The sequence below is a fragment of the Microtus pennsylvanicus genome, chromosome 5 (genome assembly GCF_037038515.1).
Source record: "Microtus pennsylvanicus isolate mMicPen1 chromosome 5, mMicPen1.hap1, whole genome shotgun sequence".
NCBI lineage: Eukaryota > Metazoa > Chordata > Mammalia > Rodentia > Cricetidae > Microtus > Microtus pennsylvanicus.
Genome location: NC_134583.1, coordinates 9406139 through 10559571, shown reverse-complemented (window position 1 = coordinate 10559571; position 1153433 = coordinate 9406139). Strand labels below are relative to the sequence as shown.

Genomic DNA, 1153433 nt, shown 5'->3' with positions numbered 1-1153433 from the left:
ACCAAAAAATAGGCAAGAAACCAAAAGCATATAGCAGGAGTGCCTATTTCGGCAACTACACGGTTCCACGTTCTTGCCACCAAAGAACACTGCCTCGAATATGCAAACAAGCACTGCTCTAAATAAACAACCAGAAGACAAAATCTGCCGCAGCGATTTCACTACAGTACTGAGTCTTGAATCCATTTCTAAAAGACTGACAATCCAGCGCAACAATAGAAAATGAGTTCAACTGGCAGGTTCACAGATGAAGAAACTCAAATAGCCAATCAACGTGTCTCAAGATGGTCACTGTGAGCTGGGCGGTAGTGGAGCATGCCTTTACTCTCAGCACTCTAGAGGCAGAAACAAGCAGATCTCTATGAGTTCAAAGCCAGCCTGGTCTACAAAAGCTGGTTCCAGGACAGGCACCAAAGTTACACAGAGAAACCCTGTCACAAAAACAAAGAAAAAGGTGGTCACTGTGACTCAGAGTTTGAGACACTCAATAAAACAACAGGTTTTCTTTCACTAATCCAACTGGCATGGGGGTCAGAAAATGGTCCGAGAATAGGGATAAAGACACACTTAGAATGAATGAAAGTAAGTTAATTCTTTGGGGTGGGATTCCACCTGCCTACAGGTCTAGGATAGGGAATTGAGCAATAATCCCTTATATTTGAATAAATGCACTTATCTAACCCAGCAATCCCACTGCTAAGAGTGAACACCAAGAGTTTCTGTGACAGTACATACATCCTGGGACAGCACTGCTCACATCAGCAAGGACTGTCCGTGCCTGAGTGATTATTAAATAAATCACACTCACACAAGGCAGCCTCCTGCAGCAGTTGCAGAAAAGACCACTGACTTGCATCTGTGATATCAAGTAGCTAAGTCAGAGTGTGCAGTAGACTGTAATACCCTTCTACTCAAAAAAAAGAGCACCTGTAAGGTCACTTATGTGTATAAGTGTGTTCTACATGTATGTGTGTGTATGTGTGTATGTATGTGGGAGTGGGAATATGTAAATATATATGCATGCGTGTATATTGTGTATGTGTGCTTGCATCTATGTGTTTATATATGTATATATGTGTGTGCACATTTGTAAGTGTGTGCATGTGTGTAATATGTGTGTACATTTATGTATATGTATGTCCATCCATAGTGTGCCAATTACACATTTTATGTATGTAGATAAGTTAATAAAAACAAAATGACTGGAAGGACACAGCACTCACCAAACTAACGTGAAGGATGGAACTTCTATATCCAACCTCCTCGATACTAGCAATACTCAAGGACAGATCAAGAGTATATGTGAACATTACAAAACTCAGTGGGATTACTTTAAGCAGTTATTTCATTTTAGGCATTATGCTGAGCACTGCATAACTTTATTAAAAATAACCCATATATTAAAGCAAAGGATGTAAAGATGGCTTATCAGTTAAGAGCACTTGTCCTTGCAGAGGATCAGGGTTTAGTTCCCAGCATGCACATGGCAGCTTACAACCATCTGTAATCCTAGTTTTAGGGATCTGACCCCTTCTTCCGACCTCTATGGGCATCAGGCATGCATGTGGTACACATTCATACACACCGGCAAAATGACTGTATACATAAAATAGGGTAAATCAACCTAAATATTTAAAGATAAAACATACTCCAGCTAGATTTTTAAATGCCCATCTTTACACTGACAGTATCTTATCGATTCACAGGCCCCCCGATGCCATGCAACTCAGGCATCAAAGACACCCATGGATCAGCCTAGGTCCTCACAGAACAGTGTGCCTGAAGCATCCACATGCCTGCCTGGTGCCACAAAGTGCCCGACAGTCAGGCGCCATTATGATGAGCAAGTATACGGTGGCGAAGCAGGGAAGAAAGAGAGGTGGAATGGTTCACGTGCCGTGGTAAGAGGCGTTCTGAGGAAGCAAAGACTGTGAGGAACGGGTTGATGTTGTCAGCCTGCTTGCCACTCAGAACCAGGGTGACATCGGGGTCTGAGCTGCTGCCTATGGCCATGTCTGGGTCTATGACAGCCAGGGTCTATGTTGACACCCATAGCCCGTGTTGCCACCAAGGCCTCCAGGATGCCGAGGGTCTGGGTTACTACTAACTGTGGCCATTTGGTGTCCAAGGGGCCATGTTGATCGGAGTGGCTGGTGCTGCCATGCGGGGTGGTGGGAGATGACAGTATCTGGGCCCAGGCTGCTGTTGGGGGCCTTCTCTGGGTCCATGGCCCTGCAGCAGTTAAAGTCTGTGTTGATGTTCATAGCTTTAGTAACCAATGAAGGCTATGCAGAAGACCAGGGTCTGGTCAAACACCAGAGTCCATGTTGGTATCTGTGGGTCACGGTGCCACTGGGGCCATACTAACCCGGATGACCTGTGCTGTTACCCAGGGCCATGGTGACATCCAAGCCCAGGTTACAGCATGGTCCCACAGCCCTACTGCAGCCAGGGTCTGTGTTGATATATGTGGCTCCTAAACCCACCAAAGGCCATGAAATTACCTGGGGTCTGGGCCGTAACATGAGGCCAGATGGGGATCTGAGGGTCATGCCATAGCCAGGGCCATGTAGACCTAAGTGGCCTGCACTGCCACCTGGAGCCATGGTGGCATCCAGGCCTGGACTGCTGCTGGAGACCTGTCTGGGTCTGTGGCCCTACCACAGTTGGGGTCTGTGATGTCTGTGGCCAGAGGTAACACCAAAGGCCACATGAATGCCTGGAGTCTAGACCATATCCTGTGGCCATGTTGGTGTCAAAAAAAGACGCTGCCACTGAGGTTATGGTGTTGTCTGGGCCAGGGCTGTCACCAAGGGCCATGTCTGAGTCCCTGGCCCTATCACAGCCAGGGTTTGTGTTGATATTGTGGCTCTTGAGAACATCAAAGGCAAGGCCTATGCTAGGGGTCTGGGCCACCACAGGGCCCATGCAGGTGTCCAAGGGCTATGGTGCCATGGGGCCCATGCCAATCTGAGTGACCTGTGCAGCCGCACAAGCCTGAAGCCAGAATGTTGCCCTGGGTTTGTGACCCAAAAGCAGCAATGGTCTGGTTGGATGTCCATGGCTTGTGGTGCCACAGGGGGTCATAGGAACCATGCGTGTTGGGGTCCAAGGACCATACCAAGCTAACCCTGCCCCTAACTGGCCCAGGATAGCTGACCCTGCCCCTCACTGACACTACAGCTGACCCTTGCACTAGGGAAAGATGACTCCACCCTTCTCCACAGGTGTGGGAGGGTTGGCCCCAAAAGCATGGACCTAGAAGAGCCGGCTCTGGACCTCACCTGAGAGGGCAGTCCCAGTGGCCCAGACTGACCAGTTCAGCTACCACCCAGACCCACATCCTAGATCTTAGGCTAGCCCACGTTAACATCTGCCCCACCTATGACCTGCTGGAGTGCGCGAAAGGACCGGTCCTGCGGAACGATGACCGCAGGATCTCCATGACTCTGGGCAATAACAGGGTATCCAGGAGGAGTTTGGATGAGGGCCCAGTGATGATGGTGTGCCAGGGCCTTGAACCAGACTAATGAGTCATCGCAACAAACAATTCATGGATGGGGATGATTGGACAAAAAGGTACACTGTGTGACATACTGCAGCCCCAGATGCCACTAGGATGAATGATGGAGGGGTTGGAAAGATGGAGGAATGAGGTGAGGTTTTGTTTGTTTTTAATTAATTAGGGGGGACATACTGCAAGAGTGAGGGGAAGATATGGAGGGACTGGACATGAGTGAGATTGGGGTCCATGATGTGAAATTTCCAAAGTATAAAGAATTATGTTTACAAAGAAAGCATGTTGCAAACATGACAACATTGTATTCCATTGCCTCCACCAAGCAGTAGGGGCTAGTAAATAAGATGGCATATTCAGCCACCTGAGGTAAGAATACCAGGTACCATCTCAAAAAACCTGCCAGGGACTGCCAGGGAGATGATAGCCACTGAAGGAAATAAATCTGGATGATGCAGAAGGTGGCTATGATCAATGGCTGTGTTTCTGCATCTGTGAAAAAGCCAATGAAGTCAGTTGCTTTGTGCAATTAATATACGCTAATCAAAAGTGTACCTTAAAATTAGACCCAGGGGGAAATTTTGAGTTACTTCCCACACTGTGCACAGCCCATGCTCTCTCGTTTGTTCTCAGAGTGAACAGAGCGAGAACACAGGACTGGCTGCAGGCTGCCTGAGCTCTACGGCTGTCCCCGTGTCAGGCATGGAGCAGGCCACTCAGTGGCTCTTCCTGTGGGAGAACCAGCCCCCAAAACCTGTTGAATCACAGCAAGGCTAGCTGAGAACTATCTGTGTCATGTTTTTAATGTCTTTTGTTTTTCTTAGATGGTCTACATATTATTGCAATGTCACCTTCTCCGCGACTCGTTGGAACACAAACGCAGAATTCATCCTCCCTTCGGGCCCATCAAAGCTTCCTTGGTGCCTTAACCAAAAGGGCCATTCCCATGAGAAGGGGAGAAATTAGCTCAGGGAAGTGATTCTCTTAGCAATGAATACTGTAAGGTCAGCAGAAATGCAAATTTGAAGAGAAGCCAGTAACTAAAGTCAACTGTGATCCCAGAAATAACTTGATATTTTCCCTACATTGCTAACTCTACTCAGTCCTCCCATAGAACATTTCTCACCAGCGTTTCTTCCTTTCCCACAGGTGGCATTCTATGCTTTGCTGACACTCAAGAAGTTTTTGGTCACTGTGCTGTTTGGTCACATCTGGATCCTGATGCGCTATCACTGGAACTCTGAACTAATGAGTGTCTTTTGTGTGCTATCGAGGTGACAGGTGGTTTGCAGGACCTTCTAGCTCCAGTGTCAATGCTGCTCATCTGAATGACCAAAGCCCTGCTAGAGGGCAGGGACTTCCAAATCCACATTGACCTCTGTGGAGGGGAGGGGACCAAGATTAAATTGATCAGCAAGAGTCTGTGATAAAAACCCTAAAGTCTTGAAGCCTCTGGGAGCATGAACAAGACACATCTGTGTTCTGGGAGAGCGGGACGCTCCTCCAACTCCACAATGATGGAAATCCCTGTCTTGAGAGACCTTCCGGACATGTCTTGTGAGTCTCCTCCTCTGGCTGCTGGTTTGTGCTCTGTGTAAGCTTCCGTGATTTCTGTACTCTGTGAGTCACACTAGAAAATGAACTGAACCTGGAGAAGAGGTCACAGGCACCCACCCCACACTTGTGACTGGTATCTGGAGTGCCAGGTGGTCTATGGAACTGAGTTCTTAAGCAGGTGGGTGTGACCAAATGCATTAAAATTGGAGAACACCATCCCTTATCCAGAACTGATAGCTTCCTTGGTGTGGAGAAAATAGACATCCAACACACAACCACAGACCTGTTAGGTTCTACCAGAGTGTGGTTAAAAACAAAACTTGAAACAGTTTTAAAATGCTTTTTAAAAACTCAGTACCTAACAGATTGTCACCAAGTCCACATTAAATCGAGAGAGAGAGAGAGAGAAAGAAAGAAAGAAAGAAAGAAAGAAAGAAAGAAAGAAAGAAGAAAGAAGGGAGGGAGGGAGGGAAGCAGAAGGAAGAGAGAAAGGAAGGGAGGGAGGGAAAGAGGATAAAAGCAAGGAGAGAAGGAAAGAAGCAGAAAGCAAAATGTATTTACACTATTCTATTTATTGAGATTGTGTTTTAATTACAACATTTCTCTCTTGCCTTTCTTCCCTTCAAACTGTCCCATATATTCCTCCCTGTTCTCCTTCAAATTCATGGCCACTTTACCATTAATTGTAATTGCGTGTGTGTGTGTGTGTGTGTGTGTGTGTGTGTGTGTGTGTATTCCTAATTATAACCTGCTCCGTCCATATAATGCTTCTCATATGTGTGTCTTTAGGACTGCCCACTTGGCACCGGACAACTAATTGGTGTGCTCCTCCATGGGGAGCACCACCTCTCCTGCTCCCAGTTTTCCTCAGTTACCTGAAGTTCTTTGTGTAGGGCTGAGTCTCACAGGCTTTCCCCTGTCCTGTTTGGCATTCATTTTAAATTTCTTTAAAATATCTTCATGTGGATATTTTTATGTTTTCTTGTATGAGAACCTTTGAAGAGCTCTCAAGAGTACTTAAATACAAATCTAAAGAAAAAAACCAAAGCCTGTGAAAATAATAAATTAAAATAGATTATTAAGACTAAAAGGAAAGTTAGAGTTGCGTTTGTGTTCTATGTGTCGCTAAAATTGATGGAAAACTTGGTATCCAAGCATCTGGAAAACTTGTAATGATATATCTGCCACAAAAGCAGAGAGATGCCCTTTATAGTCATGGAAATAGAAGAATTCAAAGGCCTTTAAAATGTTTCTCATAGGCCTTAAATCAGAGGACAGGCCAGAATCTAAAAGACAATAGTTTTAGAAGTTCCCTTGGTATACACACACTAAGTTTTTTTTAAGACATTTTGTAAGTTTTGTAGACTCTCAAAAATGTAACTTGAAGTCAAACTATCAGCCGTAACCAATGGAAATCCTTTTGAAGGAATCATGCAGGGATGATGACTGGGCTTGCCAGCAGACTGGGTCTGGCGGTTCTCTCTGACTTGACTCTACCCTAATCTCTCATAGTAGATCTGTGGCCATTTTGCCACAATTTTATTGAGATATAATTGACAAACAAAAACTGTATATATTTAAATTTATAAAATGGTGAGTTGACATGTGTATAGATAGAGTATGAAATAACGATCATGGTCAGTCTAATTGGTATTTTTCTCAGCTGACATAGTTCCCAAGGGGAAGTAAGCAGTAATTCTTGCCCTTGTGTGATAGCAGTAACTGATAGATACTGAAAGAGGGAAAGTCCATTCTCTTTTAAAGGTGTAGCTGTTGAGAGGGCAACCGTGCTCCAGAGGTCGGCCTCACACCCAAGAGTGTATGGGCGTGGCCAGCACAAACTAGACTTAATTGGCATGTGGGTGTAGAGCTGGGAGGAGCTGGGAGGGGTGCTGAATGTGATCAAAATACATTGTATAAAATTTTCAAAGAATCAATTTTTTTGAAAGAATATTGCCAAGCTGTTTCTCCTTATAATTTCACCAGCAGGCACAGGTATCTTTAAGCCTTTCTATACAAGGCATTCTCAAGAAAAATTGTATTTCTTCGGTGAACTCCAACTTTGTCTTATTCTTGGGAATTCCAGAATGTGACATCTCTGTTTGAGAATCTTGTCTTGCTGAATGGTTCATAAACTTCTACATTGACTGTTTATGTTTTAATTTTGCATACTAAACCTTATCTTTTTTCTCCTTCAATACAACCCCTTCTTTCTTACAAATATCACCCAATATTTTCCAGCATTTTACATTGTTTTTCTAAATATTTTAGCACTCTACAAAATAAAAGCCAATTTCTTCCACATTATTCTCTACTGATATTATCTTATTGAGATTTATAAACAATAAATACATATAGTCTGCTCTATGCGATTAATTTGATTTTTACCTATTTAAATATAAGATTTTCGTAATTTGGATGCTTTCTTAGTATTGCTACACCTCTTATGTTACAAGGATAAAATGAAATTTCCTCCAACTCAGTACAGAAATTAAACATTGTACAATGCTTGTATCTGGATAAATAAAGAGATTTCATCCTTGACAACCGTGTTCCTAGAGTAATATCCACACAGCATGTTCTCCATGCTGAGCTGTTATCCAGGCAGGGGCTACTCTCAGAGGCTGTAAAAAACATCACCTGCCCCAACTACTCATTCTTCTAAGTTTTATATATTGACTACAGTATTCATTTTTAAGAACATGTTATACCTTTGATGACATCTTAAATGTTTTTTTAAATTGTTGTGATTATAATATAATTACATTTCTCCCTTCCCTGCCTTCCCTCCAAACCTTTTTATACACCTGTCTACTCACCTTCAAATTCATCAGCTCCTTTTTCAATAATTGTCATTTCATGAGTAAAAGTATTTGTATATACATACATATTTCTAAAATAAAATCTGTTTATTTCATATACTATTTCTTGCATGTGTACTTCTATGGTTGACCATTTGGCACTGGAGAATCAGTCGGTGTGCTCTTCCTCAGGGAAGGCTACCTCTTGTTCTTCCAGCTTTCCGCAGTTGCCTGCAGTTCTTTCTGTAAGGTTCATGCCTCATGGTCTTTTCCCCATCCAATGGTGTTATAATTGCTCAGGTCATGTTAGGACAGTCATTTTAGTAGGATTTTATGGATGTGGTTCTGACCTTACCAGGATACACAATATCACACAAATTACATGATCCTCTGGCTCTTCTACTCTTTCTGCCACCTCCTCTGCAGTGTCCTCTGAGCCTCAGGTGCAGGAGTATTTTGTAGATGTGTTCTTTGGGACTGGACTCCACAACCTTGCATATTGATTGATTGTGATTTTCTGAAGCAGTCTCTATAAGTTGCAAAGAGAAGTTTCTTGGATGAGGAGTGAATACTATATTTGCTTGTGGTTATAAGAGCCAATGTTTACAGCTGTCGTTTCTGAAGTGTATGATGTCTTCAGCAATAGAAACTTACTTTCCACCTCCAAGGAACAACTAAGGGCAACAGCGATAGTTTTTATGTTTGGGGGGAGTCTCTTGGACAGCTCTGGCCAACAACTCAAAAGTTGGCTTCTCGTGTATAATATTCCGGGTTTTGTTAGATTGTCTTTGGCTCTTGGAGGGAGCATTCAGTGACGCTTACACCTAAGAGCATCTTAGATTCCTGGAAGTAAAATTGTATTTCTTTAGAAACAAAAGTTGATAGAATATGGTACATAGTAAATAAAGCCTCTCCTGGTGCAGGGGAAGCTAAACCATAGCATCAGTGACAAGAGAGAAACACAGAAGGGAACGGAACAAAGGAAAAGGAAGAAAGGAGTAAAGAGGAAAAGGTCAGTAGGAACTTTATGACTGAAGGCTATATTTCCATACCATCCAACATTTAATAATTCATAATAATGTTTTTAAAATAAAAAGGGAAGCCAAGGGAAAGCCTTGGTTTGCAGGTGTGGTTGATATTCTAGCCTGTAGAATATCTACATAGATTATTACTTCTTTAGATTTACTGAGATGAAATTGAGAAATCAGATTGTTTAAGTTTAAGGTATACTTTAGATTCTTGACACTATTTTAAGACACAGGGTTGTGTTGACATTGGTAACTGCAGATTCTTCTCAAGTTCATAAAACTTAATTTTGTCTGGAGTAGAGACACAAAGATTTGTTCAAAGTCCTGTGATTAGTAAGAACTAACTCACCAGATAGTAAAGAATGAAGCAATGGCTAATCAAGAGGTATTATAAAATCTGTTTGCCCTACACGTAAAATGCAGACATTGGAAACTATGAATTACTTAAAGCAAAAACATCATTAAGTTTTGAATAGACTGACCAATAAAATATGTAGTTCAAGAAATGTGGGATACCTCCTTTAAAAAAATTAAAAACAGCAAATCTTTAAATCTTAACGACCCAAATGGAATCCTACAAGTAAAATCTGACAAGGAATACATCTTTGCAAAAATATTGAAAATTTCTGTCCCCAAAAATGCTCACTAGCAATTTTATATGTAGAGCTTTTAAATGTATATTTGTATGCATAGTAGGTACATTGGTAATATTTGAAAATTATACACAATTACATAGCTAGAACAGCCTGTAAAAATATGTCATCTTAACATTATGGTAATGCTTATTTGGCTAAATCCCTGAATGGAAAATGAGGCAACTAAAACTGATACATAACTTGGAAGTCTATTTTTATCTCATAATATATGTCTTAGAGGAAAAATGCCATCTTCAACTAAATATAATCAAAATAAATATTTATTGAACATTCACAAACATTAGACACACACACACACACACACAGTCCTTGGCGATATATATGTGTGTGTATATATATATATGTGTGTGTGTGTGTGTGTGTGTGTGTGTTATATATATATGTGTGTGTGTGTGTATATATATATATATAACTTATAAAATCACACAGCCCTTCCAAGTAGACACTGTATCATAGATAATGAAATAAAATTTCATTTGTTAAGCAATAAAGTAGCAAGACTGTTTCCAAGCCAAGGGGTCCAACTCCAGGGCCTCTGCATCTGCCACTATTAAAGGTAGAGCTGTCTGGCCAGCTCTTTAAGCACACCCCCAGATTGCTTTTTATAAGTTTCCAAGTAAATAGAAAACTATTTCACCCCAAAAATTGAGCCTCAGATTTGCTCATTTATGTTCTTTTGTGTTCTAAAATGGAAGGCTTATATGATACTAATCCCAAAAGTATAGCTTTTTCTTTTCTGCTGGATTTAATTCCAAAGATATAATAACTAACTTGATTAAGCATCTCGGTGGCCTAACATGCCGCAGCTTGGAATGCCACACTGCTATGGTTCTTAATTCTGCTGCAAGCACCTTTCCCTTTCAGGTTTAACTGCACAACCGATTAAACACTTCACACAAAGGCAGGTGACTCTAGAGGGAAACACCCAATTATGTAGTTTCCAACTAGTAATTATCTAAAATTAATTGCTGCTCTATGAGTTTTGATCATACCAAACAATATTTACAACTACGGTTTCATTCCAAGGACACTCTTTCTCTCCTTGGGCATCTAGACATCAGTTCAGGCATGCCTTCTGCCTACAAAATGTGTGACTTACCGTTCAGTTAAACAAAGTTTCATTAACTCCAAAGGGAGTTATCTGAACAAAAAATATATGCAACCGCGTGAAAGAAATAACATGGGGAAGCCCAAGGGTGCTTATGAAAAACGCATCAGCCTTTCCTGTGTCCACTTAGGTCAACATCTATGGCTCCCATTACAAAGTCTACTGCTCCTATTGGTATAACTGCATCAAAAAAAAAATGAAGTGCTCCTTTTCCATGCTTTCTTCAATCCCCCATCTCCTGTCTGCCTTCAAAAGATAAGAGATCTAAGATCCTGTCCATTTAAACAATGAGTCAAGTCAGCCATTTCTCCAGTCTCTCAGGATTGTGGTTTTTCTGTGTTCTCTTTTCCCACTAAAATAGACTTTTGAAAGTGAAGACTGGAGCTGATTATCAAAGAGTCTTTGTAGTTATTAAGCACAGGAAACTTGTGTCTCCGATGCCTATCACATTGTTTAATAAGAAAATATAATTACTGCAAAATGGTTCTCTGTTTGAAACCAGTGACCATTTCTATCACGTCTTTCTGAAATAATGATTTATGATGAAACACCCTCAGAAGTGTTTACCAAATACTCACTGGCGACAGAGCACACTGATAAGGGTACAATCAAATGATATTTGTCTAGGGTCCCTGACATTCTTGGCTTTAAGATGGGTATCATTAATATCAACAGACATGAAAAGAATTGTCTAAACTAACATTAATTTCCCTAGACTCCTAGACACTGTTTATCTGATTTTCATAATTAAGACAAAAATGTGTTCATTTAACCTAATGAGATCCAATCTGACAAACAATCTTTTTCGTACTGACATTTCACTGTTGGGTCAGCCCCACCCCCTCAGTTCCTCAGAGTTCTGGGTTCACTGTGAAGCAAACAGAAGAGTTTTAACCATCTCATTATCATTTTAGTGGGAAGGTTTTGGCTAGTGCCTCCTTTCTAACCTGATCTGTTCCAGATTTGCCTCTTACAAGTCAGCTTCCTCATCCCCACACAAACCCCTCACTACCACCCCCTTCTGTATCCTTTGACCTTTTCTCCTCAGGGTTCAGGCTGAAGTATACCATACTCTCACTCACAGTCCGAGCACAGAGCTAACAGCCCTGTCACAGCTTAGCAATGGGATCATCTGCCATCTTGGAATAAAATGAATGAAAATCCAGTTAATTTTCAGGAATTGCTGCTTTTGATCATTAATAAAAATCAATGATGTGACAGAAACAGATATCGTGCATACTCACACACACACACACACATACACACACACGTGTGTGTGTGTGTATGTGTGTGTGTTTAAGCTTCCTTGAATCATTTCTTCTGAGGCATCCCTTTAGAAAAGTTAAAGGGGCTGGAAATAAATGGCTAGGTTATGCAAAATATCCCTATGAGCAAACATCTCCATGACCAACTTTTGGAGAGAGTGAATGGGCAGGATGAGATGGGGGGAAGGGAATTTCACTAGAGTAAAATGCAGAAAATATGGACAATCGTCTACAAAATAAGAAAAGAATTGCTGGGATGCCAAAGATCTTTCACATAGAGATGCTCATGCCCCACAGGCTGCAGAGGAACTGGGGAGACACAGAAGGGTTTTTACTCCCAAAGTGCAAGCTGGCAATACACACTGCACACATTGAAAATGAAATAAAAACTGTGCAAGGCAGCACTCTTTAGAGGAACAAACAGACAGCTTAGAAAAAGGAATTTTCAAGGTGGCGTTATGCAATAGGCTTGGAGCAGTGTAATAATGACTGTAATAATATGCCAGCAGACAGAGATCCTAGCAGCTTCTCAGCAGAAGAGAGATGCCTTGGCAGTCCCAAGCTGGTGCTAAAGTCTTAACGCTACATGGGGAATTGCTCATATTGAAATTCCAAAGAAGCTGGAGAGCTGGAGTCTCATGTCTGCAGACAATGCAAAAAGACATACAAACAAAAAAGGAATAGATGGGCTTGCTCAAGAGGAGGAGGAAGAGAACTATACACATTGCTATTTTCCTTGAGCATCTTTCTGTAAGGGCCACCCCCAGGGGTGTTGTAGGAGCTCCAAGCAGTTTCTTTATTCATTAACCAATAAAAGTTACACAAATATAGAAGGACCACCCATATAATAGAAGGTGTGGTCCACTTTGAGGGTGGGTCTTTTTCCCTCAGTTAATCAACTCTGGAAATGCCCACACACACACACACACACGCGCACGCACACACACACACACGTGCGCACGCACACACACGCGTGCGCGCGCGCACACACACACACACACATGCACACACGCACGCACACCTAAAGGTGTATGTCCAAGGTGATTTAAATACCAGTCTAACTGACATCAGGACCAACCATCACCATTTCCATACGCTCTGCTGGTGACCTGAGCTTATACAGTCAATTCTACTGCCATTGGTGAGTGGTCCTTGAGTCACAGTATGCTCCAGTCTCCAAGTTCTTAGACAGAAAGAAGCCTTGGTGAGCCCAGGATCACCATGGCAATCTATCATTATTTCTAATTATTACTTACGTTTGCACAGAAACCATTATGTTTCTTCCCAGACTGAGTTTGCAAAAATATCTTGATCATATAGATCAGAGATTTCTCTGAAAATAATTTTTAAAAGACTGTCTAGGGAGTACAATAAATTTTCAATGGGAAAAAAATGAAAATTAGAGAGAAAGATCCACCGAGCAGATAGCTAATGTGATTTTTATAGCTTGTAGCCTAGAGATCTCAGCTTTATTCATTGGATCATTTTGGAAATCACTTTCAAACTAAATTCAAAGAAATTGTATTCGATAAAGTTTATGTTTTCTCTAAGGTTGATTACCAACACTGTATCCCAGGCATCTCCAACCACTCCCAAGTACTGGAGCTTTACCACTGTGTCTGAGTCTCCTTCCCCAATTCAAAGATAAGATTTGCATAAAAACAAGTACAAAATGGTAAGTACATTACACATTTCTCTGAGGCCCGTTGCTTGATTTATTCATGCTGTTAAATACAGAATCCAGGGTTTGCCTTTTAAATTGTTCCTCATAAGCAATCTAATTAATATCTTATCTCTGGACAGTACAATCTCATAAACCAACCCCCAAAGAGGGGCTCCTGCTCTTTACCTTAGAATCTGGAGAATATAGTCAACATCCATTTATAAAAGTGGGAACGTTAATAAATGAAACTGCAAAACTGCACACACACACACACACACACACACACACACACACACGCCGCTGGGGCAAGGCCTTGCCAAGAAAAGTTATTCTATAAATGAAAACCTAAAGGGCAATCGGTCCCCAGTGCTGGAGGGGAGTTCTAAAGAGAGCCTCCGGGAAGAACTCCTACACAGATGCTCATCAGAATTATCTCAAGTGCTGCGAAAATGCACTAATTCCAAGTGCTTCTCTAAACCACAGACTCGGATTCTCAGGCGGTTACCCCAGAAATACTTTCCCTTCCCCCATGCCTGCCCAGCCCCATTCTCTCTCTCTCTCTCTCTCTCTCTCTCTCTCTCTCTCTCTCTCTCTCTCTCTCTCTCTCTCTCTCTCTCCAGGGTCTCATGTAACCCAGACTGACCTTGAACCACATCCAGTTCTTCACTGTGGAGCTAAGGGTTGGACCCAAGACCTCATGTTACTAGGTAAGCATTCTGCCAACCAAGCTACATCTCCAGCCCCAGGAACATGGATTTTCTTAAAGCTTCCCAGTGATTTTAATGGCTTGCCAGATAGGGAGCCCATTGATAGGAGATGCATGTCTCAAATGCAGATGCCAATCAATAGCTCCAGCATCAGAAATAAGAAAGATTCAAGCATAATATGTGCACATCAGGGAAATAACTGTTCATCTGAGCCATTTATACAACTGAATAATTTGCAAATTAAAACTAGTTTTTTTTAAAAAAAAAAAAAAAACAAAAAGAAAACACTGAAGTAAAATTGCAAATGAAACAGAAAAAGAAAAAAATGTGCATCATTGGGACTCCATTCAGGTCTCATGAATCAGAAACTGTGACCAGCAAGCTGCCTTACACAGCCTCCAGGGTGATTCTGAGCCAGGCAGACATTTAGATGACACTTGGGCCAAAAGCTAGCAGGGGACTGCTTCCTCTAGCCCTTTGCAAGGGAACACAAAAGCAAAGAATTTCACCCTTTGGAGATGGTGACAGTGACTTGCAGAAAGAGAGGCATGCTGGGAGGAGGGACACATGCCCAAGATGCTCAGAATATCTCTGTCCAAGAAGAAACAAAGCCGGCGCTTGAGAGGGGGCATTTCAAACCCACTTTGCTGGCCAACTTTTGTTTCTTGACATTTGCAAAAGACCTTTTAGAGCTTTTAGCCATCTCCGCTGAATGAAAGCAATGAACTTAACCAACGTGCTGTTTTATTTGTGTGAATTTCCCCCTTGTCCGAATAGGAAAGGACGGAGTTCTTTTTTTTCACCCCTTAATGCTTCTCCCCACTCCCTCCTGCTCCTGCAAAACAGGGAAACAGATCTACCATTCTGACCCAAGGAACTTTGAATATTTCCATCACCAGGCCTCTGAGGACGCTCGTATAGCATCTCCCCCTTCACGTCCCCTCCCTCACTTTACATTATAGACAGTGTCATTGTCTATGTACTGTGTTCGTCTTCCCAGTATGTATTGATAGACTATGAATTTTATCTCCCCAAATTAATTTGCAGCCCCCAGAGACAGCACCCCATGGAGAACGCACCCCTAAACACACCTTGCTCAGTAAGTACAGTCTGTACTGATAGTATACATATAGATGTGCCATTGGTTTTCCTAGGTCAGATTACATCTAGATTAATAATTAAATAAAACATGAGGAAGAAACCCAAAGTCTGTTCACTTTGGGCACACGCATGCCTGTGGTGGCACAGTACTGGAAGCTACCGAGGGACTCGGGTTTTCAGGGTATCTTAGTGGCCACTGAGAAGACGCTCAGAGTCCTGCTACTTCCAGAGATCTGCAGAGAAGCAGAACACAGATCTCTCTATGCACCCCATGTCTCCCCTCCAAGCACTCTCTCAAAGCACACAGCACAGCTCTTTCAATGAAGAGAAACAGCTCCCTATTAGCCCAGCTTCTCCTTTGCTCGACCCGATTTATTTGTTAAGTCATTTCAGCTCTGCACATGCAAGGCCCAGCCAGATGTAGCTCAGGCACAGCTGTCTTCTGGCTGCAGAATGGGAGGTACCACCCATCCTCTACCTTCTGGGATGAGCCTGGAAGCCAGTTTATTTCTCGATCGTTTGTCCTGGCCTTGCCTGGAGTCTGGGTTTTCCTAGAAAAGGGAAAGTTTGAGGATTTTGTGTAAGCCTCTTCCCCTGAAGTCAGCCTGCTGGAAGGGCTTGTGTTTCACGCTGACCACACTCTTTGTAAGGAGCACAGTTTCCACTTCCTTAGGAGGAGGGTTCGAATCTCCACACACACCCGTTTAGTGCTATGTGACCTCTGTGGTCTGTGTGCTATTCTGAAACCTGAGAAGAGTGATTTCGGTTGTGAGTCTGGTCTTCTCAACACAACCATCTGAAGTCAACGTGGAAGGGTGTGGATAAGGAAAGAAGAAAGAACCAGAAGTTGTGTTAGTCTCCTGGTGAGTGTGGCTGCAAAGTTTTGCTGGTAGAACAATATAGTTCTACCAGCAATGAAGCTCTGTATTCTTCCCATCTGCATCTGGTTCCAGTTCTAAATGTGAAAAGTGAATGAAGATGGAGTAAAAGAAGTCAACACATTCAACAGCCATCGACAACAACAGTAAGCTCCAATCAAACATTATTGCCAGCCTAACTTCCATGACAGCCATGTACTCAGAATCATGGACTTGGGTGAAGTTCCGAAGTAAATTCCAGTGCTTTAGTTGGTGGCCTTGGACTGCGATTCTGGGTCATTATTTAGAACATGACATAATAAAAAGACCATTGCTGAGGCTCAAAGAGAATGCACAGAGAGCCTACCGCTGTGCTGTTACAGGGTAGGATGAATGAATGGCAGCCTTGCCTTTGATAGCAATGATGCAATCACTCACTCATTCAGAGCTAGCCAGAAGGCGAGCAGTACCACATGTACCACACAGATAACTTTGCTGTGACAATCTATCCCATCTGCAAACAGATGCTTTTCTGACAGCCCAAACTCATGCTATCAGTGTTTTAGGAAGTGGGGAGTGTCTGAGAAAATAAAGCAGAATCATCCCTACGTAAAGGGGCTGAAAAGAGAATCGCAGTTAGGAGGCTCCTGTCATCTTTTTGCAAACACCATCCATTGCAATCAAACTGCAACTGAGTGGCCGGGTAACTTTGACCTCATCCCTGGGATGATCAGAAGACAGAACTGACTTATAACTGCAAGCAGTAAACAGATGAGAACCAAGGCTCATCTGCAGATATTTCTGGGGATCTCCCAACTTTTGATGTGCTGTGTGTCTCTTACAACTCCTTAAGTCAGCAGGGACCAATTAGCAACCCTGCTGCACGGAGTGAAGCACAGACTTGTGTTGATGATGCACTTAATGAGCTTGTTTGAGGAGTTTCAGGTCACCCAGCTTCCCGTCAACCTCCACTTAGCACTTCTACCCATCAGGGCCCAACAATCAGAGCCCACACTGGCAAGGCTAATGCAGCCTTGAATTTTGCCATTCGCCTACCTATCAAAGGCCAGAGCAAATCACAGAAGCAAGCAAACCATGGTTCTTTATCTCTGCTTCTGCTACTATGAGGTTAGCGAGAAATAAAGAACCAGAGGCGCTATCAGTTGGTGGCTGTCTTTGATGTATTGGTGCAGACGAATAGATGGGTATGCATATCACCTGGACCAGTAGACGCTGTCCTTTCTGAGCGGCGCTTTCAGATTCCAAGAGGGAGTTTATAAACAAAGTGGACTCACCATCTTAAGAGTCTGCCAAGTTATTCTGGAGAAGCCAGGGAAGAATGTTCAGGATGCTGAGCGGGTGTGGAACACGCTTTGTAAGTGTGTCTTGGAGCTAGGAGGAAGAGATAGGGGAGGTAAGATTGACATGCCATGCTCCAGCACCAAGAATATGGGGTTCGTTTGCTTTACTTTTCTGTCCTCTTCCTTTGCTCTCAGGCTCCCTTCTTCTCCACTAAGCCTATCACATGTCTTCTGCTCTCCTCACACCCTTTGAATGGCTGACAAAATATCTTTGCAGATTCACTAATCAAGTGACCAAGCAAGTGTCATTATTTGCCAAGGTCTTGCTGTGCACACAGCCAGCTTTCTTACCTGCTTCCCCAACCACTGTCCTCCCTCACTCCCCCACTAACACTCATTTGGCGGATGGCTCTTCTCCTTCCCCCTCAACTAGCTCTCATCAAAAATGTCTGAAAAAATGCTTTCAGAATGTAACTCTTCAGGACTTACTATCATCCAGGGTAGCCACCAAATAAGAATGAATCCAACCAGTTTATGGCAGAAGGCTAATACGTTTTAAACACACAAACAAAAAGCACATGTACAATGGCCCTGTTTTACAGTGTATAACCACCTAGGACTTTAATGTGAAAACAAGTGTTCCAAGCCACCACACTGAAATGACCCAGGACAGGAATAACTCTTCTGTGATACAGGAGCCACAGAGAGTACCTGGAGAGCTGGGAGTTTGTCTTAGGGTTTCTACTTCTGTAAAGAGACACCATGACCGTGGCAACTTTTATAAAGGAAAATATTTGACTGAGGCTGGCTTACAGTTCAGAGGGTTAGCCCATTATCATCATGGCACCGAGCATAGCAGTATACAGGTAGACACAGTGATGGAGACACAGCTGTGAGTTCTTCATCCCTAGTGGCAGGTACATCCAGATAGACAGAAAGAGGGAAGTGAATGAGACACTGGGCCTGGCTTGTGCATCTGAAACCTCAAAGCCCACCCCTCGTGACACACTTCCTCTAGTGGGGCCACACCCACTCCCACAACACCACACCCACTCCCACAACACCACACCCCTAATAGTGCCACTCCCTAAAAGCCTATTGGAGCTGTTTCATTCAAACCACCCCAAGGTTTTTACTGTTAGTCATCAGCTGTGTCTATAGCTGCCAGCTTCCCTCCCCGTCATCTTTCATATGACGTCACTTCTCTACCCAAACCCAGCTTCAAGATTTTCTGGATTAAAACCGTACATTCACTCAATATATTTCTGTGCCAAACACTGCCCCATTTCGTCGAAGTCGTTATCAGTTCATTTACAACAACACTCGAGACTCCTAAGATTTATGGAATGTGTTTCGTTATTCAACATTACCTTAAATTTCTACTGCATTTCCATAAAACAGAATCAGTAGGAATTAAGCTAAATTTAAATAGAGTATGTGGTATATCTGTGTTACAGCTCTTTCTTAAAGTTTTGAAGAGTTATTTAACCCACCTTAATATGTCTCTCCTCATCATCCCTGAGTTACTTGTATGGAAGCAATTATATCTTCCTCACCTGCCTATGGAAGTCTTAGTTTCCTGTTTATTATTTGTACTTCACAAACCAAATTGCTAATTCCTCACAGAGAAACCCTGTCTTTATGTCTATATTATTTCCAACACTTTGTACCCTAATGTTGAATACATTAATAAGTGTTTATTCACCTAGCTTTTTAACTTAACTAATGTTTCGCCTATAATATGGGCTCTGGGTCAAAAATAAATTTTATGATTTTGAAAACATACATAAATTAGCATAGGTTTGTGATAGCATTAAGGGGATTGATCATAGAAATAGTAGTTCAGAGGTAACACTATGAAGACGGGAAATATGGCGATGGGGAAAGGAATAGAAAACCAAATCCTGCACAAAAGGGGAGCCAGACACCAGACAAACACACGAGGAAGTGTTTGCCCCGCAACTGTGTAATCCTCCTAGTGGGAACATTTTACCCAGAATTCTCCTGGGCAGCTACCCAGAGTGTACACTGGTTACTGGGTAGTCAGTGTCAGTACTATGCTAAATCTTCATATTGTTTTATACATTTGCCCCAAGACTTACTGTCAGCATCTCCACTTAGCAGATGAGAAAGCTAAGCCACAAAGAGAACACGGAGCTGAAGGTCCTAAGACTGGTGACTGGTAAGCCTGGGACCTGAGTTTTGACATCCAGCCCTGGAGTCACCCGAGGTAGCAATAGGCACACACACAGGCTTTTCTTCATTATTTGGTATCTTTCATATTTTCCCTTAAAGGGAAAAACTGATGCAAGAGACTCTCTACTTGGCAAGGCCTCACCGTGCTGTGCAGAGTCACCCTTCCACCCGCTGCCCTCAGCTGCCACCGCCACCCTTGCTCTCACCCACTCACCCCTGTCCACCACCTTTGTGGGCAACTGTTCTCCTTCCCCCTCCACAGAATATAAACATTCAGGTCTGTGTTTCAGACCTCAAAGTTCAATGCTGCTGTTTCCACATTTACATTTGTTTTGTTTTTAATTGACTTGAAACTCACTGATGGCAAACAAGTATGACAATAAATTTAGAAAGTGGTTGAGCCTCATTCTAACCTGGAAGAAGTAAATTTGCGTCAACATGCATCCAAATACTTGCCAGTAACCATGGGGTTTCCATTATCTCTACCGTAACATAATTCTGAAATTGTTTCCTTAATAATGTACTTTGCAGCTGTATCAAAAGCCCTATCCCCTCTCACCCTAGGAAAGGAGGTGTGGAAGCTGATCTAAATGTTACTCGGGTGTCTGGATTGAGCTTTCTGCCCAGCTATTGAGAGCTCATCAAAATGGAAAGCGTTTCAATTTACAAAATATTTTATTATGGTTTTAATAAGTATAAAATTACTCCCATTAGATTTACAACTTGAAACAGAATAAGCTAATGTCACACTGTGGCTATTTAAAAAAAAAAATCAGTGGCTTTAACTGGAACAAGCTTATCTAGGTAAAACAAGCTTAAGTAGGTTTTTACTTCCTAACTGTATCTCATTGTCCCCGCTGAGCAGGAGGGCAGAGGGGACTTGGCTCACTCCTACCATCTCAGGATGCTGCTTGTGAGAATGCCACTCTTTTAAGTCTTCATCCTTTTAATTGGGGTTCCAGATTTACAGTGGCTGGGAAAAGAGGGTTCAGGTTCATCCATCAGCTACTGTGTGATGCGTCAGGGGCAGAGCTTCACAGGCCCCGCCCAAACTGAGCATTTTCCTAGGCCTGAGAAAATGAAAAGGGGTGATGATCACAAAAGATACTCTTCACACATTTCTGTCACTAACTTCATCAAAGTTTTAAATAAGCATTAGCAACTCACAAGCTTCAAAAAGATAATAAGCTCAGATTTCAGTCTTTACAATGGACTACCAGAACAGAAGAAAACTGACTACGTACTTTTATAACCTTTTTGGTAGAAATGAACTTCTTTAGGAGAAAATTCACCGTGTTAGCTTTCTATGACTCTGACAAAATACCAGAAACATAAAGATAAAAGGTTTACTTTGCACTCCTGGTTTGAAGAGTCGGCTCACAATCACTGCGGCCAGGCTGGTTATCAGGCAAGCACATCCTGCCTGGAGTATTCGATGAGGCAAAGCCATTCAGCAGTGGGCCAAGAAGCAAATAAAATGGAGGAAGAAGATCGGAGTCCCACAGTCCCAACGGCATGCCTCCAGTGACTGAAAACCTCCTAAAAGGCCCCTCTCTGCTTCCCACCACCTACCCAGGGCACCTAGCTGCGAAGAGACACTTTGGGATACCCTAGCTACACTGTGGCACGTTGTGGCAAACGTTATCAAGGTTTTGTTTATGTGGGACTTTTAACTGTTAAAAGCAATTAAAAACAAAGTATCCAGTTCCATGGAGGTTAAAACAGAGATCACATCAAACATGCTCAGAAATGATTCAGACAGGATGTTTAAATAGATAAATATTCCCAGGTAGTCAAGATAATCCCCATGTGTTCTCAGGAAGCAAGAACTCTGAGTAACGATTGTAAAGCTAGATACAATCCTACTTATTTTAAGTCACAATGTTTTTACCTTTAAGATAAGAAAAACAAGGTCTGGGAAGGCTCAAAGTGATTTGTTTAAAAAAAAAAAACACTCTGGAAATGGTACAACCAAAGAGTCCCATGTTAAGCAAAATAAGTCAGATACGGAAAGACAAATAGCATGCTTTCTCTAGTCCCCAGGCTCTAGAATTAGATACACAGACAGGCAGACAATAGATGATAGATAGATAGATAGATAGATAGATAGATAGATAGATAGATAGATAGATAGATAGATAGATAGATAGATAATAGGCACTTTGTTCAGTGATTGCTCAAAGAGTAGAACTTACTTGTGATAAACACTGTAGAAAAAAACATAAGCAAAAAAATAAATGCATCCAGAAACTCAGGAATTTCTAAGAACGTTTGGGGATAAATAATTATTATAATAATAATTAATAAATAACCAAAGTTTATTTACAAAAATACTGCTTGTCATAGTGACTACACAAACACATTATCTTTCAACACAGTGTGAATAAATGTTGTTTTAAATGAATATATACACACTTTAAAAGTTTCTAACAAAATTGTTTTCATTTAATATATTCTCCAGAAGGCAATATCCAAAATCCTTGAAAACTGGAATAGTCATTTAAATGATACTCCAGAACCTTAGAAAGCCAGAAGGGGAGAGAAAAATCCAAGATTAACATTACAGCTATATTATTAATTGGTGCTCAAAATGTCACATTTACATATATTTAAGTATGTCTAAATACAAAACTGACCACTAAGCATTTTTTAGACAAGTTTGGGAAAAAATACTTATACTCCTCATCCTAAACAACTTAATATTCCAAGAATTTGCCTTTTTGTCAAAGAGAGTAAATTTGATTAAGTGTATAAAAATGTTACTGTTTGAAGCAGTATAGTAACTGGAGACACATGGGAGCAGAGTATCCAGCTCACTCTATCCTTTCCAAATCCAGACCTCTGCCAAGCACACATGTTTGAGTTGAAACTCAAGTCTTTTTAAAACCACTATTCATAAAAAGGTCAGTAGGTTGGCTCTTACAAATAAATCTGTAATCACTACAAACTGTCATTGTATCTGACCGAAAATTATGATGAAGCCCAGTGACCCAGATCTGTGTGTAGAAGCCTAAAGAATGAGGAGGAAATGGGGGATGGAAGAATTCGGAGGCTGGGCCAAGACCTGTTCTGGCTCCACAACTGAAACAACCAGTTTGACTTTTGGCAGGCAAGATCTGAGACATCCAAGAATTCCTTATTCCACAGTGACTCTTAGCCTTGAATTCACTGCTTCCAAAATAGTACAAAACCACTGAATTAGTCGGGGTTCTCTGGAGGAACAGGACTGATAGAGCTAATCTATGTGTATGTGGAATTTATTAGAGTGGCTTACAGACCGTCATCCACCTAGTCTAACAATGGCTGTCTCCCAAGGGAAAGTCGGAGAATCCAGTGGTCTTTCCGTCCACAAGGCTGCAAGTCTCATCTGGTCTCAGTACATGCTAGAAACACATCCCAAAAATGTAGGCTCTAATGTCAGAATTGAGAGCAAGAACAAGCAGGCAAGAAGCCAAGAACTGTTTCTTCCTTGTCCTTTATAAAGGCTGCCACAAGACAGTGTGGCCCAGACTTAGTGTGAGTCTTTCTACCTCAAGCGACCTGGACTCAACGTAGGGCTGTCTATCTCAAATGATCCAGTTAACGGAAACTCCCTCACAGGTGTGCCCAGTGACTTGGGATTTTAGTTAATTCCAGTGTAGTCAGTTGACAACCAAGAACAGCCATCACAACCACCCTGAAGGCTTGGGGCTTAGGCTACCACGTCCTCTTGCTGGGAAAGTTCCCAGGACATAGCTACTGATTCTCTGCCACAGGGCCTCTCAGCCATCTTGCTTTCCCGGCCTAGTGACTCATTGCTAGAAAGAACAGAATCTTGTCATGAGTGGTTTTCAACCAAGGAAGGTGGGAGGGGACACTTAAGGACCATATCGAAGTCTCAAGCTGTCCCGCCTCCAGGTTTGTATCTATTCCCACAACTCATTATCAACTCAGGGTGGTGGGGGGACACACTGCCGGGAAACTCTGTGGTGTAATGTCCTGAAAACAATGTCATGTTGTGAGCCCAGAAGGCTCCAGGAAATGGAAGATGTCTTCTGAAAGAACTTCTGATGACTGTGAGGCTCAGGCAGTGCTCGTTGTGCGTGAGTGTGAGCTGCGTGCACACCTGATTGGAAACGCACTCACTCTTCAGCCCTTCAGTATTCTTGCTGCTCCCACAGTAGACCACGTCATCTTCACAATAACCTCATGAAGAAATGGGGGTGCTTAGCAGTCCGGGGTCTACCCAAGGTCTCATGATTAGAAAGTGGCAAGCAAAAGGAGGTATATTCAAATCGGCTCTATCAGATCTCATCCCAACCACTGTTTCTGCGCTGATTGTGGGTACCACTGACCTCAGTACCTCCACCAGGTTGTAACTATTTTCGGTTGCAGTAAGAACGACAGACAGAATTCACAGAGCATGGGAGATTCTGCCATCCCATCGGAACACATCTTTGCACTCATCTGCAGCCTTCTATGACCACAGCTTCCAAGGCTGCCACACTTACCTGCTCATTCTCCCCCTAGCCCACTCGACACTGACCAGCCCATGCCAATCTAGCCTCTTCTTTGTCAGCATTTCAAAATCTCACGTGACCCATGCGTTTGTTGACTATTTTAGAATTTCCCCCAATTTGTAAGAAAAGGTTTGCCTCTAGGTAGGTGACAGAAATGCAAAAGGTTAGAAGTGGAAGAGAATCCAAGGTCCCATTTTCCAGAAAAGGCAAGTGAACTCACAGTAGCTAAGCAGATCATATGTTAATGAGTATTCAAATGTAACTACTTCTTCATTTGAGCCTAGAAATACAAGACAGAAGCAATAGAGACGGGCTCTGAGTGAACCAAAGCTCACGAATACAAGCGTCTAGACATAGCAAGGGCATATTTGATGTGGATTCTAATCACTGTCTCCCAGGATCCGAAGAAAGAAGCCACCAAGAGTTCCTTACTCCCACCCAACCTTTCCTCCAGAACTAAGGTTACTGGGGAAGAGCCCCAGAAAGGAACTACGCAGTCTCACGCTTCCTTGTGCTGCATTAGGAGGAAGCTTTTCAAGGCTGCCTTTCTCCTGAACCAATGACCTTCCCCCATTTGTTGGTTCTTTTTGTCTCAGCAATTCATTTTGCATGGTTTTTTTGTTTGTTTGTTTTTCAAAATGTTTTTATTTGTTCTTTGAGAATTCTAGACAATCTGTTTTCATCAGCTTCCCTCCCCACCCCCACCCCAAGTTCCTCCAGATCCTCTCCTCTTGCCTGCTCACCCAACACACAAGCCACAGAGTCTAATTAGTGTTGGCTGACTACTCCTGAACATGGAGTCTGCCCTGGAGTGTGGTTGATAGAGCCAGGGTCGCTCCACTGAATAAAACTGCTTTTCCATGGTGCAGCAGCTATCAGTTTTGAATAGCTTCATGGCCAGGGGAGGGATGTGGCCACTTCCCCACTCCATGCTGAGATTTCATCTGCCTTGTGCTTACGTGGGTCTTCTGCATGCTTGCCCCCGTCTCTGCGAGTCTGTGTGCATCAGCCCTGTTCTGTCCAGCAGAGCTGTCTCTGGGAAGCCGTCCCCACCTCTGGTGCTTACCATCCTTCTGCTCTCTCTTCCACACAGATCCCTGAGACCTGAGGACACAAGTGTGACACAGATGTCCCATTTGTGGATGAGCACCCCAAAGTCTTTCTTCACTTTGTTTTTTGATGCAAGCCCCTACTGCTCCTTTCTCTCTTTCTCCTCTAGTTACATTTTCTTGTGTTTTTCTTAACTAAAGAATGAAGAAAGCATAGAAGTCCCTGTTACTTCACAACAGCACTTACAGAATTCACACTATTTGCAAACTGCTTACTCTGAAATGATTTCTTACTTGACCTGAGTTTCCACAAACATTACCAGAGTGATGGACAGACCTGTCTTAATGATCCCGGAGTTATTCATTTATGTCTAGTTCTGCCTAGATTCTCTTCAAAATTCAACCTTCCTGCCTTCCATCTTGCCCAAGTTCAAATACTCTTCAGCAAGAGCTCCTTGTCTGGGCTTGCATTTCTCCCACCATTCCTGAATAGAAATGATCCAGCGACCAACTTCAAACAGGGACCATATATTATTTATGTTCACTATATATTTAATCTATTAAAGCCCTGAAAATTTCAAGTTCTACAATGAGACATTTATCCTGTGTCTACCTTGTCCAGCATACCTAATCATGGAATATACCAGAAAAATACACAGAGCACTGATTTAGTATTTAAAACCTGCCAAATACTTGTCTGCTATAAAACCAGTCTGTATTTACTGAGCAAACAGCAGACTAGACTAGTTACTGGTCCCCGGATGCTACATAGAGTGAGCGTGGCATTGTCCGATCAGATCAATCTGGTAGAGAACATGATTTCAGATGATCATACAAAGAATCAAGGACTATAGATATGACTGGTGCTGTGACATCAGCACTTGGAGCACAGAATGTGAAGATGTACTGCTTTATTTTTTTGTTGTTGTTGAATTGGTTTATTTGCTTGCTTTTGGTTTTGGTTTTGTTGTTTTATAATCCAGGTCATCTGGGAAGAGGGAACTGGGCTGTAGAAAAGTCTATGATTAATGATTGATGTGGGAGGGCCTAGTCTCCTGTGGGCAATGTCACCACTGGAAAGGTAGTCCTAAGTTATATATATAAAGGAGGACCTGTAAGAGTTGTGGTTGGGTGGCCGGAAAGCATATGGGGAGGGAAGAGAAAAAGAGAACATCTTAACTAATTTTCAAAAAAGAACAACAAAAGAAAGAAGGAAGGAAACAAGCAAGCAAGCTAGCAATCAGGCTGAGAAAGTCAGAGTGAGCAAGCAAACAAACAGCATTCCTCCATGGTTCCTTCCTGAGTCCCTGTCTCCACATTCCTTCCTTGAGTTCCTTCCCTGACTTCCCTCAAGGATGGAGTATGGCATTTGAGCAGTAAGGTGAAGTAAAACCTTTCTTCCCCAAGTTGCTTTTTGTCTTGGTGTTTATGGCAGACTCAGAAAGCAAACAAGGACAGTAAGGAAGGTCAAGATAACTTTCTGCACATAGCACCCAGTGTTGCTAAAAGTCACCTTGATGGAAAGTTGTGGGATAAAAACTCAGACCTCAGAAAGTCTTCCCTTCCTCCACTACCATTCTCTGCCTTATTTTTTTTCTCTAGAATTTATCACTTTCCAAGTCATGCACTCATTTGTCCACATTTTTATTTTTCTATCATCAACTAAAATCTAAGCCCAGAAAAGCCAGATTTTTCTGTCATGATTACCACTAGCTCCCTAACCATACACATAATTTTTCTTAATGAATATTTATTGTTATTAAGCATTTAAAAGTCCATTTGTAAATAGAATTGTTACACAAAGAATGAGAAAACATACCTACCCAAGAACATTTGGAAGTATCAATGCATGACAAAAGAAATTCTTTACACAAATACTGATTTTCTATCGCTGTTATTTCCTTAGGCAATCTGACCTGAAACTAGAGGTAAGCAGAAGTGTATATCTCTAAACAGTATCTGGCTGCTGGCTGCTTTTATGTCAACTTGACATTAGCCAGAGTCATTTGGAAAGAGGAAACTTTAATTGAAAAAAATGTCCTCACTATATTGGCTTGCAGGAAAGCCTGGGTGTATAAGGTCTAGTTCATTGCGGGGGCAGTGCCATTCTTGGGCTGGTGGTCCTATGTACTTTAGGAAGACAGATTGAATGAGATGGGAGAGCAAGCCAGTAAGCAACACCCCTCCATGGCCTCTGCATCAGCTCCTGCCTCCAGGTTCCTGCCTTATTTGAGTTCTTGCCCCAACTTCCTTAGATGGAGCATGGTATAAGGGAAATGAACCCTTTCTCTCCATGTTACTTTTATTATGGTGATCTATCACATCAAGAGAAGCCCTAATTAAAACAATCCCCAAAATGGAAGGGCTGCTCAGCATTCTTACTGCTGTAAGATCTTCAAAGATGAGTTGGGACACACCATGAAAGCTGCCCACAGACTCCACCTCACAGGCTTGATCACCAGAGACAAGCTGGCTTGAAGATCCTACCATGCATATGTACAGCCTTTGTTCCAGACAAAGTGGCCGCTCTCTTGTTCTCTTCCAACAAGGCACTGTCCCATAAGAAAAGAGGTATCTGAGTTACATGTTTCTCTCTTTCGTAACTCTGCCCCTTCTTGGAACACTCTGGAGATTCAGTAATCTGGAGCTCTCTGGCAGCCTGAAACCTACCTTGGTGCCTGCCTCACTTCTCCATAGGGCAGATGAAGCTACGAGGCAGCCCCTCAGATATCACTGCTCAAGAGGTGACTGGAACAGTATTAAATAAGTAGACCACAGCGCCAGAGGATGCTTCTTATAGTGAGAAATAGAGCAACAGATAAAAGGGAAAAGACTGCATAGGGCCTATGTCCTCATCCCTGATACAATCCTCAAACTTCTGATGGTACGAAGAACCCTCATCTTCTTGTCTCATGGCACATCTGGCTTACATCTTGAAATCTCTTTCAGCTATTGCTAAACTCCCAAATCCAGCACTTCTTCTATAGCCCCACTTGGCCACCCTCGCTCTTGTCTCTAGTTTACTGCTAAATGTCTCTGTACTATTCTCCCCATCACTACATACTCTCCGTCATCTTATGCTATTTAAGAAACTGTACACATTTCTTTGAAAGTCTTTGGAGGTTCTCTGGCACTTTCTGACGGATTTAACTCCCTAGTGTGGACATGAGTGTCTGCAGCCTACTGCTGCAATGCCAGCTTGTCAATCATAGGGATTGTCAATCATAGACCCAGCTTTCCACACCTCTGCCCCCTTGCACGGGCACTCTGTTTTGTCTGCAACATCCCTCCCTGACACTTGACTCTCCCTCATTGTTGTTCATCTACCTCAAAATCACTATTCTGGGAAGTCTTTAGAACCCCATTTGATCTCAGTAACCATTCTCTGCGTTCCAGGAGGACTCCCCCCAAAGTTGTCAGCTTAATGTAAAAACTGAAATCTTTTTAAAGGAAAGAACAAACTCTACCTTGTACCACCAAGACTGAGCACACAGTTAATATTGTTAATTTATCAAGTCACTATAAATAACGGTACATAAGACACTCAGAGCTTAAGAGTCTTCTGTAATCATTTTAAAAGCAAGAAATCACTTTCTACTCCTCGTTTGTTAGACCTATATTTACTACTTTAGCATAATATAAAATAAAGGTCCTGAAGGTTAGAAAGTACACAACTTAAATAAAAATGCTACTAGTAAACAAACACTTAGAAAATGTTCACCCATATGGGCAATCAGGAAATGCAGATTAAACCAATGCTGAGAAACACAAAGCCCATTAGCATAGCCAAAATATTTAGTGACAAAACCTAAGCAGATTAGACTAAGATAAGGTTGCTATGTCTTTGACTAGTTCTGTCATGCACTAGGACAGGCCGGACAACAATTGGGCAAATTATTTAGAGGCTGTGAAGCTATTCATATCTTTTGATCAAGTAATTGGACTCTTGACATTTAACTTACTCAATACAAGCATTTTTCTAACTCTAAAAAATTAACAGTGGTGTAACATGCTATCAAAACTCTGAAAACAATGGAATTGCTGAAGTATGTCTTGTTATGCAAACATAAACTAAGATAAGATATTTGCAAACCACATTGCAATCAATAAGAAATTCAAATTCAAAAACAGTTTATGAAGAATTCCTATAAGCTAATAACAAAAAGACAAACCAAACAAAAATATGTAAACTGTTATGCATTTTTTTTCATTTTAAAGATAAAATAAATGCTATGATATAGCTCATTGGTAGAATATTTGCCTGTCATGTGTAAGGACCTGGGCTCTATTCCCACCACTAAAAACAAAATCCTTTGAAGAAAAATCAATGTAAAACAATATACATTTTCAATAGGTAATAAAAGTATCTCATCTTCATAAATGTTTAGCAGAATGTAAACTAAAACCAAAAGAAACTATCATTTACACTCGTCAACTGATAGAAGTGAACAAAACCAACCACCAACTCTTGATGGCCTCTAACTCATGACTCCACACTGCTTGTTTCTGTAAAGTATGTTCAACCAAGAGAACTTGGAATCACACTAGACAACATGTATGAGAGGGCTCATAGCAGCCCAAAGACTATAAACAGCCCAAGTATCCATCAAAAGAAAAATATATGGTATTAAATTATGATACCCTGTCCATCAGTAAAAATGAATGAACTGTACTGTAGACAGCACGGAGAGTCTAGACTTAAATGCTGAGTGGGTATGCCACATCATTAGAAAGTATAAAAAATATGATTCTATATAATTTTTTATTTAAAGTGCAGCACACTGAATTTATTGGTTAATGACTAATTTATTGGTTATGGATATACACTTCTGGAAAGCTACAACTAAAAACAAGGTAAATAAGCAACAGATTCCGAATAAGTCATTCTTTGGAATGTAACAAAAATAACTGAAACAGACGAAGAGAATTGGTGAAAGGTGAGCGATTGCCTCAGTAGCACATTGGCTAAAATTGAAATGATACAGAGATTACCTTAGCCCCTAAACAAAATGACAGGTGCTTTCATGAAGCAGCCCACTAAATAAATAAATAAAAACAAGGATTTATGTGAGATTTTATTGTATTATTCTTTAAACCTAATTTTAAAAATATCATTGCATACCTATTTAGTATTTAATAAAGTTATGTTTTTTAAAAGAGAATCAGATCATGGACTAGCAAATATAGTACATCACATCTGTATCTAGGTTGCATGGGGCATAGAGAGTGAACCAACAGAATGGTGCCAGTGGCCTGAGAAATGGCTACAGAGTGACTTCTGCTGATTGGAAAAATTGAATCTTTAGTATGATTTTGTATGGCCTATTCATAACAGAGGAAAATGATAACCTCATTCCAGAGTAAAGGCAGATCCATGGGATGGGATTAAGTGTCAATGTGTTTTACTCCCAGAGTTTTGACCCCGTATTTCTTCTCGTCCCTTCCCCCTGGATATTCTCATCACTTCACTGTCATTCAGTGCCTAAGAGACTGATAACGGAGTATGGGACACGAAAGGGTGGGGAAAGATAAGAAAACTTCTGGCTTTGAATTTCGAAATTGAGCGTTGATGTTCCTAACAGAAAGAAAAGTTTGAAATCCGTGGTGGTTGACGGGCTGGATTGTCCCTTTTGGGAACCACTGAAGCAAGCTGAGCTTAAACTTTATGCAGCTAGTAATAGACGACGACCATAGGAGATAAAAGCCGGGCTATACTTGAAAGAACCCAAATTTCCTATTTCTCCAACAGGAGTACAAAGTAGGGCAGGGGTAGCCTTTCAATAATGAAGAGAAAAACACTGATCTTCACCGGGTACAGAGACTCAGTGCATCATTGGCTGAAGTAAGCACAGACCTACAATTAAAGACACTTAATTCTTTATTAATGCTTAACACAAATCTGTTTGAAATATTCTATGATAAAATTATTGGAAAACAATGAATCTAAGAAAAAACTATGAAAATATAGCTGTGGAAATAGTGGAAGACTTTAGACAGTTGGGACCAGTAATCAAGGTTCCTTCATTACACTATAGCTGCAACAACCGCTACCCAATGACAGTCACTGGAAATCTGCCTGCACAAAAGAGAGTTGCTGATTAAACATCAAACAATCACTTATAACTATGCCAAAGGAAGTTATAAGAAAAAGCTTTCTAGAGATGTGTAAGAAGAGTTTTAACTTGTTTTAGGTAGCATCCAAAACGTTAGGCTTTGTTAAGTCATTGTTAAATATGTGTGGCATTGTGCTTGTCCTGGATCTTCCCTGTGGCCCTCCCTTCCTCCACCCCCTCTGCTCTCATTCTCTCACTGTCCCCTTTCTGATCTTATTATATATTTATATGCACAATATATATGTTCATAGGTATATATGTACCTATACATATGTGCATATATACATAGGTGTGTGAAAGATAGATGATGAAGAGATGAATATTCTACATATCTTAATACTGTCTTCCAAATACATGCTCAAAATCTGTTATTCATGAAAGAGCATCAAACCATGGTTAATGACTCATCATATGGATAATCAATCATATGCCAAAGAAAGGGTTAAAAACAAACATAAAAGGGGCTAAAGAGATGGCTCATCAGTTAGGAACACCAGGTTCAATTCCCAGCACCACATGACAACTAACAACCGTCTGTAACTACAGTTCTGGGAGACCTAACATGCTCATATGGCCTCTACAGGCACTGTATGCTTACAATGTACAGGCATTTAAGCAGGCAAAATAAATACACATAAACATAAAATAAAATGGATAAAATATAGATATTGCATTTTAATATGAGGATCGACTATTTAAAATATTACCAATGGATAACTTTGAAAAACACACTAGCAAAAAAGATTCAATTACTGGGGTTAAAATAACATTAGTTACTACAGAAGAAAAGGTTATAAAACTGGAAAAGGTCAGAAAGAAACAGAAAGACTGATACAAAGAGAATGAAAGAAGAAGGGAAAATGTATGTGATACAGAATGAAATTTCATATAAAGTATGGAAATACCATCACAGAAAGAGGGAAAGAAGGAACAGAAACAATATTTAAAGAGATTATGCTCAAATATTTTCAAAAATTAACAGATATTAAGCACATCATTGAGATAATCATACCCAGACATGTCATAATAAAGCTAGTGAAAGCCAGAGATGAATATAAAGTGTTCTAAAGTTTTCAGAAGATAAAGCTAGCTATCAGGAAATTACTGAAGGGAAACAGTCATCTCACCAGATTTTATATTTAAAAGTTAGAAAGATCTCGACTACACAACTAATGGGGTACCTGGGGATCTATCGGAAAAAGAAGCAGTCCCACACAGATCCTCCTGGTACTCAGCCTCCTGGTGCAGGCTCAGGGCACCCCTACTTCTGCCCCATCACCCTTTTCAGCCATTTCTTTTAGCCCATTTCCTTTCCTTGGAGTCATCCTGCTGACCCAGAGAACAGCTCTTTCAGGGACCCCACAGCCACCAGACTTTAGCCTCCGTCCCCTCTGTCCTCGTTAGGGTTTCCTTTGCAGAGGTGAAACACCATGATCAAAAAGCCACTTGGGAGGAAAGGATTTATTAAGTTTAGATTTCTGCATTGCTGCTCATCACCAAGGGAAATCAGGGCAGGAACAAACAGGGCAGGATCCTAGAGGCAGGAGTTGATGCAGAGGCCATGGAGGAGTGCCGCTTACTGACTTGCTTCCTATGGCTTTCTCAACCCACCTTATTACAGACCAAGGACCAACAGCCCAGGGATGACACCACCCACCATGGACTGGGTCCTCCCCCATTGATCACTAATGAGAAAATGTCTTACAGTTGACAGGTACTTTCAGCTACTCTTAGGCTAGCTGATGTCTACTCACTTCAGCCCCTCATCCCAGCACAACGCCAACCACCTGCAACTCCTGGAGAAGATTTAGGGTCCCTCTAATTCTTTCTTATCACCCACTTAACTAACCTTTGTAGCCCATTTCCACTCCTTTGTGACTATCTTCCAACCCCCACTTTTATACTAGGGATCCACAGCGCCACTGCTGGCTGGGGCCCAGAAATGCTCTATATACCAGAGCATTTGACTGGGGCCCAGCCATTTTTTTTTCTAGCCCATCTCCATGTCTTAGTGACTCCCTACAGATGCATAGAACCACCCTCTACAAATGAGCCCACAGCTGCCACACTTCTTGGGAAAACAATAACCAAAGAACAGAGCACCCACCCAATAAAGGCAAGAGAAGACAGCTATACCAAGAAACATCTCAAGCACCCTAACGCTAGATGTCTATATTCCAACATAAGAGTGCCAAGATGACAATACGCCTTCTCTAGAAGCCAGCAGCCCTATTGTAAAGGTTCTCAAGAAAAATAATTTAGCTGAAACACAAGAAAAGGTCTTCAAAATAGCAATCATGAATATGTCCAAGGACCATAAAGAGAATATGAAAAAAAGACTTAATAAAGATTGTGAACACACAGTTAACGAAGTAATGAAAACAATTCAAAATGTAGAAGTAAAAAAAATCACTAAAGAAATATCAAAATGAAATAAAACTATAAAATAAAAGGTCACGAAGTCAAGTAGCAATCTTAGAAGTAAACCTTACTAGCAGATTAAAAGACATGGAAGAGAGAATTTCAGGTCTTGCAAAACAAAGTAAAAGAAACAGATAGCTCGGTCAAAGAAAGAGTAAGATATAAAAGAAAATGTTCAGACATCAGATCCCCTCTTTTCCCTCCTCTCCCACAGACCCAACTCCTCAGTCTCATCCCTAGTTCCATAGCAGAACACCTGTGGCGACCTGCCCTGCCCTGCCCTGCCCCCTACTCCTATCTCCTATGGATCCCACAGACCTTTGCCCTCTAAACATCCTTCCTCTGCTCATTGCTTTGTCCTAGCCCCCAACCCCAGCAAACATTTCCTGCTAACCCAAGGACTACTCTAGTCAGGGCAACAAGTAGGTTAACAATGGATCCACACTTGTGACCTCCCTGCACTGTCTCCCCCCACCAGTCCAAGAAGATGAAATAAGCACATTCTGTTGAACTCTCTGATCTCCCCCCTCCTGTGGTTCCCTCCCCCCAAGCCACTAATCTATCTCTATTTCTACTGTCAGTTCCCAATACCTAGACACAGATTCTCTGGAACCCCCAATAGCCACAGCTATCAAATCCAAAGAAAAATATCCAAACAGGCAACACACAACCATCCTCTGAAAATCCAAATAGGAAACAGAAACCAAGCAAGAAGCACCCTACCAACGAAGACAAATCCAGAAACCAGCACCTAGCCCTACAATCAACCCAATCACAGATGCCTAGACACGAGTATAAAAATGCAATAAATAAGAGCCCAAGCAAAGTCTGCATAGAACCCAGCTATCCTACTACAGCAGGCCCTGCATATACTGACACAGCTGAAGCACAAGAAAAAGACCTGGATGAAGATGATAGAGGTCCTTAAAGGGGAAGGAAATGAATCCATTAAAGAAATCAAGAGCCAGACAAACAGTGTGAAGAAATGAATAAAACTATTCAAGACCTGAAAATGGAAATAGACTCAATAAAGAAAGCACAAACCAAGGGAATTTTGGACTTGAAAATTTTAAAAATTCAAATAGGAACTACAAAGGCAAGCTTCCTAAATAGAATAGAAGAGATAGAAGAGATTCTTCTCAGATGTTGAAGATATGATAGAGGAAATGTTAAAGTAAAAGAAAATCCAAAACTTCCTGACACAAAACATCCAGGACATATGGGACACTATGAAAAAAACAAACCTAATAATAGGAAGAGAGGAAGGTGAAGAAAAACCACCTCAAAGTCCCAGAAAATGTTTTCAACAAAATCATAGAATAAAATTTTCCTAACCTAAAGAAGGAGATGCTTTTAAAGTTGCCAGGAGCATAGAACAAAAACACACTCAATACATAATAATCAAAACATTAAACATACAGAACAAAAGAAAGAATACTAAAAGCCGCAAGGGAAAAAGGCCAAGTAATATATAAAGACAGACCCATTAGAATTACACCAGACTTCACAATGGAAACTCTAAAAGCCAGAAGGTCCTGGACAGATGTGCTACAAATTTTAAGAGATCACAGATGGCAGACCAGATTACTATACCCAGTACAACTTTCAATCAACCTAGAAGGAGAAAATATAACATTCCATGATAAAACCAAACTTAAACTGTATCTATCTACAAATACAGTCCTAGAAAAAGTGCTAGAAGGAAAACTCCAACTTCAGAAGGTTAACTACACTGATAAAAACTGAGATATAAATAATCTCACACCAGCAGAAGAAAAAAAAAGGAAGCACACACACCACCACCAACAACAACAATGAAATAAAGGGAATCAACAACCATTGGCCATTGATATATCTTTCAATATCAATGGATCTCAATTTTCCAATAAAAAGACAGACAAACAATGATTTGAAAACAGGATCCATCCTTCTGCTGCATCCAAGAAACACACCTCAACATGATGTAGAGACATTAACTTAGGGTAAAGTTTTGTGGGGAATTACAAGCAAATAGACCTAAGAAGCAAGCTGGCATAACCATTTTAATACCTAACAAAATAGACTTCAAACCAAAACTAGTGTAAAGAAATGGGGAAGGACATTACATATTCATCAAGGGGAAAATGTAATAAGATGACATTTTAATTCTTAACATCTATGCCCCAAACACAGGGGCACGCAAGTTTGTAAAAGAAACACCTACTACAGTTTAAGTAACATATTAACCTTCACGTACTAATAGTGGGAGACTTCAATAACCCACTTTCACTAATGGACAACCTAGATGTCTCTCAACTAAAGAACGGGAAAAGAAAATATGGTACATTTACACAATGGTGTATAACTCAACTGCTAAAAACAGCATCATGAAATTTGCAAACAAATGGATGGAACTAGAAAAAAATCATGCTGAGTGAGGCAACACAGAATCAAAAAAACTAAATATTGTATGTATTTACTTACATGTAGATATTAACCATTAAATAAATGGTAACCAATCTATATTACATAGACCCAGAAAAATTAAATATAGAAGAAGGGACAAGGGAAGTACATATGGATCCCCCTGGAAGGGGAAAATTTAGTAGACTTTGTGGGTGAACTGAAAGTGGGCAGGACATGAATGGAAGGGGAAACAGAAGGAGAGATGGGGTTAAGGGAGAGAATTTGCGAACTGGGGGACATTGGAGGGACAGTATGAAAACCTGGTGCAGAGGAAACTCCCTAAAATATATAACAGCAATCATAACGAGGTCTTCTAATATCAGGGGTGATAGAGTCCCAACTGGCCATCTTTTGTCACCAAAGAAGTCTTCCAGTACTAGAGCTGGGTTGAATTCAACTGAGTTTTTGGCCAAGGAATTCCCATGGAGATTTTTATACAACCCAGACAGTTATAAAACAAGGGGTTCTTCTTTCCAAACTGACTTGAGGTACCCATTGTCATCCACACAATTCAATGAAGTTGGGGAAGTCGAGCTAGAGCCTACGCGGATCCTTCACTGCTTTGCTCTAGTGTCTTTAGTGCTAGAAGGTACTCTACAGTCTACCAAAAGAGAAACATAAACACCAACTGGTCACAAAACTTCTAACCTACAAGATGTCCTGCCTGCAAGTTACGCTATGGAGATGGTGGCACAGAGCTTGTGAAAGTAATAAACCAATGTATGATTTGACTTAAGGCTCACTCTAGGAGATGGAACCCATACCTCATACTGTCTGAGTGACCAAGAACCAAAAACTAAGCAGCCCGTGGTAAAACTAAACATTACTGGTCTAAAAAAAAAAAAGTAACAATAAAATGACTCCTAATGATATTCTGCTAAACCTATAGATGGGTGCTTTATTCAACCATCATGAGAGAAGCTTCTTCCTGCAGCAAAGGGAAACAAATACAAAGATCCATAGCCAGACATTAGCATGGAGAGAGACTTTGGAACACACCCACAGCTCTAAATGGGATGTCTCCATCAACTCCTTCCCCTCAGAGCTCAGGGAATGCCATAGAAGAGTAAGCAGAAAGACTGTAAGAGACAGAGGGAATGAAGGACACCAGGATTACAAGGCCCTCTGAATCAATTGATCAAAGATCATACAAACTCACAGAGCAGAAAGAACAGCGCCGTCATGGGTCTGCACCAGGCCCTCTGCATACATATTATAACTTTCAGCTTAGTGGTTTTATGGGAATCCTGGGTATGTAGACAATTGGGTCTGTGATTCATGTACCTGTTCTTAGGCCTCTTTTCCTTCTGTTGGAATACCTTGTCCAGCCTTCATGTGAAGGTTTTTGTTTTATCTTATTATATTTTATTTTGTCAAAAAATTCAGGCACAAAACATATATAAAATCTGAGATGCTTTGAAAAGATCAAACCAATGAGTAATAGGTATAGAGGAAGGGGAATAACACAGGTCAAAAGCACAGAAAATATTCTTTAACAAAATCATAGCAGAACCCCTAAAGAAGGAGAAACCTATCAAGGTAAAAAGACAGAACAATGAGAAAGATCAGAAGTGGGGAGGACGTCTACATGACACATAATAATCACAATACCAAACACACAAACCAAAGGAAAGACAGGAAAAACTGCAAGGGAAAAAGACCAAAATCACATATAAAGACAACTCCATAGTAATAAAACATTTTAGTGAAGATTCTGAAAGCCTTGGCAGATGTTCTAGAATTCTGAAAGAACACAGATGCTAGCACAGATGACCATACCTAGCAAAACCATCAATCACAATCAGTGGAGGAAGAAAAAGATTTCACAATGAAAACAAATTACTCCGTGAATTCAGGAGTACAGAAGGTACTGGAAGGAAACTTCAGTCTGAAAAGAATGTTAACTACAACCATGAGAATTTAAGGTGTAAATAATCCTAGGGTAGTTAATCAAAAAGAGGGGATGCCATATAAACAAATTAACAGGAATTTATAAACACTCTCGATAATGAATCTTAATATTAATTTCCCCAATAAAAATATATAGACTGACAAATTAAAATTCGAAAACATGATTTATTTTTGTACATTCAAAAAGCATACCATTCTGAACAGATGCAGTTTTACAGTAAAATTCTATAAAAAAAAATATTCCAAACAAATGGACACAAGAACCAAGCCCATATAGTGTTTTAGTTAAGGTTCACTGCTACTATGAAAAGACACCATAACCACGGCAACTCAACATTTAATTGAGGTGGCTAACTTACAGCTTCGGAGGTTCAGTCCATCATGATCATGAAGGGAGCAAGGCAGTGTGCAGCCAGACATAGTACTGAAGCTAAGAGAGTGCTATATCTTACAGACAACAGGAAGTCAACTGACTCACTGGGTGGTATCTGGAGCATATAAAACCTCAAAGCTCGCCTTCAGCGTGACATAATTCCTCCAATCAGGACACACCTCCAAATAATGCCACTCACTTTGGGGGCCATTTTCTTTCAAACCACCACACACAATTTTTTTAAACATCTGACAGGAAGACTTCAAACCAAAACTAAAAGAAGAGGTAGGGAAACAACTACAGATATATTGAAGGAAAAATCCAATGAGTGGTAATTACAATTCTAATCACTTATTCGCTAAGTACAAGGGCACCCAAGTTCATAAAAGAAACACTACTACACTTAAAATCATGATTATAATGGGAGGCATCAATGCTAGACTCTTGCCAATAGACTGGCCATCCAGACAGAAATTAAACAGAGAAATACTGAAATCAAATAACAGCAGAAATCAAACGGGAAGAATAGGCATCTAGAACATTTCACCACTAAAGAAATAGACTCTCTTCTCAGGAGTACAAGAAACTTCCTCCAAAATTTACCACATAGTAAGACACACACCAAGTCTCAACAGATAAAAGAAAACTGAAATAACATCTTTTATCCAACTTAACCACCATGGATCAAAGTTGATTCTCAACAACCGTAGAAATGGCAGCAAGTATACAACTCATGGAGACTGAACAAGTCACCACCAAATGAAAGTTAGGTGAAGCAGAAATCAAGAAAGACATTTAAAACTTTTAGAAACTGAGTGAAAACACAAAAGCCCAAATCTATAGGACACAATGAAGACAGCTCTAGAAGACTAGTTCATAGCACCAAGTGCATGCATTAAAAAACCAGAGTGATTTCATGCTAGTGATTTAATGACATTCTTGAAATTTACAGAAAAAATAATAATAAATAATACCCAAAAAGAGTAAGTGGGAAAATATAATTAATCTCTAGGTTGAAATTAATGAAATATACAAAATTAGAATCAGTGAAATGAAAAATATTGATTTTTTTGTTTATCAGTCCATGGGAATAACAAACCCTTAGCCAAATTAACTAAAAGACAGAAAAGAACCAATTTAATTTTGCTGCAATGAAACACCATAAATAAAAAGCACATTGGGGAAGAATGTTTATTTGGCTTACCATTCACCATTCACCATTGAAGGACATCAGCACAGGAACTCAAACAGGGCAGGAACATGGAGGCAGGAGCTGATATGGAAGACATAATAGGGGTTGCTTACTAGCCTGCTCCATACAGCTTTTTCAGGTTTCTTTCTTATAAAACCCAGGTCCACCAGTTCAGGGATGGTATCACCCAATGGTATCACCCTTCCTCATCAATTACTAATCAAGGAAATACCCTACAGGCTTGTTCACAGTCTGATGCTATGGAGGCATTTTCTTAATTGAGGTTCCCTCCTCTCCACTGACTTGTATCAATATCCAGCAAAACCAGTGAGTTTATTAGCTTACTTAAGGGCAATGGATGATGCGTGGTGGTGACCTTAAAGCAGCCACACTGAAAGATTTATACCTGCCGTAGGTGATGATTCCCCCATGGCTTTGTAGATGGAGTCCTCTCCCCAGTCCTACCCCTCCCTCTCTGAAGCCATATGCAATTAGATCAGAATTGCACACAACTGGTGTGAGGCATGGCTGGATGCTCAAGTGAGGGTTCCATGAGTCTCCCACCCCTTCCTTCCATGCGGAACATCAACACTCAACAATCCAAGCTGGGACAATTTCTTACAATACGGCATGGCTGAATGCATGAAGATGGTGGCAGTTTGTCTCGAAGGCTAGTCTTGTATTACACAAATTTGTCTCCAAAAGACAGTATTTCTTCTCTGTACCATGTTCTGAAGCAGCAGTTCCCACCCTGTGGGACATGACCCCTTTGGAAACGCAAATCAGATATCCCGCATATCAGTTATTCACATTATGATTCATAACAGTGATAAAAATTACAGTTATAAAGCAGAATCGAAATAATTTTATGGTTGGGGTCACCACAACATGAAGACCTGTATCAAAGGGTCACAGCATTAGGAAAGTTGAGAAGCGCTGTTCTAAAGTAACCAACCAGAAAATAGAACAGAAAGAAATTAGATATTGTTGTAATTATTTGTGTGTGATCATTTGCTTATTGTCTAGCTCAATGGGCCTCAACTAGGACACAGTTTTGCTATTTAGAAAGCATCTGGCAACATCTGGAGACCTTCTGATCATCCCAACAGGGGTTTGCTACTGGCATCTAGTGGGTAGAAGGAAGAAATTCTGCTCCATGTTTTATAGTCCCCAAAACAGCCCCTCCACGTTGTTGCATCTAAAATACCAGCAGTATGACAGAATATTCTGGCTCTCCCACAAAAGTGACCCTGATTAGTTTATGCCTTTACACCTAAAACCACCAGAGCTCTTAGCCCAGCAGAGGCTTCTGAAAAAGTTGTTGCAAAAAAATCAATGAAACTGACTCTCACCACAAATTGAGACAGAGTCGCGCAAGCATAGATGCGGACATCTTCCACATGCAGACCACTTTAACATGTGGAACAGGATCTTCTGCTACCATTCACCATAGAGTTTGGTTGCCATCCTTTTCTTTTGGACCTAGATATACTCTGTGTTTTGGAAGAAGTTTCCTTAGGAAAACCAACAGATTCCAGAAAGTTCTCAAGAAAACATGATATAAAGTGTGGTCCCAGGATGAAGCAAGATAGAAAATAAAGACTTGTAGATAATTTACCTCAGAACAGTCTCCATAACCGAAGTCAAGTTGAAATTGAATGCTAAATCTAATGGGACATTTGATAATACTGTATAAAGATAGAGGAGAACTCTATCCTTTATATACTACAAAAAACTATTATCTATGTGTATACACACATGTAGCACGAATAATAAAAGCTCAGAGTCAGGTATTGGGGTTCAATATGACAACCAGAAAAGTAAAGCAGCTAAACCACTGGAGAAGTCTCACCTCTATCAAGGCTGGGTGACTGCAGACTAAGCAGTCTAAGCAGACTAAGACTCTCGCTCCTCCCATTTTATATTCCTTCTAGCACTGGGATTAAAGGTATGACTCCCTAGTATCGGGATTAAGGGTGTGAGCCACCACCACCTCCATTTGTTTCTGCATTCATCTTGTGTAGTCCAGGGTGGCCTTCAACTCACAAAGATCCATTTGCCTCTGTCTTCCAAATTCTGGGATTAAAGTTGTGTGTCACCATGATATTGACCTCTGGCGGCTTTAGTTTTGCCTCTGGCCTTCAGGCAAGATTTATTTATTAAAATACAGATAATATACCACTATACACACACATGGCACATGGATATATATGGATAGTTCTTTATTTGTCTTACTATATATTATAGTGTGTAGGAATCTATAACAGTGACTTACAACTCCATGTGGGTGTTAACATGAAGGGTTATCGACAGCTCTTTCTGTCTCTATCTCACACGTGTAGAAATATTGTCTAAAAAAAAATGTGCCTTTTCTCCTTCTGCCATCTAAACTTTGCCTGAGAGCTCAGTGGCCTCTACAACCCCTTCATCTACCTTTAAATCCAGGCAGAGAGCATTTGGTGACAAAAGCAATCTGCAAAGATGATCCATAAATGCCACTCAAATTATCTGTATAATCTGGGCAAATTATTTAAGTCCACAGACTTTATTTCTCTCATCTATCAATGACGGGAATTAATGAATGACTTTGTAGCCCTTTCCCCTATAATTTGATGACTCAATGATTGAAAAAGGCATGAATTGTAAGCTCTATTGAGGTGACCTTTTGAGCTTTGCCGAATTGCCAAGTTTTTTTCTAGATGGTTCTCTGTTATTGCAGCACAAGGCAAACAGCTCCACTTGATACTACCAACAGGTGTGTAATTAAGCCTGATCTTTCTCCAACATAGTTCATTTTCCACTGATGGGTCTACAATTAAAACAACTCCCTCCCCAGAGAAGGATATATCAGTGTTACACTTTTCATCTTTAATTACACTGGTTGAAGATGAGTAAATGCACCAGAGATCCCAATTGGGAGGGAGTTGATTCACTAGGTGGTTGGGAATATGCCATCCAGTCTGCATCGCAGGTTGCCGCCTCTGCCCGACAACGATGGTCTTCCACAGATAACTGCTCAGATACCCTGATGACTTCGTCCATCCTCCACTACCGATGTATGGGAAATGTAATTGAGGAATATTAAAGATCTAGACCTCTCAGGAAGATAAGTAGAGTGTCAAAGCCAAAGCTAATTTAGCACTTCAGTGCTTTTTGGGAGACAGGCCAAAATAGCCTGTTAATACTTTATGGAAGAAAGGAGAGTTTCCAAATTTTCATTTCATCACTTCTCATTAGATCTCTGTTGTAATGCTCGCTCGCTCTCTCATATATATGTATATATATATGTATATATATGTAATTATATATGTGTGTATATATACGCTTTTCACTAATACATAATCTCACTCTATCTGTTCCTTCGCTGGGTTTCTGACCCATTGACTGGCTCCCTCTGTTGAATTTCAGTTCCATATGTGAGGGAATGTCTCTTTTAAACAAACATGTGACCACACGCAGCACAGGGTCTAAATGACTCTTGGCACCTTCTGAATAAGCATTGGCTGAGTGAGTGGATAACCCAGCTTCCTAATATTTCTTCTGAGCAGATCTGTTGATGGAGACGTGAGGGTCTGCAGCAACTAGTGTTGTTTCACTAGAATTGTTTTTTCTCTGGTATTAGCATTTTTGAAAACTCCTGCTTTGGGTCTTTTGATTCTAGCCAGTTCCAAGAGCACTAACTAAGACAGTATTTTTCATCTAGAATTGCACCTAGGAATGTTGTCTTTCCTCTGCAAGTCAGGTCTCAGCCCCCTCTCTAGGCTCAGTCTGAGCACACCCATTTTGGCTTCTGCCTGAGCACATTGGTCACCCAGACCCTGGTTTCCCTGTGCCCGAAGCTGTCTCGAGCTCTGATAGGGAAACTGGCCTTTTTTTTTCCTGGCAGGGAATCAGAACAGTTTACTTAGAAGACTTAGAAGCACTCTTTCCTGGGGTGGGTCTCACATTGTGCTGAGCTCCCCACTGCTCTGCCAGGACAGACCACCTTAACTCTGGGAATTTCCTTAACTTGAGACAGAGAATTTGGATTTTCCAAGTTTGAAAGTCAAGCTGTAACAGTTTTTGACCCTGGATTGTGGTAGGAAAGGTGCTTGACAAAGGAACATTTCCTTCCGTCTCAGCTCTCTTTGTTTAGTAGGACATTCTGGAAGTTACAGCATGTCATCCACTGAGTTCAGAATCTTTCCATTTTTCTCCCTGGTCTCTTTCTACTTTAATACCCTAGCCTCAGTAAGCACAGGACCTTATCACGACTCTTTTTTTTTCTTTTTTTTTATTGAGAAAAAAAAATTTCTGCCTCCTCCCAGCCTCCCACTCCCCCCCCACTCCTCTCCCTGTCCCCCCACTCCTCTCCCTCTCCTCCCACTCCTCTCCCCCTCCCTCTCAAGTCTGAAGAGTAGTCAGGGTTCCCTGCCCTGTGGAAAGTCCAAAGTCCTCCCCTCTCCATCCTGGTCTAGGAGGGTGAACATCCAAACTGGCTAGGCTCCCACGAAGCCAGAACATGAAGTAGGATCAAAACCCAGTGCCATTGTCCTTGGCTTCTCAGCAGCCCTCATTGTCCGCCATATTCAGAGAGTCTGGTTTTATCCCCTGCTTTTTCAGTCACAGTCCAGCTGGCCTTGGTGAGCTCCCAATAGATCAGCCCCACTGTCTCAGTGGGTGGGTGCACCCCTCTTGGTCCTGACTTTTTTGTTCATCTTCTCCCTCCTTCTGTTCCTCATTGGGACTTTGGGAGCTCAGTCCAGTGCTCCAGTGTGGGTCTCTGTCTCTATCTCCATCCATCGTCAGAGGAAGGTTCTATGGTGATATGCAAAATGTTCATTAGTATGGCTATAGGATAGGATCATTTCAGGTTCCCTATCTTCAGCTGCCCCAGGAACTAACTGGGGGCCTTGCCTTGGGCACCTGGAAGCCCCTCTAGGTCCAAGTCTCTTCCCAACCCTAAGATGGCTCCCTTAATTAAGATATGTGCTTCCCTGCTCCCCTATCCAACCTTCCTTTAACCCTATTATCCCATTGCCCCAAGTTCTCCCCATCCTACCCTTCTCACTTTTCTCTCCCCATCTCCCCTTACCCCCCTCCCACCCCACCCTTAAGATCCCGATTTTTTGCCTGGCAATTTTGTCTACTTCCCCTACCCAGGAGGATAGCTATATGGTTTTCTTTGGGTTCACCTTATTTAGCTTCTTTAGGATATCCAATTATAGACTCACTGACCTTTATTTAAGGCTAGAAACCAATTATGAGTGAGTACATCCCATGTTCATCTTTTTGGGTCTAGGTTACCTCACTTAGGATAGTATTTTCTATTTCCATCCATTTGCATGCAAAATTTGAGAAGTCATTGTTTTTTACCGTTGAGTAGTACTCTAATGTGTATATATTCCACACTTTCTTCATCCATTCTTCCATTGAAGGACATCTAGGTTGTTTCCAGGTTCTGGATATTACAAATAATGCTGCTATGAACATAGTTGAACAAATGCCCTTGTCATATGATCGGGCAACTCTTGGGTATATTCCCAAGAGTGGTATTGCTGGGTCCAGGGGTAGGTTGATCCCGAATTTCCTGAGAAACCGAAACACTGCTTTCCAAAGTGGTTGCACAAGTTTGCATTCCCACCAGCAATGGATGAGGGAACCCCTTCCTCCACAACCTCTCCAGCAGAGGCTATCATTGGTGTTTTTGATTTTAGCCAATCTGACAGGTGTAAGATGATATCTCAAAGTTGTTTTGATTTGCATTTCCCTGATCGCTAAGGAGGTTGAGCATGACCTTAAGTGTCTTTTGGCCATTTGAACTTCTTCTGTTGAGAATTCTCTGTTCAGATTAGTGCCCCATTTTTTAATAACGTAACATATTCATTATCGACTTTACCCCTGTATGAGACACCCTTCCATATATACAGCCTAGGACAAATTTAAAAGAGTGGTTTTCTTTTAATAGATGAAATGGTTTTACTGTCCTCTACTTAACTCTAAAAATAATAATAATAAACCCTGTTGGTTCTACACATTAGGATCATCTACCTGCAACCCCAAATTCTGTAATTCTTTAGGTATCAGTTAAAGACATCTCTGTTGTGACAAGCAAAAAGAAAGGAAGGAAGGAAGGAAGGAAGGAAGGAAGGAAGGAAGGAAGGAAGGAAGGAAGGAAGGAAGGAAGGAAGGAAGGAAGGAATAGGGAGTGAGAGAGGGAGGGAGGGAGGGAGAGAGAGAGAGAGAGAGAGAGAGAGAGAGAGAGAGAGAGAGAGAGAGAGAGAGAGAGAGACTATCACAATGGCTTGCTTGCATAACTAAAATGAAAGGACTTGATTATCTTAAAATCACAGAAAGCTTAAATGCATCAACAGTTCCAGGTTTAACCTCTTTCCAGATTCACATATGGTGAGAAAATCTAGTGAGCTTCAGGCTATTCAATTAAAAGGGTGGAATTTAGGATTAGTTGTCCTGCCCTGACTTGGCTCCTCTGCCCATCCCTCAATTAACTGTACAGGTAGGAAAATAACCAGACTTGTACCACATCCAGCTGGACAGCTCGGGCCACAGTCCACTCTGTTAGAAGCAATTAGGTAGAGAATATTAGAAGAAATAGATTCTGCAAGAAACAATGGTGTATGATTACCAAAATAGCAGAAAAGTACCTAAACCTTAGAAAAATCAGAATCACAGGGACCCCTGAACCAAAGTGCTCTTGAGGGGGTTCTTTTCTCTCTCAGGGGACATGTCCAAAAACACCCGCACCCTGTGTGTTCTTGTCAGAGTCGGAGAGGTGTTGCTGGCATCTAATGATCACATGTGCAATACAGTTCCAAAAAAGGTGACCAACATACTGGCTTCTTAAGTCAGAAAATATAATAGTTTCTAGATATAATCATTACTCTAAAATAATTCTTAAATATAATTAATACCCACTTGTTAAATCAACTATTCTATTTTGGGTTTTTATACCCTTGACGTCTCTTCAACATTGAAATTTTTGGCTATTTAACTGATAGGCTGTGTGTGTGTGTGTGTGTGTGTGTGTGTGTGTGTGTGTGTGTGTACGCTCATGCATGAGTATGCCACAGCATATGGAGGTCAGAGGACAGCTTGTAGGAGCCATTCTTCTCCTTCACCATATGGGTTCCAAAGAGCAAATTCAAATAATTAGACTTGGCAACAATGAGCTTTTTCACTGGCTCTTGATGATTTTTTTAATGTAAAATTCTGTTATTACTTGGTATCTGGTAGCTCATTATTTCATACCAAATTTTCTGACTTCTTTGCTCATTAGCTCATTGATCATTTTAGGCCAAAATATTATAGATGTTTGCACATATATGCATTCTATATGTTCCTGTGGAACATATCGATACAAAATATTACTATGGCAATTCAAATTAATATTAATATATTCATCTTTTCGCATAGTTGTGAGTGTGTATAAAATAAAAGCTGCCAAAATCTACCTACTTAGCAAGAATCCCAAATACAAGCCATATTTGGTAGCCATGCCTATAATGATAGCATTCAGGAGGTAGAGAAAAAAAAAGGTTGCAAAATTAAGAACAATCTGGCCTACAAAGTAACAGACCTACCAGGGATATAGTAAAATGGAAAGGGAAGAGAAAAGAAGTAAATGGGAGGGGAGTGGAGGAAAAGAGGAGGAATGGAAACAAGGGGAATAGGAAGGGAGGGGAGGGAAGGAATGGAAAGTGAGAGGGGGGAAGTAAAGGAAGGAGAAGGGAAGGAGAGGAGGGGAGGGGAGGAAGCACAACATAAATTCATTGCCTATAGTTACCATACTGTTTCTTAGAACTCTTGCCTTGTTTTTCCTGTGTATCTGCTATTTTGTACCTTCTTTCATATACCTTCTAACTTTGTCCCCAAGCCTCCCCCCCAACCTATAACCACAGTTCATTTCTCTATTTCATTCCATTTTATTTTTATGTATATTTCACACAGGTGAGAGACTCAACACCTGTCTCTCAGTATCTGGCTTGTTTCACTTAGCATAAAACAGGCTCATCAGCAGCATGGAAAATAGCAAAAGCTCATTCAGCATTAGAGCCGAGCACTGTTCTGAGTGCGTGTGTGTCAAACTGTATCTGATCACCAGCAAACATTCCAGCTGCTTCTGTGTCTTGGCTATGCCAAATCACTGCCAAAAAGCAAAGACATCACCATCAAGCAGTGCTTTCACCCTTTTTTCTTAGCACAGTGCCCAAGGCTGGTGATCACTTCTTATTAACGAGATTTTACTTGTTTCCTGGTCAAAGTTCCAACCACCCGGGGACTCTGCTGGTCTTCCCACAGTCCCCCCACCCCAACAGGGTTTGAGATTTGTTGCATGTCGTACCTGGAATATCACATACTGTTGTGCTATTTGCTGAGGTTCCTTGTCACTTTGCCATATTTCTTCCAAAGCCAGCTCCTTGCTAGGGATAAATCTGTTCCCCCAGAAATAGTCCTGTACTTGCCAGACTGATCATCTTGTCAGCACACACACCTGAAACCAAATCTTCCCACCTCCATTCTGATTGGTGGTTCTGAGTCTAAGACTTCTTTCTTGGATGAGCCTACCCAGTTGTTGGTAGCTAACCAACACTCAAAGACACTGATTTCTGAGACTGTAAACACCACTTTTGCATCAAATGTAGACTAAAACTACATTGTGCTCTTCAGCCACTCCCAGGAAAGCATGAATACCACTGTCTCCCCAACCTGAACTAATGCCTGCTCTTTCTGTACTGTATATAAAACTTAGTCAACATGTTTGTCAATTAATCATATCTTTACTTGGTATCTCTTTTATTTCTAATACTTATTTGAGTTTGAGTTTATTTAGTTTTCTGCATTTCTTAACTCATTTATCTCAACAATTTGCGAGATACTCTTTCACATAGGTTAGCATAATTTCTGAATTCAGGGGATCATCTCCAGTTCCATCTGTGGAATCTCTGGTTCCAGTGCTCAGATTAAAAGTGGTCAAAATAACATTTCTAGACTTGGAGTGAAGATTAACTAAGCATGCATGTCGCTCACTCCTGGGAACCTAGAACATTGACCTCATTGATGTAGGATTCCCCTCTGTATGCTTTAATAAAGGACTGCTTTAAGCACATAGCAGAGAAGGGCACGAAGAGCTAGGCGGGGAAAACTAAAGTGAATTCTGGGAGAAAGATAGGCAGAGTAAAGGAGAAGCCATGTAGCCCCCACTGGAGATGGAGGCCAGAACTTTAGCCAGTAAGCCACAGCCACATGGCGATACACAGATTGATAGAAATGGGTTGATTTAATATGTAAGAGTTAGCGAATAAGCAGCTAGAGCTAATGGGGCCAAGCAGTGATATAAACAATATAGTTTCTGTGTAATTATTTCAGGACTAAGTGATCAGGAACAAAATAGTGGCCTTCTTACTAAAATTGACACCAACGTGGTGGACTAAAACCACATAAAACCTGAGAGGGCTTGAAAAGGAATTCTAGACACTAAAAAAAAAGTTTACCCACATTTTTTCCCTGAATGGACTTTGTGTGATGGTGGCATGTTGCAGCTCCCTTAAGAGAGGTTTTCCTGATTCAGTAGTAGAAAAAAAAAGTTGCAGCCGTTTTTAAATGACTGTTTTCTGGGCAGTGCTGCCAGCACGACCTCTGGCTCTTTCCAGAGACTGAGCATTTGAATGGGGCTGTGAACAACAAGCTACAGCTTGCTTGGTGGCAACATGAACTGGCTATGTGCCTAGAGATGGGTCATTGTGCATGGCTCTTGGAGGCAGCAAGCAGCTCTGCCATGCTGGACTGGGCAAGGCAAGCAGGAAGTACCATATATATCCTAACAATGCCATAGCTTAAGTTTCTAAGAAGTGCTTAGCATTTTAAGAAGCACTCCTGGACAGTAAAGACATAAAATAGAAAAGATTCAAACATAAAAGACCTCTAAATGAGTCACAATTTTGGATAAATGTACGTAGGCTTGAGAGAAAAAAATGGAAATTAAAAGGAATAAAGAAAAACAAGACACAAAAGATAGAATATACACAGAGAGTCTGGATTCTGTATATTATTGTGTCTTCTTTGAATTTTTTGACTGTGAAGGAGCTAAGTACAGAGAGACATTTCATTGTATGGACTGCTAAGCTAAACCAGCACATATATTATAAAGGAATCTCGACTTCAGAATTTGAGTCTAAGGATATGTTGCTTTGGAAAAGAGGTTCTTCTTTTCTTTCCACAGAGGATGAGAACCTGTGGATTTCTTCCAGACTAATTTGGTTTGATGGGCCAAGACCCTCTGAAAGGTTGCCGTGAACATTCCCAAAAAATTATTTCATCCAACTGGTGACTGAGTTGAACCTAGCACACAGGATACACCATAAAAGACCTGATTAACAGCACCCCCAATCAGCAGGAAGTAGTCTAGAAAAACTATGCCATTACTCCCAAATATTGTTTATAAATGTTTATTTACATTTAAAAAGGAGATGCTATAGAGATTTGCATTGGCATGGATCTTGGTTTGTTGATACAACATTAAGGTCAATTTCGGCTCTTGATTAAGGTATTGTGATTATGTAGTTCATTTAAAAAAATGTAATGTATAATTAAGAAATATAGGTTAATAGATAATCATCTATAATAGTCAAACTTGTAGTCATGTTAGATTTTCTAGATGTACAAAGATATATTTCAGATAAATAAGCATTCTTCACAACTTTCATAGACTACAGAATACGGCATTTAAAATGTTTTAAGAATTTAGAACTTATGACAATGAGACACATCTACTCCTGGCAGCATCAATCTACTTCAAGAGGATGATGGCCATTGAAGAGGCTCCTTATAGAGTTGGTTACCCATTTGGGCAAGAAACTGCTCTTACCTGGACTACTTGGTGAACTGGACATGCAGGATCCAAAGAGAAATGACTGCTGAACTTGCCTAAAGGTGAGATCACTGTTCTTTGAGGTTCCTGCTTCAGGAAAGAACAAAAGGAACCTGCCAGACATTCTGCAGGACACAGAAGAAAATGACTGACAAACTGCCAATATATGCAGAACTATCTTTGTAATTTCCTACTTCATGGGAAAGTCTGCTGGATACTCTGGGCCTGTAGGCTAAAGATGGATGCCCCAACAGTACAGAAGAACTTTGAGTGACTATCTAGGTAGTGATGTCTCTGTCAATTCTAGAGTTTTGAAAGTTGCTTACAATGAACTTACTTTTTTCTTAGGTAATATTACATCTTTCTGGAGTCTTTGATAGAGTTGAAGAATTTATAGTTATAGTTTTCCTTAGTTATAATAAAAAATAAAGTAGATATAAATATTGTAACTGTAATTCTTGCTTGATACCTGTTTGGTTATATGTAATTTTACTATGTTAAAGTTAAAACCTTCCTTTTTATTTAAACAGAAAAAGGGGAGGTGATATAGGATTCTCCTCTGTATGCTTTAATAAAGGACTGCTTTGAACCTATAGCAGAGCAGGGCAGAAAGAGCGAGGCTGGGAAAACTAAAGTGAATGCTGGGAGAAAGATGTGTGGAATAAAAGAGAAGCCATGTAGCCCCCACTGGAGACGGATGCCAGAACTTTAGCCAGTAAGCCACAGCCACATGGCGATACACAGATTACTAGAAATGGGTTAAAATAATATGTAAGAGTTAGCCAATAAGAAGCTAGAGCTAATGGGTCAAGCAGTGATTTAAACAATATAGTTTCTGTGTGATTATTTTGGGGCTAAGCAGCTGGGAACAAACTAGCAGCCTTCTTACTATGCCTCATACTTACATTACAATCAAGAATTCAATGTTGGTTTGTGACCATTATGGAAGACAAATTTTCCTTCATTTAGTATCTATTATGGCTGGTGAGTCCTAAGACCTAAGTCCTAGCTGTGAGATGCCTAAGTCAACACCCACAGTGGAGACAAGCAAGGTGGCCATCATACTACTGACTAATGACAAAAGCCCCAGAGCACCACTGGACCTGTCCAAGTGGGTCCAAATTGTTGTTTACTCTTTACCCAGTCACTGTCAACCTGTCAGTGAAGGGCTTAGCAAACCACATTTCGATGTAGGACAAAGGCTAAGGGCCACAGGATCCTGCCACAGAGTCATAAACTTTCAAACTCTGGCTCCTTTGCATGGATACATTAGAATTGCTTTATGGTATTTCGGCTTTTACTGTTTCTAAGATCAAAACAATTTACATGGGAAGTAGAAAAAGACAAGATCTCCTGAGTACATTGGGAGCGTGGGGACTTTGGGAGAAGGTTGAAGGGGAGGGAAGAGGCAGGGAGGGAAGTAGAGAAAAATGTAGAGATAATAAAAATCAATTTAAAAAAAACAATTCACTCAGGGAAGTAGTAAAATCCCACAGATAAAGAACTTCTATTTTGATATTCTTGCAAACATTACTGTATGTTCTTATACTATCTTTTAACACATATATTTCTGTGGGAAAGCATAAGGTTATAGCAAAAGTGTATATATGCCATATTTAGAATGGTTACAATTTCCACAGAACTGTGCTAACAGTTTTGGTTGCTTGCCACTGAATCAACAGTAGTGATTCATGCATTCATTCTCTGCTTCCCATATTCTGAACATCGAGGGCTGACTCAAAAAAGTAAGCTGAAGATGCATTTTTATTTGAGTTTTGCTTGTGGTGGACTTTGCTATTATAAGACCCCTCAAGCTCTGCCGGGTAGTATTCAGGAGTTGCCAATTAGTGTGGCTACCCAAATTTTCCACATACGCTTTGTATCCAAGAAGCGTGTTTTCTGGAATACCTATTTTTATGTCTAAAAAATATATAAAGTCAAAGTCCTTTCCCTGGGCATCATTATAGTTCAAAATCTTACCTTGGAAATACTAGGCAGCTTGATGATAAAATATCAGCAATAATTTCATCATAAGCCCTTACTCTTAATTTTCAAGGAAGGAACATATTGATGTAAAGAACAGTTTAGTTTTTTTAAGATTTATTTATTCTATTCATTTAATGTATATGGGTGCTCTATTTGCACATACAACTTTATGCCAGAAGAGGGCATCAGATACCACTGTAGATGGTTGTAAGCCACCAAATGGTTGCTGGGAAATGAACTCAGGACCTCTAGAAGATTCAGTGCTCTTAACTGCTGAGTCATATCTCAAGTCCAACAGTTAAGCTCTTATTAGGTTGAGGCTCTAAGTGTCTGCGTATCTGTTTCTTTTTCTCTCCCTCCCTTCCTTCCTCCCCCCTCTCGTGTGTGTGTGTGTGTGTGTGTGTGTATGTGTGTGTGTGTGTGTGTATGTGTTTCAGGCAATAAGAACTCTACATGTTTCCCAAGCAAACATCCATGATTTTATTAAATCACATCATGATTATGGATTTTCCAAATTTTCCATCCTAGGACAAGACAGAGATCACTGATTAGACAGTGATTTATGAGGGCTGAAGTCCACCGACCGAATCATCTGGTCAGGGCTGGAAACATCAGAATGTGGTGATGCTGAAGTCAGTTTGAAGAAGGGTTGAACAGTTCTGCCAGTGGCTCCCCTAGGGAAGAGTGGTGCGCAGGGATGACCTTGGGCTGCTCCAGTTCATAGCCAGTGATTTAATTTCTCCTCTTCAGCAAGCCAGTGACCCTCCTTCAGAAACTGTGTCCAAACACATTGCTGAGGAATGAGAAGAGCATTTTTTTTTCCTGTGCTAAATGCACCCATTTTCAAGTACATCGGCAACAGCCAATAGGTAGTTTTATTTTTCTCTAGTTTTATACTCGTGATATGTAAAACTTGTGATCAGAATTTCAAATACCTGAAAAACATAAAATGGCAATAGTGTATAAAGACAGAAGTAGAAATAACCGCTCACCTTCTTATGCAAGTTGAGAATCCATCCAAGTTTGTTGAAGGGAGGGAAGCAGAACTCTGATATTGTTCATTTTTATCACAACTGTGGTATGCATGGGAGAGAGAGCCATTTTTAATAAGTGAGTTAATAAACTTTTCATAGTTATTTATCAGAATATTGTAATGCAATCTCTGCTATGTATACCAAATCCCATAACTTCTTTATTTCTTAATTTCAGAAGGTCAGCAACATAATGGAGCTGAGAATTTTTCTCTGCTACCAAATCCCCAGAGTGGAGGCCTTAAACTAGATCACTTTCTCTTTAACTCACTACAAGGTACAAATTACTAATCAACAAAAAAGAAAATCCCAGTTGCATAATCTTTTTACATTAATTTCCCTGGCTGTACCCTGTGCTCAACAGTCTGAATAAAATTTATCTTAGTGTTACATTTTTCCTAGAAATTTACAGCAGATGTAAGTCCCCAGGCAACATTTAGGATAATAAATGAGAGAGTAAGGGTGAGGGATACCTAGATATTCCATGATCCTTCAATCAAAATGCAATTAATACTGAATTCTACGCTTGATAAAACACACACAGTTTTCTCGGCAAATAAACACACAAAAGACAGAAGTCTCTCTTACATAGTATGTTCTGTATAACAATATTCTTTACAGACAAGAACACAACACACAGCTTATACTTCTTTCTAAATTCCTATTTTTTTTCAGTACGTTTCATTTTGTATGTTTTGTTCAGTAGCCCAAAATCTCAGGATAATTTAGTGTTGACACAACCTAGATGGACCTAGGAAGAGAATCTTTGCTTTTCATGTCTTTCCTTTTCCATAGGAAAAGAATCTTAATGAGGAATGATCTAGCTCAGGTTGGCCTGTAGGCATGTAGGCCGGGGGATGTCTTGATTGTTAATTGAGCTGGGGAGACCCACCCTCAATGTGGGTTGCCCATTTCACAGTTGGGGCCTGACCTGTGGAAGAGTAAAGAGACAAGCTGGGCAGGGGCAGCAGCAGGCAGCTGAGTTCTTCTGAGTCTCTCTGTGCTTGGCTGCGAATGGGATGTGATTGACTACCTCCCACTTTCCGCTTTCAGGGACTTCGCTGAAATAATGAACTGTAGCCTGGAATTGGGAGCCACATAAACCCTTTTCTCCACTAAATTCTGTTTGCTCAGGGTGTCTGACCACATCGACAGAGAGGAAAGCAGGACACACATATGATTATTGGTCTTTCTACCTTTACTTACTATTTGTAAAAATTTGCCTACCAGCCCGTTTCCACACCTGGTACACCCAGGAGCCAGTTTGAACGCATTACACTAAACTACTTAACCACATACGTATTTGTGACCTCTGGCTATGTTTAACTTCATTTAAAGAACTAAAGCCTTATTGATTTAAGTGGGAGCTGATGCCTTGATTAGAAAACCACCAGTACAAGGAAGTTGCTATGTGCCCTTTCGTTTTGTTTCTCCTCTCGGATTTTCACTTTGAACGGATTTCTGCTTTCGCAATCAGAAGCCAGATCGAGGAAGAATTGCTCTGTGGTCTCATCTCCATGAGGGCACAAATCTTAATTAAATGAAAAATAATAATTTGCCTCAAGAGTAAGGGTGGACAGTGGAGCAAATTAGTGCGGTATGTCTACAATTCTGCTTCGAACGGGCGCTGGCTGAGGCTGGGATCCTACCACATTCTGTTCACGGAGCAGAGGCTGGCACTCCCACATGGGTTTGGAATAGTCACTGCGTGATATTCTTTTCCTCTTAAATTATAGTGAAAACTGCTACTGGTATGGAAAAAAAATGTTTTGCCATGTGTGTATTGAAGAGATGACCATAAAAGCCAGAAGGCCACGATTTAGAGAGTAATCACATATGGTCAGTGTGTTTGTGCTTGTTAATGGAGAACAGTAATGAAGGGAATGTACAAAACAGGAAAAATTTCAAATTAATGCTCACATCCATACAATTGTCTCCTGTCAGTTTAACTCAGTAAGTCATGAGAACAGCTAACAATCTCCTAAAAAGAAACCACTTAACTCATTAGAATTTCTTATTTCAAGTAACACCGAAACTTGAAACGGCTTTAAAAGTAATTTCCCAGGGCTTACCAGCCCAGTGCTTTTTACCACCTCACTTTCTTTTGGAGAAGTATATAAATATTAATATAACTTGAACTATTTACCAGGCAAGGCATACGCCATCCTTTTGTTGTGATCCATGGGACAAAGAGCGTGCAATCTCAGGTAATAAAGCTAAGCAATTGTCTTTTTGCAGAATGACAACCTCCCTAAAGATATAATCCCACAGATTGGCATTCTTGGCACATGCAGTGACAGATCCAGGATCCAAATCCAATTCTGTCTGATTCTAAGTCTTACACTATACCATCTTCCAAGCAACATGGTGTCTTGACGGTTTAAAGGGAGGTTTCCTTCTCTAGAAAGTCCAGGCACTGAAAAGCAAAGCCCTTACAGCTGTAGGCCAAGGAGAGACTTGGTTTTCAACCAAGAGGTAAATAGACCATATGCTAAGTGCCCAGGGTTACAGAACTACAAAGAACTAACCCCATCCAGGGTGGCTTTAGTCTCGAGCCAAGGCAGACAGCACCTCTGACGGCTGAATCTGGAAAGCAGTCACACTTCTGTGCCCTTCTCTCTGGGCACCCAGAACCCAACCTACCCTGAAGAACTGTCCATGGCTATCCAATTTGTTTTCAGATCTGTGTTTAGGTCACTTAAATGTTGTTTCTATAGTTTTGCTCTTCTTTCACCAACAGCACTGTGCTGCCTGGGGTCGTTAGCACCAACAGCCGATGTCTGAAGTCACAACAGTCCCTCAGATACACTTAGCCATAACATGCACACTTCCTCCTCACAACCAGGCCTCCGTCTCTTGTTAGTGGAAGCATCTCATGGTCTATCTCAGCCTCCTCCAGTAACGATGCAGAAAATCTGGTAAGCCTGGAATAAACATGAACCAGTATGAACAGCAGGCAGGAAGGAGGGTAAACATACTTTATTCAGCAAGACTGTCCAAAGCAAACCGACTTTCCAAGCAGGGCTCGTCCAGTGACACAGCTCAGACCTAGCTGTCCTCAGGAAGCCATATCCCTTGCTTCCTTCCCCCTTCTCTCTGCAGCCATGTACTCTTCCACTCTGCCCCCCAAAAACACTCGAGAGTTGCCTCGTCTCTGCTCTCTAGGAATCCTTGGCAAAGGCGGCCACACGCTTTGCACAAGCTCTCTGCAGTCCGATGCCTCTGGATCATATCTCTTCTTGAAAAAGAGGTTTCAGAATATTAGCACTTCTGAAATACTATTATTTCTAGGCTCCTTCTCTCCAACTTCTTTTCAGGTATTTCTTACCCAAAGACAAGATTAGGAATGGAAATTTGATTCAAGACTAGCTTAAACAAGCCCTGGTCCTCGCTGCCACGATTTCAGATTCATTCATATGTACAAGCCTCGCTGTTCCCAGCTTTCCTCCAGTTTAAATTTCCCTCATGATACAGAATGTTACATATTCATCAAGGTTTATGTAAGTTAAATTATCTCATTGGTTATAATTGATCTAATCATCATCGTAATGCAGCCAGCAGATACCAATGCATATGTCTCCTAAATTCACCACCAGGATTCTGAAAAACTAGGGCATCAGGATGGGGGAAAGGAGATTAGAAAGAAGGGCGGGGAGAACAGAGCCTCCATAGCAACTGCTTCATGGTCTACTTGACGCCAGAACAGGCCTCCCATTCACAATGCAGCAGGGAGCTTCCATTTCTTCATGCCTCATATCTAGGTGTTTGTTTTTCAAAAGGAAATTCATCACAAGTCAATTCAAGATTTCATGAAACGCCCCCTGCCATTTGGACTATGTCACTGACCAAGGCCTTCTCGCTCTCTAACAGCTGAAACATAGAAGAAGTGAGAACTCTGGGAGCGTGGGCCAGGATGGAGGAGAGCCTCCCCTGGGCTCAGGGCTGAGCAGCACTGAAGATTTAGGTGGCTATGCACTTGGTAAATCATCCTGCGAACAGAACTAAAAGTTAACTCCAGAAGGAACACCAGGGCTCTGAGCTGGGCCGGAGTGGAAATCTGAGAATATCTAGATGATGATCTGCCTGGCGTGACTCACAGGGAACCCATCTGGGCGTAACATTTTAAGAAGACAAATCAGAAATTGCATCCAATTTGAGATTTCACAGCCACTCAGTACAAGCATTTAGTTAATCTTCAGTCATTTAGAACTCCCATATTATTTACAATAGACTCTTGGTGTCGGTTATACACACTGAGGGAGAGCCTTAGTTTAACAACTAATTTTTCTAAAGCTTTACATTTTTTGCCGTAGACCGCTTCCATTGAGACAGAATTCCTGACTGCTTTCTGTACTTTGTATCACTTTCTTTTCTCGTTCACCTAATTTTATCCAGTCTCCATTACTGTCATTCTCAGTCCATTCATTTGTCTTGGCAAAAGGACTATTTAACCTCCTGGTTCAGGAATAGCTGCTGAGTGGTGCCATATAACACACTCCGCCAAAGTTTCCCCATGACCCTGGACCTGGAAGCTGCCCGGCATTGGGTTTAAGGTGGACTGGCGTGTACAAGACGACTTGACACTTGGGACTTCTTGGCAACTCATACGACTCATTCCTGGCTTTTTCTGCCCTCTGGAACTTCCAGAAGGAATTTTGCTAAGTGTCTTGATTGGAAAGAGGATGGTTTCATCACACAGATGTAGAAGGCTGTTTCTGAAATAATCATGATATCGTATGGTCGATTTGCTTCTAACTGTCCAAAATGCGTTCACATCTAGCCTCTCAATTTGTGTCTAGTTTGATGTAGAGCAATGAAGGGAGGACAACGTAAAAGAATAAAAGGAGAGAAATGCTAGACCTCCAGGAGAGCTTCTGAATATGTGAGTGGACAGTTTAGACACCACAAGGAGATATATGTAGAGCTACATCAGCATGAAACCTGGTGGACAAACAGGGACCACTTAACTTGCGGAGAGAGAACTATGGGAAATGGCTTGCTAGTGTGGGGCATGAGCTGAGAACTCCATCTCTGTCCTTCAGTTCCTGGACTAGTCCAGGTATTTGAAATATGGTCTCTGGTCCTCAGAACACCAGTGTTTGAGTTCTGGCTCTGTCACTTACAAGCTGTTTGCCTCAGAAAAGTTACACGTGTCCAAGACTGTTTGTTCAACTCTAAAATGAGCGTGAAACTGGAATGAGACCAACGGTGTGACATTCTTGTAATAACTGTGCATGCAAAGTGTTTGGCATGGTGCTTAAGGTATCCTGAGAGGACTGTGTGCATGCAAATCACTTACCATGGCTCTTAGAGTATCTTGAGAGGACTGTGTGCATGCCAATGCTTGCCATGGCTCTTAGGGTATCTTGAGAGGACTGTGTGCATGCAAACCGCTTACCATGGTTCTTCTTGAGAGGACTGTGTGCATTCAAGTCCTGAGCACAGTTCTTAGGGTGTAGTAATGACAGCAACCAAAATACAGTAAATGCAATTGTTTGGTATTCTCACCTTTCCCTAAAGAACCAAGGGGAAGAAGGACAAGCTAGACTCAGGTCTTGGTCGAATGGGAAATCATTGCACCTTCCATACTCCCAACACCTCTGACACTTTTCTTGAAGAAGGCAGTGCTCGATAGGGTTGTTTTCCAGCCATCACTTGAAGCCTCCCTGAGCCCTTTCCTTTAAAGGCTTTTGTTACTATTTCAGCGTTAATCATAATCCTGCTTACAAAACCTCAAGGGCTTCCTCATCTAGATAAAGTTGCCATTTCAGGAGGCAGAGCTCACAGACAGACACAATGTCATGTCCTCTGTTCATTAGCTAGAGATACACGGACAAAATCATAGCTTTTATTTGTTCTTAAACAACATATTTATAAAGAAAATAAAGAGACAAAACTTACTCTGAACTTATCTCATTAAAGGAATCCAGTCTCTGAAGGAACTGCCTGTTTCCTCAGTCTCCAGACAGATGTGTTACGTCAGTCTGATGACTACTGTTGTCCATGATTGAATCACTCTCCACTTGGAGACAAAGACACTTAGAAAACATACTTAGCACACACCATTTCTCTCCCCGAAATTAAATGCAATTACATAAAATGAAGTGCCAGATGTAGGGTTAGGATTAAATCTTCACTTGTAATTTAAAATGTGAATGACTCCATTCTGAGTGGAAGGAGGTGGCAATTAAGTATGCCCCAAATCAAAAGTGCTAATCCTTCTGAAACAAAGCCTCCCTTATAAATTAATATTCATAATTTTAGTGGGCACAATGTCAGGAGCTAGACTACATCAGGGCCTTAAATGCTGTACTTTATTAAAACTTATGTACTTACGTATCTCTCAAAGATCATTGAAAACACTCTCATGAGACCAATAGCAGCACACACAAGCGAACTGCTATCAGCTCCCTGTCTATGTGAACTGGAATGCAGACAAGGACAACAGAGAAGTTTGCATGGACCAAGAGCACCAGTATTGGGCTAGGATATAGAATTTGCCTCATAGAGTGAGTTTTGGATTCCATCCTCAACACAGGGAAAAAAATAAAATAATATCAAAGACCAAACCAAGTACTCATGTTCACTAAGGGAAATTCCTCCAGCATACAAATGGAAGCACCCTTGGTAGGATCAACCTGCCTGTTCCATATGTCAGTCTCCAGGCCGTAGCAAAATGCCTTCCCGTGGAGGAATCCTACCCATGGAACTCAAGCCTGACCCCCTCCTCTGTGCCTGCACAGTGACCATGCCACTTTAAGACATGCTGAGGTTAGGTACGTCTGAGATGAACTTGCGTTCCGCATGTATCTCCAATCATCAGCCAGGTGGTCCTGATGTTGCGGGTAGATGGAACAACAAGCTTTAGCAGTCAAGACAGTAATGGCATCCAGACAGGCCTCTTAACTAAGCCCACATCTTAAGGCACATACCTGTGGATTTATGTGGGTCCTTCCTCTTGTAGAATACGAATATGATTGAGTCTTTACAGACTTCACTCCTGTAATTTCAATTTTCAAAAAGCACACTCAAAATAGCTCACGGCACCCACAAGCACCCTTCAGCCTCCTAACTAGCTTCAGGACTATGGAAGCCATCACCGCTGTAGGGGGAAATGCTTCTGAAATGGAATTGAATATGGGGAGCAGTTGGGCATGTCAACGAAGCAGTACGGCTTCCCATCTTCTCCTCTCGCCTTCGTCACTGAAGGTTTTCCCAGAGGTAAAACCAGACTGGAAATAAAATTCCCAGGTGTTATCATTTCAGGCATTTGCTTTTATCATGCACCTTAGCGTTCAGGATGTTCTAAGCCTCAGTTTCTCCAAACATAAAATAGCATTTTCCAGGCAACTCTGTTAAGATTTTCAGTCTCTTGCTTTGGGAAGATGCTCTAAAAGATGTCCCATGTTCCTTTGATTACAGATCGTATTTGCACCAAAAGCAGAAACATTTTCAACAGGAGGACTGTTCTCCATCCTCGGGACTTACTTCCCTCTAATGAGGTATGGAACTCTAGACCATAATGTCTACAGCTTAAAGTGTAGGCTCAGTTACTATGTAATCTCATAAATCTCTCTCAGCCATAAGTAACAGCTAACCCCACTTCCTCTCACATTTTATTTGTCCCTGTAAATCAACTCAGCTCTTTCACTTTACAAAGGAAGTTGGGAGTCCCAACCCTCCCACGAGTATAGAAGGAGACAAGCTGCTTGTGTGTCCCTCTGATCCAGGAATCTCCCTGCAGGTGGGCCACCCCCAGGTGCAGGGTGTGGGGTGCCATTAATCACGGAGGACAGCTACGCCATTGGGGGTCCTTCCTAAGAGGTGGGAAAACACGGGGCTGAACAACGACAGCTGCTTAAACCTTTGAGGCACAACTGTGCAGGACAGACTGGAAGCACAGAGGTGCAAATATCAGCCACAGGCAGTTCAGCATTGAAGTTTATGGGTTTTTTTGGTGTCGCTTGGTTTGCACAGAGATTGGAAGCCTGCTTCCCGCTTCCCAGTGAAGCTCTGACTCTTCACTGGAGAAGTGTTCCAGCTAGCGCGAGCTGCTATTCTGTCTTATGACTTTGTTCTTCTCTGAGGCACAATGCCCAGTACGTAATGGCAGTGTGTTTGCTGACGTTGTCTGGAGGGAGGGTTGCTACCACCCCACTTGCCACCCTCCCCCAACACACATCAAGTCCATGATGTGGCAAGGTAGAACATTAATCAGATTCCAAGAAGAAAGACAGTCTGTTAACCTATTTATCAGAAGCACAGAGAAAACACATTGTTGAGTCTGTTAGTGGGAGGTAAATTTTCCCCTAATTGGTTTAAAAAGGAGTATTGTTTAGGGCGGCAGTATAATGGAATACAGTTCCTTTTAATTTCTTACAGGTCATTTAGTATCCAATTTCACAGACTTCAAAGAAAGGTTTAATCAAAAACTGGAGAGAAGGCTTATAACAAAAGTGGAGCAGGTGGGTCCTTCCTGATGCAACGACAGGGAAAGGAAAAACTACAAAGGCAAAGAAAGGCAGGGAAGGCGAGGGGACATAGATAGTTGTGGGGTAAATATTGACTATGAGGTTAAAGACAAGACAGAATGTCTTAAGCGCTTCGATAACTGAGACTTCATTTTAAATTCCTTCTAGAGTGAACCTGAAATCAGGTAAAGAAACTCAATGTTGAAAACCAAGAGAAATAAGTGGGGGTGGGGAGGATGACCATTATTTTTCTCTAGCTAACTCATTCTCCCTGACACTGTCTAAATTCTAAGCAAACTCTGATAGCCTGAGGTGGCGTGTGTGTGTGCCTGTCTCTCTCTCTCTCTCTCTCTCTGTGTGTGTGTGTGTGTGTGTGTGTGTGTGTGTGTGTGTGTGTGTGTGTGTGTGTGAAATGGTGGTGGTTTAGGAGAGATAAAACTGATAAAACTGTTTTTCCTTCCATTTGAGTCATTGATTCATGCCTTTATTACATTAATAGTTTCCAAACGGATCATTTTTAGCAGAGCAAAATAAACAACACCTGTCTGTATTGGGGTGGGGGTGCCCTGGCTCACTTTCAGCCTGGGAGTCGGCTACCAAGAAAAGGTGCATCTTGCTGGGCCACCCCAGCCTGAGACCTGATGATTCAGGAGCAGCTCACCAGCACTTACTGGCTTCCTACTTTCAGAGTTGGTTTCCTAGAATTCCTCTTTTCAGCTGCCTAGGAATTGAGGAAAAGTCACAGGTTTGAGCCTTCAACTTCAGACTTTAACCATCATCCAAGGCAGCTCTAGGGCACACCTTTCTTCTAAAAGTCAATTATGTTTGTTGTAAGACACTAATTGAAGGGCCACTAACACACTCAAGCCTGTGGCTCTGGCAGATGGTTGCCTTCTCCCTCTGTCTTGCTACGTTCCTAAAGCTAGCCACCAAGGTCTATTTCCTTATTTAAACAATCCCTCCTCCTGAGGCTGTCCAGTTATCAAAGCACTGAAGTGCAGCAATCAAAATTGGCTAAACCATTTAATATTAAACACCTTATTCTAACACAGGGTTTCCCCTGTACCTTTATAAACAGCCATTTGCCTACGTGCCACTCCTCTATCCAGAGCCAGTCCTTTGTCCTCCAAGACAAATATCTCTGCCCCTTTCCCTAGTCCCCTTCCCCTTCTCCCTAGTCCTCTATCTCCTGTCCTGTCTCTTATCCCTGCCCTCTGTCCCTCTGGGCCAAATAAGTCTCCCTTGTGCTGAGAACTTGGCCTTGGAAGTTCTGAGCCCATACTGTTCCTTTCAACCATTCCTGGGGAGACATGAACAAATGTCTATTCACCCCAAAGAGAGAATTGATGTCAGACCAAAGTTCAGTTGACCACCAAAATCTAACTTGATGAACCAATGAGCCTTATTGAGGTTACTTACAGAAATACAGATGAGGGGTTACTTACAGGAGCAGAAATGACTCAGAGACAGCTGCATCACCAAAATCCAGCCAAGTATGAGGGATAGCTCACAGTAGCTGGGAATCTGGGGCTTACTGCATAGCCTGTAGGCAACTCAACAGGTTGAAGAGTATTTTGTCTGGGTACCCCCGTTGGTCTGAGCCTGTTGCTGGTAGTTCGACTGGTTCTTTCTCTCCTAAGCTGTTTGGTTGATTTCTCTGCTTCCTCCAGGTTTCGAGACTCAATTATGCTTTTTCCAGGCAGTTTGGCTTGTCTGGGAGTGACTTTTGACAGTCTTTACTGCTATCCCCTCTTGGGAAAGGAAGGGCCTTGTGAATCTGGTTAATTTCAGGGACTTCCTGAAGCCATCTCGAGTTGCTTACTTCCTGTTTTAATGAGCTTCCCTGCAGAATTGAATGTTTCAGTCTTGGGGGAAACTGCTACACACATATGTCCACTTTATAACACCAGTCTATTTAATGCCTGGGTCAATTTAAAGGTTTTTATACTTCTCTCCACTTTCCTAAGTCTAAATGAAGTACTCTTGGTGTAGTTTTTACATAATCACTTCAGCTTTGAATGTTTTGTTTTTATTGCGGGGAGGGTATAACAACATGACAAGTATGTCTCAGCTGACATCAGTACTCTCCGGTTGTCCTGGTTAAGTTTTATCAACTTGACACAAACCTAGATCAGTCTGTGAAGAGGGAATCTCCAGGGCAGTATCATCTTCATCAGCTTGCCCTGTAGACACATCTGTGAGGCATCTTGATTGCTAATTGACATAGGAGGGCCCACTCCACTGTAAACAGAGTCTTCCCCAGGCAGGTGGACCTGGACTCGGTAAGAAAGGTAGCTGAGTAAGCTAGGGAAGCAAAAATGAAACCAGAAAGCCTCCTAGATCTCTGCTTCAGTCCCTGCCTCCAGGTCCCCTGCCTGAGTTCCTGCTTGGTTTCCCTGGATGATAAACTGTAGCCTATAAGCCAAGCAAACCCCTTCCTCACTCACAGTGATTTTGGACAGAACTTTATTCGAGCAACAGAGAAGCACACTTAGGACTTTAGCCACCTATTCATTCGTCCAACAACTTCTGCTGAATGCTCCTGCAGGCATTTGACCCCGATGCTGAAACAGGTTGGCACACTACACTATAAGTATGCGTGCCCCTCCATAGTTTTTATCTCTTTTGCAACTCCCTGTGAAAGTAGAACTATTTCAGTTCTAAGAGAGAGGTCCTGGAGGACTGCAGCAGAACAGAGTCTTCTGGACACAACAGGGCCAGTGTACTCGTGAAGTCAAGGCAGCCATGTTTCCCGGCACAAGACCTGAACTAGATCAAGCCAACTAACACTGTGGCAGGGAGTGGGGAGGGGCTCCTAGCCCCAGCCTATAGCTGAGGAGCCGTGCGTTGTCAGTCGTTTCTGGGAGAAGAAAAGTCAGTTTTCTTTAAACATGTGACCCTAGTAGATGGCACACACCCCATTAATGACCCCACATTCACAGGCATATGGGCAGCACAGACTGGACTCCGAGTTACTAAAAAAACGAGGAAGAAGACAATAAGTTGAAAGCAGATGGGAAGGTGGAGGGTGGATCTGGAAGGGGCTGCGGGAAAAGTCAGGAAGGAATACAATCAAAGTGAACTTGTTAAATTCTCAAAGAATTAATAAAAGACACAAAAAAATAATTAGTTCAAAATTAAAATTTAAAATATAGTGACCCATTGTCCAGGATTCTGCTAATTTTAGTCCTGAAACGCCTATGCCCTAGAAACCCCTCAGAACCTATTAAACCAGGACCATAGTTCACCCTATGAACCACAAAAATCTCTGTGTGTCTTCTTAGTGATGTCACACCTAAAAAGATCACAGTCAACAGACAAGAAAAAGCCAATATTCTTGTCAGGCAAAGTAAAGCAAGGCACTCACTCTCTCCTGTGGGAGGCACTGTCCCCAGACCACAGCCTTCTCCTAGGACAGATATAACCTTATAAATAACCTCACAGCCTTTATCGGTGTGATACTACTCCAGACCTAGCTGTAAATGAAGAGGTTATTAATAGAATTTCAACCAATTTCAATATCCTTGCTTGGTTCTATCACACCAGGAAAGAATTTTTTAGCCATTGAAAAGAAAGCTTCCGTCCTTGGGCTTCCCACAGGTCAGGGAACCCTGATTGCTCTTTGAGCAGATGAGGGAGGGGGACTTGATCGGGGGAGGGGGGGGAAATGGGAAGCGGTTGCAGGGAGGAGGCAGAAATCCTTAATAAATAAATAAATTTAAAAAAAAAGAAAAGAAAAGAAAGCTTCCACCCATTCCTTCTACCAGATTGCCTCATGGAGCCTTAGCAGAAGAGGAGGTGCCTAGTCTCACTGCAACTTGATATACCCTGGCTGGCTGATATCCAGGGAAGGGCAGCTCTTGTCTGAAGAGAAACAGAGGAGGAGCAGATGGAGCCATAGGGCAGGGGGAGGGGAGAGAGAGGAGGAGGCAAGGAGGATCTGGGGAAAGGTTGGGATATAACAAAATAAAATAAAATGAAATAAGTAAGAATAAAAAAGTGGTAGAGAAACTAAGAACTACTTTGAATGAGATCGCTGGAGCACATGAACCTCCTACCAATTGATTAAATGCATTAAGTAAATGAAATAAAGGCAGCTATAAAAATCTAAACTGCTTGGGGGTATAGTCAAAAGAAAAATAAATGACATTTAGATACAATTTAATGTACATTCTGTGTCTCTCACTGTCAGGGTTTCAGATAGTGCTGAATATAGGTTTGGGGTTGACTCAAACCATAAAACCAAAACATTTCATTTCATAATCTATAATCAGTCTTCTGTGCTTCACAAACTTCAGGAAGTCTCATTAGTCAGATATAGACACTAATTAAGGTATTAGTTCAAGAATATAAAAAAGTCATTGTATGGATTCCATGTGTTTTGATGCTGATACAGGGGTTTTAACACTGTTGTGGTGTCTCTGAGATGTCTTTTCACTTTTATGAACTGAAAGGCATGTCCTTCTGCCTGGATTTCTCTAATATTCGGCACAATAAATTATCATTAAATCTAATAAGAAAATTTCAGCTTCCAGGCCATGCTCCACTCCCCACTGGTAAAATACACATAACTGTTCAGCCTTGTCAAGCTCGGCTTCACGTTCCTTCCACACGATACCCTGTGTTGCACAGAGTATTGAAACACTCGTGTAGCCACTGACTTCAGTCTTTTAAATTGCAAGGTATTTCTATAAGAGATAGATTGGTAAATGATATATAGAGAGATGATAGAGAGACAGACAGGTGATAGATGATAGATAGATAGATAGATAGATAGATAGATAGATAGACAGATAGATAGATACATAGATAGATAATAGATAGACAGATGATAGGTGATAGATACATAGATAGATAATAGATAGACAGACAGATGATAGATAAATGATAGATAGATAGATAGATAGATAGATAGATGATAGATAGAGAGAGAGAGAGAGAGATGATAGATACATAGATAGATAGATAATAGATAGACAGACAGATATAGATAGATAGATAGATAGATAGATAGATAGATAGATAGATAGATAGATAGATCCTCCTCCCACCCATCTTTCAGGCACGTGAGCATTAAACAGCATGCATCCCAACCTTGCTCAGTGCATTTATACTTACTGATGAAGACTCTTACCCACTTTGTCACCCTCCAGTCCTAACACTGAATTTATAAAGGAGCAGAAACAAAACGCTGCAAGTTTTGTAACTCTCTGGTACAAAGGAAATTTTCCATTGAAGCTATTGTCAGCCTGCTAAAAGATAACCATCACTATGCGCAAACAATAATTACTAAATTCATGTATTTGGCAAATATTGCTATTTCTAAGTTACTCAATTCATTGCATTACAAACTAGTGTGATGGGAATACATATTGCAAACACTGCATTATTTGAACCTGGCACTCTTTAATTTTTATAGAATAGCATCATTTCATACGTGTACACATATATTTTTAACTGGGTTTATCTCCCCAATAGGTTGCATGGTCTAATTAAGAATCTTGCAATGTGAACTATAAAGAGATTCTAAAAATAACATTCAACCACAAGCCCCTATTATTAATTTAACTGTGACCTCAAGTACCACATACACAAAGACTACAAAGGCAGTTTACCCATGAGCAGACAAGCTAAGTCAGCCCAGTCATGTAGGCATTCAAGTTCCCCTCTGATGACCTCTGTTAGAAAGATCAAAGTGGGGCCTGGAATTAAGACCGCATCAGTTTCCGTCAATCCAGTTTCACAGTGTCCGGTCATTCTGTGCGATCTCTATTCAGTGCAGCTGTTGTGGCTTCCGAGATGTTCGGCTCTCTAATAAGTTATTTTCCAGTCTTTTGGCAAGAAAGAGGCTATCAGAGAAATGGCTTTTCTTGATGCGTTCCAGCTGGAAGTAAATAAGTTCTCCCATTGAAAAACAGGTCACTGCCTGGGGGTTTCCAAATTTTGCCTGGTGGAGCCATAGGTTAGGGGTCAGTCAAGAACCACTGGCTTTATGTGATTAAGGAAATAGAGTGGCGTGGTGGCAGTCATCAGGAAGAAGCTAAGCACTTTGAATTTCAATTCCAGATTCCCTTCTAATGCATTTAAAACCTTGAAAATGCCACTTAGCCTCTGGCTGCGCCTCCATGGCCACATCCCTAATTAGTTAATGTTTGTTGACTACTCATAAAGAACGGTTCCTGAGGAGAACACGCAGCCAATCAAACAGCTCCGCTGCTCTGTGCTCCTTTTCCTAGGGATGTTTACAACCTCAGCTTTGGAGATACACTTAGCAGCAGATCAGAAAAAAGATCGCTCACCGCCTTGAGAACATTCATTAGCAAAGTTTCGACTGGCCCAAGAGAAGATGGATGGACATGGCTTATGTTTTTCACCCAACACACAATTCCAAGATGTTTTTGGTTCAGAACAAAACAGAGGCTTTTATTCACAGGCTGACGACAGTCTGCACTGGGGTTGTGGCCAAAGCCAGCAGCCCTGGGTGGGGCGTCTCTGCTCTTTGATTTCCTTGGCTTTGACTGAGTTGAGATTTGACGTTCTTTTGGTAATTTTGTCAAGTTCATGAGGAAGCCAAGAGAAAGTGCTTTCTCTCTGCAGCGGCACCGAAGAGGCCCCTTTTGTGCGAATGCACACCCCGTATCCCTCCACCCATGTCGCCAGCACAGTTTGTCTTTACCTGACAGACTGTATTTGTGTGGTTAGCACCAGAGTACCTAGGAACTCCTGGAGGCTGTGACCATGAATAATCACTGGCACTTGCAACACATACTGCGGTGCCACGGTTATACATCCTATTTACAGACCTGTTTGATGGATGCTTTCCTGGCAGTGAGGAGTTGCTCTAATAGCATATCACAGGAAACGGTGTCTTTAAAACATGCGGTCTGGATTTGGGCGTTTTGGTTTCTTTCTGTATTGCTTGCAATCCTTGTTTTCAAACGAGGTTCTAAAGTAAAATTTCTCTTTCAAAGGTGATCCAAGTTGGGAATCACTTAACCAGCGAAGAAAAACTCACCTTTTTCTACTTCTTAGATTCCAAACACAAGCTCCTGCCCGGTCTACAATACACAAGACTCTTACTTCTTGTGCAGGCCTTCAATTTTTATAAGATATATAATTGTGTAAAGATGGAAGCAGACACAGTCAGGGAGCAATGAAGATGGCTAAAGCCATCTAGTTTTGCTTTCAAAATCTTTTCTTTGTCTACCTACAGATTTAGTCCCAACTACCTTAGACTGTGTGAGTACACAGTGCCACACTGACATTTACTTAGGTACTATGTCTTAAATAAATGTGGGGGAGGGGGGTGTATGTGTGTGTAGTAACATTTGGAAAGGTCAATAAATTTATCCAGTGTCGTTGGAAAACAGGAAATTCCACGAGATTACATTTGATTCTTTAGGAACCCAAACATTTGCCAAACATTTAACATTCTCACGATCCCTGTGTTAGCATTATAAGAATAACACGTTCTCATGCTCAGCTTTAATATAGTAGGAACCCCAGGAGCATTCAATATGCATCCTGTTTGCCCTACATTAAACAACCCAAATGTCTCACAACTGTGGATTCCGTATCCTCGGCCTACTGGATTCTCATACCTTCAAACCACCCTCACTTCTGCCGAGGGCGGAGGTGAGAAAACACACAACACCTTAAAATGCAGGATGCCTGCTGACTGCGTCTGCACCAGAAGGAGGCTAGGCAGACAAGGACGCTGTTCTGGGAAACGTCAGAACAAGTTCAATACAAACCCAAATCACGCTTTCTGCTGGAAATGGGTCCCAGCCATTAGCTCCTACCTGATGTTTACATGCACTGTTTTCTGCGTAAAGGCAGGAGCATGACTTGTAGTCACCTGACTTCATTTTTCTGTTTTCTGCTTCCTCAGTCTAGCAGTGTGATTTGACAAAGCCCAACAGCGTGCACTCGCATTGCTGCCTCTTCCTGCGTTTCATGAACACTCAAGAGCCCTGTGAGTGTGGCTTCCTGTTTCTGTCATGCAAGTCCTTGATAAAACTATCAGAGTTTTTTAGAAAGAGAGAGAGAGGAAAAAGGAAGGAAAGAAGGGAGGGAGGGAGGGAGGGAGGGAGGGAGGGAGAGAGAGAGAGAGAAAGAAAGAAAGAAAGAAAGAAAGAAAGAAAGAAAGAAAGAAAGAAAGAGAAAAAAGAAAAGACCTGCTTAGGCTTTGGACTATAGCTCAGTGGGAAAATGCTTGCTTTCCAATATTGGCACCCTAGTTCAGACCCATTACTACCACAACAACAAAAAACAAAACAACAAAAACTGGAAAAATAAAAAAAATAAAACTGCTGGTTTCACTGGGTTCAATCCTAGCTTACTTTGAATACAAGTTAGAACTAATAGCTGGGTTCTAACGTTAACGATCATTTGTAAACCTCACCAGAGAAAGTTTCCCAATGCATTGCAAGACCCTGACCTAGCCGCAAATTCCATTCTTTGCCTTTCATTTAGTCCAAGGAGCCAAGATAGGCAGTCTCTGAAGATCACTGAGCCATTACAGCACACAGCGAGACAGAGCCAAGGAAAGTCCAAACTGCTGTTCATCACCCATGTGAGAGAAATACTTTATGACCTTCAAAGTAGGCCTTTGTCCATTAGCACAGCTCTCCGGCAATGCTCAACACATTTGCTCATGGTAGAGCTGACGCTCGGCTGACGAGACCCAAAGGAAGTAACAAAAAAACACAGACAGGCAATGTTTATCACTTGGTTCTTTGGGAGCTGAGAGAATTTGCTTAGGAATCCAATCCTATAGCCGAGAGTACTCAAACTGTCACTAACCCACGCAGCAACTTCAGACAGGCAAGGACACATGGGCCTCTCAGTTCCCTTTCCAGGACTCAAGTCTGTTGGCCACATAGCTGAGCAGAGATATATGTTAGTGGTAGCGCTATTTAAAATTAGTGTCTGTTTCAGGACTAAATTTACAGGATTATGTGTGACCATTAAATCAATATTCTTTGCACTGGGCGATGCTTACCTCACTTTCGAAGTTAAGGTTTTTTTTGTTTTTTCTCCCGTATTATTTTTCTCTTAAAGAACAGCAGTTCAGACTGTTAGAACCACACTCTGATGATTATATTTTATAATGTAGTTTCACACTGAACAAAGGCAGAAGGGGAAAGTGAGCACAAAGTGCTCCATTCATAATGAAGCACAAAGACACATAATTGATGAGGTCACATGTCCAGATGTCAGCCTGCTTCAGAGGACTTGGATCCCACCCTTCCTTTGCTGCACTACACAGTGGGTGTATCTTCACTTGAGGTCAGGGGGTGCCGGGGATCAAACCTGAAACTGCAAAGTATAATAATTATCCACTTGGTATCCGAAACCACGTTGTGAATTGTGGGCATGAGTTATGCCCGGGGGATCAGAAGCCCTCTCCAGATGCCCCCGGTGCCCCTTCTGTTCAGTGTGTGCTCTGTCTACCCATATCCTCCCCGCTCCGTCCTGCAGCAAGGCAGACCGTGGGGAGGGCCAGCTCAGATCTGTTTCTCTCTCTCTCCCTCTGTCCAGTTGTTCCGTCTCAGGATGAAAAGTCTTTCTTTCAACTCTCTCTAGCACCTCCAGCCCTTTTCCCTTGCCCTTTTCTCTCAAGCAATGTAATCTGAGCTGAAATACAGAGCCCTCGTGTGTGTGTGTGTGTGTGTGTGTGTGTGTGTGTGTGTGTGTGTGTGTCTTTGGTCTTACTGCATTAATTTTTTTTTATAAAAGAGGGAAACAAAGGCTGGTGTGAATTTGGGGGATTATTATGTCTTCTTGTCCCAGCTGCCAGATTTACTTCTTCTTTACAGCTAAATCAGGTCATTACCCTAGAAATCTTTGTTCTGGGTGAAGGGTTTAAAGCCCCCAGCAGAATTTGGAGGCTGGGGGAGGGGATGTGGTGAGGAAGTGCAGGCACAGGCTGTACATAGTAATTGGCTGTGATTTCACCTGGATGCTTGCAGAGGGGCTGGCTATCAAAGTCTGGTAAACTTTTCCTGTCCCCTTTCACTTTCTGGAGTCCCTGGCAATCCCAGCAAGAAGCCACGTAGTCCCAGCACTCTGTCTTTTGCCCTCATTTATAAACTGTCCCTCATCTCAGGCACCATGGTTCCACACAGCTACTTCCAAACCATCAAAGAAATTAAAAGATTTGGGGGGTTGCTATATAATAGAATCGCATTTTTTTTGTTTCTTTCTAAGATGACAGCACTTGTCCTTGACGTGTCCTGAATTATTTCTTCAGAATAAAAAAAAAATCAGGCATAAAGAAAGGCTTAGAGATTCCATTCAGTTCCTTTAAAGTCAAAACCAAAGAAGAGGGACCAGCAGTGGCCCACGTCTGAAAAGGCGTTAAGTCATCAGAGTCGCCACTGAGCGAGGCAGCTTTGGAGCAGATGTCACCCTGTCATCTTTACCTAAGGAACGGGGAGGGACACTGACTACGTTAACACAGATAGCTTGGCCAGCCTGGAGTCGCACTGCTGGCCGGCCCCAAGTTCCCAGGGCAGCCTTGCCTTGCTGGGGCAGCCCTGCCTTTCTACTCTTTCAGGGTAAGCAGATGACTGGGATTAGGGCTTGCGCCCTGCCCCAGGACACTAGCATGGTGTCCTCTTAACACAGGACAGTGAAGCCTTACACACCAGCCTGACTGGTCAAATTGAACACATCTTATTCAGGAACCCAGCCTGGAATCCAAGTGTCTCGGGCCCTCTGTGCGCAGATCTCCGGGTGCCGGAAGACCTAAACTGAGCTGAGGGAGCTGAGGCATGGGATTTGGGGTCTTTAAGAAATGTCCATTTTCTACAGATTTGATAATTCCTTCCCAACTGCCAAAGAGGTTCTCTGAGCTGTTTGGAGAACAGTTGGCCCCTCTGACAAAGGAAACGAGGGCTTGTCAAGGAACGGGGGAAACGTTCTTGGGTCAAAGTACTCATGCCAAAAGTCCTGAGGAAGCTGGTGAGATTCTGCCATGAACAGTAGAAATCCTTACCGAGACAAAGGCTGGAACTAGAAGGCTCACAACCTTAAAATCCCACCTGACAAAACTATCCCTGCCCTGGTCTCGTCAGCTTGTGTGAGCATGATCCCTTGAAGACCCTTCCAGTAAAGCCCGCCCCTTTCAGAGGACTCTGTGTAAAAGCCATTGCTTTGTCCACCCAATCCCAGTAGTTAGTTTACCACATTAACCTCGGTCACCTTGGGAGAATGAAGGCCTAGATGAAAGGAATGTTCTAGAACACATAAGGAGCAGAGATGGCAGGGGTGGTACTTACCCAGTGTCCTGGGGCCCGGCCAGCAGTCAGGATGGCTGACAATGCACCAGGACACCCGCACCAGAAGTTCTGTACGGATATACCTACCCGGGGTGGGGGGATACCAAAAAGAAGTTGAGGAGTGCCTCTAAGCACCTTACCTTCGCCAAAGCTTTATCAAAGGGCTGGAGAAGAAATTCCAGTAAACTAGACAGACAGTGCTACTCCACATCCTTACAGAAAAAAAAAAAATTCTGTTTAACACTCTATGTGCCTCCCAAAGCCTTGACACAACCGAGACTCTAAAACACACTCTTGTCATTTAAGATGGCTCCTCGCTCTGACAGAATGACAGCTGTTCCCACGGCGACTTTAGAATACTATTTGAAAATCAGATTGTTTATTATTTTAAAGGCTCCATCCATTGTCAGGCTTGTTTTTCTTTCGGTTTATCTAAATGGGAGCTTCCTTATCTGCAAGGACACAGATACCTTTGCGGGAGCATCCTGCAGGTACAAATGCGTAACGTGGTGGGGATGATCTTTCTGGGTACATTCAGGTGCTTGGCACCACAGAAGCCTCCCAGTGTCCTAGCAGCATGGGTCAGAACACAGGAAACTACCGTTCCTTCGGGTATCTAAAAGAATGGAATAGCACAAAATGGTATGGCCTTTGTTCCAGCGACTTAAGATATTTAAAGTCCAACTTGTTGGGTTAATTCGTTGAAGTGATGCTTCTTCGTATGGTGCTCAGATGTCTCCCAGAGGGGTAAGTGGTCTACAAAAACACTTTCAATCTCCGTTCATTTCCTCAAGCACCTCCACCTTCAAGGTCCTGTTGGGGAAATAGTCTGCTCGTGTGTGGGCTGAGAGGCACTTTTATTTTCAATGGGAAGAAAGAGGGTGAGTTACACTTTGAAAGATCTCATTAAATTTAGGAAATAACAAGTTACCTGCATAAATCAGGGCTTGCAAATTCCCTGCCAGTGTCTGCTGACTCTACATTGGAGGGCAGCAATGGGGCAGGAGCAGTTTCCTATCCAAGCGTGCTCAGGTGAAGAGCGCATGGTTGAGCTGACAAAGACAAAGATTGTTTATGAATGAGGTGAGAGTTGCTACCTTGGCAAATTAAAAAGGACTCTGTTAGCTGGGTCTGGTGGCACACACCTTTAATCCCAACACTTGGTATACAGAAACAGGCAGATCTCTGTGAGTTCACAGTCAGCTTAGTCTAAAAAGCTAATTCCATGACAGCTAGGGCTGTTACACAGAAAATCCTTTTCTCGAAAAACCAAAATAAGTAAGTAAATAAATAAATATGTCTCTGTGGGATACAACTATGCAGGAACAGTGGAAACAAAGCTTTATGGTAAAACCAACTATTTGAGTTCTCCTTTTAATGGTGCCAAGTTATGCTGGGGTTGAAGAAGTCATTTCATTGCTTTGGGACTCAGTTACATTATCTGCAAAATTAATGCCATATTTGCCTCCTTTATAAAATTGTTTACAAGATGCCAAAAGAAGAACATCTATAGAAGATAGCACCTATATAATGTATGATACCCAGCCCAAAGTCAGTGCTCAGGGAATCTCAGTAACCTGTTGTACAACAATTATATTCATGACAGTAACTTTGACTGCCTTTATGCCTAACCCATAAATAAACATTCTGAAATGTCTTTGGCTCGTGAAGGCTTGGAGTACAGTATTATTGACAAAGAAGCAATGTGGGCATCCCCAGATGTCAGCACATCCTTTTAGAAGTGAGATCTTACAGTCAGACATAAAGTGCTTAGAGCTGGTTTACCCTGGGCTCTGGAACAGCGTAAGGGTATGTACCTTTAAGCACAAGATCTGGGAAGATATTGTCAGGTCTCTTTACCGACAGCTGCTCCAAAGGTCAGGCCTGTGTGTGAATCACAATCAGTTAACAAAGAGAAAGAGGTCACTTAAAAGCTACTGCCTTGTCAGCTGATGCCGTCTTCTCTCGGCTGGTATACTGTAGGTGTCTTAACAAACAGGAAAAGCCTGCCTTCAGCCATTCCTCTTCTCACTAGGATCATTTCCCATCTGCCTAAGAGATGTGATCTCAAAACAGTTTGCTTAGATCCACTGGCCAGTAGCAAACATACCAAACAATTCCGCTAGTATTTCTTGTCTAGCTCTTACAGGCTCTCCAACACGCATAAACCGCAACGATGAAGAAATGAACCCCTTACAATTTTACACCTGAGGGAATGGATTCCAGAGAGGTCTAGCATTCCCTCATCGTCAGAGTCTCACTGATAGCAGAGCTGACATTAACGACGTCGCTCCTGATCTCCCTCCAGTCCCTTCCACAACCCACATGTAATCTGCAATAAAGGCAAGAGGTTAGCATCCCTTTAAATTAAAAGACAGTAACTCAGAGAGATGCTTTCTACTGGGTGCAAGACAGCCCACTTCAGTGAAGCCATCAGTTTACCCAGTATTCACGAAAACACACAGAGCGTGCGGTGCTGCCCCGTTAGCTTTTTCTGGAAGCCTCAGCATGTTGTGGACTGATATGGATAGAGGAGAGTGGAAAGCTTATGCAATGGGAAGAGTCAGGGATTATGTGCAAGTTGAATGAGGAAAGCGGAGTGTAATTCCACACATGCCCTCCACTACGGTATTAACTTGGTAACCACATTACAGCACTGCTGAAGACGGAGAGTGTGTCCTTGGACACATAGATATTCAAAATTAATCTGACGTTTAGCTTTAGAGCTAAGAGGACATTTTCTGCCAAAACAAACAAAAACCACACACATTTTTTAAAAATCTTAGTTGAGGTTTCTCTAGTTAGCCTGTTTTCTCACCAGCTACTTTTGTAAGTGTACACACAACACACACAACACAAACACGCAAACACACATACATTCACATCCATGCATATATGACACAAACACTCCGCACACATACCACACCACATACACACACTCGCACATGCACACACAAACATGTTACAAACATCTCTCTCTCTCTCTCTCTCTCACACACACACACACACACTCACTCTCCTCTCTTACTTCTTCCAGGAATTATACACAATATTAATTCCAATAGCACTTTTGCAAGAATGAGAGTCATATGTATGCATGTATATATGTATACATATATATACATATAGTATTTTGCTGTTGTTTTTACAATTCTAATTTAAGCCAAGAAAGAAGAAGGCAGAAGCCTCTCTTGACAACACGAAGAGCCATTCGGCGAGCTTTCAGGTCTGGAAAGGTGTGTCTGCAGGAGGCTGAGGAGAATTGAAACATCAATCAAGAATTTCCCTTTCTCCTTCAGCCAGAAAACCAATATAGAACTGAAACCCTCGCTCCATACTTTCTTACCCCACTGCCTGCGAACTCGCAGGGCACCCTATAATTCAAACAGAGAATGAGATGGCCTGGGGCTCTGTGGGAGCCAGGCAGGAGCCAGGCTGAGCAGACGGCACCAGCTCTGCTGTTGCTGATGGCAATCGCTTGCACCCACTACATCGGACCTCACTTCCGCTATTTCTGACTTTGCCAGGCTTGCTGTCTAGTAATGTCCCATCCTGAAAAGGCAGCAGCAGAAATTTTCATTTCAGCTCTAATAATAGAAGTGGGTAATATTTACTCCTTTGGCAGATTGCGCTGTGTTGTGAAGGAAGGCTGCCTCTTCAGTCACATTCCGTCGATGAAGTTTCTCCAGCAGCCGTGCAGCGTGTGGGAATTAGAAAACTAAGTAGGCTATGGGGGCAATGGGACTTTAAGAAAGTAATTTAATATAAATTGTGATGTTAAATGGAAATCTCATCCATAAAAAATTGTATGTTGGAAAAGCAACTTAATGTCTAAGTAGGGAGAAAAGGCAATTTTAAAATGTTATTTTAAAGTATATTAGTGGCACCGAATCTCACGCAATTGAAAAGTCAGATCATTTTCCCAAACAAAAGCTTAGTTTATAAGCTTAGTGATAGCACTATGCTGCATTTGTGGAAAATAGAGGAAAATGCCCAAATATCCTTGAGCCACAGATAAAAGCCAAATGACAGCATGGTATTCTGGGTAAACGGCGGCCAGAACAAACCTGCGTGACAATTTGAACACTGTAACTGAAGAGGGGGTGCTTAGGGTGGCTCTGCTATTTGGTCCAAAAGAGGCCATGAGGTTTAGATTTCCAGCAGGCAGTGATGTACTTCTAGATTAGTAAAATTAAGGAAACATTTTTGCTTAATGTTCTTGTTTAAAAAATTTAAGAAGGCTCTGAGGGCCAAAGAAATGGCTCAGTGGCTAAGAGCACCAGGTTCTTTTGCAGAGAACCCAACCTCAGTTCCCATACGGCACCTCACATCTGTAAGTAACTACAGTTCCAGGAGATCCGACCCCCTCTTTAGGCCTTCATGGACACTGCACGCGTATGGTGCACAGATATACATGCAGGCAAAAGACTGATACACATAAAATCAAAACAAACACATCTTAGTTTAAAAAAAAACCTTGAACACATTATAAACAAACAATTCACATTTCTGTGGGTGACAATAATGGACCGGCGGACAATATAGGCTATCACAAAGGCAACAGTTCCTTCTCAAGGTGAAAACAGCCTGAATTTGAAGATGGACAGTCAATCTATAGCAAATAACTCACCGAGATTCTAGAAGAGCTCAGTGGATGTCACAGATCACTGGGAGGAAGGAAAACTGAGTAAATTTTATATCCTAACAATTGTGTAGGGATTGGCTGGGTGAGAACCTTCCCCACCAGCACCCCAAGAAGTAAGTCTGAGGATCCCTCTACATCACCATCTATACTAAGGCTTTATACAGTGGTTCTCAACCTTCACAGTGCTGTGCTCCTTCAATACAGTTCCTCGTGTTGTGGTGACCCACCCCCCAACCATAAAATTATTTTTGTTGCTACTTCAAAACTATAATTCAGCTATGATTATGAATCATAATGTAAATATCTGTGTTTTCTGCTTATTTTAGGAGCCCCCTGTGAAGAGGTTGTTCAGCCCTCAGAGGGGTCACGACTGTAGTGGCATTTCATTTGTATCTTAATAAATAAAGCTTGCTTAAATATCAGAGAGTCAAAAAGCCCCACTGGCCAGCCTTACAGACCAGGCAGTGGTACACACACCCTTAATCCCAGTAGTCACACTAGTTGCCATAGAAACCGGGTGGTGCGTGCCTTTAATCCCAACCCTAGAGAGGATTATAAAATGGGAGGAGACAGCTCTCATTCACAGTCTCATTCTGAAACCTGGAGGCAGGGTCGCCATTTTCAGACTGAGGTCAAGGTAAGAGCCAGCGACTGGCTGCTTTGCTTTTCATGTCCTCAGACTGCACTTTAACTTATCTCTCTGAGTTTTATTAACCTTATTGATGCTTTATGTGGCCACTGGTTGAAAACCACTGCTCTCTAGTAAATGTCAGGGAAGTAGGACAATAGCAGGAGATGGGGCCCTAATCAAAGTGCCCATGTGTCTTGTGTTGGGCCTTCATCACAGGAGGCCTTCCCAATGGATCTTCTCTCAAAAGATGTCACTGCCTTGAGTCTCTGATACTGTACAATGAACAACAAAAATTTGTCTTTTGATTGAATCTTAGAAAAGAGTTTTGCTCTCAAGATACACAGAAATATTATGGAAAAATTTTGTAGATCTTTACATAAAAATTCATGAATGTGTAGATCATCTTTAATTATGCTATCCTAGGTCTTTTAAATGCACTATAGTTGATATTTAAGTGCCAAATTGCTTAGTTATCACTGCCAAATATGTCTAAAAGTAGACATTTACAAACATACACGACATTATATAATGCTATTACAAGCTATAGGACACCATGTAAAAGTTTTCTGAGTACAAAGTGTGGAAGCTAGGATGAAAGGCAATGTCTCACAAGGTTTATAAGCTTTCAAATACTGAAAACAAGCTTCCCTCCAGCTACAGATATGTGAATGCACACACTGTCTCCTAAAGTCCTTTAGTAAACACAGAGGAGGCAAAAGCCATGGTTCATCACACTATGAATATCAGATTCTTCACAGAACTAAATCATTTCAAGACATAAATGCTAATGATCCTATTTTATTGCTATAGCATAAACATAAATTGCAATATTACAATGTACTCTCATGTACTCTCATATATATGTACTACTTTAGAATATTTGAGAATTTTTAAAGAAAAAAGCTTTACTGTGGGGATTTGCTCTAATTTGATCCTTATACACATGTATTGAATTATGCTTCTATTAGTCACTCTTATCAATGCTGTGACTAGATGTCTGAGTAACTTACAGGAAGAAAGGCTGACTTTGGCTTCCAGTTTAATAGGCAATACTATCTATCACAGTGGGACAGGCACGGCAGCAGGACTGTGGCAGCTGGACTGTGGCAGCTGGACTGTGGCAGCTGGACTGTGGCAGCTGGACTGTGGCAGCTGGACTGTGGCAGCTGGACTGTGGCAGCTGGACTGTGGCACCTGGACTGTGGCAGCTGGACTGTGGCAGCTGGACTGTGGCAGCTGGCTGGATTGCATCTTCAGTAAGCAAGCAGAAAGCACAAACACTGATCCTTGGTCTCCTTTCTCTTCTTTATTCAGACCAGACCCAGGTCTGAGGATAGCAGGGACACTCAGGCAGACAGGTCCATGTTCTTGGGAGACATGGGAGCCTTGCACAGCCCAGTAGGGTCAAGCACTCCTCAAGGACCCTGTCAACCCTTCCTTAAACTAGGGTTGGTTAGTAATAGGGAGACCACCATGAAAATGATCTCTCTCTTTCACTCACTGTCAAACTTACCTCACCCTCTGATGACTCTCCCAGCCCTACCAGACTCCCTCTCCGTTTCCTCTCACAGGCGTCTCCTCCATGGAACCCTGCCACATACAGTTCTATTGTACTCTGTGCCCCCAAAAAACTGCAAGGTGGGCCAACAAGTCTGGAAGCATCTGGTCCCTGAAAGCCTTGCTTTGCCTCGTGTACACCATCTCCAGAAGTTTCTCTCCATATCTTTTCCTAGGAAAAGTACAACAAGTTTAGATTTTCATCTTGGCAGATCTCCCTACCTGGTGAACTGCTCAACCAGAGCTATAGACAGTTTTCTGGGTGCTTTCAAAAGCAGACTAATCATAACTGGAGGCCGCCTATGCTGAGGAAGCACCCAGCGTCAGATAAACGCTCATCGAATGCTCAGAGGCAGGCCTTGCTTGGGGGTGCCTTATTTTAATATTTTGAAGTTTATAAATCAAGCAAAGCACTGTCTTTCATCCCATCTGTCACACTTTTGCAGTTAGTAAATTGGGTTTTTCATGGTATCTGTAGGTTATAAATAGAACAGTCCTTGTATGTTTAAGACAGATTTGTCATCCTGTGATACCCATAAATTTGGCATTTAGAATTCAATTCTAAGGCATTTAAAATATTCAGGGTGATATAAAACCATAATCTGGGTCTCTAAACTTTTGTTTTTTTATGGCTGATATTTAAAATCATGTATCAAGAGGTTAATATTCTGTTTGAAATTGTCTCTATGTCTTTCTGCTCACAAGTCATAATTGTCTGTTATGACTGTCAGGGTAAGTTAGGAAATATATAAGTCTGATCCAATTGTCCCTTTAGACACAGCTTTAAGTGTCTCTGCCATAGATGAAAAATGGAAAGGTTGAACTGGAAGTTTCTGAGGTTTCATCAGCTTTAATAGCAGAGGGTTCTAAAATTCTATGGTTCAACGCAGTCTGGTGAGCTTAGAGTTCTCGGTCACCAAATCTGAGTACAGTAGAAGGGGCTTCTCTAAGCATTTTCTGCAGCCGTGGTTGCTGCTGTTCTAACAAGCAGGAACTGTTGGGCTGCTCCTGGCATCAACCTTAGTCAGGAGGTAAACTACCTCTGATCTCTGACCTCCTTTCTATTGCTGCCTTGGAGAAACAGACATTGTGGAGCTCAATACCCTAGAAACAATTCAACTTCTTCCTTGAAGTTTCATTTATTTATTCTTATTTTATATATTTTATGGGTGTCTCGCCGGCATGGATACCATGTGTATGCAGTACCTGAGAAAGCCAGAAGAGGGCATCAGATCTCCTGGAATTGGAGTTACAGAGGGTTGAACTGAGCCATTGGGGTCATTGAACAGCGGTCCTCTGGAAGAGTGGCCAGTGCCTCTTTTATCCACTGAGCCATTTCCATAGCCCCACCGAAAATTTCCTTCTACATTGGAATTTATTTGCAGAAGGTACCTTCACAAATATCTGAACCATTGAACCCTTTAGCCATGCCCCATCCTTCAAGCCCTTTAGAACCACAAACACAAAACTAAACTTTTCAATTTCTACTCTTTACGAGACTACATAGAAACATGGATTCCAGCAAGGAGATATTAACCAGCCACACACTTTCATTTCACTATTTCCACTTCCACCCGAGATAGCAAAGATGAATAGCATACAGCTGGGCATGATCCCAATACTTGGCAGGCTGGGGAAGAAAGATTGCAAACTCAAGACCAGCCAGAGCTACAGAGCAAGATCCTGTGTCATAGAAGCAAAGGCTGGAGATGTAGTTCAACAGCAAAGCGCTTGCCTAGGACGTACAAGACCCTGGATTCAGTCCATAGTGACACATACAGATAAATATCTCTAACTAAACATCTATTATTATTTTTATAATTGACTATGGAAAAAGTCATAGATATTCTTATTATCAAATTGTGGTATCTGTTAAAATTAACATTCAAGTCAACGTGCACATTTATATTAATAAACACACATTTATGTCTATTCACATGAGTTCCCTTGTCAAGAAATATGAATACCATAAAATTTCCTTTTCCAAACATTATCAGTATCCATGATGACTTCATATCTACTATGTAGAAATGACTGGGCCACTCCTAGAACTAACCTTAGTAAGCCAGGAGCCGTGGTATTATGTCCCCAGTTCTGACAGCTTTTAGTCTCTAACTCATTCCCTTCCTGTTTAATTTTTCTTCTATGTGTTTGTTGTGGTTTAGATAAGTGTCCCCCCTCAAAGGCCAGTTAATAGAAGCTTGGTTGTCAGTCTTTGGCACTATTATCTGTGGGAAGGAGTTGGGTTACTATGGATATGCCCTCGTAGAGGGTACAGGGACCCTAGCCTCTTCCTCTTCCTCTATCTTTTGCTTCCTAGCTACCATAAGTAAATAACAACCTCTTCTACTATGATCTTCTAACATTTACTGTGCTGTTAAAGATCAGCCCCTCAGTACTAAGCGGTCATCAACTGAAATCTCTGAAACTTTAAGCCATATGTAAGCCTGTGGTAGTTTGAATGAGACTGGCCCCAAAGGTTCATATATTTGAATACTTGATCCCAAGTTAACAGAACTGCTTAGAAAGGATTTGAGGTTTTGTGGCTTTGTTAGAGAAGGTGGCAGTGTCACTGAGGACAGGCTCTAAGGTTTCAAAATCCCAGCTCATTCCCAGTTAGCCAATGCTCTCAATTTCTCTCCCTCTCCCTCCCCTTCTCCATCATGATTGTGCATCAAGATGTGAACTCTCAAATATTTGTTCAGCTATGTTCACAGCAGCATTATTTGTAATAGCCAGAACCTGGAAACAACCTAGATGCCTTGCAACCGAAGAATGGATAAGGAAAATGTGGCACATTTACACATTAGAGTACTACTCGGTGGTTTAAAAAAAAATGACATCTTGAATTCATCCCTACTGCTTTTAGTAGATTTTTTTGAAACCTATTCTCTTTGGGTGATACCTTGCTCAACCTAGATATAGTAGAGAGAGTCTTGGACCTTCCCCAAAACAATGAGCTTTTCCCTATCTGAGGCGTAGATGGGAAGTGGGGTGGGGGGTAAGTAGAGGAAATGGGAGGAGGGAAGGGAGTGGGAACTTGGATTGGTATGTATAGTGGAAAAAGACAGTTTGCTTTATTTTTTAAAAAAAATTAAAAATTTTTTTAAAAGCAGCTAAACAAAAAGAAAAGAAAGAAAAAAGAAACGCATGCAGTCCCCATTACAACCAATGCCATGAAAATATATATTTCTGGGCTGAGTGTAAGGGCACACACCTATAATCCCAGCACTCCAACAACTCAGGCATCACCAGTTCCAAGACAATTTTGGGTTAGACACAGTGAAACCCTGCCTCAAAACAAAAGCACAAAACAAGCAAAACAAAAGCCACCCCCATGTCTCTCCTCTGAGCCTTACCAGGGAACCCACGTCAGGCTGCTGCCTAGCTGTGGTGTGCTGACTGCTAGAGACATTCCCTTAAGTGGAATCCACCCTGTGAGGCTGGCGGACTCCTTTCACTTGGCCTAATGACTCTGAGATTCATCCAAGGTTCTGCATGATTCAGTAGCTGGTTCTGCACAGTGCCGTTGTTGAGATGTTCCACTGTTTGTGTCTGCAGTCCCCTTGGAGGACATCTATATTTACATTGTTTCCTATCTGGGGTGACTATGAATAGAAGTAGATGTAAACCCTTAAGAACAGCTTCATTTGGGATGTACTTTTGGGAACATTTATTTTTTTCTCTGGTAAATAGGTAGACGAGGGCTGCTGGATGTGGTGGTAGAAACAGGTTTAACTTTAAGGTCTCCGAAGCCTTTTTTTAGTAGTGACTAGATATTTTGCACTCACACCAGCAGAACCCTAGAGTTCTAGTCATTGCACCGCTATGATATTCCGGCATTTTTTCATTTTGCCCCTCTTACAGATATTAATTTACCTTTCCTTAATGACTAATGAAATTGTATATCTTCTCATGAGCTATTTTCCATTCATGCATGCCCTTCTTTAGTTCACTTACAACCCGATTGTTTCTTACTGTTCAGATTTGAAAGGTTCTGACATATTCTGGATAAAAATCTTTCATTGGAAATGTGATTTGTAAATATCATCTTCCAAGATCAAAAAAAGAGAAAAAGATGTGAACTCTCAGGTATTTCTTCATTGCCATCAGGAACTCTAACCCTCCTAATCTGAAGCCAAATTAAACACTTTTTTATAAGTTACCTTATGAATGCATGGTGTTTTATCATAGCAATAGAAAAGCCAAAACAGAACTTGGTATCAGGCAGTGAACTATTGCTGTGACAGGCCTGACCACGCTGGTTCGGGGAGGTATGTGGGAGAGTTTGACAGTTTGGACTTGGAAAGCGGTCTAACGCTGTAAGCAGGGTTTAATGGGCCATCCTAGTAGGAGCTTGGAAAACAATAAAGTTAAGATCAATATGGATTATGGAGGTCCAGATCAAGAGGTTTCTGAGGGGAAACGGTAGTAGCAACTGTGCTAGAAACCATTCTTATGTTTTGACAAAAGATATAGATGCATTCTGCTCTTATCCCAAGAATCTGCCTGAGACTCTATTTAAAATCAATAGACTCAATTCCTTGGTGGAGGAGTTTTCAAGACAAGCTAATATTGATGCTGTTGTATGGCTATTAGTAGTCACTTTTATAAGGTCCACAGTGGAGAAGAATAAGTGGGACAAAGAATGATACGCACAGTTTTAAGAGGAAAAATAGCATCAGGAAATTTAATGTTAGAGCCAAGGCTTGGGCTGAAAGAGAAAAGGAGATCAAGGAGGGGACTGATACCAAAGGAAATAAAGTAAGGGGTGCCCTTAGGGAACGACCCCACCCATATCCAACTTACAAAAATGGGTGGCCTGAAGAAATGTCTGGTCCTAAAAAGCAACAACAAAGGAAAGCTTCTGCAAATGAGATTCTAAGAAAAATGAGTCCTGTCCCAAGCAGGCAGTCAAATCTGATAGTGTTGTATGTGTGGTTCTGGCTTTAGAGTTGTGAAAGATACAGGAGTAAGGGGGTTGTGGCATCTCCCTCCATGGTTGGATAGAATTGCTAAGGCTGGGTATGTAGCAGAGGAAACCCTACATGGAAATCCTGAGAGGTTATTGTGTGAAGTTGTGAGCGGTGGTTTGAATAGCAATGTCCCTCCCAATAGGCTCACATATTTGAATACTTGGTCCCCAGTTAGTGGAGCTATTTGGGAAGGATTAGGAGGTGTGGCCTTGTTGAGGGAAGTATGTGTTACTGGTGGTAGACCCTGAAGTTTAGTAATCACAGACCATTCCCAATTAGTTCTTTCTGCCTCATGTTTATGGATCAAGATGTAAGCCAACAGGTACAGGTCTGGTGCCATGCCTCTTGCCTGCTACCATGATCCTCACCATGAGGGTCAAGGACTCTAACCCTCTAGATCCATGAGCTCCACATTTAATGCTTATTTTTATGAGGTATCTTGGTCAAGGTGTCTTAGCACAGCAATAGAAAAGTAATTAAGAAACATTCTGAAAGTGAAGCCTGGATTGCTTTGAATACCCCAAGATGCTGGGGATGCAAGAGCCATGAAGACATCTGCCAGGGAAAGTTACATCTAGGAATGGAACCAGCCCAAGAGAAAGACGTGTGTTTCAGTGAGCGAAGCCAGGAGGGTGGAGCCATCTAAGCTCTTAGACATCAGATATGGAGCTACGGAGTTTGGGGTTTGCCCTGTTGGCTTTCAGTCTTGCTTTAGTCCAATAGTGACACACTGTGCCCTCATTCATCTCTTTTGTAATGGTAATCTGTTTTCATACCATCATAAGTTGGAAATACATAATTTGCTTTTTTTACTTTATAGGGGTTATAATTAAGAGATCTCCTTGAGTCTCAGGAGGAACTTTGGACTTTAAGCTGCATTGAGAATGTGAAAGATTCTAGAGACATCTGAAGTTGGGCTAAATGCACTTTGTATTCATTGTGGAGATGAGCCTATGAGGACCAGGCTGTGGCAGGTGTGGCTGGAATGAGAATGGCTCTCCTAGACTCATATATTTGAATGATTAGTCATTAGGGAGTGGAACTATGGGGGAAGAATTAAAAGGTGTGACCCTGTTGGAGGAGGTGTGTCATGGGGGGAGGGGGTGAACCTTCAGGTTTCAAAAGTCTCATACCACTCCCCGTGTCTGTCTTGCTTCCCCCTGTGGTTGTGGGTCACGATGTAAGCTCTGAGCTATTCCTTCACTTTGCCATCATGGACTTTACTAAACCTCTGAAAGTATAAACCCTATTAAATGCTTTGTTCATGGAAAAAAAGAGAAATTTTTTCCTCCTTATAAGTTGATTATTGCAAGTATTTTTGTCACATTAACCAAACAGCTAGGGCTAGAAATATAACTCAGTGATGCAGAGCTTGTCTAGCATAAATGAGGCCCATGCTTTATCCTCAACAACAGCACTTAATGCATCCTTAAGTTCCCTAGCCAATCAATTAGTCAATAAACCAATAAAACTTTTAGGAAACTTTCACGCCTAGAAGGTATTAGGTAACTAACCTCTGAAGGTTAGCAAATGCAGGAAAATGGACACTTCAAAGCCTACACTCTCTTCAGTGTTACCTTCTTTTCAACCCCAGATATAGCGCTGCTTTATGAAATCTAATTAAAACAAACTATTGCTTACTTTTGCCTCAACAAAACTGCAACCTGCATTGCTTTGCCAACAAGTTAATTATTATGACTTTATAATAAGCTTTGATAATTGGCTGAGTTTGTTCTTTCTAATGTTTATTTCTTTCCTTTGACTAATCTTTGCATGTGATTCATTTCTGTTAATTTTGGAAACTGTTTGTCAGAATTCTGAGAAACCCTGAGGTTTAGATTGACCTCCCTTTGATTTTATACATTATTTTGAGAATAGCAGGGTTTTTTTTAATACTGAGCCTACCTGCCTACACTAATTAGCTCTAGCTACACTGTGAGCAACTCTCAGCTAAAATCAACTTAAAAAATTGGGAGTTATTTTGGTTCCCAGTTTGAACCCATCATGACGGGTATGGTTGCAAGAATAGGTGTTGCTGTAAAATCAGGTGCATGAACTGGCTGGTCACTCGACATCTGTAGTGGGAAACAGAAGGATAAATGCTGGTCCCATGGGATGATGCTGCCTAAATTCAGAGTAACCCTTCCAACCTCAACAAAAGCTCTCTGGAAAAGCCCTCATAGACACACACAGGGGTCCATCTCATACATGATTCTCTATGCAGCCAGTTAACAATAAATGTTACCATCATAGTGCCTGACTATATGTTATCACTTCCCGTTTACTAAAGCCTGTGAATATATTAAATTTCATTATTTTTCTCAAAGTTCATATACTATGTCAAATCTAATCATATATACTTTGGTAGCTTTATGGCTATGAAGAACAAAATATTTTAGGTACATTTCAAATGTAATGCATCAGATACAAGAACAAATACTTGCCCACTTCCATTAACTATCAGCCTTGATAAACTCTCTGGAAATTTCTATTAGTTGCTAAGTATTCTCTTGAGCTTCAGGTGTAATTAAAGGACCTGTGTGGGTTACAACGTGTTTGCATATTTCCCATTCCCTGTGTTTTTCTGTGTTAAATTGACCTGCCTATGACCAGACAATAATGATTAGACATCCAAACAGACATATTTTAAATGTCCTTAGCTTTAAGAATATGCATCTAAGGCTGGTATGGTGCTGTTTTGGTTAATTTTTTTTCATTCCTGTGACCAAATTCCTGACATAAAGCAACGTAAGCGTCTAGTTGGCTCATGGTTTGAGCTCATAGTTGATTGTGCTGCAGAGGCAAGATGGAGGAAACATGCTCACCTCAGTACCTGCAACCAACTCAATAGATATTCATATTAACAATGTCATAAAACTATGACTGGAAAGAAGAGTCCATTTACAAAACAGGTATTAACTAAAACCATGTAAACATACAATGTTGACTCACTAGATGAATAGCCTAACACTGTTTTTAAAGAAAGATCTTTACTAAGCAGCCAGACTATCTACAGCTGCCCCCACCTCTCAAGTCTGAGGCAGGTGTGGCAGTGTTGTGGTCTGAACGTGCAAATATGCCAAGACTCGTGTGTTTGAACACCTGATCGCCAACTGCTGGTGTTGCTTTGTGAAACTGTGGAACCTTGTGAACACAAGGCCTAGCTGAGGACGGAAGACCGGAGTGCCATATGTTCAGGGCTTAGGGATAACAGCACGTCCCTGTTCTTGTCAGAGTTCTGGAGGATGAAAAAAAGACCCTATACTGAATGGGCTTCTCCACTGAGCAGGGAAAGGCTCCTCTAGCACCCTCTATGGGTGAAGTTTAATATTGCATCAGTTGTACCCCAGAATCATTCCGCTCCTGGATCAGTTGACTTTCTCTTGTGGTTGGACATCTTCTCTTGTGATCTGTCAGTTCTTTACTTTTAATTCATCTCCTCGAAAAGAATTTATTTTTCTTAGAAAATTTCACTGAAATTAAGGGTTTGGAGCTTTTTTTTTTTTAATTTGCTTCTGCTAGATCTTGGGAGGTTCTTGGATCATCTCTAAATTCCTATTGGTTTACGATTCCCACACAATACACGCAGAATAAGTGTGGACCTCCAATCTGAGCATAACACAGGTGTGTGCCTTTCATTTCCACAAAAAATACTTTATTTATATTCCTCACAACACTGCAAACAACACTGTAGCCTCTTTTTGGTTTCTTGTGGCCATTTTCGTTGCATTTTAGCAGTGGAGTAAAAAGGGAGCTAGGGAGAGAGAAAATGTCAGGTTGGTCTACTGTTTTACTATAACTGAATGCTTGCTCCCTCTGCCAACCAGCCAAGCCTTCTGGTGACTCTCAAGCTAACAGCTTTAGCCAAGACTCTGCTAAGACACAGGTCTGCATGGGCATCTGTGTGCATCTACAGTGGCGCAGCTTCTAGGAGCCGAAAGGCCTATTCAGAATAACATCTTTGGCTGCTCCCCTGAGTCCACTGGCTCCGTATTCTGAGTCTCACAAAATAGTTGCTGCCACTCTCTAGCTCCCAAGCAGAAAACATGAAAGTACTCTAGGCTTTCTAAACTTGGGCCTTCCTTCACTCTCCTCCTTTCCTTTCCCCAACACACATTTTAAAAAAAAATGAAAGGAAAAGGAAAAAGAAAAGAAAAACATCTTAAAGGCATTATTTAATAAATACCTTTATTTATTGTAAATATTATAAAGGTATTATAAAGCCCTAGGTCACTTTTCAAACCCAAAGCCTGGACTTCAACAGTGTTTTTCTTGCCTCTGGTCCAAACTGGTTGCCAAGGCTGTCAGAGCCCTGCACGGCCTCTCAGACCTCTCAGTGTCTATCACTCACATTGGCCTTTCTGCCCCTCAAACACAATGACTTTCTCTCCTCCTTACTTCAATAAAAGCCTTTAACAGCTGTATGAAAACACTGTCTCCCCCATACTACAGAAAACTGGAACTTACACGAGGGAATAACTTGCCCACAGCCTCTGTCTGGGAAGTGGTCCAAGTAAGACTGGATTCCAGTTCGCTGATCCCTAAAACCATTCTGTCACCACCAGGCTCTCCTGCCTTTCCGGCACACCCAGTGAGGCCGCTCAGGAAGCTGTTACACTGGGCTTGTCCTAGTTTGGAGAAGAGGCCATAAGAATGTTGGTGGGGACAGCTGGGAGAGAAATTACAGAATAAGACCCAGCACTTCTTGGATGAAGCAAACTTGTCAGTCACTCCAACAAGTCTCAACTCTGAACGTTCAACCCTCTGACCCACAGGGCATTTGCATTCTACAGACTAGAGTTTCAAAAAAATATGGCTGTTGTAAATACAAGATATACATAAAAGTCAAAAGATAAATCCTGAAAGTCGTGGAGAACAAATTCCAATAGTCATTGTATGTGACTTTCATATAAGATTTATAACCAATAAAAATTTATATGAAACAATCACGCAGGCACACACATACATACTCATGTGCACACACCCTCTAACACAATATTCTAAATCTGGGTTTGTTCTTACCCAAACCATAAATATTATGAAGGTTAATTAAAAGCAGAATATGCGCACGACTTTGTATAAATGAGGGAATCTTCTAAGTTCCTCTTCTGCTTAGCTCCAGACGATCAATAAACAATAATAAAAGTGATTGAGAGGATGTCTAATTTGGATTTGTGTATACTCTAGACATCCTCTCAATCATTTTTATTAGTGTATATTGATCCTTTGGCACAAAAAAAGAATGAAAAATTCAAGACATTCCCCCACAGCTATCCGCAACTAATCCCTGAAACTTGTGCACGTGATACATACATGGCAAGGAGGAATGAGCTTGGAATTAAAGTTGCTAATCAGCTAACTACCTTGAAATGGGGAGATTATCCTGGATTAGACATTTGGGCCTGGTGTAATCAAGATGCAATTCAGAACCAAGAAGATTGCCTGAAGAGTTAGACTAAGGCATTCTATGAGAGAAAAGGATTCTACCTACCCCTTCCTGAAATGTGGGCCTGCCTACACCTTGATTTTAGCCCAGAAAAACTTGTCAGTCTCTTACCTACAGAAGATAGACATAATAAATTTGAATTATTGTGAGATGCTCCATTGTGTCATAGCAACCCTAGGATACTCATTACCTTCCCCCTTTAGCTGTGAGGGAGAAATTTGGGGCTTTTTCTTAAAATCTCTCTTTAACGTGCTTTTTGAGAGAACTAGTTGACCTGATTTGCTCATATGCACTCTTTGCCCACTTGGATTCTCAGATCTTTATTGTTTTTCTCTCTTCCCTAGATAAAAATTGCTCACCCCAACAGATCCCGCAACCTCCAAGTCAACACTGTTAGTTTATGAGACTTATTTGTTTGTTTTTGTGTATATGGGAGTTTGGGGCACATCCCTGTCTCTTCTTTCCCTCATGTTGCATTCAAAATACATAGGCCTCCCCATCCCATTCAAGCCATGGTTTTCATTTGCGGTGAGCCCAGAAACTGGACTCTGATGTGGCTCCTTTTTCTGCTCTCAGCAAAGCGCCACACTAACATTTAAAGTTGAGTCTCACCTCCTTTCTCCTCTGCTCACCACATCCCAGCTTCTCCCAACCGTTCAGAACAAAATCCAAAGCCCCTGCTTTCCTCCCTACAATCTCTGCCTCCTTCTGTGAGGGCTTTTCACACAGTGCCCTGGCTATTCCTGAAGCCAAAAGAAGTCAATCCCTGCTTACGCTCTTGCATAGTAAAAGTCACTGCCATGTGGATATAGGAGAGAGTGAGAGTCAGAGCAACACTGTTCGAACTTTCTGGACTGGTAGAGATGCTATCATCTGTGTTACCCAATACCAAGACCACTTACAACATTCAGCTTCTAAATTCTTAGCATGAAAGAAGAATCAAATATTAACTTTATTGCAATTATTTACATTATCATTATGGCTCATTGCTACCATGTTAGACTACACAGATCACAGGAAGAGATAGATATGAGGATCTATGGTTCTATTACTATTGATGATACAATGTAATTGGTTTAATGATAAGGGTAAGCAACAAGAGACTGTGAGAGCTATTCTGAGTTCAGTTCATTTGGGCTTCCATGGGTATTCAGGGATTTCCTCTCTTTGTATCAGTTGTTACTTTATCTTGCTTACTTACTGTCTTACTAGGGTTTCTATTGCTGTGAAGAGACACTGTGACCATGGCAACTCTTATAAAGGAAAACATTTAATTAGGGTGGCTTACAGTTCAGAGGTTTATGGCAGGGAGCATGGCAACTGGGAGTGCGGCTTTGTGCAGGCAGATATAGTGCTGGAGAATTCTACATTTTGGACCAAAGGCAACGGGACATGAGCTGAGACACTGGGCATGACTTGAGCATGTATCAGACCTCAAAGTCCACCTCCACAGTGACACACTTCCTCCATCAAAGCCACACCTACTCTAATAAGACACTTCCTAATAGTGTCACTCCCTTTGGGGGCCATTTTCTTTCTAACCAGTACATTCCATCCCTGGCCCCCAAAGGCTTATAGTCATATCACAACGCAAAATTACATTCATTACAACTTCAAAAGTCCCCCATAGTCTCATAGAACAGCCTCAAACTTATTCAAATATCTAAAATTCAAAGTCTCTTCTGAGATTCGTGGAATCTCTTAACTGTAAACCCCTGTAAAATCAAAACTAAAAGAAGATCACATATTTCCAACATATAATTGACAGGATACCCATTACCATTCCAAAATGTAGAGAAGGGAGCATAGTGAGGAAATATTAGACCACAGCAAGACCATTTTTTTTTTTTTTTTGGTTTTTCGAGACAGGATTTCTCTGTAGTTTTGGTGCCTGTTCCGGAACTAGCTCTTGTAGACCAGGCTGCCCTCGAACTCCCAGATATCCACCTGCCTCTGCCTCCCAGTGCTGGGATTAAAGGCGTGCGCCACCACCACCCGGCAAGACCAAATTTTTGACAGAGGTTTCTGACCCCACCCAGTCCCACAGTTGTTCAGTCCCAAAGAAATACACAGAGGCCTACTACCTTAATTATAAATTAAATTACATCTTAAATTAGCCCATAATTCTTGTCTATTTAGCCACATAGCTCGGTACATTTCTTCAGCAAGGTATCCTCATCTTGCTTCCTCTGTGTCTGGATCATGATTGCAGATTGAGCTTTCCTCTTCCCAGAATTCTCTGTTTTTTTGTTTTGTTTTGCTTCCATGCCCAGTCCCTTTGTTCTCTTCTGCTTATTATTTGCTCCATATTCATCTTCCTTACTATGGTTTCTAATCTTAATTGTTCACTTGATTGGGGAAATGCCTACAAGATTGATGAAGCATACCTCTGAGTGTGAGAGTGAAGGGATCTCCAAAGATGATTAGGCCATTGGGGCTCTGACCCAAGGAATAGATGGAATCCCTGATGGACTCCCAATGTGAAGGCAATAGTGGAAGAGGGAAGTGATAGAGTGAGCCTTGCTGGAAGAATTGAGTCGTTGGGAGTTATGTCTTGGGGCTGTATCACTCCCTGTCCTCTTTCTGCTTTTGCTCTTTGCTTCTTAGTGATATGAGATGAACAGTCTCTACCATGATAGTCTACCTCACTACTGGCCTAGAAACACGAAGCCATGTGACCTTGGACTAAGCTTTCTGAAGTCATGAGCCCAAACATGCCCATGTTTCCTGTGAGTTGTCTGTTTCGGGTGATGAAAGTGACATCAAAGTAGCAGATGCATTACTAACCCATCGGCTAGAGCTGTGCCTGTCCTCCACTGCTTACAGGAAGATTTGTAGGCTACAGGTGATGGATAAATTGATTTGACTGAAAACTGAGATGGCTCCAGGATGTGTCTATGTCGGTGATACTTGAGTTGAGCCTTAATGACTGGGAACTCTCCATGTCAAGACATTGTAGAAAATATTACAGACAGAACAAAAGGACGCATGCAGAGCCAGACTGGCCTGGCAGTCCACCACTCACAGGCAGAGTCTGCTCTCAGTGTGGCTATGATGCACATATAATGGTAAATGGATGAGGAATACAAGTTCATGTGTGTGTGGACACACGTGTGCATGTGTGTATGAGGCCAACAGTGCTGTCCTTGACCACTCTGTGTCTTATTTCTTTAGTGGTATGTGTATGGATATTTTGTTTGTATGTTTGTGTGGTATGTTTGTGCAGTGTCCTCAAAAGATGAGGATGTCAGATCCCCTCATCCTAGAATTACAGACCATCCTGAGCCATTATGAGGTGCTGGGAGTTGAACCTGGGTCCTCTAGCAGAATACTCGGTGCTCTTAACTACTGAGCCATCTCTCCAAGCCCATTCATGTTAGTTTTTGAGCTAACTCTCCCCACTCAACCTGGAGCTCACTGACTCAGTTTGGCAAGACTTGCTGGTCAATCAGCTCCATATAACTGTCTGCCTGGGCCTTGCTCCACCTGGGATTACTTACTTGAACCACCTTGCCTGAGTTGTACATGAGTACTAGGAAAGCAGACTCAGACCCAGCAGGTTCTTTCCTGGCTGAGCCAGGTCCCCAGCCTCAGTGCACACCTCACTGTTGACAGTTTGAGGAGAACATAAAAGCCAATGTGAAATTAAGAATCAAAGACTTGCTTTGCGAATTGTGGCAAAGAAGACAGGCATTTAAAAAGAATTTAAAAAACAGCCATTACAGCCTTGTGATGAGCATAAAGTTTCTATAACTTCCTTGAACTAGAATATTCTAATACTTAAATTCACGGGGACCTTAGAGATTATTTAGCTGAAGCTTTCTTGGTCTGGTGAGAGGATTAAGACCCAGAGCACACCACTAATTAATGCAGAAGTGGGACCAGAGTCCAGATGTTTTAGTCACAGTGTTGGGTCATTAACATGCAATGAATACAAAATCACATTCCTTTTCACCTGGCACAAGGAAGTGTCTAGTCCAACAACATGACTGGGTCTAACCTCTGGCCAATTAACAAAACGTGCAGGAAGAAGGCTCCCTCAGAATCCTGTGCCCACCTATGAAAAGTGCCATCATGTCTGGCTGAGAGAGAAGAGGGAAACAAAGGGAGGGAAAGACAGATTTAAAACATAAAACACTCATTTTTCTTTGAGAAATAGTAACAACCTTTGGAAGAGTTATTTCAGTAGTGCGCTGTGAAAATGAGCTCCAGTTGGGCAACGACTTCATATGCCCAGCTCTGAGCCGGGCATTAAAATGAGATGTGCTTGCTGACCATGTACTGGATGGGCTGCCCCCGTTAACTTACCCGTCTTTCTAAGCTCCACCTGTTCCTTTCTAAAATGTAGACCCTGTATTCTCGTGCTGTCTGTGGTGAGCCGAGAAGACAGAACTTGGCAGAACAAACTCCTGCTTGGACAGAGACTCATCCCCGTTGCGTCTCTGCCATCAGACCAATAGCCCTGCCTCTGCCAGTCTGTGCATTTGCTGGACTGTGTGTGCATAAGTCGCACGGCCCAAGCAGGACCTAGGACTCCAGTCTCTTCCCAACTCTGCACTGGTTTCCTAAATGCCCCCTTGTCCCGGCCTTTCACCACGGGCTAGGGCACGAAGTCCAAAACCCATTCAAGACATTCTCAGCAAGAATCCTCCTTTACAAGACACGGCTTCTCCCAAAAGAGGTGAGATGAAGAATGCTATGTTGACCTTTGGGTGATCTTTCTTCAAAGTTCCGTTCGCAATAAATAAGAATCAGCAGAAATACCTAATGTTGCTGTGAAAGCTGCGTGTCTTCCTGCGTGAGCACCTGTGGCTTCGCCGTTCATGGTTTGCTACTGAAGCCGCCAACAGCTGTTTTTGATTTCAGTCCCGTTTTCCATGCAAAAGCTGGGGTACAATTTTTCATTTGAGTAATTTCTTTTGACATGCATCGTGTTGATCCCTGCTTTTCTGAGCTCTCTGGCAGGTACCTAACTAGTCTTCTTTGAGACAACGAGGCTAATAGCCTACAAGCTCAATTAAAAGCAGATGGTTAGAAACTGCAAAGCAGCTATTTGCATAAAAAGATCATCTTAGTTCGACGCAGTAGCTTTATCCTACTTTTAATTGTTTTCCCTGAAAGACGGCCCCACTTTAGCCAAAAGATAACAAGCAAATGTGGTTTATTTTTCTACTGAAAAAGAAACATTGCAGGGGAAGGCACTCGGAGGGGGGAGCGATGCAACCACATAAAGCAATTTGACCGACTGGGAATAAAAGTGCCGCAGCTGCTCAGATGAGCAAGAGGCCTGCTCTACCTGACAGTTGGACTCAGCCACCTCACCTTCGAAATCAGACACAAGCATAAGTCCCCCAAAGCCTCCAAGCCACGACCATGTATTGCATTTAAAAGTCAGAAAAGCAAAACATCAGGTTACCTCACCACAGAGCTCACCAGCCTTCTGTCAATCAAGGCTGGTGGTATGGTTTTCTACAGTGGTCATCTTAGCATCTCATTAGACCTTTGCTTTGCTCTGTTTTACAGACTAAAGCCCAATAATTGACTAGCACGTTGTGAATAAAGTGATATGAAGATTTAGGGATGAACTAAGCAAAACCGACATAAAAGATAGTGTTGACAGACCTTTAATGGGAAAAATTCAACAATCTGGTCAGTACAGTGTTGATTAAGAAAATGAATATTCGAAAAGTGTAAACACACCCTCTAAAGAGGGAGCCCCAGATAATCCTGTTTTGTATCACACAGAAAATACACCTAGATCACAGTTAATTGGCACGCAGCTGGTCACATGACAGATACAAACCACATGACCCATGAGCATCAAGATGGCAGACACCAAAAGCTCTACTAAACACAAAGACAAAGGCAGTTCTTGCCAAGAAATAGGTACGTTCCCATCAGAGTCCACCCCTAATAGTCTGATTTGGGTAAATGAAGAAAAAGCAGACAGTTCAATGTGAAAAACGAATCTGAAGGATTCTCTGACTAAGATTCATTAGGCCCTGCAGCAAACTGTCGTGCTGGGCACATTGCTATTACAAGGAAGCACAAGTCAGGAGAAAAAAAAAATGCTGTAATGTAGATAAAACAAGTTAAGGAAAAGGGCAGTAAATTATTACATGTGAAGAAAGAGAACGCTATTAAGCAAGCGGAGACACTCACGTTAATACAGGAAGCGACGTGGAAAGGCTACTGTGAGCTACCTCAGAGCCACTGTGTCCTCCCCAGAGCCACTGTGATCCTCCCCAGAGCCACTGTGTCCTCCCCAGAACCACTGTGTCCTCCCCAGAGCCACTGTGATCCTCCCCAGAGCCACTGTGATCATCCCCAGAGCCACTGTGATCCTCCTCAGATCCTCTGTGGTCCTCCCCAGAGCCACTGTGATCCTCCCCAGAGCCACTGTGATCCTCCCCAGAGCCACTATGATCCTTCCCAGAGCCACTGTGTCCTCCCCAGAATCACTGTGATCCTTCCCAGAGCCACTGTGATCCTCCCCAGAGCCACTGTGATCCTCCCCAGAGCCACTGTGATGCTCCCCAGAGCCGCTGTGTCCTTCCCCACAGCCACTGTGTCCTTCCCCAGAGCCACCATGGGCTTTCCCAGAGTCACTGAGGGCCTGTATCCCCTCAGTTCTTAGTTTCCCTAAGAACTTACTTTTTTAATTTACCTTTCAAAATTTCTTCAGTTGTTTGTCTCCCCAAATTCTTCCCTTTTTGAAATTAGAAATATTTAGCATAGCTGGTGGGGTAGGCTCAGTGGTAAAGCACTTTCCTGATCTGTGCAAGGCGCTGATTTTCATCCCTGCAACCAGGATGTAGGAATATACCGCAATAACAAAAAACAAGGACAAGCTATTAAGCCAGGTATAGTGGTATATGCCTATAATCTGAGCATTGAGAAGGCTGGGGCATGGGGCTGGAGAGATGGCTCAGCGGCTATTAACCTGCAGCTCTTCCAGAGGACCCAGGTTTGTCTAAAGCTCCAGTTCCAGGGGCCCCAACTCTCTCACACAGTAATACGTGCCAGCAAAACACTAATGCTCATAAAATAAAAATAAACAATTTTTTTAAGTTTAAAAAGAAAGACTGAGGCAAGAGGATCACAAATTTAGGTCATCATGGAAACTGCATAAGTTTGAGGCAAGCCTGGACTATATAAGGAAAGGGGAGGGGGAATCTCTGTTATCTGTAAGCCCTAAGGGTCTTTGTCTTTCTACATTAGCTCTTTAGAGCTCTTTATATATGGAGTCTATAAATCTGTATCTTCCCATCACTGGAGTTGTGTCATAAGTAGCATGCAGCGTTCACTGAGCAGTAACTTAATTCCATGCACTGTCAAAGCTACTTCAGAGAAGTTATCGCACCGAGTTCTCAAAGGCCTGAGATGAGAATGGTTTGGCATGGATACATAAACTAATTTGCCAAAGTTCATTCAGCCACACCAATAAAGGAACGGGAATAGCTCCAGCGAGTCTGACTCTGGACAGCGCTCTTGACTGCGAGCACCCTTATTTGTCTTTCTCTATTATTTTATGATTATTGTGAAACACAAAGCACAGCAATGACCATCTTAACTGTTAGTTCCCTTTCCGGCTGCTGGGATAAACTACCCTGACAAATGCAATAGAAGGCTGAAGGGACTAATTGTATCAAAATTCCAGACTCTAATCCCTCAGTATGGGGAAGTGAGAGTGTAACTGGTCACCTCACATCCACAATAAAGAGTAGAGGGATGAGTTCATGCATGTATGCTAATGCCCAGCTGGATTTCTCCATTTTCCTAGAATCTCCTTCCTAGGGAGTTGTGCTGCCCACAGTACCTCAGTCTTTTTACCTCAGTTGATCAAGATAATCTCCCATAGGCTAAGTCGATCCAGACAACCCTTCATTGAGATTCCTCCCTCTCAGGTGATTCTAGATTGCATCAGTTGACAATGAATGCTAACCATTACACCATCTTTAATGTGCAGTTAAACAGACTAGCAGCATTTAGCACACTCACATTGTAGTGCAGGCATCTCTGCCCTAAATCTCATTTCATATTCCTAAATTGGAACTCAGAGTTTATTGAGAATCGCTACCCATTTCCCTTTCCCCTCAGCCCCTAGCAATCACCATTCTATAATGTGTCTCCATAAATTTTAGCACACTCCATTCCTCCTCTGAGGTATGTATTTTACAACTGGTTTATTTCACCTACTATAATACCCTAAGTGTTGTTTTCCATGAAGTAACATATGTCAGAGTTTCTTTCCTTCACTGTCCATAGTACTTATATACCACACCTAGCTTGTCTGTTCATTTGTTGATGGCCATTTGGGTTGGTCAGCCCATTGTTGTGATACATAATGTTACTAAGAATATAGTTTACAGATGCCACTTCAAGCCTTTGTTTTCCGTCCTTCTGCATATATATACTGTTGGATCATACGGAAGGTCTTCTTTTAATGAGCCTCCAGTGTTTTCTATAGTTGTTATAACATTCTACATTCCCACAAAAGTGCACAAGGGTTCCAACTTCCACACTCACATCCTCAACAACACTTTATTTTTTTGCCCTTTGAAAAAATTAGCAGCCATCCTAATGACCAAGATTTCATTTGTCTTTTACTTTATGTGGTTGGAATATGTATAAAATTCAAAGTCTGAAAAGCATTTATGTGTATCATCAATCTTTAGCTTTATGTCTATACTATGTTTATTCAAAAGCCTTTTCCAGCCCAATATCGTATAAATATTCATCCCCTGGCACCTTGCTCCATGTGGGAATCTATTACAGACTAGACAATTTTCCAACATCATTTAGAAATAATTTGTCTTTTCTTGACAAATTTTAAGCCCCTAGAAGTATGCAGTTAGGTAATCGAATACTTAGCTACAGTAAAATAAATATTTGCACTATATACTCAGTTTCTTCATCATAAAAACATTTTGAACACTATAGGTGTTTTGTTAGTGTATATTCACTATATCATACATCATGATGGGATCCATAGGGGCAAAATCCATTCAAGTAGATCATGCACTTTGACCATGATCACTCTGCGATACCCTCTCCTGAACTTTCCATTAAGATTGCCCCTTGTTCGGAGAACAATCTGCATTCTCTCTCTCTCTCTCTCTCTCTCTCTCTCTCTCTCTCTCTCTCTCTCTCTCTCTCACACACACACACACACACACACACACACACACACACATGCTTGCCCACAAACATGAACGCGTACATATGATCCGCATACAATAGGAAAAAATATTCCTCTTACTGAGTCTGGCTTGATTCTCTTAAGATCTCCATTTCCACTCATTTTCCTGAAAATAACATGATTTCACTCCCTTTTACGGCTGAATAAAATTCCATCGTGCGTATATACCACATTTTCTCTAGCATTGTATCTGTTGGCCGGCCTCTAGACTGGTTCTGCATCTATACTATTGTAAATAGTGCCACAATACAAGTGGCTGCTCCTACATCTCTGTGGAAAGCTGACTTTCACTCCTTTGAGTAATGTGCCAGGAGTTGTCTAGTTAATCATCCAGTAGTTTCACTTTTAGCTTTCTGAGGCACTTCCACACTGATTTCCATAGTGGCTAGGCTATATTACATTCTTACCAGCATTGTATAAAAATTCCACTCCCCAGGTCCTTCTCAGCAGCCATGGGTGGTGGTTATTGTTTATGTTGCTCTTTTCATAATAGCCATTCTGCCTGGGGTGAGACAGAATCTCCGTACACTTCTGATTTGCATTTCCCTGATGGCTAAGGCTAGTGAACATTTTTCATACATTTATTTGTGCATCTTCTTTAAGAACTCTTCGCTTACCTTGATTTGGGGGGGGGGGGGGGGTTAGGGGACTTGTGGTATTTTGGTATTTATGAGTTTTTGAGTTGTCTGTTAAGATTATTAAGCTCCTGGCAGATATGTAGCTGGCAAAGAGTTTGCTCTCATTGTGGCTGCCTCTTTACTCTGTTCATTGTTTGTCTTGATGAGCAGATGCTTTTAAATTCAAGCAATACCATTTGCCAGCTCTTGCTACTGTGTTCTGGGGTTTGGATTCTTTTTTCTAAAAGTCCTGGCCTGTGTCCCACAGAGAACAAAAGTGACAACACTTGAGACAGTATAAAACCTAGGTTAGTAGAAGCAGGTACAGTCTCCACAAGTCCGTATGCACATCTGCCCTGTGTGTTTGGGAAACACAGCTGCCTTGGTGTCATCCACCATGTCTGACTCTTAGAATCTTTTGGCTCCCTTTTTCACATAAAATCCTGAGCCTTGATGGGTGGGATGGCATCTAGACCTCCCATGTGATGCTGGATACTCCAGGAGTCATCAGCTAACACAAATTGGACTCCATAGGTTTTATTTTGATAGAGATATCAAGAGCATAAAGTTGGGTGGATACAGAGGTGGGAGGAGGATTGTGGAGAATCCGGAGCAGAAGAAATGAATATAATCAAAATATATTGTGTGACATTCTCAAAGGATAAATTAAAAACATTTTTTATTCATTTTATTTGATCATGTATTTTAGTCCCCCAGTTCCTCCAAATCCTTCTCATGTTACTAACTACACAATTTCATGTTCCTTTTTCTCTCACTTTTCTTAAAAACAAAAAAGAATTACATATACAAAAATAGAAATCAAAATATGCATGCAAAATATCAATAAGACAACAAAAACAAAGCTCCAAGAAAATCAGACAAAAAGTCTACAAATGTACCATTAATTCATTTTTTGTTGGTCAACTACACTTGGGTATGGGGCCTGACCTGAAGCGTGGTTGATACACACAATGAGATTCCACTGAAGAAAATTAAATTTTTCACTGCCAGCAGGTATCAATTGCAGATAGTTTCTTGGATAAGGGTGATAGCCCCTGTTCACATCCCTGTCTCAGTGTTGAGGCACTGTCTGGCTTGAACCTGTGCATGCTGCCATGGTCTTCGTGAGTTCATCTTTGTGCCAACCCTGGAGTGTCTGGAAGACAAGGTTTCCTTTGTGTCATTCATCCCCTCTGGCTCTTACAATCTTTCCACCTCCTCTTCTGCATGGATCCCTGGGACTTGAGAGAAAGATGAAGGTATCACATTTGGGACCGTGTTCCAAAGTCTCACACTCTCTGCACATTGTCTAGTTGTAGGTCTCTGTATTGGGACCTTTCTACTGCAAGAGAAAGTTTCTCTGATGAGGTCTGAGGTAGGCACTGATCTACAGGCAAAACAGAATGTTTTTAGAAGTCATTTTCTTGTTATTTTCCTTCATAAAATAATAGTATTAGGCTCTCCACTAAGACAATGAGCTATCTACTTTCTAGTTCTTAGATATTTAAGCAGTGTCTGGTCTGGGTTCCATCTTATAGAGTGATTCTTAAATACAGCCAGGAAAACAGATTCAACACAATTCCCATCAAAATCCCAGCAAAATTCTTCAAAAACCTCAAAAGAACGGTACTCAACTTCATATGGAAAAGCAAAAAACCCAGGATAGCCAAAACAGTTCTGTACAATAAAAGAACTTCTGGAGGCATCACAATCCATGACTTCTAACTCTACTACAGAGCTACAGTGCTGAAAACAACCTAGTATTGGCATAAGAACAGACAAGAGGACCAATGGAACTGAATAGAAGACCCGGTTATAAATCCACACATCTTTGAACACCTGATTTTTGACAAGGAAACAAAAATATCAATTGGAAAAAAGAAAGCATATTTAAAAAGTGGTGCTGGCATAACTTGATATCAATATGTAGAAGAATGAAAATAGACCCATATCTATCACCATGCACAAAACTCAAGTTCAAATGGATCAAAGACCTCAACATAAAACCAGCCACACTGAACCTTATAGAAGAGAAAGTGGAAAGTACACTTGAGCACATTAGCACAGGGAACAACTTCATAAATATAACCCCAGTAGTACAAACACTGAGAGAAACAATTAATAAATGGGACCTCCTAAAACTGAAAAGCTTCTGTAGAGCAAAGGACATGGTCAACAAGACAAAATGACAGCCCACAGAATGGGAAAAGATCTTCACTAACCGCACATCAGACAGAGGTCTGTTCTCCAACATATATAAAGAACTCAAGAAATTGGACACCAATAGAACATATAATCCAATTTAAAAAATGGAATATAGACCTAAACAGAGAACTCTCAAAAAAGGAATCTAAAATGGCTGAAAGACACTTAAGGAAATGTTCAACATCCTTAGTCATCAGAGAAATGCAAATCAAAAAACTCTGAGATTCCACCATACACCTGAAAGAATGGCCAAGATCAAAAACACTGATGAAAACTAATGCTGGACAGGTTGTGGGGAAAAGGGAACACTTCTGCATTGCTGGTGGAAGTGCAAGCTGGTACAATTCCTTTGGATGTCATTGTGGTGATTTCTCAGAAATTAGGAAACAACCTTCCTCAAGACCCGGTAATACCACTTTTGGTACATATCCAAAGGATGCTCAATTGTGCCACAAGGGCATGTGCTCAACTATGTTCATAGCATCTTTGTTTGTCATATCCAGAACCTGGAAACAACCTAAATGCCCCTTGACTGAAGAATGGATAAGGAAAATGTGGTACATTTACACAATGGAGTACTACATCGCAGAAAAAAATAACAACAGCTTGAATTTTGCAGGAAAAAGGATGGAACTAGAAAACATTATTTTGAGTGAGGTGACTCAGACACAGAAAGACAATTATCACATGTACTCACTCATAGGTGGTTTTTAAACATAAAGCAAAGAAAGCCAGCCTACAAACCACAATCCCAGAAAACTTAGACAACAATGAGGACACTAAGAAAGACTTACATAGATCTAATCTACTTGGGAAGTAGAAAGTTGAAAAAGACAAGATCTCCTGAGTAAATTGGAAGCATGGGGACCTTGGGGGAGGGTTAAAGTAGGGAGGAGAGAGGCAGGAAGGGAAGCAGAGAAAAATGTAGAGCTCAATAAATATCAATAAAAAATACAATCAGGAAGTATCTGGTTCCTCTCATAACATTTGTGCAATATTGCATTGGTATATCTTGCAGACAGAACACTATTACAGGTCACAGGTTTTGTAGCTGGGAGATATTGATACCAATTTTGTGTTTTAGTAACTTGCAGAGCACCTTTCAGTGCCATGAGCATTAGCCAGTAAAGATGATGCATCTAAGCAGGCAACAGCTCAACTTCTCTGTTTGATGCCATATAAAAGTGTCTTCAGCAATAAGGCCTTACTATCAGATTCTGGAATAATTAATAGTTTCAAAAATATTCTGTGATGTTTGGGAGTTATCATGGGGCTCCTTTGGCCAATGACTCAACACGATTCATCCCATTCCTGGAACTTGAGGTTTTTCTTAGTGACATAAGATGTCTATTTTGGGGCACTTCTCCCCCATTATTTGGTGACATCATTGATATTCTTTTCATATATGTATATATTTAGGATGCTTCTACAGTAGTAAGTTTCTATGTGGTCTTTCAGATGACCTTTTGTGTTAGTTGTCCCTCTCTGTATACTAGCCTCTACCCTTTTCCACACCCAGCCTAGATTATTCTCTTAGTCTAGTTTCCCCTTTCCCTTTGCAAAACAATATAGTTAATTTCCATTTCCTTGGGAGATCCTCTGCCCCCTCTTAGTCTCTTACTTTGTACCTAATCTCGGTGGTTATTTGGATTGTCCTATGTATATTGAAATTGAGATTGAAGAATTGAAAGCTTTCATCAACAGAGGAGAGAAAAGAAACAATAGCTGCCCAAAGGTCTGGCTTACCTCACTCAGGATGATTTTCTTTTTCAGTGACAGCCATTTATCTGTGAACTACATAACTGAATGTCTATTCACAGGTGGATAATAATTTATTGTGTACATGTACCACGTTGTCTTTATTAATTCATCAGCTGATGTACATCTAGGTTTATCTTCAAAGTCTGGCTATTATGAATAGGGAAGCAATAAACAGGAATAATCAAGTGTCTCTGTAGTAGGACTTATTTTTTTTTTGCTTATATACCCAAGAGTGATATAGCTGGCTCTTGAAGTAGATCAATTCTTAGCATCTTCAGGAACCTCTGCGCTGATTTCCATAATGGTTGTACAAGACTCCCACCAGCGCTGGAGGAGTGTTCCCCTTACTCCATATCCTCATCACCATGTGCTGTCATTGTTCCATTGATCTTGGCCATTCTGACTAGCATAAGATGAAATCTCTAAGAAGTTTTACTTTGCATTTGCCTGATGGCTAAGGATGCTGAGCATTTCTATAGGTATGTCTGAGACATTTGTGTTTCCACTTTTGAGAACTGTCTGTTCAGTTCTAGACTCCATTTTTAATTGGATTATTTGCTTTCTTGTTGCTTAGACTTTTTAGTTGTTTATATACTTTAGATACTGTGGTGATCTGAATAGCAATGGCCCCCATAGACTTACATGTTTTAATGTTTGGCCCTTAGGGAATGGCACAATTAGGAGGTGTAGCCTTGTTGGAGTAACGATGGCCTTGTTGGAAGACATGCATCACTTTGGAAGCAGGCTTTGAGATCTCAAACGCTCAAGCTACTTCATGTGGCATTTACTTCTGCTGCCTGCAGGTCAAGATATAGAACTCTCAGCTCTTTCTCCAGCACCATGTCTACCTGCTTGTAACTACATTTCCCACCATGAAAATAATGAACAAAACTTCTGAAACTGTAAGCCTGCCCCAATTAAATGTTTTCCTTTACAAGAGTTGCCATGATCATGATGTCTTTTCACAGCAATAGAAAACCGTAACTAAGACAGATACTAACCCTCAATCATATATCAATATTCCCCAATCTGTAGGCTAAATTTTATCCTGAATGACGGTGTCCTCTGAGATTCAGTAGCTTTTCCATTTCATGAGGTCCCATTTATTAATTGTTGGTCTTAAAGATTGCTCAGTAGGTGTCTTTTTCAGTAAGTGCTTTCCTGTGCTAATGAGTTCAAGCATGTTCCCCCACTTTCTTTCCTATAAGATTCAGTGTGTCTGATCTTATTTTGAGATTCTTGATGTATTGGGAGTTGAGTTTTATTCAAAGTGATAGATATGAATCTGTTTGTATTCTTCTACATGCTGACATCCAGTTTTACCAGAACCATTTGTTGAAGTGGTTTTGTTGGAGACTTTCAATTACTGCTTCTATTTCATTAGAGTTATAGGTTTATTTAAGTTCTTTATTTGATGGTGATTAAGCTTTGGTAGGGCACATATATACAGATGTTGACCTATTCTTTATTTTTATTTTCCATGTTTTCCAGTTTGATGAAGTACTAGTTTTTTTTTTAAGTCTGTCCTTATGGTTCTCTGAATTTCCTTAGTATCTGTTGTAATACCCCACTTGTCTCCAATATTTTTTTAAAAATCTGAATCTTCTCTCTTTGTTGTTTAGTTAATTTTGTGAAAGTTTTCAATCTTCTTGACTTTCTCAAAGAACCAATTATCTGTTTTATTGATCTTCGTTTATTTGTTTCTGTTTCATTGATTTCAGCTGTGAGTTTGACTATTTCTTGCCATCTACTTGTTGGGGTGTTCCTCCTCATTTCTCTAGCGCTTTCATGTGTGTCATGAAGTTATGGGGTTCCTCCATTCAAATTGTGAATAGCAGTGGGAAATTAGGGCAAAGTTTGAGATCTAATTAAATATGAAGAGTAAAGTAGATGTTTTTAATGACCACCAAATTTTCCCTGCTTTTACTTCCACACATCAACTCGGCAAATATTCAGTCAATAAGTGCATGGACTTATTAGAACTGTGATCATTGTTGCCCGAACTGAAGCCCACAGTCAAAGGAAAGCAGAGAAGATGAAGAACGGGGAACTATAAAAATAGCACAATAAACCCCATTGCTTTGTATCCTATCTTAAAATATTAACTTTTAAGAAGTCAAGGTGAAGCCTAAACATCAGATAGTCAATTGATAGATATTTTATCTATAGCAAGATCAGACATGCTGAGGTGTAGAGTGGTTACCCAACTTTCACAAGCCCCAGGTTCCATCCCCAGTGCTCTGAGTCAGCAATACAAGAAACTTCCTCCAGAAGCTTAAGTTAATTAGGTCACAAAGGATGCTGTGTAGTAGAGCCTTTCTCATAATTGCTGCTATGAAAAATGCAGTATGTTAATGCACTCTGGCATGACCTCTTCATTACAAACCAGTGCTTTGAGAGTGTATGGAAGTCTAGCTGGGCTGAGGATACTATTAATATCAGAATGAGGTCTAGGTTCATCTTTTGGAGCTTGTAAATGGATGGATCTGGGGAATGAAGCATTTCACTGAAACATAGGCATGCATACAGGCCAGTCCTTGTCTTAAACTCAGAAAACTGGCTACTTTGGTATTTCGGGACCAAAGACTGAGTTAATGTTAGCTGCAGCGACTGCATGGAAGGTTAATCAGGCCCCACCATCTAACAGCTATTTAAAAAAATCTCACTCATTGTGGGGGTGTCTCTGACTCTTTGATCTGCTCTTGAGACCCTTTTCCTCCTACTGAGTTGTCTCATTTAGTCTTGATAAGAAGGTCTGTGCCAGTCTTACTACATCCGTTATGCATTGTGCTGGGTTCGGCTGATATCCCTGGGAGACCTGCTCTTTTCTAAAGGAAAATGGAGGAACTGTGGGTATGGGGGGAGGGAAGGTGAGGAAAGGAACTAGGAGGAGTGGAGGGAGGGGATACTGTGGTCAGGATTATTATATGAAAGAAGAATAAAGACAAATATCACTCAATAAAATGAGTGTCATATGGTTTCTATTTCTGTGAAGAGACATCATGACCATGACAACTCTTATAAAGGAAAACATTTCACTGGGGCTGGCTTACAGTCTCAGAGGTTCAGTCCATTATCACCACAGCAGGAAACACGGTGACATGCAGGCAGACACAATGCTGGGAAAAGTGTTCTACATCTTCATCTACTGCCACAGTGGGCCTGACTTGAGCATATATGAGACCTCAAAGCCCACCTCCACGGTGGCACACTCCTTCCAACAAGGCCACACCTACTCCAACAAGGTTACACCTTCTAATGTTGCCACTCCCTTTGGGCCAAACATTCAAACACATGAGTCGATGGGGTCCATTCCTATTCAAACCATCACAATGAGTGTCAAAAAATACATACAATGGATATACTTGTCTATCTAAAGAATTTTTTGATAGTTTGTGTATATGAAATTAATATGGGGACTCTACCTTTGGTTTGCATTCTTTGTTCATCTACTTGTACAGGAAGACAAAATTTAATTGAACTGCACCTACAACATCATTTGTTGCACATGTTAAAGTCTAAAGGTAAGTGGGTTTCACCTAGTTCAGTGAGAGATTTCAGTCCCACTTCCATGCATCTCCCTTGATTCTTCCCTTGGTCATGAGATGAAGTCTCACAGTGGAAGAATGGTTGCTCCGAACGTTCTGTCTTTGTATGTCTACTCTTCCCATGGCTCCCTCTGAAAAGCAGATGTTTGGAGGTTCAGTAGGTAAAGTGCTTCCCACACAAGTGTGAGGACCTGAGTTTTATGCAGAACACTCATGAACAGGGCACGGTGGTGTGTGTCTCTACTCTCTGTCCTGAAGAGGCAGAGACAGGAGAATTCCTGGAACTTGCTGGCCAGCCAGTCTAGCTGAATTGGTGAGTCCGAGGTTCAGCAAGAGCCCTTGTTTCAAAAAAGTAAGAAACAAGTCATTGAGGAAGACACTAACATGAACCATTGGCTTCCACATGCATGTACACAAACATGTGTACACATATAAACACACACACACACATACATCTCTCTCCTAAATTTACCTCCAGGTCTCATTTATCTAGATTGGAATTGAAAATATTTCTTGATTAATCTCTCTAGTCACAGAAATGACATGACAATACAGGCCTGGTTTCCTAATTCACAGACTGGCCCTGGCTTATGAGTGAGACTTTGCTGAGCAGTTTTAGATTACAGTCCATCCTTCTAGCTCAGGCCAATGCTCTAAACATGTTGGTCCTGTGACATGAGCGACTCAAGCCTCTGTGTAAAATACAAGGTAAGGTCCAAGGTTCATTAAGGAGCAGGCAACCTACAGGGTGAACTAATAAAGATAAACAATAATTTAGAATGTTACCACATGAAACAATGTCTCAAGGGATACTAGATAATAGATACTTCCAAAAGATAAATATTGCCCAAAGAGAACTGGGAGGTCAGACTGTCGGTGTGGCTGAGTGTAGCAGTGACCAAGGAAAATTACATTGTGATTCTAGAAGATGGATTCTAGTAATTTAGGCAGAAATAACTGTAGGGCAGAGAAGGATTAAGTCCATGGTATATTAGCCTGAGGAGACTTCCCTTGGGCAACACCTAATCTCTTTGTTGTAAATTCTATGCTCACCAAGCAACCTTCTGAATTATTATTTGTTCTTCTGAGTGACTGACCCCACAACAAGGGAATGCCTGGTTGAAGAAAGGCTCCTGATTTAAAAAATATGTTCTATTTCCCATGGTAAATTGGTGCTGTGGTTTATAAATCATTCTCTTTTGTATTTTGTTAGAGAGATTCTATCCTTCAAAGCCTGTTTGCCTTGACAAAATAATAAAAGTGCCATCGTGAAAGGGAAAAGCTGGGGCCTAGACAGGACTATAACATCTCCATCAAGGTATGCTCCCCACGGGGCCGTCCCAGATCTGCCAGCTGATCAACGGAACTCTCTCGTGCAGAAGCAGCCGAATGCAAAATCTCTCACAATCCCCGGTTCTTTCATTTGAAGAAAGGGCCTTGAAAGAGATCCTGATGCACGGAAAATATAAGGCCGAACTTTAGAATCAAAGAGATCTAGGAACAAATCCCAGCTCCCGGGCCATCTGGGTGACCCCAGATGAGTCCTGTGACCTCCAGCACTCGGCATCCCAAGCACAAAGTGCTGAATGGCTCAGAACGCTTGTATAATGACTAAATGCGGTGAGTTCACTAAGTGCCGGGCACGTGACTATTACCGGCTGGGTGCAGGATAGTCTTCTCTGGATTTTGCATTTGGCTAAAAGGTGTCTGGTAATCTTGCCAACACGGTGCTCAGGATAAATGAGAGTTCAGTATATGTGCTTGAGGAACTTGAAAATAAAAATGGGAGCTAAATGTCATCTCGGATGCCAGCATGATTTTTAACATCCTATCTTGATCCAGATTAAATCAGCACCGGCAACATCTCACTGTAGCCTGATGTCTAATCACCACACAGCTCTTCTTTATTCATTAATTGTTTAAAGAACAAGGTTAGAAAAGAACACAAAAATTAATTGAACAACAATGAAAAGGGAGGAAGCAGAAGTTTTTTTAAAAAAATCAGAGTATGTTTCATCTAAAAAGAAGAAGGGAAAAGAAGAAAGTGTGAGCTTTCCTCCAGTAGCCTAGGAGTTGGCCTGCAGAAAGAAAGTAGAGGTTTTTGCTTGCTACTTGTCTGCCTCTTCCGTTAGACTAGGAAAGGGCCTGGGGGAAGGGTTGTGTCTCATCCATCATTGTATTCCCAGACATTGGCTCTGTGCTAGAAATGATGTAGATAGTCACCAAACGCTTATTGATTGAATGAGGAAATAGGTGGACTGAGGAATGGTGGCATGGATGAATGGTCGGGCAGAGAGAGGACCAGATGAGTAGAAAGTACTTAAGCCATTTGAAATGCTAAAATGGACATCAGAAAGAAGACGCTGAGAAAAGAAACAGGGACACTGTCTAAGACAGCGCTTCTCAACCTTCCTAATGTTGTGACCCCTTAATACAGTTCCTTATATTGTGGAGAACCCCAACCACAAAATTATTTTTATTGATACTTTGCAATCTTAATTTTTTACTATTATGAATTGTAATGTAAATATCTGATATGTAGGATATCTGATATGTGATTCCTATGAAAACGTTGTTTGATCCCCCACCCCGAGGGTCACAACCCACAGGTTCAGAACCACTGGAAGGTCATTCAATCAGTGTGTGCAGATGCTTACCAAGCCCAAAGGTGCCTAATTCAGTAATCTTTCCCCTACCTCATTGCTGTTCAAATCATACAGAGCTGAGAGTGTCCCTATTTCAATACCATCCAGTGTCAAACTTATGGGCCGAGTATCACCTAAAAACTTAATATGTTGAAGGCTGGAGATATTACTAAATGGGTAAGTGTACTTGTTGCTCTTCCAGAGGACCCAGGTTCAATTCCCAGAACATACACAGTGGCTCACAATCATCCATAACTCCAGTTCCAAGGGATCCAAAGCTCTCATCTGACTTCCCTGGGGAGCCAGGAACACATGATATAGATGCACATATGCAAGCAAAACATTCACACACATAAAGTATAAAGGTCTAAAATTTTTTAAATAGGTTCAAATTCTAATCCACAAGCTCACAGAATGTGACCTTATTTGAAAATAGGATTTCCATCAATATAATTAGTTAAAATGAAATCATATTGGAATAGAATGAGCCTTTTATCTACTATGGCTCATATTAAATGAGGAGAAAATAGACCAAGACAAAAGCAGAAGATGACAAAGCAAAGAAACATACAAAGAGAGGCCAGAACAAACCCTTCCCTGCTGGACTCTCGGGAGCATCCCAACCCTGATGGCACCATCATCCTAACTTCTGGTCTCTGGAAGTAGGAAGCAGAGCCCTTCTGATTAGCCCACCAAGCCTGGGGTGTTTTTTCACAGCAGCTTCATGGGACTAACATAGATGATCTGGCAAAGGACTGAAGAAGCCTCAGCTCAGAATTCATGATTCACCTCTGCTCAAAGGCTTCTCACGGGTCCGAAAAACCTACACTTGTTTGAGACTTGCTCCAGAAAGGAAGGTTGTATTATGTGATGATTCAGAATGGGGGTGGGGAAACTCATTTGTTCTGTTAGTTTGTATTACATAGTATAGAATTTAATCAGTAATTTCACTAGCATAAAATGTTATTTCCCTTGAAAAACAGAACATGGGCACAGCAGAGAAAATAATGTCACATCCATGTCATTATAACAGGCAAAAAAGATACATCAGAGCCAGTGAGGTGGCTCAGCTGATAAAGGCACTTGTCCCCAAGCCCAGTGATTTGAATTGGATCCTCAAAAGTCACATGGTGGAAAGAGGGAACTGACCCTGGCAAGCTGTCCTTTACCACCTCTGTATGGACATGGATGATATACATGTACCAACATACATAAACACACACACATACACACACGCACGCACGCACACACACACCACCACCACCAGCACAAAAAATAAATAAGTATAAAAAAAGACATCAAAGAAAATTAGAGTTTTAAGAAAGGCATTTCAGTGTAATTCCCCCAAATTCTCCTTAGGGTACAAATTCATTCTCTTCTTTACTTGGAAATTGGGTCTTAAGAGATAATTAACTTTAAATGGGGTTTCTAGGTAGGACACTGAAGAAGGCCCTTGCCTGGTAAGCACAATAGGGACGTACAGCTATTTCTGCAGTACATGTCACAAACATTTTGGTGTGCCCTCATTATAATATCACTTTTTTTTAACTTGAGCCTCAAAACAACCATGTGGTTGTTTACAACCATGTGAGACACATTCTCCTACTCAAAAACAAACAGAAGGCTCCTAATTCAAAGGCCAGTGAGCTGACCCCTTCACTCTTTGAGAAGCAAACGTTTACTGTGCACATTCTATCTGCCAGCCCTGAGCTACGCCATTGAAGTCTCCACAGCGAACAGGGTGTGCGAGCTACTATGAATCCCCGCCTTGTGAATAAAGAGACTTAGAATTCCTTGAAGTAAGCAATTTACTCACCACCATTCACTAAGTAGTGTTTGGATTTGAACTCAAGCCACCTCCCTCCAAAGCTGGGCATTTAATTTCCTGTTACCTCCATGTGCTTCATATCCATCTTCATGTGCTTCATCGCATGTCCACCTGACATATGCTTATTCACTCTCTCCAGCAGGCCATCCGCCTATCCCAAAATACCCATCCTCCTCCACCTTCCCGGCTAGAAGATCGGACACACAGAGCCTACCTCTGGAGCCAGGAACTTCCTGCCTTCTAAGTGCAGTAGGTGACCCAGGGCATGATATTTGAAGTCAGTGGGTGACCGTCTCCAATTAAGTCACGTCAGAAACAGACTGAGTTTGAGGCCACTGTAGTTTTTTGCCCTGAGCATCCATGGCTTCCCTCCTCGATTCAGGATCAGAGCCAGTGTGGAAGCTGAAATCCTTTCTGACAACATTTGCTAGATTGCCACAGTGAGTCAGTCCAGATCCCCATGGACCGCCTTTCTCTCTGAGCCAGCTTGTCACAGTAGCAGCAGCAAGGAGGGTGACCCAGTACTTTTAGTCTAGACATACAGTCATCAGAGACCCATGAGACTCTGGGCAAATTTACAAGCTTTTGAGACAAGGGTTTGTCTGATAACAAAACTAACACCCTATAATTGACATCCAAAGATACAGAGCTCAGCGGACACATGGGGACGTAAAAGCCTTCTCGCACTGGAGCGTCTCACTCTGTCCACTTTACCTGCTTCCTACCCAGAGCCCTCTCCATAAAAATCAAAACAAAACTAGGTGTTTTCTCTGGCACCTAGCAGGGTCATTTCCCAGCCAGGAAGAAAATGTGCCCAGTCGCTCCTTCCTCCATTTGCTTCTGGAGTCAGAGCTGTCCCTAACCATCCCCATACCTACACAGGGCCGGTGGAAAAACATCCCAATGCCCTCCTACAAGGCCCACGGATAGGCCTGTGAGCAAGCAAGCAGGAGCAGGCCTTTGCCTTGGGATGTGTGTCCAACTTGTCCCCAGGGGCAAAGAAGGATGCTGCAAATTGAGAAATGTCCATGAGGGGGCAAGGTGATGGTCTGAATAGGAACCAAGACCACAGTGGTAAAGAAATATCCCTCCTTATTTCTATTTTACTTATTGACTGCCAGAATAAGTAAAATAAAAATATTTGAAAATAGACGGTCTTTTTGTCTCTCTCGCTTTGTCTCTCTGTATCTCTGCAATTGTCTCTGACTCTCATGCACACACACATGCACACACACATGCATACACACTCGCGCACACGCGCGCGCACACACACACACACCCTTGCGCTCACACATTGCAGAGAGCTTCTGAGACCCACCGTTCTATTTAAAGTCCCTGGAGTGCTTGATGCGTGACACGGTGAGGAGTGACTCCTTCCTGAAACGCAAGCAACATTTGCAGAAGAAGAGTTGCAGACTATTCTACGCAGTCACTCTGGCTGCACGGCAAGCCCGGGCTCGAGAACAAAAAATCTATCTCAGATAATTGACATTTATTTGATTGAAACAGCAGGGTGCTCTCCATCACCATGGGAAGAGACCATATGGAAGAACAGTGCGAGCAGAGATAATGTTTGTCTACGGCGTTGCCAATGTGTTTAGAGATTATTCACAGGGCTCTGGGGACTCTGGTAGGATAATGTTTCAGCCAAATTAGAATCAGATTAATTGCTCTAATCTAATGGAAAGACAATGTTTATCAAATTATTGCTCTTTTCACAACATGATATTGCAGGGCCATTATTCTTGGGGCTGAAGAAAGGAAATGAAAAGACGCTTGTAGCACATCTGCTCAAGAGTTGGACGATAGTGCTTCCCCACTACACACAGGACTGTAATGTGCCTGGCAATTCCGTGAAGTAACCAATAAATTAAAGTAAAAGATCTGTAGTGGATAAAGCTGCTGGAGTCCTATGATACCAGCTCATATTCTGATAAGACAATCGAAAGTCAATTAACTGTTTCCAGATCTGAGAGATTTTCTTCTTCATATGATGTTCAGAGTGTTTTCCTCTATAAACAGGAAAGTGCTTCTTAAAAAAAAAAAAACCCAAGTGGTACTTAAGACAAAATTCTAAAACTCCTTTTCAAAATATCAAAATCAGCCCGGTTTTCCAGGGCTCAAAACGGAAATGAAACTCTCAGAAGCTCATTGCTCGCGGCTCTCTATGGATTTTTCCAAGAGAGTAAAATTGCCTCTGCCTTCCTAAGGCAAAGAGGACTCAGCTTCCCCCTTATGCTGAAGGAGCTGCCCATTTCTCTGCCACTGTCATCAGCATGCTGGCCCTTCATTTGCTTCCTTGGGAATTCTGTGTCCCTGTAAAGGACCACAAAGGCATGACTTCCAAGCTAAACTGAGTTACCTCAGCTTATCTCCTAGTTTAAAAAGGTGCTGGCCACTAGTCAACAATTCCCAACACCCACTAGGCTGGATGCCGGCTCCAACAGGAAACTTGGAAGGGAGATGGGGAAGAGGTTTTCTCCCAACCGTATCTCTACAAGATTCCCTGTTGGTCCCTGCAGAGCAGAACGGAAAGAGCACACAGCACAATTTGTCCTCTCAATCTTGTGTGCACACTGAGTATTTAAAAATACCAGCCACGCAATGCCCCTGATGTCCATAAATTCCACAAGGAGACAGATCACTGACAGGCTTCCTCTGGGCGACAAGTTCAGTCATTGACTCTTCTCTTAGAACCAGTGCCCTTTGCAGACAGGATTTTAGCAAACAGGATCGAACAGAAGGGAAAATACAGAAATAGTCTTCCTTGTGATATTTTACATTTATATAATGCTTCCAACAGGAAGTAGCAATCTAACCCTCAATTCTCTTTTAGAGCTGTTTCTCCATTTCACTGCACATAAGACATTGATGTGGCTAAGATTGGGGGAGTCCTTGGTGTTACCCACCTTCCCCTTTCCTTCCCTTCCCTCCAAAATTTGCTATACTCTTCAACTCAAATTGGCAAGCCTATATAATCGCAGAGGCCACACCAAGATTTAGGTCTGGGATATGTGGTTTGGTGTATCCCCATCGCTATTACTCTTCCTCACTTGTACCCTGAAGCCATCTGGAGATCTTGAAACTGTTTTTCAAGGCTGTGATTATTCACTCTTTACTGGGCTAGTCTAAACAATGCCCCGGATGTCATTATAGCCTACGTTTGTGGGGTGTCAAGACAAGGTTAGAACTCATGAAGAGAGCCAATTGCTCCCTGATCCACCAAAGCTCAGATCTTGCAGTGATTTTCATGTTGCTGCCTCAACAATAGGCTCCCCTGTGCTCCGAAGAATCAGTCACGGGAAATAAGTGAAGAATAGCATAGCTATCCCGATGCCTGTGAAAACAGTGTGTGTTTCCCCCAAGACAAAGCACAGAGCTGTAGATCTTCATTAATTACAAGGCAGAGAAACAAAGGCAATGCAGCCACTGTAATTAACAACGTGATGCCCAGCACCTCCCCCCATCTAAACGCTTCCACTTTACTATAATTTACCAGTAAGAGCCTGAGAAATTATTTTAATCCTTATTTTTGCCATTCATTTTGGAAAGGTTATGTGACTCCGTCTGAGACATATTCATGCAGTCATTTACATTTTTACTTTAAATGCCTTCATTGTGAAACGTCTTTAAGCCCTACCCTATCATTTAGAACCGATTTCTAAAACTCCCACGGTAAGCCAAGTATTTGTAGTAACATCTGTGGAATGCACGCAAATATTATGGTTGTGATGGGCACACAGATCCTACTTCTTAGGTGGAAACAAATCCATTTCTAAGTGAATGACAGAAAGAACCAGCAATGCAGTCAGATAGGTGTCAGCTTGGGGAAATTTATAATGAGCAGGAAGAACAATCTGCCAATCCACTATCATTTACCTAATGCTTACACTGCATAAATGTTAAAAGGACATAAAGTATTATTGACACATTAGAGAGGCCAAACTCTAAGAACCATGCAGGGTTCCGGGGACAATTCCACACTGACATAGATGATTCTGGTGCGGTTCCAATAGACGTGCAAAACAGGAGAAACGGGTATCAGGCAACACTTTTTTCATTGTGTTTATAAAGAAAGGGGGTAGATGTTTGTCCTCAGGAGCGAAATAAAGTATGAGCACACGGAAAGAAGCCTAAGTGGGAAAGTAGAGGCAAAACACAGAGGAGAGGGGGAGCTTTGACAGCGAGGAAGGAAGAACCCACCTGGTGCTGAGGTAACATTCGGTGATGGGGATTAAAGTTCACGGGGGGGCACACAGGGAAGGGCACATGGGCTAACCTCGGTGCACTGGCAGCACAGGAAGCCGTGAGGACGAATGAGGACTGTAGGAAGTTAGTGGCCAATCTAACGAGAAGGAGACAGAGCCCGTGGATGAGGTTAAGGCTGCTACCAGGAAGTAGCACCAGTCTTTGCACACCAAAGTCAATAGCCATCCATTCTGCTGCTCTCAGAGAATCTTAATCACAGCAGGTGGTATCCAAGATTTAGAGCCTTCATTGTTTCAATTCAAAGCTGGTCAGGGATGAACTATGAGATAGATTGTTATTATGTAATCCTACCTCATGTATTGTGGGTGCAAAGGTCTTTGTGGTTATGAGGAAGTCTTGACTAGAGAAAGGAAGATAGACTCCTGGCACTAGCAATTTGCAAAAATAGGAAACAGAGGTCCCTGAAGGGGACCAGAACTGGTAAGTTTGGGTCTTAAAAAACAAATGTTGCATTCTTTAGTTTAAACAAGAGTTCACAAGGAGCAGACACATGTAAAATCAATAGGTAAATGATAGTGGACTGGCGAGTTATTCTTTCCTGCTTATTAGAAATTCCCCCAAGCTGATACATGTAAAAAGCATTTGAAAGAGAAGTACAAAGCTAATGCAGATCGAATGCAGGCATTCAGTTGTAAAACTACACCGGTTCCACTCTGTGCTCTACTCGCTAGGCGCTAGAGAACCTAGGCTGAAGTTTTAAAAACATACAAACACAGACAGAGACAGACGACGGACAGACGGGGCCACGGGAACATCCTTGCAACAAGAATGCCAAGAATGCTCACTTAATTGTGCTCAGGAGCAGCTTATATAGGACTCTGGCCACGCCCCAGCTCTCGGGATCTTTCAGCTGCAGACTCATCAGAACCCACTCCCCTGCCATCAGGGTCTCTTGCTCAAAACAGCTGCAGGCTGCTCAGAGCAGAGGAAAACAGGTTGCTTACAAGAAATTCAGGGTCTGGTGGTTTGCAGTCCCCAACATTAGGTAATATAAAGCGTAACTTCAATGTTACATGAAGATTCACGTTGCTGCAATTATTACTGTAAATAAAGTAAATCTAAAAGCTCTTTTCCTTCAAGCTTTTATGCTATAGACAGGTGGCCATGCATAGTTGGAGCACCGGTAGGACTGTGAGCACAGATCCAACACAGAAGTGATGGCTGATGTCAAGAGAGGCCCACCAGGCAATAGAGAGCAGAAATTATGATCCTGGCTCTGCAAACCAGGAAGAGGAAAGGGGTAACGAACGCTCAAGCAGAAGCAGCAGAGGGAAAATAAGATAGCACTTTACAGCGGGAACCGGGAAGCTTAAGTGAAGAATCAGCATCCGCAAGTACAGAGGGAGCTAACGTGAATGAGGCATGCACGTTCTTGTAGGACGAGAAATAAGAAGTTCTCCCTCCTCCCCCTCCAGCTCTCCATCCTCTCCCCATCCCTCCCCATATAAAGATATTAGAAAAATACAGAACTGTGGCCATTTGCAAGCAAGCCAGGAGTCACCAAATCTCCATCTTGACCTTGGACATCCGTTTTCAGAAGTGTGCTTGCTGTTACCCACCCTGAGGATGCTGATTTGTTTAAGAGCCTGAGTCAGCGAGGTCAGCCTACATCTGCCACTATCTGATCTGTGTAACTCTGAGCCTCCTTCTGCAGGGCCTACGGACAAGCTACAGAGGAAGAAGTGTCCTTGGAGGAAAAAAATCAAAGCAGACTAAGCTCAGTTCGGCATTATGTGAAGAAACTGGGAAGATCCCGGGATACTGAAAGTGTCAGTCTGCTGGAGAGGGTGTGTCTAGTGTTTCTTTTTAGCTGGCCAAAGTGGTGCACACCTTTAATCCCAGCACCTGTAGGCAGAGGCTTTTGGATCAATCTTTGCAAGTTCAAGGACAGGCTCCTCTATATAGTGAGTTCCAGGCCAGCCAGAGCTACATAGTAGGACCCTGTTTGAGATGGGGGGAGACATATATATATATATATATATATATATATATAATTTTTGAAACAATAATATGATTATATCATTTCTCCCTTCCCTTTTACCCTCCACATCCTCCCATGTATCACTCCTTGCCCTCTTTCAAATTCATGGACTCTTTTTCATTAATTGTTGTTCATTAATTGTTGTTTCATGTTTCATGTGTGTGTGTTTGTGTGCGTGTACATACATAGGTATTCTAAATATATAAACATAACCTAAAGATTTACTTGTTTGTTTGTTTGTTTTTGCTTCTGAGACAGTGGTCTTAGTATATATCCCTGGCTAACCTGAAATTAACTATGTAACTCAGGCGGGCCCAGAACTCACTAGGTAGCCCAGGCTAGTCTCAGACTTAAAGCGATCCTCTTGCTTCTGCCTCTGAGATGCTAGGGTGACAGGACTGTGTCACCACATCAGGCGTCTAATGTATCTTAAAAGCCAGTGCAGAGGTGCACACTTGCCATCCCAACCCTCAGCAAGCTTAGGCAGAAGAAGGTGATACAGAATCATTAGTAACAGCATGGCCTGGGGGATGATCAGACTGGGTTCTGACCTTAGTTCACCATGAACTGGCTCTGTGTCTTGACAGATTGTGTCGTGTGTTCTCAGATCACATTGATACTGGAGGGACTGGGGGCACTGACATAAACACCTGATGCATAGAAAGCTCTTAAGAAGCAATAGTTGTGGATGTCATCACCAAATCCGTGTTGAGCATGTCACGGGAAGGAACCACATGGCAAATGAAGTGCTATTGTCAGGCAATGAGAACCTAGTATCCAAGACTTCAGTGGTTTCATTCGCTTAAAGTTGATTGAGGATTACACTAGAGTCCTGAAACAAGAGTGGGTTGGAAAGCTGAAGACATGTAAAAAAATATATATATCCTTCATAGATGTCTCCTTCCCCTGAGCTTTGCTAATTCACCTGCTGTGCCTGTATCATGTGTTGTGTTTCTCCAGTGCCCTCCCATGTTCCTGCCTTCAGCCTTAATAGCTGTAATTCTCAACCTTCCAAATGTTGTGGCCCTTTAATACAGCTCCTCATGTTGTGGTGATTCCAACCATAAAATTATTTCATGTTGCTACATCATAGCTGTAATTTTGCTACTGTTATGAATCATAATGTAAATATTTTCTGTTTGGGCTTCGGCAACCCCAGTGAAAGGATCGTTCAACAGCTCCTCCCCCCAAAGGGGTCGTGAGCCACAGGTTGAGAACCACTGCTTTAGAGCCTGTTCACAGAACCACATACGAAAGCCATACATCTCCCTATAGCTGTTTGATGTCACACAACCTAAAGGATTACTTCCTGTTTAGGAGCATAGACACATACATCCCTGGAAGACTGACAGAGCCTAGAGAATTATTCTCAGTGTGTGAGAAGTTAGCAAACAAGTTGATACTCAAACACTTGCTTTGCTGCTTCTCGTCAAAGCCTTTCTGGAACAGATCTTAATTGTAAAAAGAGAATAAAAATGAGATGTATTACTATTCATCGAAGGGTATCTGACTGCAGACTGAAACTTTCCTCTTCCCAGAATTCTCATTGCCCTGCCCCTACTTCCTGCCTGGCTACTGGCCAATCAGAGTTTATTTAAAATAAATAAATTTTTAAAAACAGGGTACAGACCATTGTTCCACAGCAGTACATCACAGTGGTTTTTAACCTTCTTTTAAAAAAAATGAAAATTTTAGAAAAAAAAATCTAGTGAAGGACTTTTCTTTGTAGATGGTTTTCAAAAGTCAGGTTTTTATCCCTGAGTCCCCAGCATCAGAATCCAGAATGTGTATTCTAGTTCTATTGACAAAAATTTTCTCAAGAAGAGAAAATATGTTTTCTAGGGGGCTAAAATAAATGGGGAAGGGAGAAAAGGAAACAGATTGTGGCCATGTACTATTATACCTGGAACTGTTGCTGGATGACACAGCCAGACTTAATAATATACCTGGAGGGCTCTTAAAACTTAAGACTGCTGCCCTACTGTGGATTCAGCTGGTTTGTTTAACTTGCATTTAAGAGAACAATGTATCAATCAGCCTTATTTACCTTGGATTTTCATGCAGTGAAAGTTGACAACGGAAGTTAATGCATGTGGGTCCTAATAATCATTTGTTGACAACAGAAACAACAGATGCTGAACCAATCTTGTAAATTAAATAACCAAGTATGGGGCATTGTGTAATAACATGTTTACCTGTGAGTTTAAACAATTTTATTCATTTGCAGAAGATACAGGATTGGAAAAGATAGCAGAAGTTTCTGAGGATCTGGAAAGAAATTTGCTGGAGCTAAAAAAGTAAAATCTAATAAAGATAAATGTTGACTACAACATTCAGATATTGTTTAGAAAACAGCGGTGTCTGTAGTACAGTTGTTTGTATGGGTATGCTGGGGTCCATTAGAGTCAGTGACTTAATCCCTCGTAAAACTCTGTTAATGTGTTTTACTGTAAAATAGCCTTCATTCCTTCCACTTGTGATACTTTCTGTGCTGTTCAATAAATATTGAATAAATAAATAAACAAGTAAAACCCTTTGTTAGGAACAGAAATGAGACAAACAGAGGGGGAAAGAGGAGAGGAGAGGAGGGGAAGGGAAGGGAGGGGAGGGGAGATAGGAGAGAGAGGAGAAGAGAAGAAGAGAAGAGAAGAGAAGAGAAGAGAAGAGAAGAGAAGAGAAGAGAAGAGAAGAGAAGAGAAGAGAAGAGACAGACATCTAGGCAGACACACAGGACAGATTTATGAAACAGTCTTCCAGGCAGACACAGATTAAGGCCCACACAGCACAAAGGCAAAAGGACCAAAGGCACAAGGAAAGCATAGCAGAGAATTCAAAACTGAATTTACTCTGGGTTAAATTATAATAAAGGAGAATACTTTGGGTTCTTTCCTTATTGCAACACCAAGGCATTGTTGGTGACTTGGCATTTATTATTAATGAGTGCAAACCAACTACATTTCAGTGCCCTATGTGAGGAACATGTGAAGACTGTGTGAGATTGTCTGCAGAATCTCTAATGCATTGTATCCCTGAAACAGTTAAAATAATAATTGTTGAAGGGAAGTTCATCAGTCAATTTTGTACTACTATTATTTAAAAAAAAAGAACTGCATCCGGCTACCATTATAAAGAAAGGAAGGGTATTCAGCTCACAGTTCAGACAGTTCAAGGCCTAGATGATGCCATGGCTTTCCAGCTGGCAGAGTATTGTGGATTCACAGAGCATCACCCAGAGACAGGAAGCCTGTGTGTTTGTGTCTTCTGGTATGTCCTTCATACAGTCCCAGTATTCAATCAAGGCCATGATTATTTATCTAATTCTATTTCTGAAGACCTCGAAAATTTAATTCTGCAGTCAGATAAAGATCCCATCCTCATAATATCTCCCAGTAGGACAACACGTAGGAGTCCTTGGAAGATACAATCAAAACGTACAAACCAGAACAGACAGAAAGTGTACAAAAAAAAGGGGAAAAAGGAAATTGAACATCACTAGCACCGATGAACAATTTACATGGAAAAATAATCTGTATTGGATAAGACACATTCCTTGCATCTTGTTTTGCCCAAATGTTAAGCCCAAGGCAATGGATATTAAAGTGTTTACATATGAATTTAAAGAATTATCAATTTTCGAGAGAGATAAGATTGGAAAAGATAACAGAAATCTTTGAGAAGCTAGAAAGGGATTTGCTATACCTAAATAAAGAAATAAAATCTAATAAAGATAAATGTAAGATTTGAACTTCTATCCAAAAAAAAAAATCATTGCATTTCTCTAAGTGGCTGTATCAGCAGGATACTATAGGTACCGTGACTATCGAAAGGCTTTGTGAATTCCATGTGTGATACAAATTAAGACTTTGTGCTAATTTAGAAAAGCAGAAACTGGAGTTTCCTTCAGTTGAGCAAGTCTCAGGACAGGTGAGATGGCTCCTCTGCTCAGCTCTCCAACTCCAGTCCCTCAGACCTCAGAGCTGCTTCTACCTTGTTGCTCCCAAAGGGGCTATTGAGAATTTTTTGAGACGCTCGAGAGGCTTCCAAGGGCATATAGCACCCTTGCCGCTCGTGATCCACAGGCAAATCCATGCCTGTGGCCATGCCTAGATGCACGAGGCACAGGAATGCTGATGAGTGTGAATATTTACTGCCTGGGCATCAACAGTCTCTTCCTTTCAAATTCTGGGGAAAAAATAGTAAAAGAGATGTGGGAGTGTCATATATCAATCTGTTGATTTCATTGGCTCTAAGCAATAAAGAAACTGCCTCGGCCCATTTCATTGGTTAGAAGATAGGTGGGAGGAGTAGACAGAACAGAATGCCGGGAGGAAGAGGAAGTGAGGTCAGACTCGACAGCTCTCCTCTCCAGAGCAGACGCCTTCAGAGAGACGCCATGCTACCTGCTCCAGGGAAGACGCACACCATGCCCCAGCTCCGACCCAGGATGGACTTAGGCTAGAATCTTCCCGGTAAGCGCACCTAGGGGCGCTACACAGATGATTAGAAATGGGCCAGAGCAGTGTTTAAAAGAATACAGTGTCCGTGTAATTATTTCGGGGCATAAGCTAGCCGGGCAGGGCAGGTGGCTAGGGTTTGGGGACACAGCCCCGCCGCCCCCTATTACTACAAATGACGCCCAGACGTGTGGCTAACTGAGTCCACAAAAAACTTGAGAAGGCTTAAAAATAATGGAGAGAGAGTTTAACACAGATTTTTGCTGTTTGTTGGTGGCGTGCTGTAGAGAGATTTCCTGATTCGGCAACAGCAGCAGAAAAAACGCTGTGTCATTTCAAAGTGTGGCTTCCCGGGGCTGTGCCGCCAGTGCAAAATCTGGCTTTATGTTTGTGTTCCCGCTTGGGATCGGAAGGAGAGTGCTCTGAGACCGTGCGATGACTCAAAGCTCCCCGCCTGCTCCTGGGAAGAAGGCAGAATCAGGCTTAGGCAGGCGGAAGAGCATGGCGGATTCCTGCTGCCATACAGAGACGTGTTTTCAGACTGCATAGTGCTCTGCGTGTCAGATTTGGACGTAACTTGGATGAAAAGAATTTCTGTGCTGCGTGCTCAGTCTCAGAATTAAAGTGCTGAGTGCCGCTCCTACCTGGTAGCCACAGAGCTAGCACAAAATGGTACGTCCTACATTTTGAAATTTTCCTGACTCAGCAGCAGGAACAAACCTGTGTTGTTTTAAAAATGCCGGCTTTCTGGGCCATCCTGCCAGGGCAAACTCTGACTGTTTGAGGTAGGAGGGCCGGCTACTGAGAGAGGACTTGAGTGTTGTCTGTTGTAGCTTGCTGGCTGGCAGGGACCTTGCAGCCAGTACCTCAGCCATGAGGCTGAAAAGCTAAGGAATGGGCTGGATCCAGCCGTCAAAGCCACGCCTTTAGTCCTACTGATATTGCTTGGCAAATTAAAGACTCATGTGGTCAGAAAAAGAGAGATATACAGTAAAGAGAGATTCAAAGACAAAGAAAATTTCTAAATGGTTTACTGTGTGTTAAAAATATATGCAAGCTGAAAGTTAAAGTTCTTAAAGCAAAAAACAAAAAAAGGAAGAGAGTTGTTGTGTGTCTTAGTACACACCTTTAATCCCAACACTTGGGAGGCAGAGGGAGATAGACCTCTGTGACTTCAAGGTGTGGTAGCACACGCCTTTAATCCCAGTGCCTAGAAGGCAGAGACAAACAGATCTCTGTGAGTTCAAGGTGTAGTAGCAAACGCCTTTAATCCCAATGCCTGGGAGGCAGAGACAGGCGGATCTCTGAGAGTTCAAAGACAGCCTGGTCTACAGGGTTATTCCAGGTCAAAGATATACGCTCAAAAAGTTAACCTAGGAATGTCACAGCTTAGATTCTTAAGCGCCTAGTGATTTAAAGGTGCAAATCAAAAGTGCTCCTGGATAGTAAAAAATTGCAGATTCACAATAGGACAGATTCAGACCACTAAATGAGTCACACTGTTGGATGAATGTACGTTGGCTTGGGAGAGAGAAGAAAAAGAATATAGAGAATAAAGTTAATGGTTTAAAAAGAAAAAAGTAAAAGTAAAGTCTTTAAAGAGACAGAGTACAGATAGTTATAGATATAAATAAAAATAAGCCGCGTAAAGATGAAAAATTCACAGAGAGTCTGGATTATGTACATTGTGTTTTCTTTAAAATTTTTGACTGTGAAGGAGCTAAGTACAGAGAGACATTTCATTATATGGGCTGCCCAGTGGAACCAGAATGGATATCATGAGGGTATGATTTCAAAATTTGGATCTAAGGATATGATACTTTGGAAAAGAGATTCTGCTTTTGTTTTCACAGAGGATGAGACCCTGTTCATTTCTTCTATTCCGATTTGGTATGATGGACCACGTCCTCCTGAAGGGTTGCTGTGAACATCTTCAGAAAATTGCTTTGCTCAACTGCCAACTGAGATGAAATTAGCACACAGGTTATACCAAGAAAGACCTAATTAACGACGCCCCCATTCAGCAGGAAGCAGTTTGGAGAGAAAAACTGCGCCCATGTTCCCAAATATGGTTTATAAACGTTCTTTTACATTTAAAGGGGGATATGATACAGATATGAATAATTTGCATTAGTATAGATTTTGCTTTATTTATAGAGATTTAAGGTCAATTTTGTTATATGTATAAATGTTTCTGATGTAACTTTTACTTGATAACTGTTTTGTTATATGTAATTTTACTATGTTAAAGTTAAAGCCTTTCTTTTTTGTTTAAACAGAAAAAGGGGAAGTGATGTGGGAGTGTCATATATCAATCTGTTGATTTCATTGGCTCTAAGCAATAAAGAAACTGCCTCGGCCCATTTCATTGGTTAGAAGATAGGTGGGAGGAGTAGACAGAACAGAATGCCGGGAGGAAGAGGAAGTGAGGTCAGACTCGACAGCTCTCCTCTCCAGAGCAGACGCCTTCAGAGAGACGCCATGCTACCTGCTCCAGGGAAGACGCACACCATGCCCCAGCTCCGACCCAGGATGGACTTAGGCTAGAATCTTCCCGGTAAGCGCACCTAGGGGCGCTACACAGATGATTAGAAATGGGCCAGAGCAGTGTTTAAAAGAATACAGTGTCCGTGTAATTATTTCGGGGCATAAGCTAGCCGGGCAGGGCAGGCGGCTAGGGTTTGGGGACACAGCCCCGCCGCCCCCTATTACTACAAACGTGAGAGTTAATTGTCACTTTTCTGTAGAAATATGGTCAGCTGTCACCTGGCATTCATATCCTCAGCTTTAGTTCAGCTTTTTTAAAAACATTGAGAGATTGTAAGAGCCAGGATCGGGGAGTTTGTGTGAGACTGAGTCTCCTAGGAATATTAGAAGCCACACCCGTAGTCTCAACAGTGTGACTGCCTGAACATGAGATGAACAAAGATGACACCCAACAGACATGCCAAAGTGAATGGGGGAAAACACCATAGGGCAACAAGCCCACACAAAGAGCTACTGGCAACTAAGGAAGGCTGAGAGGGAGGGGACTAGTCTTCCCCTAAGAAGAGCACACCAATTGGTTATCCACACCAAATGGTCAGCCATGAAAACATATAGCCATGTAGCATTGTACAGACTGATTGGGTTATATTGGGGGATATATATGCATATATGAACATATATTCATTTGAATATATACTTATATGTACATATATATGCCATGTAACAAGAATCAATGAAAACAGAGACCATGGATTTGTAAGAGAGCCGGGGGTATATGAGAAGGGTTGAAGGGAAGAAAGGGAAGGGGGAAATGATGTAATTATATTATAGTCTCAAAAGCAAAAGAAAAAAAAAGATGTTGAAATACTGAAGGTCTTCTGGAAGGGCAGCAGGGACAGGGAGGGCAATCATAGCATTTTCATATGGAGAATAGCTACAGGAAATGGGGCTGCTTAACCCACTGTTCCATTTAGGGAGAGACAATAGTCTCTTCCAGGATATGAATAGCTGTCATTTTAAGAGAATATTGAAGTGCTTCTGCAAGGTCCCGTGGGGCAGAATCTGGCAAGCTCTCTAAAAGCTCTGGCCAAGGAGGGAATGAGCTGCTTTTCCTGCCACTCTCCCTTTACATCACAGATAAATAGCCCTGCGATCACTGGGTGCTGGTCACCTGATACAGGCAGCAATCATTATTCATGGATCCTGATAGTGGTAAATTTGATTAAAATGTATTTCTATTCAAATGAATATTATGAAACTCTCACAATCATTGTTACAGCTCTTCAAAACTCTGACAATTTTAACTCACTCAGCAAACAGAATCCCAGCTAAGGTTAAAGTTCACGCACTGCCTTCTTCATAAGATCAAAAGTGTCGTTTGGAGTTTTGGTGATTTTCTGTTTTAATTGGCCCCAATTAAAATGCTGAAATGCTTCTGGAATGAGAGCACAGAGAACATATGTGTTAGATAATAATCTATGTGGATTCTAGGGTGAGTATAAAATCAGTAAGTTAATAATACATACTTTATTTATGCTTATTTAATAAGGTGTCTTTAAATGGAAACATACATAAAACAGGGTTATGCATTCATTGACAAAGATGTGGCCAAAGGCTCAAAAGACCTTAACAACTCAATATTATATTCAGACACAATGATTTAGGAGATGCTAATTGACTGTTCATGTGATGTACGAGAACATAAATACTATGGACAATATTGGTGCATGCATTAGAAAAACACCACCAGTCATGGTAGACAATTAGTAAGTACTTCTCAAATACTGAGAACTACAGCAGAAATGCTATGGGGGACTATCTTCTGCGCTGATCTAATGAGTTCCGTGCTTACCTCTTACAGACGAGGACACCAAGGCTTAGATTTACCCGCGGTTCCAGGATTCAAACTGATGCTTATTATCTTGCTTCCTTACACCATGATGATAGCAACAGCGTATAAGGGACTATGGCAAGAAACTGTGCTGGCTAGTTTGGGAAAAGCGAACCTGAATGAGAAAATTTCCTCACTAAATTGTCCTACAGACAAACGAATTGATGGCTGCTGTGTGAGGGCTAATCTCACTGGGGGTGGTGCCATCTTTGGGCTGGTGCTGCAAGAACAAACCAGGGAGCCAGCACTCCTCTGTGGCCTCCTTCAGTTCTTGCCTCCAGGTTCCTGAAATGAGTTCCTGGTCTGGCTTCCCAAAATGATGGACTGCAAGTGGTAGGATGATATTAAAAAACCCTTTCCTAAGCCAGGCGGTGGTGGCGCACGCCTTTAATCCCAGCACTCGGGAGGCAGAGGCAGGCGGATCTCTGTGAGTTCGAGGCCAGCCTGGTCTACAAGAGCTAGTTCTAGGACAGGAACTAAAAAAGCTACGGAGAAACCCCATCTCGAAAAATCAAAAAAAAAAAAAAACAACAACAAAAAAAAAAAAAACCCTTCCCTCTGAAAGTTGGTCCTGGTCATGGTGCTTTATCACAGCAATAGAAACCCTAACTAAGACACCATCTTTGCACAGCACATCCCGGAGAGCTGAGATGACACATCTTGCTTTCACTGAAATCCCCGCTTCATTCAGGTTCACAATACCCACCAGCCCAGCTCATTGATGAGGCAGCTGATGTAACTCAACACCCTTCATGTTATAATAGTTTGCTCAGGAAGTTGTAACAGAATACCATAAATAGGGGAACTATACATACCCCACAAACAGCAGAGAACTGTTTTTCATAGTGGTAGAGCTGTGATTAAGGTGATATTGGTATAACATGAAGGTGCTGGGGACTCGGCCCACACATGATAACTTCTAGTTATGTCCTCATATGGTAAAGGATTGGGGTTGCTCTCTTGGATCTCTCGAGTTCTGTTATCCTTAATCAATTAACTAATTAATGTATTTTACATCCTGGCTGCAGGTTCCCCTGCATCCTCTCCTCCCAGCCCATCACCACCACCCTTTTTTCCCCACCCCCTCTCCATTTCTGTTCAGGAAAAGGCATGCCTCCCATGAATATCAACAAAATATGGCATATCAATTTGAAGACTAAGCACTTCCCCATGTGTCAAGGCAGGGCAAGGTGATTCTGTATAAAGAGTCCAGTCCCAGATGCTATAAAAGTCAGAGACAGCCCCTGCTCCCCCCTGTTAGGAGTCCCACAAGAAGACCAAGCTATACAAATATGTGCAGAGTGCCTAGGTCAGTCCCATGCAGATTCCTTGATTGTCAATTCAGTCTCTATGACTGTTGATTCTGTTGGTTTTCTTGTGGTGTCCTTGACCAGTCAGGTTCCTACAATCCTTTCTTCCCTCTTCTGCAGGATTCCCCAAGCTCCACCTAATGTTTAGCTATGGATCTACATGTTTCCATCAATTGCTGGAGGAAGCCTCTCTGATGACTATGGGGCTAGGCACAAATCTATGAGTATACTGAATCTTTAGGCATCTTTACATTGACATTTTTCCCAATGTTTGGTTCTATCCTAGGTCTCTGGGTCATCTAATCTGTGGGTCCTGGAACTCCTGGCAGTGTCTGGGGTGGGCTTACTCTCCTGGCACAGGTTTTAGGTGACACCAGGCATTGGATGGCCACTCCCTCAATCTCTAAGCCACCTTTACCCCAGCACGTACCACAGACAGGACAGACTGTAGGTCAAAAGTTACGTACCTGTGTTGGAGTCCCAATCTCTCCTCTTAAAGTTTTACCTGGTGACAGGAGATGACTAGTTCAGGCTACATATCCACTATTGCTAGGAGTCTTTGTTGGGGTCATCCTTGTAGATTCCTGAGAGGTTTCCTTGAGTCAAGTTTTCTTCCTGACCCCCAAATGTCCCCCTTTCCAGTCGTCTCTTTCAGTACTCTCCCTACACCCATCCACAACGTGATCACTCGTGTTCCCATTCCCGTTCCCAAAGGCTCGCAGTCCACTCACAAAATCTCTGTTTCCCCTTCCCAGGGAGGTCTGGGCATCCCCACCCCCCGTGATCCCTCCTTGTTACCCAGAATGTCTAGGTCTGTGGACTGTAGCATGGCTATCCTTTGTTTTACAGTTAACATCCATTTACAAGTAAGTATAAGCCATGTTTGTCTTTCTGGGCCTGGGTTACCTCACTCAGGATGATTTTTTTCTAGTTCCATCCATTTGCCTGCAAATTTCTTGATGTTTTTGTTTTTTTTTTTTTTGTTTTTTGTTTTTTTTGTTGTTGTTGTTTTGTGACAGGGTTTCACTGTGTAGCCCAGGCTGTCATGGAACTCGCTCTGTAGACCAGGCTGGCTTCGAACTCACAGAGATCTGCTGCCTCTACCTCCCGAGTGCTGAAATTAAAGGCAGGTGCCACTACCGCCCAGCTGATGTCATTGTTTTTTTAAAAATTGAGTAATACTCTATTCCGTAAATGTACTCATTTTCTTTATCCATTCCTTGATTGAGGGACATCTAAATTGTTTTCAGGTTCTGGCTATTACAAATAAAGCTGCTATGAACACAGTTGTCCTTGTGGTATCATAGAGCATCCTTTGGTTATATTTCCAAGATTTGTATATCTGGGTCTTGAGGTAGATTGATTCCCAGTTTTCTGAGAAACCATCACACTGACATCCAAAATGACTGTACAAGTTTAGACTCCCACAAGCAATGGAAGATTGTTCCTCTTACTCACATCCTCTCCAGCATGGACTGTTACTTATGTTTTTTTTTTTTAATGTTAGCCATTCTGACAGGTGTAAAATGGAATCTCAGAGTCATTTTGATTTGCATTTCCCTGGTGGTTAAGAATGTTGAACGTTTCTTTAAGTGTTTCTCAGCTATTGCAGATTCTTCTATTGAGAATTCGCTGTTTAGATCTATACCTCCTTTTTAAATTGGATTATTTGGTTTTTTGCTGCCTAGTTTCTTGATTTTTTTTTTATGTACTTTGTAAATAAGCCCTCTGTCAGATGTGGGGTTGATGAAAATCTTTTCCCATCCTGTAGGCTCTTGTGTTTGCAAATATCAAATTAAATAGAGAGAAACTCAAAGTAGTTTCACTAAAATCAGGAAAAAAAGCAAGATTGCCCGCTCTCGTCATACAATATAGTACTTAAAGTTCTAGCTAGAGCAATAAAGGAAATAAAGGGGATATAAACTGGAAAGGAGGAAGTCAAAGTTATTTGCCAATGACATAATAGTAAACACAAGCAACCAAAAAATTCTACCACGTAATCTCTACAGCTGATAAGTCCATTTAGTCCAGTTATTAGATACAAGATTAACTCAGAAAAAAAAGAAAATCAGTAGCCTTCCTGTGTACAAATGATCAACAAGCTGGAAAAGAAATCAGGGAATTCACACCCTTCATAAAATCTAATATAAATAGGGCTGGAGAGATGGCTCAGTGGTTAAGAGCATTGCCTGTTCTTCCAAAGGTCCTGAGTTCAATTCCCAGCAACCACATGGTGGCTCACAACCATCTGTAATGAGGTCTGGTGCCCTCTTCTGGCCTGCAGACATACACACGGACAGAATATTGTATACATAATAAATAAATAAATATTTAAAAAAAAATCTAATATAAATAATATAAAATGTCTTGGTGTAGCTCTAACCAAGCAAGTGAAAGACCTATAATGACAACAACTTCTAGTCTTTGAAGAAAGAAATTGGAGAAGATATCAGAAGATGGAACGATCTTCCATGTGCATAGATTAGTAGGATTAACATAATAAAAATGACCATTTTACCAAAAGCAATCTACAGATGCAATGCAATCCTCATTAAAATTCCAACTCAATTCTTAATAGATCTTGAGAGAACAATACTCAATTTCATATGGAAAAAAATAAGATAGCTAAAATAATTCTGTGCAATAAAAGAATTGGAGGTATCACCATCCCTGATTTCAAGCTGTACCACAGAGTTATAGTAACAAAAACTACATGGTGCTGGCATAAAAACAGACAGGTAAATCAATAGAATTAAATTGAAGACCCCGATGTAAACCCACAAACCTATGGACACCTGAGTTTTGACAAAGAAACCAAAATTATATAATAGAAAAAAGAAAATATCTTCAACAAATGGTGTTGGTCTAACTGGATGTTGACATGTAGAAGAATGCAAATAAACCCATATCTATCACCCTGCACAAAACTCAAGTCCAAGTGGATAAAAGGCCTCAACAAAAGTTCATATACACTGAACCTGATAGAAGAGAAAGTGTGAAATAGCCATAAACATATTGGCACAGGAGACAACTTTCTAAGCACAAAAGCAATAGCACAGACACTAAGACCAACAATTAATAAATGGGACCTCTTGAAAGTGAAAAGCTTCTGTAAGGGAAAGGACACCAGCAATAGGAAGTTCTGTACTCTTAATCATGGGGCCAACATCTCCACAACTTAATCCGTCCCTAGAAACTTGCATCTCCTAATATCATCGCTTTGGTTATAGGAGTTCATATGCATTTAAGAGGCTAAAACGAACACAAACATTTAGACCATAATAAACTTTTTAGATATAAAGAATTAGCATCCTTGGTTCATTCCCTCTGTCCCCAGTCTGATTGTCAATACTAAGAGAAAGGGGTGAAAATTGCAAGTCAACCTTTCCCCCTTGGTCCCAGGACCAGGAAGACAGTGCTCTCTTGTATGCTGCTGCTTTTGTTCTTGAGCTAAGTAGTGACCTGGTGACCAGGACATTGAATAAACAGTGCTGTTGAGATACTGTAATCACACTTTTTTTTTAAAACTTCTGCGTCCTACTGCATTTGAAAAATGTGTTCCATGGTGGAAAGATTCACTCTCCAAGTGCAACTTTGGGCTGTCCCATTAAGTCTCAGGCTCCTGTCAAACCACAAAACATCCTAGATACCTTAGGTCACAAGCACAGACTTAAATTATCTTGCCCCTATCTTTTTATCCCATCCATCCTATATTTCTAAGCTTCACTGACATGCTAATTTCTTGTCTTGCTGTGATGAAACTGGGAAAGCAGTAGGAGGAAAAAGAGGTAAAGCTTTTGTTTGATCATAAAGACTGTCTGGTGTTTAAAGTTTTATTTTTGAGGCACATCTGGGAGCGTCTCTTGGAAATTTTTAAGCACTGTGATGTTCTTCTTGCATCTATACACTGGTTGGTTAACTGGATTCTTCTGCAGTAACTTGCAGTTTGCTGTCTGCTCAGGAGTCCATATGCTTATGAACAATGCTCATGAAGAAAGTCTTGCATGGCCACATCAGCTCTCATCCAAGCCTATGTCTATTAATGGAAATATTCAGAAATTGTTTATCTAAACAAACTCAAGAACTATAGACCAACCCCCAGTGAATCCGAAAGACTGTTCTTCCAGTGCCCATTCTCCTTATTCCAAGTCCCCAGGCAGGAGGCATGTATAGGTCACCAGTGACTAGCTAACTGCAGGAAATACATGCCAAGATTCCCCATGGGAACTTATTAAATGTCAATACCAGAGGCAGTTACCTTCTAACTTTCTCTCTTCATAGGATGAGGAGGTAAAACTCAACCCACCTAGAAACTTTTTCCAAAGAAACACACACACACATACATCTGTCCACGGGTACCTGCTCTTTCAACTCTGTCTTCAAAGTGAGTGCAGTGTTACAGTATTTAAGAGTCATAAAACTGTTTGGTGACAACCTGTTTTGAAATTCCAAACAGATGCTCGACCTCACAACTCATTCCAGGGTCGGAGATCAATCACACCTGGGAACCTCAGTTAAGATTCCAGTTTACCATTCTGAGTGGCTAGAATGGCCATATATTCTTTTTCCTGAGACATAAAATGCATTTTCCACCCACTCAGGAATTTACAAGTTCTGGTTTTAAATGGAGTTGCCATCTGATAAGCCATTTGCAGATACAGAATAGTCTTAAAGTTTTCTAAATTTTTGTCTTCTCAAGTCACACAAACTCAAAAATTGGGGAGAATTGTAAAATTAAATAATAAAGTTGATGTAATGATTTTCTAAAAATATTGGGAAGATTCTTTCAAAAGCAATTCTATAAGCCTAAGAAGGAATGAATGAAGTCCCCAGTGAATGGGGCACACGGTTTGCAGCTGAGCTAACACAGCACTTTTATCCAAAATGGCCATTAAATTTCACCAAGGGAGGTTGTTTTGACAGCTTCTATTTCTCAGTGACCAACTCTATATTTTTTTTTGTCTCCTTCTTTCAAGGTCAGTGGTTAGTTCTTTGTCTTCATAAGCTTATATTCAAAACAAAACAACAATTGTTCGTTAAGACTTGCAAAGGGCATAACTCCTCAAGCAACTCTGAACCTAGGGTTAGTCCTCATCTTCTTTATTCTTCTTCCTCCTTTTAAAATATGGAGTCAGAGCTAATAATTCTTTCCCTTAAGTCTTCACTTTTAATAGGGTCACAAAAGCATTTGCCCCGTCTCTCGCAGAACACAACTGCTCTTCTTTGCACGCCGAGGTGCTTAAATTACCCCAACATTTCCCTCATCCCCAAAGCATTTCATCTCTCCAACTCAAAGGGCAAAGGCCCTGAGCTGCCAGAGAACCCCCGAGAGTATGGATACCCATGAGGTCAGGGTTTCCTGGGGTTCAAAGAGGCTGCCTATATTGAGAATGTTTGAATAGTATGCAAAACCGGCACATTTGTTTACTTGAATATGTAAAAACCTCAGGGAATGCTTAAAGTGTCTAGACTCAAAGCACAAAAATATAATCCCAAAAAACAAACTGGAGCTGATTGTATCGCTTGTAATGTGTAGTTGCTCTGCTGCATGCAGACAGTGGTCTGTTAAATAATAAGAACATGCCCAAGGGAGGAGCAGTAAACTACTGGGCTATGAGAAGAGCATTTAATACCTTCTATTCATAATTACCTAAAAAAACAAAAAGAAGAAAACAGTTCTATTATTTAGCATACATGCTAACTTGGAGGACTTAATCATGGAGCCCACAGACATTCATTTGTTTCATTGCTTTATGACAGTGTACACGCTAATGTGGTTGGCAGTGTGTGTGTTACTTTTAACTAGCCAACACCCGCTCTACAAGCATCTTAAAGAGACCGTTCAGAGAAGCAGAGGACTAAAGAAAGCGCTATGATACCAAGGAGTAGCAAGACAAATTGTTCTCTTACCCAAAGAGGAGGTAAATTCAACAGTGAAACAACCTGACCCACAACTGAGATGTGTTTTTTTACCTTCAAAAACTAAACACAACATCTTTCTCTCCCAGGAAAGAGTGCCAGGGAAAGCAAGAATCTCTTTGAAGGTGAACATTTCAGAAACAAACATTTTTTATGGTTAGAGGAACTTGGTTAGTGGAAACAGTGTAGACCACTGGCAAAGATTAATACTGAAACTTACAAATTCCTGCTCTTTCTATCATTTTCCAGGGTAACAATTTGAGGGGGTTGATGAACACATTGTGTAAGAATAAACTACCTTCAAATCCACTTGCCTATCAACAGATATTGACAGCAGGAAGGGCCATAGCACACTGGGAAAACAGAGATAAAAACCTTTGCATAACTGATAGCTTGATAGATCACGATTTCAGAAGTCAGAAAAGTCAGTGATGAATGTCTTGTGTGTGAATCCATGCGCTATCATATTCAGCTAAGACACCATTGGAGCCATCCTTTTACAGAAAACTAGTCTTCAAATATACCTTTGAACAGTCGCCTAAGTGAAGACCAAGATTTCAAATATACTTAAGCACATTTACTAAATAACACTCATTTAATATCAATACCCAGAAGCCAAAAGTTTTTTTGAACCATTAATTACAAAATACAAATACTTTGAAAGTCACTTTTCCTTCAGCTTGACTTTATACATCGTCAATATTTGTATGTTTTGGATGACTACAATATAGCATTGATACCATGACACGTGTGGATAATTTATGGAGCATATATTTATAACAGACGTTCCACCTAATAACCTGAAAGAGAAAATGTGCAGGCGAAGCAGAGCTCAAAGGCTTGGGAGCGCAAGTTCAAGCTCCGGCGAGTTCTCCTCACTCCAGCTCCTCTCTTTTCTTTCTCCCAGTTCATCCTCCCAGCCACCATCGCCACATTTTGCTCATCCTGACTAGCTTTCTCTCTTAAGCCTCTGCATTTCCTCCTGCACTCTGCCATCCTCTCTTGCCCATCACGGAGTCCCACTCCTTCTCTGAGACCACACCCGGACACCACTTCTCCAGTGTAAACGTATTCTGCCCTCTTAGACTTGTATCAGCCAGGAGGTTCAGTTTGTGGGGGAAATGAAAAATGGGTGTGCTGATCTTGAATCTCAGTTGTGTGTGTGTAGTGCATGTGTGTGCACGTGCATGCATGTACTCATGTGTATGAGAACAGATACTTGTATTCCACACCCCACACATGAAATCAGAGGACAGCTTCATGTTATTCCTCGCTTCCCACCTGTTTTGAGGCAGGTTTTCCTTTCGGTTTCCTACTGCATCCTTCCAGCAAGCTGGCCTTTGAACTTCCAGTGCTTCTATTGTCTCTGCCCCAGCTCTTCAGAGAAGCGTTGGTTTATAGACACCTGCATTGTGTGTGCAGCTTTTATATTGGTTACAGGGATTTGAACTCAGGTCCGCACATTCGCACTTGCACCCACTCTTGCAGTTGGTTTTGATATCCACTTGTCACAAATTAGAAGCATCCGAGTAGAAAGCCTCAGCTGAAAACCTGTCTTATTTGCTTAATTGATGTGGGAAGACCTACCACAAGTATGGGAAGCATCTTTAATGGCAGCCAAAATAAAAAAAAGGGGGGGGGCTAGCAGAAGGAAGTTCATCTCATCTCACCTTTTGCTCTCCCTCTCAGTCAAGTTGATTTACCCTGTTCGGGCTGATGATGATTCCTTCACTGACAGCAGAAATATGTCTGGGCTCCCATCCTGGATAGAGAGCCAACAGTTCTCCAGCAACCTTCCAGGTTCAAGGCACTAGACTGGGACTGCTGAGCACCCAGCCTCAAGGACCAAGCAAGTCCCCAGTTCCCAGCTCCCAGATGTGATTCAGCAGTTGTTGCTATTTTAACGTGAGCCAACTTACAACTTTCTTCAATAGACATTCATCCGTGGGTTCTATTCATCTAGAAAATCCTGATGAATACATCACTGATCCATCCCCTCAGCCAGTTCTCCCTTCTGAACTCCAGTGTGGTGTAACTTCTCCCATGAGGCCTAAGTAAGTATCAATCTACCCCACGTAAGGCACTGGGAACAGACCAAAGAAATAATTCCACCCAAGTTATCGTAGAAACCCAGGGAGTCTGAGATTGCTTTCAGGAATATGACAGATGAATGGATGACCCAAAGGCAACTGCATCCCCCAAAGCCAGCCCTGCTTGCAAAACTGGTCCTCAGGCTTCCTGACCCACTTGCAGGCAGCTCAGCCAATCGGTGAGGCTCCTCTCCCCCAGCAACTGCTACAATTGCTCAGGCCTAGGTACCCGAACTTCTCAGTCTTAGGATCTTTCCTCCTCCCTCAAGAAGGGAGGGTTTTAACTCAGAAGAAATAGGCGCACAGCAGCTAGGCAAGAGGAAGTCATTAAAATCGTAGATGTTCTGTGCCTTCACCCATGCAATGGAGATGCTACGTTCCCTGGAGCGTTTGGAGGTTTTAGCAAGGGAGCCTGGCTATTTGTATACTCTTGCCTAAAGAGCAGTTCTCCTTTGGAGGGGAAGATTGTCCTCTTCAACCTATTCCCAGCTTCAAAAAGGACCATGGAGTCACGAGTGAAAGAGCAAAGAGAAGCCCTCCCAATCAACTACACTAGCTTAGTCACTGTTCTACTGCTGCAAAGAGACACCATGACCAAAGCCACTCTTACAAGAAGAAGCATCTAATTGGGGGCTGGCTTACAGTTCCAGAGAGTTAGTCCATTATCATCATGGTGGGAAGCAGACAGGCAATGGCGTTGGCACAGAAGCTGAAAGCTCACAACCTGATTCTCAAGCAGCAGGCAGAGAGAGGGCAGGTTTGGACCTGGTCTGAGTTCTTGAAACCTCAACCCCAGTGACACACCTGCTCCAACAAGGCCACACCTCCCAATTCTTCCCAAATAGTTCCACTAACTGGGGCCTAAGCATTTAAAGACATGAGCCTACGCATTCTGGTTCAAACCAACACATTAGCCAAATCAGTCCCAGCAACCAACATGGTGACAAAAGCAATGGCTAGGTCACCCACACGCCTCTGCATCACTTTATTGTGTTAGAGACCAGCCTTTTTTCCGTTAAGGGCCCAACATTCAATGCCTTGGTGTTTCCAAGAAAAATAGCCTTTTTGTAACTACTTATTTCCAGTATTGTAGCAGGCGTTATCATAAACAATATATTAATCAATCGTGGCTTAGTTGTAAGGAAACTCGATGGACAGCGAACAGTGGAAGGGATCTGGCCTCGGAAGAGTGCTTTGCCAACTCCTGCCTCATAGAGTCACGGTGAAAACTGAACTGGCTCATACAGCATAAGTAAGCATTCAGACAACAGGGAATACTTACTTTATTATATGCTAGGTCTGGGAAGGATCAGAGTGTAGAAAATGAACATAACCCTTGCGGTCTTGTAGAATGAGGACAAGGAGAATAAACTGTGATCCTGGTCCATGTCTGTTACCTTCTCTTATCATAATTTCTGTAGAGAGAATGTAGATGATGTCAGAGTGTGCATGCTAAGGAAATGATACTGCACCGTGAGAAATGGGTTAAGCTTGGAAAGAGAAGCCCACGGGGTCGGATGGAGGAACTACTCCCAGAGAATAGACCAGCCAGAGCAAAGACCATACCTAGGAAACCAGCTTGGCTGGAATGCCAAATAAGGAAGGTAGAGAATGAGCGTGTGAAGGTCGGGGGGAGTGGGGGCCCTACAGACATGTAACAGGTTTGGGATTTGTCTCTGCATTACAAAGGAAATGAATATTCTTCAGTGGTCTCATTTTTTTTTTTTCCTTTATTTTTCTCAATGAAAAATGTAAAACAATAAGCTCCTTTCTTTACATATTTTCTTTTTTTTTATATTTTTTTGTTTTGTTTTTTTTTTAAATTTATTTATTTATTAAAGATTTCTGTCTCTTCCCTGCCACCGCCTCCCATTTCCCTCCCCCTCCCCCAATTAAGTCTCCCCCCCAGCCCGAAAAGCAATAAGGGTTCCCTGTCCTGTGGGAAGTCCAAGGAACCCCCACCTCAGTGGTCTCATTTGTATAGACAACACCTAAAAGCATGATTTATTACAGTGTAATTATTACACACCAGCCAGCAGGCAGCATTGAATGTTCTATCTCCTGAACAGCGTGCCAACAAATGTTCTATGAACTGGAAGAACCAAACTCCCTGTCACCCTCGCATTCCGCTCAATGCCTGGGTCATGTCAGCACTCGGGTGCTCTTCTGATCTTAGTTTATGGTTCAAGGTGGGGCACAGGGCAATATCCTTGGTTCTGAGGGGAACTAGGCAGGGCAGAAAGGAACCTTAGGGGTCATGCAATACTCAGGCACAGTGGGCACTCGCAGCCTCCGGGGAGGTGACTCTGGAAAGCCTGGCACAAGCGCCCCAGAGGGGCTGCTTGTGAGGTCACATGAGATAGCACCTGTGCCCCTCCGATTTATGTTTTTATGGAAATAATTGGCTAGGTCCTTGAAGAGGAGCTGGAGGTCATAGAGAACCAAGTAAAATGCAAGCCAGGAAACCATGATAACAGCACCAAGAATCCTTCAGTTTTATTAATGGAAAAGGGACATTTAAATGTTTGAGAGACGAGACAGAAGTTAAAGAATGAAATCAGATAAGATGGACGGGGTAGGAGGCCTAACAGGGAAACCAAAAGGTGGGAGCATTGTGACAGTGTGAGGGAGAGCCATAGGAGACCAGACAGCGTGGAATCAAGACCTTACAACCGAGGGGAGTCGAGAGCGAAAGGAAAGGAGTGGAGGAAGATGGACAGAGAGCCTGAGGGAAACGAAACCCTCGCAGCAGCTTTCTAAAGCACATTTATCAAGATAAATTGCCTTTGTCACATCCTGCTGTTTTTAAACATGAGTAAGTTGTTGCCTATTTTCACTGACCTTTACAATTCTGATGAGCTGCTCAGCAATTAACCAGGGTTCTCTCCGCAGTCTGAAGCCTGCCGGAGAGGAGATAGCCAGCCGCAACAGGTCCCCGGGATGGAGGTAGCATGGAGGTAGCAGGGAAGGACCCACAGGGAAGGAAATGATCGCACTGGCTGCAGAGTGACGGTACCTCACAGGGCCTCACCTTTGATTCAAAAAAGCGATAATTGCACCATACACCTTTTAAATTTGAGAGTGGTTTTTAACCCTTTGCAACCGAGCAGCCATTCTCGTCACTTACTGTGCTGCAGCCCTAAGGCAGAGCAGGGCAGGAGACACACCAAGCATCACCCGGACTAACAGGGAGCGCCAGGTGAGTGACAGCAGCTGGACCCAGCCCTAGCCTCCGTTTCTCCTGCCTCCTTTCCTCAGAAACACGAGAGAAGTCCACGCTGCTCAGATACCAGCCAGACTAAGCTCATTCTTCTCGGTGACGCACTCTTTGACTCTGTTTTCAGGCAGAGACTAGAGGGTGACCGGTCTGCTACAAAGTTAAGACCTTGACAACCCCTTCACCAACTGCTTTCAACGATATCACCTCCCAGGAACGGTGGGAACTGAGTATAAACAAAGTGAGCATAGACAAAGAACTTCGGAGCAAGGACCCTCATGGAACTTAGTTACTTAGCGCTCTTCCTCTGCTCCATCGTACTTAAACTATCCAGCACAGGGTCGGAAGATCTCTCATCTCAAAATGAGGTTTGGCATTCCACTATGATAATGAGGACAGGTTCCCAAGGTGGCAGTGCAAAAGTATCCCAAGTACAGAATCATTACGTAAGATTTGTTGTAGTTATTTTTGTTTGGTTTGGTCTGGATTTTCAAGGCTGGGTTTCTTTGCGTAGCCCTGGTTGTCGTGGAACTCACTCTGTAGACCAGGCTGGCCTTGTAGACCAGGTTGGCCTTGGACTCACAGAGATCTTTCTGCCTCTGCCTCTGGAATGCTGCAGTTAAAAATGTGTGCCGTTAGTGCCGAGCTCAGACATAAGTTTTTAAGCAGGGATGGAGGGTGGAATAAAAAATAAATAAAAATTAAGGCTACGGTCAATAGTTACTTGTTTCAAGGGATAGTGTTAATGCAATAGCTCTGATTTGGGGGCATGAGGGTAACATAGAATCAAACTGCTACATGAACAGGAGTAGGGATTGGGCCCAACAAGGGACATATGTAGATGTAAGTTGTTAATGGAGACACCTACAAAGCTAGTGGCCTTTTTCATAACCCAGTACAGTCTTTGAATACAGCGGATTGGGGTTCAGTCTGAAAGATTTCAGCCTTCAGAAAAGACAACTTTTTAACGTAGCGTTGGTAATTAACATTTCGAAGCATAGCAATTGTCTTGCTTGTGTCTTCCCGAGTGAAAGTGAGTGTCTGTAAGATCAGGCTGGGCCACAAGGCTGGGTCACTGGCCCTCAGGCCAGGCACCAAGTATGGCTCAGCAAACATTCCTCTGCCCTCTCCCCAGGCAGAAAGAGCCTCAAGATGCATAACAAGGGAGGATGAAGACATGGTGGTGGGCTTACTTCAGATCACAGGGAAATACTGAACTGGATTCCCAGCGTTAAGTGAAATGGTCAAAGGGGTGTCATAGGTCCCCTCCCTTCTGTATCAGGAAACAGCTCTTTCCCTCGAGATCAGCACCATCGATGTCACCTCAGCAGAGAAGGGAAGAGTTGGGCTTGAAGGGCTGAAGAACTCACCCCAGGCCTGTGACTCACAGCAGGTAACAGACCAGAATGCAGATGTACCTGCTTCCAAAGCTGTGTGTCTTCATGTCTGTCTACACTGCCAAACAGCAGCTCCGCTAGTTAACAGGGTACCTTGGGTTCCTGAACCTTGGCAAACATGACACTTGCATCTCCTGGTTATGGTAAAAGGGGAGAGGGTATCTTATAATCAACCAGTGGCCTAAAAACACACTTTGCTGCATTACCTAGGTGAGCTGGTCTTGTCCACTACATAAATTACATTCCCACAGACTTTTCATTTCCATGTTATTACTATTGTGTCACACAGGGTTACTTTTGATTGTGTTTGTTTTATTAGAAAATCCATGGTGCTAGTCTAAATTAATGCATATTAAATTCTTTAAATTCATCCTTAAACAGATACATATGGGGGGGAGAAAGAAAGGAAGGAGAGACAGAGGGAGGAAGGAAGGAAGGAAGGAAGGAAGGAAGGAAGGAAGGAAGGAAGGAAGGAACCAGTCCTTGGACCCAAGGAACCTCCTGCTAATTTGTGATGGCTCCAAACTGCAAGTTTCACTCCTCACTGAGTTCTTTGCAGGAGACTGAGCCTGGCCACAGAAGAGACTCCTAGTTAAAGTAACATTGTCAACTGTCTATAAAGTTCTGAAAATGACCCAGTTGACTCACAGGACAAGGATCTGCCAGATGAATGTCCTCGGCAAGGCACACTCTGTCTGAAGAGAGCAGAAGTGCTAACTTTGTGGGAATGTAATTTATTTAATGGACAAGACCAACTTATTTAGGTAACAGAGTTAATAAAGTGCGCTTTCAGGCAATTGCTCTGTGTTGTATATAATCTATTAGAAAGCAAATTGTTACAGTTATCAGACAAACTCCATTAAGGAAAAGAGAACAGAGTGTGTTCTCCCAGAACCATTGATGTAACCTTAGCCCGAGCGTCTAGGTAGATGGTTGGTTCCTACCCACAGTTACAGACTCACAGAGTTATCCATGGACTCCACATCTAGGTTTCTAGAAGTAAAAAGCCTCTTCTCAAATTGATCTGCCCTTTGTCACCGTCACAGATATATTTTCCCTGTTTTGACAGGTAGTTGTAATTCTATTAGCAGCCCATCGACCTCCCTGTGAAATCGATCTGTGTGGGACTCGCTGGGTCTTCTTTAACTGGCTGATTTATTGCTTCTGCGTGCTCTTAGGAAGGGAGCATGTGCATGCTCCAAAGTGAGCTAAAGATTCAGGCAAGGGAAGGGCTGGGAGCGAAGAAACGAGACACTCCTCTGTTGCCACAGAGTAGACGGTATCTAAACATTACTTGAAAGTGAACTGGTTTTAGGGCCACTCACTCTGAGCAATCTCTGTGGCAGAGAGTTGTGACCTTCTGCTAGCAGCTTAGCAAAGAGGGCTGGCAACGTCCACCGTATAAATGAATGTCAGTTTCCCTTATTAATTCCCCGGGTTGTCTCATGTCTAAACTAAGAGAACTTGCATGCCCCAAATGTCAATCTTTCATGTTTATGTTATTTTGCTCTGGTCCATCACTTCTGAGAGCAACTAGAACATGAGTAAATGCCTGCAGATGCCCACGCTGTCAGTATTCCTACCCCTTGAGAGGAGGGGACTCAAAGTGATTGACAGGAAGCCACTTTGCCAGTGGTCAGAGACAGAAATAAGAATCGCATTTTGTTTGAAGAGGTACCTCAGAAAGGAGGGAACAGAAGGAAAGGCCTAAGAAGGGACACACTAAACACCCAGGTCTTCGAGGTTCCATGCCAACTGTTATCACTGGAGCAAGCAAAGCTAAATTGAGTGTGTGTGAAAAGTGAGAATTCTGAATGCACGTTGGGTTTTTCTGGCACTAAAGACAAAAGACTGCAGTTATTCACCTGTTCAAAATGATCCTTGTGTTTCCTCCCAAAGGCAAATATGACTAGTGTCATCTCTTGTGGACTGGTTTTCAACTTCAGCACTCTTACAAATAAAAGTCTTTTTGTTGTTTTTGCTGCTAGCTTACAATGAATTGAGTTTTATTATGTTTTTTTAAATCAAACTTTAGTTTTGTTTCTCTATCCCCCACTTCTTCCCCATTCTTCCCCCTTCCTTGTGCCCCGCTCCCAGGCTCCTTTCTACATTCATGTCACCTGTGACCTTTCTATCCCCTCCCCTGTCTCAGCCCCTCTACTTCTGCATACTTTCTTCTCGTTCCTATACCCTCCGTATGTCTGTGGGCTTCCACAAGACGGTCCACTCAGCCTTTCCCTCTGCAACAACACCAGAACTTTGGTTGTCTTCAAGATCCCAGCCATGGCAGATGCTAGGCCATCAAGGAAATGGTATGCTTAAATAAGCAACAAGCAAATCAAATTTAATAGATTGACTCTCTTGGTAAGATTTTCCATTTCAGTTGGAAAAATTTTATAGATGCAATATCTTAACTCATATTAGAGACCAGTAGTGTTCCTGGGCATCAATGAAGGTTCATTGGGAGATAGAGAGGACATTTGTCAGAGGGTGAAGCTCTCAACAGGCCCCAAATGGCACTCCTAACAGTGCTGCTACTTCTGACCATAGGAATTAACTCCCTTACTGGAGAGTCCAACAGGGGCTCATAACCTAGTGTTGCCCTGTGCTCCGTGCATTTACTGGAGAACATTAAAGGTCTGGAGTAAAGCTGACTAAAAGACAAACTGCACATGATTTAGAAGGCAGAATTAAAGCAGCAGCCCTTGCTCCTGGAAGGCAGTCACAGTCAGACTCAGGGGTTCCTGGTGGAGCCTCAGTGGTCTTCACCCTCCTCTGCCCTTCATCCAGTTTGTTTGCTCAGCTGCTGCCTCAGCTGGCCAAAAGAACCCAGATATACTATCTGCTGCTAGGCTGGCCACAGAGAGACCTTTCTGCAGCTCCACGTGGGCATCTGGGGCACCTGACTCCTCAAGTGGGGCAGTGCGGAGTCCTCCACGCTCCGACCTGTGCGGCATGGCCATCAGTTCAGCAACAGTAACCGGTCGCTCTTCTCTGGGGGCCTTCCACTCCTATTTCCGCTCTTGTTTCCTGGTTACTCCAACATCCATGACAAGAAAACTTCTGCCCCATGATGCTCAGTAAAATCCTGTTTCCTGCCTGATCCCAGTGACTGCAGGGTACCCTTCTAGGGGCTGTATCTGTGCACACAGAGTGTGTACGCATGCATGACTCCCAGCCACAACTGTTGTGGCTTTTAACCAAGACTACAGCACAACTCAAGCCTACATTGCCTGTCTGAGCCTCTAATTCGTAGAGCATACAAGAGATACAATTTACAGTTCACTCTTAAATTGTTTATCTTTTAAAAACTGAACTTGACTTTCAATGTGCTCTGTACTTCCCAGACAAACTAGTAAGATTACAGACTCAAATTAAAAATGATAGTAACAAGTTGTCGGTGGTGGTGGCGGTTGAGACATGGCTTCATCTGTCACTTACAGCATCCTGAGGAGTTCCCTTGATTTTTCTAGGCACCTGAATTCAGGCAAGAAACACAGCCTGGCCTCAGTCCAGAAAAGTTTTAGGACTTGTCAGTATAAACCAAGGTGGGGTTTATTAAAAGATATTTTAACATAGGTTTTAAGTAATAAGATTAATAGAAAGAGAGGCACTTGGCAGAAAATACAACGAACCAGAGAGCATGGGTGTGGTTTCCCAAGCAGAATCACGTTTAGCCACTACCCACATGGATGATTTTGCCGGATTCCATTCCATCTCAAAAAGTTGCTAAGGTACTTTTTTCCTTTTCCTCATTTATTTATCTTTTTATACTTTTTAAAAATTGATAAGCTGTATTATTTTAAAAACCTTAGCAAGAAATAAAAATTATATTCACCTATATTACCCAGACCCATAGATGGTACAACCTGATAAACTTCTATACACTTAGAACTGGAATCCAGAATGGAAGCTGTGAAGTTTCGCATTCAGTTTTCCATTTTCCCCTCCTTGTTTGATAAATGTCATCAGAGGGTGCTCAGAATTACAATTAGATAGAATAAAACTAGGTGTCCGTAGGAAGCTTAGGACACACCCTTTTTCTACAAGGGGATGTAATGGTTTACCCCACAGCAGCTGTGATAAAAATGCCCTGGCCAGCCGCTGTGGGGTAAACCATTACATCCCCTTGTAGAAAAAGGGTGTGTCCTAAGCTTCCTACGGACACCTAGTTTTATTCTATCTAATTGTAATGAGGAATACTGAGAACTCAGGAACAATCGCAGTGGGTTTTTGATCCTACTGCACGTACTGGCTTTGGGGGAGCCTAGGCAGTTTGGATGCTCACCTTTGGAGACCTGGATAGAGGTGGGCGGTCCTTGGGCTTCCCACAGGTCAGGGAACCCAGATTGCTCTTCGAGCAGATGAGGGAGGGTGACTTGAATGGGGGAGGGGGAGGGAAATGGGAGGCGGATGAGGGGGGGAGGCAGAAATCCTTAATAAATAAAGAAAGAAAGAAAGAAAGAACAAAAAAAATTCCGAAGGTAAAAAAAAAAAAGGAAACTTGAACAATAAAGGGTTTGTTTGGTTCACAACTCAAGGTCTGCATGAGAAATGTCCTCCAGGGGCTCCCGTCCTGGAACACGTAGTCTCCAGTCAGTCGGCAAATAAACCCGTTCTCCCCTAAGTTGCTTTTTGTCAGCCCAGTCTATCACGGCGGCGATAGAACAGTAACTAAAACCGAGTTCCAGTCCATTGAGGCAGGGAGTTGCAGAGGCACGCGCCTGGTCCCATTACATCCACAAGATGTAAGATCACAAGATGTCAAGATGAGAGAGCAATGAGTCCCTGTGTTTTAGTGCCCAGATCACCCTCTCCATCTCATACTGTTCCACTCCATCGACTTCAGGGCGAAATGGGAACATCGCGGAGAAGCCCAGCAACACGCCACAGAGAACGTGAGCTTCTTCTGTGTTGTTAATCTGTTTATATGTACGCTACTTACTAACTGCTGAAGTCCTGTTTTTAAGATCTTTGGAGCTGGAAAAATGGTGACACCGTGCAGAACTTCCCTCATTTGCTGTGATTGTGAACAGCTGACCTTTGAGACAGCCAGCCTGCCGAGAACCGAACGGCACAAATCAACGCGCAGTTCCCAGGCAGCAGCACAGATGACAGATACATCTGCAAAGATCTGTGTTAGATCCAATGTTTTAGCCTGATTTTTAATTTACGCTGAGCCAAATAAACATGAATAATGAGAAGAAAACCTCAGCCTTGGATGACATTGCAGGCAATATAAAGAACGCTTGGCTCATTTGTGACACGGAATTCTTCACGGAATCGCACCTCCAAGGAAAGGGGGTTTGTTCTTGTCAGCTTCTGACTTTTCTCCCCAAAATAGCCAAGCCTGACAACGGACTGTGTCCCATCAGTGATTAAGGGTAGCCAGCAGTCAGAACTCATTCAAGAATATTTCCTGCACCCGACTAAAGTTATCAGTAAAAATCATACACTACCATCTAACGAACAAAGTGTGTGGGTTTAAATGCAGCAGTCTGGATCTAGGGTAGACAGGCATCAAAACTTTGCAATGAGAGAATGAGAAAAGTTAAAACACTGGAAAGGATTATATTGAGCAAAACTAGGATGGACATACACACAGAGAGACACAGACACAGACATACAAAGATACACACTCATCCACACACACGCATGACTTGAAAACAGAAACCAGATGTATTTTTTTTCTTTCTCAGATCTCATAAATCAAGACATCTGATTATAGCATGTATGACGATCTAGATTTGATTGTCAGCACAAAAAAGAAAGATAGAGAGAAGGAAAGAGAGGGAGCTCAGGTGATTTTTCTGGCTGTGTATAAAGTACAAAACAATGATGTAATCGTTGCTTCACTTCTTATCAAATCCTACCACACTATAATGAAACCAGAGCAGCAACAGAAGGGAATTCTCAGCCCTCATTTTCATCTTCCCATGAAATGCGACCCTTCCACATCTTTATGGCTGCCATGTTTCCTTTTACCAAAGACACATGCGAAAGTCGTTGTTAACAAATGATAATGCAAATTAAAGACTAATAGAAAGATCTCTGGACTTTGGGTGGAAAGCACAGGTTCCAGTTCTAATGCACAGGCTGTGTAATCAGGGATGGGGGGGGGGCAGTGAAATCAGTCACCTGCTGGGAAATTCAAATCTTAACTACGTTGCAGGCTTTCTCACAAGGATCAGATATAATAATGTGGGCAGAATATCTTGTAAAGTGGAAAACATTAGCCACACGATGACATTATTAACACCATATGGGAACGATACAGCCGTACCCCAAACTGGGAGAAGCAGCGTGTGCTCTGCTATGCAGCACGTGGAGCGGATGCCGCAAAGAGTAAGCGCACATCGGGAGACAGAACAGAGAATAGAAACCAGCACAAAAAAAAAAAAAAAAAAAAAAAAAAAAAAAAAAAAAAAAAAAAAAAAAAAAAAACGTTCACCCAAGTTTTCTGTCAACAGATGGGAACCACAAGGTCTCTGCCACACTTCACATTCCCTAGGTCTCCTGTGTTTTAGGAGACAGCTGCCCCCCTCATCTTCCAGACCTTGATGTGGCTTCCCCCCACATTTGCCACACTGAGAATTGCTGTGTTAAAACCTGCTGACATCCAGCTCTCGGGAGTCTAGACACTGGTTCCACCTTCGAGAACGCAGCATACGAATTAGGATCCTCCTTAGTAGCCTGTCTGACACCCATGAGAGCTTAAATTTAAATTCTGAGTGTAGGCTGAGCTGATCGAGTCTAAGCTTTTAGAAGGCAGTGAAATAAACTTTCTCGTGTAAGTAAAAGATAACCAAAAATGGAAAAGCCCGACGGAAATTTTTACAGAATCCTAGAGTATTTTTGCAGCATGTTTGTCATCATAATTTAAATTGCTTTCAAAATGCCTCATAAAATATGAAGATTCTAAACAATAATTGCAAAAACAGGGAAGTGTTTGTTGACAGATATTGGAAGAGATGGTGTGTTGCTGATAAGTTTCTTTTCTCCAAAAAAACTAATAGAAATAAATTGTGGAGTCCAAAGAGGCATTCAAATTTCCAAACTCACCTAACTGCTACCCAGGGGTTTAACTAAGCACTTTATGGCTTGGGTTGTGGCTGCTTTCTTCACAGATTCACGGCATCTGTTTTCACGCTTAGACCTGATTTGCAGTTGCCGTGAATCTCTCCTGCAGCTCGAAACTGAAATACCTCGGCAATGGTGGACAACTCAGTTCCTACAGGCAGTTTCTAGTGAATGTATGTGATCCCACAATGGCCAGATTGTGAGCTTCATGTAAAATTTCCAAACAAACATCAGGAGACTTCTGTTTAGCAATCCACACTCTTCGGTTTCCACGTCCGTTCTGGCATGCGAACTATGATCTTACACGTAATCCCTCCAACAGAGCACTGCCTCTGGTTTTCCATTCATTTTTTTTTCCTTCTGGAGATTTCCAATCAATAGGCATTCATGGAATTGTCCGAAGAGCCCATCTGGTTTGTTGTCAGTCCCCTTAACTGGTGACCCTAGATTTAATGCTCTTTCCTCCACACCTCTCTAATTCACAATGCTCACTGCTAGCTGGTGAGCTTACATTCCAAAGCTTAACCTAAATATAATCTCTGTATAATCTTTCCTGACATGCGGTCATCCAAAATAAGTGATCAAGCTTCTTGTTTGTATATAACCTAAGTAGACTTGAATGGCTGTAACCACTTCTAGACCACATGATCTTTGAGACCGTATCCTAACAGACTATTGTGTCTCCCAATAGGTAAAACTTTTAAATAGAAATTGTGTTAGTTTGGCAAAAGTCTATTAATAATGAGATATCTTCAAGTTAGGACTCTGTGGCGGTTTGGAATTAATTATAACTTGACCCAACCTAAAATCACCTGAGGAAGAAAGTCTCAATGAGATATTGTCTACACTGAGTTGGCCTGTGGGAACGTCCATGGGGAATGGCCTCAGCTAAATTAATTGATGTGGGAAGAGTCATCCCATTGTGGGCGGCACCATTCCCAAGACTCTCAGTGGAGACACCGAGGTGAGCTTGAGCGAGCTGGTGAGCGCTCATTCGCTGCTCTTCTCTGTGGATGCTACTGTTCCCAGCACCTGCAACTGTATTGCCGCACACCGCCCCCCCCCCCCGTGTCTGCGCTCTGTGCTCTGGCACCCAGTTACCGAGCTTCAGGCAAGGGGGCTGGAGGTTGAAGACACAGATGCAGAGACAGACCGACACACGCAGCTCCCAAGTGCTGGTTCAGAAAGCCCATCTTTATTAACACCACGTAGACTTAAATACACTGCAGTTAATGGTCAACAGGTGATAATCCCATCCTCTGATCCTCTAACTAGGCACAGCTTCTAGTAACTTATATTAGAAGGTTCTAGGAGGAAAAATCAACTGAAAGCCAGAACTCATTTAATCCCAACACTGTGACTTCCCAGCCCCAGTGAACTTTAACCCGGAATTGTGAGATAAGTCCCTTTCTTCCATCAGGGGTTCTTTGGATGACATTTTATCACAGAACAGGAATGGAGGTAGGGCAGACCCTGAATACAAAACTCATCCATGTTTCATTTACATGAAATAATACAGCCTGAGAGTAATTTTATGCAGTACTTACTGTTTATTGCAGCAGTTGTTGTATGCGGCTAGATTTGATACTTGTGGCATCACACTGGTGTTCAAAATTTTTTGGTTGCTTCATATTTCACATTTTCAAGTTAAACGATGCTTGGCCTGTATTCAACAACCTGAAAAGTTTTATTTATTCATGACATAAATACCAGAAGCAAAAACCAAAGGACAAACGACAAATTGGGATGAAAATCTGTACAGTATATTACAAATATTATTGATATAAAATGAAAATTTTAAATGAATATATATTTTGTAACAAACAGTGGTCATAAACGGTCAATCCATGAAGAAAAAGACTTTAAAACGTTTGTAACCATATGAAAAACTTGAATTTCACTCAAAATGGAGAAGAAAGAACAACAAAAATAAATTTTGTGTGGAGGTGGCAGGGGTGAAGAGAAGCGAGCAGCAAAGAGCAAAGCTGCACACACACCTTTTGTGATATTCTGACTGGGAAAGTTCACAGCCAACAAAGTTTGAAGGGAGCTCACAAAATCTATCACTAAGAACAAACAGAAACAAGCGAGCCAAACTATATTTTAAGTAAACAGTGCGTGTGCTCTGTGAAAGGAAGAGCCAACTCAAGTTACTTTTAAGTACTAGCTAAGGAATTCCAGAATAGCAAATAAATCTTAGGCTTGTCATAGTGGGTTTGCTTTTCTAGTGATAAAGGCGTGTGAAACTATTTTACGCACTCTGAAGCGATGAACAAATGGAACGAATGTGTTGGCATTGCCAGAAGTCAAAGGGCTCACTGCTGAAAAGACACTGGTAGATGTAATGGAGGAAGAATTGTAAGAGCTTTGTAAATACAGATTAGAACTCTAGGTCTCGCCATGAGCTCACAATGTCTAACATACACACATATACATGCACGTACACTCAGGTTTTCCAAAGGCATCTTCTCATAGTACACACACATAGAATGAGATGTTCCCCGCGGGTGCCTGCATTTACACTCGGTCCCAAGTTGGTGGTGCTGTTCGAGGTAGTTAAGGAAATGTTTCCCCGTTAGAGGATGAAAGTCGCCGGGGGCAGGTTTTGAGAGTTGAAAGACATTCTCTGTGTCCAATTCCCCTCCTCTGTTTCAGGCTTGGGTTTGAAGGGAGGAACTCTCAGCTTCCTTCTCCAGCTGCCGTGTTTGCTCTCACCAGCCTGACTCCCTGTCATGATGTGCCCGTCCCTCTGAACCTGGGAGCACAAATAAATCCTTCTTTCTCTCGAAAGGTAACTTTGGTGGTGGTATTTAATCACGGCAAAGGGAAGGATCTAATGCAGTACCCATTTTCATCTCTAAATGCCATTATCTACTGAATGGGACAGGAGCGCTTGTAGCAAGACTGATTGCAACTGTAAGAAAGACTAAAGGTGCCATACACTGCTGAAGAAGAGCCACCAGCAGTGTTCCCCGCCCTCTGAACTGGCTACAGTAGCAACCTGACAGGCAAGATACGCCCACCTACGGCATGGTAGTGGCAGCACTGCTGTGAGAACAACTATTTGATCTGATTGGATTGGAAACCCACTCCATGGCAGGGAATACACGCCAGATACTGGAAACCTGGTACACGCGTAGGGCTATGGAAGTCCAGAGGGGGCTGGTATCTATAAGTGTTTTGCTAAAGGGTCACAGTCCAACAGCCGTCTATGTATTTATGTTCATACCATAGACTAGAGCTGCACTCAGTCCTGGTCAGAGAAGCTTCTTTTCGCAGCAGGAGATGGTTAGTGACAAAGCTCATAATTGGTCGAAACACTGAGAGTAAGTTGTAGTGGCATTTCAATTGTATTTTAATAAATAAAGACTGCCTGAAGATCTGAGAGTAAAACAGTCCCACTGGTCAGCCTTACAGACCACGTTATGGCAACACACACCTTTAATCCCAGTAGCCACACTAGTTGCCATAGAAACCAGGTTTTAATCAAGTGGTGCACGCCTTTAATCCAGCCCTAAAGAGGAATATAAAACGGGAGGAAACAGCTCTCAACACATAGTCTCATCCTGGGATTCCTAGAGACAGGATCTCCATTTCAGACTGAGGTCGAGGTAAGAACCAGCGGCTGGATGTTTTGCTTTTTGGGTCTTCAGGTTGGACCCCAATTTCTGACCCTCAGTTCTTATTAATTGTGCTTCAATAAGTGACTTTTATGAACTCAACCCTAAACAGGACACCAGCATCACCCACACCCCAAAGGCCTAAGAAGGGGCAGGAAGAACGTTAAGAGCCAGAGGATAGAGAAGGGTTTTATGCCATGATGTCTTCTGGGTATGGCATGGCTGTTATGAACACAGTACCCATGGCTATCTGTGCAAGAAAAAAATACACAGAAGTGTGGGAGTCACAGCACAGACGGGAGAGGATAGGAGAGTGGTAGGGATGTGGGTGCTGGGAATTGGATCTGGGTCTTCTGCAAGGGCAACAGATGCTCTTAACTGCATAGCCGCCTCTTCAGCCCCTTTCTCTTACGTGGATTGGAGTTTAAGTATTTTCATAAGCTGTCTCCTTCATACATATGTGTGTGGATAAGCAGATGCGTAGATGTTCACATATCTGTCACGTGTGTTGTATCTAATTCTCCTAATGTGTCTTTTTAACCAATTTTTAAAAATCCTTTTAACAAATGAGTGTATTTTGTTTTTGAAGACCTATGGCGAGTGGATGCACATTGAAAAGAATCAGCATTACTTACTTCAGGAGCCGTCTCTCACACCTGTAATGCCAGTGCTTGAGAGACTAAGGCAAGAGAATCGTCATAACTGCTCCCTCCAAACAGATAATTAAAAAAAGGGGAAAGATGGATGAGAGGTGGGACAAAAATAAAGAATGAGAAAGGGAAGAAGGATACCATTGACTACACATACATTTTTAAAACATTGCTTAACTTATCCTTTAAAACATACAATAAAACGTCCCTCCCCCAAATCCCTAGAAGGCACCACTCATGCCAAAATGAAAGGCGGGGGAGGGGAGCAACACAGAAAAGAGGGAGACATTAGGAGGGCTAATGAGAGAAGAGGTGAATTCCCTCTGCGCTGCCTCGAACCATTCAATCGAGGTAGCGAAAGGACCAGAAGAAAGAACGTGATCGCCTTCCAAAGAGAAATTAATTACTTTCTGAGCTTTGAAACCTTTCTAATGAAACACTTCCTGTTGCCCAGCAGCGCCTTCCTAATTAATGGTCTTTAGTTTCTCAGGTAAGCGCAGGCTGCATAATTCCCTCCTCGGCTCTTTATGGAGAAGAGGCTTTTATGATGTGAGCTACAGACTGGAGAGCCTAAGAGATTTCGGTGCGGGAAGGAGCTGGCGGTTGGAGTCATGCGCACCACTGCTGCGCAGCTAGGAGACCCGGGCTGCAGGGAGGACGATGGGCTGACCCGAGGCTCCAGCACACTCTTGGAAGATCAGCGCACAGTTAACTTCTAAATCAGTGAGACCAGTGGTGGAGATCAAAAGAAAACACCAAGCTCCGGAGCATAAGATGAAGAAGTAGAAATCAGAAAGCCTTGGGCCACAGGAACTCGGGGTCTCACTGCTGCTTAGAAACCATTCTGACCTTTCTTTGTCTTAAGAAGTTCCATTTGTCAGGTGGGGGACCAATTGGAAATAGAGTTTGTTTACAAATTTTCATTTGGATTCGAAAAAAAAAAATCGGAGCCAGAGATTGGAACCGACCCCCTAAGTAAAATAGAAATACTGATTTATTACTTACTGTTAATAAAATTACAATGGAAAAATTAATCGTTCACAAGTAGCTAAAAGCTGTTTTCCACGTGTCCCAAGGAAGAACATCTATTATCCAGGAAATAAATAAGAAAATAAACCCCCACTAAAGTATTTTGTTTAATCAGAAAATGGAGACAGAAACTCGCTGTATCACCAAGAGCACAGCTTCCTCCCTCAGCTTTGACTCCATGGCATTTCTTTCAACACCTAGCGAATGCTTGCCTTTGCTTAACTGCTAAATAACAAGGAAACCAATCTTTTTCTTTTACAGCTTGACCCTGTTTGACCCAGAGTAGAGATGCCAGGGAGGGCTGTGTTACGTGTATCTATATGTGTGGGTTGTTTCTTTCTTTATTTTTCAAGTTAATAGTTTGGATGAACTGGGTTGTTTTTTTTTTTTTTTTTTTTTTTTTTGCCCCTCCTAGCAATGGAAAAACCATGCTTAATCGCCACTCAAATCCACCCACCTCATTCAATTTTTGTAAGTGTGGTTGAGCTGCTGTCGCTGATGTGATGTCTGAGACTTAAGCTCCCTGAGACTGCCTCTGCCAAAAGCTAGTCTTTTAAATGAAAATAAGGAAATAAACCCTCCTTAAGCAGATCAACAGGCCAAGCTTTCTCCTCACTGGAAGGAAAGCAGCCTTCTAAAAACAGCACAGAATATTGTGGGACTTGCTGTCTTTCTTCCAATGAAGGCCACAGCCTCTGTTCTGACCAGGTTGGCCAGGCAGAACCAATGGTCCCTTAGTCTCCACCCCTGCTTAACATTCCAAATGTATCCCCTATGAATTTCTTTCCTTCTCTTCTTATAGAACCAGGTCACATCCTATACCACCCCCTCCACATCGACTCAAATACTCACTTCTCTATGTGCAAAGTTAAATTCTGCTTCATTGTTCTGTTTCAAAAGTCACCAGTTCCTCTCTTCTGGGTGAGATAAACTAAGGATTAACTGTGTTATATCTTGCTAAACATTAATGCATTCAGGAAATACGTAAATAGAAGAGCAGAAGATGTGAATAAATGGGAAATGTAAATACATATTGGAGCTAATTAAGTGCCAGGAAGAATATATGAATATATTGTGTATCCTAGGGTCATAGGAAAAAAGTTCTGAGAAATATTTGGTAGATTAGATACTAATATATTCTTTGTTACTTAATTAAATGTATTTGCTGTAGAAAAATATAGGTAAGGTTGAAGAAAATGAAAGTCTCCCTCTTCCAAGTGCCTGAAAAGACACTGCTAATCTTTGGGGGATATTCTTTCTGATTTTTGCCACCCTTACACAGATGTTGTGTTCTTACAGTCCTGGACTTGCACTGTATGATCTATCTTGCACTGTGCCTGCTCTATCAACAAATATAAATTAAAATATTACTTAGGGCTATATATTTTTTAAACTTTATGGACATCCTAACTTGGCGATCAAAACCTTTAAGCTAATTTAATGCTATACATATACATATTGACTTCATGATTGATTTGTGACAGTTGATGTATTCTGACCAGGCTCCCTTAAAGCCTGATATCATAACAGAAGACCAAGGATCACGCTTTGCCTTGCAGAAGCAAGCACCTTACTGGGAAATCAGGCCACATCCATCTCTCTATTCTAACGGGCTTTCTTCCCTTCTTTGGGCTCATCGGCTATCAATTAGGGTGGTAAGCAAACACTTCAAAGCCAGCTTTTCAAGTCTGTTTTCTACCTTCCACTAAGACGCTCCTGCCGTTGCGTATCATGTAGTAATTTTGAAAAGGCTTCATCTTGGCAACCAAGTGATAACTTTAAAATCAAGAATCTGAACCAATTAATTCCTAACATTAATTGCTTCTTTTTAAACAAAAGACACTTAAGAGTAAGTGATGCGAATATACCTTTTATCCCGCTGAAAGCCCTTATCTCTTCCCCCCAGCTCACAATTCTGTTGACGACTCATGCTCAGACTCAAATCATCATTCGAATCATAATTAAAGCATAATTTCGAGCTCTTTTTGTACACATTAATTCACTACCTCCAGATGTAAAAGCCACACAGAAATTCCTATAGAGTATTATTAGCCTGAAAGGAGCAGAATTAAGATGCAGAAAAGTATCTGCTATAGCAAGTAAATATTTTGGTTTTAATTACATTATTACCTTGTTTTATGCTACTAATTACGACAATTTATTATATAATTGACTCTCGAGGAAAAAGAACAGAGCTCTTTTGCAGCCTCCGACTGAAGATAGTATATACTAATGCTTCTCCTAACCCCTCAGTTCCCTTTAAAATATGTGAGATATTTTTCTAATAGGTTTGATAAATTTCTTTCCTGTTCTCCACTAATATATAAAGTTATTGTATACTACTGTTATTTGCTGATTTATCCCTCTATAAATCACACAGCAATAAAAAAGTGTATTCTCAAGCCAAGAATAATAAATGTGTCTTCATTCCTTAGCGCCCAGTTCAGAATGTGAAACTTGGTGGGGTGCTCGATAAATTTTATTGAATAAATTAGTGAATTAATCACTGGAACATTTCCTGTAGCTTGACATCGTGAAAGTATTATTGTTGAAATGCTAGCTAGTATCCATTTCAGCCTTTACAGATTAACAACCTGCAGCCTTTAGAGCAAAAGATTGAACATTAGAAATAATAATAGTTTGCCATAGATTGAAAACAAATGAACTCATTCCGAGACGCCGCAGTCTTTCATACGCCACTTGAGCTGCCTGCCCCCTCACAGTTTATGACCTCAGCCAAGGCTTCCCAGTGAAATAAAGGCTGTGTTCACTCTGGAACCATCTATTGTTCTCGCTGTAATCTGTACCGAATTTCAAAGGTTCTGAATCCTTGCAGTGAAGCCTGGTCACACATGGGTGCTGTTTGGGGTTTTGGGGTTTTGTTTTTCCTGACGGCAAGCCGGAGGACGCGCGCTCCCTGGCCTCGTAATAACCTAATCACAAGCGCCTTTGAACTCAGGGTGTTTTTCAAATGCCATGATTTATTGTATCCTCCTTGGTCACATAACAGTCAACCTCGTCAAATTCAACCAGGCCAGCCTGACTCTCCTAGGGGCGGCAGCTGCCACTAAAAAGTGAAGAGCTATTTGTTTTATAAGAAACTATAAACACTTGGGATTCTTTTCCAGATTACAGAGATTCTGATAACTTACAGTGCAAACGGCAATGAAATGAATGAAAACAAGCTCCATTAAATGCATACCATTTTTCTACCGTTTCTAAATGTATTTCTATCTTAGTGCTCGGCTTTGTGTTTAATTTCTCTTGAGCTAATGTGCCCTCTAATGGTTAAAATAAAAATGGAGCGAGACCCACAAAACAAGTGTCAATACTAATTTCAAGGATTATTTCCATTTAAAAGTAACTTCTGCGGCTTGAACCTTTACCAAAGAGAGTGAGTAAAACAGATGTATTTTAATAGTAACAAGAGACAAACATTGTGTTTGTTTTGTACGACAGGGAATACAAATGGGGCACAGCAAACAGGTTTTCACCAAACAGATTTAAGCGCCACTTGCCAATTTTAAAACACACCGACTATTTGTATTGATAGCCTTGTCTTGCATATGCTGGTGGTGAAATCGAGAGGGGGCTGCATCTCTTCCAGTATGATACATGAAGCATTTAATTTAGAAAAAATATTATTCCAAAAAATAGACAATTTGTGGTTCTTCCTTCACATTTGCTTCTCTAACCTAAAATGACTATCTTTCTTCATCATGTCCAAGAAATCGAACTACACAAACATGTTAACTACTTGCGCCGATCAGGACACAATTTCTCCTTGGTGCTCAGACCCTGTGTTTTTGACTTCCCTGTAAAGGCAGCAAATAATAGAGATTAAGAAATTACCCAGGTGACAAAAACAATTGGCTCTTGGGATGAGACAGAAATGCAGGGTGGATGCATAGGTAGTGAACGTTTATAGTGCTGCTTACTAACTTATAAAAACTTCATTTTTATAGCGTAATTAATTTCTAACAAGAAATTCGTCATGACTGAAAAACACAGAAAATGTCTTTAAGGCTGTGTCTAGAAGAGTAGAGTTAAAACGGAAGATATAGACAGAAAATGGTTTGCTTCAAACTTCCCCTTTAGACCACCACTGTGAGGACTTAGGTAATCTCTCCTCTCCAAAATGAGAGTATGCCCAGCAAGAGGGTCATCCAAGTCCTGATTGTTGATGGAAACAAACAATCAAAACTGTTCAATCTTGTCCCTACCTCAAAAGATAAAGACATTTTTTTTTCTATTAGGTATTGGAAGGACAGTCATTGAAGTAAACTGACCCACCACAAAACCTCACAAAATCTTTCATTAAACAAGATAAGAATTTAGAATTATTTTGCAGTTTGCTGGGTTTTGTATCATGGGAATATGCTATGTTATTAGAGGAAAAATCTTTGTATATACTTGTATATTGGAAAAACTATGCAATCTTAATGTTTTAAAGGAAAACAAACACATAAAAATAAATTCAGACTGAAGTAAAAAAAAAAAGCTGAATTCTAATTCTGCATGTGAAGCCAAGTGACCTTGAACAAAGACATGGGAGACCACCCAGCTAAAGAAGCAATGAAATTTCTAATTTTAAATACGTATTGGAAAAAATGTATACACATTGTTCATTTAGTCTAAAAGTATAAGATATTAACTCTCTAAATTTTTATGGTTTTGTTTTTTATTTCATTATTTTGATCCAAAACACAGAATAATAGTAAAACAAAATATGATAAGGTAAAATATATACTGAAAAGTACTTTCAAATGACAACAACTGAGAATTAAGGTAAGTAATCTCTTCTGCCACTGGCCGTTATTTGAATTGTCTTTAATTTATTTATCTTTTATTTGGCTTGCTGTATGTTCTAGCTCATACTTTGAAGGCAGAAATTATTCTGCTCACGCGAGGTTCTTACAATACCATTATTTAGTTACAGGGGTCCTCAATAAGGTGTGCCAACCTTGTCATGATTAAGCACATCATATTTAATGAATAGAGTTTAGCTGCAACCCAGAGAGTGAATTATCAGGAAAGAGTGGAGTGTGCTCTCATATGCTTAAAGAAAAACTTAGACGCCATTCTGGGTTTTAAAGTATATTCAGGGTCCACCAAGATGGCTAAACGGGTAGAGGAGCTTGCTGTCAATCCTGACAACATGATTTTGATCCCAGAACCATATGGTGAAAGAAGATAACCAATTCCAGCAAGTGGGCCTGTGACCTCCACATGTGGACACACGCACACACACTAATAAAATAATAAGTGTAATTTTCAATATGTAAAGCATGTGTAGTAAATATATTTGCATCAGTTCTATGTAATGACAGATGATTGGATGAACAGCTTTCTAAAATATCAACACGGCTCACTTTCGACAGAATTTGAGTTTCTTGCTCGGAGTTTTCCAGTCTCCCAGTTCCCCAGTATGAGGACCCTGGCCATCCAGTAGTTCCTCCATGTTTTCTCAGCATAGCACCAGCCTAGTGGACTTCTGCTGCAATCTCCAGCAGGTTAGCCAGGCTTGGAGGCTGTGCCCTGCTAGCCTAGGGCATTGAATATAAATCCTCCCCTTTACCTGTTAGCACCAGCTCATTCCATCCTTTTATTTTCTACGCATATGAAGAATTCTTTCACTTCGAGGAAAAAAAGTAATTAAAGCCAAGATTATGTGTAGGTCATAGGTAGGCCGATCCTGTATTCCCTACTCTGTTTCTCACTTCAGTCAGAGGCTCCTGTGACGTCCATCTACTCATCTGCATCCATCACTGGGTCATCATCCCTTCTCTCCTAATACTGTATGTAAGGCACATGTGTGCAAAGAATACTGAGGGTTGTGCCTAACTGTAGTTTTTTAGCTTCTGGTCTTTGGCACCAGAGACATAAATTTGTCTAGTACCAGACAAATAACTTACTTGTCATCTACTTCACAATCTCATATTCAGGGGTTCTTTCCCCAGACCCCCAAAGACGCAAACCTTCAAGTTCTTCATAGTCCTTCAAATATCACTACCATTCAAGACCTGACTCTAAGGCCATCTGTCTCAGCCAGGGTCTCTCTAGCTTGATAGAGCATCATGACCAAAAGCAACTTAAGGAGGAAAGGGTTTGTTTTGCTTACAGTTAAGTCTATCACTGAGGGAAGTCCAGGCAAGGAACTCATACAGGGCAGCAACCTGGAGACAGAAACTGAATCAGAGACCATGGAGGAACATTGCTTACTGGTTTGCTCCCCATGTCTTGCTCAACCTGCTTTCCTATAGGACCCAGCGCCACCAGGCCAGCAGTGGCACCACCCACAGTGAGCAGGACCCTCCCACATCAATGACCAATTAAGAAATTCCCTACGGGCTTTCCAACGGGCCAGATTTATGGGGCGTTTTCTCAGCTGAACTTCTCACTCCCCAAATGACTCTAACTGGTATCAAATTGACATAAATCTAGCTATCACACAATCAATGCTTAGAGACATAAAAGACAGGCTAAAGTAGCTGGAAAAGCTTGAATCCTAGCACCAAAACACTGAGGTGCAAATCCCAGCTCTTTTATCTACTAATTCTATGACTACGGACAAGCAAGTTTACCTCTTAGGTTTTCATTTCCTTGTCTTTAAAGTAACAACAAGTCTACAGTCTCAAAGAGTCATCCTAAGGGTTAATCATGTTCTAAACATACAGTGTTCTAAAAGTTCAGAATGTCTGACACATAGTAACCAAAAAATGTTAGTTACTGGGGCTGGAGAGGTAGCCCAGTGGTTAAGAACTCTTGCTTGTGGAGGATCTAGGTTTGATTCCCAGCACCCAAATGGTGGCTCCCAATGTCCTCCAGTTTCAGGGCATCTGACTCCATTCCATTCTGACTCCATTCCATGACTTCTGTGTCCCCTGATTTCTGCAGTACCAGGCACACACATGATGTAACATATAAATGCAGGCAATCAGTCAGACACATAAAATTCAATAAATAAATCTTTCCCTTTTTTTTAAAAGTCAGCTAGCTGGGCTGGAGAGATAACTCAACCATTAAAACACTTCCTGCTCTTCCAGAGTTCCCAAGTTCAGTTCCCAACACTGATGTCAGGCAGCTCACAGCCTCCTATAGTGAGAGTTCCAGGGGTGTGACATCCTCTTCTGACTTCTATGTGCATTCACATGAGCCCATGTCCCACAGAGACATATGCATATACGTAATTAAAAATAAAATAAACCTGCTAACATGCTAGATATTGTTAGAATGGCCAACTTAACTTTTTCCTGAATGAAAAGAGTAGAACTCTAGCAAAGCGAACAAATTAATTTTAATACCCCATCCATCCGGTAATCCTAATTTCTACTTTTTCTAGTCACAGTGATCATAACTTCTAGTTTCCTTCCTGGGTCTGTTGGTGTGGGGATTATTAATAGCAAAACAAATTCTTTTATCCTCAGATGTGTCCAGCTTTAGACAACAAATTATATAGCCATTCTAAAGCGGATATAAAGCGCTTGGGGTTAGTTCCTGTAGTAAAATGAAGAGAATGAACTTGGCCTCTGAGATCATAAAAAACGTAGGCTTGTGCAAAATACATGGAGACTAGTATTTGGAGGCTTTGTAAGTAAAGCTTAAAATCGTATGAGATGCCAATTGCTTAGGATGAAATAACACAGTATGATATATTCCTTAAAAAAAAAAAGTGGAACACAAAATAACAAGCGCAAAATAACAGGCACAGGGAGAGCTGCTCTGCTGGCTGTTCTGGCTGGGAGGACAGCAAGGTTCTCTGCAGAACTCACCCCCTGCTCCTTGCTACCTGCTTCCATCTCCTGCCTTTGGTCTTGAGGTCAGGGAAGGAGGGGGAAAAATCGAGAGGGAGGAAGCTTCACAGGTCTTACTAGACCTCTGCTCTAGTAAGTCAAGATTCACAAAGAAGCTGGGCATTTTCCCATCCCAGCCCAGCAAACAATCACTTCTCAACAAATATTAACTCTTCAGGTTAGAGAAGAAGAAACAGAGCCACACGAGTTCTCCGTCACAATGTGGTGCTACAGAGTGACAATATTGAATCTGAGAAGTAATAACACCTTCACCGAGTTCGCTGCTAAATATTTTATAGTATGTAAAGCCAGGAATAGCTCCTGGAAGATGACAGAAATGTTTAAAGATTAAATATATCAGAGAAGAATCTTTTCTCTTTCTCAGCACACAAAACAGGTTTCTCTAACTCAAATGTCATGCTACTGTATTTATGACCATCTTTAAATTAATCATGGTGTTTTTTAATAAGCAATGCTAAAGATCAAACCCAAGGTCTTGGGCAATGTGGACAAGTGCTGTACTGTTGGGCTACACTCTAGTCTCCACATTGTAAGTCATTCATTAACAAAACTTGCAGAATTGGACCAAAGGCACATCACTTGTGAAGCACATGTTACAATCAATACTATTACCTTAAAAGTAGATTGATTACATAAACAGCGTTCACAATTATAAAAAGTGGAGACACTTTTTTATATCTCAGTAGTCATGCAAAATTTCATCTTAAAATTAATCACACTATAGTTGCTTGATTTTTACAATGAGACAAAAAAAAACAAAATAAAACAAAAAAAGGATCCTGCTAAGAACAAGAAATGGAGAGAACAATCATAGAGGAAAATAATTGTTCCCGTTCCTGATTCTTTCAACTATGGATTATAGAGACGACTGTACGCAACTTCTTCTGTTTCAAGGCAGCGTGGTGTTTTCTATAATGAGCCTCTGAATAAAGGAACTATTACCATGGTATTTGCCACACAACTGGCTGCCTTTGAAACTAAGAAAGTCCTTTTGTTTCCCAGCCCTGATACCCACTTATGTTTTAAAGCACTGGCATTCTGTCCGACTATTTAACCTGTGTTTATACTCCTTGAGTCTCCAGAGGGTCTTATAAGTATGTTTTACTAGAACTGACAACATTTTCACAAGGGAGAAATAAGCTTTACAATAAGCCTGAAATCGGTTAAGTAGCCCGCATTTGTCTCTCCAGCAACATGCATAGAGTGTTCCTCTGCAATATTGTAATTACATTTAACATTAAAAGAGCATCACCTCAAACCACAGTTGAATATATTAAGACCTTAAACAAAGATAGCCTCTAACTCTGATCCATTTGCCAGAAACAGTGGGAAAGGTGTATTCCCTGTTTAATAGTTCTCCTGGAAGCTTTGCCTAAAACAGGCTTTGGTTTGGGGAATATTAATGTTCTCTAATGTAACTGTCCACACAGATGCCAGGCAGGGAGGAGGGTAATTTCAAAATAATAGTTTCTCTGCCCTGGTTTGTTGTAGCCAGCTATGAGAGGTCTGCTAATGTAACACCACAAAGAGGGAGGAAAGAATGAGAGGGTGAAGTTTATGACTGAAAGAGATCAGGAATTCTAATGGCCTAAGTGTTTTGGAAGGTAGAATTAACTGGAGGAAAGATAATGGCGGTGATCTGTCCCTTCGATTCTCCTATAGTGAGGTCTCAGCTAGGATATGACAGCATCCTTTTTCATTCCCACCACAGAAAAGAAGTCTTTGTTGAATGTTTATTAAGTGTCATTCGATCGGAAATGCCAACATAGAAAGTATCCAAGGCAGGGACAATATTTAAATAATAACAGAAGAATTTACAGAGCAGGGTGTCCCACTGTGAATACTGCCACAAGGAAATGGATATTTCACCAGCTCACTGATAGTGTGTTGTTCCTGGCTATCTACAGGTGTGTGCAAGGAAGCAAATGGCTTCTAAGCAGTAAGGACCCAGTCACGCTGCCTGAACTCTAGACAAAAGTGTGTGATACATTTCAAAGATGTTAGATGTCTCTGAAAATACCATCCCATGAGATCCAGGACTGGCAAACTTCTATTTTTATGGCTTTTCCAGTACCTCAAAGGATAAAATCTCAAAAACCGTTATTAAAACACAAATATGCTTGTGTAAACCCTTGTCCTTTGCTATTTGTTATTACAACTCCAGCCCGTAATTTAAGTCCTTTGTTTAAAGGGGGCATTGAAAACCGGGATTTGTTATCATAAGACTATGTCAATCAACCATAGATGATCTAATAGTACAGAATCGTGACTTAGAGTTTTTAACTATCCCTGCTCTCAAGGGGTTTACTGTCTAAGTGGGAAAAACAGACATAAATACCTATATAAATAATTTGGGACCTGGCAAGATGGATCAGCAGGTAAGGGCATCTGCTGTTAACCCTGACATTTCTGAGTCCAGTATCCAGGACCTGCATGGTATGCATGGTAGGAAAGCCCTATTTCCCTCCTCCCTGCTCTCTCTCTCTCTCTCTCTCTCTCTCTCTCTCTCTCTCTCTCTCTCTCTCTCTCACACACACACACACACACACACACACACACACACAGACACACACAGACACACACACAATTATATTGTATGCAATAAGTGACTCCTAATAAGAATTTGACAACAAGGAACAGAAATTCATTCAGGGGAGTTAAATTTAAAAATCTTAGCCTAAAGAACTAATCGTATCTAAGAAGCAATTGCAGTCTTATGAGAGACTCAAACAAGGACTGGTAGCTGACAGAAATGGAGAGAACTCTTTCCTGTGCCGGCCACCAGGATATCTCATGTCTGCTGCATTTTCCCACCCTTCCTACAGATCAAATCTCAGCTTGCACTTGTGACCACATTAGCCTTGAAGACCTTATGACCTCTAACACCCAGAGCCAATTAATTCATTCTGGCTGTCTCCGTATCAAACCCTCTTAAAGAGAATCTGACTTCATTCATCCCTAGTCCAAGGACAGATTCTCCTGAAAGATTGTATGGGGGGGGGGTGGCAATCATTTGCTACCAGTACAGTAATTTCTCAGTAAGACTGGAAGGAAAGCATAAAGGAAAAGGCCCTCCAAGTACACAGGGTGTCATAGTCAAGGACATGCTTGGAGCAAAGACACAGTATAAAGACCCCTAAATAAAGATCCATGGCCAGAAAACAAGTGACAAAGCTAGAAGGTAGCCAGGGACAAATGACAACATAAATTTTTCTATATGCTCAGGGTACACTTTTTCCTGATGGAGATGTTTAAGCAGAAGATAGATGAAGGAAGATCTGCATTTTAGACAGAAAACCCCTAAGGCAGTCCCAGCAATTGGGAGGCAAAGGAAGGCGGGATCTGTGAGTTCGGGGCCAGCCTAGTCTACAAAGTGAGTTGTAGGACAGCCAGGGAGACCTGGAGAAACCCTGTTTCAAAACAAAACAAAATACAAAAGCACCCAGGAGTATGAAGAGTAGGAGGCCAGGCTGAGTTCACAGCTGTAGAAGTCGCTACAGCAAGTCGGGGAGGGGGAAGATGCTGCGGACTCTGAATTAGACCGCAGCAAGATGCTGTCTCTTTGAAGGAGGAGAAGTCAAGGATATTATAAAAGGATGGCCACATATTCTGTCTCTGCATCCAGAGCGTTAAAAAAGCAACTCTACGATTAAACGGATGTGTTTAAAAATGCAAAGGCCCTAGACTTTAGAATGGAAGAAAGTTTAGCCAAGCCCAGTGCAGGTGGAAGATGAGAGATATCCAGCTGTGGGGAGAATTCTCTGGGAGGAAAGCCTTCTCCCCGACTTTCTCTATGGTCTCTGAATATTTTAATCCGAGCAAATAATGGTAAATGGGGCATAAGCACAAGGGGCAACACAATAATTGGTAATTAAGCCTTAATCAAAGTCATCCACCGCTTATCCTGTCATTATATTAAAAAGTCTGTCAATTTAGCCTGTTACACAAAAGGACAAGAATCTTTCCTCATAAAGCCTTACCTTGTGGATGCTGGGCTTAATTTTATTATGTATTTAATTAGAAATGTTCACAGCGTTGTTTTCTTTCAACTCTGAGAATAAAAAGTACAAGACAAAGAATGTGAACTCCTCAGGTGATTCTGTGACTTTGAAGCCATGTATCTGAAGATATGATCTCTTGCTTCCCCTTTCAGGAACCCTGGAGAGCAACGTTATCAAACTGATTGTGAATGGGTATGTTTTCACAAGAATATGCAATCTTAACTGGCTCAGCACAGGACATTGATGTGACTAAGTATCAAATTAAAGATTGTTCTTTTTTGTGTGTGGAATTCATCCAGCAAGAAACTGAACAAGGAGATTTGAAAGCCAAAAACAGTAGACCACCTCATGAGACACTATTAATTATCGGTGGGGCCCAGTCTTCTGGTTTCTCATCTATCTCCCCATACACCCAGGGCTCCCATCGCTTGTAAGATTATACCCCTTGTTAATGCATTCCGCAACTCTGGTATCCAGGCAAGCATGGGTAGTACCACCATCCCAGGGCTTTTTACCTGAGTTATACATTTATAATTTGAGTGTGAGGACGAGTCAGTTACGATCTTTTCAATGGACTTGAAAACAGTAGGGAAATTTTAAGAAGAGGGCTAAAACGGTACCATGCAGAATGTATGGGGATTGAAGTTTGGATGCTCGTACCCACATAAGGAGCCAGCTCCACAGCATATGCCAATGAGACAGAGAAAGGAAGCTATCTGGGGCTTGCCAGGTGGGCAGGTTAGCTGAATCTGGTTAAATCCAGGTTCAGTCAAAAACCCCAAATGGAAAGTAATCGAGGTAGACACTTGAAGTTTACCTCTTGCCTCCACACACAGGAATCCATATGTGCACATGTGCCACTGCACACACCCACGTGTACACACACTCACACACAGGAATCCATATGTGCACATGCGCCACTGCACACACCCACGTGTGCACATGCGCCACTGCACACACCCACGTGTGCACATGCGCCACTGCACACACTCACGTGTGCACACACTCACACACCCACGTGTGCACATGCGCCACTGCACACACCCACGTGTGCACATGCACCACTGCACACACCCACGTGTGCACACACTCACACACAGGAATCCATATGTGCACATGCGCCACTGCACACACCCACGTGTGCACACACTCACACACAGGAATCCATATGTGCACATGCGCCACTGCACACACCCACGTGTGCACATGCGCCACTGCACACACCCACGTGTGCACACACTCACACACAGGAATCCATATGTGCACATGCGCCACTGCACACACCCACGTGTGCACATGCGCCACTGCACACACCCACGTGTGCACACACTCACACACAGGAATCCATATGTGCACATGTGCCACTGCACACACCCACGTGTGCACATGCGCCACTGCACACACCCACGTGTGCACATGCGCCACTGCACACACCCACGTGTGCACATGCGCCACTGCACACACTCACGTGTACACACACTCACACACAGGAATCCATATGTGCACATGCGCCACTGCACACACCCACGTGTGCACATGCGCCACTGCACACACCCACGTGTGCACATGCGCCACTGCACACACCCACGTGTGCACACGCGCCACTGCACACACCCACGTGTGCACACACACACACACACCCACGTGTGCACACACACACACACACACACACTCACACTCTTGATTTAAGAGCTACTTTTGTTTGGAGCCCCTGGAGCTTTGACAATCCATTCGCACCTGCACTAACCCACTCATTTCTAAATGTCAGTTGGGTCTTAGTCCCCTGGTGCCATACAACCTAAGTTCTTATTTATAGACTCCTGACATTTGTCAGAGTACACGCGTAGTTCCTTTTTTTTTCTGATTCTATTAAGCCTTATTGTTATGAATACAAAACCCTTAGCCCATTTTCTGGATAAAACTCATCTATTCAATCACTGAAATAAATGGAATAATCTTCAACAGAGAGCAATGAAAGACTGGCGGTGATTGAAAAGCTTGGCTTTATGCTGGTCGTGGTGGTATACACCCTTCATACTAGACCTCTGAAGGTTGAGACTGGAAGACTGAGCTTGAAGCCAGTCTAAGCTCCATAGCCAAACTGTGTCTTTTAAAAGCAGAAATGTTACCTCAAAGATGGCCATGTCCAATAGGGCTTAGGACTTGCTACCACAAAATACGGAGCCTGGGTGTATGTTAAGAAGACAGTGTTTTTGTTGTTTTTGTTTTTGTTTTTCCCAAGCTTTCTTACAAATAGGAATCCTTCTTTGACCTTCCCCAACCTTCGTTCTTCAGAACAGCTAAAAAAGCTTGGGAAGAATTTCCCAACATTCCTTGAAACAGATCAGAGCGCTGGCACACGCTGTGCCCTTCCTGTACTCAGAGGAAAGAATCCGCATCTGCGCAGATGAGACAGACGTGGGTCTTCCTGTGTTCCCCAGTTCGTTGTCTTCACATCACACTCCATTTGTCCTATCAAACATTTCCATAACTGAACACTCAGCCTCGAGCCTCCTGTTTTTAAAAAATTCAACTTAAGCCAGGCGTAGTAGAAGCCCACAGGAGACTGGATCAGAAAGAGAACAAACTAGAAGTCAGTCTGGGCTGTGACGTGAGATTCATCCTCAAAAGTGAAACCGAAACAAAACCAAACGAAAAACCCATCAAAACTGATCTGTTTGCTTCACATCTCTGCTTCCTATGTAACTTAGAATTACATCAAATAAATATGCCAGGCTTTCTCTTGCTGATCTGGCTTTTGAAATACAGTCCTCAAGTTTGGAAGACATTTCCCCGGCAATGCAGAGGTGAGTCTTAGGACATAGAAGGAGCGAATGGAAACTGAAACTACAGTAAAGACAATAATATAGAATAATAAGACAATAATATAGAATAATGTAATAAAAACAAAAATGTCTAAAATCATAAAAAGAGGCACAACTATACCAAGTTTACTTTAAAACACAGATTTTTTTCCGGGAGGGGGGAGCTGAATTGGGCAAAGGTGAGTTTGTACCTGATAAGATGATTTACAGTATCACCCTGCAATATGAAAAATATCAAGTAGTAAAGATACAGAACACACACCACCACCCTCTCTAGCGCCTATACACTAACCATTTCGCTATGAGCCTTTTATATAACAAATGGCCATTTCTCAAATTTTAGCCCACATTCTGTCCTCAAAATCATGCCAAATATCTCTGGAAATAAAAATGGGAGGCGTATTTTAACAACAGGTTAAGTGATTTAAGGTTGAACCAGCCCTCTCTGCTTTTTCCTGGCTGCCCAAACAAAGACTAATATATAACCATGAGATCTGGAATCTATAAATGTCAGAGTCACAAAGCGGGGTAATCCACATCAGTGTGCCGCGGTGGGGGTGGGTACAAGAGGAGAGAGAACGTGGACATTTTACAGTCATAGTTTATGAATGTCGGTTAAAGGGGTGTTTTCATATTGGCATAATGTATTTTTTTTCTAATGTCTGTGCTGCCTAAGTTCTCCCTATCTGAATCCCTGCCAAGACAGATCAAGAAGTTTCCCCTTCTCCTCACCCTCTCCAGAGCCCTAACTGATAGATTTTTTTTTCAAGTTTTCTCAGGCCTGTTTCTCTTCCCTTTTCATTCTCTGGTTGTGTAATCTATTCTCCTCTCAGCCATTTTTTTTTCTAATTTATCTTAAATCTGGATCGTGCACACCCAAGTCCATAGACAATGGTGGTAGCTGATACCGGATGCTAGAAGTCCACAAATAATAGCAATATCATCTTACTTTTACTTTTTTTACTAGTCTGCTGTTTGGGGACGTTATTTTGGTTTATTTTTTTTATTCCCTCATGGGGAAATTCTGTACCCCTTTTCATTATTATAAGCATCTTCCCTCAAAGGACTAAGCAAGAATCAACGTTTCCTACAACAGCTGGAACCCCAAAGCTAGAAGCCCAAAAAACCCCAAGTATACAAAAACTTGAGGTGCCTCTACTTTCTGAAGGGAATGTTCTCGGGTCTGGATGAAGTCACCGACTTGTCTCTTGTCTCTTGAAAGAAACAAATGTCAGCGCGACCTATTAAAGTCAACCCCGAGCTAGGTAGCAACAATGAGCTGGGGATTAGCGTTGACAGCTCCCTTAATGTGATTCTTTTGGACAGGGATTAATTTAATGTGTTGCTGTCAAATGAAACAAAAAGAGAGATGGATTTACTAATGACTCTATTCCATAGCACACGCTTTTCCACTCCTGATCTATGTCAGAATGAAGCTGACAGCAAAAGAAAATAAAATTTTTTAATGAAAAGAAGATATTCCCCTCTTGACAAACTTTGAAGAAGGGAACTTGTACTGAGCTCCCAAGAGGATGAGTAGGGTACTGAGCAACCTTGGAGTCCTTTCTCCAAGGAGCAGGGGACTTGGTGACCCTTCCTGGCTTGGGCACAAACTTGCAAGCGGCCTTAACTTCCCCATATCTCAATCACCTCCCATGTCAAATTACAAGGCTGAATTAAAGAGCTTCTAACTTCTTAACTCTAAATTGCTAATCTCTAGGAGAGGGGATCCAGCCCACCCGGAACACCAGCCTAGTCCCACAGACAACTTTGCAGAGGCTGTGACAGAGAGGAGGCGAGTCAAAGAGCGTTGATCTCTAGGGGGTAAAAAAACCGGTTTGCCAAGTCGAACGCTAAAGCCTCCTTAAAATAGTTGGGGTTTCTTTGTTCTCCCTAACAAAGAAACTTTAATTCGCACTTCTCTGCGAAGAAAGACAATCCAGACAGGCCGTTTTCGGGTGAAAGGTGTCTCGTCAATTAATAACCATTAAATACTCACTGAAGATTGGCAGGAGCTATTCACTGAACGGGGTGCTTATCACTAAGAAAGCATCGATTTACAGTATAGACTGGGCACTGTTCTTCCTGGAGATTGCTTTGCGGTTACCTCCAGCGAGGCACACACTCCCCGAGTCTGAAGCACTTGTGCAGATTCATGGAAGTTAGCGTGTGGTTTGCAAGTTCCCCTGGCTCGGTTCTCAGCTGAGACCCTGGCAGGGATGATTCCCGCAGCGTCCGATCTGGAGACCTTGTTGCGGGATGCCTGCGGTTTGGTACCGGGAGCTAGCTAGGTAACAGCCGGAAGCCCCCAGCCGCAGCCCGCAGGGCTGGAGGTGTGTTCCTGCACACGGGCGCGGCCCAAGGCGCCGATCTCTGGGCCGGGGTCTGTCTCGGCTCCGGGACCCGAGCGCTCGGGCAGCAAGCGAATGCTCCTGTCCCCCATGCCCCTCCGGAGCTGGGGCCCGGCGGCCAAGACCGGCGCGGCCAGTGACCCAGCAGCTTCCAGCCCTGCGAGCCGCACTGGCCCGCGCCTGGCTTCTCCCCCGCATCCTCCCCTCTTCCTCTGCTAGCCGCCGCCTCATCTCTTCCCTGGCTTTGCCTACCGATTACTGTTTCTCTCTTTTTTTCTCCCCATCCTCCCCCTTTCTTCCTCCTTTCCCTCCCGGTTGTGTATTTGTGGCCAACAGATTCATGGAGCTTCTCCCTATTCCCAGACCCAGCGCTCCTCAGTCTCCCACGGTTCTGCTCCGCAGGTCACCCCACAAGCAGCAGCCAGCAGGCTTAAGGCTGCTGTCCCTCACCCTGGAGACCACCTCTGCCCCAGAGCAGCCACCAGACCGGCCTTGTCGCCTTGTCCCCAGAACCCGACGCCACCGTTAAGATTCATGTAGGCCGATGATCTGCGGGAGAAGTGGAACCTAGCTGGCCCTGGACCTTGGTACCGAAAACAACAAATTTATACAGACGTCTACATTCCAATAAGAATATTTCAGAAAATCGTACAGTAAGCCAAAAAATACTTTGTTATATAAACATACATAGATGCACACACACACACACACACGTACATGGCATAAAGGTTTCTCAAAAAAAAAAAACGAAGGTATATTCTTTAATTTTTACCTATAGAAAGAGACATGGATCAATTTAAAAGTTGGCTGGAAAGAGAAAATTCTTTACTAAAGGTGATGAGCTGGTGGTATTCATGCTTATTTCCTGAAACATTTCAAAGATTCCTTATTTGCTTTATTTCTTCATAATAGACTGCTATGTACACCATCGCGGTATATAGAGCACAAAGAATATAAATACAATGCCATAAACCATAACCAAAGTTGGTATAAGAACTTTAGTTTAAAAGCAAAGCTGGGTGTGGGGGACTCTTGTAAAGAAAGCTAAGTAGGGAAACTGAAGTTGCTTGCAGGTTACTTCAAACTTGTAAGTATGAAGCTTCCTTTGAAATTATTTCTCATTTTTATGAGAATCTAATTGAGGATCTCCTGAAAACGGTGGGGGAAGGAAGACAGGAGAGAAATACCAGTTGTGTGTGCGCGCTGATTGTTTGAAAGACTAAAAGAACCACAGTGCCACCTTGTGGGGACAAAAAGAAATTTCTTTTTCTTCCTCGGCGTTATGGGGGGGAGGATTAAGCCACCTAAGAGACAGGCAGAAATTTGATTTCTGGATATGTAAAATAGTGGTATTATTCTGGGTTATTTTGAACATACTAGTGTGTTTGTATCAAAGCTTTTAAAATTATAACAAGCCAGACCTAACAATGTTAGGAATGTTGAGAAATGTTATAAGGGGCTAGATAAACTGAAAATTAGAGTGTTTGCTTAAATAGTAAATATAAAATTGTGCTCATGTCTTAAAAGAATGATTCTCACAGGTTTCATTACTAAATATAAAGTCTTTTAAAGAAAATACAGCTTCTTTGTTCAGCTGCTTGCGTCTGGAAAAGGTATATTCCCAGACAAATAGAAGGCAATCTTTCTTTTAAAAGCTGCTTGTCCCGTTCTAAAAAGGTAGAGCAAAAAAATGTATGGGACTTCCAGACCTGACCTCAACAACAGAGATCTAGCCGTCTAGATGCGAAGCTACAGACCTAAACTTTAAAGCCTAAACTTCAAGAAGTGAGGCTACAGGACTCCAAAGCCAGGGTGTCCAAACTAAAAGCTGCCCTACTTCTATCGGACAGCTGGGAACGTCTTCCGTGGTGAGAGTGCTTCCCACCCAAACGTCTTCCGCAAGGCAAGGGGGAATTCAGGGGTTACCTCTAGGCGTCCTTTATCCTTTGTGTTTGAGAATCACAGGACTGCTATATCCTTCTGACCTTCAGCAAGGACTAAATCAAAGGTATCCCAGGAAGAGACCAGTGTATTTCAAACTGTGTTCAGCAGAGCCCCAGGGGCTGTGCAAAGATGAGGAAGGAAAGGGAAACACAGAGAAAGCCCCTCACTCCCAGCTCGGCAAGCCTTCTGCTTTCATCATCCTCGCGCACAGGAATTCTACCGACGACCGGATGCAAACCACACAGTCTGTGGCTACAAAAGGATTAGAAAATCACCAAGTTAGCCTAACCTAGTTTAGAAGTCCAACAAAGAACTGCCCCTAAATTTTTTTTTCTGGAAGCTTCCCGCCAGTTTATTAACTATGTGCTTGCTGAACAGCCCACCAGGCTTCCACATAATGCGTTCTTTCTTCCTTAAAAAATATCACTATAAAATGTAGGTTAAAATTTTTTTAAAAAATATTAGACCCAAAATATAATGAAGACTTCCCGTGTGACAGCCCAACCTGTTCACTCCCGGAGGGAACACAGTTATGGTTTGATTTCTATTTATCTCCCACTTTTCCTCTGTGCTTTTCTTGCAGGAAAACACAGGTACATATCCAAACAACACAACCTCAGGAAAACAGGATTATATGCATATGCTTCTTCTTCAGTTGCGGGAGACCATCTTTCTGGTGCTTCGTTCCTTGCAAAACTCCATGGTACTCGGGGCACGGGAGTGCACTATTTGTGTGGGTTCACCTACATTATTCAGTATTTGGATTTTTTCCCTCTTATTCTTATACTTGTTCTTTCCTTTATCCAAAACATATTCCCTATACTTTTTGTCTGACCAACGTTTGAACAAATGTTTTAGTTTTTAATGTTACTTCCGCAGAGAAACCACACCATCAACTTTATGGGATGTGTTTGCTCATTTCCTTGTTTTGTTTGGAGGTCTCACTGTATATCACAGGCAAGGTTTATGCTCAGATTCATGGTCCTCTTCCTTCCTCACCCTCCCAAGTGCTGCGATTATAGGCATTGGCACCTTGGCTAACTGCTGTCAACTTAAGAAGCAATCATTTCAAAGCCTTAATACATACATAACTTCTCAATACACACATTTTCTTTCCTCCTGTTTAAAATCCACACAATGGGGTACCTTTGCAGTAGCCCCAAACTGACTTCTTCATAAGAAACAAATAAACCTACATACAGTTTTAGGTATTCTAGCTCCTTCCACAAATATATGCATATTGCTGTTGTCGCTGGTTTAAAGAAATATTTGGCCATATTCATCAATATTTAGCGTCAAAGTAACCTTTTACATTTACTTATTTATTGTGTGTAGGTCAGTGGGGAGTTGGTTCTCTTCTGCTGTGTGGGTCCTGGGGATCAAAGTCATGTCATGGAGCTTGATGGGACAACATCTTCCACTGAGCCATCTCCAAGTGTAGCCTTTTCTTTGGGAAGACTCACACAAGTTATCGCTTCAGTCAGCATGTTTACTGACTGTCCTTCAGTTCCGGTCATGTTAGCAACTCCTCATAGAAGACAGATTAGAAGACACCTAGAAGAACCTACAAGGGTGGGCTACGCCTCTGCAGGACTAATAATCATATAGCACATGTCATTACAAGTCGCGATAAATAGGAGTGAGAAAATTATAAGTTATGTTAATGCATGGTTCCCTCTTCAAAGAGCTATAAAATGTCAGCATATCTCTCATTGGAGTTCAGACTTAGTCTTGAGTGGAATGTTTCTGAAACATCTTACTTAGAGGCACCAGCTTTTTTCTTCCTTTCTCTTTCAGTATACCTCAGCAAACAAGCTATCTAAGTCAGGTGAACCTTAGAAACGGATGAAACTTCCAGGTTATTTTAGACTTTGTCCAGATTTTATTGCTAGGATATTATTAAGACATTTAAGTATTTTTATCTTATTGGTTCTTTTTACTTTTGTATTATGAAGATTTTTTTCAAATAAGGATAAAATATAATCAGTTATGCAAATATATAAACAAATTCTACCCCTCAGATAAAACGATAAACATAAGTGAACCTAAACTTTGACTGGCCGTCAATTACAACTCAGCGTTATTCCAGAATCACAGCTAATAGCATGGTCCTCAAACTCAGCACTGCCCGCGACAGACAAGGGAGCTAACGCCTTCCCTTTTTTTTTTTTTTTTTTTTTTTTTTTTTTTTTGAGGTTGAATGTTTATTCAGAGGGTTATGGAGGAGGAAGGGTGAAGGGGGGACAGATAGAGGGGGGGAGAGAGAGAGAGAAGAGGAGAAAGAGACAGAGAAGGGGGGAAGCAGAGAAGTGGGGAGAGAGGCAAAAGCAAAGCTGCCTCTCCGAGAGGAAAATGGAAAAGAGCGCCTTCCCTTTAACAGCTGTGGCAATCAGGAAACCAGGCCCTGCTCCTAGCCTCAGCGGCTAGACCCTATAGACTGGCGTGCAGGAGCACCACCTGAGAAAGTGAGCGTGGGAAATCTGGACCTGCCCCTCATCTGTGAATTGGTGGTGTGGGCAAGGGAGAGATGTCCTCCGCCCTCACCCCTAACCCCATCCCTTGCTGCCTATGGCAGGAGGGAGAACTGGCCCTGGGGTCGTAAGAGTGGGAGAGCTATCCCTGCTCCTCCCACCACCACTGCAACACTTGGCCTCTGGACCTGAGAGCTTGAAAGCAGAACAGCCCCTATTCGTTGCTGCAGGGGTGAAAGGGGAAAGGGGTGAGCTAGCCAGGGCAGTACTGGAGAACTCACTCTGGTGGTGAAGAGGCGGGGGTGGGGTGGGAGGGCAGGGAAATCAGGCGAGCTGACCAGCCCTCTTACCACCCAGGCCCAGAACCAAGGCTATGAGTGGGCTCACCCATACATCCTTCCCATCTGTGATCTGCACGTGTATGGAGCACGTGAAGGGGCTCATCCTGCGGACCCAAAGCTGCAGGAGCTCCATGACACAGGGCAACGACAGGATAACCAAGGGGAGTTCCAGTGAGGGTCCAGCATCGATAGTGTAGCAGAAAGCAGAGGCCTTGAACCAAACCAATGACTCCTTGCAATGAACACTTGCAAGTAAAGATAGATGGATAAAAAGGTTCACTGTGTGACTCACTGTGTCACAGTATGGCTTTCATGACAATTTTTTTCTTTTCTCTATTTTTTCCTTAAATTTTATTTTGCAGGGAGGTTGCAAGGGCAGAGAGTGGACAGGAAATGAATAGGATTGAGATGCATGATGTAAAAGATACAAAATATAAATAAAAAGAAAGTTTTTTAAAAAAAGATTTCAAATTCAGTACACAGAAGCATTTTGTGTGTTTATGAATACATTAAAGTCTATACTGAAAAGGTATATAGGATACTCACCATTTAAAATGCCTCCAATTATATTGAAGGAGTAAGAGCTAAACAAAACATATAACTCATATCAGTGGGTTAATATCAAAGAATAAGTTGTAGTAATAATAATAATAACCCAAACTGTGAACACACAGAAAATCCAGACATGTCTGAGCATGTCTAGAAGGCAAGTATAATTCAACCACCGAAGTTCTATTTATAAAAGAGACCAATGACATTGCAAGAAAATTACTCATCTTCAGACAGTCTTTCAAGGTACCAGTTAAACCTAGTGAACTGCAATGAGCTAGTGCTAGTGATTTGGGCTGTGTTAATAAGGTCAGCAGTAGATCAGAGCCTTGTTCGGCCATCATCAGAGAAGCTTCCTTCTGCAACAAATACAGAGACCAGAGACCTAGGAACACTCAACCTTAACAGGATGTCTCCATTAAATCCCTCCCATCAGGGCTCAGGGAGCCTAGCAGCAGAGAGGGCAGAAAGAGTGTAAGAGTCAGAAGGGATGGAGAACACCAAGAAAGCAAGGCCCTCTACATCAACACGATCAGCACACATCTGAACTCACAGAGACTGAGGCAGCATGCACAGGGCCTGCATAGATCTGCACCAGATGATGTCCCAGAACTGAAAAGAGAAGCGGGCACATGGCCCTATTCCTAACTCAAAATCAATCTCCAATTAATAACCACTTGCAAGTGAAAAATTAGTTTTCTCCAAGGGAGTCTCCCTAGGGAACCAAATTAAAGATAGGCTGTATGCCCAGCAGTAGATACCAACAGAGAACTCAACATCCTTGCAGGTTCCTTGACTCATACTGGGTTTTTTCTTTTCTTTCTTTTTTTTCAGATTCTACCTTATCTTTTATTTGTATATTGTCTCTCTTTTACCCTTGTGCATATATTATGGCTTCTAGGGTAATGTCTTTATGGGACTCCTGAGTGAGAATGAGTGGTCTCTGCACTTCTCTCTCTGTACCTTTTCTTGGGCTCTTTCCCTGCTCTTCATTTTGTTTTTGTGCTATTTTGTTTGCTTTATTTTGTTTTTGTCCTATTCCAATGTGTTAGTTTTTGTTTTATCTTATTATATTTTATTTTCTCATTATCCCTTACATGCCTATTGTTTTCTAATAAGAGAAATATAAGGGTAACTTTGGATGGGAGGGAAGGCAGGGAGGAAGTATAAAAAGTAGAGGGAGGGAAAACCATAGTCAGGATATATTATGAGAGACAGAGAAAGAGAGAGAGAGAGAGAGAGAGAGAGAGAGAGAGAGAGAGAGAGAGAGAGAAACCTGTTTCAATAAAAGAAAAAATAAACAACCAAAAAGAAGACTAAAGGAATCTTAACAAATAAATAAAGTCATGTGAGAACAGGAAGAGGTCCTCAAAGCTGTGGTAAGAATTTCCTAGACCAGCATGAGGTTGGAGGAGTAGGGGACAGAAGAGGTAATAACCAGGGAAAGTCTGCCTTGTTTCTGTTAGCATCACCTAGTCACAATCCTATTTTATCCTCTACCTGGTGTAACCAGAGAGACAGCAAGATAACACAAACCCTAGCTGAAAACGACTATGAAGCTAATGCTGGACTTCTCGTGCCCATTCTTCCTGAAGTTTTGAGTTTAAATTCTTGAAGGAGGATTTTTTTTAACAAGGATAACGAGAAGAACAGATAACGACTGAAGAAAGATGATTTCAAAGTTCATCAGCTAGGATAAATCAGTATCTTGAAATTAGTCAGAAGCAACAAAACAAAATGAATAGCAGGACCACCCTTGGCTCTAGAGATTACGGCAGAAGGATTAACTAGAAAAAAGCACTGCAGAATCCACTGGGATGTGGATGACATGTATATTATGATAGAATCTGGTATGTATACTAAATATTTGAACATATATTATGTGTAAATTATATGTAAAAATACTGAATTTTTGATAATGATATGAATTCTGCAGAATTAAGGAAAAGGTACCAATTTAGGCAAAAAAAAATTACACAATAAATTCATGAAAAACTAAAATGTAAGGGCAGGCACCAACCAGAGGCTGAGGCAGAACTGCATAAGCCAAGAAACTTGGAGCTAGTTCTGAGAGGCATTTTGAAACCTCAATTTTAAATACAAATTAAGATGCTGTTGTGGGTAAATAAAGGGTAAAGAAATGGGAAGGGATGAGGTAAACAGGCTCAGAGAAATGTTAATGAAAGGGTCTAGATGGACGAGGTCTGGATGTTCAAAGTAAAGAAAACTAAGTCTAATTATATTTGAAAATTTTCAAAATAAAATATTGGGGAGGAACATTAATTTCTTAATTCTAAGTTTTGAAATCTAAAAGGACCAGATATGCTGTATCAAGAGAACAGTTTATACTGCATTTGAAACCAAACCAAGAACGGGAATTATAGGCCAGAAAATAAGCATAACTCACCAGCAGCCCCTCATGCATCATACAGTTTATTATAGTGGTTCTCTCAGGGTCCCAGACACTCTGTGGTTAGTCAGCATGGAAGCGGACACAGCTAGTCACGGAATAACTGTCACCAGCTCACACACATCCCGTTTCAAACAGCACGTGTTCTTAGTCTCTCCGTTCTCTCTTATATTGTTGGCCTGAGTCTCTTCTGTCCACACTCAAGTTTGGGATTCAGTCTAGCAGTGAGGACCAATAGGGAAACAGCGCCTTTCTGTTCTAGCTCTGGGAAACTCTGGTTGTAAGGGCCATGTTTCTGTTTTGGTTCCTGTTATCTCATCAGGTCCCTGCAGTCACTTTCCAACTTTGGTGCTTGAAGTACAACCTACTACATAAATAGATGATGAGTGATGTGCCAGCCTAACCCCAGGATAGGCATCAAAAGAAGACTAGAAAGGGTCTCACTCAGGAGGCCTGAGACTGATAATAAGAGTTGAGAGAGTTGAGACTGAAAACTCGGAAGTCAAGCCAAATATTTATTCAACAAATATATTTGTCACTACAATGTCTTAGACATTAGGCCAGACACCAATAATTTGGTAATAAAAGATTAAATATAATCCCTGACCTCATGGAGTTTATGATAGAAAGGCGGTCAATGCACACTAAAAACCAAGCACAGACATACATAAGTACTATAAACACCGTGGGAAACAGGATTCTTGAACAGAACATTAAGGAGCCCTGCTTTGGATGGGATGGACAGGAAAAACCACCCTAAAGAAGCACCATTTGACCTGTGGCCATGCTAAGGAAAGAAGAGGGTGAGGAGCGGGAGAAAAGCAGTCTGGACAGAAGATGTGAACACTTCAGTGGTACCAAAGGAATGGAAGATGTGAACACTTCAGTGGTACTAAAGGAATGGAATCAGGCTGCTGTGAATAGGACAATCAGGGATGAAAGCCGCCAAGGGAGATTGTAGACAAGTAGGCATGAGTCAGATCTGATGCAGCCCTGGTTGAGTCCTAAGGCTTTTAGATGTTAAGTACAATGACATATCATTGAAGGGTTTTAAGTAGTAAAATTTAGCCTTCTGAGTGCCACTTGACCCAGAATTTGGGTATCAAGCCTCCCACAGAATACATATGCAAGAATACTAGCTCTGAGTTCTGGCTTTTTTTTTTCTGTGTGACTCACACTCTGTTGCACATGGTTGCAGGAACTCAGTATGTAGGCATTGAATGAACAGTCTATCTCCAAAGAAGTCTTCTCTATGACTGTAGAGTTAGCCAACGCTTACATGCTCCTCGCTGAGCTGTCACGTAAGTATCTAAGTGCGGCTTCAAGAGCATTGGGCAATTTGGCTCCACAGTGAGGAAAAGTCTACCTTTCTCACTTGTGAGTCAAGGGCCAGAAGGTTCTTAAACCAGAAGTCCACTTCTGTGGAGAGTCTTGAGGAGAGGAGAGCGCGTTGGGTAGTACAGTGTCTGTAAGACCATTAGGAGGCCTTGGCTTTCATCTGAAAGAGCAAATTGTGAAGGGACTGGATCACTGATTGTACACCACACTGGCAGGATATGGACAGATTGTGAAGGACTGGATCACTGATTGTGCACCACACTGGCAGGATATGGACAGATTGTGAAGGACTGGATCACTGATTGTACACCACACTGGCAGGATATGGACAGATTGTGAAGGGACTGGATCACTGATTGTGCACCACACTGGCAGGATATGGACAGATTGTGAAGGACTGGATCACTGATTGTGCACCACACTGGCAGGATATGGACAGATTGTGAAGGACTGGATCACTGATTGATTGTACACCACACTGGCAGGATATGGACAGATTGTGAAGGGACTGGATCACTGATTGATTGTACACCACACTGGCAGGATATGGACAGATTGTGAAGGACTGGATCACTGATTGTACACCACACTGGCAGGATATGGACAGATTGTGAAGGACTGGATCACTGATTGTGCACCACACTGGCAGGATATGGACAGATTGTGAAGGGACTGGATCACTGATTGTACACCACACTGGCAGGATATGGACAGATTGTGAAGGGACTGGATCACTGATTGATTGTGCACCACACTGGTAGGATATGGACAGATTGTGAAGGACTGGATCACTGATTGATTGTACACAACACTGGCAGGATATGGACAGATTGTGAAGGGACTGGATCACTGATTGATTGTACACCACACTGGCAGGATATGGACAGATTGTGAAGGACTGGATCACTGATTGTACACCACACTGGCAGGATATGGACAGATTGTGAAGGACTGGATCACTGATTGTACACCACACTGGCAGGATATGGACAGATTGTGAAGGGACTGGATCACTGATTGATTGTACACCACACTGGCAGGATATGGACAGATTGTGAAGGACTGGATCACTGATTGTACACCACACTGGCAGGATATGGACAGATTGTGAAGGGACTGGATCACTGATTGTGCACCACACTGGCAGGATATGGACAAATTGTGAAGGACTGGATCACTGATTGTGCACCACACTGGCAGGATATGGACAGATTGTGAAGGGACTGGATCACTGATTGTACACCACACTGGCAGGATATGGACAGATTGTGAAGGACTGGATCACTGATTGATTGTACACCACACTGGCAGGATATGGACAGATTGTGAAGGGACTGGATCACTGATTGTGCACCACACTGGCAGGATATGGACAGATTGTGAAGGGACTGGATCACTGATTGTACACCACACTGGCAGGATATGGACAGATTGTGAAGGACTGGATCACTGATTGATTGTACACCACACTGGCAGGATATGGACAGATTGTGAAGGGACTGGATCACTGATTGATTGTACACCACACTGGCAGGATATGGACAGATTGTGAAGGGACTGGATCACTGATTGATTGTACACCACACTGGCAGGATATGGACAGATGGTGAAGGACTGGATCACTGATTGATTGTACACCACACTGGCAGGATATGGACAGATTGTGAAGGGACTGGATCACTGATTGATTGTACACCACACTGGCAGGATATGGACAGATTGTGAAGGGACTGGATCACTGATTGTGCACCACACTGGCAGGATATGGACAGATTGTGAAGGACTGGATCACTGATTGATTGTACACCACACTGGCAGGATATGGACAGATTGTGAAGGGACTGGATCACTGATTGTACACCACACTGGCAGGATATGGACAGATTGTGAAGGACTGGATCACTGATTGTGCACCACACTGGCAGGATATGGACAAATTGTGAAGGACTGGATCACTGATTGTGCACCACACTGGCAGGATATGGACAGATTGTGAAGGGACTGGATCACTGATTGTGCACCACACTGGCAGGATATGGACAGATTGTGAAGGGACTGGATCACTGATTGATTGTACACCACACTGGCAGGATATGGATAGATTGTGAAGGACTGGATCACTGATTGTACACCACACTGGCAGGATATGGACAGATTGTGAAGGGACTGGATCACTGATTGTGCACCACACTGGCAGGATATGGACAAATTGTGAAGGACTGGATCACTGATTGTGCACCACACTGGCAGGATATGGACAGATTGTGAAGGGACTGGATCACTGATTGTGCACCACACTGGCAGGATATGGACAGATTGTGAAGGGACTGGATCACTGATTGATTGTACACCACACTGGCAGGATATGGATAGATTGTGAAGGACTGGATCACTGATTGTACACCACACTGGCAGGATATGGACAGATTGTGATGGGACTGGATCACTGATTGTGCACCACACTGGCAGGATATGGACAAATTGTGAAGGACTGGATCACTGATTGTGCACCACACTGGCAGGATATGGACAGATTGTGAAGGGACTGGATCACTGATTGTACACCACACTGGCAGGATATGGACAGATTGTGAAGGACTGGATCACTGATTGTACACCACACTGGCAGGATATGGACAGATTGTGATGGGACTGGATCACTGATTGTACACCACACTGGCAGGATATGGACAAATTGTGAAGGACTGGATCACTGATTGTGCACCACACTGGCAGGATATGGACAAATTGTGAAGGACTGGATCACTGATTGTGCACCACACTGGCAGGATATGGACAGATTGTGAAGGACTGGATCACTGATTGTACACCACACTGGCAGGATATGGACAGATTGTGAAGGGACTGGATCACTGATTGTGCACCACACTGGCAGGATATAGACAGATTGTGAAGGGACTGGATCACTGATTGTACACCACACTGGCAGGATATGGACAGATTGTGAAGGACTGGATCACTGATTGTACACCACACTGGCAGGATATGGACAGATTGTGAAGGGACTGGATCACTGATTGTGCACCACACTGGCAGGATATGGACAGATTGTGAAGGGACTGGATCACTGATTGATTGTACACCACACTGGCAGGATATGGATAGATTGTGAAGGACTGGATCACTGATTGTACACCACACTGGCAGGATATGGACAGATTGTGATGGGACTGGATCACTGATTGTACACCACACTGGCAGGATATGGACAGATTGTGAAGGGACTGGATCACTGATTGTACACCACACTGGCAGGATATGGACAGATTGTGAAGGGACTGGATCACTGATTGATTGTGCACCACACTGGTAGGATATGGACAGATTGTGAAGGACTGGATCACTGATTGATTGTACACAACACTGGCAGGATATGGACAGATTGTGAAGGGACTGGATCACTGATTGATTGTACACCACACTGGCAGGATATGGACAGATTGTGAAGGACTGGATCACTGATTGTACACCACACTGGCAGGATATGGACAGATTGTGAAGGACTGGATCACTGATTGTACACCACACTGGCAGGATATGGACAGATTGTGAAGGGACTGGATCACTGATTGATTGTACACCACACTGGCAGGATATGGACAGATTGTGAAGGACTGGATCACTGATTGTACACCACACTGGCAGGATATGGACAGATTGTGAAGGGACTGGATCACTGATTGTGCACCACACTGGCAGGATATGGACAAATTGTGAAGGACTGGATCACTGATTGTGCACCACACTGGCAGGATATGGACAGATTGTGAAGGGACTGGATCACTGATTGTACACCACACTGGCAGGATATGGACAGATTGTGAAGGACTGGATCACTGATTGATTGTACACCACACTGGCAGGATATGGACAGATTGTGAAGGGACTGGATCACTGATTGTGCACCACACTGGCAGGATATGGACAGATTGTGAAGGGACTGGATCACTGATTGTACACCACACTGGCAGGATATGGACAGATTGTGAAGGACTGGATCACTGATTGATTGTACACCACACTGGCAGGATATGGACAGATTGTGAAGGGACTGGATCACTGATTGATTGTACACCACACTGGCAGGATATGGACAGATTGTGAAGGGACTGGATCACTGATTGATTGTACACCACACTGGCAGGATATGGACAGATGGTGAAGGACTGGATCACTGATTGATTGTACACCACACTGGCAGGATATGGACAGATTGTGAAGGGACTGGATCACTGATTGATTGTACACCACACTGGCAGGATATGGACAGATTGTGAAGGGACTGGATCACTGATTGTGCACCACACTGGCAGGATATGGACAGATTGTGAAGGACTGGATCACTGATTGATTGTACACCACACTGGCAGGATATGGACAGATTGTGAAGGGACTGGATCACTGATTGTACACCACACTGGCAGGATATGGACAGATTGTGAAGGACTGGATCACTGATTGTGCACCACACTGGCAGGATATGGACAAATTGTGAAGGACTGGATCACTGATTGTGCACCACACTGGCAGGATATGGACAGATTGTGAAGGGACTGGATCACTGATTGTGCACCACACTGGCAGGATATGGACAGATTGTGAAGGGACTGGATCACTGATTGATTGTACACCACACTGGCAGGATATGGATAGATTGTGAAGGACTGGATCACTGATTGTACACCACACTGGCAGGATATGGACAGATTGTGAAGGGACTGGATCACTGATTGTGCACCACACTGGCAGGATATGGACAAATTGTGAAGGACTGGATCACTGATTGTGCACCACACTGGCAGGATATGGACAGATTGTGAAGGGACTGGATCACTGATTGTGCACCACACTGGCAGGATATGGACAGATTGTGAAGGGACTGGATCACTGATTGATTGTACACCACACTGGCAGGATATGGATAGATTGTGAAGGACTGGATCACTGATTGTACACCACACTGGCAGGATATGGACAGATTGTGATGGGACTGGATCACTGATTGTGCACCACACTGGCAGGATATGGACAAATTGTGAAGGACTGGATCACTGATTGTGCACCACACTGGCAGGATATGGACAGATTGTGAAGGGACTGGATCACTGATTGTACACCACACTGGCAGGATATGGACAGATTGTGAAGGACTGGATCACTGATTGTACACCACACTGGCAGGATATGGACAGATTGTGATGGGACTGGATCACTGATTGTACACCACACTGGCAGGATATGGACAGATTGTGAAGGACTGGATCACTGATTGTACACCACACTGGCAGGATATGGACAAATTGTGAAGGACTGGATCACTGATTGTGCACCACACTGGCAGGATATGGACAGATTGTGAAGGACTGGATCACTGATTGTACACCACACTGGCAGGATATGGACAGATTGTGAAGGGACTGGATCACTGATTGTGCACCACACTGGCAGGATATAGACAGATTGTGAAGGGACTGGATCACTGATTGTACACCACACTGGCAGGATATGGACAGATTGTGAAGGACTGGATCACTGATTGTACACCACACTGGCAGGATATGGACAGATTGTGAAGGGACTGGATCACTGATTGTGCACCACACTGGCAGGATATGGACAGATTGTGAAGGACTGGATCACTGATTGATTGTACACCACACTGGCAGGATATGGACAGATTGTGAAGGGACTGGATCACTGATTGTACACCACACTGGCAGGATATGGACAGATTGTGAAGGGACTGGATCACTGATTGTACACCACACTGGCAGGATATGGACAGATTGTGAAGGACTGGATCACTGATTGTGCACCACACTGGCAGGATATGGACAGATTGTGAAGGGACTGGATCACTGATTGTACACCACACTGGCAGGATATGGACAGATTGTGAAGGGACTGGATCACTGATTGTACACCACACTGGCAGGATATGGACAGATTGTGAAGGACTGGATCACTGATTGATTGTGCACCACACTGGCAGGATATGGACAGATTGTGAAGGACTGGATCACTGATTGTACACCACACTGGCAGGATATGGACAGATTGTGAAGGGACTGGATCACTGATTGATTGTGCACCACACTGGCAGGATATGGACAGATTGTGAAGGACTGGATCACTGATTGATTGTGCACCACACTGGCAGGATATGGACAAAAGCAACTTGGAGGGGAGAGAGGTTTTGGTCCATGGTTTTAGAGGGTCTCAGCCCAAGAAATGTGTTATGTGTGTTATGTGAGTCTACTTATACAGCTATATAAAATAGCAATCCAGGTTAAAATTTTTACTGATAATAAACCATAAAGAAATTTATTTTAAAACAATTCTTTGATATCGAGAAATTTTTGTCATTTATTAAAAATGAGTTTTTATTTTTACACAAAGAATTAAATTTTGTCTGAATATCTGACATATCTGAGTCATCACTCTAACTCTCAAAGAATTTTTTTTCAAAGAATACACCATATAAACCCAACATTTCAACATTTATCACAAATGCTTGGTCAATGTGGAGAATACTACTTTGCAGAAACACATCGTATAAATAGCAGAAGTATCTTTAGGGCCATTTCAACAGCTGTTGAAAATTTTGTTCTAATCTCAAGATAAAACCCATTTAATAATTGTTTATAAAAATCAAGCCAGCAACAGATATACCAATTGGGTGAGACAAGGTTTCTCTGTGTAACAGCCCTGACTGTCCAGGAACCCACTCCGTAGACTAGGCTGGCCTTGAACTCACAGAGGTCTGCCTGCCTCTGCCTCCCGAGTACTGGGATTAAAGGCGTGTGCCACCTCCACTTGACCAGATATACCAATTTTTAAAATAAACATTGTAACACAACAATCCAAAGATACTCTGATTTAGTGCCTACATAAAGAGGTAAAGTGGTAGGAAAACATAAAAAGTCTGGTTTCCTAGAATTATGTTATTGTATTCTACCCAAACACAAAATGTACAGTAAAAGCACTGCAATTCCTTTGGTAGTGTTCATTGGTGTTCCATGTCATGATGGTATGTGCCCATTAGGCCATCTCACCTGCTCCCATTTATTTTTTTTTTGGTTTTTTTGAGACAGGGTTTCTCTGTGGTTTTGGAGCCTGTCCTGGAACTAGCTCTTGTAGACCAGGCTGATCTCAAACTCACAGAGATCCGCCAGCCTCTGCCTCCCGAGTGCTGGGATTAAAGGCGTGCGCCACCACCGCCCGGCTCTCCCATTTATTTTCTTAATAAAAAATATATTCGGGCTGGAGAGATGGCTCAGTTGTTAAGAGCACTGACTGCTCTTCCAGAGGTCCTGAGTTCAATTCCCAGCAACAACATGGTGGCTCACAACCATCTATGATGATACCCGGCGCCCCCTCCTGACCTGCGGGCACACATGGAAGGAATGCTGTACACATAATAAATAAATAAATCTTTAAAAAATATATATATGTATATTCAATTTTGAACAGTTTGGTTTTTTTTTTTTTTTTTTGGTTTTTCGAGACAGGGTTTCTCTGTGGTTTTGGAGCCTGTCCTGGAACTAGTTCTTGTAGACCAGGCTGGTCTCGAACTCACAGAGATCCGCCTGCCTCTGCCTCCCGAGTGCTGGGATTAAAGGCGTGTGCCACCACCGCCCGGCTTTTGAACAGTCTTTTTGTACTTAATCAAAAACTAAGAAACTCCTCTGAGTAAATATGACTGGCTCAAATATGAAACATTAAGAAACGCTGCTCTTGGTGAGATGTTAGTAAGGCAAAAGATATAACTTGAAACATAATTCTACCATGAAAATCCTTCTTTTTATTGTTTTCATGGAGCTATATATTTTTCTTTGCTCCTCTCCCTTCTTCTCCCCTCCCCTTCTAACCTCTGCCATGGTCCCCATGCTCCCGATTTACTTAGGAAATCTTATCTTTTTCTACTTTCCATGTAGGTTAGATCCATGTATGTTCCTCTTAATGTCCTCATTGTTGTCTAGGTTCTCTGGGATTGTCAATTGTAGGCTGGTTTTTCTTTGCTTTATGTCTAAAAGCCACTTGAGTAAATACATATATTTGTCTTTCTGGGTCTGGGTTACTTCACTCAATATCATGTTTCCTAGATCCATCCATTTGCCTGGAAATTTCAAAGTGTCATTATTTTTTTCTACTGTGTAGTAGTCCATTGTGTAAATGTACCACATTTTCCTTATCCATTCTTTGGTCGAGGGGCATTTAGGTTGTTTCCATGTTCTGGCTATGACAAACAATGCTGCTATGAACATAATTTTGAGCACATATACTTGTGGTATGATTGAGCATCCTTTGGGTATATACCCAAATAATGTAATATTGCTAGGTCTTGAGGTGGTTGTTTCCTAATTATCTGAGAAATCACCATACTGATATCCAAAGGGGCTGTACCAATTTTCACTCCCATCAGCATTGGAGGAGTGTTCCCTTTACCCCACAACCTCTCCAGCATAATTTGTCATCAATGTTTTTGATCTTGGCCATTCTTACAGATGTAAAAGGGAATATCAGAGTTGTTTTAATTTTCATTTCTTTGATGGCTAAGGATATTGAACATTTCCTTAAGTCTCTTTCAGCCATTTTAGATTTCTCTGTTGAGAGTTCGTTTAGGTCTTCACCCCAGAAAAAAAAATCCTTCTTGAACAAAGATGAAAAGAAGAAAAAGCAATATACATAGACACAGCAGATATGCAGGCATTGCAGAAAAACAGAATAACAGAGTGTTCTACAACCCTGAGTTTGCAGAGAAAAATCCTACTGACATGAACACCGTGAGCCTCTTCTGTTGTTGAGAGAAGGTTTCTCTGTGTAACAGTCCTGGCTGTCCTAGAACTTATTCTGTAGACAAGGAACTCACAGAGATCTGCCTGCCTCTGCCTCCCAAGTGCTGAGCTTAAAGGCATGTGCCACCACCCAGCCTAGAGCCTCTTCTTAACAACTATGCCACTTAGTGTTCTGTAGTTTGGCTCAAGCTAGGGTCATCTGGGAAAAGGGCACTTCAATTGAGAAAATGCTCCCTCAGATTGGCCTGTAGACACATTTGCTGGGCATTTTACTGATTCATGGTTAGTTAATATGAGAGGGTTAATATGGTGGGTACTGCCACCCAGGCAGGGGATCCTAGTTATAAGAAATCAGGCTAAGTGAGCCATGGGGAGAAAGCCAGTGAACAGAACTCTGCTCCAATTCCTGTCTTTAGGTTCCTGCCTTGACTTGCCAACATGATAGATTTATAAGTTGTAAATGGGAATAAATCTTTTCCTCTTCAAGTTATATTCTGATTATGACGTTTTATCACAGCAGTAAAAACCTAATCAAGACAGCTGGTAAGATTTGGAAATATGTGGCAAGAAAACTTATTTTAGCAAGAATATCATATAAATATATCTGGGTACGGCAAAGTCAGTTCAAATTTAAATGTGCACAAAGGCAGAGAGTTTAAGACTAAGCAACCATTACTCTTTGTCACTGTTGGGTGTCTGAAGGCTACTATAGTGCCTGGTACCTTACGGCCACTTGGTAAGTTTTGCTCAAATAAGAATGGTACACATACATCACTTCATTATCATTGAGTCAGTTTTGCTGTGTAAGTCACACTGCCGGTGGTTCTGCAGCTCTGGTTGGCCTCCAGCTCTCAATCCTGCTTGCCAGGAACAGACATGTGTACCACACACCCAATATTTCAACTATCTAAACTGATAGTTTGGGGGATGTTTGGTGATTTCAAAGTAAAAGCAACCCAACAAATACAAAATCCACATGAATGGAAACTGTGTGCATATGACTTTTATATGCCGAACATCTAATTACAAACAAATCTGAAATCTAATATATTTATTCAAGCAGTAAGGTATGCAAGTTTCCAGGCCTGAAAGAGAAACAACATTTCTACCCACCATCCACATTTGGTAGAACTGTGCTGATACAACCAAATCTCTACCTAGATTATTTGTATAATACGAAATTCCTAGATGTTTTTCCTAGAAACAAAACCTGAGACAAGGATTGCAGAAACATAAAGATAGCCAGTTCAGAGAGAACTGTTAAGCAAACTATTCTAGGTACATGAAGAAGCTATCAAATTATTCTCGTAAAGGGAATGAAGATCTGGGAAATTCTTTAGAACTTCTATCCCATGGGTCCCTGGGTTAAGGGCCCATCACCTGGGGAACACGAATGTCCATGCCCTGACTATGTTATGTGGACAAAGTGGATTTGGGTAACACAAAGGCAGTACCCCAATGAATATGTAGTTGCTGGTTGTCTTAGTTAGGGTCTCTACTGCTGTGATGAAACACTATGCTTTCAGAACTTAGTGAGGAAAGGGTTTGCTTCAGTTTACACTTTCAGGGGACAGTCCATCACTGACGGAAGTCAGAACAGGAACTCAAACAGGGCAGGATCATGGAGGCAGAGATGATACAGAGGACAAGGAGGAGGGCTGCTTACTGGCTTGCTCCGCATGGCTTGCTAAGCCTGCTTTGTTATAGAAGCCAAGACCACCAGCCCAGAGATGGCATCACTCTTGATGGGTAGGACTCCTCCCCATCAATGACTAACAAAGAAAATGCTCTACGGACTGACCCACAGCCCAATCTTATGAAGGCAGTTTTTTCAATTGAAGTTCCCTCTTCTCAGATGACTATAGTTTGTTCATGTTAGTATAAATCTAGCCAGCACACTGGTCTACAAAGTCAAGCCAGCACATAGAAATAAGAAGAGAATCTGTAAAGATAATAGTTAAACACTTGGTTGTCTCCTAGAGCAGACAAGTAATGATAATTATCATGTCATTGTGTCAAGGAAAGATGCTTCACAGTAAAATGAGAAAACCTGAGAACAAAACACAACTGTTAATTTATTTTTGCCCCAGGATAAACAGCTTGTACTTAAGGAGACTACTGTATGGTAGCTACTACTGTGTGCACACAGTGAATGGTGCTTGTCAGAAGAATGAATCCATGACTATGGACTGAGCTATCCAAAAACAGACACACCCCAGCAGCCACGGCAGCCTCCTGGAGCTCTGCACAAGAAGTTTATTTCTTAAAGTTCATTATGGGGAACGAGCTTTGATGCAGAACTTTTCTCTGGAAGAGACAGTCACAAACTGCATTTTTAGCCATAAAGAACCAAGAATAAAAATAATAGCTTAACCTTAAGAGTTTTCTTTAATGCGAAGATATATAGCCAATTAAAATGTAAAGTAGAAGAATCTTAAAGATATAGAGCAGAGCCATCATTCCCTTGTCTGCTGAATCCTTCCCATTCTTAGAACGAATGGCATCTCAAGGCTAAGGTGTCCATGTTGATTCCACATCCTATTATATTCCTGCAGCTAAATTGTGCTGCTTTCAGAAATCTTTCTTAGGCCAGTCAATATGTTTCAGTGGAGGAAAATTCTCAATTCTGATAGTATCTATTTCTCGACAAATTAAGTTGGAGACCTAGGATATAATATATTCTTTGTTTTCCAAAAAGGATCAATCCCTGGCTTATTAAAGTTGATAATGAGTCCTTTAGAAAAAGGCAGAAATCAATTCCATGCAGCAGATTTAGTTAAGCAACCTCATTAAGATCAAAGACAACTCTATTTTTGTTAGTTTAATAATGATCATATGTCAATTAAAATATGCTACTGTTTTCTTTTAATGAAGATGACTTATATCGATTGATAAACTTTTGAATTTGGAATGTACTAGATGTAGAACTTATTGAGATTGATCAAGAATTGCTTAATTTTATCTCAAAATTAAATTTGCCGTTAGGCTGTGAACATCACCTAATTTTGATTAAGATAACATACTAACCTTAAGCAGCTGCCATTTATCAAGAACCTAGAAAGGTGAATTTATATAGTCAAGAAGTGGAAAGATTCAAAATTCTAACATAAAATGAGTGGTGCCATTTGAATATTCCATCCTCCCCAAGTTACCTATGCCTACAGTTAACATTACATTTGATCTGCCCATTACAGAAAGCATCACTTCCTAAACATTCCTGAGATTGAACTCTTTAACGTATTTCAGTATGCTTCAATTTCAACTTTGACTCTTTCTCCCCCAAACCAAAGCTTTCCTCACTTGACTCCACAAGTTTTAAGTACACTTGGTTGAATAGGTAGTAAGTGATCAGATAAGAAAACATACCAGAGTAAGTCAAAGTATAGTTGTCCCCTACAATAAGTCAATATTAAAGTCTCCTGTTTTTCCTAGGGAAGAATCATACTCAATATAACATTCTTCAAACTAAAAATGACGACCCATCAATCAATCATTTATCTTAAGGGAACCCAATATACCCCGCCCCACGCCAAATGCTACCTGATCGCTCAGCTGGATACTAGAACTGTAGGTCTAACTCTCCTGCTTTTTAGAAAAGTGGGTTTGGAGACAGGAGAACCATCTAGAAGAGAAAACAAGATACATTCCTACTCATATCAAGGTAGTTGACGTCTTTCAGTGATCTGATCAACTTGAGTCAACACTTCCCTAGGTCAGTGAGTTCACCTAACCTGTGCCAGCATCTTGGTGTGTACAGCTTACTTCAAATCATCTTTTGTTCATCAGCCCAATTATATAACTCTCCCCAGATTACTGGGAATTCCTTCCTCCAGCTCCTCTCTCAAGACTAGCAAATGACAGCGGCTAGGATGATAGTTCAGTGAGTAGAGGAGCCTAATGATCTGAATTTTATGCTCAGTCCCATATGATGGATGGAAAGAATCAACTTGCAATTTGTCCTTTGGCCACTATTCCTGCACTGAGTGCATGTGTGCACACGCGTGCACACACATATACATACACACACATAAATAATTTTAAATTTCCAGAAAAAAACAGTAAATGGTATTGACTCTTTACTTCATATGGTCAGTAGTAGGATGGGCAAGAAAGAATTAAAAGCAATCATTCTTTGAACAAATAAATAAATAAAACTAAGTTACTAAAATTACAAAACAAAAGATTACAATCAGGATAGAGTATCCATATTACAATCTTATGGTGCCTACTGGAAATAAATCTTAAACTTAATAAAAATGACACATATTACAAATTAAAACAAAGTTGCTAATGCCAGCTTTCTTCTTTCAGAGAAAAGAAAACTGAACCTAAGATCAAAATGTAATCAGCAAAGTTTTGTTCTTCAAAATGATAGTCAAATTACTTAATAAACATATGGCTACAGCTACTGTTAGGTGATCTCAAGGGTTAGCTCTGATTGGACTGTAAAATCTAAACAAAAGCTGCCTAAAATTTACTGGATGAGTGGGTAGTCCTTGGACTTCCCACAGGGCAGGGAACCCTGATTGCTCTTTGGGCTGATGAGGGAGGGGGACTTGATCGGGGGAGGGGGAGGGAAATGGGAGGTGGTGGCGGGGAGGAGGCAGAAATCTTTAATAAATAAATAAATTTTAAAAAAGAATATTTACTCATTGATAAGGTGTGACCAGCGTTTCTGTTGAATCGTGTCTCCTGTTTCTCATTTTCTATACAGCACAGCATGTTAAGAATGCCATATATTATAGAGCCGGGGGTTGGTGGCGCACGCCTTTAATCCCAGCACTCGGGAGGCAGAGGCAGGCAGATCTCTGTGAGTTCGAAGCCAGCCTGGTCTACAAGAGCTAGTTCCTGGTCTACAAGAGCTAGTTCCAGGACAGGAACCAAAAGCTACGGAGAAACCCTGTCTCGAAAAATAAAAAAAAAGCCATATATATATATATTGAAGGAATGTACTCATCTCGCATACCACTTCTTATACATTAAAGGATTTAGAGATAGAAATTTAATACTCACCACGATGTCTATAGCTCCCCCTCAGTCCTATAATTACTACTAAAATAAATTTAATAGTGATGGGATAAGCACAGCTTTTGCAGTGTGATACTTAGTTACCATAGTTACTCTGGCTACATATATTAGACGTTTTTCTGATTTTCATTTATACATTCAGATTAAAACTGCATGGCTTTAATCATCCACACTGAGATTGTCTTCTGCACTTTAGGTTAGCAATCCCATTGAGGAACAGATGCCAGAATTCCATTGTCTGAATTTCCTCTTCCACTCTAGTTCTTTTTTAAGCATCCGGATACTAGTATTTCTTCCCCGAACTCATCAAGTGTGAGAGAAGAAGAGAATATTGAGGATCGAAATAAGATACTGTTTAGGGCTGGGTTCTCCCATTAGATTATTTCCCTTAACTACTTGGATGCCTCTGGGCATAATTAAAAGACTCTGCTACTTTCTCTCTATTGTGTGAAATGTGTTACATAATTGAGTTGATTAACAGGCCACAGTTCTCTCTCAGAGCACTTTGAGCTCCCAGAGATGACTTTCAAATGGGAATCTCTTCCTCAGTGGAGCCTCTCACCACCGAGAGCAGCTCTGTGGGGTGCTGGGGAGGCAGAGGAAGGTGGGAAATGGTCTCTCACTCAGGCCTTCCAATCCGTACCCTGACTGTCTTTGGCTGGGTGAGGAGTGTTGTTTGTTGAAATAATGAATAGTAGGTGGCATCATTAAAATAGAAAGTTTCAATTTGTGAATCCCTGGGGCTGTGTGAGATGAAACACCCTTACTTATCCCTGAAAATGAAGTGAAATTGCTTCCAGAATTTCCTCTGAGAAAGATCATCTAAAACAGCTATTGACATTTTAGCCCGGGAAATAAGACATTTAATTAATGTGTTTTAAACAAAGAGTACTATTTCTGTGAGGATTGTTCTTTTTAAAGCGTGTTTTCACCTATGTGGCAATTCTACCTGTAAAAAAGATAGTGTTGAGCTACAGGATGATGCTTCAGCTTATCTGGAAGCTTAGAAACTAAATAATTAGTTAAAATACCACTAACGTCACAGTAATAGTGCTATTAATCTTTTTTTTTTTTGATTTTTCGAGACAGGGTTTCTCCATAGCTTTTGGTTCCTGTCCTGGAACTAGCTCTTGTAGACCAGGCTGACCTCGAACTCACAGAGATCCACCTGCCTCTGCCTCCCGAGTGCTGGGATTAAAGGCGTGCGCCACCACCGCCCGGCTATTAATCTTAAACTTAAACAGCAACCTATGGAAAAAACCTAAATAATATTAGTGTTTGGAGAGAAGAGTTGGTTTAACTTCGGAAACTCTAGGAAGAGAGAGTCCCCTACACTGAATACTAACAGCAGAGCTACCTCCTAGGAGAGAAAGCATTTTTAAAACTCTCAAACATTTTAAAAGCAAACTTTCATTACAAACTAGTACGCTAGCTACTTATCAATCTCATCTACTCATTAAGTCTTCTCCAATGATGTTACAGAAAATTGGTTAACTCAGCCTTTGTATGTAAAATAAATTAACACAGTATTGATAAGGAACTATGCTCATTCACTTTCAATAAAGTGTCTACTGAACCAGAGGTAGTGCTCTAAATCCTGCTCAATTGGTGTTCTGGTCTTTCCTTTTGTTGTTGTGATAAAACACTTTGATCAAAAGCAATTTAGAGGAGGAAAGAGTTTAAATGGCCTATACTTCCAGGTCACAACGCACTGCTGAGGGATATATTGTGGGAAGGGAAGTCAGGGTGAGAATCCAGAGATAACTCTCTGGCTCATACTTAGCTAGCTCTCTTGTGCAGTTCAGGAACACCTGCCCAGGAAGTGGCACTACCCACAGTGGGCAGGGCTCTCCTACATTAATCAAGACAATCCCTCACAGACCAACTTATAAAGGCAATTGCTCAATGCAGAAGTTTTTTTTTTTTAGGTGATTCTAGGCTGTGTCAATTTGACAGTTAATGCTAACTAAAACAATAAGGTTAAGAAGATTGGAACAGAAAATAAACCAGGAATAAAATTAAAAGCGTCAGATTGCTAACTATGTAGAAATAAACAGTAATAGATAGAAAGTGAAGGGTAGGGAGCTGAAGGAAATATGACATCATTATCTCTGAAGTAGTGCTTGGGCTGATAACCAATTGATAAGACAGACATTCCTGAGTAAGAGTAATTTAGGAAATCGGGAACCCAAGTTATGAATACTTGACCTATAGCCAGTCAGCACATGGTAACGGAAATAACACACATACACATATACAACGAACAACAACAAAAGCAGACTTAACATTTGAGAGGACAAGAGCCTCAACAAGCAGAGGCCAACATACTCAATGTCTGAAAATTATACTTTCCAAATCAAAGATAACATCCTCCTACCTTAATAATATCCTCTTCCCCAGAACATGGTAGTCTAAGCAAAGCTATCCTCTAATCCCTGTGCCTTCCTCGGGGTTCAAGCTATCCCAGATGTGGGAACCCCAAACTGTTCGTCCAAATTCATACACATTCTTCTTCAGTCACTTATCAGCCTAAGCCAGACTCCACTGTCAAGTGTAAGCCAGTCAGCAGTTAAGCTACCCTGTGATAACAAATTCTCCGAATCACCAGGACTTAGTGTCTGTGATGGACAATGGTTCCACCATTATCACACCCTAAGGAAGAAAAATATGAAACTAATCATTATTTCAGGATTAATTAATTTTATGTATCAGCCACTCTTCTAATTTTTCATAATCCATTGAGGTTAATATTATGTACATATTAAGGTTGAAAGTTTAATTTATTCAAGATATGTGGTAGAAGTGGAATAAGAGATACTACAATTCTAAAACCTGTCCTTTAAGCTAAAAGACATACATCCTAAGAGCTATTAATTAGCACTTTTCTTCAAAACATAGGAAAACTAAGTGTTCCAGAGAAAGTAAAATTACTAAGAAACTAAAATAGTTTTTCCCTAACGATTCCTTAACATTAGCCTTAAGCACATGATGTTCATTTCAGTAATATTTATAACTAGAAAAGGCAGCAGATAATTGGATAGCAATCCACGGATACCCTGCCTTTTCAGTTCCCACGTTTCTCAGTTCCAAAGACCCACTGTTGTGGAATATTAGCTTAAGATGTGTTACATTCATTTATGCTGTGGAACATTTAATGATGCAAAGATGTGTTGCATTCTTTTATGTTGCATTTGTTTAACTGTAAAACTGTTATTTTGCCTGTCTAAAACACTTGGTTGGTCTAAACAAGAGCTGAACTGCCAATAGCTATGCAGGAGAGGGAAAGTCTCCATTAGTAAATTAGGACTTAGCATTCTCTGGAGTTCAACCTTGGGCACTAAATCTAACTCCAGTGTTCCTGCTGGTTTTTTAGTCAAATCAACTAAAATTCAACACCTAGTTTAAACTAAAAATTGTGTTGGTCACACAACATGGATAATATTATCTATAGGGTACTCCAATCTAACTTGTGAGAGTCAAACTTGAATTGCAAAGCTACTGATGAGTATTTTATGAAACATAAAGTAGCATTAAGGCAGGAAAAGGTTAAACTATGGGGACATAAGGCAAAGGAGCTCCTCACTCAGAAATTGAAGCTTGCCACAGGGCTAAAGAAAATCAAAAACTCCAGTAGAACTAACACTTGCTATGAAGATTGTCAACATAAAGGCAACATTCCATTATATAAAGATATTTTATATTGAGTTAGCAGCAAACCTTCTTAAGTTCAAGCCTCTATACCCTTCAAGGAAGGCCTTCTTTCTTTCCTAGATATTTTCTGGGAATCCCACAAAACAAGAGTATCAACTTCGTTTCCAGTGAAGTTACCCTAACTTAAGCAACCCTGGAATCTGGAATTTTGCCCCCATCAATGGTAATCTTGTTAGGTCCTCTTCACAAACCCCTTGTGAGCTTAAACTCCTTAGCAGGCATTCAAAGACAATGCCTTCAACGGTCATCAAAACCCTGTACATAAATATTGTAAGGACAGCGAAGTATGAGTCTTCCAGCTTTGCTTCATACTGGTTTCTCTTAGAATTTTTTTTTCCTTGTTGTGTCTAAGGGTCCATCTTTGCACGAGGGGTAAATCTCTCAAAACAAATTCTTCGGGCTGTTGTGGGCGACAGTCTCAGTAACTGAACAAAGTTAAACAATTTTATTTTATTTTATTTTGGTTTTTCGAGACAGGGTTTCTCTGTGGTTTTGGAGCCTGTCCTGCCTTACGACTTGTGTGAAATTTTGTCTGTCTGACACCACAACGTTAACTTCAATCAGTGAGCACTCCTACTTCACGGTGTTACTCAGGATGCTCGCACTAACTGCTTTTTCTTCGAATCCCTCACAGGCTTAGGAGTTAGAGCAAAGCACAGTGCTGCAAAAGCCCACAGCGCGGAAACATTTTGGCCAAGCTTGAAAGCTTCAACAGCTCCCGAGAGAAACTGAAAATCAAGAGGCGCCCAAAGATCACGACACGAACGCCACCCTGCCTGTCTGCAGACCGCTCAGAACAGAGGCGGGGAAGGCACGACGCAGCTCCAAAAAATTAGCAAAACGCTACAGAGTTTATCTTTCCCGCTGCTTCCTGCGGGACCAGCCGGACAGCCTTCAGCCTCGCTCCGCGCCAGTTCCGTGCGCGCACTTTCATTGCGTCACCGCGCCAGGTATCGCGGTACCACCCCGCCGCCGAGGCCCTTGCACAAAAGTCTCGCGAAACTTGTCCCACGGGCCCACGGCTCCACGCTCCCCCTCGCCCACTCCGCCCCGAAGCCGGCGCTGCTCTCTCGGTCCGAGTCACAAAAACTACCCCCGTCCGCTTCCTCCAGCGTCGCCTCCTTCCACCCAGTTCCGAGTCCAAACCGGAACTGGAAGTCTGGTGGGCGGGGCCCGCCGACGGAAAGCGCTGAGGAGCCGGAGCCGGGACTCGGCTGTGGCCCCGGTCAGTCCCGCGCCACGGAGCGCCCGGCGGCGGGGCGGCGCGGCTCGGGGCTGACGGGCGGCGGGCGGGCCGGTGGGCGGGCGTGGCCCCCCGGGCGCCGCGGGGGATCATGTCGACAGCCTCCGCCGCCTCGTCCTCCTCCTCGTCTTCTGCCAGTGAGATGATCGAAGCGCCATCGCAGGTCCTCAACTTCGAAGAGATCGACTACAAGGAGATCGAGGTGGAAGAGGTGAGCGAGGCCGGGCCCTGCAGCCCCCGCGCCGCCGCCCGGGGTCGGGGAGCGGGAGGCGGCGGCTTCCGGACGGGCTTCACGGTTGACTTTGGATCTGTGACTCTAGACCTGCTTACATACGTGGTTCGATTATCCGTAAATAGGTCGCGCGAAGTTTGGCGGCTGCGGAGTTTCGGTTCCCTGGTCGTGGTGTTAAAGGCCAAGATTGCGTGTGTGTGACTTCTGGTGTGGTGTGTGAGACCAAAGGATGCTCGGGACAGGCTGTTAAAGAGACCGTCTTCCGGCGCTTTCCGCGCTCCGGGATTCTTCTTTCTCGGATACCATAGAGTAGTTCTGTCCCCCTGTTGGGCCAATGTAGATGAATTCCATTCTTCAGTGACACGAGGCTGTTATGAAGAGACGTTTGAAATGAGCTATAAAAATGGCACATTCTGAAGAGGCAAGTAGTGATTATGGTGACTGCCAGACTATAACACTACACCAGAAGTCGCTGTTAGAAAAACCGAATAAATGGAATCTTCAGTTGGAATTTCAGAGCAGACGTTTCCGAGTGTCTTCAGTACATCACCTATTTTCAGTTCCACAGTGGTGTCAGTTCTAAGAATCTTCATATTTACAAAAGAAAAACTCTGTGTGTGTGTGTGTGTGTGTGTATTTAAACTGCAGCTTAGAACTCTTTAAAACTTTGGTTAAAAATACCTTCGTGCATTTCCTATGACTTTTTCCTATTTTTAAGCACTTTGTGTTTTCTACACCATACTCTGCGATTTATGAGAATCTAGACTGAGTTGCCTTTAAGGTTTATTTTTAGTCAGTGTAGTAAGGAGTTAAAAGTTTCAAACTAATTAACACTCAACAAAAACATTTTTACCTTAGATGATTGCTAAGTCCTTTCTCTTTATCACTAAGAGTAACTTTAGAGATCCCGTATTCATTGAGACTATGGCTATCTTACAAGTGTGGTGGGAAGGGCAAGGTTTAAGACAAGAAGGTTCAGTGTGTAGGACAGGCTACTGTGTGACTTGGTTTCCCTCTGCTCCCCGAATGTTGGTTTCCTTTGCTGTAAGATGGGAGTAATCGCTACTCCATCAGTGTGACAAATCCTGCTAAGCAGTGGGTGCAGAAAACCCAGCATAGTATCTGACATATTGTTAGGAAATAAGGTTCCCGAGAAGGTGACCTGCTTTAAGGTCACGTCTAAAAGAAGGCCTGTTTGGGAAGAGGAAAACATTCTGTATGTGGGTTTTTCCCCCCTCGTGAAGCTAAGATAAATTCCTTTTTTCAGAAGCAGGTAGTTGATCCAGCTTTCATAGACAACATTCTTTTTTAAGACTAAAAACTTCAGTGAGTCATTATGCAAGAATTGCAGTTTTTAAATAAGCATTTACATGTACCCTGGCGAATTGCTGTGCTTGTAGACTACAAATTGTTATATAATAATAACTCGTACTTCGTGGTCCACCACTTGTTTCCACACACTTACTGGGCGTGCTTCTTTATTGCACAGTACTCCTTAAAGCTCTCACATTCTTGCTTCATTGAGGCCTGCAAGTTGCTGAGGGAGACAGTAATCAGTTTGATGTTCTCAGCCCAAAGCTGGTATCGTTTTGAAATTTGTTTCATTTTAGTGCCTAGTTTATTTTCATATTCTTGATTTAATTCAGGCCTTTCTGATGTCAAAAGCATTACATAGTTTCCATTATAGTCCTATTTGACCATATTAAACAGTATTGTATAGTCAGTGGTGCACCTCGGGCACTCGGTAGCTATTTTTCAACTTACATTCTACCTCTAGTTTAAATCATGAATAGAAAAAGAGAAAGATGACCCAATACAGAAACAATCTTACATTGCTTTCAGTGTTTTATATGGACAAACTATATCACCTTTTAAATTAAGAAAATAGTGGTTTGGGGTGTAACTCAGAATTCTTGCCCACCATGCTTGAGGTTCTGGCGTCAATCCCAGCACACAAACAGCAAGATAGGAGATCCACATAATTAATATCTCAATAACAGTACAATGAAATCAGCATTACACAAATATAATTAGAAGCTGTGGTTTAAAAAAACATTCTAGTTATAGACCAGATGTGGACTCATTTAGTACATACTCTTTTCTAAGACAACAGATGCTTTTCATCATTGCATTCTTAGTATTATGGCTCTTCACTTTCAAAATTTAACTGCTACCAAATTATATCAGTTTTGTGCCTCCGAAATCTACGTGGGTACTTAATTTTTTAAAAAAGTCAGTTTTTAACCTTCTTGTACTTGAGCAAAAAGAATTAACTGTAGACTGCACTGAGGGTGGGATGGCTAAAAAATGTGGTTTGGTGAAAAATATATTAAATTGAGTATATAGAAAATTAGGTGCTATATTGATTATGCCAGACTATATTTAGGCAGGTCATTTATTTTGGAGACCTGTATTTTTTCTCTTAAATACTGACATATTGGGCAAGATCAGTAAATGTCTATTCCAACTGTAGAATAAAATGCATGTTTTCTCTTGTTCTCCACAGTACGTTTAGAAGTTCTTAGGCAGTCATAATCGTCCTAGGAAATGGAGTTGGGTAGACAGACCTCATTTCACAGATACTGACTCGAGGTTATAAAGTTTGGTTTGCCAAAAGCTGCATCTCTTAAATCAGTGGCAGAGCTAGGAATCTGAAGTTTCTCAGTCGTGAGTCCTTTGTTCTTTCCTCTAGAGTTAGAATGTCACTGCGGTACTCCATAGTGGACCCCTATTCTAGGAATTAAGATACAAAATACTGATTTCCTCCATAGGAGTTGGTCCTCTGCAGCCAGCATTTTCTTCTCTGTGCAGTGTGCTGAGGCTCAATGGAAGAATCCTAGAGTTAGTTACATTTTCAGAATCATAATGTCAGAGTTGGAGATGTGATGTAGCTCAAGCATATAAGCTATAACTTGACAGTTGGCGAATCACAGCAGCTCCAGTAAGTGGAGACAGAATTGAAGCTAGGTGCAATATAAATTCAGTTTTGTTGGTTCAAAATATCACTAGTGAATAATTGTCTTTGCACTTATTCCTCTGCCTTTGAGCTCTTCCTCCAAAGCATCACATGACTGCTTCCTTCTCACCATTCTAGTCCCATCTCAAATGTTTCTTCCCTAGACAAGCTTTTGCCAAGCAACTTGGGACTTGGTTATTTCTGTTCTCCTTTGTGACACTTACCTGTAATTGAATGACATTTCTAGCCCTAGCGCATAGTACCTAAAGGTTCTCTAAGTATGTTTTGAACCAGTAAATGAAATTATCATAGCAAATTATGAGAATTAAATGCACATCGGATTTTCTTATATGTAGTAAACCAGGGGTTAATTTCCATAATTTACCTAAGCTAGCACTACACAGGCAATGGGATCTGACTCTTCCCAGTCTCGATGCCCTTCTTCCTCATTATACGTAGCAAATGTTTAGCAGGGGTACAAGACCCTATGAAGAGCCAAGCGCTGTGAGTGAGTCAGTCATTGGTGGATTTCACTTAAGTAGACTGACTGTATTTATAGGGTTACTCTGTCAGGGGGTTGAATAAACTGAGTCTATGGTTGTTAGTGAGTGGTTATGGAAATCCAAAGATAATCAGTACGTGTGAAACTGGTGGCCACTGAGCTCAATAGAAATCCGGAATGACTAAAATAAAGCATGGGGTGCAGACATTATTTACGTGTCATACACATGTAGCCGAACAAATAATCCGAGCATGTCATTCAAAGGAAAGGCTTGTTAAGTGGGTCAGGTGTGGTATTAGCTGCTTTTACATTGCTGTGATAAAATATCACAACCAAAACCAACTTGAAGAGGGGTTGATTCTGGCTTACAGTTCTAGAGAGTTAGATGTTGACGGGAAGATATTCTATGACAGGCGCTAAAAGACTAGAAGAGCAGAACAAGCGAAGCTCCGCTTTTCTGTTATCAAGCCCGTCTTGTCAGCAGCTCTGCTCCGTGACAGTTTATTAATAGATATTGAGGCTCCGAAGAGTTGGAGACGCCACGTCCTAACTAATGAACTTAGGATCTACGCTTGTTCTGTCTTGTTCCTGATTTCTTGCCAGAATGATAGCACCATTCACTCCGTGCATAGGACAGAGCCAGACCAAACTGACTAAATAAAATGAAAACAATGAACATGAATCATCTCATGTTAAGAGCACAAGAGTGTACAACCCTTTCCATTAGTTTAGTTTATGCATCAAGTGGTTGGTTTTTTTATCTTATTTGGATGAAGGAAAGGGGTAATGTCTAATACTTGAGGAATTGGGCTGCCTGTGTACATGTTCACATCTTTGTAGGTGCACCTGTGTACACGTTTGTGGGATCCAGAAGACAGACAACCTGTGTTCTTCCTCCAGTGCCATCAACCCTCCTTTAAGATGGGATCTCCTGCTGTCTTGAAACTTACCAAGTGTCTAGCCTGGCTGGATAGTGAACCCCTGGGACCTGCCCATTTTTGCCTCCCCAGTGCTGGAATTATGAGTTCCAGTATACCAGATGTATTGAACTTAGCTTCTAGGTTTGATCTTGGGCCCTTATACTTGTGGATTAAATGCTTTACCAGCTGAGCTATTTCCCCAGCCGAAGAAATTAATATTTTAATTGTTTTTTGTTTTCTTTTAGTAGTAATTACATGGTGATATTCTATATATCATCTCTCATTGTCTTACTAAGAATTAAATGTGAATTTGTTTTTTGAAGCTAAATTAGTAGTTTGAAAACCAAAAGAGCTAAACCACAGGGGAAAAAATGCATACAATAAGAGAATTTAAAACATTTTAATTTAGAAAGAAATGCTTTTAAAATCAATGTCTTTATATTTTTCTATTCTAGTTTTACAAAGAAGAGATTATGAAATATACCTGAAATTTATTTGCAGGTTCACCATGTTTAATAAACATGTATGGTGGCATAGATATTTGCAGCTTTGATGTGTTCTCTTTTCTACATTGTTAAGAAAATTGTTTTTTGTAGAAAATGTGTTCATGATAGTATAGAAATTAAAATTGATAAAGAAATTGTTATGTTAATTCAGTTATGAATACAGTCTGCATAGGTTCCCCTTATTTGTGAACTTGAACTAGAAGTGAGGTAGCACATAAAGTATGACTTACTGTTGACTAACTGTTTCCCTCAGTTTATCACGGTATCTCAAGGGTTACCTTTGTGCCACTCTGGGAGTTGCTAGCTGCAGTTTGCAGCATTGACTTGCCCTTCTAATAGTGGAAATAATGTTCTTTTATGTTTTGGGTTTGTTTTTCATAGTCTAAGCAGGCTAGTTTCTCTCATAAAGAGCTGACATTTTATATTCTTGATTAGTACAAAAATAAAATTTACTACCAATAAACTTATTTTTTAACTCTCCCAGTTGTAAAAATTTCCTCCATAAGCAAAGTGGGGTTTTTTGTTTTGTTTTTATTTATGTATTTATTATTTTTGCATTATCGGTCTGAGAGAGACAGAGTGAACTTTTATCATTTACATTTTCTTTTATGTGTAGGATTCTTCCCGCATATATGTCTGTGTTCCAGATAGGTGTCTGATGCCCACGGCAGTGAGAAGGGGAAATCAGTTCCCCTAAGACTGGAGTTACAGACGGTTGTGAGCCTCAATGTGGGTTCTGGAAATGAAGCCTAAGTCCTACTGTTAGCCACTGAGCCATCTCTCCATCCCTGGATGTACACTGTCTTAACTAATGAGTCCTGTAATGGAATAGTCTACATGTTGTTTTGATCATTTCCTGGTGGTAAGACAAAACTTGTTTTATTCTAGTATGTTGTAGGGTGTGTGGCCCATTATAGAACATGTGAAGATAGTGTGTTATTCAATGAAAGAATCAGTGACTTTAACTTGTAGTTCTTTACTAACATCTGATTAAGGCGCAAGTTGTAATAAACTCTTTCAGAATAAAACTCTAGAATGTGAGGATTGGATTTAGAGTAGATAACACAGTCTGCAAATCATCTTAAGGTCAACAGAAGTGTGATATGCTGGAAGTAAGGGACAGATAATGGAGTCAGTATTTAAATATTTATTTGTCCACGAGTGCACACATGCACACCACAGAACACATGTAGAGATTAAAAAACAACTTGCAGGAGTCGCTCTTGCCTTTCATTTCGTTTGAGACTGTCTTTTTCTTTTTCTACTGCCGTGCTACATAGTTCTAGACAATTCTGTTCCTTCTGCTTCCCCTCTCCCTCTAGGAGTGCTGGGATTGCATTATTATTTATGCCATTGCATCTAGCTTTTTGTGTGGCTTCCAAGATTGAACTTGAGTTGGCCAAAGAGATGTCTCATTGGGTAAAAGCACTAGCCATGCAAGCCTCAAGTTGGTACTTGACACACTAGACCTTTGTAGAGCCTATAGTACTTAGTTACTTTTGTAAACTTAGAAGAATATATTGGAGACATTGCTTACAGTTTCAAAGTGTGAGTCTATGACCATTATGGTGGGAAACGCAGTAGAAGGCAAACAGACAGGCATGGTTCTGGAGAAGTAGCTGAGGGATTACATCTTTACGTACAAGTTGGAGAGAAACTTTTGAAACCTCAGCCCTACCCCACCCCCGGTGACACACCTTTTTCAACAAGGCCACACCTTCTCTAAAGAATTCCACCAACCAGGGACTAAGTATTCAAATTTATGAGCCTGTGGGGGCCATTCTCATGCAAAACACCACATTCCAACCTAAGGTCCCCGTGGACTTCTTGTAGGCATATTATAATGCAAAATACATTTAATCCAACTTCAAAAGTCCCCATGGTCTTTCACAGTCTCAACACTTACACTGTTTTAAAGCCCAACCCAATGTCACTTCTGTTAGTCAGGCAATCTTTTAACTATAAACCCCTGTTCAAAAGCAAATTACATACTTCCAACATACAGTGGCATGGAATATAACCATTGCAGAAGTGAGGAAAAGGGGCATAGTGAGGAAATTCTGGAACAAAACATGACTGAAACCCATCAGGACAAACGTTCTGTGTTTGATGTCAAAGGGCTTCTTAGGTGGCTCTTACGGTCTCCTACTAGTTTCTTGGGCTGTCTCCGCTCCCTGTTTCCATTTCTCTCCTCAGCAGCCATCACACAGCTCTGGGATCTCCGACATTTTAGGGTCTCCATCACAATAGAGGCTACGCTTTTCACAGCTTCATGCAGGGACTCCCCTGCCACACACCTGTTGTTAGTGGCTTTCCAGAGGATGATTCTACAACCTCTTTACTTGACAGCTGTCAGGTTCTGTTCCAAACTTGGGCTGGAACCTGGCCCCCTCTAGATTTGCATACACTTTTGATTTTTTGATGTTTTTCTTTGTTGATTATCATTTTCTTAGCTTTAGATGTCTTAGGCATTTCATTTTCGCTAGCCACAGAATTAGTAGTAGTAAGGCCTTACCTACTCAGTAGGACACCACTCTCTTTTATTTCATTCCTAATCAGACCTCTCCTTATCTCTTTCAGTATAAACCACACCTCCAACATTGTATTTCCTGGTACTCTTTTTTTTTTCTAGTCAAACTATGCATTTTGTATTTCTTTTTGCCCTGCTTGCTCTTTTTCATTGTGGCTCTGATTAAGAGAGGTCACTAGTAACTACAAAGCTGAGTCAATACTAGACAGTCTTCAATTTAACCTCAAGCAGATTCTTAGGATAAAGGCTAACCAGCCACGTGCTTTGCCAGAATATACCAAGAATGGCAGTTTATAAAAGGAGTTTATTGGGTGATGGCTTAGTTTTAGAGGGTAAGTCCATCGTGGCAGGAAACTTGACAGCAGGCAAGTGTAGCTCTGGAGCAGGAGCTCAACACTTATAGCCTAGTCACAAGTGTAGCTCTGGAGCAGGAGCTCAACACTTATAGCCTAGCCACAAGTGTAGCTCTGGAGCAGGAGCTCAACACTTATAGCCTAGCCACAAGTGTAGCTCTGGAGCAGGAGCTCAACACTTATAGCCTAGCCACAAGTGTAGCTCTGGAGCAGGAGCTCAACACTTAACAGCCTAGCCACAAGTTTGAGGCAGATGAGACTGAGACTGGGCCTGGCTGGGGCTCTGGAAACCTCAAAGCCAACCCCTGTGACGACACACCTCCTCCAACAAGGCCACACCTCCTAATCCTTCTCCCAGACAGTTCCACCAACTAAGGACTGAGGACCAAGCATTCAAATACAGGATCTTCTAGGTCTAGGCTGTTCTCATTTAAACCACCACAAGTGTCCACACTTTGTGAAGGCAATTGACAGTATATCCTGAGCTCGGGCAAACACCTGGGTGGGAAGATGATTTGGGGATATAGTCATGAGATTAGAGCAAATGGAGGGGGACAGTATAGTCAACAAAGACACAGCCTGAGAAGTAGTAGGATCTAAGAGTTGGACAGAGGAAAAAGAGCTGGTGAAGGAGACAAAGATGGAATTATTCTCAATTGGCATTCTAATGATTAACATTTTAGTTTCTAATTTTTGGTTACTATAGACAAACAAATGTCTTTCATACCTGTCAGATTGTTTGAATTCATTTCAGAAGTCAAAATGCTGCGTCAAAATGATCACGTTTGTTTACATGTACCTTGGTCCATATTACTGTCACCTGGACAGATCATCTAAGGTGACTTTCATGCCTGGCAGAGTAGTACCCCTGACTGCTGGGACCTCAGTTGGACTCTTAGCAAATGCCCAACCATTCTCCATGTGACCTTTCTGTATCAAGTGGGCATTTATCTCATGATGTTGGGTTCTAAGAGGAAGGAAATGGAAGCTGCTAAAGCTTCTTGAGCCCTGGTTCTGAAGATTTCAGAGCGTCCATTATACTGCTGATAAAAGCCATTCTTGCTAGACTTAACTCAAGGGAAGAAGCTGTGAACTCCTCAGTAGGGAATTGGTGACATACAAGGACAGTGAAGACTGAAGGCAGCCATCTAGGGAGATTCCTTCCCTTTATATGTGCAAACGTCTGTTATCCCAATGACTGTGTTTATGAAAGGGTGGAGTTCTTTTAAAAATCCCTTCTCTGCAGTTAACCTGTTGAATATGACACTTCAAACAACAGATGATTGCTAGTTGTGGCATGTTTTCTACTTCTGACAGGCTTCTTCCAGTTTGATGCTGTCAGTTTAACTAAACAACGTTCAGTTTTCCCATTTCTGTTGTAAAAAACAAAAGCAAAAAATAGCAGCTGTTTTTTGATATATTAGGTACTCAAGAAACATTCCAGAAGTAAAATGCAGTTTGCAATTTAGTTTTACCACTAAAGAAAGACCTTTCTTCTTGCTTGCTGACTCGGTCTTCCCTTGACTGCCATCCTTCCTCAGAAATTCAGCTGCATTTTGCATTGTTTGTGATCAGCTGTCATTCCATTTCAGGTCTCAGCCCTCCCTCAGTATCCTCTTCCCTGTGGTCAGACTTTAATTCTACTTACCCTGATCCTTTTGCAAGACTTTCTGAGTCACTTCCATGTTCAACTGAGACCAGAGAAGCCTGGGGTAGGGCCTGTATATGCCATCCTTGCCCCTGTTCTTCTTCTGCCTTTGTAGCTGGCCATGTTTATAGAGCACGTTCTGTGAGGCTGTGTGCCCCAGTAATCTAAGGGAAGAGTGTGGATGGGGAAGGTTTGTACTGCTTCTTACCAAATCTCTAAGCCTGTTGTGGAAAACGGGGTTAGTGAGTAAGTCTGTAGAATCTATTGTTAGTGCTTGCCTTTGGCATTCTTAAGTGCTAAAAAAAAAAAAATCTAAGTACTATTATTTTGTAGCCTTGGATTTTTTCCCACCTTTTCATCTCACAAAAAGTCAGTTCTTATATAGTTTCTTCTTTTTAATTTTGATGTCTAATATTTTACTCCTAACATTGCCATATGAGAGAATGAAATATAATGATTTTTTAAGTGCTGGCTCACTTGTAAACCCACTCCTGTGAAATCATGAAGTTACTTCTATCAGCTGTTTCAGTTACTGCACACAACTTTGACATGTTACCTTTATTATTTAGGAACTGTTGCTTAACTGTGCATGAGAGGTAATTTATGACTCAAATGAGAATGGAGATTTCTTGAGGCCATGGGTTCTCAGATATGAATGTGACTGTTTCGGGTGCTTTGTAAAATTGATTTCTCAAAGCTTAAGAGAGTTTCTTATGTACCCATTTGCTCACACTTTGTTCCCTGGTTTTAAGTTGACAGCACAGTCGTCATTTTATCACTAGGTGGCACTTGTGGATCACAAACAGTCATACATACTCAACACAATTATGACAAGTATATAATCCACAAATACAAGTAACATTTTGGATCTGACATCCTTTAGAATACTAAATACTAGTCACTTTGGTTCATCTGTGGGTATATGGTTGGAATGTATTAAATTGCTTTATAATTATTCATTCATGGTTAATAATGTCAATAGGTAGGCTGATCTGTGTATATCATCTTAGTTTATTATGATCATGAAGTTAAAACCTTGTAGGACCTGTTTGCTGCTAATTTTCTATGAGAAAACTGAATACTTCAGCTCCTTACACTAATTCACACCCAACTCTGAGCACTTAATGTTTATGGAAGTGCCTGATTCTGTGGCCTCTATAGATAAACTTAACTTAGGAACTCCGTAGATAATCACTGAGGAAAATAGAAGATTTCCACTTTACTGCCAAGAAAAAAGCTCAGATGTTAATGTATCTTGCAGTCAGGGTACCTAGCCATAAGAGTTAGTGAGTAGGCAGACACATTGACACTAGAGCTAATTCTCCAGTCTTGTTAAAGTAACTGGGTTGTGAGTATAAACCACCAGTCTTGTTTTCTTGTTGTTGAGGCTTGGGGAACAAGACAGTGGGCTCTCAGTGCCCAGGACAAGGGAATGAAAAAAGTCCAAATGAGCCTGGCTTACTTGGGACTTTGCCTAGAGGCTGCCTGGTCACCTTTAAGCTGAGTATAGCTCATACATGCTGTAGGTTTCAGATCCTACCTCTGAATACTTTCTTACTGTGTGCTGTTGGTAAGTTGTAATCCTGTGACTGCTTACCTTAAAATGGAACAGGATTCGATGTGCTAATGATGAAAAATACACCAAGCTGCACCTATCTTATGGTGAACATTGACTATGAGAAATATTCAGATTGCTTTATGTGATTTAGGGAATCGAATTAGAGCCATGACTAGATTGTCCATGCGCCCCAGGTTACAACTACGGCCCTAGTGTAGTTTCCCTTTTTTCCTCTGTGAAGTGATCCAATGCACATTTTTAAAAACAGCCATTTGATCATTCTAGCTCCAGTCAGCTTTCTTGTTGAGGAGTTTTATATAAGTTTGTCTAAAATGAAGGGACCACGTAACTGATTTCTGGTGTTGAAATAGAATAACTGCCATTCTATTGGACTGGGATGCCTGCAATTAACTGTGTTTTACTGTTTGTTTCCAGTGTAGACTTGAGAGAGTAAGTTCGCTCCATGTTTTATGTGTAACACGAGGAAAACATTAGCACCTCCTCTTGAGTCTGTGTGAGGAGGGATGTGGGCAAAGCAGTCTCCCAGTGCCCTGTATATACTAGTAGGAACTATATAAAAATGTATTATGAGTGGAGATGGACTTTTGCCTAAGACAAGAACCTTCCCCACACTTAGATACACAGGAGAGGGGAGATTGGCGATGATGGTGCTGAACTGGTGCCCTTCATAGTGACAGTCCAAACGTTTGGATATGACAGATAGCAAACTAATTTTTAGTTTTGTTTTCATTTGTTTTTAAAAATACTTGAAAAAAATCCAAGTATAGCTTGACAGCAATGTGCTCACATAATAGCCATTAGTTTTAGCAATAATATGGCATATGGTTGATCTTTATTTTCAGAACATTTTTAAAGTAATAAGTTATTTACCTGTCATAAAATTCACCCATGTGAAGTGTGATTTAATGACTTTTGCAAATTTACCCAGTTGTCAGCCCTCACAGTTAACTTTCAAACATGTCATCACCTTGGCAGGATGCCCAATCCCCATTTACATTAATTCCAGTTTTCATCCTTATCCCCAGGCAGCCGCGGCTCCTCACTCTAGATTTTCTCATAGGCATTTTATAAATGAACCTGGAAATATGTAGTATCAAGGGTCAAGGTTTTTTTTTTTACTTAGCATAATATTATTGAAGTTCATCCATGTTGTTGCATATAACCATATTTGTTTTTTCCTTCCTAACAATATTTCATGTACAGACAATAACACATTGAGTGGGCACTTCATAGTGATGCATTTTTATCATATATATCTTTAGTCTTTCTCCCTCTGTTCCATACCCATATTTGGTATTTGAAAGCTGTTTTAATTTCTTAAAATGTCATATGTCCTTTTTTATCCTTCCTTTTTATCTCTCCACTCACTCGTCTTGCCTTTAATTTTCTACCGTGATTACAAAACTCCTTTATGTCTTCTTGTATTTTTTGGTTTTGCTTGAGAATGAAGAGGTTAATTTCTGAGATTAAAACTGCATTTCATCCTCAGTTTCATGAAAAATTCATTCTTAGAAAATTCAGATAGTGATGGTTTCTAAACCTTTGATGAGGCTTAAAAATTGCCTGTCTCATACTGAACTGGGCCTGCTTCTGATTTTTGGGTTTTTGTTTGTTTTTTTAATAAGGTGGTCGGAAGAGGAGCCTTTGGAGTAGTTTGCAAAGCTAAGTGGAGAGCAAAAGATGTTGCTATTAAACAGATAGAAAGTGAATCTGAGAGGAAGGCTTTCATTGTGGAGGTAAGCTGTGATGTCCTTTCTGTCCAGTCATTCTGTATCAGAGATACTCTCGTCTGAAGGTGATAAAAGACATTGTGTCTCAATCTTTATTGTTCTGTGTACATGAACCTCAGCAATCTGATTGAACTGAAGATAGTACCATGTGTGGATGGAATGTTTTCCATCCACGAACTCCAAATCTGTTTCAAGGTATTTTAATTTTGAAATGATATTCTTTCCCATTACCTAAAATGAAGACTCTCTTAGAATGTTGTAGGAATAACACACCTTTCTAGCTAGAAACTACTCCAGCCACTTCGGGAATAATAGAGGAAAAGTTCTTTACTGAAAAAGCGTGGCCAGCTGTGGCCGACACCCGAAGAGGAGCAGGCGTCAAATGGAAGGCTTTGACTAATTTATACACACAGTAGGTTTTTACTTTTCACACGTGCCGTCATCCTTAAATCTCTCCCAGGTTATATTTTTAACTATTTAAACAAAGACAGGAGACTGCAAATCTAGCCACTTATGTAGGTGGGAGATTTATACAGCACCAGAATTCTTTTAAGTACACTAGTGTTTTTTCTTTTCAAATAGTTGTTATCAGGGTCTTCTTGCCCATCTGGCAGAATTATGTTTTCTCAAGAAGAGATCTGATGGCTTTATGGCAGCCCAGGACCAACATTGGTTGTAACCCTGAGCTGCCCCCTGAACTGCCTGTTTGAGGCATGTTCTTTGGGGGTGTGCCTAACGGCTGTGAATCCTAACCAACAAACGTTTACATCCAGCATTGTAAATTTTATCTCCAGCAGGCTGGTTAACATACTATTTATCTTTGGGGTATTTTGGAGGCAGTGATCGCTTAGCTAAATTCTACTTTGTGTGATTCCTGTCTCCTAAGCAAGTCTGTTGGTAAACCCTTTATGCGTTTCTTCTGCATAAAAGACTTTTGTGAAGTAAATATGTTGTTCTCTTGTTTTCATTGCTTCTTTATGATTTAGCTCTAGTCTGCTGGGAGTTGTTACTAGTCTCTAGCTTGACAGCTTCCAAAAGTGTATCCTATGATCTCATTTCAGATTCTCGACATCCTTCTGAGTGTATGCCTTTATTGTTTAACCTACTTTATAACGTTCAGAGAAAACAGGAATAAATGCTTGAATAATGTGCTTTATGAAGTTCAGTGTTGAGTTTTACCGAGATGGAATCTATTTATGTGCATCAATGCATAGTAGTTTCTATTAGGACAAAAATTCACGACTACCAACTGTAAAGAAAGCTGTCTAGTGCCATATGATAGAAAGGTTAAGAGACCACTGGAGCAAAGAGGACAGGGAGGGAGGAAAAGCAAGACGCTGTTTTGTGAAAAAGATACATTGTAGAAATTTGCAGTGTGGGATGGGGAAATGACTATAGCCTCAGTGTAATTACTGGCTCAGGGAAGATTAAAACCAGAAGTTGGAATGTCAGTCTTTCCCATGAAGGGCCCCTCACCTCATTTGTGCTAGAGTTTGACTTGGGTTTTACTCTGGATTGAAACTAGAGCCTAAGGCATGCTAGTCAAATGTTGTACAGCTGAGTGATAACACTCCTTTTCCCCAGCTGTCTGCAGTAACTCTTAAGAGAGAAAAAGGAATTGGGGGCCGCTATTCAGAAAGAGTGTGTATTTCGTGTTAGATAAACTGAAGTTCCAGTCCTGACTATGGAATCTTTAACAGCTGTTTTATTCTCTCTGGAACTTAACTTCGAGGTGTCAGACTTAAAATGGAAGTAATAGCACCTAGCTTTCAGAGTCGAGAAATCTAGGTGCACATACAGAGTAGGTAAATCCATCACCTGTAGCTCTAATGAAAGTAACACAGCTTCTGGTGTGGGTAACTTGGTCAGTACCATATCTGGGATAATGCTCTGACTTTTGGCAGCTAGTTTCCTCTCTGTTTATCCTGACTTGTTCTTCACTCCCATTATAGCAGTTTGTGCATGCTTTAATGATTTCTCTCTTAATATATTTGACTATTAAGTGTTCCCACTTAAACTGTAGGACAGGGATTCCAGGCAGGCACTGGGGATTTCCATAATGCTTGCAACCTGCTAAACAGGAATTACTGAAAACAGATGTTCTGTATGACAATAAGATTTGAACAACATGGTAAAATAAGTACTCAAAAATTAGCACTTTTTAAGAATCTGTAATTTGTTACAGCTCCGGCAGTTGTCACGTGTGAACCATCCTAATATTGTAAAGTTGTATGGAGCCTGCTTGAATCCAGTAAGTGTCTCTCCTGTTATCTGTAAGCCTACAGGGAACAATGTGGCAAGTATGAACAGTTTATATACTATATGAAGTTGTTTCCATCTGCTCTGTCTTAGCTTTATTTCTGAAAATGTCACACTTCCTGCATTTCATTTGCTTCTAGTCTTTTAACACAGCAGTATTTTGGCAGAGTTGTCTCAGGTACCTGCTAGCCTTGGCGACACCATTTTATAAAGCTCCTTCATCTTGAGTAAATAACAACAGTCCTCAAAACTAATTTAGTTCCCAGAACTAAAGTACTTTGTTTCTAAATTCTTTCCTCCCCTACTATGGACCCCGTAATTGCTGGCCAAGAGAAATCCCCTGACATTCCTCATGTTACCACTCGCCTTGTGTCCTTAGCTAACCTGACCGTGGCCAGTGAGGGACCACAAAAGGAAACTTTTCAGGCCCCCCCCTTTCCTCTTTTCTGCCCTGTGACTCCCACAGCCTGTAAGCAAGCCCTGGGTTCTTCCTATACTAGACCCCATGTGAATAAAAGCCTCTTCTGTCGCGGACTAGTGTGTACCTCTCTCTGTTCTCCCCTATGAACTGCACTGTCAGTAACTCACCTTCTTATTAGACACTATGCCCTAGAACATGTCTTTATTGGCACTGGAGAAGGTCTTGTGATTCTATTTTGGTCCCCAAAGTCTTGTGATCCACTTTGACATGTATCTTTACTCTTAACAGGCACCTAGAAGACAAGTTCTTAGATCACATATATTTGTTCCTTCTGTTGGTGTAATTTTCATAGTAGTGGCTAGAGGAATCATTTTCAGGGTAGTCATACAGTTGAACAAAGTTATGTACAGGGAGGGCCCAACGTTGTCACTCCAGTTAATTCTGGCATGTTTCCTTTAGGTGTGTCTTGTGATGGAATATGCTGAAGGAGGCTCTTTGTACAATGGTGAGTATTAGCTATACCTGCTTTTAGCTAGTAGATTGAAGCAATTGGAGAGCTTTTAGTAAAAACTAATTTACCTATATCTCACAATTTGCCATCAGAGTTCATTTTGTTGTTTGGGCTAAGGACTTAGGGCAAGAAAGATACTGTAACATTTATATACATTTTTTGAGTTAACAATATTTTTATTATGTCCAAAGCCTGAAGTAACAGTTGCTTTTTAAAGATTTTAAAATATGTTCAGACATTTTTTTCTATCCTTTTAGTTCTGAGCCTTCATTTTAGAACTCTAGCTATACATCATTTCATCGTGATTTGTTTTGTGTTCTTTTCAAAACATAAAATGATGAAAACTCACTTCACAGAACATTTTAAATTGTTACTTTCTATTATTATAATGTCTTAGTTACTTTCCTATTATTATAACCATGACCAAGACAACTTATTAAAGAAAGTGTTTAACTGGGCTTGGGTTCCAAAGGGTGTGTCATTGTGGCAGCAAGCGTGTTTTCTGGAGCAACTGGGAACTCCCATCTTTATCCGAAAGCAGGAGGCAGAGAGCACACTGGGCATGGCTGAGTCTTGAGATCTCAAAGCCTGCCTCCATCCGCATGCTGCCTCCTCCTAATCCTTCCCAAACAGTTCCGTGATACAGAGGCCAAAGTTCTGCACTGGCTCTTCTCACTCAAACCAACACAGCTGCCATGAAAGAGAACTTTTGTGCTGGTATTACCTTTGTGGAACAAAGCTCTCGTCCTAAAAATCCCAACCTCGTATATTCATGAGCTGTCCCTGTAAGCTTTCTAAAATTGACAGCATTTGCTTTTAAGTTACCATTATTTTACACAAACATTTAGTTATGCTCACTAAGTGTGTTCTTCATTATTAAATTTTGTAGATACTATTGTCTAATTTTATTTGAGAGAGCTATTAGTTTTTAGCTTCAATACATAATACAGTTGTAAGCATCTGATAAAGCCATCTTATTTCACTGTTTCTCTAGTCCTCGCTCATAATGAATAGGATCGTATATCACTTATGTGATTGTGTGAAAGATATTCAAATTTAAAAAGTATAGTAGTGCTTATTAATTTTATTTGAACAACTATATGGGAGTTAACCACCAAAATGTCTTAAATATGCTGTTGTTCTTTTTATCTAGAAAAGGCTTAGAAGCAGGACTAGAATATTGTAAGAGAATATTCACTTGTGTGTTCTGATGATGTTTATGGTGCTTGCGTTTATATTGTTTCATGTTATGTGCAATAAAGTTCCTTTTAGTTTGTTGTGCCTTTCTCTTGCAGTGCTGCATGGTGCCGAACCATTGCCTTATTACACTGCTGCCCATGCCATGAGTTGGTGTTTACAGTGTTCCCAAGGAGTGGCTTATCTGCACAGCATGCAGCCCAAAGCTCTAATTCACCGGGACCTCAAGCCTCCAAAGTAAGTTTTAATGGTGCGACACTGGCTTCTCCCTATAGCGTGAATTCTAATTGCTCTAATTGCCCAGAGATATTAGGGGGCAAAAGCTGAAAGACCAGAGCAGCCAACTACTAGTTCTTACCTCCACAAAATCCTCAAACCTAATGGGATTTCCTATCTCTACAAGTCCTTAGACTGAATGCAGGGAGTTCATGTCTCCTCCCTGCATAGTCATAACTCAGTGATAGAGCATTTATCTGGCATACACAGCCCATGGTTCAACTTCTTATACTGCAAAAGCAAATAAACTAATTGGTTTCCTTCTGTATTGATCTATTTTCCTTTATCTCCAGTTAGATTATTTGTTTTATTGTGTGCTGCTGTTCTTTCAGGAATAAATGTTTATGATTAAACTTCCACTCCAGGACACCTTAGTGCCTCACTATAGAAACTTTTCAACCTGTGTCTAGCTTAGCCAAAGGGACACTTGGTCAGGAAATGTCACGGAACTAAAGGTAGAGAGAGACATCAAAATTTGAATATGATGGTCTCCCTGAATTCTCTACGTTAATTTTTTCTGATAGTCCTCTAAACTCTATACTATTAGAGTTTTATATTTTATAGAAGTTTACTGATAGCATTCGTTTAACTTAGCTTTTCCAGTTCTATGTTTATCTCTTCTTTACTATAAAATCAAATACTGACTTTGTGACTTTTGAATTTTTTTACAATAGCTTGCTGCTGGTTGCAGGAGGGACAGTTCTGAAGATCTGCGATTTTGGTACAGCTTGTGATATCCAGACACACATGACCAATAACAAAGGGAGTGCTGCTTGGATGGCTCCTGAAGTGTTTGAAGGTACAGCCGCAGAGCGAGATGCAGCCGACTATCTGCCTTGATTCATGTAAATCCAGGATGCATTTTAACACGTATATAGTGTACTTCTGAACAGTACATAAGAGGGTCTTAAGAATTTTAGCTGTATATATTAAAAAGGAAGCCACTAAATCAAAACAGTACTTTACTCTGATAGCAAAGAATGTTGTTTGTCACAGAGCAGGAAAAGTATTAAGGCAACAAATCACAGGAGCTGGGGATATAGTTCAGTCATAGAACATATGCTTTGTATCAAAAAGATACATTCTTAAAAGAAACTGAGGGGTTAGAGCAGTGACTCTGAAGGAAAGAGTACCTGCTATTCTTGCAGAGAACCCAGGTTGAATCCCTAGCACCCACAGAAGTCTCACAAAGGTCTGTAACTCCAGATGCAGGGTGCTTGGTGACTTCTGACCTCCATGGGCATTTCTACACATACTACACAGACATACATACAAGCAAAACATCATTCATGCACATAAAATAAAAATAAGCCTTTTTCTGAAAAAGAAGTTAAAAACTTACAGGAAGAAATATAAAGGTGTTTCAAACTATGCCTATGAAGGAGATCAGTCTACACAGAGAAGAAGGCCAATGCATCCTGTTGAAAAAGTAGAAAATTCTGACTTTCTTATGTGGATTTTGAGTATATTGTTTATATTTAATTCATTAGACTATAGTTTGAAAATATTTAAGAAAGTAAATGCTCAACTCTGAGTGTGACAATCTCTTGTCTTTAGAATTTATGCGACTAGTGGTTTCTGTGGTTCCTAAGAAAGAGGTCTCAAGATTCCCCCTACCTTTTCTCATAGGTAGCAATTACAGTGAAAAGTGTGATGTCTTCAGCTGGGGCATTATCCTCTGGGAAGTGATAACACGCCGGAAACCCTTTGATGAGATCGGGGGCCCAGCTTTCCGAATCATGTGGGCTGTTCATAATGGTTTGTTGAAAGAATTTTTCCTTTAATATGTTTTGTATATTTCATATCTGGAAAACTATTCCCATTCTCTTCCCCAGAGACCATGTATATCTGACTTAAAATAGAGTTATTTGTTAGCAGACCACCTTCCGTTAGCACTCTCCATTTCTCTGTCTCTGGTTCTGGTGGGGAGAATGGAAACTTCAGCATTAGGGAAGGACTCTTAGAACTTAGCCAGTACTTTTAGTCTCTCTCGGGGAAAGAAAAGCATTTTGAAAACATAAATAAATGATATTTATCTCGTATTGTTAAGACAGTTGGGAAGCTAGGTCCCTTTTCTCCTGGGAAAGCAAATCTCTCATCAAGGAGAAAGAGCAAATAGCAGATCTGCTGGTAATAATTGTTACTTAAGCTCAGAAGGGCACAACATTCGGTGCTGCACACGTTTTAGTTGTATGTCTCGACCGTACTTACATGTACTGACACCACAAGCAGTAAGTGATGGCGCTAGGAGCCACAGGCAGGTCCTTCTGATTCAAGTGCTCCCACTTTTCCTCAGTGACTTAACGGGCACAGTGTTACGTCTCACTGACCTCCAGTCACAGATGTGGTAGACATCTTCCTCATTAATAGGTCTCTTGTGAAGGAACTAGAGCATCACTGGTCCCTCCTGTGCCCTAGTCACCCCAGTGAGTGCTCGTTTGTATCCTAGCTCACCGGTGAGCAAAGAACAAACATCTGTCTGGCTCTTTAGATCACGTGTAGACTGGCCAAGCAAAACCTTCGAAGAAATCTTAGCTACTTTGTCAGTTTCCTTTCCCACTTTATTATGTCCTGTAGTGTCGTAGAAAATGCAGGAGTCTGTCAGTTTTCAGCAAATGATGGTCAATGAGGGACAGAGTAAAAGAACTAACTTGTTGATTGATTAACCTACAAAGACCATACTGTATCTGACGTCACTCTTGAGTGGAGAAGCTTAGTAATGCCATTGCAGTCTTAGTAAATCCATCCGTAAACAGTACAGCAGAGGAAAGTTGGTAGGCATAGCATTGCATAGGAAGGCAGTCAGGGAGTGCAATAGCATGGTGAAGGATGTCAGGGTGGGGCACCATGGTTGAGGGTAGTCAGGGAGTCTAATACTGCTTGACAGAAGGAAGTTAAGTTACGCCATAGTTGAGGAAGTCAGTGCGTGGTAGATCGTTTTCTATAAATGGAAGATTTTTTTTTCAAATATATTCGAAGTTTTATAGTCTAAAAATTCATCTTGCCTCAAGTCAGCTACTTGTTTTTCTTAATTAATGCACTTGGCCTTTGTTGTTTGTTGAAAGAGTGCTTTACAGTTTGGTTTAGGTTTTGAGACAGTCTTACCCTGCAGCCCTGGCTGAACTAGAATCCATGATTTCTGCCATCCCCTGCCTCACAAGTGCTGATTAAAGGTGTAGTTTTCCTTAGTTATGATAAAAGATAAATTAGTTATGAAACTTTAGACCCACAAAGATAAAATAGATGATAGAATATTTTCTTTAATTTTACCAGATACAAATAGACTAAATATTATAGCTGTAATTTTTGCTTGATACCTGTTTTGTTATATGTAATTTTACTATGTTAAAATTAAAACCTTTTTTATTTAGACAGATAGGGGAGATTCCCTATCTATATGATGTGGGATTCCCCTCTGTATGCCATGAATATGTTTTATTACCATTGGTTAATAAAGAAGCTGCTTTGGCATACAGCAGGGAAGAATATAAGTAGGTGGGAAAACTAAAGTGGCTGCAGGGAGAAAGAAGGTGGAGTCAGGCAGACATCATGTAGCTGCCCAAGAAGCAAGATGTAACAAACCACAAGCCTCGGGGAAAATACAAAATAATAGAAATGGGTTAATTTAAGATGTAAGAGATAGCTAGGATTACATCTAAGCCATTGGCCAAACAGTGTTGTAATTAATATAGTTTCTATGTGATTATTTGGGTTTGAGCAGTTGGGAAACAAAAGCCAGTCTCTGCTTACATCCAGGTGAAGTAGTCTTAGTTCTTACTGTTATTACCACCATGCGTTACAATTTTTAATGAAACTTTTGGTATAGTTTGCCCTTTGTGAAAATAAGTATAGATTCAATAAATAGTAAACTAAAAGACAAAAAATGTTAATTCAGATATTGTTGGAAATAAACTATAAAAATCTTGCACTGCTCTTTGGGTAGGTAATTCTTTTATCCCTCTAATTTTTAATTATAGGTACTCGACCACCATTGATCAAAAATTTACCTAAGCCCATTGAGAGTCTGATGACCCGCTGTTGGTCTAAGGACCCCTCTCAGCGCCCTTCAATGGAGGAGATTGTGAAAATAATGACTCACTTGATGCGGGTATAATCCTTCTTTTGAGGGGCTTTGGGTTTGGGGACTATAACATAACTATAACTAAAACCGAGTTTTAATGGGCTTTAAATGAGGGAATGGGAACTGTTTTTGCATTATACTTCCCTTTGTCTTTAAAGTTAGAATAGGCATTTCTTACTCGTATTATCAGAAGAAAAAACATTACTTTAGGAACATGTCGCTCTCTCTGTAATGACAAGATGGGTAGGTGAGGTTTCTGGGATTGCTGTCCTGTACTAATGTTTATAGATAAATGTTTTGTTCCTGGGTACCAGAGTGTATGAGAGATGCTGGTATAGGGCATCTAAAGCTTTTCAGTGCCTACATGTATATGATCAATTAATAACATGCTGAACTAAACTAACTTCATCAGCTTTTCATCAGAATGCAGTCATTTATATAGTGTGCTGGAGATCTATTTTAAGAGGTATATATTTGAATAATTTTAATATTTCCTATTTTGGCTTTTGACTGCATGTTTTCAGACACCAATAAAAACTAAACTTTTTTTCTGTGCCTGATGGAATCTTTTAATTTAAAAGAATCCTTTTAAAAAGGTAATTAAATTCCCTACTCTCCAAATCTTAACACTTTGGGGTTATTTCAAATGTTTTAGGGTGTTTTTTTCTTTCATTGAAAATAGATTATTTTCAATAAAATAATTAAGAAGTAACTTTGACTAAAGTTTGTAGATTATTTTCAATAAAATAATTAAGAAGTAACTTTGACTAAAGTTTGTAGATTATTTTCAATAAAATAATTAAGAAGTAACTTTGACTAAAGTTTGTACACCTAAACTTTAAGATGTGTAAGTCAAATTATAACTGGTCACCTATGTTTTGTCTAATTTGAAAAAAAAATCCCCTTAAATTTTACTGCATTGTTCAGTAAATAATTTCAGTATTATGTCCACAGTTCATAAGAGGACTTCCGTAAAGTATGTTCTTAATGCTTAAATACTGGCTCTAAAGGTGATTCATTGGTGCGCACTGCCAGCAGTCAGACTAACAGTCCTTGCAACAATTTTCAATATATGTCCCTGTTCCAAGTCACATATACTTCTGAGCAGTTAGCCCTCCATTTTGTGTGCTCCTCCAGAGAGCTTCCCGTCCTGTCTTCTGTGCTTATGTCGGAACAAGACATTGTCCACAGCTCACTTTCCAGAAGGAGCACTGCCACATCTTTGTCTGGTCCGAAACAGAAGTCATTCCATGTCGAGACACGCTGGAGGGAAGGCAGAGCTGTGGCCCTCTGGTGCACCTTAAACTAAGACAGTGATGCACATGTGCTCTTGAGTTCATGTATTGGGGTTTACCTGTACTAAAGGCATTTTAAATTGTGCCTTGCTTTTACTACAGTACTTCCCAGGAGCGGACGAGCCTTTACAGTATCCTTGCCAGTACTCTGATGAAGGGCAGAGCAACTCAGCCACCAGCACAGGTAAACACACAGCGTCAGCAGCTTTAGCATTTCCCCTCCATCCCGTGAAGTTTTGAAGCTACACATGAAAAAAGGAGTGAAATCCTCATTTCTCTGGATTCACTGCAGGTCATTGCCAGGTGCCTCGCTCTTCTTCATGAAGGTCCTGAGGTTAAAGAGCTACTGAAGACCTTCCATGTCTAGAGTTACTTCTTAGTTAGGGCTGAAGGATTGAATATTATGTTGCTGTGAATGAATAAAGTCTCACTTTGAATCCAGGTCACCAGTTATCTCTGTATAACTATGGCAAATGAATGGAATTTTATATTCACAATTGATGCTAATGAATGTTTGGCATTCATCACTTACATTCTCTCCTTACACTCTCTAAAGTTGTTGTGCAGGACCCAATACTAATCTGAATTTCACATTACATTTCTGGTCATTTAGAGTTTTTTGGGGTTTTGTTTTTGTTTTGTTTTTTTTTTGGTGGTTATTGTTTTGCAAAACTAGTAGAATCTAAGACTTTATGAATGCTAAATAAATACTATGTCTCTGAGACCATCCCCAACTTATTCTTGATTTTCTTTGCTTGTGTTTCTCATTTCGTCAGCTTTAAGTGCCAGAGTACCAAGGGCTCAGCCATTGGCTTATTCCCTCAGCCATTCATCTCCATCTCCTTGGTTACCTCTTCCAATACCAGGACTTTGACAACACCCCCCAGCAGATCATGCCTCCATTTTATTTGTAAAAGCAGCACAGGGCACTGACCATCTGTAAATAGTGTGTAGGTGTGTGACACCAGTCCCTCTGTCTTCATAGTAGTTGATAGAAACCTTCTCTGTGGCACCTCTGGGAGCCTGAGCTGGAACTGGAAGTTTTCGGCACAGCCAATAACCCTTAGCCGTGTAGCTTCAAATCTGCTTCCCGAGCTTGGAATGAGCAATGAAAGCTAGAAGGCTGAGTTTGTGGTTGGGGCCTGTGGCACCTTGGGTTAATCACCTTGGGTTAACCACCTTGCGTTAACCACCTTGGGCTTTACAGGATCCTTAATGGCCTCTGCAGGTGCGTTGCTCTTTGCATAGTTTGTCTGCATCTTCTTCAGGCCTTTCTTGTGCTTCTTCGGAAAGAGCATGTTCCTCAGGAACTTGGAGTCAGCCCCTTAAGACATTAGTATCTTTGTGACTGGGTTTCTTGATGCTATCCTGTGCCATTTGGGGGATTTCTTTTTTGTTGTGTGACTCTTGGACTTGGTAACCTGCACGGTAACCTGTTGCTCCAGAAGAGAAAGAGCGTTTGTTTTCATCTTATACCTGAGCTCCACCCTCATACATCCAGAACAAGAGTCCTAGTAGGGACTCCAACAGTGCTCTCCAAACTGACTTCTAGCTATGTCCTTCAAACTCTCTCATCCTCTGGTCTGCTCATCTCAGCTTAAACCCTCAGTTCTACTTCAGGGCTAAACCCTTACGTTAGTCTCATCTGTTTAGAAAACTGACTGATTCTGTATTGTGCCGTCTGTAACCTTCATGCAAAATGGGCTTGTTTAGGGTGTCTAATTGGTGTGGAAATCTTGCTGTTTTTATTTATGTCTTCTCAGTTATTGAATGAGACATTCATATCATTCTCAACCTAAAATTATAAATGTTTCTGTTTTCCTAGGCTCATTCATGGACATCGCTTCTACAAATACCAGTAATAAAAGTGACACGAATCTGGAGCAAGTTCCTGCCACAAATGATACTATTAAACGCTTAGAGTCAAAACTGCTAAAAAATCAGGCAAAGCAACAGGTTTGTTATTAAAGTAAAATTGCATGGTTTCCTTACTAGTAGTTATAACATTACACTAAATAGGTCGCTAGTTTGCCACGTATGTAACAATCTTAAGTTTTCTTCCTGCACCAGACCAATGAGCTTATGGTGAGAGACATGAAATTTTGCTGCCATTTGTTATCAAACAAGTTGTTTTCCTTTCTGCTGGTTGTTGCTGTTGCCAACACCTGCCCCTTCCTCCAAGTGATCCACCCTAACTAAGGGTCCTATGCAGTGTGAAATACATTTTGTTGTTCTATGGGCCAGTTAAGGAATTCTCATATTTCTGTCACTTCATCCTGTTCAGGTTGGTTGTACTGTGGCCATTGCTGGTTAGATTACTCTGAGAGGCATGTATCTGAGCTTGCTCTCCTTTTTTTTAGCTCCCTCCCAGTATAAAATTCCGTCTTTCAGAACAGTACCATAGTCATCTTCCTCTTTGCCTGTCCTGGATCTCTACATAAAAAGAACTGCAGTAATTGAGATTGACCTATAATTTTAACAGAGTGAATCTGGACGGCTGAGCTTGGGAGCCTCTCGTGGGAGCAGTGTGGAGAGCTTGCCCCCGACCTCCGAGGGCAAGAGGATGAGTGCGGACATGTCTGAGATAGAAGCTAGGATCGTGGCGACCCCAGGTAAAGGGGCTGCGAGTCCAAAGAGAAAATGACTGTGGTTTTACATGATGCTCACAATTGTTTCCAGTGGGGCTGCAGGGTGTTTCTGTCTTCTACGTACTTTTGTGAACAGATGGCAGGGTTACAGTATGTTTTCTAAACTTCCAGCATAAATTTGTATGTTTGGCTCAAATTTTAAATAAGAGAAATATGACTTTAAAATTTCTTTGGTTTATAAAATACATCTTTCTAGTTACAGATTTTATCAAATAGAATTATTTCTCCTCAAACGTAAACTAGCTCTAAGAAATTGAAATTCCACCAATACCAGAACAGTGCAGTGACGGAGTAATTTACCACCGTTTGTGGTAAGCCAAAGAAACAAAAAAAACCATTGCATAAAATTGTGCTCCAGGACTATGTTGTCTTCCCACCATCCTGCCAGTGGCAAGAATAGCCGAGCTAGGAGTTGTTTGTTTGATGGTAGAATGAGATAGTAGTAGTTTCATCAGACATTGATTTTGCTAGTGTTTAAATTTCATTTTATAAGCCCTTAAAACATTGCAGTAGACAGAGTGGTCAAAATGAAAAGGAATGGTGTTTGGTCACCTGATCAACTGCACATTTTTTTCTTTTTTCTTTTTTTTTCTTCTTTTTTTGCCAGATTTTATTTTAGTGGTGCCAATTTAGTTGAGTCTTACTTGGTTATTTCTGATTCTTCCAAGGTTAGAGAAGAATGGATTATAAAAATGGACATTGTATTGGAGAATGTGGAAGTGTAAACAAACAACAAAACTTACAAATTCTCAGAGGATATTTTGGTCTATCTGCATATCATTTAATTATAGATACAGACTTTATTTTTTAAACTTAGTTGTTTTCTATGTAAAATATTCTGATTGTGTGTGTTCTTTTGTAGAAAGTGGCATCCAGATGAACTGTACTGTATTTGTCTAAACTAATCACAGTCCCTGAGTTTATCAACCCCACTAAAGCCTTTAGCTAGGAAAGAATCTGGAAATAACAGTGTCTGAACACATAAGCTGTGATCACACATAGACAAGTCTAGATATGCCCGTGGTCACTAGGCAGCTGGTTTTCTGTGTCCCTGTGTGTCACAGTCTCTATTTAACTTCTGTCCTCAAGGTTACCTTGTGGTCTAAAATGGCTGGTACAGTTCACCCATCACTTCCACAGTTCAGGGGGCAGGAAAGAAGTGGTAACCAAAGAAAGCAAGCTTCGAAGACCTTTTCTACAACTTCTACATGCACGCCATTAGCCAGAGTGACACGGTCAGGTGGCCTGTTCTTACCTCTAGGAGAAGAGATCTGCATCCATATCTGACATTGCTGCTCTAGTAAAGTTAGAGTCCATTGCTAAGGAAAAGGAGAGATCAGAGACTAGCAGGGAACTGGTTGTCTCTGCCCCAGGTAAATCCTCAGAAAGTGTCAAGCTGAGCAGAGGTCAGTCACCTTCTACTGGCCTTCACGATGCACAATTGTCTTTGGACAGAACCATACCCCCAACACTTTTGGGGAACCATTTCACTTCACAAGTGTCATTCAGAATAGACACATCATATTGATTTCTGACCTAAAAGGGAAAGTCATGTTATGATAATAGTTATGCTTTTGTTGAGTCTAATTTTTCTAATCAGTTACAGGTTTGTAATTACATATTGTAGGAGTGACGTTTTTTTCCAGTTCAAGGATAATCATATACAAATAAATTACTTTGTCCTCGCTATCTAAATGTAGAACAATACATCCTTTGAATTTTTTAATGAATTGTCTTACTTTAAAGATTCATACTCCAGCTTTTAACAGCCTTCATATTTAACAACTAAATACCCTAGACTTTGAAAGCTATAATTAGTGTTGAGTTTAAAAGAAATACTTATGGAAACATACATTTTTATGCTTTGATTTGATAACTATTGTTTAATCCTGGGATTTTAATTTATAGCACATTCCAAGAAGCACCTAACTTAAAGAGCTATCTGATCCTGTTTGTGTCATCAGCACAAATCTGGCAGCTTACCTTACTAACTGCACTCTTCCTCCTCCCACCCATCCATTCCCTACCCTCACCTCATATCATTGATTTTACTTAGGTAGAATATTTCTAAGAACACATTGGAATTTAGCTTCTCCATGTTCTGCGGTTTTGTCTGTCTTTGTTGTTGAGTGCTTTTTTTTTGGTCCTGCTATTTAAAGCCAGTGTGTAAAACGTCTTAGACTGTTTGGTTTTTGCTCTTTAACAGCACCTTCCTAAGCATGGATGAAAAGTTAGATAGTTGTGCATGCCATTCTGCATGAGATGTAATTAACATGACTATTTCAGAACTCTTCTGTTTTGCAGTCATTTCCTGTGTTACTGTTTGTGGTTGTTTGCATGTATACTGTACATGTGTGTTTTTTCAGCCTATTCCAAGCCTAAACGGGGCCACCGTAAAACCGCTTCATTTGGCAACATTCTGGATGTCCCTGAGATCGTCATATCAGGTATCATAGACCACCTGTGTTGGTGTAACAGCTATGGAACTGGATTAATGATCCTGGTACTTTTAAATGCTTCTTGCTCCAATTTTCATATGATCTGAAAATAGATAGCTCGCATACAGTACCCAGGGAGACAGGTAGAAAACTTTATATTGCACACTGAAACCAACCTGCAATCGCAATTTCACATCTCCAGTGATAGGAATCAAGTGAAAAGAAATTAACACTCTTCACATAATGGAGAACACCATCCCTCCTCATGTTTATGTAGTCTTCTGTCGAAAGTGAGAAAGTAAGCTGTGCCTAGGTCTATTTTGTACCTAGCAGAAAAAGGATGCAACTGCTTGAAACATGTGCTGTCCTTGTCTTCTTCCTTCCCTGCCCAGCCTGTGTCTGGGGAGCCGGTGGGCCTGCAGCTGGAAGAAGAGAGCTGCTGCACTGCATTATTATAACCTGGAGGGCAGAGGGTGGATACCAGGCAAGACCTGCCATTTGTAGGATGCCTTGTAGAAACAGAACTGCCAGGACAGCTGCTTAGTTCCACTGCTAGTGTGTTAATACCAACTATGTTTTACACCTGACTCACACATGATGCTTCAGTGAGTCAGTTGGAAAATGTTTTCATACCTTATGTGGTCCTTTCATAGATGAATAAAAGCCACCATTTTTTAATAAAATCTTAAATGGCATAATAACCTTCAATATATTTCTTACAATGATTATTTGGGCCAATGAGGTGACTTAGCAGGTAAAGGCGCTTCCTGATCAGCCTAATGACCTAATTCCTAGGACCCATGTGGTGGGAAAACGAACAGACTCCCAAAAGTAGTTCTTTGTTCTCCACATACACACAGGGGGACAAGATAAATAAAATATAGATTTTTTTTTAAAAAAATACCATTTATCCCTGTTTTAAAAAAATAACAATTTTCCTTCATCTCTTGACTCTATTATAGAGATGATATTTTTCACATGTGTGATTGGATGGGTTCTTTGGCATTCTTTACTTTTGCCCATGAATGTACTTCACTGTGTTTAAACTGTAGTTGAATACCTAATTTTTTCTAGCTAAACTTAAAACTAAGGGATAAGGACTATGTATTTGTTAATTATTGTTGATTCTGTCAGTAGTAACTGTCTCTATAGTACTTACCACACTGAACATACTGTTTAATAAATAGGTTTATTAAATGAGTACATCATTGAGTATCTCTAATAGCTAGAAACTAAGACACAAAATATAAATTATAGTTTTGTGGGCCATTTTATCTAAATAAAGGCAATTTGTACTAATTTTCTTTAGTATTCAAATGAAGTTTTTAAATTGTCACCACTGTTAACTCATTTCTCACATAGTAATTTTTATTTATTGATGGCTTCTTTTCATACCGGCTATTTGTGATTATCTCATTTCCCTACTGATAGATATAATATGCTACCTAAAAATAGCAACATTTACATTTATATAGATCTATATTAACCTTAAATACATTACAGAATCAGAAAATTTACACAAGTAGCAATTTAAAGGGCAGACAAAATAATGGGGTAGTGTTGAAGGGAGCAGGCCCCTTGTTCTGTCCCGCCCGGCTAGCTTACACCCGAAATACTCACACAAAAATTGTATTAATTAAATCACTGCCTGGCCCATTATTTCTAGCCTCTTATTGGCTAACTCTCTCATATTAGTTTAAGCCATTTCTGATAATCTGTATATCACCACGAGGTTGTGGCTTACCAGGAAAGATTCTAACCAGCGTCTGTCTCAGGCAGGAGAATTATGGCGTCTGCCCGTCTGTCCTTCCCAGCATCCAGTTCTGTCTACTCCACCTACCTAAGTCTGCCCTATTAAAAGGCCAAGACAGTCTCTTTATTCAACCAATGAAAGCAACACATAAACAGAAGAACCTCCTACACCAGGGAAGCAATAAGAAACATAGTAATATCCTAGTGGGGTAAGAGCTAGTACTGTGTAATGGCCAGAGGTCCGGTACTCTTAACCTGTATAACTCTAGACAGCCTGCCTAAAAGAGCTCGTCTGAAAAGTTAGCAGTGCTGAAGCCAGGAAGTCCTGGAAAGATGCTATTTTATTTTTGTATTTTATTAAAATGTATTTATTTATGCATATGAGTGCTCTGTTTGAATGTATGGCCTCATGACAGACAGAAAAGAGCATCAGATCCTATTATAGCTGGGAATTGAACTTAGGTCCTCTGGGAGAGCAACCAGTGCTCTTAACCACTGAGCCATCTCTCCAGCCCTGGCAAGATACTTTTTTAAAGCTAGATAGAGGTCATCTTAATGGACTTTCATTGCACCCTTGTACCTGAATTGAAAGTGTACCTGTATGCTAGATACAGGATTAAAATATGCTTCCGAGCCTTTCTTCCCAGAGCCCACAGACTCCACTCAGCTCTTCTGACTCAGTTCACATTGTGTTTTTTACTCTTCCATTGAAGTCACAGAATGTAGAACATGCCACCCTTCCTTAGTGCTTTTGTAGTGGGGAACACTTCACTTAGGGAGACTAGGACTTTGGGTCCTTTTGAAATAAGCACACCGGGAGACTAGGACTTTGGGTCCTTTTGAAATAAGCATACCTTAATTCTGCTGTTACTTTCTAGGGTAGCAATGCTATTTCAGTGAAAGTATTAGTTAGCAATAAATAGTTTTAAATGTTCTTGTTAGGTCTTCCTTTTCAGATATCTAAACACTAATCAATTTTTCCTTCTTTAATAAAAGAATATAGGCTCTAGAACTGAAACTGATAGTCATAAAAGCCAAACACTAATGTATCTCTAACTTACAATTTAAAATTAAACTTAGTAATAAAGCCCACCCTTTGGTAATATCTCATTTTCTGTTAGCATTTTAATTAGAAGATGGAATTTATTTTCCCAAATTTCCTAACACTAACAGAATTTCTTTTCCACCAAGTGGATTTCTGACAAATGCTTTGGTCTAGATACTTCTTTTTAAATGTCTAAACTCCCGTTTACCAGCACTGGAACTCAGTTCTAAATATTTTTGCATAATTGTTTCACTTATCACAAATAAACAGTCCCAGTAATGCTTCGCTTTGGGTGAGTGCTGTGCACTAAGTCCAGTGTACATGTTGACGTGAGCTCCCTCTCCCAGCAGCAGCGCTCCTTCAAGCTCATGCAGACTTGACATGAACATACTTTTCTTTCTTTGGCATTTCTCTATATGTATATGATGAATTTTGTTCCTGTTCACTCCATCTCGTCATCTTCCTCCTGCTCATCCTCTTCGGACGAATCCCCTTCCTGCTTTGATTACTCACACATGCTTCCATCATGGGGGAAGTAGGAAAGTGCCTGGCACTGGCCCAGGCAAAGAGAGAAATCCTAATTTCCCTCACTAATCTTTGCTTTTCAAAAGCATTTATATTATTTGCATCATTCATGTAAGGAAGAAAGCTACTTGGCTACCATCAGTTTCTAGTCCTTAGGTCATGCAGGAATCGGCTTTTAATATAATACTAAGGGATTCACTCATTGATTATGAGAGTGTACAAGTTTCGTACCTCATCTCATTGCTGGGGCTGGTAGGCTGGCAGACTTTGGCATAGTAATGCTCCCTTCAATTCCCACTGTCCCCTCCCATGCAAGGGATGCTGTAGCTGAGGCTTGTTCTTATACCAAGCAGGACACCATTAAGAGCTGCTCATCAGTTGAGTACAGGTGACATTGTACTGCTTACACATCTGTGCCAGGTGCTGTCAGCTCTTCCTAGGCAGATTCAGTAGAGATGAGAAGGTTCTCACCCATGGTTAGGACATTCATCCAATAACTGCTTAATACATTTGCTTGTTACATTATGCACTGGTAAATGGCTCTGAGAAGAAGCAATGGGCTTTTCTTAAGTGCCTTCCCTTGACATTTGAGTTTTGAAAGCATGATCCTTTCTCCTTTCAGCCAGTGACTTGTTTTTTTTGGTTTGGTTTGGTTTGATACAGTTCCTCTGTGTAACTCTGGCTGCTGTGGAACTTGCTCCATAGACCAGGCTGGCCTCAACTCAGAGATTAGCCTGCCTCTGTCTTTGGATTGCTGGGAAGTATGCATCACCACTGTCCAGCTTCCAGTGACCTGTAATAACTTCTTTTGTTTCAAGAAGCAGAAATGGGTGAGGTATTATTGGATTGCTTTAAGTTTTCTGATTGTTTTTCCTTCTATTTTAGTAAAGAAGTTAAGATAGATCTTGGACTTTGCTTTGCCCTCAAGTTTTTAATTTTTTTCTTCAAGGTCTAATAATTTATTTGTTACTCTTAAAGACTTACTTTTGACTAGACTCACACTTAGAAGCTCTCAGCAGGGACAGCCTATGTCTCTTGGCAATCTGTTTCTGGTGTCTTCTTTACCTTCCTTCATTCTCTGGGCCAAAAGTTTAGCATATTCTGCAACCTCCTCCTTGTGGTTTTTAGCACACTGTTTCTTCAGAGCGATGCACCAGGGAAATAGAATAACAAGATGTTGAATCTAGGGTGCTTTGGTCCTATGCTTCTTGCCTCCTTTGTACAAGGCTGAATGACAACAATTTGACAGACTTCATCTTCTTTAGAGAGATTGAAAAGCTTTCAGATTCTGCTAGTTCTTTTGGTCCCCATCCACACAGGCACATTAGTTGTACATATTAGGACTATCCTTCTCCTTTTTTTAAGTAGCAAAGTTGAGAACACTCAGATTGGCATCCACAAGGCGTCCATGAGCAGACTCTCCAGTCCTCCTCGCTCTGTCATAAAAATGCACCTTGGGCCGGAGAGATGGCTCAGAGGTTAAGAGCATTGCCTGCTCTTCCAAAGGTCCTGAGTTCAATTCTCAGCAACCACATGGTGGTTCACAACCATCTGTAATTAGGTCTGGTTCCCTCTTCTGGCCTTCAGGCATAACACAGAAAGAATATTATATACTAAATAAATAAATATTTAAAAAAAAAAGAACGCACCTTGCTCAACAGCGGGCGTACTCTGATACTTTGCTTCGTCGGGGAGAATTTTGTGATTCCCACCACTAATTCAGACCATACAGCCCTTCCACACCCAGAGCATCAGCACCCACTTCTATGGCCATGCACATCTAGAAAGTACGAAGCTTGAATTCATCATCCACTTCAGTGAGTTTCTGAGGGCCAGTACCTACAAAGGAGATCTCTGCTTCATCTTGACACTTCTGCTGCCCCAAGTTTTGATCTGGTTCTTTCCTCCCTTTTCCTCATCTCATGTTCTGATGGGATTATATTTTGCAAAACTATCCTGGCAGTGGGAGGTCATCTATTTCAGCTGGTGTTAAAATAATCTAACTTTCACGTTTCTTCAAAAGCAACATTTGTTGAAGATGAATAGGTAAAATGCCAGAAAGTCACATGAAAGGAGCAGCAGCCTTCCCCACTTTAAAATGGGGAGTAAGAGTCTGAGGAGTTTAGAAAGCAGATTTTGTTCAGAACTTTTTTAAAATAATTTTTTTATTTCTTGAGATTATGATGCAACGTCATCATTTCTCTCCCTTTTCAAACCTTCAGATCCTCTTATATATCTCCCCTTCTTTCAAATGCTGGTGTCGGTGGTGGTAGTGGTGTGTTAGGTGTTTGTTCCTGAATTTATAAATACAACTTGCTCAGTCTGTAGAATGCTACTTATGGTACTGGGTAGTCAATTGGTCTGCTCTTCCCTAGGGAAGCCTGTTTCTCCAGCCTGGACATTCCTTAGTTGCCTGTATTTTTGTCTAGGGTTGAGACCTTATGAGCTTTCCCTTTGTGATGTCACTCTCTGTTGCTATCCTAGGTCATGTTTAGGCTATCATGTTGGTGAGACTTCATGCATGTAGCTTCTAGCATTTCTAGGAAATAGTCCCACAGCAAATTCCCTGGTCCTCTGGTTCTTGTCTTTCTTCTCTATCTTCTGAAATGCTCCCTGAGCCTTAGATGTGGGTGGAAGTTGTGTTGTAGATGTATCATTTAGGACTGGACTCTACATTTATGCATTTGATCAGTTTTGGTTTTCTGTAGTGGACTTCACCCATTGCATAGAGACATTTCCTTGATAAGAGGTAATAGCTATACCTATCTGTGGGCATAAGGACAAATATTTAGAATGTAGTTAGAGATGCTATGGCTTAGCAAAGTGGTGGCCGTAGGGTTTTCTCCAAGATCCATGACTTCACTACTTCTGGGTAGTAGACAAGGTTTCCAGTACCAAGCACGGTGTTCCTCTTGTGGAGCAGGTCTTACATCCAAGTAGAGATCTTTTGAGCATATTTGTTAAATATTAGATATTAGTCATAAGTATTCATGTTTGGGTCTCCTGTTCTGTTCTATCTGTCTTAGTGTCTGTCTACTTTTGTGCCAGTACCATACTATTTTTATTACTTTGGCTCTGTGATGTATCTTGAGGCCTGGAGTGGTTTTGCTGTCATTGGTCTATTGTTCTTTATTTGTCCTTGGTCTATTGTGGTTCTTTATTTGTAATTCTAAAATCAATAGTCAGGGAAGAGCACTTGTGCCCTAAAATCATTTTGTGAGTGACTGGAGTGCTCAGGGACACCAGGTATGATTATAATGTTTCAAAGTCGACTGGGAAAAATCACAGACACACATAGACACACACACACACACACACACACACCGCTGTGAACAAGCAGTATAAATGAAACAATCTGCTGCATTTTCTCTCATACTAGAATAAAAATGTTATTTATAGTTTATACCAGCTTGATTGCTACTATAAAATGAAACAAATACTCAAAATGTGACTTACAAAGTCACCTTATAAATACTGATATGATAGTCATAATATGTACATATCTTGAGAAAACAAGCTAAACTAGAAAATGTAATAGAATATTAGTCTTAATTATGATGCTTGATTCCACTTTAAGGCACTTAAATAGCCTCTGATCCACTCTAGATATGCATTACCTTAAAATACTGCCATTTGAGGGCATGGACAATGCGGTTTTACTGTATCTTTGTGGCTTCTCAGTCTGTGATAATATGGCCTGGTATGAAGACAGACAGAATGCCTTCACCAAAAATGATACTTCATCTTAGGTATTTCTTTACATAATAATATTTTTGAGCCATTCTTAACTGATGTATATAAAATATTTTGTACAATTTCCTGAAGACCCTGAGTTATCTGATGTTATTGTTTATATAGTATCATTCTTGAAGCTAGAAATAAGCCTTAAGTCTCCATGTTTTAGATCTCTTAGCCGTATTTAGGTCTATTAACTTTCAAAAATAAATAAATACCCATTTTCACTTTCATAAGACAATAGCTTTGCTGTATATTTTTATAGTAAGAGTATGCTGCAGAGAAAGGTGGAATTAACTGAGTTTCTGGCCCTGCTTCATCTTGGGTATTAACAAACCTACTGTCCAATGGGAGGGCTTTGCAGAGCATCACACCCTGGAGGCAGAGGCAGACTTGAGAGATGTTCATTGTTTTGCTTTCCTCACTAGCATAAGAATAGTTTTTCTCATGCTGTGTTTGAGTCAAGAACTAGTAGATACTAGTATTTGTAAATATTGTTCAACTAGAATTATATAAATTATTACACATTTCCCAAATGAAAAGACAATACGGCAGGAGGATTTGAGCTTTTCTACAGTTGAAAAGTCCCTGCCTATTACAGGTAGTCTCATTAACAATTGTGAGCCTTTGATTAGGGACTGTGTTAAGATATTCCTGTTTACTTCCTATAGAATTTGATATTTGTGACTAGTTAAATAGAAAAGTTATTTAACTTTACAGTAAATATTCAGTGACTCTCCACCAAATTTTTTGTTACCAGGATCACATTTTATAATCTAAAAACTAAACTAGCATTTAGGTACATTGGCACCTGTCTTTAGTCCCAGCAGTCAGGAGTCAGACGCCTGTGAATCTCTCAGAGTTCAAAGCCAGCCAGGGGGCTACATAGTGAAACTCTATCTAAAAGAAATAAAATATAATTAAAGAAAAAAGAAAACAGGGGTGGACTTCAAATTCTAATCTAATAAAACTAATTCCAAAGCAATACTCATCTGTCATTAATAATTACTTTGAAAAACCTATCTGGCGTCCTTCTAAGAAAAGAGTCATAATTTGTTGAAATTAGTAAGAGATTGTGGCAATGTAATGAACACACATTTTTAAATTATACCATCAGTTTACTACTAAGCAGTAATTCAAAACTTACATATAAAATGTTATACAATGTTTTCAATCCTATTTTATGCATGAGAACAATTTTTATTTAGAACTTACAAATCTCAGATTTTTCAACAATTTGGGCAAAAGAAGTCTCCAGGATAATAGTTTGCTTTTAAGTGAAGAGTCTGCATGTGCTTTGAAAGTTTCCAGCATCAGGAGTGAACGCTGTGGACTGGTCTATACCATATGAAAACGCACAGGGGTAGGTTGTGTGAGACCTCGGGCAGTAGTCTCTGGACTTGTTCTGGAAGGACTTAACCACTTGCTTAAGAACTCAACTGTAGCTAAAAGAGCTGCTTTTTTGAGGAGTTAGATTGTATCTATGACACACTGAAGAAGTGAGCTGTGAGGGCAGCTTTCTGATGTCCTTGCCTTTCCGTGTGGGACCTGGAGGAGGGTGTGTAGCATGAGCTGGCAGTGAGATCTTAGACAAAGCACTCTTTTTTTTTTGTTTTTCGAGACAAGGTTTCTCTGTGGTTTTGGAGCCTGTCCTGGAACTAGCTCTTGTAGACCAGGCTGGTCTCAAACTCACAGAGATCCGCCTGCCTCTGACTCCCGAGTGCCGGGATTAAAGGCGAACAAACCACTCTTAAAACTTTCATTTTTCTCTTCAAATCATAGACGTTCCGGATTTTTTTTTTCTTTTTTAAGACAGGGTCTACAGAGTCCTGGCTGTCCTGAAACTCCCCAGGTAGACCAGGCTGGCCTTGAACTCATAGAGATCCCCCTGCCTCTGCCTCCAGAGTACTGGGATTAAAGGCGTGTGCCACCACACCTGGCAGAAGGTCAGGACTTTTTACCACGGCAGTACGTGTAGGATGCTCGATTCAAACTCAACGTCATGCTGCCATCGGGCTTTCTGCCTCTGTTTGCTAGAATGTGTGTAATGCAGGTGTGCACATATCAGATACTTTTAAAACATGGAGAATGAGGGCCCGTGAGATGGCTCAGCAGGTGAGGAACTCCTTTCCAGAACTAACAATATGAGTGTGATCCCCAGAACTAACAAGCAGGAAGGAGAGACCTGTTTCTCACAAATTCTCTTCCGACCTCCACACACATGCTGTAGCAAGAGTACACACACACACACACACACACACACACACACACACACACACACACACAAAGTAAGACATATTTTAAGTGTAAAATGAGTACATTTCTAGATGAGTATTCAGTGAAAAAAATTGAGAATTCAAATTTTCTAAGAAGACATCCAGTGATTTTCATTTGAAGCCCTAGGAGCTTGAGTTATTTTACATTCATATTTCTAAATTACGGCTTTTAAACTTAATATTGGAGCAACAAGTATTTGCTGATTGCAATCCTCTTTTGCTTTGAGCTGTTTGCCAGGTGGTTTCTGACATGGTTGTGCTCATTAAAATGAATTGCCTAATACTGCTTGCTTCCCTCATGCTATAGCATGAAACTCTCATTTTATGGCATTTGTTAACTGTCAGCTCTTCTTTACCCTGTTTCATAAAAATTTTTCTCCCCCTTTTTTTCCTTCCCTCGGCTAAACTTGAACTCATATTTGGTGAAATTGTGGTGGCGATGTCATGGTTTGCAGACACATACGCTGGGTAATTCCTCAGATTCGTAAATGTTCCTGACCTGAAAAAAGAGTTCCAGACACTTTTATAAGTCTGTCTCAACTGTGCTAATTTTAGGGTGAGAGTGTTGAATGAAATGGGCCTAAAATCGCTCGCTAGTCAGAGTAGTGCCCTTTTGTTTTGGGGGAAACAGAAATAGTTAAAAGTATTTATGAACGTGTCTGATTCAATAAGTACAGTTTGTTTTACTTTGTAACCAAAATTTAGGACATTTCAGAATAAACTGAAACTTGAAGTAAGTTTGAATTCAGAGTATACAAAGAATTTTAAAACATTCTGAAATAGGAAACATTATGAGCTATACTTTGAAGAGTGACTATACATTTGAGTTTTATATTCACTACTTGTATTATTTCATTAAACATTCTTAATTCTATTCAAAGTCCACTTGGTTTATACATATAGCAATAATGAGATCACATGGGTTAAAATGCTAAATGATACTACTGATTGGTTTTAGATATAATTTTTTTATATCCAAGATCATGGAGAGTGAAAAATACAAATGATTTGTCTGCTCAGCAGAACAAAGCTGTTGGAGTGTGTGTCTTAAATGCTGCCTGCTAGTTGGAGAATTATATGGTAGTGTTTTCGGGGTCAGAGGCATTGTAAATATTGTACCAGCTGTTTCTTGTAGTATTTCAGTGTTTCCTTTTTAACAGCTGATCTCTCATGTTAAAAGATACTGTATAAACAATCCTACTCCCAAGTAAAGGTGCTGAATGAAGCTGTTGTTTAAGTCGATCTGTTCTGCTGAAGACTTGTTTGTAGAATTCTTTTTTTTATTGAGTTACAAAATGTTGTTAATATAGATATTTCTAAAGTAGGGTGTTCATAATAGCCCATCTTCACAAGCTGCATATATTTATTTGAGCATAGAATGAACATTGTTCATCTCCCAGAGGAAACTGAGCTGTTACTAATGATGAATTACTGCATTCTGACAAAGACTAATGGGATTAAATGTGACTCGGGTCAATAATTTAAACCTAAGCATCCTCTTAGGCACTGCTGCCAGCTAAAGCCAGACATGTCTTACAACCTGCTAGCTGTCTTACTGTGAAAACTGTAACGTAAGGCCCTTGAAATAGATGCCGTCATCGGCCCCAGCCCCCAGGCATTCATCTGTTTAAACACATGACAGAAGATGGTGGAAGACAGTCAGCTGCTGTTTGTGCAGTGGTAGGGTATACTCTGCTGTGGGCCAGTAATTTTAGAGTTAATACACTACAGTTCTCTCTCTGTCTCTTTCTTTCTCAGTTTTTGGGTTGCTTTGTTTTTACAATGAAATTACTCATTCTTTTTCCTTTAAACGTGTTCCGTAGAGCCCTGGAGCAGCAGATTGCACTTCCTCTGCAGCAGTTACACCCTGATCCCTTGCGTGGGTAGACTGCAGTTTTACTTTTTTCTTGTTCTTGTTTTGTTTTAAGGCAACGGGCAACCAAGACGTAGATCCATCCAAGACTTGACTGTTACTGGGACAGAACCTGGTCAGGTAAGACTTAACATTCAAATTATCTGTCTGTAGAAAACTGTGATGGATAGAGTTCAAGAATAAACCATAATGTTCTGTAAAAATAGTTGACCTGAAAATGTAATCAGGAAGTTTATTGCTACTGAACTTCAGTCCATAGGAAAGATGAAAAAGCACTAATGTTCCTAATTGAATTTGAACTGTATGAGAAGGCGTGTTGTTTCTCGTATGTGTGCGGAAAGCACTCTGTCCTGGAACTTAATAATGTACCTTTATCATTGTCCTCTTTTTCCTAATAAGAGGAGTGAATACCTGCCTAATATTGTTACTCCTGGGGCTACCTGGAGAATTTTAACATCTTTTAATTTGATGTATCCACTGGTTGGTATATTTTTCTTAAATATCCTTTGAATATAAATAGTAAACAGATGGCTAAACTCAAGGAATCTTCTGTTCTAATGATTACAGATTTTATTGCTTGTTTTTCATGCACTTCTGAACTCCCCCATCTCTTTATTATAACTTTGCTGTAAGTAGCCCAGATAATGCTATAATTTAAGCCATATTGACTCTACTATAGAGTTCTAATTAATTAGGTATATAAAGTTAGCTAAGTAATTCAGGTTTTTTCTGTTATTCAAATAATACACTTAATATGCATTTTATCATGTTTTCTAAAATGAATGAGTACTAAGTATGAGGTATTTTGTTTTGTTTTCATATGAGTATAGTATTCATATGAAGTAATAAAATTACTGCATAATGGTTCATGTATACATGGAAAGTATCAATGTAACTTACTTTGAAGAAATAGACATTAATACTCTTATTATTTCAGTTTTATAAGAATTAATACTTTTGTGTTTCTAATAAAAGTTAGATTGTTTTCTAGCTCTCTGTTTAACTTAAAAATATCTTGGCATTGTGTTAAACACCTTTAATCCCAGTACCTGAGAGGCAGAGGAAGGTGAATGTCTTTGCATTTGAAGCCACCCTGGTCTATATAGTGAGTTCCAGGACAGTCAGTACTACAAAGAGCAACCCTGTCTCAAAAATAAAAGAAAAAAAAAAACTGATAAAGTGATTAATATCTTTGACTTTATTTAAATCTGGTAATATTTTATGACAACTTATACCACACACACACAATATATATGTATACATAAAGTCTTAAAATATAGAAATACATATGCGTTGTTACTTATTTAGAGTCATTATTAATTTAAATTAATTTTTCTCACTCATTCAGTAGTGATTTTTTTTCCCAGTGTATTGGTTCTTATGAATTACAAATTACCAAAGAATTACAACCTTACAGTGCCTTGTGTTCACTTTGCAACGAGAGTGACGGAGAATAATTATACTGTACTATGAATGCATTTCACACCAGGAAAGTGTCTACATGACCATTGGGTGGAATCCATGTAATTACTCATGAAAACAGCACCCATTATGTGGGAGGGAGCGTGCCCACAGCTTGGAGTTCCAGAACTTGACAGTGTGCTTCTTTTCCAATTCGTTGAAGTCATTGGTAGGTGGGGGTGGGGCGCTTCTGCTTTTATTTTTATTTTGAGGTTTGTTTCTGAACACTGAAATTGGTAAGAGCCTGATGTAGTACAGGCCCATATAGTACGACTGTCATGAGAAGGAAGAGTGTGCTGGTGAAGCTCAGCGTTGCATCTCACAGAAAAAAGTGAACTGCTCAGTTGTGTGTACTTGGGCTTGTGACTTGAAAAAAATCATTTCACTGAAATTACTTTTCTTCTATAAATTAAAATGCAAGACTTTGGGGGGGTGCTTCCATTTCTACTTGCAATGTACGTGGTTTACAGTTAACTTGGGAAGCTTAGGAAGCACTCAAAATGTACCTGGCCTCCTAGTGTCTTTGGGAAAGAAAAAAAGCAACCGTTTACTAGCTATATCCAAAAAAGATTGTTCTCAGACCCTGGGAAAATAAGACAAAGCCAATCCACTTCAATGTATGAGGGTCACTGCCACCCCAAACACAAAAAAGCATTGTCCTTCCATACAAATGAGAATGGCTACAGCAGCTTTACCAAGTGCAGCTCTCTCCTGTCTGTCTGCCTCCCTGTAGAACTGCCCCTGTTGGCAGCAGCCATGTGAGAGAGAACCTCTCTGTCCTCCCCCAAATCAACCAAACACAAAGTCTCAGTTCTGTGAGTTTCTTTCTAGAGCATTCTTAAAGAGATATTATTCTCTGGTGCCCCATAGAGAACCTTCATCACCACAATAAACTCAACTTTATTCTACCAATGTGTTCCTGGCAGTCATTGACTGGAGACTGGCGGTACCAATAATGCCCAGTCTTGGTGGAGCCTTTTCTGCCCCCAGACTTGCAGGGAAGGTCTAATATATCCCTGAGTGGCTTCAAATACATGGCAAAGGATGGCTTTGACATGCTGACCCTCCTGCCTCTACCTCCCAGGTGCTTAGCTTATGGGTGTCAACTACTGCCTCCTGTCTACGTGGTTTTTGGAATCAAACCCAGGACTTTCTGTGTGCTAGGCAAACACTACCAACCGAACTGCCTCTCCATACTAAAATGATGTACTGTAAATTAGATCTACACATTCCTTTTGGGGCGCCATCCACTATATACTACCATTCCACAATAATGCAGTTACCATTATCTAGAGAATTAGACACGATATGAACCCAGCATGCTCCTTAGTTGTCCTGAGCTTCAGCATTCTTGTGCTACTAGACACTGTCACACCACTGTCTGGGGTTCCTATGGAATGTAAGAGTGCAGACCACAGTAGATGCTGGTCTGTGTTACAGGCCTTCCTCCATACAGAGCTCTTGGTAATACTGCTTTGTCCTCCTCTTAATATTCTTGCTATCCAGCTATGAAATGAAAATTAGCACTGGGAAATCAGTTGAATCTTGCATTCTATTCTTTCTGTGTCAAGGGAAAAGGGGTCGGGGCAGTAGATGAAAGCTTCTGATGTCCTTGTGAGTTAAGGCTACTGTGTACTATGTAGGATGCTGTCTCACTAAACAAAAGGCTGTAAACGGCTCAAGTTGCAGTCTGAAATTGTATGCATTTGGATTTGAGAGCATTTCAGTGACTGTTCTGAGTCCCTGGGACTGCCCTAGAGGGAGGAAGTGCCTATCTAAGTGCACGCTAACACATCTGTGCTTTAGAGTCATGACACATACAGCGCTGGGTCTCTGTCTGTGACTGTGGGGACTAAGGTTCTAAAAGGTGTGAAGGACTTTCTGATGAGTCTGATAGCATCAAACATGGAAGTGCTTGACTTAATGGAATTATTTTCCTGTCTGCCCGATGAGACCTAAAAGCTTAAGATTTGTTTTTATCTGTAGAATGCCCTTTCATAAATAGAGATAAGATTCCGGTTACAGGAAGGCAGCTATGGCCCATGTCTCATGCTGGCAGTTCACCCCTGGAGTGTACATTCGGCTTACATTCTTTTGCTGCCCCAAGTTGCCATTTGGCGTTTCTGTCCATTGTTGCCCTGCATCTCTGTACTTTAGTTCATGTGAGAAGAGGGTAAACTGGGCTTGTCTCAGGAAGAAGCAACCGAGTGAACTGTAATAGGTGGAATACATTTAGGGCCATCAGAATTGGACCAGCAAGATTTAAAGAGCAGATTGTGTAATGCAGTGTTTTCCATGATTATGAGCTGTAATGTAGGTTAGCCACAGAATAATTTTGTAATGTCAGATGATACGTAATATTCTTATTTATGCCTTGTATGTGTTTCAGATACTCTAAAAAGTTCAATTAATGTTTTTTGAGAACTTTAGATTTTCTATACTATTTTTTTCTTCTGTCCTTGAAGTTAAGTTGTTGAGGAATCTTTGGTAATAATATAAAGCCCAAGTTTATGTAGAAACTGACTATAAATATAACCAAAATTCTAGTTCTAATATTAGCTCCTAATCAGTTAGATGCCTCATAGACATAGTTTTGAACTAGGAAGGGCTTGTTAGTGCTGTGCACTGCTGCATGGTCTCATCCTGTGTTTCCTACTTGCTCACAGGCCCCACTTGATGAGCGTTGTTCTTTTGTCAAGACCCTTAGCGTACTCTCATTTGACTCTTGTACTGGAACTTATTTAAAGCTGTGGTACTCATGGCAGAGCAGAAGCTCAAACTCTGAGTGGACAGAGACACAGATCCAACACTGCCACCTTCAGCTTCTGAAGAATTAATTTCTCTAGGCTTTGGGGACATCAGCTTGGGGGCAAACTGGGATTTGTAGTTTTGATGCTGGAAACATTTTAGGACTAGCTAATGTAATAGTGTTGGAGATTTTAAGATGTCTTTAATTTAGTCTTAAGCATAGGGTTAAGAGAATGAGAAGCTCTCAGAAGAAAGATAGCCTGAGTACATCTCGAATTCCAGAGTAAGATATCGTCTGGTGTGGACATTGGTTTCTCCAGGGAGAGGCACAGTTGTCTTAGCATTAACCCTGTATACCATTTGTTTCCTCAAGTCACATCTCATGGTTGCTAAGAATCCTCTGTTTTTCCTTTTCTCTTTGGATAGGATTATAGGGTAGATATAGAGGCGCCACAGATGAGATTAGAATCTTTTTGTTTGGTTTTGGTTTTTACTTTTTGTTGGTTGGTTGATTTTTTTTTTTTTTTTTTTTTTTTGAGACATGGTTTCTCTGTAGTTCTGGAACCTATCCTGGAACTCACTCTACACACCAGGCTAGGAAAGAAGAATCTTAAAACATGAATCCCAAGCCCCTGGTGTGTAGATTGATTGCTTGTCTTTTTACTGGGCTTTCAGGTGAAATTCCTAGGAAATTGCAGATTTGTGGCAGGGTAGAGAGAAGGACCTTACATTGCTAGTTGTGTTTGAATGTGTGTTTCTCTGCTGGTGAGAGGCTATGGCTGGATTTCAGGATAAGGGATTATTCTCCATTCTTAGGTCCCCAAGAGTTTCTCTGCCTTAGAACACTTTACCCTATTGCTTCTTCTTAATTTGTTTAGGCCAAAAATATATTCTCTAATATTAATGTAGATACTTTGAGTGCTTCTTATCTGGTTTGTGTTTTCTATTTAACTTAGTATTTTTTTTAATTTTTCAAATTTTTTATTTTCATTAGTTTTTAATGGGAAGTATGAATGTACTGAGACTGCGGGTGACTGAAGAGGCAAGAGGTGTGGGATGGGGATGTCCTGGAGCTATAGGCACGAGTGAGCCCTCTGGTGTAGGGTACTCAGAAGAGCAGTAAGTGCTCTTAACCACTGAGTCATCCTTCCAGGAAATTAGATTTGTCTCTTAAGAATCACATTTCATTCATCCTGACAATTTGATTGGGGCTGTTTTTTTTCTCTCGCTTATGCGTGTGTCTGTGTATGTGTGCATACAAATGCATGCTGCATGTATTGGTCCCCAAAAAGGCCACAGTAGGACATCAGATCACCTGGGGTGGAGTTGTAGCCTCTGTCGGGCCTCTGATCCGAACTCTGAAAGTAACCCCATCTTTCCAGCCCTGTGTTTCGGGTGTGTCTTGTTGTCATTCTGAGCTTTACTGTTGTAGTTTGTATTTGTTACTTTTAGTGGTAAGTTTGCTTCATCCTACTTGAGACTCCTGCCTTGTCTTCTTGTCGTCTTTGAACTTGAATGGGTGCATTCCTCGTTTCTTCTCACATCTGTCTTTTTGGGTAAAGACAGATCTTACTAGTTGTACTGAGTACCTTTGAGATCTTAACATGTATACCCAGCCTGCTGAATACATCTGCTCTTTCTGAACAGCACAGGCGTTTTAACAGCAAGGTTCTTGCTTATCGGGTTTTATTATTTTGTAGATTATTTTGCTATATTGTTTGGTACTTTAGTAAATTAATTACTTTTTCCTTCACTTACAGTTTTCAATTATGTAGACTAGTAAGCACCCTTTTCTATCAGAATTTCCTTCCAATTAATTGCATCCTGGCCCTTTTGTCAAGGAAAAACTTTTTGTTAAGTAGAGTTCCTACTTAGAAATTCCTATCATGAGAGTCTGGATGGTAAATTCAGTTTTTATATCTGCAGGTGCTGTTCTGATCACATTCTTCATTTATTCTGAGCTGTTAGTTTTCTGCCAGCACTCTATAGCTAGAAATCCGCTTCTGTGGCTTTCTTTGTGGCTGTAGCTCATATTTTGTAAATGTGTTTTGAATATTTCTTCTGAAATGCATGAAACCAGTTGTGTTTCCAACTGGGAGCTTTCTTTTCAGATTTTGAAGTACTTGGATGTATCTGATGGGGCCTCTTGGTGATGAGGCCCGGGTTTGAATTCGTCATCCCTTTGTCTTCCTTGTACAATATGCATAGATAGCCTGCAGGTCTTGTATATAATGGTTTCAGTGTAGCTATGTTTGGACGGTAGCCTGTCACGTGAGCTGTTGGATAGGTGCAGTGTTTCTACTTGTGGCGTCTTGTGAGCACTCAGTTACAGGTTTTAAAGCATTTCTAATTTCAGGTCTGTGAAGTTAGGGAAGGAAATAGCTGCTAGTGAGGAAATAGCAGCCTTCTGCCTCTGGAGGCCGCTTCTATTTTCTGTTTGTCTGTTCTCTGGAATTTGACTGTATATGACAATGTTGAACTTGGTGTATGGGTTTGTCTCCTTCTCATACCTGCTTGAGTCCGTCCTCCATTGATTCTGGACATGGTTTCTGGATGGATAGTGGGCACTCCTCCTCCCTTCATGTAGAGTCACTGAAGAAGGGATTTTCATGATCCTCTTGCCTCTGCCTTCAAGTGCTGATCACAGGTGTCTACTTAGAATTCTATTTTCAAGAATCTCAGGGCCTCTACTAGTAAAAATGGAAATATTTTGCATTTTACTAGAAATGAAAATGTGTCTTGTCAATTCTTAAAAAAAAAAAAAACAATGACACTTTCGCCGTCTGCATTCCTTCCTGCAGGTGAGCAGTAGGTCATCCAGCCCTAGTGTCAGAATGATCACTACCTCAGGACCAACCTCAGAGAAGCCAGCTCGCAGTCATCCATGGACCCCCGATGATTCCACAGGTGACCAGCTTAGCTTCTCACTATTCTTTACTAAGATAAGCATGATGTAATTATTTCGATTTTCATGTTTATAAAATCTGTTTGGTAGCAACATTTAAAATGCCCTTCGCAATATTGTGCAGAGGCTGACTGCCTTACCCTGTGTATATTTTTCTCCCAAATGCTAAACATATATGTTGAAAATTGACTTTTCCAGTTTGGAAACATGTGTTCTTGTACTTCACTCTTATTTTTTTTTTTTTTTTGGTTTTTCGAGACAGGGTTTCTCTGTGGCTTTGGAGCCTGTCCTGGAACTAGCTCTGTAGACCAGGCTGGTCTCGAACTCACAGAGATCCACCTGCCTCTGCCTCCCGAGTGCTGGGATTAAAGGTGTGCGCCACCACCGCCCGGCCTTCACTTATTATTTTTATATCATGACCTTTCCTACTGGATCTTTTCAGTAATTAAAATCCCAAGAATGGTAAAAATAACCATCATTATCTTCATCTTCGTTTCTACTTTTTAGTATATATTATTTGGTATTTTATATAGGAATACAATGTATTATCCACCCCCTACTCAGCTCCTCCCAAACTCCATCTCAGTTTTTGTGTTTAATTTCCATTGTGTATATTCCTTGTACATGATCTGTGTTGTATGAGGACATTTTCACATAAGTCTACTGAACATACTTCTGTAGCCCATACCCTGTCTTTTTCACCCATCCTCCTTCCTGCTAGTTGTCTTTATTCCCCTGGACAGTTTCTCGTCAGCTTCCATATCATATACAGACACAAAGGAGAAAACAGGAAACACTTTTCTAAGACTAGTTTAATTTGTTTCTAGTTGCCCTCCTTTCCTACAGAGGACATATTGAAAACTCTATTGTGTATACATAGCACATTTTCTTTCTCCTACATGGAGTCTAAGTATTGCCAGAATGTGTTGAACTGAAGTCCTTTGGGTAAATACCCAGGACTGTATGTATATCTGTGTCGCGTGGTAGATCTGCTTTTAGTGCTTTGGGGAACCTCTGTGTTGATTTTATGATGGCTGGACAAGTTTACATTTCATCCAGCAGGGTATATAAGGATACCGTTCTGCCAGATGAGATTGCACTTAAGTTCTAATTTGCTTTTTTCCTCCAGTGGCTAGTGAGATTGAGCCTTTTTCAGTGCCCCCCATGGGAATCTCTTTTATTCTTTGACAGCTCCATTCATGTACACAATGTATCTTGAACTACCCACCCCAGTACCATCCTACTTCCCAATGTGTTCCCCTTCATGTCTTCCTTTTGATGACCCAAAGAATCCAACTAATGCCTCCCGAATACCTATAGGTTTGGGTCATCCACCAAGCATGGGCAACCTACCAACAGCCACACCCCTCCAAGAAAAATGCTTGTGACTCCCCTTCCCCCAGCAGCCAACAGTTGCTTAGTTAAGGGTGGGGCGTCATGAGCCTTCTTCCCATCCTGCTGGTTCATTGGCTGGCTTGATCCTGTGTAGGTAGCCACAGCTGCTTGGGTTCATGGATGTAATACCCATGTCCTGCCCACCAGACAGAATTTCGCAGGACTCCTTCAAGTCCTCTGGTTCTTAGATTCTTTACTCCTCTTCTGAGATGTTCCCTGGGCCTTGGGGCCAGTTGCTACAGCTGTCCCACTGAGGACTGAGCACTCACGGTCACTGACTCTAATACTTGACCCAGTAATGCATCTCTGGCCGAGGTTGAAAGCAACATTAATCTGTAGGTGTAAACATAAATATTTGGAAGGCTGGTTGACAGCATGTTAATTTAGCAAGATAATGTTAGGGTCCCCTCTTGGACCTATGACCTAATCAGCTCTGGGCTTTGACCAGGCCATTTTCTCATGTGTTTATTAGCCATTTGTGTTACATCTTTTGAGAACTCTCTACTTATTAGCTTATTTGATTGGTTAGTTGCTTGGTTTCTTGGTTTTTTTCTTTTGTATATTCTAAATATTTATCTATCATACATGCAACCATCAAAGAAAGATTTTTCTTACACTCTATAGACTATATTCACTTAACTGGTTGGTTGTTAGTTGTTTTGTGGGAGGGGCAAGATCTCACAGTTTGTCATCCTCAAAACTTGCTCCATAGATCTGGCTGGCTTCAGACTCACAGAGATCCACCTCCTCTGCCTCACAAGGGCTGGGATTAAGGCCACTTCACCCCGATTAGCTTTTTCTTTTCTTTTTCTGTAAAGAAGCCTTGTAATTTTTTGAGATCCGTTTTGTCAACACATCTTGTTGGTGTTTTTCCTAAATGTCAGCCTCTAGGGTTTTTTTTTTTTGTGTGGGGGTGGGGGGGAGTTCTTTTATAATTTATTTAACTGTATTTTATGTGTGGTGGTGTGAAAGTGTCAGAATCACTGGAAATGGAGTTTCAGGCAGTTGCGAGCTGCTGTTTGTGCTGAGAACTGAATCTAGATCCTCTGGAAGAGCAGCCAGTGCTTTTCACCGCTAAACCATCTCTCCAGCCCTGTTTTGTGTTTTTAATTTAATTTCTTTATTGATTATTTGGGAGTTTCACATTGTGCGTCCCAATTCTGCTCACCTCCCAACACCTCCATATCCTCCCCTCAACCCTGCAGCACCCCCCACAAAAGAAAATTTAAAAAAAATCAAAGCAAGCAAGCAAACAAAAGGAAAACAAACAAAAACCTCTTCGCTCCTCCAGAACCTCTGCATTTGTCCTGGCGGCATTGGGAGCCTCGGTGTGTCATATTACCCTCTGTCCAGTCAGCCTTAGTACAGATGTTTATTGCATGAGTCAGGGCTGGTTCAAGGCCTCTGGTTTCTGGCACACCATCATGACTGGATCCTCACTGGGATTCCTCTGGAATGTCCTGGTGCCACTCTGAATCATAGACCTAGATTGGGTATATGTTAGGGTGGGTCAACCCAAGGCCTCAGCCAGCTGTGAACCTGGGCCACTGGAGTCACCCACCTCAGGCAAGTGGGTGGAGTCAGCTCCCCTATGCCCAGGCCCTCAGGGTTGGTTCACTCTCACCTGTGGTGAGGAGTGGGGCCATCGCTCCCATGAGAGTCAGGGCCAGCTCTCTTGCTGCAGTTTCCAGCCAGAGTCCAGGCCAGTTTTCCCTGGGCCAGCAAAGGGTTGCATGGTTCCTATGTGCCCTTGAGGTGACACAGGCCACAGACTTCAACAGACTCCAGCTGCTGCTGGCCACGGAGCCATGGTCCTCAGACATGGCGCTCGACAGCAGCTTAGGCCCAGTTGATATCCTATCCTAGCTCTGGGTGGAAGCACTGACCACTCGGTTCCAGATAGTTCTGGTGGCAGCATGGCCCCCAGATACCATCAGGGCCTCAGGTTACAACTCCAACCCTGGTGATGTCCATACCTTTTCACGCTCTTCAGTCACATACCAGAAAGACAAAGAAAGCTTCCGCAAGAAGTATGTCTTAGTTACTTTCCTACTGCTGTGATACAAGAAGCCTGGACCAAGGCATCCTGTAGGGTGCTTAGTTTCCAAGGTTTAGAGCCCATGACCAGCAATCATGGCAGACAGCATGGCAGCAGGTATTCAGCCATGGTGCTGGAGCAGCAGCTGAGAACCCACAAATAGAAGGCCGAGAGAAACACTGGATCTGGCGCACGTCTAACACAAGTCTTTTGGAACCTCATAGTTCACCCTCAGTGACACACTTCCTCCAACAAAGCCACATCTCCTAACTCTTCCCAGACAGTTCCAGCTGGGCAGCGACTTCTCAGATATATGAACCTGTGGGGGTCGTTCACAGTCAAACCCCACTGAGGGAGTGTGCCTGTAGAGAAGGACAACACTAGCATCTGCTGTGTTAAAAACACAGGAATATTTCATAAGAAGAGGTCATGTTTGATTACTAAGTGTAAACAATCTTTCATTGAGTGATAACCATGCTGCCTTGTGACCGTTGTTAGTAGCAGAAACTAGAAGCTGGGATTCAAACTTCAATGTAGGTACAGATGAGAAAGTGAAATGCCATTTTTTGGTTTTAGAGAACAAAGATGAAATCCAATAAAGGACCTTAATTTTTTACTCATGGAAATGCTTGAATTGTTTGAACCAGCTCAGTGCTTCTGAAATACTTGTGGATTCTGCTTGATTTTTGAAGTGCCTGTCAGAGACTGCCTGCTGGTACAGTGTGGTGTAGAGGTTCCACAATGAGGGAGAGAGCCATGGGAACAGAGTGTTTAATTCAGGAGACTTTTCAAGATGGTTCATTCTTCCTAGTCAGGAGGCTATCATTTCATCCCATTTAAATTTTGTGGAAAGCAGTGTCAGAGTGGGTCATCTCATTTCCTCAGCTTTTCCTTGGATCCCATACAGTGTCTCCACTTCCATCATGCATGACCTGTCTTTAATCTATGCCAGTCTTTGAAGTGGGAGGGCAGTTTTACCTCCTTTGAAACAAACAAGACCTATATTTGAGTACTTTGACAAGATTGACTGATGGTTTAAAGTCACCGATAGAACTGTTTGGAACATGGTGTTGAACCAGAGTTCTAAAGCCTTTTTTACATGTCATATGTTCTCACTGCTAGTGTCTCATTAGGGGCAGGCTGGGGTGTTCACAGCAGCATCTGTGTCAGCTGGAAAGAACATCTGGAGAACCCAGAACAGTTGCACTTTCCTTCCTTGTGTACACTGTGCGGACAGTTGATCCAGCCTCCTGGTGAACAGAACCTGAGGAAAACAATGTGGGCTTGAATTACATAGCATCAGTTAGGACTGGCTTTAAACTTTAAAGTATAAAGACTATGTTTTGTGTCTTTTTGTTCTTAATTAAACAAGGGCCTGTCATGTTTACTACATAGTATCCTATTCAGTTTAGATCTAACTTAAATTGTAGAATATGCTTGTATTTTAATAGCTGTGACCACATGCCTCACCTTTTTCCTTTAGTGTTCAGAACCAGACCCTGTTCGTTACCAATAGCAGTAACTTTTATTTAATAATATTTGGAGGGGATAACATCTCATACCCTTTTCTTACTTGTTTATTGTTATAACAAATGAGTAATTACATTTATGAATTAATAAATAAAATGCATGCTTGGCTTCCAGATACCAATGGCTCAGATAACTCCATCCCGATGGCGTATCTTACACTGGATCACCAGCTACAGGTAAAGGAGCACACTTCGCTTTTCCTCCTCGGAGAGTACATGGTATTCACAACATGCTCCTGTCCATTTTTTTTATGCTTTGAAGCCAACTTCAAAATCAAAGTAGAATAAATGGCTTTGCCGGGCATGGTGCTCATTCCTCTAATGCCAGCACGTGAGATGCAGGAGCAAGAGGGTCAGGGGTTCAAGGTCTGCTCCAGCTGCAAAGTAAGTTTGGGGTCAGCCTGAACCACAAGAGAGCCTGTCTCAAAAATCTTTCTTATTTTCTTTTAGTATTTTTTTTTAACGTTCCTTAGGTTTATGATTGACATATTTTATGTTCTCATCTTGACAATCGTCTTAAAATAGCTCCATGTCTCTCTTGTGAAACTGCCAACTATAGCATTTTCACTCCTTGTTTTTTTTAGTGTATTAAGATATAAAACTCATGAGCTCATTTCCATTTCAAACATTTTGTGATGCATCCTTAGGTTCCTAATGAACAAAAGTGTAAGTAAAGTGTGTCAGGGCTTCATTGTGAGTGTGAGAATTATAAGCATTTCAAGAGCCCAGCGTGTGCCTTTAGTTCCAGCTACATGGAGGGCAGATAGAACTGAAAATTGCAGGTCTGCCTGGGCAGCACAGCCCTGTCCCTTTGAAAGAAGGGCCTTGGTATGTTCCAGTTCTGTAGCAGGAAATGCCATCCAGAGCTTCACCTGGTCTCGTCACAGGCCTTCTAAGTTGGCTGACAATGGAGTACCAAGTTTACCAGGACACAGCTTAACACTTAATAAATTTGTTGTTGGGCGGTTCATGAATGCATGAAGTGCATTCTGGTGACCCTGGTTCACTCCGCTCTAGTTACACTCCTGTCTCTTCAGTCTGTCGATCTTTCTCACGTCCATATGTTTCGTTTCATTTTGTTTATTGAGTCTAACCCAGCTCACCTCTGTGGCCAAGGGTTTAGCACTGTCCTTTGGAACCTGGTGGGCTCCTCAGCGCCCCTACTTTTGCTTACATTGCTTTAGTGCTGTAAAAATATGTCACTCTGTCTTCGCCATCATCTTTGGTAGACACTTAGCTTTATGTTTTAACATTTCTGCTTTCTTTCCAGCCTCTAGCACCATGCCCAAATTCCAAAGAATCCATGGCTGTGTTTGAACAGCACTGTAAAATGGCACAGGAATATATGAAAGTTCAAACTGAAATTGCATTGTTGCTACAGAGAAAGTAAGTTTTTTTTTTAAAAAAAAGTTAAAAACATATTATTAGTATTTTGAATTTAAAATATATTGAGGTACCAGCATTATTTTAAAGACTTTGAAGAAATTTTTGTCTCAAGAATCCTGAAATTAGTCATTAAACCTATTTCCAGAACTAGAGAGACGGCTGCAAAAGCATGCACATTGCTCTTGCAGAGGACACGAGCTCACTTCCAACCACAGTGACCAGCTCAGCCAGCCTCTGAGGACACTGCTCTCATCGTGCACATACCCAGACACATATACATATGCATAATAAAAATAAACCTTTAGGCTGGTGTGCTGACCTGGGCCTTTAATTTCAGCACTCAGGAAGTGGATGCAAGCAAATCTATGTGAACTCACCTTTGTGAGTTCAAGGCCATCCTGTGGCACACAGTGAAACCTTTTTCAAAAAAATAAAGTTAACGAATAAATACAATTCTTTAAAAAAAGATATTTCCATCTAGATTTATGTTAAACTATAAGTACCCTTTAGCTAGTTTCATGCAGAAAACTCACCGTTTTGATAGCATCATTTAGCGCTAAGGAAGATAAACTGGTTGCTTACCCAAGTTTATGTTATCAGAGTCAAAGCAGAAGACTATTTAGAGTTATCACTACAAAAGCTTATTGGTTCTTGCCCAAAGGTAAAGTAATGCATTTTCCTAGCATTTGGTCAGATTTGGTCTCTGAGGCATTTTGTCTGCAGTCTTGTCAGGTGTATATAGTGATATTTTATTTGTGTTTTAATTGCCTGAAGATCTGAGTGCAAAACTAGCCACACTAATCAGTCATACAGGCCAGGCAGTGGTAGCACACAGCTTTAATCCCAGCAGCCACACTAGTTAGCCATAGAGGCCGAGTGGTGGCGGTGCACACCTTTAACCCCAGCACTAGAGAGGAGTATAAGGTGGGATGAGACAGAACTCACTCTCTTTTCAGTCTGGAGATTTCATGGAGGTAAGAGCTCTCCTAGTGGCTTGGCTGATTTGCTTCTCTGATGTTCAGGTTGAACCCTAATACCTGTCTCTGGATTTTTATTATTCATGCCATGGGTGTATTTATAATAGTGCAAGGTTACTTGTGACAGTAGACTCTGTTTTCTATTTGTGAGTATTTTAGAGGTAATTTTATAGCCACCTGTGTTTTTCTAGAGCAATAGAAACTGCCTCCCTTCTGTTTTTAAAGACTCCTGTCTTATTTCCACACAGGTGGTTTGGTTTGGTTTGGTTTGGTTTGGTTTGGTTTGGTTTGGTTTGGTTTGGTTTGAGATTGGTAGTCACTTTTCTCAAGCATGAACCTTGTGAAATTTTAGACTTGTGAAGAATGACTAAAATGTTGTAGGAAAAAAAAAGTGACAAATAAATGTGTATATGGAAATAGAATTCTTACCGTAACTTGATTTGAAGTAAGAATTCTTATTTTCTAGAGTAATTTGTGAGATACAATCTGTACTTGCTTCAGAAAGGGAGAATAGGGCCAGTGAGGTGACTCAGTGGGCAGAGGCACTTGCAGCCAAGCCTGACAACTTGAATTCCATCTCCAGAACCCACTTGATGAAAGCAGAGAACAATCTCCCCCAGTTTGTCTTCTAACCTACACACACACACACCATGGCGTGCATGTGCATGCACGTGTGTGTGCATATACCCACACGATAATGTAAATGCAATGGTAAAGGAATAAGGTTTACAAAAGGGAAAATAGTATAATAATTAAATGAAACTAGGATGGTATACTAAAGATAGCATAAATAGGAAATAGAATAATATGATAATATAATAATAATATAATAATTAAATGAAACTAGGATGGTATACTAAAGATAGCATAAATAGGAAATAGAATAATATGGTCTGGAAGCTGTAGATGTAGCTGTGGAGCTTCTGGCATTTTGTGTTTGGATGAGGCCTGCATTTATTTCTGTATAACTTGCCTTGTCATGTGTGAAAGAAGAATTCTCTGTTAACAAAATACAAATGTTGGGGAGCTGGTGGCTCAGTGGTTAAGAGCACTGACTGCTCTTCTAGAGAACCTGGGTTCAGTTCCCAGCACCCACATGAAGAATCACAACTATCTGTAATTCCATTTCCAGGGGACCTGACAGCAATGTACAAAATAAAACACCGATGTACATAAAATAAAAATAAATTAAGTAAATGAAAATAAATGTTGGGTATAGGTGAGTGTGAAAACTATGACCCTTGATCAAACGCTTGCTTTAAATCTTTAGTTAGTTTATTATTGGGGAGTGGGTGTGCACATGTCATGACATGTATGTCGGTACCGGTCACAGGACAGCTGGTGGGAGTTGTTCTCTCCTTCCACCATGTGAGCTCTTGAGACTGAACTCAGTGCCAGGTTTAGTGACGTGCTTTTTTACCCCGTGGCCATCTCATCAGCCTGAATACTTACTTTAAATGATAAATGTCATACCAGGAAGCTACTTTGATTAATAAGAGTTCATTGTTCATTCAGTCTCTTGCTTCATGTCCTCGGAAGAGAGGGACTCGAAGCTCAGCTGCCTGTAAGAACGAGAATCTCCTGAAAATGTTTCACTCTTCTTGCTGTCGTAGACTAGAAAAGAACTTTAAGTGGCATAGTGTCTCTCACTACTGGAGCTGTAGTTAAATAGGACGTGACTGCCGAATAGAGATGCATTGAAGTATATTGGCCTATAAAAGTGGAGCAGGGACTATGACACAGTTCTGTCTTCCTGGAACTGGAGAGAGCCTTTTTTGCTCCTTCCTACCAAACAATATCCACCATATAAATCCACTTCCTACCAAACAGTATCCTCCATATGAATATTTTCTGAAACATTGCAGTGGTTTCTCAGTCTTTCTGACTGCCTTCAGTACATAATGGAAGGACTGTGGTTCCAGTGTGGTTGGTGCGGTGGTAATTTCCATTTTGACCTGGGATCATATTGGAGTAGTACACTTATCCTGCAGAATGATAGGTAGCAAAGGTTCTCATTAGCTAACTTAACTTCATCAGCTAAAAGTGTGGGTCTTCTCATCATGTGTGATGCTGTTGTGTAATTTGTTTTTAGGCAAGAATTAGTTGCAGAATTGGACCAGGATGAAAAGGACCAGCAAAACACATCTCGTCTGGTACAGGAACATAAAAAGCTCTTAGATGAAAACAAAAGCCTTTCTACTTATTACCAGCAATGCAAAAAACAACTAGAGGTCATCAGAAGCCAACAGCAGAAACGACAAGGCACTTCATGACTTCTGGGACCGTTCAATTTTAAAATATGCAAAGACCTTTTTTTTAAAAAAGAAAAGACAAACCATTATGACAATTCATGAGTGTTAGCTTTTTGGCATGTTCTGAATGCCAAATACCTATATTTGCTGCATTTATTATGTCGTTTATCTTCTTATGGTGGATCTACAATCCACTGTCTTGTTGCGGCTTGGAAAGGCCAGCGTTCTCAGCTCAGAGCACGTGCAGTGAACTTGGCTGTGTGTGCATGCTCCTGGTGTGAGCTAGCTGACAGGTGGGGTGTCGCACTCGCTACTGTGTGCCAGCATCGTCCTTCTCTATAGTAAAGGATGGAACCTCAAGGATTTTCTTCTTAGAGCTCATCTCAAAAGTCTGCTACTTTTTTCCAAAAGATGGTATGCACCAACGTAAAGACAGGGTATTATAAATAACTGGGGTACATTACACAAGTACAGGACTTTTAAGCTGAGTTCAGAGACAGGGTTTTATGCCAACACATCCTGGATCAGTACTAAATATAGTTCCATCTGTTGATATTAAAGGTAAGTGGTGGCAGCTGTGTTTAACGAAAGCAGGTTTAGTGATTTTCATTAGACTGAACATCGTTTATGAGATACTGAATGTGTGCTCTTTTTATGCCCTAAGGATTTTCAGTTCTGTGTAGAAACAAGCCTTTCTGACTTTTAATATTAGTATCAGATGAAATTGAAAGAACATGGTCTGTCGTAAATGATCCTTCTTACAACAATTATTAAATTGTGTTATGATATATCTGGAGAAAATTGAAAAATAATGGAAATGTAAGTGATTGGCCCAGCTAAAAAGGCATGTCTGTTTATGAGAGCGAATAAGCAGACCAATCAATCAGGAGACCTGAGGAAGGAAGATGAAGTGAAAAGAAACCCATTTTCTGTAGATATTTGGAGGACTGATTTCTCTGAAGTCCAATCTGGAATAACTGCTGCCTTCCCACACTTTTAAGAGAATTTCAACCCTTAAAAAGAAAATATTTATATTGTTAACAATAAGTTTACTACCAGCCTTCAAAATAACTTAAAGGTAAATAATAAAATGCCATTGAAAAAAGTTCCCTAAGCGCTATTTTTTCAGTCCATGTTACCACATTTTGATAGTTGTCAGAAATGTCTTTTAAATAAGACTGCCATCAGTCTTGCTTCTAAGTGTTGATGTTGGTAAAGAGAACAGTTTGGAAGAAGAGCGCGATTGCCGGGTCCTCAGATGTCCATCATATTCCTGCTCTGTTTCCGATGAGCACACGAAGTTACCAAAATTGTTCTTTAAAACGCTGAAGCAGGTAACCTTTCCTTTCCATTATTTTCTCCTCTCTGAGCTTTATAGTGAATCCCTTCTGTAATCAAATGAAGGTAAGGAACAGTTTATAGTAATATGTGCCTTCTTCAGTGCCTGTTACTAGAAGGCTCCTGTAAGCTGCGTGTCTTCTTTCATTTAAATAAAGGTCATCATTCCCAAATTCTGTCAGGTGAAGTTAATGTTGAGCTCAGCATAAATAGTGAAATAAAACTGACAGAAGACACAGTAGCTGTAGACTGAGACAAAGACTGAACCATCTCCCTGACATTCCTGCCTGTTTGTACATCTGTCACTACACTGCAGGGGCAAGGTCTCTCTCTGATGAACAAACACATGCCAAAAGTATCTCAAAATGTGCTTGCTGAGGTTTGACTTTGCATTAGATTACGTGTTCCGTGGTTGTAATCTCATTTGTAGCCAGAAATTTGTTTTACGACATCATCCTAAAACAAAACAGAAATGTTGTCATCTGCATCATCATACGCAGCCTCTTTATAGAAGTATTCTAGCAGGTAAGTGGAAGAAAGTGCTAAATTACCCGTGCAAATGATGCCCAAGAATCAGACAGTTCCTGTACAGATTCTGCTGACACTCTTTTCTTGTCTCCAGGAAAGGAAGCAAAGTTTATGTAATGTAGAGGGAAATCCTCTTCAGCAGTAGGACTATTCTGGGGTTGAGTAAAAATTAGTTTAGGAATGTTACCCTACATACTGAAAAGATCTGCTTAAAGTTACATACAAATGACCGACTGTTTTTTAAGTATTTTTTAAAGTAGCGATACTCCTTTTCCTTCAAATTTCTGCCATGCTCCTAGTTCCATCTCCCGCTGCAGCCAGAGATTATAGCTGGACTTGTTTCCTCGAGCGCGCGCGCGTGTGTGTGTGTGTGTGTGTGTGTGTGTGTGTGTGTGTGTGTGTGTGCAGTCTTCCACATCCAACTCCTCTCTTTACATACCAGGAAATTCTACTTGTACTCCTGTCTTCAGAGATTTCTTGTAAAATGACATGAGGCAGAAACTCTTGTGCGTATTATGTAACTGAAGACGGACTTTTGAGTTTATTTTTTTTCTAATAAAATTCAGACTGTTAATTCAGGCTAGTATATAGAAATGGCAGATGGCTTCTCTCAACAGCTGAGCTGTGGGGTTTGCTCCAGTGGTGTTTCCCTAACACAAACTAATACCTGAAACACCAGTTTCTTAGGATCCTCAGCGTTGCAGTTCCATAATCATGGAGAGGCCAAGTCACTGGACTGGAGAGAGGGCTAAGCAGTTAAAGCATTTATTGCTCTCAGTTCCCAGCACCCACATAGAGGCCCACATCCCTCTGTAACTCCAGTTCCAGTGGATCCGAGCCCTTGTGTCCTGAGAGTTCTTGCACACAGGTGGTGCACACACACTGTGGCACACACAAATACTAAGTAAGAGAAAGTCCTCTCTACTTTTTCATGGACCTTCATTTGTGAAGTACAGCATATAAGTGTGACTGTTCTCATTACAAACTCCCTTAATGCTTTTTTTCTAAGCTACAGTAAGCATTTTACTCTTTTATCAAGTAACATGCCAGCTTATAGATAAGTGCACATTTTTTTTTTTTTTTTTGGTTTTCTGAGACAGGATTTCTCTGTGGCTTTGGAGCCTGTCCTGGAACTCCCTTGGTAGACCAGGCTGGTCTCGAACTCACAGAGATCCGCCAGTCTCTGCCTCCCAAGTGCTGGGATTACAGGCGTGCGCCACCACCGCCCGGCCCGAGTGCACATATTTTTAATATCCTTTTTTCCCTTGTTTCTTCAGTATTTATTGACAAGGTAAGTTACTGTTATTAATGCTACGCTCCATGTTCGTGTCAGCCCTACAACAGAAACATCCTCTGTAAGATGCCGAGGGGTGGGGCTCCTCAAGGTGAGCATTTGTCCCTGGATCTACTTTTCTGCCGTCTGTTTAGGTGGAGTCACTCATGTGGTGACTGGCCACTCACTGATCAGCAGAGGAAACATTCCCACACCTCCTCAACCCAAATATCTGTTCTGAATGACTGCTATACTATTAAGTTCCCCTGTAACTTTATACATCATAACTTTATGCATCAGTGTTGACATTCACTAACTTAGAATTTCTTCATTCACCTGAGAGACAAAGTGCCCGAAATTGGAGTACAAATAAAAGCTAACTGGGCTGATGGAAAAAAGACCTGCCCAGCACACAGACAGTGAGCCGCCATGGCCTGTGCTTTGTCATTCGGTGGTGGTGGTGGTGGTGGTGGTGGTGGTGGTGGTGGTGGTGGTGGTGGTGGTGGTGGTGGTGGTGGTGGTGGTGGTGGTTTCGGTCCTGCCTAGTAGGAAGTCCTATATTTAAGGCATACATAATATATACAAAATACTGCATTCTTTGTAAGTGTACAGTTTACTAAGTTTTGACAGATGCACACACTTCGGAAAGCACTCCAGCCATCAGCATCCTGAATATGTACCACACATATAAGCTCCCCAGTGCCCTTCACCATCGGTGGCCTCCTTCAAGACTCCACCTCTAGACCACCAGTGGTCTAACTGTAAAGAAGAATTTGCACTATCTGCAGTCTCACTCTGTGGATTTTATTTTTAAGCTTTCACCTTCAGTCTGAATGGTTTCTTAATTCCTTTGGAGGACTTTCTGATTAAGCCATTTCTGGTAATTCTTGAAACTAGGTGTTGGCCTTTGAGGGGAACCTGGATTTGAGGAAATGTAAATGTGTTTGGTGTGTCCTGTTTCACTGTGCAGTGCCATAGCTATAAACACTGTAGATCATCTTATTTTTACTTTTTTATTTAATTTTTTTTCACTTGTGTTTTGCCATGGGTATTGTATCTCCTGGAACTGGAGTTACAGACAGTTCGGAGCTGCCATGTAGGTGCTAGGAATTGAACCTGGGTCCTCTGAAGAACAGTCAGTGCTCTTAACCTCTGAGCTATCTCTCCAGCCCAGTCATCTTATTTTTATGTTTTTTACAGAATTTTGATCCTTTGCTCACAAAATTTCCCTGTATGTTAAAGTATGTATTTGTAACTATACAGTCATGGGAAGTAGCATGTTGATAGATCCGTGTTACATTTTTAGTATATAGTTTTGGTTAGTATAACTTTTAAAAATGTTTTCTTCTCTTTCTTGTTGGATTATAGATGCCTTCTGCTTGCTAAAAAACCTAAGAGAGATGGCTCAGTGGTTACGAGCACTTAGTGCTTTTACTGAGGACCTAGGTTAAATCCCAGCTCAACATGGTGGCTCCGTAACTCTAGTTCCATGGGGATCTGACACCCTCTTCTGATCTCCAAGGGCACCAGGCATGTACATGGTGCACATACATAGATGCAGACAAAAAAGATTTTTTCTTTACCTATGTAAGACTTACTACATCATTGAACAATATACAGAATGGTTCATTGCCTGTGGAAAGAGCCCTAGAGTATTTATATCTCCCATGGTGCCATGAGTCACAATTCGTGACAGTGGTGCACCATACAAAATGATTTCTTCACTGGCCGTGGCATGCCTTCATGCCTAGCCTCTGCTGTTTCTCATCCTGCTGTGTAGCCCTGCCAGAACTGAGTTTCTCTTCAAGGGACCTGCCGTTCATATCGGTTACTGTAGTTTCATGACATCATCTGAATCTTCCAAACTCCATAAGGCCACTTTCCAGTGAAGCTTTTGTGAGGAATGAATAGATGTTTCCCAGTGATTCTAGATTTCTAAGCAAGAACTGAATTCTTTGTCCAAATTCAGTGACCAGTGAGAACCTCACATACACCAGAGAGCAGCCCTATTGTTATCTTAAAGGCACCAGAAATTGCTGTGTAAATGCTAAACATTTACCTTCTGAAAAGCAAAGGTAATTTTTTAAAGTTATTTAATTTTTAGATGTATATGTATGCACCTTATCTTCAGTTACTATATGAATTCCAACAGTTCTTCACAGGAATTAAAAAAATATCTTCAACTTCATATGGAAACAAACAAAAATCCCTCAGCATAGCTAAAGCCTGAGTAATAAATGAACTGGTTTCCAGTTGTATTAGAGTTGTAGTAAATAAAACAGTATAGTATTGCCATAGAGCAGACCAGTTGATCAGTGCATAGAATTGGACACCCAGACAATTCTACAGGAACATGATTTTTGGCAAAAATAATAAATACTATTGAAGAGGCAGCACTTTTAATGTTCCTGGTCAAACTGGTGAGCTGCATGTAGAAGAATGCAAATAGATCCATATCTATCATCCTGCATAAAACTCAATCCCAAATGGATTAAGGACCTTAACATAAGACCAGATACCCTGAATCTGATCAAGGAAAATAGGAAATTGAACTTACTGGCGTAGGAAAGGCATTTCTGAGCAAGACACAAATAGCACAGGCACTACGACCAAAAATGGGACCTCATGAAGCTAATAAGTTTCTGTACAGCAAAGGACACCGTCATGTGAGTGAGTGGGGGAAATTGTACCAATTATATATACATCTGACAGAGGGTTAGTATCTAGAATATATAAAGAGTTAAGAAAATTAACCAATGACCCAATTTAAATACAAGGTATAGAACTGAACGGTTTTTAAAAGATGAAACAAATAACCTGACAAACAGAATTATTGAGCATCCTTTGCCATCAGGAAAATGCAAATTAGAATTTATACTTAAGGTAAATTGTGTTTTTCAGGCTGTATTAGGGTTGCTGGCTTCTGGGGGATGCATATTGCCTTGGTTGTTCATGTTTGTGATTTTTTTTGTTGGGATCTAGGCATCTTACATTTTAAATGTTTGTTGGTGTAGTTGTCTGGTTCCGTCCTTATTGGATATGTGTTCCTTTTTAGGTTGTTGATGCACACTCTTGGTCTTAGCCAAATATTGTCTGTGGTAGAGAGTTTCTGTGGGTGGACATGTGTCAGAAGAATTGAGATGAGCTTTAAGGTAGGGCCGAAAGGAGCAATAGTAGGAAAAGACTAGGGTCCCCCTAGTTTCGTACCAAGAGGCAGAGTCCCTAGGAGATGGTGCACTGGGAAGAGAGACTCCTGTGGGTAGATGCAGCAGGACTAATGGTAATGGAGTGACCAGATGGAGGACAGAAAAGCAGACTTTCTATTTTATGATGTGGGTTTAGTGTGACTCATTGCCTCCACCTCTTGCTACTGTGAATTCCCTGCCATGATGGATTGTCACCTGGAACTGTGAAGCAAAACAAATACTCCCTTCTGGTGTAGGGTCCTTCTGCTTATGTGTTGCTTTCATTGGTTAATGAATAAAGAAACTGCCTTGATCTTTTGATATGGCAGAACTTAGGTAGGCAGGGAAGACAGAACTGAACGGTGGGAGGAAGAAAAGCAGTCAGATGCCATGGTTCCTCTGCCTAAGACGGATGCCGGTTAGAATCTTTGCTGGTAAGCCACTGCCACATGTCAATATACAAATTAATAGAAATAGGTTAAACTAATATGTAAGAGTTAGCTAATAAGAAGTTAGAGCTAATGGGCCAAGCAGTGATTTAATTAATACAATTTCTGTGTGGTTATTTCAGGGCTAAGCTAACCTGGTGGCTGGGACAGACAAGCGGGCCCTCCTCTTACACCCTTCCCCAAATTGCTTTGTCAGAGCTACAGAAAGAGACTGATAGCATTCAGTGCTAAGTGTTTGCACATGCCTACCATCTCAGTACTCAGGAAACTAACACAGGACAGTTACCATGAGTTTGGGATCATCTTTAGCTATATATAGTGAGGCCTTGTCTCAAGCCAGTCAATAAAAATTAGGTGTGTATATACCACTCCTTGGCATATATCCAAAAGTTGCAGTATCCTACTACAGAGATGCCTGCTCAACCAGGTTCATTGCCTCTCTATTCACAGGTAGAAGATGAAACAACCTAAATGGTATGCAATTGATGAATGCATAATGAAAATCTATATACACACAGTGTAATACTGTAACAAAATGAAATAATGAGTTTTGCAGACAAATGAATGGAACTGAGTGAGGCAACCCAGATACACAAATGCCACATGTGGATTTGTGGATCCTAGCTCCAAATCTTAAGGTGTGAGTGTATAACAAAAAATAATCTCAGAAGCCAGGAAAGTAAAAAGGGACCATGAGGAGGAAGGAGCTCCAGGAAGAGGGATAGGAGAACACAGGTGCTGTGAAGGAAGAAATTGGAAAAATGGAGCAGTTAGAAGTAGAGGAAGGAGGAAGAGGTAACACTAAGGATGTTTGGAAAAGCTATAAGGAAGCACATGAGCTTACTTGGAGTGCAAATATGTAGTTCGAGTGAAGGTTTTGTCACATGGAATGATAATGCTTCTTCCAAGAGATGAAAGACTAGTAATAAATATTTTTTAAAAAGCCCTGTTCCAGGCACGATAAACTTTCCTTCAAGTTGGTCAAGGGAACTCAATAAACTCCCAAAACAATATAGGCTATTTCTATTGGCCTTTGTTACCTCCCAGAACTTAAAAAGTAAGAACGTATTGCTGAAGACACTGGATTTGGAAGGATTGAATTGGAAATGACCTGGAAACCTCAGAGGAAAGAAAGTGATATGTAAGCTGCCAAGGGGGAGATTATAAAGCCTACATGACATAATGACCAGCACAGCAAGATTCCCCCAGGGTGCAATAGTGGCACTTAACATCATGGAGTAACCAATGTCTAATTGAACTTAAAGCCTTCTTAATAGGTGAGAATCCATGCCTGGCAATATGAACAGCCAAGTACTCTTGGCTGGAGAGGCCAAGGACCCTAGAGGAGAACCTACTTACTATTTGTCACTTTACTAAACAAATGTAATTTCTAACTGCACTCTAAGTACTTACCCCACAGATAAGTGTGGCTCTCATTCCTCATCAAAGAAGCTTCTTTTTGCAGCAGCTGGGGACTTTTTCAGAGATCCATGCTAGTCAAAATGCATAGAGTAAGTGACCATGTGGTACCTAACACCAATTAGTCTCAGGGAGAATAGTGAAAGAAGGACTGGAAGAGTATAAAAGCCAGAAGAACAAAACCCCTGCTGAGAGATAGGGGAGCTGCACCCATGAAATCTCAACAATGTAGTCGCCTAAGCAAAATTACATGAATTTAGTAGAGGGGGAAATTCTGCCAGGTTCCATCCTGTAATGGAATCTATAAGTAATCAATGGCTGATGAGAGGGAAAATACTTTTTCTCCACGGATGAGCCTCCTAATTGGTTATCTAATACCAAGTAGTCAGTCCTAAACAAATGTCCAAACAAGCAACACTAAGTAAACTCAGTAGATTGTATATATAATTACATATATATTAATATGTATGTGTATCAAGAGGTCATGAATTTGAAAGGTGGGGTGGACATAGGAGGAACTGTGAAGCCAGGGGGCTTGGAAATACAGTACTCATGAAAGTATCAAAAAAAAATGAGTACTTTTTAAAAATGATTACTCTTAATCAGGGACTTGCATGGTAGTTAGTGGCTAAGAGTAATTCCTGTTCTTGCAAAAGGCTCAGTCAGGTTCAGTTCCCAGAGCCCATATGGAGGGTCACAACCATCTCTAACTTCAGTTCCAGGAGAAGATCCAACACTCTCTTCTGGTCTCTGTTGGCACTGCACATATGCCATGCCATCCACATACATACACATACGTACACACACACACACACACACACAATGTAGACCACTCATACATAAAAATAAGTCATTTTTATTATAAGAAAAATCATTTAACAGGAACCAGAAAAGGGTAAAGAAAGTGATAGGGCTGGAGAGGTGGCTCATTGGTTAAGAGCACTGGCTGTTCTTCCAGAGCACCTGAGTTCAATTTGCAGCAACCACATGGTGGCTCACAACTATCTGTAGTGAGATCTGGTGCCCCTCTTCTGGTGTGCAGCCCACATGTAGGCAGAACACTATATACACAATAAATAAACAAACAAATAAATAAACAAACAAACGAGTCATAGTCATATGAATAACATTTTCCTAAATAAGAAAACAGCATCAAAATTTTTATCTACATGCATGTACATGTTAATTCTTTAATTTAAGCTGAGAAATATGGCATTGAGAGTTGATTTTATATAATATTTTAGACTTGGGGAATTATTTACATACAGAATTTTTTAAAGTATACAATTTAAATAGGTATACATATCAAATATGAAATATGATGCAATTTTCTCAGTCCCAGAGTTTCCTGGGGCTTACTTGGAATCCATTGCTTTTCTGCTTTCATGTTTAGAGCTTAATGTTGCAAGATGTCAACAGTGCACTGCTTTACTCAGCATGGGTTTGCTATTTGAGCTGTTGCATGTTGTTGCATGTATTAATAGTTTGTTCCTGTGTTATAAATTAGGGGCAGGATCCCATTTGTTTATATATAAACTTTGTTGATCTCTTGCTGGTAAACATTTGGAGCTGCTTCCAGTTTAGGACTGCTATAAACATACTTATATGTCTTATATGTGCGTGTATGAAACTGCATATATATTTACATGGAAATAAATACACATACATGAGGAGCAGACAGACCCAAGACTTTCTCAGAAGCCCTGAAGAAAGAACAAAGGGAACTTTCGTTCTGTGTCCTTGTCCAGGAAAGCACTTGACAGAGCTGGAAACAGTGCCTCAGAGTCAAGGTTGCAGTATCCAGGGATCCGATCTTCTCTCTGGGCTGTGTTATCAATACATGAGCAGCTTCACTGAGGTATCCTGTATTCTTTGCCAGCATTGTCTAACTTAGCTCTACTGACCTAGCGAATAGTGTATTGTGGAATATTCCTTTACACTATATCATTGTGATTGGTTTAATAAAGAAGCTTATTAGCCAATAGCTAGACAGGATAAGGTTAGATGGGAGAACCATACTAAGGACACTGGGAAAAAGAAGGATGGAGAAGGAGTCACCAGCCAGATACAAAAAAAGAAACAGGAGGTGCAGATGAAAGAGAGGTTAATGCCAAATGGCCAAATGTAGATTAATGTAAATGGGTTATTTTAAGTTGTAAGAGTTAGCTAGTAATTAGGCTGAGCTATTGGCAAAGCATTTATAATTAAAATTAAGCCTCTGTGGTTATTTGAAAGTGGTTGCCAAGACACAGAAACTCTGCCTACATATGGTGTTCCAAATAAGACCTAACAAAGCTATGAGCACCTTTCTTCAGGTAGGCTCAATGCTAGCAGCAAACAAGTACAGCTCCTTTAAGAGGCAGCTTCCTAGTTCAGTGTTAGTGGCAAACACAGGTGCCTCTCTTTTAAAAGGCCCTGCTACCAAACAATTAAATTGGGTTTATGAGCAGTGGTGGTGTACTACTTAGTGGCAGCATGAACCCAACAACTTTCCCAGAGCCTGGGTGGTAAATGTGGCTCCTTCTGGTGCCTCCACCATAAAACTAGGCTATCAGGGAATGAAGAGGGGAGGAGCTAGGTGCCAACTGCCATGCACTGGTGCCATTCACTAAGCTGAGCAATGCCTGTAACTAACATAGCAGCTCAAGATTCGTCTCACATGATCAAAAAAACAACGCAAATGCTCCGTAAAGATCCAGACCAAAAACAAAAACCAACTCTAAACAGGTTACAAATTGTTTAAAAATACACATAGGCTTGGGAAAGAAAAGAGAAAGGTTAGAGAGATTTAAAAATGATTAAGAATAATAAAGTCCTTAAAAAGAATAAAGTAAAAAACATAATAAACCATGCAAAATGGGAAATTCAGAGTCTAGATTCTCTATGTTATTGTGTTGTCTTTAAATTTTTGGATTGCTAATGAAGAAACAACAGCTGCTAAGACACATTGGATTTTTTTAAAATGCTGGATTAAACCATTCTATATGTTTTGTAAATGTCTTAACTTCAAAATGGAAATCAAAAGATGTATTATTTTTGGGAAGAGATTATGCTTTTATTTCCACAGAAAATGAGAGGCTATGGATTTATTCCAGATTGATATGGATCAGATTTGCTTGGGAAAGGCATCCTAAAATCCTGACTACCAACATAAAGAAATAAACCTTTAAGAAAAAAATAAAAAAAACACATAATGTAAATTTTATCTGCTCAAATATAAAACAAAAAAAATCATCTTTAGCTGACTTGTGTACACCATATATTCCATACTTGTTATGTATGTTACCTTTAAGAGTTTATGTATTTTCAGAACAAGGAGACCAGACACCAATAAAAGTGGATTGCCCAGGTGATCCAGCATCTCTATTACAATTTCCTCAGAACTCTGCATCCAAAACAGCTTCAAAGCTGCTGGCTGAGATGACCCAGCCTCACAAACTGCTCCAGCCAAGACTTAACCATTATCCTGATTTTCTCAAGGTTCCCATAAAGATGCCAGTGCCCCTAGACAACAGGAAGCAGTCTAGGGAAAACAACACTCACATTTCCAAAGGTTGGATTATGTATGTTTGTCATTGTTTTGGGAAGGGTTGTTGGTTATAAGTTATTATTGGTCATAGTCAAAAATAATTTAAACAAAAAAGTTAAATTCAAGGATTTCTTTCTAGAGGAAAAAAAGGGGATATGATAAAGGAATGATAGGGGAAAATGGTAGACTATAGAATCTACTTTAATCCAAAAAACAACTATTAATATTTTACATTGATATGTATTTTGGTTTATTTAAAATTTAAAGTTAATTTTATTATACTGTATGTATGGTTCTACTCTTGTTTGGGGTACCATTTTATGCACCTCATTTAAAATGTAATATAATTAAGAAATACAGATTAATAGTCATCTATAATAGTCAAACATCATCATGTTATGTTTTCAAGATACACATATTTAGATAGATAGATAGATAGATAGATAGATAGATAGATAGATAGAGAGAGATATACTTAAAATACTTAAAAGACCTATAGAATATGTTAGTTAATGTGTTTAATAACTTAAAGCTTTTCATGATAATGAGACATGTCTGTTGCTGACAGCACCAATTTACTTCAAAAGAGGATAATGGGCATCTCCGTATGGAGTTTGTTTTCTTTATGCTAAAATCTAGCTATTTGGTCAAAGAAACTGCCCTTGCCTCAACTGCTGACAAACTAGACCAGCAGGACACAAAAGAAAGCAACTGTCAAACTTTGCCAAGACAGGATAGGACAATCCTTCAAAATCCCCTGCTTCTCAGAAAAGTCTGTCAGATATACTAGGCCTGTAGGCCAAAGATGGATGCTGCAGTGTTATAGAACTTGGGTGACTGTCCAGGCAATCAGATTTTCTTGTCATTAGGTAACATTTTACCATTCTGGGATCTTTGATGGAGTTAAAGAGTAAATAAATAGACTTAAAGTTTTACTTAGGTATGATAAAAATGAAAATTATGTAAAACTTTAGGCTCACAAAGATAAATAGTGTTTTCTCTAAAAATTACCCAATACAAATTGACTGAATATTGTAGCTGTAATTCTTACAACAGTACTAGTTCCACACTTGGAGCTGTGACTTTGAGGCATTGGTTAACTAGACTTATAATACCAGGCAATACCCCCTCCCATGGCACAGGCCTAAAATCCAATCAAGGGGCAGTTGCTTTACTCCACAACAGCTACTACAGCTCAGGTGAGAACATATTGTTCCATAATTTGTTTTTTTTTTTTTTGGCTGAGAAAGACCACTAATGCCCTTTCTACCCAGCAGCCATCACATGAATCTTCCAGCACTTTGAAAGCTAGCCAACATGGAGAAATTTAATCACTCAGCACCAGATTGATGTCTCTATATCTTGCAACCAAGGAGTTTGTGGGGTTTTATCCTCCAGTTCTCTTGTCACCTTTCTCTGCCTTCAGCTTTGCTCACTGCTCGCTTAAGGAGATGACAAGAGACTGGCCAAGAGTTCATGCCAAAGACTGAGATGCTCACAGGACAGGTTAGTTCTGAAGCTGACTTTGCTCATTCCCACATTTATGGGACATTGGTGAGTCTATTTTTCTAAACACTTGTCTGTCAGCTTGCAATTCAAGCTGCATGCTGTCTTTGTGACTTCAGACCAACACACCACATTACTCTTTGGAAAGGTCTATAAAGCAAGACACGTGTTTCTTCTTCTTGCCTAAGAAAACCAGCACCTGAGTCAATATGGCTGCCTGAAATATATTGCTGCTGCCATTTTCCCCTAGAGCTACGTTTAGAATCTGAGCAGTGTGCCACTCTCTATAAATAACAACTCATCACAGTGACAAGTGCGGAGGTAGCTGGTCTGAAAACCTAAGTATTCAGGCAGGCTGGGTTTTACAGACTTCCATACATGAGCAAGAGGCAGATTCATCAAAATGAAGCTGCCACAGTTTAGACACAATACTGTGCTTTGTTTGAAGGTGTGAGGGATGTTTGTTTTAATATTTTTAAGGCCTGATGTAATCTAGAAATAGTAAATATTTGTTAGCTAAAAAACTGATCGCTTTTGTCTCAATTTCTCTTTTTTTGCAGGCTATTAGAATCATCATCCGTTGAAGCGTGGCATCTCTTCTCTCAAGAGTGTCCTCAAGCAGGCTTTGTAGGCACATAGATGCTCTTTTTTTTCTTTCTGAATAACTGTTGTCTTGTTACTGATTTGTGAGTGTGTGTCCAGAAATAGTGAGAAAGGAAAAAGTGAGCCATAGGGTCAAGATGCCACAGCCTCAGGGTTCACAATTGGTACTCAGAGAGGGTTGCTGCCCAGCACGCTGCTCCGTCTTATGTCAACAGTCATGAAATTGGTCCAGAGTGCCTGGTAGCACCTTGTCCTAAGATAAATTGACCGCAAAGGGTTAACAGGTGGAAGCCGGCTTGCTCTGGTCCTAGCTGGCTACCTCACCTCAAGATCTGATCTTTTCATAAACCCAGCTCAATTTCCCCCTTAGAAAACTAAGAAAAAGGGATGGCTTAGATCAGATGGTGTTGTCTGTGGTCTGTGAGGGGATGGAACTCAGTTGGTAGCTTGCATGGCTAGATTTGAGTCCTTAGGTTTCCATCCTCATCATGCATAAACCAGGCATTCTGGTGCAATGGCTCTAATTGCATTCAGGGAGAAGGAGCCTGGAGGACCGAAAGTTCAGGGTCACCCTCATCTACATAATGAGTTCAGGGCCAGCCTGAGTGGTATAAGATCAAAAATAAAATGACAACAGTAAAACCTCACCAATTATAAAGTCTCTAGTCGGCTGGGCAGGGGTGGCACACGCCTTTAATCCCAGCACTTGGGAGGCAGAGGCAAGAGGATCTCTGGGAGATCGAGGCCAGCCTGGTCTACAAGAGCTAGTTCTGGGACAGGCACCAAAGCTACAGAGAAACCCTGTCTCGAAAAACCAAAATAAATAAGTAAATAAAGTCTCTAGTCCCTCAATATTGCTTGTATTAGCTTCACCCTTCACTAGGCTCTGTCCCTTGCAAGTCAAGTCTTGATGATAAAACTCATTGAAATAGGGAGTAGAATTAGTGTGGGTTTGGTGATTCTCCCTTTCAAAACAAGTTAAAGCCTCTCACAAACAAGATTAGGTCAGTGTCAATGTTGCACGGTCCTTTGGAAAATCCTGTCTTGACTGAGAACCATTAGTTACCCGTTCATGCAACCAAAAGGCAAGCATGCAGAAGCCCGACCAAGGAAGCTACATCACTGCTTCTGTGGGCCAGGATGACGGGCACGATAGAAACCTACATTCCCGGCAGCTCCCATCAAACCTCTGGGACACTGTTCCGAAGCCTATCGGGAGCTGACTGTGGTGCTCCGTGACCACAAATTGTCAATAACTGTGCGAAACCATATCTGCACACTACTTTACAAAATGCCCTCCCAGTTGTCTCGTGTGAGTCCTTGTCCCCAGCATTCCCATAAACACCAATGATAGTGCACCAAGTTCTTTTGTGAGCCTGCGTTTTGTATGTATATATGGTAATTTCCCTATGGCTGCCAGGGAGGGCTGATCACTACTGTTAGCAGTCTGGCATGTTGCAATAGGGACAGGTTTTCATCACTTCCTCACCCCTCCCCTTTCTCACTTCTCAACTCCTGAGAACTTGGCTGTGTTTAACCAGAGGGCGGAACAAGTCAGCAAATCCTGCCTGCCAGCTTAGGTATTTGGGGTAAGATGGAGACACTACCAAATGGCCACAGGTTCCTCTTCCTTCTTGCAGGGGTGTGATCGTGACCACCTTTCCCAGCTAACTCTTACTCGGCCTTTAGGTCTGACCTTGAATATCACTTCCTCAGAGTCAACTTCCCTACTGTCCAATCTGAACTAGTCCTCTTTGCTATGTTTTTTCTTTAAAAAACTTAAAACAAAGGTCACTAAATTGAAAATTAGCTTTCTTAATATGTGCTGTTGGGTAGCACTTTGTGCATTCATGGGCTTGGGCAACCACCAGCACGATCTAATTCCAAAACATTTTACCCCCTAAGAGAACATTCTCCTCCCACTCAGCTCTCACCTGTCCGCTAGGGCCAGAGCAGCCACTGCTCTTTCTGTGCCTATCGGCTCCTTACTCAGGATATTTCTCATTAAAGAACTCTTGTGTCTAGCTCCTTTCACTTAGCACAATGTTCCTGAATCCACCCATCTGCTTGCACGCACTGCTTCCCTGCTTCTTTAGCACCGCGCTGTTGAAGAAAGACAGAATGCATTTTGTCTTTTCTGCCTTCTGGTATTTGTGAATGAACCTACCATGAATAGGCACATGAAGGGCTAACATGTTTGTTTCCACTGCTTTACATGGGAACTTAGGAGTGGAACGGATCACTCATTAGGGAATTCTGTACTTTTTGAGAAAGCATTCAAAAATTAAAAGGAAACTTCTCTATAGTAAATGTATGCCCGTCTCCCCCAGTCCTGTGCCTCTCCCTGTTTCTTCCTTATCTTGTAAACTATGTGAAATTTTTAAAAAATATTTATTTATTATGTATACAATATTCTTTCTGTGTGTATGCCTGAAGGCCAGAAGAGGACACCAGACCTCATTACAGATGGTTGTGAGCCACCATGTGGCTGCTGAGAATTGAATTCAGGACCTTTGGAAGAGCAGGCAATGCTCTTACCCACAGAACCATCTCTCCAGCCCCACTATGTAAAATTTTTGTCTGATTTATTCTCCACTGTATCCCTCAAAAGGTAGGCACTCAAAAACAGTTATTCACTTGGGCATGGTGGCACACACCTTTAACTCAGTAAGGCGGAGGCAGATGGATCTCTGAGTTCCAGGCCAGCCTGGTCTACATAGAGAGTTTCAGGCTAGCCAGAGCTTCATTTGTATAGGACATTCTGGATGGATTTATGTATTTGAGGGTCAGATGGGACAGAGACCAGAAAGGCTGAGAAAGTAGGCATATAGATTATTGAAATTTGTGTATTTTAGGAACAGACACACACAGGGAACAAGGCTTATATAATCCACACCTGTAAGTCAAAATAGAAACCCACCTAAATTTCACCACTAGTAACCATACTCTCTTGCTCCTGAACCTATAAAAGGGAACTCCAGATGGTACTCATAGCCCTTGCTTACCCTGGCTCACCATGTGTCTTGCTGTCTGTCTTGGCGGTGCATTCCTTACTAATCTGGACCATTACTTAGCTTTGAGTAAAAATTGCTGCCCTTGCAGTTGGGAGGGGGGGCTTTATTTCAATTCCTTGAATAAGTGGCCAAGAACCTGGAAACATCCCTCTCAGACCCTGACCCTGAGTCTGACCACCAGCGCGAGCTACAGATGCGGACACGTATGCATTTTCACACTGAAAATTCTGAGTGTTCCTCCATTGCAGGAAAATACGTATAATATGCAGTTGACCTGCTTGGACATGTTTTTCTAACTTGTTAAAGATTGATTTATAATTATTGTATGCAGGGCTTTTGCTTGCATGCATGCATGTGCACGTGTACTGGGTTCCTGCCGAAGTCAAAAGAGGGCATCAGATCCCTCAGAACTGAAGTTACAGAGGCTTGTGGGCTGCCATGCTGGTGCTGAGAAATCATCCTGTCCCCTCCTGAAGAGCAGCCAGTGCTCTTAAGAGCCCAGACATCTCTTCAGCTCCTGGTGGCATTTTAAAGTACATTGTTCAGGATCATTAAGGATCGCCAGCACCCAGCTGAATATTTCAGTCCCCCACCCCCAAGACTGTTTTGGAATATTGGTATTTCACCTAGGAACTGGGTTGGGAAGTCGAGGTAAGGTAATGATAGGTGATTGTCTATTACAAAAAGGAGAAAAGCCAGGGGAAAAAAAAGTTCTGTTTGCAATATGGTTGGGTGATGTTGCTCTCAGGAGGAACAGGGCAGCTGGATTTCCTGAGCTTCTGAGAAATCCCCTATGATTCAAGCTGAAATTGAAATGTGTTATTTGAGGATCTGGAGAATCTGAAAATTATAATGATGTCATACATTTTTATCTCATTGCTCCACCAAAGCTGCCCAAACCTTCTGCCCAGTTGTCAATAGCAGGGAAGCTTTAAAAGCTGTTACCAGAAAAATGTAAGTCCTCAGTTGAGGTAACTCTGTTACTGGCTTTATTTGTTGGTGTTTGGATACGGTTGCTTCCCCAGCCAGGATGAAATCCTTTGCCAATGGAGTCGCTTCTGAGAGCGGCAGGTTTCTGCCCTCCCCAGCTGACCCCACCGTGCATCTCCAACAACCCAGTTCTGAGCACAGCTCACAGGGGCACACAGAATGCACACGACAGGGCCTCGCCTGTGTAATCAGCTTCACATTGGACAAGAGCAAAACTACAAAATCCAAAAGATGACCAAGGTGGCACAGGTGGATGAAGCCAACAGCTGAAGTCTAACCCCATTTCAGAAGCAGCTGAGTGCCTGACTGGTCCTTTAATAGAATTTCCTGATTTACACTGAAGATGAAGGCCAGTTACCATGGAAACAGTCTCTTTAAAAGGAAACAGGCCGGCCCCTCCCTTAGCCTGAGTTCTTTCCAGAAGGGCAGAGGGTGATGCAGAAAAAGGAAGCCAAGCTCAGGGAACAATGAAGTTTTCTCACCAACATTCAGATTTTACCAGAGAAGTCTGTGCTCGGCTTAGAAGGAGGGCGCTTGGAGCTGTCAAAATGTCAAGTATGGTACTTGAGAAAAAAATGCTATTTTATTGATATTTTTTTCCTTATTTAATTAGTGACATGTGAGACCGTCTAGTATAGTAACATAAATTCAAAGAAGAATCTAGTCATTCACCCTGAATGGGTTTATAGGTAGGTGGCCTCTTCCATAGGTCTACCTTGTTGGTCAAACACACAGAACTTCCTGTGTGAGGTGGCATATCCCTTTAAGTCCAACACCATGAAGTGGAGGCAGGAAGATGAGTTCCAAAATCCTTCTCTGTCCCATAATGGTTTCAAAGCCATCCAGGACTACATGAGACCCTGCCTGGGTGGAGGCGGGGCAAGAGACAAGAAAAGAGAAACCGCAGATCAATGGGAACATGCAATGAAACCCCCGTAAACAAACATCTACTAGGTCTCCTAGCTACAGCTGGAATGCCTTCAAAAAGTTAAAGACGCCATGTATAGTGATGAGTATCCCTGCCTGTAGGGCCCACCCGCATCAGTCAGGAAAATGGTCCACAGTCATGCCTACAGGTTTCTCAGAGGATCCTAGCTTGAGTAAGTTGACCAAAAAGCATCCAGGTAAGAACCCAAGACTAGCTGAAAATCCCACTGCTTTCAGTAACACTCTCTACAAGACACTGAGGAAACCCTGAATGGATGTGTATTGTCTAACATGGGCACAGCCATGTCAAAGATGAAGGCCTCAGATCTACGGGAAATCGGCAAAGCCTTCCTGCGGTCTGAGTGTGAGCGTTGGCAGTGTGGGCTAGTTCTAACGTTTATGATCTACAGATGTGTGCAAAAACTAACAACAGCCTTCCTCCTGCTGTGTACGGCCTGAGACTGGTCCCCGGAAGAAACCTCCTATCCGGAGAAGCAAACCCCTCCTCTTGAATTATTTTTTGAGACAGAGTCTAACATAGCCCAGGCTGGCCTTGAACTCACTATATAGCTGAGGAAGACCTTGAACTTCTGAGCCTCCCCAGTGCTGGGATTACCACAAGCAGTGTTCTGTGGTGCTGAGGCCTGAGCCCAAGGCACCATGCTTGTCAGACAAGTGTCTATCAGCTAAGCTCTATTTCCAGCCAAGAAACTAATTTTTTAATCAAATTTTTGTTAGCCTACCTCCCATGTTTCTTTTAAACTGTCTCCACTTGTATGAGGAAACATCTAGAATTTTCTGATATTGATAATACAGAAAACTACATAGAACCCAAAAGCAACATATATGGTATTACAGGGAAAGAGAGAGGCACACAGAATGAGAGAGACAGAGAGAGAGAGAAGCAGAGACACACACAAAGAATACGTATCTCTGGACTAAACTCAGAGGACCACTTGTTAAAGCAGGCAAGACTTTTGCAGCATCATTTTTAAAGATGTATTTAAAAACAGAGACATCCCTGGAGCAGAGGACTGTCAATCATTCCCCACAGTAACTCAAATGGAGGCAGCCATCCATTTCTTAGAAATTTAGACATCCTTCTAGCAATTTAGCACACACACACACACACACACACACACACACACACACACACACACACAGAGAGAGAGAGAGAGAGAGAGAGAGAGAGGAGAGAGAGAATCTGCCGTTCACATTTTTGTAATTTAAAAGGACAGAACAGATTTTTTATTTTAATGATAATTGCAAACTCATGCAGAAAATGTAAATGCACATTTCATGATTAGCTTGCAGCATAAACTATGGCTTCTATTAATGTATTCCAATTTGTAATTCTTTTCACAGTATGAGATTTGAAAGCTGTGATTAAAATTAATTAGGTTAAGTAAAGTTTATCCCCCCTGAGCACCGCTATTGGGAAGAAGCAATAAGAAAATGCAGACTGCATCTGGCTCCGCAGGAAGCTGTGTCTTCACAAGAAGTCGCTAACCCCTTTCTCCCACAGAGGCTACACGCTGCTTATTTGGCATATCTCAAGCACCACGTCTCTCCTCAAGGAGCTAATTGAACCATTAAACTGTTCTTTGCTGGCTCGCAAAGCCACAGAGGCTGCGACTATACCATCTTCAAACAGGGATATTAGGTGAATCCATCAAGTATTTAAACACCACAGAGCTGAGGCAGGGCACATTCTTTTAACAAAACTCTGTTAAGGGGAATCCTGTTTCTCAGATAAGGATACTGATTTTAAGCGGGACACCCGGCATCAAAGACACTGGTGGTTACACCACAGACCTTGGCTACTGCTCCATCTACAGCCCAACAGCCAACTGAAACAAATGAATTTTTAAAAAAGATTTTATTTGTCTATTTATTATGTATATAGTATTCTGCTTGCATATCTGCCTGCAGGCCAGAAGAGGACACCAGATCTCATTATAGATGATTGTGAGCTTCCATAGGGTTGCTGGGAATTGAACTCAGGGCCTCTGGAAGAGCAAGTCAGCAAGCACTCTTAACCACTGAGCCATCTCTCCAGCCCACAGGATGAAAGTTTTAACCCCTGTTGCACATTAGTCTGAAGGTCACTACCAGCTCTAATATCGAGGGAACTGTGCTGGTTAGGCTTCTGTTGCTGTGAGAAAATATCATGACCAAAAGCAACTTGAAAGGAAGAGGAGGAGGAGGAGGAGGAGGAGGAGGAGGAGGAGGAGGAGGAGGAGGAGGAGGAGGAGGAGGAGGAGGAGGAGGAAGATGGAGGAGGAGGAGGAGGAGGAAGACGGAGGAAGACGGAGGAAGATGGAGGAGGAGGAGGAGGAGGAGGAGGAGGAGGAGGAGGAGGAGGAGGAGGAGGAGGAGGAGGAGGAGGAGGAGGAGGAGGCGAAGTTTATTTTAGCTTGTATGTCACAGTCCTCCGTTGAAGAACTAAGGCAGGCACCAAAGCAGAGTCCGTGGGGGAGCACTGATTACTGGCTTGCTCCCCACAGCTTGTTCAGCCTACTTTGGATCATCTGCCCAGGGATCACCCCACCCACAGTGACCTGGGCACTCCCACATCAATCATCAGTCAAAACGCCCCACCGCCTTGCCGACAGTCCAATCTGGTGGCGGTATTTCTCAATTGTGGTTCACTCTTTCCAGATGACTTTAGCTTGTGTCAAGTTGACAAAAAGAAAAAAGGAAAAAAAACTAACCAATGCAACAACTAAAACAAGTTTGACATCTTCAGAAATAGAGCAGACAGAAACATACCTCCTACCGAAGGGTTTCTAGTAGACGTGCTGGTCCGTTTCTTGATGCCCAGCAGCTTGTGCGACTGCTGCTCCGCTCATTTCCTCCGGTGAGGTAGAGTTTCAACTCCGTCTGGCCCAGACCATGGACACGAGGGTGAAACACACAGCCCTCCTGGGCTCACCTGGTCCATATGCCGGATAATGGTGGGCCCTGCCCTCTGTCACTCGTTCTCCTGGCTCTCCACACTGTGTGACCTGGTTCCGTGGGGCCAAGCTAATAATGTGTGGCGCCATTTACTAGCATGCCACGGGGGTGTTTGAAATAGCGTGTCTTCTAGCGCAGTGCAGACGGCGAAAGTTTCAAGCTCGGAGGGCAGGGCTTGGTTTGTACTTATGTCTCAGTAGCTAGGTGAAGCAGTAAGCTCTTCCTTGCCTTTCAAACTCTGCAGTGCCTACATTCCTGCCTGAGTCCTGCGCCCACCCAAACCCACCAGAAACCACTCTCCTGCCATCAGGAACTCCTGAAGGTCTCATGCTCAGAGCAGCTGTAGGCACTCAGATCAGGGGATTTACAAGAAATTCAGGATCTGGGGTCTCACTGCTCCCAACAATAGTTGTGTTTGTTTGAGGGGGGCTAGTTATGTCAGAGGAGAAGTTTGTGAATCTGTTCTCTCCTTCCAGGACCGAGCTCAGTCTCCAGGCTTGCGGGACAGTACGTTACTCAGGGAGCTGTTTATCTGGCCTCAACCTGGGATTTTTTTGTTTTTGAATCAGTAAATACAATGCTTAGTATTTTAAGCACTTTAAATTGCCCTAAAAGGTTATAGACCATTAACATCGGGAAGGATTTTGAACCTGTCACTCTGGTACAGCTCCCAAATTCTGTCTCTGAAGCGCGGGCCTTCGTGGAGCCTGATTCTGGTGTGGTTGTGGCCACGTGAGGGAGAAGGCAGCCCGTGGTAACGCACTGGTTTATAGTCTTAGGGCCAGTGATTCAAGGGAACAAGCCCACATCCAAAATCCAGACTCTCCACAATTTCGAAATATTTCCCTGAAATTCTGAAAGAAAATGAAGGATTTTAAAATGTGATAGTGATGGCTCAGTGGTTAAGAGCATTGCCTGCTCTTCCAAAGGTCCTGAGTTCAATTCCCAGCAACCACATGGTGGCTGACAACCATCTGGAATGAGGTCTGGTGCCCTCTTCTGGCCTGCAGACATACACACAGACAGAACATTGTATACATAATAAATAAATATTTAAAAAAAATAAAATGTGATAGTGAAAGCTAACAACAGCAAGGAACATTTATTTAGAAGTTAGAGCACACAGGGTTGTCGATAAATGGGGTATAATGAGGGGCTTCACCTTCAGACCTCCAACCCACTCTCCTTCTCACTAGGCCAGCCCTGCGCTGCTGAGCTGCCCACCACTCGCCCACCGTTGTTTCTGAAGATCATTAACTTATGCTTGATCTAAGAGAAAACAGCCTTTTGCCACTTCCCCAAAGACACCCTGCCCGCTAGGGACCAAGCGAGCCGCCAGATGCGTGATTCTACCACTGACTGTCTCTCAGAAACTTGTCAGTGATTTGGGGATGTTGCGAGACAAAAATAGACAGCAATCATTCAAAGCTTCTGATGACGTGTCTATCATAAATTTTTCAAGAGAAAGATGGTTCCCTTTGAAGGGGCTACGACAGCCGGGACGCTACGGGCTCCGACCTTGCCTTCTCTGGCCACTAGATGGCAGTACAAGCATAGACTTCCAAAGGGCTTTTGCTGACAGGGTGGTGACAGCCCGCTTTGCTAACGAGGCTGGCTTTGTTTTTTGTTTCTTTTTTGTCTTCCATAACTTCAGATTATTGGTGTCCGAGTCTACTTTTTTGGCCTCCTGGAGTTTCCTCTGTACTTCCAGCCTCTCCAGAGGCTTCATGGGTTTGCTGGGGGAGACAACACCGTGGGAAATGGAATATAATGACTTGGGAGAAAAGCTTCCCTCCTGGCCCTCTGGAAAGGCAACTCCATCTACAATACAAGCTCCATCCAGGTCACCGGCATCCTAGTCACTTGTAACCTGTTGTTCAAGGAAATCTGAGATTCAGAAGCAGGGAATTTCCTTGGATCAACTTTTTAAATGTATGTGTTTCTATGCCACATGGGCGTGGGTGTCCACGGATATTTTTTCTTTAAAGGGTGTAAGTTCTCCTAGCACTGGAGTTATGGGAGGTTTTGAGCAGTGGAGCATGGGTCCTGGAAACGAAACTAGAATCCTCTGGAGGAAAAGGGTTCCTCCACACTCCTCAGCTATGCGCCATCTCTCTCTAGGAGCAAAAAATGTCCCCCAACAAGACCTTCAGAGTTCTCATTCTAGAGAGGAGCATCTCTGGAGGACCACTGAGCCTGCCGGCTCTGGGGAGGTATACCCTGGTCAAAGTTCTCATAGTATTGGTTAGTATTACTAGATGAACAGTACGGGGCTGTACTGAACTTGTGGAGATTGCCTCATTAACTCAAAAGCGACAAGAGGTCGTCCCAGGTCCTAGAATTTGAAACCAGGTCTGCCTGATTGGAAACTGCTGTGTGTTTCGGTGTACACACATTTAAAACACCCTGTAACAGAGTTCTGCCCATTGTGACTATCCGTAATTTCTAGCTTAGAATACTCTGGTGAAGTTCAAATGCAGGCAAGCCATCAGAATGGGGCCTTCTAGAAGCTCCAGTGCCCTGATCTAGGAGAAGTTTGACCAGGTGGGCTCATCCCAAAGGCCAGGAGATTCAGTGATGAACGGCTCTTATCACAGCCAAAGGTGTGTGTGTGTGTGTGTGTGTGTGTGTGTGTGTGTGTGTGTGTGTGTGTGCATGAGCATGCATGTATGCTCCTAATGGAGACTAGAGAAAGGGCAGGAAAAATATCTAATCTCTGCACTCCGTTCTGCCAACTCTGGTTCTCATCAGGGAGTGGCCCTCCTTTTCTTGGTGCCTCTGGATTGAGCCCTGTGCTTGGTTCAGTCTTAGAATCATCTAGGAGCTCAGATAGCACAGGCCTGTAGATGTTAATCTTTCTCCTGGAAACAAACCTCAGAATTACAAATCTTCCTCTAGGTTTGGTTCCCAAGGGCATGGACACAGCTTGCTTTCTGTATCACATTGTCTGTACCACAATGAGAAGAGAGAAATGTGGTGTTTAGAGGAACACCCTTTCCTTAAAGAGTCTGTCTTTCCCGAGTTAAATACTTCTGTGGGGTACTTGAAAGCTTATTTATGGCTAATGTAATTCCCTGGAAAAGCATGAGCTCTTCCCCTCCTTTCTAATCCCTCCCCAGCACCTGATCCTCTTGCCTCTTCCTCCTTAGTGCTGGGTTTACAGTTACCACCTGGTTTATATGGTCCTGGGTATCAAACCAGGGCTCAGAGCCTGCTATGCAAGTCCACACCAAGCGAGCTACATCCCTTGTTTTTTTTCTTTTCTTTTTCCTTTCCTTTCTGGCTTTTTTTCTTTTCTACTTTTAAAGTTTTGTTTGTTTGTTTGTTTTTTAAATAGGGAATCTTACCCCTGGCTTGTCTCTGAATGGTCTTCAGGTCAGCCTCCTTGTGAGAGGTTTGTCGAGCACCATCTAGTGGTCATCATAGCTCACGGCCACTGACTTTTTGAGACTACAAATTGTGGGACCCTGTGTGTGTGTGTGTGTGTGTGTGTGTGTGTGTGTGTGTGTGTGCGCGTGCGTGCGCGCACACGCGCGCGCATGTGTGTGTGCAGTTTGAGATGTTTGTGTGTGAATGCATGTGTGTGTACATGTGTAAAGGTGAGTGTATGGGTGTGTATGTTCATGTATGTGTGTGCACACTTTAAGGTATATGTGCATATACTCAGTTGTCAACAGCAGAAATATGTCATCATTAAAAGATTCAGGTTTGGAAAACTTTTTAGAAATATTTGGAGTGAACGGACCTGTTCTAAGCCCATGTGGGCTGAAAGGAAAGCAAGTGTGTGGATTTGGCACCTAGCTTTTTCCACTGTTCTCCACCAAAAGGGCAGAGCACAGACTCAGTGCTCAGGATGTTGCTGGTTAGTCAAGCACGAGGATTTGGAAAGACAAAGTCGTCGACTGCACTAGAACCCACATACTCATCAGCCCGGAACAGAAGTCATCCCTGTCCAGGATGTCCTGGCGCCCTTCAAGGGCTGGGGAGTTTGCCAGAGCCTGTTGTCTTTAAAGGGAGTTTCGCACATCTCAGACACACTTTGCCTTTTTGAATAACATGCCTTTTTGCAGACGTGGTGTGTTGCCTAGTATCTTAAACCCCTCCCTGACCTCCCTCTGTGGCTGCTTTAGTTCTGAGCTCCTGAGCGTGGCGGCGGGTTCTAATGCAGTCTGAAGACTTTGTCCTTACAAATGCTTAACTAAACGGCAGCCTGCTGAGCATACTGAGCGTGGTGAGTCTGTGCTCTGGAAAAACTAGGCGCCCAGTCCACACGCTTGTCTTCATTTCAGCCCGCATGGGTTTAGAACAGGCTCATTCACTCCAGAACAGACGCTGGCCTCTCTCCTCCCAGTCTTCCTGTAATTTTCTCTGCCAGGCTAACCCTCGTCTTATGGACAACGTAGACAAAGGGTTTCTAAATGCAAGCAGGGGATGGGAGGGGAGAAAGGAGGATAATGAGAGAAGGGGAAAGGAGAGAGAAGTGGAAGAGGAGAAAATGCCAGGTGCCTTAGGCCAGGCCAAGGCAGACAGGAGGCAGCTGTAGAAGATCCATTAATGTCCAGCCCTTGAAACCACTTGGAGAGGGACCTAAGCCACGTGGTGCTCTCTGACTCATCGGAGTCATCTTGGACCAGAGCACAGAAGCCCAGTTTCTGATGCTCGTGCACAAACAGGGGTCTATAACCTGTCGGCAGCGAGTTCTGGAAGGACAGACGTGTGGGTGCTGTTTGGAATCTGAACTGTATATCCACAGGGCAGCACTGCGGTACCTCACTTCCGCTCCCAAGCTAGAACCGGAAGTCCATTAACCTGCTCCGTCCTTAGCCGCAGTTCTGCCTTCTTTGAACCAGCTGAGAACCTCCTGCATTGGGGAAGGCTAGGATGGGTAGGCTCTAAGGAATTTGGTGGCTTTAAGGATTCTCATAGAAACCCTTAACACATCAGGACAGTACCTGGTAGAGAAAGAGAGAAAAAAAAAGAAATCGATCTAACCATAATTAATCACTTTTGTCAAGGGGATATGTTGGGAAAAAAAAACTCTCAGAAAGGCAACAATCAACAGTCAACAAAAATCTGGGGCAAATAGAGTTTCTCTCTGGGCCCTGGATATCAGGGGCTGACTTCCTCTTTCCAAGGTGTCCTTGATGATTTGGCAGACAGTACACCCCAAGTCAGCCGCACACCTTTGGGGGAGCATAAGTGCTCACTAAACGCTTGAAGAGCTAAGCCGCTGGAGTCAGGTGTGACCGCTTCCCTCTGTTCACGCTTTACGCTTTAATCAAGTTCTACTGAGGTCCACGCGGCAGGCTGAGCCTCTGTTTTTATCACCTGCCACAGACTGAACCACTGGCCAGCTCAAGGTGTCCACAGCCCACTCCCTGGAACCTGTGGACATACCGCCACACAGAAGAGACTTTGCCGATGAAGTTAGGATTCTAAGACAGGGAGATCCCATGGGTGGTCTAAAGGGATCCCAAAGGGAGACAGGAGTATGAACAAAGAGAGGTGAGGCCCAAGCCCGGACATATGGGCAGCCCATGCAAGTTGGAGAAGCAAACCTTCTTCCCCGTGTTTCTAGAAGGAACACACTCCTTTACATCTTGGCGTTGTTCAGGATGGCCGTCTCAGACTTCTAACTTCCCCAGCTCTAAGATAATGGGCTTGTGTGTGTTTAGAGCCAGTTAGAACTCGTTACAGCAGCGATAGGAAATGAACCCAATCCACGTAGAGATGTGGTTTGTTGAATGTTTGGCACATGTCCTATAGGCGTTTTAAAAGTAACCTCCATGAAATTCCGTACAGGACAGGGAAAGACTGTGACCAGCACAGTCACGGAATGACTTCCTGGCTCCCTGCCTGTCTGAGGCCATACCTTCTGGAGGCAGTCTACTCTGTAGCATGTAGGTTTAGGTCCCTATGGGGTCAGAGAGCCTCCGGCCATCTTCAAACATTGAAATGTGGGCAAGACTTTGACAATTGGATGAGTTTTATTTTGGAACTCATTTAACCCTAAAAGTCAAAGCTTCACTTCAAGTGTGTGAGCCCCACAAGAATCAAAATTAAATCAACATTTCATAAGCTTTCTGCAGAACTAAACACAGTCTTCAGATGATAGATACTCACCTCCAAATTTATGATTCTTTTGAACCATTTCAAACAAGAATGAAAGAAAACCAGTTTGTATGGGAGGTGGAACACAGGATGGGTGGGGTGTGTGAGTGTGGGGGCTAGCCTGGTTGCTTCTCCCCTCTCCAACCATCAGGTTGTCTTAAAATACCACCGTGGTCACCTACATTGGGGATGCTCTCCAGTGTGGTGAGAAGCAGCTGTACCAGCAGGATTCAGGTTTGCTCTAGGACTCTGGGCTGCCACGCACCTGATAAGCCTGGGAGTTTGTTAGGGTGCTTGGCCTGACCTGGTGGTGCCTTTGTATGAGCCTCGGTGCTGTAACCCAGGGACAAGCTGAGAAGCGTGTTAACACTGGAAAGCAACATCTTCTTGCCATGACAGGGAACACTGTGGCTTCTGTGTCTCATTATATAGCCCTGGCTAGCCTGGAACCACTATGTAGACCAGGATGGTCCAAAGTGACAGTGATCTTCCTGCCTCTGCCTCTGGAAAGAGAATTCCAGCTGTGTGCCAGCTGTGTGCCATCACACCTAGATTTGCTTTTTCTGTTTATCCCACATCAGCTCTGCACTTGTGAGAAGGGGGAGTTAGTTCTCTTGAAAGCCCCGCAAGCGTGTCTTTGGCATCATCTGATCCCTAAGCCTGGCGTCCCTTTAAAAGATAGATTTCAAGTCCCTCTCTAAGCGCAGAGGGCTCTAGACACGCCCACTTGAATGGCTAAGCAGTGTCGCTGTTGTAGCTACTGTTGATCCAACTGCCCCTAAGTGCTTTATAAAAGCAAGGATTTGCTTCAAACTGAACGCCTCCCCCTTGTCTGACCTGACTCCTGTCATCCCATATCCGAATGCTGGACCACTTCTCTTATGTGGATAACCATCAGGAGCAAGGCTATGAAGGCAGTGGTAGCAACTTCGGTCCTGTAGCAGAATGTCTTTCCAAGGCTGGCCCTTTGGATGGAATACACAATGGGTCCTGTGTTGGTCGGCTTTTTGCACCATAACAAAATGCCCAAGATGTGCTCACGTCGGAAGCGCACAGGCCAGATGCACAAGACCTATAAAGTGGAAGATCTTTGTGTCGTCACACTGGACACTGAAGTCCAAGCTGCACGGTGCAGACTCGGGTAAGTACCTCTTTCTGCCCCCACCACAGAACACATCTCAAACCCAGAAGCTAAAGTGCCGAATGTGGACAGGTTCTCGTTTTTAAATTCAACACTCCCAACTTTGCCTAACTTGTATTATTCTTGTGGTCCTCGCGGTTGACAACAAGGCATAGATATATGCTCAGCATGGGCTCTACCACTGAGCAACATCCTAAGCCTAGATAACAACCCTCTAAAGATTGCTGGTGACCTGCTTTAACCTGGTCTGAGGGTGCACATCAGAGATCTTAGGATTTTCCACTAGGAACCCACTACTAAAAAGTCCTCACGGCTCCCACCATTACACTGGAGACCAAGCTTCCAGCACAAGGGATGAACACAACAAGCAAACTCCAATAGTCTGCAGACTGCCATGCAAAGGGAGAACTCACAGAATGAGTAAGAAGAGTCAGACAGGAAGCATGTAGTTCAAGAAAGAAAATTGTCAAATCAAAACTCTTAGAATTTTAGAAATTACACAGCCGTTTCTACTAAGGAATAATCACGTACAATTTCCAGAAATTGTCAAAAATATTTATTAGACACACACATATTAATGAAAGATAGAAAACCCCACTCTAACTAGACAATAGGATTTTTGTCTATAACCATACGTTTGCTATAATCAATAGCCAGAATTATTAAATACCCCCCTTTTCTGTGCACTATTAGTACATTTCATCCTTAAAGACTAGGAAGCTAAACTCAGGGAGCATAGCGGACCTAGAGAAGTAAAGACCCTCCCACAAACACTACAGTAGGGTAGCAGGAACACCTCCCCCAAGATTTACACCCACCCTTCTCTGGAAGGAAAGTCTCTGTAAACGTGGTCACTTAAAGGTCTTGAGATGCTGCTGTCCTCAATTTAGAACAAACCCTAATCCAATGCTGTGATCTGGGGCTCAGTACGGCTGTGAAGACGGAGGCAAATATTGGAGTCAGCATTCGAAAACCCAGGGATGCAAAGGTTCCTGGTCATCCCTGGAAGGCCGGGGAGGGGGGCGCGATTCTCGGGGAGGGTCATCAGAAACAAGAACTTTAGTATCAGACTCCTGGCTCAAGAACTAGGAAAGAACAAAACTTCGCTGTGCCCATCTACCTTGCTTGCAGGAGGAAAACGCAATCCACCCGGGTCTGTACCCAGGCAGGTCTCCCGCCATACAGTCTGCCTCTCATAGCATGGCTCAGAACCGCATGCAAAGCAGCGCATTTGTGTTTTAAGGAAAGGAATACATGCACAGAGCAGAGCTGAAAGACTATGCAGCAGCACGCGTCTTTCTGGGTGGTGAGATCCCAGATGGAATTTAATTACCTTCTCTCTTTCCTTATCTGTGTTTTCTCTCTTCAGCACTGGAGAGCAATTCTTTGAGAGTGAGATTACACCCTGAAATATGTTAGGGCACATTACTCAGAAACAGCTTAGACAAAAGTACACACTATGTGCGCACACGCACACACACCCCATGCAGAGGAAATGTGGGGGATAACGACCACTGGAGAATCTGAATGAAGAATCTATGACAACTATTGTTATATTCTTTCAGATCATCAGTAACTCTAAAATTATTACAAAATTTAAAATTTCTAAAACATAAAATTAATAGAAAAAGATTCTCAATATGGAAGATGTACAACATCGAAGCAGAAGGAAGGAGGACATTCATAGCTGGCTTGGTGGGGCTGTACTTTCCTAACACACAGAAGGCCCTGGGTTCGACCCCAGCATCATAAGAAAACGAGACAAAGGTGAAGGAGAATCAGCTTTATAAATATAAATGCCAATAATCAGCAGAACCAGTGACATTTACTTGAAGGATAAACAAAAGTGGGTATCTGTGTTACAGGAAAGATGGCTCTCAATAGTTAAGAAAGTAGGAGCAGAAGGAAGACAAGGAAGGGCCCTGCAGCCTTGGGTGAAGAGGGGAGGGCAGGGGAGAGAAGGGCAGGGGAGAGAAGGGCAGGGGAGGGGAGAGAATGTACATGCTAGACCAGACCAGACAGCCACCCTCGGCTCTTAAATGGCAGCTCCTGCATGCACAGTGACTGAATGACCGGCGGTGACAAGAAGTGAGCCAGGAGCTGGGGGCTGCCTACCCGGCAGAGAGGGGTGAGAACAGGTAACCTCCACAGACTTCCGCCCTCTGAGGCACCGTTATGCCACTGGCTGGTAAGTGTCAGAGAGGGGCATACAGAGTCCATGCTCTTGATCGCACAGAGAAGAGGCAAGTCTACATCAGGGCATAATTGTTTGGAAATGTAGCTCTATTAGAAGGGCACTTGATATTTTTGTTAGAGGGACAAAGATCGTGATGATGTCACAATTTTAAAACTCACTTCCAACCAGCAAGTCTAGTTTCTCATCTGAGTAAATAAACGGAATGTCCACAATTTGAATTTATCAAAAAACGGAGAGAGAAAGTGGCCAGGCGGTGGTGGCGCACGCCTTTAATCCCAGCCCTTGGGAGGCAGAGGCAGATGGGTCTCTGTGTTTGACACCAGCCTAGTTCTAGCAGAGCCAGTTGGGGGTGGGGAGAGAAGGTCACTTTACTAAATGGCATTATTTCAGAAGTCCCATTTCTGTCATTACTTTCTACAAAAACCTATGGTCATTGTAAAAACTATCTGGGACGTGACTGGTTTATGATGTGACTTGCCATCCAGCCTGGGATGGGACAGGCTGCCTTCTGACGAATGGCTTGTTCATCTCACAGTTGCTGAGGACCACAGCTGTGCTAGTGAGTCCAACCCTAGCTCTCAAATTGTACACATAGATACACAGTTTGGCTAACACGAACCGAATGTGTTATGGGCACTTAATTACAAAGCATAGCAGGGCCAGTTTCCTTCGTTCTCAAGTTGCTTCATGTCCGGCATCCTTTCGTCACAAGGTCTGCTGATTGTTCCAGTGTGCAGTGCCAAGTAATTTGTGCCTAGTAATTCCGTAAATGTTTGTAGTCCTGGGCTCTGCCAAAGCAATTCTACTTCACAATGCCTTTCAGTAGCCTCGTGTAGGGAAGCAAGCCCACACGCAGCGTGGGCGGAGTCAGTATTCTGTTCCCTTGTCAGGCAAGTGTATCTTTTCCCTGGAGTGATGTGAGATGCACTGAGGGACGGCTGCAGAGACGCCACCCGCAGACCTTTCCCGTAGAAGTGCCAGCCAGAGGAGTCTGTCTAGATGGGGGGGGGACTGGGTGTGTGTGTATGTGTGTGTGCGCACGCGTGTGTATATGTGTGTGCATGTGTATGTGTGTGCATGTGTGTCTGTGGGTGCGTATCTTGCATGTGTGTGCACATGTGCATATGTGTATGTTCGTGTGTGTCTATATGTGCATGTGTATGTGTGTGCGTGTGTCTGTGTGTCTGTGTGTGTGCGCATGCATGTGTGTGCGCACGTGCATGTGTGCTTGTGTGTATGTGTGTGCATGCGTGTGAATGTATGTGTGCATGTGTGTACATGTGTGTGCGTGTGTGTCTGTGCGTACGTGTGTGTGCGTGCATGTGTGCACATGCATGTGTGTGAGTGTGTGTGTACATGCACACGTGTGCACATGTGGTGTCCTAATGTATTTAATCTGAAGTGCACGCAGGAAGATTGCCTGATTTCCCTAGGAAGAAAATCAATTTCTTGGTAAGATTCGCAGTTGTCATCAACTGCCACCGTAAGTTCCTTTGAACATTTTTCTACCAGTTTTCTTCTCATTTTGCAGTGGAGCAGGAACCATGGTCCCTTAAATGTTAAGTCCTTTCAAGGTGAACCGTCCTCCCAAGACCTAGAGTAGCCTTGACAGTTTGAATTTTCTTCTTTGGGGGAGGGGCAAGCAACAGCAACAGCACTTCTAAATGTGTGAAGAGCATTACCCATTAACTTAAACAGCTGCTGATTTATGTGTCTGAGGGTTTCGTTCTCTAAACTTTCAACTTCCAAAATTGTCCTCTGACCTTCACACACACACAACTGGAAGGTAAGAAAGTCAACTCAGGATTCAAAAGTACAATTCAGTAAAGCGAAGGAAAAGCAAACAGAAATGATGCTGGAAATGAAATTTTCCAGGGAATGAATGGGGCCAGAAAATATGATATTGGGTAGCTCAGGGCCCGAGAGACAAACATGGCATGTGCTCTCCAGTGTGTGATCTTAGCCTCAAACTTCAAGATTTGCGTATTTAATTTAGAGTGTCTATAGAGAGCAAGAAGCTCTCTTGAGCAAATGATCCAAGGAGGAGAAAGGGTCTTAAGGAAGAAAGGGACAGTGGACCACATGTGATATGAGCGTAAGGGGAGGAATACAGGAGCTAAAAGCTCCTGTATGGACGAGAGTATGGAAATGGAGGAGAAAATGAGGTGGACGATGGATCAGGTAAATTAAAACCATATGAAAAAGCCTTATGGGAGCCAGGGCATTCGAATGGAAGTGTCCTGCCTCAGGTTGACAATGCTTCCCCCAGAAAACATGGATTATTCGATGAAATTTTCATGATGGATATATGATATCTCTGTGTAAATTACGGGCCAGAGAAGCCTCGCAGGTCCAGAAAACATCACAGGATATTGGTATGCTCTTAGTTGTCCATCAAAACAAGACTACCAAAGACACCACACACTTTGGTTGAGAACATCGAGATATCAAGTTGCAACTGAGCTGGAAAATTCCTCCCTGCTGACTCTTTTTCTTTTTTCTTTTTTTTTTATTGTTTTTATTGAGCTAGACATTTTTCTCCATTCTGCTCCCTTCCTCCCCTTCTACTCTCTCACACGACTTCCATCCTCCCAATTTACTCAAGAGATCGTATCTTTTTCACCTTCCTATGTAGATCCATGTATGTCTCTCTTAGGTCCTCTTTGTTGTTTAGTCTCTCTGGGGTTGTTACCTGTAGGCTGGCTTATCTTTGCTTTATGTCTAAAAGCCACTTATGAGTGAATACATATTATATTTGTCTTTCTGGGTTTGGGTTACCTCATGCAATATGTTTTTTTTCTAGATCCATCCATTTGCCCACAAATTTCAAGATGTCATTATTTTTTACCACTCTGATGTGTAAATGTGCCACATTTTTTATCCATTCTTCAGTTGAGGGGCATCTAGGTTGTTTCCAGGTTCTGGCAATTACAAATAATGCTGCTATGAACATAGTTGAGCACATTTCCTTGTGGTAGAAATGAGCTCCCTTTGGGTATACACCCCAAAATGGTATTGCTGTATCTTGAGGTAGATTGATTCCTAATTTTCTGAGAAATCGTCATAGTGATGTCCAAAGTGGTTATACCAGTTTACACTCCCGCCAGCACTGGAGGAGTGGTTTCTCTTACCTCAAATCCTCTCCAGCATAAGCTGACATCAGTGTTTTTGTATAACCCCAGTATCACAGACACTGAGAGCAACAATCGGACCTCCTGAAACTGAGAAGCTTCAGTAAGCAAAGGACACTGTCAACAAGACAAAATGGCAGCCTACAGAATGGGAAAAGATCTTCACCAACTCCACATCAGACAGAGGACTGCTCTTCAAAATAAACAAAGAACTCAAGAAACTTGACATCAAAAGAACAAATAATCCAATAAAAATGGGGTACAGACCTAAACGGAGAACTCTCAACAGATGAATCTCAAAGAACTGAAAGACACTTAAGGAAATACTCAACATCCTTAGCCATCAGAGAAATGCAAATCAAAACAACTCCGAGATTCCATCTTACACCTGTCAGGACGGCCAAGATCAAAAATCTTGCTGACTTTCATTCAGGCTGCTGGTGAAGGAAGTCAATGAAATCAGTGTCAGACTGAGCGTTCCAACAGAGATCTGTTGGGCACGTGTATCCATGGCGCGATCGTGGCCTAACTGTTACAGAAGTAAACAATTGCTTTCTGATTGGATTTGAGACCTGCTCCACGGGAGGGAATTCATGTCTGGTACTGTAAACCTGGCCAAAAGCCCATGGCTAGGGTGCCCTGGCTCTACGGGGGAACCTATTACTACTGCTTTGCTAAACGGACATGCGGCAAAATTGCCTTCTAAATATTTATGACGAATGCTACGCTCAACCACACTCAGAAAAGTTTCTCTTCTCCGTGTGCAGCAGTTAACACAGGGACTCAGAACCAGCCATAGTGATGAGAATAACTGAGTGTTGAGTGCCCGGCCCTAAACAGGGACATTTATGTCGAGCAAAGCAGAAGGGGCATGGTGGAAGAGAAGGTAGGAAGAATGCAGCTCTAGAGGACGAGGAGGAGCACTGGGAGGTGCTGTCTTCAGATAGGGATGTGGTCACATGACCTCACAGCAGCTGTGACTACCTGCAGAAGATCCGCAGAAGACCCAGTCTGCCGAAGACGCAGTCTGTGGTCCTACATAGGGAGGGGCTCCTGAGACTCCAGCCCTACCTATGAAGCTATAGGCAATTGGTGGCTACTGGGATCCAGACAGTCCTCTTTCTTGGGTGGGTGTAGTCACTGATTGGTTGTCCATGTTCACACAGCATTAATTAGACTCATTGAGCCATTTAAAAATTGAAGAGAACGTGGGAGGGAGGTGCAATGGTTGGGGGAGTTCAAAGAGAGTCTGGGGGGCTGGGGGAGTAGATGTGAGCAAGACACATTGTATGTATGCATGCACTAGTCAAAGAATAAATAAAAACATTTTAAAATCTAGATAAAAGAGTAGCAAAAACAGATCTACAGGGTGGATAAGGAGAAACTGGGGACCTCTAAGTTTTTTATTAAATTTATTTTCTCTGTGTGTGCATGTGAGTGCATACACACACACACACACGCAAACATACATACACACACGAGTGTGTTATAAACATGTACACAGGACTTGTGTGGAGGCCAGAGAACAACTTCCATGCTTAGACTCTCTGCTTCCATCGCATGGGTTCTGGACATGGAACCCAGTTATCAGGCTGGGTGGTAAGTGCCTTGCCTGCTCAGTCCTCTGCTGGCCCTGAGTGGCTTCCTAAGAAGTTAAACATGCCCACCATGTTTCAGAAGTTCTAATTTTGGGTACACACTCCAAAGGAATGAAAAGCTTCCTATCCAAAGATCTGTACACAAGCAGTAATAGAGGCATCTTTTCTAATCCTCCTAAACGAGAAAACATTAACATCAGAAGAAATGTCTCCTCTGGGGAACGTAGAGTGTCATGTACTGGTTCAATGGAATATTATTCCGTCTACAAGGAAGGAGCTGAGACGTGGTACAATATGGCTAGATCTCAAACATGGGACCAGATAAGTAATCCTGACACAAAAGACCGCAGGCTCCATGATGTCTTTGGGGAGAAGTGTCTACGAAAGGTTAATGAGCAAGTTCCACAGCTGACTGGTCGCCTAGGCTGGGAGGAAGGAGGGGCTGAATGGGCAAAAGGGGGCTTCCTGTTGAGGTGGACATGTTCTAAAATTAGATGAGAAGAATAATTAAGGGACTCTGGAAGTTACCCTCAACACACTGAAGTATATTGTTGTAATGAGTTTGAAGGTGTTCAAATTATACCTCCAAATAAAAGGTGATTAAAAACCATTAGGCTCTCTCCCAAATGGCTAGGAAGTAAGTGAGTGATTCAATAAATTAAGAAATGTTTCAAAGTATTTAGGATGGTGTTCAAGGAAGACATGGGATCGTGTAGCACCTTCTGTGTTTGACTCTATGGGACCTATGGGCAGTCATCTCACAGCCGGCTGTCACACTCAATTTCCCTTAGTTTCCCAGCTGCTTCGGAGCCTCTGGATTTAATATATATTAATATATATTACATACGTATATAACATATATATGTATATAATATAGCAATTATATATTAATCAATATATAATTATATAATAAATGTATAATTAATATATTATATATGCATACGATACATACATATATGTGTATATTATATGTGTGTATAATTTTATGTCTATGAATGTTTTGCCTGCATGTATGTAGGTGTTTCACATATATGCCCAGGGCCCACAGAGGTCAGAAAAGGGCATCCAGTCCCCCAGAACTGAAGCTATAGATTGCTGTGAGTCACCGTGTGGGTTCTGGAATGGACTCGGTGCACTGAAAGAGCAGTAAGTGCCCTTAATGGCTGAGCCATCGCTCCAGCCTCTGATGCGTTTTAACCATCACTGGACTGTTGCTCTTTGGGCTGAGGCTGTTTTGCCATTATCTTTCTTAGCCGCCAGAAAGGGCCGTCCACCATTCCCTCTGACTCATCTGCTTTCTTTTCCACGTGGCAGGAGAAGAAAAGAGTTTTCAGTCCCATCACATTCTCTGTGTCAGCAATTCAATTGTTCCCTTAGCAACCACCGCTTTTCCTGCTGGTCTCAAAGAGCTTAGATCACAAAACAGCTTGGTCTGTGGTAGAAGCTGCTTCCTAAAAAGGCCAGTATCCTTTCAGGAGCAAAATTATTTTTAAACAATATTCCAACGGAACATAGCATTTTTAGGCAAAGGTGACGAGGGGGACAGCACAGAGGAGAGATGCCTCTGAGGTATGCCTGGCTTCACTAAGACACGCTGCGTAGCGACATTCATTGCTCTCCTCCCTTCCCGTGGACGTTATGGGTCACAGGGGAAATCGGGGGAAGAGAGGAGGGGGAGCAGCATAATGCAAAGCCGGCAGTTCTTCTGCACACAGAGGGGCTGGGCCATTATCTGTGCACATGAAGCATACAGATTTACCCTTTCTCATCTGATTGTTCACAGAACAGCCACCCCTCCGTACTCCATGGAGAATTGATCCTGGTAGTCCCTTCTCCCAGCTATCAAGATGTGCGAATGCTAAATCTTTTCCTTAAAATAGCAGAGTTTACAGGGAGCCCGTGCAAATCTCCCGTCTCTGAAATCAGCTCTATAGATTGCACACGGTGCCTCAGACAATGTAAGTGTGCCACAAAGAGACCCTCTCCCATATTGTTTAGGGAATACCAAAAAGAAAAAAGCCTGTCCTATGCTCAGCACATTCACGTCTTTTAAAACCTCCAAATATTTCCGCTATGCAGCTGGTTGGATGTGAACATGCAGAACCCACAGATGTGGGGGTCAGCTCTCCTTTTATATCCGTCGAAGCATAGTTTCCTTTATTATTCCACCGCGGTATTCTTCCAAGAGGATTTATAACTCCTTTCTTTAGACAAAAGACATAGATTTTTTATGTTTCCCGCTGTCTGAAAAGCCAGGACATCTCACAGTTTGGGAACCATGTAAAAGCTCCCAGCAAAACATTTCCAAATACGGGGAGAAAGCTTGGGCGTTTGTAATAACCCCACTTCCCTGTCCGTCTCTGGGAATTAAGTCTCTTAGTAACAGCTTGATAACTGCTTTTCATAGGAAAGATGAAGTGGCCTTTTAATTATTATTCGAGGACATGGTGCTTTTCAGTTTGTCAGGGCGCTCACTTCAGATGGTTGAGATCTGAGGTCTGTAGAGTATCTCAGCTTAATATGAACCCTGGGCTAGGGGCCGGAAGTTGCGTACAAGACATTGATGCCGTTTTGCTTCATCAAAAGCATGTATTTAGGAGCTCTTGATTTCAACCAGCTCTTTTAAATCAGCTCTGTTCCTGGTTCCTTGAGATTATCATAAAATATTACATTTTGAAATAATGGTTATGCAAGCCACACACAGTGGCACACACCTTTAATCCCAGCACTCCCGGAAGCAGAGGCAGGTGAATTTCTGTAAATCCATGGCCAGCCTGGTTTATGTAGAAAGTTCAGGACAGTCAGGGCTGCACAGGACGAGAGGTCCTATCTCAAAAAAAAAAAAAAAAGGAAGGAAGAAAGAAAGAAAGAAAAAATAAAAAGGAAAAGAAAAAAGAAAAGAAAGGTTATGCAAGAACTATTCATCAGTGGGTTTGTATTTTATATGCTCCAAGAGAACTAGTAGAAAGTATGTCCTCAGATTAACACTTCAATGTGTTTTAGGGGACCGTGTTTAAGGTCAGTCAACCCCTTGGGCCTTCCCAGCACTGCATTAACAAGAATGAAACTCTCGAAATGAAGCCCTCTTCGTGACTTGCCCAGAGCCCAGGTGTGACCGCAACCTAATTCCCCCCACACAGAGAAACGGAGGAATTACACCTTGGTTCAGAAAGGGTAAAAAGGAGCCCTAACAACCTGACTTTTTCTTTAGGTAGCAACCGTATTTGCTATTATAACAAAGGAACGCGTGTCTGCTGAACTCTTTCATTCCTAGGAGGAATCACTGCTTGTAGATGAGTGCCCGTAAACTCGTGGGTCCGGATGAGCGGCTACGCAGGGGCTTTCTCTCTTTCACATCTCTGGACCCATTTCCTCATCTGCCAAGAGGTGGGATTTTTCATCCACCGAGACCCTCCAAAGGCCGTGATCTGTTTTATCAGCTTCCCACTGCCATCTGTAATTCCGTTGTTTTCAGCTCGCTTGCCCCTGCTGCTCACATTCTCCTGGGTTTATTTTTTCTCGGGGAATCCAACAGCTCTCACATCCAAAAGCCATATCCACTCTACCTCACAGCATTCTTTCTCCTCACCACTATCAAAGTCCTAGTCGGAGGCTGAGAGTGAAATAATAAAAAAAGAAAGATCTATATACTGACCCACACATGGTAAAGAACACATACATGAAAGTATGTGTTCTGGGAAAGACGAAAAGGTCCGAGGGGCAGACCTTCCTGCGCTAAGTCCCACCAAAGGGACGCTATCAGCAGGAAATGCCCGGGCGCACATCCGGGTGTCATGTTTTTAGCTGTGGAAGCCTCGCCCTTGCCCGCCACCAGCCTTACTTTCTAGCTAGCTGAGCGCCCCTTAATTTACTAGCAACTTTAATATAGAACTATAAAGCAAGTCAGCAAACTTACGAGCCCCGCCCCCATTCCAGTACATGACATCCCCAGTCCCACCCCCGCACTTATCGGCTCTACCCCTCAGATCACCCCAGGTAGACTCGAGGTGGGAAAGGGTTTGCAGCCTTGCTCAGGATTCAGAGAGTGGGACTGCTCGGCCCAAGTCCAGGGCAGGTGACATTCCACACAAGCAGAGGGCTGGTGACAAGGGACAGTGGCAGAATGAGGTGGATCAACAGCCCCACTGTGCAACGGTGGTGTGCTCATAGAATACACACCTTTCTTCTGTGGAGGGTGGAGCCTCGTGCATCTGAGATGTCTGACATTACCAAGCCCCAGTGACGCCTGCTCAGAAACCCCCACTCTCCTGAATTTCTGCCATTGCTCCTTACTGGGATTCAGACTTCCGCTTGCCTCCCACATCCCCAAGATGGCTCTGTGGAAGCCGAGGGGACCCTTTTAAATGTAACAGATTTCGAAGTGAAGCTTCTCAACTCTGCCGTGGTTTTCTATATCAGTCCAGGTGAAAGGCAAAGACTAATGGGCACCACCTCCTCACCTGTTCCCCGTGCTGACTGCTTTTCTCCCCTAGTTCCCCAGGCATTCATTAAATTGTATCCACTAGGATATAAGTTCTTAAGTCTGGGCTGCTTTCTGCTAGCTTAGAGGAACAAGGTCCTGGAGGTAGCTTACTCTGAGAACTCACGATCTCCAAGTTCAGAGCAGCAGCCTAGAGTCCGGATGGGACCGAGCCGGAGAGCTCTCGCTGGCTTTTTTGACTCTAGGTCGAACTCCGATTTCTCTCCCTCGGCATCCTGGCTTTCCTGCTTCTCCAGATGAGAAGACATTTTCTGATCACATCACAGTTTGAATTTACTTAGGCAATCATGACTTTTTCCTGTGTAGAAGGCAGCAGGCAATTGTCTAGGCGTTTGTGCTGCACCTGAGGACAAAGAGGAGCAACCCGGCTTCCTGGAGCTGGAACAGAGAGAGCCTGTGAACCTCATGAGTGAAGCACCCATGGCATCTAGATGGCTAGGGTTTTGGAGAAAGTAGGGTAGGAGAAACGGAGATTGGAAACCTGGTGACAGGGGAGTGCCATGGTAAACAAAGGCCAGGGTTGACCCTAGTGATGAGAAATCTAAGATGTCCAGATGCCACAGGCATCAACTCAACTCGGCACCCCGCTTCTAAAGCCACACCTGATGGGTCCAGGCTGTCACAGGTGTCCTCCCTCAGCCAGTCACTAGTGTTACTAGTGCAGGCTAGGGACGTAGATAATTAGCATGACCACTCCAAGCGGAGCCCTGCAAGTGGGCTGGGAAGCCCAAGGCCAGTCCCAGAGAAGAGGCTGGAAATACCTGACCAAGACTGTTTTAGGCACTAGTGCCTGCGAAGGTTGATAATTGGCTTTGTTTTCTTTATGTCATATTCCAAATAGTCGGTCCTCACCCAGGACCCCTAAAACACACACACACACACACACACACACACACACACACACACACACACACACAAATAAGGTCAGGTTCAAGGTGCGCTGCTAATTCCATCTGGATTGCCGAAGAGAGAAAGAAGGCAGCACCGGTCGTATCAGGAAGAAACTTGCTGAACACGAATTGACTCAGAATAACTGAAAACGATGCCCTATATTCCAACTCAGGTTTGTGCCTGCCTCGGGCACAAACATCCCAGCCCATACTTTGCTCTTGTCTCCTGGGGGGCACATGCCAGTTCACAGCTTGCTCCTGTCTCCAGAGGACCACAACCTGACCAACAGACTTGCTTCCACCCCTGGAAGACCGCAACCACTCCCACAGGTTTGCTCTGCCTCTGGAAGATGAACTGCCCTTTGTAGAGCAAGCTCACTTATCATCTCTGCCTGAAGGGTTTTATGGAAAGAACAAAACATCGCAGAGAATGACGGGATCATGAGAGGATGCTACACTAGGCGTGGGAGACGATATAAAAGGCAGAGGCCATGGCGCACAGTTTATTTCTTTCTGAGGGAAACAGAAATAAAAATGTGGGCCAGCAAAATGGTTTGGGTCACCAAGCATGACAGCTTGAGCTAGATCCCCAGAACCCAGCACAGAGAATAGAGAGAACGGAATCCACAGGTCGTCCTTCAACCTAAACACTTCAACTATGTACTGGGGCTTGAACATGCCAACATTGACACACATAGACACACACACGCACAAATTTTAAAAGGTATTTTTATTAACTCTGAGAATTTTGTACAACGTTTTGATCAAGCTCAAGCTTCTGCCAGACCAGCCTCCGGCTTCCTAACCACCTAATTTCACCTCCTTGGTTTTTTTTTTTTAAGCCCTTTAAGCCCAATTTGTGATTAAAAAATAATGGGAAACTTGACAAATATGGAGTCCTCTGCTGTATAGCAAAGGAAGCTTAAATTCTGAGCCCTTCTGACTAGTACAAAGCCCTGAAGACAGCCTATGCCCACACAGCCTTGATAGACAATAGTATTTATAAATGTGTGTAACTTTAGAAATACTGACGTGTCTCCCCCCCAGAGCTGGCCCCTGCACTTGGAAGAGAGGGCCCCCACCTCTCATCACAGAGGAGGATGAACCTACCCTGAGGGTATTTATGTATGGAAGCTGACTCAGGCCAGTGGCTCGATCTGACCTGCCTGAATAACCCAGGCCCACAACTGGGCCTTAGGGGCTGACCCATCCTTCCTGGTATCTACTCAATCTGGGTTCTGCTGGAGCTCATGAAGGGACTGGTCCTACAGAACCCTCAAGATCTCCAAAACTTAGGGTGGTCACAGGATGTCCCAGAGGAGCTCAGGTGAGGTTCCAGTGAGGATGGGGTACCAAAAACCAGAGGCCTTGAACCAGACTGATGACTGGCAATAAACAGTTGCCAGTCAAGCTGATGAAACAAAGGGATATACTATATGACACACCAAAGCCTCCAATGCCACCAGGACGGAGGAAGAGGAGATGGAGAGGCAGGAGAGAAGGAAAAGCAGAGGTTTTTCTGTTCCTGGTGTTGTTTTTGTTCTGGGTTGGTTTATTGGGGGTGTTGTTCTTGCTTTTGTTCGCTTACTTTGTTTTGTTTTCTTTTGGGGGGCACAACAGGGATGAGGAGGGATATGGACCTGGAAGTGAACAGAATTGGGGTGCATGGTGTGAAACCCCCAAAGATTCAATAAAGAAGTTAAAAAGAAATAAACCAATAAAATTCATGAAGAAGGGAACATAAGCCCTTCCTTGCATACCGTTATTCTAACCTTGTGTCTATAACACTGCCTTTCACTCAGTAATAAATCAATAAAAAGTTGTTGAGTGTAATTTAAAAGTCACTGATACCCTGTGATGAGAACAGCAATGAAAGAATGTTCTAGAGTTTCAGGTAATTTCTCTAGAACCAGGCTGGAGAGATAGCTCAAAGGTTAAGAGCACTGACTGCTCTTCCAAAAGTCCTGAGTTCAATTCCCAGCAGCCATGGTGACTCACAACCATCCGTAATGAGATCTGGTGCCCTCTTCCAAGCCTGCAGGCATACATGCAGGCAGAACACTGTATATATAATAAATATTTTTTTTTTAAAAAAGAAGATCACAATGAGCTCTGGGCCAACCTTTGAGTTTAGGAATTTGCCTACTATGCACTGGGTGAGTTCTGCGACTGGAGGGAACAGAGATTCTGCTGAGGGCGTCAGGCAGAGAGGCAAGGGAGACACAGGAATTACAGCTTCAATGGCTGTGGTCAGAAGAATTTGGGGCCCTCAGTTCCTGGGGTCTTTAGACGGAGACTGTCAAAGCCATCCAAGTCTGGTGAATGAACAAATGGATGCTCAGAAGCATCAGCATAAAGGGCCCAAGGCTGTAGGGCCCTTCTGGGTAGACAGGAGAGGTCTTGTCCCCCAGGCCACCTTTGATCATCGGCCTTCTCTTGCAAGCAATTAATGCATAATCACCAGCAAACCAGAGTGTCTGCGAGAGTCAAAACCAGGAAAATATTTTTTGATTTGCCTTTGAGTCTCAGGAGAATTCCAGCGCCGACAGATCTTGCTGTAATTACCTGCGTTCCTCTTTCATGGTTTGCAATAGATCCTTCAGAGACTGCCTCGCCCACGCTCGCCCCTGACTACGAGGACCACACAGCAGGGACCTCAAAAGCATCTTGGAGAATCCTGAGGCCATGAGAGGCTGGTCTGTAAAGACAGACGATCTGGGTTTTGTAAACACAGTAGAAAAATATCCCTGTGGGTTTTCTGGAGTAGAAGTGGGGAAGCCTCACAGATACAGTCCACCTAAGGTGACTCTCACGTGTGGGTCATGACACCTGGCTCTGGGGGGAGGGGGTCGCATATCAATATTTACCTACATATCAGATATTTACGATTCATAACAGTAGTAAAGTTACAGTTATTAAACAACAACAAAATAATGTTACAGGTGGGGGTCACCACAACATGAGGAACTGTATTAAAGGGTTGCAGCATTCAGAAGGTTGAGAACCACTGTTCTAGAGGGTCTTCCTTGACACATATCCCAAGGTCCTGACTTCAACAAGCTTATGGTAGGCCCAGTCCCTGGACCTGCCCACAACAGGCCAAAAGGTTACTGCAGAGTTATATGGTACATTTCTTCATCATGTTTTTTTTTTAAATTTCTGTTGCTTTATTGAGCAAAGCTTTGTCTCTGTCCCAAGTCTGCCTAGATATGAAATGAAGCTCTAATCTTTGGTGTCTCTTAATAATCCCAGTAACATTTTAATTCTTTAATTTTATTTTTTAAAAAGAATTTTATTTTTCAGTTTATTTTATTATATTGTGTGTGCACTCGTGCATGTATAGAAGGCAGAGGACATAGTGGCTTCCCTCCTTCTACCTACCTTGTCGATTCTGAGCATTGGACTCAAGTGCGCAGGCTTGGCAGCGTGTGCTTCTACTAAGCCATCCCACCAAGCCCCGTCATTTGTAAAGAGCGCCTTTGCCGGGTTTGGGCCTCCTCCTGGGATTTGGGCTTAACTTTACCCAAATCTATTAGAAAAAAATTCTATCAAAGAAGTGAACCAACCACAGCCCTTTATTTATTTTTTAAACTTCCTTTTTATTTACTCTTTGTGTCTTTCACATCATGCATCTCCATCCCATTCATTTCCCCATCCCTTCCTATCCACCCTGGCAGCCACCAATCCCCTCACACTCACACACACATAAAATAAAATTTAAGAGGGGGGAAAAAAGAAAAATGAACAGTTTTGTCATGGAAGCTGTAGCGTGACTGACTCAGAGGGTAGTGCAGTAAACCCTTTTGCCCATATATCTTTACTTGCGAGTAAGTGTTCATTGCAGAGTCTGGTCTGGTTCGAGGCCTCTGGTTTCTCACTATCGACACTGGGCCCACACTGGGACTCTTGCTGGATAGCCTGCTGTTGCCCTGTGTTGTGGAGACCCTGAAGCATAGGGTCTGCAGGACCGGCCCCCTCACATGCTCCTATACAGATCGTAGATGTTGGGGTGGCTACCATGCTCAGGTTCTGGGCCTGGGTAGTTGCAGGGTTGGTCAGCCTGCCAGTTTCTCCCCGTCGCCACAAGGGTGAGCTCTCTCTTGCAATTCCTTGCAGTGATGAGCAAGGGGTGGGGCCGGTTTTCCTGCTTTCATGCCCTCAGGGTCGGCTGTCCTGCCCCTGCACCACCAGGACCAGCTCTACTGGGATGCCCAGGCAAGGTGCAAGGGCCACTCTCTCAAGTGCTGCAGCTTGTGAGGGGCGGGGACAGATCTCCCACTCTTACCACTGCAAGCCAGGCAATCCCATCTGCCTCAGGCATAGAGGAGAGAGCATCTCTCCCATCCATGCCACCATAAGGCGGATGAGAAGTGAAAGCAGATCTCTCACCCTCAGGTTCTCTGTTGCTGCGTTCACACCCTGTCCACAGGGTCAGCTCTGCAGTGATGCTCAGAGGAGGTGCGGCTGGGAAGGGGGAAGGTCAGCTCCCTTGCCAGTTGTAGATGGTAGGGGTGAATGGGGAGGGCATCTTTCCCTTGCTCCCACCACCACACCTTAGATGAGAGAGGCAGTATCAACTATGACCCTTCAGGACTGACTCACACACATCCCTGTCTACAGGGTCAACTCTACTATGCTGCCCAGGCAAGGTGCAGGGCCTGTTCTCCCAAGTGCTGCAACCAATGAGGGCTTGGGTCAGGTCGCCCACCTGCTGCAGGGGTGAGAGGAGGCGGGCATCTTTCCCTCACCCATGCCATCACAACCTGTTCTCCCATGTTCACGCCCTCAGGCCCAGCGCCACCCATGTCCCTGAAAACAGGGTCAGCTCTATTGTGCTGCTCAGGTGAGGTATAGGACTCTCTCTCCTGAGTGCTTCAGCCAGTGAGGGGTAGGACCAGTGCTCCCTAAGGTTGCAGCCAATGAGGGGTGGGGCCAACTCTGTACCGACCTAGCCTCTCGGTCTTTGGTGCTTTGGACATCAGCACAAACCGTGGCTGTACTAGGGCTGTAAACCCAGTCAACATGGGCTCCAGGCCCAGACATCACCATGGTCCCGAGTGATGGTGGGTGATCAAGCCACCCACCTCAGCCAGGTCTTCACCTTTTTCACCTCTTCAGATAGTTAGTCAGTCCACTGTCCGCAGGGCATGAACCATTCTCTCATATCACGCCATACAGTTGCTCACCATAATAGTGTCTGTCTGCCAGGCGCCACAGGTGTTGCGTGGGCCGTGTTTTCCCCATGGAGTCTGGAGCAGTTCGCTTTAGGCCTGTATGTAAGTCTCCTTGTCCTGCTCAGTCCGTCATGGCACTGGGCATGACCACGCTTCTTCATCACAAGGAGATCATGAGAGTGCCTAACGCTGGACCTCATCAGGAGTGGAGGTGGGGGCTCCTGGTTCTGGTGCAGATTGTTGGAGTCCTCTCACCGGCCAGGGCTAGAGACCTCGGGATGCCTTTAGTAGAGTCCACCTGTGCCAGCTGCATGGGGTGGGCGGAGCTGTTGCTAGAGTCCCGCTCGTGCAGCCCTTTCTTTTAGACCACGTGTCTTATGTTTCACAGAGACCTTCCTGAGTTCCCAGGAGGACAGCAACAACAAGGATCCCATCAAGTAGTGCATCCATCCTGGAGCAAACATGCAGCTGGTGATACAGGGAGCCAGCGCTGCTGGGCCAGAGGCAAGACCCCTGGGAACCCGGACTCCGTTCCTGACGCCACTGGGGAGACAGCGCCAGCACTGGAAAACATTTTTCTCTTTCTTGAATGACTGTAAAAGGCTGTAAGGAAGCAGCAACTGAATGATATTTAAAGAATGTATAGGAATTATGAAAACAATATCCACTTGCTCTCTCAAGGTTTTGTGACAAGTGTGTGGATATGGATGCGTGTTCAAATATGAGAGGGCACACATGCTGATGTCCAGTGTCTCTCTAGATTGCTCCATGTTTATTGAGGCAGAGTCTTTCTATGAACCTGCTTGCTGATTCTGGCTCGACTATCTCCATAGCTTGCCCCTGATGTAGACTGTCTCTGCCTCCCAACTATTGGAATCATAGGTGACCACCAAGTTTACCCATCTTTTACCTGGGTGCTGGGGGCCCAAACTCTGGTCCCTGCCCTTAGGCAGGAGGCATTGTCCCCACAGAGTCATTTACCTCAGCCCCTCAGGGCTATTGTACGTGTGGGTGCTAGAGCTGGTGCTGGGAAGAAACAAACTCTAGAAGCCATGTAATCTGGAGTTCAAATCTCACCTCTGACACTTAGTGTGTACCCGACATGTGCCCCAGGCCTCAGCTTCTTTATTTGACAAATAGGGACAGTGATTTTTACCCTTACCAGGGGGGTTAGTATAATTGTTTTGGATCCTGGTTTAAAAAAATCAGCTAAAATAAAGCTTGACTTATTGTAAGAGGCCAGTAGTTATGGTATTTGTAGCTCCTGGTGATGTTTAACAAAAACACAGTTGTAAAAGTGGAATGGTTTGGAGGGGCTAGAGAAGCGTGTGCATGGGTTAGACACAGAGATTAACAAAACACAGCCGCCAGTGCTGGTGGGCCGTTCTTCTCACATTCCTTCCTCTTCACTTTCCATTATGGAGACAAAAGTAAGCACTGGCATCGGTGTGTTCTAGAAGGTGGAGAGATGCGGGCAAGGTTCTTTCCTGATAATGATGACTCAGCCACGTTTCTTCCATGGACCCATGTATGGGGCTGACACAGCTGTATCATAGCCACCAAGAAATAAGCTGCAGTGGTTGGGGTGTCAGGGATGCTAACAACATCTTAGGTTCTTACTGCATACTGTAAGTGACAGTGCTAGCCCAGGCTGCCTATATTCAGATTTCTTAGTTTTATAAAGAAATACCTTGGCTTTTTTTTGAGATTTAAGATGTGCTTTCAATTGTTTACTCCTGGGAAAAAAATTAGCCATCTAAGAGTGAGCTTTGTGCTAAGTTTCTAAAATGCTTTGCTTGTTGAGCAGCAAAAAACCTAGTCGCTTTGACCACCTCTCTCAGGAGCACAAGGGTGCAGCCATTAAAGCAATTCTAAATGCTGTAATTAATGAACGTATCCCAGGAGTATGCATGACATGCATGGAATTCACATAGTGCTTCTGAAAGGTGGGGCATCCTTCACGTAAAGCCTTGACCATTAATGTGCACAGCGACACCACAACCCCAAGGGCTCCAGCGTCAGAGACTCTGGCTCCCCAATCCTCCAGTGAGATCAACATATCACATGAGGTCAACATGTCACACACTGGTCTCTGTGAGCCACGTGGAGCCACCTGAAGCCATCCTCACCAGAGATCCACACGTGGCAAAGCCTGTCTTCTAGGTCACTGGCTCCTCCAAAAAAAAAAATGCAGGCTTGAAAGGTACAAAATCTTTACGGGCAGTTTGGCCCCATTCTCCTATTCTAATTCACCATAATCACTGCCTCTAACCACAACAGGTTATTCAGCCCCATAAAGCACTAAATTTATCTGTAACTCATGCTGCTATACGTTGTGCAAGCTTCTGCTTCAGTTTTGCATGGCTCATGGCCTGGATCGACATCATTCAATTTGCTGTAGGGAGCAGAAACATCAGCACTTTTGTGGCGCTGGTTTATTTTGCTCACTCAGTTCGTCATGACAGAAAGATGACAGAATGATATAGAGCCTACTGGCTAAGCCCGGCACGCTCACATGGGGGTGGACCCGAGCTGTCATGACAACAGCACAGCTAGCTAAGCCCTCGGCTTTTGAAATGCTTCTCTCATGATGTGGTAGAAGAAGAACTACTCATGGGGTTGACCTAACATGTTTTCCTTTAACGTTGCATTTTGTGGTTATAACAAGAATTCTTTTATTATCTCACAGTTCAGTGCGTGTGTGTAAAATGTATTTTGACCACACCTTCCCACATTAACGCCTCTTATCCACTCCTCTGACCTTTAGAGACGGGTCTCACTAAACATGAAACAGATCGACTTGGCTAGGCTGACTGGCTGGTGAGCCTACAGCCTACTCAGTGCTGGGATTACAGATACACACCACCTTGCTTAGACTTTACCCAGATGTGAGAATCCAAACTCAGGAGCTCACGTTCGTACAGCAGGCGTTTTACCAGCGAAGTCTTTTTCCCAGGCTCTACATGTTCTCTAATTTTCAAATGTTTAAAAATTAAAATATAATCATATAATTTCTCCCTTCTCTCTCCTTCCACTAACTCCTTCCATATATACCATCTCATATTCTTCGCTTTTAATTATTACTGTTGCATATAAAAATAAATATGTATAAATACATATCTGCCAAGTTGGTTTAGTGTTGTCTGTATGTGTACATTTTTATGGATGACCACTTGATATGTGATAACCAATTAAGGGGTTCATCCCTGGGGAAGACTAACTCTTCCTCTCTCAACATCATTAATGGCTTGTAGCTTTTTGTCTGAGGGTGGGGCCCTGTGAGATTCCCTCATCTGTAGTGGCATGTCAACTGTTGTCATTGTTTAGGTCTTGTGTCGGGAGTTATGTTGTCAAGATTTCACAGGTTTCCCCTGTCACATCCAGAAGACACAACTTCACAGCAGACTTCCTGTTCCTTTAGCTCGTACAATTTGTCCAGTTTCTCTACCATGATGGTCCTTGAACCTTAGGTTGTAGGAGTTGTTTTGTGTGCATGTACATTTGCACGATGCATTCACGCCTGGTGCCTGAGGAGGATGCTGGACCCCCTGGAACTCAAGTTAAGGGCAGTAGTAAGGTGCCATGTAGATTCTGGAACTCAAACCCAGGTCCTCTAAAAGTGGTCAGTGATCCTAACCACTGAGCCATCTCTCCATCCCCTTATTTAACTTCCTAGTGTCTTCACAGTATCTGAAGTTTCTGTTAGTATTTCTTACATACTTAAATTTCCATTACAACTATTAAATAAGATATTTATGCTCATAAACTGAATGTTCATAAATAGCCAAAGGATTTTCATTTTCTTTACTCGCTTTAGGCCTTACCAAATGTTGTATGAGAAAATATATTGGTTTACCAATCAAATTTCCATGCCAGCAATGCTAAACAATAGAAAGCTGATCCATTTGTCATTACTAAGCTATAGTCTTAGGTGCACACTTGCAGGACTGGGTTAATTCCTTTACCAACTCACATTTGTAAAAATAAAGCTGGACGTTGCACTATGAACCCACACTAGTTTATGGTAATGTGACCCCACACTGAAACTAGTTTTTTCTAGGGACTGTAAATGATGTCTTTAAATGTTCCTAAATCTACTGTAGAAGTGCTAATGACACGGCTTTGAAAAGTTTTTCAGAGTATAAATTCAACATTTATCTCTTCCCTTTCCCCTCTCCAGAGCCTCCCATAAACCCCTATAGTAGGAGCCCACTTGTTTGTTCCCGGCTGCTCAGCCCCGAAATAATCACACAGAAACCGTGTTATTTGCAATACTGTTTGGTCAATAGCTTAAGCGTATTTCTGGATAACTCATATCATTTGAAAGTGGACTGTAATGTAGAAAAGTAATTTAAATAAACCCTTTCCTCTCCAACTTGCTTTGATCGTGGTGTCTCATCACAGCAATAGTAATCCTGACTAAGACACCCAGTGACATGGTCTTCAACATCACACACATACCTGCCATTCCCTTTCCTTTGCACCAATATTTTGGGTTCTTCAGTTAACAAGAATGTTAAGCAAACATTACAAACTTAAAATCTAAACTTATGATTTCTCCTCCCCAAATTTCTCCACCAGCCTTCCCTGTCTCAATAAGTATATTATAGGGATGGAAAGGGGGTAATTTCCTCAGGGCATATATAACCAAAGATAGCTTTCTGGGAAAATCATGTTTATTTGATCATTGTTTTATGGGACATGGGAGCTTTAGACTAAAGACCCAAAGATCCAGGACAACCTATCCTGTACTTAGCTTGGGTGAAGCTTGGTTAACTATGTGCTTGTGTATGGAGGGGCCCTCAGAAACCAGAGGTATCAGATCTCCTGGAACTGGAGCAACAAACAGTTGTGAGCCACCAGTGTGGCTGCTGGGGATCAAACATGCGCCCTCTGAAAGGTCAATATATATCCTTAACCATGAAGCATCTCTCCAGCCCCACCATCCTTCTCTCTCTCTCTCTTTTAATACAATATTTTTATTGATTCTTTGGGAAATTCACATCATGCATCTCATCACACTCATTTCTCAGTCCTTCCATGTTTATCCTTCAAAAAAGCAAAAAAATAAAAATTGAAATAAAAAGAAAAGAAGTCCAATTTGCATTATCTATAGACTCACTGGAGCCTGCCCCTTAAATAGAACTGCGTCCTTCCCCTCCCAAACTCCCAGCAGAAGCCATCAGTTGTGAAGAGCTGCACTTCAGTACCCTTATCACACCTTTGAAGAGTGCTCTTTATGGGTTTCTTGTTTAGGCTGTTACTTTTTGGGGGGTGGAGAGTAAGGGGGTAGAGCTTGTCACAGAAGCCTTCTATGTCCCTATTTCTCAATTGTGTATCTGCAGTCATCGATGTCACTGCAAAAGTGGCTTCCTTTCTCTTTACAGCCAGTTTGGGCTTCCATGTGGTTTCTGATGGCAGCACAGACCATGGACACAGACCTTGGCTGTAATAGGATCGCAGATCCAGACAAGGCCCTCAAAGGGAGCCTGACCATGGACATTAACATGACCTTCAAAGGGAGGGCAGGCCACTCATGTCAATTGCCCATCCCCCTATGGCAGCATGGCCTGTGGACATCAGGACATCAACATCAGCCCAGACCACAGACATCACATGGCCCTTGGTGGCAGCACGGGTCCAGACTTCATCACAGCCTCATACCATCCTTTTCTTAACATAATAAATAGAAGAAAAAAGCTCTCCCTTACAGGTGAAATACAAAGAGTAAGAATAGAAGGAATAATGGCTTTAGAAATGCATGAATCATATTTTTAAAAATTCAAAGTAAATATCTGATGAGCAGCAGGATGCTTACCTACACAAAGAAGCTCCCCATAAATTACATGTTCTTTACAGAGCAAAAGACAGATGCCTTACAAAAGAGAGACCTGGAAGACATTACCTCAACAAACTGACTACAGCTCTCATCACCAGCACAAGGACAAGCCAAATCAAATGCTTCTTGTACCACGTGCTGATGTGGATATAGCAGTACTCAGATAGGGCCAAAAAACACAACCCAAGGGACTGGAGAGATGTCCCAGTGGTTTAGAGCACTGGCTGCTCTTCCGGAAGACATAGGCTTGATTTCCAGGATCTACATGGTGGCTAACAATTGCCTGTCACTTCAGTTCTAGGGGATCCGAATCCTCTTCTAGCCTCCAAGGGCACTGGGCATGTACATGGTGCACAGACACATGTGCAGGCAAAACACTTTTAGACATAAAATAATACAATAAAAGTTAAACATTGGATGGGATAATAGATTAGTGAGCGCTTACTCACACTAATAATAATAGTGAGTAATAGAGTGAATACTTGTGAGCTATTATTTATAGGCAATTTACATTGTTATAGATTCTTATATATTGATACAAACTTAAATTATATTGAATATGTTCCTATTTTCATCTACAAAATTTGTATACCTAGGCAAAGTTATTTTGTCATATTGTATGCGTATATGCTTCTACCTCTGCTTAAAACATTTTGTATATTGATACAATTTTAGAATATATTTATCATATTGCAATATACATTTCTATCTCTAATCAAGATACTTATACGTTGTTTATATTTTGAGATTATTGTCCTAATTTGTTGCACAGTTGTTTAAAGACTGTTTAATATTCTAATATGAAGTCTTAGTCTTTAGGTTATATAGGTATTAAGATTCATAGGTCAATAGTTATCCATGTTTGTCATACTTATAGTTAGACTAAACAGGTTCTTTAGATAAAGAAAGATTGTATTTTGTGTAGTTCGTCAGACACAGCTAGGGTCTTCCCTCCTGAAACATCTCAGGCCCTTAGAACACACTTCATAATTGTGGTGGTTTAAAAGACAGTGGCCCCCCAAAGGAGTAGCACTATTAAGACACATGGCCTTGTTGGAGAAAGTGTGTCACCGTTGGGGCAGGCTTTGAGGTCTCTTTTGCTCAAGCTTCCCTCAGTGTGACAGTTAGTTGACTTCCTGTTGTCTGCAAGATGTAGGACTCTCAGCTGCTCCAGCATCATGCCTGCCTGCACACCACCATGCTCCCTGGCATGATGGTAATAGACTAAACCTCTGAACTGTAAACCAGCACGATTGAATGTTTTCTTTGTAACAGTTGCCGTGGTCATGGTGTCTTTTCACAGTGATAGGAAACCTAATTAAGGCAGCAGTATTTGCTGAATGAAATGATGCTTTGTCATGTGTTTTGATAACTCTGTAAGTTCTTTCCATTTTGAGAAAAGTCTCTGGGTGTTAGAGACTTCCCTAGTCATGCTGCTCAGTCCTGGGTGGCTGCAAGGTTCTCAGTACTGGAGATCATTCTGGTTGTGTTAAGAACAATAGATATTTTGTTTTTGTTCCTTTTCTAGGAAGCCAAAACTCATTAAGGCACTCTCTCATTTGAACACTTGGGGAGTAAGGCAATTAGTAAGAAGACAGTGGGCATTGTGTGATTCTGAACTTCCCAGAAAGCAGCAAGCAGCCATAATTTTTACACTCTGTGTCTTGAAAGCATTGATGAAATAGCCTCCTATGACAGTTCCTCAGATCCAGACAGCAGCAATAGCCATCATAAGCTAGGGATCAGAGGGGAGTTTGATGTCGCTGTCCCCTGCCAAGTCCAAGGGTGATCTCAGGCCATTTGTGTTCTCTGTGGCATTTGTGTTCCTTTGAACTTAGGAGTGGTTCTTTCAACTCTGTGAACGAAGCGTGGGGCCTTCAGTGCCCTTTCCCCTGGTATCCTCTCTCCACAGATTTCTGTGTTCATCACGAGTACTGAAGAAGCTCTGGACTGTGGTCTGTGAAGGAGCCTCTTGAGTTGATTCATCACATGGATGCCTGTGGTCATTTTATTTGCTCCAGAAGCCCTGTCAGTAACATTCCTTCAACATCATTCCCAAATGCTCAGGAATCATGTCTCTTCCTGTTATCACATCAGTGGAGAACTGGAGAATGTGTGCTGATGTAAACATGAGTCTGTCCCATAGCCTGTGAGTCCTAAGAGGTTGGTCCTGTTTGCCGAAGCTTGTGGGGTCCTGTTACCCCACAATAAGGGATGCAGCTCAGAGGCGCATCTGGGCAGAAGGACCAATCATATCCACTGACACAAAGCAATGATTCGCTGTGGCCTGAAGGAAGGAAGGATCAAGACAGGAAGAAGATAAATGCACTTGGACACACGCACACTCGGAGGGATGCCGTTGTGAAAGACAGAGCGTCCAGGCGAGAAGACACTTGTGTTCTGTTCATTCATGACCCCAGCCCCACTGTCCTGCATTGACGGCCACAGCGGCTGCCGTGTGGAGCCAGCATGACCAGCAGCCTCCTGCTGCCACATCCATCAGAAACAACCGTGAATTAAACAAACCCACACTGAAGGGAGGGGTAGAAAGGGGCAGCTGAGGACTTGCAGCATAATGGTTCCTTGCTTGCTACAATTACCAACTAGGTGAGCTAGAGAAACTTCATTGCTATCCTCAGCCTCAGCTTATTTATGTCATCAGAAAATCAGATGTAATAATAACAGTTCCCTATGGCTAATGTAATAGTTACATGTTAATACATTTTTCAAGTACTCCTAGCAATGGGGAAGACTTTGATGATGCAGTAAACATATATAGTACCATTACCACTTCCATTTAACAATTAAACACCTAAATAGCTTCAATTGCACCCCGCTGCTTCAGTAAAAGGCCAGCCCTCTTTGTGGCCTGCATAGCTCCATGCGATCTGTCCCTCCCCATCTATCCCTAATCCTTCATCCCTATCATTCTTTCTTACCTACCTTGCTTGGACCTTGCTAGACATCTTCCTGAGCCTATAACACACCAAGCTTTAGGCCCTACCCATTGCTTAGAAGAGAGTTGTAAACAGACCCACGTGCCACATTTATCTACCCTGCAAAGAGATCGTAAGGCAAATAATGAAGCTGAGATTCCTAAGAACATACTCATGAAAAGAGATAAAGATGCTTATTAAAACCCGCTGCAGAGACAGAGACAATGAGTGGGCATAGATTTTATAAAATTAGAATGATGCTTAGGATCCTTTGGGTTTAAAGAAAACTACATTTAGACACTATCCGATTGGTTTTGCCAACTTGACACAAACCCAGGCATATCCAGGAAGAGGGAATCTTAATTGAGAAAATGCCTCCATAAGGCTGCCCTATCAGCAAGTTTATTGGACATTTTCTTGAGTAAAACTCAATGTGGGAGGGCCCAGCCCACTGTTGGTGAAACCCAACCCTCAGGAGGCGGTCTTGATATATATATATATAAAGCGTGAAGAGCTAGCCGATACAGAGTGTCCCTCTGTGGCTTCTGCTCCGGTTTCTGCCTCCAAGTTCCTGCCTTGAGTTTCCACGTTGACTTTCCTCCATGACAGAAGAGCTGTAGCTGAAATAAATCATTTCCTCCCCCGAATGTCTTTTGGTTATGATGTTTGATTGCAGCAATAAAAACCCTAATTAAGACAGATACCCACCTGACAAGTCCTATTTGGCCAGTCTGTCTGTCTGTCTTTCTTTCTTTCTCTCTCTCTCTCTCTCTCTCTCTCTCTCTCTCTCTCTCTCTTTCTTTCTTTCTTTCTTTAGCTTTGGAGCCTGTCCTGGAACTAGCTTTTGTGACCAGGCTGGCCTTAAACTCACAGAGATCCGCTGCCTCTGCCTCCGGAGTGCTGGGATTAAAGGGATGCACCACCACTGCCCGGCTTTAGCATACTTTCCTAAACAACCCAGGACCACCTACCCAAGGGTGTGGCACCACCCACAGTGGGCTGGATCTTCGCACAGTAACCATAATCAAGAAAATGCCCACAAGTCATGCCCACACGGAATTGAATGGGGTTTTTTCTCAGCTGAGGTTTCTCTTCCCAGTTAACCTAGCTTGTATCAGGTTGGAAAAAATAATCAAGTAGGACACATTCTACCAACAAAATGTTTCAGGTAGCCACTTACCTGTAATTTAGCATTAGATCATGAGCTATATTTTGGGAACCTATTCTCTTTGGATGGATACCTTGCTCAGCCTAGATATAATAGGGAGGGCCTTGGACCTTTCCCAAAGCAATGTGCCTTACCCTCTCTGGGGAGTGAATAGGGGGTGGGATGGGGGTGTAAATGGAGAGAATGGGAGTAGGGGAGGGAGTGGAATCTTGGATTGGTATTTATGATGAAACAAGATAGTTTGTTTTCTTTTTTAATAAAACAAATAAAAAACATGAGCTATAAGATAAAACTAAATGAATTTTACGGGGAGAAAATGCACTTATTTATAGTAGTTAGCCCTGTGTCTTAGCCCTTGATTCTCCTCCTCTTGTCTGCCCTGCCCACACAGCCAGGCCCTTAACTCTAAATGGCTGAGGAAAAGGCGTAGTTGTCATTTTCGTAACTACATGAGCCACACAATGCAATTACACAGCGTTTACAAGGAGACCTCCCACCACGTGCTGATCAGCCGTAGCTCTGCTGTGTAGAAACCAGCAGCAGATGTGATAGTTCCCATGAGCCTCTGTTTAACACAGCATCAAGGGACCAAAGAGAAAAATCATCCGACTTAAAACTTAACTGTTTCCAGCACCAATTTCACACTGGTCCAGCATTAAAGAAAGGACAGGAATCGCTCAGGAAGCTGGCGAACAATAAACGGTCCCATTTGAGACTGACCCAAGTTTCCTCACTTGCTTTTAAGCCCTGCCAGTATCATGAAGTCCTCAAAGCAGTCTACACACTGGTCTGAGCTCTTGTTTTGTTTTGTCTTTTTTTTTTAATTTATTTTACATCCTGACCTCAATTTCCCCTCCTTTCTTGTCTCCCAGCCCCTCCTCCCCTCACCCTTTCTGTTCTTACCTCCAAATCCACTCCTCCTCTTTCTGTTCAGGAAAGGGTAAGATCTCCTATGGGTATCAACAAAACATGGCATATCAAGTTGCAGTGAGAATAACCACCTCCCCATGTGTTGAGGCAGGGCAGGGTGTTCCAGTATGAGGAGTAGAGTCCCAGATGCTAGTAAAAGAGTCAGAGACAGTCCCTTCTCCTACTGTTAGGAGTCCCCTAAGAGGACCAAGCTGCACAACTGTAACATGCACACAGAGTGCCTAGGTCAGTCCCCTGCAGGCTCCTTGGTTGTTGGTTCAGGCTCTCTGAGCCTCTACTAACCCAAGTTAATTGATTCTGTGGGTTTTCTTGTGGTGTCCTTGATCCCTCTGGCTCCTACTATCCTTTCTCCCTATTGCCAGCAGGATTCCCAAACTCTGCCTAACGTCTGGCTGTCTGCATGTGTCTTTATCAGTTGCTGGATGAAGCCTCTCTGATGACACTCTCCATCACCAGTCTGGTCAGGGGAGATGGTCAGTTTAGGCTCTGTATCTGCTGTCGTTAGGAGTCTTACCTGGGTCATCCTTGTAAATTCCTGGGAGATTCCCTAGCACCAGGTTTTTACCCCATTTCCAGTAGTCTCTTTCAGTACTCTCTCCCTCCTCTTCCTCGCCTAACCTGATCTCTCTAGAAATAGGGATGAAGGTTCTATGTAGGCACCAGCTTGCCTTGTCCATGTTCACTGAGTTGTGTGGATCTTATCTTCAGTCATATGGCCTTCTCCTCAGTTTGTGCTGAACAACCTATCATCTTGCCAACAGGTTGGGTTGTTAGAGGATTTCCATGGGAAAATTTTCTACTGTGATTTTATTGAAAATATTTTCTGGGCCTTTGAGCTGTGATTCTTCTCCTTCCTCTATTCTTATTGTTCTTAGATTTTTGTCTTTTCATTGTGTTCCAGATTTCTTTGAAGCTTTGTGTTGGGGATATTTTAGATTTAACACTTTCTTTGACCATTGTATCCAATTTTCTATCAAATCTTCATATTCTTTCTTCCATGTCTGTATTCTGCGGGTGAAGCTTGCCTCTATAGTTCCTGTATGAATTCCCAAATCAATTCCAGAATTCCCTCAGTTTGGGTTTTCCCCATCCATTCTACTTCCATCTTCAGGTTTTGAACAGTTTTATTCATTTCCTTGCACTACTTGTTTGTGTTTTTCCTTGATTATTTTTTAAGGGGTTTATTCCTTTTCTCTTTTAGGACCTCTATCATCTTCCTCAGGGCTGCTTTAAGGTCTTTTTCTTTGGCTTCAGCTATGTCAGGATATTCAAGGCCTGCTGTGGTAGGGTTGTCGGCCTCAATTACAGACACATTGTTCTGGCTGTTATTGTATTTCTATGCTAAGTCTAGGCATCTGGGATTGGGATGATTATATGTTTAGGTGCTGAGATCTGTTTTGTGTCTTTTGGGTGGGTGTTTGGTTCCTTAGTTTCTGCTTTCTCCTTGGACTTCAAGAGAGTACAGTGACTGTATGCTGCCTGGGAGGAAACTTTCTGTGGACCTGCTCAGCTGATAGGCCCAGGGTATGCCTGCTGGTGTTTGGGATACTGGGAGGAGTGGGGGGAAGGGAGGTTGGAGGAGAAGGTCTTGAGATCAGAGAGGAAAGGGAGACCACAGTATGTGCTCTGCTACAGAGCAAGGGACGAGACAGGGGGATTGGAGCTGGAGGAGCAGAAGGCGAGGCGAAGATCTGCAGTCAGCCTGGTGCACCGACTTAAAGCAGGAAGGGTCCATTACAAAGAGTTAGCAATGCCTGAGAGAGTCCCGCCATCTACGTAGGAATCATAAAATTTACTTTAATGGACAAACACTTACATCTATTTATAAATTTGGTCTGTTATACAGAATTCCAATGTGTTCGCCATCTCCAATCCTCTAGATTGATAACAAAATAACTAAATAATTAAATAACCAACAAGCTCCTAAAAGTGACCACAACCAGATGATTTTAAGTAGGTAGAAAAAGACCCTCTTAGCCCAAAGGGAAAGGCTGCGCTGTGATATTCTTAAATCCTGTTGTATTTAACAGATATTAATATTTCTGTGTTATCCCTCCATGGTAACATGATAATAATCATGACCATATCGAGAGGCAGGGATAAAATGTGGAGCACCTCTGTAACTGCCCGCCGGACCCTACTGTTGCTGAACCAAGTTTACATTTACATGTGAAAAATATTCTAGTGCTCTTACTATATTTATAAAAGAACTTTTTATTATTCAGGATAATTTTGATAGAAGATACCTACTTCTAAGTTAATGAAACAGTTTGATTTAAAAATTCCAAAAGCATCTACTCCATTTGGGAGAGTTACTCATAGTTAAATCCAAACTCTTAGAGCCCTTCAAAACTTACTCCTATTTCTAAAACATAAAAAACAATTGGATTAGTGTTTTTATTGTTACTAAAATGTCAAGATTAAGCAAATTATATTCTCTAAAAGTTTGAATAACACACTCAGATGCCTGAAAAACTTTAAGTAGTTTTAGCTCCATTTTCTGTAGTTAGAGAGACTCAGAGATTTGACTTACCTCTTCTAATACAAATTCTAATAATAATATTGGTGATGTTTTATACTCTACAATAGGCTGTTTCTTGATTGGGTAAGAATATAAAGTGTCTTATGTACAACCATCTGGGATTAGAATGTTAATTATATGTTATTCATATTTTGTTTAAATTATTAAGGAAATAGACAGCATCGCAGTGGTTCTCACTTGTGTTTTATTTCCTTTTCTGACTGCGAAAATAAAAATAATATGTGATTATGCCTACAAGGCCTATAATATTCTTAGTTCTAACAGAGTTTACCTTTTTCCCATTACTGCTGTTATAAATAATATTTGTACAAGAAAGATCAATATTTCTGTTAGGAAAAAATATAAAGGAATACTCTGAGTTCTTCCTAGACTAAAGTCCAGACTATACCAAGATAATAAAACAGGTCATTAGTACCCACAAAGAAAACTAAAATAATTTCTATATTTAGATCAACCTTTCCTAAGAATTCAAGCCAGACACTTTCTATGTTGTCATAGCTACAAGACTAAACTGGCCAGGGAAACACTAAAATGAAAAGATAATAGATTCTTTTAAATACTTAAATTTTAAAACAAAATGTTTCATAGAGTGCAGACAACAGTAGATATAGGGGAACACACCGTCAGTCTAGTATTTAAAATATGAATTTTGGAGAAAAATTAATTAAATTAAAATATGAATTCTGGTTGTTTATAATCCCCATTTCCCTCACTTGTCATTTTTATTTCATTTAGGGAGACTCCGCTCTTGATTATTGTAATTTTATGTACACTATTCCTATCACATGTCCCACATTCGTGTTATATCACATACAGAGGATTAAACAGGAAAGCCAGGGAGACCGTGATGGCGAATCGATCGCTATGACTCGGGAATTCTTTCCTTAATGTTCGTAATCATTTCTCTCCCCTGAAGGTCCGCTTTTCTGCCCACCCAGCCTCACCTTTATCAGATCCTCAGATTAGGTTTCCTAGCAACATGCGACACGAGAGTGTTTGCCACTCGCATGAATGCGACACTGGGCCACAGGGGAGCTCTCGGCTGAGGCTCCCAGAGGAAGCTGCACCTGTGCTGCGAAATATCAATAAGCCGCATCTCCGAGCTAACGCTCCATCAAACGACCGCGGCAAGCTAGAAAGTCGCAGGCCTACAGCCGAGACTATAGCTCAGACTACCTTAGCCTTTTTTTAAAAAAAAAAAAAATTGCAATCTGTTACTTTCCCGTGTGTGTGTGTGTCTCAGCACTCTGTGACCGTGGAATTAGCCTAAGGGCCTTTCTCCTCCTAGAATCCTTTCTGCAATGCCCTCTGTACAACACCCTCCAAAATCAACATCTTAAATCCCGTGAGTCCTCTCATCTCATGGCCCCTGTTCCGTCATTAGCTCTTTTGTTTACAAACTCCGCCCTCCTCTCAGTAAACTCAGCTTAAAGTGATTTCAAAATTCGTCCTGGACTTTTGGACACACCTTCTGCTATTCCTTGAATAACCATTTTACTTCTATCTATAGGTGCTCCTCTGATCAACCAACTGACTCAGTCTGTCTAGATCATCATATAACCTGGCATGCAGACTCATGCAGACAGCATCCTCTGACCCAGGCACCCAGGATTAGAAGGCCTCCTGACTCCCCCGCATCAAATTTTCAGCAGGAAGAAGCCAGAAACTGAACACAATGCCCGTACTCAAATAAGGCTTCCACCGTCTCATCTCCCACAAAGTGGTCCTCCACTTTCTCTTGGTAGACCACACGGGCTGGAAATGTTAGCACCTGGACCAGAAACTCCTGAGTTCCTAGCCTCTCACATCTGCATACTGTCCCTCCTTCACAGCTGGTTCTGTGCACAGCCTTCCCCCTCCATGAAAGCTTTTAAAAAAACCCAGCCCCCCCCTCCTTCCCCTGCTGCCCAGGAACTGAAAACAGCTGACATCATCCACCACGCAGCATGGACACTCCCTCCCTCTGCAGCTGTAAGGAGGAACCTCTCCACTCTGCCTCGGGGTCCTCTCCTTAGAACTCCACCTGGACCTTACCCTGGGTTGACATAGTTTCTTGGTAAGTGGACCCAGGTGAGCTTTGAACTCACTCTGGAGCCAGGCGGGACTCCTAATTATCCTACGTCAACATCTCAAGTGGCTAGGACTATAGGCCCACTAAGGACAGGAATTTAAAATGACACAGAAAATATCAAGGCCCCTGTTGCTATTTTAGAATATGGAGGTGATAGGAACTCCCAGGTAAACCGACTCTGAGGCCAGAAAGCCCTAACTGTAGGCACCAACATTTATATAAAATAACCTGACCATTAAAACAAAGCTTTAGTGAATTCAGTCTCGGACACTCTTTTATTTTCATAATCTAAACTAACATTAAATTCGACTTCACTTTTCAAAGAGGAACCTAGATATAAAATGTCTGTCCTTGATGACCGGGATGTAGCTCCATAGGCAGAGCTTGCTCAGTACGCACAAGGCTCTAGGTGAGAGCTAAGGCAGGCAAGCAAACTTGGGGCTTAGCTTGGTTTGGGTCATGCATCCCCTCCTCTTCTAATAACGCTCCCAGCAACCTAGCTCCTTTAACTGCGTGTACTACCCGATCACCTCTCTCCAAACAATGCACCAAGAAACCTCAGAACCCCCTTAACCACCAGCCCCCACTGATCTGCATCAAGTACACCCCTCTCCTCTCCTAACAACAGACACATCTAGACAGTTTCTATTTAAATACAGTCCCAATATATCTGGATACAAAGACTAGAAAGGCCAATATGGCTTGTACTGTTTTGGGGGTACTAAGTAGAAATTGTACTCAAGTAAACTTTGGGAGAAGCCCTGTGCATTTAAGTCACATGTATCATGGGAACGGGTGTGTCCCTCATCACTGGCAGAAGAGACAAATGGGTATCTATAGTGCCTATTAGCACACCAAAGTGCATGCTGGCCTCCAGGCTCCCTGGGTATCACAAGCTCCTATGGCCCAATCCAAAGTCCACGCTAGCACCCTAGCTCTTCTCAGCTGTTCTTCTCAACTCCTTCTGTACCTCCCACAGCTACCCGCTCTCCTTAAAACCCTCCTTTGGGATTGATTGTGTGCTCTCTTTGTTGTCTTTCTCTCTGTCTCCCTCCCACTCCTTTCTCTGCTCCCCCATGTCCCCTCTCTATCCCTCTGGCCTCCTCTCTATGTCCCCTCTCTATCTCTCCCTCTCCCCTCTCTATCCCTCTGCTCCTCTCTTTCTCTCTATGTCCCCTCTCTATCCCTCTGCTCCTCTCTTTCTCTCTATGTCCCCTCTCTATCTCTCTGCTCTCCCCCTCTCTATGCTCCTTCTCTATCTCTCCACCCCTCTCTATGTTCCCTCTCTATCCCTCTGCTCCTCTCTTTCTCTCTATGTCCCCTTTCTATCTCTCTGCTCTCCCCCTCTCTATGCTCCTTCTCTATCTCTCCGCCCCCTCTCTATGTTCCCTCTCTATCCCTCTGCTCCTCTCTTTCTCTCTATGTCCCCTCTCTATCTCTCTGCTCTCCCCCTCTCTATGCTCCTTCTCTATCTCTCCGCCCCCTCTCTATGTTTCCTCTCTACCTCTCTGCTTCTGCTTCTCTCCTGAGCAGGTCCAAGTCCGCCGGTCATATTCAATCTGCTACTTTCTCTGTTCTGGAATGTTCCACAAGCCTCTGGTTGTTCTCTCTCACATCTACAATAAAAACGTCTCCTTAAACATACTACAGAGTGGGAATGTTGTTAGTTGATGCGATCTCTGTGCTTTTTCAAGCTTGTGAAATTTAAAGACACTAATTTTCATAATACTTGTTACTTCTAATTTAAAAGGAAAAAAGATTCTGTGGTGGTGAAGACTATTATTATCATTATTTATTCATTTTGTCAGCTGGACTCAAGTTAGGATCATTTGCGCAGGGAGCTTCATTTGACAAAATGATCCCATCAGATCAGCCTGTGGACAAGTCTGTGCGGCAGTTTCCTGATTAGTGATTTATGTGGGCAGTGCCATCCGTGGGCTGGTGACCCTGGGCTGTCTAGGTAAGCAGTCCATCATGGTGAGTAAATCACGGTAGAGGACCTTGAGGTGACTGGTCACGATGCATCTGCAGTCAGGAATCAGAAAGAGATGTATTCTCACGCTCAGCAAGCTTTCATAGTTTTATTCGGTCCAGGATCTCACCTGGTGCCACCCACATGCAGGAGGAGACCGCTCACTTCAGTTAACCTAACCTAGAAACCATGACAAAACCATGCTGGGACTTGTTTCCGTGATGATTTTAAATCCCACCAAGTTGACAACTAAGACAACCAATCAACATTCCCACTCTTGTTAACGTGATACTAAAATACCACTTTTTACTTCCACCCCTGGTCCCCATAGGCCCGAGGCTACTTCATAACACAAAATGCATTCCATTCAACTTCAGAAGTCTCCAGGGTTTTCACCAGTTTCAACACCATTCAAACGTGCAATTCATTATCTCTTCTGAGACCCAGGTCAGCCGTGAATCTTAGCATGAGCCCCTGGGGGCAGAAGAAAACAAACACGGTACAGAAGCGGGGCCAGTGACTCAGCAGATAAAGCACTCACTCTGCAGGAGTGAACCCACATCACTCAGGTAGACACCAGGCGGGTGTGGAAGACTTCCTGCAACCCCTGCGCTCAGTAGGCAGAGATGGGGTGGGGGGTGTCTCTGGAACCAGCTGGCTACAACAGCCAGGTAAGTAAGCTCTGGGCTCAAATGCAAGATTCCGCCTTAATATGTAATGCGGAGAGTAATCTCAGAAGACACCTGATGTCAACCTCTGGCTGTCATACGCATATAACACACATGCGGAAGCACTCTCTCTTTCACACACACACACACATAGTGCATACATGCACACACACACACACACACACAGCCATGTTCACACACACCCTGATAAATACACACACATACACACACACAAAGCACGCACACACTACACATGAAAAAAGAAAAATTATAAAGCTCCATCTAACATCTAAGAGCACTGAGTAAACATTTCTGTCCCCAAAGGGAGGAACAGGGACACAGCAAGGACAGGCTGGAACAAATCAAAACCAAAACCTGGCAGAGTCACCAACAAGCCCTATGTCCAGCATCTAAGCACCATGCAAGAATAATGTGGGCTCTAAAGGACCTTAGTCGCCCCTTTTCTGACTCTCCACCTGAAACACACAGCCTTTCTCTTAGGCTGATTTTAACCTGTACACACCACTTTCCTTAGTGAAACATCCCCATGGACTTGATGTCTCTGGTGTCCTGGGATCTCCACTGCAACCTAGGTTCCATAGCGTCACAGTGATCCTTCAGAGTCTCCTGTCAGGAATTCTGACTCTGTCACAAATTGATTGCCCTCAGTGGCCCTTTGGAACCGTGACTAGTTCCTAAGAGAGTTTTCAGTTCTGAAGCCTCCTAAGCCGGGTCTCGACAGCCATGTTTCTTTCAGCCCTGGTCTTACATCCAGTCTGTCAGAATGGTCCTTTCCATTCCACTTGTGGCATACGAGGGCTTTTCTAGCCCAAAGTTTCAGACTTTTCCACATCCTTCTCAATACCAGTTCCAAAGGTCTGAGCCACCTGTCAGCTTATCACAGCATTTTTAAACAATTTCTTGTATTTGTTGCCAAGACAACATGGAATACCATCAAGCAACTTAAGGAAAGGTTTTCTTGGCTCACAGTTAAGAGATCCAACCCATCAGAGCAGGGTGTCAGGAACACGCTGCATCTGCAGTCAAGCAGGGATGAACACTAATATCAGCTTGCTTTCTCTTCCTATTCAGTTGAGTGTAACAGGCTCTAAAACCTTAGCACTACTGACTGCATCATGGCTGTACGTTTCGGGCCATAGAACTCAGCCCATAGACCAGAACACCAGTCAAAACCAAAACAAAAATTCATCAAAGTCCATAGCTCTGGGAAAGTCTCTAAATGTACTAACCTTCCTTTGGTAGTCCTGCTTCTCGCAAACTGTTCCTGTTAACTGAAATATACCAGCCTGGAATATGGTTTTGTGCTTAAAAGCTCACGCTGAGAAAAGCTGAGGTTACACCGGGATGGGCACACCTAGAGTGGTCACCAGCTGGCTAATAAAGACTTTCTATTGGGTGAAACCATATGCCAGTAGTCTTCTCTGGTGGATATCCCACACACAAGGACCCTAGCCCATGGAATGGTACTGTCTACATTTAGTGTGGGTCTTCTCGCTTCAACTAATTCAGTCTAGAAACTCCCTCTTCAACATGCCCAAAGGTTTGTTTCCATGGCGATTGCAAATCCCATCATGCCAACAAACAATATTAAACATCGCAGAGGGCTACCAGTTTCTGAGCTCTCACGTGCTGCCAGAGTGATTTAAATGTTATGTATGAATTAACGCACTGGAAGTTCATGAATGCTGAAAAAAGGTATCTGATGATCTATCTGGCTTCATGCTCAGTCTCTTATATCATTCATACAAACATGCATGAGTACATGTATAAACAAGCATACATACAACACATGAATATGTGTTAGAGTGTCATCACCTTGGTTCCACTATTTCGGAATCTCCAACAATAAATAGCACTCATGAAGACTGATAGGAAGCACGGACCTGGAAGACCGTGACTCAGATCCTCCATATATTGGCTCGCTACATTATCCAAGAAGAATCCCCAGGTTTTGTAGTTACACTCCTTAATGTCTTTATCACCAGAGCTTTTAGTATGAGAAACTGTGGGAAGCATACAAATCAATAGCAGGATGAAGGCATCTTCCAAATGTTTCATCGTGATATTTCATGAGATTAAGTAGAGCTTTGGGGCTCAGACTATATTTAGAACTGACTCCTGTTTTATTTCTTTGTTTGACCCACAGCGTAGATCCTTAGATCTTCCAGACAAGGGAAAGCACCGTACCCAGGTGCTATGCAACCTTCCTATTTCTATGCAGTCTATGGCCTCTCCTTGCTGCAAGCTCATTAGAGGCAGGAGTCTCTGTAGTTGGTCACGAAGTAGTTTAAACTCATCTGATTGCTGGTGGATCTCACGGTAGGACAGTCAGATAATAGTTCTCTCTCATTGTCACACTTACTGCACAGAAAGTGGCGGTGGGGTGGGGTGAGGGTGGAGAATCATTGAAGGCCAGCCCAGCCCTAGGAGAAGGTGTGTGATCTGTCACCCCTCCCAGAGCTGAGCAGCCCGTGCTTCAGTGCAGAAGCAGAAGCAAGAAGTCTTGGATGAAAACAAGGAGACAAAACGGTGCTTCGTGAAAGACAATGACATCCATCCGAGAGCCCCTCATTAGCTCTTTTAGCCTCTGCTATTCTACATAGACTTGTAGCCAGAATTATCTTGTTTCATTAAACTGGTAGACATTCAAGAGGGGGAAAAGGGACATTTCTCTTAGACGTAGATGGGAGGTAGAGGCAGAACTGAAGGCGCAGCCGCAGCTCTTCGTCCAGTCTTCCCAGTGCTCGGTGCACAGGTGCCTCTCTCATTCCGTTCCACCAGCACTTCGGGGAGAGGAGCTGATGGCTTCCTGGAAGCACCAGTTCCCAAGTGGGTGCTTGTGTTTAAAATAACTCACTTCTCTAGCAGGGAACCGCCCCCTCAGGCACAGGGGGAGGAAAAGGTCTTTTTTTTTATTTTCCCTTTTAGGTGCACTCATTATCTTAGTCTGTTTTCTGTAGCTGTAATTGAATCCACAGATTGAGTAATTTATAAATAAGATAGGTTTTTCTGGCTCAAGGTTCTGAAAGCTGGAAAGCTGAAGATTACTGAAGGTAGCCCCTGGGCGGGGGTGGGGGTGGTTGGAACAGACAAGAAAGACAGGGTGCCATTAAGAGAGAGGATGTCCAGCTCGGTGCTTCCCTCGTTATAGCCACGGGCCCATTGGATTAGTCCCTCTCCTCTTTTCTGGCTTCATCTAACCTTAATCGCCTCCAATATGTTCCATGCCCAAATAATATATATTAAGATGCCAGTGTCTTAATGCAATTAGGATTAAATTTAAGAGGGTACATTCAAACCATGGTACTAAAAACAACAGCAACAAACATGGCTTGTTATAAAAATCCTGAAGATTATACAGAAACCAATGCTGTACAGGCAGATAAAGGCAACGCCGAGAATTAAGTTTATAGCACTAGATGCCTGGAGAGATCTCACATTAATAACTTAATATTGTACTTGATAGCCTTGCAAAAGCAAGAACCAATAGCCAAAAAAGAGTGGTAGCATTCGGGCATTATGCTGGCCAGCCCGTTGCCTGGCAAGATGCACTCGTGAGCATTCAGGCAAATACCTAGCCAGCCTCAGAGTCCTATAGCCGCACACGGGCTTGTCAGTATGCAGACAAGTACTTAGTCAGCCAGGGCTCTATGGCTCTAGGTTACTACATTGTAAGGCTCTGTATACGTATACAAAGGGCCCCCTTTTAAAGCAAGCTCCACCCATCCCTCGCTCTCTCTTCACTACTTCCCTTTCCCTGTTGACCTGCATGGCTCCCTCTTTTACCTCCCTATAAATAAACTTTCACATGGGTTTGTTGTATTCCGTGATTCGTGCCGCCACTAAACTATATACAATGAAAAGTACATGGGAAAAGATATTAAAAGTCAGGACTGAAATTAACTAAATAGAAATGAAAAAAGAAAGTACAAAGAATTCATGAAATGAAGACCTAGTTTTTTGAGAGGATTAATAAGATAGACAAACATATGACCAAGTTAGCCAAAAGAAAGAGAGAAGGGAACCAATTCATTAAAACCAAAGACAGGAAGGAAAACACCACAACAGATGTTGAGCAAATTTACAGACTCATAAGGACATACTATATAAATCTATATTCTACTAACTAGAAAACCTGAAAGAAACAGATTGATTGCTAGATATATATGACCTACCAAAATTAAATCAAGATGAAGTTAGTAATTTAAATTGAGCCATAATAACCAATGAGACAGAAACAGTAACCGAAAAGTTCCCAATAAAAATAGCGTAGAATTAGAGGGAGGCAGAGCAGATCCTACCAGGCCGCCAAAGAACTGACACTGACATTCCTCAAGCCATTCACTAGAATAGAAGAGATGGAAACACTTCCAAATTCTTAAGAAGCCTGTATTATCCTGATACCAAATGCAACAAAGATTGAACAAAAAGAAACCTACAGGCCCATAACTCTGCTGAACAGAGACACAAACATTCCTGTCAAAGTCCTTGCAAACTGAATTCAAGAACACAAAAAGATTGCCTACTGTGTTCAAACTGACTCCATCCCAGCGACTCAAGGGTAGTTCAATACTTTTGAACCAATACATTTGTTAATCAATAAATGTAATCCACCAAACAGACTTAAGGTCGGAAACCACACCATCATTAGGTGCAAATGAGACCTTGGACTAGATCCAACATCCCTTCATGAAAAAAGTCCTAGAGAATCTTGAAATATGGAGGACATACCATATTGTAAAGAGAACTTACAAGTCAAAGTAATGCCAAATGGAGAAAAACTCAAAGCATTTTTACTAAAATCAGGACAAAGACAAGGATGTCCGCTCTCTCTATACCTACTTCATATATTTCGATGTCTTAGTTATCACAATAAGATAACTGGAGGAGATCAAGGGGTTACAAACAGGAAAGTAAGAAATCAAAGGATCCTTATTTACAGATGATATGATTTTATATAAAAGAACTAAACGCCATCTGCAAAGCCGGAGGATACAAAATAACACAAATAAATATATAGCCTCCCTATGTACAAATAGCAAACACACGGAGAAAGAAATCAGGGAAACAACACCTTTTACAGAAGCCTCAATAAATAACTCAGAATAAAATCTAAGAAAGTCAAAGACTCATACAACAAAAACTTGAAGCCATCAAAGAAGACCCCAGCTGATGGAACGATCTCCCATGCTCACGGATCTGTAGGATTAATATTACACAAGTTGACACCCTACCCAAAGCAGTCTACAGACTCAGAGCGGTCCCCACAAACACCTGAAAGCAATTCTTCCCAGAAATTGAAAAAATAAGCTTCATATGGAAACACAAAATCCTAGGATAGCCATAACAGTTCCGAACAAGACCAGAAGAGCTGGAGGTATCACCCTGACTTTCAGTTGTACCACAGAGTCATAGTAATAAAAACAGTGTGGTACGGGTGTAAAAGCTGACACATTGATCAAGGGAGTAGAATAGAGAATACACACAGAGTCCACACACCTATAGAAACCTGAGTTTTGACAAAGAGGCCAAAAATGAATGCTGGAGAAAAGACAGCACCTTTAACAACCACTGCTGGTCAAACTGGATGGATGGTTGTAAACGAATTAAAATGGATCTCTACCTATCATTCTGCACAAAACTCAGCCAAGACAAGTTCAGACGTCAGCACCATATTGGGTGGTTTCGTGTGTCAACTAGACACAAGCTGGAATCGACAGAGGAAGGAGCCTCAGCTGAGGAAACGCCTCCTTGAGATCCAGCTGGAATGCATTTTCTCAATCAGTGATCAGTGGGGGAGGGCTCAGCTTACTGTGGGTGGTGGCATCCCTGGACTCCCCTGTGTTCTATAAGAAGGTGGGCTGAGCAAGTCATGGAAGCAAGCTAGTAAGCAGCCTCCCTCCTTGGCCTCTGCATCAGCTCCTGCCTCCATTATCCTGAAGACATACAGTAGAACATTCAAATGTTCATCTGGGTAGATGAATGGATACAATGGAGAGATAGGTGGGTAGGTAGACAGATAGCTAGAGATGGATGAGTATAAATAGAAAAAGAAAGAAAATGTGACCAAAGGGTAACACTAGTGAAACTTGACAAAGAATGGAAAGTTGTTCATTGGGCTATTCTTTCATTTTCTAAAAGTTCAAGTTTTTCAGAATACAAATAGGAGGAGAAAGGAATGCAATGACTCTGGAACTCAGTCCTGCGCTGCACTTCCTGAGCCCTGGTGACTTCGTGGTTTCTTCCAGCCAGAGAGTAGAGTGGTATTCACACAGGGACAACGTCACACCCTCTCTACCACAGAAAAGGTAAGCAACCACATCTGTTGGTTACTGTACACCTTGTGGCAATAACCATTTTTTTTTTGGATGCTTGGGTTTTGTACTCTCCACACAGTGAGAAAGCAACGTTACCAAGTTCTCCTAAGGATGCACTTTTAAAAACCAGCAGATGTGTGTCACGGCTCCCTTGCTTACTGCCTATGGTTACTCGGGAGTGGAATGGCTTTTCTAGCATCCCTTCTGCTCAGACAGCATTGCTTATCCCAGGAGCACCTGGATCTCTTAGTTACTTTTCACTTGAAAAGCTAAGAGCGGACACCGTCGCTTACAAGATGACTGACCTAAAAGAGACTCTTGAGAATAGAGATACACACCGTTTCACATCTGCTTCGACAACTCTACAGCAAAGAATGTGTCCTGCAAATATTCTCCGCATAAGTTATAAAGTGACATGGACAAGGTATCTGTGAAAAATGTTTGTCTGTCTGTGCTGGCAGCGCAGGGAAGGTTATCTGGGAATAGGTGGGTAGAGCTGGCGACTGCTGACTGCACGCTCTGAAGAAGCAGGCTTAGGTAGCATGGTGATGCAAACCTATAATCCCTGTAGGGTCATAAATCCAATGCCAGTCTGGGTTACAGGAAGATTCTGTCTTAAGTAAGGAGAGGAAGGGGGGGGAGAGCAAGAGTAAAGGAGGGAAGCAGGGATGGGGAGTGAGCAAAAGAGGGCGGAAGGGAGGGAAGCACAGGGGAGAGAGGCGCACAGCATCGTCTGTGTGCCACTTACCTTCACCAGTGGGACACAAAGCCGAGTCACTTTGACTGAGAGACTGTCACCTGAGGAAATGCTTCTGTCAAATTAGGCTTCAGGGAGTCAGGGTTGCACATTCTTGACTGTGGATTGATGTGGGATGGCTAGCTCACCGTGGGCAGAGCCACCTCCGGTCGGGTGGTCATGGGAGACTAAGAAAGGTAGACGGACATGAAGCTATGAGCAGGTTAGTACGCAGCACTCTTCCGTGGCCTCTGCTGCAGTTCCTGCCTCCGGGTCCCTTTTAGCCTGAGGTCCTGCCCTGGCTTTCCTTAGTGATGGACTGTGGTAAGACATGCAAAACAAGTAAATCTTTTCCTTCCCAAGCTGCTTTGGGTCATGACCTTTATTGCAGCAATAGAAAGTAAACTAAGACATTCTGCACACAAAAAGTAGTGTTTGGTGAAATAAATGCGAGAAAGAATTACAGATGACACACTGGTCTTCATAAGGGTTCGACGGCACCTGCATAGAAGATATTAGTGTGCACATTTCAGACAATCTTCAAACAATTTGGAATTTGCATTAAATACTTTCAAGAGTTGATATTGAAAAGGGAAATAGGAGAGAAGGAAATGAATAATTAAACCAAACCTTAATAAACTCTTTTTTTTTTTTTTGGTTTTTCGAGACAGGGTTTCTCTGTGGTTTTGGAGCCTGTCCTGGAACTAGCTCTTGTAGACCAGGCTGGTCTTGAACTCACAGAGATCTGCCTGCCTCTGCCTCCCCTTAATAAACTCTTAAAAAGAGATGATGTTAAAGTATCAATGAAGAGGTCAAAGGCAAAACAAAAGCTTGTGAGAAGAGCATCACTCATGACCAATGCCAATGCCACAAAGGGTGCCAGCATCTTCTCTGGCTTTCTAGGAAGTGGTACCCAGAAACAGAGCTCCAGACACAGGCAGAAGCAGACTCATTGGTAAGAGGAAACAGAGTTGGAACCGAGACAGGGCTAGAACTTGAAGGCCAGACTATTAGAAACAGAAGGGCCCCTTCCCCTTACCCAGAAAGGTTTTAGAACTTGAGTAATGATTTGTCAAATTCTTGGTTACCTCCTATGAGGGTTAATTTATGTGTCAGTTTGGCTAGTCCACAGTATTTGATAAACATCAGACTAGATGTAAATGTAAAGGTTTTAAGTATACTATTTATGTTTAAATGAGTAGGATTTGACTTAATCCTGTGAACAAAAACTCCTGGAAGGAAGCCATGTCTGCAGAGACTGACTGATTAGCCCCGCAGTAGTGCGTGAGAACATGCAATGGTGCAGGTCCAGAGGCTTAATACCTGATCTTGGGCTCATTCCAAACTCCACCCCAGCAGCCCTTCCTTCTGGAATCTTTTATCTTATCACTATTAACCAGCTTCCGCCAACCCAAAAAGCTAAGAATGTCACCGAGAGCATCTTGGGCCTATAGAAATGCTTCCTCTCTCTTGTTACAACTGCCCCTCTGGGGAACCCACTAACGTATTTTAAACTTGCCTTGATTTATGACTTTCATTGTGTTGTGAAAACCATAAGAACTTCACGAACCAGTTTCCACGCTGGAACGTGGAATCTGGAGCCGCTTAAATTTGTGTTCCTGGGCCCTGGTCACTCAAAATGGCTCCAGAATAAACTATCCATTATTCCCTTTAAGATGAGATCTGTGGTTTTTGCACCAACAAGAAAATATCCTTTATAGTGTGTGTCGGGAGCCAGAGACATGGTTCATTCAGGAAAGTATTTGCTGCATAAACATGGGAACCTGGGTTTGATCCCCAGAACCCAATTTTAAAAACCCATTGAGGTGTGTATTGGAAGAAAATTAATAAAACAAAGATGTGAGATGACTATTAGCATGGAAAGGATGTTACCTCCTGGCTCAACAGTGAGTACTAGGTATGAATCACAGCATGAAAGCACTAAATATGGACTAACTAACAATTGCCACGCAAATATATGTGCGAGGTGGGACGACTAAGCAAAACTTCATTTACCAAAAGATAATTATCAAAAGACCCTATAACACAAAGAGGTTGCCATACACACATATTTTTGAATGAAAATACTCAGGTAGATGCCAAAGAAACAGCAGAAAGCATGGTAGAGTCACTTTGTTCTAAACCTGTAATATTGTTTTACCGCGTGATTGATTTACTTTCCTTAAGCTCTGTTAGAGGGCGCACACGTGCCAGACCGTGCAAGCACAAGTCAGCAGATGGCTTTCAGAGTCAGCTCATGCCTTCCGCCTTTCCCGGTCCTGGGGATTGAACCCAAATCACCAGGGTTGTACGGCAAGAACTTTTTTTCATTGAGCCATCTCTTGCCTGACCTTTTAATTATTTCATTATTTTATTTTCGTTTGGCCTTTTAAACCATGTGAAATTCAGAAAAATAAAACCAGGGAGAATCTTGAGGGTCAACAAGAGATTCCATATTTCAGCTTATTCCAAGTTTTGATGTTATCATGAAAGTCTCTTCATTCTTCATCTGTTTTATATCCCTGATATCAGAGCATTTTAACCAACAATGTAGGGGATTAGGGCCGATAACCCAAGCTTTAAGTCAAGCTGGATTCACAAAGCACATAGTATCTTGTATTAGGGTTACCTAAGGTGTCCACAGACATTTAGATAATTCTTCGTATTCTTTTCTTTTTGTTGACAAGAGTCTTGTTATATAGCTCAGACTGACTTTAAACTCACAATCTTCTTGCTTCAGCTTCTCCAGGGCTGGGATTATAGGTGTGTATCACCAAGACCAGCAGGGGTATCTAACTGTCAAAGCACTACCAAGAACAAAATTCACCGATGGAGGAAGGGGGTTGGAAAAACAAAGGGAAGATACAATAATAATATAAGGTATGTAACTGGCTGTGTTAAGAACAGCTGGTAAAATTCTGGATTACCCTCACAATAAAAAATATAGCAAATAAAAAGGTAACTTAATTTCCTCCTCCACAAATTATGTTTAAGAAACATGACAGACTGAAGAGAATTCCTGCAGGGTGCAGGACTTATATGAAGCTAGAGGGGCTTCACTGATGCCTCTGTTCTGTGTGTCTCATTTAGCCAATGCCAGTGAAATACTCCTAAGTTCTCCCATCTTAACTGGTGGCTCTTATTTCCCTTTTCCTGATTCTTCTATATTTTACCATATTGCTGTTCTACAGAATGGGAAAAGATTTTCACCAACTCCAGATCTGATAGAGGGCTAGTATCTAAAATATATGACAAACTCAAGAAACTATATATCAAGAAAGCAAATAATCTAAATAAAAATGGGGCACAGAACTAAACAGAACTCACAATAGAGGAAACTCAAATGGCTGAGAAACACTTAGAGAGATTGTTCAACATTCTTAGCCATCAGGGAAATATAAATCAAAACTACTTTGAGACTCCATCTTACACCTGTCAGAATGGCTAAGATCAATAACCCAAGTGACAGCTCATGCTAGCGAGGATGTGGTATAAGGAGAACACTCCTCCTTTATTGGTGGGAATGCAAACTTGTATAGCCACTGTGGAAAACAATACAGCACTTCCTCAGAAAATGTACTTCGAGACCCAACTATTCCACCCAAAGGATGCTCCATCCTACCACAAGGACACTAGCTCAGCTGTTTTAATAACAGCTTTGTCCATAATAACCAGAAACTGAAAACAACCTAAATGCCCTTCAACAGACCAATGGATAAAGATTTGATAGATTTATACAGTGGAGTATTACTCAGTTGTTAAAAACAAAATGACATCATGAAATTTGCAGACAAATGGATGGAACTACAAAAAAGTCATGCTGAGTAAAATAACCCTGTTGATGTGGGAGCGGCGGGCCGCTTCCCACCACCCAGCTCCACATGGCTAGCTTTACCCAGAAATAATTACACAGAAACTGTATTCTTTTAAACACTGCCTGGCCCATTAGTTCCAGCCTCTTATTGGCTAACTCTCACATCTCTATTAACCCATTTCTAATAATCTGTGTAGCACCACAAGGTGGTCGCTTACCAGGAAGGATCTTGATCTGCGTCCATCTTGGAGAGGAGAGCTATGGCAACTGCTTGAATCTGCTTCTTTCTCCCAGCATTCTGTTCTGTCTACTCTGCCTACCTAATTTTCTGTCCTATCAGGGCCAAGGCAGTTTCTTTATTAACCAATGAAAGTAACACATAAGCTTCTCAGTCTAAATAAAGGACATTGAGCTTATAATTCACCATCCTAGAGAAGCTAAATAAGAAGGAGAACCCAAAGAAAAACATATAGGCATCCTCCTGAATATTAACCTTCATCAGGCGATGAAAGGAGACAGAGACAGAGACCCACATTGGAGCACTGGACTGAAATCTCAAGGTCCAAATCAGGAGCAGAAGGAGAGGGAGCACGAGCAAGGAACTCAGGACCGTGAGGGGTGCACCCACACACTGAGACGATGGGGATGTTCCATTGGGAACCCACTAAGGCCAGCTGGCCTGGGTCTGAAAAAGCATGGGATAAAACCGGACTTGCTGAACATAGAGGACAATGAGGACTACTGAGAACTCAAGAACAATGGCAGTGGGTTTTTGATCCTACTGCACGTACTGGCTTTGGGGGAGCATAGGCAGTTTGGATGCTCACCTTACTAGACCTGGATGGAGGTAGGTGGTCCTTGGACTTCCCACAGGTCAGGGAACCCTGATTGCTCTTCGAGCTGATGAGGGAGGAGGACTTTATCGGGGGAGGGGGAGGGAAATGGGAGGCGGTGGCAGGGAGGAGGCAGAAATCTTTAATAAATAAATAAATTTAAAAAAATAAAAAATAAAATGAACTTTCCATGGCTAAAAAAAAAAAAAGAAAGTAACACATAGACCCTCCTCCATTATAACCCATTATATTAGATTATAAGTAAATGATAATCATGCTACAATCCACAGATCTAGAGAGGCTAAGTAACAAGGAGGGCTCTAAGGGAGACATGTGGACCTCCTTGGGAAGGGAAAAGAGAATGGATTTTGCTGGTGGACTGGAGGTGGGTGGGAATGGGAAAAGGAGTGGTCAGTGTTGGGAGGGAGAGAGTATGGGGAGAGATAACTGAATTGGAAGGGCATTGGGAGGGATATCAGTGCAGTGGATATTCCTAGGATTCTGTAAGCATAACCCTAGGGAGAAATTCTAGTACTGGAGGGTAAAGAGTCTAAACTCACCATCCTCTGTAACCAGGCGAGGCTGCAGTGGTGGCACTGGGACACCAACTCAGTCTCAAAACCTTCAACCTACAATCCATCCCACCCGCAAGATGTGCTGGTGAGAAGGGGCTCAGAACCTGTGGGAGTGGACAGCCAATGATGGATCTAACTCGAGGCACATGCATGAGAGGGAGCCCATGCCTGCCACTGCCTGGATGGCCAGGAACTGGAAGCCGAATAGCCCAGAAGCCTATAATATAAACAAAAAATAAATAAATAAGAAGCTTCCTATCGATATTTTTATATACTCATAGACTGGTGCCTAGGTCAATTGCCATCAGAGAAGCTTCCTCTGGCAGTTAATGGGAGCACATGCAGAGACCCACAGTCAAACATTGGGGAGAGAGGGAGAGTCCAAATTGAGATCTCTATCAGGTCCGTCCCCTTAAAGCTTAGGGAACCCTGTGGAAGAGGGGGAGGAAGGATTGTAAAAGACAGAGGGGATGAGAACACCAGAAGAACATGGTCCACATAATCAACTAAGCAGACTTGTAGGGGCTCATAGAGACTGAAGCAGCAATCACAGAGTTGGCATGGGTCTGTTCTAGGTCCTCTGCATATATGGTTGTTAGCTTGGTGTTTTGTGGGACCCCTAACAGTGGAAGTTGGGGTATCTCAGACTCTTTCATCTGCTTGGGACCCTTTTCCTCCCACTGCGTTGCCTTGCCCAGACTTGATAGCAGGGTTTGTGCCTGGTCTTATTGTATCTTATTAAGCTGTGTTCGGTGGCTATCACTGGGAGGCCTGCTCTTTTCTGAAAGGAAACGAAGAAGAAGTAGATCTGGAGGAAAGGAGAGAATGGGGTGGACTGGGAGAAGTGGAGGGAAGGGAAACTGTGGTCGGGATGTATTGAAAATAATCAATCATCAGGGGCTGGAGAGATGGCTCAGAGGTTAAGAGCATTGCCTGCTCTTCCAAAGGTCCTGAGTTCAATTCCCAGCAACCACATGGTGGCTCACAACCATCTGTAATGAGGTCTGGAGCCCTCTTCTGGCCTGCAGGCATATACACAGACAGAATATTGTATAAATAATAAATAAATAAATATTAAAAAATAATCAATCATCAATCAATAAATGTAGTTTGTTGGTGTTGGAAAGATGATTCAGCAGTTAAGACCAGTTCTTTATCTTCAGAGGATCTGGGTTCAGTTCCCAGCACCCACATGGTACTTCACAACCAACTGTGATTCTGGTTCCGATGAGATCTAGCATCTTCTGGCTTCCTCGGGCACCAGGAACACATGTACCCAGTACATGTGTACATAAATGTACCCAGACAAAACATTCATACATATAAAAGAAGAATTTTTTAAAGACTGTATCCAGAGTGTATCTCAAAGAAAATATAAGAATAATATAGCTTCATAAAATTTAAATTTAACATTTCCTGTTTTATGATCACCATTCTTAAAACTATATATAAAATTACATAATTTAAGTTTAACATAAACATTTTCCAAAGAAGGGAGAAGAGAGAAAGGAATATGTGCAAGAAACAGATAAAAAAAGAAAAACAAACAAATAAGGAAAGCACGTAAGCAAGCTAAGAACATAGTGTCTTAAACTATGGTCTTAGCAGAAATGGAAATTGGGCCAGGAGGTGGTGGCGCACGCCTTTAATCCCAGCACTCAGGAGGCAGAGGCAGGTGGATCTCTGTGAGTTTGAGACCAGTCTGGTCTATAAGAGCGAGTTCCAGGACAGGCTCCAATGCAACACAGAGAAACCCTGTCTCAAAAAACAAAACAAAACAAACAAACAAAAACAAAATGGAAATTGAAGGCACTGGCTGTGCTTCAGGAGTCCTTGGCTGATAAAGGGATGCTGGCAGAGAGGAGTCAGGGAGGGCTCTTGAGCTAACTTAAGTGACAGGGGATGGAGCTATTTCCTTGGACTGTGGGCTAGTAGGGTATGGGTGTACGGAGAGAACTTTATTAATTTTATAGACACATTGTTTTTGAGATGCTGACTGAACTTCTAGATAAGTGTGTCAACTGTAACTTGGGAGTTTCTGCATGCTGTCACTGCCACAGGTGCTAATGTGTCAATCACAAACCAACAGTATTTAACGTCACAGTCTCTAGTCACTGGCACAGGGGGCAAAGTGTAACTAAGAGAGAATTGAGGTTGCTTTGGCTGGCTTTCTAGTGCCATGAAGTAACTTGGGGAGGAAAGGGTTTATCTTACAGCTCTCAGGTCTCAAGCCATCACTGAGGGGAGTCAGAGCCGGCACCCAACGCAGGAACCTAAAGCGGAAACCTCGGAGGAAACCATGCTGGCTTGATCTCAGACTCACATCCAGCTACCTGTTCTTCTCAGGCCCACCTGCCAGGGGTGATGATGCCCCATAGCGGGATGGATCATCTACCATTAATCAAGAAAATGCCCTACAGGATTGCCCAGAGGCCAATCTGAGGGAGGTAATTTTTTCAGTTGAGGTTCCTTTTTTCTCAGATGACCCTAGGTTGTGTCAAGCAGACAAACAACAAACAAAACAAAACAGAAAACCTGTCATAGGACCCAGCGATCTCGTCTTCAGGCACACCCTAGTTACAGGGTTAGCGAAGAGGAGACAAGGCGAAACTAGGAACGTGTGAAGAGAGAAAAATAACACCGAGGAGGGAGCATGAGTGACGTTCCCGAAACTGAGAAGAGAAACTCGCAAAGGATGCTGAGATGGGCGTCGAAGGCAGGAATACAGGGAAAGGATGGCTGCTCGCCTTAGTGACATAAAGGTCAGGAGGTCATTGCTGATCTCAGTGAGATACCTGCAATGACTTCAGAGAGTAGCAGAACAAAACCGAGAAGGCACCTGGGTCCAGTCAGAGTTTCCTCTGCTGACAAAGGAAGCCAAGAGGTGGACAGGCAGTAAGGGGGGACGGTGAGGTCAGGGGGTTGCTTTTTCACTTTGGAAGCTTCCACACCTGACCTACTCATAACCTGTCTCAATGGTGACCAGCTTTTGTGTTTGTTCCATCCATGGTCCCTCTTCATTTTTTAAAAAATTATACATTACTTACATTCTCACTTTGAGAGAACATAAAAGTCTAGATGTTTTATAATTTCAGTCAAACAACCACCACCCCAGTGAAGGCATAGAACAATTCTACCATCTCAGATCCCCCTCCTGCCCCTTTTCCTTCTCTTTCTACCAAGAACCTGCTTCCTATTATTGTAGTTTTGAGATTGGTTTTTTGGGATGGAAAAGAAAAGAAATAAAAAGGAAAGGACCTGACTGCTCCTCGGTGTGGTGGAGGAGAAGGTTTGCTGTGGATATGGGGGAGAGTATAGTCATAGGCAGGGACATCTGGGAAAGTCCAGAGGAAACATCACCAGCCTGAGCTGGGCCATGTGGTGGGTGGAAGGGAAAAGAGAGGAGCGAGGAGAACCAGGTGCAGCAGCCAGGAGGCCAGAGGTCTAAAAGGCAGAGAAGTAACCAGAACATCTGGATTATATAGGGACAATCCTCTGGGGGAAGAGCAACCTAACTTCTGGGCTGGAGAGCTCAGGGTAGTGGGCAGGGTCTGCCAGCCATACCCCGTAACTGGTAGGGACTGAGGGATGCTGGGAGAACTTGGTGGCCAGGTCCAGCTTTGATATCTTCAATAGGTGCCATTCAAATGGGACAAATCCATTAGTCCTGTGTTTTAAACTTAACAGTTTTCACATGATGAACCAGTCTTGGATGGTGATATACTGTCTATTTTATGCATTGCTGCATTCTGTTTGATTATAAATGAAAATATGTACACACACACACATTAATGTTTCATTTTTGGAGACAGGGTCTCATGTATCCCAGGCTGGCCTGAACCTCCCTATGTAGTAGAGGATGACCTCGGTTTCCTGGTTCTTCTGCCTCCACCTCTAAATGCTGGGATCACAAGCATCATCCACCAGCTGGATGGTATCCCAGACCCAGAAAGAAAAATACATGGATATTAGCAATTAAATCATGGATAAGCAAGCCACAATTCACAAAACCACAGAGGAAAGATATAGAGTTAGGAACTAGAGGCTAAAGCTAAATCTCATTAGGAAAGGGAAATAATAGATAGTTCTAGATGAATGGGGAGGGGTCTGGAATGGTTGAATCAAGTGGGAAGGAGGAAGGAAGGAATATGGGGAGGGGCAGTTAAAATTAAGGCCAACTGAGGAATAGTATGGAAACCTAATACAGTAGAAGCTTCCTAAAATATATACATACATGAAGGTGATCTAGATAAAATTGTCAAATAATGAGGAGACGGAGCCCCGACTGGTCATTTCTTGTCACCAAATGAAACTTCCAGTATCAAGATTGGGTACATCTAACTAAGTTGTTGGATAAGGGGGTCTATGAGGACCCCCAATCAACCCAGGTTATTGTCAAGACTATCAGTTGCTCTCCACAAATCAACAGCAGGGCTCATTCCTAAGGACAACATTTACATAATCCATTGACTATGGGGAAGTCAAGCTAGTGCCTACATAGACAACCATGTTCCATTCCTGTGTTCTAGCATCTTTGGTACAGGAAGGTACTCTGCAGGCTACTAAAGGAGAAATGGAAACACCAAGCCAGCTATAAGCCCTTTGATATACAATGGTGCCCTGCTTATAAGATACACTAGGGCAATGGTGGCACAAAGCTTGTGGGAGTAACCAACAATAGCTGATTTGACTTAAGACCCACTCCACCAGAGGGAACCCACACCCAACCCTGCTTGGATGACCAAGAACCAGGGACTAGATAGCCCAGGGACATAGGGTAAAGCCAAATACCATTGTTCTTTTAAAAAATATAGGCAGCAATAAATTGACTCCTAATGACTTTCTGGTATACTCACAGATCAGTGCGAGTGGGAACAAATACAGAGACCCACAGCCAGACAATGTGCAGAGGGTGAGAGACCTTGGAACACTCAGCCCTAAATGGGATGTCTCCATCAAATCCCTCCCCTCAGGACTCAGGGAACCACAAAGAAGAGGAGGAAGAAAGAATGTAAGAGTCAGAAGGGATAGAGGACACCGAGAAAACAAGGACTTCTAAATCAACACGATCAAAGTTTGTATGAAGTCACAGAGACTGAGGCAGCACACACAGAGCCTGCACCAGCTCCTCTGTATAGATATCATGGCTTCTAGTTCAGTGTTTTGTCAGATTCTGAGTGTGCAAACGATTGGGCCGCTGGTTCTTTTTTTTTTTTTTTTGTGGTTTTTCGAGACAGGGTTTCTCTGTGGTTTTGGAGCTTGTCCTGGAACTAGCTCTTGTAGACCAGGCTGGTCTCGAACTCACAGAGATCCGCCTGCCTCTGCCTCCCGAGTGCTGGGATTAAAGGCGTGCGCCACCACCACCCGGCAGGCCGCTGGTTCTTATGTCTTCTCTTGGGCTCCTTTCCTTGTGTTTGCTTATCTTGCCCAACTCTGATGTGTTTGTTTCTGTTTTATCTTATTTTGTTTTATTATTATTGCTTAGAAGCCTGTTTTTTTTTAATGAGTGGATTTAGATGGGAGGGGAAGTGGGAGAACGGAGAAGAGGAAAGGGAGAAGAACCCATAATCAGGATATATTATGTGAGAAAAAAATATATCTTCAAAAAATGGGAAAATGAGTTTTCTGAGTTAAAACAAAATGAAAAGCTAGTGATGTGACACTCAACTCATCACTTTTTTTTTTCAATTTTGGAATTTTTGATAGGGAAGATAGGGAATCCACATGTGGTAAAGTCCATGAAAAATCTTTCCAGACAGAAAGCTCAAAGATAAAATGTGTCTGGTTCCTAGCACTCTGTATTAGAGATATTCAACCTATCTCGGGAAGGGGGGGGACCTACACACTTTCCCATTGATATGAAATTCTTGAGAATCTAAACTAATATGTCTGATATGTCATGATAAAAAGCAGATTAGTGCTTCCCTGAGATGCAGAGAAAGAGGGAGGATTGCGGAGCAGGGAAGCATCCAGAAACGAAGGGTGATGGAAATGACCATCGTGTTGGCTATGGTAATGGTTTCATGATTATAAACACATGTTGGAACCCTACAGATCTTACATTTTAGATACGTGTGTCCACGATCTCTCAATAAAACTACAGATACAAGCCATACCAGTAGTGTTTGTTTACAGCTTGCTCTTCCTTAAGGCAACCTCTACCTTTTCCCTCTCCCTCTCTGACCCATCTGTTCTTACATTCTGTTCAGCTGAGCTATTCCTTACAGACTTGCAAAAATTCTGCTCACCTTAGAGCACTTCCAGGAGCATATCCTGGAACTTCAGGATACCTGGATTCCAAGAGGACAGACGAAGAGCTGGGAAGGCTGGCAGTTAGTGGAGACCAGGACTCCTCTCCGCAGTCCTGTGCACCACGGAGGCATCGTCCTTACATGCAGTGAGGCCTCGGACTATTATTATTTGGAAAAAAAAATGGAGCCACCAGTGAGCGCTGGGCAGGAACACAACGCCACTTCAAGTGCGTAGTGGTTTAGATGTGACTCAAAACTTACCCCTCAAAATGTATGAGGGCGTGGCCACTGATGCAGCAGGTGCAGAGGGAGATGCTTTAGGAACTCATTGACGCAGAGACAGACGCTCACTGACTCAAGAGCTTCCTGGCCACCTTGAGGTAACTGATGCTGAATATTATCTTTTTCCCACTATCTTAGGATTTTATTGCTGCAAGGAGACACCATGACCACAACTCTTATAAAGGAAAGCATTTAGTTGGGGATGGCTTACAGTTCAGAGGTTTAGTCCATCATCAACATGGTGGGAAATATGGTGGCTCATCATGTAGGCAGACGTGGTGCTGGAGAGGTAGCTGAGAGTTCTACATCGGTTTGGCAGACAGCAGGAGAGTGAGACAGTGGTCCTAACCTGAGCTTCTGAGACCTCAAAGCTGGTCCCCAGAGACACACTTCCTCCAACAAGGCCACACCTTTTAATAGTGCCATTCCCTATGGATCTATAGGGGCCATTTTCATTCAAACCACCACACCCACCATGACCTCTCCCCAGGGGCTCAGAAACAAGGGGACCACATGACCACAGACTTCTAAAGTCTTGAGCCCAAATACATCTTGCTTTTTTCAAATGTTAATTATTGTGGTCCTTTTGTCCCAGTGAGGGAAAGCTGCTTGACAGAAGAAGGGTGAAATGTAGGCAAATTGTCCAAAAAGAAGAGGGGAATAACTGAGTCATGGAAAACTAGGAATCCAGGAATGTAGTAAGTAGAAATATATAGAAGAACTTAAGAATAAACAAAAGAATGAAAGAAAAACACCAAGCCGTTTGAGCCAACCCAATCTGAAAAGGAAAATACACAGTAAAGCAATCAAAAAAGATAATATGGACAATTTGGTGTATAGATTCGATTGCATTGCTTGCTGGACAGGTTTGTTTGTTTGTTTGTTTGTTTGCTTTTGCAAAATTTGGAACATATTAAATCATGATCTACATGGCGTATATAAGACAAAACAAAATACGCAGCTTTCAGATAAACCCTCCGTATTTCACCTGTAATCAATAATGCCCATAATAGAGAATGTCAGCAATGTCATGATTTTTTGTCCTTGAGGACAAAAAAAAAACAATAAATGTTTGTTGACATATGTGGTGCAGATATTGATATCTTACTCATGGGAACTTGGGACGCTAAACTGCTACTTTTATTTCTGGACCATTTTCAAGTTCTGTCCTTACTATACCTCTTCCACAACGGTAGAGAAATACCAGCTTCTTGGGAATTACGTGTAAGAAATTTAGAGGGAGGGGTCCAGGGGGCATAACCGTCTCAACCCTAAAACTACACATCAGAGATTTTCAAAATGAAGATCAGATATACTGCTTCCGGGTGCCTGTCTCACCTTCTGCTTTGCACGCGACCACTCCGGCTACCGCTCTTCTCCCTGCCTGTCTTTGCATGACAGGCTTGCTGTTTTCTCCTCGTTCTTAAGCATCACCTCCTTCCCCTGTCTCTCTGGACCCCTCCAGGCGCATTGTGGTCCAGCCTCACCTCACGTGCCCTGTAATTATGCTGTGTACAGGAAACGGTTTGGAAAGGATGGCAGTTGTAGGCATGTCTTCCAGCAGATGGGTGAAAATATGCCTTCACTTGCCTTCCTCACTGGAAATATCTCTGGCAGAAACAATAATAACAAAACGTGCGTATCTGTGAGACCTCTGTCATGCTGTAAGGGCGGCCGAACCACTGTGATCTGTTACGTAGGCGTCAGTGCCTAAGGAAGAGCCGAGTGCTTACATGTGACCAGGAATCATCTCTTATGCACCTGTTTCCTTCCTTTCTCCCCAACAACATTTTCTGGAAATTTTCAGCTCCTCTTACTTATACGTTCACTTTCTGCGTGCTGTGATTTCCAAGCTCCCCCTTATCGCCAGGCGATATCTCAGCACAATATTGCCAGAGCTTGAACAGTCACTTCTAGTAAGATAATGTCACATTAGTGATCCCGTGACCTTTAGGAGTACAGAATATGTAAACACCAGCTGTTTCCATTAGGAACAGTATCTTCTTCTGCCCTAAAGAAAGCTGCAGGGCTCACATATTGAGTGCAGAGTAATGGAAACCCTTCCCTAAGCTTAGACAGAAACTAGGCTGCATTTGTGGTTTTAACATCAAGCATTGTCTTAAACTTATCCATAAACGTATAAGTAAAACAGTCACCAGCATGCTTTTTTACAAACTAAATTGATACAATTTCCACTAGATATGGTAGATGCTGCTGACACATTCAGGCCCCCTACTTGCTAAAAGAAGCTAGAAATGCTGGAATAGAAAACAAACTGACTTTTGGTCATCACACATTGATGACCTCTAACTAAAGATGGGAAATTTCCCAGGTCTGGGAGAGGTTGCAAGAACTGGTTGATTGGAGGCAGGAGCATCACAGCCCACGGTTCCTCAAACGAGCCTTCAGAATACAAGGCTAATACTTTAATGCCTTTGCAGGAAAAGAAGAATCAAGGCCTCTGACAGTTGAGACAGTGGGCTTGGTGTCAGGGCGTTAACTTTCTGCTACCTGAGAAGTAGCACCTTACCCAGCAACACTGGCACCCCCGAGGATCACCCTGGGCACCAGTACAAAGGCATAAATGTTTTGTGAGTGGGCAGAAACCTATGCCTGGGCCTTTATGTGTGACCACACAATTTGTAATAGTAGTCTGACACCAGGATGAGCAAAACTCATCTGACACCAGAACGAGCAAAACCCCATCCAATCAGGGAAGAGTCCTAGGGTTTCTGTAGAACAAGACTTAACTTCTACTGAATAAACCCGACAGCAACCAAGTTCACAGTAAAATATTCACTCCGCGAAGGGAATGAAGCTGGGCTGAGGATACGGCTCAGCTGGCAGAGCGCTTGCCCAGTGCACACAAAGCTTGAGTTTGATCCCCAGCACTATATAAGCCTGGTATGTGGCCCATGTCTATAACCCAGGCCTTTGGGACGTGGAGGAGGAGCAGAAGTTCAAGGTCAGCTATATAGGGAGTGCAGGACCAGCCTGAGATACGTGAGAACTTGCCAAAAAGAAGGAGAAGAAAGTACGTGAGATGAATAAGATGGATATAATTAAGATGTTTAATCAGAATTTGGGCAGAGAGAGAAGAGAATACTGATCTTCATTCAGCTCATGTTCTTCTTGATCCTTTCTCTTCAGTTTAGTGCCCCAGCAACCGCAATGATGCTGCCCACATTCTGGATGGATGGTCGGTCCCTCCTCAGTCAACCGTTTCTGGAAACACTCTCATAGATATGCCCAGAGGTGTGTCTCCTAGGTGACATCCAAACTGAACATGGAGAGTATCTACCACACCATTCTAGTTACTACAAGACAAAATCCTAATTGATGGTTTTCTTTGTCATCTTTAATATCTGATTAAATATTTTAAATATATTAATTATATTCATTTTCAAGTACTTTCTTTTCTTTAAAAAAATCAGCCTTTTAAAGCATGGTTTTATGTACCTTGGGCTGGCCTTGAACTATCTATATAACTAACAGCTAAAAGTGCCCAGTCACCTCAGGCTCTTGCCACCAGGAAGAAAGCTGCTGGGAGGGATGGAAATTTTCTCTGAGAGAATCAGAGGCTATCAAAGTCAGCTGGTAACATGCTGCTGCTAGCCCTGAAGGAAACTGTCAGTGTAGCCTCAGTTGGGCGGAGTCAGAATCAGCGAGACCTCAGGGTAGGACCTGAATGTCACTGTCAAGTAGAACGGGGACATTCAAGATTAGATTCAAGAAGGTTCAAAGGCACAGCTGCCCTCAGAATGACTGCTCGGACATCCAGGTCTCTTCATCTTGTTATACCCCTGCTCCTCCGTTGGGTCACACCTAAAGCTTCCTGGGGTGGGATGGGGTGGGGTGGAGAGTCCCTATAACCAGGGAAAGGAGAAAGAACGGCTCGTTCTCAGTCCACGGGGTCGCTGGATAAAATGGATCTACACCACAATCTTCCTTAAGAAAAGTAGCAGAGAGGGGCTATTCTTTGATTAATAGACTTGGAATCTGTAGTTGGTCACTCACTTTCTAGGGAGTCGCCCCAGGGAAAGGTATATGAGGACTCACAGGCAGTGGTCGTGGACTGAGCTGATTCATTAGGGGCCCAAAAGAAGATGGAGATACCAAGGAAATCTGGAAGAAAGCAGTGTAGACAGGTTGAGATCTGCTCTGCCCAGGATGTACTTCAAACTTGGGTGCCAAAGCCCCAGGAAACCCCTGCTATCACTGACCTCTCCTTTCTCTCCAAGGAGCTAACACAGGAGGAACACCAGCCTTTCTAGACGTCCATAAGCAAAGCCCCAGAATTTCATCACAAGGAGAAGTGCATGCAAAATGCAGGCAGGAGAAGTCTAGGCACAGAGATGCTCAGATCCCACTATTCAAAAAAGTGTATATGCTCACTTCTTTGTCTTGTTTCTTCCTCTTCCTCATCCTCCTCTTCTTTTTCTTCTTCTACAGAGAAAGGACTCAATTCTCAGCATCCCTAATCAGTAACAATTGGCTCTCACCTCTGCCAGTTATTTTAGCTTACTAAAAATGGAGTCAGATTTCCTAGACCAGGAAATAGTTGCAAACTTACATCTATAAAATGACAACTTTGTCTGTAGTCCACCTTACTCAGGAGGGCTGGCTCTCTCTGTGAAGATGTTTGTAGGAAAGAACTGTTGGCAGCCCAAGCGGAGAACATAGTATAGTGGCAGGGGCTAAATTTAAAACTAAAGAATAACAATAAAAACAGGAAAAGAAAACAGTAATTTCCATGTGGTGGGACTTGTGATGCCAGCACTCAGGAGTCTGAGACAGGAGGACCATGACCAGTCTAGGCTAACTTGGGAGATCCCAGGCTTCACAACTAAGACAAAAACCATGCTTTGAGTTGGAAAAACAAGAGACTTGTATGAAAAATTAACTAGCCCATTTGGTTCTGTGGAAAGATGAGCATCAACTTTGCTTCACCAAGTACGCCTAAGATATCAGCACAGCCAACAAAGCCTCTCTTTCCAAATGTTAGAGGTGCCTTACAAATAAACAGGATGAAGCAAACACTAAAGAGAAGATGAACAAAGATCCAGAAAATGGAATGAAAAGATTCAGAAAAGAGGGTCATCTCTAACAGTAGATCCAAAGCAGGACAAGGAGTCCACCTTCACCCCAAGCCCTGGCTAGGTTGTGAAGGAGTCAGAAGGCTCTAATAGTCCTGGGAGGAATAGAGACTCGTGGAAGAGGAATTTCATAATAGCCAGGAAGCTGAAGCTTTGTACACTATGTGTATACTAGTAAACAAAACAGACTCACTTAGCAAATATCTCAGACAGCACTAGATATAGTGACTATTCTGGGATAGGACAGTGTCAACTCAAAAAACACAGCTGTCATCTAAAAGGGAATAAGAGACTCTTTCTTCTGGGGTCATTTTTAAGTGATTATGGCCCAAGAACTCAGATTTAGGTTACCCCAAATTTCATGTTCCAACATGGAAGCAACATGGTCCGTGAAGTTGTTATAGATTAACAACAGAACAGATAGCATCATAAATCAAGGCAAGTTTAAAATACCTTTTTAGTTTTTGACTTAGTGTACTTTAGATGTCTACTGTGTTAACAGACCCCCAAAGATTTTACCTCTTAATCATAAGGTGCTATTTTAGACAAAGAGGTGGGCAAGGAAAGGTTGCTCAGGAGGGTGAGAACGAGCCCAAGGTGAGGAAATTAGCCCCTGGATTCTCAGCATTCCAATCTCTCCACAGTACTGCAGCTCTAACCAATCAATCAGTCTCTGCAGACACAGCTTCTCGCCTTCACAAAAACATGAAATAAATAGAAACACTTCACAGGAAATCTACCTCAGGGGACAGGGCAAAGAAAGACGCCACGCATGTCTGTCTCTTCCTCCACAGCTTTAAAAGAGTAGACACGGCAGGCGAACATGCTCTCTCTCTCTCTCTCTCTCTCTCTCTCTCTCTCTCTCTCTCTCTCTCTCTCTCTCTCTCACACACACACACACACACACACACACACACATACACATACACCTGTAATTTCAGGCTCAAAAGAAAACTGGGCAGGAATTTTAGGCCAGCCTGGGCTACATAGCAAGGTTCATCACAAACAAAAATAACCAAAATAGGTTTGACAAAACACTAATGATTGATGTCTGTCAAATCCAGGCACAGAGTGCTTTGCTGTTTGTCAGAAATGGTTTAGCATAGATAGATAGATAGATAGATAGATAGATAGATAGATAGATAGATAGATAGATAGATAAAAATTAAAATTAAAAAAAAATCAACCATTTGGTCAGTTAAATTAAAAAGTAAGCCTGGACCAGGAGACTGTGCAGTCAAAGCAGATGCGTGGAACTCAGGGAGACCATGTGGACTGGATCCAGATGGGGTGGAGGCTGTGGCTGTGTAGTGTCCCAGGCGGCAGGGCACTCTTGGGGGTCAAGCACCTGGACTGGTGGGATGGGGCCCGGGTGAAGGAAGAGAGGTCTCGGCTCCGGGTCCAGAAGAGTGGGGGTCAGGTGGGAGAAAGCACTGGGGCTTCAGCTGGACTCCCCCAGGGGCACTTCTCCCTCTGTGCTATTCCATGCCCCCCAGCTCTCTTTCTCATTGGGAAATGGTCTCTCCTTTTCAGAGAATGGTTCTCCAAGATGGAGAACGTCTTGGGTACCACAGTTTACCCACATTAAAGAATTAATGTATGTGTTTATGTATCTGCTCTGGTTTAATAAGAGGTCAAAATTCCAAACTATGCCATATTTTTCTTGTCTAACCAGATATTAAGATTAAATAAATTTTAAAAATCCTGTGGCTTCTCATATTTCTTCCAACTGCTCTTGAGGGGAAAAGAGATGCCCTATGGATGTCAATTTTATGTGAAATCTTTTAGTTTTATTTTTAAAATGTTCATTAATTCTTTGAGATTGTCACACAGTGTATCTTGGCCATATTCACCTCCACTCCTCCTGCAAACTCCTCCCAGATCCACCCCAGGTCCTTTTATTTTTTAACCCATCATATACAACCTATTGTGTGCCAACGATATTGTCAATCCTTTCCATGAGTTATTTTATTTAAAGGAAAAGCAATCATGAAGTAGTTTGTCCCAGAGTTATAGATCGTCTCCATCAGAGACTCAAAGGTGTTAAGTTTTGAAAACGTGTCGAAATTCAGGTTTCATCCTAAGCTCAGCCCTGTCCACTGGTCATAAGAGAATACCTCTGATGTCAATAAGGGACTCCGTGTGGTGGTGCACCTATAACCAACACACTCAGCGGTCAGCAGAAGTACTGCCATCGACCCTGGCCAGCCTGGGCCACATAGCAAATATCAAGCTAGCCTGGGCTACAGTGTAAGACCAGTTACTGTTTTTAACTTTTTTTTTTTTCCAGAAAGAAAACTGTATGGAAAGGACTCTTGAGAGTGTTCTTTTTTTCATCATGACACATTCTAGGAGTTCCTATTTTTCTGTAAATTTAGGAGTGTTTGGCTTTACCTATTCAGATAATATAGATAAACTATTTAACAATAAACTGTACTTTGTCTTGAAATTGTCCCAACCCTTCACCCTCAACTATGAAAAGCAAACTATTGACAGTAAACTAATTTTTATTTCTGTTTATCTCTCTGTCTCTCTGTTCCTCTCTGTCTCGCTCTCTGTCTCTGTCTCCTTCTTTCATTCTCAGCGCAGGGGGTGGGGGGGAGCGCGCCTGCACACACACACACACACACACAACCCCCACACTTCCGGATCTACTAACCTACATCAGCAGGCTCAAGGGGTTCTCAGAGACTCCCTCAGCATTAAGGATGCTAATTGCTGCTCTAGCAGTTACTGGAAGATCAAAGAACCGCCCACAGCGCTGAGCTGTGTTTCATCTTTCACAGACCAAACATTAATACTGCCCATCCCCCCCAGCCCACTCCCTCCCCAAGCTGGCTCTGGACCAATCCCCTTTCCTTTTCCCCCCACATGCTCCCCCGCCCTAAAATAACCCTGTGCCAAAAATAAGCAGTCAGAAAATGCTGCAGAATGAATGGAGAAAGGTAACTTCACTATCATCATGGCTCCCTGCTAATTACCGAGGTTGTTTGTTCTTTTCTGGTGGTGATTCAGAAACTTGTCAAGGGAACTCTCCCCAGTCCCTGTCTCATCAGCCACGGCAGGAATCCCACTAGCTCGTTATCCTCCATCTCAAAGGCTCCAGGCACTGACAGTGAGTCCCCTCTGCCCCAAAGTCTCAAACTCCGGTCCTTCGAGTATTTGCAGGCCAACATTCAAAAGAGTGCTGTGTTTTTGTGAAAAGCAGGGTTATGAGAAAGAGCCCCTGTTTCCTGGGTTGGGACATTACCCTTCTGGGGCTGGCACAATAATAGAAGGAGTCTTTTGAAACATATTACAAAATGGAGTGGGGACATCTAGGGGAGCCCAGTCACTGATGGCCAAGGGTCCGGTTCTGAGCAGATAAAGGAGCTGTTTTCTTTCCTGCCAGATTTCATAAGGAAGCATGAATCAGAAAAGATGGCTGGCAGGCCAAGAGCCCCTCAGAGTGGAGCAGAATAAGAAACACTGGGAGAGTGGCTCCCCGACGTGCCTGGGTAGAAGTGGGGTCACAGGTCTCACAGGTCTCAGGTGTTCTTCCAAGCACTAACAGCCCGCAAATTGCAATCAGACCGGACCCTTCTGTGGAAATTTGCTCAGCACAGCAACAGACCCCGCTCTCTTTCAAGGGGTTGCTTCCTCCCACAGGCCTCCCTCAGGGTCTCTTCCCACTGTCATCCAGGCAGCCAGGCAGTAAGGTATTGTAGAAAATTAGTTTAAGATGTGTCTCATTTGTTTATGCTGTGGAACACTGGCTTAATGATGCAAAGATGTGCTGCATTCTTTTATGTTGCATTTGTTTAACTCTGTGAAGCTGTGTTACTTTGCCTGTCTAAAACACTGGATTGGTCTAACAAAGAGCTCAACGGCCAATAGCAAGGCAAGAGCTATTCAGTTCCTGCTGGCAGCAATGGGTCTCAGTGCCCTGGGGTCACATGGTACCAGGCCCTCTTCACCATACTGAATTACCTATTGCCATAAAGACCTTTCCCATATAATATTCGTCTCTGTCTCCATCTCCATCTCTACTTTGGTTGATTTTTATCAACTGGACACAACCAAGAGTTTCCTGAGGAGAGGAAGTCTTAGTTGAAGCCTTGCTCAGAGCAGATTGGCTGTGGCCAAGCCTGTGGGGAATTGTCTTGATTGTGCTTGATATGGGAAAGCCTAGCCTAGGATGGAAAGGGCTGAACAAGAACCAAAGAGAGCAAACCAGCAATCAGCATTCTTCCATAGTTCCAGCTTCAGTGCCTGCCTTGCCTCCCCTCAGTGCAGACTGTTGCCTAGAAATATCAGCCAGACAAAACCCTTTTCTCCTAAGTTGCTCTTGGCCATGGTGTTTATCACAACAATGTAAATAAACCAGAAGTGAAAAAAACTCTCTCTCTCTCTCTCTCTCTCTCTCTCTCTCTCTCTCCCCTCCCTCCCTCCCTCCCTCCCTCCCTCCCTCCCTCCCTCCCTCCTCTCTTCTCTCTCTCTCTCTCTCTCTCTCTCTCTCTCTCTCTCTCTCTCCCCCCCCCCCCCTCTCTCTCTCCTCATGGTTTCCTCCCTAAGAAGTTTTTCTACACGCATTGCTATCCTTGTACAGCTGCAGCAATCTGTATGGTTGGGGAGTTGAGCTGCCAATCTACAAGGCCTAGCCAGCATTTCCCACGTCTGCTCGCTCAGCTCTGCCAGGAAACCACTGCCAAGGGCATTGACTCTAAGGACAGCTCCGCCCATGGCATGGTCAGCTCAAATGCTCGCAATGGCTCTGTTAAAAACTTCATCACTTCGGCTAAGTTAAAGAGCCCCAAGTCACAAACTTTGGTCTCTAAGTGCTGGCTTTCTGCTGAGTTAAAGGGCTTAGTCTGCAGGGGTCCAAGCCACAGGAGTTCCCCCGAAAAGCCTGAGGGAGATACTGTGTCCTCATGAATAGATATTGTCTTTTAGCTCCAAAGCATTGTGCAAGGGGGAAAAGAACGCACTCCCAGGGGTCAGAAATGATGACTCCCTCCAGGAAGAGTGGTTGGAGGGTAGCTGAATAAGATATAGTACAGAGACACCTGAGCCATCTTCCATTAGAACCCCCCTCCCCTCCCACGCCATATGCCACTTCCTGAGGTAGGAAGAGAAGGAAGAGGGGAAGTTGGACAGCTGAGAAACACCAAAGCTGCGGGTACAGAGGCAATCGCATCGCTCTAGGGCAGGCACTGAGCGGGTGGAACAGCCAGGACCCACATCCTCAAGACAACAGGCCACTCGGAGAGCAGAGAACAGGAGAAAGAAGTCTGCTGCTGAGCTTCCTGGCACGGGTGCAGGGTGGGAGGACGATGGAGACTGTCACAGCCCTGGATCATTCTCACTGCTGTGACAACCAGCCCTCACTTACATATGCAAGTTACAGGTAAATAGCGTGCCGATTTTATAAAAAACCCTTCTCTTGGCCTATAGCCCCCAGACCCAGCAGGAGCTAGCTACTCCACTGCCATGAGCATACCCCGAAGTCCAACCACACATTGGTTGATGCTGCCCTTATCCGTGTCCTCCCTTCCTCTGCTGTGGCTTTTCAATTACTCCCTAACTGTCAGGGCTACACTTGGGTGCTTCCTTTTGTAGTGAGCATAGCTGGACTGTTTCACTGCTAAGTTATTCCTGGGTTTCAGGGTCATTTCTAACTTGCACTGATTCATACTGTATCCCAGTTTGTAGGTCCAGGGTCGCCAGTGACATGGAAAATGTTAAATTTAGCAAGCAGCTTTGACCATTTGTCTCAATCTCTTTAGAATTCTTGGCTCTCTGGCATCTGTACAAGAGTGCATTTTGCAGGCCAGGCTCTTCTTGTCTCCAGGCAACAGCACTGATTTTCTTTTGAGGAGCTGTTCTTGTTGTACCCTCCAATCTATGTCTCAAGGGGAAGCGCTGATGGCAGCCTACAGCTCAGGTCTGAGTGTCCAATCCATGCCTGGCCAGCAATAGCAATGCCTACTGCTTAGCTGGACCCCACGAAGGACATTTTCCATGCTGCATGGATGGTTTGTATGTCTGAAGCTTTTGTTGGTGTCCTGATGAGAACATGACGTGAAATCCCACCTAAAAAGAAGCCCTCTGGCAGAAGGCAGAACTGAGAAATGGGAACCTGAGGACCTGCACAAACCCCTGGCTCCAGCCACACATATGACTAATCGTGAAATTTGGCTCTTAGAGCCCATAAATTCTTTTTGACTAATGTTAATTGGAGATAGATTTCGGTAATGTAACCTGGAAAGAATCCTAATTTATCCCCTAGTTCACAATGCTTCCTGTTACCGGCCTGTCCCTTGCGAAGCTCCATCTTCAACTCACTTGAGTATACGCGTCAGGAAAGACTGATCTCACTCGGGACCTGCTTCTCTTCTGTATACGCGTCAGGAAAGACTGGTCTCACTCGGGACCTGCTTCTCTTCTGTATACGCGTCAGGAAAGACTGGTCTCACTCGGGACCTGCTTCTCTTCTGTATACGCGTCAGGAAAGACTGGTCTCACTCGGGACCTGCTTCTCTTCTGTATACGCGTCAGGAAAGACTGGTCTCACTCGGGACCTGCTTCTCTTCTGTATACGCGTCAGGAAAGACTGGTCTCACTCAGGACCTGCTTCTCCTCTGTATCTCAAGGCAATCTCAGGTGTCTCAAATTCAGAGCCAGTTTACCCAGGTCCAGGGTGGAAGGCCAAACAAAAGTGTCCATCCTGCACTGGGTTTCCAAGGTCTCCCAAGCCCCTTCAGCCTCTTGTGTAGGTCAAATGGTGGCCCTTGCTCTCCAATAACTCTCGTTCTGTGCTCCTATCTTAGCAGACAGCACAAGACAAAGGTCAGGGGTCATCTTTGTTCGCACTTTAGGGAGTGATTTTAACACACTCTCACACAATCTAGACATGCCCCTACATTCTAAATGTTTCCAAAAACTTACCCTTTTGTTGTTCTTGGGATAAGGACCAGAATCAAGAACAGAGACCTCTAAGTCCAACCCAATGTGGCTCCTACCTACCTCGTGGCTCAGTGCTCTGTCTGCTCCTTCAGCTGAGTGTCATTTGAAAGGTGTCATTTCACACTCACCTGGGGGCCTTTGCACTCACTTCCCCCCCTTAAACCTCTTTGCTGGCTGCGAGAGTCACCCTCCCCCCTCAGCTCAAAGGTCCAGCCATTCTGTCTCCCTCTTCCAGACTGTGCTAGCCCACCACAGCACACCCCCCCCCAGGACCCAGATCCTTTATGAGATTCACTCTGCCGAGGTGATCCTTTGATTGAAATCCTTGTCCTTCACCAGACAGTGCTTCGGGGCAAAGACCACACTTGCCTTCTTTCATGTTCCCTTAATAGATGTTTGTGGAATAACGTGGCAAACACTTGATGTGTCTTTCCGTGGAGGAGCTCTGGGAGACAGGTGGAAGGAAGCTGGATGGTCCCCAGCAGCACAGCGTCTGGTAGACAGGTAGAAGGGCAGCCAAGAGCGGTACTACCAGGAAGGGAGCCAGGGCATAAAAGGGGGGAACTTCAAAGGGAACCGGCAAGCCAGGGCCAGACAGAGCCTGGGGAGCAAACAGCAGGTGGTGTTAGGCTGAATTAGGGTCACTTTGGTGAGGGGAGGAAGGATGAACCAGGACCTCAGGGTGATGTTGACAGACATTCACACTGGACCAGGCTGTTTAGCTGCAAATGGAGTGATGCAGGCCTCAGGTGATCTTTTCCAATAAGGATGAATGTCAAGGGTCAGCGCCGTAACCTAATCAGAGAGCTGCTAAAGCATGTATTATTATCTGTATCACATTTACGAAGCGCGAGAGGTGGCTCAGGCTTGTGGACAAACCCGCATATAATTTTGATGTGTGTGATACCCGTGCGCTGTTGTTATTGTGTGCTAAGGCATGAGAGGGAATGTGAACTCGTACTCTGGGGAAATTAATAAAGACAGAGGCAAAGAGACGTCTCTTGCAATAAGTTACTTGTGCCCGAAGATCGCTGTGCATCACCAGACGGGGAAGTTAGAGGCAAATAAAACAAGCCATTTTATTTAATAAATATTTATTAGGCCTTTAATGCTGTCTACTTCTTGAGTCTGTTATCTATTAAGGTCTTTGTGTCTAAGTAAAATGAAGATAATGATGACCACTACGGGGATTAAAAGGGAGATAATCGTGTAAGGTGCCTGGTGTAAACAATAAAAGTGAGAGCAGAATTGTTCTTTCAAATACCTTACCAGGACTGCCTCCAGGGTCCCTTGCAGGACTTGAGGCTGCTCTAGGAAGACATAGATAAGGCTCTCCAGAGCCTGTGTTCGGTTGAGGTGGAGACATTAGTAGGCAAACTAACAAGATTATTTCAGAGAGGGGTATGGACAAAGGAGGGCATGGGTAGAATGTGCGTGGGGACTAGGCAACTTTCTGAAAGGCAATCAGGAAAGGTGTCCCGAGGAGGTGACAACTGAGCTGAGAATGAATGCTGAGAGCCCCATGAAGAATCCTAGCAAGGGTCCAAGCCAGATGTGTAGCAGCTGCAAAGGCCCTGAGGCAGAACTGAGTTGAAGCTGTGTGGGCCAAAAGAGATGATCCTTTTGCCATCTATCCAGCATCTGTATAAGAGGCAAGTTAATGAGAGAAAAGTAGAGAGGGATTTAATCAGTTTCACGGGACACAGGAACCCATGGAAACAGACACAAGTCCAGTTGCATTCTCGTAACGGGACCTGATGAAGAATCAACAGCTATGCGGTGTTGATTAGACAGACAGGTCCAAGCTGGGATAGGCTGAAGGGGGAGCACCCACTAGTCCTGTGTGTTCAGATTCTTCCTGCTGCTTTTTGAGTCATTCTCTCTTCCTGTGCATAGGACAGGATCCCTTTCAGAGTGAGAATGTGTGATCTACCCCCTTGTCAGGTAGGTCAGAGTATGTTCCTGGCCGTCTGCAAGATAGAAAGTCTGGTGCGGACTTCATTCTGCCTCCATTGTTCCCACCTCTGCCTTGAGATGTTTACAGTAATATATTTAGGTGCTAAGGCTAGCTTTGGGAAAAGAAATTCTGGTTTCTGGAACCCATCTTGTGAGCACGGACTCTCTTGGTCTCTGTATCTGTGGAGAGGAAGAGGAGCAAGAGAAAAAAGCAGGAAAGAGCCACGCATGACTGGATCTCACGTTGAAGCCTGTGAGGACGAGGTGCTAGGTCACCAGTGAAGGGAATCCGGTTTCCTCCGTCAGTCATGAGGACCTACATCATCCATTCCCCACTCAGGATGCCCAGAGTTCTGCATCAGCACCCCTTTCCTCCGCTAGTATGTGTTTATTTGTTCGTTGTAACAAGTCTACCGGAACTCAAGAGTCAGCCACTCTTCAGGGGAAAGTATTAGGGACATTCCACCTCCCAGTATTTCCAGTGTTTGGCTGGCCTGTTTGTCTGCAGAAACTTTGCCTAAAATGAGTTCAACACAAACACACTCAGTTTATAGCCATGTTCCCCAAACTAAAGAGTCATGGATGGTGAAAGGGATCTCACTGAAATGGGTGTGAGGTACCGTATCCCTCTGGGATGTGTGCGGATGGCTTTTAGCTAAGGACCAGCTTTGTGTCCGGAGAACTTCATAGATGTTCACAGGAGGTGGGGGCCGGGGGAGATAGGGGACCATGTCCTCTCTGAATCACTGGTCCTTCTTGTGATAAAGGACAAGCATACTAGTCACCCAGAAACAGACCTATGTACTTTAGTACTAGACAGGAGAGCCCTGGAGAGCCACGGGACAGGCCGAAAGGGCCAGGCCGGTGCTGTAAATCAGGAATCTTTGTGAGGCCTGTTTCTTCAGATTCTTTGTCCCTGAGTCGATCTGGACAAGCAGGGACACTGCTTTCTGCCTTCTCTGTGTACAGGGAGGGTACCTCTCAAAGGAGTCTTGAGATAGGTTCAGAGGGAAGTCAAAAAATCATTCTTGATTGTGATGATCTGTTTCCAGGAGAGGCTTAGAAGGACAGACAGATGTGTCTGTTCATGGTTTTTCCCAACTACCTCAGTTAAAATGTCCAATATACCAACACACTACAATTTAGGATAGGTGGGCCAGCCCTATCCAAACCACACACTAGAAGTCCTTCATCAAAAATACATTTTTTTGACATTTAAAATCATCAATATCATTCCTAAGTCTGGGCAAACACCTACTAACAATTGGAAAATACTACAGAATAGCAGGATCTTTTCTGTTTTCTATACAATTAGTACGAGTAAGCAGGTTGTCAACCAATATTTTTAAATATTTTTTATAATTCTTTGAAAATTTCATACAATGTAGTTTGAATGTTTTTATCCCCTTAACTGCTTCCTTTTCTGCCCCCCCCCCCCATCTCTTCCCACTTGTGCTGGTTTTATGTCAAGTTGACACAAACTATTGTCATCAGAAAGGAGGGAGCCCCAGTGAGGAAAAAAAAATGTCTCTGTAAGATAGGTAGACAAACCTGCAGGGCATTTTCTCTTTAGTGATTGATGGGGGAGGGCCCAGCCCTGGTAGATGGTGCTATCCCTGGGCTGGTGGCGCTTGAGCAAGCCATGGGGAGCAAGCTGGTAAGCAGCTCCCCTCCATGGCCTCTGCATTAGCTCCTGCCCCCCAGGATCCTGCCCCGTTTGAGTTCCTGTTCTGACCTCTTTTAGTGAAGACCAGTGCTGTGGAAGTGTGAGATGAATGAACTGTTTCCTCCTCGACTTGCTTTCGGTCCTGGTGTTTCATTGCAGCAATAGAAACCCTGACTAAGACACCACACAACTTTGAAATTACTTCTTTGGTTCTTCTTCTTTCCCCCATCAAGTCCAGTTTGCGCTGCGCAGATAGTCTCAGAGTTGGAACCTACTTTCTTGTGGTCAGCCTACTAGGCCACATCATTAAAAAGAAAGCTTGGCTCTCCCTCTCCCAGCGGCTCTCAGATGCTAATGCTCCTCAGCCATGGGAATTACATATTTGCCTTCCTGCCCTCTATGCTGAGATTTTGTCTGGCTGTGTTTGCATAGTCTTCTGGATGCTGTCGCAATCGCTATGGGTGCATATTTACTCTTCCCTGATGTGTCTGGGAAACCCTTTTTCCTTCCATTACCCACCACTTCTTGGTCTTATAATCTTTCCACTTCCTCTTCTTCAAGATCCCTGAGCCTTGGGTGAGATAAGAATGAGATATGATTTGGGAATGAGCACACATGTTTTTGTTATCTGTATGTTGACTTTTTGGGGTCTCAGTGTTAATCACCATCTACTACCAGGAGAACTTTCACTGATGAGGGTTTCAGGATTCTCTGATCTGTGGGTACAGTTATTTTATTGCTATGTTCACTTAGCAGAGCAATAGTACTAGATCCTCCCCCAAGGACCCATCTAGACTTCAGCTGAGTATGACTAGGTAACTTCTGCTGTATTTGATCTGGTATTTTTTTTTCATTAGAAAATGTGGTCCCATCATGCAGAGGTTCTGAGACCTTCTGGAATCTGCAGAGCCAAAGAGACCGATGAGGAGTCAAAATATCTCAAGACAGACACTGCTCTGAAGGCTGACTTTGTCCCTCCAGTCAGTTCCCAAAGAATCACACAGAAACTTACTATTAATTATAAATGCTCAGCCTATAGCTCAGGTAATTCTTACATTTCAAATCAACCTATATTCCTTATCTAGACTCGGTACCTTTTCTCAGGATGGCAAGTTCATCTCTTGCTTCTCTGCATCTTCTCATAACCCTGAGACTCTGCTGCTGCTTCTTCTTTGAGCTCTCTTTTTGTCTGCTGGTCCCGCCTAACCTCTACCTATCTAACTATTGGCCAGCCAGCTCTTTGATTAACCCAGTCACAATGACATATATTCACACAGTGTAAAGGACTATTCCACACTGTTCCTTTACTTAACTCATGTCCCCTCTCACTGCCCCCAACACTGTGGCAATGACCAGAGTGCCACACTCTCATTCACAAGACCATTTCAGATTAGCTGTGTTCAGTCACAAAAAAGAAACAGGTTGTGGCAGGCACTTTATTATCCTGGAGAATGCTCAATAATTCTGGTGGGAGGGCTTGTTAGCAGCTCTCTCTTCCCCTCCCTCCCCTCTCTTCTCCTCTCCTTTCTTCCCCTCCCTTCCCTTACCCCTTTCCCCCCCTTCTTCTCTCTTTTTCTCCCTCCCCTTCCTACCACCTCTGAAGGATATAGATATAAGATTAAAGGTAGATTATTGAATTTACTTTAAAAAAAACTACTAGTTTTAAATATTTTACATTGGATTGGACTTTTTCATATTGTACACAAATTCTGCATATTGGCACAAATTTGAGATTAATTTTGTTAGAACATATTGTACATACATTTCTACTCTTATTCAAGGTATTGTACCTATACAGCTCAATTAACAATATAATGCAAAATTCTGGTTCTTGAAAGTTATTATTACCAACTATTTAGTATAATAAGAAAATACAGGTTAATTGTTAGTCATATTAGATATGTTTCCAAGGTCAAACAGAGATATATTTTAAATAGACAATTTTGTCTTCAAACACTTCAGAGATCTACAGAATATGGCATTTAAGATGTTTTAATAACATAAGGATTTTTTTATGACAAAGAGACATTTATACTCCTGGCAGCACCAATCAACTTCAGAGAAGATAATGGACATCGAAGAAACTCCACATGAAGTTTACTTTCTTTGTGGCAAAAGTAAGCCACTGGGCAAGAAAGTGTTGGTGCCTTGATTGACAAGCAGGACACCAAAGAGAGTGACTAAAAACCTTATCATGACAAGGTGAGACAGTCCTTCAAAAATCCTGCTTCATAGAAAAAGTCTTCCAGATATGCTAGGCCTGTAGGCTGAAGATGAGTGCCCCAATGTTTCAGATGATCCTTGGGTGACTATCCAGGCAGTCACTTCTCACATTTTTTGGAAGTCGCTTGCTCATACTTCATGCTTACTCAGTTAATATTATTTCCTTCTCTGGGTCTCTGAGGGTGTTGAAGACTAGATAGTTATAGTTTTCCTTGTTTATCAGATTCAGAAAAAAATTCACTAAGGAAATATAAAGTATAAAAGGTTGAAAGACATAAAAAGATAATTTTGAGTTGGTAATACAAGTTAGAATAGAAAGTGAATTAGGTACAACATTGGGACTTACCAAGATAGGATAGATAATGAGTATTTTCTCTGAATTTGTCAAATTTAAATGGACTAGACAATGCTGATGTACTTACTGGTTGTATATAGTTATTATACTTACTGCATATAGTTTTTCTTATATTAGTTATAGCTTTCTTTTTATTGTACTCAAAAAACAGGAAATGTAGTAATATTTTGTTTATGTTTTAATGAATAAAGCTTGCCTGAAGATCAGAGTGCAGAGCTAAGCCACTAGAGGCCAGGCAGTGGTGGCACACACCTTTAATCCCAAGACTTGAAAGACAGAGGCAGAGGGATCCCTGTTAGTTCAAGGACACCCTGGACTACATGAGATTGAATCTGTCTAAAAGAGAAACAGCTCACATATCACATGCTTCTAATCTCAGCACTAGGGAGGTGGAGACAGGGATGATATGACTGGGTGGAGAGAGAAAAATAAGGCGGGAGGAGACAGGAGCTCAGGTGCAGCCTGAGGATGCAGTCTGAAGGAAGGAACACCCCTTCGATCTGAGCACTGGTAGAAGTAAAAGGTCTCTCTAGTGGCTGGCTACGCTGCTTCTCTGATCTTTCAGCTTTTATCCCTTAATATCTGACTCTATGTTTTTTTATTAAGAACAATTAGAATTTGTGCTACATGTGGTCCTGAAGCCATTCAGCCCCAAGTAAATGCACAGAGGTTTATATTAATTATAAACTATTTCACCTATTGCTCAGGCTTATTACTACCTAGCTTTTACAACTTAAACTCACCCATAATTCTTATCTATGTTTAGCCACATGGCTTGATACCTTCATTAAGTAAGGCATTCTTGTTTCCTCTGTGTCTGGCTTGCTACTGCATCTCTTTTCCTCTTCCCAGAATTCTCCTAGTCTGGTTTCCCTACCTATACTTCCTGCCTGGCTACTGGCCAATCAACATTTTATTAAACCAATATGATTGACAAAGCTTTATAGTATACAAGAGCATTATCCCACAGCCTGAATGTGGGACAGTTTTTAGAAGACAGCGTAGTACAGGAGAGCCACTCTGGTCCCAAATAGCAGACAGCCAGAATACTGTTAGCCAGGAAGGCTGAGGTCATCCTGAATAATCCCAGGGCATAGCAGAGAGAGGTCTTTCCTCATGTGACAACTTGGAAAAGTTACTAAGCATTCAGTGCAATTCATTTTGAGGCCCAACTGGCCTTCCTTGCGCTAGTTGGCAGGTGAAACATACACTGTTATTATCCAGTACGTGGCCACCAAGCACCCTTAAATTCTGGTGAAGCAGAATCTTGGCGCACTTTTTGTTGTTGCTGTTGCTTTTGTTTTTTGTGTTTTTTGTTGTTATTGTTGCTGTTTTGTTTTGTATTTTGAAACAGGGTTTCTCTGTGTAGCCCTGGCTGTCTGGGAACTCCCTCTGTAGACCAACCTGGTCTTGAACTCACAGAGATCTGCCTGCCTCTGCCTCCTGGGTGCTGGTATTAAAGGTCTTGGTGCATTTTCTATGCCTGCTCCTAACTCCCCACTTTATAACTCAATAGAATGAAATTGAGAGATGCATGGATTTTTTACCAGTAAGTCTCCAAAAGTGGGTCCAAAGATGAGAAATTTCATTCAGTCACCCTTTCCTTGGCCAAATAAACCCTAAAAGAGCAGTTGCTGTACACCAGGCCCTGCATTGGGGTGTGGAGGGGGTTTCCCCCCATTTGTTTTCTAAGATCTAACAATTGAGAGTTCAAGCCATTGCTTTACCAAGACATCGCATGCCTGTTTCCAGGAAGCTGAAATAGTTGGTCATCCCAGGGAGGTCCCTATGGGGTAGCTTGATAAATCCAGAGGAGGCTGCCTGCCTGGCTCCAGAGAACTGAAGGAATGACAAGGCTGCTTAGTGGGATTTCATGTTATTTCTACAAATGAGCTATGAGGCACAGCCAATCTGGGCTGACAAGCCTATCAAGTGAGCTGGAAAGAAACTTTGCTCCCTCTCTGTTCCAAGTGTGTGTGTGTGTGTGTGTGTGTGTGTGTGTGTGTCTGGGGTGGGGCTCACACAAGAGTGCTGGCTATGACATCAGCTAGGTCATGAAGGTCGATAATGATTCTATCTGCAGTTCGGAAGACTGAGTCAAGTCCGTGGTGTCACAAAGAGCAGCTCTCCAGAGCCAAGCTTGTGTTCTTTATGATAGCAACACGTGAGTGCTTGGAATCCCAAACCTTGGTCTTCCTTGCCAGAAAAGTCTCTCTTTTGCCTGGCCAAACCAAGGATGCAACTCTCCCAGAGTCTGCAGATCACAAACCCTTGGAAGAGGGTTTCTCCAGTTAGAGCCCAAAGATTCTTAAGGCATTCCACAGATGCTGCTGGGGAAAGTGTCTCTTGACCTCTTTCCTAGCTATTCTTCACAGCCATTACTTTTCCTTCCTCAAAGGATGTTGTCTGAAGAAAGGGTTCTTATATTAAGGGAAAGAAAGAGTGCGGGAGAAGAGGAGAGCCGAGAAAGGAGGGAGAAGGTCCGATATGGGAGACCCTGGCCTGTGGAAACCACCAGAGTTGTCAGGCTCACACCGCTCCATAGAGAGAGCAGTGTGTAGCGGGTGAAGTTCCTGCAGGGGACTTCCCACGGCCACACCTTGGTTAGCTTCTGTTTGCTAAGAGATGCCAAGGTCTCTGATTTCTCTCGCATGATTGGAGCGGTGCTTAACACTGACTCTCATTTGCCTTCTCTGCAGCGATTTTCAAAATGGATCGGGCCCCTTCTGCTTTTGCTCCATTGCTAGGAAGAACACTAGGAGACAGCCTTGCTGTGGGGAAGCTTAGGTGCAGCTGACCCCTGTCTGTCACATCTTGCGGCTGGGGCAGCATGGGAGAGGCACTTAGAGCTCACACTCTCAGAGGATGAATAACCTTTGTGGGTGGGAATGAAGAGACTAGCGCCTGGACTGAACCCACACCTTCAGCAGCAACCTCTCGTTGAAACACATGGTTTCCTTCCCAGCTCTCCCTCCGCGGTTACCGTTTCCACTCCTGACTGGCTTTACTTTCCTGTCAGCATAAAAAACTAGCATCCTAGGCAAAAAAACGCTTGCGCTATCCCAATAAACACACACCGTCAGGAGGTTTCGCTGCTACAAACTAGCCCACTCCTTCCCCTGTTTCCTCCTGATGCTTGTGCTCACATTCTGGTGCCTGGCAACGCAAGGCTAGCAAGAGCCGATAGCTCAGGGGAATCCCCAGCCAAAGGGCATATCTGACAAGGGCCATTATCAGATGAAACTGAGGCGTGATGAGGTGACTCAGACGCTGTGAAAAGAAGCGTTATTCAACTAGAGCCAGCCTTTCCTCTATCAGACAGCACACCCTTGAAAGGCTGTGCCTAAGAAGGTCTGGAAACCAGAGCCCCTGCTAAATGAGATACAGGTTCCTGGTGGTCAGATGGTTTCCATGAGGCAAACGTTTTCAATCAAGACTTTAGTTATTTGCTTGCTCATTCATTCATTCGCTGGGCATGAACCAGTCTTTCCAGGGCTTTGAGCAGAGCGTTGGCTCAGGCACTGGAAACATGGAAGAGAAAAGATGATCCCCTGCACAGCCACTAGACAACCACTCAAGGAGAAGTGTTAGGTCTCCAAGAAACCCAGCACAAAGCAGATGCTAGCTGCCAGGTTTTCAGCATCTCTAGTACCTGCTACAGGGTCCTGACTCCTCTCAATATCCCCGCCCACTACCTTAAACCTTTCCAGCCCCCAAGCTTTGCTTCCCTTCCTCCAGCTTCTCTTTTCCTGTAAAACCCTGTCATTTTGGTGCTGTGCCTCTCTTGGTCCTCCTCTTGGCTCCTGGTCCCCTCCCTTACCCTTACTTTTCTTCTCGCCTCTTCTCTCGCTCTTCTCCCATCCTCTCTGGACTTTTTCAGATGCCCCTGGTTGGACTCTCCCTCATATCTACAATAAAAACCTTCTCCTCAACCATACGTAAGAGTGGTCAGGTTCTCATTTTCATCCAAAAAGCAGAAGGATCCCGCCTTTCTTTTGCACAAAGAGATCAGAAATAATTGTTTGCTTCAGATTAGTGGCTGAACAGAATGGATCGCGGGGTTTCTCTGGCCCTTGCTGTCCCTGTCAGCCGGTTCCTCCAGAGTGGGCTCTCCCTCCTCTCCTCTCCCAGGTCTTTGCTTCAGGCTTGCTTTGATCCAGTGTTCTGTGGTTGCCTATTTGAAGTACAGTGGGCTCCTAACACACCTGGGGAGCCACTCTTTGAAGAGCGAACAGGAGATAAGGACGTCCAGCTTGTATAAAAAGGATCATTAGAGATGTCTCATTAGCAAATATGCCTCTGCCTGTTTAGGGTCAGGGATCTAAGCGCTAATAGACAGCAATTAGTCGGTGGAAAGATGCAGATGCCACTCCTGTTGATGTCTGCGAAGGATGATGAAATGCTGTCCCTTGAAGGGAGCAGCCACTCGCTGGTGCAAGTTGATCATTCCAGGCAGACCCCTTCACCCCAGGGTACACACAGAAGCATTGATTTGACCTTACTGGATTGATTTGTGTTCCGCGTGGCTGTAATATCCTTGCCTATGAAGCCTTGGCCAGACCTACCCTGAGAGCTCCATCTAGAGCATCACCCTTGCTTGCTTCCTTCAATCAGACCCAGGTACTTGCTTCATGAGGAGGAACATAACTGTGACCATGGAACCCAGACACAATGTACACCCTATTTTGAGCACCCGGCATCTGTGGCAGAATTAGTAACCCCTTTTATTATTATACTCACAGATGCCTTTGGAAATTTGTACCTCTTGGTCCTTAAACCCAATCACCAGAGGCAATCGGGGCCGATGAAAATGAGATTGTCAGAAGTTTAGACCATCTGGGGTGTGGTTTGCTGGGTTACTTCACCAGAAGAGTAACCAAGAGCAATAAAACTGCCCACTGAGGAGACAGAGAGCAGTCAGAGCCCTGGAGCAGCTTCAGGAACTGTCACAACAAGCCTACATTTTATAAATATTTTTGGTGGAATAGGAGCTAAAGGGCAAACTAGACTACTGTGGGGTGAGCCTCTACCACCTGGAAAAGATCTAGAAGAGTTAGAGCAAATTTAATATAGAACACAGTATTTCTGCCCAATGTGAGGGGCAGACTAGCCGCAGATGTCAGTGCTGTACTATTTGTAGGTACTCAGTGGCAGAACTGGAGGTCTCTTTTATACATTTTTGAGGATGGAGGAGGTTTCACAGCAGAAGCCCGCAACTAGACTCTCTGACTCCAGGTAGGAGGTGGGAAAGTCAGTGGGAAGCAACTTGTGTGGCCATCACACTCTCTTTGATATAAAGTCACTTCACCCTTAAGAGATCCTGACCCCCAAGGAAGCCCATTAGCTAGGACTCCACTGCCTGTTGGTGTCTGCGAAATGGGAAGAGCGAATTACTGTGGTCTGAGCAGGCTCTGAATTCTAGCATTGCATTCTGACATCGGCCACAAGTGCTGGGAACACATGTTACCAGACAGTGTAGCGAGGGGGACCAACACAGAAAGAACTTGGAGGACATACGCCAAGAAACCCAAGCTTGCTGTCACTCAACTTCTATGACAATGGCTAACTCTGGCTCTGTGTGCAGAGGCATTGTGTGGGGAAAAGAAGGGAGGCAAGGAAGCTGGAATTCCACTCAACATTTGGAGGTAGGTGCCCTAGTATGTAAGAGACATTTACTTAGTTATCTAACAACTAATGTCCATTGCGAAGGAAATGAGATGCTCCAAGGGGTAGGTCAAAGTGGGAACAAACAGCCTTAGCCTCAGCCCTCACAGACACAAACTTTGAAAGAGAAGGTAAAGGCAAACAGAGGACGCTGTGGGAAATCATTATTTATCCAGACCCAGCCTGCCCTTTACCAGACACCATGTCCTTGAAACTTTGTATCTGAATGAAATTCTGCAAACAAGGCCTAGATTATATGAGATATTTCTACCAAAAAGACCAAGATGGCACAGACAGAGTCAGATGGAAAGGAGGGCTGCCTTACTTGACCAGTCATGGTAAGTGACATCATCAGAGGGCAAAGGCAGTGTTAAATGACATCATCAGTGGGCGATGACAGTGTTAAGTGACATCAGAAGGCAGCAGCAGTGTTAAATGACATCACCAGAGGACAGATAAGTGTTAAATAACATCAGAAAGCAATGGAAGTGTTAAATGACATCCGAAGGCAATGACAGTGCAAAGTGACATCATCAGAGGGCAAGGCATTTTTAAATAATGACATCAGAGGGCAAAGGCAGTGTTAAATGACATCACCAGAGGGCAATGACAATGTTAAGTGACATCAGAAGGCAAGCAAGAAAGGACACCCTCTTTGCTCTTAATAAAATAAAATAGCACAATGCTTTAGGAAAACATGTTAGTTGAGAAGTTACTGGGATTTATTCAGAGAAACGATTCAAGCCAAACAAAAATATCCGTGTATATAACCATGGTGATATTGCTTATAGTGGACAATAGAACTAGATGGTAAAACAATCTTTAATCCCAGAAAATTGACTAAACCAAAGGATAAAATTTCATAAAATATTTTACAATCATTAAAGATTATGACTCTCAGGAAGCAACATCTAAAAGTATGTAAAGTAAAATCAAGTAAAGAAAAAATGAGGCTCCATGTAAAAAATCCAAATATTCAAATGAAAACGATTGAAGAATGTGGAAAGTGTGAATACTTTCTGTTAAAGGAGCAAGCGGATTATAGATGATTAAAGAAGACAGCATGAATGGGGGAGGCACTGATGGAGCTGAGGGGAGGGGCAGGAATCATGCAGAGGCAGTGCTTTTGTATAAAATTCTCAAAAACAGAAGGGGGGTTATGAGTTTGCACTAGACTTAATGTCCACGGCTTTTAGCTATGGATAGTAAACAACACACCGCATAGAAACTTTACATTGGTCAAAAAAAACCCTTCGTGTCCAATAACTAGCGTAAACAAGGATGAGAGAAGGCACACCTACAACAGGGTTTTGTAGAGTATTTATTGTGCTTTGAACCGAAGAGGATCTGACAACTTAATACATATTCAGCGACCATCCAGAAAGATCAGTGGCCGAATCCTCCTCAGTGTGAAACTGTTCCACGTGGAGGCTTTGAACATAACAGGAAGTTAGGGTCAACACAGCATAATACTGGCTAGAGACCCCGGCTTCTGGGAGTCATTGGTTCTGAGAACACTCTCCCACTTGGGTGGAAAAGAGAAATGGATATTTGGGGAGCATTGCTATGTGCCGGGACTGATGCTGGTCTCTCCCTGCAATGGCTCAGGCAGGGCAGGAAACATGTGCCCCCCCCGGGGGGTCCTCAGTGATGTTCTCCAATCAATTACATACAGCTGTTCCAGTGTCCAGTGCCTCTGCTCACTGGGGAATGAGGAGGGCTCCAGTGCCATCTGCACAGCTGGAGTAAGTCCTCCCGCACCCACCCTGGGGGCACATGACATTTGCTGGGCAGCTGACCTACATTTCCAAGCCAAGGTTACATCAGTGGCTCCTCTTTTCCGTCTAAGTCACGCTTTCCTCTTGTCTTAGATCTGCCATGATCTGCCACGATAGGTCTGAAATTCACTCACACATGAGCCTGTGGCTGAGTCTCTGTTATGTGATATTCGCTTGGCCTCGTTAACCCTCCCTTCATCCCACCCACACACTACAGATATTATAGACTGCTGGGGCATTCCCTCCTCCGTGCCTGGTAAGGAGAACTTCATTTCATTCTTCCGTAATCCCATCCTGGGCGTATTCGCTCTCCCAATAACTCTATTAGAATGTTTATAAGCTAACGTGCTTTTAATTGTTTCCCTGGTCTCAGAGATACAAAGAGTAAGTCTCGCTAATGGGCTTTGTAACCTCCATCCCTTATTTTTATTGCTAATGGACTCTCCAGTAATATAAAATGATTGATGAGTGCAGTCAGACAGAAGCAGAAAAATCAATACCTGTCCAGACTCCATCTTAGTTAAAAGCAGGTGAAGAGCGGAGGCTGGCGGACAATAGGATTTCCTCTGCTTCCCAAGCATCAGAAGAATATGGGGAGAATGAGCTTGATCCAAGATGGGCTGTGAAACTCTCCACAAAGGAGTTGGGTTTTTTATGTGTTTGGTTTTATTTTTGTTTGTTTGTTTGTTTCCTATAAACAGAGGACTTTGAACTGGAGCACCTTAAGCAGTTGAGAAGTTGTGGGCTTGCTTAAGAGCTGTGTCCAGTAGAGGGCAGTAGTACATGCACACGGTCTGAGCCTGGCCTCTCAGGAGCTACTTGCCATCCAACCCACCCAGGTGTCGTGACTCTGGCCCATCACACTGGGAAGACCACCTTTGGTCAGACATGCTTGTCCATAGCAAAGCCTCAGTCACGGAAGGGTCACATTTGATGAGATGGCTTTACACGTCAGACGTGCTCAGTGTTGTGTTGTATCATCTCACCTAGCCTTCACAAAGGTGTTGTCATTGTCCCCGTTCAGAGAGAAGGACGTGGCGTTAGTCAACAGGTCATGGAGTGGTGAGGTGGGTTCTACCCTACAATACCAGGACTTAGTTCCCATGACGATAGAAGTAGCAGGCCATGTTGTCTGTTCCCTTCTACCATTCATTATCTCCCCCTGGGACATTTCTAGACCACAGGGACTCTTACATCCATCTACAGCTAAGAGAGAGCTTTGCATATGGTAGTGCTTGTAAAATAAGTTTGAGTCACCATTAAAAGTGCTTTAGTAAAGCCGGGTGGTGGTGGCGCACGCCTTTAATCCCAGCACTCGGGAGGCAGAGGCAGGCAGATCTCTGTGAGTTCGAGGCCAGTCTGGTCTATAAGAGCTAGTTGCAGGACAGGAACCAAAAAGCTACAGAGAAAAATCAAAAATAAAAAAAAAAGTGCTTTAGTGGCTTCTGAGGGCATACTGTGAAGTAGTTTGGCTTTCTAATTTGTCTCCACTTATAATCAAAGACAATAAACAGCAATGACAAGAACCTACATAGACAATTGGGGGAAAAAAAAAAGAACACAAACCTAAATGGATACATGTTGCCCAAGAATAACGCTCAAATGGTTACCTAAGCTTGCTTCTTTAGCTGTTGCTTGTAATTTTCTTGAAACGTCCGATTAAAGTCCAAATTAGTTACAACCTCTAAGCATCATCCTTAGACAATGTTTCCCGCCAGTTGTCAACCCCAGGGCAGCATGAGTTCGAGTGGATTGCTGCACCAAGATTCCCTTTCGAGTTTGTAGCAAACACCTCCCACGGTCACCACCTACCTTCTTTCCTAGTTTAGTCCACCAGAGCAAACTCTCCTCTCTTGGCCTTCTTCCAATGGGAGACAATGGCATTGACTCCTGCCCTCCTACACCTTATCATTTTTGCTAATACCACGTCAATATTTGCATTCCAAGTGCATATGTTGTATCTTTTACCATCTCTGTAATAACCAGAATGTTTACATTAATTATCTAATATAGTACTATACCTTTAAACATACCTGGCAATGGAGGCGTCAATGGACACAACAGTGGATAGAACCACAACATATCTTTTTTTTTAATTAATTAATTAATTTATTTATTTATTTATTAAGGATTTCTGCCTCCTCCCCGCAACCGCCTCCCATTTCCCTCCCCCTCCCCCAATCAAGTCACCCTCCCTCATCTGCTCGAAGAGCAATCAGGGTTCCCTGACCTGTGGGAAGCCCAAGGACCGCCCACCTCTATCCAGGTCTCCTAAGGTGAGCATCCAAACTGCCTAGGCTCCCCCAAAGCCAGTACGTGCAGTAGGATCAAAAACCCACTGCGATTGTTCCTGAGTTCTCAGTATTCCTCATTGTCCTCTATGTTCAGCTAGTCCGGATTTATCCCATGCTTTTTCAGACCCAGGCCAGCTGGCCTTGGTGAGATCCCGATAGAACATCCCCATTGTCTCAATGTGTGGGTGCACCCCTCGCGGTCCTGAGGTCCTTGCTCGTGCTCCGTCTCCTTCTGCTCCTGATTTGGACCTTGAGATTTCTGTCCCATGCCCCTCTGTCTCTGTCTCCTTTCATCGCCTGATGAAGGTTAATGTTCATGAGGATGCCTATGTGTTTGTCTTTGGGTTCACCTTTTACTTAGCTTCTCTAGGAACATGCATTATAAGCTCATTGTCCTTTATTTATGGCTAGAAACCAAATATGAGTGAGTACATCCCATGTTCCTCTTTTTGGGTCTGGCTTACCTCACTCAGGATAGTGTTTTCTATTTCCATCCATTTGTATGCAAAATTCAAGAAGTCCTTGTTTTTTACTGCTGAGTAATACTCTAATATGTATATATTCCATACTTTCTTCATCCATTCTTCTGTTGAAGGGCATCTAGGTTGTTTCCAGGTTCTGGCTATTACAAACAATGCTGCCATGAACATAGTTGAGCATATACTTTTGTTGTATGATAGGGCCTCTCTTGGGTATATTCCCAAGAGTGGTATTGCTGGATCCAGGGGTAGGTTGATTCCGAATTTCCTGAGAAACCGAAACACTGCTTTCCAGAGTGGTTGCACAAGTTTGCATTCCCACCAGCAATGGGTGAGTGTACCCCTTTCTCCACAACCTCTCCAGCAAAGGCTGTCATTGGTGTTTTTGATTTTAGCCATTCTGACAGGTGTAAGATGGTATCTTAAAGTTGTCTTGATTTGCATTTCCCTGATCGCTAGGGAAGTTGAGCATGACCTTAAGTGTCTTTTGGCCATTTGAAGTTCTTCTGTTGAGAATTCTCTGTTCAGCTCAGTGCCCCATTTTATAATTGGAATGATTAGCCTTTTACGGTCTAGTTTCTTGATTTCTTTATATATTTTGGAGATCAGACCTTTGTCAGTTGCGGGGTTGGTGAAAATCTTCTCCCAGTAAGTGGGTTGCCTTTTTGTCTTAGTGACAGTGTCCTTTGCTTTACAGAAGCTTCTCAGCCTCAGGAGGTCCCATTTATTCAATGATGCCCTTAGTGTCTGTGCTGCTGGGGTTATACGTAGGAAGTGGTCTCCTGTGCCCATGTGCTGTAGAGTACTTCCCACTTCCTCTCTATCCGGTTCAGTGTGTTCGGACTGATATTGAGGTCTTTAATCCATTTGGACTTGAGTTTTGTGCATGGTGATAGATATGGATCTATTTTCATTCTTTTACAGATTGACATCCAGTTTTGCCAGCACAATTTGTTGAAAATGCTGTCTTTTTTCCATTGTATACTTTTAGCTCCTTTATCGAAAATCAGGTGCTCATAGGTTTGTGGGTTAAAGTCAGGGTCTTCTATTCGATTCCATTGGTCGACTTCTCTGTTTTTATGCCAATACCAGGCTGTTTTCAATACTGTAGCTCTATAATAGAGTTTGAAGTCAGGGATGGTAATGCCTCCAGATAATCCTTTATTGTATAAGATTGTTCTGGCTATCCTGGGTTTTTTGTTCCTCCATATAAAGTTGATTATTGTCTTCTCCAGATCTGTGAAGAATTTTGATGGGATTTTGATGGGGATTGCATTGAATCTATAGATTGCTTTTGGTAGAATTGCCATTTTTACTATGTTGATTCTCCCAATCCAAGAGCAAGGGAGGTCCTTCCATTTTCTGGTGTCTTCTTCAATTTCTTTCTTCAAAGACTTATAGTTCTTGTCGAATAGGTCTTTCACTTCCTTGGTCAGGGTTACCCCAAGATATTTTATGCTATTTGTGGCTATCGTGAAAGGTGATGCTTCTCTGATTTCCCTCTCTGCTTCCCTATCCTTAGTGTAAAGGAAGGCAACTGATTTTTTGGAGTTGATCTTGTATCCTGCCACATTACTAAAGGTGTTTATCAGCTGTAGGAGTTCTTTGGTAGAATTTTTGGGGTCACTTATGTATACTATCATATCATCTGCAAATAACGAAAGCTTAACTTCTTCCTTTCCAATACAAATCCCCTTGATCTCCTTATGTTGTCTTATTGCTATTGCTAGAACTTCAAGCACTATATTGAAGAGGTATGGAGAGAGTGGACATCCTTGTCGTGTTCCTGATTTTAGTGGGATGGCTTTGAGTTTTTCTCCGTTCAATTTAATGTTAGCTGTTGGCTTGCTGTAAATAGCTTTTATTATATTTAGGTAGGATCCTTGTATCCCTATTCTCTCCAAGACCTTTATCATAAAGGGGTGTTGAATTTTGTCGAATGCTTTTTCAGCATCTAATGAAATGATCATATGATTTTTTTCTTTCAGTTTATTTATATGGTGGATTACATTGATAGATTTTCGTATGTTGAACCTGCCCTGCATCTCTGGGATGAAGCCTACTTGATCATAATGGATAATTTTTCTAATGTGTTCTTGGATTTGGTTTGCCAGTATTTTGTTGAGGATTTTTGCGTCGATGTTCATGAGTGAGATTGGCCTGTAATTCTCTTTCCTGGTTGAGTCTTTGTGTGGTTTTGGTATCAAAGTAACTGTAGCTTCATAGAAGGAGTTTGGTAATGACCCTTCTGTTTCTATATTGTGGAATACATTAAGGAGTATAGATATTAGCTCTTCTTGGAAGTTCTGGTAGAATTCCGCATTGAAACCATCTGGTCCTGGGCTTTTTTTGGTAGGGAGGTTTTTGATAACCTCTTCTAATTCTTCGTGACTAACAGGTCTGTTTAGATTGTTCACCTGGTCCTGGTTCAACTTTGGTATATGGTATTTATCTAAAAAAGTGTCCATTTCTTTTATATTTTCCAATTTTGTGTTATACAGGCTTTTGTAGTAAGATCTAATGATTCTCTGAATTTCCTCTGTGTCTGTGGTTATGTCCCCCTTTTCATTTCTGATCTTATTTATTTGTGTGTTCTCTCTCTGTCGTTTAATTAGTTTGGATAGGGGTTTGTCGATCTTGTTGACTTTCTCCAAGAACCAGCTTTTTGTTTCATTGATTCTTTGGACTGTTTTCTGTGTTTCTATTTTGTTGATTTCGGCCCTCAGTTTTATTATTTCCAGTCTTCTCCTTCTCCTGGGCGCGTCTGCTTCTTTTTTTTTCTAGAGCTTTCAGGTGTGTTGTTAAGTCCCCAATGTATGCATTCTCCGTTTTCTTTAAGTGGGCACTTAGTGCTATGAACTTTCCTCTTAGCACTGCTTTCATTGTGTCCCATAGGTTTGAGTATGTTGTCTCTTTATTTTCATTAAATTCAAGGAAGACTTTAATTTCTTTCTTAATTTCTTCCTTGACCCAGGTGTGGTTCAGTAGTTGACTGTTCAGTTTCCATGAGTTTGTCGGCTTTCTGTGGGTAGCATTGTTGTTGCCTTCTAACTTTAATCCGTGGTGATCAGATAGGACACAGGTGGACACTGATATTTTTTTGTATCTGTGGAGGTTTCCTTTGTTTCTAAGTATGTGGTCAATTTTTGAGAAGGTTCCATGAGCTGCAGAGAAGAAGGTATATTCTTTCCTATTTGGGTGGAATGTTCTATAGATGTCTGTTAAGTCCATTTGCTTCATTACCTCCAATAATTCTCTTAATTCTCTATTAGGTTTCTGTCTGATTGACCTGTCCCTTGGAGAGAGAGGTGTGTTGAAGTCTCCTACTACTAGTGTGTGTGGTTTGATGTCTGCTTTGAGTTCTAGTAATATTTCTTTTACATAAGTAGGTGCTTTTATATTGGGGGCGTAGATATTCAGAATTGAGACGTCATCCTGATGAATTGTTCCTCTTATGAGTATAAAGTGACCATCTCGGTCTCTTCTGATTGATTTTAGTTTGAAGTCAGTTTTGTTAGAAATTAATATGGCCACACCTGCTTTTTTCTTAGGACCATTTGCTTGAAACACCTTTTCCCAACCCTTTACTCTGAGTAGGTGCCTGTCTTTGTGGTTGAGATGTGTTTCTTGCAAACAGCAAAATGTTGGATCCTGTTTTCATATCCAATCTTTTAGCCTATGCCTTTTTATAGGTGAATTGAGCCCATTAATATTAAGTGATATTAATGACCAGTGGTTGTTTACTCCGGTTATTCTTATTGCTTTTGGTAGTAGAGATTGTGTGTCTCCCTTCTTTGAGATGTGCTGGTGAAGGGTCACTAGATGCCTGGGTTATTGTAGGCAGTGTTGGCAGTGTTGGATTCCTTGGGTTGTGATTTTCCTTCTATTACTTTCTGTAGGGCTGGATTTGTGGCTATGTATTGTTTAAATTTATTCTTATCCTGGAATGTCTTGTTTTCTCCATTGATAATGAACGATAGCTTGGCTGGGAATAGTAGTTTGGGTTTGCATCCATGGTCTCTTAGCTTCTGCAGTACATCTATCCAGGACCTTCTGGCTTTCATAGTTTCCATAGAGAAGTCAGGTGTAAGTCTGATGGGTTTACCTTTATAAGTTACTTGCCCTTTTTCCTCTGCAGCTCTTAATATTCTTTCTTTAACCTGTATATTTTGTGTTTTGATTATTATATGGCGAGGAGATGTTTTTCTTTGATCCAGTCTGTTTGGTGTTCTGTATGCTTCTTGAATATTTAAATGAATATCTTTCTTTAAGTTGGGAAAGTTTTCTTCCATAATTTTGTTGAATATATTTTCTGGGCCTTTGAGCTGTGACTCTTCTCCTTCTTCTATTCCTATTATTCTTAAGTTTGGTTTTTTTATTGTTTCCCATATTTCCTGAATGTTTTGTGTTGAGAATTTGTTGGCTTTGCTGTTTTCTTTGATCTGTTCGTTTATTTTCTCTATGGTGTCCTCAGCATCTGAGATTCTTTCTTCTATCTCTTGTATTCTATTGATTATGCTTGTTTCTGTAGACTCTGCTCGTTGACCTAGATTTTCCATATCCGGCTGGTCCTCAGTTTGTATTTTCTTCCTTGCCTTCATTTCAGTTTTCAATTCTTGAACTGTTTCCATTACCTGTTTGATTGTTTTATCTTGGTTTCCCAGGGTATCATGTACATATTTACTCATTTCTTCAAACTTTTTGTTATACTTCTCATCCATTTCTATAAGGGCATTTTTTACATGTTGTTTAAGGGACTCTATTGCGTTCATAAAGTCAATTTTTTCCACTTCTTCTGTGTTAGATTGTTCAAATACTTCTGTTGTAAGATCCTTGGGTTCTGGTGTTTTCATGTTGTTTTTCAGATTATTGGGTGAGTTCTTGCCTTGGCGTCTGCCCATCTCCTCCTATTAATCCTATCTAATGGGTCTTTTAAAAACCGGATCAGGTTTCCCTGCTGGCCCAGGGCTCCGCTTACAAAATGCCCTCGCTCTGTTTCTTGGTTCCTGCCGCCGGCCAAGAACCCTCTCACCCCTCCAAAGGGTCTTCAGGACAGGACCAGGCTCCCCGTTTGCCAGTGACCTGGCCAACCAAAGGCCTACCTCTTTGATTTGATTGTAGTAGGGTGATCTGCTCTCCTTATTGCACGCCTGACCCTGCCGCTTGTGTCTGCTGCTGCGCTGGTCTCCCAAAGCCTCTTCCTGAATGCGGTGTCGCTCCGCTGCGTCTGGCCGCCGCGCTCTGCCTCTGTGCGTCTGGCCCCCGCCGCTCCGCCTCTGTGCGTCTGGCCACCGCAGCTCCGCCTCTGTCACATATCTTTGTACTTTAGGAAAGTAGGGCTGGAGATATGGCTCAACTGTTAAAGCCTAGGCTCACAAGCAAAAAAAATCAAGAAATCAAAGAGCATTGTGTTGTGATGACTCTAGGAATAGCAAAGGATTTAAGGATTGAGAACTAGATGATTGTTTCTCAAAGCGATTGCAACTGTTGCCAAAGAGGTCCTAAGGGTTCTGTAAGGAAAACGTTTGACTTTGAGTCTTTATAACACCTTATGAAAAATTAAAAGATGTATATTCTAAATTCTGGGTATATATGAAAGAATGCAGCATGCAGTAGTTAAGAACTCAGTTCTGGAACAGAGCTGGTTAAGTTGATGCCCTGTAGGGCTTGTCTAACTACAGATCTAGTAAAGACTTCTTGTCTGTAAAATGGGACCACACAGGGTATTAATGAGGAGTCTGTGAATTAACGCATGAATGTGGAACAGTTTCTGTTCTAATCAGCACTTTAGAACCACAAGCCATTCTTGTTACCAGCAAGAAATGGCCCATAATTAAAGTGTATGGATATTTATGGTCACATCATAATCAAATACGACCTCAGCTTCAGAGCCGATGGAGAAAGAGGAGCTTGGATACTAACCATGTGCTCACACTGAGTGACATCCAAGTATCATTAAAATGGGCCTGCAATGATGAACTTTTTCGAGTCTGAGTCGGGGGCGGGGGGGAACCGAGAGAACTGAGTCGCTTCCCAAGGCTCACAATGACAAAGAAATGCTAACCAAAGGACATGTGTCATAATAACCTATACCACAATCCCACTGCAAGGGACAATCTATTGGCAAAATCACATCTGTTCATATTTGCATGATTAATATTTTAAATTTTCTCATTTTAATTCGATTTGTACACTTCTTTTAGAACTGCAAAATCTTTAAGCAAGAAGGGTTTATGGTACTTTTGTTTTTAGGAATTTAAGCAGCATTAGTTCAGGTGAACATTGAACTCCTCGGGACCACGGTCTTTGGAGGCATCACTCGATTTCTCAAACTTGGAAACACAGTGCTGACTGCTGCAGCCTTTGCCAAGTTCGTCAGTGAACCGAGCTGCTTTCAGAACAATTCGGTTCACATTTTGCTCTACCCCTGACATTTCCTTCCAGTCTTCCTACAACTTGATCCGCAGGCAGCAGAAGGAAAAACCGTGTGCCTTGCTGGGTGTAACCTGAGCATGTATGAGACCCCAAAGCTCGCCCCTACAGTGACACGCTTCCTCCATGGTCACACCAACCCCAACAAGGTCCTGTCTTCTAATAGTGTCATTCCCTAAGGGCAACGCATTCACACACATCAAACACATGAGTCTATGGGACCCATTCCTATTCCAACCACCGCACTGGAGTAGGTGTGGCTTTGTTGGAGGAAGTGTGTCACTGGGAGTGGGCTTTGAGGTCTCAGCAGCTCAACCCAGGCCTAGTGGTTCAATTCTCTTTCAAGCGGCCTCCCATTCCAGATGTGGAACTCTCAGCTTCTTCTCCAGCACTGTGTCTCCCCGCACGCCACCATGTCCCATCGTGATGATAATGGACTAGACCTCTGTACTGTAAGCCAGCCCCAATTACATGTTTTCCTTTATAAGAGTTGCCGTGGCTATGGTGTCTCTTCACAGCAAGAGAAACCCTAGCTAAGACACAGAGGCCTTAAAGTTTTAATTAACTCATCTAAACTGTTGAGTGAATCTCTGAATCCCTAGGGATCAGGCCCCAGTTGAGTTAAGAGGAGAGAAGCTAAGTGCATCGACTGAGATAAATTCCTGGGAGGAATTTCTAATTAGTGGCTCCTTCTTTACCCAGGCAGCAAAGGACTATTGATGCCAGCATGAAATGTAAGAGTTTGCAGGAGATGGAGAAGATGGTAGATGAAGAATCGGTCATTTCCAACACGGTGAAATGGAAGCCTGAGATGGCATCCAAATTAATTAACACGGGGGGCGGGGATAAGAGGGTGGGGATTGAACAACGAAATTAGCTTCTCTGAAGACCACAACTATGCCACATGTTAACTCTTAAGTTGCTACGCAGTAAGAGAGGCACAGGTGGTGCCAGGAGAGGGTGATGGAGGGACGCCATTGAGGTCTAGAACACAGCGACGCATCTGTCACTGGGAATGTATTATAGTAATCTGCAATGGTTAATGTACGTGTCTCCTTCCCTGCCCTTCTTCACCGCTCTAAATGCCCAAGGTTTAAAAGAACAGCTGGTGTTGGCCTAGGTGTGGGGGGAGACAGGAGAAGCTTCTTGTCTGTTGCAGTGTAAGCATGTGCACGTCTCCAACACTGCAAGTATGAACTGATAACATGCATAGAACATTGTATCGGTTCTATGCCAAACAACACAAGACGTGCAGAGGATAATTTCCTTTTGAGAAGATCCCAGACTTTAGTTGATGTGGACAAACAGTGGGGTTCTAAATTGCACCTTCATGTGGCACCTGGCTGGGACGGTAGTACATGCCTGTAACCCCAGTACTTAGGGACCTCAGGCAGGCAGATTGACACAGGTTCGAGGCTAGTTAAGATATATAGTCATACCTTGTCTCAAGAAATGGAAAAATAGGACTGGAGAGATGGCTCAGAGGTCAAGAGCCCTGGCTGTGTTTCCAGAGGTCCTGAGTTCAATTCCAAACAATAACGTGGCAGCTCACAACCATCTGCAATGAGATCTGATGCCCTCTTCTGTCACGCAGGTATGCATGCAGACAGAACACTGTACGCTTAGTAAATAAATAAATCTTTAAAAAGATAGGGATTTAAAAAACTAAGAGAAAACAAAAAGAAAAAAAAACCATGTCCCAAATATAAAAAGGATTTACAAAAAAAATTACAAAACTATGGCATTTGACTGTCAGTAAGGATTTCTTTTAATATCTGCCTTAAATAACCAAACATTTACTTTGGGGATTCTTAGGTGAACTGTGTGAATAGAAAATCACATTTATTGAACAAGGACTTTCTTCCCTGAGTCGCTACCCCACTCTCATTGAAGGTTTTTAAAATGCCTCTTACCTAGCTAACATCATCGAGCTACGAAAAATAAAAGCTCATGAAAAATAAAAGCTCACCGATCAATGGAGGCTGGAAAACCGTTCTTCTGGGGTAACTTTAGTCAGCTGCCAGCCTAGAGCAACGTTCTTCTCTGCTTCTGACAGGAACAGCCCTCCCAAGTGGGCGGAAGGCAGAAGCAAAGGTAGGCTTCGAAGGCAAAGAGCTTGGCTTTCATGAATGAAGGGTGGGTGTTCAAGAGAGAAGTAGCTGGGATCTGAATAACGGAAGAAAGTGACCTTTCTAAATCAGCCTTGCAAAGAACTAAGCCAATTGATGGGATCCCTTTCCCAGAGTTCCCCACCTCCCACTTAAGATTCCACGCTCCAGCGTGGACTTCATGGGGCACACAGTGTGCACACATGCTTCCGTACCCTCGTTTGTAACAAACTGGGGTGTAGCTCAGCGGCAGAGTCCTTGCCTAGCATGTAGAAGGCCCTGTGTTTGATCGTAGCTCCGGCAGGGAGAGAGCAAACGGGGGAGGGGATCAAAGGAACGTCTCCTCAGGTCTGATATAGTAAACATACTGTTATTATTTTCAAATTATCCAAACCCCAAATATGTTTCTGCCCAGGCAAAGTTTCATTCTTCCGAATTTGAGTCCCTTCGGTCGTATTATCTGAAGTCATCATCCAAGCTGGTATCAAATGAAATTCTGTCTCGGAAATTGCCAAGATGCTAATTTCAAATAAGAAATGGACCAGATTCTCCTCAGCCTCACCTTGTTGGACTCACGGGGAACTTGTCTTGGATACGACCACCACTGCCCTGCCAGGGAATGAGGTCTGAAGAGGGGTTTAGGTACGAAACCCCAGAATTTGCAGTACGCTGGCACTCCCATGGCTAACCACAGCCTATTCCTACAATGCGGAGGTGGTGGCAAGGCTCCAGGCCAGTGCCTAAACCCAGGTCTGAAGGCTGTGTGGTCCAGATCTTTCTGGCCACACTCAGTGCTAGTGTTTATGCTCAACACAGACAATTAAAAAGTCTATGGCAAAAAGTCAGGACAGAATTCTGACTGCTTTGTGTTCTTCATTTGCCAGACACTGAAGTACTCAGCAGGCCCTCACCCACCCCCAATGTGAATGGGGAGTGGAAGCAGGAACTACCGCTCTGCAGCAACCCTTCCTTCTGCGGCAGCCTGGTGTTCAGGTGATGGCACCCCGATAACCATGCCCTGTGGAGAACTTGGGTACTTTGATGTCCTTTGTTGAATGACCAAGTGTCATTAAAAGCCATTTATAGGTTTCTGGGGGGATGGCAGCTTTAAAGAGGGAGAAATGGGTGCTGAGCAAACTCCTCCCCTAATACTGGGCAGCGTCTCATGTCATTCTCCCCAGGGTTACCAGAATCCCCAGAGGAGGGATAGGGGTTCCTGCAAATAAAAGGTCAATTAGGCACAGAGGAAGCCGGACAAGAGAGGAAGCTCGCTTTTTAACCTTTCCATCACGGTCTCCAGAAAGTCTTCATGAGGTCCAAGCAACCCATACTTGACCCCCAAGTCCTGAGTTTGTTCAGCAGTACAAATGACAACTGGATAGCCACATCCCCAAATCTCTCCCATCCTTTATCCAGCAGAGCTGCCCTGAAGGGGACACTGTGGCTGTCATATTCTGTCTGAGGTGGCCACCACCAGTCTTGTGCGTTACATCTGGTGAGAGTTCTGCCTTTGTCTTTAGCCAGCTCCCTGCACCCACTTTGAGACAGTTTCTGCGTAGCCTGTGGATGGTCTTGAACGTACAGGGATCCAACTGCGCCAGCTCCAAGTGCTGGGATTAAAGATGCATGCCACTCCCCTGTCCCTCTGATGTCACCCTCTAAACCTCAGTGTTAAGATATCACACATGAGGCCCAGGTGCCAGACGATGCACATGCCTGGCATCTATCTCTTATGGCGTCTCCTCTGTGACCCATAAAGCCAGAGGCACTATCATGTGAACCCTTCTACCAGAAGCATAGGTGGACTTGTAATGGTTGGTCAATGGACCTGCCCTTCAAGGCTGAGATAAAACCCCTTCATCCCCTTCTTTACTCTGCCCTTTTTTTTTTTTTTTTTTTGGAAACTCAAGCCAACAATCTCCCTGCTAACCAGAAAGCTGGTGTTTTCCCAATGTGGTTATAAAACCAGCCACCCTGACACACTGGAGAAATGAACACGCTGTGGCTTGCTCTATATTGCTCCAGACACTGCAGTCTTACTAGGACATAGGTACCTGCTCTCTGTAAGCGATCACCAAATAGAGTTTGCCATTCCTCATCTGTCACCGCCTTCTGTGTATTTAAGGAGGATAGAATAATCATATTTGTGTGTGTGCGGGAGTGTGCTCTTGTCTGACTTCGTTTCACAATAAAGCAGAATTTTTTTCTTTTTCTTTTCTTTATTTTATTGAATTTTATTGAGCTCTACATTTTTCTCTGCTCCCCTCCCTACTTCTCCCCTCCCCTTCAACCCTCTCCCAAGGTACCCATGCTCCCAATTTATTCAGGAGATCTTTCTGTTTCTACTTCCCATGTAGATTAGATCTATGTATGTCTCTCTTAGGGTTCTCATTGTTGTCTAGGTTCTCTGGGATTGTGATTTGTGGGATGGTTTTCATTGCGTTATGTTTAAAAACCACCTATGAGTGAGTACATGTGATAATTGTCTTTCTGTGTCTTGGTTACCTCACTCAAAATAATGTTTTCTAGCTCCATCCATTTGCCTGCAAAATTCAAGATGTCGTTATTTTCTTCTGCTGTGTAGTACTCCATTGCGTAAATGTACCACATTTTCTTATCCATTCTTAGGTCGAGAGGCATTTAGGTTGTTTCCGGGCTAAACATAGTTGAGCACATGTCCTTGTGGCACAATTGAGCATCCTTTAGAAATATACCCAAAAGTGGTATTACTGGGTCTTGAGGAAGGTTGTTTCCTAATTTTCTGAGAAATCACAACACTGACATCCAAGGGGGCTGTACCAGCTTGCATTCCCACAAGCAATGCAGAAGTGTTCCCTTTTCCCCACATCCTCTCTAGCATAAATTGTCATCAGTTTTTGATCTTAGCCATTCTTATAGGTGTAAGACTGTATCTCAGAGTTGTTTTAATTTGCATTTCTCTGATGACTAAGGATGTTGAGCATTTCCTTAAGTGTCTTTCAGCCATTTTAGATTCCTCTGTTGTTTAGGTCTGTACTCCATTTTTTAAATTGGATTATGTGTTCTTTTGATGACCAATTTCTTGAGTTCTTTGTATATTTTGGAGATCAGACCTCTATCTGATGTGGGGTTGGTGAAGATCTCTTCTTATTTTGTAGGCTGTTTTGTCTTGTTGACAGTGTCCTTTGCTTTACAGAAGCTTTTCAGTTTCAGGAGGTCCCATTTATTAATTATTTCTCTCAGTGTCTGTGAAAGCAGGTTTTTAGTATGTCATCCAGGTTAATGTCAGGGAGCAAGGCTGAGCCCCTAGGACTCACAGTTCCTATGGGTTCTCTACTGGGGAATTCCACCTCAGCTTACAAACACACTTTCCCAGTCAGACCTCTCTGGAACCAAGGCTGTCAATCACTCCCAGCTCAGCAGCGGTTTTACAAAATGCACAAAGGGTAATTTCAAAAAGACCCCAGGATTTTCCGACTTAGTTTTCATCTAAAACTAGGACCCAGGTCATCAATCCGCCTGTTCCTCCTACCTACTGGCAGGTACAAAAGAACACAAGCGCGTGATGGGAGAGAACATGCAGGGGTGGAGGTAGGTGGGGGCGTTCCCACTTGAGCAGCTGTGATCTTGAGGACAGCCCTAAATCCTTTCCTACTGTGGAAGCAAGTAGATCACTTGATTGGCCTGTGGGACTTCACTGTCAAGCAGTGAGTTCCATTGTTCCAAAACCAACATCAACATGGGGGGGCATTTCTAATTTTAGCTCTGAGGAATTATGCCTATTCCCCTTCTTATGACAAGCTCAATGACGAATTTGTAGCCATGTGGCTTTTGCCATTAGTATTTTATTTAAAAACACTTCTATTCTAGGTCTAACTTTTAAATGATGCTCAACGTTTAAGCATTGCTTTCTTCCTGAAAAATTAGAATACTTTCCAATGATAATTTTTCTTCAAAAGAGCTTTTTTTATATACAACTTTTTTTGCAAGTTGCATACTAACCCTTCTGAAATGAAAATACTCGCATCCATGATAACATCACGACAACCAGGACACGTGTTCTCCTGAAACAGCCACACTTATCCAAACATCCAGCCCGTGTGATTTAAAAGATTTGCAGCCCATTCACCAGGAATCCTCAACTATTTCTGGAGAGAGGAGGTTGAGATAGCAATATACACGAAAAGAGGAGGGGAGGAAAGAAGTTAGCACAAGGAAAGGGATAGAAGAAAGAAAACTCCAGTGATGTAGGTGGGTCTTCTATCTATCTGTTGTTTCATTGAGTAATTAATAAAGAAAACTGCTTGGCCTGATAGGTCAGAACATAGGTAGGCGTGGAAGACAGAACAGAATTTGGGGAGAAAGAAAGCTGAGTCAAGCAGACGCCATAGCTCTCCTCTCTGAGATGGATGCAGATTAAGGATCTTCCTGGTAAGCCACCACCTCGTGGTGCTACACAGATTAATAGAAATGGGTTAATCAAGATGTGAGAGTTAGCCAATAAGAGGATAGAGCTAATGGGCCAAGCAGTGTTTAAAAGAATACAGTTTCTGTGTAATTATTTTGGGTAAAGCTAGCCGGTGGCCGGGAGCTCTCAACTATACTCCAGCCCACTGAGAACAGCCTATAGTAGAAGCTGGCAGCAGAGAGTTTCCCAGCAGGCTCAAGTCCTGGGGAGTTCTTACAAGATGGACCAAGGTGAATAGTGGCAGACATCAGTTGCAAAGGTCAGCTCAGGGCTCCTTCATCCTTTCCATCATCACAACTTCACCAGCCATCATCCTAACAACTTCACCAGACATCAGTTGCAAAGGTCAGCTCAGGGCTCCTTCATCCTTTCCATCATCCTAACAACTTCACCAGCCCCCCCCCATGGGTGCAGGTGGACCCGCTAAGATTCAGGAAGGCACAGTTACCTGCCCAAAGTTGTGCAGCCAGTAAATGGTAGATCCTGGGTCAGAACCCAGCAAGCATGCTGTAAAACTCAGCCCCAGGCTCTAATCCCGCCACACTGTAGATCTCCACCACGGTGTCATCCTGCCGGGCTGTTGCTGTTTATTCTGAAGACACACACGGGCTGAACCTTCACTCTAGCCCCATAGACCTAAACCACACACTTTGGGCTCTTTAATTGCAGCAAACTTATCTTCCACACAGTGAATATGACGTTTGGAAGCTACCTAAAATCAGAGCCTCGTATAACAGGCAGGGTGACGTTTGAAAAATGTCTTAGAAGAAAAATGGTAGATGATGGTGAAGAAATAGAAGTGGTTTCTGTGTGTGTTCCAGGAAACAGCTTTGCTATGATGAAATGGGAGCTTTGCTTGTATGGGCAGTTGATGATTTTAGGACAAGGGGTGGAGGATTGCTTTAGAGTAGGAGAGTCTGGGATGTGTGTAAGGGCACAACTTAAAATGTTGATTTTATGATTCTGTCCAGTCACTTTTAAAGTCCACCGCTACTTCCCTGGGCTCTCCCATAAGTACCTCGAGAACATTCTTGACTTGCCTGATGAACAAAAAGAAGCAGGGACAGGCATGGGTGAAGCTGAGATAGCATTCTTGCTTATATAAAACACCGTGACAAAAGGACATCATGGAAGAAGCAGTTCATTGCAGCCTACGGTTCCGGAAGGAAAGTCCGCAGTGGCGGGGGAGCCTCGGCACCAGGCAGTTGGTGCAGGAAGCTGAGAGATCACCTCTCCTGCTGCAAGCAAGGAAGCAGAAAGAGCAAAATCGAAGTGGGAAGTATAAACTCTCAAAGCCCACCTCGAGTGACATGCTTCCCACAGCAGGGTTCCACCTCCTAACAGGTCCATCATGGTCGCCCAAACCCACCAGCTCCAAGCAAGGGTTCCAATACCCGAGCCTGTGGGGAGGCACTCTCATTCAAACTACCACAAATATCTAACTAGACACACGCCAGGAAAAAGCGAAACCACATTAGCGGCCGAACTCCACCAATTGCGGTGCCTTGGGAATTCCCCGCAGCTGGGGGCTGGTAGTCATAGCTCAGGGATCAATCAGTTGGTGCAGGTTAGTTAGGGTGGGGGAGGGGAACTGACACACGCACCATACGGTGGGGGGGGGGGAGATGATGAGTAAACACAAAAGACGTGTATTTGTACCGTGGGAAATTGACCTTCCCCATAACTATACAACTTGTTTGTGAGCCAACAGTGAACTTTCCCTGTCTGTTGAAGCTGATTTCTCTCTGGACTTCGAGAGATTCTTTGACCATCTGTCACCATGTGGTCAGCGTGGGCAGTGGCCATTACAACAGACTGTTTGTGTTGGCCTTTCCCTCCCTTTGTCTTCTATGCCTGCAACTCACCTGCTGATTTATATGGTGCGGTTTCTTATGTACTTCGTCCTCGCTACTAATAGTAACAGTAACCAATAATATCCCTTGAATCCCTAAGTACTTATTAGGTGTTCGCCCAGTTAACCCCCACGAGCACCCTGGGGATGGCTTCCTCTATCGCCCACCTTTCACGGATGAGGAAACCAGCGGGAGAATGCTTTCTCAGAGTTACAGGGTTAGTAACTGGCAGGACAAAATGCAAACACGGTTTGATGCCCACACTCTCAACCACAGCACAAACTGTATTTTTCGTCTTCCTACTTGGGTATTTTGATTATAAAAGCCGGGCTGGGAGGAAGCAGCTGTTTTCTCTCTCGCCCCGGGCTCTCTCTAACTGCTCTTGACACCTTTGCATTTTATCCATGCAGAACAGAGATGTTTATGTAAACTCCAGGTGAACACGCGCCTTCTTTTCTACGTGACCAAACATTTCCGAAGGTTGAGCAGATGCTGGCCAAATATTGAAATCAAGTGACGATGTCCCGGATGGGATGTAAAGTCTCTTCCTATGGTGGTAGAAGCAAAAGCATGCAGGACTCACTGCATTCTGCACGTTTATAAGGGTTACCTTACATACAGCCTCTCCAGTGGGACCCTCCGAGTTCTCAGCTGGGGCCAGCTACATCCACACCAGAGAATATGGAACACGAGGTTTATGTACAAAAACAGCAAGTAGTATTTAAGAAACAAAACAAAGCAGCAGAAATATAAGGTATCAGAAATTACCAGGGACTCTAAGTAAACTCAGGCAGCTTGTGTGGTTGCTCAATTTTCTTCCTTCCTTCCTTCCTTCCTTCCTCCCTCCCTCCCTCCCTCCCTCCCTCCCTCCCTTCCTTCCTTCCTCCCTTCCTTCCTTTCTTTTTTTTCTTTCTTTCTCTCGTTTGTTCATTCTATCTTTCTTTCTTTTTTTGAAACAGTAATTGCAGGGCACCTCTGTTCACTCCACGAAGAAGACTTGAGGTGCCACAAGCAGTGTGCAGGAATGTGCTCGTGAAGTGGCAGAGAGTGTCACAGCTCCGTGTACCTCCCTGCTATCCTTGTCCTAATCCTGGCGGTGAGCTCACATACCATCTAGTCTTATTCCTCTTTACAGGGCAGAAAACTAATGCTCGAAGAGGTCAGATGCCTCCTGCCAAGCTTGTTTCCCGACCCCTGTTCTCAGACCCTCTCCTTCCCCATGCTTTCAGAGCAGATTTCTACTGCAGGAGCTGCCATAACCATTAAGTACTCAGTGCACACCCCAGCGAGTAAATACAGTCATCCACATAGGAACCGGGAGGAACGAAACAACAGGTGCTTTGAAAGGATTACAAAATGTCTTTGTACCTGGCTCATGTAAAAGCCACTTCCAGGGTGACAGGAAGGACATTTATTGTTTTCACTTAACGTTTATTAAATAGAGTGTGTGGCAGAGCAGGCTTTTCCATACAACCCCTTTCTGGCTGTGTGCAAAAGCTTCTCAGGTGCCTGTCATTTCTTCCTCTGACTTACAAAGATGCTTATTGAACTGCAAAAGGTAAGTAAACAACAGCCAAGAGCCCCGCAGAAACCTGTCTAATAGTCCAGGGCTCACTCTGAGAGAAGGGATCAAATGCCTGACCTTCAGAGGATCACAGAAGATTCCAGCGCACAAGGCTTAGTTCAGGAAGTGGTCATCACCATCTACCAAAGGAGAAACAAAAGCTCCAGGGTGACAAGAAATAATCTTAATTTTTCTCAGTTGTGTGTGTGTGTGTGTGTGTGTGTGTGTGTGTGTGTGTGTGTATTACATCAGAGGCATGTAATCCCCCTGGAGCTGGAGTGACAGGCAGTTGTAAGACACCAGACCCTTTGCAAGGACAGTCCACCTTCTTAATGGGTGAGCTATCTCTCCAGCCCCAAGGGTTACAAGAAATATTTTGATATGGTCTAGATGCCTGAGAATCTTATGAGAACGTAGATTCCATCAGCCCATGAATGGATGTGACGTTTTACATTTCTTACAAGTGTTTAGGAGATGTCAATTCTGGTCTGAGGACCACACTGAGTGCATTCCAGAAGCATCCATCCTTAGCTGGAGTTGGGTGGGCTGGGCTAGAATTACAGGAAATAAAAAGTTGCTGAAGTTTATTCCTCAGTAAAGGGGTAATTAGTGTTACCTCTGCCACTCACTAAATAGACATCTGGAAATCCTAACTAGCATTAAAGTCCCAAGTGCTGGGACTGCAGGTGTGAGCCAGCATGCCTAGTTCCGCATTATCAGGTGCGAGCCGCCACGCCCAGCTCCACGCTGCCAGGTATGAGCCGCCACGCCCAGCTCCACGCTGCCAGGTATGAGCCGCCACGCCCAGCTCCACGCTGCCAGGTGTGAGCCGCCACGCCCAGCTCCACGCTGCCAGGTGTGAGCCGCCACGCCCAGCTCCACGCTGCCAGGTGTGAGCCGCCACGCCCAGCTCCACGCTGCCAGGTGTGAGCCGCCACGCCCAGCTCCACGCTGCCAGGTACATTACTTTGCCCAGCTCACACTGTCAAGTGTGAACCAGCATGCCCAGCTTACACTGTCAGGTGTGAGCCACCACGCCCAGCTTTACACTGTCCACTTGAAGGGTCAGCTCCACTTTTAAGACATCAAGTAAAAAATAATTTGAGCCACAAACTTCATGTCTTGCTTTGGGCGAAGTTAAAAGGGCTGAATTCAAAGGACCTTAGTTCTAGACCTGAAACACCATAATTGTCTCAGACGCGGCTTAGCCACAAAGACACTGGACAATTATTGTTTTATTTTTATTGGAGTTCAGTTTAAAGTGTACTCAAAACGTAAAGCAAGTAACTGCATGTGTGCAGGTGTGAGCCTCTCTACATCTCTAAGAGCAGCTGGAGCTTGCAGGATGAGTTCTTCTACTCACACAGCTGCAGAAAGTCAAGTGACCGCCAAATGTCACCAAGCATTGCTTCCTCTGAATTGTCACATAATAGGAGCACGTGGTATTTGAGTTTGTTGCTGTTGTGTTAGCTTTTCTCATGTGAACTGTACATATTGTTGTATCGACAAGTTTATTTTTATCTGATTGCCAGCTGGTATACGTTGAGGTTGCATCCAGGTTAGGAAAATTACAAAGAAAACTTCTGTGAACATCCACAGGACTGGTGAGTCAGATGTTAAGAATATATCAAACTTCGTAAGGAATTGCCTGCCAGATTGGTTTTCTGAGAGTACCTGTTTTGGTTTATAGTTCTGCTAGCAACTGAGAGTTCAGATGTCTTTACATTTTCTCCAACACTTGGTATTTTCAGTTATTTTAGTTTTAGATCACTGTTATGTATGTGTGTTACCTTATTTAATCCATTAACAACTAATTGTTTTGACTATACTTTTTTAAGGTTTACTTAACTTTATTTTATGTGCATTGGTGTGAAGGTGTCAAATCCCCTGCAACTGGATCTTCAGACAGTTGTGAGCTACCATGTGGGTGCTGGGAATTGAACCCGGGTCCTCTAGAAGAGTAGTCAGTGCTCTTAACCACTGAGCCATCTCTCCAGCCCCTGACTATACTTTTTAAACACAGAGCCCTAGGACAGTGCTCCCAGGGAAGAACCAAGAGGCGCTATTACAAAGTCGGGGAGACTTACCTAGTGCCAATGAGATGCTCAGCAGGCAGAGGCGCTTGTTTCAAGCCAAACAACCTGAGTTTGATCCCAGAACTCACAAGGTAAGAGCAGAGAGTGACTTTCTTCCACAAGGGGTCCTCTGACTCCACACATGCCACAGCACTTACAACCCCCCCCCCCTTCAAAAAATGTAAAGGAACAAAATTAGATGCGCAAACCAAAGACTGTGAATTTCTATAGCTTTGTGTATTTAGTAGGATGGATGAATTCACAGGTTGTGGAGGATAAATAGATTTTAATGTCATAGAATAATTTTCAAGTCAGAGTATCTAAATCCTAAATTGATTTGTAAATCCCTTAGATTATTAATTTATAATAGAAAAGCATAAACGTGGGGTCACACACTCATTACGAAGAGGATCTAGTACAGTAGTCGCGAGTGCAGGCCGAGTCCAGCGTGACTGGAGAAAAGTAATAGTGACATCCTATCAATCGCCCACGAGAGTTTCGAGGTCACTGGTGCCGTGACGTTCTGAAAGAAGGGGAACTGAAGGCATTTAGAAACCCGCAATGTATCTGGCCTGTGGTGCAGGTGATGCACACACAGAATGCAGTTGCTACAACTTGTGGCTTCAAAGCAGATCTCCACTTGGCAGCCAGAGCCAGAGGTGCTGGGACCAATGAAGCCACGCCCTCGGCAGGACCCACAGCAGCTAAAGCCACGCCCTTGGCTGTCCCTGTAGGAGCAGAGTTCTGTTGTTTCAGCACATCTATGCTTCATCTTGGTTTGCACACATCTTTGTTTGCAGAACTGTAAACCTCTGGTGAGCATTTCGGCCTGATGTCTGTATGTTCTCAGTGTTCCTTTACTCCGGGTCTCATGGAGAAGCCAAGGCAACTGTAACGACAGGCTTTGAAACATATTGTAAAATAGTAAAAGGTAACAATGAGAAACAACAGAAGTGCTGACTGAAGAGTCACACAGTCTGAACTCACGCCCTGCCTCTGTCACCTCTAGGAACATTATTGAGCTCGTTGAGTGTCAATGTCATCATATATAAAACTAAAATGATAATAGCCACTCCCAGAGCTTGCTGACATGGTGCATGAATGGGATCTGTGACGTAGAAAATGCTCAATAAGTAGATGTCATTATTGTGTAGACACTTAACTGCAAACTAGCAGTCCTGAGAAAATAGATATATAATAAAAACAGAATATTTCATACATACATGTTATAGCTTCTGAGCTAAAAAAAGTAGAGAAGGAAGGAAGGAAAGAAGGGAGGAGAGGAAAGAAAGTGTGCAAAGCCTGGAAACTCACATCAGCAAGGCTAAGGCAAGAGGACTGCCATGAGTTCAAGGCTATCTTAGGCCATATAAAGAGCTCTAGGTGACCTGAGCTGTCACACAGTTATGTGCAGATGGGGGGGGAAGGAATGGTGGGAAGTACGGAGGGAGGGAGGGAGGGAGGGAGAAGAGAGAGATGGCTGGAAGGACAGAGGAAGGGGAAAGGAGATAGAGAATGTCCTAATAATTGCAATAAGGTATATTTTCTATCTAAAAACATGCTAGTGAGGACTGATTTCTACAGATGCACCCCACGTACATGTAAGGCATGCCTTCTTTTATAAAAGGAAGACTTCAGGACCAAGGAAGTCTTCCTTGACCTCCTCCAGGACCAAGAAAACAAGTCTGAGGTTGTCTCCTGGAAGTGAACCCCTGGCTTACTTATAGATACAGATAGCAGGCCAGGTGTTCCTAAGGAAAGCCCTTATCAGACATCCTGGCTTTCCTAGGGATCCTCTCCATGTTGCTCACAATGACTTTGTGCACTGCAGGCATTATGTGTTCCCCAAAGATATATGTTCATCACAAGAAGCAGTTATGGAATGTGTGTGGCCACAGATACCACTGGAAAGGTGCCCAAGAGCCTGGCACACTGCCCAATTCCCCAAATAGATAAACTTTCTTTATTATTTTTTGGGGAGGGTTGTTTTTGTTTTTTTAACTTTATGGTTTTTTGAGACAGGGTTTCTTTGTGTAGCCTTGGCTGTCCTGCAATGTAGTATGAATTCTAATTGGTCTTAATAATAAAAACCTGGAGGCAGATATAGGGGTTAATGCTGAAAGATCAGAGAAGCAGAGCAGCTGGTCACTAGAGATTTCTTACCTCTACCAGTGCTCAGACCGAAGGGGCAATCCTTCTCTATGAATCCCCAGACTGCATCTGAGCTCCTGTCTCCTCCCGCCTTATATTCCTCTCTCAGCCCAGCCGTATCACGCCTCTCTCCACCTTCCTAGTTTTGGTGTTGGTATTAATGGTATGTGATCCCAAGTGCCGAGATCACCTTTGGATGAGCTCTGTTTCTCTTTTAAACAGATTCAATTTTGCGTAGCCCAGGGTAGCCTTGAACTCACAGAGATCCATCTACCTCTGTCTCCCGAGTGCTGAGATTACAGATATGTGCCACCATCACCTGGCTAAACTCGTCTTTCTTGGTGTACGTTTTTCTGACTTCTTCCTTTTGATTCTCTCAGGGTCCTGGATGGCCTTCACTTTTCTCCATCCAGGATACAGACTGAAAAGTAACTACTTATTTAGTGAACTACGTCAAGCCCTAGGGTTTGGGCAATGATAAGAGTTCACACCTGTGAACTCATGCGGGAAGGTGCGAGTCCGCTAGAGCGCAGAGAGCAGCTGTGGCGTACAGGTCCCTATTCCTGAACCGTGGAAAGCCAGAAAGTCGAGACACAGAAGAATCATTCCTAAACAGCAAAGACCAACTTTCCAGCGAATTCCAAAATTCTAGAGTCATGTGAGTCCAAAGGGGAAAGTTGTGAGAGTCAGGAGAGGGGGCAGGAGGCAGTGAAAAAATAGAAGTGACAAAAATAGGCCCTCCGTGTTCTGGCTGCTCACTAGAGCAGCCCTGAGCTGGCGCTCATATGGCCTGAATAACTGCTACTTTTTATAAGTAACTGAAGAGCTATAAAAAGCTTCCCATTTAGGCAAACAACAAACAGCTGTGGTGAATGCGCAAGAAAAATCCAAAAGAGCAGGCGAGTCTGTCTGGGTGGCAGGAGGTCAAGCTGCTTCATGAGGAAGTGTTAAAGCTCAGCTCACATCTGGTACGGCAGTGTGTACCCCCAACCCCCCTCCCCCGCTAGCCACGCCGCTCCCTGCGCTCACCCCTACCCTTATCAACGTGAAAGAGCCAACACAAGTCAGCAGAAGGCTCCGCGGTTGTTTCCTGAAAACCGCATTGTTAACACGGGGAGACCTAACCAGGAGTTAAGCAGTGCACACGTGAGGTCTTCCAGATCAACGTGCCGACAAGCCCCGCCCTCTCTGAGGTCAGTTGCCACTGTGTTCTGGATGAGCCTCACTGACCTGGGACCCCTGGGATTAGTTTCTGTGTACCCCAAGGTGTCCTGCAGTTGCCCTTCCTTTAACGGCAAACGTCATCTGCGGGGACCGAAGCTTGCAATGTATAACGATGTCCCTCCCTGCTTCCTCTGTTAGTGGTCTGTAAACTCTGTCAAGAGGAAGCTGCCAGAGGGAGGCAGTAAGGTGAGCAAATATATTCTAAAGTCAACCCCAATGCTCGTTATTTAGGGCTTGAACCCTGACCCCTCGGTACCTTGGCTTCTTCAATAATAAATTTAGTAAGGCCAAGTTTCTCTCCTCTGGCCTCCTGCTGACCCTCAGGTCAGTTGCTGTCCAATGCTTGAGACCAAACTTGAGTGGCCCACAGACTTCTCCCCTCTTTTCTAAGTTTTAGGAAATTTTCTTAGTAACACATCATAAATACTAGTTGGAAGAAATACAAAGTGAGCAGGGCAAAGACGGGACTGTTCTAACAGTGTGAAAGATTCTTGATTCTTGTGTTATTGAAGGAAATAGTTCAGGCAAGAGAGACAACAAAGGAAAAGGCACTACACTCCGGAGAGAGCCTGGAATGGGAAGGGTGAATTCTGTGTTGTGGGCTGTAAAACCATTTTAATGAGTATTTATGAAGTGGGTAGCACAATCATGAGGTAGAGTGACTCCCCTTCCAAATCATGTTGGCCTAGATCTCCTTTTCAATGCAACCCTTCCCATAATTCTCTTGAAAATGCCCCCAAGAAGGGTCAAAATCAGAACGCGCCCCATCATAACCAAGGCTGGGTCTTTTGAGAGTGTGCGGACCACTCATAAGCTCACAGGAAAGGTAACTGGACGTACCCTGGCACACCTCAGATGCAACAAGAAAGACCTGATTGCAGTTTCAAGCACATTTAATCACAAAGGTTGCGCTGGCCAGCCTCGGTTGATACATTCGCAACACAACTTCTCAAAAGAGAGCACTGTGGAAGAGGATGAAATGATTGTAAGAGACAGAGAACCAGGATGTCTTCTATGTATTACAGTAAATTACAGTAAAGCCACACACAGGAAATCTCAACAATACGGTTGCCTAGACAGGACCTAAAAGATGACAACACCAGGTGACATGCCAACATGGATGGGGGAAATCTCACAGGGCCCCCCCACTAGATGAAGAGCTACAGAAAATAGGCAGCTGATAAAGAGATAATCTTCCCAAGTAATGAGCCTCTAATTGGTTATCCAATACCAAATGATCTACCCTAAAAGTATACATACAAAGAAAACTAAATGGACCGACCAGGTTGCAATTATAGACTTAGTGTGTGTTGGATAGTTTTGTGTCAACTTGACACAAGCTAAAGTCATCTGAGAGGAGGGAACCTCAATTAAGAAAATGTCTCTAAGATGTAGAAACTTAGGGCAGTGGAAACTCCCTAGAATCTATGAGACTAACCCTAGAGCTCACGGACTCTAGAACTACAAGCTGGGGAATCTACATGGAAGCAAGCTAGGCCCTCTGCATATGGGGGGACAGTTGTGTGGTCTATTTGTGGGGCCCCTGGCAGTGGGACCAGGATCTGACCCTGGTGCATGAAATTTTGGAGACCATTCCCTATGGTTGGATGCCTTGCTCAGCCTTGATGAAGGGAGGTTCTCGGTCCTGCCTCAGCTTGATATGTCAGGCTTTGTTGACTCCCCATGGGAGGCCTTACCCTTTCTGAAGAGTGGATGGGGTGAGGGGGGAAAGATGGGGAAGGAACAGGAGAAGGGGGAAACTGTGGTTGGTATGTAAAATGAATAAAAAAAATTAAAAATTAAAAACACAGTGTATATGTAACTGATAAATAAAGAAAAAGCCTATGAACTTGAGAGGGAGTCAAGGGGGCCACGGAAAGAGCTGGAGAAAGGAGAAAGGGGAAGGAAATGATGCAAATACATATACACACATACAAACTTTTAAAAAATAAACTTATTTTTTGAGAAAGAAAGCATCCATAACCGAGAATCTACACTTAGGTTTAGCTCTTTAGGTGAGCTCTAAACAAATATTTTATCTATTGGCCACTGCTGAGGGAAAACGAAGGAAGGGTTTTATTTTTGAAGAAAGTAGATGTTTGGATTTCATCTTTGTGACAAAATGTCCAACATAAACAACTTTGGGGAAGGAGGCTTTAAGTCACAGTTTCAAAGAATGACCACTGATCCCATTGCCTGGGACCTAAAGTGAGGCTGGGAATAAAGAAGGGAACCACGGTGTGATGGGACAAAGCTGCCCACTTCTTGCTGCTCAGAGTGAAGAAGAGCAGAATGAAGCCAGAGCCAAGACACACTCTCAGATCCCACTTCAGGGGCGCGCCTCCATCCGTGGATTAAAACATTGATGAAGTCCAGTTGTCTCTGGAAATGCCTTTAAAGATGCACCCAGAGCTCTCTCTCTCTCCCTCTCTCTCTGTCTCTCTCTCTCTCCTTTAGTTTTATTGTATGCAGGTGGGCGTTTTTGTCTGCTTGTATGTCTGCACCGCATGCACACAGTGCTGTCAGAGGCCAGAAGAGGGCGTCAGACTTTCTAGACTGCAGCTGTCAGACACATTCACGCCTCTCAGTCCATCCAACTCCACACCATCAGGATTAGCCATCACTGCGACAGTTGAGGCTGTTTGTTCCCATGGCTGTGGAGCTCATCAGAAGGTTTCATCTGTGCTGCCGCTGGGGAAAGATATGCATTATTGAACAGCCTTCTTATCTCATCAAATTGGGCAAGGTATTCCAAATAAGGAACTTCTCCTGTATTTGCTTGAGGCCATGGACCTCCAGTAGACAGAGATTTAATTGAAATCTCTACACAGAGAGTCACTCATTTCTGGAGTTTGTGGATTCCATACATTGTCGTCCCTAAACACCTTGAATCCCCTTTCCTCTAGGTAATCATCCTTGTCATAGACGAGCCACAATGGAGATCAGACAAAGGCATGAGGCAGCTTTTGAAGGTTTGCTTCAACACCCCTGGTTTAAACTTACAGGCCTGGTCCACTCGGACACAGAGAGAGGTACCGAAAGATCTCAACACTGACGAAGGCACAGAAACAACCTGTGTTGTGAGTGTTTCTATTCTCAGGATGCCCTCCACTCCCGAGAGTGGTACTCTGAGAGGGAAGATCCCTGCTCTTCCAATCCATTCTCCTCTACTCTCAGAAGCTCCACGCTCTCTCCTTTCCGGTGTTTCTGCCACATCCTTCCCAAACCACAGCACCAAGGCCCAAGCCAATACAGAAAACTTGGGCTTCGAGAATGAAATACATTCGCCTCTAGGACCTTGTTTACCTTGATTCTTCGTCTATGCGTATGCTTTGTTTTCAAAGGAGCACAATTAGAATCCCACCTCTTTCCAACAGGGTATTACTTTTGCTGACCCAACACTGGCTCGCTCCATGATTAATCTCCCCAGTGCCCTAGCAGGGCGAATAGGTGGCAAGCATGAGGGAAGAGCTTCTGTGAACACACTCTTTACTGGAACCCAGCCCATTGCCAAGCTCCTTTGCCAGGTTCCATTAGGAAATTGCAAGCAGATGCATATATCCAAGCGCTCTCTTCTCTCCTCCCTGTAATATATAGACATCAGATTGCAGGGAGGGGCAGGGCGGCCTGCCTTGCGTGGTTTCTGTGCACAGCAGACACTCAGGCCAACGCAAATCCCAAGCACGCAGCTCACATGCGCATGAGTACAGGTCACAGGGCCTCCCCCACATCAGTGCGAATCTGTGCAGCTACCAGATGGGGGAGGACAAAGTGACAATCAATACGTTGTACTTCAGAATGTCAAGTGAAGGCCATAACAAGATGGGCAGGCTGCCCCCAGGAATATGAAAAGAACAGAAATACCTAAGGATTGATTAGGGGCTGGGCCAAATTCCAGGCTTGAACGCATCACAGATTATGCTAAGAGCTCCCAAGGGAGCACTCCAATGGGCAATTTTTTTGAGCCCTGCATTCCATTCTTCTGATACAGACATCACGCCTGCCTGGGAGATGACTGGAGAATTAAAAGCCCAAGCAAATTCAGGAAAGGCTGCTTCCCCATCAGAATGCTTTCAATTTTCCTGAAACACCTCCCACCATCTTTGAAAATGGAGGATTTTATTATTCCACTTTGTCATTCTGGCTCCCAATGAGGGCCAAAGCCATCGTGCAGGAGGCTAAAGAAAATCTCAGATGACAATGGCAGTCGAAAGGCAGGAAGACTGCAGCGTGGCAGAGACTTCCAGATGGAAGTGTACAGGGTAAGCTGGAAGGGAGGTACGGTCAGTCTTTAAGGGAATGCCCTTTAAGCTGTTTTCCTCTTCTTTCAGGAACATTTAGGTCTTGTCTTTTTTGTGTGTGGACAGAAACATACACTTAATCACTAGCATATTGTATGAAAGAAAAATATATAGACCTTCAAGACCTCAAAATATATAGCCCCGGTTCCAATCTTCATTACCAGAAATAACTAGAGGAAATGAGAAGCAGGTGGGGGAAGGCTTTCCTGAGTGGTGCCAGGACTTCGTTTGAATTCAGCTTGTGTATGGCCTGCTCCCGCCTCCCCATCTCGCTGACCATATATTCAGAGGTCAAGCTACTAAAATCAAGCAAATATACTCAATTTCCTTTAGTCCTAACCTCTGCAGTAGGAAGCACATTTCTCTTGAAATGACGTGACCTTTGGGGGGTCTGAATTCATCGAAGACCATGTTGACACTACCTGGATGGGCAGCGAAAATCAAAAGGAGTTCTTTATGTCTTCAGTGGATGAAGGAAATCTTCCAGAGAACGGTGATTATGGTCTGTGGGCGTCACGGATGTTTCACTTGGTGTTAGTATCTGACATCTTTTGTTAGCGGCTGGTAACTAACTGAAGGAAGGAGATGGGGACAGACCTGAGGACACAGCGCTCCTCTTTTCCATAAACAGCCCACGTTGCTTCTTTTACTTTCTTCAGGCAGTTGTTTTAATCCCTTGAAATTTTGGAACAGCCCAAGAATTTAAAAGTGATCATTAGCACACGCTTTGAATATATCCCAGAGACTACTGTCCTCAAGGAAGAGTAAGACCCGTTCATGATACAGCGGTCCACGGTTAGTTTACAGGCTGGCTCTGAGAGCATTGCGCACGATTTCAGTAGGCAAAGCGGGGGTGGGGTGTCAGGAAATGCAGTGAAGCCCTGTTTCTGCCCCTTCCTGGTTGCTAACCTTTGACAAGTCATTTAACCTCAGAATCACTCAATTTCCCTATCTGTGAAATGAAGCATTGAAGCCGATCGTTCCCAAAGTCACCTTCTGCTATAAAGTTTTATGATGTCTAAGTCTCTGGATCTATTGGAAAGGACATGCGATGGATTTGTTGCACTTAGACCCCCAGGGAGCTAGAAAGACTTTAAAGTGACACACGATTATGACAGGTAGCCTTGTTCCTGATGAATGAACCTGCTCAAAATTCAACTCTGAGCAAGGAAAGCTTTAGTTGTGGTGAACTCCCACAAAAACTGCTCCCACAGAGAAAAGTCAGAATACCGCTTTAGGGCTTCAACTCACTTCTTCCCGCCAATTTACGCTCTGGATGCTCCAAGAACACCACCTTTCTCTAATGTCATCTGGAGACAAATGCCCCCACATGACTGTGTGCCCACTAACCTCCCCTCCCCCACCCGCCCCCACAAACCACAATGTCAGTGGCTCCCATACTGATGCGCAGGCCTCGTGGGTCTCTACTGAAGGGGTGGGTAAGTGCACTTCCTGGTCAGGTAAGCTCAAGGCCAGATGTTCTTTTGTGTCTGACACCCTCCTAGGGTTCACAACTCCATTCATTGCTGCCTGATCTCTGACATTCTTTCTTTTGACTCTGCTGACACAAATGTCTCTTGGCCGATTGTGCTGAGCCTGGTTTGTGTGCCGGTGTCTACGTGCAGGAGCAGTGTGAACAGCCATATTCACTCTGCTGTCCTGGGAGTGTGGGGCACATGGCTGTCCTCAGCCTTTCTCAGAGCTCCTAAAGTGTCACCCATCATGTCCCCTCACCTGTGCTGCCGTTTTCCCGTGCATGCCTTTGTATTGACAAGCACTCTGCCTAAATGACGCAAAAACACACTTGCTGGGTTGAATTCTCTGTTTGAGGTTATTGGATTTCACTCTTTAATGGTTATTCCTCATCATGGAAAATGTATTCAAGCTTTTTGAAGACCCTGAATTTTTTATGGATTGGATAACAAGACAGATTTTTGGGGGATTGCTTATTTTCTCTTCATTATCTCTGGCTGATAGGTACTGTTATGAGTCCAATCTTCATCCCGTCTGCTACATTCAGACTATGAAGTCCTAACCCTGATACCAAACAATGTGGCTGTAATTTAGAAACAGCCATGCTGGAGAGGTGTCGAGTTAAGACAGGAAGATCATGCCGGAGCAGGGTGAGCCCCTCACCCCATACGATCAGTGTTCTTGCTAGAAGAGGAAATTCTGAGAGACGCACACACAAGGAACGCAAACACCATGTGCCAAAACAGGTAATAATCATGTTTCTGCAAGTCAAGGAGCACAGAACACAGGTTGCAACGCATCAGAGCTAGAGAGTATCCCCATAGGATGTGACGTCATGGGGAAGAACTCACGTTGGTCTCAGACTTCTCAGCTCCGGAACTTTGAAATTCAGAAATCTCTGTTAAACCACTCTGTTGGTGGCACATAGGACAGCCTTCAGCAACAACAACCACGTTTGGATACCTTCCTCTAGGCTTTTCTTCAAATGACCCAGAACGGGGCTGGGGTGAGGGCTTAGGGAGCGGACATCCTGCCGCACTAAGCGATGAACTGAGTTTGGTTCTCAGAACCCACATGATGAAAGAGATCTGACTCTTAAAAGTTGCTCTCTGATCTCCATGTGTGTTTGACACATGCACACGTACACACAAAATTAAATAAATAGATGTGAAAAATTAAATGATCAAGACAGTATCTCTAACAATTTGTTAAGTCTGATTAGTTCACCCACTACAGTCTCAGCCTTTAGGCCTTTATTTCTCTCTCTCACACACACACACGCGTGCACACACACAGACACACACACACACACACACACACACACAAACTCTCTACCCTCCCTCCACGTCCACATCCAGACGCAGAGGTGTGTGTGGGATTGGCTCCGCTGGGCAGCTATTGGGAATGCCCCTCGGACCATGTTGTAATAGTCAACGTCAGGAGGACTGGTATTTTCTTACATTCCGTTTTGAATTAGTGAAAGCCATAGTGGAAGAAGAAAAAAAAAAGCACAGTTACATACTCATTGGTTTAGGCCCTGTCATGATTCCTTTCAAGAAGCTGCCAATAGATTTTAGTCATGTTCTGGCAACGGTTCCTGACCACAGACACTGCATAGCTGTTGAATGAGTCACCGCCCTGAGTAATCTAATTCTTGACCAGTACATGCCTGCCGCTGCTCCCAGTGCAGCGTCTGGCTGTGGGGTTTGTTTTGCTGGGCTCCCTGGATCTTCTTAAACACGTTCTAAGGGTTGAGTTAAAGACTCACTACGACTCCTTCGGGAGTCAGTGGCGTGTGAATTGGCTGGTCACCGAGAACCAAATGCTAAGTTTCATTAAGCCTTCTCATGCATTAAAGCACAGCTCGTTGTGCCTTTATCACTGGGGGGGGGGGTGAGGGGACAATAATGTAAACTAGAAACTTTGCCCTCTCGAGTCGTGAGCCTTTTTGCTGAAGAATTCAGAAGGGGTGGGGGGAATTCTGGGGAAAGATGTCAGGGGAGCAGAGCCCGCCCATGTCTCCAGACAGGCTCTGGGAATTCAGCATGTGCACCAGACGTCTGGATGCCTGCAGGAAGAACAGAGCAAAAGTATAACCAAACAGTTATTTCTATCAAAGACTAAATAAAACAAATAGACTTCTGAGCTTATTTTTGCGTGTATTTGTGTCTAAAAGACATTTTCTTTATTTACATGTTCTGTTCACAAGATTCCTTATTCGTGTGTGTGTGTGTGTCACGCTTGTGTGTACATGTGTCTAGAGGTCAGAGGTCAACCTTTGCTCTTGTTCTTCATTATATTACTTTTTTTGCGGCTGTGATAAAATATCAAGACCAAAAGCAACTTGCAGATTACATTATCTATTTTGGTGCCAGAGAGATAAGACACCATTGTGGCCGGGCAGGAAACTGGGAGTTCACATCTCCATCCACACACAGGAAGTGGAGAGTGGGACCGGGCTAGGAACTCTCACAGGCCTCTCCCAGTAATGTGCTTCCCCCAGCAAGATTCCACTTGCTAGAGGTTCCTTAACCTCCCCAAACACCACCACCGACTGGAGAAACATGTGACTCTCTATGGGGCACTTCAGCTAATGCACCACGTGCAAGAGCCATCAACTATGAATTTTGACAGTGTCTGTCACTGAACCTGGAAGCCCCCAATTAGGCCAGGCCGCTTTGTGTGACAAGACTTTTTCCTGGGAAGACATAACACACACATCTACTCACCCCATATAGCAAAGCCATGGCAGACCAAAGTATGAATATCACCTAAGTCCAGTTTGGTGAACCATGAGTTTTATTGGGTTTCTTACAGGGATATGGGTGAGGGGTTACTTACAAGAGCAGAAATGACTCAAAGACAGCTGCACCACCAAGGTTCACCCCAGCACCGGTGACAGTCGACAAAAGCTGGAGACCTGACGCACTGCACAGCCTGCAAGCAGTGGAACAGGCTGGGGAGCGTCCTTTCCGAGTGACTCAGTTGGCCTCTGCTTCTTCTGGGAAGCTCGGTGGCCTCTTCTTTGCAGCATGGCTTGTCTGTGGGCCTTCGTTGCCTACTCTTTGGAGGGAGGGGCCTAGTGAACTTGATTCATTTCAGGAACTTCCTGATGCCATTTTGAGTTATCTTCTGGCTTACAGATCTTCCCTACAGGATAGAATATTTCTACCTTGGAGGAAAGGGATACACACCAGCTGGCTAGTCAGGGAACTTGGGGATCCCCCATCTCAATCTCCCTAGAACTGGGTTGTAAGAACATAACAGCATCCCATCATACCCTACTGTTTTTTGTTTTTTGTTTTTGAGACAGAGTCTATCCTAGAAATTGACATGTAGACCTCAAACTCCTACTCAGCACCATCTGCCCGCCTCCTTCTCCTAAGTGCTGGGATTAAAGGCCTGAGCCACTATAGCCAGCAATACTTGATTTTCTATATGGATTTTGGAGATCAAACTCAGGTCTTCACACTTGGTAAACACTTCCCAGACTATCTCTATTCTGCCCTATCACAGGACAAAGCAGCTTCTTTATCCATTAACCAATAAAAGCAACGCATATACAGAAGGGAATCCCACATCAAAGGCACGCCAGTGGAGAGGTGTTAGACCATAGGTATGGTACACACAAAAGCAAAGGTATTATGTTTTGGGATTCCAAATTATATTTAAAAGTTATAGTAGTCAAAACAATTTCACTGGCATAAAAATAAACACATGTCAATGGAACAAAAACCCAACTTTATAAAGTCAACGGATCCTCAACAAAGCTACCAAGAAGATACAACAGAGCGTCCCCCTCACTCCTACCACCATCTCTCTCCTTTTTAGACCCAGAATGGCCTCAAACTCATAATAATCTTTCCTTTTAGTAAGACTACAGGTGTGTGCTGCCTCTAATTTTTCCACAAGTGTATTGGTAAAAATGGATAACCATATGCCAAAGTATGAAACGGGGGGCTTTAACTGACTCCATACGCAGAAATTCAGTCCTAGATGTGAAAACCTAAAACCAACAAACCAGAACAGGGTGTAGGAGAACACTTCCTTGGCCTTAGCAAGAACTCTTTTGATGCCTTGTTAAAGACGCTGGCAACAAAAGCAGATATAAATAAACAGGACCACCCACAACAGAGCGTCTGCATAGCAAAGGAGACAGCCAACAAAAAGAGCAGGCAGCTTGTTGTGTGGATGGAAAGGTTTGCAAAGCTAAAGTAGTAAACATAAAGTACATAAAGAACTTACATAATGACTCAAATAACACAAGACAATCCGATTTAAAAAGAGGCAAAGGATCGATCTGAATAGAGACTTGTAAACTAAGCTCAAAATTCTCCAACAGGTATAAGAACGTGCTCCTGGTCACCAGTCATCAGGACTACACCTCAAGGCATAGTGAATGCTCATCCCACACTGATTAAGACACAAAGATGGCCAGTGTTGGCCAAGGGGAAGACGGGAGGGATCTTTATGCTGTTGAGAAAAATGGGACTGGTTTGGCCATTATGGAAAACACTAAGGAGGTTCATCAACAAGTAGACCCTCTTTTGATCAAGTCTTCCAAATATACACCTAAAGGGATTCTCCTGGGATTGACCCAAAAGAAATGAAATCAGCACCTGAGAGAGATATTCATGTTCCATGTTTACTACAGTCTTCATTGTAGCCAAGATACACAAATACCTTGGTGTCTATGAGTGGGTGGTAGGAAACTGCTGTGATAGAGCTTGTCCAAGCATCCTAACATGTGAAAGACCCTTGGGCCAACTCACAGTATCACACATGGAACTATAATATCCAGTATTATTCAGCCTTAAAAGGGGAGATTTTGTCACTCAGAACACCATTATAGAACTTGAACTTGGAAAATACTATGCAAAGTGAATGAAGTCATTCAAACGGCATGATCTCACATGTGGGACCTAAAATAGGAAATACACAGTGATAGAATAGGACAGCAGTTTTCAAGGGGTGCAGAAGGGTTGGAGAAGAAGTGGGGAACTGGAGATCATGACTAAGTTTAAGTATCTGATGATATGGCAATATATAAGATTGCCCTTACCACCAAAGTAAGCACATGAAGTGGCAGATATAGAGATCTGCTTGGCTATAGTAATCAATTCACTATGCATGCCACTGTAAACACGTAAATAAAAAAGAAACTGGGCCACAGATGAAGAGCATTTAACTGGTGTCTGATCTAGGCAAGAGACTATGTTTCCAAAACCCAATTTTCATATCTGTCAAGTGAGCTGATGCCAGACCCTTGCCTATATGACTGTTGTTGAAGAAAAGCACTTACAATGAGAGTTTAGCACTGGCCTTTGTGTGAGTGCTGGCTCTCAGAAGCAAAGCCACCCCTGTCAAGTCCAGCTTGAATGAGCAGGCATTGCAGCCTGAGTGCTTGCACAGGAACCTGGGAACCCACATTGCAATCCAGTCTGTCTAGGCTCCTTGTGCTAGTGGTAATTTCAACTCCACACTCAAAAGACAGACAGGCAGGCAGGCAGACAGACAGACAGATAGAGAGATTTAGAATAGATCACTTCTATTTTGTTTTTACAAAATGGGTATTCTAGGTCCGCAGCAAATGTTATGTTGTTGAAAATGGGTCACCCTCCTTGTGTTCCTACCAGGTGGCAGGATTGGAAAACACACCCTTCCCAGGATTACGGCTCAGGGAAGAGCGCTACCCTACTCAGCAGCTCACATTCCTCCCCAGAAAGAGGCAGGATGACAAGAGAACTCCAAAGGCTAATTGGCAGTCACAGAGCCAAGTTTCGTGAGCACACACAAGACTAAACCATCGTATGGACTCCGAAAAAGCCAGCTCCAGCTCGGCTTGTCAGCAAGTAGAGAAACAACCAGTGAAGTGCCTGGCACTTGAGACAAGCTGGTGTGACAGAGAAGAGCAATGTGTCATCCTGCCGGGAACAGTGTCTGGTGGTGGCTCGGAAGAACGTCTAACAGGGAAAGGAGAAGCAACAGCAGCTAACCTCAGGATCTCGTCTGCCTCCACTTTTCCTCTACCTTAGATCATCCGGATAGGTTTGTCTTTATAAGTTGCCAGAGGGTCAGATAAATCACATCTGTCCGTCCCAGCACACTCGGGTAGAAGTGGTTTCACCTATTTGGGAGCATCTGTGTGGTTTTTTAGAGATTTACATTTGGAAGGTGAACACAAAAAAGTTGCAACCCACTGTCTTCTTCCAACTTCACATTCCAGAAATACTTTTGTTTATCATTTGGAAACATTTTATTTCCCTCTCAATTCTTCCTTCTGGGAGGTCTTACAGGACTTGTTATTAACTTAAACTTTTTATCCTACCTGCATGGTTTTCTCAGAACTTAATTTTTTGAACCCATGACTTGCTGCTGCATGGGTACTTTATTAATCTAGGGAACACTTAGTGAGTGCCACTATCTCAAAGCCCTGGGCAGAGAGAGGTCAGTACTGCTGGCTTCTATTCATCTGCAAACGACATTAAGGGCCAGCTACACACCAAACACTGAAGCATCAAATTTGAATAAAGCTGAGTCCTTGAACTCCAATTACAGACAAGCAAAGGAATTAATGCAAAGTGGAAGAGCAGCTCTGACTATGGAGTGCAGATCCGACCCCTCCTGCTGGCATGTGCCACCAAATGCAGTCACGAGACCACATCACCTCCTGGGAAAGATGGTCCTGGGACCCTAGCCTGGGATGACATCACCAGAGCTGAGCTCTGGTACCCAGCATAAAACAGCCCAGCAAGAGCTTATCCCCTGCACTTGTGTGGGCCTTTCTCTTTTGTGTTTCGCCTAAGAACTCCAGACTCGTCCTGTAGCTCCATTGCTGCGCAGAGAAGGACCTTTGTCTGCAGCTTTCCACATTTCCTTTATCCTCCTTCTCAGATCCTTTCCCCTGTTTCCCTGTGTCTGGTGGTGTCTGAGACTTTCTCTCTCTCCTGCCTCTGCTCTGATGTTGCAGTTCCCTCATTCCATGGGGGCTCTGCTCCAAGTGACTCCTTGCAGGTCACCACCCCCCTTCACAGGGTGAAGAGTGAAACCGTATTTACATCCAGTATTTTTATTCGGAAGCAAAAGAATTTAAAGAGAGCTCCTTTAACCCCCCCCCCCCACACACACACACTTTATTTTTCTTTTCGATTTTGTTTTTAAACAAACCTTCCTGTGATGACCAGGCAGCCTCAAACTCTCAAACCCAACTGATCCTCCTGCCTCAGGTTCCTCAGAGCTGAAACTAAGGTCTGTGCCTTGCATGTAGCTTTGTCTCTTTATAGTCATGCATCTGATCCAAATGAAACAGCAAGACAAGCACATAATCATAAATGATTTCTGTCTCCAAGCGCCTATATTTCTAGGAAAAGGAAGAGTCAGAGAGGAATGTCTGAGATGGGCCAGTCAAGGGGACACATTCTTACTAGCATCTCCCCTGGGTGTTATGTCTTTGGGATTGTTTGTCTCTAATGAGGCGAGACAAGGATACCATTGTTGGTGCTCTCCACAGCTCTGGGAATGAAGAGTAGCAATGTTCTCTAGTTCACACTTCAGTATAGTTTCTTTGTTGAAAGCCTGCATTTTAGAAGGTCTCGATGCAAGATGTGGAGGTTCGGGGGTTTGGGAAATCAGGAGAGTGGCCTTAAATGAGATTGAGTTGTTCCAACAATGTGCTCTGGACATGTGGAATTGGGGCACGGGCCAGACAAGCACGACTGGAACCTGATGGACTGCAGGTGATGGACCCAGGCTCCATCCTTCCTGGTGGTAGTTTGAGTCAGCCACTTGACTGTTCTGTGCCTTGATCGTGTCTGTGACGGAGGAAGTGGCAGAATCTGGCTCATGGAAGCCTGGTGGTGGCTGCATCAATTTTTACAAAGTTCTGTGTGCTATACTTGGCAGGCAACAAGCATTGGTGTGTCTTTTTACTATTATGGCTCCCAAGAATTGGGGGAATACTCGGTGAAAAGTGGAATGGTTCTGTTGGTCTGTGTTTAGTCGATGAGACACTGGCATATTTGGGGCTCTTTTGGTAAAGTGCTTACCTAGCAAGCATAAAGTCCTGAGTTTGATTCTCAACATCCCATAAATATGGGTGTGGTGGCATATGCCTATACTGGTTCTTGGGAGGTAGATGCAGGAGGATCAGAAGCTCAAGATCATCTTTAACTACACAGCAAGTTCAAGGTCAGCCTCGGCTGCAGGAGTCCGCATCTAAAACTTAACAATGAATAAAACTCTAGTGTTTTAATACACACATAATGCCAGATCTAGAAGACCGGATTATGAAAAAGATCCCGTCTTGTAATAACGCTGTCAGCAGCAGTTTTGCACGATGCGGGGGGCACCCTGGGCCACTGCAAGGTGAAAACAGAGTTGGCCCAAGAGCGGCAGAGTTGTGACGTTGTCTTGTGATCTGTGTGCCTTTCAGAACTCGGGGTGTCTGAGTTTCAAAAGACAATCCTTTGCAAATAGACAGACTTTTTTTCCCCAGATTCCTGGGTTCACAGAAATCCACAGTTGACCAAGGCAGTTTGCTCAACTCTAATTAGGAAGCTGATTGCTGGTTGGCCCTGCACAAAGGACTTTTAATTAGAGCTGAGAACGCTTAGAAAAATCCACTTGGCAAGTCAACTCCCTCCCTCTATCTCTTTTTTAACATCTCGCCAAGATCACAAGGAAAGGGGGGAGCTTAATTACAGTCGGTGTATATATCTTTAAGAAAAAAATACATTAAGTGCTTTAAAATAGGCTCTCTTGGCTCTGTGATCACAAGGATTTTACTCACTTCTTATCCCTGATTGGTCTCATTCTCAGTTACAGATGAATCAGACACATTTTGAGCAGCTTTAAGATATGCTTTTCATCCGAAGCCAAGTAGGCAAATGGCAGTGAATTCCCAAGCTCTTCCAGATGATCTCATAGGTTCCTTTGGCTCCACTTTGGGCCCTTTGCACTCCACAATGCCGTTATCTTCAACACTCCCCTCCTGCTGGTGTCCAAGGAGAGGCTACGGGCACAAGCCAGGCGAGGTGTCCCATTATCTAGTCGGCAAGTTGAAGCATTGTAGTATGTGCATATGGCAACTGTCAATCAACGAAGGAGAAGCAGTAGAGGCTGTGAAATAAAGCGAGCCGGGAGGGTGGTCCTGGAAGGTGGGGCAGCAAGAAGATAGCCCAGGAGATGGATGCTGTTCTCAGGTCCCTCACGAGAGCACACACATTGCCTAAGGCTTTGCCAATCTCACATTAAGGCTCAAGTACCCCATCAATCCATTTGAACTTGGCCTTGGCACCCAGGGACTTCTAAATTATTTACGTAAAGTATCTGACAGTACAAGGGGCAGCTGAACCCCAGGGAATGTATGAGAAACTCAAAGCAGCCACTCGGTTGACTGAGATCTCCCAGGAAAGACATCCTTTTTCTGCTTCCTTCATCCCTATCTCCCCTCCTTCCCTACCCTGCACCCTCCAGGGCCAAAATCCCTTTTATCTGATTTCAGAGACCTGAGGCTCTGCTGATGAAACCCCCGATCTTTTTAACCTATTTATGCTCAATGCAAAAATAAGAACCTGGGTAGAACAAGAAGACTACACTTCCTTCAGAAAGGGATGTGTCAGTCATTCTTGAGCCCCATCGGACTCTTTCACACTTCTTAGGCATGACGCTTCTGCGCAGACTCTTGAGCTTGGCTCCGTGGAATGATCTTACAATGCCGGAGCATTCCCTCCCATGGGCCATAGGGATTTTAAAGTCAGCTGCCTCTTAACTTTGGGCGGTTAAGTGAGGAGTGAGGTGCCCAACAGCTTTGAAAGTGTTCCCACCACACTGGGCTTTCTGGGGCATATGTTTTCCTCTGGAATCGCCTTTCTAGGTCACTCTGCTTCTGTAGCAGCAACATGACAAACACATTGAATCGTTCTGTGGTCACAGTCACTGGGCTAAAAGCCTCTAAAGAGTAAAGAACATATTGGATAGAGAAGAACCTAATTCAAGCCACGTGAGCTTCCCAGGCCCACGGCTGGTTTACTGCTGTGTGTATATTTCTCCTTTGCACCGTTCTTACCCCATCCAGAGATCAGACATCTATTTATTATGTTAGCTTCTTCACACTATTAAAAATAATCAAGTTTATGAGTTCTTCTTCCCCAACTGCCAAGAACACGACCTGGAATTCGGCACCAGCCCCTCAGATGCTCGGAAATGGAAATAGCATTTCTCCTTTTATAGATGGAGACATCTGAAGCCCGGGAGACTGTTTTGCCTAAAGGTGAAAGTGTTTTAATCCTAGACTTTTATTTTTATCTCTTTAAATGTCTTCCTTGGGGGTGGTAATGAGCTTGGAGTACTCATCGGGAGAAAACCCTGTCTGAAGCCTTGTTTATGAAATTATTTTAATAAAATCCACCATCAGATTGTCTGGGCTGGGCCTTCAAACCCAGTGGCTTCTTCCTTAATGAGCACACTCATCAGGATGGCAGGGCCTCGTTACCGGCTTCTCCCATACGTGGTGGAGACAGGTAGGAACGCTGCTGTGAATTCATTAGCACTGAAGACGAGAATGCTAGAAGGTTCGGGGCTGGAGTCTGGTCCTTTTCTCATCTGCTTAGTTATTTTGAAGGGTAGGTGGAGAAGTGTTTGTGGCAACTAACGGTGTGATTTTGGAGAGCAATGGCTACGGAGCATCCCCTTGTTACTGGAGAGGCCCCTGGAGGTTGACGGCCCGTCCAGCTGGGACCTTCTAATTGGCTGCTCTTGTGCCTCTGCCATCCTGGGCCTCATGCCTTCCTGCTGCCCACACACTGAACTACACGGAGCACTGGTCTCTAAAAAAGGGAAATCCAGAAGTGTTATTATCTGGAGCCCTGGCCACTGTATCCCCAAGAGTCCTGGTGCCATCATGTGTCCAGCGCCCTGCGTATACCACAGCGTGGTTACTATCAACAGGTGAGTGTCCAGCGCCCTGCGTATACCACAGCGTGGTTACTATCAACAGGTGAGTGTCCAGCGCTCTGCGTATACCACAGCGTGGTTACTATCAACAGGTGAGTGTCCAGCGCCCTGCGTATACCACAGCGTGGTTACTATCAACAGGTGAGTGGCGGATGCATGCGGTTAAACGGAGTCACAGCATGGCTAGGTTGTCAAAATGCTCCATCCATCAGAGGTGGTAAAGTTCCTCTCAGGCCTAAAGACCCAATATTGGCTCAGGCATCCCCGTGTGTGCTTCTGCTGAATCAGAAGGAATGTGAAGCAGGATAGGCCTCGCTATTGCCTATGCTGCCTAACAGGAGCTCAGCTGGTTAGGCCCACACTACACCTTTTCTCTTTCCCGTGTGAAGATGCAGCAGGCATAGAAAGTGTTGAGAAGAAAATGACGTCATCCATGATCACACACGGTGTAGGTGTGAGTGCCTAGTTCCTTCAGTCCCAAAACGCACTTCTGTTTTCCGTTTAGACACAGTCAGAGCCTGCTTTTCTTTTCCATTTGACACTATTTCCCGAGCACCCTCCCATGCCATTCAGCAGTCTTTAAGACGTTGATTCTTGTCAAGAGCATGGGTTTCATTGTGCAGCGTGCCATGGTTTCACGCCCCCTCACGCTGGACTTCAGGTCACGTTCTGCTTTAGTGGTGATCACGGGGAATTCCACGATGCACACTCCAGTCCACATTTGTAGTTTGGGAGGGATAGAGTTTTCAAATGAAACTCAGTCTATTACTATTTTGAGAGTTCTCTGACGTTTGCAAAAGGTGCGTCGCTGAGTTCTGTCCTGAGAGCTCGGCTTCGATGTCCATCATGTTGAGTCTGCTCCGCTGAGCTTCAAAGACACTCTTCAAAAACTGTAGAGTTTTGTGATCATCGCCAAGGTTAGAACAGTTTCAAAGCATCCTAATTTTAGAAGTTTCTACTGTCCCCCCAAACTCCCTTACGTCCATCTGTAGTCAGTTCCCACTCTTAACCCAGTCTCTCAAAATCTACTGACCCTTTCTACCTCAATCTCTCTATGACTTTGTTTGTTTGTTTGTTTGTTTGTTTGTTTGTTTGTTTTGAGACAGTCTCACCGTGCAGTACTGACTGGCCTGAACTTAATATATCAACTGGACTGGTCTCAAAATCACGGCGATCCCCCTGCCTTTGTCTCCTGAGAGCTAAGATTAAAGGCGTGTGCCACCACTCCTAGTTGATTTTTCTATATGTTTCACAGACGTAAATTAATGTATTATATTTAGTAGCTTGTTTATTCCCATATACCATATCTCTAATGTTTATCTATATTTTAGCCTGTGTCCATATATGATTCACTTTTTATTGCTAAAAGATATTCTTTAGTACAAATATGTTCTATTCTGTTCATCTCTGGGTTGTCCGAAGTGTGGGGTCATTATGAACATTGTTGCTATGGTAGCAACATAATGCACGCATTTCATAGTCATGGCTACACTCAATAGAATCATATATACTGGCCTGCTGAGTCCTCTAAACTTTCAAAATGTATGTCAACCCCTGCATTGATACGTGAAATTTGATAGCTTTCAAACTTTACTTGTTTTCTGGAATGATTTACACAGCATCGAAATCACGGAGTCTAGAAAGAAAAGCAGTTAGAAGCACTTGCTGTTCTTCCGTAGGACCCAGATTTGGCTTCTGGTCCCTGTGTCATGCAGCTCAGAACCACCTGTGACGCCAACACCTCTGGCCTCCGTACACCTGCAGCCACATGCAGCTGCCCACATGTGGACACACACCTCATAATTTCAAAATAAAAAAATAATCTTTAAAAGAAGAAATCGCAGGTTTTGAAAGTTTAAAGCATTCTTCGTCAAACTGCCTGAAATTGGAAGAAGTTTCAAAAAGATTTGGGCAGGTTGTTTTGTTTTGTTGTGATCACCGTAAAAGGAGACTTTCACTTATGATTTTGTCAATTCCTTTTAAAAAGTTGACTTTTCGTATATATAATATATTTGACCAATTTTGGCACTTTCTCTCAAAAAATCATCCATTTCATCTATGTTTTATTTTTTCTTCTTTTTTGTTGTTTATTTGTTTTTGTTTTGGGTTTTGTTTGTTTGTTTTTCGAGACAGGGTTTCTCTGTAGCTTTTGGTGCCTGTCCTGGAACTAGCTCTTGTAGAGCAGGCTAATCTCGAACTCACAGAGATCCGCCTGCCTCTGCCTCTTGAGTGCTGGGATTAAAGGCCACTATATTTTCAAAATGTCGCTTCTCTCCATCTCCTGTCACATAGTCATAGCTTTTAAATTGTTAAATTATTTATACATGTGTGTGTGTGTGATGTTTTAAATTGTTAAATTATTTATACATATGTGTGTGTGTGATGTGTTTGCGGGTGTTTTTGTTTGTTCGTTTGTTTGTTTGAGTTTTTTTTTTGGAGTTGGAGTTACAATTTTAAGCCACCCAATATGGGTGCTAAGAAAAAAATGTGGTTTGTCTGGAAGAGCAGCAAGCACTCTGAGTCTCTGGGCCATTTCTCCAGCCTCACTATCCCCCATTTCTCCAGCCTCACTATCCCCTATTTCTTTTGTTTGTTGGTTGGTTTTGGTTTTTCAAGACAGGATTTCTCTGTAGCTTTGGAGCCTGTCCTGGAACTAGCTCTTTTAGACCAGGCTGGCCTTGAACTCACAGAGATCCGCCTGCCTCTGCCTCCTGAGTGCTGGGATTAAAGGCATGCGCCACGGCCCAGCCTCCTATTTCTTAAATATTGATATTGCCTCTTTGTTCAATTTCCTCTTTTTTGACCTTAAATATTTATGAGTATTGCACTTGTTTGCTTTATTTTCTAATCATAAACTGCTGTGCTTATGTGTACCTTTGTTCATGCTTGTTTTTTGTTTTGTTTTCTTAGTTCTTAAAGTCATGTGCTTAGTGGCTTTCATTGTCTCTGGTTTGATAATGAGCATATGGGGGTTCCCGGCATACTTCCTTCTACCGATAAGGAAAAATTCCAAGAATTTGTATGTATACTATTCTGAGTTTTATACTTCCTTTCTGAGAGTGTGAGGTTTACGCGTTGGGACTTGTGAGGTTTTGTTCAAGCTGTAGTATTTTCATCCTGCTTTTGTTGTGGGTCGGACAACAGCTTTACCTCTGGTCTGATCTATGATTTGTTTCGCCGAGAGTTTTATACTCCAGAAAGGCTGATTCTTTGTTGCTAGGGAATGAAATTCAGTATTTGCCTAGGAATCAGCTTGAATGATTCCATATTTCCATGTCTTTTCTCCTCTCAATTGGCTGTCAATTAGGTGCTCAGGTCTCTTAGACTTGTTTTCCTGTTGACGCCTCCTTTCAGCTCTGGCTCTAAAGCGAGCCATTCTTTCAGGGCTTGGCGTTCATCACGATGCAGTCTTCCCTCTGCATTTACCTGCTGTCAACGTCAGACGACAAAATGGCTCCTTTATTCTGTGCCCTGCTTTGTGAGAAATCCCACTCTTTCTAAATTTTAGTACAATTCTTTTATTTTTTTTTTTAGCAGTGTTTGCTTGGAAAATGTTTCGCCATCATTTTTTTTCTTTTAACAGCTTAGCATTGATGTCAACGCTTACTGACATTTTAAAAAAAATACTTGTTTTATGCTTCTGAATGTGTGTACCCACGGAGGTCTGAAGAAGGCATTGATTCATGTTTGTGAGCCAACATATGGGTGCTGGGAACTAAACCCAGGTCTTCTGCAAGAGCAAGAAGTGTTCTTGCCCACTGAGTTATCTCTCTGGCCCCTAGTGTTTTTCTCTGATTTTTTTTTTTTTTAGAATTCGTGTTCACTATACCATTCTAGCAACTACAGAGAACACATACAAAACCATTCCACATCCAATACCAGACTTGCTTGCCATTTTATGGGGTTATTTTTGTTGTTGTTGTTTGTTTTTAATTTCTCCCTTTAAGAAAATAATTGGGCATGTTCAAAGAAACCTAGAAGAGTTTCTAGGGGTCAGCAGGTCAAAGAGCAATCAAGCCGGAAACCCCTCATTCCACACAGTAGAGAAGAGGGGACGGAGTCATCACAAAACAGCTTTCGGTTCTGTTTCATTTCTTGAAACCCAAAACAACAAATCACATCTCACATTCCCATCTTGTCCACTGTGGGAACTCAGAAATTAGATCACAGGACTCAAAGCCAGATGACGAGAACGGGCTGGGGGCAGGGTACAAACCCAGTCATTCCTTGGGTTAGGAGTTCAGAAGAAATGAGTTCAGTAGCCGTCACCAAGGGGGGAGAGAGAGAGAGAGAGAGAGAGAGAGAGAGAGAGAGAGAGAGAGAGAGAGAGCTCGCACATGGGTGGTGAGCCAAGAAGCCACGGTTGCAATCAGGGTTTGGCAGCAGCCCAAGGTCCAACCAGCACAGCTGACTCCTTCCAGCATCTCTGGAGGTCCGAGAAAGGCTGAGTCCAAGGGAGGTCTCCAGTCAAGTTCTGGCTGAAAAGTAAGGTCCAGAGCTTAAGCAAAACTGTGCCCCGGGTCCAAGGAGCTGAAATTAGGCCCTGCCTGGAAAGGGTAAGGGATTGAATACTCTTTACAGAAAGAAAGAAAGTGAGCACCCTCAAATGTACGTTATCTGAAAGAGAGTTGCTCAATGGCTTTCCACCTTCCCTAAAAGACAAAGGATGAAATGTGATCTCATGAAACACTGGAAGATCAAGGAGAACTTCTTAACACTGGATTTATAGACATGAAACAGTCTGCAGGAGAGGTGTCAAATTTCTACTCCAGTGATCCCTGAAGAGAGAAGCCGCCAAACAGGGACTGTGGAGAGCAAGGGCTGGCGGTTGCAGGCCAGACCACAGCAAATCATGACTGTCAGCACCAAGCCCCTACTGGAGCACCCTGGAGAGCAGGCATCTCTTCGACACTTGAACCTGGAAGGTCAAAGCGAGCGCCTCCCTTTCACCTGCACGAGAGGTTGATTATGAAAATCCAAAGAGACCGGGAGCGCTGATTTGGGAATAAGGCTATGTCTTCTCTGTAGTCGGGCTTTTACATAGTGTGACGTCACAAGCTTGCCTTTGTGTTTAGGCTCCAGTGAAGTTTTCACTGTGTGACACATACAGCAATAATTGAGGAAAGGATTGGCCCATGGTTGACCAGAATAATAGCCATACAAGTACAAGGCATTTCTTCTGTACTATTTATCTGGTGCTCATTTAATGCCCGGTTCTTGCAAGAATCTTTGCACAGGCCTTCGTTAATCTATTTGGATAGACACAACATCTGACTTTGAACTCAGAGATGGGCAGAATTGGACAAAAGAAGAGCAAAAGGTAAATGGAAAAGGAAAGAGGTAGGAAATCCAGGGACTCCAGTCCTGTTCGCTGGAGTGCTAAGCTTACAGGGATGTGCTGGGCAGAAGGCTGGACCAGCAGGTTGACACGAGCTCACTGCGACTTCAGAATTCTCCAACAAGGAATTTGTACTGGTGGCAATAAAGTTTTCTAAGCAAAGAAATAAATGAACCCAAGTCTACTATGATGTGACTTATATTTTTCTGGAAAAAAATTATTTTTTTCTAAAATATTGCAAACCAGTGAAGAATTTTTCCAAGAAATTTATAAAAGAGGATATTATCAATACAAATATTTAAAAAGTTTGTCCATTCTTTGTGTGTGACGGGGTGGGGGAGGGTTGCCGCCACGCATATGTGTATGTCTTGTGTCTATGAAGATCAGAGAAGGGAGTCAGACCTGTGAAACAGAAGTTACAGACAGTTGTAAGCTGCTATGTAGATACTGGGCACTGAATCTGAGTCCACTCCCTGGAAGAGAGGTCAGTGTTCTAACCACTGAGAAGCTTTCCGATCCTGACGCTCCTTTTTTTTAAAATTTATTTATTTATTTAAGGATTTCTGCCTCCTCCCCGTCACCGCCTCCCATTTCCCTCCCCCTCCCCTGATCAAGTCCCCCTCCCTCATCAGCTGGAAGAGCAATCAGGGTTCCCTGACCTGTGGGAAGCCCAAAGACCGCGCCCCTCTATCCAGGTCTAGTAAGGTGAGCATCCAAACTGCCTAGGCTCCCCCAAAGCCATTGCGTGCAGTAGGATCAAAAACCCACTGCGATTGTTCTTGAGTTCTCAGTAGTCCTCATTGTCTGTTATGTTCAGCTAGTCCGGTTTTATCCCCATGCTTTTTCAGACCTAGGCCAGCTGGCCTTGGTGAGATCCCGATAGAACATCCCCATTGTCTCAGTGTGTGGGTATACCCCTCGCGGTCCTGAGTTCCTTGCTCGTGTCGAAAGCAGTGTGGCGGTTTCTCAGGAAATTCGGGATCAACCTACCCCTGGACCCATCAATACCACTCTTGGGAATATACCCAAGAGAGGCCCTATCATACAACAAAAGTATATGCTCAACTATGTTCATAGCAGCATTGTTTGTAATAGCCAGAACCTGGAAACAACCTAGATGCCCTTCAATGGAAGAATAGATGAAGAAAGTATGGAATATATACATATTAGAGTGTTACTCAGCAGTAAAAAACAAGGACTTCTTGAATTTTGCATGCAAATGGATGGAAATAGAAAACACTATCCTGAGTGAGGTAAGCCAGATCCGATCCTGACGCTTCTTAACTGTAATAGAGAAACTCCTTTGGGTTAGCAGCCAGGTGATGGTTCGGAGTGAAGAAAATGGGGAAACTAATAAAAATTATATTAAAAACCAAACCTGGTAGGGTAAGATGATCTAGGTGAGCACTTAATGACAAGAAGGGGAGCTGCCAGGACTGCAATTTGATAAGAAAAGGGAGAAAGAGCCATTGGAAAGGTTGCCAGCCATGGGAATTAAGGCTGAAGTAGGAAAAAGGAGCCCAGAGTACAGTGGTGTATTGGAGCAAAAACAAAGCCCTGGGGTATGACTTTGCTACTCCTGGGACTCATTCAGGGAGGAGAGCTGCAGGACACAGTGGCCTGAGGGCGGGAGGGATAGCGTGGAATCGGCTTGAGTGAAGCCAGGAAAGATGCTGGGGGCTGGGGCCACCTTGGCCAGAGTCTCTCAGAAGAAGAAGCAGAGGACTGTCAATGCCATGGGCTGGCTCCTCCAGGAAGAGAGCACATAACTACCAGATGACCTAGCAACTCTCTTGTTGATCAAAGAGACTTCCTGAGCAGTGTGCGTAACGGTGATGACAGCAACAGGCTAAAGGCAGAGAGAAGCCACATGAAGAGTAAACAAAACATGATATCACAGCAGAATATTTTCTACCTCAAAAAATGAAATTCTGAATTGCTCTAGCAGGGTTGAGATTTTAATAATCTGCTTGTGAAATCAAGCTCAACACAAAGCAAACACTGCATGCATGGGTGTGTACTAATACTGTGTGGGCGCACTAATGCCACGTGTATGCACTACTACTATGTGTGCGCACTAATACTGTGTGGATTCTTTAATAATGTGTGTGCACACTAATCCTGTGTCTACATGCACTAATACTGTGTGGGTACTCTTCTGTCAAGATGCCAGGAGCAGGCAAAATCACAGACACCAGGGAGGCATTGGGGTTACCAAGGCCACGAGAGACAGAAGGTTGCTGAACTGCTGTTTAATGGATACAGAGTTTCTGTTTGGCATGATGAAAATTTTCTGGCAACAGAGGAGATGGTTGCACAACCTTGTGAAAGTACTTACTATTACTAAATTGAGCACTTGAAATTGTTAAATAATAGCTTTCAAAATATAAAATGTTTTATTATAATTTTTTTTAAACCACACACTTGATGCAGAGTCATCAACACAGACTTGTCCCACAGATGAGGGCTATCATAATGTTTTAAGAGCTATGAGCTCTTGTCAGTTGGCCCCGACAGCAAGCACCGGCGAGAATATAAACCTTGAAAACAGAGGGAAGCGTTGGCTATGAGAGCTGAGATCAGGAGAAGACAGAGGGATTTCTGGCTGCCAGATAAAGAATAGCAATTGGGAAACAGAGCAGTGGCCACAGCTCAACTTCTCCTCCTCCCCATACAGCACAGCAACGAATATAGTGACCTCTACTTTCTAATAAGCCAGGTGGTTTCTGGTAACATAACCTAACGTTACCTTTCTCAGCTACTGCCATAAACAGACCTAACCACTCCCACGTCTTTAAACTGCCAAGCAAGGCCACTACATGGTCCTCCACTACAGAAAGAAGAAGTGGGCAGTCACGACTCAGGGCTGCGTATCTGAATGAAGGGACAGTCCGTGTTTGACCTCTACCAGGAAAGCTACTGAATGCAATTATAAGGTCTGTAAATAAGGTCGTTTTTTTTCTTTTTCTTTTTTTGATACTGCAGTTTCCTATTGCATCACGATACGCTTTGACAAAGAGACAAATGTTAACCTCTCAGCTGATCAATACAAAAGCCAATTTCCAACCTGTTTTTCAGGATCTTCTGGGTCACCTCTTACATTTTCATAAACCTTCAATTCCAGGAGGAGTTCTCAATTTCAAATTACTTTAAATTTTTATACAAAATGCGAAGGAAAATACTATTAACATTTAAATCGCCACCACCGACTGTTGCTCTCTGGAGCCCTTCAGGGCAGTTTAGGTGTGCTTTCTTATCAAGGGGACCTCCCAGCTATGAATGGAGTTAAGCAGCTAACTACACCGGCACCGTGCACAGCAAGGAGGAAAAAGACCTCCCACTAGACTTGTGCAACGCTGCAGCGAAGCGCTAAGCAGCCCAGGAGAAGCAGAAATGACAAAGGTATGGGAGCTCACCGCTCACAGGGCTGATCTTCACCGGATGCCACCTTTGCCTTCCTTAGCCCGAGAAAAATCCTTGTTGGGTTGAATCACCTTAGATCAATCTGACAGCTGAAGATCAGTGCTCTTCCTTCCCAACGCTGACATATATGGAACTTTGGGAGTCCTATGGGAAAAGTACTTAACTTTGTACACTTCAGGTACCTACAGGCCTGGAAAATCATTCCACAAATACTTACGGAGAGTTTCGTGCTGCGTAGACATTGTAGAATGTATTAAAAGAGTTGTAAAGTCCGAAGTCAGGGGGCCTCCTTTAAAGCGCTTACGATGCCAATGGGGAAGACAACAATACATAGAATAATTAGAAAGCAAATAAATTAGTGACCAGAGTGAATGAAGGAAAAAAAAAGAGTAGGTCAGGCCACTTTTCTATTGGTGTGAAAAACAAAAACAAAACAAAAACCTGAGGGGAAAAAACTAAAAGGGAGAAAAGCTGGTCTTTGTAGTGTCAGTTTCCAGCCGTGGCCAGCTAGATTCGTTCCTCCACAAAGATGCTCATCGTTGCAAGGGGCAGAAGCACAGTGTGGACCAATTGGTATCTGCCTTTTGGTAAAATCTGTGGCCAGAGCTGACACATCAAGGAAGGACAACCTCTCTCACCCAGAAAATTCCAAAATGGAATTGTTAATGCCCCTTATCCCTTCTCGCTGATTACCCTGGCTCAGAAATGTATCCATTCAAAAAGGTACAGTAACAGCCGGTCAGCCCAAAGATTGTATTCTATGATTCCAGTTCAGATTTAATGGACAATGTAGCCAGATCCTCTTTGTTCTGTGAGGACGCCTTTTCTGCCTTCTCAGTTCTTCTTCATCCATTTGCTAGGATTTTCAGACTAAGCCAGGGAAGAAAATCATGTTTCCTTACTTCAAAAGTTTGACAGATGCATAGCCATTGTTCCTTGCTCCTTTTTTTTTTTAAATGTTCTTTCTGTTTATTCTACAGTGACTTTAATAAGGACTTTGTACGTCCCTGGTCCACCCTACACTATCACTGCTATAGTGTTGACAAACGCCATTGATAGACCAATGCCTTTTATGCTGGAATCTGAGACTAGCCCCAGCCTTTGCTCAATGCTACAGATTATCACCAGTGTGTAAGGCATATGAAGTACATGCTGACAACACAGAGACATCAAAGTTCCTCTCTACCACTGGAGAGAAAATCATCACTTCTAAGCTTCAGATTCCCTCTCTATGAAATAGAATGGCCATTCATAGGATTACTGTTAGAAATGACTAGTTTAAAAGATATGTCAGACATCTTTAAAAATGCAAGTACTATTATTGCTATGTGAGCTCGCAGAATTTAGTGATAAGCTGTCTGACATATAAATACTGTATGCATAGCCCAGTTACAACTATGTTATTTTAAATTTAAGAAAAAACCACACACACACACACACACACACTGAGCCATCTCTGCACTCACACACACACTCACACACTCACACACACACACACTGAGCCATCTCTGCACTCACACACACACTCACACACTCACACACACACACACACACACACACTGAGCCATCTCTGCACTCACACACACACTCACACACTCACACACACACACACACACACTTAAAATGGCCACCCCTTACCACGCTAAATCGCAACATTTCTTTTTAATGCCATCACAGGATCCATTGCAGGAACTGAGCGACTCTTCTGTTATACACGAGGTCACATTCACAAGCGCCAAAACAATGACACCCAAGCCGATGACGTTATGCATTCCTTACTCCAGGAATAGCAGCATGCCCTCTTTAAGCAAGGCAATGCTCCAGGTGCTGGTGCCCCAGATAGGACTGGGATGTGGCTGTACCCTCAGGACATTTCTGACACAGCTTCTCCCAGAGGCTTACTAAACCTTGCTCGTTGTTAAGACCAATCACGGACTTACTGGTACATCCTACCTCCTGTCTAGCCCGAATCACTGCTAGCAACTAGCTCCATCCTCCAGGCATGAAGCTTCCTTTCAGGTAACTAAAAGCTTTAAAAAAGATAAATCTCCAAAGGAAACAATTAGCAGATACTCTGGTGTTTTTCTACTACTACGATAACCCAGGTGAGAATTCTGTGAACCAAAGCATCCTTCCTCAGAATAGCCATAGACAGGCACAGATCAGGTGCCTGACAGCACCAAGAAAGCAAACACCCACACTAGCAACCATGCCTGGGATGGGAACAACATGAGCACACCTAGATACCAGAAAGAGCAAGTCTTCTCCCGTGGTCCTGCAGAGCAGACCGGACTGCTCTCAAAATCTATTCTCTTTGGACAATGGACAAGTTCAACCTTCCTCTACAACTCCTTTGATCTTCATAAGAGTTCTAGGCTAAAGGGCCTATTTAGGTTGTTGCTGTCTGTCTTAGTTACTCTGACTATTTGTGTGATAAAATTGCTGACAAAATCAGCTGAGGAGAGAAAGAGTCTATTCTGCCACACAGTGCAACATTCAGCCCATCCTGTCAGGGACAACAAGGCGGCAGGAGCTGGTCATATCCTATCCACAATCAGGAAGCAGAGACAAGTGAATGCACGCTGGTGCTCGACTCCTCAGGGCAGGATCCAGGCGGGGAATGGTCCCACCCACAGTGGCTGAGTCTTCCCACCTCAGGTAATCAAGATAGTTCCCTACAGGCATCCTCAGAGGCCTGCCTGCTAGGCAATTTTAGATTTTGTTGAGCTGACAGTTAACTCTATCACACCACCTAAGCGTATCTGAGCCCAAAGAACTCTAATTATGCTCCCAGAGCCTGGAGCAAAGCAAACAAAGTAGACGCACCCTCTGCTCCAGCCGTAAGGACTCTCTGAGAGGATTGCCTGTCTGTAGGACACACGGCAGAAGAGCATTTGACAGTAGATGTCTTGTGGGTCTGTTTCCAACTGGTCAACCCCTAGGTAACAGTATAAGCACCAGAGCCTTCATTCATTCCTTCTGGGCTGCTGTAGTCAGTCTGGGTACAAAAGAGACACCTCCGCAGTTTGGTGCTCCTTATGTATCCAAGCTTGAGTCTATGTTTGCTTAAGAGGCTCTCATGTGGGGATCATCCAGGAACTGCCATATTTGTTTCTTCCTTGGCATTTTATTGAAGAGTAGACAACTTGTAGCACTGTTTCCTCTCAGGAACATGTCCTCATGTTTTCTGAGAATAAATAGCTTTTGCTATATTAGCCAAGATTTTCAGGGGGAAAGAGAAAGAGAGAGAGAGAGAGAGAGAGAGAGAGAGAGAGAGAGAGAGACCGTCAGAGATAGACGCAGACGCAGAGAACACATACAGATATTCATAAAACCTGTCCCATGCAGTTCTACATGGCAAAAAGTCACATGATCTGCCCCGCAAACCACAGATCAGCGAAAGCCAGGGGTGTGATTCAGGTCACATTCATTGGCCTGAGAACCAATGTTAAGGTCACGGAGTAAACCAAGATGGCCATGTCGGCTCCAGAAAAAGCTTGAGTCCACCATTTCTCTGCCCTTTCGCTTTATCCAGGCTACCAACTAGACTGGGTGATGCCTGCCCTTATCCAAGAGCTCCCTTTGCTCTACGCGGTCCATCAGTTCAAATGCTAGTCCCATCTGAAAACACCCTCGCAGACACGGAATGGATGTCTTACCAGCTGCTTGGGCCTCAGTTGTCCAAACAAGTTGACACTATCATAGGGTCACCCTTTGTCACCTGTACGTTTCTTCTTAAACCAAACTTAATCTCTGAATAATGACAGCAATTCTGCCTAGCATGATCCAACTATCCTACAGACAGAAAAAAAAGCTCTAATCTTTCCTCCCAGAAAAGACACGCTCCTTGAATGATGCTAACTTTTGATAGCTCATAATTTAAATGCTATGGCACAAAATTGCAATACTTAAATGCCGATTGGCATAAAGCTAACCCACCTCTTGTTGCACGATAAGCCATTAGGAGAGGAAAATAAACAAAAGCATTTGTTTATGACATGTGTACACAAACGTGTGTTTATAACAAAAGAATCTTGAAGAGGAACTACTCTTGATCATCACCTTCATTTCTGTAACTAGAGGCAGGATGGTAGATAGAATTCACAACCATCTTCTACTACCTAGTCTGTATTTCCTTTGCCCGCAGCAAGTGCTTCACCTGATTTGGGTTGTGTTTTTTATTGGCCTTGGTCACTGGGCATGGTTATCCAAAGAAACACAGGTAAGAAATTTCTTGGACGCTCTTTTTGCCTCCATTGTAGAACAGTAGTCTGATTTAACCTTAAATAGTTTGACTAGTTCACGCCAGCAAACTCTTCTTTTGTTGTTACAGAGACCTGAGAAGTACAAAGTGTCTGAGTGCAGGCTTAACTTGCAGTTCAGTGTGTTCCTCGTTGAGTCTTATGGTAGAAGTGTTCCTCAATCTGGAACACAATTCTCTCCAGGCTAGTAGAGTGAAAAATGTCAGCAACTCGAGCAAGAATTCTGCTAGTGGTCACCAGTGAACATTTTTACTTTCTGTTTTCAGGATGGATCTCGGCTAATAAACAGTACCACTTATTGGATATTGATTCAGAACACATACAGCCTTCTAGAGAACCTGACCCCAGACCAACAGGTACTGTGACCAAATCCTTAATGCAGTGATTTCATCAAGCCAGCTGCTCCCATGTGGAGCGTGTGGGGAAGCTGGGTCTTTTGCCACACTTCTTAGAATGCGAACTGGGTTTCCTGATAACAAGCAGTGGTACACGAAATACTCTAACACGACAGCTTTGTGAGTTTACGGCTGATAGTTTCAGTTGATTGAAAGTGTGGGGGCCAAATCCATTATTAATGGGAAACAGCTGCAATTCACAAAGGTTCATCAGAATTTGGGGGTTCAGTTTTGTCAAGGTTTTCCCACATATCCCTACCACAACTGGCAGGGTCCCACTATTTCCAACCAGTGCATTCATTCTTTACCAGAGACACCTATGAGACCTGGAATTTCAGTTCCTTTATCACCAGACAATCACAGGATGAGGTTCTGCATTTGCTTTTCCACCATTTAAGCCCTCCAGACAAGAAACAAGACAAGAAACCCCTTCAGAACACACCTAGAAGCTTCTAGATGTCCCTATGAAGCACCTTGTCTGAAAAACTAAGCCTGGTTCAATTCACTGCTTTGTCGAGGAACAGTTAGTAGGCACAATGGACCAACATGACCACAGTTACTAAATTCTAAAAATACTCAAAGGTGCTGTGTTAACAATGGTCAACTTGACAGTATCTAGGCCGAACTAGGAGACAAGCCTCTGGGAATGCCTGTGAGGGGTTTCTTTCAGGTTAGGATACACGGCATGGGAAGAGCCACCCTGAATGTGGGTGGAACCATTCCTTGGACTGGGGATCTTAGACTGAATCAACGGGAGAAAATAGTGGACCAGTGGGTCAGTTGGTAAAGCACCTGTTTTACAAAGCCCAAAACACAAGCAAGAGACGAAAGCAAGAAGAAAGAGAACCCACAGTGGGGGAAGAGCAGACTGCAGTTGCTTACCAAGAACTAGAATTTCATTTGGGCATCTCTAACATTCATATAGGAACACACATTCATAAACAAGCAGGAACATACCTGAGCATGTCACTTTAAGATTATAGATCACATATTCAAAGAGGAAGGATAGTTGACAGATTTGGGGGTGCTCAATTTGAGGTCTTGTATAAAAAAGAAAGATGTGATAGAAGCAGTACACACTTATATCCCTAGCCCGTGGGAAGCTGAGGCAGAAGGATAGCAGATTTGAGGTGAGCCTGGGCCAAGGAAAGAAAAAGACAATGATAGACAGGAAGGCTTCTGCGCATGCTCTGTTCTATCGTGTAGGGTCCTGAGCATGCTCTGTTCTTACCATGCAGTCTTTAAAAGAATGAGTCAAAGCAGTTCATTAACACTGGCAGATTCTTTGTAAGTTTCACCAAAAAATTTTAGTTGAAACAGAAAGCACAGCTTTGAGGATGCATTAATCCAAGTGTTTGCCCTGGTGGTGCCCACCTCGTTAATTCAATTTTTTGCCACGATGGTGCCCGCCTCACTTAGTGACCACATCTCCTTCCAAGGCAGTGATTACGCGTATCTTGTGGAGATACAGTCCACTTGCCCCCGGGCTATCTGCTAGGGGAAACAGGTACTCATTCATATCTTTAAATATGATTAGATTCAAGAGCCAATTCCAGAAACTGCAAAAGCAACTCAGAAAAAAAATTCTTAAAATTCTGTTAATGTAGAACCACTCCCGGTGCTAACATTTCTATTAGTCAGGATTCTCCAGTATTATAGATGTGTGAAAGAGAGAGAGAGAGAGGGGGGGGGGGAGGGGGAGGGGGGGAGAGGGAGACAGGGAGAGAGTCTGGAAGACTGAGAACTAAAAACACTAACTGCTGAGAGGAGGAAGAAACGCGGTCATTCGCAGCCAGAGAGCGGTCTCACCATTCCCGACAGTTGCGTTGGATGTTGCTCACCCACTCTGCCTACGAACATCTCCTTTTCCTAGCTTGTAAATTGAAATGTTCATGTCTTCTGCAAATCTTCTCACAGACACACCCACCAAAATAATGCTTTCTCAGCTTTCTGGGCATGCTATAGCCCAGTCTATATGGCTCATGAAATTAGCCCCATACGCCCCTTCTCCAACATGAGGGTTAGGGGTTTTAGGCCACCATTGTTAAAGGGTACCCAACTGTTCCCATGTGGTCCCCTCAACTCAGATATCATAACGTTGCTGAAGATATATGCAAAAATATCTATTTTTAAAATGCCAAATTGCAGACATCTGAACAAGGGCTATGGCCATCGTGATGCCTTCCTACGTCCAAGCTGGACCCTGCCACACTTTGTCCCGCTGTGGCTACAGCAATTGTATGTTTCCAAGACACTCGAGCAGTTAAGTGCTTGATAAATGATTTTTCTCAAGATGTGAAAGCTGAAAATCTGAGGAATGAAACAGAGGGTTATCTGCTGAATGAGCTTTAGAACAATGGCCTGGCCAGCAAGCGCCACTCTGCACGGCCCAGCAAGCACACAGAGGAGCAGACAGTGAAGATGAGCAAGGGATGAGACGCTCGGGACCAGGGCCACAGCACCATATTCTCCAGTTCCAAGATGTCCTACTACAAAAGGAAAAACGATAAAATCCTAAACCCAAGAACCGCATTGGAAAAACATTAACCAACACAAAGGACTAGGAACTCATGAAGCAGAAAGAGCGAAACTACTTTAGGCGCCAAACCGAAGTGAAGGTGTTTATCTAAAAACATTAATTAGCAAGCCAAACATAGGTTCATGAACGGAGCTCTTAAGAAAGTAGAGAAGGCTGCAGGAGTTAGAGAAGGGGTAAATGTCAAACCATTTCCTCAGTAGAGCAATGAGGGAATTGCTTGCTTAGGGGCAGATCATATGGAAAATCGTGATTCACTGCTCAGAGAGGGGGAACCTTCCAAAGAATGAATGGCACCGTTAGAGAAAGTGAGGCTCCATAAATCACGGGGATTGGGAGTATTGATCTGCAGGCTCTCGTAGATGAAGACATGGAGCTGAGTGCTGACCTGACTGTATAACAGTTCTTCAGAAGCAGCCGGAGGTTTGCTGAGCTAACACGGGAGTCTTGCCGGTGCAGCTCACCCTTCTGAGCTGGCTCTTCGGGAATTCTGCACACTTCCTCATTGAAAGTCAGGAGCCTTCAACACTCCGGTCACTCTGTAAACCCAACCCATCCTCTACTCTGAGCTCCAGTGGTGCAGCTTCCAAGCTTCTCCAGACACCTCTGGTGCCTTGGTCACAGCTCAGAGGACACACGATTGCCCCAGTGCCCTCACCACCACAGCAAATCAGAAAGAAAATGGAAAAGCAAGCCAGAAACTCATCTAAAAGGCAGGACCCTGCAGGGTACTGTCTTGTTTGTGGTACAGGCATCACAATACGGTTGGTAAGCTGGGAAAGATGCCTGGAGTCATGAAGACATCTTTTTTATAAAGAGAGCCATCTTATTGCAATGTCCATTAAATAGGAACTTGGATGCATTAAAAATTAATAGAAAATCATATCAATAATGAATGTGTGGCGTTGTGCAAAACAATCGTACACTAACCCCAGGTTAGAGAGTGCGTGGTGAAATGGGTGCTACAGGCTGTGTGACTTTCTTCTCACTCTAAGGAGAACAGGAAATGAGCGAGACAGAGCAAAAGCAAAGCGAGACGGAGTGAGCCACTGGAAGGACGCTGAGCCATGCTGCGGCCTGCACTGATGAGCGCACACTGTGCGCAGGGGTCTGCTCCTGTTGATCTGTTCTCAGAATGGACATGTGGCCCTGGGTCTCTGAGCTTAGATTATAGTTGATCCAAATCCTTTGGATCAGCCCAGTTTCCTGTGAGTAACAGACCACCTCGGGCTGCCAGCAAAGCCCGTTGGGTCAGGCACTGTGGAACCACAGAGGGTCGAATGAAGTTAGGGATCAAGAACAAGGTAGAGTTTGCCAAACACCTACCTCCACCTTGTCCTCATCTTTCCCGCCAAGCTTGCTTTTGATGTCCAAAGAACAGTTTGTACTCCAGCCATCTCTACACTCCTGAGGTTATTTCTGAAAATTTGATAGTTTCCTGTTTTCTTTCTTCTCTTCCTGTGAATATCCAATTACACAGTTATCACACACACACACACACAGAGGTAAAGAGATAGAAAGAGAGAGATTATATACACAGAGAGAGAAATACAGACACACACACCGAGAGAGAGAGAGAGGGAGAGAGAGAGAGAGAGAGAGAGAGAGAGAGAGAGAGAGAGAGAGAGAGAGAGATACACACATACATAGCGGATACATTTTGCCTTGCAAAGTTTTATAAGGTATGTTGGCTCCACAAGAGAAGCAAAACATAAAACGGCCATTCCCTGGCAAAGCAAGAGCCTGGTGACACAGGTGGTGGGCAGACATTCCCAGCCTGCTTCTCTACTTGGTTCCTTTGATGCAGTTCATTTGTGTTCTACAGGATTTTCATGGTAATGAAATCTGTACTCAAAAATCAAGCCTTCGCAAGTAGAGCCACCTCGGGACTTTTCTGTGCAGTGTAGCTGTGTGTGTGACAGGATCTGTTTCCGTGTGTGTGTGAGCATGTGCGTTAGGAGGAAGGGATGTTACTCTCTGGGTGCTTCCAAAGCTGATCCCGAAGGATAAAATAAGATATGGCTATAATTTAATGAGATACTAAACTGCCTTACCTAAGAGCGTTCTTGTGCTTGCCCCCTGGTATAAAGAGCTGGGGTAATAACTCTATTTAGTGCTTTGATTTCCTTTCCCCTGAATCGCTAGTGGAAAGTCAAAGATGCTGATTTACAAACAGAGGTTTCTTCTGGACTATTTTTAGAACATTGCTGCACCAGATTTATGGGAGGGGGACTCCAGTCACTTTTGAGCCGAGTAGCATTTCACTGCATAATAATGAAGTACTAATTGCTCTTTGTCATCACTTTTTATGCAAATTGCCCTGGAGCATTTGCCCGATATGCATTTTACATTTTAACAAAGAAAGTGCAGTCTTGATGAACAAGAATCCTATACCCAAGCAAAAATAAAAACATCAGCTCTAAAATCGACTGTTTAAGGTACAATCTAAGGAGATACATTGTTCCATCTTTATGGTCTCATTATTTGGTCTACTTGACCAATAGGGTTCCTTCAAACCCAAAATAATGGTTTATGTGTTAAGCAAAAAAATAAATATACAAAATTTTTGTACAAAACCTGAACATTTTGCTTCTCACACAGCATTGTTTACATAGCAGAATTTAAACAGGCCAGGTTAAAACGTAGATTGCTGAGGGACTGAATTGTGCAAAAGTTCAAGTTCTTTTAGAGGCTTCACTAGCAGAGCCTAGAAACTTGCCTCAGAAAGTGTGTCCTCATTCCAGTCTGGATGCCATCGCTGGCTACTATCAAACGACAGCAAGAGACACGGGACTGAAACTTGGGGAACTTCAGAGAGAAACTAAACTCCAAACCCAGCCTTCGCGGTTATCATGAAGATGCGTTTGTCAAGGTAAGAGGCTAGGACATATTTTATTTAACAGTCTGTTAGCTTGATCTATACCATCTAAATATTTAAACATAAGCTATGTGGGCCCCCATTTGCACAGTGCCCTGTGCCTCCCTGAAGTTAGGCTAATCCTTCGAACCGCTCCCCACTTCCAACTCACAAGTGTCAATGGGATGTTCCTTCTAAACATGCGGTAAAGCCCCAAGACCAGCACCTCTGCTTTTCAGGAAATCCACACTTTGAAAACAGAAAAATCCAGAGTGTAATTTCTTTTTCCTGAACAGGTGCTGTTCTGGGAAGCAGTGAAGACGTCCCGCAGATGTGCCATGTAGAAATGACCTTTCTAGCATGCTGTTTCTGAAGACATATCTCCCAGGAATGACTATTGCTACAGGAGAAACCTGTACGGTTCCAGGCTTCAAAGCCATTTTCAGCTTAGTAGTCATCCAAGCTCCTTCTTCAAGGCCTGATGTGGAAGGTGTGATCTACCTGCTCCTTCGAGCCCGCCTCCCGCTCCAGAACAGCCTGTACCTTGAGTTGTTGGATCAGTGTGGGCTGGGAGATTGGCACTCCTGGTCCCAGACCCCCTCCATTAGACAGCCTGATTAGGGGATGAAATAGCGGCAACCATGAGCTTCTGGGCCCAGGAAATGCACTGTGAAGGGCGTAATGAATTACTTATGCCGTGCAGTGTGCGTATAAATCATATTAAAGCATGCTGAACAGTACATTATCATGCTTCTATTTTGCATTACAAAAGTAACTAATGTAAGCTGCAAAGTGTACTTTTAATCCATTATTCATTTCTAAAAGTAGTCAGACCATGATTCAAGTGCTGTAAAAAGCTACCAGTATAAGCAAATATGCTTTTCAATTCATGAGGTTGAAATAAGCACGGTTTTCAAATCGATTTTAAATTGCGAAGTATTTATCAAAAACTTATATTAAATCTTTGCATTCCTCGTTCAGGAGCAGGAATTATGACAAGCCATAACTTTTTCCCTCAAAGAGGTTATTGTTTTCAAACCCAGAAAGCCACGCCATTCCTTTCATCCTGTGTGAGTCTCTGTTGGCTTTATGTCACTCTTGCTGTTTACACTGGATCAAATATCTATTTTTAGTGACCTTTCTCATGTGGGCTCAGCTTGGCCTACTCTGGTTTTCTACTATGTCTGCTTCAGTGTGCTCAGTGTCTCTCCCAACATGTTTGCCTAGTGCTGGAGCAAGAACTTGGGGTGAGCTTCCTGAGCACCCCACTACACTGTTCTTTAGAGGCCCGGGTAGTCCCTGCTCAAGAGGTGGGAGCCATGGTGGCAAGGCTGATCTAAACTAACACAAAAGCAGCACAAGCTAAAGGTGACAAGCAAAATAAATGCTGCAGGCTCTCCTGCAAAGGGCCGAACTCCTTAATGTTTGTCATAAAAACTGACAAAAGTCCGACACCCTGATAGAAGCTGAACAGCAGGTGTATGCAGAAAAACTTTGAGGGAATAGGAGCAGACCTAAAACAGGAAACGGCGTGTCACCTCGTTCAGATGAGAGTGGTTCAAATTAAGGCCACGTGACACAGCACTGCCCACACATCAAAACATAGTTGTGCTGACGAGGCTGTGGGAAATATCCCTTAATAATTCTAGCAGGACAACTAATGAGAGCTTAGCCCCTGGATGGCCACAGGACACTCCGGATCCATGCTAATGTTTTGACCTCTAACACCGTTGCTGGGAGTGCACCTCAGATGGATGTGCACTTATGAAATGATGTGTGTGCAAGTTGTCAAGATGAGACTGAAATGTCCCCACCAGCCATGCTGATGGCTTGGTCTCGAGTCGGGGGTCATCTCAGGAGGTAGTAGGGACTTCCTGGGAAGCCTTGTCACTGGCCTCTTTTTCTTCCCCATGAGCAGCACACCTTCGTTTCATGACAACCTCTGTCAAGGTGCTGTTCCTTACCGCAGGCCCACAGAGACAGAGGCAGCCGAGCCCTCTGAAACCCTGAGCCAGAATGAACCCTTTCTTACTGTGGGTTGTTCTCTCAGGCATTCATTACGGTAATGAAAGCTAAACACAAAGGCCACCCACAGCAGAATCGTGTGTAACAGCCAAAGTTTGAATACCACTCAGGTACCTATCAATAGGTATAGAGTTTAACATCATGCCATGTGCCTATTTGGCATGAATATTTGGTTGAACATTATACTGGGTGTTGACAGAAGAGGTAAACATCTAAATAGGTCAATGTTTGCATAAAGCAAGCTGGTCTCTGTAGTGGGGCTGTGAGGCAGGGGCTTTATCCAGACTGTTGAAGGTCTGGCTGTCTCTCCTCAAAAAGAAAGAACTTCTCTGGCCAGTGCTCTGTGAACAGGGCCTTGGAGTTTTTCTCCTGTCTTCTGATCTGAGCAGAATCACTGATATTCCATGGGTTCCAAGGATGCTGGCCTCCAGAACAGAGCTGCCCTTCCTCCTGTCCTTGACCTCCAGCATGTAGACATTTTAGCTCAGCACATCTTAGAAGTCTCACGCCTCCACAGATATGCGCTCCTATCCTAAAGCTCTTTTGTGTGTTCATCCCCTGACTTTGTCTCGGAAGAACTTGGATGGATACAGCAGGGAGCTGATGAAGAAAACCCAGCAGACGCACAATGAATAGTACTTTGCCGTGAAAAAGCAGATGGAGGAGACTCTTGTTCACCGAGGTGGAAAGATCTTCAGGATGTGATTAATAGCTGTAAGGCAGAGAGAAGGACATACTGTTTGCTAACCTTTGTATAAACAGGAAAGAGGATAGCATTATACATTTGTAGTTGAATATATCTGCACTAGGAAACTATTTATATTTTTTGAAATTCAAATACAATTACATCATTTTCCCTTTTCTGTTCCTCCAAATCTTTCCCATGTGCCCTCTCTCAGATTCCAGGCCTCTATTTTTACATTGTTATTATATATATATGGTGATTTGAATGTGCTTGGCCCCCATAAGCTTATAGGAAGTGGCACTATTAGGAGGTGTGGCTTTGTTGGAAGAAGTGTATCATTATAGGGGCAGGTTTCCAGGTTTCCTCTGCTTAGGATACTGCCCAGTGTTTCAGTCAACTTCCTGTTGCCTACAAGATGTAGGACTCTCAGCTCCATGTCTGCCTGCATGCTGCCATGCTTCCTGCCATGATGATAATGGACTGGATCCCTGAAACTGTCAATCAGTCACCCCAATTAAATATTTTCCTTCTAAGGGTTGCTGTGGTCATGGTGCCTCTTTCCCCTGACAGATGGATGTGCACATGCACTTATGAAATGAATGCATGCACAAATTTATTATCACGAGACTGTGAAATGTCTCCGCAAGTCATGCTGATGGCTTGGTCTCTAGTTGGTGGTCATCTCAGGAGGTAGTGGAAACTTTCAGGGAAACCTTGTCACAGGCCTCTTATTTCTCCCCACTGAGCAGATAGAACCCCTAACTAAGACAGAAATATATTCCTAAATGTATACATAAAGCTTACTCAGTCAGTATAATGCTACTTGTGTGTATATGATTATAGATCTGTCCACTTCATATTGGATAACCGATGAGGGGCTCTCCCCTTGGGAGGACAATTTCTCCCATCCTGGGCTTCCTTAGTTGCCTGTGGTTCTTCATCTAGAGTTGTGGTCCCATGACATTCCTTCCTTCCGTGTTAGCATGTCTGTCAGTGTTATCCTTGCTCAGGTCTTGTTTAGGCAGCCATATTGATGAGACTTCATGGGTGTAGCTTCTCTTACATTTCTAGGAGACTCAGCCGCACAGGCAAGTTCTTGTTCCTCTGACTCTTACACTCTTTCCACCCCATCTTCCACTCTGATCCCTGAGCCTTAGGTACAAAAGTTGTATCCGTTGAGACTGGACACCTCATGGCCACTTGTTCTTTGCATTGTGATCAGGTGTGATTTTCTGTGGAGATCTCTGTCCATGGCAAGGAGACATTTCTTTGAAGAAGGATGAGACTTATTCTCGTCTGCAGGTACAAGGATAAATATTTAGAATATAGTTAGGGATTGTGCTAATTTAGTAAATTAGTGATTGCAGGTTCTTCAAGATCCATGATTTCCTCGCCCTGGGAAACTGGCTAGGTTTCCAGTACAAGGCATAGTTTTCCTTCTGTTGAGCAGACCTGAAGTCTAATTAGAGAGCTGCTGGTTACTACCAATGCGCATGCCACCTTTGCACCCTTAGGGATACTGCCTTATGTCCATGATATACCCGTATGAAAATGTCATAACAAAATGCATTGTTTGTGCAATGAATCTAAGCTATTTAAAATTTAAAAGCAAATAAGGACATTGAAAATAGATACAAAAATATAAAAATAAAAATACCTACCAAAGGTCAGTGTAGACTAGGAAAGAACTTTCTACATAAGTATTTTTCCCAGTTTGTTTATTCTAAATTATATAAATATATTATTACAATTTAAAATTTAAAAAGAAAGACTTGGTAGAAGACACCTATAATCTTAGCAATCGGGAGACTGAGGCAGGAGGATCATTAGTTCAAAGCCAGCCTGAACAACATAGCAAGACCCTGTCTCAAATGGTACATAAAAAATAAATTAATTTAGAATTTTAGGTAAATAACAGTATTAACATATCACTTTAATATTTTGTGGTACGTCTAACTCTCTGAATTTTTTCTTTTAGAACTTGTTTTACATTTTTGAGAACTTCATATATAATCACTGCATCTTCATCACCCTCACCCCCCAACTCCTCCCACCCCCAAAATTCATTATTTCTTCTTTAGTTATTATTGTTGCATATATACATAACATGTGTGAACACATGTCTGTATAATCTACTGAGTCCATTTACCTTTGCTCATCTCTACATGTCCATAACTGACTACTTGGTACTGGACAATCTAGCCGGGAGGAGGAAGACTTGCCCTCTCTCAACAGCCATGGACTTCCTGTAGTTCATCTCTAGGCTGGGACCTTGGCAGGTCAGCTGGTGCTGTCGGTGTACTGAGTTTGCTCAGGGAACCACACACTGAGATTTCATGGGTGCAGCATCCTTGTCATGTCCAGAGGACACTGTCTCACCGCAGATGTTCCGGGCTTCTGGCTTTCACCATCTTTCCACTCCTTCTGCGGCTTCCCCTGAGCCGTAGGGGTAGCAGTTGCCTCACAAATGACCCCCCAAGTCAGTTGTTCACTGATTGTAGCCAGTTGTCGGTCTCTTTAGTGCTCCCCATCTGTTGTGAAATGGGGCTTCTTTGGTGAGGGGTCAGAGCTACACTTCTAAGGACACAAGAGTAAATATTTAGATTAGTTAGAAATTCTATCGGTTTAGGAAAATGGCAGTAGGGGGCTTTCCTCCCAGGTCTGTGACCTCCCCAGCGGTGGGTAGTTGGCTAGATTTACAGTACCAGGCCTGAATTCACTTCTGTTGAGCGAGCTTTAAGTCTAATTGGATAGCTCTTCATCACCCACAACATAAAAGTGCCACTAGTATTTAAAAAATACACACATACTATCTAGGCGTATGTGTACATGTATATAAATAATTGAAATGAAATAATACCACTTGGGGTGATAACTACTTCACACACACACACACACACACCAAGAGTCCTAGACTCTCACAAGTCAGGCATGGGAAGCCTCTGTCTGAATTGCCGGGCAAATGCGGGCTAGGGGGGCATGGCCGGGTGTCTAAGCAACTCCCAAAATAATACAGAACATTGCCATTGCCTGCCTCCCAGGGCTGGAAGGTAAAACCCTGTTGTTGAAGCTACCACACAGTCCAGACACCAGCCTTCAAGAAATTGAGCTGGAACTGACCTGGGACACCTCCTTTCTGAGGATTAACTCTCACAGAATTGGGGGGGGGGCATGTAAACTGCAAAGGGATATTAGAAACCATAGGCTTACCCAGTTATAAAACCTATGGGCCACAGTAATGGCTGGATGGGCAAAGATATCCATAGTGATCCATGGCTTCCCATCAAAACTTATGGACCACAGTAATGGCTGGATGAGAGGGGTATCCATAGTGGTCCATGGCTTCCCATCAAGACTTATGGACCACAGTAATGGTTGAATGGGCAAAGATATCACAGTGCTCCATGGCTTCTCATCAAAATCTATGAACCTTGGTAATGACCAAATGACCCACTTATCTGTTATCAAAATAGAAGGCAAAGCTTTGCCTGGCCTGGCATCTCTGCTCTGCCACCCGGCATCACCACGCACTGCCACGAATGCAAGGGAAACTGAGAGAACAGTAAAGTTGTCACCTTTAGTGCTGAGGGCATAGAAGGGCTCTTTGGTAGAGCATTTACTAAGCCAGCCAAACCCTGGGCTCCATCCCTAAGGCCACCAAAAAGAAAAGGCCCCTGGAGTGTCTCTCACTCCTTTAGGATACTGTAACCATGTAACCTTTCTAATCTGAAGGTAGCAGTTTTACATCTCCTTCCAGAAAGACTGAAATACTTCCTACTTCAAACTAGTTTTTTGTTCTTTGAAACTAAAGAATCTATATTTCTCATTTTAAGACAACAGTTCCTATGGGAACAAAATATCAGTTTCTCTTAGCAACCGCTGCAGCTTTTCCCAACGTTGATAAACTTGCGGTTTCAACACAAAACTACTTTCGGTAAGTGCTTATTGCTGCCATCACAGAAATAAAAACTGAAAGTCCTAAGCAGGACACAAAATTGCATCATATAAATTATGAAAACTATGTAATAATAACCTAGGAATAAAACAAAACAAAAAGACTTCAAAGAAACAACTTAAAACAGTAAAGCCTTCTTTCTGTCTGTTTTCTAAATGTTTGTTTTCTGAGTAACTAGCAGTACAGAGAAAGAAAACGGGAGACTGCAGCTAGGTGGAGGGGGATGGGCGTGCTGTGCACTGCAGGAAAGGCTGGTCTGCCTGTGGGAGAGCACTAGCAACAGCCAGCACCAGCTTCACACCCATCTCTGTAGGAGCCAAATGTGTACCCACTGGTCCCTGCTCTTCCCATGAAAAAATGACGAACAAGTTTATTCTAAATGATACCATTCCACAGTCCTTTACTTTTAGTTTCCCTGTTATCACATGCAATGTGTTGACTCAGTATTGAAGCCAACCACTGGAAAGCATGGGGCGGGGAAGAATAACTACATGAAATTTTCAAGGACAGGTGCCTAAAACTTAAGCCTTACACTTAAGGCCCAAGGAACATCACAGAAGAGCGGAGGAAAGTCTGTAAGAGTCAGGGGGACTCTTAGACAGTATCTTAAGACATCAGCTTTGAGACAGACTCTTCTAGAACCAGAAGAAAATATGAAGTGGGCAGAGGTGCAAGGATGGGGTAGATGTGGGAAGAGTTGAGGGAAGGAGTGGAGAATAAATGTGATCAAGACACATTGTAAGAAATTCTCAAAGAATCAATCAAACTATTATATTATTAAAGCAAAAGGTTTGGGTCACAGCCTCATTTGTCCAGCAGTGTCTAAGCTGCTACCCATGCTTCTGCATTTTCTCCACAGTCGAGAGCTCCTGCAATGCCATATTCTGTTCTCAAGTGTTGGAGTCTTGGGGATCATCTGACAAAGAAAGCATTTAGCTCAAGATGAGGAGTCTTCAGTGCCAATGGCAGCGCTGGAATTGGGACCGTCTGCGTCCTCCAGTATTGGCCTTATTCATCTCACACTGCTCACCTTGTTGTTAGTCTTTGCTGTGGGTTCCGTCCCTGTTTTTCACATCTTTGAGACGTCATTCTGTACCATCTGTGCCACTCTGTGTGACTCATCTCTGAAGCATAATCGACTCCCTCACGTGAGCCGTCTGACTCTCAGAACGTGCATGTTCCCCATCTTGCTGGAAGCTTGCCTCTCATTCCCTGACAGAAGCAATGCTTGCTTTGGCGTCTGCCACGGTGGCAGATCTTCCTCTGATGATAGGGAAGCTATCACTGAAACAGAAAGACAGACAAAGAGCAATTCCTGGATTATTATGTTTAACAGTCATATTTAAAAGTCAACGCACCTAGGCAGACGCGGTGTGTGTCTGTGATCTTAGCACTCACAGGGCTGAGATAGAAAGAACAGTGTGACAGTATGGATATTCTCTCTCTCTCTCTCTCTCTCTCTCTCTCTCTCTCTCTCTCTCTCTCTCTCACACACACACACACACACACACACACACGTCAGCATCCTATGTGTGGATAAATCAAAAAAGAAAACCAGCAGGCTTTGGCCGAGACCATTCTTTGGTGAAAATGAACTCAGACCCACTGGTAAGCAAATGTGAAGTCATAATCGCACATTGCTTCCTAATAACAAACAGCATTTCACAATTCAGAACAGCGGCATCTTTTTAAGATGGTTACTATGAGAACCAGATCTTAACGTATGGCCAGGAGAAGGTAGACCAGTGACCAGAGAATGCTGAGTTTTGATGTGAGCCTCGAGAGAGAGACACATTCATATGGTGGTGCATTGTCCAGCCATGCATTTCTTTAAACACACTGTGGGTTAAGAGAACAGGGGTGAGCAAACCAGGATGCAGAGAGCATGAAGCAGAGCATCATGGAGTACATTTCAAAGGTTGTCTCACCTTTCGGAAGATTGCTTCCATAAATAGACTCTGCAGTGATATCCCAGCTACGTTCTGGACGCCAGTGGCTCTGCTGCTGCTGATCTCATCCTTGGTCTGGCTGCTGTGTGTTCACTCTGAGAGAGCACACTAAGTTGTGAACCTCTGACCTCTACCCTACCCTTTATAATACACTGTATTTAGAGGGGGAAAATCCTTCCTAAATACTCACTAAATGTGTATACAACCTTTTGTAATTATTAAGGTGCTATCTACGTTTTCTGATGGCATGTTAGAAGCCTGAGGTGAAGGAGGGGAAAAGAGGAACAGGACAAAACCCACCTCTAAAATCTCAAGAATGAAACCAACCCCATGAGGCAAGAATGAAGAACTAAGCCAGAATACAATGTAGCAGTTTGTCAATAAAATGTTGTGACCATCTGGTGACATCATTGTTAGGGTAATAGCAGAACTATTACAATTAGTCTCCTTCTAAAAGAGGACAGATCAGATTCATGACATGAGCAATGTGGTTTTCCCCAGGATTGTTTCTTCACTGCTCAGGGAGGTAGCGTGAAGTTACAAATGCCAGGGTTTAAGTACCAAGTGGGCCAATTTTACCTACATAGCACTGGGCATATTAACCTATCTGACCCTTAATTTGTTCATCTGTACAAGAGTGATAATAAGATCTACCCTGTAAAGTTGTTATGAAAATTAAGCAAATAACACACTTGATGTTCCAGGCTACTGCCCAGATCAATGGCAGGAGCAGCAATTATTATTATTAGTCCAAAACATGAGATTTCGGGGGGGGGGTGTTTTTCATTTGGAATCACTTAAATCTATTTAAAAGCAAACTTGAATGTTTTGGTAAAGCTATTTCTTTCTACAGGTCACAGGAAAAACATTCAGGAGCCGTGAGCATCGCCTGCATCTGAGAGACTATGACTCTTGGGAGATTATGACTGCTGAGCCTTATAGATTTTAGTAGAGCGTGAGGCATGAGGCTGCAAGCTCCTAATGGGTGCTGTGGGATGATGCACAAATCCTGAGCAGTTAATACAACCCCCAGATGTACTTGGCCTTCAGTTTCCTTTACCACAGCTGCCTAAAAAGGAGTTACCGCCCTTGACCTGGGGAGCAGAGCCACCCACAGAGCAGTCCATTGGGAGACTTTTTTAACTTGAAAGTGTTTCTGAGCAAGTTCTGGCTTTACTTTCCCACCCAAATCAAAATGCAAGGATCAAGTTGTATTTAGACAGGGTTAGGGTCTAGATTTTGATTTCTGGATGTTGAAGCGTTAAGGTTTATTCCACTATACACCTTGGTTAGCATCAAATAGGTCGGTACCCACAGAAAGTGTTGTTAATATAAATAGGAACATATTTATATAAAATTCCTTTTTAAAATAACCTGGAGCCCACCTGAAGCCCTCAAGCCCAAAGAAGCTCAGAATGGAGAAGTCACAGCCATCTTCATGTGCCTGGCTGTTTTGACCATCCCCATGTGCCTAGCTGTTTTGACTGTCCCCGTGTGCCTGGCTGTTTTGACTGTCCCCATGTGCCCGGCTGCTTAGATAGCTGAGACTTTCTGAACTGGAACAGAATTCAAGCTGTCCAAGTTTGTCATTCACATTTGGTAAATGAAACTAGTATTGTTTTTAATTTCATTTCCTTTTTTATTGAAAAAAAATCTGTTATTTGCTTTTCTAAATTACACTAAAGTCTAAGTTTACTGTCTTGGTGCTGACTCTGCCTGTTTGCACAGGATAAAACACAAACTATTTCTAAAAGTAGTATGGTCCAGGTGTCCGCTGTGACCATGAAAGCTGCCCAAGGAGCAGAAAACAGTTACTTGGTGCTTCTAGACATTGACCCACAGTCTGCTTCTGAGCTGGAAGAGAACAGTAGGAGTTTCATCTCCGTTTTACAGGGGGAAATTGTTGGGAAGCTGAATTACTCTTTGATTCCAGCAAACACTCAATGCTAACGTTTCCTGGTTTCTAACCTTGGCTCTGTTGTCGATGGTCTCTCTCAGCCCTAGGAAGCCTTTGTGATTCAGTTTCTCCATCACAACACAGCAGTACCACATGTACTCTTTGTTCCCCACTGTTGATGCATCCTTGAACACTTGTGTGAACTCAGTGCTGGAGAATAAAATCACAAACTTCGAATATATTAGAGGAGTATTTTCCGAAATTTCCAGATGAATCGTTTTGTCAAAGGAAGAATTCTGTGTATTTTATTTTAAAAGAATGCTCAGCGCTGATCAGTTAAGAGTTCATATTGCTCTTGCAGAGGACCAGAAGTCAGTCCCCAAAACCCTGGTCAGGTGACCCACAACTATTTGTAACTCCACCTCTAGAGGATCATCTTCTGACCTTCAAGAAGGAAACTTGCACTCATGTGCACGTAGCTTCTCTCTCTGTCTCTTTCATGAGAGGATTAAAAGTAAAATAAATAGAAATTAGGCTTTTAGTATTATTGTGATGGTAAAATTTGTCCAAGTGACCAGATTTGAAACCATTAGAAGTCATACCTCCCGGTGTGGCTGTCAGAGACAGTGTCCAGAAAGGTTGAGGGAAGAGCCGTCCTGAATGTGGGTGGCACCGTCCTGCTGCACTGAATAGAGAGAAAAAAGGAGGCTGAGTGCCAGCATCCGTCTCTCTGTTTGCTGACTTCAGACATGATGTGACCGGCCATCTGAGGTCTTGCCCAGATACTGTGATGCACTACCCCCTCTCAGACCGTGACCCCAACTCTCCCATAACTTAAGTCGCCTCTGTCTGATCATTTATCATGGCACTGGGAAAAGCATCTTATGTTGAGTCTCTCCTTTTAACCTGGGGCACGGTTTAAAAGGGAGTGTATGGTGATTTTGCAGGTGTGGTTGGGGGTGGGTCTGGAAGTTTCACGAGTCTTGTTCCTTGGTCCTTGTTCAGCATCTTGTTGCAATGTTAAGGTAGGAGCACGTGGGTGAGAAGGGGGCAAAGAGAGCTGGGCTCATGCAGGATAGTTGTTCAGATATTAAAATCACCCTACGTTGTTGGGGGTGGGGCAGATGGCAGGCCAGGGAGGAGGAAGAGCTTGGGTAGGGAAGTTCAGTAGAAATGATAGGGAGCTTGGCATGGCCATGAGGCTAAAGGAAAAGTGTGATGGGCACATGGTGGTGAAGGGGTGGCCACAGACAGCAGAGGACATGGCAAGGCAAGAGTCTGCTGTGTGAGAACAGATCTGGGTGGTGAGGATGGAGGTGCAGACCCTGCGCCATCCAGGAGGAGAATGTACAGTCTGCACTGAGGTAAGGTCTGGGGAAATGGTGGTAGTGGCCAGGTTTAAAGGTAGAATCAGTAGGTATGGCTGAAAGATGGAAGCAGGGGAGGAAGGAGAGTGAAGACTCCGGGGTCATTCCTAGTGTGAGCGCGAGGACACGGTGACTCCCGAGTGTGAGCGCGAGGACGCGGTGACTCCCGAGTGTGAGCGCGAGGACACGGTGACTCCCGAGTGTGAGCGCGAGGACACGGTGACTCCTAGTGTGAGCGTGAGGACACGGTGACTCCTAGTGTGAGCGCGAGGACACGGTGACTCCCGAGTGTGAGCGTGAGGACACGGTGACTCCCGAGTGTGAGCGTGAGGACAGGGTGACTCCCGAGTGTGAGCGTGAGGACAGGGTGACTCCCGAGTGTGAGCGTGAGGACACGGTGACTCCTAGTGTGAGCGTGAGGACACGGTGACTCCTAGTGTGAGCGCGAGGACACGGTGACTCGCGAGTGTGAGCGCGAGGACACGGTGACTCCCGAGTGTGAGCGCGAGGAGGTGACTCCCGAGTGTGAGCGTGAGGACACGGTGACTCCCGAGTGTGAGCGTGAGGACACGGTGACTCGCGAGTGTGAGCGCGAGGACACGGTGACTCCCGAGTGTGAGCGCGAGGACACGGTGACTCCCAGTGTGAGCGTGAGGACACGGTGACTCCCGAGTGTGAGCGTGAGGACACGGTGACTCCCGAGTGTGAGCGCGAGGACACGGTGACTCCCGAGTGTGAGCGCGAGGACACGGTGACTCCTAGTGTGAGCGCGAGGACACGGTGACTCCTAGTGTGAGCGTGAGGACACGGTGACTCCTAGTGTGAGCGTGAGGACACGGTGACTCCCGAGTGTGAGCGTGAGGACACGGTGACTCCCGAGTGTGAGCGCGAGGACACGGTGACTCCCGAGTGTGAGCGCGAGGACACGGTGACTCCTAGTGTGAGCGCGAGGACACGGTGACTCCCGAGTGTGAGCGTGAGGACACGGTGACTCCCGAGTGTGAGCGCGAGGACACGGTGACTCCCGAGTGTGAGCGTGAGGACACGGTGACTCCTAGTGTGAGCGTGAGGACACGGTGACTCCTAGTGTGAGCGCGAGGACACGGTGACTCGCGAGTGTGAGCGCGAGGACACGGTGACTCCCGAGTGTGAGCGCGAGGAGGTGACTCCCGAGTGTGAGCGTGAGGACACGGTGACTCCCGAGTGTGAGCGTGAGGACACGGTGACTCGCGAGTGTGAGCGCGAGGACACGGTGACTCCCGAGTGTGAGCGCGAGGACACGGTGACTCCCAGTGTGAGCGTGAGGACACGGTGACTCCCGAGTGTGAGCGTGAGGACACGGTGACTCCCGAGTGTGAGCGCGAGGACACGGTGACTCCCGAGTGTGAGCGCGAGGACACGGTGACTCCTAGTGTGAGCGCGAGGACACGGTGACTCCTAGTGTGAGCGTGAGGACACGGTGACTCCTAGTGTGAGCGTGAGGACACGGTGACTCCCGAGTGTGAGCGTGAGGACACGGTGACTCCCGAGTGTGAGCGCGAGGACACGGTGACTCCCGAGTGTGAGCGCGAGGACACGGTGACTCCTAGTGTGAGCGCGAGGACACGGTGACTCCCGAGTGTGAGCGTGAGGACACGGTGACTCCCGAGTGTGAGCGCGAGGACACGGTGACTCCCGAGTGTGAGCGTGAGGACACGGTGACTCCTAGTGTGAGCGTGAGGACACGGTGACTCCTAGTGTGAGCGTGAGGACACGGTGACTCCCGAGTGTGAGCGCGAGGACACGGTGACTCCCGAGTGTGAGCGCGAGGACACGGTGACTCCCGAGTGTGAGCGCGAGGAGGTGACTCCCGAGTGTGAGCGTGAGGACACGGTGACTCCCGAGTGTGAGCGTGAGGACACGGTGACTCGCGAGTGTGAGCGCGAGGACACGGTGACTCCCGAGTGTGAGCGCGAGGACACGGTGACTCCCAGTGTGAGCGTGAGGACACGGTGACTCCCGAGTGTGAGCGTGAGGACACGGTGACTCCCGAGTGTGAGCGCGAGGACACGGTGACTCCCGAGTGTGAGCGCGAGGACACGGTGACTCCTAGTGTGAGCGCGAGGACACGGTGACTCCTAGTGTGAGCGTGAGGACACGGTGACTCCTAGTGTGAGCGTGAGGACACGGTGACTCCCGAGTGTGAGCGTGAGGACACGGTGACTCCCGAGTGTGAGCGCGAGGACACGGTGACTCCCGAGTGTGAGCGCGAGGACACGGTGACTCCTAGTGTGAGCGCGAGGACACGGTGACTCCCGAGTGTGAGCGTGAGGACACGGTGACTCCCGAGTGTGAGCGCGAGGACACGGTGACTCCCGAGTGTGAGCGTGAGGACACGGTGACTCCTAGTGTGAGCGTGAGGACACGGTGACTCCTAGTGTGAGCGCGAGGACACGGTGACTCGCGAGTGTGAGCGCGAGGACACGGTGACTCCCGAGTGTGAGCGCGAGGAGGTGACTCCCGAGTGTGAGCGTGAGGACACGGTGACTCCCGAGTGTGAGCGTGAGGACACGGTGACTCGCGAGTGTGAGCGCGAGGACACGGTGACTCCCGAGTGTGAGCGCGAGGACACGGTGACTCCCAGTGTGAGCGTGAGGACACGGTGACTCCCGAGTGTGAGCGTGAGGACACGGTGACTCCCGAGTGTGAGCGCGAGGACACGGTGACTCCCGAGTGTGAGCGCGAGGACACGGTGACTCCTAGTGTGAGCGCGAGGACACGGTGACTCCTAGTGTGAGCGTGAGGACACGGTGACTCCTAGTGTGAGCGTGAGGACACGGTGACTCCCGAGTGTGAGCGTGAGGACACGGTGACTCCCGAGTGTGAGCGCGAGGACACGGTGACTCCCGAGTGTGAGCGCGAGGACACGGTGACTCCTAGTGTGAGCGCGAGGACACGGTGACTCCCGAGTGTGAGCGTGAGGACACGGTGACTCCCGAGTGTGAGCGCGAGGACACGGTGACTCCCGAGTGTGAGCGTGAGGACACGGTGACTCCTAGTGTGAGCGTGAGGACACGGTGACTCCTAGTGTGAGCGTGAGGACACGGTGACTCCCGAGTGTGAGCGCGAGGACACGGTGACTCCCGAGTGTGAGCGTGAGGACACGGTGACTCCTAGTGTGAGCGTGAAGACACGGTGACTCCTAGTGTGAGCGCGAGGACACGGTGACTCCTAGTGTGAGCGCGAGGACACGGTGACTCCTAGTGTGAGCGCGAGGACACGGTGACTCCTAGTGTGAGCGCGAGGACACGGTGACTCCTAGTGTGAGCGTGAGGACACGGTGACTCCTAGTGTGAGCGCGAGGACACGGTGACTCCTAGTGTGAGCGTGAGGACACGGTGACTCCTAGTGTGAGCGTGAGGACACGGTGACTCCTAGTGTGAGCGCGAGGACACGGTGACTCCTAGTGTGAGCGTGAGGACACTGTGACTCCTAGTGTGAGCGTGAGGACACGGTGACTCCTAGTGTGAGCGTGAGGACACGGTGACTCCTAGTGTGAGCGCGAGGACACGGTGACTCCCGAGTGTGAGCGTGAGGACACGGTGACTCCTAGTGTGAGCGTGAGGACACGGTGACTCCTAGTGTGAGCGTGAGGACACGGTGACTCCTAGTGTGAGCGTGAGGACACGGTGACTCCTAGTGTGAGCGTGAGGACACGGTGACTCCTAGTGTGAGCGTGAGGACACTGTGACTCCTAGTGTGAGCGTGAGGACACTGTGACTCCTAGTGTGAGCGTGAGGACACGGTGACTCCCGAGTGTGAGCATGAGGACACGGTGACTCCCGAGTGTGAGCGCGAGGACACGGTGACTCCTAGTGTGAGCGCGAGGACACGGTGACTCCTAGTGTGAGCGTGAGGACACGGTGACTCCTAGTGTGAGCATGAGGACACGGTGACTCCTAGTGTGAGCGTGAGGACACGGTGACTCCTAGTGTGAGCGTGAGGACACGGTGACTCCTAGTGTGAGCGTGAGGACACGGTGACTCCTAGTGTGAGCGCGAGGACACGGTGACTCCTAGTGTGAGCGCGAGGACACGGTGACTCCCGAGTGTGAGCGTGAGGACACGGTGACTCCTAGTGTGAGCGTGAGGACACTGTGACTCCTAGTGTGAGCGTGAGGACACGGTGACTCCCGAGTGTGAGCATGAGGACACGGTGACTCCCGAGTGTGAGCGCGAGGACACGGTGACTCCTAGTGTGAGCGCGAGGACACGGTGACTCCTAGTGTGAGCGTGAGGACACGGTGACTCCCGAGTGTGAGCGCGAGGACACGGTGACTACTAGTGTGAGCGTGAGGACACGGTGACTCCTAGTGTGAGCATGAGGACAGGGTGACTCCTAGTGTGAGCGTGAGGACACGGTGACTCCCGAGTGTGAGCGTGAGGACAGGGTGACTCCCGAGTGTGAGCGCGAGGACACGGTGACTCCCGAGTGTGAGCGCGAGGACACGGTGACTCCCGAGTGTGAGCGCGAGGACACGGTGACTCCCGAGTGTGAGCGCGAGGACACGGTGACTCCCGAGTGTGAGCGCGAGGACACGGTGACTCCCAGTGTGAGCGCGAGGACACGGTGACTCCCGAGTGTGAGCGTGAGGACACGGTGACTCTCTCTTTGCCTGTTTTCCAGCAGAACAGCACCTCAGTGATGCAAGGCCTCCACAGTATGGTTCAGCACTTCCCTCTCTCCCGCTCTGCTTTACCTCCTGAATTCTAGATCCCTCATTTATAGTCCTGGAATGCACTGAACCCATTCCTTCTTCTTCCTCAGTTCTGAAGCAGGAGGATTGGATTTTTTAAGGGTATCCTGTCTCCCTTCCTATTGGAGCCCATCCTCAAATCATCGCCAGGAGAGTCATCAGCTCTCTTTATTTTCTGTCCAAACCATTTCCATTAGTGACATCACCTGGCCAGACCCTGTTGGCATCTTCTCCCTCCACCCTGGGCCAATTTCCACGTTTATTTTCCTGAAGGAAGAAATCTCAGTATTTCACACCACTGTTCAAAAATGACCAACGCCTCCGTATTAGTGACGACATCAAATGCAAACACAAGGGCTGGGATTCAAGGTTGTCTGTCTCAAAACACTGGCCAGAGTGAGAAGTACTACAGAAGAGGCAAGATGCCGCAACTGCTGGAGACTGGGAGGAAGGGAATGGACACCCGTTTGCTGTGGGATAATGTTCCTGTACACTGTAAAGATTTGTCACTCATATTAGTTTCATAAAATACTGCTTGGTCAGTAGCCAGGCAGGAAGTGTAGGCAGAGCGACCATACTAGGAGAGTTCTGGGAAGAGGAAAGGCAGAGATGCAGTCGTCATCCAGACACAGAGGAAGCAAGTTGAGAATGCCTCACTGAGAAAAGATACTAAGCCACATGGCTAAACATAGTCAAGAATTATGGGCTAATTTAAGTTGTAAGCGCTAGTTAATAATAAACCTGAGCTAATAGACCAAACAGTTTATAATTAATATATGCCTCTGTGTGTTTCTTTGAGACTGACCAACTGTGGGACTGAACACGACAGAAACTTCTGTCTATACCCGCTGGATATGAGCATACTGAATATGGGGACTGTCCCTGGTACATGAAGATCTCTTTCAGAATGCCTCCAACAGAGGTCCCATCCCATCAGAATCAGATACAGGAGAGGACCTGAAGGTGAACACAGGATGTTTTTACATGCTTAAACTACCCCCCTTTCCTTTAAGACTGGAATGTGTCAGACCTGGGTTCCTTCCATGGCATGACCTACAATCCAGTGGTACCAAACAGAGGCTTCCCCAAGAGTGTGAGCTATGAGCCTGGGGAAGAAAGTGAAATCTCCCCACAGGGTGTAGAGAACCCACGAGCCCATAGCTGCCTGTACCACTTCGTTTGGGAATCCCGAGCTCCTCTTTGGGAACAACACCACCAAAGAGGAAAATGAAACAACACCAAAAAGAGCATTACCATTTGCAGCCCATGGAAGGGAGGACAGGACACTGCACTAACTGTCCTTATCACTATGAACCAATGTTGCTTCTCACCCAAGCCTGCCATTTGTGCAAAAGCAGTCTGTGTCCGGTGCCATTCAGCCTAGCCTCGTGCCTCTACTCGAGCCAGAGAGGGCCTCTGTGGTTTGTTTACACCTCCCTCCTCAGAGAGGGTCTGCGAGCCTTGGATCCTCTCTGTACCCGAACTCTGGGAAGCTCCATGACAATGTCAGTGTTATCATATTGCCACCCACTTTCCCAATGGTTTGTTTCAGCCCCATGTAGAACTATCTATAGAAAATGTGTGTGTGTGTGTGTGTGTGTGTGTGAAAGCCGTGTTCCTCAAAGCACATCCACCTTCTTTTCTGCATATGGAGTCTCTCACTGGGACTGTGATCTCTGAATTACACTAGTCTGACTGTCCAGGAAGTCCCAGGTATCCCTCTGCCTCCAGTTCCCCAGTACTGAGATTATAAGCAAGTGCCATCACACCAATCCATGGGTACTGAGGATCAGACTCAGAGCTCCAAGCTTGTGTGCCAAGTACTTTAGTGACTGAACCATCTCCCTATCTCCTCAGCCTACATATATCATTTTGAAACTTCTTCAACACAAAATGTGACACCATCGTACCACAGAGGTGGTTACAAAGATGTAAAGCGTCACCTCATTTATTCATATGAAAAGCAGGAACACTGTGCTGCTCAGGTACCACTCTACAAGGTCTGGACTAGCTGACATTTCTGCAATGGGATAATAAAGACTATCTATTCATCATGAGACTCATGAACGGCTTTGAGTTGCTCATGGTTTTGAAGAAACTAATAATAGACCAAAGAGTTTTGTTACATTCCTTTCTACATCCGGCCAGCTTCTCCCTGTGCCTTCCTTGAGTGAACACAGGAGGCTGTTGGATATACTGGCTCTCTCATGCCATTACTGTTAACTGTTTTAGAATACTAAATGTGACATTCATGGCCTAGTGGCATTAATGCACCTTTCAAAAGTGCCCGGTTTTTTTCCTTGAAAGTAATTTCAGCAGTGATAGGCTACCACTGGGTAATTTCTGATAAGCAATTAGCACATATCAAATCAAGACATATTATCCAAGGCTTTGTGCTGCCACTGCAGATATAGCAGGGGTTAGCCATTAAAAACATCAGTGAAAACTTCTGCTATTATTATGGAAACAGTGGGCAATATTCAAATGGAGACAACTGAACCATTTAAACAAATGTATTTTTAATCATAAAATGTCACTCCTCTTCAGACCCGTGTTTCCTATTAATGTGCTGTAGACAATGTTAATAAGATTGGGGTGGCCTTCGAAGAGCAGCTGAAGTCTCGTTGTGAAGGACAGCGATGGAGAACACAGCAGTGCGGGACTGTGGAGCATCATTGATGGGATGAGACTTGACAGGACCTAAGCCAACTGTCCAAGCAACAAAGACACAAGCTGAGATGACAATGCAAAGTGGCTCCTAACCCCCCACACCTTCCATACTCCGGGAGAAACAAAAGAGCAAGCTTAGAAATGTTGTACTTGTGGTGGTGATGGCGGTGGTGGTGGGGAGTGGGTGTTCCGAGTTGCTATTTCACAGACAGCTCATTCGTGAAGTATGGATGGATCTGAAATATCATTGTGTCTACCCATCATGACACCCTAAAGAGAAACTATCACATCCAGTGGGCACTAAGGTGTGTTCCCATCACCGCCATCAGCTGGGTGACAGTTGACAGCCGAGGCATCCAGTCCCTACTTGACTAGCCGACTGCTACAAACTGGCCCTCTTCTGTGAACTGAACTGAGAAAGAGATAGTGAATAGTAGAAACTGAAGCTGAAAAAGGGGTGCGGAGCCAGCCTGACAAGTCAGCCTTCAAAAGAACTCGGGGCCACTGCTGGAAATTCTAGGAATTGAAAATTACAGGAGTTTCTTGATTGGTCCCAAGGGAATGCTTCAGATTAGCTGGCGAGGGAGGTGGAGTACAGATCACCATATTCCCAGAACACACCCTAGTTTCCTGGGGTTCCAGGGAACAAACACATCTGCCAGACAGAGAGGAAGAGCAGGGGGGGAGGGGAGGGGAGGGGAGATGAGGGGGGAGGGAGAAGGGAGAGGAGGGGAGGGGAGGGGAGGGGAGGGAAGGAGAGGAGAGGAGAGGATGAATATATTCCTGAAGGGAAACAGTCATAAGCAGAGAAAATATCCAAGAGGAAGCCTCAGAAGAAACCAAACAGGTTTAGGGCTTGGGAGAGAAAAGTGGTTTGGTGCAGTTTGAACTGACCTGGAAGCCCTGGGCTTTCTTTTCTAGTAGCCGCTCCTGGGGAGGCGGGGGTCACAAGCAGAGTTCTCCTCTTGATGGCGGTCTTCTCCCTCAGAGACTCATCTGCTGGGGTTGAGTACTTGACGTGGGGTGCATCACAGGTTGGGGCTGCTAAGAAAGGGGCAGCCTTTGCACACATCTCTGTGACAGGGGTGGAGCAGAGACACTCGGAGGAAAGCAAAAGCCATACAGTCCCCCCGGGAGATGGATCAGGATTATTGACAACTTCCAAATCTCTGTTTCCAATTGAGCCCAGTGGTTTCTTTACAATAGTTTCAACACCAGTGTCTTGAGTAAGCTGCTTCCTCTTGCGGCAGAAATATGATCTAATTAAACACCAAAGACCCAAGGCAGAAACAAGTCCATCATTCTTTAACCTCCAGTGAGCTAACAAGTTGACGGAGTTTCTCATGTCTTTGTGCTCCCACCTCCGTCCTGCCCTCGGGCCAGTCCTGGTCACTGACAAGCAAACACTGCTCTAGGAATGGTGTGCGCTAGGCTGCTCACCTCTGGTCTGCATCAGATTTATGAATGGGTCGTGAACTAAGAAAAGTCGGTTTAATTAAACAGCTTCAATGCTCCAGAGGCTTGGCTGTTGCTGTTGCTCTTGTCATCTCATTGGCTCACTTATGAATGACTTCCCGTGATGAAGTTTTAATGACAATTTTATCAATGAAGGAACCGAAGCTCGCAGAAGTGAAATGACATTTTCTGGAGCCTGTAGACAGAGATTGGAACCTGGGTTTTTATGAAGCCATAGCTGCTGGGAGCTAATCTACGCCACCTCCAAATTAAGAGAGAAAGAATCTGAGTTAGCGCCTGCAGTGGTGGCACATGCCTTTAATCCAAGTACTCAGGAGGCAGAGGCAGGCAGATATCTGCAAGTTCGAGGCCAGCCTGGTCTACAGAGTGAGTAACAGAACAACCAAGGCTACACATAGAAATCCTGGGCATTCAGAGAGAGAGAGAGAGAGAGAGAGACGGAGGGAGGGACGGAGGGAGGGAGGGAGAGACAGAGAAGCTGAGTTAATCATCTAAGATGTGGCTGAGGCAAACTTAAGTAACAACACCAAGGGCATGCTCCTGAGATTGGAAGAGAAGGGATATGAGGCTTAAAAGAAGATTTGTACCAACCCAGCATTCCTGAGGCCGTGGGTCTGAGTTTGACCCCATCACTCCCTCTGCTCCACCACCCTCACACGTGCCAAGGCAAAAAGAACAGAGCCGCACACAAAGCAGAGGGAGCCATAGGACTCACCAAGCTGGAGACAGTGCTGTTCCTCAAGGAAGGGCTACAAGCTTGGAGAACCAAAGTTGCATCCTGTACTTACCTGGTGGCAGCTCTCTACTAAGGAAACAAACTGGCCCAGATTCACCAGAACACCATATACCACTGTAGAAAAGGGCACAGTCCAAACGACAACCAAACGGGGCCCCAACTCTGACAGTCGACTCCAGAAAGCGATTTGGCATTATGTCAGCACACGATCAAAGCTTCTGCTTTCAATGTTAGGAAATTTCGCGTCGCAGCATTTACTATTCTCCACACAGCTGCCAGGGCCGTTTGCATCTATTTAGTATGTGGCCTAGGGTCAGGCATTGGCGGGCAGAGGCCTTTACAGCACTGCGTATTGAGTGTGTGAGTTCAAATCCTGCTTCCGATATCTGATGGGGTACCTTTAGGAAATCCTTTCACTCGGGGACACCAACCTCCCTATGTCTCAGGTTGGCTAGACTGACCATGACTTCTGGTTTGCCTCTGCCAGGGGTTGAAGGGGCTCTAGAGTCCAATGCTATGCAGTCCAGGGAGGTAAGCCCTATAAGAAAGTGATTTGTGATTAAGGACATTAAGATGGAAGTAGCTTTTATTGTCATGGAAAAGGAGCTGGCCTCCCTCTCTCTCCCTCCTACTTTTTCTTAAAGCCTTTCCACATTCTGCCAAAAGGGGTGATGTAGCCCTAGGATTGTCAGTAGGGCCGGCCCCCCAGTCTTGAACTGTTCAGCCTTCAGAACAATGAGAGCTGAATTTCTCTTCTTCCCCAACTACCCAGCTGTTCTGTAAAGGCTGCACAGAACGGGGAAGGCTGCCCCAGAAGTGCCTTCTGCACAGGAGTCTCAGTGCTGAGACCCACGACAACCCAATTAGACAGGCAGGGCGAAGCATAGTCGCCCAACAAAGGAAGCTACTGCAGACACAGCACCAGAAGAGTGAACTCAGCCTGTGAGCTTCCGAACCTGCTCCTAACGACACTGTGCTTTTGGTGCCTGGTGTCTTCGACCTATGGGACGTGAATTTGAATTCAGGTTGTCAGGCTCTTATAGAGAGTTCTTGCCCACTGAGCCACCTCATTGTCTCTGATATTCATGGATTTTTTGAAGACTCAAGATGTTTGGGTCTAGACTGATTTATAGACTTTATATAACCTCTATTAAAATCTCAGACATTTTTGTGAAAAGTGAAAAAAAATCACTCTAAAATTATACGGTATTTCAAGGCACACTGTGAAGCCAATAAAATCTTGAAAAAAAAGACAAGTTTGGTAGCCCTAGTCCTTCTGATTCCAAATTTATTGCAAAACTATAGTAATACAAACAGTATTGTGCTGGCAAAAAATATAGAAATGTCTAAATGAGGACTGCCTGGGAATTAGCACTCACAAATGTGTCAAATGGTGTTTGACCAGTGTCAAATGATGGAGCCATTTAACATGGGCAGAAAGGTCTTCCAACAAATGTCACCGAGAAAACAAATATGAAAGAATGAGGTAGGACCTTTACCTTACACTGTATGTCCCCCCCAAAAAAAGCTGAAAATAAAACTAAAACATAAATATAAGAGCTAAAACTAACACAAAGGGAAAACTCCTTGACGTGGAATTGGCAGTGATTTATTGGGTACGTCACCAAAAGTACAGTAAAAATAGATCATTGAAATGAATGGATGAGGTTAGAGCTAAATTTTAAACTTCCATTTAAGGATGCAGACCACACAGTGAAAAAGAAAGCTGCCGGGCGGCAGAAATGTTTGCAAGTTGTAAACACAACAAGAGAAGGACATCCAGAGCACAAAGAACTTCTGCAGTTCAGGAATGTGGAAGCCTGGTCAGCAAATGGAAAGGGGCTTGGACGGATAGTCACCCGAAGAAAATGCAGACACGGCCGGCAGGTTCATAAAGGTTGCTCACTATCACGAAGCATCAGAGAAATGCAAATCAAAGCCGCAATGAAACACAACCTGCTCAGGTTTCATTTCTGCTGCTGCAATAAACTGCCCGGACAAGACGCAAATCAGGAGACCAAGGGCTGACTTTAGCTTACAAGTCTAGATTATAGACCACCCTTAGAGGGGACCTGCAGAACCAGAGCTGAGGGCTGTTGACTGCATGACACCCACAGTCAAGAGCAGAGAGAAATGCCTGCCTGCCTGCCTGCCTGCTTGTCTGCCTGTTTGCTTGCTTGTGCTCAAATCAATTTCTCTAGCCTTATACAATTCAGGATGCCCTATGGAACCGTGCCGCCCACAGTGGGCTGGATCTTCCCACATCAATGAAGTAAGACACCTCCTCCAAGGTTTGTTCACAGTCGGACTCGAATTTGACTGTCCCTCATTGAGACTTTTTCACAGGTCATCCAGGGTCGTGTCAATTTGCAATTAAAGCTAAGCATCACACTACCTTGTAACCATAGGATGGCTGTTATCATACACACACACACACACACACACACACACAGCATATTTCTCTGGAAAGGCACAGTGTAGGCTGTAGACTAAAGGAAATAACAATTAATTGCAACCCATGATCTGACTTTGAACTTTGAACCCAAGGCTTAGTGAATGCACTCTATCAACTAAACTACATCCCGGCTCCTGATTTTGACCTTATTCCAGTATGGGATGGTTGGGGCGGTTGGTGAAAATCCTAGGGTGTCTGAGTTGGACGGCAGGGGCATCGCAATGCCAGCTTCTTGATTTATCAGGTGGCTGTGCAGTGTTGCTGCTTGAGAACCTGTGCACTGGTGCGCTCAGGGCTCGGTGGAGCATCATGTTGACTCCATTTAGCAAAGGACGGAAACAATGAGGAGAAAACACAGCACGCACATGAAAACACCACAATGGAGCCCATTGATTTTATATGCTGGTCTGAAAGCTTCGTTAAAAAATGAAATAAAATAAAATATTAAGAAAAACAATGGCAATAGGCATATGTATTCAATAGAGAAGATGTTTTGGAGACAAGACTCAGAGCTTATGCCGTTCTTGCAGAGGACCCCATTTGGTTCACAGCACCCACATCTGATGGTTCACGATCACCTGCAAGTCCAGCTCTAGGGGATCTAACTCCCTTTCTGGCTTCCAGAGGCACTGCACTGATGCACACATCCCATCCCCCATACATAATTAGAAGTAACAAAAATAAATATTAAATAGATAGAAAATGTGTTAAAATGTTAGCATTTAGAATATCTGGCTTAAGGACATATGATAGCTGTATCTATCACTCTTGCAGCTTTTCTGTGCAGCTATTCACATTATTTCAAGCAATTATATGTGTGTTCACCTGTGTGTGAGAATGTGTGTGAGAACACACAATTATATGTGTGTTCACCTGTGTGTGAGAATGTGTGTATGTATTTGAATGTGTATGAACATGTGTGTGTGTGTGTAAGACAAGGTCTATCTGCATAGTCCTGACAATTCTCTGTTATAGACATGAATTTGCAGTCCAAGTAGCAGGTAACAGATAAGGCCAGACATAAATATAAACATATTATCTGTCACTGAACCTAAAAAGGAAGGGATGAAATTAATATGTATATATATACATATACACACATATGTTGTTTACTTAGATTTCCAGAATGAAGTCAGCTTTTCTTCAAATAACCACATGGGGTTTATAAAGAATTAATGCATAAGCATTCTTGGACATCATCTCCTTTTCTAAGGTTAGCAAGTTGGCCATTGAGCTTGGGTTCCTTCTCTGGACCACAGCCCGGAACTAATCCTGAGAGTCATAGCAGATCAATCCATGTTTCACAACACCAGCCTTTCCAGATTCAGAAAATTAAGGATACAAAAAACCTGTCAACAGGAGCCTGCTGTTGACAAGACCTGGGGAAGCCACAGACCCCAAGGTGCTAAAGTGGAGGAGGGGCACTGTGTACCCAACATTCTTCAGCTCCCCTAAGGCCACTAAAAGCCTGTTTCTGGTCAAGCCACAAGGCCCAAGTCTCTCCTATATATGGAATTTGAAGTCAAAGATGGCTTTAGGGGTATGGGTGCAGGTGGACCTACTTTGGGGTATGGGAGTGGTTGGACCTACTTTGAGGTGTAGGAAGGGTGGACCTACCTTGAGGTGTGGGAAAGGTGGACCTACCTTGGGAACATCTTAGGAAAATCCATAAACAAGTAAGGCCCAACTCTCATTCTCTGAGTGTGTAGCACACACCTACAATCCAGGCCCTGGAGAGTCAGAGGCAGGAGGATCATTGTCTTGGCCCTGGGCTCCATGGTGACAGCCTGCTTCTGTCTTCTGTCCACGCTGGGCTGAGAGCTACAGGTGGCCACTGCCAGCTGCACTGCCCAGCACGTGGCTGTTCGGGTTGGATGCCCTTGTGTAATTATATCACATAAACAATTCTTAAAAATAGATTAGAAACTGTAAGTACGGTCTCACTGATTCTTTGGGGAAATTGACACAGGGCTAATGAACTCAACTGTCTGCATCCTGTAAGCAGTCCTAAGTCGGGTTAGGAAAACCGTTCAACGTCAAGCGTATTTTTATTAGAGAAAACCATTACGGGCCTTCTCCTCACAGACTTGAAAACTGTCAGATACTTTCGTCTGTGGTCAAACCTTTTCATGTCTCTTTAAAGCAACGATGCAATGAACCGTAAAACCAGTCGGTTGGTGGAAGACATCGTTTTTAGGTGGGCAGCATGAAAAGATGGACCCTTAACTATTAATGAGAAGAATCCAGGGATCACAGCAAGTGGAGGAGGAAAGGGATTGCCTAGCTCTCAAGATGGAACCAAAGGAAAGGGATCTGTTACTGCTGCTGTTATCATTTTGTTTGTCTTAATTTGAACTCAGCTCCTCCTTTCCTGTTTTGCAGGGAGAAAGCAAAAACCATCTCTCTCTGTCTCTCACATGCATCCCCCACCTCTCGGTTTTCCCTGAAACACAGGCGGTTCTCAAGTCCCACGTTGGATGATGGAGAGGTGGAGGACTCTCCCACACACTACATGCTATGTTCACTTTCCCCCTCTTCCATCCTTCCTACTGCCCTGGAATACTTCCTGAGAGAGGGTTCTCCACTTGCTCCCAACATCGTCCTCTCCCCACTGTTCCCAGCTCTGGCCCCCCCCCCCCCCCCGCGCGCAGGGCCAGGCTTCAGCTCTCCTGGGCCCCTTCTCCTGCGCAGTACCCATTTCCAGCAGTGCGTCATCTGACATCTGACTTGCTGACATCTCACTGGACCTTCTTTGTCAAGGATGTTCTTCCTGGGTCCCACATCCTTCTCCTGGCCTTCCTTCACTCTTCAGCTCTACCTTCCTGCTTGCTCTGTCCCCACCCACCTCATAAACTTCTTGTCCTTTATACCCATGCCCCCGTGTTCAACTGTTCCTTAGGGTTCCAGATTTGAATTTTTTGTGTGGTTTCTTTACTGTTGTGTGTATGTGTGGGGTGTCTCTGTGTGAGTTCACACATGCCTTAGTGTGTGGAGGTCAGGGGACAGCTGTCAGGAGTCAGTTCTCTCCTACTGTGTTAAGGCTGCTTCTGCCAGGCTAGCTGGTTCTGGAACTTCTCCCTGAGCCATCGCCCTGACTCACCCATCTCATTTCAGGCGAGCTGGGATTACAGATGTGCGCCACCACATCTGCCCCTGTTAAAATGTGGGTTCTCTGGATCGAGTCCGCATTATTGGGCTTGCATAGCAATTGCTTTTACACACTGAGTCAACTTACCAGCCACTTTTGATCCTTGTCCTTCCGCCTCTACTCTCGGATTAATTGCCTTTACCCTCCTCCTACATCCTGACTGAGAGTCTTCAGGTTGACCTAGACTAGAAGACTCCTAACCTCTGTCCTCCTGATTTTCCTTCCTCGCTTTCACCTTCCATATGCAAGTGGCCTTTAAACCATAACCCTCTCCCATCCACCTGTCCTGGTTCCTTGCCCTGCACCACTTTGGTTGAGGCTCTGGGGTCCCAAGTCTCATCTCAAGCTTCTTCCCATTATGAACACCTCCTTGGGAAAACATAAGAATTTTCATACTACAGCTGAAGGTGAGTCTTCCAGCAGCTGGTCCATGTCTACCTTTCCAGCCCTGTATTCTAATGTGGATGTTACTTCTAACCATCTCGACTCAGTACTTCAAATTCTAGTGATGACTTTGGCAAATGCTTCTCGTCTTTTAAAACCCAGCTCTGTTATCACCACCCCCAACAAAGTTGCCAAAGCAAGTCCAGATGCCCCTTCTCCTATGTAGCCTGATGTGCTGCTCATCTCTCTACCTCCTACCTGCTTCGTGAAACACATACGGTTCAAAGACAGAAGAGGCTACCAGCCAAAATCTCGCAATAACTGGCGATCAAAATTGTGTCGGATCCTAACGACATCAGAAACCACCATGCTTTCTGATTTGGAGTGCACACATTATTGTTCACAATGCAGGAGAAATGGGCCAGTGAGAAATCAGTCTCCTAGGCAGCAACATGTCCGTAAAGACCCTGCCAACGCTCTCCAAGCCCAGAAATCCGGCAGCATCTCTTGGCGCCACTTTCCTCTTTCCCTCCACTCTGACAGCCGACCTTCCTCCACTGCCTGCTGACAAAGCCCACGTCATAGCCTCTGTGGGAATGGATCCACCCAGACAAGGGCTCACCAGACTCTTCAGAACACAGTCAAGGTTTCTTCCTAGCCAATTCACTGCATTCCCAAGTTGCTGGGGACGCACTGTCCTTATATTTATGCCAGGTCTACTCAGTTTAAGAGTTTTCACCCCAGACGTTATCCCTCTTGTCTTGATAGCCACGGTTTTCCCCTGTGAGGGTTTACTGACCTACAGTAAGTTCTGATTTCCCCAGTAGCTGTCCCCAAGTTCCCCTATCTTCTTTCATGACAACGCTCAACTTAAAGTGTTTTACCCTTCCCCTAAGCCAGGCTTTATCACCTGCCCTGCTGTCAGAGATACCAAGGGCTCCACATCACAGATCCCCACACCCCATCAGTAGCATTGGCTCAGCTGATCAAGCCCTGCTCTTCAAAATTTGCTCTTTCACTTGGCTCCCAGCATACTGTGCTCCTTTGTCACGGCTGCTCCTTGGTTTCACTGGCTGGGTCTTCCTCATTTTCTTTACCTTCCCAACCTCTGACCTCTAAATGTTGGATTACTCCAGATCCTAATCCACAAGTCTCCCCCACCCCACTCCAGGACCACTCTCCAAAATTTTAATGTCTGTATCTTATTATAGCTCAACTTTTTCACTTAGCTGGCTGGGAGATGCCCCAAACCGACTGCTTGGGTTTCCCTCCTATACCCACTCCTTCTGTAGTCTTACTGCACTAAATAGAATCTCCACTCAGTCCCCAACCCAGAATTTCCTGAATTCTTTTTCTTCACATTCTGCAATGGGATCATCAGTAAATCCTGCCCGATTCCTTTGTAAACATATCTGGATCCCAGCTGCGACCTCCTCCGCCCATCCCAATGCCTCCTACCTGCTCTTTCTGCTTCCCTTCCTGTCTTCCCTCTGCCAAACAAACAGAGTGACTCTTTGGATCTGAGGCCAGGTTCACAGAAGCTCTTGCATCTTTCCATTTGCTCCAGTATGTCAGGACCCATGCTCTGTCCTCGCCAGGAGGCTAGGCAGGAAGGTCCCCAAAGAATGTCTGCTCCAGGGAGAATGAGATCAGAAAGTAAGAGACCAAAGGCTGGTCAGAGCTCTGAGACTTTGCCTCCTGTTAAAGCCTGCTGGTTCTCCCCACCACCACCACCATAACTATCGTGCCTGCTACTCTCCATTCCGTTCGCAGGCCTTGGGGCTTCTTGGATGTTTTATTCCAAGGAAGAGTGCTAAGTTTACCTCACCCAAAGATCTTTGTGTCACTCAAGACAAGTTGTAGGGACCATCCCCTTGTTGCATCCACATCTCATCTTGAAAGTTCCTTCATTTAGGAGACTTATTTGACCCAGTTGTCTAACCTAAGTGTAGCATCAACCCCATCACTCCTGGGTTTGCTTAACCCCCAGCCACTGTAACACACAGCCTGACTGCACAGAAGTTCGGTTCATCCCCAAACACTGTAACACACAACCTGACTCACAGTGTGGAGTCCAGTTCACCCCAGATACTGTAACACACAACCTGACTCACAGATGGAGTTCAGTTCACCCCAGATACTGTAACACACAGCCTGACTTCACAGATAGAATTCAGTTCACCCCAGACACTGTAACACACAACCTGACTCACAGATGGAGTTCAGTTCACCCCAGATACTGTAACACACAGCCTGACTTCACAGATAGAATTCAGTTCACCCCAGACACTGTAACACACAACCTGACTCACAGATGGAGTTCAGTTCACCCCAAGACACTATAACACACAACCTAACTCACAGCGTGGAGTTCAGCTCACCCCAGATACTGTAACACACAGCCTGACTTCACAGCTAGAATTCAGTTCACCCCAGACACTGTAACACACAACCTAACTCACAGCAGGAGTTGGGCTCTGTCCTTCTCTGTCCCCATCGCATTGGGAGCTTGGTTCCACGTAACAGGTGTTTCGACAACTGCTGTACCGACCACGTCTCACCTCCTCAAATGCCACCATCCCCCCTGTATCACCCCTGCATTGCTGTGGTTAGGTTGCACAGTTTAGACACATTTCCTAACATCTGGTTTTGAGGGATAATTTGAGGAGCTGGTCTCAGTGGGAACCCCTCCTCAGAAGAGCTTTGTTAGGTAACTTGGCTCCTCCTAGATTTAGAGTTGATGCTCTTGCCCTGAGCCCCCACTTGTTTCTGTGATGACATTGCCCTGCTGTGTCTCATTCAAGGTACCACATTTAAAGTTCTGCCTCCTATTTTCCTTTAAGGAAAACCACTACATTGTCTCCATATCATCAAGCCCTACCCTACATAGCGCCTTTCTTCCTTCAGGCCTTTACTTGGTGCATATCTTACTTTTTCCTTCTTAACCCTTAGAAAAAAACACTCTTAGAAAAAAGTTTATTTTCAGGGTCAAACACACAGGTAATTGTGTGTGGGGGGGAGAAACGCTGATCTAAAACGCTTGAATGTTCAAGGCATGGGAAATAAATTGACCTCTCCTCAGGTTACTGGCAGGAATACACAGGGAGAAAATCTTACATCTGTTTCCCATTGTACATGCCCAAAGGGCACACCCCAGAGATTGGTCCACAAGCAGGATGAAGGTGCTGAGGCTGCCCACAGCCTGACCTCTGTGGCAGTCCTGGGGAAAGTCTATCCAGGACTTGACTTACTGTTACTATTTCATGCCTATTTTGCAGTATGGCTTCTGGAGTTTGATTCAAAGAACTTCCTTCTAACTACTGAAAACAAAAATAGAACAACTAACTCCCTATGAGTCTTCTTCAAGCTCCCCAAACACAAAGATTGTGTCTTCTTCACAGACATAGGAGAAAATATTTTGGAAATGGATAGAACATTGAAGACAAGACACCCTCTGCAAATGACTTACCTCCAAAACTTCTTGCCATTTAAAATTTCCATTTGCTCTTTTTAGGTGCGTAATCTAAAGTAAAGCACGTATCAGCCATTGTTGTAACTCTCTAAATCTAGAAAAGTTGGCAACAGTAACCCCCCTGCTCACCTTCCTTACACTGATGTCTCAGGGACACTACACAGCCTAGCAGACACGGCAGGCTCAGTAAGAAATGCCTTGAACATTCTCCTTGGAAAGGTTCTCCAGCCTGGCTCATGTAAGGAAACATTTATTGATGCTATTAAAATGCACAAAGCTTTTAACCAATACATGTTTGGAAGAATGAAGATCAGCAGCAGAAACACTCAGGGCTGTGAGACACCACGCCAGGCTCCAGGCCAGGATCAGAGAGGGTTCGGTCCTTGCCAGCAGGTTGGGCAGGAACTTTCCCATGCAGAGTGTTTATTTCAAGAGGACAAGATGAGAAACCAGGAAACCAAAGGCACCGTCTGAAAGCCAGGTTACTAGGAACTGTAGAGTCGGGGTTCTCATAAGAGGGGAGCTGCAGTTAGATAAACAGCTTGGCACCACCCTCCTGCATGGGGCCCTTGCGTATTGACACACACACACACATCCCCAATGGAGTCTTTCAAAAACCGAGCCCTCAAGTGAGACCGGCGGGCTGGAGCGACACTTTGGATGATATCACAAGACTCCCAGAGCGAAGCTTCCTGGCTTCCTCAGCATATGCCAGTGCCCATTTCACTGCGGATTTATGATCCTTCTCTCAGCAGAGCCAGCCTAAGTTTTATAATCTTCATTAAAAACCAGCACCACGTGTAATAATACGAAACACTGCCTTACACAGGGGGGCAAGTTATAGGTGCTTAGGGAAACATGGCAGTTTCCTGGCCTTGGCAAGGGGTAAAGTTGCACTAACACAACCTTATTTTACTGCGAATGTACATACAGCCTGCGTCCTAATTACTGTCTTTAAATTTTCAACCGCCACCAAGTCTTCTGCCATCAAACTTAATGGGCAGCAGTACCCTGACGGCGTTCAGAGGGGCAAGCGAGGGACAGCGGCTGCGACCCAGTGAGAACTAAAGCTAAGGATGAAAAGGGGCTCCTTTAGACTAGTCAACAGACAGTGTGTGGGGGTTAGAGGCCCCCTTAAAGGGGTAGGCCTTTAAAGGACCCTCTTCGGTAGGGAGCCTCTCTGTTAAGGCCCACTTCTCATAAAAGGGGGCCAGCTCAGCTTTCCAGGGGTCCTTAGCTCGTCTTGTCCTGCTCCATCACGGAAACTGCATAGTCAGCACCCGAACTGTTTCTCCCTTTGATGAAGTGCCCATGGCTCTGGCAACCTCCCCACGTGCCACACTGGCCTTCGTCGCTATCGTGACCCCACTAGCCCCACCACCCCTGATTCTCAATGCCGGAGCAAGGCTAGGCGGAGCAAGGCAGTCTTCTGAGAGGGAAAGACAGGATTCTGAGGCCCGCGCGGCCAGCACAAAGCCGGGAGACCGGCGTCCGCGGCAGCGACAGGCGCGCCCCCCTCCCCGAGCCGCCGGCGAAGCGCGCGCCCGCTCGCCCGCCCGGGCCCGAGCCCCGGGAGCGCCATTCGCGGAGCGGCTTACGCCAGTCACCCGGCGTACGGCGCCCCAGCGGCCGGGGAGGTGCGCTGCCCGGCTCCCGTAAAGTTATTGTGAATGGGGAGCGGGTGACGTCAGCGCCGAATGTCAACAATGTAGCGATTGAGAGTGTGGGCGTTCCGGGAGAGCGCGAGCCGCGCAGCGCAGCCAGCAGCCCCGCCGCCGCCGCCTCAGTAGCAGCCCCGCGGCCGCGCACCGGGCTGCGGTCGCCCCCCGCGCCCCGCTTCGCCCGCCGCTCCTCCCTCGCGGCCCGCCCCCCCCGTCGCCCCCGCCGCACGCGTCTTTTCCCTCCCCCTTCCCGGACTCGGGGGGCTGCGAGCGAGCTGCCATGTGATGCGCATCCCCTCCGCCTGCTCTCGGTGACCCCAGGACCGCCCACCACGCCGGCGGCCGGGAGGGGGCTGCGGGCTGGGAAGACGCGGGCAAGACCGGCGAAGGAGGACGAAAGTTCCCGGGAAGGTGAGTGCCCAACGGGCCGCGGGCCACGGCGACGCAGCGGGGCAAGTTTGCGCGGGGAGCGGGCTCGCGGGGCAGGGGGTGGCTTGGGGCCGCGGCGGACAGCGAGTCCGGAGGGCGGACGGCCGCTCCCCGCCCACGGCCGCCTTATGGCATTTTCTAGGAACGGGAAGGGGGGTGGGAGCCGAGCGGAGGACGCGGCGGCGGGGCGCGCTCTCCCGCCTGCCTGTTTACGGCGGGCGAGGCGGCATTGTATTTTGCTCGCGTCGCCTGGTGTTTTGGAACAGCAGGGGGAGGAGGAGCCCAGGGTAATATGTCAGTCGCGGGGCGGGAGGGCGGGTGGGGAGAGGAGCGGAGCCCGAGCGGCAGCAGCTGTCAGACCCACGGCCCTGCCTCCGGCCCCAGCCCGCGCTCCGGCCAGCCCGGGTGGCCGGGTCCTTGCCCACCGCACCCGCGCGCGCGGCCCTTCCGCGGAGACCGAGGCTCTGCGGCTCCGCGATCAGCTGTCAGCTGCCGCAGGGTGGCTCGGAAGACCGCGCCGGGCGCTAGAACAAGGCAGCCAGGGGTCCCGGGCGCAGACGTGCCTAGTGGAGCTCATGGCTTCCAAGAGGGACACCTTGCAACCCGCATCTTGCCAAGGTCCAACAACACACACCCACACCTGTATTTCAGTCTCCGACCCCAGGGCTCCACCCAAGAGACCAGTTTAAGGAAGGGACAACTCGGCTGCACCTCCCCACGCCGCGGCCTTCTCTGAGGGTCTCGCGGTTCGCCCAACCGCTGGGTGTTCGGGAGTCTAGCCGCACCGAGAGGGCGGCGGGCGGCGCTCATGGACTACCCCAGGTGCCTGCGCGAGGGGACTCGAGGAAGCATTTGGGCGACCTCGAGCTGGGCGAGGATTTGCAGGAACTTAGAGGAAACCCGCAGGGTGGCGTGTGTCTGAAGGGTCTCACACCCCTGGCCCCGGGGGTCATGGGCACATAGAGTCTCTCTCGCCTGCGTTTTCTTGCATACGTGAAAGTTTGGCAACTTGGACGAAGTTCTTGTAATGCTATGGTACGGGTGGTTTTGTGTGTGACCCAACAAGGTGTTCCTCGCATTCCGCGGGCCCAGCCACTGCTGTTACAGCCTCCAGGAGCAAGAGGGACTGGGGCATCCCACCTACGAGACTCAGTTGTGACTTGCGGCAGGCTCGTGGGCGGCCAGGCGACGTGTTTCTGGATTTTCACCTTCACTGTCTAGTGTCATAGTCTCTTTGTTAATTTCATCTACTGAGTGTATTTAACTAAAAAGGATAATTACTTCAGATTAAAAAAAACCCTTCCCTGCTTAGTGGGAACCTTGGCGGAGATGCCTAATGAGATTTTCTCCTTTTTTCATTCTTTTTTTTGTCTTTCTTTCTTTCTTTTTTTGCTTTCATCTGTTTAGAGTAAAATTAGAGATGTTAACTCTGATAACCGTTTCCTCAGATCATTAAAATGTAACACGTAGGAAATTGTCGCGCCGGCAAAGCTCTGGCTGACTGGAAAAGCTAAGCTTGAACCGCTGTTTGCCACTCCTCCAGTAGTGATGGCTATTTCCTCCAGGCAGCGGGCCACTTGCTTAAAACGTGAGTGAGGTCATCTCATCCTGGGCCTCCAGCCGCTTACCAGTGGACCGCCCTTTTCATTCTTGAAGGTAATACACGTAGTGGGAGGGTGGTGGGGAGAGAAAGACAGCTTGTTAGAATGAGCCTTGCTAATTCACAGTGTTGCAGGCAAAATGGTCCAATGAAAGATCTGTCAGTGTCTCTATTGTGATTCAGTTTTCCAGGCACTCAGAATCATCACAAAACTTTGAATGGCTTCTAGTGTTCTGGTCTTTAAAATTATTCCCCTCTTTGGCTCTATTTGCCATTTCTGAAACCCCCAAGTCATTTCAAATGAAGGCAGGCAGGCAGGTACCAGAAATGAAATGTGCAACCACCAAATGAAGTAGTTTGGTTTATATTTACATGTTGGATTTTAGTAGGCTTTCAGGTTTGCCGTGTCGTAATCTAAACGTTTGAGGAAATTCTTCTGATATCTATCTGTCCATTCTGCAAGTGGGTTGACATTTCAGTTCCTAGAGATGTGTTTTCCTCAGGCGTGTGAGTCCCTAAGTCCTAGCTGGATGAAAAGCACCTCTGTGCTTTTATTTTCTATTCCTAGTGCTTTGTATGGCTGCATCTCAGAGTCTGCCGTGGAGCGGGAGTGAGGCAGAAAGGGATGGAGGGGATGAAATGTCCCCTAATTTACTCTCAGTGCTACCAGCTCCTGGGAGGATGGCCTGTATTCTCTCTCTATTGAATTATGCCCTTTGACTCAGAATCTCCAGGCAATTCCCTTCCAGTCACTCACCTCTGGCTGCTGTGTGAGGGGCTTAATTATTTGCAAACCGCCTCGAAATCCCAGGATGAAAGGCACCGAATAAAGTGCAAAGTATTGTTATTCAGATATGGAATTTAATGATCCATTACAGTTCATCAGGAAAATGCACTTTGCCGTGATGGGAGGAAATGTTTCCACCTGATAGAGGGTAATAATAAGTGCTTAAAAGTAGGTTCAGATTACAGATGAGACAATTAACTCCAGCCATGTGCTCTTCAATTTTGTTGCAATTCATTTTGTGATCAAAGTGAGTTACAGAGAGCCAGATGGTCAGGTTCATGTTCAAATCTCTCTCAAGCCAGCCCCGCACTTCTGTGCCCACAGTCAGCATAGCCGAAGGGACTTAGTAATTCATTAGTGATTGTGAGCTATTTCTCAGAGCTTGTAATCGAGGCTCTTCGGTGATGCCAGCAGAAGGACCCGGGCCAATCAGTTTTGTTGGGAGCTGTTTAGTTTTACTTGGATTAGCTCTTGCTTAGCGCCTCTGGTATGGATCCAGTCTTCACAAGGGGGAAGGAGACCCTGGATCTCTCAAGCCTTGCTATGGAGCTACACTGCTCTGGATTTTAAGCCTCAGGTTTCAGGGGAGTAGTATCTGGTTCGCTTCAGATGCTGGCCCGACTGTTGAATGAATGAGGCAGTGCTTAGGTGAATTAGCACCTTGCAGTTCCTCTGGGAGAGTGTGTGTGTGTGTGGGGGGGGGTATAGGAGTAGGGTTGGTGAGGGCTGGTCAAGAGCAGGGGCAGCCTCAGAGGCAAGGACCAGTGTCTGCACACTGCTCTACACCCTTGGGCTCAGAGGGCTCTCCAGCCTGCTTTAACACTATGTCTTATCATCTCAGAATCTTAAGTCATAGACAAAGGGATCTCATTCCGTTTTCCACAGTACCTCATATATACCTCAGACGGTGTATATGGTCCAGGTGAGGAGAGGCCAGAGAGGCGCGCGGGGCAGCCACATCTTTCTCAGCCCTTGTCTGCTGTTGCCAGGCAGGATGAGTAGAAATGCTGGCTCTGGGCTGCCAGGTCCCTTGCGTCTTCCAGATTGTTATGTGGAATCCTCTATCCTAAAGTGTTATTGAGGATGTCTTTAAAAACGGGGGCTGGGTCAGAGAGATAGTGCAGTGGATAAAGGCGTTAGGCCGCCAAGTTTGACTAGCCTGAGAACGAGTTTGGAGGAAACCAATTTCAGAAAGTTGTACTCTGTTCATGCATGTGTGTGTGTGTGTAGTAAATAAATAAATAAGGTCATTTTAAAAGCTCAGACCGTCCTGCAGGTGGCCTATTTTCTACCACCGAGTATACTAAAACATCTTATTAAGACTTTCACACTTACCCAATCCCTAATGTCTGTCCCGTGGTAGGTAATTTGCTCATGTGTACCAAAAGAGTAGTGATAGAGTGATCAGGAAAACAGAAAGGCTTGAGAAAAATGGAAGTCTAAATCAACTCTGGATCTCATTATGTGATTTGCCACCTTCCTTTTTTAATGGAAAATTCAATCTGAAATACTGCGTGCACAGTGTTACCCTCCAGGTGGGTAACCCATTGTTTGGGGACTGCTCAGATTCTTCCACTTGTTGCTGAGTGTAGCGGAGTGACTCCTTTACTGTCCAGAGACTTCCATATACGTTTGGCATTTGAGAACATGATTAAAACACTGGGTTTGATTTATTAATTGTTCATGTCATAGTACTTAGTACTATGTACATAGATAGTACTTAGTACATAGATAGTACTTCTCCTGCTCATGTCTCAGTGACTCCTAGAACAATCTATGAAGTAAGCATTGTGCCGGCTCTTTCCAATTGGCAAGCTCCAATCGGAACTTTATCTTGAGTGTCTGCCCATGGGCTGCACAGCGAATACAGCCCAACACAAAACTGTAAATTGGCTTAAAACCTTAGGAGCATTTTTTATTTTAAAATCTCCACTGGGAGGTCCTCAACAGTGAATAGTGTCCATGTTGGAATGTCAGAAAGTGATTGGACTTCCTTGAGGGTTGTTTTCCCACCTGAAATACAGAGTCCGGCCCCAAGTCAGTGACTAGATTGCAGTGTGGTAAGATGTGGGAGAGAATGCAACCTCAGTCCTCAGATACACAGAGCAGTGAGCAGTACAGATGGAAGGTGTTTGTCCGTGTGTGCTGTTCAGGCACCAAAACCTCCTCTGCGCCTCCCAGTCTGGTTATTGTAGAAGCCGCAGTGACATCAGGGCCTAGCACAGACACTCAGAGTTCAGGAGTCAGGGCCGATGCCAATCCCTGGAATGTCTGTGAGGGGCTTCTGGCAGAACTGCGGCTGCATTAGGATAAGCAGCACCAAGCATGGTACTGAGAGAGAAAATTCTGTCTAGCCAGTGACAATACACCACAGTATACTTAATACCTCTATGGGAATATTTACAAATTGGACACAATGTGGAGTAAACGTTTTGTAAATTCAGTAAAGTTGCTCAAAATAATTAAACTCATTTTCTTTTTTCTGTTTGGTTTGGTCTAAGAAATACTTAACAGAAAAGTTATTTGTCAACATTTTTCTTTGTTTTTTAAATTCCTCCTTTTTTGTTCATTTCGGATGTCAGTGTGATTAAAGCTGAAGTTTAGCCTTACGATTAACATGCTATTCCCTTCAAATAGGGAAATAGCCCCAGATTCTTACTCCATGGCCGTCTCAAGGGCCACTTCATTTCCAAAGAATATGTAAATTGATCCACTTCAAAACTCCAGCAAACTTTCCCTTCGTTTTCCCTGAGCCTCTTCTTTTTTTTCTTTTCCATCAAAATAATGGATGTCCCCAATCAGAAAGCATTTCACGTCCTCGTTCATTCTAGTCTCTGGAATTACAGCCAAAGCGCCTCTCGGGTCTTCCCCAGTGACTTCATAATCACGCCTTTCCAGCATACTCCCCTGGTTACGTCTCCTTTGTTCCCAGCCTGATTAGGGATTGTCTTTTGGTTTCAAGATATGTCATCTTCCTCCCTACTCTTTGTTTTCTTGCTGAGGGCTTCTGGACACATTGCCACTGCACAGGGAGCCGCTGCTTGGCCAGCTCCCATGTGGCCCTGCCTCAGCTCACATCTTCTCCTTTCCCGAGTGTTACCCCACATTAGCCAGCTCCTCTACCTCTCATTATTCTGCCCAGACCTTCCTGTCTTAGGGTTTTGCTGGGGATGCTGCGGAGTCCTGACTCCAGGAGCAATTCCCACTCTACCAGTATGAGAACCAAATGAACGAGTGAGCATGTGTGCTCGCTCACTTTCCAAGCGTCCAAGAAGCCATAGATTATTGGTAGTTTTCATTTCCTCCCCCAAACTGCTCTACTTATGGATGCTATCAAGTAGGTCATGTGAACAGAAACTACATCTTTAGCAACAAATGCCACATGCATTCATCACAGACATACAGTGAGTGTCTCTTGGTATGGCTAGTGGCCCAGTTCTGGCCCTGGCCCTAGGAAGCGTTCAATGTAGTTGAAAGGCTGTTCTTATGAGCTGGTACAGACAGCTCATTTTAAGTTGTGTACAGGGGAAGTACGCCATCCTCTACAGGATGTCCAGAAGGGATTTGACTTGGCCAGAAGATCAGGGATGCTCCCCACCCCCAGGTATGAGTTTGAGAAAGGCCATTTTAAAACTTGGAGCTTCTGTTGTTTTCTTCCAGCTTCCTAATCCTATTAATTCACAACTGCCTTTGGCCCTTTGGAATATTGCATAACCCATGATATAACCCCTGGGGCCATTTTGGCAAATGATAGTTCTTGTCTACAGAGTCCAGAATTGATTTATTTACCTGAGTCTTCAGAACTGGATAAAAACAGAATTGCTAATTGCCCAAAGTACACTCATGTTCATACTTAGATAAAAAAAAAAAGAAAAGAAAAGAAAATACAAGTTGCCGTTGTTGCTTTGAACATTTTAACATTGTTTGACAATATTTGAATGACCAGAAAACTGCATGGACATTTCCTTCAGTCAGATGTCGGTGCCAGACAGGTGCAAAAATCATTAGTGAAAATGTGAGTCTAGCTTCTAGTAAGAAGCCCTGACCTCTCGAGGGCAGTGGAGAAGTTGCAGGAGGGGTAATAGGATTTGCAACCAAGAATGTTTTAGACCTTTCTTGGAAGCCCCACTTAATGAGTGTCAACTATGGTGCATGCTAAAACTCCTCTGCGTTTTCCTTGTGCATATGTTGCTTGCATGAACTCAATCATCCTAACAACCCAGAGCAAAGTCACAGACGGCACCAGGCTCCTGAGTGGGAAAGTGGGGATTGGACACCAGATATGTGAAACCAGGGCCACCGTGCTGTGCGCCCACGTTTCCTCCTCTTCATCTGCAGCGAGACCTCCTGAGCTGACCTCAGGAGTGGGCATTTAGCAACTCACTCTGAAACATTGGCTGTTTTCTTGATAAGCTTGGAAAGCAGTTTCCCATGGAACCTGAGTTGAATGTGTATCCCCAGTCACAGTCATGATTCACTTGCTAATGACTGTGTTCCTTGAGTCTTAGTAAGCATTTAATGATCAGAAGTAAAGTGATAACAGGGGAAAGCAAGAGATAAAGATAGAGAACACGAATCCTGTTTCCCCATCCCAGGTTTATCTCTGTTCCTCACAGCCCAACCTCTTGATAGGTGAAGAATTTGCCACTTGATGTTTTTGGTGGGGGAAGGAAAATAAAAAAAAAATAATGCTGGGAACATTCTACCCTGGAAGAAGAATTGCACTCACAACCAATTCCATTAGCGTTCCTAATTGAGAATGTTAGCTAGCAGCGACAGAGAAAGTAGTAACCTTTGTCCCCATTCCAGGCAGTTTCAGGAAGAGATTATCTTGCCAGATTAGCATGTTGCAACTTTCAACTGGAGGTCTGAATGGGTTTGAAGGACTCTGCTTGGCCAGCGGCCCAGTTACCTGGGGTTTGCGAGGGTCATCGCTCAGAATGCTTACTCAGCCCCACTCTGCCTGGGCTGGACACCAGACTGATGTTTGTGTCAAGAGGCGGTCCTAGGGCCGCTTGAACATGAAGTGCACAGCTGAGGCTGAGTTTGAGAGATGTTTATGAATGTACCGTGCTCATTTCTTTTAGCATTCAGTTCAAAATTTGGAGGTAGCTAAATGCGGAGATGCTTAGTGTGTCAGTGTTGGAGGTTTTAAGTGATTAAAAAAAATCACGCAGATGAGCGCATAAAGATTTCCATGCAAACAATGATGAGCTTAAATTAAAGCTGCTGATTTAGTGTGAGAATTACTTGCATTGATTTGTAGACTGTCTATATGGGTTCAAGATTCCATATTATGCAAATGAATAAACCCCAAAGAGTCAAACTGAAAAAAAAATTATCTGTGAAAGATATTATTACCATTCCGTGAGAGGAAAATGTAGACCCATTTCAAATTAACCCTTCCTTCCTCTGGGATGGCTAGCATCAGGGACAGCAGTCCTCGTCAGACTTGTACGGGAGCTAGGTAGCCTAGCCATCCTCTTACCGTTGACTCCATGTCACACTGGTCTTTTGGCCACCTGGTGTGCTAGACAGTTCCTGCCCTTCTGACCTCAAGGCAATATCAGAAAAGGATTGTAAAACTAGAATCTTCTGAGGAGATCTGTAACCAGGCATGCCTAGTGCATTACTTTCCTGGGATGTCAGCGTTTGAGCCGAGGTGGACAGAGAAGCAAACACCTGGGCTAGGAGCATGCAGTCCCACAGTGATGACCTGGGGTAGAGCCTGCAGGTCCTACAGTGGTGACCTGGGGTAGGAACCCTGCTGTGTCCCACAGTGGTGACCTGGGGTAGAGCCTGCAGGTCCTACAGTGGTGACCTGGGGTAGGAACCCTGCTGTGTCCCACAGTGGTGACCTGGGGTAGAGCCTGCAGGTCCTACAGTGGTGGCCTGGGGTAGGAACCCTGCTGTGTCCCACAGTGGTGACCTGGGGTAGAGCCTGCAGGTCCTACAGTGGTGACCTGGGGTAGGAACCCTGCTGTGTCCCACAGTGGTGACATGGGGTAGAGCCTGCAGGTCCTACAGTGGTGACCTGGGGTAGGAACCCTGCTGTGTCCCACAGTGGTGACCTGGGGTAGAGCCTGCAGGGTTCCACAGTGGTGACCTGGGGTAGGAACCCTGCTGTGTCCCACAGTGGTGACCTGGGGTAGGAACCCTGCTGTGTCCCACAGGGGTGACCTGGGGTAGGAACCCTGCTGTGTCCCACAGTGGTGACCTGGGGTAGAGCCTGCAGGGTTCCACAGTGGTGACCTGGGGTAGAGCCTGCAGGGTTCCACAGTGGTTACCTGGGGTAGAGCCTGCAGGGTTCCACAGTGGTGACCTGGGGTAGGAACCCTGCTGTGTCCCACAGTGGTGACCTGGGGTAGGAACCCTGCTGTGTCCCACAGGGGTGACCTGGGGTAGGAACCCTGCTGTGTCCCACAGTGGTGACCTGGGGTAGAGCCTGCAGGGTTCCACAGTGGTGACCTGGGGTAGGAACCCTGCTGTGTCCCACAGTGGTGACCTGGGGTAGAGCCTGCAGGGTTCCACAGTGGTGACCTGGGGTAGAGCCTGCAAGGTTCCACAGTGGTGACCTGGGGTAGAGCCTGCAGGGTTCCACAGTGGTGACCTGGGGTAGGAACCCTGCTGTGTCCCACAGGGGTGACCTGGGGTAGGAACCCTGCTGTGTCCCACAGGGGTGACCTGGGGTAGAGCCTGCAGGTCCTACAGTGGTGACCAGGGGTAGGAGCCTGCCTGGTGTCCTGGTGATGGAAGAGCCATGGTGAGCAGGAGAAACAAGCAGGTCAGAAGACAGAAACCTCAGTAGAATGAAGATACAGAGTACAGATGGTTTCTCCTGATACACTGTCTACGAGCTTCACCTGCAGGGCTCTAGATTCAAACACCTCAACCTATCACAGATGTATCTTCAGGGACACACAACATGGTGAAGGATTTCGGCTTTTTGTAAGGCAAAGGGCCTGTGAAGTTATCCTTGAATTCTTGATTCTTATCGTCTGGGGAGGCAGTGCATTCAATGTCTTCTACCTTCCTATCCCCTCCCTACCACTAGTTTCATTGATAAAAATGGGCTCAGGAATTTATTTCGGAATTAGTTTGTCTTACACTTTCAACACAGTGTTGCTATCCCGGACATTAAGAGAGGCTGATTGGTTAAGGGAACAATGCCTATTTTAGATATAGTGTAGCTTGGTAAACAGCTCTGGGGGCGGGGGGGTGAAGTCTGAGTTGCCTTCCACCCCTCCAGCAACCATGCTATGCTGGGTTGGTGGCGCCATCTAGTGCCAGCCTCTGGAACTGTTTTGAGTTTCCATCTTACTCAGCCTTGAGGCAGGACTCCCAGGCGGGCCTGGGGTGATTTTTCTGCCTAAGGGCCCTGTGCAGTGGGGACTGTCCTCTAGTTTCTCTGTTTCTTCTGTTTCTGCCAATAACTATGTCTCCATTCCATTCTTTCCCCAGACTCCACAGCCTTCCTCACCCTTTCTTCTCTTTGTTCTACTCTTGATGGGTCTTCTACCACCTTCTCCACGTCTCTTCCCTCCTTCTCTCCCTCCTCCTCTTACTCTCTCTCCCTCTTCCCAGCCTCCCCTTCCTAGTCCTTGGCTCTTCTCTTCTTCATTCCCCTTCTTCCCTCATCCTCTTCTTCCCGGGACTAGAACTGCCTGTCAGTAAATGAGTAAATGACACATATCAATAATTTTCTTTCCTTTACGGATGTTTTCATATTTATTCTATGCAGAAGTCTCTTGGAAGACCTTGTCCTTCATTCTCTGCTAATTAGACTTTTTCCCAGGAAGTGGGGCATGGGGGGTGGGTGGGGGCTTCATTCATTAGCTGTGGAACTGTTGCTACAGAATTACTTCCTACTTTTAAGTAGGAATAGAACCTCTCTCACACACTTGTAGCCGGACTTGGCTCTGTGGAAATGTGTTCTGAGTTCCAGGCAGCCAGCTCCTTCACTTGGCTCTTGGGATCCTGTGTTAAATGAGAGCAGCACTGAAGGCATGTAGGTCAAAGTCTGGCATGAGATTGCCATGTAACGATGGCCCGGGGGGGGGGAGCTGGATTCGTTAGTGTGTAAGTTTCAATCCCCCTCATTCAACACTTCAATTCCCACGTATGCTCAGCGCCTCATAGTGTGGGTTTGAATGCTAGTCTCTTCCGAAAAACAGGAACTGTGCATCGGTTACCAGTTCTTGTGGTCGATATGGCAGCTATTTTGATTTGTCAGAGGGGAGGAAAAGCAGTTAAATCTAGTTAAAATTAAAGCCAGTTAAAATGAACCGGCTCATGAGATTTGAATGCAGCTGTCCCACACATCTAAAACCAGAGTGAGTTGTCTGTTTATTACCCCTCCTGACTGCTATTGATTCTTCTTTCTTTCTGAGCCACGGTAGCTTATCTGTATTTTTGGTCTAACCTAGGAAAATAATAACTGCGTGGGGGGGCGGTTAGAGAGCCTTGTGCGCCCCAGTTTTGTTTTGCCCTGGTGTGTGTACCTCTCTGTCAGCAGTTCCCACCAGCAGCCTGCTGACTCATGCACCCAAGGGCTGCAGGGCTCTGCTGGCCTCTGCTCTGCGGTGCTCAGGACCGTTGTGGCCTGAGGAGGGTGGGAGTCGCTGTCTTTGGGTCTGAAGTCCCTGCCAGTTAGTTGGGGTTCCCTCTGCCCAGCACAGCCTTCTGGCAGGCAGGAGATTAGGCAAACGCTTGCCTTTGCAGGGACAGCATAGAGAATCACAGCGTTTCTGGAAGGATTTTCACTTTATTGTTTTGGGAATCCTAGCGACCAGAAGGGAGAGAGAGCCGAAGAAAGGGAAAGAGGTAGCCCTGTTATTTCCCTCTTAGCACCCCCAAGGACTTCTTGTAAAGCTTGAATTGGCCTTTCTTGGCATTACTGAGACCTGGCCCACTTCTCCCTCTGTGGGCAGCAGAGAGCAGAAGCAGGAGCGGGGCAGTAAGGGGGTGCGACCAGGAAGCCACCCCTGGGTGACCACAGCCTTTGTTTGCATCTGTTGCTGGTTATTGATGTCAAAACAAAAACCTAACACCTAGCATCGGGTCAGGAAGATGCTCCCGGACTTTGCTGACTCTGTTTGACTGTTTTGTTTACATCGCTCAGTTTGGGTATGTTCATCGGAAAGTGTGAAATGCTGTTTTTCTGAGGTCGCTACATAAACTTCCTTTTGTGGACAGAAGTCGATCAGATCGTCCCAGACTCCCAAAGGCGTGATGTAAACGCTGCTGAGTTGGCTCAGGGAAAACTGAGGCTCGGAGCCTTTTTAAAGGTAGCGTGGAGAAACTTTTTGAGGGCTGTTCGACCAGTAATAAAGAAAAAGCCACGGTGACTCTGCCATGCTGTTGATGGACGTTCTTGGTTTCCGCCGATAAGGGTGACTCATCAGTATCAATAGGATTGTGACATCTAATAATAACACAGTGTAAGCCCTTCAAAACATGTGGTTTTAGCCCTGGCTCTCAGTGAAAGGTTGGAAAATGTTAGTTTGAGCTTTTCCCCCTTGACCTCCTTATCTCGCCAGAGTATGAGATTGTGTTTTTGTAGGTGTGATGATGACCCCATTGTTTTTTCATCTTACTGTTTTTAGTTTCGTTATGACTAAGAAACCAGAGTGGATTATTTCATCGCTCAGAAATCTGTGCACTAAGCATCGCCTCCAGGGCTGTGTTTTGAGGGAAATGTGGCTGAAAAGCAAATCCTCCCAGAATGCAGAGAGGAAAAAACTGAACAGACCACAGGCCGGGAGCTGGTCGCCTCCTACACAGTCTATTGTGAACGGCTGTGGGCTTGCTGAGTAGCCCGATTGCCCTGTGAGTCACTGTCAAAGGATTCCAACAAGGGGGTTCACAGAAAATAAGAGTCAGCCATCGTGGAGAGGAAGCAAACTGCCTGTTTCCATGGCCGGGGGCTGTCACTGTCTCCAGCCTGTTTGTGTCTGGGGGAGGGAACACATTCTCGTCCCTCGTAGTTTGGTTGTTTTTCCTGCAGGCCATTCTGTTGGCCCTGTGTCACAAGGATGTCTCCATTCTGTAGTTAGAACGACAGAGCCCTAAACCCTGGGAGAGCGTGCCCTCTCGCTCACATTCCTGCACTCTTTTAAAGAGCTGCCACCCTTTGTCCTCTCCCTGTGCGCTGCTGGGCAGGCGCTCACACCTTCTCTGCTGGGCAGGCGCTCACACCTTCTCTGCTGGGCAGGCGCTCACACCTTCTCTGCTGGGCCAGGGCAATGAACCCTTTCCGTGGCATTCCCAGCAGGTTGTGTGGACATGTGGGTGAGGTAGTTGTGAGCCGCCCCACAAGGGTGCTGGGAACTGTCCTCTAGAGTTCTTGCTCTCCCGCGCTGAGCCATCTTGCCAGCTTCTCACAGTAGGTTGGTTTTTTTTTTTTTTTACTAGATGGAGTTTTGTGTCAGTCTGGCCCCTTTCACACTTCTGTCTCAATAGCTCCTTTGTCTTACGCTGTCTTGTTGGTATTTTGGAGTTTACTGTGGCGGCTCTCTCTTGCCCTTTGTGTCTTTTATTCTGAGTTGCGCTAACAGGGACGCTCAGTGAATGAGAGACTGGATAAATAGACTCCTCGGGCCTCCTGTCTAAACCTTACCTGCTGTTTCTTTCTGCCCACAGAAAAAGTACAGACTCCTCAGCATGACATTTAAAAGCCCTTAAAACCTTTTCCTACTGTGAGACTTTGGTATGTTTTTGTTTTGCCCGGCTTCTAAATTGAGAGTTATATTTTGATTCTGAAAAATTTAAAAATTTATCCTAAAACTACATTTTTAACGAATACATATGGAAGCATTGTGGGCCTACTCTTCTCCCAGGGCTCTGTTAGGCAGAAGGCTCTGTAAATGGCACTCTATCCGGAGACGGGCTGTGGTTTATCTCGGAGGTGACATGTGTGTTCCATGACAGCAGTGTGTGCCCAGGGGCCAGAGTGGATAGTAGAGATTAGTGGGTGAGGGCTGGGCGAAGAGTGAGGTCAGCAAGGACTGGAGGAAGGAATGCTTTAAACCATGGAGTTGGAACTCAAGTTGGTGCGGGGTTTGCTGAAGGGTTCTTAGCTCCTTGTGTGTCTTTGTTTACAGCCTCAGGTCCCCCACCCCACTGATCCCCTTTGCCAGCATCCTGTCCTTGCCTTTCCTTCCCTTCCTCCCTCCCTACTCCTTGCTTCCTTAAGTCTCATTCTGTAGCCCTGGCTTGCCCAAAACTTGCTATGTAGACTAGATTGGTCTAGAAGGCACAGAGATCCCCCCTGCTTCTGCCTCCTGGGTGTTGGGAGCAAAGGCATGGATCACCATGCCCAGCCTGTCTTTTTCTTGACTAATCACAAATTAGACCTTCTTAAGATACAGTGATTAGAGGGAGGATTCTAAGTGTAGATCTAGGCTCCCCACACACTTTTTTTGTCTGTTTTATGTATTTTGGTTTTCGAGACAGGGTTTCTCTGTGCAGCCCTGGCTCTCCTGGCACTCATACTGTAGGCTAGGCTGGCCTCAAACTCAGAGATCCACCTGCCTCTGCCTCCTGAGTGCTGGAATTGAAAGCATTCACCACCACTGCCCAGCTGGTAATTCTTATAATAATGTAAGAGGTTAAAAATATCCCATGAGTCTCTCAGTATTATTACTTACAAGAAAGGCGAGTGCTCACTGGTGATGTCACAAAGAATGAGAAAACAACCCCAAAGTGTAGGTAATATTGGTGGCATTTATATAGGATAGGCTCATCATATGTAAAAAGCAAACACATGAATCAATAAGAAAAAAAACGGCAATCCACTATCATTTCACAAGATAAGAAAACTAAATGGCTAGTAAATGCCTCAAGTGATGTTCACCCTTATTGATTGATAGTCAAGCACATGCAAATTAAAATACATAATAGCATATTATTACATGCTGTCTGAATTGGCAGGCATTTAAAAATCAGATGATAGCATGTGTTGGTGGGAGTGGGGGTGGGGGTCTTGAATACAGTTGGTAAGAGTATAACTTGGCACAGTTATGCTGAAGAATTTTGTATTCCTTAATCAAGTTCAACAGGCAAACAGTTTAAAACTCAGCAGCCCTCTCTCCTAAATGTACAGCCAAGAAAAACCCTTCACCTGTTTGCTTCAGGAAGCAGGAACAAACATGTTGAATAAGCTTTCTCATTAACGCTAAGATATTAGGCTGCCTTAATACATCTTTCTCTGTCTAGGTACTGGGAGTGGGGAAAGAGCAAATGAACATGGTGGAGGGGGGCTGTGGAGGAACAGCATCGCCTTGTGAGGAACAACAAGATCCAGACTTTTGTGTTGCTGCTCCTTATGTGAGCTCCAGTCTCCTCTCCTGGAGACTAGGAACATGGCGTCTCTAGGCTAGCGGGATGATGGAGCGATCTGGGATGGGCTGGGGAGAGCAGCACGTACTAAGTTCTCTGTGTTTTTTGAACCAATAAAAGTGTACCCGAGTGGGTGGATCTCAGGAACACACTCTTGAATGGAAAGAATAAGGCAGAATAATATGTGCAGGATTAGTCTATCCATGGAGAGTCCGGGAGCATGGGAAACTAAGTGCATCACTTGGAGATAAACTTAGAGGGCTGAACTATAAAAAGAGTGTACATTCACACACACACACACACACACACACACACACACACACGTGATAGAAGGCCATGATGTGGAAAGGTCTTATCAAGGATATTATTTTTTAATATGTATATATTTGCATATATGTAACCTTTTCGATAATAAAATTTTTGAAGTATTTGTGCATTATATTCTGAAATTATTTCAAATTTGACCTGACCTGTTATTTAAAAATTACCCAAGACAATCATCAGATCCTGAACAGTGAGATGACATTAGCAGGAATAACTGTAATTCTTACATTTGGGTTAGGAACATTTACTCAGGAACAGATTAGGACACTCCTACGGGTTCCTCTGAGCATCAGAGAGCATCAGTGAAACCTGGTTTTTAAGTCAGGCAGCATCCCCTGAAGGCCACAGTAAGAGTGCTGTCCCATTTAGACTAGGGCTGTCTAAGTGTCTTAAATGTCCCCAGATCTAAGTGCCCCCTTCACCATGACTTGGAGCCCTCAAACATGCTGCCTCAGCCCCTTAACGTACACTTGATCTTAACGTACACTTGATCCCCAGGGCAGTTACATCTTTGTTACCATTGGAGAGACACAATGTGTCTAGGATCCATCCTAACTCTTATTGCTTTTCTATATTAAACTACATATGTAACTGGAAATACCAGGTCCCATAGTGACAGTCACATGTTAGTATTGGTGTTGCTAATTACTTCAATATGGATTTCTTCCCCTTCCCCCATGTAGAAGTTAGGTGACTTCAGTGGTGGACAGCTGTTAGGATTAAAATGTACCTAATACCGCTGTGCTTTCTTCTTCTTAATATGAAGAACTGAATTTTGCTTTAAGGGTCTCTGTTAATGTCTTGAAATGTTTTCTTCTGTATTTATTAGAAATTCCAAAATAGACTAGAATTCTGTGTATATCTTTAAAGTACTCAAGAGAAACATAAGTAATAAGTCATGTCAGCTCTGTATGGTGGCACACACTCAGTCCTGGTACTTGGAAGGCTGAGGCAGGTGGATTGCGGTGAGAGAGAGTAAGTCCCTGTCTCAAAAAAGCAAACTGACGTCATGTTACCTTGACATGATAGCTCTGAGTGACCAGGAAGATCTGGAGTTGGAGTGTTTTATAATGGTTCTCCAAGTACTTCATATTCTTCAGGTTGTAGATCAGGCCAATAGAATAGAGAGGTCTGTCCCCCTTCAGAAGATCATCTGTCTTCTTCCCTTGAGTGTTTAGCCAGCTCTCCTTTGGACTGATGAAGTTCCATTGGAACCCGTGACTCATTCAGTCTTTCCCCACTGGGTGATTACTCATGCCTTTGATGTCCCCCAAGCTAAATCTCAAGGTGATGGTCATAAAGTCCTAAAATAAGAAATTTATTAAATGACTTAGATCTCAAAGATGCTTTACTATACTGTAAAAATGGAGGAAATGTCTGACAAATACATGCTCTCTGAGGCTGTGTAGCCATGAGCTGTTTGTTCAGGCACATTCCCACATCTGTTCTAGACCTTTCTAGTTGCCTTACATAATGTTTTGTGTGTATGTCTGGATGGGACACAGTAGATAGAGGGCTTTGTGCAGTGGCAAGAAGCCATAGGCATCTTAATAACCTTCATGGATTTTCATTGTTTTCTTAAAAAAATGTTTTAATTGAGAACTTTCTGTACAATGTAATTTGATTATGCCCTTCCATTCCCCCAATTCCTCCCAGATCCCCCTTACTTCCCCACCCACCCAACTTTGTTCTTCTCTCTTACCACCCCCAAAGAAAACAAAAAGCAGACAGAAACAAGAAACACATGCATACAACACAAATCCACAAAAATGGAAAACAAATAAAAAAAAACCCGGTAAGACAAAACAAACAAAAAACAACAACAACAACAAAACCAAACAAAGCAAATTGAGACAAAAAGCCTACAGAAATACGGCTGAGTTCCTTTTGTTGTTGGCCATTTACTCCTAGGCGGTGGCCCTGCCCTGAGGCGTCGTTAATATACCCAGAGAGACTCCACTGGAGGAAACTGATATTTCTCTTTGCCGGTGGGTGTCAGTTGCAGATAGTTTCTTGGTTAGAGGTGGGAATCCATGTTCACTTCCCCGCCTTGGTACTGGGACCCTGTCTGGCTTTTACACCTATGTATGCCCTATGCTTGAGGCCACAGTCTCCAAAGTTTCTATGCACGCCATTCCCGTGCCTGGAAGACACCTTTTCCTCATCTGTCACGTCTGGCCTTACAAACAATTACGTTGGATTTTAGAAGCTTCTCCTCCTTTTCCGATGATTACTTTTTTAATTTAAATTTTGTTGGTAGTGTGCGAGGGTCCTGGGGGTAGAGACGATCCAGATACCCTGTGTAGCTAAGGCCAGAGAATAAAGTTGAAAAATTCCTAAAATCTAATTTCTACCTTGGCAAGATTCTTCAGTGTTGATGTCTAAATTTCACCACACCCTCCCTTATTAGGAACTTGCTACAAGACAGAAGGCTTTGTCAGATTTCATGTTGGCTCATTTTGCTCATCCTGTGTACGGAGCTGTAGGCTGAGGGCCCTGGGAAGGGAGTGCTATGGTGAATGTAGTCCCAGTTGCTGCAGGCTTTGTAGCTTTGTGACTGCATAAGTGACATTGGCTCTGATAAAAAAGTTTATAACTTATACATTGATTTTTGGAAGCTATGTCATCTTACCATAGATGACTAAGTCCTATTCCATATTGGGGGCCTTTTGAGGTTGGAAAGACAGTCACTTGACGCATGGTGTGTGGCCTTAGTTGACAAGAACGTCATACCTATCAACAGTGGTAAGTTAAACCTAATTGTCGCTACTGGGACATTAGTGTAGGACAGGCCCTTACTGACTGTATGCTTGCAGTTGTACACGGTGTGGTTCCCCGTGTTGGAGGTGATGTGTCACTACCATGGTTTCAAGTCCTGGGGACCCAGATTACATGTTAAATCACAGTTTGATTTTTCGCTGATTTCTTTTTGTAAGGATTCTAAGTTGCAGTAAGAATTTGAACTTCCTCATTTCTTTTTTTTTTTAGTATAAACTGAGATCTCCCTGGGAGGTAAGAGCATTTCTCCAGTGACGTTGGACGAGCAGGTGTGCTCTCCCGCCATTCACAGTGCAGGTACATTTTACTTTAGCTGACTTGTGAGCGAGCCCCCTTCCTGCCCTCTTCACTTACATGACTCCTGAGTTTGGCAGCCACTTCCTCAGTTGGCTCACGGCTCAGCCGTGTTCTGTGTAGGACGCTGTGCTGACACATGGCTGTCGGGCTTCTCTTGGTCCATACTGAGTGCAGGGTTAGGAAGGGCTCCCCTGCTTTTGGCCATACCGGCATTCCCTTTTGTCACTGGACATGCTAGGCAAGACTGGCAGCTCCCAGGGAACCACGCTCCTGGCTCTGCCCCTCTACCTAAGTATTGGCCACCTCACCTCGGCCTTAAGAGCCCCGAGAAGTTATGCAGCATCAGGCATTTGCGTGGCCCCGTGGGTGTATTTAGAGGGGGTCTCCCTTTAGCCCCGCTTGAGTGCTTGGTGATAGAATCTCAGTAACACAGGTTACTCATCACGAGTTGAAGATTTTCCCCCTTCACACTGATGCTTCTGATAGAACCCGGGCTCTATCAGACGATGCCTGCGTAGTTTGTGGCTGCCGAGCTGCAGCTGGAGATGGGGGGGGGGGGCGGGGGGGGTTAGCCTGCTTCCTCCCTGGCTGCCGCAGGTGGTCAGGCGGGGGCGGGATAAGGGTACAGCGCCCACTTCCGCCAGCCTGTCTGTCCTGTGAGCCCTGGCACCCGCGCCTGAACCCTGGGCATATCCACCAGCTTCTCCACTGCCGCGATATCGTTCGCTGCTTCTGATCTGCCTGCTGCAGGTCTATGACTAAGGTTGTGGTTAAAAATTCCCTTTTTAGGTATAAAAAAATCTTAACAACTTCTCTGTGTGGCAGCTCTACTCCTCCCCCTTCTCCTGCCCCCCTCTTCCTCCCTCTTCTCCTCGTCCTTCTTTTATGTGGACTTTTTTGGAGTTTGCAAAAACAAATCTTAAACAAAAACTTTAGTATCATGTAAAAGTTAGGTAAAGGTTAAGCGGATAATGTATTCTTTCATTAGAACAGGAACAAAGTCAAGAGCAAGTTCTTGGGCAGATTGTATGTGATAATGCCTTTAATGATAAACTGTAAGCCGTTATTTAGAATAGATGTGGGGAAGCCCACTTGAGAAACTGTCATTAGCCTTTCTGAAGGGATACCTGTGCAGCCTGCTGATTACAGTCCTGCCTTTCATTTCCCTGTGGTTCTGTCTGAAGGGCAGGAGATCCAGGAGCGGCATGCCAGGCTACCTGGAAGGGCTCTCATGTTTGGTCTTCCTGGTGTGATGGGAGCTTTACAAGCTGCCTGTTGTTGTCTGAGGACTTGGAGACATCCGACATCCACTGCTACTTCATCGTGCTGTTGTACTGAAGCCCAGGCCTCATATGCTCGCTCTCGTTGACGCTTGGGTTGCTTGCCACAGTTGAAATTCTACAGATCAACTTGGGTCAAGAACAGGCAGCAGAGTGTTAGGGAAGTTCAGAGTCAGGAAAGAGCCGGTATGGTTGGAAAAACCAGAGAGCCACAGGCTGGGTGTGGATCGGACCAGAACTGTGACAATGACTAGATTTTGGATATAATAGCCGAGAAAAGGAATTCTGCCTTGGGCAGGCCACCCGAGGGAGGGCTAGTGAAGAGGGAAGGAGGGGCACAAAGGTTTGGGAGACCTGAGCTGGCTCACTTTGCTGGAGCTGTCCTGGTGTGATTCCAGTGCTCACAAGCTAAGCCTGGTTCCAACTTCTTTGCACACCATTACTATTATTCTCTTCACAGCAATCTTTTTTATCTCAAATCTTTATTTTTTAATTATTTATTTATTTATTAAAGATTTCTGTCTCTTACCCGCCACCGCCTCCCATTTCCCTTTCCCTCCCCCAATCAAGTCCCCCTCCCTTGTCAGCCTAAAGAGCAATCAGGGTCCCTGCCCTGTGGGAAGTCCAAGGACCACCCACCTCCATCCAGGTCTAGTAAGGTGAGCATCCAAACTGCCTAGGCTCCCACAAAGCCAGTACGTGCAGTAGGATCAAAAACCCATTGCCATTGTTCTTGAGTTCTCAGTAGTAATCATTGTCCGCTATGTTCAGAGAGTCCGGTTTTATCCCAGGCTTTTTCAGAGGCCACAGTCTTAAGAGGAAAATATTACAGAGTCTGCTGTAGGAATGAGGAGACTGAGGTGCACGGCAGTTAGCGCTGGTGCTGGGGTTTAAAGCACAGGACTGTTAGGTTCCAAAGCCAGAGTTCTTAGCTATTACGCCATCTTCTAGCTGTGAGGTCATGTGAGTTGCTGCTTGGGTGGCAGTGAGGGTCAGAGTTGGGGAAGAGTTAAGGCCAGGCTGGCAGTGCTGATGGAAGGCACACTGGACGGCTGGAGAAGAGGAAGCTCCGGAGAGAAGAGGCCAGTAGTTATTCTGAGCAGGTGGGCAGCGTGAGCCAGGGGTGAGACATACAGAACCAGTGGGCTTCTATGAGCCATTGGAAATGAATACGTAGAAGAGAGAAACAGACAGAGACAGCGCAGAAATAACTGGGATCTGGAGCCTGAGTGCCTGGGCAAATTCTGGCACTGTAGAAATGAATGAGGTCAATGAACAGTATTGTGACTTTTTTTCCCCTGGGATGGTTGCATCTCAGCAAGAAATGGAAGTTATTGAATGAGTTACATATGAAGGAGAGATACTGAATGCAAGAACAATGGTTTGCTGGAAGATAGAAATGGGTTAGAGGGAAAGGGTTTGAAGGTGAGGCTGTAGGTGTTTTGGGAGCTGTCGATGAAGTCAGAATGGATGATCCAGGAGCAGAAGATACGGGGTGGGAGTAGGGGAGAAAAGGAGAATGGTTCTATCTCCAGCTACAGCAGAGATGACATGGAGGACAGCGAACTTGACAGTGGGGAAGGCCGCTTGTGCGCTGCACAGGAGGGCTGAGTGGAATGAAGAGACTTAGCATTGTTAAGTTCTTCCTTGGTGTAACTGGCCCCTTTCTAGGTACTCACCTTGTAAGTAGTTCAAGGCCACCGGTAAGGATCTTGGTGCACACCATTTGGTTGCTGGGTCCGGCAGTTTGTCGCTCTGACATAACTTATCTAATTAAACATTTTTCAGCACGCAGTTCAGCGGCATGTCTTACACTCACCTGGCTCCTGGTTTATGACTATGTACTGGCTGGGTTTATGCCAACTTGCCACAATCTAGAGTCATTTCAAAAGATGGAACCTCAATTGAGAAAATGTCCCCATGATTGGCGATTGAAAGCAGAGGGCCTAGCTTACTGTGGGTGGGGCCATCCCCGGGCAGGTGGTCCTAAGTGCTATAGGAAAGCAGGCTGAGCAAGTCACGAGGAGCAAGCCAGTAAGTAGCACTCCTCCATGGTCTCTGCTCCAGTTCCTGTTTCCAAGTTCCTCCAGCCTTGAGTTCCTGCCCAGACTTCCCTGGCTGATAGACTTAAACTGTAAGATGAAATAACCCCTGTCCTCCCCAAGTTGCTTTTGGTCGTGGTGTTGTATCAAAGCAACAGAAACCTAAGACACTGTGGAAGTGTCCTAAGTTATTATCGACTACTCAAGACATCATTTTGCAACCAAGTTGATACCAATGCAGGTGAGGCCCAGACCATTCTGGAGAACTACACTCACAGGTTCCCGCACTCACCCACTGGGTCCCCTTCTTGGCCATAGCGCATGTGTGTGTCTTCTTGGAACACACTAGTTGTTAACCCAATCTGGGGCCCTGTTCCTCCAAGGGCTCATCTTGTGTGTTGAGTACAAATGAGATGGTGGAGTGCGTTGCCGATGTTCGGAGCCCTGCTGCCCTCTGGCAAGAACGCAGGGCTCCTTTCCTTTAGTGACTGACCTGTGAAGAATTTCAGGCTGCCATGTGAGTTTTTATTTAAGCTGCCAGGCCTGGAAATCCATCTCAGTGTATCACCAGTTACAGTTTATTGATTGTGTTTGCAATCATTTAAAAAAGTTTTTAAAAAGTTACTCCCTTTAGTATCGGGTTTTTTCAATTTTATGAGGTTATAATAGAATTACATCATTTCCTCCTCGCTTTTCCTCCCTCCAAGCCCTCTCAGAAACTCCTCCTTGCTCTTACAAATTCATGACCTCTTTTTTCATTAATTGTTGTTACATGTGTCTATGCATATGTATGTATATATTCATAAATACATAAATGCAACCTGGTTAGTCTATGTGGTGTTCCTTATATGTCTGTTTTCAGGCCCTTAGTTTTTTGGAGAATTTCAATAGGAATATTTTATTACATCATTCTCACCCTTCCTTTCTTCCCTTTCAGTGTGTGCCCCCCCCCCATGACCTCTTTTTTAATTGTTAATTATTCTTACAGGTATACACACATAAGGGTCTTGTCCCTGGAGAAGACTAATTCTCTCACAGTGGCCATTAATTGCCTGGAACTCTTCATCTAGCAGTGGGGCCTTGGATGCTTTAGTTCTTTTACATAGGACAGGGAGCTGCACCCATGAAATCTCAGAACCGTAGTCTCCTGAACGAGACCTCTACAATGGCAAGTAACTTTTTTTTAAAGAGATGGTCTCATCTAGTATAATCCAGGCTGGCCTCAAACTCAGTCTGTAGTCAAAGATGGCCTTGAACTTCCTATCTTTCTTCCTGTATCTCTATAACTATAAGCATATGCCACTACACTGAGTTCATGTAGTGCCTGAGCACAAACTCAGGGCTTTGGGGATGCTAGACCAGCACCCTGTATCTGAGTTACATTTCCACCTTAGGTTCTGACTATAGGCTTACTTGGTTCCCTTTCATCCCTGCCCGTGTTTCTTGGTAAATAGCTTGTAATGTTCTGCTTCTAGAAGGTGTGTTTCTACCTATACACATCCGAAGACTAGGGAACGTGCAAGCGCCCCTCCCCCACTGAAGAAACTCACTGTCTGGTTCTCACCCTGAGGCACAGGGCCCCTCACGCTTGCCTTCTGTCCTTGCTAGCTTCTTCCCACAGAAGAACGGTGGGGAAGAAAACCTGAGATGATTTTGCTTCTGCAGTTCCCACAACCCTTGGTGGCTCTGTCTGGGGTTTCCAGGCACGCTCCTGTTCTTCCACCCTTCAGTTGCAAACGTGAAGTTTATTGCTCCTCACACTGGAGTCCTTTACCTCAGATGTCTAGTGGCCTCAGATTACGAGAAGTCTGTGTAATCTTCTAATCTGTTTAGTATCGTTTAAAATAACTCCTTTAAGTGTACTCCATACATACCAGACTTGAGCCTTTCATTGGAAGGCTTCTAGGCAGTCAACAGCAACACTGACTTTCCTTGTTTAGAGTGTGCTGCTCTCTCTGGGGTGAGGGAGCCAGCCATTTGTTCGCTATTTCCAGCCTGCCACAGACTTAATTTTACAAACTGTAACAGTGAATTTCTAGTAAGATGAAATAAAAGACACTTGAATTTTTAATTTGAGGGCCAAAGAGATGGCTTGTTGGCAAAGTGCTTGCTCTGTAAATGTGGGGACCTGGGTTTAAATTCTTACCATCCATGTTGAAAAGCCAGGTGCAGTGGTAACTTTAGTGACCCAACACCAGTGAGGGAGACGGAGAGGGAGAAATATCTCCTTGCTGGCCAGCTAGTCTCGTGAGCTCCAGGTTCAGTGAGAGACTCTGTCTCAAAAAAGGGTGGAGAGCCCGTGGGATGTCTCAGTGGCTAACAGTGGCTGCTGCCAAACCTGACAGCCTGCATTCAGTCCCAGGAACCTACATGATAGAAAAAAACAGACTCAAGAAAGTGGTACACGCACACTTTCTTCCCCCTGCACACAAAATTAAAACATAAGATGAAATAAGAATTTTGAAAAATAAGTTCGAGAGTCGTAGAAGAAGACAGACAATATTGACTTCTGGTCTCTCTCTTGCTCACACACACACATATGCATACACACATACACAACATCATTGAAACATAAATCTAATTAGATATTTATTACTGTACTGATCAGACATCAAGTCCCTTTAGGCAACTGTGCTAAGACCATAGAATGTTGACTTAGCTCCAGTGCGTGTAGGGTGGAGCGGGTCTACACGCCTGTGTGGAAGGCGCTTTGTACAGAAGGAAGATGGGCAGCCCAGGAGCCTGAAGTGGAGATGTGCTTACTTTAGGATATACCTGCCGAGCAGGCTTTGGGTGAACTCTTAACTTTTTATTTCTGCGTCTATAAAAGTGAACTGCAGGAAAAGTCCTGTGTACTTAAAGTTGTATTTAAATGACAGATCCGTGTCTACATGGGGCAGTGTTTGAAGCGGCAGAGTGACTTGTGGAAAGGTTCTGCCTTCTCTCTGCCTCCCTGTGGCTGCTTTTCCATTAATGATATATATGGATATATAAGGCCATTTTTTTTAGCTTCTGCGATGCCATATTCATACAGTTTTTACTTACTCTTTTGTCGCACTTTTGTATTTCAGCAGATAGGAATCTATTGTAAGGGCTGCATCACACCCGCTATGACAGTTACGTCATATGCCTGTCCCCAGCGTTCGGGCCAGGAGCGTCCCTAGCAGCACTGCTGTGGTCCCCACCTAGATTCTTGCTATTTTAAGGCTCTGTATTCCTTAAATTGGAGTCATAGATAATGCACTATCAGGAGTTGGAGGTCCTTAGGTCAGTTCCCGCTCTCAGGGTGGTCCCATCGTTTTGAGTGGAGTTTCCTAGACTGTCCACTCTGTTGTAGTTCTTCATGGCCTTGCAGGTCTTTCGTCTCTTTCTGTGTAATGGTGAGGAACAAACCACACTGGGTCTCACTTCATTAGCACAAAGCTTTCTGTGTGATCCAGTTAGTGATTAGCATGCAAGGTGTGTGTTAGTTATAGTGGGATGGGGAGGCTACAGGAAAATTAAGATAGTGGTAAGAGGTTTTGGGTTGTTTTTTTTTTTTTTTTGAGATGATTTAGTTCTCTTTTTTTTCTAACTTTTTTTTTTCTACTTTAGCATGCTTACAGGAAATCTGTCTATTTGTGTGTAGTGTAAAAAGGGCTAAGGGTGGGGCCTTTGCCTGTCTGGTGCAGTGTGTTCTGTAACATTCAATACTCATGAAAAGCTGCGTGCTCACATTGGTACTTTTTTTTTAAATTAAGGTGAAGCCCTATGACATGAAAACCTTCTTTACATGTGTAATTCAGTGGCATTTAGTGCATTCACAGTGTGGTGCAACCATCACCTTTATCTGGTTTCAGAACATCTTTATCATACCAATGGAAACCCCATGCTCCTGAGCCTTTGCTCCTGGCTCTGAAAACTGGTAGCAAGCTTCATGTATGTTAACCTTTTCTGGATATTTCATAGAAATAGAATCTTACAATTTGTGACTTTATGGGGTCTAGCTTTTTTCCCTTTTCCTACATATTTTTTTTAAAGACATGCAGCCCATGCTGTCCTTGGGTACTCAGTGCATGGCCAAGGCTGGCCTTGAACTTCTGCATCTCTCTCCCCATTGCTGGGATTAAGGGCACGTGTCAGCATGCCTGACTCTTGTGTAGGATTTCTGAAGATCACCCATACCAAGAGCTTTGTGTTGCTGGATAAGATTCCACTGTGTATTGGTTTACCTTTTTCCAGTTAATGGGTATGTGTGTTGTTTCTGCTTTTGGCCTGTTAAGTGATTGTGTATGTATATTTAGACTCAGTAGTATAGATGACTTCTGAGAGACAAGACAAAAGGCAGCTGAGAAGAGGTTTACCAAGCAGGCAGGCTCTGGAAACTTCTAGAGTTTTCCTTCCTGTAACTACCTACTTTGCAGTGTTGTAGAAAAATAAAATGAGGCGCTATGCGTTTAAGGGTTCTCAACACTCTCTGTAGACAGGAAGACCCCTTACCTTGCAGTCCTAGTGCGTTCTCTTTGGGAAAATGCTGTGAGTTGGCCATAAGCTAAGCTGCTTTAGGCAGTAAAAATTTTCCTCTTCATATATTGTGTTATTCTGAAGCCTTCAATTTACCAATATAGATGCATTCCGGTAGTGAAAAGATCGTATGTAGCTAAGTTCCTGACATAGAAGGTAGGAGGTTGCATCTCTAGGCAGATGTATGTATAACATAAAATCCTTCCTGCGAAGCTGGCATAGGCATCTGTCTGACCACTGGAAATGAGCCATTCACGCCTCTTCTGCACGCGTTTGAGTGCTGTTACTTGGAGTTCCTGTAGTGGGGAAATGGGAAGTGGTCATAAGGGGGTAACGGGAGAGAAGCAGCTCTCCTCCTCCCAGCCATGCCTCTGTGGTAAAGCTGCCTGGAGAGGCTGCAGTGGACCCTTTGCGGCTCCTTCAAGCAAACGTTGAGAAGGTGTGCCTGTGGAGGGTGCCAGTATACATGATGAAAAGGAGTTGCTTAGCCAGAAACAGCGTGTGGACTTGGCTAGTCTTTGCTTCTCAGCCCAAGTCTGTATACCCTGAAAACACCAAGTTGTGAAGTTTGTGCATGAATGTTCATTAGAGCATTTGCAGCCACTGAATCATGAAAGCCTTGAAGGATGTTTGTAGCACTTAGAATTTAAATTTATGGGTCAAACACATAGTTGTTTATTTGGTAAATTAGTTCCATGAGTGCTATTTAAATGGAACCCCATCTCCTAATTGGTCTCCCATGTGTCACTGGTGAGCATTGGAGAGACAGCAGTTAAGCCAGGGTCTAACCAGGCAGGGACGAGGAAACACCAAGGGCATTGGGAAAGAAGTGTCTGAACTCTGAGTGTGTCGTCATTCCTCCTCACCTCCCTTGACGATGCAGAATAACAACCACTCCGGATGGGAGAGCAGAGCCGACACAGCGTCTGGAAACAACAATCACTTTTGTTGGTTTCTATCCTAGATAGGGTTTCTAGCTCTGAAGAGACAGCACGACCACAGCAACTCTTACAGAGGAAATCATTTAATGGGCTGGCTTACAGTTTCAGAGGTTTAGTTCATTATCATCAGGTGGGCCATGGCAGCAAGCAGGCAGATGTGGTGCTGGAGCTGAGAGTTTTACATCTTGATCAGCAGGCAACAGGAAGTGAACTGAGACACTGAGCGTGGCTTGAGCATACATGAGACCTCAAAGCCCACCTCCATAGTGACACACTTCCTCCAACAAGGCCACACCTCCTAATAGTGCCACTTCCTAGATGCTTATGGGGGCCAATTACATTCAAAGTACCATAGTCTTGTTATGTGTTTTGCGGCAGGGTAGGGTCGGGGTGGGGCTCAAATTTTAGATTTTTCGATGTTAGAGAAATGCATTTATAACTTGAAAACCTGGTGTTTATTAAAGAAAGTCATTCTTTTAAAATGCTTTCTTTTTCATTCTTTTGAGAAATTCCACTCCAGTGGGAATGTGCAGGAATAGTATAAGAACACTTGGATGCCTGCTGCTGTGTGTTCCTCAGTAGTAAATGCTTGCTATTTTGTGTCTGTCTGGGAAGGTTTAGATGTATGTGTTGGCTGGAGGAGAATGCCTCTGGCATTGTCTGAAACTATGTTACAGATGCATTGAATTTTATCCTTAAATACTTCAGAATAAGAACAATTCTTGTATAACTGTAATGCTGTTATGAGATAGCTCCAAGTCAGAAGAAAACGGTAAAATGCGCTATGATTAAACTAAAAAGATGTGAGAATTACTGCAAGGCCCTTAGTCTTCTCATTCAGTTCCCCAAAGGATAAATTTTATACCTATCAATGAACTGCTCAACTGGTAAAGGTGGTTTTTACTCACATATTTACTTTACCTAATTTAAGGATTTTTTCCTGGTGTCCTGAAGTCATTTAGTATTTTGGCTAGGATTCTGAGTTGTTCATCTTGTAAATACATTTCTTCAGTATGCTCAGTCTCGAATGACGGATTCTCTAAGACAGGTGACTCTGAACAGATGACCAGGATGCCCTGCTGGGGTCCCACACTGAGAAGAGTTGGCCCTCAGATGTGGTACTCAGGATGCCTATTAATGGGGAAAACTTGGGGACTTGGCCTGTCATTGTGTTTAGATTGGGTAGTAGCGCTCACATTAGAACAGTATTTTGAGAAGTAATTTCATCAGCCTGCTAAAATGTTAAGCTTGGCGTCACCACGAACTTTTTGACAGCAAGCTTCAGGAAGTATTGCTCTTCTTTTAAAGCTAATGTCAAGGAGAAAGCAAATGGATGGTGTATTTGAGAATCACCAATTTGTGTCATTTAAAACAAATACATATTTCTGGTATACTCTGCTCCTAAAACATTAGGCAAATTAAAAGCTTTCTTTGGACCCTTTTCATGAAAACATGTATCTTTGATCGGATTTGATATTTTCATGAAAATTTAGAAATTTATCTTTCAAGCCAGGCAGTGATGGCTCATGCCTTTAATCCCAGCATTCATGAGGCAGAAGTAGGGGGATCTCTGTGAGTTCAAGGCCAACCTGGTCTACAGAGAGAGTCTCATCTCAGCCAGGGCTACACAGAGAAACTCTGTCTCAAAAAAAAGAAAGAAAGAAAGAAAAGAATTTAACTTTCAAATTTGGGAAAAGCCATTTTCACTAACCTTTGAGATTTCAACCATACAAGGTACCACTATGAGTAAGCACATCTTTCATCATGCCAAGAAGCAGAGAACGTTTCTCATCATGTTGACCCATGATTTTCAGCGAAAAGGTTCCTTTTAGTCAATGGTCGTGTCTGCTAGTGCATTGAAGTGGGCCAGCTGGCCGGGCCCTCATTAGGTATGAGGTGGATCTCAGAGTTTGAAACTCTGGGGTTTATTTTTTCTATTTCCTTTTTCTTTTTTCTCTTTTCATATTCATTGGCCGTGGACATTTCTAGTTTTAAATTCCTGCTTTGCATATCAAGTTTACAAGCTATGACTTTTAGGATAATTTTTTTTTGTCCTGTAAACAAATTACAGAGGCATTGAGTGTAAAACGCACGTGTAGTTTCTTGTCTATCAAAGACATGCCTTGCCTTTCCCCAGCTTAATTGGCTCCTGTTTCCAATTTGTGTTGGAGCTCTGTGTGAAATATGAACTCTGGTTTATGCAAGCCCTGAGAGTGCCTGAGAGTTTATGCAAGTGCCTGGGGATAATAGCCCTTGAGCGGCCTTTGTGGCAGCCTCTGTAGAGGACTGGAGTCTCCAGTACCGCCAAAGGCTCATCTTTCACATGGAAATTGCGAATGTCACTGCTTGAACTTGGCCACCAGTGTGTGCATGTAATGTGTGTTGGCAGCATAATAGTTTTTGGCTACCCCGTGAGAATCCCTCCCCATCCCCTCTGTTGTGGGTTGTTTGCTTCAGCCCTGGGGATGGAGACCCAGAGTGGAGCACATCCCAGGTAGCCGAGCTATTACTGAGAGCTACAGCCCCAACTCTGAAATTCTGTTTGTAAGAAGTAGATTTTCTCAGGATAGACTCAAGGTGGGAGATTGGGTTTGTTTATCATTTATACTTTCAGGAAATAGATAGTAAGTATCTACTTCGTGCCAGTGCTGCCCAAAAGGAGACGGGATGAGACCGCAGCTCCAGCATGGTGCGTTAGATTCCATGAACAGGTGCAGAGAGAATAAAAACTCTTTGAGTGTCCTGGGGGTAGCAATGTGAGGATGGGAAGCTCCGACCCGGGGGAGATGGTCAGTAAAGACTGAACGGAGTAAAAGAGCTGTAGGCTGGACAGTGAAGGGGGATGCGTAGGAGACTCACCCGGTAGGACGAGGCTGATAGAACAGCATTCGGGGCCAAAATAAACATACACAACAGCCTCAAAAGCATAAAACAAACACTTGTGACATCGTGTGAATTTCAGATGGTCACTGTGACTAGAACTTGGGGCTGCAGAGTGGTGGAGGGGACATGAGGCTGAAACCTTACCTACTGTTCCAAAGAGGCTGTCGTTTAGGCTGTATTCTGTAGCGGACTATTTCAAGATCTTTTTTTTTTTATTTATTCCCTTAGAATAAAGCATTTAGTTATTTATTTGTTGTTGATCATTGCCAAGTTCTTTGTGTGTTGATACAGCATTGATGTTAAATGTGTGCTTGAAAATCAAATTGCGGGTTAGAAGTTACTGTCAGCTAAAACTCTTTCTGCCTTTGCCGGTTTGCTACGCAGGAAACAAAGCTGTGTTCTCTAATTCAGAATCTTGAATAGAAGTTTCATGATGAAACTTGTGCTTGGAAATGCTACAGTTGCAGCAGTATCGTGATGCAACAAAGAGGGGCTGTGATCCGGGGCCCGAGACACAGCCAGTGTGCTCCTTTGTAAGCCCATAGAGAAGCAATGGTGGGTGGAAAGTATCTGTGCGATGTTCTGAGGACCAGCTGAACAGAATCCTAACACAGATACTGACAGGGAGGAATGGACAGAGAACAGTGTCTAGTCTCTGGTTTAGGCAGCTTCGTGGGTGATGCCATTAGGATCTGGGTGTTCAATCGGTCATGAGCTTGGGGTGTGAGATTAACGTGGGTGACAGAGCAGAGGCCAGTGATAAAAGGACAAGGAAGTGGACATTTGAGAGGCTTCAGAAGGGGTGGCGTGAAGTGGGAGAGGAAAGCTTGGGGCGGGATATGCCAAAACTCAGGGCAGGGGAGTCCAGAAAAGGCAATGTTCAGGAAGACTCATGCCACACAGAGGCCAGCATGCTCCCCACCCCCGGATTTGTCAGTTAACAGGTTGAGTAGAACTGTCATGAACAGTTGATGAGTAGTGAGAAACAAGAATTGAGACATTTATACTGTGAGGGAAATGAAAGCAAGATGGGCAAGGAATTTTTTTTTTAATGTCGGTTTTTGAGGTTGAACTCTTGAGCATGTATGTGTCCTAAAGGAGAGGACTGCCAACAAAGAAGAGCAAGAAAATTAGCAGAATGATGTCGGTAATAAACTCTGAGGGAGTATTAGCTGTAACCCACACTGGAGCCAAAGGAAGAAAGGATCTCTCCAGATGTGCAGAGATGAGAAGAGGGGATGTGGGGCTTGACAGCTGGGTAGGTGAGGAGTGAGTGATCCATGAAATGTGCACTCAGTTCTGTGCCTGCAAGCATAGTCAGCGGATCCAGCTGTTGCCCCGCCACAGTCACGCTGCACTGGTTTTTAAGACCACACTCAACCTCTGGGTCTCCAAGCTGATAACGGACCACAATAGGAACTTTTATTAAAGGCTCATTCCTGTGGGATACATGATTTTTCCAGCAAGTCGTGTTGGCTTAAAAACTCCCAGTGGGGCGGGGGGAGGAGCTGGAGAGATGGCTCAGTGGCTAAGAGCACTGTTTGCTTTTCCAGAGGACCTGGGTTCCATTCCCAGCACCCACATTGTGGTTCATAACTGTCTGTAAATTTGGTTCTAGGGGACCAGACACCTTCACACAGGCAGACATGCAGAAAAAAACACCAATGCACATACAATAAAATATATGTATATTAAAAAGAACTCCCAATGGCCTGAATGTTGAAATCCATCTTCTTATCTTTTCATGTTCCTAGCTATAGTGTGAAAGACCCACATTCTCCAGCTTTTATCCTCAGGACATTTTTACATTTATAGCCTCTTCTTAGTTTATAGAGCTAATCTATAAACTAATTGTTTCTAATCTATCATGAAGAACACAGTCAATATTTCTTTATTAGTAAGATAATGCTGGATGCTACAAAGATAACCATTCAGTCTCAACAGAAAACTGAAAAGACAATATTGAGCTTTGGTTGCTCTTTTGATGAAACATACCTGGTGAACATATATAGAATTTTCCATTTGCAGCAGCAGAATTCACATCCTCCTAGTGCACACAGAACCATTTCTGGTATAGGCTACATGTTAGGCCATAAAATAAATCTTAATATTTTTAAGAAAATGGAAATTTGACATAGAATTACTTCTGACCACAAAAGCCTGAAACTAGGAATTAATAATTGAAAGAACTTTGGAAAATTTTCAGCGTTCTCCCACACAACCAGATTATCACAAAGAACTCAAAAAGGAAACCAGAATAACTTGAGACAAATGACAATGGAAGTGCAGACTTCCAAAGGTGCACACAAGATGCTTCAAGAAGGATGTGTGTGCACACAAGGTGCTTCAAGAGGGATGTGTGTGCACACAAGGTTCTCCAAGAGGGATGAGTGTGCACACGGGGTTCTCCAAGAGGGATGAGTGTGCACACGGGGTTCTCCAAGAGGGATGAGTGTGCACACAAGGTTCTCCAAGAAGGATGAGTGTGCACACAAGGTTCTCCAAGAGGGATGAGTGTGCACACAAGGTTCTCCAAGAGGGATGTGTGTGCACACAAGGTTCTCCAAGAGGGATGAGTGTGCACACGGGGTTCTCCAAGAGGGATGAGTGTGCACACAAGGTTCTCCAAGAGGGATGAGTGTGCACACAAGGTTCTCCAAGAGGGATGAGCGTGCACACGGGGTTCTCCAAGAGGGATGAGTGTGCACACAAGGTTCTCCAAGAGGGATGAGCGTGCACACGGGGTTCTCCAAGAGGGATGAGTGTGCACACGGGGTTCTCCAAGAGGCATGAGTGTGCACACAAGGTGCTCCAAGAGGGATGAGTGTGCACACAAGATGCTCCAAGAGGGATGAGCGTGCACACAAGGTTCTCCAAGAGGGATGAGTGTGCACACGGGGTTCTCCAAGAGGGATGAGTGTGCACACGGGGTTCTCCAAGAGGGATGAGTGTGCACACAGGGTTCTCCAAGAGGGATGAGTGTGCACACAGGGTTCTCCAAGAGGGATGAGTGTGCACACAGATGCTCCAAGAGGGATGAGTGTGCACACAAGGTTCTCCAAGAGGGATGAGCGTGCACACGGGGTTCTCCAAGAGGGATGAGTGTGCACACAAGGTTCTCCGAGAGGGATGAGCGTGCACACGGGGTTCTCCAAGAGGGATGAGTGTGCACAAGGGGTTCTCCAAGAAGGATGAGTGTGCACACAGGGTTCTCCAAGAGGGATGAGTGTGCACACAAGGTGCTCCAAGAGAGATGAGTGTGCACATGGGGTTCTTCAAGAGGGTTGGTACAACAACAAAAGCCTGCATTTAAAACAGTGAACTATTCCAAGGTAACAGTCTGAAACTTCACCCAAAAGAAGTAGAGAAAGAAAAAGGAAACCCAAAATTAGTGGGAAGAATAATAAAAATCAGAATGAAATAAAAACCAGAAATCCCATAGAAATAATCATGTCAAGAGTTAGGTTTTTTTTTAAATAAAATAAAATAAAATGTACCAACCCATACTTAATCTAAGAAAAAAATAAAGGAGAATTTTCAATTTTTTTTTGAAGAAAGTAGAGGCTGGAGAGATGGCTCAGCACATAAAGTGCTTGTTCTGGAGGACTCAAGATCAAAGTTTGGATTCCCAAACCCACATAAAATCTGAATGTGTGTGGCAGCTTGCCTATCGTTCTAGCACAGAGAGGCAGAGATGGATTTCAGTGCAAGCTGACCAAGCCAGACTAGTAGATACTGCAAGCTCTGGATTCAGTGAGAGGACCTCACTGAACTTATATACCTCTCAGTATATAAGGTAGAGAACAATTAAAAAATACACTATACATCAGTCTTGGGGCTTATGCATGTATACACATGAACCTATATACATACAAGCACCTATACATATTCAACAAAAAATATGAAAGAGAAAAAAATGAAAGTGCATAAATTATAACAGATACCCCAAAAGGAAGAAGACTCTCATGGTACTCTTGTAATCACATACATGCCAACAATTTAGATAGCAGAAGAAATGGGTACATTCCTAGAAGAATACCAGCCTTAGAATTAAGTCAGGGGACGTTAAGTCAGAAAGCTTGAGCAGGCCAGTAGACAAAGAGACGGAGAAGTAAGTAAAAATCCCCCAGCAAAGAAGAGCCTAGACCAGATGACTTCACAGGTAAGTTACAGCACATCCTACAGAGAACCACAGCTGTGGTCCATATGCTCTGCAGTGGGAAATAAGAGACCTTCCAGTTCCAAACAGTTTGTCCACCAGCGCCCTTCCTTAGTAACAGAGCAGTTCTTAGGGCTTCAAGCATGTGAGGAGACCCGGTGTGATGAAGTTCTTCATCAGACCCATCTCTGACAACGTTCTTCAGGAAAAAGTGACAGCTTTTCTGATAAGTTGCAGTACGAGGCAAAAATGGCCACTCTGGAACATCCCTTCAGCAGTGGTGGAAAGTACTAATAAGTTAGACAGAAAGAAAAGGAAGGATGGAGAGAAAGAAAGGAGGGAAGGAGGAAGGAAGGAAGGAGAACAAAAATGAGGAGGTAAAATTATTTGCAGAGGACTTAATTTTTACATATAAATGTATATTTTATATATATAATATATATAAAAACTCAAATATTGTTGGAACAAATGATGGCAGTAAAGTTGTAGTATACAACAACCAACATGTAAAAAACAGTGACATTTTATATACTAATATCAACCCAGCTAATAAAAATCAAGACTTTTATAGCAGTATTTTAAAATACAAAACACCTAGGAATAAACAGAATCAAGTATGTGATGGGGGTATATCTTGAGAGCTATCAAGTTTTGATAAACTGAATAACATACAGGTAAATAAAAATAACCAATGTTCATGTATCACAAGAATTGGTATTGTTAAAATGCCAGTACTGTCCAGAGTAGTACATGGATGCAGTATAAGTTCTATCAAAATTCTAATAGTCTCTGCTGAATTAGAAGAAACCAATTCTAAAATTCCTCTGAAACCATTAAAGACATCAAATAGTTAAGCCCATTCCAGTGCAGTTGGAGACACCACATTCTCATGTGTGGTCAACTAATATTTGACAAGGTCATCAACAGCACAGTGGGGAAAAGGAATGTTTCCCCATCAGATGGTTCTGGCGAGAGTGGATTTCCATAAGCAAGATGACCCTTCTCAATCTCTGCACACAGCGTTCAACTGGAAATACATTAAAGACCAACGTGAAAGCAAACACTAAAGCTTGTAGAAGAGAAGACAGGACAGCATCCTTAGATATCGGCGTTCATAGACTTGTTTTAATTCATACCAGACTTAGGAAACAAAAGCAAACACACACACACACACACACACACACACATACACACATACGCACAGTTGTAGGTATATGTACATGCACAGACATGAACAGACAAACATGCGTGCCAACACATGCACATACACAAATGTCCAACTCAAGCAACCTAGAAAGCTTATGCACAGCAAAGAAAGGAACGTGAAATGCAGACTGTGGCCTGGGAAACCAGATGTCTGTGAGGGTTCATATTGACCATTTGTTAGCCTCTTTCACCTGAGAGCTAACGCTAAAACATTGGGGGAGGGCAGGGCACACAAAACAAGCAACCCAGCTTAAAAGTGGGCAGTAGACCTGGTTAAATATCTTTCTGAAGGAGACTTGAAGATGACAAACTGGTGTATGGATAGATTCACACCAGTGGTGCCCGTGGCCATGAAAGATAAAACATTACAAAATATGTCCTGATACCTGTTAAGATAGGTATTTTCATTTTTTTATTTTTATTTTGAGAGTATATCATTTCCCTCTTCTCTTTCCTCCCTCCAAACCCACTGTATACCCCTCCTTGCTCCTTCAAATTCATGATCTCTTTTTCATTGTTATTATATGCATATATACAAATTTATTCCTAAATACAACCTGCTCAGTCTGTCTTTATATGTTCAGGGCTGACCATTTGGCACTGGGTGACCCATTGGTGTGCTCTCCCCCGGGGATCACGACCTCTCGCACACTCAGCATCCCTTAGTCGTCTGCAGTTCTTTGTGTAGTACTGAGGTCTCATGCGCTTCTCGCCACCCTACTACGTCTATTGTTGTCCATTTTCAGTTCATGTTTAGGCAGCCATATGGGTGAGCTTGTGGGCTCACTTCTGGCATTGTTAGGAGACAGCCTTACAGCAAACTCCTGATCCTCCGACTCTTACAATCTTTCCACCCCTTCTTCTGGAATGTGCCCTAAGCCTTACATGTGGGAGCCTTTATAGATGGATCCACTGGGACTGGGCTCTGGAATTCTTCATCTATTGGTTGTGGTTTTCTCCACTGGTCTCCAGTCATTACAAAGAGAAGTTTCCTTGATGAGGGTGAGAACTACATTTACCTGTGAGTATAAGGACAAATGCGTAGAACATAGTTAGGGATTATTCTTATATAGTAAAGTGGTGGTTGTAGCCTCCTCCAAAATCCATGACTTCACTAGCCCTGGGTAGTAGGTTAGGTTTCTAGTGCCAGGCATGATTTCCTTCTTTTTGAGAGACAAACAAACAGGCAAAACAAATAAAAATCTTGTAATAAGTGTAAGATGGTGTAAAAATACACATCTATAGTTTAAATTAATTCTTCTCATCTCTGTGATGTCGCCAAGAGGTCCGGAATGGGTGTCAGCACATGGTAGATAACATTTTTCCCAGGGGGCCTTCATGACTGCAGGTAGCTGTATCCAGTTGCATTAAGTGACTCCCATGGTTGCAGCATTTGGTGTCACATTGAGAAAGAACGCAAGGGTTATCTGGGAGAGTGAAAATCAGCGTAAACACTTTGGTCACATTTCAGTCGTAGAACATAGGAGTGTGTAGCCAACTAACTGCCGGCCAGTCTGGGCAGTGACCTAACTGTGTGCCTGGAAGAGGATCATGTAAGTTTAGTGGAATGAGCATCTTGGAGAAACAGGAGGGCCAGCAGGTAGGAAAGGAGAAGCCCCTGCCAATGCTGTGGCCCAGGTCTGTCTGACTGTACACATAGGTGGATGTCTCTCCCTTAGGATCCACAGCATCCAGCGATTGGTGGGGTAAGGGAGAGAGCAGTGGCTGAGTTCATTCAGTCATTTTGGTATTTTGGCATGTCTGGGGCTGGAGAAGGGAGGTGTGAGTGCTGTTAGTTTTAAGTCCTGCACTGGACACCCAGCCGGGTCTTGCCTCTGCTGGGTGTTGGATCCTGCTGGTAAGCACTTGAGCCAACAGTATGATTTGCCGAAGGAGGAGGATTCTTTTTCAGACCTTAAGAAACAACTCCTCAAATATTAGAATCCGTTTATCTCCCGTTTTTCCCAGCACAGAGAAATGAGGCCTGCTTTCAGTGGGAAGCGCTTCTTATTTGTTCTGGTGGCATGCGATGCACAATTCATCTTTGATTTCGCAGATTTTATTCATCGGGTTTCTTCTGATTGAAGCCGGCTTTCTTTTCTATGTCTCTTCCCTTCTCTTCTTTTTATGGTTTGTCAGTCAAAATCTTGCTCTCTTCGAGCCCAATTTCGTGTTACCTCCTCCTCTGTTTCTATGTAGGATCCTCAGCTAGGAGCTCACATTTCCTTCACTCTCCTGGGGCTTGGTTTCATCATTTGCTGGCACTTGAAGAGAGACCTTGCGGGGCTGTGCTCGTGTGCGGGTCTCTTGGCTACCAGATTTAAAGCTCCAAGGTGAGACCAAGGCCATCTCACGTCACTTGCTCCTAGACATGTCGCACATACAGTAAACGTTTTTGTGATACTTGTTTTATTTATTTTTTAACTATCTTTTCTTATTTTACATACCTATATCCCAGTTCCCACTTTCTCCCCTCCTCCCCCTCCCTCACCTTCCCTCCCATCCCACTCTCTATCCACTGCTCAGAGAGGGTAAAGCTTCCCATGGGGAGTCAACAAAGTCTGACATGGCACTTTGAGGCAGGACCAAGGCCCTCCCTACTATATCTAGGCTGAGCAAGGTATCCATCCAAAGAGAATGGGCTTCAAAAAGCCAGGTCAAGCACTAGGGATAAATCCTGGCCCCAAATGCCAGTGTCCCCACAGACTGCACAAGCCATAAAACTGTCACCCACATTCAGAGGGCCTAGTTTGGTCCTATGCAGGTTTCCCTACTATCAGTCCAGAGTCAGTGAGCTCTCACTAGCTCAGGTCAGCTGTTTCTGTGGGTATCCATCATAGCCTTGACCCCTTTGCTCATATCATTGCTCCTCCCTTTCTTCAACTGGACTCTGGGAGCTCAGCCCAATGCTTAGCTGTGAATCTCTGCATCTGCTTTCATCAGTTGCTGGATGCAGGTTCTATGATGACAATTAAGATAGTCATCAGTCTGATTACAGGGGAAGGCCAGTTCAGACACCCTCTCCTATTGCTTAGGGTCTTAGCTGAGATCATCCTTGGGGATTCCTGGGAATTTCCCATGTGCCAGGTTTCCTGCCAGCCCCACAATGGCTCCCACAATCAAGATCTCTCTTTCCTTGCTCTCCCTCTCTGACACTCCCCCATCTCAACCATCCCATTCCCTCTTGTTCTCCTCCTTCTCCTTCCCTCTCCCTGCCCTTCTGCCTTCTCTTCTCCCCCCTCCCACCCCACACTCCCAATTTTCTCATGAGATCTTGTTTATTTCCCCTTCCCAGGGGGATCCATGTATATCCTCTTAGGGTTCTCCTTGTTGCTTAGCTTCTCTGGGGTCATGGACTATAAGTTGGTTATCCTTTGCTTTACATCTGTTATCCACTTATGAGTGAATACTTGCCATGCTTGTCTTTCTGGGTCTGGGGTACCTCACTCAGGATGGTTTTGTCTAGTCCCATCCATTTGCATGCAGATTTCAAGATGTCCTTGTTTTTTACTGATGAGTAGCACTCCACTGTGTAAACTTTTTTTTTAACATTTTTTTTATTGATAAAAGAAGAATAAAGAAAAAAAAAACAAATTTCCACCTCCTCCCAGCCTCCCCTTTCCCTCCCCCTCCTCCCACTCTTCTCTCTCTCCTCCCACTCTTCTCCCCCTCCTCCCACCCCTCTCCCCTTCCCCCCACTCCTTTCCCCCTCTCTCTCCAGTCCAAAGAGCAGTCAGGGTTCCCTGCCCTGTGGTAAGTCCTAGGTCCTCCCCCCTCCGTCCATATCTAGGAAGGTGAACATCCAGACTGGCTAGGCTCCCACCAAGCCAGCAGATTGCGTAGGATCAAAACTGCGTGCCATTGTCCTTGGCGTCTCATCAGCCCTCATTGTTCGTCATGATCAGAGAGTTCAGTTTTATCCCATGCTTTTTTTGGTAATAGTCCAGCTGGCCTTGGTGAGCACTGTGTAAACTTTTTAAAATTTAAATGTTTTACTTTTTTGAGAATTACATATATGAATAGTGTGTTTATATTATTTCTACCCTTCCCTCACTCACCTCCAACCCCACCCATGTTCATCCCCAGCTCTCTTCAAATTCTTGACCTCTTCTAAAATTATTACTGTTAAATATATTCATATGTATCACACACACACACACACACACACACACACACACACACAACCTACTCAGCCCATTTTGTATTGCTTGCGTGTACATGTATTCATGGGTGATCACTTGGGACTATCAGGAGCCTCAACACTGGAGAAAATAGGTGCTCTCTCTCTCAGCAACTATTGTGTGCAGCTCTTCATCTACGGGTGGGAGCCTTGTGAACTTCCTCCCATCTGCACTGGTGTTTCAGTTGATGGTGTCATTCTGCAGGCCTTGTTTAGGCAACGGTGTTGTTGAAGCTTCATGGATGCAGCTTCCATATTGCATCTAGAAGACACTCTCCTGCAGCAGGTATCCAGAGCCTCTGGGTCTTATAACCTTTCTGCCCCTTCTTCCATAATGTTTCCTGAGCCTTAGGTAGAGGGGTTGCATTGTAGATGCCTCAGTTAGGTCTGAACATCCCACAGTTACTTATTCTCTGAATTTTGACCAATTTTAGATTTATAATAATCTCCATATGCTGTGAAAGAAATGTCTTTGGTGAGGGGTGAGAACTACACTTAGCTATAGATACAGAGGTAATATTTAGAATGCAGTTAGAAATAATGCTAAAAACGAACTGTAGTCAGAGGTTCTCTGACCTTTCCAGGCATGAGTAGTTGGCTAGATGTTCACCATAGATGAATCCCCTCCTGTCGAGTGGTTTGTAAATCTAATAAGGTAGTTGTTGATTTTCTTTCTGGGAAATTTCTTTCTTGATTTCTTCTTTGACCCATCCATCATTCAGTAGTGTGTCATTTAAGATCCACAAGTTTGTGTAATTACTAGAGGCCCTTTTATTGGGTTGTGATCAAATAGGATACACAGAATTATTTCATACTTACCTTATTTGCTTTGTGTCCCTCTATGTGGTCTATTTCAGAGATGCTTGCATGGAGTGATGAATAAAATGTACATTCTCTGGTGTTTGGGTGGAATATTCTGTAGATAATGTTAGGTCCATTTGATGCATGATGTCATTTAATTCTTTTTTAAAAAAACCCTAAAATTCATATGGGAGCACAAAAGACCCAAGATAAATTTAAATAAATTTAAACAAATTCATTTATTTGTTTCATATTTTTGGTTCAGACCCCATGTCTGTAAGGGAGAGTAGGGTATTACTGAGTCGGGGTTAGTTTGTGTCTTAAAATCCATAGGTACACTTTTTATGAAACTGGGTGCATCAGAGTTTGTAATATATGTCTGCTATTATAATGTCTTCTTAGTTAGCTGTTTTCTTCTTCAGAATGAAGTATCATAAATCTTCTGATGATAAGTTTATTTTGGAGTTTATTTTTTTATATTAGTATAGTAAATCCTGCTTGTTTCCTGGTTCCATCTGCTTAGATACTTTTTCCCATTCTTTTATTCTAAGGTGGTACCTCTAAGGCGAGACGAGTTTCTTGACATGTTGGTCATGAGCCTAGCCTTTAATGGCTGAACCATCCCGCAAGCTCAAGATGAGTTTCTTACAGACAAAAGATGGATTTTGTTTTTTAATCCATTCAGTTAAACTGTGTCTTTTGATTGGGGAATTGAGGCCATTAATATTGAAGGTTACTATTGGAAAGTGTGCCATAACCGATGTCATTCTTTCCTGTTTGTGTTTCTGTCGTTATAGACTTGTTTGTTTACTTTCTGTGGCCTCTTGGCTGTGTTTATTCCTCTCTTCAGTGTTACTTTCAGTGTTCTCTGTACAGATGGCTTGGTGAACAGGAATTCTTTTAGTCTATTTATACCATGGGCATTTTTCTTTCGTCTTCTATTATGGCAGATAGTTTGTTTGTTTGTTTATTTATTTATTTATTTATTTAAGATTTCTGCCTCCTCCCCACCACTGCCTCCCATTTCCCTCCCCCTCCCCCATCAAGTCCCCCTCCCTCATCAGCCCAAAGAGCAATCAGGGTTCCCTGCCCTGTGAGAAGTCCAAGGACCACCCACCTCCAGCCAGGTCTAGTAAGGTGAGCATCCAAACTATGGCAGATAGTTTTTCTGGATAAAGTCTTCTGGGCTGGAGTCTGTGGTCTTTTAGAACTTAGAACTACATTTCAATTCCCAGGTTCTTCTAGCTTTTAAAGTTTTCATTGAGAAGTTGGCTGTTGTGTTGATGACTTTCCTATATGTGTGATTTGTGATTTTTCCTCTGCAGCTTTCTGTAACCTCTCTTTGTTCTGGGTGTTCAATGTTTTCATGCTATAGGGGATTCTTTTCTGGTCCTATCTGTCCAGTGTCCCCTGTGCTTCTTGTGTCTGTACAGATGTGTCTTTCCTTAGCTGGGGGCCGTTTTCCTCTCTGAACCTTAAGATTTTGTCTGTGCCATTGCCCCAGGATTCCTTCTCCTCTCTACCCTTAGTTTATGGATTTGGCTTTTTCATGGTATCTCATGTTTACTGCATGTGTGTGTGATTTAATTTTTTTTCATATTCCTCAGTCAAGTGGTTTCTCTGTTTTCAAGACGTGATACTCTTTATCCTACTTGATCCATTCTACTGGTGAGACTTCCACCCAGTTTTCTACTTGAATTATTGAGTTTTCCAATTCTATCTTTGTTTCAGATTGTGTTTTCTTTAGTCATCTAAATAATTGTCATTAGAAGATGTAACTGTAGGACTAGTGGGTTGGCAGGGGGCATATTATCTTGGTCTGTTTGTGTTTCGGCAACCTAACCTGGTCATGTGGACTTCTTTTGGTGGTTATGTGTATCATATGAGATTCTAGTCTGGCTTCATTCAGTGAAAGTTTGGTTCTGTTTCCCTCACTGGACTAGGCTGATCCATAGGCTGAACTGGACCCCTGGGAGTATGGGGATGACATGGGCCAGTGGAGATCTAAAGCGGCCACCTGGCTGGGCAGGTGTCGCAGCAATCTGGCCCTAGCTAGACCTGAGAGTGTGTTGATGGTGTGGGCAGGTCAAGTTCTCAGGAACTCTCTAGGCTGGGCAAACTTGGCTCTGCCTAGGAGTGCGGGGACTGCCCAGTTGAGTGAGCTTCTAAGGAACTCACCAGACTGGTCTAGCATGTGAACTGCTCACACCATAAAATCCTAATACAATGAATAAATGCTAAATGAAAATGAATAAATCCTGATGCTATGGAGAGGCAATAGCAGGCAGAATGAGGTTCATTTTGTAAAGTCTTAGGTAGCCACAAATAATATGAATCATATAAAAAGGAGCAGGAACATAGTGAGTTCTTGTATTTCCCACTATGGTAGAGAAATTCTTTGTACTGTACATAGGACGGGAAACGAGCATGTGCCGGGGAGCCAGAGGGCCACACCACCTTTGATGTTGGAAATGTTGACAGTTTGAGATCCCCCATTTTCACAGTCTTGACATCTTAATGAAGTCAAATGGAAATGAAACATCAGTTGGTTATATGGAGTATATGTTATATAAATCCTCAGGAGACCACTTTGAGCTTGAGTTATAATAGCTCCTTAGGCTTTCTAAAACTGTATGCGAAATACATTAAAGTGGAAGATAATGACCCGACAGGAGGCTCTGCACACAGCCAGGTGCTGTCGGGTCGATCTTACCTTACTCTAAGTCCCCTAGGATGCTGGGTTTGGTGGCACTGGGTTTCTTTTCAATATTATTATTATCTTTGTGGTTGTAGTTGTTCGTTGTTCAACAAAAGTCTAAGAGGACATAGTTCTAAAATATAGGATGAACATTTGTATTCTAAAATTTCTAAATGTTCCAGAATTTGAAACTTTCTGAGAGAATGTCATAATGGTACAAGTGGAAAGTTGTACACTTGACAATCATGTGACAGGTTACAGTCACAATAGACCAGAAATGTTGTATAAAATTGATCTTCAGGCTGTGGGTGTAAGATCTGCATGAAGCATAGCTGAATTCTTTGTTTCAGCTTGGGTCTTAAGAGCTCTCATACACACACACACACACACACACACACACACACACACCTTTCCATTCCCCAGTTTGAAAAAATCTCAACTCCAAAATACTGTGAAGGGGACTAGAGAACTAGATCTGCAATTAAGAGCAAGCACTGCTCTTGCAGAGGACCTGAGTTTGGTCCCCAGCACCCATGCTGGGTGACTCACAATGTCTGTGAGTCTAATGTCCTCTTCTGACTTCCTCAGACATCCATACACACACAGCACACACACACTCAAACACATAAGCCAAAATAAATCATATATACAACAATAACAAATAAGACTATGTGTCTGGTCATCTCAAGCATTTCACATCAGGGATTCTCAACTTAAGTAAGAAACACATTCTTATAAAACAAACAGATGTGAAATGTAAAATAATGCTTTTCCTTTCTTTCTTTTGGGGGTGGTTTCGAGACAGGGCTTCTCTTTGTAACAGTCCTAGTTGTCCTGGAACTAGTTCTTGTAGACCACACTGGCCTTAATTCATAGAGATCCACCTGCCTCTGCCTCCCGAGTACTGGGATTAAAGGCATGCACCATTACTGCCCGGCTGGATCCTTTAGCTTCTTACAGAAATTCAGAATTCAAAGGCACAGCAAGCAATTATTAATGCCTCTGGAAATCTTTCTGGGCTACATTTGCAGGGTGTCATATCAGCCGCACGCAGAATTCCTTAACCCTGTGCCCTCGGAAGTACCAGCTTCCTTGTCTCATTAACACACTTGATCAGTTTGTGCTTTATTGACTATTCCAGAATAATTTTTAGAAGTCTTGGGGAGACTCACACATATTATTCATGAACAAATTATTCTATATACTTGATTGAATCTGTCTGCTAGGAACATTTGCTTCTAGCCACAACTGGTGGTCATCAGTGATTTGCCAAGATCTGGGTTAAATATTGGCATTAGAATCTATTGATTTGTGCCTATGTAGTTTTCTCATATGCACTAGTCTTTTTTGTTTGGTTTCTGTCACTGTTTGTTCTGTTTCCTGGTTGAGATCTGTTACTGCCTTATCTGAATTCCAGTGTTTGTAAGTGAATGAAAATATCTTGAAAGCTATTTTTAAAATGCCAACCAGATAAAAGCCATCTTGTGTAACTTTTTACAGGAGACCTTTTTTTTTCCTGAAATAAGAATTGTTTGTGCAGACATTAAAAGATAGTGAAGATAGTGGAATAGGACTGGTGAAGGAGATGGCTCAGTGTGGGAAGGTGCTTGTCACCAAGCCTGACAGTCCAAGTTCAAGCTCCAGGACCAGTGTGGTGAAAGGACTGATTCCCACAAGTTGTGCTTTATTTATTGTGCATGCACACACACAATAAATAATTTCATTTTAAAATTGAACAAAATTAGTATGGTAATGGCATGTTTACTTGCTTCTATGTGTGTATAAATATATTTATATATTCACACACACATGTATTTCATATATTTGATCATTAAAGAAGTCATATTTTTAATGGCTAAGGCTTCCATGTTAAGCACTTTGAGGGCAATATGAAGCACACAGAGTGCTTACTGCTTTCTCTCCCTGTCAGATACCCTTGGATTCTTCATAACATCAGAGGGGCCTTTAGTTTACTACTTGCTAAAAAGACAAACTTACATACACAATGCAGAAAATCCTGGAGACAGCCAGAGGCCGAGGCCAGTTCTTTGTATTTAATGTCGTCTGGAGTGTTGTGCTTTACCCCATGGGATTGAGTTGAGCAGGACCTTGGGCATCGCAGGCTCAACACCCATCAAATACAGATCTCTCCTCTTAGAAATTTTATTGCCTATGTAAGACAAAATTGTCAGTCCAGATGACAAAGCTGCACCCAATTTAAATAAAAATTGCTTTTCCCCCCGAGTTGTTTGTACTCAGTTCCCCTTGCTGTTTCCCGTAGAGGTCTCTGTTACTCCCTCTGGTTTCCCTTTTTCTTTGCTCTCTCCGGTTTAGTTGAAGGGGCATCGAGATAAAAAGTTGCTCCCCACGAGCTACACATGAGGAGGCTGTGACTCGCCTGGCCTTGAGAACGATGGTTTGGTTAGACTTTAGCATCCCTATCCCCCAGCCTCTGCTGAATTAGTAAGCTATTGGACCGTGATGGGCAGACCAAATAGTACCTCACGTTTAAACACACCGAATGTGACTGTACCAGTTTGGACCTTTTCTTGACCTTGTAAGAACTGTTTTTTATAGTGTGTTTCCAGCACCCATGGTATTTGTTTTATAGCAGTATCTTTTCCGGGTCAGCATTTTAATCCCTGTGGATATAGACTCCTGTCAAGTTCCACTCACTGGCTTGCTTTCTCTAGAGTCCGGCTTGATCACTGCTTCGGGAAGGTGGAGGCACTGCAGAAAGACAGCCTGCCTTCTGATAGCTGCAAATTTGATTTTATTTTATAATTCATTTAGTTTTACTTTATAGGATCCATGTTTTCTCCACATGTATGACTGTCTAAAGGTGTCAAAGCCCCTGGGACTGGAGTTACAAGCGGTTAGGAGCTGCTATGTGGGTACTGGGAATTGAACCTGGGTCTTCTGGAAGAGTAGCCAGCGCTCTTAACTGCTGAGCCATCTTTTCAACCCCCAGATTTTATTTTTAAGGAAAAAAATAAGAAGGAAATTTAAGATGAGTAGGAAGTTTAGGTCTTGCTAATGCCTTCCATATCTCTCCACAGTCTGAGGAACTTTGATAAGGAGACCAACGCCAGTTGTATGACCCTTTGTATTACTAAATAAAATGAGGACATCTAGGCAGTCTCAAGTTGGTGCCTCCTGTTTTGGTGACATGTGACTACGTTCATATGTGTTCAGACCTATTTTAGGTTTGCCACTAGGGTCATGGGTGAAAGTTTGTTGCTCAGCCAAAGTCTTTGAGCATCGTGGGTTCTAAATACCTTACTCCCTTTGTTCCTGTCCCCTTCTCACCTCTTCCCTCCCTTCCTCCTCCCCTCTTTTTCTTCCTTTCCTTCCTCCATCTTCTCTTCTTCCCTCCCTTTGTGTCTTTATGGGTTGAACTCTCCCACCCTATGACAGGAGGACCCTCTCAGAGGCTGCCCTGTGTCGCCGTCACTGTTTTCCAAATGTCCATTCCCAGGTCACAGAACCAAGTTAGCACTGTCTTTCTAAGGCTGTTGCTTGGGGACATTCCTCACACCTCGTGAGCAGGTCATAGAGGCAAAGCTGCAGCTTTCTTAGCTACTTGGGACTGAGGCCAGGTGTGCCTTCTAAGTTTGGGAAAGAGAGGCGAGCCCGCGCTGTGTGTCCTGGCAAGACATTTGGTTCTAAAGGGGACCAGTTCTAGAACTGAAAGGTTCCCTGTTTTTATATGACTAGCAAAGCTGCATTGATTAAGCTGTGTTAAACAGGTGCTGGGCATGTGCGAAGCTATTTCATGATTTTCAGAGAACTGAATGGCTATTTTTAAAGTGTTTCTATATTATTCTCAGCCAGGCTGCTGGATAAAAAAGTACAAAGGGCTAAAAATACTTACAGTTTCTGTAATGTCTGCTCTAAAAGAAACCATCCTCTGTACTTCTTTTTCCATTCGTAGGAAAAGAATATCATGGCTTTGGTGTGATTGAAGGTAGTTTCTCAGGGCTTCTGTTTTAAGACAGATCACCCTCAAAAGGGCATTAGTGGAGTTTGTAAGACATCAGCCCATGGAGAGGAAACCGAGGAATGAAAATAGGTGATTACAGTTAGACTACTACGTGTGATTGCTACTACTTTATAATTTTTATTTATTTATTTTGAGACAAGGTTTCTCTTCCTAGTCCTGGCATTCCAGGAACACACTATGCAAACCAAGTTCACGTCTCAGGGATGTTGCTCAAGCCCAGGATCCTGGCTAAGTTGTTTGCCTTTCTGGTCTTTATGTTCCCAGGTGTTGTGTGGATTAGCTTGGAGTAGAGCCAGTACATGGTAAATGCTCAGTGTATATTGAAAATTTTTATGTTTTAAATTCATTTTAGTTTTTTTTAAATTGTAGTTAAATAAACACAATAGATATGCTCTTTTTAAGTGTATAGTTCAACGGTGGTAGTTATATTTAAATTGCTGTGTAAAAGATCTCTAGAATTTCCATTTTACAGCCCTGAAATATTTGTTATAGTTATATTTTAATCTCATTTTTCTCCCATAGTCACTTGCACAGTCCTGAGGATGTAGGATGGAGACTCCACTGGGCAGGAATTTTGACTGCTCAGTGATATATTGAAAGAGCCAACAGCAGCCCTGCCTTATTTCTTGAATGAATGAATAAGAACAATGACATAGTGGATGTGGTTTTGAAAAATTATTTCTTACTTAACAAGTAAATCTATTTTTAAATGGTGTTAAGTGGAATGATTTAGATGGAAAACTGACTGCTTTTGCAAGTTATTAAGGTGATTTTTTTGTTGTTGTTTTGATTTGAAATAGGGCCTTATGTAGGTCAGGCTAGCCTCAAACTCCCAATCCTCCTGCCTCAGCCCTTTGAGTTTAAGATTTACAGGTGTGGTCCACACCTGGCCAAGTGGTACAAAAGTCAACTATTGCTTGTTTTTATTTAGATTTATTTTTATTTATTTTGTTTATGTGTATGCATCTCGGTTTGTGTGTATGTGTGTTTGTGTATGTATGTCATGTGTGAGATGCCTGAGGAGGCCAGAAGAGGGTGTTGGATCTCCTAGAGCTGGAGTCACCTGACATGGGTTCTGGGAACTGAACTTGAGTCCTTTGCAAGATCCACAAACACTCTTAAACTGCTGAGCAATCTCTCTCCCAACCCCCGCTATGTTGTTCAAAGATTTATCTGTACTATTTTTTAATTCTTAAAAATTCTGACTTTTCTAAGTCAACTTTTCTTCAACTGGAAAAAGAGTATATACGTAATGTTGATGATAAAAGTAGAGGAAATACGAGCTGATTTGCCCAGAATTTGAAAAGCGTTCATTTTAAGTTCAAACCTTGTTCTTTTCACTCAGCCCTGGCCACTAGACTTCCTATTTCCTTAGGGAACATATGAATCATCTTGTTCTTCCATTTAGATCAGAAGTTCAAGCCTTCACTGTATTTGCGAGAATTAATAGAACACTAGTTTCCCCTGAGATCTGATCTCATCCTGCCCAGCCAACCCTGGCCAGTCTGGGTCTGGGTCTGGTCTGGGTCTAAGTCTAGGTCTGGTCTGGTCTAGGGCTGATGTGGTTTGGTCTGGGTCTGATGTGGTCTGGTCTGGGTCTGTTCTGGTCTGGTCTGATGTGGTCTGGTCTGGGTCTGTTCTGGTCTGGTCTGATGTGGTCTGGTCTGGGTCTGTTCTGGTCTGGTCTGATGTGGTCTGGTCTGGGTCTGTTCTGGTCTGGTCTGGGTCTGGTCTGGGTCTGGGTCTGGTCTGGGTCTGGTCTGGGTCTGGTCTGGTCTGGTCTGGTCTGGTCTGGGTCTGGTCTGGTCTGGGTCTGGTCTGGTCTGGGTCTGGTCTGGTCAGGGTCTGGTCTGGTCTGGGTCTGGGTTTGGTCTGGTCTGGGTCTGGTCTGGTCTGGTTTGGGTCTGGTCTGGTCTGGTCTGGTCTGGTCTGGTCTAGTCTGGGTCTGGCCTGGTCTGAGTCTGACCTGGGTCTGGTCTGGTCTGGTCTGGGTCTGGTCTGGTCTGGTCTGGTCTAGTCTGTGTCTGGCCTGGTCCGAGTCTGACCTGGGTCTGGTCTGGTCTGGTCTGTTCTGTCTGGCCCAGTCCAGTTTGGTTTTTTAAGAATGTCTGGTGAACACGGCTTAGACAGAGCCAGCACTCTGGGCTGAAGAAGGGGAAGAAAAGTGTGCCTCCAACTTAAAACCTCCCATCTGTAATACATTACCATCATGTTCTGTGGATTTTTGACAATGTTAAATTCTTGATAGGGTTTATTTTGCTCATGGGCCAAGCATGTTAATGTTTTTTGTTTTTTTTTTTTTCTGGTTTGGGATTTTTTTTGTTTTGTTTTTGTTTTGCTGAATCTTAGGTTTTATGACAAATTAGAATGTTAGAAGTACTTTACTTTTTGTTTAAATATTATCATTAGAAAGTAAGCCTACAATGTGGGCTTTGCACAGACTCACTTCCTTCTGCAGGGAAAAGTGCCTGCGGGGTCGTGGAGGGTGTGCTGGAGACAGGAAGCCCGTGGGCTGCCAACCTCCTAACGGGTCGCACAGCCCGGCAGTGTCAAGCTCGGGCAGTCCTTTCACGATGCTGTCACTGACCTCACACTCAGTGCTGTGGCGGGGTTACTCATCTTCTGATCGTGTTGGCTTTCGTCCTTTCCACTGTGACTTCTGGAAAGTGATCATACCTACTCATTTGTTCCTGAGCCTGAGGATGAAGCTTATCTGCCAATCAGAGACCATAATCTTTTGAAAGATATCGCTTGTGTTCTGAGATGAAAATGTTCTTGGGCCAGTGAGATGGTTCAAGTGCCGAGACGGGTGACCTCAGATGACCAGCACATGGTGGAAGGGGAGAATCAGCTCCGTGAAGTTGTCCTCTGCCCTCCATGCTCATGAACAGACACATACACACCCACATACATAATATAAATGTACATGTATGTAATGAGAATGCTAACGTGTTCTTTTATTTAAGTCCTAATAGCAAAAAAAATTATTTATAAGATATATATGTACATAAAATATAAAATTTATATATTTTTATAAACCTCCATAATGTTTCAACTCTCCTGTTTGATTCTGTACCTAAAGAGGAATAGACACCAAAGAACAGACATGGCCTGGGCCCTGAGGCCAGGGTCCCACTGAAGCAGCAATTCCGTTGTCCCTACCTGCCCCAGGTGGTCCCTGCTGCACATAGAAGCCTCCCACTCAGATTCCTGGACTTGGTGACATGAGCTCTCTGGCAATACTCAGCCACTACCTTCTTTTCATTGATCAAGGGGGCAGGAGTTTTCAGCCCCCCCCCCCAATGCCCATGGTTGCTGCCACCCTCGCTTTCCATTTCTCTGGTTTTCGCTCATTCTTTACTTCCTCTGAGAAGCCTTCCCATGATCCCCAGCCTCAGTGAGCACCACCCAGTTGTTCACAATTTCTCTTCTCCTTTCTCTTCTTGTTGTTCTCAGAATGCTAAATTCATTTCTCACCTATGAGTTTGTCTGTCTCATGGTTTTCTCTTTTTATAACACTTAAGCTGTGTCAGGGAGCGTGGTTGGTTTGTTTGTGTACACACTATTGGTCTCTAACAAGGAGAAGATACTCAAGGAAAAGAATTGATGAATGAACTTTTCATACTTTTTATTAGATGAAAAGTATAAACAGTCAGTTCTAATGATGTGAAAACTTTTGTTCTGTTTTGAGATAGGACCTTGCTACAGAGCCCAGACTGGCCTCAAACTTACTGTTCTCCTGTCTCTGTGCTACCGTGCATGGCTAGGACTTGCAACCATTATCAGGAGCTTTAGATACTTAAGACTGTAGTAGACCAACCTGCTGGTTCATTAGCATTTGTTCAGAGTTAAGTGTGCATAAGGATGTGATAGTCCAGGTGCACAGGAGGGTCCCTGACTTTGCAGAAGTCTCCAGTGTGAGATATATCAGTTGCGGATTTGTTTTCACGATTGACAAACAGTCTGGCCAAATATAAATCCAGTGCTGGACCTCGTTATGGGATACAAAGAAAAATAACTTTAGGTCTTTTCTCTTATGTATTCACTCATATAAGAATGTTTATTGAATAACAGTGTATACCTACTCTAAGCCAGGATCTATGATATATGCTAGCCTAAACTCTAAGAAAATGTATTCTTATCTGTAATGAAGATAAGAGCATCCCGAAAAAAGGTACCGAATACTGTAGAGGTGAACACTCAAAGAATGCTAAGGACATCAGAAAGGATCTTGGATACAGGAGAGTGAAATGTTTTCAAATAATGGGGAGAACTTTGACAATTGGAGTTCTAAAATAATTCTGGGCACTGGAACCACTTGAGGGAAGGCACAGGACTGGAAAAACACTTAGACTGGCAGCAGCCCCTTTTCACAGAAGCACAGAGAAGTGATGGTAACTAGGAAACATCAGGCCAAACATCATGTTGAGGCTGTTGGCCTTTAGGGTAAGATGTTCCTTACAATCGGGAAAGGGTGCTTTCAAGTATCTTTAAAAAAATGAAGTAATTGTCTATGTGTGTATATGTGGTATCATCCGCAAATGGGGATACTTTGATTTCTTCCTTTTCTCTTAGTATCCCTTTAATTTCCTTTTCTTGCCTTCTTCATCTAACGCTTTGAGCAGTATATTGAAAAGGAGTGGAGATAGTGACCAGCCTGTCCCACTCCTGATTTTAATGGGACTGCTTCGAGTTTTTCTCCGTTTAGGATGATGCTGGCTGTTGGTTTGGCATATATAGCTGTCTTAGTTAGGGTTTTTTATCGCTGTGAAGAGACACCATGACCACAGCAACTCTTACAAAGAAAGCATTTCATTGTGGTGGTGGCTTAGAGTTTCAGAGGTTCAGTCCATTATCATTATGGCAGAATCATGGCCGCAGGCATACATGGTGCTGGCCACACATTGACCAGAAGGCAGCAGGAAGTTGACTAAAAGTCACACTGAGGGAAGCTTGAGCAAGAGACCACAAAGCCCACCCCCACAGTGACGGACTTCCTCCAACAAGGCCACACTTCCTAAGAGTGCTACTGCCTTTTGGGGCCATTTTCGTTCACACTGCCACAGTAGCCTTTATTGTGTTGGCATATGTTCCTTTCAGTCCCACTCTCTCTGGGACTTTCATCCTGAAGGCATGTGGGATTTTATCAAAGGCATTTTCTGTGTCTACTGAGATGACCATGTGATTTTTGTCTCCCAAGTCCATTTATGTTAAAATTACATTTCTTGATTTATATGTACATTAAACCATCCTTGTATTTCCACAGGATAATGCCAACTTGGTCGTTGTGGATAATCTTTTTGATGTATGTTTGTATTCTATTTGCAAATATTTTATTGAGGATTTTTTAGTCTATGTTCATCATGGATATTGGCCTTAATTTTCTTTTTGTTATGCTTTTACCTGCTCTTGTTATTGAAGTAACGTAGGCTTCGTAGATGGATTTTGGGAATGCTCCTTCTGTTGTCATTTTTTTTTCACAGTTTAAGAAGTATTGGCTGTAGATCTTTGAAAGTCTGGTAAATTTTGATCTGAATCCATCTGGTTAGGGAGAAGTCAAAGTTCATAGGCCCAATACAGTTCCAGACAGTGGTTCCCATGTCACAGAGAGCTTCTGTGAGGCATAACCCACATGGGATGTATGTGTGTGCACATGTGACGTGTGTGTGTGTGTACAGGAAGATATGTGTATACACAAGTGACTGTGCATGCATCAATATATGTGTGTGCACATGGATATGTGTGGGTACATGAAGGTATAAGTTTGCACATGGGATGGGTATGTGTATGTACAAAGGTGTACATACGTGTACATGTGTATGCATATCCATGTACTTGTGTGTATTCACTTGGGTGTGTGTGTACATGAATGTGAATATGTACATGTGTGCATGTGTGTGCACATGGATATGTATGTGTACATGAAGGTATAAGTTTGCACATGGAATGGGTATGTGTATGTACAGAGGTGTACATACGTGTACATGTGTATGCATATCCATGTACTTGTGTGTATTCACTTGTGTGTGTGTGCGCATGGATATGGATGTATACATGTGTGTATGTGTGTGCATGTGAGTGTGGAGTAGCTGTGCTGGTAGATGGGCTCAAGCTGAGAGACCATAATGCTAAGATAATACTTGCTTTTATTGGAACCAGACTGCTGTGATCTCAGGCTTGAACAACAGCAAAACCTAGCACAACCACTCAGGAGCTTTTCACTACCGTCATTGTTGACTGCTGACTTTCTCCGGGTTTGTTGAGGTTTTGTTGACTCATACCAGAAAGAAGTTGTTTAAAAGTCAAGTGGAATTGTTGACATCACAAAGACCATAATTACCAACTTAAGAAGTGAAGATAAATGGGCTGTGGAGGTGCCTCAGTGGGTAGAGGCGCTCACACCAAGCCGAATTCTATGCGTTCCATTCCAGGATCCACACGGTGGAAGGAGAGAACCACCTCCTATAAGTTGTCCTATGAATTCCATACATGTGCTGTGGCAAGCATGTGGACACACACAGAGAGAGAAAGAGAGAGAACAAATAAGTATAAGGCGGTTTAAACAGAAAATTGAATAGAATTTAGTAACTATAAAGATATTTAAAAACTTTTTTTCATTTACAAATGTGTGTGTATGTGTGCCTTTGTGAGTTTAGATGTACCATGGGAGTGCATCTACCTTCGAAGTCCAGAGAGCAGTGAATCCCTTGAGACCACAGATTACAGGCAGGAGTGAGCCACCTGACACTGGTGATGGGGACTTAACCTGGGTCTTCTGCAGGAGCAGTAGTGTGCTTAGCTGCAGGCCTATCTTCAGCCCCACAATCAGGAATTTTAAAGTTAACCCTCATGTCCACATTCACTTTTTGAGAACACAAGACTCTTGAATGTTTTAGGCCGATTATATGTTTATTTAGCTTCCAAACGTTAGATGCCAGATAATTTATGGGGGAATGCTTCCTGATTGTTTGTTTAGATACAGTGGGTGGATTCTTTGTGTGTCGTGTTCATTGTGCTGGGGAATCGCCAGGGCTTGGCACATGGAAGGCAAACAGGTCAATCCTGAGCTATGTCCCAGCCCCTAAGTGGCTTTTTAAGTACTAAAAGGCATTGGTTAGTACAGCCACTTTGAAAGATAGTTTGGGCACTTCTTACACAGTTCAGCATGGGCAGAAAACAGGTTTAGGGTGTGAAACCACTTGATACGATATGATAATGATCTGATAGCATGCTACACCTGTAACAGCCCATAGACCTATGCAACACTAACGTCAGCTGTAGAATGTAGTTAACAGCAGTGTGCTAGTATTGGTTCATTAATTATAATAAATGTATCATACACAAGATGTTAATAAAACGGGAAAGCCAGGGGACAGGGAACTTTCGGACCATTTTTTTTTCTATAAGCCTAACACAGAACTAAAATGAAAGTATATTACTTGGGGGAAAAAAAAGCCCAAAACTAAAAGTAAACCAAAAGAAGGCAGCTCAAAAGTGTAGCTCAGCCATGAAAGAGCCTCCCCAGTCAAAATAAAACCCCAAGACAACTTTTGTTATGTAACATCTACACTGTGTCTTTCCAGTTTTACATTTTCCCATCTAGTCTACATTTTATTTAATCATTCGCTAATAACAAACACAAGGTTTGACGATTCCGTTTAGACATTAGGGGCAGTAAGTAGGAGAGCCTACATCCTACCCTATCTGCCTGGCCTTCAGGCCTATGTCCTGGTTTGCTTCAAGCAGCAGGCCTTGGGACTAGTAACCACCATACTAAACATTTTATTTTTAAATGTATCTTGTGTTTCTGTTTGGTAGAGAGGAAATGAGCCCTCTGGGAAGAGGCAGTTCCTATGGTATAGCCTGACTCCAGCCTGCCTGTTGATGGCTAAGCTAGCATGAATGTGTGTGATTGGGCTTCCCAGCCTGCCCCCACCTGTCTGACTGAGGTGACTGGAAATGCAGCCATTTGAGTAAGTTGGTCCCACCCTGTGCTAACGAAGTGATTGGTGCTTTTATCTCCCATAGATAAAACCCAACAGAACCCAACAGAACAGCGGCTGCCATGGAGAAGAGTCATCTCAGTATTTTAGCCCCTGAAACGATGTCACTATTGTCATAGCATTGTTATTATATACATGTTATTATATTGTATACATTATGTGGGAAGCATGTGCCCATCTAGCTAAGTCGTAATGTCTCATCCTATAGGGAGGAGTGATAAGATTCAAATGTATCACACACTTGGCCTTGGAAATCGTGTATTATTTTAGTGGTTAGCCATCTGGCTTCTCGAGTGTGTGTGACAGAAGGCAGTATTGACACTTGGCTTCCATCTTTGAGCCGGCAGATATTTGGGATGCAGGAGAGAGGAGCACAGCCCGTGGCAGGGCGGAGCTAATGCGGTGCACAGTCATTCCAGCCTCTCCGCAATGCAGGCATCTGCATGCAGAGGAGCAAGAGCTGTTCTGTAGACCATGGCTTTCAAAGTCAATGCCTGCTTACTTCGTGATGCAACTTTAAGATATCTGAACTTCTATTTTGAGCCTTGTAAGGTTCCCTTACATTACAGTGGTGGCTAAAGGAACTATTATGATTCATCTATGTGTTCTCTTAATATAGTAAATGAGATATAGCAGGGTAGTTAGAGAAATAATAATTCAATATTATGGATTTAGTCAGAAGCCAAACCAAAGTATATTTTTAGCATTTGAAAACTTAATTATCACATAAATATGCTTAAAATTTTTATCATTTAAGTTAGTCCATAGAAAGGGTAAACAACTTCATAATGCCTGTTCTAACTGGGCAGAAGTTCGCTGAAATGTGTAGTTTGAAACTATCTGTGATATTTATTTTCAAGTTTTTATAGTGTTATTAAAATTTTTAAATTAGAAACTTCACATGCAGCTGGTTTACCTTCCTCTAGACGTGAGGCATGCTGCATTGTGGCTAAAACTGTTTTCCAGCTCACTTTATATTCTTCTGTGAGTCAAAATTAATTCTCAGAACAAACAGAACCCTTTGACTGATTCCAGCATCTCTTATATTAAACTGTTTTTGCACTGAAGTCATAACTAACACATACTGCCTTTTTAAAAATTCAGTATTTATAATTTAAAAATTATACACTTGTGACCTATAAGATTAATTTAATAGTGTTTAACTTGGTATAATATATTCATTCATACTTGTTTCTGGTTTTCTATAGAATTTTAGAAATACTTCCTCTGGTTTCTTTTTCCTTTTGTATGATTTGTGTGTGTGTGTGTGTGTGTGTGTGTGTGTGTGCGCGTGCGTGTCTGTGTGTGTGTGTCTGTGTGTCTGTGTGTGTGTGTCTGTGTGTGTGTCTGTGTGTGTGTCTGTGTGTGTGTCTGTGTGTGTGTGTCTGTGTGTGTGTCTGTGTGTGTGTGTCTGTGTGTGTGTGTCTGTGTGTGTGTGTCTGTGTGTGTGTGTCTGTGTGTGTGTGTCTGTGTGTGTGTCTGTGTGTGTGTCTGTGTGTGTGTGTGTCTGTGTGTGTGTCTGTGTGTGTGTCTGTGTGTGTGTCTGTGTGTGTGTCTGTGTGTGTGTGTCTGTGTGTGTGTCTGTGTGTGTGTGTCTGTGTGTGTGTCTGTGTGTGTGTGTCTGTGTGTGTGTCTGTGTGTGTGTGTCTGTGTGTGTGTCTGTGTGTGTGTCTGTGTGTGTGTGTCTGTGTGTGTCTGTGTGTGTCTGTGTGTGTGTGTCTGTGTGTGTGTCTGTGTGTGTGTGTCTGTGTGTGTGTCTGTGTGTGTGTCTGTGTGTGTGTGTCTGTGTGTGTGTCTGTGTGTGTGTGTCTGTGTGTGTGTGTCTGTGTGTGTGTCTGTGTGTGTGTCTGTGTGTGTGTGTCTGTGTGTGTGTCTGTCTGTGTGTGTCATTATTTTGTGTAAGGGACTGAAAGAGCAGTAGAGGTTTGCTCTGCCATAGCCCTTTGTATCCCATGGGCTCCGCGTTCCCTGATACAGACAACCAGCTCCTGCTTGAGATGTCTGGGAAGAACTGATCTACACTGAACATATACAGACTTAGTTTCCTTGTCGTTTCCTGGACAGGACGCAGAACCATTTATACTGCTCTTACATCATCTCAGTGTTTCAGGGACATGCACAGGAGGATTTGTGAGCTACATGCTAATGCTCACAGGTGCCATCTTTTATAAGGGATTTGAGCCTCCTTGGGTCTGGACATTCACGAGTCCCCACAGACACGCAGGGAGTGCTGTGTTTGTTTTCCTAGTGCCACTGTTTGACTAATTCTCATACCATAGTTTAAGCTTTTTGTGAAATAACATGCTTGTGTGTGTGTGTACACTTATCTTCGTTTCTATAAGACATCATGAATGCCAGTGCTGAGCATAGGGAAAATACAAAAACAAACATGACCTTTGATCCTACCAGAGATAATCATCATCTCTTAGTCATATCGATAAAATTTCTTAGTCATATCTAAGTATAGATATAAACATATGTACTTTGCCAGAAATTGTTGAAGTATTTATACACAAATGTATATCATTTTTAGAGTAAGAGAGAGAGAGAGTGAAAACCATATACTGCTTCAGAGTGGTAGCTGTGTTCCCTTAATTCTTCGTGGGCCCTGTCAGTCCCTCTGGAGCCAGCGCCTGGCTTAGGCTCCGCCATGACATTTTCAGTTGATCCTCTTTTGCTTTCTTTTCTAGTTGCCCTTCAGACAGAAAGTTCATCGCCTCTCCTCAGCTGTTAATGTGATTTACTTCGTGTGTCTAGGAAGTCGGGATTGTTGCCGATTTTATTGTTTAGCGGGGACTGACTTCTTGGTCTGAAGCTTGTGTGTTCCCAGCTGATAGAAAACTAAATCCACCAGCCAGGTTTGTAGCTCAAAGACATTTTCTAGGCCAGGTTAAGTAATTGTTAGACCTCTCCTGGCACACCTCAGACATACCGGCTGTTTATTGATTATAATCCAAAGATTATTTGAGCTTTGTCCTGTAAACAGATGCCTTTTGGTCAGAAAACTGTATTGCAGCTTACTAGCACGTCGTCTGTGCTTGGAAACCGGTATCTGATTTAATGACTGCCATTCTGATTCGGTTTTACAATGTGCAGTTTTTCTTAATTTTAAAAATAAGTAGTGAAGTACCTGCTTTTTGGACTCATACCCGCAGCAAGTGGCTACTAAAGACAAAAGAGAAGGAGATACCAGGCGAGCCGCATGCACGGCAGTGCTACAGCGCTTTCCCCCAAGATGAAATATGTACTCTTGTCTTGCAGGTGAGGAAGAACCACCTTGTATTAGAAAATGAGATCTGAGTCATGTGTTTTGTTCAGGAGCCTAGAAGATGCTGGCACCAGTGGCTGGCAGGCTGTGAGGAGCCTCTCAAGACCAAGGCTTATTTTCTTAGCTCGCTGTCAGGTACCTCACCTCTCTCATGGCTGCACCATCCGTACTTCAGCTTCTGCTTAATGTGAAACGCCTGGAAGCAGAGGAGAGTGAGCTTCAGCAATCGGCTTATTAAGATGAATTACTTTCTTTGTAGATGATGGGCAGCCTAAAAGTAGAAATTGGTCAAGTAGTTTTAAAGCAACGTATTTGGACATCAGTAGTTGTGCTAGTGTGTGCACACGTGTGTGTGTATGAAATACACCAAGAAACTTAATATTTTATCAAAAGGCACAACTCTAAAAATGAAACCTACTGGCTTGTTTCTATGGCAACCACTCCTGAAATGTATTTGGCCGGTCTTCCCATAAATTTTTTTTCTTTGCATGTTTTAAGGAGTTCCTTGAATTTTTTTTTTCCTAAGATGGATGAATGGATGGATAATTAAGTGTCAGAGATAGAGATGCATTTTCCCTAGGGAGACTTTAAGACTATTATAAAAATTTCTATGGATTCATATAGAATATTGTTTTATTCTTAGCAGCAATGTATTTGACTAGGGAACGGATCTGTGTTTTAATCTGGTTTAAACTAGCGATGGGGCTTGTTAAGCACTAACTCGTAAAACAGCCAAATAGGATCCTGTTTTTTTTTATATTAACATGTGAGCTACATTTATTTCTAGAGTGACTAATGGCTTTTTAAATTCAGACTCATTTGCTGTCCCCGCAAGACCTTGTTAGTTCTTCCACTTTACCCCTTTTGATGCTCATCTTTTCCACCCCTCCCCCAGGACCCTGAGTCTCCTCTGTCTTGGGAACTAAATCAACCTTCTCCTTAGCCATTCTTCCTTGTCTGAGGGTATATGATCAGAACATAGGCTAGAAAACACAGCTAATTTATTCAAAGATCTCGCTGTTTCCCAACAGGTTTGTTCAGAAAAGTTGGCAATGTACCCATTGGCACAAAGGGACTGTGTTGTATTTCGGGATTTTGTAAAAATGAATTTTGGGGGTTGTTCAGAGAACCATGTCTGCTTTCTCAAGCTCTGTCATGTTACCAAATGAATAGATGTGGGCAGATGTTCTTGCGATATAAAACACATGTTCACCGAGAGTGGTGGCATCAGAGTGCGCTCACAGCATTTATCTGGTTAAATCCAGAGGGAACCATTCTATGAGGCAGATAAAGTGGCAGGAAATAGATGCTAAGGAAATAAACTGTACCGAGCCCAGCAGCGGGGGAATTTCGTGTGCCTACAGAGATGACAGAGAAGCCAGGATGTCTCTAAGCCTGTTAGACACATTTGGTCATAACAACTTGTAGTAGAAGTGAATATTTAATTTTGGAGCCCTTTTCTGTACTTTCAACTCCTCCCAGGCCTTAAAAGTAAGATTCTTGATGCTCCTGGGTGAGGGAGAATAAATAGCTTTGCAATTTCCTAGCCCCTCGTACAACATCACACAGTGTACAGTTTTCATGTCTAACCCCAGTCTGTTGGAGTAACAGGCTTCCTTTTCTATCTGGTGGGCTGAAGTTGGTGATTTGTTTAGCCTGGCAAGTCAGGAATGGATCCTTCTGCATCCATCCCACCAGGCCTGGGACTATAGCTGTCCACCATCGCACCGCCTAACTGTGTGGGGTTCTGAGGGAGCAGACTCAGGCCCTCAGGCTCGTGTGGTAAGTTCACGGCTGAGCATCTCCCCAGCCCTCTTACGTCTTCTATGTGTGCTTAACTTTTATAAGTTAGCTCTCCATTACAAAGGACAGGCTATCTTAAACACCAACTACTCAACAATTTGGTATAGTACTTGTCTTTGGGCCAAGCAGCTGACCGTAGCCACTGTTTTCCCCATTGGTGGATAGGAGTACTGTTTCACAAAGGAAGCAAGCCGATGATGGACAAACAGAGATCACAGGAGGCAGTGGAGGTTTTGAAAGGTGACGTCGCTGGCCCAAGGGTCACTTAGCTGGTAAGTGGCAAAGTCAGGTCAGCTTCCAAAGCCATTCCAAGTCTACCATGCTTGGCCTGACCTCTATATAAGTGTGCATACGGCTTCTGCCACCTTCTCAACAGCAGGCTATGGGACTGTTGGTCAAGATGGATTCCTTCTGGTCCTCAGCGTCTACCGTGACCACCTTCAGCGAGCCTGGGTAGTGATCAGCTGATGGTACCTTCCTCTCTTTCTTCCTAAACTGTCTTTTAGAACATCGCATGAACAGTTTCATTCATTTGACATCTCTATTGCCTTCCACTTCAAAGAGTGACCTTTGTCTGACCTGGCCTCTAATTCTGGGGAAATCTTGACTAAAGTCTTGTGAACAGACAAGAGCTTTTTCGGGCTGTTTTGTGCGAAATGCTGACCTTCCTGGAAGTGTTTCTTGATCGCTACGGTAAGCCAGATCATGGCAGTGTTCCTCAATTCAGGCAGCAGGCCGTAGACGTAGATGCGTCTGCGTTTTCCCCACCACCTCTCAGTCTTACTGTGTGGGCTCTCCGGGAGCGTGCTGTATGGGAGACAGCCTAGACTGTGCTCTTGATCTGTTTATGAGGAAATTACAGTGTTTTTCAGCATTTACAGAACCGGCGGCTGAAGCTCGCTCTCTTGATGTGTTTAGTCTTCACATGTGTTCATCTCTACATCAAAAACAGAGGAAGCCACAGGAAATTGCTGCCTGTATTTCCAGGAAACTGAACTACATCACCAGCTGCCCAAGCGGCACAGCCCAGAATACCCCGGTGTAGGCATCAGAGTGGCTGATGGAGGTGGCGATAAGGAGCGGGAGTGTCCTCATCCTGTCACTCCGCTGGTGTGAGCCTGGAGAAAGCAAAAATAATAATAAAGGCTTCAAGCACTCGGTTTCTGAGAGTGTGAACTGTGTCCTGTGCCCGACCCAAGGGGCTTTGGTAGCACTCTTCTCACTAGCACTGAAGTGACACTGGGAGATTCTCACCTGAGCCCGTGGAAAGAGTACACTGGCCACCTACTATTTTTTAAACTGTTTATTCTGGCAGTGGTAACAACTGCTGTCTCTCTCGAATGTTGACTATGGTGCATCTGGTATTTGCTGAGGATCCCATGAGCATTAATTAGTCACACAAACTCACCCAAAGGCTTGCTTTGTTATTTCAATTTTCATATTTTTAGTACCTGAAACTCATAGAGCTTAAATACTTTGTTTGGGGTCACATAGGCATTGAAAACCCCAAATCTAAACCTAAGTATATATTGTTCCGGGCCAGCAGTTTGAATGGTCTAGTGGATTTTCCTAGAGTTGGCATCTGTGTGCATAGGCAGTGCGAACCCACCAGGGCTCTCTAGGGCAGGCTGAGGAGACACAGAGAAGAGGCCCTGGTGCAGAAATTCAAGCTGTTACTAAAACACATGGAGAAATTCATGTTGCTGTGTGAACTGAGCTGGTTTTTGTATGTGTCCAATTTCCCGTTCCTCATACCAAAGAGAGGCAGACTAGAATGGCGGGCAGCACGGACTGGAGGCTCCGTGAGAGCTATCTCATGATACTGCCCTGCACACAGATTTTGTTTGGATGCTGGGATCCAGCCTGTTAAATACATAACACCGAGTAAGAAAAGAGTGTCTGAGAAGTAGAGATGACAATGGGATGGCTAAGGACTTGGTAGAAACAGGACTCGGACTTTCTGGCAGCTATTGTGAGGATGGGAAGAAAAGTCTCATCCTAACTGGTCTTGACTTTTCTTTTAGAGACAGGGTCTTACTCTACAGCCCAGGCTGACTCCAACTTGCTGGAGGGCCCTTAGCTGTCTCAGGCTCACCATCCTGCCTTATCCTTCCAAGTGCTGGGTTACAGGTTTGTGCTAGCATACCTGACTGGTTTTCAGGTTTTAAAGGAAAAAGAAAATCTGTTAAAATTTTAGAAAAATCACATGCAAACCTGTAGCATGGAGATTGTAGATATTTGTGTTGATTTAAGGTTGTTGGCTTGAAGCCCTTCCATGTACTTACAATACCCTTATCTTTAGGATTACAAATCTTACATGATATAAAATACCATGTCTTATAGTGTGACTCTTTGGTTTGTGTGTATTCTGTCTTAATTTCTTTGTCATAAGATGGCAAAGCCTAGGGGCTTGCTGTTGACCTCACAGACATTTTCTCAATACTTTTTCTGCTAATTGAGAAACAGGGAAAATAAACTAGTTCTGATACTTACCAAGGGGCATTTTAGTGTTTGTTTCCTTAGTGGGTGGGAGTTGCTCTACGGAGCTCTCCACCATGGGTCTACTTCCTCCTGAGCTCTCAGCTGTGCTCGCCTGGGTCACGGGTGAAGGCAGGAGAGGAGGGACATATGCAGGGATGGGTTTCAACCCATTGTATCTCAGCGAACAGCCTCCTCTGGAGAGCTGATATAGTGTGAGGATGGGGGACCTGCTGATTATAACGGAGTTCTTAGATTATTTGGCGTTTGTTGTAAGTCCTTTCCTCTCCTCCAGTAGTGAAGGTTGAAATTCTTAGAAGGCACACTTGCTTACTTGTACCCTTCTAAGGTTCGTATTATAGCTAGATCCCTCTACTTCGGATCGGATATACTGTGTCTATTGAAAGCTGGAAGACCAGCTTATTTCTTCCTCTTGAGAAAAATAATAATAATGTCTAGCTTTCATTAGCATGCTCTTCATCACCACGGCGCTCTTAAATATGGGCTAATTAGTTAAAATGGAGGAGATCTGGCAAAATAGCCTCTCTTTGAAAACCAGACTTAGAATGTTCCGTGATTTGCTGTATTTTTGGAACAGAAGCGACTAGAAGCCGTTTTATTATTGGCTGTAATAGCGAGTGGCATCTCTTAGTATGTTTGGCTGCTGACATATCAAATTGCATTTTAGTTGGTTGTTAGAACATGAAATAGTAGAATATGAGTAGACTCGAAATGAGACTTGCAGCCCTGGGAGATGGAAGAGTTGACATTAAGGGGTTGCCATGGAAACCTGTCAGGATGTCGCTTTATAATCTTTTGGATTAGGTTCTGGCCCAGGGTCACTGTGTTGGAATTGAATGGGGGTTTGGTAGCAGGATGCAAACGTTGTATCTTTGCTTGATATCATTTAAATTTGCTGGTTGGTCACGTTGCCAAGGTCAAGCAGAAACGACGCAGAAAGAACATTTAAATTACTGTAGAACCTAGACAAGGTCACATCTGCCAGTGAAAGATTCAGAGTGACTGAGACTCAATGGCTGAAAGGCAGGATTTCCTGTTCTTGGCCGGTGGATAAAAAAGTAGGTACATGTACCTGAGAAAGAGTACCTCCAACGCAAAATTGAGAAATTAAGCCTTTTTATAACTGCCTTATAGAAATGGTACTGAACATCCTCAAGCAAACAGTTTGGCCACAAGAGCTGTTTTCTGATGCTCAGCTGAAAATGGCCTGCTTCTCTGGGTTTGGAGTTGAGATCAGAGAAGGACTTGGGCAGATCATGGACTGGAATCAGTTGAGAACGGGGCACCATCCCACGCCTCACTTCTCTCACTGGCCTTACCCTTGAGGGCTGCATCTTGGTAGAGGCATGGGCCTCTGAGTGTGACCTCCATAGGGATGAAGCCACGCCCAAGAGGGAGTTCTCATTCTCAGCCAGACCCCATTTCTCCCAGCGACAATGTGATCTTGAACAAAACACAGTTGCATTCTGGGCGCCCCCTAGGAAGTCAAGGGGTTGCGTTTCCTTTGGTTGTCTAGTGATATTATTTATCATCTCGTCGACGTAGCTAAGTTCACACTGCCCTGTGCCAGTTAGCCATGTGTCCATCCTGACTTGGCAGAACTATCTGCCATGTTTAGTGGGGCTTGCTGATAAATGAGAGAGCAAAACAATTCCTCCCCTCCCTTGTCATGTTTCAGGTTTTCAAGTGTGGTTTCTGAAGTAAAGGTTGCTGTGTGGTAAGGTAAGAAGAAAAATCCACACTAAAGATGGCTGGTAACAGTGCAGGCAGTGTACATGTGTACACTTTCTATATGGAGACAGTACTTTGTATACATTATGCCATTTCATCTTGACCTCAGGGTCACATGGATGTATGACATGCACAGAATTGAACATTTGCCCTGTACTAGCTATGCCAAATATTCTTCACACTCCAAAACACTGATACATTAAACTTCATGACAAAGGAGATTATTTCCACTTTTTGCCAAACTAACTAGCATAACAAGGGTTTGATCCCACAAAGCATGGCCTCAGAGCCCCTTCTCATAACCTCTCTCCCACTTGTATGATAGAATAGTCAATCACTTGGAAACTCTCAGATAGGTAGGGACTAGGAGCCCCGTTCCAGCCTAGTCAGACTCTAAGAAGTTGCTGCATAGACTGGGTTTGCAAGGCAGCAGCCAGGATCACTAACTAGGAGGCAGAGTCTATGGCTGCATAGTTGGCTGTAGCCCCTCAGCCAGCAAAGGATTGATGGCTGCATTCATACTTCAGGAGTGGCAATCCAATGGTTCTTCTTTGCCAGGCCCATGTATACCATCACACCTAGTTTCCTTACCCAGATGGTAGATCTCCAAGCTGAGAGTTCCTTTAACATTTTATTGTTTCAAGACAGGGTTTCTCTGTGGAGCCTTAGCTGTCCTGGAACTAGCTCTTGTAGACCAGGCTGGCCTCAAACACACAGAGATCCACTTGTCCCTGCCTACTGAGTGCTGGGATTAAAGGCGTGAGCCACCACTGCGCGGCTCTTTTAAAGATATGGTACCACCAGGTAGGAAGGTGAGAACACATTTATTTTTTCGAGCCAATATAGTGATTTCCAACTTCTAAGTGTCCAAGTCAACCTTTGCCGCCCAGCATTACCGACCGCAGTGTAAAACATCATGTTCTTTCCTCCGGGAGCTAAGGCTGAACCACGATAGCCGGAGACACGAATCCAGAGCTTGGGTGAGCATTGGATCCACCTGGGTAATCCTTAAAACTACAGGGACGTGGTTTTCACGTCAGACTCCCTGAGATTTTAGAGTGGGGTGTGGCCGATTCAGTAGGCACTTCAGAGATCTTCAGGTGATTCTGCTGAGCTGCCAAGTTTGAAGCAGTGGTTTGAGAAATTGGCCTAGAAGTTTACAGTTGTTCTAACCTGAGGAGACCTGGTGCTCTGGGGACTGATCTTGTTTTTTGGTTTCTGATGGAGTGTTACCACCATCCCTGTCTTGTGTTTCATCCAGCGTGATTAATATGTGCTTAATTCTGCTAATTTCCCTCTCTGCCTCTGAACTCTACCTCATTGTCAAATGATGGTTTCTCCCCCAAGAAAACTTTTAAACCAGTATCGTCCTTGAAGAGATATGAGTGCCCTGTCTCTGATGATAGAGTCCCAAGTTTGCATCCTAATTTGACTCTCTTATTTTTTACCATGAAGTACATTTCTTTTTAAATTGTCTTACCTTTAGGACATTGTTATATCTTTATTGTATGCTGTGTTGTTTTCCTAAGGGCAAAGTAAGCTTCTCTTTCATGTAACTTGTGATTCTTTCCCACAAACGTTGGATCATCGTTATCATTGTTAGATGGCAACAGCTGTTGGGTGGCTCAAATGTTGATAATATCGTACAGGTACCAACATGGTCAACTAGAAAGCTGGAAACTATGTAAGGAATAATTTAAGTCAGTTTATGCTCGGGGGTTTAGCACCTTTCAGTTCACATGACCAGTTGGAAAATACAGTTGCATTATGAAAGCATTGTGATGCAGTGGATACAGTTCTGGAGCTTACAGATGTCCTTGGTTAGCTTAGAAATCCTTATCGCCCCAGGTAGGTCTTAAATGCAAACTTCCAAATGGAGAGAGAGACGTCTCCGGTGAGTGGAGCACACAGCAAAGGCTGGGGTGCTACTGGGCTGGGTAACCGTGTTTGAAGGATTACTGTGGTAGAGGTGGCTATTAGGTCAGATTTAACAGCAAAAAGAAGATATTTGGAAGACTTACAAGGGGAAGGGGCACGTGAAGAGTTTCCATTTTTCTTTGTACAACTGTTGATGTTCAGTTGTCTATAACTGTACCGGTGTTCAGATCACAGAACAAGGCTGTAGCGTAGGCCTGCTTGTCTTGGGGTTAAGCTTTTTGAAACTATGCTCCTTGGGTTTAGAATTTTCTCATCCTGCCACCTGTGAATTGGTGCTGTAACACCTTAGAAAAGAAAGGGGAAGAGAGTTGGGAGCTTTGCTTTTTGAAAGGAAGAGTCAGAGCAAGCAGGGAGCTGTCGCGGTTGTCCCCCCCTTTGTTTGGGAATTAGAACATGAGAGCAAACGGCAGCTCCACCCCTCGTTTTGTGGGCTGTTTTCCTCCCATATTTCCTAATTTTTCCCATGACGTTCTAGCCGCTTTCTTCACAAGATTATGAGGCCTGAAAGACCCCATTGTTTTGCGGGAGTGTGAGCTTTTGCGCCCTGCTGTCTGGCTGCCTGGGGTCTGAATGTGGGTGGTGCACCCCGCTGGGCCATACAGAGTAGAGAATGAGGAAAGCTTCCTCCTGATGAGAGCAAAGACTGTTCACACCTCTGCCACAGAGGGTCTTTCTCTGAGAGAAGATGCTACTTTCCTACTGACATTCATAAGCTGCAACCTGATAGGCCAAGAAAGTTTCTTGGTGGCAAATCAGAAGGATAAAGGCTTGTGCAAACTTGGCTCTGCCTTCAGATAAATTGAACCGGCCTTTCCTGTAAAGCACTCAACACTGTTAGGAACCTGTGTGGATTCAAGTGAGTTCTTGGAGAGGCAGACCAGAATCTGCGGGACCAGTCCCTCTCAGTGTACTTCTTAAGTGTATAAAATATTAATTCTAGTCGGGGAATGGAATGACAGCCCGCAAGTGAAGTTGAATAGAATTCTTTTTAAGTAAAGAAAAGAGGGCTTGGTGTTAACGTGGCATTCTTTAAGGGAGGTAATATATTGAGGCAGTATCTCACATTTGTAGCTCAGGGTGGCTAGGAACTCATGGCAGGCTTCCTGCTTCAGGCTCTGTGTTCCGGGATTAGCAGTGTGAACCCCATGCCTGAATTAAAGAAGGTAATAGATTATCTTTGTGTTATATTCTAACGGATCGGGTCTGTATTGGATGAACAGTAATATATCTGTGGAAGATACTACATTTATATGGACTTGTGGAATCTTAGGAACACTTTCAGCCCAACTTAGGAAATTCTCACTGTTGTTGACGTCAGCAGTGGCCTTGGAACCGCCTGCAGTCGGTGTTGAGTCAACTGTGCCCCTCCCTCTGCACCTCCACCTTGGCTGAGTCTGCCGGCAGCTCCGGAGCTCTGAAGTAGGAGCGGTACACCTTAGACTTCAGCAAGAGTCATGAATCAGAGTTTTCTGTCCTCTGAGCTGACGCCAAACATTTGGAAGCACACCATACCTGTATTTGAAGCTAGTGGTACTCACATTTTAGGATCTCTTAGCATTAGGATTACCCGAAGAGGCTCAAACCAGCATTTCTACCCAGGGACAGATTTCCTAGTCATGCTTTTTGATGAGCCTTGGGAGCACAGCTGGAGAATCTGCTCGGCAGGATAGCTTCTTGGTTCGCCCACCTCGTGCCTCCTCAGTGAGGTCCACTCTGGTTATCCTATTTACAACTGCAGCCACCTCCCCCAGGCCTCTTCATCCTCTGACTTAAGTTGTTTTTATTGCTCTTGTCACCTTAAAACAAAACCGTTGTTGTGAATCTTCTATCTGTGCTTGTCATCTATCCTCTGCAGATTATAAATTCCATTAAAATAGGATTTTTCCTTCTATTTCTCCACTGTTGCATCCCAAGTTTCTCAGAGTGTGTCTGGGACACAGTGAGTGAATAAATTATTGGAGAATTAATCAGTGAGGAACATTGAGACGTGAATAATGTAATTCAAATATTGCCCCCCCCATTTCTTTCAGTCTCAGTTATTAGATGCTCCCCAGATACTCTGTGGAGTGTCATTTCTCAGCCTCTCTGGTTCTGTGGCAGTGAGGATGGTTTCTCTTGTTGGCTAAAGTTTGGGCCTGACCTGATGCTCCTCATGTAGTGGTACCACAAGTGGTTCCTCTTAAATTTCTGTTTAACTTCAAAGTGCTTGCTAAGCCAATGGCCTTCAACCCCTGGTATGCCTTAGCTCCCTGGAGAGATTTGAAAGGCTCTGCAAATATTTAATCTGCATTTCACCGTACTACTTTAGAATACTTTTATGATTATAATTTTAAAAACACACACTTACTGCATTACCAAATTTGAATACATTGAGACTATCAAGGCACTGAATTCGATTGTCAAGTTAACTTCAAAATAGTGCTTTTTGCTAATTTGATATACATATCTGAATTTCTTATAAGTTGTTCAAGATTAAGGAGGAGAGTTTATTTCATCTTACAGTCCATTGTTGAGGGGAGCCAAGGCAGAAACTCGAGGCAAGATCCTGGAGGAGAAACCACGGAGGAGGAGGCTGCCTGCGGGCTAACTGGAAGCATCTGCTCAGCTAGCTTTCTTATGTACGCAGAACTACCCACCCAGGGGTGGCATTGCTAATGGTGATCTAGACCCTCCTGACTAGATTCCTTCAAAGGTTTTGGTTAAGTTTGAGGCAGATTATCAAATTCTAAAATAGAAGACTACACAGCCATCAGAGTTACCAGCACACTCTCTGTTCACATCTGTTCGTCTCCAGCATACAGACGCAGGCGTTCCGCGTAGCGTGTGAAGTAGCCAAGCATTCTGTTTTCTTCGTGTCAGGTTGGAGCCTCAGCAAAGAGACTTGGCTCTGTCTGAAAATTTCTTCAAGGTTTTATCATATGCTCCAGAGAGTGGGGAATCTCTGTAGTTACCTGTATTGGGATTTTCTTAACTCAGCACAGCTGAATACAAACATTGAAAGCAAATCCTGGAGCAGTTCTAAGTCAATTGATGTGGCCCCTGGTGCCTGAAAGATTCACTCCTAACCAAAGCAGAAGTCTGTTGAGTGCATTATGGAGAAAAGTCTGAGTTATGTTTTGGGGAGCATCTTGTAGATCTCTTATACATTGTTGTAATGTGTGTTTAGCTCTCCCCCATCATATTTGAGCCCCTCAGAAGTAACGGTTGTGGCCATGCCTCAGCACTTGGGAGGCAGAAACAGGAAGATTGGGAGTTTGAGGTCAGGCTGGGCTTCATAGTGATGTTGCATGGACCCCACATAGTAGATAGAGACCCTGACTCAGCCACAGCAGCCACAGCTTCAGATTGTGTCCCAGAGCTTTGCCCCTCCCTGCTAGCACTGCCTAACCCGGAGGATTACTCCGCGTGTGTTTAATGAACACACTTTCTCCACTGTGGAGGTGTGCAACACTCACCTCGAATACACAACCAGCGACTTTTCACCAAGAGCACACAATCTAGCATCAGAACACACACCACAGCAACATCAGCAACCACAACCACATTGGACAGTCTGCGAGCCCTTCTCTTTCATCTCTAACTGACCAATAATTTAAGATTGTCTAATTCTTTCTGGAAATGCCCATTGGCTCTGGATCTTTCAGGCCACCTTACTTTTCCTATGTAGGCCCCAAGCTATGGCTTTCTCTTCATCCTTGGCGTGAGTCGTGCAAGCAGCTTGAAGCCATTTCCCCAGCCCAGTATTCCCTCCCCTTCACCTGGCTCTTGTGTGGTCAGCTCAGGAGAAAATCTGTGTGCATCCTTTGGCCTGTTCTGTCTGTAAGATTGCGTCTCTGCTGCCAGTCATCTACCCATGGGTGGCCACAAAGCCCTTGAATTATGACTGACCCACACTGGAAGATGCTACCCATGAACAGTCCACTGATTTCAAGAGCCAGTATAAAACGTAAAGCCACTACATTGATAATTTGTATGTTAAGACCATGTTAAAATAATAATTTGTGTAGCTGGGCTCATTGTCTGCATAATTTAGTAAGGTTTTCTGTACTTTTTCCATTATCCTGTAGAACCTGTGTGTCACAGAATTGCAATGCCCCTATTTGCTAATAAAACGTATATTTAAGATCATGGGAGTTGGATCAACATGGACAGTGGGCTTTTGTTTGCACAAGCAGTGGCCTTCCTGACCCTCTTGTTAGAGCGAATAAAGAGAACTTCCCTGGCAGGTCCCCTCCAACCCCACTGTGTTGATAAAGCCTGACTTTCTGCTTAATCACCTTCTAATGATAGTCTTCCTTTTGTTCTTGGCATGTAAGAAACCAGCTTTTAAAATAAAATGTGGCAAATATTAATTCCTGATTAATGGTCTTCTAATGCAGCAAACTGGGCTGCAGTTCTTACAGAAATAGAATTGTTTCTGTATATCAGATGTCCCAATACACAGTCAAAAATACACTTTTAATGTTTTCAGACTAACAAGGTATTTTAATATCTTCAGAGTACAGATAGAGTACTTCAAATCCCGCAAAGGAGAAACTCTAGGAAAAGCCTATGCATTCCAACAGCATGGGACGTTCTTGCATGCTGTTCAGGTGCAGGCCTGGGGAGTAGCTCCGTTGGCAGAGTACTTACCTAACAGGAATGGAGCCCTGGGTTTGATCCCCAGCACCGCATAACCCAGGCATGGTGACACACTCCTATCATCTCCGCCTCGGGTGCAGGCAAGGAGAATGAGACTACCCTTGACTGCACAGTTAGTTGGAGGCCAGCCTGGTATATACATGGGATCCTGTCCCCACTCACCTCTGAAAAGATGCAGAAGGAAGAAAGCATCATTTTGTCAGTTATCAGTTGGCTGAAGGTAACTGCGCGTCCTTATTCTAAGTGCCTTGTCTGTCTCCCTGGGCAGGCTCGCTTTAAGGAGAGAGAGACACCAGAAAACTAAACAATAGAAGTCGAACCCCTTAAGCGCCGGAGGGACCGGGTCCTGCAGTTAGTTGGGGCTATGTCATTCCGTGTGAGACTGACGTCAAACAGATTGAACGCTGAAGCGAACGTGTGTGTGCATGCGTACACATGTGATGGAAAGCCTGTCAGGATGTGAAGTGACTCTGAAGGGCACCACAGCAAACCCTGGATCTGTCAAGAATGTACCTATTTTTAACCTGCCAGATCAAGTGTCGGCACTCAGAGGAGATGAGGAAGGGGGTAGAGAATGTGGGGGGTAGGACTGACTGGTAGAGATCCTGGCGGTAGGAAGGACCCTCTGGCGTGTTTATAGTTCAGCTGTGCATGCCTAATGGCTCCACTGCTGCCAGGTCAGGTAACATTTTCTTTGCATGTGATGAATGGCAGAGAATTCTTTTGCAGGGGGAGCCAAAGGCGCTGGGAAGGGGGCAAGGGAAGATGGGAAAAGGAGAGAAAAAAAGAAACACGCAGCTCCAGAGGGACACAGCCCTTGCTTTGCAGTTGCCTGTGTGGATAGGAACCAGATGGCATGCTGGAACACCCGCTTGGCTATCTGAGGAGCCAAGCATATGGCTAATGGTGGAGAGAGAGGGCCTCTGAGCCAGAGCTTTGCCGATGGTTCATATTACAGATTGTAACAGTGTGTCATTACATCGCAAACCTAAGTGCTTAATACCCACTGCAGGCGCTGGCCTTAGACGGTCAAGAAGGACTTTTAACTCTTTGCTGGCGCTAGATGGGGAAATGACATCATAGGGAGGCTGAAGATGTCTAGTGTGGAGAAGTATGTAGTGGAAGCAACATTGTTTTAAGACCTGGGACGCCTTCATGCCTCTGAATTCAGCTGTTTCCGGAGAACCTTTTTGTCCAAGCCTCCCTCTATTCCCCTTCTCTCTCTCTTCCTCTCTTCCTCCCTCTAACACACACACACACACACACACACACACACACACACACACACACACACCACACCACACCACACACAAGGAGGGAGGATGGGAGGGGGGCTAAAGTTGAAATCCAGGCTGTGTCACCCACTCTGGTGGCCTAGACAGCCTCTTCACCTGGAAGCCACATCCCTGCACTCAGAGGTCACACATTTGAAGTTTCTGTTTGGGAAGCTTGGGGCAACAGCGGGTCTGTGTTATCTGAGGAGCTGCTGAGCCCATTCATCTGCTTTTCACAGCCCGCTTCCTTTTATTTTTAGCCAGATCCGTCAGGCCTGACAGGCGGGTAATTTGAGCCAGAGGAAGGGCAGTGCTCCAGATCCTTTCCACAAAGCATTTCTTCTCCTCCCTCCTGGGAGGGCTCCAGACTTGGCCTGCTTCAGGCAGATGGATTTGTTGAGTCATGTGAGATCATTTACACAAAAACACAGTGAGGCAGTGGAAGAGAGAGAGAGAGACAGAGAGACAGAGAGACAGAGACAGAGAGAGAGAGAGAGAGAGAGAGAGACAGAGAGAGAGAGAGAGAGAGAGAGAGAGAGAGAGAGAGAGAGAGAGAGAGAGAGAGAGAGAGAGGCCAAAGCAGAAAGGAAGAGTCGGGGCGCTTGCTGCCTAGTGTAGGAATTTTGCAGCAGGCAGCTAGACTGAGGACCGCCTTAGAGGCATTTGTACATAAGAGTCTGTCTAGTTTACAGCCTGGGTGGAGCCCGGCTGGAAGTGCCCCTCTTCTCAGCAGAGGAATATGGGGAGACTTTTATTTTTGTAAAAGCAGTACCCAGTAACAAAGACTGCCCTGTGACAGTGTTGGTTCTAGTAGCTGTAAGAAACCAATGGGTTGGTGTAGAGAAAATGAGTTTGCTCTGTGATGTAATAGAAGTTTGCTCTGTCCTGACGCCAGAATGACTGAGGATGCAGAGGAGGGAGAAGAGGAAAGTTGGAACAGGACTTTTGGTTAATGGTTTCCAGAGCTCACTGAGCAGAACTGGAGTGGAGGGAGGAAAGTGGATATTGTGGAGAGTAGCTGTGAGGTATACTATAATTACAGTAGGTAAAACCCAGTCATTGCTTGGTTCCAGTGCTCCAGAGGACTGGAACAACAAGTTTGAAATGCCAAGGAAGGTGTCCTTTCCCCTGCCTTGGCGTTTGTTTTCCTTTAGTATTTGGGAAGTCAGAAAAGCTGGAACCTTAATTGTGGGAAGCTGTATCAACTTCATGAAACAGTTTTGCTTACTATTTGCACCACAAGCCTTTAGAACAGTCCATTGAAACTGTCCCTGCTCATTCATAAAGTCTGCTTTTGTTGTTCGTTTTTTTTCTTTCTGTTTGTTTGTTTTGTTTTTCTAGACAGGGTTTCCCTGTAGCTTTGGCGCCTGTCCTGGAATTCGCTCTTTAGACCAGGCTGTCTCTGCCTCCCGAGTGTTGGGATTAAAGATGTGTGCCACCACTGCTCGGCTGGTGTCTTTTCTTTTTTTCCAATAAAGTCTGAATTCGCTTTTATACAATGGTGCAGGAATTTTCCTTGTTTTAAAGAGTAAAAGATTTAAGAGAGAAACTACCAAGATGTCTAAAGGCACAATTCTTCTGTCATATAGATAATGATGGCAAATGTGCTGTGTAGAGAATAGGAACTGCATGCAAGCTGGAATGGAGAATTAGAAATGAGGAGCCTTTCACAAATACTTAGCGTGAGTAATTTCATCGGGAGCATCCCTGCCATTTTGTGTTTATTTTGAACTCCACTATGTAGCTTTTATTTTTTTTTCTTTTTAACCACCCTAGAATGTAGGTCAGCATCACCATGGTTCCTCACATTTTGTTAGCATTTGAAAAGCTGGAACATTTTGCCAGTGTTTTGAGACAGAACTATGTTTCAGTTGCCTGTGTGGTGTTAGGAATTCTGGAACCAGCTCGTGCATTCCTGCTGTTGCTAGTCACCAGTGAACTTGAGTGTTCGGCACTCAGATATGCACTTCTCCGGGAATAAACACAGCCCTCCAAGGGTCGCCGATAAGCTGCTCTAACGTTCGCGCCCCTCCGCTTCCCTTCAGGCTGTTCCCATCGGCTCTGCCGAGTTTTGGATTATTTTGCTTGAAGAAAGAACAAGGACATCTTTGTGGTCGTTGTGCATTTTGGAAATCCCAAACGACATAACAGCAACGTTATCGTTTCTTGGAAGTGGCTTCGTTTTAACTCTAGTTTCTATCTTTGTGTCTTCCCTCTATATCAGAGCATCTGTTTCAGCATGATTGAGAGTTTAGACCAGGTAATTATTATGGAGTTTGTCCTATGTGGGAGAGTAGGAATCTTAGCAGCATTGCAAGCTTCTGCCTTCCTTATGTCAGTGGCGCCTCCCCCTTTAGAGACAACCAAAAATGTCTCCACACATTCATAAAGATCCCCAATGGGGCAGAGTCAACCCTGCCACCCTGGCTGAGAAATACCACTCTTCCTTCTCACTTTAGTTAGCTTCACAGTTTACTACTTGCTTCATGAGGTAGGCTTTTAGTACTTCTGAGATAGGCTATAAAGTGATTTCTCTCTGTCTCTCTCTGTCTCTCTCTGTCTCTCTCTGTCTCTCTGTCTCTCTCTCTCTCTCTCTCTCTCTGTCTCTCTCTCTCTCTCTCTCTCTCTCTGTGGTGTACTCTGCTGGAGACTGAACCCAGGTCTCTTGCTGGTTTAGCAACTTTTCACTTGCTATAGTAAGATACCATGACCAAGGTATGTTGAAGAAACAGTTTGTTTTGGCTGTGTTTCCAGGGGCTTCGAGTCCATAATGGCAGGGGTGGTATGGCAGCAGGAGCGAGCAGCCAGACCTTGTATCTTGAACCACAAGCATGAAGCAGAGAGAGAAGACTGGAAGCGATGGAGGCTTTTTCATTTCAAATCCAGTCCCCAGGGATGGACTTCCTCCAACAAGGCTGCACTCCCTAAACCTCTCCAAACAGTGTTACAGACAGGGGAATGCCCAAGATGGTGGGCATCATTTCTTATTCAAACCACAGCGCATGTTGGATCTATGTTTACCACTGAGCTTGTAACTTATAGGTAAACCCATTCTCTTGTCATTTAAAATGGAAATATCAGATGATGTAAAGTTCTCTAAGAAGCAAACAGAACTTTAGAGAGAACACATGCGGACACACACAGACACTGAGGCCTGGAATTTGTTCTTGTAGAACAGCCCTTCCCCTCTTTCTTGTAATCTGGCCTTAGCAGGTGGAATCCTTCAAGACTGCCTCAGGACTTTCCCAGAGCTACACCAGAGGAAATGGCCCTGCTGCGGAACCTTGGAATGTTGACATCAGCAGCATGGAAATGTCTCACTGTAGCAGCATGGAGCTGGGCCTCCGGCTCGCCAGCTTTGTGTGCCACTTCAGAAAGAGAGAAAGGCCCCAGATAGGAGACTTCTCGGGAGGTGCTTTTCCTTCCCATGCTGGTGGCTGTGGTCTCCTTAGGAAGGAATGTGCAGCTTTCCCCAGCAGAGGCAGGCATAAATTTCCTGTTTGTTTTGTGAGCACTGGTGTCGAAGGCTATTATGAGATCAGAGGGGCCCCTAGGGACATGGCCTGGCTGTGTCCGTGGCAGTCCCTGGAGCTGCTGCTGGAGAATGCAGAAGCCCTGCAGTTCCTGCTGGTGACATAGTGGTGTGACTGTGCCCTTGCTCTATTTTTTGCCCCTCTGTCCCTTATCCTACTAACATTAGCATTCAATCATCCAATTGTAAATCATGGCAAAGTAAATATGAGGCAACTTCCTTACCACAGAACAGGTTGGGCGCAAAGATGGCCTTCTTCCTGACAACAGTTGCCTGGACGGCTAATATTAAGGATGGTTGTCAGGCCTTGGGTGTTCCTAAGCTCTTTCTCACCTGACATCGCCATTAGGAAGAAGAGTTAAAGAGTAAGTCACAATATAGCTGAGACTACAAACAATATATTACTGGGTCTAGCCCGAACGGCAGCTTCATGGATATATATAGGACATAAACTATGGTGGAATTGAGTTTTAGGGACCCCCCAAATTACTTTTTGATAGCCCCTCCTCTGCATAAAACCTTAGGTATGTTCAATAAAACAAGACTTCCAGGTATATGAGCTCAAATCAGAAAGGTGACATTTCCAGGTGCAGGAAGACCCCATTGCTGTCAGCTGAGGTGGTGTAGGAACTGTCAGCTCTCAACACTCAGGGCTGGGATGTTCAGACTCAGCAATGGAGCTGTTGGTTGGGGACAGCTGAAATGTCCCCTGAGTTTGTCACATGTTGGGATGGGGCTCCAGGGTACCAGGTTTGAACAGATCTGAGGCTTTGTTGCCAGCACGGTAGGTGAGAGGCTATTTTGATTTTGAAAGTTTAGCTCACGGCAGCGCTTGTGCTGTGGTCAGAGCAAGTTTTATCTCTGTGTTTACAACCGAGCACATGGTAGTCTCTCAGAGAGAACGAGCCATATTAAGATGAAGCCGGTAATGAAAAGTACAGAATCTGAGCCCCAGGAAAGCTGAGGCAAACTAATGGATAACCACCAAGGCTGCCTTCCATTCAAGCCTGTCGTGCCAAGGAGAGCTCTCTTCCGGGACCCAACCAAAGCTTTTTCCCAGAGAAGCAAGACAGTAGACTTCTGGGCTTCCAAAGTGGGCTGATTTAAGTTTGCACACCACTTCCTGTGAAGGTGCTTGCCTCTGGGTACAACTGCTTGTCCAGGTCTGCTTGAGAGAAAACAGGTCCTATAGTCGGGACCATTGGTTGAAAGGTCAGCTGGCCCCTTCTGTCTAATGATTCCCCTCGGTATTGTTCCCTCTTCCGTGCGTCATTTGGAAGTAACTACTCACGAGGCTGTTATTTTAGATTCCCACTAAATCATAGAGCATAGACTTGCCTGAACTATTCACACCCTCAAAAGAGAGGAGAGCTCTAGGATTCTGTCAGTATGACCTGTGTGACTTTTCCTGGGGAGACAGATCACTCCAGGTACAACGCCGACAACAGACTAGAGAGATGACTCTACCCGAGTGTAGCTTTGGGAACAGTTTGTTGAGGGTCACTAACATGAATTTAGGTGAGAAGTTAATATGGTTTGAATGAGAATGGCCTTTATAGGCTCATATATTTGAATAATATATCTCTACTTGGTTGAACTTTGGGAAAGGTTAGGAGGTGCGGCCTAGTTGGAGGAGGTGTGTCACTGGGGGCAAGCGTTGGTCTTTCAAAAGCCACACTATCTATTCCAAACCCTTAGCTCTGCCCGGTGCCTGTGAGTCAGGATGTAAGCTCTCAGCTACTGCTCCAGTGCTGTCCCCGCTGCCTGCTACTATGGCCCCCACTTTGATGGTCACAGGCGCTAACCCTCTGACATTGTAAGCCCCAAATAAACTCTTACTTCCTTAGTCATGGTGTCTCTTCACGGCAGTGGAAGAGGAACGAAGACAGGTTAGTTACAGAAGCATGCGTGACTCACGGGCAGCTGCAGCATCAGAAAGTGTACCCCAGCATGGATGATGACTAAGGATAGCTGCATCCCTGGGGCTCCCTGTGTGACTTACAGACAGCTCGTCCAAAAGTCCCATCTCCCCAGAAGTTTTTAGTAACCTTCAAGGAGACCCTCTGACTCTTGTGAGTTTTAGGAACTGCCCACAACTTAGTTGTGTTTTTCTCCCGAGCCTGGTCAATTTCATTTCTCTCCCTAGTTCCCAGGGATGGGAGTGGTGCACTTTGGAAGAAATTTCCAGATAACACACATGGTACGCAGTTGCTAAGCCTTCATCCTAGACGGCGAAGCTCAGATGTCTCCGTCTGAAATTGTCAGATGCATGGAGAGTTTCTTAGTGCGCACAACAGCCACCAGGGCTGCACCTTTCCGTGCTGTGTACCATTGACAACCATGAATCAAAGTCCGTAACCCTAAAGCATGACTCCTGTGTGTCAGCAGGGTGATGGGATGGCTTCTGTTCGTCCTCTTCTGCGGCGTAAGAAGAGTGGGGTTCCCAGTGGTATGACAACTGTGCTCTGCTGCCTAGAGCAATGCCAGTCTTCTTCAGTGAAGACGTGCCAATATTTTGTTCTTACCTTTCATGCAGTCTTGAAGTATATTCTGGCCAACTGAGGGCTACAAACAGGCATTAACATTAAGACATTAGAAGATGACAGAATAAAGGAAAATGGACTCAGCTAATGCCAAGTAAAAGGAGAATTGGCTTAAGCATTGCGATTAAATTTCATGTCACTATTTAGTGCCTTCTGTATAAGGTAGTGTTAGCAAGTATTGGAAATGTGAGGGTTCCACAAACCAGACATGTTATTTTCTCTTGAACTCTTACAGTCCAATAGGAAGATTCAAAGCAATTGTCTGTTTGCAGTTTTCTGCAGAATAAAGTTGTGCTGAATAGGGGCAGGAGAGCAGAAGAGAAAAGCTCTATTTATTTGAGTGCTGCGTGTCAGCTACTTCTTCCTCATGCTATGCCATTTGATCTTAGCACCGTCATGAGTGATAAGAGAACTTACCCCACTCTTGGGGCAGGGCGAGTGGGGGAAGACAAGATTTAATCACATACGCCACTCACATGCCGAAAGATAGTTAAAGGTCAGGTCAACCGTATTGCCCACAGCTCGAATTCCTTTACTGCTCTGATCAAACCCTCTGACCAAGCACAACATAAGGGATTATTCAGCTTAAAAATTACATGTCACGATCCATCATTGAAGGGCACTGCTGTTCCACACAGTATTACCTCCAACCAAGGGACTCACTTTCCAGCCAAACAAATACAGCAGGAACCATGAAGGGTGTTCCTTGCTAGCTGACTCACGGGCCAGCTTATACTCAGCTAGATTTCTTATACAACCCAAGGTTTCCTGGCGAGGGATGATGTCGCAAACTGGGATAGGCTGTGATATGGCTACAGAAAGTTGCTCTCGTCTCTGTGGCTTTGGATGGGTGCCGGGATCAAGGCGGTGGCAAGCGTTGTTCAGTCTCTTGGTCAGAGCTGTGATGTTGTGTGTTTGCTGCCTCACTGTGGGCTTGGTGAGGACACTGAAAAGCCAGAACCACATCCAGAAGGACCTGAGAGTAGTCCTTAGGCTCACCCTCGTTTTGCTGACTCTTCCGGAACAGTGGGATAAATGGCCTCAGAAGAGGCGTGATGGGGAAAGGTCTCCCCCAACCCCTTTGGGTGCTTGATTCTAGCACTGTGTTCACCGTGTTCCTAAGAGTGGAAGGGAGGTATTAGAAGTTCTGAAATAAACTGGATTTACATTTATTTGGTTTTGGGTGTGGATTCTAGTTCAAGGCTGTCAGAAGGAAGGAAACCAGGCGTTTCTCTCACCTGCTCTGCTGGTTGCTCAGGCTCCTGAGTCCTGAATTTTGGGACCTCCCCCCCCAGAGTCTCCTGTCAATTGCTCTCTGAAGTCCTCTCATCTCCTCAGCCACCCTCACCTAGAAACTCCTGGTCTGTGTTATGTCTAGTCCTTTGTTTACCCTGCTGAATGTCATGTTGGGGAAAGCATGGCCAAGAGGATCTGTGCTGGTCTAGGGCACATGGCATCTGAAAGCCAGTTAGTGGCACCTTTGACACCGTGAACAGCGAAATGCTTGCTTGGTTTAGCCTCTAGCCCTTTGGAGTACCTGAGCTACCCAGCTTCAAGACAGATTACAAAAGGCTTCTAGAATAAACAGCTGGGAAGGGAGAGAAGCTTTGGAGGGGAGAGAAAAGCCCACGTCAGCATATTCCACTCTCAGCCGTCAGTATCGACGGCAGCGTTTTCAAGGGCCAAGACCTGGCACACAAAGAAGCAGCCCTTGACACTCTTAAGCCTCCTGTAGCGCGAGGAGAATGGGATCAAGCTGGCTTACTCTTTTCTTATCATACCTCACAGTATCTTAGCAGTGATCCTGGTGAAGCAGATGTCTCACCGTAGGTGGAGGTTGTTGGTAAGTAGTGGTGAAACAGGTAGTCCCAGTCTTCACTTTCCTCCAACTCCCACTTGCTGGTGCCCAAGACGCCCAAACCATGAGCATATATAACCTTAGAAACTCCACTGGGTGTGGGATTCTCACCAGGAACCCGAATCTCCCAGTCCCCATCATAGAGAGGACTTGGCTGGTGAGGGACCCTTGGCTATATTGCCAATGCTGTTTTCTTTGCTTACCTGGCCCTTCCTTTTTACTTATTTTGGAAACTTTCAAACCCACCTATCTATCTACCTTCTTTCTTTCTCCCTGCACTCCTTCCCTCCCTTTCTCCCTGAACCTGGGGCTTCAGCCTTAAGCCTCCTGAGCAGGTACTTCACCACTGAGCTACAGCCCTCAGTCCCCTGCTTCTTCTGATAGTTTGTATGTCCCCAGTCCTGCGTGCTTATTCCTGCTTCCTTGTTCTTGCCTTGCACGATTACAGTTCATTAACCTCCTACTTGTGTCAGGTTGAACGCAGGCTTTATTAACCACTGGGCTAATTTGGTTAGGATCCACTGGCTGGGAAACACAACCGCACACAGCATTGGTTTTCCCAGGCGCCCTTCAAATCTATGCTTGATTTTGTTCAATACGAGGGGATCTCAACTTCTTGAAAGAAAAAGAAAATATCTAGAAGTTGAGTGGAGACTCCCTTGATTTTTGGGCAGCTTCCGACTTAGTGGTTTGTGCTTAAGAGGACAGGTTGTGTTTTTAAGCTGCAGGCTTTTCCATGCTGCTTCATAGCATAGCTGACTGTGGGACACCCAGGTTCTCCATGTTTCAGCGAGGTGGGAAGGGTTGATAGAACAAGGCCAGGCTTTCTGGTTGCTGTCCACCAGTGAACTGACCCAGGTTCTAAAGTGTCATCTACTCTCTGAGGCACTTTCTGTTAACAGTGGTTGTTATTTATGGTGTATATATGTACATGTGTGCATGTATTTCATAAGCAGAGACCATGTTGGGTTTCCTTTGGTCTTTGTACATGTTTTAATTGCATAGTATCTCAAAAGGAAGTCACCTCTAGCCCAGAATCTCCAGCTTATTATAGCATGACCAAAAGTAATTTTTACATCCTTGTATCTGGTTAGGAAAACTACCTCTTAGGTTGACATCAGAACAGGCAGCATTAGTCGAGAAGCACATCGTATACCCTTAACTACCAAACAGCTGTTTGTTATTCCCGATAAGTGTTAAAGAGGATCTACAACCCTGGGGCTAGGGAGGCAGTTCAGTGGTAAAAGTGCTGGTATACAAGCATGGGCATCTCAGTGGGCATCCCAGAACCCATGTTAAAAGCTGGGCATGGCAGTGCTTGGCAATGCATACCTTTATTCCCAGCAGTGGGCAGCAGAGATAGGAGGACCTGGGGGCATTGCTGGCCAGTCATTCTAGCCCACAGGTGAGTGACAGATTCAGTAAAATACCCTGTCACAAAGAATAAAGCATAGAACACTTGAAGAAAACCCCACGGCCACATACATGTGCATGCATGGGCAGGGGCACCCACATGCATGCACATGCTCTTAACTCCGCCCACTCAACACACACACAACCATTTGTTGAAAAAAAAAAGACTTAAGCCCTGGCACTAAAATGCTTTTCCTTAAAAATAAAAACCTCCAAGACACTGTGTAACAATTATCAAAATTGTTGTCAATCCTGTGTTAACAGTGTGTATCAACCCTGACTCTGTGAGTGAGAGCAAAGGACTCTCTATATCACTTGTAGCTCCCTCAGAGAAGTTTTGGCTGTAGACTGGCGCACGAGCAGATGACCTAGGAACACTTGAGGTGGGGACAGGTAGGGACAGGTAGTCAGTTTACTGAGAACTATGAGATTCTAAGGGATTGAAGATGTGGCATGTGAAAGCTGGGCTAGGTAGCTGGTCAAGCATCTTTGTCTGTCAGTTAAGACCATGTTCCCTTTTCCTGGGTGCCAGTGTGAACAATAAATTAACATTTTGTGACATTAGACATCTCTGTAAGGCATGGAGACAAGCTTTCCAGTTATGTGATAGGTTGGTTTTGAAATGGATCAATACATGGAATAAGTAAGAAACAGCATATATAGTTTCTACCTTAAAGGTCAGAAATCCATTAGCCAGTGCTTCTGCTAATTTAGTTATTTTTCATAATTCTTCACTCACCTTTTAGTCAATCAGATACTGAATTTTTATGCCTTTGAAGCCACTGTTGCCCAGACATTGTGTGCCTATGGAGCTGTCTGTGTAGAATCACCCTGCAGAGATGGGATGCTGGGGTCCTCCCTTGCGTGCTGTTGTGAAGCTGTGTTTTTGCTAAGGCTGGCATGCCATTTTCTTTGGAATATCTGTCTTCCATGATTGACAATGTCATTACCTTCTCTCCTGGCTTATTAAAAATAAAAAGCAGGTATAACATTATGTTCACTGAATAGTAGTGCATGTGGATTAAGAATTTATCGTTTGAAGACAATTACAAAATAATTTTCATAGTCATAGAAAGTGTCAACGTGGGGATTGCAGTATGCACTTTGTATCCTGGCCTTGGCGAATGTGTATTCTCCAGTGGACAGTGACAGACAACCAAGAACAGAAGGAGCTGTGGTGGGCCATTGAGAGTCTGAGGATTTCTTCCTTCCCATAGATACTGTTAAAGTTTTAAATACGATTTTTACTGTGAAAACCTTGTAGTTCTAGTTAAGTCTCTGATTCCATTTTTCATCGGAAGATTCAGATATTTAAATACTTGCTAGGTGCAGCCTCTGAGGAAAATGATGCCATGTCAGGTGGATGTAAGGAACTGAGCCATGCACGTTTGTCATCTTCTTGCTCCTGCGAGCATCTTTCAAGGGAAAAAAGCCACACACGCCTGTTTAAGTCATCAGAAACATTTTTACTCCTGTTTTTGTTTAACATTTGACAGAACAAAAGCCCTGGAACTGTGCCTACCACAGACTCATTTCTAAATGTAAAGTTAATTAAAAGTAATTTCAAAACTCTGTAAAGAACCAATAACACAATTCAAAACATATCCTCTGTCTGTCTTTGGAGGGGGGATGGGGTACTGAATTAATTTGTTTGTTTGACTGATGGCACACTGAGTTCTTAAAACCCTTGGTGGAGTGTTACCTGCCAAGGAGGGTCTGCATCTCAGTCCTGAAGATGATGTGGCGGACTCTGACCTGCCCACCAGTTCTTCGGTTCCTTGGGGTTGGTAGGGAAAGGCATAGGGTCTGGTTCACGCCACCGCTGCTACTCATCAGTTTCTTGCCTTTGCTCACCAGTGCTCTGGTCCGAGTTCTTAGTGCTCAAAAATTAGTTATTCCAGAGAATACCCTTGTACCTGTGGCTCTATAGCATAGTATATAGCCCTTTCTGAGCCATGGGCACGCCCCAAGACTACAAACATGACTGCTTAGACCTGCACTCTCCAATGTGGGGCCACTAAATCCCTTTGCTATTGTAATTTAAATTGCATACAATTTTACAGCCCTCGGTTTCACCAGCTATTTCTTGGCTTAGACTTTCACCTCCTTGAGAGTGCTAAGAAGCTAGAATGTGAGCAGCATTCTTGTGAGCTGTCCTCAGTGCTTTCCCTGCTGCCCCGAGAGCCCAGGGCTCAAGAAGTCCATGTGGCTGTCCTGCTGGATAGCACGAGTGATTGTAGTCATGGCAGAAAGTCCTGCTGGACACAGAACTTTACTGAGTTTTCCTGGGCCTAATGGGTTTCTTGCTTCTGTTTACAATGCAGCTGTCTGCTTCAGGAAGTGAGGGTTCTGGAACAAGAAGGACCTTCAGGAGCTGCTTCACACTGTGACATGTCTGATCCCTTGTGCCCATCACTGCAGCATGAACAAGGTAAGGGATGCTTCGAATATACTTTGTAAATTTTCCTATATTGTGATTTTCTTGGGTAAATATGTCTCTGTGGCCCGAGGCAGTTGCTTTTCCTGCCATTATAGTTGGTCATGTAATGTCCACAAGCCATCTTTCAGGCAGGGTGCTGGAGCTGGTGGACACTTCATGATTCTATAGAGCATCTCTTGCATTTCCCAAAGGTGTTTGATAGCTGAAATGCTGACTGTTTGTGTGACTGTGTTGACATGACTAATAGAGAATTAGTCTGTTGAGCCAGATTTCCTGAGATGACTATCAGCTCTGCCAGACCTCAGGCAAGTGACCCAACTTCTTGAAGCCTCTCCTTTTCCCATGTGTAATATGCTAATCATAGTGGGTGAAATATACTAATTTATGTGCCCCTTGCCATATATAGTGCCTGTCTGTATTACAGGCCTCATGGAAACATTTCGCACAGTTTTGATGTTGGGACACTGTTAGCCCACAGACCTAGCGGCAAGAGAGTCTAGCAAGTACATGCAGCATTTCCATTTGCTCTCTGATGTGCTGAGTAGCCATTGATTCCCAGAAGGGCCCATTAGGGATAAGCGATGAGTAAGGTTTGGATTGAGCTGCTAGCAGGTGGCAGACTATTTCAGGTTTGAGTAGTCTAATAAGGGATGTGCCAGAAGCTCTAGAGGCATAGAAGAAACAGCCAGATCTGTAACTAACTTAGCTTTCTATTGCTGCAATAAAACACTGACTAAAAGCGTCCTTAGGAAGGAAAATTTTTTATTTGGCTTATAGGTTACATTCCATCATTGGGGAGTTAAGGCGGGAATAGAACCAGAGACCGTAGAGGAATGCTGTTTACTGGCTTGCACAAGTACTGCCCACGGTGAACTGGTCCCTCCCATATCAACCATTAATCAAGAAAATGGTCTGTAGAATGTCCCATAGGCAATCTTACGGAGGCCATTTCTCAACTGAAGATCTTCATCCCACATTACTCTAGTTTGTGTCAAGTAAGTTGGCAGAACAAAACCAGGGTCATGACCTAGGAGAGACAGTACAGAGGAGGTGAGATTCTGAGTTGGAATCTGGATGGTAAAATGATAATTTTTCTGGGCAGACGGTGTAGAACTAGGCACTGCAGGTGAAGGGAAAACCTGGTTTTGGCACAAAGGCCTATGAGAAGGTCTGGTGTGCTCAGGAAGAGCAGATGTTTGAATGGCTGGAGCAGAGTCTTCTCTCCTTGACACTTGACGCTGTGACAAGGGAACTCAAGAGTGAGTCACTGTCTTCTGCATTTTAGGATTCTTGGTGGTATCCCCTTCCTCCCATTCTAGTCATGATAACGAAAATTGTCCCCTGGTATTTATTTCCCCATGCCGCTTGACAAAAATCACCTCTGACTGAAACCTACACGAGCGGTGGCCAGAGACCATGTATGCTCAGTGACTGAGGCAAGGCCAGCATTTGAGGAGAACGTTTTCTATAAAAATAGGCATAATGTAGGGGTTGTGGTGGAATTGTACAACACTTGGGGTACTTTGGTCTTGACCGCAAAGAGGGCATTTAACCTGCTGAGTTCCCAGTCTGAAGCTACCCTCAAGTGATTTTTCATAGGCCAGTCTTCCTTCATAAGCGTAGGAAGTGCTAAGGCCCCTTCAATGTTTGCATTCTAATAGGATGTTGTGGCTGCTACCATATCTGAAGAGGCCAGAAAAACCAGAGCAAAACAGCAATAATAGAACCAAACAATTATGTTGAAGAATTTTACATTTGGCTGAAATGAACTACTATCCACCCTTTCCTGTGCCACCCCCCCCAAAAAAAGCCTTCTGTTGGATGTCCCACTGTTCCCCGACAGGTCCCTATCCAAGCTTAAGGACTCACCTTTTAACAGGCTAACAAGTCAGCTTGGGGAATTTTGAAGGACAGACTGTCATGGCTGGAGACAGAAGTCAATCCCCACAAGCCCCAGCTTCTGTTATTTCGAGGCTGGTATACTGGAAAGTCAAGGCAGAGCTTGGGAAACTTCTGATCCACATGCTCAGCTTGTGCCATCAGCCAGTTCCCAGTGGCCTGCAGGGCATCTCCACAGCTGATGTCATGGTCTTGCTTTTAGTACACACTCAGGAAGTAGACTCTTGGGAACCAGTAGGTGTGTCTGTGCTTGGGAAGTTGTGTTTTGCCTGCAAGGCCCACTGAATGCCTTACTTTATATCCTTTTAATTGGAAGTAGTGAGTAAGCTGGGATGTGTCACCTCCCTTGGTCAGCATTTTTCTCCCTCTTTTTATGGCTTTCTTGGCAACAGACAGAGAATAGGTCTTGCTCTGGGAGAGGAAACAGCTCTTCTCAATACAATAAAACCAGAGAGTCATCTCATCAGGGAGGTATGTAACAGGCCGCTGGAAGTGTGGTCATGGGTGTGGCTGGTGTTCTAAGTGGATTTGTTCCTAGAAAGCTGGGAGACATTTCAACTGTGCCTCTCCATTAGACACATTCTCTAATTCTGTCCTTCCTTCCTGAATACCAGCTAGGAGGATTTCAGTTAGGGAGCGGTCAAGACAAAAGGTAGCCACAGTGTTCTAGAGTTCTTACTCCTATAAGGCACCAGGGTGATACTGCTGAGAGATTTTCTTTGTGTTCTTTCAGGGCTAAACCCTCTAGAGAACAGGAATGGCTGCCATGGCACAAAGGGGTTGCTTACTTATTGTAGTAATTTGATCATGTGACTGACCTAGGGTCTAGTGAGCTGCATCTACCAGACAGGGATTTTATTTCTCAAATTTTCCCTTTCTTACCGGTGGCTGGGTGTGAGGGGAATAGCTGTGGCCCTGCTTGTGCCTCTGCAGTACCATGGGCAGAGAGGGGAAAGAGATATTCCTAAGCTCACTGTGAATAGACCGCCATTTCCTGAGGCTAGTATGTGGGGATTACGTCCTCTGGATGTGCGTTCTAGAAAGTTCACCTCAGACTGACTCACCTTCCTCACGTTGTAAAACAGGCTTAGTGGTTTTACAATGAGAGCCTTATGCATTAAACAAATCATGAGGTGCATTTTCTGGGACATCATTCCACACCCCACCCCTACCCCTTAGACTGGAAGACCATCTTTCCAACTTTCTCAGGCATTTTTTTCAAAATTGATGCTTCAGTCTTTATGGCGATTGACAAATTTCACAGTGGGGACTTAGCTTTTGAATTGTGCAAAAAAGCCTTTATCCTTTCTGGTTTCTGGAATCATTCTTACTGATATTTATACCACATCTCATGTCATACGCTTCTGTTACTCACAAGGACGAATGTTTGGGGTTTATCTATATTCTGTGTACACTGTTATGCTGTAAAGAAAGAAGTGTAGTTTGCAACAAAACAAAACAAAAACAACAAACACCAGACAAAACACAGGGAAGTTGGGGTTCTCAGAGGAAAGCAGTGCAAAGTGATGCCTCTCGCTGTACATGGCCTTGACGGTCACAAGCCACACCCACACTCGTGACAGGGTCTGCTCCCAGAAGCCCCTCCTGTGGCGGTCTCAGGGTGCTGGCCCCTCACTTTCTTAAAGTTGTCCCTTTCCTGAGAGTCTGTCACATGTCCTCTTCTCTGAGTTTGTGAGTACATTCCATCTGACTGGAAAACAAAAATCACTTTTTCTGATGCCACAGAAAACGACACCCTCCCTGTCGGCACTCCACCAGTAACATGGCCTCTTTTTACACTCTGTTGTGTTCCAATGAGGTCTGCTCTGCTTTGCCGGCTTTGGAAGGGTGCAGAGGGTTTAGGGATGCCTCTGACCTCCCCTGTACACAGATGCTGTTGCTGGGTTAGTTAACTCCCCCACCCCCAGGTTCTTCTCTGACTGTTCCTAGTTCCCTACTTTGCTGTAGCAACAGAAGCAATTTCACATTGACACTCAGGCCAGTATCCCTACAGTCGGCTAAAAGGTACACCCGGAATTCACTTCTGCCTTCATGTACAGTGGTCTTTCTTACTTTGCACATACCATGAAGCAGTGAAATCCAGAATTCACTCCCCTTGTTTATCCACCCAGCCCGTGGTGTAGACATGGCTTTAATTTATCAATTACACCTTATAATTTACAGATTATCAATTGTATTTTATTTATGAAAATGTTTTATTGAGCACCAGCTCCTCCAGGTTCTCACACACATCCTGAGTTCTGTGTGTTAATGTTTACAGAAGCCAATCAGAAAAGAACAACAGATTGTCTGAACTTCTGCTCCGCCAATGGCAGAGAGAGCCATCCCCTCCTGAGCTTTAAACATGAACCTGGTATTAAATGCTTCTCCAGCTTAAACTCCTTCTGCTGGAGAACAAGATAAAATGCTACTGGGTCCAGACAGGGAATGGGCAACAGGAAAGCCAGCAGCTGTCCGCCTCCCCCTCAACATGGCCCTAGTGCGCCAACCAGTGCCCAACCCGTATTTAATCAGCACCAACTGTCTCTTCCTGGAGGCGGGAGCTAATCCTCCTTGGGTCAGAAATTGAGGAACTATAGCTTTAAAAAAAATTTAGTGACATGAAAGAAAAGCTAAGTAAACATTAAGTGATCTTTAAATAAGGAAGGCCTTCTCAATTCCTGGGGCAGAAATTAAAGACAGAGGATGTTTTACCTGTGAATTACCTCATTTTTTCTTTGCATCAGAACATATTATCAACTAGTTTAAAAGACAAGGTGAGGTTTTTGTGCGTGTATGTGTGAGTGTGTATGTATGTGTGACTATGTGTGAGTATGTGTGTGACAGATAACTAATTGGTTATAAATATAAGTAACGAATTGCTTACAAATCACAACAAATGATAAGATGAAACAGTTGCTTTAATAAAAGGTGAGCAGAAATATAAAACACATAAAGGAAAACCAAAAATAAACAATACATGAAACGTTTTAAACTTGCGAGTAATCAAATAAGTGCAAATAAATTATAATGGATGAGAATTTGAAATTTTACTCAGCAGACGTAGGAACTGAGGATACACACTGAAAGAACTTCTTTCTCAAGGGAACTATCTATGCCAAAGAAAGCCTCATTCACATACCTTTATATTTATAAAACATTAACTCAAAGAAAATTGCCATGAATGTATGTAAAATTTTTGCCAAGAGACTAAAGAAAATATTACCATTTTCTCAGGTAGTAAGTGTAGTACAGCTATGTAATATAATTGCCAAGCGGATATGGTATATGGTGAGCTAAACAGGTAACTTTGGAAGGTGAATGGCATCACACTCTGTAGGGTTTGGTTGCTCTTTCAGTGTTTAGAAAGATTTGTGCCTGCCGGTGCATGTCAGCATGTTGTAGCAGTATCTAGTCACATGTATGTTTTCAGTTTTTATTCAGCAATGTGGGAGTCACCGTGCTAAAGTAATTTTTAAAATACTAAATTATCTTTAAGATATGAATTTCACTTTTTAAAAAAATATGCATGATAAAAGACAAGAAGATACTACCCTAGATGCTGACAGTGGAAAGTCCACGACATACAGCCATTCCTTTCTCGCTTTTTTCTTCATCCAGATTTTTCTGTATTTCCAACTTTCCTGTACGTATTTATACATTTCATTAATGGCCAGAAAAGGCAAATGCTTAAAAATAAGCACTATTTTAGTTGCCTCATATTTGAGATATGTGGGTTAATGATGTTTAGAGGACACATAGAAAGGAGAAGCCAGCTTTGCAAATAGCTTCCTTATTAAATCCTGTGTCCTCTTTCCTCTCTCAGTGCTGGGGTCCTGTCTGGTCTGAACCTGTGCAGGTCTTAATGAGTTCTGTAAATTCTTACGTGCATCTGTCCTCTTGAGTCTGGAAGACGGTCTTTCATTGGAGTTATCACCTACGGCTCTTAAAATCATTCTCCTTCCTTGTCCACATAGATCCCTGAGCTTTGAAGAAAGCTTTGATGAAGACAAAGCCTTTATGACTACTCCAAAGTCTCTGCCTCTTTGCCTATTTTACAATTCTGGGTCTCAGTGATAATTCCCATCACTACAAGAAGAAGCTTATCCGATGAGGATTGAGCAAGGCACTGATCTATTAGTGTCATTTGATTGACATGTTACTTTGGCACAATAATAGTATTACATATTCCCTGTGTCTCGGGTTTGTTTGTTTGGTTTTTTTAATACTTTGCAGTGCTAGGTATAGGTTCCATCTCATGAAGTGGACCTTAAATTCAATTTAAAAAGTAGGTGGTTACTCCCATAGCATTTGTGCCAGTATTACACCAGTGTATTTTGCAGGCAGGTCACTGTTGCATGTGGCAGGCTTTGTAGCTAGGAGAGTTAATTTTTTTCCTCTTCCAGTACTGTTAACACTAGTCAGCTTGCCTTCTCCATGTTTGATGACGTAAGTGTTGTCCTCAGCAATAAGATTGTAAAAAGTAACCATTAGCCTTGGCACTAGCCTGTGATGTTTGAAGTGGGGGTGGGGGCAGGAGGTTCTGTTAGACTCCTTTGGCCAATGACTCATCAAGATATAACTCATTCCTGGCACTGGAGGTTTTACTAGATGACCTAGGATATCCAGTTGGGGCCTTGTGAGAAGACCCTTTGTAAAACATTACCTGTGTCGATTAATCCTTGGCTTTAAGATGTCTGCAGACGACTCTATAGAATACGTACATTTTAAAGATTTGTTTCCTAAGTTTTGTGGAATTGTTTCTTGCAAGCTTGAGCCTCCCTTCTTTTGTGTGGAGCCAGAAGGGTGTAGCACTGTGTCTCCGTGGAAATGCAATTCTCTGAATCTCAGAGCAGCCACAGTAGAACAGCCATTGCTGCTTTGTCCGAGAGGCCGTCTGCAGGGCTTGGTGCAGATACTGGACATGTAGAACAGAAACATGTTCCAGTTGACCCTTACATGAGTGCTTGTGATGGTGTGGCCCAGAGAGACCCGAGGCACCATGCACTGCCTGCATTGTCACACAGACCCAGGAAAGCCTTAGTGAGGGAATCATGTGCCTGACCTAATAGTGCCCAAACCTGCCAGAGAAGATGAAGGAAAACCCTGGTAGGCAGTATGGTTTCAGAGGAGAAAAGCAGCCAGAGAAAATAAGGGCAATAGATTGTCACGGCAGCAATGAAATCACAATCTGACAGGGCTCGTGGTGAATTGGGAATAGAACTTTAAAACCTATCTTCAGGTCTCACTTGAAGGCGAGAGGGGCTCACCACTAGTTGCAGTTGAGTGGTGCTTTCACGCACGTTGTAATGGTTCATTTGGGGGTCTTGTTCACCTGTATTTCTTGAGGGTTTAAAGAGGCCTGCCTGGAGTTGTCTTCATTGGAAACAGGCTCTGCTACCCCAATACTGATGAGTTTTGTGCCAGGCTCATGTGGTACTTGAATGTTGACTGGGTGGCTTCGTCTCTGCACCCCTGTATTTTACTGAGTCTGTACCCCTAGCTTGCTGTGTGCTGCAGTCTTTTGTCAGGCTGATGGCCGCTGCTTTCTGTAACAAAGGCTAGTGATCTTGGCCTGTGTGAATCAGGGCCGCTGTCTCCCTTCTCCAGTCCTCAGTCCTGCCCTTTTCTTCTCAATTACTAAGCAGTAATGGATGTAATTAGGTTACATCCTATTTAGTTAATTGGTGACTGGGAACGTGATTGTTTAGTTGCTTAGTTATTACGTAGTTGTTCATCTTTAGAATATTGGCTCATTTGTTTGATTTTGCAAACAGAATCATCTCCAACAGTGAGACGGGAAACAGCCAACAAAGAGAGTGCTCCCAAGGCAGGGTTTTAATCCCAGTACCTGGTGCTTTAGACCTGCTCTTCCCTCTGCCTTTGGACATTGGGGACCTTACAGTATGCGACCATTAGCCAGCACTCTTCCTGTGTCTGTGGTCCTAAAGGGTTTCATTTGTTAGATGTTCTCACAGAACTCTGCTCTGGAGCACATGTGTATCACTGACTTTGTTTTTAAAAAACCTCTGTGTGACTGTGTGATAAGACTGATCTCTGGACTGTACTAGAGAGAGAGATGCCTACTCAGGCTACACAAAACTGCATGTTGCAGAAGTCTGTTAGTGTTTAGAGTCATTTCTAGACAAACATAAGTGACAGTGTCAACACGTAAACGGAAACATTTAGACTTGGTTAATCATGGCTTCTGTGCCCCTCTGGTGTGTCTACCTGGGTTTCTTTTCTCCTCCTCCTTCCTCTTCTGCAACAGCTTTGTAACTTCTTCCTTCTTAAATGCAGAAGCATTATCTTGAGAGTCCAGGCTCAATTAGGCAGAAATCTAAGCAATTAATTAAAAGATCCGACCTTGCCAGGGAGGGAAGGTGTCAACACATGTCATAGCGGTCAGGAACACCGGTTAATTAGAGCAGGGGGATATTGTGGTAAATTATGGGGAAAAAAGTGCTGGGCAAAACTCACAGTGTATGCCTCTGTTATTCTTAAACCTAACCCATAAACAATTTGTTGTGACAGCTCTGGGCTGAGATTATAGCTAAAAATAGGCACGTGTATTGAGGAAAAAGAATATTTAACAGTTGAAATTTTGTGAGAGACTGATGCTGTTTCATCGTAATAATGCCCCCAAAGGCATATTAGTGATGCTGCTAACTACAGACTTTAATAGACTTTAATAATGTGTATTTTAGAGGCCTGATACACAACGGGATAATGTATAAAACATTCATTATGGGAAATTGCTACCTTTTTATTTAATGAGAAAGCCGCTGAAACGAACCCGCGGCTCTGCTGTGGCATCAGGTTCCTGGGCATGAGGGTGCTGAGTAGCGGCTTCCACCTGCATTGCCTGAGAGCTAATCAAGATGCAGCCATCTCTACTTTCTTGTCCCGTGGATGAAAATGGAGCTTTGAAAGCATTCTTGATTTGGATAAATCTTTGTTCAAACCATGGCTCCACCTGCCTCCACCTAAACAACTTGCACAGGTCACTCAACATGGAGCTACGTGGAATGCGCTGTGTCTCCCAGGTTGTGGGGTAAGTTAAAGGTTGGTTAGACAGAGGCCCCTCGCGCTGGGCACTCAGCAAGCAGTTTCCATTATGACAGCTTTCTATAACTGTTCATACCTCTTGTGTCTGTGCTTGGCTGTTGTGGGGAAACCGGAAGGGGTCCAGAGAAGAAAACACAATTGAAAAGCCTTGATAAGCAGCGCCCGACTCAAGCCTTGCCTGGGGTTTTAATGTGATTCTGGTGTGCAGTGGCTGGGAGTCCTGGTACTGAAGGAGAGACAGGAGCATGGAGCAGATGCTTGGAAAACGGTGAGTCATCTATCTCTTTTAATAAGATCACATCATTAGAGCGGCAAAGTGCAGTGCGCCAGTTCAAAAATGGACTAGCGCTACCTGTTCACAGTGCACAGCTGTTACTGCACAGCCAAGCATCCGCTGGATTTCCGATTCCATCTTATCTGATATCAGAGCCAGTGGCCTTGCTCTCTCAGAATAGAACTACACCTTGGAGATCTCCACAGAATCAGGGAGAGGGACTAATTGGATAAATAAGCAAAAACAATCCCTCATGTTTATAAGCTGTCCAGCAACCAGGGGGTCTCTTGGAAAGGAGCGAAGCCTTTTCCTCTTGACTCCTTGAAAGTGGCTGCACATCCTTTACCCTTCATCCACGCTCCCGGCTCTCTGTCTGCTTCTGCTGTAATGTCAGAAACACTAATCACGTCAGGCTGTGTGACAATGACAGCCCTGACATTCACAACAAAGACGGAAGAGAGGGGGAGAAGAGAGATCATGAGGGGGAAGGGAGAGAAAGCAGCAGGGGAAGGATTTTTATTATTATAATTATTATTACACATAAAATGTACAGCTGTAGAATCACCAACATTCTAGATAGATCACACCCAAAGAAAATCAGGGAAAAGGTGCAAGGTGAATTCTGATGGAGGTTTAAATTGGGCCATGCAGATTTCCAGTTCCTATTTTTCTTCAGTTCGTAGCCTTTATTGTAATTACTGTGGCTGTGATTTCTTCCCTTTGCTTATGAAAGAAGGCATTTCCTTTTCTCTCCCAATCCTTACCCAGTGTTTTCTCTGCAGTGAAGCAGAGTTGCAATAGGGAGTATATTCTCTCTGAGCTTTTCCATTTGCTTGCCAGATTCTGTAGTTTAATGAGAACAACGATCATTCGAAGGAAGGAGTCACCGCTGAGGGCCGGTTCCTGGCTATGACAGAAGTGACTGGGGACCCTCAGGTGTCAGCCTCAGAGGTGTCCCGTGCTTGCTGCCTGTGTATGCAGACGCTGCTGAGTCTCCTGCTCCCTGGCTGCTGGGAGTGGGCTGCCCTCCCCTCAAGCACTTTCCTGTTTAGATCAGGCTGGCCAGGGGGCTCCTGTCTTCACTTTGCAGCAGTCATGACCTGGACACCTGCTGCTGTGTGTGTGTTTAAATCCAGATGCCATGTTCTGAACTGAGCTCTGAGCTCAGGCAGAACCAGCCCTGACTTTCTCTAAACAGAATCCAGCTGCCAGCTCAGCTTTGGGGGGATTTTGGACCAATAACTGTTAGCTTGGATGTCTACCCTTTCCTCTTTTCTTTTTACAAGAGAGAAAGAATAACACCCACACAGCCCATGCTGGTCACCTTGCTGTGTACTTAAGGACCAGCAGCTTTCCGACTGCAGTGACTTCTTTTTGGATTGCTTTAAAGTAATAAGATTGCACCCTCGTCCTTGTCCTTAGCACCCACTCAGTCAAAGCCTTTCAGACCAGGGCCTCTTAGAAGAAATGCTACCTAATATGCAATAAAAAGGCTTATTTGCAATTCTTGGGGAAATTATATATCTACAAGCCCAAGAGAGTGAATGTGTGGACCAGTGAGAATTTGGGGAAATGACCCCAAAATATCTAAATATCTTTCCTGTGAAGTTAAATTTGCTCTAAGTTTTCACATCGATGACATTTGCATTGTTCTCTAATGTATTCCTGTTTGCTTTCGTTGACATTCAGTTAAAGGAGTTAAATCCTATATAGGGTAATACTAGCTACAATAGCAAATAGGCTGCTAGCTTGTTTGGCCTGACACAAATAAGTTTCCTTTCTGGCTCAGTCCCATGGAGGTACCTGATCTGTGGTATGCTTTTATTCTGAAGTGATGGAATACTGTGGCAGGCCCTTTCCACCTTCTATTTTACTGTCTGTATTGGTGTGTTCAGGCTATGGTAGCAGAGCTTTCTAGGCTTGGTGGCTTGAGTAGACAATTATCTCTCCATTCTAGAGACTACTAGAGAGGTAGGCAGGGCTATTTACTTCTGTGTTTGTGAACCAGGGGTATAGTTCAGGTTTCTCTCTCTGTTGCTTGCTTTGATCTTTCTTGTGTTTGTGCCTGGCTCCAAATATCTGCCCCTCCACTTCCTGTCTTTTTGAGACAGGGTCTCACTGTGTAGTTCTGGCAGAGATGGGACTTGCTAGGTAGATCAGGTTGGCCTTGAATTCACAAAGATCCACCTACTACTGTCCCTGAAGTGCTGGAGTTACAGGAGTGGCCAACACACCGGGTCCCAAATTTCTCTTTTATGAGAATACAAGTCATACTGGATCAAGGGCCTTCTCTATTCCAGTATGAGTTAATCTTAACTAATTTATCTGATGATGTCCCATTTTCAAAGAGGTGACAGTGTGGTTTATGATTTGATTATGAATTATGAATTCGGAGGAGGAGGAAGGGAGGCTAATTCAACCCATGATGCCATTACTGGTTGAGACATGTCATTGTCTTCCTCTGGACAGTAGACAGAGAAGAGCAAGGAAAGAGAGCCTTTGCTTCTTAATCCTGAAAGATCAAAGCACAACGATATCTTTTCTTCCCATTTCTTAGTCAGAGCTAATTATCCGGCTCTACCCAAAGGCAAGGCAGCCTGGGAAATGTAGTCTAATCCCTGGCTGAATGGCAGTTATGCTAGATGGCTTTAGATACATCCCCACGCAATCAAGCTGCCCCATCTTTCTAGGAAAATGTCTGTGCTTCGTTTGCTCCTGAGCCTACCCTTCAAGAGCACCAAAAGAATGTGACAGTCTCCAGGCTTGGGAATTCCATTGGGTGCGTGCCCAGTAATGACTCCAGGCATCAATACGCAAATGGGTTTGTACATTTGTTTATGGTTTTTCTCCCTTAAGAGTCTTGTCTTATTCTCAAGAGAATTTCATGCGCCCTACTAATGGATACTTTCTCTACTTACAAAACTAGTAAAATCAAAATTAGCGAGGCTTTATTCTTTCCTAAAAATGTAAACTGATTCCTTATAGTACAGTAACCTTTTAATTTCCTGTTCAATTATTGCTGATATATGTCCAGGAGGAAAAGAAGGATGTTGTGACTACAGAGGAAAACTATGTGATGTGTGGTGCTTGTCTTGAATGGCTAGGCTTAGGTATCTAATTACAAGAGTCTTGTCTCTCCTGTCAGGTTAGTCATTATTTCGAAAGTAGATTGTGGGTTTTATCCGTGACTAAGTAATTGCTTTGTATGTTCCTTTTCAATTACAATAAAAAGTTACGAATTCTCTACATTAAGAATCGCTAACCATTATTTAGATTTGCCTGTTGAATAGGGTTTCTTCTTTAAAAAAAATAATAAAAGTAAAAAATAAAGACTCAGGAAAACTTTCTACTGCAAATTTTTGGTTTCTCAAAGTAACCTACTTATGAAATATTTCCCATAAAGAATGAATGAGAGCAGTTTGAGAACGCTTAGTAGGTAGAGTCTGAAAACTTGGCAGGCAGTGTGAAAACACTAACCCTAAACCATGCTGTTTAAGATTTTAGTCATGAACTTTCATGTCAAGAAACCACTATCTTGCTGTTTTATTGTTCTATTAAAAACACAACTTTACTCTAATGACTTCAAACACATCAGTGTGTTGTAGGTTTTCTTTTGGTCGAAAAAAAGAATCTCGATTGTGGAGAACAGTCTAGATTGAACTTGACCTTTGTAGATGTTTGATAAACAGCACTATTTTAGGACTTGAAAAGTGGGTGGCATTACTCTTGCTTTTCGGATGAGGGGCTCTCAGAGACTCTGGTGTACGAGGCTCAATATCACAAGTCTACGCACAGCAGATCGGACATTCAGATTCCCATCTAATCAGCTCCCAGATCTGTAGCACTTCCTTTCTGCCACGCAGACTCCAGAGAACGTCTGTCTAATTGAGTTTGAAATATAAGAAATGTATTCACTCGTGTAAAACTCCAGGACATTCCAGTTCCTGGAAGACTCATCCATGTACATGCGAGCCAGCTGATGGGATAGTTGGAAAGTTTCACTCAGCCGTGAAGGCAGTTCTCTAGGAAGGTTGTTTGCTGGTGCTTGAGTAGACTGCTAAGTACGCAGGCAGACACTGAGTCAGAATACTTACTAGATATCCATGATGTAACTCAATTACAGCCCTTTAGAATTCTTGTTAGAGTTCTGTAAAACAGGATTTCCCTCACTCCTTTTCTAAACGTGCCCAGGTTAAGTGGGTTTTTGTTTGGTTGGTTTTGGATTGTTTTTTTTTTTTTTTTTTCAAATTTTCTGAGACAAACATTGGTCAAGGCAGCCTGAGCTTTGGGTGGACGCTGCACTGAGGGCAAGGTAAAGAAAGCCTCCTGGCTTTCCAGAGAGAAACTCGGCTGGACCCAGAGGACAGGAGGTACACTCCTTGCCACCACTCACCTTTCACCTCTCCAGCAGCACAAGCCTGGCTTCTGCTGGTCGGTTGCTGGGTGTCGGTGTCTTTCGGTTTCAACCAGGTTACTCTACTCATGGTTTCTGCTGAATGGCTGTGGGCAAGTCATATCCTGTGTTGGAAACGTGATGTCTCCAAATGGAAAAGAAAGCAGTGGAATTAGAATCAGAGTCCTTAGCCCGGTGTTTAAAATGCCAAGATGCAAACGTTTCCTGTCAGTAGGCATTCAGAGGGAGAGAAGGGGTCGTGGATCCTGTTAGATTATCCAGACAGCTTCTGCACACAAAGGAGTGAATGTGCCAGATCATCTCTGAAGTCTGTAGGACTGCGGCATCCTGCTTGTCCCTGCACTGTGTCATGCTTACCTCTTGCTGTGACAAGACACAGGCACCTTACAGAAAGAGATTACAGGGGCATATGGTTTCAGAAGGTGAGTGCATGCCCATCGTGGTGGAGGGCATGGTAGCAGGCAGGCAGCCACAGTGCTGGAGTAGGAGCTGAGAGCTCTCATCTCATGTGCAAATATGAGGGAGGGAGGGAGGGAGGGAGGGAGGGAGGGAGGGAGGGAGGGAGACAGAGAGAGATATCTTGGGAATGGTGTAGACTTTTGAAACCTCAAACCCTGCCTCCAATGATACATTCTTTCCAAGACCAGACCCCCCCATCTTTTCCGAACAGTTCCTCCCATGAAGGATCAGAAGTATTCAAATATATGAACCTATGGGGGCCATTCTCGTTTAAGCCACTACATACTGCACTGAACACAGCTTCAGACCCAGTAGATGAGGGAGGAGTGCGTTCCATCTTTCTGCAGTGATGTATAACGGATGTTTGGGGTGTTTTTTGGTGTAGCTCTCTGCCTCTTTCTTCCCTAAAATGAGTGTTCCATATAGTTAACGTTCACTAAATGTTTGAGGATCATAGTAAGTCAGTTAGAAGTGAGTCACGCTTGGGTGATGAGTGAACAAGCTTTCAGGCCTGAAGGCTTTCTGTAGTTGTGTGCAGTGGTAGTAAAGGTTCGTGTAAAGAAGCAGTGTCTAAGGGATATCAGATCCTGGAAGGTTAGCATTTAGTGCTAACTGAGCAGTTCTCGCCTGCGGGGTTCAAGGCCTCAGAGGTGAAGCGGCCTTACTGGTGAGGCAATGTATCTTAGTTGACATCGCTACCTTTCCTGCAATGTGGCGTGCCTGTTGTCCTGCCTGAGAGCTTCCTCGCATGTCACACCTCAGCAGTTCAACCAACCTAAAGCAAGAGCCCAGCAAATGAACACACTGGAGGATGAAGAGCTCTCTAGCATGCCCCACCCCCTTTGCTAGGGAAGAAAAAAATTTAAGTAGCATCCTCTACCCAGCATTCAGCTTGATACTCAGGGGCCCACTCAAGGCATGGCCTATGCCTTGGCTTTACTGAAACATTCTACTGTGTTCTAGAAAATTCCACTTCAATTCAGGGACAATCTCCCTCGGATGCTTGGATGTACCTTTAAGAAAAGCAGTATTGGGGCTGGAGAGATGGCTCAGAGGTTAGGAGCACTGGCTGCTCTTCCAGAGGTCATGAGTTCAATTCCCAGCAACCACATGGTGGCTCACAACCATCTATGGTGAGATCTGGTGCCCTCCTCTGCCATGTGGGCATACATGGAGGCAGAATGTTGTATGCATAATAAATAAATAAATCTTTAAAAAAAAAAGAAAAGCAGTATTGGGCTGTATTGTTATCTCTAGAAAGCGAGTTCTTCCCATTGGCAGTGTTTTCAAAGGTTACCTTCCTCCCCTTGATGTAAGTTCTGTTTGTGTGTTCTCTAGCTATTTACCTTTGCAACTGTGGCTTAAAATTTCAGCATCCTGGCTTAGTCTTCTTAGGAAGGTATAAAAGGAAAACCCTGTAGGCCACAGCGACATGGCTGGTGCCGGACTCTCCATCACCAATCACCATCAAAGTCATTCCGGGGGCCATGCGCACATTGCAGAGGCGCAGCCGCGAACCATGTGGGGTTGACCTTTAGAAAGTGCTGTTTTTATTTAGTACTCATTTGTGTGGAAAGCAGATCCGCAGAGAGCTCTCCCTACCTCAAAGGACTCGTGGTCCCTGCTAACCTTTCAGGGTTCTCTGAGGCAGGCTGGTTTGAAGTACTTAACGTCAGAATTTTCAGTAGGATTAGGACAAAAGCGTATAATATCACTAACTGTATCCTTAGATTCAGCTTAGTAGAATAACTTTACAAATCAGCAGGGTCTGTTTTGATTTTACCTAAGTATACAATATGGCACATCTTTGTTGCCATGTGTATTACCATATGTATTTAATAGACACAAATAAATCAATGCCTAGGCACCGCATCCTTAACACCCTCACAACTTGAATCTTATGGAAAAGTACAGAAAATGTCATTTGAAACCGAAATGATCATGTTCACATACAATGGCTGAAATAGCTCTGTCTGAAAGTCCCAGAAGTTAATCCATACTTAGATAAATCCATGCATAGTAAAATAAAAATACATGTAAATAAAATGACATTTTAGAAGTTTGTAACATGTTAACAATATCAGAAAAAAGCAGTTGGCTTCCTGGGTGTGTGAAAGCCACCAAAATGAGCTGGGGGGAGGCAGGGTAGATGCTGAAAATTTGAAGGTTGTCCCTGATCATTGCAGATCAACCGTCATGTATGTTATCAGCATATTGTCCGTCACTAGGCTGATGATGCTAACCTATGACCTCTGGGCTTCCCTGTCAGCAACTTCGGAACTGATGGTTTTCAGACCCCTGATGTCAGCCAGGAGCTTCCTTACACTTCTAAGTACAGATCCCAGCAACGCCCCCCCCCCCCCCAGCCGCCATCCCAGTTTACAGTGTGCACAAACAGCACCTCAAAGACCTGTTGTGAGAATTAAATGTAGAAAATGCCCAGCTGGATCCTGAGCCAACTCCAGTAGGCTCTCAGCAAATGGCTTAGTTTACGGGACAAAGCTGAGTCCAGCATCCTGTCCTTCAGGGAGCGTGCATGTATTAGTATAAATTGATCGCCAGCACTTTACTTTACCTGCTAGTCTGGCATCTGTGATTTTGGGCACAATGACCCATCCCTATGTGAACACATGCAAGTGATTCTTTAGTGTGTCCAGGGCTGAGCCCTCAGGTTGGAGTTGCCCTGCCTCCCCCGGAAGAGCCTTCTGGGAGCTCTCAGCCTGCTCTGCTGTTCTACTCCAGCTGCTCCCAGTCCTTGGTGAAGTTTTATACTTTGGGTGAAAGTGTTTTATTTCCTTTTTAGACCAAACAATAGAGGGTGTGTGTGTGTGTGTGTGTGTGTGTGTGTGTGTGTGTATGTGTGTGTGTGTAGTCTGAATCCCGTTCATGTGTTTCTAGGGGTGCTGTTAACCCAGGTGTGTGTGTGTGTGTGTGTGTGTGTGTGTGTGTGTGTGTGTGTGTGTGTGTTTTGAGTCTGAATCCTGCTCATGTGTTTCTCAGATACTGTTAACCCAGGGTGTGTGTGTGTGTGTGTGTGTGTGTGTGTGTGTGTGTGTGTATGTGTGTGTGTGTGTTGAGTCTGAATCCTGCTCATGTGTTTCTCAGATACTGTTAACCCAGGGTGTGTGTGTGTGTGTGTGTGTGTGTGTGTGTGTGTGTGTGTATGTGTGTGTGTGTGTTGAGTCTGAATCCTGCTCATGTGTTTCTCAGATACTGTTGACCCAGGGTGAGTGAGTGTGTGTGTGTGTGTGTGTGTGTGTGTGTGTGTTTTGAGCCTGAATCCTGCTCATGTGTTTCTCAGATGCTGTTGACCTGGTCTATTTTTACTTTGACAGATTCTTCCGGTTAGGAGGTGCTTTCCACAGACAGATTCTATTGTGCAATCGAAAATTCGGTACATTTGCCTCTGGGTTCCCTCCACAATCTCTCAGGTGGCCACACCCAAGCCTTCACCCTCTTGTGTTCACCACAGATGAGCTATTATTTAAATAAAGGGTCTTAACTTCCCTCCTGTTTGTGATTTTTCTTCCAGAAGAATTGGTGATTTTTTTTTGTTTGGCTTGTTCCTTTGTAGGCCCATGTCCTTAATATAGAGGAAAGCCAACTATGTGTATGTGTATATGTATATGTATATGTATATATATATATATATATATATATATATATATATACACGCAACAGACTCAAGTTAAAAGTGGTATAATTATATTTAACTATTACTTTGATTTTACATTTAATTAGCTCCCCCCTTCAGTCAGCAGGTCGTTAATGGGGACAGTTTTCATCCTGAGAGTAACACAGATGTAGGTTTATATCCCAGCTCTACCACAGAGATCCCTAAAGTCCCCTCTAACCTAGCCTTCCTAAAATAGAAACACCAAGCACATTAAACACTTAACTCCCAGCCGCCAGAGAGGGCAAGCACTGGGGAAGTTAGCCACTGCAGTAGGCGTGGACAGAGGACTAGGGTAGGGTCAGAGAGCTAAAAACTTGATTCTGTGTTTCAATGTATTGAGTAGCTGGGATTTTACAACCTTCCTGCCTATTGTGTGACAGCCTTAAAAGGGACATTCATTTCTGCCATTCTTATGTATCTTGAGTTTCTAGTAAGAAAGCAGCATCTAAATAGTGATTTCTCTCCTTTGATAACCATCATACTAAAATCAGTCAAAAGCTGCTGTGTGGAGATAGCAAAGTATATCTTGAGAGTAAGCTCAAAAGTTAGAGCAAGCCAGGTGGCGGTGGCGCACTCCTTTAATCCCAGCACTTGGGAGGCAGAGGCAGGCGGATCTCTGTGAGTTTGAGGCCAGCCTGGTCTACAAGAGTGAGTTCCAGGACAGGCTGCAAAGCTACAGAGAACCCCTGTCTTGAAAATAAAATAAAGGGAAGAAACAAAGGAAGGAAAAAGTTAAAGCAAGTGTTCTGTCAGAGGACTGTCAAGACTTCGGGAACCCAGAGAAGGCTATGGATGGTAACCCGGCCATTATGGCTCCAGTGCCGTGTGCTCGATCAGTGCGGTTTGGGTTTGTGTCTCCCTTTACTTTCTTTTTTTTTTCGAGACAGGGTTTCTCTGTAGCTTTTTGGTGCCTGTCCTGGAACTAAGACCAGGCTGGCCTCGAACTCACAGAGATCCACCTGCCTCTGCCTCCCAAGTGCTGGGATTAAAGGCGTGTGCCACCACTGCCCGGCTTCCCTTTACTTTCTATTCTAGGGGCCAAGACAGCCGTGAGTCCAATGGTTAGAGGAAGTGAATCGACCTACTAGCTCCTGTTTCAGACACTGAGGTGGGCTAGAAGAGCGCTCTTTTCCTCTCTGCTTTAAATCTAAAAGAGCAGCAGTTTCTGAAGATATTTGTTGCCAAAAAAAGAAAGAAAAAGCAGGCCATTAATACATTGTAGTTGAAAGGGAGCAGGGAAGGATGCATCACACAAGGAATTTTCAAAGCTGGCTACCAAAGGAACAAAGGGCCAAGTGCATTTGTGTCGTTGTCATTGTGGTGTGCCTGCATCTCTCAAGTTGAGCCAGACAGTGCACAGCCTCAGCGTTTGCTTGCAGGAAGTTTACAGTGCAAGGCAGAAGATACTAAACCTTGCAGACATGAAGATGAGTACGTAGCAATATTTTATAAACAGGAACAGTCCTGCTTCGTGCCACGGAGTTTCATCAGCAGATCACACTTCATTCAGGGAATTTTTAAAGAAAAAAAAATATAACTTCATTCTGCTCTTTGCCATCGAAGTAGTATATGTTTATTTTATGAAAACAGGAACATGACGTATATGCAAAAAAAGAAAAAAAATCACAGAATTTTACCACCCAGAGAAAATTGTCTACTGTTATATATGTTTTTGTCATCTTAAATGTCTTTTAAATGTATTCTTGTATTTTATGGAACCGGGGGCTGTACGAGTAATTCTGCCGTGTGCTTTCCTCTTAGCATGCTTTTGTCTCGAGAATTTTAAGGACACCATCCTCATGATTTTATATGTTAGAATAATTTAACTCAAAGGTTGATATCCAACATCCATTGCCCTGCAACAGTCATTTACTGTACAAGACGTCAGAGACCCATTCTGAGTGTGTGCCAGCCCTGCAGACCTGCTTCCGATACAGAGCTATTGTTCGCCTAAAGTGGAGGCTCGGTGCTCTCTGTATTTCCTCAGCCTGGGTGGCTACACTGCTTTCTCTGCCCCCATTGGCTTATCAGGCCCCGAGCACACACACGCTTGTTTATAACAGCCTTCCTGATATGAGCCACGGCTTGGGCTTTGGAACACTGCCCGGCTGCATACCATTCATTCCCCATCTTCCAGCTTCTGGTAACTAATCAGGTGCTCTTAACTCCTTCAGTCTCTACGGGAATTGCTCTATAGTGCCCTGACCGTGGAGACAGCCCCTGACTAATTACCTGTGTGTGTTCACGCTCACCAACGGAAGGAAATACCATGACCCTGATATATGAAGGCATCTTATAGAGACTGCTGTCCTCTCTACCTCCTAGCCTTTCCATACATTCCAGCTTGTTTCTACTCCTTCAGACTTCAGCTGTGTATCCCCCAGACCCTCAGCAGCCTTCCACGGAGAGATAGAGACCATTCCCGGTCTCCTGGCAGGATGGCTGTACCTTGGCTAGGACTTAAAATAAAAGGCAGTTGAGAAGAATCACCTCATCATCCAGAAGCCTCCACTTGACAAAGCTTCACCTGGTGGGATGCTCCCCCAGGAAACATGCTCCTCTTGCTGCTGCTTCCGCCTTGTGTCCAGTCTGGGCGATGGGGAAAAAGGCAGGAAGTACAGAGCAGAGGGGCAGAATCAGATTATATAGGACAGTTGGGTGGGGTTCAGAATCCTTTCCTGAGTTCTGTTTAGTTGCCAAAGTCTGTCTTATTTTCTTCAAAGCACCAAACAACAGCCCCTCCCCATGGGGAGCTAAAGAGGAAATCTGCACCTGCAGGGTCATAGCCACCCTAGGAAGGAGAAACACTGAGGGAGAGAAAATGTCCCTTGCTTCTCTATTTACAGATGCCCCGCCAAGCAGGATTTGAGCAGGCTATCCTGTCCAGCACTTCTAAACTATTATCCCGTTCACTATGAATCCTGTGCCTGTGGCTCAGGACACTCGGTTTCATGTAGCACATCTTAAGAGCTCATTAGAACTTCAGACAGACAACCACGAAGAAAAGAGATAGTGGTACAGCCTTGTTGGGTGAGGAATAAATTGACAGTCTTCCTCATGGGTCTGAGAAACATGGAGAGATCTCCTCTGCTATCCTTTGTGGCTAAGGACGCTTATTCATTTCCTCTCCAATCACCCTGAATTTAGCCTCTCATAAGCCCCATTGGAACGCCCATGAGAGGCCGTAAAGTGTGTGCCTACTGGCTGCGTGCATGATGTGAGACCCAGCCAGCTCTCATTAGCCAGCTTAGCTTATTAAATCTTGACAGTTAACAGAACTCAATCAAACGTCCTGGATTATGGGGCAGCTCCCGGAGCCCAAGAGCAGGTCTCCAGCAGAGATGGATTAGACCCCTGTCTGGACTCACCCCCTGCATGCGTGGCGGTGGGCATAGGCTTGCCAGGTGTACTCCGTGCTTTCCCTAGTGGCAAGAAGGATGGGTAGTAACTGTTTCCTCACTTGGAGTTCACTGTTCCTGGCAGGAATAGTCAATTTTTGTTAAAATTTCTTGTTCTGTTAAGTGTATGCTCAATAATAAGGGATCCGTATGCTTTTAGGGACATCAGAATTTCTCAGATCTTGCTTCCTGTGTTAGGTACCTAGTCGACAACTTTTGGGTAGCAGAGTTAAGGCAGAGTTCGGTGAGTGACTTTACGGGATTGTATAAGCATAAACATAACTGCCAACATCAGCCATTAAAATTTTCTACTGAAGCGCTGTGTGTGGTTGCGCAGGCATCCGATACTAGCACCGAGGAGACAGGAAGCTTGTAAATTCAAGGCCAGCTTGGCCTGCAGAGCAAGACTCCACCTTAATGAAAGAACATGGAACAATCTGAAATGAGACAAAGGTTCATCTGAATTAGCGAATGTGTCCATGATTCCTGTTCCAGATGTGAGTCCTGCACTGGGGAAGAGCAGCAGTGACCAGCACCCATGGGAGACGTATCTTCTTTCCTGGCAGGGGTCTAGTGACTTGTAACGTAAAGGCGGAGACTTCTCAGGCAGGTGCCTCTAAGATTGTGTGTTTTGGGTCTTAGAACTGCCGTTTAATTTACCCCGTGCCTTAGAACACTTCCAAGCTCTCAATCTCATTGCTGCATAGAACCTATATAGCCCAGCAGGAAGGTCAGTCGGTATCGTAGCCCCAATCAAAGCCGAGATGAGATGCTATAAGAGAAAGAATTGCTGGCTGTGAACAAGCAGAGGGTGAATGAAGCAGACCGGCCTGGAGAAGCAGGAAAACCTTGGCAGAGAACTGACGCTTGAGAGTTGCCTCCAGGAGTGCAGAGGAATTTCCTCAGCAGAGGCAAGAGAGGTGGCATGAGAGGAAGAACAAAGTGAGCTGCATGTTCAGGGATCAACAGGACAGTTTCATTTCTAATTGACTTAAGATCAGTGAGAGCTGTGAGCTATAGAACACAGAGAGATACTTTCAGGTCGGCCCAAGAGCTCTTTGGTAAACTCGGCCCCAGCATCTGCCTGTCATCTTGTTCCCATCCTATGGAAGTTCTTTGAGGGACAGCTCGTTGATTTAAAAAGCTCCTAAGGTTTGTGGGTCCCAGTCCAGAGCTCCACCCTGGAGATGCCAATTTCAGGAGAAACAAGCCGGGCACTGGTTGGACCTTCAGCCCCTGGAGATCATAAGAGCCCCGAGGCCTGTGGAGAGTTTCTCTTTCTTGTACTATTAATTTATTTACTGAGGACTTCAGGCAAGTTTTTGAAAATTATTTTTAAGAGTAAATTACACAAAATTATCTTGCATATGTGTGATACTACTGTGCACACGTTTAAATTCCCAGTAAAACCAAAGCGTAAGCTGGGCACTGGGGCTGGTGTCTTGAGTCCTGCCATTTGTGAGGCAAAGACAAGAGGGTTACTTGAGCTTCAAAAAGGTGGAGGGCAGTTTGAAGAGTCAGCTGGACTCCGTCTGAAAATAGCAAGGGTAACACCAAAAGCCCCACTTACCCCTGGACTACTCTCTGTCTTCTCGTCTTTTCCTTCTGCATTTTTCTTGTATTCATACAGTGGGATGTTGAATCAGTCAGGACTTTTCATGAGTGCAACAGAATCCCTGACAGCAACGACCACAGGAGGAAGGAATCCCTTTCATGCAAAGATTTTAGGCCATCGTGGTGGGGAGCCCGTGGCAGCCAGGAAGCGGACTGGAAGAATGCCTGCACTGGCTACCTCACTGAGTCTGCGCCTTTCATCCTGTGCAGCTCCCCAGCCTGTGGGAATGAACCACTTCCGTTTGGCCTCTCCCAGAGGTGGGCTTCTCTCAGTCACTCAGCCCTCCCCTAACCAAAGCTGACCATCAGAACTAACCCTGTAGTTGTGTGTACACACTCACAGATGTCCCTGCACGCTGATAGAGCAAGGGCATTGACGATTATTTTTGCTAGAAATTAAAATATATCACATAAGATGTTCTCAAAGTATAGTGTTAAGTTCATAGCTTGAGGGAAATGTAATTGCTATAAATGTGTGAAAGATGCACGTGAATATTATTTTATACTTCAGTTTTGTGGAATTTGAATGCGTTTTGCTCTTACATTATTTTTTATGTGCAATTCTTCCTGTTGTGGGAAATTTTCATAAGAATTGTCAGTACCATAAAATGTTAAATTTAGCATTTCAGATGTTGCTTTTGTAAGTATGTAGCCTTTATGCCTCAGAAATTATTAAAGTTTAAAATGCAGTAAGACTTTTGACAGATCCTATTATATTCTTTAAAATGTATTTTCTAAAACAACAACAACAACAAAAATGAGGGTGGAGGATGGATCTCAGTGTGGAACCCTTGCCCAATAGTCACAAAGTCCACATCGCTGTGAGAAGCACAAAACAGTAAAATATTGACATTTGTCCATCTGGTAAAGCTTGGGCGTCCTTTTAACAACTACATAATATTCAGTAGTATAGATATTAGTCTATATTATCCTCCAGGAGAGTATGTACCTTGGTCCCAGTTGTTTCAGATATTGTCAACATGGAAGTCATACGCATCCGTGTCCAGGTCTTTACATACAGCGTCACTGCTTGTATCCCATAAATTTCTAGGAGTAAGATTGCAGGGCTGGAAAAATTAATGTAACTTTAATGTTAACAGATGTTGTTACAAATAAATTTGCCTAATTAATAAAAGCACTTCCTATTTTCGAGAACTTGAAAAGCATCCCATGCATCATTTGTCTGATGCTAGCGGGAACTATGAGGTAGCAGAATAGCTGTCACTGTTTGCGTTTTACTGATGAGAAAATGGAAGCGCAGGGTGCTTCATGGGCCTTGCAGATAGATGTCTGGCCAGGCAGTGCTCCACTCAGCCTGAGAAGAGTGGGTCCTCAAGAAACCACCTCTGAGGTCTTTCTCTGCCCTCTTGTTTGCCTTGTCAGATCCGCTACAGGAGAATCTGTGGACTCTGTTATGGAAAAGACCTTTATCTTTAGTCTGCCACCAAAAGGGGGCAGAGGTTGAAATACATTTGTTGTCTTAAATATCAGTGTATGTGTGTGTGCACACGTGTGTGCACAAACACGCACGTACACACACACACACACACCTGCCTCTTCTAAGTGTTCATTTCACTTGTTGTAGTTGTGGTTGGTTGATTTGTTTGATATTGAAATATTTACTAAGATTTCATATATATATGTGTGTGTGTGTGTATATATATATATATATATATATACATACATACATACATACACATTTCTGTGTGTGAGAGAGGAGGGAGGAAGAGACTGACAAGACTGAGCTCCAGGAGTTGGACAAGAGTACACATTATTGCTTTAACTCCCTCAAAGAGCTTGCATGTCCCAAGTCCAGTTGACTACCCTCCTGTGCGTCTGAGTTGGAGCCATTCATGTAGGCCGGGGTTTCCACATCTGTAAAGCAGGGATAGCGACACTACCTCTTGAAGCTGCTTTAAGGAATTATTTAAATTGATTAGCCTGGCAGGTATCTCCCAGCAAGGTTTGTTTCTTATACAGAACATGCCAGAGTCCAGCAGCTAGAAGAACACAGAAGGTGATATGGACTTTAAAACACCATTTTCATCTGGGCCATTCATTGCTAGATTGCCACTGGGATGCTCTGCCTTTTGTACCAAAAGAAAGTATCAGTAGGGCGTGCGTCCTTAAATGGTGAGGCTCTGCAGATGCTCATGGCAAATCTAGGCAGTTTTTGAGTGACAAGTATTTAAACCACAGTGAACATTTTGGCTTCTGCAAGGGTTTGTTGAGAGGAACAGTGAAAAGAATTTTAGTTTCTCTTCCTCCAAGTGAGTGTTGTTTGCTTAGCTGTCTGTTTGGGAGGTGGGACCAAGTGACCACTTGAAACCAATGGTATAAAGGGTGACAAGTAGCATCAGGGTTTACTCCCAGTGGCTAATACCCGTCCTGATCAATGGGACTTCGAAACATCTTTTTCCCTTCAGAATGTTTTGGAGCAGGCACAGCTGTAGAATTCGGCTGTCTGTAACCCGATGCAGAGTGCAGGGTGTTGTTTAGATGTAGTTATGTTAATATCCACAGTGCCATTTTAGAAAATAGTAAGGGTCCAGGTGAGCGGTCCCAGCCAGACGGCCCTTCACTCTCTCTGGAGTCTTGTAACAAAGCCACAGCTAGCTTTGAGTTTCCCCAGGAAGAAGGGGGAGTGGGTTGGGTTTGGTGTCACACCCATCGTATTATGTAAACACAGGTTGTGCATCTTCCCTCCTGTGAAGAGTGGCAACAGCAAGTTCAACTTTGATTGATGTCATCCCGGCGCGCTGCCATGCTGGCCTCCATGCCTGTGGTGGTGAGGAGCATCCAGGAACCTGTGGAGAACAAAAGTGGGATTTCCTGACACCCCCACCCCCACCCCACCCCAAGGCCTTTGGCCATCCTTCAGGTTTTCAGAAAAGGAAAAGATGTTTCAGGGCTAATAACTGAAGTGACTACAAAATTTATGGCTCACAAGACTCTACAGGGTCGGAAGAGTGAGGGCACAGCATAGAATGATAAATACGCCCCCTCCGCAGTGCCAAAAGTGAGGGCAGGAAGAGCCGGCTCAGTTGAGAATTGCCCCTGCTGTATTCTGCGCAGCATCACAGCCTCTGTTGGATGGCTGGGCCGCGGATGACCTTATTCCCGTTTGCATTCCGTGTCCCCAGAGGCTTTAGGAGCCACCCCAAGGTGTAGTCAGAGAGCCCTAAGCCCTAGTGAGGATTCCATCACTTCCTAGGACATCTGCTGATGTTAACCCTCTGAATCTTGTTTCCTTTTCTTTTCCTTTTTTCATTTTAAATGAAAAGGCAATGGTGGCTTGTTCCCTGAGCTGTGGGGACTCACTGTGGTGGTGTGGAAAGTTCAGTCCAGATACGCAGTAGGTGCTCACCAATGACAGCTGTGCAGACACAGGAGACACTGGCTCTGCACTCAGGTGGGGTGCAGTGCGGTTGAGAAGGCAGGTGATATGCCTAACGATAACATCGTGTGTAAAATGTAATGGCAGCAGTGGGTATATAATGAGTGCAGACTAGTTTGAGCAGCCTTAAGGTTCACAGGTTTTTGAAGATAAATAAGTTTTAGGTAGTCAAACATTTATCAAGGAGAGAAGAAGCATAAAATATGTAATCACATAAACCCATTAAATATTTCAATAAAATATGTAATCATGTAAACCCATTAAATATTCAATGCTGAAGTGTTACCCTACTAAAATAGAGCTTTGATCTCACTGTGGCCAGGCAGAAAGGATTGTATGAGGACGATATCTACACGGGTGGAGGCAGTCTGTGTAGCCATGGGTTTGAACTGAAGATGCTCAGTCTGGGCATAATGTGGTAGCATTTGTGTTCCACAGAAATTTCATTTTGGACAGGCCTGAAGTCCTAGGGAGGATGAGCGTTGTTGGAGCTGACAAGGACATTGATCAATCCAAAACATTTTATTCTGAGTTCCATCATTTTGACCTGTGTGATTTTAGTTCATTCTATATATCACATAGTTCATCCATTTCTTTATGGTTCCTGGCTGCTCAGCCACTCAGCCCAAAATAATCACACAGAAACAATATTATTTAAATCACTGCTTGGCCCATTAGCTATAGCTTCTTATTGGCTAACTCCTACATATTAATTTAACCCATTTCTGTTAATCTGTGTATCACCACGTGGCAGTGGCTTACAGGGTAAAGTTCCAGTTCCATCCGGCTCCGGTGGGGCTACATGGCTTCTCTCTCACTCTGCCTCCTTTCTCCCAACATTCATTTAGTTCTCCCCGCCTGTCTAAGTTCTGCCCTATCAACAGGCCAAGGCAGTTTCTTTATTTTTTTAATGGTAATCCCAGTGTACAGAGGGGAACCCCACATCACATACGCACACAAGAATTGACTAAAATGCCGACTGCAATAAAACTTCAACTATATGATAATAAAACCAAAGATTCCTCAGGCTTAAAATCTAGCATTAAATAGGAAAATAATTCATTTCTATCCATCAACCCCCACAAGCCCAAAGACAAACAAAATATTCACCAACCACTAAATACTCTAAAGAACTAATTGTCTGTTATACCCAACTCAGTAGATTGGTTCTGAAAGTCCCCACTGGTGAGGATATAATAGGCTATTCATTCCTTTAGCACAAAAACTGACAAACAGGTCAGAAGTACGCAAAGGAGAACAAAGAGAGCAGCAAGTCCTTCACAGACAGCGGCAGGGGACACTGGGGTGACAAGCAGCAGGCACTGTTTCTAAAGGAGCGCTGTTAACCTGGTGACCACAGCCCCGCAGACCAATAGCAAGGGGCCATTTATAGCTCAGTTCCCACGAGGGCACGACTGTGCTCGGCACAGCACATCAGCTGGGAGACAGAGAGTTTATTGTTGAACAATGTACGGCTACCCGCAGGAAGTAGGGTGAATGTCTGGGTTGGTGACACTAGTGACTTCATTGATGTGACCTGGCTAAGTATCAGACAGGACTCTGAGGAGGAAGAGTTATTGACGGGTATTCGTGACTTTTTGTGTTTTTGCTATTTTAGTAATGAAAGCATTACCCAAGACGTTCCCGTTTTTAATGTTTATGCTGAGATTTTTGCTTCAGGGAGCAAACCTGATGGGAGCAAATATCCACCTTCCTGTAAGGACAAAGGACTTCTGAGAAGCCATCCGTCACTCCAGTGGGTTCTGATTGTAAAACTAACAGCTGCTGGTTTGGAAAAGGTTCAGAACCTCTCTCTTTGTTTTCAAATCACCAATAACCTGAGAGAAAGCAGCTGTTAGTGTCCGGCTATTTATCGTTGCTTCCCGACCCGTGTGCCAGGGTGCGCTGGGGCAACATGGTAAAGACTGAGCGCAGCCCTGGGGTTGGCAGCGGGACACTTGCCATCCTGAGGGAATGCCTGTACAGCAGTGGCGAGTCGTAGTTGGAAGGAGATCATGCCTCAGCATTAAAAGCCACGCCGCATTCCTCTGGATGACCTCATCTCACTGCCCAAGTGCACCTCGTGGAGCAGGAAGTGAGGGTGGTACCAGTTACTCTGGTACCGCGGTCTGAGGTTCTGTAACACCAATGAATGTAGAGATACCCCATTCATAAATCATTACAAGGTTGCTTATGAAAGAAGTAAAAATAGTACTTCTTGCTGTGCGTGTTTTTTCCAACAGTGACTAAGTCATTAGCACACAAGTGGTTATTACGTTATTTGGACTCAAACAACAGAACAAACAAATAGCACTATGATGTATTCATGTCGCTCTGCAGACACTGGAGACTAACCCCTGGGTCTCTGCGAGCTCCCGGCACTGTTCGGGAGCCTGTCATATATGTCCCACCCCATGAACACCCACATTCGGTTTTGAAGTTATTCTTTTCTTCTGACTACTATATTATGGAAATCTTTGCATGTCCGTAATATAGATTATTACTTAAACGTTGTAATAGATGGTTTTCTGTTACTTGAACTGCCATATTTTTAAGCCAGTCCTCTAAGGACGTAGCTTTGTCTCAGCTTGCCTTCATCAGCGGTCTAGTCGAATTCTTTGCCCCCGCTGCTTGTTTACGTAGCCAGTAGTTTCCTAGCTGTGCTACTGGAAAGTGCTTCCCAGGATCAAAGAATAGGAACTTTTTCTAATGCCTTTGTTATTCATATTGGGGTGGGTAAGAGTGACAAAATGCCTCTTGTAAGAGATTATTTTGATTTCTTTCCATTGACGGCATATGAGCAAAATGCAGAAATGAAGAAATGCATTGGGGAATTCAGTCGTTGGTTCTCAGAGTTGTGAGCAAGCCAAGGGTGTTCCTCTGTCCCAAACACGGAGTATATCCAACGCCCAGGAGAAAACTGGCTAAGGGTGTGCTGGCCAGAAGTGCCTGGGAGGCTCCACTGTAGAGACTGCAGCCTAAGCTAGGGGCTGCAGAGAGCTTCCTGTGAGTGAGAGATGCCACACAGGGAAGAGCAAAGCCCGTTGCTAGGAAACCACCTCAGCTTTTGGCTCACTACAGGCTTTCAAACAATTATCCTCAACAGGTTCTGTGGAGAATGGGGATGTAGTTCAGTAGATACAGTACTCGCCTTCTGTGCTCAGAGCTCCTCATTTGACTCCATTACCAAGTAAACCAGGTGTGGTGGAACAGGCCTGCCTTCAGAAGACCAAGGTCTGGGCCCGAGGGGGTGGCTTCCTAGTCTGTTGCTAGTTGTTCTTGTAAGCAGGAGGGCTGAGTTCAAGGTCCTGGGGCCTTTTTAAAAGCTGGGCATGATAGCAAGAGTCTGTAACCCTAGTGCCAGGGGCAGAGAAAGGTAGATTCGGGAGCTTACTGTCCAGCCAGTCTAGCTAGCTTGGTGAGCAGTAGGTTCAATGAGAAACACTGTCTTTAAGTGTAGAATTAAAAATGCAAAGCAGCTGAAGAAGACCTCTGACATTGTTAAACTCTGGCCTGCACACACACACACACACACACAGAGAGAGAGAGAAAGAGAGAGAGAGAGAGAGAGAGAGAGAGATACACACACAGAGACACATACATATATACAGACAGACAGACAGACAGACAGACACACAAACAGCAAGATACAGCAGAGAGATACAGAGGCACACACATGTATACATACACATATATAGAGAGAGACAAATATACATACACAGAGACACATACATATATACAGACAGACACACAAACAGCAAGATACAGCAGAGAGATACAGAGGCACACACATGTATACATACACATATAGAGAGAGAGACAAATATACATACACAGAGACACATACATATATACAGACAGACACACAAACAGCAAGATACAGCAGAGAGATACAGAGGCACACACATGTATACATACACACACACACACAGAGACAGATATACATACACAGAGACACATACATATATACAGACAGACACACACAGAGAGATAGCAGATACATACAGCAGAGAGATGAGTCAGAGGCACACACATGGAGGGGGGCACAAAGCCGGGAGAAGTATTCAAGGTCATTTTCAAGGCCAGTCTGGGCACCCGAGACCATGTTCAGCGCGCGCGCACACACACACACACACACACACACACACACATCCTGTACTGCAGTTTCCTTTCACCTCCATGAGACAAATGACCAAGACAGGAGCTGACGTCAGGGATGCTTTTGGAAGGACAAAGTTTAGGATGAAGATCAAGCTTTTTTTTTTCCCTCAGTGGTCCACAGCATCTCTTTCCACCTCTGACCAAATATGCATCTCTTTAAATATTAATTGATTCATACACTTCAGTTGATACTTTTAATTCTGTTCTCTAGAAAGAAATGTATGTTTTAGACTCTGAACATGGAAGCATTATGTATATCTTGGAAACATTTCCAGTTAAAGAAAACTCTGGAGACTTTCAGCCCTTTAGGAGAATAAGTCATCTTGTTTGGCTGTGTTGTCTGGAATGTCTTAAACACATAAGCTTTTGTTGGCATTTCATAGGATGGTATAGATACTGTTCCCTCCTTCTTAAAAAAGATGAATACACATCTTTTCCCAGTTTACTTTGATTATAAACAGGGCTGGCACGCTGGCTCAGTGGGTAGCATGAAAAAACAGGAGATAGCACCCCAGCTCCGTGTAAACGCCAGCAGTCATGGCAGCCCAGCTCTAACCCTAGAGACACGGGGATCCATGGAGTGACCGGGCTTGCTTGGGTAACTCAGTCTTGAAGCTCTGGGTTTAAGTGAGAGACCCATCAATAGACAAGACCACTGATATCAGCCTCTGGATTCAACACATGTACGCTCACTTGTGTGCACACTCACATCTACACTTGTACACTTGGCGTGTGTGCATGGACACACACACACACACCAAGAAATACATTTGATAAGCTTTCCCTCTTCAAGTCGTACATTCTACATCTTAACAAACGAGTGCCCAGCTGACCTTGGAAAGATGAGTGGGCTCCTTCAGTGGCCCAGTTGGCTCTAAATTGAAATTAAAAATGAATGGCTTACAATACAAGGCAGAATGGTCCTGCTTAAAGTAGCAAATCCCAGAAACTTTGCTATCAGTCGATTACCACCTCATCACCCTCGCCTGGCTTTCTCCACGCAGAACCAAGCGCTGGTCCCACCAGTATCAGAAGGGAATCAAAGGGCTGCTGTGGTCTGTGTATCAGGGACCCGCCACAGCACAGGTCTCACCCCTTTGTGTAGAGGGAGAATGTTGGGGCTGCGGAAGTCTTGATGTGAGACTCCTGCCACGAGATGGTTCCTTGGGGATGCCCGCTGGAGAATTCCTCCTAAGTCTGGTGTTTGCACATATCGTCTTGGAGGAGGTGACTGTGTGGGTAGAGAAGAGTGGATTTCTGCCTGTATCTGCGCCTTGTGCTCTTGGGGAGAAACAACACAACTTCTCTGGGGGCTTAGGAGACGAGGAAGGTCGTATCAGTTTTTCTTATTTGACCAGCATCATTTTCTTTGTTATTTTTAAAAATCAGGGTCTCCTACCAGAACACTAGGTGTATTTAGGTTTCCTAGATATATGCCTGTGATTGGCTGCGGCTGTAGAAATTTCATGTGACGTGGCTGGAGCAGGACTTCTACAAGACAAAGGAATGGGTTGCATCTTAGCTATGTGGCTGGTTCCTTTGCCTGGGGCTGTAAGCACAGAAACCTAGGGATGTTCTTGGCTCTCTCTTCCTTAGGAAATAAAAGTGCATGTACATATATAGATCTCTGATCTCTGTTTTTGTTTCCTTTTTTTTTTGAGATAAGTAGGAACTTGTTTTCTTTTGACCTCCACCGTTATCCCCAGACCTTCATCCAGTTAACATATTATCTGATATATAAAAACATTATAACTTAAGTAAATTCAGCCCAAATACTTACTCAACTACTCAGCCAACGTTTCAAGAGCTCTGCCAGCTTATAAACATTTACAGGGCTTCAGAGATGAGCAAAACGTGTGTAGTCACGACCCATCAGAACTTGAGAAGCCTGCGAGAAGCCCAGGTCTGAGAATCAGCAAGGCACTTTAGTGGAGTGTTAGCAGGTGCCCGGGAGCAGTCTCCAGCCCTGTGCTCAGAGGAACTTCCTGAAGAGCTGTTAGGTCTCCAGAGAGCTGTAGATATCGGAGCACTCCTAGCCTGAACATCCACGGAGAATACAGTTCCTTGCCAGATGTTCCATTCATTCCAACACATCGTTTCAGTTTGTAACCGTCACCCGGAGTGGCTGGTACCATTGCTGAGTCCATGGTGCTTTCACCAGGCTCCAGTGTGCTCCATTGTGTCCTGTCTGCTGTGGGCAGTGCTGGGAAGGTGAGATGCGAAATATTTTAACCACTCCTCAGCACACCTACAGACAGTCACGCCAACTGATAGTACTCAGTCTACTAGTACCTGGACTTCATTTAACTTAAATTTGTATATTATTTGACAATTTCATTCATTTATATGATAAATTTTAGTCATTTTACCCTACATTCTTCTCTCTCATCCCCTCCTTCTGGGGCTAGAACCCTTCTTCCCAGCAAGTCCTCCACCTACTTCCTTTCTACTTATGTGACACACGTGCACACGTGTGTGTGTGTGTGTATGTGTGTGTTGAGCAAACCTTTGCATAACTTTGTTTCAATGATTTCTTCAGCTGTGCCCAGTCATGACACATTACGTACTCACATACACAGCTAGCCACATGTAAACATTATTCTTTGTATTTCCTTAAAAGAAATTCTGACATTAGTTAGACTTGATCCTGGGAAAATCATGAGTGGTGATACCAGTTTCTGCATTTGTAAGATGTGGTCAAAAATACATCTGATTTACCTAATGGATTAAATAATTTGGTGAAGTGCTGGTGTCTTGTTAGAAATACTAACATTATTATAGTCACTGGTAGGATTTTCCAGTTATTGTTACTGGTCACAGGCACTATATCTGCAAAAGGATAAAATTTTCCTAACAGTGACACTTTAGGTGGCCTTGACTTTGTTTAATCCAAACTTTCATCACAATAATTTTGAGGTTGTGGTCTTTCAAAAATATACCTATTGTGTTCATCCAGCTTTGGGTCATCCTGTTGTGAAAGGGCTGTGTGGTAGTTCAGCCTCTTCTGGTAAAAGGGCTAGAGCAAAAATTCTTTTTTTTTTCAGAGCCAATAAGAGTGTCGGGTCAAGATGGCAGCTCCCTTGCTGTCGGTGTAGTGTTTGGTTTGTCTCTGGAGAGAGAAAGTGCAGGTTTGAGGTCTGACTGGAACTGTATGGGTTCTGAATGCCACACAGGAGTTTCCAATGAAGAGGCCATGCTTGTCTTCGGCCTACTGAGACTCTGCTTTTGAAAAGTCTGCATTACAAAATTCCCATTTGGTCTATTTTTGGCTTGAGTCTGCTCTGCTAATAAAAAAAAATACAACTATTTTTGTAAGGCTGCTTCTAGTACTTATATCCACAGTTGAGAAGGACTCATGGAAAACAAGTCGTGGCGCTGAGTGCACGAGGTGCCCAGATCGTTGCAGAACTAGGCTCTAAACAAAGCTTTCCAAGGTGGTCTCCTTTCAGCTACGTTGCGGGTCAGGCTCACGCCTTTCTGGCCACCACCCCTATCCTCGCACTCACGTACAAAGAGGCTCATCCCCTCTTGCTTGTGTACAGTAAGCACTTGGTTTCCTTAATCTGTGCATTTGTCCAGTGTGTGTGCACTGATTGTCTGTGGCCTCATGTACACACTGGGCACTACGTAAGTGTCTGTATCAAGGGGTCCTCTTGAGAGACAATGAACTGTTCTATTTAGGAGTTATATGTTTCCATAACAACCCCTTTTCTAACATTGAATATTATCCACATGTATGTTGCAGAAACTGCAAACCGTCGTATGTTTAATTTAGAGAATATTTTAAGTTTTGAAGAAGCAGTAGCTGGCCAGAAGATGCCAAGAACCAAGATTACTTTGAAAAAACAATGCTGATTCCTTCCGTGCTTGGTGCCAAAGACTGGTGTTCTGTTCAGCTCACCTTTTTATTGTCAAGTTTTTATGCAGCTTAGGATGAAAGACACAAACATAGACATACTTTTATGAAGCTAAAAGTGGTCGGCGTGCTCTCCTTGCCTGTGCCCGGGCTGCCTCCTCTGTCGGTTTTTTACAGTACAATGCTGCTGGCTCACCCAATGAAATTTACTTTCGTTATCCACTTCCTTTTTTCTCCATATGACTACAAAATCCATGGCTCCCAGTAAGTCAGTTGCTCCAGTAGAGAAATGGGTATGCACCTCTTTTGAAGGGAGGACGGTCGCCACGCTCAGAGCCTTGGCTTTTTAATAGCTGGGATTTGGGAAGAGACGTGGATTTCCTTCCTGAGTGATAAAGACAATGGCCACTTCCTAATTCTCCAGGGTAACTCAAGCCACGTCTGTGTGGTCTTGAAGTCTCTGTACCTTAAGGGTTGTGTTTGGCTTCAGTTGTCTGTTTTATCTTACAGTGCCTCGTTTCTCTTTTGTAATATCCTTCTAGGCACTTTTTTCCTTTCCGTTTCTTTCTGAAACCCAGATTCAGTGTTCTCAGGACCAGATCAGCTGTGCACAGTCCTGTCTGCTCTCTGTGCATGTGTGAGTTGCCCTGAGGCTTGTTTTGTTTACTGTTTTGCAGACCTGATTTGCCACGGTCCACGTCCTGCATTCTGCTAGACTGCGTTCTTGATTTCCCAGTAGGGAAAACGCTCTGCCTTTCCGCTGGGTAATTAGTTATCTCATTTCAAAAGGGAAGTTTCTGAGATGACTTTGTCACAGGTACACGTCCGCTCTGGAGGCTGAGAACCCACTTGGTTACTTGTTCATCCATGTGTTAAATGCGCAGTTACTCACAGTGGAAAGTTGCGAGTATCTGCAGGGCAGGGCATGGTTAATTCGACCATTTATACTCAGCCACTGAGAGATTATGTCTAGCTTATTAGTGATAAAAAGCCCGAGTGAGGTGATCCTGTTCGGCTCCATGGGAGGTAGGCGGTGTTCTCTATTCCTAAGGCAGATTCTCCTGCATTTCCAGGGTCTTCGCGGCACTTTTCTTTGAAGAGTTCTTAGCTAATCCTCTTGCTAAGTGACCAGAGCCGCTCCACCCGCTCCACCCACAGAGAGCAGAGACACTGCAGACTATGGTCTCCCAGTTGGTACCGCCCCAGAATAGAGAAGGCAAACAACAGACTCTTCCCTGAGCTGTGGGGCCAGAATCATCACCCCCAGCAGCATCCTTCCTTTGCCTCTGTGCCTCCTGTCCTGTTACCCCACATTATCCATCCCAGGCCTGTGATCACAATCAGCCTTGGTCAGAGCTGTACCTCTCTGCCTCTTTTCTCTACCTAGGCCTCTTAAATGACTTCTCTTTCCTGCTGGCTCCCAGAGTTCCTTCCTACCACCTCACTTAGCCTTCTTTTCCATGGGGTGATTCCAGTGACGTCACTACACATACACATGGTGAAAAGAAATGAAACGGCTTTTTAATACCCATAATGTACATGCATACAAAGGTGCTTTAGAACATGTCTGTGTCTGAAACTTTATAAGAACAAAGAGTCTGATACTTTGAAATGAAAGGAAATACATCCTCTGGGCCTGATGTTAGTGAGGCTCAGGATACTGAGGCTGGAAGATGGCAAATTCAAAGCCTGTCTGGTCCACAGAGTGAGTTCAAGACCAACCTGATCATCTTTCCAGACCCTGTTTCAAATAAAAAATAGAGAAGCTAAGCAGTGGTGGCTCACGCCTTTAATCCCAGAACTCGGAGGCAGAGTCAGGTGGATCTCTGCGAGTTTGAGGCCAGCCTGGTCTATAAGAGATAGTTCCAGGACAGGCTCCAAAGCTACAGGAAAACCTCGTCTCAAAAAATAAAAATAAAATAGAATGAAATAAAATAAAGAGGGCTGGAGATGTAGCTCAGTGGTAGAGTCCTTAGCCAGCACAGGCTGCAAAGCTACAGGGAAACCTTGTCTCAAAAACCCAAAATAAAATAGAATGAAATAAAATAAATAAGATAAAGAGGACTGGAGATGTAGCTCAATGTTAGAGCCCTTAGCCAGCATGCATGAGTCCTTAGGTTCAGTTCCCAGTACGGGATGAAAAGGAAGAGGGACAGATATTTCCATCCAATCAAGATGGAGCCTAAGAGACCCTTGGAGACTTCGAGGGGAGACACAGTAGCAGAGGATGAGCCTGCAGAGTGGGCAGTGTGTCTTCTAGGAAGATGCTTTTAAAAGTGGATCCACGTAATTGAAAAAAAGATGCGGAAAGAAACAGAGCACAACAGAGAGAAGTGGCACTAGGGACACAGGGTGGTAACAGTTACAGGAGTTTGGCCTCAGCACACAAAGAGGCATGTCATTGCTAAGTAGGGCTGGTTGTCAGGCTGCAGGGAGGCTTAGGCCAGCACTGGCCCACCTTGCCCTGTCACTTCCTGCAAGGCTGTGTAAACAGAGGCTGTGCATTCATTTCCTAGCTGCCCAGACCTGAATAATCACACAGAAACTATATTAATGACAATGTTGTTTGGCCAATAGCTTAGGAGTATTCCTAACTAGCTCTTACATCATATATTAACCCATTTCTATTAATCTATGTGTCGCCACGAGTCTGTGACTTACTGGTAAGGTCCTGGCATCTTTCTCCTTCATCATTGCATCTGCCTGACTCCGCCTTCTTTCTCCTTGCATTCAGGTTAGTTTTCCTGCCTAGCTCTATTCTGCACTGCATAGGCCAAATCAGCTTCTTTATTAACCAATGGTAATAAACATATTCACAACGTACAGAGGGGAATCCCACATCAGGCTGGTGCTGTTCCCTGGCCAGGTCCACTCATTCTGCTTAGGGAGGAGAGCATAGGGCCTTCATGGAGAGAAGAATGGTTCATTTTCTGGATGGAACCTCCTTGAAAGGTCCCCGTGGTCTGTGCTGCCTGCTGGAGGTCATGCTAGTGTCTGTGATCTGTGTTGCCAACAGAGGCCATGCCATGTTGATGTTCACAGTCTGTGCAGCTGCTGGGGTCATGTTATTATCCAAGATCCGTGCTGTCTGCAGAAACCATGACGGTTTCTGTCATTGTTCTGCTGCCGGAAGCCATGCTGATATCTGTGATTTGTGCTACCATTGGAGGCCGTGTTGTTGTCTGCGGTCTGTGTTGCCACCAGAAACCATGTGGAAGTCTTTGATCCATGCTGCCAACAGCTGCCATGGGCAAGGAAGCTTCTTTTGCAGTGGTATCATTGACTGCAGACTCGTAACTGAGAATGAGAGATATTGAAGGTTTCTGTGATACCCCCACCCCAAAATGAAACAGTTGAGACAAGAAGCTATTGAAGAGAGTCCTTAAAAATTATGATAAAGATGCTGAATTATAGCTCTTTACAGTTGATGGCTTATGGTGGCAGGAGGAGAAGGATCCAACTTTCTGTAAGGAGCTGGCCACTGGGAGTTTGGCCATGCTCTAGTGAGTATACTGTTAACACAAATTGAACTTGCTGGTGGTGTTGCTTTTGGAGGGCCTGGGCTCAAGAGTTCAAGGGTAGACCTGGGAGGAATGGGAAGCAAGTGTGATCTGGGTGCATTGTATAAAATTCCCAAATAATTAATAAAAATATCATGTTTGGGTTAAAAAGGGGGAGAGGGAAAGGTAGAAGTATAAAGTTAAGTGTTACATTAATTTGTTCTGGAAGAATGCTCCAGTATTGAATAAAAAAGAGGGGGAGAGAGGACGAGAGAGAGGGAAGAAGAGGTGGGGGGTGTTGTTCATTTGATTTAGCGCCTGTCTGACTCTTTAGCTTCATCTTGCTCCGACTCACCTGCTGTCTCTTCTCCATCGGACTTTTGAATGGACACAGTGCATCATTCTTGCACTTACCATATGTAAAAGCGCAGCAGCTGTCTTTTCTGCTCCCTTTCTGTCCACTGTCCTTCTCCAGAGCCTCAGGGTCCCTTCAGAAGCCCTCCCCTCCTCTCGTCTGGCCTGAGTCCCCTGTTTGCTTACTTTCGTAAAATCTCATACCTTTGCCGTCTGGTGCTTGTTGCAGTAGAGTTTCAGTTGTGTGGCTAAGTCCCAACATCTGCCCCACCGCTCATCTCTAAGCTCTGGAGACCAGCAGATCCTTGTCTCCCTCTCCAGCGGCCAGTACAGGAGTACCACATAGGAGGTATTTGCCATGTAGCTGTCAAGTGATCTTCTCCAGATAAGTCTGGGGCCCCAGGGTGGCCAGTAGACCCTTTCCTACTAGGATAACACTTACTAGCTAGAAGCATGTCCTCTAAGTGACCTTCTGCTCTAGGGTGACTCAGCCTATCCCTGGTCATTGATCCATACAGTGAGTTTGCAGTTGTTCTCAGGTCTCTGAGAGCCAAAAGACATAAAGCGTCAGTCCTTGACAGCATTGTTGAGCTCCTGAATAAACCAGTCATGGGACTCTTCTGCCTCCTGACGCCTCCACTCAGGGAAATCATAAAGTCTCTTGTTTGGTCAGGTCAGGTTTAGAGTTTTCTCTCACAGTAGTGTTCTCGGGTACAGAATGTCACAAGTGAGTGACACGTGAATAAATGAACAACTTTATCTCACTTGGTCAGTGTTCCGATTCCTCAAGTCCCTGCACAATTTAGTTTTCCTTTCCACGAAGTTGGGCCTAGGCATATGACACTCGGCACTGAACCCAGGTTATTTCAAGACTCACTTCCTTCACTGAATGCCCTGTAACCTGCATTTGAACTCCTATTCTTCACCCCTCACCCTTTGGCTCTGTAACTTCATAACTTCTCGGGGGCAAGTTCCTCTGTGAGGAGTTTGAGAGTCAGGTGAAGTCATACCAGCAGTTTCCTGTTTGTGAGCCTCCGAGCTGGTGACAAGTGCAGGCAGCTTTGACAGGTCTGTAGGTGTTGCCAGATGTGGCTCTGATTCACCCCTCTGCTAGTTAATTCCCCAGAGCTCCTCATCTCCCCAGCCACCATCCCTCGTCTTCTCTCGGCAATGAGATGTCGTGCCACTTTTCCTTGTGTGGGGATGAGCTGCTCATGGCCCGCCCACTGCATGCCCCACCTGCTCTTTCCAGGATTTAGGTGGAATGCATTTGAGGGCTTCTCTCTCTCTCTCTCTCTCTCTCTCTCTCTCTCTCTCTCTCTCTCTCTCTCTCTCTCTCTCTCTCTCTCTTCTCTCTGCTGTTGGAATGGGATAGCCACTGTCCAGGAGAATTAATTTCTTTCTGAGCATTTTCTACTGGCTCTGTCCTGGTAGTTGTTTCTTTAGACACTTCCCACAGCTCAGTATAACACAACCTATGAAATGCACGACCTTCAATAAATACAACCTGAAACATGAAAACGGCAGCCTTCTCTCCTGCTTACCTGATTTCCTAGCCCTATGGCAACAAGGAGTAGACAGCCATCTACTTTTGTAAAATGCTCCCTTGGCGATAACCCATGGGAGCAAACAGGTAGCTCACCCACATGAGAGAGTATGATGTGACCATGTCATGTGGAGCAAACACTGAATTTGTAATGTAAAAATTAGTGTTCTTGCTGGGCAGTGGTGGCGCATGCCTTTAATCCCAGCACTCGAGAGGCAGAGGCAGGTAGATCTCTGTGAGTTCGAGGCCAGCCTAGTCTAGAAGAGCTAGTTCCAGGACAGGAACCAAAAGCTACGGAGGAACCCTGTCTCTGGGGAAAAAAAATTAGTGTTCTTGAACAGAAGTAGAAACAGTCCATTTGACTCATCCAGACTCTCCAAGACTCAGGATTCAATCCTTGCTGCCGTAAGTGGTTTTACAATGTAACTTAGATGTAGTAGAAGTGCTTTGTACACCTGGAAGTACCAGACAAAAGTGTTGGTGTTAGAAAGCACCAAACAACCTTCTCAGGCTACCCAGGGTGCTCCTTGGTGCCCCACACCTCCTGAAAATTGAGAGGCTGGTCATTGGCCCCACATATATTAGGATGTGTTCCCCTATACCTTAATACTTTTAATAGAAGTATTTCCTTCCCCAACCTCCAAAATGTCAGTTTAAAAACCCAAAAAACCTGTGATTGTTTCTATTCAGGGAACTTCATCGGAGTCTGGGGAAAGGGCTTTACACAATACTGAACTCTTAGCCACTCTTGTTCTTACTTTGTCAGCCAGCGCATTGTATATAAAGCATGAATCTGCATATCAAATACATCTGTGAATGGGACAGACAAAAAGTCTGCCTCATAAAGTTTATGCAGGGGAAGAAACAAGATAAGTTAGATGCAAGCAAATGACAGTGTTAGAACCTGGGCATTGCTGTGGAGAGAAGGGAGAAAATACAGTGCATGAGAAGGCAGCCAGGGTTCAGTTTGCACTTAGGTAGCCAGCACTGCCCTCCTGGGTTTCCTGGCTTGTCACTGTCAACTTTACAGAATGCTGTGATGGCGTCTGTGTCGCAATTGTGAGTCTGATGACATAAAGGGAGGTCTGCTAAAGACTGACCCTGATGGCTGGATGCTTGCAGGGTAAAACACAGGGGCTCTACCCTTACTCTGACATTCTTGGGTTTAGCTTAGTTCCCTTTACTGAAAGAATGTTTTATAGAGACAGATAAGCGTGTCCCTGACGCCTCCTGACAAGTGTTCGCAGTTAAACACAACCAGCTTCCTTTCTTACAAGACCAAGAGGTTCATCCAGAATGTTTCTTTTTACAAGTTCTAAGAAGGCTCCCTTCGCTGGCTGCCCAGACTACATCAGTGATTTGTAGTCCTGCTGCTGGTCCAGCCATGTGGGAGAACCTCATGCTGCGGGTAATTCGCCCCTTTTAACATGTGCTGTTTTCGGAGTGATCTGGGATGTTACGTCTTAGGCATGGAACTTATTATAGCCATATAATTGTAGCACACAGTCTACCCCGAATAGCATTGTGTTTGTGAAAGCCAGCTTCCTTGGGCAGAGTCCCTTCCTTTGTGTTTACCATGCATGTGTGGACGATCCTCTCCTGTGCCGTGGGATTCTGTGTATTTGTGTCTTCTCCCTGACAGCTCGTCCACTCTCTCCTTTTCTGCATTCCACTTCGGTTTTCTCCTGGATTTCACGGAGTGTGACTTCTTCACTAAGCCAAGTATGTGGCCCAGACGTGTCCCACAGGCCTCTCTCCATTGTCAGGACACCGTCGAGATGACCTCGTGTCTCTTGACCATTGCTGGTGGATAAAGTGCCATTCGGGAGGTAGAGCAGGAAGGCGGCCATCAGAAGGAGCACATCTGTGGGCAGATGTCCCTCTAGAATTGGCCTATTGTTCTCACCACTCCATGTGCATAAGGTGGCTTGGCCCCTAGAGGGTTTGCTGTACTTGGGGAGAGCGTCCTCAGAGGGAATGGATGTCTACTTTGGCTCACTGTGAGCTCTTTAGACTCTGAGGCTTCCCCTCATTGTTCTGAATTGTGCAGTGTATTTGGGTCACAATCTGGTGTTAGACCTTGTTCGTCAGCTGCTACAGCAAACATATGAAATGATCAACTTATGACGAGAAAGCATTTGCTCTGACTCACAGGCATTTTAGTCCCTAGTAGGTGTAGACCTGACGGGGTGTCATGACGTGAGCATTTGGTAGGGAAAGTTAAAACACCTCATGACCGGAGGCAAAGAGAAGGGAGGGGCCAGTGCCCCACAGTGCCCTTTAAGGAACATCCCCAGGGACCTGAAAACTTCCCATCAGGCCTCACTTCCTACAGGTGTCCTGCCCTCCCAGTGGTGCCTCCCTGGTAGGATAGGTTTTCACAGGAACTCCGAGAAACACTTACAGTCCTGACTGCAGCAGTGACCTTAAGGAAGCCACCTGCACTCTATTTGCCTCCGTTTCTCCTCTGTGAAGGATAGAATCGGGCTTCAGATGACCTGGAAGATTGCCTCCTGGTTCAGTGTTCTGCAGTCCCAGGACCTGCCTTCCTAGAGGAGCTTGTTCAACATGAGTGGCCTCTTCCACGTCTTCATGTTTTGCCTCTCCAATTCTGCCGATGGATTAGTTCTGTTCATTTTATGGTCACCCCTTCTCTGTATACTTTGCAGCCCTCATTTGCCTACCTACGACCCTACCATCAGCCATCCTACCTACCACCCTACCATCAACCATCCTACCTACCACCCTACCATCAACCATCCTACCTACCACCCTACCATCAACCATCCTACCTACCACCATACCATCAACCATCCTACCTACACCCTACCATCAACCATCCTACCTACCACCCTACCATCAACCATCCTACCTACCACCCTACCATCGGCCATCCTACCTACCACCTACCATCAACCATCCTACCTACCACCCTACTATCGGCCATCCTACCTACCACCCTACCATCAACCATCCTACCTACCACCCTACCATCAACCATCCTACATACCACCCTACCATCGGCCATCCTACCTACCACCCTACCATCAACCATCCTACCTACCACCCTACCATCAACCATCCTACCTACACCCTACCATCAACCATCCTACCTACACCCTACCATCAACCATCCTACCTACCACCATACCATCAACCATCCTACCTACACCCTACCATCAACCATCCTACCTACCACCCTACCATCAACCATCCTACCTACCACCATACCATCAACCATCCTACCTACACCCTACCATCAACCATCCTACCTACCACCCTACCATCAACCATCCTACCTACCACCCTACCATCGGCCATCCTACCTACCACCTACCATCAACCATCCTACCTACCACCCTACCATCAACCATCCTACCTACCACCCTACCATCAACCATCCTACCTACCACCCTACCATCGGCCATCCTACCTACACCCTACCATCAACCATCCTACCTACCACCCTACTATCGGCCATCCTACCAACCACCCTACCATCAACCATCCTACCTACCACCCTACCATCAGCCATCCTACCTACCACCCTACCATCAACCATCCTACCTACCACCCTACCATCAACCATCCTACCTACCACCCTACCATCGGCCATCCTACCTACCACCCTACCATCAACCATCCTACCTACCACCCTACCATCAACCATCCTACCTACCACCCTACCATCAACCATCCTACCTACCACCCTACCATCAACCATCCTACCTACCACCCTACCATCAACCATCCTACCTACCACCCTACCATCAACCATCCTACCTACCACCCTACCATCAAACATCCTACCTACACCCTACCATCAACCATCCTACCTACCACCCTACCATCAACCATCCTACCTACCACCTACCATCAACCATCCTACCTACCACCCTACCATCAACCATCCTACCTACCACCCCACCATCGGCCATCCTACCTACCACCCTACCATCAACCATCCTACCTACCTCCCTACCATCAACCATCCTACCTACCATCCTACCATCAACCATCCTACCTACCACCCTACCATCAACCATCCTACCTACCACCCTACCATCAACCATCCTACCTACCACCCTACCATCAACCATCCTACCTACCACCCTACCATCAACCATCCTACCTACCACCCTACCATCAACCATCCTACCTACCACCCTACCATCAACCATCCTACCTACCACCCTACCATCAACCATCCTACCTACCACCCCACCATCGGCCATCCTACCTACACCCTACCCTCAACCATCCTACCTACACCCTACCATCAACCATCCTACCTACACCCTACCATCAACCATCCTACCTACCACCCTACCATCAACCATCCTACCTACACCCTACCATCAACCATCCTACCTACACCCTACCATCAACCATCCTACCTACACCCTACCATCAAACATCCTACCTACTACCCTACCATCAACCATCCTACCTACCACCCTACCATCAACCATCCTACCTACCACCCTACCATCAACCATCCTACCTACCACCCTACCATCGGCCATCCTACCTACCACCCTACCATCAACCATCCTACCTACCACCCTACCATCAACCATCCTACCTACCACCCCACCATCGGCCATCCTACAAGCGAAGCCCGTGACTCCATCCAGACAGAAATCTCTCTGGGGAGTTGGGAAAAGCATAGCGTGTCCCTAAGCGCTTGTTCGTGAAAGAAATAGAGAATAATATATATGTTGTGAGTAGGCTGTGGGGGCTCTACTGAATTCTATCTGTACCCCTGCAACAAAGAGAAAGTGGTGGGGGGGGTTGCAGGCACGCATTGTCATACAAATGCAGCCATGTGACCTTCAGCCTAAATTGCACAGTCTACACTATGATTTTTCTTTAAAAATTGCCCGGTGAATCTTGGGGAGAAAAGCATTGTTTTCTCACAGTTTTATAATACAGGACGACAGTGGCATTTGCCCACTGCCTGGGAATTCTCAGCAACCGTGGTACACAGACAAAGACTCAATATGCAGTGTCACAACCTGAAGTGCATCTGTTAGTATTTCCTTTTTGGTCATTACCAGTGTGATGAAAAGAAATTCTGCTTTCTGTACAGTGTAACTTAGTACAACAGCAAATAGGGACACTGTATAGGACTTGAAGCTGAGGGAATCGGACATTGTGTTCCTTGTTGATAGAGAATAAAATGTAGCCAGCTAGGTCTGGTGTGATGTATCTTGAAGAACAGTCACTTAGAAGTAGAATTATTCCTATTGGAGAAGAATCTCTTGGGTGTAATATGCCTTGCCCAAAGTCACACAATAAGTGAAACACTAGATAAATGTTACATGGTGTGTGAGTCATGGCTGTAACTGGGACTGACACCTATATTTGATATGAAATGTCCATAATTGGAAACTGTACTATTTAGACATACTCTTGGTAAATATGAATATACTCATAGTAAATAGAATATGAATGTAATTCTGCCTTCGTCTTTATTGGCAGCATCTTTGATGATATACGTATGCTCATGAGATTCCATTTACTCTTGAAATCTTCCAATAAAGCATATTTTATGACTTCCCTTATTAATCCATTCTAGTGTTTAATTAAAATTGATGTGTGAACCCTCCTTTATCTAATTTAAATCTCACATGCTGTAGCTTTTCTACTTCCGTACACATTCTATAGGATATTAAGGCAGCTAATTGTCGTTATCCATGATGCTATCCACAGAGTTTCCCTGAGTATTTGAAATGTTAGCATTATAATTGACAACAAGCATGTTTCTAAGTATCAGTGAATTTTCGGTAGAGAGTGGGGCCAGCCTGTGGTGACTCTAAATGGCGTGGCGGCGCTTCATTCTGATGAAGGGAGAGCACTAATGTGATTTAGGAAGACAGAATAGGAAGCGTTCATCTATTACATAACATTTCAGGTGCCCATGAGCAGAGGTGCGAGTGTTATGCCATAGAGTCCTTTTATTTCCAGGCAAAGAACTCCAAAGAGAGAATCTGGGGTACCTTTGTTAGGCATGCAAAGGCGGCGTTCTGATCTCTGGAAGAGACGTCTGCATCCTATCAGGCAAGACTGTGACATTTCCCATCTCTTGAGAAAGAGTTTAGGATGCTAGGGTATTTCTTCACTTTCCCCCTTACATCCATCGTCGGCAACAAAATCTGACACCCCGTAAGCACTGTGTCAGCACCGTGTGGCATTACCTGTGTCTTTCTGGGTCTATTCAGACATGAACGAGGATGCACTGTGTGGAGGACTGCAAGAAGCTTATCACAAGAAATAAATTGCAGAGCCTTGCAGTGTGAAAATGATCTGCCAAGCATCCCCTCTGCTTCCTTTCTTTATCCTGGGTAGCAGAGACAGAAAAGAAAAAGAGATTTATTCTGAAGCTATTTGAAGCTGACCAAGCAGTTTATAATAGATGGATTGCTGATTTATTACAGCAAAGAATATAATAGTGTTCTTGCTAAAAGATTAAAAAATGCCATCAGTGACTTTACTATTTAAAGTGCAAATTATATTCTGCAATTTGACTAGGAAGTTGAAATAATCCAGTAGAGAGAGATTTAGCAGGGAAATAAAAAGGACAAAGTCGCCAGAAAAAATTAAAATAATTATTTCTGCAGGATTGACTGATCATTTGATTTCTCAGAACTATAACGACATGGAAAAGAAATACAAGCCGACACAGGTGTTTGCTTAGAATAGAAACTGGGTGGGAACAAGAATTAAGGACACTTGTTCGGTCTGTGCCTCTGACGTGAGTGGGCATGGCGCTGATCACCTGGGAAGAGTAACAGAAAACAGCCCCTTGTCCCAGGAATCTCACCACACAGTGTAGACATAGGATAATACAAAATTAATTAAGTAGATACCAGGATAGCATCTAGATCTCAGGAAGTGGCCTCTGCAGGAGGAAACAGTGGTGTTTATAACATGCTGTTTGTCTATTTCCAAAGATGCCTGAGAGACGAGAGCACTGGTTTGCACCTATAATGTCAGCACTCGGGAGGTTGAGGCAGGGGGATTACAAGGTCACAGCCAGGCTAGACCACACAGCACGACCCTGTCTCGAACAAAACTAGATAGAGCGGATGCCTAGGACTCCTGCAGCCTTAGTTGAGATGATAGAGAATTCCAGGTTGCTAGAAGAGGGAAGGCTCTGTGCTTGCGCAGGACATTGGCTAGACTCTTTGATGGCTCTGTTGCTGTGAGGGGGCCTTAAACTACTTGCTGTGTTGCTCTGAGATAATTATTTAAAAAAAGAAAAACCTAGTGAGTACCGGGTGCTGTATCTTAAAAAGGAGCACTTGTGCCTTAATATCTGACCGGACAGAATAGCCCGACGTGCAGTTTTGAAATACAGGTTAGGGATGAGGGGCGCTAACTAGTTGGCTAATTAGTTCCATGAAAGTGCCCCCCCTTTGAATCTTTAGTTTATGCCAGGTTCTCCTGTGGATATTCCCCCACACTAGTGAGTGACCAGTTACTACAGTGTTTGATGCAGCTGAAGCTCAAGATGCCATCGTTGATGTAAGAATCATCAGCTTTATGCCTCAAGGTGTCTCCAGGTCAGTGTGCAAAGGAAGTAATGTGCAACCTGGCAAAGTCCATCCTGAGAGCCGGCCCGTGACCAACGACTTCAGTGATGTGTTTCTCAAGAAACAACAGTTCTGGTGTTCTCTGAGTCCTCCTAGTATTGCGTGAGCGAGCATGAGCCATTTACCAGGACATGCTAGAGAAATGCTTGCTGCCTGCCCCTCAAGTGCTCCTCCAGGTTCTTGCAAGCTCACATTTGTTATTGGTCCGTATCCCAGCCTCACTTTGGACTGGTAGCTTCGTTGAATCTGCTCACTCACATCAAGCACCTGCATCGTCTTCGTGGTCTTTACTCTCCCAGCCCTGCTAGGATGCCTCCGTGTCCAGAAGGGAGGGCCCCACTCAAGCAACACTTGGCATTTTGTATGTTAAAAGACTTATCGATCTGGACGACCCCCCCAACAAAGTCTGCCTTTCATAGATTTCAATACACAAATCATAATCTGGTTGCATTCTTTAAAACAAATTATTGTTTTCTGTTTCCCAAAAGGCAATATGTTGACTAGATATTTTAAAGAATGAAGTGATGGAAAATTAAAACTACCTTTGTGTGTTTTGAGACAAGGTCTCACTGTGTACCCCATGGAGGTCTGAGACTCGCCGTGTAGCCCAGTCCTTGTACTGCAGCCTGCCTCGTGCTGGGGTTGGTGCTGTGCACCACTCGATTCTGCTTTAAAACTCCCCCCTTGCCCCATCCGCCTTAACATTTCCCTCGAATCCAGCGAGATCCTGGAACAAAGACTGAACTACTACACTCCCGTTTCTGCTGATATCTCCTGTGACTGTCTGCCCATGGCACTCGCTGTACCTGCTCGTCACTGTGTCAGGAACCTGTCTGACACACCATGTGTGGCTGCGTGGTGATCTGGTGTGGGGCATCCAGGTGTTTCTGCTTTATTCCGCCACTAGAAACAGCAAATGTCACGAAACAGCGGTGGAGAGCATCTTTAGGGACTTTTGTTTGCACGTAGCCTTCAGATGGACTTTCCGCGCTAAAGGGCATGTACGTTGCTAAGGCGTTTGATACTGTATTGTCATACTTACCAGCTGGATCTGTTCATCGCCTCTTCTGAGGCTCTGACCATTTCCTTGCAGATGTTCCCAGCAGTCCTTCTTGGGGGGACAAATGGAGGAGTTAGAGGGCCAGCAGTTCTTTCCTCAGTCAGGGGGATCTGGCCTTGATGCTACCCTTGAATGCAGCATCTCCCTGGGAGCATGTGGCACATGTTAAGTCCCAGCCTCTGGCTGCTCTGCTCCCTGTGAACTGCCAGCTGTAAGTGTCTGAGCTGCTCCTTGAGGTGTGGGCCCTCAGAAGTCACCTGTCTGCGTTGGTGTCTCTAAGCTGGGCAGACAGTCTCTCGTGTCTCCCTCTCACAAGAGTCTCTGTCACCTCAGTTACTGATTGATGCATTCATTTGTCACACAAGTGGTCTGACTGTTGCGGATAAAAATTCATGCTGGTCTATGTGAGGTAGTCTGTAAAATTTCTTAAAACATCGTTTTCTTGAAAGACACCTTATAGATTCGAGTTTTACATCAGTGAAACCTAGATAAAAAAACTGTGCCACTGTGCTCCATTGTGATAGCCTCAGAGCCCGGTTCCTCCAACGGCAAGGACTGGGGAGAACATTGCCTGTTCTCTTTAGCAGGACGGCAATGCGTACTGTCTTTTTTCAAAGCAGCTGTCTGGGGCCAGGGTTTGTTGCTGAAGCAGGCTGATGCAGCCTTGTGTCACTGTTTCCAAGGGTGGGAAGGCATCTACTCCTCACAGGGAGATCGTGGGTTGCCTTGGTGCCTCTGCCGCAGCGTCCCCACCTGGCCTAGCATCCGGACACCGGTGTTCACCGCCTGCGCGCTCGCTCACACACGCACGCGCGCCCCCAGAAGGAGCGGCTGTCGCAACGTGCGGCATGTGGGGAGGCTTCTGGTGTGGCGGTGTGACAAGCTGCGAACAGCAGATCAGGAGAGAATGTGCGATGATTTAATTGAGGAGCGTGGAGAGAGGACAGCTGAAGAGCGTGGCGGGGACGTGGCAGAGAAAGGGCAACGGCGAGGATAAATCATGAGATGGCATTCTGGGACAGTGGGAAAAGCGTGCTTCCTCATTCCTCCGGCAGTTAAAGCTGATTTCCTACCCCCACGTGCTTTACAAAAAGGGAAATCATTTATTTTTATTATGGCCCTGTTCTTCTTACAGCATTTTTTTTTAATATCACATAGAAAAGTCACTCATGTCTATGTGAGAAACTAACTTCCTCTTTTCTCTGGGTTTGGTATTTACTATTTCTGCCATATTCTAACCTTTCGAGAAGAATTCTCCCTCCTTCTGTCCCCCACAATCCCCCCACACACACACACACACCCTGGCAGTAGAAATGAGTGGCTAGAATCAAGCAAGGGACAAGGGATTCGTGTCTTACCTATTGGGGCTGTTACATGTTTTTTATTATTATTATTATTATTTCTTCTGCTGCTGTTGGCTTTTGTCCTGTGTGAAGAGCATCTTTTTTTTTTCACTTGGAAACCACCTTTTGAGGTGGTTTTGTACATATTCCTTTTTGTTCACTTTCAGACTGTTGGACAGGTGGGAAATTTAACATTCCTATCCTTAATATCTTTGCTAGGTGCTTAAAAAAGAAAACCAGACAGAACTAAAAAATGTCTCCAATTTCTCTAGAAATATTAAGGTATTTGCTTATTCGGTTTGAAAGGATTTATCGTTCCCTTCTCAGCTTTCTGTTTATTTCTATGTTGGGATCACCCTCACCGCTTCTGTATGGGGGGGGGGTTGGGATGTGTGGCTAGGGGTTGGATTCTTTTGGAACGCTGGGCAGGAAAACCCCCTGAGCCACACCCCCACACTCCCAGCCTGCATGAGTGATCATCTTTCTTAGCATGAGGTCTGGAAAGTGTGAATTCCAAATTCTAGGTCACGGGACAGCTAAAGCTATTCAACTCTTCTGTCTTCGTATTTCATTCTAGAAAGGTTCAGGACATCTCAGTATCAATCTGATGCTCGATGTAAATAATCAACTTAGTCCTAGGGCAGATGTGTCCCCTAGAGTTGGCCCTGGTGCTGAGCGTTGCTCTGTCCTGTGGTGGATGCTTTAGTCACACCTGATGACCCGAGGATGATGCCTTAGCTAGTGACGCAGGACACTGCCTTGACCTCAGCCTCTCCCCTCACCCTCTTCCTTGGATCTGTGCGTCTCTGTGCAGAGCCACTTGTGTATTTTGGTAGGGTGCCATCTTCCTTTATTGATGTCATCGTTCCTTGCCACAGGGCATGCCTGAAGATCCTCATCAGTCTGTATATGCTGTGCCACTGTCTGTTGGAAGTATGTAGTTTGCTTTTATTTTATTTTACAGGTGACTGCGGTTAAGTGATTGCCTTAAGTTTGAACTTTTAAACAGTATTGAGACTATTAACAGCTATAGGGACTTTTGAAACTAGATTAAATGCATTTTGCATTAAGATACGGACATGAGCCTGTGGAGGCTGTGGGGCCAAACGGTGCTTTGGATGACAAATGCTCCCCCACAGGCTCATGTCTCCAGTTGGTGCGTGGAAAGGTAATGGGACTCTTAGGACATGGCGCCACTGAGGTCAGGCAGCCAGGTAACCTGTGGCAAGGCTGGATTCTGCAAAAAGACAGGCAGTGAGAGGCCATTGTATGAATCTGAGCAAGGTCAGGCAACTTCAGCAGGTGTCCTGCAGTTATCCTGAGAAAGCTTTGCTCTTCTTTTCAATGCTCGACTTCAAAAGTTCTCTGTGGGGATGAGTGTGTAGAAAGCTAACAGCACACTCCTTTGGTAAACACTTTCCTGCACTCCCCAGCCCCCTCAGCCTCCTGAGCTTGTCTCCAAATGCTTCCTCTCACCCGAGCACTTACCCAAGATTGCAGACATTTTCATCCGAGCTGGTAGCAGTTAATCACCCATCTTTGTCTGTGTTTCAGCACTTAATACTATTTTGACAGAGGTTGAATTCTCTGTCTTTCTGGAATTTTTAAAGTGCTCTTATGAGTAATTTGAGAAATTCCAAGTACAGATTAGATGAGCTGTTCTTTCCTCTGTTGAAAATCAAAAACCTTTAAGAGAGGACCCACTGTGTGTCAGTGAGCCCCCATCTCCCCACATCCACTGTGTCAGGCAGTGAGCCCCCATCTCCCCACACCCACTGTGTCAGGCAGTGAGCCCCCATCTCCCCACACCCACTGTGTCAGGCCGTGAGCCCCCATCTCCCCACATCCACTGTGTGTCAGGCAGTGAGCCCCCATCTCCCCACACCCACTGTGTCAGGCAGTGAGCCCCCATCTCCCCACACCCACTGTGTCAGGCAGTGAGCCCCCATCTCCCCACATCCACTGTGTCAGGCAGTGAGCCCCCATCTCCCCACATCCACTGTGTCAGGCAGTGAGCCCCCATCTCCCCCACACCCACTGTGTCAGGCAGTGAGCCCCCATCTCCCCACATCCACTGTGTCAGGCCGTGAGCCCCCATCTCCCCACATCCACTGTGTCAGGCCGTGAGCCCCCATCTCCCCACACCCACTGTGTCAGGCCGTGAGCCCCCATCTCTCCACACCCACTGTGTCAGGCCGTGAGCCCCCATCTCCCCACACCCACTGTGTCAGGCAGTGAGCCCCCATCTCCCCACATCCACTGTGTCAGGCAGTGAGCCCCCATCTCCCCACACCCACTGTGTCAGGCAGTGAGCCCCCATCTCCCCCACATCTACTGTGTCAGGCCGTGAGCCCCCATCTCCCCCACATCTACTGTGTCAGGCAGTGAGCCCCCATCTCCCCACATCCACTGTGTCAGGCAGTGAGCCCCCATCTCCCCACACCCACTGTGTCAGGCAGTGAGCCCCCATCTCCCCACATCCACTGTGTCAGGCAGTGAGCCCCCATCTCCCCCACACCCACTGTGTCAGGCAGTGAGCCCCCATCTCCCCACATCCACTGTGTCAGGCCGTGAGCCCCCATCTCCCCACATCCACTGTGTCAGGCCGTGAGCCTCCATCTCCCCCACACCCACTGTGTCAGGCAGTGAGCCCCCATCTCCCCACACCCAGTGTTGACTTTCATCTCCTCTGAGTCTACAACTTGCATCAGCCTACAACCCCAGGGTATGTGTTTGGGGTTTTGTTGTCGCAGCTGCTGCTGCTGCTGCTGTTGTTGTTATTGTTGCTGTTGTTACCATTTTGGCAGGAATCATTTGAGGCTGTGAGGAAGAAGGTTGTTATTTTATTTCTGTGTCATATATTCATTTTTTTCAGTGACATAGTCTACAAGTGTCTACAAGTGTCTCTCACTTTCCAGGTTTCTCTTGGCACCCCAAGCTTCCTTTCCCCCTTCTCTCCTCTTGTCTCCTTGTGTTCCTTTCAGCAGCCTGCCGAACATCCAGCTCTGTCTAAATTCCCAGAACTGGAATTACTTAAGAAGATCATATCTGATGTAGAGTTGACGGGTGTGGCCTTTCCTCAAGGCAAGTCATGGGTGCACTTACTTTTTCTTTTTACACAAAGAGAAGAATCATTTGATGAGACGTTCCTGTGCGCCTATCTAGATGGCTTACAGAGTCGTAAGATGGTCTACCATGAAGACTTTTCAGGACAGATTTCACCCAGCCACTGTTTAATAAGTGCTTCGTGTGACCAGAAATAGAAAGGCAGGTAAGACAGGATCCCCGTGACCTTTCAGCAGGGTGGAACCCTGTAGAGTGTGTGGCAATGCCATAGCCAGCCTCCGCCAGGTGCTGAGACATCAGAGATCATATAGGATAGCTGTCTTGAGTAATAAACATGCTTGGGTCATAGGAGATGCTTAATAAGTGTTTCTTGGATGCAACCGGGGGCCTGATCAAATCCCCAGAAAGATAAGGGAAGCCATAGCCCAGGGGAGAAGTACGGCTGAGTATAAGGAAGTGGAGGGTGTAGAAAAAGTCTAAGGCTCCTCAGAGAAGCCTCAGGAGGTTCAGAGGGAAATTTTAGAGAGATCTTTCCAGAAAGGTTGCCAGGGGAGGGGGGAATAAAGGTGGTAATGGCCTGAAGGCTTTGGCCTTTTCCTGCTGATTGGTCAAGAAGGTGGAAAGCTTGGTTTGGTTCAAAGCAGGGAGCTATCTAGGGCTTCTGCCTTCCTATTAGGATGCAATTTAGGAGCAGGGAAAATGTAAGAAGCCTGAGGAAAAGTTGCAGCTGTGACAGCAGCTACGAAGGGAGGAACACAGAGAACCAGGGCACCCAAGGGAACTTCAGGCATAGCCGTGTCAAAGGACAGGCTGGGAAAGACAAGCTTGACAGCTGTTTTGTAAAGGGCTCACACTTGGCCATTTTGGTAGTTACAGCAGCTTCAGCAGGTGCCTTATGTCCCGGTCCCCAAGGCTGTGCATCTGTAATACAGGCACAGTTGCATTGACCTGGTTGGATTTCTCTGGGAATTATGGAAGGTAATTGTAGTCGAACCCTTGGCATGAGGCAGCCCGTGGCGTTCTATTGGATGTACAGCACAACCAGATTTTCACATGTAACCCTTTCCAACCACGCAGAGGGGAAACTGTTATCACCCCTATTCCAATGAAACTGGGCATAGAAAGGGTAAATCTTTTCCAAAGCAGGAAGGGAAGACTTGAACCCAGTGTGCAGGAATCTCTCAAGTGTGCTAACTGCATGCCATCCTGCAGCTGGTGTTTCCAGTGTGTGTTATTTCTTCATTTTACTATCATCGTATCTCTGATATATCTGCCATCACTGTCGTGGACTGGATACTTGAATGTGCAATGAACGGGGGCAGGGCTAGGAGATAAATGAGTTACCCCCCCACACACACACACAAAACCATATCTACGTTTTTAACTAACCAGCAACTAGCTGTCAGACAAAGGGATGGCAAGTTTCAAAGCAATAGGTAACTTTTTAAGTCAGAATATCTTAAACCGCACCCTGTGGGCCTCTGCATATATTTCCTGTGTTAGTGACATGGCATCTCAGCCGTTTGTTTCTCTCCCTCTCTTCCCCCTCCCCCCCTCTCTCTTTCTTCTTCTCTCATACTGACTGCAGTTTCCACTCCTCCCAGTCCACCCCCACCTCTGCTTTCCCTCAGATCCACTCCTCCTCCATTTCCATTCAGAAAAGAGCAGGCCTCCCAGGGATAGAAACTAAACACAGCATAACAAGATACAGTAAGGCCAGGCACAAACCCTCACATCAAGGCTGGACCAGCCAGCCCAGTAGGAGGAAGAGGTCCCAGAAGCAGGTCCTCAGAGCAGATGAAAGAGTCATTCTTAATGTTCTTACCTTGTTATTACAGCCACTCTGGTTTGTTGAAGCTATAGAAAATAAAGAGAAAGAAGCAGAAGAAAAGGCAAATCCCTTTCCCATCAGTAACCACCATCCACTTCATAGACTTTCTAGACTTTTCCCTTTGCGTATACAGGAAATGGATCCAAACATAACACAAGAAGGGAGGTCTACCTGACCAATCATGATCACCCATGAGGGTGGCTGCCGTCTTATGATTAGGTCTACAGAAAGTTCTCCAACCGTGTGTGCTCTCTCCCGCTCCATTTCTTTCCAAAAGCCAAACCATCTGGGCAAAGACTTGTTATCCTGAAACCAGCTCTGTCCATGAGAGTGTGGGTGCCAGTAGAGGCTAAAAACGTAACTCAGCTGAAACGCAGTGGCCAAACCTTGGGTACAGTCAGCACACTCCTCAGAACAATACAGGAGTGGTTACATCAAAGGGTAACAGCAGATTGTCATGTGTGGTACATGCACATGGATGTTTCTCACACGGGATCAGATGTCCAGTGACAGCATCATATGCTAAGTCTCAGATGAGGAGAAGTGTTAAGCGATTGAGAATGTTGCCATGGTGATGAAACTGGGGATGAACATAAACACTCAAATCCCCCCCACACACACACATTCCAATAGCACTTAGAAACCAATCTATTATTTTGGGTAACGTGTAATTTTAATATTCATATGTAACTAAATTAATGAGTTAGGAATCATAATTTCATTGTATTTACCAAGAGTTCACAAACTCAAGTCAGCAAAGGTTTTTATGTCTCGTTTGCTGTGTCTTTTGTTTTCTCATTGGTAAAATGGCAGATATTGCATTTTTGCCATGTTGGCTGTCTACAGATAGAACGGATGAATCAGGAGTGTGCAGAATTTTAAGGTCTTTACGATAAATTGCCAGGTCACACCAACCAGGAATACTTTCACTGCATATTGGAAAATGATTCAATTATCATCCTCTTGTGACCATGTCTTAATTAATTCTGAGGGACTCTCCAGCACGATCGTTTTATTACCGTCTGGGATGTTTGCTCTCTCCCTGCCCTTCCCTCCTCATTCTTCATGCCTTCCATTAGGATTAGTGTGAAATTCAGATTAGAAGATGTAATGCCTATTCCCTTGGCCATACCTACTGATGTTCCTGGTCTCTGTGAGGGTGTCCCTGCAGCAGTGTGTGACACACTAGGCTGTCATCTCCTGTGAGTGACACTGAGTCCTGAGGACACATCCCTGAGTCTCGTGAGATCTAGTATCCTTGATTTTCTTTGGCTGTAGAAACCCATGGCTGTCGTTGCCTGTAACCACTCTTTCCTTATATTGGTTTCTTTCACCTTTTATAGCCTTACAAATGAGGAAACTTGCAAAGACTTCATTGGGCAAGAGCCTGCTGGTTGCCTCCAAGTTACTGTCTCCACGCAGAATTTTCCTCATGCTTGAGCTGGTAGCCAAAAGACCACATTGTTTTGTTGTTAACTGTAAGCCATTTGCTGGCTATCTGTCCGATCCATAATGAAGTAGATGTACACAGAACTACCGGTGGCAGTTCTAGAAAGTCTTAAAAGGGAGAGGTCACACCCCCCTTCGCTATTTATATTAGTCAGTGTTCTAGAGAAACAGAAGTGATAGAATATTAATGTATATACATATGTATATACATATATGTGTATATATCCATTATATATATACATATAATACATACATACATACATGAATTATGAGAATGGCTTACAGGCTGTGATCTAGCTAGTCCAAGAATGGCTGTCTACCAACAGAAGGACCAATAATCCAGTAGTTATTCACTCCCCGAGTCTGGATGTCTCAGCTGGTCTTCAGTATGTCCTGGAATCCCAAAGAAGTAGGCTCTAGTGGCAGAGAAATGACAGTGGGGGCATGAACGAAAAGAGCAAATGCCTTCTTGTCCTTGATGAAGGCTGCTGCAAGAAGGCGTGGCTCAGACTGAGGTAGTTCTTCTGACCTCAAGTGATAAGAGTTAAGGTGGGTATTCTTACCCCGAATGATAGCGTTAGTTAAAAGGCCCACACAGGTGTGCCTGGCAGCTTCAGCTTCGGTGTCTAGTTAACTCCAGGTGTAGTCACTGACAACCAAGGACACCATCACACTGTCTCTTCCACCGTGTTCCTAGGAACATAGACACAGTGCTGAAGTACCAGCACCACTTTGAGCATGAGGAGAATTATATACCAGGGTTGTAGAAGGAAACCTAGAGAGAATTTGAACCCCGAGGCATGGGGAGTCTTTAACAATCTTGCCTCTGGCTCATCTATGTTATTTAAGCTCCAATTTGGCTGAGAAGTCTCTGTTCGGTTGGACTTGGTCTTATTGATGTTGTAGTCACTGTCTTCCCCCTTTTCTTCCTGTGTCCATTGCTTTCTCTAGTCGCGTGAGTTGAAAGAGAGTCCTTAGCAGGGTTAGAAGACCCCTCTGCCCCTCTCGTGGAAGCACAGCTGGTGGCGTTGAGAAAGATGAGGATGCCTGGTGAGCCCTGCATGAAACCGTCAGATTCCCAAGGCTTGTTTGTAGATTCCATGGGAGAGCTTCCCTTGCTGGACACTCCTGCCCCTCCCCTGGGGGAAGCTTTACTTGCTGAACCCCCCGCCCCTGCCCTGCTTGTTCCTAGAAAACACAGTGAATGGGGTTGAGTGGAGAACTGCATGCGATTGCATAGGAGGCTGATAATGCAGGCTATGTCTTCCAAAACCTAGAATAATTAGGTGATTTTTTTTTCACCACAACAAACTGATAAACACACTTAAAGACATAGGTATGTTATTGTGATTTAAGCGTGATGTAGTGTATACATGTATTGAAGGATTCATTTGATACTCAGTAAGCATGTACAGTCTTTATAAGTTCAAACAAAACTTAAAAATAAAATGTTTATTTATTGATTGAGATTTTCATACAGTGTATTATGGTCGAATTCTTTCTCCTTCCTCAACTCCCCCCACATCTAACTACATGGTCATTCTCTTTATTAAAAAAAAAAAAATACAAAGAAGAAGAAAAAGCTCTCTCTCTCACACACACAACCAAAACCAATCAAATGAACTAGCTAAAAAAACTATGGAAATTATTTATGTTAGATAAATATTCCTGAGCATGGGACCTGCCCTGGAGTGTGACTGATATACATAGCATCACTCAAATCAATAATTCTTAATTTGAAAGAGAAGAAAGACTCTATTCTGAATCAGTATGTTGAACAGCAGATCCTGAGAAGTGAGGAAGCCTCCGTCCTAAGCAACAGGCCCACATGCAGGCCTGAACTACCTTGAGGAGCCTGTCACTGTAGGTGGAAGTAGGCAATGGGGACATTGCTCTTTCCTTACCAAAGCCAGTGTGACTGTGTGTTTTCCTCCTCCTTCTCACCGGACATGCAGAGGGATGCACAGTGAACAGGCGCTCTTGATCTGGTACCCTGTGAGTGTCACACCTCTTCTCAGTGAAGTCGCCTTGAAAGGAAGCAAGAGAGAGAGTGGGCCTATCCTCTTCACTCACCTTGCTGAATGCAAGGGGTGGGGGAGAAGAAAGAAGGGAATTCCTTCCCGAGTGCTCTTCTCTAGGCTAGCCTACTTGAGGTCTGCAGATAAATCCCTTCTCCCTGTTCCATTTTCTTGTTACCCTGAGCTGATCTAGACACTGGGGTCAGTTACACACAGTCTGCACTGTGTCCTGCAAAGGCTTGTGGTCCTCAGTTCTTGCTTTATCAAGGAGAGCTGTTTTTCCTGGACAGAAGTAGATGGGTGGGGGAGCGTGGGCCAGAGGGAGCCTCCTCGGTTCGATCCGCTCTGGCTCTTTAGAGTGTTTGAATGCAGGCACCTCAGTGACGAAGGTCAGCATGTCTCCAAGCTATGGTGGAGAATGTCCAGGAATTTTCAAGGAGATTTGCCTGGCTCATTTTTCTTCCTACTATGCAAGCTGTCTGTGCATATCTGGTGATTTAGGCTGACTCTCGCTGTTCCATTCCTGTTTCTCCCATTTGTCTCTTTGGTTAAATCTAGACTGGACTTTTAGGTGCAAAAGCACTGGAGCATCAGTGAGCATCCATGTTGAATGTGGATAGAGAAGCCTTAGCAGTGGAGAGCATTGAGGCTGGGGGGCCCAGAGAAGCAGTACCAACCTTACATTTTATAGTTGTCACCTTGGGATCCCAAAGAGCTAAAACCATGTCTTCCTGTCAGCCCCCACCACCAAGAGATCTAAGGCTAGACCCACCCTTTGCAGCTGCTCCCACGTTGCCTGGCCTTGCTGTTAGAGCAGCCGAAGGTGATTGGAAGTCTGGACATCCAGTCTCTCGTCTCTTTAAACTGTTTGGGAATAAATCATCCTGGTTGGGAAGAGTACCAGAGGATAGGAGCATCCCACAGGCTTCTCAGGGGTAATTCACTTTAAACTGTTCTCAGTTCAGAGTCACATAAAAATGTCCAACAAATCATAGAGGAATGAATGCATAGAGTTATTTAACCACCGCCTTGAAGAAGAATCTATTTGCTCAGAGATAGAAGTATAGGGAAGAAATTTTCAAAAAGTATGGCAAATAGTTAAAAACTCAGAAAAGAAAGTCTGCAGCTTGGTTCAGCTCTCCTCGTTTTCCTGAGAAAGAGCTGAGAAATGGTCTGATTTTCGATTTTCATAGACTTTGTCCCTTTGAAGTTCAAGCTTATCAATTAATGGCATCTTTGAACAGATGAAACCCATCACATCTCACTCAAGCACACATGTTCTTCCCCACTCCACTAGAAATATCCAGAGTCCGGCCAGGGTGTTTGTAAAGAGCTGGCTTACCTGATGGTGCAGGGCTCAGACAGCTACAGTAAACTGCCCATGGGTCGTTTGTTCCACCTGCCTTAGGCAGAGGAGCTGTTGAACCAAGTATTAGCGGGAGTATTCCGACGGTGATGCGTCTTGGCGAGATAGAGAACAGGATCAGGGCAAGCCCGTCCCTTGTTCTGTCCCTGGCACATGTTGTCTTCCGACCGGAGGCATCTTGTACTTGTGTGTGCACTGCTAATATATGATGATTCAGCATACAAAACCAGTTCACTTGCAAAACGGGCTCAGTTACCCGTAAACTCCCTCTCTAAGTGCATATCTGGTCTAGACATTAGCATATTTGTTAACTCCATTCAATGCCCGATGCTTATTGTTCATGGTTTTAGGGCCTGACTCTACTCCTCTCTTTGCTGTTCCCTTCCTACCACTGCTCACCCCCTGCCCCCATTTCCATTTCAAACTACAGGTTGTTACAATAGAGCAGCCCTGGTAAGATTAGATGGCAGGTATATTTAATGTCATTACCAGCTTTGCTTAATGTTGTCAGCCTGGCCCTCTCCTTCCCTGCTATTTCTTTGATCTTTAGCACATATGTAATGTATGTAATGGGAATGGAGAAAAACAAGTTGGGGAGAGACATTTCTAGAGTGCCTTGTCATGCAACAAATATCAATATGGAAAGAGATGCTGAAATACCTTTATCAAAATAAACATAGGAATTTATAATTGGTATTCCCATTTGGTAGATGTTGCAGCCAGTGCTGAAAAGAATCCAATCCCCTATTTTGGGCACCATAGCTATTACTGTAGTTGGCCCAGAACTTGAAATCTCATTCCAAAGCCAGGCCCTTCCCATACTACCCCAATGGGCCCCAAAAGTTTCTAAAAAGAAACATCCTGGAGGTAGCCCGAGAAGCGAAGAGCACAGTGTTAGTGCTGACATCAGCAAGCATCAGGACAGAGCTCCAGCCCAGGATGACACCAGCAAAGCTGGCTGCTCTCAGGAAGAAACCGTGGTGGGTAACTTGTTTCTAGAGACATTCAGGAAGCTTGGACAAAGTGATGAGAGAAAGAATGGGACAATACAAAGCAAGGAATAGCTGAACCGTGGAGGAATTGTGTGCTGGCAGAAGCAGCAGTGAGAAGCAGCAGCAGAGGAGGACCACAGACCTGGGGACAAGGGGAAATGAGGGAGCCATGGAGACCCTCATTATCAGCAACCCACCAGCGATGAGGCAATGACTGGATGCATCTCTGTAGCCAGAAACTGCTTGATGCAGTCAGGGAATGTGTGGGAAGATGGCTGATATGGAGACGGTAGGTTGATGTCTGATCCATGTAATCTTGATCATAGCCTATAATGATCTATTTGAAACATTGTTTGTGACCAAAGTCTGATTAACATCAAGTATGCAGTAAATCTTGGAGGGTGGGGAATGGCCTGAGGTCCCTGGTGTCAAAGTGTCATCATCTCCTAGACTCACAGCATAGACTCTCGAGATGGATGGATGGATAGGCAAATAGAGGTACCAGAAGATGGACAGATGGATGGGCAAATAGAGGTACCAGAAGATGGATGTGGATGGATGGGCAAATAGAGGTACCAGAAGGTGGATGGATTGATAGGGAAGTAGAGGTACCAGAAGATGGATGGATGGATGGATGGATGGATGGATGGATGGATGGATGGGGAAGCAAAGTTACCAGAGAGAACAGTTTCCCCATGCTTGTGTAGCCTGTAGAGAGGATGTTTGATTTGGCTCTGTCGGGTGGGAGGACTGTGATAGAAACAGTAGAGAAATGTTTGTCAGATGGAGCCGAGGCAGTACTTAGAAGGAGGAAGCCGAGACTGTCTTGGTAGCCTCTATTCCTTAATTTCATTCTCTGTGACTGAAAAAGATGGCTGTAGCATGTGGCCACGGAAGTGGTGCAGCTGTGGGAGCAATCCTGCCACGGGGGAGGAGTCATGGTGTTGTTGTGGAACTTTCAGGGCCAGGTTGAGTCCTGGATTCACTCATCCCATACGCCACACCACTTCTCCATGTCTCCATCTACCATGTGTCTCAGCAACAAGTTGTTCAAATACCCAGGACCCCAGAGACATGGGGACTTGACCCTGCTGAGTCAGTGAGGAGGAGCCACCCTCAGGCCCCCCATTGTCTGTCGGGATCAAAGCACATCCTAGTTCTTTGCACTAGCTCTGACTTAGCCAGACCCTGTGTCTAAGTTTTCAACTTAAACACAAATAACCCTTCCTTTTCCATCAAGAAGTCTGGGCTTTAGATAGAAGCTCACTGTTGGGGAGATGGTTCCCACTCAAACTGTTCATTCTCCCAAACAGTGTTTATTCTTGTTGCAGCATTATTAGACATCCCAAATGAATAACCTGAGATCCCTAATGTCCTGAACTGGATATCCCATGAGCCCAGCACTGCCAGTTTCCCCAGCCTCAATGAATCCAGTGGATTAGGAAAAATGCCTATCTATCATTTTATAGGGTGTCTGCTTACGTCTTTGAGGTCCAGACCATGGCCCCAAATAGGGATCGTAACACATATATTTAGGAGGCAGAGACAGATCATTGCAAGTTCGAAACCAGCCTGGTCTACATAGTGATTTCCAGGCAAGCCAACACTACATAGCAAAACCCTGTCTCAAAATCCAATAAATAAATAAATATCAAAAAACTCACCCCAAATAGAACACCATGTATCACCATAAAGTATCTGTTTTATATTATAGAACTATTTCAAATTAACGCAGATTTAAAAGAGAAAGCATATGGGGATTTATTTTCGTAGAGGAATTATTGTCTTGCCTTTTTCTCTCCCCTTTCATGGACTGAATGAATTATATCCAAAATGCAGAGTTTACCCAGAGTTTGTGACTGAACATTGGGAGGGGTTTTGGCAATGTCAGAAACTTCTTGGAGGCAGATATCTCAATTCTGGGATTATTCATTTCCAGGATGTTTTTATAGAGGGACCATTTACCTCTTCGCTTAGGTTCCTCTTGCCTTTCCTTTAGGTTCCTGTCTTGACTTCTCCAGAGAACAGATTAAAAAGAAATCCTTATTCATTGTGGTTGCTATAAGCAGCTGTGATACAGGAGGAAGGCACAGTCTTTAGGGAGCCATGGTATCAGTACCATTAGTGAAGAGACAAGATGTTTAACAACTTTGGCTTTGGATGGTCATCAGGGCAATGAATGCATGCGAGCAGCATGCTGAGTGAGCAGTGCAGGCGGGGCCGCGTGTTGTCAGAGAATGCGCAGAACTGTCTTTCTGCAGGAAATATGGCTTGGCTTCTGAGGAAAGCTGCTGGACAGAGTGGGAAGGGCATCAGGTTGTGGGCATAGTGAAGGATTTTGAGTACAATATGTTGTTAGCTTTATAAAGTCATTGTAGTGGCTTACTGGTTGTGTCCCTGAAAAATCAATGAGGAAAACCAGAGACACACAACGAGCCTCGACTCATGATATAATCATAGGTGGTATGGAGGGTAAATCTGTCCATAGATGTAGCTGTGCCAATAGAGTTGGAGACGGACTTTGGGCATATATTCAGAAGAGTCATCTGTGGGACTTAAAAGATAGCCACATGTGAAGATTGGTGGGTCCAGGGCACAGAAGACCCAGAGAGTGAGGTCAAGAAGACCCTGAGGGTACCACATCTGGGTACCTGAAGACATGATTGCTGCCAGGAGGGGCGAGTGTGACAGATAGATAGATAGATAGATAGATAGATAGATAGATAGATAGATAGATAGATAGATAGATAGATAGATAGAGATATATTATAGTCTAATATTCTGTCAAATTGGAAAATGCTGTTTAAGGGTTCTGGACAGCTCTGTAGCTTGCTGCCTCAGGAAAAAAAATTGGCAAAAGCTGATCAGGTTGACCTACATAATGTTACACACACTGTTTATCTGTTGCTGGCCATACGGACCAAGGCTACCCAGAAGAGCATAGTTTACTTTTGTTGACCAGGTGACATGTCTAGGATTTAGGTGGCTTCTCTTTCCACCTGCTAAGTCTGTGCATTCGTTCTTCCTGCTGCCCGAGTCCCACTGCCATGTGTATTTCTATACTTTGCATCAGCTAGGACCGTGATCTAAACAAGCCAGCCTGGATGTGGTTGCATACAGCATTGGCAAGAGGAATGGCTTCTTAGCATGACCACGCGGGCTGGAAGGAAAAAGGCAGGAAGGAGAAAACTGTCTTCCCGTGTAGTTTTGGAGAGCGGTCACTTTGCTGGTCTGGCATAGCCGTGATGAGCTTGAGGCTTTGGGTTGCTCTGTGTACGAGCACTTGGCATCCTCTCTCTGTGGCGGCTGGTCCACTGACTGCATCTTGTGTGTTCCTTGTCTTCATAGTGGAGCCAGTGTCCCACGCCTTCTGTTTTCCATAGTCATGCTACATATTTTTTAAAGTTACAAAATGTTTTAAACTTTAATTCAACCTTCAAGAATGGCCATAAATTTGAAAGGTGGACTCATAAGTAAGAAAAGAGAACTCCCACTCTGCAAGAGCTCGTCTGCCCATGCAGAAGCACTCACTGAGATATAGGCTGGCCTGGGGGCACAGGCAGAAGAGCTCCTTGGATACCTGTGGACCATGGCTAAGGGGGGGGGAGTGTCTAGGAGACAGGGGAGGCCAGGAAAATGCCTGGCCAGTGTCCCTGGGGGTGAGCTCTAAATCCATTTTTCTGTCAATCATGAACAGCTCCAGTAAACTTTTGCTCTGGCTGATACACAGGGAGTGGAGTTTTGGACTAGCAAGCACACTGGCTGTGTTTAATGAAAGTGTGAGCTTCTGGGGCCTTCGGTGCCTTCCAGGAGAGGACGCTGCTCAGTGGGAGCTGTTGAAGCCCAGCACCTCCAGTGCGTAGCAACAGCCGAGCCAGCGGGCCTGGCTATAAAGCAAGTTTCAGATAAGGTCAAGTAGTTGCTGTCCACCTGCCTTCTTCTTTTACTTTGATTATCTCTAGCGACTTGAATTAACTAAATCACACTGCATTCTTTCTGATTTCCTTTCTTTCTTTCTTCTTTCTTTCTTTCTTTCTTTCTTTCTCTTTCTTTCTTTTTTTTCTGTAAATCATTTCTGAGCAAGCAAGTTCTATCGCCCCACACTCCGTGAAGCCACTGTGAGGAGTAGATTGCTGCTTCTGAATGGACTCTGAAAATGAATTATACGTGTCTGAGGAAAACTGTTTTGGAGGTACTAGCTTTTACCACCAGCATCACCCCTCTTCCCCTGTGCCACCCGAGGCTTGCCCAGGGGAGAAGTGCCCTCGAAGGGAAAATGTCGGCTACAACCTCAACATGAGGCTGGCGAGAACTTCAGCCTCCTTCACCTCAAAAGTGAGGTCCACACCCTTCTGATGCCTGAAGCCAAGAACCCCAGAGCCAGAAATAGCCACTTGCAGGGTGATATTGGCAAGTCAGACATCGCTCATGCTCTCTTGTTTGGAGCCACACGGGTGTAGATGGGCTGGAAAAGAGGGAAAGTGTGTTGCTTTTTTTAATCCAACAACTTATAACTGTGTCAACACATAAGCCGGTCTGTCAAAGCTTTCCTCTGGTGTTGCCGCTGTGAATTCATTCTGAGAGTCGCTTGTGAGCAGTAAACACTTTTGCAGCATGAACAACTCTGTACAGGAGGAGTTGTCAACAGCTTGCTGTCCCCCCGTGAGGGGGAGCGAGGCAGTGCGGCCCTCCCCGCCACACACACACACACACACACACACACACACACACACACACACGGGAAGCTGGCTGAAATACAAGGAACAGAAAGTCACTGCCACTCCCACGGCTTATCTTTTAGCAGTTTCCATTCTCCACTCCACCACTGGCGCTGTTTGACTTGCAGAGAAACTGGAGGATTCAGTATGTGTGGAATTAAGTCTGTCTGTGCCTCTGGGCGTGGAGCCACTTCTTGCTGTTTGGGACTTGGCTGTAGAATGTCTTGACCACCTTGCTTTTGTCCTTAGTTGATTAAAGAGTCACCACAGGGAGCAAGATATAAAGACACCTAGTGTGTGTCCAGCACTAACTTGAAAGAAAGCCCATGGGGTTTTTCTACATTTTATAGCTGTGGTGTTGAATACACAGCTGATCTTCCTCCACACAGATAAACAGCCGCTCATCTGGGTTAACCCTTGCTGTAGCTCTCTGTGTATATTCATATGTGACTTTACATATATATTCATATGTAGCTCTATGTGTGTATTGTGTAGTCATGTGTTTCTTTCTAAGACTCGCCATTCCTTCTCCCCTCTCCATCTACAAGATGTGGAGGTGAACAATCACACCAGCTCAGCAGCTTTCTTTCCGGCATGCTTTGTAACTAACGGCAGCACCTAGAGCTTTTTTATGCCGTAGCTGTGATGAGCATCCGTGGCTGACCCACATTTTCAAATCGGTGCTGAGTTGCCCATTCCTTTCAAGTCTGTAAAAACCTTTCCTACATAGCATCTTCATTCTAGAAGCTAAGGCTGGTGTGTTAGCCTGCACAGCTCCCAAGGTAAATGTTTCCAGTGCTTACACTGCCGGATACAATCAGCTTCAGGTTTTTGTCCAAGATTCCTTTCTTCGGGCCTTCACGGAGGCCCTGACGTGTATTGTATGAGACACGTTCAAGCTGCCGGTATCTCACAGATCACAAAGCAGAGCCTAACTACTGCCTCTCCCGTTGTCTCCTTCTCGCCTCCTCACTTGGTAGTGTTTTTGCCATGCACACGAAATACTCCAGAAACAGGACCCTGAGGGGATAGCCGGGGTACACGAATTGGGTCTTTACCCCTTCAGCATGGTTTTAGATGAAGTATATTCCCAGGAGCCCTCAGGAAATACCCCAGACACTCGCTGGTAGCATGAGTGTCTGTGCCAGATGTGATCCCATAACAGGTGGCGGTGATGGAGCAGGACTAACCCCTGTAAGGACTTTATGGGCTGGGTGTGTCCTGTGGAAGGCATGGGCTGCACATGCTCTCGGTACCAAGCCAGCACACAACGTCCGGTTCCTACTTTTGTCAAATGACGTTGACAAGGATAGTTGAATACTCAGTGGAAAGATAGACCTGTCCTCTCTCCTGCAAGATGGACATCTGGAGAGGCGTTTCCTCCTCCGTGTCTGGACTACACTTAGCTCGCTCCATTCCTGGCTATGGAAGAGCGACGGAGGGGGAAGCGTGCTAGGGCCGTCAAAGAGTTAACTGAGGATGTTTCCAAATAAGAATCATCGCAGAATGTACGTAACATAAAAGACAAATGAAAAATGCTTAAATGACAGGTGGCATCATTTGAAAAGGATGTGGGGGCTGATCCCAGCTCTGTAATCCTACACAGCTGCATTAATTTGCCTAATCACTGGATTTCTCTACCCAGTGTCTATAAATAAACACACAAACTAATCTTTTGATTATCCTCTCTCTCTCTCTTTTTTTTTGAACGTTTAATTCTCCTTTCTTTTTTTTTATCTCTGTTGCTTTTCATTGTGATTAAACTGAATTTCTAAATTCCGAGTCTCCACAGCTTCTGCTGTAACTGATACATTAAGCAGGGAGATAGCGTCACAGCTCACAGAGAGATGCAGATGGCCAGTAGCTATGCAGTGAGGATAGTCAGCTCTGTGATCATTTCAGGAAGTTTGAGGTGGAAAGAATCGATTAGCTGTCCCTTTTTCAAGTATCACATAATCTCATATTAGAATTATTGGGAAATCTCCAGCGATTGTGGAGGTTTGAGGAAACCCGTGCTGCTATGAAGCCAGGTGGGATTCATGGTGATGTTCTGATACCACATAACGGAATGGTATATGTGTGCATGGTGTGATCTCTCAAACCCCCAAATAATAATGGGGAAGCAGAATGCTGACGCTCCAAGACTCTCTGACACTGTTGCTTGCAATAATGAAACATGTGGGGACGTAGAAATGATCATCAGGAGAAAGCATTGATTATGACAGAGAAGGCATAGCAGATCTCTGTGACAGGGAGGAGATGGGTTCCCACTCCCTGCCAGGGACAGATGGCGAAAGGCAGGTTACAGAGGATGTCGTGCTTGCAGTGGAGGCAGGCAGCTGCTCCTCAAGCGCTCAGACATAGTGCAGAGTCTGCTCAACAGGACGGGCGAGCCTGATGCTCGGGATCTGTTGTTGACAAGCTTCTGTTGCTCATGCTGCTGTTCCGCAAACCATGCTCGACTCCTAGGATCACACTGTGTTTGTGTGTAGACAGATGTTTAGAAATACATGTAGAGAGTTCCCCACACACAAGATGGTCAATCTGGGTAATTGTTACTTTGCCTCTCTCCATTCTTTAATATTATTGACTTTTCTCCCCTGCCCCACCTCCCACTGTGGGCAGTGGGTGGTAGCAGGTGCCTCAACTATGTTGCCCAGTTTGGCAGTGATGATGCCCCGCTTCCCTTCCTCTTCTTCATCCTCCATGCTGAAAATACAGGCCTAAAGACACTTAATACCTAAGCATCCTGCTAAAATTCCTTATTTGAGGAGGAAGGACAATACAGTGTGTATGAAAGTACTATAATGAAAAAAAGCTAAGAAAAAATTTTAAACACATTTTATAAGTTGATGTCAGGTGTAATTCTGTTTTTAAAATTGTGTTTATTAATTCTTTCAGAGTTTCAAACAATGTACTCTAACTGCATTAATTCCCTACCCCAGTGCTGCCCAGATCCACCCTACCTCTGTTCCCACCCGACTCCATTCTCGTTTTCATTCTCTCCCCCCCCCCCGTCTTTGTTCTTCCCCTCTCTGTCTCCCTGCCCCCGCCACTAGAAAACCATGGGGTCCAGTCTGTGCTAACTGCACATTCAGGGATTGTTTGTATTGTTTGTCGCTAGGTCTACTTCCTGAACGTTCCCTGCAGGGCAGAATGCCTAGGCATGCCATTATTAATATGGCAGCTCATCAGAATTGCACAAACTCTCAGTTCTGGCCCCAGAAATTCTGATTTGACCATTTTTACGTGAAGAAGTGGGCTTTAAGGAAAAGCCCCTTAGGTGATTCTAACACGCACTAATCCAGCCCCCAGATTCTTCACCCATTGGCTTTGGGACAGGCATGTCATTAGACGTGTCCAATCTTGACCTTGCTCGCTCTCCCTCCACTGTCCCCTGGAGGAAGGGGCTGATGGTGGGTTTTGAGCAGTCTCCACAGAGATTGTCCGGCCATGCTCCATTCGCTTCCTAAGGTGTGGTGACAGCTCATGGTGTCGGTGTCTTGAAGCAGCAGAAATTGAGTCACTGCACGCTGACGGCCAGAAGTCTGGAATTAAGGAGTCAGCAGAGTGCTCTCTAGAGGCTTCGGGGCAAACCCTTCATTGTCTCTTCCAGTTTTGGGGTAGGCTCTGGGCATCCCTTGGCCCATGGCTGCCTAGTTGCCAGCGCTGCCTCCATCTTCTCATGACCTTGTCGTCTAAGGACACTCGCCATTATAATTAGACCACACTGGGAAGCCAGGACAGTTTACTCTCGGGATCCACAGTTACATCTTCAGCTGCCCTGTTTCCAGATTAGGTCATTGTGTGCCAGAAGTGAAAACACATAGTCTGAGAGCAGAAGGAACGTGGCACAGGTCCACCCACTCCATCTTTGCAGTTCAGTAGCACTGAACAGGACAGTAGAGAGTCAGTGCCTCGTGTCTTTCGTAGCTGGGGCTCGGGGAGTTTGTTTCTCTTTCTGAGATATAGCTGTAAAGCATTCGGCATGAAGAGAGTTGACTGGACAGATGAGTGTATATCTTACTGATGTCACTGTCCTGTGGAGACTAATCTGCCATGCAAGCTACGCGTTTCCCACACCAAGTCTTTACAGTTGAAGGCGAGATTTCTCAAAGATGCTTTGCCAGTGCCTGGTCATGCATGACCCTGGGCATCCCCAGGGAAGTGCTATGAGTCACAACCCCACAGAGATAATGCAGTGGGCCATGGTGTGCTTGGCCACGACTTGAGTCATTTCCCAAAATATACAAGAGGAGAACTAGATTAGAAAAAGGAAACCCTGTTCATGCACAGCAGGTGTTCGCTGCTGCCCCAGAATCAACCTTACAATGAGTCGATCTAGCCTTTGTTACTTGGAAGGTCTGTGTAAACAGACTCCAGCCAAACTTACCTTACTAATATGTGGGTAGCCTCATGCTAAGGCCAAAGAGCTAAATATTAAGTAAGCTAAATATGTGAGTGAAAATATTTGACCTCTTCTTTCCTTAAAATATGTAAACCGTACTTAATTCAGGATACGGGAAACTTAGATGTGTGTGTGTGTGTGTGTGTGTGTGTACTTTTAATTAAAATATTTCCCATTCACTTAGGCATTCCCAGTTTTCATGGCTGGTTGTACAGGTAGAACCATTCTAATCTAACCTGATTGGGAGGTGGGGCATGTTTTCTTGGTAGTAGAAAGATATCTTTAAAAAATCCATATTACATAGCCTAAATAATGTGCTTCCAGTTGTGAGTGAACAGTTACCTGATAGCCTTTTGATGTTTTGTTTTGTTTGGGGTAAATAGTTAATGGTATGATTCCTTTGACTTTCTCAGACAACCTCATTGGTATTTTACCCACCTCCCTCTTTCTTTTGTATTTACCTCCCTTAAAGGGCCCACCCTTTTCCCATTTCCTCTATCAGATCCTTGTGCCATGCTATTTGTCTTTGCCCTCCTCCCGTCTTGTTCCGTATTTACTTCTTACCCGTCCTAAAAGCCCCCCCTCCCCATTTGTAGAACATAGCACTGGATCCCCATAGAGTTGGGTTCTTACTGGAGTAAAGAAGACAGGTATTTCCATTGCTGTTCTAGGGATAGCAAAACAGACCCAAAGATGCTCTGTTCCATGAGAATGGAGACCATTGTGCCTTCCTATTATGGCTTCCATTTTAAATCTTTGGCTATCTTCCTGGTCCTCTCTGCATTCTGAGGGTTGGATTACCAGAGTGATGAGCATCCACACTGTCACGTGATATCCTCAGTACCTGGTGGAGGAGGCGAATGAACCAATGGGAAGTCTGCACAGCTACCAAGAGGTGCAGTTGTCGGGATCAGTCTGTGTTCCTGTTACGTCAGAATCTTCTAGCGTCTGGGTCTTCAGTGTCCCCAAGCCTGAGAAAAACTCACCTTTCCTAGCTAGACACAGACAGATTGCAGTAAATAGCACAAAGAACATGAACACCTCTCTGGTTCTGACACATTTACCGTTTAGATGAGCGCAGCCTATCTCTTCTCACACACAAGTGTTCGAGTTTTCAACCCGGGCTTCAGCGTCTTCTGGATATGCCCCAGTCAGTAGTTTTCAAAGGGAGCAAGCATGATGTTCTAAGAGATTCTTTGTTCTGGTTAACTGAGAACTGTATTTCACTTCAAATATTTCCAAAGAACCATCAGTAAATATTAATTCTATCTTTGCACCAAGTTTTACAGTTATTGGGTAATACCAAATTCTGAATATCTTCACTAAATAACTAGCCATTGTATATATACAAGTATATACATTTAGTTGTTTATACAGTCACTTCTATTGTAACATATTCAAATTTGAGGATCTTTAAATTGGCTCGGTAAACTGGCATCTCATATCAAATGGAAAGTTGAGATAACATTTATAATGTGTGTGGTAGCTTAAGTAATGAGATGTTGGACTTCACTGTTTAAGTTGGTTTGAAGGATGCATGAATCAGTCTCATTGTTGGGCCTCATTAAATCTCTGTATCTCTGTTGTTGATTGAAACTAACATAATTAGGGAAAGGCAGTCAGGACAGGCTCCGCAGGAGGCCCAAAGAGTCGTGATGCAATCATCATCAATTGATGGAGCCAAGCGTGCATGGCGGGTAAAACCACACGCACTTCCCACAGCATGGAGAGAAAGGTTCCCGCTTGTGAGCGGCACAGCACAGCTTACACACAGATGGGGATAAGGTGAGAAGAGTGTGTGTGACGTGTGTGTGCTGACCCCAGAGCCTCAGACCCCATGGAGAAATGACAAAGCCTCCCCCGGGGTGTGATTCAGAGGCATGTCAACGCCTCCCTCTGTCTGAGTATGAATGCTGACAGTGTGTGGAAAATGTTCAGGATAGCTTTCTCCCCTTGGTTGCTTAGGGCCTGAAGACTGCTCCCCTACAGAGACTGCCCCTACCAAGATTAGCTAGCCTTCCTCCTTGATCCAGCCTTATGTAACAGCCCCTCCTCCTTGTTTATCTGTATGTAATAACTCCTCCTCCTTGTTCTGCTGCATCATAACCCCACCTCTGGGTTACCTCTGTATAAGAAACATGCTGAGCTTCCTTCCGGGATGCTGAGGTTTCTCCAGCAGAGAGCTCAGTCCGCTGACTCAGCATTTCTACCTGTGTGTCTCTAATTCTGTCACTGCCTCGGTTGTGTCCACTCCTGAAGCCGTGCTAGATGTGCCTTGTTTTTAAGTCATTTTACATGCTCGTGCAAAGTAAGATATAAGATGAAACATTTGCTTTGAATATGAGACTAGACTCAAAGACTTTGTATATATTATTTCCTTCGACGTGTACAAAGCTCTGTTTGTTAAGCACACCCATTTTATAACACTTGATTGAGGTTTGTCAGGCAACATTTTCCAGAGGCTGCAGAGGGCTGAACTTAGAAGCAAACCTAGTTTAGACTGAAGAACACACCCTGTTTGCTGTGCTCAGTGGCTCCTGCTTGATCCACTATGGAGAACACATGTTCTGTCTTCACCTGCATTGCGTCTGGTGTTTAGAGTCATCACGTAGGCTTTGTGTGGTCAGCTTTTCTTGAGAGCATCTTGGTCATCCTGTAACTAAGGCTTTTTCATTTATCCACTGCGTGTCCCTGAATGAATGGCAGCATGTGGATATTAACAGGTTAACTGTGGCTCTTATGGCATTGATCAGCGGTGAGCCATGTGGGACACTAAGTACATATGGACTAAATGAAATTATTGATCAGAATCCTTATCCATGAGGCTAGATCTTTCAAAGAAATAAACTCTCCCAATGAGTCGAATGACGCACTTGGAGGCAGTGACAGGAACTCCTAAAAAGCTGTTTTAATCACAAATGGTGATTTTTCCAAATAGTCACCCTTGTTCTTAAAGGGCTTATTTGCACATGGAATGTCATGATTCTTTTATCTCTTTGTTATTCACAAAACAAAGAAAAACCATGTAAGGCTACTCCCCCAACCCTCGGTACCCCTCTGTATCCCTCAGCACCTCCTCCATATCCCTCAGCCCCCTTTGGTATCCCCTCAGCACCCCTCAGTATCCCTCAGCACCCGTCGGTATCCCTCAGCACTCCTCCGTATCCCTCCTCAGCACCCTTCCGTATCCCTCAGCACCCCTCTGTATCCCTCAGCACACCTCTGTATCCCCTCAGGCCCCCTCAGTACCTGTCAGCCCCCTTCCATATCCCTCAGCACCCCTCAGTACCCTCAGCACTCCTCCGTATCCCTCGTCCCCCTTTGGTATCTCCTCAGCCCCCTTTGATATCCCCTCAGCACCCCTCAGTACCCCTCAGCACCCCTCGGTACCCCTCAGCACTCCTCCGTATCCCTCAGCCCCCTTTGGTATCCCCTCAGCACCCCTCCGTATCCCTCAGCCCCCTTTGGTATCCCCTCAGCACCCTTTGATATCCCCTCAGCACCCCTCAGTACCCCTCAGCACCCCTCGGTACCCCTCAGCACCCCTCAGTACCCCTCAGCACCCCTCGGTACCCCTCAGCACTCCTCCGTATCCCTCAGCCCCCTTTGGTATCCTCCCAGCCCCCCTCAGTACCCCTTGCTTACAGTCCTGGAAAATGTTCATAGGATGTGGCTTATGCTCTATAGCTATGAACCTACATTTGAACTGCTTTAGAAATATTAACTCTTATCAACTTTACACACTATTGGACTGAGGTACTTAAACATGGCTACCCCAAAAATGAAGTCATGATAAATCATAAAAGAGCACTGATAGCAATTAATAAACACTGCAGAGTACATTAATGAATGAAAAATAAGCGAAGATGAGAAAATTACAATAATTTATTTATCATAAATAAAAATTTATTCTTTCTTCCTTAGAGAAAAATGGGGAGGATTATGTGGATACAAAATTCAAATAGAGCTTAGAAAGCTAAAATAATAATGGCAAAACCCAGGTCTACTCTTATGCTTAAAGTGGGGGATAGGCAGAGTGACAAAGAAGCCGTGAGTGAATCTCAGAGAGAATGTCCGGTGCTGTCTAAGAACCATGTTCCAGTGTCTGGAACACCAGGAGAGAATGTCATAGGCAGGCTGTAGACAGAACAGTGATCTGATCACCAACAGCCTTGGGAGCCACATTTGACCACCGGAAAGCAGGGAAGTGATGTGATCCATTGCTCAGTGGCAAGGTTACCTACAAGATTTAAGATTTCCCGGAGAAGAGAGAGTCTGGTGACAGGGAGACAGTTTGAGGAAAGGCCATGAGATCATGGGCTCTTGTTCAATTGGCAAGCATTCATAGAGTGATGTCATCTATGACTTGCTTGGGAAGGCAGTGCGCTAGTGGAGAATGTTACAAGCCATAGCATGCCATTTCTCTTGCTTTACGTGCGCAGTTGCTGAGGATTCAACCGTGGGGTGGAAACATTGGGAGATAATTGCATGTGCACTGAACAGTGCCTATAGGCTTTGGGGGTTCTGTTCCTTAAATAATACAGCATAACAACTCTTTGTGTAATATTCATAGCATATGAGGCATAATGACTAATACCATCTGGAAGAGACATAAAGTAAACTGGACCAGGTGTGTAAGTTAGATGCAAACACCAGGTCATTTTATTTTAAAGATTTGAGTGTCCATGTCTTTCTGTGTCTAGCTAGAAGTCCTGGAAATGAGTTCAGGATCCTAACATCTGTGCCATTCAGCAAATAGTAATCACCTGCTATATCCCAAGAACTGTCCAACATGATAGGGTTACCACAGAGCATAAGAGACAAGATGCCTCCTTGTGGGAAGATGAGCATTCTGTCTCAGGAGAAAAATGACTACAAATCAGAAATCAAATTAGCCCACAGTGTGCTTTTAAAGAGCGCTGGATGCTATGGGGGTAACAGAGTGTAGCCTCAAGATCAAGAGGAGGGTAGTGTCTAGGGAGGCGTATAAAGGGTCAGCAGTGTCAGACATGGAGTTAAGCTCAACTGAGAAGGATGCCACCGTGCTAAGATCTAAGGGGAAAGCTTCCACATCGAGGCCAAAGAGGATGCAAGTCAGGGCAACATAGTTCAAGCCCATAATCCCAGCTCCTGGGGGCTGAGGGTTGTGAGTGTGAGGCCAGCCTGGGCTACAAAGTGAGACCCTGTGTCAAAACAAGATAAAGGCAAAGGGAATAGCAAAACGGGAAAGAAGGAAGGTTAGGTGATGTGAGGGAAGAAAGGGGGAGAAAAAGAAGATGTGGGCAGGGGGAGAGGAATAGAGCGAAGGCAGAAGACGGAGCAGAAGCACATAGGACAGACTTGAGTCCAGGGTGACTGTAGAGCTGTGATTCTCAACCTTCCCAAAGCTGCAGCGCTCCCATACAGCTCCTCATGCTGTGGTGACCCCAACCATAAAATAATTTTTATTGCTACTTCGTAACTATAATTTTGCTTACTGTTAGAGATTGTAATGTAAATATATGATATGTACAGTATCCGATAGGCTACTCCTATGAAAGGGCTTCCCAGAGTTGTGACCGACAGGTTGAGAACTACAGACGTAGGAGGGAAAGAGAAGGCATGGTACAACACACAGCAGGAGAGGGGCCAGGTGGGGGCCCTGTGCGCTCAAGTACATTTTAAAGATGGTTGCACTGCCCCGTGAGAAGGGCTTTGTACAGAGGCAGAGCAAAAACGAGAGACCCTGAGGAGGTTTGTGCTGGAATCTGGGAGACAATGGCGGTGGCCTTAGATGGATGTTGGGCTAATGTCATTATACCCACAGTGCGGCTTGTGGGTTCCTTGTCTCCCCAGACCATTCTAGGGAAAGTACAAAGCCAGACTTGTTGACTCGCTAAACCAGATGTGGTTCGCCTTCTCCACATGTGCTGCTGTGTGCACACCGCCACAGACGGGGTCTCAGCACGTGTCAGGCAGTGGCACCTGGCTGTGTCGGTCACACCACACACTGGCAATACAGCGGTGCCACTGTCATTTCAGAAGGTCTTATGTGAAGCAGCAATGGTTGTGTTATTGTGGTTCAATTTCTCCCCTCGAGCTGTATATGATATTTTTGTATATTATGTGAGACCCACTGGAAAAGTAGGCATGAAGTTCTTCTGTAACACCCAGGAGATAATCACTGTCCTGGGTGGCATGCATGTGCAGTTGTTTGCATCCCCAGCAGATGGGCTGCCTGTGGTGGAGCATCTTGGCTTTTGAGAACCAACGTTAGGAGGTGAGCGCTGCTCGTATGGATTTGGGTACTGGCTCGGTAGGCGCTATTAATGAGTTTACAAAATGTGTGAATTGATTTTGATTCTTGAAGGTAAACAGCTTACAGAATGTGCTGGCAATGGTAGAATTAAAACAAAACAAAACAAAAAAAAAATAACCTCTGAAATTCTGGAAACCATGTCACTGCCACAGTGACCATGACAATTTTCCTAATTGATGAAGTCAACTTTATGATGAAATTGCTGGTGATGTTAATTAATTATCTAATTCCTATGACGTGATAGGTAAGCATTTGGAAACTATCCAAATGACCAGTAAGCTTGGATACAGGAATTTATGTATTTAGTTAGTTAGTAATTCATTCATTCATTATTCATTCATTCATTGGTTTTTCAAGACGGGGTTTCCCTGTGTATCTCTGGCTGTCCTGGAACTCACTCTGTAGACCAGGACAACCCCGAACTCGGATATCCACCTGCCTCTGCCTCCCAAGTGCTGGGGTGAAAGGCCTGAGCCACCACCTCCTAGCCTGTCCCACATTTTAAAACCATCACCTGCTGCACTCTAGAATAGACTCAAAGATACATTGAAGTATATGATATAAGCATGTCTAAGTCTCTCATCTGAAATATTAGTCGTCAAAAGTGATTGAAATATCTCACCCATTTCTAGCTCTGCATCTGTGAAAAGTTTAATTTTCTTCATATCCTTGAGTCAGATCATTGTATGGTCACAGATGGACTGCAGAAGTGGATACAAGCCCAGCAGTACTCTGTTAGGGTAGGCAGCCATGTTTAGTTGATATCTCTGAATAGAAATGGAAGAATGGAGGGGGAAGGACAGAGGAGAGATGTGGCAGGAGAGACTGGGAGGCAAGAAAGGAAACAGTGGTCAGGCTGTGAAAAGAAATTAATAAATAAAATAAAATAAAATATTTTTTTTGAAAAAGGACAGGTAGCAAAGAGGCTTCCAGAAATACAAATCAAAGCTGCTTGTCTCATCTAGTTGGAAGATAGTTATTTTTCATAAAACGTTATGTTTACCTAGAATAATTTATTGTAAATGCAATGGATTCTATTTTTTAATTTCTGTGTTAATGTAGGTAAGTACGACTCAGTATGACTCACAAAGTCAAGAGCTATCTGGTGCCTCATTGATTTCCAATCATGTAAGCTTTGTTGAGCAGATGTGTTTCAGAAATGATGAACTAATAAATGGGTCAGCTTGTGATGTGTTTGGAGGTGGGGTTGGGGAAAGCATATTGCTACCCTGTTTGTCTGATCTTCACATATTTCCCCTAAGGAGTCACAAACATGAATAAATAAACAAACAAGCTTGAGAGAGGCAGGTTTGGGTGAAGGGAGTGGAAGAAAGGAATTATTTGGGGACCATGTTGTTCTTGACATGCATGATGAATATACTAGTGGGAAATTGGATTTTGAAATTTCTACTTTAAGTCAGTAGGTAAAACTCACAGGACTAAGGGCTGTTTGGGATACAGGAAGGGGTCAGATGAGATCTAGTAAATATGGAAATCCTTAGCATCCTGAGAACAAAGGCCAGGAGCGTAGCAGTGACCGTGAGTAGAGACAAAGAGAAGCCAAGACACAGAGATGGGCAGGGGAGGAACTGCCCACCATGGAGCTTAGATAGGAGTACAGGATTGGCAGACAAGAAGGCAGTACAGTGTGACACCTGTGGAAGGGACAGGACGCTACACCAAATGATTCTGAGAAGTCATGACAGGAGAGAAGACTCGAGTGTGAACTTGACAGGATGGAGCTCTTCAGAGACCTTGGTAGAAAGCAGGTTTCCTGATGACAAGCAGCCTGCTCAAACAGGTTAGGGAGGGGGAAAGGCAGCAAGTGTGTGCAAGTCTTCTGAGGATTCTCCTTCAGAGCAGGGGTAGAGAAGCAGTGAGCGTCTGGAGGAAGCTGAGAGGGGTTTTAAGCACAAAGATGTCACCCAGGTTTATGTGCCAATGGGAATGATTCGAGAGAGTGTGGCTGAGCTGAATTTAGGAAGAAATTGCTGAAGTGGAGGAGAAGGATTGGACATGGAGCTTTGAGAACAGTAGTTAATTCTGGAGAGACATAGGAGGGGTAGTATTAGAGAGGTCAAAGAATGGAACAGATCCTTCCTCCACCCTCACTAGAGAGAAGCAGCTACAGCTGAAGGAGCTCGGAGGCTCCCCACCCATCTTCTGTTCTCAGTGAAGCAACATTGCAGACGGTAAGCTACGAAGGGCGGAGGTCTGTTTTAGCTTGTATCTCAAGGTCATGGGGCAACGTCTTCATGGCAACACATGATGTCACTTGTCAGGGATGAACGTGAGAGGATTTAGCTAGCAGGCTTGACCAGGATAACCCATAAACCCACCCCACAAGTGGATTCATCCATTCATGAAGACAGGACTTAATTACCAGAGATCCTACCTGATTCCCTTGTCTTTAAAATTGTCTGTAGGGATTAAATTCTAATCTGAGCCTCAGGAGAGTAAACCAGAGCCTAAGTTCTGGACTTACTTGCTCGAATCTGGTGAGATGATGGATGGGTTTTTATTCTTTCAATCTTTTGGCTCCCTTTCCTTTTCCCTGAGCCGTGCAAAAGAGCTTGTGCCTTGGCCTCCTCCATCTGATCCTGGTAGGATGCTTCCTAAAAGCCTGAAGGGACACAGAGGCTGGACCAAAAGGGCCTTGGGATTTCTTTGGTTGTTCCCTTTCAGCAATAAGCCCATTGTGTCTAATTAAATGCTTCCCGGCCTCTCTAATATGTTGGTCAGCAGAAGAAATGGCTCTGGAGGTTGACTATCTAAATTTTCCACAGGCAGCTCTAGGGACGAACAGTTTGGGTGGGCTGTGTCCATGTGAAACCCTATCATCAATAGTGATAAGTCCAACCATCATCATGGCATCCCTTCGGTGCCAACTCGTTTCGTGTCAGCTTGACACAAGCTGGAGTCATCAGAGAGGAGGAAACCTCAGCTGAGAACATGCTTCCAGAAGATCTAGAGATGAGTGGATATGCCTGTGGGGAATTTTCTTAATTCATGATTGATGGGGGAGAGCCCAACCCGTTGTTAATGGTGCCATCCCTCAGCTGGTAGTCCTAGATTTTATAAGACAGTAGGCGGAACAAGCCATGAGAAGCCAACCAGTAAGCAGCATGGCTGTACATTAGCTCCTGCCTCCAGGATCCTGCTCTGCTTGAGTTCCTGTCCCGATGTCCTTTGATGAGGAACACTGATGTAGAAGCATAAGCCAGATGAACCCTTTCCTCCCCAAAGTTGCTTTTGGTCATGGATTTCATCACAGCAATAGTAACCGTAACTTACTTGCCTCCTGCATCAGGTTAATGGTACATGACTAACTCTGTGTCATCTCAAGACATCGCCCAGGTGAGGGGGTGGTTTGAGAAAAAAAGGAAGTGAGCTGTGTCTGGTTTCATTATGAGCAGGACTTGTGCGCGTTCTTAGGCCCCCATGGACAGGACACTTGAGTCGAGCAGAAATTCTGAAGCTGCTCCCTCATTAAACATCCTTCAGTTTTAGAGACTCCTCAGTCGGAAATAAAAACAGTAAATATTTATGCAGAGTTTCCTCTCAGAATGTGCTGAACAGATTCTACACAGCATACGTACACACCGAGCCAGTTCCTAAAGGGTATTGTTTACTGATTTCATTTTCACCCTGACTGCCCACTGCTTTGTAAGCCTAAAATGGATTCATCATAGAAAGAAAATGCTTTGAGAAAAATTCTCTTCCATGTGCTTCTTTGCCAGTGAGTGGATAAACAGAGAAAAAACAAAACAAGGGCTTCGACCTGAACAAGTTGCCACTTGGTATAGAATTATGTTAAGATATACTGTTACATAATCTTCCAAAATGAAAGGCACACATGGAGTGTGGAAAACGGAATGAAATGACCCCAAGGGAAAGGACTTTGGAGGGTCTCACATCCACAGGCACAGTCCACGTTAGCATTGTGATAGGGCCATCCAAAATGCTAAAGACACTGTGGTCAGCCTTTAAGGATGAAGGCTGTAGGAGACCATTCTGTCTGGTCCTCAATGTTAGGACTGCTCTGTATTTAAGACCACAGTTTGATGTATGCATTGCTTATAATGGGATACTAAATTGTAACTGTTTTTATTTTAAAGGTTAAACTTTTCCAGAGGCAATAACCCAAGGCAGTGATAGAGAAAGGACTCGGTGTGTCTTGTGTGGCATTTGGAGGAACTCCCCAGAGAAGACTTAGGCAGAAAATATGCTAACCATGACTGGTCACTTCTGAATATAGAGGTGTCATTCTTGATGAGTCTTTCCTGGAGGAAAGACTAGTGTTTTTAGGCTAGCATGAGACAGATTTGCCTCGGAGAAAACTCTGTGATGATGTATGTAAGACACTGTGCATAAGGTCTTCCAAGATGGATTTGCCTGTCCAGAAGGTGGTACCATCCTATTCATTGGGAATGTTTAGTCAAAGCCAACCACTCGCTGTTCCGTCAGTAACAGAGATTGTACCGGGCCACCGGTGCTCTCATTTTGAATGTAATTCATTCCTGGAAGCGTAGGTTTCCTTTTCATTAACTGCTCACTTGGTTGAAGTGGTGAAGATGAGCGAATGTGCCCTGCCCCGGGGACCCGGGGTGCTCTGCCCTGGGACATCTGTGAAGTACTGCTTTTGCCGCCTAAGGATAATTTTCTAGAGTACCTATCATTCAACTGCTTTAGCTACTTGGCGAAACCTCAGCTTCAAGGTAGAGCTGCTCTTATGCCCTGTCCTTATCTCAAGAAAGAAAAGGAAAATGCATTCAGCATAAGTGGAGGAATCGAGCCCCTACCTCTGTTTTCTCTTCCCTTCTGAAATCTGTTGTTCCAGGAGGGAACGGTGAGAGGAACAGAAAGCATCGAGGTTGATGCAGGGACTGTTAACCCTGAGAGAAGGTGAACTGCAATAGGTTGTAGCCAGTGACTTCAAAGCTTTGGGTCCCACATTGAGGATGTTCAGATATCAATGTGGAGCTTTCAAAGCATACTTGGATGACTAAAGTTAGGGAAATTGCCCTCTCCTTGTCTCCTCTCCTTATTCAGTAGTAACTGTAGAATTGCCACCCCCATAAACAGATGAAAAGATTGCAAAGCAGGAAGCAGCAATGTTTGAAATTACTTTGGGAAACTCCACAGAGTGGGTGTGTCACGTGGGTTTTCAGATGGATCACTTATGCATTCATGTACAGCTGCTTAACTGTTTCTCATAGTTCAGCCTTATCAATGGGGTTCTATTGTGACTCCATCTCTGCTCTTTGCTCTGCATGCATAGCCGCTCTTGGCTCGGGTCTCGGTGGTCCCATCAGGGTGCTATTGCTAGTGGAGCTGCTGCTGAGCACATTAGCGTGTAGGGAGAGAAGCGACCATGGAGATGCAGGCAGCAGCAGTTTTAAGATGAAAGTTTGCTTGTGTTGATCCTGACAGCACCTTGATACATCTGGCCACCAGCACAACCAAACAGTAGAAGGTGTGGTTAAGCCCTGTTCAGCATGGCATTCCCAGAACCCAGGTGAAGGAGGCCTTGCTGGATAAGCTTCTTCCTGCTTTGTGAGAGGGTCAGTGTCTGCAGCCTGTCCGCTAGTGCCCACCCAAGTCTGTCCCAGCCTTGGACATGTCTGCTGCTAACATTCTTGGGCACACGCACAGTTGATTGGTCCCCGTGCCATATAATTAAATATTAAAACGTTACAAATCAAACTCACAAACCTGTTATCTAAAGATCATGTCCATGGTCCTTCTGCTTTGATGTCAGTCTTCTCAGAGGCCAGAAGAGGGGGTTTGAATAGATAATACTCGAGCGTTTAGAGTTCTAACTAGAGGCACGATAGCATGGGATCCGATACACGACAGTTCCTTCTCACCTCCCGTTCCCACACTCAGCTGTCCGGCATGCTGGAGGACTCCCAGGCCACACGCCCATGGTACCACCACATCTCTCTAGTGGTAGCTGTCCTGACTATTTGCTCGCCCTTCAGGCTGGTGTAGCCATGAAAGAGAGAAGACTCAGGTAAAAGGCATCCACAGAACTTTGAGCCTTTCTTGAGACCCCTTGGGAGAAAATTCTGGGATGCTAAAAATAGAAAGGGATCATGAATTCAATGAGGGCAAGGGACAAAGGGCTCTCAGGTCTGGCTGAAGTAGAATGAGGCTCTGCTTGCTTGAGCGTAAGGGCCTTGCTGCCTGTGGACATTTATTTGGATCGATTTTCTCATCCTTCAGGACCGCACTTAGACCACTTTTGCCTAGACCACAATGAGTTAGCTCGTCCGTCATGCCCTCAGATGGGCATCGATACTATGAGTGTCCCAGACAGACAGTGTTGACATGTTTGTAAGTTGTGTTGCCCAGAGCCCCCTTGTTGCTCGCCTGTTCTTCAGGCCCCATTCTGTTCAGCAAAGGCCACAAATCCCGTGTCTCTAACTCAGGGTCTGGAGGAAGAACCTGGCGGTTTCGGTGACCATCACCCAGTCTCTCCTTTGTGTCCTCAGGAATAAGCAGTCTCAAAAAAGTATGAGGAATAATAACAATTATTTGGAATAATATCAGTGGACCTTTGACCCCTGAGAATTTTGTGGGTTCTGATGAAGGGTCGGTATGCAGTCCCCTCTTGGCTCCTTTCCCATTGACCACATCACATGGCCCTACCTAGAAAAATGGAAACTAAATAATGCCTGCTTCAATCAGTTATTGCTCCAGCTGGATGTTCTCAGGACCAACTTTTAGATCCATACATACATGAAGAACAGCCACACGTTGTCATCAAGGGCCCTGCCAATAGAAATTCATTTAACTCTCCAAGAGCTTTTAAAAGAATATTACCAAGAAATTTGATTCAGACTTTCCGACGTTGACAGAAAAGCATGAAATCTGTTTCTAACAGATGTTCCCTCTGATCCCCAAATGTAAACATGTTTGCAAGACGGTAGCGAAACAACCTGTTTACACAAGGAAGTACCGAAAAGAAGCAAACAAGAAAAGCATCACACCCGGAGCAGTCATTGTGATCAAAGAGCCGACGATTATTAGGGTGTAAGGGGAACTGATGAGTCAACCTAGCACCACCGCGGTCTCCAGATTTCAGTTTCGTAACAGACTCTCTTTTCAGGAATATTCTTCATTTGCACACAAATCCGATTTTCTTTCTAAAACGTTTTTTCGATTTTTGTCAAACCGAAATTCTAGGATCCCTTTGAAAGATGACTCTGCTACCCAGATTACACTCGAGCGAGCACCCTGTGGATGCGTCTTGGCACGGAGAATGCGCAGGGTGTTACTCCTGGGATCTTACGCCCAAGGGAGAGATGATCTCCCAAGTGCAGTCTTGGCTTGATCTCCTCCTACCCGGCCCCAGTTAGTCAGAGAGAACACAGGAACTCTCAGACTGCGTGTGGTAGGAAATAACTTTCTGAATCAATCAAAGTGTGATATTTTGATCCTTTCATATGCCTGGGTATTCTGGGCAGCTGCAGTCTCGAGTCAGTGACTCACAGATCGAAGATGTAAAACAGCTCTAAGTGATGGCTGGCTGAAGCCAAATGTGTCTGGTATGAAATAACCATCATTTGTATCGAGCTTAGCAGTTTTGGGGGAAATTAATCACCACCGCCCTTCGAAAGGAAGGTGCCTTGGGATGGAGACCCTGGTCGTTGGGGAGAGGAGGAGGAGGAGCAGAGGTGTCGTGGGGAAGCCCGCAAGAAGTTCCTGGGACATTTCTGGATGGGTTTATCTGGAGATCAGTGAGGAGCACAGTTTCTCACAGAAGGAAACTGAAATTCTTTAGCTTTGAGAATGGTGAGGCCAGTCCCGAGGTCACCCTCGCCTGTTTGTGTCCATATAAATAGGCCAGGGACTGTGACTTCTGCTCTCTTTATGACATCATTCTATGGAAAAAAGGTTCTTGTTTTACTGTTGACTTGAAAGTGCAGGGGCTCACCCCTCTGGTCATTATGTGGCTTGTCAGCAGGGCAGGGATTCTGCCACCACCGTGCCCAGAGCTGGGCCACTACCCACGGAGAACAATCGGACCACAATTGGACCAGCAGTGGTTAGCTCTTGGTATTTATCATACAGTTTAAGCTCTAGATTATTGTGCTAAACTTTTCCTGTACTTTCGAACACTAAAAATTATGTAAGAGTCTAACCCACCCACAAAATTTGTACATGCGAAAGAACTATTATTAACATAGATGAGCAAGTTTATAGGGAGAAAAGTCTAAATGTCTGAGCCAGAGGAGTGTCAGAACATGAATGTGTCTGTTACAGAAGCCTGAAGACCTGAGTCCCATCCGTGGAACCCGTGGCTGAAGGAGAGAACCAACTCCCAGAGGTTGTCCCTTGAGCTCCACATGCATGCCTGCACTTACATACTGACACACACCTACCCACAAGTGTGCACACTCAACACGGACTAATTTAAAAACTTAACATACAAAAATTAAATTTATTTCCATATTTATATGTTCTAACATATCTGGAACATATAAGTAATTTTTACAGTTCAACACCTTTAAAGACAAATAACTCAGTAAAGCAACAAGAAATACTGAAAATGAAATGAAGAAAATTATATTTATAATAGTATCAAAAATAATAAAATACTTAGGAACAAATTTAATAAAAAAAATCAGGTATGGTGGGGATGTCTAATCTCATCACTTGAGAGGCAGAGACAAGAAGTCCTCAGGTTTAAATCCACATTGGAAGCTTTAGACCAGCTTGAGAAATAGTGAGACCCTATCCCAAGTATAAACTAAAAATATAAAGGAAAGGACGTACATTTGAACACCAACTATAGAACACTATGGTGTAAATGGAGACTGCTCATTCCCAGCCACCCAGACCCTGATAATCACACAAAAACTATATTAATTACAACCCTGTTTGGCCAATAGATCAGGCATATTTCTAGTTTAGCTCTTACATCTTAAATTAATCCATTTCTATTAATCTGTGTATCACTACGAGACTGTGGCTTACAGAAAAGGTTCTGGGTGTCTTTCTCCTTCGGCATCTACATGGCATCCTCTTGACTCCTCCTACTTTGTGTATATTTGCATTTCTTGCCTAGCTTTACTCCTGTAAGCCACTGACTGAAACAGCTTTATTCATCAACCGTTAAAAGCAACACATATACAGAAGGAGATCCCACATCATCATGGAAATTATGAAAAAATTAAATGGAAAGACTTCCAATATTCATAAATCAGAAGGCACACTAAGGTAACAGTACTATCCAAATTGTACTCATTCAAAGCACTCACCATCAAAATTTCAGCCAGCTGTTTTTTGTTTGTTTGTTTGCAGGAATTGACAGGCTAGTTTCAAAATTCATATGGAAATGCAAGGGGCCCAGAATAGCTCAAACAATCTCAAAGAACAAAGTTGGAGAACTCCCGCTTCCTTATTTTAGCATATACTACACAGCCACCTCAACACACAGCATAGTACTCCACCTTAAACCATACGCGATTAACTCAAGAGGCATGTGCAGAAACTATAGAACTCCTAGAAGAAAACAGAGCATCTGGGCAGGGTGTGTAGTGAAGGATGATTCCATGCTCAAGGACAGCTACATAACAAGTTCTAGGCCAGTCTGGGTATGAAACCCAGTATTTAAAACAAACAGGAGACAGATGAACAAAATAGGTAAATGGGACTTTATAAAAATTTAAAACTTGTGCTTTTAAAGTAAACCATTAAGAAAACAGAAAAGGCAAACCCAGTGAATGAGATAAAAATATGTGCAAGTCACATGTCTAACATATCTAGAACATATAAGTAATTTTTACAGTTCAGCACTCTTAAAGACAAATAACAGTAAAATAACAAGCGAAGAATTAAATATTTCTCAAAAATACATACAAATACCATTGTGTACATAGAAAGATACTTGACATCATTAATCATTAGGAAAATATAAATTAAATTCACAATGAGATATCACTTTACCCTTAATGAGATGAGCAGTCCAAAAGACACCACCGTGCTCATAGGGGTGTGGAGCCTGTTGATGGGCTGGTAAGAGAGTACAATCATGCCTGTGAGAGATTAGGCTAGCCTCTGGCCAGGCATGTGAAGGATTATTTAGATTAGGCTAGCCTCTAGCCAGGCATGTGAAGGATTATTTAGATTAGGCTAGCCTCTGGTCAGGCATGTGAAGGATTATTTAGATTAGGCTAGCCTCTGGTCAGGCATGTGAAGGATTATTTAGATTAGGCTAGCTTCTGGCCAGGCATGTGAAGGATTATTTAGATTAGGCTAGCCTCTGGCCAGGCATGTGAGAGATTATGTAGATCAGGTTATCCTCTGGTCAGGCATGTGAAGGATTATCTAGGTTAGGCTAACCTCTGGCCAGACATGTGAAGGATTATCTAGATCAGGTTAGCCTCTGGCCAGGCATGTGAGAGATTATGTAGATCAGGTTATCCTCTGGTCAGACATGTGAAGGATTATCTAGGTTAGGCTAACCTCTGGCCAGACATGTGAAGGATTATCTAGATCAGGTTAGCCTCTGGCCAGGCATGTGAAGGATTATCTAGATCAGGTTATCCTCTGGTCAGGCATGTGAAGGATTATCTAGGTTAGGCTAACCTCTGGCCAGACATGTGAAGGATTATCTAGATCAGGTTAGCCTCTGGCCAGGCATGTGAGAGATTATGTAGATCAGGTTAGCCTCTAGTCAGGCATGTGAAAGATTGTCTTAAAAGGTTAATGGAGATGTGAAGACTTACCCAAGCATGGGCTGCACCATTCTCTGGGCTTGGTGTACCAGACTGTATAAAGGAGAAAACAACCAACAATCATTCTGTTTCCTAACTTCAGATGCTCTGTGACCAGCTGCCTGCAGTCCCTGCTGCTACGACTTACCATGACAGACTGTACCCTTGAACCATGAGCCAAAATAAAGCCTTAAATTGCTTTAGTAGGAATCTTTTATTATAGCAATAGGAAAAGTAGCTAGATAATGATGACAATTCTGGACGCTAGCCAGTCTAAACTCTGTGGCTGGGCCAGCAAACTGCAGGTTAGGGGAAGGTTGATAGAGCAGTTTGAGTCTACAGGTCTCTGCTGTCAGGATTCCCTCTTCCTCAGAAAGGTCAGCTCTTTTCTTTTAAGTCCCTCAGCAGACTGAATGAATCTAGTCTGTATTCTAGATGGTAATATGCTTTATTAAATGCTACTAATGTCAGTGTTAAACTCATTGGAAGAATATGTTTTCATCACTCTCAAGACATGTTCACCCTGTACATTGTGACTTAACAAGCTAACCCAACAAAGTTGCCATTGCCCTCAGCATACAACCAAGAGAGTTTGAAACACATGTCCATATATGACTGTGTATAAATGCTCATAGCAACATTATTCACATAGACCAAAAAAACATAGGCAAAACATGGAAACAACACAATATCCCCTAATTGATAAATGTATAAATGGCATATTATATGCATTCTGTTAGCTTTCGGTTACTGTGCCGAATACTTAAAAATACAACTTGAAAAGAGAGATTTCTTTTGGCCCACAATGTCATAGTTTTCAACCCATGGTTATTTGTTTCGGGCTCTGTGGTTAGGTTATAACATTGTGGTGGAAATCATTATGGAAGCAAGAGAGGAAGGGGCATTGTGGTTCTAGTGATCTGTCTCCTTCCTCTATTTCCCACCTCCTCCAGTTTCCCCCAACTCCCAGTGATCCCATCAGCTATGAACCCATCAATGGGTCAGTCCATTGACGAGGTTAGAACCGCCATGATCTAATCACCCCTGAACACTCCTGCCTTGGAAACCCACCCTTCAATACATGAGCCTCGGGGAGTAGTCCAAACTAAACTATAAGACGCTGTACTTTTCTAGTGCTGTGAAAAAGCACCCTGACCAAAACAGCTTATAGAAAAGGAGTTTCTTTGGACTTAAGTTCCAGACAGTTAAGAGTCCATGATGGTGAGGAAACCTGGAAGCAACCTGTGGGCATGGCAGCTGGAGCAGGAAGCTGAATGCTCACATCTTGATCTACAAGCGCAGAGTAGAGAGAGCAAACTGGAAGTAGCCTCCCGCGGCATCCTCCTCCAACAAAGCTGTGCTTTCTGAGCCTCCGTGTATAGCACCGCCAGCTGGGATGGAGCACACAAATGTCTAAGACTGGTGGGGGTGGGGTGGATTTCTAATTTGAATGAGAATTTGGTACGCTACCACACCAGCATCCCACAGATGGTCATTTAGCTATTAAAGGTAATGAAGGACGGCCGCATGCTGTGCCCTAAGTGAACTCTGAAAGCACCGTGATAAGTGAAAGTCAATCCGGGCACAAAAGGCTACATAGCATGTGGTTCCATTTATATGAAATACGCAGAATAGGCAAGTATGTAGGGAAAGAACATAGCTTAAAGGAGTAAGAAAAGATTCAGCTTAATTTTTTTTTCCTGGTATAAGTGGTGGGAAAGATCACCAAGAAAAGTGACAGGAAGTTGAGTAGGTCTACCGGATGTGAGATGCCACCAGTAGAATGAGCTTAAGAACACATCACAGACTGACCAGGAGTGGTGTTCCCAAAGCTGTCAGGCAACTTGGAGCAGCTTTGTTAACCATATGCTCGACCAGAAGCCAGCGGGTGATGTTACTGCAGCTTAACCAGCAGCCAGACAAATGGCACCAGAGGAAATCACCCCGCGATGCCATGAGGACCTAGATCCAGTGCAGGGCCCTGGGAACAATGTGAACTTTTGTTCTTTTGCAGGAGATTTTTAATCTGGGGTTCACAGATTCACACAGGATCCCCAGCACACTTGAAAAGGTCCTTGAAACTCTGCTTACCACATGGAGAGGTTTTTTTGTGTGTTCATTTTTTTTCATAGGAGGGAGTTGTCGGGTTTTAAAAGGACCTTTGATAGGAGAAATGTTAAAACATTATTTAGAGTGCCAGGCTAATTTTCTGACTGCGTGATGCATTGTGCTAAGTGGTCTGGCACTCCCAATTTTTGGAATAAAAATGAATTCTTAGTGCATGATCTCACTGCCCGTAAGGCGGTTTGATTCTGCCCTGGCATTTGATAGGACTTGCTAGAGGATTAGGTAAGGCAGGATGTTGGTGCATTTGAGGTCATTAAACCAAGAAAAGGAGGAAAAATAATTCCACTTGCTAAGTACATTGTGGAGTTGAAGTAAATGCTGAGCTGCGAGGGGACATTCCCTATGCTCTTTGTCAACACTTTGAATCCCTGCTTACAAACAGACAAGTGAGAAAAAGCCGCTTCGTCTAGATGCAGCATGTTGGGAAAACAAGCCATCTTTCCAAGAAATGCCCTTTCAGTCATCACTTGATAGTGAAGACGTGCAAGGCTGCGACGTTCCGGGCTCCTTGATGCTTATGGACCTGGTTGTAACCAGTATATGACCTAGAGAAGTACACAAAGCCCCTCTTCCATGTGGATACCAGCATGATGTTGGGTGTCAGATATGGAAAACCAGTGAAAAATGTATCATGGAAAACCTGATCTATAGGAAGGATTTTATATAAAACAAAGCACAGCCCTCAAAGTATCTCTCCCATTGAGCTCTTACTTTAAAGCTTTGGTCTTATTTTTGGTTTAGATTCTGTTTGAAAGATAATTTTTAAATTCTTATCTCTAGTTCCCAGAGTTTAACACCAGGTGACCCATTGCTTTTTAAAACTTTTCTAGTCACGAAGTGGTGAACCCGTTTAGTCTGTCTTGGTGTGAGGAAGGACTCTAAAACAGCTCTAAATATGTTTGTCAGTGAGCCTATAACTAACATTTTACAAAAAAAAAATTTGTGATCCATGGCCAACAGACTGAGAGTTGACATTGCTTAATAGAAAAGAGTCTCTAAATGTAATTTTTAGTTTTGGAAATTAAGCTTTAAACTGTTTTGTTTTTTCCTGACCACAATCCATTCTCTTGGCACTCAATCCAAAGGTGGGAAATGTGTGGGTATGTGTGTAACTAGGGATGCGTCCTGGTACTAGCTCTAAAAACCAGTAATCTGATGTTGGACAGAAGTGGCATCCTGACACTAGAAAACTTACCTTGGCCTACTAGAATCTTCCGTGTAGCATCTCTGCTGGAAAAGCTCCTGTTCTTTTGTGTAGTGAGCTTTTCATTTCATGAGATAACATTGATACAGGGGAAAGAATCAGCTTGAGAATACTTAATCCTAAAATGTGGGGGCCGCCATACATGGAGTCAGGCTCAGCACGAACATGAACCAATGTGCTGAATACTTCATTTTCTGTTCTTTGTGTCACCCTGCATCCTAGAAAGGTGGGAAAAGGCAATTAGAGTAGGAGATTAACAACGGGGACGCCAGAGATGCAATACTGGAAACAGGACAAGCAGAGAGCTACCCTTCTATTTTGAACAAATGATTGTACTAGTATGAGGTGTATGGTGTGGGTGAGAAGACCTGCCCGTCTCCTGGGAAAGAGCTCATCAATGCTATTAAACCCTCTAAATCCGTCTTAGCTAAGAGTTGAGTGGAGGGGGATAAAGAACACAATCAGCCTTACCTTTACAACTTTCCAGAAAACCAAATCGTTTCGCAGCTAATTGGTACAAATGTTCCCTTGCCCACTGTTGCAGCTGGAGACACACTTGAACATTTTTATGGCTGTTTGTGTAATTAAATACCATTTACTTTTCCTACCTGAGGAGCGCAGGTCCTGCCGACTCTTTCTTTTAAGTAGATGTAAGATTATGCAAGAGGGAATTATGTACAGATAATTTCCCATATTTGCAGTGTGCGCCTTTATTTGGAAATGAATGAATAGAAACCACTCAGATATCTACTTCTGAACTTCCCCGGCTTCTTGTAACAGTAAATATGAAGAAATGAAAAGCACTGCTGTCATGCTTGGTCTAGTTCTGCCGTCGCGGGTCACCCACCTTTTCCTAAGAACTGTCCGTGTGAGGTCCTCAGAAATAAACCTCACTGGAAAGCGCCATTAAGGCACAGAGTGTTCGTGGTTCTCTTATTCACCATTGTTTCGAGAGACCAACACAGTTCACAGAGCCTCCTGGCTCCATGAAGGCATTAGGTGCTATCCTGTGGGGCCACTGGGTCTGAAAGACCTCAAATAAATAAATAAACAAACAAACAAAAAACAGGGTCCTATAGCTGCATTGTCTGGTATCCACATTTAGCTACTTATTTTTAACTTATTTTTAAATCAGTTAAATTTTGTTCCTCACCCATACCAGCTAGGTTCCAGGTACCTGGTAGCCACACTGAGGGGTGTGGAAATGCTGAGGACACCATTGTCACAGGATCTTAAATTGGTGTGGCCCCGGGACTTTTAATGGCATCCTTTCTGACCATAGCATATACATAACACAAAAAGCCCCTTCACAAATCTGTTTGATAGTGGTAGTCAGATGGCAGTCAGATTGTAAAGCAGTCGGCAGTCAGCTATATGAATTTGTTTGGTTGTGCCAGTTGTTACAGTAGTAACGTATCGGGGTTGACAAAGACTTGGGTTGTAGACCCTTCGCTATCTTCTGATGCTTCAGAGTCATTAACCATTTCCTTAAGGTCTTCAGCCCCTTCTCCAGTCCAAACAAAATTAGTATGCTAATTATCTTACCCATCCTGATGGTAACAGTGCCTCCAGGAGTGTCGCCCCAACACTGCAGGCCTCAAATTGATGGCCGTGCTTTTGGCTTCATGGTGCCTGACTTTGAGAAGGGACTACTTTCTAAGGGTCATTCCAGAGGTTCCCTTAACACTGGTATGGCCATCAGCTGTATGACAGAACCATCAGCTTCCAAAAGACCTGAAAAATCATCTGTTTCCCCAAGAAACCAACACCTAGAGAGCCACTCAGTACTCTGTGGCCAACTGAGAAACAAGACACTATCCAGCCCTTATTTATTTATTCGTTCATTTCTTAGCTACCTCTTCCTGTGTCTTTCCTTCTCTGTAGAGTGGAGATTAGAAGTCTTATGCCTGGAAACGCTGCTAATAAAAAGCAAGATGATTTTTAGCATTAAATGTATGTCATATAGTTTTCAAAACCAAAGAAAAATAAGCCACATATATATGTGTGTTCACACATGTACATATCCATATATATTTTCCACCTCATTTAATTCAAAGAAGAACCTGTGTGAAGAGTTAGGCTCAGAGGCAGAGCCCTTGTCCCACGTAACAAAGCCACTGGCATAGAGGGCTGTGTCTCTCAGGACTTAGGAACCTATGAACTTGTAAATGTACGGTAATACAACCATGTGGCATTGCTGGTTTTTGACCTGTGGCATTTTGCAGTTCAGGAGTTAGCGATACTGAAAGTTATTGCTTTACTCAAGTGATGCAATTTTTTTTACACTTTGATAATCTGCCAGTTGCACAGACTTCGGTTCAGCATGGGCGGCTTTGAAGTATATTTTTAAAATGAGAGAATCCAGATTTGTAATTAGCTTTGCAAATGCTAGTTGTACAGTCTCAGCGTCTGAAGAGCTTCTGGTAAGTGTTCCTGTTACTAGTGGCAATTTTGTTTTTTTATTCCCTCTCTGGCCCCAAGCAATTAGGAGAAACAAAGTCTGCTGTTTGAGGATAGTCTCATCACTTTGTTTCTTTATCCCCACTGAGCGTGATGGGCTCACAAATTAACTGTGCACCTGATCCTGGCCATGGAAAAACCTCTAGAAACCATTCCACCCACTTAGACTCCGGGTTGTCAGGAGAATGTCTCCCAAGTTAAAAAGGAAGTCACAGTGAGCAAATAGTCCATTTCTTGATAGAACTTTGTTCTTTGGGCCTTTCTTGTCATTATAGAACAACTCAGACTTTAATGTAAGACTGCTGAAAGAGATGAATTTAGTTCATCAGAATATAACTGAAAGGGCTCACACCCTGAGTCCTCAAATCTTAGCCATTTTATTGTATGTGCTGGACACAGAAGTAGAGTGTATAGATACTAGAGTAGAGTTCCCTCCCAGGGAAGAGCACCCTAGCCGACAGCCCTGAAGACGTGCCTGTAGGTAGCATTAGCCAGACTGAAGGAGTGTGTGTGCACATGCGTGCACATATGTATATTCACACATACAATAGCATTTAGTGAAAAAAGAGGCCATGAATTTGAAAGTTTTGGAGAGGTATGTGGGAGGAGGTTGGAAGGAGGAAAGAGAAGGGAGAATTGTTATAAATTATGACTTCAAAAATTAAAAAAAAATAATAAAATTAATGATTTGCTTTTAGAAAGAAACAAAGAACACTGGCTGTGCCTTTTAAGGACCCAGGTTCAATTTCCAGCACCTAAGATGGCTCACAACCATCTGTAAATCCAGTCTCAGGGGATCTGATACCATCTTTTGGCTTCCACAGGCACTACATGCAAGTGGGCTACATAGACATACATCCATACATGTGCTAATATGTGGTACACAGACATACATTCAGGCAAACACCCATTCACATAAAATAAAAATAAATAAAATCTCCAAAAACTTAAAAAAAAACTCATCAGAACACCTTAGACGTTCACATTGCCAACCTGGTATTTGTTTTTCTAGAGAGCCCAGGAATGGTCAGAAACCAAGGCAACCTGAAACTCATATGGCTCTGTTAGGTGTCACTTTCAGAGAAATGGTTAAGATGTGTTTCTGTGGAGTATTAGAGTATTGCAGAGATATTTTAAAGCATGATTTAGTAACTGTATAACACAAGTATAATATTTTCTTTCATAATTAACTAAAAAAGTTATGAAAACAGTCTCCAAGTATGTTTGTGTATCTGAAAAGAATAATGGTCCACAATTCATACACAAAGTTTTCAGGGTGGTGTGTGTACGTGTATGCATGCGTGTTTGCATGTGTGTGTGTGTGTGTGTGTGTGCGTGCTTGCATGTGTGTGTGTGTATGTGTGTGTGTGTGTGTGCATAAACTTCTTTGGTAGAAAAACTTTGCCTGAATTAATGTAAGATGTTATTTTGTTCCAATTAATGAATCACCCTATGTTTTTGCATAGAAACATTGAACATGTTTCTCTGTGGGGTGCTTACCTTGGACAGTAAGAGTGGTTGCACACTTGTAAGGATAATATCATGGTAGTTGCACCCTTTACTCTCAAATAAAAAATAAATATGAATTGTGTGGTTATCCAAGTGCAAGAGTTACCGTGAAGAGGCTATAAGCCTAAGTGACAAACTATCCTTAATAATTTATTGTTCATGGTTACCATTATTCATTTCTTTATACTCTGACCTGTTTTTATGTGATCTACAATAAACATTAACTTATCAGAGAAAATAAATATTTCCAATTTTATGGATGAAAGTCTGATATGAGGATATAAGGTTGGGCTAAAGCCAACCAAATCGTACTGATTTGAAAATAAACACATTTGAGGCATCATTGTCAGCCAGGATTCACAAGTTAATCATGTCTTCTAGAATCGCCTCTAGTTAGCACATCCTCTTAGGTCTCTAAACTGGGGTGTTTGGATTTATTGAAGAAAGCCTTCTGAGATGATCCAGGAGATAATAAGATGATTAGAGATTGGCCTCCCCGAGTTGTCTTTGGGGTCAGGAGAGCATGTGGTAAGAGATGCTCGCCTGCAGGAAGCACCTGGGGAAGAGGTCTTCCGCTTGAGTAGAGCCCAGATATTGGTATCCAGGGCGATTTTGTCGCTCTGCCTATGTGGTTCAGTCGAGAGGCATGCTAGAACCATGGTGGAGTACTGTATTGCTCAAAGAGGAGGAGCTGTTCTGAGGCAGGAGCATTGCCATGTGCAGCATTTACTATAGTAATGGACTTTCCTTTGGGTCTAGGTGGACGCTCACTGATCTGTCACAAGGTGGCCTCGCTGAGCGTTGGGGTCCATGTCTGAATGGATCGCTGTAGCCTTCACATCTCTGCCTCCGCCTCGTTCCCGGCATCCTAAGACTCGAAGCCAGGACAGGACCTGGGGAAATTATATGTAAGTTTTTCCTAAGATTGCTTTTTCTCACCTACACAGGGGTAATGAGGTGACGACACAGGGAACCCACGCACACAAAAATTGCCTTTCTTTTAACAAAGCATCGTGAGAATTGCAAATGAAGCAGGAAACAAGGGCTGGAATCCCTAGAGTCCTGCTTCCTTAGCCTGGTAGTTCTCAAGTGTTAGCTTTCATCACCAGCAGGTCTGAACCAGTAGGTCTGGTGCCAGCCAGCAGTCGGCTTTGCTAACAGTTTCCAAGTGATGTTGGTACAGTTGCTCCAAGGCCCTCGCTTTGAGAATCACTGCTTTGGCTCAAGTGTGTGAGAGGGGTGGATAGTGATGTTAAGAAACAATACATTTTAATATTAAATGCATTAAAATGTAGAATCTGGCTGGGCAGGGGATGGCATGCACCTTTAATCCAGGCACTCAGAGGCAGGGGGATGTCCATTAGTTGGAGCCAGCCTGGTCTACAAAGCAAGTTCCAGGACAGCCTGGGCTACACAGAAAAACCCTGTTCTCAAAAAACAAAATCAATCAAGCAAACAAACAAGTAGAACCTGTGCTTAATGCATTGACGCGTGTCTCAGAAAACAACTTTAGGGCTTGCACGGCAGCTTCAGCTGGAAAGTTCAGCCTGACCACTCGCCAGCTCCCTTCCTATAGTTCTGGCCATTGTTGTCCTTGGGCTTTAGAAGGTCAGAATAATAGTGTGGCTGTTAGCAAGGGCCACAGTCCCTTGTCAGGTGTGTTTGCCGTGTTTGGTAGGTCCAAAGGGAAAGTCGTCCTCCCAGGGTTCGAGAATCTGTTGCTCCCCTCCCTGCTACGCTGACATGTAGCTGCCTTTACAAGGGACACATGAAGGGAGGCGCACCTCCAGTAAATAATCCATCAGCAGGGCCCAGCTGTTATGGGTCTCCGAGACCTCAGTACTGGCAGATTTTAAGGTCATCTCCTTACTGTGTTAGCTACCAAAAGGATAACTACTCACCTGCCAAAGACAAGGACAGTTCACCCAACACTGATTTAAAAAAAAAATTAAAAGTTTGGCTAAGCAAATGCTCACTTGGATACAGTTAAGTATACATACAGATCTATACACATTCTATACATATGCCTGTACACGTGTTGTATGTTTCTAAGTTTTCAATGTAGAATTGTTAAGTGTTTTTCTTTTATTTCATTAAATAACTGTGAATATAAAATTGTAATAATGCTACTGCCCTGTCCAGAAACTATCTGAAGAATTTCTGGAAGTTTTAAATCTGTGGTAATCCACTATGATTTATAACAATTTATTTGGGTGTGGCAAGTGTGGTCACTCAAAGTAGCACTTGGGATTTGCAAATCTTTTAATTAGAACACTTAAGAATTGAGAACAGTCACTGTTAATAAAGTAATCGCCACCCAACTGTGTTATGCTAAGTGAAGTCAGCTGGACGTGTTCAGCGTTGGTGCTTATATGAGGTGCCCGGAGTCGTCAAACACACAGTCCAGAAGTAGACTGCTTGCTGTCAACAGTAGGGGCAGAGTTGTGGCGTTTGTGGTTTAGTGGGTCCAGTGTGGGCTGGAAAAGTTGACGTTTTGGTAGTTGACGGTGGTGGTTAGTTGCACAATAATGTCCATGTTCTTAATATCACCAAACTGTCCATTTAAAAATGAATAAAACAGCATTTTAGGTTATATTCTAACACAATCTTAAAAGCAACTAAATAGCAGCGCACACTCTTCCTTTTAAGAAGGCTGGTTCTCGACAGGGAAGCTGAAGCTTCCCAGGGTGCAGGGGCATCTTGCATGACTCTCCCATCCTGCTGTCTTTTGTGTCACCCCCAAACACAGCGAGGGCAGAGTCTCAACCACAGGAATGGAATCCCTGACATAGCAAAAATGCCCCTGAGGGAAACCGTCGCAGGAGTTTGCCATTAACAGTCATAGTCTCTACCAAACTCCACACTGTGTGGCGGAAGTTGCCTTGCTAGGGTGAAAGGAGGTATGTGGTGAGGATGCTCCATTTCCCAGGGAGGTTCCTGGGCCAATACAGCCTGGAGTATTGTCATGGAGCTGTGAGCCTGACTCTTGCTCTTAATGGGTCTTCTTGCTTGGTGGAGGTGACCGCATGAGAGAAACCAGCCAGGGAAGAGAGACCCACCTCCGCCCCAGTCACTGTACTGCTTAAAGGAGCAGGCATTACAGTGCCAGTAAGTCCCGGAAGAGGTCAGGGAGCGACCTACCTGCAGTCCAGTGGGAAGCACGGCTTAGTCCACCCAATTCTGCTCATCTCGCTTTTTACCTTGTCTCGTTTCTACAAAACTGGACTGGAAGGCAGCCAGCAGATTCCCGCTGGGACTGGTAGCATATTTTCTTCCGATCTTTGGTTGTCTTTAGACTTTATCCCTGGGACAGGCCATACCTAAGGATCCAAGGACAGATACAGATGGATAATTTTCAGTTTCATTGACAGGAAGTATAAGGGGTGTGAGGGTGGGGGATAAGCGCAGAAGCCAGTGTTCTAAATGATTGTATGTCCCCCCCTAAGCTATTAAGGCTACTTGTGTGAATGCACACCAATACACATGGAAATTTGGCTTAAAGAAATGGCATGACTAGAATGAAGATTAAACAAAGTCATTGGAATTCAAGGATGACACATACTAACCCATCCCCTCCTCCTCAGGCTAGACTTTCCAAACCTTCTTGGAAATCAAGTCTTTGTTTTACTTAGGCTGTTCAGGCCATGGCAATGCTTCAGAGGCTTTTGGCTCAAATGCTATGGGGGGAAAACAGCAAAACTAAAGTTTACTGTAGAAAGGAAAAACAGGTGTAAGAGAGAAGAAACTAAGGATGAATTCACCTCTGCTATCCTCACGGACCTACAGCACCTAAATATGATCTGAGATCATGAGGATGTAGAATTTAATCAAGATCCATGAACCCCGTGAGTTCAGGTGACACAATTGCAGTACCTGATGGATTTCCCCAGAAGAGACCAGCAAGCAAGATAATGTGCAGATAAAATGACACACACGGTAGAAAGAACTCAGGGGCTCTGCTCATTGGCCCTCCTGTTCTTTAGAAGTCAGCTGTGCCTGGTTCCCGATGCTGGCATGTTTCCTGAAGATCCTCTTACCTGAACGGAGAAAACCAGGCCCTGGGTTGGCTAACCTTCCAAGTCCACACCCCAGCCCTTCACACTCCCCATCCTCCCCTCACATCTACTTCCCTTCTTCAGAGATCAAGGCTCAGAAAACAAGACAGCTTTGGTTTTCTGTGAGGGAGGGACTCACCAGAGGGTATCTGCAGCTTCAGCCTCTTCCATGCTGAAATCAGCGAGAGTAGCTGAATGCGTTAGAATTAGATCTGGATGTTGCTTTCTAGGGATCTTCACCAGAAAGCAGCTACCCCTTGTCGTTAAGCAGAATACCAAAGCAAGCATCTCCTCGTCCTCTGGTACCAAGGTTTCCCTGCACCATCAGAGACTCCAACACATTGGCACAGGATAGAAAACTCCAACATGTACTTTCATAGGCATTCTTGAGAAAACAGCATCTTTTCCAGGATTAAGGGGTAGATTTCTGTGTGTGTTTTAGGAATAATCTATAAGCTGTGACATAATTGCCTTCAAGAGTGATGCCGACACTAACCCCATGGACACAATTTTGGAGTCAGTTCTGTTGGTTTGTTTTTAGAAAAACGTTTGATTTGATCGTTTACAATAGACTCCATTGACAATTATAGCCTATTCACGGAACAATCAAAATTAATTTTCATTTTTGCATGCATGCTAATAGTACAAGGGAGTGATGTTGCCAGCATGGGGACATATGTTAATATACTATTCAAAACCTCCAGAGTCTCCAAAGAAGCTGAGCTGTACTGCACTGTGAAGTTCCCTCCCAAGTAATAGCCCCGGCCACATAAATGCTTTATCAGTTTATTCCAGTAGCCTCCAGCCCGCTGAGTACTAAAGAGGTGACTGAGGGTGCACCTGTCACTAGTGAAATGACACTTCTCACTACAACAGGGGAATTCAGGGTTCCCTTTTGTGGGTTCTTAGCTGCATTAATAAAAGAATTTTAAAATGGACTCAGGGGCAAACACTATGGCTTAGCAGTTAAAGACGCTTGCCACCACCTGACAGTCTCAGTTTGATCCCTGGAACCCACATGGGGGAAGCAAAGAACTGACTCCTGGAAGTTGTCCTCTGACCTCCACACCTGTACCATGGTACACATTTACACACGCATGCACACACACACACACACACACACGCACACATAGTATGTATTTTAAAAAACAGACTCAGAAGGAAGCTCAAGGATGATTTTATTAGAGTTTGGGAGAAAAACCACTGGGCAGGCAAGAGGTGAATCTCAGGGGCTTCTGGAAGGAGGACGGTGGAAGACAACAGAGAAATCAATGCCTTTTTAGGATCGTTTTTTTTTTCCTATTTATCTCTGCTTTTTTTTAATTTATTTATTTATTAAGGATTTCTGCCTCCTCCCCGCAACCACCTCCCATTTCCCTCCCCCTCCCCCGATCAAGTCCCCCTCCCTCATCTGCTCGAAGAGCAATCAGGGTTCCCTGACCTGTGGGAAGCCCAAGGACCGCCCACCTCTATCCAGGTCTCCTAAGGTGAGCTTCCAAACAGCCTAGGCTCCCCCAAAGCCATTGCGTGCAGTAGGATCAAAAACCCACTGCGATTGTTCTCGGCTCTTAAAAACGATCTTAAACTATGTTCATGGCAGCATTGTTTAAGATCGTTTTTAAGAGCCGCCATGTTCAGCATCGGCTTTTCATGGCAGCAGGGCACAGGGGAGGTCAGAGAAAGCGAGAATGTCCAAAGCATTCCAAAGACAGCAAGCAGGCTGCTGAGCTGGGGGAAAGCCCCACAGAGCTGGGCTGTAAGGTCCAGGCCCCTGGGTTTCATAACAGCCCCTCCCATATTTTTACGTCACAGGCTTTGGTTTTTCCCACATGTTCTCTTTGTTAGATGAAACCCAGACGAGGAGGGGCGTCCAGTCTTTCTGTTCCCTCTGGCTTCCTTTATATGTTAACCTTGATGTAGCAGTTCCAACATACACTCTCCTACCAGACCACTGAGCCTTCGTGTTGAGGGCGTAACAGCGGCTTACCCTTCTAGGAACCCCATTCAGGCATGAGCAGGCCTGGTGTCTGCAGTAGGGTGGCAGGAAATGCAATGAATGGGTATGTTGAGACGTGTTCCTGCTCTTCTGCCCGTAGGACATTCTCTGTGAAATCCTGCACGCTAGCGAGGTTATTGAAGCCCTGAGTCATTGGAAGCTCTTGTGTCTAGAAGATGTTTCCCATATTCCACACCTGATTGACACCAGGTCATATTATTAAATGAGTCCGATATTTTAACTATTTTAATTTCTAGAAAAAGTCACAATCCAAAAAAGAATTGTTTCCTTTTGGCAAAGCAGAGGTAGCTTTGCATTCCTTCTTGCAAAAGTAATGGTTCCCTTCACAACAGCTTCGCCCTGAGAAGCATGTCAGCCAGTTTATCGTATGGGTCTCAGGGTGCCCTTACACAGCCCAGACGCACTGAATAATACTGTCTTTTGTAAGTGGTTCATCGTGGATGAGATTTCATTAGGTACATGTTTATTCTACATAAGCTGAAGTCACATAAAAGAATAAAATCAAATGTTCCTTCTAATCTAGCTACCAGGATACAAGTTACCTATACCATGGATTTTTGTGTATTTCTCCAAACAGTTTTTAATCAGCAAGTCCAAATTCGTAAGCAGTACTCTGTTCTGATTATACTGTGCAACTTGAAAATAGTGGCATTGATTAGACATCATTTTACAGGACAAAGATCTCCTTTCTTCTTTTCCCTTCAAGTGCTATTACGCATTTCTTACACAGACACATGTGTGGACCTACCCATATTTTGATCAGGTGGAAGTCTCCCTAACCCATCCTTCTCAGGTGGAAGTGTCCCTAACCCATCCTTCTCATTCTTACATTCATTTACAAAAAAAAAAAAAATACCCAGTAGACTTGCAAAGCCTTTGCAACTACTGAATTCATAAGAGAAAGATTTGCTTGTGTACAGAAGATTTTGGTGTTAGATCTGCTCACAGTGCCGGGTTGCTTTAAAAACCATAGTTAGTTCACAGTAAACCAGGAAAGGCTGACACAGGAGAGGCTGACTTGGGGCCTCCTTCCCCCGTTCCTCATCCACAATCCAAACAATATGGATTCCAGTAAAAGTCTGATTTCACTCAAGTGTCTGCCTTCTAGTGTTTGAAGCCAGTTTCCCCCCAGCCTTGCCTTCTTCCTTCCTGAAAGTGGTCTGCCCAGACCACTGTGCTCTGATGCATGGCTCTCGGAGTTGGAAAGTCCTTGCTGCCCTGTAGAGAGGGCATCAACTTCAGGTTGGGATGACTCCCACACTTAGCCAGGGCTAAGCAGGGCCTAGGGCCCTGAGAGAAGAGCCAGGTGAAACCTAAGGGGTTGTTTGAGGCTCATGAGTAGTGCCGTTCACATTCCTTATGTTAGAATAGGAAGAATTTAGTAGGCAGCTGCTGGAGAGATCTGGTTATAAATTGGGTCTTTGGAGATTTTATCTTCTCCTATACAAGACGCTAAGTTCCTTGACAGGGAGACTTCTTTGCTTCGCTTAGATCCCCTGTGTCCTTTCTAGAACAGTGACTCTCTATATATAGATTGATGTGACTATTTCTGTGGCTGTCAGGTGATCGGTGAATGAATGCAAGCCCTCTGGCTCTCTTGGTTTTACCGTCTTCACCCAGCAATTGATGGCACTTTAGTAAGCATTTTCAAGTGTGTTGGACATCCGACTGGGTACAGGTGTGGAAAAGCGGTGTACAGCACCTCGATCCTCCCCTGGCAAAGGAGATGCTAATACTGATAATGAGAATCTGGCACCTTCATTTTCGATTTGGTCACCTTGCTTCACTGGATCGGAGCACCTGCCACTAGGCTTGGTACATTGCGAAGCCCGAAACCATCCCTCAGATTGCTGATGACATTATTTATAAATTTCTCATGATATTAATAGCCAGCCTTTGTCATATAACAAATTCGAGAGCATGCCAAGAGGGAGTTAGCTTTGTCATTGACATTGAGATTAACTTTCTCTAGACTAGTGAAAACTAAAATGTTCCTTACCACATAAAAGTTTTGCTTTCACTGTGTTCAGACCCCTCCCATCTGTCACAGCACAGTCATTTGGTGTCTGACTTGGGGGCGGTGTGGTTGTTTCTCAGTGGTGTGTGACCCACTTTTTCATAATACTTAATTGCCTCTGTTTTTACTATACAAGTCGGAGGCTGACGAGAGTGGACCAGAGCCCCAGAAGGACTTTCTGAGGCTTCTCGTCAGTTCTAGAACCACACAGGCAGAAGACGGTCTTAACCGTGCAGGGTGTGCGTTCACCACCAGAGAGTGAAGGGATGGCTCCTCTAGTTTCTGGACAATGAGCGTGTGCACAGGTAATGGTGCTGTTCTCGCAGCTGATTCCTTGTGTGTCTTAATTCCTTTCGCTGAACTGGACTTTGAGTCAACACCCGCATTGCTTCTCGGTTGTGATTTAGGGAGGGGGCTCAGGAGAGTGAGAATTTTCATTGGCTCTGTAAGACCTTGGTAACTTTTCCTTAGAGATCTGAGGAGGTTGCAATTGAAGAGAAAAACCTCTATCTTCTCCGCTCGCCTAGCAGAATCATCTTTGATGGTTGGTTGTTTTGTTTTCAGTGCTGTCGAGGTCGTTGTGTGTAAGCATCAGATACCTCACCCCGCCGGGACAGCCACGTGATAGTTAAAGGTTGGTCGGCTTCTGGCTGTGGAGTAGCAGCGTGTGGTGAAAGCCCACAGAAAGACCCACAGAAGGGGAGAGCTGATGTAGGGCTGATGTGTCTTGCTAAACACTGGCCACTGCAGACTCAAAAGCAGATGGCAGCCAAGTGCTAGGCTTAACTTTGGCAAAAAAAAAAAAAATTTCTCCAAGTCTGTTTTGTACCTGGTAGTGCTTCTGGCGTCACAGTTGTCCGCGGGAAGATGTTAAAATAGCATTGTTTCGCAGCAAAATGTTGGAGGTCACCTGCCCTGATGTCACCTGTTCTGATTCACAGGAGAGTTTTTGGTGCACGTTTATTTACCAGAGTCTGTCTGGCGTGTGGTTCGTGGCACTCTTGTCTGCACACTGAATTACCTACCACCTTAGAGACCTGGAACAGGCCCGGAGATAAGTCAGCCTTGTTTTCCATGAAAGTCCTGATACAGAAAAAGAACGAAAGTACAAACAGTGACTGGAAAAAGTGTCACACATTGTAGCCACTTTGCATCCCTTGTTAGGACAAACCTGGGCTGGGTTTTTACATTGGTGAAGCTGCGCAGTAGGTGGAGCAGTGTGGGTGGCTCAGAAAAAGTAGCGGTTAGAATAAGATTTTCCATCGATTGCCCTTTGTGCCTGGCTAAAAATAAGATTCATACAAATCAGAATGTGTAGTGCAAGCAAAATCACTCTGTTAATTCTGATGACTGACTTGCCCACGTCTTCGCATCCGTCTAGTAAGGTGGTATATTAGGAAATAAGTGTCTCTGTTTAAATACCAAAGGGCAGCCAGTTTTTTTTTTCTGTTTGTCTACACAAGATAGTTTGTCATTTTCCCCTTCTAAAGGAAGAAAAGCTTAATTCACGCACATACGAAGTGTGCTGGTGATGCAGATGGTGAGATCCCTGAGTCCGTCTACACAGCACCGGCCTCGTTTCAAAGGCTGTTGTGCGTATCCATCTTAAAGCTAATTGCTAGAAAGTTATTTCTTATCATCTCAGAGCGGCGAGAAAAAGAGGGTCACTTAGCTGTGCTGCTCTAGAGATCAGAAAATGAATGTGCTAGGGAACCAGAATCAGTGCACACCTGTCCCTAAGTGTCTCCGTAAACACAGATGTTAGAGGAGCAGTTGACCACGTAAAAACTCCCTTCATCTGCCTTCAGAGTCCCCTGCAACCACAGTAGATGATAATGTCTCAGTCTGTGGCTAGACAGAACACCAAAGAGAAGTCCTGTCGCTGTTCACAGGGAAATTTGTACCTTAGTGATCCCAGAGTTGGTGCTGTCCCATCCCACTGACTGAAGGGCTGCGGCATTTCCAGAGAAGGAGTGTCTGCAAGGGCACCGAGCTTTTGGGGTTTGATGCAGTCTATGAAACAGATGAGTCAAGAGGGCAGCCGATCAGCAGCCTCAGTCATGAAACCTCTGGCTGTGACAGTCCTCTGACGACGCCGCGGCTGAAGAGAGATGAGAGCTCTGAGAGAAGGAAGACCCTGGCCCAAAGCTTAGCCAGGAGACCTGTTGACCTGGACCTGTCTGCTTTGCCTCCCTAGACCTGAGCATCTTTGTCTGCAAATGGGAAAAGGCACATCAGGTGCCTGTAGGATTGGATGAGGTAATGACGTAAGGTACGGAGCCGGAGCTGTGCGCAGTGAGCGATGCTGGTGTCGTTCTTCCTCATGCTATGTATCTTGACGATGTGCTGGAGCATGTCATGGCATTGGAGGTTCTCCTGTGCGTCTGTAGTAGAAATTTTTAGGATTTCATGCACCAAGGATCAGCCTCCGGGTCACTGTTTCTCACGGAGAGGGTAAGGGCATTTACAGAGCAGTTAGGTTCTTTATAGCCTCCTAATGCTGCCTGTCGGGTTATTTGATTTCACAATGACACGGACACAGTGTGCGCTCCTTCCTTTGTAGATTAGCACTGAGCGTATTCAGTTATTTTTATCCTCACACTATGCTTTTTACTGAAGCCTGGGTATTTTGGTCCTCACATCTGCTCATGTTAGTTGTAGTACCTGCTGGTATACATTATGAAAGTGGCTGTACTAATGTTGTAATCAAGCGAGCTTTTAAATATTTCAGGTGGGAACTAGCGAAACTTCAGGGGCAATTAGCGTCCATGGTATTGTCTCTCCCTAGAGGAAACTTGCATACATAATGATGTTGGTTACTGATCAGCCATTAAGATGACCAAATGCTAACAGGCAGAAGACGGTTAGTGCTGTTTTGGTTTTCATTAGTTTTTGTTAATTATTCTGTTTTCTATAATGCATACTTGCCCATCTCAGAGTCTCCCACCCCACCCGCCAGTTGTCTATTACAAAGTGAATGTATTATTTTGTAATGCAAAGGTATGGTTATAAACATCACATGACTTTTGGGTTAACCTTTAGAAGCCTTGGAATCAGACAGTAAGAGTTCAGAGCAGGCTTTCCTTCAGTCTCCTCCATGACCTTCTGGGATGCTGGTTCTCATTTATCAAATTAAAAGAGAGATTGTGGCAGTGCCTTGACTCTGCCTCACCTGGGGCTTGACAAGAAGTCAAGTATGAGACCAGTAAGCTCCGAAATGACAGCAGAACACAGGATCAGCAACAGTTTGCTGGTTGCCATGCACATCCTTCGTCATCTGTTTGTTTTTAACTTCAGAAATTTTCTCGTGATTATTCTACCACCCCAGTACCACAGCTGATTGTAGTGTGTGTCTTAGCATCAGTAGATCCTCTGGGTTTTAGTGTCAGGACCTGGCAGTCTGTAGCAGAGACATTTCTTGGATTGATGACCGGGATGACTTGCCTTAGGGACACAGCCTATCTCCCAGAGTGTAGGCAGATTGCACTTTCTACCTAGATTTCTCTTGAGTGAAGTGGAAGAATTCTTTCCCACAGAGCGAATCCTTCCAGGTGACTTGCAGAGCTCCTGGTGTTAAAGACACAGCTTCAGCATACACACATACACATGCGTGCACGCGTGAACATGCACACACACACACACCCGCGCACACACACACCATTATCCTTGGCAGCCTCATTGCACTTGGCCACTGAAGCTTCTGTGAAAATCATAGCCAGGGGAAGATGAAGAATTAGGCTCCGCTGTGACTTCCTTCCACACCTTTGTGAGGAATGACAAAGATTCTGAAATCCATCGCATTGATGCATGGCACAACAATGGTTTTAACCTGTCCTTCATGTGCAATTTGAGGGTAGTGGCCAGGCTGGGCTCATTATTCCTTTGGTTGAATAATATAAAGCATTTGCAATGGAGATTTACTCTAATGATGTATTTTAAGTGCATGTCCGCATTGCTAGTTTAATGCACTCAGTCATGAAATGCTTTAGAGTTTATGGCTAATGGATAAATCCTCAGGAAAAAAAAAAGTGAAATTTTCAGTAAGATTGACGTTTGGAGTGCGAAATACAAATCTAATGAGAGCATTTCAACCAAGGTTTGTAATTAGGGCTGAATAGAGTAAATTTGTACATGCTCACTGCAGAAGGGCACAGCAGAAGGTGAAATTGCATGCTCTACTGGGAGCGCGCGATGAAGGCCAATGTATCAGTGTCGGGCCGTGACACCAGCGTATAAATGATACTGTCACCAAGTGCTGCACGGAGTACCAAGGGAATTCCACTCTAGTAAATTACATTACTTAGACAGACCTGAAGGCATTGTGCTGGAATGAGAGGAGAAAAAGAGAAGGCTGTCAGCACACAACAGAAGATGCTGCCCTATAACTGCAGGATAGACGTCACTCACTCGTGTGGGTATAGAAAGGCTAATATTATATCCTGTTGATTATTTTATAGAAGTGACATTCATATACAGTTGACCATAAGAGAATGAGTATCAGTTGGTTTCTGTGATCTGGCCAGTGTTGGGTTTTTCTTATTATTTACAGCTGGGTGGTAGTGGGGGAATCAGCATTTGCTCTTCATTTATTTTCTCTATTGTGAAAATCTAACCCTTTCCCCTCAGTTATATTGTTCAACACCACTGTAATAAAAGCATGTGTGATGGCTGTGGTTAGGTGGAAGGTGCTGGAATCCCAGCTACTTGAGAGGCTGGGGCAGGAGATTGCCTCTTTTTCCCACTCCTTCCCTTGTGTTCCCCTGCAGTCAGGTGGGGCCACTTTATGATGTAAAGTGTTGATCTCTCATAGCATTTCTGGACAGGAATTGGAAGAAGAAAGTAACTATGGATTGTGCTGTCATTTCCTTACTTTCTGAATGTGTGCTGGTCTCCTTTTGTCTGGTTGGATTCTGGGTACCAGTCCTCGAAGAAGCCCATCCTAGGTATTCTGGGATCAGTCACTCACTTCTTAACCAGGAAATAAATGTGCCCCAGAGAGAGTTTTCTGAAACATCAATGTTGACTTTCTCAAGCATGCCTCACACCTTGTCCTCTTGTTGAGGATGAGCTCCATGAGGAAGACAAGGGCCCTGCTGGCACTTCCACACAGCTTAAATGGCAGAGCTTCCTAAAGAGAGGCCATTGGATGGTAGAGGTGGCCCTGATATTTGACTTTTAGTCTTTCCAAAATAACGCTGTATCCATGTCAGCATCATAGCTTCATCTGTTTTCTAGCTACAGTTGTAGACTTGATTCATCTAAACACGTGACTTAGTAAAGCTGGCGTATTTTGATCACTAGGTTGGGAGGCAGAAAGGGGAGAACTCAATTAAATATGGAATGGCTATTTCTACTTTATGCTGGTATGTGCACCTTAATATTTCAAGGGGAGTGGGAGGGATGAGAATATGAGCAAAGAGGTCAAGACCATGATGGGGATACCCACGGAAACAGCTTATCTGAGCTAATGGGAGCTCACCAATTCTGGTAGGACAGGGAAGGAACCAGCATAGGACCAAACTAAACCCTCTGAATATGGGTGACAGTTGTATGGATGGGGCAGACTGAGGGACCCACTGGCCATGGTACCAGGATTTATCCCTACTGCTTGTACTGGCAGCCTATTGCTTGCATTTTGGGAACCTATTCTCTTTGATGGATACCTTGCTCAGCCTAGATATAGTAGGGAGGGCCTTGGAGCTTCCCCAAAGCAATGTGCCTACCCTCTCTGAGGAATAGATTGGGGGTGGGGAGGAAGGTGGAGGGAATGGGAGGAGGAGAAAGTGGAAACTTGGATTGGTGTGTATAGTGAAAATGTTAGCTTGTTTTCTTTTTTTAAAAAAAAAAGAAGAAGAAAAGAAATATTATACAAGAAAAAAATATTTCAGTGGTTGAGTTCTTGCCCAGGACATGCGAGGCCCTAGGTTCCATCTCTGCTGCCTGTGGTGTAAGTGTCAGTCTGTGATTCTGAAGTGGGTCTGTGTAAAAGCTCCATGCAGTGTGGTAGCGTCAGGTGCCATGTGCAGGCCCAGCTTACAGATGGCTTCCTCGTTAGCTGTGTGGGCAGTCTGTCTCGCCTGCTCCAGCACACCCCTAGTTCCCATTGTATCTCCCTTAAGCTTGTGTTATGTCTGTGTGTTCCTTCCATCCAGTACATCAGTAGGGAAATTGCATGTGTGTTGGTATTTACGGTTTTTGTTTTGTTTTGTTTCTGTTTCTGTTTTTTTAAAATTCAAACATTTTAATATTTTTGGCTTTATACCATTAAAAATTTCCACCTCCTCCCCTCCCCCCATTTCCCTCCTACTCCCCCACTATCCCTCCTCCCCCACTCTCTAGTCCTAAGAGAGGACAGGGTGCCATGCCCTGTGGGAAGTTCAAGACCCTCCCTCCTCCATCGAGGCCTAGGAAGGTGTGCATCCAAACAGACTAGGATCCCACAAAGCCAGTACATGCAATAGAATCAAAACCCAGTGCCATTATCATTGGCTTCTCAGTCCGCCCTTATTGTCAGCCACATTCATAGAGTCCGGTTTGATCACATGCTCGTTCAGTCCCAGTCCAGCTGGCCTTGGTGAGCTCCCCTTAGATCAGTCACACTGTCTAAGTGGGTGGATGAACCCCTTGCAGTCCTGACTTCCTTGCTCATCTTATCCCTCTTTCTGCTCTTCAACTGGACCTTGGGGGATCAGTCCAGTGCTCCAATGTGGGTCTCTGTCTCTATCTCCATCCATCGCCGGATGAAGGTTCTATGGTGATATTCAAGATATTCATCAGAGTAGCTATGGGACAAGGCTAGTTCAGGCACCCTCTCCTCTACTGCCCAAGGACCTAGCTGGGGACATCCCCTTGGACACCTGGGAACCCCTCTAGAGCCAAGTTTCTTGTCAACCCTAAAATGGCTCCCTTAATTAAGATATCTTCTTCCCTGCTCCCATATGTGTGTTGGTACTTAGTACACTGTCACATACATTGCTTTTTTTCTATTTTTATTTTATTTTAAAAACTATCTTTTTTCGTTGTACATACCAGTCCCAGTTCCCACTTCCTCCCCTCCTCTTATTCCCTCCTCTTACTCCCCCACCCCACCCTCCATCCACTCCTCAGAGAGGATAGGTACATTGCTTTGAGGAAGGACCAAGGCCCTCCCTACTGTATCTAGGCTGAGCAAGGTATCCATCCAAAGACCAAAATGGGTTCCAAAAAGCCAGTACAAGCAGTAGGGATAAAGCCTGGTCCCACTGCCAGTAGCCCTGTAGTCTGCCCCAGCCATAAAACTGTCACCCACATCCAGAGGGTCTGTTTTGGCCTATGCTGGTTCCTTCCCAGTCCTACCAGAGTTGGTAAGCTCCCATTCTCTCAGGTAAGCTGTTTCACTGGGTATCCTTATCATGATCTTGACCTCTTTGTTCATATTCTCATTCCTCTCACTCTTCAACTGGACTTTGGTAGCTCATCCCAGTGCTCCATTGTTGGTCTTTGCTGTTTCCATCAGTTGCTGGATGAAGGTTCTATGGTGACATTTAAGATAGCTATTTATCTGACTAGAGGCCAAGGCCAGTTCGGGTACCCTCTCCTCTATTGCTTAGGGTCTTAGCTGAGGTCATCCTTGTAGGTGCCTGAGAATTTCTCTAGTGCCAGGTCTCTTGCTAGCCCCATAATGGCTCTCTCAATCAAGATATCTCTTTCCTTGCTCTCCGTTTTCATCCTTCCTCCATCTTGACTATCCTGTTCCTTCAAGTTCTTCTACCCCTTCCTTTCTTCCCTCCTCCTCCCCTTCCACCCTCCCTTCTCCCCCCACACCCATGCTCCCAATTTCCTCAGGAGATCTTATCTATTTCCCCTTCCCAGGAGGATCTATATATGTTACTCTTAGGGTTCTCCTTGTTACTTAGCTTCTTTGGGGTCATGGACTATAAGCTTGTTATCCTTGGTTTTACAGCTAGTATCCACTTAAGAGTACCTACCATGCTCATCTTTCTGGGTCTGGTTAGCTCACTCAGGATATTTTCGTCTAGTTCCATTTACTTGCATGCATATTTCAAGATGTCACTTTTTTTTTTACCACTGAATAATACTCCGTTTTGTAAATGTACCACGTTTTCTTTATCTATTCTTCAGTTAAGAGGCATCTATGTTGCTTCCAGGTTCTGGCTATTACAAATAATGCTGCTATAAACATAGTTGAACAAATGTCCTTGTAATATAAATTGAGCATCCTTTGGGTATATGCCCATGGTATTGTTGGGTCCTGAAATAGGTTGATTCCCAATTTTCTGAGAAACCTCCATACTGATTTCCAGAGTGGTTATACAAGTTTGCCTTCCCACCAGCAATGGATGAGTGTTCCTCTTACTCCACATCCTCTCCAGTATAAGTTATCATTTGTGTTTTTGAGCTTAGCCATTCTTATTGGTGTAAGATGGTATCTCAGAGTCATTTTGATTTGTATTTCCCTGATGGCTAAGGATGTTGAACATTTTCTTAAATATCTTTTGCCATTTGAGATTCTTCTGTTGAGAATTCTTTGTTTAGATCTGTACCCCATTTTTTAGTTGGATTATTTTTTGATGTCTAATTCTTTGAGTTCTTTATATATTTTGGAGATAAGTCCTCTGTCTGATATGGGATTGCTGAAGATCTTTTCCCATTAAATAGGCTGCCTTTTTATCTTATTGACTGTGTCCTTTGCTTTGCTTTAAAGACGCTTCTCAGTTTCAGGAGGTCCTATTTACTTATTGTTGCTCTCAGTGTCTGTGCTACTGGTGTTGTATTTAAGAAATGATTTCCTGTGTCCATGCATTGAAAGCTAGTTCCTAATTTCTCTTCTATCAAAGATTAATCTTCTATTAAAGATTAAGGTCTTTAATCCATCAGGACTTGAGTTTTGTGCATGGGGATAGATATGGATCTATTTTCATTCTTCTACCTGTTGACACCTCGTTATGCTAGCACCATTTGTCGAAGATGTTTTCTTTTTTCTATTGTATAATTTTAACTTCTTTGTCAAAAATCAGGTGTTCATAGGTGTGTGGATTAATATCCAGGTCGTCAATTTGATTTCATTGGTCTTGTTTTTATGCTAATACTGTTTTTATTACTGTAGCTCTGTAATAGAGCTAGATGTCAGAGATGGTGATTCCTTTATTATACAGGATTGTTTTGGCTATCCTGGGTTTTTTGTTTTGTTTTGTTTTTCCATATGAAGCTGAGTATTCTTTCCAGGTCTGTGAAGAATTGTGTTGGGATTTTGATGGCAATTTTATTTAATCTATAGATTGCTTTTTGGTAGTATTGTCATTTTTATTTATACATCACTTTTTTCCCAACTTCTTTGGTGATAGCCTGCCATCAAACTACAACTCTGAGCTGAACCCTGGTGAAAGCGCCTTCCCGGCGTCTCAAGTGTTTTAGCTCCTCTCCATTCTTGAAGAGCTTCCTTTGTTCCTACTGCCCTACCCATATCTGACTGCTCTCTCTTCTTTTTCTCGCATTAAATTGGAAAGGGAACAGGGGGAGCTCCTAAGGAGGAATAGGTCTGTGGAGGATTGTGAGTACTCATTCAGAATCTATTTTTAGTTTCAAGAAATATAATGAAGTTGGGCTTTAAGTCCTGCTGAAGCTCCCATTAATGATCTTGCTACCTGCCACCTGATTCTGTTTTCCCCCAGGACGCCCAGTGTTGTCTCCCTAATATTCTGAATGGACTGCCTTCTAAGTTGGGCACATCCTGAAAGGCAGTGAGTGCTATTGTAGTGATGATTCTCTAGTAGATCCTTAATTGTCTCTGCCGCGTCCTTTTATTACCTCTAAAGTCTGCACTCATAAGCGCTTTCTGTATTTATTTCTGTAGATATGGATTTATCATCACAAGTCCTCCTGTTCACATAAGCACGTTCCCCACCTTGTCATGACAGGGTTTGCAGCTGACAACTGTTGTCTTAGGCTGCTGGGTTCCTGGGTTCCCACTGCTGCAGATGAGAGAAGAATGCAAACGACAGAGTCCCACCACCAGAGATCCCATAGCCACATTCCCGTGAACAATGAAGCCGTTGTTCACATGCGACATAAGGACGTAAGCATTCAAACAATAAGACCTCTTGTTAGATGCGGTGAAATACGCACTGCAAACATCGTGAGGTTCTCTGTCTCGTGGAAGGCAGTTTTTGCATGGGTTCGAAATACCCATTACCTTCCTAACAGTCCTTTAAGAAAGGAAAATCACCCATCTCGCTCTAGCTTTCAAGTAATTTCTGCTCTAAGGAAAGCTAAAGTGCATTCCTTTATATAAAGCACACACTATAATTTATGAAGTCACAGTGCTCCATTAAGAATTGCAGCTTATCCCCACCCCCGCCCGCACCTAAAGTGAAAACTCCATCTGTTTGACGGAAAAGCCCTTCTTTGTTTGAAACTTATTTTATAGTGTGTGTGTGTGTGTGTGTGTGTGTGTGTGTGTGTGTGTGTGTGTGTGGTTTGTGTATCTGTTGCACACACATGCACCTGTCACTGATAACATGTAGGGGTCAGAGGACAACTTGCAGGAGTCAGTTCTGTCCGGCTATCCTATAGGTCCTGGGGATTGAACTCAGGTCGTTAGGGTTGGCAGCACGTACCTTATTGAACCATCTCACCCAGTCCTTTTCTTTCTCTGAGTCATATTTATTTCTTCCAAATGCAACAAGAATCCTTTCGTAATTAGATTCGTAGTGAGGTTGTAAGGCATGACAATTCCCTAAACATTCTGGCACTGCTGGAGCATGGGGAGGGAGGAGTCCTGCTTTGAATTTACTTTAGTAGGAACCCATTTTGTTTAGTTTCTTTTTTTTGTTTTTGTTTTTGCATTGATCCTTTAAGGGAGACTTGGTATATAAACTTAGATCCTTGTCAGCGCACCTCAGGGTCTCCAGCAGACCCCGGAATGGTCTCGGTTTTGATGTTTAGCATATGTATATGTATAGTATGGTAGTGGTGGAGGGCGCATAAATTGACTGGCCAAAGGTGTTCTGTTGAGCTGATGCAGGATTAAACTATAGAAATTGCCCAGTGTTTGTAGATGGCTATATACAACAGCGTTGCAGAATCTCCTAATTGAAGAAATGTTTCATCTCCATCTCTGTTGACAGGAAAGATTGCCTCCTGATAATTGCTTTGCTTAAGTGTCTGATAATATGCCAGGAATGAGTGCGCTCTGTGTTAGGTCATCTTTAATTATGCATGTACCACCTGTCAGCTCCAAGTCAGTCTCGGATTAGACACTTGCGGAGTCAGTTTGGGGAGGGTCGGAGGGAAGCCAAGGTGATCCCTTTGAAAAACAGCAAAAATAGCAGTAAACATCTCTCGTCACCCGCAGCTCCCTGAAACACCTCAGGGGCATGGCTCTTGAGAAGGAACAAGCCACCGGGACATCTGAGAAACTCCGAAATCTCACTGGAGCGAGATGAATTACCGAGGAGACAAATGACAGGAGAGGCTGGGAGCGCCTCCTCCCTTGGCCATCTGCTGCATTTCCTTCCCATCGCTGTAAATGAGCCAGGGAAGAGCTCAGAAACATTTTTATAAGCTATGTGAGGACAGGAAATATGTTAATGATGCTAGATTTCATACATTTGGGGGATTTTTTTTCAGTAGCTGGTTGGCTTTTTTTAGAAGGACAAATGTGGGCTGGAAGACATGCTTGCTCCCCTCTGTCAGCTTTTGCTAGTTTTATTCTCACTTCTCAGGGTTGTTTGGGACTTTCTGGTGGGATGTTTAGGGTTCTTTACTGAAAGTTCTGTTCTCTCTTCAAAAGGGTGAACTTCTAAAAGGCATTTTTTTTCTTTGTTTACCTGTCAGAGGCTTAAGGGAAAGTGTGCTTGACTCCTTCATATAGGTGGCCTTGGTTGGTTGCAGTGGCAGGCAGAGAAGGGGCAGGTGCTGTAAAGAAGTGACAGAATGTGCCTTATCCCGTGGGGCAGCTCTCAGAGTGCAAAGGAAAGGCCCCACGCCGAGAAAAGGGTCCTGAGACAGGTTTACCCGAGACACACTTCAAAAGCCCAGAAATGCTCCGTTTCAGACACATCAGAGTAGAAACACAAGAAAGTAAACCAGGTCAGTCGGTGGGGGCATCACACTGGCCTCCAGCCCCCCAGAGCACCAAGTACCCTGAGTACCGTTTAACTGCCATTCAGGGCTCACTGAAGTGGGCATGCATCAAGGACATGCAGGGTGGTTCCGAATCCACTTACAGCCCAGTCCAGTGTAGGCCGTTTAGTGTGTGATCGATTCAGGAAAGGCTACACAGGACTGCCCACTCCACACAGTGCATGCTTCTTTTTAAAGTGACTGCAGTGAGCCCATCCCTGACTGAGGCGCCTCAGAAAGTTAAGTCCCGGGAGAGCTGAGGGAAAGAACCAGGAAGAAAAAGCAGCACCGCCATATTCCCACTCCGCGTTGCCAAACCCTTCCCATCTGCCTGGAAAAATCGTACGCTCTCTCCACCTGCCTGACTCCTATTTTGAACGTTATCTCCTCTAAGAAGCATCTTTAAATTTGTTCTTTTATAATCCCATGCATGCGTATAATGTTCTTTGATCAAAGTCCCCCCAATTATCCTCTCTTACCTCCTTCACCCGTCTCCAAATCCCTTCTTGTTCTAAGGTCCTCACCCTACTTTTATGCTTCTGTGTGTGTGTGTGTGTGTGTGCGCGCGCGCACGCGTGCGTGTGTGCATGTGCGTGTGTGTGTGTGTGTGTGTGTGTGTGCGTGTGTGCGTGTGTGTGTGTGTGTGTGTGTGCGTGTGCGTGTGTGTGTGTGTGTGTGTGTGCGTGTGCGTGTGTGTGTGTGTGTGTGTGTGTGTTAGACCCCTGAGGAATACAGTTGCAACCTTTGATTTACTATAGCTCATCTGGCAGGGGTGAGGCCTTGTGAGCCCATCTCCATACGGAATACTGGTGGGCCCGGTTTCTAAGGGTAGCCGCTGCTGCTCTGAGGCCATAGCTGCAATGGCCATGCCATGTCTACTATGGAACATTTACAGTACTCCTGGTCTCCTCCAGCTCTCATTCTGCCTGCTTCCTCTTCCTTCGTGTTGTCCGAGCTTTGGAGGATTGATAGAACTGTCCTATTTAGAGATGCGCATTCAGCAATCACTTAGTCTCAGCACGTTGACCAGTTAGGGGGGTCCCTGCATTAACCGTCACCCACTTCAAATAGAAGCTTCTCTAACCAAGGCTTAGAGTAACACCAGTCTGTGGATGTAGACATAAATATTTAGAACGCAGTTTGACACCATGTTTACTTAACAAAGCAACAGTGGTAAGCTCCCCCATGGGATCTCTGACCTCCGAAGTCATGGAGTTTGACCAGCTTTGTAGAACTAAGTATGAATTCCTCCAAGAGGGAGGGGCTCAAATCAAGTTAGGAAGTAGTTAGCTATTCCCATACCAACCATACCACAATGGCATTAGCGGGTACGTCTGGCCTAGCAGGTTGATAATGTTGTTCACAGGTTGATAGCCAGGTAAGACAGTTGATGGCTTTTCTCCGCTAGCAGCCAGCATGGCTCTTTAAACGCTATGCTAGACATCAGGAGGGTGCATCCAGTTCCGTTCCAGCTTGATCTCTGTAATGTTTGCAATTGGAATGTGTGGGGTCGTATCGTCTCATTCTGGTGAGCACCCAAGAGGAATGACAAGAACCTGGCTGGTTTGGGGAGCTCTGGGGATCTCCCTGACCAACAGTTCATAAGAACGTATCTCACACCTCACACTGGGATCTTGTTTAATCACCAATATCTTTTTTTTCTGTCTGCGACAGTCTCTCTCTATTTATTTATTTTTCTGCCTCCTCCCCGCCACCGCCTCCCATTTCCCTCCCCCTCCCCCATCAAGTCCCCCTCCCTCCTCAGCCCGAAGAGCAATCAGGGTTCCCTGCCCTGTGGGAAGTCCAAAGACCACCCACCTCCATCCAGGTCTAGTAAGGTGAGCATCCAAACTGCCTAGGCTCCCACAAAGCCAGTACGAATCACCAATATCTTAATCAGCATTTTTCTTCCTTCCTGGAGAATCTACTGTGCATCACCCAGTCCCTAGCAGGCTGCCTGCCTCCTGCGGTGTTCATCATAGCATCCTGCAAGGTCTGTTTTATGGAGCTTTCTCGGAGGAAAAAAATGTGCCATCTTAATTGTGACCAGGGAGCTCCGGGGACCAGGCAGTAATGATTTCGGTGGGTCCACAGTACCCGGGTCACATTAAGGATATTGTGACCATACATTAGAGAAGGACAGTTACATATGTGCGAGCTTCATGCCGGGCACACTGGAAGGATGATGGATTGTTAGCCTGGAGAAGGGAGGGAGAAGGGAGGCCGCAGTGGCCACCTTTAGATAGGTGAAACTCTGTTGCTCAGGAAGCAGCAGAGGTGGCCTTATGTGGAGAAGGTTTTATTTCAGAACAAGATTATTTGCACATGAAGCTAACCTACTGTAGCACCTGCGCCTGTGATTTTCTTTGGCAACAGTGGCCCCTGTCACTAGAAGGAGGGGTATCTTTTAGTGTTACATCTGGGGTTTGATAATATGGTAAAAAGCCTGTGCTCTGAGAGGCACAAATCAGTTAACCCTGACCTTGTGCAGGCCGAAAGCCCCTGCTGCGTGCAGCCTCCCAGCCAAGATGACTGTGGGGAGGCATGCCTGACGTCCAGGCTGGAGTTTGGGGTGTGATGGAAGACTTTCTTCCTCAGAGAAGCTGTACGATGAGACCGAGTAACACGTGACGTAGTCCCAGTGCACACTCCTCCTGGCCTCTCGCTCACTGCGAGCTGGAGAGACACCTCGATGCTTGAAACCTCCTTTCTGACCAGGAAAATAAATACACATAAAAAAAATACTCAGAATGTTCACCTCTTGGGAGTTGCTGTGAAGTTTCATGAAGGCAAAAGGAGCCACCTCCAAACGGATCCGTCCCTGGTACGCAGGACAGACTCCTCGCTTGAGGGTTATTGAGATCTGGGTGATAAACTGGGACATCCTGTCCACAGTCCCCCAGCATGGGCATGGATATTGCTCTGTGATGAGCACAGGCGTGGTTCAGTCCTCAGAGGCTCCCGGCACCACACCTGCTGCAGAGGAGGTTCCTGGGGCTGCTGGCTCCCCCGCTGGGGGCTAGGGAGCTGGAGCAGAGGTGCCACCACCCTCTGCTGGCCCAGGTGTCTGCCTGAGCCCTGTAGCCTGTTGGCTCCTCCTCCTCCTGCCTGTCATCCCAGCATGGAGTGCTCACCACTTTAGTTCATACCCCCTTCCCTCTCTCCTTCCATCTCATCCTAATCCTTCTTCTTTTTTATCTGACTTACTTCCTGGCCTCATCTTCTTTCTACATAAGACTGTTCTGATGAGCTTAGAACATAAAATGGTATTCTCAGTAATAACATTCACCGCTTACATTGCTTTTTTAAATCCTGTGTATGTTCAAGCCCAGGTCCTCGAGATCAGCCAGTGCTCTTAACCACTGAGCCATCTCTCCAGCCCCTACATTTCTGTCTTACTTTGTGTGCTCGTGTGTCATGTTCCCTGTCACCTGAGGGGTATAGCGGTGTACATGTGGAGGTCAGGGGACAGTTTAGAGGAGAAGGTTCCCACCTGAGACTGCGGAACCTGGAAATAGACCAAAGGTCACCAGGCTTAGCGGCCGGTATCTGTACACACTGAGGCGCCTTACAGCCCGACAAAAGAAAAGTGTTTTTTGTTGCTTCAGGAGGAGGGGGAAAATGAAGCTTTTCGTGTGTCTCTAGACTTCCTTAACGTTCTTTTCTCCTGTGTTGACATTTTCCCCTTCTGTCATTCCTTGAGCTTGTAGTCATTAACTTGCCAGACACCCAGCAACTGATTGTCTTTATGACACTGCTGGAATTAGGAAAGTGTCACTCTCAGAGAACCTAGCCCGTATATTAACTCAGACACAGCAAATTGCTAAATATACGCCTTTAAATGAAGAGCTTCAGAAGGCCAATTTGACTCTCTTGTTCCCAGCCCCTGCTGTTGGAAGGGGGTGACAGTGGGCAAGGGAGGAGGAATTTCTGTCACAGAACTAGCCTCTGAGTACACACAGCTGCTCCAGCTGAAGTCCACAGCGTTTCCCAGGACCTGGTGACGAGGTCCAAGCCTGACAGGAGGGCAGTGGGCACCTGCCAGCCTCCAGGTGTGTTCAGTCCTTGTCTACAACTTGAGTGTCCACACCATGGTTCCTTGATCTTCTTATTCCCACCAGAACCTTATTCCTCCCAGGGTCTAGTTCAGTAAACACCCGAGTAGATGGACAAGTGGAACAGAGAGGGGGGAAAGGAAAGGAAGGGAAAAGAAAGGAAGAAAGAAAGAAAGAAAGAAAGAAAGAAAGAAAGAAAGAAAGAAAGAAAGAAAGATAGATAGATAGATAGATAGATAGATAGATAGATAGATAGATAGATAGATAGATAGATGATGCTGATTCTATCCAGTGCTCAGTGTGAGCAAGACAGGTCCACATGTGGCGGGCAAGGCTCAAGGTACTCAGCGCATGAGGAAACGTGAACCGTGACTGCGAGGAAAGGTGATGAACACGTCCAGGTGGAAGAGGTCATGCGTCTGCAGACATGCAGCTCCCCAGAGCTTTCTTCACTGGTCTGTGTTGCTTTGTATTAAGCAGAATGTGACTTTAAATTTCCAGTCATTCCTAAGTCTTGAATCAGAATGTGGCATTGGTCCCCTTTCTAGGAAAGAAAGACAGCAGCCTCTTTCCCCAACTCTCAGACCCTGGTGTTCCTTTGGGAGCCAATAACCTGATGGGAAGACCATGACTCTCAGTCCTGGGTCTTTATCCCCTCTCTTATGACTTAGTGCCTACAACCCCAGACTAAACGCCTCCCTGAGGGGTGAAGGACAGATTCTTGCCTTCAAAATAGCCCCGGGCTCTCCCAATAACCCCATGAAAAAAAAAAAACATCTGAAAAAAGCTCACTGACAGCAAGGGTGCCAAATATATACAGAATTTTACTACAAAATATAAAGGTGTTAGCTTTGTGTTGCTCAGAACACTTATATTTGTAAAAGCTTCATGCCACTCTTAAGGTCAGTTGCTGTGTGCAGCTTAGTCAACTGCCAAATCCATGTACAAGAAGCTTTTGGTCTCCTTAAAAGAGAAGTAACTACTTTTCATTTTCTTCAGAATGTTCTGACCTTTGTCTTGTTCACAGATTCGCACTGGTTTGGGATTTTTGTTTCTGGGTTTTGTTTTGTTTTATAAGCTGTTGCAAAGGCATTTGAGCCCTCAACTCGTACTCTCCTGTTTCCCAGTACTCTACACTGGCCTTAGATAGTCGCCATGCTCCCTACAGAGGGCTTGGGGAGTTCAGTCTGCACCCGCAGAGTTCACCACCTAGCAGAGGCCCCACAGACAGCCTCAAACAGCTGGGACACGGATGCAAGTGGCAGGTGCCGTCGATAGACAGGGCTGGGAGCGCAGGCATACTTGGTAGCAGACTCTTTAGACAGAGCAGTGAGGTGCCCTGCTTGGCGTGGTGTTGTCTTGGCATGTAACATCCTTGTATCTGCCTTATCCTTCCTGTTCCATCCCAGAGTTCTTGAGGGCAGGGGCTCTCAGATTCATCACTATGTTCTGTGGCAGCTTAGTAAATGGTCGCTTAAGCAAGTATGTTCTCTACCATGCTTAGTTTTTATCTTAAAATTAGTGTGACAGTTAAGAAGCTGTTTTTAGTTTCATATAAAAATGGAATTTGGGTTCTTTTCAGTATTTTTTAACTCTTGGTGGGAGGGACATGCTAACTCATGAAAGGTTCTCAAACACTGGAGAAAAAGTGAAGTGACTTCGCTTATGCTTTGGCACAGCACGAATACAGGATTTTCTAAGAACCTTGGAAGCTGCTTGTTTATATCACCTTATGTAACCCTAGTGCCAAGAAATGTGCCTGACCTTTAAAGGGTACGTAATAGATACTTGTTGAGCGCTGGGGAGTCTGCTCTGACAGCATCTTCCACCAAGCCTGAAAATAAAAGCTCAGCCCCAGTCCACAATAGGAGAAGCTCTCTCTCTCTCTCTCTCTCTCTCTCTCTCTCTCTCTCTCTCTCTCTCTCTCTCTCTCTGTGTGTGTGTGTGTGTGTGTGTGTGTGTGTGTGTGTGTAAAATGTAATGAGAATTTTTAAATATAACATTCGTTGAACGAGTGACTAAATGCTGACTGAGCTTCCCCTGTGTGCTGAGTCCCAGGTTAAATTCTGGAGACTGCAACGATAAATAATGGGTTTCCCTTACCTCAGCGCTTGCCCTTCAAGAGTTAGTGCAGAAGACGAGCAACCCCGTGGTCTTCCTCCGGTGCAAGAAGACCGTGAAGATGACGCCAAGGATTTTGTTTTGCTGTGTGAGTGTGATCAACCAGACATCATGGTGCACATTTAAGCCTCATAAAGGAGTAGAAGGCTGAGGCCAAAGATTTGCAATTTCAAGGCTGGCCTTGGCTACGTAGCAAAACCATGTTTCAAAAGGCCAGTGGCTGCGGAGCTATCTCAGTGCTAAAGGACTTGCCTCCCAATTGCAAAACCCTAAATTTGATCCCCAGAACTGCTCAAAGGAGGAAAGGGGGGAGAAAAATGTTACAGTATATCCCTGAAACAAGAAAGAAGAAACAAAGAATCAGCTTTTGTCTCTCTACTCTACTTTTCTCCTTTTGTTTGACTCTACCCTTTGTACCACAGGGTTTTTCTGGGCAGTAGGGAATCATGATAAGCCCCAAGATACAAATAGTGCTAAGGTAGCATAGGAAAGTCACACATCAGACTTCCGGGTCACTGGAGTTCCCATGTGCTCCTCGGCTTCTCCCGAGGAACGAAGGTGATAGAATGGATTATATTACAAGGGATTTGCTGAATCAGCTCACACAGCAGGCACCGGGGAGTCCAAAATTGACTGTCTGCACACCGGAGAGGCTAAGAAACCAACTGGTAGCCTCTCAGCCCGCAAGGCTGGTGGCCTGGAGGATCCTTGGAGAAATGCTGGTCTGTGGTCAGTGGGGAAGGCTGAAGAAACCAGGCTGTGGCAGCAGCAGCAGCAACAACACATGTACCCTGACCAGCAGGAAGCAAAGGCAGGCAGGAAGGCAGCTTGGCTCTTTCCTCAGACTTCTTTATATCCAGGCTGTCACTGGAAGATGCTGGCACTCTGGCAGGGTGGTCACTACCCCTAGATAACCCTTCCTGGAAATGCTGTCTTCTCTCACAGGCATGTCTCTTAGTGATGAACCATCACGCTACTTGAGAAGAAGACTGCTGCCTTGAAATTGTCCTTTGTGGTGCGTGTCCAGTTCCCTGGGCAGTTTCTCCTCTTCCTTCCTACAAGGCAATGTTCGTGAGCTACCAGCGACGTCCCCTACGTGCTACGCACTTGACTGTGTTTTACGCCAGACTCTACTCTCTAATACCTGTACCAAAGCATTCATTTGATGTTCCTTGGAAACTTCATTGCAGCCTATAAAGACTAGAAATTGTTATACCACATTCCTCCTAGCAAGAGTCTCCTCCCGTACCCATGCCCAGATGACCCCGAAGTCATTCCATCCTCCATGCTCTATACCCGCGTAGCCTCGGTCTTGGAATACCATGCCCTGTAGGTACATGTGACCTACATACATCTTCCTGTGTGCCTTTAAATTACCCCAGGCCACCTTTGATACAATCCAGTGCAAATGCTCTAGAAAGACTGGCCATGCCGTGTTATTTAGGGAACGATGACAAGGGGAGAAGCCTGCATGTGTTCGGTATAGACACAGTTCCTCCCCGGATATTTTGGACTGCGTATAGAACCTGCAGATCCAGAGTGGCGGCCCTGCTACTTTAAATCTCAGATCCATATCTCCTCAGAGGTCTACAGCTCCGTCCCCATAGTGACAGGATGGCCACTCTTGTCTCTACCCCTCTTCACCCCTGTCTGTTCTTCATAAAGATGTCAGTGCAGTCTTTCTAGCACACAATTAGGAGCTTAACACATTCACAACAACTCCTGAATGTAGCCTGTAACCCTTGTGACCCCCTCAGTGCCTAGGCCCTGTTCCTCTCTCTACTTCCATCTGCTGACATGTCTTCCTTTCTCTGTTCTGCAGCCTAGCATGTCGCCTGGACTGAGTATGCGTTTATTGAGTGAACCAGCAAACCAGCTGGGGAGGGGAGGGCGCTTATACAAGAAGCTAATGAGGAAAGGCTGAGTTAAGAAAAGCGTGGCCAAAAGAGGGGAGCAGCAGTCTGATAGTTTAGTCTTGGGAGTAGCAGAAAGAACCGGACCCTCCCTCTTCCTCTCTCTCCAGCCTTTCCCTTTGGCCCGACTAAATGTTTTGAGGTTTCTCTCTGCAGCCTGCGGTTTGACAGCTTCGTTCCCTGGCTGCCCTCACACCATGCCTTTGCCCTTGCAGCTCAGCCACCTGGCACACTTGGCAGGCTGCCTCTCCTGGAAGGCCCTCTCTAACATGCCCCCCTTGCAGGCAGTCTTTCTGCAAAGGTAATGATTTAGCCACTAACCTGTGCTTGTGGTCATTCCTACTAAATGGCACAGGTTCCCTTGATACAGACGAGTTCTTATTCTCTAGTGTCTCTCCAGAATCCCCAGCACCGGCTGTGCAACCATCCCTCAGTCTCCTACAGTCTGTTGGAAGGGCGTGTGTGTGTGTGTGTGTGTGTGTGTGTGTGTTAGTTATCTCTCCTGACCCGTATCTGTCACTTTAAATGTAAGTGGCATACAGTAAACTAAGTTCAATGCAATTGTACAAAGGAGCTGGCCAAGGCTTCACAGTGAGCTTCAGCGTGGCCATCTCCCTGCCTACCTTGCATTGTTCCTCACCGCGGCCAGTGTAGTCATCTGGTACAGGTAGGCATTACCTCATTCCTGTCCTCCTGGCGTCAGTATCCCCCGCCTCCACATGCTCCGCATGCCACTGTGGTATGATCTGGTGGAAATGTCACTTTGATGGAATCATTTGTTGTCATTTGTGTCTCCTTGCCCTCGTGTGAAGGATGCTCCCATCTCTGAGAACTCCCTTCCTGGAGTGGCTTGCCCTTCATCTCTCACTCGTCCTAACCCCCCTAGATTGACTGCCACAGCCTAACACTGTTCTCACTCCTACTGTGGCTGTCTTCCCTGAACTGGGGGTGCATACCCACAAGAGCAGGCAGCGGAGAGGAGCAGCGCTGTTTTGGAGAGACTGTCATAGTCTACCTGGTCTTTTTTTTTTAATATTTATTTATTTATTATGTATACAATATTTTGTCTGTATGTATGCCTGCAGGCCAGAAGAGGGCACCAGACCCCATTGCAGATGGTTTGAGCCACCGTGTGGTTGCTGGGAATTGAACTCAGGACCCTTGGAAGAGCAGGCAATGCTCTTAATCTCTGAGCCATCTCTCCAGCCCCCTACCTGGTCTTTGTAACCTACCTAAGTCTGGTTTATTTGCCCAAGAAAATACTTAAATTGTAAAATTCTGATTATTCTACTCCCTGCATTTTGACATATAACCACATATTACCTTAGTTTGTTATATGAATACGTCCTACATGTGAGACCTGCCTCCACAGTCTATTCCTGTAGTTTATACCAGCAGTTTTCAGTTGCTTTGTGCTGTCCAGGAAAAACATCCCAGACTCAGTAGCTTTGAAAAAAGGATATTTATTATTTCTCATGATTCCCGTGGTTAATTGGGCAGTTTTTCTGGTTTGCACAGCCTTCAGTTGAGCTGAATAATCCAGAATAGATATAGGTAAGCAATGACCCACAGCTCTGCCATCTGTTTTTCCCCTCAACCAAAGAATGGATAAAGGAAATGTGGACATTTGCACAGTGGAGTACTACACAGAGCTAAGAAATAATAATGTCCTGAAATTTACAGGCAAATGGATGGATCTAGAAAAAGCCCTATTGAGTGAGGTAACCCAGACCCAGAAAGGCAAATAGACTATGTATTTACTCATAAGTGAATTTTCGACATAGAGCAAAGAAAACCAGCTACAGTCTACAACCCCAGAGAACCTAGACAACAAAGAAGACCCTAAGAGAAACATACATGGATCAACATAGGAAGGAAAAAAAGACAAGATCTCTTGAGTAAATTGGGAGCATGGGGAGCATGGGAGAGGGTAGAAGGAGAGAGGGGAGGAAGGGAGGGGAGCGGAGAAAATGTATAGCTCAATAAAATTGATAAGAAAGAAAAAAACCTGTGTGAATGTTGATAGTGTGTATAGACAACTGGTCCATGTGTGAATACTGATAGTGTGTACAGACAATTTCCATGACAGGTTTTTCCTCTCCTTGCTTATCTGTATGAAATAACCCATATCTTGTCCAGCAATATGAAGTAATCAGGCCTCCCTATTCAGCTTTATGTAATAAACATGATGAGCTCCCAGGGTGCTTCCATTTCTCCATCAGAGATGCCAGACCACCTGAGCCCAGCTTTTCTCAGTGTCCATGTATTTGTCTGTCTTACTCACTCACTGCCCCCAAATCAGGCACATCCCTGGAATTATGCTGGCGTGGCAGGGAGTCTTCAGAGAGAAGCAGAACAGGAATCATTATTGTCTAACTGTGGAGTGCCACAGGCAGCCGTAGACTGTGGGTGCAGTGATGAACGGAGCATTTCTTCCCATCCTCCAAGCGCCTACAGCCTCACTCTGCTTTGTGTCTTTACCATCCAGTTATGAAATGAGATTTCTCTAGGATTCTTTCAAAGAATCCTTCAGGAAGGTGCTTTGTGATATAAGTGTCCTGGCCTTTCTGTCTTGTATGGAAGCCCTGGCCTGCTCGTATTCTGTCTTGTAGGTTGTGTGGATGCCCTGGCCTGCTCGTATTCTGTCTTGTAGGTTGTGTGGATGCCCTGGCCTGCTCGTATTCTGTCTTGTAGGTTGTGTGGGTGCCCTGGCCTGCTCGTATTCTGTATTGTAGGTTGTGTGGATGCCCTGGACTGCTCGTATTCTGTGTCACTTTCTTCTGCAATAGTTTTCATTTATTCTTTGACAAGTTCATACATGTATATAGTGTGTCTTGGTCATAACAAATCAAAAACCCCTTCCCACTCACTTTAGAACCCCCAGATAGTTCTCCCTTCGTGTCCTCTTCATAATCTTAAAAATGTTTTATTAGGGTTTTTTTGAGAATTTCATATAATGAATTTTGATCATATATACCCTCCCTCCCCCAACTCTTCCCTTTCTCTTCCCACCAACTTTGCATTCTTTTTTTTCCCCATCAAGGTCAATTTGTGCTGCCCAAATATTCTTGGATATGTGGCCTCACACTGGAACATGGACCTTATCAGGGGCTACACTCTTAAAGAAAACTGACTCTTCCTCTCCCCACAGCTTACAATTGCCAGGAGATTCATGGCTTGGCATGGAACGTGGTGCACAGATCCCCTCTCCATGCTGGGATTTGGTCTGCCGTGGGCTTTCCCAGAGTTTGTGCATGACTTTTGCAGCCACCAGGAATTCACATGTGCAGTTTCCTTGCTATTTCAAGAAGACGCTTTTTCCATCCCCCCGGCTCTCTGGTCTTTCTATCCCTTCTGCAGTGATCGCAAAGCCTTTGGAGAGTAGGTACAGTATATTGCATCCATTTAGGGCTTAACATTCTGCAGGCTTTTACTCTCTGTGCTTTGGACGTTTATTGGTCATCATGTATTGTAATCAGAAGCTTCTCTGATGACAGTTAGGAAACCCCTTAATCTATGGCTATAATGATAAGTAATTGGGAGCTGAGTCAATACTTCATTTAGCAGGATGATTGTAGAAGGTTTTCTCTTAGAGTATATGATCCATCTAGCCATAGGTTCTTGGTATATGGTTCTCAATAATGGTGCCAGGTATAGGCTTCATCAGTAGAGCATGCCCCAGTCAGAGAGCAGTTGGTTGCTCCCACAACATGCATTCCACCAGTGCATGAGTGGGCATGTCTTTCCAGGCCAGTCATTATTGTAGTTCACCGGGTTCACAGCTGCCTAAGATTGATACTCTTCTTCTTCAGTAGTGTGCATAGCCCCTTCCAGCACTCTGAAAGCTACCCAGTACGGATCAAGCTTCCAGGTCAATACCAGCTTCATCTCTCCGTGTTCTGTTGCTAGAATATGTGGTATCTTCACTAATAGGGTCCTAACAGCAAGTTCTGGAGGGCACTCAAAGAACATTAGCAGTAGCCCATACTGGCTTTGAAACCTCACTAGCCAACACCACCAAAGTAAGTAACTTATTTCTGCCACCAGGCCTTTTCTTTGTTATCATCTAATGATTGCCCTATTGTTGACTAACTTTCATCTTAGTTCATTTATTGGTGGGGGGTGGTGTTGAGACAGGGTTTCTCTGCATAGCTCTGGCTGTCCTAGAACTCATACTGTAGAGTTCAGGCTGGCCTCAGACTCACTGAAATCCACCTGCCTCTGTCTCCTGAGTGCTAGGATTAAAGGCATGCACCACTACCACCCGCCTCATTTAACTCTTTTTTATGTACGTGTAGAGATATATTTTAGGAAACTTCTACAGTATTAAGTTTCCATATACCTTTTTTGTCTTTATTGTTGTTTATCGATTCAAATAAAAGTTCAGTGAAAAGTCTCACTAATAGAATGGATTAAGGAAATCACTGAACATTTGAGCTTAAAAGCAAGGTGGAGGGATGGAACAATTAGATAAGAACAAACATCAGTCTTGGCCATGTACTGTATACCATGATGTTAAATCATACCACAAGGACACTTGCTCAACTATGTTCATAGCAGCATCGTTCATAATAGCCAGAACCTGGAAACTTCCTAGGTGCCCCTCAGCCAAAGAGTGGGAAAAGAAAATGTGGTACATTTATACAATGGAGTATTTTTCGTCAGTTAAAAAAATAATGATGACTTCATGAAATTTGCAGACAAAAGGATGGAACTACAAAAAAAAAATCATCCTGAGTGAGGTAACTTAGACCCCAAAAGACAAACATGGTATGTACTTACTCATAAGCGGAAATTAGATGTGAAGCAAAGGATAACCACACCTATAGTCCACAGCCCCAGAAAGGCTAGATAACAAGAAGAGTCCAAAGAGAAATGCATGGATTTCCCTGAGAAGGGGAAATAGAAGAGATCCCCTGCGTAAACTGAGGTGGGAGTGGAGGTGGGGAGATGGGAGATGGAGCTTGAGGGAGTCGGTTGAGTGGGCTGGGCATGGGAGACGGGTTGGGGACATGGCAGAGGGGAGGCTGAGCTCTAAGAGTCTTGCTGAAGAAAGGAAGTAGGGATTGTACAAGCCAGGGAGGTCAATCTGACCCCCATAGACAGCTAACCTAAGCTCATGGGAGCACATGCACTCTGGACCAACCTAGGTCCTCTGCATGTGTGTGATAGTTGTGTAGCTTGGTCTGTTTGTGGGGCTCCTAGCAGTGAGGTCAGGACTTGGTTCCTGGTGCTTAGCTGGTTTTTGGGAATCTACTCCCCATACTATATTGCTTTGCCCAGCCTTGATATAGGCAACGGAGCTCGGAAAGGAGGGAAAAGAAAAACAACTCTTCATTTTATTGATTATTTGTATTGTGTTCTTTTTACTGTGTTGTATTTTATTCATTTCTACTCAGATACTTTTTAATTATTTTTTTAAAATTTTTGTGTGCATGTGTATGAGCCCGTATGAGTATAGTTGTACCATGTGTGTTCGGGAGTCCACAGAGGGTACTGGATTCCCCGAAACTGGTTGTGAGCGACCATATGGATGTGGGAACCAAACCTTGGTCTTCGGCAGGAAAATAAACACTATTAACCACTAAACCATCTTTCCAGCACTCTGCCCTGATGTTAATGGTTTCTTTCTGTTTACTTATTTGGAGTGTGTCGTTTTCTTATTTTTCCAGGACCCTAAGGTGTGTCATTACTTATTGCTCTAATGTTTTTATTAATCTTTGAAAATTCATACAGACTTACAATGTATTTAGATCATCTTCACCCCCACTATTCTACCTGATTTACTCCTAGATCAACTCCCAACTTTCTATCCTTTGGATTTTTCAATATTTTGTTTTGTTTGGGGGGTAGGAGAGGAGAATTTGGTATTTTTAAATTTATGCACTATATTTTGATCATATTCTTCTCTCCCAAGTCCTGCCATATCCTATCCAACCAACTTCTTGCTATCTCTCCTTTTCTCCCTCCTTCTCCATCAGAAAAAGAAAACAAAAACAAAAAAATAAAAAACAGAAAATGCCAGACTATAACAAATAAACAAAAAACACACATTAAGAAAATGACTTTTTTGTTTTTTAATGATCCACTGAAACCAATTTGTGCTGCCCTTTTACTCTTGGGTATTGAGACATTTACTGGGTCATGGTCAACATTCCAGGGCTACACGCTAACTTTCCCACCTCAGAAGCCTTCAGCTGCCAGAAGTTCCTCCGCCAGGGGTAGGAGCTCATGCACTAGCAGTTCTGCAGCTGAGTGCAGTGGTCCTGAAGACACCTCAGCTGGAGTTCCCTTCTGCCCTCCCAACCTCTGACTTTTACCGTCTTTGCACCCCCTCTTCCACAGTGATCCTTGAGCTTTTCAGAGAGGATATTATGCAGATATTCCATTTGTTTTCTATTGACTATAGGATTTTTAAAAATCTTTTTGGCGTTTATTATGTGTATAAGCGCACACGGGACAAAGGAACATCTTGTGGAGTTGGTTCTCTCCTTCCACCATGTGGGTCCCAGAGATAGAACTCAGGTCTTCAGGTTTGTTTGCAAACCCTGTCTGTAGAGCAACCTCGGTGCCTACGAGGATGTTTTGTTGTTGATTGATGACGATTTAAGAAGAGAGTCATTATTTAATAATGTGTTGTTTGATATCCTTGATTTGTAGATGTTCTAGACCCCCCCCCCCCAGAGAAAGCCTCAATGTGTAACCTTCACTGATCCGGACCTTACTATGTAGACCAGGCTGCCCTCAAACCTGTAGAGACCCACCAGCCTCTGCTTCCCTAGTGCTAAAATTAAAGGTGTGTGCCCCATGCCCAGCTCTTCTAGGATTTCTTTACTGTTGATTTATAGTCTTAGTCTATTGTGATCATGGGCTACAAGCAATTATTTCAATTTTTCCTGTATTTGAGGAGATTTGCTTCGTGCCCTAATTTATGATCTGTTTTAGAGACAGTTCTGTGGAATGGTGAGAAGTGTGTATATTCTGCAGTGCTTGGTGGAATGTTCTAAAGATGTTTACGTTCATTTAATTCGTATGTTTCCCCTGCACGCCCATTGGTGTCATCCCTGTTCAGCTCATGGTTAGGCAGCCTTGTTAGCGTGACATTCTGGGTGTAGTGTTTGTCGTTGTCAGGGGACACAGCTTTTGCCACATTCTCTCACTGCCATGGTACCTTATTCACACTAGAAGCAGTGGCTCTCACAATCGCAGACTGAAACCATGTGCCAGAATATCTTTCTTTATTGCTCCTCTCAGGAACTTTCCACAATCTGAACATCACAGCATGCTATCTTTATTTACAACCTAAACTGCTTCCTTACCTTTTCTCTGGCCCTGTGCTGTCTTCCTTTCCTCCCTGCAGTTCTGTTGTGCATGCAGCAGCTGATGTGAACTTTCCAATAGCAACAGTGAAGTGCCTCCCTTACTCTCTACAGCCTTACCTGGATGATCCCCATCCTCTGACACTCTCGGGGATGTCTCTGCTGTATTTGGAAACTCCTAGGAGGTAATAGAAACTTGTAAAGAGGAAAACACTTTCCAGTATCCCTGTGTAGGTGTTTTGGCACCAAACCAAGAAGCAAAGCAAAACTGTCTTCGCTGGGAATGTTTGTGTGTTATGATGGGACGGGGCCAATGGGCTTGGTGCTGCCACTCCCAGGAAAGGCCTTGAGTGCTGCAGAGCTACCCAGTGTCCTAAACTAGCTGCACCATATGGCTCCAACCCATGCAAATAAAAGGTCGTCTTCTAGGGTTTGAACTCTCAAACAAAGATCACCGAATAATAGGAACAAACTGCCATAAGTCAAAATCAGTAAAAGCAACAAATGATACGTTGATGACCCCTTATCTACCAAAGACACTATGTATTTGAGTTTACAGATTAATAAATAGAATAATTCTGCATTTAAAATTTAAATTAAAGATGAAATATAAAAAATGAAAAGGAAGCAGTGAGCAATCAGATCACTAGGCATCTTTCAATATCAAAGGAAACTTTTAATAATGAAAACAATAATTATCAATTGATGGATCAAGCTTCCTTGTAATGCATAAATTAATAAACTGGAAGATTAAGCTAAAACAAATTTACATGCAATGATGCATAAGCAGACAGATGAAGCTAAATGGGGGAAGGTCTGAATTATGGTAGGCAGAGTCAAAAGCCTGGGCACGCCCACCCCTACTCCCAGATACAGAATGATACAGAGTAGTGTCAGTGTTGGAACAGATTGCTGCTAAGAGCTTTCGAAGGTGAGAAATAGTAATCCACAGACTTGAGAAGTAAGCAGAAACATGTCAAAGGCACGTACAGCCTTGCATTCTAAGGGTAGACTGAGGGCAGAGTTCTCTCAAAAGGAGCAGGTCACGTGCTTAAAGGGACCAACGGAGAAACCAAAGGCAAGCTTCTGGGCACCAACAGTTAGCTGGGAGATAATGAAGTTTCCAGAGTTCCAAGAGAAATCATTTTAACCCCATACACAACATTGGTTGAGTGTAGGGCCGGGTGGGAGCAGTAGCTCCCATACATGTTGGAGACCGGACATGGATAAGAAAGGTCAGAAGTAAAGGTGTGAGAAACATGGGCAAAGACTAATCAATAGGAACCTGGAAGTACTTTACTGATAGGAGTCAAAAGACAAAAGCATTGCAAGGTTAGAGCTCTAAAAATAAAGAAAATGCATAAAAATAGCATATGGCTTTGGAAATGTTTACTATGTCTAAAATGGACTCAAAACATGTAAAGCAAAAATTGGTAAAACTTCAGTGAAATTTTGCATCTTTCTCCAAGGTATCACTTAATGGCTCAAAGAGAAGTAGTGAAAGTGGGTGAATTAAAGTGGAGCAACTAGACGGCTTAATTCAGAGGCAGGGAGCTGTGCACTGAGCTCCTAGAATACGGGGATCAACTTTGCATGGAAGAGTTATAAAAAAAAAAAAAAGTTGACCTCAGACTGAATGCAAAACCAGTCTCAGCCGAGTTCCAAGAACCACAATTAAAATAACCAGATTCTATGACAATTAAGTTTCAACTCAATCACTAAACGATCAGCCCCCCAAATTCCCCTTAAATGTGGAAATTTTCAAACATTTCTGAATAACTCTTTAAAATGGAAATTTTTAAGTACTTAGAATTGAATGATAATGAAAATATTACATTTCAAAACTTGCAGGATGCAGTAAAAGTTAGACTTGATAAAGCTTCTGGGAGGTAAAGGGGAGGAGCGGTTGAAAACACTGAGTACAGTCATGAAATTACCAATAAAGACAGCATGTAGTGAGTCTCCAGAGCCCCAAAGACGGTTCAGTGAAGAGGCTCATGATACAGGGATTAATCAGCCCCGTTTTTGTAAAAAGGCAGTATTTTTGGCTTTGTAAGCCACACTTGTCACCACCACTCAGCCCTGCCACCACAATGTGAAAGCAGCCATGCTGTTATGTAAATGACTGAGTGTGTTCAGTTCTAATTGTCCCATATACCAAAGCTAGTGATGGGCCTCACTTTGTATTCAGGCTGTAATTATCCTTGAACTAATATTATGGCTGATAGATAATAAATATCATGAGAAAATTGAATAAGGTTATTAGATATAAGAACAATATACAAAAATAGTTGCAGAAAAGTAAAATTTTAAAAAATTAAAAAAAGCCACACAGTATGGTACCTGCCTATAATTCCCCACTGGAGAGGCAAGAGAGTCACAGTGATTTGAAGGCTCACCTAGGCTACATAAAAAGAATCTACTTTAGAAAACACTTGGCGCTGATAGTCACAGCAAGAAGTTACAGTAAAGCCCGCCAGCATTGAGGCAGAGTCTAAAGAAACTATTGCTTAATCTGCCTCAAACCAATAGTTCTCCAGCTTTTTATTTCCAGATCTTTTATGCTCTAAAAATAGCTGAGAACTCTAAAGCTCTCTTACCTAATTGGGTTTTATCAATCTATACTTATCTGATTGTAAATTGAAACTAAACACTTAAAGTAGCTGCTAATTTAAAAATAATAAGCCTACTATGTGCTGAAATATTTGACATATCTATATGAGAAGACTGTGCTTTTAAAATAACTGATGGAAATATTCTTTATGTTTTTCCAGCTCCCTTTAGTGTCAACATAAACAAAGCCACTTGGATTCTAATAGCTCTGTCAATATTGAATCTGCTGTGCTAGGTAGTTTTGCTTTCATTATATCAAAAACCTAGCCTTCCATAGACATGGAGTTGGATAAGGAGAGTGTACTTCAATAGCCTTTTCGAAGAACTGAAGGTATTTCTTCTTTGACACCATATCAGTCTTTGGCAGATCATAACTTCTTAAAGGTTCCTTGCAGGACAGGACCTAAAACCCTATCAATGTCATGTTTCAGCATGTTGAACTTCACTGTTCCGCCCTACACATTGGATACATCTTTTATCCAAGTATGGTTGTGTGAAGACAGTTGACTGTTTGGAAAATGCTGTGTTGCTGAGTTAAGTAGATCTTCAAAATGATGACACCGTTTTATAATGTCAGATTTTTCACTTATTAACATTATCATCAGAAAAAGACTTTCGGGTTCCGAGAAACTGTCAAGCTAACAGTCGCAAAGGTACATTTTCCCAAAACTCTGATTTTCATTTGAAAGCTTAAATTTTATCATTGGCAGCAAATACTGTCACTTGTTTTTCTTGACGTGACAGCTCCCTCACCGTTCATTGTCAAGAAAGTATCTGCTACATCCCATGTCTGGATAACCTTAATTTATCAACCGTCTTTCGAGTAAAAATCACATTCTGTGGGAAACTGTGTCCTAAGCATGTCAAACTTGAACAGTTTGTCTGAGCATTGTGGCACACACCTTTTTTAATTGATTTTTATTGAGCTCTACATTGTTCTCTGCTCCCCTCCCTGCCTCTCCCCTCCCTTTCAACCCTCTCCCAAGGTCCCCATGCCCCCAATTTACTCAGGAGATCTTATCATTTTCTACTTCCCATGTAGATTAAATCTATGTAAGTCTCTCTTAGTGTCCTCATTGTTGTCTAAATTCTCTGAGATTATGATTTGTGGGGTGGTTTTCTTTGCTCTATGTTTAAAAACCACCTATGAGTGAGTACATGTGATAATGGTCTTTCTGGGTCTGGGTTACCTCACTCAAAATGATGTTTTCTAGCTCCATCCATTTGCCTGCAAAATTCAAGATGTCGTTATTTTTTCTGTTGTGTAGTACTCCATTATGTAAATGTACCACATTTTCCTTATCCATTCTTTGGTCGAGGGGCATTTAGGTTGTTTCCAGGTTCTGGTTACGACAAACAAAGCTGCTATGAACATAGTTGAGCACATGTCCTTGTGGCATGACTGAGCATCCTTCGGATATATACCCCAAAGTGGTATTACTGGGTCTTGAGGACCAGGTTGTTTCCTAATTTTTTGAGAAATCGCCACACTGACATCCAAAGGGGTTGTACCAACTTGCATTCCCACCAGCAATGCAGAAGTGTTCCCTTTTCCCCACAACCTCTCCAGCATAAGTTGTCATCAGAGTTTTTGATCTTGGCCATTCTTTCAGGTGTAAGATGGAATCTCAGAGTTGTTTTGATTTGCATTTCTCTGATGACTAAGGATGTTGAACATTTCCTTAAGTGTCTTTCAGACATTTTAGATTTCTCTGTTTAGATTTGTACTCCATTTTTTTATTGGATTATGTGATCTTTTGGTGTCCAATTTCTTGAGTTCTTTGTATATTTTGGAGATCAGACTTCTGTCTGGTGTGGGGTTAGTGAAGATCTTTCTGTCGTTTTGTCTTGTTGACTGTGTCTTTTGCTTTACAGAAGTTTTTCAGTTTTAGGAGGTCCCATTTATTAATTGTTTCTCTCAGTGTCTGTGCTGCTGGGGTTATTTTTAGGAAATGGTTCCCTGTGCCAGTGTGTTCAAGTGTACTTCCCACTTTCTCTTCTATAAGGTTCAGTGTGGCTGGATTTATGTTGAGGTCTTCGATCCATTGGGACCTGAGTTTTGTGCTTTTTCCATTTAATATTTTTTTGCTTCTTTATCAAAAATCAGGTGTTCGAAGATGTGTGGATTGATATCCGGATCTTCTATTTGGTTCCATTGGTCCTCCTATCTGTTCTTATGCCAATACCAGGCTGTTTTCAGTACTGTAGCTCTGCAGTAGAGTTTTAAGTCAGGGATTGTGATGCCTCCAGAAGTTCTTTTATTGTACAGGATTGTTTTGGCTATCCTGGGTTTTTTGCTTTTCCATATGAAGTTGAGTACCGTTCTTTCGAGGTCTGTGAAGAATTTTGCTGGGATTTTGATGGGCATTGCATTGAATTTGTAGCACACACCTTTTAATCCCTTTAATCCTAACAGAGGCAAGCGGAACCTGTGAGTTCAAGCCAGCCTGGTCTGCATAGTTCTGGGTAGTCAAGTTACATATACTGAAACCTTGTCAATAATAATAATAATAAAATAATAATGAACTTATAATTGAGACTACCCCACAAAAACAGTTGTATTTTTTCAGCATGCAGTGAGGCCGTATGTTATCCAGAACTTTAAGATACTGTTTGTTTAAGTGTTCTCAGATGAATATCAGTGTTCATGGGTGAACAAGTATATTTTTTAAAGTAAAACTGACATCCTTATGGGTTGCTGGGAGTGAGTGGTAGTGAAGACCTGCCAGCTGCCTGCTGAGGACCCAGCATTGTACCCGCTGTTGTGTTTGGACCCTCAGTACAAATGCCAGTGTTGGAGGAGGAAAGGCGCGAAGGTTCTTTATATTACAAGTTGAGGATAAATACTCCGAAAATGCAAAAAAAAAAAGCCCTTTTGGGTACTGACATTATACCACAAGAACAAAAATCTATCCCAAGTACAAAGCGCCAGCCAAAATGTAGACACACCAAAAATATTGTATGAACTTACCCCAGGAGGCAGGAGCAGTGGCTGGTGGTTATGAGCCCTAGCTGCTCTTCTAAAGGACCCACATGGCGGCTCACAACTACCCATCACTCCAGTTCCACGGCATCTGAGGCCCTCTTCTGACCTCCTCAAGCATCTGGCACCCACATGGTACACATACATGCATGCAGGTAAAATACATACACAAATAAATAAATAAAATTACTTGCAGGCTATATGTGTAGGAGGTATATGTATGAGGCACCAATCCCTTATCTTTCTGTTCAGACCTGGGTCCCATCCCAAGACAGCGAATTATGTGTTTGCAAGTATTCCAAATTCTTTTAGTTACTAGCATTTTGCACAAATGGCACTTGGCATGCATTGTGAAAATAGTATTGGTTTAACTGGCATTCTGAAAAATCAAAAGCTTCTAGGGAATCCATGCAGATCCATTGTCATAGACATTCCCGTGTTTCTTTCCGTGTGTCACTTGCTTCTAAACAAGTGTCCTGACCTCAGGCATGTTGTCCACAGTCCTCTGGTGACTTGCTGTCAATCACCCTCTTCTGTCTGTATGGTAGTGCTTGGCACGACTGAGTAGTTTGCCATTTATCTGCGTGGGTGATTATTGTCTGTCTGTCCCAACTAGAATGCAGATCTGTCCTGGTTAGCACAACAGCTCTATCTCGGAAACCCAAAGCACTCAGTAAATGTCCGTGGACTAGTTAAGTCAGGCCAAAGTGATGCGTAAGGACTGGCTGCTCAGCATTTCTCCTTCAGATAGGTTCATGGCTAAAAATAGCTGGACTGACTCATTCTGGCTTCTCTGGATAACAACAGAGGGAACTTTTGATCTCGGTGCCTCACAGCCTCAACTCTGTCCCACCAGCATCCTGCCGGTTGGGTGTGATTTACGGTGGTTACAGAGAAACACCTAAGGTACAAGAGCTGTTCCCAGTTTGAAGAGCTAGTGAGTGTTCGACGCGAAAACCCGAACTCACACCCCGTCAGCTTCCTCCCAGGCGAAACGGGAAAGAGACGGATGCTCACCGAGACACGGCTGCTGACTGCTCAGAGTGCCAGAGTTTCAGAAGCTGCCTGCCAAGTGATCAGGCAGTAGTCATTCAGAAAGGGTTTGTAGGAGGGAATTTTTTTAAGAATTAAAATTGAAACTGAAGTTGCAACAAATGAGCAGCAGATTTTCAGAATTAATTTTTTTGTACATTTTAGAAATGTTTGCCTCAGTCTTCAATTCCCAAGAAGCCATTGTATTTCTTCAGTCCCTTGCACAGAAGTTCTTAGGATCTTTCCTAAGAACTGGCAGTGATATTCATATTTCACCCCCCTCTCCAGAAAAAACATATCCTTTGCACTTCTTGGTGGAGTATGAGAACATGTGATTGACTGGATGTTGGTTTGAAAACATGAGCCAAAACCTTGTCTCAGCTTTTAACCCCTCACTTCAGAATGTAGCTTAGAAAAAAACTGTGTGTGGATGTCTGGGAGTCACATGGGAGCTAGCAACAGAATGTGGGGTAAGCACCAAGCCACCCACCATCTAGAGTATGCTGTGTTTGTTTCAGGTGTTCAGTATTTGACATCTTTAAGAGCAAGAATAGATTTATGAAGATACAGCAGAGACACGGACAACCTAGTAGACCCCAACGCTCTAGGCTGTGTTCGTTAGTCCTCCGTTCTCTAACTCAAATTGAAGTGCAGTGCCAAGCTAAACTTGGTTTGGGGGTGGGATACGCTAGAGGAACTCAGGGCTTGCTTACCTGCAAGAGACAATAGTGTGGTTTCTGAAAGATGCATTGGCCTTCTGTCTACGGGTATCAACTAGCTTAACTTGCCTTTAGTTACGATATAAACTTGTCTAGGAACGTCAAAGGAGGTTAGCATAAGCCAGACCCAGTTTTTAAAAAACCGAATGGAATACGCTAAGGTTTTCCATTCTACCAAGGAAACCATGGAAGTGAAAAAGAAGAAGTGATTTTGAGAAATGAAGTTTGAAGTATAGAGTTGAAGCTTCAGAAGAACACTGGCTCTAGAGACGAGCGTGGGGAGGGAATGATGTCTGTGGACAGTGTTCACAGTCTCAGCCTCCTGAAAGTGAGCTATACACATGCCGGAGTTGTTCTAGCTGAGGTTGGAGTTTCACCAGCTGTGAGAAAGGAGCCTGCCTATGCCTCATGGAAGAGCGACACACACAGGACATCCACACATGCAGCTCTCTCTGTTAACTTCTTCAGTGCACCTAAGACTGTGGATATGAAGTCTCAGCTGGTCAAGGCTGGAGCTTGACCTCTGAGAATACCTGCTCGGGCTCCGATTCCCCCTTTATTTCAATCTTAATGCTACAGTGTGAAAATACCACAGTCTCTCCTTATACTGTGGTATTCGCAGTATGTAAAGGGACCCATCTACTGTGCTGGTCTTTAGAACCTTCTGCAATCCATATTCCCTAGAGGACTTCTTCGCACTGTGTGCAACCCCATCAGAGACACGAGGTCCATGGTTCATGAGATGCATGTAACAGACATGTGGGAAATGTTCTCAGGCATGCTATCTCCTGTTCCTTCCCCAACCCTAGACTACAGTCACCTAGACCTAGCACATACTGTAAATGCCTTCCCTCATCCTGACTGTATGTCTTGTGGCTTTGAGCTGCTGTAAAGTTATGTTCGTGTTCACCTCTTTATCCTCTGTATCTGCTGAGACTCCTGGCATGAGTTTAGCAGTCTGCAGTCTCCAAAGGGGGTGTTCAGCAAGGCCTAGAGATGAGAGGGCTCTTCCGAGGCAGAGGACTGTTGATAGTACCGTGGGTAATGGCTGGGATGGTATTTTCACATCTTAGTTACCTGATAGGCAGCATCTGCTAATTACCACTAATAATCATCCCCGTGCCTCACTGCTGGCCTAAGTGGGGAGGCCTGATGCCTCTGTTTATTCCACTTCCGAATGCTCGTATGTTTAAACTGTTTCGTGGAGATATTTCTCTAAGAAGGAGGAGAAAACACATAATGGGGCCCACTGATCCTTCTCTCTGTAACATCCTTCCACAGAACCTTCTCCATGGGTGCCACCCCCTGACCCACCCAGGAAAGACTGATCTTCATCTGAAAAGGGCTGCTCTGTCTTTTTATAGATGAGGTATACCCTGTTTGTCTAGCGCCAGCCTTGGGCGGGAGACTATACTTAAGGATTTGCAAAGATTGGGCCGTTCTTCCTTTCCCTTAACACGATTTCCTCTTCTGTCTTTTAACGTTTGCTCAGGCATCCCCACTGCCACTGTGCATGTTGGAGCACTGAAAGATGCCTGTGGGAGTGGCCATGGTGTGACTTCTAAACAAGCTCCAGATGCCCATTTGTATCTGTGACCCCACACCTAGCAGAGTGGCTGGCGTGTGGTGAATATTAAATACACAAATAGACATCTGGCTTCTCCCATTTTTCCAAAGTCCCACACAACGTGGCACTTTGTGCCGTGTGTTTTAGTTGGTCTATCCTGAGGCACCTGGCACTTTGTGCTATGTGTTTTAGTTGGTCTATCCCGAGGTACCTCAGGCTCTTCCTGGCAGCTGATGATCATTCTAAGTCCCAGCTTCAACTCTTTGGGGCATGGAGAGAACGCTTTGGAAGGCTCCAGATAATCAACTCCATCGTGGGGTCTTCACTGGCCATTCTGAGGACTACACAGAGACACGGTGGAGTTTCTGTGATTATGGGGAGCAGAAGTGAGCCAAGAATCCATGGTCTTTGGAGAAAAGAAGCCTGCAAGACTACGGAAATGAGAGGAGATCAGAGAAGTCAAAAGAGGAGGCTGGAGCCATTAGACATAAGGGAATTCTAATGCCTTGTGACTAGAACAGAACCAAAAGAGGCATACAAAACTCTGTGTTCTTGAGAGAAATACTGACTGCAAAATGTATGAAAAGAGATCTTCACAAAGGCTGCCATGGGATCATCATCTTTCATGGGATAACATTCTTTTTTTTTTTTTTTTTTTTTTTTTTTGGTTTTTCGAGACAGGGTTTCTCTGTGGCTTTGGAGCCTGTCCTGGAACTAGCTCTGTAGACCAGGCTGGTCTCGAACTCACAGAGATCCGCCTGCCTCTGCCTCCCGAGTGCTGGGATTAAAGGCGTGCGCCACCAACGCCCGGCGGGATAACATTCTTATGGGCCTGAGAAGCTATTGGTTTAGGTAACTTGTTTGAAATAATAAAAAGAACTTGACACACCCACTGACCTGCTTCTGACTTCTAAGAAATCTGGTTTCACATCCAGCTTGGCTGTCTCTGCTTCCATGAAACCTGGGTGTATGGCAAATCTCATTATCTTAGTGGAAGGGGGCCTGCCTGTTTCGTCAAGAGAGAAGACGCTGCAGTGAAAATGTCTACAGATGTTGGAATTGTTATCTTGCCCCTTGTTGATTTCAAACACATTATGTACATCCGCTCACCTCACTTCTTCCCAGGACTCAGCTGGTGGGGCCCAGCCTCCACTACACACTTACAAGGTGTTTGCTCGGAGAAGGGCTTAGCTACAGAGCTACCTAAAGTAATTCAGGGTGCCCCACACATGTAGGGCACCTAAAATTGCTCCAGACAGCTCCTTGATAAATTTTGAAGCCAAGAGAGGGAAAAATCCAAATCAGCCATCTCTGCAGGAAGAAAATAAAATTCTGTACACTCTCATTCCAGAATATGTCTCTCTTTTGTCCAATTTCTGTTAGACTCAGATTATATCAACTCGTTAACCTCCTCCTTCCTGCCTTAAGCTTGCTTATTCATTCACCCAGCCCACATGCGCTCGCTCTCTGGGTGATCTCATCCAGTCTTGCGGCTTTTAAATATCATCTCTATACTAAAGGCCCGCTTTATCTATCTAGAATCAACCCCATCCTAGATCTCAGGCTGTTCCCTTGCCCTTATGATCCCTTCATGGGCCAAGCAACAGGCTGATAAATTCAGTACATCCCAGGCGTGTTCTTCTCTCGCTCCCCCACCTGGTCCCCCCTGGGGTTTCCCATTCAGCAGAGCCACCCTAGTTGTCTGGTCACTGACTCAGGACTTCTCTCCCTTTACTTCCCTCGTCTCCCTCATTGGCACACCCTACCACTCTCCTCTCCAGATGCATGTGGAACCTCACCACTTGGCCAGCTTTTCCCCTCTCCTCCCTATTCTGACCCATCGACTGGACCATCGAGCCTCCTAACATGCCTTTCCGCCCACCAGTTTTCCACATAGATGTCAAAGTAATCATTTTAAAACCTAAGGTAAACCTATGTCACTTGCCTGCTATGATTATTCTTAGCCTTTAAACTAAACGCAAATCTCCACCCTACACACTGCTGGCTTGGCACTTTTCTGATTACCTGCACAGCCCCCTCTGGCCATGACCACCAGCCGCTCTGACCTTTCAGGTTAACATAGCGTCAGTTCCATTCATACTATAGTTTAGTTGAACCAGCTATTTCACGGGGGAAGCTTACTCATGGAAATCTGCATGGTCTACTCCCTCGTATCACGCAGAATCTGCTTAAGAGAGACTTTCTGTGACCAAGATGCTGAATGCAAGACCTCACCTTCCACATCCATCAACTCACTCTCTCTCTCTCTCTCTCTCTCTCTCTCTCTCTCTCTCTCTCTCTCTGTGTGTGTGTGTGTGTGTGTGTCTCATATCATCATCATCATCATGCCTTCGCTTAAGCTACAACACATTCTGTTGTAGAACTGTTAATATAATGGCGTCTCTCCTGAAGATGGGTGCTCCTTGAGAAGCATGGCTTGGCTTTGCTCCTGTTGCCTGCTCAGGTACCTAGAGGGGGTGGGGGTACAGCATCAGGCACTGAGTATTGGAGACAGCCAGTGTGGATTGGATGGAACACCGAGTGCCCATCTCTGTTTCTTGAACCAGTAAGAGAAATCAGAAGAAAAATGTGATTCTACCCTAGAGAGCTTGCCCAAGGTGACAGAGACGGACGCACAAGTAGTTCTGTGGAACTGGTATGGGTACGGTGGGGTAGCTCCATCTTGAAGCCCCCCGACTGTACCTGCGGGAGTCAGAAAGGTCGCCAGAGAAACTGACATTCTGGATTATTCCTGAAGGATGAGCAAGTGGTTTTCAAGGTAGAGGAGAGTGGGAAAGACACTTCGGGCATGAAGCAGCAGGTGCAACAGCGTGGAGCCAGGCGTGGGTCACCTCCAGCGAACCGTGAACATGACCAGCTTACGGGAGAGCTGTAGGACATGAGTGTCGGTGTGCGAGCTGCCAGGAAGCAGCAACTTATTTTATTCTCGGCCCTGGCCATGCTCCTTGGAATTTTCCCTTTTAGTAAGTGGTGCCCCCGTTCAGATAATTACTCATGCTTAAATTCTCAAAGTCATCCTTGTTGAGTATCACTTTCCATTCTCTTGCGCTCCACTTCCAGTCTGCAGCTAACACTCTCAGTCCCACCTTCCAAATGGGTGCCCAGCCCAGCCTCTAGTCGCCAGACTTAAACTGCCCTACCTACTCCAAGCTGCAGTTGCTTAACCTCCCATGACTGCATTCCACTCGGAAGCTAGCACTGTCATTGTCAACTGCCTTTAACTTAAATCTGGAACTGTTGGAAAGAGCGGCAGGCCAGTCTCAACTAAGTGGCTGCCTACTAAAGACTCTGTGTGTGTTGGGGGGGGCAGGGGGGTGCACTGGAGACAGAGAGAGAATCTGCATATCAATGTCAGTGTTTCCTATATCTGTCCGTCTTTTTCTTCTCTTCTCCTCCTTCCATTTTCTCCTCCTCCTCCTCCTCCTCCTCCTCCTCCTCCTCCTCCTCCCTCCCTCCCTCCCTCCCTCCTTCTCCTTCTTACTCCCCTCTTGCCGTCTTCCTCTTCCCCACCACCACCTCCTCCTCCTCTACTCAGCTTGGCAAAAACTTGCCATCTTTTTGCCTCAGCCACCACACCCAGCTTTCTCTGCTTTTGTCTTTAGGATTCTGCGTGGTAGTTGGTGTTGTGTTCATGTGGGGCACTTCCATTGACAGTGGAGACGAGAACCTTTCCTATTTATCTTTATTCTCTGAGTTACCTGCGCTCTGCCTGCGCACAGTCGCTATGCTGCAGATATCAGTGAGGAGAGACTTAATCCTCGCTCAGCCACAGGCTCACTGCTGGGTCCTAGGATCTTGATATATATGTAATGTAAACTGGATGGTTGGTAAACTCTTCATACATAAAAACCAATAAGAGACAAGAAAGTCGAGACATAGTTGAAAGCAGTAGGACACTGGTAACCAGTTGTTGAATGCTGTGCGTGCGTGCGTGCGTGTGTGTGTGTGGGTGTGGGTGTGTCTGCCTCCTCCTTCTGTCTCATCCCCTTGCCCCATCTCTTTCCTCCCTTCCCCTCCTCCCTTCTTTCCTCTCTTTCTCTCCCTACTGGCCACCATAAGATAAGAATCTTTGTTCCACCTTCACCACAATGCCCACTGCCCAGATGTTATACCTCATCATGACCCAGAAGCAATGGAGGCACATGATCACAGATTGAATCTCTTTAAAGTATGAGCCAAAATTTATCTCTTCCCCTTTGGGCTGATTTATCTTAAATCTCTATCACAGTGACATAAACACAACTAAAATCATAAATGCAAAAGGCCCAGTATTTGAGAACATCAATAAAACATAGAGAAATTTAGCTTACTTGATCAATAAAAAACAAAAATAACATTTTTAAATACAATGTAGATATTTAAAAAGATTCCTAAAGCCCATTCTACTTGAATTTCTACAAACAAAAATTTAAAACCAAAATGAAATGCATACTTTACTAAGAATATGTGATTTAGCCCTCTGATGTTCAAAGAGAACGTCCTTAAGATTGACCACTGTGGGGGAAACATGGTTTTGGTTTTCTCTCTGCTGAAACAGAATACCTGAGAGAAGCAACTGATGGGAGTAAGAGTTTGTGTCAGATCATTGTTCCAGAGACCATTGATCCATCATGGTGGGGAAGCCTTAGGCGGTGGGAGGCCCCCATCCACAGTAGTGGGAGCATACGCAGTTCTGTCCCTGGTGACAGGAGTTTGCAGCACAGCTTGTCTGCGTCTTGGAAAAGCCGAAATCAGAGCACTAGAAGTCTGTAACCTTCAAAACGGATCCCCAAGAAACCCATTTCCTCCACTAGGCCACAAGTCCCAAAGGCTCCACAACCTCCATACAAACCATCAGTTAGGTACCACATGTTCACATGCAGACCCAACAACCTCCATACAAACCATCAGTTAGGTACCACATGTTCACATGCAGACCCAACAACCTCCATACAAAGCCATCAGCTAGGTACCACATGTTCACATGCAGACCCAACAACCTCCAAACAAACCATCAGTTAGGTACCACATGTTCACATGCAGACCCAACAACCTCCATACAAAGCCATCAGCTAGGTACCACATGTTCACATGCAGACCCAACAACCTCCATACAAACCATCAGTTAGGTACCACATGTTCACATGCAGACCCAACAACCTCCATACAAACCATCAGTTAGGTACCACATGTTCACATGCAGACCCAACAACCTCCATACAAACCATCAGTTAGGTACCACATGTTCACATGCAGACCCAACAACCTCCATACAAAGCCATCAGCTAGGTACCACATGTTCACATGCAGACCCAACAACCTCCATACAAACCATCAGTTAGGTACCACATGTTCACATGCAGACCCAACAACCTCCATACAAAGCCATCAGCTAGGTACCACATGTTCACATGCAGACCCAACAACCTCCATACAAACCATCAGTTAGGTACCACATGTTCACATGCAGACCCAACAACCTCCATACAAAGCCATCAGCTAGGTACCACATGTTCACATGCAGACCCAACAACCTCCATACAAACCATCAGTTAGGTACCACATGTTCACATGCAGACCCAACAACCTCCATACAAACCATCAGTTAGGTACCACATGTTCACATGCAGACCCAACAACCTCCAAACAAACCATCAGCTAGGTACCACATGCTCACATGCAGACCCAACAACCTTCAAACAAACCATCAGTTAGGTACCACATGTTCACATGCAGGCCCAACAACCTCCATAAAACCATCAGTTAGGTACCACATGTTCACATGCAGACCCAACAACCTCCAACACATGGCACCAGCTGGGAGCCATGTGTTCACATGCAAGCTTAAAAATTACCGGTGAAAACTAAAAATATTATTAGAGTATAATAGCGCTTTATAAGAACAATGTTATAAGGAAATGAATTTTATTCCAGGAGTGAAGGATGGTACAATAATCTATTAAGGTAATTCATCATACTAAAATCTATTAGAATATAACCAGTTTATCTTTTAGCAAACACTATACTACTGTCATTGATTCTGTAAAGGTGTTGATGTAATTCAACATTTACTTTTCATCAAAAAATTCTTTAAAATTAAAAGTAATACATCCTTACCACAGTAAACAAACACTGGAAGTGGAGATAGGGACTCACTGTGTAGCTCAGGCTGACTTAGAATTTGGAATTCTCTTCCCTCCACCTCCCAAGGCTGGGATTAAAGACCTGTGCCACCACTTCTAGCTGATCTAAGTTTAATATTATTAGAAGTAAAAAGAATCCAAAGGCTGGGGTTAAATTGACATTTTTTATATATTCTATGAATTGCTTGGCTTACATGTTTATTTCTATGAATCAACTAAAATTATAACAAAACTCAAGAAATGAGTTCATAGAATGAATATTCTCTGTATGTGTAATTAATCATTGATTTGAAGATTTAATGAAATAAAAACATCCTATTTACAACAGCAGAAAGTTCAAATATCAATGTTATACATGTGAATCTGATATGTATATAATATAGGAATAGAATTTACAAATCTGTGAGATATATGTATAAATGAATAAACAATTTTAAACTCTTTGAGATACAGAGGTAAAAACAAAAACGTTAATGAGTGAAAAAGCCATCTCTATTCTTAAATATAGAATTTCAATACTGTAAATTTAAAATAATCCTGGTAAAAATACAAGCATAAAGACTTTTATAATCAAACAAAGTAATGCCTAAGTTCTTGTAAGGAAAAATAATTTTCTAATTAATAGTCTGGGAAAAATAGGAATAATTCTTTAAGAATTAAAATGTATTGCATTTGAATAGGGGAATTAATAGACAAATCACTTACATAGGGAGCCATTTCATGTCAGTAACATAAAACTGAGTTTTGAAATAATTTGTGCTGGGACAACCAATAGCTGTCAAGGGGAAGTGCTTGATAGTTCCAGTTCATGACAAAATAGGTTCTGAGTAAATCTAAGCTTAGCTTTTAAGACTTGACCTTAAAAACACTAAATTTAGAATGTAGAGGGAATTGTTAGCATCTGCAAGTCCAAAGGATCTTTCAATAGATAAGACAAAAATTCAAAAGCTATACGGGGGGTGGGGGGGAGTCATGAAATGAATTAAGTTCCATGCAAATCAGAGATATTTGAGAGGCAAATAAACCCAATCTTAAGCAGAGGCAAATGACAAAGTAGAGAAAACATTTTCCAACTAATATATTAAAAAAGCTAAACCCCCCAGTATATAAAGAACCTTTGCAAGGAACTAAGAAAAAACTAGCAATGTAATAGGGGAAAAAATGTGGACTGTGCCAAGCAGTGGTGACACATGCCTTTAATCTCAGGACCCGGGAGGCAGAAACAAACCAATGTCCAAGTTCGAAGCCAGCCTGGTCTGCAGAGTGAGTTCTAGGACAGCCAGAGCTACATAGAGAACCCCTGTCTCAAGAAGGGAGGGAAAGTTTTTTTAAAAAAAATAGGAGAACACAGCCCACAGAATCAAAGAAACAGGGTTCATTAGGGCTCACAGAAACAACAGCAAACACGGATCCTCTGGCACATGTTAATGGCTGTGCAGCTCAGTGTTCTTACTCCTAACAGTAGGCATGGGGCTATCTCTGGCTCTTTGGCTTGTTCTTGGGACCCTCTTCTTCCTACCAGATTGCCTTGTCCAGCCTTGATTAGGAGGGTTTGTGCCTCGTCTTACTGTAACCTGTCATGCTGTGTTTTGTTGATATCTCTGGGAGGTCTGCTCTTTTCTGAAGGGAAACAGAAGAAAAGTGGATCTGGGGAGAGAAGAGGTGACTGGGGAGAGTGCGGGGGGACACAACTAGGAGGAGTAGAGGGAGGGGTCGCTTCAGTCAAGATGTACTGTATGAGAGAAGAGTGAAAATAAATAAATGAGTAAAATAGAAAAATCTAAGGGTCTTACGAGTTTACGGGAAACATAAACAACTGTTTGGGAGCATACAAAATATAATCATCTTATTTTTAATAAATGTAAATCAAATCTATAAAGATACTATTTTTAACAGGAAGAGATTTTTTTATATTTTAACAATGTGATCTATTAGCAAGACTATGGATAAAGAAGTGCTGGTAGACACAGTCGAGTATAATTGTTTTTCTCTCAAAGAACAATTTGGCAGTATCAGAACTACAAAGCTTACTCTAGTCTCCTCCAACACTTGCAGAATACACTCTAAGGTCCCACGTACACCTGAGACAGGGAGTAGCAACAAACCCTGCACACTGTGCTCTCTTTTTTGTCTGTAAGGTCTCACTGAGCAGGCTCCCGAGTGCTGAGATTGCATACACACCTCACCTGCCCCTGTTTCTGTCATCTGAAACATTGATCACACACTGGGCCTTAGCTTGCTTCCTGGGCTGCGACAGTGAATGTGTGTCTTCATCCGTCACAATTTCACTGATAGAAAATTCATTGTTACTATGGATCTTAGCAGCCTCAGTACATGAATTTCTTTATCTCATCAAGAACTCACACCTTTGCGCTTGCAGTTTCTTTACTCTATTCTGATTATCAGTAAAAGAATCAGCTACGTGATTACAAAATGTCCTAATAGTGGGATTACATAAAACAGGGAGGAAGTTTTTATACGTGGAGTAATACTCAAATTTAACTTGTGTGTATATATGTGTGTACATATTTATGTGCATATGTGTACAGGTGCACACATGCACATGCCTGCAAAGGCCAGAGGATGACATTGGGTGTCTTCCTCAATCACTCCTTCTGTTATTTTTTTTGAGACAGGGTCTCATCCTAGAACTGGAACTGGCTGATTTTGCTCCAGTGGCAGCCAGCAATTGCCAGGGATCCTTCTGTCTCTGCCCCCTGGCACTGGGTCACAGGCACCTGTCACTGTGCTTGACTTATTTGCAAGGCTCTTAGGATCTGCACACTTGTGTGACAGACCCCTTTCCAACAGTTCACAAATTATGCTTTTAAGTGAAATACCAAGGTACACGAAAGTGATACAGTGCATAAGCTTTTGTATAGAAAAGGAAGATTTATCTGTAGATGTGTGTATCTTTGCCTAAATAGGCATAAAATTCCTGTAGAGCCACACACAGGAAGCATTTTTTGCTCTTGGAAAATGCATATTGTCTGGGAAGCCAAGAAGGGGTGGGAATATGAATGAATGAATGAATGAATGAATGAATGAATGAATGAATGAATGAATGGATATAAACGAGAATCAATGTGTGCACACAGGTACACATGTCTGTACATATGTGTGGAGGCCCTCATTCCTCGGCCACTATCCCTGACCACCTTCCACCTATGCCCAGCAGGGTCTCTGAGATTTTAGAGCTCTTTTGCCTTTTAAAATTTTTAGTGCGCATCTATAATTGTACATGACAGTGGGTTTCATTGTGACATTTCCGTGAATGCCTTTAATACAATCGTATCATGTTGAGTCCCTCACTGTCCTTCTCCTTTCTCCTGACCCCCTTTCTCTCCCCTGCTAGCCATCCTCCTGCTTCCATGTCTTTTCCTCCTAAATTCCATAATGAGAGAAAACATGATATTTTTCTTTATGAACCTGACTTTATTTTACTTAACATGATATTATCTAGTAATACCCATTTCCCTATCGTATTCCATTGTGGGTGAGTGGGTGGGGTGGATGCCTGGATTCATGGATGAGTGGATGGATATCATAATTTTGTATACATTCATCTGTTGAAGGCTGCTTAGGCTGATTCCCATGTAACTGTAAATAGTGACGCAATAAGAATTGCTATGCCAGTATCTCTATGGCATTCTTATTCTTACTCCTTTCTGTTTGTGCTCAGGAGTGGTGTAACTGGATTGTGTGTGATCTTAGTGTGCCTTCAGTGAACCTCTATACTGGTTTCCATAGTACATGTACTGGTTTCTGTTCCCACCAGTAGTGAATATGGGTTCCTTTTTCTTCTGCTATCATTTGTTGTTATCTTGATGGTAACCATTCCCACTAGGGGAGTTGAAAGCTCAGTGTAGTATAATTTTCATTTTTCTATGGTTAAAGCTGTCGGACATATTTCCATGTACTCATTGGTATTTCTTCTTTAGAAATGAATCTGTTCAGTCCATTTGCCCAGTTATTGATTGGGTCACATGCTCCTTGTATATTCTGTTAATACACATATTGTCAGGTAAATAGCTGGACGTCTTTCTCCTTTGTCGTAAGGTATGGTTTCACTCTGCTGACCATTTCTCTTGTCGTGCAGAAGCTTTTTAATCTCATGCAATCCCATTTGTCAGTTCTTGCCCTTGCTTCCTGAGCTAGTGGTGGCCTAGTCAAAAATAAAAAATAAAAATAAAAAGCCCTGCATGTGCCTGCATGTTCAAGTCTATTTCCATGCTTTCCTGGAGAAGTTTCAGAGTTTCGGGTCTAGCCTTACCGTCTTTAACTGTGACTCTTCTGAGCTGATTCCTTTGTTGTAGCTTGTCTTTCTCCTGTGAATGTCCGCTTGCTAAAGAAGCTGCCCTTTCTTCCATTTGGTTTTGTCCCCTTGTTGAGACTCAGAAGGCTGTGTCCACATGGGTTTATTTCTGGGTCCTTTTTCTTAGTTTTCATCCTGTTGCTGTGATAGACTATCCTGACAAAAAGCAGCTACTGGGAGGAAAGCTGTTCATCATTGAGCTCTAAGAAGGAGGTAGCCACGCACTGAGGTTACCTTCGCCTGGGCGGTATTCGGCTGCGGGAGAATATGGTCCTAGTGGCTGAATTCAAAGAAAAGAAATGAGTTTCTCGGCTCCTTGGGGTGTGTCCTTCATGACTGATGATTCTGTGGAGCAGGGGCTGCATCCCAGTGATGGTTTCTCTTCCTTGTAGAGCAGCAGGGTTGTTCTGAGGATGAGCTCTTTGAAAAAGCCTCCCTGTTTCTTAGGTTCGTGCTGAGAAGCTCGCACAGCCCCCATCTCTCCCTGGGCAATGCTGTGGCTTTGTTTTCGATTGACAGGTCAGCAGGTTTACAAACGAACAACAGGTGCAGGGTGTGGTGTGTGGCTTCCCATTGGTTATGCATCCATGTCACCCATGAGGTATAATTAATCTCATGGTTCTCACCACCGTGGAAGTTGTTTTTCTAATTTAATGAAATAATTATCACGTTGTTCCTGGCTTGCTCTGTGTGTGGTAGGCTGTAGATACTCGAGGAGTGTATCTCAACTGACAGAATCAAAAGAGCAGTTAGCTGCTTTAGCCAATTTGAAATTAAACCCTTTGTTAAGTTGCATGAGTCAATCTCTGTTCAATAAGATAAAAGCAGAGACTGCCTTTGGCAGTGGGGTCACCGGGATGGGACACAAAGGATCACTGTGGAGTGGTGGTTATATTCTGTGGCTTGGTTAGGGTGTGGATTACACATTTGCCAGAGTTTAGTGACTCTGCACTCAAGATTCGTAAAATTTGCCTCAATATATATCCATGAATGAGTCTTAAGTTCTAGCACATACTCTGCCTGCTAGACTATTTATGGAAGTACGTACTCGTTTCTGCAGTTGGCTTTGATATACATTGAGAAAATAATGGATGAGTCCATAGAACGGCAGAGCTGTGTAATGACATGGGTGTGAATTGTGGGTTCTAAATGGAAAGTATCTGTGGATTGAGTTTTCCTTATCCAAATTCTCGAGACCAGACTCTATTTCAGACTTTGTTTTGATTTTTGGAGCATTTGCAGGCACTTAATGAACTGCCTCAGATACAGGAGTCCACTGTAACAATTCATTTGTGCTTCATATGTACTTTACATGTGTAGACAGTCACTTGATCCATCTTCTTGTTTTATACATGAAACAAAGTTTCATGGTGTCTTGTTTTCTTCATGTGGTGTCATACCAGCACTAAATATGCTTTAGGGTTTGATGATTTCTATTTTCAGATTAGGGAACAACTTGTAGTTGTTAGCTGTAAAGTTACTTGAATTTTTTTTTGTTAACTTGAAATCTTAAATTTTCTTTAAAAAAAGGTCAAAGCACAAAACCCCTCAGGCCTTGCAAATATGACACCAAAGTCCTCTTGACTTTTTACCCACAGTCCTCAGGTTTGCATGTCCACTGCTTGAAGCAGAAACCCTTTCATCTGAGATACATCCTGATGAGTCCAGCAGTGTTTCTTTATACATGGATACGAGCTCCTTTTTTACTGCAACGCTGGGCATCAGGATTTGAAAGGCAGCTTTAAAAGGATAGAGGAAATTTATATTTAGGGTGGCATCGTATAGTCTTAGGCATCACTGGAAGAAGCTGGTTGGGCGCCATTAAAAATGGTTCTGTTGTTCGTGACAAGAGAGAGTGACAGTTTTCAATCGTCATTAAGAAAGACCTGAATAGCTACAGTTCTGTGATATTGTCAGAAAGTGACTGCCGCTACCGACCGCCAGTGGTATCTATAACTTCCTTGTAGACATGAAGCAGTAGTCACCAGGTCTAACTCCAGGGCCAACTGTCTCCATGTGCTCACTCCATCTCTCTTCCTCCTGTGTCTTTCTCTGTGCAATAGTGTGAAAACCCAGAAGCCAGACACATGTGTTCCCCTCTTTTGGTTACTGAATGGTTCTGTCATCTTGAGTACATTGCTTACTATCTTTGGATATAGCTTTCCACAATCTTTGACCAGGCTGATTCAGTCATATCATCTGCCAGTCTCTTCCACCACTGGGATGCACGTACAGTGGTGAGATGTTGAATCCAGACCCTTAGCATAAGGTGAGAAACCCCTGGTCTCATCCAGGTGAGAGCCAGTCCGCAAGGGGCTCATTTAAATAGTGCTTAGGAGTTTAATCAGAGTAGATTTTCTGTCGGCTTCTCTCCACTATCTGAACATGGATTTGGATACTAAGATATTCACAGCATTAAAACCAAGATGTCTTATAAACCGCTATGAAAATTATCAAGAACAGAGCAGAGAGTGGTTGGAATGTGTGTGCAGATGGACGTTGTTCTCTTGCACTATCCCCATGAAAATGCTCCAACTTTTTGTGTGTTTTTTTGTTTGCTTGTTTGTTTGTTAGGTGTTTTGAGGCAGGGTTTTCTCTGTAGTTTTGGAGCCTGTCCTGGAACTCACTTTGTACACAGAGATCCTCCTGTCTCTCCCTCCTGAGTGCTGGTAGTAAAGGCATGCACCACCATCGGCCGGCTAAAACGCTCTTACACTGATTGTGAGGAAAACTATCAATTTATATCTAGGGGTTTTCCCCAGTGAAAGAAGAGAGGAACCAACAGCTGAGTCTCTCTACATTCTCAGCAGGTAATGGAACTCAAGACATGAGTGGTTTGGCGTATCATGATATACAAACCACTCAGAACCATAACTAGATAAACCTGGAACCTCTTCAACTGTGTCGCCAAAGTCAGAGTTTCAACTTCTATTGAACACGCACCTCGGTTTACTTTACTTTCCCGAGGGGGATTACATGATACACACCTATTTAGATTCCTAGTCACACCACTGCACATGCGTGTTTGCGTGTTGGGCATGGACTTGTCTATACTGTCTCCATTTGATTAGCTGTAAACGCGACGTAAGCAGGGAGGAGACCTAAGTAAGGAAAGAGGCTAATTACCGAGGACTTGACTTTACTAATGCACTCAGGCTGAAGATGTTTTAGGTGAGAACGTGGACAAGCCATCTGATTTGGTCCATTATTATATTTTCAATTATCTTCGGTATTCAAAGAGAGACATTAATCTAGCCGGGGATGACATAGCAAATTAGCACGGCTCCCTAACCCTTTAAATTGCTAACACTGTTGTAATCTGTAATTATAGAAATCAGTGTGAGAATTGTGGCAGTGCATAATTATCTTCTTGATACTTTATTGCTGAATGAATTATTAATCAGAATCAGTCTTGTATAGTATTTGCAGCAACTCAGAAGAATAATGTATAATTAAATTTCATTATTCCTATTTTTGTGTTAATGTTTTATGATGTTGTAATTGATAATTAATTGGCCAAAACTTATACAGTACTTGGGGTTTCAGGTGGCTGGAAAATGTTCAGTGTGCTGGGTTCATTAACTTAGTAATAGACATTCTGTAAAGATCATGGGGTCTCGTCCAGTCTGTGTAAGAGTTTTTAAAAGCGGTTCCTTAATCTTGCGCTTTTCATGTTTCCTTAAAAAGAAAGTAATAACTGTGAGCATGTACAAATGATGAAGACGTCTTGATAGCTTTCAAACTAGGCCCGTTCTAAGCAATCAAGCATAGATTGTGAATATCAGACTAATACAATGGTAATTTGGTATGACTCTCTATATATCCATTTTCATTCTAATTAAACCGTCAGTCTCCACAGAACTACAGTGTGAGGAAAAGTAACGCTGCCGTAGCCTTAAAAGCCATTCCCTTGTGTTCTTGGTGAGGGTAAGCCATCATGTAGCACGTCTTTGTAGAGAAAGTCTGCTTTAATCTTTTCCAATTGTTCAAAACACTGTGTGGTTTTCCTCCTCGCAGACACATAGGTTTAGAATCTGAAGGGATTATGAACTTCTCCTTGACTGGCATTCTAACTAAGAATTCCTGGAGTGAGTTTCTCTTGGTATCCTTTGCAGCCTAGGTAACCAGGAAAGGCTCAGAATCTAAGAATGCCTTTCACTCTGCCTGACTTCTATTGAAAAGATGCATTGTTGGGCATTTCGTGTGAACTTCTGCTGTGCTCTTTGATTTGATTTGAAGAGGCCACGCTTCTTTCTGGTTTTCAAAGTACCTACCTTAGAAACACACAATTCTTCCTGGAGCAGGTGAACGTCTTTTTACATTCTGAGGAATTTCGAAGCATTGTACTAGGGAACTTGACAGTGCATGTGATGTTTTTTTAGTCAGCCCTTTTCGGAGCAGATTAGAAACCACCACAGCAGGGAGGAACAAAGGGGGTTGGGGGTTGCTTCTGCAGATTGCTGTACAAATGCGACTCCGCATTCCCAAGAAGATCACAACGGGATTGTTACATTGTTGGCCGGGCTTGGTTCTGATGCCTCACGTCCCCAGTTTATTCGAGAGGAATCTGTCATCAGGTTGCATGAAGAACGTGCTTGCTAGACAGTCTTCATGGTTATTGATTTGGAATGAAGACCAGAAGGCATCCTCCAATCATCGCCTGTCAACTGCAGGCACTCCACGGCCGTGTGTGACCCGCAGGGTAGCAACGTTACAGGGCATTGCCCCCACTCAGCTTGATCACACTAAACCACCACCTGGACTCTTAACGGTGGACCTGTGAGACAGTCGTCTGAGAGCTGGTGCTGCTGAGGGAGAGCCTCTTAGCAGTTTAAGGTGGAAGTCTGTGCTTACAGTCAGGCAGCTTTCAGAAGCAGGAACAGGGAAGCTATTGGCAGCTTAGAACAGCTAAACTCTATTCAAGGATCTACCTTGCAGCCAATGGATAAAGAGGCTTTAGGGCTCATGGGTAGTTGAGCCCATTTCTGCTTTATGTGGGAAGGAGTCTGGAGTGAGCAAGCCAGAGACTGGAGATACATAAGTAGGGACCTTGGGGACAACTCACTGAGTAGACAGTATATGAACTAGGCAGGTCACTTTCCATCCCAAGGCGGCCTCTCAGGAGGCTGGGAGGTTCAGAGAAGGTAAACAGGCTGCTGAGGTAACCCCCACTAGGAACCCCCAGGGTGTTTGGAGGGAGGGGCAGTGCTTTGGAGCCACTGCTCTGAGGGGAGAATGCTGGCTTCTGGCCACCCTGTTCCACTAAATACAGATGTGCACTTTGAGAATGGTTGTAATTCAAAGAAATGAGAAATTATCCAGAGTCTGAAGGAGGCAGGAGGCGGTGCTAAAATTAGGAACTGTACATGTTATAAAAATACAAATCATTGTCAATCCGGGATTGAAGGGCAAATTTAAAAAGTCAGCACAGTAGAAAAACTAACTTGTTTGTTTGTCAAGACAAGAAAAAACTATTGACTACTTACCAGGCATTGAATGAGTAAATTAATGAACTCGTGGACAAATGTGTGATGATTTAATTTTCAGAGCCCTATCAAATAGTTGCTTTTTAACACATTTTTTTAAAGAGTGGGGGAAACTAAGGCAAAGACAAGCTAGATGGCCAGCCTGGGGTTTGGCGCAAATGAGTGACAGTCAGATCGGAAAGCCAAGCACCGGCTCTGGGCGCTGCCCATACCCATTGCCTCCCTATGCTGTGTGCGCTGCTGTCCTTAGTGAACACTGCCCTCCACCTCAGGTGCTCTTGCAGCCTCTGTGTGTGCTCGTGTGTTAAGTCATTTACTCTGTATGGCCACCAAATGCTGATGAGAGTTCCCATGGCTTTTTGGGATGACAGCATGGTCGGCATTCAGGTTGAAGCCCCAGAGAAAGCACATTACCTCTCCCCTAATGAAAAAAGGTTCAGATTTGGAGGGGTGCAGCAGAGAGAAAGCAGGGCAACCCTTTCTGAGAAAGAGGACTATTCGAGGCACATGCATGTAACAAATAGAAAGGTGTGGGTGTTGTAGGAAATGTTATTAGATATTTATCCGTACAAGTTCTCCATCTGCCGGGCACTTCTTTAAACATCAGCGTGAAATACATCAGGAGTAAGGGTTCCTGAGAGAAGACGTTCTTGATGTGATCGTGTGGAGATTTAAAGTCGTGGTGAGGCCGGTTCCTGAGGTCAGCTGAGCGCTCCCTTCTGTCCAGAGCTCTCTTAGATCCATTGCCTTCTGTGACCTCTGTGGTCCCGGGGGACACTGTGGAAGGCAGGCTACAGTGATGTCATGGCCAAAGCGGCCGAGACTCAGGAGAGCCCACCTTATGCCCCCTCCTTGAATGGAAATGAAGTGAACCAGCCCTTTACCCAAGTTAAAAAGATAATGGGTGCAAATGAAAACAAACACCATTCTTCAACCGTCCCCATTTACCTCAATACGAGAAGTTTTCTGTGTGTACAGAACTGCAAATTTATATAATGTACAAATAGTTGTTTCTCATGATGGTAGTTTGGGACTGAGGATGTAGCTCAGTGATGGGATGGTTGCCTAGTACAAAGGGCCTTGACTCTGTTCCTAGTACCGAAATAAATAAATAAATAGTTTTGATTTGTGGAGCACTTACTACAAAAGTAGCGTCCTAAGTGCTCTGTTGTTTTACCCCAGGTCATCATATTCTGTAGGTGGAAAGAGCAAGAGTTACAGACGCTAATGAATGTGCCGACAGCCGTCATCTAGGAAGTAGGCAAGCAGGGATCAAGTGGTAGCCCTCTGCATAGGGAAGGAAGGGGAGATGGGACATGGGTGCTGTGTGGATTCAAGAAGCTGAGCCGCCTCTTACTGCTGGCACACCCAAGTGGCGTTAGCTACTCTCCCTGACCATTCAGGCAAAGAGTATTTTCTACCCCTCTAACTTTTTGTAAAGAGTAAGAAGGTAGAGCTGGAAAAATGGCTCACAGGTTAAGAGCAATTACTGCTCCTGCAGAGGGACTTGGGTTTCACACCCAGTACCCACATCAGGTGGTTCTCAGCTACCTGAAATTCCAGTTCCAGGGGGATCTGGTGGACTCTTTTGGCTCCAAAGGCACCTTCACACACATGGTGCCTATACTTCCATGCAAGCAAACACAGATACACATAAATAAAGATAAATGTTTTTTTAATGATCTTTCATATACTTTGTTTTATCCAGAACCTTCTCTGAAGGCAAAAATGTGTGAGTGGTGTGGCGTGGCGGTTTGTATCTTCACAGCATGTTCTGGGGTGTGAAGCCATTGTATCCCTTCTGGTAATGATAGCCCACACTCTTAAGAAGCAGCCATGGGCAGGACAGACACCTGGAAAGCTTCATGTGGATTCTGTTTCCCCAGCCCTCTCTGCTGGCCTCTGCCTTTTCCACATGCTCGCGGGGGCGGGGGGGGGGGACTTTCACCTGTGTTAATTACCCACCTCCATTTGACCTATCCGGTGGCAGATGGTCCAGGTCCTTGTGTTACCTGGTGTGAGATTTAAGAAACTGCTGACCCGTCTTCACCTTGGGAGTTTAATCACCTTGAAGTGGAGCAGAAGAAGGAGTAAGGGAGACAGGCTCCAGTGGAAATCCGCCAACCTTTCTTAGAACACTACCTGAGTGAGCTTTGATTAGATGCTGCCCGATTTGGGGCACTGCATTTTTATTTCCTTAGTGACCCCGTGAGTTGTGTGCGGTCTGAGGCTCCTCCGTTCTGTTCGCATTCCTGCAGAGAAGACAATGTCTCGGGACACAGTGTGTCCACAAGACCCAGTGTGTGAAAAAAGCAAGTTCTCTCATATTCAGACCCTCTTTGTGGGCTATAGGGATGGTTCTGCAGGTAAAGGTGGTTGCCATGAACGCCTGAGGATCCGAGTTTAATCTCCAGATCCTACAAAGGCACGAGAGCTTGTCTATTCCACATGCTTACTGTGGTACCCACACTCACATGCCATACACAATAATGCTAATTACATCAGAATGAAAATATCAAGACCATTGTATTTCTGCATCCTTTGAAACTGTGACTGTTTCCTTCTGCCCTATAAGCTGTGTGCTCCCTCAAGAGCCTGGAGAACATGAGCAGAAATCACAGGAGTGAGTAGTCACCTAGCTCCAGATTCTCCTCACATACAGGCGGACCTTTCTGCTTCCCGTGTGTCTAGAGGCGGTCCTGTGCACAAAGAAGGACATAGCTTCAGTGATGCAGTCTCTAGCATCCTAATCATAGTCGGTTGGTTCTGCCTTTGGCAAGTTCCACACATTAGCATCTGCAGACAATAACAGACATGCTAGCCTCTGTGATGTTACTGCTACTACCTCTGGAACTCAGGGCAAACCCCAGACCAGTATTGTCACTGGCCTGCTGGCTAAACTTTTGATGTTAGTAATCATGGTAAATCGCTTGAAACTGACTCAGTAAAAACAAAATTATTTTTAATTATGACATTTGGTATTCTGTTCTCACCTCTGACCTGTTCCGAACCTCCTTACTTCCTCACCTCTTCTTCCATGTCTGACTCCCCAACACATCTAAAGCCCACTTACAGGGGAGTAGAGTTTCTCCCGTTCTGCCCCAGTGCCTATAGTAGCGAAGAGGTCAGAATTAGGCAGGCTCGCAGTCCCCGTGTTCCACATTTGACTCTCTGTTGTCTTTTCTTCGCCTTTGATTCTGTCGTTTTTTACTCGGTTCTTTTTTGAGACAGAATAATTTCTGCTAGGTTCTGGGAACTCCCCTCCCACCCGATGGAGACGTTTTTTGGGGGAAGAGAAGAGAGCCCCTGTTGAGCTGAGCCTTCGGTACAGATCTGCAGCGCCTTCTATTAAAATGTAAAGTGATCCGTTGAGTCATCCTCCCTCTGGTTTGACTCAGACACTTTATGGTGCACTTTGCATGTCGTTTCTCTGTAATGATTTCCCCATGGAGAAGGGTGTCTGATAGAATCCAGGCAGACTGGAGATTGCTCTGAGTCAAATGGATCTTTTATTCTTTTAGTATTAACCCTTATCTCTCAGTTTCCCGTCCTCAGATTTTCCCTGAAGGAGCCTTAATGAAGTAAACAGGCTTCACCACCCTCATTTAGCTCCTAATCACTCTTTGCAGATTCTTCTCACGTTAACAGCACGAAGCTCTAGGGGAATCGTCTACTGGCTAGAAGGGGACTTTGAGAGAGAATATGCTGCACAGATGCCTTGATAAAGAAAAATGTAGAAAAGAGATGACATTTCTCTGTCCTCTAAGAGGCAGATGCTAATGGGAAGCAGAAATTGATGTGTGAGAAAGGACTAGAAATAGAGACCACAGCAAGGTGACAAGGGAGGCGAACTGAATGTCACAATTTCGGAAGGAAAGCTAGCCTGACCCAGGACACTAGATAGGAGTGTCCCCTGCACCCTCAGATGGGAGGATTGCCACAAAAGAACAACAAAAGAAAGACAAAAGAAAAACTATCAAAGGGAAAGACCAGTTCCATGCTAGATGGTTCAACAGCTGCTTGGCCTGTCTGTCCGTCCCAGTGCCACACTCCTCTTCCCTCACTGTCCTCCCCTGCCCACACCCACACCGTCACCGATGGCGACCACTCACATTGGAAAGCCTGGCATAAAGACCCTTTCACATGCCTGCATTCATTGACAGTAATGGTTTTTGTCCCACCTTATGTTCAGTTCAAGCTGTGACCTTCTCCCTGGCCTCCTAAACAGTGTGGTCCCACCTGAGCTAACTGGGCAGAGATGCAGAAGGAAGAGAGGACCAGCAACCTCTGGGATGCTGCCACAGAGTCCAGTCCTGCTCCTACAGAGCACTGTGTGAGGTGGGAAGAGGGCAGGTTTCTCTGCCCCAACCGGCACTGTGCTTTACTAGATGTGAAGGTGGCTTTGATTCCTCTTTTCTTTGGCCTGACTTTGTTTGTGACAGGGAAGGTCACACAGGGAGAAGCTCTGTCTCTCTTCAGCCCCCTCTGAGTTATAGACTGACATTTTTCATCCCTCCAGTTTCATTGTTTCCAACGTATCTAACTTCCTTTTAGGAACTGCAGTTAGAAATGCATGCATTTCAAGACTTCCCCAAAACTCTTGTGCTTTTATGGAAACACAGATGATAAAACTAGGAATCCTTTGAGTTCACCGGGTTCTTCGTGTTACAAATAAGAAAGCAGAGGTGCACAAACAGATTTGGCCTTTGTGAGAACGGAAAACACAGAATCTCTGAAAAAAAGTTTATGGTGGAACGGAGTCTGGGGATCCTAGGGGTTCTGGACCCTTCTAGTTTCAAGGGGGACTTTGTCTTTGTAAAACTGATTGTAGATACAAAACGGAACACATAAGCGCCATGATAGATGACTCAAATAACAGGTGTTTACTTCCCAGTGGTGCAGGCTGGAAAGGGTACCAGCAGGTCGGGTTCTTGTAGGGGCTTTTGCTGGTTGAAACAACCATCTTTTGATTGTACCCTTGTGTGGTAGAAAGCGAACGAGAGGGATCCCTGGTATTGGCGCTAACTCTGTTCGTGAAGACTCCACCATCATAACATGATCTAATAACCTCCGAAAGCCCTACCTCCAAGATCATCGTCATGCTGGGAGTTAGGGCTTCAATAGATGAATTTGTTGGGAATACAAATAGTTTATTCAATAGTACTATTCATATCCCAGTGATATTCCATAAGGTATCACTAGGTATTTAAGATTTGTCCATTTTTAACAGACTAATAGAATTGGAATACATATTATGATTTCTATTTTGCTTCTATAGGCTAACATTCATCATTAGGTTTGTGACATTAATCTGCATGCTACATGTGGCTCTAATTTGCTGGGTTACCCCATGTTATAAATGCATTATAAATACTGTATCCCCCAGTGCTACTGACCGACATTTCATTGTTTCTGCTAGGGAGTTATTATAAAGAATGCAGCTGTGAATGCCCTTAGTGTTCTGCTTAGGAACTCAGGAGTATCTCCACAGTGGAACCTCAGAGTGGAATTGTGGGTCATAATCCATGTGTGCCTTCAACTTCTCTAGGCAATGCAAGTCGCTCTCCAGAGCTATTAAACCAGCTGTCAACAAACAAGGATTCTTGTTGCTTCACAGCATCACAGACTTAATATTGTCGAACTTCCCTACTTCTTTCCATGCTGATGCTCATGTCTTATCTTTGATTCTGTTTTCCCTTTCGATAGATCCACACAGTCTGCCTTACCATTGTAATATGTTTTCCCAGTCAGCTTCTGGAGCAGGTCATGACTCCTCACCCAGATCTTGTCTAAATGGAGAAAGTTAGAAGTGTCACTACGTTCTTATTGGAGCTGAGAATATTTTGTATTTTGATGTGTGTAAAAGAACAAATGAAACAATCACCAGAAATGCAGAGCCTCTCATGATTGCTCCCTGTTGAGATCCGGGTGGATTTTTCAACTGTGTCTTGACTGACTATTGTCACAAAGGTGTTAATAGAGCGAACTTCCTCCTAAAAGGTCAAGGAAAATGAACATTTATACTGAACTAGGGGGACCATTGAGAACTACTAAGGACTTGATGATACAATTGTAACATCTTCAGCCCTAACAACAGCCTTAAATTTCAGTCCCCTTAGCAAAAGACCGCAGATGGAGTCTTTGAGCAAAGAAAGACAGAACGTTTTACCTGCTCTGTGGCAGGCCCCCCCGTTAGCTGTCTGGGGCATTAGTGACATTAACTGATAAGCACTCACTTTTCCATTAGGGAACACCAAAGTTGAGCTGCTTTCCTCTCTCAGTAGGGAGTTTGATGTTAGCAAGGGCCCCCCATCCAGAAGTAATACCGAAGCCATTACAGTAGCTCTGTGCACTCGAGAAGCTCTAGAGATTTGGTAACTTTCTCCTCTAAAAACTAATCCTTACAGATTTACAGTAAATAACTTTTTAAATGCCTGCTAAAAGCAGACACTCACTCAGCAATTACTAAATAATTTAGTGTTTGATTTACTGAAGTGTTTACTTAATGCACTGTTTCTGGGAGAAATGTGGGGAGAAGCAAGTGAAACGGTTTATACTTTACTCCTTTTCTTCACCCCCAAGGCATATTCATTTTCTTTTCATCCCCAGCCTTCTAGACATGACAGGTTGTCTGTAAAATTTAACGTTCCACTTTTTTGTGAATTGCAGCTTTTCAGATTCCCCACTGTGGATTTTTTAACTTGGTGAATTATACTTTTAACACTAAAACTGTTAGACGCTTGACTATCGGCACATGATCCCGTGATGAATGAAGAGTGGTTAAGTTAAGAAAAGAATTGGCGTTCATTAATATTGTATTTTTTGACTGATAAAGAGTTGCGGTCCGTGGAGCTTCTTTCGAGGGGATGAACATGCTACTATAATGTGGTGATTAGCTCTTCCTACTGAAGCATATGAGGAAATGACTGGGGTGTGTGCGCTGTGCACATGTGCAGCTGGGGTTTTTGGCATGCAGAAAAAGAACGCGATCCAGCCAAAACCCAAATCAGAACCTTTGGAAGGCTTTCTCACAATCTGACTTCAGCTAATGTCTACATACTTTAACACATTGTCTACTGCTTAGAGTAAAGACTAGCTGTCAGACTCCTGCGTGCTATTCTGGGATCCATGCTCCCCACACTGTGAAGTGTTTCATTCTTAGATCCTGCAATCCCTGCTGATTTGCTGCATTAGGCCGCAAGTGTGGCTTAATTAACATTAGGAATGAGGGGAAACAGAAAGCAGAGAGTGCGGAGCCGCACTGATAGACAGAAGAGCCAGAGTCAGATCAGCATTCACAGAAAACGCGTGGGGGATGAAGGGGCGCAGGAACGATGCGTTCCATCACGCTTGAGGGACTCGGGGAGGAGAAGGGTCCGCGGAGAAGTAAAGAGGAAGACAACTACAGCCAATAGAATTCTCCAGAAAATCACCAGCTAAAGTCTAGCAACCCTTTCGCAATAATGAACTCCAGGATTTGCCTGGTGTTTGCTAGTTTTTATGTCAACTTGACACAGGCTAGAGTCATTTTGGAAGGAGTAAAACCTCCATTGAAAAAACGTCCCCATCAAACTGCCCTATGAACATTGTCATGACTGATGATTGACATGGTTAGGCCCATCCCTTCTGGGTAGTCCTGCATGGACTGATGATTGACATGGGTAGTCCCATCCCCTCTGGGTAGTCCTGCATGGACTGATGATTGACATGGTTAGGCCCATCCCCTCTGTGGATAGTCCTGGAAGGACTGATGATTGATGTGGGTAGTCCCATCCCCTCTGTGGACAGTCCTAGAAGGACTGATGATTGACGTGGGTAGGCCCATCCCCTCTGGGTAGTCCTGCATGGACTGATGATTGACGTGGGTAGTCCCATCCCCTCTGGGTAGTCCTGCATGGACTGATGATTGACATGGGTAGTCCCATCCCCTCTGGGTAGTCCTGCATGGACTGATGATTGACATGGGTAGTCCCATCCCCTCTGGGTAGTCCTGCATGGACTGATGATTGACATGGGTAGTCCCATCCCCTCTGTGGACAGTCCTAGAAGGACTGATGATTGACATGGGTAGGCCCATCCCCTCTGGGTAGTCCTGCATGGACTGATGATTGACATGGGTAGTCCCATCCCCTCTGTGGACAGTCCTAGAAGGACTGATGATTGACATGGGTAGGCCCATCCCCTCTGGGTAGTCCTGGAAGGACTGATGATTGACGTGGGTAGGCCCATCCCCTCTGTGGATAGTCCTAGAAGGACTGATGATTGACATGGGTAGGCCCATCCCCTCTGGGTAGTCCTGGAAGGACTGATGATTGACATGGGTAGTCCCATCCCCTCTGTGGATAGTCCTGGAAGGACTGATGATTGACATGGGTAGTCCCATCCCCTCTGGGTAGTACTGCATGGACTGATGATTGACATGGGTAGTCCCATCCCCTCTGTGGATAGTCCTGGAAGGACTGATGATTGACATGGGTAGTCCCATCCCCTCTGTGGACAGTCCTAGAAGGACTGATGATTGACATGGGTAGGCCCATCCCCTCTGGGTAGTCCTGCATGGACTGATGATTGACATGGGTAGTCCCATCCCCTCTGTGGATAGTCCTGGAAGGACTGATGATTGACATGGGTAGTCCCATCCCCTCTGTGGACAGTCCTAGAAGGACTGATGATTGACATGGGTAGGCCCATCCCCTCTGGGTAGTCCTGCATGGACTGATGATTGACATGGGTAGGCCCATCCCCTCTGTAGATAGTCCTGGAAGGACTGATGATTGACATGGGTAGTCCCATCCCCTCTGTGGATAGTCCTGGAAGGACTGATGATTGACGTGGGTAGGCCCATCCCCTCTGGGTAGTCCTGCATGGACTGATGATTGACATGGGTAGTCCCATCCCCTCTGTGGATAGTCCTGGAAGGACTGATGATTGACGTGGGTAGGCCCATCCCCTCTGGGTAGTCCTGCATGGACTGATGATTGACATGGGTAGTCCCATCCCCTCTGTGGATAGTCCTGGAAGGACTGATGATTGACATGGGTAGTCCCATCCCCTCTGGGTAGTCCTGGAAGGACTGATGATTGACGTGGGTAGGCCCATCCCCTCTGTGGATAGTCCTGGAAGGACTGACGATTGACATGGTTAGGCCCATCCCCTCTGTGGATAGTCCTGGAAGGACTGATGATTGACATGGGTAGTCCCATCCCCTCTGTGGATAGTCCTGGAAGGACTGATGATTGACATGGTTAGGCCCATCCCCTCTGGGTAGTACTGCATGGACTGATGATTGACATGGGTAATCCCATCCCCTCTGTGGATAGTCCTGGAAGGACTGATGATTGACGTGGGTAGGCCCATCCCCTCTGGGTAGTCCTGAATGGACTGATGATTGACGTGGGTAGGCCCATCCCCTCTGTAGATAGTCCTGGAAGGACTGATGATTGACATGGTTAGGCCCATCCCCTCTGGGTAGTCCTGGATGGACTGATGATTGACATGGGTAGTCCCATCCCCTCTGTAGATAGTCCTGGAAGGACTGATGATTAACGTGGGTAGGCCCATCCCCTCTCTGGATAGTCCTGGAAGGACTGATGATTGACGTGGGTAGGCCCATCCCCTCTGGGTAGTCCTGGATGGTATAAGAAAGCAAACTGAGCAAGCCACAAGGAGCGAAGCAGGAAGCAGTGTTCCTCCCTCCAGGTTCCTCCCTGCTCTGACTGTGTCGTGGAAACATAAGTGAAATAAGCCCTTACCTCCTTGAGTTGCTTTTGGTCATGGTGTTGCATCATCGCAATAGAAACCCTGGCTCAGGTGTCAAGAATGTGAAATGCCCTGGGTTCAACCCCCATCACCACCCCAAAATAGATTTCAGTTTATACTGTTTGATAAACAAAATTAATATAGTTTGGATGTCTTCAAAACTTACTTGAGGGTTTAGCCAGCAGGGTAGATATCAATGCAAATGTGACTTGTATATCCTACTTTGTCAACTGGGACTCCATATGTGGCTATATCCCCTTTCTTTTCAAAAGCCTGTCTTTTTAGGAGAAGGTTGGGTCTTCAGGACACTCCTCTGAGGGATCCCAGCCTTGCTTGTATCCTGGAATATGATAATCCACCCTCTGACTTGTTTTGCCACTGTTCATGGTTGTAGCTTCCTAGTTGGAGGTGATTTGTCCTCCTCTTCAAAGTGACTAAATTTGAAAAAATGAGGTACCCTATATAAGCCCCCTCCTTCTGGTGAATCTAGCGTGTCACCTGTTTCCTAGAACACTAGTTGCTCAGCCAGGTTTTGAGTGTTTCCTGATGCATATAACCTGTTAAATTTTTTAAACTCAGTACTTGGTGTAGACGAATAGACAAAAGCTGGATGTGATAGGACCAAAGGTAATAATTTGAGAATAGAGAAAAGAAATCAGGATTGAGACTTGATATGGCAGGTGAGAAAATGCTGGAGACATTCCAAGGAAATGAAGGCTAATTAGAAGAGACCAGAGAGGCTGGAGAGGTGACTGGGGGGCCAAGAGCACTTGCTGCTCTTACAGAGAACCTGAGTGTGGTTCCCAGCACCCACATCAGTGGTTCATAACTGCCTGATACTCCAGCTCCAGGAGATCCAATGTCCTCTGTAAGTCTCTGTGGGTGCCTACACTTGTATACACATGCCCACATGCCTTCGTTAGGGTGTCTGTCACTGTGGTGAAACACCATGACCACAAAGCAAGTTGGGAAGGAAAGGGTTACGCTTCCACACTGTAGTCCATCAGCAAAGGAAGTCAGGACAGGAGCTCAAACAGGGCAGGAACCTGGAGTCTGGAGCTGATGCAGAGGCCATGGAGGGGTGTTGCTTACTGGCTTCCTCAGGTAGGAGAGACCTGCCCAGGAATGGCCACACCCACAATGGTCTGGGCACTCCCCCATTGCCCCATTGATTACTATTAAGAAAATGCCCTACAGCTGGATCTTATGGAGGCATTTTCTCAATTGAGGTTCCCTCCTTTCAGATGGCTCTAGCTTGCCAGGATACCACATACAGACATACGCACAATTAAAAATAAAATAAATGTTTTTAAAAGGAAAGCAGTAGAAAACACTTGTGTTCTTTACTAGAGAGTAAAGAGTTTACCAGAAATTTTCTAGTGTTAATCAGACACCAGAGACCTTGATTTTTATTCCATGACTAGGATTGTTTTAATTGGATTGTGTCCGTTATAATGTTATTCTTCTGATTTAATTTTGTAATTGATTGTGAATAATCAACTTTACAAATACTTCATTTGTTTATTTGAATGCCGAAGAACTCATCTATTTTCCTCACAAGGACTTTTTGTAAAAGGACCTCTTGTAGCAGAATGTAATTTACCCTGTACTGTTAGCAATGTGATAAGTTATTACTTGTAAAGTTCTGCAAAAAATTATAACTGATAGATCCAGAGTGCCACTGAGATGACTGGAGGGGCGAGTGTAGTAAGGTTAAGCACCAGGTTCAGTCCCCGAGCCCACATGGTGGGGGGACTGACACCTGTAAGTTGTCCTCTGGTCCCCACATGTGAGCTGTGGCACATGCACACATACATGCACACACACCATAAACACGTGTGTAGAACAATTTTTAAAAATCCAGGATTTTTTTCGAGCCAATATTGAGCAAAAACCTGAACTCTTAAAAATAAAATACGTGAAATAATGCTTTTCAGTACTAGCAGCCTGGGCAAACAGCTCAGTTGGCGAAGTGTTTGTCAAGCAAGCCATAGGGTCCAGGTTGATCTGCTGAACCTGTATTACACAGCTCTGATGGGCTAGAGATGTGGTTCAGTTGGTAAAGTGCTTGTCTAGTGTGCACAAAACATTGTTTGGTTCCTAGCACTATGTAAAATGAGGCATGGTGTTGCATCCCTGTAATCCAAGCTCTTGGCAGGTCCAAGCAGATGGAACAAAAGCCTAGAATATTAGAGACTTAACAAGAAAGAAAGAAAGAAAGAAAGAAAGAAAGAAAGAAAGAAAGAAAGAAAGAAAGGAGGGAGGGAGGGAGGGAGGGAGGGAGGGAGGGAGGGAGGGAGGGAGGGAGGGAGGGAGGGAGGGGAAAAAGAGAGCGAGAGAGAAGGAAGGAAGGAAGGAAGGAAGGAAGGAAGGAAGGAAGGAAGGAAGGAAGGGAAAGAAAGAAAGAAAGAAAGAAAGAAAGAAAGAAAGAAAGAAAGAAAGAAAGAAAGAAAGAAAGAAAGAAAGAGAAAGAAGCCAAGCCTGGCTTGGTCCCAGCACTAGGGAGGTGGAGACAGGAATATAAGGTGGGACCAGACAGGATCCCCCCCATTCCATCTGAGGGTTCCTAGAGATAGGAGCCCCCATTTGGTCAGAGATTTAGTAGAGGTAAGAAGTTTTTGTGGCTGTTGCTCTGCTCCTCCGATCTTTCAGCTTTCACCCTAACACCGGACTCCGAGTTTTGTTTTAATCAGACTAGGATCGCACACCACAAGGTGGCAGGTGCTTGTAATCTCCGTGCTGAGAATGCAGAGACCTCTCAACATGGGGGAAAGTCTTGCTCAGGACAACCAGAAGGAGCTTAGAGTTCAGATAGCTTAGGATCAATGCCTTTCTTCATAGCCAGATAGATGTAAGACCCTCTTGTAAGCAGACATGAAGTACAGTGCTCACGAGTGTCACGAATACACAGTAGGGAGTGAGGAGCCCCAGACCAAATGCTGTCCAATGCAAAACCTGAAAGGTTCAAACTGCTCCCAGGAACCTTTTCTGCGTCTTGCAGCAAAGCTCAGAATTAAATATTATAACACAAAATATCTATTGTCAACAAAATTGAGTCCAAAGTTTAACTGACAATGTCTGACATGCAGTTAAGTGTGTTCAGTAACTCAAAGAAACAGGGACTGTGTGGAAGGATCTGGGCCAGAACCCATACAGATGCCAAACACCACGCAATAGTGATTATGGTTTTGTTCATGTTAAGTCAAAAGAAAGATGAAAAATCTTAAGCAAACATGTGGAAGGTGTTTTAAAAGACCCATATTAGGCCTTTTTTAAAATCAATATATAAGGTTACAGTAATGAGATAAAAAATTGCAGAAGACTGCTGAAGTGGAGATCACCCAGGCTGGACTATAAGAAAAAGAACAAAACATTTTTTTTATTGAAAACTTTCCGCCTTCTCCCCACCTCCCATTTCCCTCTCCCTCTTCCCACTTCTCTCCCCCTCCCCCCACTCCTCTCCTCCTCTCCCCACTCCTCTCCCCCTCCTCCCACTCCATTCTCCCTCCCTCTTGAGTCTGAAGAGCAGTCCGGATTCCCTGCCCTGTGAGAAGTCCAAGGTCCTCCCCCCTCCATCCAGGAAGGTGAGCATCCAAACAGGCTAGGCTCCCACAAAGCCAGTTCATGCAGTAGGATTGAAACCCATTGCCATTGCCCTTGGCTTCTCATCAGCCCTCATTGTCGGCCATGTTCAGAGAGTCTGGTTTTATCCCATGCTTATTTAGTCCCAGTCCAGCTGGCTTTGGTGAGCTCCCAATAGATCAGCCCCACTGTCACAGTGGGTGGGTGCACCCCCCATGGTCCTGACTTCCTTGCTCATATTCTCCCTCCTTCTGCTCCTCATTTGGACCTTGGGAGCTCAGTCCGGTACTCCAATGTGGGTCTCTGTCTCTATCTCCATCCATTGCCAGATGAAGGTTTTATGGTGATATGCAAGATATTCATCAGTATGGCTATAGGATAGGGTCATTTCAGGTTCCCTTTCCTCAGTTGCCCAAGGTACTAGCTGGGGACATCTCCCTAGACACCTGCGAAGCCCCTCTAGAGTCAAGTCTCTTGCCAACCCTAAGATGGCTCCCTTAATTAGGATATATACTTCCCTGCTCCCATATCCACCCTTTCTTTTTCCCAACCATCACATTCCCCCAAACTCCCCCCATCCTCCCCTTCTCACTTTCTCACCCCATTTCCCCTTACTCCCATCCCACCCCACCCCCAAGTTCCTAGTTTTTGCCCCGCAATCTTGACTACTTCCCATAACCAGGAGGATAGCTATATGTTTTTCTTTGGTTTCACCTTCTTATTTAGTTTCTCTAGGATCACAAATTATAGGCTCAATGTCCTTTATTTATGGCTAGAAAACAATTATGAGTGAGTACATCCCATGTTCATCTTTTTGGGTCTGGGTTATCTCACTCAGGATAGTGTTTTCTATTTCCATCCATTTGCATGCAAAATTCAAGATGTCATTGTTTTTTACTGCTGAGTAGTATTCTAATATGTATATATTCCACACTTTCTTCATCAATTCTTCCATTGAAGGGCATCTAGGTTGTTTCCAGGTTCTGGCTATTACAAATAATGCTGCTATGAACATAGTTGAACAAATGCTTTTGTCATATGATAGGGCATCTCTTGGGTATATTCCCAAGAGTGGTATTACTGGGTCTTGGGGTAGGTTGATCCCGAACTTCCTGAGAAATCGCCACACTGATTTCCAAAAGACACTTAAGGTCATGCTCAACCTCCTTAGCGATCAGGGAAATGCAAATTAAAACAACTTTGAGATACCATCTTACACCTGTCAGAATGGCTAAAATCAAAAACACCAATGATAGCCTTTGCTGGAGAGGTTGTGGAATAAGAGGTATACTCATCCATTGCTGGTGGGAATGCAAACTTGTGCAACCACTTTAGAACAAAACATTTTTACATGAGCAGGGCAATCTGAACTGGCAGGCAGTTTCGAATTGGCAAGTCTTGAGCCATTGTAAGAAGTGTAGGGAAGGAGACAGCAAAAATATTTGGCAAAGACCCTTGAGAGAATGATGTCTGAAATACCTTCAGATATGAATGCTCCACAGCCACAGACCCAGAAGACTGGAAGGAGAAAAGCCAGAGCTTATCACGGTCACATTATCCCATGGGGAAATGTGTGATAGAGAGAAAATCACAGTCACATTATCGCATGGGGAATGTGTGATAGAGAGAAAATCATGGTCACATTATTCCATGGGGAAGTGTGTGATAGAGAGAAAATCTTCAACAGGGGAGGAAAAAAAACAAAACTAAAGTGCTGGACTGCTCCCTCCCCTCTCTTCCCCTCTCTCCTCTCCTTTCTTTCCCTCCCCTGTCTTTCCTTCTTTCCCTTCCTCTCTCTCCCTCCCCTTTCTTCTCCCTCTTTCTCTCCCTCCACTCTTCTCCTCTCTCAACTCCTTTCTCTCCCCTCTCTTCTCCCTCTCTCCCCTCCTTTCTCTCCCTCCCCATTCTTCCCCTCTCTCCCCTCCTTTCTCTCTCCCCTCTCTCCTTCTCTTCTCTTCCCCTCTCTCCCCTCCTTGCTCTCCCTCCCCTCTCTTCTCCCACTCTCTGCCCCCCTTTCTCCCTTTCTCTCTGAAGGTTCTTGCTGTGTGACAGAGGTTAGCCTCAAATTTGTGGTGTTGCCTCAGCCTCCCCAGGGCTGGGATTCTGAGGTCAGGTTCTTAGTTGAAGCAATGTGAGTAAAAGGATGTGGAATGGGTGGAGACCTCATCCCACAGCAAGAGCATCTGTGAAGCACCTGTTGCTAACATCGGGCATCCTGGTGAAATGCTGTTTTCCCCAACCTCGGCAAGCAAACGTTTTTCTTCTCATCTGTTCAGTGTTACAGCAGAGCCACTGGCAGCACGGTCAGTCACTAAAATGCACAAAGCATCCATAAAAAGGAGTTGATGTTTTGTTTACAGACAGCATTATCTTCACTGCATAAATGCTATAGAAGCTTCAGGAAAGGCCATGGAACTAATATTAGGCAAGGTTTCAGATACAAAATCTTTACACATAATTGTTTCTTGTATAATGTGCAGTGTAGCTAAGTATTGGAATATTTGCCTAGAATTCTAGCAAGAGGCTCTGAGTTTGATCTTCATCATCAAATATAAAATTATTTATATATTAACAATGAAAAATCAAGTTGACACTTTAAAATAATGTTCGGAGGCTTAGGTATAAATTTGAAAATATATTAATATTCATAGAGCACTAAAACTTTATTTTAGATTTGATACCAGAGAAGTACTATATATTTCTTAAAAGTTACATAATTGGGTTTTATCAAGTGAAAACTTTAAGAATAAATATTAAGAGAAGAAGACAGGCAATGGCTGACTGGAGGGAGATATTGACATGTCACATAAAATATTGTTGAGAGCAGTCAGAACTCTCAAGAGTCCACAGCAAGAAACAGATAACCTGATTTGAAATGGAAAGTGTCTCATGTCTGTCACATACATTCCCAATATTCAGAAGGCAGAGGTAGAAGGATCTAGTGTTGAAAACTAGCCTGGGCTATAAAGCAAGACCCAGCTTCAAGAATTAAATTTAACGTGGTGGTGCACAACTTTAATCCCAGCCCTCAGGAGGCAGAAGCAGGCAGATCTCTAAGGTCGAGGCCAGCCTGGTCTACAGAGTGAGTTTCAGGAAGGTATCAGGTACAGCTGCAAGGATGCCCAGTGTTGGCAGGGATGTCAAGAGCCAGTGCTCATATGCTCCTAGGGAGACGTAAGATGATACAGCTGTGTGAGAAAACAATGTCAGTTTCCTAAAACCCTAAACTTGTATGTGCCCTGGAAGAAACTCAGGTACCTGTCCATAGGAAGTCTTAAGCACTGATGTTCCCAGCAGCTTTAGTTATAGGGGTCTCAAACTGGAAACAGTCCAGTTATCCATCAGTAGCTATGGATGGCTTACGACTTGTAAATGCAGCAAATACAATTCAGCAATAACATAACAAACTCTCCTATTTTACTAAGTTTTAGTTGGCATACAAAGTAATGGATTTTGCCTGCATTATTGACTTTCGAATATTTTTATTATTTGATCGTTTCATACAGTGTATTTTTATCATACTTGTTCCTAGTCTTTCCCCTAACTCCTCCCAGATCCATTTCTACCTCCCTACCTCCCAAATCATGTTTCCCCCCCGTCCCTCCTTCCCTCCCTCCCTCCCATCAAGTTCAATTTGTGCTGCCCATTCATTTATGTACTCGTGCTGTGTGACCATCTACTGGAACTTCCATGGACTTACCAGAAACCACACCCTTAAAGAAGACTGGCTTTCCCTACCCAAGGAGTGATCAACTGCCCATAGCTACTCATTTATGGGTGGAGGCTCATGAACCCTTTCTTCTTCTGTGCTAGAATGCTGATTGGCTTGATCTTGTGCTAGAATGTTGCTTCGCTTGATCTTGTACAGATCTTGTACAGCCCCTGCTGCTGACAGTCCATGAGTATATCAGTCCTGCCAAGCCCTGCTGGAACACTTGTAGATGGAAGTTTCTGTCCTACCTGGTCCCACAGCCATTCAGTCCCAAATAAACACACAGAGGTTCATATTAATTATAAACTGTTTGGCCTATTGTTTAGGCTTATTACTACCTATTACAATTTAAATTAACCCATAATTCTTATCTATGTTTAGCCACTTGGCTTGGTACCTTTCTCAGTAAGGCATTCTCATCTTGCTTCCTCTGCTTCTGGATGACAACTGCATCTCTGCCTTTCCTCTTCCTAGAATTCTCCTAGTCCGATTGCCCCACCTATACTTCCTGCCTGGCTACTGGCCAATCAACATTTTATTAAACTGCATGACGAATCTTTACAGTATACAAAAGCATTATCCCATAGCATTTCTCCCTTTTTTTCTTTTCAAAACTAGACCCTGCGGCTGGAGAGGTGGCTCAGAGGTTAAGAGCACTGAATGCTCTACCAGAGGTCCTGAGTTCAATTCCCAGCAATCACATGGTGGCTCACAACCACCTGTAATGAGATCTGATGCCCTCTACTGGCCTATAAGATATGTGTAGGCAGAATACTATATAAATAATAAATAGATAAGTCTTCAAAACTAGACCCTGAATCTAATCTCCTTTGTTTAGTTTTTTCCCTCACCATTATCCATAACAACTTGTAACCAACTCACTAAACATCCAACATTGTTTTGCTCTGATTCTTCTCAACTTCTGTCTCTTAGAATCTTTCTGTCTCTCTTCCACCATCGTCCCTAAACCTTTCAGAGGGGTTTAACATAGTGGTCTCCTTTGTTCTGAGCATTCCATGACTTTTATTCTCTGCGCTTTAACCAGCTGTAAGTTTCTGCATTTAGCCACCATTCACTGCACAGAGAAACTTCTCTGCTGAGGTCTGGAAGCTGCACTAATCTATGTGTAGAGATAAGAATCTAGAAGGCAATCCATTTTGCAGGGTGATAGTAGCAGATGCACCTCTGGGGCCTAGGAGTTCCCTAACCATGGTTCTTGGTCAGATTTACAGTACCAGGCATTTGTTTCCTCCTGAACGAAAAGCCTTAAATTCCATCACAAAGTGATTGGTTACTCCCATAATAATAATTGTGCCACTATTGCACCCATTGGAGTATCATGCCATGCCAGTTATTATTGTAATTCACAAGGTTCACAGACTGTTGATGACACTTTCTCCCAGCAGCCTCCATAGCACCTCTAGGACTATGAGCGCTAACCAGCTGGAAGAAAACTTCCTGGTCAGTGCTAACTTGATTTTGTCATGTCCTGTGACAAAGGTTTTGGTGAACAGGCAAGGTGAACAATAAGTGCTGGTGAACAGGCAAGACCAATAGCAAAATCGTATATTGTTTTAGGAGTATCTGGCACCTCTAGTCAGCATCGTGAGGGGAGGTATCCCACACCTGGTAATGGGGTTTTTATTCGGCATCTTATGGCTTCTGGGAGGAGTATAGTCTCCTGTGTGGGATACCTACAGTTAAACATGTTTATATGTTTAGGAAGCCTATAAAATGGCAGATTTCCATATGGCTTTTCTAAAATCTTTAGTGTTAGTTATCCCTGCCTCCTCTGCCCTACCCTCCCATCTCTCTCCTCACTAACATGATATTTTCATAGACATATATCATATACTTTGCTAATTTATCATCCCACTACCTTCACCTGTTCCTCTGTCCTCCACCACCACTTGCTGGCGTATGAGTGTGTATTTAATTCTAGATTCTGCATATAAAAGAAATGAGTTATTTTATCTTCCACTGTTATTTTCTTTTGTTCTCTTTTAATATAGACTCCTTCTAATTTCATGTTTAGATCGAGATTTTGCACGTAAGAAAAAACGCACAACATTTGTCTTTCCAAGTCTACCTAATTTCACGTTCCAGTTCCACACATTTTCCTGCTAATAATGACTCAGGTCTTCTTTAAGACTGAATAAAACTCTGTTGCGTATGTGCACGGCATTTTCTGTATTCATTAGTCTGAATATTGGCATCTAGGCTGTTTCTTTCCATTTCCTGGCTATTTCTACTGCGCTGCAAGAAATACAGATGTGCAGGTATCTCTGTGGTCAGCTTAAACTCACGTAGGTGTATGCCTTAGAATTGCACGTCTGTATCGTATGAGTAGCCTACTTTCAGCTTCTGACACACCTCCACGCTGGTTTCCATAGCGACTGCACTAGTTTATGTTCTCAGCAACAGAATGGAAGGAGGAACAAACCTTGGCTCTATCCAGCAGCATGAGTGGATGACAAAATAATTGTTCTGAGTAAGATAATTCAGACAGGGTAGCACATTATTCCATTTAAATAAAACTCTAGAAGAGGCCAACAGATGTCAGAAAGCTGAGCAGTGGGGACAGGGCTGCTGATGGGTGTAAGGGCTGCAGGGGGCTTTGGGTGCTGATGGTATGTTCATCTTGATCGTGTTGACGGCTTCCCAGTTGCATACGCCTGTCAGATGGCAATTGCATACTCCAAATATTTAAGCATCATATACTAAAGCTGTTTTCAAAAGCAAAAATAAAGACAGGGGAAAGAAGGACTTGCTACTGGGGTTTATGCTGGTAGTAGGCCTTCCTGAAAACCCAACCTTTGATTCAGCTGTGGACAGTGTATTTTAAAATTACTCCCAGACTACTATTGAAAGCAAAGGAGTCTTTGTAAATCTTACTCTGAGTGTATCTTTTCTCATGGTTCCTATTGCAATGTTGTTTCCTTAAAGATGTTCATTGGGCCCTCTGAGACAATGAAAGCATTGTTCCATATCTGAGACAGGAATGACCGCCATAGTGTGAAGGGTAAAGGGTGGATGAAATAGCAGACCTACATCTACTCGTTATTGATCCATTGAATCATAGCTCATGATGTAATATGTAGTCTACTTAGCATCTTTGCCAAATTTCGACTTAGGAACTTGCATGTATTTCACCAAAACAGCATCTCAAAGACTTCAAAATGATGTGTTTCCTTTTAACACAAATCTCAGTTAGTAAGACTTTACACACAAATCCATTTTAGCCTCCTAATGAAATCGAAACTACCCAGTGTTACGGTGTTCCATTAAAAGATGCAGGGTAAAGAAATGTAGTTGAATGGAAGGGAAGCAATAGGTTGCAGCCTTCAGACGTTTCTGACTTTGTTACGCCAACCCAGAACGGCTGTGCTACTTAGCAGCCCTCTCCCCTCTGCCAGGCTGGGGGGCCTAGGAGCAATGATGGTCCTCCTTACCTTCTCTGTCTCTTACGGGACACTGACCCAGCCTTTCTCTCTTCCAGGGTTTGAACGGCATGTCTGTGGATGAGAAGCCTGACTCCCCCATGTATGTGTATGAGTCCACAGTCCACTGTGCCAACATCCTCCTCGGCCTCAATGACCAGCGGAAAAAGGACATCCTCTGTGATGTGACTCTGATCGTGGAGAGGAAGGAGTTCCGAGCCCACCGGGCCGTGCTGGCCGCGTGTAGCGAATACTTCTGGCAAGCCCTGGTTGGACAGACAAAAGATGACCTCGTGGTCAGCTTGCCTGAAGAGGTACGATTACTTGGTGTGTTTTGTGTGGTTGTTACAGGAGGTTTGTTGACTTATTTAAAAAAAAAAAACTGGCAAAGGAGGCGGTAGAAGTTACATGCGTACGATGCTTGCATTGGTGTTCACGTCACCCCCATGTTGGCTTGTAGGATAGTCAGCTTCTGTTTGATGCACTTGCAGCCTCAGCGGCATGAATGCAAAGTGAGCGTGCTTCTTTAAGGGAAAAGAGCCTCACCTGGGGCCCAGACCCTCACAGTTTCTACTTCACTTAAACTTTGGGGTTTGAACGGTGGAGCCTCAGTCTGATGCAGTCCTCTGTGTAGGATTTGAATCACGGCTATGTCTTCTGTCTTTCAAATGGATCATTAGATTTCCCCTGAGAATAAAACAGCGAAAGAATTCACAGGACCTTCCTTGCTTAGGAATTTTAAAAAAACAAAGCCACCCGCATGTCTCACCACTAATGCAGTGAGATTCTAAGAAGTGTCGATTTGTTTTTCTCATCAGTATTGAAAATATCCCCTACTCAGGTTTTCTAACTGCTTTGGTAAAGACAGTCATTTTGGTACTTTGGGGACATGAATAGCCTGGCTTACTGTGTGTAAAGATGACAGTGGTTGAGAGGCAGGGGACCCAGAAGATGGGCTTCACAATGGTAGACCGTAAAATTGATCACTCTTCAAATTGTTTATGATTCCTCAATCGTTCTGAGTCCCCATATTTTTGGAAGACTGGGGAGACTGCTGTGCACCCTTGAACTCTGCGTGTGGGACGGAGTATTCTCTGTGTACCACCAGCACGATGTACAACTCAGAGTCATGAACAGCTGTTTGTAAGCTGGGTACTGCGCGGCCCACAGAGACACAGGTCATGTCCTCACCCTCATGAACGAGGTCCAGCGTCACCTCCTCCGCTTCCCAGCAGTCTCACGAGACATCTAAGACCTAAATCAGGAGTTAAAGATGAGAACTGCCACTCAGTTCCAGGCTTCCAAGCCTAGATGCCTTCAGAAACAAAGAACAATGTTAATGGGTCGATGGTTGTATGTTAAACAGTAGGGAGTGGTGGAGTGAGCACCTCCTCGGAATCTAACAGGGAAGAAACAGGCAGAAAGGGGTAGAGGTGCAGCTCAGTGTTGGAGCACTTGCCTAGCATGTTCAGTCCACAGCACGAGAAACAACGTGTGGGATGGAAGAGACCCAAGAGTCCAGTCCCTTGCTAGACAGTGTTTGTGACTGCCTGCACAGAGCAGAATGGCCAGCCAGTGAACCCCCTAAGTTTGAAATATCTTCACATAGGTATCCTTTCATAGTCACCATAGGCTGCTCCATTCTCATTTCTTGCACAAGAATAAACCATTCAAAGATGGAGTAACTAGGGTCAAGTCAGGGAGCAAACTGTTAGGCAGCAGGTAGCAAGAGAAGACAGAGCAATGGCAGCTGTGGAGTGTCCCTGAGCAGGGTGGACATTTCCCTGTTGAGCTGAATGGAGGCGTAGCAGTCAGGGAGTTGCTGCTAGGATTAGCCGAGATCATAAATGTCAAAGCTTCCGATCCAGCCCATCCTGTAGTAGGCCATTTGTCAGATGTAAGTCTTTCTTTCTTCCCCATATGGGAGTAAGAACACCTTCCCTCTTTACTCCAACTCTAGAATTCTCTGGAACTATTGACAGAACTTCCAGTAATTCAGAGTAGTCTCAGGAAGTGGTGCTCGGTGTGTATTTATTAGTGTTTTCTGTTTGAGAGACAGTTTGTGTGTGCATTACTCATTTCCAAACATTAGGTATTAAAATGTACACACAAATGAAAATCTTACTTTATGTCATGAGTCTTTTCTCAATGATAGGTTAGCCCCGCCTCATGCTTCCTAGAATACCCTAAGCCCCAACCTGTTTCCAATCATAACTTAAATCCTGGTCTGCTTAACCTCTCTGAGCCAGGTTCTTACTTTTAAGAATCTCTAACATTCTGAAGCCCTTAAATTATTTATCAAATTATAATACATATCCAGTAAAATGTAAAGAAGATCAAGCTATAAATAATGTTCCAAAACCAGAAGTTTCTTCTCCAATCAAACCCTTGAGACAAATGCTGCTTTCTAGGGCATTGCTCAATCTGTTCAAAGTAAGAGGACGCTGACTGCCGCCACATGGACATCCAATAAAAGTCTACTTGACTTTTTGATTGTGTTAGTAAAGAGTGTCTTGGCTGTGTATTGGTCTTGTTGCTTCTGGCCCCCATAAAGTGACTTTTGTTTCTCTAGTCCCTGTATCATCTACATTCATGGGTTTCTCAGCTTTCTGTCACTGGAAAAAAAAAAACCCTGAGAAGAGCAGTTTAAAGGCAGAAAAATTCTTTTGGTTCACTGTATCAGCCCATAATCACCTATTTCTGTAGTTTCTAGGCCTGGGGTGACACAGAGCACCATGGCAGAAGGGTACCGAAGAGCAGAGTTGGTCACCTGATAATGGCTATGAAGCAGAGAGAGTAGATAAAGAGCCAAGTAGTATACATCCTTCCTCCCACTCAGTCCTGCCTTCTGTAGTTCCCACCTCTCACAGTGGTCCTTCAGATGAGTATCCATTCATCGTGGATTCATTCAGCGGTGAGCTTAGATCCCTCCATGATCCAGTTACCTCCAAACATTGCTGCATTGGAAACCACAACTTCAGTTGTGCCTTGGGCGACATCTCAGACTTAAACTACTAAAACCTTCTCCTTGTTTGTGTTCCTGGAATCTTCAGTTATAAGTAGATACAACCATTTTCCCTTGCTTAACATGAGTTTATATTAATAGTAACACAGCTCTTCAGCATCTCTCTAGTGTGTCTTAATCATTGTGCTATTGCTGTGAAGAGGCACCATGACCAAGGCAGCTCTTAATGAAAGAAACCATTTATATGGGGGCTTGCTTCAAGTTTCAGAAGTTTAGTCCACTACCATGTTGGCAGGGAGCATGCTGGCATGCATGCAGGCAAACACTGGAGCAGTAGCCGAGAGCTGTATCATGATCAATGGCAGAGAGAGAGACTCTGGGCCTGGCATGAGTTTCTGAAACCTCAAAGCCCACCCCAGTGACACACTTCTAACAAGGCCACACCCCCTAATCCTTCTAATCTTTTTAAATCATGCCTCTCCCTGGTGACTAAGCATTCATATACATGAGCCTATGGAGACCCTTCTCATTCAGACTACCACATAGTGGGACCTATAAGCGAGCCCCAGTGGCATTTTCCTTTGCAGATCCACAAGTGTCCCAAAGGCTGCCTTGGAGAGCCTTTCCTCTCTATTCAGAACATGTGTCCGTGGCCCCATGCACTAGACTGCAGCTTCTTGCTGCTTGCTGTGTGCACACTGAAGACTCCTTGTAGGCTCACACTTAGCTCAGTGGATGACATCGCAGAATCCGAATGAAATGGCAAATAAGTGAGCACCACACTAAAGAGTAACCACTAGGAATTAACTGTATTCGAGTCTTCTAAGAAAAAGCTTTAGATTCGCTCCCTAGAAATCTTTAACTTCATATAATCCCATCATTAAATTTGAATTTCTAGCGTGTCCTCACTCTTGCTCACACTTGCCACACCTCTTTGAACTAGGAAAGTTCCCAAAGCAAACTGCAACCCTGTCCCTCCCGTCCTCTCTAGTTGAGGCCCAGCTCAGCTCTTCTCTTCAGCTGCCGTCCAGCCCTACATCGCCCTGACTCACGATTGCCTGTGATTAAAAGCCCTTCAGGACAGGCTCTAAATTGAACACCTATCCTGAGCACAGAGCCAACCCCTCCCCCTCCCCAAGTCACCAGCTCCAGCCTGGAAAACCATCAAGGCAAATTTTCCAGGCAGAGGAGCCATTGGCTGAAGTATCGTTTGAACCTCTGTGCCCTCTTGTGTGAAGGCTCAAGCAATCAGCGTCCTTGGACCATTTCCTCGTGGGTTTATCCATTCATTAAACAAACAGCTGTCCAAGTCCTACTGTGCACACAGAAGGACTGTTCCGGGTGCTGGGTGAACCTCACTTAGATTCTAAAAGGAAGGAAATTGGTAGATATCAAATGTACTTCGTTAGATGCCTTTGGGGAAAACAAAACAGAAGAGGGGGCTATGGAATGTCACGTCACAGGTATTGAGGTCTTAGACAGGAAAGTCAAGGAAGGCTTGTTTGCAAGGGTAGCTTTTGAGGACAGAGAGGTGGGAGATGAAGGGTCGGCCATGTTGACAGCTGGAGAGTGAGCAGGTGAGTTAGTGAGGCAGAAGAGTAACAAGGAAAGGCCTAGCGACTGAAGCCGTCCCAGATGCCCGACACAGTATCAGAATGAGGAAGGGTGCCACATTCTGTGTCAGAGAGGAGATGAGGCCAGATGCTGACCCCGCTAGACACTTGACCTTTTCATAGAATAAACAGAAAGGCCACTGAAGGGTTTCACAAGCGATTGTTTTGATGACTGTGTACACGGACATAGATCGAAAGAGGCCAAGGGGAGAAGCAGAGCAGTAGACACTGGCGTAGCTAAGACATAGTGTGAGGACCCCAGTAATGGCAGGGAGGGATGCTCGTGCCAGATTCTGGGGCTGTTCTGAAGACAGAGCTCAGGGGATCTCCTTACAAGCTGGGTATAAGAGCAGAGAGAAGGAAAAGGAGGAGCAGTTAACTCCAAAGATGATGGAAGCATCATGTTACCGTCAGCTGAGCCAGTCTAGACTGGAAAGTTGTGGGTGCAGAGGGCCAAGCAGGACTGGGAGTCCGTGCGTAGGGGTGAAGTCTGCGATGCTTGTCAACATCCAGGTAGAAGTGTTTAATGCCCAGTTTTATATATGCATATACATACTTTATATATTTATATGTTTTTTCATAGGCCAAGTCTAGCCTGGAGTTAGGAATTTGAATATCCGAGTATTAAAGGCCACTCAGCAGTGGGGAGTGCTGCTTGTGATTTTGTTGAGCAGTTGGCAGGCAGATGCAGAAGCAGAAAACCAACCCACCTGTGTTCCGCAGAAAGGACTCATTTGGGCGGACTGTGAGGCTGCTCAAGCAGAGAGCCGGGCCGGTGGCTGAAGGGAAATAGCTGTTAAGTCGGAAAAGACTGCAGCATGCTTGCACACCGCACACACAGTACTAGTGTCTACCACACACACTTTTCCTTCCCTTCCTGGACACACAAAGAAAGGTTGCCCTGGTAATCAACTAGGTCACGCCACTCAGTGTAGCCAATGGCGTGAAGATGGGCTATCTTGTCGCTTCTGGCCTGAGACTGTTAAAAGTAGGTCTGAGTCCTTCTTGACTTTTCTCTTCAATTTAGCTGGTGTCCAAGAACTTAGTGAAGCTGAGACTCAAATCCCCGAGTCAATGTTGAAGGACAGCTATCTGGCTCACATTCCTCTGGTTTTTACTGTTTCTTATGTATATGCAATATGTTCTGACTACATTCATCCCTCATTACCCCCTGCCATCGGTCTTTCTTCCCCTCTGAACATGACAAGTTCCCCAGTGGGTAGCCTGTGAGAAGCTGATACTCTCCACTCTCCGCCAGCAATAACCGTGAGCAGTCATTATCTCCTCAGGATGGAGTGGGGTCCCATAAAACCTCCTCTAGTCTTGATGAAATGTTGGAGGCCCAATCTTGTTGTCATAGCGTATCGAGATGGCAACACTCCCTGGGGTGTCCTCATCCTCTGGCACTTACGTCCTCTCTGCTCCCTCTTGTGTCCCTTGAGCCTTCAGGGGTTGGTCTGGTGTCCCATTTAAAGCTAAGCATTCTTTTGTCCCTTATCCGGAGCACTTGGACTAGACGTGAGTACTGCGTTAACAGTTGCCCTCTGCAAAAGGAAGCCTCCCTGTTTCGCCAGATCACATCGTACCATGAGTGCATGAGTAAGAAACAGACTTACGTGTGAAGCCATTAAAACCTAGTGTTTGAAGCCAGGTGGTGGTGGAACACAACTTTAATCCCAGCAGTCGGATCTCAAGGCCAGCCTGGTCTACAGAGTGAGTTCCAGGGCAGCCAGCCAGTGCTACACAGAGAAACCCTGTCTTAAAAAATAAAATAAAATAAAAAAGGATTCCCACCCCAAATCTAGTTAGGCATTGTAAAGCAGACTTATAGCCACTTGTAAAACTGAAACAGTAGGATTATTTGAGCCCAGCCTTGGCAATTGTGAGACCTCCCATCTCAGAAGAGAGAGGGAAGAAGGGAAGGAAGGAGGGAGGGAGGGAGGGAAGGAGAGAGAGAGAGAGAGATAGGTAGAAAGAAAGGAAGAAAGAACAGTAGAGCTAACCGATTCCATTACTTAAGCTAATAGAAAATTTCCAGAAGGAAAAGAAAACTGGATTGATTCTCTAGGAAACAGGAAAAATGCCCATGAGTGCACAGGAGAAGTCAGGGTCTACTGACCAAGGAACTGACTCAACTTTGCAAAACTATATCCTTCTCAGAGTGGCGGGGTGGACCTAGGTGATCCCTGAGGTGTAAACCCTATCTTACAGGTCTCTGATCCCTGAAATGTTCTAGGTTGGAGGGAGAGAGAAGTAGTGTTGCTGGCCAGGAATTGAGGGAGTGCTTGGATTGGGAAGCAGAAAAAGACCTTGGATATGGGAAACAAGCTGTTCAGGAAGGGAAAGAACCATAAGACTCCAGAAAGGACTCCTGTGCAGGTCTGCGGCTCCTTTCCGTCAGCACCCTTAATTCTAAGGTGATGTCTCACATGTTCCCACGAGACAGTAGCAAAAGAGCGCAGAGGACAGGGGATGCCTGCACGACAACCCAGAACAGAGGCAGAGTATGCGAGATGCAGGCAGAGCGTGAGTCCTCAACCATCTCAGGGTTTATAGTCCTGAGAAAATAATTTCATTTAATGACCTCCATTTCAATATGCGTATGCAGAGAGTAGCAATGCTGGCTCCCAGCTTGACAGGCGGGTTGCCATTCAGATTAATGAAACGTGATATGCTCAACTTCTTGGAAGGCTGGCGCTGTAGAAACAGTAGGTGTTATTATTCCCATAAAAGGAGAGAACAGTCTTTGCTGGTGAGATGGCTCTTAGCTCAGAATCCTCATTAGAAGCCGTGTTGCAATTTTCCAAGTTGCATTAGTGAGACTTGGCAGGAGATGAAAAAAAAAAGCAAATAAATAAGAAGTCAAAATATTCTGGGCAACTACTTACAGGCAAGTAGGAAGTTTTCAAGTGTTAGCGTTGAGGGCTGATAATTCTGAAATGCCTGAAGGCAGAATTTATTTATAGTAAGGCAAAGGTGACTTCCAGCCCTGAAACTGGGACCTTGGTCTCAGTGGGGGTGAATGAAAGCCCAGCCATGGGCAGGGAGCGGGGGCTGTAAAGGTTGTCTCTTTGGAGGCTATAGGATGCTGCTGACAGCAGGGAGGGGAGCCAATGTGGACAGCCACAGGAACAGCTAATTTTAAATGAGACACACATAAGCTGTTTTCAAACCTGTTGCCTTTTTTTTTTTAATCCTGAGGCTAGTGCATCCTATTTAAAGAAACATTCAGAAACATGTTCCTCTTTTGGCGTAGTGGCAGGACTTGAATATACGAAAAGCCAGACCCATATAAAAAGTATTTTTAAGTGGCCTGATTTCAGAGGCATTTTAAAAGTCTCTTTCCATTATGCCTGCTTATCCTTGATATGAAGTGACCACAGTGATCAGCATTTGATATGAATCTGTAACATGTCCTTTAACCACAGTGTTGTCCAAACTAAATTTTGTGAAGTAATTTGTGTATTCATTCACTTTTAAGCTTTTTCTAAACATATGATCAAAATATCCCTTACATTTCTTTCTCCTATAATGGAGACTCTTAGCTGTCTCAATTAAAGTTAATAATAGCTTTTAAGACAAAGTTCAGAGCTATAAAGTTCCTCACTTGATCAGTAATCATAACTATTACTTTGTCATATTTAATCATAGGACCCAGGCCTCTAACAGGGTATTTAATTAAACTTTTAATTCATGATAAGAAGTTAAATAGCACTTGAGAGAGGTTTTAAAAAATTATTTCACTTCCCAACCAGATTACAAAAAAAAAAAAAAAAGAAGAAGAGGAAGAAGGTGTGATAAAGAGACAGGATGGCTGGAAGCCAGGGAATTGTGGGTCATGTCAACACGAGCTGGCAATAAGCCACTGTCCAATTAGCGTGGCTTCGTGGCTACCCAGTAATGAGTGCTGAGGAAGAGTGAGTCAGCCGTGATGGAGTGGCACTCATTTGATCCAGCGCCTCTTAGAACAGCTTTCTAACTCTCCATCATCGCCCGGCCTACCTTGCCAATGAGAATGCAGGGCTGTTGAGGCTAAAAGCTGAATGGGAGAGAAACTTATATATTGTGTATCTTATTTCTCTTTGCTTCCTGAAAACTGAGATTGCAATGAAATGGGGAAAGCAGGGTGTGATCTAGAAATGAGTCATAAAAAAAACACAATTTCCATACAAAAATACCCCAAGTTGGAGTCCTGGAGTGGTTTTTTTTGTTCCGTCTTTTTTTGGCAGTTTTAACATCTGGCACAAGTTCGAGGCTATCAATAAAGTTACCTAGTAATCTTAATAGATTCACATTCCACTCGAAACTTGGAATGTCACCAGACTGCTTCAGGTTCTGGCTCTATTGTTGGGATGTTCGTGGCATTTCTGGGGGGTGTACAGTCATGAACACGGAAAGCCTTTGAAGGACATTCTTACGTATGAACACCTGCAGTCTTGATCGGACAGACGTGAAGTGAGCCAGGAGAGTAATTCGGGAATTGTTAAATAAAACGTATCGTATACAAACATGGAGAGATATGTGGTTGTCAGTTTAAAAGGCAGTGATTTCAGTTCTTAGGAGCACGGGAGGAACAGACACTTTACGTGCAGTGCTTGGTTAATGCCAGGCATTGTTTGTTTTAGTTCTTAACCAAATCCCCAGGCCGTATAAAGGATCGGTTTGTTTTGTTTTGAGAATTGGAGCAATTATGTACCCGCACTTTCGGTTTCCTGTTACTCCACACTCGTCCCTTTTGTCCGCATTAACTTGGTGCCCATAGTAAAATTCGTCACTTTGTCATAGACGTCTGAAATATGTAGAAAGTCTCTCTGACGTTGGGCCACTTTGAGACTAGCTAGTGATACTGGACTGAGATGGACTTCCGTGCACAGCCTGGGGAAGATCGGGTGTGAAGAAGTTAGTGCTTTCGACACCTTAGGTGGGTTGAAGCCAAGCCTCCAACATGAGCACAGTTTTTGACTGACGAGCAGCAAAGAGAAATACTGACAGCTGTTCCCAACCAAGCCAAAACGTTGGCCCGAGGGTGAAGAGAAATGTTGGGCAGTAGCCAATAAAAGATTCCCGAGTTCAGAGAAAATCTAAGAAAAATGGAGGTCACAGTTCCAGGCTTCCACCTTGTGAAATCAGTCGCTCTTCAATTTTACTTTTTTCTATAAAAGATGATAACAAAGTATCACTGCCACTGGCGTTTGCTTTTTGTTCCATTGGGTTTTTTTTTCTTGTTATTCTTTGTGCTCAAAACCAAATGATAGATTATTCTTCCCCAAGGTAACAGTAATAACATCATTCCTGAGAGCAGCCTCAGCAGCCAGAGCCAAGGGGAACAGAGCAGAGTAGGGCACACCGTGGCTACATCTGTGTATCAGGCCGTGCTGAGTGGCACACGTCAGAATGCGTTCAGAGAGCTGAAGAAGAGCATGTTGCCCAGCAGATGCAAGGGCTGGTTCAGTCCTTGGCAGCATTGGAGGGGCAAAGAGAAGAATGAGTCTAAAGAGCGCCTCCTGATGTCATAAATTCTCTACTAGAGTTGTTTTTGCTCATTTCCGAAGGAGAAGGGTAGAGAAAGGGAGGAACATTGCTGAAAGGCAAGGCAAGAAGCTGCTAGCTAGCCCTAAGGGCCTCACTCTGTTTGTGCAGTCTTTCTTACTGACTGTGTTCTTTGGACTGTGTGGGTACTCTTTGTGTCTCTTGCATCTGCAAGTAGACCTGCAAACTGAACTGTGCCTTGCAAGTAAGATGACAAGAAGATTACCGGCATGTCCCACCAGTATTTGGGATGAGGGAGTCCTGTCTTCTGAAAATACAGATACTTTGACTCCTTCCTTTCTTGTTTTTCCCATTATCTCTTTCATTTGTCTTATTGCTCTAAGACTAAGTAGACCAAACATTAGGACACAGGGTAAGCAGGAGAGAGACAGTGGACATCCTTGTTTTATTCCGGATGTTATTGTAAATGCTTTGAGTTTTTCTGTTCAGGATGATGCTGGTTGTGGTTTCCCTGCATGTTGCCTTTTCTGTGCCGAGACATGTTCCCTCTACCCATGGTCTCTCCGAGACTTTTACCATGAAGGTGTGTTGCTGGATTTTGTCAGAGGCCTTTTCTGCATCTAATGAGATGATCATGTGATTTGTGTCCTTTAGTCTGTTGAAACGTTGGGTTGTGCTAAGTGATTTACACATGTTGACCATCTCTGCATCTCTGGGGTGGATACTGCCTGATCCCATGGTTGATAATCTTTTTGCTATGTTCTTCAATTTAATTTGCAAGTATTTTTGAGAGTTTTGTATCCATGTTCATCAGAGATTTTGGCCTATAATTTTTTTTTGGTTGAGTCTTGTCCGGTTTTGATGTCAGGGCAATGATGGCTTCATACTCTGAAATAGTTTGAGAGTATTAGTTCAAGGTCTGGTAGAATTGTGCACTAAATTCATCTGGGCCTAGGAATGGTTTACTTGGGAGATCCTTAATTACTGCTTTAATCTCCCAGAGCTTTAAAGGTCTCTTTAGAGTATTTATTTGATCTGGTTTAATGTTGGTAGGCTGTATATAGGTAGAGATTCATCCATTTCTTATTTTTCAGCTTGATACAAGGTTGATTTTTAAAATATGTTTTTTATGATTCTACTTTGGAGAAAGATTCATGGGCTACTGGGCAAACTATGTATTCCTTATTGTTGGGGTGGGATGTTCTGTGGGTGTCTATTAGGCCCGTTCATTGTAATGTCATTTGACTCTTAGAGTCTCTCTAACTTTTTCCAAGTGACATGTCCATTGATGAGAACGGCCTGTGGAGATCACCCACTGTGCTTATATCAATCTGCAGTTTTAAATCTTACAGTGCTTCTTATAGAATCAAGTGTTCTTGTGTTTGGTCCACATATGCTTAGAGTTGTAATTCCCTGTTGTTGGAGTTTACTTTAATGAGTATTAAGCATCCCTCCTCTCCTCTGACTAGTTTTGGTTTGAATTCAATTTTGTCAGATATTAGGATGGCTATATCTGCTTGCTTCTTGGTCCGGTTTTCTTAGAACACCCTTTTCCATCCTTATCGTTTAAGGTAGTTGCTGGGAATCTCCAGCTTGGGCCCCATTGCAACCCCCTCCCACATGTTCGACTGGGGACTCAGCCCTACTTCTCCATTCCAAACCCTCCCCTTTCAGAAGGCCCTCCAAGGGTCAGCTCCCCTCCCTTCCCCTCACCCTCCCCCAGCTATTCAAGACCACGCCCTCATCTATAGGGTGTTTAAAACTGGGCCCCACAGCATGATTGCTCTCCTGCTTCCCTTCCCCAAGAGTCACCCGGAAATTGTTTCTCTTGAACTAAACCTGGACTTCTAATTTGGCCTGATCTGACTTACTGTATCTGCAGAGAAACCCAATCACCAAAGATTTTGAAATACTTATCAGTAGTGTCTGTTGTTGCTCGTGGGGTGTGTTTCTTAGAGACAACAAGAAGATGGATCCTGTTTTCTGATCCAGTAGGTTAGTTTGTGTCTCTTTATTGGGTGGTTGAGACCATTAATATTAAGAGTTATTGTTAAACAATGTTAATTAGTTTCCAATACAAACATGAGAAACACATAAATGCAAAAATAATAAATAAATGAAATTTTTAAATTCAAAACCATTATGGTGACTGATTAATGAACACTAGTATACAGCCAAGGCAGCCAACTGCACACATCCTCCCTCCATCTCTACTTCTCTTCCTCCTTGTCCCCGTCAGCCACAAGGGGAAAGTCACATCTGTACACTGAAGCAGAGTCTGTGTGAGGGTGGTCTGGCTTCAGCTGTGTCCCCTACTGCTCATCAGGGTTGAGTCCCCTGCTCTGGCTGGCTAGACAGTTGTCCCCTTCCTCCCTCTCTGGTCCACATGTATCCCTTCCAGTGCTACACACTCACTCTGTGAGGACTCCCATCCCTGAGAAAGGACCATTCTTTGCTCAAGGGTGTATGCGTACCTGCAGTCCCCGCTAGAGCCTTCAGAGAAGCTCGGAAGATCTTCTCTTCCGACTAACCCTAGTTGACGTGCTTCGCTCCTAGTGGATTAACTGGTGTCAAATGTCTTCTGGTATAAATGTTCATGAAATACACATCACCTTTGTTGTATAATTTGATCTCTTTAATGCTTTTAGATATAATTTCTAAGTGAAAAAAATACTGAAATTAGAAGAAAAAAAAACTTAACACCATGAAAAAAGCAGTTAGACAAATCTAGTGACATTCCGCAAAATAAACAGCCTGATTGCCTCAGTAGCTCAGTGACGACGCAGAAATGGATCCGACAAGACTAAACAGGATATAAGGACCTTAGACACCAGAAAGAGTAACTAGGGATGCAGCAATGACTTGGTTAGATAGAGCAGTTACCGAGGACGTTATGGGAGAATTGAAAAACTCAAATATGGTCTGCTGTTAGATGAGAGGTGATGATGAAACAGAGAACAGTGAGGAGCAGTCACCTGTTCAGTATGAGCTCAGTCTGATTAGGGACTACGGATGTGAGTGTGTGCCCAAGGGAGGACCCGGAAGGACGTGCTAAAGTGTCAGCAGTGGTAAGATGCTGACGAGTTGGAAAACAACGGATGTTTGTTTATTTGCATTTTTAAAATTTTTTGTCTTTCTGAAGTTTTGGTTTTTCATGGAGGGTTTCTCTGTGTAGCCCTGACTGTCCTGGAACTCTCTCTGTAGACCAGGCTGGCCTCGAACACACAGAGATCCGCCTGCTTCTGCCTCCTGAGTGCTGGGATTAAAGGCGTGCGCCACCACCTACAGATGTATTTTCTAACACTCCACTGTGCCCATTGTCTTATTTGTTAATAATCCTATCAATAGCATGGGATGATTAGAAGAAAATGAAGAGAGGATGAAGTATGAAGCATGGCGCTGGGAAAGTGAAAATGCAGTATGGATTCCTGTCTGCTTTCAAAGGTTCTGCCACCCATGGGTTTGTTCCAAGTGCACCAGTGTGCTGCCTTCTTTCCTGGATCCTTCTTGCTATTCAGGGGATCTCTTAAACTTTGGAGCTCAGCTGAATATGCTGGAATCTCAGCAGTTAAAGGAAAATCATCCCAAGAGGCAAGCCTGGCTTTCTTCTAGTTCCTTCTGACATAAAAGTGCAAGAAGTACTGTAGGCTCAGCAGGAAGAACACCATCTGGGACCCAAAAGGCCTCATATCTAACCCCTGATCACCTTCTACATCTAGGGTGATGGCACACACGTTAGTCACCCCGGCCTCTCCAGGGTAGGGCAGGAACATCACAAGTTCAAGGTCATCCTGGACTTCAGCTAGCTCCCGTCCTACCTGTGCTACATGAGACCCTATCCCAAAGGACTCCCACAGCAGAAAAGGCTAGAGCAGTGGTTCTCAACCTTCCCAATGCTGCGACCCTTTAACACATGTTGTGGTGACCCCCAACCATAAAATTCTTTTCGTTGATACTTCACAACTGTAATTTTGCTATTGTTATGAATCGTAATGTAAATATCTGGATATAATGTAAATATGTAGAATATCTGTATGTAACCCCTATGAAAAAGGGTCGTTCGATCCCACCAGGATCATTGTTCTGTCTCTGTCTACAAGAGGGCTCAGCATCTGCAGGATTTCTTGGTGAATAGATGTGCTTACTGCCACGACTAAGGACCTGAGCTCAATCCCTGGGACCCACATGGCTACCAGCATTTGCAAATCATCTTCTGGTGTACGTGCATGGACAGAAATAAATAAATGTGAAAGATAAATTTAAATGTAAACCTTGGATTGCATTTAACTTCACCTGCAGCATTGAAGCCTTTGCCTCCTTGTATGTCTTTTGAGTGCCCTCTCTCTCTCTCTCTCTCTCTCTCTCTCTCTCTCTCTCTCTCTGTCTCTCTCTCTCCCCCTCCCTCCCTCTCTTTCTCTTCCTCTGGCAATAGTGGATGTTATTTTCAGGGAATTTAGTTCAGGCTCTGACCTGAACATCCCCAGAGAAGGAAACTGCGGCCTCCGTGAAATGCCAAGAGATTGTGAAGAAGGGTGGGGGGTGTGAAGAGTGACCCACATGCTCCTCCCTGATGTAACTGTCCTGAGATTAGATTAGCTGCCACCAGGTCCTTGCAGCCTGAACCACTAGAGTCCTTGATGATCACACTGCCTTCCTCCCTCTCTACGTGGCACCTGAATCCAAGTCAGGGAACCATTCGCTGTAGGTCCTAGAATAAGAAGGGGATTTCCTACCATGGCTCCTGTATGGTATGCTTACCCTTGGAAGAAACAAGGGGTAGTAATACACATTTCCAATATAAAAATAAATTTACAAATATACATATATATGTGGTGTATGTGACAAGCACCTTTTATAAAAACAAAAAAGAAAGAAAGAAAAGAAAAAAAGCAGAAAGGATGTCACAAAATTAATGAGAAAGGCACTGCAGAAAGTGTGTAGACACAGTGAATGTTCTTGGATTGAGACAAAACTGAATATACCTTTGAATTTGGTGTTGACCTTGGAACCATTTAAAAATATTTTACAAAGTACAACAATTGAAATATATTTTAACAGTTGATAACCAACAAACCTGAAATTTTAAAGCAAATAGAAGGTGGATTCACTTTTTTACTTTGTTTTTTATTTTTATTTTTTATTAATTAGCAACAGAGAAAGACAAGTGGATTAAGTTTTTTTATTATGTTACATTATTTTTATTAGAGGTTGCATATATATATACATACACAGATAAATTTCACTGTATATATTTATACAAAGTTGGTTGTATCTGAAAATTACTAAATTAAATACCAGAGAGAAGGTAAAGTGGATTAAGTTTTAGCACAGTGCTATTAGCACATGTCACCTGTGGAATATTCTTTTAAGATAACTAGAATGAACTTTTGGCAATTATCATTATGATAAAGACAAAATGATGTGAAGGCGTGTCCTAGATTAGAAGGGACTAGCAAAACCAAAAGCTGGTGTCATGTGACCTACGCTGAGCTAAGGATCACTAGGGACTGTATATAGGCCATGCATCTGGTGGGGTCTACTGTGACATCAGTGCGGCCTTTCTTTGGGTAATGCCAAAGTTCCTCTTGTCTGGAGATGCACGGTAAAGAACTCAGGTAAAATCGTACTGTCAGGATTCTGCACTCAGATGGTTGGGGAGGAAAGGGGTAAGATTTCTGTGTGATCTTACATGTATAGAGAGATATTTATAAAGAAGGGAGAGCATAAAATTTGGCAAAATTTAGTAATTTAGCATAAATCCACCTCTTTGCAGAATCCCAGATTTACCTCAGATAAACATAGATGGATATACTCTTTCACCTTTTCTATGAATTAAAATGTTCTAGTTTAACAAAAAAAAAGTTGGAAAAAAACATGACAGGTGGTGGTGCACACCTTTAATCCCAGCACTCGGGAGGCAGAGGCAGGAGGGTGTCTGTGAGTTCAAGGCCAGCCTGGTCTACATAGTTAGTTCCAGGACAACCAGAGAAGTCAGTAGCACATGCCTGATGCCTCAGCTCCATGAGATGTTTAGACACATAGACCTCCGGAGCCTAGGGATTGGAGGTTAACCTAGGCAACAAAGTGGGGTTCCCATCATGAAGGAGGAAAGGAAAGGGGGAAGGAGGCAGGAAGGGGACGAGAAGAAAGGCATGGAGGGGCCGAGAAGAAAGGAAAGAGAAAGAAGGGAGGTTAAGGGAAGAGAGGAGGGGAGAATAGGACTTTGTACTGATCACCTGTCCAGTGCTCAGCTGTGATTCTAAGCCGAGTATTTAGCCCTGAGGAACCATAGTAAGCTGGCAGTCTCATGAGCCTATATTTAGCATGTAAGGCAAATAAGAAGATGTGATCATTTAAATTGCAATAATGCTAAAAGCAAAATAAAACAGAATAACATTACAGACAATAATTGAGAGAGAAGTGGCGTTAGCTGGTAGCCAAGGAAGGCAGGCAGCCTCTTCGGCATTCTGCTGGGAAAACTGGATAGCCACATATATATAAGAATGACTAGATCCCTATCCATCAGTCTGTACAAAAAAAAAATCATCTGCAAATGGGTCAAAGATCTTAATATAGCACCTGAAACTCTGAGGGAAAGAAGTAGGGAAGCCATTTCAAGATACAAGCATAGACAAGGCTTTCCAGCAAGGATTCCAATTCCAATTGCTGAGGGAGTAAAGCCAACAGTGGGACCTCACGAAGCTAAACAGGCTTTTGTGAAGCAGTGGAACCAGTTAACTGAGAAACTCTTTGCTGGCTACATATGACAGACAGCAAATGCCTCGAACAGTAAAGAACTCAGAGAACAAGAAATCAAGCGTCAGGAAATGAGCCGGTGAAATGATTCTCAAAAGGTGAAATACAAAGAGCCAGTAAACACGGGAGAAGCATGGCGAAGCGCACGTGCCTTAGAGCAAAGCTAAGCTAAGTTGGGATTCCATGTCCCCTATTCAGAATGACAGTCATTCAGCAAACAAATGACAGGGACGGGATGACAGCTCAGTGAACAAAGCTCTGGCTGTGCTCTTACTGTTCTGTGGCTGTGAAGAGCCACAATGACTAAGGCAGCTTGTAGAGGGAAAGCTGCCAGCTGCTTACAGTTTGAGAGGGTTAGCCCGTGACTGGTGTAGGGAAGGCTAACTCTAGGCAGACAGGCAGAGAAAGAACTGGACCTAGCTTGAGCTTAAGCTTTTGAAACCTCAAATCCCTCCCCTACTGACACACCTCCAACAAAGCCACACCTCCTAATTCTTCTTTAACTAGGGATGAAACATTCTCAAATGCATGAGCCTAAGGCAGGGGCTGGGGTATTTCCATTCAAACCACCGCACCATGCAAGCATGAGGTCCTAAGTTTGAAACCCCGGAATGTACCAAAAGCTGTGAACCTGTGCCTGCAATTCTAGTGTTCCTACAGGAAGACTGGAGGCAGAAATAAGAGAATTCCCAGAGTCTGGTGGTGATGGTGGTACGTGCCTTTATTCTTAGAACCTGGGAGGCAGAAGCAGGCGAATCTTTGTGAGTTGAAGCCAGCCTGGCTACAGAGGGAGTTCCATGACAGCTAGAAGAAAAAAAGAGAGAGAATTCCAAGAATCTCACAAGCCAGCTAGTCTAGCATACACGTGGGGGGCTGGGAGGCAAGAGACTACCTCAAACAAAACAAAAGGACTGCCAGCCAAGGTACTCCTCTGACCTCCATGTGTACAGGATGGGACACACATGCTTGCTCTCTCTCTCTCTCTCTCTGTCTCTCTCTCTCTCTCTCTCTCTCTCTCTCTCTCTCTCTCTCTCTTTCACACACACACACACACACACACACACACACACACACACACACGTGAAAAGAAAGAAAAATGGTCAGTACAGAAGAGGATACAAATAGTGTCTCCGTGACAGTCCAGGAGAAAGGTGGTTTGCACAAGAGCGGGGGGCCAGGGACATGCAAAGAGAGAGATAAAAATCCAGGATAACTTGCCGATTAGGGGATGGAAGACAGAAAAATGGGACTTGCCATGAACTGAGATGGGAAAACCTGTCCAAGAAGCCAAGTGGGAGAGGAGACAGATAGCTTGCCGAACTTTCTGATTAGGGCTCCGGTTGCTTACGAGCTAAAGCCAACAAACGATAGGCTGGTGGCAACATTAGTAAGCAGACAGTGGTCACAGCCTAAGCCATCCAATGGAGGGACAAGGCAGCTTGCAGATTCTACTGGATAGCTCATGAGACGGTAATTAGGAGATTGTAAAATCTTGTGATTGAAATTTTCAATTTAAAAATTAACTTATTTCAAGTCGGTATCTGCCAGCTCAGATGAAAACGTTAACTTCCAAGTTGCAAGGGCTTTCGCCTCAGGCCCCTAACTCCCCTCCCAGAGCTTGTGGAGGGGGCTTTCCTTGGTCTTGATTCTGTCGGGGTTTCCAGTCGGAGAAAGAGAAGGGACGCTGAGGATGTGGCCCTGCTCACTGTGACGTGTGACATGGAGTTCGTGGGTGCAGCCCTGCAGGGGTCAGCCAGAGTGTAACAGTGGTTCCCAGACATGTTTTGCCGGTGACCTCTGGCGTGTCACTAAATTTCACAGGCTGCCTTTCATTTTTTTAAGCCAATTCTCCCTCCTTTCTTTGCCCCGCAAATGCCTCCGTGAGAGACCCGCATTCTAAGCATATTTTGTTCCTCAAGAGCAGGCCCTGGCAGCTTTGACACGATTCATTAGCATTCCTTCACTGCTTCTGCTCACCACCCCCCCCCCCAAGATTTCTGCTCTTAAAATAATGCCGACTTATTTATTCAGATCTTTGCCTCCCCCAAAAAAAGAAATGCTGAAGGCTTTTCGTGAGAATTCTTCAGGAATAGCTGAAGTCTGACGGACTTTGGAGTGGTGCTTAGAATAGAGACTTGACAACAAGGGCCCTTGGGGGATGACAGGCTTTGAACCCTCTCTACCAGGAGGACCTTGCTTTTGCTGCTGTTTTTTAATTAGGTTTAGTGCCAGGATGCCAGAATGAAAAGGTTCTAGAAATCTGAACTGTACACATCTTGAAGTCAAATTAAAGGCTTACAAATCCATGCATTGTAGTAAGCACATGTGATACCAACACCCAAGTTCTGGGCCAGCTAAAAAGAAAAGCTTTTTAGGTTTTTTTTTAATATTTTATTTGTTTGTCTGTTTGTTTATTTTTTAGGAAATCTTGATTGCCTAGCCATCCAAGTGTTTTTTCCTTGCTCCATCTTAGAGAATTTATGGGCCAACCTTGTCACTACTAATGTGGTCATTTATCTCCGATCAAAGGCCAATGTCAAAATAAGGTTCTTCCTCTACCAACTGTTATACGAGGCCTTGGTTGATTAGTCACTTCAATTTTATGTCTAGAGTTTGCACTCAAATCCTTAATTTAGACCCGGAAGAATTACCTAGAAATTCCAGCCCAGGTCAAGTGCTAGCTGTTGACCCAGAATAGATCACTAAATAGAAGCCAGAATAGAAGACTTCCAGGAAAGAGATCTTAGGATTTCAAAAAACCCTGTAAACTTTACCTCATATAGAGCTATGTTCTCTGAGTTCTGCCCTTCCTTTGTTAGGATATTAGAGATCAGAACTTGTTTTAGACTGTGCTCTTCACCCCACACACACACACACACACACACACACTCACTCCACTGCCTTCCCTCTGTTCTTTCTACTCACAATTAGACCTGGTTTCTTTTCCTGTGGCTACCAAAGATTTCAGTCCTTCCTGGCTCCATCCTAAAGTGTATCCGAGAGAGTATTATCATGGATGAGGTGACCGAGTGATTAAGGCAATGCACTGCTAGGAGATATTTCTTTTTAATTTCATTTTACATTCCAACCACGATTTCCCTCCCACCTACCCTCAGCCCACCCCCCTCCTACTTCTCTCAACTGCTAAGGGCTCCCATGGGGAGTCAACAATGTCTGACACATTTAGATGAGGCAGGACAAGGCCCTCCACCCTGCATTAAGGCTGAGCATGGCATCCCACCATAGGGAACGGGCTCCAACAAGCTAGTTCATGCACCAGGGATAGATCCTGGTCCCACTGCCAGGGGCCCCTCAGATAGTCCAAGCTTTACCACTATCTCCCACGTACGGAAGACCTAGTTCTGCCCCATGGAGACTCCACAGCTGTTGGTCTAGAGTTCATGAGTTTCCATGAGCTTAGATTCACAACCAAAAATATAAACTAGGAGATATTTAAGGAGGAAAAGCTTAAGGCTCTTTTTTTTTTCTCCTGCCACTTCAAGGTATGTAGAATCACAAGGCGGGTATAGCATTTATGATATTTTTAAATGGCTCAGTCATTATGTCAAGCCCAGAAAAATACGAGATAGGGCCTGCTGCTAACTCTGACTGTGTGACTAACAGGCCTGTGTGACTGACTGGCGACGCTTGCTCACCCAGCAGGTCTAAATAGAAGGTTTGTTCGGGGAGGGAGAGTAATGTCTGAAAATAATGCCTTACAAATGTCTTGAAACTGAGACAACTCCGTCTGCATTATTCGATGTTAAGGTTCTGCATTCATACAACTGGATTTCTATTGACTGGAATGGTGGCCTTTGAAGATGTAAAAAAGTCACTGACACCTTTTCTTTCTTCATACCGCCTGGCACTGTATCCCGTCAAGGCTCCCTGTGTTCTCTGCACATTGTCTGTGGTCTTAGCCCACTGGTTGGTCCGGGCCAGCATTCCAGTCTAAGGTAGCTTTGTGGAGGTGTCTTCCATATGCTTACTGGAGAGCTGGGGAAGTCTATTTTGTCGACTCACTAGCCAGTATATTCACCGGTGGTACCCAGAGTAATGCTATCAAGTAAATGCTATCAAGTACTTCTTCCTCCTGTCCCTTTGTGTGCAGATTCTTAAGGAGTGTTAGGACTATATCCCTGCTCTGATTCTTGAGTCAGAAGCTAAGGAACATCAAAGATTAGAAGTTAGCAAGGCAAGTCAGCAACATGAAATTAGCTCTGTAGTTTTTGTGTGTATGGTTTTTCTTGTTTCTTTTGTACATTTTTGTCTTATTGATTTTTTTTTGGTTTGTTTGCTGAGTTTTCCTTTTGTGGTTTTGCTGTTGTTGTTTGAATGAGAGACAGAAAGAACATAATGTTGCATGGTCAGGGAGGAGGTGGGATCTGGGAGGAGTTGGGGGAGACGAAAACATGATACGTTGTATAAAATTTTTAATTAGAAAAAAGGATGGAATCCTTTGTACATTTAAATAAACTAACTAAGGCATGTCAGGAACTGTAGCTCAGTAGTAGAGTGCCTGCCTAACATGCACAAGGTTTACTCCCCTGTACTGCAGTGAGAAAAGAACAAGAACAGCAACAACAACAACGAGGTATATTAGAGTGTGACCTCCCAGCCAGTTTGCAATTGTAATAAGAACATAGGTTGCCCTCCAGACTCTGCATCAACTCTGACAGCAATGAGTGCTCACCAGCTTTCAAGATAACACATTCCAATTTCCCTAACTATCATTGCTAAAATTGTCTTTCTTTCTCTGTAGCAGAGATTTTCCACTATGTCTTCAGATGCTATTCTATTTATGATTTGTGGAGAACAAATCAAATCTTGACTTTGCATGATAGATAATCCATTATTTCTCACGTGGGACTCCATAAAAACCCCCTCTCTTGGGATATAGCATCCCTGCTCCAAGGACCACCTGGGGTTTAGTGATGGCCATGATTCTCGTGAGTCTGGACCAAAGGCAAGAGTGTTGATGGGCTCTGAGCAATGCCACTTTCCCTCCCTGCCTCAAGGTGTGTCCCCCTCACCCTCTCATTTTTTCAAGACAGTGTTTCTCTGTGTAGCCCTGACTGTCCTAGAACTAGCTCTGTAGACCAGACTGACCTCAAAACTCAGAGTTTCTCTTAATGTAACCTAGGACTGTTTTGGGTTTCCCAGAAACTGTGAGTGCTAAAATTCTCTTGTCCTGTCCATCTGCGTTGAACTTTCTTATCACACAACAGGATTTTACATCAATTTTTCTTAAATTGAGTCGATGCATTTGCCTAATAACATCAGCCTGTGGTCTTTATTGAGGGATCTCAACTCTGCTGCCTGAGTAGCTGATCAGTTGCTAATCAGTTTCTATGTCCAAGACAGAAGTTAAACAAAACGAAGTAGATGGGAAAACTGGGTCACACTGACGACACTTCTCCCAAGTTAAGGTTGACCCCAGTCCACCAACCAGTTGCTGATGGCTTGATTTGATTGTCCTGCAGGCCTTGTTTTTCATACTCAGTGACCCAGGAGGTAATAGTTGCCAGGCCACATTCCCAGGATGCTGTTTCTACTGCTTTCTCTGAGTAGTACTGCCATCAAATCTAAAAATGCAGTTCTTTTTGCAGGAATTGTTCCAAGTCAAGCTTGAGTCATCTGCCACTTTCCTGTCTGAGCTCTGAGTGGTTGCTGCCAAGCCCGGAAAGGTCAAGCCCAATTCAATGGACACATTGTTGAAGACCTAGGTTCTACTCCTTGAGAACATGGCAGAGTCATCTACAGTGTTTCGTGTGTACCCCAGTGCAGTGACACTCAAGAAAGGCTTCTTCTGCTGTGTAGATCATAGAAATTTAAAAAAAGTGAAAAGAGCCGGGCAGTGGTGGCGCACACCTTTAATCTCAGCACTCAGGAGGCAGAGGCAGGTGAATCTCTGTGAGTTCAAGGCCACCCTGGTCTACAAGAGCTAGTTCCAGGACAGGCTCCTAAGCTACAGAGAAACCCTGTCTCAAAAAACCAAAAAAATATATATATAATTACAAAGTAGAAATGGAAACTGAATTTTAGGGGACAGTATTAAAAACTGAGTTTTCAAATCCCATCCAAAGCAAGTTGATCAGTAACTCCTTAGGAGGCAGTCCTCTTCTGGTAAAACAGTGGTTCCCTAGGAGAGACAGCCCTACCCTGGCTCCTTGGAAAATGAGCTCACAGTTCCACAGATTGAAAACACACAAGAAAGAACCATTCACTCCCCCAGTACACAATCTAGCCCCCACCCCACAGAACTAGGGTCTTCTCATGTCCAACATCAGTCTCCCCGACTTGGGCCCATGTTCTCATTTCTTTCTCGGGCAGTATTTCTAAGAATCCCCAGCGTCCCTCCTCATCCTCCTCACTCTTTTCAGATCTCTGTACTTTGTTCCTTCATTCTCCTCCCTCCAGCATCACAAATGACTGGATCCTGGAAGATACTGCTGTGAATTCTTTTTGGCTCCCTTCCTGCCAGCCCCACTGTCTGCCTGCACATGACAACCATGAACAGCTGTGGGGAGGGCTTTCAACTGCCTGGCTTCTTGCTGCAGTGTTTCAACACCAGGGTTCTAGGGCTTAGCTGTACAGGAGAAGAAAGGAAAAAAATGGCAAAAGAGTTAACCTAAAATCCCCATTATCTCTGTCCTCAGACTTTCCTCCTCTTTTTCGGGAAAACAAAGACTTTGACAAGGCCGCAGAGATATTGGCAGCTCATCCCTCTGGATCATCATTGAGATGATCTCATGTGTTGGCCCCAGAGGCAGCCTTGTGTTGCTCCCCAGGACTTTGTGGATATTGCTGAATGTTGGATGTCTGTTGTTGACGTAAGAATCTTAGCAATCTGCCCTTACCTGACCACCTCCTCACAACCTCTAGAAGTCTACACTAAACAGAGGGGAGATAGGCTGTCACCACAGAGCCTGAAGCTGTAGCCAGGGCCCCCTGATGCCACCCACCAACCCAAACTCCCATCAACCGCTCCAGAGAATAGAGTCCCTGGGAGGCAGGGGCTTCTCAGTTATACACTTTCTTCCAAACGTACAGGACGCACAGTGGACATTTGGGAATGTCTGCCTTGCTTCTCCCACTGTTGCTGCCCCCAGGAACACTGCAGATACTGTGGATAAGGGGTCAGCACCTCATGCCCACCAACCCTGCTGCCTTTTACCTCTTCTCCCTCCCCAGTGCCCATTCCCTACTGCAGGGAGTCATACACAGTGCTCTCTCATGTTTCACACGGGAAGATAGGAGCAGCCATGGCCAAAGACCTTCATCCTCAGGGCTCAGCAAGAGTGCTTGTCCAGGCTCCTAATCCAAGCATTTCCAAAACTATGAACATGTATAGCACAGCATAGAGGTGATGTGATTTCAGCTTGTCTACAAGAACTTCTTTTAAATCATTGTGTTTATTTACATGTATATTTGAAAAGTATAACTCCTAGCAAAGTGTGGTATTGCACACCTAAGTCCCAGCACATGGGAGACCAAGGCAGGAGGATTGCTGTGAGCTCAAGATGACCCTGGGCCACATAATGAGTTCCAGTCTGAGCTGTAAAGAACCCTTTTTCAGAAGGCAAATACAAGCAAGGGTAATTTGTGTGTTAAGCCTGAGTTGGCAGCTATTTTTCCTTGGAAACTAGGTGTCCTTCCACAGAGGGACGGTGTCAGCAGGGGGTATTTGCAGCCTCTTTTCTGCTGCTCAGGTATAACATAGGGAAGGGCAGGAAGCTGGCAGGACAGGTCAATAGAGCCTGATCAGAAGGAGCCTTTCATGCCAGGCTGAGAGAGATGGGCAGTATTGTGCAGAAACCTGGGGTTCTCTAGGCACCAACTGGGCAGAATGCATAGAAAGTACCAGAGAAAAACAAGATGGCAGCAGGGTTGTCTCAGGCCATAAGTAAGTTACAAGGCCCTGAAATAACATGTTGAAGAAGAGAGAAACAGAGTTGGCTTTTTAAAGATGGGAGGAGGAAAATAGAAAAGACCTAAAATTGTTAATGTGTCTTCAGCCGGCTATCCTGGCCGTGCTCATTAGACTCCCCACGGTCTAGCCCAGCTTGCCGCAGGAGCCAGCTCTCTAAAGATGGGGATTCGCACTTCAGGATGGTAGCCATCCGCCTGTCACTCGAAATGCAGCTGGTATGACTGAGAAAGCGCATTTTTAGTTTTCCCTTTGCTCAGTTTTAGTGAGATGCCGCTCATAGCTCATGACTACCGCACTGACGAGAGCGTGAGCTCAAACGTTGTCCCTGGTTTGCTGGCCCTTGTGCCCTAGAGCCTAGCACAACGCCTAGCGCATAGTAGGGACTCAGTAGAGATTGGTTGAATGGGTAAATTTCAAGAACACCACGAGGTCTAGGCAGGGTTTGCGCCCCATTCAAATCAGTTTATGGCTTTCGTGGAGAAGTCTGAAGGGATGAGGAGAAGGGGTTTTCACAGACATATGCAGGATGTTCCCCAAATGTTCAAACTGGAGCTCTCCGAAACCTCAGGCAAGGCAAAATCAAGCCAGAGGAGCCAGGGTCTGCTTTGCAATCCCTGCTGGAGTGCTCTTCCTCTCAGGTCTTAAATGCCCGCCCCCAAACACCGCAAGAGGAGTGACCGAAATAGGAACGCACACTGAGAAGGAATTGGAAGAAGAGAACGTGTCAGGACCACTTTGTTAAACTGGACAGGGCAAATTTAGAGTGTAATTTTAATCTCAAGTAGAGAGGCGCTGCGCTTGCCCAGAGATTGAGAACGTTCACGTCAGTCACCAGGCTGCTGAGAGGAGCAGATGCCATAGGCATAGCACTCAGACGATAGCTCTGTGACCTACAAAACGGTCACCACATGTGTGTTATAATTTGTACATGCTGGACTTTTATCTAAAAATATACCTGAAAAGCCTGGCTGTTGTCATATCATTCTGATATCTGTCTGGGGCTAGGGCCAGAAAAAATGTTGCTAGATTCTATCTGCATCCAGACACAGAACCTAAATAATCTGAGAAAAACTTCTATATCTTTTGAAAAAAAAAATGGAAAAGACTCTGGAGAAACTGATTCTCCCCCTCTCTGGTCACTTAACTTGGGGCTCGGTGCTTACCCCCACGAGATTCTCTGTGCCTTCCCAGCCTATTGCTCAGCAGAGAGTCATGGACTCCATCCTCCTGCCTCTGGTTGGCAAATACCACCTCCCCAGTGCCCTGCAGGCCTCCACTTAATTTCTTGCCTTCCCTTCCTCTGGCCACATCGTAGCAGTACATTGAGACTCTGTCCTATGAGATGACTTCCTTAGACTCCTGTTTCCCCTGCGCCCCTCATCACCCTCCACTGAGAAACCCTGCCCAGTGAGCCTTCACTTCCCTTCCCGCCCAGAACCAGCTCTCTTCACTCCAGCAGCAGAGTTGGTTATATATGGCATCCTGCTTGCTAGCAGCCATAGGCAGAGTTCTGCCCCACCCTGACTGGTCAGAGCAGAGTAGCCTTTTGTGATAACTGGAGCAGGGAACAGGGACTTCAGGAACGGCAGTGTCGCAGACTCACGCTGTTCCCCCAACCTATTAATTATCACTTATTTATTTAGATACAGGATCCCTTTTTTTTTCTGTTTTCACTCTTTTATTTTGGCTTTACGTTTTAATCGCGTATGTTGATTAATTATATCTTCCACCTCACCCCCACTCTCTAACTCCCCACCAACATGCTGCCCTCCAAACTTCACGCCCCTTTTGTGTTTTTAGTGCATTAGTTCCAGATGGTGCTGCCCATAGCACATGGCTGTAGAGTCATGTGCCTGGACATGGAAAAGCACCCTCCCCGCCCCCAGAAAAGTGACTCTCCCTTTCTTAGCAGACGTCAAATGCCAATAGTTCCTTGGCTAAGGCTGGGGCCTCAGGAGCCCCTCCTCCTCCTGTGATGGAATTTTTAACTGGCTAGATCTTGTACTAGTCCTAGGCAGGTGACTGTAGTGGCTATGAGTTCCTGGCATTTCACATTTCCCCTCCTTGGCCTCCAGTTCTTAGAGGTTTTGCGCCTTCTCTTCCAATGTCCCCAGAGGCTGGGGAGAGGAGAGTTGATCACACACGCCCCTCTACAGCTGAGCGCATGGTCGCTTTTGCTCAGCACTTGGAATACTGATTCGCTTCTGTATCAGCCACCACTCACTCAGGTGCAGGATGTCGTTACCTAACCGTGTCTGGCCTCAAGCTCACAATCCTGCCTCAGCTTCCCCAGTGCTGACATTACAGGTGTGAGCCACCACACCCAGCCCAACCCAGCAGTTTTTAAATGGGGTTGAGGGAAAATAGCAAATTTCTACCAAAATTGTTTCCTCACAGATAACCACATTCCTTCAACTCTCTCTGCTGCTTTTGTGGTTTAAGGTCATTGGTTCACGTGAGCGCTCCTCAGTTTAGGGATCTCTTCACATTCACGTGCCACTGTCATTGGTTCACGTGAGCGCTCCTCAGTTTAGGGATCTCTTCACATTCACGTGAGCGCTCCTCAGTTTAGGGATCTCTTCACATTCACGTGAGCGCTCCTCAGTTTAGGGATCTCTTCACATTCACGTGAGCGCTCCTCAGTTTAGGGATCTCTTCACACTCACGCGCCACCGCCACTGTCATCCAGCCTTCCCCTCAGCAAGAGTGCTCACTCTCGGGTGTAAGATGGAAATTGCTGCAGAATGGATTGATTATGATCCTGTTTAATCTCGAGTGATTGTCTTCCAGCTTGCATTTTGTTACATCCTTTCCAAACATTAATAACTACGCCTAACTGCAAATGAGGCCATTTTCATCTTCAAATTTTATTCAAATTCTAATACCTCCTCGCAATCAACACATAAGCAACAGGGCTGCTCTGACTTCACTCATTGGCTCAAAAAAATGCTGGAAGTTGATGATGTCTACCCTGTGTGATATTGTACAGCAATGATAACAATGGGTGAAATACTACATACAGTGAAACTGCCCAAAAGATAAAGAAGATGAAAATAATATGCTGTAAAATCTTCCAATATTAAGAAGTTAAAGTTATGTGGACTGAAAAGAAAGGAAGAAAGAAAGAAAGGAAAGAACAGCAGTAGAATCCCAAGACCCATGCCTTCCAATAAGGGTCTACCAGGTTCTATACCTATGCTGATAAAATATTAATATGTGCAAGGCCTGGTTCTCAGGCAAGGTCTCAGTCCGACAAAGCAGTAACGAGAAGCACCTGTGGCTCCTCTTTTCCATCCAAAGGATATACCTGGAAAGAAGCCTTAGTTAGTCCACGGCATCCAGCAGTGTCCGGCCTGCTCCTGTGAGCAGCCTGTGCCACTAATTAGAGCTTCAGTAGCCCTAATCACAGGAGTAAATTAAGCCTGCCTACGCACACAGTACTTATAAGGGGACACGGCCCGTGTTCATCTGTACATCCAGGTGTGCTTTTCCACTTTCATTTCACCCAAGCTGTGGGGAACATAGTCAGATGGAAAGAATATTTGCGTTGTGACCGTAGGAAGCATCTGCACTGCCTGAGACTTCCCAGTTATTTCTTGCCTTTGGTTTATGCAAATATGGGCTATATTTTTGATGACTTGGTATCTACAGAATGAAGGACAGAACCAACAGTTTGGATAAATTTCATCCCAGAAGTTTAAAGTTGGCTGTCTGAAACACAGACTGTGCTTTTTTTTCTTGGAGACAGGTGATGAATAATACTTGCTTTTCAAAATAAGCCCCCGGATCTTGGCACTGGCATAATTTTCTTTTGTATTTTTGTTTTGTCTTCTATTTGGCAGTGAACAGGTACTTATCACCCTGTAAACAGGGGGAAATGAACTCCTCAGTCTGTGTAAAGTGAAAGGCCACAGAAGTACAAAGGAGAAGTAGATCCTGCTAGTGAGAGAATGAGGAAAGCATAGGCACAATTTCAACAATTCGGAAGAGGGCATTTTTGGGTTAAGTACCCCTCCACTACACCCTAGGGCGCCTTCCTGACGTTCTGTCCTTCGCAGCAGCTACCATTGGCCTGTAATTGAACTATCCTATCTGCCCTGTTTCCTCATCTGGATTGCTCAATCATGGCGCATGATCTCTTCGTGGTGTCTGCCGTGGTTTTTAGTCAGCAAATCTCCTACCTGAAATAAGGAGTGTGATAGCCGTTCGGTTAATGACAAGTTCATGGATGTTTTAGCATCATTGTAGAAAACGGAAAGCGTACGGTGTGTATTAAATGAGAATGGGAGAAGAAAGCAACCGGATTGCTAAGGCTAGAGAGCTGGAATGCCAGCAAACACGGTGGCATCGGTGCCTTTCCAGCCACACCTGGCCTCTGTTGACATAGTTACTATGAATGGGGAAATATCTCAGGCATTCCAGCTGAAGTGCCTGTCTTCTCTGCGTATTGGGGACGCATAGGCTTCCCCTGGGGAGAGACTGGGTATCCGGGCAGCAGTGATTTATCTCTGTGGATTGGTGTAGATGAACTAGTAGAACCCCCCACCAACTGCCTAGGAGTTTACAACCGGAGAACAAAGGGCAGACACTCCCTGGAGCTTTCCTGGGCACTCGCCTGCCATTCATTCTTGCGTGAGCTTATTCACACATGGGGAGCTGTTTCTGAGTCAGGAATAACATGTATTTTATAAAAATGCATTCAGTCTCTGGTTCGTTTTCCCTTTGACACCCACACAAGCATACAGAGAAACGGCTGCTCACCTTTTTATTTGAACTGCCTGTTTATTTCCTTCCCTCATCCCTTTAAAGTCCTATGTTAAGACTTTTGTGTTTACGCCTTGTGTTTTTAAAGCCACTGCAACCCAGCCAGTTAATGTAGGTCATAGTGGAGCTTGCTTGGCGGATGGCAGACAGCCTTGAAGGGAGCCTGGGCAGCCTTCATGGGTGTGCTGCAGACTTCACGCTCCGGGCTTCAGTTTCCCCCGCTATAATTACGAGCAAGAAGCCTGTGGTTAATTGCAAAGCGTGAATGGGAGACATTCTTGACTTCTCTGCATTCATTGCCTGTTTGTAGTTTCTCTGTTGAGGTCTCCATCCATGTTGCTACAGAGCGTTTGGCAGTGCTTCTGCGGTTGCTTGTGAATTTTTATGATCTGTTGCATGTTACTCATGCAGTTTCCTGCCCTGTAATGGTATCAGTTTTCCAGACACAGAGGACTACAGGCTGAAACCCAGGAGCTCGCATTAGCATAAAATGTCCCAGTTCTGTCAGTTTGATTAATTTGTCTCTTTGTCTCCACTCTATATGATAAGTGCTATTAATGGTTGCAGCACTTCATGTGTCAAAGTCTTTCTTCCTAATGACTTGAAAATGCGGTTTATTTCCCCCCTTTCTGTACTATTTTTCTCATTTCGCATTCCACTCAGTATAGATTTATGCCATGCTCCTTCATTGTCTTACTGGTTGCAGCACTGGAGTGATTGCATACGGTGGAGGGTGTGCAAAGATGTGATCCCAGGGGCGGCAGCTGCTGATGCAAGCTGAAATAGAGCCGGCGTATGCTCAGCACTTTTCCCAGAGGCCTTTTATTTATTAGGAACAGCCTTGGTACAGGACAGCTCGGATCCTCATTTAGTGAGATGACTTTTTTTTTTTTTGCCTCTCCGAATGCTACAGTGACTTTGCTCTATTTACTGGCACTGCCGTGTAATATTTTTAACCACCTTGTGTCTCACCAGTGACTTTGCCTAACATTAATTGTAATATAATCTCAATATATAATGAACTCTAGGAAAGACAGGCTCCATTTGAAGTAATAAGAGCTTGACAGCTCTATGGTTTAAATGAGAGAACCCTATTTGGTAGGTAGCATCCGTGCACGCTCCACTGCTTTAAAATGAATCTCGCTTCTTTTGCTCTGATTCTCACACCGTCTTTAGAGGTTGTTCTTTGATGAGGAAAGGGCAAAGGAATTGCGTGGCAAAGCTGCAGCTCTTCCCATAAGAAAGGAATATGAAGAAATGGCTTGGTTTGTTTGTTTGTTGTTTTGTGTTTTCTTTTTGCCGAGGTCAGTCGCTGGACTGGAACCAGCATCATTAGTGACTGAAATGGGTACTCATCGATCCAAGCCAGCCACTCTGAGTAGCTCAGACATTACTGTGAGTGCGGTACATCTGTGATACAAATGTAACAGCAGAATTGAGGATTAGAGTAACAGCTGATCTTCTGCACATGTTTGTAAATTCATACACTTGAAACATCCCAGTAAAGTGTACATTTTCCCCCAAGAACTCCTCGTTTGCAGTGTCTTTCTCCTCCGTGAGAAGCAATCTGTGCAGAGGAAGGGCTAGCTCATTTCCTGTGGTATCAGAAGGTATCAGTAAGTCCTTTGTACATGGCAATTTTTCTAAGTTGCAAAAGCGAAAAGATAATAACATTCAGGTTTACAGACAAATAGCGAACTGAGTGTGTTACCTCTGGGCAGGACCTGTGATCCTGTGAGAAAGCCTGGAAGGAAAGCAGGCTTGTAAATCGAGAGCAGACCTCTTTGCGATGAAGAAGTGGAAAATGGAGACCGCAATCCCGAGCAAACAAGCTCACAATTGCCTTTTTCTATTCTGTATGGTCTTTACCTACTCTAGAGCTAGCCAGCCGGCAATCAGGATGACTCTCCTCCTAAATCGGTTTCTACCTGAGGTAGCACCATGGGTTTATTTCTCTAGTAACAGACTTTCTTAATGCCATGATCAAACAGAGCTAAACACATGAATTCCTGCTGGGTTGGCATAAAAAATTAAAATGGTGATTCGGGATAAAGAAGTAGAATGTGATCATTCCATTTGAGCACCTTTGGAGTCTATAATCTTCATTCGAGCCATTCATACAATGAGCAAACCAGAGGATGCTTGGGCAGAAGAGAAAGGCGCCTTTTGCTGCCCACATGAACAGTTGCACAGGGAAATAAAAGACTGGAGCATTTCGTCTGTTATATCATTGTTGTTTACAGGTTCTTTCTGGTTTATTTTGGGGTTTACACCGGCAGTAGCACCCTGTGGTGAAGATGCTGTCCAAGGAGAGAGTAAGGTCAGGAAGAGGACAGAGGACGAGGACCTGGCCTGGGTCTGCTGTTCCATCTCTCTTTATTTTTGCTTGCTTTCTTCACTCCAGTCCTGCTTCACAAAGACCACTCAAGCTAGTTCTCGTAGCTCCGCCCTCTCTGTGACATCGTGACACTGTAGCAGATTTCACTGTCTGTCTAGTGGCCTCAGAGCAGTAGGGGATCTTGCTTACTATCGGAGAAGTGACATTCAGGCATGACGGCATGAATTAAGGATGGCGCTTAAAAATCAACTCTTAATATCCCAGATTCTGTGGTTCTAAAATAGATTCAGTGTGTTCTGGCTGGGAGAAAATGCATGAGCCTTTCTTTATGTGTGTATCTATCACTAAAACAGTGTTGGATCAATTAAATTGGCTTTGTTTTTCTCCTGTAGTATGGACACTCTATTATGAAAAAACAATGAAGAAAATCACTTTGTATCTTGTCAAGTTTTTCACTCGAACTTCTGAAAGCTGATATTGCCTGCTGCTGTTAGATCTGAAATGAGGATAAAAGCCCTTCATTTTGATAAGTGGCGCTTTTTTTTCCTCTGAAACCTCCTCATTTCCACGATGTCTTAACAGAGATATCTCCATATGTACAAAGCTCCCTGGGGAATGACATAGTCTCTGAAGGAGGGTCTTGGAGCCAATTATTTAGCAAGTGGTTGGTAAACCAAAGACAGAAGGGAGATGTGTACTTGCAGACAGGAGCCAAGCCGAGAAAGAAGGAACAAACTGACTTCATGTACACCTCCTGTATGCCAAGTCAACCGAGAATAATTTAAACAAAGTCACAAAGACTTTGGTAACAAAGCAATAGTAGAAGAATGAGAGACTTGTTTTTTTTTTTCTTTTTTCAAATAAATACTATGTCTTGCAGAAATATTTCAGTGGAAGAGAAAAAAGGTAAAAATGTAAGAAAGATAGGAGGTTGTAAATGTCTCTCTAAAAAGGTAGCGACAAGGGATTGCAGTCCCTAGAAACATACATGATCAGTCAAGTTTAATTCTAGGAGGTTGCCGGCAAGCAGAAATGTCCCTGTCATTTCGGTCCCTGTATTCCTCTAGCGATTTCTCCCTTTTCAAATTCCTTTGAAAATTTTTGCACCCAAAGCTTCTTTTTGTATAAGATCGGCCTTTCCCCAGAAAACATCACGGAGCCCCAAATCAACAGAACTCTTTTCAGTGGGTACCAGAAGCCAATATTGATTGAGTCTGGTCTGAAATCCCTATAAACTCCTCCTGGCTTGCTACAGCTGTGACTGTGCTCTGTTTTCTATTACTGACTCTTGCACTAAAACATACATCCACTCCACTTCCACACTTCAGATTTCAAGTGGAGGAGAGCTACTCGAGAACCAGCTTTCAAAACTGACTTGTTGGCCTTCGCAGACTTGCTGGCTGTCGTAGGCTGCACAGTAGTATGTCCTAGCTTCTGGGAGGCAGAGACAGGAAGATCACTTGAATCCAGGAATTTGATGGTAGCCTAGGCACCATAGCATTGATATATATGCCTGTCTTTTGAAAATTATTTTTAATCCACAAAAAGATAGCGTTTTCATCAGTTTGGTTGCAACTAAGCCCTGAGCATTTGTTTATAGAATTCATTTTTAGTTCTGCACATGCATGTCTGTGTGTGTGCGTGTGCCCATGGAGGCCAGAAAAGGAATTTGTGTCCCCTGCTGCTGGAATTGTAAGCTGCCTAATATGGTTGCTGGGAACTGAAATAAACTAAACTTGGATCCTCTATAGGAGCAGTATGCACTCTTAACCATTGAGCCATCTCTAATCCTTGAGCATTCTTAAAGTTCTTTTGTGAATATACCTCAAGTTTTGGTCCACTAAAAAAAAGTCAAATATGCTTAGGTCAGACTTTTTAGCAAGGCCATCAAGTGATAATATAGTAGCGATTTTTACATAACAACTTTGACTTGGCACCTCCCAATTGGCAGCAAGGAAAGACGTCACTTGAGAGCACTGGATGATCCATGGGGAGTAAAAATGTCAGGGGAAATTTCCTTCTGTGATTTACTGAGAACCATAGAGCCTTTGTTTTAAAGATATCCAATCACTAAGGAAGAGGGCTATTGTTTGAAATTTGTGTGGCCCATGTGTCTAGTACAGTGATGACAGTATCGATGAGGATGATGACAATGATAATAATGACGATGATGATGATGACGACGATGATGATGACTATGATGATGATGATGACGATGATGATGATGATGACAGTGATGATGACGACGGTGATGATGACGATGATGATGACGATGATGATGATGACGACGGTGATGATGACGATGATGATGATGACAGTGATGATGATGATGATGATGATGACGATGATGATGACAGTGATGATGACGACGGTGATGATGACGATGATGATGATGACGATGATGGTGACGACGATGATGATGACAATGATGATGATGGCATTCACCATGTGATGAGTGCTGCTGCACATATGTGGGGTGTTTAGCACATGGACTATATGGGATTGTGATAATAAATTGCCACATACCAAATAAGAAAACCGAGGCCAAAAAATAGGTTAAGTAATGTGAGAGAGAGAGAAGGGGGGAGAGAGGAGAAGAGAGGAGAGGAGAGAAATTCTCAAATTCTTTGGAAACTTCTGCTTTCATTCCCCCCCCCCATTCCTGTATCTGATAGTACCTGTAGCACAGAGTGAATGACTGGCATCAAGAAAAGTTCCTGGCTGCAAGGTCTGAGTTCTGCCCTCTATCTCTCAAGCTTCTGAGACCTCACCTGCCTCAGCTGTTTGGGAATGTCTGCACATTTCCTGTTATAGTAAACACATGGTAAAGTCGCCGAGATGGTTTCCAGCCACAGCTCGTTCCTCAAGAGCAGTGTCCAGGCTGTGACTCTGGTTAACTAGAAGCAGTGTGGAGCTGTGTGAGTTGGTCTAGGTCTTGAACTGGCTGGTAAGTTGGCCTTGTTCCTACAAACTTCCGACTCTTCCTCCTTGTGGCCTGTCCCTCCTGCCAGTGTCGCTTGTTCTAGCCACAGGTGGAGCTCTCCTGGACTCTGCAAGGCTGGTCCCCAAATGCAGCTGGTGTGATGTCCCGATGCCCCTTGCTGGGCACCCTGCTGTGCCTCTCCACTGCCTGCCAGCCCCTTTTGTGGATGAGAATGGCCTTTCCAGTCTTGCCCTCTGCTCTGTCCTCTCCAGCGTCATTGCTTCTCCCTGCAACTGATGTACCCCTGCCCCACAGTCCTGTGCCTGTCTCTTGTGTCTTTGTTCATCTCTCCTGCTGCTCCAACAGTCTGTGTGCCAGTGTTAGACACGCTTCCACCAGCAGCTTTCCATCCCTTATTACATCCCGACTTTCCTTTGCTGGATAAAGCTGCTGACTTGTCCTGGCTCATTAGTCCAGAGCCTTACCAGCCAGGTCCCCTTTCCTCAATTATGGTTTTGTGTCGTGTTCCCCACTCCCTCCACCCCCCACCGAGGCATCTGACTCACAGACGGTGGCAGGGATGCTTTTGTTAAAGGAATAAAGTGGTCTGTACATTACTGTGTGAAGTTGGCCATCACCAGCCTTCTCCCTCTAGGGGAAAATTCTGGTCACATAGCTTTGTTCTGGATGAGTGACACCTCAGCCTAGAAACCTAATCCAGACAAGTCTTTTGGGCACACGTTTCTTCCAGAAGCACTGTGTCTTATGGTGATGGCGCGTCAAGAGAACTACAGAGTGACTGCCTTAAGATGTTGTTAGTTGTTGGTAAAGTTAGCAGCTCAGCGTTCTCCTCCAGTCCAGGCTCATCACAAAAGAGCCTTTTAAAGACCAGCGTTCAGTCGTCAGTTAAAAACATATATGCTGGATGATGGACAGACAGGAGGCTCACAGTCCCTTCCCCGCCTCAGAAAAGCACAGCATTTGAATTTCCCATATGTGTGTGAGGCAGTTTGCTTCTCCAAACTCATCCCCAGACTTTTCCTTGTGACCCAGATATAGGGATATCTTGTGTTCTCTTGCTCCCTCTCCTGGCCTGGCCTGTCTTTAGCAAGATCATGTCTTAGAATTTGCAGTACTGGGTGAAGGAGGTCTGAGCAAATGAACAAAGCCACAGTCCAGCTCGGCAGGGTTTGTTAGCAGAACCATGGAAAATCAGAAACGAAATCTTCTCTTTGTATTTGCAGTGTAGCTTGACTAAGTGAGGAGGATGGATGTACTGGCACTGAAAAAAAAGTGAGCCTGGCATCCTTTCGGAGGAGTGAAATGCTTCCCAGAAAAAGAAGAAAAAAGCATTTCCCAAAAAAGCACTTGATACTACATTTTTTCAAATGCCTCCCTGAGGACATATAGAAGCTTGTATGAATATGCTTATCTATTAATAGTGCTAGTTAGCTCGTTGTCTGGTCAAGTGCAGAGATAACCCCTTTGACATTCTAGTCCTCCCGTGCTCTCTGACCTGTGACGTGGTGAGGAGCAAACCATACCCCTTCCCCACCAGAAGCCAGAATGTGAATGTTCTTCAGAGCCACATGGCACTTTCCTTCAGGCACACAAGCCTGGGATGGGACACTCCAAGACTTTCCTGGCAGTGGCACGACAGCTTTGTGCCCCATCCTTTTCATAAGGAAAACCAGGGCTTCAGGTGATTGTCTTGGTGTGCAGCATCCTCGGGGCGCTGACCCTGCTCGCCTGCGTTCTAGGGAGCTTTCTCTCTATAGCTTCTCAGCACTTCACAGTTCTGCCTGCTTACCTTGGAGGGCTTTTCCCCCTAAGCGTCCTGAGCTATCTTCCCTGCTAACCATGCTGACTTGACTTTACGATAGAAAAGATTGCGTTTAGTTTTTCATGATGACTTAGAAGGACTTGCCCAAATCTAAAGTTTTCTAACTTAGTGGGTTAAGAGAAGGTCACTCAGCTCACCGCTTCTTTCTGCCTACCTTCCCTTTCACACCAGCTTGCAGGCTGGTGCCCTCTGACCGGCAGCTCTGGATGTGTGTCCTCTCTGAACACCCATCTCTATAGCTTTATGTGCACTGCCAGGCTCTCCCAAGGAATCATAGCCTTAATAGTTATTGTATCGTCTCCTTCAAGACATCCGTTTGGTGTTTAGCTGGGTGGAAGGGGGCGATTTCTTTCACTAAGGAAAGATATTCATCCTGGGTGATGATGGAATGACTTTTCCTAGAAACACGTGACGTTGTCCTTTTGTATTTACCGAGGTTAGGGTCACAATATTTGGAGAGCAGCAACTGTTTGTGTTAGTTTGGTGCTCTCTCGTCACCTAGTCTGTTTCCATGTCACCTCCCTGTGTTAGGCAACCCATCCTCACCCTCTGTCTCCCATATATTGCAGCAGCAATTTTAACAATGGGTGGGTGAGCCATTCTACGCCTGTTTCATGTATCATCTGTACATTCTAAGTTCCTCCATGGTAGAATGTAATTTTTGCTTCTGTCAAGTTTACCTTGTGACCCAAATTGGTTTGACGTGAAAATGTGACCCTTTGCTAATGTGTGCTCTTACTGTGTTCTAACAATTACAGAATCATCTTCACCTTGCATATTTTAACCAATTTTATTAGAGTCCATGCAGAAGGCACATGAAAACTTTAAGCTGAAGAATTCCTTATCTAGGGAGACATCAGGAAATATTCAGCTAATATGAAAGAACACTGAGAAACAGCACTAAGAATGATGGTCCGTAAGCAGATCTGTTGTCCAGGTCAGAGGAGGAAGGAGCCTGTTGAATTGGCACCTCCTTTGTGAAGGTTTTCCGTGTCCTCTTGTTCCCTGCTGATGGACGCCCCATCCCCATTCTCCACAGCTTTCAGGGGTACCACTGTGCATAGGCACTGCTGGAGAAGTCAGGTGCAGAATGTACCTGAGCAGCGGGTACAGCTTCAGCAAATGCTGGAAGTCAAAGAAGGGCTGAGCATCCGATTAGAGACGACAACTAGAAACCCAAAGTTATTAGAGTGGAGAAAACTTTCGAAGTCATACAAAGGAACTAAGTAGAAGGTAGCCCCTTCTCAAACAGACCGTGTTAGCAACATCCACCCAGGGATTCTCCAGCCTGCTGATTGACACTCCATGGAGAAACAGGATACACAGCATGGAGGTACAAGAGAGACAAGATGTGGAATCAGCAGGGAGTAGCACCCTTGAGCAGGAAGCTGGCCAGTTCCCTACAGTGGTGACCCTATCTAGGAATTGGTGCACCCTGGTCTTCCACACTAATTACAGAAGGAAATGGTGATGCTGTCCAGACAGCTACTAGTTTAGTTGACCTTTTCAAAGCTGTGCCACACTGGTAGACTTCTGGTTTAAAAATGTATTGATGAGCTTGTGGGCCCTGCTGCTCATGAACCAGATACGTAGTGCAGAATATTGCATACTGGGGGACATGATCTTCATTGTGGTTTCTTAGGTTCCTGATTCTCAACTGCAGTAACTACAATTCCACCAAAATTCTAGAACACCCCTGGGTCCTGTGAGCATCTCAACCTGCATCTTTGACAGCATGTTCAGAAATGGTTTGATTCACCCAAAATAAGACCACCTGGTGTTCTTGAGGTTTGGCATTTGTCAAAAGACAAAAGTTTATTTTCAGGATATTTAGATCTCCTTATTTATAGGGGTTTTTTTTTTTTGAAAAGGTATTTTCCCAGTTAGGAGCTATGAGTAAAGAGATCTTACACTGGGAGGCGGTGGCGGGGAAGAGACAGAAATCTTTAATAAATAAATAAATTTAAAAAAAATAAAAGAAATAAAAGAAAAAAAAAGAAAAAAAAGAGATCTTACATAATAGTTCCCAGCATGTCCAAAATAGCTAGCCCTAGAACAACCTCCAAAGACATTCTGGATGCACCTGTGAGCTGTTTCCCCTTCTCAGCCTCACTGAAGTCACCATGAAAAGTATGTTTCCGCCCCACAGAAACTGGATATGACCAACCACAGTCATTGTTAGAGATGTCTGCCTCTCATGCCTCGGCTCTGCCTCTACCAGATATGACACAGTTGACAAAAATAGGGCCCTGTCTTCATGCCCCAGCAACCTGAAGTCCTGGACTCACCGCACTTCCCAGTAAAGGCTTACTTCCTGTCCTGTTGGCGGCATTTACAAGCCTATAGTTCTGGTATCCCAGAGAAGGCTGTAGGGAGCCTGCTAGACAAGAACCCAGGAGCCCTGGGCAGATATGGTGATGTGGCTCTGCCGGTAGCTGTTGACTCCTACTCTCTTCTCACACACAAAACGTAGATCTCAGCTAGGCAGGATGGGAGGGGTGGCTGGGTGGCAGGCCTGACCTGGGTGTGGCTATTGTAACATCAGAACTTCTCCATCCCAGCAAAGTGTGATCTTCTGTCTGTCCTGGCCTGTGGCTTTAGGACAACCATTGATCAGTTCACATATGACTGTTTAAATCCTCTCAGAACACAAATGGTGCCTGCCTCAGTGTTAACTGCCATCCTTTGATACAACCCATGGTAGAAACAGGCAGAGAACAGAAACCAATCCCTTCCGGGAGAAAAAAAAATAATTTTCATATATGATTTTTGTACCAACTTGATGAACAGTCTTAAGTAACCCAGTCAGTTTGCCCCAACTACTTTTCTGTGTGGTCAGTAAAGGACTTAAGTGAGGAGAAATAAAGACTTTGGAAGTACTGTCGTCTATAATTGCTGCTGTAGAAGCCCCACCAGGAAAGCGAGCCATTCCTTTGTTCTTCCTGCAAGCCCCAACTTGCACTGCAAAGGCAGGGGCTCTGCTTGTCTCTCAAAAGGCTTCCAAGCAGATTCTCTGCATTTCCTCATAATGTCCATGTTCATCCCCATTTTGCCAACAAAGGAAGGAAATGGCAGAAGATGAATGACATAGGAATGCCATGCCCATTTGACTAGTGGTCCCTCAGTACACTGGATCCTGGTGGCTTATTAGGGGAAGAGTGGCATAGGAACCTGCTTGCTCCCTGGGGTGAAGAAGACAGCACTTTCTATAGGAGACATGTGATCTGCCAGGGTGTTTTTATTTTTATTTCAGATGGAAAATAATGACTTCATTATTTGAAGGTTAAAAAAGGTTCCCTAACCAGGCAGGACATGTGGCTTCAAGTATGTGATGGTTAACTTGGGGAAGAAGGAGTCTAGCCGCTTGCCTCAGTAGCCCATGCTAGAACAAGCTTAGTAATCACTACTGAGATCTCATGATGTGTGCTTTAGGTTGAAAATTGTGAGAAATAAGGGAGATGAGCTTCCTGCTAAACTCGTAGCACCAGTGATGGCAGAAGCAACAAGCTTGACATGGATGTGAACCTGTGAACTGTGTGATGGATGATCAGAGAAGCCCAGGAAAGAGGAAAGACACAATAGTTTACTCTCTATGAGTAAAGCAGGAGGAATTTTTTAAGTTATTGTATTTTTATGTGTGAGTGTGTGTGCATATGTAAGAGCACCCACCGAGACCAGAATAGGGTGTGGGTTCCCTTAGAGCTGGAGTCTGGGTACTAGGAACGGAACTCGGGTCCTCTGGAAGAGCAGCAAGCACTCAATCTCTGGGACATCTCGCCAGCTCCAACAGGACTAACTTTCACATTTTGAGTTTAGCCTGATCATAAATAGAACTGTTTAAGTGGCCCAGTAACCTAGTGAAGAAAATGGCATCACACTGGTGTGTATTCTAATAAAAAAGAAATCATTGGGAAGAAAAGAGCAGCGCTGTGCATTCAAGAGTTAAGCGAGTCTAGAAACATGAGGACAGGGGCCCTCTGAGGAGTACGGAGAAAATGAGAAGTCACCAAGTGACACTGGTATTTGTAGTTCATGGTGGGTCACATGGTTGGGTTGGTAGGAGCTATGGTTTTGTTGGCATTTACAGTAAAGCAAAGGAGAGGCATGCTCCTGAATGTCATTCATGAGTAGCCCTCAGAATTCCCTTCAGTCAGCAGAACACTGGAGTGGTCATGGCCCATGTCATAGAATATAAAGGATGTCGCTGTGTGTACCTACCCTATGGATTGATCCTTTCAGCTGTCCCTGGACATTTGAGTTGCTTCCACCTCTTGGCTTTTGCAAGTGGCGTGTCTGTGACATAAGTGTGCAGATTCTGTTTAATCCTCTGCTTTGGTTCTCTTGGAGGTTTACCCAGAAGTGTGACTACTGAGCCATACAGCGGTCCTCTGTATTTTTCACCAGTAGAGGAATTTTCCTATTATTTTTTTATTTTTGACTGTTTTTTACAGCCCTGACAACTGTGCACGAGGGTTCAATTGCTCGGCATTTTGTCAGCACTTGTTACTGTCAAGAATGACTATCCCAGTGGGTTAATAATAATGGTTAATAATAATCATGGTTTTTGCTATGTGTCTTCCTAATTGTTAGTGATAAGTAATTTTCATATGCTTGTTGGGTATTTGTGTATCTTTGAAAAAATGCCAATTTGAAGTCTCTATTCATTTTAAATCAGATTATTGAGGGATATTTTGTAATTGACTTATAGGAATTCTTTTCTAGTGTGAACAACCCCTTCTCAGGAGAATAATTTTCATAGATTTTTTTTCCTCCATTCCTAATATCACCTTGCACTTTGTTAATTGTCTTTCAATGAATAATATTATTTTGTTTGGTTTTTGGTTTGGTTAGGGTTTCGGGGGGAGGGGTTGAGATGGGGTCCCGAAACACACTCCATAGACCAGGCTAGCCTCAAGGTCGCAGAGACCCACCATCACCGCCTACTGGGCAATGTTCTTAAGACAATCCCACCTGAATAGTTTTGTTTTCTTTTCTTGTTCTTTGATGTCAGATCCAGGAAAATCTTACCAAACCCAGAGTCCTGAAGGATCCCTACATAAGTTTAGGAGTTTTGGGTTCAAGATATTTTGAAAGGCTTTTTAATTAACAGAACAGGAGAGGCTATGCATATACAGGGAAGCATGATTCTGAAGGACTAGGAATACCCACAACAAAATTCAGACAAACACCTTTTTTTCTACAAAGGAGGCTCATTATGCAAGGAATTTTGTTTCATTAAGACTGTGGTGCTGAGAATAGCGAAGAGCTCAGAATTAACTCCTTATGTCTGTTAAGGAATGTAACCATCAGACCAAAAAGTAAGGTAAGGCCAAGGACTAGAAAGCCTGGGTCCATGCACAACAAGAAAACACCTGTACTCGCAATCTAGATTAATTAAACCCCAAACTACAGACGGTAACTAGACATGATTGTATTGCAACCTATCATGGTTTTGACAGAATTTTGAGGAATTATGAGCTCAAAATATCATTTGAAAAGCAGACATTTTTGTAGTGGTTTTTGTGGGGGGGGGGGATTGTTTTTGTTGTTGTTGTTGTTGTTTGGGTTTTTTGTTTTGTTTTTGTTTTTTTAGTGGTGATCTTCAAAAGACCAAAGAACTATTTCTCCAAAAGGAACATTTCTGAGTGCCTGGAAAAGTATATCATATACTGTAAGGTGTATGCACATGGCTGAGCAGCGCGTGCTGGAAAGCATAGGATTGAGAGACATTAACTGTGAGGAATAAATCTTTATCCACGTGCCTCAGAAATCTGATCGAGAGTGGGTGAGGTGACCGTGTAGACTACAGCAGTGACCGCAGCCCTGATTCAGGGCAAGGTTCCTCATGAAGGCAATCCATAGCTGCAGGAGGGAAGCAGAGGACGCAGAACTGGTTAAATCTCAGAGGTAGAGTTTCCCTACTAAGGTGAAGGACTCTAATGAGGGCCTCTGCCTCTCATCACCGGGGTCTCTCAACAGGTTTAGTATTTTCTGGGCAACAATCAAGTGGCTGACAGTTTGAAATGATTAGAGAGGATGATAGGGCAAAACCAGGCCTTGCCTCAAGAGAGTTCTGGCCTAGGAAGATCACTGTGCTTCTGACTGGAGAGAAGGTTACTTAGCATAGAAATTAGATGATTTCTTTTTTAAATATCTTTTTTTAAAAAAAATAGACCTTTGGGGGTGGTTTTGCAGATGAAACTCTAAACCCTAGTGCACGTTTTACTCCTTCACTTCTAGTGAGTGGGATGCTTCTCGCTTTCATTTTATACTGCAAAGTGTAAAATGCTACTATTTTACATCTATTTTAAGATCTGTACTTATATTGAAATCGCATTCTAAAAATTGTTCCATGAACTCCCTTGCATAATCTTTCAGAAGGGAGAGCTGATATTTTCATTGTGTGCTGTTTGGGTAAATATGAATATATTTATATCTGATATGACTTCTGCCTGTCATTTACTGGAGAAACATAACTGTCTTGACATGAGAGAGAAAATCACGGGTACCTCATATGCCAGTGCCAAGCTAAGGAGTAGAATGACCCGGTCGAAATGAAGGCTCCCCGGCCCAGGAGGTTGGCAGTTGTCAGGAAGGGCGCCATTGTGTGCTTGTGGCCCTCTCAGTTCTTCCCAGCCCTGCAAGAACCAAAGGAATACAAAAGGGGGGGGAGGGATCCATAGCCTGGTGACGGCTCCAAGCCATCCAATGCTGACAGAGCTCACTCTTGTGCTGCCTCTAGACACCAGCTTTCCCAGGCTGTCTTTCTCACCTGGGCACCACAGTGGTACCCTACCAAAAGAGCCCTCTATTCTTTGACACTATCTTAGTTACTCTTACTGCTGTGGTGATAAAATAGCCTGACAGAATTAGCTCAAGGGAGGCAGGGCTTGGTTTGACTCACAGTTCAAGGGTCCCGTCCATTGTGGCAGGGAAATCATGGTAGCCAGAGCCTGAGGGTCACATGGCCTCTTCAGTAAAGAAGCACAGAGAGGTGAATGCTTAGACTTAGTTCCCTTTCCCTTTTTATGCATTCCTGGGCACCCAACTTATGCAATGATATTTTCCACGTTTATGGTGGGTCATTCCAACTCAACTCAACCTAATATAATCCTCCACAGACATGCCCAGAAGCCTGTTTCTTTGGTAATTCTAAATCCTATCAAGTTAATCATGGCAAACATTGTCCAGATTCTAAAGTCTGATGTTGAGCTGAACCTGCTTGTTTCTTATCTATAAAAAGAGTCTATCCCCAGGTAAGAAGAAGGCATTGCACCTATGCCCCAGTATAACCCACCATCCACCTACCCACCCAGGCATCCAAGCAAGCCTATTAAACTCAGTGGGTCACAAAGAGAAAGACATGAAAGTGAGAAAGGGTCTTGTTGGGAAGGGGAAGGGCTGCAATAGAGTTGAGAGAAGGACAAGAAAGGGTGATTAGGATCAATTTCATCAAAACATATACTTCCATGAAATTGTCAAAGAACAATTCTGTAAAGGAATTTTTAAGAGTTTCATTGAGCAATGGAGAAATAGAGAAGTTATCTCCAGTCTAGGAGATAGGCCCAGAATCTGAATCATGCAAATAACACCAAAGTATGAAAATTCACCCACGTTCATCCCAGTGAGGTAGCACATCCAGCTGGCCAGACATCTTTAAATAGACTTGACTACAACTGAATCCTGTGGAAATACAAGGGAATTTGCAATAGCATGTTTCCACGTTACACAGGATTTCTATTCTGCCTCATTTCAGAGATGAAGAAGTAGGAAGAGAGCTTGGAAGTTGAACTCTGCAGGCGGAAGACTTAGTTAAGTCATGTGACTTCAGTAGGTCCCTGCTGGCCTTTGTCTTTCTTGTCTAAAAGAAATGGATGATTAAGTCAGAAAAATTGAAAACAGTGACAGTTGTTTTAAATGGAAGGGCTGGAAAAGAGGGAATTGGTTCCACAGGTGTTGAGAAATAAGAACAGAAAGGGAATAGTTGTTAATACAGTTATTAGTGACTTCAGAAAGCATCTACCAGGCCTACAGCTGGAGGAAGTAAAAGGGACCCATGAGCAAAGATAGGATACTCAAGAATAAACCCAAGGCAGAGAAAACAGCTCCCTTCAGACAGTCGGCCGGTGAGCTGAGGGTCAGTCACCACCAGAACCCACCACCGGGCGTGACGAAGAGGACAGGAAGCCAGGAACCCTGCTTCTCACACTGTTCTCCCGATGGTGCTCCTGTTGGTAGAATCCACTTCTGTCTTAGTTATTCTTGTGTTTCTCTGAAGAGTCGCCATGAGTAAAGGAACTTTAAAAAGAGAGCATTTTCAGAGGGCAAGTCCATGACCATCGTGGCCTGGAACACGGCAGCAGACAGGCAAGCATGCGTGGTGCTATAGCAGATTATGAGAGCTCACATCCTGAACATGAGTTAGAAGCAGAAAGGGGAGGGGGAGGCGAGAGAAAAGCCTGAAGTGGGCTCTTGAAACCTAAGGCCCAATCCCAGTGATACATCTCCTCCAACAAGGCCATACCTCCTAATCCTTCCCAAAACAGTTCTGCAATTAGGGACCAAGCATTCAAATACATGAGCCTGTGAGAGCCATTTCTTTCAAGCCACGACATTTTGTCTAAATCATACTAGAATGATCAGCAATTTTATGAGGTTGGTCGCCTTAATCCATTCCTCCTAGTAACAAGGTTAATTAGTCTAACACATACAACCTGAGTGTTTTGTGCTTGTACAGCATGATGTGTTAGAGGGGAAAATGTGACACGGATTAACTATAGAAAATTAAGGTTAGAAGTGACAAATATCAGCAAATGTTGGTGAGGCTGTAGAATTGAAATCTGGTACAGTCACCATGGAGATCAATATCAATCAACACTTTTTCAAAACCTGAAAAGGCTAGGTAGTGGTGACGCACACCTTTAATCCCAGTGGTAGGGAGGCAGAGGTAGGCGAATCTCTGAGTTCAGGGCCAATTTGGTCTACATAGAGAGTTCCAGGACAGCCGGGGCTATTCAGGGAAACCCTGTCTCGAAAAACAAAGCAAAACCTGAAAAACTGGACCTTCCATAAGACCCAGCTAGACCACTATGGGCATATTCCTGAAAGACACTGAGCCCTGTCATTTTATATCCCAACGTGGTGTGTGTGTTTGCTGCCCCAGTCACAAAAGCAATGAAATGGAACCAACCTAGATGTCCATCAGCAGAGGAACGGATAAAGATGTGGTTTATGTACACAATGGAATGCTATACAGTCATTAAAAAAACAAAATTTTCAGGAAAATTGTTAAAGTGTGGTAACCCAGGTTCAGAAATGCAAATACCATAAGCTATAATCTCATATTTCAATCCTTGATTTTAATTTTTTTTTCATGTGTGGGTACATATGTGAAGAGTAGCTAAGATCATGAAACTGTAAAGGGGATCATGAGGGGGAGAAGAGTTCTTAAGAAAGTCGGGGAGGATAACAAGACGGTACTAGAACACACGTGACATACAGAAAAAAAGGGCACAAGTGGGAGAGGCAGGGGGGAGGGGAGTAGGAAAAGAAGATCAAGAAAGACAAAGGGGGCTGGAGAGATGACTCAGTAGTTCACAACACTGACTGCTCTTCTGGAAGATAAGACTCTGAGTCCCAGCACCCATGGGCTCCGGACCATCTGTAACCCCTGCAGTGGATCAGATGCCATCTTCTGGTCTCTACAGGCATTGCATGTGTGTGGAGCACAGACTTATTGGCAGGCAAAACACCCATATGTGTAAAACAAATAAAGTGAAATTTAAAAAAGACAATGTATAAAAGTGATATAACTAAACCCATTACTTTGAGTGCTCATTTTTTAATATAAATAGATAACTTCATTTGTAGGAAAATTAATATTAAAGCATTATCTTTTTTGTTTCTTTATGGCCATGGGTACTTATATATAGTAAGCAAATGCTCTGTCACTAAACTGTATCCCATCCCTGAATGCATGGTCTTAAAAGTTGTTTTTAAACAACTGGAAAATAATTATGACTACATTTCATTTGCCATGAGTTTCTAGAGATTTTTAAAAGATATATACTTTGTTTATACATACATTTATATTTGATGTAGTCTTAGTTGAGTAAACTAAAAAAAAATGAAGCAAGTGTGTGGGACCAAACGTCAAGTTGGACATTAGTGATAAACACACCACGAAGATAGTGGCCCTGCCTCCTCATCTCCAAGATAAGACAGTCTCTGTCCTGCCGAATAGACCACCGTGCTGTGGAGATGGAAACTGAGCAGTCACCAGGTTTGCTCTATTTGACAAGTGCTTTGCTAAGAAAATACATCCTCCCGGAGTGGTTGGCAACATATGTTTAAGAAGCCCAGAAGCATAACTGTTACCACCATCTTCCCAGTTCCTGATGTGGGAGTGTCATATATCAATCTGTTGATTTCATTGGCTAAGCAATAAAGAAACTGCTAGGCCCATTGGATAGGCCCACCCTTAGGTGGGTGGAGTAAACAGAACAGAACGCTGGGAGGAAGAGGAAGTGAGGTCAGACTCGACACCTCTCCTCTCCGGAGAGACGCCATGCTACCTGCTCCAGGGAAGACGCACGCTATGAAGCTCCGACCCAGGATGGACTTAGGCTAGAATCTTCCCGGTAAGCGCACCTAGGGGCGCTACACAGATGATTAGAAATGGGCTAAATTAATATGTGAGAATTAGCCTAGAAGAGGCTAGATAGGAATGGGCCAAAGCAGTGTTTAAAAGAATACAGTTTCCGTGTAATTATTTCGGGGCATAAGCTAGCCGGGCAGGCGGCTGGGATTTTGGGGACTCAACCCCGCAGCCCCGCAGCCCCGCCGCCCCTTATTACTACAAGTTCCTGCAGTGGCAAAGTTCCCATGATGCCCCTGAACATACAGGTTTCCATGCTTTGCAAGGCTCTAGTTACGAAACATTGAGGGGTACACATCCTTCCTGGAGGGCCATCCCCACACCTCCAACTTCATCTGATGAGGCTTCAAATGAGCTCCCTGCCGCAGCCATATGTTTATGTTCTGAACCCAATGAGGGAGCCTCAATTATGTGCCTTAAGTCGAGAGGGATGTTCCTAGTCCCATAAAATCTTAACTCCCATTTTAAAAAAATTTTAAGGTGTGTGTGTGTATGCGTGTGTGTTTCACTTGTGTGCTGCCTATGGAGGCCAGAAGAGGATATCAGATCTCTCAGAACAAGTTTTCCCTAGGCACCCAGCCAGAGTGAGTTCCATGACAGTCAGAGATCCACAGAGAAACCCTGTCTCAAAAAACAAACAAACTAGAGTTTTAAGCAGATTTGAGCTGCCTAATGTGTTTACAGGCCCTTTCTTTTACACCACAACCAGCTCCCAAATCATGACACAGAGACTTCTTATTAGTTTTGAATGCTCAGCCTAGCTTAGGCTCGTTTCTGGCTAGCTCTTTTAACTTAAATTATCCTGTTTCTCTTTATCTGCCTTTTGCCTTGGTATTTTTTACTTTTCTTTCCTTCTGTATATCTTACTTTCACTGCTTCTCACGTCTGGCTAGCTAGCAACTGCCTGGATTCTGGCCCCAGACATCTCCCTCATTCTCCCTCCTCCTTTTCCTCTTGTTCCTCTCCCTAGCCTAGATTTCTCCTCCTATTCTCTCTGCCTGTGAGCCCCACCTGTCCTTTCTCTGTCTAGCTATTAGCTGTTCAGTCAGGTGCCTTAGGCAAGCAAGGTGAAACAAATGCAACACGTCTTTACATAGTTAAACACACATCCTTGCCTCATTAAACAAATGCTGCATAAACAAATGTAACACACCTTTACACAGTTAAAGTAATATTCCACAACATAAACAAATGTAACACACCTTTACACAGTTAAAGTAATATTATACAACATAAACACATGTAACACACCTTTACACAGTTAAAGTAATATTCCACAACATAAACAAGTGTAACACACCTTTACACAGTTAAAGTAATATTCCACAACATAAACAAGTGTAACACACCTTTACACAGTTAAAGTAATATTCCACAGCATAAACAAATGTAACACACCTTTACACAGTTAAAGTAATATTCCACAGCATAAACAAGTGTAACACACCTTTACACAGTTAAAGTAATATTCCACAACATAAACAAGTGTAACACACCTTTACACAGTTAAAATAATATTCTACAACAACTGTGGGTTCTGGGAGCCAAACTTGGGTCCTCTACAAGAAAGGAATGCTTTTAACCGCTGAGCCATCTCTCCAGCCCTCCAGCCCCTATTTTAAATATACAATATTTTATTTGATAATTTAACACTTTATGCAGTGTATTTTGCTGATATCCACTCCTTATTTTCCCTTCCAACTCCCCCTCCACCTCTCCTAACTTCGTGTCCTTTTCTGTATTTGTTTTTACTAAGCTACTGTGTCCCATCAATGCTGCCCATCCAGAGATATGGAGCCGTCCACTGGAGCAACACAGTAATGGCTGCACCTCCAAAAAACAGTTACTCCCCTTTCCCCAGCAGCAGTCAGTTGCCAGTGACTCCTAAGTTGGGGGAGGGACCTCATGACCCCTTCCCCCATCCACACTAGAATTACGACCCAGCTTAATCTCCTGTAGGTCTTGTGTAACCCCAGATGCTGTGCACCCATGAGTGCAGTGGCCATGTCATGACGAGAAGACAATGTTTTACCAGACTCCTCCCCATCGTTTGTCTGCCCCTCCTCTATGATGGTCACTGAGCCTTGGGTTGATGTAATATCTCATTGAGGGCTGAGTATTTACACTTAGTCTCCACACGATGACCAGTTATGAATTTTTACAGTGACTGCAGCTCATTACTTAAAGATGCCTCCCTGACCAGAGATGAGAGCGGCCACAAATATATGGGTCGAGACATAAATATTTCGAAGGCGGTTTGATAATCTGTCCTCTTAATAAAACAACAGTAGTAGGTTGCACACACACCTCCCTTGTCACCTCCCCAGCAATGAGCTTTTGACCAGGTTTACAGTACCAGACGTGAAAAATTATCTCCTGTGGCGCTCACATCAAACCCAATTGGTTATCCCCACAAAAGTCATGGGACTCCCATATGTGTGTGTGTGTGTGTTTAAAGGCCAACCATGTTTCTTATCATAAGCTCTTCCCAGTAGCAAGATGGGTTCTTTGGGTAATGAGCTCCTCATCCCTCAAATTGCACCTACCGTGTGTCCTGCTAGCTGGGTGTTTATTAGCTCGTCTTTAACTACATGGATACAGTGAGTCCAGAACCCAAAGGAATTAAGGGTTAAGGGTCAAAGTTCTGATAGGCCATTGTCAATGTGTTGACTCATGTCCATGTGGGTTTGGTGGTCTGGTCTTACTACTTTCAGAACTAACACCCCAGGTTGATGTCACTGCCTCATGTGACTAAGATCAGTAGCCAGTAGGACACACAAAACAGGAAAATATTAGTCCCTGCACCCTTCCTGGTCTCAGTCCCACATGGAATGTTCTGTCTGCTCTTGATGTGAAGTCTAGTATCATCTGTACAGCATGTCTGTGAATTCTAGGCCAGAGAGCAATATAGCTATGCATGATGCAAAAATGTTCTTCAAAGTCATCCATCCAGGATATGCCAATCAAAGGCTATTATTCCAAGTTCTTCCTAACGTTGTACTTACTATCTGTTCGCCATGCCTTTGGAACATTCCTGAATGCAGGGGGTGGCTTTAGCCTGATATGTCCACGTTCATCACAACAAGGAGACGGTGCTCAATAACAGCAGTGGAACGGAACTGGTTTTCTATTTCTAACCACTTCATTCCACTTTATGATCCTTGGATTTTTAAATGCAATTTTATGGGTCATTGGTGTTGGAAAGGATTCTCTGCCTCCCTCCCTTCTTACTTTTTCCCATTATCAGAGACTTACTCCTTAAGAACAAAGAGTAAATAGCAATGCAGATGTGATCACAGCCTTATGAATGTACAGCTTCCCATAGCTACTTGGACATTGGCCATCTGATACAATGAGCTGATTTAAGTGGTCCCTCAAAATAGGCCGGTTGTGGAAGCATCTTTGGAGACACGAAAGCTAATCTAGTATGTTGATGACCTTTGCTGGCTTTAGCCCTGTTCAGAAGGTGCGATGGGCACTTGCTTTGTGTATTTTTGGACCTATTACCATTACCTGGGGTTCCTCTACAGTGGCCATTGTAAATGTGCACATTGCATTGTATGAATACAGCCTTGACCCACAGCGTAAACAAACAGGGACTTAACTGTGTCCTGGGATCCCGTTGAGTGTGTTCAAGGGACCTGCAGGCCACCAGTCTCTTCATTTGCTGGGTTTTCAGCTGACAGCCCTGGCTAACATGGAACTCTTATGTAGACCAGGCTGACCTCAAACTCACAAAGATCTGCCTGCTTCTGCCTCTTGAGCACTGAGGTTAAATGGTTGACCACCATAGCTGGTCTCATATGGTTTTTTTTTTTACATTTGGCATGTAGTAAATGTAGAGTTTGCAAATATCTTCTCTTATTTTGTTAGTTCTCTTTGCACTCTGTTATTTCCTTTGCTATGTATAGACTTTTTTAATTCTGATATAATCCCATTTTCTGTTTTTGCTTTTATTTCTTCATACCCAAAAATGAGGCAGTATATGTTAGGTCATATCCAGAACCATCATAGTCCAGACCAATATAATGGAATTTCATGCATGCTTCTATGCTTTCTTCTAGAAGTTTCGCAGTTTGAGAGACTACATTTAAGCCTTTCGTATACTTTGAACAGATGTTTGTGTCTGGGGAGAGACAAGAGTCTGTTTTCATTCTGTATAGTTGTACAGTTTTCCCAGCGGCATTAACAGAAGTGACTGTTCTTTCCCTATTGTGTGTTCTTAGCACCTTTGTCAGAACAGCTGTCTGTAAATGCCTGGGTTTGTTTCCGGGCTCTCTGTTTCATTCCCCTGGTCTGGTCCCATGGAATGCCAAGACAATGCCTCCTGGGTCACTGCAGTTCATGTTGTCTTTAAAAAGGAGTAGTACCGTGGTGGCGCACGCCTTTAATCCCAGCACTCGGGAAGCAGAGGCAGGCAAATCTCTGTGAGTTCGAGGCCAGCCTGGTCTACCAGAGCTAATTCCAGGATAGGTTCCAAACTACAGAGAAAAAAAAAAGGTTTTAATAGAGTAACCCTATGTTCTAGTTAGGTTTCTATTGCTGTGATAAAAAAAAAAAAAGCCTGACCAAAAGGAACTTTTGAGCGAAAACTGTTTATTTTACCTTAAAACTTACAGTCTGTTATGCAGGGATAGGACAGGAACTAAAGCAGAGACCATGGAAAAATGTTTGTTTATCTTGCTTTCTTATACCACTAGGGACCTCCTCCCCAGGGGGGTGGTACCACCCACAGCAGTCAAGAAAATTCTTCACAGACCTGCTTGCAGGCTAAACTGATAGCGGCATTTCTTTAACTGATATTCCAACTTACGTCAAGTTGGCAAAGGACCAACCAGAACGCCCTGTAACGGGAGAACAGTGCTCCCAGCTAGATACCACATGCTGGAATGGGTTACTATTTTCGAGGTTTTGGCCATTGAGGTCCCATAAATCCCCTAAACATTAATGGCTATTGTCAATGCTCTAGACTGCCACCCAGAACTTGATGGTAGGACCGTACTGCTAATGACACCACTTCCATGGGATCGTAGGTTTGCTTGGATAATATGAATGTTTTAACAGTGTTGACTCTTCGAGACTACTTATACACAATACCCTTCTGTCTGTCTGTCTCCAGTTTCATCAGTGTCTTATAGTTTTCACTGTAGAGATCATTGGTTAGATCTATTTCTAAGTGTTTTGTGTAGCTATTGTAAATGGGATTTTTGTTGAAGTCTTTAGAAATGCTGCTGGCTTTTTTATATGTTGATTTTTGTATTTATTTACTTTTAGTTCATGATCATAACTTGTGGAATCTTCAGAGTTACCTACTTTTAAAATCATGTCATCAGAAAATAACAGTTTAATTTCTCCCTTTCTTGCCCTTTGCTTAATTCCTTCACACATATAATATTTCCTCTAGACATGTCTTATTCCAAATCAGCGTGTTTCTGGTGGCTGGATTCCTTTGAACTTATTATCTGGTTGATTATTTTTATTTGGATTTTTAGTAAGTACTTCAACAATATCAACATTTAAAACCCCAGTCACTGTGTGCCCTGAAGAATGGGTCCTGGCATTACATTTCCGCTCTCTGGCTACAAGAGTTGAGAGGACAAAATGCATTGAGTCTTCTGCGGTAGAGGCAGGTCTTTTAATGAGTTTGGACTCTGCATGCTTCAAGAAGTCAGAGATTACAGAAGTCACCCAATCTTACCACTCCATCTCCCTCAGTGTCGTCGTTTCCCCTGCCCACCCTGGAAACCTGTGACCACTGGAGCTTCAGCAAGCACCCATGGCGGCCGCTCTGTTTAATGTGTTCACGTGCTCTGTAGCTCTGTCTGCCTTTCCCCTGGATCAGCGGCAGGGTCAGTAAGGATCTACAGGATACCAAATAGTATATGCAGGGTAAGGAAGCCTACCCCAGACCCCTGCATTTAGATGTTTCTATCTTTTAAAAAAAAAGCAGTTAACCACAAGCAACATATTTTTAATTGTCTAAGTCATTGTGTGTGTGCCCGTACATACATGTGTCTGTAAAATACACTGGAGAAGCAGCAAATGCATCATTAGGCATAGCCACAGGAGATTTTAGACAGCTTCATAGTAAAACTAATAATAATAATTACACAGGAGATTTTAGACAGCTTCATAGTAAAACTACTAATAATAATTACACAGGAGATTTTAGACAGCTTCATAGTAAAACTACTAATAATAATTTGGGAAGGGATAGCACATGTCCTTTGCTACTTGGAGGCTACAACCATTGAAATGACAGCCAGATTGTGTAGATCTGTATACCCTAACTCTTTCTGAACCAGGAGTTAATTTCTTCTTGACAGTTGTCGCCATCTTTGTTTTTTTTTTGTAAGATTAGGTATGACATGATGATGGAAAATCCCAAGTAGGGGAACTGGAGAGGCAGCTCAGAGATTAAGAGCACTGGCTATTCTTCCAGAGGTCCTGAGTTCAATTCCCAGCAGCCACATGGTAGCTCACAGCCATTATAATGAGATCTGGTGCCTTCTTCTGGCATTCAGGCAGACATACAGACAGAACACTATATATATATAATAAATAAATGAATCAAAAAGAAAAGGAAGGAAGGGAGGGAGGGAGGGAGGGAGGAAGGAAGGAAGGAAGGAAGGAAGGAAGGAAGGAAGGAAGGAAAAATCCCAAGTAGGGCTGGGCATAGTGGTGAACATCTTTAATCTCAGCACTTGGGAGATTAGAGGCAGGCAGATCTCTGTGAATTTGAGGACTCTCTGGTCTACATTGGTGAGTTCCAGGACACCCAGATGTACATAGTGAGACCCTGTCTTGAGAAGAAAAATAGAAGAAGAAGCAGGAGGAGGAGAACTATTCCAAGTAGAAACCATGGAGAGGAGAGATTTTCCTTGTTTCTTTTAACATTGTAAGGAGAAACTGGTTTTAAAACTCCATAGAGTGCATTTTTGACAGGGCCACCCTGCCATTTTTGTGGTTGACAAGAAAACGCTAATGCTTTCCTTGGCTTCAAGAAGAGTCACAGCACCCCCTCTTGTGTACACTGGCTCTTGAGAGGACCGACTGGGACAGTAATGAATAGGCTTCCCATTGTTCTGTGCGTTTTTGCCAGGACATTTCATCGGTGTAAACAGTGAGCCCTTTGTCATCTTGCTTCGCCCCTTGACCCTGGTGGTTCTGTTCTGCTCGTGCCGTCAAGTACGGAGGTGGCAGGCACAAGACAGGCACTAATTATTGGACGCGGAAGCATTGCTGACCCAGGACGAGATTAACTGCTCCTCTGCGGTTTTTATTCCAGGGCATTAGCACTGTCTGGTTATCTTGCTTTGGTTGAGAAATCCAGGACAATAGCAGTGCTGATGGTAACGTTGGCAATTCCCCTGTTTGTTTTGCAGGTCACGGCCAGGGGCTTTGGGCCACTGCTCCAGTTTGCCTACACTGCCAAGCTGTTACTCAGCAGAGAGAACATCCGCGAGGTCATCCGCTGTGCCGAGTTCCTGCGCATGCACAATCTGGAGGACTCCTGCTTCAGCTTCCTGCAGACACAGCTCCTGAACAGCGAGGATGGCCTGTTTGTGTGCCGGAAGGACAGCGCGTGCCAGCGCCCCCAAGAGGACCATGGGAACTCTGCAGGAGAAGAGGAGGAGGAAGAAGAGACGATGGACTCAGAGACAGCGAAGATGGCTTGCCCCACCGACCCCATCGGCTTTGAGGCTGCTGCCATTCCCGTAGCCGAGAAGGAAGCCTTGCTACCTGAGTCTGAGGTACCCACAGACACCAAGGAAAACTTAGAAAAGGATGCGTTGACACAGTACCCTAGATACAAGAAGTACCAGCTTGCATGTACCAAGAATGTCTACAGTGCGTCCTCACACAGTACCTCAGGGTTTGCAAACACGTTCAATGAAGACAGCCCAGGCAATAGCCTCAAACCGGGGCTCTCCAGGGGACAGATTAAGAGTGAGCCACCCAGTGAAGAGACCGAGGAGGAGAGCGTCACACTCTGCCTGTCTGGAGATGAAACTGACATCAAAGACAGACCGGGGGATGTTGAGATGGACCGGAAACAGCCCAGCCCTACCCCTACCCCCAGTACCCCTATAGGAGCCACCTGCCTGGACAGATCCAGGAATGTGTCCTCACCTTCCTGTCTACGGTCTCTGTTCAGTATAGCAAAAGGTGTGGAGTCGTCTGGCCTGCCTGGTACATCTCAGCAACACTTTGTCAGGAGTTCGGCATGCCCTTTTAACAAGGGGATCTCTCAGGGTGACCTTAAAACTGACTACACCCCTTTCACAGGGAATTATGGACAGCCCCACATGGGCCAGAAGGATGTGTCCAACTTCACAATGGGGTCGCCGCTCAGGGGGCCTGGACCGGAGGCTCTCTGCAAACAGGAGGGAGAGCTGGACCGGAGGAGTGTCATCTTCTCCTCGAGCACGTGTGACCAAGTGAACACTCCAGCGCATTCGTATTCTGGGGTGAGCAATTTGGACAAAGACCTCTCCGAGCCGGTGCCAAAAAGTCTATGGGTAGGGACTGGCCAGTCCCTCCCCAGCTCCCAGGCCTACTCCCACGGCGGACTGATGGCTGACCACTTGCCAGGCAGGATACGGCCCAACACCAGCTGCCCGGTGCCAATCAAAGTCTGTCCTCGCTCTCCTCCACTAGAGACCAGAACCAGGACCTCCAGCTCCTGCTCCTCCTATTCCTATGCAGAGGATGGGAGCGGGGGCTCCCCCTGCAGCCTCCCTCTCTGTGAGTTCTCCTCCTCACCCTGTTCCCAGGGAGCCAGATTCCTTGCCACAGAACACCAGGAACCGGGCCTGATGGGAGATGGGATGTACAACCAAGTCCGACCCCAAATTAAATGTGAGCAGTCTTACGGAACCAATTCCAGTGACGAATCTGGATCATTCTCAGAAGCAGACAGTGAGTCGTGTCCTGTGCAGGACAGGGGCCAGGAGGTAGGGAATCCACCTGAGTTCAAACGTATGACCTACTGTCTCAGTCCTTGACCTGAATTGTTCCTCTCAAGCATCATTCTCAGACTGTTCCTATGTGTTGTCTTAGTTAGGGTTACCATTGCTGTGATGAAACACCATGACCAAAACACAAGTTGGGGAGGAAAGGGTTTATTTGGCTTACACTTCCATATTGCTGTTCATCATCAAAGGAGGTCAGGACAGGGCAGGATTCTGGAGGCAGGAGCTGATGCAGAGGCCACGGAGGGTTGCTGCTTCCAGGCTCACTCCTCTCCAAGGCTCTCTCTGTCTGCTTTCTTATAGAACCAAGGACCACCATCCCAGGGATGACCCTACCCACAATGGGCTGGGCCCTCCCTCATCAGTAACTAAGAAAATGCCTTACACCCAGATCTTACGAAGGCATTTTCTCAATTAAGATTCCCTCCTTCCAGATAACTAATTTGTATGTCAAGCTGACATAAGACCCACCAGCACACATGTCAAGTTTAAAGGTGACAGTCAATGGTCTGGTAGCAGGAAGTAGACTGTCCCTTCCTTCCTTGGAAGCAGAATGCTGCAAGGTAATTCCAAATTACTCCCTTCAATCTTAGAAAGCCCTCTGTGTCTAACCTGGATTCCAGTGCTCAGTGAGCAGAGGCAAACTGAATGCAACGCATGTAAGTGTGTTGAGGGGGGTGCTTTCGGTCTCCTCCCTTTCTCCTCCCCTATCTTCTACCGACTTTGGAAGGATGACCTCATGTTTGCTTTTCAGCCCTTCATTTTGAAGGGCAATGCATAAGCTCCTTCAAAGTGATGAATTCGAGCTGAATAGAGCCTGCCAAACAGGTGCTTTTCCTGCACCTTTTAAGTATTTCTTGTCAACAAGACACAGGGTGGCTCTGTCTCTATCACAGTGCCGATGACAGAATGTTTATCATCCATCCTAGACATGGGATCCCTGCAGAAGTACCCTCCTCAACACACACAGCTGTGTCAGGGCTCGCTTCCCAAGCTCCCACCAGTGATAAGAAGACATTCATTTAGTGGATAGTGCTTCTGTCCAGCCTGAAAGCATTGTGCTTTGTCGATAAAACGTATATAAAGACTTCGTCTGTGGGTCACTGTCTCTGGGAGCAGGAGTGGGGACAGTCCTGGCTACATCATCAGCAAGACTCACATAACTACGAGAAAGAAGAGTGGGAGTCCCAGAGGTCCCCAGTTCCCTAGTAATTTGAATGTTGCCTAGACAGATCTAAGCATGTCTAGGTCGTGACCTGGTATCTACTGCACTGCCTTGCTGATTGACAGAGACCCACCCAGAGACTGCCGCTGTGGCTCACACCTGTCTCGGGAGCAGAAGTGAGCAAACCCAGTGACAGGTTTTGCCCCGTGTCTGAAAAACACAGAAAGAAGACATATGGGTTGGGGCTGTGGCCCCATGGCAGGGTGCTTGTCTGCCTTGGCCTGGTCGTGGATTCAGTCCCTGGGGAAAAAAAAATGAGAGAAGGGAGGAAAGAGAGAGGAAGGACAGGAAGGGAGGGAGCTGCCCAAGAGGCCAGTGAGCTCCGTACTTGCCTGCTTTTCAGCGTTTCTTGCTCAGCAAAGGTTAGCTCTGCCAGACAGCAGGAATGCGTGAGAGGCGAGGTAAGGTAGCCGCAGAGCCCCGTGGGGTTGATTCAGCATCCACAGGACCGGGATCTCTAACTTCAGGCATGTTTTGAAGATGGACTCCAAAGCTGCCTAGAGCTAGCTGCAGACACACCCTGGCTTCACTTCCTCTTCTTTGCTAGCCTGCCTCGTCCCGGCTTTCCTGTTAGTGTCTGGCAGAAATAGAGAAAGACAGAAAACCACTGAAAAGGATTTGATTTAAACAATAGAAATTATAAAGGCACTGTGAATGGGTGGCCTTCCTGTCCGTATCTTCTCCCCTGGAGTTTGGGATGGGGTTACTGTCGATGCCCGAGACATGCAGCCCTGTTCCTAACAGAAGAGTGAGACTTCCAAAAACCAAGAGCAGGTTGTGTTCTCACCTCGTGCCTTCTTTCCTCTGACAGCTTTTGTGAGGTTTGCTTTTTGTCCCTGGAACTATTTTAAGTTTGCCTCATGTAGAAAGCTAATCACAGAGTCAGCTCCATCCCACAGCTGATCTTCCCAACAACTGGCAGAGTCAGGACAAATGCTTCTGAGCCTTTGAGGTCTTTTGAAGACCCTACACTTAGCCCAGGAAGTCATGTTTCTTAGGAACTATCAGTTTCAGATACCCAAGATATGCCAGCTGGGTGGTGGTGGCACATGTCTTTAATCCCAGCATTCTGAAAGCAGAGGCTGGTGGATCTCTATCAGTTCAAGGCTAGCCTTGTCTACAATGTGAGTTCCAGGCCAGCCTTGTCTACAACATGAGTTCCAGGATAGCCAGGATTACACAGTGAAACTCTTGTCTTGGAGGGAAAAAAACAAATAACAAAACAGATAGCCAATACCGTCCATAGACATATTTTCTTCTCTGTTGGACTAGGTCAATCTCCACCTTAGAACTGAAAACCGTGACACAGGGGGAGAATCATTCAACCCATGAAGCAGCCACAGAGAGGATAGTCTCCCCTTAAAATGCCCTTGCATTTAATTTTTTATTTTTACTTTTCAAAACAAACCTGTAAAGCATTCATAAGCAGTGAAGGACACATTTGCCAAAACTCCCTGCCGTTTCGTGAGTCACACGCCAACCCTCTCGGTAGCTTGTGTTGGGCAGGAGGAGGCTAGCAAAGCAGAGGTGGAAGTTACTTCCCAGAACCACCTAGGCCCTCGGCATGAAGGCCCTCTGGGAGTTAATGACTTGCTTCAGGAGTGACTTGGCGTAGGTAGAAGTTCTGCCCCCAAATACACCAAGTTTCCATGAGTTTTCTTGAACTGATCCATAAGATACAATAGTATCTATCTTGGATTCTAACCAGATAGGGTTTGAGTGTTTTCTTCCAAGTAAACCACAAGACACAACCGAGTCTGAGATAAAACCTGGGGCTCCTCTCTCAACTGGCCACCTGCATAGATAGCCCTGCAGAGTCTCTCCATCTTCTGAGCCAAAATCCTGGACCAGAAGAAAAACATTAACATGCCTTGCTTTCTGTAAAATCTATGACCATGTTAAATAACTCTCCAAGGGCATAAAACAGACTTTTCCCATCCTTGTTCTCCCTTCCCTAGCTTTGAAAAAGCTTCAGTTACTGGGTTGGAGAGTTGACTCAGCAGTTACAAGTACTGTCTGCTCTTTTGGAGGACCCAGGTTCGATTCCCAGCGCCCACCCACATGGCGGCGCACAGCCTTCTTCTCTAGCTCTGGCCTCTGCATATTCATGGTGTACTGACCCGACATACATGTAGGCAAAACACCTACACACATAAATCATAAATTTTTAAATAAAATACAATTTCCATACCATAAAATTCACCCTATGAGAATGAAAAGCTCAGTGTTTTTACTATTTTCGCAGTGTTCTGCAACCATCCCCAAGTTTGTGTCCTAGCATAGTTTCTTCACCCCAGGAATAATACTGTTCCCCAGTAGCAGGTCTTCCTCATGGCTCCTTTCCCTCCACCCCAGGTGACCACCCGTCCACCCCCGTCCTGTGTAAATGGTATTTGGCTTTCTTCACTTAGGATAGCATTTTCAAAGCTTATCTCTTCTGTAGATAGACCCATCTGGTGTATTTTGGTATATCAGAGCTCCATCCTTCTAATTGCTGATATATTTTGTTAGGCCATACCGCATTTTATGGATCCATCATTGCTTGAGGGAGTTTTGGCTGGTTCTGCTTCCTGGGTATTTTTTAGAATGGTGTTATAAGCATTTGCATGCCAGGTTTTTGTAGACAGGCTTCCAGTCCCTTTGTTACCTGTCTCTAAGTGGAATTGTTGGATCATGTGATGTCTCTATCTGTGGCCTTTTGAGGAACTACACAGCCATTTCCATGGCAACTATACTTTTTTTTTTTTTTGCATTCCCTCCAATCAGTCTAGGAGGGATCCAGTTTGTTCCCTCTCTGCCAATACTTATTCTTCTCTGTTTGTCTGTCTAATGGATAGGACATGGCATCTCCCTATGTTTACCAGTCTGTTTTAGATTTTGAAAGCCGTACAAAAGACACAGTCCTCTTCCAAGTGTCGGTGCCCTATTAAGTTCCCAAAGCCTTTCTAAGTGACTGTGGTTTCAGGAAAGAAACACTGGGAAGATGGTTTATTTCCATATCCAAAGGCCCTGGTTAGCTGGACTTTCTTTATCGACATGCTTCATTTGGAGAGGAATAAAAGCGTATGATAGTAGCTGGGCATAGTGGCATGTGCCTTGTAATCCCAGCATTTAGGAGGTGGAGGCAGGAGGGTCACAAGTTCGAGGCCAGCCTGAACTACGAGGCCCTATATTAAACAAAACAAAATGAAAAGGGAGGGATGTGTGTGAGGGAGGGGAGCCACCATTGAAATAGTACAGAATAGCCATGTCTAATTCTTCTCATGAAATTACTGAGTTGGATATTCTGTTTATTTTCATTTTTTTCTTTCTTTGATAATTTTTAAACCATTATTCTATTATTCTTCGACAATTTCACACACATATATAATATACTTGTCTTTTTCTTTGTTCCTTCCTTTCTTTTTCTTTTTGAGACAGAGTCTCTCTATGTAGCTCCAACTGTCCTAGAACTCAGTCTATAGACCAGGCTGCCTCTAACTCACAGAGACCTGCCTCTGCCTCCCAAGTTTAAAGGTTTATCCCACCATACCCAGCTTATTTTGGTCATTTTTAATCCCAGTTATTCTCTCTCATCCCTTCCTGCCCCCATGAACCCCTTCTTCCCAGTTAACTTGATAACTTTCTGTGTAAGATTTTTATAGTCATCCCTGTGATTTGTTTCTGCAAGTGTCTGTAATTGATCTGCTTAATAGAAAGAAGACTTTGAATGGCAGCGTAGAAGTCAGCTGTGTCCATAATCAAAATGGAATGTTTATGTTGTCTAGAACATTCTCAGTGTTTGGGATTCCTAATGTTATATGTCTGGACACCATATAACAAGGAAAGATGGGTCTTAGCTCACTCACAGAGCAATTCCTTTCTCTGTATGTTATCTCATTTTATTCTTCACAGCCGTTCCAATGAGACAAGTATTATCTCTGACTCACAGAACCTCAAAAGGTTCAGGACAGAGAGAATCAGTTACCCGGGACCACATAGCTAGTAGTCTTTGTAGTCTTCAGAGTGAACCCTGGTGTCTGGGGTACCGAGTAGAAGGGAGGTGATGCAGGAGCATCTGTCTCTTGGTCTTGGTGAGCCCATATATTGTCATGGCCTCCAAGGTGCCCGCTCAGACTGGCACTGTGTGCCTATGGCTTCAGCTCATATCTGGTAAGACCCAAGAAGGGAAGCAGGAAAGCTTCACAGTCCGTTCTTCTATTTCTCCACCCTCCTTCTCCAATATCCTTCAGCCAGCAAACTGGAAGCAGCAGGCAGTAAAATGTGTGTTCACAGACTTGGTGAAGCAAGATAGCAAGTGTCGCTTTCCCAATTCCGTGAAAACTGCAGAGCAAACATTGCAGAGAAATCCATCAAGGCAAGATAGGCATTGTTTCGGAGTGGGAACTTTTCTTCTTTTGTCTCATATATGAGTTCTGCATAGGAAGTGGTGTTTTTGATTATATTTTTAATGGAGATGGGGAGGGTAGCTTAAGCTCCAGGATGTGGGCGGTTGTTAGCAAGTAGTTTTCTGACTGATGAAAAGGAAACACTGCCTCCCAGGTCTGCGTGAAGCTTGTCCAACCTCCCTGGTCCAAGCTTTCTTTCTGGCCATGCAGATGTGCTGAGAGGGCAGGTTTAGGTTTCATGCATCCTTCAGCAGGTCCTCTGCCCTTTGCTATCTCTAGAGCAGAGGTCCCTGGTTGCGCTGCAGGAATCAAAGTCTAACCTCCCTTGGGAACTCTTTGCTGGGCAGTATAGGTCCCATACTGGAAAATGACCTCTAATCCTGCACTCCCTGTGAGTTCCAGAGGTTTGAGAAGAGTCAGCACTTTGGTACAAGATTGGGTACAACTAACAGGAACGTATTGTGCAAACCAACAGCCATGGCCTGTAGTGCCCTCTTTGGCCCTTGGTCTGCTGACTCAGTGGCTATTCCTGAGTCTCTGAGCCTTAACTGAGAACTGACAACTTAAGAGAGGCATCACCTACAAACCGCAGGCACGTCTGCTGCGCAGCCTCCCAACCCACAGTCAGCTGAATGTAACTGCAGGCCGTTCAGACAGGCGGCGGTGAGAGCCCGCAGAATGTTTCTTCGTGTCCTGTTGTCTGTTCTGCGCTGTCTCTGGAGACCCAGAGAGTAAACACCTCTGATGAGAAGTGCAGTGTGGAAGGACGTGTTGTGCAGGAGCAGTGACTCAAACAGCAAGCCCTATGAGCTTTTTGTGTGGGCTGCTGTATTCAGCTTCTGGAAGAAAGAGAAGACCGCCTTGGCCTTCTCTGTGCTTTTCAAATTTGCAAGGCCCTGCCACATTACCCGGCTTCCAGCCCTGGAAGGCCTGGGGCTGCTGCTGGTCTCCAGGAGTGCCCATTGACTTAGAAACACAGAAGGGCTGTGATGAAGCCTCTCTGCCCCTTGGGGAGCACAGCAGGTGCTCCCACCTGTAGTCACTGTAAGTTCTTCCTTTCGGTATGGCTAGCAAAACTAAAAACACAAATCCACAACAAGAATGAGGTTCCCTCTCCCCTGGTAGGAAAGAAAGCCCGCGGTTGACTCCTTTCTTCGCCCCCTGACCCACTTTAAAGAGCAGCATGATTGCAAAAGCCCTGATGAAATTTTCTGTGGGGTTTGCATTTGCGTCCAGGACTTTGACACTGCCTTTGTTGATTTTCCCTTTCTCCTGCCAACCCTCCGTCTATCTACCTATGTTGTGTTTGCTGTCTAGATCATTTTAAATACAATAGCGTTTGGTGCGGAAGCCCTTTTGACTCTCCTTGTGATTTGTACTGTTGGCGTGTTTTCTTTCAGAAAATAAGTCAATACGATGTGGAACTGAAGCGGGGTGGCTCCATTGTCAGCAGACGTAGGAGTCCCATGAGCCCCAAGACTGTACACAGCCTTTGTAATGCCCAAATTCAGTGCCTCTAATCTTGACGTCTGTGCTGCTGGGGAACCATCTAGGATCTGACTATCTGTTTACAGTTATCCAAAGGGAAATTAGCAGTCTTCCATATCAGTATAAGCCTTATAGAAACACAGCCCCACAAAGCAAGGAACTGTTTGTCCTGGCTGCTTGTGTTTAGCACTCAGAGCAGGGCTGGGCCCACAGTGGTGTAATTATTCCCCTGTAGTTTCCTGTTCGTGGGCTGAAGTTTTGCAGATGTCGTGGGACTCACATTCACTATGTGGAGTTCAAACCAGAGCATCCTCTGGGAGCTTTCCACAAATGCCACATGGAATAAGCTCTCAGCTAGAAAGTAACCCGACGAAGCATGTTCCCCCGAGCATGGGAAAGGCAAATGATTCTTTAATGGGTTTGGCTTATCTTTGTGCGTGGTGGGCAACTGGGCACAAAGGCCAGGACTGCTGGGCCTCATGTCTGTGTGACACAATTGTATTCCCGAGCTTAAGCTAGAAGAGCCACGTCCTTGGCCTCTTAGAGAACACAGACTCAACACTCCACCATCTGAAGACTAACAAATAAGGCTGCTGTCTTCGCTAGAATATTTTGAGCAATGACACCTAGGCCCACAGGCTTTTTCTAGGGACCGTTTCTCCTGAGAGCTGTATGAGATTAATGACTGCCCCCCCCCCACATGCCTTTTATGAGGGCTCATCCGAATTGTGATTTACTAGAACAAATAAATGTACTTTGAATTTAAAATTTTTATCAATATATTTTTTCATTAACAACTTATATAAATGCATGATATAAATATTTTATGTATTGGGATAAATAACATGTTCTTGGAATTAAATTCACCTGTTTTGTTTTATTTTGTTTTTATTTCATTTAATGTGACTGCAGTCAATTTGTTTTGTTTTGTTGTGGTTTGGGGGTTTTGATTTTTTTGGTGGTTTTTTTTTTTTTTTTTTTTTTTGGCAGGGGTAAGTGTTGGTTTGGGTTTTCCCAAACTCACAAAGATCCTCCTGCCTCGGCCTCTTGCCTCTCAACTGCTGAGATTAAAGGTGTGACACACCATGCTAAATTAGCCTTCCTGACTGATAGTGTTAGCCTAACTCATAACATTTAGGCTTATAGTGCCACCTGCTGGCCCGCCAAAAACAAAATTTGAATGTGAGAAAAAGTAGCCTGAACCAGGTCGTTGGTGGTGGTGCACGCCTTTAATTCCAGCACTCAGGAGGCAGAGGCGGGCGGATCTCTGTGAGTTTGTGGCCAGCCTGGTCTACAAGAGCTAGTTCCAGGACAGGCTCCAAAGCTACAGAGAAACCCTGTCTTGAAAAAAAAAATAAGGAACCTGAGCTGGGTGTAGTAGCCCAGGCTGGCCTCTAGCTCCATGTATAGCCGAGGATGCCCTTGAGCTCCTGGTCCTCCAGCCTCCACCTCCTGGGATTACTGAGATTGCAGCTTTCCAGGAGCTGCAGAAACATAAATGGTTGAGGAAGTCCCCAAACCATCAGCGCTGCCTCAGCGAGGGCAGGAATAAACCCTTAGACATTGCAGACCTGAGCCCCAAACCCTGTGGTCCTGATAAGGCTCTAGAGATGGGGAGCCTGGGTTTGTGTCTCACCTTCTCCGTTAGGCATGAATCCATTGCTTTAGCCCAGGCTGGTCTCAAACTCAGTTTGTAGCTATGGATAGCCTTGAATATCTAATTTTCATGCCTCTACTTCTGGGTTTATAGACATGTGTCAGGCCTCTGTAGTTGCTGTTCTTAAGAAATAATACATACCAGAATTTAACAACACAGAGAAGACACCTCCAAGGGCATGTCATTCTCTCTTTATTGTTTTGGGGTTTCTTACTTATTTTTACTTTATGGTTGTTTTGTCTGTGTGTATGTCTGTCTGCATACCTACCCAAGTACCTGGTGTCCACAGAGGTCAGAGGAGGAAAGGACATTGGATCCCCTGGAACTGGAGATACAGATGGTTGTGAGCTCTCAAGTGGGTCCTGAGAATCAAACCTGGGTCCTCTGGAAAAACAGCTGGTGCTCTTAACTGCTGAGCCATCTCTCCAGCCCATCATTCTCTCTCTAGAAAGTGTTTGCCTTAACTTGTCAAGGACTTGAAAGTAGGAATCTTGGTGATAAATTAAGCATTTCCACCTGATAAACGACCCCAAATCTTATTGGCTTACAGAAGCAGTGGGTCACTTAGCATCTCTCGCAGTTTCTGAGTGTGAGGAACTCAGCCGGCCCATCTGAGCCTTTCCAGGGGCGGGTGTCTGTTGAGCTTGAAGGCGGGTGTTGGCTGGGGCTACAGTCATCTGAGCATCTCACTAACTTCAAGGATCCACTTCCGAACTGGCAAGATGGTTCATCATGTCAGGGTGCCTGCCGAGTCTGACTCCCAGAAACCATACAGTGAGAGAAGAAAACTGAGTTCAAAATAAATGAATGTGTTTCCCAGGTGGTCCATTCAAGTAACTGGCAGGACAACGGCAGTGAGCTGGAGGCACCAGGTCTGCCCTACAGAGCAGCCAGTGTAGCGGGACTAAGTACGAGTCTCGGTGCCCTTCAAGGCATGGCCTCAAGAACACATAATGCCATCTGCTGAGATGCACCTATCAGAAGGAAGGCTTGTGCATCTTGGTAGAGGAATAGCAGCATTATGTTGTAAGAGGAAATGTAAGGTGTGGTGGCCATTCTTTAAATAAATATTCTAAGTGCCTACCGTAACACAAACTTAGAAAGCATACCTTGTTTTGCACATGAGGAAATTGAGGTTCACAGAAGTGACGTCACCTCCTTGAGTTCTCATTCTGTGTGAGCAGTAAAACCCATTTCCGACAGCTCCTGTCCGGGCGGGCTATCTCCTTGTGTTTTGTATGTGTAACAAAGACTCTGGCTGACTGTTGTGTATGTTCCGTGTCTTCAAGGTGTACTTGCCTGTCTTTCAAGTCTTTGCATCAGTCCTTAGAAGACAAGTTTACATTGGTCATTTTGTTGAGCTCACTTGTGGAACTCGTAGAAGAGAGTGTTGATAAGCCGTAGTCTCCCTAAAATTAACAGTTTCCAGTGTGAACCTCAGGAATGATAATGTTATAATTTGTTTGTGTTTCTTTTGCATTTTCCTCTTTTGGTGTGTGTGTGTGTGTGTGTGTGTGTGTGTGTGTGTGTGTGTGTTGAGACGTATTTGTACCCCAGACTGGCTTCAATCTTACTATGTAGCCTATGCTGTGCTCAAACTCAGTCCTCCTCTTCCTCGTCCTCCTCCTGAGTGTCGGGATTAGAGTTATACACCACCACACCTGTCTTTCTTGTGTGTGTTTGTATTGTTGAATTATACAAATATTTCATCTCACTGTACTTGACACAAGAGATTATGAATCACTACCTGCTTTCAGTGGTTTCCATATGATTTGGTCATCTTAAAAAAAAAATGATTTGGGGACTGGAGAGGTGGCTCCGCAGTTTAGAGCACTGACTGCTCTTCCTGAGGACTCAGCTTCAACTCCCAGCCCCCACATGGTGTCTCACAACCCTCTATAGTTCCTGTCCCAAGGGAGCCAACGCCATTTTCTGGCATCCATAGGCACTGTACACATGGTGCAGAGAGGTGCATGCATGCAAAACACCCATACGCATAAAATTAAAAACAAAATGGAAAAATGTAGTACTGTGGGCGGCGGGGCTGTGTCCCTAATACCCCAGCCGCCTGCACGGCTAGCTTATGCCCGAAATAACAACACACAAACTGTATTCATTTAAACACTGCTTGGCCCTTTAGCTCTAGCCCTTACTGGCTAATTCTGATATCCCGATCAACCCATCTCTAATAATCTGTGAGCACCGGTCTTACCGGGAAGATTCTAGCCTAAGTCCATCCTGGGTCGGAGCTGGGGCATGGCGTCTCTCTGAGGCGTCTGCTCCCGAGAGGAGAGCTGTAGAGTCTGAGCTCACTTCCTCTTCCTCCCAGCGTTCTGTTTACTTCTCCCACCTATCTTCTAACCAATGAGGGCCAAGCAGTTTCTTTTTATTTAACCAATGACCTTCCTCCATCAGAAAAACAAGCAAGCCAACAGGTGAGGTTTCTTCTTCTTTTTTTTTTTTTTTTTTTTTTTTGGTTTTTCGAGACAGGGTTTTTTGGAGCCTGTCCTGGAACTAGCTCTTGTAGACCAGGCTGGTCTCGAACTCACAGAGATCCGCCTGCCTCTGCCTCCCGAGTGCTGGGATTAAAGGCTGGACAGAAGGCTCAGCAGTTGAAAACTGTGTACCGCTCTTGCAAAGACCCAAGTTTGGTTCCCAGCACCCACAGTAGGCATCTCACAACTGTCTTACACCCTCTTGTGGCCTCGTGGCCTCAGTGGGCACCTGCACACGTGTGCACATACCAACATACACACACGCACGTGCACACAGCACACACACACACGATATTTTAAAGAAGTTTTACCAGCTCCAGCTGCTCTAACCCCACTCTGTGTTCTCGGTTCCAGGTTAAACTTCCTTTCCCTGTAGATCAGATCACAGATCTTCCCAGGAACGACTTCCAGATGATGATTAAGATGCACAAGCTGACCTCAGAACAGTTGGAGTTCATTCACGACATCCGGAGGCGCAGCAAGAACCGCATTGCCGCCCAGCGCTGTCGCAAGAGGAAGCTGGACTGCATTCAGAATTTAGAGTGTGAGATACGAAAGCTGGTGAGTCGGCGAGCAGGTAGTCAGCTCCCGGAAGTGACGGAGACTGACCCAAAGTCACATCCGTTAGAGCTGGAGAAGTGGAGGGACAGGTTGCCCATCAGGGCACATCTGGGTTTATTCTCAGCAGAAGAAATAGATTTGTATCTGGAATGTGTGTAGATGTACAGGTGTGTCATCGCGTGTCATATCCTTCGAGTTCCTTATGAAATCGGTTCTTTTCGTTTACCAGTTGTGTGTTATAATGAGTATGTCTACTGTCTGCATATAAAGACCAGGGGCTCTTCTAAAGTAATTCTCTACTCCTATGCCTGATTTTCTTTTTTTTTTTTTTTAAATATTTATTTATTTATTATGTATACAGTATTTTGTCTACATGTATGCCTGCAGGCCAGAAGAGGGCACCAGACCTCATTACAGATTGTTGTGAGCCACAATGTGGTTGCTGGGAATTGAACTCAGGACCTTTGGAAGAACAGGCAATGCTCTTAACCACTGAGCCATCTCTCCAGCCCCCTATGCCTGATTTTCATAACGAGCATTCTGGCCCATGTAATTGTGTGATTCTGCGCACACAGTAAAGATCTAAGATATATACCTGGCAAATATCTAAAACACTCTATTGGTTTGTTCATTTGAAAGAGCAAAACAACACTGCTCTCCCTCCGTCAGCATTTTCCAGGTCTTAAATAATACACTCTGTGTTTTATTTTGCTTTCTAATGCCGCCACCAGAAGCACCTTGAGACAGGAACAGTATTATGGCATATTCATCCCAATCACAGTCCGTTGTGAAAGGAGGTCAGAGCAGGAACTGGAGGCAAGAGCCAATGCCGAAGGCACGGAGCAAGCCGTGCTCACTGGCTTGCTCAGCTTTCTTCCGTATACATCCCAGGACCACCAGCCCGGGGGTGGTACCATGCACAGTGGACTGGGGCCTCCTACATCAACCATTAATCAATAAAATGCCCCCCATAGACTTGCCTACAGGCTAGTCTGATGGAGGCAGTTCCTCAATTGACATTCCCTCTTCCCAGATTATGCTAGCTTGTATCAAGTTGAAAAAAAAAAAAAACCTCTTGTCCTCTTGCCTCAGTGCTGAACAAGAGTTCCACATGTCCATCCACACACATCTGTACACCTGTGACTTAGAGATTCATAGTAGGGTCTTTGGCTTCGGCTTTGGTTTCTTCCAAGAGGATCTTCCTATGTAGACCAGGCTGGCTTTAAAAGCAGGCCTCCTGCCTCTGCCTCTGCCTCCCAGGCTTTGGTAGGGTAGGCATGTACCCCCGAGGTTCCCTGGCTTTAACCAAGGCTGTTCTTCCTTTTCTGAGGAAAGCCACCCTATTTTCTTCTCCCACGAAGTGTCCAGAACAAATTTTAAATGAGTAGGCAGGCCCACAGGCGGTAGTGCCTAGACCGAGGGGTCACGACAGAAGGGCCCCAGACTCCTTTCCCAGAACGCACTGGCCCTCATATTTAGACCCCCGGTTCAGTGGAGAGGAGGCCAAGTCGCTGGACCCGCTCTCTTATGACTCAGTGGCGGGGATGACTTGAGTGGTCAGGGCCGGCCAGCCTGGTCTGCCGCGGCACCGTTCCCGACAGGCCCTGTACTCAGTTCCTGCTCCCACCCCCCTGTCTCCCACGTGCTCAGCTCCCTAGTTTGCAGATGCACATAATGTATTTCTCTCAAGCTGCACTTGTACATCTGTTTATTTTTCATTTTTAAAACATGTTTTCTAGATAAATTTATAAATATTTTAGCAGGTGTCCTTTCCCCGTATAAATCTCTCTCTAGCACACATACCCACGCTGCCTGCCAGATTGCATTCATATCAGGCCATGCACAGTTCCTGTGTCAGAGACCTGCTCCTCTCTCCCCCCTTCACTTCTCCTCCAAGCTTGCCTCAGCTTGCCTGCAAGACTGGCAGAGGGCTGGCTAGCACTCCCCACACACGGCTACGGACACCCCGTTTCTTGGGCTCTGATATATATAGATATAGATATAATGATATATATAACTATAATGTGTGAGTGTCATGAACCCTCTCCACACTTCCTCACACAAATATTGACAGTATAACTTGAATTTGTCTCCTCTTTGGGGCTAAACTCATCTCTCAGGGGGTGACAAGGGTAAGAAACCCAGGAGCATATGTGGAATTTTGTTTAATAGGAGAAACATCTTAGAACCTTGGGCCAGTATATTAGAGCACAGACTCCACATGTCTGTCCCTGCCCCTCCATCCAGTACCCAGGGATGATCCCTGCTCAGGATTCAGAGCATGGTTCCCAGTGTCCTACAGAGGATGTGCTGTCTCCAGTCTGCTGAGCTCTAGAAGCTGGGGAGTCTGCTGGTCAGGTCTACCACACAAAGTCGCTGATAAGCTGTCTTGTTTGCTTGCTTGTTTTTCTGTAAATAGACTTTCTTCTTCATAGTAGTTTTAGACTCCTAGCAAAACTGAATGGAGTGTCGGGGGTTCCCAAATGTCCCTCACTCTGGACACTCCTGACAAGAGCAGAATGTCTGTTGTAAAGGGTGAGCCTATGTTCACATACCATGCTCATCTAACGCCCTGCTTTAGAGTTCACACTCACTATTGTGCACTATATGGGTTTGCACAGGGTGCTGTCAGTGCCAAAGTGTATTGAGTAGATTCATGGGCCTAAAACCCACTGTGCGCCACCATCTTTCCCTCCCACCCTTGACCCCTGGACGCTTGCTGGCTTGTTTTTGGTTTGGTTTTTTTTTTTCTCTTTTGTTTTGTTTTGTTTTCCCTATCTTTTTCAAAATATCAAACAGGCCGGGTGGTGATGGTGCACGCCTTTAATCCCAGCACTCAGGAGGCAGAGGCAGGCCGATCTCTGTGAGTTCGAGGCCAGCCTGGTCTAGAAGAGTTAGTTCCAGGACAGGAACCAAAAGCTACGGAGAAACCCTGTCTCGAAAATTAAAAAAAAAAAATATCAAACAGTTAGTTGACTTTTACCCCACAAAAATAGTAACCTAACATATTAGGGGAAGATTTTTCCACTCTAAGATTTGGAACCAAGAGTTTTCCAGTCAGTTCCTACAAACTCCAAACTCCAGGAGAGGGGAATGTCACTTGACTCTCTATAGCTTTACTGTTGGCGGTGACTGACTCGGACACCACCTGGGTGTCAGTGCCCAAGTGGTAAGGCTGTGACGTGAGGCAGAAGTGTGTGAAAGCCACAGTCCCTGGACAATGTGCCTTAACGTGCTAGATTCTGAACTAGTCTATCTGAAGTTAGGTTACAATACAGGATGCCAAAACAAAGGTTTGAGAACCCTCTGAAATGAGACTTCGTGTCCTCTCGCGCAGGCTTGATCAGGCCTTCTCGTTTCTTCCTCCCAGGTGTGTGAGAAAGAGAAGCTGTTGTCAGAAAGGAATCAGCTGAAAGCATGCATGGGGGAACTCCTGGACAACTTCTCCTGCCTCTCACAGGAGGTCTGCCGAGACATCCAGAGCCCAGAGCAGATCCAGGCCTTGCACCGATACTGCCCTGTCCTCGTACCCATGGATCTCCCCGGAGCCAGTGTTAACCCCCCTCCTTTAGGGGTCGAGCAGAGCCTTGCACCCTCCCAGTGTGCAGTAGGAGGAAACGTCCCCTGCTGCCTGGAGCCAGGGGCAGCTGCGCCTGGGCTCCCCTGGGTGCCCACCAACACCTCTGAGAATTGTACCTCTGGGAGGAGATTGGAAGGCACTGACCCCGGGACCTTCCCGGAAAGAGGACCTCCTCTAGAAGCCAGGAGCCAGTCCGTGACCGTGGACTTCTGCCAGGAAATGACTGAGAAGTGTACAACAGACGAACAGCCCAGGAAAGATTACGCCTAGCCGGTACGGTCAGCCCTGCCTCCAATCCTCACACCTCTCCGGTCAGGCGTTCCTCTGCCGGCCAGTGGCGCTGTTCATCTGTGTCTCGAAGGACCAAGAGCGAATCTGGTGCACACTACAGCAGTCTTAGCAATACTGTTTGGAAGTATTCCCTCCTCTCCATAAGCAGGAGTGCCGGCTACCTTCACAATGGTGCTACCCCTTGCCCCGGCAAGGAAGACAGCAGTGCAGACACTGTCTGTCTGTGGGTTCATTGCAGACTTCACAGGGATAGACTACACCTCTAAGACCCAACCACGGATGTTTTTTTCTCAGTGGCCCATGTCACAAACCCTATCTCAGGAATTTCTTCTGAATGTTCAATTTTTTTCATTGAAGACAGCTTCTATACACATCAAAGTTTTATAGCTATACTGTACATATTATATATAATATATATGAAATATATATCCATATGCAAAAGTCCTGCATGCCTCAATTTTCTCATCCTAAAACTGGAAACTTCGTTTATCATTTACAAAACACAGGTTCCAACATTCCTCTTTTGTCTCTGATGCCAGAACTGGTTTTGTAACTGTCAACACGGTCATTTTTCTTGCTTCACGGTTCAGTTTCAATCTGTACTTATTTACAGACAAAATTCAATGTTGGAAGCTTTTTCTCAAGGTTGAATCTCAGACCTTTTACTTTTGTGGGTTTGGTTCCGACACCACCAAATGGTGTCGCGTGAGCATCATGGGTCTGTTCTTTTCTCCTTGTGTTCTCTCTTGTTGTTACAGATACTGTACAGCAATGGCCAACTTTGCCACTTGCACTGAGTTTTGAGTCAAACCTATTTTCTTAAATGAAGTTGTAACTTCAGTCTAACTCAAGTATATTGTATATTCTTTGCTTTTAGTTAAAAAGTAAAACATTTTAGCTAATTTAAAAAGCTCTCAGGTGATAATTATGTAGGAAAAAAAACAATCTTGCCAAATAATGAACCCATCCTAGGATGTGTAGACAACAATCTGCTTGACTATTTTTGTAGCTCACTTACTCCCCACCTTCCCTAAGTAAAAGCTGAAGTGCAGAGAAATCAGCGCTGACACTGGATGTTCAGTTCCTACGTGGGGAGAGAATGTGATGGCTCACGGGACTGATATCAAAGGAACAGGATCCTGTGGCGTGGGAGAATCCACAGGCAGAGGTGACAAGAAAGCCAAGGGAGACGGGCTTCCTTATCCAGGGAGGAATCCCGTTCATGTTGGCATTTCGTTCCGGCCTCCACATGCGTGTGTGCTCAGAAATGTCCGCTTCTCTGAGGGGCACAGCTAACCAGCCAGCCTCCCAGCTTTCCTGCCCAGACCTGAGGGTATTTGAATCATAGCCTCAGCCCCCTGAGTTTTAACTGAGCTCAGTGAGAGTAGGAAAGAACACGGCAGCATCGAGCCTGAGATCCACCTGGGCAGAGGCTAATGCACCCTTTTCCTTTTGTTCTTCAAATGCTCCCTGTACCATGAGGGTTTTGTCTCCCCCCACATCCTGTCCCTTCTCTGAAAGTCCACTTCGTTCAAGGCATTGAATAGATACTCCTAGGAGCCCTCTGCCCACCCCCAAAACCCTCCCCTCCACACACACCTTTTCCTCCCCAGATAACAGTCTGCTTCCCTTGCTAAAACCTAGTTGGCTTGCAAACCTAGAGAGCAGCTTCCTTGGCACTAAGGTATCCTGGCCCAAGCCATGTTTACGGAATGTGTGCCTCAAGGAGGCGTCAGCTCCCTCCTCCCAGTGGTCTCTTTCTTCTCTCGCTCGCTCGCTCGATAGCCTGGAGACCACTCCAGCTGTGCAAAGTTGTCCGGAAAACTGATGTTGGGATAGGGTAGAGGGTCGTGGGGGATAGACAGTTGGTTGACTTTGTTTCCTCATCTGTGCCATTGTTCTTGGACAATATTAAAGCTGCATGCGAAAGGGGAAGTTAGTGTATGGCTAGTAGGCAAAGGTAGAACCCTGACAACATATGTTCTAGTATTTTTAGCTTCTTTCTGTACCAGTAGTAGTGCTAAATGTTTAACTATGTACGAATACCAGAAGCTGTTGGTTCGTGCAGTAGAATTTAAGGGGGAAATGACTTCTTTTAAAATAGGTCCATTTTTAAAACCTGCCTCTGAGTTTCGAGTCTGTGTGTGTGTGTGCGCGCGCGGGTGCGTGTGTGTGTGTGTGTGTGCGTGTGTGTACAGATTTTGATACAGCTGGGCTGGAACTGCCATCCTCATCACACCGTTGGCATTTCTTGGTCTAGTCCAACGGTTCCCTACTTCACCAGGAGGCCAGCCTTCGTGAAAAGCTGGTAAAGCTAGCATTTAACCTAATGTGAATCACGTGATGCCCACAGCTGCCTATGACCATGCATGAGTCAGCAGACAGTATTTCTTCTTTCTCTTAACTCTCTGATTGCCTTTTGAAGTGACCTCTTCTAAAGAAACACAAAGGCTTGTTTTCTGCTCGGGCCGTCAGCAGCGCAGAACAGCCTCTCGGCTTGTCTTGTGCTGTCCCAGCTCCTGTGCCACATTCCACAGTTTACCCCCAAGTTTCTGTGTCACCAGTAGCTCGGCCCTGTGTGGTGGCCGTTCCTAGGGTGGGGGCTGGGGGCCGGGTCTCCTCATTTCTCTCCGCCCTAACCCTGCTCTCTTCTTCCTTCTATTAGCCTCTCCACCATTTTTTCCCTCTTCTTCCTCCCAATCTCTGCCATGGGAACTAGTCTTAAAAACTTACTCTATTACGTTGGTATTTTTAACAAGTGATCTCATTCAGTACCCACCAGGAACGGCAGCTGACTGTGTGTAATTGCTCATGGGACATATCTGTCCGTTACTGTTCCAAACCATTGCTTATCAAAAGTGTACCTGGGTTGATTCAAAGGGAAGGCTCACTGGGGACCAGAATCTAAATTCTTCAAGTAGAATTCAGAAACCCCCAATCTGTCCTTCCCTGGGGTCCCTCAGTCAGTCTCGTTCTCTCTATAGAAAAGAGAAGGGACGAGAACAGAGGAGAGTGTTTGCATATTAAGGGGACATTTAGTTGCATGTTTGAAGGTCTTTATTTTGAGGATATAGGACACTCCAATAACAGGCTGTATAGGAGGGTCACAGTGACAGCCTGGTTGGGTTTCCCTGAGGCTGAGGGGTGAATGTGAAGGTCCAGGGCCGGCACAGGTGACGCTAAGGCTGGCAGCATCCTTCCCAGACGCAGCCCTCCCTTGGAGCAGCCTTTGTCTCCCTGTGTCAGGTTGCCCAGGCTGTAGGCAGCTGTGTGCTTAGCCCTGTGTGTTTATTTCTCTGCGTTATCTGGGGGTGCCTTGAATAAAGTCGAAACTTCATGGCTTCCTGATTCTGGAACAAAGCAGTTATAAAAAAAAACTTTTTTAAAAGTTGGCAAAGTTACTAGGCCATCCTGCTACTTCTCTCCCAGGTTCCCCAACAATGACTCAGGCGTCAGGCGTGATGCTGCAGTAGAAAAACGTTATTTTTATGTCATACAAGTAATTTATTTGCTGTCTCTCTCAAGGCATGCTGCTTCTTAACATGCACTATGATTCTGGATGTAATCCTTGCGTTACTTTGCCAACGAAGGTTTAAGATGACTAGTGCCTAGTGTGCTAACTGCCCCTTCTCCTGGAAGGAGCTCCAGGGCACACGCAGGACCTGTGTGGAAGACTGGCTGAAGCCTACACTTGTGTTCTAATAGCTTATGGTTTGCCACTAAAGAAGAAAAGATGAAGCATACAAAGGCTTGAAAGTATAAACATTTTCAGAAATTGCCCAGTCTTGCCCCAGGGGCTGCTCTGCAGCCAATGAAATCACAGAGTCCTCCCAAATGAGTCAGTCTGTCCTTGATAGCGTATTTCTGGTGGCCCGCTTAAACCGGGAGCTGTTGATTGATTGTTGACTCCAAACTGCTCCGCTGTTGCCTACAGTGGAGGGGGACTCTCGGATCTCGACGAAAGCAAGAATCAAGGTTTCTCCTCAGATCTCTCTCTCTCCCTCCTCAACACCCCCACTGCACGCACGCACGCACGCACGCACACACACACACACACACACACAGAGCAGACTAAAGTAAGGGATTATTTTGAAAGAATAAAGCTCTTTGTTGTATCATGTGTTCGTATTTCCTTGAGGATTTTGTTGCAGATTCCATTTCTGGCGAGTCAGTCCGCAAATGCCTTGTAGGGTTGGTATTCATAAAGGAAGTCTGTGCATGGAGTTATTTTGTGTTCAAAATGTATAATACTGCCCGAGCCATCTCATGACCCAAGTGTCAAAAGACTGATGCTGTAGCATAGGATATATTTGTGCATAAGTAGTGTGTGCAAATAGTACTTGTACATTGAAGAGACTTGTCGTAGCAGATCAAAGGTAAATTATTCAACTGATGGTGCAAAAACATTACTTGCAAAGTAATTGTATAGTATTTTCCTACACTCCACCCTGGGAGATCATATTTATAACAAGTGAATTATTAGTGCATTTTAATTGTAATATGAAATGATGCTGCCATTTTGTGAAGAATACCCACTTGGTTGCAGAGGCCAACTTTTATAGCTTTGGTTTGATGTCGTGGCATGGTGTATGCATTTCTCTATCAAGCGATGGATAAACTCTTGGCTTTCATTTTCATTCCAGTTTATTGACCTCAGATAAAACAATGGCTATTCATGGAAGTGTATCAAGACCACTCATTTCAGGTAGACTCACACTCAGTGCCAAACGCTCCCGTGGGAATAATCAAACATATATATATCAGGAAAAAGTGAAGGGACTTGGACAAAAATGGGTTTTCCTACAGATGGGTGCTAAATCTTCTACCAAACATGTCTCTGGGGGCAAAGAGTTGGCCTCCCCTTGGGTCCTGACCATGTATTTTGGCTGTGGCAATGCTGGGATGCCCATTCACACTCTGACACAAGAGCCTGGCACTTGTAATGAATTTATCAGGAAGATTGCAGATGCATTTGGGAGCTTCGGGTACTCAATAGACACAGTGAGCCTTTCAAGGCAAGAGGGCCTGTGGGAATTTGTTCCAGAACCAGTCTGATGCAAGTGCACCTCTGATATATGCCTTACGAACTCCAGAGGCCATATGCAAAACAGGGTCTTCTCAGTGTATGCAAGGGGCTGCAGCCCCTCCTCTCCTCCTCCCCAGCTCAAACAATACGGACAGTTTTCACACATATCTACCTGTATAACCCTCCGTACCTCTCATAACTGGTCAACGACTGTAACAGGTTACATCAGGTGTTTTTCTACATAACTTTTTACACAGATTCTATGCGATTAATGTAACTTAATTCAACGCATCATTTTATTGTACAAGTTCTTACGCTTGGCCTTATTTTTTCCTAAGTGATTGTGGTTTTTCTTGTGGTTTTTCTTGTAAAGATATTGAGATGGCTGTTGATGCTTATTCTCTGTAACTAAGAATTTTTACCTTTTTGGGGAAAAGCATTGCTATGGATTAATGAATTGAGACTTCATTTACTCGTTGTAAATACACTATTGTGCAAAAAAAAATCACTCAGTTGAATTGCTAGTGTTAACTGAATTCTGTCTAGACGCCATTTCTGTTGATGAAATAAAGACATATCATTCTGCATTGTAAAAGTCTCTGATCCTGCGTTACATTTTGCAGAGTAGAAAACCTCAAGTTTTCTCCACAAAAGGCCATCTTTTGCCCTGTGGTTTGGACCCTTCCCTGCTTCCTGACTGATCAAATGAGAAATCTTAAGAATTTAGTAACGTGCCAGGTTGTGGTGGTGCACGCCTTTATTCCCAGCAGGCAGAGGCTGGCACGTTTCTGTGAGTTTAAGGTCAGCCTGGTCTACAGAGCGAGTTCCAGGACAGGCTACAAAGATACACAGAGAAACCCTGACTCCTAAAAAAAAAAAAGAAAGAAAAGAAAAAAAAGAGGATAATGCTATTTTTAACATGAATTTTAAGAAATCCCATTGCACATGAAATTGGATAACAGATGTTAGAACCACTTCCACTTTCGATATCCCACTGTAGCTGCGCAAACGCTACTGTGGATAATAAACGCCGTTTTTACAACTCTGCGTGAATCTACAATTACATTGAGGGTTTACTAAAGAGAAGCCAGGTGTAGTGACACATACCCACGTCCAGTTACTCCAGAGGCTGAAACAGCATCACTCTCAAGCGATGCTTACATGATTAAAGTGATGCTTAGCGGGCTGGAGAGATGGCTCAGAGGTTAAGAGCACTGACTGCTCTTTCAGAGGTCCTGAGTTCAATTCCCAGCAACCACATGGTGACTCACAGTCATCTATAATGAGATCTGGTGCCCTCTTCAGGCATACAAACATACATGAAAGGAATGTTGTATACATAATAAATAAATAAATCTTTAAAAAGAATAAAATAAAATAAAGTGATGCTTAAATGTTCACATACACATTTAAGACCAGGATGGGAACATAGTGAGTGTTAGTATTTAGGCATCCACACTGGCCTGCCCTTGGGTCCTGACAGGATACCCTCAGCTGCAGCCACTAAGAGCACCTCCTGCACACATTCGCTATGTTCCCTTTTAAAAAGTGGGCCTTGCCCACCTCCTCTCTCCCCACTCCCCCTCTCCCCACCACCCTTTCTCTCTCTTACCATTCTTGTCCCCAGGGACCAGTCTCTGCCCCATCTCTGTCCCCTTTTCTGTCCCTTCTCTCTCCTTTTCTAATAAACCTTCCACGTGAGCCCTGTCCTATGGCATCTCTTTCTTTCTCACCCACCTTTTATAAAATTATAACAACGAGGCTGCCATCTCGACGATTTAAGTGAGAGTAAATGAGAACGTAACTGTGAGCAAACAGCATGTGTGATGGTTTTACCAAGGACAGAAGTTGACGGTTGTGTCAGGGAATACACACAAGCTAGGAAGATGTATTCCGTGGCCAGTGTCTGCATTGTGGGCAGACCAATCAGAGCAATACATTTTTTTCAGAGTGTACAAATATCCCACAACAAGCATAATTAAGGCCAAGTTTTCATAATTAATAAAAAAAAGTCTCCATGTCATTATTAGAGAACTAGCTATGTAAAGAAAGACCCGTCGTAAGAGTGTAGCTCAGTGGTGCAATACCTGCCTGCTATGTACAAAGCTTTGAGTTCAATTTCCATTACTGTAAATAAAAATAGAGGGAGTATTCTAGCTTGCTTTATACTGCTGTGATAAAACACTGGCCAAATGCAACTTAGAAAGGAAAGGGCTTATTTCACCTTTGATATCTAGGTAACAGTCCATTACTGAGGGAATCCAGGGCAGGGCTCAAGGCAGGAAGTGAGGCAGAAACCGTAGAGTAATGTTGTTACTGGCTCAATTCTTCTGGCCTGCTTAGATACCTTCCTTATCCAACCCTGGACCACCTGTCTAGTGGTGGCACTGCCCACAGTGTGCTGGGCCTTCAGCATCAATCTGTAATCAAGAAAACGCCCACAGATATGCCCACAGTTCAGTCAGATGCAGACAATCCCTTGGTTGAAGTTCCCTCTTCCCGCATGACTCAAGTTTGTGTGAAGTTGATAAAAAAAAACTAACCAGGACAGGGAGGGAGGAAGACGGTTGATTTTCTGGATTACCGATGCATCTCTCCGACAAAGAATACATACTATTGTGAGGCACAGGGCGGCACCCTTGTAACCCTAGCTTCTTGGAAGACTTGGAAGGAGGACAATCCGAGGCTGTGAACTGCCAGGTTTGGTGGTGGTAGGCGCCCTTACCTGCCAAGACCCTATTTCCAAGACACTGTTTGAAACGGCGGAAGAGCTGACTCAACCAACAAAGGCCCTTTCTGCACAATGTGGGGACCAGAATTAAAATCCTAGCAGCCACACAACGAGTGTGGTCTCCATGCGATTTTGTGACCCCAACACTGAGCAGGGCAGGCAGAGATAGAGGATCACTGAGGCTTGCCCGACTGCCAGACTACTTGGAAACCACAAGTTCCAAGGTCAGGAAAGGACCCTGCCTTGAAGGAATGAGGTGGATAATGACAAAAGAGGACACCTGATGCCCTACCATGGCCTCTGCACACGTGCAAACAGGTGCACATGCACGTACCCACCCACCTACCCCACACACAAATTACACATAGCAGCCAATTAAATGGGCAAGGAAGTACAAAAGTTCAACATCCTTAGTCATCAGGAAAATGCACATCAAAACTACATTGAGAATTCATCGCACCACAGTCAAGAAAGCAAACAACAAATTCTGATGAGGATGGGTGGAGAAGAAGTCTCGATGACGGCTAGTGAGAATATAGTCAACCTACTATGGAAATCAGCATAGAGAGGCCTGAGAAAACAAAAAACTACTGTAAGATCTACCTATGCCACTCCGGGGTGCTATGTCAACACCGCAGTGACAATTGCACAGTCATATTTATTCCTGAATACTCTCCACAATACCCAAGACGTGGAACAGCCTAGATAACCAACAGATGGATCAATACCAAAGTATGATGTACGTACACAATGAAGTTTTATTCTGGCATAAGGAAGAAAAGTATGTTATTTACAGAAAAATGAATAGAACTGGAGATCATTACATTGAACAAAATAAGCCAGACTCAGAAAAACAAATTGTGTTTTCACTCATTTTCAGAATCTAGCCTTAAATGCACACATATATACACGACCCAAAAATAAAAGGACTATTTGGATGGACGAGGAGGACTAATAGGAGGGAGAGGTGCAAGCAAGAAAGAATGATAGGGAAACAGGAGAGGGTGATTATTGATGGCTATGAGGTAAGCACGTGATATTTATGAATGAAAGTGTCCCATGAAACCTATTATTTCGTACCTCACAAAAATGTTAATTAAAAAATCATAAAATAAGTAATAATCTATCTCAACCAATATTACCTTGATGCTGTAATCACAGGACTGAAACAAAGAAAGGTGTGTTGGGGAGAAGGGTTGGTTAAGAAGTAGGTGCTGGAGTTATTTCCATGAGAAATAACGAATCCCCAAGCCAGATGCCACAGTAGGTACCTGGAAATACCAAGTACTTGGGAGGCTGAGACAGAGACACCACTTGAGGCCAAGAGATGAAGACTAGCCTAGGTAACATACTGAAATCATGTTTGGAAGGAGGGAAGAAAGGGAAAGAAGGAGGAAGGAAGGAGGGTGGGTGCAGAGAGGGAGGGAAGGAAGGAAAGGAGAGACTGGGCACTTACAAGGCAGGTACAGATAAGTAAACAAAAGCTACCAAGAAAGGGAAGAAGGAAAAGGTGTTAGAGAGTGTTCTGTTCCTGTAATAAAACACTGATCAAAACCAACTTGGAGGGGAAGGCTTTCTTTTAGTTTACAGGTTACAGTTTTCTACACCGCAGGCCCACCCGCTCAAGGGTGGCACTGCCCACAGTGGACCCAGCCCTTTCACATCATTCATTATTGCCTACAGGCCGATCTGATGGAGACAGCTCCTCCTTTGAGATTCTCTTTTCTCTGGGGTGTACAGATTTGGGTCAAGTTGATGAAAGGTAGCAAGCTCTGAGAATGGTGGTGCAGGCCTTAATCCCAGCACTTGGCAGTTAGAGGAGTGAGTTCAAGGCCAGCCTGGGTTACCTGTCAAGTTGCAGGCAAGCCGGGGGCGGGGGGTGGGGGGTGAGAGAGAGAGAGAGAGAGCGCTACATAGTGAGGCCCAGTCTTAAAAACAAGCAAAAACTAATGAGCACAGAAGGAAGAAAAGGAAGGGGGAAGGGAAGGGGAAATACTGAGCATTGTGAGACACTAAAGAGAGGGATGGAAGGAAGGAGAGAGGAAGGGGGAGAGGGAAAGAGAGATCAGTCACTTACCCAGGCAGGTACAGGGTAAGTGGGACTCTGTGAGCCATGTAGCAAGTGAACGACCCAAATTTATCTCCACAGGATGTCTTAGTGAGGGTTTCTATTGCTGTGATGAAACACTATGACCAAAAGGCAAGTTGGGGAAGAAAGGGCTATATGGCTTACACTTCCATATCACTGTTCATCATGAAGAAAGTCAGGGAAGGAACTCACACAGGGCAGGAACGTGGAGGCAGGAGATGATGCAGAGACCGTGGAGGAGTGCTGCTAACTGGCTTGCTCCTCATGGCTCCTCAACCTGCTTTTTTATAGAACCTAGGACCACCAGTCCAAGGATGGCTGGGCCATCCCACACAAATCACTAATTAAGAAAATTACAGGCTTGCCTAAAGCCCAATTCTATGGAGGCATTTTCTTAGTTGAGGTTCCCTATGACTTTAGCTTGTGTCAAGTTGGCATACAGAGATGTCATGGATACAGAGATGACAGAGCTTCATGACTTTGAACCACATCGATTCTTCTCATGACTTGAAGTCTTTGCAGGGTATGTGGCCAGGGTTTCGTGGCAATCTGGTCATGTGTTAGATTAAAGAGCTATGGAACTCTTCCACGAACCACCATGACACTCTGCACTGTGGCGGCCGAGTGTCTCTCGACACCCCTCTCCTAGATAGACAGTACCTCCTGGTAACCCCTGGAGGTAATTTTGGGGTCACGGTCAACATTTGCTGTCACTGACAATGAGCGGCAGCAGCAGGAGTATAATCAGGTCATGGATGCGCTGGCCCAGGGTTTAAGTCATTGCTGAATTTCTACAGCATTGCTTCACGTTCACAAAACAAACTGATGAGAGACATCACATGGTCAGTTTCTTGTCGGCCTTTCCCTTACAGACATGAAATAGGTTCAAGCCCAGGTTGAGTTTGGAGCCTCCAGCTTGCTCTGGAGCCATGTTAGAGGGATCCCTGTCTGCTGCTGCAGATTTTGGGTGTCTCACTGGGCTGCTGGGAGTGGGGAAGGGGGAGGGCATTCTAATCCTCAGGGCAGGAGCTCTGCACAGTTGTCTGTAGATCTTTGTGTCTCATCATTCCTCCCTAGGGGATCTTCACACCCACCTCAAGCCCCGTGAGCAGGCCAAGCTGAAAGAGGCTGCCTCCAACCCCAGGAAGGGGCTCCAGCAGAGGTGAACCTGTACACCCAGCACTCACTGCAACTATAACAAAGACCCAAGATAAATAACTTACAAAGTGGAAAGGGTTGTGTTGGCTTGCAGGTTTAGAGGTTTCAGCCCATGGCCAGTTGAACTCATCGTTTTGGGGGCTGTGGTGTGGCAGCAAGTCTTGGAGGGAGCGCGTGACAAAACTTACCTTGTAGCCAGAATGCAAAAGAAAAGAGAAGGGAGCTAGACATGGTAACCATGCCTTTAGCCCCAGCACTTGAGAGGGAGAAGCAGGTGAATCTCTGAGTTAGAGGACAGACCGCTCTACATTCGAGTTCCAGGACAGCCCGAGCTAAGTAGAGAGCTCCAGGAAGGAAGGAAGGAAGGAAAGAAGGAAGGGAGGGAGGGAGGGAGGGAAAGTGAATGAAGGAATGAATGAAGGAATGAATGAGAAAGAAAAAGGAGAGGGGCTGCAATCCCACATTTCCTTCAAGGGCACATCTCTGGTGACCTACGAGTTCTCACGAGGGCCTCTTGAAGGCTCCACAGTCTCCAAGATCAAGCCTTTAACACGCGGGCCTGGGAAGACACTCCAGAGCCAAACACCCTAGCCAGCAGTGCGGAGTTCTTCCAGCTGGAGATGGTCAAGGCATAGCTTCCATCCTGCAGATGGCAAGGACTCTTGGTGGATTATTTTTTCATAATAGATGAAAGTTCTAGAAGCATGTTCTGAAAGAGAATTAAAAAATAGACTCAAAAAGCTTGTGACATCAATTCTACCCATCCACTCGGAGATTTGCATCACAAACAGCAGGGATCCAAAGCCTGCTGCACAGTGTAGGTCTGTACAGTTCGCCCATCCCGGAAGTGCAGCATGGAAAGGGTTCCGCCCACTAACCTTAGCAGGAAAGGACTGACTCCCGCCTGCAACAGCCTTGTCTTTCTCCTCTTCCCTCTATTGTCTGTCCAAATGTCAGACCTAAAGCGCGGGTCAGCCTTCTCTCCAACTCCACTGTAACTATTCTTCAATTAGCCTGCTCTTCAAAGGGGAAAGTGTCAGGTCCAAAGAAACTCAGGACGAGCCGGGTGGTGGCCCACGCCTTTAATCTCAGCACTTTGCCATGTCTACAGAGCAAGTTCCAGGACAGCCAGAGCTACACAGAGGAACCCTGTCTAGGAAAACTAATGCACAAAAAAGTAACTCAGGACAAATGGCTGTGGTGCCTGTTAGTGTGCCAAAGCTCATGCCGGCTTCCAGACTTCCTCGGGTTCGTCACAGACACCTGTGGCTCTCTGTACCTCTCTCACCCCACCCCTGCCCTAAACTTCTCCAGGTTGTGGGTTTTCCTCCCCTATCTTCTCTTTCCTTTATAACCCTTCCTTTTCAGCTCTGCACTCTCTTAGACCCCCTCCTTGCTCTCCTTGGCCTGTACTCTCTGTCTTCCTTTCTCCCGATCTTAGCCCCCACCCGCACCTCATGACCACACCCAGTCTGTTGTGTTCCTTATACTGCTTTCTCTCTTTGCTCTGAACTCTCCCAGATGCCTCTGGCTGTACACTTTCTCATGTGTACAGTAAAAACCTTCCCCTCTACCATACCTTAGGGCAGTCATGGCCTCAGTTTCTACATTGGTGCCAAAACCCTCAGTTTATACAGAAAGTAATTCAAATATAGAATGCTGGATTTGGGTTTGGAGCGATGGCTCGGTGGCTAAGGGCACTTGCCGCTCTTGCAGAGAACTAGCATTCAGTTCCCAGCACCCATGTCACCTGGCTCCCAGCCATCTATAACTCCAGCTTCAGGGGTCCAAAGCCCTCTTATGGCCTCTGCAGGATGAGCAAGGATCAGGTTGAACTTGGATTGAAGCAGATATCCTTACAACAAAATTAGCCCTAACTGTTAGGATTTTTATGCTAGCCTGCCCTGTCACCAAAGTACCCTGTCCCTCCCTCCCTTCCTTCCTCTCTTCCTCCCTCCATCCCTCCCTCTCTCCTTCCCAACTGAGCCCACCTGGGCTCCTTTCCCTCTGCCCACTGTCCTTCTGAGGAGGCAGCTTTCTGTCTCTCTCTCCCCATTCCCTTCTTTCTCACTTTCCCTCTCTCTGTGTCCCTCTATTTCTCTCTCCCTCCTACACACCCTACCATCCCATACCCTCCCACTAAATAAACTCTCCTTACCAAGCTCTCTCTGTCCCTTACCCGCTGCTGTCCCCCACACTAACAGAGGGACACACCAGGGTCCCAAGAACTATGTCTCTCCAAATCTAATTGTGCTGCTTGGTACAAGTAACTCATTTCCTTACCCAAAAAATGGAAATGATCATGGCTGACCAACAAGGAAGCCATTCTAGACTACAGCCAGGTGCTCACTAAAGTGGGGGACCCATCTTCACTCGTTCTGTTTTCTTCCTCCTCCTTTTTCCTCCTCTTTAGCAATTGATAAATTATGAAAGATTGCAGGCCAGAAGTTTAATAAACCATAACAAATCTCCCTTCAAATATCCTTATTAATAATGCTGAGCAGACCCAAGCACACATCCAGGGTCAGAATTGGTATACCCCAACACCTACCCCATCTGTTGGAGTGTGTGAAGGGACTAGTCGGGTAAAACCACAGCCACAGGATCCCCATGACTTGGGCAACAGCAGCAGGATATCAGAGAGGAGTGTCGGTGAGGGTCCAGTACTGATGGTGCACCAAAGCCAGAGGCCTTGACCCTGACCAGTAACTCATTACACAATGAACATTTGCAAGAAAAGCTGTTTGGACAAAAGGGTCTACTGCATGACACACAGCAGCTCCCAATGCCAGTGAATGAAGAGGTGATGGAGAGGTGGGAAAGAGGAACGGAGTGTTTTTCTTGATTTTATCTTTTTATTATTGTTTATTTTTATCTTATTTTAATTCTTTTTTAGCTCTCCTTAGGGAGGCACTACAGGAATGAGGGGTAGATATGGAGGGACTAGGAGATGAATGGGATTGGGGAGCATGATGTGAAACTCCCAAAGAATCAATAAAAATGGGAAAAATTAAAAAAAACAAAAACAGAATTTGAAATGTAAAAACATAATAATAATAATGTAGAGACACCCGGATTTGGTGGCACACTCTTTAATCCCAGCACTTGGCAGGCAGAGGCAAGTGGATCTCTGAGAGTTCCAGGCTGGCCTTGTCTGCAGGATGAGTTCTGGGAGAGCCAACGTTTTGTGGAGAGATCTTGTCTCAAGAGAAAACAAATTGAGCCAGGTGGTGACAGTGCACACCTTTAACCCCAGCACTCAAGAGACTGAGACAGCCGTGTCTCTGTGAGTTTGAGACCAGCCTGGTCTACAGAATGAGTTCCGGAACAGGCTCCAAAGCTACACAGAGAAACCCTATCTCAAAAACCAAAAAGAAAAATTTTTTTTAATATTTATTTATTTATTATGCATACAATATTCTGTCTGTGTGTATGTCTGCAGGCCAGAAGAGGGCACCAGACCTCATTACAGATGGTTGTGAGCCACCATGTGGTTGCCGGGAATTGAACTCAGGACCTCTGGAAGAGCAGGCAATGCTCTTAACCGCTGAGCCATCTCTCCAGCCCCGAAAAAAAATTTTTGAGGTAAAAAAATTTCCTTCTTTGCTGGCTAGTTTTATGTCAATTTGACTCAAACTATAGTAATTGGACAGAAGGGATGGGAACCGCAATTGAGAAAATGCCTCCAGAAGACTGGGCTGCAGGCAAGCCTGTAGGGCATTGTCTTAATTAGTGTTAGAGGTGGGAGGCTCAACTCATTGTTGATGGGGAACTTCAGCCAATCACATTCTGTTTAGGGTGTATGTGTCCCGCCAAAAAAAAAAAAAAAACAGATAAAACATCCAGGTGAGCTTGCCTCTTCCTCTTTTGTTCCCTGCGCTCCTGGATTGCTGGAACCCTGGGTTTGTAAGTTCTCTTTCTTCCGTTTATTAAGAGCTAAATCTATCAAACTGGTCTGGTTAATTCTAAATACTGATCGACCACGCCCCTTCACATTGTGGGTCATGGTGCCACCCCCCACACACACACACGTTCCCCTTTTTAGAGGTTTTTTATTATTGTACATCTTATTGTGTTTATTTTTTAAACTATTTTTTTATGTTAGCGTACAAAGAATTAGGCTTCATCGTGGCATCCTGGCACATGTGTGGCATTATACCTTGTTCTCATTTGTTTCCTGCCCCCATTCCTCTCTCCAACTTCAGCCCGTTCCCTCTCTTCTCCCCGTGAGTCCCCTTCTGCTTTCCTCTTACCTATCCTGCGTTACCCTCTTTCCTTCCCACTTCCCTTTGTGAATTCTTCCTTTTCTTTTCTAGTTCCATGACCTACAAACACATATATAAATATGCATATATATTCATGTATATATAAATTCAAATCTGGGTTATGCGTGTGAGATAAAATGTGACATTTGGCTTTCTGACTCTGGCTTCCATCACTCACTGTAATGAGTTCCAGTTGTCATGATTTCACTTTTCTTTACACCTGCACAAAATTCCATTATGTAAAACCAAGGACATTGAGCTTATAATTAGTGATCCTAGAGAAGCTAAATAAGGAGAACCCAAAGAAAAACATATAGGCATCCTCCTGAATATTAACCTTCAGCAAGCGATGAAAGGAGACAGAGACAGAGACCCAAATTGGAGCACAGGACTGAAATCTCAAGGTCCAAATCAGGAGCAGAAGGAGAGAGAGCACGAGCATGGAACTCAGGACCGCGAGGGGTGCACCCACACACTGAAACAATGGGGATGTTCTATTGGGAACTCACCAAGGCCAGCTGGCCTGGGTCTGGAAAAGCCTGGGATAAAACCGGACTCTCTGAACATAGCGGACAATGAGGACTACTGAGAACTCAAGAACAATGGCAATGGGTTTCTGATCCTACTGCACGCACTGGCTTTGTGGGAGCCTAGGCAGGTTGGATGCTCAGCTTACTAGACCTGGATGGAGGTGGAGGTTCCCTGGACTTCCCACAGGACAGGGAACCCTGATTGCTTTTCGGGCTGGGGGGAGACTTAATTGGGGGAGGGGGAGGGAAATGGGAGGCGGTGGCGGGGAAGAGACAGAAATCTTTAATAAATAAATAAATTAAAAAAAAAATAAAAAAATAAAAATAAACTAATCTTAAATTTAAAAAAAAAATTCCATTATGTATATAGACCACACATTATGTTGCCGTAGCAAGTCTAGGAGAGTCATCTTACCTAGGGTGAACATTAGAATGAAGTCATTGTTTTCCACTGTATCCAGGGTACACATCAAGATGAATAGTTGTTTTCTAGAAGTACTTAGACCTTGAAGAAATCGCTGTGGAAAACAGTGATTGTTCTATCTATAGAGTGTATGATTTTTTTGGTTTTTTATTATTATTATTATTTGATAAAGTGTTTCTCAGTGTAGCCCTAGCTATCATGGGGAACTTGTTCTATAGACCGGGTTAGCCTTAAATTCAGAGATCCAGCTGCCTCTACTTCCCAAGTGCTGGGTGTGTCAGCCCCTACCTTCTTTGTTATGATCTTTCAAATGTATCTTAAGGGCTGGAGAGATGGCTCAGAGGTTAAGAGCATTGCCTGCTCTTCCAAAGGTCCTGAGTTCAATTCCCAGCAACCACATGGTGGCTCAAAACCATCTGTAATGGGGTCTGGTGCCCTCTTCTGGCCTTCAGGCATACACACAGACAGAATATTGTATACATAATAAATAAATATTCAAATGTATCTTAAAATTGATTTGAAATTTTTTTTTTATTTTCGAGACAGGGTTTCTGTGAAGTTTTGGTGCCTGTCCTGGAACTAGCTCTTGTAGACCAGGCTGGCCTCAAACTCACAGAGATACGCCTGCCTCTGCCTCCCGAGTGCTGGGATTAAAGGCGTGCACCACCACCGCCTGGCAGAAAATATTTTATTGAGAATGTTTACATCTATGTTCATTGGAGAAGTTGGTTTCTCTTTGTTGTGTCCCAATCCAGTCTAGGGAAACTCAACAGTGAATCCATCTGGTTCTAGACTTTTCTTTGTTGGGAAGCCTCGTGAGAGATTATGGATCCCAGTTTCTGTTTGGTTTCTGTTTCAAGATGTTCCTTAAACATGCGCTTGCGTTGAAGATATGGCAAAGCTGGATCACCCTCACCAGAGCTGGCTGGAGCTGGAGCCATGGCTTTGAACATCTATAGCTGTGAGCTAAGTGGAATTCTTTTCCTTATGAAGTCAGCCTCTCTAAGGTATTTCATCTCAGTAATGACCAGTGACAAATACAATGCCTGATTAGATTTCCATGTCTTGTTTGGGGTGATCTTGATGTTGTTCTTGCAGAGCCTGGTGCATACAAGGCAAATGCTCTACCATTCGCCTGTATCCTCATCCTGTGTCTTGTGTTTATAAAGAGGTTGGTAGTGCTTTTTCCTCAGTTCAAGCTATTTGGCACTATTTTTATATGCAAATTGCAATTAAGTCCATGTGGGGAAGAATAAAAGGTGAAAAATGGCCTATCCATTTCATCTTTTCTCTGGGACTCTGAGCTTTGCCGTCCAGAAGAGGAACTGAAGCATGAAAATCCCTGCTAACTGCGATGTCTCCGACGGAAGGAGGTGCAAGAAAGCTGATGAATGTTGTCTTGCTGACTTCCCCAGTGCAGATGAGAAGGGAGACTTGCCAATAAAATTCCTCTAAAGCAATGATTTTAGCCTGTGCCGCACGTTACAATTACCACAGGAGTCTTAAAAATACTGATGTCTGTCTATGCCCCACCCCCAGGGCTTCTGGGTGTTACAACTGGGTGAGTTCTGAGCATAAAATCTTTCAAGTACCAAGATGACTTTAATATGTGTGCACAACTAAGATCCTTGTTGTGATTTGGCTTAGGATGTCAAGGCTCATACACTGATCCTAAGCATAGTATTGGTTTGAGAGAAGCTTTCTAGTAAAAGTCTAAGGAGAGTCCTCGTCCAGTTCTGCTTTAGTATACTAACATGGTTCCTATAAATACAAAGGAAGTTTGAACTGGCCCAGAAGGATGCATTCATTGGCACAGAGAGTAAAACAAAGAAGAAATATAGGTGTGAGTTCAACCAAGTGAGCTCAATTAAGGGTCCCCTCAAACTTAGAGAGGTTTTCATTTTATGGAAACAAAAACAAACCTGACTCTTCAGAGCAATCATTAAAACAAATGCCATCCTCTGTTACTGAATCACAAAGTAATCAAATAGATATTCACTGTCCTTTATGATGCCCGTGGGCCATTACTCTCACAGTGGCTTTTCAGAGAACAAAATTAAAACCAGTGTAGTGCTAGTTCTGGACTTAGTGAACTATCTGGCCTTTGCTGCCAGAGGCATTAAATCAACAGCGTACGGCCTCCTTGCTTAGATGAGGGCAACTCAAGCTTGGAAATGACACCTACTCTGAGTCATTCTCTACACTTTGATGGACAGAGCTTTCTCTTCAAGTGTGTGCGTGTGTGCCTGTGAGTCTGTATGTGTTGAGTGTGTGTTCATGCTGACGGACAGAGCTTTCTCTTCAAGTGTGTGCGTGTGTTCCTGTGAGTCTGTATGTGTTGTGTGTGTGTTCATGCACAGTGAAGAGGATAAAGATCAATAGAGAATATCTTTTTCTATCACTCTCCACCTTATTTTTTAAGATGGGTTCTCTCATTAAACATAGAGATCTTTGATTTGGCAGGACTAGCAGGCCAAGAAACCTCAAAGAGCCTACTGTCTCCCCAGAGCTGGGATGACAAATGCATTTTTGTGACTCCAGCAAATATGTGGGGATTGGGGATTGGAACTCTGTGAGTGCTTTACTGATTGAACCATCCTCCCAGCACCTCTACCAACACACACACACTACACACACACACACACAAATAAGTACATGCATGAACATACACATACTTTTTGTGTCATTGCTTTATTAGCTAACCTTTTCTAGAACCTATCCAGTGATAAGTCAAGGAAAGACATTAATTGGTAAATACAAGTCTTTTACGATAGCCAGCTGAAACTAGTGGTAAGCTCTGAATGTTATTATGAACACACAGATATTCAGGAGAACACTGATCGCTATGCATCCAGTTCTCCAGCGAAACTTGTCTTTAACAGAGGTAGTATCAGTACTGCAGGTTTTAGTGTTCTTAGACCCATTTCTTAAGTAAGACTTACCCTTTACCTGGGGCGCATGCATTGTTGCTACCATAATGCATTTTTTACCAACTGAACCTCCTCCTCAGCTCTTCTTCACACCCTCTGACGGCTCTGCATTGCCTCCCTGCAAGGCCTTCATGCCCACTTCTCTGGCCATCTCTGTCTCTGGATCCCTCATACTATTTTGTGCTCTGGCCTCCCAGAGCTGCTCCCCGAGAGACACCAGCTATAGGGGTTTGTCTTTACATTTCTAGTGCTCCAGCCTTCCATGGGCCACAGTTTTCTTGGCTCTAAAGAAACATCTTTCAGGATGCATTTCAAAGTAACTTCACTCTGGAGTGTCCGCGACCAGCAGTTTTAGAATCAGCTGCTTCTTCCTCAGCCCATTGGCCCCACTGTCACAGCAGTTTTTACCAACACAGCACTTTCAGCTGACTCGCTCTCACAGCTGTGTTCTGGGGGCTTCAGTGAGGAGATGGTACCCTAACCATACCCATCACTTAACTATTAGTGTAACGTTTCAGGAAATGTATTTACTAATTGAGTGAACTGAGCTTAACTGAATGGAATGAATGAATGAATTTGCTTTTCCATAAATTAACTTCTCTCTCAACTCACCTCTCTTTTAATACCCATCTACATATATCCCATGTCGGATGAAAGGGGAAGAGTGAGGAGGTGGATGAACATGGCTGCCTTTACTTACCATGGATGCTCTGTGCCCAGTGGTTGATGGGAGAGGCGAAGGGCTGTTTTCCCTTTGTGGAAAATCCAAGCAGGAGCTATTCAGAGACCTCGAGCTTCCTGAGTCGCTGTGCAGTTGTCCCTTTTCTGACAGCATCCTGGACAGAAAGCTGGCCTTGCGACTGCCTGGGCCGAGTCTGTCTACCCAGACCCCACTCTCGCGCGCGCTGCCATCGCTGCCTTGGAAGTGACTTTGAAGATCTGCAAGAGGTTTGCCTGAGGCCTCTGGGCCCTGGGATCTCTCCCAGGTTCCTAATGTAGATGGTGGGCAGTGGGGAGAAGCTGTCATTGTACCTACCCAGGACTGAGACCTTGCGTTCTTGGAGCCAAAGAGGGACTGGCACGGTTGCTGTCCTGGGTGCTGAATTCTGGCACTGCCATCGTGGGGACAAGGGCTGTGGACATGGAGCTGTCCACTGTTCGCAACTTTCTCGGCCCAGTCTCTTTTGCTACAGGAGACGTCCACATCATGTTGCCTGGGGTGTTGAATTTGCCATGTGCTTTTAGACCTTGGTATATTGACTCGGATGACCTGCTGTTTATTGTTGGCTGGAAGTAGGGAGAATCTTTCAGGCAAAGAAGAGCAAACCATACACGCCTGGGCCCCTGAGCAGTTGGTTGAATGGAATGGAAGGCCTGCTTCGTGCTCAGTGTTCCCACTGCTGGACTTGCCGTCAAGTGCCCTCATGATTTTCCTGACGCCCAGATGAAATATTTCCAGGATATTGAGTAACAAGGAGAGGGCAGCAATGCTGTACATAAAGACCATGAAAATGGTCTTCTCTGTAGGTCTGGAGACAAAGCAGTCCACTGCATTGGGGCAAGGGGGTCGGGTGCATTTGTAGAGGGGGTGCATTTGAAACCCATAGAGAATGTATTGGCCTAACATGAACCCTACTTCTAGCAAAGATCTGGTTAGGATGTGTAAGACGTAAGTACGCAGCAGGCATCCTCTCAGAGGGACTTTATGAATCCTTCTCTGCTCCTCGAGTCTCCTCAGCTCCCTCTCTACCCTTTGCTGCTCTTCCAAGTCAAGCTCTGGGTCCTCCATCTGGGCCCTAAGGTGTGACTTCTTCTTCTGCCTTTGCTTCTCAAAGTCCCTGAGTCTATAAAGTGCATGGCCCATGTACACCAGAGAAGGGGAGGACACAAAGATGATCTGCAAAACCCAGAATCTGATCAAAGAGATGGGAAAAGCATCATCGTAGCAGATATTGTTGCAACCCGGCTGCTGGGTGTTGCAGGCAAAGAAGGACTGTTCATCATCCCAGACATCCTCAGCAGCGACACCAAGTACCAACATCCGGAAGATGAAGAGGATGGTCAGCCAGATTTTCCCCACGATAGTTGAATGGGAGTGAACTTCCTCTAGAATGCCACCTAGTAAGTTCCAATCCCCCATGGCTAGAAAGTCACATCTGAAATACACAGAAAACAAAGAAGTTGGGCTGGAGAGATGGCTCAGTGGTTAAGAGCATTGCCTGCTCTTCCAAAGGTCCTGAGTTCAATTCCCGGAAACCACATGGTGGCTCACAACCATCTTTAATGAGGTCTGCTGCCCTCTTCTGGCCTGCAGATATACACACAGACAGAATATTGTATACATAATAAATATTAAAGAAAGAAAACAAAGAAGTTAATAAGACTGAAGAATACAACTTGCAAAGGCAAATGCTCATAAATAGCACAGACTCTTTGCTTAAGTCAACACAACTCCCGATATCTCTGCTTCATATTTGAAACTGGAATTTTCCAAGGAATATCAGTTTCTGGACAAAATGCCAACTCTCTACAATCTAACTCGTTTACTAATCTAACTCGTTTACTTCTTATCCTCTTGTCTCCCACATGTTCATTCTAGGATACCTGTGAGTCTCCATATTTGTACAATGCATTCCACAGTCTTGATAATATTCCTACTCATTTGAAAAACCTATTTATCTCACACCTAACATGATCTTAAGTAAGGCTCGACTCCTCTAGAACTTTTCTCTAGCAGCCCAGCTCACACTGACTTTTCCGTTTCCTAAGATTCCACAGTCATTCATTTGGTGTGTTGCGTAGAAGAATTGTGTGATGTTTGTGTTTTCTGTCTCATTTCTTGAAAAAGTGTACTTCCTGCAAGTAGAGACTCTTGTGTTATCTTGATCTATCTACACAGAAGGTATCAATGCAAAAATTTAAAATATGTTCCCATGAGCTTTCCACCAAATTATCAACAGGAAAAGCAAAGCAGGCTCGCGTCATATATGGTTCATGGTGCCACTGAAGATTAACCATACATAAAGAGAAGTCAGTCAAGTGAATCCTTGGAAACTCTTTCAGGTCAGGGTGCTGGTAATGTAGGCAGACACAGAAACGGTGCCAAAAAGACACATCTGGAAAGCCAGGTCTTCATAGAATTCTTGCAAACTTGAAATAGTTAGTATAAACTGTTTCTCCAGAGAGCTTGTCATCTAGGAAAGAATCAAGGCGTAAATGGTATACACAAGTTATGCTGTTTATCCTGGAAAAATAGGGCTTTCCAAGGTTAAGATATTAGTAACCTGAGATTTCTGATATGTGGAAGGCTTACAGATAAGAAAAAAGAAATATAATTAAATTAAAATATATGACACAATTTTTAATTTTAAAATTTATCTATTGAATAATATTTTCTGAAGTCTTACTGCTTCCTAAGCATTGCACAGATGCCGAAACTCAACAACAGGTGTGGTATATCGGGTCCCTCACCATAACTAACCACTAAAGGCTACTACTAACCTACAAGATGGACCAACACTGAAAAGATAAAATGAATGCCAACCAGAAAGATTTCAAGTGAAACATAATTTTTAAAATTTTTATAATCCCCCAACACAAAATTAAATTCCAGATGGACTAAAATATTAAATGTAAGCCAGGCATTGTGGCATGGGCCTTTAATTCTAGCACTTGGGAATCAGAAGCAAGTGGGTCTCTGAGTTTGAGACCTGGTCTACAGAGAGAGTGCCAGAACAGTCAGGGCTACACAGAGAAACCCTGTCTCTAAAAACAAAAAGGAAAAAAGTAAATGTGAAAGAGTAGGCAATAAAAGTCCTAAAATAATAACCAGGCTTATTGGTGTTCCTGTAGTCCCAGTTACTAGAAGCAGAAGGATCATTTGAAACCAAGAGTTTAAGGCTAGCCTGATGAAAAATGACGAAATTCCTTCTGAAAGAAAGAAAGAGAAAAATTAAAAAAGTGGTGGACTGGATATGGAGACACATACCTATAGTCTGGGACTGTGTAAACCACCTTTTTGGGGTGACTTCTGCCGGGTTCCTAGCTGCAGCGGGCTTGAATGTTCCAGGGTAGAAACATGCGGGTTATAATTATTAGGCAAAAGGAACATAGATATAGGAGAAATAATAGACAAAAACATAGGATAGTATTGGGAGGGAGTTCCAGTGAATATTGAAAGTTGCCTGCATTTAATTTCCTTTTGCTTAAATACCCTGACCCCAAAAAGTAGGAGTAAGATAAAAAAAAAAAAACTGCATTCACATGATACAAGGAATGTACAGACCAGCTGAAGGATTGGGGGCTACATTCTTAGTTAAACATTGCCAGAACAAGACAAGTAATGCTGACACCCTAGACCAAAACATTCTGTAGGCAAACCACTCCCTGGGTGGAATCCATAGTTATCTCCCTAAGGGAGTAGGAACCTAGTTAGATCCTTAGACTTTTGTTTGAGATAGAAAAGATCTACTTCTTAATACAATACCTGAAATGCCAGGTCTGGCTATTAGCCACACCTGTTGGCAATAACCTTGAAGGAACACAAGTAAGTTCCAGTTCTCTGACCTTTAGTCAAAGTAGAATGGACTCATACCTATGGGTCCTGTCACAGGACATGGGAGGCTGAGAGGCGGGAGGACTATGAGTTTGAGGGCATCTTGGGCTACATAATGAAACTCTCTCTCTCTCTTTAAAAGTATTAAGATGCAAAAGAATATTTTAGCTAAGAACTTGACTCAGTTGGTAAAGTGCTTGCCTAGCATGTAAGAAATTCTGGGTTCAATCACCAATACCACTATTGTGTGGCAGGAAGTAAAGGCAGGATCAAATGTCCAAGGTCCTTGGCTCCACAATGAGGTCAAGACCAGTCTGGGCTATATGAGACCTTGTCCCAAACAGCAGTAGTAGCAAACAGCAAAATAAAGCATATTTGTAATCTTAAAATAGGACACGGCAAACCGGGCGGCGGGGGTGGCGCACACCTTTAATCCCAGCACTCGGGAGGCAGAGGCAGGCGGATCTCTGTAAGTTCAAGGCCAGCCTGGTCTACAAGAGCTAGTTCCAGGACAGGAACCAAAAGCTACGGAGAAACCCTGTCTCGAAAATCAAAAAAAAAAAAGAAAAGAAAAAAAGAATAGGACATGGCAGAACAAGACCCACATGCCTGCCTGGGGTTACCTACCCTGGGAAAGAAGGAGAGAACACAGGTCTGCCCTGTGCCATCAGGTACAATTATGGTAAGCAAATATATGGTGTGGTTTGGGAGAAAGAGAGAGAGGCAGAATGGTTCATGTCCTGTGGACAAAGGCAGATCTAAAGAGGTGAAGGCAGCCAGGGGGCTGAGGTGAGTGGCCTGCTTGCTATCTGGAGCTATGGTGACGTCAGGGCCTGGGCTGCTGCCAAGAGCCATGTGTTAGTCCATGACCCTGCAGTAACCTCGGTCTGTGTTGATGTTCATGACTCCTGTTATCACCAAGGGCCAGAGGATAGGGCTGCACAGAGTTGGCCCTGAACCTCGCCTGGGCAGCACAGTAGTGCTGACCTTGTCAACAGGGTGCAGATGAGCTGGCCCCACTACTCATCTGTCCATGCAGTGAGCGGGTGTGGGGAGGGAGAGATGCCCCCATCTCCCCTTGCCACCAGATGTAGGTGGGAAGATTGCCCCCAGGGTCAAGAAGGCAAGAGAGCTGGCCTTGCCCCTCACCAGCTGCAGCACACGGAAGAGCAGGTACTGCACCTCTCCTGGGCTTCACAGTAGAGCTGGCCCTGTTGGCAGGGGTGCAGATAAAGCCACCCCAAGGGCGTGAGATTGGAGGAACTGACTCCGCACCCGCTCAGATGCCATGTGGCAGCATGGGAAAGGGGAAGATGCCCCCCCCTCTTCGCTCCTCGCCACTGGTGGCAAGTGAGAGAGTGGGAGAATTGGTCCTGCCCTTACCAGCTGCTACATTAGAGAGTGACCCCTGCAGCTCATCTGTGCAACAGCGCAGAACTGGCTGCAGGATCTCCATGACACAGGGCAACAGCAGAGTGTCCCAGAGGAGGCCTAATGAGGGCCTAGCAGAAACCAGAGGCCTTGACCTCGACCAGAGATTCATTGCAGTGAATGAACACTTAAAAATAAAGATGTAAGGACTGAAGGGAACACTGTGTGATTCCCTGTGCCACACTGCAGCTTCCAAGATGAGGTTTTGTTTTTCGTTTCTTTTCTTTTAAATTTTATTTTCTTTTGTTTTGGGAAGGAGGTGTCAGGGACAGAGGGCACAGGCAAAGGGATGGGGAGATGGATGGGATCAGGATGCATGAATCCACAAAGAATCAATAAAAGGTTAAAAAGAGAAAAAAGAAAAGAAAAAAGAAAGAGACGTCTACTCAGGAAGGATTTATCTTTCCTCAGACTTTCATTATTCTTTTTTTTTTTTTTTTTTTTTTTTTGTTTTTCAAGACAGGGTTTCTCTGTGGTTTTGGAGCCTGTCCTGGAACTAGCTCTGTAGACCAGGCTGGTCTCGAACTCTGCCTCCCGAGTGCTGGGATTAAAGGCGTGCACCACCACCGCCCGGCCTTTCATTATTCTTAAACGGTTTTGCAAATATAAATTTTTAAGTATATAAAGACCAAATTATCTTAAAATTTAAAAAAAAAAATAGGAAATGGATTTTTGAAGAACATTAATCTTAGAAATTATATTTAGTATTTATTTAAATTATATTTAAATAAACTTCACTTACAGTTAGTAATAAATACTTTTATTCAAATGGCAAAGTGAAAAAGTCCAGAAGGCGTGTACATCCAAAGAAAAAACAAACAAACAAACAAAAAACCCACAAACAACACACACACACAAAGCAGAACTAGATACAAAGGTCCAAGATATAGTGTGAGCTTTCAGGGAGGCCCAGGAGTTTGAGGCCAGCATGAGAAACACAGCAATAATCTCAATTTAAAAATAAAACCTCAGCAGCCTGGTCTACAAGAGCTAGTTCCAGGACAGGCTCCAAAAACCACAGAGAAACCCTGTTTCGAAAAACCAAGAAATAAATAAATAAATAAATAAATAAATAAAACAAACCTCAGCCATGGTAGTACTTGCCTACAATGCACGTATCAGAGGGTCTGACGTAGGATGATTATGCATTTGAGGTGAGGAAGACACTTGAAAAACCAACCAGAACTGGAAAGCTCATTATTGAGAGACCCCAGCACTCCCCACGTTAACCAATCCATAGGTCAGTGTAAGACTTTCAATCACCAAATAAAATAAGATGCCATAAATGTACACATGTACACATGTGTGTGCAAGATATGCATGCCCGCGTGAGCATGGGAAGGAAATCCAGTATAGATACAGGCCATCTCAAGTGTGAGGTGAGACGCATAGACGGAGAATTTGAAGGGAGAAGGAAGAGGCAGAAAAAGAAAAGAAAGCAAGAAACAGATTTCTCAGAAAATGCAACTGGGGCTGGAAAGAGAGCTGGTTATAATTCCCAGCACCCACATGGCAGGTTACACCCGTTCATAATTCTAGTTCCAGGAGAACCAACTCCCTCTTCTAGCCTCGGCAGGCACCGAGCATTCAAGTGGTGCCCAAACACACATCCAAGCAAAACCCTCACACACGTAAAATAAACAATTCTCTTTTTTATAAAAGAAAGTATGATTGATTTTATCTACTAAAAACCTTTATTCAAATTTTTTCATACATACGCATGAAGAATGTTTAAATAGAATTGTCTTAGTTAGGATTTCTATTGCTGTGATGAAACACCATGACCAAAAAGCAAGTTGGGGAGGAAAGGGTTTATTAACTTACACTTCCATATCACTGTTCATCACTGAAGGAAGTCAGGACGACAGGAACCTAAACAGGGCAGGAACCTGGAGGCAGGAGCTGATGCAGAGGCCGTGGAAGGATGCTGATAACTAGCTTGCTCTTCCTCATGGCTTACTCAGCCTGCTTTTTGGTTGTTGTTTTGTCTTTTGTATTTTTTTGTTTGTTTGTTTTGCTTTGCTTTGCTTTGGTTTTGGTTTGAGGGTTTTTGAGATGGGGTTTCTCTGTACAGCTTTGGAGTCCATTCTGGAACTAACTCTGTAGATTAGGCTGGCCTCGAACTCACAGAGATCCACCTGCCTCTGCCTCCCAAGTGCTGGGATTAAAGGCATGTGCCACTACTGGCCTGCTGCTCAGCCTGCTTTCTTGTAGAACTCAGGAGCACCAGCCCAGAAATGGCCCCACTCACAGAAGGCTGTGCCCTCCCCATCAACCACTAATTAAGAAAATGCTCCACAGGCTTTGCCTACAGCCTGATCTTCTGGAGGCATTTTCTTAATTGAGGGTCCCTCTTCTCAGATACCTAGCTTGGGTCAAGTTGTCACAAAACTATCCAACATAAGAACTGGGTAGAAAGTAGATGTTTCTCATAATTTGAGGATCTTTGTTTTGACACAGGGTCTCACCATACAATGCAAGCAGGCCTCAAAAGAAAGCCTCTTGCAGATTGGACTCTAGAGGGGTTCCTAGGTGTCCAAGGAGATGTCCTCAGCTTGTTCCTTGGGCAGCAGAGGAGAGGGAGCCTGAACTGGCCTTATCCTATAGCCACACTGATGAATATCTTGCATATCACCATAGAACCTTCATCCAGCGATGGATGGAGATAGAGACAGAGACCCACATTGGAGCAATGGACTGAGCTCCCAAGGTCCAAATGAGGAGCAGAAGGAGGGAGAACATGAGCAACGAAGTCAGGACTGCAAGGGGTGCACCCACCCACTGAGATGCTGGGGGCTGATCTAATGGGAGCTCACCAAGGCCAGCTGGACTGGGACTGAGGGAGCATGTGATCAAACCGGACTCTCGGAACGTGGCTGACAATGAGGGCTGACTGAGAAGCCAAGGACAATGGCACTGGGTTTTGATTCTACTGCATGGACGGGCTTTGTGGGAGCCAAGTCTGTTTGGATGCTCACCTTCCTGGATGGAGGGGGGAGGACCTTGGACTTCCCACAGGGCAGGGAACCCTGACTGCTCTTAGGATTGGAGAGGGAGGGGGAGGGGAGAGGAGGAGAGAGGGGGAGGGAAATGGGAGGAGGTGGAAATTTTTAATGATAATAATTTTTTTAAAAAAGAAAGCCTCTTGCCTGAACTTCCCAAGTATTAGGATTTCAAGAGTGGACCACAGTACCCAGTCTACCTCACAAAATTTGGGAAAAATAAAAAGCACAATTTTATATCTTATTCTATATATTTGTGAGCTATTTGAAATGTAAAAAGAGTAAAATTTGAATTCATATCTCCTTCATTTAAGCAGTCATTTCTTAACCTTGGTCCTTTCTTAAAGAGTTAAGGTGTTTTGCATAATGATTCCTCTAAAACTTTTTAAAAGATTTTGTCTGATTTTTAGTTGTTAGTCTCTATTTTTGCATCCTAAAATATATATGCTTAACTTTGCCACTATTTATTTTAAACATGGAAATTGTTGCTTTTAAAATAGCAAGTAAAGAAAATTTCTCTGCGGTTCCTAGGAAATCACAGTGAACTGACTGACACCGGCATGGGGAAATAAGGTCGCGAGCGCACGAAAGTTGTTCTAGGTTCTGAAAAAGAACTTTCTACTGACAACAGCTAACTGACTGCAGACCCCGAAACCATTCGGGCTTAACAGCTCCTATGTGAGACGCTCCCAATCCTCGCCAGCATTTGGTTTTCTGATCCTTTCTTTCCATCCCGAGAGGGGTTGCTTATACTATACATTTCTTGTCAGCACAGCCTGCGAATTTCTCACTTACCTCACAGTGAGACCAGAAAATTCCAGTTGAGTGTGCGGAGCCTTCAAGTTGCACCATTTGTGAACAGAACAGATGTGGACAGAACAGATGTGGACAGAGCGTTAAGAGAGCAGCTGCTGCGGCTCGCAGATACAAAGGCTCAGGTCAGGTGACTGTGGGGCTCTAATTCAAAGTGAGCACAGCAGTTTTGATCAATGTGGCCTAACCTAATTGCTACCCCACCCCACCCCAGTTAAAACTGTCCTGTGTCACTTTGTAGCTTTATTATTATTATTTAGTTGATACCACGCTGGGACATTTGGAAATGAAAAGTAAAGCAAATAATAGTTTTCCTTTTTCTGTTTGTGAATCATTTGTTTTGAGTTAGGTACATTTCTTTAGTCCATTGATTGCTCTGGAAATCAGCAGTCACAGATCGATAAGTCATGTCCAGCTTTATAAACAGCTGCCTGGGGTGAACCTAGCCTCATCAAATGACAGAAAACAGAGAGAGAGAGAGACAGAGAGAGAGAGAGAGAGAGAGAGAGAGAGAGAGAGAGAGAGAGAGACAGAGAGAGAGACAGAGACAGAGAGAGACAGAGACAGAGAGACAGAGAGACAGAGACAGAGAGACAGAGACAGAGAGAGACAGAGACAGAGAGACAGAGAGACAGAGACAGAGTCAGAGACAGAGACAGAGACAGACATAGAGACAGAGAGAGACACACAGAGAGAAACAAAGTTCTGGCAAACCATGCCATGCTAAAATAAGGAACGTCTACGTAGCAAGATAGGCACTTTTGCACCAGAGGGCGCTGTGCCTTCATGGAATGAATACTGCGTTCCAGCGAGAGTACTTTAGACCACAATATATGACTCAGGAAAATACTTTTCTTTCTCTATAAGGAACTGGAAAGCTAAACAGTATCCTCAGAACCCAGGTCTGATTTTAGAGGAGAACTAGAATTCCGGGGAAATTGCAGAAAACCAGAGACTAAATGCTCGAATTCACAATCCACAGCATTTTTTACTGGTCATATTAGAGAGTATCGTCTCACTGTCAGTAAAGGGATCGACAGTACTACTGGGTCTCAAAGATACCCGGAAGAAAAGGCTACTGGAGGCGCCCATATAACATACCAAAGTGGAGGCCAAGTTCTCAGCTAGCATTTGTTCCAGAATCCAGGCTCCTCAGCACTTCTCACCCCCATGCCCTGCCCCAAACTCTCCAACCCTCCAGCCGCTTCTCTTATAACAGCCAGCCAGTGGCTCCGCGCTCTCTTGGCCTCTTGGCCCTCAGCTCCTCTTTTCGTCCATTTGTCCTCTCTCCTCTTCCCTCCCTCTTCTCTCCCTCTGTAGCTCTCCCCATCTCTCTCCTCTCATGGCTGGGCTTGTTCTACCATCCATGCTCAATTCCGGCTGCTCTGCCCGATGCCTCTGCCTGTGCTCTCCCTCATATCAGCAACGCAGACCTCCTCAAACGTCGTTACATCAAAGAAAAGGCAGGGATGTCAGGTCTCAAACCTGGGACAGAAGGGTAACTGAGGTGCCTATTTAATAGCAAAGCAAACTTGGCCTCCCAGTTCTTCCAGCATGCCTGAGACCCTACCTGTTACAGGTTGTGGCTGGCATTCTCCTCCCCCTCCCCTAAACTTCTCCAGTTCAGGGACTAAGATATCTTTCCCCCAGCTGCCCTTTCTTGTATAATCCAACCGTTTTGGTTACTCTTTTGTCTACCCTTTACTCTCATGGCTCTCCTTCTCTCCCCTTCCACTCACGGGGTCCAGCGCAGGGTCATGTTCACTCTGGGTGCCTCCACGTTTCTGTCTCTGGCTATGCTACTCATTTTATCCAAAGTAAAAATTTCTCCCCTTTCATACCTAGAAGCAGTCATGTCCTTTCTTTTTTGTTTATTTATTTTCATTCCCCCGGTGCCAAAACCCTCAGTATTGACACATATGGGTTCCCTGCCAAGGAACTCGGGCTCTCCAAACCAAGCAGCTGATTTGGCTCTCCCAAGGTGTGTGCAGATCATTTGCTCTGCCGACTCCTGCCTCCCGTCGAATTTGACTCCAAATTCCAGAGTTCACCTTCTCAGCTCCCTCTCCCTTGCATGTGTTCTAACAGTTCCTTTTCCCATGTCATAAGTGTCTCTCTAACTCCTAGAGACGTCATCCTTCCACGCCACCCACCTGGGTGTCCCCCATCGCTCCGCTCTGCCCTGCGAGAGCCATCTGGGTATCTGCTAAAGACACCGACGCCCTCTTCCCTGGTTCTCTGGTCTCAGTCCCACTCTGCCAGCTCTCAGCTTCAGTCCCAAGGCTCGCGGCTTCTACACTATTTAGCATCCTCCAGTGATATCTATGACTTGTTCCCTCTCCTCCCGCTAGGAGCTGCCGAAAACAGTCCTGCAGCTTCCTTAAGCCCTTCTTGGCCTCTGTCCGGTCTGCCACTCAACTCCCTCCAGGAAATCAGGCAGCTTCCCTACACCCTCAGGACCTCTAGATTTTGGAACCCTCCCTGAGGTGGAGTTCCTGCCTGTTCCTCCTTTTTGCTCCTGGCTACCCTATTCTTCGCGTCTCAGCTCCCTCTAGGAGCTCAATGGAATCCTCCCTGGGGTGGCGTTCATTTCACAATCCTTCGCCCTTTTCTCCTTGAACTCAATTCCTTCCTCCTCACACTCAGAGATTTTTTTTAAAGCCTTGTTGTCTTATTGCAGACAACTTGGCCTCAGTACAGATCAATGGCCAAAAATTGGCACACTGGATTTCCAATTCTCACAAATCATAACCACTGCCAGAGCACACATAAATGATGCCAAATCTCTTACGTTTAAACTAGCTCAGTTCCACACTTCCTCTACTTCTGACTCTTAAAAATCTTTTATCTATAATATCTCTGCATTCTGTTCTCAGGAAAAAAAATCTCCTTAAACAATTCTCCAACTCTATCTCCAGATTTGTAAGTTCATTGGGTATGATTTTAAAAATCTGTAAAAATCTGTAACAAAATTTGGCTTTAAACTTATACCAAAAGGTTTATAATTAAAAACCTAGGGCTGGACGGTGGTGGCTTATGCCTTTAATCCCAGCATGGGGGGTGGGGTAGAAACAGAGGCAGGTGAATCTCTGAGTTTGAGGCCACCTTGGTCTACAGAGTAAGTTCCAGGACAGCTGGGGATACATAGAGAAACCACCTCAAAAAGTCAGAGAAAGAGAGAGAGAGATCTACATACAGGTAATCTTAATTTGCTACAACATACTATATATAAGATTCAGCTCTTGTTAAGAATATAATACATATGTAACAGATTCAATTCCTATTTAAAAAATAGAAAAACAAATCTATATTATAGTTATTTTAGATATCAACCACAGGGGTATATACCATGTGACTTTGCCATCTTAGCATGACCACATGGTATAAGACAATTAAGAAAGCAGCTATATAGTTTCTTAGTCCTACTGAGCCCTCTGCTTATTGTTGTATATCCTTTGTTGAATAAGAGGACAACAGTGGGTCTCCAAAATATTTTGGATTGTATGGAATTTTGTATGATGATATAAAAGTTATAAGGTCTGGACCCTGACTGCACCTATACCTGGAGAAGAAACCACCAGAACCGTGGCCTCATCTACACCTGGAAGAGCAACCACCATAGCCTATCTGCACCTGAGAAGCCACAGAGTGGCATCAGAGACCACCAGAGGCATGGCTCCACCTGCACCTGGAAGAAGAGCAACCACCTCACCCACAGCCCCCCCCCCCGCACCACTGGACCCCCCTGAAGCACAGGCCCCACCTGCACCACTGGAGAAAGAGATGGGCAGCTGACAGTGTAAGAACACATTCCACAGTGTAAAGAGCAAAGAGCGATAGGGCACTAACAGAAACTAGTTCTACACCACCCCAGGGGGCCCCTCAGACTCTGCAACCTAGTTGGCTACTAAGTGGCCTGCACTACCTTAGCCCAGATGACCCTGCAGAGCCTGGAGAGCAAGCAAAATGATCTCTCTCTCTCTCTCTCTCTCTCTTTCTCTGTCTGTCTGTCTCTCTCTCTCTCTGTGTGTGTCTCCATCAAAGACTCCAGAAGGATTATAATATTACCTAGCCTAACAAGAAATAAGCAACTTCCAAACTCTAGAAGTGACAAAGACATCTTACTGCCTGAACAGTCACCCAAAGTTCTTCTGTACCATTGGGGCATCCATCTTCAGCCTACAGGCCTGTAGTATCCAGCAGACTTTTCCATGAAGCAGGAAATTTCAAAGACAGCTCTGCCTATATTGGCAGTTTGTCAGTCACTTTCTTCTGTGTCCTGCAGAATGTCTGACAGACTCTTTCATGAAGTAGGAACCCCAAAGGACGGTCCCACCTTTAGGCAAATTCAGCAGTCATTTTTCTGCAGGTCCTGCATGTCTAGTTCAGCAGTTCAGGCAAGAGCAGTTCCTTGCCCAGATGGCTAATAAACTCCATTAGGAGCCTCTTCGATGCCCATCTTCTTCTTGAAGTAGATTGGTGCTGCCAGGAGCAGATGTGTCTCACTGTCATGAAAAGTCCTAATTTTTTTTTATATGAGGCGTTTCCAACGATGTGTGGCTACTGGGGAAGCCCCATTGGGATAGACCTCAAGAAAAGTCCTAAATTTTTGAGCCTAGAATTTTTTTTTAAACTTTTATTTATTTATTTAACTTTATTATGTTCGTTGGTGTGAAGGTGTCAGATCTCATGGAACTGCATTTTCAGACAGTTGTGAGCTGCCATGTGGGTGCTGGGAATCGAACCCGGGTCCTCTGGAAGAGCAGTCAGTGCTCTTAACCGCTGAGCCATCTCTCCAGCCCCAAGTCCTAAATTTTTAAAACATCTAAATGCCATATTATGAAGGTCTCTGAAAGATTTGAGGAATACCTAACTAACTGAAATATATCTTTATATATCTAGAAAACCTAACTAACATGACTATAAGCTTGACTATTATAGATGAGTATCTATTAAATTATATTTCTTAATTATATACTACATTTTGAATGAGCTACACAAACAATATCTTAATCAAGATCAGAAATACACATACATATAACACAATTGACCTTAAATTTATATCAATAAATCAAGATCCATACCAATGCAAATCTCTATAACAGGGCTTAGGCCTGTAGGAGAGTATGGGATATCCCAGTGGTGGATAAGGACAATGGTTTGAGAGAAAGCTTTATGAATTATTGTTTGATGAGTCTGTTAGCCCTCTCAACCTTTCTCGAGAATTGTGTGCAGGTGGGGTATGGAGTTTTCAGATGTTGAGGGCTTCAGACACAAGCTCAATGACCCTGGAAGTGAAAGCGGAGCCGTTGTCCATTTGGATGCTATGTGGTACACTGAACTGAGAGATGAATGTGTTCAAGGAGTACCTGAACCACCACATCCGCTGTTTCCCTGGAAGCAGGGAATGCCTCCATCCATCCTGTAAAGGTGTCAACAAGAGTTAGGAGATAGGGAACCTTTTTATGAGTGGGTATGTGGGTGAAGTCAATCTGCCAAACTTCATCTGGTTGGTGTCCTCGGAGCTGGTGCAAGGGATGGCACATCTGGAGAGTCCCCTGTGGGTTGGCCTTGATACACATCTGGCAGGGAGGAATGGACCTATATGTGTGGTTTGGTGGCTGTCTGAAATGATGAAGAGTGCCTGATCCTGGGGGAAGATAAGGCAATTATTTAAGTAGAACCATCCGTCTTCTGTCTGTGTGTCCCCTGTTAAGAAAAAATAATAAGGGGCAGCTCTGCCGGTGCAAAAAAGTCCAATTAGGTCAAATCAAACAGAATCAAAATGCCCATTGTTTTATTAAGTAAGACGCTCTCGGGTGGCCAAGTGCATGGCAGGGAGACAGGAAAGCGGGGAGCACATATAAACCCAGAACCACGTGTTTCTCCTATGGGAGCCCACTTAAATACCCTGTGGGAGTGGACCTGGAATGCTGGGATTTGGAGTCCAGACCAATACAACTCCCAGGCTAGGGGGGCTGGGATGGATGCCAGGGGCTGTGGCTATGCTCCCAACTTCACATCCCTTTATTCAGGAGTTTGTTTCTCTCCTCTAGTTGGTAACAGGACTGATAGGAGGGAGTCAAAAAACAAAATACTTCCCATAGAGCCAGTGGAGCTGGAGGCCAGTCCCTGGGCTACTGAGTCAGCCCTGGCATTGCCTAAGGTTACTTGGTCCTTGGAGGGCTGATGTCTCTGGAGTGGGTTATGGCTGCCTCTGGGGAAAGCTGGATGGCCTCTAATAGCTTGGCTAAAGGAATCTGTTGACAAGGTGAGTGTCATTGGTAGTGAGGAAGCCCTTTCCTTCCAAAGAGCAGAATGGGTATTGGCTATTAAAAAGGCATATTTAGAGTTGGTATAGTTGTCAGCCCATTGACCTTTACCTATTTGGAGTGGTCTAGTCAAGGTGATTAATTTGTCCTTGTGAAGAGGTCTCCACCAGCAGATGGGTTGCTTCAACCATTACAGTGAAGGTGACTGGCAGTGTCCTGATCTGTCTATAAGAGAGCTCCCATCAGCAAAGAGGGTGAACTGGGGGATTGTGAGGTCTAGGAGATCAGGCCAGGGTGGTGAGCATAAGGCCTCCACAGCCTCTGGGCGAGAGTAAGAGCAGGTATCAGAGGTGGTAGGGACAGGAAGGAGGGTTGCAAGATTTAGGGCAGGGCTGTAGGTCAAAGTAATTTGGGTTTATTTCTAGAAACAGTAAATGAGAGATCTGGAGCCATGAGGGCCCAAAGGGAAAGAGAAGAATGACTCAGAAGGTCCAAGAGGTGATGGGTGGAATATGCAGTGATTGACTGAAACTTGGTGGGGGAGGGAGGCAGATTCCATACCCAGGAATAGTTGGCTAATACAAAATGAATTCCATGTTTTTATATGTGGGCTTTGTTTTGTTGTGAATTGTTTTAGCTTTTTATTTATTTGGCATTACTGATTTATTGTTTCATCTTTTTTGTTTTAGAAAGAGAATGTGAAGTTCAGTGGGTAGGGAGGTGGGACCTGAGATGAGTTGGAGTAGGGTAAGATCGATAATACACTGTATGAAAAATATTTAATAACAACAACAACAACAATAATAATAAACCTCTTCCACCCCATTAAATTAATATCACCTTCCTAAAACTCCCAAAACTATGCTACATTTACCATCCAAGATGGCATCTAAGGGCCAGCACTTAGCGCTGCCTAGAGCGCAGGTGACACAATCTACAGAATAAAGAATTAAGCCTTCTTCACTTGCAGTCAGCCAAAAGCACTTAAGATCGTCCACCCTTATACTAGTCATAAACAAAGGGCAATGAGGCTAAAGCTCAGGATCCTAGAGAAACTAAGTAATAAGGTGAACCCAAAGAAAAACATATATAGACCCACCTGGAAATTGGAATCAGACAAAAATTTGGGAGCATGGGGGTGAGGAGTAGATGGGGGTGGGAGAACGGGGGTTGAGGAGAACTTGAGGGAATGGGATGGTCGAGATGGAGGAAGGACAGATATGAGAGCAAGGAAAGAGATATCTTGATTGAGGGAGTCATTATGGAGTTAGCAAGAAACCTGGCTCTAGAAAAATGCCCAAGAACCCACAGGGGTAACCCAGCTGAGCCCCTAAGCAATAGAGGAGAGGGTGTCTGAACTGATTTTACCCTATAGTCAGACTGATGATTATCTTAAATATCACCACAGAACCTTTGTCCAACAGCAGATGGGAACTGAGGCAATGACCCACATCGGAGCACTGGACTGAGCTCCCAAGATCCAGTTGAAGAGTGGAGGGAGTGAGAGTATGAGCAAGGAATTCAAGATCACAAAGGGGTCATCCACTCAGACAGTTTGCTTGAGCTAATATGGTAGCTCACCAACTTCAATTGGACTGGGAGTGAACAAGCATGGGAACAACCAAGCCCCTCTGAAGGGGGTTGACAACTGCGGCAGACTGAGGGCCACTGATAGTGACACTTGCGTATACCGGCTTCATGGGATCCTATTCTCTTTGGACGTAAACCTTGCTCAACCTAGACGTTGTAGGGAGGGCCTTGGACTTTCCACAGGGCGAGGTGCATGGCACTCCCTTAGGGTTGGAGGGGTGGGAGGTGGGTCTGTGGAGGAAGAGGGAGGGAACTGGGAGGACGGGAGGGAGTGAGAATTTGGATTGGGTTGTTTTTTTTTTTTAAGTAATTAAAAAAAAAAAAGGAAAAAAAAATCGTCCACCCTTACTTTCCCTTTCACTAGCGTCTCCCCCAGCCCCGTCCCACTTCCGCCCTGGTGACGTCATTTCCGTGGAGCAGTTCCGCCCAGTTGTCACTGTGCTCACCGCCCGCCCCTTTCCCTTATGTGCCACAGTAGAGTACCGGAGTTTGGCGCCAACTGGAATTTTTTTTTCCGCCTTCAATGGCGGGAACCGGCTGTGTGCGCCGAGACGTGCTTTGCGTCTTATCTGATTGGTTATCGGCGCTCGGTCCCGCCCTAGCGTCCTCCCTGCGGGCTGGTATTGGTGGAGACGGCGGAGCGCCTGGCGTTCCGAAAGCGGCTGCTGTGCTGGGCTGGCCGGCCGGGTAAGTTCCTGGGGGGCTTGTCTCGGGGCGGCGGGGAGAGGCTGCAGGGTGCCGTCCGGGACGGCCTGGGTTGTGGGCGCAGGAGCGCGCCTAGCCGGCCTCCGCCCCTGCTGCCGGCCTCGGGGACCGCCCTTCCGAGCGTGGAGGAGGGTGCTGGGGCGAGCACCGGGAGCATCGCCGGGTCTACCGGGCGCTCCTCCCCTCCCCCACTCTTGTCTCCTTGCTCCCTACTCCCGAGCTCTCGGTGAGTGTGGAGAAGGGGCTGTTCCGGGTGTCAGATGCTCTCTGACGTGGGCTGTTTGCCAAGCCAGCACCTTGAGAGAAGTTGTTTATGTTGGTCTCTGCAGCGCCCAGAACCATCCCTGACATGCTAGCGAGGATGTGAAGGTAGAATTCGCAGGAACCTCAGCATTTATGCTTCAGGATTAACTTGCCTTTGCCTCTGACTTTTGGACTTCCTGGTCTTCTCTGTTCTCTCCACAGCACCGACACCAAACCTTTTCCTTAAGGCCTTTCCCCCATGAGCCTTAGCTCCTCTTTGGAAGCGAACAGGCCATTAGACAAGACTTCTTGCATCTATACCCAAATTATTTTTTCATAGTATTTCCTGCCGTTTTACAGGAAATGTCCAGAGATTTGTATCTTAAGGAATGTAGTTGATTTTTTTTTTTGTCATTTGACTGGAATTTAATTCCAACTCTCCACTTTGTAGCTGTTGGTCATGGTAGATATCCTAATCAGATGTCAGTTTCCACATCTTTTTAAATGGGATTAGGAATAATATGGACTTGATAGGAACTTCAGGATGATTTAAAGTAAATCAATACTAGACAGCGTTTAGATCAATACTTGGCTCATAGTAAAGGTGCAATATACATTGCTTTTCATATTTATCTTTCTCATCCTCAAAATCTAGAACTAGACTTGCCTCAACTTTAGTTTTTGCCTGTTTCTTTCCCTCTACAAACGTATGCTTTTCTGTATTGAAAAAGTGAACTCCTTCAGACTGCTTTTTAATACGCTGACCTTTCAGAACAAACCAGATGACTACTGTCTCTGCTTTTGCTTATGAATCTGTTGGAGCTGTCTCTCCAGATACGGGGGACTCAGCTTGGAACTTACAGTTTTTTCTCTTTCTTTCTTTCTTTCTTTCTTTCTTTCTTTCTTTCTTTCTTCTTCTTCTTCTTCTTCTTCTTCTTCTTCTGCTTTTTTTTTTGGTGCTAGGGACTGGCATGTTCAGAACCCATGAGCGTGCCAACTGTACATTACTGGACAACATTCCAGCCCGGCAGCTGTTATCCCTCATTAACTTCTCATCTTTTAAAACTTGGCCCCTGCAGCTCTTGAAGATCCCATTCCTCTTAGTGTTAGCTCATTGCCTTTTCAAAAGGGAGCTGAGAGGGAGTATAGAAAGCCCTCTTCCACCTTGCCCTCCTCTTTCCCTCCCAGGAGACTGACTTTTGTAGTATCTATCTATCTATCTATCTATCTATCTATCTATCTATCTATCTATCTATCTATCGGTTTTTCTGAGGGTTTCTCTGTGGGTGCGTAGCTCTGAACGTCCTAGAACTTACCCTGCAGACCAGGCTGGCCTTGAACTCAGAGATCTACCTGCCTCTGCCTCCAAAGTGCTGGGATTAAAGGCACACGCTACTACTCTCCCGCCCAGACTTTTGTAATTTTTTAATATACCTATCACCATGACTGATGAATCCCAGATCATAATCTCTATCATGTTAACTCTTTTTCTTTTAAGAAAAATCCATTAGGTGTTTAAACTCTATTTCCAATTTTGTTAGACATCTTCTGATTGTTGTACAAGTGATTCACTAAATCTTTATTTTTCCATTGCCATTAAAAGCTTGGCTTCTACCATGGCAGAGGTAGAAACTTGAGAATCGTCTCTAACTAATTTGGAATTTCCTTATCTCAACAAATGATTATTGTAGTTAGTTGAATTTCTGGATTCCTATTTAATAGTTATAGAAGGCAAAGTGTACTTTTGGGGATATTTATTTATTAGGATATTGTTTATAATGTCTTAAAATTATTTTTATTATCTTATGTGTATGGGTGTATGTATATCTGTTCACTGCATGCATGTCGGGTGCCCACATAAGCCAGAAGAGGGTGTCAGATCCTCTGAAAATGGAGTTACAGATAGTTGTGATCCACCGTATGTATAGATTTTATCTTTGCTGATTTAATGGCTCTGGCTTGTTTTGTGTTTGTTCAGTTTTTCACAGAGTAGAAAGAAAACCAGGCTGAAGCTCTTGTGAGACAAAGTCTGGCTGTATTGAGATGAAGAGAGTAAACATCTCCATGCGAGCTCAGATTCTTTCTCAGGGTTGCTGTGCAAATTGTGCTGTGTGCTGTTGTGGTACAGACTATTCTTGCAGGGCTGGTTGAACCCAGAACTTTGCTCACAGTGGGCAAGTTATACTCTCCCACTGAACTGTATCCCCAGTGGTGCAGAATTTTAACCTGAGAATATTTAACTAGACATCAGCATCTCTAAGTTTGACAGAAGTTATTAGGCTTTTGTTTCAAGTGAGGAGGTCGAGGAAGAAACTAACCATCTTGGAAATTTGCCGTCTTTATTACCTAGCCATGGCCCCTTTATCTGTTTGTTTACCAGGGAGTCTGTTGTCTTAGGGTTTCTGTTGTTGTGTTCTGAAGAGACACGATGACCATGGCAACTCTTACAATGGAAAACATTTAATTGAGTGGCTTACTGGTCAGAGGTTTAGTCGTTATCATCATGACAGGACATGGCAGCATGCAACCAAACACGGTGCTGGAGAAGGAGCTGAGAGTTTTACATCTTGATCTGCAGGCAACAGGAAGTGTTCTGAAACATTGGTCATGGCTTTAGCATATATGAGACCTCAAAGTCCATCCCCACAGTGACACACTTTCTCCAACAAGGCTATACCTATTCCAACAAGGCCACACCTTCTAATAGTGCCACTCCCTTTGAGTTTATGGGGGTTAATCACATTCACACTACCACATCTTCTAACTCCTGGTCTCTCATTCCCCCTCTCAGAGATCGCCCTAACTGCTGTTAGGGGACAACAACCACTCTTGCTGCTTCATGCTGACAAAGGGTCTAGGGAGGGGGACAGTAGTCAGAGTGCCTCAGCAGGGTCTCTCTAAGGGAGCATGAGAAAACCCGATTAATGGCAATGGTCCAGAACATATGACAGCCATTTGGTGATGCTGTGTATCTTTGGAGCTTGTCATATAAGGGAAGTAGCATCTATAATATATAAACGTGTACTGTAATTCCTACTGAGAGTACGGTTAGAAAAATAGCAGGGGCAGTTTTGCCCTTGTTAGAGGAAGAGAACAGGCAAGAAAATGATCCAAATACTTTTCAGTAGGCTGTGTCGTAGGTATCAATGAGATTGATGATCTCTCCAACACCACTGTCTAAGATAGACACTGTTGGAGGATGCTGTTTGTCTGGTTCAAGTATTCAGGGAGCCTTTCATCGGCCATTGTAAGCTAAGAAGTTGAACATTGCCTTCCTTTTACTGTAACCTCGTGGGGAACACTAAGAGACGAGGTTAATGAGGAAAATTTGATGTCATGGTTGGCCTAAGTTTTATTTAATAAGGTGAGGCATAATTTTGTATCTGGCTGGTCTGTGTACCAGAAAACATTTTCCAAAATCCTATAGAGGCCTAGTGGTAGTTTCTTACCAGCAAGAGATGTTATCAGCTGTTAACTGCCAGTGGAAGTGGACAGTATGGGCCAAACGTGAGTTGAAAGTCACAACCAGTCATCAGCATCTGAAGTTTGACAGCAGTATATCTGGCTACTTCCTTGAATCAGGAGACATGATTGGTTAGGATACAGGATATCATATTATAGCTCTTCCAGAAACAGTATCATCAGGAAGCAAATTATTAGTGGGAAATAGTTGTCCAAATAGCATCTCATGGTTAAGTATGTCGTCTCAGGACTGTCCAAGAGACATACATATTGATCGTATTATTCCTGGTTATACTTTCCTTTTGAGTGTCTAAGATCATGTAGGTGGCCAAAATTAATGATTTTTTGCTGTTAAGGCCAGCTGAAGGTCTGGTCCTCCTCAGTGGTTACTTGAACTTGGGCAGAGCCTCTGATTCCTAGTCTGTCTTGTCAGTTTGTCCATCTGTGTGAGGATAAGCCAGAGGTCTTGCTTTACCACTGTTTCATTGGAAGTGTGGAAGATTTTTTTCCTCTTTGTTGACCCTTCTTTTTCCACACTGGACACTGGTTAGAGCCCACTGAGTGGCATTTCTTTATTTTTTTTTAATATTTATTTATTTATTATGTATACAGTATACAATATTCTGTCTGTGTGTGTGCCTGCAGACTAGAAGAGGGCAGCAGACCTCATTACAGATGGTTGTGAGCCACCATGTGGTTGCCGGGAATTGAACTCATGACCTTTGGAAGAGCAGGCAATGCTCTTAACCACTGAGCCATCTCTCCAGCCCACTGAGTGGCATTTCTATGGCCTTCCTAAACAAGAACAGGTGACTTCCCACAGTTGCAGGACAGTTAGAGGTGCCTCATAGTTCCTGGGACTTCGTTGACCTTGGAGGACAAGGGGAAAATAGTCTTCCCTTTAATTCCTCTGACTACACCAGTGTTGGCCTCCAAATACGGTTCTTGAACATCCAGAGGGTCAGTTGCAACTGTTTATTATTTTTAATTAGTCTGTAATGTTTAGGTGAACTGTGAGCAAAAAGTAAGCACTTTTAAAATAAACTTGATTAGAACATCTAAGTGTATTGTGTACCTAAGTCTCGTAGACTAGAGTCTGTGGATGTTTCCTATAGTTTTTTAGCAAGGTCTAGACCAGTGGTTCTCACAACACTACGACCCTTTAATACAGTTCCTCATGTTGTGACCCCAAACCACAAAATTATTTTTGTTGCTACTTCATAACTAATTTTGCTGCCATTATGAGTTGTAATATAAATATATGTGCTTGTCCTCCAAGGGGTTGAGACTCACAGGTTGACAACCACGGATCTAGATGATCCTGCAGGTAAAAGAAAAGTTGGACATAGGGAATTTTAGAGGACTTTTTCCCTTGTTGACAGAATAACTAACTGAAGAATGGTATTTAAGTGTTCCCCCAGGGGGTACTTTTTATTATTTTCTAGAGGATATTTAGGCCGTGCAGGGATCAGGAAAAAGACTAAGGTTCTCCTCCTAAGCACTTGACTGTCTGGCTCGCTCAAGTTGTTCAATAGACAAACTAGTGGGGAACTTGAAGCAGTCTTGGAAGATTTCATCCCCATCTGTAAAGTGAAAAAAGTTTGGAAAAGACTGATGGAGGTTTGCCTAATCTTCCTCCAGTGTTAACCCTCCAGTCATCCAGAGAGGACGACTCCTAGCCAATCAAAGGGGTGGTCAGCAGGGCCCAAACATCCTGAGACTGGTTCCAGTATGGGATTCATGCTTCCCACGCCTTCAGTTCCAGTTCCCACCAGTTATTACTTCACAGGTACCATTATTGAGGGGCAGACTCTAGCTCCCTCCAAGCCTCCTGCAGGACAGACTGAGGTGAAGAACATGTTAGTTGAATTCCACCTGAGCCTTAACAGAAGGTCTGATATAGGGTCTGGTGAGATGACGCAGGCAGTGGGCTTGCCCCACAAGCTTGATCACCACATTTGGATACTCAGAACCTGCATAAAAGCTGGATGCAGAGCTGGGTGATAGTGGTATGCACCTCGTGGGAGGCAGAAACAGGTGGATCTCTGAGTTTGAGCTTGACCTACAGAGTGAGTTCCAGGATAACTAGAACTACACAGAGAAATCCTGTCTTCAACATCCCCCCACCAAAAAAGAAAAAGAAAAAAAAAAGCTAGATGCAGTGAAACAAGCTTCTATTTTCAGTGCCCACTATGAGAGGTAAAAACAGAAGAACCTCAAGTTTGTGGGTGGCGAGCTTGGCTTAGCAGCAGCAAAGGAACTATCTAAGGTAGAAAGTTGAGTTGTCTTCTGACTACCGCAGGTGCACTGTCGCACACGCCTGTACACATGAAATGCACACCCAGGTGTCACTCACAAAGGAACCATCTAAGGTAGAAAGTTGAGTTGTCTTCTGACTACCGCAGGTGCACTGTCGCACACGCACACGTCTGTACACATGAAATGCACACCCAGGTGTCACTCACAAAATGAAATTTGAAAAAAGAAAAGATTGGCTGACATCAAGAAAACAAATGATAGGCTCCAAAACCACAGAGAAACCCTGTCTCGAAACCCCCCCCCCCAAAAAAAAAGAAAGAAAACAAATGATAACATGCTGGCAAAGGAGGAATAGAAGCAGGAACCCTTTCCCTCACTAGTTACATTACTGGTAGAAATGTAACTAGTGTAGCTACAGTGGAAATCAGTATGGAGAGTCCCCCTTAGACTAAAAACTACCATATGATCCAGCTATACCATTGCCTGGGTATAGACCCTGTTTTAGAGTTTTTATTACTGTGAAGAGACACCATGATTGTGGTAACTCTTACAAAGAAAGCATTTAATTTGGGTGGCTCATTTACAGTTCAGAGGTCCGGTCCATTATTATGGCAGGGAGCATGGCGGTGTGCAGGCAGATATACTGGAGTAGTAGCTGGGAGTCCTACATCTTGCAGGCAACAGGAAGTCGACTTAGATACTGGGTGGTATCCTAAGCGTAGGAAACCCCAAAGCCCACCCCAGCAATGAAACACTTCCTCCAACAAAGCCACAAGTTCTCATAGTACCTAAGAGGTTATGGGGGCCAATTTCTTTCAAACTACTACATACACAAAGGAGTTGAAGTATGTTGTAGTATTGTTCACAGTAGCCAAGATAGGAAACCAGCTTAGATTCCCATCAACAGGTAAATAGATTAAAAAAAAAATAAGTATAATATAATTTGGCTTGATGTCTTAATCTAATACCAGCTACTAAGGAGGCTGAGGTTACAAGTTTAAGCTTTGCTTGTGTTCCAGAATGAGTGGGGGTGGTGTAGGTATCAGCAAAGTGTAGTGCTATGCATATATGAAAATGTGATGAGGGGGCTGGAGAGATGGCTCAGTGGTTAAGAGCATTGCCTGCTCTTCCAAAGGTCCTGAGTTCAATTCCCAGCAACCACATGGTGGCTCACAACCATCTGTAATGAGGTCTGGTGCCCTCTTCTGGCCTGCAGACATACACACTGACAGAATATTGTATACATAATAAATAAATAAATAAATAAATAAATAAATAAATAAATAAATAAGAGTGAAGATTATCTCAATCCATAACTCCTGGGCATGTAGGTACATTCTAAAAGATAAAAATAGAAGAAAAGAGTCTGGGCAGATTCTAAGATGGTATGGTAAGACTCAAGTGGCTTAATTTAGAGTCAGTGCTATAGGAATTAAAAGAATGTGTATCTGAAGTGTGATGATGGAAGTCAAATGGGGTAAGTTCTGGATGTGGGTAGCAATTGCTCCTTAACTCAGGTGGAGTCCCAGTGTTTTATTTATTTAGTGGTGCTAACAGTGGAGCCTAGGGTTTTGTACATGCTTGCAAGTGTTCTGCCATTGAGCCATACCCCAACTTGCATGCTCCTTTATTTTTTAATAAGTTTTATTTATTATTGTTGTGTTTGTATGTATGTTTGTATGAGGGTACACATATGCTTCCCATAATGCACTCATGGAGTTTGCTGGAGTTGGTTCTCTCTTTCCACCGTGGTTTCTGAGGATTGATGATAAGTTGTCAGGCTTTTCTCCATGGAGCTGGAGGGTATGGTGTTTATATTTCTTATTATGTTTGTGTATTTGTTTTTAGTGCTGATGGATCTTATTTTAGTGAAAAAGTTAATGTGTATTTTGAGATTCTTTTTCCCCCTTTGGTGATGGAAGTCAAATTCAGGGTTTTGTACATATTAGTATATTGTGACCTATTTTATGAAATTAGTATAATTTACTTTGTGCATTGCTTATCTATACCTAAAAATTTGAGTTTCAGTTTTTAGTTTCAACTTTTGCCCAGAAAATGTTAGGCACTTTTTCTTTTTAAGTGTATAGAATGAAGTTATTCAGTGTGTTCAAAATTTGAAAGTTACTTTGTAAGTAGAAACTATTGTAACGGTGGGAATCTTTATGCTTAATACCATAGATGGCACCTATGAAAAGGTTATAGGACCATGGCAGCAGATGACGACAATGGAGATGGAACAGGTTTATTCGATGTCTGTCCTGGTAAGAACTCTTGGTTGTCTTTCTGAATTTACTTACTCTTTGTTTCTTTCTAAATTTTGGTACTGAGAGTTTAGAACCAGGACCTTTCAAATGCTAGGTACTCTGTCACAGTAGTAGCCCTAACCTCACTTGATCTCAGTTATAAAATCATTTACTTATTTCTTAGGTAAAGTGGACCTCAGCTTTTTCTCCCTGTATATAAGTGAATTAACATAGCAAAATACTAGGGACATAGAGAGTACTTAGTAAATGTGAACTTTTCTCTTTGTTTTTTGTTGTTTTGTTTTCGTAGTGCTGAAAAGCAAACACAGGGCTATATTCTGTTCCTTAGCTATATCCACTCCCTTTGTGTATAATACAGAGGCAGGGAGATCTCACTATGCATTGAGATTGGACCCGGACTATAGGCATAAATCATTGCACCTGGCTGACTTTGACTTTTCTCTTTCTCTTCTTTCCTTCCTCCCTTTTCCCTCCCTCCCTCTTTCCTTTCTTTTTTTTTTTTAAGATAATTCAGATTTATTTTTAATTTGTAAGTGTTTTGCCTGCATATATGTGTATGCATCATGTGCATGCTTGGTGACCAAGGAGACTAGAGGGTGTTGAACCCCCTGGAACTGGAGTTTCAGATGGTTGTGATCCACCATGTGGGTGTTGTGAACTAGCCTTAGATCTTCTACATAGCACAAGCCCTCTTAACCACTGACCCATCTCTCCAGCCCTTGGTTGATATTCCTTATTGTATGCTTTTAAGTCTCTATATGTAACCAAGGCAACAATTTTGCTGATGTGAATGGTCATAATATCTATTGTCATATCCAAAATAGATAGTTGTTACTTTTGAAGTAAATTTGTTTTTGATTTTTTTGGTTTTTTTTCCTTTTTTTAAATTGATTTTTATTGAGCTTTACATTTTTCTCTGCTCCCCTCCCCCCTTCAACTCTCCCCAAAGGTCTCCATGTTCCCAATTTACTCAAGAGATCTTGTCTTTTTCTACTTTCTACTTCCCATGTAGATTAGATCTATGTAAGTCTCTCGTAGTTTCCTCATTGTTGTCTTAAGTTCTTTGGGATTGTGGTTTGTAGGCTGGCTTTCTTTGCTTTATATTTAAAAACCACCTATGAGTGAGAGTCTTTTTGTGTCTGGGTTACCTCACTCAAAATAATGTTTTCTAGCTCCATCCATTTTCCTGCAAAATTCAAGCTGTCATTATTTTTTTTCTGCTGTGTAGTACTCCATTGTGTAAATGTACCACATTTTCTTATCCGTTCTTCAGTTGAGGGGCATTTAGGTTGTTTCCAGGTTCTGGCTGTGACAAACAATGCTGCTATGAACATAGTTGAGCACATGTCCTTGTGGCACAATTGAACATCCTTTGGATATATACCCAAAAGTGGTATTACTGTGTCTTGAGGAAGGTTGTTTCCTAATTTTCTGAGAAATTTCCATACTGACATCCAAAGCAGGTGTACCAGCTTACATTCCCACCAGCAATGCAGAAGTGTTTCCTGTTCCCCACAACCTCTCCAGCATAAGTTGTCATCAGAGTTTTTGATCTTGGCAATTCTCACAGGTATAAAAAGGAATCTCAGAGTTGTTTTGATTTGCATTTCTCTGATGGCTAAGAATGTTGAACATTTCCTTAAGTGTCTTCCAGCCATTTTAGATTTCTCTGTTGAGAGTTCTCTGTTTAGGTCTGTACTTCATTTTTTTTTAATTGGATTATGTGTTCTTTTGGTGTCCAAATTCTTGAGTTCTTTGTATATTCTGGAGATCAGACCTCTGTTGTGGGGGTAGTGAAGATCTTTTCCCATTCTGTAGGCTGTCATTTTGTCTTGTTGACTGTGTCCTTTGCTTTACAGAAGCTTTTCAGTTTCAGGGGGTCCCATTTATTAATTGTTTCTCTCAGTGTCTCTGCTAGTTAGGTTATATTTAGGAAGTGGTCTCCTGTGCCAATGCTTTCAAGTGTACTTCCCACTTTCTCTTCTATAGGGTTCAGTGTGGCTGACTTTATGTTGAGGTCTTTGATCAATTTGGACTTGAATTTTGTGTATGGTGATAGATATGGGTCTATTTTCATTCTTTTTGCCAGCACCATTTGTTAAATATGCTTTCTTTTTTTCCATTTGATATTTTTTGCTTCCTTGTCAAGAATCAGGTGTTCAAAGGTGTATGGATTGATTTTCGGGTCTTCTATTCAGTTCCATTGATCTTCCTGTCCTTTTGCCAATACCAGGCTACTTTTAGTACTGTAGCTCTGTAGTAGAGTTTGAAGTCAGGGATTGTGATGCCTCCAGAAGTTCTTTTATTTTACAGGATTGTTTTGGCAATCCTGGGTTTTTTGCTTTTCCAAATGAAGTTGAGTACCGTTCTTTCGAGGTCTGTGAAGAATTTTGCTGGACATTGCGTTGAATTTGTAGATTGCTTTTGGTAAGATTGCCATTTTTCCTATGTTAATTCTGCCTACCCAAGAGCATGGGAGATCTTTCCACTTTCTGGTGTTTTCTTCCAATTTCTTTCTTCAAAGATTTAAAGTTCTTGTCATACAAGTCTTCCACTTGTTTGGTTAGAGTTACTCTGAGATATTTTATGCCATTTGTGGCTATTGTGAAGGCTGTTGATTCTCTGACTTTTTCCCCCAGCCCTTTTATCATCTGTGTACAGGAGGGCTACTGATTTTTTTGAGTTATCTTGTATCCTGCTATATTACTGAAAGTGTTTATGAGTTGTAAAAGTTCCTTGGTAGAATTTTTGGGATCGCTTATGTAAACTATCATATCATCAGCAAACAGTGAGAGTTTGATTTCTTTTTTTCTAATTTGTATCCCCTTGATCTCCTTTTGGTGTCTTATTGCTCTAGCTAGGACCTCAAGCACTATATTGAATAAATATGGAGAGAGTGGACAGCCTTGTCTTGTTCCTGATTTCAATACTTAGGGTTAGATAATCTATCAGGGGCCTTGTCTCTAGAAAAGACTTGATTGTCCTGTTCTCAGCAGTCATTGATTTTTGTACAGCTCTTCATCTAGGAGTTGGGCTTTGTGAGATTTACCCATCTATGATGGCATGTCAAAGGGGTTGTCATTTTTCAGATCTTATGCAGGCAGCCTTGTTTTGAGATTTCATGGGTGCTCCTTCTTTGTGATTTATGGGAGACAATTTTAAGCAGCTGTCCTGGTCATCAGGCTCTTAACACATCCTCTTTTCTACAGTGTTCCCTGAGTAGAAAACGTAGGGGTTACATTGCAGGTGTACCACTTGGGGTTGAGTGTCTCTTAGTCAGTTCATTTTTACTTAAAATGAGTTTTTAAAAGTTAATGTTGGTTGACATGGAAGGGTTCCTGTCCAGCCAGCATCATAAGGACTCCAGGTGTAATAGTTGTAGTTGTTACTTGCTTTTGCTAAATTAGTTTCAACTTGTTACGTTGCTATTGTAGTTGTATTATAGGTTGTATACCTTTAATCCTCGTGCTCGGGAGGCAGAGGTAGAGTTCAAGGGCAGTCTGGTCTACAGAGTAAGTTCTAGGACATCCAAGGCTACATAGAGAAACCCTGTCTTGAAAAATCAAGGGAAAAAAAATAAATCAACAGAGAATTCAAAATATAATAAATACCTTCGTCTTTTTTAACCTAAATTTACAAATGTTTGAATTTTAAATAAAGCTGCTTTTGTGTGTATGTGTGTGTGTGTGTCTAAGTGTTCTGACTGCATGTGTCTGTGTACCTTGGGCATACCTTGTGTCCTTGAGGCCGGAAGAGGGGGTCAGGTCCCCTGGAACTGGAATTGTGGATGGTTGTGAGCCAGATATGGATCCTAGGAACTGAACTGTAGTCCTGCACAAGAGCAAGGAGTGCTCTTAACTGTTGAACTATCTCTCCAACCCCGTACAAATGTTTATCACACTGCTTTTGACTACACCTCTTTGCATTATTATTGGTGGTTCAAGGAATTGTAATCTTTTAGGTCTGGTTACATTGGTCCTCTGTCTTGGTCTTTGTTATCAAGAGTATCATGTACAACAATCCAAATATGATATCTGTACATAATTAGTTCAACAATATAATGCTTTAACTTTTTATTTCAACAGTCTTATCTTAAAGAAATGAAAAGCATTTAGGAGGATGACTTACCCTTGCTAGCCTTCCTTTAGTATTGCCATGGTATCATTTTCCCTTTATCTTTTGTTTTTAGTCTCCAGTCATATCTTTTTTTTTTTTGGTTTTTCGAGACAGGGTTTCTCTGTGGCTTTTTGAGCCTGTCCTGGAACTAGCTCTGAAGACCAGGCTGGTCTCGAACTCACAGCGATCCGCCTGCCTCTGCCTCCCGAGTGCTGGGATTAAAGGCGTGCGCCACCATCCCCCAGCTCCAGTCATATCTTGAATGAGATTTTGACATTGTTCTGTAGAACTCTTTAAATATTTTATTAAGATTTATTCACTTTATGTGTTTTGCCTGAATGTATGTATTATATGCACTACACGTGTGCTTGGTGTCTGCAGAAGTCAGAAGAGCATTTCAGAGTCTCTGCAACTGGAAATAGAGATGATTGTGAACCACTGTGTGGATGCTGGGAATCGAACCCAGATCATCTGGAAGAGCAGCCAGTGTTCTCAGCTGCTGGGCTATCTCTCCAGGTCCCTATAGAACTTTGTTGTTGTTATTATTGGTTTTTTTCCATTTTACATATCAACCACAGTTCCCCCTCCCCACTTCATAGAACTTTTTAAAGACTTCCCCCTCCGTCCTTCCCTGTTTTACAGATTTGTTTTTGTTTTTTTTTAAAAAATGGGTAATTTATACTGATCAGTGTAGTGCATAGTCACGCATATCCCCAGTGATGATGATATTATAATTCATTATGTGTAGTTTTCTATTTTAGAATTTTCAGTTGGTTCTGTTTTGTTTCTGTTGTTGGTTTAGGTATTGTTTATTTGTTTGCTTGGTTGATTTTTCAAGAGAGGGTTTCTCTGTGTAGCCCTATCTGTCCTGGAACCCACTTTGTAGACTAGGCTGGTCTTGAACTCACGTGTTGCCTGAGGCACAATTTGGGAAAACACCACACCCCCCCCCTTGACTTTCTGAATTTGCTCTCTCACCTTTAGTTGCTTTTTCCTTAGAGCCTTTCTCTAGTTTTCAAGCCCTTAGAACTAGAAAGGCTGTCTAACCTTCTGACATTTCAGCAAGATGATACCACCTACAAATGTGTCAGGATCCATGCAGCATGCGTGAGAGATGACTGTTGTCACTGCCCGTAGAGCTCTAACACAGATCTGTCTCTCAGCAAATAGCAGTGATAGAAGGGAGATTAGGAGCTTAGAGCTATCTTTTTAAAAAATTTATTTATCATATACATATGTGTGTGTGTCTATATATATGTATTATACATACACACATAAATTTTGTCTGTATGTCTGTGTATCATGTGCACGCTGGTGTCTGCTCTGCGTAGACTGTATGGGAATAGAGTTATAGATGATTGTGAGCCTCCATGAGTGCTCTCTTCTTGCAGGTATTAATCTCATGGTCAGTGCAGTTCTCCAGAATCACACAGCCCTCGCTTTTGGTTTCTGCTTATTTTATGGGGCTTTTTAATGCTTCGGGTAGCATTAATACATAGTTTAGCATTTATAATGTTATATGAGGATTGCTTTGATGAAAAGTAGCTGATTATTGCTGGAATTAAAACCTCATTACACTTTTTTAGTATTTGTTTGTTTATGTGTGTGTGTGCCCATGTGTGCGCACAGGTGTCCATGGAGACCTGAAGGCGGTGTTGAATACTCTGGAGCTGGAGTTATTAGCCGTTGTAGCCCATCTGATGTGGGTGCTAGGAACTGAATTTGAGTCCTTTGGAGAGGTAGCAAGTGCTTTTAACTGCTAAGCTGTCTCTCCAGCTCCGGTACTAGTAGAATTTTCTGCTAAAAGAACTTTTTAAAAATTTTTAATTAGCTGTAAATGTCTGTGTGAAGGTATATGCACATATGTGCTGGTACCCATAGAGGTCAGAAGAGGGTGTCTGGTTCCCTGGAGCTAGAGTTATAGGTGTTTGTGAGCCACCCAACATGGGTGCTGGGAACCGAACTCATAACTTCAGAACCATCTCTCCCAACTCCATACATTTTTTAAGGTGAATTTTTAAAGTCTGATTCTGAAGTTGTCAAGTTATAAATTTCTATATCACAATGTTTCTGTTGATGGGCCTGTATAAACCTTGTCTGTTTTCTTTGTTTTGTTTTGTTTTTTGGGAAGGAGTCTCTCTGTGTAACCCTGGCTGTCCTAGAACTAACTGTATAGACCAGGCTGCCTCAAACTCACAGAGATCAACCTACTTCTGCCTCCTGAGTGCTGGGATTAAAGGTGTGCATCACTACCACCTGGCCCCTTGTTTGTTTCGTTGAAGCAGAAATAATATATTTCTTTCCTTGTCCTAGGTAGGAATGGATTAAAAACCCCTCAGCCCACAAGCCGGTTTTAACTAGTCTTTGCCATTTTTGCAGCCTCTCCTCTTAAGAATAATGATGAAGGCTCATTGGACATTTATGCTGGGTTGGACAGTACTGTTTCTGGTATGTAAATTTCATAAAACAGTCTCATTTTGTTTGGTTGGTTTGATGTGCTAGTTTTATTGTTATTGACTCTTGGTAACTTCACAGCTCTGAAGTAATATGCCCTGTTTCTGAGATGATTACACTGAGGTAATTTCTTTCTGGCCCAAAGCTTGATCAGATCATATTAGCACACAGATTTGTTCCTCTAGGACTCAGGTTTAATTAGGCCTTGTGCAAAAATATTTCATGCCATTGAAATGGCAACTGGTGTTGTTGAATACACATGCCTGCCTATGTTCTCACAGCGAATAATGTTACCATGAGTGTCTTTAGATGTGGTGGAGTCTGGCCACCTGTCCAATTAGAGCTTCTCCACAATCAGATCTTCCAGTGCTTTGTAACAGAGACAATTACCACACTGGATTCATTGAAACAGCCATTTTATATAATGTGGCATTCCGGCCATCATTAGTAAATTAGTGTAGGTTATATGAAATACAGGTTAGGAGAAATGTAACCCTTTGAAGTAGATGCAACATCAAGTATCCTGACACACACACACACACACACACACACACACACACACACACACGGTATGTATGTGTGTGTGTATATATATATATATAAAACAACACACCATTCTTTATGCTCACTAAAGTGTTTGATAAAACTAATTAACAAAGGAATTCTAACAAATATTTTAACATAAGTTTTGTGTTTTCAGACAGTACTGCTAGATCCTGTGTGTCATTCAGAAACTGCTTAGATTTGTATGAAGAGATCCTGACTGAAGAAGGAACCGCAAAGGAAGCGACATACAATGACGTATGAGTTGTCACTGTTCCCAAGTTCTTCCTGTAGCTCCTGAAGAGGAGTCTGTAGCTTACTAGTGAACAGATAATCTGTGTTTAGAGATTAGTTCTAAAATTTTAAAACAATTTTAATGATTTATTTTTATTTTATGTACATTGGTATTTTGCCTGCATGTGTGTCTGTGTGAGGGTGTCAGACCCCCTGGAACTGGAGTTACAGACAGGTGTGAGCCACCATCATGGCTGCTCTGGAAGTGCAGCCAGTGCTCTTAGCTGTTGAGCCGTCTCTCCAGTCCAGGAAGTAGTTCTTAAATTAACAGTATTTAAGGTAGTTTCTGTTTACTTTTACTTGTTTTTCCAAGACATACTTTCTGAATAAAAGTCTGAATTCAGTTACGATTTTATTTGACCAAACTTAAGTGTATGAATGTATAAAATTTTAATAAACTATCAGTGTGATAGAACATTTGATTTTTTCATTATTTATATTAAAGTTGTATATTACATAATGTATCTTGAGATTTATGAGACAAATTTCTTTTAACTGTATATTTGGATATTAAGGTTCAGAAGAACAATATGAAGCTTATCAAAATGTACTATCAATGGGCTGAACTTTAGAAATCAATAATGTAGGCATGCATGGAGGCAGTTGCCTGTAATCTCAGTGCTTGGGAGGCTGAGGCAGGAGGATCAAGAGGAAAGCAGCCTGGCCTACATCTGAATACCCTGTCTGAGAAACAGTTAGAAACAACAACGAAAGTGGATATATCTGTCTAAATAGCTCATGTGTACATTGATGATTTTTTTCCCTCAGAATTTTAAATGTCATTTAAGAAACTACAATAATGCTTAAATTAGTCCTTTTGTGTTTTACAGCTGCAGATAGAATATGGCAAATGTCAGCAGCAAATGAAAGAGCTGATGAGAAGGTTTAAGGAAATACAGACACAGGTATCGTGGTTATTTCTTCCTTATTAACATTTGTGTGTGTGTGTGTGTGTGTGTGTGTGTGTGTGTGTGCACACGAGTAAATGGCTGTGGGTGCACATGTTTGTATGTAGAAGCCAGAGATCATCCTTGGGTATTGTCCCTCAGGCACCATCTGCCTTGTCTTTTGAGACAGGATTTCTCACTGGCCTGCATCTCACCACATAGGCTAGGCTTTCTCAGTCTCGTGGATCCAACTCTCCCCACCTTTCCAGTGCTTAGATTACAGACATGTACAGCTTAAAATAACTCTTTATGTGAATTCTGAGGAGTCAGACTTACATCCTCATGCTTGTATGCCTAGCTCTTTACTATCTGAACTATCTTCCCAGGCAGCCCTTTGTTAATGTTTCATTTATGAACATAAAGCCTGGGATTGATCCCCAGGACGGGCAGACATACAGATAGATGTACATACATCAATGAGTGTAGTCCTTGCTGCTTAGGAGACTGGAGTGGGAGGATCTTTTAACCTTGGGGTTGAGGACCAGCCTGGGTAGAATAGTAAGACTATCTCATTATTAAAGAAAAAAGTTATAACTAAAGTTAAAATATTAAAATGTTGGCAGTTTATATAATGCTTAAAAGCTTAATACCAGGGCTGTAGAAATGGCTTAGAGGTTAAGAGCCCTGGCTGCTCTTCCATAGGATCCTGGTTCAATTCCTAGCAGTCTTATGGGAGCTCTCAATTGTCTGTAACGCCAGTTCCAGGGGATCCAGCACCCTCACACAGACATACACGCAACCAAATAATCAAATAGCTTGATGTTGCACATTAAAAAAAAGATTAATACCCAGGTTTTATGCTACAAGGCAAATACCCTGTCACTGAAGTATACCCCCAGCCCTATTTTCTTAGTAATTAAGATGATACAATATTGGCAGCTTTTAAAGTGGTGGTTTTTTGTTTTTGTTTTTTGTTTTTTTTTTAGAGATTGAACCCAAGGCCTGGGTCTCTAAACTTGTGAGCTAAACATTTAGCATCTGGCATTATTTCTGTGTGGGGTGTGTGTGTGTGTGTGTGAAAATGACATTTATTCTTTGACAATTTCATATATGTATACAGTATAACTTGATCATATCCATCCCTCTCCACTTTAAAAATATTTTTAACAATTTACTATTTTAGTAATTTCTTTATTAATGAAAGAGTTATAGGGAGATTTATTGAAAGTTAAAATGACATTGACGTAAGTGCTCTGTTTAATGGATTGATTTAGTGGTAACTTTAGTGATGGCTTAAAAGAGGGTAGTTCTCTTTTGTTTGAGATGTTCTTCCTGTGCAGCCATGGCTGACCTGGAGCTTCTATGCAGACCAGTCTGGCCCTGAATTTAATCTGCCTATCTCTTGCTCCCAAGTACTTGCACTAAAAGCATGTACACCACACTCAACTAAAAGAGGATAGTTTTGAGGAACAAAGATTAGGATTTTTGGTGGGGGGGTAGAGAAACAGTGGCACATCACAGTTGACAGTTCTTTTTGTGATTATGCTGCAAAAATAGTGAATGTCGCAGTGTTTTGTCTACTTTTTTGTAAACTTCTTTTTCTTGATTTTCCTTTGAAAGAACCAGCTCTAGATTCTGTTTGAAAACTAACATCTTTGCAGTTTTAGCTTAGTGTTAGGATAGTGCCTAACACTTCTTAGTGTTTGTTTGTTTGTTTTGTTTTAAGAAGTGGTCTCACAATGTAGTCCTGGCTGGCCTGGAACTTCCTGTGTGGTCCAGGCTGGCTTCCAACTTGCAGAGATTCTTTCTGCCTCTGCCTCCTAAGTTCTGGGACTAAAGGTGTGCCTAGCAGATCATGTTTTAGTTATAAAAACTAAGTATTTAGTTGTTAAAACTAAAACGTCAATATAGTGGTCCAGGCAGAACTTTTTGTGCTGTGTTACTGCTTTTACAGTCTGATGCTTGTCTGAAGTATTTCCTATCAGGTGGGACTTTTACTGTGTTGGGTATTGTCTTAGAATCTCAGCTGCTGCATCTGAGCAATGGGAAAATAATCATTCTTAGAGAGCTCCTTCTCAGAATTACCTAAGATACAATGTTTAATGCCTAGCATTAGTTAGTAGAGGGCTGAGTATGGTGACATAAATAGTAATCCCCCACACATGCACTGGAGGAGAGGCGGAAGGATCAGGAGAGTTGAAGGCTATCATGAACGCTACAGCCAAGCTACCCCACAACCAGTTGTACTTTTGGCAATTCTGTCTATTTTTGGTATATTAGTAGATCTTATTAATCTTTGTTTTAGAACTTGAACTTAAAAAATGAAAACCAGTCTCTTAAGAAGAATATCTCAGCACTGATCAAAACTGCCAGAGTGGAGATAAACCGTAAGGATGAAGAGATAAATCATCTTCACCAAAGGTATCACTGGGTGTCACCTGTCACCATTCACATAAAGTATGGTTTTCAAAGCATGAAATGTGTATTTGAATAAATAGTTACAGTTCTACTCTGCTAATGATTTGTAGTGATAACTATGGTTACTGATGAAACATTGCCACATAGTTCCAAATACATAGTTTTCTAAATCACTGGGATCTTGCTCTAGTACTGCTTACTAGAGAAAGTCAGTGTGCATGTCCTGAGTTTTTCTGGCCATACCTATTACTGAGTTCAGGGCTGAGGAGTACCTCAGATACAGTGAAGCATGTGCCCAGAACTCCTGGAAGAAAGAAAGAAGGCTGAGCAAGTGAAGGCACTTGGAGCCTAGCCTGCTGACCTGAGATCAACCCTGAACTCCAGATGCTAGGAGAGAACCAGCTCCCACAAGTATACTGTGACCTCCACATGTGTGCTATGGCATGCTTGTGCTCCCTTCCTCCCCAAATAAGTCAACAAATTTTAAATGCAAATTTTAAAATGACAAGAAAGAAAGGGTTATCTACTAGCCTTTAGTAAGTAAGGGTTATTTACTAACTCTGAGTGGGTTTTGTTGTTAATTTTTCTCACTCTCTTCAATTCAGGGTGACATTCTGGTCCTGGGTAGTTCATATCCATGTCTCCCCATCTATCCCATAGACAGAACTGAAAGAATTGTTTAACTTGGTGCTGCCATTTCTTCCCTTTCTGTTGTATTTGTTTTGTTTTTAAGCATAGGGTATTAACACATAACTAAGGCTGGCTTTGAATTTATTGTTCATCCCTCTGTCTCATCCCCCTGAGGCATACATTAAATTCAGGTTAGCAAGTGCCATTACCCACTGAGCTATCTTGTCAGCCCCTTTGTACTTACTGAACCCAATCCTATTTTGTCTTCACTGGTCACCAAAGCAGTTGTCATTTTGATCATCAGTTACTTGCACTAAATCCAGCAAACAGTTTCTGACCGTCCATTTAACTTTTCTTCACGTGTGCTATTTAACTCCATTACCCTCCTGCTTTGAAGCAGTCTCTCCCTATAATTAATTACATTAGTAATGTGATGGTTGTTGATTATCTTCCTGGGTGCATATTTATGTTTTGGCTGTTCCTTTGAGTCTCTCAACGATCAAGCCTTTGTCCCCTTTTCCTCTTTTTTAAATTTATTTTATTGGTGTGCTTGCTGGTGCTCAGGGATGCTAGAAGGGGACATCAGATCCCCTCGGAGCCGCGGTTTCAGACATTTGTGTGCCGCCCAATCTTGGTACTGAGATTTGAACTCTGGTCCTCAAATAGAGCAGTAATGTATTCTTAGCCAGTGAGCTGTCTTTTCACTCTACCTGTTGCGTTTCTTCATGAGGACAATCTCATAGGCTGGAGAGATGGCTCAGTGGTTGGGAGAGCGGGCTGCTCTTCCAGAAGACCTGGGTTCAGCTCCCAGCATCCATTCACATGGCAGCTCATAGCTGTCTGTAGCTCCAGTTCCAGGGGATCTGACACCCTCATACAATGCACATGAAATAAAGTTAAAGTATTTAAAATAAAAAAGTTTAAAGGAAAATACTTTTTTTTTTTAAAAAAAGGAACAATATCATACATGCTAGGCCAATTTAATTTGTATTTTATCCACACGAGTCTAAAAGGGATTTTAAAATTTATTCAAAAAGTTTGTCACAAAGCCTTTTCCGTTGTTTTCTAGCTTAGTAGAAAATGGTGCTATTTATTCAGTTAGTGTACATCAAACTTGTAGGAGATGGTTGGCATTTAACTACTGGTATTAGAGTCCTTGTGAGAAGCTGCTGTCAACACCAGGACTGAGAAGTAGAACACCGCACCACTCTGCCTGTGATGTTTTACTGTCAGCCACTTCTCAAAGCCACCACTTACGTCCTGATCTGGCAGTGTGTTTCTTTCTCTTCTTTTATTCAGATGCTGTAGCCTACCTACTCCCATGCAAACCAGCAGTAATATCAGTGGCTTTGGAATGTTCTTGGGATAAAAGGTTAAATATCTTAACTTGCCCCTCAGGGCCCTCACAGTGTAGGCCCAACTGTTTCTCGGGCCTGCCTGTGTTTACTCTGCATAAGCGCCATGGCTCTGTCAGTTCCTGCAGGCATCCCAAGCTTTGCATTTGTGTGTGTCTTTTTTTTTGCTGTGTGCAATGACTTGTCCCTTCATCCTCTAGTTTTGGCATAATAATCTTGTTTTTGTTGTTGCTGTTTGTTTTTAGTTTTATGTGTATGGGTGTTTTGTCTGTCTTATGTATACCGTGTGTGTGCCTGGCACCTGTAGAGGCCAGAAGAGGGTGTTAGACCCTGGGACTGGAGTTACATATGGTTGTGATCACCATCCTCAATCCAGAGGAACTGAGCCCAGAGCCTCTGGAAGAGTAACCAGTGTTCTTAGCCACTGACCCCCCCCCCTCTCCAGCCCCTAATTAACCATCTTTCTAGCAGGAGATACTTACCTGGTCTCTGTGTCTAAGTCAGATTTCTTTTGTGGGTTTATGTATACTTGCAGTTCTTCAAATTATGAGTGAGATTCCTTGACTAGTATCTTTTGCTTTTCCTATAATGTAAGTTTCATGAAACAGGGTTGTGTTTGCTTTGCCTTGAGCATTTTCCCAGTTGCATTTCCCATGGTATCTGGCATATTGTAGATCTTTATTTGTTAACTGACTAAAGACTGCCATTGTGTGGACCATTTTGTCTTATTTAGGTGTTTAGGAAGTAAGGACAGCTGTTCATGTATTTATTAATCTAAGTCATTCCCAGTGTACCATGTATTAATGTTGGTTCCTGAATTGTTGGAGAAGTTGTATAGGTTTTTTGTTCTTGTTGTTATTTGTTTGTTTATATGTAGCCTTAATTTGGAACTCAGGTTATCCTAGAATTCACAGAGATCTTCCTGGGACTGGGACTAAAGGTGTGTGCTACAGCACCAAGCTTGTAAAGGTGTGTGTGTTTGTGTGTGTGTGTGTATGACCTTATTAAGTTTTATATGGCTATGTATTATTTAATAAATATCCTACCAAATATTTATACTGTGAGCTAACTAGTATTATAATAATAACAGTTAACATTGAGTAGAAATTTAACACTTACTGAAGCAAAATTGAAATTATAACATATGACAAAAACAGAAAAGTAGACATGTGAATCCTGGGAAATGTATGATGTAAAGGTATGTTTAAAGGTGAAACTGAGGAAGGGTACGATGGCTCATTTGATAAAGGTGCTTGCAGCCAAGTCAGCTGTTGTGAGTTCCATCCTTGAAATCCTCATGGTGCGAAGAACCAACTTCCACATGTTGTCCTCTGACCTTTGACGTGCTTATGCACGTGCGCTCTCTCTCTCTCTCTCTCTCTCTCTCTCTCTCTCTCTCTCTCTCTCTCTTCTTTCTCTCTCTCTCTCATGCACTCAAGAACAAACAAACACACAAAGACAAGTAAATATGATTAAAACTTTTTTGGAGCTGGATGGTGGTGGTGCACGTCTTTAATCCCAGCAGAGCAGGCAGCTCTCTGTTGAGTTTGAGGCTAGCCTGGTTTACAGCGTGAGTTCCAGGACGGGCTTCAAGGCTACATAGAGAAACGCTGTTTCAAAAACAAACAAACAACAACAACAAAACTGGTAGTTCTCTATAGTCTGTGCCAGAAGCTGTGACTGGACGCTGTCTTTCAGGAGTTTGTAGTTTGATAAATGTGTGGCACATTACACATACACAACATGTGTTGTATCGGAAAAGTCTCCAGTTCAGTGACTTTCCTTTTGCTCTTTTGAGAAACAGATCTATTAGCAAAATTTAGTTATAAAGTATTTTTCTTTTATGGTTACATGTTGTAGGAGGCTGCTTGTCCGTCCGTCCCCCTCTCCCCCTGGCAGCCAGACCCAAAATAATCACACAGAAACCATATTATTTGCAATACTGTTTGGCTAGTAGCTTAAGTGTATTTCTGGCTAACTTATATCTTTAATAACCCATCTCTATTTTTCTGTGTATTGTCATGAGGCTGTGGCTTACCCGGTAAAGTTCTGGCATCTGTCTCTGGTGGGATTACATGGCTTCTCCCGACTCTGCCTCCTTTCTCCCAGCATTCAGTTTAGTTTTCTGTTCCTACCTAAGTTCTGCCTTGGTATAGGCCAAAGCAGTTTCTTTATTCATTAACCAATAACACATAGACAGAAAGAACTCCCACACCAGTTACTGCTTATTATCACGTTTCCCCAGTTGTCTTAGAGGTATCTTCTAGTAATTGTGACTGTTGTCACCAGTGCCCAAGGCAAGCTCCTCCACTCTCTGAGCTGTCATGCTGGCTCATATATTTTATCATTAAGAAAACACCAATAGGGGCTGGAGAGATGGCTCAGTGGTTAAGAGCATTGCCTGCTCTTCCAAAGGTCCTGAGTTCAATTCCCAGCAACCACATGGTAGCTCACAACCATCTGTAAAGAGGTCTGGTGCCCTCTTCTGGCCTTCAGGCATACACACAGAATTTTGTATACATAATAAATAAATAATTATTTAAAAAAAAAAAAGAAAGCACCAATATAAGCCATAACAGTGGGCCTTTTGTCTCCCTTCTAAGGAATGAACCACAGTTCTGTATGTCATCTGCCACAATGATTTGCCTTATTACGGAGTTTTATATAAAACAGCAAAGTAGGATTGGGAATTGTATTGAGTTTGATTATGTGTGTCTAGTAAGACTTTCTATTTACTCAGTGAGGTTGCTGAAGAGAAAAAAGTAAGCATACTTGTCGTAAACAAAGTGTGCTATGATGATTTGGGAGTTTTGTATCTGCTGAGTCCAAAGAGAACTGGCAGGTGCTAGGATTTGAAGCAAAAGCAAGTGAGAGAGTTCCTTGTATTGTTTTTAATTCAGTGTTTTCTTGCATGCAAGTGCTTTATCACAGATCTACACCCTGAGCCCAAGTGTTTTGCTCATACTGGTCTTGCCAGCATATAAACTTGAAAAATATGTCATATGTGAGTAAAGTCTAGAATACTATTAAATATCAGTTAACTTTGCTTTTTTGCTAATTCCTGTTTCTTAATAGATTGTCTGAGTTCCCACATTTTCGAAATAACCATAAAACTGCAAGAACAAAAGATTCAAGATCCAGATCTCCCCATTTGGATGATTGTTCAAAGACTGATCATAGAGTTAAAACTGATGTTCATAAAGATGCACATCCTAACACTTCACAGCCAAACCTGGAAGAGGACGGAAAATCACATCCTGAAGCACAGAATCCTTTACACTTGCCTACTGGTATTGAGAAACATTGTACTAACAATGTCTGGTCACGTTCTCATTACCAGGGTAGTGAAGGTAACTCAAATGAGGATAATCGAAGAGGAAAGAATGGCATTAGACATAGCCATTGTAGCAGAGGAACTGACCGGCCACAGAAAGAGAAAGACTTGAACAACAGCTGTAGTGATGGTGAACGAAGGGACAAAGAGACTAATTCCAGACTACAAGGAAACCCTGAGAAACGTGGAAGCAGTGAAGCAAAGTCTGAGAGCAAAAGTTCAGAGAGTAAAAGTAGCACTGGTTTGGGATATAAAAGTGAACGCAGTACCTCTTGTTGGGAAAAAGAGCCTTCTAGAGAAAGACCACACTCTCGAGTGGAATCTCAAAATGACAAAAATCTAGAGAGACAAAATGAAAGATTACAAAGTACGCACAGAAAAGAGCTTCAGTCTCAGGACAAAGCAGAGAGAAAAGGTGACGTGAAGTTTAAACCAGCAGGAGAGGACCAGGGGCACCGTGGAAGATTGGAGCGGGCGTTCCCTCCTCATTCCAAGAATGACATGAAATATGGCTTCAGTAAATATCATCCAGAAGAGAGGAGGGGAAGGGAAGATTGTAAAAGAGACAGAGGGATGAGCAGTCATGGCTTTCAAGATAGAAGATACTCATCTTCTCTTTCGAGCAACAGAAATAGCAAGTACCCGCATTCCAAGGAAATCAGTGTTCCACACCAGTGGGAAAATACACCTTTCAAGGCAGAAAGACATAGGACTGAGGACAGAAGGAAAAGAGAACGAGAAAACAAAGAAGAAAGTAGACATGTGAAAAGTGACAAAAAGTCACCTACAGAATATTCACAAAGGACTAATAAAGAAACTAAGAAAAGCACTGCTGATGTAAAGAGGCAGACTGAGCCAAGACCTGGTAAAGGCGAGGGTTCAAAAGGAACAGGTAGTAAAGGATGCACAGTGAAAGTTGAGAATGGACCAAATGATGTAAAAAGCAAAGACTTAAAGTTAAGCTTCATGGAAAAACTGAACTTAACTCTTTCTCCTGCTAAAAAGCATCCTGTTTGTCAAGATAACCAGCATCAAGTAACTGGTGTTCCTAAACCCAGTGTTCCGTGTGACTCACAGTCCTCAGAGAAGACTGCAGCAGTGGTGTGTCTTCCCTCTGTCAGTGCACTTAGTCCAGAGGAAAGCAAGTTGGAGTTAGCAGAGCCAAAGGAGGCTCTTCCAGTGACATCTCGATTCGGGATCAACACTGCAGAAAACAGCACGAAGGAAGAAAAAAGATTGTTGGTTCAATCTGTTGAGAATACTGTGCCTCAGGAAATGCTTGTGTGTGGCAAGGAAGTTTCCTTCCCAGCACCTGCAGAAATAGAACAAACAAAACCCTTGCTTCCATCAGTGGAAGTGGAAGATTCGCGTGGTGACGCAAGGGCTGCAGCTTCTGTGGTAATGGATGCATTACCAGGACATGCTTCTGAAGATTTAGGCCGAGAATTGGACACCATGGGACATAATGTCTTGAATTCTTGTGATGTTTCTGAAGGTGTAAAAGCAGCTGTAGCCAGTAAGAGCCTTCTGCAACCTTTGGCTGAAGAACCTGGCATTTCACTAGTAGACTGTTTGGGAGACAGTAATCCTAAACTTGAATCTTCTCTTGACGATGTACCTGTCGTTGAGAATAAATCTTGTCCTTTGGATCCTTGTTTACCTAAAGAGACTTTTGTACCTTCACCACAGAAGACTGAGTTGATTGACCACAAAATAGAAACTGGAGAATCAAACTCAGTGTATCAAGATGATGATAACTCAGTTTTAAGCATTGACTTTAATCATCTGAGACCTATTCCAGAAGCTATCAGCCCTTTGAATAGTCCAGTGAGACCTGTAGCTAAAGTTCTTAGCATGGAGAGCCCTTGTGTGATTCCACAGTATGATAACAGTCGTAAAGGTAATTGTTTATATTACATAATCGTCTATAAGTTGTCCTTGTGTCACAGTGTAAACAGTATAAAAAAATAGGTCCTTTGGGGATTTACAAAACTATCCATTTATATTGTGTGGTTGCGTGTATGTATAAGGGGTTTGTGTGTACCAAGGAATGTTGTGGAGATCGGAGGGCAATCATGAGTTGGTACTCCAATGTACCTTTACATGGGGTCTATCTAGGGATTGAACTAAGACCACCAAGCTTTTGTGGCGAGCACCTTCATCTTAGTCTCCCCCAATTTTTAGATTTCTGTGTATGTATAAATGCCTGCATGTGTGTATGTGCACCAAGTGTGCACCTGATGCCTGTGGGGGCCAGAAGAGGGAACTGGATCTCCTGGAACTGAAGTTAGAGGCAGCTATGAATTGTCACACGGGTGCTAAGAAATAAATCCTGGTCGTCTTCAAGAACATTAAGTTACCTTAACCACTGAGCCACCTCTCCAGCTCCTGAGCCATCTTTTCTGATAACAACAACAAAAAACAGTGATGTTATTCAAATATTAATTAAAGGGCTGGAGAGATGGCTCAGCAGTTAAAAACAATGGCTGTTCTTGCAGAGGACCTGGGTTCAAGTCCCAGCCCCCACATAGTGGCTCACATGCATCGGTTACTCTAGTCCCAGGGGATCTAACACCTCTTATGCCTTCTGAGGGACACATACAGACAGTCATACTAAAAAATAAGTAAAGTTAAAAATTGAAAAAGAACCAAATTAACTATGAGGGGCTAGAAAGATGACAGCATAAGTAAATTAAAAATAGAAGTGTATACTGAACCTTTAATGTATATTTAACAATTTCATTTTTTAAAAAATATTTTTAAGACTTATTTTAGTATGCATACAATATTCTGTCTGCGTGTATGCCTGCATGCCAGAAGAAGGCACCAGATCTCATTACAGATGGTTGTGAGCCACCATGTGGTTGCTGAGAATCGAACTCAGGACCTTGGAAGAGCAGCCAGTGCTCTTAACCTCTGAGCCATCTCTCCAGCCCAACAACTTCATTTTTTAGGCACAATATTTTGATCCTGTTTCCCCTGCCCCAAGTCCTCAGATCTTCCTCACTTCACCCACCCGACTTTATATTTTTTCTTTCCAAAAAAAAAAACTTCACAAAATTGCAAAAAAAAAAAAAAAATCAAAAATAATAAATAAAACCAGTAAATTAAAAAAATCATAGCCAGGCAGTGGTGGTGCACACCTTCAATCCCAGCACTCAGGAGGCAGAGGCAGGTGGATCTCTGAGTTCAAGGCCAGTCGGCCTACAGAGTGAGTTCTAAGACAGGCCCCAAAGCTACATAGAAATCCTGTGTTGAAAAACAAAACAAAACATTCACAAAGCAAATGAACCAAAAAGTCCCTCCACACAAAAGAAACCAAACCACCTATTCCTTGGCGTGGTCCCTGTCTTGGAGTTTGGTTGATAACAAGTTTTAGTTCATTAAGAATTTCCCTTTGCCGTGGGTATCAATTACAAATAGCCTGATGGATGACTCCATTTTCCAGATAGAATTTAGACAATTTCTTTTTTAAAAAACATGTATTTTATATATATATATATGTATGTATGTATGTATATGACTGCTCTATTCGTATGACAGAAAAGGCCATTTGATCTCATAGATATTTATGAGCTACCATGTGGTTGCTGGGAATTGAACTCAGGTCCTCTGGAACACTCAGGTCTTAAGTGGAAAAGCAGCTGGTGCTCTTAACCACTGAGCCATTTCTCCGGCCCCATAATTTAGACAATTCTTAATTCTTTCCCCCTCTGCTGCTGGGAATTGAGCCCGGGCCTCTTGTGCTAGACATGCCCTCCTGCTGAGCTCTATCCCATCTCTGCAGTGCTTACAGGTTTTCTTGTGTATGAGTGTATGAAGGTAGTGTCCAAGTGTGTACATGTTCATGTTTGTATACACTAGTCTAGACACCAGAGGTTGATGTGGGACGTCTTTCTCAATCACTCTACTTTTACTGTATCTTCTTGAACCCAGAGCTCACAAATTTGGCTAGTCTAGCTAAGTGAATTGCCAGAGATCTCTGTCTCTGCCTCCCAGGCACTGGGATTGCAGGTGTGCTACCATACCTATAAAGTTTTGATGTGGTGCTGGGAGCCAAAATCCAGTCCTCATGTTCAAGTGGCAAGCACCTTATTCACCAAGTTGTTTCTATACCACCTGTTTGTTTTTTTTGTTGTTGTTTTTAGGCAAGTTTTTTCTGTATAGCCAAGGCTGGCCCTGAACTGGTGATCCTCCTGCCTTATCTTCCTGGCTATTAAAATTGTAGGTGTATGCTGCCATGCTCAGTTTTACTGTTTTTATTAAAAAGGGGAGTAATTGGACAAATTGTTTCTTTACTTCACACATACATACATACATACATGATTCTGTTATTTTGTAGTTGTATATTAGGCCCAGAACTTTGAGTAGATTTCAGCTATACTTTTGTTGTTCAGAAGGCATCATCAAATAGCATAGGGGAAGTGATACTGATAAAATGAAATTAAAATTACCCAAATGATAGACTTGTCAGTTAACTGACCTTCTGGGACTTTTATTTTTCCCAGTGCTGGGAATCAAATCCAGGACTTCAGTGCATGCTAGCAAATGCTCTACCAAGTCACCAGCACCTTTTGAGTTCTTTGTAAGACAAGAAATAATGTCTGAGTCAAGGTGGTGATGGTTCACAACTTTAATCCTAGTACTCAGGAAGCAGAGGCAGGTGGATCTCTGAGTTTGAGGCCAGCCTGGTCTACAGAGTGAGTTCCAGGACAGCCAGGATTGTTTCACAAAGAAATACTGTTTTAAAAAACAAAAAGAAAGGCCAGTGGAAATGTTTATTAAGATTTAACATTTTGCCTTTAATGGGGAAAGGTTATTAAAATAATATTTTGTAGTGTTTAAGATGAAAATGTCTAATGACTTAAGACTCGGTGGTCATGTGATTTTAATATATTCTTCTCCACAGATGAGATTCTATCCAATTCAACTCATTCTACCTTCAAGAATCAGTCTGAGCTAAATAAAGAAAATAAAAAACCAGTTCCCAAATTTGACAAATGTTCAGAAGCAGGCTCTTGTAAGAATTTGTCTTTAGATCAATTAGAAGACGGGGAAATTAGAAGTGATGATGAAAAGTCAGTAGCTCAGAAACACCTGGAAACAAGCGCAGGACCTAGAGCTTCTGCTGAGGTGCCGGCGGGGAAGAGCAGCCCAGGAAACAGGAGGAGCACTGCGCATGTGCCTAAGGACCACAAGCGGACTGTTGTAAAACTCCCTCAGGACAGTTTCACATCTAGTAAGAGACCAAATGAATCTAGGTCCTCGGGCACTGAAAGGAAAAGTAAAGCAGTGAGCGTCTCCAGCTTGGAAAAAATTCTTCCACTTATTCTTGCACCCTCTTCTTTGTGGGAGGTTATGCACATGTTACGGATGCTAGGAAAACATGTAAGGAAAAGTTACATGAAATTCAAGATGAAATTTTCATTGAGACAGTTTCATAGAATTATTGAATCAGCAATTTTGAGTTTCACATCACTAATTAAATACCTTGACTTGTCTAATATCTGTAAGTCAGTAAGCACTTTACAGAAGAATCTTTGTGAAGTTATAGAATCTAACCTTAAGCAAGTGAAGAAGAATGGCATAGTTGACCGCTTATTTGAACAGCAGCAACCAGATATGAAAAGGAAATTGTGGAAATTTGTAGATGAACAACTTGATTATTTGTTTGAAAAGCTTAAAAAAATCTTAATAAAGTTTTGTGATTCTGTAAACTTTGGAAGTGACAATAGTGAAGGAAAACTTGGAAAAAAATACAAAGAGAGAACCCAACATTCAAGTTGTCAGAAGGGGATTGTGAACAACACCAAGGAAGCACAGAGAGAAAAAGTGCAAACGTCAGAAAATACCATGAATTTTAAATCCTCACTGGGATGTGAAAAGTTTGAAGAAAAACATGAAGACCAAAGCAGCACCAGTAGTAGCACAGTAAAGCATGGTGTCAAAAGAACTGTTAGCACTTGTCCAGGTAGTACAGTGAACTCTGAATGTAAAGAACAGTTTCTGGAAGGGAACTGCCCAAGCACCCCCAAGCCAGGAAAGAATGAAGGAAATACCGTGGAAGAGGCCCATGTGTTACAGCATGCAGGTGCTAAGCCTGAGCGGAGCTTTGAGATCCTTACTGAGCAGCAGGCATCCAGCCTTACTTTTAACTTAGTGAGTGATGCACAGATGGGTGAAATATTTAAAAGTTTGCTACAAGGTTCTGATCTGTTAGACAGCAGTGTTAATGGCACTGAAAAGACAGAGTGGGAATTAAAGACTCCAGAGAAACAGTTGCTAGAGACTCTCAAGTGTGACTCTGCACCAGCTTGTACAACAGGAGAGCTCGTTTCAGAGGGGGTGTCTCCATGCCCAAAAATGGTCAGCGATGATAATTGGTCTTTATTGTCATCTGAAAAGGGCCCGTCTCTATCTTCAGGACTTTCACTGCCGGTTCATCCTGATGTACTTGATGAAAATTGTATGTTTGAGGTATCTTCTAACCTTCCTTTAAGCAAAGATAATGTGTACAGCTCAGAAAAGAGTAAGCCCTGCATTTCTTCCATACTCTTAGAAGATCTTGCGGTCTCTTTAACAGTACCGTCACCTCTGAAGTCAGATGGCCATTTGAGTTTCTTAAAGCCTGAAGTTTCGTCAACTTCAACCCCTGAAGAAGTTCTCAGTGCACATTTTAGTGAAGATGCTTTGCTTGAGGAAGATGATGCATCTGAACAGGACATTCATCTCGCTCTGGAGTCTGATAACTCAAGCAGTAAGTCAAGCTGTTCATCATGGACAAGCCGGTCTGTTGCTCCAGGCTTTCAGTACCACCCTAATTTGCCTATGCATGCCGTCATAATGGAAAAGTCCAATGATCATTTCATTGTGAAAATACGGCGAGCAGCACCATCTACTTCCCCTAGCCTTAAACATGGCGTGGAACCTGAGGAGTCATTGACATTTTTGCCTAGAACTGAAAAAGACGCTGATGCGGCACCAGAGAAAGAACCCACTCCACTTCAGAATACAGTTCTTAAGTCTGTTGAGGACTTGGAAAATTCTGACGGAAATGTTGATAATAGCAAACCAACTCATGAAGAGCCAAACTCTATTGTACAAACACAGGTTCCAGATATATATGAATTTCTTAAAGATGCCTCAAGTAAGGTAGAGCATTGTGATCAAGGAGTTGATGATTGTTTCAAGTTGCATCAAGTATGGGAACCAAAAGTTTCTGAGAACCTTCAAGGATTGCCTTCAGTGGAAAAAATCCCACGCTCTGTTGATGATCATCTTCCTAATATACACATAGACCTAACAAAAGATCCAGCCACTGAGACTAAAAACTTGGGGGATCTCATGGAAGTAACAGTTTTAAATATTGACCACTTGGAATGTTCTGGAACCAACTTAGATCAAGATTCACAGATAATTGGTGGTTCTTTACAGCCTGATACTATAGATGCTTTTATTGATTTGACACATGATACTTCAAACGAGGGAAAAAATGAAGGTAATGAACCTGTGTCAGCTGGTGAAGACTTGGAATGCCAGGTGATCTGTATAGATGAGGAGAACCACAAAGAAGCAAAGATGGGAAGGGCAAGCAGTCCTGTAGAGTGCTTTGTTGAAGAAACTTGCATTGATTTGACCCCAGAGTCTCCTGGCTCATGTGAAATAAAGAGACTTCCTTTAAAACCAGAGCCACCATTAAACCTGGATTGTGTAGAGTTGCCTGGGACTCTGGGTAATGTTCACAAGAAGAGAAAAAACAGTCCTGGGCTAAATCATTCATCTCAGAAAAAACAAAGACGGGAAATAGACTTAACCAGTAATGAAAAGACCAAGAGACTTCCTCAGGATTGTGATGGAAATGGGGATGCTCACAGAAAGCAAGCCAGCAAGAAGAGGGAGCCTGCGGTAGATGACACCACACCCTTGTCATCAGAGGCCAGCCCAGGGGCGAAGGCTTCAGCAACAGCACTTGCTACTTTTCCAGCAAGCCTTTCTGCAAAGAATGTTATCAAAAAGAAGGGAGAAATTATAGTTTCATGGACAAGGTAATATTTTTCAGAAATGTTTTAAATCATTAGGAATTTTTGAAAAGTTGTCAGTCTGTAATCTGTCATTTCCTGAGAATTCTGTTGCATCCTAAATAAGGAGCATGATGAATTGATTACTTTAGAAGTGGCCAACATGGGACTGGAGGCCTGGCTCAGTGGTTAAGAACACTTTCTCTCACATAGGACTTGACTTTGGTTCCTAGGCCCACATCAGGTGTCTCACAACTCCAGTTCCAGGTGAACCAATGTCTCTGGCATCTGAGAACATCTGAACTTGAATGCAAACACTCAGAGACTCTCTCTCTCTCTCTCTCTCTCTCTCTCTCTCTCTCTCTCTCTCTCTCTCTCACACACACACACACACACACACACACACACACACACACACAATTTAAAAAAGAAAAATGGCCAAAGTTAGTTGACAATGTATTTTGGAGTACAATGTAGCTGTGGTGTAAAACAATCTAAATAAATAATAGCTTTTATCCAGAGGTGTGAATGTTCCCTCTTAATAGAGCTACTTATTGTGGGCTTTATTTCTTTTGGTTGCGATGTGATTTGTTTTGGTTTTGAGACATAAACTCACTCTGTAACCCTAAGTGGTCTGGAACCCATCCAGCTGCCTCTTTTTCTAAGTGCTGTGATTAAAGATATGAGCTACCACATGCTGGCTGGTTCGCTTTTGGATTAGGCCTCACTGTAGCACATACTGGTCTCAAACTCAGGATCCCCCTGCCTCAGCTTCCTGGGTATGAAGATAAGTCTCCACAGTGGGTTTTTTTTTTATAAAAGCTTTTTTTAAAATAGTTTTATATACTTGTGTTTCATGTGCACTAGTGTTTTGCCTGCATGTGTGTCTGTGTAAGCGTGTCAGATCCCCTCAACAGGAGGTACAGTTAATGAACTGTTCTGGGGTTGCTGGGAATTAAACTAACCTGGGTCCTTTGGAGGAGCATCCAGTGCTCTTAACCGCTGAACCACCTCTCCAGTCCTGGTTTCATTACTTTTAGCTTCCCTTTTTCTATTAAAAAATTCTTTCACTTGGAAGGAAATTCTTATAAACACCATTTAGAAAGGAGTGACAGATGTGAAAGTCGTGAAAGAAAGAGTAGGGTGCATAATCGATGTTTCTAAGCTGTTTCGTAAACAGAATGTACTTGGAGGCTTATGTGACCTTTTAAAGAGTCCGGTATGCGTTCTTTGGTGTGGCTTACCACATCGTTAATCCTATCCCTCAGGTAGAGAGTTTGGTCTCCATAGAGAATTCCAGGCTAGCTAGAGCTGTGTAGAGAAGACCCAGTCTCAAGAAAGGAAAAAAATATTAGATTTTTTTCTTTTTGGTAACATCTCAACTAAATAAGTTTTTTGTAGTTTTAATATATAATTTAAATTTTTAAAATTTATTTTCTGTGTAGAGAAATAAGTTGGGTGGAAGCATGACTGAGGCAAATGTTCTCCGTCAGTCACCAGGGCCTAGTTTGTGTCCTGACCAGGTCTAAAGGGTAAGGAGGAGGGGCAAATTGCAATTTTTTTTGGAGCCTTTGCAATAGAAAATTTGGGAAATACGAACTCAAAGAGTAAAATAATGTGTAGTTATGTATCGTTGATAGCATTGCTTGTTTTGGCATATATGTACTTTTATTATAGATCTTACTGAAAATGGTGTTTCTGTTGAACGCTATGAAGACAGTGGGATTTATTGCCTTTCTCTATAAACATATAAAGCTAAATAACAACCTTTCCCCCTCAGAAATGATGACCGAGAAATTTTACTAGAGTGTCAGAAAAGAATGCCATCCCTGAAAACATTCACATATTTAGCTGTGAAGCTGAATAAAAATCCAAATCAGGTAATTATTCAGATTTTACATTTTATTATTATCAAAGATGTTGTTGCCTGACTTACTTCGATTTATTAATTTTTTTTACTTAATTTTGTGCTGGGGATTAAATGCATGCTGGGCAAGAACTCTACTATTGATCTCTATTCCCAGCCCCAAATTTAAATTACTAAAACACAAAGATATTTATTTGGCTATCTTTCTTAAAAATATTGCTTCCTGTAGTACTGTTAGTTTTGTGATTGTATAAGAAATGATTAAAAATGATCTGAATTCCCCCTTCCATCTATATTTTTTTTCAAGGAACTAGATAGTAATGTTTCTTTATTAAATAAGATTTAGTATTGAGAATTAAAGCAAAAGGTGTGACAGAGAGAGACAGACAGACAGAAAAACAGACAGACTGATTGACTGATTGACTCTGACTAGGAGACTTGAGTAGCCTAGACTTGTCTTGAATTTACTGTGGAGCCAAGGATGATCTTGAATTTTAGATCTTTCGTCCTCTACCTCAAGATTCCTGGGATTACAAGCATGCACCACCATGCCTAGTCTATGTATTGCTGGGGATTGAATTCCAGCCTTTTATGTGCTAGGCAGCATTCTCTGTTAAATAAAATATGTCCCCATCTCTGAAGATGTTTTATTTTTCTAAGCATTATTTTATCTCTATTATTTATGATAATTGTGTACTGTTTGTATATGTTTTATGAAAGTATTCATCAAAGCTTTAAAAAATGAGTATATTTCTAATAGTTTTTAATTTTTCAGGTTTCAGAGAGGTTCCAGCAGCTAAAGAAGCTCTTTGAGAAGTCAAAATGCAGGTAGTAGTAGGTTCATCACAGGAAGCTAATGCTGTAAGTGCTGGGTCCTGTCTTTGTGCATGTCACAACCTTAGTCACTGGAGGTCTCAGGGTGGGTGTAGAAAATGATTACAACAGCTAATGTCTCCTTACCTGCAGAGCTCTTGTAGTGATCACCAGTGCAGGCCAGATCAGTATGGCTGGCTCTTCAGCTTAGTGTTTGCAGATAAGTCATTAATTGCTGAAATCCAATAATAAAATGTGTTTTAATTAATGAATTATCAGTAGTGCTGGGGATCAAACTTAGTGCCTTGTGCTTATCTACCACTAAGCTATACCCCAGCCCAAAACATTTTCCTATAGAAGAAGAATAAGAAACATAGCAATTTTTCACAACCATTGAATACATTATAGAATCTGCTCTCTGTCTGTCTGTCTGTCTCTTTCTCTCAGAGGGTCTCACTATGTAAGGCCATTTACCCTTGGTCTAGCTGTGCTAATCAGCCTGGCCTTGAATGCAGAGATCTGCCTGCCTCTGCTTCCTGAGTTGGGGATTGAAGATGTGTGCCACCGTACCTGGACTCACTTTTTTTCTCTTTTCAAATGTATTTGGATATTTTGCCTGCATGTATATATGTGTATTACGTGTGTACCTGCTGCCTGAGGAGGCCAGAAGAGGGTGTTAGATCCTCTGGAATTGGAGTTGTGAGCTACTATGTGAGTTCTAGGAATCCATTCTGCATCTTCTAAAAGAGCAGCCAAATTTTGTTCTTTTAAAGACAGGGTCTCTCTTTGTAACCCTGGCTATGCTATAATTTATTATGTAGACCAAGCTGGCCTGATTCTCACAGTGATTCTCCTGGCTATACCTCTGGAGAACTGGGATTAAAACCTGACTTAGCAAATACTGTTAACAACTGAGCCATCTCTTCAGCCCTCAAGCCTCACATATTTTGTGCTTTTTTCTTTTTAGACTCATTTTATCTTTAATTATGTATATGCTTGTGTGTCTGTGCTTGTGTTTATACATGAGTGCCAGTGTCCTTGGAGGCCAGAAGTGTCATAATCCTCTAGATTTGGAGTTAGAGGTGGTTGTAAACTACCCAATGTTAGTGCTAGGAAATGAACTGGAGTCCTCTACAAGAGCAGTAGATGCTCTTAACTAATGAGCCAGCTCTCCATTTCCTGTATTTTGGATTTTTATGGAAGGAAAAAATATTATAATATTTAATGCATCTTTGTATTTTTCACTTTGCTTCTTACCAAAATTAATTGATTGCAAATATCAAATTTTAATGCTAAATAAGGTGGTACATCCTTGAGATTCTAGCACTTGGGAAGCCGAGGCAGGACGCTCAAGTTTGAGGTCACTCTGAGCTACATAGTAAGTTCAATGCCAGCTTGAGCTACAGTGTAGTGCTGTCTCAAAAGCATCTCAAAAAGAAAATTCGAAATTGGATTAAACTTGAGTTAAATCTAAATGGCTATCATATTGGTGAGTAGGTAGGTAAAGGCACTTACTGCCAAGATTGAGACCAGAGTTTGCTCTGCAGACCCCTCTCGGGAGAAGGAGAAAACCGGCTCCTGTAAGTTGTCTTCTGAGCCTGACACGTGTGCTATTGCATACATGCCCCACCTTCTCCTCCTGCACAAAAATAAATACATGTAAACATCTTAGGAAAGAAGCCATATTTCTATATAGATCTTATGTGAAGGGCTTAAATAGTTTTCAGTTATCTGTCTATTTCTAGCCTATTATTTTTTTTAGTTTGAATCATCAATTTTTAGTCCCTACTATGTCTGATATTCAAATATCCATTTTCTTTGAAAACAATTGATTTTCTAGTGAGATTTTCAAAAGATAATAGTTTATTATGAAATTAAGTTTCTATTTGTATAGTTTAGAATATAAGACACTATAGAACTTTTAAGCAGTAGTATAAAGCATGCAATGACATTGCTGTCTGTAACTCCAGTTCTCAGGGATCTGACACCCTCACACCAATGCACATAAAATATAGTTAAAATAATAAATGATTTTAAAAAACGGGCATACCAGAAACCCCTCAGGCATAGTGGGGTACATTTTTAATCCCAGCACTCGGAGGCAGAGGCAGGTAGATCTCTGTGTGTTCAAGGCATATCTGGTGTACAGAGTGAGTTTCAGAACAGCCAGGGCTACACAGAGAAACCCAGTTTTGAAAATGAAAAACCCAATTATAATGTCAGTATTTTCTTCCATTACAGATGAGTTGCTGGATTTCACGGCGTTTCATTAATATTTCTTCTACACAGAAGCTATGAGTCCTCGTGTTTTAAATGAGGAACTAGGTGGAAGTTGTCTCAACTTTGATGACAAGATGATCATCTACATTTTTTTTACTTACCTAGTCATCGTGCTTGACTTATTCAGATCAACAGTCTGATTCGCTTACCTGTTACTGGTCAAAATATTTATTTTTAATCATTAAAATTTATCAAAATGAAAGAATAAAAGCAACAAGGATGACATACTGAAACCTTAGTTTTGATATTGGATGAAATAACTTTAGATTAAAAAATTTTGTAGCATTTTAAACGTAATGACTTTCACCTTTCTATTCAATTTTGTTTTTATAATTGTCTCATTTTGGAAAATTGTGAAATAATTTAAATAGCATATATGTATATATGTATAATTATTATGTTGTAAAATATTATGAATGTATGTGTCTTTGTATATGTATTCACATAAATGGCTTTGCTAGCCAAGGGTTTTTTTTTATCTGTATGAAACATTTTGTATAAACTCTGCTTTCAGTAACAGTCATGTATAATAAAAACATGTAAAGTCCTGTTTTATTTTTACTAGAATGCTTCTTTTATTGTGTTTAGGTAATTCTGAAGTAGGTAATACTCCAAGGGAGATGGGGAACTATTTGAAGTGTTTTGGGATGAGAGTGTAACTGGCTCATTTTCTGTGCGTGGGTTCATTAGATTCTGTTGCCATCACCTGCTTTCTTGCATCATGTATTGATATTGTGAACCCTGCCTCTCCTGCAGATGTGCTCACAGATAGAATTCAGTCAACACAAAAAGTGTCAGTTTAGAGAAAACTGGTATAAGGATTGATTCATCCTGGATGCCCCCTTCTAGTCTCATGAAAGTGGTGGATTATAATCTACTCCCTAGACTCCAAAGTGGTGCCTTCCACATAGAACTTTCTGCTAAAATGTTCACAAGGGAAGTCCTACCTTAAAAGATTGCTTGATAGATGAGAAACTTGAATAATAAACTGTTTTTGTAGTGTGAGAGCTTGGCCCCTTTCTTCTCTGAATATCCAACATAACTAGAGGCCTGGTTGCAGATCATTCTCCAGTGCATGTCATCCTCTCCCACCAGCCAGGTAAATGAATTCATAAAGTAAAATGATTGCAAAGAGATGATACTGGTTCAAAAGAAAATAACAAACCAGACTAAAGAAGTCCTTTGGAATTTCAATGAAGTTAAATAGTGAAAGGAGAGACTTTGAGGTAAGAATGATAAATAGGATAGTGCTACATTTGAAACACTAAAAAATGGGGACTGGAGAGGCGACTTGAGGGTTAAAAGCATGCACTTACTTGTCTTAGGGTTTCCATTCACTGATCAGACACCATGACCAGAGCAAATTGGGGACTAAGTTCCATGAACAGTTCATCTAAAGCAGTTAGGGCAGGAACTCAAAGTGGAGGCAGGAGCTGATGTAGAGGCCAGGAAGGCTTTTTTATTTATTGGCTTGTTCCTCATGTCTTGTTCAGTCTTCTCTGGGCTTGGACCACAATAGGCTGTGCCCTCCAGTATGAATCACTAACTTAAAAAATGCCCTACAGGCTTCCTGTCAGCCAATCATAATAGAGTTAAGGTCTCAGTGAGATTCCTTCCTTCTGCTCAGATACTCTGGCAGGTTTCAAGTTGACATACAGCTAGTCAGGACATTGCTCTTGTAGAGGACCCCGTTATGGGTTCCAGCACTTACTTGACTGCTCATGAGCTGGGTGCACACCTTTAGTCCCAGAACTAAGGAGACAGAGGCAGGCACATCTTTGGGAGCTCAAGGTTAGACAGAAACTCTCAAAGAAAGAAAGAAAGGAAAACGACATGACTGGTCAAGACTACCTGTCATTTCAACTCTAGGGGACCCAGGCTCTTTTCTAGCCCCTATTGGCTTCTGTGTATGTATGTTCACCTAAACTCAGGCAAGTCTATATGGATACACTTTTAATAGCTTTTGGGAGGCAGAGTCAGGTGGATCTCTAAATTTGAGCCCAGTCTGGTGTACAAATCAAGTTTCAGAACAGCTAAGGATACATACTGAGAACCTTTCTCAAAAAAAAAAATAATAATCAGAGTTCCTCCAGACACGACTCTGGCTAAGAGTACTTCGAGTGATCCCTGTGTGCCGCGCCAGCACAGCAACTGTAGTTCTGAGCAAGGGACGTCAGGATTAACACACAGCACAACTTCAAGTTCTGCAGACAAGCCTTTATTCCACTTTCTCACACAGTATATATAGCCCTCAGCAGGGGAAGCCGAGCCAGCAAGAAGCTCATCATCGTAGGGGTAAACATCTTTAGAAACATGGCTGAAAACAACAGATTGTTTTGTTCTTGTTTTTGCTCTTGTTTCTGGAACAACCAACCACAGGAGTGCAAAACTGATCAAGTGGGGGTGGGAAGGCCTGTCCTCAAGGGACCCAATACCTGTGTGCTGAAATGAACGTAGATCCTCTGAAAGACAAGTGCTCTGTTAACCATTGATCCATTTCCCAGGCCCCCAAATAAATCTTTAAAAAGTAAATATATGTAAAGCATGAGTATGTTGAAAATCCAGGTTGAGAAACTCCCATGAGGAAGCCAAAAGAAAAAAAGCATAATTAACTAATATAGGGGACAGAAATAGACAGGCTGATATTGAAATAATAGACCAAAAAGTTTAAATAGAAATACTTACATGTTACCAAATGAGAGATAGAATACATCTGCACAGATGCTGACATTTGTGATTAAAGACAGTAAGAAAATATCTTAAAAGTTTTTGAAGTGGTAGATTAAAATTGCATACATTTAAATTCTTTGTGTGGGTTTCAGAGATTGAAATTTGGTTGCCAGATTTGGGGAAAAGCACCTTTTACCCTCTGAGCCATCCTGAAGGTTCTCCCTTTCTAAAATAGAGAGCCAGGCACTTGATGGTCCATGCCTTTAATCATTCAGGCAGAGGCAGGCAGATCTCAATGCTGGCCTGGTCTAGAGAGAGTTCCAAGACAGCCAGGGCTACCCAGAAACTCTGTTTCGATAAGTCTGTTTGCGTATGTGTGTCTGCTGTACACCACATGTATGTACGTGCCAGAGAAGCTAGAAGGGGGCATTGGATTCCCTGGAGATAGAGATGGTTGTAAGCTACCCTATATGTTGGTATTGGGCTTCTTTCATGTAAATTCTCTCTTCTAGATGACGTTTTGTTTGACATCATTTGTTTAGTTTATTTACTAATATGACCTTCATATTAGTAGTTAAATTCTGTGTAGTCTACATTATTTTTTCCTGAATCATCATCATTATTATGGTGTGTAGAAGCCCACATAGGCCATGACTACAAAAGGAAGTCACAATTCAACTCTGGAATTGATTCTTCCACATTCACATGGGTCAATCAGGCTTTATCGTCACGAGCTTTTACTCAAGAAGTCATCTCGCTGACCTTTTTTGTTGTTGTTTTTGTTTGTGTTTGTTTTTTTCTGAGACAGGATTTCTCTGTGTACCAGCTTTGGCTGTCCTGGAGCTCACTCTGTAGACCAGGCTGGCCTCGAACTCAGAGATCCGCCTGCCTCTGCTTCCTGAGTTGTAGGTTTAAAGGCCATCAAAGCCCAGCTATTTCCAGTATTTGTAAGAAGAATGCAACTGGGCGGCGGTGGCGCCCTCCCTTCATCCCAGTATTTCGGAGGAGGAGACTGGCAGGTCTCTGTGAGTTCGAGGCCAGTTTGAGCTACAGAGCGAGTTCCAGGACATAGGGAAACCCTGTCTCGAAAGACAAAACAAAACAAAAAAGTGCATCAAGGGTTCTTCTCTCACAATAAGGCACTCTTCTGTGGGCGATAATCTTGGACAGCGAATCTGCTTATCCTTCACTTCTAATCCCGTTGGGAAAAATCGGTTTGTTTTTTTTTTCGGGTCGTGCACTGATAACCCATCAGTTATCCTGAAAGCCTCAAAAGCCATTTCCGCCTCACTTCCTACTAGCAGCGTCCCCGCCGTGACGCATTTCCGCCGAGGTGGGCGTAGCAGCAGTAGCGCCGCCGCAGTGGCCGCCGCAGGTTGATGACGTCGGTGGAGTCCTTCACCACGTGTGCGTCCGCTCGCCGGTTTTAGGGGCTTTCCTTGCTGATCCGTTTTCGGCGGCGACTCCGCGGCCCACAGCGGCCGGGAGACCATGGAGCACCTCTCCGTGGAGCTGCTGGCCGGGCCTCTGAGGCTAATCGCCGACAAGAACGAGAAGAGCTGCGGCGAGCTGACCAGGTTCCTGACCAAGGCGGTGAGCACGGGCGAAGGGAGGCGGGCCCCGGGCCGGGGAGCTCGGGTGTCCCCAGAAAGGGCCTTTGTTATTCGGGGTTAGCTCCCGTTCCCTGCCCGGCCGGCGCTCAGACCGTGGTGGGGAGCGTGCACTTTCCGAAAGGAAGAGAGTTGGTTTTTCTGCGAGGCTGCGTCTGTGTGCTCTAGACACGTGCATTGCCTGCGCCGCCCCTTCCTTTCCCCACCCCTCGTTTGCTTGCGGCATGTTTTTCTTTCTGACTTTGTCCCTTCTGTTTGGCACATTGACGGGCATCGGTAGCATTTTTCCCAGGGCGCAAGTCTCAGTGAAGAACTGAGACAGATAAATCTGGTCTCAGCATCAAGGGAGTTTGCATCGATTTCAGAGTCGGTTCGTAAGCATACAAACAACTGAAGTTCAAAACAGATACCTAACTTTGGGAATTGGATGGTGAAAATAATTTTTTTTTTCCAAATAGGTCTTGGGTTTTCAAGAGCCCTGCCTTCTTGACTACTGTCAGAGTTGAGCATCCTTACTAGCAACTTTTCACTTTGCCTTTTAATTTCCTTTTATTTTTCCCTACCTACTCAGTCTGTAAGCTTGAGACTTGAAAAGTGTGATTTTAATTTTGTGAAACTCATTCGGTTGCAAATGCATTAGGTACGTAAACACTCCGTTGGTTTTTATCTTGTGGTCGCAAGCCTTTCCCAGTAGTCTTCTGAGACCATCGTGTAACAGATCTTTACATTACGATTCATAACAATAGCAAAGTTACAATCATGAAATAGCATTGAAAATAATTTTATGGTTGGGGATCACCACAACATGAGGAATTGTATTAAAGTATTAAAGGGTCGCAGCATTAAGAAGATTGAGAGCCACTGGCTTAGACTAAAGAACCTGAGTATTTCGGAGCAGAATAGAATTCACCTGAGAAAATTCCGAGAGTTTTTTCTGGGGGCTTGAATCTATGTTCTGCTGCCGAGTTATACCCTCAGTTGAAAGGCATTTTACTTTTTTTTTTCTTTTTTTTCTGAGATGAGGTCTCTGTTATGTAGCTCTTGGTGTCCTGGAACTCGATGTGTAAATTGATTGGCCTACAGCTCACAGGGATCCACAGAGGGCTGGGATTCCAGACATGCCCTACCAGCCTGGACCAAAAGGCATTTCTGATAATGAAACACTAAACTTAGTGACATCTGTCGCCTGAATTCCTGACCTGTGGCTTCCATACCAAAATTGCTGCGGGTCGACTCAGCATGAGTTGGCCCATGCCGTCTAGAGAAAATAAATTTTTGGTGGGTTGATTTTAAAAAAGGGGGATAATTGGTTTAGATGAGCTGACCTTGTGCCAGGAGGGTCTAGGATTACGTCTTGAATTTAGAGTGTAGGTTTTGGGTCTAGAGATCTTAACCTGGGAGAGCATTGCTCAGCATACTGCAGACTTTAGAGTTAACTCTTAGCACCTAAGGAGATTCATGTTTAGGTTTTGGGAGTTGGGTTGAGAATGATTTGTATTCTTTTTTGGGGGTCTAAGATTTTAGGGAGACTAACAAATTCACCGCTCAAGGTAAATATGTGTATTTAAATAATATAGTAATACCAAAAAGCTAGAAAGTTTCCTGGACTTAGGGAGTTTGGGAGAAACTTGTTTATGTCGTCTTCCTGACTTGTCTTTTTTTTTTTTTTAAATATTTATTTATTATGTATACAATGTTCTGTCTGTGTGTATGTCTGCAGGCCAGAAGAGGGCACCAGACCTCATTACAGATGGTTGTAAGCCACCATGTGATTGCTGGGAATTGAACTCAGGACCTTTGGAAGAGCAGGCAATGCTCTTAACCGCTGAGCCATCTCTCCAGCCCCCCTGACTTGTCTTTTGAATTCTAGGCAGTCTCGGGAATCTTTCAGGTTTATTTCTTTCTGTTTTGGAGAATAGCTTAGATATTTTTATTGAGGGTTTGTTATATTTAGATTTCAGCTCTTTTTGTTTTAAATTTGAGGCCGAATCTCCCTATATGTTTGGCAGCCTCAGTGCTGAGGAATCTCCCTATATGTTTGGTAGCCTCAGTGCTGAGGAATCTCCCTATATGTTTGGTAGCCTCAGTGCCGAGGAATCTCCCTATATGTTTGGTGGCCTCAGTGCCGAGGCTACCGTGTTCCCATATGTGCCCCTAGTTTGGAAACAAAAACGCTTCTTTAAAGAGTGATAAAGATGTGGAAATACTGATTCACAATGGAATTTGAGAATTGAACGATTTTTTTATTTTTTAAATCCATCTTAACTGATGACTATCCTAATTCTAAGAGCTAGGTGCCAACTGTTAGTGGATTGGTGGGGTCATTCTGGGGATTGAATGCAAGGTCTCACACTGTACCACTGAGTTAACCTCCCGCCCTCATTCTTTTTTTTTTTTTTTTTTTTTTTTTTTTTTGGTTTTTCGAGACAGGGTTTCTCTATGGCTTTGGAGCCTGTCCTGGAACTAGCTCTGTAGACCAGGCTGGTCCCCAACCGCCCTCATTCTTTGCATGTGCTTAGAACCTGTTTTGTTTGGTTTTTGAGACAGCATCTCATCTCATGCTAACCTAGAATTTACTGTATATCACAGACCCAACTGCCACTGCTTGCTTAGTCCTGGGAGTAAAGGTATGTGCCATCCTGCCTGGTTTTGGTATTACTTTTTTAAAAAATTATTTTCTTTAGAGACAAGTTTCAAAAACCTTGAAGTCCAGACTGGCCTCCAACTTGCCAATTCCTGATTCTTCTGCCTCTATTTTCCAAGCTCTGATTAGAGGTGCGTGTCACTAGGGTGGGCTTCTTCTCAGGCCCTGATTACAGGTGTGTCACTAGGTTGGGCTTCTTGTCAGGGTCTGTGTCTATTTTTATTTTCATTCCCACTGTGATTCCTCCTCAACTTTGATCACTGTATTTACATTTAACACCAAGCATCATAGGTACTGGGACATAGCATAGCTGAAGATTTATTTATTACTTATCTATTTGTTGTTTTTTGTTTGTTTTTTTTGGGGGTGGGTGGGCAAGGGTTTCTCTATAACTTCTCAGGCTGTCCCGGAAGCTTCTTTATAGACCAGGTTGGCCTTGAACTCAAAAACAATCCACCTGCTTCTACCTACTTTAATCCCTGAGTGCTGGAATTAAAGATGTGGGCCACCAGTGCCTGGCTTTGCCTAGCTATTTTTTATTAATTTTTAAAAGTGTGTGGGGTGTGTGTCTGTCTGTCCGTCTGTCCGTCCCCATGTCCATACATTTGTGTATCTTCCTGGAAAGTACCTTTGGGGGGGGGACTGTAGCTTGTAGACAGATTTGCTATGGAGGCGCCAACTCACAAAAGACATGGAGGCTTACTTATGAAAGAAAGCTTGGCCTGTAACTTAGGCTTGTCCCACTAGCTTTTATAACTTAAATTAACGCATTTATGTAAATTTACATCTGGCCTTGTTGCTTTTTAATCTCTCTTCCATCTTGCACCTCCTGTTTCCTCTCTGTCCTCTGGCTTTAGGATAATGGTCAAGTCCTGGCTAGAATATTCTGTGAGGCTGGACATTTCAGCTAACAGTCTTGAAGCTGTTCTGGATGCAGAACTCTGAGGAAACTGCAACAGAGACACTCTGAGAGCTGGATCACCTCAGCCACCCATTTTCATTGTGTCTGGTCCCCTTGCTCTGAAAACATAAGCTTTCGAAGCTAACCTACATATCTGCATTAACACTTGTATGGACTGTGCGTTGTACACAAACCAGCCAAAGATTTTTTTTTTTAGTTTTTTAGCAGATAAAATGTATGTTACCTATCTTGTAGTTTTCTGGGGGTTTATTTTTAATGTCTTTAGCCAGGATTTTCCTGGGAGAAGGAGTTCCCCTGATCAAACCTGATGTATATCAAACTTGAATGAATCTACAGCCTTTCATTTTCTGTGAAAACAAAAGCATAATCTCTTCCCCAAAGCAATACATTTTCTGGCTTCCATATTAAAGTTAAGGCATTTCTAAAGTATCTAGACTGGTTAATCCACAGTTCCTACAGTCCCCTGTTTCTAGATTGGTTAATCCACAGTTCCTCCTACAGTCCCCTGTTTCTAGACTGGTTAATCCACAGTTCCTCCTACAGTCCCCTGTATCTAGACTGGTTAATCCACAGTTCCTCCTACAGTCCCCTGTTTCTAGACTGGTTAATCCACAGTTCCTCCTACAGTCCCCTGTTTCTAGACTGGTTAATCCACAGTTCCTCCTACAGTCCCCTGTTTCTAGACTGGTTAATCCACAGTTCCTCCTACAGTCCCCTGTTTCTAGACTGGTTAATCCACAGTTCCTCCTCCAGTCCCAGCTCCTGGGAGGGAGAGGTTTCTGGTAGGGGCAAGATGAGTAGTGCTGCGAGGATCCACAGGCACCGAGTGAGGCTTGTCCTAGGTTTGAGACCTAATGCTGCTCATGGCAAAGGAACTGAATTAGTGTTTTGTTTTGTTTTGTTTTTCAAGACAGGCTTTTTCTTTGTGGACATGGTTGTCCTGGAACTCAGTCTGTAGATCCAGCTAGTCTTGAACTCAGAGGTTTGCCTGCCTTTGCCTCCAGTGCTGGGATTACAGTGTGCCACCGTGCCCAACTGGTTACTAAATTTTGACAAGAGAGCATCTGAACCACTTTAAAAAAATGTCTTTTTTTCTACTAGATTATTTAATCTTATATTTAGTGTGTGTGGACAGTTTGTAGGGTGTTCTGTCCTTTCACTGTGTGGGTTCTGGAGGTTAAACTCAAGTTGGCCACCTTGGTGGCAATCACCTTTACCTGCCGAGCCATCTCACTGCCTAGTACTTGGTAGTTTAATCTGTGTCTTGAGCTTCCCTCAGACTAGTATGCCTCTTCATCATTTAAATAAAGCCCACTTAAGCTCTGTGAAAGAAAAGTGAGAAAGCAGTGAGACTCTCACTTTACAAAGAAACAGAATTTCACAAGAATGTAGTTACCTGGGTGTTCTGGTAGCCTTGGTTTGGAGGGGAAAACCTTGAACATTTAGTGCTTCTCTGTTGTTCCAGCAGCCAGAAACCAGGATTGCAGGTGCTCTGGCTTGCAGGCTGGGGCACAGAAAGAGGTTTGTTATATAATTGTCCTGTATAACTGCTACCCCCTAGCTGCCCCCTTTTTTCTGTTCTTGCACTTATACGTTCATAGGTTTTAACAATAACATTTTATTTTAGGAATATAATTATTGATTGAATGTTGTGTAGCCAAGAATGATCTTGAACTTCTGATTTTCCTGACTTACCTTCCAAATGCTGGGGTTACATTCATGAACCATCTTCCCCTGTTTATATATGTTGATGAGTGAACTCCTCAGGGCTTCATGAATGCCAGATAAGTCCCCAGCCCTAAATTTTGTTGTTTTAAGATTTACTATGTTGTTCATTCTGTCCTAGAAATTTTGGGCTCAATCCATCCACCCTCTTAGCTCAGTGAGCAGCAGTAACTATATATGTGCTGTTACTCCATTCCTTTCTAGTTTTCTTGCCTTCACACCCCCCCCCTTTACTATGTAGCCCAGGGAGGGTTAAACCTGTAGTCCTCATGCCTCAGCTCCCCTCTGTTGGGAATTGCATGCATGTGCCTTTATGCTTGCCTTCATTATTGAAAATCTCATTAGTAGTTTTATTCATGGTTGGGAATTGAGAAAACGTAAGACAGCACCAGTTTAATGGTTCAGTGTAGCTATCAAAGCTGGGGGTGTGGCCTGTATAGAGGGCTTTGATTCACAGCGCTGCAAAACAATAACTTGTAGCCACCAAAAATAATAGGCAAATCCTGGCCTCTAATACTTTCCAGTGTGATGTCATTTGGAAATGGAGCCTTGCTGCCATAATAAAATTATCCTAGTTTCTTCTCTGTTGCTATGGTAAAACACCATGACAAAAAATAATGTGGCAGAGAAAGAACTTACTCTGGTTCACACCGGAAAGTCCAGTGTGTTGTGACTGTTAACTCAAGGCAGCAGGAGCATGGGCTGTTGGTCAGTGTCCACAGTTGGGGCTCGAGAAGATGAGCGCTGCTGCTTAGTTCTCCTCATTTACACAGTGTACGTCTGCCCAAGGAAGGATCCTACCCCACTTAAGTGACTCTTCACACCTCAGTTAACATAACCACGACAGTCCCTCACTGACACTGAGAGGCCAACCTTGTAGAGAATCCCTCACAAATGTGTCTGAAGGATTGTTCTAGATGAGTCTTGAGGTGATAGGTTTGTCTTGACACTAGGTTTGTCTTGTTACTAACCGTCCAGCCCTGCATCACAAAAGTAAAGATTGAGATCAAAGGACAGAGAGGTGACCTTGGTGATTCCAACCTAGGCTGCCATTGGAGTGCTGGAGCTGAAAGTCAGGGAAGGATTGATAGCCACTGCCAGAAGCCCTGAAGCATCAAGGAAGGCTGATGCTCTCGTAAACCTTTCAGAGGAATGTGCCCTCACCAACCTCAGACTCCAGAAATAAATGAGACAGTATCTTTGTTACTTTAAGCCATAAGTTTATAATAGTATTAAGTAGTACTAGAAGACTAGTTTAATTTTTTCTTCATAAAAGTCTTTCTCAGGGGCTAGGGAGATGGTTCAGTGATTAAGAGCATTTGTTTCTGCAAAGACCCACGTGACAGCCAAGAATTGTAACTCCTGGTCCAGAGAATCTGACCCTCCATTGGCTTTGGTGGGTACCAGGCACATACAAGGTGTGCATGTTTATGTTCAGGCAGAGCACTTACACTTCAAATATATATATATATATATATATATATATTAGGGTTTTTTTCTCTTTAAGACCCCCCCAAGATGACCAAGGAGCTTACTATAGGATAGATCTGAAAATAATCAAAATAAAATTATGTATCTGGCCTGCCAGCTGTCCTAGTTTACCCTAAACATTCTTAGAGCACTTACTTGCATTGATGTTTTTTCTGTATGTATGTCTGTGTGAGGGTGTTGGATCCCCTGGCACTGGGATAACAGGCAGTTGTAAGTGCCATATGGAAGCTGGGAATTGAACTCAGGTCTTCTGGAAGGCAGGTGCTCTTAACTGCCGAGCCTTCTTTCTATGGAGCATTGATTAGCTAAATTGGGTAAAGTCATCTAGCGTAAATCCTATTTTATAATACAGTAGGAACTTGTTAATCACACATTGCAACCTTTATATCCTTTTTTATACTGTGTATCTAGAATGAAAAGAAATACATGGTTTGTTTTGTTTCTGGTAGTGGGTGTTGAGCCTACCCTCATAGGCCAAGTATTTACCACTTAACATACTGTAGGCTCTAAATACAACCTTTTAGTGCTGTAAGATAAGACAATTACTTATCTATCATCTTTTGATTAGCCTTATTGCAATACATAACTAGAAAAGGATTAGATAAAACCAGTACCATTATTCTAAACATGTTATGAAATGGAGCTTAGAACCACACTTCCTCACAGCAGAAGCTGGGCTCACTGTGCACATCTACAATTAACATTACTGGATGGTACAGGTCTTGGTGGGGTGGTGGAAAATTTAGGGATGCTATGGCCAGCTTGGGATACATCACAAGACCATATGTCAAACAAGCAAAGCCTAAAGAAATAAACAAAAAGTCCTGGTGTGGAATCCCTTTTTGGAGACAGGACCTCAACTGTGTAGCTCAGGCTGATGTCAAACTAGTACCCCTCTTTAAAGTGGTCTCTTAGGAACACTTGCTTGTAGGAACATTCCTAGAGTTAAAAAGTGCACTTGCTGCCTCTCAGTGTCATGGCTGAATCTGTTAAATTTCTTTCCCTTTGAGTGATCATTTTCGAAACTTTGTTGTGTTCGCTGTCTTATTTTAAGTTTCTATTGCTGTGATTACCAAAAGCAGTTTGAGGATGATGAAGTCCTAACTTTGGATCAGAGTGTTTGTTTATACCTTCTTTGTAAATTTAAATCTGATTACATTGCTGAACAGTAAGTTCTGCTAACTGGTCTACATATAAGCAGTGTATGTACACACACACACACACATACATACACACATACAGTTTTTTTTATGCTTATGGACATTCTGAGGCCACACAGTAGGATTTTGTGGTTTACCTCTTCATTCATCTCAAAGTATGATTGTTCATACTGGTTTTGTTTTGCTAATTTTAGATTGGTTTATTTTCAGAAATTAATTTTATCTTCATTGTTTTGGAAATTGAACCCAGAGCCCATTGCATTCTAGCTACCAACTCTATATAACTAAGCTGTACCTAAGCTACACTCAGGTCTTAATCCGGTGTAATATTTGTTCACACTGTGAAGATGTATCTCTGCCTGGGGCACCTTCTGATTTTTAATGAAGAACTGAATGGCCAATTGATGGAGGAAGGTCATTGGTTAAATAAAAAGAAACTGCTTGGCCCTCATTGGTTAGAAGATAGGTGGGAGGAGTAAACAGAACAGAACTCTGGGAGGAAGAGGAAGTGAGCTCAGACTCCACAGCTCTCCTCTCCGGAGCAGACGCCTCAGAGAGACGCCATGCTCCCAGCTCCCAGGCAGACGCACGCGATGAAGCTCCGACCCAGGATGGACATAGGCTAGAATCTTCCCAGTAAGCGCACCTAGGGGTGCTACACAGATGAATAGAAATGGGCTAAATTAATACGTGAGAATTAGCCTAGAAGAGGCTAGATAGAAATGGGCCAAGCAGTGATTAAAAGAATACAGTGTCCGTGTAATTATTTCGGGGCATAAGCTAGCCAGGCAGCCGGGGTGCTGGGGACGCAGCCCCGCCGCCCTTATTACTACAGCCAATAGCTAGGCAGGAGAGAATAGGTGGAACTTGTGGAGAGAGAGAAGATTCTGGGAAGAAGAAAGGCAGGGAATCGCCAGTGAGACATGGACCAAGTCAGCCATATAGAATGAAGGAGAGTAAAAAAGCCACATGGTAAAACATAAATTTGTTTAAATATTTATTTATTTATTATGTATACAACATTCTGTCTGTGTGTATGTCTGATGGCCAGAAGAGGGCACCAGACCCCATTACAAATGGTTGTGAACCACCATGTGGTTGCTGGGAATTGAACTCAGGACCTTTGGAAGAGCAGGCAATGCTCTTAACCTCTAAGCCATCTCTCTAGCCCCGGTAAAACATAAATTAATAGAAGCAGGTTAGTTTAATTATAAGAGATAGTTGGGGGACAAGCCTAAGCTAAAGACCGAGCTTTCCTAATTAATAACAAGTCTCTGTGTTATTTGGGTTGGTGGCTGGCAAAACAAAGAGCCTACAAAAAAGCTTACCTTTTTATGTTTGTCTTTTATAGGTGTTCTCCATCATGCCTTGACGTAATCATAGAATTACATTTTCATTTATGAGTAGCAAAGGAGACAGGAGCACTGGGGTTTTACATTCCCTAGACAGTGTTGAGACATTTCAACATTTAGTGTTGAGTGAAGTTACGTATCATTTAAAATGAAATCCTAAGTATTGGTTTTCTTGTCTATAATGTAAGCGGATGGAACTCTTAGTAACAAAATCTAATCTTTTATTGTAGCAGAACCATATTTTGTTTTACTATGAACTCAAGAAATTTAGAAATTAGTGTTTTGATCCTAAGCTAGAACTCCGATCCTTTCAGTACTAAAGAATATTCTTGCTTCTCGATTAGGTGTGGACACCTCAAGATCGCCAGTGTATCCTCAATTCCTTGGCACAGTTGCTCCTGGATAAAGACTATACCCTTTTGCTTGGTCGCCAGTTGCGCCCTATCCTTTTGGATTTGCTGGAAAGAAATGCTGAAGCCATTAAAAGTGGAGGCCAAGTCAACCATGATCTGCATGAGCGTCTCAGTGTGTCAATGAGCAAACTCATTGGTAACCATCCTGATGTTCTCCCGTGAGTAGCAGTTTGATTTGTATTTCTCTGTGAGGTGATAACCTCTTCTCTCAAGTCTAGTGGGGTGGCTCTTGCTGTAACCAAAGCACTGGGGAGATAAGAAGCCTTCAAAGGTCACTGTTAGGCATGTTCATGGTTCACTGCATAAAACTGATAGAGACTCAAACCCAAAATCATGTATTGGAAAGTAGATGAAACCTTTAAAATCATGACAAAAAAATTATTTATATAAAATACAAAAATTAATATATAGATATTTATCTTATAAATCTTATACCTTAAGGAAAGCTGCTAAAGAGTCAATATAAAACGAAAGAATTATAAGATTAGTAGCAATAAAATAGTTCTTAATTTTTTTTCTTCTGTTCCATATCAGGTGGTGCTTCAGATATGAGACGAGATTTTGAATTTCACTTAATAAGCATGCTTGGGGTTTAGGGAAGGATAGAGCCACACATGAACTCTAAAGCCAGTTTTTATTTTCAATTAGACTGGAACTACAAAAAGACCATTTACATTATATGAGAATAGCAGAAATAAAGATTTGGGAACATTTATGAAAGTTTATCCTGTTGGCAATGTGATATACCAGTAGGCCAATTTACTCTGGAGACATTTTTTGCTGGATAATTTGTCCTTTTTCTACAGATGTCTCATTCGCCCAATGGTCTTCAGATTCCTTAGCTGGATCTCTTTATTCTTCTGAAAAGACAAAAACAAAACCCTTCACAAACTCTAATTTTGCGGAGGTTCTCTTTTGGCAAGTTATTTTTGATCAAATGAGAAGCATTTGCTAGTTTTATAGGTTAGTTTAGATTAAACAGTCATGCTTTTTAATTAAGAGGTGTCTCTTGTTCAAACCGAATCTTTATCAATTTTGATGGGATGCATAGCTTCTCCTGTGGATACATCTATCTGCCAGATTTTATTCCTTTGAGTACCCTTTGGGTTATTTCCTGCAGGTGGTGGTGTTTGGTTGTATAATGAATATGTAGGACATTTCCTTATAATTTCTTTGGCTTGTTGGCATGTGACGGAAAGTCCTTTTTTAAACCTTTGCGAAGAACATGATGTATTTTATGAAATTCTGAGGCCTTCAGTACATTTCCAATCAATACGTGATTGATTTCTGCATATCTTGTGCTAGAGAACCTGGCAGGTCCATATGGGATCAGATGTGTGTTATGTGTATGGGATAAATCCTATTCCTGTTTCTGTCTTGTAACTGAATAAATAATAAAGTCAATTCTGTATCGTCTGGTATAAATCTCATTTCAATATGCAAAACAACTCTTTCTGCATATTGTGAATTGGTAAAATCCATTAGTACCATGAGAATTGTATATAATTCTGACTTTTGGGCAGAGTCACAAGGGCTTTTTTCAGTTAACTTAAGTTTTCTGTTTTGTATCTGCCTTTCCAGCTTTATTTGAACCAGTATAGAATGTAAGGACTGCATATGCAGTTACTGGAGAAGCAGAAGGAAGTAGCCTTAGAATTGAAATGTGGTAGCTTGAAAGTACCACTTGGAGTGAGCTTTCATGGCAGAATGTGAGGACTATGTTAGAGGTTCGTTAGGATCATGGGTTAATTAGTTGTCTGTTTTTCCATTGGCATCACTTTATGTTCTTTTGTTGCTGTTTGATATTGGCCTAAAACTCAGAGATCCTACTGCCTCTCCCTTCTGAGTACTAGGACTAAAGGTGTGTGACACCACGCCCAGCTAAAAGCGTACATTATGTGTTCTCTTAAAGATCTCTGTATTCTTTGTTTTTCGAGTCAGGGATTCTCTGTGTAGCCCTGGCTGTCCTGGACCTTGCTCTCTAGGAGATCAGAGTGCTGGGATTAAAGGTGCGTGTCACCACTGCCCAGCTTTTCCTCTGTCTGCTTTAAGATGTATCCTAAGCCCCTAGTTTTACTTCCCTCAGATTCAGTTGAACATTTTTGTTTTGTTCTCTCCTGATTCTGTTAAGTGGCTTTCCATTATTCAGTGGCATCAAGAAGAATTACAACATGATTTTTCGTATCTCTAGATAGTATCATAGTAGTGAGAATCCAGTGAGTGTTCAATGAGTACAATCAGTAATTACTACTCAGGAAGTGCTCTACTTTTGTGGGTAAAGCCTTTGGCAATCACGTCTTCTGAACTGGTGTCTTATGCCAGGGCCTGTTCCTCAACTTGAAATGGTTTCAGTCTCCAAGAGTTTATGGCTTTAGCATTATTCTCCCCGTTTCGAGGTATGAAGAGTTGTATTACATTCTGCAGTTCTGTTCATTAGTGCAGGGGGGCAGTTGGCTGCTTCTATAGGGATTGAAGATGCTCATTTCCCCAGTCATGTCCCTGAGGATAGATGGGCACTTGGCTGCTTGTACCAATGAATGAGGATTCCTCCTGTTTTCCCTCCTGAAGGTTTGCCCTGCGCTATTTCAAGGACACCTATCCAGTGTTTCAGCGACTCTTTCTTGAGAGTACCGATGCTAATCCTGTGCGCTATGGACGCAGGCGGATGAAGCTCCGAGACCTAATGGAAGCTGCCCACACGTTTCTGAAGCAGAGGCAGCCTGTTTTCCGGGAGCTCTGGGACTGGAGTGTGTGTGTCCCTCTCCTCAGGAGCCATGATGCTTTGGTGCGCTGGTATGTGGCTTAGCCTGTGCTTTTGATTTGGGTGGGGTGGGGCAGGGCAAAGAAAACCTTTTAGATATGGTCTTCTTAAATTATTTATTTGTATGGGTGTTGTCTGTATGTTTGTTGGATCCCATGAGTTGTGTTATGGATGGTTGTGCGCTGTCATGTGGATGTTGGAAATTGCACTCCAGTCCTCTAGAAGAGCAGTCAGTGCTCTTAACTCCTGATCCATCCTAGCCCCAGATCATTTTGTCACTGTCAAGTTTCAGTTCTTACCCCTTTTCCCTAATTGTTCAGTGCTGCTTCAGAAAAATGATATGCATGGTGTTTCAGCCTTTTTCCTGTTCTGCTAAATATGAACTTTGTGCTCTTTACTCATAAGTGTATGTTGTGATAGTGAAGACTTCAATTTCAGGTGCTTAGTGGACAAGTACTTTTCTTAACTGTGGGTTAGCAGAATCGATCTGCGTCTTTTTTCCTCAGGCATACAGCTAACTGTCTTGCGCTGGTGACTTGCATGAATGAAGAGCACAAGTTAGCCTTCCTAAGGAAGACTTTCAGTAGTGATGAATTGGTACATTTCAGGTTGAGGTGAGCACGGGTCTTTCTGGAGGGCTTCTGTGTCTTTTCTGTGTGGATTTCATGGGACCTTTTTCTTTTAGGTTGTTAGAAGAGGCCCAACTGCAGGACTTGGAGAAGGCCTTGGTTTTGGCCAACCCAAAAGCCTCCCTTTGGCATAAGGGAGAGGAGCCCCGGTACATTCAGGGACACCTTGTTTCAGCTGACCTCTCTTCCAGCGTGACCGCTGTCTGTGGTGTGGTGCTGCCCAAACAACCATCTGGTCCCGGAGAGCAGGTATTGTAACCTCAGTAGATCAGGGTCCGTGAATCATGTGGGGTTCACATTGAGTTTACTGAAGTGCTGTTCCATCTTAGAAGTGTTTATGGAGAAATGAAGATTTTTTTTTCTCCCAGGTATTCCTTTCATCTCTCTTAAATCTGAAATTGGAAATATAATGCCACCTCTGTTATGCCTTGAACTTTAGCAGATGTCAAAGCTGCCATTGTTACACAGTCCTTTGGGCCTGCTATTCGGCAGGCTGAGGCAAGAGGATCTCTTGAGGCCTGCTTAAATAATGCAGCAAGGCTCTGTCTCAAAAATGAAGAAAATAACACACGAAGGCTGGCGCTGAAACAGACTTCAGGACTGAGGATATAGCCTGGTGGGAAAGCACTTGATAGGTTAGGCCAGGATCCCTAGACAAACACCAGAAGGCTGTTCTCACAGTACCTGAAAAAGCTTCATGCATTTGAAACAGTGTATTCTCTCAGTGCCCAGATTTTCCCAGTTTTCTGCATCTGTACAAGTGATACAGCATAACATGTACTTTACATGTAGCAACTAGACTACGAGTTCATGCATTGTTGATTTTTTTAAGGTCTTACAAATTTTTGTGTGTAGGTGTGTGTGCCTGAGTATGTTTTGTCAACTACATGAGTGCCAAAGCCCTTGGAGGTCAGAGTTTGTGTTGGAGACCCTGGAACTGAAGCTAAAGTGCTGGCATTGTTAATCTTAAGTATAAACTTGTAGAATGTTGGAGAGTACTACAACACACACTAAAAGGAAAGCTAGTGCAGTGTCAGCAAATGTCACTAGACAGCAAGCAGTGTCTTTTCCGTCTTCCCTAGCCTTTGATGGGATCTGTAATATCTATAATTTTTAAATCAGCATTTTATTTTGAGCAGTTTGGGGGAGTGGGTTGAAGTCAGACATGAAAGTTCAGGCTCTTGAATCTGTTTAGAAATTATCTTTAGGCTGGAAAGCGCTCCAGTGTTAAGAGCCTTTACTGGGCCAGGTGTGGTGGTGTATGTCTTTAATCCTTGCACTCAGGAAGCTGAGGCAGCCTTTGTATTTGAGGCAAGAGTAAGAACCTGCCTCAAACAAACAAGAGATAACATTGCTCCAGCACCTTTGGCAGTCCCAGCCCACAGCTGCATGTGACTCCAGGTCCAGAGGAAACTATGCCCTCTTCTGAACTCCATAGGTAGCAAGCACACCTGTGGTGCATATTCATACACACAGGGTGCCCATACACATAAGGTGATTTGGAAATTTACAAAAAAAAAAAGCTTTCTTAAACCTTTGCTCTACACAAAAGTAATATTAAAAATATGAAGAAATTATTCTAAATTTGGTTAACACGCTTGTTATTGTAATGTAAAGTCATTAGAAGCATTGTTACAGAAATTTTCTTGTGTCACTTGGGAGAAGGTCTCTTATTAAATAGTCTTTCTCTTTCTCACTTTTCTTCTTAGGCAAGTGACAGGAGTTCTTCACGGGAGCAGGAGCTGACTCTTAAGTCCTTTGTGTTGGTTGAGTCTGTGTGTAAAAATCTTCAGACCCTTGCTGTTGCGGTGGCTTCTCAGAATGCAGTGTTGCTGGAGGGACCAATAGGAAGTGGCAAAACTGCCTTAGTTGAACATTTAGCTGCACGGACAGGTAGAAGAAAACCTCCTCAGCTTCTCAAGGTCCAGCTTGGAGATCAGACAGACAGTAAGGTAATTAAGAAGTTGCAAGTATTTCTGGGTTTGTGTGTTTGCAAATTTCAGCGTTCTAATATTTTTGCTAAGGGAACATAGAAATGGTTGTTGCCCTTACTTTTGGCTTTTGGGATAAGCTTTGTAAACCTCACATGCCTCCTTTCCTTGTTGAAATTTCATAGGACTTGTCAAAGGAAGTAGCCTTGTTATCTCAGATGTATGGTTTCTGTAATTAACCTCTCTTCCACAGATGCTACTGGGCATGTATCGTTGTACAGATGTCCCTGGAGAATTTGTATGGCAGCCTGGCACCCTGACACAGGCAGCCACAAAAGGCCACTGGATCCTTCTGGAGGATATTGACTATGCTCCGTTAGATGTGGTACGTCATCTGCTAAACCCTTTGCTCTACACATCTTGTCTTTGGAGAACATTTTATCCACAGTGCCTGGGGATGGTTTGGTGTTTCACAAGGTATGCTCTTCCATAGTTACCTGCCTAATCTGATTAAAGAGATTTAATTGGGTTTCTTCATCTGTCTCCTTTTTCTTAAAGTTTTCATTGAATGTTTTGTGCTATTTCTTGTAATGGTTGAGTATAGTGAGCAGTCTTATTACCTGGTAGGCAGCTGTTAGTGATACATTGGGAACTTTGAGATCCTGCTTTCCAGATGTGGCAGCTGTAGACTAGGGGGATGAGGACAAATGAAGGTACAAATAATGTATTTGCATCTGTTTGCTGAAGAAATAAGTACTGATTATGGGTTGTAGTTTTGTTGTTGTTGTTGTTTTTGTTTGTTTTCTTTCCTCCCCCAAAAAGGGTTTCTCTGTGTAGCCCTGACTGTCCTGGAACTCCAGTAGACCAGGCTGGCCTTGAATTCGTAGAGCTCCGCCTGCCTCTGCCTCCGGAGAAAGGGATTAAAGGAAAGGCTGAGCCACCACCACCTTTTTTGAGACACTTCTCATTCTACGGCTGTAAAGTTCCCTCTGTAGCCCATGCTGACCTTGGACTGGCATCGCTCTTGCCCCAATGCTCTGATTACAGGAGCATGCCCCAATGGTGGGCTATTTTGACTTTTAGAAAGATCGCTTCTGGGGCTGGAGAGATGGCTCAGTGGTTAGGAGCATTGACTGCTCTTCCAAAGGTCCTGAGTTCAATTCCCGGCAACCACATGGTGGCTCACAACCATCTATAATGAGATCTGGTGCCCTCTTCTGGCCTGTGCACAGACAGAATATTGTGTACATAATAAATAAATATTTAAAAAAAAAAAAGAAAGATCGCTTCTGCAGGGAAGTGGTAGTCTTTGTTTCCTCTGAAATCCTTAACTATGACCACAAAGATGTACTAAGGATTAAGGTGTTTTTGTTTAGATAGATTTTTTTAGATTGATTTTAATATTTTTACAAATGAATCTTCAAGTTAAGTGCATATTGAATTTTGCATCCTGGAGAAGAAAAAAATGGTTATGTGTTGGACATTACTGTTCTACCAAATGTAGCTCATTCTTTAAGACTTAGTGAGTATTTTTATCTTTGGAGCAGGCTCAGTGATTTCTTCTGAATTAAGCTTATCATGCTGTGTGGTCATTTGCATTTCTCCCATCTCTTGTAAGGCCCTTGACTTTTAAGTCCTGTTTGCATCCTACTGTCTTGCTTGGTTCTGGGTTCCACTAAGCACTCAGTGAATATTGAGTAAATAAGGTGTTGTACTGCCGTGCAGATAACTCAGAAAAGTCACATGGCATTTGATTGGAAAGATCTAATTATGAAAACTGGGTGGAGTTTCCTTTAAGGATATACTCATCATGTGGAGACAGACGGTTTTTGTTTGCTCGTAGCTTCTGTCTCAATGCAGTTTTATGATTTAGGTTTCTGTGTTGATTCCTCTGCTGGAAAATGGAGAGCTTTTGATTCCTGGACAAGGTGACTGTCTGAAAGTAGCTCCTACATTTCAGTTATTTGCAACCAGGAGGTATGTACGACTGATTTTGCTGTTCCCATTTTGAAACCTCTTCTTGATGCTGTGTATTGGAGCCTCTATGATTATCCCCCAAAACCCGGACATGAGCAAATACCATACAACTTAGACTGGAATTCAGTTTTCAGCTCTATCGCTTGTAGTCCCAGTTGATTGAACAAGGGACATTAAGAGGCTTTTCCTTATACATTAAAATAATGACATTCTTGGGGCAGTATGGTTAATATGTACGCATGTAGTTTGTCTGGAATAAACATTTAATATATATCTCCCTTATTCTGGAAATTTGTAACGATTTCCAAGTGTAGTTTTTGGTAACAAGCAATGAACTTATTATTAAGCATGCTAATACCCTCAAGTATGTTTTGTTGCAGCCATTTATGCTTTACAGAAGAGTCTTACTGAGATCAGAACACCCCATGGCATTATTTGCAGTGATTTAAAAATACTCTGGTGAAAATTCCTTCATTCTTTTTTTTAAAATACTCATGCATCAAATGGCAGCCTTTAATTTTTCATATGCCCCACTTAACCTATTAGTATCTAGCACTAAAATGGCAGCTTTTATTTATGATTACATAATTGTATAACAGTTACCTCATTTATCTATGATTTCACTTACCATGGTTTTAGTTGCTCAGTCATCAGTAGGATTTGAAAATATTAAGTGGACTATTACAGAAATAAGAATCCTTAGCTTTTGTAATATTTTTCTAATTGATTATTTTAGAGTTTTTGTTGTAGATACTTGCTCAGTTAAGCAGCTTCAGTTTCTCCCAGGTGTGAGGATAATATGTATCACACCATGCCCACCTTTATTCTTGTTTATCATCTCTTGCTTTGCCTAATTAATAAAACTTTACTATTGGTGACAATGTAGGTTTTGTACTGTCTGGTTTCCGTCATCCTTCATAGGTCTTGGGGGTTTGTGCCCCTCAGATGAAGTAAGTTGACTGTAACTAGATTAACGTGAAACCTGAATGTTTTATGCGTTGCTATTTGTATTTTTTCCTCTAAAATGCAGGCTCTTGAGCTGTGGAGGAAGTTGGTATCGGCCACTGAATAGTCATGCTACTATGCTAGACAAGTACTGGACCAAAATTCACCTGGATAATTTGGACAAGAAAGAACTGAATGAGGTATGCAGTTTTGCAGATCAAGAATGCCTTTCATTTTTATTTTTTGTTACGAAAAATTCCAGAAGCTCCTCTTAGATGGAAATAGAGGAAGCAGTACAGAGGAGCATCCCTAATTAGAATATCTGAAATCTAGAGTGGAACCAGTTTGAAGCTCTCCTGCAGTGTTAAGTAGCTGTTGAAGCCAATGACTACACATTGTGCTTTAAATTCTACTTCTGTCTTTTAAAACTTATCTGCTTTTTGTCAATGACTCTTCTTTTATGGTCAGCTTTAACTTTTTTCCTATATAACTTTTTCATTTATTTTTAGCTAAGATTACATAATGAAGCTGATGGAATTATATTCAGGAATAAACAAAGTAGTACTTGCAGAGTTTGTTAATTTGGGTACTTGAGTACCTATGGCTTGGTTTTTTTTGGTATCTGGCTTTTGTTTTCTAAACTGTTTTAAATGACTAGAATGTCATAGTTTAAGGAAAGTCATGGAATTTTCAGAATGGGTGGGGGCAAAGACAGGTGAGGGTATAAATTACTATGCTTGGTAAAGATGAAATATTTTACAGGGAAATCTATTTTTTTGCTTGACTAGTGTCTGCAGTTGTGTGTTTTCCCCATCCCTGCACTAGGGCCGGGGCTCAACTCCTTACTCAGACTAGGGCACTGTTCTGCCATTCTGTATGGTGGGTACTTTCAGCTGTTCAATTTTCTTTCTTTTTCTCCTGGATCAGATTCTTCAGAGCAGATATCCAAGCCTTTTGGCCGAAACTGATCATTTACTTGACATTTACCTTGAGCTTACTGGAGAAAAACATTGCTGTCCAAGTGACAGTTCTGTGGACTGTGAACAGGCTCCACAGGAAGTCTCGAGAGAAAACAGAAGAGTGGTCCTGGAGGGAAGAGAACTATCTTTAAGGTACCTGACTACATACTGCTTTCAGTTGATATTTTAAAAACAGCTTTGCTGGGAACTTCTTCCAGTTAGAAGCAGATGATCCTGACAAGTCAAGTTTACAGATTAAACCTATGAGTTTTATCATGAAATTAGATCCCCTTTGAGCTGGGCCAGGCACATGCATCTAATTCTAGCATTCTAAGAGCCTGAGGCAGGAGGATCTTGGAGGCCAGGCCAGGCTGTATGGCCAGTCTAGGATATAGAGCTCACATAGCTCAGAAACAAAGCATTTAAAGATTACCTTAAATGCTCACCTTAGTCATTCTCTCAATAGAGGTCATTTATTAATAGATCTTTTGGTGGGGGTGGCACTTGAGACAGAGTCTGTAGTGGGACTTATTTTAAAGACCAATCTGGCCTTTGAACTTAGAGAGATCTGCCTGTGTCTGCCTCCCGAGTGGGAGAAGGTTCACCACACTTGGCTGAAGTAAGCCTTTCTGGATTTGCTCCATGTAATGAGTTCTATGCCTCAGCTCTCCATTCTCAGTGGGAATTAGGAGTGACTGGGTCCTCTGAATTTGGTACTTAGTCTCTTTCCCTCCTTGTTACTTTGTCTGACATGGGTACAGGAGAAATGGGTAAGGACTTAACCTCTAGTACTTTCTCTTCCACATTGCTAGATTAGGGAGATTTAGACTTAAGAGGGTTAAATAACTTGTCATCTCTTTAGCCTATATTTTTTTGTTTGCTTGCTTGCTTTTAAGGGATCTCCTGAACTGGTGTGATAGAATTGCTCATGGCTTTGACAGTACATCTTCATCAGCATCGTTACATGTTTTTCAAGAGGTAAGATACTGTTGGTTTCTTCTAGCTATCGTTTACTTCCCTTAGCCATTTAAAACTGAGCTGCCTTCAAGCTAGTCAGGTATATTGAATAACTTACCTTAAAACAGGGTGTTACTATAGAAGAGGAAGTAGGGTTTCACAGTGGACGTGAGGCGAAAGCTTGACAGAATGGGCTGGTGTGGTACATCACAGTGCCTCTAGAGCTGGGATCTTCTTTTTTTCTTTATTCACTTATTTTATGTGCCTTGGTGTTTGGCCTGGATGTACGACTGTGTGAGGTGTGTGTATGTCTGTGTGGGATCCTCTGCAACTGGAATTACAGACAGTTGTGAGGTGCCATGTGGGTGCTGGGAATTGAACTCAGGTCCTTGGAAGAGCAACTAGTGTTCTTAACTGCTGATCTAGCTCTCTAGACAGAGCTGTGGTCTTTATAGTCTGTGTAGTCTCTCCAAATCTGTATCTTTGGTTTAGTGTCTGTACAGTCTTTAGGGGATAATTCTATTATAAACTGATAATGAGTTTAATATTTGCCTCGCAAAAGGTGAATGCATGCCATATGAGACTGTCGCTTCCTTAAATCTTTTTAAATCTAACATTGGCCCAGGAGTCCAGTTAGCTCTTACAGAGAGCCTCTATCATTTGGCAGTTCTTGTAAAGTTACTGGCAATATTAGGTTGATTGTTTGAAAACCTTAGGCTCTTCTCGCTAACCTTGTAAAATGCAGTGTGCGCGTGTGTGTGTGTATGTGTGTGTGTGTGCATGGTGTTACATGCATGTCTGGTGTCTGTGGAAGTCAAAGTAAGGCTTTGGAGTTCTTGAAATTGGAATTACAGTTGATTGTGAGCCACCATGTGGGTGCTGGGTTCCCTGTGACAGCAGCACGTTTGCCCCCTCCCCCCCATAAGAGAGAATGCAAAAACAAATCTCTGATGGATAACCTTCTGTAAAATTCCCTTTGTCTCTTTAGTTTTTGCTCAATTTCCTATTCTGTAACACTCTGGAGAGGGCTAACCTTGTGACTTTCCAAATGCTGACATAAATACGGTCATACAGTATGTTGTCTTTTGAGTCTACCTGCTATTCTCTGCCTATTTTCATTAGTCCTTGTAGCATTTATTCCTTTTTAGACAGAATAATATTCCAGTTGCTTATATATGTGATATTTTATTTTTTCATTAATCTGCTGCCAATGGAACTTTATGCTTTTATCTTTTGGCCATTGTGAAATATGCTTCTCTGGATATATGTACAAGTATTTTATTAGTGAATAAACAGTATTTGTTGAAAATAGAATATTTGTGCTAATTTCTTCCTGTATGATGGCAGTCATTTGAGCTGCTGACTGCACCCACAGTCAAGAATTAGCAAGAACTTAACTTAATGATTTTATATCATTCACTCACTAATGGATTGCTTTGTAATTTTGTGTGTGTATGTCCGTCTGCCTGTCTGTGGGTTCATGAATATAAGTGCAGGTACCTACAAAGGCCAAAAGATCATATCAACTCTTCTAGTACTGAGGTTACAAGTAGTTGTGAGCTGTCCAACAGTAGTGCTGAATTCTGGTCCTCTGCTGGAGCGGTACCAATGTGCCATTTCCCCAGCCCAATGCATTACTCTTAAAATCAGTTGATGTTTCCCTTGGTTGTTTTCATAGGCTCTGGACTGTTTCACTGCCATGCTTTCTGAGCAGACAAAAAAATTGAAAATGGCAGAAATTATTGGAAGCAAACTGAACATTTCCAAGAAAAAGGTATGTGCTGCTTGCATGTTGGAAGAAGGTTGGTTGGGCTGCTTGACTCTGTTCCTTTCTAAAGGTGGCCTTTTTGCTGTTGGTTCCTCTTTATACATTAATGATCCATTTCTACCTGTCAGGGATAGGAACTTCCAATGTAATTCTCTGCTGTCATACATTCTTAAAATGAGTGTACTCCTGACTCCCAGATATTATAGATGCCTTGTTCTCTGGTGTTTTAGTGACTATTTTGTTTTCTTGGTAGGAATGTTCTTAGTAAAATCTTAGTCTATGCTTCATTGTACAAATTTTTCTTTCTTACTATTTTAGTATTATTAATTTATTTTTTACGCAGTGCCTCACTGTGTAGCTCTTTCTGGCTTGGAGCACACAGATCTGTCTGCCTCCAGAGTGCTGGGAATAAAGATGTGTGCCAGCACCCCAACTTACTGTTTTTCCTTAAAAATGAAAAAAAAAATAGTTCCAATGAATGGTAATAACTACGTTCATTAGGTTCAACACTGAGATTGGTGATATCTTGCCTTTTACTTTCTAGATCAAGATAATGTGTTTTGGAATGGCTGAGATTGTTACCCAGTGGTAGTATTTGTGCTCAACATTCATGAGGTCTTGGATTTGGTGTACAGTGGGGAAATATAGGTAATATTTAAAAGGGATAAGCCTTTGGCTAGTGGTATTGGTTTTGTTGAAGCCTGCAGAAATGTCTGAGTTAATCAAGGCATTCTTCTTTGAAACATCATGTCAGTGATTGCAATAGTGTAAAAAAGTGTGTTGAGCGTTTGCAGTAGTAGGGATGGTTTAGACTAAAAATGTGGAGTACCCAAAAGAATTTACCTGGTAAGTGTGTTCATCATAGTAAGCAAGGGACATGAAACCACCATGATTGGGTTATATGATTTAGTGTTTCCTCTACTGACTAGGGCAGGCAGCGGCTCCCTTGAAGCATTTTGCCTCTTTTTTTCTTGGCCCAAACCTTAGCTTTACTTAGTTCTTTTGGTGATCAGGTAAGAGATGAATGACTTCTCCGTAGGAGCCTCTGCTGCGGCTTTTCTTTCTCAGACAGACCTTGGATTCTTACCCCATGCTAGAAATGTAAAACTGACCAAAGCATAGTGAAAGAACAATGTACATTTTGTTAGGAGTGGGTTTTTTGCTCTAAGGTCTTGGTAAATATCAGTGTGTTCACTCTATCTAGGCAGAGTCTTATTTGAGTGATAGTTTGTTTCCTGTTACTATGATCTAGTCCCCCAGACAAAGCAGCTTAAGAAAGGGTTTATTTTGGTTACAGTTCCAGGTGAGAGTCCCTTTAAGACAGGACAGTTGCAGACAGGAGCTTGGGAGAGTGTGTCAGAGTGTGTCTACAGTCAAGAACAGCAAGGAATACTTAACCGTTGGTGCTCAGCTTGCCTTCATTTACGCACTCCAGGGCACCTGCCTAGAGTCAGTTAACATAATGAGAACCGTCCTTAGCAGGCATGGCCAGAGCCTTTGTCTTCTGTCAGGTTGACAACTAACACTGTATTTCGTACCACTTCTTGGATGTGTGGTCAGGGTTTAAATAAGCACTTACACAACTTGAAAAGTAAAAGAAACCTTGATATACGCTAACTTGGGTTTCTTGGAAGTAGACACTGCTTTCAGGGTGAAGGGGCTGATGAGAAACATGCATTAAGGTACTTTGGCTAAGGAAATGTTTAAAAGCAGATAAGTGTTTAACTTAATTGAACTCTTTCTCTCCCACAGGCTGAATTTTTCTGTAAACTTTATAAACCAGAAATTGTCATTAATGAGTTAGACGTTCAAGTAGGTCGAGTGCGACTTTTGCGGAAACAGAGTGAAGCTGTTCACATACAGAAGTAAGTAGAGTTCATGAGCCTGCGGATTGTGTCTGATCTGAGCATGCCTGCTTAGGTGCATGTTGAGGAATACTAATTTCCCAAAATAGGTTCTGGGAACTAGATGTTAATAGCTGTTAGCAGCTTGGGACAAAAAGAGGAGGTCCTTGATCTGATTTATTACAGTTTATTTAGTGAAGTAATGCTCAAGTGGATATCAGGCTGTACTAGTGCAGAAATTTCTTGTTGGCTTGTATCATTCAAATTTCTAAATAATGTGTATTGGAAATGTGTTTTTGACATGGTGCTATTTGAGTTGTGTATCAATCATACGAGCCATTGAAATGAAAGACCCAGTTCTGTCTCAAGACAAGTCATATTCACAGATTCTGTTTAGACTACTTCATTGGGAAGATGGTATTAATGCATTATAATTTTGTATATTATTTAAATACTTGCAAGATACATTTGTTATGTTGTATACATGTATGATGTGTGTATGTGGTTTTGTGTGCTATGGCATGCGATGTAAAGATCACAAGATGACTTTGGGGAGTCAGTTCTTCTCCTTCTACCATTTTGTGCTTTTAAGGAATCAAACGCTGTGTGGTTAGTCTTTCAATGGGCAGTAAATGGTTTTACGCGCTGAGCTTTCTCCAGTCCCTATGTAGGTTAGGAATTGAGGCCAGTGTTGATAGTCATTTGTTCAAGAATATGCTATGCAGGTTATGTCTTATGTTTTGGGTGTTCATAACCTAGCATCTTAACCACAGGTAATAATATATGTGACACTTGCCAGCTGAATGAATGCTTAGTGTTTGTAGAGCAGAGTACATTTTTCGATTGTATGTTTCAAGAGTATGTTAGAATACGATGACAATCACTCTGGCTTATTTTCTCATTTCCCTTTGGATTGGTTTCCTTATATCTAGCACTAAGCAAAGCTTAAAGCCTGCATGTTTGTTTTTCCCCTTTACTTCCATTGTTTCACTGCTGGACTCACACAAGATAGGCAAGCATTGTTCCACTGAGCTTTGTTCCTGGTTGTTAGCTGTGAAGTAGGATATTTTAGATTGCCTGGGCTGCCTTAAAACTTGTTACTTTTCTGCCCAAGTCATCATGCCTGGCCCAGCCAACTTGTGAATCTCCTTTTCTTTTTCCTAGGAAGAAGCCCACTTTTGCTGCCACCCGCCCATCCTCTGTTCTCCTTGAGCAGCTTGCAGTGTGTGTCAGCCAAGGGGAACCTGTATTGTTAGTGGGAGAGACTGGAACTGGTAAAACCTCCGCTGTCCAACACCTGGCTCATGCCACAGGTACTTGAGAGGCTTGGGGGGTAAGAGGTGGGCATAGACCTTAACTTGTAGACTAGGACTGGCCTCAGACTTGGGCTCTTCTTGTCTCAGTTACCCGTATGCTTGGATTATATGCACGTATTACCATGCCTGACTGTATGTTGTTTTCTTTTAAGTAATAAATCTAAGTATTTTAAAGTTTGAAGTGGACTTATTCTACTTATAGTTTCCCTGGAAATAATAACCACTATTAACAAATTGGCATTATCTTAATTATTTTATTGTCTCTATATACACACAAACACAAGCATGCATACATGTATATATTGTTTCAAAATGAAGCTGTATTTTGATGTGTATATGAAATATATACTGTTTTCCTTGTGATATAGCCCGGGTTGGCCTCCTGCTTATGAGCCTCTGCCTTCTTAGATAACAATACAGGTAGATGGCAAGACTTGCTTATGTTTGCGCTTAATTATGTTTATTAGTTAGCCTTTTAAAAATGTGTTTCTCCTTTTAATGGCCAAGTAGTATTTTATACTCTGGATATTGATTTAATCCTAATTCAATTTATCGAAGGATCTTTTGTTTGCTTTTTATTTTTTGTGTTTTTGAGACAAATTATTACTATGTATTTCTAACTGTCCTGAAACTCACTATGGACCAGACTGGCCTCCCTCAACAGAGATTCACTTGCCTCTGTCCCTGGAGTCCTGGGATTAAAGATGTTTGCTACTACCACCCAGCTGAAGGATCTTTTTGTTGGTTTCAGTTTTTAGATATTAAAGACTTATAAGACTTCTGAAGTTAACTGAGAAAGTCAAAGAAAATGCATTTGTGTAAACTTGCCCTGCCTTCTTATGGAATGTGTTGTGATTTTCTCATTAAGCTTTCTTGTCTCTCTCTCTCTCTCTCTCTCTCTCTCTCTCTCTCTCTCTCTCTCTCTCTCTCTCTTCTTTCTTTCATTTGTTTTTGTTGTTTTTTTTTTCCTTTTCTTTGAAACAAGTCCTCATTGTGTAGCTCCAGCTGGTGTAGAATTCACTTTGTAGACCAGGCTGGCCTGGAATGCATAGAGGTCTGCCCGATATTAAAGGCATGCATCATCACGGCCTGGCTCCTTTTAAATGTTTGAAGTAATTCTTTTCTTCTGTTTCTTAAAGGTCACCGTTTGCGAGTTGTGAATATGAATCAACAAAGTGACACTGCAGACTTGCTTGGAGGGTAAGTGTGGTTCACATACTATTCTAATACTACGTCATGTTCACTACTCGAGTTGGAAAATGATTTCTCATGGAAGGCAAGTCTAGCCCGCTTGGAGGTTATGCAAAGGCCTGTACCCCTTCCTGCATCACAGTATAGTTTGTTGTTAAGCCAGGGTCTCACTGTGTAGTCATGGGACTAATCATGTAGACTAAGATGGCTGCTAGCTCATCTGTCTGCCTCTGCCTCTCCAGAGTAAAGGTACAGAAGACATGTGCCGCTATGCTGATATATGTAAGCCAGGATGGGAATAACTTGTGTATGAGCTTGATGATGCGTGTGTGTTTGCCATAGCACACACACGGAAGGAAGGCAGAGGATAAGTTTCACTCATAGTATTAGATTAACTTATTTTTGTGTGCTTGACGGTGCATATCTGCCTGAGCAGGAAGGCAATTTCCATGAGTTCCTTTTCTCTCTCACCCTCTAAATGCTGTAGTTGTCAAGCAGCAAGCACTTTTACCCACTGAGCCATCTCATTGGCCCATCTCCTAAATTTAAATGACACTTGAGGTTCTTGTGTTCAAAGGAATATTTTAATTACTAAATAAACAGTTATTTATTGTTCTTTGTTTTTTGAGACAGGGTCTCTCTGTAGTCTTGACTAGCCTACAACTAACTTTGTAGACCAGAGTGGATTTGAACTCAGAGAGCCACCACCAGCCCCTGCTTAGTGAGATTAAAGGCATGTACCACCAGGCCTGGGTCAAAGATACTGCTCTTGATGGAGAAAGTTATGTGACCCAATGCTTATGTTGATCCAAGGAAGCAGTTATGGAGTCTTTTTTGTTTTTCCTTTTTTCGAGACAGGGTTTCTCTGTTGCTTTGGAGCCTGTCCTGGAACTAGCTCTTGTAGACCAGGCTGGACTCAAACTCATAGAGATCCGCCTGCCTCTGCCTCCCGAGTGCTGGGATTAAAGGAGTGCGCCACCGCCGCCCGGCCAGTTATGGAGTTTTAATCCTTGGTCTACATATTATGTTTTTGCAGGTCTGCTTTTTAACCAGGGGTGTCTATAATACTATCTACTTTATTTAAATATGTCTAAATATGTTTTTGTTAAAATATGTCTTTAGCAATTTATGAGTATTCTAAACACAAATGATACTAATCGTGCATCACTGAATGTGGTCTGAGCCCATGTTCTAAGAATTGGTAGTATTTTGCCAGCCATTGTAAAGAAGGTTGTTTTGTTGTCTTTTTCCTGTTGTTTTGGGTGTTTAACCCTCTAGTGCCTTGCATATACAAGGTAAGTACATCAATATATCAAGTATATAGGAGTCTGACTTTACCTTGATAACAATGAAGAATTTGAACCAACGCTTCTTAAATTACAGTTTTGTTTCGGTACAAATTTGGTGAATAGGAGATAATCTTTTTTTTTTCTCTGTTTTATACAATACCCTTAGTTACCAAAGGAAATCGTTACATTTTTATGTAGGTGGAAACATGCCTTATTTTTTGAAATCATGTCTTTTAATTTATGTGACTATTTTATTTAAGAATAAATGAACAGGCCAAAGATAATTTTGGAAAAAAAAAAAACCCAAAATTTAGTAATAGTCCATGAGATATGGTAAAATCGTAGGCTGGAGAGATGGCTCAGAGGTTAAAAGCACTGGCTGCTCTTTCAGAGGACCTGAGTTCAATTCCCAGCAACCACATGGTGGCTCACAACCATCTGTAAGGATATCTGGTGCCCTCTTCTAGCCTGCAGACAAGGCACTGTATACATACATAATAAATAAATAAATCTTTATAAGAAAAAAGAGAGAGATGGCAATATCCTATTTCTGGGATGTATAATTAGTTTCATTTTTTATATCCATGCCAAATACATTTAAATATAACAAATAACATATTAAAAATGTAAAACTTCTATAGGCCTGAGTGGTTTACAAATCTGTCTTTGTAAAGGCGTCTATTAAAAGTAAAGGTACTTTAGAATGAAGAGCTTTAAAGCTTTTCAGGTTATTTACACTGAGAAGGCTTTCTGATTGTCAGTCTTTGTGTTTATTACCCCAATGCGCTTTGTGTGTGTATGTGTTTTTAATTAATTTATTTATTATATATACACCATATACCCATAAGAGGGCACCAGATCTCATTAAAGATGGCTGTGAGCCACCATGTGATTGCTGGGAATTGAACTCAGGTCCTCTGAAAAAGCAGCCAGTGTTCTTAACCTCTGAGCCATCTCTCCAGCCCCATGTGGTTTGTTTTTAAAACAGTATTTTTTATTCTGTGAGAATTTTATACAATGTGTTTTGAATATAATGACTTTCTAACTCCTCCCATAACCACACTGTTTTACTTCCCATCCCTGCCTTCCCAAATCTGAGGGGTTTTTTTTTCTTTTAATTTTCTTAAATTTCCTTTTCAAGTCCAGTTTGTGTTTCCCAGCTATTAGTGGCTCTTGTTCTTTTGTTTGGTTTGTTGTTTGTAGAAAGTTTTACTATGTAGCCCGGGCTGGTTTTAAACTCGAAATAATCAATGAGGATATACACAGCTCTGCAGAGAGCACTTGTGTATCATTAGGAAAACCCAGAGTTTGAGTTTTGATAATGAGGGTTGATGACATTTATCATTTAGAACAAATCAAAAAACAAAGGCCTAGATAAGGTACAGTGGCACAGACCTGTAATTCCAGCATTTGGAAAGCAGAAGGAGAATCCACTATCAGTGTGTTAGTGAAGGAAGTTTGATGTTCCATTATTTTATTCTCTGCTCAAAGCTGAAAGCAGCATTTGCCCCTGGGCAACCAGGGCCTGCATCTGCCGCCCATAAAAATTTCTTGAAACCAGGTTTGTCACCAAGTTCCATGTGGCTTCATTTAAATATGATTGATAGCAAAAATAAATAACATATCTTTTGCTGTTCAGGTAGAAATTTCAGACTTTTCATAGTGCTTTTAATCTAAAATATTTAATTTTCATTATAAATCTGTCAGACCGTTGGAGTGGTAAGATAGATCACAGGTGAAGACTTAGGTTTTGTGTTGTCATATTTCTGATTTTGGTTAGTTCGCCTTGCGTTTCCGAGTCTCTGCTTCAAGAATTTGTGAATCATATTTACTGTTTTTTGTTTGTTTGTTTGTTTGTTTTTTTAAGTTTTAAGCCAGTAGACCATAAACTTATTTGGCTGCCATTACGAGATACATTTGAGGAACTGTTTGTCCAGACATTTTCCAAAAAACAAAACTTTACCTTTTTGGGACACATTCAGACCTGCTACAGGCAGAAACGATGGCATGATCTCCTCCGACTAATGCAACACGTACAGAAGTCAGCTATTGCCAAGGAAGGAAGGGAGAGCCAGCCAGGTAAGATGTGGAAGGCTGGACACTGGGGCTCACTTAGCAGGTATAAAAGAAGAATTCAGTAAAAAGGAGAAAAGTGGACATTTGTAGGTCTTCAGGCAAAGGTGACTAGTTTTGAAGTGTCCTGCTCCATGCGTGTATTTGTAGACAAGGTTCTGTTAAGATCACTAGATGGTGCTGGTGTACAAGCGCTGCCTAGTAATCAGGATGACGTATTTTCTGAGAAAGAACTGGCTTCTACAGTAAGCAAACTTTTGGTCGCTTAGTGGTCTTCACTTCCCTTCCTCGCCTATGAAATGGTAACAACATTGGCTACTTCAGAGGTTCTCTAAGGGGAAGCACACCACAGAGTGCACATACAAGTGAGCTCTTGGTGACTGGCACATGGTTAGCATTTGGAAGGATTTAGTCCTATACACTTTGTCTAAGATGCTTAACACGCTTGTGTTTCACAAGTTTTATGCTTTTGTGTTTGAAAGTCATTCTATATTTATAAACAGCATGTTTACATGATTTTGCATCACTTAGTCAAAATACATGACAAACAACTTTAAGGGAGAGAAAATTTATTTTGACCTCTGATTTAAGATTAATTCCAGCCTGGTGGTGGCGGCGTACACCTTTAATCACGGTTCTCGGAACTCAGAGGCAGGCAGATCTTTGAGTTCAAGGCCATCCTGGTCTATGAATTGAATTCCAAGACAGCCAGAGCTGTTACACAGGGAAACCCTGTCTCAGAACCCCCATCGGCTCCCCCCCCCCCAAAAAAAAGATTGATGAAGAGGTGTGGCAGCAAACAGGAACATCTGTGTCAGCAGGAGAATAAGCTGAAAGTTGGTTCTCTTTTTCCACCGTGTGAGTTCCTGGGATGGAAGTCAGATTTGTCAGGCTTGATTACAGAGCCTTTATTCATTGAGGCATCTTGCCAACTCTATAGAGAGCACCTGTAACTAAGGGTCAGAGTTTAGTTTTTAAAAGCCTGTCCTAAGAAGCCTGTTTCTTTCCAGCCAGCTTTCACCGTCTAACAGGTTCCATGGACTTCTAAGATAGATGGCTCAGTGGTTAAGAATCTTTGGTTCTGGGGAGAGTGTGACCTCAATTCTCAGCACCCCTGTCTGCTGGCTCACTCTATCTCCAGGGCATTCTGACACTTTTGTTCTCTGTGGGCATCCACACTGAAACACACACACACACACAGAGAGAGAGAGATTTAAAAATAACAAATATGAATCTTAATTTAAAGGAGTGGTTTTAGATAAGGAACATACATTAAAAACATATGTCCTTGGGGGGACATTTCAGACTCAAACCATACTACTTCAAAATTTAAGGTCTTTTCTTTATTCTTTCCTAGGGCTGCTTCTAAAGGAGAAATGGGAAACATTTGGCCTTAGACTCAATCACGCCCAGCAACAAATGAAAATGACAGAAAATGCCCTTTTGTTTGCATTTGTGGAGGTATTTTATTTATTATTTAGGTGTGTGGATGTTAGTTTGATGGAGAATAAAGTCTGTCGAAGGTTATTATTTGTATTGTCTTTGTATTGTGCCTGCTATTTAACACAGAAAATACTTAACAGATAATATAAGGAGAAGCAATGTTCTTCCCAGTATTTAGGGTTTTAATGAGCACAGAGAGTATTTAATTGAGGATAGTGTACTCTGTTACTTCACCTTTGTATGATAGGACCAAGCACAAACTCCAACTTAGTTGTCTGTGTGAATGTCTGCATTTGAAAAGGGGGTGTGATTGGATCAGTGCCTAGGTCTGGTTCCAGACCATGGCTATCTCCTATGTGCTGTGGTCTATTTTGTGCACTGTTTTGATTAAATTAAACATCAGTGATGTAGGGCTGAATATTATTCATTTTGATATTCTATATGCTGTGATAGACTGAATTACAAACAGTATACACTCCTGATTAGGAAATTTTGAGGTCTTGGTGTGATTTTTGTGGGTGCTTTTTTGTTTGTTTTTGACAGGGTCTCACCGTGTAACTTTGGCTGGCCTGGAACTCAGATCTGGGATCAAAGGCACATGCCACCATCCCCACCTTGGGTGCTTTTCAGAACCAATTGGGTGTTTTCCATCATCTGAAATTGTTGTATGTTTACTTGGTCATTCATATAACTCATGTTTATATCATCCTACCTTGTGGGCTTAAAGATAATTGACCATTTTGGACATTTACAGTCCAAAGTACCTTACATTTACAGTCTAACACTGCCAACTGCCTGAATTTGTCATTTAACGTATAGGTTCATTAGTGGAAAAAATATGTCCTTGCCTCCGTTCTTAACCTTACTTGTGTGACTACTTTTGCTAACTGTGTCTTTACTTGAAATATGTTATCTTCCAGGGTACCTTAGCTCAGGCTATAAAGAAAGGAGAATGGATCTTACTAGATGAGATTAACCTCGCTGCTCCCGAAACACTGGAATGTCTGAGTGGTTTACTTGAAGGATCTTCTGGCTCTCTGGTTTTGCTTGATCGAGGAGACACAGGTAGCATTTAATCCCCTTGGGATTTGTCTTGGTCAGTTAAAAGTGAGATATTTTTGAATAGACATATTACATGGGGCTTCCAGTGGAGTTTATTATTAAGTTAATAAGTTCCTGTGGAATCAGATTGAACTATTATTAGGTGCTGTGGGAAATACAGAGAATAAGGTGATTTGTCGAGGCATTTAAGATGTAGATATGCGCTGCAGACACTGTCCAAAGAAATACACACATAGGTCTTAGGTAATGAAATAGAAATAATTGGAAGTAAACAACATACCAGAAAGATTTGAACAGCAGCATGACATTAAACAGTGAGTGTGTATGTGCACATGCGAGCCTGTGCTATCTGCCTGAACACAGTCTTACTTCAGAAAAGGTGCCGCTGGTGAAATAGGTAGCACTAATCTGGCTGGACCTTGGGCCTTTGCGTCTACGCTGGGGTCCTGAGACAGATCACTTGAATGCTAAAAGTTGAATTTTTTTAATTTTCTCCAAACAGAGCCACTGGTTCGGCACCCTGATTTTCGTTTATTTGCGTGCATGAATCCAGCTACTGATGTGGGCAAAAGAAATCTCCCACCAGGAATAAGAAACAGGTAAGGATTTTGTTTCCTTTTCTTTATTGTTAATATTTATTTATCCAAATTTCAAACAGTGTTAAAATTCATTGGTCTCTTGATAGAGGAATCTTGGTTTCCTTATTTGTTACTTCTCTTGTCTATAGCTTTATAGGTATATAAAGAGTCCAGAAACCTGGAGAATCATTGTCTAGTATTGTTTATTATTTATGCTGCTTCTACAGGTTGATCCTAGGTTGTATACCTAGTTCTTTGGTAGTTAGTAGGTTACTAAATAGGTATTGTTGAATACAATTCATTTTTTAGCTATCAAGGGAATTTTATTTATAGAACATAATGCTGTTAAGTGCTTAGTTTGGGCATTTTACATGTAACTTTGAAGAATTTAGTGTTATTAATATTTGCGTTGTCTCATGTTTGGAAATAGTCACTAAAGTCAATTAGGGGCCAGCAAGATGGCTTCAAGAATAAAAGTGCTTGCTGCCAAGGTGAGAGCCTGCATTCAGTTCCCAGAAACTACATGTTAGGAGAAACCTAACTCCTGCAAACTGTCCTCTTACTCTACAGAATCAATGTAACATGCTTGTCCACATATCGTGCACACATCACAAATACATGTAAGTTTTAGAAAGCCTGTTCAGAATTCTGTTTCCATTATTTAGAAATAGTGGAAATATTATAGATAATTTCAAAAATTATATTAAAGTGTGTATTTTTCTTTTCTTTTTTTACATTATTTTAGTTTTTATCATGAGGGTGTATATGTGTGTTTAGATTGTTGGTTTTTTTTTTTTTTTTGAGACAAGATCTCACTCACTGTGTAGCCCTGGCGGTCCTGGAATTTACTGTGTATACCAAACTGGCCTTAAATTTAAAAAGATTCACCTGTTTATCTGTGTCTTTAAATCGAGAAGTAGATTTTTTTTTTTAAATGAAATTGGGCACTCCAGTCTTTCTTGCTTTTGTTTAGGGTCGGATAGTAATGTCTTGGTAGCCCATTCCCTTGATGAATGGTATATACAGGTATGAATGGTCCCTCTGATTAGTTACAGTTTGAGTCTGTTTTTTGGATGTTAGTATACTGACGCCTGCTTGATTCCTGGTCCCATTTGATTGGAGCTCTTTTGTCCATCCTCTTACTCTAAGGGTACTACCCATCTTTAAACTAAGATGGGTTTCTTATAGACAACAGACACATGGACTTTCTCTCTAGAGCCATTCAGTCAGCCTATATGGTTAGAAAGTTGAGGTTTTAAGTTAATATTGAAATGTGTATATAAATTGTGGTCATCATGTTAGTGCTTTTGGTGATGCTGTTTGTATTTTAATACGTATAGCAGCTCCATGTTTCTTTTCAGTCTCTCTGCTGTGCTTCCTTTCTTCAGCCCATATTACTGCTTCCTGTATTTTCTTTTTTCAATTCTTGTCTAGTGTTTCCATCTCCTGATTGAATTTCACTCTCTAGTCCTGTATTGTCTTTGTTATTTCTGTCAGCCTTAATGTTTCTGTTTATGGGCGTCACTCAAGACTTTCTTTCCTTAAGTTCTTTCTCTGTAACTTTGTGGAACTGTTTCTTTCTTCTTTAAACTCCTTGAATTCTTTGACCAAGTTCATGATTGTTCTTCTAAATTCTGCTTCCTGTGTTTTTTCTCTACAAAACTGGTAGGATTTGGAGATAAGCTACTGTCCTAATTGCCCGTATTCTTGGTGTTTGTGACGAGACCTAGGCATGTGGACTTTTTCATTAGTTCTGTATTTGCTGTGGACAGACGGAAGAATAGGCCTAGAGTTAGGAATAGGCTTGGGAAGAATGAAGTCAGGTGGACACAGTGTATCTCCTGGCTCAATTCTGTGCTGTGGGGGTGGGTCTGGCAGAGTGGTTAGGTTTGATATGACACGGGAGGGGGCTGGTGGAAGCCGAGAGGTTGACTCAGAAGGAGAATCCTGGCTACATCCTAGAGCAATGCTTCCCAACCTTCCTAATGCTGGAACCCTTTAATACAGTTCCTCATGCAGTATGACCCCCAACCATAAAATTATTTTTGTACCTACTTCATAACTGTAATTTTGCTAGTTATGAATTACAATGTAAGTATTTGTGTTTTCAGATGGTCTTAGGGTTCCTTTTGAAAGGGTTCATTACTCATAGATTAAGAACCACTGCCCTAGAGAATGATGTGGGACATACTAATTTCTTACCAATGGTTAATAATTTTCTTACAGGTTCACTGAACTTTATGTAGAAGAACTAGAAAGTAAAGAAGATTTACAGATTCTTATTGTAGATTATCTGAAAGGACTGAGTGTGAGCAAGAACACCGTGCAAGGAATTGTAAAGTAGGTCCTCCTTTGTTTGACTTTATAGATTTCTTTTGCGCATAAAAATCCATTTCATACAGCCGGGCGGTGGTGTTGCACGCCTTTAATCCCAGTACTCGGGAGGCAGAGGCAGGCGGATATCTGAGTTCTAGTCCAGCCTGGTCTACAAGAGCTAGTTCTAGGAGAGGCTCCAAAGCTACAGAGAAACCTTGCCCTGCAGATACATACGTTTTCGTGATTTGCTTCTATGTAAAGAAAACTGGTAGAAGCATTTGCTTTGAGACTGAAGCTTAATTATGAATTCCCTCAGGTTTTCATAAGGAAACTACTTAACACTACCTATGAAAATGAACAGGTGCTTTTCTCTTTATTGCTTCTGTGCTTCTGCTCACAGCTTAGTATTTGAACCCTAGCTAGGAAATTGATTGTCTTTTATCTTTGTCTTTTTTCTACTTAGAATTTGCATAGTAGCTAGATGGAAGCCAGGGGCAAGTTTGCTACTATAAACTCGATTATGTTTAGTATTAAGAGACTTCCATATATATAGACTTTAGAACTGTGGTATGGCTTGGCCTTGAGTCTCTTTCTCATGTTTTGGAGGCCATGTGGAAAGTCCATAGTATTTTGTGCAGACAGCCTGAGGTGCAGTGCTGACTCAGGAAGCTAGAAACTGTTATGTCACTCTGAGAATTACTTTCCTGCTGAACGGGATATAATATGGGAAGGGGCCACTCACCTACACATGGCCCTCAACAGCTATACACACAGTGAAACCCTGTCTTGAAAAGCTTAAAGAAAAGAAAAAAAGCCTTTGTAGTTTCAAGAAAGAGCTAGAAATAGCAGGAAAATAATTACTATTTAATAAACTGCCTGAACTTCATCCTCTTTGTAGCTTCTACACTGCTTTGCGGAAAGAGTCTGGAACCAAATTGGTGGATGGAACTGGCCACAGACCTCACTACAGCCTTCGGACCCTCTGCAGGGCTTTACGATTTGCAGCTTCCAACCCGTGTGGCAACATCCAGCGCTCACTCTATGAGGTGTTTCTAATATCTATTTTCCTGAGCAGCTGGGTGGATGGGCTTGTTATGAGTGAAAGAGGGTAGGGATGCCACCTCTGCCAGTGCTTGTCAGTCAGTTTTGTCTGTAATATTTTGGACAGAGGCACCCTGCTCTTTTTTTTTCTACCACCTTGTTCTGTGCAAAGTGGTATTGGCACATGACGTTAATCCCATAGAGGCAGGAGACAGACAGATCTCTTGAGTTCAAGGCCAACCTGGTCTACAGAGCTAGTTCCAGGCCAGCCAGAGCTACACAGAGAAACCCTGTCTCAAACAAACAAAAGTTGTTCTGGGATGTAGTACTCCAGGATGTTAAGTTTTATTCCCCAAATAAGGCTGGTTTGTATTTATCTGTGTTTGTGTTTTCTCTCTAGGGCTTTTGTTTGGGTTTCCTAACACAGCTTGACAGGACATCACACCCAGTAGTTCAGAAGCTCATCTGTCAACACATTATTTCTGGCAATGTCAAAAGTCTGCTGAAACAGGTGTGTTCTTTGGTGTTCAGTTCGTTTCATATAGCTATTTGAGGAAAACTTTCCTGCCTTTTTTTTTCTTCATTCCATGTGTTAGAGTGTTTTGCCTGCATGTATGTCTATAGAACACTTGTGTTCTTGTTTGTGGAGGCCAGAAGAGGGCATTGGATCCCCTAGAACTGGAGTTAATGATGGTTCTGAGCTACCCTATAGGTTTTAAGAATTGAACCTGTGTCCTGGAAGAGAAGCCATTCAGTCAGTGCTTTTAATCCCCGACCTGTCTCTTCAGCCCCTTGTAGCAAAAACTTTAAAAGCTTTTAGATATGTATTGTCACCAGTCCAGAGGCAGTGGCACCTGAAAGAACAGAGCCTAAGAATGAGGTGGACTAAATCTCATGCAATAGCCAAGTTTATTCCGAGCATCAGGCAGTTGGTGTTCTGAGGGTTAAGAGGAGCCACCTTAGTAAAGTGTACAATCCCAAGGATAAGCCACATGTGCGGAACCTATTTTTCCATAGAGGCATATGCTCAAATAACAATAGCCAGTTGTGATGACTAGTCGTGAGGAACCCCACTCCTAGCCGGTACGCCTGGGAGGAGCATGCAGACACATTCCAAGAATTCTGTGTTTTGAAGAAACTGAGGGCACAAGACTCTTGTTTTCTGTGAGTTTTCTCAGAAGCACTTAGAATTCTCCTCACACAACTCCATTCTTGGACCGTATTCCAACAGTGTATATCTTAGATGATAGAATTTCAATTTTATTTGAGGTTTGAATTCTATAGATAGCCCTTTCCAAACAAAGTGTAATTGTATGTATTCATTTTATTTTATGTTTAAAGTTCCAGTATGGGCTTGTTGATTCACTGAGGTAAACTCTGATACATATTTTGTATAAGTGAACCCATTACTCTGTTGCTTTCCTGATTGGGGAAAATTGCTGGGGTCGACCTTAGGATCTGATTCATGGTAGGCAAATACTCTATCCATGAACTATATCTCTATCCCCAGCTTTCCTCAAAACAAAAGCTACGATGAATTTTGTGTGTGGGCGGGCACATAAGAGCCACAGTGTATGTGTAGAGGTCAGAGGATAACTTTTAGCACTTTGCCTGCTCCAGAGCTGAGTCAGGTGGCTCTATTTCTGCTTCTGTGGTGAATACTCCAGGCTAGTTGGCTTGTGAGCTTCTGTCTGCACCCCTCGTCATGCTAGGGGTTCTAACATTCCTGATAATCACCACATCTAGCTTTTTACATAGGTTCTGGAGATTGAATTCGAGCTGTCAGGTGTGTTCTGTCTCTAACCTGCCTTTTTATTTAGCCTACCCATATCTTTAATTTGACTCCGGTTTGTCCTAGTCACAGCTCTGTTGCTGTGAAAAGACTACAACCAAGGCACCTTCTATCAAAGAAACCATTTATTTGGAGTTTTGCTTACGTTTAGAGAGTTAGTGGGAAGCAGACAGGTACAGTGCTGGCAAATAGCCTAGAGATCTATGTCCTGATCCACAGGCAGTGGTCCGAGACCTGTGCCTGGCATGGGCTTTTGGAACTTTAGAGTAATACATCTCCTCCAGCAAGACCACACCTAATCCTTCTCAAACAGTTCCATTAATTGGGGACCACGCAGTCACGCATGAGCCTATGGGGCCATTCTCATTCTCATTTAGAACTACTACAAGGTTTTAAATGGGGTGGGGATACTGGTAAAAGCAACAGCCATTTGAGTTTGATACAAAATTACAAAGTAGCATCAGCTAGAGGAAACAGAAATTTTCACTGTCTAGCTCGTTTTTATTGCTTGCTCGTTAGAATAAGAAAGACAGGAATTTGAAGTTAATTTGGAGTCAACATTTTAAAAATAATACATGTTTAACTAGTAGAGGCTATGAAAACATGAGAAGATAAAACCGCTTAAGTTTACTTTGTGTGATTTACCCTACTAACTCCTTGGAATGGCTGTGTCATGACCCATATTACCTGTTGTCTTAGGGTTTCTATTGCTGATAAACACTATGACCAAAAGCAAATAGTTTATTTCAACCTATGCTTTATACAGAAACCAGAGAGGAGTGCTGCTTACAGGCTTGTTCCTCATGGCTTGGTCAACCCACTTTCTTAAACCATCCAGGAGCCTATGGATGACATGGCTCACAATGGGCTAGGTCCTACCACATCAATCATTAAATAAAGTGTACAGTGGTCTGAATTGAAATACCTTCCTCTCAGATGTCTCTAGCTTATGTCAAGTTAACAAACAAGCAAAAGCCAGCCTACCCATAAAGGTTCAGTTTCTATAGAAGTTTAGTTTTGTGTCCTCCGGATGATCCAGGATTTGGTGGTGTAAAACCTCTTCTCTATTCCCTCTTTACAGTACTGGCCTAGTTTTGAGGGAAATGATAGATATTTTAGATTTTAAGAAAATGGATATTTTGCTAGGGGTGAGGGGGTGGAACCACACATGGGAAAAATTATTTTGATTCTGTATGTTTTTCAACTAAATCTTTCTACTCTTACCTAATTTTAAAACAAATATGCAAAAAATGTTCTCATTCTTGGAAGTAATTTTGTGTTTATATTTAACTTCTGGGTTTTCTGTTAGAAGCACCCAGAGCAGAGATGTGTTCTCAATAAGAACTTTACTCCCCTCTGAAAGAAAGTTGACATAGGACTATAGTCATTTCTCAAAGTCTTTTGTCTTTTTAGCCTATTCCAGAACCCAAAGGTGGCCGCCTTATCCAGGTCGAAGGCTACTGGATTTCAGTTGGAGACAAGGAGCCTACAATAGATGAAACATATGTTCTGACGTCTTCTGTTAAGCTGAACCTGAGAGATATAGTCCGTGTGGTCTCTGCAGGGTATGTGTGGGTGTTCCCTCCTCCTGCTGTGACGTTCCTACAAGAGGCACAGTGTTTACTTAGCTTGCTTTCCTAAACTTTGACAGAGCTTTGCTGGTACTTACCTGGCTAACTGAATTACTGCTTTCTAAAAATCATCGCCCTGTGATGATTTGTACTTGTGTGATTGGTGGGAAAGACTTAAAGGCATTATTTTGGCCATCTTTGTCATTGCTTTTGTTCCTGAAGAGGTGATTAGTGGTTGTGAGTGCTTGTTGTTCTTTCAGAGGACACAGGACATGGTTCCCGGTAACCATGTCCAGTAGCTTGTGATTGCCTGGAACTAGCTCAATAGGATCCGAAGCTCATTTCTGAAGTCCTGCATACATATGCACACTAACACACACAGCTTGCAGACAAATACATCCAAAACTAGAAAGTAAATTTGATTTGTTATTTGATTGATTATCACTTCTTATTGACTAACAATTAATTCCACTTTTCTTGCAAATACTACCAGAGAAGTTGGAATTACCTTAGTATTTTTTGAAGAGCAATTATTCTATTAACCCATATTAAGGCTGAGCATGAGATTTAATCCTACCCCAATCCCTTGCTTTGACAGGCGATTCTCTATCAATTTAATCAGAATTCAAATAACTTTGGTGATTTGCATTGTAGTTGAATATATATATATTCAATATATATATATATTGAAATAGACAAAGTATAGAAATTCAAAGAATAGGGTAATAGATAATGAGAATTTGGTGATTTAATAAAATTAGATGTCAGGGAGAAAAGTTTAAACTTGTTTAAAAAGATTAACAAGAGACGTTTGTCAGCCCTGGCACCTCTGGTGGTTAGGAAGTGTGTGTGTGTGTGTGTGTGTGTGTGTGTGTGTGTGTGTGTGTGTGTGTGTGTTCAGCCAAGTATGATGATACACTCCTTTAATCCCAGCACAGTGGCAGAGACAGACAAATCTCTGTGAGTTCAAGGAAAGCCTGGTGTACATAGTGAGTTTCAGGCCAGCCAGAGCTACATAGTGAGACCTTATTTCAAAGCAACAACAACAAAAACCATAGAACCTTCTCAGTGCATGGGTATCTAAAGGCACTCTTCTTAGCTTCCCTTCTTTTCTCATCTCTTTTTATAATTACTGTGTTGACTAATGTTTTACAGAAGCTATCCAGTACTGATACAGGGTGAAACATCAGTTGGTAAAACAAGTCTCATACGGTGGCTGGCTGCAGCTACTGGTAACCACTGTGTGCGTATCAACAACCATGAGCACACAGATATTCAAGAATACATTGGTTGTTACACATCTGACACCTCGGGGAAGCTTGTCTTTAATGAAGGTAGTGTCATTACTTCATTGCTTGAATGCAAATTTTTATGCTTTTTGACCCATTCCTTATTTTATAATCCCTTCTAATTGAGGCACATGAACTGTAACATAATAGTTAAAGCTAATTCCTAGGGCAGTGTAATTCCTGCGTTGAACCAAATTTTGAAAAAGACAGTGTAGAGATTTAAAAGATAGGGTAAAGAGGGGTTTTGGAATAGATAATGAGAATCTGGTGATTTAATAAAACTAGATGTCAGGGAGAAAATTTAACAGGTTGATCAAGAGATGTTTGTCAGCCCTTGCTCCTCCTGTGGTTAGAAAGAAAACGTGTCAATTGCAAGTCTTAGTTCTTGGATCAGTGGTGTCACAGATTGTTTGATGGTCGTGACTAGCTGCAGAGAGTAATTTGCTTGGAGTTGTAATTGTTGTGTAGGATTTGTGATTGTACACACACATGTTAATCCTTGTCATTTCCTCCTAGGGGTTCTTATTGATGCTATGAGAAAAGGCTATTGGATTGTCTTGGATGAATTAAATTTAGCACCTACTGATGTGTTAGAGGCACTCAACAGGCTGTTGGATGATAACCGTGAACTGCTTATAACAGAAACACAGGAAGTCGTTAGGGCACACCCTCGCTTCATGCTTTTTGCCACTCAAAATCCCCCAGGGCTTTATGGAGGCAGAAAGGTATGTAACTTTTACCTCCAAAATCTGTTCATTCTATGTGAAATGGTAAACTCATTGGGAATGAGACGTTCTGGTCCCTCTTGAAGGTTTTGAATTTTTGTGGTGAATAGCAGGGCTGCTGTCTGTAAATCAAATGAATAGATGCTTTTTAAAAATAAGATTTTAATTAAAATGTGGTTATATCACTTCCCTTTCCTCTTTCCAATCACTTCCACTTTCTCTCCATGTTTCCCCCAATTCCCTCTTAAATTGATAATCTCTTTTTCTTTATTATTGCTACATATATAGATGTTATGAATAGATTGATAGATCAATGCGCAAATACATAAATAAAACTTGATGAATTTTTGTTTATGTATATGTGACTTTAGCACTGATCACTTTGTTCTGGATAGTCATGGGCTCATTGTTGGAGGAGACTTTTCACACACACATTTTATTTTTGTGTATTGCCTAGGTGCTGTCTAGAGCCTTCAGAAATCGATTTGTGGAATTACACTTTGATGAGCTTCCCAGTTCTGAGTTGGAAGTAATCTTGCACAAGCGATGTAGTTTGCCGCCTTCCTATTGCAGTAAATTGGTTAAAGTCATGTTGGACCTTCAGGTATTTCATATCCTCATCAGAACTTATATGTACGTGGACTACATTAGTCAGCATTGGCTTCACAGTTGGATAGTTTTCTCAAGCAGAAGCACATCTGTCCATTTAGTTTTAGAGAGTAAGGCTAATTTTGGGGAAGTCTCGCTTCTAAAATGTGTCTGTTAATATCCATTTTATGTGTGTGTTCCAGGGCCTGGGAGAATTTACCCCAGAACTTATGCACGCTGTGTTGCTCTCTATTACTGAGCTATATCCCCAGCTCCTGGTTTTGGTTCTTTTGTAAATCAGCACTTTTACCATCGTAAATTTTTATGACATTTACTTTATATGGCAATAGTTCCCAAGTTGTGTATGTTACTTGTAATTTTTATCAAACTACTTACTCTTTGAGACTATTTTCATATGTTGCCTAGTGTAGCGTAGAACTTGTGACTTCCTTGGATGTTTTTGCTCTTTTGTTGTTGTTGTTGTTTGTTTTTCTTTATGATAAAGATGTTGGCCAACAAGATGGTTCAGTGGTCAGAAACACTTGTGCAAACCTGACAGCCTGAGTTAGGTCCCCAGAATACACTGCAGCAAGGAGGGAACCAACTTTTGAAAACTGATCTCTAACCCGTGCTTACAGATGATGTAAAATATAGCGATGGTGTTGGTTAAATCCGTGATTGTGACACTGTAGTGGGGGACTTGGTAACCTTTCTTCATGCTTCTCCTTTGTTAACTATAAAACTTTAGTTTATTCCCTCCACCCCGAGACTGTAATATATTTAGGTTATTGCACAGACTAGTGAAACATTTTACCAACACCTACGGTTTATCAACTCTGGAGACAGAGGCAGGTGGATCTCTGAGTTCGTGGCCAGCCTGGTCTATAGAGTAAGTTCCAGAATAGCCAGGGCTACACAGAGAAACTCTGTCAGGGGTCAGGGGTCTTTATTAGAAAATAATTAAATAAAAAACTATTAATACTCCTGGTCACAACTTCATGTCCTCTTGTGGATTTTTGTTTGTGTTTTACATCCCATTGGGTCCCATTAGTGCTGTCTGCATGAACATAGGCAGCTTGACAGTGGCCACACTCCTGAAGAGAAATGATTCCTCCTCCCTCAGTACTGGTCAGTTACCAGTAGTGCGTCAGCTTCATTTAGGTGGGGCCTGTGAGCCCCTCCTCCTTCCATGTTTGAGTTTTGACTTGTTTGATCTTGTTATGCTGGTAACCACAGGTGCTCTGAATTCATGAGTGCAGCCATATCAAATGACAGCCTTTCCCAGTGCTCTTCCCTATCTTCCAGCTCTTGAATTCTTTCTCCCTCGTTCCATACAGTTTTCTAAGCCTTTCTGAAGTTGATATAAACATCCCATTTAGAGATGAACATTTATAGTCATGTATACTCAACAGTTTGAACAGTTATTAAGTCTTTATTTATTTGCATTGACTGCTACTTACTGCTAAAAGACATTTCTCTGATCAACGTTAAAAGAGCACAAATTTCTAGACAAAAGTAGAAGGCAGATAACGAGATGTCTCTTCAAGTAAAACATTGGTAGTAGGTCTGCCCTAGAACCTATGTCTTCACTAGCCATGGGATTTTGATCAGGTTTACATTACCAGGCATGAGTTCCTCCTGTGAAACAGGCCTCATACAGTAAGAATGCAGTTAGTTACCTGCATAAGCATGGCGCTATTGTATCAGCAGGTAAAGTTTGCCTGGCTGATCAGTGTTGTAACATTCATGACCACTGCTAGACTTTTTCTCCCTCAGCAGACTATGTAGTTCCCTTTTATACTCTGACAGCTAGTTAGCAGGGAGGAAGATTCCCGATCAGTTCCAACATAATTTCTGTGTCCTGCAACGAAGTATGTGGTGTCTTCAGGAGTAGGGTTTTGCCACCTAGTTATAGTGGGCAGCCAAGAGCAATGACAATAGCATGTGTTGTTTGGGGGCTTCCTGAACCTCCTTGATCAACAGTTTAAAGGCAGTTAACTCATGTCTTCTGATATATGCTCAAATTCCTCCTATTTTTTTTATAATTGTATTTTGTAATTGTTTTACAACGTAGTTGGTTTCCATAAGGGACTTTGTGTAACCCACTCTCTGCCCTTTCTTTTCCCCATGCCTCCTGCTCTCTTTTCCACTCTAGCCCTTGTATCCTTCTCCCCTTTCATAGCACATGTGTTCTGCTCACTCCTAGCCAAAATTTTCTTTTATCTTTCATACTATTCAGATTATTCTCTTTCTGTATGGGAGATAGAAATTTTTTTTATTTTGCTATTTTAACATTTTTCCAGGTCTTTTTATTTCTGAAAAGTTAAATCTAGTAAAATGAGTTTGTTAAATAATTTATGTAAGATATAATTTATGCTTTCTATCTAGTATAGTAAGAATCAGTTATTTGTTTTTATACTTTAATAGTCCTACCGTAGACGTTCCTCGGTGTTTGCTGGAAAGCAGGGGTTTATTGCCCTTCGAGATCTGTTCCGATGGGCTGAAAGATACAGATTGGCTGAGCAGACTGAGAAGGACTATGATTGGCTACAACATTTAGCCAATGATGGTATGTTTTAAATTATAAAATGATGCCAGATGTGTTATTAAAACAAATGTTTTCTAAATTGTGTGTGGTACATTCATTTTCTGACTTGTTCCAGAAGCAGCCTTTCCCCATCAGCTCCCATTGCTCCTGTGAACAGTTAGAGTTCTGGCAGGCAGGCCTCTGTTCCCTTGTGGTTTTCTTATTTTAACCTGGGTCTTGCTTTTTAGCTTTGACTCTTCTGTAATTCTCTTGCCACTGCCTGTGAGTGCTGGGATTTTAGACATGGATCCCTGTGCCCAGCTTCTGTGGGTTTTCTCAGCCTAGTCTGAGTGGCTGTGTGCGGAAGGTAGGCTCTAACATGGCCCCTTTTAGGAATTGCACAGGAGATCGGGAGCTTGTTACCTTCAGTGTGGCAACCAGAGATAGTCCAAACACTGTTATTTGCCATGAATCAAGGAAAGCATTTTATACTCTTCTGATTTGGAAAGTCATTAATATAGCCCCTTTAAAAAATAAGAACGTAAGTAAAATTGGCCTATGAGAGTTTTTTATTTCCCTCTCTGCTACTAAGATGATGGCTTGCTGGCGATTAGTCCTGTTATTATAGAGTCATGGGACAGAATTCCATCCAGCTCAGGGCAGATGGTCCTTTAGTGGGTTAGTTCTGACCACTTACCTTCAAACACCCTACTCGACAAAATGTTGAAGTAGGAAAGGAGTTTATTCAGTATAGCTATGCTAGGAAGACTGGCTAGGGATGGGTGGAATGTGGAACAGAATCTAATGTCTTTAGTTCTGTCATAGGAGCTAACAAGCTTTTGGAGGACAAGAAGTAGGTGTAGTTAGTCATATTAGTTTATAGCCTGATTATTATTTTCTTAGGGTTGACCACACAGTAAGAAAGTTTCTGCTGCCTGAGAGTAGGTTTGAATCCTATCAAAGAATGTTTATACGTCAGATCTGTTGGTTTTGGACTATAAGGTAGGTTATAGGAGAGGACGACTTGGAGAAAGGGCATGCCAAGGTGGGCATCAAGATTAGCACAATGGCTGGACATGTCTGGAAGCTGTGTTGGTCAAAGGTGGCAATTGACAGTCTGTTGATTATGATGCCCCTGTGACCTGTGTAGTACCAGTGTGCTGTAATTCTAGCACATAGGCTGAAGCAGAAGGGCTAGAAGTTTGAGTTGAGCCTAGTGGCATAATGAGAATCTGTTGGAGGTGATAGATAACACATGTTTATGCTTTTTTTAAAAGTTGTAACACATGATGAAGCAATTTGATCTGTGTATGTATCCATGTAAGTCACTACTAACACTGAGATTTTGATATTCCCAAATCTCAGAAGCTTCCTTCATTTGATTGTTTGTTTGAGGAAGGTACTTATTGTGTAGTCCATAGACCTGGGACTTCCTATAGCCAGGCTGGCCTTAACCTCATCTGCCTCACCTTTCATAAAATCACAGGCGTGTGTTACCAAGCCTAATGACTTCTTTCTCTTATAAGTGGAGGTAATCAATTCTAATTTTCTCATGAGCTTCACCTACATGGGATCCTACAGTGCATATACTTGAGGTTTTGACTTTGTGTACAGAGGGACCAAATCCTTTTTTTTTCCTTAAAATTATATGGCTATAAGGCAAGAAAACATTGATATTTAGGTCATTTAATTGGGCTGTTATGAAGATAACTGCTCTGAACATTCGTGTACATCTTTTGGTATACACGCTTGCTCATTTGTGTTTGAAATACATGATAATCACATTGTTGGGGCATGTCTCTAGCATGTGGTTGGTATACTAGACTCTTTTCTTAAGGTGGTTCTTTAGATCCCTGCTTCAGTAATAGTGGGTGGAAGTTGCTGTTATTTCATGTTCTCAACATTCTTCACTATCACTACCAGATGCTTAGTTTTCCCTTTATTTCAACCTTCAGGTTTCATGCTTCTGGCGGGCAGAGTCCGGAAGCAGGAGGAAGCTGATGTAATTCAAGAAGTCCTTGAAAAACATTTCAAGAAAAAATTGTGTCCTCAGTCTCTTTTCTCCAAAGAAAATGTTCTAAAGTTGTTGGGTGAGTAGACCCAAACACTATAGGAACATGAATAAAGTTGTGCTCATTAGAGCCTACAGTTTTATTCTGCTTTGATAGGTAAATCGTCTGTCCAGTCAAGTCTGTTGGAGTCTAAGTTCAGCCATGTAGTATGGACCGAAGGCATGCGGAGACTAGCAGTGCTGGTGGGCAGAGCGCTGGAATTTGGTGAACCTGTGTTGCTGGTTGGAGACACTGGGTAAATCTCTGAAGCCATAGCTCATTGAGAAGTTCCAGTTTCACTGCCATGGCATTAGGTCACATCTGCAGGGCTGGGTGAAGCACCTAGGGGGTTCTTTTCTCTTTCTTTCTCACTGTTGTCTTTTCTCCTTTCTTTTCCTCCCTTTTCTTTAAAGCAAGATGTGTTATTTCTTTCCCTTCATACTAAATCCTTCGCTTATGGAAACAAATGTTTTCTCCTACTATGCCATTGTGAACTATTTTTATCCACTTATTCTTTTAAATGTATTCAGTAGGTGTGGAGAGAAGTTGCTAGAGTCTTGGAGACTGTAAGGATTGTTTCTTCCTCTCCCTTGATTGCTGTTGGTAGAATTAAAAGAATGAAGTATTTGTAGTTGATGGCCTTCTGTACAAAGGATTTGAGAGGGCACTAATGTTCTACCGCTGGCTTGCAGGGGTCTTGAGTTAAATTATACTTGTAATGTGGTCTCATTGTGCCTCATCTCTTGCTGATACAATCTCTGTGGCTATGTAGTTGGAACAGATGCTGCTTATTGATGTGATGTGTATTTCTAATAGGTGTGGGAAAACTACCATCTGCCAGATGTTTGCAGCCTTGGCAAATCGGAAACTATACTCAGTCAACTGCCACTTAAATATGGAGACATCTGACTTTCTGGGGGGCTTAAGGCCAGTGAGACAGAAGCCAAATGACAAGGTTTATCTAGTAGTAAGTATTGATATATTTATTTAACAAACTATGGTTTGCTAAGTTCATGTAAGTGGATTCATAGTGGAAGATACAGTTCAGATGTGTGTATATGTGTGTACTTCACTTGTCTATAGGGTATCTTCACAAATTTTGTCCCTTTCATAGACCCTTGCTTTTTGAAGAATGTGTGTTTTACCTCAGACATCTAACTATGTGTATTAAATTCCTCCTCCTTTCCAAATCATAGGAAGAAATGGACACAAGACTCTTTGAGTGGCACGATGGACCACTGGTTCTGGCCATGAAGGAGGACAGCTTTTTCCTCTTAGATGAGATCTCATTGGCTGATGACTCTGTCCTGGAAAGACTGAACAGGTAATATAAGCGAGGGGCTTGTTTATTGATGAATTTATTGACCTGGTTTTGATCTCTTGAATTTATTAATTCTCCACGCTTAGTGCATAGACAATGATGGGAGGTGCAGGAGTCCCTCTTCTTTTGGCTTCAGGGATCAGATGCTTGTTTTCATTTGTTTTATTTTGTGGGATGATAGAACTAAAACCAAATGATCTTAAGTTACTATAGTTTTTTAAAAGCAGATTTTATGCTTACACTTTATAACTTAATTTTTTAAGTGAAACTAGTATTAGAATCCTAAATTTGATAACTGTAAAACAGTTCCACAACCTCTTATTAGTCCTGATGCAGTGATATACATTTTGTTGTCTTATTGGGGTATTATATTTGATAAAATGTACCTTGTTTATATTATAACTATGGTTAGGTGTTTAGTGAACTTAGATTTTTAGTTACCACAGTTGAGTTTACACTAACATGTAGTAGGATCTCTCATGAATAGTTAATTCTGCATTTTACCTGTTCGAGGCAACCATTAATTAACAACTTTTTTCTCCACAGTTTTGTCTTTTCTGAGTCTTCCATATAAATGCTTTATTCTCTTACTCTTTGTGATAATATCTGTTTTATGTGAACATGAGTATGTGTGGAAGAGGTCGACATTTGGGTGTCTTCCTCAGTGTTCTCCACTTTATTTTTTAGACAGTCTTTCAACTGAACCTGGAGCTCATCAATTTGACTATATTCTTGCCAGCAAGTCCCATGAATCCAAACTCGGGTCCTCATGTTTGTGTGGCAAGCACTGTATCAGCTGAGCTGTCTCCCTAGCCTGGAAGTCTGAAAGTCACTTGATAACCCAGACGAGCATCAGCCTGACACCAGTCCTCTTGCCTCAGTCCCCTAAGTGCTGGGAATGCCAGCATGAGCCTCCGTATCCACACAGCTCTATATTAATATTTTAAAGTTCCTCCTTATCACAGTATAGAGTATCTGTATGTTTCTTTAATTACTAGCAGCACTGGAAATATAACATTTTGTTCATCATTTCACTAGTTGTTGGTAGTTTTCCTATTTCCACTTTGGAGTATTAGGAATGGTGTAACAGTGAACGCTTACATTTAAGACATCTATTGTCATCATGATGGTGCGTTAGTAGGTCAGTGTAGAAAAAGAAATTGGTCTGTTTTATCAAAAGTATGTTCCTAGGCTAGTGAAATGGAAATGGCTCTGTGTAAAGGTCCCTGTGAGCTGGACAGTGGTGGCGCACACCTTTAATCCCAGCACTTGGGAGGTAGAGGCAGGCGGATCTCTGTGAGTTTGAGGCCAGTCTGGTCTACAAGAGCTAGTTCTAGTAAAGGCTCCAAAGCTACAGAGAAACCCTGTCTCAAAAACAAAACAAAAAAAGGGGTCCCTGTGAACCCCTTTGGTGAAAGGAGGGAACCCATGCCCAGAAGTTGTCTTTATGCCTCCCCTTTGTGCTGTGGCCTACATACACACACCCAAAATAAATAAGAAGTTTCTTCAAGTGTATGGCAGTGCATCCCTGCAGTCCCAGCATTCGGGCAGACCAGCATAGGCCATTACCCAGACAACGTATTACGGGACACCACTAAACCATTACCTGCACAGAGGACTTAGGTTTGTTTTTTAAAAGCATACAATATGTAAGCATTTTCTAATTTTTTCCCCCAATTTTTCTTTTAGTGTCCTTGAAGTGGAAAAGTCTCTGGTATTGGCTGAGAAGGGCAGCCCAGGTGATAAGAACAATGAAGTCGAGCTCTTGACTGCTGGGAAACATTTCCAGATCTTAGCAACCATGAACCCTGGGGGCGACTTTGGGAAAAAGGAGGTAAAATTGCTTCCTAGAGCAGAATTTTGGTTTAGTTTTTTTCCTTCAGTTTACAGACACCCATAAATGTATGTTGTACTACATCTGTATAGTGGTTAACAATTCAGTGATAGATCATAAACTCATAAAAATATATGTATAATTATAATCATTATTGAACAACCTTATAAACATTTCTGTATTTGCCATTTCATTCTATATATCCAAGATGTCATGAATTTCTCTCCTAGCTGACTTGTTACTGTGTGTTGCTCTCATTCTGTCTGACCCTTGACTATTCTGGTTAACGCACGCCTTTAATCCCAGCACTTGGGAGGCAGAGGCAGGCGGATCTCTGTGAGTTCGAGACCAGCCTGGTCTACAAGAGCTAGTTCCAGGACAGGCTCTAAAACCACAGAGAAACCCTGTCTCGAAAAACAAAAAAAAAAAAAAAAAAAAAAAAAAGAAAGAAAGAAAGAAAATACCTTACTTTGACAGACTCTTTCAGTCTCTGTGTTTGTTTGTGTTTGAGACAGAGTCTCTACATAACCAAGCTCTTGAACTCATTGCCTCAGCCTCCCAGGAATGCATGTGCCACCATGCGCAGATAGTACTTTGCTTTCTTAAATGTTAGAGTGGTCTTTTAAGTGATGGTAAAGTGTCAAATAGATATCACAGCAGTGTTAGCTAGCCATGGTGGTGCATGCCTCTATGCATGCGTCTCAGCATTTGGGCGATAGAAGGTCTACAACAATCTTAAAGCCTACCGGGACACATAGTTTCATAGATAGGAACTATTTATACTGTTACAGGTTATGTGAATCACAAACATTGTAAGTAAAGTTTCTTCTCTTCACAAGGTTGTACTTAAAATCAGGGAAACCAACAATCCTGTGGTTTCAGAAAGCTCAGGGAACATTTGGTGAGAAGTGCAGCATTGTGTGCCTGGAAGAAAAATGAATTGATTTTCAGTGAAGCGTTATGGCTCTTATTGTTGGGTGCCTGAAATGTGAACGTGTTGCTTTTTAGTACCGTGAGAGAAAAAGAATGTTGCTGTGCTCTAAAGATCTGCTTTCAGGATAGTTTACATTCACTCGCACACACATGAACTGCATACCACACACAAACGCTTGAAATGAAAACAGCAGTGTTTCCTAGCTGAGTATACTGAGAACACTCTTAGTAAGTACAGGGTGCCCTAGGAAGAACCCCAAGACCCAAATCACTGCTTTCCCTTAGGAAGTATATCGTATCATATTTGGTGAGCTCAGGTCCTTAAACTGTGGCTTGTCACCACATAAAGAATTATGTCAATGAATATGGGGAACATGAGAAATGAGGTAGTAGTAAAGAGTTTCTGACTATGTACAGACCAAAAATTAATCCAAAATCAGTATGTAGTGACACAAAGTATTCCTGGCAACTGTTGCCATCTTGCACCATGCCACTTTGCTGAGTCTTTGCTCTGAACACATGACATACATGCTTTGTCCTGGGAGTGCCACCCACCCAGAATATGGGTGGCAGTGAGCACTGCCTTGTACACCTGGGCTCAGATTTATGGCCATTGCGTACTGTGAGCTATCTTGTCATGCTCTTACTGTGTGTGCAAATTATGGTAATCTTATAGAAACAACTGGTTTAATTTTGGAAAGTATAGAATTATAATATTTTGCATTAAACCTTTCCACTCCACAAAAGAACAACAGCAAAAGGATTGTTTCTGTTAACTTGCCTGCCAGATATGCTTACCTTTATTTAACACAAAGTGGCTATCTTTTACCTAAGGGAAAGCTATCTTTTGCTTTTGTGTCTCTAATAGATACTGGTAAGCTCTTAGTAGAGCAAGTACTAAAGGCATTGGTTATCTAGAAGGCCAGTGTGAATGTGAGAAACAACCTAGGTGAGCTGCTCCTTGGTACAGACATTGTTCTTGATCCCTACATAATACACCAGATAGATGATAGTTACTGAAAAGTTGATGGCAGATGAGTAACACTGCAAACTTCTGTCATGAGCCGTTCTGAGTTTGAAAATGTAGATCGTAGTAGAAGCTGCCTGCAAGAGCAAAACAATTTTTTATTTGTGAAAGGTAAGATGCATGGTGGAGTCACTACTAACATTCTTTTCAAAGGATTAATGTTTTAGCTTCAAAAGTTTTTAATTTTCATTAGCCATTGTGTTCCTTACAGCTGTCTCCTGCCTTAAGAAATCGGTTTACAGAAATATGGTGCCCTCAGAGCACAAAGCGTGAAGACTTAATTCAAATAATAAATCACAATCTTCGTCCAGGATTGTCTCTGGGCAGACTAGGTCATAAAGGTGAGTGTGCATATAGTGCTGGTGATGGGGTCGAAGGGCGTGTTTGGGGAGTGATAACTCTTTTATGGAACATTAGTTGTATGTATAGTCAGTGTGTTATAAAAATGAAAGAGACAAAAATAGGAACACAATAGATCTGTAGGAAATATAGCATTTGCCTCTTCTGAAAGACTTTTTATTTTTTTCTCTATTTTTGTAGTTTGTATATGTATGTATGCATATTTTACATGTTATGTGGACACACATGGATACAGACTGAAGTTAGAAACTGCCTTCCATTGTTCAGCCTTCCTCCTTGAGGCAGTCTTTAGTCAACTCCAGACTACACCAATATGGTTATTCTTGTCAGTTTGCTCTCGGAATCGCCTTTATCTTCTGAGACTGAGCCTATAAGGAAGACACAGTGCCTACCCACGGGCGTCAGGGATCTGAACATGGGTCCTTTGGTATGGGTGGCAAGCACCATATCCCTAGCCCTTTTAATCATTACTTTTGTGACGAGTTTTTATTTAATTATTAATAAATGAATCTTTTACTCTATTCTGCTTTCAAATTTTCATCTTACTATAAAAACCTTCAAGCAAAAAGAAATCAGAATATATTTAAAAACTCACATACAATTAAATTGGAGTTGGCAAGTCTTAAAACATTAAACTTTATCTTGTTGATTTTTTTTTTTTTTTTTTTGTATTTCAAGACAGGTTTCTCTGTGTAACAGTCCTGGCTGTCCTGGAACTCGCTTTGTATATCAGACTGGCTTCAAACTCACTGACATCTACCTGCCTCTGCCTCCTAACACCTCCTAGCTTTGGAACCTGTTCTGGAACTCACTCAGTAGACCAGGCTGACAGAGATTCACCTGCCTCCTGAGTTCTGGGATTAAAAGCATGCTCTACTACCGCCTGGCTATTTTCAATTATTTTATGATAATTTTTTATAAGAGCAGCCATTCATTTTGAATCATGAGACAAACTGGTGTGAAGCCTCACTGCATTTGTCAGCTAGATTAATTCCTAGATTAGAGAACCACACAGATAAATGAAGAACTGAACTAACGCCACTGAGAAGCTGGCATTCCCCGTTACGGTAGAAAGAATGCCGACAGGTCCGCGTTCACAAAGGTTTTCATGTCAGCTAAGAAGCATAGACCTTGCCTCCCCACTGTTCTGGGATGTTTCCTAGAAAATGGTTATTTTTGCTTCATTCTAAGGGGCTGACATAGCCGAGGTGATGATGGATTTCCTTGACTGGCTGACCCACCAGGAGTTTGGACGGAAGTGTGTGGTCAGTATCAGAGATGTTCTGTCTTGGGTTAACTTCATGAACTCCATGGCGGAGGAAGCTGCTGTGAAAAGGCTAGAGACCATCTCTACTGTGATGTCTTTTGTCCACGCCGCATGCCTCGTGTATATAGACGGAATAGGTTCTGGTATGTTTTCTCTTGGGACAGCAGGCTTGTCCAGACAGGAGAGTGGGGAAAGGAAGCAAAACCAGATCATCTATTTTTAGAATCACTTTAATTGGATATTTTCAACACTTAGAATAGCTCCTTTCCTTCCTCATACTCTTTGAAAAGGTTGGCACTTTTCAAAGTTGGACTAGGTCCTGAATTAAGTAGTCAGCCAGTGAGAAAGCTCAGTGTATAAAGGTGCGTGTCACCAAGAGTAAATGACTAGGGCTTGATCCCTCAAACCCACATTGTGGTAGGAAAGAACTGACTCTCACAAGCTGTCCTTTGACCTCTGTTCATATGCTTTGGTACATGTGTGCATTCCCCTGCACAGACACACACCCATACAGTAAGTAAATGAGGACTCGGATGACGAATAGTGCTGTATATTGTCCCCAGATCAGTTTTTGATTGGGTGACATCAATTCCATCACCAGAAAAGCTGCTTTATTGACGGTGCATAAATTGGGGGGAATGTTGGATTTGCATTCTTCCCTTTTCCTCAGGGTTGCTTTACATTGGACCTTCTATTTAGTCTGTAGTTCTGCTGAGGTTCTTTCCATCAGAAAAGGTCTGTGCTCTCACTGATCACAGTGGGCTCGATGGAGCTGCTCCCTCATGTTCTGCTATTCTCTTACAGGGGCAACTTCCTCTGGGTTCGGTACGGCCCTCTTGGCTCGAGAAGAATGTCTGAAATTCCTAATAAAGAAACTTTCCAAGGTAGTTCGACTGACAGAATGTCAGAAAGATGAGTTGAAGATTTATGATAGACTCAAACTCAAAGAATTCACTGGTGTAGATGACCTTTGGGGCATTCACCCATTCTTTATTCCAAGAGGTAAGAGTGGTTTTAAGTTCCCCTCCTGGAGCTTGTAAAAATTTAGTTTTGTGTGTTACTCGGGATTATTTTAACTGTGGCGAAGTTCTACACCCCACTAAAACTAGCAAACTGCATGGCCTTGTCTTACAGTGCATCCTGACTATAATTCTATTCTGTTTTATAAAAATAGGTTTGTGAGTCCTTAAGAGCTGGTGGTTTTCCCCAGTCTTCCTCTCCTGACATCTGCCACATGGCCTGGCAGTTGTGCAGAGACGTAGAAAATGTCTGTTGATGGCTTGAGTAGATGAGTGGTAGTGAAGTGGAGTGTAAGAGACGGTAGATTGCGCTTCTCTCCTGCTTCTCCCTCCTTAAATTGCCTCTGCCAAATAATATTAGTTTTGTGCTAGGACTGAACCCAGCATCTCTGACGTGATTACACACCTCCTACAGCACTCTTAACATTTATTACTGTTGCTTTCATGTCGGGGTCATCTGTCATCTAGTCCTTTCCTCTGCGAGGAATAATTATTGAGCACACGAAATGTGCAGAGGCACAGTGACAGTTACTGAAATACCTCCTCAAAGTGATGCTTGTACTAAGGATGCATAGTATTCGAAATGTAGTTTATGAGAATGTCAGCAGCTAGATCTGTATTTGTGGTGTTGTTGATGTGTATGGTTGTACTAGGCACAGTTGAGAAAAGTATTTTACGGGCTTCAAAATTCTGTAAGGCATTTATAGATCCAAAGCTGGGAGAATCCTGAAAGAGGGGGAAACATTTTGTTCCAGTAGTACTCACCGATAGTAGTAGATAACATTGGGTGGAGAGGTGTATAGGGTTTGATTGCCCTTAGCTTGTGTCTCACTTTACTTTTCTTTACTTAAGGACCTGTCCTGAATGGGCACAGTATTGCTGACTATGCACTCAGTGCAGGCACCACAGCTATGAATGCACAAAGGCTCTTAAGAGCTGCTAAACTGAACAAACCTATTCTCCTGGAGGGTTCACCTGGTGTTGGCAAGACAAGTTTGGTGGCTGCATTAGCAAAGGCCTCAGGAAATACCCTGGTTCGAATCAACTTGTCAGAGCAGACGGTAAGCATAGGCAACCTAAAATGCATGAGATAAAGAGAGGTACGATTGTCTACTTAAATAGATTCCCAAAGAGAAATCATGACTCTCAGTACCACAGCTATGTCACGCGGTGATAAATCTTCCAGAAGCCTCCAAACTAAGTCTTCTGCATTCTTCTCTTATTTAGATGTTTTAATTCCAATTTTGTTTTGACAAAGAACTGCTCATTACTGTATGTAATGTACCATTTAATTTTTTTCCTTTCTCAAAAATCCTAGAGGTAAAGTAACTTTTTGGAAATTATCTTATGAAAATGTGGGACAAAGATGAAAAATTAATCGGGATCTGGGAACAAGACCTTGGCATTGTTACTGCTCTTGCTAATAATGTTTGTGCTAAAGCTCACCAGTTGATCTCCAAGAACTAATGACCTGAGCATCTGTTCAAGGAGAGTGATACTTGGTGCATTTTGATCAGAAGATTCTTGGGGCATGCTTGGGCTCCTGGTAGATGGTGTCTGGTATAGTTGGGACACTACAGGAAAAAGAAAAAAGGAGGGTCAGGGAATATTGTATAAGGTCCACCCAAGCATTTATCATTTCAGATTTAGGGTTTCAGGTTCCAGTAGATTTCTTTTTATAAATTTTGTTTTTTATTTGGTAATGGTGTGACCTTTTGTTCCAGGACATAACTGATCTGTTTGGAGCAGATCTACCTGTTGAGGGTGGCAAAGGTGGAGAGTTTGCCTGGTGTGATGGACCCTTGCTGGCAGCTTTGAAAGCTGGCCATTGGGTTGTGTTGGATGAGGTGAGTATCAGGACCAAGATGGGACCACAAATGGCTAAAAAGCCATCAGAAAGTACAGAACAAGGTATTTTAGTGGAGGGGCTTATGATGAGGACAGATAAGACGAGTAAAGAGTCCTTTAATGTCACTGCTAGTCAGAAATGTCTCATGGCAGAGTGCACGTCCAGAAGGATAATTCATGTTGTCTTTCTTGATTCACTGGCATTCTTTCACCAAGATCATCTTCATATTGAGTTTTCACCAGAGAAAAGCCATGTCTCTCTTTATTCACATCTCTGGCAGACTTGCTGTTCTCACATTTATTTCAGAAGTACTTTGCAAATTTTATCAACCACTTCAGGTTTTGATAATGCTCCAGAGTAGCTGGAGATAGATATACACAATGACATAAAAAACAGTAAATAATCAATGTTAAATATATATTTAAGGGCTGAAGAGCTGACTCCAAGCTCAGGAGCACTGACTGCTCCTCCAAATGACCTGGGTTCAATTCCCAGCACCCACATGGTAGTTCACAACTGTCTGTAACTCCAGTTCCAGGGGAATGGACACCCTCACACAGACACACTTGCAGGCAAAACTCTAATGTTCATAAATTAAAAATAAATACAAAAATTTAAAAGCCCAGCGCTCATACACACATACACACACAATTAAGAGTGCTAAGTGCTGAATCTTTTGGGGGTTCTTCAATGTTAATTCAGAAAGCGGCTGGATGGGATGGCAGTTTCATTGGACGCAGACCTCTCCTCTGGTCCTAGATGACAAGGGGAGTGTTCTATGAGAATCAGTCAGCTGATTTGCTCTCTGCTGGCTTGGGGCAGATACCAAGGAGAGATAGGTACCCATGGTTATAGAGTGGGGCAGGTCAGAATATTTATTTGCAAAAGAGAGAGCTTAGACTTAAGCTAAAGGCCACACTGACTGTATTCAAGCTCACATCCAGGGATTGAAGGACAGACTGGGCTTGGATACCCATTTAGAGCAATTTTCTATTTGGGCATGTACAGACTTCGCCCTGCTTATAAGACAATGAGGTCCTAGTAGGAAGAATTCAGGTGATTGCTTTTTATTGGTTTGCATTCTTCCACTCTCTTTTTCAATGTTATCTAAAGACCATTTGTGTCTCATATCTGTGAGCTCTGATACAGAATCTGAAGGCCTATATTTAGTTCATTTGTTATGTCCTCAATTGCAAAACAAAAAATTGGTTAAAACCTCTGTAGACAGACCCACTTAGTGTTGTTATATCACAACTTTGAAACCCATTTGAAGATGTTGTTCAGGGGCTGGAGAGATGGCTCAGCCGTTAAGAGCACTGGTTGTTCTTCCAGAGGACCTGAGTTCAATTCCCAGCACCCACATGACAGCTCACAACTGTCTGTAACTCCAGTTTCAGGGGATCTGATACCTTCACACCAATCCACATAAAATAAAGTTAAATAAATTAAAAAAAAGAAGATGTTGTTCAGTCAGCATGTTATTACAGAGACCAGTGAAAGTTCATTATAATCCACATAATTAAATGTGTTCCAAGATTAAAAGTTTGTTTCAAGTTTAGTCTTTTTATTTCCTTTTCTTACTTAAAAACTTACAAGGTGTAGGATGGATGGTTTGGTGGTTGGGAGCACTTGTTGCTCTTTCAGAGAAGTGCTCTCCAGTTTCCAGCATTCACATTAGTTGTTCCCAACCACTAATAACTCCAGTTCCAAGGGGTCTTAGAGCTTCTGACTTCAGCGTGCACCAGGAACACATATGGTATACATACATACATACATACATGCTAGTAAAGCGCTAGTGCACATAAAGTAAAATAGATAAATCTAAAAAGCTTAAAGCCACATACAGAGTTTATATTCATGCATATTTCTAAAATTATATAAATTTAAATTTATATATAATTTTTACCCTAACCTAAATCTCTTAAATATATGAGAAATAAAATGAGTTTCCCTGATTTCAATCAAGAAAATCTATTTTACTTTACTACTCATTATTTCCCTCTCTTTTGTTTTAGTTATACTATGAAATAATGAAACAAATATTTGTGCTTTCTCTCCCAAATAGCTTAACTTGGCTTCTCAGTCTGTGCTCGAAGGACTCAATGCTTGTTTTGATCATCGAGGAGAAATCTATGTACCAGAGCTAGGCATGAGTTTTCAAGTTCAACATGAAAAGACCAGGATTTTTGGTTGTCAGAATCCCTTTAGACAAGGAGGCGGGAGGAAGGGCTTGCCTAAGTCTTTCCTTAACAGATTCACTCAGGTAAGATTCCCTGCTGCCTTAGAAACTAGTTGATACTAGCATATCCACTGTGTCTGTAATGGAGGACTTCCTGAATGACCCTCCTTTCCTGCCTTACCCTGTTGTACTGCGACCTGGAGACTGATTGCTTACCATCTACAAGACAGTGAGGTCACCGCCTTTGTAGGGCTTTGTTAATACTCTCTGCCATAGAGACTGGTCATTAGTAATTTCAAGTGATGATCTTTTACAGGTTTGTAATGAAAGTAATGTATTTCAGGATTAAAATTTGTGAACAAAGAACTGACCTGAGCTGGGCATGGTATTACATACCTTTAATCCCAGCTCTCAGGGAGCAGAGGCAGGTGGATCTCTTTGAGTTCAAGGCCATCCTAGTCTACATAGTGAGTTCTAGGACTACACAGTGAGACCCTATCTCCAAAAAAAATTTCGACAGTATCCCTCCATCTATCATTAGCAAAATAAAAAATGTTACATCTTTATATGCATGCTTATTTTAGTTGGTATTGTTCAGAGTTTGATTAATTTAGAATTTGGAAGTACCTCTAGATGTTAGCTCTGATATCCTGTCCATTGATGATTAAGAAATTGCTGAGGATCCCTTAACAATGTTTATTGTGCTGAAGAGTTAAGAGCACTGCTTGCTCTTGGAGAGGACCCTGCTTTGATTCCCAGCATGAAAGAATTTTTATTATGAAAACTATCAAAACAGAAAAGTTGAGTACATTTTATAGCGATCATGTTCATACTAACTGTCTGAGTCTGAAACTATTTAAGAGTACTGGTAGGAAATTGTTGACAACAAATGCATTCTAAAAGTGAACTGCATGAATCTCTTCTCTAATTTACTAGGTAAAATTTAAAAGCCAAGTCTGTTGTCTATATTTTGAAACTCTATAGTTTTTTCACTGTTAGAAATTTCTAAAGTTTAATTATTTCTCTTTAGTATTAAGTAGAACTACCACAGAACATGGTAGTATAGTCATTTTCTAGACAAAAGCATTGATACTGTGTCGTGTTTGGGTTTTTTAGGTCTTTGTGGATCCCCTTACTGTAGTTGACATGGAGTTCATTGCCAGTACTTTGTTCCCAGCCATTGACAAAAATATTGTTAAGAAAATGGTAGCTTTTAATAACCATGTAAGTACCAACTTGTATTAATCTTTTCTCTTTGAAATCAGCATTCCCTTAGAACAAACCTCTACCAGTCTAATGGAAGAAAATGACAGCATCTGCAAGTTTGTATTGGGGTGTGTGCTACCCTTCTGATAGCCACAGCCTCTATGCAGTGTGGGGCACAGCAGTGATGCTTACAGAGTCATTTGGAAGTTTAGGTTAGGAGGATCCATTTGAATCAAACCTATTAATTTAAATCCCATATGTATGTGTAATATAGTGTTACATAGTGCATTGTCTGGTAGGGTATAATTGTCAATAAGAATGTTTTATTTCTAGATTGATCATGAAGTGACTGTTGAGAAGAAATGGGGGCAAAAAGGAGGACCCTGGGAATTCAACCTCCGAGACCTTTTCCGCTGGTGTCAGTTGATGCTGGTTGACCAATCTCCTGGCTGTTATGATCCTAGCCAGCACGTGTTTCTAGTTTATGGTGAAAGAATGAGAACCAGGGAGGACAAAGAGAAAGTGAGTCGCATACTTCGTTTATCTTCTTCGTAAGAACTGATTTCTTCTAAAGATGACATTCTTCTTCTTTTGTGTTTATTAGTATTTTAGTTCTCCTACCCATCTCTCACTGACTCCTTAGGCTTTAAAAAGTAATCAGTATACCCGTAGTTGATAGAAACTTTGTGAAGGCAGTGTTTCAGGGAGTCCGTATTATTGATTAGATGAATAATTTATGATAATGATAATTTATGAAGTGGAAATAATAACTATTCTCCAATGCAGTGCTCTGACTAATACATTTTTCCTCATAATCTTCAGGTTAGCACTGATTTTTTTTCTGTTTGTTTATTCCCCCCTTTTTGTAAGTCCACGGTGGCCTCGGTCCATCTCACTGTCTCCCAAGTCCTGGGATTAAAGGTGTCTGTCACCATTGCCTGACTTCTAGTGGCTTTAGCTTTGCCTCTGATCTTCTGGCAAGATTTATTTATTAAAATACAAGTAATATACTGCTGTAGACTATAGGGATGTGCTACAATACCTAGCCTTATCCCATGATGTTTGCACGAAAAAACTCGAAAAGAAAGGATTTGCTGGTATTGTCCAAGTATGGTGGCTTGTCGCTGTGCTTCTTCTTTGAGAGGATCCATTTTAGCATCTGGTAAGAACTTATAATGATTTATATTCTCGTTTCCTTATCTTCCTTTAGGTCATCACTGTGTTTAAGGATGTGTTTGCTTCCGATTCCAAGCCATACATGGGAACTAGACTGTTTCACATCACTCCATATGATGTTCAGGTAAAGAGACGGGATAGCCCTTTCCCCTTTGACTGTTTTCATAGCTGCTTCTAGCTCACTAAATACCACTGCCATATTTCCTCCAGATCGGCTACTCAGTCCTTTCTCGCAGCAGCTATGTTCCTCATCTGTCCCACCGGCCCCTGTCGCTCCTACACCAGTCCTTCCAGTCTCTGGAACCCATCATGAAATGTGTGCAGATGAGCTGGATGGTCATCCTTGTGGGACCATCCTCTGTGGGCAAGACCAGCCTGGTCCAGCTTCTGGCACACCTTACTGGCCACACCTTAAAGATCATGGCAATGAATAGTGCAATGGATACTACTGAGCTTCTGGGCGGATTTGAGCAGGTACCTGGTATACTTTTATATATTTGTCAGACATAGCACAACAAACTTGTGGCCTGTTATGGGGATTTTTCTGTTAGTGGTGACTACATATAACAGTATCCTTTTGCTTTGGCCAATGGCTTTTCATGTGCTCTGGAAATTGCAGGTTGATATTATCCGACCTTGGAGGCTGCTACTTGAGAAGGTAGAGCGCACTCTCAGGGTACTGCTAAGGGACAGTCTTCTTACCAGTGCTGATGACACAGAAGTAGTATTGCGAGCCTGGAGCCATTTCCTTCTGACATACAAACCCAAATGTCTTGGTGAAGATGGTAAAGGTGTAACCATAGAGATTGTCAATAAACTGGAAGCAGTATTGCTGCTTATGCAGCGACTCAATAGTAAAATCAACTCCTACTCCAAAGCAGGTATGATCTACTTGGCATCTTGTGTCTTTTTATAGAAATGTTTATAAATGTCATGTCATATTTTTAATTCCATGTAATGATTATTACTTAAGACTTGAATGTTCACTTTGAAAGTAAAATGCCGAAAGAAAGGATTTCAAATTGATGATACTGAAAAAGGCGATAGGAAAATAGCTAGTTACCAAGCTCATTTTATGTTCTTCATTTTATGCTTATTCAGCTGAAGGTCAATCCATAACATCCATCACTGGGAAGTATTACTTCCTACTACTTCTCACAAAATAAGCATTTTCATTTTCCCTCTGTCTAAATCTTTCTGGATATTGATTTTAAACTGTGAAGCACTACATTATATTTTATTTTTTCAAGTCTGTTGCTCTTTTTCTGGTAGGTAATAAGTTGGCTATGAATTATTTTAATCTTTCTAAGATAGCTTTACACTTTTCAGGCCTGGGAAGGAATAGCATTTCCTCTTGTGACATTACCGTGAAGCATCTCACTTGCTGAATGTTCTGTGTTTGCTGAGCTTGCTCCTTGGGCTAGTGGGAACTGGAGAGACCCAGTTTTATTCCAACCCAGCCTTTATACAGATCACTTTTATAAAGATGTGCAGGTCATTTACCCACAGGCACAAGGTCCTCCTCCAGGGACTTTGTATCCTTTTTTGAGGAGCCTCTCCTTTAAAGTATGCTGCTGCCCTTTCAAGTTGCTCCACTGGGCCTCAATTCAGGGAGACCCTGGTATCTTTGGTTTCCTTCCCCTTATTTGTAGCTTCCTACATAAGCAATTATAGAGTTTCATCTTGGTTTTACCTTCCTGCTCTCAGGTACACAGTGTTGTGCTCCCTCTTACTCTGTCATGTTACCACCTCCTCCTCCCAGTTTTCAAGTTAAAAATGGGAACTTAAGTCTATTCTCATGGCTCAAACCAAGAATCCAATGTAACATATCTAACAAAAATTACCATTTGAAAAATTCTAGACAAGGACTGTTAGACTGTAAAGTATTTGTGAGCTATATCTATAGATGGATGGATAGATGGATAATCTCATCACTATAAAAAATCTAGTGGCATTAATTATACTTTTGTCAACTTACAGCTCTGTAATGTAGAATTATAATGCAGTGGATGGGAGACCTTCCTTCAGACATTTTTTAAATTGAAACACTAAAATTATTCACCAAAGTCAGCCCTGAGTATGTAGCTATTAACTTGGAAAGTTATTGAAAGTTTTTGTCTGTCCTAAACATAATTTTATTATCTCTGTTTAAACAAGTGTTGGGTAGGAGGCTGTAACTTTATTATGATTACTGTATTTTATTATTATTATTGTAACTTTATTATGATTACTGTAATGTTACAGACTTCACCAAACTTGTCGAGGAGTTCCGAAGTTTCGGGGTGAAGCTTCTGCAGTCAGCCAGTGGCCGGAGTCATGGCAGCTTTGAATGGGTTGACAGCATGTTAGTTCAGGCCCTGAAGTCTGGAGATTGGCTTTTGATGGACAATGTTAACTTCTGCAAGTAAGAACCCAGTCATGTCCGGTTATGCCCAGTCATGAGTGGATCTAGCTGAAACTTGGCGTGTGTTTGCTAACTGTAAACACACACTGGGGCTCCCTGCATTAGGTCGAGAAAGCTATTGAATTTCTCCCCTACCAGTGCATCTTCCGCCATTCTTAGACTGCCATATGGTGAACATACTAGATGACTGAGTGAAGGCTAACAAAATTGGTTTGCTTTTCTAAAGAGCACTAGACCTTTAACATTAGAGATTACTTGTTAGGATCATTTTAAATACTGATTGTCTGAAATAGAGGATCTGATATAGACAAACGTTAGTAAGTATTACCAATGACCATAATTCATATTTTTATCCTAGAATGAGAAAAAGGGCAAGGAGGAAATTGCTATAATAGGAGTTATTTTTAAGTAGTGCTTTCTCTGAGAAGCTTTATTTGGATATTTTCAATCGAAATCCAGTTTCCTTCCAGCGTATTTGATAATTTTAAGGGGGATAGGAGATAGATCTATCTGATACTTTTTCCATGTTTTATTTACTCAATGAATGGTTCTTTTATATAACTATGTGACTTAAGGAGTGGGAATGAGAGAAGGGAGTTGGCCCTTGTATGGAGCCTGCTCCCATAAGATCAGCAGGAGGTATCTGGGGGCGGGGGTGAAGTTTAAGGAACTGTTAGATTGAAAGAGATAAAGACAACAAACACAACAAACACAGGGTAGTTTTGGGGACTGCCAGCTTACTCTGTGCAGCCACAAGTGTATTTCAGAACCTGCTTATATACAAAAGCAGAACAAAGTACAGCATAGGCAGTCAGTCAGTATCTAATCATTCTTGTCCTTGAGTAAGCAGTTTCAAAATCTATCTCCACGTTCCTCAGATTTGTCAGCAGCAGTATTCTCTCTACTAAATAGTGTATTCTTTTCTCATGGGCAAAATGTTTTTTGCTGTGGCTTAATCAGAACCTTCTCCCAGCCCTCAAGGGTACTTGAGAAAGCAGAGCAGGGAGGCTTATTGACTTTTAAGTCAGAATTGACTCCAGGTAGAAACTGCTTACCACACCCTTGGAGGAGATCACAGTGCTATATGGATTGATCTGTGGAAGGAAGATGTGGGTCCAAAAGCAAGTGCAAACTTGTGCAAGAGTAATAGAGTCAAGGCAACATGTCAGCCTAAATATCATTTGAATTCTCATTATGCAGTCCCTCAGTGCTGGATCGTCTGAATGCTTTGCTCGAGCCTGGTGGTGTCCTCACCATTAACGAGAGAGGAATGGTCGATGGAGCCACTTCCACAGTAACACCACATCCCAGTTTCAGGTACTTCTGTCTCTCAACTTTCTAATAAAAAATTTGGTTGCTTCAGTAACAAAGGCAGATATATCTAATAGAAACTCTTTGTAAACTGTGCACCGTATTATGAGAAGGCAATCTTCAGTTAAAACATATATATTAAGGCCCTCTTGTTTCCCACATACTTGTTAGGCTTTGAGGACAGCAGAATACAGAACGGTCCTTCTCTGGAGTTAACAGTAAAATGTAGAAAGTCAGTCATAATCCTTTGCTGATAGCCCAGGGAAAAGAAAATGTGTCCTGTGTTACAGGATCACATGGGTGGGACTTGTGAAACAAGGATGACACCCATGGTTTGCGTGGATTGACTGGACAGATGGGAAGCTGTTTATTAAGAAGGGCATACTACCAGAAGAGCAAGTTAGGTCTGGGACAGCCAGCCAGGAATCCATTCTTTCTGTTTCTGACTAAGGTACGAAACAGAACCAAACATGAGAATCTGGAGCAGCATGGATGAAGAAAAATGGACTGTTAGCAAGAGTCGTGCTGGCTAGGTTTATGTCAGCCAGATACAGAGTGGAGTCATTTCAGAGGAGGCAGCCTTAGCTGAGAAAGCTGCTCCTACTAGATTGTCTGTGGGCAAGTTTGTAGTGCATTTTCTTGACTGATGGTGCAGGAGGGCCCAGCTTACTGGGTGTGGTCCTGGATATTATAAGAAAGCAGGCTGATCAAGCCAATAAGCTGCAGTCCTCTGCGGTCTCTGCCTCAGTTCCTGCCTGCTGCCTCTTTAGATAGTAGACTGGGATGTGGAGCTGTAAGCTGACGTGAACTCATGGTGCTTTATCACAGAAGTAGAAGCCTCACTAAGGTCCGAGTTCACTGTTCTTTTCTGCTCTCTGTGAATGGATGGAACAGCCGGTTAGGATGGCCGGAGTGGGAGAGTTTCCGAAAGCAAGACTCTGAGTTCTCAACACGGGTCTTTAAAAAGCCAGTATATGCTGGTGGAGAAAGGGCTCAGGGGTTACAGCTCTTTCAGAGGTCTGAGTTTGGTTATGAACACCCACGTTCAGCACCTAAATAACTATGAGAACTCTAGCTTTAGGGGATCTGACACCCTCTTTAGGACTCTGCAAGCATCCACACATACATATGTACCCATGTCAAGATAAAAATAAATCTTTACAAACAAAAGTGTAGGCATAAGGAAATTGATGTAGTGGTGTTGATGTGTGTTAAAAAGAGAGGTGTGGGTAATAGTATCATAACACCATGAGATGGTGTTACCTTCTTCAGTGGATTTCCTGTAGGTGAGACACATTTGGTGCTAGAGGCCCAAACCATTAGTTACACTGGGATTTGATTTTCCTCTCCTTCTCAATTTCCTTTTTTATTATTTCTTATTTATTAGGCTTTTTCTTTCCATGGATCCTATTCATGGAGAAATTTCCCGAGCTATGAGGAATCGTGGACTTGAAATCTACATTTCAGGAGAAGGAGATGGAATCAGCCCAGATAACCTGGATTTGAAAGTTCTGCTTCACAGCCTTGGGTTGGTGGGGGACAGTGTGTGTAACATCCTCTTGGCTCTGCACACAGAGGTCCAGAGCATTGTTAGAGGTGAGCTTCTTGACTTCTGAGCCTTTGCAGTTGTAATGCTGTAGCAATTCTCGTTGCTCTGTTGGGCCTGTAGGCCAGGATTTCTCACATTTGCTGTGCACTGAAATTAAAGTGATCAAAAAAGTATGTTTAAAATGTTATCTCCAAATACCTCAAGAAGCGGAGTTCTGCTCCTCTGGGAGAACTGTAGCTGTCAATCTTTTAAACTCAGTAGGGAGCTACAGAGATGGCTCTGTGGTTACAAGCACTTGCTTTTCCAAGAGGCTGGCATTTATTTAGTTCCTAGCACCGTCAGTGAACTCAAGGGAATCCAACGTTCTTCTTGCCTCCTTGGACACCCATATTTGATGCACAGATTGATACGTATACATATAATTAAAGCAATAATGAGTACATGCCCCTCCAACAGGGACCATGTCTTGAGCAATTCTGCTTTATGATTCAAGAGCTTTACCTTCATGTCTCCTGGGTCACCATTGTCCCTTATGAAGGGGAAATAACGTAGAAACTTTGAGTTGAAGCAGCTCTAATTTTGTCATTTTTTTTTTCATGCAGTAAAAGAACGAGTAGCAATAGGTGAAGTAGTTTTTACTATTTACTGAGTAATTGCTTTGTGCTTTCAGCATGCTTGCTTCCCTGTCACAGATGAGGCCCAGTGGCTGAAAATGTCAGAATTACTTATACTGACAGTTGGGATTTCACAGAGGGCCTGTTGCCCTTTGTGTGGTGTGTGTCAGCTTGAGATTAAAGATACAGTGACAGCTGTCAAAGAGTTCTGATACACTGCTGGAGGTCAGAAGAATAAGAGGGAAGACAGATGGGGGAGAGATAGGAATGTTATTACACATCTGTTGAGCTCTCGGAAAACTCCATATACAAAGCAAATACATGGTTAGGAGTCAGTGTACAGAAGAGTAAGGATATATTTATCAGTTTTTAGCAAAGATTTAGAACACCTTTGGTCACATATGGCAATGTTTTATTTTTCTAGGTTCTCCGACATCATCACTTTCTACTCTCAGTCAGGCTGCCGTACTCATTGTTCAGTACCTACAGCGAGGTCTGAGTTTAGACAAAGCCTTTTTTGAAGCATGCTGGGATGTGTATGTCTGCTCTCAGCACTCAGCAGCAAACCGGAAGGTACTGTGAATGGATTATACCACCGTCTAAGTTGTAACACTGAAGTGGAGGGAATTACTTTGTGAATGGCAACTTTTAACAGAGTTGACTGCTCTCTTGTTGTAGAGATCTGTTATCTAGGTTCTTTTCTGGAAAATGGTTTTAATTTAAATATTCCTTTCCCTAAACATTGGTAAAAATTTAACTAATGTTATTCATTAAAGAATGTGTCTAAGAATTGTTTATTGGTGGCTGTGTGAGCCTTGGAATCTCTCACGCATTTGTCTGTTGGGTGATTTTGATAATGTCACTGTGTCAGTGCTCTTGACTTGTGTTTCACATTCTGCAGCTTGTGCAGGCTTTGCTGGAGAGTCATACTTCATCTCTGCAAGCTCGGGAAACCTGGGGACACTCCATTCTTGCCACAGGGCTGTGGCCAGATTCTGTGCCTTCAGCTCTCTTTGCAACAGAAGATTCTTGCCTGTCTGTCGTCCGAAGTGATGGGCAGATCCTGGCATACTGCCTCAACAGGATGAGCATGAAAACTAGCAGCTGGACAAGGTCAGCAGAGCCTTTAGTGTGTTCTCTTGGACAGCCTTTGCAGAGGTCAGCCAGCCCAGCATTTGTGACCCCTTATTATCACATTTCTACTGTTTAATATGGCTATTATTATCAGTCCCATTTATTTTAGAAGTCTGATGAGTAGACTGATGAGCCAGATGTTCTGTTTATGGCTGTTATATGCTCATAGAGAGCAACCAATCAGAATGTGTATCCACACACTAGGGATGGAATCCAGGCAGAGCCTTTGTCGTGCTGAGCGTATTTCTGCCACTCAACTACACCCCATCCCTAACTGTGTGTCTCACTGGTTGGTTTGGTTTTTGTTTGGTTTTTTTGTCTTTGCCTCTTCATCTCTTTGATATAGTTATTTGCAAAACCATTATCTTTGAGTTTTTTGAAATGCCACGTGAAAGACTGTTCTGATTCCAGCTTTTTTCTTTCTGTGAGTTGCAGGAGTCAGCCTCTCACTTTGCAGGACTTAGAGAACATTATGCAGAGCTGTAACCCTGAGAACCTGACATTCAATGCAGTGGAAGTGGATACTTACTGGGTCGATGAACCGGAGGTTTTAGCCGTGGCTGTTAAATTGCTCATAGAAAGAGCAACCAATCAGGATTGGATGCTCAGAGTTAAATGGCTTTGTCATTTAGCCAAGAACATACCACAGGGGCTCGGTGAGTAGCAGAGCTTGAATTGTCCAGTGGAGGGGTCTACATATGCTTCCCTTGTTGGAGCACCTCGGCGATATGTTGGTCTGTGACCGCACTGTTGAAGTTATAGCTGGGAAACAATGAACAGCTGTGTTGTTGTAAAGTAGCTGTTAGATAGGGACATGTCTGCCCCTTGTGTATCAAGAGAAATGCCTCAGTTTGTCTTCCTTTTCGGGTCAAAGGGAAAATATACTGCCTCGTGTTACCCCCCTTTTCTTTTTTTGGTCTTTCTTTGTGTAGCCTTGGCTGTCCTGGAACTAGATACCAGGCTGGCCTCGACCTCAGAGAGATCTGCCTCTCTGCCTCCCAAGTTCTGGGATTAAAGGCCCATGCCACCACACCCAGCTGTATCATGTTACTTTTAGCATAAACAGTTTTTTTTTCCTGTACAAACATTTTCTCTGGGAACACCGTTGGTTTTAAACATTTATTTTTCCTTAAGATGCCCAAATTACTAATCCTGATTTTTGTTTGTTTTTATTTGTTTGAGACAGGGTCTCATGTAGCTCTGGCTGGTGGAGAACTCAAAAAGGTATATCAGTCTCTGCCTCCCAGGTGCTGGGACTAAACGCATGTGCTACCATGCCTGGCCCCAATTCTGTTTTCATATTGGTACTGCTAGATACTTGCTTAATTTGTCATCTGTTCAGAGCAGAGAAAAGACAGTAACAATGACAATCCCTGCCTGCACTGTGGAGTGTAGGACATGGAACTTCTTAGTCATTCACATGCCTTGTAAGCAAAGTGGAAGTTCCAGAATTGCTTTCACTGCCAGCACCAAGGAGACAGAATTGTGCCCCAGGCTTGTTGGCCAAGCAGTATAACCTAATTGGTAAACTATAGACAAAGAAGAGACCCATCTCAGAGGAGGTAGATGGTTCTGAGTGCCCAAGCTTTCTCATGTGCACGGACCTGCACATACCCCCATTAAAAAATGTCAGCCTTAGTAAATGAATGTATATGACCTCTCTGCTTCCCAAGAACTTGTAGATAAGCCGGTAAACACATATCTCTTGTTTAGTGACATTGGTATCAAAATATTTGTAGAGAATTTTGTGATATTTTTGTTTCTATTGTTTTATATGATTGCTAGAGAGAGTAACACAAATGAACAGAAAGAACATAAAGTCTTGGAAGTTCAATAACTTGTAAACTCCAGTGCTTCATTAGCCCTAGCCACAATTCACTCGTTTCTGTATAGCTACTGTTTGACTGTTTTCATCATTGCAGAACGTTCTTTAGGCACTATGGCTCTGAGCCTTAACAATACCTCTCCTTCCAGAGTCCGTGCAGATTCCCCTGGAAGCCAGTGCCACTGCTCTTAGAAATTTTTACTCAAATTCCCTCTCGGCTGGAGTCAGTAATGTCTTGAAAATATTACAGACAAATATAATAGGTATGTACCTGCTTTTAACAGGTCCCACCATCACCATGTGTTTCAGAAGACTTGATATATGCAGATGCAAACTGTCTTCAAAACTGTTTTGTCTATCATCTGAAGGGGTTGAATGGTATGCTAGGAAGAACCTGAGAGTGTAAAGATGAAGTCAGCTATGTTAGAGAATGACTGGTAGAAAAATGAGACAATGTAAAATTTTTATTTCTGTCTCTTCCACTTTGAAGATTTTTGTTTACTATCATATTAACTAAAAGAGTTTTCGCATAAAATATTTCACTTGAGAGAAAACTACACAGGATCATTTGCTTCAGATACAAAGCCTTGATAACACGAGTTAGTCTTCAGTATATTTCTTCTTTTGATAATTAAGTATTCGTTTGAAAGCTGGGATCACATGTCCACACTGACATGCCTGGCCAGTTCTGGTTCTGAGATGGAGTCTTGACGTTACTCAGGCAGGTGCTTTGAGCCTGGGCACAAGCAGTTCTGCCTTAACCTCTTCAGAAGCTGGGCTACATAATCATTACCAGGCATGGTCAGCGAAATGGTTTTAAGCAAAATAATCTTGAATTGTTCTGTTTTGTATTTGAAAGAGGAGAGTGTTAATATTCTAGGGTAGGAGGAGGTTTTGGTCCACAGGGGTGTTTGATTTTGGAAAGAAAGTAGAGAAGCTGCTCGCTCTGTATTTCTGCAGTGCCACAGACTGGAGCTACAGGGTTCTATTCTGTTCTTCCCATGAGCCTGTGTGTGGTCAACAGGAAACAGTGAAATAGTCAGCTTAGACTTTACAAGTCAGGCTTGTTAATTGTACAATTTTTGTCTTTCTTTAAATTAGATGACTTTGTGATCCCTCTGGACCCCCGGTGGAACATGCAGGCTTTGGACATCATTAGAAATTCAGTGGACTTCGATCCACAAGCAGACCAGTCTCAGCAGCTCTTTGCCCTTTTAGAATCAGTTGCAAACAAGTAGGTGAAACCTAAAGCTTGAGACACTCTCATGGCCTTATCTACTATATAACAAATACAGGTTATGTGGGCTTTAATGTTATGAAACAAACAGTAGGTGTTAGATGTGTTCACTCAGCATTAGTGGTGGGCATTATTTGAAAGCTAATCTCTCTCAGGATAGTTGTGTTTCTTCTGCATACAGGTCCCACAACTTTCCATTATCTACTCATGCTCTCAGACACTTGCCTCAGTTGTCATCCTCAGACACAGCAGACAGGAATAACTCCTGCAACTTAAGTAAACATCCATGTAATTTTTTTTTTTTTTTTTTGCCTAGGCAAGTTCTTGGTTTTGTTTTACCCCCAAATTGGCCATATATTTTAAAAAATAAATGTATAATTAAAATACAGTATGTATTGTATGCTGGTATGTAATAATGAACATGTGATTTTGATGAATCTTCTTGTAAAGTGAACCCATGAGTATGATTTATCACAAATGCAATGATAGTCACTACGCAGAGTTCAGGTTAATGTCAGACAATGGAGTAGTCTTAATACCAGTGTTTGCCATCTACCTGCCTCTTTTGCACCCTTCCCCTCTAGTCCAGAATTTGCAGACAAAGAACGGGCTAGATGAAGGGACTGATGATGCTTCAGATTATTTCTGTACTGTAGTTGTAGATCAGTGGTAGAATACTTTTTATCTAGTATGCCTGCTACCCTGAATTTGGTCCCAGTACTATGTGCCCTTGTCCCCCCCACCAAAAAAAAAAAACCACAAGTAAACAACTTTGCTAATTCCAAAGAAGTTCTGTTAACCAGTAAACATTACTTCATTCCAGGACAATTATCTATCTTGACCGGGAAAAGAGGATATTCACTGAAGGAAATTTGGTGTCCATTGGTAGTAAAAAGATAAGAAGCAGTGTTCTGAGGATGTCTCTTGAATTCCATAAAGGTAAAACATTTTCCCTTTTGCATTGTGGTTATGCTGTTGCTGCAGTTAGAAGACATACTCAGCAGCTACTGCTTTTAATTCAGTTTGAAATGAACTATATCCGTCACTCAGCACTGGTTGTCCCAGGTGCTCAGCTACGTGCTGCTTACAGGTCCTCACAGTAAGCCTTTGAAACTAAGTAGGTTCTCAGCTCATGAACTAGGAACATGAGACACATGCAAGTTCAGGATGCGATTTTTAGCAAGTAGAAGAGCTAGCACTTCAAAAGCAGGTTTCTTGGCTCAGAATATCTGTGCAGAAATCAAAACGCTATGAAGATATAAATATTTTAAAAGCTCATTTTTGATAACCTAAATTAGCGTCATTTGAGGGGAAACACCCTCACCAGATGGGCCCAAGGGCAAACCTGTGGTAGCTTTTTTAGATGGAATGTGGACTGAAGGTCCTGATGTTTTATCACAGTGATAAAAACCCTAAGAAACCGCCCAAATACATGGGCACTGGGTTCAGTGTTTTGCATTTTGTTACTTTTTAAAAATTATATATACATACTTACGTGTAGTATTTTGCTTGCATATATGTGCGTGTACCACGTGCTTCCCTGGTGCACTTGAAGGTCAGATAACAGCTGTCATATGGCTGCTGCAACCAAACCTAGTTCCACTGAAAATGCAGTAAGTGCTCTTAACTGCCAAGCCATCTCTCCAACCCCAGTTTTTTTGTGTTTAAATGTAGGTATAAAATGTAATTTTGCTATGTTGCTTGTATTTTCCACTAAGACATTTATTAACATCTGGTATTACATGCCTCCATAATACATACAAAATATGCTTTTGATTTTGAGCTTTCTAATAGACATTTGTACTAAATATAACATTAAAATTTATGTTGTAATTTATTGTTTAAAAAAAAGCCTGAAGATTAATAGAATGTTCTTGTTTTATTTGTGTTGACTCTTAAGATCCAGAGAGCTATCACAGCCTGCCCCATGAAATTGTGGCCAATCTTGCTGCTTTTTTTGAACTTTGTGATGCACTAATCCTGCTCTGGGTACAGTCTCCTCAAGGGATGGTTCCTGACACTCATGTCAGTAAGGTGAGGCGAGGCTTTTTTACCTTCATTGTTTCTAAAGAGTACATTTTGACATGTATATTTTTGTAAAACGGATATATAACAATCAAGACAGGAAGATACTTATTTTCATTCCTAAAATCTTCCTTGTGTCCTTTTGTATTTCTTTCCTCTCTTTATCCATAATCTATCTGTAATCACCATCGAATGGAATTGTACAGTATAAATCTTTGGTCTGGCCACTTTTTTATTACTTTGACAGACATAGTGACCAACTTCTGAAAGAAAGCATTTAATTGCTTGCTTACAATTTCAGAGGATTCGTCCATGACCATCATGGTGGGGAGCATGACCTCAGGCAGCCAGGTATTACTGCAACAGTAAATGAGAGCATATACCTTATCCCTGGGTAGGGGACAGAAAGAGTCTGAGCCTGGCTTGGGCTTTTAAAACTTCAAAGCCCACCCCCAGTGACACAGCCAATCCTTCCTAAGTAGTTCACCTGCTGAGACTAAACATTGCAATATATGAGCCTTTCTCACTTGAACCACCACAAGATGCATTCATGTAGTTTGATGTTTAGCAGGTTGTCTTCTTCTAGAAATGTTCTACAATTTATCCCTTTGCCTATTAGTGTACATTTGGGTTTTACAATTAAATTCTAGTTTTCCTATGCTTTCTTATCTGTCATTGTCACATGTGGATTAAATAACATTTTAATTCCAATTTATTCTTGTAAATTTAATAAAATGTTTTAGTCATAGGGCCTTTTTTTCCATAAAGGTTACCAAAACCCACAGAAAGGTCTTGTTTGTATGGTGTGTCTGTCAGTATTAAGGACCATTTAGTTCTATTAACACCAATGACATACTTTAATAAAAGTAGACATTTTCCAAATAGAAATTAGATCACTACTTCTTTTAAAGAAGAAAGCTGGGTTTCCCGTCTGCTTTCTGCAATTAGTCATATGGTGTCATGTGTATTTAAATCTGTGAAGGAAAACTGCTTCCTACACTGGCTTTTCTATAGTTGAGGAGGTTGAAAAAGAAGTAATACTGTTTATGGCAGGCATGTTCTTTAGGGGCACTTCACATCCCTGACAGATGTGTATAGACTGAACCAGTGTTGAACTTTTCTGCAGTGCAATACTCGTCTAGTTTTAATGTGTGTGTTTGTATTGATAGTTTGAAAAGGTTGATCATTGAATTTTGATGTACTTTTCCCTATGAGTAAAAAGTCACAAATTTCATCAGGAAAAATTTAATCACAGGGAAACTGTCAACCTCTTGGTTTTGCTTGAAAATCCAGTTCACTTCACCCACTGTATGTCCTGTTTCTACACTCATAGATTGAACTAACTTTAGGTCCAAAATAATACATTTATTTTCTATTTAATTTGGCTCTTTAATGAGTTGGGTTGATGTTGACTTTGTAAAACTGTCTCCCCCCTCCCAAAAAGTATTTCTGTACTGAACATGTACAAATGTTTTTTTTTGTTTTGTTTTATCGTCTTTTTTTCTTTTTAGACACATATTTTATATGTGTGTGTGTGTGTACTTCATGTGTGTCTGATGCCTGTGGAGGCCAGAAGGCACCAGATCCCCTAAAACTGTAGCTACCATGTTGGTGCTGGGAAGTGAACCCAGGTTCTCCTCAAGAGCAAGTGCTCTTGGCCAGTGAACCAACCCCCTCCAGCTCTTTGTCATTATTTGTAAAGGCAGTGTAGCAAGTTTTACATAGCATTCCATTGACTCTGTCTTACAGATAATCTAGAGATGATTTAACATATTTGATGATAAGTGCAGGTTATAGGCAAACCTGCTCGTTTATTTGAGAGGCTTAACCATACTTTGGAGTCCAGAAGGGGTCTTTGGAACAAATTCCCTGAATTGAGTGAGGAGCAATTATATTTTAAATGTTTGTTGCTGTCCTTTTCTTTTCTTTGGTGGGTGCACCTGCCCCAAGTTTGGGTCTTTGGAACTATACCCAGAACCTGATGTGTGATAGGCAAGTGCTCTACCATGCATCCCTAGCCTCCAAATAGCTTCTCAAAGGGAAAGGTTTACTTTGTGTGTGTTCAGTATGATTTTTGCCACCAGTTATACCTAATCAGTTTATCAGGCAGTTTTTAAAATTTGACCATTAATTTAAATTTCAATTCGTTAAACAAAGTAAATAAAATGTTATGAAGATAGCTTTAACCTCATGAAATTTATAAAAGTATCCACTGGAGGGAAACCATTTGTAAGATGCATAAATTCTGCTAGCTAATTAAGACAGTTGAATTTTGAAAGTGAGCAAAATAATAGAATAGACGGGCTCTCCAGACATACAGAGACTAGAAGAGCTGGGAGGGTGTATCAGCAGCAGCTATTAGGGTTGTAGATGGAGATGTTAGCGAAGTAAGCACTCCGGAGATACAGCTGCTAGTTAGGGATTAGTGTGCAGAAGGGGAGTTATGGCAGCAGTGACCCCCAGCAGAGCGGTCTCACACTGGCCTTGGACTCACAATCCTGCTTTCCCAAGTGCTGGGATTGCTGGTTTGCACTACCATTTGCAACATGTTGCGTGTCTTTTACTAACCGATTGTCATGGTTTTTCTTTGGTTTTAGATCTTAAGTTCTGTGAAATGGCGGGACCGGTTTTGGACTGTGGCTGATGCGGTGACATTAGATGCCCCAGGTCTGGCTTTGCTTGCCCTCCACTGGCACTGGGTTTTGAAACATTTAATCCATCAGATCCCCCAACTCCTGGTGAATCATGAAGACAAGTAAGACTCCTATTTTGAATGGTAATGTTAATATCTGTAATGTTAACAGATAAGAGGACTTAAACTGAAAACCGTTTCATCTTGCTTTGATGTATTTCCTTAGCATATTAGTAAACACATTACATTAAAATGTAAAAATGTAGAAGACTTTTCATGGTATCCAGCTTTTTCCCCTTTTTCTTTGAAGATATTATAAAGAGGTACAAACTGTCTCCGAGCACATCCACAGTTGTCTGGGCACCCCAGCTGGCAGCTTTGCTGGCATCAAGAAGCTGCAGGCGTTCCTGGGACGGCCATTTCCTTTTAAGGTACATCTGGAAACATGTGGTCAGTGAAACCCTGGGGTTCTCCCGAACCTGGAAGCTCAGGTAGACTTGCTTTTGCTCCAAAGCTAGCTCTTCATTTCATCCGACAGTGCTCCTACTCACTCTTGAGGCTGGGTGGAGCTGCATTCCCTGCCCCTGAGCACACAAGCTGTGCTAGGCTACTACAGAGCGCTTCCTTCCAGCTCTTGAGTCCGCATTCTTGGGTTTATTTCAGGACAAACTGGTAGTGGACTGCTTTTCACAGCTGCAAGTCCTTAACAAAGCCCTTGTCATCAAAGAACAGCTGCCTGTCTTTGGGGAGTGTGGGTGGCAAGAAGACATTAATCGTCTCCAAGTGGTTGCTTCTGAATGGAATTTGAAGAAAAGTCTCCTACGGGCCTGGGGATTGATCCTCAGAGCTAACATTCTGGATGGTGTCAACCTAGGTAATATTTTCTGGTGTCTGGTTTGTTGAAGCTATCTTCTTCCTTGTTGCTCATAAAGTTTCCCCTCCAACTTTAGTCATTGGACTGAACTCCACAAGTATTGTTCAGTTATAGTATTAGATTTGTAGAAATTAATATGAGTTTATGCCAGGCGGTGGTGGTGCACCTTTAATCCCAGTAATCTGTGTGTTCAAGGCCAGCCTGGTCTGCAGAGTGAGTTCTAGGACAGCCAGGGCTGTTACACAGAGAAACCCTGTCTCAAACAAGAAAAAAAGAAGTTAATATGATTTTAATAGGAAAAACTTAAAGTACATGTTGACCAGCTAACTCAGGTTAATATCAGGGACAGCAGTGCTCCCAGGTGTTGGGCATCTAGACTTGGACTTAGAGTACTTTGTTCTAATCCATGTCTTTCTTTCTTATTGGAATTGAAGATGAATTGAAGACTCTTGTGAACACTCAGGGTTTGGAACTAAAATCCAGAGGACTTTCATGTGGCTTCCTGGAGAAAGCACACAAGACTTCTTCCCCATCCCAGCCAAGCTTCAGCTCTTTAGTCCACCTCAGCAGGCTCGTTCAGCTGTGGCCTGCAACTGAGTACCTGGCTATGCTGTGGCAGTACAGAATGACAGCTGATTTTGTAACACAGGCTTGTCTGAGCCGGTAAACACTTTTCCATTATTCTCTAAAGGATTACAGGTTCTCTTGTTCCGTTATCTTGTGTGTGTGTCTTGAGGAGGGATTGCTGAGGCTCAGGGAAGTCATTGCCCTTTTAGAAAACCAGTCTTCCTGAGAATGCTTTGATTGCTTTGGTCTCAGGCCTAAACCCATCAAGTGCTCACCAGTACCATAGTCTTTGTGTTCCACCTTCCCTTATAAAGTAGTTCCTTGATAGTTGGCCCCCATCTTCTCCCTGTTGATTTTTGGAACAGGTCAAGCAGACACCCGCAGATGGATGAGGAGATCAGTCACCACATTGCATTTTGTCTCAAGCACACGCCAATTGCGCCTCAAAAGCTTTGGAATCTTTGGTCTTTACTGCATTATCCAAAGGTAAAAACCAAAATCAAGAGGAAAATAAGCCTCCTCTTCGTCTTGATTAATCAGATTTCTGTGGCATTGACTTTCAGCGCTACACATTGTAAACTTGGATTTTCAACTTCTGCATTTAACAGAGATGTTGGACAACTCTGTTTAGGGGTGTTGGGGATTGTCTTGGCTGTCCTGGAGCTCACTTTATAGACCAGGCTAACCTTGAACTCAGACATTGCCTACCTCTGTCTCCTGAGTGCTGGGGTTATGTGTGCCACCACAACCACTGGCCTACAGCTCTTATCACAGAAATAGCCATTTGGTTTCCAATAAATGATGTAGTAATATTGACTACTTAAAAATTCCTATTTGGCTTTAAAAAAAAAAGTCTTAAGTGTTTTCTTGCCTCCCATGTTGAATGTGAATTCTACTAAAAATGTGGTTAATATAATTTTACTAGAACATCCTTAAATTTTTTTTAAAGATTTATTTGTTTGTTTGTTCATTGTGTATACAACATTTATGCCCACACACCAGAAGAGAGCGCCAGATCTCATTACAGATGGTTGTGAGCCACCATGTGGTTGCTGGGAATTGAACTCATGACCTCTGGAAGAGCAGCCAATGCTCTTAACCACTGAGCCATGTCTCCAGCCCCATCCTTAAATTTTTAAGTCATATTTTATGTATTTCCTTTGCTGATGTTACAACGGTGTGAATTAGTTTACTTTCTGCACAGGTTTATACAGCATCTCATCTTAGTTTATAAAACTGCAAGCAACCTACATAATAACTTCGATAAGATAATTGAGAGGACATTGAAATTAGGATGTTTAGAATTAGTATCTTTTAAAACACCACTGGAAGCCAGGCAGTGGTAGCTCATGCCTTTAATCCGAGCACTCAGGAAACAGAGCAGGTCGACAAAGCAAGTTCTAGAACAGCCAGAGATACACAGAAAAATCCTGTCTCGATAAATCAAAAAAAAAAAAAAAAGCCGCTATTGGGTATTGATGTATGTTAAGTGGCAGACTTGATAACCTGAATGATGGAAACTTTTTCAAATTTTCTTTTACCTCTAGCTGTCTGCTAAAGAGCTTTCTTGTTTGTGGTCAGAGTTATTTAACTCTACATTTGGGTCTTCCTGGAGCAGTATGGTTACCACAGATCCAGAGTATTGGCTGACGTGGAGCCCTCTGCCTGACACACCGCAGCAGGAAGTGCCCAAGTCCCATGTGGACTCCACGTTGAAGGTTTGTGAGGATAAAAGTCATAAATGCCTGTTGATTCTGTGAACTGATAACTTACAGAAGTGACTGGGATCCTTTGTTTTCTGAGGAATATTAAGCTTACTGTCCAAATCATGAATGACTTAATGTAATTCTGAGTTATAATCCTTTAAAAAGTCATTTAGTAAAAAAAAAAAGGTCATTTAGTTTTTCTGTGTGTGGTAGTACTTGATTATCACTTGTATTTTTCTTTGATGATTCTTAAGATTGTGCATCTTTTCATGTGTTGTCAATTACACCCTGTTGACTATGGTGCTGGCAGTCAAACTTAAGGCCTTATGTGTGCTGGGTACCACTGAGTAGCAGCCTCCAGGCCTTAGCTGATTGTTTCACTCTGGACTTTTCAGTCTTACTCATTTTCTTCTTTTTACTTTTTATTGAAAAGCATACTTTCCCATATAGTATATTCTGATCAGTCTCCCCTTCCTCGTCTCCCAGCTCCTCCCTCCCTATTCTTTCAACTCCATGCCTTCTTTCTCTCTAGAAAACAAACAAGCAAATAAAAGAACAAACAAACCAGAACAGAACAAACAGGAGAAAAGAAAAAGCACCAGAAACACACACATACAGACATTTAACAAAGATCTTTTCATGATTATCAATATTAACACTTTCCCAATATGGCTGGAAGTATGTTTCTGAATTTCTATTGGTCTGTAAGATTTGATTGTTTCGTGACACTCAGTTTAATGATGTTAGGTATGCCAGTCTCTTTCATTTTCCTGGCTTTTGCATGTAACACTTAAAAATGACTTCTTTCATCAGTTGTAGGGTAAAAATGATTCACTATTTTCTCCTGTGTCCTTGTTTTATATTTAATCTTGGCAGTATATCTTTTCATTTATTTCTTAATTTGTTTATTATGTGCATGTGTCTTTGCCAGCGTGAGTTGACCATATGAGGTCAGAAGGTGTCTGCCTCCCTGGACCTGGAGCTCCAAGCATTTGGGAGCTATTGTGGATGCTAGGAAATGAGTCTGCTCTTTACTACTTGTCTGTCTCTCCAGCCACCTTATCTGTGTGTCTTGTTTTCTGAGTTAGGAAAGCAGCCTTTTCTCTTTGTCTATAAATGATGCATCCTCTCTACTCTTGCTTGAAGTGCCACCTTTATTTCTATAGATGTTCATGGAATTCTTTTTATGTCTTTGGTATGTTTATTGTAACCGAAGCTAATTGATAATGGCTTTTACAAAACCTCTCACAAAGCCTCTGATGATAAATCTTATGGATTCTCAAGAGCCGTGTAGGATGTACTGTCTTTTTCTATCATGTATTGACCACGTGACCCTTGTTGTGGATGGCTATCTCTGTGTCTCACTTTGACAGACTTTGTGTCATGTCACCTCTTATGTCTCCTGTCTCCTTTGTCTACTTCCATCTCTCAGTTACTTGGTTCTCTTCTTGTTGTTCAGGGCCCTGGCAGCCTCTGCAGAGCTGTTTTTTCCAAGTGTTGCTTCAGTGTGTTAACAAGCAGCAGCAGAGCAAGCCACTGGGACATAAACGGCCTGCCCCTCCTGTCTTCCTCACACGTCACCCTGGGGGAGTGGGTTGAGAGAGCCCAGCAGCTCCAGGACATCAGCTCGTTGCTGTGGACCAACATGTCTGTGCCTTCAGTAGCTGAATTCAGGTATTTCTCCCCTGGAAATAGTCTGTAATGCTGTCGTCTGCTTTCTACCATGTGTAGCGAGGGTTCATTCAGAACTGCCTTCTGGTAAGTGAAGGAAGGTGAGGGGAGTTTTTGTATAGATTAACATGCTTGCAATCCATAACAGGCTACTGTGAGTTTGATTCCGGGATTTTAAGAATATTTGAGCCGTTGGGTGGTGGTGGTGTATGTCTTTAATCTCACGCAGCATTTGGGAGACAGGCATGTGGATCTCGGCGAGTTCCATGACAGCTAGGACTGTTACACAGAGAAACCCTGTCTCAAAAAAAAAGGAAACAACAGGTTATAAATAGAAAATCATGCAAGATTACATGAGAAATTCACCTTTAAATAATAACAGTCTGTGGTTAATAGTTCCTAAAGTGAAAGTGTATAGTCAAGGAGGTTGTTTGAGTCCCTGCCTCCGTAAGTGCTGTGTTGTGTGTCCCCATAGACGCACAGACTCACGGCTCCAGGGGCTGGTTCTGTGCTGGCACCTGCTCGGCCTCACGGAGCTGCTTCCCGTGCACCAGCGGCAGAAGTACATGCAGAACTGTGAACGACTGCTGCTTGGAGACAGCCAGGCCTTCCAGCATGTGGAGCAGACTCTCGGGAACATGGGTGGTCAGGAGGCACTGCCCAAAGAACTTCTCTGCCTCTTGCTCGCCTCCCTGCACTACTTTTCTGATGAAGTGGAGAGTAAGAAGAACCTCCCTGAAGCAGCCCTGCGCGGGAGACTCTGGGTGAGCCTTGGCTTACTCCAGATTCAGACTTGGCTTCCCCAGGCACGTTTCGACCCTGCAGTGAAGAAGGCATACAAGCTCAAGTATGCCCAAGAGGAGGTAAGGGCCAGGTGGAGAGCCTGGGCTGGGCTGCCCTGGCTCACTGAATTTGCGTTTACTTACTCCTTTGTGCCCTATAAGGCTGTTTAGAGCGGGGAGAGTTCTCACAAGTCTTGTAATGACTGCATTTTCTTCTAAGATTTTTGACTTGACTTAGCAGAGGGGAAACAGGCATTGTCAGAGAAATAACGGAATAGTGTCCCTAGACCCTAGAGATTGTAAGTGTAATTCAAATAATATGGCCCTTGCTACCACTTGAACATCCAAACAAACTGAAGAAACTAACATACTAAGATAGATACATGTACTTTATTTTGAAGAGGAGCTGATAGGGGATGAAAGTTAGGCAGCTATAGGTAGACACTTAATTTTTTTTTTTTTTTTAAACATTTTATTTTATTTATATATAGAGTGTTCTGCCTGCATGTACACCTACAGGCCAGAAGAGGGAGACAGATCTCATTGCAGATGGTTGTGAGCCACCATGTGGTTGCTGGGAATTGAACTCAGGACCTCTGGAAGAGCAGTCAGTGCTCTTAACCTCTGAGCCATCTCTCCAGCCCGACACTTAATATTTTTGTGGTATGAGTAATACAGTTCCTTTTGCCTAATAGTTTTGAGTTGAGTGACCCAGGCCTTTGGGTCATTCAGATCCCTATCCATCTTACTGTTCTGCCCACACTCAGAACATTGTCTTCATGTGCATGGTCGCCGCTGTGGCCACAGAAGACCATTTGTTGTTTGCTTTTCCAATAGTTATGCCAGCTGCAGTGTGAGTGGAAGACCCGGAACCTGTTATCCCACTTACAGACTGGAAGGGACCTGGAAGACGAAATGATTATCAAGCACTCTCATCCACACATCAGGTAAGGCAGCAGAGTGTGTGTTGGGGGTGAGAGGTAGAAAAGGTAGTAAGAGATTGACTACTGCATTGCAGTTATGTTAATGTGGTGGTGACATAGCTCAGCTATATGACCAGTTAGATCCAGATTGTTCATTGTGGTCAGGAAGCAGGTATATTCAAAAAGAGGGGAAAGATGCTGAAGGTTGGACTGAAGAGATGATTTAGTGATAAAGGATGTGTACTACTCAGGCAGAGGACCCAACTTGATTCCCATCACTCACATTGAGAGGCTCACAGCGACCTGTAAGTAGCTTCGGGGTATCTTGATGCCTCATGCCTCTGGCCTCAGCAGGCACCTTCTCTTAAGTGAACATACCCACATATAGACACACATACACAATGTACATATACACAATTAAAGATAAATTAAATATTTTTTAATGTTATTGAAGGCCAGATAGTGGTGCCTTTAATACTAGCACTGGGAAGGCAGAGGCAAGCAGATCTCTTGTGTTTGAGTGGTCTGTGGAGTGAGTTCCAGGACAGCCAGAGCAACACAGAGAAAGCCTGCTTAATGCTATCCAGTCTGTGTCCATAAAGCAAAGGCAGATTGTTGGATCAGCCTCTGTCAGTGAGCTGTGGCAAGGCTTTGATGAGATGTATTGAAAGTATTTTTCAAACATGTGTGGTACTCCATGAATGCTTAAAGATGTTACCCAGTCTCATTATCATTGCTAATATAACCCTCACAGTTCTTATTAGCTAATGTCTTCATTGTCTTTCCCAATTTGAGGGCCCAGTCTAGATTCGCTGCTTTTCTAACAGCATTTGTATGTTGTGTTAATTTTCCTTCAGGTTACTTCCCCAAAGGATCAGTCAGCTGGAGAATGTAGTTCACAGCCTGTCAAAAAAACAGGCCTTCAGACCCCACCAACCCAGTTATGAGTCCTTGGTACAAGAGATCCACCACTACGTCACTAGCATCGCCGAGGTCGCTGCCGTTCAGGACCTGCTCGTGCGACTCCTTCAGGCCCTCCACGCAGACAGATCAAGGTCTGCTCAAGTGCTCCAGAACCTCTTAAAGGAGGAGGCCTCTTGGCAGCAGTCCCATCACCAGTTTAGGAAGCGACTTGTAGAAGAGTATGCCTTGTATCCAGACACTGTCGCCCCACTGCAGGCATCTGTCTTGCAGTTGCAGCATGGCATGAGGCTCGTGGCATCTGAAGTCCATGCCTCCCTTCACAGCAGTGTGATCTGTGCAGAAAATCTGGGGGCCCTGGCCATGGCTGTGCTAGCTTTCCCGTCTGTGGGCCCCAGTTTCCCTACCTATCATGCTCATGCAGATGCTTTGTGCTCTGTGAACTCAGTGGAAGCTCTGCAAGGTCTGGGGAAACTGATGGTCAAGCGCTCAGGAGGAAAGGAAAGAGAAGGCAAGAGCCAGCAGCAGCCTTACCCGACCCGGGAGCAGTTACTGATGAATGCTCTCCTTTACCTGCGTTCCCATGTGCTGTACAAAGGCGAACTGGATCAGAGGGCCCTGCTGCTCTTCAGACATCTATGCCAAGTAAGCCTATTGCCAAGAGGACTGCCTGCTATGGTAGAGAATGGTTGGGAAGTAGGTTTTCATCTGATGCTTCCCTTTTCTCCATTGATTACAAAGTGTGTATAGGAGGTGGGGGCGGGGGCTGTGCTGTGTTTTTTTTTTTTGTTTGTTTGTTTGGTTTTTTTTGAGGGCCTTGGGTATTTCTGACCGCCCTGGCACTCATTATGTAGCCCAGACTTATGGCACCTATTCTACCTATTACTTGAAATCTTAGGTCACAGGTGTGTACCAGCATAGCAAGTGTGCCCAGCTCCCTTCAGTCTTTAAAAGATTAACTGGGCCCTCCTTTGTGGTGTGTATTATAAGCATTTTTTTATTTTATTTTTTTTTAAATATTTATTTATTTATTTATTTATTTAGTATACAATAGTCTGTCTGTGTGTATGCCTGCAAGCCAGAAGAGGGCACCAGACCTCATTACAGATGGTTGTGAGCCACCATGTGGTTGCTGGGAATTGAACTCAGGACCTTTGGAAGAGCAGGCAATGCTCTTACCCTCTGAGCCATCTCTCCAGCCCCTATAAGCATTTTTTTAAAAATAATATAATATACCTCAAATTTATAGATTTTACTTTATAACAATAGCTTGTTAAGAAAGTAATATTATAGTATAGTGACCTAATACTCAGCAACTGAAAGAACATGCTGTTCAGGGTTGATTCTGTGCTCTGCGTGCAGTGTGATACTTAGTCTCAGGTCACTAGAGCTGTGGGACACACAGCAAGGCACCAGTGCGTCCATCTGCTTAGTATTCAAACCCAATAGCACTTGGTAATCATTCCTGCTTGCTGCATTATTTACCTGTCATATATTTCCTCGCTAATTTTCTCATCTGTGCATCCATTAAGTTACTTTGTACAGTTAATACTTTATTTACTATTTTGGAGAGAAAAACAGTAAATCTCATAGAAAATAGTCTTGCATCTTTGGGTAACCTAGAGAACAGGATTGATTATAGGACAAAAATTAAGCCTGTGCTGAAGGTGTAGCTCAGTTGTGCTGGCCCAGCACACCATAGGACCTAAGTTTGATTCCTTAGTACCTTCTAAACCAGGGCGCTTACATACAGACCTGTCATTCCAGCACGAAGATCAGGAGTTATCCTGACCTCAACCAGTTCTGGCTCACCTGTGTCAAATCCATTAGCTCTAGCTCTTTATCTTTAAAAATTAAATAAATATGGGCTTAGCTGCTTTTCCAGAAGATCTTGGTTTGGTTCCCAGCACACATGTGCCTCTTAAAACCGCCTGTAACTCTAGTGTCAGGGAATCTGATGCCCTCTCGTGGCCTCCTAAGGGCAGAAGTTATGCACATGGTGTATAGACATGCATATAGGCAAAATATCCTAACACATAAAAATTGAATCTTTAAAAACATAAATATTTAATCCTACTTCTTAGGCTTTTAATTTAATTATCTTTCTTTAATGATACCTACTATTTCCTAAACCCTCAAAAATTGATGGCAACACTTGGGCACACACCCAATTAATTCCAGCATTTACTGAGTAGAGGCAGGAGGATCAGGAGAAAACCAGCTGCACTACATAAAGAGTTTGAGGATAGCCTGGGATACATGAGACTTAAATGAAAAAAAGAAAAGAAGGGGTTGGAGAGCTAGTTGAGAAGAGTTGGATTGCCAGCACTCACGTGGCATCTCCTAATCATCCTTGACTCCAATTCCGGGGACCTTTTCCTCTCAGGCCTCTGGATACCAGGTACACCCAGTGCACAGGCATGCAGGCAAGCAAAATATCCATTCATATTTAATTAGATTGTAATTTTAAAAGACCTACATTTAAAAAAAACTAAACAACAAGAAAAAAACACATGTTGGTTTCCTTCATTTAATACATTTTTGTTGTTGGAGACGATTTCACTGTAGTCTAGCTGGCCTGGAACCTACTACTTAGACTGCTCTAGCCTCTGCCTATCATTTATAGTTTTTGCCAATTTAAGGACCTAAAATCTGAGACAGCAGGGCATTCAGGAAGTGTCTAGCATAGTCTGATGTTGAACCCTAGGCCTTAGGCAGCTTGCTAAACTGCCCACTAAGTGCATTCTTTGTCCACTCCCTCACCCCCTTGAACAAAAAGTATACTAGGGTTAGCTGTACTGTGGCATACTTGTAGATCGCTGAAATTGTAGCGGTGCAGAAGCCAGGAAAGTGATGATGACCCACAGCTTGAACAAAAGCCCATTAGCTCTCTGCCAATGTTGTTTCTTAGCTGTTGTCTTATGTTTGGGGGCCCTTAGTACCTTCATACATGTGGGAAGCCAAGATTGATAAATCTTGCCTGTGGTCCTGTGAATGCTTCCTTTTTCTGCCCGTATGACCTTTCAGGAGATCATCAATGAGTGGGATGAACAGGAGCGCATAGCCCAAGAGAAGGCAGAAGAAGAGAATAGCCTGTACAGATACCGAAGCAGGAGCTGCAGGGCAGCCCTGAGTGAGGAGGAGGAGGAAGAACTTGAGCTCAGAAAACTCTTCCCACTGCATGAAAAGGTAGCGGATTATGCTCTGTGGCTGTATTCATTATTTCATTTATTTCATTGAATGGCCCTGTTCTCTTGACCGTTCATACTCCTTCTCTCCATTTTCTGTAGGTTGTAATCAAACTCATTGTTCTATTGCTGTTTAGGACTTTGCAGATATTTTGATAGAACAAACTCTAGAGGAGAAAAAAGGAGCTTCAGAAAGGCAAGAAGAGGAGGAAGCCACAGACCCAGCTCTCCTGTCCCAGAGTTCAATGCAGGCAGTGATGCTGATACATCAACAGTTGTGCCTCAGCTTTGCACGGTCCCTTTGGTACCAACAGACTGTGCCACCACATGAAACAAAACACTATCTCAGCCTGTTTCTATCCTGCTATCAGACTGGAGCATCTCTGGTGACACACTTCTACCCTCTGATGGGTATGGAAATTCTCCTAAATGCTCTTGGGAAATCAAAATGAGTAGATGATTTTGCTATTTCTGGAACAATTTAAGATAACGAAATTACCATTTTCATTTAGTTTCCTGTTCCTAGTTCCCATAGCTTAAAATTTTTAAATCTTGATTTAAAAGTCTACAGTAGTACAGATTTTCATTAGTAGCCTATGAGAAAAGATGTGGATTTGATTTGTGTGTTGTTTTTTCTTGAAGTGTTTCCACTTTTTCTCTGGTTGTTTATTTTATATGATGCTAAGAGTACAACCTCAGTACCTCACATTGAGATACATTCTTTGTCTCTAACTTCATATATGTTTTAAAACAATCTGGGAACTCAGCAATTCTTTGCAACTCACGGAATCTGGTTTGACATCAGTTGGTTGCATGATGTTTCTGACATGAAACTTGCAATTACTCCATTGGAAAGAGCCTTTAGTCCCAGTTAGTTCATTGTTTCTGACATCTTTATAACTTCTTGTTAAACAATCTTATTGAGTTCACTGACTTCCCATGATCTTGTTACCTTGACAGGAGTTGAGCTGAATGAACAGCTCCTGGGCAGTCAGCTTTTGGCCTGCTCTCTCTCCTATAACACTCTGTATGGGGAGGCATCCTCAGACCTGATGATGAAGCCGGACGGGCCCTATGATTTCTACCAGCACCCCAATGTGGCAGAAGCCCGGCAGTGCCAACCTGTGCTCCAAGGCTTTTCAGAAGCTGTCAGTCGGTTGCTGGAGGACTGGCCAGAACACCCTGTACTGCAACAGGTAGTGCAACCAGCTAGGAGGAGGAGTGAATTGCCCAAGGACCTAAGTTTGCCCATAGGATGTGGCCTCAAACTGTCTCCAGTGATGATGTCTTGCATATTTGTACATAGACAAAAGGCTTACCTCTAACTCAGTAAGATCTTCCTCAAAAAATAGGGTAAACATGTCAGTTTCAGCAAATTTTACAGTAGCTCTTAATATAGGGAATAATAAAGTCAGAATCAGTCTTATTTCCAGAATAATACAATTTATAAGAGATTTCCTTGCCATGCAGTGGTGGCGCACACCTTTAATCCCAGCACTCGATAGTCAGAGGCAGGCGGATCTCTGTGAGTTTGAGACCAGCCAGGGCTCCACAGAGTCTCGGGTAAGATGGGAGGAGGATTTCCTTCAGTTAGGTTCCCTTCCACAGTTGTTTTTATAGGTATTTGTGAAACACAGAGTAAATCTATGTCAGGACTCTTCACAGTCAGTCATTGGCGATTCTACTCAGATACCCAAATCTTTTTCTTTTTTTTTTTAAGCTTCTCGTTGTAATGGACAGAATTCGTGGTTTCCCACTCTCCAGTCCCATCTCAAAGCTACTGAATGGCTTAGAGATCCTTCTGGCAAAGGCACAAGTAAGATGATTTCTTTTCCTTGTTTTAGTTTTTGGTATTTTGACAAGATTTCTCTTTTGACACCGATGTTAAAACAAAAGGGTACAATTTGGTTTGGAGAAAGATGAAGATTTTTGGTCTTTAAGTTGAGGTGAGATTGGTGCCAGTTTGGAGGGTGGGGCCTGGTGGCCAGGGCTCTAAGGAACTCACTGTGCGGGGACAGTGACAGCCTGTGATCATTCTCCATCCCCACACAGCCTCTACATTGTCTGCTGTCTTCCCACTTGACAGAAAGTAGTCAGGTGAATTTGTTCAAGGATCAAAGCTAGCAGCAGGAATTCTGACACAGCCACAAACTCTGCTTTTGTCTGTCTCTGACTTTGACTCTATTGTGTTGTAGCACAAGACTGCTTGTAATACGGTAGCGATTGGTGTCACAATGGGATTTGTGGTTGGTGAAAGTTATGGGCCCAGTACTCTTCTCTTAAGGAAAGTCCAGGGTGTTATTGAGGGGGAAGAAGTAACTAAGGGTTGAATAATGGCAACAAAGGGTCCTTGTTTCTTTAGGATTGGGAGGAGAATGCAAGTCGAGCATTGTCTCTCCGGAAACATCTTGATTTAGTCACTCAGATGATCATTCGGTGGCGTAAACTGGAGCTGAAGTAAGTGACCTCCCCCCCACCCCCCCGAGTTCATGTGTACCACGTGGCAGTTAGAGGTGTGCTCTAATCATGGAGTTTAAAGCCAAGCTTTAAGCAGACCATACATTCTACGATAGCAAACTGAACAGCTTCTCCATGACCGTCTGTAAAAATGGTGAATTTTTGCTATTGTGGTAGTGCACATCTTTAATTCTTGCACTTTGGAGGCAGAGACAGAATTGCTGTGAGATTGAAGTCAGCCAGGGCTACATAGTGAGGATGCTTCCCCCACCTCCTCAAAAAAGTGAGCATTTACATGTAAATTTGTGATTTCAACTGGATTTACCTAAATGTCTCTGTCTCCCACCCTGGTCAGTTGCTGGTCAATGAGTTTGGATAATGCCATGAGACGCCATACTGAGAAATCCACCAAGCACTGGTTTTCCATCTATCAGATGCTGGAAAAGCACATGCAGGAACGCACAGAGGAGCAGGAAGGTAAGGCCGGTGACCTTTGTGGGCTCTAGAGAACCAGTCATAAAGTTACGCTGTTCTGTATGTTTAGGAACTAACTCAGTGTAAGTTAGTAGTTAGCGTGCTTGAGTTAAAGCTGCTTCATACTAATGTTTTATAATTCGCAGCGAGTACATTTAATACATAACTTTCATACAGGTTTTATGTGGAAGTCAGTCACTGTAACCATAATCTTTGTTCAGTTTGGTGTGGTATTGCCTCCTTTGATGCGTAGTAAGTACACTGCCTGCATTTTAGGGGCGGGAGGGATGGTTAAAGGCACATATATGTTTTGTTCTTTGACTCTAAAGATGACAAGCAGATGACCCTGATGTTGCTGGTCAGCACATTACAAGCATTTATTGAAGGCTCTTCACTGGGAGAGTTCCATGTCCGACTCCAGATGTTACTGGTGTTCCATTGTCATGTCTTACTGATGCCACAAATTGAAGGAAAAGGTGAGGATTTTTTTTCCTCATTACCATGTACTGTTCATTTATTTTGAGACTTGGCCTAACTATGAAGCCGTGGCTTGCCTAGAGCTTGCTGTCCTGTGTAAAAATTGCTGATATCAGGGATTAAGTCATCACTACTTTAAATTGACTATAAATTGTATATTAATTAGAGTTGAGGCATAGTGTCTTGATTTTATGAGTTTTAGATAAAGAATTTAAAGGATTGGTTTAAAGAGGTTGTCAGTAGATCTGCAGTAAATCTGTTAGAAGTTGAAATGAAAATACGGCAGCAACCTGCAGTTTTGAGGAGTGCTAAGCTCAGATATGTTAAAACAAACTTGACTCTGGAATGTGCTATAATTTTATGGCATGGGTAATGGAGAAGGCTCAGGGTGGCACCAGAAGCAATATAGTGAATGTACTATGTTTGTTTCCTTTTTCATTTCTTCCAGATTCACTTTGCAGTGTTCTGTGGAATTTGTACCATTTTTACAAGCAATTTCTTGACCCAGTCCAAGCTAAAATTGTGGAACTTCGCTCCCCCATAGAAAAAGAACTTAAAGTAAGATTAGTAAATGTCATAATTACCCTTGAGAGAACAAAATCAGCCCATCCTTTTCTTTAGTTCTGTTCTTTGATCGTTATAAGAGTGAGGCAGGGACAAGGGGAAGAGGCCACAGACGCTTATTAGAGAGCTACCACAGGGAAGTCTGTGTGCCAGGTTACATGGGACATGTGCCATGAAGTGCCTTAGGGCAAGGAGAGTCAGCAAAGAGTAGGACTGAAGAGCCAACGCTGAGATGAGGACCTTGGCTAACTTGGTGATCTGTAAGCCGGAGTGCCTACCAGATGAGTTATTGGTGGTAGTATCACCATTGGTCATCATTTTGTTTTATTTTTGTTTGTTTTTCAAGAAAGGGTTCCTCTGTGTAACACTCCTATCTGTTCTGGAACTAGCTCTGTAGAGCAGCCTGGCCTCGAACACAACAGAGATCCCCCTGCCTGTGCCTTCCTGAGTGCTGGGATTAAAGGCGTGTGCCAACACCGCCCGATGATCATCATTTTTTCATTGATTTGAGGCAATTACATGGTTCCCCTTTTAGTTTTCTATGTATTCCCGAACACTTTTTTGGTTTGGGATGCTATAGCCTCCAACCTTTGACAAGTAGGTAACATAGGGAGAAATGGAGATGCAAGCTTTATAAAAGCCTTTTCCTGATCTTCCTTTGTCTTTCAGGAATTTGTGAAGATATCAAAGTGGAATGATGTCAGCTTCTGGTCTATTAAACAATCTGTGGAAAAGACACATAGGTAAGTTATCTTTTAAAACTGGGAGTGACCTTTCAAGCCACGATTCTGTAGGGTAGGCTGCAAAGAATACAATGTTTGCTCTTGCTGGCCTGTACTATGCTTATGCTTCCACGAACAAAATTGAAATGCAGGAAAAATGTATGCCTTGGGCAGAGCAGGTTATGTGCCCAAAGGGCTGGTCTTCTACCACCTACCAGCTGGTTATCTTGAGCAAAGCAACACCATTGTGGCTGGCTTCCATGTCCTCTTGTAGAAGAGGTGGGGTAACAGTATTTGGCATATATTTTCTCCTAAAAAATCCAAAATAATTATGAATACCTAAGGAGATCAGAATAACTATAAAAGATAAAAGGTATTGTATATGTGTATACGTATGCATTATAATTCTTTGCTTTCAAATTCCCTTACAATGGTGTGTTTTTAACCCTTTATCTGTTATTGTTTGAGATCAGAACCCTCTTTAAATACATGAAGAAATTTGAAGCTGTCCTGAATGAACCCTGTCAGTCTTGTCTGGTAGAGAGCAACAAGGAAGAACATCCTGACTGTTTGCCAAAGCCAACAAAGGAAACTGAGACATCGCCCATTCAGAGTCTGAACAGGGCACTGAGGGAGACCCTGTTAGCACAGCCAACAGCACACCAGGTACTAACTAGTCCGTGGATGCTGCATGTTTAATCCCAAGGCAGTTAAACAGGATCTTTCTGGTTAGGAGATGACCTGGGAACCAGACAAAGAATGCCTTTGGGATGTTCTTCTTTGGATCTGTATAGCATTTGGTTGTTTGCCTGGCCATGCTACAGAATTAGGCAGAAACCACGATCCAGTCAGTTGACTCAGCGGATAAAGTGATTGATCTCGGAATCCACATAAAGGTTAGAAAGAGAGAATCAACTCTGACAAAAATTCTGTGACCTGATTGCATCTAGACACATGGGTACATCTACAGATAATAAAACGAGCTAGTGGAGCGGAGTAGGTAGATGAGGAAGCTGCCCAGGGCCTGCTGAGTTCACGCTGTAAATGCTTGCTTGTGCTTCCTTGCCAGCACCATGTTTGAGATGCTGTGCAAAATTTCTGGAAATGTAAGTGACAGAGCTCTGAAGTGGATGCTGTCAGGTGGCTGCTCCTGCCACCTATCTTTGGGTGTGAGGAGCATTGCTCCAGAGAGTACTTTTACTGAGCTTCCCATCCTGGGATTCACAGAGTCACCAGTGAGGTCTCTGAGCTATTTTAGAATCATTGGATAAGTATAGTAACAAGTGCTCATATCTCCATATGCTGGCAAATTTCTATAGACTATTTATCAACTCTCTGCTGCCACACTCGGATCAAAATTTTTGATTGCTGATGGTGACAACATATGGATTTCAGGATCGGGGGATGCTAGTGATGAAAATGTGCCACAGTGGATGAAGTTTTCCCTTTAATTGATATTTGACCTCAACACCTGTGAACTGTCCTTGGGACCAGGAAGATAGGGATACACAGCCCATTTGCCTTGATTTGTACCTGAACACATTGGTTTGGTACCATGATGACCACAGTCTTACTGTTCATTGTATCTTGTTAGGTTAAAACCTTATGACATGCTAGGTCATCCACATACAAAAAAATAATTCAGGTTTCTAAACATCCACATATATGTGCTATATCTATTCCTGAGATGATGAATTTGTGTTTGCTGGACAAGGAGGAATGCAGAAGTTGGCGGATCTCTGTGAGTTTGAGGCCATCCTGATCTACAAAGCAAGTTTCAGAACAGCCAGGGCTACACAGAGAAATCCTGTCTTGAAATTAAAAAAAGAGGGGAGGATGTGACTGTTGCTCTGTTTCTTGGTAGGGAACTAACCTGTACTGTCTCAAAGACTTCCCTTACAGAGCGGTATCAGCTCGCTGGTCCTTTGTCTGTGGAGGGAGAGCTTCTGTGTCGCTTGCCGAAACTCTCAAAGCGAATGAAGAAAATATGCCTGGTGTTTATGAAGAAGAGCCCCCTACCTTACCTAGTGGAAAGCCTTGACCAGTTTACTGGTGAGTGCTCACAGCCAGGGCAAAAGTGAGACTTACTCTATCCCCCCCCCACACACACACTGCCCATGATGGCTGGGAATGTGGGACCTGTGTCTCTTTTGACATCTTGTATACTATTTAAACAAGTGTGTTAAAAATCAAAGTCCAAAGGCTGAGACCTGATAATAATGTAGAGGATCTTAATTTCATCCTTCTTTCTTTGCGTGCAAAGTCTTTTTTCTCTGAGACAGGGTGTCTCTTTGTAACAGCCTTGGCTGTCCTAGAACTTATACCATAGACCATGCGCTCGAGAGGCAGAGGCAGATGAATGAGTCTGTGTGGGTTTGAGGCCCAGCCTGGTCTACAAAGTGAGGTTCAGGGCTATTATACAGAGGAGAAAACCCTGTCTCAAAAGAACTAAATAAAGAAATGAATTAGAACTACAGATAAGTGCTTCTGAAGTTGTATAGATTAAAAGAGCATTTAGCTTATACTAACCTATAGGGAAGGAATGGAATACAATTATCAGAAATTCTCCTGGATGATTAAAATTCATGGTATAATGAGCTGCACAATTGGTACTCAAAAATAGGTTTGTGGGGGTTTTTTGTTTTGTCTTTTTTTTTTTTTTTTTGGTTTTTCTTTGGTTTGTTGGTTTGGTCTATTTTTAAGAGATACATTATTTTCCCATTTCTGTGCATTTTTACAAGTGTAGTTCAAACGATTGAACATTCGCCAAATGCTAGGAACTGTTAAGAGTGCAGGTGAAAGAGGAATGGTACTTACTGTAGCCCCCATGCCACAGGAGCTCCTAGACATAGAGCAAACATGCACACATTAATAAGGCCTTGGGATTTTATGTTTTCCCTACAGGTGAAGTGGTTTCTTCTGTAAGTGAGTTGCAGAGCTTAAGTGTGGAGCCCTCTGCTGAGAAAGAAAAGCAGCAGTCAGAAGCCAAGCACATTCTCATGCGGAAGCATCGCGCTCTGTCGGATCTCTTTAAACACCTTGCACAAATCGGTAAGGGATGCTCCTGAAACACTGAAAAGAGCAGTTACCAGCTTTCGTGTTTATTTTCAGGTTTTAGGATGTGCATGTGCGCCATGATCTGTGCCGGTACTAATAGAGACCAGAAGAGCGTCTGTTCCCCTGGAGCTGGAATTACAGTTGAAACTGAACACAGGGTCATCAGGAAGAGCAGCAAATACTCTTACCCACTGAGCCTTATCCCCAGCCCCTGTAATCAGCCTGGGGGTAGTGGTGACATGGGTGATTTGGGGAGACATGCCTGAAACATAAAGTACTAGACAGAGTTGTGGAATGTCGTTCTAAGAGTTGCAGGCACACATAGGAGAATGCTACAATGAACTACTGGTCCCCACACCTTTTCAGGTTTTGTGGAGCGGTACCTAGAACTGATATTTTCTGCTTTTGGTAGTGTTTTTACTCCCCTGTCACAGGTAGAGAACGGTGGTTTTCAGCATCTGAGTCACTTGGAATTGTGTTAAAAGGAGGGGACTTACCCTGTTTTAGTCGCTGCATTTCTCTATTGCCGCAGAGTCCAAGTCGGCCTCACACTCATGACCCTTCTCTCCTCCCGGCTCCTTTACCCCACGGGCTGAATAACATGTCACAAACTTTACTTTGACTAGAGGGGCATTTGGGGTGGGGATATAGCCTTTTCTCGCTGAGTTACTTTACTTTAACAAGTGCTGTTGATTTCCTAGGTCTGTCGTATCGAAAAGGCCTTGCCTGGGCCCGTACAAAAAGTCCTCAAGAGTTGCTTCATCTTCACCCATTAGATCTCAAGAGCGCGTTGTCTATAGTCAGCAGCACTCAGGAGGCCGATTCTAGGTTGGTTTGTTTTTAAATTGTTCGTTGAGGAAGTCACTAAACTTCCTTCGCGTGGTTGCCCCCTGCTGTTGGTCTGCGGTGCTAAGTGTGTGCTTTGCCGCTGGCCTGCAGCCTCACCCCGCGTCCTTGGCTTCCCTGAGGTCTGCTCGCTTGACTTGAATTTACAGCTGGGGATCTCTTAGTAGCCATGGGTTCTGCTTGTCTGTGAGTTCTAAAATACTCAGTTAGAGAACTGAACACCTTGAGACAGAGCTGTCTTTGTTGTTACCTACCTAGAGGTCTCTAAGCGATCTGCATGTGTTTTAATGTTCAGTGTCTTTGTGGGGCTTTAAATTTGAGTTGAACAGCACTGTAAAGGGGAAAGTTGTATAGCAGCTTCCTAGAGTTAGAGCTTTTCAAGATAATTTCCAAATGTGCTTGCAGTCTCATTTTGGTCCCCATGTGACTGAGAGTGAGCTGTCCCTCTCCTTTCGACAAGACACGTTTTCCAGTTTATTTTATTCTCTAGCACCTGTGTGGCCCCATGTTAAGGTGTTCCTGCCTTGCTAGCATTTTGTGTATGTCTATCCCTAGTTCTTTGTTCATGTCAGTTGCATAAGACATGCCTTCCTTCCATCATCAAGTTAGTTTATGAAGCTTTCCCTGGAGAAAACAGACATTGCTGCTGCTTGTTTGCCAGTAATTCTTCCAGTGCTAAGTGCCCTGCTCCTAGACACATTGATTTCATTGTTGACTCTGGCTTATACCCAATAGATCCCAAGTCTTGAGTCCTTGGGATCCTCAGTCGGCAGTTGTAGTTTAATACAATAAGTTGCTTGATTTCTTTTCTAGGCTCCTCACAGAAATTTCATCTTTGTGGGATGGGTGCCAGAAGTATTTTTATCGCTCTCTTGCACGGCACACCAGGCTTACTGCAGCCCTAGCAGCTCCTGTCAAGGTAGACTCACACGGGCTGGGAAAGCGTCTGCTCTGTTCGTTCGTGTCACCATCTTCATCAGACAGTAACAAGCTGGTTAAATTTAAATTAGTGTAATTTAGTGTGGCCCTAGAACAGCTTAGTTACAGTAAGTAACACCACATTTGCCAAGAGCACCACTTAACTCTCGTGAGTTGAGAACAGACCGCGTCTGCCCAGTTTTTGGTGTTATACTTCATTCCTCCTCATGGATGTCAGTGATCAGAAGCTAGTCTGAAAGCCACTGCTGGAAGACAGGATGCGCTGCTGCTCACACACACTATGTGTGTGTAAGGTCACCTGGGTTTCACAGAATAGCTTTTAGGGACTGGAAAGATGGCTCAGTGGTTAAGAGCACTGGCTGCTCTTAGGAAGGACCCAGGTTCAGTTCTCAGCACTCACATGATGCCTCATTACTGTCTGACTCCAGTTGCAGGACATCAGATGTACCTTCAGACATGTACATGTGCACATACATACATGCAGGCAAAACAAGTAAAGTCATAGTTTTTTTTTTAAGGAAGAAATAATTTCTGGTGGACCCTCTGGTGCATGTGTGAGGAGGACGGGTTATCAGTAATGCCTTCAGCGTGCTTTTTCTCTTCCTTCTGCCAGGAGATGGGCATGGGTAATGTTGAGAGGTGTAAAGGGTTCTCAGCGCACTTGATGAAGCTGCTCATCCGACAGCGTCGCTCCCTGACCACACTGACTGAGCAGTGGATCATCCTCAGGTATGTTCAGGTGCTGAGAGGACTAGCCTCCGCTCTCTGGAGTGGATTGGAGCCCAGAGAGGTCGGTAGAGTTTCTTTGAGCACTACTGCTTCATTTGATGCTGGGCACTATGCATGGACTGTGAAAAGCGGTCTGCTGGAGCGAGTTCAGGGCCCGGCAAAAACAGTAGGAAGAGTTCTGTGAGCTGGGTCTGGAATGAGGACCTTCACTGTGGATACGCTGATGGTCAGGTTGTGTTTTTGGTTGCAGGGCTTCCCAGTCTTTGGGATGGGATCAGGTCTGCCTCTCTCAGGCTTCTAGATTTCTTCAGTAGAAGCAGATGATTAAAAGATGAGGACATTAGGACCACCATCAGCATCTGTTGAGTGCATTCTTGGCTTAGAGACAATATTTCTAAACTGTACTCAGTTTAGCTCTATTATTTTGCTCAGTTCATTGGGGCTTGCTTATTTAGCAACATTAGCAAGGCAGAAAGAGTTGAAGTCACTGCAGCGCTGTGGCTGGTAGGTGGCTGGCAGGTAAGGTTCAACTGATAATGGAATGGGTTTTGATGCCTTTCCTGAAAGACTGTAGCACGTGTTTAATTTGGGGAGACATTTCAATAGATTTTTACCTGTTTTCACATACTTAGATGACCCCTCCAGCCCATCTGTGTGTAAGTGTAATCCTGTTTCCTCCTGGTGAACTGCTCCTCTTCCACTGAGCTACATCCCTAGCCCTTCTTAGTTACATGAGAAAGCACACTTTCTCAGGAGCACACAGACAAGACAGATTCACTCTTTACAAACAGCCTGGTGGCATGGCCGAAGATGCCATTATTCTTTCCCCACATTTTCCTGCACAGGAACCTGCTCAGCTGTGTACAGGAGATTCACAGCAGGCTGGCTGGGCCCACCGTTTATCCTGTGGCCTTCCCACCCCAGGACAGTGTGCAACAGTGGACAGAACGACTGCAGCACCTGGCTATGCAGAGCCAAATTCTGGTGGAGCAGCTCTTCTGGCTCTTCCAGTGCTGTCCCGGTGCAGACCCGACTGACAGCCACAGTGATGCTCCAGTGCAGGAGCAGCCTTCTGCCCTTCGCCTGGAGAGAATGGATGCCAAGGGACCAGTATCAGGAGCAAACTTACTTCCCTCTGATCTGAGCTACCCATCCCCAGTACCTACAAGTCAGCTACCATCTGCTTGCCAGATGCGGCGACCAGATCAACTTTGGCAACAGTCAACTGCAAGATTGGCAGAGCTACTGAAAACCATTAAAACTATGAAAACTGGTGTGGACAAAATCAGACAGCAGTCTTGTGAGACCCTCTTTCATACTTGGTAAGTGTGTCTCTCTTGCGTGTAGAGACTTCAGTCTTGGCTAAAATCATGAAGAAACTTGTGCATGATCTTGTTACTCAGCAAACCTACATGGTCCTTTGTGACACCTGACTGTAACCTTTGAGAGACAGCGTGTTTGTGTGTTAGAGGGAGGGAGAGTAGGTGTTGTAACCCTTCCTTTCAACACTGCTATTTCTGTTGCAGGGAAGATTTTGAAGTTTGTTCGTCTGGGCTGAGTTGTCTGTCCCAAGTGTCAGCACATTTGCAAGGCCTGGAGTCCTTGTTCATCCCTCCAGGGATAGAGGTTGAGCAGACGGACTCACGGATGGCACTAGTGGAAAGCCTGGAGTATCTAAGAGGAGAAGTTAGTAAGGCCATAGATGACTTCTCTGCCTGGAAAGCACGCCTGTTCGTGTCACACAGGCAAGGAGGTGAGAACTTAGAGCTCTGGTGCCGGGAAATTAACCCAGATTTTCCCTGATGACATCTTCTGTCCTGATGGAGGTTTGTGCCTGAGAGGAGCACAGGCTCACTCATCTGTTACTGCTTCCCTTAGCTTGAGTTAGCCTGAAATGCCTAAGGCCGATAGGTTAGAGAAACTCAGAGTTTCTACTCACCACCAGAACTATTGTGTTGTGCTTTGTTTTTGTTTGTTTGTTTGTTTGTTTATTTATTTATTTTGTATTCTTTTTGTGTTATTGAAATAAAATGATGGCTTCATAGGTTTAACAGACAAGGAATCTGCCCTTTTCACACTTGGCTCCACAGAGCTTCACGCAGTGACGACCAATAGTAGAGCACTTTACTTGCAGTCATTTCTCAATGAATGTGGCTCGAGATTCAGCTTTGCTCTGTACCGTGTTCCTTACTAGAAAACCAGATGTTGGGGGAAAGCTTTGTTGAAGACTTCGCAGAGCAAGTAGAAGCTGCCATCCGGGCCGTCCTCTGCATCATCCAGAGCTTAGCAGAAAGAGGTGGGCAGAAAACAGAAGACAGCACCGCTGAAAAGAGACCACAGGAAGAGGATGGTATGTCTGAAGGTGTGCAAATAACGTTAGAGTTGATCTGACTTTTAGTTAATGGTTTGTTTCTTTAACAGATGCTAGACATGGACTTCATGAGTAGAGACTTGAAAAGGTTTGTTTTGCTGTTTGTGTTGCTAGAAATGAAAGAAGAGGCAGCCTTTGAGAGACTGCAACCAGGACATCTAACGAAACTCTTAGAAGACGACTTCTGGGCCAGTGTGAGCACTTTACACGTCCAGAAAATAATTTCTTCTGTCTCTGAGCTGTTGGAGAGGTTGAAGTCCTACAATGAGGACGGCAGCACAACCAAGCACAAGGTAACCAGCTGCTTTTGGCAGACTACGTGCCCCTCAGAGTAGGTGAGGAGAGTGGCCTTCACCTCATTCCGTGGGCAGAGTTCTTAGCAGACCCCAGCGCCTAGCCCTCTGCTCTGACAGATGCAGAGCTGCTGGCCATCCAGAATGCCCGTTGTGTCTGTCACATCCCATCACATGCTCCTGGGTATAAACTATATCAGTAAGGAGCAACTTGTTTTTATAGGTCATTGTTATTCTGTGTCATTACATCTAGGGCCAACTCTGGTGTGTTAGTAAAATTTATTGATAAATCCTTTTTTAAAAAAATAAAATGCTGGGCTGAAGAGGTGAGGCATGTTAAGTGGTTAAGAATGTGCACAGCTCTATCAGAAGACCTGGGTTTGCTTCCCAGCACACACGTTAGGAGACAGTAATGATAATGCTGTGTGCTGTGTTTTGTAATCCCAGCACTTGGGAAGCTGAAGCAAGAGAATCACCAGGGCTACTTGGTGAGTTCCAAGACAGCCTAGGCTACAGGGTCAGATCCTATCTCAAAAATAATAGTAGTAACAATAGTAATAATGATGATGGTGTTGATGTTGTTAACTAGCTAAGGGGTTGGCTGAGAACATACAGTGAATGTTTGTAAATGTGTATAAGGAAAAAGTCTTTGAGCTAGGAGATGCGACTTACAATGGATGACTTTCAGCACATTCCCAAGTCATGTGGCACGGCCACTGTCTAATTAGAACGTCTCATCTCTCCAGGAGGGAATGTCTCTTCAGCAATGTAATTGGGCATTTGTCCTTCTCAGGTCTTCAGCCAGTCCTGCTGCTTACTAGTGCGCCTGGTACCCATGCTCTGCAGCTTCTCAGACCTTATTCTCTTCTTCCTGACCCTATCTCTGGCAACTCACCGGAGCACTGCCAAACTGCTCTCTGTGCTTGCCCAGATCTTCACAGAACTCGCCCAGAAGGTAAGGACTGTCAGTGTGGAATGTCACGGAACACACACACACACACTCACTCTCTCTCTCTCTCTCTCTCTCTCTCTCTCTCTCTCTCTCTCTCTCTCTCTCATTCACATCTCTGTGGGGCTTGCTGGGCATTTAAGGTGAGCTGGTTTATCTCCTTGGGATTTAGGGCTGTGTCTGAAAACTGATTGCTAAGCAGGTTTCCACTAAGGTCTTAAAACTTGGAAACCCCCTTGACCAAAGGGGCTGTCTAAAAGCCACTGCCTTCTTTTCTGTCGCCCTTTTCTCTCTGTTGATATGAAGTCTTCAGATATCTCTTGAGCTCGATTTTCAAAGTAGATCCTTACGGATGTTAGAAGTTAGATTATGACAGATTCAATGCAATGCCCATCAAAATCCCAGCAAAAGTCTTCAAAGACCTGGAAAGAACGGTACTCAACTTCATTTGGAAAAGCAAAAAAACCCAGGATAGCCAAAACCTGTACAATCTGGAGGCATCACAATCCCTGACTTCAAACTCTACTGCAGAGTTACAGTACTGAAAACAGCCTGGTATTGGCATAAGAACAGACAAGAGGACCAATGGAACACAATAGAAGATCCAGATATCAATCCACACATCTTCGAATACCTGATCTTTGATAAAGAAGCAAAAAATATCAAATGGAAAAAAGAAAACATATTTAACAAATGGTGCTGGCATAACCGGATATCAACATGTGGAAGAATGAAAATAGACCCATATCTATCACCATGCACAAAACTCAAATCCAAATGGATCAAAGACCTCAACATAAAGCCAGCCACACTAAACCTTATAGAAGAGAAAGTTGGAAGTACACTTGAAAGCATTGGCACAGGGAACCACTTTCTAAATATAACCCCAGCAGCACAGACACTGAGAGAAACAATTAATAAATGGGACCTCCTGAAACTGAAAAGCTTCTGTAAAGCAAAGAACACGGTAAACAAGACAAAATGACAGCCTCCAGAATGGGAAAAGATCTTCACTAACCCCACATCAGACAGAGGTCTGATCTCCAAAATATATAAAGAACTCAAATTGGACACCAAAAGATCACATAATCCAATAAAAAAAAAATGGAGTGCAGACCTAAACAGAGAACTCTCAACAGAGGAATCTAAAATGGCTGGAAGACACTTTAGGAAATGTTCAACATCCTTAGTCATCAGAGAAATGCAAATCAAAACAACTCTGAGATTCCTTCCATCTTATACCTGTAAGAATGGCCAAGATCAAAAACACTGATGACAACTTATGCTGGAGAGGTTGTGGGGAAAGGGGAACACTCATCCATTGCTGGTGGGAATGCAAGCTGGTACAACCCCTTTGGATGTCAGTGTGGCAGTTTCTCCGAAAATTAGGAAACAACCTTCCTCAAGACCCAATAATAACACTTTTGGTTATATATCCCAAGGATGGTCAATCATGCCACAAGGACATGTGCTCAACTATGTTCATAGCAGCTTTGTTTGTCATAGCCAGAACATGGAAACAACCTAAATGCCCCTCGACTGAAGAATGGATAAGGAAAATGTACATTTACACAATGGAGTACTGCACAGCAGAAAAAAATAACGACAGCTTAAATTTTGCAGGAAAATGGATGGAGCTAGAAAACATTTTGAGTGAGGTAACTCAGACATAGAAAGACAATTATCACGTGTACTCACTCATAGGTGGTTTTTTTTTAAACATAAAGCAAAGAAAGCCAGCCTACAAACCACAATTCCAGAGAAATTAGACAACAATGAGGACACTAAGAGAGACTTACAAAGATCTAATCTACATGGGAAGTAGAAAGTAAACAAAGACAAGAGATCTCCTGAGTAAATTGGGAGCATGGGGACCTTGGGGGGAGGGGAGCAGAGAAAAATGTAGAGCTCAATAAATATCAATGATAAAAAGGGGGGGCTCTTGGTGCTAGAGAAAAGAAAGTTGTTCTTCTATTAAAGACACAAGCACTATTGTGAAAAGCAGCAAAATTGTAGAGATTGTAGACCTGCCTTTAATTCAGAGACAGTGAAATGCAGAAGACGTGGCGCAGTATAGAAAAATACAGCTCTTGGACTCAAGTCGGATACTTTCCCAAGTAGATCTGACTGCACTTTAGTGTTCGTGTGAGCACCACCTTCAAATGACCTTTAAAATTTTTGTTTTCTTTGTTAGTATCCTGAGATTTCTTCAACTAAGTACAGTATAAATGAGGTAGGAAATTATAAACAGAATAGGGGTCTGGACTTGTAAACACTTAAATATTATTAGTCTCTAAAATGCTTGAGTTAAAAAATGAGAAGCTGTCCCGAGGCCTCATATCCCAAAGAATAAGTATTTGTCTTCTGTCTTTCTCGTTACTTGAAGAAAACTCTACAAAAGATAGTATGTGCATGGTAGAAGATGCCTTGATGTCCATCTCTGTCTGTCTGGGCTCCATGGCAGCACGGTGGCCTGGTGGCCGTCCAGACTAGAGCTACTGTAGTGGTATGCTCTGCCAAAGGCATCTGAATCTCCTTCCTGTGTGGACTCACTCAGCTGCGTGTATCTAAACACACCTCTCTTAAAATAATGTAGCTCAGAGGCAGGTAAGATGGTTCAGGAGGTGATGAAACTTGCCACCAAGCCTGACAACCTAACTTCAATTCCTGAAACCCATGTGGTAGAAGGAGAGAACCAATTCCTGCAAGTTTGACCTCCGCCACATGCATTGTAGAAGTATACAGCTAACTTTCCACATACGCATAGACACACAGAAGTAAATGAGTGTTAGAAAATATAAAGCCGGCAGTGGTGGCACGTGCCTTTAATCTCAGCACTCAGGAGGCCGAGGAAGGCGGATCTCTATGAGTTCAAAGCCAGCCAGAGACACACATAGAAACCAGTGTATGTGTAAAATGATAATGTAACTCAGCAAGAAAATAGTTGAGCATTTCTAGACAGCTTTCTGAAAACAATATACATCTTGAAATTAAGTGTGCTTAAGTGTACAAATCACACAGCTTCTCTGCATGGTACTGAACATTAATGTAGAGACACGGGGTGAAATTAAATCAATTAAAACATTTGAGACCACAGAAAACTGCTTCATTATAGCAAACTCAGTATTGTTCATTTTGGATCTCTGATCATTGGCAGCTTTTTGTTTTGTTTTGTTTTGTTTTGTTTTTTAGTGCATTTTTATCTTTGGGGTGACTAATAGCATGTTTTGTTACGTACAGCTTCTGATTGACAGCCATTAGTTTTAGTACTTTCTTGACAAGCTTCTTTGCACATGAATCAGTTTTGTTGCTTACTCATAACTGAGCCTGTCTCTTCTCCTCTAGATGTGTTCTGCCCTCTCCTATCTGCTCCGGGTCAGTGGTTTGCTCCTAAGTCACCACCCTAACTATCCTAATATATTTTGTTCATGTTTTTGTCTTGGCGACTTCACATTACTGTGTGCTAGAGACCTCTCCAAAGCTAAAATCTTAACGATGTCAGGCTGTGAAACGGCATGATCCCTGCAGAAGGAAAGACAGTTAAAGATCTCTCCTGCATTTCCAGCAGGATTGTAACAGCATTTGCTCAATCTTTTCCCCTTCAGGGCTTTTGCTTACCCAAAGAATTAATGGAAGATTCAGCAGGAGAGGGAGCAACGCAATTCCATGACTACGAGGGAGGTGGGATCGGAGATGGTGAGGGCATGAAGGATGTGAGTGACAAGATAGAAAATGAGGAACAGGTAGGTTCATACTGCTTGCTTAAGATGACTCCTCTACAGTGTCTAGTAAACTCATTACTAAGCCAACAGCCCCAGACTGCTGTGTGTAGTCCTAGTGATACTGGAACGTGGGTGGATCTTGAAATATAAACCTGAAAGTCACAGAACCTTGGCAGCTCAGCCACTGGTTATAATTATTACTTTTGGAAGGAACAACCTTGAAAATTGTTTTTAAATGTGGAGTTGCAGATGATTTCTACAGAGTATTTTGGGGGTTAAAGGCAATTGGTTTTATTTAATTTTTAAATTACTTTTTATTTATTTTGTAGAGGGGTGGGGTAAGGCATACACGTGAAAAGCTCAGGGAATGAGTTATGAAGTTCATCTCTACCATGTAGTTCTCAGAGAGCAAACCCACCAGTCCTAGTAGTAGGAATTTTAAGACTAAAAATATATGGTTATTACAAGTGATTATTAAATCAGTGTTGGCCAATAATATATTTTTGTCTTTTACATTGAAAACCAGGTGTGGCAATATATGCCCTTAACCCTAGCATGTGTGAGGAGGGCTAAGAGGTTCATCCTCTTAGTAAGTTTCAGGCCAAGCTGGACTATGAGATCCTATCTTAAAAATAATAATCATAAGACAAGGAAACTTTGTGGGGGTTTTGTGTTTTTAAATTGGGATCAGGAATGCTTTTGAATGTCACTATGCGTGGACATTGTTGTGCTCTGTAGTGTATCTGTCTCATGTACGTGTACCCTACGATTAGCCATTTCAAGTCGTCATCTGTAACCTAAAAGAATATGACGTTATTTCTCTTTGCCACTATTCTAATCTAAATCAAATCATAAATTTATATAAAAGATAAAATTACAACTATTTTGAGGCAGGGTCTTGCTTTGTAGCCTTGACTGGCCTGGAACTCAGATCACCAACCTCTGCCTCCCAGGTGATGGGATTAAGGGCATATGCTATCACTGCCTGGCACCTTTTTTTTTCTTTGTTAAATCAGTCCAAATTATTTTTCTTGTTATTTCAGTTTTTCTGTATTTCTCTAATATAATACAGTCATAAGGCAGACACTTCTCTGAATGGAAATAATTTAAGATTTAAATGATGAGAAACTAATAGAAAAGTACAATTCATTGCAAATATTAAGTTTTAACCTAATATTTTTTAAGTTCAACATAAATTTTTTTTAAGATATTTTTCTTTGTGTATTTGGAGGTTTTGCCTTGTGTATGTATGTGCCCCCAAGGGCCAAAAGATGCCCTTGGGTCAAGTTACAGGGCAGTTGTGAACTACCATATTGGAGCTAGGAATCAAACCCAGGTCCTCTGGAAAAGCATCCAGTTCTTTTTACCTGCTGAGTTATCTTTCTATCTCCAAGTGCACTGTTATTTTAAAGATCAAAGTGACAGAAACAAAGAAAATGGATGTGGATAATAAGACTGGTTGTGGGGGAGTGCTTAGTCTGGATGTTAGGCCAGGCTAATCCTCCCAGTTTCTGGGCATGCTACCACACCTAGCTGGATTGTTTTGTTTTTTTTTTTTCCTTTTCTTTCTGTGACAAAGTCTCTCTGTGTAGCCTTGAATGGACTGGAGCTCTTGCTAGACAGACTGGGCTAGCCTCAATCTCAGTAGAGATCCACCCGTACGTAACTCTGCCCTGGAGAGAGCTGTGATTGAAGACTTCCCAGGAGTGAACATCACTCTGGGAAGAGTTCATACTCTTTAAAATGTCTCTGGAATACTGGTTTTGAGGTTTTATTTGGTTTGTTGTTTTGCTTTGTTTATTTGTGGTAGTAATAGTGTTTTTATAATTCTCATGAAAAAAAGCCCAAATAAAATTCTGTATCCTCTGATTAGAAAAACAATAAAATAAAGCTTTACTCTAGAAATATAAAGCAAGCCTTCATAAGTCACTGCATGTGGCTCTCTTCATCCAGTCCCTGTACTGTGTTCTCTGTCCTGCTTCAGAGTGTTTCACACTCTTCACTTGGGCATTTGTAGTCTAGAACTGACGCACACAGGAAGCACAGCATTGACCAGTGCTCCTACGCTTTTTCCTGAAGGTAGAAGATACATTTCAAAAGGGGCAAGAGAAGGACAAGGAGGACCCTAACTCCAAGCCTGATACTAAGGGCGAGGATAATGCCATAGAGATGTCAGAAGACTTTGATGGGAAGACACATGATGGCGAGCTTGAAGAAGGTCTGAGATCCGTCGTTTCATTCTGCTTCTTGTAGAATCTCGATAAGGAGGCTGCTGTATTCTGCAATGAGCTGAAGGCTCCTGTGTGTGCCTGCTGTGACCATCTCCTGTAAGGCAGAGATTTACAGCTTTGAAGGTTCTCTTTTGAGTGAGCCATGACTTTGATTTTGTTGGATGAAGTGGCTCAGTGGTCTGCAGAGAAATCCAAAAACAACAAGATGAACTGCAACAGCTTGGCTCTGAATTTATTTAAGGAGTTTTTTTGTTGTTGGATAAGTTTTTAGTGACTTTTTCCTTAAGTATCATAAAAATATTAGGGAGCTAAGGGAAGTGGCTCAGGGAGTAAAAGCACTTGCCTTGGAAGCCCTAGGACCCTGGGTTCAGACCCAGAACCCAGCATGGATATCTGTAATCCCAACACTCGTAGTGGCAGATGGGAAGCATTCACAAGGAAAGAACCCTACAAGCTGGTAGCAAACTAACCTTACTCAGCAGAAAAATAGACCCTGTCTCAGAAAGTAGGAAACAAAAGCTGACGGCTGTGGTCTTCCTGACCGCCACACACTCAAGCTCATGAGTGCTCACACACACACAGTAATAAAGTCAAAGTATAGTAGATGTTTGTTACTAAACTGTAAGAACAAAATAAACACTGTTAAGCCTACCACATGAGCCACTTAATACTAGTGTATTTTTCCTGTTTGCGGCATATAGGCACATACATAGACCATACTCGGTTCTGCAGTTGGCTTTTGTTTGAAACATCTTATTAGTATTCCTCATAGCATTATAAGCATGACAATATAATTTTATAACATACCATCATCTGCCATGCTTGTGCCATAATCTAGTACTTAGATCTGATTATTGTCAAAAGCAGAGACTTCTAACTTGAAATACAGTGTCTTATTCTAAGCAAAGGTTTTACAGAAATGAATGTGAACTTACAGTAGAAGAAATGTGTAAATGATTGCTATTGAAACATAAGAATATACCTATCAGCAAAAGAAGCCAGCTGAATAAAGATGAGGGCAAGGAATTTGTCATCTGATGCATAGTTAAATATTTGAACAAACATAGTAAAGTAGTCAAAGAAACGATCAGGGAATGCAATGTCTATTCATAAATACAAATTGTAGCTAAACCTAAGTGTGGCTTCTAGATCCCGTAAAGTGTCCTCCCCAGCATCAAAACCAGGCATCCCAGCAGCTTCTACTCTTTATTCACACATGAAAGTCCTTTTCCAAATGATTTACAAAACTTGTTAGAAATACTTGTTGTCTTCCCATAGTGTTCTATAGAAACAGGCGGTAAATCCTAATGACACTTTGGCCAGGAAGTATCTTTGCCTTTTACACACAGACTTGGATTGGTTGAGGGACCTGCCTAACTAAGCTTAGCATGTTCCCTTTCAGAAGAGGATGATGAGAAATCTGATAGTGAGGATGGAGACCTGGATAAGCAGATGGGCAATCTCAATGGAGAGGAAGCTGACAAACTAGATGAGAGACTTTGGGGAGATGATGAGGACGAAGATGAAGATGATGACAGTAAAGCTGAAGAAACAGGACCAGGAATGGATGAGGTAATTAAGAGTCCCCCTCCCAGAGTTCAGGCTGCAAATGAGGAGCTGGTCCTTCCATATCCTGCTGTCTTTTGTTTTTCTTCTCTTTCTTCCATCTCTTTCCTTCTCTTGTTCACACTGAGAGCTAATAGCAGCCTGTCCTAGTCCTCCCATGTGTTCTTATGGAGGAAGGAAGCCAGTTCTCCCAGTGCAGCTGCACCCCAGCTCCTAGCTGAGAATGGCAGGGTGGGTGGATAAGAGTATGGTGTGTCAATCAGACCCACTCCACCCTATTCTTGCTGCTGTGAGGGCTGTCTGCCCATCGTGAATAGTGCCCAGTCATCTCTGGGTTGGGCCTAACAGCAGAAATCATCTGTATCTTAGGGCCAGTCCATCTAGAAGCAGTTTCTTGGATGTATGACAGTTTTTTTTCTTCATTTAGGAAGATTCTGAGCTTGTTGCTAAAGATGACAACTTGGATGCTGGGAATTTGAACAAACATAAAAAACATCAAAATGAGAAAGAAGAATCAGAACCTGAAGACATTGAAGAAGGCCAAGAGAAAATTAATGAGCAGATTGATGAGGTAGTGAACATTTAGAAGTGTTTCAGTCTCCTGACTCAAGACTGCAGTTCTTTGCATGTCTTACAACATTTTTTTTCCTTCCTATTTATTGCTTCCTTTTGCATGCTTCATGGAAGAGTATGTATCAGAGCGAAGCATGGTAGCATGCACTCTTGTAATCTTAGCATTCATGAGGCTGAGGCAGGAGGACTGTGAGTTCCCATCCATCTTGGGCTGCATAGTTGGGGAGGAAGATTGTAGCATTTTGTAAATGTATCTTGTTTGTTTGTTCGTTTTTTTCAAGACAGGGTGTCTCAGTGTAGCCTTGGGTGTCTTAGAACTTGCTCTGCAGACTAGGCTGGCCTCGAACTCACAGAAATCCACCTGCCTCTGCCTCCCAAGTCCTGGGGTTAAAGGTGTATACCAGCACCACCCGGCCTTGTGAATGTATCTTAACTATTGGTTTTTGCTAATGTAAGTTTTGGGTTTTAACATAACAGAGTCTATATAGAAGATGAAATTTGAGGTTCTAACATGAAAGACTGAAAAATACTATTAAATGACTAAAGTATGCTAGTAATATTAAGAAATCGTGGTCTTTGGTTTTGTAAAGAATTTTTGCTCTCCCTGTTCTCTTTCTGCTGTCTCAAAGAGGGAATATGATGAGAATGAGGTGGACCCCTACCATGGCAAGCAGGACAAGTTGCCAGAACCTGAGGCCCTAGACCTTCCGGATGACTTGAAACTTGACAATGAGGACAAAAGTGGTGGGGAGGACACAGACAGTGAGGAAGCAGAAGGTACGTCTTCCAGGGCGCCCGTAGCTAGAAGTCCGCTGCACTGGGCAGCACTGATTCCTTTTTGGCCAGTGGCGTGACAGGGTCAGAAATACTGTTTTGCTATCTCCATTTCAATTTGAGTAAACCTATCACGCACAGACCAGCACACCTCTTTCTCTTCGGTTGTCCCTTCCCCTCCTTACTGTTTGAATTGCTACTCCTCTTTCTTCGGAGCCACCACTGTGCCATCTCGTGGGTCAGCGTGCACACTGTGCAGGTTTAGTCTACCAGGGCTTTTGTGCAGCTCTTCTAGAGGAATGAGGGTTTCAGTTACTGGCTTCGATGTCTCCATCTTAAAATACGAATTTGTGATATTGGAGAATGAGAGTGAATAAGAATAAGCCCAGGAAAGTCTCACATACTGTGGCAGTAACCTGGAGCCTCTGCTAACCCAATTCAGGCGTAGGGATCCCGCTAAGGGTAACAGGTGGGAACTCATTCGTGCTGATCAGCCTCACAGAAGGACGCTAGGTAGCTTCCCTGATTTAACTGAGTTACGTACCTAGGAAAGCTAAGTTTATGTATAATTTTTAGATATGTTGAGACAAAAAATGTTACAAAGACTGATTGAAAGACCATTTATATAAAAATCTTAATTTGGAATTTGACTTTATTTTGGTTTTTCAGGACAGGGTTTCTCTGTAACAGTCCTGGGTGTACTGGAACTTGTGTTGTACACCAGACTGGTCTCAAACTCACTGAGGTTCGCCTGCCTCTGTCTCCTAAATGCTGGAATTAAAGGCATGCGCCGCCGCCACCCAGCTTGGAATCAGGCTTTAATCCCAAATGCCAACAACCAAGCACACATAAAATTACGATTAAAACTACTAAGGGTATAGTATGTTATCCTTCTTAAAATACCCATTTTATTTAGGTTCTTTTAGACCTGTCTATATGAACCAAAGGACAGTTATGTTAGACAGTTACTGGCTAATAGCTTTCTGAAGGATCTAAAATATAGGGAAACACTTATAAGTAAAATTTGGGACCTCGGGGAAATGCTTGCTCTGCTAGCATGAGAAGCTAAGTTAAGCTCAGCACCCATGTGTATTTGCCTGCTTACATCCCTGTACCACGTGGGTGCCTGGTGCCAGAAGAGGGTATTGGGCATCTGGAACTGCAGTTAAAAAGTTGGTGAACTACCTGTAGATGCTGGAAACTTACCTTCGTTCTCTGGGAGCCATTTCTCCAGTCCCTCCTCAAATAATACTTTAAGCTTTGTTGTCCATAGTTCTCTCTTGCAGATACTTAGCTCTGTTGTTACAGAGTAGCAGCTGTTGTAGGCAATGAACAATTAAGTGGGATAAACACATTCCTAGGCCTTGAACAATAGAGCAAACACATAAATAGCATGTATTTGGCTGTGTTCCCAGAAAACGTCACAGACAGAAATGTAGGAAACTATTTGATCTGTGGGCTATAGCTTGCCAATGCTTGGCCTAAAAAATAAGACTAAAACATTTTTTATATGTGTATGTTATGTATACTAGTATTTTTGTCCACATGTGTGTCTGCACACTGGAAGATGGCATTGCATCCCATGAGGCTACAGTTATAGACAGTTGTGAGTCATCATGTGGGTGCTGGGAACTGAACCCAACACATCTAGAAATGTGGGCAGTGTTCTCTCTTATCTAACTACCTCCCACCTTTAGAAATCATGAGTTTTAAAAATTGTTGTTTCTGTCAGAAGAGAATCCTTTGGAGATCAAAGAAAAAGCAGAAGATATGGAAGAAACAAACCACGAAACTGAAGAGCCTGAGGCTGATGGGAATGAAGGTGACAGTCCACAAGAACCTGAGGAAGGCCCTGGGGAAGGTGAGGAGAATATGGATACAGGAGCTGCTGAGCACGACAGAGATACAGCCAGCCATGCAGAAGAGCACTCTGAGGAGGAGGAGGAGAAGAAGGAGGAGAAAGAGAAGGCAGAGGAGGAGGACAGCACTGCCACTGATGGAGGTGAAGAAAGCAGTGCCAACCCTGCTGACCAAGGTCTCCAGCCCCAGGTACTGTGGGATATGGAACCTTTCTTGTATTAAAAGTAGTAGAAGAGACATGTCATTTCCAGCAGAATCTTGTAAGCTATTTCTTCATTACTACAGAGTCTGCTCCATAGAGCATCTCCCCCGCTTTTTAGCAAGGAGTAGGGCATCTGCTTCCTGGTAGGCCATCCCCAGAGCTTATGTGTTTTTCCTCTGCAGAAGGAGGAAGAGGAAGGGGAAAAGTCTGGTGGTGAAGAGGAAGTCCCAGAGGCCACAGAGAGAAAGGAGCACGCCTCCTGCGGACAGACTAGTGTGGACAGTGTGCAGAGTGTAGAGGCTGTGGAGCTAGCGGGGGCTGCACCAGAGAAGGAGCAGGGCAAAGAGGTGAGACCCCGTCCCCAGTGTCTGTCTGTCTGTCTGAAACCATGTTCTCTTTGGCAGGTTGGTGTATATGGTTTCTATTGTCTTTTGTTATTGTTGATGTCTAAAGAATCGTCTCCCATTCTGGCCTTTTTGTGTATTCTTCTCAGGACACACAACAAGAATGTGTGCTGCAGACTGTGTTTGAGTGATGTGCTTACTTTAAAATAGTCACTAGACTTACAGTTCTGTGGATGCTTTAGTTTTGTGTTACTTTTCCAAAAACTCCCCAAGAAGAAAAAGGTCAAATTTGGACTTCACGCAGAAACCTGTGCATCTAATGGTATTTTGAGTTTCCCCTGTTGTTCAGTAGGCTTCTAAATGTTCTGGTTTTATAAGGAAACTATTCCGTCTTGGCCTAGTGGTAATGTGTTCTAAGGGTAGCACCTCAGATGGCTGGTGCTGGTGCTGTGGGAAGAAGGAATATCACTGAATTGCTCCTTCGCTGCTCCAGGCCCAGCCCTCCCCAGCAGCAACGGTATTCATCATCCCACCACTATTCATTGAGCACTCATTAGGTGCTGAACATGTTCATTAGTCAGAGCTCCAAGAAATAGATGCTATTGTTCTGTTTTCTCCATCTTATATTTGAGGAAAATAAGCCTTGGTAAAATTCAGTGACGGCCCCTGGGTATGTGACTGGTTGATGATTGAGCCTGGTCTGTCTGGCCTTCAGAATAAGACCTTATGCTCCCATAGACAAGGAACAATCAGCAAAGCCAGGGCCCTGGATTTATTTCAGTTTTGTGTTGCTGTCCACAAGCAGGGCTTCTGTTAGGGGTGGAATTCTGCATCAGGAAGGCACACAGGGGAGTTACCCCCTGAGACTAGTGGGCACTGAGAAAAGCTGAATCCATTGCAACACGGCAGCCATTGCTTTAATAGCTTCTCCCCTCCTCCTTTTCTGATTTGGGTTTCTTAGGAACATGGGACTGGAGCTGCAGATGCAAACCAGGCAGAAGGACATGAATCCAACTTGATTGCACGTTTGGCCTCCCAGCGACAGACCAGCAAAAATACACAGGTTTCTATCGTTCTTTGGTTAAATTTAGATGAAGGCAGGTAGGAAAAGTGAAGAAGTTTAAAAGCAAATGATGGGGCTAGAGAAATATCTTAGCAATTGAGCACTTACTTGAGGACCCAGGTTCTGTCCCAGCACCTATGGAACATGGCAGTTGACAGCTGTCTGTAACTCCAGTTTTGACCTCCATGAGCTCTGCATACACATGAACACACATACTGACTGTTGAAAAACCAACAGCAAACGACCACATTTCTAGCCTTGGCTCGTTTACCAGACCTCATAATTAGCCTTAGAAGACTCCGACCAGGTTTTTCCAGTGGCTGCTGCTCCTGCTCTAGAGCTCAAGAGCTGTGTGCAGCACCAACAAACCAGGCTTACTTTTGACATTGCCCATGGTTTTTCAGACTTAACAGTTTTTTAAAATATATTCATGCCCATGAGATGACTATACTCAAAAAGCAAACCAACAGTCTCCTAAAAGCCTGTATGCTGTTCTGTCCCTAAACCACCGAGAGGACCTTTCACATAGAGAGTCAGTGCTACCAGTTTCACTTATACACATGATACATATGGATGTTTCTTTGCTTTCTTAACTTTGTTAGTTATATCATAGATCCAGTCATGGTGGTATGTACCTTATATCCAGCATTTGGAAGGCAGAAGCAAGGGAATCAGGAGTTTAAAGGTTATCTTAGCTGCATAGCAAATCCAAGGCCAGTCTGAGCTTCAGAGTGGGTGGAGGGGAACCAAAACACAAAACTTTAGTGAGGAATTCCACTGTTGTGTGGCTATCCCTGATTAACCTCCTCCCTAGGGATGAGTTTTGGTTGTTTTGAGGTTTTGTCATTGCAGACAAGGTTCTGATGATCTCATTAATCCTGCAGAGTTTTAAGAGGAAACCTGGGCAGGCTGACAATGAACGCTCCATGGGTGACCACAATGAGCATGTGCATAAGAGGCTGAGGACTGTGGATCCAGACAGGAACCCTGAGCAGGGCCTGGCCCAGCCCCAGCCCCAGGCTCGGGTGGAAGACTCAGACACGTTTGAACATATTAAGCAAGGCAGCGATGCATACGACGCACAGACTTACGGTATGGTGGTGGGAATACTCTGCTTTTACTCACAAAGCGATCTCTGACATTACACAGTATGACTGTACATGCCAGGCAAAGTAGAAGAGGGGAAAAGGCTTTTTAAACTGTTTTCTCTCAGTACATACAGTATTTGTGTAAGGCAGGAATACAACTTGTTCTGGTACTAAAATAACCGTATCCTGGGTTAGCCCTCTATCCTCACAGACAGCTAGCCACATGCTATAATCCTGGTGCTGACTTTCATTTCTTTGCATTGAACATTCTTGAATGTCCTTGAATGGTGACCAGCTATAATAGAAACTGGAAGGAGAAAGTCAGTGGCCAGTCACCCCAGTTCCTGTCTTTCAGTCCTCTCTTGTGAAGTGAACAGAAATGATTATAATGCTTCTTGTCTCTGACTGTATTTGGAACAACAAAAGAGAAAGTTGATCACTGTATTTATGGTTGGTCCAGATCCTTCCGCAGGCTGGAGCCTGGGCTTGTTTCTTCATTACCGTAGGCAGTGTCTCATAGCCTCTCATAAGGCAAGACTCCACTGTGGGGCTCTACATAGATCCAGTGTATAAACACCAGATGACTTGAAGTGATGGGCAGTGAGTAGTGAATGGGACCTGAGCTCTGGTTGTTAACTCGGTTGGTAAGAGTGCTTCCCTAGTGTGCCCAAAACCCTGGATTTGATTCCCAGCTCTACATAAAGCTAAGTGGGCTGACTACTTCCCCATCACTCCAAAGCATTACAAGTTCAAGGACATCCTTGGCAGACTTGTGGCCAGCCTGCGCATTGTGAAATCCTTTGTTGTGGGAGAGAAAGACAGAGACTGAATCAAGCCTAGTCTAGTCATAGCCTTGGGAAGAATATACTCAGCTTTTGCTCTATGTCAGAGACATTGGAATTCTTGGTTATATAATTTCTCAAATCTCTGGGAGCCATGAGGTCTTCAAATTGAACTTGTCCAAGATTAAAATGCTGAGACTCTTTCTGTGCCCTGTTTTATATTAGTTTGTCTACTTACAAGTTTCTCCAACCATGGTTCCAGTAGCTGCTCCAAAGTCACATGCCCACACTCCACACCGGTTTCTGTTTACATCAGTAAAAACCCAGATAAATGCCTGTTTCTCTTGTTATGTGTATGTATGCATACTATCTCTGTATCTTCTCTAGGAGGTAGACAATGGGCAGTTACATCAGTAGGACAGTGGGAGCTGTTCAGGCCCAAAAAAGTGTCTGAGTCCCATGGTTGGTCAGTGGCAGAACCAGTGTTAGTAGAACTTGAAAGCCAGAAGTGACAGACTGTAATCCATTCAGCATCGTTTTACTCTGCGAATAAAGTAAGTTTTCTCCCTCCGTGCATTGTTGGCAGATGTGGCCAGTACTGAACAGCAGCAGACGACAAAGGACGCTAGACAGGACCAGGAGGATGAGGAAGCAGAAGATATCTTCATGGATACAGAAGAGGAGCTGCTCAGAGCAGAGGACACAGAGCAGCTGAAGCCAGAGGCAGTGAAGTCAGACCCTGCTGCGGCCTCTAGTGAGCCCTGAGGAGGGAGGAAACTGGAAAGCCCAAGGCTGTCTAGTTCTTGCACTGTAGTGAAATCTGTTCTTTGTCCTTTCCTATTCTAATCTCTGATTTTGGTGAAAATAATTCACCTATCATAATCTATTTGAGATACAAAAGAAGGTCTTGCAGAATATCCATCATCAGGTAAAACAGAATTTCTGAGAAATTCATGTGTTTTTGTTTTTTTTGTTTTTTGTTTTTTGTTTTGTGTGTGTGTGTGGTTTTTCGAGACAGGGTTTCTCTGTGTCTTTGGAGCCTGTCCTGGAACTAGCTCTTGTAGACCAGGCTGGTCTCGAACTCACAGAGATCCGCGTGCCTCTGCCTCCCGAGTGCTGGGATTAAAGGCGTGCGCCACCACCGCCCGGCTTCATGTGTTTTTTTTTTAAACATATATGGAAAAACAGAAGAAGTCTGTCTACTGAAGTTGCATAAAATGTTCTTGATCATTAATTATAGAGATTGTTTTTTAATTACATTAAGGCACAAGCATAGAGGAAGGAAAAATATTAAAGAAATAAAATGAGGAAATGTATATGAAAAGATTTCATGGCTAACCAAATTCTGTTACAAGGCAGTTTGCTATTTTGGTCTTTGAAATAGGATTCCATGATATAGCCAGACTGGCCTAGCACGCACAATCTTCCTGGGTGTTCCAGTGCTGACAGTACAGGCCTGCACCACCACATACACAGGTCATGTGCTGGATGTGCATACTCTTTAAACATAAATAGCTTCCACCAGGATAATAAATAAAAATTCTAAAGGTTGTAGCAGATTTAAGAGTTTTTCTTCTGCCTCATTCCTGTTGGCAGTGACAACGGAGACTACAGGACGTAAGGAATCAACATGGAGCAGAGACAGGTGGAAATTGTTGAGTGAGGGCAGGCAGTCGTGAAAGATCAGTCTTACCTAAATAACGTGATAAATGAAACTATATCTTTCTATGAATACAGGCTCTCATGAGATGGATATGGACACTCAGACAGTTAAAACAAAAGAAGACCAAGACCCAAGAACAAGCACCTCTCACCAGGAGACAGAGAAACCAGAAAGAAGCCGGGACTCAACCATTCATACACTTCGTCAGTTCCTTGTGGATCCAGTTTTCCAAGTACTGAACTCACAACTCTGTTAATTTTTAGTTTAAGTTACTTAGAACTTCTATGGAATAGCCCTTTGTTTGGAATATCAATTCTTATCAAAATTGTTAAGAGGACTTTTGGTGTGACAGCAATCTTTTAGTAAATACATACATCCTTTGTTAAACTATGAAGTCATTCCAGACTCATCCAGTGTGTAGCGCTGGTTTTTAGCATTGGCTATTAGGGTGACAGTGTTAAGGACAGCTAACAACCCATGGCATTATGTAACAGTAACTTTACTTTCTGTATAGGAAGAAACGTTTGGGGAAGGTGCAGAGGTGGTCAGTGGGGTCTCTGTACTTGAGTACAGGTGGAAGCCAGAGGACAGCCTCGGGTGTCCTTCACTGCTGTCCACTTTTTTCCTTTTTGAAATTGGTGTCTCTGACTGGCCTGGAATTTTTCAAATAGGCTAAGGAGGCTAAGCAGCCAGCTCCAGGGATCCATCTATCTCTACCTCCTAGTGTTGATATTATGTATCAGCGTGCCTGGCTTCTTTTTGCATGGGTTCTGAGGCTAGAATCCAGGTCATGCCTGCAAGACATGTGTTTAACTAACTTAGCCATCTCTCCATCCACATGAGGAGCCTTGTAGCTGATCCTTCCCCGTAGTAATTTGACTTCATGGAGATAGAGGTTATCAGAAAGTAGGTGACTCTGGAAGAAAAACCCCTGATGTCATCTGGTCTCCACATGTACATGCGCGTCTGTGTACACATAAGAAAAGAAGTCTCAGTTTATTTTGTTTGACTAGGCTGTATTTTAATTGATGAAAGTTTTACTCATCCATGTGGTCTTGCAAACAGGAAGTGAAATCATTTGATTGCCCCCTTAAATTTGTCTAAGTTGTGAGTTCAGACATACCTGCAACAAGGTCACACTGTAGAAAGACAGCCAATGATAAGATGTTGATTACAGCCTGGGCCACCACTTACCAGTAGCTTTTCCTTCTTAGCCCCTTTTAAAAGATGTCAGTGAGCTGAGACAGGAGATGGAGCGACAGCTGGAGACCTGGCAGGCTCATGACTATGGGAATGCAGAAGAGGTAAGTCAGAGCTTTCTTTCCACAAAATCATTTGCCTGAGTTTGTAGGATACAACTCAGTAGGTTCTTGGCTCCAGTTACATTGTAAAAGGGAGAGACCAGTAGAAAGTATAGTCAGAATCTAATTTAAGCCTGGGCATCCACTGTTTGTACCTGCTTTGCCACTAGAGCTATAGTCTCATTAAAGCAGACATATGTATTTGGTTCCTTTAATTTGCGTTCCTGGCTTTATAAAGGAAGCTAGGGAAAAGGTCATGCTTGTGGTCTTGCAGATCTTCTAGATCTTTGCTGCTGTGGAGTGTCTTTTCTTTAATGGTTTAACCTCTAAATATAGAGGTGCGTGTGCAAACCTCTATTCTGTGTGTATATCATCTTTCTAAATATAGAGGTGCGTGTGCAAACCTCTTTTCTGTGTGTATCATCTTTCTAAATATAGAGGTGCATGTGCAAACCTCTTTTCTGTGTGTATATCATCTTTCGTCCGACCCGTGTATATCGTGTTCTGCCTGTGTGTCCATGGATCGGTGCTGCTGGGGGGATTGCTATTTGTTGTCGCTTTCCCTCTGAAAACTGGTGAGAGCTCAGAGTGGCTACATCAGCCTCACCCAGAGGTCCTCATTCACACATGCCGCTGTGCAGGGCATGCATATCCTGTTCTTTAGGTAACAGGAGGAAAGTGTTGATTTGTTTGTGAGTTCCCATTAACTGGCCTATTGCACCCTTTTTCTTGGAACTGTAGGTTATCAGTTTGGGGGCAAGGGAACATTTTTATTGATTTAGTTGAATTGCTGCTTGCTGAGAAAGGCTTTAAAGTGCTTTTGCCAAAAAAGTTCATGCAAGTTCTTTTCTGCTTCAACAGTCTAATAATAATTCTGTTTTGCTGTCCTAGGAGAAGGCTGCAGCTGAGATGTGGCAGAGTTACCTAGTCTTAACTGCATCTCTTTCACAACAACTGTGCGAGCAGCTTCGTCTGCTGTTAGAGCCCACACAGGCAGCCAAGCTGAGGTAAGTCTTTCCTCTTGAGGCCCTTAGAGGTCAGTGTCAACCATTTATAACACTGCCACTTCTGCTATCTGGGCACCAGTGTGGTGTTCGATACTGCTACTGTCCCCTGTTAGCTGCACATAGTAACCGTGTGTGTGTGCTCTTCTGTGGGAAAGAAGTATATGCATGAAGGCAGTTACATTACTGCTGTGTGGAAACAGCCTTAGATGTGGTGCTGTTCCCTGTGTTCCCTGTGCTGGTGTGGTGTGACTCAGCCATGACTAAGGCCGCAAAGATGTGGTCAAAGTCATGGTCTAGAACAGGAAAGAGAAGCATATAGGACTTTGTTTTTAAATACAGAAAATTGTATTTTCTAATTTTATAAAATGTGGCTTAGCTTTTCTGGAAAAACTTAGTTACTGCAGTCAGATCTTGGACCAGGGCTCTAGCTGGCGGTCGGAAGACTAGCCTGCAGTCTTCAGTGAATGGTAGCACCTTTGCCCGAGGACTAGTTACCTGACACTCTAGTTTTAAGTTATTACTAACATGATTTTTGTCTTAAATCTGAGGCATGGGACTGTGTTCATCTTTCCTGTAACAGGGGGGACTATCGCACGGGCAAGCGGCTGAACATGCGGAAGATCATTCCGTACATTGCCAGTCAGTTTCGGAAAGACAGGATCTGGCTTCGGAGGACCAAGCCCAGCAAACGGCAGTATCAGATTTGTTTGGCTATTGATGATTCTTCCAGCATGGTAGACAACCACACCAAGCAGGTGAGGAGAGCGAAATCCAAGCCATGCTGTCCAGGCTGTCGAGTGTATCCGGACAGTGGGCAGAGAGGATGCGGTGACTGGGCTTAGGATGGTGTGTGCTTTTAAGGCCTGAAAGGCAATTCCATGATTGCACAAATACTTTGATCCCTTACTGTTTTTATGCTGAACAGTGTTTATTTTCTATAAAATGCAAAAATTAAGCTGTTTTATTAAACTGTTTTGATTGCATATCACATGGTTTCTGAAACTATTGTCTATTTGGTTTCTAGGGGATTTTTTTTTTGTTTTGAGGGTTTTTTACAGTGATGTTATTATCTAGCATAAGCCAACAACTGACCTAAAATATGGGTGCTCTCCTAGAAAATCTTAGTAAGTACCCTCTTGTCGGGGTCCAGCCCCAACATAAACTATCGGGAATAATTGAGACACAGTTTACACAGCAGTCTCAGAAGGGAGTCCCAGGGTTTATTTGAATCCTGAAGATCACCCGTGTTTATCTCACAAGGGAAACTGAGGGGGAAGTTCATTAGCATTTTGCTTTCAGGGTAGCAGGCCTAAAGTCATGTCCGCAGCTCTGTCACTTGCTTGGAATTAACCCCTCTTTTCCAGTCTGTCCCCATAATTACAAAGAAGGAGCAGGAGAACATCAGCATATCCTGACCTCAGGAGACAGCCAGTCTGAAAGTGCTTTTAGCACCTCGGCTGCTCTTGTGGCTTGAGAGCCTGTCAGTACAGTGCAGAAATATGTGGCCTGTAGGATATTACCCCACACCCTCTTGAGTCTGGTTCCCATCCCACCTCACCATAACTTGGGGCAGCTTATCAGTTTTATACTTTCTGGAAAAAATTGAGGATTATAACAGTCCCTACCTCAGTGATAAAGATTAAATGTGTATTTAAAAGTACTCAGTGTAATGCATTTTTAACTAATTTGTTCTAAAACTGTGCTGTCGTTCATGTGGGTGGTGATAAGATTTCTCATTTTTGCTTTTTAGTTTTCTCACAGTTCTGTGTGGGCTTTATATCTAAGCTATGTGTTGGTTGACTTGGGAATATAGAAGATAAAAGAATTCTTTAAGATAATTCTGACCCAGAAATTGAAAAGTAAAGAAATGAAGGAGGGTTTGTTTTTAAAACTAAGTCTGTGTTCCCTTCATTCATTCCCTTGTCCTTTATCTGTAGACTACTTACAGGCTTGTTTAAAGACAGACACTTGATAGAGGAATGCAAGCCTTAACCGTTTCATTTACAAAGGCTAATTAGCTATATTGACCAGTTTATCATCTGTCATGTCTTTTTAAAGTTCTGTCTGTCAGCATATAAAACTTTGTAACTGAGTGTTTTGAATTTGAAATCTCTTTGCATTTGCTGCAGATGAAGACAATGAGCTATTAAATGTTAAAATGGGCAGTATCCAAAGAAGGAAGAGGGTTAGCCATCCTTAGCTATTCCACCCCCCAAGGTCTAAGAGGAGGCACTGGTGGGCACTGATGTGGAAGTGTGGCCTTTGTGTGCTCTCACACCAGACAGAGCTGCATGGGGGTGCAGGAGGGAGTGCGGTGAAGACCACAGAAGTGCTCAGTGGGTGCCTAAGAAGACTATCCTTTTTAACTTACTCACACCTGAAATTTAGAACCCGCAAATTGGCAACCTTAAAGCATTTCCTCCAAGCAATTATGAGTGCCCCTCCCCATTTTTGAGACAGGGTTTCTTTGTATAACAGCTCTGGCTGTCCTAGAACTAGTTTTGTAGACCAGATTAGCCTCAAACCCAGATATTCACCTGCCTGTGCACCCCCCCCCCCCGAATAATGGTGATTAAAGGTGTGCACCACCTCCACCTGTTAGCTTTTGTAGCCATTTTTAAATAAATAAAAATTTTCTTCTTATGCTTTATTTCATGGTGAGCTAGCTAAATTTTTACTTTCTTTATATAGGCAGGAATATTATTTTCAAAATACAAACCATTTTGTTTCAAGGGTTTTAGTTTATCTGGCTGACTTGATAATTAGTTTCTTTGGGCCTATCTTTAAACTGCATAGGGTCTTGGAGCAGTGAAGCACAAAAGAAAAACACTAAGCACAATTTTTTTCCCCTCCTATTCAGGTGGAAAGGAAGAAATGTAAATAGGAAATTTTGAGGGTCTTCAGATGACTTCGAAAAATCAAGATGCCCCCTCCCTTTTCAGTTCCGTTTTCAAAACCCATTCTTCCCCAGCATTCTGAGATGTAGTGTCACACTCCAGGGGTCCTGGCAGGGCTCATTTTCTCTGCCAGTTAAAGAATTAAAAGGCAGGAAAAATCTCAGGGGCAACAGATGGCAGCAGAGAAATCTCAGGCATCACATACAAAACCAGCAGTTGAGGGACGGTGTTCCCTGGGCAGACACACAGAAAAAGACCCTCTACAGAGCAGGACAGGACTCAGCCGAAAGACCCTGGTGATAACATTTCCATCTCAGTTCTATAGTTAGACTGTATACATGAGAATGAATTTAAGCTGTTTTAAGTTTAGTTACATATGAAAGATTGTATGAACCTGGCAGTGGTAATGCACACCTTTAATCCCAGCAGAGGCAAGTTCAAGGCCTCTGGCTTGAAGTTACAGAGCAAGTTCCAGGACAGGCTCCAAAGCTATACAAAGCAACTGTGTCTGGGGGGCGGGGAAGATTTTATGTAGTCTCTGCTGTGGAAAGAAAGAAAAGTTGCATTTATGAAACATTTCTCAGTAGTATAGCAAGCAAACCATTCCTATCAGTGTGATGCATTGGAGTTGAAGCATCTACGATACAGAGGAGAGTCTGAGGGGCACTCCAGCCTGGGGGCGTTGTATGACATTTCGGGAGTGTTGTTCACTGTTCACCATCCAAAAAAAATAATGTTTTGTGACATCTTAAAGCAAACTGGTTTAGAGGAGATTTGATGCCTTCAACTCTCTCTTCTTCATAGCTTGCGTTTGAGTCTCTGGCTGTGATTGGTAATGCGCTAACCCTCCTGGAAGTGGGTCAGATTGCTGTGTGCAGGTAATGTTGCCTTTTAAAGCCTTTTTAAATTGTATGTGTATGGGTGGTTGCCTTTTTGTATGGCTGTACATCAAATATGCATGCAATAGCCTTCGAAGCCAGGAGAGGCGCTGGATTCCTTGAACTGGATTTACAGGCATTTGTGATTTACAGGCAGGGCCAAACCTGGGTCTCCTGAAATAGGTGCTCTTTAACCTCTTGGCTTAACCACTGAGCCGTCTTTGAGAAAGGGTTTCTTGTCTTGGCTGTCCTTGAACTCGCTTTGTAGACTAGGCTGGCCTCGAACTCTGCCTCTGCTTCCCGAGTGCTGGGATTAAAGATGTGTGCCGCCACCGCCTGGCTCTAACATTGCCTTTTAATCCCAGTGGGGAAATTCTGTTTCTAGCCTTTATTGATTTGATCACATGACTGGGGAAAAATCATTTTGTATCTGGTTTTCTTTTCCAGTTTTGGAGAGTCAGTAAAGCTGTTGCACCCATTCCACGAGCAGTTCGGTGATTCTTCTGGGTCTCAGATTCTGCGGCTCTGCAAATTCCAACAGAGGAAGACTAAGATTGCACAGGTATTCTCGTGAAGTCAGTATTTGTTTGCGTGAATTCTAAAGCTGGGGCATGGAGAGATGGCTCAGCAGTTAGAAGGACTGGTTAGAGGTACTTGGTTCAATTCCCAGCAACTACATGTTGGCTCACAACCATCTATAGTGGGATCTGATAGTGGTGGAAATGCAGATAGAGTACTCATGCTTTTTTTTTTTATCTAAAGCTGATGTTAAGAGACACCAATTTTTAGAAACCTCCATCTGCCTTCTGGAATTAGAACAGGTAGTATGGCAACCTCGATCTGTATGTTGCCAGAACTGTTGCCTTGGCATCCTTTAGCCAGGGTACGGCTCCTTTTCCTCGGTCCTTAAAGATCATTGACGTTAGCACGATTGAGTAGTTTGAAAAACAGAGTTCTTGCCCAGTGTTGCCCAGGCTCTCTCCGTTAAGATAAAATGATGGGGAGCAAAGCTAGGGACTCCTAAGAAGATGACAGCCTCTGTTCTTAGTCCTTGCTCTCAGTCTGCCTTCTATTTTGTTCAGCAGGTTTATTTTCTTGCTCTTCTTGAAAGAAGGAAACTGTTGGCTTTCACATTTTCGTCATCTTTCTCCCTTTGGAGTGTTTAGGGCACTAGTGAGTGGCAGTCTTTCTGTATGAAGTGCTGCACAGTACGAAGACAGACTATGTCAGGCGCCATGGGGATCTCTGGCTAGGAAGGGGGTAGCAGTAATCTGTGCTGCTTCTGTTTAGTTTCTAGAGTCTGCAGCCAAAATGTTTGCAGCTGCCCAGAAGCTATCCCAGAATGTCAGTCCAGGTGAGCCACCGTCTTCCCTCTGCTAACAAATGACTGCTCTAATCCTCTGCCCTTCACTATCTTTTTGGTTTTTAATTGGTGGGTGTGTGCATATGTGTTCCCTGTGTGTGTGTGTGTGTGTGTGTGTGTGTGTGTGTAGATGCACGTGTGTGTACAAACCCGAGGTTGACACTGGGAGTCTTCCTTGATCATGCTGTTTGTCTGCTTGTTTGTTTATTTATTTGAGAAAGGGTCTTTCACTGAACCCAGAGTTCCCAGTGAGACCCCATCAGACCCCAGGCTTCCTCCTGTCTCCCTCGCTCCAGCATTGGGATTACAGGCATTCATTGTCACACCTGACTTTGATGTGGGTGCTGGGAACCCTAAGTCAGGTCCATGCTTGCATAACATCATTTTATCATTTTACCAACTGAACCATCTCCTGAGTCCCTACAACCCCCAACCCCTCCCCCCATCACCATATATATATTCATTCTCTATAGGAAAAAGCAAATGTACTCAATGAGAATTATTTGAATCCCAGGGATTCAAAGGCTAGTGGATCTTTGTGAGTTCGAGGCCAGCCTGATCTACAGAGTAAGTTCTAGTACAGCCAGGAGGACTACACAGAGAAACCCTATCTTTAAAAAAAAAAAAATCAATTGCTTCCCAGTTGAAGTTGATCTAAATTTGACCCTCCCTGGAGCAGTAATAGAAGAGTCTGCAGTGTCTGATCAGCTGAGTGTCTAACTTGTCTGAATCTAGGCCTCTCGTGTGTGTGCAGAATGTGGCAGTTCCAGGTATCTGTTTGCTTAGTGGGCCCGCAGATGGTTTTCAGTTGTTTAATGGGCTTCCCTTTTCCCTTCCTCCTCTAATTGCGGCTTCTACAGAGATTGCACAACTACTCCTCATAGTTTCTGATGGACGAGGCCTTTTCCTCGAAGGCAAAGATAGAGTCCTGGCGGCAGTCCAGGCTGCCCAGAATGCCAACATCTTCGTCATTTTTGTTGTGTTGGATAATCCCAATGCACGGGTGAGTGCTCCCCAAAAGCCGTGATTCTGCAGAGAAAGGGGCCCTTGAACTTGCTCTAACGTATGGCTGCGGCTCTGTCATCTGAGGGGCTGGTGCTTTGCACACTTTCCTTCATTCAGCCTCACACAGTGCAGAGCATCCTGCACAATACTGAAAAGGATAGGTCGTGAGTAGGAGAGCAGAGGTTCACAGACTCCAGAGCCTCTGGGGTATAGTTTCCCTCTGTGTGAAAGTGTGATACTTGTAGAGACCAGCCTTTCCCATAGCGTCCCAGCAGCTGGCCGGCAAGGAGAGTGGGATGTCTCTGGAGAGCATGGAGACACCGCTGCAAGGAAAGCGGTTTCTTCCTTCCTCTTTCTTGAACTGCTCCTTGTCCCAGAAGGAGCTGCCTTCTGAATAAAAGTTTGTCAACTAGCGAGGTCACCAATAAACTTGTCAAAGATCTGATTAATTTTTCCCATTTCTTCCCAAATGTCTTTTGTTAACAGGATTCTATCTTGGACATTAAAGTACCAATATTTAAAGGACCTGGAGAGATGCCCGAAATCCGATCTTACATGGAAGAGTTCCCATTTCCATTTTACATCATTCTTCGAGATGTGAATGCCCTTCCTGAGACCCTCAGTGATGCCCTGAGGCAGTGGTTTGAGCTGGTGACAGCATCTGACCACTCATAGAGCAGAAACAGTTTGTAGTGAGCTCGTGATCACAGCATCTTCCCCCAGCACTCCCTTTGGACAACTGTTTGTGAACTCCGTGCTCTGATACTACTTCACCTTGGATCTGATTTTTTTTTTTAAATGTATCCAGCGGTTATTTAAAAAAACAAAACAAAACAACATTGCACTATACGTTTGTATTTACAACGTAGCAGAGCTTAGCAGAGCTCTCGACCTCCTGCTGTGCTGGGGGGGGGGGAAGGCTCTCAAGTGGTGCCAGAGCTCATGACTAGGAACCAGCTAGAGGTCACACTACCCCAGTCCAGCCACCTGTTTTCCTCTGGCAGTGACCTCTACCCCCTTCTTGAGGAAATGCTTCCAGTGGCATGGGACTGCATTCTCTGCAGGTCCTTTGGGGGAAGTCCCTGCCTTAAGCTTACAGGTAGAACCACTTGATTGGCCCTTCTTATCCTGCATATAAAGCAGGAAACATAGCAGGGATGTTCTCAGCAAAGATGATCATAGAACTGTACAAAGATCGCAGCAGCTGTTTGTGCCCTCCACAGCGGCTGCGCGGGAGACTATGCAATAATGGGAAGGCGACTGCCATAGCCCCTTGCTGTAATTTATTTCTTTAGCCACCCTTCCCCACTGTCCCCAGTGTTAAGAGGAAGAACTATCCCTATACTGCTTTCAAGCTACCCTGAGCCAGTCAGTCTCTGTGGAGAGGAGTAAAAGAACGCCGTATCCACAAGAGCCAAACAGCTCTGTCTTCCCCTCACTCACACAGAGCACAGTCGTGTTGGGTTTTGTTTGTTGGGGGGTGGGGGCGGTTTTCCTTGGCCAGAGAGCAGTGTTTGAATACTTGAAATCATGTTCTGTGTTGTATTTAACTGTTTCTAGGTGTTGTGCTGTGCGTCCGTCTCCATGTCTTTGTACAGCTCACACTGCAGTGTGCTCACCCTTATGTGCTGGTCATCACAGGCAGATGCTCACTGCTTAGCCAAGTGTCCTGAAGCATGTACTTAAAGTTAGGTTATTTTTTACTCAAACGCTATGCAGCTTATATTCTAAAAACTATTAAATAATTGTTGAGTTAATCTTTGGTCTTTTTTTTTTAACTTTTATTGGTTCTTTGAGGATTTCACATTATGCATTCCAAATCCCAATCTCACCATCTCCCTGCCCCTCCCCGTTCTTCCCGCCGTCTTTGCAACCCCCCTCCAAAATAATAATAATAATAATTTAAAAAAAAACAGGAGGAGACTTGCCACGGAAACTGTGATGTGACACAGTGAGTCACAGTTCGCCTGGAGCCATGCATGAGTCATCTGGTTTAGGCACCAGATCAATGGTTTCTGCTCTACCATCCATAGGCAGCTCACTAGGGCTCCTCCTGGATATCCTGTTGTCCTGTGCTGTGGAGATCCTTCTGTTTTGGATCTGTAGGTTCATCCCCTTCACATGTTTATAGATGAGGTGGATGTCAACCAACTCCCAGCTCTGGTTCTTGGCCTGGGTGTCACTGGCTTGGTTAGCCTGTCAGCTCTCCTCTGTTGTCAGCATCAGAGTGAACTCCAGCGCTGCCTTGGCCAGCCCACCCAGTGCAGCCTGCAGTGAGAAGTGGGTCAGGTCTGGCTTGCCCACACTCACACCAACCAGGCACAGTGCAGTGTCCTCTCTTCAACTGCTGTAAGAGGCATAGGAGGTGGGTGGGGTCACCTGCCCCATCGCCAACAGGATCCCCTCAGTTTCCCACGTGCTGCAGCCAGTGAGGGAAAGGGCTAATTCTCCAACTCTCGTTGTCACGGGACCAGTTCTTTTGCCTCCTATAGGTAGCAATGTATTGAAATTTCCCTCACCCATGCTAACACATGGCAGATGGGGGGGTATCTGCTCTCCTGACAACAGGGTCAGCTCTAGTGTGCTGCCCAGGGAAAGTGCATGTCCATGGTGAAGGGTAAGGGGAGATTTCCTGCTACAGCAAGGGGCAGGGCCGGATACTCTGATCATTCTTAACGGAGTATGAGAAATAGGACAGCAGTTTAAAGAATTGATCCTCTCTGCCAATCAGACCACAGACTTCTAGTCATACGGTAGTGGTTAGGCCTCGCCGTTCCGTGGTCCATAAGCTGCTGCATGCAGGCTTTGCAGCAGAGGGAAAAGGTAAGTTGGCGGAAACACATGTGGTATAAAGATTCAGTTTTATGACGTAACTCTTCACTGCGGTTGCATTAACCACAGTTCTGATCAACATGTGTAGCTAAGGACAAATCATGCCTATGTGGAATGGTTTCTTTGCCCATAGGGTGGCTCCCTGGGTTTGGGACAGAATCCTGATGAACAGGTGCCATTTCCACTTGGGTTGGCATGGCAAAGGGAATGATGAGCTTTTAGTCTCCCTCCTATCCCCAGCTACCTGGTCTGGCCGGGAAGGGAAGTTCTGATATTTCAGGGGTCAAGTGGCACAATCTGCACCTTGTCATCATCTAATCCGGGTAACTTTCCCGTCCCCACAGCCTGGAAGGGGGGTGCTGTACCACGGCACCTTGAATCTCGGCCCTTGAGAGGCAGAGGCGGGTAGGTCTGAGTTCCAGGATTACTTAGTATCAAAAGCCAGTAAAACTATTGAAGTACAGCAGGCTGATCGTTGGTGTTCTTGAGTAGTTAGTCATGGATCACTGTGGCAAGACGTCATTGTGTAATTTCAATCTGTGATATGTACGTGTATGAGGTTAGTCAGTTTAATTGAAGAGACCACCAAGTGTTATCCCTTGCTGACAGGTCTGACTTATTCAGATATCTGCTGGAGCTACGCTTGGGTAACAGGCTTTAAATATACTACTATATTCAAATCTAGTGTATTTGAAATATTCCATAGTCAATATACTATACTATAGTCAAATACACTGTATTCAACTGGTATATTCACACATATTGTTCTTTTTATGTCGTTTTATTTCCAAGACAGGGTTTCTCTGTATAACAGTCCCGGAATTCCCTGAGCTTGCCCCAGAATCAGGTCACAAAACTCCATCAACTGTAAACATCCCTGAGTGCCTCCCCTCCAAGAAGTCCTATATAACCTCTGTGTTCTGTTTAGTTTGTTGTTTCTCATCATAGAGGCAGCCGCCGTTCTGGTTATTTCCCTCCCCGTAAATCTCTTAAGTGAGGCTTGCGCGGTGTGGCCCTTGCACGAACACCATTCGAGGGAGCCAGGGTGGAGCTGTGGCACTTTAATGGGGAAACTTTCCCCCTAGCAGAGCAGAGCCCTCTGGAAACCTTCCCCACCCCCAGCAGAGCTGCAAAGCGTACAGTGACTTTGTCGAATCCCCTCAAAGCGAAATGAAATTTACTCGTACTACTAGTCCAAGATTAAAACAAGCCTGATAGAGGCAGGGAGGGGAGAAGAGAAAAATGTAGAGCTCAATAAAAATCAATAATTAAAAAAGGCCTGGACAGATTCAGACCCTAAAAGACTCTGTGGTCAAAAAGATTACCACCATGGCCAAGGAAAGTTATGAATTATTATTATTATTATTACTATTATTATTTTGGTTTTTCGAGACAGGGTTTCTCTGTAGCTTTAGAGCCTGTCCTGGACTTCACTCTGTAGATGAGGCTGGCCTCGAACTCACAGAGATCCACCTGTCTCTGCCTCCTGAGTGCCGGGATTAAAGGTGTGGGCCACCACCGCCTGGTATGTTATAAATTATTTAATAAATGACCTTGAATTTTTAGTCTAGGGGCGGGAGAAGAACTTAGATCCATATCATGCCATTAATAAAAATAACTTGTAGACGAAGTAAATATATTTAAAGAAAGCTGGTCAGTGCGATACAGTTTTACAACAGCTGGGAGAAGATGAAACTGGAAAGTCTCGAAAGAAACAAGCATGCTAATGTAGAGTTAAAGCGGTTATAATTGTATAAAGAAAATTTCCAAGGGCCGCCGAAACGGCTCGGACAGTAAAGGTGCTTGCCACCAACGCTGATGCCTCAAGTGTGAGCCTCAAGCTCCCACAATAGAGAAAATCTGACAAAGCACATGGGGTTGAGCATCACTCATGATGCCTGTGAAGCCAACACTGAGAATTAGAGTCCTGCATCTGGAGCTATTCTGTGCAGTTACATACGGGACACTGCGAGGTGTGTGGTGTGGGGGAACAAAACAAAAAGCCAGAGGCTCCATGAGTAGGAAAAGTGCATGGAGCCACAACGATCGCTGTGGCTACAGGCTGAGGATAAAGCTCAGAGAAAAAGAAAAGCTTTCAGGATGCCAAGTAGAAACTGCTAGTTTAAACGCCGGTCTTTTCCGTTATACACATCAAGGGTGCTCAAAGAGCTCACAATTTCTCCCCTCAGGTAAAACGCTTAAGCTCCTAGGTGACAAGTTCCTTGAGGCCTTGACTCCAGCAGAAACACAAGCCTCAAAGCGTCCGTCTCCTAGAAACCGGGCTCACCCGCCTCCTACTTCCGCTTCCGTGTTCCCGTCAGCCCCAGGCTCCACTTCCGAGCTTGCGCAGCGGGCGGGTGCCATGGCGTCCTCCCGCTTGCCTCCCGGGGCGCTGACTCTGAAGCAGGTAACCCGGGTTCCCCCAGCTCCCAGGCTCCCGGCGCCCGCCTGGAGCGGTGTCTCCTGTGGCCTTTTGAGGCACTGTCCCTGAGACCTGGCTCCCACAGCCGCCGCCGCCTCGACGTGCAGCTTCCCGAGGGCGGATTGGTGTGCATTGCCCAAGCAAACCGCCGGGATGAGCTTTGGTTTTTTTTATCTTGTTCCGTTTAAAGGAACTTTTCTGGTCCCAAGTTGTTTGCTGAGATGGAGCGGGCGGGTATTTAGTTGTAATTTGCTTTTCTCCTTCCCCGGGCAGTTCATGAGAAGGCAGCAAGTCCTCCTCCTCTACAGAAAGATCTTCCGAGCGATTAGGCAAGTTCCCAGCGAGGCTGACCGAAAGTACCTTCAGGACTGGGCCAGGGAAGAATTCAAAAGGAACAAAAGCGCCACAGAAGAGGTGAGAGCAAGGCCATACCGAGGCCGCGGCTCCTTTGCCCTGTTGTGTTGTTGAACTTGTCAAGGTTAGCGGACATCTTGGGATATGCCAATAAGGTGGTCCGTTTTGCTCACCGCCGATTGTTGTACAGCAGCAGCAGCTGGCTTGCGCTTCCCACTATTGGTTTCTTGCTGGGGGTTCTTTTGTGTTGGGATTGAATGTAGAGCCTTGGGCATGGTAAACCCTCAGCTACAACCTGTAACCAGCCACTGTTGCTGCTTGAATGTAGCAGATAGGAGAATAGAACTGTGCCATGGTTAACCTGGTAAAAACCATGACCAGGTTTCCCCTTTCTTCTCCAGGATACCATCCGAATGATGATTACTCAAGGCAATATGCAACTAAAGGAATTAGAAAGGACACTCGCTTTAGCAAAGTCTTAACCGGAAGGTTTTCAGATCCCCATGCATTTTGCACGGGCTCAAAGCCACTGTCACAAAGGACCGACGGTAACATAGGACAAGATGATTATGTCAATCAAGCATGCAAGTCAAAGCACTGACATTTCCACTGCACTGGCTGCAATTCAGAAGTGAACTAGCGTGAAGATGGGCACTTGGAACTGTACACTCGGGTGAAGGCAAAACAGCAGCAGCCACTCTTGGAAACAGACTGTTAGTTCTTGAAAAGGTAGCCAGGTAGCTAGAGGGCTTAGTGAGATGGCGCCACGGATAAGGCTCTTGCTGCCAGGAACATGAGTTTGACCCCTGGACCTGTGTGGTGGAAGGAGAGAACCACTTCAGAAAGTTGTCTATCACATGGTCTTTGCGGCACAGAAACAAAACAAAACAGAGAGAGAAAAAATGTGATTAAAAATAAATAAATAGGGGGCTGGAGAGATGGCTCAGTGGTTAAGAGCATTGCCTGCTCTTCCAAAGGTCCTGAGTTCAATTCCTGGCAACCACATGGTGGCTCAAAACCATCTGTAATGAGGTCTGGTGCCCTCTTCTGGCCTGCAGGCATGCACACAGGCAGAATATTGTATGCATAATAAATAAATATTTTAAATAAATAAATAAATAAAAGGTGACACAGAGTTACCTCGTATATTAGCAAGTCTAGGCTTTAATCAAGAGAACTGAAGCCACGCCTATAAAAACTGTATACAGAATTCAACCTTTTTTTTTCTTTTGGTTTTTGACACAGGTTTTCTCTTTGTAGACCAGGCTGGCCTCAAACCCAGAGATCCTCCTGCCTCTGCCTCTTGAGTGCTCAGATTAAAGGTGTGCGCCACCACATTATGAGTTCCAGCATTCTCCATGATACTGGATTCAGAATATCCGTGAACAGATGCTTGGATATTTAAAATGTAGTGCAGTGTACGGTAAAATGTTATTTTGCAATAAAACGAGTGAAGAACTGCTCCATGCTCCCTGTGGGTGACCTTGGTAACATTGTTAAGTTAGCGGAGCCAGGTGTAACAGAGCCTCTGCTTAGACTAGGACAGAGCGTTCCCAGTGGATGGGTAGGGCTGCTTGGAGGCACGTGGGTGGCTTTACAACTCTGAATATTCTAAGACTACTAACTTTGAGTGAGAATGTGGTTAGGTCCACAGACACCCTTGGGATAATAAAATGGGTATGCGGTGTAATTCTCAAGAGTCGATTTGTCCATCTGCTGCAGGAAACGTTCTAATGAATATGTTTACGATAAACACAATATGTCAGGGTTTTTCTGTGTAGCTTTGGCTGTCGTGGAACTAGCTCTGTAGACCAGGCTGGCCTCGAACTCACAGAGATCCATCTGCCTCTGCCTCCTAAGTGCTGGGAGTAAAGGCGTGCGCCACGACTGTTGGGCAGTGTGTCTAAATGTTACATCAGTTAGAACCAGATCTGCAGGTCTCATGCTTGAAGATAAGGGTTACAGTTCAGGGAAGATACGTGTTTTTGTTAGAAACAGGAGAGCTTTGTGTGTTTTCAGTGAACAGTTTAATGCTCTGTGCAGCATGTGAGGGTTTTCCTGTATCATCTTTAGACTAAGGGTATGGTGTGACCTCCCTACCTCAGCTGCAAAAACAAAACCAAAACAGAAATTGGACTGTCAGGGTACTGTACTGACTCTAGGAGATGCTCCACCACAGCGTCTCAACCTGAATGACCCTCGCACAGGGGCCACATACCAGAAGCTTCCATTAGCAAAATTACAGTCATGAAGTAGCAATTAAACAATTTTATGGTTGGGGTCCCCACAACATGTGGAACTGTATCAAGGGTGGTAGCATTAGGAAGGTTGAGAACCACTGCTCTAGAACTTGGAAAGCCTGCTTTGCCCTTCAGGGTTGTGAAATTACTTTGTTCAGGTGTGCTACGGTTTCATGACCAGAGCACTAAGACCTCAGAACACCTGGAGCTTGGTTGGAAATGAAAAAGCTGAGAACATTGAAACAGCAGAAAGAAGGGAAGACTGGGCAGTTCTTCAACTCCTGCGCCTAACATCCTCGTGGACACTGAGCCATCAAGGCAGATTCTTGGTATACTGCACTTCAAAAATGGGAGAAAGAAAACATCACAAAGTTGTCATGGGGCCCTTGAGATAAAATTCATACACATTGAGTGAACTATGTGGAAGTGGAAGCGTGTTGAGGACTCTGACACTGTCCTGTAAGCAGAAGTCGGTGTCCTGTCAACAACAGGGATTCCAGACTGGGAACCTGACTACTCTCTTGTGCTGGGTGCCTGGAAAGATGGTGCAAAATGTGCTTAACCTATGTGACCTGAACACAGCGCCACCTCCTGGAGCCCTAGGGTCCCATGCACAGTTCTGCTTGTGAGTGAGCTAACCCCATGCTTTTCTAAGCCAGTATACAGCCTGTGCAGACATAGCTAGCAACTATTTGTGAGCAATTTAGGTTTTTGCTTTTGAAACCAGGTCTTCTGTTTTAATCCTCCATCCTCCACCTACCATCTGCCAGGATTGCAGATGTGAGCCACATTGCTCTCTGTAAACAGTCTTGAAGACCTCGTGTGGTTGGTTGACATTCAAATTCAAATACAGACTCTGAGGAGGTCTAATATCTTGGAACTAAACAGCAGTCATGAGATGTGGATGCTGATGATGGTCCAAAGTGGCGTACAGGGAACTCTTTAAAAGCGTATTCAGCTGCCAATCATCCTAAGGCAAGCTGGGGTTCGATTTTGTTTCTCTGAACTTACTATGTAGCTCTGGCTGCCTTAGAGTCAGAGATCCACCTGCCTCTGCCGAGTGCCGAGTATGTGCTACCACACCCTGCCTAATTATTTCTAGAGCAGATAAAACACTTTGGATGGAATTGTTTTCAGAGGGAAAGGTTAGTGCAGTACCCGGGTTTCCCTTCATCTCCAAGGGACAGGTCTACTTTGCTCACTTGGGTGCTTTGAATAGCCCCTTTCTGGCGAATAGGCCAAGGCTTGTTTGGCTTTTTCTTGTGTGATTATTTTATGTGCATTGATGTTTTGCCTGCATGTGTGTCTGTGTGAGCGTGTGGATCCCTTAGAGCTATAGTTACAGAGAGTTGTGAGCTGCCATGTGGGTGCTAGGAATTGAACCTGGGTCACGAGGAGGGTCTTTCAGCAGTGTTTTCCTTGGGCACAGGGCCACATTTCCTTGAGATGTTGGCCAGATAGAGCTGCTGGTGACATTTTACTTATCTTGAATCCAGTTTATCTGGACTCAGGATTGTACAGCCTATCGACCTTTCTGAGCGTCTCCTGTAAGGTTATCTGTTTGAATGTCAGACTCATACTTGTTCCTAGAACTTAAGATGTTTTAACAGTTGACTATGCACGTGAACCAACATCAGTCCTGTTGTAAAGGCACACCTCTAATCCAGTACCCTGAGTTCTAGGCCAGCCAGATCTGCATAGTTGAAACCCTGTCTCAAAAGAGAGAGATTAACCAACGGGAGAAAGATTTCACACAAAAGCTTTGTGTAACATGTAAGCAGCTGAAGCCACACAGTTTGCCCTGCATCACCTGTCTCTCTAAAAGGGGCCGTCGGGTTGCACCTTTCAAACTCAGCACAGCAAGCACTGCCGTGGATGTGCCCGAACATCGGTCCGTGGAAACCGAGGAAAGGGGACGTGAGCATCAGTTACAGCAGCAGTGCCCGCAGAACTAAGGAAAAGGCCATTCTGAACAGAAGCAGCCTATATCTGCCTTGGAAAAGGATTATATAGAATCAGGCCCAGATTTAAAAAACAAAAGTCATCCTAATAAATCAGAGATCACAGGATTTAGGATTTTGAGAAATTATATTCATTTTAGATTTTTAGGGAGTTGGAGAGGTGGCTCAACAGTTAAGAGCATACTAACCTTGAAGAGGACCCAAGTTCAGGTCCCCATACCCACATGGGGTGGCTTTGACTGCCTGTTACTCCAGCTCCAGGGGACCCAGAGCCAAGCAAGTACCTGCACTCATGTTCACGTGCCCACCCCCAACACACAAGATTAAGCCTTTTTGATTACCGTTTGCATTTACTGAAAATCAATTTGTTCTTGTATTTTTTAAAAGTGCTATCCTGTCTTGTACCTTGTGGTGTTAATATGCTTGCATTAACAACATTAAAGGATGCAAGACACCTGAAGTTGACGTTAGATGCATTTGCTCTAAGTAAGTAAAATACTGGGTGCAGGCTCTCTTTCAGCAACTCTTGAATGCCGCCAGCAGAACAAATGGCTATAAATAAGGAGTAGAGAACCAAAAGAACTGAAAACAATGTTTAATGCTTGCAGGAAACACAAGTTCAAGGTGAGAAAAACATTAGACAACATGCCTTTCACCAAAAATAAAATTTTAAAAAAGACATGTGAAAAGCCTGTTTTGGACTCCCCAAGTCAAAAACAATGTGAGGGCTAACACATCTATCACAGATATTTAGTGTACAGTATACTGGATGTGCTAACTCGTTTTTTAAAAAGGACATGAATAATGTACAACTTTACTGTTTTATGACTTTTTCCACAGCTGTTGACACTTTAGGCCTCTGAAGCATGAGCTGCATGAGAATACATGGTATAAACAGTGATTTGTCAAGGTACGGCTGGGGTGCTTGCTTCTTGTAGCACATGGCACAGGAGACAATGCACACCAGATCTGCAGTACTGCACAACACTAAGGAACAACGGCGACAAACCTAACGCTGGTGCTACAGACAAAACGTGATTGGCTATGGGGCTCACTCCTTTAATCCCAGACTTCAGGAGGCCGCCACAGGAAGATCATGAGTTCAAAGCCAGTCTAGGGGTACACAGTCAACCAACAACAAACACCCACCACTTAGGAAGTCAGCCCTGTGGGTAAGGGGCTGACTGCCCTTATTCAGTAGCCTGGTCTCTATTCTTAATGACTTGACAAAATATCCAGTTTACAGTGATAAGCTGCCTGCTTCTGACGGGTAGGAGGTATATCATCAAAATACAGCCACCAAGATACTCTGGTAGAGACCTGGTGTCCAATTACAGTTGTTGTCTGCAGTTCTCAACAGGGATGTCTTGAGGTAAGAAGTATTCTAATAGTGAAAATAACTCCTGCTTGGAGCATAACTCTCTGAGCTCAGGGTTTCATCGCTTTAGTATTAGGCAGTTCCTAATAATTTGGTGTATAATAAATCTTGTTGGGAAAGGGTTGCACCTCCCAAGACACAGAGGATAGAGACAGGTCCGTCACATGAACTAGGACTCACTGGACTCTGTACTCAAAATCCCTGTCACGTTTACAGGAATGTCTGTATTCATGGATTGTCACTAGTAGGAAAAACAAAAACTTGGCTTGACAAGGGGCTAACTACACAATTCCTGAAATATCATCACTTCTCTTTGGCTCATTGAACAGCATTTTAGTCACGATTCATGGTCAGTAGTTTTTAGGTTTTAGGCTTAGAGAAACAACTGAATTTTCTGTGCATATGTAGAGCATGTGGAGACGGATATAATCCATGATCCAAAAGATTACCAGAGAAATCCAAGGTCTTGACCGAGGTATCTTCACCTCCTCCGTCTCTGGTACATTTCATTCAGTAATCAAGAAAAGCCTGAAGTCGAGTTAGTCAATTTTTTACCTTGATGTTCTTCAGTGAGAGAAGTCAATTAGAAATTAAACTTCCGTGAAATTGCTTTGTTTACAAAATACAGAACAAAAGTCTTGTATTCAGAAAGGAAGTCTAAGTAACTGGCTGGAGTTGTTTCGTGAATGTTTTCCTAACAGTCGCAATTATTTTGACTAAAAACACAGTATCTGACCAATGGTTTAAACTTTTCTCATCTGACAAACATTTTCAGTCAGCAATTACTCCTTATTTACACTACCTTTAAAATTATTTTAAGACATACTGGACACTGAGATCATTAAAATGTATTTCCCCTCAAAATCTGAAAGATTTTTACCCAGTTAAGAGATGAGCATTTTGAGAGTTACAGGGGAGAAAGAAGCTTCCTGCATCTGAGTCCCGGCTCTGCTGGGACTGGCTAGGCACAGCAGGTGTGTTGACGTGGATGCCAATAACTACTTGTAGAGTTCCCAGAGAGTAATCTTTGCCCCTAACACATTCCATGTCACTGAATCACAGACTTAGGCACACACCTTCTCTTCTTGGGGTGGTTTGCTTTTATAAACCTGGCCTAAGGTTTAGAATTAGGAGTGAGACCTGCAACTCCTCAAGCTTCCCAGGCTTGGGTGTAACTTGAGAGCACAGAAGCAGGTGTCCACAGCAGATTGGTGACTCCAAGGGGCAGTTCCACCTTGTTCACAATCCCTCGCTCCCGGGACACAGTTACTTCCCTGTTACCAAGCCAGAAGTCCCGTTGCTTCCCCTCAGGGTCTGGGTTTTACTTCTGCACCTTTGTCCGCAGCTTGGCAAGCTCCTCTTCCAGGCTTCTGATGTGCTCCTTCAGGGTGGCCTCGTCTTGTTGAGCTTTCTGACTGGCTTGGTTTCGTGCTTCTTCAATTTTCCGTTCATACCATTTTTCCATCTGGGTAGAAACGGCCTCAAAAAAGTACTGGGTTAGCTCCAGGGCTTGCGAGGCATCTCGGACATCACCGCCCGCTGCTGAGGACTGCTGCCCACAGGGGCTGCTGGCCGTGGGCTGCTGGCCTCGATGCTTGGTCTGCCCACTTCTGCCAGACTTCTTGGTTTGAGTGCCTCTGTTGACACAGGACCCAGTCTGCTGATCACACTTGGGAGCCCCATTCAAGGGGCAGGGGGCTGCCGGGGTCTTGACCTTCCTCAACCGGGAGCCTGTGCCGTCAGAGGGAAGCAGTTCCTGCTGCTGTCTCTGGGCAGCAGTGGCGCTGTGTGCCTTCTCCTTGGGCCTCACAACCTGAGAGGAGCTGTTGGAAGCTGCCAATGGCCCTGCAGTTACCACTGGTTGATCTACAAAGGAGAAACAAGTGTCAGACCATGTCCTTATTTAGCCACAGATCTGGGGTCTCACTCACTTGAGAGTCCTGGGGTGCGCAGAGCCTCAGCCTTTCTAGGCACCTCCTACCCCTTCTCTGAGCTTCTTTCATCTTTTTCCTCCCTTTCCCCCCCTTCCCTCCCACTTTTTCTCCAGGATTCTCATCTTAGTTCAGCAGGGCTCTTGGATTCTGTGTTAGCCACAGGAAGAGCATATAGGGTAAATTTCTGGCCTTGCCTTTATCCTGTTTTGTCTGCCCTAGAAAGCTCTGGGTCTTGTTTCTAATGCCTAAAAATGACAGAATTTACAGTGTCTCCACACAGAAAGAGTGCTGATCTACGACGGGGAATATGCCCATGCTCTTCATTTCTGGGACATAAAACTATATACCAATTTGTTTTTTGGACCTTTTCTTTGCTTGTTTGAGACTAGGTCTCACTATATCGTCCTGAACTCATAGAGATCCACATGCCACTGCTTCCTAAATGCTGAGGTTAGCCTACACCCCACCAGCTAACCCTAAATGCTGGAGTTAAAGATATGCACTATCCCACACCCCACCAGCAACTCTTTTTGAGGGGGAATGATTTTCGGGGTACAGCAGAGTTGAGAGGAAGGTATGCAGCACTCCTGATCCACTTGACCTATGTTCCATTCACTACAGCAGTTCCATAGCATGAAGAGTTGGCTCACAGCTGTCTCGATATGTTGGTACGAAGATAAAGCTATGTAGACAGATGGGGCTATAAGAAGCACTTGACCTATCAAAGCCCCCCAGTAGGACCTAATTACTCAGCTTTAATGTCTTTAGAATTACCGTATAAATAAATAAAATATGGCTTACACACACAATGAAGTTTGATTCAGCCATAAAGAAAAAATGATATCATCTATAGGAAAACGGATACAGCCTGAGATTAATATAAGTGAAATAACTCACGTGAAAAAGGATGGTACATATTTTTCCTACATATTCAGAATCTAGAATTTTTTTTATTTTTTTGAAACAAAGTGTGTGTGTAGTTTTGACTGTCTTGGAACTTAAAATGTGGATCTCTTGAACTCACAGAGATCCACTTGCCTATGCCTCCTGAGTGCTAGGATTAAAGGCATGCGCCACCATTTCCAACTAGAATCTAGATTTTTTAAAAAGCAATAACATAGAAGAGGGGCTGTTTGGGAAAAGGAAATGAATTATCAGATGTGGAGGTACCAGGGATGATGCAAGTGTGTGGAAATATGGAACCATCATTTTGTACAACGAACATGTGCTAGCTTTAAAAATAATCACTGTACTCACTGCAGGGTAAGAGTTCATTGAGAGCGTGTCTTATCACCTAGGGCAAGCTTGGGACATCGCTACTGCTTCAAACAGCTTTGCAGGTTTAGGTAAAGGCAAAAGGCTACTTGAGTGGGAACAAGGAGGGGGAAGCCACGCCCAAAAGGAAGCTGGTCCTTCATCTCCCCTCATCTTCAGGATTTACTGGCCCCCATTGTGCTGGTTGGTTTTTCTCAGTTTTACATAAGCTAGGTCATGTGGGAAGAGGGACTTAAACTGGGAAACCACCTCCATCAGATTGCCTACAGGCAAGGCTGTGGGCACAGTTTCTTCACTAATGGTTGATGTGTGAGCCCAGCCCACTGTGGGAGCTGTTACCCTGGGTGAGTGGTCCTGGGGTATAGGAGAAAGCAAGCCGAGTAAGCTATGAAGAGCGAGTCTGAGCAGTATCTCCTTCACGCTCTGTCTCAGTTCCTGTCTCCAGGTTCCTGCCTCAAGTTCCTACCCTGGAGTGTGACCTGGGATGTTTAAGCCAAATAAACACTTTCTTCAGCAGGCTGCTTTTGGTCATGGTCTTTAGACACACCAGGCCACCTGTCAGTATCCCTCGTTTTATTCCTTGCTCTCACGGGTCTGGATACGCCATGCTTCCTAACACCCGACCTCACTGTGCTTGCTGCAGATCTGCTCTGGACAATGCTCAGATCAGGGAGTGTGGGTCACCTGCAGAGGAGTCACAAGGAGATGGTGTGGATTTAGCTCTACAGGTTCGAGACTCTCCAGACAGCCTCAGCTCCAGATTCTGGATCTTCAACATGCACCAGGCTTTTAATTCGTCCACCAAGGACATCTGAAATCACAAATAATACGTACAAGATTGAATTTGATATGGCTTATGAATTAAATCATCAAGAATGAACTTTTAGGGGGCTGAAGAGATGGCTCAGTGGCTAAGGGCAGACTGCTCTCCTAGAGGACCCAAGTTTTATTCCCAGCACCCACACGTCAGTTCACAGCCACTTTACAGTCTAACTCCAGTCCTGGAGACCCAAGGGTATCAGGCACCCACAAGGTGCATAGACACACATGTAGACGAAACACCCACACATACAAATAAATAAAATAATCTTTAAAAAATTATTTTAAAAGGTGTATTTCAAGGGCTGGTAAGATGGCTTAGTGTTGAAAACGCTGGCAGCCAAGTCTGAAGACCTCAGTTCAATCCCCAGAACCCACGAGACAGGAGGAAAGAACTGGCTTCCTCAAGTTGTCCTGAGCGCCACACATGTGCCTTGGGGTGCACACCTTCTCTCTTCCTTGCCCCCACTCCTTGATAAAAAAAAAATGTGTGTGTGTGTGTGTGTGTGTGTGTGTGTGTGTGTGTGTGTGAATGTTCGCCCCATGTATGCATGCAGGGGAGGGAAGAAGGGTGTGAGGAGATCTGCAGCTGGAATCACACAGTTGTGAGCAACCCAGCAACGGGGCCTCTGGAGAGCAGAACACACTTGCTAAGCCAGCTCTCTGGTCCCCAAGAAGGAACTTTCACATTACAACACTTGAGGTTACACACATTGAAAGGTTAGGGATTGTTCATCCTCCCACGGCCATGCCTACCACCAAACCAAGGTCACTAGAACTCAGATGCCTAAATGCCCTGCAAATCTTCCAAGCCAGGTGTTTTTGGTTGCTTTCAGAAACTCCCAGGTACTCAGCCCTGCTGCTGACCCGGAAAGGCAGTAGACTCCCGAAGAGGAAGCTGATGAATGGCCCAATCACAGAACAGCTTCTTCTCCAGCATACTGTCTCCATGTCCTGCCAGCAGACTCAGCAACAGGCTCAAACAGGACTGCGTGCCCTTTGCTACTGACTTTACTGGAGCTACCAAACAACAGGCTACGGAATGCACTCCCAGCCTCTGGGTTCGCACTGTTGGACTTGGACCAGTTGGGCAGACAGGGCTGGCTGATTCTTACCTGCCGCTTCTCCCCCTCCTGCTTCTCAGCAGCTGTGTGCTGCTGCAGGCGATTCAGGCATTCTGTTCTCTCTGCCGACAGCCGCTCCACCATCAGTTTGTCCAAAACACACATCTAGGGTTCAAGGAGACAGAGGATACTGAAATGACTAAAAATGGACTCCGGCTTCCACTCAGGAGAGTCCACGAAAGAGGGAACCAGCTTCAGCTCCTCCCGTCCTTGGTTCACAGTATGAAACCCTAGCTTCTCAGAATTCCTGAACATATTTCTTACAAGGTCACTGTTGTCCCTTTTTCTCATTCTAAGCCCTAAGCGCTTAATAGACCATGAGTTCACAAAAATATACAACATCAGCAAATGTAGGCAGGGATTCCGATAGGCCCTAAAATGTAAGAGCCATAGCTATCAGGAACAACTAAAAACCGCGGTGAACGTGTTTCCCAGGGCTTCATTAAAGGCAGTCAGGGCAGGCTATGAGGACAAGTGACCACCATCGTTTAGTCAAAGACCTTTCTGGGGCCTTGTAACATTTCCTGTAGGGCCCTAACTCCTAGGCTAGACCAAGCTCACTGATCTCACAGGGCCCCAGAGAAAAAGCTAGTGTTGGAAGAGGCCAGCCACAAGGGCTCGCCGGTGAGCCATGTCTTGTTGGTGATGCACGCGGACTTTCTCAGTGGGGCTGTGAAAGTTCCCGAAGAGGTGGGTGAGCAGCTGTGTCTCTTGGGTTCCGCTGTTTTTCTGGGAACTGCTTACTCTCCCTATTTCCCAGGATGCCCTCTCCTCCCCTTCTGCTACAGAGACGTCCACACCAAGAAGCCAGGTGTAAAAGTGACAGCATTGGCTCAGGCACCTGACTTACGCTGCTAGGCTCACGTCCTGTCCTTGCCACTTAGAGGACTGAGCCTTCTCGCCAACCTGCCATCCTCCCCACACTAACCTGAGGGTGGGGGCAAGGATCTAGCTTTCATCTGGCCCAGTCCTTTGGGGTTACAGACTGATTAATACATCATGACATGAAGAGTTTTCAAATATTCTTTTCCCAGAATGCAAGAGGCACGTAGATCAGAAAAATGTTCTGCCTCAGTGGGCATCATGGTGCACCTGTTATCCCAGCATGCTGGAGGCAGAGGCAGGGGTCTCCCTGAGTTCCAGGCCATCCTGGTTGATATAGCAAGTCCTAGGCCAGCCAGGGTTACACAGTGAGATATTGTCTGAAAGAGGAAGAGACAGAGCGAGGATGTGTGTTAATTCAGCATCCCCAGCGAGAGAAAGAGAGATCAGCTTCACTATGAACAAGGAAATAAAACTTACAGTAAAATGTCCACATAATGTAAACTTGAAAAAGATAAAATATTAAATGATGGCAAAAATCTGAGACAGAACCCCAGATACTGGAGGGATGTAAATGGGCACGCCCTTCCTCCGAGGTAAGCTGCCAGCATTCATCCCGAACATTAACACATCCTAACACTAAACCCAAGGCTGAGGATGGGCCAGCAAGATGAGTCAGAGGTAAAGACATCGCCACCAAGACTGAACCGAAATTCGATCCCTGGGACTCACACGGAGCAGAGAATAAGCTCCCACAAGTGGTCCTCTGACCACCACACACACACACACACACACACACACACACACACACACACAATTATATGTAAAACACTTTAAAGTCTGAGAAGTAGCCAAAAATGACATATATAAAGGTTTACATTAACATTATTCCTATGAGTAGGAGAAAACTCTAATAATAAGTGGTTAAGTAAATTACGTTGTTTAATAGGCGAATATTATGCAGATAAAAACACAGGACAGTACTCGTGACATATAAAATTAAAAGGGTACATAAACATCACTCTCCCACACAGGCACGGCACTGCACTGTGACGCACACTGCAGGATGGAAAAGAAGGCTTCCAGGACGGGTCCGTGTGGCTCTAAAGATCACGGCAGTCCTGAGCGCTGAAAAACCCCACGAAGATGAGGAAGCCAGCGCTAGGAAATGGTGCTAGGAATCACAGTTCTTTACTGGCGTGGGCTTTCTCCAAAGCCTATTATTCCATATGCTTCCTTAAAATGTATCTCAATGAAAAATCTTACTCATTGAGCATTTCCTAGTCCTGAGAAAAGTATACTTTCACGGTGGAAGAAAACAAGTACCCAACTTAGCATCAGTGACCCTGAAGTACCCTGACGTTAAGAGCCTCCTTGCAGAGCTCAGTCTGGAGTTCACATCACTGACCATGACTTATGCCTGCACAAGTTTTTATTGGCACCTAAGTAACTGTATTGAACTGTTGTTCACGGACTTAGAAGCAGCTACTTGGAGGTCTTGCTAGTCACAGGCTTGTGTGTCCCACTCAGAATTCCAGTCATGGTGATTAAATTCAACTCAGCAAATCAGGAACAGGCCCAAGAGTTCACCTCGCCAGCTTCTGCTACCCCTGCCTAGGGACTACACTCTCAGAACTGTGAACCATTCATGGCCTCAGACCTTTCTGTGGGCAGAAATGCAGGGATGAAGACACAACCTAAACACCCATGAAAAAACTAGGGAGCCAATCCAGAAGACAGCAGGCGCTCTGAGACAACCGGTACGGATGCTCCAAAGACAAAAAGCTGGAAGGAACTGGGAGCCGCTCAGAGAGACCACAGCATCCAACAGTCAGGTACACAAAAGATGGATCCAAGCAGCAGGGTGTGACGGCATGCACCAATCACCCCAGCTATGCAATGCAGTAACTTTGGGGATGGCCTGGGCTACTTAAGACTTATCTCAAAAGATTAAATAAATGAATAACCCGTTAAAAACAACTAAATAAAATACTCATGAACAGCCGTGAAAGCTGGCCCAGATACCAAGCAGTTATTGTTGGTTCTCTTAGACGTGATAGATCCGGGTTTATCCCTAGTGGGCACACTGAACTAGCGAGAGGACGCTCGGTCTCCTCCGGGGTGAGAGGAGGGACTGGCGAAGCAGTGGAAGGGACCCACGGCGGCAGACCAAGAGCGGAAGCCGGATGGGAGGCCCATGCTTCCAGCACTCAGAGAGGGGTCAGAGTTCAAGACCCACCTGGGCCACATGGTGTGATTTTATCTTAAAACCAAAACAGAAAATTGGTTGACTCTCACTACGAGTATAAAAGCAGTGCTATTCCATCATCATCTTCTCTTGACTTTTCTTTGTGTTCATCAGCTTTCCTGACAGAAAGCTGAGCACAGGAGCTGGTGGTGTACCTCACTTGGTAAGTGCTCGCTTAACACACCCGAAGGCCTGGGTTCAGTCCCCAGCACATGAGACCAGAGGTGGAAGGCAGACCTGCAACCCCAGCATTCGGGCAATGGGGGGTGGAAGGCCACAATCCGAGGCCTCCTCAGCTACAAAGGGCATCTGAGGTGAGCCTGAAACCATGAACCCAGTCTCAGCAGAACACTGATGAAGAAAATAAACTTACATATTAATAGTTTTTTAAAAAAACGCTGTAATGGAAATGTATTGCCTGCCTGCCTGCCTTCCTTCCTTCCTTCCCTTTTTCTCTTTCACTGTTTTTTTGTTTGTTTTGCTTTGTTTTTGTTTTCTTTCTGAGACAGGGTTTCTCTGTGTAACAGCCCTGGCTGTCCTGGAACTAGCTCTTGTAGACCAGGCTGGCCTCAAATTCACAGAGATCTGCCTGCCTGTGACTCCCAAAGGCTGGGATTAAAGGCGTGCGCCGCCACCACCATCCAGCTTCTCCCCTCCCCCCATCTCTTTCTAGAAACTAAATCTCACTATTGCCCAGACTGTCCTTGAATCTGTGATCCTCCTGACTCAGTCTCCCACATGCTGGCACTACAGGTATGTGTCACCATGCCTGGCAGGAACATGTAACTTCCGGCACATGCCCATGGTTGGCACACGCTCGGCCAGGGCTCTAGCACTGAGCCACACCACAAGCCCTGAGGTCTTTGAGTCGCCTCTGCCTTCACACCTGTCATCAGGAGGCGGAGCCACTGGCTTACTTGGTGCTGGGTCTTGCTCTCCATCTGTCCCAGCTTTGCATTCACTTTATCCTGCACCGATCCCAGCTCGGCTTTGAGCTCCTCCACAGTCGCCTCCAGCTGGTTCTCCAGCTTGTTGATGAGAGGTTCACAGCGACAACCCTTTATCGGAGCCTGGGGGGGGAGGACGAAGAGGGAATCAGGGGCTAGAAAGACAGCTCAGTGGGCGAGAGCATTCACTGCGCAAGCCCGAGGACCTGAGTTCAGATCCTCCCACCCACAGAAAAATCCAGGCATGCACATCTGTAATCGCAGAAACAGGAGGATCACTGGGGCTTGCTGGCCTCCAGGTTCAGTGGAAGACGGTGTCTCAAAGGAATAAGATGTAAAGATGTGGGGGCTGGAGAGATGGCTCAGAGGGTAAGAGTACTGGCTGCTCTTCCAGAGGTCCTAAGTTCAATTCCCAGCAACCACATGGTGGCTCGCAGCCAACTATAATGAGACCTGGTGCCTTCCACACCAGCAGTACATTGTATGCTTAATAAATAATTAAATCCTTAAAAAAAGACATAAAGTGATAGAGCATGGTACCCAGCACTCTCCTCTGGCCTCTGTAAGTGCACACAAATACACACACACACACACACACACAGAGAGAGAGAGAGAGAGAGAGAGAGAGAGAGAACCACTGTGCCAAGCAGGGTACCAGCAGGAGGCAGAGGACCGAGAGCAGACTTACCCCCATTATTCCTAGCTTTGGAATGTTGTAACGTCCTGTCTCAGTCCAAAGGGACTGAGATTCAGAGGGTGAGATACTGTAACTAACTTAAAGAGGCTTGATCCTCTGGGGTTCAGGACAGAATGCCTACTCTGGGGCCTCAAGACAGAAGTCCCCTCAGGATGGTACAGATGCTATGGACAGGGACTTTTTCTGGGGCCTACATGACATGGTAAAGCTGCAGTCTTCGGATGGGGGGGCCCTTGTGACTCAAGTCTGACTAAGTCAAGCCCTGGGTGGCCATTGACCTCCAGGCACGGGCTTCTCCAGCCCTTGGCGTTTGCAGGCTGCTAGCCCGTCAGAACTGGTGATACCTGCATGACTTTTCCATCTGCGCCCCGGTACAGTGTGTAGAGCTGGTATGCTCTGAATCCATGGGGCGGAGGTGGGGACCAGCATCGATGTCTGCTCTTCTTTTTGGGGTGGTGATGACTGTGCAGGTTCCTTTGGTGTCCAGGCTGTTGGTCTGCTGCTGGGGTGGGGTCAGATAGTGCTGACACCTGTGGGAAGAAAGAAGACACCCCTCTCAGAAATAAAATATAAAGAACCCCACCTTGCTTCTGAGCTCAGAGCAGCACAGCCACCCAGAAACATGTGAGCACCCTCTCCGGCGTCTCCAGCCAGTAAATTTCATCTTTGTTCTCATTCCCAAACAGCCAGCCAGAGGCACGGTGTCCCAGCTTGGGAGGTAACCCCAGACCCTCCTCCAAGCCAACCCCTAATGCCACACACAACCCCCCCCCCCCCCCCCCCGCACCCTTGCTTGCTCCTGACCTCTGGCCTTGACTTTCTCCTCCTTTCCTCCTTTCTGGGCTCCTGGGAAGCAGATGGGCAATCTCTTTTAGCTTCCTCTTTTTGGGGGACAGCTTGCTCACTGCTGGGGGTATCTCCTGCTGAGACACTTCCCTACAAAAGAAAAGCCCCCAGATTGTTCCACTTGAGCCTTTGGCCTTTAACCCAGCAGGGTAAACTTGTGCTTACAAGATCCCACCCAATCACAGACCCATAGGGACATCAGCCAGTGACAGGCATTTCTGCCTGGTGGGCAGGCTCAGCAACAGCTTCTGGCTGGCTAGGCTTTTATTGGGATGAAATGAAGTATGCTCTTGGGTGCTTACTGTGGTGCTTAGATCAAAGGTGTGTGGCACCATGCCCAGCTTAGTAATAACAGCTTATGTGTCCAAAAAGGTCTCTGTAACATAGTCCCTGCCAGGAACTCTCAAAGACCCAGGTACCTCACACATGTCTTTAATCTCAGCAGAGGCAGGTGGATCAGATCTCTAGGAGTTCAAGGTCAGTTTAGCTAGCAAGCTCCATCCAGATCAGCCAGGACTACACAGTGAGACCTCTTTCCCCCCAAAAGGAACTTACAAAGGATATTTAATATACTGCACACTGCACAACGGCACCCACTGAAGGGTAAATCTCCAAGTCCAGCAAGCTTGTATTCTATCTATTATACAACCCTGGCTTGCCCCGTGTCACCTTTTTCTGACACACAGAAGCCAGGAGAGTTGCCTTACTCCATTCTCTCTTTAGAATCCGAAGAAGCAGCCTAGTGGGACTCAGAATCACCTCAGGTGGGGAGCGTTGAGCCATCGGCAAGGTCTCAGAGCACTCTCCTTCCGATCCCAAGCGGGAACACAAACATCCAGTCCCATAAAAGCCATTGAAATGCTTTAAAGCCAAAGTTTGCACTGGCAGCACAGCCCCAGGAAGCCGCGTTTTAAAATGATGCAGCTTTTTTTCTGCTGCTGTTGCTGAATCAGGAAATCTCTCTACAGCACGCCACCAACAAACAGCAAAAATCTGCGTTAAACTCTGTTTTTTCTCTGTTTAAAATTAAGCTCTCTCAGGTTTTACATGGACTTTGTTACGCGTTGGGTGCCACTCTGTAGTAGGAGCTGCGGGCCTGGCCGCTTCTTGCTGCCCAGCTCCTGCACGGCTATCTTTACCCGAAATAACTACACAGAAACTGATTCTTTTAAACACTGCTCGGCCCATTCGTTCTAGCCTCTTATTGGCTAATTCTCACATCTTGATTAACCCATTTCTAATAATCTGTGTAGCACCACGAGCTGGTGGCTTACCAGGGAGATTCTTAACCTGTGTCTGCCTCGGAGAGGAGAATCATGGTGACTGCCTGACTCGGCTTCTTTCTCCCAGAATTCTGTTCTGTCTACTCCACCCACCTAAGGGCTGGCCTATCAAAGGCCAAGCAGTTTCTTTATTAATTAACCAATGAAAGCAACAGATAGATGACACTCCCACATCACATTCTCTCTTTAGAAACTGAAGAAGCAGCCTAGTGGGTCTCAGAATCACCTAGAAAACTTGTTCAAACAGACCTGGCTGCCCTGACCCAGAGCTCCTGTGCCAACAGGTCCAAGCTGAGCCCTGGGAATCTGCATTACTAATCAGGCCCCAGGGCACAGCAGGGGCAGCACAGCTGCAGAACTGAAGCTCTGTACAATTCAGGGTACAGTACTGCTGTGACCACCATGCAATAAAGGCCACGGGCACACAGGGCACACAGGGAAGATAAGGATGAAAGACCCCCAAGGTGGGCTGCCTTTCAGTCTGGGGAGACCCTCCCAAGGAACAGCGAGGCCACTCATACGGCTGCAACAGCAAGAGGTTTATTGAGTCAACACAGGTACCTGCGGGCAACAAGTCTTTCGGAGGACTTGCGCACCTTCAGGTTGGAACAGTGGGTTTTTTATAGGGTAGGGAAGCAGAAGCGTGGGAACAGAAGCGAGATGCATAGTTACAGGGTTCTGATTGGGCAATTCAAATAAGGCTCGGGTTCAAACTGAGTACAATTTCGTGGTTTCCAAGAAATCAGATATACATGCTATTTTGGCCTATTTAGGGTGTCATTCTTCCTTTGGACCCCAAGTCCCCTGCTGACAGTCCGGATGGTTGACCAGAGATATCTTGCCTTGCTCAGCGTCCCTGCCCCTAAGCTGACCACAGCCCTTATCTCTAAGTTAAACTCCCCTGTCCTAGCTTTTAATTATATTGCTCAAAAATTCAAGCCTTGTAAAATAGCGTTATTGCTGCTGTTAACTTAATGCTGCTAGGTAGGGGTCTTTCATCCCCCCATTTCTTTTTGTGAATTTGAATAAAATCATTTATTCAACTAGCGGGCATTCTTAACATGTTCTGGATCATATTGTTTAAGCTGATGATATTGCTGAGTGAGGACCAAGGTTTGGATAGCTGAAAGTCTGTCTTTTATAAATTGTACCAGGCGGTTTATAAACCATCCTTTAAACTATCCTTGTTGAGAAGATAGTAGAACACCTCTAGGGTGTGCAGAATAGCTCTTGGCAAAATTGTCTGAATGAGGCTTGAAATTAACTATATGGTAGACATTGTGAACCATTGTAGACCCGAGAATAGCACCCAACATTGTGGCGATAATAGTCTATTGACTACAAAGAGCTTAACTCAGCCCTAAGAAACACATGCCTTTTCATAAGAGACAAGTTCAATATTATGAAGACAAATATCTTTTACTGTAGACACCGGGAGTGTTGATCCTCAACTCCAGAGAATGTGCCGGAGAGGTCAGTTTTGGTCCAGCTGGCACCACATGGCATTTACGGGTTTCCATTGCATCCTGTAGCATCAGCTTTATCCAAATGTACAGGGTTGTGTCCATTGTGAGAACTTTAACAAACAATGAGAGAAAATGCAATACAGGATGACAAATGTTTAAAACAAAACAAAAAGCCCTAAAGCCAGAGGACAGCCAATGAGGACATAAATACCCAGGCTTTAAAAAACAAAACCTGTCCAGAGGTAAGGAGGCTTTAGGTGTGTTTGCTTATCTCTGCAGTTATCTGCACAAAACGGTCTGATCTGGAAAAGTCTTAAACAGTACAAAATAATTCCTGTCAATCTGTCACAGACACACAGAGGAGGAAGAGAACAGAATTGCCTTTTGCTTCTGCTGTGTGATATTGTGCTTTAAAAGACATTAAAAAATGAGCAGAGCCCTGTGGGTTTCTGACTTTAGGAAAGAAGAGCCTTAAAGGTGATGTAAGCCCATCTTATAGCAGATGTGCCTGCCCTGTGCAAGCCTTGAGCTCAGGATTCCATCATCAAGGTCAGCCATTCTCAGCAAATACATGAGCGGCAGCTAACTAGCCAGGCAGCAGAACTAGTGGCAACGATGCCGGGGTGTTTTGAACCCAGAACAGGACAGGAGGGAGGGAGGTCTGTCCAGTCATTTTTGCTGGTCTCCAGGGCCAATTATGTCAATTTGTTTTTTTAGAATTTTATTTATCTTATCTATCTGACCTGAGCTTTGGGGTTGGTAAGCTTAATTTCCAATTGATCCCCAATATCTTGGCCATACCCTAACTTACCTGGGCAACAAAGGCAGGTCTATTATGGGACATGATTATCTTGGGCATCCCCAACCTTAGAATGATTTTTTTTTTTATGATCTTCTTAGCCATCATATTGGGTGTCTCAATCTTGGTCAATGTATGATGGCTATTTTCTTTGGCAAATGTGTGGCCTCCTGGAGGCTCAAAATTTCTGCAAATGTATATTGCTTTGTGTATACAGGTGAGGGTAAAAGCATACCTGCTGTTAGTATAGACGTTCCCTCTGCCATCTGTAGAGCTTGTATCAAAGCCATAAGTTCAGCGTTCTGGTCGGGCCGCCATCTCTGAAGGGAGGCTACTGGCCTAGATCATTTGCTTCCTGTCCACCAATGCTGCCCCCGCCTTCCGCTTACCTTCAGTCTTGTGTGCCTGCTCAGCTTGGACCGCCAGCCTTGTGCCCCAGGCAAGCTTCGCCCTCATTTTCGGCTCTGCCTGGCACAGCTTAGCCTGCCATTTTGCCATTCGCCTGTCCTTTATGCAGATGCTGGCAGGATCCATAGTCCATCGACGTCAGCCCAGCACAGGAGCAGTAGTCTGGCACAGGAGGGCATCTGTGGTAGCATTGTGACTGCTGTATCGCTGTCTGACATGGGTGAGGGGAGCAAGACTGTAAAGTGAGCAGTTAGGGCTCATGCAGGCTTTAGAGCAAGCACAGCATCAAGGCAGTTGCTAGGAGGTGAGGATTTCTTCAGCGGTGACGGCAGGGAGAGGTGGTCATCCCGGTGAGGAGGGCGTGGTAGAGGCAGAGGTAGACAAGCAGCCTGTATCTCCTGCAGAACTGAAAACAGCAGCGAAAGCAAAAGTCCCTCGTTTGGTCAACAAAAGGCGTTGGTCATACATTCAGAAGTGACCAGGGAGGAACGAGTCATTTATTTGTCTTTTTCCCAAATTTATAGTTCGTAAGGTGTCCAGTTCGTATTCTTTACTCAGTTCCAGTGTCCCTCTTCATTTGTCTTTGATCTTCTGTTGCCCAGGCTCGCTCCTTATCTGTCTGAGTCCTGTCTCTCTCTCTCTTTTTTTTTTTTTTGCTTTCCGCCTTTTTCTCTCTCTCGCTTTTTTCTCTGTCCCTTGTTTAACATTTTTTTTCTAAATCTTTACTAAGTATAATCTTTTAACCCATCTATTTGCTGTATCTTTTTTTATATCTGATGTTGCCTGTCCTATGTAGGCCATGACTACTGCTGTCTGCTGACCTTCAGAGGTTGGGTAAAAATGCTTGTAAACTTCTATTAATCATTTAAGGAACACAGATTTTAACTGGCCCCTGGAGAACCTCTCTTATCTTGGCCGAATTAGTGGGGTGCCTTGCAGCCCCCCCCTGAGATTTGCCATGAGCCCAACATTTTGACTGTCAGTTTCTCCCTTTAAGAATTAATTAGACATTATCATGTAGAAGAATGAAAATAGATCCATATTTATCTCTATGCACACAACTGAAATCCAAACAAATTAAAGACCTTAACATAAGGGCAATAATATAAATAGAATTTTGAACATAGCCTCAGTAGCGTAGACATTAAAGGAAACAATCAGTAATTGAAATCTCCAGAACTGAGAAGCTTTTTATATAACAAAGGATATAATTAACAGAACATAATATCAGCCTGTAGAATAGGAAAGGTGTCTTTATCAATTATGTTAAAACCATATAAGGAATTTAGAAGCTTAATCCTCATAAAAATAAATATTTCAGTACAATTACGTCACAGACCAAAACTGTAAATTCTCAAAAAATGAACTTGAAATGACTGAAAGATATTTAAAATTTGCTTAAATATAACATCCTTAATCATCAGGGAAATGCAAATTAAACAATTCTGAGATTTTATCTTATTCCTGTAAAACTGACCAGGATTAAAAATATCATTTGACAATTTATGCTTACAGCTACTTTGAACATTAGCATGGTGGATTTTCAGAATTAGATAACATATTACCTTAAAAACTTAGCGACCTCCTTTTTATTATTATAGACAGAATCTGAAAACAACCTAAAATGTACCTTTTTATATTAATAATGAATGAGAATCTTTGCCATGTTTTTTTTTTTAAATATCCATAAACATTATAAAGAGTCAAAAGGGCCATTTTATCTCTATTTCATCATTCAGTAACACCCCCTTGCAATTGTGGTGGGGTGAGAGGCTTTAGCAGATCTTTGCCATGTGGCCATGTGGGCGGGGTCCCCTCCTTATCACAAGCATTGTGAGCAGACAAGTGTTAAATTTAGATCTAAACATGGGCTGGCTTAGAAGCTCAGCTGGGCTGTTCATATGGCCCTGGCCATGTGCCAGGCCTGAATTTATTTTCATCTGGACACATTGCATAGTAAGAAATATAAAAACCAACAATCTGTAGTTTTTTATAAGCATATTATTTTAAAGTGACTTAATTTAATTTTTCCAATTTTTAAACCAGAGGCTTTTACCTGGATGCAGCACATGATGACTGGTATAGAGTATCCCCAGAAGACAGATGTTATCAGGGCTGGTAGGCCCTTTTAATGTCAGCTTACTCCATTACCTGCCACTCCTAAATCCACATTTATCATTTACCAACAGCCACAGGGATATTTACTTGCAATCTCTTGCCCCACTGCCAAAACGGAAAGGTCCAGGTTCTTTAGGGGACCTTTTGCTTTTTAATAGGGTATCCAATCCCAGAGAAATAGCCTACTGCAGGTTCCCAGGCTTATTGGGTCCTGTGGGGAGGAATTAGCACCAGCTTGGACCCAACTGGCTGGCATGTGTCTCCACAGGAGGCCTTAGTTTTGTGACCCTGGCGTTAGCACCAGTTATTTCCCCTGGGCAAGGGCCATAGATCTTTGGCACAAGGTTTTACATGGCATTTGCAGATGGGGGCTGCCATTCAGTCTCTAGCATCTTATTTTCCAAGGAAAACAAGCCTTCTCCACAGGGAACCCCATTGGGGATCCTCCCAGGACCTGGCTTCAGCCTCAGCTCTGTCCACAGTGAGCTCCTAGTTGTATAGCACAAGCTTCCCACACCCCACCTCAGTACTCACAGCAATCTAGCAGCTTTTCTCTGAATGGGATTCCAGAGGCCCCAGGAGGCATTCCCTCCAGGGAACTCATCAGGTCAGGTTTGGTGGGCCACCTGGAAGCCTCAACTTAGTTCAAGCGTCTCTGCATTGGCGCCCTTGGTAACAGCTAAGGCGGCTGCTGCTGGGCCGGGGAGGGGACTCACCTGCAGATGTGGGGGCCACAGCTGCCCCCTTCCCTGACTCGGGCCAGGGTTGCTGCCATGCCCCGCCCTGCATCCTGCTGAGAAGTTTGCTCAGAGCTGGAGCTGGTTGCCCCGCCTAGGCCTGGCTCCAGGCTGTGCTGCAGGAGATAACAGCCCTGCTCCCTCCCCCCTCGGAACAGCAAGCAGGGCAGTTCAGCAGCACAGCCTAGGGAAGTGAAGGAGGGGCAGGCTGTCAGCGTTCCTTTTGGATTTTCATAGAGTTAGGGTCAAAGAGATGGTTACTTACTGCCCCATGGTACCAGATTTAGACTCGAGTACAAACAGATATACAAAACAAAGAACATATTAAGCACAAAAATACACAGACAATACAGATGCGCTGGCGCGTTTTCGGCGTGATGCCGAAAGCAAAATTTCAGATGGAGACAGCGAGAGTCCGGATCTCTCGTCTCCCAGAAGAATCACATACCCTTCAGACAGTGGGGGTGCCCCGAACAGTCCTATTTTGGTAGGATTCACAGAATACGGACGGGCCACAAATTTGGCCCCAGACACTCTGGGACGTCTCCCAGAGTTGCAGCCGGGAGTACAAGCTCGTCAGCTTCTCCGCGAATCTGCCAGATACTGATTCTAGCTAGCTAACTAGTACAGATACAGATACAGATACGGTCGCATGCGCATACACAGAAACACAGAAGCACAGATATTCACAGAGAACGATCGCTGGCCAGCTTACCTCCCGATGTGGTGGGTCGGTGATCCCTGGGCAGGGGTCTCCACTTCCCGGCCAATGCACCAAAATGAAAGACCCCCAAGGTGGGCTGCCTTTCAGTCTGGGGAGACCCTCCCAAGGAACAGCGAGGCCACTCATACGGCTGCAACAGCAAGAGGTTTATTGAGTCAACACAGGTACCTGCGGGCAACAAGTCTTTCGGAGGACTTGCGCACCTTCAGGTTGGAACAGTGGGTTTTTTATAGGGTAGGGAAGCAGAAGCGTGGGAACAGAAGCGAGATGCATAGTTACAGGGTTCTGATTGGGCAATTCAAATAAGGCTCGGGTTCAAACTGAGTACAATTTCGTGGTTTCCAAGAAATCAGATATACATGCTATTTTGGCCTATTTAGGGTGTCATTCTTCCTTTGGACCCCAAGTCCCCTGCTGACAGTCCGGATGGTTGACCAGAGATATCTTGCCTTGCTCAGCGTCCCTGCCCCTAAGCTGACCACAGCCCTTATCTCTAAGTTAAACTCCCCTGTCCTAGCTTTTAATTATATTGCTCAAAAATTCAAGCCTTGTAAAATAGCGTTATTGCTGCTGTTAACTTAATGCTGCTAGGTAGGGGTCTTTCAAGGATGCTCTCTCTCTCTCTCTCTCTCTCTCTCTCTCACACACACACACACACACACACACACACACACACACACACACACACAGGATCTGGAACTACAGGGACAGGGGGAAGGGGCAGCAGCCTGAACCCAGGGGAAAGGACAGGCCAAGGAGGGCATCAGCGGTACCTGAGGTCTGTGGAAGGGTCCCTCATACCTTGCTCTGTGCCACCTCATCTCTGGGCACAGACTGGGCCCTCCTCTCTTCCTTGAGCCTCTCTCTCCTTTTCCTCAGGCTTCGCCCGCGACTAAAGCGCAAGATCTAAAAGAGAAAACACCACCGTTGTAGTGGCAAAGGGGGCACAGTACCAACACGTGTCCAAGTGCCCTGGGCATGGCACATGGACCTAGCAGAACCCACAGCATGGTGGGAAACACTAGTGGTGACGGAAAACTCTGGACCCAGAAATGGGAAGTATATTGTGTCTGATCACAAGAGGCTTCTATGATGATAACAAAAGCATTTATGTGCTGGGCTGGTGTGGCCAGATAGGTGTGCTTGGCCTAACAGAGAATGTCACTTACATACAACTAGGAAAGCAATGGCAGGTCATGTGACAGCCCTGCTCCAGGCACTGTCATTTTCCACCCTCTGGTTTCCTTGATCAAGGTGTATGAAAAAACTCCGTCAGTTTAATTCTGGCATCACTGAGGTATATCTGGAGGCTCCAGGGAGTACTGGTACCTGCCCCTAAAACAAGGCAATAAAGCAGAAGGAGCCAACAAAGGCACAGGACAATAGATGTTGGGGTCCCAGCATCAACCAGACAAGGAGTTTTAGCACATGATTTTGGCTACTAGGGGCTCCTTCTCATCACACGGGGAGCTGCTGGGATCAGCTGGGAACAGGAGATGGCTGGACTTGCTGTCACTGCCTGTCCTTAGCCACTAAGATGTTTAGCTGGCAGAGTGTGTTTAGCCAGCAAGCCCAGATCTGAGGCACCAAGATCCTTCAGCCTCTGGCACACAGTATTTAAGAACATAAAAGTTGCCAGGTGGTGGTGGGCACACTCCTTTAATTCCAGCACCTAGGGGGCAGAGGCAGGGGGATCTCTGTGAGTTTGAGGCCAGCCTGGTCTTCAGAGTGAGTTCCAGGACAGGCTCCAAAGCTACACAGAGAAACCCTGTTTTGAAAAACAAATAAATAAATGGATACTAAAAGTCTCAGAGCCATTGCCCCAGAGAGTTCAGACTCGTCGGCGAGTCTCACAGAGTGGTGATTGCTCCCTGGTGTGGAATCTTACATCAAGGCCCAGCTGACCCCAAGCCTGAAATTCTTCACATTTGCAAACAGGGACATCACAGACAAGAGACACAAGGTCACCTGACCCGAGCAGCAGCAGCAGCAGCAAGCAAACTTCCCAACACTGACCATGCCAATAGCTGCAGAGGACTGTACGGCCTGCATGCAGCCTGTCTCAGAGTAGCGGGGACCAAACAGAACATCGGCAGTGTTCTCCAGATCACAGGACTCTGTGAACACTGGTCCAGAGGCCTTGGGAAACGGCCTCTTCTTAGTGCTGCTGCGGCCACCAAAAGCCATACTTAACTAAGGGCTCAACAAACAGATTTTTCTTGACAGATGAAGCAGGTTGTGTGTGAAACTACAATATGCAAAGAATGTATTTTATTACAGATGAGCATCACATGCATGCAGTTCCCACAGAAGCCAGAAGAGGGCACTGGACCCTTGGAACTGGAGTTGCAGATGGTTGTAACACGGGAGCTGGGAATTGAGCCTGGGTCCTCGACAAGAGCAGCCAGTGCTCTCACTCCCAAACCATCTCTCAGACAGGAATGCAACGGAGACCAGTTCAGGGGACTAGCGAAGGTGAAGATCCTCCAGCTCTGGCAGACAATCAACAGGTGGACTGAACACACGGCACTCTATGTGCCTGGTGAATTCTCCAACCCACAAGCCCTACTGGCCTGTGTGAATGACTGGGGATAAACAGGGCTGTGTGGGGATCAAACTGCTGAATGCTGAAACAGCAGACGGAACTGCTGCTTCTGGACACTTCTATGACACTCTCTACTTCCTGACTGTGACAAACCAGCATTTTTCTGTTTCACAAAGCTGGAGTGAGGTGAGGTACCACATCCCTGCATGAAACGGGGTCCTGGGACCCTGACTAGGGACAAGGGAATGAAGAACACACGTGGATGTAGGCAGAGGCCGCTTGTTCGTCCCCAGCTGCCCAGGCCATGAAATAATCACTCAGAAATTATTCTATTTGCAATACTGTTTGGCCAATAGCTTAAGCAAATTTTTAGCTAGCCCTTACATCCTAAACTGACCCGTCTCTACTAGTCTGTGCATCACCACGAGGTCGTGGCCTACTGGCAAAGTTTCGGTGCATCTGTCTCTGGCTTCTGACTCTGCCTACTCTCTCTATATATATCCTTTTTTTTTTTTTCGAGACAGGGTTTCTCTGTGTCTTTGGAGCCTGTCCTAGGACTAGCTCTGTAGACCAGGCTGGTCTCAAACTCACAGAGATCCACCTGCCTCTGCCTCCCAAGTGCTGGGATTAAAGGCGTGCGCCACCATCGCCCGGCTATATATCCTTTCCAGCCTGGCTATACATATATATACATATACATACATATATATATATATATATATATATATATATATATTCAAAAGCAGCTTCTTTATTCATTAACCAATAAAAGCAACACACAGACAGAAGGCCCTCCCACACCACGTGGACACACAGACACAGCAAAGCTCAGATCAGTTTGGCTGTGCTCCCTCTGATGTGGTGGCTGCTGCACCTTAGAAGTCCAGCATGTTTATTACATACAGATGAACAGGGGTATGGGATCATTATATACAAGGGGGCTGGGTTTATGGTATACAACTGAACAGGAAGGTTTAGCTAATCTGAGTGTGAGCAGTCTCTATGGGAGCAGTCTTCGGATTGTAAGCATCTATGGGGGAAAAGTTATGGTGCAGAGGTTTTGCACACTCTTTCAACATTCACTTATAGACCAGAAGGCTTTGGAGCCCTCCATTCTCAGCCTTGAGGGCTCTTTGGTTTTCCCATCCCCCAACATCACCTGGGGAAGACTCTGGCTCCCATGGGTCTGAGGCATTGGGGTCCTTGGCATGGCCACTCTCATGTCAGCAGCACACATTCACTCAGGACTTCACAGGCTCCCTACAGTGGGCAGTAAGCTTCTAGCAGCTTCTCACACCCGATGCCCACATCAGATACCACTGAGCAGCACCCGCTCCCTGTGCACAAGGCTGGTCCCTCTTACAAGAGAAGAATTGTCAGCAATGTAGAAACTGCTGCCAGCCATATGAGCACGTCTTTAAAACTAAGTGAAACGAGGGTCATGTGACACGCTGGGCCTAGGTACTTAGTGGCATGGTACTCTGAAGGTCATGTGACACACTGGGCCATTGTACTAGCAACATGGTTCTCAGAGGGCCATGTGACACACTGGGCTTGGATACTGGCAGCATGGTTCTCAGAAGATTCTTTCCAAGTCTCTGTGCCTTGATACGATGGACAAATCAGTGCTCCCAAGCCTTGCTCTGGAAGAGCCTGCTTTCCCAACACTAAGGAATTGATTGCTTCCACTAGAATGAGCAATGGCAAACACCACAGAACATCGTCCTGTCTTAGCTCTGGCATGAAGCAGAATGGACAGGGTAGGGCCCCAGAAGTTCGTGATAGCAAGCTCACACCTCAGCGAGAGAATGGCACGCTGGATAAAGAGCTGGACTTGGTGCCACACAGACGTCTATACTCTGCACCGCCTCCCTTCTTAGCCAGCAACTCTTATTTATTTTCACCTGGCTTCAACAGAGCACAGCCAGAGGAATCCTGGCAACTGTGTAGCCCCACAGGGTCAGTAAGATGCTTTAAGTCCTACCTGGGGAGCCTTGGTGAGCAACAGAGCAACTTCAGGATTATTGTGGTGGCGGGCAGTCTCCAGCGGGGTCTGGCCTGCCTGAGGAAAGACACAGGGAAGGCAGGTGACAAAGGGACCCCAGGAGTGGGCAGTTCCACTCTCTATCACACTCAGGCAGAAGGCCACTCCTCCTGAGCCTCAGCGGAGCTCATGGGCAAGGCTCATTAAAACCTCTTAGCCTCAGATGGTGGGACAAAGAGGGACGTAAACACGAGGAAGACCGAGGTGGGCATTTCTGTCGAGCAACACAAAGCATCAGGAAATCCACCTCTAGGCACGAAGTCTCCCATAGGAGCAGTCTCAGCACCGAGCTACAGACATGATGTAGTCTGTAAGATTAAAAGTCAGGAAAGGATGTCAGTGGGATTCCAAAGGGAAGGAGAGTGTGTGTGTCCTGGTCACCAGGGACAAGGTAACTCTTTCACCAGGCAGGCTCAGAGATATAATGGAGGAAGGGGGTGGGGTGGGGGCGGGGTGAACTAGACACAGAGATAAAGAAAGTCAGCTTCAGTGCCCCAGACCTTTTGGAAGAAGAAGGGTACCGGCTATGGGACTTAAAGAAACGATCAAGCATACTGAGAAAAGGAAGGAAGGAAGATCGGACAGAAGGGATGAAGAGGGGAGGGGGGAGGGAGGGAAGGCAGAGCCCTCGAGAGAAAGAAGCAGAATCCCGAGATGGGTTTACAGCTGGCCAGGAGGCCATCTTGAGGCCGGCATGCCGGCTTGTTGAGAACCCTTCAGAACTCTCTTCTCGCCAGGCTGTGCTCACACCAGCCCAGGGTCTAAGAGTTAACTCCTGGGGCTGCTCAGAGCTGGCCCAATCCAGATGAGGACCCAAGAGGGTGAAGCTCACTGAATCCTGGTGGGGGGGGGGCAGGCGCAGGGCTGTGAGTCTGTGAAACTCACAGCTGCTGTTCAACTTACATTGTTCACAATGGTCGTGTCCGCGCCAGCTTCCAGCAGGATTTTAACCACCTTCTTGTGATTTAGGGCAGCAGCCACATGGAGGGCTGTGTCTCCAGCCTGCAAGCAACCAGAAGAGAGTTTGCTAAATACGCCTATTGGTCTCAGGCTAGCTGTGCATCTCTGCCTAGGACACTCTCCAAAGCCAAGCAGAATTTGTCCTGCAAACGTGAAGCTCACAGCGAAAGCCTTGAGGGGACAAAGCTGAACAGTTAACACGTTCATTCATAACATGCAGTCCAGAAGCTACAGACCAGGGTCACGTATGTAGGGGTGAAGAGGACCAGTTGGGTTGCTGAGAACGGAGGACTTCCAAGCCCCTAGGAGGCAGGCTGAGGTGCTGAGACCATCTCACCCAGAGCTCTGGACCCCGTGTATTAGCCAAGGGAGTTAGTGCCTGGCTTCTGAGTTGGGCCTGAGGAGAAGCTGAGAGAAGACTTGTGCCTGGCCTTCAGCCTGGACCAGGGAGCCGAGACAGTTCATCTGCAGGCTTAGGTGGGGACACAAAGGCCTGGTTTGGTTAAGGCTGACTGCTTTCTCCACTTTCCCTTCCAGCCTATAAGTTTTCATATTCTCTCTATACGAAGTGTTCCTGGATGATCGGTCCTGAAACGAAGCCAGCTCCCAAAGGCGGGCTGTCATTTCCATAGGGAGTGACAGACAAACACAGACGTGAGACTCATCCCTCCCTGCCACAGCAGCGTGAAATTCAGCCATCTTTGGGTAGATTTCACCCCCATCACTAGTCCTGTTGGGGAAGAGACTCCCCGCCTGAAGAAGTATCGATGCTCGAATCATACTCCTAGACTTGATTTCACTTGGGTACAGCATGGGTCTGGTGTGGGGATTTGTGAGGGTTGGCTTGAGATGGGAGGTTTGTTCCCTGCTGTCACACGCTGCTAACACTGGTGGGTGGGGACGGAAAGGTGGGTAGCCTCTGACCTGAAAGCTATTGGGGAGAGGCTTTTGATGAGTTAATGATTCTCAACCTGGCACACCTTCAGGAGGGAGATTTACAAAAGTATTCCACTTAAACCACAGAGATTTTGGCTCTTTGGGTGGCATCTTCATGTCCCTGACGGCTCTCATAGGCAGGTTGAAGTCACTGTTGTAGGGCATGTTTAATCTGCCCCACAATCCAATTTTAATCCCAGGTTTATGTACCCAGTCCCTCACTAAGGCAAACGAAGCAAGAGACCCAGCAGTTCACCCAGAAGTAACAGTGCAGGAAATGAAACAGCAGAATTCACGAGACACCTATATCCCTTGCTCCTTTCCTATAGCACGCTCCGTTTTTATAGGAGTTCTCGATGAAATCACAGTATAAGCAAAAGCGTGGCAAGCTCTCCCAAGATCATTCACAGGTCACTGTGAAGAGGGTACGTGCACTGACCTGGTTCTTCTCATGAACAGAGCAGAAAGCACTGAGAAGGAGTTTAACGATGGACAAGTGATTGTACCGCGCGGCCACGTGCAAACAGGTGTCTCCTGCCTGTGGGTGGAAACCAAAGTCTCAGCACAGAAACCTAACAAGAAAGGTCAGCACTTAAGAGCTGTCAGACAACTGCCCACGCTGTACGAAGCGTTAGTCTGAACGACAAGCCGCCCCTTTAACATAGCTGCTCCAACCCCAAGAACCTTTGCGTGGCTTTGCTTTTGTGTATATAAAACTAGACACCTGCTCCCCATGAGCACTTTGGAGAAGCTAATGTGGGTGACAGGCTCCACGGACCCTGGCCTCCCCTACAACACAGTGTCTGGAATAAATCAAGTTAAGACAACGATGTTGCTTTGGAATGAGACCCAGCAGGAAGGATGCTAACATCCTCTCTGGAGCAATGCAGCCTAGGGAGCTGCGGAATCAGAAGACTCTCAGAATCCTTCTTAGTGGGCAAAGCCAGACTCCACTGCCTGTGACAACACAGAGACAGACCGTCACGACGCTTGACGGGCTCCTGCTGGGGTTTCCTGTCTGTCTAGATCGCAGCCACTTAGCATAGGGAATTCTAGAACTATATTACATAAGTCTGCCCCAAGCAGGGAGATATTAGTATTTCTGAGAAAAGCTTATGCCACAGACTGTCCTCAGAAAACACAGGAAGTAGGATGCTCTCAAGCCCTTTGAGTGACACATCCTTCTACAGCCACTGCCCTGCCTGCTCGTGGGAAGAACACTGCAGTGGTCAACAGCTGCCCCAGAAGAGGGCCCCAGGACAGCCCTGCCCGGTACCGTCTCAGACAGTAGCTCTACAGTGCTCTACGTGGGTAGACGTTCTTAAAACACATAAATCAGTGGTCCTCAACCTTCTCAGTGCTTTGACCCTTTAATACAGTTCCTCATGTTATGGTGACCCTAGCCAGCCATTAAATTATTTCGTTGCTATTTCATAACTGTAATTTTGCTACTGTTATGAAGTGTAGTATAAATATATTTGGAGGGAGAGGTTTGCTAAGGGGGTCATGACCCACAGGTTGAAAATCACTGATGGACCAGCTATCAGAGTCTGACAGACATGTGGCGAGAAAGTAAACTCAAGGCACAAATGGAGAAAGCAATTTCCCCTTAAATGACCCCAGAGAAAATCAGCAAAAAATTAATTTGGAGATTAGGCCCCAAACACTCTGGCGCCTTAGTTTCTAGATATCAACACCGACTCTGCTTTGGGGATTCCTTTCCAAGGCAAAACAACACAGAAGCTGGTGCATTCACTCACGTTATTTTTGAGGTCAGCCCGGGAGCCGCCCAGCAGGAGGACGCGTGTGCTCTGGGAGCGGCTGTTCTGGCAGGCCAGGTGCAGAGCAGTGTTCCCTGCCTGGGAGAGAGGAGAAAGAAGGGGTCAAGTTAGCAGCATACCGGGCTCCCTGCCTTCGAGAGAGAAGGAGAGAAGGGGGAACGCATTAGCAGCACAGACCTGCCGTGCACACAGAGATTCTTCCTTCAGGAGAAGCCAGCCATTGTCACAGTTCTGCATCGTGACAGACCTCAGCTGGTGTTTCAGATGTAAGAACCATGAAGGTAGAGTCCAAACAGGCTGTAGAGTCAGCTCTGTCCCTAAACTTTGGCTCTGAGTCCTGTCTCTGCCCCTCACGGGTTAGAGTCATTCAGAAAAGCACGTCACATGCTTATGTTGACTTCTTGACCAGAAATGGAGCTGGAGTCCCCTTCCTCAGGCCCTGGGCAGCATGGGCAGAGGCCGGGCTCGGACACTTCCAGGAAGTGGGGTGGGATGGTGGCTAACTTTGTCTTGTAGGCCTGTATTGAGATGTCTGTTCTTCAGTGTTTTTTAAAGATAAACACTTGAGCCGAGCGGTGATGGCGCACGCCTTTAATCCCAGCACTCGGGAGGCAGAGACAGGCGGATCTCTGTGAGTTCGAGGCCAGCCTGGTCTACAAGAGCTAGTTCCAGCAGGACAGGAACCAAAAGCTACGGAGAAACCCTGTCTCGAAAAATCCAAAAAAAAAAAAAAAATAAAAGAAAGAAAGAATTTTGGTCTAAGAGGCGATACTGCAGCTTCCTATACCACCTCAGAAAAATGTCCACAATAATTTTGCAAATGGCATAGTGTGAACAGAACTCTTTGATTCTAGGGGAATAGGTCCTAACAGCTGCAGAAAACCCCAAGAAAAGCGTTTTCTCATTACTTAATGGGAAAAGCAGGTGAGGTAGTCTGAGCACACGTTGACCAAATGCTGGCTCGAGGCTTTGTCCTGGTGACCTGAAGAGGTGCGGTGGCCCCAGCCCAGAGCCTCGTGCCTTCCTCCCCTCCCCTCCCCTCCCCTCCCCTCCCTTCCCCTCCCCTCCCCTCCCCTCCCCTCCCCTCCCCTCCAGGTGTTACATTCTTTTTGAAAAAGAACACTGCAACATTGGAAGTAGATAATGAACAAACAAATAAAACCTTATCATCACTTACTCTTCATAACCGTGGCTTAATTAGCCATGCCTTAATTAGCCGTGCCAGGCATTATCCCTTGGGATGCGGAGGATGGCGAGCCAGCAGCCTGGTGAGGTCGGCTGCCTCAACCCTCCCTGTTACCCTTGCCGCACGCCGGAAGCTCCTGGGTGCAGGACTGTGGCCCGGTTCTGTTCTGGACTCGAATTTCCTCAGCCTGAGGGTGGAGCCCGACCTAGCAGTCAACGTCTCACATTCTGAGAATCTCTCTGATAATCAAGCCTGGCTTAGAGGTGACCTTTATTTTTTATTTAGTTGTTTATTGAGGTTTTAATTTCCAGGCTGAGAACCATGGACTTAGCTCTCCACAGCAAGGCATCTACCTGTGGCTAAAGACTTGATCTCTGAGCTGCTGACTTTACGGTGGTGGTCAATACGTGCTGAAAAAATGAGTGAAATAAAAGAAACCCAATGGCCCTAGAAATCCAGCATACTAAAGGGTCCTTTGCGACCGGGAAATATCAGTTCTGTGGGAAATTGCTTGGCTCAAGAAAAGTAAACATTGTCTTGGAGAGATGGCTCAGAAACTAAGAGCACTTGCTGCCTTTCCAGAGGACCCAGGTTCAATTCCCAGCACCCACAGACAGCTCACAACCATCGGTAACTCTAGTCAATTCCAGAGGATTTGATGCCCTCTTCTGGCTTCTGCAGGTACCAGGCATGCATGTGTACATACATGCAGGCAAACACTCATACACATAAAATAAAATGAATCAAGAGAGCAAGCACTGTATAGGTATGGATGGACAACATACATCCACATAGTACAGTCCCACTCAGCAATAGAAAGGACTAACATGTGTTAACAACATGTTGGGATCTCAACCATTTATGGAAACACGGCTTATTTTTGAAAAGGCGACACAGAGTAGAGGTTGTTAGAGGCTTGGAGGGGTCAACTAACGGGCTGCCACTGAAGGGTACAAAAGAAGTTTCTGGAAGTGACAGAACATTCTGTGTTGGTGCTGGCAATTTCACAACCACATACGCTTGTCTGAATGCATGGGACACGATTCATTCCTAAAAAGTAGACTTTATGTCAACCCCACCTCCAAGCCTGCCATTAAAAATGTGGCCTCCAGTAGATGCATGATCAGCACCCAAAATGACGGGTCCTGACTCTCCAACATGATGCTGTTTTTGCTAAATAAGAAGCACTTTCAAGATGACCCCTCAGAAGCTGTCTGCAGAATGGAAACATCTCTCGTTGGGATGACATGAATGACCCTATGGGTATTTCTGCAGCTTTCTCCACTTTATTCTAAGAAAGAACTGTGGCTTTCCATAGTCCTCCGGGAGCCCTACCTGAAAAGGAGACAACATGCTGCAGCAGACAGACCTGGGGTGCTTTAGGGACCATAAGATGTCACAAACAACACATGTGTCTAAATCAAAGACTCTACGAGCTCCCAGCTCAAAGTTAACCTCTTTACAAACCAAGACAACCCACTTCTCAGTTGGTATAAAAAGCCAAGCAACTATGCACTATCTTAAAGAATGGAACAGCCCCACCTGAGAGGACATGAGGGAAGTGTTGCTGGTTATGCAGCCTGCAGGATCCCACAGGCGTCAGTCCATGAAGGAAGCATAAGCAATGTGACCACAAAGCTGCCCAAGCAGAGCTGCAGAACAGCCTAGTGAGGTCAGGGAAGGCCCAGGTTAGATGGCTGTAGGCAGAGGCAAGGAAGAGCTGCACCTAAAATGGAGGCACCAGGACGCCTCTTGAGACACGGTGAAGTGTAGGGGGCATGTGCCAGGGAGACACCAGAGCAGAGCAGACTGGCCACCGAGAGGGTTCTGGCCAGCAGAACAGCAGGGTGGAAAGGCAGCAAACTCAAGCTGGTTACTCCACCATGAGGCTTCTGGAACAGTCCAGGGACAATCATGATGAGCAGGGAAAGAGAAAGGAAGGTGCGAGACAGAGAAGAGATCAGAGAGGAGACACACAAGACAATGGGGGAGGTGGAGCAATGAATCCGCCTCTGCCTGTACGAGCGCTAGAGCATCCTGCTTCACCATACGCCAGAAAGGGCTGGAAAGAGGAGTGAGGGCCAAGGGATTTCAAAGCAGCTGTAGCAGGTTCTCTGGGACCCCATATTCCTACCTCCCCTGCTTAGCTCAGTAGAGTTTCTCCAGTTCTCATTTAAGGCACCATAGCAGGCGAGGCCCAGAGAAGTCAGATGTTGATGGAGCCTATTTCTGATTGTCTGGTTAGTATTCGATCTTGTGCCTAACTTGTTATTGAAGACCTTGTGTGATGGTGTCTGTTCAGGATCTTGGTTTCTGGTTCTACTGTGCCATACTCGTGTGTGTCTGTTGTGAGCGCACGTGCATATCTGTCTGATGCTGAGCATGGTTCTCAGGCTGTTCCTCCACAGGCACAGACTCAGTACTCCACTTCTCTATGTGAGGCCATCAGCCAAGCAAGTGCATTGTGGGAAATTCCCCAGGCTCCTTATGTACTGGCCTCAGATCCATCCTGGCCGTCCAAGGAAAGAAAAGGCAACCCCTTCTCAAACACTACTGTGGATATTCTCAGAGTACAGACAGTACTTCTTTTGCTTTTAACATAACACATGTCTTTTCTCCTAGTGGTTGATGAGATAACCAGTTCAGTTTAGAAAGCTTGAGAAAGGGACCAAAGCAAAAACGACACTAAAAATGAGTAAGTCTAAATTCAAGTAGACAGCCACTGTTAATACGTTGGTGCTATCTTTCCAGGCTCGGTTTTACTGACATTAGCACGGAAGCATGTATGTGTGATCATGTACTCCTCTGTCGTGCTCCTTCATGGCTCCTAACGTTGTCATTGAAACTGAGACTTAAATTATATTGTGTTTGCTCTGAGTGAATAATATTAGGTTCCTCTCCTGCATCTTCTACCGCTTTACTTATTGCTATCACAGGTATACTTAAGGACAAATATCACACTTTGCTGCTTTACCAACCAAACCTGGGATGGTAGCCACCCTACAAATAGGTAAGAACTTCTTTTCCTATTAGGTGATGCCAGGGATTGACCCGGGGACCTTGTGAACCAGAGCTAAGTGTTCTACCCCTGAGCTGACACGCTATCCTACAGAACCACTTTTGTAGTACAGCTTGCCTCCCCAAAGCAGCTGCTCCAGTTCCATTTCCCCAGCCCACTTACCATACCTGCCTCTACTGACTGCCAGCATTTTGGTTCTCTGCTGACATTTTTCATGCCAACTCTCTGTTGCTATTCTTTGTAACAGGGTCAAATGATGAGGACAGGTTCCCGGCAGTGGCCCGGGGAGGGGGGGTGTGTTTCTCACACCAGCGGGGGTTTCAGCAGCACTGTGGCATGCTTACCCTGCCTGGAGCACAGCCCTCCTGGAGTGAGCCTCCTAGATGAACCTGCCCTGTGGGGTTCTCCATGCCCCAGTGAGCTCTGCCTGGCGCTTCTCACGGGCAGGAGACAACCCGGGACAAAGACTCCCACAATCCTCCTCACCTGTGAAGGAGGAGGTCAGCTGCTGGGCCTCACCTTGTTCCTGGCAAGCACGTTGGCTCCCGCTTTAACAAGCAGCTTGGCTGACTGGCTGAACCCATGCCAGGCGGCTTCATGGAGGGCTGTGTTTCCATCCTGAGTAAACACATTGGAAGATAGCACATTACCCATGGTCTGGCTCTTCTTGCTAAAACAATGTATTACGATGGCTACAGGGTCTTCCTCAATAGGACCCATCAGAACCATGGAGCGCATAAAAAGATCTGAGTGCTAAAAACCAAAATAAAATAAAGTAACTGGGTGGCTGGGGCATATGCCTTTAATCCCAGCACTCCGGAGGCAGAGGCAGGCTGATCTCTGTGAGTTCAAGACCAGTCTGTTTTACAGAGCAAGTTCCAGGACAGTCAAGGTTACACAGAGAAACCCTATCTCCAAAAACTAAAAATTAAAAAAAAAAGGGCATGTAACACCATACCTATCTCTTTATCAAAATTTAATGGTTTCGCTGGGCACATACTTTTAATCCCAGCACTTGGGAAGCAGAGGCAGATGGATCTCTGTGAGTTCAAGGTCAGCCTGGTCAACAGAGTGAGTTCCAGGACAGCCAGCACTACGCAGAGACACCCTGTCTCAGAAAAAACAAACAAACAAACAAAATTCAGTGGTCTCTAGTTAGCATAAAACCCCCAGGATTCTAAATGACCAAAAAATCGAAGAAACAGTGATTGTAAAAAGCTAAGCAAGATTTCTAGATACATGGCTTTTAAATACAAACTAATAAGTTGGCTCCCATTTGCTTCTGATAGAGGGGCTGAAAGACGGGCAGGTAGGAACTCACACGTGGGCCTGCTCGGGCAGGACAACATTCTCCAGTTACGTCCATCTAGAGATGGGCCCCAAAGAGCTAAACCTAATGCACCTGGCACCGACGAGAGGAGAGCCAGGGTTCCAGAGACAAGGCTGGGCAGGGCAGGGGCCACAAGGCCCAGCTGGGACCATTATAGGAGCAGCAGCAGCAGCAAGTGACAGGGAGACCGGGAAGGGCTCTGACCCGGAGCCCCTGGATGTGCGGAGGAACCTGGTGCTGCCTTTACTGTCTGCGCATGCATGGCACTTTAAAGAAAAGCACTCTTCTGGTTAGCTATTCCTTTGTGCCATTTTAGGGTGGAGAGAGTGGGCCGATGGAGCCGTCATTTAGGACTTCATTCTTCCTTGTGTTGTGGCATGGCTTTTTTCTTTTCTCTCTTTTTTCTTCTCTCTCTCTCTCTCTCTCTCTCTCTCTCTCTCTCTCTCTCTCTCTCTCTCACCATTGCACTAGAGTATGAGACAGCTTTAAGCTGGGCAGGTGATTGTGGTCACCATGACAACATTAGGGATCTAAAGTGACCTGTTAAAGCCACACCACTCTTTTTTTAGCAGTTTAATGGGTACATTAGAGAGTCTTCCATTTTGTGTGGAATTAGCTCCTCCCCTTCAAATGCTGTAATTAACATCACTTAAAATAAAACTTGAATAAAATATTGAAACCTCAAAAAAAAAAAAAGAAAAGCTGTGTGGCTGTGTGTGTGTGTGTAAGGGGGAGGACGCGGAGTCTGTACTGCACTTAAATACAAAAATCCCACATTTTAAGATTTGACAATTTAAAAACACTGGCATACGTGCTGGGATTCTTGGAAGAAATAAATTCTTCGGTTCACTCTCTTCAGAGCTAAAACATTTAACTTGCTTGTGCATCTAAGAAACAGAGCTTCTGAGGGGGCCTTTCCCCCACCTTCCGTAGACCTTTATAGGTTCTGACTTCTACACTGACCTGGACTAAGTTGCAGAGGGAAGGGCGTGTAAACAAACACGACTTCTGGAACCCCTCTTTCAGAGAAACCTAGGTTGACCTCTCTCATCGCATGATGGGAGAAGGACAACCTCGTGTACACACCGCAGTGAATCAAGCTGGCTCCCTAGCTCCCCAGGGTCCTGCAGCCCTTACCACCCTCCTCACCTTGTCCTGTCTGTCCAGGGCACATCCCTCCCGGATAAGCGTTGTGATGATCTCAACGTTTCCCACCACAGCGGCCCGGTGCAAGGCTGTCTGGTCCCCCTGCAACACAGAGAGAAGAATAACAGGTTTCTTTATCGGCCACCATATGGCTCCTTCCCTTAAGCCAGACACCAGGCTGTCTCCTGTCCCCTCAAGGAGGAGACTGGTTATTTGCAGAAGAGCTTGGTCACCACAGGCAAGGCAAGCTTTGGGGTCCCATTAGTAGAGAATGCATGCGGGCAGAGCAGTTCGGTTCATAAACCAGAAGGGATCTTCTGTCAATAGCAAGGATGACTGCCGGCCTCAGATCTACCTGCCAAGGAGAGCCAGGCCGTGGACGTCATACACTTGGACCAGCAACTCCTGCAATCCCACGCCCCACTAGGTCCTCAGGCCCGGATTACAAAGGAATCACTCTCCAGCTGTGGCAATTTCGGGACCTCATGCTTTGATGACAGGTGTGTAATTTGTTCACTGATTTGCACTAGCCGAGAGCGATGAGGGGGTGGGGGAGGCCTCAGGGACTGCGGCCTCTTGCCGCATACTTCTGAGAGGCCTCTTGATGATTTATGTCGCATTCTAACCCCTTCTCGGCAACCAGATTCCTGGGATGGACAGGTTTCTCCTTCAGGCACCAAAAGAGAACTTGACTCTTCCCCTAACTGTGGCAGAGAGGCTGCATAAACACTCCAGAGGTGAGAAGGGGGGAGCGTTAACGGGAAGGCTCTGAGCTCTGCCTTCTAGAAGCACAGTTCAGGAATCAAATCAAATCAAGCCTGAGAGCCGGGCATGAAAGGGGAGATGGGTGGACAATGTGGATGTTTTCAGGTGGAAATGATGAGCAGAGGGCCAGGGGATCAGGAGAACGGGTTTATGTACAGCTCTGGTATAGATCCATCAGCTCGCTGAGCCTCAGGACCCTCACAGGAAAAGGTAGGCCTAGGGGGCTGGAGAGATGGCTCAGTGGTTAAGAGCACTGACTGCTCTTCCACAGGACCCAGGTTCAATTCCCAGCACCCACATGGCAGCTTACAACTGTCTGAAGATCCAGTTGCAGGGGATCTGACACCTCACACCAATGCACATAAAATAAAATTAAATAAACTGGATTCTATGATTCCTGGTAAGATTTCCATTAGCAAAATTTCCAGATAGACACAGAGGGTCTAGGGACATACTCCAGAACTCCCCTGGACCCCAGACCAAGAGAGGCAGGGGAGACTGTGGAAGACAGATACAAAGAGCAACTTCAGGAGGGTGCACCACTAACTGGGGTGGTCTGGATGAAACACACCGACCTCACTGAGATTGGCCTCAAAGAGACACACGAAGGACATGCAATCCAAGAGGGAAGTTCTGGAAACAGACTGCAGTGACTGGTGTGCAGGGATTAACTCAGGAACTGGATTGAAAGATGGCTCAGAGGATGTGTTCCATGTTACTGCGGGTGTGTGTGCACACGCTTGTGTGTTTTCACAGTAGAAAACCCACGCCAAAACACACATGTGGCTGCGTACACTGGCACACACCTGTAATGCCAAGACTGAGAGGGCAAAGGCAGGTGGATCATGAGGTTAAAGCCAGTCTAGGCTATTTCCAAAACAAAACAAAATAACCTCTCTTTAAAAATTCACAGAGGAGAGGGCTGGAGAGATGGCTCAAGAACCCAGGTTCAGTTCCCAGCACTCACACGGCTCACAACCACCTGTACCTCCAGTTCCAGAGGATCTGATGTCCTCTTCTGGCCTCCATGGGCACCAGGCATGCATGGAGAGCTTATATTTGCATGTAGGCAAAATACTCATGCACATAACATACTTTTTAGAAAATTTTAAATCACAGAAAGTAATTTTTAGTTTCTTCCTTTTTTTGAATACATTCGAGTTGGTAGTAGAGAGTTGTCATTAATAACCCTACTCAGCCTAGACCCAGCATGTCAGAAAACCACCCAGCATGTCAGATAAGCCCATTGGTGTGACAGTGGCAGGCGTGGTGTGTGGGGTGCAGTGGTTTAAATGAGATCATCCCCATAGGTTCATATGTTTGTAGACTTGGTCCTCAGTTGGTAGAACTGTCTGGGAACAGTCGAGTGACCTTACCAAAGGAGGTGTATCACTGGGGTTAGCTTTGAAGGTTTCGGAACACTTGAACTATTCCTGGTGTGTTCATTCCAGTGAGGATTAAGATGTAAGCTCTCGGCTGTTCCTGCCACCATCCCATAGTGGCCTCCAACCCTCTGAAACCATAAGCCCAATTAAACACTTTCTTTGTGAGTGGCCTTGGTTGTGGTGTGTTACTGAAACAATGGAAAACTAACTAAGGGGGGTGGGGAGGTAAACCACTTGCTTGCTGACTAGATTTTCCACAGGAAGGCATTCCCAGCCCGTAGCATAAACTGTCAGGAACCTGCAGCTAGGGAGGTCATAGACCCTCAGTGGGAAAACTCTATCTGTTGTTTGCATAGACAAGATATGTCTCTCAAATTGCCTTCTAATAACGCTGTTTTTGCCTATAGAATAGTGCTGGTGATGGCCACTGGTGACCGCACAGACTCAGAATTGGTCAAAGTACTTGGCAACATTTTTTATATTTAACACATATAACTTCATCTATCAGACAAAACTACCACCAATCACAAGCTTAAACCATAAAAAGACAGCAGGAAAAGGCTTCCCATTCAGCAAGCTTTTCCCACAGTTGACTTGATGATCTAAGAGACTTGCACGGAGCTAGGGTGAGGACGTCCATCCCCACTCCCATGACTGCAGTGTGATTGGTATGGCTGTCAACAACTCTCTCGTTGGCCTTGTCCTTGACCACTTCACAAGCTAGATCTGGACTGCTTTTCTTCCTGTCCACCCTCCCGGTAAGTGACTGCAGAGATGGGCTGAGCCAGGCGTCTGAGAAGGTCTTTCCAGGTGAACGAGCGCTCAATGCTCAAACAAGTCAGATGGGATCGTGCCCCGAGTCTCGGCTCCAAACAATTCCATTAGCGTTTCTAGGAAACCTTATTTCCCTATCAGATCAGTCATGGGTTTTCCCGAAATGATTATGAGAAAGATTGCTCTCGACAAGAACCATGAGTGCAGTCCTGAGTGAGGCTCCCAATAGGAGAGGCCCTTTGACCATCCCACAAACGACAGGCATTCTGCCGGCCATTCCTTGGATCATTCGGAGCAACCTTTTTAGAAGAGACTTGCATTCTGTATTCTGCACGAAGTACAAGCACCATGCCCTAAGCAGATAGGTCTTGTCAAAGGATCACACGAAGGGCTTGGTTCAGACCAAACATTTCATCTGTTCCACCAGCTGCTCATGAAATCAAGAGCTGATGCAGTTTTGGGGTAGCGTGGAGCTTTGATTAGCATGTCTTTGATCAGCCTTAGAACATATTTGCTTCCTCTGAGACAACTCTTCTTTGCAAGACTCTAACTTGATACAAGCAGCTGCACCTAACTCCTGGATCAGCTCTTGGCAGAAGATTTTCAAGTGGATTGTCAAGATTCAAGGAGATCTGACACTTGTGTTCAGCTGCAGCGAGAAGCCAAGCTACCCCAAGCTTGGCTGACCCGTTCAGTTGTAGCCCTGTCTGCAGGCAAGTCCCCTTCCGGCTTTATTTTTCCCCCTGGGAGCTCGGCTCCTTACTTCTCGTATCTATTACTACTGTGCTGTGGCACTTGGCCCTGCTCTCCATGGCAGGACAAACTGTGGCTAGATCTGTTCCAGAGGACGCGTCTCCAACTCTTATAAGTCATCCATCTTAGGTGACCAAGATGGGCGTGAAAGTTTCTGAGAAAGACAAAACACAGGGACAAAGAGCTGCCTCCAGCCATCCGTGGAACGACTTTCTCTCCAGAACACACAGCACAGTTAAATCCAGACCCTTGGTTGAAGCACGCTCAGTTACTTGAGAATCAATTTTTGGCTCCTACAAAATTAAAACTACTATCATAGTATATATTATTATTATATTACAAATATATTACTAGCTACATGTCCTCTTTAAAACATAATGCAAATGATATGCTTGACCTATTGGCGGACCCACGCAGCAAATTCTGACATAACCCTGCTTGACTATGACCCTGAATCAACCAGAAAATTCTTAAACTGAAAGAAAATACAGAAGAAAACCTAGCTTTCTCAACACATTTTCTCAATATTCACTCTGTATTTACTGACCCCTAACTACGTGCCAGGAGTCAGGCCATGTAATTCTCTTGTTATATTGATAAGCCTCGCCTAGGATAGCTGGCTAATTCAAACTGTCGAGGCGCCTTTCCTTCACAGCAAGCTGCTTCCAGCTTTGGAAGCCCGGTAACCTCAGCACTGGTCTCCAAAAGGAGGCGGTGTCTCTGTGAGGTGGAGGCTGCCTTACTATGCAAGTTTAAGAGTGCAGCTTGAGGGCGTCTGTTGAATGGGTAACTGAGAGGAAGCAAAGGAAGACACTAGACGCAGCAGCAACACTGCAGTTGGCATTCCCATCTGACACGCTGACTTGTCTGCAAACAGCACTCAGTATTCCTGAGCCATCAGTGTTTCTCACTCAAGAGCGTTGGAACTTAAGGTCTAAATCTTTGTCTGAAATACTTGTATTTCCATCTCCCTTGTAGTGAAAAGCATTGGGTGTGCCAGAGCCCAGCTCGTGGAAGAAGTCCCAGTCATGCACGGGTGGGACACACCCACTTTGAGAGGAAGACCCCAGGGTTGCAAGCAAACCTGCGGTAAGCAAGCCCTACACAGGTAGGCACGCGAAACGGGGTGCTGACCTCTTCTCTTTCAGATCTTCTAGGGTCCTTCCTAGCCTTTCTTCTCTGCGTTCTCTTATTTTTGTCTTCCTTCATGCTCTTTACTGTGGCCACAGGGTCCTGGACTATTTCTGGGGTGGGAGTCACATGATTACTCATTGACCAATCAGAGATGGCATTTGAGCTCCACTGAGCGTTGATAGGATTAGCGGGAAGCAAGCCAGATACTGCTCTGGGAGCTGCGGGTTGAAACTCATAATAATCCCACTCCAGGCCACTGGAGGTCATTCTTCCTCTAATTCTCAGATATTCCCATGCCAGAAACAACAGTAGCTGTAGAATATGAAGTTAGAATTGAATCTTCATAATGTCAACATTCTGTTTCTACACATCTCCCAGACAGGGAACTGCTAACGCGACTCTCCCATAGTTAAGTTCCCCTCTTCTTTAATGCTAATAAAGTGATTTCATACGTTTTTATGGATAGCTCAAAGACGATTGTCAATAGGCGTGGGACGCACACAGGTAAGAGCTGAGGATGGCAACAGTTCCGCCTTCTCCAGTATTCTTTCTATCTGTGGTTCTATGAAGAAGCAAGGTATGTGTTGTCTGTGTAGAGCAGGAAATGAGGGAAAAGACCCAATGACTCGATGAGGGAGGTGTTTTACCCAAACGCAGGGCTGGCTTTCCTTCGTGCGCTGTGAGAATTCTTGTCTTCTCTGCTTCCTTCCATATCTGAAACCTCAGCATGGTGTCTGCTGCATGAGACCACAGCAAGCCTCAGACCTGAGTGAGGGTGTTTGGTTGGGATGGGTTGGCAGGCCTGACTTTGTGACCTTGTCACGATAGCAAGAACCTTAATAATGTCGGGCGATGGTGGCGCCCGCCTTTAATCCCAGCACTCGGGAGGCAGAGGTAGGTGGATCTCTGTGAGTTCGAGACCAGCCTGGTCTACAGAGCTAGTTCCAGGACAGGCTCCAAAGCCACAGAGAAACCCTGTCTCGAAAAACCAAAAAAAAAAAAAAAAAAAAAAAAAAGAACCTTAATAATCAAAGAGAAGGCTAGAAGATCCCAACATTCTTGCGCCAGCAGCTCGAGATCCCACCTTCCCTCTGACTATTTATTTTGCCCATCTCCCTTTATTTTCCTCCTGTCCTCTAAGGGGACGATATGGGTCAGGAATGTTATATCGGTTATAGTGCAGAAAAATACAGTGTCATGACCAAGGTGAGAATCAACAGCTTAGAGCTAAGTCTGCATTTTTGAGAATAACACCCCTGGTGATCCCATAGGCTTCAGATAAAACCAGAGATTTATAGGCGATGCTGATAATCCTCTGCTGGCCATGCATAAAACCAGTTTGTGTGCCTGCCTGTCCGCCTGCCTATATAGACAGATCTCTTTTATCCAAGGCTAGCGAGTACAGGGTCTCATGTATGTTCATGTATGTAAGGCTAGCCTATACAGACAGGACTCATGTATCCAAGGCTAGTCTCAAACTTGCTATATAACCAAGTCATCTGTGAATGTGTTTGTCAAATTTTAGGCTACTGTGTGGATTTGCAAGGAATATTCTAGGTAATGATATTGGAAGAAGTTGTGACAAGGCGAGACTCTGTGAGATGCTGCTTACACACAGGACTTTTATGTCTTAGAACTCTGGGACATCATGGGGGGGGCACCGAAGAGCTGGCTCAATGATTAAGAGTAATTGCTGCTCTTTCAAAGGACCTGAATTTGATTCCCAGCACCCATATGGTGTTCACAACCACCTATAACTCCAGTTCTGGATCGATGCCCTATTCTAGTCTGTGCAGGCACCAAGCAAGCAAAATACCCCAAATAAAATAATTTTTAAAAAAAGGAAAAAAAAAGGAGTTAACAGTTTCTGAAAATCATTCCCAAGCACATTTCCATACTGTTTCTTCCTGAAAACTCACTGGAGGGCAATTTACTCCATCCCTCCTTGGAGACGCCACCTTCTCCAAGGACCCAAAAGAACAAGCTCTGTGCTGCGCAGTCCTACTTGGCCAAAGCTCACAGACTCAGACTGGATAGTTGATGCGGAAGGAGCCAGTGGGATTCCTCCCCCAACAACCTGGATGGACATCTCAGTGAGTGATGGGAGTCGGACGCCCTCAGTAAGAGCACAGAACCACCAGCAAACTCTTTCAAGAGGCCTTGATCTTGCATAAGTCCCTTTCCCCCTTTTTAGTTGGGATGGAACTTCAAGCTACATGTACACTAAGAGAAGTTAAGACAAAGGAGGAGGATGGGTGTTAAGCCTCACCTTTTCTTCAGCAGTAAATTTGGCACACATCCAATGGGTCTTTCCCACACTCACTGCAAGAGAGAGTCCTCTGTCCTAAAACAGGACCTAGGCCAATGCCCTCAGACTCTGCACTCAGAGGCTAATGGGGCAAAAAGAACCACAACCCAAGAGCCTCCTGCGAGCTCCTTCATTGCTGAGAATGGGCCCCAAGAACAGGGGCCAGGCGAGAGACAAAAGACACACAAATGAAACTTCTGGCAAGCATCTAGTACCCGCCCTGCTCACACCGCCAGCATCTGCACTGAGGGCCGTGACTGCAGACGAGTTCCTCTGCCAACCCTTCTCTGGAGGGAATGATGCTTCTACTTACATCATCCTGCACGTCGAGGTCACAGCCAGCCTTCAGCAGAATCTGGACCACAGAGAGATGGCCCTTATTGGCAGCAAGGTGCAAGGGGGTCCGGCCATGCTGTTAATGCAAAGGAAACAGTTGGTTTCAGAACTAGATACACCAAGGGACAGGGCACTAAGGCAAGAGGACATACCAGCTTTTCAGAACACCTCTGCCCCTGCCTCTAACCCCAGCTGCCCCTCTACTCTGGAAGGAGATTCTCAATGAATTTATTAGGAATTCAAGTTGCCCCTGTTAACTTTGACCAACTTTTACATCCTACACTTACGTGGCAGAAGGTGGGGCTTCTCGTCCTCCCGGTCCCCCACTCGTGCTGATACCATGAAGCAGTAAAAGGCTGTGACAGACAAGTCTGACAGGACCATGGACAGGAGACAAAGAAATGTCAAACCCATGGGCTCCTGAAGATAAAGTCATAGCCAAGTGGAGGTGGAAAAGGCTCTGCCTCTTTTAAAAAAACAGCTTTGAAAAGTATGAAAACTATGGTATATTAAGATCCACATATCTGCCAATTATTTTTATTTAAAAAATCAGAGACATTATTGCTGCTCCTGGGACCGCCTCCCAGATCTCTCCGTGGTTCCCGAGAGCTAACCCTTCTTTCAAATCTGGCATTTATCTTTTCTTCGCCTGTAGTCACACTGTCACTCCCTGTCTCTGGCCAGGGGCAACATCCAGATTATTGTTTCAAACGATCTCAGGCACGTTAAGTAACAGGGTATCATTTAGCTTTTCTTTTCGGGATTCTGTTTGTTATTGGGGTTTGGTCCAACATTCTGTTCTGGTGATGCTCACTGCTCAGGTTTCCTGCCGGCCACCCAGGTGTTCCCTGTGGGCGGCACCAAGATGGGCTCCTCAGTGCTGTCACCGAGTCACAGCGAGGACCGTTCCCTTCCCTGCAACCGCGTGAAGTTTGGGGGCACCCACGATGAGTGACGCCCAAAAGAAAGTGCACTTTCCTGGGTGTCCGCGAGCTTCTGTCCAGGGAACTGACCTTGTCAAACTTCCAGGCTCTCACAGAGACATCCTGATTTTCCTCAGGATTTTCTACGAAGAAAAGTTCAAGGGACTAAGGCATTTGAGAAAAGAGGGCTCACGGGGGCCTTGCATACGGTTTAGCCTCTCACTAAGACCCGCTGCCTTTATTGATATTCCATCGAGACAAGCATGTTATGACCTCGGTAAAGCAGCAGTCCGCCCCGATAACCAACCATGGAGAAAAACAACAGACAAAATAAGGATCTTAATTCCTAGCCATGAAATCCAATCAAAACAGCAGAATGAGTCTGGAAAGAAAGAGGCCAGAACTTGCTTTAAAATTAGAATTCTTAATTAAGGGAGAAAGTTACTCCCAAGAATTAGGCTATAAAAACCCTTCACATAAAAAGGACAAGGTGAGAGATGAGATAAAGGGCTGACCTTTCTCCGCTCTTCACGGGTTATCTCGCCTTGGTCCTTTGGGTGAGATGTCCACAGTGCCCCAGACGGGGGAAAGTGACCGGGTTTCAATCACAGGGCCCAGGCTCAGGCCCCAACTGTCATCATGTGTCCTTGTGAATGACCTCATATCTCAACACTGACTAAGGGACCCTCATAAAATTCCCTACACGGTTTGTTGTGGGGGTGAGATGGGGGTGTATGTGCTGTGAGGACAGAGACACTGTCATCAAATACAAGTGCTCAAACAAGACAAGAGAGCAGGGCAGGGGACAGGAGTGGGGGCTGCTGGGAAAGAAGTTAGACCCAGGGTCACGGACCAAGGAGCCATGGGGACAGTCCTGCCAGCACCCACCCTAGGAGCCATGGGGACAGTCCTGCCAGCACCCACCCTTTCCTGAAGGGTAAAGCAGATAAAAGTTTGTCCAAGTGAGCACAGGCAGAAGGAAGAAACACCACTGCGGCTCCTCTGGGGAGCCTAATGTTTGCTTGAAAGCTGGGCCCGAGGCTTCCTGTGGAATGGCCTCTGGGCAGCATGCCAACATTGGGATTAACTTGGTATTGGCATAAAAACAGAGAAGTCGACCAATGGAATCGAATAGAAGACCCTGACATTAACCCACAAACCTATGAACGCCTGATTTTCGATAAAGTAGACAGTTGCTGGGATGTTAAGGGTACAAAAGAACGTTGTGTTCAGCACAGATTACAAAGGAATTTCTTTTTGTTGTTGTTTCTTGAGACAGGGTCTAACTATGTAACACTGGCTGGCCTGGAACTCACTATGGAGATTTGTTCTGCCTGTCTCTGCCTCCCAAGTACTGGAATTAAAGGTGTGTGCCACCATAGTCAGCTTCAATTTCTTTTGAATATTTCTCATGCCCTCTATCTCTTAAACTTTTTGTTTGTTTGTTTGTTTGTTTTGAGACAAGGTTTCTCTGTAGCTTTTGGTACGGGTCCTGGAACTAGCTCTTATAGACCAGGCTGGCCTCAAACTCACAGAGATCCGCCTGCCTCCGCCTCCCAAGTGCTGGGATTAAAGGCGTGCGCCACCACCACCTGGCTCTCTTAAACTTTTTATAAATACCCACCAACCACTAGCTGGCAGACTGCTGCTTTGGGACTCTTACAATGTGCCAATGGTTGGTTTGCATTTGTACACAAAGATACAAGCATAAGGGAGGGCTTTAAAATTCTGACACTCAACAAGGCCACATGTAGAGTAGTTACAACCCATTAGTCACAGCCACATTGGTTCAGCAGGTAAAGGTACTCGCCACGCAACCTGGCAACCTGAGTTGACCTCTGGAAAGGTGGGAGAAGAGGACCAACTCCGTAAAGTTACCTTGTTTATGTCACATGCACGCTGTGACACCCATCACCGCCCCTCAATATCACGCATACACACACAGGAAATAAATAAAAGCATTTAAAGACCTATTAGCCTATATACCCAGGAGCTTAGGACCTACATGATTTGGGGAAATTTCAGGGAACTTTATCTGGGTTACCAGACACTTAGATATGTAGAAAAGGCCTTCTGTGGAGTCTGCTGAGGCAACCAAACACCTGCGGCACTGACTAAACCCAGCAAAGGGTGATGCACAACTTCCTATCAGGCAGAAGCTGCTATCTCTAAGCCAGTATCTCTACCAGGCCTGCCCAGAGCTGGAGCGAAACAAGGTTACCTCCATCCCCACTGAGAACCACAAGCTAAGGCCTGTGCTGAGGGCAAGAGGCCAGAAAAGCCCATTAACAGGTCCACAAATTCCCTAGAGCAAGGGAGTAGCAAGGAAGAGCACAGAAGAGACCAGAGACCAAATTCTGGATTTCTCTTCTTCAACAGCAACCTTTGATCACTAGGAGGCTGGAACCCATGTGGGTCCATCTCTAGGTCCTGAGGCTTGTTCTCCTCAGTCACAGCGCAGCTCCTCCAAGGCCCAGGCAGAGGTTCACGCCAACCCCTTCATGCTAATTTTCCAGTATACCTCCCAATCTGAGCAGTCATCTCTCCTCCCTCCAGAAAGCATCTTTGTGAGGGTGTCTACAAACCTTAGCTAGAAGCACATGTCCCCATGAAGTCTGCCTTATTAAAAGCCTCAGAAGAGTAAGTTGGTGCTTATGATTCTATTATTGAGCTTTTCTTATAAGGCAAGCCATATAAGAATTCATAGCACATACTGCAATTCCATAATTGATCCATGTGTTTCCTATTAAACGCATTGTTTTGAATTATAATATTCGGAATATCAGTATTTCATGATATTCACCAAGCTCCATAGCTTCCCCCTACAAGGAAAGTTCCTAGAGCAATTTGTATTCTCCCCCTGAATACCTGGGAACTCCTCAAGCCCAGCCACACCTCAGACTCGTTAAATCAAGTGTCTCCTGAACCACACCTGGGCACTGATATAAGGCTGTTCACATGCTTCTACAGACGTTGATACTGAGTACCACTGACTCAAAGGAACCACTGAGGACAATGAACTCTAGTGGGGACCTGGCCATCAATGCTGACCACAGCCACCATCAGCTGAGCACCATCCTCCCCCTGGACCACCCTGTGTGTGCACAGTGCATGGATCATATCACTCCATTTATCAAAAGGAACCGATGGCTACTTCACAGTCAGGCAATGAAGGCCTGAGAAGGTTAATAAGCTGGCCAGGCTTGCAGAGAGGGAGGCTGTGATCCATTCTCTCCACCCTAAATAGGGGCTGTGAAAGACTTGAAAACAGGTAACAACGTCAAAGAGACAAGACGAGAGTGGCGGTCAGCAGGGGCTCCGGGAAGAGGACACAGGCGTTAGTCTCCAATACAGACAGAGTCTCAGTGTGAGGGATGGAGCAGTTCTGGAGATAGAGAGGAAGAGGGTGGACGTCACAGCCCTGAACTGTGTGCTGGGTACAGTGAGGCGGTAAGCTGCACGTGTATACCTTGTACAAAATCAGCGAGCCCGAGGCCACTTAGAGGTCCCACAGCAAACCACGATGTGACTCCAGATTATGGCTAAGCCCTCTACTGGCTCAAAGTAGGAGACAATGAAGGTGATACACTCTGAAAGCCCTGTAGATACTGGCCAGTATTATACTAATAGGCAAATTTATTCTCACTTTATTAATAACCTACATATTTGAATTTTTTCACATATCCTTTGAGCCAGTTGTCATATCTTAATGGTTTTGTCATTAATACACTACATAAAATCTTGTATTTATTTATTATATATACAGTGTTCTGACTACATGTAGGCTTACACGCCAGAAGAGGGCACCAGATCTTATCATAGATGGTTGTGAGTCACCATGTGGTTGCTGGGAATTGAACTCATGACCTCTGGAAGAGCAGCCAGTGCTCCCAACCTCCAAGCCATCCCTCCAGCTCCAAAATCTTAACACTTTATTATAATTATTGCTCAGAACTACCACCATAAATCAATTCTCCCTAGTGATTTCTGGTGGTAATCCATAGAACGTGGTCATCCTCCAGGAATTCTGGGTATGGACCTGACCAGTGTCCATCGTCCCAGCCGAGACAATAATAAAGCTTGCTTCAAATTTGGCTCAAAAGTTATGGTAGTGGTCTTAATCTCGCCTGGTGGGATTAATACTACTTCATAGTGCCACAACTAGAGACTCAATGTTTATATCACGGGCTTCTGGGGGACACTTGCCTAAAATGCAGCAAAGCCCTTCATCCTCAAAGCTGCTTTGGGTGAAAGACACCATGCCATTCAACTACAGCCACTTGTCTCTGGCAAAGCACAGCCAGACTTCCACCCAGATAACGGGGCATATATCCTATGTCTCTCCAGTTCCTGACCCTAAGCATCCCTAGTCCCTCCTCTCTTGCCCCTTTCACCTAGTGATCTCTACCCTGACTCTTTCTGCCACGCCTGCTTGATTTTACTTAGCCTTTGCAGATGTAAGAGATTTACAATGATATCATACTGGAACAGACCGAGCCCTTAATGCTTAATGCACAAATCACAGAGACAAACCCGTGTGAAGACAGAAGAGGGGTTTGGGAGCTTCCCTTGTAAGTGCAGGACCACCAACTACCAGCAGCAAGAAGCTGGGCTAGTTCTCCCCCAGGTTCAGACAGCGTAGCTTGAACTCACACTCTAGCCTCAGAGATGGTAAGGCGGTCATTCCCTTTGTGTGGGTGCCCAGCAGTAGGTAGTCACCTGAAAATAAACTCAATGATATTTTTGGAGGTTTTTTGTTTGTTTTGGTTTGTTTTGTCTTTTTTATCTCGTGAAACTTTGGGCATGTTTTTTTACCTTATTGATCTATTATGGTTTCAGATGTGGTTTTTATGAGCTTTCTGTGTATTCGTGTACATGTGCTGCTCATGCTTTCTGTGTATTCGTGTACATGTGCTTCTCATGCTTCTGTGTGTACATGTGCTTCTCATGCTTCTGTGTGCACATGTGCTTCTCATGCTTCTGTGTGCACATGTGCTTCTCATGCTTCTGTGTGTACATGTACATGTGCTTCTCATGCTTCTGTGTGTACATGTGCTTCTCAAGCTTCTGTGTGCACATGTGCTTCTCATGCTTCTGTGTGTACATGTGCTGCTCATGCTTTCTGTGTATTCGTGTACATGTGCTTCTCATGCTTCTGTGTGTACATGTGTTTCTCATGCTTCTGTGTGCACATGTGCTTCTCATGCTTCTGTGTGTACATGTGTTTCTCATGCTTCTGTGTGCACATGTGCTTCTCATGCTTCTGTGTGTACATGTACATGTGCTTCTCATGCTTCTGTATGTACATGTGCTTCTCATGCTTCTGTGTGTACGTGTACATAAGCTTCTCATGCTTCTGTGTGCAATGTGCTTCTCAAGCTTCTGTGTGCACATGTGCTTCTCATGCTTCTGTGTGTACATGTGCTTCTATGCTTCTGTGTGTACATGTGCTTCTCAAACTTCTGTGTGTACATGTGCTTCTCATGCTTCTGTGTGTACATGTGCTTCTCATGCTTCTGTGTGTACATGTGCTTCTCATGCTTCTATGTGTACATGTGCTTCTCATGCTTCTGTGTGCAATGTGCTTCTCAAGCTTCTGTGTGCACATGTGCTTCTCATGCTTCTGTGTGTACATGTGCTTCTCATGCTTCTGTGTGTACATGTGCTTCTCAAACTTCTGTGTGTACATGTGCTTCTCATGCTTCTGTGTGTACATGTGCTTCTCATGCTTCTGTGTGTACGTGTACATAAGCTTCTCATGCTTCTGGGTGCACATGTGCTTCTCAAGCTTCTGTGTGCACATGTGCTTCTCATGCTTCTGTGTGTACCTGTGCTTCTCATGCTTCTGTGTGCACATGTGCTTCTCATGCTTCTGTATATTCGTGTACATGTGCTTCTCAAGCTTCTGTGTGTACATGTGCTTCTCATGCTTCTGTGTGTACGTGTACATGTGCTTCTCAAGCTTCTGTGTGTACATGTGCTTCTCATGCTTCTGTGTGTATGTGTACATAAGCTTCTCATGCTTCTGTGTGTACATGTGCTTCTCATGCTTCTGTGTGCACATGTGCTTCTCATGCTTCTGTGTGCACATGTGCTTCTCATGCTTCTGTGTGCACATGTGCTTCTCATGCTTCTGTATATTCGTGTACATGTGCTTCTCAAGCTACTGTGTGTACATGTGCTTCTCATGCTTCTGTGTGTACATGTACATGTGCTTCTCATGCTTCTGTGTGTACATGTGCTTCTCATGCTTCTGTGTGCACATGTGCTTCTCATGCTTCTGTGTGTATGTGTACATGTGCTTCTCATGCTTCTGTGTGCACATGTGCTTCTCATGCTTCTGTGTGTACATGTGCTTCTCATGCTTCTGTGTGTACATGTGCTTCTCATGCTTCTGTGTGTACATGTGCTTCTCATGCTTCTGTGTGTACATGTGCTTCTCATGCTTCTGTGTGTACATGTGCTTCTCATGCTTCTGTGTGCACATGTGCTTCTCATGCTTCTGTGTGTACATGTGCTTCTCATGCTTCTGTGTGTACATGTGCTTCTCATGCTTCTGTGTGCACATGTGCTTCTCATGCTTCTGTGTGTACATGTGCTTCTCATGCTTCTGTGTGCACATGTGCTTCTCATGCTTCTGTGTGTACGTGTACATGTGCTTCTCATGCTTCTGTGTGCACATGTGCTTCTCATGCTTCTGTGTGTATGTGTACATAAGCTTCTCATGCTTCTGTGTGCACATGTGCTTCTCATGCTTCTGTGTGCACATGTGCTTCTCATGCTTCTGTGTGCACATGTGCTTCTCATGCTTCTGTGTGCACATGTGCTTCTCATGCTTCTGTATATTCGTGTACATGTGCTTCTCAAGCTACTGTGTGTACATGTGCTTCTTATGCTTCTGTGTGTACGTGTACATGTGCTTCTCATGCTTCTGTGTGTACATGTGCTTCTCATGCTTCTGTGTGCACATGTGCTTCTCATGCTTCTGTGTGTATGTGTACATGTGCTTCTCATGCTTCTGTGTGCACATGTGCTTCTCATGCTTCTGTGTGTACATGTGCTTCTCATGCTTCTGTGTGCACATGTGCTTCTCATGCTTCTGTGTGTACATGTGCTTCTCATGCTTCTGTGTGTACATGTGCTTCTCATGCTTCTGTGTGCACATGTGCTTCTCATGCTTCTGTGTGTACATGTGCTTCTCATGCTTCTGTGTGCACATGTGCTTCTCATGCTTCTGTGTGTACGTGTACATGTGCTTCTCATGCTTCTGTGTGCACATGTGCTTCTCATGCTTCTGTGTGTATGTGTACATAAGCTTCTCATGCTTCTGTGTGCACATGTGCTTCTCATGCTTCTGTGTGCACATGTGCTTCTCATGCTTCTGTGTGCACATGTGCTTCTCATGCTTCTGTGTGCACATGTGCTTCTCATGCTTCTGTATATTCGTGTACATGTGCTTCTCAAGCTACTGTGTGTACATGTGCTTCTTATGCTTCTGTGTGTACGTGTACATGTGCTTCTCATGCTTCTGTGTGTACATGTGCTTCTCATGCTTCTGTGTGCACATGTGCTTCTCATGCTTCTGTGTGTATGTGTACATGTGCTTCTCATGCTTCTGTGTGCACATGTGCTTCTCATGCTTCTGTGTGTACATGTGCTTCTCATGCTTCTGTGTGCACATGTGCTTCTCATGCTTCTGTGTGTACATGTGCTTCTCATGCTTCTGTGTGCACATGTGCTTCTCATGCTTCTGTGTGTATGTGTACATGTGCTTCTCATGCTTCTGTGTGCACATGTGCTTCTCATGCTTCTGTGTGTACATGTGCTTCTCATGCTTCTGTGTGCACATGTGCTTCTCATGCTTCTGTGTGTACATGTGCTTCAAGCTTCTGTGTGTACATGTGCTTCTCATGCTTCTGTGTGTACATGTGCTTCTCATGCTTCTGTGTGCACATGTGCTTCTCATGCTTCTGTGTGTACATGTGCTTCTCATGCTTCTGTGTGTACATGTGCTTCTCATGCTTCTGTGTGCACATGTGCTTCTCATGCTTCTGTGTGTACATGTGCTTCTCATGCTTCTGTGTGCACATGTGCTTCTCATGCTTCTGTGTGTACGTGTACATGTGCTTCTCATGCTTCTGTGTGCACATGTGCTTCTCATGCTTCTGTGTGCACATGTGCTTCTCATGCTTCTGTGTGTACATGTGCTTCTCATGCTTCTGTGTGTACATGTGCTTCTCAAGCTTCTGTGTGTACATGTGCTTCTCATGCTTCTGTGTGTACGTGTACATGTGCTTCTCAAGCTTCTGTGTGTACATGTGCTTCTCATGCTTCTGTGTGTATGTGTACATAAGCTTCTCATGCTTCTGTGTGCACATGTGCTTCTCATGCTTCTGTGTGCACATGTGCTTCTCATGCTTCTGTGTGCACATGTGCTTCTCATGCTTCTGTGTGCACATGTGCTTCTCATGCTTCTGTATATTCGTGTACATGTGCTTCTCAAGCTACTGTGTGTACATGTGCTTCTCATGCTTCTGTGTGTACGTGTACATGTGCTTCTCATGCTTCTGTGTGTACATGTGCTTCTCATGCTTCTGTGTGCACATTTGCTTCTCATGCTTCTGTGTGTATGTGTACATGTGCTTCTCATGCTTCTGTGTGCACATGTGCTTCTCATGCTTCTGTGTGTACATGTGCTTCTCATGCTTCTGTGTGTACATGTGCTTCTCATGCTTCTGTGTGCACATGTGCTTCTCATGCTTCTGTGTGTACATGTGCTTCTCATGCTTCTGTGTGCACATGTGCTTCTCATGCTTCTGTGTGTACATGTGCTTCTCATGCTTCTGTGTGCACATGTGCTTCTCATGCTTCTGTGTGTACATGTGCTTCTCATGCTTCCTTGTGCACATGTGCTTCTCATGCTTCTGTGTGCACATGTGCTTCTCATGCTTCTGTGTGTACATGTACTTCTCATGCTTCTGTGTGTACATGTGCTTCTCAAGCTTCTGTGTGTACATGTGCTTCTCATGCTTCTGTGTGTACATGTGCTTCTCAAGCTTCTGTGTGTACAGGTGCTTCTCATGCTTCTGTGTGTACATGTGCTTCTCATGCTTCTGTGTGTATGTGTACATGTGCTTCTCATGCTTCTGTGTGTACATGTGCTTCTCAAACTTCTGTGTGTACATGTGCTTCTCATGCTTCTGTGTGTACATGTGCTTCTCATGCTTCTGTGTGTACATGTGCTTCTCATGCTTCTGTGTGTACATGTGCTTCTCATGCTTCTGTGTGTACATGTGCTTCTCAAACTTCTGTGTGCACATGTGCTTCTCATGCTTCTGTGTGTATGTGTACATAAGCTTCTCATGCTTCTGTGTGCACATGTGCTTCTCATGCTTCTGTGTGTATGTGTACATGTGCTTCTCAAACTTCTGTGTGTACATGTGCTTCTCAAACTTCTGTGTGTACATGTGCTTCTCATGCTTCTGTGTGTACATGTGCTTCTCAAGCTTCTGTGTGTACATGTGCTTCTCATGCTTCTGTGTGTACATGTGCTTCTCATGCTTCTGTGTGTATGTGTACATGTGCTTCTCATGCTTCTGTGTGTACCTGTGCTTCTCATGCTTCTGTGTGTACATGTGCTTCTCATGCTTCTGTGTGCACATGTGCTTCTCATGCTTCTGTGTGTACATGTGCTTCTCATGCTTCTGTGTGTACATGTGCTTCTCATGCTTCTGTGTGTACATGTGCTTCTCATGCTTCTGTGTGTACATGTGCTTCTCATGCTTCTGTGTGCACATGTGCTTCTCATGCTTCTGTGTGTACATGTGCTTCTCATGCTTCTGTGTGTACATGTGCTTCCCATGCTTCTGTGTGTACATGTGCTTCTCATGCTTCTGTGTGCACATGTGCTTCTCAAGCTTCTGTGTGCACATGTGCTTCTCATGCTTCTGTGTGCACATGTGCTTCTCATGCTTCTATGTGCACATGTGCTTCTCATGCTTCTGTGTGCACATGTGCTTCTCATGCTTCTGTGTGTACATGTGCTTCTCATGCTTCTGTGTGTACATGTGCTTCTCATGCTTCTGTGTGCACATGTGCTTCTCATGCTTCTGTGTGCACATGTGCTTCTCATGCTTCTGTGTGCACATGTGCTTCTCATGCTTCTATGTGCACATGTGCTTCTCATGCTTCTGTGTGCACATGTGCTTCTCATGCTTCTATGTGCACATGTGCTTCTCATGCTTCTGTGTGTACCTGTGCTTCTCATGCTTCTGTGTGTACATGTGCTTCTCAAGCTTCTGTGTGTACATGTGCTTCTCATGCTTCTGTGTGTACGTGTACTTGTGCTTTTCATGCTTCTGTGTGTACATGTGCTTCTCATGCTTCTGTGTGCACATGTGCTTCTCATGCTTCTGTGTGCACATGTGCTTCTCATGCTTCTGTGTGTACGTGTACATGTGCTTCTCATGCTTCTGTGTGTACGTGTACATGTGCTTCTCATGCTTCTGTGTGCACATGTGCTTCTCATGCTTCTGTGTGCACATGTGCTTCTCATGCTTCTGTCTGTACGTGTACATGTGCTTCTCATGCTTCTGTGTGCACATGTGCTTCTCATGCTTCTGTGTGCACATGTGCTTCGCATGCTTCTGTGTGTACATGTGCTTCTCATGCTTCTGTGTGTACGTGTACATGTGCTTTTCATGCTTCTGTGTGCACATGTGCTTCTCATGCTTCTGTGTGCACATGTACTTCTCAAGCTTCTGTGTGCACATGTGCTTCTCATGCTTCTGTGTGCACATATGCTTCACATGCTTCTGTGTGTACATGTGCTTCTCATGCTTCTGTGTGTACGTGTACATGTGCTCTCATGCTTCTGTGTGCACATGTGCTTCTCATGCTTCTGTGTGCACATGTGCTTCTCATGCTTCTGTGTGTACATGTGCTTCTCATGCTTCTGTGTTTACGTGTACATGTGCTTCTCAAGCTTCTGTGTGTACATGTGCTTCTCATGCTTCTGTGTGTACATGTGCTTCTCATGCTTCTGTGTGTACATGTGCTTGTCATGCTTCTGTGTGCACATGTGCTTCTCATGCTTCTGTGTGTACGTGTACATGTGCTTCAAGCTTCTGTGTGTACATGTGCTTCTCAAGCTTCTGTGTGCACATGTGCTTCTCATGCTTCTGTGTGCACATGTGCTTCTCATGCTTCTGTGTGTACATGTGCTTCTCATGCTTCTGTGTGTACATGTGCTTCTTATGCTTCTGTGTGTACATGTGCTTCTCATGCTTCTGTTTGTACGTGTACATGTGCTTCTCATGCTTCTGTGTTTACGTGTACATGTGCTTCTCAAGCTTCTGTGTGCACATGTGCTTCTCATGCTTCTGTGTGTACATGTGCTTCTCATGCTTCTGTGTGTACATGTGCTTCTCATGCTTCTGTGTGCACATGTGCTTCTCAAGCTTCTGTGTGTACATGTGCTTCTCATGCTTCTGTGTGTACATGTGCTTCTCATGCTTCTGTGTGTATGTGTACATGTGCTTCTCATGCTTCTGTGTGTACATGTGCTTCTCAAACTTCTGTGTGTACATGTGCTTCTCATGCTTCTGTGTGTACATGTGCTTCTCATGCTTCTGTGTGTACATGTGCTTCTCAAACTTCTGTGTGTACATGTGCTTCTCATGCTTCTGTGTGTACATGTGCTTCTCAAACTTCTGTGTGCACATGTGCTTCTCATGCTTCTGTGTGTATGTGTACATAAGCTTCTCATGCTTCTGTGTGCACATGTGCTTCTCATGCTTCTGTGTGTATGTGTACATGTGCTTCTCAAACTTCTGTGTGTACATGTGCTTCTCAAACTTCTGTGTGTACATGTGCTTCTCATGCTTCTGTGTGTACATGTGCTTCTCAAGCTTCTGTGTGTACATGTGCTTCTCATGCTTCTGTGTGTACATGTGCTTCTCATGCTTCTGTGTGTATGTGTACATGTGCTTCTCATGCTTCTGTGTGTACCTGTGCTTCTCATGCTTCTGTGTGTACATGTGCTTCTCATGCTTCTGTGTGCACATGTGCTTCTCATGCTTCTGTGTGTACATGTGCTTCTCATGCTTCTGTGTGTACATGTGCTTCTCATGCTTCTGTGTGCACATGTGCTTCTCATGCTTCTGTGTGTACATGTGCTTCTCATGCTTCTGTGTGTACATGTGCTTCCCATGCTTCTGTGTGTACATGTGCTTCTCATGCTTCTGTGTGCACATGTGCTTCTCAAGCTTCTGTGTGCACATGTGCTTCTCATGCTTCTGTGTGCACATGTGCTTCTCATGCTTCTATGTGCACATGTGCTTCTCATGCTTCTGTGTGCACATGTGCTTCTCATGCTTCTGTGTGTACATGTGCTTCTCATGCTTCTGTGTGTACATGTGCTTCTCATGCTTCTGTGTGCACATGTGCTTCTCATGCTTCTGTGTGCACATGTGCTTCTCATGCTTCTGTGTGCACATGTGCTTCTCATGCTTCTATGTGCACATGTGCTTCTCATGCTTCTGTGTGCACATGTGCTTCTCATGCTTCTATGTGCACATGTGCTTCTCATGCTTCTGTGTGTACCTGTGCTTCTCATGCTTCTGTGTGTACATGTGCTTCTCAAGCTTCTGTGTGTACATGTGCTTCTCATGCTTCTGTGTGTACGTGTACATGTGCTTTTCATGCTTCTGTGTGTACATGTGCTTCTCATGCTTCTGTGTGCACATGTGCTTCTCATGCTTCTGTGTGCACATGTGCTTCTCATGCTTCTGTGTGTACGTGTACATGTGCTTTTCATGCTTCTGTGTGTACGTGTACATGTGCTTCTCATGCTTCTGTGTGCACATGTGCTTCTCATGCTTCTGTGTGCACATGTGCTTCTCATGCTTCTGTCTGTACGTGTACATGTGCTTCTCATGCTTCTGTGTGCACATGTGCTTCTCATGCTTCTGTGTGCACATGTGCTTCGCATGCTTCTGTGTGTACATGTGCTTCTCATGCTTCTGTGTGTACGTGTACATGTGCTTTTCATGCTTCTGTGTGCACATGTGCTTCTCATGCTTCTGTGTGCACATGTACTTCTCAAGCTTCTGTGTGCACATGTGCTTCTCATGCTTCTGTGTGCACATATGCTTCACATGCTTCTGTGTGTACATGTGCTTCTCATGCTTCTGTGTGTACGTGTACATGTGCTCTCATGCTTCTGTGTGCACATGTGCTTCTCATGCTTCTGTGTGCACATGTGCTTCTCATGCTTCTGTGTGTACATGTGCTTCTCATGCTTCTGTGTTTACGTGTACATGTGCTTCTCAAGCTTCTGTGTGTACATGTGCTTCTCATGCTTCTGTGTGTACATGTGCTTCTCATGCTTCTGTGTGTACATGTGCTTGTCATGCTTCTGTGTGCACATGTGCTTCTCATGCTTCTGTGTGTACGTGTACATGTGCTTCCAGCTTCTGTGTGTACATGTGCTTCTCAAGCTTCTGTGTGCACATGTGCTTCTCATGCTTCTGTGTGCACATGTGCTTCTCATGCTTCTGTGTGTACATGTGCTTCTCATGCTTCTGTGTGTACATGTGCTTCTTATGCTTCTGTGTGTACATGTGCTTCTCATGCTTCTGTTTGTACGTGTACATGTGCTTCTCATGCTTCTGTGTTTACGTGTACATGTGCTTCTCAAGCTTCTGTGTGCACATGTGCTTCTCATGCTTCTGTGTGTACATGTGCTTCTCATGCTTCTGTGTGTACATGTGCTTCTCATGCTTCTGTGTGCACATGTGCTTCTCAAGCTTCTGTGTGTACATGTGCTTCTCATGCTTCTGTGTGTACATGTGCTTCTCATGCTTCTGTGTGTATGTGTACATGTGCTTCTCATGCTTCTGTGTGTACATGTGCTTCTCATGCTTCTGTGTGCACATGTGCTTCTCATGCTTCTGTGTGTACATGTGCTTCTCATGCTTCTGTGTGTACGTGTACATGTGCTTCTCATGCTTCTGTGTGTACGTGTACATGTGCTTCTCATGCTTCTGTGTGCACATGTGCTTCTCATGCTTCTGTGTGCATATGTGCTTCTCATTTTTCTGTGTGTACGTGTACATGTGCTTCTCATGCTTCTGTGTGTACATGTGCTTCTCATGCTTCTGTGTGTACATGTGCTTCTCATGCTTCTGTGTGCATATGTGCTTCTCATTTTTCTGTGTGTACGTGTACATGTGCTCTCATGCTTCTGTGTGCACATGTGCTTCTCATGCTTCTGTGTGCACATGTGCTTCTCATGCTTCTGTGTGTACATGTGCTTCTCATGCTTCTGTGTTTACGTGTACATGTGCTTCTCAAGCTTCTGTGTGTACATGTGCTTCTCATGCTTCTGTGTGTACATGTGCTTCAAGCTTCTGTGTGTACATGTGCTTCTCATGCTTCTGTGTGCACATGTGCTTCTCATGCTCTGTGTGTACATGTGCTGCTCATGCTTCTTGTTTTGTTTTTTTTCTCTGATTGTTTGACCTATTCTGGTTTGTTTGCCTGTTTGTTTTCTAAAGAGAAGAAAAACAAGGGTAGGCTGTTGGGAGGATGTGAGAGGAGATGAGGGAGAAGAGAAACTGTTATCAGAATATATAGTATATGAAAAAAAATCGTGTTTTCAATAAAAAAAATAACCAGGGCTCAAGGTCATTCTGAACTTAGTGTAGTGAGCCTCAACCAAACCAAACCAAAGCAGAACCCTTGATCTTCAGGAGGCTGTGCATAGAGTTGTCCCAGAGTGCCAGAGGGTAGGCCTGAGGGGGAGGGGTGATGTTCAGAAGGGTTTGGGGGGCTGCTTAAAGAAAGAAGGCTCTATGGGTGCCTTCATGTGTGTCTTCACTACAAAAGGTCGCCGGCAGGAGACATGAAGTCAGGACCTGGAAAGGACCTGGGAGAGACAGTAGAGGAGGCACAGAGGCCACATGCCAGCCTGGCTTCAGGTCTTGCCCCCAGTTATAGCCATGTGACCTCTGCCAGCTCCTTACTCTCGCCCTCCCTTGGTGTCACACCTCTGCAGGATAGCAGTCCACTGCATCTGTATCTCCTTACTCTCGCCCTCCCTTGGCGTCACACCCCTGCAGGATAGCAGTCCACTGCATCTGTATCTCCTGCTGTCCGTAACACCAGTGTCTAGAATAGGGGGTGGCGGGGCTCAAGGAGAGAGGGCGCGGAGGCCACAGAAAGCGCTGCCTGTAATGCCTGGCGTGTCACAAGCAGTCAGCTTGCCACTTCCCTTCCCCTTTCCTCCCTTTCTTCCCTGTGTCCTCTTCCTGTCCTCAAGCCCTGCTCCCAGGACCAGGAAATACTTCTGTGCATTTCCAAACATATTTGCGCGTGCAAAAACAGGTCTTCATCACTTAGAAATGTAGGTAGGCCATCCTCGCCATAATGACCTATTCCGGGCTATTTCGGAGCTTTGCGGTGTGGAGCTAGGTGTCTGGTGGAACGGCTCTGCATCACTATGTGGCTAGACCGTAACCATTTGAACAGTTGCTTCCTGGGAGGCCAATTGTTTGCCATCCTGCATGGTCTGCTGCTGTGTGTACACTTGGATGTCTCCTCCAGACACAGAAGATCTCTGCTGAGCAAATTCCTAGAAAATTCCTGGAGCAAGAAGTCTATCTGTTAAAATTATAATGATCCCACTAAAGGGACTTACAGCTCACCCACAAAGAGCTCTTGGGAGTAAGGATCAGTGGGTAAAGAGACAGAGCTAGGGTAAGAGATTGTGTACTTGGATTTTTCTTTGAGCCACCTAACAGCCCCCAAATAATGACTCAGAGACGACTTATTAATTTTGAAAGCTCGGCCTTAGCTTATGCTTGTCCCACTGGCTCCTATAACTTAATTTAACCTGTTTTTATTCATCTACATTTTGCCTCAGGGCTTTTTACCTTTCTTTTATTCTGTATGTCCTGTTTTCCTGTTTCCTCTCTGTCTGTCCTCTGGTATTTGCCTCTCTCCCTCTGTCTTTCTAGAGCCTGGATTCCTCCTCCTACTTCCTCTCTGTGCCCGGAAGTCCTGCCTGAACCTCCTGCCTAGCTATTGACTGTTTAGCTTTTTATTAGGCCAACCTGGTGCCTTATGCAAGCAAGGTAAACAAATGTAACACATCTTTACATAGTTAAACTAATGTTCCACAAGATTGTGCAGGCTTCCCGTAGCTGCCCTAACAAGCGCTCACAGGCAGGGGCACCCACAAAAATAGCCAGGAAAGCAGCTTCGAGTTCAAGGCCAAACAGCCACACTGAATTAGTTCCAGGCCAGTCAGAGAGACATTGCGAGACCTTGTCTCAAAACAAAAGAGAGTTCCAGGTGCTCAGGGGGGAACTGGGGAGTCAGCGTTTAACGGGGACATATAGCTTCCACTTGGAGAGGTGGAAAAAGATCTGGAAGTAAATGCTGGCAACAGTTGGGCATGGTGTGACTCTATAGAACCACTGAAGCTCACACCTCCTACAAACAGTTAAGATGCAAACCTGATCTTTTGTAAGTATTGCAAACAATTTATTTGACTCAATTTTAAAAATTAAACTGGTCAGTCAATAGTATGCATATATTCTAAGAGTGTGGAACCACGTGGGTGGGGAAGGAAAAAGGGAGGAGATGTGTTTCTTCAAGAGAAACAAGAGGACTGAAGACATCCTGGGGCTATGGGAAGGGAGAGAGGCCCTTGGTCCTAGACCTCGTTCTCCTGTCCTGCTGGCAGAGTCAGGAAACCTCAGCGCCAAACTGCCCACCAAGGGCACCGTCTCCTAAAGCTATCGCAGACAGGGGTGTCAAGGGCAGTAAATAAAATGCTTGCCTAGGGCCAAAATGATGCACACCCTGGAATTTAGTGCTCTTCTCCCATTCCAAATCTCAAGAGCGCCTTCCAGAAAGCTCACAGTTTGCTTACAAAAGGAAAAATCTTCAGCCTTTAAACCTTGTTGTCAATTATATTCTGAGCCATGTAACTTAGAAAGCCACCGGATCATATACGTGCCAGCTGTAAAGACCCCTGAGCACACGTCTCCCTTGAGACGCTCCCACACACTTGGGGATGTCTGATTCTTTCTGTGGTCATCATTCTGAGCACCCTTATGAGCTGAGGGTCCAGGCTGTAGGTTCTTTTAAAAAGCGTGTCCGCTTACTGGTGCATCCGAGAATCCTGCCTGTGATGAAGCCAGAACCCTGCCTTTGGTTTGTTCCCTTTAGGGAATGGAAACACCTCAGTTCAAGTAGCAGCATGAACTATGACTTTTTTTTTTTAGGCTCTCTAGCAGGCACTGGAGAGATGACCTGGTGGTTAAGAACACTGGCTGCGCTTCCAGAGGACTCAGGTTCAATTCCCAGCACCACATGGCAGCTCACAAACATCTGTAACTCCAGTTCCCAGGGGATCTGATGCCCCCTTCTGGCCTCTGTAGGCACTGCACGAAATGTACACAGACACCGTGTACAGACACCCAACACTGCAATAGTACAGACACGCTTGCAGGCAAAACACCCATATGCACAGGATACTGTACTTCGACAGTTTTAAAATTCCTTGTGCATAAGTTTGACTGTGGTAAAGACATATGAAAACGACTCCTGGTTTATGGGGATTTGACTTACAACTCACACTGATACAAAAGTAACACATGCTCATGAGAAATCATTTTAAATCTTGACTTTTCCCCTTAAGGCTAGAAATATGCAGTCTGGCATCCTCTCGGGATGCTGGGCAAGCAACAGCAAGTCACATGATCAGAAAGATGGCAGAGGATACCCCACGTACGTAGTGTACTGAGTTGATATGTCTAGTAGGTTAGATGCTAGAAATGCATTTAGCGTTGCAGTATTTTTAATTTATGATGGGCTTATTGGGATGTAACTCCGTTATTAGTCAAAGATAAAGTGGATTTAAAAGTAAATGGTGACCAGGAATGGTGGCTATAACTGTAGTCCCCGAGTTTGGAAAACAAGAGGGCTGCCATGAATTCAAGGCCAGCCTAGGCTATAATAATGATTCGACATCTCTACAAACAATAGAATATAGGAAGCATTGGTGAAGAAGTAGAAAACAGGACCCTCAAACATTCTGGTGGGAATGTGAAATTGTAAGCCCTCTTTGAAAACAGGAATGGCATTTTCTTAGAGCCTTAAACAGATTTATCACGTGACTCAGCAAACCTCCCTGATATTCACCAACACAAAAGCAAACTCTGCCCACACAAAAGCATGGCTTTGGCAGCCATTTTCATAATAGCCCTAAACTAGAACCAGCCGGAAACGTCCACTGACTGAAGGACAGTATAATGACCCTCCTCTACCCACCTCTCACTCTGTGTAATAACCATTGTCAGTCACAGTCTGGAACGGCACAGGGAAAATTCAAGAGAGAAAGAATTCTCAAGTCTGAAACTGCATCCTGTTCTGGGCCACACAACGAAAGCTCATGCCGTAGCTCTCCACCCACCAGGGACACGCATCCCTGCTTTGTCCAGTGTCTCCATGCTCTCCACCCAGCCTACCCGCAGTCCCTCGTTCATCAGATGGACTGTGGTGGTGTTGCGGTGCCTGTGTTGAAGGTATTGTTATCTCGCTCAGTGGTGCCAATGCACAACAATGACAACTGTATCTTAGTGTACTGATCCTTTATACACAGGATGTGTGTGTGTGTGGGGGGTCTACTTCATTAATTGTGGCCATTCCCTTACCATGCCTAATTTATATCCTAAACTCTATTATAAACATCTGCACATAGGAAATAACATAGTAGGCCAGGGGCTTGGTAGTATCAGGCATCCATGGGGGCTTCTGTAATATAGATATTACAATATAAAATCTATATCTACATAAGGGATAAGTATAGATATATGGATAAGGGATATCGATATATCTGTAATATAGATAAGGGAACCACTCTGGCTCTTACTGTGTGTTGCTGCTATTCAGCCATAAAAAGGGATGAAATATCATTCACTGCAACATGAATGACTCTTGTTGATACTATGCTCCATGAACGAAATCACGAAGGACACCACAGGCCACACATCTAGTTAGGGCTTCTATTGCTTAGACAAAACACCATGACCAAAAAGCAAGTTGGGGAAGCAAGGGGTTTATTTGGCTGATGCGTCCATATTGCTATTCATTATTGAAGGACATCAGGACAGGAACTCAAACAGGGCACAGTTCGGAGGTAGGAGCTGATGAACAGGCTGTGGAGGAGTGTTTGGAGGAGGTGGGACTGGCTTGCTCACATGGCTTGTTCAGCCTGCTTTCTTATAGAACTCAGGACCACTAGCCCAGGACCACAATGGGCTAGGCCCTCCCCCATCAAGCACTAATTAAGAAAATGCCCTACAGACTTGCCCACAACCCAATCGTATCCCAATTATCCCAATAGAAGTTCCCTCCTTTGATGACTCTAGCTGGTGTCGAGTTGGCATAAAACTAGCCAGGACAGCATGTAGTTCCATTTCTATGTAATAACCAAGAAAAGAAGACTCATAAATGAAAAGGAGACTCATAGTTGCCTGAGCTGGGGGTAGGGACATAGTGAATGGATATATAGTCTTTTACCGGACGACGAAGTTTTCTAAAATCGGTATGTGGCTGTATTGCTCAGGCTGCCATAACAGAAATTTATTCCCCAGAAGGAAGTCCAAGACTAGAGCACGCACACGGCTGGGTCCTGGTGAACTCTCACTGGGTGCTAGAAGGGCAGGAACCCAAATGCACACGAGTTACTGAGACGGACAAATGACCAACATCCGGCCCAGGAGAAAGAGATATTAACAGATGATACCACAGGAAAATCTAAGGCCATGTCTCCATCTGCACAGCTCTCTCTCTCTGGGGTGGACGGCAGGAGAGCTTCGGACTGGGGCACCACAGATATAAGGTGCATTTATGCCTTCAGTTTCCTAATCTCCAAAATGAGGATGAGAACAGAATATTCGCCAGGAGGCTTTACAGTCCTCACAGCAACCAGCAACTGGATTAAGATTGCACCAGCACTTCAACTACGCAGGGCCTGACACATTTTGTGGTTTATTTCTTGCTTATTTTTGATACTATCTATGTAGCCCAGGCTGTCTTCAAACTTACGTTCCTCTCCCTCCCTAATGCTGGCACAACCACACCTGGCCAGGACCTACTTTTCTTTGGATTTTGCTATAAAATCGCCTTCAACCAAATGTTCCCTGATCTGCCATTGTATTGCTGGTTGATGACGTATGAGAAACGTCATGCAAAGCCCACATGAAAACAGTGGCCACAACAGACATGGCACTCATCTGGTCCATTCTGTCAGATAAGGACAATGAGACGAGGGGCAGGGGCTTCCTGAACAAAGATTGGTCCACCTTGCTAGAAGGCCTGCCTAACATGATTACCAACCCTCACCCCACCCCAGCTCACTGTTTAGTCAGTCTCTGTGTAGGAACTTCTCCAAAGAAATATCTTGCCTACTGGCTATAAAGATAGATGGGGAAAAGTCCCATGTGACTTTAAAGACTGTCAAACGCAAATTACAAACGCTCCATTTGAAAGATGACAACGGAAACGTTCCTGTTTCTTCCCAAGCCTCCATCTCTTTACCAAAGCCAGTTCTTTTAAAGACTATGAACCAAACAACAGTTCTGCAGACCAGAGGTGAGCTATTCCCAGAGAATCGCTATGGCATTTTTCCTTGTTACCTTGGTAACCGCTACCTTGGCACCCTTGTTGATGAGCTGAACCACATTCTCCGCTTGGCCTTTGTATGCAGCTATGAGCAGGCGTTCTGAAAGCGCAGCGACCGCATCCTGCTGGCTCATGAATCAGTAGAGAAAGGGGTTCTCAGGAAAGCAGGGGATCAGCTCCACGTGCAGCCTCTGGCTAGGACTGGAGTCCACAGGGAAAGATGCTCAGAATCATGGGGCATGCCTTGGTTACTACTCCATCTTCAGGTCCTGGGGGATGGGTCACAAAACAAAGCGGCCATCAGTGCCACTCAGCACACAAGGACAGACAGACACACCTCTGCTGACAGCAGGGCTTTCTTCTGGGTGCACAGCACAGGGGAGGAAACCTAGAGAGACAGGACATCAAAAGCATGTTTCCACAGCAATTCAGAGTGTGTCAATCTCTCCACTTCCTCCCTCCTCAGGACCATTCTCCACAGCATAGGCAGAGCTGGGAGGTTGCATTTTTACCAGGGAGAAGGAGGCCTGATATAACACAGGGCTGGAGGGAGGGAAGGTGGGGAGAATGATGTAATTAATTGTTTTTAACTTTAAAAAAGAGGCCTGATATGATTCCCTACACACCTCCTGGTCATTTACATAACAACATGTACTGTGAATGACCAGTCTTAGCCTTGTGGACCTGGTTCCTGTGAATCCACCATGGCTAGCAGGCACTCGGAGACCATGGTAGGCAGGGTGTCTCTTTGAGGAAACCTCCCCCCAAGCCCCGACACACACACACACACACACACACACACACACACACACACACACACACACAGTGCACGTGATTTTCTCCATCCTTTCCTTTCTGGAAATGGTGCAGCCTTCTGAGTTCTGGAGCCAGGAGCTCAGATGGAGTTCTGAGAACAGACCCCAGGCCGACTCCAGTTCCAAAATGATGAAACACTCCACCTTGTGAGGAAAATGACGCCCCTAAAGGTGCAGCCAGCTCTAGCACTACCGTTTAGGGTCACCTCCTCTACAAACACCCCACATGCCCTTGCTAAATTGGAGGAAAATCAATGGCCACTAAACCACTGGGGACAAAGCCTTCCGGTGTGCAGTGGGCTGGAGGCAGTAACTACAAACTTAAGCTCTCCTTTCATGAAAGGACCAAGTAGCTGTGGGCATATTCTTAGAACAAGCCAAGTTGGGGTACTGACTTCAGTTCTGCGGCAGGAGGGGGAGGAAGGACGTCTTTGCATTTTAAAATATGTTTATAGTTGTCACAGAGATGGCTCAACAGGTATAGGCACTTGCAGCAAAGTCTGAAGCCCTGGGCTCAGTCCCCTGCACTTGCCTGCTCCCTGCCCCTCCCCGCCCCCACACCGCAGAAAATGCTGCAGCAAAGGTCCACTCTTCAACCCAACACTGGATCATGCTTTGGTGTTCAGGAATCTACAGGCATCTTTCATAAGTGCTTCCAGTAACTTGATGATCACTTCTATCTCAGCTCACATGACCCTGGGAGGCTGGGGTAGAGTCCCATATGCAGAACAGACACCAACCAACTCCATTCCCACAGCAGCAGGGAGTGAAACGGTATTTCATTATAAGAAATCTAGCCAGTTGTAAACACTGTAATTTTAGAATGATAATTCTTATCTACCCCCAATTCTTTATTACCACATTTCATGTTGTTCTCCATCTGTTGCCCCAGATATGGACAAAAGATAATCAGGAAAGAGAGAGAAACCTGGCAAGCCCAGTCCGCATCTTGCTCACCAGGTCACCGGAAGTACAAGTCTGGAGCGGGTGATGCCAGGAAGCACAGCGCCCCAGCTAGTTGGCCCTGAGATCCTGAGATGTGCATTTCCCTTCCTGTGCTGGGCATCGAGCCCAGGGCCTGTCACATGCCAGGCAAGTATGCTATCACAAAGTTACATCCCCTGCCCAATGAAAGAACAGAGTTAAGACTCAGCAGTGAGAGAAACAGCTAGAAATGCCTTTGGAAGGGCCCAAAGTCACATGACTATATTTGGGGCTTTATCTCCTGCCTGCACACACACACACACACACACGCACACACATGCACGCACACACACACGCATTGTCTTTATCAACATGGGGTGTACTGTTTCTTCTTCTGCAGGTGGGCTGTGTTCCATTCACACACATTGCTCCGATTTGCTGCTCCTTCGGGTCAAATACTAGAACATCACCCTTTGCCAAATGCAGGAAAATGCACGGCATTAGCTGCCAGTTCCCCTAAGATCTCCCTCCCACCTGCGAGTCCCTCCCCTTTGCACCCCCTTCCCTTCATCTACCTGTTTGCTCTCTCTGCACTTGGCTCCATCTCCACCTGTCCCTTCCAGCACCTTTCCCACACAGGACATCTGAGTCTGAGACAGCCTACTTCATACACAGCTATCCTCATTGCTGAGTCCCACCCGGTCTACTCCAAAGCCTGCCGGAAAAGGTTAGCCTCTCAGCTGCACGGTCCCTGCCACCAGCCCCACAACCACAGCGGCGCAGCCCCCTTAGCAACAGACACAAGGCCCAACCGGCTTCTGCTAAATGGATTACTACTCCCTCCCAGCCACCCGTCTCATGCAACAGATGACGCCCCCCAGACAATGAAACTAAAGCCAGAAGTTCTTGTGGTTACAGCTGCAGGCTGAGATAGCTCTGCTTAGATAACGACTGGGTAAAGAGCCCTTTGCAAGTCCAGCCACCATCGCTGTTTTGTTTTCAAATCAAAACACCCCATTGGTGAGAAAATATTGACCAGCTAACAATGCCATTTTATTTTTTGCTTTTCTGTGGCAGCTACATAAGAATCCTTTTTACCTCTGCCCCACGAAACCACCCCTACACCTGCAGGACAGTGGTCATTCACAACAGATCTTGGATACGCCCTGCCACCCCCCAGCATGCTGGCACAGGAAACTGCCTGCAGGATCAGCGGCAGAAACACCACCCTGGGTTATCAGCTCCTATCTGCAGCTAACACCATCCCCTCGCGCTTGGACTTCTCAAAGTCATTCTCATTGTCAATGCTGGGATCACCTCACTGTGAGGACCTACGCCAGCAGGTGCTGAGGCTGCTCTGTTTCCTGTTTCTCCTCACGACCTCGCGTGGAGTTAGAGGATGCTCTCCTCCCTGTCTGGGAACCAGCAAACTAGGCCAGATGGAGGCAGGCAGAGGTAGGGAGGGCTGGAGAGCCCCCAGGAGAGGAAGGAAACAGAAGGGTGTGACCAGCCTGCAGGCTGAGTTAGTCTTCACTGCTAACCTGTTGGGTGCCCTGGCTGTCACAGCTTTGGCCTCTCATTAAATCCCAGCCTCCTCTTCTATTCCGTAGTCATCCTTCAAGATAGCCTTGCTGCTGGAAGGGAGTCTGTCTGCCTCACAGCTGTCAATCACAGCCTCTGTCACGGTGTGCATTCTCACAGTGCTCCAGAGGGAAAAGCTTAAAGGCAAACTTGCTGCCGGGTCTTCAGGCAGGAAGGAAGCAGCCACACAGTCGGTCCACAGAGAGCACAACACACGCAGGTGGAGGCGGACTCCAGGGACCCACTGCCTCCTTTCCTCCCAGCCCTATCCCTTCTGCATGCATTGCTCCCTAGTCTGCAGTTCCTTTTGTGTCTCATCACCGGGGTCAGAGGATTCCACAGATGCTCTACCTGTGAGGCGATAGTTGTTTGTTTTCCTGTTTTGCTTCACACGGCAAAGAGTCTACGAGGTTGGATTCTGCTGCTTTATTGCAGATTTACAACCAACTCTCCCAGTGCCAGTCAATATCTGAAAGCCGCTACGTTTAGTCTCCTCCCAATGCACTAACTCCTCTAAACGAGCCCTTCTAAGAAAAGTCCTAGCCAGGCTTTTTGCAGCACACTGCGATCAGGCCATCAGAGCCGTGGTTGGAGAGCACACATAGTTAGAATAACTAGCTTTTCCCACCGGAGGGATTACTCACACGTGGGGCTGTCCTCCGTGTTCTTTCTGAAATGCGGTCAATTCTCTCCTGGTGGGATTCTAAGCTTCCCAGGGCTGCCGCTCCGGGCCGCTGCTTCCGGAGGCTCAGGGATTTACCCACAGCAATTATAAGCCTTCTTCCTTAGCCTCCTCGGCCGCGATGCTAGCTGCATCACCAGACTATTAAGGCATCCATTCGGCTCCAGATGCTGCTCTATTGTCACTGTTCTGATTGCTGTGAGACCGCTCTCTCTTAGGAGCAGAGGACCTGTAGCCCTGCCGACAAGTCAGGGAGCCGTTCCCAGCCAAGGCGAGCGCTTCAGATGGATAAGCCGATGATGAAGCAGCCAAGTTTGCAGCCTGCCGTGAAGAGGGGCCCACAGGCAGGGGCGAGAGGATCACCGACTGTCCTCACGGACACGACTGCTGAAATGCTGGCATCCTGCGCAGCAACCCAGACACAGCTGCTGGAGCAGAGTCCCGTACGGGGACTGCGGCGTCTGCAGAGCAGACAGGGTCTGGCAGGGTGGCCACTGAGATGTCTGTAAACGCAGTCTGCTCAGAAACTCCTCCACAGTGCACTCAAGGGAGCAGGGTGGGGAGGTGGAGGGCCGAGGCCCCTCTGAAGCAGATGATGCGTGATGCCCCCTTTCTAGGCGTCGCAGGTGAGCCTCCCTGCCTACTTCCTCAAGCACCAGCAGCTTCCTGGAGACATAAGAAGCTTCTCATTTTGGCTCCAGCCAGGACAGTAGAGTTTTTGTGTGAAAATAGGATCAGTGGCTCTAGAGGTAGGAGAAGAGCTTGGTCAACAACCCTCCTGACTGCCATTCTGCCCCACACCTTCTCCCTATCCCCCCGAGGACAGCAGCCCCTGTGGCCATGGGGCTGGGATCCTGCTTCAGTCTTTGGGCAAGAAAGATGAGACCATGGACTCTGGCCTGCACACTGCACAAATGTGGAAATATACCAGGGAAACAATTGCCAGGAGACGATAGCACCATCTTCCCCTTTTCTTCTGGACTAGATAGTTTTTCCTCTTAGTGCACCCAAACCCAATCATTCCTTTCCTACTGCAATCACCACTGGGGACCAAGTGAGATTACAGCAAAGATGAACACAGCTGGATCCCGACTTTGAAGAAACCAATACCGGGCCACCCTTAGGTCACAATGAAGACCCAAAAGACCAGATGCCAGAAACAGACCAATGCAACCAGTTTAAAGTCCATTGTCTCAAAGATCTGTGACAGTTCCTCCTCCTCCTAATAGCTATGCCCATAGCAGAGGTTTTCAGTATAAGCACAGGAACAGAGGTACAGGGACAGGTGTACAGGGGCAGGTGTACAGAAACAGGTGTACAGGGGCAGGTGTACAGAAACAGGTGTACAGGTGCAAGTGTATAGGGACAGAGGTACAGAAACAGGTGTACAGGTGCAAGTGTATAGGGACAGAGGTACAAGGGCAGGTGTACAGGGACAGGTGTACAGGAGCAGGTGTACAGGGACAGGTGTACAGGGGCAGATGTACAGGGACAGAGGTACAGGGGCAGGTGTACAGAAACAGGTGTACAGGAGCAGATGTACAGGGACAGAGGTACAGGGACAGGTGTACAGGAGCAGGTGTACAGGGACAGAGGTACAGGGACAGGTGTACAGGAGCAGGTGTACAGGGACAGAGGTACAGGGACAGGTGTACAGGAGCAGGTGTACAGGGACAGGTGTACAGGGGCAGATGTACAGGGACAGAGGTACAGGGGCAGGTGTACAGGGACAGAGGTACAGGGACAGGTGTACAGGAGCAGGTGTACAGGGACAGAGGTACAGGGACAGGTGTACAGGAGCAGGTGTACAGGGACAGGTGTACAGGGACAGGTTACAGGAGCAGGTGTACAGGGGCAGGTGTATAGAAACAGGTGTACAGGGGCAGGTGTACAGGGACAGAGGTACAGGGACAGGTGTACTGCTCACAGAAGGTGATTAGTATAAAGGGGGAAAGAGCAGGGCAGAAACGCCACTCCTAGCAAGCCTCATCTCACCCCACCATTGCAGAGCAAGAGGGACAATTATTTCTTGAGCCATTTCAAGGACAGGCAGAATGTGACAGTTACTGAATCAAGGAGCCACCTTGGCAGAAGACACAAGCTGTCGCTATAAGTTGGGTGACATATGTACATTGTCCAGGAAACCCGTGTCACACGACTCCACTAAAAAAATAAATAAATAAATAAACCAAAAACCAAAAAAAACATTACCTTGGTGGGCCAAAGCTGTACTATTGGGCAAAGCCATAGCTGGCCCGGCATGCTTTTCTCCTGAAGGACGATTGCTTACTGGCTAGACCACCAGCATCTCCCAACTGGGGCTGTGCTTGCCCATTGCATAACAAATGACATGACCTGTGCTCAAAATTCAGCCCATTGCCATCCCCACAGACGCCGTCTACCACGGCGAACAAAATGCCATCGTCCACCTGCCAATCTCTGCAGGTTCTGGTGATGGACTAATCCTTAAGCCTCACTGTAACTGTCACTGAAAATAAGTGTCAATTAATGAGAAAATAATGGGGAGCATTGAGCCGATGGGATGGTGTTGCTATAGAAGAGACTCCAAAAAATCGGAAGAGTTAAATGTACTTTCTTTCCCTTGATCTCCCTGGGACCCGAAGAGTTACCGAGCTGGAGGCAGCCCTTAGTGACGTCAACCCATCCAGTTCATTAGACCAAAAGTCACTGCAAACTGCCACCGTCAAAGCCTCCCAAGAATGTCCCCTTGCATGCAATCACATTGCCTCCCTTAAAATCTTTGTTCAATTTTTGTTTTTTAAATTGACTGTGTGTGGGCTGGAAAGATGGCTCAGAGGTTAAGAGCATTGCCTGCTCTTCCAAAGGTCCTGAGTTCAATTCCCAGCAACCACATGGTGGCTCACAACCATCTGGAATGAGGTCTGGTGTCCTCTTCTGGCCTGCAGGCATACACACAGACAGAATATTGTATACATAATAAATAAATAAATATTTTTTAAAAAATAAATAAATTGACTGTGTGATGTACTAAGTGTTTATGTTTTTGAATGTAACAGCAAAAGGAACAGCAGAAACTGGGAGAGAAATCCCTCTTCTTGGATGAGTAAGGAAAAAGAGGTCAGCCAAGTTTCCACTCGGAAAGTGCTGGAGGAGGTTCTGAGAGAGACGAGGCAACAGCTGGCTAGCGCAGGTAGGGTGGTCTGAAGGACCGAAAAATTAAGAACAAGGAGAAAAGGGGCAGCTGCCATCAGCGGTTATCATTCAAGGGCAATGATCAGAGAGGACTCTGGGAAAATTAGGGGGTGGCATTTTCTCACACCGTGTCAAGGAAGCTGCCCTGCCTCAGGGTGGGACGTTGGCAGAAGACATGGAGAGTGATACTCGCTCTCCTCAGAACACGGGCATCCCTCATCAACAACCGCTGGCTCTCTCTCTCATGGTGGTGTGCACATGGGTTCCTTTCTCTGTCTCGATTTCCTTTGTACGGTTATTCTGTCTTTGGAGCCAACAGAGGCAGGCAGATCTCTGTGAATCTGAGGCCAGCCCATGGTTTACAATAGAGCTCCTTTCCTGTCCTGGAGCTCAGCGGAAACTGTGACAATGCCCAACACTTCCATCTTCCACTCACGTATTACACAGAACAGCACCACTGCCCTAAAAGCCCCATGCTCTCCCCTGCCCATCAAGGTCTGCACAACTTTGCCTTTCCCATAATGCCACACAGCTGGAAGCAGGCAGCACTGTCACCTTTTCAGATTGGTGGCTTTATACTAGCAGGAACTATTTAAAGTCCATTTCCCATGTATTTTCGTGGTTTGATAGCTGATTCCTTTTTTAACAGTTAATAATATTCTATTGTATGGATACACCACAGCTTGCTCCTCTATTTTTCCATTGAAGGACATTTTGGTTGCTTCCAAAGTTTGGCCACCATGCATGAAATGTCTGTAAACAAGCCTGCAGGGCATGCATCTCACTCAGGGGACACCGGGAAGTCCAAAACCCTACCACATGGCAGGGTTGAGTCTTGTGAGAAGCTGTAGTTTGGCCCCTCCCAGTGCAGCAGCTGCTTTTACGCCGATCTAATGCCACGCTCAATGATGTCCTTCTAGCTCCCACCTGGTACAATTCCTTCATCTCACTGGCCACTACTACCATCCTTCCCTCGTCAATCGTCCTCCCTCCTTAGCATCTGCGGCAATCTGTCCTTCCACTACCCCGGGGCTGTCTTTCTTTCACCTCTTGCTGGGACCCTGATGTTGCAGGTCCTAAAGGTTCTTGGTTCTCTTCTCCACTTGTTTCTTCCTCCTCCTCCTCCTCCTCCTCCTCCTCCTCCTCCTCCTCCTCCTCCTTCTCCTCCTCTTCCTCCTCCTCCTCCCTGCTGCCCACATCCTCTCTACTGCCTAGGAACAGATCTCTCCCAGTCTACTTTTTGAGCCTCGTTCCCTTTTTCTGCAGCTCTATCTCTATTTAAACACCCAGCCACCCAACAGGCATTTTACTTGAATGCTCCCTCCCAACATCCTTGCTCCAAAACCTCCTCCGTTCCTTGTGTCCCCACATTGAGAAGGGGCTCTGGCTTTCCTCTGTCAACCTGTTTCCCTTATCTGAACTATTTCCCTCAGGTTCTATTCTCCCCTCACTCCGTTCTGCAATAAATCGCCAAATGCTTTGATTTGAAAGAGGAAAGGATGGAAAAGAGGAAGAAGGTTTGAAGTCAGACTTCAATTCCAGCTTGGCCATTTACTGCAGGCAGATTTGTAAAGGACTGCTTCCTTAGGCGCAGGTGTGCTAGCGGACCACGCCTCTTTGGGTGGAGGAGTAGGCACACTGCACCAGGTCTGGCAGCTGTGCTCAGAGAGATAAGCCGTGACTAGGTGACATCTCAGGTGACTCTTGGGCTCTGTCTTTGCTGATGGCACTTCCTGAATATGGCACTCACTGATAGCATCTTTAACTGGACACTGAGAGTGTTTTCTGAAGCCCCACTGTGAAGACTAAAGGTAGAAAGCACAGGCTTTAGGCTAGAGAGATGGCTCAGCCGTTAAAGGCTAAGCTCACAACCAAAAATATAAGACAGCGCAGGCTTCAGCTTGTATGTGGAAATCTGCTTCCCTAAATGAGTCGATACCCAGGGAGAAAGAGAAGCCAGACCAAACTCATATTCAAGATTCAGACAGTGGGTGTAATTTGGCTTAAACTGTATCTTCAATTTTAAAAAGAAGAAAAAGAAGAAGAACTACTCAAGAAAACACAATCTGGACACGGAGTTGCCGGTACATACTAAACTTGCCTCCCAGGAAGACTAAGCCACCAAGCTAACAGGAGTCATGTTCTCTGTCCACCGACTGGGTCTCAGATGAGTGCCTCTGACAGACGTGCTCCCTCCTATCTGATCTCTCACTGTTAGGAGGTGATGAAAAACGAAGCCTTCTGTTTCCATATGCTCCAAGATGGCAAAGATAGGGACCAGACCGAGAACTGACACACAGCCGTTCACCCTGTCTCTCTACAGGTGGTGGCTGGGCCTTCAGTGCCAGTTTCTCTGGTGTGTGTGAGTGTGTGTGTGTGCACACCTGTGTGTGCTCGTGAGAAAGCCAGAACCAGTGTCAAGTGTCTCCTTTCCTGCTTTCTGCCTTAGTTTAAGAGACAAAGTCTCTCACTGAATCTGGAGTGCACCAGTTTGGCTGGCCAGCAAGGCCCGAGCATCCTGTCTCTACGCCACCCCAGCTGAGGTCTCAGAGGCATCCTGCCACCGTCAGGATCCAAACTGGGGACCCCATGCCTGCACAGAGTGCACTTTGCTAATCCGGAGCCCTGTCTCTAGTGCCCCCACCCCAACGCCAACCAGTTTGTTTGTGTCTATGGACTTCTTTATCCGTGTTTCTCGTCAAAGAATGTTATGGGACAGCATTCACATAAAGACAGAGGCTCGGCTAGTTACAGGATTGAACCTGCACATCCGATCACTCACCTTGCTGGGCTCCCTGTCTCAGTCCCACCCACTCCTTTGCCCACTGGTGTCTCTTTTCACAGAATACACGGGGTCATGTGTCTCCTTAGTCAGTAGCCCCCAGGTGCACACCCCTCTAAAGTCCTGGGATGCACAGACCTCTAATGACCTGGCCCCACCCTCTAGTCCCCGCCACGCATTCTCTTCCCCAGCTTGGCTGCAGCGATATTTAGAGTATCTGAAAGAATGCTTGCGCCATTTTTGCTTCTAATTCCCTGTAGACCATCCCCAAATTCCCCTTCTCTCCCATTTCTGATTCAAGGGTGGCCTCCACTCAGAAGACTCCCTGATCTTCCTCTGCTCTCCAGGTTTCTTTTTTTTTTTTTTTCTTTTCTTTTCTTTTTTTTTTTTTTTTGGTTTTTCAAGACAGGGTTTCTCTGTGGCTCCTTGGAGCCTGTCCTGGAACTAGCTCTGTAGACCAGGCTGGTCTCGAACTCACAGAGATCCGCCTGCCTCTGCCTCCCGAGTGCTGGGATTAAAGGCGTGCGCCACCATCGCCCAGCTGCTCTCCAGGTTTCCATGGCCCAATTCATACTAGGTAGCAATCGCAGCACTGCCATTCATTTTGAATCAACAATTCATATTCTCTCTCTCTGGATCTCATACAGCACACTAACCCTGATTTCACTATACAGCTAAGGGTTGCCCTGCACTTCCGATTCTCCTCCTCTGCCACCCACACAATGGGGATCACAGGTGTGCACCCCGACATCCGGCTAGCAATGTGCATTTTAAACTTTGCCGTAGCTAGCTAGCACTTACCAACTTGGATGGCAGTTGGGTCACGATTGCTAGCCTCTTTCTACTTTTGATTCAAGAGTCTTCTCCCAGCCGGGCGATGGTGGCACTCGCCTTTAATCCCAGCACTCAGGAGGCAGAGGCAGGCGGATCTCTGTGAGTTCGAGGCCAGCCTGGTCTACAAGAGCTAGTTCCAGGACAGGCTCCAAAACCACAGAGAAACCCTGTCTCGAAAAACAAAACAACAAAAAAAGAGTCTTCTCCCTCTGTCTCTCCTCAAAGGAGACTGCCCTGGTCAGAGAAGGTTCTGGGGTGTAAGATGCAGAATGAGAGGGTGCTGAGAAGGCTGGTTTATGAAAGGCTGCTCTTGCAGAGGACCCAGGTTCAGAGCACCCACACAGTGGCTCACAGTCATCTGTAACTCCGGTCCCAGGGGATCCAGTGTCTTCTTCTGACCTCTGAGGGCACTGAATGCACATGATGCACAGATGATATAAACAGGCAAAATACCCAGACATACAAAATTAGATACTAAAAAATTTTAAATGATTAAAAATATTAATGATGAATGCTACAACCTAGTGGTAACACTTGTCTAGTATACTGAGGCCCTGAGTCTGATCCCGAGCACAAGTAATAATAGTAATAATAATTATTATGATTATATTTGTTATAATAATTATTATAATGATATCTGTCATTATACTAGTGGGTTTTAGACTCTGCTCCTTGACTGTCCCCCTACAGACACAGGCAATCCTTTAGCATTCCTCCTGTTCACAGTATCTCTCCTCTCGGTCTCTGACTTTGCATACACAGTCATGTCTCTTCCTCTGTGATGTCATCACAAGTGTGCAGCTTGCACCTAGTGCAGGAGCAGATGTGCTCAGAGCAGATGAGCGCTCTGTTTACCTGGGTGGATCACAGCCTCCCAGAGAGCAAGCGCCCGCTCTTCTTTTTCCATATGCCCGAATAATAAATAACATTGCAGTGACCCCTCAAAAACTATGCCCACTTTTTAATCCATTCATCTGTTGATGGACGTCTAGACTGGTCCACCTCCTTGCCAACATGAATACAGAAGCAACAAACACAGATGTTCATGTGCCTCTGTGGTAGAATATGTAGTCCTTTGGTTGTATGCCCAGAGGTGGTATACCATGAAATTTGCAGAAAAATGGATAGATCTGGAGAGTATAATAATGAGTGAGGACATCCAAGCCCCCCCCCCCGCCCGGTTTTGTGAGACAGTGTTTCTCTGGGTAGCCCTGGCTGTTCTGGAACGTGCTCTGTAGACCAGGCTGGCATAAAACTCAGAGATCTACCTGCCTCTGTCTTCTGAGTGCTGGGATTAAAGGTGAGTACCACCATCACCACTACCCAATGAGGTCACTGAATCTCAAGAAGACGAGAATCACATGCTTTCCCTCACATGCAATGCTAGCCTATGATGTATGTATGTATGTATATAACATGTATATATGCAAACAGGCATGAGTGTCGATAAACATCAAGAAAGGTGACCAAAAAGAGCAATATAGGCGATCAGCGAGGATGAGGGTAGGCAAAAGGGCATGCATGCTGACAGACACAGCTCTTCATGGAGTTACTACAGGAGGCGGTGCAGGAAGAACAGTGTGTGGTGGTGGGGGGGTATGTATGGGAGGTGTTTCTTGTCACATAGAGGTTTAAAGAAGGCATATGCTGGGGACTTCTAGAAAGGGATAGAAGCCTAGAGAGCAAGAGGCAACCATTTCTGGAAAAACACACAGTAAAAGCAGAAGTCAGTGTACGGTTGGGAGGTGCTGAGTGGTAGCCCTGAGACTCCTGGGTTCCCTGGTTTGTGATCCCCTCAGGCCTTGAAGCAAGTGTCTGTCTGCCCCCTGAGGAATGCTGTAGAGGAAATACCGTTCCAGTTAAAATGGATGGTGATGCACACCTTTAATCCCAGCACTTGGGAGGTGGAAGCAGGCAGATCTCTGTGAGTTGGAGGTTAGTCTGGTCTATAGAGGGAGTTCCAGAAGAAGCCAGGACTGTTCCACGAGAAATCCTGTCTTAAAAAACCACACACACAAACAGACACACACACACACATATGGGTGAACAGAAAATCAAGTTAAAGTAGCATTGACATGGTGGGGTGTGATGTCGTGCTAACACCATGCATCTCCTGCAAAGGCAGATGCCGAGACCTAAACTGTCCACACCGCATTAGCAGAGGGCTGATAGACCCAGTTTCTCTGCCAAGGTTGGCTGAGGATGGAAACAGAAGGAGGCAAAGGGGTGCTTTTAAGTAGTGTACCCACAAGCTGTTCTTCAAATCTGGGCGGGTTACATAGCTGACTTCCTGCCCAAGCCTTAATGCCCTTGTATATTAAACAGAGTTGGCATCAGTAGCTACTGACTTTATAGGGGATCCGGCACAACCCGCACAGCTATGAGAAGGCACCCCTTGAACATGACGAGAGTACATCTGAACTAAAGTCTCCCGTTAACTCCCAAGTCTTTCCTAGCATGTGATCCTGCCTGGGTCCCTTATCTACCAACTGCAGGTGACGAGCCCAAAGGGCCGCCCCGGGCATGCGCCGGACACTCAGCATTTCACAGCACATAGCACAGCGGTGCTCGGCTTCAGCGCAGAGCTGACTGGGATCGGGAGTCCTTGTGGAGATGGGGGTGATGACAAGTGTGGCTGGCCATCAGGGAGGCTCTGTGGTTCTTTCTCACTGTCATGGTACCACACACTGACCATCAGGCGTTTTCGGGAAGATACTCTCTGAGGTAAGGTGGAGTTAGGTAGAGAGCAGGTTCCCAGAATTGCCTGCCCCATGCAGAATCGTCCTAGCTCAGGTTACTCATGGGTATCTCCTAGCTAAGGGTGTCTTCTAAATCACATATTGCCCAGGCTTTAAGTTCTGCACATAGATGAATAATAGGCAATAATAAAACATGAAAAATATCAAATTATTACATCAGTTACTATGAATTATATTCAAAATTAAAATTGTGGCACATCAGGTTGGAGGGATGACTCAGCAGGTACGAGCACTGGCTGCTCTTCCAGAGGTCCTGAGTTCAATTCCCAGCACCCACATGGCGGCTCAACACCAACTATAGCTGTCTGTAGTCCCATGGGCTATGACTCCCTCTTCTGGTTTGCAGACATGCATGCAGACAAAACACCCATAAATATAAATACATACGATAACTAAAAAAAAGAAACTTAAGTCTGTAAAAAAAAAATTCTGCGACATCTTTGCAAGGACAGATTCTTAATGTGAACCAATGCAACCAGTTTTACCAGTTTTAACAGGAATGACACTGAACTTAAATTCTTATTATATGACCAAAATGAATCCCGGAGATATCCATTCCCAAGAGTTTTAAACAACTTAAAATAGTCACTTCTGTCCGCATAGTCTAATTATTACACAGTCAAATTACTTCTACAAGGAAAATACATTTAATTAGTTCAGCTTTGAGAGTCTTCAGGAGACAACCCAAGGAAATCACAAATTTCAGGTCAGACATTCTTGGCAGGGTGGCAGACTAACCTTGAACCTTCTTTCTTTGATATTTCTCTCAGTAAGAAAATCTGGGTTCACCTTGGTGGGAGACTGAGCTTCCTCTCTCAGCTTCGCCTACTAGATGCTCTCAGAGTCCGGAAGTCTTTTCTCATAGGTCTCCCAGCACCCTGTGACCAGAAGGCATCAGGTGTCCAGCAGCTGGACAGGGGAGGCACTAAGAGCAATGCCCGCAGTCGGTGACCCATCAAATCAGGCTTGAATAAGACTCGGCTCTATTCCAGGGATGGGGGAGGATGATGGAAGCAGGAAAATTACGACCTTAAATCTTATGCTTTCTGGCCCAGCCAAAGCCTCTGTGTGGCTCTTAGGCACAACTCTGACCTGCCCCTGGATTTTAAAACCCAAGTGATGGCGTTTCAGAGGGAAATTGTTTTTCTCACAGCTGAACCTTCCAATCCATGACAGGATGGTTCAAAAACACGACCTCAGAAACCACTCTATTTATTTTATTTTTTAAAATGTGTGTGTGTGTGTGTGTAGACACCTACAGAAGCCAGAAAAGGATGTCCAATCTCCTGGAGCCAGGGTTACCAGCAATCACAACATGCCAACATGGGTGCCGGGAACTGAACTCGTGTCCTCTGGTAGAGCAGCGAATGCTCTCAACCTCCCAGCCATCTCTCCAACTATGCGTTTTATTTTTATAATCTGAGAACACTCGAGAGTTTTCAAGGCAAAGTCTAGTTAACTCAAAGAGTCGTGATAGAAAAGCTGAAAGGAGTTGGAGATCTGAGGAGTGTTTTGACTTCAGACATGGAGGTGCAGTTTGGAGTTTGCCCAGCTGGTTTTCTGTCTTGTTTCAATACAGTGTTTCCTCAGGATTAGAGCAAGAGATTGCCATGAGTCTCTGAAGAGACTTTAAACTTTGAACATTTAAACAGCGTTGTGACTGTGATAGACTATGGAGACTTTCGAAGTTGGACTGAATGTATTTTGTATTACCATACGGCTACAAGCCTATGGGAGCCAGGGAGTGGACTGTGGTGGTTTGAATAGGAATGGCCGCCATAGGCTCATATATTTGAATGCTAGGTCATAAGGAGTGATGCTACTTGAGAAAGATTAGGAGGTATGGTCTTGTCTGAGTAGATGTGATCTTGTTGAAGGAAGTGTGTCACTGGGGCTGGGCTTTGAGGTTTTGAAAGCTCAAGCCAGGCACAGTGTCACTCTTCCTGCTGACTTCCAATCCAGATGTAAAACACTCAGCTACCTCTTTAGCACCATGTTTAGTTACATGCACCCGGATTCACACAGAGAATACATACATCATATGCACATACACAAAATACAATCAATAACACAGTTACCTCCTCCTGAGTGCACAGTACAGCTTGCATCGAAAGATCTGCAGTGGAGCTTTGCAAGAACTCCACAAGATGACCAGCGATGGCAGTCGCACAGCACACTCAAGCCCTTTGCACAGTTTCCCACTGCGTCACTGAGAAGAGCAGCTGGGACAGCACAAAGGGTCAAAGGCAGCAGCCCAGACTGAGGTCTAACATTCACACAGCTTTTTCTGGTGGACATGGATTGTAGGTGAGTCTCCCTTTAGTCCTCCCCACAACCCAAGGCTAGCCATATCACACCCGCATCTCCAGCTAAAACCTGCTGTCAGCACACCCACCTGCCTAAGCACAGCAGGTGGGAAGAGGGGAGCAGTTACTGTGGGTCCTTTGTGTCCCTAGTCAGGGAGTCAGCTTCCTCTGTTGGGTCACAGGTAGGCAAACTCTCTAGTAGTCTCGCAGGTAAAACCACGCTTGACTTAGATCCCACCTGTGGAAGGAAGCGCTAACCTCGTCACTGTTGTCAGGGCTACTGAAGCAGGAAAAGCATCCTGTGTATTCTAGGCTGGGCACAGGGTGGAGTTCAGGCAAATGACGATCAATTTTACTGACGGCACAGGACAGCCATCAGTAAAAACAAAACACAAAGTCTACTACACTAATCTTTGCGGGGGTGTATGCATACTGAGCTTTTTTTTGGTATTTTTTAAATTCTCCCCCCCACACACATTTTTATTAATGATTTGGGAATTTCACACACCGCACCGTGATCCCACTTGATTCCAATTCCTCCCAGGTCCACCCTCCCCCAAAAAGAAAAAAAAATACACCAAGTCCAATTTGTGTTGTCCATATATTTACTGGAGCATGGTCAGACTCCCAGTGGTCAGCCCCAAAAGATAACTGAGTCCTTTCCCAGCCACGCCGCCAGAAGGCATCAACTGTGAAGACCTACACTCCAGCATCTTTATCTCGATTTTTAAGGACTCTCTTCAAAAGCTTCCCGTCTGCATCATCTGGATTGTTTCTTTTGGGCGGGGGCTGTTGTAGATGCCTTTAATAGCTCTCATTCTCAGTTTATGAATCTGTACCCACTGATACCACAGCAAAAGAAGCTCTCTTGCCCATAGCAGCTGGCAGCAACAAGGATTATAGACTCCCACACGGCCTCTGGCAGCAGCGCAGACCACAGACCTCAGACCTCAACATGACCTCTGGTGGCAGCATTGGACCGTGGACAGCACATCAACATGTCCTACAGGGGCAGCAGAGACCATGGATACCACCTTGGCCACCAGAAGCATCATGGACCGTGGAGGTCTTTCTTAATCCAGAAAATTAATGTTTCTTCATCTCTTGTTGTTGCTCCGAGTCAGGGCGACCGTGTGGTTGGGCAGCAGCCCGCTGCACCCCACCCTGCCAGCCCTACTCAGCAACAACATATTCCTTTGTCCACCACAGCCACGCTCCCATTTGTCACAGCCACTGCGTCTCTCGTTCTGCTTCTCTCTGTGTGCAGCACTTCGTTCAGCCATCCATCTTTGCGTCTCTCTATCACACATTGGTTTATGAAGTTGGCATTGCAAACTGTTGTGTGCCACACAGCATATTATTTTTCCCAGATGGCTTTACATGAAAATAATCTGGTTCAAGGTTTCTGAAGCACCATAAACTCTGCACTATTGCTGAGACTCCTCTTGGATGTCTTGTTGTCGCCCAGATCTTGCAGTTGGGCAGTGTATCTAGGGGGAGGATCCGTATAAACTCCGGACCACTGTGCGCCTCCATGCCTTCAGCACAGCCCCCATGGGCACACTGTGCGCCTCCATGCCTTCAGCACAGCCCCCATGGGCACACTGTGCGCCTCCATGCCTCCAGCACAGCCCCCATGGGCACACTGTGCGCCTCCATGCCTTCAGCACAGCCCCCATGGGCACACTGTGCGCCTCCATGCCTTCAGCACAGCCCCCATGGGCACACTGTGCGCCTCCATGCCTTCAGCACAGCCCCCATGGGCACACTGTGCGCCTCCATGCCTTCAGCACAGCCCCCATGGGCACACTGTATGCCTCCATGCCTTCAGCACAGCCCCCATGGGCACACTGTGCGCCTCCATGCCTTCAGCACAGCCCCCATGGGCACACTGTGCGCCTCCATGCCTTCAGCACAGCCCCCATGGGCACACTGTGCGCCTCCATGCCTTCAGCACAGCCCCATGGGCACACTGTGCGCCTCCATGCCTTCAGCACAGCCCCCATGGGCACACTGTGCGCCTCCATGCCTTCAGCACAGCCCCCATGGGCACAACCATCATGCTTGCGGCCTAGGGCAGTGTCACGGCCCCTTCCACTCTGCTCAGTTCTTATTTATTTTACTCTTTTTTTCTTGAAACAATTTTTAAATGATGCCTTTTGTTTTATGTGTGTTGATGTTTCGCTTGCATATATATCTGTGTGAGGGTGTCAGACCCCCTGGAACTAGAGTTACAGACAGTTGTGAGCTGCCATGTGGGTGCTGAGAATTGAACCAGGGTCCTCTGGAAGAGCAGTCAGTGCTCTTAACCTCTGGGTTATCTCTCCAGCCTTATTTTACTCTTCTTATCTGGGATGTCAAAATACCATGGCCAGAGAGAATACAGTCTATACTGTCAGAATCTTCAGACCTAGTATTTTCCCAGAGTAGTTAGCCTTTGGATATTCTTTAAAGATTTTTAAAATTTATTTTATGTGGATCGTGTGTGTCTGCATAAGTTATGTATGTGTGTCTGCATGAGTTATGTATGTGTGTCTGTCTGCATGAGTTATGAATGTGTGTCTGTTTGCATGAGTTATGTGTGTTTGTATGAGTTATGTGTGTGTGTCTGCATGAGTCATGTATATGTGTCTGCATGAGTCATGTAAAGTGCATGAATTGTTACATATGTGTGTCTGCATGAGTTATGTGTGTGTGTCTGCATGAGTCATGTATATGTGTCTGCATGAGTTATGTATGTGTGTCTGCATGAGTCATGTATATGTGTCTGCATGAGTTATGTATGTGTGTCTGCATGAGTCATGTATATGTGTCTGCATGAGTTTAAGTGCACACTGGTGAGTGTAGGTGACCATGGGGAGAACAGAGGGCACCACATCCCCTGAAGTGGAATCTTCAGAAGTTGCGAGCAGCCAGACGTAGGTACTGAAAAACAAACCTGGATCCTCTGCAGGAGCAGTAAGTGTTCTTAACAGCTAAGTCATCTCCCCAGCCCCAGTCTTGGATATTTTATCTGGTTTTATACTGTAGACATTTGGGGCTTATGACTTACAAACACCTAACGAAAGTCAAAGGTTTACAATCCATTCCCACTTCTTAAATCAGGATGCCTCAGGCCTCAGGAAAAAATTTAGCTCTTAATACTTACACTGCAACGAAGTTAATCATTAGGAAGTTTTAAATATACATTCTGTTTTAATGAACTTTATTAAGGTAGTTTGGGGAACCGTACTCTTGTTTAATTGTTTAAGACTGTGAATGTCTTAGTCTCTTTTCCCTAAAGAAGCTGCATGCCCCACTTAGCAGGCTGGAGTCCAAAGAGTCTCACTAAGGTTACCCAGGATCAACAGGGCCTGTCCTCCCGCCTGCTGAGATGCAGGGTGGCTAGAAGACCAGGTGGCAAAAGGCTTAGCCGTTCTTCCAGCCAGCACATATTCATTTGCCCTGGTCTTCCACTCTGTTGATTCTGGCACCTCCTTTCCTCAGCCTGACTGTGGCGTAACTGTGAAAGCAGAAGCTAAGAAAAGGAACAGACCCAGTACGCTGGCTAGCGTCCCAGACAGGAGGCAACCAACCCTCCCGCCCCAGAAGACAGGTGCATCTCTCAGGCCAAGGAGCAGTCCTTGCCTCCCACAGCCACGCAGTTCTCTCTAGGATGTGCGACAGCAAAGGTTTGTCCTGAATCCTTCATTTAGAATTCCTAAGGCGAATTGAGGATGACGATGCCTCCCGTGGATGCCTAATACTCTATTATGTGTATGCGTGGTAGAAAAAAAAAGTTCCTTTCTACAGGGAGATTTTATTTTATTTTTAATTCTGTGCATGTGCACATGATTACATGTGTGTCTGTGTGGGGCACATGAGTGGAGATGCAGAAGGAGGCAAAAGGTGCTAAGACTCTGGTGCTGGAATTGCAGGCAGCTGGGAGCTGCCCCATGTGGGCACTAGGAACTGAACTCAGGTCTTCTGTAAGAACAGCATGTATTATTAATTGCTGAGCCATCTCTTCGGCCCCTCGACAGTGTGATTTTAACACTCAGATGTAGAAATGTGAGAAGCAGATTTTCTAGATGCCGCTCAGATTTTCCTACGATGAGGCTGCTACCAGAACCTTCCTATCTCACACGCTAAGACTTTTGTATCAGTTTCTCTCGAATCTTCTCAACGCAAGCAAGCCCTCTTGGTCAGACATCCCTTCTTGTAGTCCTCCGACCTGTCTCCCTCCTGCTAGCCCTCACTGACTCTAGGTTGGAGCGCTGCCAGCCAGTGACAGGTGCTGGGAAAGTGGAGCTCCTTCTACACCCAGACGCCATGCCTCTGAAAGTAAACCAGGCTCTGACTCCCTGCTGTGAGGAGAGAGCATTTCACTTTAGTAAGGTCACCACAGAATCAGGCCAAACCTACAAGGATCCCAAACAACTATTCCCTTTCTCTTTCCTTAGTGATATTAAAATACTTGAAGGGGCTGGAGAGATGGATCAGTGGCTAAGGGCTTGAGTTGAGTTCTCAGCACCCACATCAAGTGGTTCACAACTGCCTGAAACTCTAGCCCCCGGGGGATCTGCCACCTCTGGCTCCCATGGGCGTCTATACTCATACGTGTATAAACCATACAGAGATATAACAATTAAAAATAATTTAGAAATCTGAAAACCAAGATCCTTGGGATGGTTAATTTTGTGTGTCAACCTGACTGAGCTAAGGGGTATCCAGAGAATGGATGTGACATTATTTGTAGTTCCAGAAGAGATTAGCCTTTGAGTTTTTGCCCAGAGTACAGCGGAAGACCCTCCTCTATTTAGGTGGGCATCACCCAACCCCATAACCCCCACCCGAGCTCCAACCAAACAGGAAGACAGGGGAAGGTTGAAGGCTCTGTCCCACCATACTGGGAATTACCATCTCTGCTTTACATTTTTTTGCTTCCCAGGCCTTCAGACTTAAGCTAGACTTTCCACATGAGCTCTCAGGCTCCCCTTGGTCTGTTCTCCGGCCTGCTGTGGTAGATTGTTCCCCTCCTCAGTCTGTATAGACATGTCTGCCGTTACCTTCTGAGACTCCTAGGGCTATATGAGCATGCAGCTCCTAGGGATTTTGCTCCCCTGGGGAACCTGACTACTAAATAGTTCAGGAGCTCTAACTGCACACTCTGCTTGGAAAACAGTCAACAGAGCATCGGGAGTTCCCACCCCATCCTCCCTTCAGTAGTAGCCACGCTTGCACTGTGGCGAAGCACACTTCAGAGCTTGCAAACAGGACTGCTGAGGGCTGGTAACTCCTGTCACCCCCTCTTCCTTGCGGGGGGGGGTTACAGATTACAAAAGGTTGGAGCACAGTTATACAATAATGGGAGATTCAAGTTTCTATTTCTGCTTCACGGATGTATGAGCATTGCGGTTCTAAATGTCAGAAACAGGGCTGTGGGGGAAAGTTGGGTGGGACGGGCAATTCAAACCACATAGGACAATGAAAAACTGAACCCTTGGCAGCCAGAACACACACACACAAACCGCTCAGAAGCAAAGCAGCAGCTGTGAATGTAAGAAGGAGCCACAGGGAAAACTCAAGGTACTCAGAACAGCAACCAGGGGCTGAACATCCGGAGAGCAGGCTGGAGGAAGACCGAGCAACAGAGAGTGTGGAAGGCCAGGTCAAGCCGTTTCTAGGCAGGCAGCCGGAGCAGGGACTCTGAAGGATGGCGGTTTGTGGGTGCAAAGCCGAGCTGAGGGAACTGACCTGCCCTTCTGGGGAGGGGGTACAAACCTGACTTCTCTTGCTTTCGGTAAAAACCGTACAAACTGACTTCGTTTGCCGGCTAACCAATCCCACACGCGCTCATTTTATTGAAAGATATGCTTGACAGGCAAAAGGACCACACCATTATCAGGCACCAGAGACAGTGAATTATTCTAGGGTTATTCTAGGAGATCAGGTTACCAGCTCAGCCATAAAGATTTACTGGAGCTGGAAATGCCAGTATAGTGACTCTGACACATTCCCGTCTCCATTCTCGGTACTCTGACTAGTTATGGCTCTTCATTGACCGCTGCCCCCTACGGGGGAGCCTCTCTGAGGCGCTGTCATTTTTTTATTCTGTACCTATGTGTGCACAGCGCTACCCCTCAAAGTCCCTGCAGGGTCTCCAGCAATGAACTGGTCCAACATGAGAGAAGGCCTTTTGAAATGCCTTTCCATTTGACATTTCTGTAACAGTCTTTGGGGGCAAAGTATCTGTCCTTAGATACCCCGAGAGCCGACATGCCAGGCCTCTCCTGCTGATGCTAAAACGTAAATGAAATGAGGTCCTGATTGCTCCAAGGTGTGACTGAGGAGATGGTTTTACTGTAGATGTGACGGAGAGTATAGCCAAAGGCATCTGGAAGAATCCATGGGAGGAGAGAGCTGGGAAGAGCAGGAGGGAGAGCAAAGGACAGGGGACCAAGAGCCAAGAGTGGAGAGAAGAAGAGAACACGTGGCTGAAATGGCAGGTTTACCCAGGAAAGAGAAGGTAGGAGAAGAGATGTGAAACCCATTGGCTGGAGAGATTTAGTGCAGGGGACAGGGCATGTCCGCCAAGGTGACTCTGTAACAGATACTTGTTGAGAGCCCGGAGGCCAGAACTTGGGGGGCAGAGGCAGGTGGATCTCTGAGTTGGAGGCCAGTCTGGTCTACAGAGTGAGTTCCAGGACAACCAGGGCTCCACAGGAAAATTCTGTCTTGAGAAACAAACCATATGCAGCACAGGCTGTTCCAGCATCTGTGGAGGAACTCCCTGTGGCTGCTGTGGGTTCTGCAGCAGACACAACTAGGCTAATGACACATTTGGAGCTGTCTTGGATGCTGCTGCAAGCGGTGCCAGCCAGGGATGGGAACATGCACACTGGCTACAGGGAACTCTCATCAGTCAGATGAGGGAATGCTCCTGGGAGAGATGTCTTATACAGGTGGAAGAAAGGAGAGGAGGGGAAGAAAGAAAGGAAAAGAAACAAGTAGAGAAAGGATAAAGGAACCCAGAGATGGTGACGGAGTGCAATTCTAAGCATCAGCTGTAACGAATACGGGCCAAGTAGCCTCCAGAGATAGCCAAGTATGTGTCAGTACTGTGAGGGAGATTTTGAGACACCCTGGAAGCACAGTGAAAACATTGCAGCTCCTTCAGTTCCTAGATTATGTTTGGGAGACGTGGCCCTGGTGTCCAGAAGAAGGGACGTTAGGAATGGCCATGTGAGAAAGAATACAAGAGTTGGGAGATAGACAGAGATGAAGATCATTTGCACTTTCAGATTATGGAGTCTTAGTTGTGATTCCGTGTATCCAACGCCACTAGCTAACGGGAAGGCAGACTTTGGGCAGATCTAGGTCTTGTCACTCAGATCATGAAGGCTCAACCCCTTGTCCCATAGAAACAGCCACACATAGGGGCAGGGGAGGCACGGCACACACACATAGCTGCAGCTTCCACAGCATCCCCAGGACCTGAGGGGATACAGAAAAGTTCCATTCATGAGTCAGGCTTGCCTTGACCTGCCTGATGCCTCGGATGCAGACACCGAGGAGAGTGAGGGTGGAGAACAAACCACACAACCCAGAAGAGATTGTGCCCCAGGTTTCCAGCAGGCCTTGTTTAGGCAGAAGACACTAATGGTTTTAACTGTGCCCCTGTATGTGAGCAGCCTGTGCCAAATGACCCGGAGCAAATGCTGCGCTGTCCCCACGGGTCTACTGCTCTGTATAGCCAAGGACTCATTTAGAGTGTCCTCAGCAGCAATGCCTGGCCTTCTTCTCATTGGACAAGCATGGCAAAATCACGACTCAAACCTGGGGATTACCTATCTTTCAAAACTGAACTTACAGAATTACACGAGGACAGGGCTCCATGTAATTTAATTTAGCCCATGATATTGTTATAATTGCAGACATGTTCATGGGTACAAGGCATTATGAAGGGGTTAGTAACCAATTACACTATCCTTTATAATCCTATCAACAATCAGCATTGCCACCTTGAGGCCATGGGGACAGTGACCCACCAAAGGAGAAAGAACTTTGTTGATGACTGAGATCTAGCAGGACCCAGAAGAGCTGTATCCAGACTCTGTGGCCCAGCACCTACAGGGCATGGCTCTCACAACTGCCCTTAAGGAAGCTGTTCGCCCCTCGGAAGCAGCTTTGTAACCTGTTGTTATCCACATGGGAAAACAGGACATTTTGCTTATAATGTCACCACAAGAATTTCAAATTAAAAAATATGTGGGACTTTTTAGCTCCTAGATGGTCTCCACAGTGGTGCCAGGGTTATGCCCAAGATGCCAGAAATCCCCTAAGCTGAAGAACATGGTTCATAAGCAGAGCTTCATAGGCAACCTCTGAGAGGGTGGGGACACTGCCAATGTGTCCCTCCAAGCCCCACCACACCGTAGGAGCTAGCACCACTCCCCAACACTATCAAACAGTAGGAGCTACTCCCCTGTGCATCCCCATGAACCAATAGGGAACCTATCACCTTCAGCCACCGAAGTGCACTGTCGGGCTCTTTCAGGAGTGGGAGACTTGACCTCAGTTCTCTACCAGCCAATAGTACTAACCCTAGGACAGTTTGTAAGAAGTCTAAATAAGGCCTTGTTTAAAGAACTGGTACAGGGAGATACTTTTTCCAACTGTTGTTTGAGACATCTGCAGGATCTTTCTACAGTAGCCTGTCCCTGCCTGTGTGCCGTAAAGAAAACTTATACTGTGAACCATTTTCTGTTGGACACAAGAGTTTTTGAATATAGCAGAGATATAAAAGTTATACCATCTGTCTTAGTTAGGGTTTCTATTGCTGTGAAGAGACGCCATGACCACGGCAACTCTCATAAGCAAAAACATTTCACTGAGGTGGTGGCTTACAGTTCAGAGGTGCGGTCCGTTATCATCATGGCGGGGAGCATGTTGGCATGCAGGCAGACATGGTGCTGGCTACATCATGATCAGAAGGCAACAGGAAGTTTACTATGCACTACAAGTAGCTTGAGCATAGAAGAACTCAAAGCCCACACCCACAGTGACATACTTCCTCCAAGAGGCCGCACCTACTCCAATAAAGCCACACCTCCTAATAGTGCCACTCCCTGTAAGCTTATGGGGGCCAATTACATTCTTCTTTTTAATTTTTATTTCATGTGCATTTATGTTTTGTGTGCACATGTCTGTGTGAATGTGTCGAATCCTCTGAGACTGGAGTTATAGGCAGTTGGAAGCTGCCATATGGGCGCTGGGAATTGAACCTGGGTCCTCTGGAAGAGCAGCCAGTGCTCTGGACTGCTGAGACATCTCACCCACCCGGCCAGTTACATTCAAACTACCATACCTGATGCTAGGACATGGGAACTCTTGCACCACTGCCAGGGTTTTTGCTATGTTGGGCCTATTCAGTCTCACTTACGTGTGCCCAGATCACTCGCTGGAGGTACTGTGTGAGCCCGATGCCTTTGCCTCGGTGCCCCCATTCTGCTTCCCTGCTGCTGTGCAGGCTGCCTGAATACAAGCTCGTTATACTCATGCTTCATTCCATCAAAACGCCTCCTCTTTACCCAAGGACTCTGTCTTTTCTGGAGACCAAACAAGGCAAATATTAAAGCAATGCAGACGCTTTGTTTCTTCACAGCCTGCCATGTGTGATGACATTAGCCCCAGAGGATCACACCCCAAGTCCCTCTCACACATGCACGCTCCTCGTGTCTGCTTCTTCAGGAAAGTAGGAGTGTTTCTGTGACACCCATTCTGTTTATGCCTCTGCTCACAAAGGGAGGCTATAGGTCACACTATGTATCGTTTGATATATTTGCCATTATAAGCTGTCTACAGCACCTCAAGACAGTCAGTGCTCCTGTGTACACCCTATCAATTCTTTAAATCAGACCTTATTCACTCTAATTTTCAAGAATCTTACAAGCAGGGCGGTGGTGGCACACACCTTTAATCCCAGCACTCGGGAGGCAGAGGCAGGCGGATCTCTGTGAGTTCGAGACCAGCCTGGTCTACAAGAGCTAGTTCCAGGACAGGCTCCAAAGCCACAGAGAAATCCTGTCTTGAAAAAAAAGAAAGAAAGAAAGAAAGAAAGAAAGAAAGAAAGAAAGAAAGAAAGAAAGACAGAATCCTACAGAAGATGACCTCAGCCCCAGAACAGCAGCACTGGTCGTCAAAGGGCAGAGTAAACTCGAAGGTGCTATGGAAAGTTATTATAATGTGGAAACTGCTTGGTCCATCACCTGCCCTAATGTGGGAATGAGAGCATGCTTGTGTTCTCCATGGGCACACAATGGCCACGTGAGAGTAACTTTGAGACATAAAAGTCTGTGCATCCAGTGATGAGCCTGGCTCCAGGTATGAGGAGGCTGAGAGGAGCCCACAGAGGAACTAGAAGAGCTGAAGCCTATGAGGAGGAGGAGGGGGGCTCCTATATGACGACAAGAAAGACACTGCCACCAACATGGCTTCTGATGAAAAGGCTGATGCAAACGGCAGGAGGGAACACAGAGGCCAAGTTTGGAAAATATTGCAGAGGCTATTTTCTTGGTAATTGTGCAAATGCAGGCAAGACTGGTCAGGGGAGAGGTCAACTGGATCGGTGCTCCTCGCCAAGTGGTTTGGTCACATCCTCCAGTACCTGTTTATGACAACTAGCCCTTCTGTTTTGGGGGTTACTGATCTAGCCACCTGGAGTCCCAATGGGTTCAGCTACGGGTTACAGCCTATGAGGCAGACAGGATTTAATGTCACATGACTACCAACACACAGTGGGACAGCAGCTCCTTGTAATGAAAGCAGATATAACTGGGGATTATTAGAGACCTGATGTGGAAAATGTAATAATGTGTATGTGACCCAATTATACCCACACACCCCAGGAAAGCCAAAGGCATAGGACAGACTGTTCCTTCTGCTAATCTAGGAAAGCATTCTTTTTTTTTTTTATTTATTAAGGATTTCTGCCTCCTCCCCGCAACTGCCTCCCATTTCCCTCCCCCTCCCCCGATCAAGTCCCCCTCCCTCATCTGCTCAAAGAGCAATCAGGGTTCCCTGACCTGTGGGAAGCCCAAGGACCGCCCACCTCTATCCAGGTCTCCTAAGGTGAGCATCCAAACTGCCTAGGCTCCCCCAAAGCCAGTACGTGCAGTAGGATCAAAAACCCACTGTGATTGTTCCTGAGTTCTCAGTATTCCTCATTGTCCTCTATGTTCAGCTAGTCCGGATTTATCCCATGCTTTTTCAGACCCAGGCCAGCTGGCCTTGGTGAGTTCCCGATAGAACATCCCCATTGCAACCACTCTGGAAAGCAGTGTTTCGGTTTCTCAGGAAATTCGGAATCAACCTACCCCTGGATCCAGCAATACCACTCTTGGGAATATACCCAAGAGAGGCCCTATCATACAACAAAAGTATATGCTCAACTATGTTCATGGCAGCATTGTTTGTAATAGCCAGAACCTGGAAACAACCTAGATGCCCTTCAATGGAAGAATGGATGAAGAAAGTATGGAATATATACATATTAGAGTATTACTCAGCAGTAAAAAACAAGGACTTCTTGAATTTTGCATACAAATGGATGGAAATAGAAAACACTATCCTGAATGAGGTAAGCCAGACCCAAAAAGAGGAACATGGGATGTTCTCACTCATATTTGGTTTCTAGCCATAAATAAAGGACAATGAGCTTATAATGCATGTTCCTAGAGAAGCTAAGTAAGAAGGTGAACCCAAAGACAAACACATAGGCATCCTCATGAACATTAACCTTCATCAGGTGATGAAAGGAGACAGAGACAGAGGAGCACGGGACAGAAATCTCAAGGTCCAAATCAGGAGCAGAAGGAGACGGAGCACGAGCAAGGACCTCAGGACCGCGAGGGGTGCACCCACACACTGAGACAATGGGGATGTTCTATAGGAAAGCATTCTTGATGAGCTTCAAGGCTCAGTCCATTGAACATTCCTTCTGTTTGTGTTGGGCACATTAGCTATTATCCCTTGTCACCCTCACAATACTAAAAGCTATTGAATATAGCAAAAACAGTCCTAAGAGAGACATTTACAACATTCAATACCCGCATCCAAAAGCACACAATCTTGGGCCAGTGAGATGGTAAAGGTGATTGCCACCAAGTCTGATGGCCATCTGTCTCTAGAACCAACATGGTAGGAAAGAACTAACTCCTGCAAGTTATGCTCTTGCCTCTATACATGTGCCTACATACATAAACACACAACATGTGTCTACATACATACATACACAACACGTGCCTACATACATAAAGACACACACATACATAGGAATGTAAAAACAAATCTTAAAAGATCTCAAAGAATAATCTACCACTGCATCCCAAGGAATTAGAACAATAAGAACAAACCAAACCATGTCGTGCGTCTTTAGAATATAGGAGAGCCAATAGCAAGGTAACCGAAAGCTGTAAGCCAGCAGCTTCACAAGGCAACTATGCAGACAGCCAGTAAGTTGCACAAAAGTGCTCACAAGTCAAGAAAAGAAAAGAGGACAACTACACTGTTAAGTGTGGCTAGAATTTTAAAAGTCTAAAAAAACCAAAGGTGGAACACTTCTGGAATGACGGAGTCTCTTGGAATATGAGTTGGTATAACAGAAGACCTCAGAAAACTGCCTGGGAGTACCAAACACAGACTTTCTGCAATGAACAATCCCAGTTCTGGGAAAAAGATCTAGGAAAAAAATACTAACACATACACCAAAGGACAAGTGAGCAAAGATATTCCAGCATTAATCCAAACAACAAAAACTGTAAAATAAATTATTAACGACCTATTTAGGCACAAAAGTCATGTGACCTATTTCCACAAACTGTGACCAGTTCCTGGGAGGGTTTTATGTGGGTGGCATTAACTGTTTGGTTACTTACATAATTGAAATGTGACATTCTAGTTGATCTTGCTTCACAAGCTGGAACATGAACATTTCCAATCACGTTATAATTTACATTTTAAGCTAAAGAAATAATTACTGCATTCTGAGTCCCTTTGCCATGCAGAAAGAAATATTCCTCTGCTTTCTGTGATGCTCACAGATACCGAAAGAAAACAGTTAAACCTTTCTGCCCCATAATGAAAATAACCAAAATAGTTAGGTTATATTTAGAAGTATCTCATGTAGTAATTACTTAAACTGTACAAAAAGTAGAAAATTCAGATACTTTTAAACTATAAAGTAATCAAAACGTCCATTAGTAACAAAGGTACAAATTATGCTCTTCAGTATATTTATAGCCTATTTATACTAGATGGCAAGCTGAATCAACAAACAATTACCATCCACAGACACAGGGACAAACTCACAAGCAACCTGATAAGCTAAAGAAAGACTGTTGCATAATCAGCCTCAACAGAGCTAGAAAAATGGGCAAAATAATCTGTTGTGCCAAAAGGGAGAGAGGACGTACGCTCAGTGGGGTTGGGAAGCAACAGCATTCCGCTCTAGCCTGAACACAATCATCCCTGACCTGTACACATGGCACCTTTTGTGATTTAGTTTATGCAGAAGGGTGTTTTGCCTGCATACACGTCTGTCTGAGTACCACATGTGTGCCTGGTGCCTGTGGAGGTCAGAAGGTGTCAGGTACCCTGGAACTGGAGTTATGAATGGTTGGGAGCCACCATGTGGGTTCTGGGATCAAACTCAAGTACTTTGCAAGAATGATAAGGGCTCTTAACTCTAGCTCCTCCACTTGACATATATTCTTTTCCTCCTCAGACAGGTTCTCTGTGTAACAGTCCTGGCTGTCCTGGAACTTGCTCCATAGACCAGGTTGACCTCGAATTCACAGAGATCTGCCTGTCTCTGCCTCCCAAGTGCCAGGATTAAAGGCCTGTGTCACTACTGCCCAGCCACTTGGCATATTTTAACCAAAAACCTATAAGAAAAAACATTATGAACAATAAGCTTTTTGGACCAGGATTTCCTGAGGGGGAAACAACTTATTCTTCTTCAAAAGGCAGTGAGGAGTATGACTTCCTCCCCCATCAGCACCTCTGTAAAACTGCCACTAAAGCGCCGTGTGCGGTGGCACCCAGCTGCTGGGCCAGCAAACACAGATCCTCATAGCCTGCAAGGCTGGCTCCCCATCAGCTGGGACCACTCCTCTGCCCTAAATGAGGGAAGTTACTGCTGGTTTTGTTGCCTTGGCCTAGGAGGAGGTGGGACCATGTCCAGATGGTGCCTCTGCCCTCTGCTTCATGGTGAGAAGCGTTCAGCGGGCCTGCATGCGTGGTTGAAATTTACTGATAGTAGTTTATGTGCGGAGCAGGTACATGACAAAGACTGATCAATGGAAGAGACCTTTACTGTTGGCAGCAGTGAGACCCCAGATCCTGAATTTCTTGTAAACAACTTGTTTTCCCCTGATCTGAGTGCCTACAGCTGCTCTGAGCACGAGACCTTCAGGAGTTCCTGATGGCAGGAGAGTGGTTTCTGGTGGGTTTGGCTGGGGCGTGGCTATCTCTATAATATCTGCCCCTGAACACAATAAAGGGGGCATTCTTGGGGAATTCAAGGATGACCCGTGTCGCTGTCTCTCTGTCTGTGTGTGTCTGTGTATTTTAACCTCCAGCCCCCTTGCCCGAAGCTCACGAACTGGGTGCCAGCGCACAGAGCGCAGACACAGGGGCGCAGTGCGTGGCACTTTACCTCATTGCTTTGGTGATCCTGAGACCAGACCACACTCCATGGGATGAGCTTAAAATTTAACAAGTATGGAATTTACTGGCGTTTTAAAAATAGCATGAGAATGGAGTAAAAAAAAATGTTAAAAAGTGTAAGGTATTTGTCACCCCTTCTATAACATCTATACATTGACACTTAAGGCTTATTAAGTAACTTCAACTTGACTTCCTCAGACCTCCAAGCCCAGCCATGACAGCCCTTCCTTCTTACCACACTACAGACCAGGTTGGGAGACCATTTTCTCTTCTGCATCCATCATACCTCCTCTCAGATGATAAGTACAAAGAAATCCAATTACTTCTCACAAAAATCACTTAGACAAAATATGAATGCAGTTTTCTTCTTCCCTAGGGAGCAGTGACATCAGCAATATAATCAAATTACCAATAATATTAAAAATAGCCAAGAAAAATTTTAGTAAGTCAAGCTGAGCTTTCAGAATTTCACAAACATTATTCTATATAACTCTCCAAAGTCTACTCACGTGGTTGACTTATTCACAGGCTTATTTTACAGACAGAAAATGAACGGTTGAGATATTCCCACAACTTCGCAGCTAGCACGTGGTCTAGCCTGCCTCAGCCCTGGTCTCAGCTTTTAGCCACTTCTCTGCCTCACTGTGGCCTTGAAAATGCCAGGTGAGTACTGAGGAACAGGCACAAGGTGACACAGGCCTGGGTGTGCAGATGGGAAAGGGAGTTGCATAGGTCAGCAGCCAGCAGTGGCTGCAGCTACTCAGGGCAGCAGGCCCTCCCGATGCTTCGGTGTGTGCTTCTGAGTGCTTTAGAGCCTGTCGCTGGACAGGAAGCCAGGGACACAGGGCCTCCACAGTGAGGAAGGGATATGGCGAGGGCCTGAGGAAAGAGTGGCTTTGAGAAGTGGGGCTATGGTGGGTCCACTCATGACCGTGACAGTACTCCACATGGAGGGTGGTTGCTCTTGCTGGATCTAAGACAGAAATTTCTAGAACCTAGATGAGCAGGGGACAGAGGGTGGCTGGTTACTAACTCCCTCCATTTTTCAACTAGGGCAAGCTGAGTGACTCCCAGCTATGCCTACCCCAGACAGTTCCTGCCTTCCACACCGTTCACCCCACAGAGAACTGAACACCTACTTTGTGCAGAACAGCAGAGCCCTAGCAGAGTGAAGCAAATCTCTTGGCCTCCAAGGAGCTTAGTCTATAATAATTTCATTTGCATATAAACACTTTGTTTACATATATATGTCCAGAAAAGGCGAACACAGAGACTCTACTTTTTAGTTGACTAGGACAGTGTAAATGACGGCTAAAAGATGCTGGACTTCATTGGGGAATAATGAAAATGTCCTATTATGATGATGGCTTTGCAACTCTAAGCACAACTGAAAAGCAGGCAGTGGATTTTATGATATGTGATTTGATCTCCTTTGATATCTGTTGTGTTAGTAATAACTTAAGACTTGCCAGGTGTGGTGGCACACACCTTTAATTCCAGCACTCAGGAGACAAGCAACTCTCTGAGTTCCAGAAGAGACCCTGTCTCAAAACAAAACAAAACAGGCAAAAACCAAAACCAGCCAAACAAAAAAACCTACCACACCTAATAACCAACTATCAGAACTCTGAAATCAGTTCCAGGTTATTCTATAATACCAGGCTAAGCTCTCTGGTAAACCAGGCTTTTTAATGTAACTGTTTGGAAAGACCTTTAAGTAGCAACTTGTTTGGTGATGTAGCACTGAAAGCATTCAACACATCCATCTGGTGCTAAATTAAGCTGTGGTAAAAACACTCAAATAATACATCTTTCTGGGGTTGGCAGGAGCTGCTTCCCCGTGACTCACTCAGGCTGACAGAGCATCTACCATCTGAAGCTTTGCCAGGACCGACAGACAGAGAAAAGTGCCCTGGAGGGTCACACACATCCTGCCCAGAAGTGACACAAAACCCTTGTAATTACTAGTTGGCCAAAAGTGATCACATGATCCCACCAAACAAGAAAGCAAGGAAGGATAAAGGTCTGGAAGGTTTTAGGTAGTTGATAAACAGCACCAATGTTACACAAGGAGTTTGGGCTGAGAGTGGTCAGGAGCAGGGATGGTGATTTGGCACGCATGCAAGGCGCTGGATCTCAGCGTTAGCCAGGCTGCACCGCATCACCTGAGATGCCTCCTCAGCCACACAGTGGAGGAACAGCGTTCATCTCATCTTTCAGACTCCGAGTGTATTTCTAACTGTAAGGAATACAGAACAGTACATGGACGTGCTAGTGTCCTAAGTATTACATAACTTACTATTTGGAGAAAAAGTATTACGACGTTTTGTCTTTGCAATGTAATTGACAAGTGGGCACTGTCTAAACCGTTGCGACAGACTCTAACACATACAAAGTAGGCACAAAGTAAACAATAGCCTTCGTCATCCAAGAAGTAAGACTCCTGTGGCCAGTCTCCAGAGCCTAAAGCAGTGGGCTAGCTCCTCAACTTCTAGTTTCCTTATTTTGGGGGGTGGGGGCATTGTGCAGGGCACTTCCAAGGCTCTCGAGCACTGAAGGCTGGGACTTCTGCGCCATCACTAGCTTGACTAGTGGCATATTTTGCTTTTGCATCTTTTAACCATTAATGGATGATTTGCTCATTCATTTGCACCAAGAGCTGTTTGGGGAGCAAGCGCACACACTCGCCTCCCTCCAACCCCTAGAATGCTTTAACTCTCCTGGTCTGCAGGCCCTTCATTCGCTTGAGTCAGGGCACATGTCTCCTCCTAAGGCAAGGTAGAAGGGGGCAGGCAGTGGCCCACACCAGACAGGTGAGAGCTGTTTCCTCTAGACCTCCGAAGCACTCCGGCTACCTCTCACAGCCATCTTCATCTGGGACACTTGTGGGAACGGCTGAGCTGCACATTTAAGGGACAGTAGCTGTCACCCTCCCAGCGTAGGGAAGGCCAGACATTCCTACAGACCTTTGTGTTGTCCAGGCTGGGGTCAGAAACAGAAATAGCCATTTAAAACCCAGGAGGATATGCTCCAAGATTTTTTTAAGTCTCAGCAGAAAAGAGCTTGAAAATTAGAAGCGTCTCCAAATATTTGAACCTCAGCTTAACATATTGATTATAATAGGATATAATAAAAATTGTCTGGGAAAAGAAATTTCTCAGCGCTGCTGTTTTCCCATGTTAACAGTCAAGTCAGCAATATCAGTTTTAGTAGCCAAGTCACAGCCACCTCCACCAATGCCAACTGTCACGGGCAGCCCTTTCTGCCTCTCCAGGTATGTCTGAGCAATGTTCTCATTCTGTGTTATGCTCCACATAAATGTCTCTCCATGTCCAAGTTCCCGTCTCCTGCCTGTGAGGCCAGACCCATGCGCAAGGGCTCTGGCAAAGCTGCCTCTCACCATCCCTAAGTCTCTGGCCATCTGCAGCACCCTGTGCTGTCAACAGGCACAAGAGTCGGCTAATAAATAAATTAAAGAAAAAAAAAGAAATGGGCTCTACAGCTCCAATCTAGTGCTAAGCCAGAGCCATTCAGCCGTGCCACTCCTGGACTTCTGACTCACAGAAACTTCCACGTAGTCGTTTCCTGAGCCGTCTCACACAGTGGTTGCTTATCCACACACGGGTCCTGACGGAACACCTTTAGCAGAACACATGCAGGAATTTACCGCAAAGCCCTTCCAGCTTCCAGCTGAGCATGGTGGAACACGCCTTTCTTTAATCCCAGTCTTCAGGGAGCAAAGTCAAACTGATCTCTGAGTCCAAGGCTAGTCTGGTCTCCATAAGTCCCAGGCCAGCAGGGGTATCCTATTGAGGGGTGGGGTTTTCATAATCAGACATTACAGGCAATCTCAGGCTGCGCAACATAAAACGACATGTCAGCTGGGTCAGTCCATGAGTTGCAAGGAGGTCTCTGGTGCAGCAGAATAATACAGAAGGGCTATCAAGGGACTAGGGTGTGGTTCAGGGGTAGAAATCACAGTATTTGAAGCCCTGGGGTCATTCTCTAAAGTCAAAACAAAACAAAGAAGTTCCTTGCTACCCGACCAAGGAAGACAGTCTGTAGTTACAGAAGCGGATGCCTTTATTTACTATAAACATTTACATGCTAAGGTGCACATTTATGTAAAATAGTATCTGATGCATAATGTGCTCCCTTGCTTAGTTTATCCAAACCACCAATTTCCCAGGAGATGCTGCCCTGCTAACTGCAGTCTGTCTTTTTTTTTGAGACCTATCTCTGCATATGTTATGCCATTCATTACATACATGTGCATTAGAATTGCCGTTCACACCAACACAAGAAGTGTGTTTCTAGGTCACACAATCAGCCCAACCTTTTATCTATAGAGCCGTTATTTTCTTCAAGTATAAAAATAAAATCTGCCTGTCCATGATTTGGGGCTCTCTGGCTTTATCTTACATATATCAGAGAGAGTAACCTGATAATGAAAACTGGCTACTGCCAAGTACACAGGATGTGCTAAAGACAAGCTCATGGTTGGACTTATACAGAAGCTTGTGCACACATGGGATCTGCCCAATACTGGCTAACACCTCACCACAGACCCATGATATTCACCACAGGTGAGCAAGAGGAGCTTGCTATGGGATAATGCCTTTGTACACTGTAAGATTTGTCATTTGTATTGGTTTAATAAAATGCTGATTGACCATTAGCCAGGCAGAAAGTATAGGTGGGGGTTATAAGACTAGGAGAATTCTGGGAAGTGGAAAGGCAGAGGAAGCAAGATGAGGATGCCTCACTAAGAAAAGGTACCAAGCCATGTGGCTAAATATAAGAATTATGGATTAATTTAAGTTGTAAGAGCTAGGGAGCAACAGGCCAAATAGTTTATAATTAATATAAGCCTCTATGTGTTTATTTGAGACTGAACGGCTGTGGGACTGGGCGTGAGAGAAACCTCCATCTACAGCAGTTGGTCTCCTACTTCCTAGTGCAGGGGACAGAAAGTCCGACTAGCTAGAGGCACCTGCACAAAACGGAAGCTGCAAGTGAAGCAGAGGCTTTCTCCGTATAGAGGTGTGTGCGAGGCAGGGGTACAAACGTGACTTTGTTTCAATCAGGCTTATAGAGGTGTGGCTGGCTAGTTAAAATGATACATATTAAGTGTACAGTTTGATAATTTGTTATATGGACAAAGTATGAAAGGATCATCACAAGCTACTGAATACGTTCCCTGGAGTCACGTCACTGTGTGCTAAGGACACGCTCCATCCCTTCAGCAATTTCAGACATCATCATGGGCTGCAGTTGCCACGATGTGCAAGCATGTGTTTCCAGAACCTTTTCTCTGAAAGTGTATTGTCTCCACCAACATCTCCCCATTTCCTCCAGGTCCTGGCCGCCGGTAACCACGTTTTCTAGTAGTTAGCTTTTTAAGATTTAACATGCCAGTGAGATCATGTTGTGTTTGCCTCTCCGTCTGGCTCATTCCTCTGAGCATCGAGGCCTCCATCTCTTCATCTTTGTAGCTGCAGATGACAGGATCTCCCTCTGTGAGGCTGAATCTCATTGCCTATTATGTTAACATGGACCCATTTCTCCTTTATTGCCACATAGATCTGTAATCCGGCCTTCAGGAGGCAGAAGGATGGCTGCAAGTTCAAGGCCTCCCTAGTCTCCATATAGCCAGACTGGTCCAAAGCAAACAACAGTCTGTTCACATGCAGTGAGCACAGAGAGGGAGGTCCAGTTCTCCTTTGAAAGATGACTTCACTCCCTTTGAGACAGGCATATGCCCCGAAGTGGGGTTTCTGGGTCTCAGAGAAGTCCTGTTTTAACTATTGTGAGAAACTTTCGTCTTCTCTCCAATGGCTACATCGAATGGGGAGTTTCTCCATATGCTCATAGAGGGCCACTCCCCTGAAAGCTGATAGGCATTATGGGGCACACGCCTCTACTCCAGCTTCCTGATCTTTGAAGATCAGGTAGAAAGTGGGTTTGTGAATCCACACTACCGTTAATGTCCTTGGGGTCAGCAGTCACAGAAGACCAATTCTTCACTGTGCTGGGGGGACTACGAGGGTCTGGCCCACAGCCAACTCCTCCATTATCCCCAGGGGCTCTGCGCACATCAGTCTACTGCCTAGTTCTGCACAAAATGCCTAGACGGTTGCCATTCTCCACTCTGCACCCTTAGTCACAACAGAAATCCTCAATCTCGGATGCCCTGAGGCCAATGGAATCTCCCCTTCCACATTTCCCTTGCCAATGCATCTGCTCTCAGCACGCCACACAGGGAGCTGATCTGGCTCAGTAGCCAAGACAGAGAACCAGAGCTGCACCACCTCTGCCATAGTGTAGCGATGAGAGGAAAGGGCACGGGGAAAACTGGAAACACGAAGGCTAAATAGGCCAACTAGCCACAAAATGTGCCGCTACTTTAAAGTCAACAAGGTCTAATTAAGGCGAGGCCATAGTGTTGGGAGAACACAGCTCTTTCACTTTCATGCAATTTATTTGAGCACTTGGGGCTATGATTTCACAGTGATTTTAATTTTCTGTGAAAGGGAAAGGGAGAAGGCATGTGGGTTGAAAGCCAGCAACTCATCACTTGTATTTTCCAATACTGCTGCTGCTGCGGATTTCTGTCTCTTTCCCGTGTACATGGCACAGGTGTCCTACAAACCCCTTGGAGGTGAGATGGGGTGATGGAGGAAGGTCATTGGTTAAAAAATAAAGAAACTGCTTGGCTGGCCCTCATAGGTTAAAACATAGGTAGGTGGAGTAAACAGAACAGAATGCTGGGAGAAAGAAGCTGAGTCAGTGAGTCGCCATGATTCTCCCACTCCAGGCAGATGCAGGTTAAGATCATTCCTGGTAAGCCAGCTCGTGGGCTACACAGTTTATAAGAAATGGGCTAGTCCAGGTGCGAGAGTTAGCCGAGAAAAGGCTGGAACTAATGGGCCAAGCGGTGTTTAAAAGAATACAGTTTCCATGTAATTATTTCGGGGCATAATCTAGAGCTAGCCATGTGGGCGGCCGGGTGCCGGGGACGCAGCCCCGCCGCTCCTATTTCAACAATGGGGCTACCTTTCATGACGCCCTACTACAGCCTGCAGGCTGTATGCCATTCAGTTTGACCACACCCATTGGGAGGACAGTACCCAGCAGACCAAAGGACCACTGCTCCTCCTCTGCACCCCACAGTAATCAAAACCTCCATCATTTCTCCCCTGGATGCTGCACAGCCCCTTGCATGGTCTCTTCTTCCTGCTATGCCTTTCCTACATATTGCTCACCAAGATTGCCAATACGGACCTCTAGGTTCAAAGTCAGGTCATCCTTGCAGATTCCTGGGAGTTTCTCTTGCATTAGGTTTCTATCTGACTCACTCAGGAAGAATATTTTTCTAGTTTCATCCATTTGCATTTAAATTTTGTGATGTCATTGTTTTTAACAACTGAGTAATACTCCACTAAGTAAATGTACCATATTTTCTTTATCCATTCTTTGGTTGAGGGGCATCTAAGTTGTTTCCAGGTTCTAGCTATTACAAATAATGCAACTATGAACACAGTTGAGCAAGTGTCCTGTGGTATGATTGATCATCCTTTGTGAATATCCAAGAGGGGTATAGCTGGGTCTTGAAATCGAGTTCCAATTTTCTGAGAAATTGCCATATTGATTTCCAGCATGGTTGTACAAGCTTGAACTCCTACCAGTTCAGAAGAGCGTTCACTTCCGCTCCAGCATAAGTTGTCATTTGTGTTTTGGATCTTAGCCATTCTGACAGGTGTAAGATGAAATTTCAGAATCATTTTGATTTGCATTTCCCTGATGGCTAAGGATGTTGAGCATTTCCTTAAGTGTTTCTCAGCCATTTGAAATTCTTCTATTGTTTAGGTTTAGATGTGTATCCCATTTTTTAATTAGATTATTTTTTTTGATGTCTTGTTTCATGAGTTCTTTATATATTCTGGAGATCAACCCTCTATTAGATGTGGAGTTGGTGAAAATCTTTCCCATTCTGTAGGCTGCTGTTTTGTCTTATTGGCCGTGTCCTTTGCCTTACAGACGCTTTCCAGTCTCATGAGGTACCATTTATTAATTGTCAGTCTTAGTGTCTGTGCTACTGGTGTTCTATTCAAGAAGTTGTCTCCTCTGTCAATGTGTTCAAAGCTAGTTTCCACTTTCTCTTCTATCAGGTGTAACTGGATTTATATTGAGGTCTTTGACCTACTTGGATTTGACTTTTGTGGACAATGTTATTGTTAAAACTATTTGAAGTAGAGAGGGGAAACATTTTTAAGCAAACAGGCAGAGTTCACACCACACCGACTACTATTCTAATACTCATCTTTTCTTCAAGAATGTGGTGGCCAGGGGTGGGGGTCACAAACACTGAATAGCCAGTAAAAGAAATTCAACAAAAAGAACTGTAAAGGGAAGTATAATTTACGGCGACAGCAAGTACACAGGAGTGCCACACCTGGAATTCTGGCACGTGGCTAAGGGAGAGAGTCGGGGCCAAGTCATCTCTACCACTCAACCACAGCCTTTTGTAAAGATCTGTTCTCTCATAGCAAACTCAACACAAGGCCCCTTTGAAATGAGACAAACAGAAGAGGGCATAAAGTGTAATTACAGCCCCACACATCCCACCAGGCGCACGCAGAGCTGGACTGTTTTCAAGCATCCTCAAACGGCGCCATCCACAAAGATAAGGCCCTTTAAGTTTCCGAAATGTCCAAAATGTCACTTTCTTTAATGCAAAGAAACTGCGAAACAGTCAGCGGGCGGGTGTTTCGTTATGTTTTGCTTCCTTCCTAGGAGGCCTTACAGGTTGGTGCAGTGTCGAAGCATGCAGAAGGAATGCTTCAGTAAGCCTGTGGGTCCCAAGGAATCCGACACTGCCTGGTCTGGTGCGACACTCGCCAGGAAGGTATTGCCTTCCATCCATGACAATGTGGGTCAGCATTCGGCTCACTGGCGGCGGCCTCCATTCTGTGGGAGGAAACGCCAGAGACGAGCCTGTGCTCTTGTAGACAGGCGCTCCTCAAAAGGAGGGAAATCCACAAGTGTTATCCATAAAGGAAAATAGCCGCACAAGCACAGGTCCTGTTTTTCTAGTCTATTCCATGTACAGAAAGTAACCCAGTTACCCTGTGTTCCACAGGTAAAAGCAGCAAAGTCACCCCCCTAAGAACCAGCCTCTCTGCAAGCCAGGGCCTGATGCAGCATCTCTTCAACACAGCACATGCTGTGGTTTCTCTGTGCCAGAAAAACCCAACCAAGCTGGGAATAGTCCGGCCTCTGCTAAGTACACCCCGATTACCTTGATGATTTATGGGGGCCTGAAATAAAAAGTTGGGTGTAACAATTCAAAATAGAATATAAGTCATCTGAAACCCTGCAGCTCTAGCCTGTCTACTGTTGACACCCAGAGGCCCTAAAACAGCACTGTTGTTCTGAGAGTAGTAAAGAACTTCCTGCAGCTTCTGTGACCTAAAGTGTGCGGTAGCTTAGATGAAAACGCCCCCATAGATATGTATGTTTAAATGCCTCGTCCCCAGTTAATGGAAGATGTCACCCTCGGCTTCTTGTTCCAGTTGTCTGTTTTCTATACTCCACACAGTTATGGACCTGTAGGCCCAAATAAACTCTTCTTTCTCTAAGTTGCCTTGGTCATGGTGTTTTATCTCACAACAAAAGTAACAAATACTCTAAATTAAAAGTAATTTTTTGTTTTTTTAAACACTCTACTAATCACTGAGTTTAAGATTTCTCAGTTAGTAATGGGAGAGCGAAGCCTACCTGAGATCTTATTTTTCCCCCTAAAGGGAAGGATGTTCCACCAGGATTTATTCCAAACAGGAATACAGGAAGCTGCAAACCCATCTGATGCAGGTGTGACGGGGAGAAGCAGGATGTTCTTCATATGTGAACACGTTACCAAACAACACACACCAGTGTTCGCTGGGATAAAATGTCTTACTTGCATTTATCATAAATTTTCCAAAATTAAAACTTAATACAGGTTTGTTTACTGTCAATAAATAGAATTTATTGACTGACCAACAACAGAATTTCAAACTCCCTAAGGCATGTTCCAGAAAAAGGAAGCAGGGGCACAGTGCCATCCATCCTGCCCCACCCTGACAGTTTCCTGCAGACTGGCTATCCACAGGGCCTACCTGATTCACCTCCTGACAACACTGGGCAGAGAGCAACTGCCCAGATTCCTCCATGAGCCTTCCTACAAAAAGGACTGCCGTTCATTCAGCTCTCCCAAATGAAACTGCTTAGTACGGACAGGTGGGTGGAAGGGGGAGAGAGGGAGAGAGGGGGGGGGAGGGAGAGAGGGAGGGAGGGAGGGAGGGAGAGAGAGAGAGAGAGGAAAGGAGAGAGGGAGGGTGGGAGGGAGGGAGAGAGAGAGGGAGGGAGGGAGGGAGGGAGGAAATCTATCTCTTTAGTGATCCTAAGGCTGGGAGAAATGCAGCTGTACACTTCACCTTATACCTGGGGAAGGGGTTCAGTAAGATGTCCTAAAGGCCTAGTGGCCACTGTTGGCTCCCAACACCCTTCCCATCCTTACTAAGAGCCTATGGAGATTCACACAAGCACACACACTGGACCAGAGTTGGCACCAGTTCTAACCCCAGCTCAAGAATTGCTAGACAGGAAAACCTAGGAAGTCGGTAGCGTTCTGAACCTGCTCCCTCACTTAAAGAGATGGGACTGATGCCTGTAACTTGCAGGTGGTTGTCAAGGTTAAATAAAGAGAAAATACGGCACCCAGCATAAGGCTGCTGCTCACTCATGCAGCCTAGTGACTGCAGTAAATTATAGCATTGAATTCCTGTAAAGCCCTGTGCTAGAGACCACTATTTCTGGAAACGCTTCTCTGTCTTGTGGTAGAAAAATGAGCCCATAGGAAAACACCATGAGAGCAGGACTTCCCTATCTGTCACCGGAGCACTCCTGGGAGGAACACAGAGGTGAAAAGTCACTCCATTTACCTACAAGCTCTAGGTAAAATGTAGACCTGTGTCTGCCTCTCAGAGGCAATCTAGCAACAAAAGAACCAGAGTTGGTTTTTCCCAAGTCCTACCTACAGGAGATGAGATCAATATGAAGATGAAAGGCAGGCACACTGTTTCCCTCCTACCCACCTCAGTTCTGGATTTGTACCCGTTTATGTCCAATCAGGTCTTTACTATAACCAGCTGGCTTCCCCTAGTGACGGTCCCAAATCAGCAATCAATTTCTAATTCCTACTTAGTGAATTATCTAAAATTTCCTCCAATGATGTAAGGACATCCCTAACATCAACCCTCCTGGATACTGTATTTTTCTTGCCTAGTGTCTTAGCCATTGTTCTGCTGCTGTGAAGAGACACCGTGACCAAAGCTACTCTTATAAAAGAATCATTTAATTGGGGCTGGCTTACAGTTTCAGAGGTTTAGTTCTTGGCAGGGAGCATGGCAGCACGCAGGCAGACATGATGCAGGAGAGGCAGCTGGGAGTTCTAAATCTTGATCCACAGGCAGCAAGAAGGGCGAGACTGGGCCTGTCATAGCTCTGAAACCTCAAAGCCCACTGCCCAGTGACACACTTCCTCCAACAAGGCCACACTTCCTGATCCTTCCAATCCTTTCAATGAAGTTCCACTCCCTGGTGATTAAGCATTCAAACATATGAACTTATGGGGGGCAGTCTTATTTAAACCACCACACCTGTAAGTCTAGACAATAACATTTGAGCAGAGGCAGGTAGAGCTGGAAGACAGAGTGACTAGCCTGACCCATAGGTCAAGGATGACATGGAAAGAAAGGATGATTGCCGTCAGAACTCCCCCACCTACGTTATCTGCTCTTGGCAAGTTTCCAGTGTACTGGCCTGCTTCTTGACCCCCATCGTTATTGTACCCTCACCACACTCCTCTCCCTTATCCTGAGAGCCTGCACATTTACTCTAATACTCTTGAATAAAATCTCCCTTACTATTTATTCTAGCAAGCATTAGAATAATAAAATTTGTAAACAATGTAGTGAGTTGTACAGTGCCCCCCCAAAGTTATATGAACATTCTAATGCTTAGAACTTTTCCAGAGTAGAACAATGACTATCACTTTATGTCTTGGTTACTTTTATATCTCTTTGATAAAACACCATGACCAAAGCCACTTACAAAAAAAGTGACTTACAGTTTCAGAAGGTTATAGAGTCCATGACGGCAGAGCAAAGGCATGGGGCAGGAACATCTGAGAGCTCACATCGTGACCCACAACTGTGAGACACAAACAGAGGTAACTGGGGATCTCACAGGACTTTTGAAACCTCAAAGCCTGGCCCCAGTGACACACCTCCTTCACAAAGACCACACTTCTAATCCTTCCCAAACAGTTCCACTAACTGGAGACCAAGTATCTAACATGAGTCTTTAGGATCCATTCTCATTTTATATAGGAAAAAAATGTGATTACGCTAAGAATTTTATGAAAAGGAGTTTAGCCTTGTGGCCTCTAAATGTAATTGTGTGTCTTTACAATAGGATAAGACATACCTAGAATCCTAGTGCTGGGGAAGTTGAGGCAGGAGGATTGCAAGTAGTCTAGCTACACAGCACCAGGCCAGCCTGATTTACAGGGAAAGTCCCTGCCCCCATGCATACAAAGTAAAATAAAAATTTAAAAATAAAGAAAAAGAAATGGGGGAGGAACCATGAGAGTTGGGGAACACAGATACAAGACAGGCAGAGATTGCAGTGACATGGCCTCAAGCCAACAAAGTGTGTGGCTACTAGAAACTGAGGGTCAGAGTCTCTCCAGAGCACCTGCAAGGGCAGAGCCTGCCAAGGCCTTGGAGGTGACTTTACAGCCTCCAAAACCCTGAGGTTTACAATCCACTGAGGTGTTAAAGGGTAATATAATCAAACCTACCATTTTATATTTTGATAACTTGATGTCCATAATAAAAGGTAGCTATTAAAAGTCATCAAACACAAGCCTTTGTGAACTCTGAAGGGCAAAGGTGAGCAGGACCTAAAAGGCACAGTGCAGTTAGGACCACGGGGGCCAGTACCTTCATGCACCGCTTCTCAGCCCAAGAAATACCTTCAAATCAGGTTGCACAACTCACTCATTCCAGTTCGTTAAAGAAAGCAAAGCAACCAAATGATCTGGTTCTTTAGGGCAGGGGGGATGTTCTAGAATCTGATCTCATGAATCTCTGAAAGTGCATGGCCGCTTTCTTATTGAGGAATTTATATTCCTCTACAGGGCTAGAGGTAATTCCTTCTACTCACAGGGATGGCTAAACATGGCAACCTTCCAAAGAAATACATGGAGAAGGCAACAGGGAATCCACGTCCCAGAACTGTGTTTGGTGACTAACGGCAGTGATGCTGCGGGGAGGGATGATCTCTTCAGGGATCAAAATCAGGACACTTTTATACTGTGTCTGCATACACAAAAGGACTCAGCCGCGTGGGAAGTAAACACAATTTGTGCCTATTCTCTGCCTGGCGACCTGATGCTCAGAGCCATTACCTAAGAGCAGTAACAATGAACTGTCAAATGATCCTTTATAAACAACCACCATCGAGGCCAGGAGTCACAGCAAGTTCTGTGGCAGCCAGTCCCCACCACTCCTCACAGCGTCTGTGCTCAGACTGGACATGCCACCCTCCCCGGTGACGGCTTTATCTCCGGGCTCTGTGCTCGCTCCAGAAATGTCCCTGTAAGGATTAAAAATAAAAATCTTGCTTTCACCCCCCCCACTAAGATCATGGCAGAGATATCAGCAACAAAGGATGATTAAGAAAAGCATACATATTTACTACTTAGGGTGAGTTTAAAGAGGTGGGTATTAGTGGCACAAACCTTTAAGCCCAGCACTCGGGAGGCAGAGGCATGTGGATCTCTGTGAGTTCAAGGCCAGCCTGGTCTACAGAGCAACTTTCAGGACAGCCAGAACTACACTGATAAACCCTGTCTTGAAAAACAAAAAACAAAAACCAACCACTAAAACCAAAACAAAACAAAAACAGAAAACAAAAACACCACTACCAACAACAAAAACCATGAGCGTAACTCTGAAACCAAGGTGTCAGCAGGCCTTGACGCTCTGGGGTGGTCCATCCTCACCCCTCCCAACTTCCCTCAGCAGTGTTCTTCCAGCTGGAAACCCAGCATCCCTAGCCACATGACTTCTTCTTCTAAAACACATTTCAGAGTTCCCCCTGCCTCTTTCCAGAGGACACATATCATGGGATCTAGGGTTTACACAATCCGATCTCACCCTCATTTCCAGATCCTTCCATGAATAAGATGTACGAAGACCCTTACCATAAATAAAGGAGTGGTCACACGCTGCTTGTTAGACATATCTTTAGGGGGATACCACACAAGTGAAGTACGTCCCAGAAGCTTGGCCGGCCTTGCGCTCTAAAGTCCAGCAGCTGGCTTTTTTGTCTGCCCACATTACGGTGTGCATCGCAAGGCTCAGTTCTTTGTTCTCCTTTAGGGTATCTCTAGGCTGACCCCTACCCTGCAGCTAGCACCCTGTGACCTTGCAGCCAGCGGTCATCACAGTGGCCTTTGGTGACTGTCTCCTCCACTGTCACCTGAGCATGGTAAAAACAGGATCTGTTCTTATCCCTCTGTACACCTCAGCACAACACATATAAATAACAAGAAGCTCCGATGATGAATGTTAGAGAGAAAAGCAGGCCTGTCTGTGGCACACACATGAACCATACTGTGTATGCTGCTGGGATATACTTTGTTTACGTTTGCGTGATTTGCCTTAATATACTGGAGCACGATGAATAAAAACTCAGAGACAGAAATGGAGGTTCAACCTGAAGATCTGAAAAGCAAAGCAGACAGCCACTGGCTCTTACCCTGACCTCAGTCCGAAATGGCGATCCTGCCTCCAGGAATCTCAGAATCAGTCTGTGACTGAGAGTTGTCTCCTCCCGTTTTATAATCCTCTCTAGTTCTAGGATTAAAGGCGTGCACCACTACTGCCTGGTTTCTATGGCAAGCTAGTGTGGCTACTGGGATTAAAGGTGTGTGTCACCACTGCCTGGTCTATAAGGCCGGTCAGTGTGGTTGTTTTACTTTTCTGGTCCTCAGGCAAGTTTTATTCATTACAATACAAGTGAAATGCCACTACAATACATGTCTGGTGCCCATAAAAGTCAGAAGAGGGTATTAGATCCCCTGGACTTACAGACAGTAGTGAGCCACATGTGTGCTGATAACTAAACCCCAATCTTCTACATGAATAGGTACTCTTAAAACACAGCTCTCCAGCCTCCTCCAGATATATTTTATGTTGACCAAGAATTCTGGAAGACTGAATACCTAGAAGATTCAAGGTAACAAATATCTAATGATAAAATTTTAGGCACAGGTGATTCAGTAGACATTCTAAAGCAAACCTCCCTGGATGCTCCAGGACCCACAGACTGGGAAAGCCAGACAGACCACTCACTGGCTCTGTCTAGTGCAGTGCCAGTCACAAGTAACTGGCCTGCTACCAACAAGGCACTTCCTCCTGCTCTGGAGAGGGCAACAACAAAGGCACTGTTCAAGGGCACTCAGACTGAATGACTGTCTTCGCTTAAACCCTCCTCTCAGGCAGAGCTGTCAGGCCGCTGCAAAGGACTAATGGTCTCTACATCCAAGTTGTTCAAATACCCAGGCAGTCAACACACGGGGCTTAGCACAACGCCCTGCTCACTTCTGCAATCCTACAATACTCTAGAGATGGGCACTGAGGATGTACCATCTGCTCTGGATCCAGCACTGGGAAGGAGCAGTATGCTCCATGGTGAAAAGGAAGGGCTCTGAGTCCCTGCCAGGGTTCTCTGCCAGTCCACCCATACTCACCAGCCCTCACCTGTAGAATAGGCTTTCCAAGCTGCGGCTCACGGCTCACTGTAAGTCACTGAAATAAGCTAACGGGTCACACAGAGCATTTTCAAGAATGGAATGGTGAGACTGAATAAACCAGCATTGCTCTGCACACTGGGAAACATCCATCTCACTAGGTGTCAACACGTGTGTGTGTGTGTGTGTGTGTGTGTGTGTGTGTGTGTGTGTGTATAATACTCACGCCATGCAAAAGTTATTTCTCACAGTGGATCGTGGGCAACTTTGAAAGCCACTGTTCTTGAGAAAAATTGATTGAAGTATTCCAATCAAACACAGTAAGAATATAGCATATATTTTTCAGGGGAGAAAATATCAATGATTAATCCAAAAGCCTTAGACAGTGCCTGAAAACCAAGTCCATCTCTCCCAAGTGTGTCTCTGGAGTCCTATTTCGTATTTTCAAAGACATGGAAACTGCTTTCAATGGGAGCCTGACAGATGGAACATGTTGGTGGTTGTCTACCGGTGTCTCTCATCTGTACTCACGAGCTTTGAATGTCATGACTGCATTTGTACTTACTGCAGATGCACGGGCTGCGAAGAACAAAACGTAAGCACGCTTCTGTGCCATCCCTGCGCTGGACAGCTGCAGGTGACACTGGGTCACGCCCAGTGTGCAGCCTGTTCTCAGCCACCCAGCAGAGGTCCTGGCTGAGAACCGTCCACACTCAGCACGCGGCAGGAGGCAGTGCAATCGAGCAGCCTAAAGCCTGGTGTGGATCCTGCCTCTGTGTGCACCCGCCTGGAGTAATCGTCACAGCGAGCATAAAAGTAAATATAACTATCATTTTACACAGCACAAAATAAAGGGGCTGGCTTCTCAGTTTGTAATTTATTTAATTTCATGTCATCTTCCTGTCACATATTGGTGAAGGAAACTTCTTTCCTTTCAAGTGTGTAGAAATTAAACTGAGCCAGGTATAGTGGTGCACACCTTTAATCTCTGCATTTGGGAGGCACAGGCAGAAGGATCTTTGTGAGTTTGAGGCCAGCCTGGTCTACAGAGTTCCAGGACAGCCTGGGCTACATAGCTACATACCCTGTCTCAAAGACAGAGAGAGAGAGAGAGAGAGAGAGAGAGAGAGAGAAGAGAGAAAAACAGATATTAACTTGGGTTGGGGGAAAGAGTACAGGCAGTAAACAGGTCCCTACATAGAGATCAGCTCTCGACCAGTGGGGGGTGCTCAACTGCCAATAGAATGACTGGCATATGGGCCACCTTTGCTTTTTAACTATAAGTGCTTTATCGTTAATTAGATGATTCGTTTTGTAACTTATCCATTCACTCAATTGTGTTTGACCCAAACACTAAATGGGTTTGTACGGGCTGACGAGGTTGCATAGTCACATCGTCATGCTGATGCTGACAAGGTGACACCCAACAGCTAGCAAGTGCCACCTGTGTTAAGGCATCCACATCTATGATCTCATTTATTTCTCAAACACACTATATGGGAACCAGTAAGAGGGCTCAGCTGGCAGAGGCACCGGACAATACAAACTTGACAACCTATGTCTAATGCCCAGAACCCACATAAAGTTGGAAGGAGAGAACTGCCTCCACAAAGTTGTCTTCTGACTTCCACGTGAATGCTGTGCACTCACATACTACACACACACACACACTCACATACTACACACACACACACCATACAGATTTTTTTTTTTTTTTACAAAAACACTGATGTGATTGGTGCTAGCATTCAACTCCACTTAAAGGAGAATTAAGTTATACGCCCAGTTAGTGAGTGGCAGAGCTGACGTCTGAACTCAGAGAGTCCAGCTCTAGGCCCTTAAGGGATCACCAACCGTCTGTGCTCCCTCAAATTCATATACTGAAACACTAGTCCTCTGAGGGATGGTACTCGAAGATGGGGCTTTGGGGAGACAATTAGTTGTGAAGGTGGAATGAGCCTTCATGAGATTAGCTTCCTCCTACAGACAGACGAGAGAACTCGTTCCCCGTCTCTGTCCTCTGACTGTGAAGATCCACCAAGGAAGTGGTCACCTGCATGCCAGCAAGAGGCCTCTGCCAGGCTGGCATCCACATCTCAGACCTCCTGGACTCCAGAACTAGGAGAAATAAATGTCTGGTTATTTAAGCCACCTCCCCCATGAGATTCTGTCATGGCTGCCTGAACTAAGACAGAGAGCACACAGAGTCACGCAATGTCTATGTCAGGGAAATACGTTTGCATGGGAGAAGCATATTACGAAATGCATATGCAGTCAGCTGGCCTTAGGACAACTTAGAAGACGGATGAGATCTGTACGGAAATGTACTTAATTAACAGCAATTTTTCTCAGTCACTTAACTGTTCTTTAATTAAATCATCTTTGTGATTGAATTACATCAATTAAAAAATGCGGTCCTGGCATACCACACTATAAGAAGAGTTGCATGCATGACTCGTATCTACCACGTAGACAGGGAACAAGAGAACCACAGAGAGTCTCTGCTGAGCATTTCACTGCTGTATTAGTTCTTATCTCATAAGCATGGTCTAGGGAGGGAAGGGTTTATTTGGGTCACAGTTTGAGGCTACCATCCATCGTGGCATGGACCCACGGGAGCAGGAGCATGAGGTGGGCGGTCATATTGTGTCCACGGTTGGGAAACAGTAAACAGTGAATGTTCACGTTCAAACGTCTTTCTCCTTTTCATTCGGTCCGGGACTCCAATCCATGGAATGGTGCTGGTTACAATTAAAGTGGATCTTCCATCTCAACCTACTCTAAAGAACCCCTCACAGGCATAGCCAAAGGCTTGTCTCACGATTCCTAAATCCTGTCAAGCTGACAGTCCGCAAACCACTGCAACCATCAAGTAAAAAGTAGCGTGATAAAGCCATGATCTAAGAATCCGAATACCCCTAGACTCTTGATTCAAGCCCAAATCTTCTGCTTGCCAGGACCATCTGCATGTCCCCTCCAGCCTGACCTGTGGTAACAAGCAGGTGGAGTTACAGAACAGTACAGAGTCTCCATAGTGACCCTCTCCTGAAAGGTGTGACAACGTCATACGGCGAAGATGGATGGGAGCTGAAGATGCAGCTGCCCTCTGTCTACAGTACTAAGTCCAGGCCCTCAGGCAGACCACAGTCACAACTAATCCACTCCTTCCCTCTCAGGCCACGAGGCTGTGAAGGAAAATCTAAAGCCATCCAAATGGAGTTGCTGTGACCCAGTGCCCTGGCTTAGCATCATCTACGTGACTCCACTCTAAACAGCCTGGTGATGGATGCAATGTGCAGGACACAGATGCCACATGCAGGGCCTCTGTGGTTGTGGACGGTGCAGATGCCACGCTCGGGGCCTCTGTGGTTGTGGACGGTGCAGATGCCACGCTCGGGGCCTCTGTGGTTGTGGACGGTGCAGATGCCACGCTCGGGGCCTCTGTGGTTGTGGACGGTGCAGATGCCACGCTCGGGGCCTCTGTGGTTGTGGACGGTGCAGATGCCACGCTCGGGGCCTCTGTGGTTGTGGACGGTGCAGATGCCACGCTCGGGGCCTCTGTGGTTGTGGACGGTGCAGATGCCACGCTCGGGGCCTCTGTGGTTGTGGACGGTGCAGATGCCACGCTCGGGGCCTCTGTGGTTGTGGACGGTGCAGATGCCACGCTCGGGGCCTCTGTGGTTGTGGACGGTGCAGATGCCACGCTCGGGGCCTCTGTGGTTGTGGACGGTGCAGATGCCACGCTCGGGGCCTCTGTGGTTGTGGACGGTGCAGATGCCACGCTCGGGGCCTCTGTGGTTGTGGACGGTGCAGATGCCACGCTCGGGGCCTCTGTGGTTGTGGACGGTGCAGATGCCACGCTCGGGGCCTCTGTGGTTGTGGACGGTGCAGATGCCACGCTCGGGGCCTCTGTGGTTGTGGACGGTGCAGATGCCACGCTCGGGGCCTCTGTGGTTGTGGACGGTGCAGATGCCACGCTCGGGGCCTCTGTGGTTGTGGACGGTGCAGATGCCACGCTCAGGGCTTCTGTGGTTGTGGACGGTGCAGATGCCATGCTCAGGGCTTCTGTGGTTTTAGATGGTGCAGGTGTCATTCTCAGTGGCCTCTGTGGTTTTGGATACTTGCCATGTATCACTAATGAACGGGAAAGAAATGGCGCTAACATAGGCTGAGCAGGACACCCTGCCTAGCATCTAGGATCCCCCTGCATGCATTAGGGCCCTGCATACTGTCACAACCTACGATGTCACCTCAGTGTTTTTACCTGGTTGAAAGCGACTGGGTCAGTCTATCACTACAGCCTAGAGTTATTTGTGTTGGGTCACCTGGGTAACAACAGAGTCCACATCTCAAAATAGTTTAGCACTCTTTCCCCCACACCAAATTCCCCAGATTATGCTCACGAGAGCCAAAGGTACTTGAAAATTAAAAACAGGCTCCACACTTAATAAGAGGCTTCATGGCTTGACCCTTTCCCCAGTCTCATGATGGGCATCACGGGTATTACGGTACGGAAGCACAGAACTACGTTATGTAATTATTCTAAAAGAGCAAAATAGTGTTGCTACCTGTGAGCTGGGTCTGTACCCACAGAATAGGAGGAGGGAGGAAGGGGGGGGCGCGTTTTCTTAACAAAATGTTTTCTTTTAAAGAGACACCAATTCTATAATGAGTCCAACAATGGCTCTGTGTAAGACAGCTTTTATCAAAAAGCTTTGACTTTGAAGTTTTTCCTTTTTTTTTTCTCTGAGACAGGTCTTGCTATGTATTTAGCCCAAGTGAGCCTCAAGTTCCACCCCTTGCCACAGTCTCCCGACTGCTGGTCTGTAGACCTCCACACAGTGTTCAAGACTGTCTTTTAAGTCAAAATCCTTCTGGGCTGGAGGTATAGCTTGGTGATGAGAGAGTCTGCCTGCCATGCACCAGGCACGAGGTCTGGTCCTCAGCACAACAGAATTAATCAATTATAAAATCCGGGCTGGGGATGGAGTGGTGGCTCAGAGGTTAAGAGCATTGCCTGCTCTTCCAAAGGTCCTGAGTTCAATTCCCAGCAACCACATGGTGGCTCGCAACCATGTATAATGAGGTCTGGTGCCCTCTTCTGGCCTGCAGACATACACGCAGACAGAACACTGTATACATAATAAGTAAATAAATAAATATTTAAAAAAAATAAAAATAAAATCCGGGCTGGAGAGGTGGCTCAGAGTTTAAGAGCACTGGCTGTTCTTCCAGAGGTCCTGTGTTCAATTTCTGGCACTGGCATGGTGGCTCACAACCATCTATAATGAGATCTGGTGTGTAGGGATACAGGCTGGCAGAACACTGTATGCATAATAAGTAAATACATCTTAGGTCATGTGACACAATCAGTCCCAAATAGCCCACAGGCTCTGACCTTTCCCACGAGGTGAGAGGACCACATATTTTACAGTGGTAACTCTTCCACTGAGGGTGGAGAGGGGAGTTGTCTTTTTTAAAATTTCAGCATTACCATGGGGCTGCAGAGACAGCCCAGGAAAGCATCTGCCATACATGAGGACCTGAGTTCAGATTCTCAGCATGTATGTAAAACGTGGGGTACAGTGGCATGTGCCTGGAACCTAGTGCTGGTAAGGGGACACACGGGGATCCCTGGGCTTGCTACCAGCTAATCTGGCTGAACTGGTGATCACCAGGTAAGTGAGAGACTCTTCTCAGAACATAAGGGGGAAAGGAGCTGGAGAGATGGCTCAGCAGCTAAGAATACTTTTCCAGAGGATCTGGTCAGTTCTCACTACCTACATGGCAGCTCATAACTGTCTGTGACTCAAGTGTCAAGGGCTCTGATGAGACACACATGTGGTATACCCACACACAGATAATTAAATTAAATTAAAAATAAGGCGGAGAATAACAAAAGAAAACACCTGCCCTCAACCTCTGACCTCTATGTGTGTGCGCACACACATATGGACACATGCAGAAACACACGCACGTGCACACACATACAGATCAACACATGCACACACAGTTTTTCCAGCACATCTACTGTTTAGTTAGTTACACCCTAGTCACACTTTGTATACAGTATATGGTTTTCCCTTCACTTCCCTGACTTTCTGACACTATGTTAACTCTTTTAGGGAGTCTACCAGTGCACAAAACTTATCACCAGTGTGATACCACCAATGTGCTCACAATTAACACTAGTGTGCACACGATTAACACCAATGTGCTCAATTACCACCAATGCACACAATTACCACCAATGCTCACAATTACCACCGGTGTGCACACAATTACCACCAATGCGCACACAATTAACACCAATGCACACAATTACCACCAGTGTGCACACAATTACCACCAATGCGCACACAATTACCACCAATGCACACAATTACCACCAGTGTGCACACAATTACCACCAATGCACACAATTACCACCAATGCACACAATTACCACCAGTGCGCACAATTACCACCAGTGCGCACACAATTACCACCAGTGCGCACACAATTACCACCAGTGTGCACACAATTACCACCAATGCACACAATTACCACCAGTGCGCACACAATTACCACCAGTGCGCACACAATTACCACCAATGCACACAATTACCACCAGTGCACACACAATTACCACCAGTGCGCACACAATTACCACCAGTGCGCACAATTACCACCAGTGCACACACAATTACCACCAGTGCGCACAATTACCACCAGTGCGCACACAATTACCACCAGTGCGCACAATTACCACCAGTGCACACAATTATCACCAGTGCACACAATTACCACCAGTGCGCACAATTACCACCAGTGCGCACACAATTACCACCAGTGCGCACAATTACCACCAATGCACACAATTATCACCAGTGCACACACAATTACCACCAGTGCGCACAATTACCACCAATGCACACAATTATCACCAGTGCACACACAATTACCACCAGTGCACACAATTATCACCAGTGCACACACAATTACCACCAGTGCACACAATTATCACCAGTGCACACAATTACCACCAGTGCGCACAATTACCACCAGTGCGCACACAATTATCACCAGTGCACACAATTACCACCAATGCACACAATTACCACCAGTGCGCACACAATTACCACCAGTGGGCACACAATTACCACCAGTGCACACAATTACCACCAGTGCACACAATTATCACCAGTGCACACAATTACCACCAGTGCACACACAATTACCACCAGTGCGCACAATTACCACCAGTGCACACAATTACCACCAGTGCACACAATTATCACCAGTGTGCACACTCTAGAGCACTGGGAATTATGGGGGAAAGCAGGGTGAGAAGGTGACAGGCAGGAGGGCAGCCAAGTGCAGAAAGCCTGCTGCTGCACCCTGGGCATGGTGACACAGGCCTGCCATCCCAGCACACAGGAGGCTGAGGCAGGAGGGGAGGAGGAAAGCAGACAGCACTGGGGGCAGTGTCCCCAGAAGGAGGGAGGGAGCAGGCAGAGTCAGCAGAGTACACAGCCCAGGCCAATACCACCCCCTACCCACTTCCCCCACCAAAAAAAACAGCAAAGAAAGCAACAACGCCCCAAACACAACTATTCTTTAGAAATCTCAGGTCATGTCAGAAAAGTACCTTTAGCCTGGAGTCCACCCTTGTTCATTCACTGAACATATATGCAAATGTGTTCCTTTCACTGAACCAAACCAAATTAACAATTACCTAGTGGTTCTCATTTCCACTTCCAACTCATCAAGGGTCTCTGCGCACATCCAGGAAAGACACAGTCCTCACAGTCGGGCTGGAGGACCTTCCGTCCAGGCCCAGAGCACAGTGGAGTTTCGCAATGGAGGATTCTTCCCGGCTGGACTTCCCTGGTCTCTGTGGGGACAAGGGGCAGGCACAAAGGAGCCACCGGCCCTGGAGCCTGCTTTGTGTGCACCCGCAGCCGCAGCAGCCTGTCTGTCGGTGCAGGGGGCTCGGGCATTTACATGTCAATGCGCAAACCAGCGCTCGCTGCTCCTCCACTCTGTCTGGCTTCCAGACCCTTGGTTTTGTTCCCCCTTATCCAAGGAGCCTGAGTCTGTGACTGCCAAAAAGCATTTGGCAAACTCCTGCTGAGAGATTTGCCATCCCCCTCGCAGTGCTGAGCCTGAATGAATACATCAGCAGCCAACCAGCAGGCTTTCCCAACTGTCCTGAAGCCACACTGGAGAGATGCTTGCTTTAGATCACGATGGTGGACACTCGATTCCAAGAGAGTCATGGTGGGAGGGGCAAAGAAAAATCAATTTCCAAGGACTAGACCCTGGGTCTCACAATTAGTCAAAAGCAATGTCTCAGGAGCCTGTTTCTAGGTCAGTATGAGACATCAGTGTGGTACAGTGCCAAAAGCTAAGGCATAATCAACGTATTTTAGGTTCACTGTCAGAAGGGTGTCATGAACAAGGAGGTGGGGACAGAAAAGAATAGGCGGCCATGCATGGTTCTCATAGAAGAGTGTAGGGATAAGTCCCGCCCCTTAGGGGGCGTGTTCGCCTCGGGCTAATGTCTGCCTATAAATTTGGCGAGCGTGCTCCGAGCTGTCTCTTCTACTCTCCTGGTCTCCGCGGGAACGGTGGTTCTGTAAGTCTATTTCTACATTAAAACTATATATATTTTTACAAACTGTCTGCATTCGTTTACGCCGCTACATTTTGGCGTCCAACGTCGGGCTATTTTGCCCCCGACTCAAGCGGGTAGCCCGCTAGCTAACACAGCAACCTCCTGGGTGCTGTTTTTCAGTTCGTGACTCCGGCCCCAGTGCCGAGTCCGAGACATACTCGGCCACACAGGCCCATTCTGCCTGCCTTGGCTAAGTTTTACAGCGGAACCCCACTGCCTGAATTAGCAGAAGCTTAAGTACCTGCGGTTTTGCAACAAAAGCTGCCACAGCGGCAGATTTGGTCTGACACAAAGTGACTTGGCAGGGCAGTGGTGGCACACGCTTTTGATACCAGCACTTGGGAGGCAAGGGCAGGCGGGTCTCTGTGAGTTTGAGGCCGGCCAGGCAGTGGTAGCACACGCCTTTAATCCCAGCACTTGGGAAGCAGAGGCAGACGGATCTCTGTGAGTTTGAGGCCTGCCAGGCCGTGGTAGTGCACGCCTTTAATCCCAGCATTTGGAAGGCAGAGACAGACGGATCTCTGTGATTTCGAGGCCAGCCTGGTCTACAAGAGCTAGTTCTAGGACAGGCTCCAAAAACACAGAGACCAACAACTAGCAGGAACCGATCATTGCAGGTAAAAAATTTTTTCTTTTATAAATAAAATGTCTGAACACATTACTGTTCAAGAATTTAACAGTTTTTTTAATTGTACCATGTGGGAGATTTTACAAGAGGTGTCTATCACGCCACCTCTATGGATCCTTCTGGGATTCGTAGTTTTCATTGGCACCAAATGGTTTGATAATAGAAATATGATAAAGTCTTTACGAGACGAATCCAGGATTCTTAAGGCAGAGATAGAACGCTTAAAAACAATTGAGAATGATAACAATCTTCTCAAGAATCAGTTTGAAGTTCTCCAGACTGATAACAATCTTCTCAAGAATCAGTTTGAAGTTCTCCAGACTGATAACAATCTTCTCAAGAATCAGTTTGAAGTTCTCCAGACTGATAACAATCTTCTCAAGAATCAGTTTGAAGTTCTCCAGACTGATAACAATCTTCTCAAGAATCGGTTTGGAGTTCTCCAGACTGATAACAATCTTCTCGAGAATCGGTTTGAAGTTCTCCAGGCTGATAACAATCTTCTCAAGAATCAGTTTGAGGCTCTCCAGGCTGATGTTAAGGAGAAATTCATTACTATGGAAGAGGGAACAGCTGATCTGGATCGTAAGGTTCAGTCCCTCTCTGTAGGAACTGAAACATTAGTGGCTGATATTAAGGAGAAATTCATTACTATGGAAGAGGGAACAGCTGATTTGGACAATAAGATTCAGTCCCTTTCTGTAGGAAATGAAACATTAACTGAGAGAATCAAAACTGCTGAATGTGACAATCGGATTTTGTCTAAAGCTTATGACAAATTGATGGAAAGAGTGTCAATACAAGAAGGCACTGTTTATGCCATAAAAATTATGTCCAAAGATAAGATGTTATCTCTAACGGACAAACTTCATACTTTAGAATCCTCAATGAAGGCTTTGGAACATAATTCTGGACAGGAGATTCAGACATTGCAGAAGGCAATAGTGAATAGAATTGAAAAGATTGAGGAATTTCTAAATTCTGATGAAGAAGAGCAAAGGGTAGAAGGGCAAATTTTAACTACATCCGTGGGTAAATCTCTCCGGGACAATTTCCACAAAGCTCTACCGACAGCTCTACCTGCCTTTCCAGTAATAACAACAGAGAAGGTGGTTGGTTCCAGAAACCCTAGGGTCATCAAGGAGGATACATGGGAGCCTGTCCGTATGAATGACCTCAAGGAAATTAAACAGGCTGTCATGACTTTTGGGATGCAAGCCTCTTTTGTTAAAGAGATGCTAAGATCTTGGGCCAGGACAAACAGAGCAACCCCCTTGGACTGGCTCCAGCTGAGCTCTGCAGTACTTGAGAGTGGACCACAATTGAAATGGCAATGCTTATTCAGGCAAGAGGCTAAACTCTTAGAACAGCAGGAAAAAGCAAAGGGAATTGACATTTCCCTAGATAAAATTCTAGGTGAAGGGCTCTTTTCCGACCCTCAGGAACAAGCTAATTTGGATGAAAACACACTCTCCATGTGTACTACAGCAGCCTTAAGGGCTTGGGACAGGGTACAAGACCCAGGACAGAGAATAGAATCATTTGTCAGAGTTAAACAGGGTCAGAGAGAACCCTTTAGTGACTTTTTACAAAGATTAACTAAGGCTGTACAAATAGGGATATCTGACCCAGAAGCAAGACGTATAATGATTGAGTCTTTGGCTTATGAAAATGCAAATGTGGAATGCAAAAGGATTTTGGGGCCTTTAAAGCTCAGATCAGCGCCTTTGGAAGAATGGGTCTTGCATACACTCAATGTTGATACATTTGATTATGGCACTGAAGCATGGGTAGAAGAAGCAATTTCCAATGGTAAAAGGAGACACCAGAATACCAAATGTTTTAATTGTGGCAAAATGGGTCATATGAAAAGGAATTGTAGACAACGAATTTTCAGAAATAATAATAATAATGCATCTTTCAGAAATAATAATAATAATGCATCTTCTAGAAATAACAGAAATAGGAGGACTCAGCCTTCAGGTTTATGTAGAAGATGTGGAAAAGGCAGACATTGGACGAATGAATGCAGGTCTACAAGAGATAGACAAGGCAACCTGATACAGTCGGGAAACGTGAGAGGGGGGGCCTCACAGGCCCCCATGGCAAACATGGTTCAGTCATATCCAGTTTCTGCAGAGAACGTGCCTCATCAGGACAATTAGGAAGCCCCATGCCTACTGTTACAAGCAATAATGATCAGAAAGATAAGTTACGTGTGTTTTGGCAAACTTCTATAAATGATCAAAGACCTAAACTGAGAGTGTGTGTAAATGGCATTTTTATTACTGGCCTGCTGGACACAGGTGCTGATGTAAGTATCATTACCCCAGAATCTTGGCATCCGTATTGGCCTCTTCAGAATGTAAATGTTCAGCTCCTGGGAATTGGAACCCTATCTCGAGTAAGGCAGAGCACGAGATGGGTTGAATGTATAGGGCCAGAGGGACAAATAGGAAAATTAAAGCCATATGTAGCCAATATCGCAATGAATTTGTGGGGTCGTGACCTATTACAACAATGGAATACCGAAATTAACATTCCTGCTACTTCTAGAGCCTATAGTTCTGAGAATAATATTAAAAGATATTACAAACGGAGAAAACCGGCCATTCGGGCTGTACAAGAACAAGCAACTGATGTCCCTTCAGAGATACCAACAGCCTTGCCTCTAAAATGGTTGACTGAGAAACCAATATGGACAAAGCAATGGCCTTTAGCTGAGGAAAAGTTACAGGCTTTAGAACAGCTGGTACAAGAACAATTAGATGCTGGACATATAGAAGAATCTACCAGCCCTTGGAATTCTCCTGTATTTGTGGTTAAGAAAAAATCAGGTAAATGGAGAATGGTGACAGATCTCAGGGCCATCAACAAGGTTATTCAACCTATGGGCCCTCTGCAATCTGGAATTCCTTTGCCCTCTTTATTACCAAAAGGATGGCCTCTCATAGTTATTGATTTAAAGGATTGTTTTTTCACTATACCTTTGCAAAAAGAAGATAGAGAAAAATTTGCCTTCACAGTGCCTACTTATAACAATTCTCAACCTTCGAGGAGGTACCACTGGACCGTTCTCCCCCAGGGTATGTTAAATAGCCCCTCCCTGTGCCAATATTTTGTGAACCAACCATTGCAAATAATACGCAAGAAATTTCCCAAATCGATAGTATACCATTACATGGACGACATCTTGTTATCCGATTCAAACATGGATACCTTGAACAGACTGTTTGAAGAAATAAAGATACTTTTACCTAAATGGGGATTGCAAATCGCTCCTGAAAAGATTCAGAAGGGAGATTCTGTTAATTATTTAGGTTATAAAATAGGTTTGCAAAAAATTAAGACACAAAAAGCACAAATTAGGAGAGATCGCCTACGGACTCTTAATGACTTTCAAAGACTGTTAGGAGACATTTCCAGTCTACGACCAGCTATTGGAATAACACCTGATCTAATAATTCATTTGAACAAAACCTTGGATGGTGATAAAGATTTAAACAGTCCCAGAGAATTAACAGCTGAAGCAGAAAAGGAACTGACAATGATTGAGGAAAAATTACAACAGGCACATGTGGACAGGGTGAATCCAGAGCTCGATTGTATTCTTGTCATACTACCATCAAAAATTTCTCCTACAGGAATTTTAATGCAGAGAGATGATATTATTTTGGAATGGATCTTTTTACCACATAAACCAAGTAAGAAACTGAAAACTTATGTGGAAAAAGTCTCTGAGTTAATTATAAAAGGCAAGCTGAGACTTCGTCAACTAGCAGGCATAGACCCAGCAGAAATTATAGTGCCCTTCACTGCTGATGAACTAAAGAAATTATGGGAAGATAATGAACCATGGCAAAGAGCTTGTGCTAATTTTTTGGGAGACATTAATAACAACTATCCAAAAAGCAAGCGGCTTAACTTCATAAAGAGAACTTCTTGGATTCTTCCTCGAATCGTCCGTGATGCTCCAATAACTGGAGCCCGTACATTCTATACTGATGCCAATAAATCAGGGAAGGCAGGTTACAAATCAGAAGACTTGGATAAGGTGGAACAAAGTCCGTATAATTCTGTCCAGAAGGCAGAATTATATGCCATTCTTATGGTGCTAAGGGATTTTAAAGAACCTATTAATATAGTTACAGATTCACAATACGCAGAAAGAGTTATTTTACATATTGAAACTGCTGAATTTATACCTGATGATACTGAACTAACCTCATTGTTTCTCCAGGTTCAAGATTTGATCAGGAACAGGCTTTGCCCTATGTACATAACACACATCCGATCCCATACGGGTCTGCCAGGTCCTCTAGCACAAGGTAATGCAGAAATTGATCAATTACTGATTGGTAGTGTGCTACAAGCCTCTGAATTTCATAAAAAACATCATGTTAATAGCAAAGGTTTGAAGAAAGAGTTTTCAATTACATGGCAACAAGCTAAGGAGATTGTAAAGAAATGCCCTACTTGCTCTTTCTATAACCAAACGCCACTGCCTGCAGGGGCTAATCCAAAGGGCACCCAAAGGAATGAAATCTGGCAGATGGATGTGTTCCACTTTGCAGAATTTGGCAAATTACAATATGTTCATCACACCATTGACACTTATTCAGGCTTTCAGTGGGCAACTGCTTTAAGTTCAGAAAAAGCTGATTCAGTAATCACTCATTTATTAGAAGTCATGGCTATCATGGGTATACCTACACAAATAAAAACGGACAATGGTCCTGCTTATGTTTCTAGGAAAATGAAACGGTTTTTTGATTATTACAATATCAAGCATGTTACAGGTATACCATACAATCCTACAGGTCAAGCAGTCATAGAAAGAGCAAATCGAACTATAAAAGATATGTTGAACAAACAGAAAGGGGTGGAAAACACCCCCAGAAATAGGCTACATAATGCTTTGTTAACCTTGAATTTTCTCAACGCTAATGAGAAAGGAACAACGGCTGCAGAAAGACATTGGATAATGGAAAAGTCTACTGAACTAAATCAACCAGTTTATTTCAAGGATGTGCTGACCTCACAATGGAAGCCAGGATATGTGCTACGTTGGGGAAGGGGTTTTGCTCTTATCTCCACAGGTGAGGAAAAATTGTGGATACCATCAAAATTAATAAAGGTTCGGTTTGAAGAAGAGAAGCCACTGGGAAAAGATAAATAACAATTCTTTCATAAGGATGGCGAACATACTGATGGTAAGAAATACAGATAGGTTGGAGGCAGGGTTCTTTTCTTATCTCCACAGGAAAATACTCATCTTCAAAGAAATTGAGGGACCCTGAATATTTAATTACTGATGGATGGACACATTTTGTAAGTATTAATTTTTATTTATATATCTTATTAAACATTTCTTTATAAATATATAGAGCTGGTTTTGAAGTTGGACTCTGGCTCAGTCCCTCTCCAATTCCAAGCCTGTTAGTAAGAGAAAAACCCAGAGTTTCTGGAGTTTCTGTCTCATGTCAAGAGCCATGATATGGGACAGAAAGAAATACGAGTTTAGAAAACATCCTTGCTTTTCTTCATATCTATCATACTTTTCATTGAATATATATATCATGCCTTTTATTGAATATATATATGTATGTATATATATGTCTATATGATTAATGTTTAAGTTTTTCACAATGAACAATGAGTTTTTCCCAAAGTGACATTTGAAGTTTCCAGGAAGAAGATGGGGCCCCACAACAACAACTCTACCTGGTTGAGATGACGTCATGATACTGATAGCGCTACTACAAGACCTGTTTTGGATACCAGCTGCACAAGACGATCCCAACTTGGTTAGCTGAAATGGTGCACATCTTGCACAACATTCTGGCCAGACCTCCACAAAATACTCAGAGACTATTTGCAATTTTAAAAGACATTGATCTTGAAATTTAACCATCATTTTACTTTCACAGGATCCCCCAGAAAGAACGTCGCCCCCATGACAGCTGGAAGTAATTCTAGAGGACGACGTCCCCTCTCCCAGTAAAGTTTACCCCTGGGTTTAGGGACATCATTTAGGGGTTGGGAGGTTGGGGGAGGAATTTTATAAGCTCAGGGATCATTTTGAAAAAAAAAATAGGGAATGATGGGATTATAGATTTATAATTGTGAGTTACTGCTTTTAGACAAATATATTGGTATCAATTCTTGTATACTGAAACAAAGTTAAATTATATTGACTATTGTATGCATGCATGTTTCTATGTCTGTTTAAAACATTTTTATGTATTGACATATATTGTATTGATATATATATTGTATACATTTACCATATTGCAATGTACATTTCTACCTCTGATTAAGATACTTATATAATGTTTGTGCATTGATATATATTTACCATATTGCAATGTATATTTGTACAGTGTTTATATTTGGAGGTCATTATCCTCATTTGTTACACAGTTGTTTATTGTCTTAGTCTTTAAGTTAGATAGATATTGAGAATTATATAGATAAATAGTCATCTAAGTTTGTCATTTATAATCAGACTAATCAGGTTCTTTAGATATATAGAGATTATACTCAGTATAGATAGATAATCTTCAACCTCTTCAAAGAGCTGTAGAAAATGGCCTTTAATCTAACTCAGAGTTTCGTGATAGTGAGACACAATTGCTCCTGGCAACACCACTCCATTCCCGAGAGAATGTTGAGCACCAAAGACACTCCACCTGGAGCCTTTCTATTTGGCAGAACTGGCCTTTGGGCAAAGAAATGCCTATACCTCAACCACTGACACAGATACAGAGCGTGCATCAATGGATAAAACAGGACTGTCATATCCTGCCAAGACAGGGTAAGATAGTTTTGAAAAGTTCCTTGCCTTTAATAATGGTATGTCAGTTATGTTAGGCCTTAGCCAAAATTGGTTGACTCAACATTGCAAACGAGACTTTGGGTGATTGCCCAGGTAGTCAGTTGTCTCTGTCAATTGTTGCACATTTTGGATATATCTCGTTTGTTGAGTAGTGTTTATTCCCTTCTCAGATCTTTGACTGAGTTGAAGATTATATAATTGTAGTTACTCTTTACATTATTTGGACTCCTTGAGATAGAATGTTTAGCAAAGCTTTTGTTCTCAATATTGTTTGTTATATTTATTATTTGTTGTTATTGTATGTAGTTGTATTTGGTTTAGTTCTGTCTTATTTAGACAAAAAGGGGAGATGTAGGGATAAGTCCCGCCCCTTAGGGGGCGTGTTCGCCTCGGGCTAATGTCTGCCTATAAATTTGGCGAGCGTGCTCCGAGCTGTCTCTTCTACTCTCCTGGTCTCCGCGGGAACGGTGGTTCTGTAAGTCTATTTCTACATTAAAACTATATATATTTTTACAAACTGTCTGCATTCGTTTACGCCGCTACAGAAGAGTGTAGCAAGAAGGGAGAGAATCCTAAGGGCCCCGTTCTGTGAGGGAAAATGGTCTGAGCTCATAGGAAGGCGAGCACATCCTCAATCCATGAAACATACAAAGGCAGATTTATTCAGGGGCTGCAGACGGGGAAGATGCGGCTGTTTGAGTGTGGAGACAGCATCTGCACAAGCAGCAGAGATGCCTAGGAGGTGGGCAAGGGACTTTCCTGCAGGGCTGGGGGCAGACTGCATATGGGGGGCACAGCTGGCAGAGGCCAGCTGGAAGTCAGAAGGGATGTGAGAGCTCCACCTTGAGAACAAACTCTCTGCATCTTTTTTTTTTTTAAAGATTTATTTATTATGTATACAACATTCTCCCTCCATGTATGCCCACACACCAGAGGAGGGCGCCAGATCTCATTACAGATGGTTGTGAGCCACCATGTGTTTGCTGGGAATTGAACTCAGGACCTCTGGAAGAGCAGCCAGTGCTCTTAACCTCTGGGCCATCTCTCCAGTCCCAACTCTCTGCATCTTTACACCCCAAACCAAATCGACTGTGGAATAAAAATATTGACTTACAAAGCCACACAGTCTGTGATGCAGACTGATTTAAACTAAGACAAGGCTGCACTGCCAACGCCAGAAACAGCACAGGTATCAGTCACTTCTGAAATTAAGAAGTGCAGATCCCAGACCCATTTATTGTAGGTAAAAAGTAGCAAGGTTGGGGCACTGGCTGGGAGTCCCTTAAATTCCTCTCCTCTCTTCCCCCATTGCTCAAGGGCCGTGAATTGAATTTGGGTCACTTACAGCATTTACCTAAAGTGTTTGGTAGTCAACTGGGTTCCATGGGGTCTCACTGCTGGTCTAGACCTTGGAGGCAGAGGAAAGAAGGGAGTTTCCAGCAAATGCCTTCTGAATGTGCTGGGACCTGCATGGCCACTATTTCCACCCTGGGAGAGGCAGTAGAAAGATCCCTGCCATCCCAGGAAGCACTATCTCTGCCTCTGCTGCAAAAGACTCAGGACTAGCTTGGCCTGGGCCCACACTGTCCCTGGAACACTCCTGGGCAGAAAGCTAGCTTGGATTGACTCCATCAATCATCAGAGAACAGGTTGAGGGCTCAGAAAACCACCATGAGCTGACACCAGTGCCCTCCTCTCCAAATAATCCCTACAGACACTATAAAGCAGCTGCCAACAGGAGACCATATAAAACCTGGAGAAGACTGATAAGTTGCCCTCCAAACAGAGCAAACCTCACCTGCTCTCTGTGGGAGAGCCCTCCCCTCCTGTGCAGCCACCAGCAGGGCTAGGCACTGGTCAGGCTTTGGTTGATTTTCTTTTCTGAGACAGGGTTTCACTGTGTAGTCCTAGCTATCCAGGAAGTCAGTCTGTAGACCAATCTGGCCTCACAGAGATCCACCGGCCTCACCTCAAAGCCCACCGTGAGAGCAAACCCAGGAGCTGCAGAAGCAATCTCCAAAGGCACCTTCACGGTTGCTGATCCCATCCCCGAGCCACGCCCCCAAAGGTATCTCTGCCCCTACAACACTCACAGAGATGTAAGACACCATTTCTTTTGTCTGGTTTTATCTTGGTTTAAAATAAGAGGCAGAGCTGGGAGATGGTTCAGAGCACTTGCTGCTCCTGCAGAGGACTGAGTTGGGTTCCCAGCACCCACACTGGACAGCTCATAGCTGCCAGTAACTAACCCCAGCTTCAAGGGATCCATACCGTCTTTTGTCTCCTTGGGCACCTGCATTTACATGTACACACACACAGAGACCCAGGTATACAAACAATTTTTAAATAAAATAAATAGGGGCTAAACCTAAAATATAAACAAAAATTGTACTGAGTAACATTAACTATTGGGTTATGTGGTAGTTTGAAAGAATCCCAGCACTTGGGAGGCAGAGGCAGGCGGATCTCTGTGAGTTCAAGGCCAGCCTGGTCTACAGAGCTAGTTCCAGGACAGGCTCCAAAGCCACAGAGAAACCCTGTCTTGAAAAACCAAAAATAAATAAATAAACAAACAAACAAACAAATAAATAAATACCACCCTATTAATCATAATTCCAAACTGGTGGGGCATTGTTTGTGACTTACGCCTTCACGAGAGAGGCAATATTCAAAACTGGGCTAAGTCAGGTCCTTAGTGCTTGTAACTCACTGTGTCAATGAAACGTACCCATGCACACTCTGAACACGAAACCAACAGTATCATCCCAGCTAAGACTAACATTCTCCCAGTGAGTCAGGGCACCCTCTCAGCTCAGACCTGCCTCCTTCAAGTTTGCTGTTCCTAGACAGTAAAGTTTTAGTCTAGAAAGAAGTCATTCCAAATGTAAGGACTCAGTTTTCTTTTAGGGGCTGGCCATAGTTTACTATGCTCCAGTGAACATGCGGGCAACACAAATTGGACTTGGAACAAGCAGCAGGTGTTAACTGTTCCGGTTAACATTTACAATTGTATCTTATGTGTGCAGGTGTTTCGCCTGTATGTATGTCTGTACACTGTGTGCGTGCCTCTGGTACCCACAGAGACTAGACAAGGGCATTGGATTCCATGGAAGTGGAGTCACAGTCTTGAGCTAGCTGCCTTGTAGGTGATGGGAATTGTATCTGGGTTCTCTGAAAGAGCAGTCAGTGATCTCAACTAATGACCCTCTTGCCAACTTCTTCCCCCTTTAAACAGGGGTTAAAACCTGTAGGTTGAAGATGGATGTCCCAAAGCCATAGAGGAACCTTGGGTGGCTGTCCAGGCAACCAAATGTCTCTGTGTTTCTATAGTTTTGAAAGTCATTTTCTCTGAGCTTCCTATTTTATCAGGTAACATTAGATCCTCCTTGGATCTCTGATGGGGTTGAAAACTAAATAGATATAGTTACAGTTTTCCTTGTTACCAAATTCAGAAAAGAAACACAAAAAAAAGGTGTAAAGTATATAAGATTGAGATACATAAACATTTAAATTGCTTATTTAAGAAAATGTTTTGAGGTCTAAAAAGATAGTTTTGGGTTGGTAATACAAGTTAAGATAGAAAGTGAATTAGGGGGCTGGAGAGATGGCTCAGAGGTTAAGAGCATTGCCTGCTCTTCCAAAGGTCCTGAGTTCAATTCCCAGCAACCACATGGTGGCTCATAGCCATCTGTAATGAGGTCTGGTGCCCTCTTCTGGCCTGCAGGCATACACACAGAATATTGTCTACATAATAAATGAATTAATTAATTAAAAAAAAAAGAAAGTGGCCGGGCGGTGGTGGCGCACACCTTTAATCCCAGCACTCGGGAGGCAGAGGCAGGCGGATCTCTGTGAGTTCGAGACCAGCCTGGTCTACAAGAGCTAGTTCCAGGGCAGGCTCCAAAACCATAGAGAAACCCTGTCTCGAAAAACCAAAAAAAAAAAAAAAAAAAGAAAGTGAATCAGGTACAAAACTTTAGACTCACCAAGATAAGATAGACTTGGACTATTTTCTCTGAATTTGCCAAATATAAAGGGACTGGACATTGTAAATGTAATTTTTACTTGATAAATGATCTTATTGTACTGTATTAGAGTTAAAACCTTCCTTATTTGGACAAAAGGGGGGAAATGTTGTGGGATATTTGTATACTGTGTGAAGATGTATTGCTGTGATTGGTGTAATAAAAAGCTGAACAGCCAATAGCTAGGCAGGAGATGCAGGTAGGACTTCTGGGCATAGAGAGAACTTTGGGAAGAAGAAAGGGGGAGTCACCAGCCAGACATGGAGAGGAAACAGGAGATGCAAGATGTAAGAGAGGTAACACCACGTGGCAGAATGTAGATTAGTATAAACGGACTAATTTAAGTTATAAGAGTTAGTGGGACAAGCCTAAGCTAAAGGCCAAGTTTTTATAATTAATAAGAAGTCTCCACGTCATTATTTGTGAGCTGGTGGCCAACCAAAAAGCATGATACAAATACCAATATATAAAATTAAAAAAAAAACATTTGGGGGTCTGAAGAAATGGTTCAGTGGTTAAGAGTACTGGATGCTCTTCCAGAAGATCAGAGCTTGGTTCCCAGAACCCACATCAGGGGGCTCACAAGCATCTGTAGCTTCAGCTCCAGGGATCTGATGCCTTAAGTCTCCGTGAGCACCTGCCCTCATGCACACGCCCTCATGCAGATACATACATCTATAATAGCTAGAAATAATAACAAAATAATTATTCACAAAACATGACCTGAGTGTGAATTAAAATGCTAACAGCAAATAAGCGTGTGCTAACTAGTATCATGTCAACTTGACACAAGCTAGAGTCATTTCGGAAGAATGAACCTCAAGTGAGGAAATGCTCCCAGCAGACTTGTCTGTAGGCAAGCCTGTGGTGCTTTTTTCCTGACTGGTAATGGATGAGGGAGTGCCCAGATCACTGTGGGTGGTGCTACCCCTGGGCCTGAGTGCTGTAGGAAAGCAAGCTGAGCAAGCCAGGAAGCAACATACCTCTGCTTCAGTTCCTGCCTCTAGATTTCTGTCTTGAGTTCCTACCCTGACGTCCCGCAGAGATGGAGTGTGACCTGAGAGCTGTAAGGCGAAATGAACCCTTTCTTCGATAAGGCACTTTTCGTCATGGTGCTTTATCACAGAAGTAGAAACCCTTAGACTTTGAAATAGCCACTAAAAGCACAATTGTTGGAATCCATGCAGGGCATGACACACCTGGCTGCTACAGCCTCCGTGTGTGTGCCCCAAGACAAGGTCGGCCTGACTGCCTGATACTGTCTGGGCTATTTTTGCGTCAAGAACCTGACTCACACACCACACATTAGAAGCGGATGATTCCTGCGCATCCTCTTCTCCCCAGCAATTGACTTCTGGGCTGAGCATAGGCGTGCCGAGGTTAACAATCGGTTCTAAAGAAAACACAAAGCCCAAGAGGCCGCTCCAGAGCCTCATTATAGAAGAAAAGTCCCAGACAACAGCCATATTTCTTGATGTGAAAATAAAGAAACGTTTAACGAGGGATCAAAAGAGTAAGGGTGAGGTGGGTAAGGGAGGTGCTGAGAGGGCACAATCGGGAAGAGAGTTTTCAAAGAAAGCTTTTACAAAATTATATGCTATACCTCAGGAAACTATCAAACATGTAAAAATATGATAAAAAATGTAAATGGGCCTGAGGAATACTAAACTACCTGGAAAAGCTACAGCCATTCATGTAGACAAACAAACAAACAAATAAATATTGAAGTAAAATTCCAAGTTCAAAAGACAACACCTTAACTGTGCTCAAGCAAATCTTTTTTTTTTTTTTTTTCCTTTTTCGAGACAGGGTTTCTCTGTGGTTTTGGAGCCTGTCCTAGAACTAGCTCTTGTAGACCAGGCTGGTCTCGAACTCACAGAGATCCGTCTGCCTCTGCCTCCCAAGTGCTGGGATTAAAGGTGTGCGCCACCACCGCCCGGCTCTCAAGCAAGTCTTAAGTGTTTATGAAGAATATTAATGGAGACTTAATTTTTGCCATGCAGATTGACAAATATTTTGTACATTCCCTCTGTAGTTTCTGACCACTTTTATATGAAAGATTATAAGTAATATAGACTATTTAACTAAACTAAGTAAACTTATCCAGATTTGAAGCCTCCGAAACAAGAAAGGCAATTGCTGCCGCTGTTGAACTAGATGGTAAGACCCTCTGGCTAGAGAAAGCACATGTTCTGGTCTCAGCATACAGAGAAACCAAGCTGCAACTGAGCTGGAGGCTTCTGCCAGATGGCTAGCTTTCATAATACCTGAAGGGAAGACAAGACATTAATTGTCTCGCCCAGCTGTGGCCCCTGCATGCTATACTACCAACCTGTCAAGCAAGATGTACCCGCTAATGCAACTGTGGTAATCTGTTATGAGGGCAGCCAACCACTTTCTGATTGGATTTGAGGCCTGCTACAAAGAAGAGAATTCAGGTCTGGTTCTGTAAGCCTGGTCCGAAGCCCCTGGCTGGGAAGGTATGACTATTGACCGTAAGAGGGAAGCTACTGTGGGTTTTCCTGCATGGACGTGCTGCACCCATTAAGCTGCCTTCTAAATAGTTGGGTTTATAGACATGGGTTAGTGATGCTGTTTGCTTTGGTCAAAGAAGCTCCTTCTGAAGTGGGTGGTAGTTTTGCAGAGACTCATGTGATGGGGGAGTGAGCAGTTCACGGTCTCCACCCTTCTCTGAGGACCTACAGGCTGGTAATGGTTGCTGAGAGACCAGTTGGGTAGCCACTTATTAGGTATGCACAGTCCTAAAAGTAACCCCTCAACCATGCTCTTATAAGTAACCTTACTGACGGTCAATGGGTCACCACACACACACACACACACACACACACACACACACACACACACACACACGATGGGGGACCAGTTAGAAAGAGGACAGGAATCAGCAGGAGTAGGTGGGACAAGAGAGAATGATGGAGGAGTAAATATGATAAAATACACTATATACACAGAAAATGTGTAAATATAAAAGTAAAAATTTAAATCCAGAAAGGTAAGATAATCACTTTTACTATCACCTGTTTTAAAAATGAGAATCGAGGGGCTAGCAAAATGGCTTGGTGGGTAAACGTGCTGGACACCTGAGTACAGCTTCACAGGACTCAGACGATGGAGCGAGAGATGTTGACTCCTCCAAGTTGTCCCTTGACCTCCACATGTGCACTTTGGCACACGTGGGCCCACACACCCACTCACACACATACAAACAAATGAACTTAAATGCAATTTAAAATTTTGAATGAGACTGGACTTTCTTGGTGGAACTTTTGCCATCTCCCTAGGGTTGGGGGCTACTTGAGGCTGAGCGGAGCTCAATGGCCGAGTGTTCGCTGGTATGCACAAGGCCCTAGGCTTGCCCCAGCAAACGGAGAAAAAGAGCCTCGCATGACGACCATGGTGCATCTCTGGTGTTTGGAAGCCTCTCTGCTCCTCAGCGACGTCTACTGAGACTCCTAGAAGAACTCTCCCCACTGAGGGAAACTGAGAAAGTAAGCAAAGGGACTGAGAGCCCCACCGCTGCACGGAGAGCCACCAGCAGTGGGTGGACAGGGCAGTCTTACAGCAGTTCATTTAAAGGCATGTTTGAAAGCAAGGGAAAAGCTTCAAACTGCACTGGAGCTCACACGCTTCTGTGCAAGCTTCAAAGCTGCTCAGAGGCCTGCATGCGGCAGAGGATGCTGAGAGCTGTCTTCATGCTGAGCGGCAACACCTGCCCTGCAGAGACGTTCAGTGGAATGGAAACCTTTGGCAAGTGTTCCAATCTCTCTAAAACCCTACTTCTGAGTCACTATCAGCATTACAAGAGTAAGCATTCTGAACTTAACTCGGAGTCACTACATTCTATGGGCTCTCTATTGTGACTTTTGATAGTATGTCAACACAGGTTATTGTTAACATGTACTATAAACATAGCATGTAACTAACTGGCTGTTAGAGTCTAAATACAGAGAAAATGTCCAACGCATAGTTGATATGTCACGATAACAGGCTTTCTACCAAAGGAAACTCATAATTCCTGATGACAGAGAATGACTGTATTCTGTAAATAAGGCCAGCACCAAAAATGAATTGTCTCACTAACAAATGCTATGTTCAGGAAGAAGTTTCTGTTGTATTTAGAGACAATGCATCTGTAATTTGATAAGGTATTACCTAAGCTGCAGCTTTTCTGCTACAGAGCTCATGGATGAAGTTTAATTGACCAACCTGAACTCAACAAAAGTGTTAAAATTCTCCTCCTTGAAAAGAATCATCTCAAAGTCAATCACTCTCCTCTATGCACACATCTCTTACAAATTGATAATTTACACACATCTAAATGTCCTCAGACCCATCTGCACACAATTAGTAGCAAAAGAAGTGTAACGGTTAAAAATTTATGAAGCTGGGTGTGGTTGCACACAGCTGTAGTATCAGCACGTGGTCGGTGGAGACACGGAGGTACAGGAACGAATGGGCAGCCGAGGATATAGCAAGTTTGAAGCCAGCCTGGGCCTCACGCTGAGACACATCTTTCCGAGAGAGGGAACTCACTATGTAGACCATGACAGCCTCAAACTCACAGAGACCTGCCTGCCTCTCTCAAACTCACAGAGACCCGCCTGCCTCTGCCTCCCAAGTGCTGGGATTAAAGGCCTGCGCCAAAGATCCAAACTATCAGGCTTTCTTTCTTCCTTCATTTCTTCCTCACCCTCTTTGTTTTTTTGTTTCGTTTTTGAGACAGGCCTCTCTATGTAGCCCTTGCTGTTCAGGAACTCACACTGTAGCCCAGGCTAGCCTGGAATTTACAGAGCTCCATCTGCCTCTGCCTCCTGAGTGCTGGGATTAAGAGTGCCAGGCGTGGCCAGGCCTTTACTCCCAGCACTCAGGAGGCAGAGGCAGGGGGATCTCTGAGTTCCAGGCCGCCTGGTTTAGAGTTCCAGCAGGACAGCCAGAGCTACACAGAGAGAACAAACAGGAACCTTCCCCCATCCCCGGCAAAAAAGAAAATTAACTAAAAAACAAACAAACAAAAGAGTGCAAAGACTAAAAGTTTGTTACCACCTCTGACTGCCAAACACACTCTCAAAGACCTGTGTGGCCAGAGCACGCAGGGATAGCTGGGAAGATGGAAGTCCCTTTTCTCTTAGCAGGCTGTCTTGTTTTAGATTTCACTCTCTCTGAAAATTATCTACTTCCTCCTCGACACACCCACAAGTGCCCTGTTGAAACCCAATGGAGTATGGCAGCATTCCCTGGCTGCCTTCTCAGTCCCCACAAACCCCTGATTTCAGTTCTGCCTCTAAAGTCCAGGTGTGTCCTGCCAGCAAGTCCTCTGAAATCAGGAAGAATAAAACTGAATCAAAATGGAGAATTAAAACCCCGAAGGAAAGTTACAAAGTAGTTTAGACCAAAGCAATGCAAGTTTTAGGAAAGGTGTTATTAACGCACAAAAGATTCTTGGCAAACCAAGGCAAGCTACAAAGGAAGACACAAGATCACAGGATCTTTTCCGGTGTATCATGTGACATTTCTGCTCTGGCTTCCAGACAAAAGGCAGACAGATGTAAGTGCTTGTAGATAACACTCCAGCATGGTTCAGATTTCCGTGAGGAGGCATGTATGATCAAGTCGCAAGGGACGAAAGAGGTGCTCTATCTTACAGAAAAACACTGCTGATCTGAGGAGCAAGTTCCAATGTCTGTTATTCTGACACTGGACACTCGATGGGGCCAAAAGGAAGTGGAGCTCCTGCTAGTGAAGTAGGAGTTCACACGTAGATAAAAGAGCCCCTCCAGTGATGAGACGGTCGTCGTGGAGAACAATGGTAGCTTTTAAACTTCAGAGACTAATAACTCTCCCGGGTACAATTCATAGACTGTTCTGTTATGTCAGACCCGCACTGAAGGCTCAGCTCATCCCTAGTACACACATCCCATTCCCTCTGCCCGAAATACAAACACACACACACACCACCACCACCACCACCCCACCACACCACACCCACACAATTAGGACCTAATGAAAGACTGTCCTCAAGGAAAGCCAGGTATAATATGAGTTCAGAGTTTTTTGATTGTTCACTGGCCCTGCCTTAAATAAAATTATTATCTGAATAAATGATGGCTTTTATTTGTTTTAGAAAAAGTCAAAAGCCTTTCAATTGATTAAATACCATGTTATGGTACAAATATTTAAAATATCATTCCTTTTACCTTTGACTTCTGGTAATCCACTTTTAGGAATTAGCTAATAGAATATAAAATATTTATGTACATATGGTTTCAATGGTGTTTTTAAAATAACACAACAGATATAACCTTTCTAAATGTCCAAGAAGAAACCACTTTAATTATAGTGAATCCACATTTTATTTTTATTTATTTATTGATTTTCAATAGGGCTTTTCTGTATAACAGCTCTGGCCATGCTGGAGCTCAGATCCGCCTGCTTCTGCTTCCCAAGTTCTGGGATTAAAGGTGCACACCACCACCACTCAGTTCATACATATTATTTCACAGTTGCTAAAATTTTATGTTTTTTGAAAAATGTAATGGTATGGAAAATGTTCAGAAAAACAGGGGGAAGAAGTTATAAAAATTGCCTATATATTAAATATATATTCATTAATAAATGTGTATCTTCAGATGGGGGCTGGGAAATAAAATGCCTTACAATACTCATGGTCATGGTCACCTCTCACCAGTGAACGGAAAAGCAAAGTCACGAGTTTCCAAAGTAAGACTTTGGTGAGTAAAGCTTGCAGGAAGCTGAGATAATTAAAATAATAAAATTGGGACTGACAATTTTTTAATAGAAAACTTCTATTTTAAAAACATCTCACAGGAAGCAGAATCACAAAACAGAGGCAGTAAAGTTAAGCAAGAAAGAGACCAAAGCAAGGGTGACGGCACACTGTAACCCCAGCACGGGAGGCAGAGGCAGGCAGATCTCTAGAGTGGGAGGCCAGCCTGGTCTACAGGATGAGTTCCAGGACAGCCAGGGCTTCACAGAGAAACCCTATCTCAGAAACAAAAGTCTGAGCACCAAATATTTTAAGAAGAGAAAACAGAACAGGAATGATCCAAACAACGGCAGTGGAAAATATCCCAGAAGCAGAGGACATATGCTTCCTACTGTGGTGGGACATTAGTTTAAGATGTGTGACATTTGTTTATGCTGTGGAACATTAGTTTAATGATGCAAAGATGTGCTACATTCTTTCATGTTGCATTTGTTTAGCTCTGTGAAGCTGTGTTACTTTGCCTGTCTAAAACACATGATTGGTCTAATAAAGAACTGAACAGCCAATAGCAAGGCAGAAAAGAGATAGGTAGAAAGAATAAATAGGAGAAACATGCTCGAAAAAGCCAAGAAGAGGAGCAAGAAAAGGAGGAGAAGAGGACACCAGAAGCCAGCCATGGAGTAAGAAGGAAAGAAAGACAGATAGGATAAACAAAGGTGAAAAGCCCAGAGATAAAAAGTAGTTAAAAATAAATGGGATAATTTAAGTTAGAAAAGCTGGCTAGAGGGCTGGAGAGGTGGCTCAGAGGTTAAGAGCCCCAGCTGCTCTTCCAGTGGTCCTGAGTTCAATTCCCAGCAACCACATGGTGGCTCACAACCATTTTTAATGAGATTTGGTGCCCTCTTCTGGCACGTATGTATACACAATAAATAAATAAATAAATAAATAAATAAATAAATAAATAAATAAATAAATAAATAAGAGACTTATTTATTTATTTTTAAAAAAGCTGGCTAGAAATAAGCAAGGCTAAGGTCAAGCATTCATAAGTAAGAATAAGTCTTTGTCTGTTTATTTGGGAGCTGGGTGGTGGGCCCCCAAAGAGTTAATAAACAAAAAAACAAACCAACAACAACAACAACAAAAACCAGCTACAACCTATAGCTTAGATCTGGAAAGGAGGTTTTAAGTGTGGTGTGTGTGTGTGTGTATGTGTGTGTGTTTGTGTGTGTGTGTGTGTGTGTATGAGTGTGTGGTACCCTCACCTTCTACTTTGTTCAACACAGGATCTCTTGTTCACTACTCAGCCAGCAAGGCTCCAGTTTCTCCTATCTCTGGCTCTATCTCCCTAAGATTCAGGCACTCGCTGCCATTCCCAGCATCACAGGCTTTCTGGGCATGTGAATTAGGTCCTCACATTTGCACTGTTGTGCAAGTCCACTTTATCCACCAAGCTTTATCCACTGAGGTATCTCCCCAGTCTGTTGGTTTCTTTGTTTAGTCTCAAACTGTTACCCAGGCTGGCCTCAAACTCATTATGTAGCCCAGGATGGCCTCTCAGTCTTGGCAATCCTCAGCCTCTCAAATGCTGGGATTATCAGTAAGAATCATGGTTTAACGCTTAGACTTCTGGAGTGTCCCCAGAATCCCCAGCATGCATCACTTAGTGGGCATAGTGAAACCTGCAAGGCACAGAGGTGACTAGGTGTGTGCCCTTGGGAGGCACACTGAGACAAAGCATGCTCACCTTCCTAGCTGTTTAGAAGCAAGCAGGTTTCCTCTACTGTGCTCCCAATGTACCAAGTCACCACAGCCCAAAAGGACCAAACCACAACCATGGCTGAAATTATAAGCGTAAATAAACACGTCCTACTTAAGTCCTTTCTCCAAGGAGTCTGTCTCGAAACAATGAAACAGAAAACTGATTGCACAACAGGAAAGGGCTACACAGAAAGGACTGAAAACAAGCTTTACTAAATGACTGACATCTTTGAATGATCAAAGTCTAGGAGAGAAAAAGACCACTTTTACGTGGGGGAGGGGATTGTTTTTTGAGACAGGGTTCTCTGTAGCCTTGGCTGTCTTGGAACTCACTCTGTAAACCAGGCTGGTCTCAAACTCAAGAGATTTGTCTGCCTCTGTCTCCCAAGTGCTGGGGTCAGAGGTGTGTGCCACCACCTCAAGAAAAAAGAAAAACCACTTTTAGCCTGGAATGATGGACCATGCCTTAATTCTTTAATTCCCACACTCAGGAGACAGAGGCAGGCAGATCTTCGTGTGTTCAATGCCATCCTGATCTGCATAGTGAATTCCAGGATAGCTAGGGCTATGTAGAGAGGGACCCTGTCTCCAAAGAAAGAGAGAAGGAAGGAAAGAAAGAAAGAAGAGAGAGAGGGGCTCACTCACCACACTGTATTGATCTTGAGAAAGTTCCTCAGGCCACAGGTCACTCCTTAATCAATACACTCCCACTGTAATCAGTGACAAATTACAAGCCTTTCAAAGCTCGCTATAGCCGTAGCTGTCCACTCTTTTTCTTCTTCTTCTTCTTCTTCTTCTTCTTCTTCTTCTTCTTCTTCTTCTTCTTCTTCTTCTTCTTTTTTTTTTTTTTGGTTTGGTTTTTTTGAGACAGGGTTTCTCTGTGTAGCCCTGGCTATCCTGAAACTCACTCTGTAGACCTGAACTCATAGAGATCTCCCTGCCTCTGCCCCCTGAGTACTGGGATTAAAGGTGTGCACCATCACTGCTGTTCACTCTTCAAAAAAAAAAAAATTGTTCCATTTGATTCTTTGTGAATTTCACATCATGTACCTCAATCCCATTCATCTCCCCATCCCTCCATATCTGCCCTCCACCCTTGCAAACCCGCTCCCCCAAAAAGAGGGGAAAAATCTCTTTGTGGAAGCCCCAGTGTCCCGCAGTGGGTCACTACCCTTTTGCCCAAACAGCTTTACCAGCAAATGCTCATGGCAATGAGTCACTGGTCTGGCTCAAGGCCTCTGGCTTCTGCTACACTATCAATACTGGATTCCCGCGGGACTCCTCTGGGATGTCCTGCGGTTGCCCTGTGTCAGGGAGATCGTCCAGCTTTGAGTCTGCAGAACTAGCCCTTTCAGGTGTTCCAGCAGTTCATGGAAGGGGTGGATATTGGGGTGGGCCAACTCAAAGCCCTACATCCGGGCCTGGGTGGTGGCTGAGTTGGTCAGGCTTCCCACTCTCCTGCACCACCAGGGCCAGGTCTCCTTCACCCAGGCCACCAGGGCCGGGTCTCCCTCACCCAGGCCACCAGGACCGGGTCTCCCTCACCCAGGCCACCAGGGACAACTCTACTTCGCTGCAATCGGTGAGGGGCAGGACCTAGCTGTTCTCTTAATCTGTTCTCCTGTCCAACAGATGGCAGCCACCTGTTTGTTTTACTGAAAGTGCAGTTTAAAAAAAAGAGACCATTTTGACTGTGAAAACTGAAGAGGGTGTGTATACAGTTATGCACGTAAAGCTGAGGGCTCGTGACAGTTCAGTGGCCAGAGGCCCCTGCTGCCAAGCCCACAACCTGAGTGTGATCCCTAAGACCCCCAGGTAAGAGAAAACTGACTCCTCTAAGCTGTCCCCTGACATCTGTCTGCTTGCTAGGGCATACCATACCCAACCACACACAAAGTAAATAAATGTAAAAAAAAAAATAATAAGTCCCTGAGTATGGGAAGGTCGCCACTGAAAGGCTTGTACCAGATGTTCACCCAGAACACATAAACAAAGAGAACTTATCGACATACATAGAAAAGCAATCGAGAGTGTTTTAGATTTTATTTAAGTATGTGTGCGCGCGTACGTGCGTGTGTGCGTGTATGCGTGTGTGTGTGTGTGTGTGTGCGTGAGAGAGAGAGAGAGAGAGAGAGAGAGAGAGAGAGAGGGAGGGAGGGAGGGAGACAAGAACGGGTTAGGTAGGGGCTGGAGGTTGGGGAAGACTAAGCCTCATCAGCATGCTCTGAGTTTGATTGAGAGACCTTGCTTGTCTCAATGAGCAAGTTGGAAGAGGAATAAGTTGAAAGAGTGAACCAGGATGATTCCTGACATCAACACCAGACCTCCACATGCACACAAGCATACACAATGGAAAGGAAAAAAAAAAAAGAAATTACTGCAAGCTGGGCACTGTAATCCCAGCGCTCAAGAAGCAGTGGCAAAAGAACTGTCACACGTTTGAGGTCAGCTCGGTTTCCACAGTGAAATTCTGTCCCAAACCAAGAAAGAGACAAGGAGGCAGGGATGGGAGGGGAGAAAAGGAAGGGAGCAGAGAGAGAATAAGAAGGGAGAAGAAGCCGGGCGGTGGTGGCGCACGCCTGTAATCCCAGCACACGGGAGGCAGGCGGATCTCTGTGAGTTCGAGGCCAGCCTGGTCTACAAAGGGAGTTCCAGGACAGGCTCCAAAGCTACAGAGAAACCCTGTCTCAAAAAACAAAAAAAAAGGGGGGGGGGAGAAGAAGGAGAGAAGGAAGGGAAGAAAGAAACAGAAAGGAGGGAGGAAGGGAGAGAGGGAGAGAGGGAGAGAGGGAGGGAGGGAGGGAGGGAGGGAGGGAGGGAGGGAGGGAAGAAGCATAAGAAAGGAATGGAGGAGGCATGATGGAGGGAAGGAGGCACAAAGAAGAGAGGGAGGGAGGCATGAGAAAGAGGAGGAAGGAGGGAGAGAGGCAGACATGTGGAAGGGTGGGAGGAAGGGAGGGACAGAGGGAGGGAGGGACAGAGGGAGGGTAGATAACAAAACCTTCCCATTGGAGGAATTGTGGGGGGCACTTCACAACACTGAACATGCAAAGGAGGAACATGTTGGAGGCTGATGCAAACTTTAGACAGAACTTGAAAATCCATCTGGGCATATCAAAAATGCTGTGTGTGCACCGCTCTCTGCTGAGAAAAAAAGTCAAGTTCTGTTCAAGCCCTTCTTCTCAGAAAGTCAAACAATGTAGTCCTTCGTGTTGCTGATGTTTTAAATGATGCCGCATAGGGTCTCGCTGCTTCTCCACTTCCACACAATAAAGGGATGTTTAAGGTTCTGTCAGAAAAATGTGCAGTCCCTTAAGAGCAAGAGTGGATCCCCTGCTGACTGCTAATGCGGTTCTCTGGAACTACTAGTTAATGGGGGAGGGGTGGGGTAAGACAGCAGCTCCCACTGGAGGCAGAGGGAGAGCTGTGGGCAGACCCAGGGAAGAGTGGTTTGTTAAGCAAGAACAATGTCGCTGTGACTCAGGCCCATGGGAGCGAGGGGACAGTCAATGAGGCTCCGTCTAAAACTTCGAGGCCAGCGACCAGAAGAAAAGCACAACCGGGGTGGCAGGGGTAGCAGTTGGCAGAGGGCACAAAGGCTGCCCTCAGACATGAAATCAGACCCAGGCCTTGCCGGTGGACAGCTCTGCTCTCCTCTCTTCACGTCAGCCAGGCTCTCATGGAGCAGATTCCCTGTAAAGGGCATCGTTATTGTCCGTTTTCAAGAGAGGCAATTCAGCCAGGTCTGAATGTGGGACCTGGGTTCTCAGATACATTACTAAATGTTAACAATAAGGGGAAAAGTAAGGCCAAAAACAGGTGCCAAAAAAAAAGTCTGCTTGCTTTTGGATAGAGAGACCAGGTTTGCAGAGAGCAGCAAGAGTCTGCCTCCCTGTTCAGGCAGGACAGCCTTTCAGCCCTAACTGAGAGTCCGGCCTTCCTATGTTAATGATCTCCGAGCAGTTATAATCAATTCTTGGACTTCCCTCCTGCCTCAGAGCTACAGGACAAAGTTGTCCGCTCACAGTCTCTGATAGGGTTTTTTCAATACACCATCAGGTACAAAATGGCTTTCGTCTGCTTAGGTTTGGGGGACACTCTGCAACCCTTCGTCAATGCTAATCAGAAACATGCCTTATAAAACGGGGACACTCACTTCTACCAAGTGAGCTGGCTAGGAAATTCATAGCACACGCTAAACGTGTCTTAAGCTTTATTCCTTTACTCTTAGAGTAAATGCCCCTGTATTAAGCAGATTCCAAAGGGTGGGGGATGACAGGGTAATCAGGAGCAGAGAGGTCTGCAGTAAAAACGGGCATGATTTTATAGTTTACTGTTACAGCAAACTGTCAGTCTAATGCTCTTCACCAAAGAAAGAATAAAACTTGTCAATTTAGGATTTAAAAAGTGTTGCATAGAACATCCAGCATATCAAAATAATGAACATTCTTTTTAAAGAGAGGAATATGGTTTTTTTTTTTTTCCCAACGGTGTCTGCAGGATTCAGCCGCGGATAGTAAAGAAATCCCAGTGTCTAGGAAACAAACACAGCTGTCTGACAAGGATAAGAGGGCTCACAGTGACTTGGGCCTTCCCACATCAGTCCCACATCAATCAAGAAAACACCCCAGTGTTTCCAATCCTATGGAAGCGTTTCTTTCCCAGATGCCCCTAGCTTGTGTCAAATTGACATAAAAACTATCCAGCAGCCGGGCGGTGGTGGCGCACGCCTGTAATCCCAGCACTTGGGAGGCAGAGACAGGCGGATCTCTGTGAGTTCGAGGCCAGCCTGGTCTACCAAGAGAGTTCCAGGACGGGCTCCAAAGCTACAGAGGAACCCTGTCTCGAAAAACCAAAAAAAAAAAAAAAAAAAAAAAAAACTATCCAGCACAGGGTGCTTCTTAGGTTCCACTCCCCCCACCCCCTTATTGTATAAAAACCCAACAGATAAAAGGAAGGTTCCTATTATCTAGTACGGGTTTTATAGCTCTTCCAGAGTTTGAATGGCACCCAAAAGGAAACGAAGGTCGCATGAGCAAGCCATGTATTTGGTGTCACGTACCTAGGGATTAAAAGCACCGCAAACGGTTCAACAAGCATCCTTGGCCTGCCAAGCTCCCATTTAAGTTCTTCCTCACACTCAACTCTTGCTATTAACTTTCCCCTTGATTCTTACTTTCAAGTTTAACTTCTGGAGACAGGATATTTTATGAGACAGGAAATCTCGTGTGTCACAGCCTTCTATCCAACGCCTGCGCGGATGAGGGCAGAAGCACGAACTTTAGATCCTTGTACCCCCTCCTCGCAGTGCTGAGCGGGAGCCAGCTGACCTGGTTAAAAGAACCAGCTAGCCCAGGCCACAGTGCTAATTTTTACTTGAACTTGCTTACTTTTAGCATTGCAAGGTATCCTGAGCGCCAACATAAGCCACCCGCATTCTCTGAAGCCTCAGTATCTTACCAGCTTCCCTACTGATTGAGCGACGTGCTAGAGGCTTGTACAGGTGAGCTCAGGCAGTGATGGGCAAACCCACTGTTGTGTTCAAAAGACTGCAAATTATTGCCACTGGGTACGGCTGTCTTTGTTCCACAGTCTCCCATCCAGTAAGTAGACGGCAGTGCTGCTGGAAGCCAGAAGCCAATCCGGACCTGCTAGAACAACTATGTTTAGGACAATAAATTTAAAAAATAAAACAAGCAGGGAGCTAGATTTGCCCAACAGGCATCATTACTGACTCTCTGATCTAGTGATCTAGTGTGCCCCTCCCATCCCCACCCAGGGGCTTACAAACCCCTCACAACACCCCACCCCAGATCCAGCGTATCGTTAATGGCAGTGACATTAACAGAAGCTGCCACCGCAACACACGCCGTCTTGGCACAGAAACTGTTTTCAACGGGAGGAAGCTAAGAAGCCCAGCAAGCAGAGTTCTCTGCCCTCCCTATAAAACCAGAACATAAATTTACAGTGTGTCTCTCCTGCCCTTTTCACTGGGAAAAGCACTGAACTTTAGCTTCTTATAAAAGTTTCAAGATGACATCAGCCGAATGGACCCTGAAAAGCTGTGCTAAGCCTTTAGCCTGCCAACAGTTACAGGCCCTAGAAATGAAGGTCCTTTTCCTTTGTGTGGCCTCCTCTCTGGTAAGGAGCCGCTCTCTGCTGCAGGTGGTCTTTGCATCCTCCGCTGCCCTGAGTTTCCTCCCACACAGCTAGATAGCAGGCAGGCATGCTGGCCAGCTGTGGTGGTGCATGTCTTTAATCCCAGCACTCAGGATGCAGAAGCAAGTACATCTCTGTGAGTTTGATACCAGGCTAATCTACAGAGTGAGTTCCAGGACAGCCAGAGATACACAAGAAAGAGAGAGAGAAAGAGACCCTGTCACCAAAGGGGGAAGAAAAAAAGCATGCAATTATGTTTCTGTTTTACTCTTACTCTTTTGTCACAGAGTTCCTAGCTGAGAGCTCACAAAAGAAAAAACAAAATTATCTTATAGGCACCATAAAAAGATACCCACCCCCCGTATCTATACACGGAAGTGGCTCTGTTGATCGAGTACTTGTCTACCACTCAGGCTGCTAAGGCTTGAGCCCACCAATCAGAAACATCCCATCTTGACCAGGCGGTGATGGCACACACCTTTAGTCCCAGCACTTGGGAGGCAGAGGAAGGTGGATCTCTGAGTTAGATCACAGCCTGGTCTACAGAGGAGCTCCAGGACAGCCAGGCAACATAGAGAAACCCTGTCTCAATAAATAAATAAATAAATAAGAAGGAAGGAAATACTGCATCTGAAAAAGGTTTTAAGTGTTTGACTATTCCTTCGGTAGACCAGCACGACCCCAGCTAGGCATGGATAACTGGAGCAGGGCTGTGCAGGGTGCCCATCACTAAGGCTTCTCTTTGGCTAACTGGCGACCAGGATCTTCCCTATGACCTTATTTCCTTATTTTAGTCCCTTACTATGTCCCACATTTAACCAGCAGACACTAGATAGAGCTAAATGGGGTTCCCTGGTGCAAATTTACTTCAAGCAATTAAGAACCAAATTATATAACTTTAGATTCCCATAGACGCAAATAAGTAAAAAGGACACGTACATTTTGTGATTATGTAACACATTCCACGCTAAAGACTTTGTTTTGATGTGAAGCAGGTCCCACACTCCCCTTCTGCTGGCAGTCTTCAGTCGTTTAAAGTGTTAGGAGAAAGTTAAGAAGCCACCAAGACATGCACATTCTTGTCCTGGGCTAATCTCCATTTTCACTCCTTCCTTCTGAAATGTACGATCTTCTATGATCACATGACTGAAAAAAGTCGATGTTCTTCAGTCACTAATTAATACTTGAACTTAAATAGTTCAATCCCATCTTATTATGTCCTATGTATATGACGTCATCCACACCTGCACTATGAAAGCTCTGTGTGTATGTGTCTTTGGAAAACGAGGCATATATATGAATGCAGCTACAATTAACTGGCCAGTAAGACTGGCCTATTTGGGCTTTTTGTTCTTTTGGATATTTTTGAGACAGGGTCTTATTCCATTGCCTTGAACTCTCAATCCTCCTGCTTCAGCCGCCAAAGTGAAGTCTAACCTGTATTTATAAAAGATGGCTCTCCATCCATTGCAATAGCTGCCCAGACTCCTTGAATTCAGGTAGAGCCATGTGGCTGGCTCTGGTCAACTTTATATGAGCAGGGGGATGCTCCCCGGGCTGGTGGAGGGAATCAGTACGGTAAGCCTCTATGCTCCTTCTGTCTTGAGTGACTGGAGACCACAAGTTCACAATGGTGGCCTCACAAAGGAGGAGGGACCCTGACCCCTGACTGGCATGAAGGAGAATTGCCCAGGAGAGCTGCCCAGCCTAAAATAACCAACTTGGTTTTGTGCAAACTACCAACTTTACTAGATAAATACTCTCCTTGGACTAAGCCACTACCTGTTAGAACTCTTTGTTTCCATGCACAGCACACCTCAACAGAATATACGTTGAAGTACAATGTATTAAAAGGTTTCTAAGTAAAAGCAAATAGAAAGATTCTTATGTGTAAGAAAAGCCTGCGAGTTACAATTTTACCATCTTAGATAAATTTTAAAAAAAATCTCAGCGACAGGAACAGCTGTGTTAGGTAAATTCAAACTGGTGTCTCACCTTCTAATGATATGCAAATGCTCCCTCACCACCGGGTACTAAACAAAGCAGAATACACCATACAAATACATTTGGAAAAAGAATAAACCAAAAGCCAGCCTTAAAGTTTACCTCCTTGGGGCAAACCTTACTTCCTTTCAGAGGCCAGCTCTACAGCTTGCCCCGCCCGCATACTGTGCAGTCCCCAGTACAGGGTTCCTCGACTTTCCTCTTTATACTAGAGCCCCCTAGAAAATAACACAGACACTTGCCTTCCGAAAAGAATGCAACTATGTATCTCTTCCCTCTGTGGAGGCATGAGGATGTGATGGGACGGACAGGTGAGGCCATCCCAGGGTCTCTAAGCACCCTAAACTGTCCCTGAACTCAGTACTGATACAGTCTGGTACTGGGGCATCATAAACAGAAATGTCTACCTTAAATTTTATTTTAAAATACTATTGGGGGAGAACGATAAGATTATATTACAATCTCAAAAAAATAATAAATAATTTAAAAAATACTATTAAGTTCGTAGAGTACACAACTTCCTGTCATGTTCTCTCCCCCCACCCCCACCCCACCCCTGGCTGTTAGCCAAAATTGATTTTTCTGTCCCTATAAATTTGATTACACTAGGTGAGGTGTCTCATAAGTAAAACCACAGAGTCTGCACCCGTCACTCCCCATGATGTTGGTTGGAGTAGCATTTTGTACTATTGGCTGGGTAGCCTGCAGCTGTAAATCACAGGAGTGACCTAGTGCATTTAACAATCTGAGTGGCAACATAGTGTCCAGGACATGCTCCCTAAGTGCCGAACCCAGCTTGGACACCGACCCCCTGCCCACAACAGCATGCCTTGGAAAAGGTGGATTCCCAGGGCTGGCTGGGATAAAGTGCTATGGAAAGATTCACGTGGAACAGGAAATGAGGTGGTGGTGTCCCGACAAGACATGGGGCAGGCACTGGCATCCTGCTGGTGACCCGCTACTTAAAAATAAAACAACAGAAGACAGACAGGCTGCTGTCCGTCCGTCTTCCAGGCACCCAGGAAACTAAGGAGGGAGGACTGTCATGGACTTGAGGCCAGAGCAGCCATATATCAATGCCTGCCTCTAAACAAACAAATCTAGGGCTGGAGAGATGGCTCGGCAGCTAAGAGCAATCGCTGCTCTTCCGAAGGACTTAGGTTCAATTCCCAACACTCATTCCAAGGCCCCTCTTCTGATCGCCAAGAGCGCTGCACACATGTGGTGGACAGACTTACACGCAGGCAAAACACCCATATTCATAAAATAAAAATCTCAAAAATATTTTTAATTAAATAAATAAATACAATTTTACACGCATCACTTTTTTCAAGTGGCATCTACATACCTTGTTGCTTTCACGCTACCTACTCCTAACTATTGCCACCTAAGGATGCCATTAAGAACGTCCTTACACACTAAGAACTGCAAGGCCCCTGCAGGAATCTTTCCTTCAACTGAGATTTCAGAGCTAAGACAGCCACTTAAAGCACTCTGAGGCAGAGGCAGGAGGATCTCTGTAGGTTGGAAACCAGCATGTTCTACATACTGAGTTCCAGGACAGCCAGGGATGTGCAGAGCCCCTGACTCAAAGAGGAGGAGGAAGGGGAAGAGGAGAAGGAGAAGACCACTGAAGAGATTTATGTGTGATCTTGAAACAATAACAACAACACTGCACAGACATACAAAGAAGGAAGAAGAAGAGTTTGGGCAAAAGCCATTTCCAAAGCTCACTCTCAGTCAGCTTAACCCTTCCCAGCCCCAACAATGCTCCCTGGATAGTTGTAATTTTTATAAAATTTACCCTGAGATACAAAGACGCAAATAACTGTGATACAAAGACACAAATAACTGTTTTCCAGATTCTCCGGGACTCAAGCAAGCTTTTTAAATTAGAGTCTCCAAGCGTGCTGGAAGAGACAGGGTCTCTGCACAGACTGAACACACCCTGAGTCCACTGCGGTCGGGAGCGCTCAGACAGCAAGCCTTCGTGCGTCTTTCCGCTTTACTCTTGCATCCTGCTTTTAACTTGAGAATGCGCTAAATTACTTCCGAAATGCTTGTTTGGACATTTCCCTTCCCTGGGGTTTTTCATTAAGCAAAGGGGGAATTAAAACAAAATCCAGAACAGTGATTTGATGCAGGGGTGGTTACTGCTCTGGCTCTGCAGCTGGGTACTTGTGCCTGCTAGTTACTCTTGTCTTACGTGTCTCTGAGCATCTGATTCCGAGAAGACACCAGAGGACAAGACAGAGAACGTTGGGAATGAGAAGTGTGCCCTGTTGCTAAGCTGGGTTATAGCATAAGTAATTGGCTTTTATATAGAAGACAGGCTTTGGAAACATGTAGGGACTGAAGGGGAGGCTAACGCTCACTGCCACCACAGACAAACAAGGAGTAACAGTTGTTTTGTTTTTAAGACAGAATTTGCTGTTTATCCAGGCTGGCCTCAACCTGATGCTGATGCCTCAGGCTCCAGAGGACTGGGGTTACAGGTACGCACCATCAAACCTAGCATTTTTCTTATTTATCTATTTTTATTGATGCACATTGGTTGTTTTGTTCAAATGTATGTCTATGTAAAGGTGCTGGATCCCCTGGAACCGGAGTTGCAGATAGTTGTGACGTTGAGAGCCACCGTGTGGGTGCTAGGAATTGAACTGTGGTCCTCTGGAAGAGCAGCCAGTGCTCTGAACTGCTGAGCCATCTCTCCAGCCCCCTAAACCTAGCATTTTTATTGTGATGGTTTTAGTTCTTTGTAAAAATCATCTTCGGTTATACTTTATAATACCGTACCACTAATTGCTTTCTGGTCCCTAATTTTCCTTCATTTTTTTCCCTCTGCCTGCCCCCTCCGCATACTGAAGGGCAGAAAACCCTTCCAACTGTAATATAAAATTTCCTAGTTTATTTTTAGATACCAATTTACTTATGCTGTGTGTGGATGAACCACAGTCCATGAGGAGGTCAGGGGCACAACTTGTTAGCGTTGGCTCCACCTTGTCCAACCTTCTGGGAATCAAATTCAAATTGTCGGGTGGCAAGAGTCTTTGCCAACTGAGCTGTCTCCTGGCCACTGTGTTGTCAGTATAAAGAGAAAAAACCAAAACACCTCGTTCATCATATGCTAAGCACACAGTAGGAATTATCCAGGAACTGACGGCAGCTACTCAGGAACAACTATTTTAAGGATGAGCAATCGTTACTTGATGTCAACACGAGACAACCCTGCACCTGAGTGTGACTGGTCATTGCCCAAGGTCTTTTCATTACATTTGATCTCTATCAGCTTAACATAATTGGCTACCATCAGCCAAGGGGCTCACAGGAAGGATGCCCGGCATGGGAAAAGTCGATGCCAACTTTGAGGGTTATGTATGATGCTTTCAGTTCACAGTTCTAAACATTAAGACTTAAAGGTGTGAGTTTTCCGGTCACACACTTAACTGGTCGCTTGCTCAGGGCTCAGTCTCATGCCACCCAAGTGGCAAGCAAACACACACACACACACACACACACCTTACAACCACATGAATCCTGTCGGTGCACTTCTGGGGACGCATTGCATTCTTGGCCAGCTTTCCAAAGCGCAACTCTTTTTGGGTCAACAATACTGTTTCCCTTCCCTCCAGCTCCCCAAATCTACAGGAAGCGTCACACTTCAATGCCCTAGGCAAGTGAGAGAAGCCTGAGCCTGAGAGGCGGCTCACAGGCCCTGAGGCCCCGCAGGTCCGGCTGCGCTCCGAATGACCGTGGAGACTGGCATTGCCTCGGGAGGCCGGAGGGTCTGCAGGGGATGCACCCACACACGCGCGACGCCAACCAAGAACGCCTGGAGCGGGAAGGCCAGCAAAGGAGGGCGACCCCTGCTAGCGGCGTCCCCTTCCGTCCCCCAGAGCGATCCCTGAGGATTACCAGCACCCGAAGGAGCAGGTGAGAGCCCAGTACCTTCTCTCCAGCGCCGGCCGGCCGCTCCTCACGGAGCTCGCGGGCCGCTGCACTCCCTGCCAGCAGCCGCTCGCCCCGTGCTCCGCCGCTCGAGGTCTGGATGCCTTAGGGGCCCGCCAGCCACGCCCATTTGTCACGCCCACAGGCCACGCCCCGCAGGTCACGCCCCATCCTGCTGTCCGCAGCGCTGCAGCGCCCCGCGGTGGCCACTGGCCACTACGCTGCCCACACCTCGGGCTGCAAGACAGCCGCTGACTGTTGTTTCTGCAGCTGCACCAGGCTCATCTGACGAGAGGACTGAGCAGCAGAGAACCCTCCTGCCCCCACCTGTGGCCATGTACAAACCGGTTGGAGCCGATAGAAGCTCAACACCGAGGAAGCTGCAGAGAGTGGAGAACCCTCTCTCCCACTGCCACCGGCAAGGGCATCAATGCCCACCCACGCGTTCCGAGTGCACCTTACATGCTGTTGTCTTGACTATTTTTCTCTCGCTCTTTCACAGCTACTTTTTCAGTACCTAGAAGAGCTCCCTGGGCAGCAAAAACTAGGAGTAACCACTCCATAAATGTCACCAACTTCTGGCCTGTGTGAGACTCTGCCTCGAAAAGGAGAGAAACGGGGCGGGGGTGGGGGTGAGGGATGCTACTAAGAGATTTACAGAAGTGGGGAACGCAGCCTAATGTAGGCCAAAGGTTACTTCGAAGTGTGTGTTTATTCAAATTCATAGCACCCCCAATGACCAGGCACAGATAATCAATGCCAGTCCCTGTCTCATTATGTGAATGTCGGTCTGCTCAGGACAAATCTTTATGGGGCAGGCTGGGAGATCAGTGGGTAAGTGCTTGCTGCTAAAACGTGAGAACCTGAATTCAAATCCGCGGCCCCAATTTAATCCCCAATCTTGAAGGACTGGATTTCATTGACCCCTTTGCTCACAAAAGCAGAGGTGGACGGATCAACAGGCAAGGCTGAGAAAGTGAAACTTCAGTCTTACCCGAGGCTGGGGCTAAGTTTACGGTGAAGTTCATTATTTTCCGTATCCTCTCGGGAATATGGCTGGTTTCCAAGGAAAGACAAACACGAAGGCACCTCCTGCTCTTAGAGTATTTGTTTCCCTCTGGTCTCCTTATCCACTAGGAGAAACTCCAAAATCCCCGCCCACCCTAGGAGAGGGTAAATACATGATCCCTCAAAACTATTTGGGAATACCCCCATCTTCGCGGCCCTAGCCGCTGTTTTATTTAGCAGAATGTGAAAACTCCCCTCTGGGTGAATTAATTGATGTCATTCCCTACCCGAAACTGTTGGGATAGACAAATTTCCTTTCCCTGCCCACTGATAGCTCCAGGTTGCTCTGCAAGCAGGTCTCAACTACGATCTAGAATTCCCAAGGCAAAGCAGGTACACCTGACATTTCTAAATGATTTTTCTCTCTCAGCCACACTGAGAAATTGTCTTCCCTCCCTAGGGATTAATACGCAGTTAACAGCTGCTGAAGGTTGGCATTTTCTTCAAGTGGTGTGGCCCCTGGTGAAGGGACCATGCTCCTGTAAACAATCCTAATGAAATTCACTGGTTGGGGTCATTAAAAAAAAAAAGAATGGAAGTAGAAGCGGGGGATGGATGAAGAAAGAAATAGGTCATTGAAAGCAAATCCAGAAGAGAACGAGAGAATAACGGGAGTGACTCTGACTGACGCGCGTAGGAAGGGGCTATGAAACCGACTGTTGAATATAATTAACATATGCTAATAGAGACTAAAGCGCTAAGGTTTTCCTAACTAGTTCCCTGAATAAACTCCCTAAGACACAGCGGGCTCACTTCCCTGAGAGGCATTTAAAGCCTCAGTCACAGTGAGATGGGGTTTAAACTATATTCATGGGCCGCTGGAGCAGTCACGCTGAAAAGAACAAAAAGCCATCCCGCCAGGCATGTGAGAGCTCGGGGAGCTGACTAGTCTGTGTTTGTTCCCCGACTTTGATTAATGGGAATTCCAGGCACTGACTGAGCTGGCTTGGAGATCTGATCTCCAAGGAGCCACAGTTTAGAGAATGAAAAGAAACTCCTAAATCTTCCTCAGACTTCCTGGGTTTGAGGAAGGCCCCCAGTCAACAGCTCCGTTCTAGCTCTGTGGTTGACCCAGGCATAGCCTTAGTTCATGACACGGATAAGCCAAAGCTTGTTGTTCTGCTATTCACGGACTAAAAATCCTTGGAGTTTATAGT

General features: G+C 43.9%; 7 protein-coding genes across 19 annotated transcripts; 5 read left to right on the top strand and 2 right to left on the bottom strand.

Moving 5' to 3' along the window:
• The first annotated feature begins 198649 nt into the window (after positions 1 to 198649).
• Map3k7 (mitogen-activated protein kinase kinase kinase 7) lies at positions 198650 to 256193 on the top strand. 2 transcript variants are annotated; one of them, XM_075971279.1, is made up of 17 exons: positions 198650 to 198911; positions 211552 to 211662; positions 213842 to 213907; positions 214796 to 214841; positions 216143 to 216281; positions 216995 to 217119; positions 217950 to 218078; positions 220298 to 220428; positions 221799 to 221880; positions 223522 to 223652; positions 224179 to 224308; positions 226711 to 226791; positions 238044 to 238108; positions 244999 to 245104; positions 250180 to 250241; positions 251335 to 251450; positions 254520 to 256193. In XM_075971279.1, the coding sequence occupies exons 1-17, from the start codon at positions 198792 to 198794 to the stop codon at positions 254698 to 254700; spliced, it is 1821 nt and encodes a 606-aa protein (XP_075827394.1). In that variant the 5' UTR covers positions 198650 to 198791; the 3' UTR covers positions 254701 to 256193. The 2 variants fall into 2 exon arrangements, with proteins under 2 accessions (XP_075827394.1, XP_075827395.1); XM_075971280.1 differs by lacking the exon at positions 226711 to 226791.
• Positions 256194 to 456590: 200397 nt separating this feature from the next.
• Positions 456591 to 793065, top strand: Bach2 (BACH transcriptional regulator 2). Of its 4 annotated transcripts, XM_075971277.1 has the most exons (7): positions 456591 to 456970; positions 540637 to 540743; positions 635302 to 635450; positions 715573 to 715827; positions 770181 to 771752; positions 783378 to 783584; positions 786955 to 793065. In XM_075971277.1, exons 4-7 carry the CDS (start codon positions 715585 to 715587, stop codon positions 787432 to 787434), a joined length of 2502 nt encoding a protein of 833 aa, XP_075827392.1. In that variant the 5' UTR covers positions 456591 to 456970; positions 540637 to 540743; positions 635302 to 635450; positions 715573 to 715584; the 3' UTR covers positions 787435 to 793065. The 4 variants fall into 4 exon arrangements, with proteins under 4 accessions (XP_075827392.1, XP_075827390.1, XP_075827391.1 ...); XM_075971275.1 differs by lacking the exon at positions 635302 to 635450; XM_075971276.1 differs by lacking the exons at positions 456591 to 456970; positions 635302 to 635450 and adding an exon at positions 475036 to 475113.
• Positions 793066 to 799129: 6064 nt separating this feature from the next.
• On the bottom strand, positions 799130 to 808748 carry Gja10 (gap junction protein alpha 10). The gene is made up of 2 exons (XM_075974629.1): positions 807309 to 808748; positions 799130 to 799168 (listed from the first exon to the last, which is right to left on the bottom strand). Exons 1-2 carry the CDS (start codon positions 808746 to 808748, stop codon positions 799130 to 799132), a joined length of 1479 nt encoding a protein of 492 aa, XP_075830744.1.
• Positions 808749 to 824866: 16118 nt separating this feature from the next.
• Positions 824867 to 862774, top strand: Casp8ap2 (caspase 8 associated protein 2). Of its 3 annotated transcripts, none has more exons than XM_075971271.1 (11): positions 824867 to 824958; positions 833119 to 833201; positions 839700 to 839768; positions 840475 to 840575; positions 841442 to 841516; positions 843804 to 843919; positions 848977 to 851135; positions 854145 to 857280; positions 859034 to 859133; positions 859896 to 859981; positions 862175 to 862774. In XM_075971271.1, the coding sequence occupies exons 2-10, from the start codon at positions 833147 to 833149 to the stop codon at positions 859950 to 859952; spliced, it is 5868 nt and encodes a 1955-aa protein (XP_075827386.1). In that variant the 5' UTR covers positions 824867 to 824958; positions 833119 to 833146; the 3' UTR covers positions 859953 to 859981; positions 862175 to 862774. The 3 variants fall into 3 exon arrangements, with proteins under 3 accessions (XP_075827386.1, XP_075827388.1, XP_075827389.1); XM_075971273.1 differs by lacking the exon at positions 824867 to 824958 and adding an exon at positions 825120 to 825202; XM_075971274.1 differs by lacking the exon at positions 824867 to 824958 and adding an exon at positions 832671 to 832743.
• Positions 862775 to 866273: 3499 nt separating this feature from the next.
• On the top strand, positions 866274 to 991391 carry Mdn1 (midasin AAA ATPase 1). 3 transcript variants are annotated; one of them, XM_075971270.1, is made up of 102 exons: positions 866274 to 866476; positions 876132 to 876358; positions 878769 to 878993; positions 879468 to 879575; positions 879647 to 879839; positions 881300 to 881542; positions 881775 to 881906; positions 883395 to 883498; positions 884529 to 884643; positions 885371 to 885555; positions 886299 to 886380; positions 888038 to 888133; positions 889880 to 889992; positions 891136 to 891284; positions 892427 to 892487; positions 895635 to 895846; positions 897198 to 897301; positions 898204 to 898348; positions 898848 to 898944; positions 901150 to 901263; positions 902138 to 902285; positions 902681 to 902791; positions 905486 to 905637; positions 906799 to 906977; positions 907449 to 907657; positions 908115 to 908261; positions 910673 to 910814; positions 912728 to 912862; positions 912941 to 913079; positions 913640 to 913790; positions 914020 to 914147; positions 915834 to 915978; positions 918150 to 918279; positions 919490 to 919708; positions 920370 to 920567; positions 921437 to 921645; positions 922309 to 922431; positions 924499 to 924696; positions 925729 to 925836; positions 926152 to 926340; positions 927029 to 927118; positions 927205 to 927468; positions 927614 to 927875; positions 929239 to 929398; positions 930599 to 930715; positions 932097 to 932305; positions 933297 to 933445; positions 933774 to 933985; positions 934442 to 934662; positions 935981 to 936094; positions 936933 to 937065; positions 937892 to 938007; positions 938969 to 939102; positions 941691 to 941848; positions 942036 to 942156; positions 942389 to 942599; positions 943034 to 943262; positions 943532 to 943652; positions 944714 to 944884; positions 946332 to 946546; positions 947019 to 947406; positions 948163 to 948272; positions 949106 to 949814; positions 952197 to 952358; positions 952495 to 952768; positions 953318 to 953553; positions 954078 to 954173; positions 954720 to 954814; positions 955170 to 955291; positions 955618 to 955764; positions 956214 to 956323; positions 956999 to 957072; positions 957525 to 957717; positions 958941 to 959103; positions 959956 to 960102; positions 960810 to 960936; positions 961768 to 961873; positions 962507 to 962622; positions 963468 to 963944; positions 964149 to 964375; positions 964817 to 964972; positions 965108 to 965286; positions 966080 to 966241; positions 969841 to 969982; positions 972041 to 972175; positions 973591 to 973760; positions 974182 to 974325; positions 974957 to 975104; positions 976834 to 977150; positions 977346 to 977510; positions 978469 to 978570; positions 979455 to 979662; positions 981027 to 981194; positions 982178 to 982335; positions 983318 to 983407; positions 984296 to 984411; positions 984992 to 985166; positions 988113 to 988186; positions 988634 to 988748; positions 989477 to 989540; positions 990410 to 990552; positions 991041 to 991391. In XM_075971270.1, exons 1-102 carry the CDS (start codon positions 866375 to 866377, stop codon positions 991227 to 991229), a joined length of 16773 nt encoding a protein of 5590 aa, XP_075827385.1. In that variant the 5' UTR covers positions 866274 to 866374; the 3' UTR covers positions 991230 to 991391. The 3 variants fall into 3 exon arrangements, with proteins under 3 accessions (XP_075827385.1, XP_075827384.1, XP_075827383.1); XM_075971269.1 differs by having other exon boundaries at positions 964817 to 964984; positions 976837 to 977150; XM_075971268.1 differs by having other exon boundaries at positions 964817 to 964984.
• A 4316-nt stretch (positions 991392 to 995707) lies between these two features.
• Lyrm2 (LYR motif containing 2) lies at positions 995708 to 1000709 on the top strand. The gene is made up of 3 exons (XM_075971267.1): positions 995708 to 995793; positions 996082 to 996222; positions 996564 to 1000709. The coding sequence occupies exons 1-3, from the start codon at positions 995749 to 995751 to the stop codon at positions 996642 to 996644; spliced, it is 267 nt and encodes an 88-aa protein (XP_075827382.1). The 5' UTR covers positions 995708 to 995748; the 3' UTR covers positions 996645 to 1000709.
• Positions 1000710 to 1000942: 233 nt separating this feature from the next.
• Ankrd6 (ankyrin repeat domain 6) lies at positions 1000943 to 1151315 on the bottom strand. 5 transcript variants are annotated; one of them, XM_075971263.1, is made up of 16 exons: positions 1151209 to 1151315; positions 1064025 to 1064279; positions 1042368 to 1042466; positions 1034939 to 1035037; positions 1032979 to 1033077; positions 1028234 to 1028332; positions 1026913 to 1027011; positions 1025481 to 1025579; positions 1024518 to 1024595; positions 1020790 to 1020894; positions 1012412 to 1012543; positions 1011952 to 1012137; positions 1010881 to 1011033; positions 1006885 to 1006998; positions 1005635 to 1005761; positions 1000943 to 1003607 (listed from the first exon to the last, which is right to left on the bottom strand). In XM_075971263.1, the coding sequence occupies exons 2-16, from the start codon at positions 1064142 to 1064144 to the stop codon at positions 1003063 to 1003065; spliced, it is 2154 nt and encodes a 717-aa protein (XP_075827378.1). In that variant the 5' UTR covers positions 1064145 to 1064279; positions 1151209 to 1151315; the 3' UTR covers positions 1000943 to 1003062. The 5 variants fall into 5 exon arrangements, with proteins under 5 accessions (XP_075827378.1, XP_075827379.1, XP_075827377.1 ...); XM_075971264.1 differs by lacking the exon at positions 1151209 to 1151315 and adding an exon at positions 1118159 to 1118691; XM_075971262.1 differs by lacking the exon at positions 1151209 to 1151315 and adding an exon at positions 1067975 to 1068662 and having other exon boundaries at positions 1000944 to 1003607.
• Positions 1151316 to 1153433: the final 2118 nt, after the last annotated feature.

What these genes read in the sequence shown, in the direction of transcription:
- Ankrd6 (XM_075971263.1), bottom strand. Translation starts at nt 1,064,144, where the DNA reads ATGAGCCAGCAGGATGCGGTCGCTGCGCTTTCAGAACGCCTGCTCATA. An exon ending in ACCTCGACGTGCAGGATGAT is followed by an intron (nt 1,035,038 to 1,042,367) that starts GTAAGTAGAAGC and finishes TCTGTGTTGCAG; the next exon opens with GGGGACCAGACAGCCTTGCA. An exon ending in ATGAGGTGGCACAGAGCAAG is followed by an intron (nt 1,012,544 to 1,020,789) that starts GTATGAGGGACC and finishes TTTCTTTTGTAG; the next exon opens with GGAAGTGTCTCAGCAGGAGA.
- Bach2 (XM_075971275.1), top strand. An exon ending in TGGTCAGCTTGCCTGAAGAG is followed by an intron (nt 715,828 to 770,180) that starts GTACGATTACTT and finishes TTTGTTTTGCAG; the next exon opens with GTCACGGCCAGGGGCTTTGG. An exon ending in AGTGTGAGATACGAAAGCTG is followed by an intron (nt 783,585 to 786,954) that starts GTGAGTCGGCGA and finishes TCTTCCTCCCAG; the next exon opens with GTGTGTGAGAAAGAGAAGCT.
- Map3k7 (XM_075971279.1), top strand. Translation starts at nt 198,792, where the DNA reads ATGTCGACAGCCTCCGCCGCCTCGTCCTCCTCCTCGTCTTCTGCCAGT. An exon ending in CATGTGGGCTGTTCATAATG is followed by an intron (nt 218,079 to 220,297) that starts GTTTGTTGAAAG and finishes TTTTAATTATAG; the next exon opens with GTACTCGACCACCATTGATC. An exon ending in TAGGATCGTGGCGACCCCAG is followed by an intron (nt 224,309 to 226,710) that starts GTAAAGGGGCTG and finishes GTGTTTTTTCAG; the next exon opens with CCTATTCCAAGCCTAAACGG.
- Mdn1 (XM_075971268.1), top strand. Translation starts at nt 866,375, where the DNA reads ATGGAGCACCTCTCCGTGGAGCTGCTGGCCGGGCCTCTGAGGCTAATC. An exon ending in CAGTTATTTGCAACCAGGAG is followed by an intron (nt 883,499 to 884,528) that starts GTATGTACGACT and finishes TCTAAAATGCAG; the next exon opens with GCTCTTGAGCTGTGGAGGAA. An exon ending in TCCTTAACAGATTCACTCAG is followed by an intron (nt 924,697 to 925,728) that starts GTAAGATTCCCT and finishes TGGGTTTTTTAG; the next exon opens with GTCTTTGTGGATCCCCTTAC.
- Casp8ap2 (XM_075971271.1), top strand. Translation starts at nt 833,147, where the DNA reads ATGGCAGCAGATGACGACAATGGAGATGGAACAGGTTTATTCGATGTC. An exon ending in GTTGGACAGTACTGTTTCTG is followed by an intron (nt 839,769 to 840,474) that starts GTATGTAAATTT and finishes TTGTGTTTTCAG; the next exon opens with ACAGTACTGCTAGATCCTGT. An exon ending in ATAAATCATCTTCACCAAAG is followed by an intron (nt 843,920 to 848,976) that starts GTATCACTGGGT and finishes GTTTCTTAATAG; the next exon opens with ATTGTCTGAGTTCCCACATT.
- Lyrm2 (XM_075971267.1), top strand. Translation starts at nt 995,749, where the DNA reads ATGGCGTCCTCCCGCTTGCCTCCCGGGGCGCTGACTCTGAAGCAG. An exon ending in GGGCGCTGACTCTGAAGCAG is followed by an intron (nt 995,794 to 996,081) that starts GTAACCCGGGTT and finishes TTCCCCGGGCAG; the next exon opens with TTCATGAGAAGGCAGCAAGT. An exon ending in ACAAAAGCGCCACAGAAGAG is followed by an intron (nt 996,223 to 996,563) that starts GTGAGAGCAAGG and finishes TTTCTTCTCCAG; the next exon opens with GATACCATCCGAATGATGAT.
- Gja10 (XM_075974629.1), bottom strand. Translation starts at nt 808,748, where the DNA reads ATGGGGGATTGGAACTTACTAGGTGGCATTCTAGAGGAAGTTCACTCC. An exon ending in CTGGGCACAGAGCATCCATG is followed by an intron (nt 799,169 to 807,308) that starts GTAAGTAAAGGC and finishes ATTCTCTTTCAG; the next exon opens with AACATGCTTCTAGAACTTTC.